Source organism: Balaenoptera physalus, assembly GCF_965194825.1.
Source record: "Balaenoptera physalus genome assembly, chromosome: X".
Lineage (NCBI taxonomy): Eukaryota > Metazoa > Chordata > Mammalia > Artiodactyla > Balaenopteridae > Balaenoptera > Balaenoptera physalus.
The window spans coordinates 85576031-86593289 of record NC_138903.1 but is presented as its reverse complement, the minus strand read 5'-3'; the positions used below and the strand labels follow the sequence as shown (position 1 = coordinate 86593289).

The 1017259-nt window shown below is 37.0% G+C and overlaps 2 protein-coding genes and 1 long non-coding RNA gene across 9 annotated transcripts; 1 reads left to right on the top strand and 2 right to left on the bottom strand.

Annotated features, from left to right (window-relative positions):
• Positions 1-141017: 141017 nt before the first annotated feature.
• Positions 141018-1006488, bottom strand: DIAPH2 (diaphanous related formin 2). Of its 7 annotated transcripts, XM_082447362.1 has the most exons (29): positions 1006128-1006486; positions 943596-943628; positions 940858-941034; positions 922466-922570; positions 917421-917441; positions 798708-798847; positions 774985-775059; positions 774836-774905; positions 770383-770519; positions 767614-767722; positions 749766-749876; positions 744155-744273; positions 742158-742274; positions 739312-739430; positions 722941-723005; positions 719576-719680; positions 715081-715395; positions 713078-713192; positions 615021-615122; positions 613069-613163; positions 571822-571923; positions 558632-558871; positions 533762-533891; positions 441938-442062; positions 363623-363787; positions 332205-332340; positions 297055-297150; positions 193565-193640; positions 141018-146333 (listed from the first exon to the last, which is right to left on the bottom strand). In XM_082447362.1, exons 1-29 carry the CDS (start codon positions 1006260-1006262, stop codon positions 146330-146332), a joined length of 3339 nt encoding a protein of 1112 aa, XP_082303488.1. In that variant the 5' UTR covers positions 1006263-1006486; the 3' UTR covers positions 141018-146329. The 7 variants fall into 7 exon arrangements, with proteins under 7 accessions (XP_082303488.1, XP_082303491.1, XP_082303490.1 ...); XM_082447365.1 differs by lacking the exon at positions 943596-943628 and having other exon boundaries at positions 1006128-1006487; XM_082447364.1 differs by lacking the exon at positions 917421-917441.
• LOC309653139 lies at positions 264404-292227 on the top strand. The gene is made up of 2 exons (XR_014259012.1): positions 264404-275508; positions 275860-292227. It is a non-coding gene; the product is annotated as an uncharacterized lncRNA (long non-coding RNA).
• Positions 795554-798695, bottom strand: RPA4 (replication protein A4). Its single transcript, XM_082447458.1, has one exon. The coding sequence runs from the start codon at positions 797108-797110 to the stop codon at positions 796331-796333; it is 780 nt and encodes a 259-aa protein (XP_082303584.1). The 5' UTR covers positions 797111-798695; the 3' UTR covers positions 795554-796330.
• Positions 1006489-1017259: the final 10771 nt, after the last annotated feature.

The following is a 1017259-nucleotide window of genomic DNA, read 5'->3' as shown; positions in this document are numbered from 1 at the left end:
AAGAAATCATAAAGATCAGAGCAGAGGTAAATGAAATAGAAATCAAAGACAACAATAGCAAAGATCAATAAAACTAAAAGCTGGTTCTTTGAGAAGATAAACAAAATTGATAAACCATTAGCCAGACTCAAGAAAAAGAGGGAGAGGACTCAAATCAATAAAATTAGAAATCAAAAAGGAGAAGTTACGACAGACACCGCAGAAATACAAAGCATCCTAAGAGACTACTACAAGCAACTCTATGCCGATAAAATGGACAACCTGGAAGAAATGGACAAATTCTTAGAAAGGTATAACCTTCCAAGACTGAACCAGGAAGAAACAGAAAATATGAACAGACCAATCACAAGTAATGGAATTGAAACTGTGATTAAAAATCTTCCAATAAACAAAAGTCCAGGACCAGATGGCTTCACAGGTGAATTCTATCAAACATTTAGAGAAGAGCTAACACCCATCTTTCTCAAAGTCTTCCAAAAAATTACAGAGGAAGGAAGACTCCCAAACTCATTCTATGAGGCCACCATCACCCTGATACCAAAACCAGACAAAGATACTACAAAAAAAGAAAATTCCTGTCCAATATCACTGACGAATATAGATGCAAAAATCCTCAACAAAATACTAGCAAACAGAATCCAACACCACATTAAAAGGATCATACACCATGATCAAGTGGGATTTATCCCAGGGATGCAAGGATTCTTCAATATATGCAAATCAATCAATGTGGTATACCATATTAACAAATTGAAGAAGAAAAACCATATGATCATCTCAATAGATGCAGGAAAAGCTTTTGAGAAGATTCAACACCCATTTATGATAAAAACTCTTCAGAAAGTGGACATAGAGGGAACCTACCTCAACATAATCAAGGCCATATACGACAAACCCACAGCAAACATCATTCTCAATGGTGAAAAACTGAAAGCATTTCCTTTAAGATCAGGAACGAGACAAGGATGTCCACTCTCACCACTATTATTCAACATAGTTTTGGAAGTTCTAGCCACAGCAATCAGAGAAGAAAAAGAAATAAAAGGAATACAAATTGGAAAAGAAGAAGTAAAACTGTCACTGTTTACAGATGACATGATACTATACATAGAGAATCCTAAAAATGCCACCAGAAAACTACTGGAGCTAATCAATGAATTTGGTAAAGTTTCAGGATACAAAATTAATGCACAGGTATCTCTTGCATTCCTATACACTAATGATGCAAAATCTGAAAGAGAAATTATGGAAACACTCCCATTTACCATTGCAACAAAAAGAATAAAATATCTAGGAATAAACCTACCTAGGGAGACAAGACCTGTATGCAGAAAACTATAAGACACTGATGAAAGGAATTAAAGATGATACCAACAGATGGAGAGATATACCATGTTCTTGGATTGGAAGGATCAATAATGTGAAAATGACTATACTACCCAAAGCAATCTACAGATTCAATGCAATCCCTATCAAATTACCAATGGCATTTTTTACGGAACTAGAACAAATTAGCTTAAAATTTGTATGGAGACACAAAAGACCCCTAATAGCCAAAGAAGTCTTGAGGGAAAAAAACGGAGCTGGAAGAGTCAGACTCCCTGACTTCAGACTATACTACAAAGCTACAGTAATCAAGACAATATGGTACTGGCACAAAAACATAAACATAGATCAATGGAACAAGATAGAAAGCCCAGAGATAAACCCATGCACCTATGGTCAACTAATCTATGACAAAGGAGGCATGGATATACAATGGAGAAAACACAGTCTCTTCAATAAGTGGTGCTGGGAAAACTGGACAGCTACATGTAAAAGAGTGAAATTAGAACACTCCGTAACACCATACACAAAAATAAACTCAAAATGGATTCGAGACCTAAATGTAAGACCAGACACTATAAAACTCTTAGAGGGAAACATAGGAAGAACATTCTTTGACATAAATCACAGCAAGATCTTTTTTGATCCACCTCCTAGAGTAATGGAAATAAAAACAAAAATAAACAAGTGGGACCTAATGAAACTTCAAAGCTTTTGCACAGGAAAAGCAAAAGGAAACCATAAACAAGACAAAAAGACACCCCTCAGAATGGGAGAAAATATTTTCAAACAAATCAACGGACAGAGGATTAATCTCCAAAATATATAAACAGCTCATGCAGCTCAATATTAAAGAAACAAACAACCCAATCCAAAAATGGGCAGAAGACCTAAATAGACATTTCTCCAAAGAAGACACACAGATGGCCAAGAAGCACATGAAAAGCTGCTCAACATCACTAATTATTAGAGAAATGCAAATCAAAACTACAATGAGGTATCACCTCACACCAGTTAGAATGGGCATCATCAGAAAATCTACAAAGAAAAAATGTTGGAGAGGGTGCGGAGAAAAGGGAACCCTCTTGCACTGTTGGTGGGAATGTAAATTGATACAGCCACAGTGGAGAACAATATGGAGTTTCCTTAAAAAGCTAAAAATAGAACTACCATATGACCCCACAATCCCACTACTGGGCATATACCCAGAGAAAACCATAATTCAAAAAGACACATGCACCCTAATGTTCATTGCAGCACTATTTACAATAGCCAGGTCATGGAAGCAAGCTAAATGCCCATCGACAGACAAATGGATAAAGAAGTTGTGGTACATATATACAATGGAATTTTACTCAGCCATAAAAAGGAACGAAATTGAGTCATTTGTTGAGACATGGATGGATCTAGAGACTTTCATACAGAGTGAAGTATGTCAGAAAGAGAAAAACAAATATCTTATATTAACGCATGTATGTCGAACCTAGAAAAATAGTACAGATGAACCGGTTTGCAGGGCAGAAGTTGAGACACAGATGTAGAGAACAAACGTATGGACACTAAGGGGGGAAAACCACGGTGGGGTGGGGATGGTGGTGTGCTGAATTGGTAGATTGGGATTGACAAGTATACACTGATGTGTATAAAATTGATGACTAATTAGAACCTGCAGTATAAAAAACCAAACAAACAAACAAAAAAAACAACCAATACTAAACTTTCTTTGGGTTATTTGTATGGAAATCTGTTAATACAAATGTTTCAGACATTACATGAAATTTCTAGAAATCTTATATGTTCTGGTATAATGTTATAAGTCATAATTCTAGTTATTGTTTTAAAATGTATGTCTCAGAAATAACTAAATTTCATTGTCAATTGCATTATTATGAACTTTCATCAAATCTTTAACCGTGGTCATTTTTAAGTCTTTTGTCATTTACAGACAGTTCTGGGTGTACTCTGATGCTTTTGCAAAAATGTTCCTATAAAAGGGTTTCATCTTCAAGGAATTCATGGAAAAGACTCTGAGAAGTACAGGTTTCTGGTAACTGACTATTCTGCTGAAGTGAATGAATAAGCATTTTCAGAACTCTAATGGAAAACTGATGAATTCATAAAAGTGCTAACAAAAGATCAAGATGAAAAAAAATTAATTACATGGGACTGAGTGAACTGATGAGGATGATTATAATTTTTTGACTTTCTGTTTGAATAATAAAAAAAAAATCCCCCTCCCAAAAAAGAAAGAAATACCATTTCATACCTGACATTGACAAGAGAAATATAGGTACAATTTTAAACACAAAGGTAAATTTAAAAGATGGTTAATTTCTTCCAAATATCTAAACAAAAAAGCAAAGAAAAATATAGTATATAAACAAAACAAACAGCATAAAAATATGAGAATATGAAAGCAAAGGGAGCTTGTTGAAGATAAAGCAAATGTAAATGAGTTAACTCCTGTAATAAAAAGTGTTTCAGACTGAACTTACAAAAGAAAAACAAAACTATTTGTAACATATAAGAGATATCTAATGTGCCTTAGAAGTTAAAAATATTTTTTAAATGAGCAAAGATATAACAGAAAAATGTAATAAAATGCAGAGGTGGTCATGAATAATAATCAAAGTAGAATTTAATAAGTGGGACAGAGTCACTTTACATAAAATAGTATATGGTCAATGAATGGCCTTATACAGTAATGAACCATGTGGCCAGATACTGCACTACCATTTGCACATGGATTAGCTAATTTAATGTTCAGAACAACACTATGTGGTAGACATGGTAATTATTCCCATTTTACAGATGAAAAAACTGAGCACAGAGAGGTTCAATGACTTGTTCAAGGTTTTCACTGTTAAGGGCACAACTGGGATTTGGACCCAGGTTTTTATGACTTGAGAAGCACTAAGACACTACTTTACTGTATCTGAAAGTTTAGTCCTTGCATTACCTGCATTAGAACGGTTACTAAAAACACAAACTCCAGGCGTCACCTCAGATATATTCTAGAGCTCTGAAATTTGCATTTTAACAAGTACTCCAATTGATTCTTATGCATGCTAAAATTTGAGAGCCACTACACTACATGTGCTGCCTCCTAGAAAATGAGAGAAACATAACTGAAGTGGAAATCTTTAATCCGCCCTTTCTGTCTTAGACAGATTAAGTAGAAAGAACAATAAATGATTTAAACATTAATCAGCCTGTCATAACAAACTTAAAAGACTACAGAGAATATATATTACTTTAAACCATCCTTTTTACAATTACAAAACTGATCACACATTAGATTCTAAAAGAAAACAAATTCCAAAAAGCCGAGGTAGTAAAGACCACATTATTTGATCACAATGTGCTAAAACTAAAATTTAACAACAATTTAAAGGACACAACTAGTTATAATTTAAAACAAACAAACAAACAAAAAAACCAAAAAAACTTTCCTAAATAACTACAGACCATCCCTAACTTATAATGGTTGGACTTATGATTTTTTGACTTTACAGTGGTGCAAAAGCAATACACATTCAGTAGAAACCGTACTTCAAATTTTATATTTTGATCTTCTCCCGGGCTAGCGATATATAGTATGATATGTTCTCCTGATGTTGGGCAGCAGCAGCCAGCCCCAGTTCCCAGTCAGCCATGTGATCATGAGGGTAAACAACTGATACACTTACAACCCATACAACCGTTCTGTTTTTCACTTTCAGTACAGTATTGAATAAATTACCAGAGATACTCAACACTTCATTATAAAATAGGCTTTGTGTTAGATTATTTTGAACAACTGTAGGCTAACATAAGTGTTCTGAGCACACTGAAGGTAGGCTAGGTTAAGCTATGATGTTCAGTAAATTAGGTGTCTTAAATTCATTTTTGACTTAATGATATTTTCAACTTATGATGGGCTTAGTGAGATGTAACCCCATGGTAAGTTGAGGAAGATCTGTATTTAATCAACTAAGAAAACCCATAGCTGCAACTATAGAACTACACTGAGGATAATAAATATAAAGATGTATGAGTCCACCCACCAAAATGTCTACAATGAGAAAGATAGAAAATAACAAGTGTTGACAAAGTATACAGCAAGTGGAACTCTCACTCATTGCTAATGGGAATGAAATAGATACAATCACCTCAGAAAATGGTTTGGCAGTATCTACTTATGCTAACTTATATGCATACTCTATGACACAGCAATTCCTCTCCTAGGTTAATGACAAAAAAACTGTGTCCATACGCTTACCAGCCCCCAAACAGAAACTTCCCAGTGTAGAATGGATACATGAGTTGTGGTATGCTCACACAACTGAATATTATAGAGTAGGGGAAACAACAACCTACAACATATAAAACAATACAAATGAATCTTATAAATATAATGTCACATGAAAGAAACCAGATACAAATGCATACATTCTGTATAACTACAAAAACATTCAAAACTAATCTGTGCTGTTATAAGTCAAAATAGTGCTTACTTTGGTGGTAGTGACTAGAAAGAGTCATGAGGGGGGCTTCTGGAATGCTGGTAATTGTCTGTTTCTTCATCTGGAAGCTGATTACCCATCTGTAAGTAGAAGGAAAGCATGATATAAAATTATTCATGTTTCCAATTTTAGAAAATATATATTTTTGAAGATACATGAAAACATTTGTGTGGTAGACAGAATAATGCCCCTCTCCTCACCAAAGATGCCTATATATGCCCTAATTTCCAAAACCTGTGAGTATGCTCCCTTACATGGCAAAAAGAACTTTGCACATGTGATTCTGTTTAAGGGCCTTGAAATGGGGAGATTATCCTGGATTATTTGAACGGGCTCAATCTAATAACATGGGTCTTTCAAAGCAGAGAATCTTTCCCTGCTGTGGTCAGAGACAGCTATGTCTATGGAAGAAAGGCACAGAGAGATAACATTGCTGGCTTTGAAGATGGACAAAGGAGGCCATTAGCCAAGGAATGTGGGTGGCCTCCAGAAGCTTGAAAAGGAAAGAAAATGAATTTTCACCTAGAGCTTCCAGAAAGGAATGCCGCCCTGCAGACACCTTGATTTTTAGCCCAGTAAGACCTGCATCTGACTCGTGACTTAACAGAATTGTAAGATAATAAATTTGTGTTGTTTCAAGCCACTATGTTTTTGATAATTTGTTATGGTGGCCTCAAAGAGAAACCTAACAACACAGTTTGGAAGAAAATAACACCAAGAAAAGTGTGATTAGAGTGATTGTCTCTGGGTACTGGAATTACAGGTGATTTTTATTATGATGTTTTTCTGTAGTTGCTAAATCATCTATAATGGAAGGGAGGAGAGGAGAGAGAAGATTGTTAGTCTTCTAGATTAATCTTTTGTGTAAAACCTTATTAAAAAAGACTGACTTGATTCAAATAAATAATACTTAAATTTGAAAAAACAAACAAATAAACAAAACCCTTATGCACATTTGATTATTTCCTTAAGCTTTCTTGAAGTGGTATTACTGAGTCAAAGGCTACAAATAGTTTTAAGGCTACAAATATTGTGAAATTCAATGTGAATCCCCCTTAAAAAGGTTGTACCAATTTCTACTCCTATCTAATATTTCTCTTTGCTAAAACTTTTGGTGAATTGGTTATGCTAGTTCTCTATCATTCACTTCATGCATCCGAAGTAAATAAATAAAACAACAGTAAAATACAGAGCCAAGAAAAAGGAAGCAAAACTGAAATACAAGGCAGATACTCTGTTTTCATGTTATCTTGTAACATACATCCTTGGGGCCACTTCACCATACAGAGCATGCTCAGGGGTGCTTCTAAGCCACTCAAGGTTCTCTTACAACTCCAGTTTAATATTAATACTTAGTTTCTCACCACTCTGTTGAAATTCAGAAGGGCCAGCAGCTTCTTCAAAGTTTCAGAACAGTCTCTTCCTGGAACATCTTGAAGTGCCATTCCTTTTAAAAAGCCATTTATTTGGAACATAACCTCTCTTCTAGCCTTTTTTCTTTCCTGCATCACGCTTCTCTCCCTGAGATTCTCTCTGCAACAGGTTTCAAAAGCAAATCTCTAAGTAAGTACCTGAGCTTTTAAGCCGGTACTTCTCTAGCACTTGAATCTTTTCTGCCTATGGGGGCGGGGAATGGCATGATTTTTCAGCTGATTCCAATCAAGACACTCAGGCTATAATGGAAAAAGAATATAAAAAAAAAGTATATCTATGTATAAATGAATCACTTTGCTGTACAGCAGAAATTAACACAACATTGTAAATCAACTATACTTCAATTTTTAAAAAATTTTAAAAGAAATAACATTTCAATGAATCTAAAAAAAAAGACACTCAGACTGGTAAGTAACATTAAGGTATGGATTCAAGGGACAGACAAATTTTGAAATGGAAAAAAATGCATGTGATCCTTATCACTTGCTGCACTGTATGTTTCTAAAAGCTATTAAAAAATGAATTAAGCAGGTACTATCATGTAAAAAAAATGCAGCTATCACAATCCTATCTAAACCCAAGGTGTGAAAAAACACAGTACATATGCCACATTAAATTAATAATATTTTCTTGGCTTCTTAGAATTTAGAAGACACATGGGGGGAATGGTTTAGGTAACCCATCTGTCTTTTAAAAAGCCATCCAAGTAATTTACAACTGATGTGTTTTTTTCTTTTGATAAATCTCCCAACACTAAGCTGTGACATTTAAAAATCATCCATCTGAGGAGCTTCAAGATGGCGGAAGAGTAAGACGCGGAGATCACCTTCCTTCCCACAGATACAGTAGAAATACATCTACACGTGGAACTGCTCCTACAGAACACCTACTGAATGCTGGCAGAAGACCTCAGACTTCCCAAAAGACAAGAAACTACCCACGTACCTGGGTAGGGCAAAAGAAAAAAGAAAAAACAGAGACAAAAGAATAGGGATGGGACCTGCACCAGTGGGAGGGAGTGGTGAAGAAGGAAAGGTTTCCACAAACTAGGAAGCCCCTTCACTGGTGGAGACTGTGGGTGGTGGAGGGGGGAAGCATCGGAGCCACGGAGGAGAGCGCAGCAACAGGGGTGCAGAGGGCAAAGCAGAGAGATTCCTGCACAGAGGATCGGTGCCGACCAGCACTCACCAGCCTGAGAGGCTTGTCTGCTCACCCGCCGGGGTGGGCGGGGGCTGGGAGCTGAGGCTCGGGCTTCGGAGGTCGGATCCCAGGGAGAGCACTGGGGTTGGCTGCGTGAACACAGCCTGAAAGGGGCTAGTGCACCACAGCCAGCCGGGAGGGAGTCCGGGAAAAAGTCTGCAGCTGCCGAAGAGGCAAGAGACTTTTTCTGCCCTCTTTGTTTCCTGGTACGCGAGGAGAGGGGATTAAGAGCGCTGCTTAAAGGAGCTCCAGAGATGGGCACGAGCCGCGGCTATCAGCGCAGACCCCAGAGACGGGCATGAGACGCTAAGGCTGCTGCTGCTGCCACCAAGAAGCCTGTGTGCAAGCACAGGTCACTATCCACACCTCCCCTCCCGGGAGCCTGTGCAGCCCGCCACTGCCAGGGTCCTGTGATCCAGGGACAACTACCCCAGGAAAACACATGGCACTCCTCAGGCTGTTGCAATGTCACGCTGGCCTCTGCCGCCACAGGCTCGCCCCACATTCCGTACCGCTCCCTCCCCCTGGCCTGAGTGAGCCAGAACCCCAGAATCAGCTGCTAGTTTAACCCCATCCTGTCTGAGCGGGGAACAGATGCCCTCAGGCAACCTACATGAAAATGTAGGGCCAAATCCAAAGCTGAACCCCAGGAGCTGTGCGAACAAAGAAGAGAAAGGGAAATCTCTCCCAGCAGCCTCAGGAGCAGCAGATTAAATCTCCACAATCAACTTGATATACCCTGCATCTGTGGAATACCTGAATAGATGAAAAATCATCCCAAATTGAGGCGGTGGACCTTGGGAGCAATGATATATATATATATATATTTCCCTTTTTCTCTTTTTGTGAGAGTGTATGTGTATGCTTCTGTGTGATTTTTGTCTGTATAGCTTTGCTTTTACCATTTGTCCTAGGGTTCTGTCTGTTGGGTTTTTTTTTTAGTATACTTTTTAGCACTTGTTATAATTGGGGGATTTGTTATTGGTTTGGTTGCTCTCTTCTTTCTTTCTTTTTTTTATTACTTTTTAAAAATTCTTTGAATTTTTAATAATTATTTTTTATTTTAATAACTTTACTTATATATATATATATTTTCTTTCTTTCTTTCTTTTTTTCTCCCTTTTCTTCTGAGCTGTGTGGCTGACAGGGCCTTGGTGCTCCGGCCAGGCATCAGGCCTGTGCCTCTGAGGTGGGAGAGCCGAGTTCAGGACATTGGTACACCAGACACCTCCGAGCTCCACCTAATATCAAATGACGAAAATCGCCCAGAGATCTCCATCTCAACGCCAAGATCCAGCTCCAGTCAACAACAAGCAAGCTACAGTGCTAGATATCCTATGCCAAACAACTAGCAAGGCAGGAACACAACCCCACCCATTAGCAGAGAGGCTGCCTAAAATCACAACACAGTCACAGGCACCCCAAAACACATCACCAGACGTGGATATGCCCACCAGAAAGACAAGATCCAGCCTCATCCACCAGAACACAGGCACTAGTTCTCTCCACCACAAAGCCTACACAACCCACTGAACCAATCTTAGCCACTGGGGGCAGACACCAAAAACAACAGGAAATACGAACCAGCAGCCTGCAAAAAGGAGACCCCAAACACAGTATGTTAAGCAAAATGAGAAGACAGAGAAACACACAGTAGATGAAGGAGCAAGGTAAAAACCCACCAGACCAAATAAGTGAAGAGGAAATAGGCTGTCTACATGAAAAGAATTCAGAGTAATGATAGTAAAGATGATCCAACATCTTGGAAATAGAATGGAAAAAATAGAAGAAACGTGTAACAAGGACCTAGAAGAACTGAAGAGCAAACAGACAATAATGAACAACACAATAAATGAAATTAAAAATTCTCTAGAAGGAATCAATAGCAGAATAACTGAGGTAGAAGAACGGATAAGTGGCCTGGAAGATAAAATAGTGGAAATAAATACTGCAGAGCAGAATAAAGAAAAAAGAATGAAAAGTATTGCAGACAGTCTCAGAGACCTCTGGGACAACATTAAACACACCAACATTCGAATTATAGGGGTGCCAGAAGAAGAAGAGAAAAAGAAAGGGACTGAGCAAATATTTGAAGTGATTGTAGTTGAAAACTTCCCTAATAAGGGAAAGGAAAGAGTTAATCAAGTCCAGGAAGCACAGGGAGTCCCATACAGGATAAATCCAAGGAGAAACACGCCAAGACACATATTAATCAAACTATCAAAAATTAAATACAAAGAACAAATATTAAAAGCAGCAAGGGAAAAATAACAAATAACATAAAAGGGAATCCCCATAAGGTTAACAGCTGATCCCAGCTAGCTGGGAGGGAGTGCGGGAAAAAGTCTGGACCTGCCTAAGAGGCAAGAGGCCATTGTTTTGGAGTGAGCAAGGAGAGGGGATTCAGAGCACTGCCTAAACAAGCTCCAGAGACGGGCATGAACTGGGGCTATCAGTGTGAACACCAGAAACGGGCATGAAATGCTAAGGCTGTTGCTGCCGCCACCAAGAAGCCTGTGTGCAAGCACAGGTCACTATCCACACCTCCCCTCCCAGGAGTCTGTAGAGCCCGCCACTGCCAGGGTCCCGTGATCCAGGGACAACTTCCCCGGGAGAACACACGGCGCGCCTCAGGCTGGTGCAACATCACGCCAGCCTCTGCTGCCACAGGCTCACCACAAATTCCGTAACCCTCCCCCCGCCCCGGCCTGAGTGAGCCAGAGCCCCCTAATCAGCTGCTACTTTAACCCCGTCCTCTCTCAGCAAAGAACAGATGCCCTCAGGTGACCTACACACAGAGGCGGGGCCAAATCCAAAGCTGAACCCCAGGACATTTGTGAACAAAGAAGAGAAAGGGAAATCTCTTCCAGCAGCCTCAGGAACAGCGGATCAAATCTCCACAATCAACTTGATGTACCCTGCATCAGTGGAATACCTGCATCAGTGGAATACCTGAATAGACAACAAATCATCCCAAAATTGAGGCAGTGGACTTTGGGAGCAACAATATATATATATTTTTTCTTTTTCTCCTTTTGTGAGTGTGTATGTGTATGTTTCTTTGTGTAATTTTGTCTGTATAGCTTTGCTTTTACCATTTGTCCTAGGGTTCTGTCTGTCGGCTTTTTTTTGTTTCTTTGTTTGTTTTTTTAGTATAGTTTTTAGCACTTACCATTGGTGGATTTGTTTTTTGGTTTGGTTGCTCTCTTCTTTCTTTTTTTCAATTGTTTAAAAAAAATTTTTTTAATAATTATTTTGTATTTTAATAACTTTATTTTATTTTATTTTATTTTATTCTTTCTTTCTTTCTTTTTCTCTCCCTTTTCCTCTGAGCCGTGCAGCTGACAGGGTCTTGGTGCTCCAGCCGGGTGTCAGGCCTGTGCCTCTGAAATAGGAGAGCCGAGTTCAGGATATCGGTCCACGAGAGACCCCCCAGCTCCACGTAATATCAAATGGCGAAAGCTCTCCTGAAGATCTCCATCTCAATGCTAAGACCCAGCTCCATTCAACAACCAGCAAACTACAGTGCTGGACACTCTATGCCAAACAACTAGCAAGACAGGAACACAACCCCACCCACTAGCAGAATCTCTGCCTAAAATCATAATAAGGTCACAGACATCCCAAAACACACCACCAGATGTGTTCCTGCCCACCAGAAAGACAAGATCCAGCCTCATCCACCAGAACACAGGCACCAGTCCCCTCCACCAGGAAACCTACACAACCCACTGAACCAACCTTACCCACTGGGGGCAGACACCAAAAACAATGGGAACTACGAACCTGCAGCATGTGAAAAGGAGACCCCAAACACAGTAAGTTAAGCAAAATGAGAAGACAGAGAAACACACAGCAGATGAAGGAGCAAAGTAAAAAACCACCAGACCAAACAAATGAAGAGGAAAGAGCAGTCTACCTGAAAAAGAATTCAGGTAATTATGGTAAAGATGATCCAAAATCGTGGAAATAGAATGGAGAAAATACAAGAAAGGTTTAACAAGGACCTAGAAGAGCTAAAGAGCAAACAAACAGTGATGAACAACACAATAAATGAAATTAAAAATTCTCTAGACGGGATCAATAGCAGAATAACTGAGATAGAAGAACAGATAAGTGACCTGGAAGATAAAATAGTGGAAATAACTACCGCAGAGCAGAATAAAGAAAAAAGAATAGAAAGGATTCAAGACAGTCTCAGAGACGTCTGGGACAACACTAAGTGCACCAACATTCGAATTATAGGGGTCCCAGGAAAAAAAGAGAAAAAGAAAGGGATTGAGAAAATATTTGAAGAGATTATAGTTGAAAACTTACCTAATATGGAAAGGGAAATAGTTAATCAAGTCCAGGAGGTTCAGAGAGTCCCATATAGGATAAATCCAAGGAGAAACAGGTCAAGACACATATTAATCAAACTATCAAAAATTAAATACAAAGAAAAAATATTAAAAGCAGCAAGGGGAAAACAACAAATAACATACAAAGGAATCCCCATAAGGTTAACAGCTGATCTTTCAGCAGAAACTCTGCAAGCCAGAAAGGAATGGCAGGACATATTTAAAGTGATGAAAGGGAAAAACCTACAAGAATGATTACTCTACCCAGCAAGGATCTCATTCAGATTCCATGGAGAAATTAAAACCTTTACAGATAAGCAAAAGCTAAGAGGATTCAGCACCACCAAACGAGCTTTAAAACAAATGCTAAAGGAACTTCTCTAGGCAGGAAACAAGAGAAGAAAAAGACCTACAATAATAAACACAAAACAATTAAGAAAATGGTAATATGAATATACAATAACAAACACAAAACAATTAAGAAAATGGTAATAGGAATATACATATCAATAATTACCTTAAATGTAAACAGATTAAATGCTCCAACCAAAAGACATAGACTAGCTGCATGGATACAAAAACAAGACCCATATATATGCTGTCTACAAGAGACCCACTTCAGACCTAGGGACACATACAGACTGAAAGTGAGGGGATGGAAAAAGATATTCCATGCAAATGGAAATCAAAAGAAGGCTGGAGTAGCAGTACTCATATCAGACATAATAGACTTTAAAATAAAGACTATTACAAGAGACAAAGAAGGACTCTACATAATGATCAAGGGATCAATCCAAGAAGAAGATATAACAATTGTAAATATTTATGCACCCAACATAGGAGCACCTCAATATATAAAGAAAATGCTAACAGCCATAAAAGGGGAAATCAACAGTAACACAATCATAGTAGGGGACTTTAACACCCCACTTTCACCAATGGACAGATCATCCAAAATGAAAATATATAAGAAAACACAAGCTTTAAATGACACATTAAACAAGATGGACTTAACTGATATTTAAAGGACATTCCATCCAAAAACAGCAGAATACACTTTCTTCTCAAGTGCTCATGGAACATTTTCCAGAATCGATCATATTTGGGTCACAAATCAAGCCTTGGTAAATTTAAGTAAATTGAAATGGTATTGAGTATCTTTTCCGACCACAATGCTATGAGACTAGATATCAATTACAGGAAAAAATCTGTAAAAATACAAACACATGGAGGCTAAACAATAAACTACTAAATAGCCAAGAGATCACTGAAGAAATCAAAGAGGAAATCAAAAAATACCTAGAAACAAATAACAATGAAAACATGACGACCCAAAACCTATGGGATACAGCAAAAGCAGTTCTAAGGGGGAAGTTTATAGCAATACAATCCTACCTCAAGAAACAAGAAACATCTCAAATAAGCAACCTAACCTTACACCTAAAGCAATTAGAGAAAGAGGAACAAAAAACCCCCAAAGTTAGCAGAAGGAAAGAAATCATAAAGATCAGATCAGAAATAAATGAAAAACAAATGAAGGAAATGACAACAAATATCAATAAAACTCAAAGCTGGTTCTTTGAGACGATAAACAAAACTGATAAACCATTAGCCAGCCTCATCAAGAAAAAAAGGGATAAGGCTCAAATCAATAGAATTAGAAATGTAAAAGGAGAAGTAACAACTGACACTGCAGAAATACAAAGGAGCATGAGAGAATACTAAAAGCAACTATATGTCAATAAAATGGACAACCTGGAAGAAATGGACAAATTCTTAGAAAAGCATAACCTTCTGAGACTGAACCAGGAAGAAATGGAAAATATAAACACAAGCACTGACATTGATACTGTGATTTAAAATCTTCCAACAAACAAAAGCCCAGGACCAGATGCCTTCACAGGTGAACGCTACCAAACATTTAGAGAAAAGCTAACACCTATCCTTCTCAAACTCTTTCAAAATATAGTAGAGGAAGGAACACTCCCAAACTCATTCTATGAGGCCACCATCACTCTGATACCAAAACCAGACAAAGATTTCACAAAGAAAGAAAACTACAGGCCAATATCACTGATGAACATAGATGCAAAAATCCTCAACAAAATACTAGCAAACAGAATCCAGCAACAGATTAAAAGGATCATACACCATGATCAAGTGGGGTTTATCCCAGGAATGCAAGGATTCTTCAATATATGCAAATCAATCAATGTGATACACCATATTAACAAATTGAAGGACAAAAACCATATGATGATCTCAATAGATGCAGAAAAAGCTTTTGACAAAATTCAACACCCATTTATGATAAAAATCCTCCAGAAAGTAGGCATAGAGGGAACTTACCTCAACATAATAAAGGCCATATATGACAAAACCATAGCCAATATCGTCCTCAGTGGTGAAAAACTGAAACCATTTCCTCTAAGATCAGGAACAAGGCAAGGTTGCCCACTCTCACCACTGTTATTCAACATAGTTTTGGAAGTTGTAGCCATGGCAATCAGAGAAGAAAAAGAAATAAAATGAATCCAAATTGGAAAAGAAGAAGTAAAACTGTCACTGTTTGCAGATGACGATACTATACATAGAGAATCCTAAAGAGGCTACCAGAAAACTACTAGAGCTAATCAATGAATTTGGTAAAGTAGCAGGATACAAAATTAATGCACAGAAATCTCTGGCATTCCTATACACTAATGATGAAAAATCTGAAAGAAAATTTAAGGAAACACTCCCATTTACCTTTGCAACAAACAGAATAAAATACCTCGGAATAAACCTACCTAAGGAGACAAAAGACCTGTATGCAGAAAACTATAAGACACTGATGAAAGAAATTAAAGATGATACAAACAGATGTAGAGATACACCATGATCTTGGATTGGAAGAATCAACATTGTGAAAATGAGTATACTACCCAAAGCAATCTACAGATTCAATGCAATCCCTATCAAACTATCAATGGCATTTTTCACAGAACTAGAACAAAAAGTTTCATAATTTGTATGGAAACACAAAAGACCCCAAATAGCCAAGCAATCTTGAGAAAGAAAAACGGAACTGCAGGAGTCAGGCTCCCTGACTTCAGACTATACTACAAAGCTACAGTAATCAAGACAGTTTGGTACTGGCACAAAAACAGAAATAATGGAACAGGATAGAAAACCCAGAGATAAACCCATGCACATATGGTCACCTTATCTTTGATAAAGGAGGCAAGAATATACTATGGAGAAAAGACAGCCTCTTCAATAAGTGGTGCTGGGAAAACTGGACAGCTACATGTAAAAGAATGAAATTAGAACACTCCCTAACACCATACACAAAAATAAACTCAAAATGGATTAAAGACCTAAATGAAAGGCCAGACACTATCAAACTCTTAGAGGAAAACATAGGCAGAACACTCCATGACATAAATCACAGCAAGATCCTTTTTGACCTATCTCCTAGAGAAATGGAAATAAAAACAAAAATAAACAAATGGGACCTAATGAAACTTAAAAGCTTTTGCACAGCAAAGGAAACCATAAACAAGTTGAAAAGGCAACCCTCAGAATGGGAGAAAATATTTGCAAATGAAGCAACTGACAAACGATTAATCTCTAATATTTACAAGCAGCTCCTACAGCTCAATATCAAGAAAACAAACAACCCAATCGAAAAATGGGCAGAAAACCTAAATAGACATTTCTCCAAAGAAGATATACAGATTGCCAACAAACACATGAAAGGATGCTCAACATCACTAATCATCAGAGAAATGCAAATCAAAACTACAATGAGGTATCACCTCACAGCAGTCAGAATGGCCATCATCAAAAAATCTACAAACAATAAATGCTGGAGAGGGTGTGGAGAAAAGGGAACCCTCTTACACTGTTGGTGGGAATGCAAATTGATACAGCCACTATGGAGAACAGTATGGAAGTTCCTTAAAAAACTAAAAATAGAACTACCATACGACCCAGCAATCCCACTACTGAGCATATTCCCTGAGAAAACCATGATTCAAAAAGAGTCATGTACCACAATGTTCATTGCAGTTCTATTTACAATAGCCAGGACATGGAAGCAACCTAAGTGTCTATCAACAGATGAACAGATAAAGAAGATGTGACACGTATACACAATGCAATATTACTCAGCCATAAAAAGAAACGAAATTGAGTTATTTGTAGGGAGGTGGATGGACCTAGAGTCTGTCATACAGAGTGTAGTAAGTCAGAAAGAGAAAAACAAATACCGTATGCTAACACATATATATGGAATCTAAAAAAAAAAAGGTTCTGAAGAACCTAGGGGCAGGTCAGGAATAAAGACGCAGACGTAGAGAATGGACTTTAGGACACGTGGAGGGTGAATGGTAAGCTGGGACGAAGTGAGAGAGTGGCATGGACTTATATATACTACCAAATGTGAAATAGGTAGCTAGTGGGAAGCAGCCGCATAGCACAGGGAGATCAGCTCGGTGCCTTGTGACCACCCAGTGGGGTGCGATAGAGAGCGTGGGAGGGAGACACAAGAGGGAGGAGTTATGGGGATGTATGTATATGTATAGCTGATTTATTTTGTTATGCAGAGAAACTAACACACCATTGTAAAGCAATTATACTCCAATAAAGATGTTAAAACAAACAAACAAACAAAAAAAGAGCCTGTCAGTATCAGAAAGCTCAAAGTCCAATTACTCACAAAGATGAGGCCTTTTGACAGACTCAGAAATGCTTAGATCCAAAGGTGAATTGTGACTCCAGTCTACAAAGTTGATTCATGAAAGGTAGTAAAGCTAGCATAATGCCAACTATATACTGAAACTGAGCCCTAGCTCTGCCTTGGTTCCTGACTCATTTGCAAAAGATATAAGGCCAATAGATTAATTCAGTAATTCTTCCTACCATGTGCCAGACACTGTTCAAAGCAATATAAGTACAATGTTGAATAATACAAGCAAGGTCTATGCCCTCAGGGAGTTTGTATTCTACTGGGAAAAGACATATTAAGTAATTCGATTTGTTGCAATATAATGATCATATAATAAGTGATGAAGTACTGGGTGTTATGAGAGCACAGGTGAAGAATATTGAAATGACAGTGAGGGATCAAGCAAGATCTCTCTGAGAAATTACACTAATATCTAATAGATGGGTTGAAGTTGAGTCAGCAGGCAGGGAAGTGGGGAGTTGGTGAAAGTAGTGGTGAAGAATATCCCAAGGAAAGGGAACAACAAATGCAAAAGTATCAGGATGGAAATAGTTGGGGGGAAAATTAAAATTTTAGACAGAATAGATGATTTTTTAGAAAATGTGTATTTACAGAAAATAAGTCGAGAAATAGCCTGACTGACATAAAATTCGGCTTAAGAGTTAGGTAGAGGTGATGCCATAAACAGTTTTGTTGATTGTGCTAAATATTTTGAACCACATTAATAATTTTAGAGCAACAAGATGTCACAAAAGAATTTTGAGCAGGATAATAGCATGATCAGATTTATGTTTTCTTAAAGAATATCACCAATCCCAGGAGTAGAGATAGCATGAAGGCAGGTTGCCCAGTAGGGATACAATCCACTTCTCTTCTTCGCCATGCTTTCATTTGTAGGGAGCATTGTGCAGTGTAATAACTACTACTGATGATAAGTCAGTTAGTGATTTATTTGACCCTTTGTATCAGTCAGGCAAGGCTGTTATGCTTCAGTGACAAAAAACCCCCAAACCTCCATGACTTAAAACAACTAAAGTTTGTTTTTTGCTTATGATACACGTTCATTTTGAGTCAACTGGTACACTCTGCTCAATGTCATCCTCATTCCAGGACTCAAGCTGACAGAGAAGTCATGATCTAGAGTGTTACTCATTGCTGGGGCATTCACTTGGTGTTCCATAAGTCAGCACACTAGCTCCTAGACCTACCCCCTAGAAGTGAGGCATATCACTTCTTCTCACATCAAGGAGTTATGGAGAAGTATAGTCCTATAATATTATTGAAAAGAGGAGAACAAAAGTATTATGATCAAAAGACAATCTATAGAATGAGAAAAAATATTTGCAAATCACGTATCTGATGAGTCTAGTATCTAGAATATATAAACAACTCTTAAAACTCAACAATAAAAAGACAACCCAGTTCAAAAATGGGCTAAGGACTTCAATAGACATGTTTCTAAAGAAGATACACAAATGGCTAACAAAAACATGAAAAGATACTCAATATCATTAGTCACTAATGCAAATCAAAACACAATGAGTTACTACTTCACACCCACTAAAATGGCTAAAATTTTTTAAATAGAAAATAACTAGTGTTGGCAAAAGTGTGGAGAAATTGGAAACTTCATACATTGCAGGTGGGAAGAAGTTAAATATAGAATTACCACATCACTGAGCAATTCCACTCTTACATTTTATACTCCAAAGAATTGAAAACAGGTATTCAAATACTGTACACATGTATTCATAGGAGCACAATTCACAGTAGCCAAAACATCCATCAACTGATGGATAAACAAATTCTGGTAAATACATATAATGAAATATTATTTAGCCATAAAAAGGAGTGAAGTACTGATACATGCTGCAATGTGGATGAATCTTGAAAACATGCTAAGTGAAATAAGCCAGACACAAAAGGTCACGTGTTGTATTATTCCATTTATATGTATTATTCCATTTATATGAAATATCCAGGACAAGTAAATCCATAAGAGATAGAAAGCAGATCGGTTGTTGTCTGGAGCTGGGGGATAGGTTGGATGGAGAATAATGACTTAATTGGTACGGGATTCCTTTTGAGGTGATTAAAATGTTTTCAAACTAGATAGAGGTCATGGTTGCACAACACCAGAATGTACTAAATGCCGCTGAATTATTCACTTTAAAATGATTAATTTTGTGTTACATGAATTTTCCCTCAATAAAAAAATGTATTTATGACAAGAACTAATGATTACCACACCTCTCTAAAAATCTGTCATGAGGGAACTTGTAGGATATTTTGAAATATTTATTTAAGGTACAAAAATACATTTTAGAATATAATGTGATTCTTTGGGAATTGTTTTTTTTTTTAACCATAATCCCCATCTTCCTTTGTAGTTCTATGACAATATATGATATTTTCCTACACACTTACATATTTTAACTTTCTCTCCATGAAGGTCATAATCAGCAAGAAACTGACAAAATATCCACTCCCTGAAGATCATTAGGTTTTCCCTTGTCCCTTTGTATAGAGATCAGGCGTGGTTGTCACCTGAATATTTAAGAGTCAAAATTAGCAGAGTATTTGTTATAATTGTTCAAGAGGAACCAGCTTTTAGTAAGGGTCAAAATGATCAGAATCCTCAGATCTGGCTCAAAGCGCTTGTTCTGTGTTTTTTAATGATATATTGGCCAGCCCTGAAAAGAATCCATCAAAGTGGCTAAGAAACAAAGAAGGTTAGGTATGCTTGCTAAGGAAAGGAGAACAGGCACGATTACCATTTCAAGCTGCAGAGTTCATGCTATTCAGACCTTAATATGCTTGCCGATTAAGAGCATACTGGTAAAACTCTGATCACTCAAGGTCACTCGGGATTGCACTTTCTGCCCAGAGATGGTTTCGTGGTGTGGTCAAGTCATGAAATTCAAATGTTTTTTACTTGCAAAATAAAATGAAAGGTATTTAAATTGTTAGAGCAGGTCAAAATAATTTGTCTAATGGTTCCCCAAACAGTCACTGCCCTTTGTAATCTAAGTTGACACTGCTGACAATGGTGTTTTCTATATCAGACTTCTCTACCTCAGCGAGCAATACACAGAGAATCACTCCAGTGGTATGGCCGGTGCAACACCTGCCCTTTCATCTCTGACCAGCCTCATGCACAGCATTATGTATGTTCAAGACCAAGTGGGTCCAAAAGGGTATAGATAAAGCAATAGGTGGTGATTTCTTTTTGGTGCAGAACACTAAAGGCATGAGGATAGCTGGGAACAGGCTATGATATCAGAAAAGGAGAGGAAGTGAAAAGAGACAGAAAGGCTAGTCCCAAGAAATTTTTGAAATTTTGAAAATTTTAAAAATGGGGTTAAAAATCTTGTTTCCATTTCTTACTGGCTGTATGACCTTGGTCACTTACCTTTTAGTGCCTCAGATTCTTCATCTATAAAATAGAGATAATAATAGTATCTACCTCATTGGGTTGTCATGAGAAATAAATGAAGTCAATTCACGTGAAATGCTTAGAACAATGATTCTCAGTCTTTTGTGGGCATCTCAATCACCTGGAAGGGCTTGCTAAAACAGAGTGCTGGCTCTCACCCCCTGACTTCCTGATTCAGTAGCTCTGGGATGGGGCTGGAGACGTGCCTTTCTAACAAGTTTCCAGATAATTCTGATGCCACTGGTCTGGGGAACCACACTTTGCAAATCATTGTATTAGAATGATGCTTGGCATGTGGTAAGTTAGGAATTACTGTTTTATAAAATTACAACTACGATTTATTAAGCATTTACTGTTTGCCAGGCACTGTGGAGATTATTTTATGCGTATTGCCTCACTTAAGCATCACGATAGCTCTCTGGGAAGGTGCTGTTACCAGTAAGTGGTAAGAGAGGAAGAATGAACACCCAAAGCGGTTGGGGAAATTGACCAAGGCCCCATAGCTTATAAAGGCAGAGAAGCAAATTAGACTGTCTGACTCCAGAGATTATGCAGGTGACTGCTCGAATCTGGTAGTGCCTTCCAACTCAGTAGTACCTTGACCCTGCCCCAGGTACTTTTGTGTTGTTCTCTTTGGTGGCACCGAGGAACCACTCTCCTTGCCAGGCTGTACTAGACCTTTCGAAATGGGGTTTATTCTTCTCCATCACCTCCACCCTTATCTTCTGCACCTGTTAACCGCAATCAAGGAACACTTGCCCAGTGATCACAGCTTATATCTGGAATGCCCCCCTTCACAAATGTTTCCTATTTTCTATTTTTCACCAATACCTAGCTCAGATGTCATCTTTAGAAACCCTTCCCTGATCACCTCTCTCCCTCTTTCTTCCCTCCCCCTCTCTCTCCCTTCCCCCTCTCTCCCCTCCCCCTCTCTCTTTCTCCTCCTCCCCCTTGCTCTTTCTCTCTCTCTCTCTCTCCACCCCTCTTTCTCAACCCAAAAATGTTGATCGCACTCTTTTCTGAGAATGTAGTATAGTGGATAAGAGCACAGGACTGGATTTGAATTCTAAACCTACCTCTGCTCCTTACTATCTGTCTGACCTTGAGCAAGTTACTTAACCTCTCTGGGCTCAGTCTCTTCATCTCTAAAATGGTCGTAATAATAGTGCCTACCTTAGGATTGTTGAGGACTGAATGAGCTTATCCGTATAAAATACTTAACACAGTTTAGATGATATACACTGCAATATACAAAAAAAAAAAAAATAGTAGCTATGATTTTTTCATGCTACCTTTATAATATAGTCCATACCTAAAGTCTATACCCAATGTTATCTCCTTATCACACTGTATTATAAACCGTCTGTTTCCATACTCATGCCCTTTGCTAGGCTAGGAGCTCCCTGAGATTTTTGCCTCTGCAGTCTCTATACCAGTTGTTCTCAAACTGTGGTCCCTGCTTGTAATCCACTGCTTGGGTTTGTGGTCTAGGTCATGAACCTGGGTTCACTGCTCACTGAGGGCACATTCCTTTGACTCTAGGCCCTATACTTTCATCAGCTCTCTCAGAACAGTGTGATTCTCTACGTATGCTGTAAAGGGGAAGTTTTGGGTTTGGGGTATTTTTGTTTTTTTTAACTAGTGATTCTCACAGTGTGGTCCTTAGACCGGCAGCATCAGCATCACCTGGGAACTTGCTAGATCAGAAACTCTAGGAGAGGGACTTCCCTGGTGGTGCAGTGGTTAAGAATCCGCCCGCCAATGCAGGGCACACGGGTTCGAGCCCTGGTCCGGGAAAATCCCACCTGCCGTGGAGCAACTAAGTCTGTGTGCCATAACTACTGAGCCTGTGCTCTAGAGCCCACGAGCCACAACTACTGCAGCCTGCGCACCTAGAGCCTGTGCTCCACAACAAGAGAAGCCACCGCAATGAGAAGCCCGCAACGAAGAGTAGCCCCCGCTCTCCGCAACTAGAGGAAGCCCGTGCACAACAACGAAGACCCAATGCAGCCAAAAATAAAAGAAACTCTAGGAGAGGAGCCCAGCAATCTGTGTTTTCACAAGCCCTGGGCTGAAGTTTGAGAACTGTTCTCCCATGCCCGGCTTAAGAAATGTGTGATTTCCTAAAGGTCTACTCTCTATTTGCTTTCTTTTTTATTCACAAGGCATAGTGTCTTTGAGATTTTTCCAGGGACATACACTAGTAACATCCCAGTGAACTAGACTTTACTGGACTTGGAATTCGTATCAAGGTTATGAGGAGAAAAAAATATGGATCTCAATTTTGTATGTAATATTCTTAAACTCACTGAGCATTGGGCAAGGTGAAATTTTCTAAATCTATGCCATTCCTAGGAGGAAAATATCATTTTTAACCATCCTTATCGCAATTAATAAAGCATCAAAAGACTTAAGGAAAACAAGCCTCTCTCGACAACAACAAAAAACACCCTTCTTTATGCTAAGCTAAGACAATTTCCCATTGATTTCAAGATATCTCTTAATCACATATTTAACTTCTCTATTGAATTGTACTGCTTATTTATGCATACACACAATTACTGACAACTGTAGAGAATTTTAACTCCTTGAGAGGGTTCCAGAGGCAAATCCTTAGTGAAAAAACAAAAGCGGCAACTTTATCAAAATACTGTAGACTTCATTTCCACACTGCAGTGTATTCAGGACTCTCAATAGCTCCTCAAAATCATTACAACATGCTTTGTTTGCATAGATCTAAGCAAGAGTCTGGGTTGGTGAGGCAACAAAATCTCACTTTCTGGGGCACTTCAGAGAACACTGAATGGGGAGTTAGGGCACCTGGATTGTAGCCCAGGCCCTTCTGTACACTAGCTATGTGACCTTGAGCAAATCACTCCCCCTCTCAGTTGTATTTCCCCGTCTATAAAATACAGAGGTTTGGACCGCGTGATGTTTAAAACATATTGCTTCTCTGAAGTTTCCAGGTGGCCTGAAGGTCAAGATTTAAAGTGATAGTAAAAAACTGAGCTCACCTTCTTGTAAATGGAACTGTAGGAACACGACTCTAAAGCCACTGGAGACCAGCATAGTCATCAGTATAGACTGATGAAGGTGGATACTTCCCAAGCTTAGCCTACCTCCTGAGTGCAGGTTGAATAAACAGCAGACCCAGGGCCTCCTAGATTCACCCTTTCTGTTAAGGACCATCCAGGCTCATGCTGTTTAATTTCTAACCCCCTTCCAATAAATTCTGATCCCCTCTAGGTGTCTAACACTCTTGGACATCTCTTTTTGGTGTTAGTGACTGTGTCACCAGAGGTTCTGAAAGTAAAATGACCCCCGGGGGGTCCATCTGGTTTTATGTAGGGCTTCCTAAGGAGGCTCTAGGCTTGGCGTACCAACTCTCTCTTCACTCTTCAGGCCATTCTGCTTTAGAGCCTCCTGCCATCTTAAAGGCTTATGCGGTGTGGGGATTCAGCTGTGTGTGACATTGAAGCAGGTGCCAGGATGATGTGCTCTTTTTGTTCATATGTTTTGGTGAACTGCAAAACATTCTTTAGAACCTCTTAGGTGTCTAAGAGTGATCCAGGAAATATCTTTGAATGTGGAAAACTTTTATATCATTGAGTATTTAAAGTGAAGCCTTATATTTTTAAATATATTTTATATATTTGTCTTCCTTGTAACATCCATTCTTAACAAGTTTTTCAGAAACAGTGACCAAAGTAAGAGAGAGCTTCTGATTCACTCCCAAGAAAGGAAGTAGTGATACATTAACCCATTCTCCACAAAACTCAGCATTTAAAATCTTTGTATTGATAGTACTGATAAAGCTATGCTAGAGACATGTCAAAATTTACCATGTGCTGCAACCTTAATTGGCTCATTGTGTAGAATTTTCTAATTCTACCTTAACTTCTAAATGTTTGTTTGGGTCCACATTTATAAGTTTGATGCCTCCTGATTTTGCCTGCCTGATTTTGGATCATTACCCTTGTTTTACCATTGGTTTTCATCTTTTAATTCCAAGGATTTTTTTTAAGTGAGTAAATACTAAAACAGCTTCAAGACGAATATAAGCATCTGAGTGCCCCGGGATCTGGCAGTTAGACAAACAAATACAGTCTAAGCAGATGCTTGAACAGCCAGGGGAGGCCTTAGGTAGAACAGAATACTCAGTACTCTGGGCTGACAGAGCCCAGAGACCATCATTTCCTAGCTTGTAAGCAGCCTAATCCCCCAACATTATGCCTCCAGCTTGGGGAGTTTTATTTCAGGCCTCAAAGTACATTCCAGTAGCTTTCCTTCACTTCTCCCAAACCTCTGCCTGAAATGCCCCATCCCCCAGAGACTTAGGCCAAGAAAACCAAATGGGGAAGCACAAACTCGAAGCAACAGAGATGAAATCCCCAAAGTTCTAAAAACACTTCCTTGAATTTTAAAATAGAGTTAACATTTGTAGAGCACTTCTGATTTACCAGCCACCACGCCAAGCGCTTTACGGGGATTATCTAATTTAATCTCCCACAACAATCGAGGAAGGGAGACACTATTATTTCCACCTATGATAGCAACAAGGAAAAACTTGGGCTGAGGAAAGTTAAGGGAGTTGCCCAAGGTCCCAGAGGTAATAAGGGATGGAACTAGAATTTGGAGTCTACAGATCATTTGCCAAATACACCTGGCAAAAGTCTCATTAAAAAAAAAAAAAAATCCAGCCAACACACCAAGCAGGTGAATAAGTGGTTGCTAGCAGGTGCACAAAACCATAAAAAAAAAAAATCCTGCTTTTCCTGCACGTTCCCATCCTTGATGGCTGTTCTTGCTGATTCTAGCCTGGCATGCCAAGATTGCTTCAGTGCCTGCTTTTTGAAACACAATTATCCTCCTCAGAGGAATCTAGAGACTCTGGGTCAGGGAGAGTTCTGCAGGTCACCAAGCTATTCTTCTGGCCAAGGAAGTGATGTAAACAGGAGAGCCTTCCAGAGGCTTGAAGAAAATGCACCAGGAGGGAGGAGTGGGTCAAATGGGAAAAGAATGCTGCAGAGAACCCAAGGTGATAGTGGCTCCCTAAGAAGGCCCCATGTCTTTTCCTCATGTTCCATATAACACGTTGAACTTTGTCCCACGAGCATTAAAATCTAGTTTACTTTAGTCATGAGCACATGCATTAGTAGTCAGTGGCAAGATGCATATGCATTTTCATCATCCAGGTTGATCCTGTTGTGGCCTCCTGGAGTATTTCCCCGCCATCCCTCTGCTCCACACCCCTCAGTTTTTACATCTGGAGAACTTAGGTACCAAAGCTCGAGTCTCTCTCCTGGATTATCCTGGCTCCCTGCCTTGGATGCTAGCTCCATTCATTCACTCGTTGAGTGCCCACTCCAAGCCAGGCTCTGTAGGAAAGCACCACTAAGGCTACAAAAGATCCTTAGACACAGCCCCGGCCTCAAAGAGGAGAGAGAGCTGTAAAGAAATGTTTCCCAAATTTGAATTTTCCCCAGCCTCAGGAACTACAAGTACAGATGAGGCCACTTAATGGCAATGACTTGGTTCTCTGCAGCTTACTCCCACGTGCTGATGTAGGAACTACAGGCTCTGAGCCAATAATGTTAGCGTTTTCAGCAAAAAGGCGCTTGCAAGTTTTTACTTATAGCCCAGGCCCTGCTCTCCGTAGAGCTTAGACAGGAGCTAAATGGGGAGCTGAACCGGGCACTTACTCCAAGCGACACACAGTAGATGTGGGACACGAGCTGGGGTCTATTTGGTTTCAGGACCTGAAATCAGAATGACTATACTGTTACTGTCTCTATACACTTAGAGTTTTGCTTGTTTGGGAATGTGAACCTTCCAGTGGAAATTCTTCTGTCCTTCCATTTACACATTCCCAACCTGAGTTTGGAGTGTGAGCATAAGGGACACTGAGAAGGCAATAAAAAAAGATGAAAGCCCCATGCCCCTATAAAGCCAAGTTTACAATCTCTCTCAGCTGTGGAAACTAAGAATTGGGCTTTTTACAAAGCATTTCCCCATTCTGAGGGTAGAGAGTTCCCAGAATTTGCCAGCAGAAACACTAGACTGACAAGCCAAGCTATAAGCTGCTGAGTACAAAGTAGTCTACAGCCTGTTCTCCACCTTTATTTTTAGATTCTTTTCTGTGTAATTGTGGTAGCTGAGGCTGTCTGCAATCCCTTCTTGGAATATGTTCTGCCCTATTTTTCTCCCCTAAGACTATGGTTTCAAATTCACCTAATTAATTCTCTGTGCAGCATTAAATCATAGTGGCTTCAAAATGGAGATGACCCAGTGAGTTTAATTATTCTCTAATGTGCCTCACTGTGGCAAAGGTGTGTTTACTACATAAATAACAATTCTGGAGGACAGCAAGCGTTTTTGTTTGGTTTTTGTGTTTTGTTTTATAAAGACAGAGTATAAGATTTATCTGGATTTTAAACCTTGAGTGTCATCATTTTCAAGTAATGGTACACTACGACAAAACTGTTCATATTAACTCAGAATCTTTCTCCTTGTCTTTTTGAAAGAAAGAGACCAAGTCCGATTTTTAGGGAAGTTGCATCAGCTATCACCCCAATGATTCTTTTTTTCCGTGGAAATCACTGATGTAGTAATAAACATTGGTGCTACTTTTCTGGGAGTTAAACGGGAACACAGCAATGCATGTGTTAAAATGACAGCAAGACAAATGAAAGTGTAGGAAAAGAAAGTTTGTTGGCCTTTTATCCTTTGACTCATGTCTATTGGGAACTTGAAATTTTATTTCTCTTTGGGTCCTTCTCAGTTTCCCTTTAATTTTTTCCTGCTAAAGCAGAATGCAGTATGGCTTTAAAGAGAACATTCTCAATTCTCTCTAAAATTGAGAACATTCTCAATTCTCTCTATCAGTTAACATCTGATAACTAAGATGGCCATCTCTTGGTTATCAGGTGTTATTTCTACCCCACATTTGGAAATGAATCCACAGATAAAAAGATTTTTTGTTTTTGTTAACAAATAGACTTTCTGGAAGGGCTTTGTATACCTGTTTCATGAGGAAGTGGAACCAGTTGCTCTGAGATTTCTTTGAGACATGATGTAGCACCAGGCTTTAGTACCCATTTTAGTTAGACCCCACTTAACTTTACACTACAAAGAGCATGACGAAGAGACTCTAGGGGTCCCCGGAAGGAGGGAGTCAACATTCAAGAAGAATTTTGCTCATTTCATTTTTCATTTATCTAACCGTTCATCCTTGGGAAAACCTATAATCTACTCATACCAAAATTGAGCAGAGCAAAGGAGTTATGTTGACTTGAATCCATTTAAGATCATGGGCCTCCACTGAGACCAAAGAGAACTGGACTCAGGAGAAGGAAGGGCAGTATACAGTAGACCACGTTCATTTGTGCTGCCCTCTCTGATTCACACATCGCAGGGCCTGGCTACCTCTGCCATTTCATGCCTCTTTCACTAAGATGCCAGAATTTCCCATCTCTGACAAAGACAACACAGGGGACACTATGAGACTGGGGGTTCCTACATAGATTAAGAATTTTTACCAGATCAGTTAGAGCCATGGAAGAGCATTGTCCTACAAGTGGAGATCTGAGTTCTAGGTCAAGATTTGTTCATCTCTAACCTGGGGATTTCTGAGCCTCAGCTTCCTCATCCTTAAAATGAGAAGGTTGGATAAAAGATTGTCACTGTGGTAACTTTCAGCTCTAGCATTCTGTGATATTTCCCTTCTCCTCCTCCTCTTCCTCTTTTGGTTTAAAGCAAACCACTGAGCCCAGAGACTGTCTGGTTCAGTGCCCTTGCCAAAGGACATCTGGGATACATGAGGCACTGGGGCTCTGCACACATGACTAGAGCATACTCATGGCCAGATCCATCTTCATTTCCTAGGCAATAAACCACTATCCTCATCAAAACTCTATGTAAATGTATCTATCCTCTGGTATCCAGGGCTATAAGTCATGTTAGGTCATTCTACCATTTTCCTTTATAATCTCTTCTACTTTTTATTTTTTTTCACTAGGTAATGGTGGTGGTTACACTTCTTTTTTTCATACACCTTCAATTCTACAAATATTAATTAAATACCTGCCTAGTTCCCACTACTGGACTGGAGGTCATGCTGGGTTAAGCATATCTATATTATATATAATATATATATGTGTTTTACATTTATATTTTTATACACACACACATACACACATTTGGGAGAGATGAGATTACATAAGAAATAGTTGTATAGGGGCCACCATTTGTAAGTGGGATGTGAAATAGTTGTATAGGGGCCACCATTTGTAAGTGGGATGTTTTGGACTACATCTAAGACAATTAAATGTCATATTATGTAATGGGGCCTGTATGAGCCATGGGCCATCAACAAGGAGAGGGGGCTATAATGATTTAAGGAAGACTTCATCAAGGAAATAGGGTTATAATTGACTCTTGAATGATGGGTAGGATCTGAATAGGTGGAAAAGTGGGAAGGCCTTACAGGATGGGGTTGCAACCTGAGAAAAGATACTATATTTAAAAAGGTTCTTTTGGTTTCAAGCAACAGAAACCATGTGGAGCTTTGCTACTCAAATGTCACCCCTAAAGTAGTAGCATCGACATCATCTGGGAAATTATTGGAAACGAAGCATCTTGGGCCCCACCATAGACCTACTGAATGAGAATGTGCAGTTTAACGGGATCTTCAGGTGAGTCATGTGCACGTTAAACCTAACCTAACATTGGAATAAGGTAACTATTCTCAGCTTTGAATGCCTACTGGTGACCAAAATCCAGAAATAGCTAAATTAAAACTACCAAATCAAAAAATAGTATTTAGTAAGAATTTATTATACATATAAGAATAGTTTATGAACTGGGAGCTTTGAAATTCAAAGGCTGGTATGAAGCTCAGGGGCATGAAGTTACGGGATGGCTCATAAAGTAAAAATGAGGAAGTTGTTTATCCTTTACAATGCTTGGTTATTACACTGGAGGTTTCTAGACAGCAGGGGATTGGTTAAAAGTGATTATCTCTTACCATTTTTAAGATGACTTAAGTTCCTTTTATGATTGTCAGAGGCATTTACAATAAATAACCTAAGTTTCACTTATGTTCATGAAATAAGAGAGGTTTAGTTTTGCTTAAGTGGCTTAGATGGTTTGTCAGCTCAGGGAATTCTCAAGTCCGGTCTCCATTTTGTATTTAATTTTAATATTGGGATCACGTGGGGAACTTTAAAAACAAACAATACTGGGTCTCGCTCCCATTGACCTGAAGCTAGCTTAAACAGTGGGCAGTGAAAGGGTGAGTTTATTGAAATGTCACTAGAATGTTTCTTGGAATTAGTGAAGAACAAACTCAAGGTGGCCAGGAGCTAAGGTAGCTACAGGGAAATATGAGGTGTATTTCGTGAATTTTCCTTCTGGAGCAGTGCTTCTCAATTTTAGTATCTACCACTAAACCAGTCAGCTTTGGGCAGAAGAAGACAGAATGACTACTTTGTATCCAAGGTCATTTTCAGAGAAGGGAAAATTCTGAATGAGGCATCTGCCCTACAAAGTGTCTGCTATAACCACAAGGGCAAAAATGAGCATGGAACATGCACTCAGACAAAAACACAGAGAAGGAGTTTGTACCTCCTTTCAGTTGAAAGCTTCTTGGCTTAGATAAGCATGATCATATTGATATGTAATTTTATTGCTTCTTTGTTTTGAAGGTGTGGCAAAAATTTTCCTTCTCTTCTAGGTTCTTTGGCTGGTCTAATGATTAAATTGATATAAGACCAATTAACAGAAAAACAAACACATTTTGTATGTATAGGAGCCCCATAAACATGAGACCCAAAGAGCAGCCAGGCAATTGAGGCTTATATGACACCCCGAGCTAAGGACAGGGGTTGGGGTCTGGGATACAAAGGGGAGGAAAGCCATTCACAGGAAGACAGAGAAGATGTTCGGGAAACAAAGATTTCCCTGTTATGCAGATAAGTTTCTTAGGTAAAAAGAGAACTCTGGTATATGCTCTCTTCCTGGTACAGGCCCCTTTTCCAATGTAAATTTAGGCAGTTGAGGGGGAGGTAAAGAAGCTTTTCCTGAATCTGCTGCATTTTGCTTGCCTTTAGCTCCAAGTAATCCTCAAGCCAAAGAGACATATTTTGGGATAGCAAAATCTGCTCCCCTTCAGTTTCATTTGTTTCCTTTTAGATATTTTGTAAATGGTTAATTTTTTAAAAATCTCTAACAGTACAAAACAGTGTACAATGAAAAGTCTGCCTTCCACCCTAGATTACCTATCCCACAGTCTTTTCAGGTTCCGTACACAGAGACCACCACAGTTAAGCCTCTCACACTTGTACTTTGCAAAGACCGCAGTTTCTAGCTCTGAGTTTGATGAAATAAGCCAATGCCGTTGGGAGAGTCTCCATAATCATATTATTACAGAAAGACTTTCCAGGAAATAAATTGTATGTTAGCCATTTGAAATGGAAACAAGTAGATCAAATTAACATCCTAATACCACCTTACCCTTGTATCGCAAGACTTTAAATTTTACAAAGCACTTTTGTATGCATTATCTCATTTGATCTTTATATTGATTCTGTGAACTTCTGCAGGGCAGGTATTTTCCCCTGATCTAATTAAATGGTTTCTGAGGTTCATAAAGGTTATGATTTATCCTATAATTACGTTTTTCACCAAAATAAACGGACTTCTGAGTGTGCTTTGCATATTTCACGGGTAAAATTGAAGTATAGTCAAATATTTATTTTCAACACTTCTCTTAGGAGGCCTCTTGCCCCTGCCTGCAAAATTCTACCCACTAGGGTAGGGTATCTGACCCCTTTCTCCAATTAAAACATTCTCTAGGTTTTTCCCAGGCCCAGCTATTATGATTAACTAACCAAACTCAGGTAATGAAGACAATACCTTGCCATTAACTAGAATTTTCCAGTTTACCACACAGCTTCCTATTCAGGCAAGCATCAATTCATTCAACAAATATCCCATCCTACTCTGTGTCAGGCACTGTTATAGACACTGGGGACACCAGACAAGTAAGCCCCCCTCCTGGAGATTCCATTGGGGGAAAAGAGACAAAGAAGAAAACCGATGAATACAAATTTTAGACAATCCTGGGTGCTATAAAGAGAAGAAAACAAAATGATGGTGATAATACAGAGAATGACTCATGGAGGGTGCTCACTACTTTAGATCAGAGGAGTCAAGAAGACTAAGGCGGTAACCTTTGAGCTGAGATTTGAATTCTAGCCCTGGAGCTGTGGCATTTGCTAGCTCTGTGAACCTCAGGCATGTTAGTTAACTTCTTTAAGTATTACAGTTGACCCTTGAACAACACAGAGGGTTAATCTGCCTATAACTTAGAGTTGACCATCCGTATCTACCCCTCCTTCACATCTGCAGATTCAACCAACCACGGATCTTGTCGTACTGTAGTGTTTACTGTTGAAAAATATCCGAGCATGAGTGGACCCACACAGTTCAAATCCACCTTGTACAAGGGTCAACTGTACTGTATTTCTTTGTAGAAAATGGGTTATATATAGTAGTATAATAATGATATCTACTTCAGGGTATCATTTTGAGGATTTAATTGCAGTAATGTACGCAGCAAATTACTCACAAAGTTCACTACATAGGTAAGTGCCCAACAAAGATTAGTGTGTGGTTATCCATGATTTCACTTTGTCCATGTAAAGAGCCCAATAAATTGTGTTAAGGAAATTGAGATTTAGAAAGGTGAAGTGATAATGGATCACTCAATGTGATGATAGCTCGCCCAGGTTGTTTACTTGCAGTTAAACAGAGAGTTCTACCAGCAATGTTATCTTTGAGATACTTTGACAGGTTGAAGACCAGGGAGATTTGGAACAGCCAACCATTTTATGCTGTTCAAATCAGAACAGGGCTTGCTATCCCATTCTCAGACTTCTAGAGGGGTATGAAGCAATCACTTTAATGGTCTCTAGAAAGAAAGCATTAGGGGATCAGTAATACTAAATACAGTAGGTATAAAGCATCATCACTAGATTAGTTGAATGTGTACACCATCACTTGCTCCTGAATAATAAGCAATATTCATTCATTAAAATGAATACTCACCTGTAAAACTCTAACCTATTTTTTGCTTAGCCCAGTGCATTTTTAATCTAACGGAGTTAGAAAAAAATAATTTGCATGTGCTCAAATCGTTACATTTTTATATTCAACAGTGTCTGATATACAGAATCTATAAAACTTGTGTTATTACAAACTGATAGGTTGTGATGGTGCATGATAAAGTTAAACCAACGTTCACAGGAATGATTCACAACCCTAGGATAAAAAGAGCAAACTTCTTAGTGAAATAATCTGTTCTAAAAGGGAATGCTAAACATGACTTCCTAAGCCCACCAGAGAGTCAATCACAACATTCCTATTAGGATCCCTAGAATCTTGAATCCCCTTCAGGGCAGAATCTGGGGTCTATTTTCATCCAGGTCTTTAGCAAAATGAACAGGAGGAGGACTGACTCCTGTCCCAAGTAAGGTCAGAGGCCAATGGGCAGGTGGCTTTGAATTACACTCAACAACAAAGATAATCCCCTTTTGTTGTTCCACTTAGTAGTTAACATACAGTTGTGCTGAGAAGCCAGAGCTGTTGTATTGAATGAAGAATATGCAGATTGTGACCTGCTGAATGAGGAGACACAAGCCACCACACGGGGATGGCAGGGAGCTCCCTCAGCATCTTACCTCCCACTTTGGGAACCTGAAACCCATGGGGTCGTTTTGATTGAAGGTGCAGTTTCAATCAATACACCCACACAAAGGAAATCGAATCACAAGATTTATTATTGCTTACAGATCCGGGGTTGGGGGTTGCTGGCAGCGCAGTGAGCCAGGGGAAGGGTAGTCCTTCATCCCAGGTGACAAGCCAGTAGGAGATAGAGAGCAGGGCAGCAAGTACTTATTACCTATAAGGTGGTTGGGGCAGAGGTTACTAGCGTTTTGCAGGCTTAACTATATATGGTTATTTTAAAAGGTGTCCCAGGGAAAAGCAGCAGGAATTTATGGCGGGCGTCCTAAGCTCAAGTCCTTATCTAAATGTCCAGACTCTGGGTGTGTACAGGGTTATCATACTGTAAAATGCCTGGGCAGCAAGTCAGAAAAACAAAAGTTGGTTTTTCTCAAAAGTTCTTTTTCTCATCACAACAGTGTTAACTATGTGCCAGCCTTCATTTGGGGCATTCTACATGGATTAACTAATTTAATTCTCACAGCACTCTTACAAGGATAAGTACTACGTATTAGTTTGTTAGGGCTGCCATGACAAAATACCACAGAGTGGGTGGCTTAAACAACAGAAATTAATTTTCTTGAAGTTCTGGAGATTGGAAGTCCATGTTCAAGGTACTGGCAGTGTTGGTTTCCTCTGAGGCCTCTCTCCTAGGCTTATAGATGGCCCCCCTCTTGCTGCCTCTCCTCTGTGCATGTGCATCCCTGGTGATTGCTCTTCTTCTTACAAGGACAACAGTCCTATTGGATTAGGGCCCTACCCTAATGGCCTCATTTTAACTTAATCACCTCTTTAAATATCTTATCTCCAAATATGGTTACATTCTGAGGTACTGGGGGTTAGGACCTCAGCTTATGAATTTTGAGGGAAGGGAGAGACAATTCAGCCCAAAACGTAATATTATTATCTTTGCTCTAAAAATGAGGAAACTGAGGCACTAGGAGATGCCATATCTTGTCCCAGGCAGCACACTTATAAGTGGCAACGCCGAAAATTGAAACCAAGCAATTTGGCTCCTGAGCTAACAAGTTTTTACTCACTCCCCGAGAGTACCTTGTGTGACAGGAGGGTGGAGTTCCCTGCCCCCTCCTTTAATACCCCTCAGTAGACTGGTTTCTTTGCACAATTTCTCACTATATGTAGGATGGAGGCAAACCTATGACTGTTAGTACTAACTGAATTATTGTTTTGAATTTGGGAGAAGGGGAGGGCAGGATAGCATTTGTTTACCCAAAGAACAGCCTATACTGAGTGAGCATTCCCTAGAGGAGTATCTCCCTGAAGGACAGACCCATATTTCTTATATCATTATCCTTCCATCTGGGATGCAACACATTCTGTGAAGAATAGAACCAGGGAACCTTGGTTTCTCTCCCAGGTTCCCAATGTCAGGTTTCCCAAGACCTCTCCGTGACTGGGTATGCTCTGCGCTGGTCTCACTTCCTGTTCTCAATGAGGGAGACGAAGGAAAAAGGTGAGGACCAGCCTTAACAGAGCAGACAGTAAAGGTGGCCTGAACGGCCCGAAAACTCTGCTCTCGAGACGACATCATGGAGATCTGTCTGACTTCTGAACAGGTCACATCCCGCCTTGCTTGTTTCGAGTTACTTGAGATGTTGTTGTCAACCATGTCTGCTTTCCTCCTTTCTGAAGAACTGTTTTCAGTGGAATCTTTTTCTTTTCGGAAGCAGGAGTGTGAAGAGCAATATAGTTCCCAGGAAGAAATTTGCATGTGCTGTAACTGTAGAAGCCTGCTTTACGCAGGTACTATTCCAGTGCTGTCGAGGTGGTTTTGAGGAATATTTGTCAGTGACTTCTAAGAGTCATGTACTTCCAGGCTTGTGGGATAAATCCATGATCATTAAGTGCTTTGAAAAACAAAGTCCCTTTAGCTTTCTAAATGTCACACCTGAAAAGATTTTAAAATGGCCAAGTTTCTAAACATTGACTTTTTTTGGACAAAGTCAAGAAATTAAGAAATTACCGTTAATAAGCTCTACCTGTTGGTTAGCTTCAAAACTGGCTCTTTCTGGATTATGCTTCTCCCTCTGCCATTGACAAGAAATGATCTTGTCAGTCTATTCTTGAATTTTCAAGCTGAAAGAATATCAGAGATTACTTAGCCCAGCTCCTTCATAAAACATGGTAGAATCATTTAATAAGCTTCAGGGGTATGGAGATGGTTTTTCTTTTTCATTGCTCTCTCCAGAGCCTAGCATGATGTTTGGCCTATGATAGGTATGCAACAAGCAGCTTAAAATGGGGAAATGATTAGGGACTTCTGTGCCTGAAAAAGACCTTAAGAAAGGCCATATGATTAATTTCCCTAACTTTCTAAAAGCCGTGTTAAATCCTCTATAAAATGCACATTTATCCTGTTGCTGAAGGCTAACAAAGAAAGAAATTTCACAACCTCTGTGGTAAAATATTCCATACGCTAATGACCTTCGCTGATCAGTAAATCTCTCTCTGATAGATTCTCTGTTCCTCATTTGCACTATTCCCAAGTTGATTGTTTCTTTGAAGACCAACGTTCAGTTGCCCCTCTGTCATCTCTTTCTCTAGCCTGAATAATCTTTACCATTCTGACTTTTTAGTCATTTCCTTAGTTCTCATTTAGGACCTCTAAGTTTTTCTTGTCCCTCTTAAGAACTAAAAGTACTCTGAATGTACAGAGGTCAAATACGAAAGTGATTACAAAAATGTAAGTGAGATTTAGATAAAATCTATTTCAAATGCAAATACACACAAAAATGATAAGGATAAGCCTTTTCTCTTTATTTTAATGGTACTTTCCAATGGGAGCTAAGTTTGGCAAGTAGGGAAGAGTCAAGAAGAGAGATTTTTTTTTTTAATGTTTTCCTCCATTGTCCCACATGAATTTTTTTCAGTCCCCCTTACAGTCTGTGCTTGATAATTCTCTAGAGGACTGCTATTTCAAATGTATTGTCGTGCCTGTTAGCTGAGTTGCAAATTGTCACCTATCTCTCTTGAGAGTTCTACCGCCTAGTAAGACTGAAGAAAAAATCAAGAAAATCATTTCTAATTACTGCAGTACTGAAGCTGACCAGAAATAACGCAGATCCAACCTTATTTTTCACTGGAGCTGCAGAGTCTCAAAGTTCCTGGCTGCTTTCCTGTTTAGCAACAGTAGTTGATTTTTAAGAATATGCTATGGTTTCCCAGAACGGGATTGTAGATTGTGGGTACGTTAGAGGAGATTATAAAGGAAGTTTCAGACCTTAATGATAAATTGTCATGGGGTTTTGTTTATTTATACAGCTTGAATGCTTCAGAAAATTGAATTTTTATTATGTTTTTATACCTTTAGTTCCTAAGCCTCATCTCATTCCTATGGGGGAAAAAATATTGCATAAAGCACAGCTTGCTAGCTGATGCACACACTGAGAAGGCAGAGTGGACACATAGCCTGTTAGTACCAGGTAGTTACTTGGCATCCTGCTTCTTTTGAAAACATTATTTCCGATGTTTCCCTAGCTCCAGAGGATAACATCAAATGCAAATGAAAATGGGTGTAATCCTGTGAAGCTGCAAAAATATTGAGAAATTGGTTTTCCACTCTTGTTTTTTTCTTTGTCAACATTATACATGCATAAAGATTAAAGAGTCAAATAATGCAACAGAGTTCTGTAATAATAAAATAATTTTATAATATAATATAATTCTATAATATATGAAAAACAGTGGTCCCTTGACCTTCCCTATATCCTATATCTTGCTCCCTAGAGATAACTTTCATTTATTTTAGTGGGTTTTTGTTTGTTTGTTTCGCTATTTAACGCCATTAATCTAAATCAGCATTGTCCAGTAGAAATATTAGAACCACATATGTCAATTGTAAATGTTCTAGTAGAAACATTTAAAAAGTAAAAAAAAAAAAAGTTAAAAATATTTCATTTAACTTAATATGTCCAAAATATTATCTTTGAAGATGTATTCTATATAAAAAGATTAATTAGATATTTTACATGTTTTTTCCATACTAAGCTTCTGAAATCCAGTATATAGTTTACATTTACAGCACATCTCTATTTGGATGTTAAATTTTCATTAGAAATGTTTGATCTGTGTTTAGATTCCCTATACGTTGAAAAAGGAAATTCACATACCCAAGTTGTTCCAGACACACTTAAAAGCTTTCCAATAACTGAATTGAGTTTAAGATCTTTAAATTTTAATTGTTTAAAATGAAATCAGCTTAAAAATTCAGTTCCTCAATTGCTCTAGCCACACTTCAGGTGCTCCATATCCACATGTGGATGGTGCCTATTTTATTGGACATTGCAGGTCTAAATGATATGATTATATTGTTTCTTTGTTAGTTTTTAGTTTTTGATGTAATCTACTAGTATCCCACTGTTGAAAATTAGACTTAACTCTTTTATCATCCCCAACCTCACACAGACATAGAAGCATATTCTCTTCCTATCTTCCCATCCTTCCCTAATTACATCATTTGATTAAATCAAAATTTATAGTTAGTAGTTGTCTTTGTTTTTTCCCTTAGCTTTCTATATATGTATTCTTTCCCATGTAAAAATATCCTTTAATACATTCGGATACATCAAGTATTCTACTAATTTCATCTTCTTGGCAAAAATATCTCCTATAGCCTTTAGAGTGGAGTGCGCTGAGTCTGCCTGTCATCATCATTCTGGGAATAGCCTTTGCCTCTCTTCTAAGTTGGAACCCATGTGACTTTTATTACCAGCCTTCCTCTTTCTTGGTTTACTCCTCCATTTTGGTAGAAGATATGTCCTAGTTACTTTCCGGAAAAGTTTACATGGGAAAGAGGGGTATTTTTTTTAGATTTTTCAAGTTTGAAAATGTATTTATTCTACCTCACACTTGATTAATGGTTTTGTTGTGTATAGCATTCCAGGTTGAAAATATTTTCCTCATAACGCATTGAAAGTTTGTTCTATTGCCGTCTAGTTTCTAATATTGCAACTGAGAAAATGTTTGCCATTCTGAATCCAGTACATTCTCTCTGAAAGAATGTAGGATCTTCTCTTTGTCCCAAGTATTCTGAAATTTCATAGTGATGTGCTTTGGTAATGGACCCCTACAATCTGTGGATTGATGTCTTTTAGAAATGGGAATTTTTCTTGAATTATTGCTTTGATTTTCTTCACTACATTTTCTCTGTTACTTTTCTGGAACTCCTTAATATTCTAATGTTGGACTTCTTATAATGATCCTCTAATTCCATTAACCCTTTCTCTCCCTTTCTTATCATTGTCTTTTTACTCTACATTCTAAAGATTTCCAATGATGTTGTCTTTAAAACAGTCTACTCTTTAGAGTGTTTTTATTTCTGCTATATTTTTTAATTTCTGAGATATCTTTCCTATTCCCTGAATGGGATATGTGCGTGCAAAACATGTTATTGTTTCGTGGATCTTTTTTTATATCATATATCTCAACTGCATAGTCTGTTTCTCCCCAGTTTCTTTTGTTCAACTTTTATATATGTGTTTGTTTGTTGTTTTGGTCTCTGTCATTCATATGAGACTTTCCTCATATCCCTAGTCATCCTTTGTTCTCTGTTCATGTTGAAGGATGAGAAATCGAAAAGCCAGTTATAAAGCTTGCGTGTTTCATTGTAGGGTATTCTGGTTGAGTCATTTCTTTAGAGAATCTCTCATTTCAGTATTTTTAGGTCTTTCCTGTTGTGTTGGTTAGATTCACCAAAAAACACTTCAGATTTGCTGCCTCAATAATGACATCATGAGAGATGAGTGGCAAGAGAGCACTGGGGATCTCAATATTCAACTAATGCTTCTGTTTTCAATACAGTACCCAACCCTCAACTATAACTGTTGACCCCTGCCCAGAGTCTCTATTTTACCCTCTACGGAGTATAAATTCCTAATCTTCTGTCAAGGTATGGGAAGGCTGGTTCTCCAGCGTGTGGAGAAGAAAAGGGGATTTATTAAATCTAATTGTTTCTTAATATAAAGTTTGACAATGTAAATTGAATTGTTTCTCTTTCCCCATTGTCAGTTTAGGATTAGGCTTTCTTGGGGTTTCTAGATCAGGTACTACTTACCCATATGCTTTCCAGCTTCCAAAAATTTACTGCTCTGGACACCTTTCATGTTTACTTTTGATTGTAGGTTTATGCCTTTTAAAATATCCCTTTAGTTTTTGGGAGAAATCAAAGGCTAGTATTTTTTTAAATCTGCCATCTTTAATTTGAAATCCTACTTGCCATTCTTTCGTGTTTTTTGGAACATCATTGATTTTTCTGGTACAAATAGTGTATGAAACCCCTCCTTCCCTGAATCGCTAACCCATTGTTCTCTTTTGTGAAAAACTTCTGCAAATCCCAAGCTGCCATTGTAACATCTGCCATCCCATCCCTGTAGTGGTGGTGCACAGAGAGGCAATAATTCCTGGATAAGAAAAGGTGGCCAAACCCTCTGTGCAATAAATGATACTAGACAGAATTAAGTGATTCTCATATTGCATTGAGTTTTTCTCTCTCTGAAAAATAAAAAAACACTTTAGTTTGGGAGAGGGAAAGCAATGACAAATGCTAATGTTGCTCTAATTGCATTCTTTTGAAGTTACTTCAATTTTAATTTATTTTTATCTTAAATAATTTTCAAAATGTCACCAACAAGCTGTACCTTAACAACTCTCAAGTACTGCACCAGCACTTAGGTACTATGATGGTGGATCAGATCTTTCCTCTTTTGCTTGCCTACTTTAGACTGTGAAAGGAATAAATCTGTTAAGAGCCCTATATGTCTTTGCTTCTTCACCCATTTGTCGTCTATAATTCCAAATCTTTTTGTTTCTAAAGCAGTAGAATTTTTATTTTCTCATTCTACAGTGGTCTATTTGATGCCTTATCCATAAACTCTGCTTGTTAGATCGCCAACCTAGACTATAATACATTAAAATGAGTCCAGTGTATTATTTGCCACTATACCTTGATATTGTGGATGTTAGGCTGATTGCTTCAGTAAAGAGTGTAATTAAACACCACGCTGAGCCCCATCTTCTTACATACAACCTAAAATTCAAGGTGAAAAAGATGAACTAGTACTGTCACTATTTGCCTAAAATTATTGGAGTTGTCAAATAGTATCTAGGAGCGAGTGTGGTGCTCATCAAGAGCTCCAGAAATCAACCATATAATGTCCAACAGGTCTTACAACGAGTAGGTGAAGCTTTAACCTCAGGTAGAAGTAAACTATTTTTCATGGAATGTCTAAAAATCATCTGCAGTATTGGTGGTCTATTTTGAAAGAAATCATGAATGCTATGCTAACCACAGGGGTATAATATTGTACTTGTTTCAAAAGAGTTGTTAGTCCGTGTAAGACTTGGAGAATTCACAACAATATTTCCAACACAATTCATTGTGCACTTGGTACCCATCGGCTATTCTATTTAGCTCTTTATGTCAGGGTCAACAATAGGTGTGACTTGGGTGTCATATTCACAGGTCTACTAAAGGTGTTGGTTGCCATAAGTGAGCTGATATGTAGGAAATCTTTCAAAAGTTTAGTCTTATGTGTTATTTTATCCCCACCTCTAGGTAGTCATACGAAGAGTTGGAGGTTGGGAGGTTGGTAGTGCTGGGGGTTGGTGAGGGGTGCATTTGCTGGAAATAATTCCAACTAGATTCTTGAATTCTATTGCTTATCTTCTTTTCAGCAATAGCCTATGTTGACATTCAAAGATGGCAATTCATGAGATTGAGACAGGTGGGAATATGTTCTATCTATGATCATTTTTCAAAAATAGTTTTTAAAAATTGAATATAACATATCACACAATAATACTTTCTGGTTAAAAAAAAACAAAAGAACTAAGGTTTCTAAAGGTTGATGACTGAAAAACTGTGGTTCAGGCAGGGGGTTCTGCAGCAATTGCTCAGTTGGATTTCCCAAGGTTCACTTTGCTTTGGTATGATCACCAGAACCCCAGAGACAGAGAACAACACCCAGATAATACCTATCATCCTGCTAAGTGACTTCCTCTGAAACTTATGGATATATTTTATTTATCACCATAGTATCATGTCTTGCAGAACTACCCATGAAGAACAGGTAAATGTCTGGATGGCAAAAGCCATTGCTTTGGGATAAACTCTCTGTGAAAGGTCCACAGTGTTCAGATCAGTACCAAAACAGATGCACATCACACCATCATGCTGGTCACTATGCTGTGCCACAGTGAGAAATGGTCTTTATAACAAATGCCACATCAGGAAAGAGGGACATTTTACATCAATTGCCTGTACAAGATATGCAAAAAATGGCCAAAATAAGAGGGCCAAGAAGTCAAGGCTCCAGAAACGTTCGATTCACCCCAACAGAACTTCCTATGTCCAAATCTAGTGTCCTGAATATGCTACTATAATATACAGTAAAGACTCTGATTCTTCTGACTCACCTTTGGGGAATCTTTATAATAACATCTGCTCTCTGTCATGGAAAGCTGTAGTGAAAGTACACTGCATGAGGTTTGAAACATGAAGAAGGTTGTGCCTGAGAGGGCATTGTGAACAACAGGAAATCTTTGGCTGAGTTCTGTTGTAACAAAGTAGGCAGCACCTAGCATGGAGCCTGGTGGGTACTAATTGCTCAAGAAATAATGGAGAATTGTGGATGGTGATGATGATGATAATGACATTGATGATGGTGATATTGATGATGATGATTTTAGTCTCACATAAGCCAACCATAAGACTTGGACATATCATGATATGATCAATATAATTTTTTCTACCAATCTATTTTTTCATTCAGAATGCTCTGTTTTATGTATGAAATAGTGACCTTTTAAAAATTCAGTTTTAGAAACATCATTCTGGCCACTCTCCTAACTAAACAGCTGAAAGCAAAATCAGAGAACTGTTGTGTAAATCAAGAGACCTGTAGTTTTAATCAAAGCAGTTAAATAATCTATTAAAGAGATGGAAATACTATCTTATTTTATAAATTCTAACTAATATGTGTGTGTGTGTATATATATATATATATATATATATATATATATATATATATATATATATATATGTTTCTCCCTTCTTTTCCCATCAGGAGAGAGAGAGAGAATAAATGTTACTGAGGAAATATGGCAAATAGCATTGTGGAGAACACAAGCTGTTGCTCCAAATAACAAGGTGCCTTTCTCTTCTTATTCTTTGGGTAGGTTTAGGGGAAAGAAGCAGGGTCTTTATAAGGTGGAGAGACAAAAGGAACTTATTTCAGACTAGCCAGGCAAGGTGGATTGGCTGCCCACTAAAAGACAAAGTACCTGAGAGGGAAGTACCCTGGTCATTTTGACTTCCATTTTTTGGCCTCTTGCAAGTTGGGGCCAAATGCATAGGATGGCTTTTTGACTATAATTCAGAATGATATCATAAAATTCAAGGTTAGTAAAACTGACACCAAATTGTACATAGGCATATATTTCTTTGAAAAGAAAAAACTAAAACAAAAGAAAATCTTAAAAGCCAAATTATGTCTTTATGGGTTTAAGCAAAGCTTTTTTTTTCTTTTTAACTTTTTTTTTTCAATAGGTGATGGGAATAGTGTGTTTATCTTTTCCCTAAAACACATGTTTATAGTTTGTGCCTTATCACTTGGACTACATGGTTGTGCCATACTATCACCACCTGGTGGCAGCATACCTAAATTGAGACTTTGCAAGAGTTTTTTCTTTTTCATTTTAACAATGTGAATACTCCCTTGAAGGGCAACACCGCAAAACTAGAAATATGAAGGACAGAAAATATCACCCATACTCATCCAGGTACTTAGAGCCCATTTGTGGGCACTTATTAGTCCACCTCCCTATAGAAATAGACTATTGTGATCCCATTTCTGCCATTTACTTGTACATTTATTTTCTTGGTTGCTAATTTGAGATAATTTAGCCTTGGCACGGATATTGAATCCTATTTTTTTCAAGTACTATACAAATTGCCAAGTGTTGGAGATGAGCTTCTGGGCCTTGTGCGTGTGGCTCATGAACGCTTTGATTAACTTGTTAATGAGACAGGTGGAGTCTCATTATGTGAAAGTTTGTCCTGATGAAAAAATTTTAAGTGTATGAAAAAGAGGTTGCACAAACAAGATTTGTCGGGAGCAAAATGATGAGATATGTGAAACTTTTCTTCAGTACCCTGCCTTCTTCCCCCTTTGTCAGTACCTCAGATCTTTTGCAGCAGCCTTCTCTTTCCAGGGACCTGTTCTAGTTCTCTCCTCCCTGTCCAAAATACAGTTGCTCATCCGCCCCTCACCTAGAGCCTGCCCAGGGCTTTCCTGGCCACATTTCCCTAAGCTCTGCAATCAAATGGACATTGATCTCTCCTGGATCGTCTCTCAAGCTTTTCAGGATTCTTAACGCAGGGGTTTCCAACCTTCTCTCCACTGCAATGTGTGTGTCTGATGACATTCCCATACATACACTACTCCCATCACATACCAGGATTTCTGCAATTCCTTGTGTCCAATCTGTAATTCTTGCCCACTCAAGGAAACATACCCAAATGGGAAGAAGTAGAAGCGGTGATGTTATAGGGCTATCCTTGAAAGTGCTCTATTTTTATTTTAGTTTTTAAATAAATCTTTTAGTAAACAACAAGGACCTACTGTATAGGACAGAGAGCTATACTCAATATCTTGTAATAACCTATAATGGAAAATAATCTGAAAAAATATATGTATGTATATATATATGTATAACTGAATCACTTTGTTGTACACTTCCACACAAAACTTTAAATTAACTATACTTCGATTTTAAAAAATCTTTTAAACTTCAGAAATTTTTATTCCCCCATATTACTTATGATATCTCACAACTGACTGTGAGACACCAATATGTCAAGACACTTCAATACACTATTCTGGTCATGGTCTGATACAATATGTCAATCATTTTTTCTGAGGATCAAATATTTACTTGAAAATGTCAAGCTGGCTTCCCTCTATACTTCAAAATAAATATGGTAACATGAGAAGGAAGAGAGTAACATTTTGATAGATTATTGGGAGAGAGATTTGCACCTGATAAGGCCTTTTACTAGCTTTTATTTATTTATTTATTTATTTTGAATTTTATTTTATTTTTATACAGAAGGTTCTTATTAGTTTTCTAATTTATACATATTAGTGTATACATGTCAATCCCAATCTCCCAATTCATCCCACCACCACCCCACCACCCCCGCGTTCCCGCCTTGGTGTCCATACATTTGTTCTCTACATCTGTGTCTCTGTTTCTGCCTTGAAAACCGGTTCATCTGTACCATTTTTCTAGATTCCACATACATGCGTTAATATACGATATTTGTTTTTCTCTTTCTGACTTACTTCACTCTGTATGACAGTCTCTAGGTCCATCCACGTCTCTACAAATGACCCAATTTCTTTCCTTTTTATGGCTAAGTAATATTCCATTGTATATATGTACCACATCTTCTTTATCCATTTGTCTGTCGATGGGCATTTAGGTTGTTTCCATGACCTGGCTATTGTAAATAATGCTGCAATGAACATTGGGGTGCGTCTTTTTGGATTATGGTTTTCTCTGTGTATATGCCCAGTAGTGGGATTGCTGGGTCATATGGTAATTCTATTTTTAGTTTTTTAAGGAACCTCCATACTGTTCTCCATAGTGGATATATCAATTTACATTCCCACCAGCAGTGAAAGAGGATTCCCTTTTCTCCACACCCTCTGAAGCATTCGTTGTTTATACATTTTCTGATGATGCCCATTCTAACAGGTATGAGGTGATACCTCATTGTAGTTTTGATTTGCATTTCTCTAATAATTAGTGCTGTTGAGCAGTTTTTCATGTGCCTCTTGGCCATCTGTATGTCTTCTTTGGAGAAATGTCTATTTAGGTCTTCTGCCCATTTTTTGATTGGGTTGTTTGTTTTTTTTAATATTGAGCTGCATGAGCTGTTTATATATTTTGGAGATTAATCCTTTGTCTGTTGATTTGTTTGCAAATATTTTCTCCCATTCTGAGGGTTGTCTTTTCATCTTATTTATAGTTTCCTTTGTTGTGCAAAAGCTTTTAAGTTTAGTTAGGTCTCATTTTTTAATTTTTGTTTTTATTTCCATTACTCTAGGAGGTGGGTCAAAAAAGATCTTGCTGTGGTTTTTGTCAAAGAGTGTTCTTCCTATGTTTTCCTCTAAGAGTTTTAGAGTGTCCGGTCTTATATTTAGGTCTTTAATCCATTTTGAGTTTATTTTTGTGTATGGTGTTAGGGAGTGTTCTACTTTCATTCTTTTACATGTAGCTGTCCTGTTTTCCCAGCACCACTTATTGAAGAGACTGTCTTTTCTCCACTGTATATCCTTGCCTCCTTTTTCATAGATTAGTTGACCATAGGTGCATGGGTTTATCTCTGGGCTTTCTATCCTGTTCCATTGATCTATATTTCTATTTTTGTACCAATACCATATTGTCTTGATTACTATAGCTTTGTGGTATAGTCTGAAGTCAGAGAGTCTGATTCCCCCAACTCCGTTTTTTTCCCTGAAGATTGATTTGGCTATTCAGGGTCTTTTCTGTCTCCATACAAATTTTAAGATTTTTTTGTTCTAGCTCTGTAAAACTGCCATTGGAAATTTGATAGGGATTGCAGTGAATCTGTAGATTGCTTTGGGTAGTATAGTCATTTTCACAATATTGATTCTTCCAATACAAGAACATGGTATAGCTCTCCATCTGTTTGTGTTATCTTTGATTTCTTTCATCAGTGTCTTATAGTTTTCTGAGTACAGGTCTTTTACCTCCTTAGGTAGGTTTATTCCTAGGTATTTTATTCTTTTTGTCGCAATGTTGAATGGGATTGTTTCCTTAATTTCTCTTTCAGATCTTTTGTTGTTAGTGTATAGGACTGCAAGGCATTTCTGTGCATTAATTTTATATCCTGCAACCTTACCAAATTCATTGATTAGTTCTAGTAGTTTTCTGGTGGCATCTTTAGGATTCTCTATGTATAGTATCATGTCATCTGCAAACAGTGACAGTTTTACTTCTTCTTTTCGAATTTGTATTCCTTTTATTTCTTTTTCTTCTCTGATTGCTGTGGCTAGGACTTCCAAAACTATGTTGAATTATAGTGGCGAGAGTGGACATCCTTGTCTTGTTCCTGATTTTAGAGGAAATGCTTTCAGTTTTTCACTATTGAGAATGATGTTTGCTGTGGGTTTGTCTTATATGGTCTTTATTATGTTGTGGTAGGTTCCCTCTATGCCCACTTTCTGGAGAGTTTTTATCATAAATAGGTGTTGAATTTTGTCAAAAGCTTTTTCTGCATCTATTGAGATGATCATATGGTTTTTCTTCTTCAATTTGTTAATATGGTGTATCACATTGATTGATTTGCGTATATTGAAGAATCCTTGCATCCCTGGGACAAATCCCACTTGATCATGGTGTATGATCCTTTTAATGTGTTGTTGGATTCTGTTTGCTAGTATTTTGTTGAGGATTTTTGCATCTATATTCAGCAATGATATTGGTCTGTAATTTTCTTTTTTTGTAGTATCTTTGTCTGGTTTTGGTATCAGGGTGATGCTGGCTTCATAGAATGAGTTTGGGAGTCTTCCTTCCTCTGCAATTTTTTGGAAGAGTTTGAGAAGGATGGGTGTTAGCTCTTCTCTAAATGTTTGATAGAATTCACCTGTGAAGCCATCTGGTCCTGGACTTTTGTTTGTTGGAAGATTTTTAATCACAGTTTCAATTTCATTACTTGTGATTAGTCTGTTCATATTTTCTATTACTTCCTGGTTCAGTCTTGGAAGGTTATACCTTTCTAAGAATTTGTCCATTTCTTCCAGGTTGTCCATTTTATTGGCATAGAGTTGCTTGTAGTAGTCTCTTAGGATGCTTTGTATTTCTGTGGTGTCTGTTGTAACTTCTCCTTTTTCATTTCTAATTTTATTGATTTGAGTCCTCTCCCTCTTTTTCTTGATGAGTCTAGCTAAAGGTTTATCAATTTTGTTTATCTTCTCAAGGAACCAGCCTTTAGTTTTATTGATCTTTGCTATTGTTTTCTTTGTTTCTGTTTCATTTACTTCTGTTCTGATCTTTACGATTTCTTTCCTTCTACTAACTTTGAGTTTTGTTTGTTCTTCTTTCTCTAGTTCCTTTAGGTGTAAGGTTAGATTGTTTATTTGAGATTTTTCTTGTTTCTCGAGGTAAGATAGTATTGCTCTAAACTTCCCTCTTACAACTGCTTTTGCTGCATCCCATAGGTTTTTGTTCGTCGTGTTTTTGTTGTCATTTATCTCTAGGTATTTTTTTATTTCTTCTTTGATTTCTTCACTGATCTCTTGGTTATTTAGTAAGGTATTGTTTAGCCTCCATGTGTTTTTGTTTTTTATGTTTTTTTCCCTGTACTTGATATCTAGTCTCATAGCACTGTGGTCGGAAAAGGTGCTTGATATGATTTCAGGTTTCTTAAATTTATGATGGCTTGATTTGTGACCCAAGATATGATCTGTCCTGGAGAATGTTCCATGAGCACCTGAGAAGAAAGTGTAATCTGCTGTTTTCGGATGGAATGTCCTATAACTATCAGTTAAATCTACCTGGTCTATTGTGTCATTCAAAGCTTGTGTTCCCTTATTAATTTTCTGTTTGGATGATCTGTCCATTGGTGTAAGTGAGGTGTTAAAGTCTCCCACTATTATTGTGTTACTGTCAATTTCCCCTTTTATGGCTGTTAGCAGTTGCCTTTTGTATTGAGGTGCTCCTATGTTGGGTGCATATATATTTATAATTGTTATATCTTCTTCTTGGATTGATATTTTGATCATTATGTAGTGTCCTTCCTCGTCGCTTGTAACATTCTTTATTCTAAAGTCTATTTTATCTAATATGAGTATTGGTACTCCAAATTTCTTTTGATTTCCATTTGAATGGAATATCTTTTTCCATCCCCTCACTTTCAGTCTGTATGTGTCCCTAGGTCTGAAGTGGGTCTCTTTTAGACAGCATACATATGGGTCTTGTTTTTGTATCCATTCAGCAAGCCTGTGTCTTTTGGTTGGAGCCTTTAATCTATTCAAATTTAAGCTAATTATCGATATGTGTGTTCCTATGACAATTTTCTTAATTGTTTTGGGTTTGTTTTTGTAGGTCCTTTTCTTCTCTTGTGTTTCCCACTTAGAGAAGTTCCTTAGCATTTTGTTGTAGAGCTGGTTTGGTGGTGCTGAATTCTTTTAGCTTTGGCTTGTCTGTAAAGCTTTTGATTTCTCCATCAAATCTGAATGAGATCCTTGCTGGATAGAGTAATCTTGGTGGTAGATTTTTCCCTTTTATCACTTTAAATATATCGTGCCACTCCCTTCTGGCTTGTAGAGTTTCTGCTGAGAAATCAGCTGTTAACCTTATGAGAGTTCCCTTGTATGTTATTTGTCGTTTTTTCCTTGTTGCTTTTAATAATTTTTGTTTGTCTTTAATTTTTGTCAATTTGATTACTATGTGTCTTGGCGTGTTTCTCCTTGGGTTTATCCTGCCTGGGACTGTCTTCATTTCCTGGGCTTGGGTGGCTATTTCCTTTCCCATGTTGGGGAAGTTTTTGACTATAATCTCTTCAAATTTTTTCTCGGTCCTTTCTCTCTCTCTTCTCCTTCTGGGACCCCTATAATGCGAATGTTGTTGCATTTAATGTTGTCCCAGAGGTCTCTCATGCTGTCTTCATTTCTTTTCATTCTTTTTTCTTTATTTTGTTCTGCAGCAGTGAATTCCACCATTCTGTCTTCCAGGTCACTTATCCATTCTTCTGCCTCAGTTATTCTGCTCTTGATTCCTTCTAGTGTATTTTTCATTTCAGTTATTGTATTGTTCATCTCTGTTTGTTTGTTCTTTAATTCTTCTAGGTCTTTTTTAAACATTTCTTTCATCTTCTCTATCTTTGCCTCCATTCTTTTTCTGAGGTCCTGGATCATCTTTGCTATCATTATTTTGAATTCTTTTTCTGGAAGGTGGCCTATCTCCACTTTATTTAGTTGTTTTTCTGGGGTTTATCTTGTTCCTTCATGTGGTACATAGTCTTCTGCCTTTTCATTTTTGTCTATCTTTCTGTGAATGTGGTTTTCATTCCACCGGCTGCAGGCTGTAGTTCTCCTTGCTACTGCTGTCTGCCCTCTGGTGGATGAGGCTATTTAAGAGGCTTGTGCAAGCTTCCTGATGTGAGGGACTGGTGGTGGGTAGAGCTGGCTGTTGCTCTGGTGGGCAGAACTCAGTAAAATTTTAATCTGCTTGTCTGCTGAGGGTAGGCCTGAATTCTCTCCCTGTTGGTTGTTTGGCCTGAGGCGACCCAGCACTGGAGGTCACAGGCTTTTTGGTGGGGCTATTGCCAGACTCTGGGAGGGCTCATGCCAAGGAGTACTTCCCAGAACTTCTGCTGCCAGTGTCTTTGTCCCTGTGGTGAGCCACAGCCACCCCCCATCTCTGCAGGAGACCTTTAAACACTAGCAGGTAGGTCTGATTCAGTCTCCTATGGGGTCACTGCTCCTTCCCCCTGGGTCCTGATGCACACACTACTTTGTGTGTGCCCTCCAAGAGTGGAGTCTCTGTTTCCCCCAGTCCTGTCGAAGTCCTGCAATCAAATCCCACTAGCCTTCAAAGTCTGATTCTCTAGGAATTCCTCCTCCCATTGCCAGACCCCGAGGTTGGGAAGTGTGACGTGGGGCTCAGAACCCTGCACTCCAGTGGGTGGACTTCTGTGATATAAGTGTTCTCCAGTTTGTGAGTCACCCACCCAGCCATTATGGGATTTGATTTTGTTGTGATTGCACCCCTCCTACCATCTCATTGTGGCTTCTCCTTTGTCTTTGGATGTGGGGTATCTTTTTTGGTGAGTTCCAGTGTCTTCCTCTCAATGATTGCTCAGCAGTTAGTTGTGATTCTGGTGCTCTCGCAAGAAGGAGTGAGCACACGTCCTTCTACTCCGCCATCTTGAACTAATCTCTTACTAAATAGCTTTTAAATAGTATCAGGTAGTCAATTTCTTATGCTACCTATGCACAACATCAACTCTTTGTACTTTCCTCCATCTTGGCTTAGTAGGCATCTATTAGATTATTTCCCCAGCACAACTTTTTGAAGGATTGAAGCTGTTTGATCTACATGATTGTAGCTGAAGCTGTCAGAGTTAGACATTGCAACCACAGCTCCTAGCCAGGCTTGTTATTTACCAAGGATGAGCTGAACCAATTTAGATATGGAGATGACAAGGAAACCAGTTTGTTTCTGGGTGGCTGGACAAGAACATGGAATCCTGAGCACTGAGGTTGCATTGTTTTCTATGATGTGGATAAAAGCAGCAGCAAAGCCTGGACTGCAGAGCAAAATAGAGAAATCTCACATGACATTTAATTTCTCACTTTAGCTTCTTCTTGAAGCTCGGTTACACTTCTGTCCATGCATTCTCTGAATCACTCCTTTATCCTCATTATAATCTCTCTTTTTTTTTTCTTAAGCTACATTGAGTTGGTATTCCATTACTTTCAAGCAAAGAATTCCTAAGCAAAATATCTAGTAACATAATATTTCATTAACTAAATTTATAGTCTCTTTCTTCAAAGGGAAGGGTCTTTGGGATATGATTTTAAGAATGTGATAAGTTCTTTTACTGCTCTTTCTCATTTCTTTTTTTTCTTTACTTGACAAAAGGGAAATTAAAAGTATATTACTTATCTGTTTATATTACATTTAAATATAATCTCTTAGAAGGGAAGGACCATGATTTTTTTTGTATCAAGCCTAAAGTGTCTGGCATGGCATCATATACATGACAGAGCCTAATAAATACTTCATCGTGATGTTGCATTTGATTACAAAAAGGAAAAACCTCAATTGACCATGGACTTAGAGAAGAAGAAGATAGAGGAAAAGTTGTGATCAAAGGAGGTATGGGAGACTGTGTTTTCCAAAGATGACTGCAATGCGAGCTCCCATCCCTCATGCTCTCTAGAAAGTTGCCACTCCTCCATCAAGATGTACAGTCTAGTTCCTCTCCCTCTTAAATCTGGCTAGGTTTGTGACTTGCTTGTAACCAGTAATGAGGCAGAAATAGTGCAGTGGGATTTCTGAAGCTAGGTCTTGGAAGGTTTCTGCCTTGTTTTCTGGAACAATCACTTTTTTAAAAAATTTTATTTTATTTTTTTAATTGAATGAAAGAGTTTTTAAATTCTGTGGTGCTTTACAATTTTCAAAAGTTTCACACACAATTTCATATAATCTCATAATAATGCTTTTATTTTTCTCCTACCCCTATATTGCCTCTCCACACTTCCCTCTCCCCACTGGTAAGCACTAGTTCTTTTTATCTGTGAGTCTGCTTCTTTTTGTTATATTCACTACTTTGTTGTATTTTTTAGATTTCATATATAAGTGACATCATATAGTATTTGTCTTTCTCTGTCTGACTTACTTCACTTAGCGTAATGCCCTCCAAGTCCATCCATGTTGCTGCAAATGGCAAAATTTCCTTCTTTTTTTATGGCTGAGTAGTATTCCATTGTATACATATACCACATCTTCTTTATCCAGTCATCTGTTGATGGACACTTGGATTGCTTCCATATCTTGGCCATTGTGAATAGTGCTTCTATGAACATTGGGGTGCATGTATCTTTTTGAATTAACATTTCTGGGTTTTTTTGGATATATACCCAGGAGTGGAATGCTGAGTCATTAAACATCCTGTAAGCAGTCTAACAGCCCCGAGACTGCCACACTGTGAAGAAGCCCAAGTTAGCCTAGGCTAGTTCTCCATATGGAGAAGCACTGAAAGTGCAGGAAGAGAGAGAGATGCCTGGCCAGCCTCCTCTGCTCCAGCCCACCACTATCTGGCTCCAGCCACTGTCTGGCTGCAATTACATGGGAGACTCCAAGCCAGAACCTCCCAGATGAACCCTTCCTGACTTCCTGACCCATGGAAGCCATGAGAGGTGATAACATAATTGTTGACATTTTCAGCCTTGACATTGTGAAGTGATTTGTTACGAAACAATAGTAACTAGAACAGGAAGAGTAACTTCAAAATCTGCAGAATGGGAGTTCAAATATAAACTGCACAAGTAATCCTGATGAATAGCAGACGTCTAGAGGAATTCTATTTATCCATCTCTCCAATAAGATAGCGAGTTAGGAAAGCATACTTAATAGATTATAGATGGGAAGCACAGTAGCAAATGCATTCTAACTAGTAGTGGTACTCACAGCCTTCTACAGTCATGTAAGAGTCATTAACAAACAAGCAAAGAAACCACAAAAACATTCGTGGGTCAGAACCTCAAAGCAGAGGTGATGAGAAAATGCATTATTCTTAGCTGTATTTTTTTCTCTTAAAAATAAATCTAGCCTCTCTTAAAAATAAATAAATCTGGCCTTTCTTTAGAGCAACACCATTTTATTTAGTGCTTTCTATATCCATTGCTCCCATATGTGAAATGTGGTGGTAATGTGCCAGATGATGGATTTGGTGGTGAAATTGTTTTGGTTACTCCATGATTGTCAGTCTGTAGTGATGTATAGTCATAAAAAATATGCTTATAGACAATTGAAGGGAAGGAAAAGGAAGAAGAGAAAAATCAGTTTAGGTATAATGGCTTATCCTGCTAATTTACTAACTAAATTAATAGTTACTGTAAGTTCTGATACGCATATGCCCCTTACAAAATAATTGACTCAGATAGCAAATTGCCCATACAGGTCATTGCCATCCCTCATTGTAGGATACCATGTAACATGCTCTATATAACCAGGGGAAGGTGATGGGCTGGAGAAACATTGACAATGGAATCTGTGGATGAAACTGTGGCTTTGCTGTAAGTGATGTTGAGCAATACTTAAAAGAATTCCCATGCAACCTTCCAACTTTAGGATGAAAAAAAGTTTCTTCCTGATACTTTAGCAATTTAAATGCAGTTACCTACCCTAACCTTAGCACTCAGAGAAAGCTATTTCATCTACGAATTTCCAGGACAGCAATCTAATTTTACCTGTTTGACTCAGCATATCCAAATAGTACATATAAGTTTTACTCAGTATTTTAATTGCTTTTCCCAACTATATATGAGAAGAACTTTGACAGTCTAGGAAAGTGTATTAATTTTCTCTAGGGTCCCAGAACATGGAAGCTGTATTTTGCCAAATGGCACCCTTGTGGTCTGTAAGTTGATGCAGCTTCTCCAAGTGTCTAACTTTCCCCCGGGGAGGAGTGGAAGCCCTTGGAGAATTTGGCTTTTTAACAATGAAAAGATGTGAGGTTCACTCAACGAATGTGGAGCAGAAGTAAAATATGGCTCTTTTGGGGCAGTTCGAGATTTTGTCACTGACAATCCCTTTTCACAACTCTCTGATAGACTGTTGAATCCGGTGAGAAAACACCTTGTGAGTGAAAGTATGTATGGCAAATATTAATGAATACTAAGTTAGTCCTGCACTGCATGGAAATTTAAAATGCAGTGGTTCTAGTTAAACTAATTTCTTCCAGAAAATAAGGATTGGTTCCATCCAAAATAGTACGTGATGGAGAAAGGCCCTGATTTAACAACTATGTATTTAAGTGATAAATATACTCATCTGCAAAGCCTGATGTTTGTGACCATTTCATTATAACTGTCATTATTTTACTGAATTAGCATAGTTTTAAGAACAATCTGGCTAGAAAACAGATGCCCTGGCTCTGATAATGTAGAGTTACCATATTCCTAAGCTAGCATGATTTCTTCTTGGGTTCATTTATTTCTTTAGAACATCTTTTGAAACAAGTAGCTTAGCCCTGAATGACAGAAATAGGGAAAAACACTGCGTTTGCCCTCCCTACCATCCTCTCACCTGCCAGAGAGCTCCAGGTAATTGTGTTTATTGAGGTGACATTCACATAGCATAAAACTGACCATTTAAAGTGTAAAATTAAGTTGCATTTAGTACATGCACAATGTTGTATGACTATCACTTCTATTTAGTTCCAAAACATTTTCATCACTCTAAAGGGAGACTCTGTATCCATTAAGCAGTAATTCTCCATTCCCCTCTCCCTCTAGCCCATAGCAACCACTAACCTGTGTTCTGACTCTGTGGATTTACCTATTCTGGATATTTCATATAAATGGAATCATACAACATTTGGTCTTGTATGTCTGGCTTCTTTCACTTAGCATAATGTTTTCAAGGTTCATACACATTGTAGCATGTGTCAATACTTCATTCTTTTTTATGGCTGTATAATCCTCCATTGTATCTTTCTTTCTCCATTCATCTGTTGATGAGCATTTGGATTGTTTCCACCTTTTGACTATTGACAACAGTCATGCTATGAACATTTGTGTACAAGTTTTTGTTTTCAGTTCCTTTGGGTATATAGGAGTGTAATTGCTGGGTGATATGGTATTTCCATGTTTAACGTTTTGAGCAACCACCAAACTGTTTTCCAGCATGGCTGAACCATTTTACATTCCTACCAGCAATGTATGAGGATTCCAATTTCTCCACATCCTCACCAACACTTTTTAATTTTTTTTATTCTAGCCATCCTGCTGAGTGTGAAATGTTATCTCACTGTGGTTTGGGTTTGCAGTTTCCTAACCACTAATGATGTTGAGCATCTTTTCACATGTTTATTAGCCACATGCATATCTTCTTTGGAGAAATATCTATTCAAGTCCTTTGTCCATTTTTTAATGAGTTGTTTGTCTTTTTGTTGCTGAGTTGTAAGAGCTCTTTATATCTTCTGGATACTAGCCCTTTATCGGATATATGAGCTCTAGGTAATTTTGAAATGTACTGCACTAGCTGTAATATTACATATTCCTAGTGACAGATAGTTGGTAGCAATCTTTCATGGAAACTCCTGACCCTTCCTCAAAAGAAGAATGGGATCTAGACCAATGGCTTGGCCTTATGTACAGAAAGACCCCAGTGGAAAAGATAATTTAGCACTTATGTCTCAGAACGTAATAAATATCTGCAGTGGAAGGCAGATTGAATTCCTTGTTTGCCGTTTCAGTTCAAAAGCAAATGTCTAACTCTCCTTTTGCCCTGGATACAATGAAATATGTTTGGGTCATGAATTGAATCCTTCTTACCTTGGAAGATTAGTGCAGTGTAACAAGCTAGAGGGAAGGCATTTTCTCATTCATAAGAGAAATGTTTGATGGAACTAGAATTGTCTAGCCTAGAGAGCAAAAAACTCAGGGGATATGATAGCTGTCTACAAATATTCTAAGGGCTGTCATATGGAAGAGCGATTAGAATTGTTTTACACATCCCCAAAGGGTAAAACCAAGACCAATGGGTGGAAAAACTTCAGGGAGACAGATTTTCAATTCTATTAAAGGATAAAACATTCTAATAGTCAAGGCAGTCCAAGGCTGGAATGGGCTGCCATGACAGGAAGTGGGCTTCACATCCCTGGATGCAGGAATGCATAGCTCTTGAGTCAGACAGACAGGTTAGAACCTCAGCTCTGCATACACACTAGGTGTGTGACCTGGGGCGTGACTTAGTCTCTTCAAGCCTCAATTTTCTCATATATAAAATGGGGCTAATAGTGGCTACCTTATAGTAATGCTATGATGACTAACTGTTCAGTCCAAGGCATATTCCCACTGAGTGCAAAGGTAAGTAAAATCAACAGAACTGTTTTCATGGTGTTTTTCTCTCTTTCTCCCTCTCCTTCTCTCTTCTTTTCCCTCACTCTCGCTCTCCCTCCTCACCTCTTTTTTTCCTCTCCTCCATTCTGATCTATGTGCTTATAGTTAAATTTGCCTGTGTTAAATATGCATATAGTATAGCTCTTTTCTAATATGATAGTTTTGAAGTGTTCAGGCAGTAGTTAAATAACTCCTTGTCAGAGATGCTATCTAAGGAACTCAATATTGGGTAGTAAATGAGACTAAATAGTCCCATCCCCACATTCAATGTAGGTTGTGTCGAGTCATATTTAAAAACCAGATCATCTTAACTGTTCAGTTTGTTTGCCTTGGGAAAACAAACAAACAAACCATTCCCCTTCCACTTCCCTTCCCTTTCCTTCCTGAACTATTTAGTCCTAAAGTCATTTGAAGTGTCCAAGCAAGGTAGGCATCCATACTGTGAGGGACAGGGACAGCTAATGGGCCTAGAGAAGGGTGTCAAAGGCAAAACAGGGTAAGGGAAGCATCCACACATATGGGTGACCAAGTAAGGGGTGCCAGAGCAAAACAAAGAGTGAAGAGGGTGCCCAGTGGAGGGACAGCCCAGAAAGAGGTAGCCTAGGGAGGACTGTCAGAGCCTGAGCCCACATGGGGGATGGCCTGGTAAGGTCTGTGGGAGCACAAGCAGGATTAGGAGGAATCCACATTGGGGACAGTGACAGCTGTGTAGCATGGAGTTCAGAGCCTAAGTAGGACAAAAATATTTGCTCAGAGGAGGACATGGCATCAACAATGGGAAGTTAGTACATGTAAGAGGATTTATCAAATAATCAATGCATTAAGAATAATGGGAGCAAGGTTTCTCACTATCTGAGAAAAGTTAAAGTATGGGAAAGGAAAAAACTAGAATGAACCCTGTGGTGCTGGATTGGAATTAGAGTTATTGGTGTCAACTCATAGTTATCAATATACATAATTAGATAAAATTAATAGATGTTAACTTGTGTGTATGTATGTACAGTATGTAATACACCTGTCCCCTAGTTCTGTTCATGGAGAGGGCCTGGGAACAGTGACAACAATCACATCTACCATTCAGATCTTGATTCATCAATACTCTTCTCCACAAAAAGGAACAATGACTCTTTGTAGAAATGGATGATTTGGGAGCTAGGGCAGGGAAAATACAAAATGATCATAGAATAGCATGTGATAGAAAGTAAGAGGGTACTCAAAGAATAATGAGGACATATCTAAAGGATAGAGGAGCCAGTTTGAATGAGTCTCCCACTAGCCAAATCTGGGACAATGTTAAAAGTAAATACTAAATTTATGGATGACATGATCCTATATGTAAAGAATGCCAATGAACCCAATAAAAAAAACTTCTAGGGCTAATAAAAGAATTCAACAATATTGCCAAATACAAGATCAACACACCAAAGACAATTGTTTTTCTATACAATAGCAATCAATAATCCAAAAAGGAATTTCAGTAAACAATTATATTTACAATAATATCCAAAAGAATAAGCTACCTAGGAATAAAGTTAACCAAATAGGAGCAAAAATTGTATATGGCAAACTATACAACATAGTTGAAAAAGATTAAAGAAGACATGAATAAATGGAAATATATTTTGTGTCCATGGATTGGAAAACTTAATATTGTTAAGAAGGCAATACTCCTCAAAGCAATCTATAGATTGAATGTGTTCCCTATCAAATTTCCAAAGGCCTTTCTTCTTCAGAAATGGAAAAGCCTATCTTAAATCTATATGGAATTGCAATAGCCAAAGACACACAAACAAAAATGTAAAAGGAGATCAAAATGAGAGGACTCATATTTCCCAATTTCAAAACTTACTACAAACCTACAGTTATGAAAATACTGTGGTGCTGGCATTGTGATAGGCATATGGACCAATAGAGTAGAATTGAGAGTCCAGCAATAAAACCATACCTTTATGGCCAATTGATTTTCAACAAGGGCACCAAGACCATTCAGTGGGGGAAAGTATAGTCTTTTCAAGAAATGATGCTGGGACAATTGGATATCCAAATGCAAAGGAATGAAGTTGAACCTCTACCTCACACCACATACAAACATTAACCCAAAATGGATCAACACTCTAAATAAAGAACTAAAACTAGAAAACTCTTTGAAGTAAACATAGGTTTAAATCTTCATGACTTTGTGTTTGATAATGGATTCTTAGATATAAAGAATCCATTAGAATTGGATTGGAATTCACCAAAATTAAAAATTCATCAAACTGAATTTTTAGGTTGGAATTCATCAAAATTAAAAATATTTTTGCATCAAAGAACATTATCAAGAAAGTGAAAAGACAACCTACAGAAAAGGGAAAAGTATTTGCAAATCATAATACCTGTTAAGGGTCTATTATCCAGAATATATAAAGAACTCACACAGAGTTATCTTATAGAAAATATAGAGAACTCAACCTCAGAAAAGACAATCCAATTTGAAAACAGGTAAAAGACGTTAATAGACATTTCTGTAAATAAGATATTCAAATAGTAAACAAGCATAGGCAAACATGCTCAATATCATTAGTCACTAGGGAAACACACATCAAACTCAATGAGATATCACTTTTTACCCACTAGGGTAGCTAGAATCAAATAACAGAAAATAATCAGTGTTGGTGAGGATGTGGAGAAATCAGAACCCTTATACATTGCTAGTGGGAGTGGAAAATGGTTCAGCTACTGTAGAAAACAGTACAGGGAGACCTTCAAGATGGCTGAGGATTAAGACGTGGAGATCACCTTCCTCCCCACAAATACATCAGAAATACATCTACATGTGGAACAACTCCTACAGAACACCTACTGAACGCTGGCAGAAGACCTCAGACTTAGCAAAAGGCAAGAAACTCCCCATGTACCTGGGTAGGGCAAAAAGAAGAAGAAAAAAACAGAGACAAAAGAATAGCGACAGGACCTGCACCTCTGGGAGGGAACTGTGAAGGAGGAAAAGTTTCCACACACTAGGAAGCCCCTTCACTGGTGGAGACGGGGGGTGGCGGGGGGGAAGCTTTGGAGCCTTGGAGGAGAATGCAGCAACAAGGGTGCAGAGGGCAAAGCGGAGAGATTCCCACACAGAGGATCAGTGCCAACCAGCACTCACCAGACTGAGAGGCTTGTCGGCTCACCTGCTGGAGCGGGTGGGGGCTGGGAGCTGAGGCTCGGGCTTCGGAGTTCAGATCCCAGGGAGAGGACAGGGGATATCTGCGTGAACACAGCCTGCAGTGGGGTAGTGCGCCACAGCTAGCCGGGAGGGAGTCTGGGAAAAAGTCTAGACCTGCCTAAGAGGCAAGAGGCCATTGTTTCAGGGTGCGCGAGGAGAGGGGATTCAGAGCACTGCCTAAACAAGCTCCAGAGACAGGCATGAGCTGTAGCTATCAGCGTGGATGCCAGAGACGGGCATGAAATGCTAAGGCTGCTGCTGCAGCCACCAAGAAGCCTGTGTCAAGCACAGGTCACTATCCACACCTCCCCTCCCGGGAGTCTGTGCAGCCCACCATTGCCAGGGTCCTGTGATCCAGGGACAACTACCCCAGGAGAACACACAGCGCGCCTCAGGCTGTTGCAACATCACGCCAGCCTCTGCCGCCGCAGGTTCACACCGCATTCCGTACCCCTCCCTCCCCCCCCCCCCCCGGCCTGAGTGAGCCAGAGCCACTTAATCAGCTGTTACTTTAACCCCGTCCTGTCTGAGTGAAGAACAGACGCCCTCAGGCGACCTACAGGCAGAGGCAAGGCCAAATACAAAGCTGAACACCAGTAGCTGTGCAAACAAAAAAGAGAAAGGGAACTCTCTCCCAGCAGCCTCAGGAGCAGCAGATTAAATCTCCACAATCAACTTGATGTACCCTGCATCTCTGGAATACCAAAATAGGCAGCGAATCATCCCAAAATTGAGGCGGTGGACTTTTGGAGCAACTGTAGAGTTGGGGTTTGCTTTCTGCATCTAATTTGTTTCTGGTTTTATGTTTATCTTAGTTTAGTATTTAGAGTTTATTATCATTGGTAGATTTGTTTATTGATTTCGTTGCTCTCTTCCATTTTTTCTTTATATATAGATATATTTTTTTTTCCTTTTTCTCTTTTTGTGAGTGTTTATGTGTATGCTTCTTTGTGTGATTTTGTCTGTATAGGCTTGCCTTTACCATTTGTCCTAGGGCTCTGTCTGTCCGTTGTTTTTTTTTTTTAGTATACTTTTTAGCGCTTGTTATCATTGGTGGATTTGTTTTTTGGCTTGGTTGCTCTCTTCTTTCTTTCATTTTTTTAATTACTTTTCATTTTTTTAATTTTTAATAATTTTTTAATTTTAATTATTTTTTTCTTTCTTTCTTTCTTGTTTTCCTCCCTTTTCTTCTGAGCCGTGTGGGTGACAGGGTCTTGGTGCTCTGGCCAGGTGTCAGGCCTGTGCCTCTGAGGTGGGAGAGCTGAGTTCAGGACATTGGCCCACCAGAGACCTCCTGGCTCCAAGTAATATCAAATGGCAAAAGCTCTCCTGAAGATCTCCATCTCAATGCTAAGACGCAGCTCCACTAAATGACCAGCAAGCTACAGGGCTGGACACACTATGCCAAACCACTAGCAAGACAGGAACACAACCCCACCCATTAGCAGAGAGGCTGCCTAAAATCATAATAAGGTCACAGACACCCCAAAACACACCACTGGACACGGTCCTGCCCACCACAAAAAGAAGATACAGCCTTATCCACCAGAACACAGGCATGAGTCCCCTCCACAAGGAAGCCTACACAACTCACTGAACCAACCTTAGCCACTGGGGGCAGACACCAAAAACAATGGGAACTACGAACCTGCAACCTGTGAAAAGGAGACCACAAACACAGTAAGTTAAGCAAAAGGAGAAGACAGAGAAACACACAGCAGATGAAGGAGCAAAGTAAAAAACCACCAGACCAAACAAATGAAGAGAAAATAGGCAGTCTACCTGAAAAAGAATTCAGAGTAATGATAGTAAAGATGATCCAAAATCTTGGAAATCGAATGGAGAAAATACAAGAAACGTTTAACAAGGACCTAGAAGAACTAAAGAGCAAACAAACAATAATGAACAGCACAATAAATGGAATTAAAAATTCTCTAGAAGGAATCAATAGCAGAATAACTGAGGCAGAAGAATGGAAAAGTGACCTGGAAGATAAAATAGTGGAAATAACTACCACAGAGCAGAATAAAGAAAAAAGAATGAAAAGAATTGAGGACAGTCTCAGAGACCTCTGGGACAACATTAAACACACCAACATTCGAATTATAGGGGTGCCAGAAGAAGAAGAGAAAAAAAAAAACGGGACTGAGAAAATATTTGAAGAGATTACAGTTGAAAACCTCCCTAATATGGGAAAGGAAATAATCAAGTCCAGGAAGCGCAGAGAGTCCCATACAGGATAAATCCAAGGAGAAACACGTCAGGACACATATTAAGCAAACTATCAAAAATTAAATACAAAGAAAAAATATTAAAAGCATCAAGGGGAAAACAAAAAATAACATAAAAGGGAAACCCCATAGGGTTAACAGCTGATCTTTCAGCAGAAACTCTGCAAGCCAGAAGGAAGTAGCAGGACATATTTAAAGTGATGAAAGGAAAAAACATACAACCAACATTACTCTACACAGCAAGGATCTCATTCAGATTTCATGGAGAAATTAAAACCTTTACAGACAAGCAAAAGCTAAGAGAATTCAGCACCACCAAACCAGCTTTACAACAAATGCTAAAGGAACTTCTCTAGGCAGGAAACACAAGAGAAGGAAAAGACCTACAATAACAAACCCAAAACAATTAAGAAAATGGTAATAGGAACATACATATCGATAACAACCTTAAATGTAAGTGGATTAAATGCTCCAACCAAAAAATAAACACTGGCTGAATGGATACAAAAACAAGACCCATATATATGCTGTCTACAAGAGACCCACTTCAGACCTAGGGACACATACAGACTGAAAGTGAGGGATTGGAAAAAGATATTCCATGCAAATGGAAATCAAAAGAAAGCTGCAGTAGCAATTCTTATATCAGAGAAAGTAGACTTTAAAGACTATTACAAGAGACAAAGAAAGACACTACATAATGATCAAGGAATCAATCCAAGAAGAAGAAATAACAACTGTAAATATTTATGCACCCAACATAGGAGCACCTGAATACATAAGGCAAATTCTAACAGCCATAAAAGAGGAAATAGACAGTAACACAATCATTGTAGGGGACTTTAACACCCCACTTTCACCAATGGACAGATCATCCAAAATGAAAATAAATAAGGAAACACAAGCTTTAAACGATACATTAAACATGATGGACTTAATTGATATTTATAGGACATTCCATCCAAAAACAACAGAATACGTATTTTTCTCAAGTGCTCATGGAACAGTCTCCAGGATAGATTATGTCTTGGGTCACAGATCAAGCCTTAGTAAATTTAAGAAAATTGGAATCGTATCAGGTATCTTTTCCGACCACAACACTATGAGACTAGATATGAATTGCAGGGAAAAATCTGTAAAAAATACAAACACATGGAAGCTAAACAATACATTACTCAATAACCAAGAGATCACTGCAGAAATCAAACAGGAAATCAAAAAATACCTAGAAACAAATGACAATGAAAACATGACAACCCAAAACCTATGGGATGCAGCAAAAGCAGTTCTAAGAGGGAAATCTATAGCAATAAAATCCTACCTCAAGAAACAAGAAACATCTCAAATAAACAACCTAACCTTACACCTAAAACAATTAGAGAAAGAAGAACAAAAACACGCTAAGTTAGCAGAAGGGAAGAAATCATAAAGATCCGATCAGAAATAGATGAAAAAGAAATGAAGGAAACAATAGCAATGATCAATAAAACTAAAAGGTGGTTCTTTGAGAAGATAAACAAAATTGATAAACCATTAGCCAGACTCATCAAGAAAAAAAGGGAGAGGACTCAAATCAATAGAATTAGAAATGTAAAAGTAAAAGTAGCAACTGACACTGCAGAAATACAGAGGATCATGATAGATTACTACAAACATCTATATGCCAATAAATTGGACAACCTGGAAGAAATGGACAAATTCTTAGAAAAGCACAACCTTCTGAGACTGAACCAGGAAGAAATAGAAAATATAAACAGACCAATCCCAAGCACTAAAATTGAGACTGTGATTAAAAATCTTCCAATAAACAGAAGCCCAGGACCAGAAGGCTTCACAGGCGAATTCTATCAAATATTTAGAGAAGAGCTAACACCTACCCTTCTCAAACTCTTCCAAAATATAGCAGAGGGACGAACACTCCCAAACTCATTCTATGAGGCTACCATCACCCTGATACCCAAACCAGACAAAGATGTCACAAAGAAAGAAAACTACAGGCCAATATCACTGATGAGCATAAATGCAAAAATCCTCAACAAAATACTAACAAACAGAATCCAACAGAACATTAAAAGGATCATACACCATGATCAAGTGGGGTTTATTCCAGGAATGCAAGGATTCTTCAATATACGCAAATCAATCAATGTGATAAACAATATTAACAAACTGAAGGATAAAAACCATATGATCATCTCGATAGATGCAGAAAAATCTTTTGACAAATTTCAACACCGATATGATAAAAACCCTCCAAAAAGTAGACATAGAGGGAACTTACCTCAACATAATAAAGGCCGTATATGAAAAACCCACAGCCAGCTTTGTCCTCAATGGTGAAATTCCTCTAAGATCAGGAACAAAACAAGGTTGTCCACTCTCACCACTAATATTCAACATAGATTTGGAAGTTTTAGCCACAGCAATCAGAGAAGAAAAAGAAATAAAAGGAATCCAAATCGGAAAAGAAGAAGTAAAGCTGTCACTGTTTGCAGATGACATGATACTATACATAGAGAATCCTAAAGATGCTACCAGAAAACTACTAGAGCTAATCAATGAATTTGGTAAATTAGCAGGATACAAAATTAATGCACAGAAATCTCTGGCATTCCCATACACTAATGATGAAAAATCTGAAAGAGAAATTAAGGAAACACTCCCATTTACCACTGCAACAAAAAGAATAAAATACCTAGGAATAAACCTACCTAAGGAGAAAAAAGACCTGTATGCACAAAACTATAAGACACTGATGAAAGAAATTAAAGATGATCCCAACAGATGGAGAGATATACCATGTTCTTGGATTGGAAGAATCAACATTGTGAAAATGACTCTACTACCCAAAGCAATCTACAGATTCAATGCAATCCCTATCAAACTACCACTGGCATTTTTCACAGAACTAGAACCAAAAATTTCACAATTTGTATGGAAACACAAAAGATCCCAAATAGCCAAAGCAATCTTGAGAACGAAAAATGGAGCTGCAGGAATCAGGCTCCCCGTCTTCAGACTATACTACAAAGCTACAGTAATCAAGGCAGCATGGTACTGGCACAAAAACAAAATATAGATCAATGGAACAGGAAAGAAAGACCAGAGATAAACCCATGCACATATGGTCACCTTATCTTTGATAAAGGAGGCAAGCATATAGAGTGGAGAAAAGACAGCCTCTTCAATAAGTGGTGCTGGGAAAACTGGACAGGCACATGTAAAAATATGAAATTAGAACACTTCCTAACACCATACACAAAAATAAACTCAAAATGGATTAAAGACCTAAATGTAAGGCCAGACACTATCAAACTCTTAGAAGAAAACATAGGCAGAACACTCTGACATAAATCACAGCAAGATTCTTTTTGACCCAGCTCCTAGAGAAATGGAAATAAAAACAAAAATAAACAAATGGGACCTAATGAAACTTAAAAGCTTTTGCACAGCAAAGGAAGCCATAAACAAGACCAAAAGACAACCCTCAGAATGGGAGAAAATATTTGCAAATGAAGCAACTGACAAAGGATTAATCTCCAAAATTTACAAGCAGCTCATACAGCTCAATAACAAAAAAACAAACAACCCAATCCAAAAATGGGCAGAAGACCTAGATAGACATTTCTCCAAAGAAGATATACAGATTGCCAACAAACACATGAAAAAATGCTCAACATCATTAATCATTAGAGAAATGCAAATCAAAACTACAATGAGATATCACCTCACACCGGTCAGAATGGCCATCATCAAAAAATCTAGAAACAATAAATGCTGGAAAGGTTGTGGAGAAAAGGGAACACTCTTGCACTGTTGGTGGGAATGTAAATTGATATAGCCAGTATGGAGAACAGTATGGAGGTTCCTTAAAACACTAAAAATAGAACTACCATATGATCCAGCAATCCCACTACGGGGCATATAGCCTGAGAAAACCATAATTCAAAAAGAGTCATGTACCAAAATGTTCATTGCAGCTCTATTTACAATAGCCAGGACATGGAAGCAACCTAAGTGTCCATCATCAGATGAATGGATAAAGAAGATGTGGCACATATATACAATAGAATATTACTCAGCCATAAAAAGAAACGAAATTGAGTTATTTGTAGTGAGGTGGATGAAGTTATAGTCTGTCATACAGAGTGAAGTAAGTCAGAAGGAGAAAAACAAATACAGTATGCTAACACATATATACAGAATCTAAGGAAAAAAAAAAAAAGTCATGTAGAACCTAATGGTAAGACGGGAATAAAGACACAGACCTACTAGAGAATGGACTTGAGGATATGGGGAGGGGGAAGGGTAAGCTGTGACAAAGTGAGAGAGTGGCATGGACATATATACACTACCAAAGGTAAAACAGATAGCTAGTGGGAAGCAGCCGCATAGCACAGGGAGATCAGCTCGGTCCTTTGTGACCACCTAGAGGGGTGGGAGAGGGAGGGTGGGAGGGAGGGAGATGCAAGAGGGAAGAGATATGGAAACATATGTATATGTATAACTGATTCACTTTGTTATGAAGCAGAAACTAACACACCATTGTAAAGCAATTATACTCCAATAAAGATGTTAAAAATAATTAAAAAATAAAAAAAATAATAAACTCAAAATGGATTAAAGACCTAAATGTAAGGCCAGACACTATCAAACTCTTAGAGGAAAACATAGGTTGAACACTCTATGACATAAATCACAGCAAGATCGTTTTTGACCCACCTCCTAGAGAAATGGAAATAAAAACAAAAATAAACAAATGGGACCTAATGAAACTTAAAAGCTTTTGCACAACAAAGGAAAGCATAAACAAGACCAAAAGACAACCCTCAGAATGGGAGAAAATATTTGCAAACGAAGCAACAGACAAAGGACTAATCTCCAAAATTTACAAGCAGCTCATGCAGTATAATATCAAAAAAACAAACAACCCAATCCAAAAATGGGCAGAAGACCTAAATAGACATTTCTCCAAAGAAGATATACAGATTGCCAACAAACACATGAAAGAATGCTCAACAGCACTAATCCTTAGAGAAACGCAAATCAAAACTACAATGAGATATCACCTCACACCAGTCAGAATGGCCATCATCAAAAAATCTACAAACAATAAATGCTGGAGAGGGTGTGGAGAAAAGGGAACCCTCTTGCACTGTTGGTGGGAATGTAAATTGATATAGCCACTATGGAGGACAGTATGGAGGTTCCTTAAAAAACTAAAAATAAGACTACCATACGACCCAGCAATCCCACTATTGGGCATATACCCTGAGAAAACCATAATTCAAAAAGAGTCATGTACCACAAGTTCATCTCAGCATTATTTACAGTAGCCAGGACATGGAAGCAACCTAAATGTCCATCGACAGATGAATGGATAAGGAAGATGTGGCACATATATACGATGGAATATTACTCAGCCATAAAAGAAACGAAATTGAGTTATTTGTAGTGAGGTGGATGGACATAGAGTCTGTCATACAGAGTGAAGTAAGTCAGAAAGTGAAAAACAAATACCGTATGCTAACACATATATATGGAACCTAAACAAAAAAAAAGAAGATGGTTCTGAAGAACTTAGGGGCAGGACAGGAATAAAGATGCAGACGTAGAGAATGGACTTGAGGACACGGGGAGGGGGAACGGTAAGCTGGGATGAAGTGAGAGAGTAGCATTGACATATATACACTACCAAATGTAAAATAGATGGCTAGTGGGAAGCAGCTGCATCGCACAGGGAGATCACCTCAGTGCTTTGTGACCACCTAGAGGTGTGGGATAGGGAGGGTGGGAGGGAGACACAAGAGGGAGGGGATATGGGGATATATGTATAAGTATAGCTGATTTGCTTTGTTATACAGTAGAAACTAACACAATATTGTAAAGCAATTATACTCTAATAAAGATGTTAAAAAAATAAAAAAGGAGGATCTATGAAAATGAAAGGAACACATTTCAAGGTATTCCTTAAGAAATTAATTGATATTCAGAAGAAATCAAAGATGATCCCCAATTTTCCCTTTACATCTTGTTTATGACATTTCTTCCATTGGAAATCCCTTGCTTATCTCTAAATAAGTATTTGATAAGCCCTGAATTATTATAGCAAACACAATTCTTTTTCTAGATTATTGTTTTCATTTTTGTAGCCTTAGCATTATTATATTTTATTATAATTTTAATGTAGTCTAAAAGTTCCTTTTAACAATGTCCATTATCCTCTATATTTTACATCTATTTGGGGAGAAATGGTATATTAAAATCTGTTGCTATATGAATAAAAAACCAGTACAGTATTTTATCTGGGGATTATGGAAATGTTTTGGAAGTACATAAAGATAGTGATTACACAACACTGTGAATGTACTAATTGCCACTGAATGGTTGACTTTAAAATAGTCAAATTTATGTTATATGGATTTCACCTCAATAAAAATCAATAAATAGTTATTGATAGTAATAGATTATTCTCCATTCAGTAAAATAGGACGTCCTGAGCCTGTGATGATATAAATTTTAAAATTGAATAAATTGAAAGCTTAATGAGGAATGAATACCTACATGGCTTCAATGTACCCACTCATAAAATATTAACATGGTCATTCAAGATGCTTACATTAGGGGAAAGTGGGTGATGGATACATGAGATTTGCCATAATATATATTTGCTATAAATCTAAAATAATTTAAACTAAACAAAATTTCAAAATATGCTAAAGGAAAAAAGATAAAATTTATAGCAGAGAGACCTGGCAGACATTAAGTTAATCTAGTTATCAAAGTGAACACCACTAATAGAACAAATAGAAATTGCATGGCACATGATAAGATGTAGTGAGAAGAATGCAGCATCACTTCTGTAATATTCCTGCCAAATGTCTATAACCTGATTCTCATTAGAATATAACAGAAGACAACCCAGATTGAGGGAGAAATGACAAAGTAATTTGGCCTATAATCTTTGACAGTGTCAAGGTCTAGCAAGTCAAAATCAAACTAAGGTAACTTCCCAGGATGAAGATGGAGAAAGAGTCATGAAAACTAAATGCAACTCCTTATTTTGAACTGGATCCTCTTACTCTAGAAGACATTATTGGGACAACTGGCAAAACTTGAATGGGCTTTTAGGAAGATGTCAGGGAGAAAGAAATTTTCCTCTATCCTTCTATGTTCTTCTTGCTTGTCTAAGAATTAAATGGACATGAGACAGATTAACAGGAGAAAATCAAAGTGTAATAGCATGCAAACATGGGAAAGACCTAGAAAAACTGAGTAACTTCCATGTCCGCTGTTTCTTAGAAAATAAGCAGCTTAAAACATTATGCCAAAAAGACATATTTTAGGGTGGGAAACTATGCTCCCCTACAAAGTGATGGTAGTAATGAATGTCCTGGTTTGGGTGGTAATATTGTGGTTATGTGGGAGAATGTACTTGCTTGTAGGAAATATGCACTAAACTAGTATTATGGGGTGATGGGGCATCAACTGACTCTTAAATGGTTCAAGGCAAAAACATTCTTTGTACTGTAATTACAACTTTTCTGTAAGTTTGAGGTTACTAAAAACAAAGAGCAAGAAACCTTAAGCCAGTTTACTAAGGGTGCTCTTCTTTGAGCATATGAAATGTCATTCTACACCATCTAACATGTGAGAATCAGATTGCAGTGACTGTTTTGGCTGTGGCTTGAAAAGACCAGTTCTACCATTTATCCTAATCTTTCTTTTCTTGGGATAAGTTACCGATGACATAGCTCATTACCAAGATGGTGGAGGGTGATTGAAAGGAGAAGCCGGGAAAGCATGACACTGCCTAAGGAATTGTTACTGAACCAAACTCGGGTCTGCTCACCCACACTTTGTAAAGCCAATCTACTGACACCAGGTTGTGGTGAAGGAAAGTGCAGTGTTTACTGTAAGGTGCCAAGCAAGGAGTCTGGGACAGCTAGTGTTCAAAAAGCCTGAATTCCCCCTGGGTTTCAGCAAAGTATCAATCTATCATCTATCTATCTATCTATCTATCATCTATCTATCTATCATCTATCCATCTATCTATCTATCTATTTATTTTTGCAAATAGCCAAAGAGCCTCTTTTATATCATCTCTGTGTGGTAGCAGGAGAGAGACAAAGAAGACCTAAACAGGTGGGAGAGGGGGTGGAAGGGGTAAAAGATACACGTGTGCTCTTGATCTCAGGTGGCCTTGGCCCACAGCGGCTTGAAGCAGGATTTCAGTTCCCCGGCCAGAGATTGAAGTCAGGCCGCAGCAATGAGAGTGCTGAATCTTAGCCACTAGACCACCAGGGACCAGTAGCCAGTGACAAGGCCCTGGCCCGTTGGCTTTGTAGAAATGAATTTCCACAAAGAGATGGAAGGTAGTGAAGCAAGTAGAGTGTTTATTAGGAGGAGAAGAGGACGTGTGAATAGACTCACACGGGCAGACTCAGAGAAAGAGTTGCACTTTTGTGGTAGCTTGAATCACTTATATGGGGCATTTCTTCTGGGTTTTGTCTGCCAATCATCTCGTTTGCCTGGCTCTGAGTCCATATTTGGTTTATCTCAGGGTCCTCCCCTGTGTGCACGTGTATCTCTTAGCCAAGATGGATTCTAGAGCAGAGGCCTATGGGTAGGTTGACATCACCTACTACGGGGTGGTGCCCCCTCCCTTTTTGGCCCCTGAGGAGCCTTTCTGTGCATGTGTAGTAGGGAAGGTCTCCTTGACCTCGAGAATGAGAAATATGTGGTCTCTTTATCTCTAATCTGGACAGGGCTCAGCTCCTCCTCGCTCCTGCTATTATCTTCATCTTGGAGTATCTGTCCACAGGGGGCAAGCTCAAGCTGCTCAGCCCGAGGCCCATCTATTTCCTGCCTCGCTCTGATGAGGTATATATCACATCAGCTGGATGTCCCCACTGCCAAGTTCCACTGAAACCCAGCTGATATGTTTTCCTGCCGTCTCAGGAAAAGAATGGATTGGCTGATACGCAACAATCTACTACCACTTCTGCTTGAAGGCACTGGGCACTGAGGCAGCAAAAAATACTCTGGACCCCTTGCAGCGCTGGTGGATGCTTCACTGGCCATCACACACCCAAGAGTAGAGGAGTAGTGAGTAGGTTCTTCCTCTGAGTGTTTATGGTTCACCTTTTAGTGTGAGCAGGATCTGCTGGTGTTGGAGGGTCTCCCAGGGACATGGGGGGGTGGTTGCCACCGTGGCTCACCCCGGGGTCCTAAAAGCTGATGGCGGATGTATCGGGAGGTATGACCATCCATGCGAACTCTGGCTGGAGGCAGACATCTTGCTTGGGTCCCCGGCACTGAGACCTGGCCCAGCAAAGCATTTTTAAAGGCCAGGTGAGGGAAGGGAGTCTCAGGGTATGTGATCAGCTCGTGCATAATTCTCTGATTGGTTGATGGTGAGCTAACATGGCCAGGTCACAGGAGTTAACATAATCAACCCTCAGGCTCCAGGAGGTCTGGGAGCTATGTGCTCATGGTCATCAAGTAGTTAATGACTTCCTTTTGCTGGGGGTTTTAGCATCTGTAAAACAACTCAGGAAATGTGCATCAGATTCTGTTAGCTAGGTACTTCAGAGAGGAGCTAAAGCAGAGGATATGGCGGATGGGTCTGTCCCGGGAAGGCCCCGTAGGGTCCTGCTTGGTTACTGAAGTAGTTATGTGGAAGAAGGTACATTAACTCTCCAATCCTGGTTTTGAAGAGGGGGATGATTAGGAACTGGTGCTTAACCACAGCTACCCTCATTGCCTTCTCCTCCCCCCGCCCCCCCCACCCCCGCCAGTGGCTGGATGATTGTCCCACACTTTGAGGACAGCTCTGTTTAACAGCCCTTAATTAATGTGTTGACTCGAATGGAACCTGGCTATCTTATTAGCAAATCCATCCATTTTCAGGGCCCCAAAGCCTGTTCAGAGTGGACTCATTCTCTTTTTAGTTGAGAAAGAGGGAGCTTAGCTTTATAGTTAACACTGTCAGAATCTTTTATTAGGACAGACGGTAAGAGCAGGGGACTTTAACTCAGAAATGTAAGTGAGCCTCATTTCTTAGCATAATGACCAGGGAGCATAAAACAGTCCGGGAGCCACAACATAAAAGTAATGTCTATCAAGTGTGCAGTTAAGCATTACCTAAATATAATAAACTGCAGGCAACAGCATCCACCCAGCCACACACGGTCAGATTACTCCCTTATCCTTTTATATTACAGTATGACAAAACCACTTTCAGAGAGAAATTGGGGCTTCTTCACAGCACTTGTGAAGTTATTACAAGCTTAACCCAAGCCACATGGGCTGCATCGACAACCACAGACTCTTTAAAATAAAACTACATTTAAAACTCTCTGCCTTTCTACTTGACAAACAATCCGTGCAGTTGATGGTGGCACACATTGGTTCAAGTTCCCCTCATTTTTTGGACCCATATTTTCTTTCTCATACTATATTAAGAAGCTTTGGAAAAGGTATCTTGTAAAAAAGAGAGAACACAGCACCCACTAAAATCTTTCCCAGTTAAGATGCTGGTCCAGGGTTGTTTCTATGAAAATGGCCCTTTAAGCTTAGATAATTACACCATCCTAGCACAGTCACTCACTGTCATTTAAGCCACTCATATGAGTATGACTTGGTACTTAAAGCACCCTTCTTGTAGTAGAGCAAAGCACTTGCTTCTTAACAGGAGGTTTTGCATCTTAACAACTAGGCCATTGCAAATCATTGATTGCTTAAAAAAAAAAAAATCAGTTGAAAACAAGATGTCGTTGGTCCGGAGAACCAGAAGCCAGGTTGATGAGAATATGGACAATTGACATATTTCCTAGTGAGAACTTTGTCCAAGAAGAAGGGTCTTCAAGCTACAGCTCTCAGGCCAAGGCCAGCTTGCTGCTTATTTTTGTATTTTATATTATATTGGAACACCAGCACACCCGTTCTTTTAGTTACTTTCTATGGCTTCTTGTTCACTATAATCATAGAGTTAAATAGTTGCCAGAACAGGCTGTCTGGCCCTCAAAGACTAAAATATTTACCATCTGGCACTTTACAGAAAAAGTGGGCTGACCTCTGCCCTAGACACCTCTGGCATATAGCACAGCTCTTCTAATGCCACTCTGTATCTCTGGCTCCCCTCCTAGTCTAGAGATGTCAGTCATATCCTCCTTGCTTATAAAATTTCTTTAGGGAATCTGATGCAGACACTGGTCAGAAAGGGTAGCTCACACGGCTCTATCTTTTGATCACAGCTAATAGGGCCCAGGCTGGAAACCTGGCCCAACTGCCCATGAAAATTGGCAAGAGAAACTGTTTTACCTGGTACCTATGAAGTTGAATCCAGAGTTATTATTATGGCCAACCAAACTAATGTGCAAGCTTATGAGAAGAGAGAGAAGGGGCTGTAAACTTTGCAATGAAGCTTCCGTTTGCAGAAAGGAACTTGGGAGCAGACAGGCAGCACATATGAGAGACCCCCAAGGTTGCAAAGAGACAGACAGAAACAGACCATCTGTCTCAGCACTTTCTAAGACCCATGCGATCTGGCTGTGTTTCCTGTCATTGGGGGCCTGTGGGACTTCCTGTATTTCTTAACCTAAATTCCTTTTGCCTAACCTAGTCTGAGTGTATCTGTGGTTCTTGTTTTAAAATAAATAATCGATCTTAGACAAAAATACAGGTAGGTATAATATTTATTGAGTGACTGTTATATTCCAAACATTGTTCTAGATGCTCCAAATTCAGTTGTGAAAGATACAAACTAAAATTTCTGCCCTCGTAGAGTTCATATTTTAGTGGGGTGTGTATTTGGCTCAATTTTCTTGCCTTTCTTTTGTCATTATTCCCATTTGGAAAAAGGAGATAAAATAGTACCCATCTCACTCAGGTTATCAAATGATAAAACGAAAACACTTTAGTAACTGGTTTGATGTCCTTTAATTCAAGGGTAAACAATCCATGGATTTGGGGAATATGGTGCCTCATAAGCAGAGGAGCACTCCTTCCCAAGGAATGTGGGGCAAGAGTGAGTTTTCTAGAGCATTAGAAGAGGCCTCCCAGAAACAGGGTATGATTGGCTAGGAGGTAGAAGATTTCCTTACAAGGCTGACAGGTCCTATTTTCTAGGGTAAGGTAATCCAGCTAAAGCTGAGTTGAAGGATTGTGATTGGTGTTAAGTTTCCTTGACAGTGAGGGGTTTCCTGTAAGTACAGGCTGACCTAGGTTTAGATTTATGACATGGGCCGGGCAACTGGGGTGGCCTCCATTTTGTGGGTCCTGATACACAAATTAACTTTATCAGGGTTCGTTTTATGATTAAGTGGAATATGTACATGTAGAGTCCCTAGTTATATATGGTGGTGGTGGTCATTGAAAAGAGAAGCTGAAAAGAAACAAAGGCCACAGCCAGAAGAAGGCTTGTGAAGGAGGGCAAATATAGACAGGTGTTGGTGCAGGGATTGCAGAAGGATAGAATCCTTTGTATCTTTGACTTTTGTAATCCAGAAAGTAATTGTCATTCATCACTATCAGTGTCCCCAGCAGCTATCTGCCTTTGGACCCTTCTGACTCATTGATAAGTTTTTGCTCTTTCTTACTCTCCCCAGCAGAAAGGCATGGGGAGAGGAAGAGGGAGCTAAGGTCAATAACTTTCCTCAGTTTCTTTCTGACTATAACAGTGGGTAGTTGTTGCGTTTGGGGCCCCAAATATCCCTGGATGATTTCTACCTGCCCAACAGTACAAACGTTATTATAGCCAACCACATAACTATTTACAGCAAGAAATGCCAAACAGATGGACCAGAACTGGTTCTAAATAAAATAAGCTTATTTTGAAAAAACCTACAAAGAGTCTTCCTTTTAAGAATTTTCTTTGAAGTATTAATATTTTGCAGAATGGACCGAAGGTGTAGGCAACCACCTAGACCAAAGTGGTCTGTGGATCAGCTGCATTGGAATCATGTGAGGGTTCATTTAGAAAGTAGATGGCTGGGGTCCCCCCAAGTAGATCCATTGAATCAGATTCTCTGTTGACAAGACTTAGGAATCTGTAATGATAGCAAGCTTCCCTGGTGATTGTTAAGCTGTCTAAGCTTGAGAATCACCGACCTGAAATGTCACCATAAAAGATTCTTTGGTTTTATGCTTTGGCCTAAATTGTGACTGTTTCTAGAAAAGACAATACATTAAGATGTGAATGTAATGAATGTGAGTTAATTTGTATCCAGCTATCTAACATCACAGTTCACAGAAAGCATGACTGGAATGGGGAGAGAATGAGGGATCAGCAAGGTACTGGCTCCTAGTGGACGTACCACAAGGGGAAGAAGGGGTAGAGAGAGTTTTTCACAAGTCTGTTCTGCCTCCACGTAGTAGATACGCCATATGTGAAAGCTCTTGGATATAAGGTGTCCTTCCATCAGAAGTTGCTCTTGAGCTTGGGTCACACCTACCTGACAGGCAGCCCTGCTACTGAGGATGATTGTAATCTTTGCGGTGTGTATTGTCAAGGAGGAAGAAAATTTTCCTCTCCCCTTCTAGGTTCTTCTGGGTAGTTAAGAATTCAATTGACATGAGACAGATTAACAGGAGAAAATCAAATTTATTTTCATACGTACAGGAACCCCACATACATGAGAGGGTCAAAGACATAAAGGAAAAATGAGGTATACAGGCCATCCTGGGCTGAGGAATGGGATAGGGGTCTGGGGCTTCCAAGAACAGGAGGGATATTTACAGGATGATAAGCAGAAGAGTAGATGTTTGGTAATTAGATGTTTGCCCTGCTGTATAGATGGGGCCACTTAAATAAACTTTATCTCTGTTAATAACTCTTTTTCTCCAATTTAAATTCTTCTAGAAGTTTCTCTTGATCCCACAAGGTCTCTATTGTCTTTAGCACAAAAGAATCCATGTGCCAAATTGGCACATCTTGGGGAGGCCTGTTGTGAACCCATATAGCACGTAAAAGGGGACCTTTCTCGGTAGAGCTGGTCCGGCTTGCTCTTGACTGTATGAATGGGGAGTGGCTTGGGGACCTTCCTGCTCTCCTTTGCAGGGATTTCTTGGGAGATGGAAGCAGGGATCCACCATGCACAACTCAGAGCTATTCCTTCCCTAGACTGAATGGTGACCGTTACGGAAAAATCCCTAACCCTATTATTGTCCCTGTCTTTCCTATGGCTGAATTAAAAGAAAAAAATCATTAGGTGTGTGGGGAGCAAGCTTCCTTTCCTGTTAAATGCTATAAAGCCAAGCCTTGTGGGCAGCTCTGGCTGATTATCAGGATTTTCAAATTGACTCTTCTACTGTGTAGAAGGAACTTAATTCCGTATCTAATTTTAATCTGCATCCCACGGTCAGAAGTGTTGTGTTAAAGCATTTGTTAACATTTAGAGAGGGGGAGCTGATGATATTGATCCTTCTTGTGTAAATTGGCCAAGGTGATCAATTTTGGGTTGTAAACTTTTGATGTTTAAATGCATTACCTTAATACCACTTAAGCACAGTCAATTGTCAACCCCATTAACCCATAGTGTACAGTCTGAACTTGGAATTCAACATTTCCAGAATGGTGACATGACGAGGGGAGTTTAGCAATTTGCACACAGAGTAGATCAGCTGTTCCCTTACAGGCCATTTCCTGTGTGTGCTGCTGAAATAGGCAATCATGGGGTCGTTGGCATAGTCAGAGTATGTTGCCGAGAATCCACTCTTCCTCCCTTATCCCATCCTGACTGCAATCATGAGAGAATGAGCAGATTTGTATTAAGTTAGCATTCAGGCAGTTAGCATATAGGTAGGGAAGGATTATTAGTGGCATCTGTTGTTGCAAACCAACAAGAGATAAACACAGAGACAAAATATTGTCAGCGTGAAGCTGCTGACTGACACCCAGAAGCTAAGGGCACAATGATTTCCACGGCCCAGGAGATGGTTCTTGGACACAGGGCTGCTTTGACCTGGTGACCAGAAAATTGCCAACAAATAATCCCCTTCCAAAGGGCTTTCTCTGCCCTTTGCCCATGCAATACATTTCCTTCTATAAGGAAAGAACTTGATTAAATGCTGTATCAGTTAGGATTAGGTACAGCTGTGAGTGACAGAAACCCCAAATTAACAGTAGTTTAAACACACAAGATTTAATCCTCTCACTTGAGAAATCTAAAGTTTGACAATCCAGGGCATGGTTGGCAGTTCCATGAAGTTACCAGGACATGGTCTTCTCCCAGCTTTTAGCTCCATCATCTCTAGGCTGTGTCTCTCATGCTTGTAACCCAAGGTGATTGCTTAAACTCTGGCTATTGTGTCACTTTTCCAGACAGCAGAAGGGAAAAAGAGGGCAAAGGACAGTGCACCATTTTCCCTTAAGGACACCCTTCAGAAGCCACACATGAAATTTTCATTTACACACCAATGGTCAAACTTAGCCACGTGACCATACTGAGGTACAAGGGAGGCTGGGTAATATAGTATTAAGCATGTGTCCTGCTAAAACTCAAAATTCTCTTACAAATGGAGAGAATAGATATTGAAGGTCAACCAGCTGTCTCTGTCCCAAGTGCTGTGTATGTTGCAGATGGGGACAGAAAAACTAAATCAAGCTTTTTGATTTTCCCCCTGCCATCATGGATCAACAACTCTCCATTTCCCTTTATCTCGACCTATCTAAAATATTTACAGCCTCCTAAACAAAATGGAAAAGCATCCAGAAAGATCCAAGAGAAGGGGAAGGGGCATATGTAACATCAGTATTTCTCCCCCAGGTGATTTCAAAGCATTTTGTTTCACTTGATCATTGTATATGGCACAGTCTGGCCATCAGCTCTGTCTCATTTTTACTCTGATAAACTAGGAATGTGATGGGGGCGTGGGGGCAGTGCGCTTGCCACTCTCATTAAAGCACACCAGTGGAACCATTAATCTTTTTGAATAAAGGTAACTCACATGTGATTTTGGATACTCCAGAAGGCACCTACCTACTTACTTATCACACCTACCACGCCAGATGTCCCAGTTGCGAGAAGTCTCATGAAAACTTAAAGCCTCAAGGTGTCCCTAAACCATATGCCCAGTGTCCAAGACCCAGTTCTGGGGTCACTAGGTTCTCCTGGGGTGAAACATAGTCCTTTTCTTAGGAATCCTTTCTTAGGAACTAAGAATTCTTATTTGTTTGTGGAGGTTTGTTGCACACGTTTTCAAAAATGAAGAAATCTCTAATAAGGATGATTCTCAACTTGTGGATTAATCATGCTTAATGATTCATCCCAGACAGGCTTTGCACAACTATTACATGCTCTCGACCATCTCTGTGACTGCCCATTTATGTGTGCTGACAGAATGCAAATTTAAGTTTAACAGAAGCCTAAGCAAAATATAATTGAGAAGGTAACTTTCCCCGAAATGATATACAAGGTAAAATAGAAATGATTTCAAAATTATCAGTGTCACATTCATTGATGTGGATAATCAAGAAATGACTATACAGAAAAGTATCATTATTTTGGGCCCCAGCAATTCAGAATTTGTGATTAAATTTCTACCCACTTCCTGTTCAAAATACCATTGCGCTATCTCTGAACGAATAGTTAGTTCAGCAACGTAACAGTGTAAAGAAGATTGCAAAAGGGCATGTTTCACCTAGGAGGGATTGATCTCTTTTTAAGGGCTTTGACACATTAATTATTTGCATGCAAATGAGTGCTACTTATTCCAAATGAGTCTTATCTTGTCATTAAAACTCTTATAACATGACCTCATTTGGAAACATTTGGTTACCAGTTAGTTTGTTATTAGGTGTTATTGCAAATAATAAAACTGCATCTAACCTTTTAAATATGTAACTTAGACCCTTCACAAATTGAGATTAACCTTCCCTGTATTGGGCCTGTATCACTGAGGTTTCCCTGTATGCATGAAGATATATTTAGCTATCCATAGGCTGAACCTAACCCATTTATAGATCAGCAACTATTTCTGCAAATGGGCCAACTAGCCCTGCTGTGTGCAGAAAACATTCAGGATAATTGAAAACTACCTGAAATATTTATAAGCTTTGAACGAGTTCAATGAAGGCACTGGTCAGACATTTCAGACTTTGATTCTAGTCCAATTACATCAAGTCACAGCCAATGATCTCAAATGATTAGTATGGCACTGAAAGTTTTTCTTTGTTTTTGTAGATCTAACCAGCTCAGTCACAAATCTGAGTAATTAGATATGTTTAATACAACTAAAACCAACAAAATATCATTTATCATACATTTAATATCTATGGCTTTTTGGTAAAGTAGATCATGTAATCCAGCTAGTTGCTTTATTATTAAGTCCCAAGACTTAGTCCCTTGGCTTAGCAAATATGCTCACTAGGGAAGCAGTGTTTCATTTAATTAAGAGCATAAGACAACAGAGTTCAGGCTCCAGTTTTTCTACTTCTACCTTAAGCATTCTATTAGTCAGTCTCCTCACTTATAAAATGGGGACTCCAGTCCCTACCTCAAGAATAAGGGCTTAGCATAGTGCCTGGAAAATATCATTATTATAGCTGTCATTAGGATTAGTGATAGTATTTACTGAATTGACGTGGAAAGGTAACAGAACTGAAGAACTTTAAAGGGGACAGACAGTCCCATTGGTGGCTAGTTGCAACAAGCTTAACCAATGAAGTTCCCAGTCGTCAGCCATTGGCCATTGCACAGTGTTTAGACCTCAGTTAACATTTTTATACATTGATACTACTTGAAAACCCATTATGAACTGTGTGTGAGTGTAACTGAAAAGGTCACTGTGGGATCAATAGTACCTTCCAAACTAAGCACATGTGAAGTCTGTCCTCTGATTAGTGAGCATGGCCACTATCCAAATTGCCTGCCACCTAGATTCTTCATATGCCACAACATATTGTATACATGTAAGAAATTCCCAGACTCACGGCATTTCAATGATTTTGAAGACATGTTCATAGATCACGATTGCCCAACAGAAAACCTCCATACAGCATCCCTTGAATAGAACAAAATAACAAAATGAATGAAAGTCTGTCTAGAGTCAGTCAGCTAAGCATGTTGTTTGTGGTCTTTTACTGAATGGCACACCTTTCAAAAAGCAGTGTTTATTCCTCCTCAACATCTTAATCTAAGAACACTGTATAAACTATTCGCCAATCTCTAACCCTTGAAAAGTATTTATCAGTACATTACCCACAGGAGCACCCCTAGGTGCATGTGAGGAATTCAAAGAAAGAGATCAGTCCTTGCTCAGACTCTAGCCATACAAATTAAGAGGTACAATTTGTCAGAGGAGAAAGAGGGGAACTGGAAGCTTCACTAGCTGGTGTGTATGTCTGTGAGTTGTTTGGTGTGTGGCAAGGGATTTGATAAAAATCGTATTTAAACTACTGATGTTTGGGTATGATTTAATTATTTCAAAGAGAGTGAAATCAAAGTGATCCTTCTAATGACATCACTTTCATTTACTTACATTCCATTCATGCTGTGTTGAGTAGCAGCTAACTGGGCAGGGTTACACACAGAAAACATTATTGCATATAACTCTGGACATATTCAAAGGGAGGTGACTAGACAGCAACAGTCTCTATCCTGTATGTTGCAACTGGGAAAAGAAAGGTGGTTAAACCCCAGCTCAGAGTACCGTCTAAGGCACCTGCTGCCACCAGGCTTTGTCTTGCTCAGAGCTCCTCATTCCATGGTGTTTTCCACCCTCCCTCCTATCACCATCCCAACTCTTTCCTGTCTAGAAACCCAACATCTGGACATTACTCTTAGGTTTTATTTATTACTAATCAGAGCATAAAAAATATCATTTAAAAAAATTCTTCTTTTCTGTCTAAGGCCATGTGTTTTTGGAATGCTCGTGGACCCACAATGAGATGTGGAGATGAATTCGCATTTGCCTGACAGCTTATATCATGTTGAGGTGAGGAAAGTTTGGGACAAAAAATATAAAAGTTTATCTTAGGTAAATGGGGAAACTCAATCACAGACATATAGGGTGACATCGCCACCTATCCCCCAAGGTCACATTATCACCGTGTAATAATGGGGAAGTCTGGCTATAGGAGTCTAACTTTCTCCACTTTTGAGATGGGTTAGGTAACAGTGACCTCCTTTTTTATTGATGGATTCTGAGGGCTATTAAATTAGCACTTCTTAAAGGGGGTTAATTAAATACTAAGCAGTAGTGTAAACAAATTTCACTTAAAACTATGAATAATGGAATCTGTGTTTCATTTATCATTTCTGGCAATGCAAATATATCAGAGGAAGCCAGTCATTTTTTCAGCTTTCATGGAAAATTTGCAATTCAGAAATCATTCTTTGGGTTCTTTATGCCTTCCTGCTCAATCTGTCATTGACTGTTGAGATTAGTGCCTGCTTGGTGGTTCTGTTTCTGTTCCCCAGCAATCTGTTAGGAACTAATGGTAAATAAAAGGGTACTCTGATGAAACAGTGTGGGCCTGAGGTTGAGAATGCAAGTTAGGCTGGAAAAGGTGAAGGACTGTATGCTGTGAGTTCAGGCTGGAAATGCAATCAGTAGACAGACCCACAATGGGAACTTCTAGGTCTAAATAAATCCCACTTTAATATTATTCCATTTTTCAGAATATACACTTATTCTTCCATCTGTGTGTGCCTGTCTAAGGCTCTGATACCCATGCACTAATCACAAACCCAACTTACAGCTTTTCCCGTTGGGGGATGCTCTATTCCTCATGCTTGAATATTATGGCTGGATGGCTGCATCGCAGGATGAGAAAGCACTCTTAAATGAAGGAGTAAACCAGCATCACAAATTCCTTTTCAAAATACTTTGGCCCACACAGTTTGGGTTGGATCATCCCACATTATGGACGTTACATCCACGTGCCCTCTCTAGGTGGCTGGCTTGGGCTTCTTCACAGAATGACAGTCTCAGAGTAGTCAAACTTTTTACGTGTAGGCTTGCTTCCCCCAGGGCAAGTGTTCCAAGAGACAGGAAGTGGAGACTGCCATTTTTTAAAGGCCAAGCCTAGAAAGTGGCACATCTTCTTTTGTTCTATTATATCCTATTATTCAGAAAAGTCATACAGGCCACTCAATTTCAGCGGAAGGAGTAATAGACCCCACCTCTTGATGAAAGGAGTTTCCAAGAATTTGAGACTGTTTATGATTGGCCACAGGATCCAAACTTATTTCTTTCCATATGGATAACCAATTGACCCACTAAAACCTGCATGGGGTCACTACCAACAAAACACCATTTTAAACTTAATTTTCAGGGGAGATTTTTGCCCCACCATCCAACACCAAGTTTCGAGACAGGCGATTTTCTTTAGAATCCCTTGGTGTGTGAGGAGAAGTATGTTTATTTCCAGTTTACCTTTTTACTGGGCACATAGCTTTTTGGAATCCTAATTTTATAAGAGAGTGGGTGTCTTATAGTAGATGTCCCAGCTGGTTGACTCTGGTCTTTTTTTTTTTTTTTTGTCTTTCAAATTATTTATGTCAAGTAGAAACTGGAAAGACAACCACATGTAAGACAGTTAAGTAAAAAAAACCCTTGACAAATACACTCATTTGGTCATCAAAATATAAAGAGCTGAAAATAACATTGCATTAGATACTTTGATTGAAAACAGTGTTATTCTATGTGTATATGTATAACTGATTCACTTCGCTGTACAGCAAAAACCAACACATTTTAATTTACTTATTTTATTTATTTATTTATTTATTTTTGGCTGTGTTGGGTCTTCGTTTCTGTGCCAGGGCTTTCTCTAGTTGTGGCGAGCAGGGGCCACTCCTCATCACGGTGCGCAGGCCCCTCACCATCGTGGCCTCTCTTGTTGCGGAGCACAGACTCCACACGTGCAGGCTCAGTAGTTGTGGCTCACGGGCCCAGTTGCTCCACGGCATGTGGGATCTTCCCAGACCAGGGCTCGAACCCGTGTCCCCTGCATTGGCAGGCAGATTCTCAACCACTGTGCCACCAGGGAAGCCCAAAAAAACCAACACATTTTAAATCAACTGTACTGCAGTAAAATTTTAAGTGTTATTCTATTCAAGTAATAAGCCCAAAGCAGTCCCAAACTAAGAGTTAAAGCTCTTCTATTCACACAGACAGACCTTAGACAAGAATCATATACATTTTTATCCAGAACGGTCCCCCCCAAATCCTTCTCTTTTTATTTTTGTTACTCTTATGAAAATTATTCAGTGTTTTGTGTTTTTCATTAATAAATTTTTTTCAGAATGCCACTAAACAACCACATCAACCTTGGACAATATCTAAAATCACTTTTACGAAAGTGGAAATAGCTAAAGAAGAATTCTTAGGTTAAGTGAGAGGCGTGGATGTGGGTGGGTTATTAAACGACATGGAATAATTTGTCGTTTGATCGGCACAGTGACATTGCTGAACGAACGTGCTTCGAAAGTTGGCCCACCTGATAACAACCCATGTGGACTCAAACCTTTTCTTGGTCCTAGAATCCTTTCTCAAAGGTATAAATGAGGCTCAAAAAATCACCAGGAGAAGGACGAGTAAAAGCTGAGTCCTTGCCAAGAGTGGGGTGCTGGCCAGAGACAGTCAAGTTCTTGTACACCCAGTGGAAACGCAAAGTGTCCTGGCACGGCTGTCCCCAAGGGCTGTCCCCCAGGGCACATGTGAGGTGGGTCTGGTGAAGGAGAGACAGGCTTATTTGGATGAGGGTCACGCACCACCCGCGGAGAGTCAGGGCCGGGGAGCAGACCCTTACCACCGAGGCCGCCATGGTCTCCGGGTTGCCGTTGTCACCTGGGTTTGTCAGCCTGTCTCTGCCCTTTCCTCCTGGCCGCCTCCAGCCTTCTGGCACTGAAGGGTTTCTTCCTCTTGCTCCTCATCTGAATCTGACTCATCGCTGCAGAAGTGAATGGTGGCTTGCACAGGGAAACTAGCCAGCACCTTCTCACACGAACTCTGCAGATACTCTTGACGCTTAGAAATGGGTAAAAAGTCTTAACAGGATGCTGAAACCCAGAGGCCCCCTTCAATCCAAACGTTTGTTGGTCACTCCCAAGCTCAAGCTCGCCTCCAGTTCTGGTGGGCTCAGCATCCTGGGGGGGGTCAGGATCCAAAGTCTCCATGGTGTTTGGCTCTTGGGCCGGAGCGGCAGCGGTGGTACCCGGGGACCATCCCGGCGGCAGTGACCAACGCATCCCTGTGCCCGTCCAGCGGCGCCAGCTATCTGCCACACCTTTAACTGCTCAGGCGAGGGAGCTCTGATTCTGGTCTTTATCTCTAATCCCCTACACCCCACAAGGTCATAAAAAGCTGAAAGCTCAAATTCACGGTTTTGTTAATGTTCTCTGAGCAAAAGCAAGCTTACTTCTCTGGGTTCCTGTTTTTGTTTTTGTTTTGCCTCCTCTGCATATTCCTTACTTTCTTGACAACTCATTTACGCATTTAATACACACGCACACACAAATAACACTGTTGAAAAAAATCAGAAATTAATGAATGCTAGCTTTATGGAAATGAAAAGGGGTGGAGGAGATGAGAGAACAGCCTTGGAAAATCTGTGCTCCAGGAGTGTGGAATTCAGTGGAAGCTGTCGTTGCTTCCTTAATCAGTGCAAGACATTGATTTGTTTTGTTTTGTTTTGCATTGATAGTGAGATTTCTATAGCTCACCCCAGGGGGACAGGAGATAGATAGAACGTACTCGTCCCATCTGGGTAAATAGTGAACCGTAAATAAGTCACTACTCTTTTGTTGAATTTATAAATAGTATTCTCCTAACAAGGAGATACTTTGAGTAACATTTCTTAAACTACATTTGTTTTCCAATCATCATTACCAGGTAGATGTGAAGATTTGAACCTTGAGAAAGAAGGAAATTGATGAGAATTCATGGCAATTTGAAATGGTGGTATTCCATATTTTTCATTGTTGTTGTTGTTCTGTGTTTGTTTTACTTGGGGACATTGTTATGTGTCCTAAAAAGAAAATCATTAAATTATGTGCTTTAAAGAAAGTTTTATTAGCAAGTAAGCTTTTAAAACAAAACTCTGGGGACTTCCCTGGTGGCGCAGTGGTTATGAATCTGCCTGCCAATGCAGGGGACACAGGTTTGATCCCTGGTCCGGGAAGATCCCACAGGCTGCAGAACAACTAAGCCTGTGCGCCACAGCTACTGAGCCTGCGCTCTAGAGCCTGCGAGCCACAACTACGTAGCCTACACACTGCAACTACTGAAGCCCATGCACCTAGAGCCCATGCTCCACAACAAGAGAAGCCATTGCAATGAGAAGCCTGTACACCACAACGAAGAGTAGCCCCTTCTCTCCATGACTAGAGAAATCCTGCATGCAGCAACGAAGACCCAATGCAGCCAAAAAGTAAATTAAAAGAAAAAAAAACTTAAAAAATAAAACAAAACTCTGGATCTTCTCCCATGCCTAAACCTGGGATGAGGTGATATAGTATAGCAGTTGCTATGATCTGAATGTGTCGCCTCAAAATTCATACATTGAAACCCTAACCCCCGAGGGGGCATAGTATTAGGATGTGAGGCCTTTGGGAGATGGTTGAGTCATGAGGGTCTCATGACCTTTTATAAGGGCATGAGATTAATGCCCCACAGGCCCCAGAGAGCTCACTTGCCCCTTCCGCCATGTGAAGACACAGAGAGAAGGTACTATCTGTGAAAAGGCAGGCCCTCACCAAGCACAAATCTGCTGGCGCCTTGATCTTGGACTTCCCAGCCTCTAGAGCTGTGAGAAATACATTTCTGATGTTTATAAGCTACCCAGTCTCTGTTATTTTGTTATAGAAGCCCAAACAAAGTAAGTAGTCAAGAACAAGCTCTCCAATGTTACTTTCTAGCTCCGCCATTTCCTAGATAGATCATTTTTGTCAAGTCACTTCATCCCCCAACCTTATTTACCGCATCTGCAAATGTGGACAAATGAATGTTAAATGAGATAACATGTGCCAAGTATAAGATCAGTCATGACACTTATTTGCCTGGCACTTAAGCACATAAATGTTAGCTGTAGTTGTTGTTGCTCTTAAAATAATTATTAATATGAAATGAGCCCCAGGAATGATAGTATATGATCAGGGTATTTGTTATAGGTACCACTTGATGGTTAATAGGAAGACAATTAAAGTTTTTTACATATTGGGATGACTATTTGACCTCAGTTAATTTGTTTTGTTTTGTTTTTTTAATTGGAGTATAGTTGCTTTACAATGTTGGGTTAGTTTCTGCTGTACAGCAAAGTGAAACAGTTATACATGTACATATATCCTCTCTTTTTTAGATTCCCTTCCCATTTAGGTCACCACAGAGCATTGAGTAGAGTTCCCTGTGCTATACAGTAGGTTCTCATTAGTTATCTAATATTTTATACATAGTATATATGTCAGTCCTAATCTCCCAATTCATCCCACCCTCCCCCTTCCTCCCTTGGTAACCATAAGTTTGTTTTCTACACCTATGACTCTGACCTAAGTTAGTTTAAAACAATTATACCATCAACTATACTCCAATAAAAATTTAAAAAAATAAAACAATTGCACCAAAATGGCTGTGGCAGATTTCCTGCATCTTTCAATAAGGACCGTAATAAGTCCTTTACCTCTCAAGAGGAAATAGCCTAGTCTTCTATGAATAGTGTGTGTCAACAGGGAAAGTTTTAGTTAACCAAGCTCTTCTTACAACCATTACTGTATTTCACCTAAGATTGAACAGCAGTGTTCACTATTGCAGGGCAAGGCAATAGGAATTAAAGAGAATCTAATATGTTTAAGATTGTTGTATTTTTACTTGATCAAGAAAGTGTTGACTGAGCTGGTTTCTTCAGTGTGCAGTTGTACTTACAGTTTTATTTATTAATGATCACCAGTGGTCTCCATAATTTAGGTGTAATGGTTAAACAATTACCTTTTGCCTTTGAACTGAAAAAAGAAAGTCATTTAATTGCTAGTAATTTTTCCTCATTATACAAAAGCCCTGCCTTACTTCTTGGTAACATAATAATAATAGCCAGATAAAACAGTGATTCGGCAAACAATAACTTGTTTTGCTCCTTAAAAGCCAAACTATAAATCCCAAATGGCCGCATATAGCATATAAGCCATAGGGCTGAAAAGAGTATATTTTCAAAAAGGGATCTTGGTATGAGTTGAGGATAAGGGAGCTCTTTCTCCTATCCCATTGTGTCTTTGTAATAATGTGGTCAACCACAGCAACACAATTCTATGCACTGATTTAGTCCTTTTGTTTTATCATCACCCCCCTTTCCAGACTTGTACGTTCATCCCCCCCACCTCATACAGGATCTCCTTACCGTATTCTTGGAAGTGACTTGTTGTGATGACAGATTTGGGTGAATAATTCTGTCTTTCTGCATGAAGGAGAAAAAAATATATACGATATGCATTAGTCTTGTTCTGTCGTTTGACTCCCAGCTGCTCCCAGGCAGCTCACAGAGGACTAACACGGGTTTGATTAGAGAAATCTGGGGTATCGGGAAGGTCACATAATTTCTGGCAGCTTCCTTGTAAATTAAATCCAAGTAATTTATTCATGATGGTATCTATTTCAATTGTGGAGAGAGAGAGCGAAAGAAAACATAGTCTGAACAGTGACTTGGAAAACAGAAACTCTTGGGCTTTGCTCCCACCCTTAATGTCAACTACCTCTGTAGCCTGGGTGCGCACCCCAGAAGGGTACTCCAAGGATTAATTACCTTCTTAAATGCTTTGAATGTGGAAATGTACTGAATAAACATATGACAGATTGAATTCACCAGAGGAAAAGAGAGACCTGAATTGGAGGGGGTGGGGGTGGGAGGAGTGGAGAACAGTTATAGAGTGAGAGATTATTGAATGTTTGTTCATTCTTACTTTGGAACAATAAGAAGAAAATATCCTTAAGGAGTATTTTGCTTTATGTAAGCTGAAGGAGGGGGAGAAGAAGGCTAAAAAGTCATCAGAAACTAATAGAATACTGTGATCCATAAGCAGTGACTAGAGATGGAAGGCTGAGTGAGGACGAGAGTGAACCATATAATAATGTGGAGCAAGGCTCTGTGGCTAGAAAACAAAAAAAAAGAAAGCTAATCTTTCAAGAAAGGAAATAGGACACTGATCTTAGGAGGCAGGGAGCATTGTGGTACAGAAAGCAAGAGACAAGACTGGATAATTAGATGGACTTGTCCCAGAGGAAATAAGTCAGGAGGAAGAGGAGGTGAGTAATATTAATGTTGTAGGTAGAAGGACACTATAATATACCAAATCAAGCCTGCTGATCTAAAACACAGGAGTGGAGACATGATGTAGTCAAAACGGCAGGGAATGATTGAAAATGAGATCGAAAATTTCAGCTGTAAGATAATAAGCTCATCATAAAATGCTGCTTATCAGGTCGAAAAAGAAAACCACTGTGAAATGCTGAGGAGGTGGACAGTGAGACAATATAATGTGATCCAAGATGCAGTTTCGGTCAAGTATTAGAACATGAAAGAAGAGAGAAATGGAACAATAACACAAAGAAAGAGAGAGGTACTGAAAATTAGATGATACTGAGGGTGAGGGGCAGAACATTATAGGAAAAGATTTGTAGTGTAATAAGACTGAGTGTGGGTCTTAGACATGCGTGCTCTCTAGGATTTCAATAAAGGAGGAGTTCAGAAGCAGGAATAGAACTATTCATATATGTGATTGGCTCATTGAACCCAGTATCTCTTCCCCATAATTACTTAGATGTCCAGTTTGCATTTGCTTCTGCAGAATAAATGTGTACACCTGGTCAAATCACTCTGCTATCATATTAGCCCGTCATCCAAGAAAATAATCATACCTTGCATTCCAATTAAGAGGTTCAAATGCCATCATTCCCCATTATTTCCTTTCAGGGCAATAGTTCCATCCAGCAAGGTTTGCTAGTACTGTTACCTGTCCAGACATTTGGGAAATCCACTTCATTGACACCCATCATTTAACTCAAGCTTTAAATTTTTGACTGGAATTTTAAAGTTAAAACCTTGTTATGAGCTTTTCTTTGCTTATCTTTATTTTATACAAAGTTGGCCCCTAAAATGCTTACAGAGCATTTCTTAAAACCCAGATTACAAAATTATTGGTGATTTAACTAGTTACCCCTTCTGAATTGGCTAGATAAAAGCCATAATCCTTAATTACATAATAAAGTTCCCTTCTAAATATCAAAATCCCTAAGAGAACAATCATTTGCAGTATCCAGATCAAGATTTTGTATGCAAGATCACCAAGCATCCCACATGGGTTTTGGGCACAGGCTGTTACTGCTTCATGGTTGCATTGCCAGCTCAGCTTGACTTGCTTAACCCTCTGCCTGCCCTGCTTTATGTCACCCGAGCTAATTGATCCACAAAAGATAGAGGGGCCTTGGTTTGGAATAAAGTTGCCTCTTTAAGTGTTCTTCAAGTGTTTAATCCTAAACAAGGGCCCCACCCATAGGTTACCTCAATTAGCCAGTCAAGAGTGGCCCATCTACTTATTGCAACAACTTGCTTGATACATTTTTTAAAATTATTATTACTATTATTCCCAATAACACCTTCAATATAAAAGTTAATAAGTGCTCACTGCAAAAAAATTAAATATATGGAAAACCACAAAGAGAAAAACAGAGGCAAAGACCTTGACTAGATAGTTCTCCAAAGAAGGTAGACAAATAGCCAACAAATACGTGAAAATATGCTCAACATCACCGATCATCAGGAAAACATGAATCAAAACTGTAATGAGATATCACCTCATATCTATTAGGATAACCACTATAAAAAAAAAACAGGAAATAATAAGTGTTGGTGAGGATGTGGAGAAATTGGAACCCTTGTGCAGTATTGGTGGGAATGTGAAATGGTGCAGTGTTATGGAAAATAGTATGAAGTTTCCTCAAAAATTAAAAATGGAATTACCATATGATCTAGCAGTACCATTTCTTGGTATTTATCCAAAAGAATTGAAAGCAGGATCTCAAAGAGATTTTTACACACACATGTTCATTGCAGCATTATTCACAATAGCCAAGAGGCAGAAGCAACCCAAATGTCCATCAGTGTATGAACAAATAAAAGAAATGTGGTATATACATACAACAAACTACTATTCGGCTTTAAAAAAGGAAATCCTGTCCCGTACTACAACATGGATGAACCTTGGGAGCATTATACTAAGTAAAATAATTCAGTGACAAAAAGACAAATACTGTATGATTTCACTTATATGAAATATCTAAAGTAGTCAAACTCATGGAAACAGAAAAGGGTGGTTACCAGGGGCTGGAAGGAGGGGAAAATGGGGAGTTGTTGTTCAGTGGATATAGAGGTTTAGTTTTGCAAAATGAAAAAGTTCTAGAGGTCTCTTGCACAAAAAGTTCCAGAGATCTGTGAATGTAGTTGACACTACTGAGCTGTACAGATAAAAATGGTTAAGATCATAAATTTTATGGGTTTTTTTAAATCACAATTTAAAATATTTAAAGAAAAAAAAGAAGCAGCAGCAGCAATAGCTTGAAAAGCACCTGGGCATTAGTACTTATGGACTTGTCAAGCCTGGAACGTTACCAGGATGTGAATGAGCCTGGGCTAGACTACTGGAGGTTACAAGACCACATCTCAGCAGACAGTCAATCAGCCACCAGACAGCTAACCAGTCACCAGCCAACCCAGCAGCCAATCACAGACACATGCATGGGCCACAGCAAAGATATGCTGAGCCTGACTCAGATCTGCAGAAGCCCCCAGATGAAAACAGGCCAAATTGTTGGCCTGTATATTCTTGAGCTAAGTAAATCATTGTTATTTGGGGTAAATTTTTAAATAAAACAGAAATCACTCAAAATTCTTCCACTTAGAGGGAACCCTTGTGAACTAATATAAGTTTTGTGTATGTGTTTATGCATGTAACAGTATTCTATCAGGTGTTTACACCTTTATTTCTTTAATCCCAATGCATTTAGCTTGTTTTAAAATCTTGTGATATTGAAAATAACACGGAGATGAGCACTTTGTGGATATATTTTGTGTACAACCATGATTATTTTCTTAGGATGAATTCTTAGACATTGGATATCTGGGTGAAAGTTATATAAATTACTCAGGTATCTTAAAAGTATTCACTAAATCCTTTTTAAATGGGGGAGGCAGAGTTTCTTTTCACATCTGGTCACTAAGTTACACTTTTTAAAAAAATCTAGCATTGTTTAACTGTAAAAATAATTTGATTAACTACTTTGGGTGAGCAGACCAAGAAAGAAATCTATAGGCAATGGAAACAGATATTAGGGAGTAAATTCTTATGACAGTTAAGAGACACACAAATGCAACCCAAATAGAAAAAAAAACTTATTGCTGCTGTTCTGATGTCTGCCTGGTCTGTAAAACGTAGCAGATTTTTCAGTGCCTGTGGTGAAATGCAGCACATATTTGAGTGAGAAACCAGACACTAAGAGCTTTATATGTTAATAATGCTGTGAGATCCACTAAATTTTTTGTGTATAAATGTGCCCAAAACACTTAGTTTTATTCACACCCTGGAAGAAATAATATAAAGGTCTATTTATTGTTCATCTTCATCTATTTTAAATGCCAGCCAATGTGTGAATGGTTCATATCAGAAGGCTATTCAGCTGAAGACTATCATTAAAATGGCATAAATCAACATTCTTTTTATTAAGTAAGCCTTCATCCTAGCTAAATATTTTGGAACTCAAGCAAGGGAAACCCTTGTCCTTTTCAACTAGGAAGTAAATAGATGTCTAGTCCCTCTTATTCCCTGTAATGCAAGTATGACCTGGTTCTTATATACGCACGTTGTTGGGGAAAAAGAGCAGCATTTCCTTAGGCAGACAAGAGTGTTTAGCTTATACCCAACATGGTAAGTATAGACTAGGACATTCAGATAATGTTCAACAACTGGTGATTTTCTGGGTGATGTGGATGAGGAATGTCAAAAATGCCTCCTAAACATTGATCAAGTCTATGAGGCACTGTGGACAAAGAATGCCACCTGCCATATCAGTAAACAAAGGATGTTGCAGCCATCAAGCCCTCAGACACTGCAGTCACCCCTAACTGTGCACTCAGAGGGGATTCAGGATGGAGAAAAGCAGGACACTGGCCTTAGATAGTTAAAGTGCATATGAAAGGATTGATTTCAATGAGCACAGGCTCCTGCACCTTCCCATACATAGAAAAGTGCTAAATTCATTAACTTGAGATGTCTGGTTTTCTTTAATTAATAGTAATCTTTTGATGTTCTGACTGCCTGGTTTTTGTTGCAAAAACTCCTATATATCCCTTCTTCTCCCTTAGCTCTTTGGAGCAGTCCCTCAGAGCTACCTGAGGGGCTGTCTCCCAGGCTTAAATCCTTATAAAGCCCGCCAGAAAAAATATAATTCTCAACATTTAGGTTGTGCATTTTTTTCCAGTCAACACTGACTAATATTTGGGGTGCATTCTTATAAGCATAGAAGGTTTAGTTGCCATTAATAATGCATTTAATGGAGTTTTGACGTTTCTTGTCAATTCTCTGCACATATTCCTTTGAGAATTAGCAGAACTTTGAATCAGTATGTAGGCAACTAATAATTAGCCCACTTGGTCGATCTCTGGGCCTCAAATCTTACAGGAGCTGCTCAGGAAGTAACCATTTCTATAAAGTTAGGGAAGCTTGGTAGTAAATGACACCATTCTCACACATAATCCTTCTCTTTCTAATTCCCAGAGTGTGTATGTGTGTCGGAGGAGGGTCAGTGTGTGTGATTGGTGAGAATCTCCAATATTCTAACAGTTGGGGTCAACAGTCCCACTGAACCCCAAGAAAATTGTCTTCACTGCTGCTCCATGAACTTCATTCACAAAGCAAATGGTGAGAATGAATCTTACAAAGTTCTAGCAGTGGAGCCAAGTCAGTGTGAAAATGAGCATTGAGAACAAATTTAAGAAGATGCAGTATTTTGGTAATTGTTAAAATAATTTTATTTCTTTTGGTGGTGGCCATTGGGATGGGGAACCTACTCCCTTCCCCCACCTCCCACCTTGAAATGCAAACAAAGGCTTGTTAAAGTAGTGCTATGAGGAGTGGTTTGATTCTTGAAGAGCAGGAGTGTTTATTTGTTCTCTTTCATTTGCAAAGCATCATATGAGTTTTGCAGATGGCACTTATGAAAGAAATGGTTCAAATACCTATTTGATCTGCCCCTGACACACACACTTACATGCACATACAAGTTCAAGTCAACCTGATTTCCTCCCACTTTAGAAAAATAATTTATAAGAGACATTTATGGTTTTAGCATTTATACCTAAAATATGGTATTTAGCAAGACACAAAAACCTCTCTTGCTAGCGCCTTCTCTGTCTCTTTCTCTCTCTCTCTCTCTCTCTCTCTCTCTCTATCTCTCTCTCTCTCTCTCACACACACACACACACACACACACACACACCCCTTTTGGAAAGAAGAGAAACTTAAGAAGCACAAAAGTTTACCTGGTATATAACCTAGAAATGGTACATTTAGGGTATTTTAAATCTAAGATCTATGATTGAATTCTATCTCCCCCACCTCAAAAATATGAGTTAGGTGTTTTCTTTTTAACCAAAGACTCTCTTATCTTTGAATTTCTCACTTGAGGAATATAGGGCCTGAATATCCCTGAGATATTTGTAGATACAGAAAATAGAGTGAGATTGTGGACAAGCAAAGCAAATCTTTCAAGTATATAAATGGAAAGTGGAAATAAGATAGCATGGTAATTAACACAGATAAAAATAGTTCATATGCTTCCCTATATTTCTTATGGGTGATAAACTGCCTTAGCTGGAAACTATATTTTCAAGCTGTAAATCTTCATATGACTAATGACTTCCCTATATCTTGCAATGAAATTAGAGAACAAATATTAAGATGTAGTTTTTATTTATCTGTAAAATTATAATACCAGAGCAACAGCATGAACCTGTACATGAAATTATGGCCACAAATTATTACTTGATGGCCATTTTCTCCCATTAAATTATATGGGTAGCAGTAGGTAGATAGAAATGCAAGATAAATAAAGTTCATGGCCTGCATCTTGTCAAGTGGTTAAAAGGTTTCCACTGAAAGGACCAATTCATGTTGGAAATATTTATTTTAATTTGAATCTCTTTCGTGTATTACAAACTCAGTTGGCTGAAAAGGAAGATCAGAGCTATCTTGCAAACGTCTTTGAAGAGTGCATTTGCCACACCTTAATTGGTATGTCTATTGTAGAATGTCTTTATAAGTGGATATCTCTGGCTTCCCACATATCACAAGTGCTTCAGCCGATTGTTAAACCGGAGAAAGGTACATCAGAAAAATAATGCTTCTGTTGCCTTCCCTGGGCATCCAGTGTGAGTTGCTTCCTCAGTCTAAAGATTACATGGAAGGTGGTTAAGAATCCACCTTCCAGGGCTTCCCTGGTGGCGCAGTGGTTGAGAATCTGCCTGCCAATGCAGGGGACACGGGCTCAAGCCCTGGTCTGGGAAGATCCCACATGCCGCAGAGCAACTAGGCCTGTGAGCCACAACTACTGAGCCTGCGCGTCTGGAGCCTGTGCTCCGCAACAAGAGAGGCCGCGATAGTGAGAGGCCCGCGCACCGCGATGAAGAGTGGCCCCCGCTTGCCGCAGCTAGAGAAAGCCCTCGCACAGGGGCGAAGACCCAACACAGCCAAAAATAAATAAATAAATAAATAAAATTTAAAAAAAAAAAAAAAGAATCCACCTTCCAATGCAGGGGATGTGGGTCCGATCCCTGGTCAGGGAACTAACATCCACGTGGGACAACTAAGCCCATGCACTGCAACTACTGAGCCCATGCGACACAACTAGAGAGCCCGCATGCCACAACTACAGAGCCCACATGCTCTGGAGCCCCCACATCACAACTAGAGAGCCCGTGTGCTGCAACTACTGTGCCTGTGCATTCTGGAGCACACGCACCACAACTAGAGAGCAAGTGTGCTGCAACTACTGAGCCCGCACGCTCTGGAGCCCACGCACCACAATGAAAGATCCTGGTGCTGCAACTAAGACCCAATGCAGCCAAAAATAAAAATAAATAAATAAATAATTTTTTTTTAATTTAAAAAAGTAAAGATTACCTGGAGGGATTTAGCTAGGAACTTAGAACAGCCCTCAAACATGTACATGAATTTCTGGGCACCATTCACTTTTTTTTTAGGCTGTCTCCATAGTCCATGTGTGAGAACTAACCTAATTCCAACAGAGGTGGGAAAAGACTGGCTTTGATTCTCAAGTCAGCAGTTGTTAAATCTTGAGTCTAATTACATAAGCCACCTCGTAATGTGGAAGTAGTATTTGGAATCAAAGGGCATTGATATATTATAGAAAATATAAAAAGTGTAATGCTTTTAATTCTTGGAGTTTAATCAGAGTCTGAATGCCCACCTATCTGGGATGTTGTGAGGTAGATTTCTATATTGGATGTATCTTCTGAGGTCCATTCCAACTTTCTGATTCTATGACTTGGAGGTAGAATTACTAAATATGAATATTTGGGGCATAGCCTTATCCTGATGAGTTTAATAGTTTTAGTACATAGACACTTGTGCAAATTAGAAGATGCTCCCTTTGGTAAGGTGAGAAGGTGTAGCCCAGAATCTATAATAAAACACCTGGATAAACAAACTGAGTGTTAAGTGTTAATGTCCATCAATTTGCCGATTTGATCATTGCTTTATTATAATTCATATGCTATTAAACATGAGTCTGGCGAGTTCTGGTGATGGAAGAGTGGCTTATATCAACTAAAATTCCCATACATAACAATTATAAACTCTGGAAAAGAAAACATAAAAATAACTGCTATTTGAAGGAACTGGAGAGTAAACAAAGCCTTCAGCAATTGTAGGGTTTTTTGACCCTTGAAGAAAGGAAATCATACTGTTTGAGGACCACCTTCATACATCTTTTCCCCTGAGACCAATTCCCAGCCTGAGCATCATGGAGGTAGAGGGGAGTTGATAAGCAGATTTGCAAGCTCCACTCATGTATGGTTTCCTCTTTTCAAGATTGCCCCCCTCAAATTCCAATCACTATAGCAACCACAAACTCCATCCTTAACACAGGAGACAGGAATGTTTTTGTGTAAAGGACCAGATAGTGCAATAAATAATTAAGACTTTACAATACAGTCTCTGTTGCACAGTCCTCTTTGTTTTCCTTTTTGCTTTATATAAACTTTTACAAATACAAAAACCATTCTTAGTTCCCATTTTTAGCTAGAGGGCCCTATAAAAACAGGCCGGATTTGTCCAGGAGGCAATAGTTTGCCTATTCCTGATCTAATACCTCAAGCAAGTAAAACTGCACCATCTAACATACATGTATTTGGATTCCCAGAAGGAGAGGAGAGAGAGAATGGAGCAAAATAAGCATTTGAAGTCAAAATCCTGAAAATTTTCCAAATCTGATGAAAAGCATCAATATACTAATCTAAGAAGCTTAAGAAGCTTAGTGAACCCCCAAGAAGTATAAATACATAAAACAAAAAAACCCAAGGCTCTCCATAATCAAATTTCCCAAAAACAAAGTACATAGAACATCTCAAAAATTACTCTTTTTATATTATTAACTCTAAGTAGACTTTGAAATGTTAAGGATACATATTGTAATTCCTAAATCACACACTAAAAATAATACAAAAAGTCAAAGTTAAAAGCTATAAGAGGAACTTAAATGGAAAACATAAAAAAATTAATTAACCCAAAAGAAGACAGGAAAGGAGAAATAGAGAAACAAAAAACTCAAATGGGAATGGTAGAAAACAAATTGAAAAGCAAAATAGTAGACTTAAACCCAACCATATCAATAAACTATTTTACATGTAAGTAGGCTAATCTCTCCAACTGAAAGGCCAAGATTTACAGACTGTTTTTTTTAAGTGACTTTATCTATGCTATTACAGGCATTGGGTTTTGATATTATGACACAGAGATGTTGAAAATAAAAGTATAGAAAAAGTTATATGGTACAAACAATAAACATAAGAAAGTTTGTATGTCTTTGTTATTATTAGACTAACAAGTATAACTTGAGATAAAGAGGGAAATTTCATACTATAAAAGTGTTACTATATAGGAAAGACATGACAACTAAATTTGTTTTTGTAGCTAAAAATATTGCTTCAGCTAAAGCTGACATAACTAAAGGGAGAAATAAACAAATCCACAAAGGGCTGTGTATATGCTCATAAAAGACCTGAGAAAGCCCTCAGCTCTCCCCTCTGTATGACTTTCAGGCTCTGTACAAACAGGAAGTGAAAGATAAGGCAGAGTTGTAAATTGCCTGGCTGAGTGTTGAGGGCATATTCCGAAACATACACACACACAGTGCCCATCTGCAAAGACTAGGAGATTTTTTTTTAGTTCCAGCCTTTAAAGAAATTTCTGTACAATCACTGGTTGACCACTAACCTGAAGGAACAGAGACTTCAGTGGCCATGTACAACAAAGAATACACACTTTACAAAATTAGTTCAGAAAAGTCTCTAACAAACAAACAAACAATTACTACTACAACAAGCAGCACCAACAATCCCTGGGGAGGGAGGAATCTAATTTCTGGAGTTGCCACATTATAATTTTCAAAATTTCCAGTTTTCAACAACAAAAAATTATGAGGCATGCAAAGAAACAAGAAAGTATAGCCAATACATAGGGGAAAGGGCAATCAATAGAAATTGTCCTTGAGGAAGCCTAGGTATAGGACTTACTACACAAAGACTTTAACTATTTTAAATATGTTTATAGAGCTAAAGGAAATCACATACAAAAAATCTGAAGGAAACTCTGAGAACAATATCTCATGAAATAGAGAATCTCAGTCAAGAGATAGAAGTTATAAAGAGAAACATATAGAAATTCTGGGGTTAAATTGTACAATAACTGAAATGAAAAATTCACTAGAGGCACTCACTAGAAAATGTAACCTGACATATGAGCTCAATTGAGGTTATCTAGTCTGAGGAACCAAAAGAAAAAAAATGAAGAAAAATGAAATAAAAAGAGCCTAAGACAACTGTAGGACAATACCAACCATACCAACATATGAACATATGCATAATGGGAGGCCCAGAAGGAGAGAAAGAAAGGGGCAGAAAGAATATTTGAAGAAATAATGGCTGAAAACTTCCCCAATTTGATGAAAAACATCAATCTACACATCCAAAAAGGTCAATGAACTCCAAGTAGGACAAGCTTAACAATATCCACAGTAAAACACATTATAATAAAACTGTCAAAAGCCAAAACCTAAGAGAGAATTTTGAAAGCAGCAAGAAAAAAACAACTCATCATGTACAAGGGTTCCTGAATGAGATTAACAGGTAAATTCTCATCAGAAACTATTAAGGTCAGAAACAGTGGGATGACATATTCAAAGTGCTGAAAGAAAAAACCACAATTGTTAACTAAGCATTCTCATCCAGTAAAACTATCTTTGTAAAGATAAACTAGAAAACCTAAGCGAGTTTGTCACTAATAGACATACCCTCAAAGACATCCTAAAGGGACTCATTCAGTCTACAATAAAAGGACACTAGAGAGTAACTTGAATCTACATGAAGAAATAAAGAACACTGGTAAAGCTAACTACACAGGTTAATATAAAAGTCAGTATTAATAATTTTTAAAATTTTTTATTCCTCCTTTTTCTTATTTAAAAGACAACCATGTAAAACAGTCATTATAAATCTACACTGATGCACACAGAAGTTAAAAAATGTAATTTGTAATAACAATAAAGGGGAAGAGAGAGCTATATAGGAGCAAAGTTTTTGTATCCTATTGAAATCAAGTTGGTAGTAATCCTAACTAGATTATTATAAATCGTTCACTGTAATTCTCAGAGAAATCACTACAAAAATAATATTCATAATAGTCAAATGTGGAATCAATCCAAATGGCCATCAGTGGATGAATGAATGAACAAATTGTGGAGTAATCATACAGTGGAATACTGCTCAGCAATAAAAAAGAATAATTAATGCATGGAAAAACTTAGTGAATCTCACAAACACTGCGTTGACCAAAAGAAGCCAGACACAAAAGAATAAATACTATATGACTCACTTTATGAAGTTCTAGAACTGACAAAACTAATCTATGCTGATAGAAATCAAAACAGCTCTTTTCAAAGTGGGGTAGAAATATGACTAGAAGGAGGCACAAGAGCACTTTCTGAGATGATGGAAATGTTCTCTCTCTTGATTAGGGTGGTAGTCACCTGAGTGCATAAATTTATCAAGCATCATTGACTTGTCCGCTTAAGATTTGTTCATTTTGCTGAGTACAAATTTTGTGCCAATTAAAAGTATGGTATATCTTGTGGTTCATGAAATCAGTCTTTTTAGTACAACACCCAAATCTGTAATGTAGTACTGGGGAGAATATTCTTCATCATTTTGTCAGTGAAGAAACAAAATTTTAAAATACTTTAATCTTGAATTTTTAAAAATGGTTCCGGTCATTGATTCTAGGAGCAAATACTGTTTCTCCTTGCAAACACCACTTCCTCCAATGTGCTAAAAAGCAAAATTTGCCATGTGTATAAATTTCTTTGTAAAGATATATTGTCTTCTTGCAAAGTCCACTCTTCCCTCCCCCCCCAAATAAAACCATGTATTTTGTGTTTTGTAAAATTTTAGATAATTTTTATGTGGGCACATTCAACCAGGTCTCTGCTAGGTTCACAAAGGGTTCATGTTCTTCATGGAAGTACTGCTACTTAGTAGATTTTTTTTTTTAAGATAGAAATACCAGTCAAGATACCTTTGCTTCAGTAGCTGCTAAAAGTTTATTTCAGAAGCCTCTGACAGTGTGAACTTCTATCCAAGGGATAGGGGAGGAATTTTGGCTGCTGTGTGTGCTTCCTTGTCTCTAGTTTATACAGAGTTGGATTATTTGTGTGGTAAAGCATGCAATTTGCTCAGCAGGGAACACCTCTTTGCTTTCTCCAGCAGGGTTTTCATTATATTACCTAAAAGTGGTAGGTGCATATTTTGTTGACGTTTTTCATAAAATCTTTTTTAAAATCTTTCCAATGAAGGGGTTCCCAAAAGGGTCAAGGGTTGTCAAACACCCTTACTCAAATTCCATTCACCAACATCTCCTTAAGTGAAAGGTCTTATTTTAATTTGAGACATCTTAATAAGTAGACATCATTCATTCTATAAATACTCACTGAGCACCAACTGTATGCAGGATCTGAGGTGGGGAGAAGAATAGCCATGCCTGACCTCAAAATCTCACACTCAAGTAATGAGATTTCTTTTAAAAATGAGAATCAGTTTGGACCATACGATATTGCCATTTTTGTAGGTCAAAAATAGTAGATTAACAGTGATTTCATAGGATCAACTTAGTGTAATCTGGGGGGAAAAGTGTTCAGTCCAATGCAGTCCAGAAGAAAGGAGTGATCACTTTCAGATGGGGTTTTAAGGGAGTGGGAAAGAAGAGAAACAAGAGAAGTCGCTGCCTTTTTGTGACTCATTTCTTTGTTCCTTTTGTGGTCATCACGAAAATTCATTGGCTGCCAATCCAGATTAGATAAATACTTCATTTGTGCTTCAAGGGGGAAGAAATGTAAAAATAAGAGGGATGATATATAAAGAGAATGTTGGTATGGAGCCACTCACAATCTGAGCCTGTGAGTAAGGCATTGTGTGACCCTGAAACGTCTCTAATTAGAGCGCTTATTACCTGGGGCAGGGTGTGGGGTGCTCTGCATCCGAAAACTGGGGAATCTTTGTGGGGGGGAGGCGGGGATGCATAGAGCTCTTAGAATTGTAAACAAAAGTATTTGTGTGTTTGGATTGGGATATTACATGCATTTTTCTGGAGGGGTGGCAGGTGACATGGGAAGAGAGTTTATAATGTTCATCAGATTCTCAAAAGGTCTGTAACTCAAAATAGGTTAAGTACCGTATAGGTATGTACACACAGATTTTGAACATGAATTGGTATACTTGGAGGGAGACTGCGATCAGCTTCATGATGTCCAGAGGAGGAAAAGCTCACTTTCAGTGAGAGGGATCAGTGAGAGGTTTGGGAGGGAAGTTTGGCATCCAAGGTTAGTAGATTTTTCTACAGTGGATTTGGTGAGACATAATGAAATGTAGAACAATCGCAGTGTCAGGGAGGATGGAGAGGTGAGAGGCAGTGCAAGAGCTACAGAGATAGAATTAGCGAGATTTGGCAGCTGATTAACTGAGGGGCCAAGAGAGATGGAGGATTTGAAGTTGATGCTAAACTTTTAAGCCTGGGTGAATGGGAAGATCAATTTCCCACTCAAAGAAGTCTAGAGGTGTCAAATATTTCTTTATAAAAATCATGCTTCTGTTTTCTTCTCTTTTAAAAAAAAAGCTGGACTGACACTTTAGCTTTTTAACTCTTTATAATGGAAAATTTCAAACATATACAAAGTAGAGATAATAATATACTGAACTCCCTTGTCCCCATCACCCAACTTCAATAATTATGAATATCCAAAGCCAGGTTTCTGGTTTAGCAACAACATAGCCTAAAATTAAATTCTCCAATAGCTCAGTTCTCCATGGGTAGAGATCCCCTATGATCCCCTAAAAGTGTATATAAAATTGTGTGTGTCTGTGTGTGTTTGAAGATCCACACAGAGAAAGGATCCATAGCTTCTGGTAGGTTCTATGACACGGCCCCATCCCATGCCTTCCCACCACCCTCCATTTCATAGGAAGTCCTGCTCATATAAAAAGAGAATTTATTTAAGACATGATCTCTGGAAGCTTGGATACAGGTTAAGCATTGCTCTTGAAGAGTTACTCTGATTCTTCAAGACTAGAATATTAAGGAGATAGGACACCAAATGAGTACATTCTCATTTGAGGCCAGGGAGGTCTGGAAGATGGAATTATGCCCACAGAGGATCTGTCCAGATGGGTGTGGACTATGGACCTCCCTGCAAGCACTAGTTGCTTAGGTATGTGCTGAAGTTGTAGCAAGTTGGAGGAGAAAGATTAACAAGGAAATGGGTGTTGATTATATACAGAATCTTCATTTGTTCACTTAGCAAGTATTTATGGACTGTATATTAGGTACCAGGCACTGTGCTAGGTCCCAGAGGTACAGAAACAGTCTTGACATGTGTGAAACTTACATTCTAGTTGGGAATACAAATGTCATCCAAATTATCATAAAAATAAGCACATAACAGTACAATATGGTAACTACTAAAAATGAAAGACACAAGGAATAACATGTGCAAATGCCCAGTGTTGGGAATGAGCATGAAACTGTATCTACACCCTAAATCATGGCCGCAATTAGCAGGAACTAAAATCTTAAAAGTAGCTGATGCTCAGGTTGTTAGGAAAATCAGGATGCAGGAGGAAATTTGAGGGAGAGGTAGGCACAGGAACCCTTCCGGGTATTGAAGGCCATAGTAAGGAGTTTTGTCTTTGAAAACTATGGGAAGCTTTTAAAGCACAGGCTCTGGAAGGAGGGAAAGTAAGTTGACATGATCAGCTCTGCATTTAGAAAAGATGACTCTGCCTGGTATATGACTATCAGATTTTGAGAGGGGACACAAGTGCATAGTGAGTGACCAGTTTAATGGCTATTGTAGTTTAGATGAGAGATGGTGAGAGATGATGGCTTATGTTAGGGTGGTGGTGATGAAGATGAAGTGAATTGGATGGTGTGAGGTATGTTAGTCCACCAAACAATTTTGACAACCCATTGCCATGGAAAGTATGAGCCCTCACTCTGAACATAAGTAAAATAGAGTTTCATGGTAGTTCAGGTGTTCAACTAGAGTTAAAGCTCTGGGACATACCAAAAGCCACATAGTAAGTGGTCAAGTCAGTCTTTGAGCACAGATACAGGCTCAGGTTGTGTATAGCACAAGATAATAACCACTGATTAATTCTTAAAAAACAGTTGGTCAAGTGGCCCTGTGTAGTCTTAGCTTCCATCAACACAAGATATCGACTATGCGCTATGTAGAAAACAGAAGTATCCCACAAAAGTAGCCTCTAGTGTACAAAGAAATAAGCACCACCTCAATATGTACGATCCATTCAATGAATACATTCTAAATATTGAATAGATACTATTGAACCTAGTACTTGGCTCTGCAAAATTGCCAAGGGCAATTCACAGTGTGGATATGCGGAGAAGTCTGTTTGATAGGGTGATTTCTAAGAATGCGGATAGGGGGAAAGTCAGTTGTCTTAGGTGTAAGTAAAAGAAGCTTAATGATTCCTTCTCCTAAACCAAAAAAGTAGCAAGTCTGTTGATTTCTCTCTTGTCTCATCTTCTGCAATGGTGTGGTTTTTTTCCCCCTCTCTTTTGGGGCCTATATATGACTGTCATTAATAAAGGGATAGAGGCCCTTTAAGACTAAGCTAGCTGAGTAAGAGAATCCAAAAATGCCATCCTCTAAAGGCCTTTAGTTTCTGGAGGAAGTTTGTGCACAATTGATCTCATGAGCCTCAGTTTACAATAACCCTCTGATTGGTCTGGCTGATCCTGCTCTGCCAACTCTCCAGAACTCTGGCACCTTGAATGGGCTAGCTGACAGATGGTGCTTACTTCTCAGATCACCACCCAGCTACCTGTCTTCCATCTCCATCCTTTCCTGAACCTTGCCAGCCTCCCATTCACTGTCTGCCATCTTTACCACTGTCCATTTCTGGGTTTACATCGTTTCTTAACATGGCCTATTGTCCTTCATATGGCATCATTGGCAATCCTTAGAAGAACATTCTCAACCAGTGGTTTTCAGTCCTTAGTCGTGTGTCAGAATCACTTAGCAGATCTTTGAAATGGAGATTCCTTGGTCTGCTTTTGTGTTAGATTCTCTCGACAGTGATTCCCAGGTGTACACATTTTTAGAAAGCTGTTTTGGAAGCAACGGACCAGTTTTTGAAATCCCTGCAAACTATTTGACTTCTGTTCTACTTAGAGGTTTCAGATTCCCAGAGGAGGAAAGATGGGTCAGCGTGTTGCCCTTTATGAGCCTCTTAAGAAAGAATTTACAATTTCCTCAAGCATGATACTGAATTAGAATAATAGTACTAACCCCAGTTGATACAGAAAATATATTATTTTCATTCATGATAACAAATCCCATTTATTGAGTTCCTGGTGTGTGTGTGCCACCATGCTAAGTGTTTTTCACAGTTTCTAAAACTTAATCTTTTCTTTAAAATCCCATGAGGATTTACATTAATCAGATGAGAAAAATGGCACTCGGAGGTAAGCAACTTGCCCAGGAGGAAGTGGCCAAGTTAGGATTTGAACCCAGGACTCTCTGACTGCAACATTCATGCTCTTAGCCACATGGCCATCAACTCATAATAAGCAGGTGGCAGAACTGAGAACCAAATGAAGGTCTCTGTCCTCTTCTGGGTGCTCTGGTGCTCACTATAATGTGTTCCACAATATGGACCAGATATCCCCTCTGTGGTTGCTGGGGGAGTTAGGGCAGCTAAGACCCGTAAAGAAGGATTTGATCTTATTGGTGAGTCTCATGAAATGGTTGTGATAACAAACCTGAGGCAAAATCGTAAGTGTTTTGTACATCCTGGCTGGTTTTAGATGATTTCAGCCGTACAATTCCAGTTAAAGTCTCAGCCACTTCCTCTATTTTGCCGCGATGCTGTTTACTCACTGTGAAACCCCCAGGCGACTAGAGATTGCCAATACTGCAGGTGAATCTCCGGGCAGCAGCAGTGGTCCCTTGATGCCACTGTCTTCCTGACCACTATAACTCCCGCGGTCTCTTCCCCCTTGGTAGGCAGGACTCTGTGTTCACTAGCACAGCCGGCTGCTTTTGTTCAGACCTAGAAAGAGTGGAAAAAACACAAAAAGGTACCCTCGCCTTCATCGCTGTTAAACTACTGTAATCAAAGCAGAGTGCTCTGCTAGTGACAAGAAGTTGATGGATCTGTGGCAGAGTTCTAAGAAGTGGACAAGAAAGCAAAAGGATTTTGTAACAGATGGGATTCCTGTTGAGTTATTAACATTTGTATCACAGGTTCTATTTCTGCTACATTCACCAGGGACAAATAACACAGTAGCTCTGATCCTGCTATTCAAAAGGAAGTTATAAGGTGATGTAGTACAAAGGCTACCCATTATAAAAGTCCCATTGAAATGCAGTATACTCTTAATTGTTCTAAAATTCCTCATAATGAAAATAAACTTATTTTTAAATGCAAAACTGTATTTTAAAAATAACTTGTATATAACGTTGGCACCAAATACTTATAGTAAAATTTGTTTTTTTGCATTTCCTTTCCCATTGTGCATATACTATTGATACATTTCATCTTAAATTGTGTTACACAGTATTATCATCCCAATAAAGCATATAACGAACACTTACCAGTCAATAGAAAGGACTTACCCATTTCTGATTATCTATGGAAATCAGATTATAGTATGGTGCTTCCTGAACAATCATATCTTAATGTAAGGGGTAAAAGGTACAACACATACAGACAATGGAGACGGTGCAGTCGGATGGACCATTCAGCCATAGAATGGCCCCATGCAAGGATTAGAGACCTCTCCTTTGCCACCTTCTAAGATGCCTCCTTGATCCAGTTTGTACAAGTAGAGAGATACTGAAATAATTTGACACTGGCAAAGTGTCTGTCAACTGTCTGAGGTGACAAATGAGGCGTAAGTGAGTTTTCTTTGTCACATCTCGAGACACAAAAGTGGGAAGGGCAATTTCGGGTTAATCTTTCAGGAGTGTCCAGATACAGAGGCTGATACATTCCAAGCTGCTTCTGTTCACAGGGTGGCAGCTGGGAAAGATGGGACTTTATATCTAGTTGTCCCTCTCAAGAAACACAGGTTTCTGATTTCCCGCTTCCCGCCATCTGAGTACATAGATGGACGTTACTTCTCAAACCGAGTCCGACTTAAAAAAAAAAAAGTCCTAGAAAGGCAACACCCTGAAAGCTTGCCTTTTATTTTCTCCAACATCTGAAAAACAGTTGTCTCAAAAATTTTTCTCGTTGTCTTCGGAGTTAACCATGATTCTTCTCATGACCATATCAGGAAAGCTTCTGGAAATGCTACCTAACCTACCAGAAGTTTCTTCCCTGAGCTCAATTGTATACCCACAAGAAAATAGGCATTTGGGATTTAGGTGGAGGGATCCACTCACTAAACTTGACTGCAGGCTAAATCCAGACTTCTGACAACTTCCGTTAAGGAAGACATGAGTTCTCAGCACATTATTCAGTTTGAAAAATCTGTATTTTGACTCCTTAGGTTTTTTGGTTTTGCTTTTGTTTTTGTTTTTTTTGGACTCAGAATCATCCCAGGATACCAGGGCTTCAGAGGTAGAAATGATCTCAGTGTAATGACCACAGAGTAACTTTTCAAGGCCACTTTTTATCCTAAGTAGAAGCTATCAACAGGCATGCCAGCCTCCTGGAGAAGGGTAGATTCTCTACATGCACTTTGGTGTGTATTGAAAACAGTCCTCCTGAAGCGAGTTAGTGTTTTCTAGAAGCATTTGCCTAATTAGCTCTTTTAACTTATTCTTCACTGAAGAGAACACCGGATACTTGACAAAACTTATGTTCTGTCGAGTGTTAGCATAGGTACCATTCGCAGAATTCTATGACAATTAGTTTCTATTGTTGGTTGTCCAACTGTCTGATCAAACACCAATTCTTCCACCATCTGTTTGGAAATTTCTGACAGGAGAAATTGAACCTGGCAAGGCAAACATTTCCAGCCTGTCTTTGGACAAAAGCATATCTCTTGTGGGGTGGTTTCCTCCTCCTTTTCTCCCCAAGTTTGCACATAGCACAGTGCTGGTTTGGAGGGTGAAATCCACCAGAAAATCAGCGACTGGGCTAAAGAAGTAGTATTTAGGACACTGCACACATTCCACAAGACAGAGCTTTAATCGAAGCTAAATGTTACATTATCAGTGGCAATGAAATTTGCTCACAAAGTTGGCCTCATCAGTGTTTCCACTCCCAACTATCTTTTTCCTCCCCACTCCCTTATTTTTTTCCCTTCTCTTGGCTCCTTAGAGCTGCAGTAAATCCTGTTGTGAAATAAGATGAGTTTGAATAGCGAAAGCATTGAGATTTCACATTCTGCAGCATAACAATGAACTGCCTTATGTTAGAATTCAAGCTTGTTAGTAAGGCTCACAAATATTATCATCTCCTGTGGTGGCAATTTCCTATCTATCCAGGGAAGTGGTTTTGCTACCAGAGCCAACATCAGCCATGCCTTGTGAGCTGCAGATGGGCTCTCTTTGCCACAGTTCCACATTCTGCACTGCACGACGCCCATTCATACTGGTACGCACGGGTGTCATCATCTGTGATGGATTGTACGGTGGTGTCATATTGATCACATGACGGGAAACGTAGTTCAAAAGTGCCTTTCTTTTTTTTTTCGAGAGGCAAAGCCTGTTCCAGAGAAGAGGGCCAGTGCCCAGGCACAAGCCTACCAGGCCTGTGGGCTGTGTGGAAAGCAGCAATGCTATGTCCAGGTCTGAAAGCGAGGTGGGCAGACAGGCGGGAGGCCTTTCCAGCTAATCGTGACTCTTTTCAACAGCCTGCCTATTCAGTAGCCTTGGAGATGCCACTTATCTCTAGTAGCTGTGCTCCAGCTTAGCCCTGGGAGTCTGGGGAGAGTGGAGTTGGAGCGTGCATGGTCAATTTCGTGGGTAGGAAACACTTGAAAGATGACAGAAAATTCATTCTGAGACTACCAACAAAGGGATTGCTGTCTTGGAGTGCCATCAATCTCTCCCTCCCTCATCTCCCCTCCTCTCTACCTAGAGGGGCTTGGAGTCTTTGAAAAAGCCAGAGAAGAAATATATTATCCCACTTCCTAACAAACAGGGAGGAGCGGGCCAGATGAGGAATTTTTTGTGGGGTAAACTGTCCGTGCTTGGAGTGAAATGGGAAACCATTTTTGTTCCTTTTTTTAATATTAAAGTTCCTAAGACAAAAATGGGTCAGCAATTCAAATACATAGAGAAGGTTAACCCTAAGCAAGGAGATTTTTTTCAGTTGATTATCAGAATTAAACTCTAAACCTTGGAAAGCCTGGAATTTGGCACTTTTCAAATCTTTATTGAGGGCTAATTGCTATGCCTAGTTAGGATATAGATGAAGAAAGGTGTCAAAATTGACAGAGAGATCGGAGAAGAGATTAATATGCTGATGAGAAACATGTTTGCATTCTCCTAACTCAAAAATAGTTTTCTAATTGGGGTTATGAAAAGGACACTTAACCTCTGCAGGGCTCTGGAATGGAGGTAGATATTTTGCTTTCTAATCATCGAGTCTGGCCTTGAATGTAGGCTGACCATAAATTCCTGCTCTTGGAGGAATGAAACCTAAGGTAATACAGGAATGTAAGGAAAAATGTGTTTTCATCTTTCCAAAAAACTTGAATACTAACAGCAAGAACAATGCTTTTGAATAGTTTATCCTCTCAGAAGGAGAAGGGAGATTGCTAGGAATAGCTCAGTAGCAGCAAGAGTCCTGTCGGGGGGCTCATCTATTCCCTCACCACAGGAACTCTGAGAAGGCAAGGAGTATCACCAAAATTGCATCCCTTGGTCCCATGGGAGAGATGACAAAGGCATCAGTTTCAGGACTGAGTGGCTTCTGGGAAATTAAGGACAAAGACTCGTGAATTTGAAAATGGCTCCAGTCTCTTTTCTTCCTGTGTTGCCCTAGGATTCCTTTCCCCAAGAGAAAGAGTTTGCAGTCAATATAAATTCCATGTCATAGTCAATGAGTAAAGAATCCAAATATTGACTTCGACTCCAGGGGCACTCAGCTGCAGCAACAGCAAAAGCTTTCTCTGACGTCTGTCTACTCCTCTTGATCGCTATCCTACTGTTCTCCCTTCTCAGCCAAATTCCTCACAAGAGTGGTCTAGTCGAGATTTACTGTTTCCATTGGCCTGTCTCCCACTTACTTCTCAACCCACTGCATTCTGGTTTTCCTCCCAACCCCCAAAATCCCACCCCCCCCAACACAGCCACCCAACTACCATGACTCCCTTGAGGATGTCCCGAGCATGGTAGCCAGTGGCCTGCATGTGATAAAATCCTAAGTGCTCTTTTTAGCCTTGTTCTATCTTGTTTGACCTCCCACATGCAGTTGACGTTTGACCTTCCTCCTTCAAATTCCCCCTTCTATTGGTTTCTGTTACACTGCCCTCTACTTGTTTTATTTCTATTTATCTGATCACTCCTTCTCAGACTTTTTCTAAGCTTCTCTTCTTCTGCCAAGTCCTTAAGACAGGTGTTCCTAAAAGCTATCTTCTAGGTCTTATGCTTTTTTACTCTACATGCTCCCCGTGGCCTAGCTCGTATATTCACAAATATAACTTCATTCCTGACCTCTCTTTTGTGCTTCAGTTCCCTATATCTATCTAACTGGCATCTCCACTTGCATGTCTTAAAGATACCTCAGGCTCCAAACTCTTAACACCGAAATCATCTTCCTCCCCAAACCAGCTACTTGTCTTGTATTTTCTACCCTGATAAGTGACACTACCACTGACCCCAGTAAGCTACCCAATCCAGAAATCAGGTGCTATCCTTGATTCTTTCTTTTCCCTGTTTTCCCATATCTAATTTGAATATATTCTCTCTCTCAAATCTGCCCAGTCAGCTCTATCCCCATGCCAGGACCTCAGCTCAGGTCACCAACACCTGTAGCCTGTCCATTACAACAGTAGCCTCTTAACTCTTTTCCCCTCACCCCTCCTTGCCCTGTTCCAATTAGTTCTGCCACAATATAGTCAGAGTGGTCTTTCCGAAGTGCAACCCTGTTTCTATCCCATACATGGCTTCCTGTTACTGTATGATAAAGTCTAAAGTTTTTATTTTTTAAAAATTTTTTATATGATACATTTTTATATGTAATAAAGACTTAAGATACACACACGTGATTCTTTTTATTTTTATTTATTTTTTATAAATTTATTTATTTATTTATTGTATTTTTGGCTGCATTGGGTCTTCGTTGCTGCGTGTGGGCTTTCTCTATTTGCGGCAAGCATGGGCTACTCTTCGTTGCGGTGCGTGGGCTTCTCATCGCGGTGGCTTCTCTTTGTTGCGGAGCATGGGCTCTAGGCAGGCGGGCTTCAGTAGTTGTGGCTCATGGGCTCTAGAGAGCAGGTTCAGTAGCTGTGGCGCACGGGCTTAGTTGCTCCGCGGCATGTGGAATCCTCCAGGACCAGGGCTCAAACCCCAGTCCCCTGCATTGGCAGGCGGATTTTTAACCGCTGCGCCACCAGGGAAGTCCCTAAAGTTTTCAGAATGTGTTACAAGGTTCCCCATCATATAGACTTTTCCTGTCTACCCAGTCCTATCTCTTACCTCACTTCCCTTTGTGTTCTACATTCCAGTTATGCTTAAGTTATTTTCAGTTTTTTGTTTTGTTTTGTTTTGTTTTTCAAAACTGCCAGGTTCTTTCTTTCCTCTGGTCTTTCATACTTGCCATCTTCTGAGAACAGTCTCCGCCCCTACCTCACCTCTTTTCCTCCTAGCAAATGCCTTCCTGATTCATCTGAAGTGCCATTTCCCCAGAGAGGTTTGTTAGGTTCTAGTGCAAAATCTGCTTTCCCCTGCATAACACTTATTGCACTTTTATGCAATTACTTGCTTGTTCTCCTGCTAAACTGTAATCTCTGTGAGGGTAAGAACCTTATATGTCTCATTCATCACTTTATCCCTACTGCTTAGCACAAGTGCTCAACACACATTTGTTGAATGATTGATTGGTATTGTGTGAGAGAGTTATGGGAAAGGACGTGGGGGAGGACTACTTACCTGTGCATTATCTTGAGAGAGTGGTTAATGGTCAATGAGAAATGCCAAGAGTTACTCAAGTACTTCGTGATACTTTCTGGAGGAAATTGTTCTTAATACTTCAAGAATTATAAACCCGAAGGAGTAAGTCTACTTTGGATTGGGGATACAAAATCATTGTAATGATCATTAGGACATTTGAAAGTGCTATGTCCACGTAGTAGAAAGACTCTCCTCCAGAATCAAGGGTAGCAGAACAAGGGTGCAGGCGGTAGAAGTAGGTCCTGAGTCGGGGAATAAGGGCCCTGGTGAGTGCCTCTGTAACAGGGGGAGGACACCAGCTGTAACAGTGGCAGAGAAATCAATGATGAGCTCAGTTACCATCTAAACAGGAATTGCAGCTGCTAGTGTCATTGCAGTAAGCCACTAGGAGCCTTTGGAAAAGGGCTGCTAATTTGGGGGACTCTTTGCATTTCCCTGGAATGAAAATTTTGTTTTTTGTGTCAGGGACATAGTAGGAGACTCTTTGCAGTTAGGATTCTTAATTCCATTCGCCAAACAGAAATAGTGACCACTTCCTCTGAGGAACATGGGCAAGCCCTCCTTGCTTGCCTATTCTCTTTTTTTCATTGAGCTATCATGTATATGCCAGCTATCACCCACTCCTTTCCCATCCTGTGTTTCCATCTAGAGCTAATACAAGCTTTTCAAAGAGAAATCGCCCAGTCCCTTTCCCCAGACAGAGTGATTCCTCAACTTCTGCTTACTTTCTAAACTCCAAATGGAAAAGAAAACAGGGAAAAAAAAAAAAAAAAAACCCTCCAGGTTGCAAAATAGATGCTGAAAATGCTAAAGATTCAGAAGAGAAATCAAACTTGGCACCTACACATTTCTGACTGAGCAACATACTTTCCCTTTATCTGAAGATATTTGATTTTGGAGCAACAAAGTTCTAGAGAATTCAAAACAGCATATTGAGCATGTGTAATGCCACATTGTCTTCTGTACCTTTACAAAGACATGCTGAGATGTGTTCCTTTGAATGTTCACACATGTGGTTATTTGAATGTATGATTCAAAAGGAAGAGGAAAAAGAAACAGAAGGGAAAAGACCTTGAGGTGATATTAAGCACCATGAAGCCAAATCACCTACACTTAATGGTTGGGCTCATCAGCTGCAAAGGGTTTTGCAAAAGTTTCATAAAAAGAAGAAAATGAATTCAAATAATAAAAAAAATTGGGAGGGGGACACATTGTAGTCCTGGAGAATTGTGGTAGCAGCCATTTGAGATTCTACTTTTAGATCCAGTTCAGGAAAAAAGGCTGCCTTACTTTTCAATACTGTATTATGATTCCACCCTTAATTATTAAATATATTAATGATGTATCTGCCTACTTTTAGAATGATAATCAATATCTTCTCTGAAAAGAGCCATTAATGCATAGCAAAGGTCATAAAGAATGAGCAAATGAGGTGGGTGATGTTCGTTTCCTACACATTCAGATCCACCATGGCCATGAACTAGGCTTCTGAGAAAGTATATATATATATATATTTTTTTTTAACATCTTTATTGAAGTATAATTGCCTTACAATGGTGTGTTAGCTTCTGCTTTATAACAAAGTGAATCAGTTATACACATACAATATGTTCCCATATCTCTTCCCTCTTGCATCTCCCTCCCTCCCACCCTCCCCATCCCACCCCTCTAGGTGGTCCCAAAGCACCAAGCTGATCTCCCTGTGCTATGTGGCTGCTTCCCACTAGCTATCTATTTTACATTTGGTAGTGTATATATGTCCATGACACTCTCTTACCCTGTCACATCTCACCCCACCCCCTCCCCATATCCTCAAGTCCATTCTCTAGTAGGTCTGTGTCTTTATTCCCGTCTTGCCACTAGGTTCTTCATGGCCTTTTTTTTTCCCCTTAGATTCCGTATATATGTGTTAGCATACTGTATTTGTTTTTCTCTTTCTGACTTACTTCACTCTGTATAACAGACTCTAACTCCATCCACCTCATTACAAATACCTCCATTTCATTTCTTTTTATGGCTGAGTAATATTCCATTGTATATATGTGCCACATCTTCTTTATCCATTCATCTGATGATGGACACTTAGGTTGCTTCCATGTCCTGGCTATTGTAAATAGAGCTGCAATGAACATTTTGGTACATGACTCTTTTTGACCTATGGTTTTCTCAGGGTATATGCCCAGTAGTGGGATTGCTGGGTCGTATGGTAGTTCTATTTGTAGTTTTTTAAGGAACCTCCATACTGTTCTCCATAGTGGCTGTATCAATTTACATTCCCACCAACAGTGCAAGAGTGTTCCCTTTCCTCCACACCCTCTCCAGCATTTATTGTTTCTAGATTTTTTGATGATGGCCATTCTGACCGGTGTGAGATGATATCTCATTGTAGTTTTGATTTGCATTTCTCTAATGATTAATGATGTTGAGCATTCTTTCATGTGTCTGTAGGCCATCTGTATATCTTCTTTGGAGAAATGTCTATTTAGGTCTTCTGCCCATTTTTGGATTGGGTTGTTGGTTTTTTTGTTATTGAGCTGCATGAGCTGCTTGTAAATCTTGGAGATTAATCCTTTGTCAGTTGCTTCATTTGCAAATATTTTCTCCCATTCTGAGGGTTGTCTTTTGGTCTTGTTTATGGTTTCCTTTGCTGTGCAAAAGCTTTTAAGTTTCATTAAGTCCCATTTGTTTATTTGTGTTCTTATTTCCATTTCTCTGGGAGCTGGGTCAAAAAGAATCTTGCTGTGATGTATGTCATAGAGTGTTCTGCCTATGTTTTCCTCTAAGAGTTTGATAGTGTCTGCCCTTACACTTAGGTCTTTACTCCATTTTGAGTTTATTTTTGTGCATGGTGTCAGGGAGTGTTCTAATTTCATACTTTTACATGTACCTGTCCAATTTTCCCAGCACCACTTATTGAAGAGGCTGTCTTTTCTCCACTGTATATGCTTGCCTCCTTTATCAAAGATAAGGTGACCATATGTGTGTGGGTTTATCTCTGGGCTTTCTATCCTGTTCTATTGATCTATATTTCTGTTTTTGTGCCAGTACCAAACTGTCTTGATTACTGAAGCTTTGTAATATAGTCTGAAGTCAGGGAGCCTGATTCCCCCAGCTCCATTTTTCGTTCTCAAGATTGCTTTGGCTATTCGGGGTCTTTTGTGTTTCCATACAAATTGTGAAATTTTTTGTTCTAGTTCTGTGAAAAATGCCAGTGGTAGTTTGATAGGGATTGCATTGAATCTGTAGATTGCTTTGGGTAGTAGAGTCATTTTCACAATGTTGATTCTTCCAATCCAGGAACATGGTATATCTCTCCATCTATTTGTATCATCTTTAATTTCTTTCATCAGTGTCTTATAATTTTCTGCATACAGGTCTTTTGTCTCCTTAGGTAGGTTTATTCCTAGATATTTTATTCTTTTTGTTGCAATGGTAAATGGGAGTGTTTTCTTAATTTCACTTTCAGATTTTTCATCATTAGTGTATAGAAATGCAAGAGATTTCTGTGCATTAATTTTGTATCCTGCTACTTAACCAAATTCATTGATTAGCTCTAGGAGTTTTCTGGTAGCATCTTTAGGATTCTCTATGTATAGTATCATGTCATCTGCAAATAGTGACAGCTTTACTTCTTCTTTTCCGATTTGGATTCCTTTTATTTCTTTGTCTTCTCTGATTGCTGTGGCTAACACTTCCAGAATTATGTTGAATAATAGTGGTGAGAGTGGGCAACCTTGTCTTGTTCCTGATCTTAGTGGAAATGGTTTCAGTTTTTCACCATTGAGGACAATGTTGGCTGTGGGTTTGTCATATATGGCCTTTATTATGTTGAGGAAAGTTCCCTCTATGCCTACTTTATATATATATATACTTTCTCAGAAGTATATATATATGTGTATATATATATATACATATATATACTTATATGTACGTATATATATTTTCTCAGAAGTATATATATGTATATATATACATATATATGGTATATATACCACATATATACTTATATATATGGTGTTTTCTTTCACCATGATGCCATGTCAAAACAGCACTGAAAATCCTACAGTATGGGTGATTGTAACTATTTTTGTAATCTGGATTTGCATCTCCTTCTCTGTGTCTTTTCTGCTTTCTCTGTCTTCTCAGGATCTCTCTCTGTTAGTGTAAATGTGTGTGTGTGTGTGTGTGTGTGTGTGTGTGTGTGTGTTTCTTTCTCCTCCTTATAGCTGTCTATTTCTGTCTTATTCTAAAAGTTTCTCTTGGACTATGTAACTGTTTGTCTTAGCCTTTCTCTGCCTCTGTTAGTCTCTCATTTGCTAGCCTTGCTAGCCTCTGTGCATTTCTACTCACCCTTTGAAGACTGAAGGATAACTCACCTTCTCTGTAAAGCTTTCCATGACCCATCCTCCCTACTCCTTTCTGACCCCCTCCTCCCTTTAGTTACCTCTCTTGTAGCCCTTTCACGTTGGATTGTAATCTGCAGTGAGAAGGGACAGTATGGTTGACCAAGTTTGCCCTCAGAGCCAGTCACACATAATCTCTAATGTGGTTGAAGAGTTCTGGAAGGGAAATGACTTCTATTCCAGTTCTTCAATACTCATCATTTTACTGTTGGAGCCTAGGCCTGTTGTTACTAAAATGAGAAGGAAGGTGTGCTTCTCTCTGTCCATGGTCTTGAACAGTGGTTCTAAACCAGTGGTCCATGCAGTGGCATAATATTTTCTCAGGTCACTTGTTGGGTAGAGGCATATACCTTTCCCTGAGTACACCCATCCCCTGCTCCCTGACACTGTACTTATAGGCTAGAATGATGTGCCTTAAACTTTGCTGTGCATCAAAATTCCCTGGGGAAGCTTGTTAAAAATACAAATGCCTAGATCCTACCCCAGAATCAAACTTGGGGCGGGGGATGCTGGGTATTTGTATTTTTAACAAGCTCCCCAGGGCATTCTGATGCTCAGTCAAGGTTGAAAATCAATCATTGAGAAGAATTTCTGTAGGTTAAACATTAACCTCTCCCTGGCCCTCATTTAAAGTAAGAATACTTCTTGCAGAGCAACACAGTAAGAAACCAATGCCTTGGTATGAATGAGTTTACTGTGAGGGTCTTCGAGGCATGAAGGAAAGCAATAACACGCGTTTAGTGCACACTATGTTCCATACCATATGGCGGCCAGGAGAACCCTCCATTCCTATGGCCTTATGGGTAATGCTTCTTCTACTAGAGCAACACACTCCTAAATTTTCTTCCCACGCTTACGTACTTTCATCCCATGGGTAGGGTTGCTAGATAAAATACAGGATGCCCCATTAAATTTGAATTTCAGATAAACAAATTTGAATTTCAGACAATGTTGGGGGAGTAACTATGCCCTAAACACTGTATGGGTCATACTTATACTAAAAGTTATTCACTGTGTATCTGAAATTCAAATTTAACTCTGTGTTCTGTGTTTTCACATGCTAAATCTGACAATCCTACCCATGGGAGGAGGATTGAATTATCTGAGCAGATCCATTGGCCCATGTTTTGCAGGTGGGTAGAACTAGGAGGACATTCTGTGTAAGTCTGTCTGCTCTGCAGACCCAAATTCTCCTTTAGGTGAACCATCTCAGATTAGAGGTGGAGAAGAGAGAACTACTAAGACCATTTGGCTGCATGTCAAAGTAATATCCTTGAGTTCAGCATTGTCAATAATAAAGCTGATATTTTTATCTTCATTTGCCCTAAGCCTGTGTCTTATTTCTCATTTGGCTTTGAAATCAGAGATTAATTATTTGCTCCCATGACAACCACAATGGTTATATTATTTAATCTTTTTTTTTTTTTTGATGTGAACCATTTTTAAAGTCTTTATTGAATTTGTTGCAATATTGCTCCTGTTTTTTTTATGTTTTGGGTTTTTTTTTCTGGCCGCAAGGCATGTGGGATCTTAGCTCCCCGACCAGGGATCGAACCCGCAACCCCCTGCATTAGAAGGCAAGGTCTTAACCACTGGACCACAAGGGAAGTCCCTTATTTACTTTAATCTTAACAGTCTCTCTGTGAGGTAGGTGCTGTAATCCCCATTTTACAGTTAAAAAATGATGGGACACTGAACTAGGCAATGGAAGAAGCAAAATTCAGATTTCCCAGCACATGATTTAGCCTCAGGCATTTGACTGAGGTAGATATTTTCATCCCATTAAAGTGAAACTGACATCTGAATCTGTGTTCGATTTGGCTATTTATAATATACTAGCCTTAAACCATGAGAAAAGAAAAAACCCTTCAGTGCTAATAGTGCCTTTATCCAGTTTGACAAAAGGAAAAGTGAAGTATTGTCCTTTAACTCCCATCCTATGCTTTATGAATGCACAAAGAATTTTTTTTTTTAATAAACAACAAGGCCACTGACCCAGATAAAAAGCAGCATGCCTAAGGGAAAAAATTCCCCTCCTCAAACATCAATTAGAAACGTTTATTAGTGGTATTCGATTGACAGTTCACATTTATTTCCAAGAAAAGAGAATGAATCCTCTTTAGGCCAGAATGCTTAAAAGACTGCAGGTAGGATGCAGCGCTTCAGAGTAATTGCTGAAGACAAGTGACCTTTGGAATCTAGCATCAGTCAGTTTCGGGAAGAGAAAGAGAATGTAGGCAAAAGACCTGCTCAAAACTCATCTTTAGATTTATTCAATGGCCCTTTATTTTAAGCCATGAATATATGCATAAGTATTAGCTTTCTAAATAAATTAAGGGTAGGTAGGAATAAGTAGTCACTTGAAAAATGATTGCATGTTGACTCTTGAATGTGGATCTGAATAGGAGTCTGTAGATCTACATCTGGATCTTTGAGTAAGAATACTGTTGTGTGGGTTTGGATGTTTCTACATGTACCTGCTATGCTTGACCTTGTAGCTTGTGAGCTCTCTCTCTCCCCTCAACAATTATGGTACAAATAAAACAAAGACATCTGATGTCAGGCCTCCCCAGCTGGAGTCACTAATGCAAGGGGTCTGCAGGTTCAGCCTGGCCAAGTTATTAAGGTAGCCCTGACCAGGGCAGAACATATAGAACATTAGAAAATATTAGAAAGTGTTAGCCATACTCTTTGGTGAGGGCTAAAGTTAGTGTTGTTGCCCTAGAACCGTTATCTCTTATACCAGCCACAACTCTTAGACATCTGGGTGCTGCTTCCCTACCCCACCCTTCAGATCAGACCACTGTGCTATCAATTCCTGCTGAACCAAGCCCAAGGTCATTATTCCTCCCTGGATATTCTACATTGGAATTTCAGTTATTGTCTTCAGATGTAAGCTCTATGCCCTCCTCTTCCATATCATTTATTTCTTTATCATCTTGTAGCTATTCTTCATTTTCTGTGTATTGAATTATATTCTAGTTCTTACCGGATGATCAATTCTCAATACCAGGCCTGTTGATGCTCATAGCAGAAAGTTCTCACCCTCTCTGCCCACAATTGTACAAACGTTAGTCCGTGAAGTATATGAGATTTTTGCCTCAGATACAGAAAGCTCACTCATCACACTTCTGTTGCACTAGCTATTATACAAATCCATGTGATGTACACATTCTGGCTTGCATGGACACTGACATAGTCTTTGCTGCTGTAACAGGGCTTCTTTTGGTCTGCTGTGGTTTTAAGCAGAAATAAGAATATCTTCTTGGCTAGGGAAATTTTTTCTCCATTCTTCAAATAGCCTTTTGTGTGTTGCTTTTAGCCTTTCCATAGGCTTGGGGGACCCAAGCCATAGTTTTTCTTTACCACTGCGTATACAATGTATACAACATGAGTCTTAGGCAAATTGTGAAATATCTTTCTGTGGTGCCATCCACCGCTTATGCTCAAAAACCCCTGAACTCCTAGAAGGGTTTCAGCAAAGCATTTTTATTTTTTTAAATGTTTTAAAAAATATTTACTTATTTATTTGGCTGCGTTGGGTCTTAGTTGCAGCACGCGAGATCTTCGTTGCGTCATGTGGGATCTTTCATTGTGGCATGCGCGCTCTGCACTGCAGTGCGTGGGCTTCTCTAGTAGCAGTGCGTGGGTTTCTCTCTAGTTGCGGCGCACAGGCTCTCTAGTTGCGGTGCACAGGCTCTCTAGTTGTGGTGCGCGGGCTCAGGGGTTGAGGTGCGTGGGCTCAGTAGTTGTGGCGTGCAGGCTCTTTAGTTGTGGTGTGCAGGCTCTAGAGTGCACCATCTCAGTAGTTGCAGTGCACAGGCTTAGTTGCCCCGCGGCATGTGGGATCTTAGTTCCCCGACCAGGGATTGAACCTGTGTGCCCTGCATTGGAAGGCAGATTCTTAGCCACTGGACCACCAAGGAAGTCCCCAGCAAAGCATTTTTAAAGGCCAGGCGAAGGAAGAGCATCACATGGCACATGGTCAGCTTGTGCATGATTCTCTGATTGGTTGATTTTGAGGTAATAGGATGGTTAACATGATCGATCCATAGGTGCTCATGATCATCAAGTAGTTAATTTCTTCCATTTGGTGGTGGTTTTTAGCATCTGAAAAACTCAGGAAATATGCATGAAATACAACTATCTATGTACTTCAGAGAGGAGCTAAAGCAGAGGATATGGGGGAGGGGTCTATCCCAGGAAGGCCCCATAGGATCCTGCTCGGCTACATCCCCAGGGCCAGCACAGAGCCTAGCATATAGAAGGTCCCGTAAATTTGTTGAATGAACAAATAAAGTAAGTTCTATTATAAACCTCCTGTTTTACAAATGAAGGAAATGAGGTACAGGGAAGTTAAGTGGCTATTCCAATGTCACACAACCAGTAAATGGTAGAGCCAGGTCTGTGATAGACCCATCTCACTCCAAAACCTGCATTCTTAGCAACTATTTCATACTGTGTCCCTTTTCAGCAAACCTGTTCCCACCCATTGGGTCCTCAACAGCCCCACGACCTCCACTAGAGAATCCCAATTGGGCTATCCACCCGAAGCAATGCCCATGCTCCCTTTATGACACCAAAAGGATCTGCATCATGAATGCCATCATCCCTGTCACCTCACTTATACTAAGGAGCTCGTGGATTAACATTCCCGTTTGAACTTTAGGGTTTCGATCTAGTCATTTAAAGAGGTAAATAGGAGTGGCAATTCCAGTCAATATGGCAAGCCACTGAAGAAATATTTCTAGCCCAGGACATTTCAATAGGACATTGAATCACAACTCATGGGTGTCCTGGTATTTAGGGACATTGTGAGGCACAATCACTCTTTCACTACATTTAGCACATTAGTATAAAAATGTGGTGAATGAATCCCTTAGTGGTGCGAGTAAGGTAAGAGGTGATGCACTATAGTAAATTATCACATGTGACAGGACACCATGCAGGGTTCTGTCAGGGGGTGCGGAGGATCATGGTACAAAGCTGGATCAGGCAAGGTCCCTACCCTTCATAAGCTTACAGTTTAGATTTAGAGCTAAGGCAATTTAAGAGTGAAATCAATTCCATGATACATGAGCTGTCACAAGGCTGTCTGTGATTAACTTCCAAATGAGTAGTCCAGTCAATGAAGGCTGAGCTCAAAGGCATAAGACTTCAGTGTGGACTGGGAAGGCTTAGTTGCCTCCTGGTATCTGGCCCATTATTTTCAAAGGACTTACCATTCAAATGTTATCTTTTCCAAATGGGCTTCAGAATATTTCTTTATAAAAAAAAAAAAAAAAAAGACTATTTCTTTATTCAAAACGTTGCTGTGTCTCTGTGACAGAGCAATGGAGTACCCTTCTGCTAATGACTTCCCCGTCTACATTCTATGTCTCTCTATATTAAAATGAGAGTCAAATGCAGCTGTTGCCATACTTGTGGATCAGTTTCACCTACTACAAATACAGATTCCTGGGCCCAGTTCCAAACCCACTGAATCAGAATCCCAGTAATTAGTATTTGAAAGAAAGATCTGTTTTCATTTTGAAATATTTATGGATGAAATGTGCTTCAAAATAATCCAGGGGTTGGTTGGATGAGATATAAATGAAATTAGATTGACTATGGGTGGTTAATTGTGGAAGCTTAGTGATGATCATCTGGGAGGTTGTTTTTTTTTATATTCTCTCTTTTTTATGTGGTTGAAGTTTTCATAATAAAAAGCTTAATAAAACTAAAAGCAAAAGAGTCTATATTTATCACAGGCCTCCTTCCATTTAGATGGAACCATCAAAGGTAGAGGCAGACACATGAAAAAAATATACTGGCTATTATTCTGCATAGAGCTAAAGTCCAGGACAGAAAGGTTTTTGGTTTTGTTTTGTTTTGTTTTGTTTTGCTTTGTTTTGTTTTGAGGGGGGGCAGTGAAAAATAGAAGTCTTTCCAATGAAGGTAACTAATAAGTAAACAGTCAAGAGGCTCCTTTTGAACAGTTACTAATGGCATCATTCAAATAAGAAACGAAGAGTGATGATGCTAATAGCCATTTGAAGCTCAGACTTCACTCATGAGGTAAAGGGGGAGGCTGGATGAGTTGATTTGGGGGAGGCATTTCCAACATTCACATTCTAGGATTCAGGGGGTTATGCTGGCATGGCAGGTTTAATCATTCTCGTTTTATAAGTGTGGCTACAGAGGTTCAAAGAAGTTGAGTCGAACTTTCTTTTAAGCTGCTTTGTTTGTTTAGATTACTTTGAACCTACCAGTGTTTTCAAAGCCTTAGAACAGGTTTCACCAGTCTGGACACTTCATAGTATACAAAAACTTTGCTGGGATAGAGGGTTTAGAGTTTGAAAAATCAGCATCAGACTTTAGATTTCTTTGATTAATATAGGTACAGCTTCTTTGTCCTGGAGTAATAACTGCTAGAAGGTTGAGTATTGGGTTCTATCCCAAGAAGTAAGGGAAATGCTGGCAGTGTCCCCAAGCTTTGGACAGATCTAGCAGAGAGGCAGATTCATCTAGAAAAGGTACATTTGATAAGGTATGAACATACAATTGATGGTTAAAGGCTTCTTTTGAAACATTTGAGCAGAAATGTTTCCTGTTTTGAAGGATTATGAGTTAAGTGTTATCTTGGGTGTGGGTTTTCCTCACCAGGGCTTTAGATGACAGCATGGAGCTATTCTTCAACTAATTCCTAGGAGTGTCATTTTGTCTATCAAATACTTTATACATATCAATCTGGAAATTTACCCATCACCTCACAGAATCATTACCAGCCTTTTCTACACACAAGCCAACATCATAGTATTGATGCAGTTGATAGCAGCAAGTCTGAAGAAGTACATTATCTCAACTGCGACTTATCTTTTCAATTAATTGAGGGCTAAAGCTCTTCTGATAAGGAAGTAAAGTTGATCTTGCAAATACCATTACACAGGGAATGAGGAGACCTGTGTTCTTATTTCAGCCTCTGTTTGATCCGCATTGACAGCTGGACTTCAAAAAATTTTTAAAGTTGATCCATGTGTTAGACACAGTCAAGTTACAAAGAATAGTGACATCCTCAACATATCTCAGTTAATGAATGTTTACTGTAAATAAATGAGCCACACATACCTTCTAAAGAACTTGACCATCGTTCCTCATACAACAGTAAGCTCGCCTCTCACAAGGAGTATTCTATTACTCCAACTTCTACTGCTCTGCTGTGAGGTTAGCTCAGCTATTGTGTCTCTGCTGCTACTTATCCCACTACTGACCAATGGACTGGGTTTGAGTCTCAAATTGAGACTCCCCATGAGTAAGGATCTGGTTAGGATTCTTAGGCCAGTCCACCTTGGAGGCCGCTGGTCAGCCCATAAATACTGCCTTTGGGTCTAGCATTGCTCCACAGTCCAGTTATCTACAGTAAAGTAGCTAGGTCATGTAGTAACTCATCATCTGATCTCAGTTATCACCTCATTTTTGGAAATTTTTCATGCATGCTTTCGGTGGAGACTGGGAAAAAAGAGTAGGCAGGGAATAATTATATCTAGTGGACACTTTCCAAACTTTTCACAAATGAATTTTTAGCAAACAGATTATTTTGTACAGCAGATGGTTTTATTGAGAAACTTAAAATTACATATAGAACAAAAACTTTGAGTATCACGAAGGAAGGAAATTTTCCAATAGGCTTCCTAATCATACAGACTAATGGAAACATGTATAGAGGATGGGCTAAGATTACCTGAAAACCAAAGCACTTTGACAGAATATTTCCGTTTTAAATTTTCAAATTAACTTTACTTTTGGTTGGCTTTTATTTCATTTACCCATTTGCCGGTTGGACTAAAAAGGAAAAGTTATAACACACACACACACACACACACGCACACACACTCATTTGAAATATCATTATATTAAAAATGGCTTTGCAAACCCTGCAGAAAGCTACCCAAATTACTCAGAATCCACAGGTCCTGCCAACAGCATCTCAGATGTTGAAGAATGTCCCTTATTGCATCAGTTGAAAGAACAGTTAAAATAGCCACAATTGCAAACAAACAAACAAACAAACAGCAGAATATTTGAGCAGATAGAGGAATTGTGAGGCCAATCGGTTTTATGCTCTTTCTGCGGCATGCCTTTTCTCAGATGGACTACAGGGACAGCATGTGATATTAGAATGCTTGGAGAATTATGACCAATTAGAAAATCACTCAAATTGTCCAGCTGCTCTGTAGTTAAGGTTCTCACAGACAGAAGCATTAGCATGTCATGCCTCCAGCCAGAGTCATAGGATTCCATGTAAAGTTTCCCTATGCTGGGTGCTAAGGCAATCTACTAAACCTGAGTTTTAAAAAATCTAGGTCTTCAATTATCCTCTAGCCCAAAGGTTCTGAATCTTTTTGTGTCTATGATTTTACTGGTTGATTCATAAGCTTACAGACAAGGAGTTAATATATTTCAACTCTTGGACCTATTTGAGCTGAAGCTTTCCAAGTTGTTAAGGTAGCTCTTCTGACCAATGCTGGCTCCACTCTTGTGTGAAATTCAGAACGGCATCTGGTGCTAAGAAATGACACATAACACACTACACTAGCCATCCATTCTCCATCACCATCATCAGCAATTTCATGTTACTGCTCCCCCTTAATTTCACTTCAAGAATTATAGTTACATGCATACCAGAAAGAGTGGGGTAGATAACTTAATTGAAGTACCATTGTTAAGTGTTTAGTGTAGAGGGCATTTGTTGGCTAAGGTGATTGATAACTAACAAGACTGAAACATGCTGAACTGCAACTGAACAACTTGAACAGGAATTCCATCATTACCTTCCAATGCCTAGGCGGCTTCTAGGACCGTGCTATTTAGTGCAGAAGCCAATAGGCAGGGATATTCAGTGCCATGCTTGTTTGGCTCCCTGGCTGAGGGAGCAGGTCTAAAGCTTAAGGATTAAGTGGGTAGGTTTGGAATCCTATTACCTTGATTGGGGTCTTTCCTCTAGGGGAAATTTGAACTCATGTCACTCACACACTCCTACACACGGAGTCGGGATAGTGTTAGATTTGGGAGGAAAGTAGAGAAGCTTGGATTGTTGTGGTCTGCTCTGGAAGAAACAGAAGGGATTCATCCTGTCCATTGACTTAAATATTTATTAAGTGCTTCCTCTATCTGCTAGTCACTATGCTAGATACTGAGGATAGAGCAGTAGGCTTTGGGCCCTCAGGGAGCTTACTGTCTAAAAGATGAGTTGGGCTTTAATCAAACAATTACACAAATGGTAATGATTGTATAATCACAACGTGAGACAAGTATTCTGAGGAAAAGATACATGATCCTCTGAAAGGATCTAGCAAAGGAAACTGACGCACAGTAGAGAGCTCAGGAGGTTTTCCCTGTGGTAGAGACATTTGAGCCAAGATCCAAAAGATGAGTAGGGGTTAATTAAGCATGTGTTTGTGTGGGTGTGTGGGGCGGGGAAGGTACAACGGGAAGGGCATTCCATACCCATGGATGAGTATATGCACAGGCTCGGTAGCAGGAGGAGATGGGGTCTGGTCATAGAACTGAAAGAAAGCTAACATATCTGAAGCACAGAGAGCCAGGGGACAGGGAAGCAAGATGAGGCTGAAGAAGTAGGCAGGGCCAGACTATGCAGAGCCTTGTAGACTCTGATAAAGAGTTTGGTGTCTATCCTAAGAGCAACAGGAAACCATTGAAAGCTTTTATTTAGGCAGGCGATACAACCAGAATTTTATTTTTTAAAGATCATGCAGGTATCTATGTGGAGAATGGACTACTGGGCAGCAAGAGTGCAAGTAGGGAGACCAGGTAAGAGGCTAGGGCAGTAATCCAAGTGAGAGAAAATGGTAGATGAGGTCCTGAATAGCCTAATCGAGGAACTTGCAGTCAATGAATAAATCAGCAAGGAATTACTCGGCACCTATCTAAATATGCATGGCTAGCTCTACTCATCATCTTGAAGGGAGATTCATCTTCAGCCTCCCACCTCTCTTTTTGGCAGCCCGGCTTCTATCCAATGATCAAGAATTCCAATTTAATGGAGCTGAGTTAATAAGGTGTTACTTTATTAAAATTATTAGCATTTAAGGAAATCTGGAGAAAGAATTGATTCAAGTGCCATTAACTAGTGTTTTCACATAGAACACTATTTCTCAATCTGTGATCCAAGAGAAGTTAATGCCACAGAATCTCCTGGAGGAGTGGGAAAGGGGAGGCTTTATGAAAAATCAAATTCCTGGGCCCTACCCCAGACCCACAAAATCAGAATTTTGTTGTGGGGCTCAGGAAAGGACATCCTTAATGGGCTCCCCAAGTACCTCTATGAACATTAAAGTTTGAGAACTACTGCATATGGAGGCTTATTTGGAGATTGAGTTTGAACAAGGCAAATACCTGTGACAGAAGAAAGGAGGGAGCATTCCAGGTTGAAGGTGGTCCTGAGAAAATGTCAAGAAGTAGAATCAGCCAGTTGAGCACAAGGAAAGAAAGTAGTGAGTAGACTGACTTCGCTGGGATGTGGAAGCTTTGATGGGAGCAATGAGAAATCATCTGTAGTAGGAGAAGGGAGAAGAGGAGGGACAGCATGCCTAAGAGAGCCAAGCCTGAGAGACACTAAATGAAGGGATTTCTGTAATCCCAGAGTCACCAGATGAGGGGCCTGTTGGACTGCAAACTTGGAATTTCCCTCTTCCATGAAATGGAGGGAATGTTAACACCACTTACTGGTCACATAGCAACAATAGCCAACCTTACTGAGCTTGTACTGTGTGCCAGGCATTTGGCAAATTATTTTAAATACATTGCATCATTTAATACTCACAGCATCCCTATGAGGTAGATACTATAATTATCCCCATTCTACAGATGAAGAGACTGAAGCACAGAGAGGGAAAATAACTTGCTTAAGGTCACACATCTGGTAAGTGGCTAAACCAGAATTCTAACCCAAGTCTATCTCTTGAGACTGCATCTTTAGTTACAATGCTGGGTTACTCACATCACTTCTAACTTATGCCCACAAGTGTTCATAGTCCTCTAAATAAGGGTGCCTTCGTTCTTTGGGACATGATAATGATTATGCATGATGGAGGCTTGGCCCTGCAGGTCCAAAGACAATTCAGGCCATAAGCAGTCCTGGCTAAGGCCTGGATAAGCACACAGTCTCATGCAGAACTCCTTTGCAGGTTGATGATGGTCCACAATCAGGTAAGTGTAGCTGTTGAGAGTGAGCATTTGGAAACCTTACAGCAATTTTACAGAGTACTTTTATGTCTGTTTATGCTCACCAAAAAATGGGGGTTTTATTTTGCATGTCTTTTTTTTTATTATATTTTTTTCTAGAAATTTTTATTATATTTTATAAAAGTATCTACAGATTGAAAATTTAAAACAAATCAAGACCAAAAGCATGGTTCTTCATTCCAGATGGTTTGTGACGCATGGGTCTAGTGGATATAAGAAAACTGTAAACAACTAACAATACTAAGGTATTTTCAAGCTCAGATATGGGTGGTAAGCTGACCAGTGGAGCTGATCTGAACCTTTATTTTGACATGGCAGCCTCTTCTACTTTACAGAATCAACCCCCTTGAGAATTATTATGACAGATTACAATGTGAAACCAGCCCTTTTTTTAGTAGACATATTCTTAGAGGTCATGCATTCAATTCTGGGCAATTACTGTCAGTTTAAACATTCAAGATGAAAGAAGGAAGTGTATAATTAATCAAGCAGAGGCACATAAATCCTGAGCAGTAAAGATTCGATGGGATCGTAGACAGAATAGAGGGAATAGGGAAGGGAACTCCTGTCGTTTTTCATTGACACTATCCCCAGAGTCGTATGTTAAAGAATCTTACAGACTTCCAATTTGTACTTTTGCTAAAAACAGAGCAAGATGGGAGGGAAATGATACAGTAGCATTGAAGAAGTCCTCTTCTGGCACTGTTTATTTCTTCATTCATTCAACAAATATTTAATGTGTACCTATTACCTCCCTGTCTCTCTGCTTGGCACTTGTGGATACAAAGATACAAAGATTACATAGCTGTCCTCAAGGAAGTCACAGTCTAGTAGAACAACATGGAGACAGTTATAAAAAACTTGATAAGTAATAAAAGAAAAATGATTCTCAAGGGGCTGTATGTTTCAGAATCAAGGTGAGAGAGAAATAGTTTGAAAGGTCATATCAATACTCTATCAATCACCTTAAACATAGCAGAGAAAAAAATAAGCATATTGGTTTCTTAAGACCGAAAATAAAGATCAGTGAAAGTCTGGCTGCTGGGAGGGATAAGATGATGGTTGTCCAAATTAGGAGTCTGGACTCTCACTTGGGTGTGAGTGTGTATACCAGTGTCTTTGCAAGGAACAGGGGAGAGGGGAGAAGTGGCAGGACATGCAAGATATTTATCCAAAAGGGGCATAGTTTTAAAAACTCAAGAAATGCTTTTGAATTTAGGTATAAAGAGAGACTATGAGAACTATGGAGGCTAATATACTACCTGGGGTTGGAGGGAAGGAGACATATAGAAACGATGCATTTTGAGTCATAAACGTTCAGTAAGGAGTCAGAGTGTAAGAAATAAGAAGTGAGTGAGGCAGGGGAAGGCCTCCTTCTGAAGCACATGGCTAGCCCCCTAACCTCCTTGGCAGTTAAAGAACAGCATATGCAACCTACAGCAACAGTGGTGCTGAAAGCTGCTGCCTTTGGGGCATCTGGGATGTAGCGCCATTGGCGCTAGAAGCTCTGGCTTTCAAATGCTACTCTTTCACAAACAGGGCATCATAACCTCCACAGACCTCACAGACCTGTGGTGAGACTCAAAGAAGATGCTAGATGTTAAAGCATTTTGTGAACTCTTAGGGAGTATGTGCTTATGTGTTGACTTCCCTGGTCCCCCCCAAGCCCCCAAGGGTAAGTGAGATCGTTGATGTAGAAGGCACTAAGCCCCTCAGAAGGAAGTTAGTATATGGAAACATGAACAATAATGATCTACATCTGCTTCTTTCTGATAATTCCTTTCTTTTAAGCCTTGACACCAAGAAAGCCCACACACCATGCCCTCTGTTGCTGAAAGTGGGCTGCATTGCCATGTGGTTAGCTGCCAAGCATTCTGTTTCCAATTCAAAAGCAGTGGTTGTTTTTTTCTTGTTTTGTTTTGTTACTTCAATGCTTCTTGCCAAAATCTGGAGACAGAGACTTACATAAATGTCATGTGCATACAATGCTCATCATCTCCTATTGTTTGAGGCCATATATCCGATATCAGATCATGATGAGCTATTGGTCACATCTGGCAGAGCCCTTTAGGAAACTTTGAGATTGGGATCGCTGGTGGAGCAGAGCTGACTGAAGGCAAAAGATGAAGAGTGTAGTTTTTCTAAAAGCAAAATAATGGGCTGATAACTCTCAGCCAAATGTCTGGGAATGCTCATGGTCCCTTAAAATGCAATTCCATTCTTCTGACTTGAAAAGGCTGTACCTATCACTAGGGTCTCCTCTTGATCAATGGGCACAGACCTGAACCCGATAAAAAGCAAAACCAGGCCTGACCCAGCCATTCCCATCAAGGAGAGAAGTGGGCAACCCCAAGGCAGGGAGGGGTGGACAGTGGTACCAAGGGGCAAGAAGAAGTGTTAACACATCACCTTAAATACCACTGCTCTTCCTACCCCCTGTACTTCCTGGAGTGGTGTAGGGGTGAGTCCACAGCAATTGTTAGCAATGGCAGCCAGCAGGATTGTTCTGAACCATAACCACGAAGTAAGCAAAGTTGACCTCTGTGTAACTCATCTACCCACTCCCCATCCTCAGCCCTGTCCTGGCCTTCCCAGCTGCCCAGGCTTCAACCCATTCCCCTCTCTACTTCCTATTCCCTTGTCCTGTGTCCTGTTCCTGAGTGCCTTCCCCAATTAAGTTCTGGTCTGGTCAATTTATTAGAGCTAAAAAACGAATAGTTGCTAATGGCTTTGCTTCTGAACATGGGCTTTCTATCTTCAAGCAAAGAAGTAAGTAGAACAGCAATTAGGTGTTGGGGGTAGACTGAGGATCTGCTTGTAGCTGTCCAGTTTTCCCAGCACCACTTATTGAAGAGGCTGTCTTTTCTCCGTTGTATATTCTTGCCTCCTTTATCAAAAATAAGGTGACCATCTGTGCGTGGTTTTATCTCTGGGCTTTCTATCCTGTTCCATTGATCTATATTTCTGTTTTTGTGCCAGTACCATACTGTCTTGATTACTGTAGCTTTGTAGTATAGTCTGAAGTCAGGGAGCCTGATTCCTCCAGCTCTGTTTTTCTTTCTCAAGATTGCTTTGGCTTTTCAGGGTCTTTTGTGTTTCCATAGAAATTGTGAAATTTTTTGTTCTAGTTCTGTGAAAAATGCCATTGGTAGTTTGATAGAGATTGCATTGAATCTGTACATTGCTTTGGGTAGTATATTTTCACAATGTTGATTCTTTCAATCCAGGAACATGGTATATCTCTCCATCCATCTGTATCGTCTTTAATTTCTTTCATCAGTGTCTTATAGTTTTGTGCATACACGTCTTTTGTCTCCTTAGGTAGGTTTATTCCGAGGTATTGCATTCTTTTTGTCTCCTTGTCTATTGATGGAAAATGTGGGTGATAGGCTGGCATATAGGGCAGAATTTCCACTCTGATTCGGAGGTACAACATAGAGCATGGTGGTATATTTTGCCTCTACCTCAGACCAAGAGAACTGAGAGAGTTAGACTCTACAATTCAATATACCAAGATTAAAGCAATTATTGTAAATTAGCTTAATCATTCCTCCATATGCCTTCAGAGGCAGGGTTTCTTTTTCTTTTTTTATCCTATTGTCACAACCACATAAATGGAGGCTTGCAAATACAGATAAACTTAACTTTTAAAGGGTTATCTGTGCTCAAATGTTCTGATGCTTTTCATTAAAAATTTCCTCATTATATATAGGAAAGTGTCTGTGTTGAGGCAGTGTGAGACACCAGGAAAGCATGAATGAAATATGGGAAGGAAATGATGGCGAACACGCAGCTGTCTTTTCATTTCACCCACATATATTTTATTCTAAAGACAGCAAGATCTACCCTTAGCATGGCCTCTGACTGACTCTGGAGCTCCTCAAGTCCAGAGAACAGGGAGCAGCTTAAATGATTCCCTCCCTTTCAAGCCATAGGTTTTTAGACTTGCGTTTCTGGAACACTCTGCAAGAAATTACCAAGGGAGTACTCCAAAAGATGGAGAGCAGTGCCTTTCAAGCTTTAATGTGCACACGAATCACCTGAGAATGTGTTAAAATGCAGATTCTGATTCAGTAGTCTGGAGTGATGTCTGGGATGCTTCATTTCTAACAAGTTCCCTTGTGATGCTGATGCTGCTTGTCAATGAAGCATATTTTGAATAGCAGGAACATTCTAGATGTAGAGTCTAGATAACTGAGTCCTCTTTGGCTAGCAGCAGTGCAAGGATGAAGAGGCTTGATGGAAAAGTAGCACAGTTCTATCTGGATCAAGTGAAGGGCAGAGGAAACAAAAGGGAGGCAGATATGAGACTGATGGCACTCATGCTCCCCAGGGGTTCAAATATATGGGTTTCAAGAAATGCGTACCAGAAAGGCAGTTGCTGTCTCAAGCTAAAACAAAAAATATGCCTCGTGGTGAAGAACATATGTTCTGAAGTCATATTCTCTGGGTTTAAGTACCACCTCTGTCACTTCCTAATGGAGATCTTGATCATGCCACCTTACCTCCCTGAGCCTGGGTTTACTCTTCTGTAAAATTTGAATAATAGAACCCATCTCAGGGTGGGTGTGAGGATTAAATGAAATGAGAGAGTGGCATGGACATATACACACTACCAAATGTAACATAGATAGCTAGTGGGAAGCAGCCACATAGCACAGGGAGATCAGCTGGGTGCTTTGTGACTACCTAGAGGGGTGGGATAGGGAGGGTGGGAGGGAGACGCAAGAGGGAGGGGATATGGGGATATATGTATATGTATAGCTGATTCACCTTGTTATAAAGCAGAAACTAACACACCATTGTAAAGCAATTACACTCCAATAAAGATGTTAAAAAAAAAAAGAACATAAAGCCTGAGAATGGCACCTGCTATAGAGTGCTTAATAAGTGGTAGCTATTGTCACGCTTTCCATCTTTGAGCTGATCGCATTTAAGTACCACTGGGCTTTATTGAAATGTTAGCCAGCCATGGTAGTGCCATATCTGCTTTTGATGTGACTCTCAAAGCAGCTTTGTTTGAAACTTAAGAAAAGTTAGTGATTTTGGATTTAAATAAATGGGATTCTAGACAAAAGCATGAAAACGGGAAGAAAAACTCCCTGGCAGGAATTATGCTTATTTTGTGCTTTGACCCTTGTCACTGCTTCTGCCTACAACTTCTCTGGCTTGAGAATCACTTGAATAAAGAAAGAATGATTTAAAAATAAAATGGATTAGAGAAGCAAACTGTCTTCTGTTTCTGCAAAAAAGGGAATGCAGAATCTGGCTAGCTATCATCCAGCCTGGGGCAGGCCAGGCCCAAGGGAAGGGAAGGGAGGAAAGAAGGCTTGAAGAAAGAGATTTCCAAGTCCATCAACTATACACAGAGCATCACTGAGTTGTAGGTACTGTCCTGGGGGTAAATAAGGGCATTAGACAGAACCCCTGGGTTATGGTCTAGTTGGGAAGATTTTGGAGTAAAATACACACATGCGTGCATGCACACACAGATGGATAAACATACATGTCAACCTGTAGCAAAGCTCCAGTGAGGACACCTGTTGATTAATACAAAGGATGCATCTCTGGGGAGTAAAGATTAGTCTGGGGGGTTAGAGTGGGTCTGACTGTGAAGGTCCTTGAATATGAAAGGTATCCTGTGGGCAATTAGAAGTCAATGGTGTTTTGATGTGGGTGGGGTACCATATGCAAAAGAGCATTTTAGAAAGAGTAATCTGGTAACAGTTTGAGCAATTCATTTTAAGAAATATTTACTGAGTATTATGTATAGCACCAGAGTCCAAAATGCAGAGCTATGCAACGATATAGGAAAAAAAAAAAAATCTATATCCTCTGAGAATTAAAAGCCTTGTCAGAGAGACAGATATACTTTGTGTACTAGTGTGGAACGATTTCTAAGACAGAGTATTACGTACAAAGAGGTAAGGTACAGAACAGTATGTTTAAAACATGCTGCCATTTGTTAGGAAAGAATGCAGGGAAGACATGTATGTTTACATATGTATTTGTATACATATAAGATTTATACGAGATGTATACGTATATGATTTGTGCAAGGATACACAAAAGTCTAATGATGTTGCTTGCCTCCAGGGGAAGAAATCAGGGTGACGTGTTGGTGGAGGTGTCAATTGTATGCATATCCTTTGGCACCCTCTGAGTTTTGAAACAAATGAATATATTACCTACTTGCATTAAAATATATACAATAAAATAATGTGTATGGGAGTATGAGAGGGAAAAGATGAATTCCAGTTGGAAAATCTGGGGAGACTTCTGAGAGCATGTGGGCTATGAAGCTGGGTCTTTGGAAGGTAGCATTTCTACAGGTGATGGTTTGAGTGGGAGGTGTTTCAAGCAGAGGATAGAGCTTGCCTTGAGCCACAGGGTAGGGGCTAGATTTGCACTGGTCAGTATGGTAGCCACTAGCCACATGTGACTATTGAACACTAGAAATATGGCTAGTGTGTGCGAATTGAGATGTGCTGTAAGTGTAAAATAGTCATGGGTTTTTGAAGACGTAGTAAGAAGAAAGAATGTAAAGTTTTTCATTAATAATTTTTATGCTGATTACATATTAAAAGGATAATATTTTGGATATATTGGGTTAAGTTAAATATATTAAGATTAATGTCACTTGTTTCTACTTACTTTTTTAAGTGTATCTACTAGATCATGTAAAATTACATCTGTGACTTGCATTAGATGTCTGCTGAACAGGGCTGATCTAGGTAATGGAGATTTTCAGAGAGTGTTGAGTTAGGTCGGTATGGCTGCAGCAGGGCGTATATGGATAAAAGTGGGAGGGAAGTTTGGAAAAAGTGGGTCAGGCCAAATTGTGGAGGGCATTGGCTACTCAGCTAAAGAGTTTGGACTTTAATTTTGTATTCACTAGTGAGCCCCTGCAGGGCTTGGAGTGTAGGAATCAGATGATCAAATGGCTGCTTTGGACAGGGGTGAAAGTATGGGCAGGAAGAGCAGTTATGACAGTAACAAGGAGTGAGGTACTAGGGTCTGGGCTTGGGTGGTAGCTTTGAAATCAGAAAGAGATCAATGTAAACTATATTATGAAGGAAGAATTGAGAGAACTGAGTGGAGGTATAGATGTCAGAGACAACATGAAGTTTTACATCCCTGGTGATTAGAAGCATGTCAGTGCCAGTAATAAACATAATGAAGCCTGGAGAGGGAGGTGGATGGGAGCTGCCTGGGAGAGAAGATGATTTTGATTTTTGATGTGGTGAGCTTGAGCTTGAGGTGGCTGGCTGAAGTGAGGGTATGAGAGAAACAGATTTTTGGGTCTTAGTAGAGGTAATCAAATCGGTCAGATAATTATAATAATGATTAGTACTTGTATGGCATTAAAATACACACAATGATCTCACATGATTATTTTACACAATCCCTACAATAGTCCGAGGCTCAAAGAGTTTAAGTTTCTTGGCCAAGATCACACAGCTAGTTAGTGACCACGGTAGCAGGCCCAAACTTGCTTTCTATCACTGCACCTGAAATAAAATGCTATGGGAAAATGTAGGGAAAATCTTAGACTCTAGATTATACAATTTCACTTCCCCCAAGCTGCTGCCTAAATTGAGGGGTGGACCCAACCCTGAGAAAACTATCTTACCTTCCCCTCAGTTGTTTTAAACATCCTTTTTAGAGATGAGGAATCTGTGGCCCTGGAAGTTAAGTAAAATGTCAGAAATGTCTATTAATGAGAAGGGTAGGTGGAACTCAGACAAGTGCTGTGGTACATTGCATGGTTGTTTCCCGGTATTAATATTTCCTCCCTGTTAGAGAGAGTGTCTCTGTCTCCTGCCATGAGCCCTACCAAACTGATGTGGGCTTGGTCATAGAACTTGCTTTGGCCCATGGAACGTGGGATAAAGTGACCTCCACCACCTAGAATCAGAAGCTTTAACAGCCATGACATGGTTCAGCCTCTTTTGCTCCCTTCCCTCTGTGGTAAGAATGGCATGTCCCAAAGAAGGGCTCCTCCTTCAGCTGAGATCCTGGAATAAGGAAGACATACGAAGCAGAGCCACAGATGACCTGTAGCTACTGCAGGGCCTTTTGCTGTGGTGATTGAGTTTGAGGGATTGTTTGTAATTTAGTGCAACCTAGCCTAAGCTGACTGACACACTACCCCATTATATGTGCTTTGTTTCCATTACACTGACTGTTCGCAAATGCTCACTTTTCACCTGGTTAACTTCTCATCCTTTCGGTCTCCAATTAAATGTCACTTTTTCAGAGAGGCTTTTCTTGACCACAGAGTCTAATTTAGGTCCGCCTCCCCACCATACACTCATACACCATTATTTTCTTTTATAGTATCTGCATTCTTTCCTTCTTAGGCACTTAATGCAGTTGTCATCATATAGACAACGTAGGCTTGTTTATCATTGGCATGTTCCACTTGACTGTAAGCTCCTGAAGAACTGGATCACATCTATTTTTGCTTGCTATTATATACCTCCTGTTACACAGTAGTTGCTCTGTGGATATGTGTGGAATAAGTGATGAACAAATGAATAGCTTATTGTTAACCTGGTTGTTGGATCATAAACTGAGAAGGTGGGGGGTTGTAGCAATTAGGGGAGATGATAAAGCTCCTAAAGAAGTTCCTGGGTGCAAGGATCAACTACTTTTTTTGTTTTTTGTCCTTCTCTTTCAAGGAAACTTTGAAAGCAGTGGCACTTTTCAAAACCCTTAAAAACAGATTCACTTGCCAACAGGCCTGCGGCCTGGCAGGTTTCCTGCCTAATACCAGGGAGGCCTGCGGAAGACCACAGATAGACTAGAAGGGCTCCTTTGAAAGAAAAGAGGACCGTTGCCATAGAATGCTTATTTATATAGAGTAAAAGAGTCACCTGCCCTTCCCCTTCTGAGTGGTTGTTGCAATTTAGTGAAAAGTGGAAAAGAGGGGGAGAGAAAGAGACAACTGGGAAATAGAAATTATGGGCTGGGTGTAGTGGGTCCTTTTCCGGTCCAAACCAAACAAAAAATCAGGCTTACTCCCCCTCACTTTCACCTGCCAAGAGACCACTTAAGAGGTGGCTCTGGAGTGTACCACACCAAGCTGGCAATCAAGAATTTGAAGGCTTTGTGCAATACTGCCAGCGTCTTCATGACAGGGACATACACACATGCTCAGGTGGCAGGAGGGAGGAGGAAGCAACAGTTGTGTATTTTATATCATCATGAAATCTCTTGTATTGAGAAACCCACTAGGTCCCACAGCTTGAGTTAAGGAAAGCTGCAGTGAAGCCTGAGGTCGAGGCTACGTGTCAGTGGGTGGAGTCAATGGCCCTTTCCTCCCGGGGAGCTCATTAATCCTGTGACCCTCCAGAACACACAGCCAGGGCAGGTTCCTTAGGCAGGGCAGGAGAGGGGAAGCTTATGGGGATATACTGCACTTTTAAAAAGTAAAATAAACGTAATAAAAAGCAGGCAGCATAATTGCCGTGACTTATATCCCATGACATTTGATAATAACAAGGTTGGTACGTTACAAATAAGTTCCACATTTACAACTCTGCCTTGATATTTACACTTATTAAATTGTTTAGGGAGGCGGTTCCTGGATGCTGGAGGCCCATACATAAAACATATTAGCATAATTGGAGTACAGCCAAATCCCTCAGTGTACACTGCAGATACTTGTTAAAAGCTTGACCTTGGAGGAAAAAGCCTTCCTCCTTGTCTTCAATCAGTCATCAGCTCCTGAAATGCTCCTCTGAAATCAACTTCCAGTCATCCACAGTTCGGGAGGCTTGTCCTCAACGTTGACCTTAGGCAGGCCCTCAGATCCCAGGACAATGATGAAGGCTGCGTTCTCACCTGGATGAGGAAATTAGCTATGATTTTCCATTACCTGTACCAAACATTCCTTTTCATTTGTTTAATTCACTGAGACTTGACACTACACATTAATTCATTGAGCAATTGCTTTGTGTAAAGGCCCAGAGATGAATGAGACAGCCATGGCCATCAAGAAACTTACACTTTCGTCAAGGACACAGACAACTAACTCTAGTAGAAGGCAGAATGAAATAAGGGCCATAATAGGAGTATGAACACATTGCTATGGGAGCCTAGGTTACACAATTTATTTTAATGAGGAAAGGAGAATTAAGGAAGGCTTCAGAAAGGCAGCACTGGTCCTTGAAGGATTAATAGGAGAAAAAGGGTGAAGTTGGGCAGTGAGGTCATACCAGTCAGAGTAAAGTGCATGTACATAAAATGGCATGAATGTATATACGTGTTTGGGGATGTAATCATATGTTTGTTTATCACTGGCAGGCTCCAATGATAAATCCAGCACAGCATGGCTGGAGGGATGGCAAAGGGGCTTGGAAGTTATGTTCGAGTCTGCTCCTGGAAACTCTGACGCCTGTACTAGTTTTGTTAATTAAAGGGAACAATCAAAATTTTTGAAGTGGATCAAGAATGGCATTTTAGGAAGCAATCTCTAGCAGTGCGAAGGACGGGTTGAAGAGCTAAAACACCGAAAACAGGGAGACCAACTTCTGTACCTGACTGGATATTAGGGAAGGAGGAATAATACAAAGATGCTTCTGGTGTTTCTAGCCTTAGAGATTGGGAGAAGTGTAGTGCCCGTAATGACACGGGCAACCTGGAGAGAAGGATCAGCTTGCTGGAGAAGAACATATTTGGTTGGGAGTATACTGAGTTTAGCGTGTGAGCTATCTTTTACAGAGGGAGGGCGGTTCTGGGGTTCTGGCGAGATCTGTTACCTGCTCATGGGAAATTGTCAAAGCCATGGATATGGCTACCACGACCCTGATGGTGGGGACAATACGAACGAACACTGGAGATACTGCCTGTATTTAGGGGTCATGTGACCCCTAAATATGTGAATATTTACATATTAGTAAATATGTGAAGACAACCACTAATAAATGGGAGTGAAGAATTTTCTGAGTGGTGGGAGAAGACAAGGCTAGGTGTATGTTGTGCCAAACTGGCAAAAAGTAAGCAGGATGAGGATAAAGGGGAATTCGTAGGATTTGGCAATTAGGTGATCAGTGGTAGCCTTGAAGGAGAGAAGATTCACGGGAAGGTTGCTGTTGTTGTTTAATCAGATAGAGGAGACCTGAGGATGCTTGCAGACTGAGAGGAAATGAGCTGATGGAATAATGGATGTGAAAAGTGAAAGTCCTTCCGAAAGTACAAAGCACCACACAATACAAGGTCACAGCAAGTCAGATTTTTATCCCAGATGCTCTAGAGTTGAAAGGTCATTGACAACTAACAGATGCTTTGATTTTTATCATTATACTGAGTTCTGCTAAGGAGGCCTTATTCCTGACCTCTTTCATCTCCCTTCCCTCCCTCCTCCAAGCACCACCATAAGCGTTACCAGTCGTTCAGCTGTTCAACCGGGTAAAATACTCATTACTTGATTTTTGTCAGCAAGTCTAGGTCACTCTGCCATTATATATCACAGGTTTCCAAAAACTGTTGAAAGAGAAAGTTCTTAGGATTTGGTTATTTTCAATGTAATTCCCATTGTGATATGCAGGTTTTTGTAGGAAAACAAAGGGACAATAACACAAGGTATTTGTGGGGTGGGGGGGAGATGGAGCAGATTCAGAAACCAGGTCCCCTTCCAAAACAAAAAAATATTAGCTAAAATAAAGCCATTCAGTGTCACATGTACCCAGCAGTTGAACGTGCTGAGGAGGGAAGCCTTATGGTTGTTAGAGTAGAAAGGTATTTAGCATAAAGGGAATAGACCTGAGTAGAGTTTGAAAGTCAGAGATTCCTGAGAAAAGAGTAAAACAGGAGAATTTGCTGTTATTTTAGAGAGTAATGGTTGTTCAAAAACCTCTTAACTGTATGACTTAAAATATTAACCAGACACTTAAGAAGTCCTAGCTATGAACTAATTAAAGCTTTTCCCATGAATTATGCTTCATCTAAATGCCTTTCTTTCCTGTCAGTATGGGACCAAAACTGAATCAGTACATTTTAAGGTCCACTCAATCTTTGTCAGTTTTTCCTTTCTTTGAACAGCCATTCAGTGTTTTGACTTTCAGTATTATTGAGAAGAAAACAAAAGAGAAGGGACTGGAAAGGGAAAGAGAAAGGGGAAAAGAAGAAAAGGAAAGAAAAAGAACACAGCCTAGAGAGGTTACCTGGTCCTTATTACCATAATCACTACAGTATCACTAAATACGCTCTTGTGTGGAATCGTTTTTTCCTGCCTGCTCTATGTCTTCATGACTTGATGCTACTTGTACACGAGGTTTGTTTGAGCCATTCAACAACACAGACAGTAGGATCGTATCAAGTGTCAGAGCTGCAGCTGTACACATCCATGGTATCACTGCAATGATGAGCTCTTCTTCTTGTGTTCAATTTTTTCTGTTGAAAGTAGCCCATCAGTCACTCAGGCCTGAAACCTTGGTGTCAGATTTGAATCTTTCCTCTCCTCACACTCTCAACACCTAATTGATTTGTCAGTTATTTATTTATTTATTTATTTATTTATTTATTTTTAAACATCTTTATTAGAGTATAATTGCTTTACAATGGTGTGTTAGTTTCTGCTTTATAACAAAGTGAATCAGTTATACATATACATATGTTCCCATATGTCAGTTATTTAGATGCTACTTGGATCTGTCCCACTGATGCTATCCTAGTTCGGGCCTTCATTAATTATCAAAAGTATTATTGCAAAAAAAATATTATTGCAATTGCCTCCAACAAAGTTGGCCTTCTGTGACCTCTCCCATCTGTCTTACACAGAGCTTCCATCACCATCTTCCTTAAGTGCTCCATGTCATTTCTTTCCTCAAAATCCCTCAGTATTCCCCAACATTTATAAAATCAAGCCCAAACCACACAACCACTGCTGCCTTTCATGGAACCTTAAGTTCTAGTCCAACCAAATTGCTCCATATTCCTTGCATATGCACATCAAAGCTTGTACTTCTGCTCATGCCTTCCCTCCCTCCTCAAAAAGACTTTAAGTTCCATGAGAATAGGGCCCACATCTGTCCAGTTCACTGTTGTGGTCTCAGAGCCTAGCATTGTGGTTGGCACACAGTAGGTGCTCATTAAATTTTGACTGAATAAAAACTTGACATGTCCAAACCTACTTACCCTTTAAATTTCATTTCAAATGCCACCAGTGCCAAAAAATCTATACTGACACCTGCTTTCCACCTCAATACCCAACTCACCTCACCTCTCTAAAACTAAGTCAACTGTTTTTTCTGAACTCCCCTAGGCCTTATCTGTACCACTCTTATGACACTGATCACATGCTTTCCACTTTGAATTACAGTTCTTTTTGTACATGTGCCATCTCCCATTAGACTGTGAGATCCCTGAAGGCAGGAGCTGTGTTTAATTCATAATGGTGTCCTGAAAAGTAATGTCCACTGAACGGGCACTTGGTGATTAGAATACCCACACTGGAGCCTTTAGCGAAGTAGAGAAGTTGAAGGTTTATTATTAATATTTCTAATAATATGATAAGAGCCCTTGTGCTTTGCTCATACACATCAAAAGGTGAAAATATTGTCTGCACCTTCTTAGCCAAAATATAGGTAAAAATACTGGCTGAACTTCTATTAGCCAAGATATAAGGTCATCATGGCTAAAGTCTGAACGCTGGCTAATCTCCAAGAACTAGGAACAAAGTTGTGATTTGTACAATTCATGAATTTGCAAGTTGTTTTTCCCTGCAGTGGATACTAACTATAATAATATTTTATTTGTGGCTATTGGGACTCCAGACATCTAAATAAATTCAGTCTGTAAATGGGATCTTTGGCTATAGCTTTCTTTTTACTATAAATCAAAACTATACACCATGTTACATGCATTGCATATATATCAATTTCCAGATTTCCATTTTCCTTTGAGCTCTTGGCATTAAGCTCGAATTCCCCTAGTTGTGGATACTAAGGTTTTCAGACTCCCTGCAAAGGAGTTTGCCTACTTGGGTCTCTGGGGGAGAAAAAGCCAATTTTTTTTGATTCCTGGAGCAAACCATTCCAAGGGAAACAATGGTCTTGCCAGGTACTTTGGACCATATCATTTATAGACCTGGTTATTATGTTGTCCAACCCTCCATCTTCAAGTCAGCCCACCTATGATGAGAGATTCTTTTGAAAGCCCTCCAGAGAATAAGTATCTAAAATCCTTTATGACTAATTCCAGATTTTTACCCCTCTGAGCATTTGAAGCCCATTTACTTTCATTCTATAATCATGGTAAAAAACCCTTTTCTGTAGAAACAGTTTCTCTGGAGGATGTAAATCACCCTTCTGACTTTTCTGGACTTTTAAGTAAGTTGTGCAAACATCTCTCCACTACTCTGGCAAGAAGTGCTAAAGATTACTTAAAGAAAAATCTTATGATTCCCACAGGTGGGCGTGTCTTTGAATATATCCCATGATTTCCACCTGACCAGGTGCTTATAGAAATACTTTTGTACTTCTGTTAAGTTGAAGCTTCTCCTTCCAGAATGTTCTTACATTCCATCTTTATACTTCTTCAGTTTGTGCCTTTTCACCCATCCTTAGTATTAATTATCATAGGCAGCACAACATTTAATGTAACCTTAACTTTATTGAATAAGTAAGTATGCATTACAGATAGATTGCAAGTCATTCTTGGTCCTGCAGAGACAGGTGTTTATGCCGAGGCAAAATGAGAACATGAATCCACAGTTCTACTGCTACTGAAATACTTCTTCTGAGTGTCTTGGTATGGGCACAATCTCCCTCAATATCCATTCAAACAGGTTTTGCTGTCACCTCTCCTTTCAGCTGAGGGATTCACAATATCTAAAATAAACTTGAAAAGAAAGCTTCTGTATCAGAGGTAGTTTTATACCTACATTATTAATCATAGAAAACATTTGGTCAAAGACTCCATAAAAGGGGCAGAGAAGATACACCAGAGCTCAAAGTTGGAACCAATTATTTTTTCAAGCTAATTGGCCACAGTAACAAAAGTATCAACTGAATTTTAGACTAGCCTGTTCAGCCATTTAACATCAAAGCATGCAGTAGCCTGTGCATACAATAGCTCTTAGCGACAACCTTGAATTTGGCTTGAGCACCAAGGATGCATTTCAAAATGTGAAAAGTACATTTATGTGCAGTGACTAGTGTTGTGAGCTGAAAGGTTGCTCCCCAAAGATACGTCCATGTCCTAATTCTCAGAACCCGTGACGTTAACTTAGTTGGGAAAGGGTCTTCACAGATGTAATTAAGTTAAGGATCTTGAAATGAGGAGATTATCATGGATAAACCAGTGGGCCTTAAATGCCTTCACAAGTGTCTTTATAAGCTGGAGGCAGAGGTAGACTAGACATACAGAGGGAAAGGTGATATGAAGACAGAGCAGAAAGAGATTTGGCCACAAGCCGAGGAATGATGACAGTCACAAGAAACTGGGAGAGGCAAGGAACAGGTTTTCTCCTAGAGCCTCCAGAGGGAGTACAGCCCTGCTAATACCTCAATTTACCACTTCTGGCCTCCAAAACAGTAAGGGAATGAATGCCTGTTATTTTAAGTGAACATGTTTGGAGTACTCTGTTACAGCAACCACAGCAACAAACTACAGATTTTGGTACCAGGAAGTCAAGGACTGCTGTAACAAATACTTAAAAATGTAGAAGTGGCTTTGGAATTAGATCATGTGTAGAGGCTGGAAGAATTTTGACGTATGTGATAGAAAAAGCATGGACTGCCTTAAACAGACTGTCGGGAAGAATAGGAATGTTAAAGGCGCGTCTCGAGAGGGCTCAGAAGGACCTGAGGAACATTTTATTGAAAACTAGAGGAAAGGTGATCCTTGTTATATAGCGGCAAAAAGCTTATCCAAATTGTCTCCAACTGTTGTGTGGAAAGTAGATCTGTAAGTGATGAATTCGGATATTTAGCTGAGGAAATTTGAGAGCAAAGCATTGGAGGTATGGCCTAGTTTTTTCTTGAGCTTAGAGTAAAATATAAGAGGAAAGGGATAAATTGAAGAAAGAACTGTTAAGCAGAAGGGACCCAGCACTTGATGATTCAGGAAATTCTGAGCCTATTCAGATTGCAAAAGATGCTAAAATGAAGATTCACTGTTAGGATAGTGTGCTCTGGAGATAAAGCCAAGGCTGGATAACCTTTGGCTAGTGCTGTAGAGATTAGGCATTGACTCACTGATCCACTCAATCATCTCAGTAGAAGCCAGGAACAGAGGTGGTGTTATCTGGCAAAGATCTGTGAGGACTCTCTTGTCTCACTAGTAAATCAATATGCTATACATGGGGAGCCCACGAAGTTTTTGAGAAAGTTACACCAGCAGAAACAGTTCCAGCTTGGCCTGAAAGGGACAGAGACAGGACAAAATGAGAGAAGGCGGTCAGACTACCAAAACTTTACAGGCAGGAAGTAGGCTGATAAAGCTGCAAAGAGGTGATACCCTTCGATAGAAAAGATCAACCCTAGGGCAGAGCTGCAGGTTTAGAGGCAGAAGTACAAGCCATGGGCACAGAGGCAGAGACTTGATCCTTGGGCCAAGAGGCCAGAGCTGCAGGCCTAAAGGGTGTAGCCCTGAGACAAGGAGGATTATTGTCAAGCCTTGAAACCTAAGGGGATTCTGCTTGGCCAAATACTGAAAATCATCAGGACAGGTGACTACTTTCTATGTTTGTTCCATTTTCTCCCTTTTGGAATAGGAATATCTATAACTATTATCATATGCCTGTCCCACCACTGTATTCTGGAAGCAGGGGCCCTGTTGATGTCTTGTTTCACTGATTCACAGACGCAAAGGAATTTTGTCCCAGGGTTTTCACCTATAGTTGATTTAGATGATCTAGGTGAGATTTGGTACTTTTGAACTGAAGATGTTTGGATGAGATTTTAGACTTAGGGTTGAGACTTTTGGGAATGTTGGGATAGGGTGAATATACTTTGCACATGGGACAGACATAAATTTGGGGGTCCAGAGGGCAGACTCATGGGCTAAAGGTCACCTCCAAAAAGATATGTCCACATCCTAATCCCCAGAACCTATGAATGTTACATTTTTGGAAAAAGGGTCTTACAGATGTAATTAAGTTTAGGGTCTTCACATGAAATTATCCTGGATTATCTAGGTGGGCCCTAAATTCCAACAAAAGTGTCCTTATAAGAGAGAAGCATAGGGAGATTAAATACACAGAGGAGAAGGTGATGTGAAGACAGAGCAGAGAGAGATGTGGCCATAACCCAAAGAATGCCAATAGCTACCCGAAGCTGGAAGAGGCAAGGGAAGAGTTTCTTCTAGAGCCTCTGGAGGGAGCATGGCCCTTGATTTTGGACATCTGGCCACCACAACCATGAAAGAATAAATTTCTGATATGTTAGGTCACCAAGTTTGTAGTAATTTGTTATAGCAGCCAAAGGAAACTAATACTAGTAAACATTTTAAAGGGTTGTGCACTTATAAAAAACATTCTGAAGAAAATCTGCATAAATTGGTGCTTCTCACGTGTGGCAGTAATAAACCCAACAAAAGACTTTAGTATAATTTGGTTCTATACTAAAAATGTCACTATGTACTTTTTTCTGGTGATAATTTTCAATCTAAAACAAAACTGCAAATGGCTAGAGCAGGACCATTATAAATCTGGGAAGCAAACCCTTTAACTGAGTTATCAGAGCTTCGTGAAAGACCCTGAACGGTCTCATAATGTTTGTGAAACGCATGTGGAATTATTCTAAATACAAATATATAATTTATCAATAATAGTACTTTTTTTCCCCACAAACTAAAAAATAAGGCAAGTTCACATCTGGAAAAGGTGATGATATGCATCAGTATGTCCACCTTGACCAGCCTGATAATATGGCAAATGCCTCTAAATATTAGTCAGGGTGAATATTTCAAAATATCATTTCCTACAGTCTGAAAAGCTATCAAAAGACTCAAAGAAGCCATACCATGAAGATTTCAGAAAAGACTTTGTGAAGTTAAAAATACGTACATTAAGTATTTACATAAATTAGTAGAACCTAAATCTTTGTTGTTGTTGTTATTGTTAAAAAAACAGTGTGTGAAATTGATATGTCCCTTAAACTTGTTTGTGTGTGTGCATATGTGTGTGTCTTAAGATAGGATAAAATTGTAAAATCTCAGATCCTGTTACTGCTTTTGATTTCTCTATTGTAGCAGCTTCAGAGCTTTGTAAAGGATAAGACCCAAGTAAGAATGTACTGGAGGAAAAGGCAGCAGTTTGAATCACTGTACATCTATAAAAAGGAAACTGTGAGCTATTGGTCACTTGGTTACATTATCTCAGGGAGTGACTTGCCAAGCCAGTCACTTGTTCTTTCTGAATGTCTATAATGTGCTTTGGAGGAAGTAGAAATAGGATTTTCTTTATAAGAAATATACATATAAGAAATCTTTTACAATAATCACAATCATCTGCATGGATTAGTCCAGAGAAGTTGTACCACATTATTACAATGCATTTTTAAAAATAATAGACAGTTAAGTATAACTTTTTCTCCCTCATCTATTTAAGAAAAATGTAGAGCCTGTTTTTTCCTCCTAGAGTTGTTTTGGCAGCATCATTTGAATTTGTTAATATAAGGTAAATAAGTATGATGATGATTGAGAAGTTCACTTAGTCACTGGGATGTGGAATTATTGTAGCAGGAGATATAAATATATACACATATATACAGATACATACATATAATTTCTTTTTCTTCTTCAGATCACCATGGAGGAACTGGAAAGGGGAGTAGAAAGGCAGATAAAACAACTGACCTTTCGGACAGTTTTCTGCTGCCTCCTGCAGAGAGGAATCTTTTTCCCCTCAGGTCTCCTAGAACTCTATTCCCTGCCTTCAAGGGGGTTGTGGGAGAAAGAAGCAATAGAGAGAAGAAATAAACCATGGAGAATAGAGAGCAGTATTTACCTTTAAAAATCTGAATAAAGGTAACAGAATTTGCAGGTTCAGCCCTAGCATAAACATTACAATGTGAGGTTTTTCTCAAAAACAGCCATATAAAGTATTTGTATAAAGTAGATATATGTGCATAATTAGAAAATACCTCTTTAAATAAAGTTTAAATCACTTTCTCTAACTGCTTCTGTTAAACTTTTTGGCTTATTTTTAGCAATGATAAGTGCCTGCAATATCATGCTGAAACTCTAGATTAATGATAAGTTTAATTTCAGCCGAAGCAGATGAATCCATCAACTTTCACTTGAGATAAGATTCTAAGTAACTTGACGGGGGGGTGAAGCAGTACTTTTTCTGAGTTTCCAAAAAATGGCTTCTTTTATAGAGTGTGCAATATCAGTGCCTTTCCAAACCATTAACACGCACATTTTCACAGGCCTTTTCCTTTTCTATATAACAGGAATCAGAAGTAGACACTGACTAATTCTTTCTATTCTTCTTCTTCTCTTTTCTTTTTTTTTTTGGGGGGGGTGACTTCAAATTTGAGTAATATTATACATTTTTGACAGAGACTGAATGGTTTTGAAAGTCTTTGGAACTCTTCAATTTCTTACACTTTTCATCATCACGGTCAGGCCACACACAGTAACAAATAATACACATCTTTACACTAAAAGGGAACGCATGTTTTATAATTCTGGTAATTAATTGTGTTCATATTAGTATAATTGTGGGAGGAGTCTTGCAATAGCTTTACATATGCACGCTATTGCATCCAGCTTAGCTTGATCTTTGCAGAAATGTACTTATTTCCTCTCCATCCCTTGAGTGCATGTTTTGTTCTTCCCAAAATGTATGATTTTGTTTACTTAAGAAGTATTTTCATATTCTTTGGCATCAGGAATCACTTAGATGAGATAGCTCCATTGTGGCGAGAGCGTGACCTTTCCAAAGGTACTCGTCTGTTATCTGTAAGACAAAGAGAAAAAGAACCAAAAACATGGTGAGCTTTAGATCCCAGCTGTTTGTTACGTGATGTCAGGTTGAGAGAGGTTTTCAAACAGTCCTGAAAAATCACTTCAAATGAATATGTAAATAAGTAACAAGGAGCCAAGATCTGAGGAGTTCATGCTGCAGCTCCCAGGCTGAGTTCAAGAGTTTGCAATCAGCATTAAATGACTTTTCTTGGTAAGTGAAGTCAGAGTGATAAAAGAAATGGAAGAATTCGCTCAAGCACAGTCCCCTTGGAAATAGCAGGCGACAACAAAATTCCTTGGTAAAGATGTTAAATTGAAAGGCTCTATGTACAGTGCCTTTTGTTGGAAAGCAGTTCAATTCCCCATGAGTTTTCAATCTGTATGTTGGCTATCTCTAGAGCACACCAGCGTGGGCAGAGCAAAAAAGAGTTTTTATTTTTTACAATGATTGCAATATATGGCAATCAAATCAGCTACCAAGTCTTTGCCTGATTATGTGATGTAAACAAATTCAATACATTATATAGTCATTACGGGACTGAATAATGAATAGGTCCCATTCCCCTCACCCGTCACAGGAAAAATAATCACTGTAGAGAGAACTGTTGGCACAAAGCTTGGAAAGCAAAGTTTAAAAGCATTGAAAGTTGCTGAAAATAGTTTTAGCTTTAATAGGAAAAAGGTTTACAGCTCTGCATTGTGATGATCACTACTATGTTATTATCACCTCTGTTTTATGCTCAGCTTAAATGCAATTGATGTCGGTGAAAATCCCTTTCTGACAAAAGCATAATGCACTTAGATTCTCTATTTAGAATGAGACTAGGTCCCTAGAAATAATGACAACTACCAGCACTTACTTACACTCGTTAATTTGCTAATTCACACAACATCCCCGGGAGGTAAGCGCATTTCATTCTATCCTATTATCTCTGCTTTAGTGATGAAGGTTACACAGCAAATCAATGGTATGACAGGGGATTATAATGCAACGTTAACGCCTAAATGTCAGGCCTGCTTTGTTCAGAGGTAGATGTTGGGGCCTCTCAGGCTCCTACTCATTTCCTCCCTAAGATCATACCCAAGGAACACATTCTGCCTGTCCCATGGGGAGGATGGACCGTGAGAAATGTTGAGGTTTTGCCATGGGATCTTTCTCATCTGTGCTAGTGTTTCTTGAGTGATTCCGGGTAGTCTATGGTCAATACACAGAGCAAAAGCTAACTGGCCTCCATAACCTTGGCCTCATTAACACCACAGAATGAGTACACTGAATCAACCAGCCATAAGCTCAAAGTGCCTTATAATGCAATAATATCACTGAGAGGTGAGAAAGAAAGAGATATTTTCTCTATTCAGAGATATATCTGAGTGATGGATTATTTGGGCATCCTTTTAAAGATACCATTAAAAAATCCATTATTTAGTTTGTGATATGGATCACAATTCAGCTAAAAATGTAAAGATAACATTCCTAGATAAAGGGCTTATTACTTAGATGTCACTGGTTTGCATACAGATTGGTTTGGGACTTCTTAGAAGACATTTACAAATTAGATTATAATATGATGGCTACCATTGCATCGCTAGCATTTAGGTATTCAGTGTTAAAGCTATATCAGATATGAGAATGATGGTACCATTCACAGAGGATTGTCCCAGCTCAGAAAAAAAGGCTTGTGCCTTGGTGGTCCTACACACTAAGGTCAGCTGGCATTACCACTCACTCCAGGAATGCTATTGGTACCCCATACCACCACTCACTGCCCACTGGATTCAAGAGACATACCACATACAAAAACCTAGCCTTGCAGCAGTAAATGAAGTGATGACAGGATTCACATCAACCTGCAACTTTCTTGGTAGCATCTGGTGTGAGAAAATAAACTTTCAAGTCAAAATGAACTGGGGAACGGGCACTGAAGCTTTTGGAAGGCAGGATAAACACTGGTTGACGGCCCAAATCCAGCTCTTGGCATACACAAAAGAGAATTATTCTATATTTCGTCCCTTCCTCTCTCCTTTTCCCTCTCTCCCTCCCTTCCTTCTCTTTGTCTCTCTCTCTTTAAATTTTTTTGGTACCTAATTGGTACCTATGTATATGAGATAATTATAAGTAGAAGCAATCCTGAAAGGCCAACACTTGTATTTTCGAAATGTCAACCTCCAACATTGTTTATGAGAAAATGACACTAGAAACAATGGCAGTGGGGGACCTTCAAGATGGCGTAGGAGTAAGACGTGGAGATCACCTTCCTCCCCACAAATACATCAAAAATACATCTACATGTGGAACAACTCCTACAGAACACCTACTGAACGCTGGCAGAAGACCTCAGACTTCCCCAAAGGCAAGAAACTCCCCACGTACCTGGGTAGGGCAAAAGAAAAAAGAAAAAACAGAGACAAAAGAATAGGGACGGGACCTGCACATCTGGGAGGGAGCTGTGAAGGAGGAACAGTTTCCACACACTAGGAAGACCCTTCACTGGCGAGGACGGGGGGTGGGTGGGGAGGAAGCTTCGGAGCCACGGAGGAGAGCGCAGCAACAGGGGTGCAGAGGGCAAAGCGCAGAGACTCCCGCACAGAGGATCACTGCCAATGATCACTCACTTGCCTGAGAGACTTGTCTGCTCACCCACCAGGGAGGGTGGGGTCTGGGAGCTGAGGCTCGGGCTTCGGAGGTGAGACCCCAGGGAGAGAACTGGGGCTGGCTGCATGAACACAGCCTGAAGGAGGCTAGCGCACCACATCTAACTGGGAGGGAATCTGGGAAAAAGTATGGAACTGCCTAAGAGGCAAGAAATCATTGTTTTGCGGTACGCGAGGAGAGGAGATTCAGAACACCACCTAAATGAGCTTCAAAGACAGGCGCGAGCCATGGCCATGCGGCTATCAGTGCGGACACCAGAGACGGGCATGAAACGCTAAGGCTGCTGCTGCTGCCACCAAGAAACCTGTGTGCAAGCACAGGTCACTATCCACACACCCCCACCCCAGGAGCCTGTGCAGCTCGCCTATGTCAGGGTTCCGTGATACAGGGACAACTTCCCTGGAAGAACACATGGCATGCCTCAGGCTTTTACAAAGTCACGGCAGCCTCTGTCGCTGCAGGCTCACCCCACATTCCAATTATGACTACCGTACCCCTCCCTCTCTCTGGTCTGAATGAGCAAGAGCACCCTCATCAGCTGCTGCTTTAACCCCCTCCTGTCTGGGCAGGGAACAGATGCCTGAGGGCAATGTACACGCAGAGATGGGGCCAAAACCAAAGCTGAACCCCAGGAGCTGTGCGAACAAAGAACAGAAAGGGAAATTTCTCCAGGCAGTCTCAGAGGCAGCAGATTAAATCCCCATAATCAACTTGATGTACTTGCATATGTGGAATACCTGAATAGACAATGAATTGTCCCAAAATTGAGGCGGTGGACTTCGGGAGCAACTGTAGACTTGGGGTTTGTGGTCTGTGACTGATTTGTTTCTGCTTTTTTATGTTTATCTTAGTTTAGTTTTTAGTGCTTGTTATCATTGGTGGATTTGTTTATTGGTTTGGTTGCTCTTTTCTTTTTTTTATTTTTTATTTTAATAATTAAAAGAATTTTAAAATTATTTTTAATGTTTCTTTCTTTCTCTTTCTTTTTTTTTCCCTTTTTCTTCCAAGCTGTGTGGCTGACAGGGTCTCGGTGCTCTGGCCTGGTGTCAGGCCTGAGCCTCTGAGGTGGCAGAGCCGAGTTCAGGACATTGGACACCAGAAACCTCCTGGCCTCCCATAATATCAATCAGCGAGAGCTGTCCCAGAGAACTCCGCCTCAATGCTAAGACCCACCTCCACCCAATGGCCAGCAAGCTACAGTGCTGGATGCCCCATGCCAAACAACTAGCAAGACAGGAACACAACCCCACCCATTAGCAGAGAGGCTGCCTAAAATCATACTAAGTTCACAGACACCCCAAAACACACCATGGGATGCGGCCCTGCTCACCAGAAACACGAGATCCAGCCCTGCCCACCAGAACACAGGCACCAGTCCCCTCCACCAGGAAGCCTACACAACCCACTGAACCAACCTCACCCACTGGGGGCAGACACCAAAAACAATGGGAACTACAAACCTGCAGCCTGCACAAAGGAGACCCCAAACACAGTAAGCTAAACAAAATGAGAAGACAGAGAAACACACAGCAGATGAAGGAGCAAGGTAAAAACCCACCAGACCAAACAAATAAAGACGAAATAGGCAGTCTGCCTGTAAAAGAATTCATAGCAAGGGTAGTAAAGATGATCCAAAATCTTGGAAATAGAATGGAGAAAATAAAAGAAGCGTTTAACAAGGACCTAGAAGAACTAAAGACCAAACAAACGATGAACAACACAATAAATGAAATTAAAAATTCTCTAGAAGGAATCAATAGCAGAATGACTGACGCAGAAGAACGGATAAGTGACCTGGAAGATAAAATAGTTGAAATACCACAGAGCAGAATAAAGAAAAAAGAATGAAAAGATTGAGGACGGGTCTCAGAGACCTCTGGGACAACATTAAACGCACCAACATTCAACTTAAAGGGGTCTCAGAAGAAGAAAGAAAAAGAAAGGGACTGAGAAAATATTTGAAGAGATTATAGTTGAAAACTTCCCTAACATGGGAAAGGAAATAGTCAATCAAGTCCAGGAAGCACAGAGAGTCCCATACAGGATAAATCCAAGTAGAAACAGGTCAAGACACATATTAATCAAACTATCAAAAATTAAATACAAAGAAAAAATATTAAAAGCAGCAGGGGAAAAGCAACAAATAACATACAAGAGAATCCCCACAAGGTTAAGAGCTGATCTTTCAGCTCAAACTCTGCAAGCCAGAAGGAAGCGTCAGGACATATTTAAAGTGAAGAAAGGGAAAAAACTACAACCAAGATTACTCTATTCAGCAAGGATCTCATTCAGGTTTGATGGAGAAATTAAAAACCTTACAGACAAGCAAAAGTTAAGAGAATTCAGCACCACCAAACCAGATTTACAACAAATGCTAAAGGAACTTTTCTAAGCAGGAAACACAAGAGGAGGAAAAGGCCTACAAAAACAAACCCCAAACAATTAAGAAAATGGTAATAGGAACATACATATCGATAATTACCTTAAATGAAAATGGATTAAATGCTCCAACCAAAAGACATAGACTGGCAGAATGGATACAAAAACAAGACCCATATATCCGCTGTCTACAAGAGACCCACTTCAGACCTAGGGACACATACAGACTGAAAGTGAGGGGACGGAAAAAGATATTCCATGCAAATGGAAATCGAAAGAAAGCTGGAGTAGCAATTCTCATATCAGAGAAAATAGACTTTAAAATAAAGGCTATTACAAGAGACAAAGAAGGACACTACATAATGATCAAGGAATCAATCCAAGAAGAAGATACAACAATTGTAAATATTTATGCACCCAACACAGGAGCACCACAATACATAAGGCAAATGCTAACAGTCATAAAAGGGGAAATCGACAGGAACACAGTCATAGTAGGGGACTTTAACACCCCACTTTCACCAATGGATAGATCATCCAAAATGAAATAAATAAGGAAACACAAGCTTTAAATGACACATTAAACAAGAGGGACTTCATTGATATTTATAGGACATTCCATCCAAAAACAACAGAATACACTTTCTTCTCAAGTACTCATGGAGCATTCTTCAGGATAGATCATATCTTGGGTCACAAATCAAGCCTTGGTAAATTTAAGAAAATTGAAATCGTATCAAGTAACTTTTCCAACCACAACGCTATGAGACTAGATATCAGTTACAGGAAAAAATTTGTAAAAAATACAAACACATGGAGGCTAAACAATACGCTACTAAATAACCAAGAGATCACTGAAGAAATCAAAGAGGAAATCAAAAAATACCTAGAGACAAATGCCAATGGAAACACGATGACCCAAAACCTATGGGATGCAGCAAAAGCAGTTCTAAGAGGAAAGTTTATAGCAATACAATCCTACCTCAAGAAAGAAGAAACATCTCAAATAAACAACCTAACCTTACACCTGAAGCAATTAGAGAAAGAAGAACAAAAAAACCCCCAAAGTTAGCAGATGGAAAGAAATCATAAAGATCACATCAGAAATACATGAAAAAGAAACGATAGAAACAAAGGCAAAAACCAATAAAACTAATAGCTGGTTCTGTGAGAAGATAAACAAAATTGATAAACCATTAGCCAGACTCATCAAGAAAAAAAGGGCGAAGACTCAAATCAACAGAATTTGAAATGAAAAAGGAGAAGTAACAACTGACACTGCAGAAATACAAACGATCATGAGAGATTACTACAAGCAACTCTATGCCAATAAAATGGACAACCTGGAAGAAATGGACAAATTTTGAAAAAAGCACAACCTTCCGAGACTGAACCAGGAAGAAACAGAAAATATAAACAGACCAATCACAAGCACTGAAATTGAAACTGTCATTAAGAAGCTTCCAACAAACAAAAGCCCAGGATCAGATGGCTTCACAGGCGAATTCTATCCAACATTTAGAGAAGAGCTAACACCTATCCTTCTCAAACTCTTCCAAAATATAGCAGAGGGAGGAACACTCCCAAACTCATTGTACGAGGCCACCATCACCCTGACACCAAAACCAGACAAAGATGTCACAAAAAAAACAAAACAAAACTGCAGGCCAATATTACTGATGAACATAGGTGCAAAAATACTCAACAAAATACAAGCACACAGAATCCAACAGCACATTAAAAGGATCATACACCATGATCAAGTGGGGTTTATCCCAGGAATGAAAGAATTCTTCAATATATGAAAATCAATCAATGTGATACACCATATTAACAAACTGAAGGATGAAAACCATATGATCATCTCAGTAGATACAGAAAAAGCTTCAACAATATTCAACACCCTTTTATGATAAAAACTCTCCAGAAAGTAGGCATAGAGGGAAACTTCCTCAACATAATAAAGGCCATATACGACAAACCCACAGCCAACATCATCCTCAATGGTGAAAAACTGAAACCATTTTCTCTAAGATCAGGAACAAGGCAAGGTTGCCCACTCTCACCACTATTATTCAACATAGTTTTGGAAGTTTTAGCCATGGCAATCAGAGAAGAAAAAGAAATAAAATGAATCCAAATTGGAAAAGAAGACGTAAAACTGTCACTGTTTGCAGATGACGATACTATACATAGAGAATCCTAAAGATGTTACCAGAAAACTACTAGAGCTAATCAATGAATTTGGTAAAGTAGCAGGATACAAAATTAATGCACAGAAATCTCTGGCATTCCTATACACTAACGACGAAAAATCTGAAAGAGAAATTAAGGAAACACTCCCATTTACCATTGCAACAAAAAGAATGCAATACCTCGGAATAAACCTACCTAAGGAGACAAAAGACCTGTATGCAGAAAACTATAAGACACTGATGAAAGAAATTAAAGATACAAATGGAGGAAGAGATATACCATGTTCTTGGATTGGAAGAATCAACATTGTGAAAATATACTACCGAAAGCAATGTACAGATTCAATGCAATCTCTATCAAACTACCAATGGCATTTTTCACAGAACTAGAACAAAAAATTTCACAATTTGTATGGAAACACAAAAGACCCCAAATAGTAAAAGCAGTGTTGAGAAAGAAAAATGGAACTGGAGGAATCAGGCTCCCTGACTTCAGACTATACTACAAAGCTACAGTAATCAAGACAGTATGGTACTGGCACAAAAACAGAAATATAGATCAATGGAACATGATAGAAAGCCCAGAGATAAAACCATGCACATATGGTCACCTTATTTTTGATAAAGGAGGCAAGAATATACAATGCAGAAAAGACAGCCTCTTCAATAAGTGGTGCTGGGAAAACTGGACAGCTACATGTAAAAGAATGAAATTAGAACACTCCTGAGCACCATACATAAAAATAAACTCAAAATGGATTAAAGACCTAAATGTAAGGCCAGACACTATCAAACTCTTAGAGGAAAACATAGGCAGAACACTGTATGACATAAATCACAGCAAGATCCTTTTTGACCCAACTCCTAGAGTAATGAAAATAAAAACAAAAATAAACAAATGGGACCTAATGAAACTTAAAAGCTTTTGCACAAAAAAACAAACAACCCAATCCAAAAATGGGCAGAAGAGCAAATAGACATTTCTCCTAAGAAGACATACACGTTGCCAACAAACACATGAAAGGATGCTCAACATTACTAATCATTAGAGAAATGCAAATCAAAACCACAATGAGGTATCACCTCACACCGGTCAGAATGGCCATCATCAAAAAATCTACAAACAATAAATGCTGGAGAGGATGTGGATGAGATGCAACCCTCTTGCACTGTTGGTGGGAATGTAAATGATACAGCCACTATGGAGAACAGTATGGAGGTTCCTTAAAAATCTAAAAATAGGACTACCATACGACCCAGCAATCCCACTACTGGGCATATACCCTGAGAAAACCATAGTTCAAAAAGAGTCATGTACCACAATGTTCATTGCAGCTTTATTTACAATAGCCAGGACATGGAAGCAACCTAAGTGTCCATTGACAGATGAATGGATAAAGAAGATATGGCACATATATACAAGGGAATATTACTCAGCCATAAAAAGAAATGAAATTGAGTTATTTGTAGTGAGGTGGATGGACCTAGAGTCTGTCATACAGAGTGAAGTAAGTCAGAAGCAAATACCGTATGCTAACACATATATATGGAATCTAAAAAAAAGGGTTCTAATGAACCTAGGGGCAGGACAGGAATAAAGACGCAGACGTAAAGAATGGACTTGAGGACACGGGGAGGGGGAAGGGTAAGCTGGGATGAAGTGAGAGAGTAGCACTGACATATACACACTACTAAATGTAAAATAGATAGCTAGTGGGAAGCAGCTACATCACACGGGGAGATCAGCTTGGTGCTTTGTGACCACCTAGAGGGTGGGATAGGGAGGGTGAGGGGGAGATGCAAGAGGGAGGGGATATGGGGATATATGTATATATATAGCTGATTCACTTTGTTATACAGCAGAAATTAACACACCATTGTAAAGCAATTATACTCCAATAAAGATGTTAAAAAGAAGAGAAAAGAAACAATGCCAGCAACGAATGCTCTGGGTTTTCGTGATTTATTTATGATTCTCTGTATGTATTTTAAAACTATTTTAGGTACAAAATATATTTATACTCTAGAGCTGTATGGATCAGGTAGAAGTGCAATTTGGATGATAATATGTTATATGTATATATAATATGGATATATATGAATATAAATATTCATCTCTTCTCACAGTCTAATAGCTCGCAATCTAATGATAGCAATTTTCATACTTGGATTCATGCCTTCTTTGAGGCAGAGATTGAGAATCATTGAATATTTAAAAATACAACTTCTATATTTATAGCATTAAATACTAATGGGTAAAAGATCAGTGGTTTGACCCTCATAAGGTCAGGACACATGGTTGGCATCAAATTTATGAGAAAAGAGCAAATGCTAGTTATTATTGCTGTTGGGGTGATGGAGTAATTTGGGTGATTGTGAGAGTGATTGCACTTCCTATTTGGAAACATAGGTGAAGGAGGCAGGTGCCCATGTGATATGATTTGAGAGCTCCAGGAGCCCCAGACTGAACCAAATCCACTTTTCTACCCAGTCTTATTCTCCCAACACTACTGATACTAGAATAGCTTAGATGGAAAAACATAGGAGTCTCTCCTCCAAAAAGTCAATAGTTTTAAAAATATGTATTTACCTGAGGTGATGTGGAGGGCTTTGTTAATAAGTAGTGGCTTCCCTTTCCAATTTGCCTTGTTGTGTTTTTGGAAATGAAAGAGAGGAAGATGGGGGGAGGCATCAGGCTATGTGTGTATACTTGTTGGGGATATTGTGCAATGAGATACAGGAAAATACATTTCATCAGAGGTTGGGGGAACATGATTTGTCATAATGTTCCTCTGTTTCCATTTTCTGAATGCATGAGGTAACACAGTGAATAAGAAATCCTAGAGAGTCCAATGTATCCTCATGGTCTAAGAATTCATTAAGGGATTCTATTGTTTGTAAACACAAGGATTAATGCAACAGTAGAGCCTGAGATGTCCATCCCAAGATGTACCCTCTAAATCCACCATAGTTGGGCATACATACCCTATCAGATTCTTTTTGGTCACCAAAGGCTTGATGCCCTATGTGAAGGTGAAAAGATTCTGACATTACAGACAGTAACCTGGCCATAGTGTGAAATTGAAGAGAGGGGAATAGTTACATGAAAATGTGCAGTCCATGGAGGAGGGGTGACCAAACCTAAAACAATATGCCAATCTGTCACAAAAAGAGAATATAAATACATGGTCCAGCTTTGACATGATTCTGCACATTGTGAATATCAGGTTAACCAGCTCAAACCACTTTCAAGCCTTTCTCCACTGTCATAAGAGCAAGAAGCTTTATGCTTTTTCTGAGCATAAATTGATTTGGCATTCATCTCAAAACCTTCCCAATGGAGTCCTGAGTGAATAGATTAAACCTGTTATTGTATTGCTCTAAAATTCATTCATGCAATCATTTATTCAACAACTATGTACAAAGCACATCATCCATGAAATACCTGAATGTCACAAAATTTCAGATCATACCTAAATCTACACTGCTAATTTCCTTCCTACTGAAAACTTTGTCAAAGTGAGATAACTGAGGAATAAGCATATCATAGATAAAGCTTAAACAAAACGTGGTGTGAGATAGACCAAAGGACTCAAGCCTGTGGAATGTAACCTGGGAACGTTTAATTACTCCTCTAATAAAGTGAGTGTATGCCAAAGGTACAGAGCTGTGTGTTGTATATTGCATGAGTAGGTCAAGTTGAGATTGAAAACATGTGATAAAAAGACCATGTCCATTATTCATTTCCCCCCAGGCTAGGCATCCATCTGTTGTCTATGGAAGAACTGTTTCCTTCCTGGTGCTTCATAGGCACGTTAGATGTATCAACGTTGACCTAACACAATGCAACTATACCCTTCCAATAGGGTAACATAAAATAAGTGTGCCTGGCATATACTGCACATTGTGCTACAAAACATCCCGTTTTAATGATAATTAGTTGGCTAGAAAACAAAGGAAAAGAAAGCCTCTGCAATTTACTGTGAGCTTTCTTTTCTCCAAAACTCTTCAAAAATGATGGTGTGGCAGATTGACCATCAATGGACAGGCATTGTTTCCAGCAAAAAGAGCAAACAGAGGATGGGGTTTGCACAGCTCAGGCTAAGAAAACCAAGAAAACTTTAGGTTGCTTTGGGAAATGTCTATTGAGTAGCTATTTGTATGCCAAACACTGATGAAAGATAATTATTTTAGACTGTTATAGTGAAATCATATCATATGAACTTACATCTTTTTTCCCTTCTGTCCCATGATTCCAAAACGGTTTATGTTTTTTTCTGTGCTTTTGGGGATCCTGACTTGATACAGTTTCTCACTCACTAGAAACGACTGGAAGGAAAGTGGCAACAGAATTAGGCTTGGGCCTAGCCTCTTGGTGGAGGACAGCCAGTTTGTTGACTAGATTCGTTCTCTTCACTTACAGAATAATGTCTTTAAAAAAAAAAAAAAAGTTGAGCTCAAACTATATATTCAAATTGGTGTTCTACTTTTTCATTTAACATTTTATTGTAGAAATTTTCCATGTCATTAAACTTCTGAAACATGATATTGAAAACATGATTTTTAATGGCCACATACTCTTCTTTTTATATAAATATGTCACAATTTGGTTAACCATTTCTCTGCTGTTGGACATGTAGGTTGCTTCCAAGTTTTTGCTATTATACAAAGCCTTGCAATGAATATCCTTGTAGTTTATATCTTATTATATACATCATGTGTAGAAGTGGCATTGTTAAGTATGCAAAATTAAGTCCAAATTGTATTCCAGAATACTTGTATTAATTTAAACCCAATTGGCAGTAAGTAAATGAATTTGTCTGTCTTATTGTTGGGTATTAAGTTTTTTAAAATGTGCTAATATGAAAAGTAACTAATGGCATCTGATTCTTTTGGCCCTTCTTCAAATCTCAGTAAAGTGAAAATTTTCATATGTTATTATCCATTTATATTTCTTCCTTTAAATGCTGGTCATATCCCTTGCCCAATAAATTGATCGATCTTTTACACTGTGATCCATTCCTTTATTGTTAACCTTAGGAAGTCTTTCTCTAGCCAGAGACATTTGATAAACATTCAACTATATCTCTTCTTCTTCTTCCTTTTTTAAAATGTATCTATTTATTTATTTATTTATTTATGGCTGCGTTGGGTCTTCATTGCTACGTACGCAGGCTGTCTCTAGTTGTGGTGAGCGGGGGTTACTCTTCGTTGTGGTGTGCGGGCTTCTCATTGCGGTGGCTTCTCTTTGCTGCGGAGCACGGGATCTAGGCAGGCGGGCTTCAGTAGTTGTGGCTTGCAGGCTCTAGAGCGCAGGCTCAGTAGTTGTGGCGCACGGGCTTAGTTGCTCCGCGGCATGTGGGATCCTCCAGGACCAGGCCTCGAACCCGTGTCCCCTGCATTGGCAGGCAGATTCTTAACCACTGCGCCACCAGGGAAGTCCTGATATCTCTTCTCCTTTAAGGTTTGATTTTTTTCTAACACTTATTTAAATGATCTAGAATTTATTTTGTTGTACAATGTCAGGTAAGTTTCCACATTGCTTGCTTGCTTGCTTTTTTCCTTGCAAAGAGGAAATGGGTTGTTCCAGCATCATCTGTTGAATAATCATGAATTTCTACATTGATTCATGATATTTCTTTTTTTGTTGTTTTTTTTAAAGATGTGTGTGTGTGTGTGTGTGTGTGTGTGTGTGTGTATGTTAATATACATTTATTTATTTAATTTATTTATTTTTGGCTGTGTTGAGTGTTTGTTGCTGCACGCGGGCTTTCTCCAGTTGTGGCGAGTGGGGGGCTACTCCTCATTGCGGCTCACGGGCTTCTCATTGCGGTGGCTTCTCTTGTTGCGGAGCACAGGCTGTAGGCACGTGGGCTCAGTAGTTGTGGCACACGGGCTTAGTTGCTCCGTGGCATGTGGGATCTTCCCAGACCAGGGCTTGAACCTGTGTTCCCTGCGTTGGCAGGCAGATTCTTAACCACTGTGCCACCAGGGAAACCCTATGATATTTCTTTTTTATATATTAAATTATCTATACTAGGGTACATTTCTGTTCCATTGACTTAAGTATTTTTCCAACTATTTTTGTGCCAATGACTTCTGATTTCATTATTTGTCTCATAATATGTTTTAATACCTAGTGGAGATAATCCTCTATAATTTATATTTTCATTTCAAACATGTATTTTTAGGGCACATTTTAGAACTCTACATCATGCTATAATCACAAAACAACTTGAAAACAATACAGTTTGACAAACAAACCCAATAGGTACTAACTAGGCTATCCTAGTAAGGATAGGCAGATGTCTATTTCCTGAGTGCCAATGAGTCAAGTGACTCTAAAGTCCCTAACGATGTTTTTAAGAGTTCTCCTCAGGTTCTTCATTTTCTTAAAGACTTAATAAGCCTCTTTCCCTGTCTTCTGACACTTTTTTTTTTTTTTTCCTGCTGGCTAACCACTTTTCTTCTGAAAATACAGCACAGGCCAGCACTAAGGAAAAGAGCATCACCAATTCTACTTAAGAGATTTTATAATACACTTATTCTCATTATTTTTGCTTCGTCAAAATTTTGAATAATTGGAATCAAATGTATAGTTTTGTTGTTGATAAAGTGTAGTGCCTCTAGCTTGTAAACCTTATTTTCTCATATATTTTATATGTTTTACAAATTTGGTTTCCACTAGATACCACAGGTGATAAAATATATTAAAGTATTTTATTCCAACAGAATTGTATACACAGGGTGCTAGTGCAAAAATGCATGCCTAGAAGCCAACCAATTACCTCTACTTAAATAGTTCTAACCCTATTCTAATCTCAGTGACATCGTAATGTTTTCAAAACTAGAAACAGGCCATGTTATGTAATCTATATCCTTCATTACATGCAAACAAATCCACGCAAAGAAAGCAGAAACCCAGATTACCATGGTAGTTCAGGTCAGCAGAAGAGATGAAAGTTATTTTAACGAGGATGGTAATGGAAAGCAGTAATGTTAAAGTAGTTCAGAGGCTACTGTGACTATAGACACACAACTCCCATTAACTGTAATTGGAGTTAAGCACATGTAATGATAACAAAATAGACCCCTAAATATCTTTCCAATTGGAAAATAAGCAAATGTGTTCCAGGAAACAGCATGCCTTTGTGTAGAAAATACAGTATTCTAATTAAGATGCACAAATTACTTTCACATTGATATTGCTCAGGGTATGATGGCATTTTTCCTATGCTTGGGGATGTAGATCTGCTCTAGGTAACATCTGTACAAAGAATGCCTTTCTTTTTCTTAATGCTCAGCATTCGTTATGTTATTAAAGGAAAAGTCTCAATAGTTGCAATGGATTTATTATTATTAATTCAGTAGCTTGTTATCAGCATGAAACTCTGCTGTGCTGGGGAAAAACAAATTATATTTTACAAAACTGCAGTAGTGAGATTAAATCACTTTTCTATATTTCACTTTCTTCTTATCCTCCCTGCCTGGTAGTAACTTGACTATCTCTATTATGAACCTCATATTTTGCAAACTATCAAGTCTCGTAGTAATATAAAGGTACATTATCAAACAAACTCAATTATAGCAACTTTAAGAAGACTGAAATACGTGATAAAAGTAAAACCACATAGTACAATAATATTACTTCAAGGCATTAAAAACTTAATCCATGTTAAGCTACAAATGTAGAAAATATGCAATGCTTACTTTTATCTGTCATAAACATGATATTTTCATAACATGTACAACCAACCTCTTGGGATTTTAAATGACTAGTATTTACCTAATTGATAACTTGAGTATTTCAAGGGATTTTGGAAAAGTATGGCACAGAAAAAATAAAATCAGTATATTCAGTATTTCAACTGCCACAGACCTTGCCATCGATTATCTTTGGACTCAATGTCAAAGCTAATGAACAGGATTTTTTAAAATGTCCTTGGTTTTATTTATTGGCCATGCATTATGTTCGCTTCTTCACTAGGAAATGCAATCGGGCCCTAAGACAAATTTTCTACGAGGTTGAAAGTCTGATGACAATGCCGGCCTATCTGGAAAATACGGGAAAGGGCGACAAATAAAAATGTGAATAATGTTAGAAAATAGTTGGAAAAGCTCCCAAGTATATTAGATATGTGAAACTTATGTTAAAGAGCAAACCAGCAGAAACTACACAAACTGTAACAGAACCGCTCAGGTGTCTATCACAGTGGGTTACACACAGTGGTTTCTCAAAAACTGTCTGTTGATTAAGTAATAATCCAATCATTAGCAATGAATCAGGAACTGGTCCTGCAAATTCACCTTCCACTATACTGCTTACACACAGGGCATTAATTTGCAATTAATATAGGCAAAGGTAAGAAAATGCTCCCTTCCTCCCTTTCATCCACCCACAAATTTTTACTGAATAAAATATCTGCAGAGTACCATAATAAGCACCCTTATAAGTTATTAGGAAGGAAAGGATAAATGTACAAACAACTATAACATGAAACTAACTACATGTCTCTTATAGCACCTCTTACAGTCTACGTACAATGGAGGTTAAGAGAAGAGAAAAATCATATCCTTTGAGTGTAGAAGTTGGGGGGTCAGGGAAAACTTCATCCCAGTTAGCCCTTAACAGATAGGTGGGATTTCAACAAGAGGAAATAGAAGTGTAGCTGTTAATTTTTGATTAGAAAAAGTGAGTTCTGGTTCCTTATACTGCTGACTATTTTAATTACCAAATTTTTCCTATTTGGGGGGCATGACAAGCAATGGATGTATAAAGGGAGAATCAGAATTTCTATACATGTTTAACCATTTTTTTCTAGGACATGGAGGAAAATAATGATAGGGAATGCACCAAACTGGTCAGATTTGTAGTGTTTCCGTAAACACGTGATTTTAGTTTTAATGGTATTTAAAAAAACAATCCTGAATGATTTACAGAGAAGACAGCAGTTTTGTTTCAAAACAAACAAACAAACAACCCAGAAAAAGCCCACAACAAAACCACCCAGCAGAAATGAGGTCCTCTGGCATCATCTGGTTAGGTTCTGTTGTTGAAGCCTAGCTAGCACTATTAAGAGTGGCAGCAGAAGAGCTGATCAAGGCAAACAGAGATTGCAGTGACCTGGGCCAAGAGTACTTGACAAGATGAGAGCTTGAGCAACCATTTGGGTTGATGCAGATAAACTAGCTGTTAAATGACAATGCGGATACAGGGTCATTCATTCCTACCACCTGTCATCTCTGTGTCTTTCTATTCCACGTGTGACAGAGATCCCTATGACTAAGAACGTTAGGCATCAGCCATTTCTCTAACTTTGATCATATGATAGACAATTCTCTGTCATTTTCTGTGGCAGTTGTTTGTGATCTGCCTGAGCTTTGTTGCTGATATGCTGACCTAGAATATATTTACCTGTCATCTGCTTTTGTTTCTAAATCATTCTAAGACTATATATCTACTCTTTTAGTTTTTAACGTGTGCAACCTATCTCTTGGGTCTGGGCTACCTGATTCTTGCTGATGATGGAAGTTTGAGAGTAATCAGCCCAACTCCCCAGCTTCAGTAGCCCTGGGTACTCTGGGGCTATGTAAGCTCGCTGGCTTCTACAGTAAGGCAGAAATGGCAGGCTTTCCCCTGCATACTTCCATTTCCCAAAGGACAGGATCACAGAACTATCCCACTGGCTATGATTTTGAGGAGAGAAGATATTAAGCTACAACTTACAATCCGTGAGACTATAAACAGGTGCTTCCTATTAGTAGTGTTCCCCACGCTAGCCTGTGCTTAATTACTTAACCAGTTGTATGGACAAAGGCAACCTGTATGGGTAATATCACAGACACTTTAGCAGCTGCCAGTGCCATTGTTTTAAAATATAAACTGTCCCTTAAGGTAGAAGCCAGTCAGCAGTTGTTTTAAATATGAGCAATTAGGACAGAGTTAAAACACAGCTTCTCAATGTCATATTCATAACTGACAGAAGTGCCTTTGTAATTGTAGTTTCTAAGGCAATCTATCTATTCACAACCCAAGTGCAGGCTGAGCCTTTAGATGATAAAAAATGGTTACTGACTAGCAACTTATCCCTCATACAAGAAGTCTCAAAGAACCCTTCCTGATGTTTAAGTCTACTGGAATAAAGCCAGTCCTCACATTATCAGACAAATATATAAATATGGATGGCTGTACATCAATGTTCTTTGCAACATTGTTTATACTAGCGAAAATCGTAAAAAGTCTATCTGTCCATCATGGGATTCGATAAATAAAGGATGGGACCCACATACACTAGGATACAATGCAGCCATTTCTAAATTATCATATAGATCTACATGTACTTGACAGAAAGAGGCCCACATTGTAAACTGAAAAGGCAAGTTACAAAAGAGTATATCATATTCTTAGTCTGAAAAAAATATAATTTTTAGAAGTTGGAAGGCTATCTACCAATAAAAACAGTGGTTATCTCTGAATGGTGAGATCATGTTTTCTTTTTTATATTTTTCCATGTTTGAATTTTTGGCATTGAGCATGATTAACTTGGTAAATTAGGGAAGCAACCTAGGTAGGACGTAAAATTTTTAGCCTTCAGAGCAAAAGCACATACTGTTCTCAACTTAAAGGGCAGTTTAGGATTCAATAATCTGCATGAATTCTCTGTTGATAACACCATCACTAAGTACACTATAATGGGGGGAAAAAAAAAGACCAGTCAGGTACTATTTTCTGCTTTGTTTAAAAAAGGGCCACAGAATGTTCCCTGGTCAGAAAGTAATGACTTACAAGTAGGCTGGTTTTAGGGCACAAATAAATTTGTCTTCATATACTGTTGTCATTTATAAAAGGATATTATGAATCTTAGATTCTAAATTCTAAAAGTTGGAGTCTTAAGAAGTGAGTGTAGACATTGCCTATCCAAAAAGATAGGTATAAATTCAGAAGGATGAGGAGGTATGTCATGGCATCGTCTGGAGAGTTTTACTCCAATGGTAAAATCAAATGAGACTTAAAAATTCCTTTCAGCAACATGTTACCAGTAAATGACAAATTAAAAATAAAGTCTGTCCTTTGATGGGGGACAATACTGACCCATTTTCAATAAGACACACATACTGGGTTATTCTTCCTGGTTAATGCAGGCGGTGTGAGGTTGGAGAGGGGAGTCTTGGCACAAAGCATCATTATACCCTTTCTTACTACATTTGTACTAGAGCAACAAATGAGGATGGGATAAAGTAAAGCTAACTGGTATATGTAGTCTTTGAACGTATTAATGTAGATTACTAGACTCAGTTTTCTAATGAAATGGGATACCCTCATATTTATGCATCTGAAAAAATGATTCTTCCTAAACATGTCTCCTAATCTGCAAATAATAATGGTACATACATTGAAGGGTGTTAACAGAATGAGATAATCTAGTACTTGGCCCATATTAACCTTTTGATAGATGTGAAACACACACACACACACACACACACACACACATCAGTCAACAATCCTCAAGCAAAAAGTGATTTCTACCTTTAATGGTTATTTATAATTTTGTATTACAAAGTCCTCAGTGTATGACCATATGGGTTCAAATCTTTGTTCCATTGCTTAATAGCAATGTTTTCCTAAACTTATTTTCCCATTTGTGAACATGAAAATAATATTTAAATACCTAACTAAGAGGATAGTTACAAGAACAAAATGAGGCAATAACGTAAAAGGACCAGAATGGTACCTGACAGAGTAAAAGCTTAACATTTTCGTATTTGATATTGTAAGAGTCACATTCTACAGATTTCAGCATCAAGATCTTATTATACTTTTTAAAGTCTAGACAGCCTCATTATGGAGACTATGACATGTTTTAGCCAGTTTGGGGACAATGGATAAGATGCAAACATATGTTTATAAAAGTCTTTTTCAGATTAGCATATAAAAACAAAGACTAATAAAGATCAGTTAGGAAATCAGAATTTATCAAGGTTCTGACTTTTTATTTATTTCACAAGTGGTCATGAGCGAGGGTATTTCTTATGCTCTTCGGAAGCAATTAAAATCTTTTATAGCAATTTATTTATTTTTCTTATTGTCATCCCATGAGTAGAGAAATGTTGCCAGGCTTTCTACTACATCTCTGCTTTAGGATTCCAGTTGTCTGGACAGATTTGTCCCCTGGGGTAGGAAGAGATTATTTCTAGAGATTCTAGGCTGGCTTGAACGATGCATCTAGTAAAACCAATCACTCATTTTTTCCCCCCAGGACAGCAGATTTTTTTTTTTTTAACATCTTTATTGGAGTATAATTGCTTTACAATGGTGTGCCAGTTTCTGCTTTCTAACAAAGTGAATCAGTTATACATATACATATATCCCCATATCTCCTCCCTCTTGCATCTCCCTCCCACCCTCCCTATCCCACCCTTCTAGGTGGTCACAAAGGACCGAGCTGATCTCCCTGTGCTATGCGGCTGCTTCCCACTAGCTATCTATTTTACGTTTGGTAGTGTATATATGTCCATGCCACTCTCTCACTTTGTCACAGCTTACCCTTCCCCCTCCCCATATCCTCAAGTCCATTCTCTAGTAGGTCTGTGTCTTTATTCCCGTCCTACCCCTAGGTTCTTCATGACGTTTTTTTTTTTTCTTAGATTCCATATATATGTGTTAGCATACGGTATTTGTTTTTCTCTTTCTGACTTACTTCACTCTGTATGACAGACTCTAGGTCCATCCACCTCAGTACAAATAACTCAATTTCGTTTCTTTTTATGGCTGAGTAATATTCCATTGTATATATATGCCACATATTCTTTATTCATTCATCTGTTGATGGACACTTAGGTTGCTTCCATGTCCTGGCTATTGTAAATAGAGCTGCAATGAACATTTTGGTACATGACTCTTTTTGAATTCTGGTTTTCTCAGGGTATATGCCCAGTAGTGGGATTTCTGGGTCGTATGGTAGTTCTATTTTTAGTTTTTTAAGAAACCTCCATACTGTTCTCCATAGTGGCTGTATCAATTTACATTCTCACCAACAGTGCAAGAGGGTTCCCTTTTCTCCACACCCTCTCTCAGCATTTATTGTTTCTAGATTTTTTGATGATGGTCATTCTGACCGGTGTGAGATGATATCTCATTGTAGTTTTGATTTGCATTTCTCTAATGATTAATGATGTTGAGCATCCTTTCATGTGTTTGTTGGCAATCTGTCTATCTTCTTTGGAGAAATGTCTATTTAGGTCTTCTGCCCATTTTTGGATTGGGTTGTTTGTTTTTTTTGTTATTGAGCTGCATTAGCTGCTTGTAAATTTTGGAGATTCATCCTTTGTCAGTTGCTTCATTTGCAAATATTTTCTACCATTCTGAGGGTTGTCTTTTGGTCTTGTTTATGGTTTCCTTTGCTGTGCAAAAGCTTTTAAGTTTCATTAGGTCCCATTTGTTTATTTTTGTTTTTATTTCTATTTCTCTAGGAGCTGGGTCAAAAAGAATCTTGCTGTGATTTATGTCATACAGTGTTCTGCCTATGTTTTCCTCTAAGAGTTTGATAGTGTCTGGCCTTACATTTAGGTCTTTAATCCATTTTGAGTTTATTTTTGTGTATGGTGTTAGGGAGTGTTCTAACTTCATACTTTTACATGTACCTGTCCAGTTTTCCCAGCACCACTTATTGAAGAGGCTGTCTGTTCTCCACTGTATATGCTTGTCTCCTTTATCAAAGATAAGGTGACCATATGTGCGTGAGTTTATCTCTGGGCTTTCTATCCTGTTCCATTGATCTATGTTTCTGTTTTTCTGCCAGTACTATACTGCCTTGATTACTGTAGCTTTGTAGTATAGTCTGAAGTCAAGGAGCCTGATTCCTCCAGCTCCATTTTTCTTTCTCAACACTGCTTTTACTATTTGGGGTCTTTTGTGTTTCCATACAAATTGTGAAATTTTTTGATCTAGTTCTGTGAAAAATGCCAGTGGTAGTTTGATAGGGATTGCATTGAATCTGTAGATTGTTTTGGGTAGTAGAGTCATTTTCACAATGTTGATTCTTCCAATCCAAGAACATGGTATATCTCTCCATCTATTTGTATCATCTTTAATTTCTTTCATCAGTGTCTTATAGTTTTCTGCATACAGGTCTTTTGTCTCCTTAGGTAGGTTTATTCCTAGGTATTTTATTCTTTTTGTTGCAATGGTAAATGGGAGTGTTTTCTTAATTTCACTTTCAGATTTTTCATCATTAGTGTATAGGAATGCAAGAGATTTCTGTGCATTAATTTTGTATCCTGCTACTTTACCAAATTCATTGATTAGCTCTAGTAGTTTTCTGGTAGCCTCTTTAGGATTCTCTATGTATAGTATCATGTCATCTGCAAATAGTGACAGCTTTACTTCTTCTTTTCCAATTTGTATTCATTTTACTTCTTCTTCTTCTCTGATTGCTGTGGCTAAAACTTCCAAAACTATGTTGAATAATAGTGGTGAGAGTGGGCAACCTTCTCTTCTTCCTGATCTTAGTGGAAATGGTTTCAGTTTTTCACCATTGAGGATGATGTTGGCTGTGGGTTTGTCATATATGGCCTTTATTATGTTGAGGAAAGTTCCCTCTATGCCTACTTTCTGCAGGGTTTTTACCATAAATGGGTGTTGAATTTTGTTGAAAGCTTTCTCTGCATCTACTGAGATGATCATATGGTTTTTATCCTTCAATTTGTTAATATGGTGTATCACGTTGATTGATTTGCGTATATTGAAGAATCCTTGCATTCCTGGAATAAACCCCACTTGATCATGGTGTATGATCCTTTTAATGTGCTGTTGGATTCTGTTTGCTAGTATTTTGTTGAGGATTTTTGCATCTATGTTCATCAGTGATACTGGCCTGTAGTTTTCTTTCTTTGTGACATCTTTGTCTGGTTTTGGTATCAGGGTGATGGTGGCCTCATAGAATGAGTTTGGGAGTGTTCCTCCCTCTGCTATATTTTGGAAGAGTTTGAGAAGAATAGTTGTTAGCTCTTCTCTAAATGTTGGGTAGAATTCGCCTGTGAAGCCATCTGGTCCTGGGTTTTTGTTTGTTGGAAGATTTTTAATCACAGTTTCAATTTCAGTGCTTGTGATTGGTCTGTTCATATTTTCTATTTCTTCCTGGCTCAGTCTCGGAAGGTTGTGCTTTTCTAAGAATTTGTCCATTTCTTCCAGGTTGTCCATTTTATTGGCATAGAGTTGCTTGTAGTAATCTCTCATGATCGTTTGTATTTCTGCAGTGTCAGTTGTTACTTCTCCTTTTTCATTTCTAATTCTATTGATTTGAGTCTTCTCCCTTTTTTTCTTGATGAGTCTGGCTAATGGTTTATCAATTTTGTTTATCCTCTTAAAGAACCAGCTTTTAGTTTTATTGATCTTTGCTATCATTTCCTTCATTTCTTTTTCATTTATTTCTGATCTGATCTTTATGATTTCTTTCCTTCTGCTAACTTTGGGGTTTTTTTGTTCTTCTTTCTCTAATTGCTTTAGGTGCAAGGTTAGATTGTATATTTCAGATATTTTCTGTTTCTTAAGGTAGGATTGTGTTGCTATAAACTTCCCTCTTAGAACTGCCTTTCCTGCATCCCATAGGTTTTGGGTCGTCGTGTTTTCATTGTCATTTGTTTCTAGGTATTTTTTTTAAAATTTAATTATTTATTTATTTTTGGCTGTGTTGGGTCTTCATTTCTGTGCGAGGGCTTTCTCTAGTTGTGGCAAGTGGGGGTCACTCTTCATCGCGGTGTGCGGGCCTCTCATTATCGCAGCCTCTCTTGTGGCGGAGCACAGGCTCCAGACGTGCAGGCTCAGTAATTGTGGCTCACAGGTCTAGTTGCTCCACAGCATGTGGGATCTTCCCAGACCAGGGCTCGAACCCGTGTCCCCTGCATTGGCAGGCAGATTCTCAACCACTGCGCCACCAGAGAAGCCCCCTGTTTCTAGGTATTTTTTGATTTCCTCTTTGATTTCTTCAGTGATCTCTTGGTTATTAAGTAGTGTATTGTTTAGCCTCCATGTGTTTGTACTTTTTGCAGATCTTTTCCTGTAATTGATATCTAGTCTCATAGTGTTGTGGTCGGAAAAGATACTCGATACGATTTCAATTTTCTTAAATTTACCAAGGCTTGACTTGTGACCCAAGATATGATCGATCCTGGAGAATGTTCCATGACCACTTGAGAAAAATATGTATTCTGTTGTTTTTGGATGGAATGTCCTATAAATATCAATTAAGTCCATGTTGTTTAATGTATCATTTAAAGCTTGTGTTTCCTTATTTATTTTCATTTTGGATGATCTGTAGGACAGCAGATTTACCAGGCAACCTGCTGACCTTTAATTTGATTTCCTGAATAGACCCATTCACTGGAAAGAGGGAGTCTTGCCGTCATAACCAGGGTCTGTTCCCAAGTCAGGTATATTTCCTTATGTCCAAAACCTGGCCTGCGATTTATTTCAGCGTTCCTTTCTTGAACACTGACCATGTGCCTGTCATAGTGTCAGAGAGAAATGAGCCAGCCTCTTCTTTCCAGGCAGGTACTAGGTAGTGATTGGGGCCTTTGGTTTAAAAATTAGTGTAATGAGATGTGTTAGGGCTTCTGTAATCTGCTACACAGTTCTCAGTGAGTAAATTTTAGAGCATGAATTACATTATATCCCCTGATACAAAACGAAAAGTCTCAGAGCTTTCCATCAAGATATTCTCACTGAAGTGAGGGTAGAATATAAAGATAATGAGAATACAGTTACACGGAGTATTATGATTAGGGGTATACTCTTCGGGAGCACAGAAAAGGAACACTTAGCCAAGCCTTAGAGGGAAGCATCTCTGGGAAGGCTTTCTAGAGATGGCAATGTTCTAGCTGATTCTTAAAAGATGAGGATGAATTAGCTTGGAGGAAAAATATATTCCAGGTAAAGGAGACACTGTGAGAAAAGGGAGAAAAGACATGAGAAAAAAATGTGTCTGTGTGACTACAAGTCAATCTGTGTTGATTAAAAGAAGGGGACTATGGGCTCTGAGTCTAGAGAAGTAACATCCAGATAAAAGGCTCTCGGACTTTAGATGTGCAATGGGGAGTGAAATTGTTAAGATCGATCCATTTCGTGATCGTGTAGTGGAGAGGCTTAAAGGGGACAAGACAAGAATTAGGGAGTAATTGGACATGGAGGATAGAGAAAGAGTTAAAGATAACTCTAAAATTTCTAGCTTATACATTTGGAAAAAATGGTGGTTCCATTGACTAAGACAGGTATATGAGGAGAAGTTGCATTCAAGGAGAAGATTATGAGTTCAGTTTGGGATTTTTCAAGTTGGAGATGTCTTTAAGACATCCAGATGGAGCTGTCCAGCAGGCAGTTAAATATTACAAGACTGAGGTTCAGGGGAGAGGTCGGGAAAGGGTATGAGAGACTTGGGATACTTATCATAGATGGTAGTTGAAGCCATCACTCAGGAAAGTATGTAGAGTGAGAAAAACAGTTGGCTGATGATCAACTGCTGGGAAACACTGATATTTAAGAGATGGGCATAGGAAGAGGAGTCCTTGAAGAAAAGTCCTTGAAGACAGCAAATAATCAGAGTGGTACAGAATGGAACATTGGAGCACATATTATGGAATCCAAGGGAGTAGATATTTTGAAAAATGGAATAAGTAATAATATCAAATGCTGTAGAAAGATGCAGTAAAATAAAGACAGAAAACTATCAGCCTTAGAAATATGTCATTAGACACCTTAATGAGAACAATTTCAGTAAAATAAGGGGAGAAGATGCCATATTGCAGAAGGCTGAGGAGTAAGTGGAGGCAATGAATATAACTTATACTTGTATTTCCCACGATCCTGAATGTGGTGTGTTCATAGAGCAAAACAGTTATCTCAGGTCACTGTGCCTGACATGCCCAGCACCACTTCTAGCTGAAACTGTCCTGCTCATAATTTTTTACTTAGGGGAGCAGCACTGAATAGGCTTTCCCCCCACCAACAAAGGCCAATGAATGGACCACGATGGACACTTGGCCCCCTCAAGGGCAGCCAATTCATAGGCTGGCTAGTAACACATGGCATACCTTGTGATGAAGGGTACTACTCAGTAGGGTAATAAATCAGTCAAAAGAGAAATAAAACAGAATGAACAGACACACAGAAGGAAGTGAAACCCATTTTGTTTCGTAAGATGTCCTGAGTAAGTTTCTGTTCTAAAAGAGCCTAATACAACAGAAATGGATTACATGATGCAATTCCTAATATTGGGGTCAACTGCATTTAAAAAATAGTCAGCGAAGCTCACTAGGCCATTGTTTCTTAAAGCAAGGTATATTGAATGTTTTGTTTTGTTTTTTCATTTTTATGTAAAAAATATTGACATATGCATATTCGGTATCACCTTATAAGAAACTAGTGTATTGCTCATGGATATATACATTTGTTTATTTGTGTATTATATTAAAAGCCAAGCAACATCATGATGTACTGAACTAAGGAAACTTTCACAATAATATGACTAAAGAAAATTTTTCAGAGTCGATTCATCCCAGAGGGTGATACTATTAAACACCATAGCGTAGGTAAGTTGGACATATAAGGTCCTGTGACAAAGAAGTCAGTACCGTCTTCAGGGTGTAAACAGATGTACTTTGAGAATGTAGTCTTTGTGAACCAACTTGCAACTGTTAATTAGCAATAAACAGGGGGTAAATGTGGACTGAATAATTTTTTCTGTCCCTGGTTCCAGCAATAAATGGATTAGATAGCCATATTATGAAGATTTCACTCCCAACCTTACCTTCCTGTAAGCAAGACAACTTTACAAAATTATCGAGTTGACACCCTATTAAAACTGGAATTTGAGAGTTGCTCAATACCAGAGTTTTCACTCAGTGTGGAGTCCGATGATCCTGAGTTAGATGACAAAGCCTTGATTAATACCATTTTGTTCAGTCTACTTATACAAGAGAGATTCTCTGCATTCGTATCAATGAGGTCAAAATATATAACTGGGTTCAAAGCTAAATCTTTCAACTATTAAATCTAGAATCAGTAGACATATTAATGTTAATTTTATTTTTATCTGCTTTATAGTTTTATTCAAATTGTTAAAGCATAAGGACTTTATTTTGCCTATTTTTATATTTGTCAATATTTAAGTAACAACATATTAAAAATAGTTTTAGGTCAATTACCAGAGACCCAAAAGAATTAGATTTCCATTAAAATGAATCTACAGATACCTTTTACTATGACTAAAATTTGAGAAACAAGGTACTAGCTAAACTAATCACTACGCCCAGATTGTCATCCATTCAAGTCATCCTCCATCCCCTCTTTCTGAGCCGTCTTCCCAAAGACACCTTACTCCCCAGCTCAAAAGGCTGCTGTGGATTTAAAACAAGACTAACCTGGCTCAACTCTAATTTGAAGTGGTGAAAAAAAGACAAAACAGCAATAAAAATTATAACAGGTTAACTTCCAAAAGAACTTTGGAGGGCTGATAGATTGAAATTCACTGCAAGATAAGGCAGCTGAAGATAAACGTGAACAGTAGCTCAGGGAGATTAGACTATATGTGTAATAAATTTGGCTCTAAAATTTGTGGCAGCTAAAAAGGAGAAATTTATGGATTACATACTTGGTTTTCATGTTCTTTTTTTTTTTTTTTTACACAGACCCCACTCTATCCAATCAGATTTTCCCTTAGTCTCTGTTACGTACCCTTAAATCTAATTCAGTTGGCTTCTAACTATTCTGTGAACACACCTATACATAGTCCAAATTTTTGCTTGGGTGCCCACCTTCACCTTCTCCCTCCCCTCTTTGAAAGCCTACCTATCCTTCAGAGCCCAATTCAAATCCCACCTCCCTAACCTCTCTAGCCTTCCTCGGTCTTTCTCTCTTCTGGACTCTAAGAGCATGGACCTTGTACCACACAATTCAGCTTTTAATTTTAGTCAGTCTCACAGTTTTCACTATCATTTCATGTATTGCCTTTCCAAGATGATAGTTCCATGATAGCCGAGAATGCGTCTCTTCAATCTCTTTATTAGTCTTCTCAATACTACATGGCCATTTAATATATTCCTGTTCTTTCTCGGAACAAAACTTTTATGAGGATTTATAGACACAAATATGCCATTTGTTCCCACATACACACATTTGTAGGGATGAGAAATAGTTTACAAACTCTACCTTTTCTATACTTTCTTTTACTGTGGGTCTAATTGTGAATGTTTGAAATTGGTTCTGAAGAGGGCTTTGTGTTTTTAGGAGAATTGAGGGAAAAGGATAGTATGTATGGTTAGATTGTGAAGTAGTACATAAAATGGCATTAACAGCTCTGAGAGCTCCAATGTTGACCACATACAAACAGGCAACGACTTGAAGGGAAGGATATTTCCTTAAAAGACTTTCTTCTAACCAACTGCATTACAATCTCATTCTGAGAGGCTCTATTTTATCCTCTTCTGAGCACTAGTCACAAAATACAATAACCATAAATATCAGAATTTCAAGACCAAGGCAGAATTGCTTGTATTGCTTCTAAAAGAGTCTGATCTGTCAGGATTAACTACCTTTTGAAAGATACTCCAATAGTGAAAACTTTCTTATACATTAACTAGATCATGTAGAAAAATACAATTTCTCTAAGTATAAAATGTTACACTGTATAAATAAATTCATTCTTTTCTCTAGTAATACAAATAGAGTGAAATTCTATTGAAAATACAGGGCATGTACCATGATGACCATATTTATGAATAGGCCTATTCTGAATCATTATCATATTCCTGCCTTAAGGCTTAGAAATTTTCTTTCAATTTTTATTTTCCTTGACCTCTCTGTAGCACTTGATACTGTTGACAATTATTCCTTCCATGAAAATCTCTCCTTTCTTGGCTTTTATATTACCACTCTTTCTTAATTTTCAAATTACCTCTTTGCCTGATGCTTCCCTGTATCTTTTATAAGCTACCATTCTTTTCCTTGTCCCTTATATGTTAGTAATTTTCAGGGTTTTATTCTTTGCCTTTTCCCATACTACTCTATATATGTTCCATGAGCTACCCTCCATGGGTATATTCATCCACTTGCAAAACTTCAACTACTCTATTCTATCTCTTTTAGGCTAATGGATCTCAATTCTACATTTCCTAGGCTCCAGTTTCAGTCACCTTCTAAGCATTTCTCCTGATTGTTCCGAAGCTACCTCACACTCAGTATCCAAACTGAACTGATTTCCTTTCCTTTGATCCTATTCTCTCCTTTCATGTTTCTTTATTTTGGTGAATGGGGCCATGATATGTGTTGAATTGGGTCCCCCCTCCAAATTCTTATGTTGAAGCCCTAACCCCCATTACCTCAGAATGTGGCCTTATTTGGAGATAGGGTCTTTACAGAGGTAATTAACTTAAAATGAAGTCATTAGAATGGGTTCTAATCCAATACGACTAGTGTCCTTATTAAAAAGGAGAAATTTAGAGACAGACACAAATTTAGAGACAGAAAATGCCATGTGAAGATGAAGGTAGAGATCAGAGTGATGCTTCTACAAGCCAAAGAATGCCAAAGATTGCCAGCAAACCACCAGGAGCTAAGAGAGAGGCCAGGAACAGTTCCTTCCCTAGCACCTTCAGAGGGAGCATGGCCCTGCTGACACCCTGACTTTGGACTTCCAGCCTCCATAACTATGAGACAATAAATTTCTTTGTTTAAGCCACTCAGTCTATGGTTCTTGGTTATAGCAGGCTTGGAAAACTAATATAGCCACCATACATTAAGTCATAAAAATGAAAACAAAAACACAAAAAACCAACAATTGCCCTAAGCTCCTTCCCTTTTTCCACCTTCATATCCAATTGCTCAACAAATTCAGTCACTTCTAACTCCTGAATCACTCTTGGATCTATTTCTTTCTCTTCATCATCTCCACTGCCACTGCTCTAGTGTAGGCCTTCTTCCATTGCCTAGGCTCTTATAATAGACTCCCATTGAATCTCTCCTGCCTCTAGCCTCACCCCGACTCAATCAACCCTCCACATTGCTAGGAGATTCTGGAAAAGAAGCTAGAAATGACTCCTCATCACCCATGCAATAAAAAATCAAGTTCCTTCAGTATCCAAGGCCTCTCATGACAGCTCATTTTCCTAGCTTCTCATACCTATACTTTAGCAACGTTGAACTACTTGCTCTTCCTTGAGTATATCGTGCTCTCCTATTGCCTCTGTAAATGCTGTTCCTTTTCCTGAGACATGCTTCTCTTCCTTTCTCTTCTCCTGCCTGAGAAACTCCTACACAGTTGTTAAGATTCAGCTCAAGCTTTCTATTTTTAAAAAATAATTTTATTTATTTATGTTTAAAAATATTTATTTATTTATTTGGTTGCGCCAGATCTTACTTGCAGCTCGCTGGCTCCCTTGGTTGTGGCACGTGGGCTCCTTAGTTGTGGCAAGCGGGCTCCTTAGTTGTGGCATGCAAACTCTTAGTTGTGGCATGCACGTGGGATCTAGTTCCCTGACCAGGGATCGAACCAGGGCCCCCTGCATTGGGAGCGCAGAGTCTTAACCACTGCGCCACCAGGGAAGTCCTCCTCAGCACAAGTTTTCTACTGTGACTGTCCCTGTGTCAACTATCTGTCTCCCTCACTTCACTGGGAGCTCTGGAAAGGCAGGAACTGCCATTTGCATCTGTTTCCTTGGCACCTGAAAAATAACAGGCACTTAAGAAGTGATTTTTTTGAATAAATACACAGGTGAGTATGTTCTTTTGTTTATCTGCAAAGAACGTGAAAATATTAGAGCATAATGTTCATGAGTAACTTTTTGTGTGTGTATATTAAAACTATTCTTTAGGCAAGTTAATTCAGCTTTGATGGCCTTTTTTGGTAAAGAGGACTGGCCATATCTTTTTCATAGTTGTTCAGGACATACTGCAAATCTTTTAATTTTCCCGTATGCTCTGAAGCCTCCAATGAGAGAGTTCTATTGAAGATCTGTTAGTCCAACGGTCATTATAGGACACAATTAAATTCATCTTTCCACCCTTTAGATCTTAAATTTTTTTTTCAGGTCTGTCAGCTCTCCTTAGATATCTTGTAGGAGAATCAAAAGCAGTCAATTTGCTGCTACAGTCATATAGTGACTTAGGAGAAATGAAAGAGTGCAAAACTAAAAAATGCCTAATTGCTCCTTTCTACTTCAATAACCAAAATCATGCTTGACAGCACTTTACTTTATGAAGGGAAAGAGTTAAGTGATCCTCATTTCTACCAGGTTACATGGGTTATTTAACAAAACTCTCCCCACTCCACCCCATCCAGTGAGTTCAATCATCTCATATTCTTGCCTCCAGGTGGCAAATGCTTGAGGGCACTTTTATTGTCTTTCGCTGCTAAGAAAACCATTCCCGGTTATACATATCTTCCTCTTCTCCCTCCCTAAGTAGGGATAGGGCAGCGACATACACACAAAGAGCTTCGTTAACACATAACAAAAAACGTATTGCCAAAAAATATTCAGCGCTTTCTTGTGAAAACAGTAGCAAGTCCCTTTGGACCACAGCATGGAAAGTGTTCCACTAAGCCTTTAATGTGAATTTGCTCAATGGGACTGTGCATACAGGTGTAGAACAATTATTAGATTTGATATCTGAATGAGCCCAGGTTCCCACTAGAGCCTGACTGCTTCAGTGACCCCATTATTTTGCTTCCACTGCTCCCAGAACTGATCAACTTAATTATTCTGACTAACGAAACATTTAGGACATGAATTTCTGATTTGTTTTAAACCATATGGGACATCTAAAAGTGCTTCACTTAAAAAAATCACAATACAGAAGAAATGACTATGAGGATGTGTAAGATGCCTGGAAGTAGGGCAGGGCCAGGTTCTATGCTGGGACACAGACACTGTCTTTCCTGGAATGGCCGCTCTGTCTAGATTACTCCTTGGGATCAGTTACATTTTAGCAATTTCGCTCTTCCCTGGAATTTCACTCAAAAGAGAAAGCATGAATTTGGCAATGGGGGTAGGGGCACGGGAGTGGCTGAGGTTAAACCTTGCACTTCCTGCTGTAAAACACTCAGTTCCTTAAAACAATTAATGTTCAGAAGCGCAAACAACAACAACAAAAACAAACAAACAAAAAACCCCCCACTTTGCAGAGCAAGCCAATTACAGTGATTCTTTGGCAAGGAGAATAAAGAACAAGAAATATCAGAAAACGGGACTAACTTTAGAGTTGATGTGTAAGGAATACGACCTTGTATATATGGAAAGTTAAGGTCAAATTATATTTGTTAATAAAAAACGTATCACCTTTGAAATACTGGATTTTGACATTAACTTTAGCCACAGTGGTACATTACTAGTAGTACGTACCTAGGAAGGAAAATGATATACTATTTTGATACAGAAATATACTGATTCTGATAAGTCATAGCTGCTTCATAATTGGCATCTTTAAAAGCAAGTCCAACATCACCCATTCTTTCAGTTTATATTAATGACTATTAAAAAGTTATATGTTTCCTTACAGGAATGGGGGGCATAAAAGTATTACCAGTCTCTAAAATTTTATAGATGCTGGTTTATTTCCCATCAGTGAGTGCATCTGTCCTTAAAAAGAATGAAAGTGACATCAAAATGGTTCCCTTTGCCCCTTGCCTCCTTTCACTAATGATATGTAACGGCTGCTGAGCCTGCAATAAATGTGTTTGTGTCCAGTCATATTCCCATCATTTTACAGTCCATCTGATTACTTAAAAAAAAAAAAAAAAAAGGAAAGAATAAAAGCAAAGAAAGCAAGTCACAGGAGATGAGCCCAAGTTCCTGCTTCAAGGCACTGCCTGATATCAGCCTTCACTTCGTACTTCTGCTCGAAGTGCCTGATTTGACAAAGCACACAAAGTCAGCAGACAAGTCGCTTCACCTTCTCTCCAAAACTGTCTGACAGGAGTCAATAATGATTCTTTCACACAGCTACAATCTAACAATTTTAGATGAAAGTCTGAGGGGAAACTTTCTAGCTATTCCTTACAATATTTTATTAAAGAGGGGTGTAGAAATGCATTTGCCTCAGTGGGGCCATTCTCCTCTTCTGGTTCAACTCAATCCATTTTAACAGTTGGCAGTTTCAATAACAGAAGTTACAGGCTGCCATGCACAGACGCTTTGCATGCGACATTAAAGGAAAGGATTCAGAGATGGAAGCAAAAACGGAAAGAAAAAAGAAAGCAGCCTCTCTTCTATAAAAGAATTTCTTTAATAACAGCAGCTGGGAAAAATTTCTCTGAGCTTGTGTCCTTCTCCTACTGCTTTATATAAAGCGGCTACCATACTTTTCTTCCTAGGCTACATCTACTGACAGACTGTCAAAAGCAAACAACTTTCCCCCTTATATTGCAATAATCATCTTCTGTATTTTTAATGCAGTCAAAACAAATTTTCTTATTATAACATCACAGTGACAATCCCCCCTGTATTCCCAATGTAAAATGACATATTTTAAACATGATAATCATAAAAGCAGCCTATCCGTAATTACTATTTTTAGGTTAAATAAAATATCAACGTTTTTAATTCATGTTTAGGTTAACATTTGCAATTCAGCTTTTTGCAATATTTAAATGGAATTGAATAACTTATGGGAAAAATTTTTTTTAAAAGAACAAAAATTAAAACTGCTTCTTTCTTGACTGGCTTGTCATCCTCACTGCCCACCCACGACCTTCATCATATAATGTTAAAGAAGACCTTGAAGTTCACCAGATGAGCCCATTATTAACTGTTAGCTATGTCTCTGTGCCCACCAACTGTGACTTACTCAATTTTGAACTTGTACTTAATGATTATTTAGAAAGAAAGTATGTCTATTTTTTATACAATGTGCTGTGATTACTAGGATTAATAGATACAACATAATTTACAAGCTTCTGACACACTGAGATTGTAAATTGGTTAGTGTGGAGGAAGGGGAGGGATCAGGTTCTGTCACTGCATCTTGATACATATAAACTAACTACATATAAACTTGTGCATACAAACTAACTTTGGGTGCAATGATGATGTCTATATCTTTAAATGCCAATCTCCTATAGGCTAGGTCTGAGGGTTTTCTCTTAGGAGAAACAGCTCAGAAAAATAAGTAATTACCAAATATATAAGTAAATACATAAAATGCCTGCATGTAGAATTAGGAGAAACAGCTCCAATCTTGTTTTGCACCCTCCTCCTCCTTTTAAAACTCCCTGGCTTTAAATTGCTCTAGAGGGGAGGTTAGCTGATACTTTGTAGTAAATGGTTACCTTCCCTAAGCATCTCCAGCTTCTACAACATGTTGTGAAGCACCATTACGTTATCCACTCCGGGATTTGGTACAGTTTGCTCCTTCTTAGTCTATCCTTTACCAAGAGAGTGAAAACTGGTCACTCTTTAATCATAAACCTGAAGACTGATTATCCCTGTGCCTTCTCTTAGGCTAAACATTTCCAAACACATTTATGAATCCCTCATCACAGATTCAAGGAAAGGGGAGTTGTTGATATCACATCAGTTCTCAATTCATGTGGGTCAATAAAGTGTTTTTAAAAAGATAGCTATTTTTCAAAGAGCCTCATGAATTTGTATAATAGTTTGGAGATAATGGAACATAGAATTTTAGAACTGGAAGGGAATTTATTGATTATTTCAGTTCAGTCTAACCCTTCATTTTAGAGATGATGATACTGACCTCCAGAGAAGAGAATCAACTTGTCATAAATACCCTGCAATAAAGATACAAAACCGAAAGGCTTAAAGCAGGGAATGGGATGTAAGGTAATGAACCATGTAATCATAATTGTTCTTTCATTTATTGGATAATAGATGATTATGCTTTTAGAAAATAGATATTCATGAAGAAAGATAGCAATAAAATGATAGAACATGATCTTCTGATGGCCCTGTATAATAAACACTCGAAAGAAGTAATTAGGGAGTAACAATAAGTTTAAAGTTCCTGTAATATTATAATACAACATTCAGTGATCCAGCTCTTTGGTAAGAAAAAGTTCATTGGATCCTATATATAAATCCTATAATATATGTATATATTATATATATATAAATACAGATTATAGGAGATATATATACACATATATATACATATATATGTGTGTGTGTGTATATATATATACATATATATATATGAGGCATTAGACTTCTACATAGTTAAGATCAAAAAGTTAAAAGCTCTTCAAGCTGTGAATGTAAGTTAGAAAAGTCACTGCATCGCTTTCTCTGGTGATTCCGTCATGTTCCCCATTGTTGATGCAACAGGCTCAAAGCTGCTGGTATCCCGTCAATGTTCAGTGTCATTGCTTTTGTTAATCTTTGTCCTGACCTCCATGTTACTGACATACAGAATGTGCTTTAGTATTCAAGACACTGTTTTCAGGGTTTTGCTATGAGTTGGGTATTTTAATTTAGGTTGACTGGTAATAAAATATAATTCAAAGCCAACTGTCAGGTGAACAAGTTAAATGAGTGCTCGGTTTCATAAAGTCTCTGTTCCCAATTAGTCTCTGGAATCTGAATGAGCTGTACGTCGTCAATAGAAGTATTTAGAACTTGATTAGAAAGCAATACCTTTTTTGCATGCATTCTGTATGCTACTCACTATTGGGTATCTGTTTTAAATGCTAGAAAATGCTGTTCCTTTCACTGACTTCAACTCAAATTCTTTTTCTGAACAATGACCTCCTCATCTTACTCCTGTGAGCCACAAACATGGTGTGACTAGAGCAAAAGGAGATGAATTTTTGTGTATACATGGTTTATGTATATGTATCTCATTACATTAAAGCCACATATCCTATTTCTAAAATATTTACCTTTCCACCCAAACTCTCCTTTTCTTCTGTTAAACAAGATAGTTTTTCAATTCATCTTTCTGCATGATTCATACCAGCAGCCCCTCCTGCCCCCACCTTAAAATACTGGTGATCATCTGGTATACATTTCCAATCTCAGTAATATTCCAGCAGTCACATAGAAGCTAGCATTGTAATCATCCCAATGCAGTCTTAATAATGTTATATGATGAGTGAGAAAACGTTCTTATAGTTAATATACTTTATTGTACCAATCACCCCTTGATGCTTCCATTTAGTCCTTCTGGTTTGTTTATGATTTTCCATGGCTTGTTTGCATTATGTGTTGTATTATGTAATGCTACGTTAATTTCCTGTTGTAATGGGTCAGCATGCCAACATCATGCACCTCTTTAAATAAAGCTTCAAAATTTTTTATCAGCTCATAAGTTTTATTTAATTGAAATCATTAAAGTAGTAGAGAATCTTGCTGCATGCTTGGATTCCACTTAAATTGCTGGTATAATTTTGAATTGCTTTGTATCAAGTTTTGAAATGCCCTTATAAAGAAATTTTATAGCAACTATATACATTTTTTTTAAGTGAGGAAAAGCAGCACACTTCTTTTTTTCTTCGTTTTTAGGAAGATCTTTCTTAAAAATATGCTGCTTTCTAAAAATCTATGTGATATATTTAAAACTATACTATGAGCCATAACACACAGTGTACCTTCTTTTTGTTGGAAGCTAGCCACTTCAAAGGTACCATGGCAGAAAAGAAAGAGCACTGTCCTAGGCTCTGAACAGAACTGTGTACTGAACTGATGCCTAGAATAGGGATAATGTTTCAGACCTCAGATGGTCACTATCAAGATCAAGTGAGATCTCACAGATATTGAGAACAAACTAGTGGTTACCAATGGGGATGGGGGGAGGGGCACTATAGGGGTGGGCAGGGGTAGGAGGTACAAACCATTGGGTGTAAGATAGACTCAAGGATGCATTGCACAACATGGGGAATATAGCCAATATTTTGAAATAACTGTAAATGGATTGTAACCTTGAAAAATTGTATAAAAAATAAAATAAATTAAAAAAAAAAAAGATCAAGTGAGATCTTCTCTGTAGAGTGCCAGGCAACAACGTTTGGCACATAGTAGGCATTCAGTTCATTCAGTGTGTTAGTTGCATATAAATCTGAACCTTAGCTATGTGTGCTTAATAAACACATCTCAAATGTATCAACCTGGCGGGGGGGGGGGGGGGAAACACAACTATCAACTAACAGGTAGAGTTCAAGAATGAGCTACTGGGGACTTCCCTGGTGGCGCAGTGGTTAAGCATCCGTATGCCAATGCAGTGGACACGGGTTCGATCCCTGGTCTGGGGAGATCCCACTTGCTGCAGAGCAACTAAGCTCGTGTGCCACAACTACTGAGCCTGTGCTTTAGAGCCCACGAGCCACAACTACTGAGCCCACGTGCTACAACTATTGAAGCCCATACACCCTAGAGCCCGCGTGCTGCAACTTCTGAGCCCACGTGCTGCAACTACTGAAGCCCACGCGCCTAGAGCCCGTGCTCCACAACAAGAGAAGCCAACGCAATAAGAAGCCCCCGCTCGCCGCAACTAGAGAAAGTCCACAGCAACGGAGACCCAACACAGCCAAAAAAAAAAAAAAAAAATGAGCTACTGAGTATTGAGAGGATGGTAGCGAGAATCAGCAATAGCAAGCTTATACTTTCTGTATTTATTTTGGGGGAAAAAACTCATGGTGAGGGAGAATTTAAAACGCAGATTGTCAGGATTTATGCGGAGAAGATCTCCTCTTTCCTCATTACTATAATAAACAGTGATCAAAAAATGCCTCATCAGACTTATGGCAGATAAGGAAGGGAAGTACAACTTTAATTACGTCCTTGATTTATAGATAATGTTGCAACATCTCAAACAATGAACATCAAATTTTACCACAATCTATTTGCAAAGATTTGTGTATGTGTATGTGTTTTAGGGGTGTGATGGGAAATCATTTTTCATTCCATTCTTTTTAAATTAGAATGCACTTAAATAACTGTTCCAGAAAGAAAATGCAAATGAACATTAAACTACTTACATTCCTTTAAATTCTTTTCCAGTATGTGTCAACATACACACATTATTATAGATATAATCAGTGTTTATATACTCTCTTGGGATCTAATTCTTTCACTTAACATTGTTTCATGTACACATTTCTATGAGTTGTCGTGCAGTGGCACCACCATCAGACTGTACCTGTTTCCCTACAGTTCCTCCCTCACCTCACTTTGTGCTTAGACATTCTAATAGATACATGTTGCTACCTTACTGTTATTTTAATTAGAATTTCTTGCTGGTGAAAATTGTATTTTTCCATGTGATGATTTATCGTGTATTTTTTTTTACATGTAAACTTTCTCTCTCCACCTTTTATTTTCCTGTATGAACTGCCTTGGGAACCACGTCTAGAGGACCCTTACACATTTATTCCAATGTCAACGTAACCAAATTTGTTGATTACTCCACTAAACCTATACAACTAAATGGGATAGCTATATACCTAATCATCGCCCATCTTCCTATGCTTCGAAACCCAATATCCAAATGGTCTCCAAATCCTCTAATAAATCTCTAAATTATTTCCCAATCTATTGTTCTCTCTCTGAGACTACTTGCATCTCCTCACAATTATTTTTAGAAATCGACTTAGAAAGGTAACTAAAATACAAACCCGATTGCATAACTCAGTCTCCAGTTAATAAATCTTTTATTGCTTACAGGATAAAAATAAACTTTTTGAGCATAGCCTAGAAGGCCTTTGCAATGTAGCCTAATTTCATTTACAACCCAGCCTCATTTCCCCATTGTTCACATAAATTCTACATTACATCTAACTGTTATATCTAAATGTGCTACTCATTGTTCCTGAATATCCTTCTTGCTTTTCTTCAACCATCCCTTTGCTCATGTCATTTTGCCCCCCCTATTAGGCTCAGGTCCCCTTACTCCCTATTCTACTCGAAATGCCTATGAATATCTTACAGATCCTTTAAGTTTCATCTCAAATATGACCGACCTCCTGAAGGCTTTTCTGATATTTCTTAACTGGATATGGCTTCTCCTGTCTGTGAATCCTCAGAGCAGTTTATAGCTTATTTTCCCAGGTAAGAATTATTTGTATATTTGTTTTATCCCCTGGAATAGCTTATAAGCTGTTAAGAACAGGGGCTCAGCTCACATCTTTCTCCCTGCAAATGCTCTGCACATAGTAGGTGTTCTATACATTTTTCTTGAATTGAATATTCTCCAAGGTCTGAAAATCCCTATAACAGCAAGAACTTTGCCACCTACATGGTTGGATCATCCCAACACTCAACATAAATATGGAATGAATAAAAATTAAAAACATGAATGCTTTCAAAGTCATATAATTGGGTAAAAATTAAGAACATGTATATTCTTACCCTCCAAAATCCAAGGCACGCCTCCCCCCTCCCAGTTATGTCTCAGAAAAAAGGAAGCTGTCTTATGTTCAAGTCCTTATACATTCTTTAATTATAAGGAGCTTTATCTAAATTACTGTATTTTTTAATATTAAAGTACTCTTTGGAGGACACACATTAGTCTGGGACAAACTCGATTTGAGCTTTAGGTGATTATGGAGGTAAATTTACAGAATTGGGGGGAGGGGTTGGAAACCACAAAATGTAACAAGACCTAAGAATTATTTACAGGGTATGTTCTCAGAGTAAAGTGTTGGATATGATGGTTAAAAAACAAAAAACAATAGCCTTTGAAAGATCACCTAAAATTGCAATTCAGTAAATACCTAAAGATGATAAAAAAAAGATACATATTTAGAATGAATGGAATAATCAACTGACCTAGTGTTACGCAAAGGGATGTGTGGCTTGGGATAAAAGTGACAGGGATGCTATCATACACCGATTAAAGTGCTGTATCTCTATCTAACAACTTAGACGGACATGAATGTGATGTTTTCCAGAAAACCGCTAGGTGACTCAAAAATTGGCTCCCGTGCTTATAGAAACACTGATGTCAGAGATATGTGTGAAGAATTTGAACAACACTGTTTTACAAGATGGGATAGTGGGGGGGGGAAAGCAATTTTTCTACATGAAGATACTATATTACACCATATGCAAGTTGAATACATCTGTACAATTAAATGAGTTTCATATCATAATTAGATATTTTACTATTTCATCTACATTTTTGAGAAGCTATCTATATTCAAAATGGTCAAAAACTTAAAAAAGAATTCTATTAGGAAAATGGGGGCACACCTTAGCCATCATATTTGTTCCGTGCTTTTGAATCCAGGGCGGTACACATGGCTCATTTCAGCCACGATAATAGTAAGAGCTGCCACTTAGCATTTGCTGGGTGTCATGGACTTTGTTAAGTGACTTGCAGATGCTATATGTCAATGATTCTTCAAACAATCCTACAGGGTAGGTATTAGGAAGCCATTTTACAAATGAGGAGAGTATGCCTCCAGGAAATTAAAACGCTTGCTCAAGATCATGCAGTGAATAACTAGTGGATATCCATGGAGTTTCAAAGTCCATAACCTGAAGTGCCACATCGTACGGCCCCCATAAGCACTGAGCCTGAATTTCTAGGTCCATGACTTTGACAGGATGGTGCTTTATATGAACAATGGTGAAGTCAAAAGTAGGACAAGAACAAGAATTTTTGCAATCCATAAATGCATTATCATCTTCAATACTAACCCTTTTAATACATTTTTTATTTTGAATACATTTTTCAACTAGAAACCTGAAGAATACCACACTCATGATCTGTTTTGCCTCATGATTCTATTTCTGGTGAGCTTCACCAAGGGCTGCTCTATAGAAAGAAATGGTTTGTCCTCCTTTGCTTCCCACCTTCTCTCTGCTAACCATGTGCCTACACAATTCATGGATGAATTGACCCGAATCACTTTACTTTTCAAAATATGCTAGTTCTCTATACTCAATATTTTGTAATAACCTATAAGGGAAAAGAATCTGAAAAAGAATAGATATATATATGTATAACTGAATCACTTTGCTGTACACCTGAAACTAACACAACATTGTAAATCAACTATACTTCAATAAAATAAATAAATACGCTAGTTCTTCACAACTTCTGGGGTAACTTGTTCCACGAGTCATGTATAGTACCACCCCTTCCCCATTGTTTACTTCCGTAATGTTTCAAGGATATTCCTTAGTTCCAATATTCTCGGCTTTGGTAAACAGGTTTGCACATATCCTATCCAAAGCTTTTATGATTTCATTTGATGGACTCTGAGCATAGCCTCACGGAACCACTATATTTTCCAACAGAAGAGCCCTAATTTTTTTTAGCCTTTCATAACAGGGAATTCTCACTATTTGCCAGTTCATTACAAATGCCTTCTCTGGCCCGATGCAGCAGCAGCAGTATTTTTTTTTAAAAAAGGAGCAGCCATCAGAATTACCTACAATATTTCATCAAGTCTGGAGGACCTTCATCGTGTACAAAGGAAGCAGAATGTCTTCTGTTTGGATGCCAATCTTTTTCCAGATGCAGACCAGCAGAAATGTTGACCTTTGTGGCCTTGGCAACTTCCTGAGCTCATTTTTTCAGGGGACAGCTACCAGTCACTCCTAGATTCCTTTGCAAGATGGGAACGGAGAAGCCGGAAGCCTGCCAGCCTGTGAAGGCAGCCTGGCTTATTTTACTTTCGTTTTTTTTTCTAAATACATTTACCCACACAGAAGCTCATCTGCCACTTCTCGGCCCACTCGTGAACCTCAGGAGAGCTTCCTGCAGTTTACCCCTGGCAGCTTGGCATTTCACTTTCAGTGAACTCAGAACAGCTGAGTGTCAACTGCAAACTCTCTTTCTTCAGTTTCCTTAACTTTTTGACAGAATCAACTACTTCCTTGAAGTAATTAAAGTGATAATGTTTGAAATTGAAGGAGAAATACTAAGTGTAAAATTATCCTCCAATTAAACAAAAATGCCCCACACAGTGATAGTTTTTTTTTTTAATTTCACCGTTCTTCACAGTGATGATGAAAAGTAGATTGTAACAGAAGCCTAGATTTAAGACATGCTACTGGCCTCGTATCTCTGAGGGCATAAAAGCGAAGGATTAATCTGCCAAATATCCTAAAATGCATTTACTTTCATTGTCATCAATCCTTCCAATTGGTCCCCCCCAGGTTGCTTTGTAATTCTATATGCCTCTTACATATTTAAAGAGCTTACTGTTTATCATTACTTCATTTTTAAAACTTTTATTTCCTTCTCTAGGAAGCCTTATTAATTTTTATAATACTCCCTTTTCAGATTGTAAAATAAATAAAATAGATTTTAGTCTTCTCAGATATGCCTCAATGGTATGAAGGCTTACTATGAATTTTAAAAAATCAATTAGCAGAATTCTAATTTTCCCAGAGACATTTTAACAGAAAATAATGAAGACAAGATTTTAAAATTCTGTTGTAGCTAATTTAGTATGTGAAGAAATAGATTGTGTAATTGCCTTAATATCTACCTTAGTTTTAAGTTCTGACCTGAGCATGGGTTGCTGTGTCATTTAAAGTTCCTGAATGATCCACACAAATCTCACGTTAGAAGTAGACTCAGCAGGATATAATGGAAGGCACACAGAATCTGGACTCAGAGGTCCTAGGCTTACATTTTGCTCAGCCTCATTCAAGCCAGGAAACCAGTAATGAGTCAATCTTTCTAATCCTCAGTCTCTTCACCTGCAAAGTGAGGAGGTCAATTTTTTGGTTTTTTTTAGAGAATTCTACCTTTCTTTTTTTTTAATGAATTCAATCCAGTTTTGTTTGTTTATTTATTTATTTATTTATTTATTTATTTATTTATTTATTTGCGGCAAGCGGGGGCCACTCTCCATCGTGGTGTGCGGGCCTCTCACTATCGCGGCCTCTCGTTGCGGGGCGCAGGCTCAGTAATTGTGGCTCACGGGCCTAGTTGCTCTGCGGCATGTGGGATCTTCCCAGACCAGGGCTCGAATCCGTGTCCCCTGCATTGGCAGGCAGATTCTCAACCACTGCGCCACCAGGGAAGCCCCAGGAGGTCAATTTATCTTACTATGCTCACATGTTTCTTGTGAGGCTCAAATAAGGTATTGTAAAAATTTTTTCAAGTAGTTAATAAACAATAAAGTTTTATTAAAATTGGCTTTATTAACTGCAAGGCTTATCTAAAAATAAACCCTCTTGCAAATGGGCTACTTTGTATCTTTTCTACTGTTGGCTCTCTATTTTATACTATGATCCCTTGAAAAACAGTCATGGCTTTATGGCTGTGCTCATAATTAAAAAAAAATAATCTAAGTATTTTTCCATGCCATCTGAACAACCACAGAAGAAAGAGCCTTGTTGTTTTCATTTTACCATTTTCTTTTTAGTCCAGGTTCTTCAGCACAAGCCACTCTGATGATGTTTAAAACCAAGATATCAAATGACACTGTCATGATCTGGAAATGTCTGCAAAGTCCAATGGGAAGTCTTAGCAAATGTCAGAGTACCTCTAAGGCAAGGCAGATCCTCAGGATGGATAATGATTCAAGAGTTTAGTACTAAAGATACAGCAGGGTTCCAGGGAAAGGCCTGCTTGAGGCTCAAAGGTCAAGCAGCACAAGTTTAATGCCGAGTAAAGTAAAAGGTCACTTAGCATTGTGATTAGTGATGCTGAATGGGTACAGGGTGATGTAACAGATACAGTCAACTAACACTTCCATTTCGGGAGGTGTCAGAATGGATATTTTCATCCATTCCCCTTCCTTTCTGACAAGTAATTACTTAGAAAAGCCAACGACTGAAAACACATCCTAGGCAGCAGTCAACTGTTTGGTAGTTAGTAGTCTACTGTGGTTGAGTTGCAGTTAAAAGGCATTATAGAGGATGATAACTTACAGACTTTAAGGGAAGAGAAATTATCTCTACACATCTGTTAAGAATGATCCTGGTGTGTCTGTCACTGGCAATTCAATTGTTGATTTTCTTTTAAAGCAAAACAAACACACGCATCAAGACAAACAGAAACCTGGAAGGGGAACTGATCCAAGTGGATGATACTAAAACAAAGGATACACATCATCAAATATGGCAGATGCATAGCGATAAGCACTAAAGGAAGGTGACAAAAATCCCCCCAACAACAATATCCCAATACCACCACCACCACCACCACCAAAATATTCCAATAAAAAAAATAAAGGTTCCCCACCATCTGCTTTAAATAAGTATAAGGAATGCTGAGATATATGGTAATGTGTGAAAGTGAACCCTACACATTCATAATGCAAAGGACTTGTTGCGATGGTTAACATAATAAAATCCTTGTAGGGTGATGGCCTATCCTAGGATATAAAGTATGGATATAACTGGAGTGGAACCTAAGGGTGTTTCATGTGGCATCCACAGGGTCCCAATAAGAAAGTGAAATCAAAATGACACATTTGAAAAGGAGAATATATATTTTAATCTCATTTTTGATCTAGTCAGAGCATTGAAGGATTTATCCTCACAGCTAACTGGCTACGCATATGTATACTGTAGTAGCCCTCTAGGGTTTATACAGGTTAGAACTGTAAGCTACTCAAGGATTTTTTTCTACATCTTTGTATCTTTAACACCTAACATGGGACCTGCCACAAAGCCTGTGGCAAATAAAAGTATGCTGAATTGAACTTACAGAAACTTTGCTCTTACGGGCCTTAGAGTCTTGTATATAGATGGGAAAAATAATTTAAAAACAAGCGAGTGAAAACGGATGCTAGGAATTATAATGAGAGCTACTCTTTTTCATGTCTGTATCTCTGGCATCTAGTGCTGTTCCTGGCATGTGGGCGACCCTTAGGAAATACTGAGCTATCAGTGTGTCACATAGAGAAGGTGAAATGTGATGTGGATCTTGAGAGGTGGGTAGGATTCGAAGATGTTTATTCCCAACCCTTCTTAGCAGCAGTTTCTAATGGAACTGGAGAGGGACATCTCTCCTCTAACCCCATACAAATTTACATGAGTCTCTTCTTTCTTAAAGCATGACCTCTTTTTGATCTTCTTGGGATAGATATGACGTGATATCTATCCCAATTTTCTGGTAGGTCAGGATTGTATAAATCAGAGTTGGAAGTTGGACCAGAGGACAAATACCAGTGAATATCTGTCTTGCTGTAGAAGAGAGCTACTTTTTTTTTTTTTAACATCTTTATTGGAGTATAATTGCTTTACAATGTTGTGTTAGTTTCTGCTGTATAACAAAGTGAACCAGCTATATGCGTACGTATATCCCCATATCCCCTCTCTCTCTTGCGAGAGAGCTACTTTTGATTTTTTTTTTTTTAGAGCTTTTTTTTTTTTTTTTTAAATTTATTTATTTATTTTTATATTTATGGCTGTGTTGGGTCTTCGTTTCTGTGCCAGGGCTTTCTCCATTTGCGGCAAGCGGGGGCCACTCTTCATCGCGGTGCGCGGGCCTCTCACTGTCGCGGCCTCTCTTGTTGCAGAGCACAGGCTCCAGACGCGCAGGCTCAGCAATTGTGGCTCACGGGCCTAGTTGCTCCACAGCATGTGGGATCTTCCCAGACCAGGGCTCGAACCCGTGTCCCCTGCATTGGCAGGCAGATTCTCAACCACTGCGCCACCTGGGAAGCCCGCTACTTTTGATTTTAAATACTTGTGGTTTCATGCTATTTAAGTATGTATTTTGTTGGTGAAATTTTTACTTTGTTCTTGGTGATATTAATTCAGCAGACATTTACTGTGTCTACCATGCACATGGAAACAAAAAGTGAATTCATAAAATAGAGATGTAATACTATAGGTTGAATTGAATTTTTTAAATTTTATTTTATTTTTTAATTTAATTTTTACTGAAGTATAGTTGATTTACAATGTTGTGTTTTATATATATATATAATTCTTTTTCAGATTCTTTTCCCTTATAGGTTATTACAAAACACTGAGTATAGTTCCCTGTGCTATACGGTAGGTCCTTGTTGGTTATCTATTTTATATATAGTAGTGTATATATGTTAATCCCAAACTCCTCATTTATCCCCCAACATGATTTTTACATTTTTAAAAAGTTTTTAATGTCTCTATTTATGGTAAATTATTTGAGCCATTGTGACTGTTCTTAGGGTTTCTTTTCCCCCCAGTATCTGTCCTTTTTTTATATTTCTAGATCAGTTCAACTGAAGAATACCCTGACATGGCAAGGAGATTTGTTTAAAACATTATTTACAACAACTTATTACTGCAAATCAGAGTTGTCTCAATATGGTACAGTAATAAATCAGATGTAATTTTGATGCTGAATCTGATGTAACACAGGAGCTGTAAGGTATATCCCCAATTTTACACTTTTTAGTTTGAAGCCGTCTGTTTTCACCACCTCCTAGTAAATAAATGTTCTACCTTTGAACACACACGTTTATTCTAATAAAATACCACTCTTATCTTGGTTAGCTAGAAGATTTTATTTGGAAAAGTTTTCTCTGCATAAAAGAAAAAGTGTTTGAAAACCACTGCTCTAGTCTCTTACTCCAAATGGCTCCCAGAGGTCACTTTCTAAAACCCCAAATTTGATCATGGCCCTCTTCTGCTTAAAACCTGTCAGTGGACCCTACACCATATAAAAGTTCAAACTCCTTTGTGTCCAACTCCCCAGCCTCATCTCTCACCTTGCCTCTTCACATCTGTACCTCAAGCCATATACTTTTTTTTCCCCAAACCATACATTTTTCATTTTTTGCAGTTCTAGGACCGTGGCAAAGCCTCCATTTCTCTCAGCTTTTTAAAGAGTTGTGCCCCAAACCTCAGATACTGACTACCCACTCTGGCCTCCTTGTCTACTAGGAAAACCACTTTTTATCCTTTAAAGTTCAACCTAAATATAAAGCCTTCCCTGATCGCCTGCTTCCCTTCTCCCACTAAGAGTTGAGTCTTTCTTCCATTGCATTCACCCAGCAACCCGTATACACCGTTATCCAACTCAAAAGATTTTAACGTGATTATTTGTTTCCACCTTAGTCTCTCCCACTAGACTGTCAGTTATATGAGGATAGTGATGTGTCCTGTCATATCTTTGAATCCTTGCTACTTAGGACAGAATCTGGTTCACAGATGTTACGTAATACAATACTTACTTAAATAAATAAAAAGTGACTAACTCAGAATTCTTCAGTTTCCCAGGGACTAGGGTTGATGTTTACTTTTGTTAAGCAAACTCCTTCCCCATAGATAATCTAAAATTAATAGTATAAATAAGATTATAAGGAGAATATTAAAAATGCTTAAGAGAACAAACTTTTCAAATCCCCTCAAGTACCTTATAAGCATCAATTCACATACAATTGATATGCTAATTACAATTTAGCCCTATTTGTTCATTAAAACTGGGTCCTTAAGGACCTCTACTAATGTTTGAATGACTGAATCTTGTTAACTTAGCTGAAGCTCCTGAACATACTAGACATAAATAAACATGCATTTCCTTAAAATTATTCCATAATTCCAATAATTTTCCCTAAATCAAAATGGCCTTTCTCATTTTGCAAGACGCTTTATTAACTACTGTTTCGCTTCATTTTATGATACTACTTAAGTCCATTCATTGTTACTTTAAGGATTAAAAAAAATATCCACAATGGTATTGGTAGAGGCTTTCTATTATATATTATAAAGCCAAATTCTTTGGCATGAAATAGAAGCCCTTTACCATCTACCACCTGTTCATTCTCTCCTATGTAGCCCAACCGTGTATCCTACCATTCCCTACAACTAGCCCTACAGTCCAGTTACAACTCCTTGACTTTCTTGAAGGATGCTGGGTCTTTTCATGACATCATCTTTTTATACATATTGTTGCTTATTTCTGTAATGCCCTTTGCATACTCATGACCATGAATTCACTTATTAACTCCAATATCCATTTTCCCATGCCTCAAAAGACAGCTCCATAAGAAAGCTTTTTGGTCACCTAAGACAATGTTAGTCGCCCATTTCTCTGTGTTCCCAGAGCATTTTGTTGAGACGTATATTATTTATGACAATATGTTATATATTTATCTCTACCTCCATTTGAATGAGGTCTTTGAGTGCAGAGACTGCATGCTATTCATCTTTCCATCCCCAGCATCCAGCATTGAATCTGGCACAAAGAAGGCACTGTAGTGAGTTGAATTGTGTCCTCCAAAAAGATACGTTGTAGTCCTAACCTGCGGTACCTGCGAATGTGACCTTACTTGGAAATAAGTTCTTTGCAGATGGAATCAAATTAAGATGAGGTCATACTGGATTAGGGCGGGCTTTACATCCAATGACTGGCATCCTTATTAGGAGAAAGAGATTTGGAACACAAAGCCTCAGAGGACACACAGAGGGAAGAAAGCCATGTGACAACAAAGGCAGAAATTAGAGTGATGCAGCTGCAAGCCAAGGAATGCCAAGGATTGCTGGCAACCACCAGATGCTAGCAGTGAGATATGCAGCAGATTATTCCCCTCAGAGCCCCCCAAAGGAACCAGCCCTGCTGATACCTTGATTTTGTATTTCTAGCCTCTAGAACTGTGAGAGAATAAACCTCTAGTTTTGCCACCCAGTTTGTGGCAATACATTATGGCAGCCCTGGGAAACTAATATAGCACCCAATATATTTTTATTGAATAAATAAGTAAGTGGATGATGAATGACTTAACAGAGGTGATCCTTTTACTCGGTAGAGGATCTATGTCCAATGAATTCTCCAAAGCATCTATTCTTCTCTGTCAGCTATGAGTCTCAGTAAGCATATGGAGAGTCCCTTTACAACTTCCATACATGTTTAATTCCAAGATGATTCTGGCTGGAAGGAAGGGAACAGACATAAAACCCATGGAAAATTGATGGCTTCTCTCTACCATCATATCCACTGGGAATAGAGCAGAGATCTCGAAACCACAGCTGAAATATTTAGGACATGATTCACCCAATGAAACTGCTTCTCTGTTGTGGGATATTCCCTTTGAAGTTTTGGTTGGTGTTCTGTGCTCTAAAATGGGATATATAGTGCTGGAATGCTCATGTGAAAGTTCCTGAGTCCACAGTAGAATGGTAGAGTCATGAGCATGGTTGCTATTACTGCTGTTGCCCACAAAACCTATTTTAGGGGAAGTTTACAACAAAAATGACAGTAATGCACACAGTAGATCTACATATAAAACCAGGTAAAATGTTACTTCTCTAGCCATTTCATTAACACGGCCTTTGCTATACAAGTATAACCATCTTCTACAGTCACAGAAAGTTTATCATTTATGAAACGCTTTGACACAGTCTTATTTAAAATAAAAATAAAATCACCTTTTATTTGTTTTTTTTCATTAAAAAATTCCTTTTCTACCTTACAGTCTTTTTCCTACACTAACACTGATTTCCAGGTTTTTTACCTGAAGTCCTTTTCTTCATCGCTGTTTCTCATTTTCGTAATAAGGTTTTCTCCCACTCACCCTACTTACAACTATAGTCAATCACATTGATTATAATGATGTCTCTGTAAAAATATTTCAACTTCCACCTTATAGCTAGCTCTCTCTTCTTACCTCCCTCACTTAAAAACCATACAGTGAAATAAAACACGGAATTGAAGGTAAAGGAAGATTGCATTTCATAAAGGTTGCCATATAACTGCATTTCTGAAGATCTGGTTTGCAGCCAACGGACATGCAAATGTTTCTTTGTTGGTGCTAGAGCTATCATCATACAGAAGTATTAGAACTCAATGAGATCCAAATTCTTCCTCTCTTCCAGGGACCAGTTTAAGTCAAAACAGACACAGATGAGTAATGACAGAGTGTAAGCCCAGAAAAGAGACACACACTAATGATGCAGACACTAGAAACATAGACTGTAAAGCATCAAAGAAACACATGCCAAATGTCCCACCAGCCTGTTTTTTTTAAGCCTCTTCAGGAAGGCCTTGGCTGGGAACAACTTATACTCTTCTGTCTGACGAACCCCAACACAAATGCTGAGAGATATACAGCTGCCTTGTTGGGAGAGCTCTACTAGATTTATAGTGGCTCTTGGTCTGGAAGACCTGTGTGGAACAGACTAGTTTTGGGGCCACTGTTTTAAGTAGCTAGGAGGTGTCAGCCATTATTTGACTTTACTTATGTCGCACACACTTAGGGTAAGTGCTGTCACTTACTTTGTGCCAGGAACTATTTTAAGCATGTTACAAATATACATTTACTTAACTTCAGAACTCTATAAATTAGATAATCTGATTATCTCCAGACTATAGAGGAGGAAAATGTGGCACAGAGAAGTCAAACAACTCACCCAAGTCATACAACTATTGAGCTGCAGGGCTAGGATTCGAATCCAGGGAGCCTTTTCTCTGTAGTCCAAGCAGTAACCACTATCCATCCTGCCGTTCACTAATTTCTTGAGCCTTCTAGACTACTGTGGTTCCAGAGGAGGGAACCTCTTTAGCCTTTCTCAGTTTCTTGGATTATGGGTTAGTTTCAGGATCCCATTGGACTTCATGATTTACTCAGTGTTTAAGGTGTGAGAAAGCTTCTAGCAGGTACCTCTGGAATGTATGAGAGAGGGGTGTAGTCTTTGTCTTCCGAGAGCTCGAAAATGAGTTAATCATAAAGGCCACATGTAGACCAAAGAAAAACTTAAGGACCTTTACAAAGCTTTCTATGCATCAAGAGATTGCTCAGGGACTGAGAGGCATGGAAGCAAGGGATTTGGATTCTGCGCCACAATTCTCCTCTAGGCTAGACGTAGTGTCTGAGGCAATCACTAGGCGTCCTGCTATGGATCCTATATGTCTGATTACAGAAAGATGTACCATTTGAGACTGATTTCGCCAGCTGACTATGTCTCTGCTAGCTTCCACCGTGAGAGGAGGAGCTCTATAATTGTAATTGAGCCTGTAATTGAGCTACATACACCCTAGTAGTATACCAAAGGGAGGGTGGCAAATGTGAAGATGCATTCTAACATTTATGTATTCACATACATAATATATGTGTGTGTGTATATATATATACAAGTATACATATACATAGGCACATATACATATATACACATACACCAATATATAACTAGAAATTGCTGAGAATTTACTCTATGCCAGGCTCTGTACTGAATGCTTCATGTGAATTATTCTGTTCATCATCACATCAAGCCTGTAATATAGGTATCATTATTTATCCCCTTTGACAGATGAGAAAACGGAGGTACAAAGAAGTAAAGTCAGTTAGTAAGTGGGAATTGTCAGGATACAAATCCAGGCTGCTGGCACCACAGCCATATAATCTATTGCATATAATTTGAGTTAGGCCTTATGCTTTATCATACTTTCTTAAAACTCTTTTACTTTTACATTTTCCCAACCATTTTTTTGACCTACTCATTACATAAAGTCTTTTAAAGTCAGCCAGAGAATAGAGTTGCAGATTCAGTAAAATGTCAAAAGTTGCAATATAGTGTTTCAGCACTGGGCCACACTGGACTTGAATATTTTCCCTCTTAATTTTTCTATTTCAGGTTTAAACAACTGCTGCATATATAATATCCCTTGTAAAAAGTCCATTGTGTTTGTAATTAAGGGAGTCTTAGAAGTTGAAGGCAACAAAATTTATTGTTGCCATGGGGAAAAAAAAATCCTTATCAACACAGAGTATGGTAAAAATGCCTGGTTTATTGGCTGATCTGTGATATGTGAACAACATCCAATTCTCTGTTATGTTTAACAAGGAAAAAAAATCAAATGCTATGAAAATGTTGTGAATATATAATTATCTTAATTAGGATGTATTTTGAAGCAGTAAATTTCACATCCTTGGCACATGGTGATAAGCTGATACATGTGCAAGGCAATTATATAACCAAAATTAAAATATATTCAGTGCACAAAACAGTAGTAAGAATAACATAAATCCAGGTCCATTATTTTGGAAAGAAACATAGTATTATGAGCTGAATTGTGTCCCTCCAAATTCCTGTGTTGAAGCCCTAACCCCTAGTACCCCAGAATGTGACTGTATTTGGAGAGTGGGCCTTTAAAGAAGTAATTAAATTAAAATGGGGCTGTTAGGGTGGGCCCTAACCCAGTATGACTGGTGTCCTTATAAGAAAAGGAAATTAGGACAGAGGCAACACAAAGTAATGACCATGTGAGGACACAGCAAGATGGCAGCCATCTGCAAGCCAAGGAGAGAGGCCACAGAAGAAACCAAACCTGCCAACACCTTGATCTTGGACTTCTAACCTCCAGAACTGTGAGGAAGTAAATTTCCGTTGTTTAAGCTGTGGTATTTGTTACAGAAACCCTAGTAAATGAAGACACATAGTAATGATTAAGAAGTCAACAACTATTACTAGTTCTTCGAAATTCTATGATTTAGAAGTTCTAATTTTGGGGGGGGTTCTTCAGATAGGAACACATATATTGCTTTTCCATATGGAGTTGTATTATCATTAAAAGAAAAAACTCTAGCCATCTTGAGATTTTCTTTTTACTTTATCTTATGGGAAAGAAATTTATACTTTCAAAAAGAAAACTGTGAAGAGTGAAATGGATTAGATGCTATATTTTGAGGTGGTGGTTCCAGAGCATAAAAACCTATAACTTAAGAGTAGGTATTCTCAAATATAATTTAGCCCCGAATGTTATGATTCCATCCACTGGAAGTCCACTATTTAACTGAGGCTGTATTAATTGCTGATTCAATTTATTATCTATTTATTTACAATGTTGACTTCCTGATTTTTCATGTAAACTTTTCACATTCTCTTCTCTAGATATGTACAAACAAAATAACTTAGTAAGGTTAAGATGTCTAGCTTTTTCATTCCCATGGAATGCCGTATATAGTAGGAGCTCAATAAATTTGCATCCATAAATGAATGAAATTTTTCGCCCTTAAGTGATTTTGTAAGTTCCTACACTCAAAATTATTGAGTTCATAGCTTGGGAGAAAATGCAAAGATCATCTAGTCCAACAACCTCATTTCATGCAAGGGGAGACTGCTGATGCCTAGACAGCCTTAGTGACCAGATCAAGGTCACATGGTTATGGACTAAAATTAGACTTCTGTAAGTCTTAGTAAGTCTAAGTCTATACACTTGCCATGATCACTAGCTGAGTTAGTGCTACTTTCACAAATCATAAGTCGGAAATGTTTCATACATAACTGTGGACCATTTGCCTCACTTTCCAGACTTCATGCTATAATTTTTTGGCTTTTACCTTCACAACGCCATTTCTAGAGAATGGGGAGATGGAAAATAGGGATTAAAAAAATGTCTTAGGAAGGAAGTTATATGTAGAATAGGCAGTATGGGAGACTCTATGCTTTGGGAATAACCAGAGTTGAGAAATCCACCTTGGGACTTCTGAAAATAGCCACTGGATTAAACAAATTATGGAGAAAAAAATTAAAAAAAAAAAACAACTTACCATGACACACATGTTTTACTGAATCATAACAATGCAAATATTAGTTTCAAAATTCATACAATCAGACAATAACCAGGAAGTGTTACTGATCTAGTTTATTATCATTTGCGGATGTGACAAACTCAAAACCAGGCTTCGGCTGCCCAGATTGGTGTTACCAGGCAAAATTGCAAAGTAGGTGGCCTTCTACCTATTTTTAGGCACTCCTTCCCTGCCTTTTAGTGGATGTACAGGGCCCTCTTGCTACTTATAATTCCCTAGTATAGGGGCCCAAAGAGCCACTCTCACCTCTAACCCTAACCCTTTCACCAAATAACCCTTGCTCTACATTACTTCTCCCATTCTCCCTGCTCCACAACAAAATATTCTATTCACTTACAAACCAGAAAGTAGTCAGAGTGGAGTAATTAATATGGAGGTGTAAAATATTGATAGCGATACTCTTACTTGTGTTTTATAGGAAGATCTTATTTAACTAAATGCAGCCTGAATTGGTAGAGGACCTGTGGGAGGTCTTTTTGGGGAGATGAATCTTCCCAATTGCCCTTACCTATCCCTCCTTAGAGGAAAGATTCGTAAGAACTTCATATGCCATTAAGAACTCTTTTCTAGACTTTTGGGCTCAGAGTTAGGTGGTGGTGTCATATGCATGGTAGTGGGAGATGGCTATGAGGCAGAATGTAAGAAACAAAAGTACTCAACAAGCAGCAAAATGTTCTTAGTTTAAAATCCCATGGAAGAAATATTGCTCAACTCAGAATGAACAAGCAATTGTCTGAAATCTGTATATGAAAGATAGATTTTCCTTAACTTATTATATAATACTTCTTTTTGAAATGGCCATTCTATGTTTAAATTAAAATTTGAGCGTTTGAGTGTTTTTCTTTGACATTCAAAAATAGGTCTTTATTTGAAAACATACTTAGGTATTATTTTGAGTTTTTCTTTTTCTTAGAGGAAATTAAAAAGGAAAATATGCATGTGTACTCTACTGGAGACATGCCATAACTTAAAAAAGTATAATATTTCTGAAGAGTACAGGTAAATTAGTTTGTAGAATGTGGATTTGTTTGATGTTTCCTCACGGTTAGAGCCAGGTTATGCATTTTGGGCATGGGAACTGTTCTAGATTAAAGGGGATTAAAAAGACATTATAACTAAATGCAATGTGTGATCTTGCATTTTTTTTATTTTGCTATAAAATATATTAGTGAGAGAATTGATGAAATTTGAATAAAGTCTATCAATTAGATAGGATTTTATCAATTTGAACTTACTGATGCTGATAAATTTACTGTTACATAAAAGAATGTTTTAATTTTATACTTAAGTACATTTAAGTACTTAGAGGTAAAGGAGCATCATGTTACAATTTACTCCCAAACATTCAGAAAAAATAATGCATGTGTGTATGTCTGTATCTAAAAAGAGAAAGAATGATAAAGCAGATGTGATGAAATATTAATATTTGGGAATCTGGGTAAAGAGCATATCAACATCTTTGGACTATTTTTGTATTTCTTGTGACTTTCCTGTAAGCCTAAAATTATTTCAAAATTAAAAACATTTTTTAAGAGCTATAGAATATTTTGAATGTGTTTATGCATGTTAGGTTATTTCCATATTTCCATATACACTTAGGCAAGAAGACCTGAAAGACAAGTTTTAACCTGAAACTTTAATTTCTAAGATCCACTTTACAGTAAATTAAACCCAAATACTGAAGCCATTTAGCAAGTCAGCCTATCTACAAATTGGATCATAGGTGAATAAAATCAAACAAATCAAATAAAAAGCAAGTTAAAATCACAAAAAATGTTAAAGTGTTTTCAAATTAGTTTCTTTTCTTCTTCATTTAAAATTTAGATAAAATATTTTCCCAGCACTTGGGAAAATCTCTACCTGTCATTTTATAAATGGGCAGATTTCTCGATGTGGGCTTTCATGTACAAATAACTCAGCAAAATTCCAAAATAGATTCCTTTTAATAACAAACATATGAATTCACTTATTTCAGTTGCAGGTAAATTAGTGAGCTGCTTGGACATTTTTCAAGTTCTTATTGTGACAAGAAAAAACTTTCAAAGCAACATAAAGGTTTAGAGTCAACTTGGTCAATTAATTAAATCAAACCATGAGCCAGAAGACCAAGTTACATTAATTTTTTATAGATATTTTTTCTTTCCAAGGTGTCATCTTGCACAGAGCGTACAAGAAAAATTATGTATGGCATATGAAAAAACCAGTCACAAGAAATGAGCAAAATACTACACATTGCTTTAAAGGCATTGTCAGCTTTGGATAGAAGTGGGCTTGTATTTAATCCCCAGTACCCGTATCATTGTACATTTGATTAGATTAGAAAACTAGGGCATATCATTGAATAGTGGTGCCTTTTCATGATTAAGAAAAGCAACATGGCTTACAGAGCCATCCTGACATGCTATTCTTTCCCGCCAAAGGCTACCCCTGCTCTTTAGAGCATGTTCAAAAAGGAGGCACAGAAATGAGAATTCATAACAAGGGCCCTCAAGAAGAGTCACAGAGAGTGAGTCATACTGTTGTGGGCAGGTTGTAGGGCCAAGTAATCAGAAAAGAAGAGAGGAACAAATTCTCCAGTTTAAAAATGATGTAAAATTGTGTGTGTGTGTTTTGGGGGGGTGGCTAGTGATAGAGAGAATATGAATGAATGAATGACTGGGGAGTTTGGCTTTGGATTGCAGAAAGCGTTCTGGCATCCTCAGTTCTGCTCCTTTCCCTAGAAGAGAGTGGTTTCTGTTGTCAGACGTTGGAGCATGGGTTTGAACTTAGATCTATCACAGTGGTCACTGGAGAATTTCCATCAGCAATGTCGAACCCAGACCAGCTCACAAGAACTGACGCTAAACTTACTGCAACTTAGTTCCAATAGGATAGATATATGTGAAGGGCAAATATAAATAAGATTCCTAGCAGCCACATAGCACAGGGAGATCAGCTCGGTGCTTTGTGACCACCTAGAGGAGTGGGATAGGGAGGGTGGGAGGGAGACGCAAGAGGGAGGAGATATGGGGATATATGGATATGTATAGCTGATTCGCTTTGTTATACAGCAGAAACTAACACACCATTGTAAGGCAACTATACTCCAATAAAGATGTTACACAAAAAGTATATCTATATCTATCTATATCTATATTTATATATATCTATATCTATATCTATATCTATATATATATCTGTATATATATATATATATCTAAATAAGATTCCTAAATAGGGAGGCAACATGGAACAATGTGAAGACCAAAGGATTCCAAATCAGGCAGATCTGGGATCAATTCTAACTATCATTTAGCCATTGTATGACCTTCGGCAGCTTCCTTAACTTCTCTGGGCCTCAAGTGCTTCATCTATAAAATGAGGATAACGATATCTATCCTGTAAAGATTCTTTGAGGATTAGATGAGTGATAGTTCTTGCCCCAGATTGGTACCAAAAATGTTAGTTGTGTGGGAGCAAAGGTTGGAATGCTGGAAACTGAAATGAGGCACGGAAAACCTGAAGCCACCTCAAACGAGATTCTGGAGTTAGAGTGACTTGTAAGAAGAAGGGTTATCAAGCATCTAATGTGAGGCTGATTTTAAAAGCACAGGCTTGGATAGAAATTCAAAGAACAGCACGTATGCAAAGTAAGAGGCATGCTGGTCATGTTTCAACGTCTTTTGAAGCAAAAGCTTAGGGATTTGCTGATAATGCTCAATTATCCACAGGTGATTAAGTAGATTTTGGCCTTCATCCCCTGGATTCTTTCTACTTCTGGTTATACTCATCTTGTTCTGCTTGTTGACATTTATACTCTTCTCGCTCTAGGACTGCAAAAGCTAGAAGGGTAGGTCTGGTCAACTTAACCAGAGAAAACCTTCCATGCCCCAAGCGGAGTTTGAGCTAGAAAAGTAATGTATCTGAGCGAGACAGAAGATGATTTCTTGTAAAGTTTTACCATCGGTCTGATAGGTGATACCATTGATCCCTAGCAAGAGTCGGGGAGGCAGGGAGAAAGGATGAGGTGTCCACGGGCATTCAGCTCTTTCTGATTGGGGTCCCCACAGTTTGATCTCATTCTTTCATGTAAAGTATAATGACTGTCATGAACGTGAACCACATCTATATTCGAATGCTCAGTATAGGATTGGAGTTGCAAACAGAAATAATTTGGAGTTGTGTCTGCTAACATTTCCTCTTAACTATATGAAAAAAGTTAACTTCGAGCAAACTGCTGCCTGGTTGAAAAAAAAGTGGAAGTGAGTGACACACATGAGGTCATACTACACAGAAAGAAATATACTCTCCAGCTTATTGCTTCGCTGAGAAAGTGATTGTAATTCTGCACTGCCTAGCAGATGGACATCTTCCATCAGCAGCCTTATGACAGCTAAATGTACTGCTGGATGGTACATGATGCAACTTGGGTTAGAAAAAAAGAGTGATTGGAGGCGAAAAAAAACCCCACAACGTTTTAAGCCTATTTATCAATGTCTCTCAACCTTTTGTAATTTTAATGAACTTTTAATCTGAGGTCATGTACAGATGTGTAGCTGAAACTAAAAATTAAGAGCTATATTTTATTAGCTTGATATAAGTTAACATCTCTGGATATGTAGGGCAGTTTGGTTTTAGAAACTGAGTTGTGATTTCAATGTGTTAGTATCAGTATGTGACAACAAAATTCGTTTGCAGGGAGGGAGGAGAGGAATGCTTTTGCTTGTAGAATAAACACTATTTAAATCTCATGCAAATCAATTTCTGTGTTATTGTACTGAATTTTCCTTTGATTTCCAGAGGATCACCTTACAGAGTCAGCTATATGGATTGTCCATATATTAAGGCTCACTGGAATTTGAGAAACCTCTCAAAGTGAATGAAAATAGACTCCTCCCTCCCCACACTGAGAAAGAACTATACCCTTCCATTCTAACTCACTTAAAAAGGGGAGAAAATATTAAAAAGGAAAAAGCAGGTGCTGAATTCAATTGATTCCTTTTTTTCCTATTAAGGCTAAGTTGAAAATTGGATATCCAATTTACCACGGAGACGGTATTCAAATATTTCTGCTCAATCCCTCATTGCTTCTAAATTCACTCAAAGGCAAGATTATTAATTCCTCCTGACAGAAAATCAAGATTTAAAGAGCAGCTGACAGCCCTTAGGAATTACTGGGGAAATTTAACACGATAGTTCTGACTAAATAATGTGCTTTTACATATATGAGAAACACATTATGCAGAGTAATGAACATACAGTAATGTTAGTTTAGCGGTTAAATTTTGGCCAAGTGATTCATTTTACAGGAGTATATATTTTTTATCAAACTTCCAAGAAAAAAAGCTACCTCGTCTCCTACACTGTCACAGGGACTATACATTTTGGCAGATGGTCACAAAATTTTCTTGCATTCACTTTTAATTCAACTAAATAGCTATTTTGCCTCTAAGTGCTAGGTACTGGAGGAGATAGAGCTAAACAGTGTCTCTGCTTCCAGTACTCCACATCTAATGGGTGGTGGAGATAGGATAAAGAGACAACTATAACACAAAGAATTAAGTGCAATGACAGAGGGACAAGGGGAAACAGCAATGGATTTGGGGGCGAGTGGGTGGGAGTGATGTGTATGTTTTCAGGCAGCAAGTCTTCATGAAGGAATTTGTATTTGAAATGGGCCTTGAAGAGTGGATATGGGGGAAATGGTGTGGAAAGCCATAGAGGTAGGAAAGGTAAGGTATAGTCAGAGAAAAGGGAATCATTCAGTTAGGCTGGAGTAGAGGGTAGGTGACGGGGGAAGTAGTGAAAAAACACAGGCAGAAAAGGTTTCTTGAAGACTATACCATGGAAAGTCTTGAATACCAAGTTGAGTCCATAATTAAGTGTTCAGTTTGTCTCGCCAACTGGATTCTAAGTACCTCAAGCACAGATACTGATTGAATTTGTCTCCGCTATTTCCATAGCAGCCAGGGACAGCAAGCTTGGATGCAGAGTAGGTCTGCAATATATACTCAAGAAACTGAATGGGTTGTAAAATTATTTTTCAGTGGATCTTTTTCTTTTACTATTTCTTAAGCCTTCTTTTTTAAACCTCCTTTAAAAGTAGAGTTTAACTTGCCTTTCTAAGATGAAAATATGAATAGAATGTTAGCCCAATGATTCAGACAAGCATTAGAGTCCCACCTAAAAGAATGTGCCACTGCTGGAGCTCAGGTAGTCTGTAGAGCCTGGTGCCCCTTGAACCAAAACTGTTAAAGTAATATCTTGTGGTATATTTTATAGGAAAGCTGACTTCTAGTCAGTAAAAATGACATGGCCTAAGTGATTTGTATATAGAATTTTAGCTTTCAGATAGCCTCCACAGGGAAATAACATCAAAACTAAAATTGAGGTGGAAAAATGGAGATGCAGAAACACCGCGTCTCGTGCATTAATTTTATTTCTGGTTCCCTCTCTCCTCAGAGGAACACTCTACAGCAAACTGAAAAGAAGCTAGTGACAATCCATTTATAAATTTCACTTTGTTGCTGTAATGACAACTGAATCACTTTGGTTTTAGACACTCTACATAATGGTTAACTATCACATTAAATAATATTCATTTAAGTATGTATATTATTGATTTAATATTCTACTAGCTTTCATTTCTTGGGAAGAGGATGTCTTATATGCTTGGAATTCAGTTTAAATAAACCTTACTAGTTTTCCCCTTCCCTTCCAACTACAATTTCATGTGATGTGATACTATTTGAATCTCTGGGACAGTAGAAGGGTGACAATTGAAGGAGTTTGATAGGGAAGGGTACTTCTTGTGTTTTTGATGAATAAATATATGAATTAATCTTTTTTCTATCAAAGGTCAGTAATGCACTTACAAAGAAAGTTCAACAATTATTATAATAAAGCAACAAAGAATCAATTTACATCTCAGGCTGCTGATAGATTTGAGAGTGACAGATCAATCACAGTGCCTGACACCAACTGGCATTCAATGCTTTTTGAGTGAATAAGATGTAAATATTTCTCAGTACTACTATCTTTCAACGGATTCAAGAATAATATATGTTGAGACATTTAAAACATGTTAAACGGAGGCTCTTCAAGGAGTACTTGAAAATGGTGGATATTAAAAATGATTCCACTTAAGAATACGCTAGACTTGGCCATGATTATTTTTCACAGTCCTTTAAATTCTATCATAGATTAAATATGAACACATATTATGTGCAGCTTCTCCCATCTAGAGGTAGAATCTATTTCCCCCACCCCTTCACTCCGGACTGGCTTTGTGACTTGCTTTGGCTAATAGAATGCAGCATAAGTGACACTGTGTGACTTCCGACCCAGGCCTCCTGAGACTGTGTAGATTCCGTTCTTGACCTCTTGAAACACTGCACAGGCCATATAAGAAGTCTGCACTTCCTTCTGGAGAGGCCATGAGATTGGAAATGCTGGGCTGACATTTCCAACTAACCATCAGGCATGTGAGCGAGTCCACCCTGGACCATCCAGACCTAGCAGAGCCTCCATATAACTGTAGCCATATGAGTGACCCTAGGTGAGCCTAGCAGGGCAACTGCCCAGTTGAGGCCTGCTCAAATTGCAGCATCATGAATTATTGGTTTAAGCCATTAAATTTGGGGTGGTTTGTTATACAGCAATTGATAATGGATATACCTTCTGATATTAATACTTATCCTTTCTTGAGGCCCTTATTCTTTCTACTCTTGCTTGCTTTTTTAACTTTTCACCTTTATCTCAGACTATTTATTCAGTATATTTCTTGGCTTTAAAAAAATGTCTCAAAACCACCAGAAAACTGATCAGCCACTGTCTTTTCAACGCATTCTAGGAGATCTCACTATCTCCCTTTGCAACACTCTTTCACAATCCTTACAGAACAAAACAATGCTTTTAAAGTCCATGATCCTAGTTGGTAATTTAAACATGATACTTTTTATTTCTCCTAAGAGGAAAAGAAAAACACCTCCTCTTTAGAATTCTAGAACCACATTTATTTTTGTGATTTTTATTTTTGTGATGTTTTTGTGATTATGCTGCCCATCTGCCCACTTGTCCAGGGCATGTAATGGAAAGGAAATTCTAGAATGCAATCAGTGAAGCCAAATTTGTTTTGGCATGTGCTCTCAGGTGCGCGTGTGTGCACGCACTCACACACACACACACACACACACAGAGGCATGTATGAACACTGGAAAAAAGAACCGTCACTCTGAGTTTGTCCTTCCCTTGCCAGCTCAAGTGTATCATGGCATAGCAATGTAGAAATATTTGCATTCCCTCCGGATATGGCAGGAATGGATAGAGTCATAAAAGACTTATTTTAGGTCATGATATCTTCCTGTTGAGTACTTCAGTAATTGCCCCCCTTTTCATTGCATGTGATACACAGGCAATATTGACCAGAAAGATGACTTGAGAGAAGGAAAGTTTGCTTTCCTCTGTGAGATGAACTTACCTACCCTCCTCCCTGCTTTGGTTACCATATTCAGTACTTCTTGGCAACCTCATAATGATTCCTCCAGTACCTATAAAAATCATTTCATCCCAATTTAAAAAATGCTAAATGCAAATGCCGCAGTGAAAAAATGCTGAGTACCCTAGTAAGGATCTAAGTGGATTGGGACCCTCGTGAAATATAATTAACTCTCTTCTCTTCTCCTGATCCTCTTGACTTGAATTTTCTTTAATTTCCTTTGGTTCAGAAACAGAATTCTAGTTTGGCTTTTAATATCTGGGAGGAAATGTCAGGGTGAATGGGGGAGTTAGGTTACCCATGAGGAATGGGCAATTTTTACCACGCCTATAAGTAGTAAGTAGTAGGTAGTTTACTTTTCTTATCTCCCTGCTCATGCCCTCTCTTTCTCACTTTCCCTCTCTCTCCTTCTCTCTCCTTCCTGAGAGCTCAAGAGAGATATATGCATATATCCTGTCTAGAAAATTCAATGTCACTGTATGAACAATTACTAGAAAGTTATAGAATTATTATAAATATAAAATTTTAAGTGTCTGTAACTGATGATTAGCAAAGGAACTGAAGGTCACGCATCTTCCCTTCTAAAGAAAGTTTCCAACAAGGATGCTAAACCACTGTTTGGCTTCTAGACTATCTTTACAGGTAATTGGTATTTGTCAAGCACTTGCCTTCACAGCTTAAAATTCTGCAGCACCTACCATTTTATACATGATGGACTCGTATATTTATATCTTCTAATCAGTTGCATATTGATGATCAATTCTCTAATAATAACTTGGTGATATTAAGTTATTTAAGACTTTCTTTGTATTTTTAATTTACAACCTTATTTTTAAAAACATGCAAAACAATGCCATATGACTTGAAGTCCATTAAACCATTCTAAAGTTAAGTATTACTTCACTTAGTCTCAGCAAGATGCTAATTACCAGAAAATTCTACTGTAGATTTTGCAAATCAATGAAAAAAAACATCTGGTTTGCATTTTGTGAACAGGGGTAAATTATATAATAGTTTATCTTTATCTCCACTCCTGTGAAAGTTTCCATTTCTAGTTGGCATTTCCCACTTGCAGAACTCTTCTTTTTCTCATTAAACACACACATGCCCTTGGGGAGGGAGTGTGAAACAAGACAAAGATAAACAAAACAATAGAAAGCTGTGTCCATTCATCTAAGCCTTTAAAAAAATGTAAAGATTTTTCACTCAGATCTTATCAATGACCCATTGCAGTTCATATATTTCTCTCTTCTGGATCCTGAATTGAGCCATTTTGGGCAAATATTTGCTAATGCCAACAGCATACTGAGTATGAAAAGGATAGAAGACAAGCACTGTCTTTAGGGATCTTTCACTGCTAAAGCAGATGGATAATCATAGGCCAATCGCTTAAATTAATGCCTTTGGAAAGGAAAATACTTTGTATACAGTAGCATTTCTTTGCTCATATTTCTCATCAGTAAATTCAACATAATCCTAGATAATCTATAATGGAGTAAACATGTAATCCGCTTCCTAATGAATGGGTATTACATGCTTATGGTATGGTGGGGATAGTATATGAGGTATAAAATTATATATATCTTTCTCTGTTTTTTTTCTCATTCTCTATGGTACTACCCAGTAGGATAGGGTCTCAAGATAGAATTAAGTTCAATTACAAAAAATAAAGTTACATTTCTTACGTACCCAAATTTGTGGATTTCAGACTTATGCCCATTATATATATGTGTATATCAAAAGTCTAATATTTCTGAGCTCTTTTAAAATTGAGTACTAAAATTAAAGGAATAGATAAATAAAAAGATATATCAAAATAAGTTATCATATACATCTGTCCATACCAAGAGAATCTTTTGGTTTTTTTTTTTTTTTAAAGATTTTTTTTTTGATATGGACCATTTTTGAAGTCTTTATTGAATTTGTTACAATATGGCTTCTGTTTTGGTTTTTTGGCCGCAAGGCATGTGGGATCTTAGCTGCCGGACCAGGGATGGAACCCGCACCCCCTGTATTGGAAGGCGAAGTCTTAACCACTGGACCTCCAGGGAAGTCCCCAAAGGGAGTCTTAAATGCAATTGCCAGGTCATCTGTTTCTCCTTCATAGGCTACTGCTTTGAATCTAAATTATTTTGCTTTCAGAAAATGACACATGCTGGTGTCTGGCTCAAACCTAATGAAACTCAAGTGAGTTCCAATTCTGAAGCTGCAAATTCTTATAGGATTTGGCTTTTAAAAACACCAATACATTTGAAGGTCAGTATCAAGAGAGGAGAGGAAGGACTATATTGTTTTAAGTTAGATTTTAGTCACCCCTTTTACCCTTTAGAGAACCTTAGACCTTGTGAAGAGCCCTCTCTGGAAGATTTACTCTAATTATAATTGAAAATCTGTTTTTTCGGCTACAGTGCCTCACTGCCATGATTATAGCTAAGGCACCATAGAGAGTGGGAAGGACCAGATTCATTCTAACTGCTGACAAATATTTTTGTCCATGGGCAGAATTTTGGGTAACCTTTTAGTATCCAGCTATTTAATCCTTTTGATTGGGTTACAAAACCATTGTTGTAATGCAGTGAGCAAGGTGTTATTAGTTTTTTCCTCTTCTTTCTAAGTATATTTAGCATTCAGAAAATGAAAATGGTCAACAGGTTATAAATACAAACAAAACCAAAAGCAAAAACTAAAGACAGACTGATTTAATATAGTTCAAAGTAATCTTGTAGAACTAAGGCATAGTGCAGTCTTAGTGGAAGCTTGAATCTATGCATAGGTGCAAGTTTCTTCATTCAGTGTTTTAGAGACAGATCTCCTTAGATAGAAATCAACCACAAAGGAAAGTCAATTTAGTTTATCTTCCTTCTTGACTTTATTTGAGAGGGAGTTTCTGGCTAACACAGCACCGTTTCCAATTTGTTTCTGTATAATGTGCAGCAGATACACTTGACTAATGAACTGATTAGCAACTTCTTTAATTATTTTCCAGTAGGTTTTTATTCCCCCCATTATCAAAGTGGCAACAAATCTTCAAAGTTACTGTTCTCTAACTATGGTACTCCAAAAACTTTAAAAACAAATTTGTTTTCCTAAAAAGAATAAACAGAAAATACGAGAAGTGTCTAATTTCAAAATAGGTTCCTAGGGGCTTCCCTGGTGGTGCAGTGGTTGAGAATCTGCCTGTCAACGCAGGGGCCACGGGTTCAGGTCCTGGTCCGGGAAGATCCCCCATGCCACGGAGCAACTAAGCCCGTGCGCCACAACTACTGAGCCTGTGCTCTAGAGCCTGTGAGCCACAACTACTGAGCCCGCGTGCCACAGCTACTGAAGCCCACGCGCCTAGAGCCCGTGCTCCACAACAAGAGAAGCCACCACAATGAGAAGCCTGCACACTACAACGAAGAGTAGCCCCCGCTAGCCGCAACTAGAGAAAGCCCACGCGCAGCAACGAAGACCCAACGTAGCCAAAAATAAATAAATAAAATAAATAAATTTATTTAAAAAACAATGACAACAACAACAAAAAACACAAAATAGGTTCCTAAGACCTCTCTTACATATAAATCCTGTATCTTTCATTTCTCTAAAAGCTTTATTTTTTTTAAAGATTTTTTTGATGTGGACCATTTTTAAAGTCTTTATTGAATTTGTTACAATACTTCTTCCGGTCTTTCATGTTTTGGTTTTTTGGCCACGAGGCATGTGGGATCTTAGCTCCCCGACCGGGGATCGAACCCGCACCCCCTGCACTGGAAGGCAAAGGCTTAACCACTGGACCGCCAGGGAAGTCCCTCCAACAGCTTTAAATGTCAAGGGATCACAAAGATATTTTTGAATGAGCACTTTACACACAGCGCAAACAACTAGAAGTATTACCAGGGGGGAAATACTTCTACAACAAATATAATAGTTAAGATTATACAAAGAAATATGGAGAATATTCTGGATGTTATTAATAATCCAGTAATTTTCAAGCCATATTACATACAGAAATGACAGAGATGAAATATTTGATAATTTAGCACAAAGACAAGACAGGCTAGATATTGAATTTGACCTACTATATGCATTAGTTACCTACTGCTGCCTAACAAATTACCCCCAAATTCAGTGGCGAAAAAATAAACAGTTACGATCTCACAGTTTCTATATGTTAAGAATCTGGGTTTAGTTTGGGTGGTGCCAGCGGCACAAGGTCTTTTATGTGGTTGCAGTCAAGCCATTGGCCAGGGCTTCAATTTTATCTGAAGGCTCAACCAGGGCAGGATAGTCTCCCAAGCTCACTCACATGGTTGCTGGTAGCCATTGACTCCTGAACATGTGAGCCTCTCCTCAGACTGCCTAAGTGTCCTCACAACATGGCAGCTGGTGATCCATGAGAGGGACAGAGAGACAGCACACAAAATGGAAGCTAGGTCTTTTTGTAACCTAATCTCAGAAATGACATCCCATCAGTTTTTCCATATTCTATTATTAGAAGCAAGTCACTAGGCCCAGTTCACACTAGAAGGACATGAATACCTGGAGGTTGGGATCACGAGGGACCATCTCAGAGGCCGTTTACCACACATTCTAAGCTGTTAAAATTAAGCTAACGAATTGACTTCCATAAACTTGAGCTTATCATTGCATCACCTAAATGATCTCTGTCCCTTCCATCTATCCTTCATGTGACTGTCCAATAGATCATTCAAATGTCAGGTGTGATTTTGAAATTCTATTGCCCAAGAACCTTTAACGGTTTCCCCATTGCATGCAGAATGCTGTTCAAACTCCCGTGTCATCTATTTGACCTCCTGTGATCTGACTTCTTACTCTAGTCACACTGGACTACTTGTAAACACTGTACCCATTTCCACCTTCAGCCTCCCTCTGTCTGAAATGCTTCCATCCCACGCTTACTTCCCCTTCTCCTATTCCATTTTTACCTGTCAAAGTTTAACCCATTAATTTAGGACCTGGTTCAAATACTTTTACTGCCATGAATGCTTCCAAGAGGTCCCTAGTAAAAGCTAATCCTTCCTTCCTCCATATTTCCATATAGTTTAGTTTTTACCTCTATTATAGAATTATGTACATGTACCATATTAAAATTATTTCCCTCTTTATTTGTGTCCTCCAATGAACTGTACGCTCCTTGAAGATAGGGATTATGGTTTATTCAGCTTTAATTTTTAGACTTGACAGCACCTAGCACTGTGCCTTGCTTATAATTCAGCAGTAAGTAAATATATTTTAGACTCAATCACTTGTGTATAATTTTGTGTAATTTTTGTATAATGCAGGTCTCTATTAGATCTCAATCTGATGACATATTCTTTGGCAAAAGTATTTTATGAGGTCGCAGGATATATGCTTCTCAATCCAATATTTAAACATACTTGAAAAGAGTGCAACTGGGCTGCTGGATTTATGGAGGCAGAAGGTGTGAAGCCAAAATGCCATTGAAAGAAGAGGTAAATGATCCAGTGTACCTATTCTACAAATAGGTATTTCTAGTGTGGGGTATTTGAAGGCCTTGGTAATTTAATATACTCTGATATAAATACGAAATGGCTATTTGTCTTTTAGGATATTCGTCATACCTCCAAAATATTCTGTTTAAAAATAGCTGATCCAAATGTTGAGGATAATTTTCATGTAGCTATAATGTGTTAAGATCAGACCAATAGAAATTCTTTGAAAATTCAAAAGCTGACTCATACAATATTTTCATTCTAAAGAGCCAGAAGTGCTCATGTGACTTCATACGCTCAATAATACAGCCAAGTAATCTGCTAACTGGGGTTCTTGTTCACGGCAAAATTTACATTGAGTATTCAAGGTCAAAAATGGTATTAAGTTTTCAAAGGGATTTATTTTGTCTTAGTCCATAAAATGCCACATATTGTAAGAGCTGAGCCTGAGTTTCCATTGATACATTTTAAAACTTATACTCTTTATGATTCACTCATCTGTATTTTCCTCTAACTCTTCATTTAGTAAAGTCCTTGAAATTCTTAGAATTCCTTGGTATTACAAGTGTTTTAGTTGTATGGCATCTCCATGAAGTGTAAAGCAATTATCTCATTTAGATAGTGCTTTCCCTAAGGATGCATAAAAGATTGGAATCAACACTCTATTCTCTGTTGTTGTATAAATTATGTTCACCTATATTACCATGTACAGGGATGACACTCTTTTAATCATTTTCTACTATTTTCATGTTTTCTGTAACATATAGTACTTGAAATACTGATTAATAATAATCAGTATATCAGTAAATATCAAATTATATTTGAATACTTTGTTCTTAAAGAAAAAGCTAGATGATAGTGATCTTGGGCATTATCTATTCTTTATCAAGTATAAAAAAATTTTATGGTATTTTTTATTTTCAGGAACTTCCTGATTTTAGAATTTCTAATTTTACATCTCATATCAAATATAATATTCCTAAGGCACCTAATTTTTTAATAAATTATTTTAAAATAATTTTAGACTTATAGAAAAATTATAAAGATAGTACAGAGTTCTCATATACCTCATGCCCACTTTCCTCTATTATTATTATCATACATTAGTGTGGTACATTTGTCACAACTAATGAACCAACACTGATACATTATCATTAGGTAAAGTTCATACTTTACTCTGATTTCCTTATTTTTTACTTAATGTCCTTTTTCTGTCCCAGGATCTCATCCAGGATATCACATCACGTTTAGTTATCAAATCTCTTTGGGCTCCTCTAGGCTGTGACAGTTTCTCAGACTTTCCTTGTTTTTGATGTCCTTGACAGTTTTTAGGAGTAATGGTCAAATATTTTGCAGGATGTCCCTCAATTTGGGTTTGCCTGGTATTTTCCTCTTGATTAGACTGAGGTTATATGTTTCGGGGAGGAAGACCACAAAGGTAAAATGCCATGTTTATCACATGAAGGGAACATATTATCTACATGTCTTATCACTAATGATGTTGACCTTCATCATCTGGCTGAGGTAGCCAATGAACCTAATTTCCATAATTTTTGTTTATCCAAAATGTATCAGAGACTTAAGGAAGTGACTAGAAAGTTGTCAGGTAAATGATTTTTTCCACTTATTTCAATTTTCTTATATGTATACACTAAGCAGTTAGGGTTCATGAGGATGTTGAATTTTTTTTTTCATTGAAACACTAAAATTGTTGGCTATTTTTGGGGAATGCTAAATAGAAAAGATGAAATTTTTTAATTAAAAAATTTAAATTAAAAGATTAAAATTAGGGTTGTTATACAAGATAGAAGTTGACTTTTATACAGTTAACTAAATATATAAAACATTAGTTAGCAACTCTGATACAAACATTTTATAATATTGATATAATGCAACTTTAATCTCTTTCATCGTGATGCCTGAAAAGTCTCATCTCCAATTTTAGAAAATGGCTGAGAAAACCAAATTGAAAAATTTAAGTATTCCCAACCACAAAGGATTTAGGTAATGTGGAAGGGCAGAAGGAAGGAAGAATAGAAATATATAAATTAGATGAAACATGAATAAATGGATGAGGTGATAATTTGTTAAAGACACAGAAAAGCAAAGGCTGAAAAGTTTGAAAGTACATAAACAAATTCTAAAAAAACAAGGTAGTTGGAAACTACAGAATTCTGCCATTAAATCAATTTAAAATACTTTCATTTTTTCAAGAAGCACTGAAATCATGTTTATATGTACCTGGCGTATTGTTTTAGCAGAGTTTACTGTATAACTTGTTGGAGAGCATTTATACATTTATCTTGATTCTAGAGCAAAAAATCATTTGATTTTAATTACTGCTCATTTTGAGTTACATTGAATAGACTACTCTGATTCCACAGAGAACAATTTCCTTTATTAGAACGTTGTGGAAGGAAATCAACTGGATTCTTCTGAAAATTACCAGAATAAATTATTGGGTTTTTTCCCCCTGCTCCCAAAGAAATTAACACAAGATGACTCGCAACCATTGTGGTAAAGATTGGTTCAGGCAAGAATCATCAATAGTTGTTAAATCTATGGGGGAAGTTTGATGCAGAACAATATATTTACACAGTCTTAAAGTGTCTCCCCACAGATCGCTTATTATTTAGAACAGGAAAAATAATACCTATTAAGTGGAGACACCAGGCAACACATCGACCAGGTGATCAAAATGACAATCACCAACGAGGGACAGAAAGACATGGTGCGCTTCTAGATGGGAAATCCTAAGGAGGACATACTTGGCTCATGTAATATTCCAAATGGAAGTGCATAACTTGAATCTAATCATCAGAAAAATCACAACTGAGGAATGTTCTATAAAATAACCGACGAGCATTCTTCATATTTAACAAGGTGATGCAATGTCACGAGGGGCTACGGTAAAGGAGACTAAAAGGACAAGACAACTAAATGCAGTATAGGCCCCTGAAGTGGATCCTATATTGGAGGGGAAAATGCTATAAAAGAAATCATCAGGACAATTGACACAACTGGAATACAGACTATGGACTGTTGATTAGATGAAAGTATTATATTATGATAAATTTCCTGAATTTGATAATTATACTATGGTTCCCTAAGAAAATAATCTTCTTCTTAGGAAAGAGTCACTGAAATATTAAGGAGTAAAGGGGTATAACGAAACAAAGGTGGCCAAGTGTTTAAAATGGTGAATCTGAGTAAAGGGCATACAGGAAATTTTCAATGGTATTCTTGCAACTTTTCTGTGAATTTGAAATTATTGCAAATAAAAATTAGAAAAAAAAGGATGACTTTGGGGACCCAAGCCAAATGGCTTGTCCACTAAGATAAAAATTGACTAATTAACCCTACATATTAAATACAGCAGACGAAACCAAACTTTTCCATGTCACTCGCAAGTCACTGGGCTAGCTAGCTCACTCTGCTGTTAGTCAAATACCATGTCCTCAGGACAATTACACAGTCTATGGAGAGGTTCTTCCTCCTGATGAGAGGGAACGAATGTCTTAAGATGGATTTTTAAAGAAACTTTATTGAAGTATAGTTGATTTACAATGTTGTGTTAATTTCTTCTGTACAGCAGAGTGATTTAGATATACATAGATATTCTTTTTTATATTCTTTTCCATAATGTTTTATCATATGATATGGAATATAGTTCCCTGTGCTATACAGTAGGACCTTGCTGTTTATCCATCCAATATATAATAGTTTGCCTCTGCTAATCCCTAACTCCCATTCCTTCCCTCCCCTAACCAACCCCCCCTCCGGCAACCACAAGTCTGTTCTCTACATTAAGATAGATTTTAATTTTATGTTAAGTGAGGGGAAGGAATGTTTAGCAGTCTTTTTCTATAGTATGCTAGTGATTTTTACTTAGAATCAACTGATACATTTCTTCAAACAGGATCACAAGAGAAAAAGAATGCAGAGTTAAAGCTGCCTGTACTTTTGGATTTGGGATTTACTTTTTGGATTTTGTTAACCTATTTCTGACTCTTAGCCATTCTTAATATTTACCTGCTGACAGAGCTATGTCCTTTGTTTCAAACTGCCCACTTGCCCAGTGTGGGGGAAAAAGCCTCTTTCTGGCGATGATACTGGGCAGCAATTCAAGAAGGAATCAGATTTAGTGACACTTAAGATTTGGCCTAGACTAGAATGCAAAATGAAATGCAGAAGTTTTACAGCTCACCAAACTGCCTCTGCATTCACCCAGAAAAAAATGTTCCAAAGTATTCAAGCTAGCTTTTCAGAAATATTACAGTTGTAAAATCTGTGACACCAGTAATAGTTGTGCCAAGCATGGGTTTTATTTTCTTAAGTTGTTTACCTATGCCAATGTTTAAGTGTACTTCTGTGCAAAAAGATGTGGATAATAGTTCTCTTTATAGAAAAATCAATGCACCCAAATAGCCGTAAAATATAACAGTGTGTACATGTACATGCATTATGCAAGTACAAATAGATCTACATTGGGCCAGATGTGATTTAATCATTCTGAAAGTTCTGTTTAGGTACATGATATTAAAAAATGCTGAAAGGGCTTTTTTCCTCAGAGGGAAGCCATACATTTCACGTTACTCCTAGCAAATGATATTTGACATGTAATTTTAAAATGAAGTTACTCTAATCTAAAGTAATAGTGTAACAACAGGGATAAGCACCGAAGCTTTTCATAAGACAAAATGGATTTTAAAATTCTAGAAAGTTTTAGTTATAAGTAATTAGAAATGCAATTTAGAATACTTAAAATGTATTTCTTTCAATGGTTAATTACATTAGAACAGCTATTGCTCCAAATGGTGGTGTTCCAAATGATGGACTAATAAATTGTAATAATCATCTCTCTAAAAATTGGATTGCAATGTTTTAAAAAGTAGTCTGTATGACTAGAGAAGCCTATTTTTCCAACTCTGGAAATTTACTTCAGTAAATTACATATATGGATGCATATAGATATGTGCACATGACAGATAAATATTATGTGTATATATGAATATACACATTTAATTATAGTCTTGTAAAACATATGGGACTCTAAAAAGCATTTTAATTGTAATGTATGCTATGTCTGTAAAAATTCAGATAGTAGAGTAGATTGTACTAGAATACACATCACTTTTAAAAATCATCTCAAATTTATGATGGCATGGCTTGGGTCTAAGTAGGTCTCTTTGTATACAGGCTCCATCCTCTTAATCTACAAAAGTTACCACTCTTTCCATTATTAGAAACAAAGAAAGGAAAGAAAGGAAACAGAAAGAAAGAAATGGAAAGGAGGAGAAAGGAGAGGAAAGCGAAAGAAAAGCGTACAAGACAGAAGTGGAAAAGGAAGCAGAAATGGAAACGTGCAGGGGGTGCCAGGGGGCAAGGAGGGAAATCGCCATGTTCTTGAACGTGTAAAAACTCACTTCCACCAGTACACTGACCACAGGAAGGACAATCATTAGGAAAAGTCACAACCTAAGGTTTTGGCCACACCCAATTTTGCCACCCTACAAATAATGTGAATTATTTTATGTCAAAAGCAAATAGATGATGATGAGAACATGATCATGAATTTGTTAGGACTTTTAATGAAATCTTAATGAACATTTATTATATATTTTTAGAGATTATTTTTCTACTCATACGGTCAGTACTGCACACCCCCTCCATGGGGCACTTTTTATTCCCCGTGCCCCGCACAACACACCACACACACATACACAGATGTTTCAATCATTGACTCCATACATCTCATTTAAGATAGTAATTAAAACTAATTCAACTAACTCCACCCCAGAAATGATAATAACTTCATGGATCCTTTTCTCTGATGGCAAACTCCTATGTTTCCAGCTCTTTCACATAGTGATTCCTACTATACCCTTTCCTCCATTTAAAAGGCATTCCTTATTTCTGGACCCCTCTACTTTGTTTTTAGCTGTATGTCCCTTCCTGTCCTAACTTCCTTCCATCTTCAGCCTAGAGCCCATAGTATATCTGTTGTTTTGTTGCAGATAACAGCGGTTAACTAACCCAACAACCATTGCCAATTACACTGTCCCTCACCTTGATAGGTAAGTAAACTAAATAGCCACTTTACCAGCATCTTTTGCAGTGACAAATGTAACAGAGTTCTGGCCAGTGAAATGATAGTGAAAGTTTTCCTGATAAAAGAAAATGACAGAATTGGCATTTCCCCCTTTCCCCATTCTTCCTGCCTTGAATGCAGATAGAATGCTTGAAGTTGTGAGATTTATCTTGTGACCATGAAGGAAAGGTGAAAAGAATGAGATTCTAGCTCTAACACACTTGAGCCACTGAACCAACGGGAGGAGCCACCTACTTCCACACTTGTTAGTGAGAAGAATAAGTGCATACTTGTTTAAACCACTCTAAGTTGGGTTAGCTGTTAGTACTTCCAACCAAAAGCATTCTTATCTCCTCTCTCACTAATTCCTCAATTCCCCTGGCCCGCTGTACTTCTCTCAAACTTTGCTGACGAAACTCCAACTCTGAATCAACCTAATGGTCCAACTGATCCCTAGATTTCTACCCAAGTTGATGAGTATTACTAGAGAAAATTACAGAGCCATATAGATTGATGTCACTATAAACTCATGGACCACAACTTTAACTAAGTCTATCATGCCGTCTATGTTTGCACAGCCACCTTCCCTACTCGCTTTAAATCTATGACCTTATCACCACCATGGCTTCTATACCCATCACTCCACTAAAACTGTTTGCATCCAAGGTCACCAACAAGTTACTTATAAAATCCAAAGGACTTCTCAATACTTACCCTCCTTGTTACAACATCCAAAGGACGTCTCGGCAGCGTCAGTCACTATCAACTATTCCCTCCTTCCTGAAACAGTCTTCACTAATGTTAATGACACTCTCTTACCTCTTTGACTATTCTTTAATTGTTTAAAGTGGATTCCAGTTCCCTGGTGAAATTCTCCACAATGTCATCTATTTTCTTGAACATGTTAACATAGTAACTTTTTTAATCAGAGTGATTTAAAAGTCTATGAGAATGCCAATATCTAGATCATTTGTAGGTCTATATCTATTGTCCGATTTTTCCCTTGGTCCAGTTTCTTCCTGTGACTATTAATGTTTGATTGAATGCAGGCATTTTGTATGAAAAAATCCATAGAGGCTCTGAATGGTATCTTCCTTCAGAGAGGATTCACCCTATCATTTGTAGGCAGCTAGAGTAGAGGCAGATCACCTTAATCTAATCAAGGAGTGAAATAACTAGAAGTTGAGTTGCAGGTTCAGTCTACCTCTAGTTCACCCCCATTCCTAGAGGGCAGGTTCTTCAGGGGTCCCAACTGACATCCTGAGGTGTTTCTTGGGGTCACTCCTCCTTGGACGGTCATGAACATTAATTGCTATTTCTTCAGTAGCTGTGAGACTGGGAAAAACTCTGTTTTACAGCCATTTTCCGCTCAACTAGTAAGGCTCTCACGCCATGCATAGCTTACGAATTTGGCACATGCCTAGAGGGAAAAACTACTGAGTGCCAAGCTCACTTCTCTGCTCATCCCTTCTTTTCAAGATTTTGGCCTCTCAAGAGCTGACTGATTGACAGCCCCCCAGCTTTCTTCTCTCCCCAGCCCTCTAAGATAGCTGAGACCTCTGGTGACTACTTCGTATCACGCAACCAAGAATTGGCAAATGCCCCAAGGGGAAATCCATATGGCTAACTTCTCTATAGTTTTCCTTACCTAAGATTTTAACTTAAGTCCTGGCTGCCTTGACAGCTTTCCCATGCCTTCAAATAGAATTTTTGTTTTTTACCTGGCATTTATAAAGGTTCTTAGTGGAGCCCAATTGAGGCTCAGGTTACTACACCATTGTCAGAAGTGGAAATCCTTCTTTGGCAATTTTTTTTTCAGTCCCCCCCCCAGGTCCTCGCCATGTGATTCAGTCTTGAATATGATTTCTTCTGCTAGGAACATTTGCCACTCATCTTTTCTTTTCCTGTTTCACTCCTATCCATCTTTTAGGTATCAGCTTAGAATGCTCTAGGAAGTGTTTGGTAATTGCCAAAGTCTGAGTTAGATGACCTTTCTATATATGCCCTTAATACTCCATAGTACTTCCACATTAGCACTTAACACAATTCATTACGATTTCCTATTTAATTCCTACTTCTCTCTACCTGCTCTCTGTGTGAGGGCAGAGACAATATCATGCTTACCATTATATCCCCAGTACTTTTTTCCACTGCATCTCCAAGCACTTAGCACAGTAAATATTTGTTGAATGAATATCTGGTAATCACCTGGTGAGCAGCATAGAGAACTATGTGGCTCAAGGTCCTTCCTCGATCACCTTTCTTCTCTTTCTTCAGGGTAATCATGCTATGAGGAGTTCCTCATCTCCTCGTCCTTACTGACAGCTCACTTCATGCCATTTTGGGGAATTATCACACCTGTATAACTTGAGCAAAGCCAAGCTACCCCACGGTTCCCTACTGGCATGGAGCTGTACGCAAGTAAAAATCAATCTGAAGAAAACATGATTGAAAAACAATGTAAATAGTTACTGAATTCTCTCCAAGGACACCAAAGGAGGATTCCATTTGTAATGTGCAACAAAACTGAAAAAAAAATTTTTTTCTATACCTTTCTCTGACTCAACCTTTCACAACTCAAAGCACCACATTCCCAATTCTTCCTGTTCCATCCTAAGATCTATCCTACACAACTGAAAAAAAAAGCCAATAAATAGTTTTCTCCGTACCTCAGCTCATGCAACCTCTGCAGTTCACTCTTCCCTCCCTGTATATTATGGCTCAACTTAGGCTCTCCAATATATTTCAACTTTTCTGTCTATTTACATATATATAAAAAATGGCCTGAGAATTGACTAAATAAGCAAGAATTCCTTTTCCTTTGGATGGTAGTGCTTGTGGATGGCTAAAGCATACACGTTATTTACTTATTTTAATCCTTCATATTTGTATATGTCTCCTCTTTCCAAAATTTTCCTCTGGCACCATATTTTCACCCTCCCCCCTTTAACTGATGTCCACTGTAGTATAGTAGTCCCACTATAAAAACCCCTATAACCAAAAAAAAAAAAAAAAAAGCAAGAGTTCACAAGTTTTAAAATCCAATTAGGCTTGATAAAGAACACGTGGTGTCATTTAAAGTCTTTAAAAATGCTCATGAATCCTATTCTGAGATTTTACACAGTTTCGATCTACTTCTTCATCCTCTTATAATTAGACCTGTTTTTTCTCAAGTACCACCATTCCAGCTAAAAATATAAAATTCTCTTATTCAGTGGTAGTGCTTTTGTTTAAGACTGTATCACAAAAGTGTTTGCTACTGTTCACTGAAAATGTATAGCATTTTGTTGACATTACTGGTATCCTGGGGGGGCCCAACCACCATTTATAACATTGCTTCTGTGGGAAAATGCTTTCTGGATTCCAAACAACTGACATCCAAGCAAAGTTTTCCCACTTGAGTAATCAGGATTCAAACAATTATATGCCTTACATCTGTCTACAAGCCATTTGTAAGAAGGGGACTGCCTTTATTTGAAAAACACATGTTGGTATGTTGCTCTTAATCAGGGAAAAAGAAATATTAGGATGATGAGGTTTCATGCCTGAATTTTTCTTCCCAGTTTTCAATTACATTCCTCCCTTCTATCAGATTAGACTCATGTAAATCCTAAAGAAAATTCTATCAGGACAACAGATGCTCTATTTTTAATCTTTTGAGAATAATTTTCAACACACAAAACACCAGTTAAGCATGCAGGTTACAGAAACCTCTCAATAATTACAGAAATCAGTTTTTCAGAACCAAGGAGATATATTGGCACAGATGTTTTGCTTTCAAATTTTTATCTAACGAATTGAAAAATTTTCTTTCACTAACAATGAACCCAGTCAACATACTACTGTTGAATGGCATTGCCTACCAGCATGAATTAGCCTGGGGGCAACAGAGGAGGAACCGGGTCAATGGCTATTTCTGGGGTTAGGGGTTGTAAAGCCAAAAGCAACTGAAGAATTGGGTAATGAGTAAATTAGGAGTATTCTTGAGTACAGTGCTAAAATGGCTGTTGGTTCATGGTTGGGTAGGGACAAAAATGAGACCAAGAGGGAATGAGACAATGCCTTGTAGAACACCAAATGGAAAAGCACAAGTACAGTGGGTGTGATGGACCAGGAAAGATGGAAGGAGAAGTGGCTGTGTTCAAATAAGAGAATTTTAGAGTACCTAAGGTACGACAGTTTCAAGTGATAGAATCTCTATTGGTGATCACTGAATCTAGGGAATCAATGAGAGGCTTGAGTCAAAGTTGACTCCAAGGGTTTGAACCTAGGTGCCTGGGCAAAGGTAGAAAGAGTAACATGCTTTGGAGGGAAAAGAAACTCAGCACTGTGCTGGGATAGATACTAACTAAAGATGGTACAAAATTCACTGCCTGTTCTTAGCTTTTTGTTAACAAGTGACAAATGGATACGATGGCATTGGTTTTTATTTTGCATTCCTTCTTCTCAAGTGGCCTGATCACAAAACTTTCCATTCCTATGGATTCAGTAAGAGGAGATTCTATTTTAAGACCTCAAAAGCAGTGGCATTTTACCCTTCTGTTTGATGGGTCACTTTAGGACAGCCATTCAAATCCCTCATGTTCAGTGTCACAATCATCTGTATAAAGCAACCTCTGCATGACTGCTTCAAAGACATTTGTGGAGGCTACGATCTGCTCAGGGTAAGAAAAGCTTTCTCAGAGAAAACTACACACTCCTGCTTGAGGTCATTTTTGTTAGGAAACAGGTCTGAGAAGGCTCCACTGATACTAACTCAACCTGCCATGCCAGGGTACAGTTATCTAAAGATGACGAGGAATTTCTCTGGACAGTCAAAATTGTGAAGTGATTGCCAGAGGCCTGGTTTGCTGACATTGATCAAGGTCAGATTTATGTATTTGAAGTAGGAACAAAGAAGCATTTTTCATTTATAGCAGTCATGCAAATTAGGTCTACAGTCAAGGGGCTTACGTGGAACCAAGCCATGGGCAAAAGACTTTCTGTCAAAAACAACCGCATAGCACAGGGAGATCAGCTCGGTGCTTTGTGACCACCTAGAGGGGTGGGATAGGGAGGGTGGGAGGGAGGGAGATGCAAGAGGGAAGAGATATGGGAAGATATGTATATGTATAACTGATTCACTTTGTTATAAAGCAGAAACTAACACCCCATTGTAAAGCAATTATACTCCAATAAAGATGTTAAAAAAAAACAAAACAAAACATTCCAAAGCTCTAGCAGTTTATCGAGGCCCAGATACTTTCTGTAACATCAGTGTCAAAAAGGCCAAGTTGGATGAAATGGCAGTGGAACATAGGACTGCATGTGGGCTGGTAGATTACAGCCCTTTCATGTTTTTATTTTTCCTTTCCTTTTTTTTTTTTTTAAATTGAAGTACAGTTGATTTACAATGTTGTGCTAGTTTCAGGTGTACAGCAAAGCGATTCAGTTATACATATACATATATCCACTCTTTTTTAGATTCTTTCCCATATAGGTCATTACAGAGTATTGAGTAGAGTTCCCTGTGCTATAACAGTAGTTATCTATTTCATATAGATATCTATTTAAATAGATTATTAGTTCTCTATTTATATATAGTTATCTTATTAGTTATCTGTTTTATGTACAGTAGTGTGTATATGTTAATCCCAAACTTCTAATTATTTTTCCTAATCAATTTATAAGATTGATAGCTAAAGGAGAAAGAATATAATTTTATATTCTTTGATACCCTAACATCATACCTCAAAGCCACCCTCTGCTGGCTTGTTTGTTCTTTTGTTCATTCATCTATTCATTTATTCAAACATTTCGGAAGGGCCAATTAAGTTGCAAGTGACATGCTTAATGCTGGATCTACACACATGAATAAGACATCATGCCCCCAGGGAGCTCACAGTCTAATAGGAGAGACAGGCAGGCAAAGAAACCAGCACAGAGTGGTATGGGAGTTTGGCGAGGGCAACGTGCTGAAAGCATCAGGGGAGGGCTGAGGAGATATAGGCAGCCCTCCTGGTTGTAGGGCCAAACTGAGTTCAAAAGGATGAGCAATAATAAATTAGGTGAAAAGAATAAGGGAGGATGGTCGAGGCAGAGGGACACAGTGAGCAAAGTTACAAAAGGATGGGTGGGCAAGATGGTGGACAAGACCAGAAGCTGGAATGCCATTTCGAAGATTGCTGCACTAAGTCTCGGCAAAGTGTGGTGAGAGATGGAAACTGGGCAGTGGAAGTTAGGATGGCACAGGGGTGACACATTCCAGAAATATACAGGAGTGAAAATAGGCAGGATGTGGAGATCGTTAGACTTGGAGACTTATCATAGAAAAGGAGGAGTCAAAGGTCACGCCCAGTCCCTAGCCAGAGCGACGGGCTGGGTGGTGGGGCTCCCTACGAAGAATCAAAAAAACGAAGAGATTTTAGAGGAAAAGGCAGAGTGAAGATTCTGACATGTTGAATTGAGGGTGCCTGTGGGGCATCCAGGTAGAACTGTTCAGTAGGTATTTGGCTATGTAAGTCTGGGAACCATCTGTATGACAGATACATAAAAACATGAGGATGGGAAAAGTCACACTGACAGAGTCTCATTTAGAGCAAGTGCTGAGGGTGGAACCTTGGTCAACAAGAGCATTTAACGTGCAGGGAGAAAAGGAAACATCAACCGAAGGAGAAATAGAAAGGTGTCAGAAGAGTGGCATCACAGACACAACACTGAAATACAGTTTTGTGGATAAATTCACAAACAGCTATGGAGATGGCAGAGATTCTAAATTTTTTTCTGCAGTTGTGTTCTAACAGTTACAGCAAGGGTGTGGTATCTGAATTATCTTTGTGTCTCTCTTTCGGGGCTAGTGTCTAGCTCGCTGTTTTTAATGAGTAGTTATTGAATGACTGAATGAATGACTGTCTGTTAATGTGCAGACTGTATATGTTGTTTGTTTATTTTTGTAAGACTGTATATTTTTAAGTAAAGTATAAAGGTAAGGTATATAGACGTGGAAAATATACGTCTATAAATATTTGCCAGACACTGTTCTAGGCACTGTGGAGTCTTAGCATAACTAGAAGACTCAAAACTTTTTTCTCTCATGGAGTTTACATGTTGGTAGGGGAGGAAGACAGAGACAATGAACAAATAACTAGATGGTGGGTGGTGATATACACGGAACCAAGCCATGAGCAAAAGAGTTTCTGTCAAAACATTCCAGAGCTCTGGAGAAGAAGTAGTAGGGTAAGGGGAGCTAAGAGAGGGTTACTGGTTTTACATTAAAGTCTAGTCATTTCTTATTTCTAACATGAGGGTGATTAGAAACTTTATGGAAAACAATACGGAAAATAAATGTAAGAACCAAATAATTTGGGGGAAATTCTACTACAAGCCATAGTTTAAAATCTTTTTAAGTAACTTAGAAAATAGAAATGAAATAGGTCATAAAAAGCTGCAAAAAGGAAGCAACAGCTGCTATCTATTTCAAGTAATATTTTTAATGGGCAAATCTGGTTTTGAAACTGCTCCAAATTTTCTTAAATGAGTTCTCCCCCCAGATCTTTTTTTTTTTCCTCCCAAATATTGCCCAAAAGGGGAGGGCGGGGGTGGACAAGAGAAATTATGTCAAGACACAGCTTCTACAAAGTGAACCCTGGGACCTGTAGAAGCAGAAGAAATAATTTCCCTTGGCAGGCTGTATTATTATCAGCACTGGCATCCGGTGGCTACTTGGAATTCCAAAGGACAAGGATAGCCACTTAAATAAAATAGGATTATGAACTGGAATTGGTATGAATGAGATGTTCAGTCCTTTTAATCTTGGTTATTATCTCAGGCTTGTATCTGAGGTTAGTTTGAATTCTTTCGAATGAATTTCTATACATATTAGGAAGGGAGAGCATTCTAGATAGAACTGAGGGACAAAGGAATCCCCCATCAAACTTTTGGCCTCTATTTGGTCTCAAAAATATGGGGGGGGGGTGGAGGGTATGGAGGTGCAGAGGGACACAGAGAGGAAAACATTCAAATTTTCCACTAATTTGCTTTGAAAGTTTAGAGGCAATAAGAACAAAAGTCTTATGACATCCTCTTTGCCTCTGGGCTGAAATAAATTGCCATTGTTTGTGAAAGTCCTGTGAGACTGAGGTTTTACTCAACTAGCTGCCCTTTTTCTGGGATCTCCCAAGGCATGAAAGGGGATGGCACCACCGTAAATAACAAAGCAAAACAAGCCCTGCCTGAATCAGTTATGTAAAGGGTTAAAAATGCCTTCCATTCTCTGCTGGTGATCACCAGCTTCACTTTCCTGCACTGCACGCTCAGCTCAGGACTGCTGCTGGGGAACAGACAGGCGTCGAGGAAGGCCCTCAAGGAGTGAACATCAAAATCTTCATCTAGACCCTTAAAAAGAGAAAGGTGTAATCATGGGCAGGAGGCAAACAGATTTACTGTTTGTGGTAATGCGGTGATGAAGCTCCTTTTCCTAGTAAAAACAAGAGTACACAGAATATTGATAATGAACATAAGGACAAAAAGTCAGGGTTCCATCTGCCTAAAAGGCATCTTGTACCTCAATTATCAGTTAAACCCAGTTCCCAGTTTTGCCTCTCTGAAATACAGAATTAGGCTAATTAAAGTGCTAATGAGAGCAGTCATGACCTTTAACCAAATGGACCTCAAATTAAAAACTACATAGTTCAGAAGTATTTGTTGACGGAGTGTATGGATCAAAGACTCATTAATCTGTTAGATAAACAATTTCATTACGAAAGTTAAAAACTGAGAGTCTACATGATAATCAGGAATATACGTTCTATATAGAGAGGGAAAAGATTATATGAGGCTCGGGTTTGTCACATGTGGGGATGCCACAGCAATTTGAATGCATACCTAATCCTGTGATTCTATGTTGAATAGTCATCAGAGGGTGTGAGTTCTAGTGTCCACTTTTCTATTCATGAGGTATGTGAGCCTGCTGCACAAGTCCTTAAACTTTATGTAAAAGGAATGCGTTGGTAAATGTACTTTAAGATCCTGTCCATCTTTAAATTTCTATGATTCTAGGACATAGATGCAAATAACTTCCACTGGCAGATAGTTAAATAGTTATTAATCAAAAACTCCTTCTATAAGGTCTGTTTGGTTAAATGTTTCTAGGGTTAACATTTCCTGTCCATTTGAAATTGTTTATAATTTGAAAAGAGGGAGAGGCACAAAGTTGGTACTTGATACATGTTTCCAGGTAAAATTAAGATTTCGTAACTTAGAAATAAATGATTTTTTTCTGGTCCCAGAACTATCACCAGTCACATACTTTTGGGGGTGAGGAAAGGCAAGGAATGGATGTATATGGGGAAAGGGGAATGAGGAGTGGGAAGAGGACTTATTTCAGAATAAATGTTGTTTCCTATAACATCTTGCAAAGGTATTCCACAAATGCAATGATATTTAATTGTGCTTCATAAGTGAACACAATCAAAGGAAATAAGGAAGTGGCTTGTTGATGAAGCAAATGACCACGAAGAATATTTTGGTACCATCTCTATTTTCGAGGAGATTTTGTATCATCTCTCTCTCTAGTTGGTATCTCAAAGTGCTACTGAAGACAATGTTGTTCTTTGTCTATCATTTTAAACTGTCTTTGTTTTCATAATGAGAGCTATAAAATACATCAGGTTTTTCTTTCTGGCTTGGCTTCTAGGAAGCTCGAAGCTAAATTTAATGCTCAATAATAATAACCATTCTTAATTTAGGTATCTGTAGTAACTGTCTAACATTTTCCCTCTAATTTTTAATCTTACTTTAATGGCCTTTTGTTGTGAACTATCTGAAATCATTCTGGGAAGTAGATGAGGGATAAATACATGAATGCATACAGAAAAGAAAGGAAAGAGGGAGGAAGGAAGGAAGGCCTGCCGGCCAATTTAGATGGAAAGAGGAAGGCTGAATAACTAGCCCTTCCGTATTTAAATCCGGGATAATAACTTGGCAAAATGGACCAAAGATACCTAGCTGGTTAGGATGCAATCAACATGTATCCATGTTCTATCTAGAGGGGGAAAACATATCTATACCTGGAAAATAGAGTCTATTTTAAAATCATGGTCTGAAAAAAATTCATTAGAAATAAATCAGCTCTGAGTAATTAATTCCATGAAAGCACTGCTATTTGTGGGAAAAGGTATAACTGTTAACTAGATGTGGAACCCTGCGACCAATCTAGAATGTAAAATTCAGTGCCTTCAGCCACCACTGGGACTACACAGAGCAACAGGAAGTTTAAGGAAAAACAAGATGAAACAATTTTGAAAAGGCAACATTTGGAAATCCTTTGAAGTTGTACAATTTTAACAGTTTCCCTACAAAAATAGAGTCTCTACATACATCAAAAATCCTTTTTATTTCAGTTGGAAAAGACTAAGAAGAAAAGAAGGTCTAAGGATAGCTAAGATTAAAGTAAAAACGAAATAACATTCTTGTTATCCAGACTGAGGAGGTGAATTTCTTGATTCACTTTTAGAATGGAACATTGGGGAAAGGGGGAGGACAGATGTGGGGAAAGAAGAAAAACAATCTAAGGGGCTGCAGAAAAATGAATAACAAATAAGCTATTTGACAAAGATTGACAGATGGATATCTGGGCCACCACTGAAATAGTAACCTCTGTTGAAAATTACAGGCAACCTTATCAATCACACTCACAAGTATACTTCATCTTCTTAGGTTCATGGAGGGCTGGCTATGCACGGACTACTATTCCTTTAAACATTTACAAACCGTTGTAAAGGCATCTAAGCATTTTTAAAGAAAAGACAGAACATCTAGCTGGTGAGTGATATGTGGCAATAACTATCTTCTAACCTGTTCTTGCAGATGCAGGTGACTTATGATGTATTTGTGGCAGGAAAGTTATTCATAAATTTGATTTTTTTCTTTAAAACAGAGATGTTTTAAATGCCATCAGGGAAATGACTAACTAAAGTAACCCTACAGTGAATCTCTTTCTAAGTTAAGAGATCCCTGAAGGGGAAAAAAAAAATCACCTTAGCTTATCATTTTTGTAAAATAATATTTTTTCATTTATTGAGTGTGCTTAAATAGAGGCACATCTGTATACCACTGTGGGCAAAAATGAAGTAGCCCAGCCTGGCTTTGTGCATCTGAAATTGCAGCCATTAAAATGTACTGTTCAGAATGTTCAATTCTTTTTATAGGTATCAGGTAATATACAGCCAACTCTCAATTATCTAGGCTAATGGAGAGGAACAGTGGCATGGCTAATTTAAACTAGCAAATAATCCAGAAATTATTTATGTAGATTTGGAAAGCCATTTTCAATCCAAAATTACCTTTGAGGGGTGAGTCACTATTCAGGAAGATTAGAAACCAAGCTGGCATCGGGAATCCTGAGGGGGCTGAGCAAACTTTCTTTATGGATTCTCGAGGCTTTATCATTCCAGCTTCTAGAAGTGGAGGCAATAGAAAGTCTGCATCTATTATGTTCAGCTAGAGAGAAAGGTTTAAGAATAGGAAGGGCAGGGAGGGTCCTGGAGGATGACAGCCAAAAAGTTCCTTGGAAAATCCCGTATTTTCTCATTTGGGAGTGTCCTAGTTCATTTAAGGACTGCAGCTGCACTCACTGATGCCCTAATACACAGATTCTAATTCATGGCTTGAGAAACCACCCAGATTAAGTGGGCACTACTGAGAGAAAACTAGAAAAAAAAGACATACATATTTTTAATATATCCTTATATATAAGGACTTAAAAATAATTGGAAGGAATTTTTTAAAAAGTTTGCAACATGTTTTCCAGCAGGGATTAATAAAATGTCAAGCTGTTCTGGGAAGTCTTCCCCATTCTGACTTTTCAAACATAGTCCTATGCTCTTCCATTATCTCCTCAAGTTTTAGAACTACATGTAAAGAAACTACTGACTTTAGAGCTCTAGGAGAGATAAATATCAACATCGAGAACTCACTGTTTATGTAGGTTTACCGCATACTGCCAGTTCTGGCTACCCCAAATAAGGTAGAATAGAATGAAACGAAATAAAATTGCCTCCTGGGCACTTAGAACCCATGCCAGGTTCCATGGCAGTGAGCAGTCTTCACGTCCATTTAAAGTTTAGGAAGAGCTTCATAGCTTTCTGGCCCCGAGACTTCTGCTCATTTGATTTGCCATGAAAGATTACATTCCCAGTGCCAGGGCCAGCAGGAATTGGCCCAAGAGTAGAGTGTCATTCATTTTCAGAGCAACCTGATTTTGCAGGTGAGCTATTCTACCTCCACAGAGTTCTACCTCTGTGGCTAACAGACACCTATTCTGGGGTCTGATGAGTACCAGCATTGGGTGTCTTAACTCAGCATTTGGCTCTACATAACATTATTTTGTTTGTTCTGACATCCGCCATATGTCCAACCTTAGAAAAATTACATTTTTGCCTGTAGGGTTTCCTTTAATAAAAACAGGGCTAGAGAAATGTGGAGATGATGTATGTAAATAGATTTTTTAAAAATCATAAAAGTTATAGGTTTCTGAAAAACTAAGAATATGTCTGACCAAAGCTTCAGCTGCTCACATTTTTATTAGCAATATATTTTAAAAACAACTTATAAAAAATGCTATTGTTCCCCCCCCCAAAATATATCCTTGCATATAATTTTTGTTTAGAAAAGCTGGGGAAAACTATCATCACTTTATGTAGAAAGATGTCTTTTCCCCCCCTCCCTTTTTGTCCTGTCAATGAATCTCAGCCTTACAGATGAAAGATACATAAATTATACATCATTGCCCTGCTTTGTGAGAATTGTGAGAGAGATGGTTTGAATTGCTCATTTTTATTGTTTCATTGATAAGAAGAAAACAAGAATCAAGACAGACTGTTGAGGGCTTTTAAGTAATTTTTTTTCTTCAAACCGTGGAACAAATGTCTATAAAATGAGAACAGAATTAGACTTGCTGCCTGACCACAATGAATGGGTTCAAATGCTGAGTTTACTGAGTTCAAATGCTCTGTAATTATTTATTCCATGTTACTGTGAACTAGCACAGTGAAATGTGCTTGAATGGGGACTCTGGTAGAAGCAGGGTTGAAACAACCTAAAAATTAACTCAAAAGATGTAGAATTGCTTCCAATTCTGGGTTATTATGAACGAGTGGAAAGGAAGAAAAAAGAAAAAAAAGATCAAGTAGTAAAAAATTCAAAGGGAAACAGCAGAAGTTTCATTAGAAAAAATTATCTGAAAAGAGATAATGCAATATTTCTAAGATTAACAAACTGCCCTGCCTCCTCTGTGAAGCCTTCTTGGAATATTTCAAACTGCAGTAATCTTGTCCCTCCCTGAGGTCCTATTACCACAGATGCATTTGTTTTTTTTGCACTAACAATGTGAACACATGATGTGATACTGAATTGAGACTATTTTGGAAAATCTAGGATATACCAGAACCTATAGAACAACATTTTAGTACATGTTTATTGTTGTGCATAATTGTTTGATTTTGGTAAGTCTGATTCCCCAAGGAAAGGGACCATGCTTTCTACTTTTATACTTCCCACAAATACTAAGCTCATGATATTTCTTCAATAAATACTATTGGTTGAATATCTTCATGGCCTGATGGGTTATTTTATATGCGTGAGTATGATCCTTCAGAAGTAGAGTTCAACGATCTAGTACCTTTCCAGAATGAGAAGTCCCTTCTCTGTTTTGCTACATAAGGGCAACAGTTAGATTTGATACCAACGGGTATCATGAAAGACTGCTTTGCCCAGAGACAAGTCCTGTGTCAAAACTGGATTTAACAGGTGTTGCTTTTCTATCATTACCCAGTATTCTAGCCCCCTTCAAAGGGCAGTTTAAGCTCTGTAAATTATAAACTCTGCTGGGTAGGAGCTATCTGCATTTAGAGAACAAATCCATGGTTTCCTATGTTTGTTACTTCATAATGTAACGACTTCAGATGTATTAACCATAGATATGAGAGGACGACGGGGTGGGCTGGCGGTGGGGAGCAGTAGGTGTAATTAAAGAGACAGCACACGCAGGTTTGCCGGCATAACTCTCCGCTTTACAGAATTCCTAACAATGCTAATTAGGCAGGTCTATTAAAAATTTTATCCATTCTCTATGCTAGATATGTAATCTCATTAGTCTTGACAAAGGTCAAGAAACTGAAAGTAAATCAGTACATACAATAGTATGCTTCAATTTCCTTCATTTATAATTAAGGGTCTCCATTACTGCATTTTAAACTCTCATTTTGTCAGCTATAAATCTATGGAAGGAATGAGGAATAAGCAGTTCCTTAAAAAAGCAAAGTATTTAGATTCACAGTAGTGCAGTATCTAAGGGAAAGTGTGCAGGATACTGGGAGTAAGGGCTGTGCAGATGAAAGGGCCAATGGAAATAAAGATTTAAACAAAAGGTCATGTGATTTTTCTTTTTAGATCAGTACCTCGTCTACTTCTAATTTTGAATGTTAAAAGACAAAGGAGAGTATAGGAAATTACTTGGTGGTAGTGATGGTTTGGGTGGGGATAGGAGGGTGTTACCGCAGGTAACTGATTAGGTGGGACACTTCGCCATTTAGGGGTTGGAAAAGGCAATTACATACATAGTCCTCTTTACCACCACCATAATCTGCCGGCTCTACCCTTACCATAATCCCACCCTTTCCATTTCCTGCGCCCTTTCACTGGCCCCTTCCTCCCTTCCACTCTCCCCTCAGCACCCTTCAACTCATCCTCAGCATCCAATCATCAGTTTCTAAGGGCTGTACGCTCTGTTGGAGAATCAGTGGCATCTATGGCCCGACTCTGTAAAAAGCTGCCATAATATTAGTCAACTCTGAGTCTCAAGCAAAAGGTTGTCTTTTGTTATGGAGTAAAATGTTATGTTACGGAGTAAAATGCTTTCATCTGAATTCCCATTCTCCAACACTATGAACTTGGAGAATTCAAGGATGGAGACCCCCTGGAAGACAAACTCATTGTTTTAACTGTCACGTATACAAAATGATCTCTTGTGAAACATCTACCATTTTCGAAAGCTTTCGGAATCAAATATAATTATGATTATCTCCCATAAGGAGGCTCCATAATCAGGACCTCATCAGGAATAAAAGTTACACTAAGATAGGAGACCATTTTATTAAGTACCAGAATAAAAAGTCTTTGACAAGTAAGTAGTGTTTCAGTTTTTTAATCTAAAAACTTCAGGAAAAGAGTCTTAATATAAAGATTAAAAAAAAATACATTTAATCACATTATATAGAATGTTTGTCTATATTATGCGATATTGGAGGACAGATTCCATGTATGCCTCAGTCATTCACTTCACAAATATTCATTGAGTATGTACTATATGTAAGTAGTGTGAAGATAACAAAGATGGGTTCCTATTCCGTGTAAAATAGATCCATAAATAGAATTTAGTTTCCTTGAAAGTAGGGATTTTTGGTCTGCTTTGTTCATTGTTGTGTCCCTAACATCTAGAACAAGGGCTAGCAATCTTTTCCTTCTAAAGGGTCAGAAAGTAAATATTTAAGGTTTTGCTGGTCACATATGGTCTCTATTGCTTATTCTTCTTTGTTTGTTTTTACGACCCTTTGAAAATGGAAGATTGTATAAGCAATGGAGAAATAACGAAGATAGCATGGTTGATCCCCTCTAAGAGCTAATGGATAAGGAAAGGAGACAACTGGACAGATATATATAGAACTAATGATAGGGTATGACGATTCAGAGAAGGAAACTTGGAATGAACAAGGAATATGACATTTGGGCTGATCTTGGACAGGACTTTTAGTGAAAAAGAGTTCAAATAAGTTTAGTTCCGAAGACTTGAATTAGGGGAGCAATTTTGCAACTCATGGATGAATCTATGTAATTATTTCTGCACCTCTCACTCAGAATGGATAAACCAAAATTACAGCACATGTTCCTAGTTTAGCATATGCAAAAAAATGCCAGTGGATATCCAGAAACATTATGCTGAAATCTTTTCTTTGGATGAGGATGATGAATTCAATGGTCTACTTTTGGTAACATACAAATGTCATTGCTATGAGGTGAACCAAGCATCACAGGCAAGACAAATCTTGCCAAGCTGGCTGTTAACTATAATCAAAGCAGTATATTCTATGAAAAGAGAGATGATTAGCAGATATACGGAGCCACACCAACTCAACAATCCATTTAGACTCTGATAAATAAGAAGAACAGGGACAATCCAGAGACCTTGTTAGTGAAACTGCACATCGGTATTTATATACAAATCATTTGATATTTTCAATTTGTTAGTACAGGTGTGGAGTTGGCTTTAAACTGCTGTTCATTTAGGTTATAACAGATGCCTGAGATTTTTTTTAAAGCCCACAACTTCCTGAAAAGTTAAGTTTGAATGTTCTAGGATTGATGAGTTAAAAACAAAACAAAAAAAGCCCTACCTCATTTGCTGCATTATGCTTCAGTGATCACTACAGCAGAATTGACCTTTCTTTATTAAGTACTGCATATGTTCATTCTTTACATGGCATCCAAATGATTCAAAAGGCAGTGAGGCTACTGGCTCCGTTCTGCACACTCCAGGATGCTCATTTACACAAAGGAGGTCGTTCAATTCTTATTTTCCTTCAATCCAGGGCTAATCTATACAATCCAGGATGTTTGTAATCCTACTCAAATGGTTCCTTGCATCCAGCTGTCTTTGCTAACGTTGCTTCTGAATCTTGGGTTTTTCTCCTTAAATTACATGATGATGGATGCCCTTTCCCTGGGATGTTACAGGGATGTTACTTCTCCCTGTTGAAAATCACCGTTGTCAGCAGCATGGCCTAACATGACTAGTGTCATACCCCATAATGATGATGATTCCAAAGCAGGCATGACACAGAAAAGAAAAAGCAGCATCAGCCACAGAAGAGGAAGCCTGCTCTGCAATGTAGGCATCACAACCTCCTTAATTGCAAAACATGATAAGGACTTTTAAAGACATAATTGTACATCGATGTTTGCACTGAGAATGTTGACCATTTTGTGCCTGATCCTCTAGATTTCCCATTAGGAAAGACAATATATGAAAATAGTTTCCTGGCTTTTGATTAAGTGAATCACAATTCTGACCTATGTTTATTACAGCCATGTGATATGTTTTATACTATGTCAGTGTGTCTATTAGCGATTCACTCTTAGAGACCCACATAACAATCTGGTTTAGGTTGTAAGAAAGACTGTGGCAATCTCAAAATCACCCTTTGGGAACACTAATCCTTGAAAAACTTCAAATTAATGTATTTTTTCTCTTACTAAATCTTTCTGGGTTTCAACAGAAATGCAATGAATTTGGATTTCTCCTCTCTATTTTACCTGGCATCACTTCCGACACAGAAACTGACCAAGTAATAGTCAATTAGGTTGACTGTTGTCATTGCGCACGTGAAAGAAACAGTAAGTGCAGGACCTGCTTCACAAAGGCAGCTCCAGTGAGCAAAGACTTATTTATCACAGATATTCATATGGATGCTAGAAAAGGGATCCAGGATGCTTGTCTGGCAGCTGACTTACATGAAAAGGACATCTGAGAGCCAATGAAAACAGTATAACCTTCCTTTACTACAATACCAAAAGACTTGTAAGGTAGCAGAAGGTAAAATAATCTATTCACCCGACATGTACTTTCAAAACATCATTGGGATGAGATGGGCAACAATTGGGCAGGGCAGGCTTAACATTGTGACAGGCTATGTATTCCACTTTTCATCAGATCAGGAGCAAGGAAAATAAGAAATTTAAAAAAAAAGAAAAAAAAACCTAAGGAAACATCTGGAAAGACAAGTAGGACAACACAGGGTCGTTCTCATTCCAGTAAAATATCTACTCTGTGGCTTAGCTATGTTATGAAGTGCTGTGGTGAACTTAAGACGATTTCATAGATAATTACCAGAGATATTATCATAAATATATTCCCCATTTTCTAAGAATTTGAATATAAAATACGGTTAACAATGAAAGTAGGCTGAACATAATAGAAATGTTTTTTGATGGTTCAAAAGCTACTTTGGGGCATTACACTGCCTCAGGGTCATCATTATGCATATCAGTCATCACTACTCAGCAGCTGTACAAATGTTCCGGGTAACAGAGTTCTGCAGTTTAATACGTGGGTACCTAACAGAGCTGACTCTATTTATTTTGAAAAAGAAAAATGTTGAAGCAAACTGAATGCATAAAACTAGACCCATGGCATTTTAGCCTGTTTTTCCATAAAAATAAGTGCTAATGGGTAATTTTTTCAGTCCTCTTTTCTTTGTGTGTTTTTTTTTCATTCTTGCCATTGGGTGTCCCTGAATTTTCTCTCTGGTCTTTATTTGCTCCCTCCTTCCTTTTAACCATTTTTTCACCTTGTCTTCCAATTTCTTTGCTGACCTCATGAGCATTCTATCCAGGGCTTTTTTTCCTCATTTGGGGAATTTCCTTTTTCCAGAGACTTCTTGTGTCACTGTCTTTATCATTAAAGTAAAGGGGAGGATGGGGAGAGAGCTTAAAGAAAACGGTTTGTCAGTATGGAGGTTCCTTAAAAAACTAAAAATAGAGTTATCATATGATCCAGCAATCCCACTCCTGGGCATATATCTGGAAAAGATGAAAACTCTAATTCGAAAAAAACACATGAACCCCCAATATTCATAGCAGCACTCTTTACAATAGCCAAGATGTGGAAGCAACCTAAATGTCCATCGACAGATGAATGGATAAAGATGTGGTACATATGTATACAATGGAATATTACTGAGCCATAAAAAAGAATGATAATGTCATCTGCAGCAACATGGATGGACCTAGAGATTACCATACTAAGTGAAGTAAGACAGATAGAGAAAGACAAATATCATATGATATCACTTATATGTGGAATCTTAAAAAATGATTCAAACGAGCTTATTTAAAAAACAGAAACAGACTCACAGACATAGGAAACAAACTTACGGTTACCACAGGGGAAATGGGTGGGGGTAATTATGAATTTGGGATTAAAAGATACACACTACTGTATATAAAATAGATAAACATGGTCCTACTGTATAGCACATGTAGCCATATTCAATATCTTGTAATAACCTATAATGGCAAAGAATCTGAAAAAGAATATATATATATATATATTTATCTACTGAATCACTTTGCTGTACACCTGAAACACTGTAAATCAACTATACTTCAATAAAAAAAAAGAAAGAAAGAAAAAAGAAAAAGATTTGTGCTTGTCTCCTCCAGAAAGACTGGACTGAGAATTAAGAGACCTGAGTCCTAGTCCCCACTGTCATGAATTCACTGTGTGACCTGGATTAAATTACTTCACACTCTCTGGGCCTAGTTTTCCTCTTCTGGGAAATGAAAGATTTGGACTAGGTGGTCTCTAAGAGTACCTCCAGCTCTATAATTCCCCATCTACAATTTTGTCAGCAATCACAGAGGATGACAGTTACGCAGGGCAGTTCAAATACATGTAGACTTTGCCTGGATACTGCAATCTTTGAGTAGATCTGTCTGTAATATGTTAATTCACTGTGAATTCCTTCAACTGTTGGTCCTTTGGAGTGTTTCTACTCAGTGTTTATACACTGTTCTTATATCAAGAAATTATTTTCTTGAGGAAAGGAACCATCCTTTCAGTGTCCCCAGCACTTAGAACAGTGCAGGGTACTTAGTAGCAGTTAATAAAATGGTCCTTCTACTTTGTGTTTCCTCACATCACAGCATTTTTTGTCCATAAACGTTTATGTTATAAAAGTTTATCACATTTAACTTAAACTATTCAATGTCTATGGTTTCTGCCTACTTAGTTACCAATAATATCCTGGTTTTGGAATAGAATATTCTCCTATAAAATGGCAGCACTAATGGGAACAACACTATTTTCAGAAAGAGACCGGAAATGGATTGACTCATAAGGGAATCAATGTTTCACCTCCTAAATAACTCACTAAAACTTACTGCTAGGACTCTGCACTGGTGTATACTACTTGTGTTACTAGAATTTCAGTTCCCACGTGAAACTGTGACTTTCACAGTAAAAGGCTTACATTGAAAAGCCATGACTTTTGGAAACACATTTGAAAAGGCAGCTACAGAAAAAATAAAAAAATTTTAATAACATGTTTCTGTTTCTCAGATTCCAGAAGTAAGCCTACAGTGGTATAATAAAAATTACTGTCACGACTTACACTTAACATCAATAATGGATTTTAGAGAGGGAACGCTATTAGAAGTTCTCAGATTCATACACTGATCTTGTAAAAACAGGAAAAGAAAATCTGTAGACCAGTCATAGATCTCAAATTAAAATACTGGTATCTGTTTGGACCACTTTGTATAAAAAGTATGCTTTCTTTGCATCTTAAATTTTACATTTATAACATTTAACGATGATTAATCGTAAAGGACACATGTAAGACTGTAATGCAGCTAAATGATGCATTTGTAATTCATGTGAAACAACATAATTAGTTCTCCAAGGATTCATCAATATATTATTCTACTAAACAGAATACTTGAAAGTCCCACTTGAGTTTTAAATGCAATATGAAGCCTTTATTTTAAGCATGGCTTCCTCTGTGTAATATTCTCATAATTATTTTCCAGCAACAAGAAATATTAGGTTGATTATTTTTATTCTAGCTGTTAGCCCCTCATGCTGCGAAGAAAGCAGCTTCATGAATTCATTTATTTCAATACAAGACTGACATATTTGGGCAGCTACGTTTAAAAGAAGAAAAAGAAGAAAAGATCTAAGTTCAAAAATCTTAAAAGAGGCGAGAAGTTGAACTGAAATAATTCTTTTAAAAGCCATATTTATTAAAAGCCAGAAAATATTTCTATCACCCGCCCCCCCCCAAAAAAAACCAAAAACCTTTCTATCACAACCGTATATAAACAAGTAGAGGTCAGCTTTAATTATAAAATTTAATTTATGGAAATAAATTATCATCTTGCAATACATAGTAACATTTTCATACATACTAAGAAGAAAAACAAAAAGCCATCTTCTTCATTTTGATACATGTCTCTATGTACGAGACAAACTCCTTAACACAAACTTTTCTTTTAAGAATAATATCAGTATATGTTGGCTAAACTTTTAGGTATGGGTTAATGCTAGTCATACAGCTTACACATCTCATGAAAGTTCTTTTTCTTGCAACTACTGTCTGCTAATTGTCTCCAGAAACTCTAAAACTTGAAAAATACATAGTGCTTTTGAAAAGAAGCTGGATGAGGTCATTCAATGCCTTTTCCTTCTAAACTTCCAGGTAATCTGGTTTTCAGCCACTGTTCTCAGTTTATTTAGAAAATCTGCAGCCCCAAAGAAGAGTATTCGTCTTTGTACAGTGGCCTGTCAATGTGTCTTGCTCTATAGAAGGAGAACACAAATTAGCAGGCATGAAGCCATGGGGAAGCATTCGCTTAAGTACTGCCAAAAGGACTAATGAGACTTTTATTCCTGATGCTAGATTTGGGGAGGGGGCTCAGTGGGGAGTGTGTGCTAAATTAGTTTCAGACAAGAGCAGCCTGCTGCATTTCCTGCGAGTTAGCTGTTTTCTTTATCGAGGGGTGGAAAATAGAAGACTGGAATAAAAACCAAAGGAAAGGAAGAAATAGAAGAATAGATGCAAGAAGACCCAGCACATGTGCAGGAGTGGAAGGGGAAGATTGAAGAACACATGTTCCAGGCTCCCTAGAAGGCACCTATAAAGATGAAGACTTACCTCCATCACCAAAGGACCAATGCTGGTCATTTAAGTCCCTTGGAGTGTATTATGCTAAGTGAAATAAGTCAGACAGAAAAAGACAAAGTGGATGATATCACTTATATGTGGAATCGAAACAAATACAACAAACTAGTGAATATAACAAATATAGAGGACAAACTAGTGGTTACCAGTGGGGAGAGGGAAGGGGGAGGGGCAATATAGGGGTAGGGGAGTAAGAGGTACAAACTATTAGGTATAAGATAAGCTACACGGATATATTGTACAACGTGGGGAATATAGCCAATATTGTATAATAACTATAAACGGAGTATAACCTTTAAAAATTGCGAATCACTATATTATATACTGATATACCTGTAACATATAATATTGTATATCAATTATACTTCAATTTAAAAAAAAAGGAGCATTTACTGGTTTGGAAGTGGGGTTGGAAATTGGGCAGAGATGAAAACAGGTATGAGAGGGAGACTTTTTACTTTATACAGTTTTTTCAAATTTATTTTATTGAAGTATAGTTGATTTACAAGTTATATTAGTTTATGGTATACAGCAAAGTGATTCAGTTATACATATATATAAGAGTTTGCATTTGCTAATCCCAAACTCCCAATCCGTCCCCCACTCCGCCTTGGCAGCCATAAGTCTGTTCTCTATGTCTGTGAGTCTGTTTCTGTTTTGTAGATAAGTTCATTTGTGTCATATTTTAGATCCCACATATAAGTGATATCATATGGTATTTGTCTTTTTCTGTCTTACTTCACTTAGTATGATAATCTCTAGGTCCATCCATGTTGCTGCAAGTGGCATTATTTCATTCTTTTTAATAGATGAGTAATATTCCATTGTATGTATGTACCACATCTTCTTTATCCATTCCTCTGTCGATGGACATTTAGGTTGCTTCCATGCCTTGGCTACTGTAAATTCACTTTATACATTTTTATACTTAATTTTTCCCTCATGTGAGTGATTATTTTAAAAAATGTTCAATAAACAACTTTGTGATTGTTTAAAATAGTCACTTGGAAATTGTTCAATACAGTTAACCCTTGAACAACATGTGGAGGTTAATCCGAATATAACTTACTGTCAGCCCGCAGATTCAACCAGCCATGGACTGTATAGTACTAAAGTTTTTACTATTGAAAAGTACCTGCTTATAAGTGGACCTGCACAGTTCAAACCTGCCTTGTTCAACAGTCAACTGTACTTCATCCTATTCTGCCCCCCAAAATATCACTGAGTGGCCGCTGTAGAATCCAAGTGTATTCACAGACATTGTTACCCTAGTCTCCAATATGTATAACAAATGGTACCGAAATAATAGATACAAAGGTACTGTGTATGAGAGAGCTTTTTATCATTAAAGCTAAGCTCTTTCTTAGGATATATAAAGTTCAGCCTATCAGGCTAGCCCTTCAAGTGTGCTCTAAGGACAATATGAACACTTGAATGCCTTCTTCCAGAGCATAACTGAGAGTCTAGTTTAGGCTCAGAAACCAAAATGCTCCCCTTATTGAAATTCTCCTTATGAAGTGTCTAGGGCAGTGACACACATAACTAGGTACTTTGCTATCATCCTGAGCCATCTTGCTCTGGTTCATGGTTTCAAAGGAGTCTCCTTGGGGTTGGGCTGGGACCACAGTAGTCTTGAAGTGTGTAGGAAAAGATTAGTTATCTTAGGCGTTGAGGTCTCAGAAGGTGAAAGGGCCCCAAGAGACCAACCTGAAAATCATAGTAGCTGTGAAAATAATCCTATGATAGCTGTGGAACCTACGAGTAGTACCCAGAGGTTCAGCAAGAGAGAGTTCTCAGAGCCCTTTATTTTACCCAACTTTATTTTATCCAGCATTTTTACCCAACCCTTTTTTGCACAAGACATATAGTAATGTCTGATAAAACAAATGTTGAGTAGAAACACATTGGGAAATGTGGTCCTAACCAACAGCTGTCTTACATCTCATAGCTACAGACCTGGAGCAAACCTATCCCTGAATGCTGGGACCATCGCCTGGGAGCTCTCTCCTCAGATAACTGCCCAGTTGGCATGAGAGCCAAGGGGAGTCTGGTAAGGACTTTCTTCCATGCCCATCACATTAATGTGGGACTTTGCTCTACTAACTCAGTAGAGACTCAAAGAGAGCCATGTTGATTCATAATTATGATTAAAGCTATATTACCTTCCTAATAACAAAAAAGGTATCAACAGCTAGAGATTATTCATTAACATATCACAATTGTAAGCTTAACTCTCCCTGGCCATGCTATTTTAGGCACCTTATAGACAAAATACAGCATGTTTTATTAAATGACCCTACTTCCAGAGATGTAGTTAATGTACAAGTAATAAACAAAGAGGTGTTTTAGAAGACAAAAGAAATAACTGAATTGAGTATAAGTGGAGATTTAACAGAAACAGACCTCCCTGATCTATCCATGTCATTTAAAACAATATGGGGGGCTTCCCTGGTGGCGCAGTGGTTAAGAATCTGCCTGCCAATGCAGGGGACACGGGTTCCAGCCTTGGTCCAGGAAGATCCCACATGCCGCGGAGCAACTAAGCCCGTGCGCCACAGTTGCTGAGCCTGCGCTCTAGAGCCCAAGAGACACAACTACTGAAGCCCGTGCGCCTAGAGCCTGTGCTCCGCAACTAGAGAAGCCACCGCAATGAGAAACCCACACACTGCAACAAAGAGTACCCCTGCTCGCCACAGCTAGAGAAAGCCCGCGCGCAGCAACTAAGACCCAACGCAGCCAAAAGTAAACAAATAAATTAAAAAAAAACAAAAACAAAAACAAAAAAAACAATATGGGAACGTGCTCCTCTCTCCCCTTGGATCCACCTTCTGATATTTGTCAGATCCCTGACCCAAACCACACTCTGGACCAGTGACTGGCCTCCTCCTTACTTGCAGGCAGATACCAGCTATCTGTCCTCCAGACACTACCTTCTAGTCTCCCAGACTTGTGACCTGACCCCCAGCCTTTAGCATTTACCCCACTCTATGCGTCAGGGGGCTCACTCGACCCACTTTGATCCCACGACGATCTCAGATACACGACAGACACCATGTTTCACCATAACGTCTTTGAGACTGGGATACATCTAATAACCAATGGTGTGCTGTGGTTTAATTGGCAGCATTTCTTTCTTTCTTAATGGTATACATAAAGTAATGTATATCTTACAATTGATATCATCTTAGATTCAATGATATACGGTAACAGTAAACATTAGTACCTCAAGTCCCTTGATGTGATGGCTCAATACACAAAATATTCTGGGCATGATGCTTCTAGGTTGCACTGCCCTCTTCTGAGATAACTTAGAGTGTTCTTCTAAAGAGGTACCTTCTATATAGGCCACAATGCTTGGTATCATATGATCCCCATCACAGTAGATTAGATAATGAGTAAGTGCCCAAGAAAAATATCCATAGGCTACCAGGAGAGCTCTTTCCTGCAGGGACCCTCTGCTCTGAACCAAACCAACCAAACCTTTCTGGGGGGAATTTAATGAGACATATGCAGAGAGGGATACAAATGGTAGGCAGCAGCAGAAGCTAAGAGAGATGTTAAGCAAAAGCAACATGGTGGTAGAAGCCATGAATACGCAGACCCCTTGATGTAAAAGGAGAACAGAGAGTTACCTTCATTGTTAGGGAGTACAAAGAAGAATTAGATAGACAGAAAAAAACCAAATGGAGTAGCCAAGTGAGTCACCACAACAGCAAAGCATGAGAGTGGACAGATTAGTAAGCACAAGTGGAAGGAAGACTCCCAGCAAAGTGGTCACTGTGTCACCAGAGCTGCTGTCAGCCTGCCAGAGCTGCTGTTGTAATTGAGGCATTCTAGTTTTGATGAGGCATGGCTGGGCAACCACTGTTATTTTTTGCCCAGGTTTCCTTAACACTCTGCCAGGCCTCTGTTCCCCACAATTGAAAAACCCCTTGATATACTATTAAACAATTGCAAGAAAGCAAAAGATAAAGTACAGAGAGCATGTGGTAAGGAATGTGGTAAGAGTTACAAAGTGGTTGAGCCAGAGAAAGGAAGAGGAGGTTAGCAGAGAGGAGCTCAAAAACTTGAGGTGGGGGAGGGGCAGGACAGAGGTAGAGATGGGGGAGGGGCAGGACAGAGGTAGAGGGCCAACTCCATTCTCTGTCTTCTTTTTATCTTCTGAAGGAGCATTAGCATATATTCCAGTTTCTTCTCAGTGATAGTATTATATTGGGTCCTGGCCAAATCCTAAAATTTGGCTTTCATTCTGCACCCCCAGCAATAATAGCACACCTCCTTTCCTCAAATCACCTTGGACTAATCAAACTCGGACTTCTTTCCAGCCAAAAGATCTAACAATATTCCCACGATGATTTGAATGAATTTGGTTAGGCCAAAATTTATTAGGGCCTTGTTTTCCTGTCCAACAGTCCTTCGAGGGGCCCAAGTTCTTCAGACTGAGGACTGAAAGAAACTCCCAACTCAGAGGTGTATCCTTTATTTGGGAATTTTTTAATTGGAAAAAGTACTGGTTTTAAAATTTAATTTAGGGAATATAAATTTATGAGAATTATTTTTCTCTCTAAGAGAAAACTATCAATTAAAAGCTTCTCCTAATTTAGGGTCACAAGGGACTACTTACCCACGGAAAGTACCAATCTGTCTGAGGGTGTTTAAGAGAACTATTTTCATTCATTGTATTACCTCCTGTGAAGACTGCAAACTAAAACGTGGTTATGCTCTCTTTTCTTTTCTTTTTAACATTTGCACGAATTTAAGACTCGAAATGGTAGTAATTCAAATCCAATTTGTTACTCTTAATCTTTGTAAAGGTGCAATTCTATTACAGTCTTTAGTATCTGAATTCTAGCAATAACCTTCTGGGATAGTTTCTGCCCCTTAATAAGTTCAATGCTTTTCTTGCACTTCTTTGGCTTTGAAAAGACCAGAGCTTGTTTCATTTGGATACCTTTGTTGCTTTTTCTAAGGTTTGACAATACGGAGTGAGCTGTTAATTCTCTTCCATTTTGGCTACCGAATAGGCAATGATTTCCTAACATAACAGAATGACACTCTCCAGGACTGGTCATCACTATGGATTTTACTGTGTAAGGCAAGGGATAAAATGAAACAGAACAGTCATCTGGCTCTGATATACATTTATCACCAGGACAAGAAACAGTTCAAACTGTATATTTAATACGTGACAGCATTCCTTTGAAAACATGCTTTCAAAGACTTTTATCACCTTTCTCTTTCTTTCCCTTTCATCATCTTGAATACATTTTTAGTCACCTTCTAAGATCTCATTTTCCATCAAATTCATGAATAAAACTTAATTGTGGGAATTCCTGTCTCTTATCCTTTAGACTGGTGGCCTGTGGGGAGTGTTTGGTTTTACATTAGGTCCCAAATAGCCTGCAGGGACCCTGTCAGTTACCTGAGTACCACACTTAAACCCTTTTTTGCTTTAACAGTGCCAGAGTGGAGGGGGGATTCCAGATGGCCTTTTGTAATTTAGTCATTCAAGGGGAAATGCGCACATCAACCTGCATTAAATTGTATTACTCACCTAAGTAAAGGAAACTGCCCATTTAAACAACAGTCTGTTGTTTCTGAGGGGAAAAAAAAGTGACTGCCAATTGACACCGGGCTAGGCACAGACGTAGTATCTGAGTAGGCCAGGCTACAAGGTATGTGGATATATATCACTAGAACCGTAAACTCAAGCTCTGCAAATAATTTCCAGGCAATGCTTAGAATGGCCACAAGTAATGTCTCACAAAAAGGCTGGGAAGTTTTCCCCTGGCCTGATTAATTTTATAAGTCAGTTGCAACATATATACTGTTTAGGTAAGCTGTAGGTTGAGCTTGGCTTCATTTTTTATAGCTCTCTCGTTTTTTCTAGCTCTAGAGTACAAAAAGGACCCAGAGAACACTGGTGCAAGGAAGGACATATTCAAACCACATGCTACTTTCTTGGTCTTGAGCTACCTCAGAGGATACAGTTTTAGGCAACTAAAACTAAAGCTGTACTGTAAGTTCCATAATTGGTCTCAAAAGCTATTTTTCAATAGTCAAAACTACTTATTTCCTTAAGTTAAAGGGTATATAACATTGCAGCAAAATAATTGTCAAAGACATAGCCATTTCCATCAACCTTTTATTTTAAATTGCTCAGACTATCTCGTGTATATCTTTTCTTAGAAAAGAAGCACAAATTAGATGCAGTTTATTTTTCTTGAGAAGGAATGCTGACCTCTATTCAGAGCCTGCTAATAGCATTATTTCTCCTCCTCTGTCTGTACATGCAGAGGAAGGGAGGGGAGGGGTATTGGGGGAAGGGAGTGTTATAAAGACCTTTCTGTAGAAGTGGTTTTTTGCACCTTCAATTACCTCATGGCAGGTGCAATGACCACTTTGTGTTCTCTTGAGGACAAAAGTGGCAATTTGTACTTACAAATACATAACCATATCAGTAAAAATGAGGTCATGCTGAAAATCTGCCCCAAGATGTTTAAAGGACACTGAGTTTTGACTCAAATTTACACATAAGTCAATGCCAAATGACAAATTTCAAGCTTCACAAGTTCAGACATTGATCAGGGAATTGGAGCTTCAAAGCCATAAAGCTGAAAGCTTTTGGACCAAGGAATATTCAACAAAAGCTGTATAAAAATACATCAATGAAATCTGGTCACCTCAAGCAAAAATCAGCAAGGCACAACAAGGATTTGATGAATGAAGAATTCTCATTTCATCAATTCTTTGGACTTCCCTGGAAAATGAGAATGCAATCACTGTCAGAAGTTGATAACTACATTTTCCAAATGGACTTTCAGTCCATTTGAAAAGGCATTAAGTAATACCTTACACTGATATAGAACTTAACAGTTTACAAATGGTTCCTACATATATTACCATATTTCCTTCTCACTTCAAGGCTCTGAGGTAGGGCAAATATGATTTGTCCTCATTTTATACAAGGAGGCATTGGGGGTAAGAGGTTTGTCTGAGGTAACAGAGTATTATGGACTGTATGCTTGTGTCCCCCCATAAATTCATATGTTGAAGCCTAATCCCCAATGGGATGGTTTTTGGAGGTGGGGCCTTTGGGAGGTAACTAGGTAATAAGGGTAGAGCCCTCATGAAAGGGATTAATGTCCTTATAAGAAGAAACATGAGAGAGATGATCTCTCTCCTTGTCTCTCTGTCTCTGTCTGTCTCTCTGTCTCTCTTTGTCAGTCATGTGAGAACATGGCGAGAAGGCTGGCTGTCTACAAACCAGGAAGTGAGCCCTTACCAGACACGGGATCTTGGGCACCTTGATCTTGGACTTCCCAGCCCCCAGAATTGTGAGAAATAAATGTTTGTTGTTTAAGCTACCAAGTCTATGTTATTTATTTATTTATTTATTCATTTTTATAGCAGCCTGAACTAAGATACAGAGCTAGGAAGCACTGGCATTAGATATGAAAAAAAATCCAGTGATCTTTTCTCCATTCCATGCTATGAAGATAAAGACTCTCCCTGTTTAGACATGATAATATTTGACTATCTGCGGGTGTGAGATGGGTGGTGCTGCTGGTGCCTACAGTATCACATTGACATCCTAGGCGTTTTTTTCCCCCCTCACTCAATAAATTCAGTTCCTTAATGACCTTTAATTATACATTCATAATGAATAAGATGTATAACCAGTTGCCTACATACAGTTAATATCAATAAGGATATTCTACTCTGAGAGTAAGCATGTACCATTATTGTAGTCTGAGATAGTTTTGTTTCCCTATTGGGTAACATGAATTGATGGGTATGACTAATCTTATTAACTCTTTGAGACATGAAAAAGGTACAGTAATATAACCTAAATGGGAAAAGAATTTGAAAAAGAACAGATACATGTACATGTATAACTGAATCACTTTGCTGTACACCTGAAACTAACACAGCATTGTTAATCAACTATGCACCAATATAAAATAAAAATTAAAAAAAAAGAAAAAGAAAAAAAAAGAAACTTGGTCAGATAAAGGAACTCCTTAAAAATAAAAGAGAAGTTTATTCTTTCATTTAGGACATAATGTGAATCCAATGTCATTTATTTAAAAACATGTTAATTTGGTTAAGAAAAATGCCTTCTGCACTGAACAGAATCCACGAATGAGTATAATTGGAGAGAATTAAAATCAGTGATTGTGGCAGAATACTGATTTAGAACACAGCTACTGGATCAAGTGGGATCAAGGGGCCACACAGTCCCTTAGACCCACAGGAGTCCTCTGAAACCTGCTGCCCTTTCCCACATAATAAACTTGAGTGATTATAAAGGGAAGGCACTGGTTACTGGAGGATCCTATAGCTTAAAGGAGAACCAGTCCTGACTCCTTCAGGATGATTTATGTGCTTTTTTGTTTCTTTGGTTGGTTCATTGATTTTAATCTATAGCAAAAGAATCATTTTGTTTGTGGATAAATATCATATCAAGCAACATGAGGTCAGCCATACCACAACGAATGAGCTTAAATACTAATTTAATATAATAAACTAGATCTGAAGCAGACACATGGTTGAAAATTGTCACCTTTGTTATTTTTCCCAAATGCTTTAGTAAATTGCCAAAATCCCATGAAAAGTAAATGAATAATAAACTCATGATCTGAACGTAGATCTTCTGGAACCTAATCTAGACCTCTAAGTAAGTAAAACTTGCAAAACATTGTTACAACTGCTTTGTTAAAACATTTATGGTATAGATTTTGATGACGAACAATATTTAACACTTGCAAAGAATAATAAAATTAATATAAAAAGTAAAGTTTTGAAATAGTTGAGTAGGTTACTTGACCTAACCAAGTCTCAGTTGCCCTCTTACTAAAATGGGGTGGAAAGAAATGGAGTTATGTGTGTTACAGCATCTGTTACGATAGCTGGCACAGAGCAGATCACCAATAAAGCTATATTCCCCTCCCTGCCTTTTCCTGTTCTCTCTTCCTTGATCTTTGTATTTCATTCTCATTTCCCCTTTCTTCCTTTTGTTTCATTTCCTTTGCCAACCTTTATGTTTCTTGCTCTCCTTTTCATGAATTATTGTTTACTTTCAAAGACAATGTGTAGTTTAATACTGTAGAAAAAAAAGGTACTGTACGGGTTAATATAATATTGAAGTAGAACCTTATATTTACTTCAAAGGCAAAATGAACAACTCATAGGAAATAATCTATTTCTAAGTCATAAAAGATAAACAATATCAACAATATGGACTATATATTGGTATTATAATCACCAGCTACCATGTTAAGTGTTTTATAGTAATTATCATATTTGATCCTCAGAACAACCCTATTAGGTAATAAGCATTGTTATGTACATATGATGGGTGAGGAAACTGGGTTTTAGAGAGACCAGCGAATTTACCAAGGTTCACACAACTAGTTATGGTGAAAAATGGATCAGAATCCAGTTTATCTGATTAAACACTGCTCTTTAACCATTATGTCTCTAGTGTTCAAACTTCAGCAGTACACACAAGAATGATCTGGGGCACTTGTTAAAATGTGATTCCTGGGCACCATATACTGGGATTCAGTAGATCTGGGGTGGGGTCCGAGAATCTAAATTTTAATAAGCTCCCCAGGTAACTCTCATGCTGATTTTTTTTTTTTTTACAGACTTTGAGAAATATCACCATCCATTATATTGACATAGCTAACATTGCTTTCTCTGTATTAATTTCATATGAGTCTTTTTAAAACAAGTCATATATTTGAGATTGTTTTCCCTTTTCTAAAACTTATGATGCTCACTGTCTCACTGTAATTGAGAAACTTACCAGGAGAACAGAAATTGTGATGTGATGTGAAGTGAGTGTATTGATATTTGCATAATGACTGCATATGTATGAAACAGGGTTAGTCTGATTCAATGAGGCCAGACAACAACAAGCTTTCTCTGTAGGTTTAAGTAAAGGCAGGTAGATAGGGAATTCGGAGAAGAGGGAAAGGAGAAAGGAAGGTAGAAGGAAAGAGAGGGCAGAAAAGAGAGAACGGGAACACAGTAAAGGAGTGAGCTACTTTTGAACATAAATAACTACATTTCTCTCAAAAGACAAACAGGTTCTGATTAAAATTTGTGTTTTGACAGCTGTGTCTTTTATTTGGTTTTGTTTAGGTCCTTAAATTGATGACAGGGCACACAATCCAATTGACAGTTGTGATTAAGAGGTCAGGCAGTGAATTCAGTACTTAAAAAAAAAATCTCGCTCTCTTTCTAGTCTCCCCTTCAACTGGCACTTTAGTCTCCTAACTTATTCATATCAGCAGGAAGCAGTGGCCGAATACCGCCCTCCACACACAAATCTAAGGACGGGCTTCATTATTGCCTTTTGCTTCATGGAAATAAATTCAGTGACGTTTAGATAATCCAGGCACATATATAGCTTTTCAGTCTCAATTATTGTTTTCTTTTTCTCCTTCTGAACTATTAATCTAGTATGAAAAGCTTAAAAAATTAAAAGGCTTTTTAGAAAAGGAATCACTTTTGTCCCCATACAAAAGAACAGCAAAAAAGGCACTCCCAAGGACAGAGTCTGTTAAAAATCAGATTATTTCCACCACGCTCCCCTATTATTCACCTGTCAGTAAAATATTTCCCCTCATTGTCTTGGTTTGAATGCCTATTTTTATCTGACTGGAGCTATATGGTCATTTTTTGTATTTATTACTAAGTTCTTTAGGTTTCCTCCCCATTCTACTCTCCCCACCCCAAAGCATGTTTTTCTGTTCTTAAAAACTGGGCCACATGCCTCTGAGGAGAAAGTCGTGCATTATTTCATTCCCACCTTTTCTTCTTTTTTGGCATCTCTGAGGCCTGCTATGCCCAGAAGTGCTTCCACTCAAGCTGGACCATCAAATCAATTATCACAGCAGTCTGCTTTCTAAATATGAATGGCAGTGAATGACAACAGGCCAGGCAAACTTTCAGCTTTGATTTGTCATTGGTAATGTAAATCTTTTTTTTTTTTTCCTTGCCCCCTCCCCTCCTCCTTTTCCATCTCTCTCAGTTTCTCCCAGTCAGTCTCTCCCTTTCCATCTCTCCCTCTCTCACAGATGTTTGAGATGGTCCAGCCTTTTGGCCAAATTCTTCCTGCTGCTGTCTGCAGCTGCATTGTATCAAATCTTCAAATAAAAGCTTCACCTTTGTGAGTCAAAGTCACAAGAGAAAAATGGTACTGGGAGCCATTATTGCTATAAAATCTCTTCCTGCTAACCTCTAAGCCTGATTATGACTACACCTGAAGAAACATGACAATGTTGCATCCTTATTCATTTGGGCTGTTTAAAATTCTTGCCTGCTCCAGTGTTTGAAGCTTCAATTGTTTTGTGCTTAATGTTGCTCATTTCATATCAAGTTTTTGGTTATGGTAAATACTTTAATTTTTAAAGTGTTATTATATCCTAGCTGTTTAAAAAGATTGAGGATGCCATAAAGAGAGAGACTGGTTTAAGCAAACTATAACTAGCTTTCCTAGTGCTCTATGTGATCATGAATCCATCACTTTGGTGGGGAGGCCTGCAATTTCTAGTAGACTACAGTGCTTTAGTTTCTTTTCTGAAACTAGAAGCAATTCTGTTCATTGGCCAATGATGCCATACTTTTACCAATTATATTATAAATATTGCTTTTAAAAATGACTTCAGAGCAATAACATAACTTGAAAATAACAGGCAAGAGAATTAATTATGCCTACCACTATTAACCAGAAATTCTGTACCAGAGTCTTAGAAGACAGATTGTCTTGATTTAGTCAAATAATGATGAGTTGTGTAAGGCTATGCCTCGAATCAGTTAGTTGCTGAATTAAGTTGTTGATTCTGTCATAATTAGCCCACCATAATTGAAAAATACTTATCACAACCTATTTTATGACACGCATATACTGCTCTTTGTGTACTGCAGGTGGAGGATAGGGATACAAGAGTACGAATTATAATCCCTATCCTCTAGAACAATCTAATTGAAGAGATAAGTCACACAGATATTAAAAAAAAAAAATTATAACAAAGGATACTATTTGCTAAGTGCCAAGGGAATTACATAGAAAGCATAAATTATGTAACTGTGGGAAGCAGATTATTTCAAAATAGGGTGGTTGATGATGCCTTCAGATGAGATCTGAGCTATACAGAGTGGAAGCATGGATGAGGTTTTCATAGGTAGAGAGTAGGAGAGAGGTTATTCCACATGGGCAAGTAAATAGCTTAAATTGATTTATTCATTGTTCATTCTTTGAAAAAGTATTTTTGAGCTCAAAGATCCTTAGTATCTAACTGTATAAATGGTTAACTAAAAATGGACAAAGAAAACCTGCATAAAGTAGAAAAAGGTATATCAATAAATGGATGAGAACTCTACGGCAAAGTCTTTCTGCTTCTTACCCTTAGGCTTGTGGGTATGAAATCCTGGGTCAAAGGTGGCTTTCAAGGGACCAGTAATAGCTATAACAAATAGGATTCTAGTTCAGGCTGATTAGAGCTTTTAGATGATAGTTCATGATCTTTTAAGGAATTCTGAGTTGCCCCCAAAGATATCTTAATGGTCAATTTCCATCTAGATTTATAATGACGTCCTAGGCTGAGGGTGGATGTCCTACAGTGGTCTGGAGCTGTATCCCTTGGGGACTCTTCCTAGACTAGTGTCCAAACCTTCTATATTAGTTTCCTAGGGCTGTTGCAATGAATTACCACAAACCGAGTGGCTTAAAACAACAGAAATGTTTTCTCTCCTGGCTCTGGAGGGTAGAAGTATGAAATAAGGTGCTGGCAAGGTTGGTTCTTTCTGGGGGCTCTGAGGGAGAATCTAGTCCAGAGCTCTCTCCTAGCTTCTGCTGGTTACCATCAATCCTTGGCATCCCTTAGCTTGTAGCTGCATCCTTCCAATCTCTGCTTCCATCATCACATGGCATTCTCCCTGTGGGTCTCTGTGTCCACACATGGCCTTCTTATGAGGACAACAGTCATTGGATTTAGGCTCACACTAATTCAGTACAACCTCATCTTAACTTTATTACATCTACAATGACCCTATTTTCAAATAAGATCATGTTTACAGGTACCGGGGAGGTTAGGTCATCAACATATCTTTTTGGGGGGATACAATTCAATCAACAACCCTTTCAGATCCAGTTATTAAAGTATTATTCCTCTAAATAGGATTACATGATCCCATCCCAATGATTCATTTACCACAATTCTTTTTCTTTTGAAACATGCAAGTTCGTATGACATCTACACCTAATAAATAACCTGACTTTCAAATAAAATGGAATGTCTAATTTCTAAACTAGTTTAGTACTTATTAGAGCTGTCTTTAAAATCTATTCTCTACTTCACATAGTGGGAGCAAGGTAGTGAACTCAAAGCTACATTAGGCCCTGTGGGGAGATAAAAAATGATAAAAAAAAAAAAAAATTGGCTCCTACTCTCATATAGTTTACAGCCTTGAGGTTTCACTGCATAGAATGTTTGCAATGTAAGGGATCATAAAGATCATCTATTCTACACCACTCATTTTAAAGATGAGGCCTTGAGGCCCAGAGAGGTTAACTAACTTGCCCAGGGCTCACAAAGTTAATTGGGGAAATAGAACATGCAAAAGAAACAAATGAAGGGCACAATTTTAAAGAAACCCCACAACGGCTAGTATTCGGCTTTCATATACGAGGTATACACTGAATGTTGATGATGTGCCATAGAAAGATTTGATCGAAGTTTAGCAGTTGCATGCAATTCTGAAGTAGATGCCAAGGCTCTTCCTCCTCTCCTTTGTGCTGACCTCTGAAGCCTCCCAGAAAGCAAAGTGACTCCATGACCTTTATTTTCCTGGGGCACAGGTGTAGGTCAAGTTTCAGTAGTCTGGGGAAGCAACACCTTTACAGTAGAAAGGTAAGACAGGCTTTCATGACCGTGTTATTCTGCCTGGTGTAATTCTCTGATGACCACAAACGAATCGGGGAGAAGTAGCCCCCAAGGAGGGTGGAGGCTGGGAGGAAGGACTTAGGAATTATAGATCTGTTGCAGATAAGAGAACTGTCATACGGGGTTCACTCTTTCCTGTTTCCAAAAGGAAATATGCAGTATTATTAACTGATTCTAAAGGGGAAAAAAAAAGGTGCATTGCCTACTTCAACTGCCGGAATGCTTGCAAGGCACTGTCAGTCACAGCTCTTCTTTTCCTTTCTCCTTTTACAGAAAAAGTTTGATATTTAAAAAGTGACTACCAAGAACGGAATTAAAAATAACCAATCACTAGCGTTAAAGAACAGTGAGGTCCCATGGCATTCTTATCACAACCTAACTGAAGATTTAACAAACCAAGAAAAAAACTGGAAAAAAATAAGAAAAAATTATAGGAAGGAAGCAAGAATTTACTTATCTTGTTATTTTTTAACCAGCATTAAATCATCATCAAATGAGCCTAGTTTCTCTGAATTAATGAAACTAGCATTTCATCTGACTTGCCTAATATAGGCACAAGCTTGTTTCTTGCCCATAAAATGTACAGGACTAAAATTAAAGTAGAACAGCACCACTTTCCAAGCTTACTATTTTGGGATGTATTGAAAAATTAACTATGTTTCCACTAATTTATTCAATATTTCATTCAAAATATCCTTTACATAATTACATTTCTTAGAGCTAACTCTAAACTGCAATTTCAAATTAGGTGATTTCCAGTACACCTATATGCCTAGATGGGAATTAACACAAATTTTAGCATCATCAGCTTGAAAACAGAGCTGCAGAGAAACCAAATAATGTGTTATAGATTAACATAAATGAATTTACATACTCAGAGATTCAGAGACATAGTAGAATGTCACATTTTCTTTGGGATATTGAAAAAAGAATAAAATTTGACAATTACCACCTCCATGAGCGTATAACTGTGGAATAGAATTTTTGACTTTACTAGCAACAAGACTCACGAACTGAATACTGTAAGTGTATGCACGTCATGATTCTTTGGGGACAGTTACAGACTTGTGACAATACCAAAAGATGAATTCTCATGAAATGTTTTCTCCTGATAAGAAAGTTACGATGCACGCTAACTCTGGAAAACTCCACAAATGATTGACTAACTAGAAGAGTCATTCTTCCACTTATCAGTGACTTATGCCTGGAGAGCTGAGTTTTTGGTCATTTATGATGTAGCTGAGATGACGAGCTTTTTAGTATTTTTTTCATTAGAAACCTCATGAAGATCTGTAATTGGAAAAAGTACCAATTACCTTGGCATTAAATCTAAATTCTATAATAGTCCCTACACTTTATTTCAGTGGTCAAACACACACACAGAAATCAATGCGAGATTTCAATAAGACATTGATAGGAAAATATAATTTCACATGACAGTTGAAATCGAAATGTACTTAAATTTGTAATTATTTAATTCACCTTCTGAACACTATAGAGATGATTCACTTGCATAACTTTTTCTTTCTAACACAATGGATTACTTAAACTGAAAAGGATATATATTTATATAGAGAGAGATATAGATATGTTTTAACATCTTTATTGGATTATAATTGCTTTACAATGGTGTGTTAGTCTCTGCTGTATAACAAAGTGAATCAGCTATACGTATACATATATCCCCATATCCCCTGCCTCTTGCGTCTCCCTCGCACCCTCCCTCCTATCCCACCCTCCTAGGTGGTCACAAAGGACCGAGCTGATCTCCCTGTTCGATGCGGCTGCTTCCCACTGGCTATCTATTTTACATTTGGTAGTGTATATATGTCCATGCCACTCTCTCATTTCATCCCAGCTTACCCTTCCCCCTCCCCATATCCTCAAGTCCATTCTCTAGTAGGTCTGTGTCTTTATTCCCGTCTTGCCACTAGGTTCCTCATGACCTTTTTTTTTTTTTTCTTAGATTCCATATATATGTGTTAGCATACTGTATTTGTTTTTCTCTTTCTGACTTACTTCACTCTGTATGACAGACTCTAACTCCATCCACCTCACTACAAATAACTCAATTTCATTTCTATTTATGGCTGAGTAATATTCCATTGTATATATGTGCCACATCTTCTTTATCCATTCATCTGTCAATGGACACTTAGGTTGCTTCCATGTCCTGGCTATTGTAAATAGAGCTGCAATGAACATTGTGGTACATGACTCTTCTTGAATTATGGTTTTCTCAGGGTATATGCCCAGTAGTGGGATTGCTGGGTCATATTGTAGTTCTATTTTTAGTTTTTTATAAAGTACTACTCATTCAATCAAAATAAATTAATTCTACAGCCCAGGTTTCTTTGAAGTCATATCTCATAGTACAAGTTCTGTACAAAAGCACTTTTTAAGCTCTTAAATATTGGTTGAATTTCAGAATTTCAGTCCTCAGACCCAGGAGACATACAATTTAATTAAGATTAGGCAAGATGCAGGCATCGGCTGTACACAATGGTGACAGAGAGGAACTTTAGCTTAGAGTGTTTACGCGCTCACTATTACATTTCTATCACAAGCCCAAGCTGAACTTTGCCAGTTTACGCAAATCTTTAACTCAGGGGAGTGGCTGATGTGTAAACTTACACTTCTACAACACTAACGTGTTAAACCACTACTCCTCTTGACTCTGTGTGAAAAGTACAGCTATAGTTTTTAACCAAATCAAAACATCATAGTAAATTCTGGGTATTTATATAGTTCATGACTTAACCCAAAATTCGAACATGACTTTCTCTGTCTTTATGTTAATGTGTTGTGACTTATCTCCAGGTAGACTGAAATCAATGAGAAAATATGAACATTTCACTTAGAATGAAAGACTTAGGGACTTCCCTGGTGGCGCAATAGTTAGGAATCTGCCTGCCAATGCAGGGGACATGGGTTCGAGCCCTGGTCCGGGAAGATCCCACATGCCATGGAGCAACTAAGCCCGTGCGCCACAACTAATGAGCCTGCGCTCTAGAGCCTGTGAGCCACAACTACTGAAGCCTGTGTGCCTAGAGCCCGTGCTCCACAACAAGAGTAGCCACCGCAACGAGAAGCCTGCACACCACAGTGAGGAGTAGCCCCCACTCGCCACAACTAGAGAAAGCCCGTGCGCAGCAACAAAGACCCAACGCGGCCAAAAATAAATAAATAAATAAATAAATAAATAAATAAATAAATAAATAAAATTTTAAAAAAAGAAAAAGACTTAGATGACAGGAAATTTCTTAAGTATTAATGTACTGGGTTCTAACAACACAAAGTAAAGCTGCAATTGAGCTGAATTTTACATGGAATATGGTGCACGTAGGTGGATTTCTAACGTCTTCCTGATGACTCATGTACAGTGCTTTATTGTTTTAAATGGGTCATGTTGTTCACTCCGGAATACTAATGCTATTTTGTGATCAATTCAGGAAGCCCTACAACCTTTCCCTAAATTACTGAGAGATGCAGCTTGACAACTGTATTTACTTAGCTAGCACAATAATTAGAATCTAAAACTTTCATTTCAAGATGGCATATCACCTACCTATATAGCTCTGCCAATAAGCCATTTTCTTGGCAAAGAACTGATTGATGGTTCATTCTTAACATGCTTGGAGAAAGACATTAATAAGATAACCCATGCCTTTTTTCACTCTTTAATATCTACGGATAATCTCTAGTTCAGATGACTCTAAGTAGCTAAACACGAATAAAAAAGAACACCTTTCTGGCTCATTAAGGCAGGTGATCAAGCTGTCATTAGCATTACTTCTCTGCAAATGCAGTATGGGATATGCAGTAGGCCTTGTCTGCTGCAGAAACTAATGGCACAAAGCTACCTTTTGACAGCAGGACTAAATTTACATACTTTACATATTCAGTGAGTAAAGAATAATTTACATTATTAAATGTAAATTATGTTTGGGGGATTTCCCCCTCCCCCATTTGAAATATACCTATGCACATCGCAGGCCTAGTCACCCACGACTGCATACTAAACGAATTAATTGTGCCAAAGCCAAAGGGGGCCTTTTCTCCTTATTTAATCCTACTCATTTTCTAGAGCGCAACTGTAAACTATGCCTCCAAAGCAAGTCAGGCCTGAAAAGATGAGATGCTCTGGTTTTCATCCTCAGACCTGCTAGGCTGACTACCCGTCAGATAAGGTTGAAGGCAGGATTATGCCTTGAAATGCTGACAAACCACAGATTTTTATCACTAAATCAAACCTGCTGGGTTTAAACTCTGTGAACTTTAATGATTTCATATTTAATTAAAAGAACGAGATTAAACCCAAAGTGGAGGGGTGAGGGTTCTGGCAAAAGAGAATCAGGGAGTTGTTGGGGATGAGGCTTCATTTTCACAAATCAAATTTCTCATTTGTAGTAAAGCAAGGTTTCTATATAGAGGAGATTCCAGGAATCACTGGGCTGTACAATACTGGAGGTTATTTAGTCTATCCCAGAATGATAATCATCTACCCTGTTCTTAAAAATCTCCACAGGAAGAGGTTCTGCATGTGTTGAGGTTTCCAGCTGCTAAGGGCACAATGTCAGTTTACTGGAGATGGAGAAAATAAAAAATTGTACTTCAGCAAGTAAAAGGCAAGAATGATCTGTGCTCCAAAGGTTGCTTTTATTGTTGTTTTTTTTTAATGTAAGGTAAGACAACATAATTACCAATCCTTTCAGAGTATCTTGTTTCATAATGGAAGAGTTATAAGATATTGAATTATTTAACCAGTGAGTACTCACTGACGGTCTACTCCAGCACTTGGCACACTTTCTCTGTAAAGGGCCAGGTAGGAAGTACTTTAGGCTTTGTGGGCTATAGGGTCTCTGTCATAACTGTTCATCTCTACTGTTGTAGCCCCAAAGCAGCCATAGACAATAGATAAATGAATGAACATGGCTATAGCTCAGAAAACTTTATTCTTCTTCTTGCTATTGTTTTCAACCATTTACAAATATAAAACTCATCCTTAGATTTGGGGCCAGATTTGCCCTGTAGGCCAAAGTCTGTCAACTCCTGGTCTAGTCTATATTTAAATCATTATTTAGGGGAGAGAAAATAGTGTCAAACATGGCCACTTTTCATAATGGTTGGAGAAACAAGGATAAAAATATTAAAAGACTGGCTAATAATACAGTAAAGGGCTAAAGCATGTAGGACAGCCCATGTGGGCTAAAAGAACAGGGGTGAGGGGGACATGACCCTGTGACAGCTAGAACAGTCAGAACGGGACTCATGTATCAACTAATTGTACCAGAAAGAACTAGCTGGATTAATACAGATGGAGAAGAGTAGAAAAGATAACTCCAGGTGAGAGAAATAATATGAACCAAGATAGAGGAACATGAATTAGCAGGATTCATTTATGGAGAAGTAGAAGAAAGGCCTAACGAAGTAGTATCGATTGGAGAAATTCATTCGCTCATTCAATAGATAATTTTTGATCACTTCTGTGCCAAGCATTTTGCTAATACTAGAGATACTGTGATGAGGAAGACACAATTCCTGCCTTCCAACTGCTCGCAGTCTCGTTAAATGGACGAATAAGAAGTTACAATACAGGATAGGATATGAGATAGAACACTTAAACTGAAGAGGAAAGCTATCTGAAAACAACTGTGACAATTTTAAAACTTATGTCAATCCTCAACATCTCATTCATTTACACTTAAGGTAGAGATCTGTGATTTAAACCATAAAGGGAATCCAAATGCAAAATAAAAATCTCTTTGTGACCCACCCAAGGCCTGATCAGTTAAGTGTTCACACCTTACTTCCTCTCCTAGAGAAATGGCAAAATCACGGAAACTTCCTATGAGTAATTTCCAGGGACCCTTTGAAGATTATAATTTTCAAAGGGATTATTATTTTATTGGCTTAATTCACTGGAACTGGACATTGTGTCATTAGCCCTAACAATGGAAGCCTTTTCAGCAGTGAAGTAAATTACTATGGAAAAGCCTGAAGTGTTTTTCACCAGAGATCTTTAAGAAAAGGATTTATATCCACCTGCATGAGATGACTCAGGATCACTAATGCCTAGAGCACAGCATGAATTTTCAGCTCTATAATTGAAAACCCTTAAAAGTATTCCAATGACTATTTCCACAAATTAATCACTCAATTCTTTAAAAATGTAGTGGTGTTACTAGCCTTATTCGAGGCCAGAACTAAAAATTCAGCTACAAGTGTTCCTAGGAGTATGACTGAAGAAAATCTGAGCGATCTCATAAAGCTTTTGCATGAGCCCTCAAGTGAAAGGCAACGTTGCAAGGAAACAGCAGAGCGTGTGGTTTGGAATTAGACAAACCAGACAAACTAGACAAACTAGAACTGGTGTTCAGATTCTGATTCAACTGCTCACTAGCTGTGACCTTGGCCAAGCTACTTCTCTAATCCTCTATTCCTTCTCCTGTAAACTTGAGAAAATAAAACCTAACATTCCAGAATGTTGTGAAGATGTAGTGAGATGGTTACTAATACAGTGCCTTTGCAGAAAGAAAAGGGGACTGGGTAGAATGAACAGCTTGTTTTGCCATTTGATTATCTTGAAAAGTCACGTTGTACAATCATCCCATCTTGTTTAAAACAACTCTTAGGCCAGTAGCCGATCTTGGATTAGCCCTTGTTGTGCAAGGATGATTTACCATTGTAGAAAAGAAGAAATAAAAAGTCTTTGAAATATGCAAAAAAAAAAAAAAAAAAGATAAGTGTTATACTGTTCCTGGAACACTGAATAAGACAAAATGATGAACAGTACATTTATAATACTGGCTCAGGATAAAAATGAGATTATAGATTAGACACAAATCACATTTTTATTTCATTGGTTATTATGCAGTTCATGATGAATGTGTTACACAATAAAGGAACAAACTGGTTATTGCCAGCATTCCATCCCAAGCTGCATTCTTGCTTCTTTCTTTGGAAAGTAGTAAGTTAATGAATAGATGCTATTTTCTATGATACGGATGTCCTTCACTATTAGAATCTATTGAATTCAGCAATGAATGCATATTCATGAATGTGCACTCTTCTCAAAACAGGGATTTAGACAGTCTACTCCATTAAACATAAGTTTATTTTTCTTCCAGGTGTCAGCCAGGGAATCAACATTTTGGTCAGTGGCCTTTTCTTGATGTTTGTCCTAATGGATGCCACCTGGAAATAAAATCAACTTATGTTTAATGGAATAGATTTTCTAACTCTCCGTTCTGAGAAGGCCATTGTTTCAGGAAGAAGTAATTAATTCTAAATATCAGAATTAAAACATAGATTCATAAACATAACTAGCTTAATTTGGTGTTGATTAAAACAAGAGTTAAACAAAAACTACATAATTTGCATTTTATTATTTATTCACATTATATTGATGATGTTAATAATTAGAGCCTGCATGCCATCATCCACTTGTCTTTATCTTAGGTGAACTGTTTATTTTGCTAATCCTACTGGGGTTTCTTGCATATTTGATGAGGCCAACTGTGTCACCCATCAGTCTGTTCGAGTTACAACAGGTATACACAACAGATTACCTTTGTGTTGATCTAGCAATCAAAACTCCCGATCACCTAAATGGTTAATAAATATTAGCTAATGTGTTAGTGTTAAATAAAATGTGTACATAAAACCTAACAAACTGCATATTCAAACTGTATATTCTTGGTTTCCTTTACAAGTAATGATTCATTTTTAAAAAGCCCTTTGAAGTATTCTATTCATGCTCAAGCAATAGATATACCAAAGTCAAACTTAAATAATATAGGCTTGCTAAATGGAAAACAATACACCTTGATGATATGGATGAAACACAAGAAATAATTTTGCTAAATTTTGTTAGACCAAAAGGAATGGGGAATGGGGTGGTGAAGACCATATATATGCTAGATTCACACAGTAGTTTCTGTTTTGAGTGTTCAGTTAAGACCAACCAACATCTGAGCACCTTCTGTGCTTCCATCGCTGTGGTAAGATACTGGGGCTAACGGATATGGCATAAGTTCCTATCTCCTTACAGTCTTGTGTACTTTGAGAACCATCCTACTCTATTCACTCTAGGTGACGATGATGATTACAAAGAGGACAGTGGCAGCCATGCTCATAAGTGACTGTGGCCAGAGGCTGACATTTGGAACATTATAATGGCCTAAAAAAAAAAGTCTACTCCTTGGTGTGGACAATGTGACGGCCGTAGGGATACAATGTGGAAAAATCCTAAGTGGGAAATTTTTGCTTCTATTTATTTTTTTTTAAAAAAGTATTCTCCTGCCAGCTTGATCTGACTGACAGCTCTTACAGACTGACCTAATGAACCTTCAGCCTGGGAGCCTTTGCACATTCCCTGATAAGCAGTGAACTCAGGTTTTACTGTAGGCATCATCTCCTAAGCCCCACTGATCTGACTAAAGTGGCACGGCCTCCAAATACCACCACAAATAGTTAGTGAAGGCCAATCCCAGCAGAAGTGTTGTCCAACTGATTTTTCAGCTTTTCTAGTCCCTCTGCAAATCAGTTCAAATCACATTGTTCCAGGTTTAGATGAAGCAACTAATTGTATATTCCCATAGAAAATACATGTTCTCTGCTAGAATTTTCCAAAGGGGTAAATTATGACATATGAAAAGACCAGAGAGACACAAGGATATATGTAAATTATCTGCTTATTCCCCTGTAGACTGTGAAATATATTTTAAAGTTTAAAAAACTCTACCATTTATCTTATAGTTATTTTATTTTTCTGTTTCTTCCTTAGCTATTAGAGCCAGCTTATAAATGTACAACAGGGAAGATGAGGCATAAGGCCAGGACAGGAATGAGTCAGGACTGCGATTAACACCAAAAATGTGTCCTGTGCAAAGGGAGTCCCTGGGTCACCTTTAGAAGGAGTCTTCTATACTGCATATCTTAGGTATTAAAGTCTAATTCCACCAGTAAAGTGTGCAAACCAGTATACTACTCTATTAGACAGAAGGAAGACAGTGCATTGGTTTCAGATCTTTGTGCAACAACAACAAAAAGAATTAGTCTAACTATTAGTAGTTTCCTAGAAATAACGAGTGACTTACCTTGGAATTAAATGAGGATCGTGGGACTTTAGGGTATGGAAGCTGTGATTAACATTTCAAACTTCGGAAACCACTTTTATGTTGGACTTTTCCTATGAGTTATTCTTAAATTAAGTAAATTGATTGTTCTAAATCTTAGATAAAGGGTGTGTTCATGGGATTATATTTAGATAGAATTCTAATTGTAGCTTTAAAATGGTCTTTCATTCCTCTTAGAAATTAGAATGACTAATCTAGACACTCATTTAAAAAAGAGGGAAATGAAGACATTTTAATCTATAGGAAAAGAGAAAAAATATATACAACACTTTTCTCAAATCACTTTTCACATACAGCATATTTAACCCAATGATTTTGAATTTGTCTGCAGAAATACATACAAACATATCTAACACACACACACGCGCACACACACATTTAAGCTACACAGCTGTCATGAAAAGACAGTGTCTAAGCACCAAAATGAAACCAGGTACATCTATTTTGCTGAATTTCAACTACCCATCTGGAGCTTCTGCCTGTATTTGCAGCACTGATTGTGTTTAACTATGGCAAAACAACAACACACAAGAATTAGTTAAACTGTCCGGTTCAGGAGGAGATCCATGGCAAGGTGTTCTTTTCCTTCTTCTCAAAGCTCTAAATTCATCTACTTAGCTTCCTGTGTGTACAAAGCACTTCAATCTATATTTTTTCTATGTGGGCATAAGAAAAAGTATACTGATCATGGGTCAGAGTAGCTGACCAAATTATTTTAAGTCTCATAACTGGCTAACTACGGATTGAACTGGGCATTTGTATTTTGTATACTTTCTTATAATTTTGATACTATAAGTCATGTGAATGATTTTTTAAATAACCTCCATGTGTTGGTAAATGAGATCTAGCCTCATTAACGTTGTTGCTTTGGGAATTACAGAATCAAGTAATGATGGTGTGAAACATTTGTGAAGTGCCTCTTTGGGATATATTTAGAGTCAGCCTCACATTCTTCTGAATAGTCTCAATGACAGCAAATCTTTGATCTTTTGTAGTAGGTTTGAGTTTTGGAAAACAGATGAGTATTTCAGAGCCAAATAGAATAAATAAGCTGGGTAATTAAGCTGTGTAATACTGATGTTTGGTTAAAAGCTAGGTGCGAATATAAAGAAATGATACTGAATTTCTTCTTTAGCTCAAATCATGGCACTTTGAAGAACATTTATTGGGATAAATCAATTCTTGTTGGTTTGGTAATAAAAGCAATATATTCATTAAGATATAATAAACGCATAAATATATAGGTACATGTGCGTGTGCATGTGAGTGGCAGAATTCTAAAGCTAGACAGGATCATTTATCTTATAGATAAGGAAATGGAGGCCCAGCATTTTCTATTCTCCTAGTGAAGTAGCCAGCATATAGTAAAGTGCTTATTAAATGGTAAAATATTATCTATGCAGCCAAAACAATGATCTATGGAGAAATACACAGTATGTTTGAAAACAGCATTAGTGCTAGGATGATGGGTATAGCAAACAGACCATTTGCTTGCCCTTCTTATACTTCTTTTTTTTTTGGTTAACTAAATTAACTTTTTTTAAAAAATTTATTTATTTATGGCTGTGTTGGGTCTTCGTTTCTGTGCGTGGGCTTTCTCTAGTTGCGGCAAGTGGGGGCCACTCTTCATCGCGGTGCGCGGGCCTCTCACTATCGCGGCCTCTCTTGTTGCGGAGCACAGGCTCCAGACGCGCAGGCTCAATAATTGTTGCTCACGGCCCTAGTTGCTCCGCGGCATGTGGGATCTTCCCAGACCAGGGCTCGAACCCGTGTCCCCTGCGTTGGCAGGCAGATTCTCAACCACTGCGCCACCAGGGAAGCCCCGCTTCCTATACTTCTTGAAGAATCTGCTCTTCCAAACAGTCCCTGCAAGAGGCAGCCATCCTATGGACCCTGTGATCATATCCCTCCCTGGTTGATTGTACACAGGTTGGACACCTGACTCAAGGGGAATAAATCCATAGGCTAGGCTGGGCCAGTTAGATTCTGTCACAAGAATCTGCACTCAAAGGGACCAATGTCACATAAAGATAGGCACTTGAAGAAAGGGTCACGCTGTATCACAGCTGTGGCAGTCATGTTCAAACAAAGGAAACCAATGAAGAAAACGAGGAGACAGAGATGAGTGAGACCATGGAAAGCCAGAGAAAGCAACTTATATTTCTAACTTGCCAGTTTTGGTTCCAGCCCAAGGCACACTGTGGTCTAACTGTTGTTTCCTGTCCTTGGATGTCCAAAAGGTCACCTATCATATCCTTGGAGAAATCCCCCTTCACTCAAGCTAGCTTGACTAGATTTCTCTTCCTTTTAACTAAGCAAGCCCGGAGACAATGTGTTATTGGGCTACTATTCCCTCTTTTAGCTTTTTAATAAAAAAATTTAAAAAGCAATTTTTAAACTGTTCAAGGAATGGCTGAATGCCCGAAAAGATTAAAGTGATTCCCTCCAAGTCATTCACATAGTGGCAAGTTAGAAACCAGATCTCCGAACTCACCACACAGTACCTATCAGTAGAGTATGCCATTTAAGAGCATAGACCCTGGAGCTACATGACCTTGGGAATCTTACTTAACCTCTCCTTGCCTCAGTTTCCCCCTCTTTAAAAGGGGGTATAAGAATAGTACTTAATAAATAGGGTTGATGTGAGAAATTAGTTATCATATGACACAAGTAGTAATAGCTGATTGAACCTGGGTAGGAACCTGGCCTAAAGGGCAGCCATCCTAGGCTCTTGTACAGAAAATATAGGAGGGGCTAGGTGCACCAAATAACATTCCTCACACAGGAATGTGGAATTGGGACCCAATAGTCTTTGTCAGGGGGTAGAAGGGGCAGTTAGACTGGGGTAAGTAAAGTCTCCCTCCAAGCGCAGGATAAGCAAAGTACTCCACTCCCCCCCGTCCCCAAAAAAAAGCCCATGAACTCATGCTGTGGAGGACCTGAGAACCACACTGAATATAAAACAAAGATCCCACTTCTGGGGACCTAGCTCTAGGTGTACAACATTTTCTGTCCTCAATTCCCTTGAGCCTCTCTGTATCTCTTCAATAAATACTCAGTTTAAATAGTTTTTTGTTCCTTGAAATCAAAAGAGACAAAATTAAGTAAAATACTTATTAATATTAGCTTACCTTTTAGTATGAACATTAAAAGTAATGACATACACAGGGCATAGGCGGTCAGGGATGGCCCACATGCTTTCCATCTCAAACATGTTTTTCCGGTGTTCTCGCACTGTTTTCCAGCATCGTCAACACAATACCCGCATTTCTCTCTTTCTGGGTAAAAGTGCTTTATCACTATCTTATCACCAGGAACTAAATGGCACAGGTCTTAAGAATGAGTAATTAATTATTCTATATCCATTTAGAGTCATTGGATTCATTTTGTTTAACATGATAGAGAATAGTTTAAGCCTACATTCTTCCAATTAAAATGTGAAAATGTTCCTTACTGAGACCAAACTCTAGCGTATGTTCTATAATTAGCACCCTGAAAATAATTTTTAAAACAGCAAACCAGCAACCTGAGCACAAACCAGAAGAAAAACAAGACGACTGCAAATTGTAAACAACTTCAGATGATTTATAGGGAGAGAATTCTACAAAGCTTCCTTAATGTCAGGATATAAACAGTTTTTAGTGCTATTTAGTTAAATGATAATTATAAAACTCATTGAACTGAATGTGAATTAGGATTGTCAGACAAATGCTTGTAAGGGGTTAATTAATTCATATGAACCGCACAGCTCAGCTGAAAATGGGCTCATTATTCTAAACCACCAACTTTGTTTCTTAGTACTGTCCTTTCTCTATCAGATTCACCCTGTTACACCCCCATCCCCAGTAGCAAATGTCAGGAGACAGAAATATTTAAAAGGAAATGTGAGCTAAAGGCATTTTACAAGGGTACATCAGGGGGTACAAAGATGTCTGCTGGAACACTGAAATGGAAAGATCATTTATTAGTACACCATGGTTCATAACATCCCAAAGGGTTCAATATTTTCATTACACACACAAACAGACCCCCCTCCTCCCTTTCAAACGCCTCATTACAGCTAAGCCTGGAGCTCTTTTCTTAAAAAGCTTTCCTCTGAAATTATTAATAATTTGAAGTTCCCTACAGGCCAAGAGTATTATTACAGTCAAAATGCATCAATATGTATATACACTTATATATTCTCTTTTATGCTATTTTAAATAACAAAGTATTTAGTGGGAACAGTAAAGAATTTATAAGCTATATACAGAAAAGCCTAGAGGAAGATGGCAATATCCCAGGCTCTAAGGCAATGGCTCTTGAAGCTTATTAGGTGGCTATAGGAGACTGTAATAGGATTATGAGTTTTGGTTTAGCCTGTCCATCATTTCAAAATCCCCGTAACTAAAGGGAATATCTTCATAGGGGTCTCAGTTTAATATTGAAGCTGCCTTTTTTAATTCTTCCTATTTTATAATGCTGAGTGCTAATTAGTTCCATCCACTTTCTACAGGCTTGTCAATAAGGCAACTTGGAAGCCAAGAACCTGCTGAATTATGGATTAACCAGTTCTGTAACAGCGTGTTCAAGCAACCTAGTTAGCTACTCCAAAGCATAATGTTATCATGGGTACAGGAGAGCACAAAACATTCTTTTGTTATTCTCTGCTTAAAAGCAGAAAAATAACTCCCTAGAAGTAAACTGCTTATTCCGGATGTGTTAATGAACATTTTGGATATGTAAACTAAAATAAATAACATTTATTTTCATGTGCGTCTGACATCGCCTATCACATTCACAACATCCACAATGTCTGCTACAGAAAATGACAAAGTAGTCTTAAAATTTTTTTTTGCACATACCAGGCAAACAAATTTTAAAGGCAGCAAAGATTGGGAGATTGAATCTGACTAGCATGAGTTCTCTCGTCTACCCTCACTTTTATTGAACCTTCATCCTAACCCCCCTGAGCCTTCCCATCACTTTCCTACTTTTGGCATTTCAATCGACTCCTTTCTTCTGCAGCTAGACTCTAGAATCAGTCCCTTAGTATCATAAATTCTAGAGTGAGAAGGGATGTTAGAGATAAACTGATGTAGCTCTCTCATTTCACAAGGGAATTAACTGAGATCCAAAGGTCAAGTGACCTATTCGAGGGTCATACAAGCTAGGTGATTGTAGAGGTGAAAAATGAACCAAAGTCTCCTGATTCCCTGTTCAATGCTCCTTCACTTCTACATCATAACCATCCCACTCTGGCCTCACTAGGCTACTGAGCTACTCCTCCAATAACCTGGTATCCCTCTCCCCAGACATTCCTTTCCTTAGGCTCCAGGAATCGAGCTATGATAGAGTAAGGACAAAACTCAACTTGGCTGTATCTACTCTGTGTTCCCTGGCTTACTCCCCAAGTGTGTCCAAACTCCCCTTGTGTCCACAGGCTTCCAACTCTACCTTCCTTTCCTCATTCCTAAAGGATGATCTTGATTTCTACCTTGTTGTCTGAATGAGTCTGTCTCCCAAAAGTTTCACCATCTGCTTTCGCCTAGACATCATTATCTTCTCTGCTGTCCATCTTCGTGGTAGAAACAGCTCTCCTTTTCTTGCCTCCTAAAGGTTAACGCTCCTACATTTATTTCCTTCCTCCTGAGCACCTTCCATCTCTCCTTCTTAACTGCTGCCATTTCTTTAAACCCAAACTAATAAAAATAATTGATAATAACGAATAATGCAGTAATAACAACTAGCTAGTATATACCAAGTGTTTATTATGTACTAGGCATCATTTTAGGTACTTTGCAAGTATTAATTCATTTAGCCCTCATAATAACCTATGAGGTAGGTATTACTATCATGCTCATTTTATAGATAACGAAACTGTAATACAGAGTGCTTAAGTAACTTGCCCAAGATACACAACTAGGAAGCAGCAATGCTAGGATCTGAACCCAGACAGCTCAGCTCCAGATTCTGTGCTCCGAATCATCACACTGCCTCTATAGTATGTATCTCATCTATACCATCACTTATTACCTCCATTACGTTGGGCAACTTACTGAACTTCTTGGAGACTCAGTTTCCTTATATGTAAAATGAGAATAATATTGCTAATCTTGTAGGACTGATATGAGGATTAAGTGAACCAGAGAATATATGTAATCCACCATGCCTGGCATATACGAAGCATTCAGTAAATAACAGTTAATTTAATAGTGATGACATTAATAGTAATAAGAACCAAGCCTCGATTTTACCAAAAAAAAATTCAGATATTTCTCCCAGAGGGAGACAAGCTTTATTATGTGTTTAAGAACTGCTTACCAAGGACTATTCTAAGCACTTGACCAGTGTTAACTCATTTAGTCCTCAAAACAACCATCAGGTGAATCCTACTATCATTTCCATTTTATATATGAGAAAACTGAGACACAGAAGCAATTAACTTCTCCAAGGTCACAAAGCTAGAAAGGGGCAGAACCAAGATTTGGACCCAAGCAGTCTAACTCCAGAGTCTATGATAGGCAGATTTCAATGTAACAGTTTGTAGCAGGAGGGCAAACTTGAGATACCCATGTCCTGGTAGAATAGCATAGACACATACAGCCACGGTAAGTATGTAAAGGTACCATCTAGTGTAGTTCCCCAAACTTGTCAACTCAAGAGAATTACCTGGAGATTAAAAAAAAACCAGAATCATGGACCCTATTCCATACCTACTAAGTCAGACTCTGGGAATGGTGACCAGTAGTAGTTAATAGAGGAGCAAATCAGAATCACTTAGGAAGCTTTTTCAAAATCCCCATGCCTAGGACCCACCCCTGGAGATTCTTCTTCAGCATATTCATGGTGGTTCCCAGACCTCACTTGTTACCTTTGGGGGACGTTAGGGAGCCAACAAACCATTTTGAAAACAAACCATTTGTAAATAAAGGGAAAAACAAGCATTTATCCTGCCTTCTCTGTACAAAATATACTTCGATGTAACCAAATGGCTGATGAGGGGACACTGCTCTTTACAGAAGTATTCCAAATAATAAAAAAGGAGGGAAAGATAGAATATCACTCTTTTGAATTCATGGATCTAGGCAATGATTGTCAATAGCTGCCAATATAAGAAGAGCCAACCAGCCATCATGTGCTCCATTATAAAATGACACACCTATAACTACAAGGAGGTCTTGCCCAAAATATGGAACCTGAATCTGATCAAGCTTTTATATCTAAGTTTATAGGAAATGTATGGAGTGGGTGGGGTGGGGGGCAGGCAAGGATATATGTAAATGACACCACTGGGATGCAATAAGCAAACTACAAACTCTATCAGATAAATGATCTGGTTGCTTCAGCAAAAACAATTTTGAGAATTATAGTTAAAAAACTTATAATTAAAGTATAATTATAAAAATTATAATTAAAGTATAATTATACAAATTATAATTAAATTAAAATTATAATGTTAAAAAAGAGAGAGAAAGAGATATGTAATAGCCAGCCTCCAAGATGACTGCCCAATTATCATCACCCTTTGGTGTTCACGTTCTAGTGTATTTCTCTCTCACATTGTTTCTGGGTTGGTCTGTATGACTAATTGAATATGCCAGAAGTGCTGTTATGTCATTTCCAAGGTTAGGATATAGAAAGTACTGCGGCTTCCTCTTTGCTCTCTCTTAGATCAGTCACTCTTGGGGAAGCCAGCTGCCATGCTGTGAAGAGACTCAAGATGCCCTACAGAGAGGCCCACACGGTGAAGATGTGAGCTTGAAAGCCCATTCTCCAGCCTCAGTCAAGCCCACAGACTATTGCAGCCCTGGTGAACATCCTGACTGTCACTTCATGAGAGACAATGAGACAGACTCACTCAGCTAAGCTGCTCTCAAGTTCCTGACACAGAAACTTTGAGATAATAAATATTTGTTATTTTAAGCTGCTAAGTTTTGAGGATAATTTATGTAGCAACTGATAACTAATACAAGAGGGATCTCACAGTTTTTTTAAAAAAATTTAATTAATTTTTTTATACAGCAGGTTCTTATTAGTTATCTATTTTATACATATTAGTGTATATGGGATGAATTGGGGAGATCTCACAGTTTAAAAGAACAATGATAATAAATAGAACTTATTTAGTTCCTGATTCAAACAGGAAAGGGGGGGAGTAGTAGACAATCAACAAAATGTGAAAACTAGATATTTGTTACTAAGGAACCTTTTTTTTTTTGGATACATGCACCCCAATGTTCATAGCAGCACTATTTACAATAGCTGAGACATGGAAGCAACCTAAGAGTCCACCGACAGATGAATGGATAAAGATGTAGTGTATATGTATGTGTGTGTATACACACACACACACACACACACACACACACACACACACACACAATGGAATATTACTCAGTCATAAAAAAAAATGAAATAATGACATTTGCAGCAACATGGATGGACCTAGACATGATCATACTAAGTGAAGTAAGTCAGACAGAGAAAGACAAATACCATATGATATCACTTATATGTGGAAACTTAAAAAAATGGTACAAATGAACTTATTTACAAAACAGAAACAGACTCAGACATAGACAACAAACTTATGGTTACCAAAGGGGAAAGGGAGGGGGGAGAGATAAAACAGGAGTTTGGGATTAGCAGATATGACTACTATACATAAAATAGATAAACAACAAAGATATACTGTATAGCACAGGGAATTATATTAAACATCTTTTAATAAACCATAACAGAAAAGAATCTGAAAAGAATATATATATGTATATGTATATATATATGTATTTCTCTCTCTCTATACATACATACATATATATATACACACACATCTATATATATATATATCTGAATCACTTTGCTGTACACCAGAAATTAACACATTGTAAATCAACTATACTTAAATTAAAAAAAAAAATTAAAGAACCCTTTTTTTGGGGGATAAGGCATGATAATATTATTTGGTTATGTTAAAAATAATCCTTATATTTTGTGGATAGATATGGAAATGTTTACAGATAAAAATTAAAAAGTAATGTCTAGGATCTGCTTGAGAATATCCAAGAGTGGGAGTATAGATGGAACAAGATTCAAGAGGAGCTGATCATTGTTGAAGCTGGGTGCTGAGTTCATTATATTATTCTATTTGGTACGTATTTGAAAATTTCAAAGTAAAGAGTAAGGGGGAAAAAAAAGGACTGGCTGGCCACCAAGGCGCCATATCAGATGAAGCAATTCAAGCTAAACCACTGAATATGGAGAGGCAATTTCCCAATCCATACCTTGTACATACATACAGATATATATATATATATATATATATATATATATATATATATATATATATATGGAGGAGGTAAGAGCAGTGAGATGAGGAGCATAATGTGGGCCCCGGGAAGGGGGACTGAGGGAAAATGAGGGAACTTGGAAGATTAGGTCATTTCCTAAGATTGACGGGTGTGAATTTCAGTTTGCAGGATTGGGGAGAGTACAGCAAATCTGAAAAAGCCACCAATGCATGTGACTCAGTGAATAACGAATGAGGAGACTGCTAAGCAGTAATGAAGACTCAATTAATGCTACAAGCATACTGCATACATAAAAAATGAAGATAATATTTGAGATTCTTCCACAGGGGCCATGAATTCATTTTTAGTATTTATTTTGTTTTGTTGTTGTTGTTTGATTTGTATCTTTAGGAGGAGAGGATTGAGTAGCAACTGTGCTTCAATTGTAACACGACTAGCAGAGAGATATGATTCTAAATACTATATTCTGTATGTTGTATATGTTTTCCCCAGGAAACTTTCCAAATAGCTTGAATAATTTATGGTTTGATTTGAATACTCTGCAATAGTTTGGAAATATGTAAATATTTCGTCTCTTACTTTGTGAAAGTCTGAAAAAGCAAGGGTCAACCAGCAAAGGCAAAATCAAACAGTAAAAACCTCATATTTGAGAAAAGAAGATATGTTTTAACATCTAACTGGGCCATTTACAAAAGAATAAAGACAATCACTGAAACAGTTGTTCCCACAGCCATCTGAGAATAATACCTCAATAAGTAACTATGGACACTTAGGAAAAGAAGCTTAGATATAATAATACTGCATAATTTAATAGGACAAATAGCTGTAGAGCAATTTCATTTTAAAATAGAAAAAAACTAAAATGATATCTCAGCTATCCAGAAACTTCAGAAAATGCATTGGTCTGGATAGCTGAGGGTTTATAAATTTTAAATAGCAACGTTTTTTTAGCTTAGCTCTTTTGTATAGAAATGTTTTGAAGATGTATTATACACTTTGCTGCCTTCATAAAGGGAATCTACTAAAAATACATCTTTGCTGATTCACATAATTACCATGAACATCAAAGACTGTGCTGCGCTCTAAATCCACCAAGGTCCTCAGGGCGTACTTGAGGTATGTCTATTTGTTTCTTTAAATACACCAGAACTACTCTGTGCTTAAAGTTCTTTTTCATCTTAAAAATTTCATGTTTAAATTATTATTTTATTAAATCCAATGATATAATCAGCACATGGTCACGACAGAACATTTTGAAAAGTAGAAAGTAAAAATCACCCATAATACCATGACATAGCCACAAAGCCTGTTAATATTTTGACATATTTCATTCTGATTTCTTTTTAGAAACTATATACATATATTTTACTTAGCCGAGATCAATTATAACCAGTTTTGTATCCTGTGCTTTTGCTTTGTAAGATGTTACCTGCTTTGCGAATTAGTTCATCTCCTCTACTGGAGTCAGCATATTAGCTATCATTTCTTATTGCTGCCAGTGGGTCTTAACATAACCGTCCCTCTCCCAATCCTACTACGCTGTTTCCCAATTGCTGGGGGATGAAAAACCAGAAAACCCAATTTCACAGAACTGTGTCTAACAGAAGAATAAATAGATTTGAGCGAGGGACTGGGAAAGCTGTCTTCAGATCAAAGTCCATGTGCTATTGTTTAGGGACTTGATCACATTCCTTTTGCCTATTCAGAGATCTTTTTGTTTTTGATTACTTTCAGGCTTATGGCCATGTTTTGAAGAGACAGATGCCATTTCCAGGTAGGCATGATTGCTGGAATAGCTGAATTTCAGAGAAGTGAAGTGTTACTGTACTGCAATGCCAATTAATACCATAAATTGAATGCATGAGTCTGATCTACCATCTTTCTGGTACACAGACAAGAAAGGACCCACCCCAATTCATTCTTGCTGAATAAGCAGCAACAATCTACATCATCTCTCTTCAGAAGAATGAATTGCTTACACATCTGTGTTCCTACACCACCATGTATTCACTTCAATATTAAATCATATTGTATTACACTAGGTAGAAGCAAGTAAAATGAACATTGTTTTGTAGATCAAAAATTGACAATTCATATGGCTCAAACTAATGGTTAATTTCATGTGTCTCTCTTGTCCACACTGGATAATAAGTACCCTTGGGGGAAGGTCCATCTTGCTGCCCTAAACGTCTGGCTATAATAAATATTGAAAATATTTCTTTAAAGAATGTGAAAAATAGGTAGATTGATCTAGATTTGGATATCTAGATCTATCTATCTATCTATCTATCTATCTATCTATCTATCTATCTATCTAAAAACCAGCAATTACAGGTTTTTTTTTGTTTTTTTGTTTTTTTTTAAAATTTATCTTATTTATTTATTTATTTTTGGCTGCGTTGGCTCTTTTTTGCTGCACCAGGGCTTTCTCTAGTTGCAGAGAGCGGGGGCTACTCTTCCCTGTGGTGGGCGGGCCTCTCATTGTGGTGGCCTCTCTTGCTGTGGAGCACAGGCTCTAGGCACGTGGGCTTCAGTAGTTGTGGCACAAGGGCTCAGTAGTTGTGGTGCACGGGCCCAGCTGCTCCGCAGCATGTGGGATCTTCCCGGACCAGGGCTCGAACCCGTGTCCCCTGCATTAGCAGGCGGATTCCCAACCACTGCGCCACCAGGGAAGCCCGATTACAGGTTTTATGCTCTGATTTGATCCAGGTAAATGATGCTTTGTACCTGGTAAGTAATAAAGAATTCTCATTTCACTTCGTTTATATTTTTTTTAAGCTAATGCAGTGGATCAACTTTATTCCCCCTTCTAATTGCTTTTTTTTTTTTTTTTTCTCTATTGCTTGGAGATGTTCTTCTCATAAGCCTTCTTTTTTCCCCCCCAGCTTTACTGAGATATAATCAACCTATAACATAACGTATGCTTCAGGTGTACAACACGATGATTTGACATACATATATATTGTGAAATGATCCATCACCTCACGTAGTTACCATTTTGTTGACGTTGTTGATATTTAGGATTTACTCCTTTAGCAACTCTCAAGTATACAATCCAGTATTGTTAACTGTAGTCACCATGCTGCACATTAGATCCCCAGAACTTATTTCATCTTCTAACTGAAAGTTTATACTCTTTGACCAACATCTCATTTCCCACACTCCCCGGCCCCTGGCAACCACTAATCTACACTTTTTTTCTATGAGTTCGCCTTTTTAATATTCCACATGCAAGTGAGATCATACAGTATTTGTCATTCTCTGCCTGACTTATTTCACTTAGCATAATGTCCTCCATTTGGTCTGTAGTGTTATTCAAGTCCACTATTTCCTTATTGATTTTCTGTCTAGATGATCTATCCAATGTTGGAAGTGGGTATTGAAGTTCCCTAACGTTACTGCATTGCTGTCTACTTCTCCCTTTAGTTGTTAATATTTGCTTTAAATATTTAGGTGCTCCAACGTTGGGTGCATATATATTCATAATTGTTATATTCTCTTGATGAATTGACACCTTGGTCACTATATAGTGACCTTCTTTGTTGCTTGTGACTGATTTGTTTACTTGTTTATCTGTATTCTCTTGAATTTCATTAAGTTTCTTTAAAATAATTATTCTGAATTTTTTGTCAGGCAATACATGGATCTCCATTTCTTTGAGGTCAGTTACTGGAGCTTTAATTAGTTTCCTCTGGTGATGTCATATTTGCCTGATTCTTCATGATCCATGTAGCCTTGCATTGGTGTCTGTACATTTAAAGGAGCAAACATTCCTTCTAGTTTTTACAGACGGGTTTCAGGAGGTAAGTACCTTTTCCTGTTGGTTCTCCAGGCCAAGTGGATTGTCTCTGGAATTGCAGTCCTGACGTGTTGGAGCTGGATCACAAGGCTATCGCTGCGTCTACAGTTGGCAGGTGGGTGTGGATCCTGTGTGATCCCTGGGTGGATGGGATGGCCTCTAGGACCTTGCTCAGTAGGATGGTGCTGGGACAAGGGTCTGCTTCAGAATCCACACTTGGGTCCTCAGACAGTGTGTCTGTCACCAGGTATATGGATGGGTATGACTCCCACTAGGTCCCTGAGAGGGTTCCTGCCGGGTCACTGGGTGGGTCCCTAGGCAGGCAGGACTGGCTATGGACTAGGGTTGAGAAGTGTTAAAACCAAGTCCCAGGGCAGCTTAAGGGCCCACTGCCAGGACTGAGGTTTGTAGAACTGGCTCTGGAGGCTTGGATGGGTATGTCTTCTGCCAGGTGCCTGGGTCGGCTGGACTGCTCCCTGACCCCAGCAGGGAGGGGCTGGAGCCAGGTACAGGGTGATTTCAGGATCTCAAGAGGTGCAGATGGGAGTGTCTCTAACTGGGTTCCTGGACTGGCAGGACCGCTCACAAACTGCAGCTATGAGGGGTTGGAGCCCAGTTACAGGGCTGTTTCACAATTTCTAGTTGGACCGAGTTTGGCAGCCTTACCTCCAGGGGCTTCAGGACCACAGCTGAGAGAGGCTGGAGCTGGTTCACTGGCCACTTCCAGATAAAATAGATAATACATTTATTTAGATAACTTATTCATTCCACAGACCTTTACTGAGGACATATAATGTGCCAAGAACATAAACAAGCTTGGCCATTATTTATTATATGGGTGACAGAATACTTCAGAAGTCCATTTCCATTGTGTTTTGTATTTTATCTTTTTGAAAAAGAAACCAAACCATATTATTTTAGTCAGATGGTTCTAGAATACTAGCAAGGGGGCACTGACCAATTTGTAATTCTGTAAGTGATGTTCTTCTTCATGTGGTATGGTTCCTTTTCACAGTCACATTATTTACCATCACAATCAAATATAATAGCACAAGAACCTCTAGAGAATAAGAGTTTTAAATAAGAATTATATTTGAGGGGACTTCCCTGGTGGCACAGAGGTTGAGAATCTGCCCGCCAATGCAGGGGACACGGGTTCCATCCCTGGTCCGGGAAGATCCCACATGATGCGGAGCAACTAAGCCCGCGTGCCACAACTACTGAACCTGCACTCTAGAGCCAGCAAACCACAACTACTGAGCCTGTGCACCTAGAGCCCATGCTCCACAACAAGAGAAGCCACCACAATGAGAAGCCCGCGTACCTCAACGAAGAGCAGCCCCTGCTTGCTGCAAATAGAGAAAGCCGCACGCAGCAACGAAGACCCAATGCAGCCAAAAATAAAATTAAAAATTAAAAAAAAAAGAATTATATTTGAGAATAAGAATGCACCCACAGTCATTTCTCAGGATGGCCAAATTCTGGATGACCTCAGCAGGAAATCCTAGTATCACTTTTTACAGCATGCTGAATTTGTCATTTGAAGCCAACCTCTAGACACTGATAGCTTCTGTTCATAGATTTCATGAAAGCAAGTGGAAAGCTAAAATATTAATATCAATAGTACGTTTCTGCTTCTGACAGAGCTGTGATGGCTATGGCTCCTCTGATCATAAGGCTTAAATATACATTTGTCTCCAGGAAGGGACACTTAGAATAACAATATGAAAATCTTTATGGTGATATTATTATGTATAAACAAGTTGTATCTCTTAGATGCATATTTGACTATATTGGCTTCTTTTTTTTGAGAAAGATATATTACTTTTGCAGTTCAGTTATAACTAAAATGTTTGAATATTCAGTGTATCAAAGCAAAATATTTAAAAAATTTTTTTCTAGATTGAAAAATAATCAGGAGAAAAAATGACTATTTTAACTCCTGGAGTTGCTTGTCCTTGATCCAAAATAATTTTTCTTTCCAAAATTTTACTGCACTAGAATAGGTTAGCCAGGAAAATAAAACACTTTCTATATTATAGATGTAGCCACAGAAGAATAAGTCTAAGGTTGAACTATGAAGGCCAGGGTACAGGCAATATTTCCATTGCTTTGTAAAGTTATAATAGTAGAAACATTAGATATCATTATAATTATTTAGAACCTGGAGTATGGAGAGATGGATTCTTTAAAATAAGGTTTGTTCTAATTGTTCCATTTAGAAAATATCAGACTTACCCTATATTGAAAGTCTGACAAGCAATGTAACTGGAAGTTCAATATACTATATTTACTGCGATTAATTAAATACCTCATAAATTCCGGCTTACATTTTATTTGTTCGTTACCTTAATCAATTAAAGATATAAATGAAACCAATAACATTTTACCTATTTTCATAATAATGACCAATCATAATAATCTGGCATCACATCTTCTTAACCATCAAATTACTACTCAAATATTACCAAAAGCTCCAGTTTCAGGGATGAATACTGGAAGATCTCTTCACCCAAAACAATGCTCCTCTTTTTAATATGATAACAGTTTTGTAGCTGAGTGCTATATGTCCTCACAGCCTTGAACTGTTCAAGAAGAGGCAGGTAATGTAGGTACAAGTCAGATCATACAGAGCCTTTCCAGCCACTGTAAAAATTTTGAATTTTCCTAACAGTAATGAGAAGCCACTGACATAAATGGTATTGATTTAATATAGTAATGATAGTAACCTTTGGACACTGTAAAGCTTTGTTCAAGCTTTAAATAAATATACTTTAAAAGTTTCAAAAAATTTCACATCTACCATCTCACTTTATCTTTTTATTAATTTCTATTTGCTTAACTATTTTTAAAAATTTAAGTATAGTTGATTTACAATGTTGTGTTAGTTTCAGGTATACAGCAAAGTGATTCAGTTATATATATATATAACTGAATAAATAAATATATATATATGTATTCTTTTTCAGATTCTTTTCCCTTATCGGTTATTATAAAACATTGAGTATAGTTCTCTGTGCTATACAGTAGGTCCTTGTTGGTTATCTATTTTATATATAGTAGTGTGTACCTGTTAATCCCAACCCCCTAGTTTATCCCCCCCCTTCCCCTTTGGTAACCATAAGTTTGTTTTGTACATCTGCTCGTCACTTTATCTTCATAGTCACTGTAGGAAATAAGCAAGGTATCCTCACTTGTGATTAACTTATGGATTAATTTATTAAAGTATGGAAAATGTGCTATCATTATGAAGATTCCCCAAGTTTCAATGTCGAAACTTCCTCTTTTTTTGAGGGAGAGGGTGTTGAGTGGATTAGCCATGGTAGATTTTCTGAGAGGTTTTAACTTTTTTTTTTAATTACAAATTTTCCCTTCCTTCAAAAAAAAAAAAAAGTAGACCATTTTAAAGGAGGCTTATCCTGTGACTTAAGGCTGTCACTCGAATGGGCAGTACATCTTAATGAATGGTGCTAATCGCATTAATATTCTATACTACCACATAAAAGCATAGCACAGAGATATGTTAATAAGAGATACAGGCTGTAGTTATAGCACTTCAGTAAACTGCGGGACATAAGAGTTCCCAGATGGAAAGAGAAGAAAGGAGACAATGTGGTTGAGGGATCAAGGCAGAAGCTGTGGGGAGGCAGGGGCTGCAGAATGAGAAAGCCTCAGACTTGAAATAGCCCAAGGAGAGAGTGAAAAACATGATAGAATGGCACCTAGTTCTTACTAGACACCAAAGGCGTTACATATGTACATGCAGACATACAACATAGTTTGTTTTACCAAGTATGATTTTCAAAGAGGCTTTTATAAATAAAACCCATCCTCCCCAGACCCACATACTTTAAAAGAAACTAACCAAGCTGCTTATCATTCTAAAGCTATTTTTTCAAGGGTCTTATAGGTTAAAAAATTGCACACATTTTAATTCATGGTACGCACAGACACCCCTTAGTTTTGAACCATTGTAAAAACTGAACTATATAACATGATTTTATAATATCTTTGAGGATTTTTACCTTTTGATACCCATGTGCAAATTCCACTAACATTAAGGTGCAGATGTATATGTGCTCACCAATGGATGTATATATCTAAGTTTTATTGAAATAAAAGGGTCCTATAGCCACTATTTATTTCCAGGCAATGTAGAATTTGAAGAATAGCATAAAAGTCTTTTTTTTTTTAAAGCCTAATGTTTATTTACTACCCTTCATCTAGATGCCACAGCACTCAAGAAACTTGAACTGATGTTCACACAATACATAATAATCACTTGATCCACCAAAAAAAAAAAAAAAAAAAAAAAGCAGCTGCTTTGTAGGCTTAACCATGCTACATAATGCTGAGGACAGAACATGATAAATACCATAGCCAATTGAATTGTATAAGCAATTTTGGTAAGTAGAATGTAAGACATACAGCACCATTCAATGCCGAGTATTTTCACAAGCAATGGTGAGAGGTTCTAACCCAGGGCATAATGGGTCCCTCTAAAGGGCACCATGGGGGGAGGAGGGGCTCATTCAGATATTGGTCCCCTTATCCTTTGTTCCTCTGACTATAGCTCTCACTCCTTGCTTGTCATCTGAGTGGGGATTTAGGCAGATGAAATTCTCTAGGATTATAATAGGAATTGTTTTGTTAAAAGTCTGGTAACCAATTGAAAATCCTACCTTCTCCCACCCCTCCCCAACAATCTTGCTTTGGAATGACCATCAGTTGTTTCACAAGATAAAATACATTTATATTGTGTCAAGTTGTTTACCTGCTAGTTAGCCAGGAAACATTATTTAGTTTTATTACTTTAATTACAAAATCATAAAATAAAATACATACACAATAAAAACAGATTATGCAACAAAAACCTGTTTTCAGATTGCCTTGGGACTGCTTATGGAGCGGTTTGGCCCAACGCAATGACTAAAACCAGATTTGAATGCTATTATAAACAGGCATAGGCTTTCCTTACATAACCCATATTTATATTTATCAATAAAAGCTGAGACTTAAGGCTTGCTGTAATAACTTTGTGGAGAAGGCAGGGCAAATTTATTATCTGTGATCCCTTCTTTATCTCCCCCTCTTTACATCTGGGACAACTCTGTAGTACTTAGGTGATATGACTAAATCTTATTAGTGGAGGGCCTTTCTATTTTAAGCACAAATCTGGCATTTAAAAATCCCAATGTAAAAAATTTACATAGAAAATGTCAGGAAATTAAGCAAATTAAAAGATACTGTCAATAGCATGCAGTACTGTCAAAGGACTAATAACCCCAGTTAAATAGTATCAGGAATGGGTAGTAGAGTTTTGAAAAGTAGATACCAAGGCAAGAGAGACATTTAATGTCAAAGCATAAAAGATATCTAGAGCACAATAGCTATTATACTGACCATCAGTCCTTTGATTATTATTTTATCATTTGTACAGTTGACACATAGGGGTACAAAGAGTAGTAAAAATCTATGAGGTTTGTAAATTACCAGCTTGTACCAGTGCTAACCATGAATCATAACCAGTGCTAGAATAAGGAAGATTCATTTCCAGCTTCACATATTTATATGTTTCAAGACTACCTTATTTAAGAAAATATAAACTACCAAAATTGTTAATATCATCTTTTCAAAGCAGGCTTATTTCTTTTTATTCCACAACTTGATTTTTCCTTCCATGAATGTTTAAGCGGCAGGCAGTCAGTAATATAAATTACTCATGTGAATTCTGTTTCAATTAGCCTAAGAAGAATCATAAATGTGAGAAAAAAGAATTTTTAAGTTTGTTAGTTAAGAAAGAAAAAAACATTTTAACCATAACAAAATATTAATTCCCTTGCTCTTCTGATGCAGAATCTTGACATTATTAAAGGAGTTAGAAGAGTAGAACACTTTAGAGTACTTACTGAATTTCTCACTTTAATAATGAAGATATGGTTCCATGTAATCTACAATTAATTTAAAGGTAGTGAAAAAGAAGTAATATTCTACTATCTCTGTTTTGTTCTCTCCCACTCAAATTTAACAAGTGGTAGGAGCTTTCAGAACAGCATGCACAAAAGATTCAAATTAGATGTCAAAGTTGAATGTCAAGTTTGCCTCCTTCTATTATTTGAATGGGATTTAACTAATTTGTTTGATAACCTATTTTTTTAATTTTTTTTAGAAAATTATCTTCTTCTCAATAAAACTTAAAGCTCTGGAAAGTGAACTTCAAAAGCAGTGACCATGTCATAAACAGTATGATATTCACATTGAAAACAAAATGACAAGTGGGTGGGAAAGTGGCGGAATCACATAAAAGAAATGCTTTGGAGGAAGGGGAATGAACAAGGCAACCTTAGCAAAGTTCTCTCATTCTCTGCCCCAAATGCAAGTCAAATGGGACCTTTTCACTTGGCAGTAATGTTGTCCTATGACTGAAGCACCGTGAAAATGTACCAGGGGTTTGTTTTCATTTTAGCTGCATTTCTGACGTTTTCTGGGCTGTGGAGACGTTCCCCGTATCACATACATAGGTAATGCACTGTGCGTCATCTCTAAAAATCACGTTATTATGACTGTGTTCAGAGAGCTCTTGCTTTGGGTTATTTCTCTAATAGAAAAGATGGATTTGTAAGTATTCATTTAGACCCTCTTACCCAGTCCCCATAATTCCTACAAGCTGCATGGTCAACTGATGTGAAATAAGTTGACAAAGAAACAATGTGCTTTAAAAACGCGACTGAAGCTTTCACATCATTTAGAACAGGAAAATTCCAGGAATAAAAGAGCGTGGGTCTACCTTAAAGCAGGAATTTCCCTGCAGAGAGAAACAGAAAGAAACGAAGGCACGTAATGCCACTGCAGCTGCAATATTTCTGAAGTAGGACACTCAGAAAAGGGCACAAGCTCTTCACGTTTCCAGAAACATTACGTTTAATTCCTCTGCGAAAGATTTAGCAGCTTAGTGGAAAGAAGCAGCACACGGGGGGCGGGGACCGCCCTGAAAAAGAGTCAGCACTGCAAGGAAATTTGCTTAAACTACTATTAGAAAGAAAATATTTCAGAAATGGTTGCCTCTAATAATCTCATACCTTAAGGCTAGAATAAAAGGTCATAGCTAATTGGTACAAAAGCAGCTTTGGATACACAGTTAGGAAGTGAAATTCTGTGATGAATTCTACCCAATCACTACCCTTTTTACCTTCAATTATGCCAGGACATGTACCACATGTTATAGAGCTCAGAAAAGCCAAAAGAAGGCATACTTCAAAATGGAGCTTCTTTTCCATTAAAAAAAAAATTGCCACATTTAACTTCTATAGCCAAATCAACGAGGGTAACAAAACCTATTTGATGGTCAAGAATAGAAGTTAAGTAGTAGTTGGATAAATTATGCATAATGCATAACAAAAATGTTTTTGCATGATTTGATGAAAACAATCACGATTGATAAGAGGTGCTACTTTCCAAGGGCCACACTTGGGTTTAGGTAAACAGATAAGCACACACACTGTACAGTCTTTCTTTTACTGGAGTTAGTCTTCAAGTTAAGGAAAAAAGTAAATGAACGGAGGCGTACGTTTTCAAGATATTAGAGAAAAAATTTAACATATTAGCTTATAAGAAAAGTGCTTTTTAAAGAAAGTTTTGTTTTATGTGCCTTAATAATAAAGAAATCTCCTTAGAGTAGAACTTAATTATGACCTGTTCCAGTAAAATCTAATATTTTATTTGAATGAATGTAGAGAGACAAAAATAAAAAAATACTAAACCTGCTAGCTAAACTACTCATTGAAATCCCGACCATCTTCCTTTTCATTGAAGACATTCATACCTGTCAAGCTGTAAATAACAGTGCATTGTGATTTGAGGAATTTTTATGAAAAGGTATTTTCGGTTTTCTTTTTAAGAGTGTATACTTTTTGAGAGCAAAAAATCATGTAGTCATTTTACAATTTTCTATACTAATTGGTGAAATAATTTATGTATTATGTAATTTATTAAGGTTTATCGTCTACTTGATGCTTTCCTCACTATCAGGAGTACTTATAAATTTCAGCAGCAATGACATCATAATTCCAAAAAGGTTGGGAGCCAAGAGTCCATCCAGGAACGTTTCCCTGTCCCTTTGAAATGTCCTTCGTTGCCCCTCTCCCTGCCACCAAGATCAGGAACAATTTGGCATAAAGTAAGAGAGGGTTTATTTGGAACAGTAAGTATTGCCAGTGGTCTTTGTTTTCATAAAAGAGACAATGCTGAGATTTAAGAGAAATAAAATAGACTTCAAACCATGCTGATATAATTATATTCCCCCATTTCCGCCCCCTAGTTTTTCTTTTCCACGGCTAGCGTGTGGAAAATCAGATTGGGACAATGGAGGTGGGAAACAGTGTTGCGAGGGAGATAAATTGATAAAACAGGATTCTTCTGAAGCAGCAGAAGGGAAGTGAGGAAAGTGGTGTACAAAAGGCCCCAGGACCGCAAAGCATGGTAAGTGGGAAAAAAGTTAAGAAACTGGAAGCATAAGGATAATTTATAATGCAAAGAATCTGTGTGGACACCATTCAACTTGACCATAATCCTTTTTCAGTGCTTTGCATCTTCCTCTGCCAGGAAGTTTCAGTTCTAAATGAGCCATGCAAACTGATCGATACTATTTATGGCAACTGAAAAAAAATATTTAAATTGCTAGATGTGATACTTTTCTTCCCATTTGCCCTTCCCAATCTGCCTCCACCCTGAATTCAACATTTAAAATATCCTCTAATAATTTCCTAGAAGTTCATTATGTTGGAACTTCATTTCTAAATTTATTTTCTATCTTGGACCATTACCCCAGTCACTAAGGAAGGCACTTGGTGCCTTCATGTTGTGGGTTTTTAGGACTATTAACTGAACTTGTTTTAATGTTCTCTACATGTGCATGAGAGTTCAATTTGGACCTTAAAATGAAATCTACATACTAGAAAAGTTTTTTAAAGAGTCCTTTTTCTTTTCAATTCAAAAATGTTTATGTTTGATTCCAATTATCTGTTGATATGATAATAAAATAAAATCTACACATATTATGCACAAAGCACAGTCATCTCTCATGATGTCTGTCACACAAAATAGTACTGATATAGATGACTGAGATGAAGTCACAAACATAACTAAAATAAACACTGGACTATCCACACAAAGCCATACTGCTTATCCCTCCTGGTATAAATTTCCCTTCACAGGTTAACTCCAAATATTTGAAGATAATCTATCAGTTTATTAGGAAACACAATAAACATGTACACTTTTGATTAATAGCTATAAGGCTGCTAAAAGTCTAACAGGAATTCTAACTGTGCAAGAAAAAATGAAATCCATGCACAACAGTATTAACTTTCCAAACAACAATATGAAAATCATATCCTTGTTTTTGTGTTTTTTTGTTTCTTTGTGTCCAGGATATGCACTGGCTTTCTGAAACCACTGCAGAGTGGTGAATAATGTATATGACATGAAAAAAAAAATCCCTGTTCATTGTCCAGAGAGTACTGTACTGCTTGCTGTATACTACATCTATGCAAGACAAACAATAGAACAGACCAGTAACCCCAGAAATCTCAAGCTAAAACCTTCCCAAGTGGAAAGGGAAAATATCATCCTGGATTCTAGAAAGTCTCTGAAACAGTTCAAATCCCTAGAATATCCCTACGCACTAGATAAAACCCCCTAAATTTCAGAAAGATTGGTCCTCCTGAGTAAATCTGTGAGAAAACTGGAAAAACAATTACTATTTAATGTTATTCTAAAGAGATTCACTAACTCCTGTCCACCTCCGCTGTCTTATAGGACATATTTGCAAAGACAGATGAGAAGATATGTAAAACTTAAAAGGCTGTTGTCAATCTACTTTTCCTGTATTTTCTCTAGTAGTACTTAGGAATTTTGCCCTCTAAGTCATAGGAATAGAACAAACCATGATTTGAGTTGAGAATGACAAAGAGGCAGCAGTCAAATGCAAGTACAATGGATGTAAGAATAAGAGTAATGGCATATAGTTATATTTCGTTTTTTATAAAAACTCAGCATTTTTCTTCACTTGTCAAGCCTAAACATTACTGAGTAGAAAAGGTCATGTGAAGGTAACATACATAGGACATTCGAGCTTGCCCATAAAATAAACTCAGATTTAATGGAATTCCATTTACAATGATGTAGAATGGAATTTCTATTTCCTTCATCCTCCAAATTTCAAACTTGAGAGATAGCTTTAGGTACAATATATTGAAAAGGTTTTCATGTAGATTCACTTTTTTTTTTTTTTTTGGATAATTGTGAAGTGTTCAACAAGCAGTTATCAAGAGTATACACTATACTGAGTTATGTGCTAGGTACTAAAAATATATCACAATCTTTTAATAGTGAAATATAGTTATAAACCTTGCCGTATTTTAACACTTTGTATCATCAATATCTTTAAGAGAGTTGACATTGAGCATAACCTTAAAAGGTTTCCTGGAATAGATGAAGCACAATATTAGTTTCAAGGTATCTGGGCTCATCCTTTTGCAAATGCAAAAAATACCAATGAATAATGGAAGAACTTGAATCTCAGAAGGGTATTATAGAGCCTTAGGTACGCACTGCCCTCTTCCTTCCTTCTCCTTCGGCTCCTCTCATTTTAATGGACACAAGGAAAGAAACTACCAGGAGTAAGGTTCAAATCATAATACACAGGAGGGGTATTTCCAAAGGTTTCATTAAAACTGGGAGATGGGTAGGGAGTACCTTCATTTGCAGGTGAATCTAGCTGCCTTTGGCCATTGGGGCAGCAGATGGAATTCAGCTGGATAGGAAGCAGAGTTTATCATTTCTTATCCCCGTTTAGGAAAATTTTCAATAATATACTACCGAGTCCATATGAGAGAAATAAGCCTATCATTACAACCACCAATTAGAACAATTATTTCCCTTTAGTTTTGAAAGCAATTAGTTTTCTAGAAAATTTAAGATACTTATGACAGTCTGAAAAATACCTTGTCATTTAATATAGTTATAGATGCACAGAGTGTCTGCTCATGTTACAGTGGTATCACGCACCTGACATATAGGGTCCCAACGATTTATTCCAGAACTGAAGGTTTGTAAATAAGCAGGTGGTTATGGGAGCTTAGCTACCAACATTAGCATGTCTGTGAATTTTTGACATGGAATTAAAACTACCAAGAGAAATTTACTGTTGCATAATAATTGCTTGTCCTAACTTATCCCATATTCCAATATCTAAAGGAAGCCTGTTAAATTCATATTCTCATAAAAATCAACTGAAATTGACCTTATCTCCTACTAGCTTGCAGAGATCACCAATGAAGAAATCTGCAGCAGAGCTGATTATATTGTGTAAGAGAACAGACAAGCAAAGTGATTGAAATTTCTATAGAGAACATCATCAGTGCTTGCTTAGAACAATTTTGCATATAAATAGGGCATAAATGGTCTGCGTTCAATTTGTTCTCTAGTTGTCAAAGAATAATCAAGGATAGACTACATAGCAATCTTTTGTTTCTAGCCTCCCTAATGCAAACCTAGGTCTTATTAATCAATACATGTATGTGTCTGTCCTGAAAGTAAAATTTAATTTCCGTAAAGAAAAAGAAAAAAACAAACAAAAATTAAGTAACTAATACAGGTACACACTTCATCATAAGATTTACATGAAGCGATGAAAAAAAAAGGCACTAAATTAAGTGGCCTTAAAAACGAATAGCATTTTAGAACTCAAGGCATCTGCCTCACTCTCACCCCCGTCCAAACACACTCTCCTAAAACTGTTTTTGCTAAGGTCACCAATGAATTCCTAACAGTTAAATCCACTGGATCCTTTCCAATCCTTATTTTATTGGTCTTCCTGGCTACATCTGATGCTATTCAGCACTTACTCTTTGAAAAGCTCTATTCCTTTGGCCTCAGCGATACCACACTAGCTTTTTTCTCCGGACTCCTCCAGAACAAACCCCTTCATGCTATCTTTTATGTGCTTCGGTTTCCAAGCTAGTCCCATAAATTGGTGGTTGTCAACTTTTGTGACACATTAAAATCACCCAAGTAACTTTTTTTTTAATTGAAGTACAGTTGATTACAATGTTGTGTTGGTTTGAGATGTACGGCAAAGTGATTCAGTTACACACATATTGCTTCTTTTTCAGATTATTTTCCATTATAGGCTATTATGAGATATTGAATACGGGTGCCCTGTGCTATACAGTAGGTGTTTGTTGTTTATCTATTTAATATATAGTAGTGTATATCTGAATTACTTTTAAAATATACTATTGCTCAGACTCTGACTCCACAGATTTGGATTTGATTGCTTCAGAGAGGAACTGAACATGGGTATTTTTTAGAAGTGCCTCAAAGTGATTCCAGTGTGTAGCCAGGGCTGAGAACCAGTGTCACGAATGTTTGTTTTCTCCAGGGTTTTCCCTTTGCCCGCTGCTCTACTCATTTTCCCCAGATTATTTTACCTGCTCTCGTATGTTTAACTGTCACCTAAATGTTGATCGATTTCACCAAGATCCTAGAATTCACCCTCTAGTTATTGCTAAGAGGTAACCGAGCTAATGTTCCTGAGAACACTGAGTGGCTGGCCTGAGGATTATTTGATCCTTTTTGTCTCCTTCCCCACCTCCACCCCCACCAGCTAAACTCTCTGTATGAGCCACAAATGTCCTTCATTTTAACTTATGCAAACAGAACTTTGCATTATTAGATGGCTATGAATCACATACACACAACAGATAAGAAAGTGCTTTGTTAACTGTAAAACTCCAAGCATGCTAAAGTATTTTAAGTACATCGCATAGTATATGCTCAATAAATACAGTTGAATTAAGAGGGAAAAGTGTCCTATATTTGGAAGTAAAACCAGGCATAATTTATGATTGGCAACACCATTCAAGACCCTTGAAAGCATCTAGAGTTTCCTGTCAGAATCTCTAGAAGAGATACAATTTATTTTCATTCTCTAACTCCCTTTCTTTCCTTCAAGTGCCAGCACTTAAGGAACAAAAGATATTCTTCATTCTTTAATCCATTAAATCCTCCCTCTTGGCCCTCACCTTTCTACTGAAACTGCTTGGGAAAAGGACAGCTGTTACCTGATAGTTGACAAACCCACTGGTCTATTTTCAGTCATCATTCTACTTACTTAACTTTCTGCAGGATGTGACCTTGCTGACTTTCTCCATTCTGAAATTCTCTCTAACCTCGGTCTTCCAGGCATCACTTTTTGCTGTTTCTCTTCTTCCCTTTCTGACTTTTTTTTTCTCAGTGCCCTTTGTTGATTCCTCTATTTTCCTCCTAAATACTGTAATTCCCAAAGGCACTAGTCTTGGCCTTTACCTCTCATTGGACATACTCTTCCTGGGTGATCCCAAGGTTTCTATAATCATATACATGCAGATGTTCCCCAAATTATTGGTTATCTCCAGTCTCAACCCCGCTTGCTTTCGTGTGTGTGTGTGTGTGTGTGTGTGTGTGTGTGTGTGTGTGTGTGTGCGTGTGCTGGCTTTTTGTTGCAACAAACTTTTCATCATTACCACTGTTCCCTTCCACGTCTCCATTGCATGTATTTGCCACCATTCCCCCTGTTCTCCAGACAAACTACTATTCATCCTTCAAAACAGTTCAAATGCCATTTTCATCATGAAAACTTTCTTGAATTCTCCAGGCAGTTTATTCCTCTTTTAGCACTTTGTACATACTTATATCATAGCATTTACATTATGTATAATTCTATCTTTCCCATGAGCCGCTGAGTTCTTGAGGGCAAGACCCATGCTTTATCCATCTTTGCCCTCCAGGGTCCTAGCACTGTTGCCTGGCCCCTACTATTTGATCAATAAATAGTTGGATGAATGCTGTGTTTTTATTTGTTTATTTGTTTGCATAATGTCATTTTTTACTAAATTTGAACTGCACATTCCAATCTAATAACTGTACTATAGACAAAATGGGGTTTAGTTGGCTAATCTAAGATTCTAACACTTAGAAACAGAGACTGAGGAGGCTCAAGGGAAAGAACTCTTCCACAGGGAGAAAGAAGTAAACAGCTTAGAATGAATGACCAGCTTGACCTAGTAAAAATAATAAAAGAAAAACACAAAACCCCAACAGACCCTGGTCATCAAAAAAGGAGGAGGATACTGAGTACTACATGGGCTTGTCTTTGGGCCTTGCTGTATGGGGCCAAATCCTACAGAGATCAAGAGGGCTGTAACTTAAACCTGAAAGCTGTTTTTCTAAAAATGTCTGTAAGACCTTCATGCTTAAGTAGTATATTATCTTGGTGCATTGGTGGAGTGTCACACTAAAGGCAGAGAGAGGCATTTCTTCCCACTTTGCCACTGACCGCTCCCAGGCTCTGGCATCGTGAAGGCAGGAGAGTGCCAGTTGCTACAGCAAACAGCAGGCAGGGAAATGCATGGTATTATAGGTGAAAGCGAAGGAACAGTGGTTACTGTGAGGTAGAGAGGCCCAAGAAAATGTGGGTTTTGTTTTGCTAAGGAAATACTTTTCCTAATACTTAGAGTTTGGTTTTTTTCCTCTGTTGAATATCATCGTTTCTTGTCTCCTCTCTGTTCTCAAATGGTAAATTATACCTTCTCATTCAGACTTTTATCTCGCTGATCTATAAAAGTAGGATCATGTGTCTCCAGAGTTTCTTCTGTTTTTTTTCAAATTTAGTTTTCTTGGTTGCCCTGAGTGGTTCTAAAACCAAAGTACATTTATTTTGTTTCCTGCTTTCATTTCTTCATAATGCTTTTCTTGTGTGTGTGTTTTTAATGTCTAGAACTATATATCAAAATCTAGTCAGAGCCAAAATAGCTAAGTTAGATATCTATCTATTGCCGAGAAGCCTGTTTATACTTACAGTGGGCAAAGAAGGAAGAGGTGGAGTTGGTTCAAAGAGAAGAAGGATGTTGGGCTTCCCTGGTGGCGCAGTGGTTGAGTCTGCCTGCCAATGCAGGGGACACGGGTTCGAGCCCTGGTCTGGGAAGATCCCACATGCCGCGGAGCGACTAGGCCCGTGACCCACAATTACTGAGCCTGTGCATCTGGAGCCTGTGCTCTGCAACAAGAGAGGCCGTGATAGTGAGAGGCCCGCACACTGCGATGAAGAGTGGCCCCCACTTGCCGCAACTAGAGAAAGCCCTTGCACAGAAACGAAGACCCAACACAGCCATAAATAAATAAATAAATAAAATTAAAAAAAAAAAAAAAAAAAAGAAGCATGTTGTAAGTATCTATAGCTATTCAGAAAGAAAACAGATGTGGCATTGTGTATTAACATTTTAAGTGTGGTTTTTACTCCTGCAAAGTTTTTCATCATGTGCTTCTTTTTCCTCCAAAACTTTGATCTTATAATGAGAAAGTCGGGAATACTGATGGCCAATTCTTTACAAAGTAGATTGTAAACATATGGGACTTATTACCTTAAGGGCCAACAAAGGCTGTAACAAAGAGGGTCCAGAAAGATTTGGCCAAATTTATAGATGATAAATCCATCCTAGATAATTAAGGAAAACTGAGATGCTCCTTTCGCAAACCAAACTTCTAGAAAGTGTAGTCCATATTCTAGGGAATATAAAGACGAGAGGGGAGGGGATGTGGGGAGTTACTCTATGTCCTGTGCTGCACAAGCACACGATTCCTATCTCATTATGGCACATATAAGATTGCATTGCATTTTTTAATTAAAAAAAATTTTTTTAATTGAAGTATAGTTGATTTGAAATGTTATGTTACTTTCTTGCACTACACTTGTATCACGTGGATTATATTCATGTTTTCCCAAATGGTATGTGAGCTCCTTGAGGCAAGAGTCCTGTTTGGTGTTGCATCCTCAGTACCTAATCCAGCACGTGATGCCCAGGGGACATCCAATAGAATTGTTTCATTGTTGAATGAATACTATCTACCCCTAGAGCCTCACCATCTACTCACTGCTGAGTCCCTGCATTCTGGCTCCCAATTCCATTCCAATATTGAAAAGATGCTCTTAAAATGTCACTAGAAAGCTCCCAAATGGCAAATCATTGGTCTTTATCCTTTTTGATTCCACTGTAGCATATGTCATTATTGAAAATGCCCACCTTTTCTGCCTTCCTTTGCTTCTAGAATAATAATGTCTTGATTGTCCTCCTACATACCCAACTGCTCCTGGTCTATCTTCTCTGCTAGTTCTACTTTTAGCCCCAAAGGGGAGGCATTTTCAAGGTTCTGGTTTTGGATCTCTTTTTGCTTAATAATCTCTTCCATTTCCAAGGTATAACCAGAAATCCCACAAACTCAACCTCTTGTGATGAAATCTACACTCATATTTCCAAGAAACTTCTGGACATCTTGACCTCAATGCTCTGCCACCACTTTCAGTTTCACTTGCCCAAAACTGAATTTGTCTTCTATCACTATTCCTTTTTCCTGATCTTAATAGTTTTCTCTCGTAACCCAACTGTCCTCCCAGCTAATCAAAGTCAAAACCCTAGGATTATCCTTGACTCCTGGCTACTCCTCTTCCCCTAAATTATCTCCTTTTGACTAAGAATTATTCATATGACTAAGGATATGACTAATTCATCACCTACATTCCTATAGATTAAATGTCCTAATATAGAGCTTTGATCATATTCTTCCACTGCTAAAAACAATATACTCCCATTGCCTAAAGAATGATATGCGAACACCTTAGTCTCTTATTCAAGCACTGTATGATAGGGTAACAACCCACTTTTCCAGAATTATCTCCATACTTTTACACTTTATATAACCTATTTTCTTACTAGCTGTACCATTTGCCATTCTCCCAAAATGCTTTGCACTTTCTAAACTCTTAATGATGTTTCATTTGACTCAAATGCCCACTATCCCCACCTCCAACTCCTACTGCTGAAATCCATACTCATCCTTCAAAGTCTTTTTCTCCATGATTTTTTTTCTGATGTATCAATATGGTACAATATTTCCCTCCACAGAACTCACACAGTATGTTATTAACACCTGGTATATAATGCCCCTTATCATCTGCCGTATCCTGTAGTCTTTCTGCCTTTTTTTTATCTTTCCTATAAGACACAAGGGCCTTACAACAAAGGAAATCTTACCTTAATTATTTCTGCATCTGCCATCATGTCCAGCATAGTACCTTTCACAGAACAGAGGTCCAATGCATGAATAAATGTTTAGGGGCTCATTTCCTAAGCTCCGAGTTTGACACCAGCACAGCCGTAATCTGGGTAATTCAGCCAGTAGCAGCCATAGTGGCTACTTATTGCCTGTGCACGTTCTGATTGGCTGGGGCCCACGCTATACCAGTTATTAATATTTTCAGTATCACTGCTGATACGATCGTCTCCCTTAAAATGGTTTTGGTGCCCTTAACTGAAACAACACACTCAGCTGAATGGGCTGGAGGCAATATTTGTGAGCTCCTTCTGAGTTATCTAATATGAGTTCTTCTTGGGAGGGGAACATCGGCTCACTGTGGAAGATTTGCAATGTCGGCAACTAATCATACCATTTATTAACATTTTGATCTTCTAATGAAGAATAGACTCTCACCTGATTTTGTTTAAATATGCAACTGAAAACACTGCAATTAGAAGCACAATTGTAGGGCTCTGTATTTTACATGCCGGGGTGTCCATCTGTAAGCAATGATAATGGGGTTGGCAAGCAGAGCAGTACCTCTTTGCTGTCTGTGGTTGACTCTGATTTCAGATTTTTTGGCTATTTCCTCTGATACGACTTTACTTGGAGAAAACAGCCTTCTTTATAATTTGATTTTTCTGCTTTTATCTCATCATGGTGAAGTAGAGGTTTCTGGACAGGAGCAAGGATGCTGGGGTTAAACAGGGAAAGTGTAGCAATAGAAAGTCAATGGGATCTTGGAAAGGAACCGAATAAGGTGCCTAGGAAAGTGAAAACAAAAGGAGGCCAGCAGGAAAAGATGATCTTAGCTAAGAGAGGCAGAAACAGCGAGGAAATCTGGAAAAGCCCCCCCAGTTCTATCTCTTTTAGAAAGAGGGAAGCAGACGGGAGAGTTTTTGGCAGACTTGCTAACTCTGTGCCTGCCTTCCCCTCCCTGTCCCTTCAAGCACTTCTACTGATGTCCAAGATGCTTTACCAATCACTGCCACTGTCTGCCTTCTAGTTTCTTCTTACCGCTAGACATTTGCATTGGCTGCTGCCACTTGGAATGACTGCCAGGGCTAACTGGGCTGATATTTTTGACCCTACGTGTTCATGGAGGCCCTCCAACTACAAAGCAAAAGAGGTCCCAATTTAGATTACTTGGAATCAGTACTAAAAAATTATGCAGTTTGTGAATATATTCTCGGTGTTTCACAGTTGACAACACTATATTCCTTTGAGTACCAAACTCACAGAAACCCCATGGAATGATCTCTTTCTCTCAGTACAGTCTTTCTAGAGTCAGTATGAGGTGTGAGACTAGTCAGACAGGGGCCTTAGCAAATGTATTTTAAAAATAAATAGCCTAGAAAGATGATGGCAGTTCTTTTATGGCACAGAATAACATGCTTTTACTTATCAGCTGCTTAACAGAGAACAGAATTGATAGAAAAATTATTTCAGTTTGCTTCCACTGCCTATTAATGCTCTGATTGTTCAAGAAAGAGCAGGGAAGGTTTCTATTTTTCTGAAAAGGTGGCAGGGGCCTCTGGTAGCATGATAGAATATTCTCATTTTACAGGTAAAGATTGAGGACAGATTAGTAGTGCCCCTAACTTTCTGCCATGCAGCATTACCGTAAAAAATATGGACATATAAATATAGATGTTAAGTTTCTTTCCTGCAGTCTTCCACTCTTTCTGTAGGCCATCTGCAATGTCTTCAGCCACATAAAGCGGTCTTACACTCCAACCAAAACACTCTTGTCCTCTCAACCAAATCTAACCTTCAGGCTAATGTACCCATCGGGATTCACTCAAATGTGAAAAAGATGAAATGTAACTAATATTGTCTTCCACCATGAATTTCACCATTGCCAAAAGCTTTTCTGGACCATTCTGCTCTGGGCTCCATTTCTTTCACTGGTTTGTTGGAGTACAATGGTTTTGAGAGGTACCAATTTCCATTTTAATAAAATGTGATCGTTTCTATTCTAAACACAGAATATTTTTGAATTGTAGGCTATTCACGGCAAATCTTACTAATCTAAATTACGTAGAGTTTCCATGTTTACTATTAATTTTCCTTTTTTCATTTGTCTCCGTATAGCTCTACAGCCCATGAAGACAGCTTTTACAGTCAACACACCTAGTTTCTCCCTCTACTTCAAGAAAGATAGGAACTAAAAATATAAAAATTTCCTTAGAGGAGATGGATAGCTCAGCCTACTTGGATTATTCTGAGAGGAGCTATTATTTACTTCAGCCATAGGGTATGAAGAGGAAAGACAGACAACTTTCTGGGTCCACTTGAGTGAGGGAGGTTGTCCTGCTTCTTTTATGTTTTTTCTTCCTCCGAGATCAATTTTCATAGTGTGGCTTTGTTACTAATCAAACAAACACAAAAAGGGGGTTCCAACATTTTGGGACTTTTGGGGATCTTGGATCATCTGTGCCTGTCCTCTCTTTAGTAACATGGAGAATGGAGAATGGACTGCAAAGCCAAAATGGCCTCTGGAAAGGAGCATTATCTCAGTTTCCTTACCTGTAAATAGCTAATGTGACATCATTAGGGCTAATTACTTGGAATGATTTAATTACATTTATGGTTTTAAACCATCTTCTACTCAAACCACATGTTCATAAAATCACCATTAAAAATATTTAATATGAAACACAGCAGGAATCCTTGCTTCTAAATTTTTTTTGCAAAGCCTACAGTTATTTGAAGATGCTTTTACCAAGTTGAAACTTGTGATCACGTAGATATAGAAGCCTGCTGAGATTTCACACATGAACTGAGATCAACTGTTTAAAAACATTTTTTTCATGAGAAAGGTTGTTTTTGTCTTTTGGGTTTTTTTTTGGTACTTGGCTCTGAGCACTTACATTCTATAATACCATGTTAGCTGGAATGGCTCTTACCTGGATTCCTTGGAATCCTCTTTCTGCGGTCTCGGAATGCTGCACCTGATTGCAGGGCTTCTAGAAGATTATCCATCACGCCCGTCTCATCACCCTCTGGAGGAAGGGAGAAATTGGAATTAATCTTGGAGCAATTAAAGTTAAACTACAGGAAAATAAAGGGAAAAAACTCCTGTCAGATTTACATAATACCCCTAAATTAAAGACATATATCTGTTTTAACATAATGGATCCTGTCAGTTTCTGGCACCACAGACTACTTTGCTTATTACGCACGATTAAGCAAAATTCATGCCAATCCCACCGTTCTTTCAACTTAAAGACCTTGTCTTTTGTATTATTGATGACATGCTCAGTATGCAAATAAACAGTAGCTGATCAGCTACTGCTGCCTTCCTGTTCAGATTCTTATAAGATATTCCTAAGCAAGAAACCACTGACCGGGCTTAATGCAATCAACGTGCAGGGCGTGATTTGATGAAGCGGAGTTACACAAGGTTAAATACTGATTGTATTAATACCTTAAGCATTCAACCATCATCTGTGATTATCTTAAAAGACACTATTTGCAAAACACACCTGCATTCAGTTCCTATCTAATCCGTATCCTTTACCCATTTTCAAATGCTGACATTGCAGAAGGCAAAGGTGACCACATCATCTGAAAGGCCACATTTTACATTTGAGAGACATTAGCCAGAGTCTCATCGCCCCTTTTAGAATGCTGTTGTGTTTCTAAACTTTTCCTATGAGTGGAGTACTCAGAGATGTTCATGGAAATTCCTAACGGAAACGTATATAAAACATTTCACCCTACTCTTATCTTTGACAATTCTGGCTGTCAAAAATACTTTTAAGATTTGCTAGAGCAAGGTGTCCATTGCCAGAAACTCTCTGCGAAGCTGTGGATGACCCACAGTGAGCTGAGGACCCTCTTCTCAACAGGCCTCACTGATGAAAAGGACCCTCGCCACGTGGTTAATTTGAGTGGTAGCTAAGTGTGTGGGTCTGGGGTAGAGGACACTTGTAGGCAGGAGGGTTAAGAGAAGAAAAGGGGGGCAGTGAGGGAGAAGAAATTATTTCTGATGTTATTCCAAAGTGAAATTTAAATCCTACTTTGTTTAAAGAATTGACTGTGGGGTGTCAGATCACAGGAAAAAAAAATATTTTCTTATGGGGCAAGAATAAGCTAAAATCTTTTTTGATTATGCTCTTCATTTGACTTGAGATTTCCTCAATGTTACAATCATTTATTCTTTTTAAAATGAATTCTCTAGGACAGGATATTGAGTGAAAAAATAAAAGGAAACACAGAGGTTCTCAGGTATAATATTTGGTGAAAACGGGAAAAATAAAAGGAAAGTAGAACCCCAGTGACTAAACAGGGAAAGAGGACTGTGCACTTTTAGGAATATTAAGGCTGCAGACACATCTGAACCATGACCTGCTCTTTACAATGGAAAGAAAAGAGGAAATGAAGGAAGTCTGGCGTGGCTGGAATGTATCTGGGAGAATTAAATTTTATGCAGTACGCACTTCACACTGGTTATATCTTTTTCTTTTTTGGCCGCACCACGTGGCTTGTGGGACCTTAGTTCCTCGACCAGGGATCGTACCCGGGCCTACAGCAGTGAAAGCGCTGAGTCTTAACCACTGGACTGCCAGGGAATTCCCATATTGGTTATATCTTATAATCCTCCCGACAACATATTGAAGCAGGAAATATCTCTGTTTTTCAGCTGGGTATACTGAAACTTAGAGAGTTTAAGCTTCTTGCTCCAGATCGCACAGCTGGCATGTGGAGGGGCCCAGGTATGAACCCAGATCAATCTTTGCATGACAGCTGGAAGAAGATGAAATGAACTAGGCAAGTGATGGCCAGATGATGAAACATCATAATTCTGTTGTTAAAAAAGAGACAACAGGCCCAAAATGGAGTCACTTGTGCTAAGACTCATATCACCAACCGGAGACTTAATACTTAACCTAACTGCAGTTTCAGTCTTTCCCAGGAATGTAATCTTAACCACTCAGTCTGGAATTTCCTGGTCAACACTAGTAAGGAAATCTACCTGATAGACCCCCCACTGTCCCACAAAGGAAGGTAACCTTGTATGAACAATCCACTCTTTGCTAGAAGAACTTCCTTGTCTTGCTTCCTTCTGCCTATAAAAGTCTTCCATTTTGTACAGCTCTTTGGAGCTCCTTTCTATTTACTAGATGAGATGCTGCCCAATTTAGGATTCATTGAATAAATCCAATTAGCTCTTTAGAATTTACTCATTTGAATTTGATTTTTTAACACCATGATACGGGTTTGAGCACTATCTTATAAGCCAGCACTCTCCAACAGATATATAATGCAGGCCACAAATGTGAGCCACCTAAATCATTTTAAGTTTTCTAGTAGCCATATTTAAAAAATAAAATGAAAGTGGTGAAATGCATTTTAATATATTAATATTTAACTCAATATATACAAAAATTATATATTTTACATTCCTTTTATTAGAGCAAGTTTCAGAGACCTAACATGTTTTTATTTCAATATCCTTCACTTCAGATTAGCTACATTTCAAGCGCTCAACAGCTATATGTGGCTCGTGGCTGCTGTATTGGGCAATGTAGCCATAAGCAATATGGGAAGTGACTTGATCAGATTTATACTTTAGAAAGACTTGTCAGACAGCACTGTGGAGGACGACTCTGGGGACGGCATGACAGAAGGCAGGGAGATGTTTAGGAGTATAGTGTGATTGTCTAAGTAAGAGATAAAGAACTGAACTAAAGGGCTAGCAGAGTGAATAGAGAGGAGGGATATTTTAAAGGTATTAGTACATTCATTAGGACCTGGCTGGAAGGGTGAGATCAATGGGGAGAAAAAGCATCTAGAGGACAAGGGATAAACAGGTTAGAAAAAAAAATTTTTTTTTGAGGAATATCTAAGTAGAGAAATCCAGTAGGAAGTTGGAAATATGGGGAATTCCCTGGAGGTCCAGTGGTTAGGACTCTGTGCTTCCACTGCCAGGGGCACGGGTTCGATCCCTGGTCCAGGAACTAAGATGGAAATATGAATCTGGAACCCAGGAGTGAAGTCTGGGCTGGAGCTAAAGATGAGAGTACTGTTGGAAGGTGGGTGAGATGACCCTGAGATGTATGAGAAGGAGGGGCATAGGATGCAATTCCTGAGGATCTCAGTTTTTAATAGGCAGTCAGGAGAAGCAGAACTGCAAAGAAGACACGGAAGGAATTTTTAGACACAGAAGTACAACCGGAAGAGAACAACGGTACAACTGAATCTCAAGTATCCTCATAAAAACAGTCATTATAAAGACTATGTAGAAAGATGAATACTTGTATACGAGTGACGAGAACAGAATACCAAAGAGTATTTGTGATTTTACATAAATAATATGCAAACATGAAAAAAATCTACAACAACATTATGGATGTCATTTCATTAAAATTCTTTAAAGCTATTATATTGTTTACGGACTAAAGAGATGAAAAGAACAAATATGACATAAAGTAGAGAGGAATTACAAATAAATCCCTTTGCTTAATTTAGTGGTTGCCATCTGAAAACACTTAAAAAAATGTTATGCCAGATCAGTTTCTCAACTTTTTTCTTCCATTATCGTTCCCTCCTCCCTTAACAGAGCCTTGTTAGATCTCTTTTTCCTAATCTCCTCCACATTAATATTTACAGATATAACTATATATCTGCTTATGTATTGTGGTCCTTTGGAAGGTCACAAACCATTGTAATATCTAAGATTTTTCTCCTCCCACCTCTCCAAGAACCAATATTGATTCCCTTGGGGGTGATATTGCTCCTGCTGAGAAGGCATATGCTAGATGGTTCTGTTAAAAAAAAAAAATCCAGGTCTTTGTAAACATCAGTAACGCCTTTAAGGAAAGAAATATAAGTTTTAGTCCACCATTACTTTTTCATTTGCTTCATGATAACTTTCAAAGGAACTGAGAAATTTTCATGAAATGTTTAACCTTAAGGAATAAAGCTTTTATGAATATATTATAGATTTATATTTCAGTTAGTCTTCCTAAAACAAAATGAAAGCAAAGATGATCATTTGAAAGTTATCCTTCATTTCAAATACGTTTCAGTGCAATTTGGTCAGTGATTGAATTGTGTGAGGTTGACAGTTCACTTAGAATTTCCAAGTTCACAGAACCATTAATTCTTACTTAGATGTGATTAGCAGTGAGTAGCTGTTTGGATTTTTTTTTTTTTCTTTTTTTTGGTCTATGAGATCAAACTCAGGAAAAAAAATCTTTTAAGTGCTTTATTTTTCATTGAAAAAGAGAATAACCTTATTGAATTACATAGAAAAATGCGTTTTCTTAAAACTTACAATACCTATTTTACTGAGTGAAAGAATATCAAGGAGAAATCGGTAATGCTTTTTCGCCACTAAAACAGTAACATATGGGCATGTCTGAGAAATAACAATTCAGAGGCAACTTTCTAAGCTTTCATCCTGAAATTAGATCACAGACAGTATTAAGGAGCTAGAAGGGTTGCATGCAGTCCAGTGGGCTCTGTGTGAGCTACTTATCTTTGGGTAAAATGAAAGGCATGGCTTGTATCTTCTATTTCATATTTCCAACAGTGTTGGTCATTCAGTGGATCCTGAATGCCCACTGATTTCACCTTTCAGCATCAATGCATACCTGGGTTGTGTCGACTTAATTTCTCCAGAAGAGTTTGGAGATGCCACAGATTAAAATTAGCACTAGGTAAATTAACGATCTCTACTACACTTTTATGCAAGACTATTCCCCGATGGCTAGCACAAACTTATTTAGAGGGAATTCCCTATGGGTTTCTCACATTTCTGCACATTTTGTGGGCACAGGCATTGATGACCTTTGTTCTGGACTATCTTTTCAAGAATTTTTTATAGTCAACGGCCTTGAAGGCACAGTGTCTCCCTCCAGAGCAGAGGGTAGGTTTACTTTGAAGACAGATTATATCTCCCTCTCGGGCAGATGTCAGACAGGTTTGCTTTCAGTCTATTATAAAAGATTTGGGTTCTTTAAGCGTGGGTTCCTCAGACATAACACAAACCCACTGTGTGCCTAGCATCCACCTGGGCCCACCTTGGCATCACCCTGTGGGAGTTGGAGGGCAAGGGAAAGCAATTCGAACATGAAGCTCACACTGCTTGCTGTGCTGTGGATAACAGTTCTTTGTCTCTGAACCAGGAATCTTGTGTCTTCTGCCAGCATCCCTGAAACTGTGGCAGCTGACTTGCTGGCATGCAAGAAGAGTAAAATCTCTGACCCTTTACAATTTTTGAAAACACTCTGAGCTCTTCTTCCTTTTTAATCAAACATTATTAATTAAATACCCCTTATTCCTCTAGGAACCTAAACATCTAGTGCCTTGGACTTTTCCATTAACTAACACCCAACTCTAGCTCATTATTCCTCAAAAATGACTAAAGTAAAACCAATACCATAAAAATCATTCCCTAAGATCCTTACAACCTGTTCATAATGGCTTCATTATTCACTACAATTGCCTCCTTGAATTCTCAATTATATAATTAAGGCTTTCTGGAAAAGTTGAGCCACTCAAAGTTGAAGAAGTTGCCATCAACCAATAAAAATGGCCCAAAAGTAAACAAAGGGAACCAAAAGAAGCAAAAGGCTTCTTAATGAGGGCAGGACCCTACCGCACAAAATAATACCTAGGTAGATTAAATAATTTAAAAAATAAAACTATGTTCTCCATGGGTTCAAACAGTAGGGGAGGGACTTCCCTGGTGGTGCAGTGGTTAAGAATCCGCCTGCCAATGCAGAGGACATGGGTTTGATCCCTGGTCGGGGAAGATCCCACATGCTGTGGAGCAACTAAGCCCAGGCACCACAACTACTGAGCCTGCGCTCTAGAGCCCGTGAGCCACAACTACTGAGCCTGCGCGCCACAACTACTGAAGCCTGCGCGCCCTAGAGCCTGTGTGCCCCAACTACTGAAGCCTGCACACTCTAGGGCCCGCATGCCGCAACTACTGAGCCCGCGTTCTGCAACTACTGAAGCCTGTGCACCTATAGCCCGTGCTCCGCAACAAGAGAAGCCACCTCAATGAGAAGCCCACGCACCACAACAAAGACCCAACGCAGCCAAAAAATAAATAAAAAATAATAATAAAAAAAAGCATAGCCAAAAAAAAAGAGTAGGGAAGGCTCATGGAAGAATTAGGGCTTAACTTAAGCCCCTGAAAAAAATTAACATTTAAAACGTTGAATAGTGACCAGTTTGAAGAGAGTAAAATCTAGATTTTTATAAAAAATTAAAAAACAATTTAATTTATTTAACCATAAGTTTGTTTTCTATGTCTGTGAGTCTACTTCTGTTTTGTAAATAAGTTCATTTGTATCATTTTTTTTTTTAGATTCCACATATAATCGATATCATATGATATTTGTCTTTCTCTGTCTGGCTTACTTCACTTAGTATGATAATCGGTAGGTCCATCCATGTTGTTGCAAATGGCATTATTTCATTCTTTTTTATGGCTGACTCTTGGCTATTGTAAATAGTGCTGCAACGAACACTGGGGTGCATGTGTCTTTTAGAGTTTTCTTCAGATATATGCCCAGTAGTGGGATTGCTGGGTCATATAGTAATTCTATTTTTAGTTTTTTAAGGAACCTCCATACTGTTCTCTATAATGGCTGCACCAGTTTACATTCCCACCAACAGTGTAGGAGGGTTCCTTTTTCTCCACACCCTCTCCAGCATTTATTATCTGTAGACTTTTTGATGATGGCCATTCCGACCGGTGTGAGGTGGTACCTCATTGCAGTTTCATAAAGTCTAGATTTATTAACTCCTCGTGTACATGCATATGCTTACTTGCTCACTTTCTCTGTGTGTGTGCATGTGTCTGTGTACAAATTTACAAATATTGTAATGCACAGATCTTGCGTGCAGCTTGATGAATTCTGACAAGTACCTAAACCCATGTAACCACCACCACAATGAAGATACTGAATGTTTCCATCATCCTCAGAAAGTTCCCTCTTGCCTCTACCACTCAAAGGCAACCTCTGCTCTAATTTCTATCACCATATATTAGTTTTGCCTGTTCATATCATGTAATGTTAAGAGGGTAAAATGTGTTGAGGTGGTTTTGAATCAGCATGGCTACCTGAAATCAAATATGCATGGAGTACATGATAAACCATGAGGAGAGCATCAGAGCAAAGTTCTAAAGGGCCTCGGGTATCAAAGTAAGAAGTCTGAATGTGATGAAAGGGCCTCTAAAGAACCATTGGTAGATCTTCAGCAAGGTAATGACATGATAAAGGTGACATTTCAGATCAGCCTCACAGTATTATGCACAATAGACCAGAGTGGGTGAGAAATTCTGCAAAGAATACAATTGAATTTGCAGTGACAAATATTTTTCTGTATATAACCCTGGGCAAAGTACGATAGTCAATTTTGGCATTATTGGTAAAAGACTGAATAGAACAATAAAACTGGTTTTGTGAGCAAGGTCATAAGCAGTGGTAAATGGAAGCTGACAGCATAAGAAGGCAGTGATAAGTGGAGGGCAAGAAAAATCAGTGTTAGATTCAATCTTTTTCACACTATCTATTACGGGCCAGATTAAGACCCTGCTGCAAGATGTATGGATTTGTAGATGACACAAAATTAGAAGACCGCTCACTTATCAAAAAAGAGGGAAACAAAATTCCTTCTCTGGGATCTGAAAAAAATGAAGGCCTGGGGCTGACAAATAGCTCTTATAATTCAACACAATAAGAGGTAAGACATGACAAAAACCTGAACAACTTCTACTGCAGTCCACAAGCATCTAGAAAGCCTCTACCTGATGGGAGGTTTTTGTTAGTTTGCAGTTTAATTGGAAGTGAGTGAAGAATGGAGATAATGGTGACTTGAAAAACCAACAGATGGTAACTAAGATGAAGTAATTTAGGGCCATGAAAAGTGTTTAAAAAAATCAAGATATTATTCCATAGAGATTAAAAGAGGGCATAAATAGAATGTATAAAGTTCTAACGGAAATAATGAAGGCAGATGCTCCTGTTCAAAAGAAGAAAACTTTCAAGAGGGAAAAGAGGACAGAGGAGCTTAGAAGAAATTACCAGAAACCACAGGATGAGCTAGGGGCAGACTAGTAATTCCATTATGCAGCAGTTGAAGATTTGCAAAACAAAACAGAAAAACATCATGCTCCCAGGTTGAGGCCTTGCACAGTGGTATGCACCAAAAAGCAAAATTAATCTCAGAGCAATTAAAGTTAAAACTATAGGGGAAAATGTTGGTTAGAGAGTTCATTCATTCTGTTATCTCATCTCCTAGCCAGAACAGATAATGAACAGTTTCCTATAGTGAAGGGAATTATCAGATTCAGATAAACTTCATAGTGAATACTACTCTTCCTTACCACTTTTAATTGAAGGTTAATGTTATAGGTACATTTTGTCATGAAATAAATATTGTACTAGAGGGTCACAAGCTAATGGATATTCCACTCCAGAGTGATGAATGGTAAAGAATAAAGTGATTTCCCCCCAAATATCTACATGGTAGGTGTCACCTCAAAGTTTGTCACAGTAGCTAAATTGGTGAGTTAACTTTCCCTAATGTATTTGCATTTTAAAGAGTTGCCTGTTAACACACTTGAATGGATTTCTACTGGTGGTCTCAGTGAAAGAACTTTTATGGCCAGAGGCACCTTTTGGGCAGTCCACCTGAGGTAAGACAGCTTGATAGTAAACGGTAGTTAAAAAGTAATGTTTATGCGTATTCATTTTTTCCCCAGTTACCTATATGCTAGAAGATTGGGAGAAGAAAATTACACTCTATAAATAAGCAAATACCCAATAAACCTGAATGTTAACGCTTACCAGAACCACTGTTGATGCCTCTGGTAAAATATCTCACGTTTGATATTTTAAATAATTAATATTTCAAAGACACCTTTGAAATACTGTGTGTCTTATCAGAATCAATCATTTACTAAGGGCACGGAACACTTGTGAAGGGAGAACTAAGCAAAAACAAACTTGGAAAAAGAATAAATTCAAAACCATCCACCAAAGTAAATCTCAGTGACTTTCTGAAAAGATAAAACACAGATGTTTTTGGACATAGGAATAGTAATAATGTCTGCCATTTATTGAGAGCTTACTATATGTCAGGCCCTGTTCTAAGGGACGTTGGATCCCTACGCCGACCTATTTTTCAGGTAATGAAACTGAGGCATATTTGAGTAAAGTAACTCACTCAAGGTCGCAAGGTTGGGAGGTGGCAGAACCAGCCTTAGACCCTCAGGAGCATGTCTCTAGAGCAGAGGTTGGCAAATTATAGCCCCAGTGGTCAAATCCAGCCTAACACCTGTGTTTGTACAGCCCACATCATAAGAATGGTTTTCACATATTAAATGCTTTTTTTTTTTAAAACTAAAAGAAGAATAATCTTTCGTGCCTCATGAAAATTTCCCAAAATTCAAATTTCAGTCCCTAACTTTTATTGGAACATAGCCATACTCATTCATGATGTATTGGTCTATGGCTGCTTTCAAGCTACAACAGCAGAGTTGAGTAGTTGTAACGGAAATTTTTGGTCTTCGAGGCCTAAAATATTTACTATCTGGCCCTTTATAGAAAAAGTTTGCTGACCCCTGCTCTAGAGCACACACTGTCAACATCAACATCATGCTACATACAGACACCTGTGGAACTCACAATCTGTCTCTGAGGTGCCGAAGGAGCTTGGCAACCTACATGTCAGTGAAACAGGGGCTCACCATGGGTGGAAGGTGGGAAAGAACGTGCGAAGTCGATGTCGGCCTACTTGAAATTGAGATGCTTCCTTTTAGAGGGCCAAAGCCAAGAATGAGACAGAATCATTCATGAAGCAACAATTATACATACACTTCTATGTGGATTTACATTTAAGAATCCTTGAAGTTAGTTCCAAAAGAACAGTTACAAAAAGAGAAGAGAGGTTTTTTTTTTCAAAGGCCAGCGGGACACCTGCTTTCCAAGTTTTGATTTCCTGTCTGAGAACCAGCCTCCGACTGACGTGGAGTAAATTCAGCTCCGTTACAGGAGACCTAGCTCCTTACCTCTGGACTTCAACTGGATGGTCATATCAGAACATGGTACCATGCAATGAACCTAACCATCTTCATAAGAAATATGAACACAACCCTAGTGGTGGAGAGAAGAAAATGGATAGTTTGAGCTTCCAGAGCACCATCATGAGGTCAAATGTATACTTTTATCTTCCTTGGTGCCTAGCATAGGCACCAGGTAAGGGAGGGATGGAAGTAACTTTTGAAGAATGCCTGTCATGAGAGTCCTATCAGGTAGTTTTAACAAATGTCACACACCACAGCTACAGTGGCAGCCTACCACCAGGTATAAAAATGTACAAGAGGGAATTGGTACTCTTAGTTGCTGATGGTTGGAGTACAGGAAACAAGTGGACAATTCATCTGTTGCTAGGCCATCTTTTGAATTCTTCTTCCTCTCCAGTCAGAAAGGCAATGACAACTTCACTCCACTTTTGCACAGGAACTTAACTGTTGGTTATATATTTTTAAAGTGCAAGGAGTCTTGTGTGTATGTGTGTGTGTGTGCGTGTGTGCGTGTGTGTGTCTTTCTGATCATGTCATTTTTTTGAGTGCCCCGAGAGTGAATATTGCTGCAAACTGATTTGTTCTTATTACAACCACCACTTTCAAATTGAGGAGCATATATCTTGTTTTAACATGATATTACATACTTTTGCTTTTTTCAAAAAGCAAAAAGCAGTATGAAAAAAAGCATGTGTAACCAACTAGTTTATTGAACAGTCTCAACTCAGTAAAGGAACAAACATAAAACTGGTTTTCATTTTTTTCAGCATTGTTCCTAGACATACAATGTCAAGTCTCACTTTCATGTCCCTTAATGACATCTTGGGAAGATTGTACAATTTTCTGGTTGTAATTTAAATACTGATCATATGTTTGCTTCAAGGTGTTTCCTTCCCCCGTTGTTGGTTAGTCTTTTGGACCCAGGGGCCCGAAGGGGAGAATGGGTGGCATAACCTGTTTGCCCACTCACTCCCCCAGCCTCTCTCATGGAAAAATTTGACCCCCAGTGGGCTGGGGCAGGGAGGAAGAAAAAGGAAGACAGGGAATGTTATAATCCTCTTGATGAACGTGTTAGGTGGGCTTACAAGAGACAAAGGTGGGGATTTAGTGTAAGGATGTATGCAGAAGTAGAAGGAATAGGAAACAGGCTTCAGCAGCTACATGGTCAGGTGTGACTCACAAAGAAGTGAAACACCATTCAAGATACAAGCTTAAAGGGAAGGGGTGTGGGGGAGGGAAGGATTGGGAGTTTGGGATTAGCAGATGCAAACTATTATATACAGGATGAATAAATAACAAGGTCCTACTGTATAGCACAGGGAACTATATTCAATATCTTGTAATAACCTATATTGGAAAAGAATCTGAAAAAGAATATACATATATATGTATAACTGAGTCACTTTGCTGTACAGCAGAAATTAACACATTGTAAATCAACTATACTTCAATTAAAAAATTTAAAAAAATATATAACTTTGACTCTAAGCCTCCAGCTACAATAGCCCTAGTCATCCATTAATGTTATTACTTCAGTACTTTGATGTCCATTCTCACCTACCATGTGAACCTACTCTTAGTATTTGTTATTATTTTCTCTTCTGCTATTTCTGAACTATTTCTCCAGCTTTGTGTCTTTGAGTCCAAACTCCCCAAGAAAAAGAATCAAACTGATTCAACCAGGACAGAGCAGCCTTTGGTGGAACAGTGTTCATGACAGGCTATTTCTTACGAAATAGAAAAGCCTACAGATGGCTGTCCTTGGGTCAAGAATCCATCTCTGGCCCATTTTGAAGGTAGGGGAGGAATGCGTGGCACAAAGCATGGTCAGCATTGCTTAAGAAGCTGCCGATTGCCACATGCCTCAGAAAAGGAGCTGAAGGTATGCACTCCTGATATGCATTATCATAACTCAATAGTGTAATTTACATTGATGTTTCAAAATGGGAGAGGGAAGGATTTACCTTTAAGCCTTGATCTAAATCCCTCAATAATTCCTTAAGAGGAGTTCAATAATCTGCTCCAGGAGAGAGCCAGTCTGACTCTGAGCATGGCTGGCTTCCTTCTCGATCAACTAGAACGTGTTTGTACTTCTAGCAATCTCATTCCTGTCTCCTGATGGAATTGAAACAAGTTGCTGAAAAATAATTATTTAGAAAGCAGAATGAAGTGTCACTGGACAGTCTGTGGCCTTTCTTTCTTGGGTTCTGGGAAGTGATCTCAGTTTCAAGGTTTCTAGTTCTCTTCTATGATGGAGATGCCTTAATTCACAACCTCACTATTTACCTACATTCCCATTTCAAGGACGAACCATTAGCTACGCCCGAACAATGTTATTTATAAAATTTCCTATCATCTCAGACTCAGTGTGTCTCAGACAGATGGAATCACCCACAGATTTCCCCACCTAATCACACCCTTAATGACTTCTTATCCCAATTTTCTCATTTTTGATTATCCTCCAGGCTTAGAACCTTTGAATGGTCTCTAGTATTTTTTCTTCATTTCCAAAGTCAAATAGTGACTAAGCTATAGCACATCTTCACAGGCAATACAGAGTCTCCTCCCCTAGTGTAACACTTATCCCTTAACCTGGATTACCTATATGAATCAACTTGCTGAATTTTGTTTCTAGTCTCTCCTATCACTAAACTATAACTTTAATCACATTATCCTCTTTTCCAAGATTCAATGCTCATCTGATCCAATCCAAATTCCAAAGGTCTCACTAATTATTTCCAGATTTTTCTTTGGCTCCTCCAACCACACCAGCCAAGCTACCTCTCCTTATCATCTTCTACGGATCCTAAGTGTTCACACCTATATGTCTTCCCCCATGTTCCTAATTTAAGAAATAAAAGATTAATGTAAATTCTAAAGAAAAAAGCAAACAACAACAAAAAAAGATAGATACTTTATACTTTCAAGTTTAAATGGATATAGCTTTTAGGAAGATTATTAAAGTGAATAGACTTCAGCTCACCAGATCTATTCCAGGGGTCAAATTCCTGGAGTGAGTGCTTTGGAAACATAAATGGCCTAAATTCAGGTAATTTAGGCAATTTATACAGATACACATTAACAATATCCTGTTCTATTAAATAATTAAAATTTAGATAGACCTTAATTATATGCTTTACTAAATAAAAGGAAGTTGGTCTCCAATAGAAAAAATTTAATTTCAAAATAAATAAATGAATAACTCCCTAAGGCAGATACTCATAGTAAATTTAACATACTGCTACTACCATTTAATTGAATTCAACCTTTAAATTAAAAAAGAAGACATATTAAAAGTAATATGGTAATTGTATATTAGGTGGTATTGCCTTTTGGTGTTTCAAACAATCAAGGCAACAGTGATTAACCTCTTCATTACTTTATAATGTTCATCAGGGAAAAAAATTCCCCTCCAAGTTCAAATTTTCTAAAATTGAAACCCACAGAGCTCCTAAGAACACAGGGCAATAAAGCATAGGGTGCTTCATTAGAGGAAGTCTGTAATTACAGATTACTGAGTAAATAATATGGATGCCATTGAATTACACGGGGGTCGATCAGTTAGTAGAAAATGGCATAAAATTACAAAATTAGGCACCAATACCTCAGAGATATAATTATGTCAGTTTCTGAACATTACGTAGTTCTTTCAAAATAAAGTCATAAGGACTTCCCCTGGTGGCGCAGTGGTTAAGAATCCGCCTGCCAATGCAGAGGACACGGGTTCCAGCCCTGGTCTGGGAAGATCCCACATGCCACAGAGCAACTAAGCCTGTGCACCACAACTACTGAGCCTGCGCTCTAGAGCCCGCGAGACACAACTACTGAGCCTACGTGCCACAGCTACTGAAGCCCATGCGCCTAGAGCCCGTTCTCCACAACAAGAGAAGCCACCTTAATGAGAAGCCTGCGCACCTCATGGAAGAGTAGCCCCCGCTTGCCGCAACTAGAGAAAGCCCACGTGCAGCAACGAAGACCCAACGCAGCCAAAAATAAATAAATTTATTTAAAAAAAGGCATAGATGATAATTATGCTTAACTTAAATAACCCACTGCAAGCTGGTAAAACCAGAGAAGACACTGGCATTTAAACATTGTCATTCCTTGGAGCTTAACTTCATAAGCGCTTTATTTTGACATGTCTACTTGATTTTTACTTCTACATTCAAAAACTTCCATGGTTTATATCATATACTATTTTATGAAGTAACTATATCACTATCTAGCTACTGTTGGGTAACTACTGTTTGTAAATATTGTTATTTTTTTATTAAAATGTATAGCGCTCTGTTCAGAGACAAGACTTGCAAACAGGCACTAAATTTCTTACTTGGGATTAAGTAGAAAAGGTTTACAATTTCATTGTTTCAACCATCTCTCTTCTTGGGACAGTAGGCTCCCAAGAAGAAAGCAGGGAGGACTTAGACACAGTATGCTTCAATCATACCCCCAGCACATTCCTTATTTAGCATTTAATTCACTCTTTCAAGCTATCAACACATGACCACTGGGCACTTAGTAGTGGATAGCGCTGTACAAAACAGGGAACTGTAATGCATCCTCCTAAGACGCATTTCCGCAAAGAGGTCAATTATGTATTTCTTCTACTATGTAGTCTAATTTGGAAATTAAGAGAATTTTTGGCTAATAAAGAGCCTTGCCGATCAAACTGAATACAAATGAAATATTCTGAAAATCTCTACTTGTTTAACGTATATCTGAAGAACAGAAAGAAAAACACTGTAGATTTTTTGGCTCTTAGAACATTAATTTAATAGAACACCCTAATTTTTACATTATAATTTGGGCATGGCTCAAGTGTTTGCAGAAGCCAAGATTCTACCATTTAGAAAAGCAAGTTATTTCTGTATAGTCCGTGTATTGATAAATTACCTCAGATAAATACGCTATAAAGGGAAGAACTGCTGATTTTATTAAATAAAGGATATTAAAACGACTGTTTATTTTGCCTGTCCACTGAACAGTAATAATTTTTAATATTCTTAATTATTTTCCCTCTTTTAGATAAGTAAAAAAAATTCAAAACCAAATATCTGTTACTCTTCAAAAATGGGGTTACAAAGTGGTATCTGCCCAAAGGGTAGACAGTGAGGAAGTCACTAAACACTCCTTGGCAAAGATTTAGGACCAGGTACTATTTTGTTCTTTTTATGATTTGCTCACCTCAACTTATCAGTGAAATCTTTGCATACTATCTGATTTCATTCGACTCTTTATTTCCTATTTATAGCCTATATCAAGGGGGAAAATTGCAGTCCACAAAGAAATGATAAGGACTATTTTTTACTCAGCACTTCCGTGGCAGCTGGTGATTTTTAGTATAAGGGAAATTTATCCTCATCCTTTAGAAGGAATATACAACGTATGCTCTTATGACGTATGGAATCCTGGGTCTTAGAGAAGACTAGGATTTTCCACTTCAGGAAAAGGAAGGAAAAAAATGCACCATCATTTCTTTAAAGCAATCACCTGCCTCGTGAGGCTTTAAAAATGCCGTTATATTTGTTTTAGTAACTAAGCATTCACATTAGCACTGTCTTGAACAAAGAAGTATACTTAGAGAATCTATTCAGTGCTGAAATCTTATATCATCCAGTCTAGAGGAAGCTATTTTAAGGTACATCCTGAACTGGGGAATAAAGTGAGGAAGAGGTCACTTCCACCTCAGAGTCAAATTGGGAGAAGTCAACATGTGCTGGATGGATTAATCATCCTCATGTAAGAGGTGATTTGGAAATAGGTGGCTAAGGAAACCTTGTCAACATCCAGCTCCATCCAAGAAATGACAATGTCTCTTAATCTCATTAGAATGACAGAGTTTGAGTTTCACACACAACAAAAAGTGGCTAAGTCACCATTGTAAAGCAATTATACTCCAATAAAGATGTTAAAGAAAAAAAAGAGTGGTTAAGTAATAGGAGAATATTACCTTTCTGTTTGGGGAATTATGTGTTTTTCATTAGTTTGAACCATGTGAGGCTGCCATTTTTATAGACCAAAAAGTAGTTAAAGAGTAACAGTTTCATATGGTTCAAACTGCTATTTAGGGATACAGTGAAGTCATTTGAATTATTACCGACTCTCTGAAAAAAATATTTCTAAACAGAAGAGGGAAGATTGTACAATGCAGAAGGCTATGACAATGATGATATGCATTTTAAAATATTTTCTAAAATGCAGAACTTGAAAAGCACAGTCTTTCCAATAGTCCCTATTTTCCATAACTCCAACTTCCATGTTCTAACTCTGTATGAGTCATCAATACAAAATCAAGACAAGCCCGTGCTCGGCACACAGTCAACACGTCCTCTGAGCTATTATGTTCATGATGGTGACGCTGCTGACTTTTCACTGAGGTCAATCATTTGCGCTTCTTTCCCTAAAGCTTAGGATGGTTTTGCAAAATCTCCCAGAACTCTGTCCCTTGCCCCTACTCCAGCATTGGGATGCAAGGCAGCTTATCTTGTCATTTTCATGAAACATCTTTGAGGTATGATTTCACTGGGGAGAGATTTAGAAATCAAAGCTTAAGTAGGGCTGTGAAAGTAAGTTATCCAGTACTGAGCAAAACACAATCTCTAGAGCTCATTTTTTTCCCGTGGCAAGCATTAATGAATGTCAAGCCTTTATAGATTAGTTAATATACTTAGAGATAGAGAATGCATGTTTGTTTTGCCAAAACCTTGATACAGCCAGTACCTCACTGAGAATTGAATAAATAAATCCACTCGTTATAGTATTTTTCAAGGAAAAATTCACCAGTATTTGCAAAAAAAGTCAAATTTATTTTTTTTCTATTGTAATCACATGAAATAATGACAACTGCCTCAATATTATGTAGAATACCAATATGTCTGCTACATTTGCAATTTCTTATTAATTGTAATTTTATTTTTGTGTATTAGAATTTGTCAGATAGGAAAACCAACCAACCAATGCAGTTCAACCAACATCTAATTACATTTTTCATGCTCTTTGTCATTTTAGTGAGTTTCTTGTAAGAGAACGCCAGCATGACTTTTATTAATGTCAGAAAATGCATTTTTTCCTTTTGATAAAAGAAGAAAGGACGTTTCACATTCAAAATTCAATTTTTTCTCCTAACATTTCCAATATGACATAAACATACGGTAAATAAAATTATTCTAATAAATATTAGAGCCAGTGGACCAGTAAGAGAAACTCTGAGCATGCTGTGAATATATTGAATACTAAAGAGCATTTGAAATACAAAAATCATTGAACTTTTAAGAAAAACTGAATAATTCAATAGTTTTTCATCAAAAAAGAAAGAAACGCACATAACAATAATTATTAACCAGGATATGTCTACATATCAGAAAGGGCTGACAAATGGACAAATGTGATGACAAAGTTTTCAAGAGTTTTACATGGTGGAATATACTGGTTAGAAGAGTCTGCTTTCCTCCACGAGAATATAATTAAGGTTAGTTTTCGAAATAAAGCACTTTGCCTAAAGTAAGGGAATAAGACACATCAAATAATTTCAATAAAAAGAAAAGAATAATGATTGCATTCAAGAACAATGGAACTTGTGGGGAATATAAGTGCATTGGTGTTCCCCAGACATCCCTCACTATATAAGGATTATTGGTGCTACTACAGTTTCCTTCTCCTGGGACATTTAGAAACATGCTGTCTAACCATTTGTCTTACAGAGTTACATACGGATATACCTTGAGGCAGGGAACTGGCCTGGATAATCTAGAGAGCATCTTCATGTTTTATGAAAACCAAATCACAGAAAACAAATTCAAAAGATGGATATTACTCTAAATGAACTCAGCATCAAGTGCAAACAGACCCAAAGACAATGCTGCAGAATGAAATCCTATGCCTTACTACGCTACTTATACAGAAATGTGGTATAAACTATCTGTAGATATGATACCTTAAGCCACTGGGGATTTAAAAAAAGAAATAGGAATCTCTTCAGAAAAATATGTGAGAAATTTGAAGCTGTTTACTCAGAGTATATAAAGTATTCATCAGAGGAAAATGTTCAAACCTACTTTAAGACAGATGAGAACTATTCCTTAATATATCAGAAGAGGGCCGAAGAAGATTGTTTCTTGACAGAAGTTCTCATGGGAAAAGCTCCCTTTTCTATTTGCTACAGAGATCATGCTGGAATTGATGGGAAAAGAAGAGACATTTTGAAATAAATAAAAAGTGGATTCTTGTTAAGAGATTCCCACTTTTATTCAAGTTAAAATGTTCATTTTGTTCCATGAAAAAAGGCATGTGGATTTTACTTCTTACATTCACTGTACACTTAGGCAAAACACAGGGGCTTCCTGGGTATGTGACCCGTGCAGTCGCACAGGGTCTTGGGCTCAGAAGGGCCCCATACTTGCTTTAATGCTCTGCTGCTGCCGTCTTGAAATTCTGAATAATCTTTGAACAAGAGGCACAGATTTTCATCTTGCAGTTGGCCCCACAAATTATGTACCCAGTGCTGGTAAAAATAAAACCCATCTGTAATGTAATAAACTATTTTGATTGTACATTTTTCATAAATTTCTTATTAGTACTTGAAAAAGATTACAAGGTCTTCAGAATGATGTAGTACTGACTACTCCTGATAATTTCTTCATGCTATTTTCTTTTTATTTATGTATTTATTTATCTATTTATTTTTTTTCTTTTAAAAAATTTATTTATTTATTTATTTATTTATTTATTTATTTATTTATTTATTGTCTGTGTTGGGTCTTCGTTGCTGTGCGCAGGCTTTCTCTAGTTGTGGCGAGCAGGGGCTACTCTTCACTGCGGTGCACGGGCTTCTCCTTGCGGTGGCTTCTCTTGTTGAGGAGCAGGGGCTCTAGGTGCATGGGCTTCACTGGTTGCAGCACTTGGGCTCAGTAGTTGTGGCTCACGGGCTTAGTTGCTCCGCGGCATGTGGGTTCTTCCCGGGCCAGGACTCGAACCTGTGTCCCCTGCATTGGCAGGCGGACTCTTAACCACTGCGCCACCAGGGAAGTCCCCATGCTATTTTCTTTAACATTCATAAAATCATATCAAAGAAAAATTTCCCAGTGGTTAAGTCACTTCCTTTAGAGGCTACACTAACTTTTTCAATCCACTCAAGTGTGATTTAGTAAGTAAATAGTCTCAATGCTCTAATTATCATTGAAAAGAAATGTTTGGCTGTTGAAAATAAAATCGAAAGCAGAAAAGATTGAAACAGTAGCTTTGTATTTCCTTTCCTCTAAGTTCATATCCATGAGGGTATATGGGGCAAAGATGTCAAGCCAAGACAAATGGAAACTCACAGATGTTTATTTGCTATCTGAATCCATCCATCAAGAGCAAACAAAAGGCTTTAAATTATGTACAAATAATGATAATTATAGAACAAGTATACTAATACTCAACTAATAACTAATATAAAGTAAACTTGCTTTTCAATAGATGTGCTCCTAGTTATGTAATTCATTATCTACCTCCTCTCCATGACCAAGAAATTCTATTTTAACATGTCAGGGACATTGCTACTTAAGAAATTCTTTGGTAATTCACTTTACAAATCAAGTACACACATACATATATGCATACATATATATATATATATGTATATACATATACATATATACACACACAATGTAAATGATCATTCCTTAGTAAATCAGTTGCTTGAGTTCATTTTGGAATGTTATAGTTGGAAAAACATGGTACTAGCCATCCATCAAAGCCATATTGGACAACACAAATACTCTGCTGAGTTCCCTGTAAACTTCCAATGCCAAGGATATCCTCCCACCTTGTCACTGAAAACTACTTGATTCTGACTGATCCTGTCACTTGGCAGAAGGTTCAAAAATGATAGGAATGTAAAGCTTGAAGGACAAGTCTCTCATTTTCACATGTACAATGATCAATCATGACTAAATTTAAACAATTTAAAACAATTTAAAGGACTAGCACTGTGGAGTAGTACAGCAGAAGGAGCAGTGGATGAGGCAGGCTCTACTCCTGGCTCTCCTATTTAGCACTAAACTAGCTTTATGACCTTGCGCGGTGTGCTGAGTGAGGGACCACACTTTGAGAACAATTGGCCTAGGAGAATGCCAAGAATCTGAAGGGCAAGATCTGAACCCACCCTCTGTGGGAGAGTTCCTGAGGCACCTGCCAAAGTGTCACAAGATATCAACAGATGATGGCAGTGCTCTTTCGAAGGAAGAAACTCAAGCTGAAAGATGGCACTGCATTAGCCTGCCGATTTGCAACAGGAGCAGGGCTGGGGGGAAGGGGGTGGGTGAGCCAGGAGGAAATCAGGAGAATTTAGAATTTAGAATTTATTAGTCTCTGAAACTGAGACTAATAAGACTACACAAAGCCCTAAATCAGGAAATAAAGCCAGCTTGAGCCCAAAGCTGGATGAAATATTTTGGCTTGTTGTAAACTAAGGGATGGGAGAAAATGACTGAAACCAATGAGTCAGGACACAGAAGGAGCACTTTTGGTGAGACAGGACTATAGGAAGGAAAACTCCTGTGAGATTAATAAGGCCAAAGGTCCCAAGCTTTGGGGGTAGGGTGGGACAAGGGTTGGGTCTCTCTTGGCCCAAAAAGTTCCTAAAGAGGTTTGGCCCAAATAGTTTGCCATCTTCACTCAAAGGAAATTCTAAAAGATGTATTTCAGGCAGAAAGAGTAATTCCAGGTGTATGGTCTGAAATATAAAAAGGAATGAAGAGCAATATGTGGGTAGTATAAGTGAACACTAACTGTTTGAAAATAATTATCATACCGTCTTGCTCTAAGGTGGGTAATACAAGACCCTGACATCAATACCATATGCCTTTCTGTTTCTTAAAAAAAAAAAAAATTCTTTTTTTGAAGTCTAGTTGATTTACAATGATGTGTTAGTTTCAGGTGTACAGCAAAGTGATTCAGTTATATATATAGTCTTTTTCAGATTCTTTTCCAATATAGGTTATTACAAGATAATGAATATAGTTCCCTGTGCTATACAGTAGGACCTTGTTGTTTATCTATTTTATATACATTAGTGTATATCTGTTAATCCCAAACTCCTAATTTATCCCTCCCCCCCTTCCCCTTTGGTAACCATAGTTTGTTTTCTGCCTGTGCATCTGTTTCTGTTTTGTAAATCAGTTCATTTGTATCATTGTTTTAGATTCCACGTATAAGTGATATCATATGATATTTGTCTTTCTCTTTCTGACTTACTTCACTTAGTATGATAATCTCTAGGTCCATCCATGTTGCTGCAACTGTATGCCCTTCTAATTAGCTTTAAATACTTCAGTGGAACTTGAAAAATAAGTTGTGATAGTCAGTTCTATTATTACATAGACACATACAAATAGCCACTTATTTGTGGGAGTCCATGTAATAATGTGCATGTATGTATATATGTATGTATGTATGTATACACACATTATATATACTGTAACCTTTGTTATACTTAAAAGGCATCTTTGCTAAGGAGTTCATCCAGTAAAACCACATCCATATTCACCTTTGAACATATTAAAGTTTTATTGATCTCACACATATTTTCATGCTTACCAAAGCCCACAAAACACCTATGTACATGTAATGTCTACACAGTCAAGAAGGTCGAAGTTTGATAATTCGCTCTTATCACTCTTTCTAGATAAACACTCCTTTAATATCAGCAAAAATAAAAACATACTGATTGAAGAAGCATCTGTAGTTCCTGAGATGCTCCTAGAAAATTAGTAGTTATTAGCTATTGCTGAATGATACATTCTAGCGTGGTAAAAATGTGTATGGTAGGAGAGGTCTATTATAACACATGGCGTAGTACATTTCCAAGAAGATTTTGAGTCAACCAAATGTTTTTTGAAATGGAGTGAAAGTGAAAAGAGGCCCTCCTATAGTGCCTAATATAATTGTGGGAACACGATGTAGGGGGAAATGTAAGAAAACAGAAAGAGACTGCTTAATTCCTTTAAAACAGAAACTGAATTGCTGAGGCAGTTCTTACCACCTTATTTATATATTGGATTGCTCACAAATCATGATGTCACCCACCAGGAAGCAATGCATCAGGAAGAGTGTGACAGTGTCACAATCCCCCAGAAGGGGAGAGAGGTGCAGCCGAATGACAAAAAGGCACCATCAACTCAAAAAAATGCAAAAGGTTTTATGGATAAATATATAAAAGCATCACATGGGAGTCAGAAACTAGTTTCAGAAACTGCCCGGAGGCCCCCCCCCCAAAAAAAAGATGCTTATAACAAAGGACTCACATTTTGTGAACTGAAACTTGGTATTTCTTGAATACCAGAGATTTAGAGATGGCCAACTACCATAGTTGTGAGATAATCAACTAGCTTCTTATCCTCCTCGCCCCCCAAGAAGCAAGCAGAACGAAACAAAACCTGGCCCTGTTTTCTATTTAAAGAATACATTTTTTTCTTTAACACATACTACTGTCCGTGGAAATGTTTGTGAGGGAATACAGACTTACAGTTTTATTTTGGAATGTAACTTCCAATCAGTCCTTAGTTAACTGTTGTCTTTAAAGAGCCTTCTCCTGCAGAAGAAGCATTAACTACTGAAGTCCAAAGCACACAGTAGCTTTTTCTAAGGTTATAAATATCTATGATTTTAAAAGAAAGAACCTGTATATTTCTTTTTTTTAATTTAATCAATCAATATTTTTTTATTGAAGTAGAGTTGATTCACAATATACATTTCTTTCTAAAAATGCTTATTTTGTTCTTCTGGGGTCTTAAAATGGGAGAGGGGCCAGGAAGGAGAGGCTGGGAACTGTACTGCAAACCCCTCACTGCCACCTCCTTTTCCACCCTTGAGGAGAGAGGTACCTTTAGGGGGTTTCATTTACTGTCATGGTTACTCAAGTGAAAAGGGCTAGTTTTCAACATGCCTGGGTCACAGGAGCTTACATGAGATTACTGAAAAGTCCAGGCTGTACGTACTGTGGGGATGGAGCGTGGGTACACTTAAAGCTTAATGTAGCCATAGTTCACCTCTATAGCTCAATCTCCATTTCCCCTCAAAATATGATCAGATAGCCCTTTGAACAAAGCTGCATTCACTCTTTGAGATGCAAAGAACAGTATAACGAGGCCTAACAGCATAATGGATTCCGCTTATGCCAGAAAGAGCTCTGACTCAGAACCAGTTGCCTCAAACAAGTAAAGCATCTTTTTAAAACACTGGGGAAAGACACAGGGGAGGCAGTTTCATATACCATACTGAAGTGCAGTAGAACAAGGTCGGTTAAGCACTCTATCCTGAGACACACACCTTTCATTTTCAATTGTTTTCAAATAAAAAGAGAGAAATCCCCTTTTCAAGTTGGATTGTTTAAATGCACCTACAGCTACTCTTGTCTAGCAAAGGCTAGGCAAGCTCTCCCTACTGATGCATTTCAAAAAAGGTTCAACTGGCAAAAGAAAGGAAGTGCAAAGAGTTTTTGACAAAAGAGGACTAGTGGGAACACATTTTCCTTTCACAGAAATACTGTTCTAGAAAATCAGATGAGGTAGCAACTCAAACCAGGAATGTGTACATATTTGTGAGACAAACAGGGAATTTGGAGAACTTCAACTTCAGACATTCAACTACATAAAATGATTAGCTTAAAAATTGGGGTGGGGGGGATAAATTTGGAGTTTGGGATTAACAGATACACACTACTATATATGAAATAGATAAACAAGGACCTACTGTATAGCACAGGGAACTACATAGTCAATATCTTGTAATAACCTATAATGGAAAAGAATCTGAAAAAGAACACATATATATGTGTAACTGAATCGCTTTGCTGTACACCTGAAACTAACACAACATTGTAAATCAACTATACTTCAATTAAAAAATTAAAAAATAAATTGGGATGGGAGTTACGTTATAAAAATGGGAGACTAAACGCTTAAACAAAACAAGGTATTCTGATTTTCAGATTACAGCACAGCCTAACCCAGTATGCGGTTCTTCTACCACAGAACCATACAGGTCTGTAAAGAACCCCTGGGACCCTGTCCCACCCTCAGCAGGGCTGTGCCTGCAACTCCCTAGACCTATAGCCATACATCCTGTTTAGCGATGCTCTAAGTAATTCCTAGGCAGCCCTCTCCAGGGCTCAGCAAATGTAAAAGACTAAATCAAAATCAGGACCTCTAAAATATCTCCTCTGATGAAGAGATAATTTTTTTTTTTATATATAATGTACATTTAGAGTAGATTCCAATACTGGTTCAAACAAATAAAAGCATTATGGCATCCACAGTTAATTGCACATTTAAAAGGATAATTATTTTTTTCCTTCCCAAATGAATCATACCATCATCTTCTGAGCTACTATGAAATAGTATATAAAGCCAATTGTTGATTTAGATGACAATCAGGTATTCTAAGTTTAGGTTATAATGTGTTTCTAATACCATTATAACAAAGGCATAACTGCTTTCTTAAACTAAGATTTTTTTTTCCCATTTTTTTCTAACTAGTCAAGATATCATATACTTTATAGATTGTTCATGTGTGAAGGGAGTGACTGAGGACTGAGGCTTGACTAGACATAATGAAGAAAAATAGAATTTTTCATATATTAAAATATGTGAAAAAAATGAAATATACGTGCTATATGCCGCACATGGTCCTGTGTGAGTGGATACACACACACACACATACATACATATGCAGCAAGAGCCATTATTTCTTACAGAAAAGACACACACAGAGGCAGAGGGGCTGACAGTTAGTAACCCCTTAAGTAGGCTAATGGTGCTGAGTTAACAGACAACAATACTATGATTAGGGTGTGTCACCCTGCTCAGCACACGGTGGGCACTCAATAAACACTTGCAGAATTAAATTAAGAATCACTGAAAGGTTTTCATCCATAATAAGCCTTTCACACGTTTAGCGTAACAATAGATTTTGCCCTGATTCTGAAGCAGCCCGGGGGCTCAGGGATTCAATGTGGGTGGAACAAATATAATATTCAAAGAAAAAAAAGTCATTAGAGACTCAGCTGGGTCCAGTGCAGCTTATTGGTTCTATGAAGCTGTTAGGTGTAATTACCGATGTGAATCTAAATGCATTTGACTGAGAACACAGCCAAATTAATTGCAATGTTGGTATATAACAGCTGTTATTCATTTGACACTTCTGTAATAAGAATTAGAATACTGAAATATGGAACCGAAGCATGTTTCTAATAAATGATTAGGCCATCTACAATGTGTTTTGGTCATTTCTTATGTAGTCAATTTGATTGTTTTCACCCACCTGCTCCAATATTTTCACGGTTTTCTGGCTCGTGAAGTTACATAAGGCATACATGGCAACAAGCACATACTGTAGAGAACAGCCAAATTTGTAACTGCCAGCATTACTCATCTTCTACATAAGAACTGATGAAATCTTGTTAAATGCTCAACACACTGAAGACAGTTCTTAGAGTTTTTGCAAATCGGAGTTTCTGCATTTAGAATGTAAGAACTCTTAATGAGATCTAAAGTGTATTACCTATCGTGTTTCGCATATTTATTTTTGTCTCCTATTTAAAAGAATATTTTTAGTTGGTGTAGAAATTTGTTTTACTGCTAAGGCAGACAGAATCAGAGTTTAGCACTTATTTCCAGTGAACTGATGCCAGAAATGTAATTATTCTAGTATGAGGTCAGAAAAAAATTACTAGTGATAAGTGGCTCAAATAGACTACTGGAAAAATAACTAGAACCTTCGATTAATCTAGAGTGTATTCTGGAATTAGAACAGATGAAGCCCACTCTCCAACACTTGTTTGCAATGATCACTCATGCTATGAATACAGGTCCAGAGACAATAACAAAGTTCTATTGATTTACCAATGATCTATATATCGTGGGCTGACTGTATGTACAAACCTATATTTAAACACTATATGCGGCACATTTTCACCTGTGTAAAATGTGAAGCCAAAAATACTGGGGGTTGGGGGAAGGTATTTGGGTGAGTCAGAGGAGGGCTGTGCACTGAGTTCAGAAAGATTATGAATGATAAAGACTGATGCCCAAATGGCTTTCTTATAATTGCAAAATCAGATTAATCAAAACACCTCTTCCCCTAGGCATTCTAGTCAACTAAGATTTTATTGTAGTGATTATTGCTATTAATCGTTTTCCATGATATGTTCACTGAAATAACTATTATTATTAAGGGGATAACAACATTGAACACTTATTAAGTGCCAACCGTGTACCAAGCAACTGTTAAGAGATTTGTAGTGTTGTCTCATTTCATTCTTATGAAAATCCTGGAAGGTGGATGCCATTCTTTCCTCTGTTTTATAGGCAAGGAAGCTGAGGATCAGAGGGGTTAGGTGAATTGCTCAACACACACACACACACCACATATTTCCATTGAAAAAAACAAACCTAGAGAGCAAAGAGAAAAAGTTCTGATTTTGAATAAACAGATTTCTTGAAATGTTTGCTGATATAGGGAGCAAGGCAATTTAAATAAATGGAATATCAACCAGATATTCTTTTTTTCCTTCATAAATAAGGCTTATTAGGTCAATATTTAGTTTTGCATTAGCATCTATGAGCTGCTCACTATCATTTGTAAAATATGCCAGAATGGTGGTACCCATTTTGTCTCAGGAATTTACATAGGGGTAGACAAAAAGTTCGGTCGGGTTTTTCCATAACATCTTACGGAAAAACCCTACCGAACTTTTTGGCCAACCCAATATTATCGGGGGCCCTTTAATACTACTTGGGATCAATTCTGTTATTTATGGGTATTCTAATCTATACTACTGGTTACTGTAATTTAATGCCTGGGGTATGACATTAGGAAACATAATTTTGATCTATTCAGATTAAAATAATGTAATGTGAAATGAATTAATTCACTTATAAGATGTAATTATTTTAAAACTTGGAAAACAGAAAAATCAAATTGCTATTCACCACTAATGATAGAGCTTAAATGTTTAGGTTTATTGGTTAAAATTTGCTTATTCACTCTCAGAAGACTGATTTATCATCAAATCTGACTCAGGTAGCTATCTTTATCATCATACTAGAAGTAAATAGGCAATTCTAATTTCCATATAATCTTATATAAGGAGGAGCAAAGCTGTTCCTGATTAAATAATATTTGCATAAGAATCACATTTGGAGTTTCCAATTTCAAAACACCCTTTTTTAAATGCACTTCTTTTTATTGCTTCCTCCAAGTCCTTGCAATTAATTTGCTGACTTCCAGAAACATGAAAAGAGATTTATTCACCAATATTACAAATATTCAGTAAGCTTTCTTACTTTACCTACAGAATTAATTAATTTATTTTTCGTGATCCCTAAGTTAATTATCATCTATATTAATATAATCAAAGGTTGGAGAACATAGATTATGCCAAGTACTTTGCACAGTTTACATACTATTACACACATTTTAGAGTACATTTATTGATTTAGCATATTTTTGCTGCATTTAAATTAGCTTTCTCAATTTTACATTTAAATAAATGGTGTAATACTGTGCATGCTTTAATTATAATTATTTGGGAAATGGTGCAATAAATGTTGGTTGGATGAATGAAATAACCTAATACGTCAAAAAACATTAATACATAGTTATATATTGATGAAACCTTGCTGTTCTTAAAAAAAAGTCTAGGCCATCAGTAAATCCACTGCTTCCAACTCCCACTGCCTTTTTTTCCATCTCTTTTATGAAATTTTTCTTTCCTGTTACCACCTTCTTAAACTGCCACAGGTTGAAACTCCTTTGAAGAGAGCATCAGATATGAGCTAACTCCTTTTTTTTTTTCTTTTTTCACCTTTCACTGTTCTTTTCCAGCTACATCCACCTTGTGTTCACCTCTCCTTTCTTGTATTCTGGCTCACTACCTGGGTGAACCCTGAACAAATTCCTATAATCAGTTTGGCTCTCCTACCTCATTGCATCACAACCTCCCATCTGACTTGGAAAGCTCTTCACAGTCTTTCCAACAGCCTTCCTACTTTTCCAACAGTTTCCCAATTCAAACCCTCCTCTGCCAACGACGACAACGAGGACAATGACAACATGAGAAAATATTTACTGAACGTTGAACTATTCATCAGAGACCAATGACATCAACATGTAATGGATAGACTAGAGTATTAGTAACACCAGTCTCTGTGGGTTACCTCATTTAACCCTCACAATAACAAGGGAACGTTTTACTATTCCATTTTTTAGAGCAGGAACTTACGGCACAGAGAGATGAAATACCTTGTCAGAGATTATATGGCTACTCAGTTGTAGATCTGAGACCTGAACTTAGGACCTGTCCTTGTCATCATTTTGATGTACTTCCCTGTGGGCCACTGAACAGATCCTCTGTGAGGCCTGTTGCCTTCCGTGCTGACGTGCACCACTGCTGACGTTAGTCCCATTTACTTGAATAGTCTCGCCCCTGCTTTAGCTAAATATTACCCATCCTTCAGCATCTAGTTCAACGGATACATTTAGAGACCATATTTAGCCTTCTCCACGAAGCCTTACATCATTTTACCAGATCTCATTGATCTCCCCTTTTAGATAGTTCGAAATGATCTCTATTATTTATCGGTACACTGTTTGCTGGTTCAGCTTTATTACATCAGAAGAGTAGCAGAATATGTCACCCAAAGATATGCCACTTTGGCATAAGGATTATTTCGAGCTGAAGGTAAGTGAGAAGAAGCAGATACCAGAAAAGCTCTCGGCCCTCTAGCTATTTCCTTAAAAGCAGGATATAAATTTGTAAAGGTGTCCCTCTATTACTCTTTACCAGGAATAACAGAAGATATTCGCCAGAGAGTACTCTAGATAGACTCTTATCCGTCCAGAAATGGCACCAGAGGAACCTACATAACAATTTACTAACTAGCCCTTATCTTCCATTAGTTCCCCCATATATTTACCTTCCCACAATTTGCCACACTAGAAACTCAAAGTCCTCTTCCTTTGTCTCATCTAAAAACTTATCCAAATGTATTATTCTTTTGCTAAGATGCTCTATAAGCCCACGTTCTAACCACCCCTCTGAGTTACTCATCACCGAATGCTGCCAGGTATATGCACGATGCATGTATTAATAAATCTGTTCGTTTATCCCCTGCTAACCTGTCTTTTGTCAGTGTAGTTTACAGGGTCCCAGCCAATGAACAGTTTCTCCTCCCCTACACATCTCTATGACAAAATTGTAAACTAGAAAGGATGGGGACTACGTCTTGAACTTTTTTCTGATTCTCCAACGAGCACAAAATGACTCTTTCATCAGCAGCAGCAGCAAGAATATTCTAGGCCCTTTGTTATATACTGTACTTAATTATCTCATTTAATCTTCACTAAAATGATAGGGGATAAATGTCATTATCCTCCATTACAGATGAGGTAACTGAGGCATGAAGAGATGAAGGAACAGAACAAGGTCATAAAGCGAGTAGGTGGCAGAGCTAGGACTGATCTCCACTTTTTTAATGTACAGACTTTAATAACTTTTTAGGCATGCCACTTAATGTTTGCAAATGATGGTCTCTTTAATATATAACCATGTCTTTTTTCTCTTTTACAATTAAAAAAATACTATTTCTTATCATGGCCTTTGCCTTTGGATCTCTAATTCTTTCAAAATGGAGCCTTGAAACATGGCTTTTTTTTGAAACATGGCATTTTTTAATGGATTTAACTGAAAAGGTATAATTCTCTGGCTGCTCGGTTTCCATGATATCTTTACTTAATTCTGAGCTCGGCTGATCACATCTAGATTATAGAAATAATCTTTTGTGGTTGCTTTATCCTATTATTCTTCTGAATAATTAGATTCCAGAATATTTCCTCATGATGAATGCATATAATTTTGCATGCCAGATAAATATATATTGTTGTTGTTACTTATTAGCTATATGAGATCACAGGAGATTTTTTAAAAGGGAGGGGTTGGCAATTTTGCTAAGTTGATATGAAATAGAAACTTTACAGAAAGAGTATTTGTGTTTTTAAAGTTGTTTGTAATTTTCAAGTGGCTTTCTTTACCCAAGAGACTCTTTACTTGACTACTTTTGTTATAGGTCAGATCCCCGGGTTCCAATGGTATGTATCTCTAGTCACATGTGCATGAACTATCTCTACAGTTTAAATTATATGTATCTCACAATGGCAATCAAATGTTCTATATCAGTTCTCTTTCAGTGGAAAGTGGATAACACCATTCTAGTTGGACACATTTAGAAGTTCTCTATGGCACCTCATTCTTATTTCTAACATGGATTCACCTTTTACGTAGCTCCATCATGCCTCCTCCCAGGCTCTCAGAATATCTGCAGCTGACTTCCACCTAGTTAACAACACCATCTTTTACAAGATACTAAGAAACTCACTGACACTGAGCTCCATCTTGACACCCAATTACCCAACTCTGTTCTTATTCTTTCTTTTCTGCATCTTTTTGTCTTAAGACTATACCATTTCAATGGAAGGATCTCTTTTTAAAACATATTTATAAGTACTAACAAACATATACTCTTAAGTGTAAAATAATATTACAATAAATAACAATAATAATAATAAGTACTTGCCACATATGGGCCACAAATCAAGAACCTAATGGTGAAGTTTATTATTTAATTGATCTGTAAATAGAGATATGGTAAGAATATACAAAAGATTAATCCTATTTTAAAGTGTGTCTTTCGTGTTCAGATCATTCAGCTAAGCATTTGCATAAAAAACTTATTTGGATCTATATACTATGCCTTCAATGATGTTTGAAGAGGTCATCAATCAAATCTTGGCAAATGAAAATATATACATATTATAGACACAATCAAAATAGGTTGTTTCTTTTTTTCTTTCTATTGTAGGTATGTTTTTAAGGAAATAGTGAAAGCTTGATACATACTTGGGGTGGAGGTTGGGGAGGGGGGCAGTGTGATGTGGGAACAAGATTATGTTCTCGGCACAAAACTGGACAGACTGTCTTGACTCCTTCCTCTTTTCACTATTCACCCCGGAGTCTCAAAAGTGTAATCTGGGAACTTGTGGAGACCTGAGATCATTTCAGATCTGCAAGGTCTAAGCTATCTTTATAAGAATACTGAGACATTTTTGCCTTTTTCTCTCTCATTCTTTCATGAGTGTATAGTGCTTTCTAGAAGCTACATGATGAACGATATCGCATTAGACCGAATGTAGAATCAGGTATGAGAATCAAGCTGTCTTTCATTAAGCCAGATTTTGAAGAGATTTACAACACTATTTTTTTCTCTTCTTACTAAGTTTTTTGAAGGGGAGATTTTGGAAGATAAAGCTACATTTCATAAAAAAATGTTATTTAACACATAATAGTTTATTTTAATAGAATTAATAAATAATTACTTTTAAAATTATTTCTTAAATAATTTTATTTACTATGTCTCCACTTAAATTCTAATATAATAAATGTCAATACATATAACCTAAATAAGCAAAAGGTATTGGAGGTCCTCAATAATTTTTAAGAGTGTAAATAGGTTCTGAGACCAAATACTTTCAGAACTTCTGATTTATACTTTACCCTGTGATCTCATTCAAACTCATATGTTATAAGATCAATTGTGTAATTAATTAAGGTGAATTTAAACTAGACTAGGTTGGACCCCTAATCCAACATGACTGGTGTCCTAATAAAAAGAACACCATGTGAAGAGTCAGACGTGCACACAGGGAGATGCCATGTGACCATCGAAGTTATGCTGCCACAAGCCAAGGAACTAACAGAAGCTAGGAGAGAGGCCTGGAATGGGTCCTTCCCTAGTGTCTTAAGAAAGAGCAGGACACCGCCTACACCTTGATTTCAGGCGTCTGTCCTCCAGAACTGTGAGACAATAAATTTCTGTTGTCCTAAGCCATCCAGTTTGTGGTACTTTGTTACAGGAGCCCTAGCAAACTAATATACCCTAACCTTAATCATCAAAAATCAATGATCCCCAAGTCTGTCTGTCTAGTCCAAACCTCTTTCCTGAGTTTCATACGCACACACACAATGGCTTCTTAGACATTTCCCATCTTTACAAGGTTTCTGAAAATGAAACAGGTTCAAAATGTCACTAATCATTGTAACCCTCCTGATGAAGTCTGCTCTATTCTTGAACTGTTTTTTCTTTATGAAGAGTACCACCTTCTTTAATGCTTCCTTCCCTTAATTCCCACATCTAAAATCATCAGGGTCAGTCAGTTCTACCTTTTAACAACCCTCTGGTGATGGTTAATTTTATGTGTCAGCTTGGCTGGGCCATGGTGTCCAGATACTTGTTTAAACATTACTCTGGATGTTTTTCTGAGGGTGTTTTTGGGTGAGATAAACATTTAAATCAGTGGATTTTGAGTAAAGCAGATTGCCCTCTGTAATGTAGGTGGGCCTCATGTAATCAGTTGAAGGCCTGAATAGATCAAAAAACTGATCTTCCCTGAGCAAGAGGGAATTCTACCAGCAGACTGCCTTTGGACTTGAACTGCAACACTGGTTCTTCCCTGGGTCTCCAGGCTGCCATCCTACCCTACAGATTTTGGACTTGCCAGCTTCCATAATCACACAAGCCAATTCCTTAAAATAGATCTGTCTCTGCATATCCACAACCTAGAGAATCTAATACACCTCTTACTGGTGACTTCTGTAACCTCACTACCACTGCATTAGTTCAGGCCACCATCATCTCTTGTCAGGACAATGATAACCTCTTAACCTCTGTTGTCTCAGGCTGTTCCCTTTCCAGTCCATTCTCTATGCTTCTGTCAAAAGGATCTTTCTAAGAAAAAAGCATATCACTTTCCCATTTAGAAACATTCATAGGTTTCCCACAGCTCTCAGGGTAAGACCCTTAGCATAGCCAAGTGAATACACAGTCTGTCCCGTACCTCTTCCAGCCTCTTCTCTCAGTACTCCTTCATGCACGTAAGGGAACTAACATTCAGCACAGTTCTACTGACTCCATCACCTATTAAGCGAGAACTTCCTACAAATACTGTGCTCTAGTACTTTTCCTAATTGAGTGAGACATGTCCCACCCAATCCAAGGAGACAGAAAATAATTAGGTTAGGGGAAAGACCTCGCCTTTAACACGGATTTTATGGAGTGGGCATGAATCAGCAAAGAAACACTGGAGTGAAAAACACCTCAATCTCCACACCTTCAGTATTACAGGTGGGTACCTTGAAGTGTGTGTGTATGTGAGTGTACGTGTGAGTGTGTGTGTGTTTGTATTCTCAAGACCCAAATGTTGCACTGAGATTCTGCCTCACTTATAAAATTGGGGATGTCCGCACATCTGTGTAGTGGCTTACAAGTACTGTCGTGCTCCATTTTCCCCTGAGTAAATCATAGCCATTTATTAAAAAAAAATATATATATATATATATGTATTCTTTTTCATATTCTTTTCCATTATGGCTTTTAATAGGCTATTGAATATAGCTCCCTGTGCTATACAGTAGGACCTTGTTGTATCCCTTCTATATACTTTTCTCGTCTTTTAAAATTATGTTATATTTATTTCCTGGGTAAAAAGATAAACTGCAGTCAATTCCTGAAAAATTGTATGTATTTTAGAGATATGAAGAAGAATGGTATAGATATTATTTCAGAAGATTCACCATTAACAGACATTACTAGAGAGTAACTGACAATGATTAAAAATACGTAATAATAATTAATAATTAACTTTGGCCACAGACTGCCTAGGCTCAGATCTTGGTTCTACCTCTTACTATCTTTGTCAACTTGGGCAACTCACTTAACTTCTCTGTGCCTGTTTCCTCATCTAAAAATGAGATAGTAGCACCCTCCTACTAGGGTTTTATGAAGATTAAATATGTTCAAATGCATAAAATTCCTAGAACAGTTCTTGGTACATAGTAAGTCCTATATATTAGCTGTTGCTGTTGTTGTTATTGTTATTATTATTTGACAATGGCATTTATAAGTGCAAAGATTCTATCGCCAGACTACTTAGATTCTAATCTTGCTGCTAATACTTCCATTTGTGTGACCTTGGCAAGTTCCTTAATTTCTATGAGCTTCAGTTTCCTCATCTGTAAAATGAGATAATAATAGTACCTACCTCACAGAGATGTTATGAAGATTAACTTACTTAAAATATGGCACACAGTCAACATTATACAGTGCTTGCAATTTTTAATATCATTATACTTAGAAATAGGTGGTCCATATTAATCATATTATCTTGCATCTTGTTCAGATTTTGTTTTGTTTTTCAATTCTCTAGCCCTCAGTGGCAAAGGCTATGCTTTTGCATTCTTAAGTTGCAGCTACCTGGTGCTGATCACTTTCTTTCCTTACCCTCTCTTCTTTAAAAAGAAAACCAAACAAACGAAACCAAAAAAATCCACCTTTAATATACAGTCATTCTTGCTAACCAAGAAAACAACTTACTTTATACTATGTGGATATATCAGTATTTTGTTTGTAGGCTCACAGCTGGACAAGGTGCTTCTCCCTATTTTTTTGCAACTTATAACAGTGCTGTCAATATCCATTATGACTTGAAATGTTCAAGTCCCCAAGGGAGGGTGTTAATTATTACTGTACTGTCAACAGACATGTGTCAACAAAATAAAATTAGAGCCATAAGGCTCATCTCTCCAGACCAGTGTTTCTCTTTTCATCTCACTCTCTTCTTCTCTTACCACTGCCTCATCCAGAACATAATATGATTTGGTAAAATAAATGAAGAAAAAAAGAGTGTTGCAACAACATATTACCTTGCATTGGTTATCTAAAAGCCTGTGTTCAGTGCAGGATGAAAAGAAATACAGATAATAACATGAAAGACATTTGATACAAATAACTAATAATATTGTGAATTTTCTACCAAAACCATTATTCACTTTATAATTCAAAATTATCAATAATTAAGTGCAATTATTTTGCACTTCATACCTCTTTCTTAAAAAATGGAAGCACTTCATACCTTTGTTTATATCAATGAGTTGTTTCTTTTTCTTCTGGCGTTCTAACTTTTCTTGTTCAGCTTTCTCTTTTGCAAGCTTTGCCCTCCTAGTCTTCTCTTCCATTTCTTTTCTCTTGTTGTTTTCTTTCACTGCTTCCTATACAAATAAACAGAGTTAAACAAAAATTCTTCCATTATGTATATATTGGAGGAGTTGTGCAATATTAAAATTCTATACATACAAGTGTGGGTGCTCAGAGATGGAAAAGTATTATAGCAGCTTTGAGGTACATTCATATACTTTTGAGAGAAAGAAATAATCGTAAGATATTTCTTCTTGAAAAAAAATTATATGTAACTCAGGCTTTAACTGCTATTACCTGGGGTGCCAGAAAATTAGAAACATGAATGTTCACAGATTTTTTAACAATAAACATATTGTCTCTGTGGTTGAAATATGAAATAGTTTTGATACATAAGAAAAAGTTTAATAGGGAAATATGGCTTAGCAGGTACTGTACAACTCTATTTTACATTTTCCCCTTATCTGAAAAATGTTTTTTTTAAACTACGTGATAAGATTTTTGTAAGAAAAATGAGATACATTTATAAAATACGTAGAACACTTTGTCTACGACAATGATAGTGGTGGGTGGGTGTGGCGGAGGTGGTCACCATTCCATCTAATGGTGCAGGGCATGAAACAATCAGCCATATTATTACAGGAAAGAAATACCTGCACGTTTAATAGCTTTTTACATGCCAAGATCTTTGAGTGCTGAAGCATATTTCAAGCTATTGTCTGTTTTATTTTGGATAGATTATCTGTGGAACTCAAGGTAGTCAGTACATTCCAGTAGACCGTATGGGAGAACGCTGGGGTAAATTGTTCTGCTGGACTAATAGTATTTTAGAGAATAGTCATTTTAGAGAAATCACTAATGCAGAGACACACCGACTGCAAGTTCCTTCCATCAAGTTGTTCTGGGTTTTTTTCCTCTTATGATTCATCAAACATACTTCACAGCATGTACCAACTATCTCACAAAAGCTATTTTGTTCCAGAAACCCTAAAGAAAAGGACTCAATAACAAGAATACATCTACAAGCCTTGGCCTGGAGGTGTCTATATTGAAATATTTTTTCTTCATATTAAAAGGTAATAATAGTTTTTAAAAGCCTTGAAAACACTTTCAAAAAAATTCTCTTGACTTGCAAGAATTATTGGTACCTCCCCCTTCTCCTGCCCCTGTAACACTAATACATCTAACATTAGGCTAAGAGCACAAAATAATCTGGCTCCTGCAGACAAACTCAAAGACTACCACTTAAAATAAATTTGAATAATAGAGTCATAATTTTAGAACAGGGTTTCTCAGCTTCAGCACTATTGTCATTTGGGGCAAGACAATTCTTTGTTGTGGGAGCACCCTGTGTCTTGTAAGGTATTTAGCAGCACTCCTGACCTTTACTGCCTAGATGCCAGTAGCACCCCTCCCCGGTTCTGACAACCAAAATTGTCTCCAGAGATTGCCAAATGTTACCCAGGTTGAGAACCACTAACATAGGGGGTTTCATAGAGATTAATTTATTCACCCAAAATTGCAAATCGTCTGCTCTGCTGAATCCAGCTTCTTTTTGCAGATGTGGAAACTGGGTTCTGAATGAGTTTAAATACTTGCCTAAGGTCACACATTTATGTAATTGCAAAGTTGGGAAAATAACTCATGTCTCTCTTCTCAGGGTTTAGTGTTTGTTTTATTCTTCATGGAAGAAAGACAATGTGGATGACACCAAAAGCACAAACAACCAAAGGGAAAAAATAGATAAATAAGACTTCATCAAAACCAAAAACTTTTATCCATCAAAGGACACTGTCAAGGGAATTCCCTGGGAGTCCAGTGGTTAGGACTCGGCACCCTCACTGCCGGAGCCCAGATTCGATCCCTGGTTGGGGAACTAAGGTCGGGCAAGCTGTGTGGGGCGGCCAAAAGGGAGAAAAAAAAAAAAGAACACTGTCAAGAGAGCGAAGAGATAACCCACAGAATGGGAGAAAATATCTGCAAATCATATATCTAATAAGAATATATAAAAACTCTTACTACTCAACAATAAAATGACAAATAACCCAACTAAAAATGGGCAAAGGATTTAAATAGATATTTCTACAAAGAAGATAAAGAGCCAGTAAGTATTTGAAAAGATGTTCAACATCATTAATCACTAGGGAACTGCAAATCAAAACCACAATGAGGTACCACTTCATGAACACTAGGATGGCTATAATAAAAAACAACAAAACAGATAATAATAAATGAAGAATTGGGGAAATTGGAATGCTTTATATTGCTGGTGTGAATGTAAAATAATGAGTCATCCTGGAAAGCTGTCTGAGTTCCTCAAAATGCTAAACATAGAGTTATAATATGACACAACAATTCCACTCCTAGGTATATATCCAAGACAAAAGAAAACACGTGTTCACACAAAAACTTGTACAAGAACGTTCATTAGCAGCATCATTTCTAATAGCCAATAAGTGGAAACAACCCAAATGTCCACCAACTGATAAATGGATAAACAAAATGTGGTACATATATATCCATATGATGGAATATTATTCAAGCATAAAAAGAATAAAGTACTGATACATGCCACAACATGGATGAACCTTAAAATATTACGCTCAGTGAAAGAAGACACAAAAGGCCACATATGGTTATGATTCCATTTATATATAATGTCCAGAATAGGTAAATCCATGGAGACAAAGTAGATTACTGGTTGCCAGGGGAAGGAGGAGGGGGAATGCAGAGTGACTGCTAATGAGAATGGGGTTTCTTTCTGGGCATGATGAAAATGTTCTGGAATTATGTAGTGGTGATGGTTGCAGAACCTTGTGAACATATTAAAAACCACTGAATTGTATACTGCAAAATGGTGAATTTTATGATATATAAATTATATCTCAATAAAAATTAATACAATTTAAAAAAGTAGATGTTTGAAAAAGGCAGGATTGAAATAAAATTGTAACTTAGAATAAAAAGACAATGTGCAAAAGCAACATACATTCAGGCTCTGATATTAAAAAGTTGCATGATCTTTGGTAAGTAACATGAGAGGAGGTGAGTAGCAGAGGAGAGAAGGGAGGTTAATGCTTGTGTACATTTTATTATCAGTCAAATCTCTGATCTGGTAAACAATCAACCAACATCTGGGTGTGAGGCAGGAGATAGATGGGCCACCCCCTGCAACCCAGGGAAAGCAACTGGAGATTCGTTCTCTGTGGACCGATACTCCAAGATGAGAATAGCAGGACAATTGAGAGAGGAGGCTGGGCCCTGCCCAGCTAGAAGATAGGAGACCACATTTTTCTCATTCTCAAAGTCAAGGAAACCTTCCCAACTAGAAAGCTCCTTGGAGGTCAAAAAGGGAGGGGGCGCCACCCCATAGTAAGTGGTGCCAACTACCCACAGGCCTCTTCGGTAGAATCCATCTTGGCTGAGAGATGCGTGCGCACACAGGGGAGGATCCTGAGCCAAATAGGGACTCTGAACCAGGCAAATCAAAAGGATTGGCCAAAGGAAACCCGACCTCAATCTCTGGCCGGGAACCGAAAGCCTGCTTCAAGCCGCTGCAGGCCGAGGCTACCTGAGATCAGGTGGACTCTTCCATTATCAATCTAATGGGCTATTTAGCTGCTGAGTGCTGTCATTTATTATGAAGATGGAAAAAACTGGTAACTTGCGTTTGTATTTCTTCCTTGTTCTGATAATAACAGCTAGTGTTTAATGGAAATTTATTATGTGCCAGGTGTTTTAAGTAAATAACTTCAAATATTTATAGAAAACCTAGTATTTGTTCTCATTTTACAGATGCTGAAACTTAGGTTGAGGTGGGTTAAAGTGAGATGCCCAAGGCTACACAGCTACTTAAGTACCAGAAGCACATATGTTCACTCACATTACCATGATGCCTTCCAAGTAGAGTTGTCAGATAAAAAACAGGACACTCAGTTAAACTTGAATTTAGATAAACCGTGAATCATTTTTTTTAGTGTAAGTATATCCTATTCAATACTTGGCATATACTTATACTAAAAAATTTCATGCGATATGTGGGACACATTGATACTAAAAATTATTCATTATCCATATAATACTTGGGATATATTTATGTTAAAAAAATCATGTAATATTTGGGACACATTGCTAACAAAAGATTTTTTCATGGTTTATCTAAATTCAAATTTAACTGGGCATTCAGTATTTTTATGTGATAAATTTGGCAATCCTATTCCCAAGACCGTTGATTTTTTATAAGCATCCTTTTATAGACTAAGATTATGTAATGAAGACAGTAGAATAATTATAAAAACACAAAAAAGCCCAAATCTAAACTATATTTTGAGAACAGAAATGTTGATATAGATCACTGATAGGCATTATGTGATTCATGGACTTGAATCATACTATTTCTGTAGCATTCTTCACATTTCATTCCTTTTTCTTTCTTAAAAATAGAGTAAAACTAAAAAAATAGTTTATATAAAAATCTAAACTAATGCAATTTGGGGTAGAAGAAAATCAGTCAACAATATCACTGAATCGCTAGTAGAGAAATTTGGCATATGTGAATAGGTTAAATTTCTATATGAAAGGTAGACTTGCAACTGGCACTACTAAAACACCATGAATGTAAAACTATAAACAGTGAAACAGACCAAGTAATAGGTTCATCAGTTCACACCTTAAATGTTTTAGGAATACATTTAACTACAAAACAATCACACAATTTGAAATGGCATGTGCAATCCCAAAGAGACCAAAACGGAAGAGGAAAATAATTTCTGTGGTTTGGCATTAATAGATATGAATGAACGCATCTACAAAGGCATATATTTTTCAAGCAACACAGACTGTGGAGTAAGATTTAGTTCTGATATCACCAATTCTGTCTTCATGAAGAGGCCTCATGAAGGCCTAAAAAGAACATCCTATTCCTCTTGGTGGTTTCACTCTTTGACTCTGGCTTTAGGAAATTAGGGATGGGAAACACATGCCTGTTTACTTTTCTCTCCTTAAGAAATAAATTTAAAAAGAGAAAGGGAAATCTTAACTATGGTTTCATATCAACAACCTTTAGTTTTACCAGAGAGCAAGATAGGAAATTTCAAGACTTTGTTTAACTCTCCAAAAAATGTGAAAGCTGATGGGGAGAGAACCCTTTTGAGGGATGGGATGTATTCTTTTCACCCTAATTCCTATAAAACAAAACCCAAATGATTAAAAGAATAAAAGCAACAGGAGCAAATTTGAGCTCAGAATTTTTTTAAAAAAAACCTTTAAATAACTGACTGTGGTTAACAACACTGTATATTTGTTGAGCCTCACTAAACATTTTAAAATGCTAACTCCTCTACTTCAACATGATTCTCAAGTAAGCATCAATCATTATTTCCTAGCGTTGGGAATGCCAGCTGATTAGATTCTGTCAATGTATAGAACTGTGTTCTCCTAAAAGGATGCTGCTAATTGAGAAAGTTTTTTGGTAGTAACCTCATACAAGATAAGAAACGTTTACAGAAAAAGAAGTCTCAGTTTTACTGGCGTATCTGTTTTTCAAGAGTCAGGAAAAAGCACAGAAGGAGCAAAATGTAACAAAAATTGTCTCTAGGATTTACTGCAAAATGTATTCACTAACCTCATTTTAAGTCTCTCACTAATTGTAAGACTCTATTGCCTTACTGAAAAATATGAATAAATTACAAATCTTATTTCCCTTGTTGTGCATAATTAACAAATGAGACCTATGGACTAAAAATGTCATATGCAAAAAAAAAAAAAAAAAGTTCATGTAAATGCTAAGACCTCTCATATATTCCAACTAAGCTTTCCGAAATGGATGAAACTGGTTTCGAAAATTCCAGGGGGCTCAGATGCCAGCTTCTTTCATGTCAGGTCTACACAAACCCAGCATCTTCCAACCTCGTGATATTTAAAAACAAAAACCACCTCCCACCAAGACCCTTTCCTTACTCCCATTGCCTTCAATGGCTTTTTATCCCAGTGCTGACTTCAGAAGCACTTTGCGAGCACTGTGATCTCACTGGAAGCCGAAGTATATTTGAGGGATGGAGAAGTGGAGCAATTAGGAAGAAAAATGGATCTTGTAGTCACCTTAACCTGGTTTCATATCCAAACTCCCATCACTTATCCTAAAAGCTGTGTGACCTTGAACAAGTTAGTTACTTCATTTCTCTGAGCTTTAGTTTCCACATCTGTAGAATGGAGACACTACTACTGAAATCGCTTGGTTGTTAAATAGATTAAGGGAAATAATGTTTATATAAAACACTGAAGACGATGCCTGGTACAGAGGAATGCTCAATACATGATGGCAGTGATTATTATGTGTAAAAGAAACATCTGAACGTTTAAACAGTAAGCACACATGACCTCATGTGTTTTCAATAGTTTATTCTGCACAACCCCCTCCCTCTTTTTTGGAAGACATGAGGATGCGACCCAGGACTAGAAATGTAGCATCTTGACACCATCTACCCTCATAAGCATACTGAACATAATTTATAACTGTACCATATTATTGGCACCTAAGGTAATTTTAAAAATCCATGTATATCACCATCACTTGGCACTCATGAAAAAAAAAACCTAGAAATTTATTCTTTTCTCTTTTGAGTTTTGGATCATCCTGGGTACCTGTGTGAATACACTTGTCAAGATTGTGATTCATTTCAGTATCGGAAGCTGTGTTAGAAGAGAGTCACATAACCTTAAAAGAATGTATTGGAAATATCCTGGTGAACAAATTGGCAACATTGGTGCCAGAGGCACACTGTGATCATGCCCCTGAGTGTTTCTTCATACATCAGGGATATTAGAAGGATTCGCAGATGATACTGAGTCAAATCATTTGGCAACAATATAAAGAAACCTGATACGTATTATATTGAAAATCTTTTTACACACTAAATGTGAGTCACCGAGAGATTATTCTTTAATGAAAACTCAATGAAAAAGGTGAAATTCTCTCCACACCTTTTATCTTGAACTGTCCTAGGACCTGATCCTCTTTTAGCTTTAATTCAAACAGTGCTTTTGGAACTTTCTTTTCTTTTACCTTCTTTCTGTTTTATGCTAACCTTTTTAGAATTTGAAATTGTGTCTCTTAATCACCTCTTTTAAAGTAACATAGAACACTTAAAATTTAAATCAAAGAAGTGCTGACCTGGATACTGTACATTTCTATCTTTCTTAGATAGGTATGATGATTCTAAGGCTCCATTTTTTAATGCATCTTGTTGATAAGATTTCTAAAGTTTCCTGACCCAGGAATTTTATGCCCAGAGTAAAAATAATGGGAAAGAGTCCTATTTATTTTGTTCCTCTCAAATCAGGACCCATAATCCAAACATTCTGAGTAGAGCAGCATACCCTTGTGAACACAGGATGGCCTTTAGGAGCTGAGAGATCCGGTTTAAATCTTAGCTGCCTAGCGACCATCATGCTTTATCACCTTGGGTCACTTACTTAACTGTGTTAAGCCTGCTCTGCTGATCTACAAAATAACTGTACTTCACAGTGTTGGTTTGTGATTTAATGTGATATTGCATCGAAAGCAATTAAGCACAGTGCCTGGCACATAGAAGAAGTATGCAGTAAATGGGCTGGTTATTATTACTATATAATTCCACAGTTGGGCAGTACCAATTCAGGATCTGCACTCCATTTCCTCTAGCCCAGGAGCAGGCTCACATATGCTCATGTGCACTGGGGAGAAGGAAGACTCCTTTTTGATATGGAAATCTTACAATATCAGTTAAAACTATGAAGAAATGAAACACACAATCTCTCTCAGACCCCAAACCTTTGAACAGGTGACAGAAGTTGCCTTCTTGAGCCATGAGAAAAAAGATATAGATAGAATGAACGATAAGTTTTGGGGGAAAATTCTGGGGTTTATATACTACATTTGACAAATCTAAGAAACAAAAACATCATAGAACATTTTGCTATGTAGACTAATAATGAAATGCACACATCGTCTTACTTAAGGTTCAACACACCTTATGAGATTGTGGCAAAAACAGAGGGATGAAGTTTCCTGGGGGAAGGCAGTGGATTTTTTTTTTTTTTTTTTTTTGCTGTTATTGTTTGTTGTTTAACATCTGGAGTTAGTTCTGTCATCTCCCTGAGAAAATGAAGCACATACTCTCATGCCATTTGATGTGGAAATAAGAAGTTTGCTTTTCTTTCTTTTGTGAGTATTTATCTCAGAATGCCACATTCACTTGGTCTGCTTAAAGGAGAATTAGTCTACACTCAGTCTTCTACCCCAGGCCTCGCAAAACTTTCTTACACTTTCCCCACCTGACCCATCGGAGGCTGCTGGTTCTGCTGGAAAACCATCTACTGGAGGATTTCAAAGAGAAGAGAAGATGAACATTATAACCTTTTTGCTGGTTGGGGTTCTCATTTAATTCCAGGCATAACAGGAGGCAAAAAAGGTAGAGATGGAAAGGTGGTCCAGACCAGTGAACTAGGGCTAGAGCAGCAATGTCCTTTCCTTGTCCCAGAGATGTGCTGAGCATGACGATGAAAAGGAAAGGCAATTCTATGTATGATGCCTTTTCATCATTTTCCAAAAAAATTTTCTTTAGCAAAATTCTCCTTCCTTCCCATTTACTCTGCTTCATATAGGTAGATACCTACCACATTCTTTGCTTGAATTGTTCTGGCTGCTAGACATTTCTGCAATTTGCTGCACTTGCCTGTAATCAAGGGTAAGGGTTACTGGGAAACACAGATCCCAATATATGTTACCACTACTGATGTGTAACTTGGGCCGAGGTCCCTATTTGTTAGTACAAGTGGGTGAAAATCCTAAAGAATACCAAAGGTCATAGTAAATCTGGACTCATCTACTCTTCCAGGTCTTTGTCAGTCCCATTTGAGAATGATCATGGCAGGTTACAAATGGGAAGAGACTATGTCAGCCGAGATGAATTTTTCAGCATTTGAACAAAGAACTGAACTACCAGATGATTAGAGAAAAACCTACATAAGATGGTAGCAGTGGTTTGGGCACAAATTTTATGGCTTTTCATTAAAAAAAGGAAAGAATCCTACTCTTTAATTAACATCAAACAACTTTAGATGTTCCTTTTCTCTAGTTTCACTGTGTTTAGAGGGCATGTTGGATTGAAGGAGTCATGACAAATGCTCAGGGCAAAGAATTTTCAGCTGCAGCAACCACACTGAGAGTCAGTACCTTTGAAGACTCTATCAGCACCGTAATACTGCTAAACTTTTTTTCTTTCCCAGATATTTCCACTTATTACGGTGCAAGCGACCTATAAAATTCCTCTTATGCAAGATCTAATGAATACTTCATCAACCAGTCAACTGTGATTGTAACTGAGAAGTCTAACTTTCTCACTGGGGTAATTGAAACCTTGATTAGCTTGCTCGAGTGCTTAGGTGTCTCAGTAATAGACACCGAACATATGTACTGATACTGTAGTTAGATGGAGATTTAAGTTGTGCTCACTAACCTAAGTAACTATGGTATGAATCACAGAGATATAGGCTGCATAACCAAATCAAACAAAATAGATATTTTCTGCCCTCTTAGATTCCAGAGATGCTATGTTCCTTCCTTCCTCGACTACACTGCCCTCTCCCACCCTTAATTTTTACCTTCCCCTAAAGCTCTGTCCTCAGCTCATTCCCCCTCCTTCCTTCCTCCTCCTTTCTCTCAGTCTGTTTGTCAGAGAATCAATCTATTCCTACTCAGAGTTGAAGAAAAAAAGCCCTTCCAACAGCCTACAAGGCCTGACATGATCTGGTCCCCCCCACTACTTGTCCTGGGTCATTCTGTTCTATCCCCGCTGGTCAACTTCCCTCAGAGACTTTCCACTTGTGTTCTCTCTGCGCTCAGACAGGGCTACCGAGTCTCTGCTTCAATGTCTCCTAATCAGTGAGGACTTCCCTGACGACCTTACCTAGAATAATCCCTAATGAACTTCCTAGCTCCATTCTTCCCTACTGTAGTCTTCCTAACATAAAAGGTCAAAACCTAGTTAAACTTCAGATACGCTTCTCATTTTCTAAGAATTGGAAGCTGGAGTTCGTCGATTTACATAATAATAGTTTTCAGCCTGGGAATTCTCAAAACATGAAATTACCCAGAACCTCTCTACACATAATTCCCTACACATCTCATATTTCTTTATTGTGGAAAATCGGAGTGGCCTTGAAATAAGCATGATCCACCTTCGAATGGTGGGTTTCTTTCCTAATCATCCAAAGGTTGTGGTTCACTGACCTCTACATTTATTTTCTTAAAAATGCCAATGCTTAGTGTTTCTGAGGGCTGAAATCCATGACATTTGTCACAGGGACATAGCGCCACACTCTGCAGCGAAAGTTCACTTGTGTAGAGATGAGTGTTTACATAGAGCCTCCAAGGTTAAAAGAAAAGATGTTTTCTAACTTTGAAAAGGAGATCTTTGTTTTGAATGAGATATTTGCATGATCCACACACATTCATAACACACAGCTTTGCCAGTGATCTTTTGGTTTAAGACCAAACCGTCTCAGGTTCGGGAGGAAAGTTTAGATGAAAAGTTCCTTGAGTTTATTTGTATAAATGACTCCCTCTTGGCAGAGGGGAGACTCATAGAAGAAATTGATCTGCTGCAGGAGAGGATGCCAGTTAAGTGAATTCCAGTATATGTTCACTAAAGCAGCCCTCTCTTGTATTCAGCACAACCAGCTTACTGTTCAGCCTCCTTAGGAAACAAATAAAAAATTAATGCATCTTTCACATGCTGTACATATCAGGAGGTTCGACAGACAAACAGATCTTTGCACACTAGTGTGGTCGTGAAGAGAATCTCAAAGGTAAATTATTCAAAATGAGAAGAAGGAAGAAAAGAAGACTGTTATGTGCAAATCTCCTTGTATATTAAACTTGCAGTTGGTTACAAAGCGGTCATGCACCGATAATGAAGGCTGGATGTAATCCCCAAGGCCTTCTTTTAAAATTTGCCTTACAACTGCAAAAACATGGGATCTGAAGTTGGAGGAAAAATTGCCTCTCCCGTCACAGTCCATTAGAGTGCTGAACTCTGATTAGCTAGAAGTTAATCGACAATCTGGAGCATGGAAGAGGTTTTCAAATGCTGCAGGTTTCTGCAGATGTATTTTTCTTAGTAGGTATTGGAGTATCCCTCTTTCCATCTGGGAAAGAAAAACAATTGAGTTTGACATGCCTCTATGGACCTCGACTTGATTAAAATCTACGAAGCACTTTGGGCGCCTATAGGAAGTTAATCTATAACTTAAAAAAAAATTCTATTTTGAACCAAAGGAACAAAATAAAATTCTGAAGTGACTGATAAGATATTTTAATGGGAAAGCATCTTGGGGAGGGGTGGGTGGGGGGAAAGGGCAAAACAAGTGGTATGTTACAGCTCTGAGAGCTGAGTTTACAGCCTTATTACTGTCACCATCTTAGAAGATGCAAGAGGCAGCACAATCAATTAGGTTTGTGATGAGACCAATTTGGGTGGGTTGAAAAGCACCTTGGAGACTTGGAAAAGAATATCAGATTACCTTGACAAGTAGAAATATACACTCAGAACAGGAAAGACCCTCAAGAAATGTGCTCCAGTCCTCTGCCTGTGAATAGGGTTCCATGACCTCCTGCAGGAACCTATGCTGATACTTAATCACTTCTAAAAGGAAATACTTCCTGATGTCTAATTAAAAGCTGTCAGTTTCTTAAGCCCATATCTTGTCTATTGGCTGCTGAGAAATAGAAACCTGGTCAATATCTTCCTTAAAAAATTCGTCACGGAGGTATAATGTGTCCCCAGGAAGCACTGTGGTGCCTGAGTCCCACAAAAGTAAAGCTGATCCTCAAATGCAATGTGGGGCAATTTCTGACTTTGTAGGGTAAATGCTGGGAGGAGGAATGGGGTAAGAGAGGCCCTTAGGAAAATTAGTTTGGACTCCAAATTAAGCCGCTCAACATCGTTTTCTAAAATAACAAGTCTCTCATACAGAGTCCTCTCTATATATTTAATAATGTTTAGGTTTTCCACTGGGTCTTCTCTCTTTGTTGGACATTATTTTTTAAATTATAGGTTTCTCCATCCTCATATGTATGTCTCTCCCACCCCCAAAAATGAACCAAGCTGGGAAAAAAATACCCTAAAAGATGGGCTAACCAATATCTAGAGTAAGGCTATTCCCAGTTTTCCACACTCTAATTCTCGCAACACATCATAGCATTTGTTTTGTAACATTTTAAGGTGCAACTGTAAACTTGTAAGATTGGTTCCAATATATCTGTTGAAACCAGGAATCCCATCCTTCAAATGGCCACCTTGGGAAGCCATAAACTTATTTTGGTGAGGACCATTACTCTGTGATTGAAACTCCTCTTTCAGAATTGAGCTCTGAATCAAATAAAATCACTCTCATTATTTTAGATCCACAATATTTTTGACCAGAGATTTTGTTACCCAGTTCGACCATACATCTTATTCATAAAACTTGGCTCGATATCACTTTTGGCTGATTTCAAAAATCAAATCTACCCTCAAATTGCAAAGATTTAGTACCCCTGAAAAGATCTAAAGCACAGGCCACATAACCCTTAGGACAAATCTAAAACAGGCATTTCCAAAATATTTTGGGAAACGTCATTATCTTTCTTTTTTTTTTTTATAAATTTATTTATTTATTTGTTTTTATTTTTGGCTGTGTTGGGTCCTCGTTGCTGTGCGCGGGCTTTCTCTAGTTGCGGCGAGCAGGGTCTACTCTTCATTGCGGTGCGCGGGCTTCTCACTGTCGTGGCTTCTCTTGTTGCGGAGCGTGGGTTCTAGGCACGCGGGCTTCAGTAGTTGTGGCACGTGGGCTCAGCAGTTGTGGCTCGCAGGCTCTAGAGTGCAGGTTCAGTAGTTGTGGCACATGGGCTTAGCTGCTCCGTGGCATGTGGGATCTTCCCAGGCCAGGGATGGAACCCGTGTCCCCTGCATTGGTAGGCGGATTCTTAAGCACTGCGCCACCAGTGAAGCCCTGTCATTTTCTTTCAATTAAGATAACAATGTGGGTAAAATTCCTTTGACTCTACACATTTCTGGTTTGTCTTTAAAAAATAGTCATACCTCATATACTGCTGATTCACGATTAGTACTCTAACACTAAGAATCAAAAACCTTTTTCTAGTGAATTTATGCATGTTCTTGTGTCTATGCTGTCTGCTTGATGCCCTTAATTATTTTCTATTTGACTGATTCCTAACTGAACTTATTTCTGAGGGAAGATACACATCAAAAAAATGTTCATATATATATATTAAATTTGCATATACATATTAAAATTTATATATATATATATAAATTTTAATGAAGTGTTAGAAATTCCTCTGGGCTTATTGCCATTGATAATTTTTCTGTCCTTTTGGTGATGGGAAAGACAGGGAAAGGAAGAAAAGGCCCAGGAAGCAAAAAAGCTAAGGCAAATGGAGCCTTATTTGCACCCAGTGACTTGTACCTTCTCTGAGAAGCAGGAAACTTTCATTGAGTAACTACCATGTAGGCGGATCAGCGAAAGTATCACAGACAAGGCTCTTGTGCTTCTGGCACTTAGGGGTCATCCAAAGAAGCACTAGAGTGTTAGTCCTCTTTCAGTCAATCTCCTAGACTGTCAGTTGAAATAGTATTCTAGAGTCTAGAGTCTAGATCCTCTTTTTTTTTTCAGTCATCATTGAGAATAAATGTCACATGGGAGGGAATCAAATTCTTTGCGAATAAAGACTCTGTCTTGGACTAACAAGGCACCAATTCTTTCACAGAAGTAAACGAAAATGGTTTTGCTCAATTTACTTTTCACAAAGCCATCTTGATTGCCAGTCAGAACTCTGTGCTCTTCTAAGAAGAAAGTGATTGTTTGATGAGTTGTTGTCCCACTTTCCAGGATATTGACAGTAAGATGTCCTTCCAGTAATTATGGGGTAGCACCTTTCCCTTTATTGACGTCTGAACAATCAGGGTAATTTTCATACATAGAGAAACATATATAACACTAAACAATGACTGGAAGCCAAGCAACACAAATAAAAAAAGGAAAGCTGATGAGGCACAGAAAAGCATGGCAAGATGGCCCCTAGAGGTCACAGCGGTCCTGCGTGAACCTGACACTTCCATGCTGTATTGTTGGTAAGGGAAATGCCATTTTCATTAAGTTGAAGAGAGAGAGCATACCTCTAAACCTCTCTTCCCTCAGATTAAATTGGAGACCCCAAGGACTGCTTCCCTAACCATCACGTCAAGATACGCTCATCCTTTTTCATATATGTTAATATATGTTAAATATGTAACATGGATTCAGATAACCAAAGATTTCCTTTATGTACATTTGCTTCAGTCTTGGCTTAGTTTAACAGCATCTGAAAGGGCAGGCGCTGTGTTGGTTTAGTTTGCTTCACGTATGATATATTCAGATAAGCACTCAAGTATAAGCTGAACAGAGCATCTAATACAAAGGCGGCATGTAATAAGTATTTCTTAATTAATGAAGACAGTGATGATTAATTTAGTGTAAATACTAGCTTAGCACGTGTGATAACAACATTCTGACTTAGGTTTATCTCTTTTGACAGTTTGGCCTTTTTTAAAGAGCTGTGCTTAATTTATGGGAGGAACAACTCTAAGGGCAGAGGCAGATTCACCATGAAGCTAAATGAAGCAAGGGCATCAGTACCCCTCACTTGCATGGGGTGGGGGAGGGGCGCTGGCAACGTGTTCACCTGCCCATGTGTTTTTGTGAAGTTTGCAAAAGAAAAATATTTTCATATTCTTTTTCCTAAATGGATCATCCCAATTTATATAAACTCAGACCTCACAAATCTGGATCTTCCTTTGTTTAAGGGATGTATAAAAACCTGAGGAGAACTCTAATGAAGAATAAGGGAAATGCTGAAAGTTTGGGAAATGCCAAACCACGAACCAAAAAAAGATGGATAACTAAGCTCAGGGAAGACAGGATTAAGGGATATAACTCTATCTGTGGACACGGATATAACTCTATCCATGGAAGTGGATACTTATTTAAAGGACAAAGCTTATCTGATATCTTCCAGATTTCCAGAAGCAGAATAACAGTGCCTGCGTTTGAACTCTAAGAAGAGAAACTCTGTTTGAGAATTAAAAAGAATTTTATAGTAAGAATGGCAAAGCAGTGGAACCAAGTCAAGTTATGAACCTGCTTTCTCTAAAAACCTATTTGAAGAATAGCTATTTAGCTGCTACAAGGCTCTGGAAAACATGCCAGGAGCCTGAGTTACGAGATAAACCCACGGGGAATTCCTCACTTTCTATTCTAGGATATTTTGGCTCTAGAAGTATGTATGTCTGAGTCAGTAGTTCATAAAACAGGAAAAATAACATGAATATCTTGTTATTCAATCCCTTGAATCTGGGGTTGCTATAGCCAGAAAGAGTTGATCTGTGAAAATACCTGAAAATTAAATTAGAGTGTGGATCACTTCACAATTGGGTTTGGATAGGATAGAGGGCAGGACCAGGGCATCCTGCTTTAAGATTCTCTTTTCAAAACTAGAAATAATAAGGACATTGTTACATGGTGGTGATTGTATTCTGGGAAGCAAGCCATTCCATCTGTATACGCACATTGCAGCTACATTCCACAATGTAAAACCCATCCCACTTGTGATTATATCCTTGATCATGACCTAGATTTGGCCAAATATCACTGCTTCCTTACTGATGGAAATATCCTTGTCTTACTATGCTAATGATCTACTGCCCTCTCCTTTACCTCCTTCCTCCCTGGATACTATGCCATTATTTATAGAGGAGTTTTCTGGCTTCATCATGAATCTTCTGCTTAAGTTGCCTTATTTATTGGTATAGAGGGATTTTGCCATTAGGCCTGACACGTTGGACAAATAACTTACTAGGGGATTTAGGGAGTTTACAGACACACTGGATTTTATTTCCTGTACAAAGCTTTGCAATAATAAACGTTGTATTTTAGATTTGACTTCTTTCAGTGTGAACTTCTGTATAATGCCTTTCTGACTCACAGATACTCTACTACAATGAAATCTCAATGTTACTTTCTACATACTGTGCATGTTTATGCTTAAGTACTATAAAGGTAAAATACAACACTATGATATACTTAAGAAATTTAATATGACTAAATTTTATCCTGTAAAACTTAACGACTATTTTTCTTCTTTTAAAATGCAGCAACTCCCCTAAATAAAAGTTTTATTCCCTTCAAAGGGTTTTTAAAGATGGCAAGACTTAGAGAAGGTAGAAAGATCAGGTGCATGTTTGAAAAATAGTCCTTCTGTAATGATTTTTAACATAAACAGAAAAACATCCTAGAGACATAAGCAGGGGAGTAGCTGGCCATGGATAAATAATGAAGATTTAAGGGGTCATAGTCAGTCATAAGGGAACAGTAAATCACAAAGTAATGCTGACAAATGAGAGGCTGGATACTAGAATGTACCAATAAAACAGTAAACATGAGGTACTTCCTGTGCCTTTGGATAGCTCACTCAAGAGTTATATGTACGTGGAAAATATAGGTCACTTTGGGATTTCACAATGATGAGTGATGGGGTGAATGTAGATAAGTTTAAGTACTTAGTCAAATATTTGCTGTATCAATGTTGATGAAGAGTCAAAAGAATCATTAAAATAATGAAAGGTTTTGGAAAAACTGGCCAAGGAAGGCCAGGGGAAGGGGAAGGAGACAGCTAGAGGGCTTTGAAGCATTTAATACAAAAGACATTTATTATTAGATGTCTAGCACACAAGGAGCACGATCGCCAGTTACAAATATGGTTACGGATCAATAAATATCTGCTGGTGACTATGTGCCACACACTCTGCTGTGTGACAAAAATCACAGACAGGTGAGATACATTTATTCCAGAGGAACTCACAGCATAAAGGAGAAAGCAGGTCTGCACACCACCAATTATAATGAACACAGTGTGACATCACACTAACCACGTGATGGAAGCATACAAACTAGGGAGTGATGAATTCTCCTTGGAGTTGAGGAGGAGAGATTAGGAAAGATGTAATGGAGAAAGTCACCACTGAACGGAGTCTTGAAGGAAGAAAACGATTTCACCAGGTGAAAGGACGATGGCGCACATGATGGCATTCTAAGCAGAGGAAAAGAAGAGTGGTTGGGGGCGAATTAGACTGTCAAGGGTTTCCAAGTGATAGTTTAGACTTTACTGTCACCCGTGGGCGGCCACTAAAGGTCTGAGAAGATGGGTCTCCCAGTGAGACCTAGGTTTTATCATTATTTTTTAAATTTTTAAAATTGAAGTATAGTTGATTTACAGTGTTGTGTTAATTACTGCTGTACAGCAAAGTGACTCAGTTAAACATATATATACATTCTTTTTCATACTCTTTTCCATTATGGTTTATACAGGACATTGAATATAGTTTCCTGTGCTATACAGTAGGACCTTGTTGTTTATCCATTCTATATATACCAGTTTGCATCTGCTAATCCCAAACTCCTACTCCATCCCTCTCCCACCCGCCTCCCCCTTGGCAACCACCAGTCTTTTCTCTATGTCCCTGATTGTGTTTCTGTTTCATAGACAGGTTCATTTGTGTCATATTTTAGATTCCACATATAAGTGATATCATATGGCATTTGTCTTTCTCCTTCTGACTTACTTCACTTAGTATAATAATCTCTAATTGCATCCATGTCGCTGCAAATGGGAGACCTAGGTCTTAGAAAGAAATATCTTGCAGTGGTATAAAGATGGTTTGGAGGGTACTAAGTCTGAAGTCAGGATGACTGAAAAGATTACTGCAGGGGAGAGACAACAAATACCAAAACTAGGGCAGTTGAAGTGACTGTGATTCAGACAGAATCAACATGAACTGGGGGTTGAATAGAAGTGAATGGTGGCAGAGAAGAAGATATCAAGTCGTATAATTAACCAAAACAGAGAATATGTTTATTTAATTAACAGAAGCAGAGAATATGTTTATTTAATTAACCAAAACAGAGAATATGTTCATTAATTAGTTATATAATTAACCAAAACAGGAAATTGGGAATAGATGTAATGAGTTCCATTCTGAATATGCTGAGTTTGAGACAGTTGTGGGAAATCTAGTTAGAGACACCCAACAGACAATAAACTTGAGGCTAGAGCTGAAGAATAAGATCACAACTCAAGAAAGAGTAGAAACCGTGAGAATAGATATGAACTACTCAGGAAAAATTATTCAGGACAAAGGGTAGACCCTTGGTAATGCTCACATTTAAGATTGAAGGACAGGGATCCAAAGGAATAGACTGTGGAGATATTCCTACTGAAAGTCAAAACCAAGAAATCCTGCCCACGTTATGACAAAGGATTGTTCTACTGATCGGGATACGTGTGTATCATAGTATAAGGCAGAGTAGGGGGAAAATCAGGAGTATAAAGCATATATTGTATATCTAATATACTATAGGCACTAAAAAGACACAGAAGTACAGTATCTTTTGCCTCCAGGGATACGGAAGTAAGTTCAGGACTATTGGCTAAGCAAGACTTGGGTCTCACTAAGGCTTGGGTCACTCCCAGCAGTACCCTGCTGAGCATGCAAGATGAGGGCAGCAGTTCTGTCTCAGGGGCAATATATAAAGACATGAATGTCACCTGGAAAGGAAAGGGGAAATCAACAGTCCAGTTGATACCACATCTCTTCTAGTGAAACTCCTAATTCCCATCTTCTCTAAAACCCCTCTTAAGGAGGGACTGCCTTTGAAAGTTAAAACACAAGAGACTGTATCTGTTTTCTGTGATTTCCCTAGCAGAATCTCACCTCCACCCCCTTGTTTGCACGTGCTATATTAAGGGTCAGCAAGCTTTTTCTGTAAAGGGCCAGATGGTAAATATTTTCAGCCTTGTGGGTCATATGGACCCTGTCTCAAAGACTCAGCACCACCGTTGCCATCATAGAGTGAAAGCAGCCACAGACAATACAGAAACAAAGGAGCTTGGCTGTGAGCCAACACAACTTTATTTATAAAAGCAGAGGGCAGGCTGGGTTTGGCCCCTGGGTCATAGACTCCTGATCCCTGATCTATATCACGGGGGAAGCCAATACCAGAGGATGCCAATCTGAAAAACACAGATCATAGAGCTGGATTATGAGACCAAAACAGACAAGTTGAGTTGTGGAATGTCCTTGATGGGGAGAAAAAAATCCTAGACCTAGAAAGATTAGGCAGCCACTTACATGATGTTCTTTCAGAGGTACAAGAAAGGCTGCCTTTCTCCCCAACATTTCCTCTATCAGCTAGCCATGCTGCAAGAAGTTCTTGACAGCAGAATTGCTCTGCCAGATTAAGGCACTGTCCTGAATTTAAAGGGCATGCATGTAGTGGAGAATTGAGTGACACAGTGCTGCATTAGTTTATCAGATCAATTAGCTGACAGCTGGCAGAGAACAAGGACCAGGGCAAAAAGAATCCAAGATGAACTCAATGTCTTTGTAAGTTCCTTAGAATTTTTCACTTTTTTGGCACTAAAAGTATGCTTTTACTGTACTACATGCTTTGCTATACATCCCATCTTTTGTCAGAGCTCCTGTCTGCTTCTAGGTAAAGATCTCTGTTTGCATAGCCTCCATAGTTCAGATGACAAGGTTATAATTACTTAATTGAAATGATAAAGCCCTTGGGAAGACTCTTTCTCTCAAGGGGGGCAGAATTCATTTTTATTTCTCCTATACCACATAAGGATACACAACTTACGAAATAGTTAGGGTTTGTATAAAAAAAAATCATCTAATTGTGACTAGTGAAGTCTTCTAAACAAGAAAACTCAGTGATTCCTATACTTACAGAAAAAGTTATAGTGCTAAAATCTAAGTCTTAATTTAAAATACTGATTGTACAAGGAACTTTAATGCTGAAACCTGTCAGCCATTGCCATGTGGCTTTCCCATTTGGCACATTTTTTTTTCTTTCCATTGCGTTTATTATGTTGTAACACATAATTTTCCTAATAATAATGTTTATAGTTTATTATCTCGCTTTCCCCACTACAAGTCAAATTTCATGAGGGCAGAAATTTTAGTAAACTAAAAAGTGCCAGTAGCTAGAACAGTATCTTTAATTCAGTGGGAACTCAGTAAATATTTGCTGAATGAATGAATGAGAAAAAGCAAGCAAGCAAGCTGGAAAAGCAGAGCTGTCTTGTATCAGCATATTCCAGCTAAAGACAGAAAACAAACAAAGAAGGGTACCTTGGAAATAAACAAATAATCTTTTCTATTTAAAGTTCTATTCCCCAAGATCCTTTTTTAAACTATTTAAATGAACCCAAGTGTGCATTTCACAAAAACATCTCCTTCATTTGTATTTTGCGAATTTGCAACTTTTGGCAATTCAAACAATGCTGAGCAGCAATGTACTTTTGGGTTGTCTATTTTATAGATACTTTCCAGGCACTTACAAAAATATTCGAGCAGCAATATCTACATACATAAGCAGTTATAGTTACAGTAATAGTTATAAATTAATTTGCCCTATGCATTAAAGCCTGTTGCCTAAAGGATTATCTAAAACTTATTTGGCCTAAATAATGCTCAAATGTAATAAAAATGTATTTCTATGAAAATATTATATGCTTTAGACTTTTAATATAGTATGAAAGAACAACTACATAATTATGATGTATTAAAGAAGCTTAATCTTAAATTGATTTTTTATTTATAAATCTTGTATTTTAAACTAAGGAGCAAGTACTTGGGCAAATACTTTCTTAGAGATGTCATCTGATGAAGGAGAATGGCTTGTAACACTAAAAATAATTAATCTTCAAAATAAACTTTCCAGGTTGTAAGGGACATCAACCCATATCTCCCATCTGGAGATTACAATTGGTCATGACAGTTATATTTATTATTTCATCCACATTTTAGCTGATCATCTGTCTTGCTCTTCCGAATCACTGTTGCTTTATTTGTCTCTAATGTACATGAAGCTTGTTTCTTTTTCTTCTAGACCAAAGACAACTGAGCAAAAACAAATTCTACACTATTTCAAACTATACTGTCTCCATATAAACAAGTTTGGCTCTTTTATGCACTATTAGTGAAATCTGAAAAAAATAAATGACTTCAACTAAACCATCATAGTGAGTAATCCACTAATTTGAACACAGAATTTATAAGATCTTGAAGAATAATAGACTTTTAACATCTTCCAATTCAAAATGCCAGGATTTAAACGAATGACTGGTCTATTCCCTGGCTTTTCGGGAATACCATACAATCTCTGATTTGCCTAAAAGTCCTATCAAGAAAATCAGGACATTCTGATTATTGTGAGACCAAACACTTGCAGAAAATGAAATCAAAACAGTTATATGAGCAAAAATAGAAACTGTTTCATCATCAGGATTATAACATGTTTTAGCTCTAAAAAAAAAAAAAGGGCTTCAAAGACTGTATTCTATGACTTTGAAATTTGATTCAAGGAGAGAATGAGAGGAAACAAAAGGAAAACATATATATATATTTAATATATAAATATATTTATATAAATGTATTTATATAAATATAGATAGATATATTTAGAAGGATATTTGGTCTGACTTCAAATCATACTATTACTTTTGTGAAAGGTTTTTGTGATTAAATTACAACCCATTATAAAATTAACAGTTTGCATTTGTTAACTAAAAGACAGCATAGCTGAGGTAAATAATGGTTCTTAAATCAAAATGTACAGCAGAGACAAGTAGCAGAAGGCTTATGAAGCACTAGTGTGAATGGGCCCAACTGGCAATTCACCAATTACCAATTGCCACAGGCAAGTTTAATGAGGGTATTATGTAAAAACAAAAAGAGAAAGCAAGATTACACCGGTCTATTTACAGGTAACTTCCAATAGTCAATGATGGTTAGCATGGCACCAAAGACCAGGTATTTTGAAAAAGGCATCATGAAATGAGCTAATTAATATGTTAAATCACAACTGAAGGGATAACCAATGGCACTATACACTAAATGCTGATGATCATATACTTACAGGCATAAGCTGCTAGGAAGTACAAGTAAGTATACACTTAGGGCTTAAACTTTCACAAGACTTTTTATTATTATTATTTTAAGAAAAATATATTCACAATTTAAATACATATGTACTTGCACAGACAAATGTCTGGAAGAATATATGGCAAGCTATTAATATTATCTCTGGGTAGTAGGATTTCAGTTAATTTTTTTTTTTCTTTTTTGCCTATGGTTTCTAATTTTCCTACAATTAACATGCATGATTTAAAAATTTTACAAGTCATATGAACCAGAACATCTTTCAATGATACAGAAAATATTAGTAATTAAAACAATACTTTACAGTGATCAAGTCAATAATTGAAATTATTGTTAATATATTAAATTGATGTGACAAATAGATGCATTATTAATTTATCTAGTACAAATTCTGCTTATTAATTTGAGTCACCTCGCATGGTCTTCCAAATGAAAATTAAAAAAAAAAAAATCTTTAGCAGATAACCCTAAAGCCGGGTTTCTCAATCTTGCCAAGGATTATTTCTTTGTTGTGAGGGACCGTCCTGTACATTGTAGGATATTTAGCGGCATCCCAGGCTTCATCCACTAGATGCTAGCAGCACTTCCTCCTTGTTTGTGACAACCAAAAATGTCTCTAGACCTTGCCAAATGTCTCCTGGGAGGCAAGATCATCCCTGGATAAGACCCACTGCCCCAAACACCAGACAAGTCAGTCTTTAAGTAACTGATTTTGCCCTAGATAATCTGCATCAATTAGCCTATTGCTCAGGATGGCTGTCAGTCATAAGAAGTAATTGAAGCTTGGTTACTGCTTGTCCAACCATATGATAGATAACCTTTAGATCATAATAACTACCTGAAAGCTGCTTCCCTGGAAATGAAATAGTTGTCTTTCCACTTTGAACTCAGCATGGAAAACTAGGAAATATACATGTTTACCACTATACATAAACACCAACTCAGTTGGGGAATAACAAAAAAAGGAAGGACTTCTTTAAATGTGAAAGGCTGCAGTACACATGTCTCTTCTTTGAAGCCTTAAATCAGACAGAACAAATGCCTCTCTCCTCTGCTTTCTCACAAGCCCTTTGTATATATGTATCATTTTATTATTAGAATTTGTTCCTTTGACGGCCTTTTCCACTAGAATGTGAGCTCTGGACAGCCAAAAATTTGATTTTCTTCATCTTTGACTGTTTGGTTCATTCATTGTTATATTAATTCACTGAGTTAATATAACTCAATGAGTATATATGTGTGTGTGTGTGTGTGTGTGTGTGTGTGTGTGTGTGTGTGTATGTGTGTGTGTGTGTGGGTGTATACACCCACACCCACACACACACATATCCTTAGTGATTAGCCTACCCATGGTAGGCTAATTATAGTGCTGGTCACTGAGGATATGGAGATGAACACATTACAGGGTAAAATATGCTAGGATGGAGGTACGAAAGTACCCAGAAGGGATATCTAGGCTAAAGTTGGAGCAGTAGGGAGGGCTTCTTAGATGAAGTGACTTGAACAAGTTGTTAAAGCAACTGGAGAGGAAGTGGGGGGAGGAGAAGAAGAGGGAGGAGACATATTGGGCAAAAGGAGCTCCATGGGCAGGGTTCCAGGGAGAGTCCTGCCTCCTACTGCCTCGTACAGGGACTAGGGCATGTTTTCTGATAAACAAATGAGGATGAAGCAGAATGAAGAAAAACAGCAAGCTGAGAGGGTGATACCAGTAGCATTAACCTCTGGAATCTTCCTGCTCAGGTTTTAACAGGCAGGCTTTGATAACAATCAATAGCTTTGGCCAATCTCAGGGCCACTGGAAAAGGTCAGCTCATATATTTTCCCGCTTATCTTATAACTTTCCTGCTAGTGAAACCGAGCAGGACCCTGTGGGGCTCCTGGGCAGGAAAGCCTTTCTGTGTCCCCTGTTTCTTGTTTGTAGAGAATAGACTCCAGCCTCCGTGACCTTCCTTGAGCTCCAAATGGCAGATTCAAACAGTTGCTAATCAGGGAAGGGAGGGGACGCAGAGACAAGGGAGGGGCAGCCAAGAAACAATAGTGCAGCCTTGGGGCACGGTCCTGGTTCCGCCTCAAGGATACACATAACAATATCTTTGAGCTCTTCCTCAGTACTAAAACTCCCAACAAATGGAAGATGAACTGCTTGATGAAGCATTCTTCATTCCAGAGAGAAGGTCATAGTTTGATAACCTCAAGAACCGCAGCTCATCAGGAGACCACGGGAGGCCAGATTAAAGGAATGCAGACCCTGCACATACTCTGATACTTACTAGCAACCCTGCCCTTGAACCATTGCTATTAAACTCCTCACCAAACTCCCCTGGGTTGGGACACACAGTTTTGAGGGGCATGAGCCTGCTGTGTCCCCCTTTGCCTGGCAAAGCAATAAAGCTATTCTTCTCTACTTCACCCAGAACTCTGTCTCCAAAATTCGATCCAGCACCACTGCACAGAGGCCGAGTTTCAGCATCACTTCCAGGTGTTTGGATATAATTCAATAATAACTTATTTATGGGGAACACTTCCTTGAAAAATTCTATGTGAGGTGTTATTGCTAGAACTAAAGATATTGCATTTTGTTTCCTGGTTCTAGTTATTACTAGACTTTAATGAGAAAAGTAGGCATTGAACTGATTTTGTTAATATTTTCAGTGTTAGCTATTATGTTTTCTTAGATTTCTAAAGGGCAATATCCAGCTTGCCATAAACAATTCTGATAACTTTGAGAAATATCTTTAGAAACATTTATGATATCCTAAATTTTTATAATATTAATCTAAAATGTGTACCCATTTAAAAACCATTTATACCAGTAGGCATTTTTCTCATGTTGGGGAATGTGGGTTTTCTTTAAACCATGGATGCCATTATTACATATTCCTTTAGTTCCTTATGATATAATATTTAGCTTTTTTATACAAGGAACAATCATATCAGAAAAATAGGACATCTACTTCTGGCCCAAAGTAAACAGTCAAACAGAATACAACAGTTGATAGGTGACATCGGTTTCTAAAGAAGAATTCAATGATGTCTGCATAATACAGTAAAGTCTGCTCTCCGGCACAGCTGGGGAATGAAGTATTCTGGTCAAATATTCTGCTTAATAGAGTTACCATGTATTTTACATGGATTGCCTATTTTCAAAGAGTTGCAATAGCTCAAAATAAACCTAAGGTTATGTAGCCAGGGTGGTCCCATCTGAGCTCAAAGGGAATTATCTGGGTGTGTGTGATTAAATAGGGGGAGCTGGTGGGCCCTTAGGGCTCTATCTGCATGAAAGGATTTATGCTGGTACTTTATTTATCCTTGCCTTCTAGGAAAAGGAAGATACCTGCCTAGGTGCCTGAACAAAAGGGAGGAAGAAGGGCAATGGAGGGGATTATGGTTTTAGGATCCCCTTTAGGTCTCTAGGACTTCAAAAAAAACCTTTTAAGCCTCCAAGGAGAAAGGGATCAGAAGAGACGAGAAATAAACTTTTTAAGAAGGGTCTCAGGAAGCGTGGCTACGTCTGCACTGAGCATAACCCCACACTCAAGTACTGCAAGGATTGATGGCAAAATTGGAGCAGCAGGAGACTGCAACCTTGGCCCGGATGTGGCCATTATCATTGAGGGCAACTCAAGCAGCTTTGCCAGCAAAAGGCATTCAGCAGAGTGAGAGCTGCAGGAGGACAGAAAGGGCAGGACTTTGTCTATTTTGTTTAATGCTATATCCTCATCACCCTAGAACAGGAGGCACTCAAATATGTGTGGGCAAATGTCAAGCGGTGACTATAGATGACACATGTTTGAGCCCATATGAGATGACTCCAGATGTACTTGTGGGAGTGGAGACTTTGCAGAGAGCTTGAGTCCTGCCAGTGGGGGTAAAGAAGAGATAATCTGGGATATCTGGATTATTGTTACTAGTGTAAACATCTTAATTCACAGGTGATGAGACAGTTAGCTTACAAATAAAACTATATTATTTCAAGAGGCACATCAGGGTCTTTGCTGTTTCTCAAGGGCATCTTCATAATATTAATTACCATTTTATTGGCAAAGCAAATATGCTTTTGCTTTCAACTTTGCAATCAACTTTTGAGGCATCTAGTAGAGATTTTGGATGATGGAATTCTAGATAATAGAGTTTATATTACTGATTAATACTTCTTTGTTCAAGAACATATTTGGTTTCTAACATAAGTCCACCATTTTTACAATACTGTACTACAGTTTCCTTTAAATGTCAAGTGCTTTGTGAATTGAAGGCTTAAAAATGTTTCAAAATAACTTAGTGTTCTTGGATCAGGGATTATATACACAGTCTTTTTATGCAAAAATTCATCCTCATTTCTTTAAAGGCAAATTGCCTTTAATGAATGAATAAAATGTTCTATATATTATCAATTTAGCCTTTGAGTGCAGATGCAGATGCTCACCTTGCTTTCCAATTATAGTTTAGATTTAGACATGATTGAGTCCTTGTAAAGAGGAAGATGGCTTGAGGAAAATGAGAGCTTCTCAAAATTAAGTATCTCCATAAGCCAAAATGGCTACAAGGAGCTTTCAGATAAGGTTAGATTTTAAAAGAACAATTACTTAAGACAGAAGGAAGAACATCCCTAACTGAGAATTAAGATAAGAGTGACCTTGGTTGTCATAACTCCCGATGCCACACTGGCTAGGGAGCAATTAACACAAGATGACAGTCACACATTTGCCTCCGGGCCTTCATTTACTGAGCCTTCGATATTGTGCTCACAAAGTTTCTCTCTGTTGTAAGAGGCTCAGGTCCTCTTAGGCACTTCCTGCTGTTTTGTCCTGCTGCCTCCACTGTCAATACTTGACTTTTCCCAGTCTGGAAGGAGAGTTCAAGTGATTATGGCTTATTCAGCCAACCTTAGGATGGTCTGGGCTTTAAGTAATCTTAGTTCTTTTGATTTTGTAAACCACATTAATTTGCAACAGTTTAGATTTTATCCTGAGGACACAAGTCATTAAAGAATCATAAGCCAGGAAAGTAACATTATTTTGTTTGTTTGGTTTTTTAGGTTTTACTCTGACTATAATGTGGGGAATGGATTCGAAGTTAGAAATGGTAAGAGAAGTAGGCAGAGAGACCAGTCAGGACATCATTGTAATTAATAGTCCAGCTGAGAGATGGCGGGGGCCCAGAACTAAAGTAGCGTCAGTGGGCTTGGAGAGAAATGGGTGAAGTCCAAAAATATTTAGGAGGTAGAAGCAAGAAGACTGAACAATGGCATAAAACGCCATGATTTATAGATATCACTTAGCCTCCTAACACTTAGCCATTTTAATGCTCATCTAAGAGCAGCTGAAAAATTGTTAAAGTCTTGATTTTTAAAAAAATTCTTAAAGTTTAGTTATCAAATGAACAGTAGCAAACACTTATTTTGTTGAGGGGAAATCTGCTAGCCTGATTAATACTAATGGTAACATTTTCTTCTTAAGTTAGGCCAATGGATCTAATAATCCTATAAAGCCTTGTTCCTCTATTTCTAGTATATAAGATATAGAATGAGGACGCTCACACAACAAATATTTATTGAGTGCCTGGGTAACAGATTGTTCTTTAAAAAACAAATCAAAAACACACAGAAGCAGCAGGAAACTGACAGATTTAAAAGAGGAAAGAAATATTTTCTATAATTTATTTGGAGCTATGAAAGTTATTGAAGTATAATACTTGCCTCAAACACTTTCCCAACAGCTGAAATTAATTTTTATGCCTAAGGAAGATGCTGCATGGTGGTGAAACACACAAGGTTCACTGATTTTGAACATTCTATTCCAAATATCTCGAAAGAAAAAAGACTGTGCAGTCAAGTATTTGAGCTAGTCAAATGACTGAAGCATAAAGGAGGATAAGCAAAAGAGATGTTTTGATATTATATAAATCTGGAATTTTTCTTCTACAAAATATTCAGCTTAAATTTAGGGATTATTAATTAACCTTGCCTATATTATAAGCAGTTTTTAAAACTCTCCTGCTCTCAGAGAAGCTAACTAGAAAGAGAGTCTTAATTCTGAATTTAGAAATGTTTCCAATTACATATATCTTCATGACAATATATAGGACATTCAACTGAACATCTTCAATATCCTTATTAGTTGAGTAATATGTAATATGAATGATATGAATAATTTATAGAGCAGCATCTCATAGAGATTGCCCAATTTTGCTTTCATTCATTTGAATGTGATTATTTTGAAAAAGGTCTTAATCCATAATGTCAACCCTTTTTGTTTATTTCCATTTGCCCCATCTTTTAGAGGTTATCTCTTTTAGGAAGATTTTTTTGGTATCTGTATTTTGTTTATGCTACACATGCCAAATAGATCTCCCAAGATGAAACTCTGAGTTCATTTGGAAGTAATTTTTGGTAGCACATGAATCAGAACTCTTATTTTCTTCTCAGCACTACTGGTATTTTATTGCTTCCATCTATAGTCCAATATGCTTTTAAGCGCCAAGAACCCTGAGGCCAAACACACAAAGCACTAAGAAAATGGGAACTTGTGGCGATGACAACTTTTGTCTCTCTTTCAAGGTTCTTCCCTCCCCTGGGAGAGTGAAATCACCTTAAGCTCACTATGAAACAGGGACATGGTGAGCACAGATGATTGACTGAAGTTGGTGATGTTGATTTAGGAGTCTTCGGCTTATAGGTCAGGTGTAAAACTCTTAAACTTACTTGTCAAAGTCAGCTTGTCAAAGTCCTATGGATTTTTCCAGACTGCCTAAATGTCACTTTCCCTATGAAGGCTTCTCTGGCCAGCTCAGGCAGGGTTAGGCAGTCTCTCTTTTGTATTACTATAGCACCCTGACATATTCCTACGGCAGCACTTATCAAACTATATTGCATTTGTCCGTCGCCCTCCACTCATGGATAGAAACCATTCTCTTCCTTTTGTCTCTGGACTAAAGCATTACCAAAATCAAGTTGGTTCTCAATAAGTAATAATTGAATGGACAGGCAGAGAATGGCTAATAATACTCTCCATCTGCACAGCATAGGTTATGAGGTGTTTTCACATCATGGTGAGGAAGCCATGGCAGGAATTATCACTCATATTTTAAAAATGAGGAAACTGATGCCCAGAGAGGTTATGTGACCAACTCAAGTTCAAAAGAGCTAAAAAGTTGCACACTACTTCTCATGACAGCAAGTCTAAAAGGATTGGTAAATAGAAGTGGTAGCAGTAGTATTCTGTAGCACAGGTGGCAATGGCTGGCCAAGACACAGTGTAGGAGCTGGTCACCTGTTTTGAAAGCTCCCAAACGCTTAGCAGGTTCTCAAGAAGTTAACTTAAATGCACACACAACCGGGCTTCAGAATGTCAACTTATTTACAATGAGAATGATTTGTGACAAATAATTTCCCTGTACTCATGCTACACCCACAGTGAAGCCAGTAGACAAAAAGATATATCCTGTTTATGTATGGAATACAAATGACTCTCTGAAATTCCCACCATGACTCATAGACTCTAAAGAGAAAGAAGTTCTTTGAGATCAGTAGTGTAATCCCACCATTTTCTAACTAACTAACTAGCTAACTAGCTAGAAAGATAAATGACTTACCTAATCACATAGCTTGTTTGTGAGAGCACCAGGACATAGAATCAGTTCTTCTTAACAATAATATCCTTACCTTTTTAAAACTAAGCTATGACTGAGAAATAATACAAGTATAGTTCTTGGCAAGCCTTCTAAGCATCTGGCTAATAGGACTAAACATAGGCTGTCACACAGGAATTATAATTAAACAAATGCTGCAACATGAGAGAAGTACAGCAAATTCTACTCTATGTCCACGTATTGGGGAGGTAGGGGGCACATAATATGACAGGCAGTGTTTTAGGATCCCATTTATGTTAAAAACAAGGTCCTTTTTCATAGAGATTGACAATATTAATTATATTTATTTATCTCTATTAACCCATAGACATTGATGTTACCAAAAAAGAAAATTATTGGACTTATCTTTTCCGTGTCAACTGAAGTATATTTTCTAGTCCCCGTCCCCTTTCAACATACATTTTTTTTTTCTTTTTGAAAATTATCCAAGTAAGTATAACCTGGGTGTGTTCCTAACGTCTAAGTTTTGAAAAAGCCACTCATTGCCAGTAGAATATATTTTGCTACTTATTGACCAGCTAAAAAGTTAAATATGTGTGTCTATTAAGAGGCAAAGACCTAAAACAAAAATCAGCTAATATTCTCCGCAAAAAATAAGACAAATGATCATATTTATGAAAGTTTCTGGTTTAGCTTCTATTATCAAAGCCGGGGTGTACTCTCGGTTGTCTGTCCTAAATCAGTAGATGAAAGCAAGTGCTTTCCACAAGTATATTTGTATTTCATAGACTGTGCAAATCACACCAAAATCAAATGATTTCATGGAGCAACACCATCAATTAAGAGAGAGAGTCTTATTTAGCAAAGGATTGCTTTGGGGATAGAAACATACCTCTAACTACAATGAATTAGTTTGTTGATTGATCTTCCTGCTGGGGATAATTGCTAGAATTCCTTCTTTAACATAAAGGGACTTTTACCTGTTTGATATCAACTACTGTGCATATCTTTCTGTTACTATCATAATCGGATACTGTGCTCTTCTATGCCTTCACTGGATGCAGAGAAATATTCCCACAGCATTTATACAACAAAGCTTTTGCTTCCCTCTAGCATCATAACTGGCACCCTGATAATTGACCTCCGATTAATGCTAACGTTTACCATTATCCCCAAGAGTTACAGTTTGAAAAAGGAGAGCTCACATTCTGAAAGAAACTTTAGGTATTCCAGGTCATTTATTGATACAGAGTCCAATTTAGAATCAGTTTCTCATCTAGACTATGAAAGAAACTTATTCATCAGTCACAGCATTTTAATGTATTGAGTAAAAGATGATTTTAGATGTTAATTTTTAAGCTAGGTCAAATTATAATATTATGTTGTATAAAAAATCAGGGTCATTTGAATACCAATTCATTCATTTTCTATAATATTTCAACAGTAAAATTCCCATGTGTACCTAAAGTTGAAGATAATTCATTTAGGTTCCCATTATACATTAAGCCAGCCAACAATTTTTAATCCATGTCACAGGTATAAAATATCTGTCAATTCCTGTTAAAGGGCTATAACATGAAATCAATATGGTTAGTAGGTACGTAAAATAAAATGTCTATGGAAGAAATTATTTAAGAACAAAAGCAACAGGCCTTGCAAGGCTTTAAGACGTATTACTTACCAGGAACAAAGTTTGGAAGTTGCTGAGATCACCGAAAAATTCTTCTATGCTCACTGTCTTAGAGTCAAAAATAAAGTATTCTCCAAGATTCTCATAGAGCTTTATCATGTTGTTGTGCATGGTGAGTAGTTTTTCATACTGTTCTCTGGCACCCTTTGTAAAGCTGTAGCTTTCTGTTAAGGAACATGATCCAATAGTACCTCCAAGGCAATCACTAGATGTTAAGACTGAATTATAACATTATTTCTGTAAACTTCTGCATTACTTTGCTCGGGTTGCCATGACAAAATACCACAGACCAGGTAACTTAAATAACGGAAACTTATTTTCTCACAATTTTGCAGGCTAGCAATACAATATCGAGGTGTCAGCAAATTTGCTGTCTTCTGTGGCCTCTTTCCTTGGCTTGAAGATGGCTGCCTTCTCCCTGTGTCCTTACCTGGTGGTCCCTCTGTCCGTGTTGTCTGTGTCCTAATCTCCGCTTCTTATGAGGACACTGGTTATATTGGATTAGGGCCCACCCTAAGGACCTCATTTTAACTTAATTACCTCTCTAAATGTCCTATCTCCAAATACAGTCACATTTTGGAAGTTTTGAGGGTTAGGGCTTCAAAACATGAATGGGGGGGGGCACAATTCAGCCCATAACAACTTGCTGGAGTCATTATATTGGTTAGTGAGCTTTGAAAATCTATAAATGAGGCAGAACTATTTAAGGTATAACCATGAAGAACATGTTTGCTAAATGAAAACACAGACGTATAAACACCAGAAAACTGCCTCATATCTTTTTAGGAGCGAGGTAGGGTAGAAACAAACAGCAATGAAAAACTCAGGGAAATAAGTATATATTTTCTTTTTTTAATACATATTCTATATAGATGGAGAGGTTACAGTGAATTCTATATATAGGTTATATATCTATATGTGTGTATATATACATATACACATATATCCCATATGAGGAGGGGAAAAAGAGGGAGAGAGAAAAAGAAGGGAGGAGAGGAAGAGCTTTGGAGAGGGAAGGACGGAGAGGGGAGAGAGAGGGAGAGAGAGATTCTGCTGTAGCTCTAGAACCTTAATCACCCAAAGGGCTTGTTCAAACCCAAATGCTGTTTGCTGAGCCTGAGCCCAGGGGCCTGAGGATTATAATTTCTAACAAGTTCCCAGATGATACTGAGGCTGCCAGTCCAGTGTAACCCAGCAGGACCCAATGAGGCCTTCCCATGACAGACCCCTCCTCCATATCCTCTCCTTTAGCTCCTTTCTAAGTGCTTAGATAACAGTATCTGATGCACATTTCCTCAGTTGTTTTACAGATGTTAAAACCCCCACCAAATGGAAGAGGTTAACTACTTGGTGACCTTGAGCACATAGCCCCCCAGGCCTACTGGAGCCTGAGGATTGACAGTGTTAACCCCTGTGACACCGCCCTGTTTTCTCACCATCAACCAATCAGAGAACTATGCACAAGCTGATCACATACCCTGCAAACCCCTCCCTCACCTGGTCTTTAAAAAGGCTTCCCTGAAACCCTCTGGGAGTTTGGAGCTTTTGAGCACAAGCCACCCACACCCACTCTCCTTGTCTGACGCCTATAATAAATGCTGCACTTTCCTTCACAACCTGGTGCCAGTAGATTGGCTTTACTGTGTGTGGCCAGAGGACCCAAGTTTGGTTCGGTAACACTAGGACTACACTTTCAGCAGTATACTACAGAAAAGTATTTATCCCAAAATTAATTACATCACTGTTTTAAAATTTTTATCAAAAAAGTGATAACAACTACCACTACTACCAAGCATAAAATGAACCAGGTATGTAAATGTGTCCAACTAAATGTATCTCATTATGTGTAAATTTATAGAAAGAAATTATCGACTTTATTCCTGATTATAGAAGATACAGATACAGAAAATTATCTCTTTAGGTGACTTAGAAATATAAAAACGTAAGTAAACTAAAATTTCCAACAACTCAGTGTTGTGAACTTTTTGGGACATTTCCTTCTGGTCTTTCTTCTATGGCTGAAAGCTTTTGAATGTTAATTGATAAGAATGCTTCAGAAAAAGGTAAGTAGACTAACCATGAAGAATATAAAGGAAAGCAAATCTACCTTTTACAATTAAGTCTATTAAAAATCAATAATGATCACAGAAGTAAAATGTCTTTAAATGTAAAGGTACTAGACTTGGACTTGTTAAAAAAAAGAATAATAGCACAGTTTCGGGTGTGCTATTTTAAGATCTACTACAGTGTATTCACATTTTGTGATAGTATTATTTTATCAGGTACTGCTAACTGTGTCTTGAAATGCTGGATTTTATAAAATTTTCTGAATTCTTCAGTGTGTTTTATCATAACCTGGGGCCAAATTTATTTTCCATGGGAACACAGCTCTAGTTTCACAATGGAAGTCAGTGGGGAAATCAGACCATTTCTGGAAAATCACTTTGCAGCTGACACTTACAGGATACAGCAGGATTTTAAAAGTGAGATGCTCCCCTTCCCAGGCTCCTTCTTATGCTACTTAAGTATTAGCATTCACATTAGCCACACAACAACCTCTTCCTTGCTAAGGAGTGACATTAAATCTTTCAACCCTCAAGTCCATTTTGCTATCAATAGACCTGAAAGAATTAATGCATTTCTGACTTACTCTACTTGCTTTTTACAAACAAAAGGGTTGTATGTAATGCTACCTACATATTCTGATTTTACCTCTGAGAATATCATATTTGTTTGATTTTTAAAAATTAATTAATTTATTTATTTTTGGCTGCGTTGGGTCTTTGTTGCTGTGCGTGGGCTTTCTCTAGTTGCGGCTAGCGGGGGCTACTCTTCATTGCAGTGCACGGGGTTCTCATTGCGGTGGCTTCTCTTGTTGCGGAGCATGGGCTCTAGGCACATGGGCTTCAGTAGGTGAGGCTCGCGGGCTCTAGAGCGCAGGCTCAGTAGTTGTGGTGCACAGGCTTAATTGCTCCGTGGCATGTGGAATCTTCCCGGACCACGGCTCGAACCCGTGTACCCTGCATTGGAAGGCGGATTCTTAACCACTGTGCCACCAGGGAAGTCCCTATTTGTTTGATTTTTAAGAGTGTTGAACATCCTGTTTGAGAGCTGCAGAAATAAGACAATTCTCTTTATTTCTCAGCACAGAATGAAAATTAGATTTTTGTTTTCTAGTCTCTCTTGCCTAAATAAAACAGACTCATGCCAGACTTGCTAAGAATACACGCTTTGCAAAGGTCACTTACTTATATTCTATTTGTAGCAAGGTACTAAACTGTGTATATTTCAGAAGGCTCAACACCTGTACAACACACAGAAAAAGCCAAAGATAAAAAAAAAGGCAAAAAAACTGGACATTTACCATTTATCATAACACAATTTTTCACCAGCTAAAATATGCCCATGTGGTGATACACAATTTCATAAATTTGCTCTCCCAGAAGAAAAACTGATTTCAGAAATTCTGTCTGTATACCAAAGTGAGAAAATCTGAAAAATTCTGGGAATGGTTTCGCTTAGAAATAACAAATGGAAAGCAGCCCAATCTCCAAGTCCTTTACTTCTCTTCACAGTGATTACTTTGTAAAAGGGATGGAGGGCATGACTCAGCACTGAAATCTTTCACAAGAGCAACCCTGTCACCAAATCGTACTTGGGATTCTGCAGGTGAAAAAGAACTAGACACCATCATTCCTTTCCACCTCTTTATTTCATTTAAGACATTTTTTTTCTTTTTTTGAGCAACCACTAAACGCAAGATACTGGTTAGTATTATGCTAAGCATTGTGCTTGATACAATGATCATTAAAGCCTAATCCAGACCCTTAAGCAGTTTATAATCTAATATTACAAATAACTCTCCTTATTAATTTGCATTTGTACCGGACTTTACGTTATATTTTTCCTTCCACTATGTTCCATATCCTTCATGACAACCTTGTCAAAAAGGCAGAGAAATACCACTATTCCAATTTTTAGAGCTGTGGAAACTAGATAAGAGGCAGTCATTTTATCAATAAAACTGTAAACATAATAAATTACATTCCCCCTCCCCCCAAAAAAACAAAGGCACTCATCCATCTAAGGTTAGAATGTAGTGAAGGTGAGCAGATGTGCCACCCCAAAATATGCCTCTTTGGCATAGATTATTTTGAGCTGATTGAAAAACAGCAGACACAGGAAAAGCTCTGAAAAGAGTAAAAGTTACCCATTTGAAAGGGAAATTTCCATTTATAAAGGAAATCTCCATTTGTAAGGGTGTCTTCCTCTCTGTACCAGGAAGAGAAGGAGGACACCAGAGAATCAAGGGTATCAGGAGTATCACTGGTGAAGTTGCAGATTTAAACCTGCAGAACAAACCTTATCCTTGTTTATGGTGCTTTTCCCTGTAACGCTCGTCCCCATTATGGGTGTCCTCACATCTTTCATTTGTCTTTAGCTGAAGATGGTATTTAAGCTGGTGACTTAGCCTACTTTGGGGAGTTACTCATTTTTCTCCGAGTATCTCCCAGGTACACATGAGGTATTCAAGTTTATTAACTTCTCTCTGGTTTTCTCTTGTTATTCTGTCTTGTATTACGGGGAAGCGGTGGTGGTGGTGGGGTTGGTCCTCAGCCAATTACTCAGTAGGGTAGAGAAACAATTATTTTTCCTCCCCTATAGTAGACATCATGATAGACCCCTGCATGATACTAATCTAACATTCTTTTCACATGGTAGAAGTGCACTATTTATAATGACAATGACCTTCACGTTGCCAAATCCAACATTCACCCCTCTGTCCTCCTTTTGAGGTCTCAGCCACATCTGACACATTTAGCCACTCTTCTTAGTTTCTATGACACACACCCTCATGCTTAAAATGTTTTTCCTCTTACCTCCTCTCCTTCTCTGGCAACTTCTGTAAAATGTTAGAGTACCCTGAGGGCTTGGTCCTGAATCCTCTGTCTATAGTCTAACTGACCAGAGCGATTCACATGACTTTAAATACCATCTATATTGATGGCTCCCAAATTACTTGTAGCTCCAGTCTCTCCCCTGAGATACTTTTATAATCAACTGCCTGCTTGTCATCTCTACTTAATTTTTTTTTTTTGTTCATGGCATCTATTGGTATCTCAAATGTAAATCCTCTCCTGCAAACCCTCTGATAGCTTCCCACAACACTTGGAATAAAATCCAATTTTCTTCTCAGCGTTTATGAGGCTGGCTCTACATGATCTGGCCTTTACCCACCACTGCAACCTAATCTCACCCAGTTCTCCCTCTTAAGCACTATGCCGAGACTCATTAACCTTCTTTCTCTTCCTTGTGCCTAGCAAGCTCTCATACCCAATTCAGGGCCCTTGCACTTGCTCTTCTTTCTGCCTAGAATGTTTCTTTTCACCAGGTCATTCAACCTCAGCTCAACTGCCACCTCCCCAGAGAGGCTTTTCCCCAACCATCCAATCTAAAATGTCCACTCCCATCACTATTACTCTGGCCTATTTTATTTCATTCTGAGAACTTATCACTATCTGACATTATCTCTTTTATTTATTTACCTGTTCATTGCCTATCTTTCCTCACTTAAAAATATAGCCCAGGAGAATAGACCTTGCCTGTCTTGTTGACCACTGACTCACTGAAAGGAGCTCTTTTGCCCCTTTCCTGTTTGCCCATTTCTGTTCCCCTCTAACCTTAAAAGAACCTAATTATAAGAATGAGATCACTAGGTAATTTAACCTAACTCCTAACTTACGCTCTCCTGAATGCACACCACTCCTTGCCTAACCTGTTGGTTCTTTTCCTAGATAAAAAGCAGTAAGAATGAAGAATTAAGTAGTTAAAGAATGACTAGCTCTCTACCCACAACGGCCCCCTTAGCAATTCTGCAGGCAGATCACACAGGCAAGATACCATTTGAAGAGAGAGTCAGCCCCTCTGCACACAATGGAGAATGATGCAGAATCCAACCTCCTGCCTTGATGATTCACTGAGATTCTTCCTCCTTTTACCCTTTAAAAACTGTCATGGCTGAGCAGAATCTTGGGAGTTGGTCATGGGACATGAGTCCACCTTTTCCCCAGATTGCCAGCTTTTCTGATTAAAGCACCTTTCCTTTCTACTGACACTTGCCTCTTGATCATTGACTTCAGAGTGGTGAGCAGCCGAACCTGAGTTCGGTAACATCATCAGCCCCTAAAACACGTAGCAGAAATAGTAGCAGTGAAAAAATAACTAAAATCAACAATAATAATAATGATCATTATACCTAATCTTTTATTACTGTTTTGTTTTAATTTACTCTGTGGGAGTCATTGTGAAGGCTTCCCATGGATTAATGCAATTAATCCTCACAACTGTTTCCTGAGGTAAGAATTTACCCAAGGTCAGACAGCTGGTAAGTCACAGTAATGGGAACAAACTGAGAATGGGTCCAGAACTCATATTCTTAACAACTATGCTATAGCTTCTCAAGAAATATTTGGTGAAAGAGAAAAGTCTCATTATAACATCACATTGGAAGATGAGCCATGGGTTTGACTTGGGTACTTGGGAAACTAAAACCCTTCTTATATATCTTAAGATAAACCAATTTCACAACAAACCTTATTAGTAGAGAATATTTTAATGGTGATTTTCTGAATACTTGAGAAAAAATTTTAATCCCCTCATATTTTCATCAATCTGGACATTTTAAATTCATTTTTCAAGGTAGACTTCAATCATACTGATTTTATTTTAAACCTATATATGCAATAGAATATATTTGTCAGTAGAATGATGGTCTGTTTAAGTTGTTTGTGTAATTAGACCTAGATGTGGCCCTAGTAGACACTTCAGTAGGTAACATTTTAAATTGGGCATTTTATTTATCTCCCATATTAGAGACCAGAAATTGCGAATACATTTTAAAGGAAATAAGTCTTAAAGCTATCTTCTGGGATGCCTGGTAAAGAAATAATTTATTAGAAAATATATTTTATGAAAGGATATTTGGTGGCTCATGGGTAGTTTTCATCCTAGAGTCCGAAAGCCACTTTCTTGTCATAGAGATACAAGGCATCCTTACAGCTACCTATAGAATTCTGTTCTATTTATAATGTAAAGTGCGTATAACGGGATTGTGCCTACAGAGAAGAGGGAGAAAGTAGAGATTTGAACTGAGCTGCTGCTTCCTATTTGGGAATATTTAAAGCTTCATTATAAGAGAGACTTTAGAAAATATGTTGTAGACTCTTGTGATGGACTTCTCTGGGCCAGGCAGCCTGCCCTTAACTGGGTTGTGAGAGCACGGAATGAGAAGCCAGTGGCCATGTTTAGGGTGAAATAGGAAGGACAGTTATGGGCACACCGTGTAACTAATGCTAGAAGCTCTTCTGATGCCTTTCCCTGAAGAACTATTGAAGAGAATGGTGAGATCAGCAGGAAAAGGCCATTTGCTCCTGGATGCCCAGATTTCTTGGCCTTTGGTGCCACAGGAGATGGTGACAATGGCTGTATTGGTATCAAAGAATAAGGTATTTTGTGGAAGATGATTAGATTATTCTGGGACCAAAATGTAGACTGACCTCTTCCCACCTGCTTAAGCAACCTTGGGAGTCCTTGAAATATTGAGAGAGAAGAACCCTGGAAAAACAATGATCTTTCCAAGTTGAAGTTCAGAGATAGGGGTAATTCATAGTAATTTATATACTAAAAGAAATAGAACCTTAAGGTGGTAAAGTGGGCATATCAAATGCATATAAAGTTATCAATTTTAAGGGGAAAAAAGCAATTGAGAGCAATTTTCCTTTTACTAGTTGACTTTCAAATTCCTTGTTCTACAAAGACAAGCATTTCTGATTTTTCCAGCTTATAAGTTTTTGAAGATAACTTCAACTATTGAAGTTATCAACTATTGAACTATTGTAAAATTACATCATCTTCTCTCCAAGAGAAGTGTTTGTTGCAGGGTTTATAAGCTAAAATGTGGTCAGCATTTTAAAAAGCTAGGAAGTAAAATGTTAACCTTTAAAAAGTATTATTAATTTTAAACCATTTGATCTCAATCATGAATCTGGAAACAATTTATAAAACATACATCATAAGTCCCACAAAGCATTTTCATATGAACTCATTTGAAAATCTGACATAGGGAAGCAGTCTTCACACAATTACTTTGGTATTTACACACTACACAGAATTGTCTAAAGCTTTTATCATCTATGCTTTTGTGTGACTATATACAGATTTATAGATTATATTCCTTACTAATATAATAATAGTATGGACTTAAAATTCAACCTGAAATAGCTATAATTCACCCATAGGCATATATTCAAATAGGAAATATTTTTAATACTTTTATATTATTTTATACTTTTATAGTGTATATTTATATACATTATATATAGTTTTAAACTACTTTCAGTAGCTATAATTAGCTGTCTATAAATTGATTGAAGGTAGGTATTGTAACCCTTGCCCTCTAACTGGCACAATAGCTGATGGGGTTCAGAACACATTACCCCAAAATATGGCACGGTGGCATACTGAATACTTTAAGCTGAAGGAATTTGAGAAAATGGAAGAAGTAGGAAGATCAGTGCTCTTCTCCCCTGAAACAGGTCAGAAAACACCGACGTGAGAGGTAGCTTCCCTATACCCCAAAGAAAGGAACAACCTTATCTCCAAGATGGAGGAGGGACACCAAGAAGTATCTGAATGAACAAGCCTTTCTTAGTTCCCCCCAGTTTACTATACTTCATACTATTTGCCCATTCATATCTTTCCATGACTTTCCACTATTTATCAAACCTAGCATAAAACCACTCAGGTTTAACCATTTCTTTGGGTCTTCATTTCCTAATGAAGGCTTCCACGCCACATAAGACTTATATTCAATAAATGTGTATGCTTTTCTCCCATTAATCTGTCTTTGTCAATCTTAATTTTCAGATGCAGCCAGGGACCTTATGAGGACCGGGGAAAACTTTTCCCTGCCCTACAATAGCATTGCTGCACCAAATACTAGGCAGAGTACTACCAACACTACTGTTTGTCATTTTACTTAATTTTGATGTGGAGAGTAATTGTTAATACAGAAAACTTGTTCCACTAGAACTGGAATAAGCATTAGCAGAGCACTGGGGATGAAGGAGTTTATGTACCTCACAGCTAATTGAGTCAAATCCGTTCTTACAATTTCTCATCTTCATAGGTAGTACATTAGTTATGATTTTAATAAAAAACTTGAAATTCGAAATATCATTACTGCTGGATTGTTGAGAACATGGAAAAATCAGCTTGAGATCCACTTAACCTTCACACAAGATTTAGTTAGCAACATGGCATAATTATCCATTTAAATAAAAGGAAGTCACAAATATAAAATCTATTAAAGAATACAGACAGTATTTCCTCTTTCCATAACCTGTCAGAAAAGATGTCTCTAAATGCTAAAAACCAAATAGTAATTTTTTTCATTTAATTTGAATATATCATTTTTAGTCAAAAATGATTACTATTTTAAAGAAATTTATCTTTAAAAAATAATACTAAGGCATATTAAAGTAGCTGGAATTTACTTAGAGACCACACATTATGTGATAAATACACACTGATGAATATTTTAGAATGTGAAACATTAATAAGAACAATATAGAATATATATAATAACTTGCAATTGGGTTCAACATAATAGTTTAAAATGGTTCAGGATTTAGACTACAAAATTCTTTTAACAATCAGATTACAAAACTTAGGCATAGGACATTTAAATGACATAACAAAGATAGCATAGTCAATGACAGGAATTCTGAACCAGTCTCCAGTTTTTAACATATAGGAGGCAATTATGTTTCCAGAGAGATGAACTAATTTTGTAATGAGCCCACTTTTTCACAGATGGCCTGAGTCGGCTGGGTATAAAGAAAATGCTTTTAAATCAGTTTCCAGTTAAAGCTACAAATGTGATGATCATTATAGAGGTAAGAGGTACACTCAAGCCCTCCTACTTTTCTCTACCCCATTTCATTATTCACTCACTGTGCCTTTTGTGTACATTTCTTTTTACTCTTCCTTTGAAGACAGACTCTAGCTTTGCATTCTGAGACACCTAACAGAGTGATTTTTCATTTAGTCAAAGATATTTATTAAGTGCCTACTCTGTGCCAGGTATCTTCTAGGTTCTGAAGATATAGTAGTTACTACTGATACAAGGTCACTGGTCACTGCTTTCATGGAGATTACAGATTCATGGGAAAGCATACATTAAACAAATAGAAAAAATTTTAAATTACAAATTGAAAACTGTGATTGCAAAGCATAGGTTGTTAAAGAGTGTATATTTGGGAGACCTAACTTAGACTTGTGGGAGTACGGGTGGGCCAGGAGTCTGGTAATGCCACTTGAAGGGTGAAATATTAAAACTCAGACCTGAAGGGGCAGAGCCAGGAGGAGTGCTGGAATAGGGTGAGTGAAGGCTCTGAAGGATATTAAATACTGCAGGAACACAAAGGAGAGAGAAAAGTCCTGGACTACTAGAGCCTATGGAGGAAGTGGGAGATAGGAGGGAGATGGTTCCTGTCGTCCGTAGGGGCCAGATTCTACAGGTCTCTTAAGCATTTTGAAGTTTTTCCTGAGACAGATGTAAGTCATTGAAGGGTTTTAAACAGGGAACTGATACCATCCGATTTTTTTTGCTCAAAGGCATAAAAAATGCTAGCTGAATTAACACATACACGTACACTAACAACAATAAGAAAAAACCCTAGGACTAATGCAACATAGAATACTGTCCAAATGATAGTAAGTCTACTTGCTAGTTCCTAACTACTGATAAGAAGAGTATATATTATGTACACATCCAATTAAAGTGTATCTGATAAATTATTGAGAATTTACATAGTATCAAAGGCAGTTAAAAAATAGCAGGTGTTAGGCAACGCATAACTATTGAGACTGGCATATAAATAGTTGCGTTTAGAGTAACATAAGAGTTATGATTAGAAAATTTTGAGATTGATGTATATATTTTGGAATGTCAGTATTATTATTGAATATTCATAGTCTGCACACACAGATGTTAATTAGATCAAGTACTACCTCCAGCCCTACCTCACATTCAGCTCTCAGCATCATTTATCATGTGGCAACAATGTATAAGAAACTGGGAGATTAAGTAGAGAAAAAGCGTTGTCTTATTTAATACTCCCAACGGCCCTCTGATGCATATATCCTATCAGTAACTCCATTTTACACATGATGAAATTTGCCTCAGGGAGGCCTACTGACTTTCTCAGTGCCATCTCCGCAGTAAGTGGTGGTTTCAGGATTTGAACCTGGGTACCCTTACCCCCATAGCTCCCCCATAACATAAAAGTATGAATTTAACCAGCATACCATACTGCTTCTCTTGTTTAAAATAAATAATAAACAAAAGTGCATGGTAAAATAAACTAAGCTCCACAAAGGAATTCCAGAAAAATATAGAAACACATAGAAAGAAGTGATTCTGAGATTATTAGGTAAGGTTTCAGAAGGAAGTAACTTTCGACTTCCATCTTGAGGTATGGAAAAGATTTTTCTATCCAAAGAGAAGACACCACAGGCAAGGAGAATAGCATGAGCAGAGGTATAACTGTATCTGGAGTTATCAAGAAACTTGGACTATTCCAAGATAACACAGATTGGGAACGCAGGGAGCTGTAGAGGAGGACAGCCTGTGATGGGTGCAGAATAGGCCACCCTAAAATATGCCCATTTGGCATAAGAATTATTTTGAGTTGAAGGCACTTGGGAAAACAGCAAATGCAGGGAGAGGCTTTCTCTGAACTCCCCTTATCTGCATAAAGACAGGTCCTCCAAAAGGAACTCAACTGTCATAAACCTCTTCCCTGGGAGTTTCATCAACCAGAGAAGAATGACTCTTATCAAAGGAGAGGAGACTAGAAGTTGACACTACACCCAGACAAACTTTGCCTCATACTATCATATCTTCCATCTATCCTCCTGAGGTTCCACTCATCTTTCCTAAAAATCCTTTACTCTCCTCTAAGTGGCCTACGTCCCATCTCCCCTTCCCCTATTAAGATGTTGTATAAGCTCTCAAATCTCACTGCTTGTTGGGTGTTCACTTTTTTTTCTCCCAGTTATGTCATAATATTAAATCTTAATAAATTTGTATACCTTATCTTCAGGCTAACCTGTCCAGTGTCAGTTTGTTTCATAGACTCAGCTGTTGAACCCAGGAACATGGAGGACAAATCTTTCCTTCCCTACACCTGGAAAGGTATTGAATGCATGTTAAGGTTTTCAAGTTTTCTTTGGAGGTAATGGCTAATCAATGGTTTTTATACAGAGGAGCAATATGATCTTACGGTTTGTAGGAATCTCACTCTGGCAACCATGGAAAGGATGGTTTGGAGAGATGAGACATTGAACCCTGGGACATGGTGACTAGACTAGATGTTAGTGGTTAGAGAGAGGGAAGTATTGAGGATACTTGAGTTTTCTTGCCCTAGTAACTCAAAGTGTGTTTTCTGTATACTTGTTTTTTAATACAACTTGGGAGAAAAGAAAGGGAACATTATTTAGCGTAGGTGGAGCAGGGAGAGAGGGAGAATAATAAATAGTTTTGAACACACTGAGTTTGAGATAGCTAGGAAACACTGGGATGGTAATATCTAACAGGCAGGTGGAAATAGTGGCCTCCTTGATAACTTGGAGATCAGCTTATATGGCGACAGTGAGAACTGCAAAGCCAAGGCAAATGGAGCAAAGATTTCCCCTTATCCGTTCAGATCTAGATCAGGACAGTATCTCAAGACTGTTCCCCAACACTCTTGTGGGTTCAATGAACATGCCCTTAGTCTGAATATGTTTGGCCCTGATATGTTCTCCCTAAATAGAAACTATCCTGGGATTATAACTTCAGCTAAAAGAGCAAAATATCAGATCCCGCAGTCTCTGCTAAGAGTTTCCAATGATCTTAAAAGATCATTTTACTACAAATGTCAATGAAGCAAAATATGTAGTCAGTGTGAATTTTGCCAAAGGGTATGTCCCTGGGGAATTGAGTTTTATTGTTTTGGGTAGTGACAGAGTCAGGGTGTAAAGGACTTTGAGACATGTTACTACAGACTCAAGAATAACTGTACACAGTTACGAAATTAGTTATAAGTGGTGATGCCGAGTATCTGAGAATTCCTATGTTTCTCATCATTACTGTGCACCCTTTTGTTTTTTATTTTTTAATTTTTACTATACCAGGTAATTCTGTCATGTCTGCTGCTCTGAAATGAATGTCTAGGTGCTTGGGATTGATCGTTTACTGTAAAATAATTCTGTGAATTCTTTGAGCATTTAATTTTTCTATTTTTCCTACATTTGTTTTCAAGGGCCCCCGTTTCAAGTTTGGGGATTAGTATACTGAATTGTAGATAGTTTTCAACCATGCATTTTCAATTCAAGTGGTAGTTTCAAATTCAGCAGATAATGCTTTGTCATTTTTTGCTTATCTTTCCTTAATTAAAATCACCAACGAGGTAAAGAAGTGGTAACGAAAAGGAAAAAGTCTTCCTAAGCAAGTTTACTCATAAAGATAAAAGGCAACTCTGTGCTTTTGAAAGACCTATGAACTGAGGCAAGAGATTTAATCCCTTTTTTGCATGGACAGGGTCATCTGTAGGATTTACTTCCCTCAATTGCAAAATAGAGCAACAGGAATAGAAATTCTGTAAAGTTCTTTCCAGCTGTAAAATGCTTGATTCCATAAATATTCAGTAAAAATGGAAGCACTTGAGAAAAAGTGAATACTTTGATTTCTTTAATGGAAATACTTGAATATATTATTTAAGCTAGTTGCTTAATTTTATATTAAGTCTTCCGATTCTAGATTGAAGGCAGTTGGTGGTAAAAATATATTTTGCACATCTTTTGTATGTCCTATAATCTCTAAAACAGGGTAAGAACCTTGTAAGTACAGAGCAATCTCATCCTGAATTTAATCCACAATAAACTATCTCAAAGACTGACATGTTACTCTAAAATAAAATAATGGCCTTTAAACACAACTTTATATTTCTAACCGAATTGCTTATTGACGGCTCTTGTTTCTTTTCAGTCTGGGCTGTTTGTCATCCCTGACATTAAACTTCCAACTCCTAGTTCTCTAAGCTTTGAAGATCTATGTTCACTTACCAGAATCTATTCACACCATCATCTTATATAAATTTTTTTTAGATGATCATGTAACCCTAACCCTAAGCCTAATCTCTTCCTCACTTACTAAAATTTTTTGCAGGGTTGAAAACAAGTTCATTTCAGGATATAAAGCCCATTAATGTAATACCTCCGTCATGGCACCTAAACATTTCAGAATGTTTCCCTGCATTTATTCAATATGGTCGGTTATTCTGGACCAACCCTGGGCCAGACATTCCACTAGGAAAATGTTATTCTTGCTACAATAGAATTTTCTCAGACAAAGCTGTGTTTTTTGCACCACATTTCTTATGCTTTTCAGCAACTCTTCATCTATTTTTTTAAGGTTCCCTAAATATGTATGTATGTGTATGCGCATGTACGGACCTATGTATGTACGTGTCTATATACATATATAACAATTGATTAATTTTACTGCATCACTAATGGATGCTGTGTTTTCTCTAGTATCAATGTAATGTATGTCTTAAATATGAAATTGTATTATTTAATTCTGAAAGACATTTTTAGACGCTTTCTGTGGAAGAAGCTATTCAAATACAGTGGCATTACTTCCAAACAACACATCCCTTCTCTTTTCTCTCCTTTGTTGGAAAGATAAAAATGTGCCTGTGAAAGTTTTCTGCTTTAGGAAAACAATAACAAAATAGCTTCAGTAGCGTTGCATTTGTGACATGGATATAAACTAGGACTATGAATCTATCTTTCACGTGTTTGCTGTGTGTAGGTGTCTCTGACATCTCAAAAAATTACATGATCTTAGGAATCATATATATTTCAATGTCAATGTGTTATTCAAAGTCAGCACTTGAACTAAAAAAAAGAAAAAAGGAAGCATTTCAACGAGATATTTGCATTCCCATGTTCGTTACAGCATCACTCACAATACCCAAGAGGTGGAAACAATCTAAATGTCTCAGGGCAGATGAATGAATAAAGAAAATGTGGTATATACTTACAATGGAATATTAGTCAACCATAGAAGAGAAGGAAGTCTGTCATATGCTACAACGTGGATGTACCTGGAGGATATTATGCTAAGTGAAATAAGCCAGACACAGAAGGACAAATACTGCATGATACCATTTATATGAGGTGTCTAATAAAGTAATCAAACTCATAGAAACAGAAAGTATACGGTGGTTGCCAGCGGCTGAGGGGAGGGGAAAACGGGGAGTTGCCATACAATGGGCATAGAATTTCAGTCCTGCAAGATGAAAAATTTCAAGAGATTGTAAGCAGCTCTTTGAAGGAAACAGTCCTCAGTGGGAAGCCCCTTTCCTTGTCATTTCAGCAAAGCTATATGGTAACTAACTTTTAACCGGAACCACCCATGCTCTGCTCATCTCCAGCCCAAGCACACCTTTCAGATCTTTTAATCACACAATACCTTGCCTAACTCGGTTCTTTTCGTAGATCAAAGAAGTAGGAATAAAAAATAAATAGATGACCAGATCTCTTCCCTATCTTCCCGTTCGGTAATCTCGCGAACAAACTGTGTGACCAAACTGTGTGAACAAGATAAAGTCTAGAGGAAGATCACGAGGAGTCAACAAGGCTGCACACAGCCTGCACACAGTGGGGGATGGCGATGACTCGGACCCCCTATCTAAATGATTCACTGAGATTACTTCCCCCCTTTCCTTTAAAACTTTCATGGCTGAGCAGAATCTTTGGAGGTGGTTCTTTGGGGACACTGAGTCCACCATCTCCCCAGATTGCCGGCATTCTGATTAAAGACAACTTTCCCCTCTACCAAAGCTTTATGAGTTTGATTTTGTAAGTGGCGAGCAGCAGGGCCTAATTCAATTGGTAACAAGATGTACCACACAACGCTGTACTTAGAGTTAAGAATACTGTATTGTACACTTAAAATGTTAAGAGGGCAGGTCTCATTTTATGTATTTTTTACCACAATTTTAAAAAGGGCAAACTTCTACTGAGGTCAGTAACTGTACACACACATGCGCACACACACACACACAACACACCCAAACATATACATACACATAAAATGAATCTGAAATTTTACTTGTACGTCTGAGTAGTCTCACGGTTCTGTGCAAGCTCAAGGTAGAGGGGCCGGTGGCTTTCTCCTCCCCTCCACCCCCCGGCCCCGTCAATTTAGTATACAGACTTTGCTTAGGAGCCCAGAGGGGGTGTGTGTGTGTGTGTGTGTGTGTGTGTGTGTGTGTGTGTGTGTGTGTGTGTGTGTGTGTGTGTGTGTGTGTGTGTGTGTGTGTGTGTGTGTGTGTCTTGGAATGAAGGGAGGGCAGAAAGAATGTCAGCGGATGTGCCTAGATAAATTTTGAGACTCACATTTTAGAGCTACTTTGTGACAATGCCAAGAGAAGGCTTCTAAGTATTAGGCAGAGTTACCCAGGGAACAGCAAAGAACAAGAGAAACATTCTGTCATTCTATGATTAAGCTGACCCTAAAAGTAGAGAACCCGGCTGGCTCCCTCTGGTGTGCCCTCCCCTTTATAACACCTGGGTGCCCTGGAAGACCTGTTGCTGCCTGAAAATATTGGAAGTAGTCATTGGCTGGTCTAAGGAAATTCAGATACTTCTACAAAAGCTCTACATAAGCTCTAAACAAGTGATAGAATAGGTTATATATACCAGTGTCCAGTTTAGTGAAAGTCTCGAAAACAAAACAAAAATACTGATTGTTCATGTATGCTTCTTTTGTATATTAATACTTAAATCACTCTCATACATAAGATTTCGTGTTTGTTTATTTTAAAGTGGGTACTTTCCTTTTAGCATCTCAGTGTATTCTCATTTTAGTGAGGGGAGTAGCTGGGAGTGATTTTCACTCATCTCTATGTACAAACAAAAATATATCTCTTTTATCCACAAATGCCCAGGCTTTGTCAAGACATAAGAGCGAAGTGTGCCAAAATGTTAGGCTGTTAGTATTTTGCATAAAACACACATTTAAACATGTATTAACTGAACAGCAGATGGTAGAGAAAAGAAAATCAGATAGATTGCAGTGTGGGTGAAACAGACCCAGCAAGTTCTGTAAAGATGGAAACCTGGGCATAAAAGACACCATATTGACTAAGCAAATGGAATGTCTAATCTGATTCTTTCATCTTTACTGCTTTTGATTTATCCCGGCTCTATAAATACATTATCATTTTTATCATAATGCCTTAAAGCTACTTTTTGATGGAAAGGGGGGGGCTGGAAAGAATATATTCATATAGTAACACATCTTGGGAAATACTTAGTCTAGGAATAAAGACTTCTAATGATGTACAATGCTTCCTAATATTCATTAGTGGATGAAAATTAACTTAGATAAAAATACTCATGTACTAGCAAAAAAAATGATGAATATGGCTATATAGTCTAACACAGTGGGTCCCCAACCTTTTTGGCACCAGGGACCGGTTTTGTGGAAGACAATTTTTCCACAGATGGGGCGGGGGGGGAAGGGGTGATGGTGCAGGCGGTAATGCAAGCGACGGGGATCGATGGGGAGCGGCAGATGAGGCTTCGCTTGCTCGGCCCACCGCTCACCTCCTGCTGTGCAGCTCAGTTCCTGACAGGCCGTGGACTAGTACCAATCCGTGGCCCGGGCGTTGGGGACCCCTGGTCTAACATATACGAGAAGCGCCTTGAGCTCATTTTATGAATCAAATTAATAGAATATTTATATATTTTAATATTATTCAGCTTATAAATTACTTTTTTCCCAGTCAAAATAAAATAAAAGTAGAAAATGAGGATAAATATCTAAAAAGAACATGTAGAAAAGAAAGAAAATATTTACACATTCACTGCTGATTTAGAACTTTCAGCTAATAAAAATGATATTTTGTTAAAACTGGATTGAAACTTAGATGCATATAAGCTAAACAAGAGCAATGACAGATTCTAGATCTAGGAAAAAAACAATAAGATAACCTAATACTTAAGGAGCTAATAATATATATTTTAGACCAAAATAATCATATGATGAAACTAGACTCCCCAATACTATACACCTATATGTTTTGATATTACAAAACAAAAAAACACATGCCCCAAGCTAACAACAACAGGGAAGAAAAGTGATTGCTTCTGGAGGAGCAATTAATTAATTAAGAAGGAATTAATTAAATGGATTGCAGGGAAGGGTATGAAAAATGCTATTTAAAAAGGCAATGTAGGGACTTCCCTGGCAGTCCAGTGGTTAAGACTTTGCCTTCCAATGCAGGGCATGTGGGTTCAATCCCTGGTCAGGGAGCTAAGATCCCACGTGCCTCGGGGCCAAGAAAACAAAACATAAAACAGAAGCAATACTGTAACAAATTCAATAAAGACTTTTTAAAAAAATTAAAAGGCAATGTAAGTTTTAGGGAAATGTCAACTTTGAAAAAGGGTTAAATGCATAACAAAGAAATTTCCTAAGCCTGCAGATACTTGTCCATAAAAATAAAACCTGGTGAACATTCTTATATTTCAGAATGCAAGCATAGAAATTATACTATAACTGTTCTGTTTGTAAGTGGTGGGGATTCTTTCTCAACAAGATTTCAAACTGTCTAATTAAACAACCTCCTCCTGTTTACTTTGTTACTGTTTCCCTCTTCTAGAAATGACCGAGTGAAAATAGCACAGAGACCCCTTCTATGAAAACACAAAAGCACTACATACATTGCTCCCCCAGGACAGGTGGGCATCAATTACCACGGCAGGCCGTCAGTGAGTCTTTGCTATTGTGATGCTGAGCTTAATATATGCACATTTGCCAAGCAGGAGGATATTAATCAATCACGGAGAGTCACTGAGTGCAGCTCAGCACAACTGTGGACCCCATCTTGCTTTCCTTTGATGCCACTTGGCTGAAACCTTAACTCAAGCAGCAATGTGTCCTTCTGAGACTAGGTTTTGTACCATTCTGGACAAGCTGAAAATGGTATTGTCACAGCCCATTATAATTTTCATAGCAGCCATCTCACAGCCCTAGGAAGCAAGTCTGTTTTGTATGCATAAAAGAAAGTCCCAAGTCTCAGGCAGGTGGGTAGGTGGTTATTTCTGGCTGCAATTTTGTTAAGTTTCTAGATCAGTCCTGCTTTAATTAGGAGCTTTTCTTCTGAGTTATTTTGATGTTAATAATATATGGCTGTCGCATTCCTTGTACATGTTCCCAAACAGTGATACAAACATTATTAAATCTAGTCAGTGTTTATAGAGTATTCCATATGCTACCCACTGTGAATCTTTTAAAATGTCATTTTATTGGATAATGCATAAAGAAAGGTTGGTATATACAATGACATGCTTTTGTTCCTGCAGACAGTGATTTTTATGAAAAATTTTCTACAGATGGTAGTTGCTTTCAATTTGTATTTGACCATCTTTAAAAAAAGAATCTTTTATTAGACTTCTATATAATGTATATTTAAATTCACAGACTTTCAACTCCAAAGAGTACAATCATTAACTTTCCCTTCACTAAATTAAAGAACAGAAACAATGCTGCAAATGATGTAGATCAAATAAAGAAGATCCTGTTAAAATGAGGCTCCTTAGAAGTATGCATTAAGAAATATTTAGCAATAATTGAAAACCAGGCACCATGCCTAAAGTACCTAAAGTAACATTAGGAAGAAAACCTAAGCAATGCAAAACTTCCTTATGCCTAGGACATCTAAGTGACTGCCCAGACTGGCCTGCTGCTGTGCATTCCAATATAACGTCCTTCCTGCTCACGGTATCAACGATGAACGACTGATATTCAGTGTGTCCACTAAAAGTAATTCTAACCAGATGGTCCTATATTTCTGAAGATGTCTATATGTAGTTTCTCTCCTTGAGCAATGCTATCAAATACATTATGTCTCTAAGAAGCAGGGCTGCAGATGCAGACTCTGTACTAAAAAGACACATCGTCAACCACAGAAGAGCCAGCTCACCACTCACATGCGTGAAGTGGATGCTGTAGCTTGTTCACCTATCTCTTCTATAGCCATGTACACAAATAGCAATCGTCACTAGAGTCACTGTCTTTAAACTCTAAGATGAGCGATATACGTTTAAGAAAAACATTTGCTTCTATAGCTTTCTAGCAGTCTTGGTATAGATGGTTTAAGTCATCACTGCCTGAAGAGAGAGCATTGAAAGAGCTGATCAGTGGCGTTTTCCTCTGGACATCAATACATTCTTAAGTCTTAAGCTGCACAGGCCTTTTATACTGCACTATTTGTAGGTTCCTCTTGATCTCTCAAACCTTCGTGTTTTGAGTATAGACTATCAAAATACGTCTGTTAGGTTAGACAGAAAAACAGGAACAAAAATGGAGATGCCATCATTAGAAAACACAAGAGATGAAAAGCAAAAAAAAAAAATTGTAAAAGACAGATTTTAAAAATTTATTATTTGACTAGTTGATTATATCCACTGTGAATGTGGGGTTGACTGTTTTGTCATTTTACTGATCTTATCATGCTTTCCTATCACTATGGCATTCTTTTCTAAGATGTTATTTAACGCTAGTAAACTATAAAGGAGTTTTTCCTTTTTTTTCTCTCTTTTTGCAAATCTATTCTAAAAAGCACTAGAAGTATGTGATTTCTCTACTCTTTACTTTCATAAAGAAGGGCATTCAAAGCCTGGCAGGCAGGTACAGTTTTTTATAGTTAATGAAAGGGATTTTACATGAAATGACAGTGCAGTTGCCACCTGAAAATATTAAGTGGTATATCTGACTTTTAGAACATGAGGTATTTATTTGCTCCTTTGATTACAGCTTTCTATATAGTGGTAAACAATGCACGCCTTTTCATAAGCTCTCACCAACCCCTGCTGGAGACTTGCCAGAACCATTAGAGAAAGCGGCTTCCCAAGTGGGAATATCATGGAAGTCTTTGAATTACCAGCAAAACGCTCGTTTTCTTGAAATATGTTTTATTAAATGCAGAATCATCTTTAGGCACCAAAGACTAATTGTTTCCCTTAAAGTTGGTTATCAGTAGAGTCAAATTATAGCACTGAGATATTGAATACACAAATGAGGGACGAATTTTAGAATTAGGTCCAATAGGTTATTTGAAAAAGCATCTCTTTTCTGTGCTTGCTTTTTAAGGAATGGGAAAAAAATTAAGAGCAAATGTTAAAAGATTTCTATTTGCAAAGGTATATCATAGTTTACAGCAAATCCTAGAGTTGTAAATGACCTTTTGCTATTAACAACCTATTTTTTAGTCAGGAAGAAAATCTCAAAGTGCCGTCTCTAACAAATTTTGAGGGATAGGTTTTCAATTGCAAAAGTGTTTTCTTCTTCTTCTTCTTGAAAAACTAATCAAAATCAGTAGATTCAGCTGGACTCCCAAACCTCTCCAAAACTGTACATATTAAACCAGTGGCTAAGAGTCAGCAATAGTTTCTGGTGTGTTTTCTTTCCATATGCCTTCAGGCATACACATGTAATTTTGTGCTTCAAGGAGTTAGCACTTCATAAAAACAGAGATGAACAGTTATAAAACATATACCAGCACCCTTTGGAAGTAATTAAAAATATGGCCTTTCCCTGTGCTCATTTCCTTTCCTTTTGACATTGCCCCTTCTATAACCTATGTGCAGCTTCCCCTCTAACTCACAAAATACATTTTATTTCTCTTTTGCTCTCTCCAAAGAATCGTATGCTTAAACTTACAGAAATGTGCCATGAATAATATTATTAGGCTTCTAAATACATTTTTAATTGCATTAAAACTAATAAGAATAAACTCAGGGGAACACTGGCTCCAATCCACAAACTATGTAGACTATTCTCTGTCTTGAAAGTACACTTTTACTATCTTCAAAGGGGCCTCCAAAGTGAGAAATATAAACAATGTATTTTCATTAAATACAGTGGGACATATATTTGATGCATACATTAAAATTTACTTGTCATTAAATGCTCAACTCTACTGCTGTGGGTTTTTGCATTTGGCACTACCATTTGTTAATCCAAATAGTTTAATAAAATTGTCTTTCTAAAGTATACCACATGCAAATATCTTTCTAAAGGTATAAATTAGCATGTCATTTGTTTGAACATGAATAAAATCAAAACAATTTCCAGTCTGATTTTCAACCAAGATTTGAAGGCAACTTTAAAGATCTGGCAAGTGCCCATTTAAAACACACGTATATATCAGTGTATGTGAATAGGACTATAGTTATACATAAGTTCATTTAAGTTGTATTACTTATTATGCAATGACAATATTCTAAAAGGAAACAAACCTCAGGAGAAGAAACAGTATACTAATGACAGTTAAACACATTTTGTTGCGTGCTCGGGGCTATGATAATGTCTAGATATCATATGCTATGTGCATTATTTCAGATTTTAACTACACAGTAATGCTATCTTTCACATGACATACTTTGATCTCTGACATATATGAGACAGGTTATGAAGTTCCACTAGATGCTTTATCCTTAAATTTGTTTCCAAACCACTGCAAATGTAACCCTAATTTCCTAGTAAATAACAGGATTCAGAGGTTAATTCTCTACCTAGCCCTCTCTCTTCCAATCTCCAGCTATTGAAGAATTGCTTGATACTATTCTAAATAGTTCAGCTTAGAAAATGTGCTCCTATTCAGTCATCTTATAAATGATGTCATAAAGGATAAGTGAAAATCATAGTGGACTCATAAATATTAAATGAATTAGTAATAAAATCTCTACTAATACCACTTGAAATTAAAGATCTAGCCTTTAATGAAAATAATTTTTATACTCTTCTTTTTACTCTTTCTATGATGAATATAATGTTATATATTTCAAGTAAAAGGGAGGATCCTTTGTTGGACTCTCAGGTTTTAAGGTAAAAAATTATCCAAAAGCTCAGATTGACCTACATACAATGTAACCTCAACTTGAGAAATAATTTTGAGGGTGGCCAATTTGTTCCACTTTTCCTGGGACTTGTCCAGTTTTAGCACCAAGAGTAACACTCAAACATACGGTCCCTTAGGCTGTTTAAATATTTATGGTCTGAATATTCCACAAAAACAAATAAATAGGCTTTGTTGCTGTTGTTGCTAGAAAGTAATGCGTCGCTTAGCAGAAACAATAACTTTTAAAGAATATATTTAAATGTGTATCGTCAGGAACACTGATGATGTCTTGAATGCCTACTAAGTCCCAAATGCTATACTAGGCACTAATTCTTTTTTGAAACCATTTTATGAAAATTTTATGTTAGAGATACTTGAAGGTTCTGATGACCTATATAAGAGCTAAATCTTTCCAATTAGAGTAGGAAAAATGATGTTTTACCAACCTTGATTTATTACTGCCTTTTGTGTGAATACACCCTAAAATCTCTACATTGCCATGGAGGGGGCAAGGAACATAGATTAAAACTTATTTATTGAAGAAGCGGGATAGGAAACATCCAGGATAGCTGGAGAGACAAGCAAATTCCATATCGAGTTCTGTACAACTTTTTTTTCTTACTGTAAAACCTGTTTACTCATCAATTTTAGAAAATTCTCAAGATTATGAATGGAAAACAGTCATGCTCAACATTCTAGATTGAAAGAATTATGAAAAAAAAAAGAGTGCTTTGAGGTGTGTATCAAAAGACAAGATTTTTAATCTGATCTTTTCCACAGAAGGGAAAAAAATACAGCTACTGTTTTGTGTGTTTTTTTTTTTTAATAATTGTTTTCCTGTCCTTTTCCTGGAGTGTCTATTAGTTTTATTTTCTTTTTTTAAAATTTATTTATTTAATTTATTTATTTTTGGCTGCATTGGGTATTTGTTGCTGCACTCAGGCTTTCTCTAGTTGCGGCGAATGGGGGCTACTCTTCATTGTGGTGCGCGGGCTTCTCATTGTGGTGGCTTCTCTTTGTCGTAGAGCACGGGCTCTAGGTGTGTGGGCTCAGTAGTTGTGGCGCACGGGCTCTAGAGCGCAGGCTCAGTAGTTGTGGCGCACGGGCTTAGTTGCTCCGTGGCATGTGGTATCTTCCCGGACCAGGGCTCGAACATGCATCCCCTGCATTGGCAGGCAGATTCTCAACCACTGCGCCACCAGGGAAGCCCACAGCTACTGTTGCTTCTTGAAGATCCTTTTGTGTTTGAGTCCTTATGAGAAAGCATTCTATATTTCTGACTCTTAATAATACAACTGAGAAGGCTTATCTGAGTTGAATGTTCCTGTAGTTTTACCACTATCCTTTCTCCAATGATGGGTGATGTTTAAGACATTGGTGATGATTTGACATGTTAAAAACTGTAATCAGTTACAGTGGAATGATTACAATCACTGACAAGGTCAGGATGCATTGGTTCTTAAAGTGGAAAGGGGTGCAGGTAATTACCATTGCCTTCAGTCACATTTATGCATATGAACAGTAGTACCAGAATCTCATTCTTTTGCAAATGCAAAGTGTAATATTCCTCAGTTCTACTAATTTCCCTCTGGTATTACTAGGCAAAAATATATGTTTACAAAGGTTCAACGTGGTTTGGTGTTAATACCGATATTTCTCCCATCAAATCGATGTACGCGTTTTAACATCTGGCTGATTTAACTTGAATTATCATCAGGTAATAGGAAGTACAAGAGCAACGTCTGTTTATAAACAACTAAAAAATGAACAATCATCCCTAAGAGAGGAAAATGATATTCAAGTCTGAATCTTGCCTTGCGTTCCCTAGGCAAGTGAAGGTGAGGCACTAAAAAAATGCCCTTGAACCTCTTATTTTAAAGCATTCTTAATACGTTATTTGAGTTTAAAGAAGTTAATCGTAAGAACTACTGACAAACAATGGACACGACTGAAGAACTCACTTTGCAATCAGAAAACTGGTGGTTGGGCTGTAAAACAAATGATGACATTTTAACATTTTCAGTGTTCACCTGTTTTAGTTCATTTCTTACAGATCACACCCAGAATGGACACGGAATCCTTCTGGTTCAAGCTCAACATAAAGCCATCCTGAATTTTCAGAAAATAATAGGAACATTACAAGAGTCATCATGCAATTCATATTCAAGGCAATTTGCTTTCTCATCTTGCCTAGACACCCTGCAATGGTTTCTATTACCTTTCTGTTTCAATTCGTGCTGTTTCCATTATGGAAGCTAGTGCACATCTAACTTTTTCATTTGGCATGGAAACCAATACGTGAACACATTTGCCCCACGTACACACAACTGTTGCAGATTTTGCTTGAGGCAAATGGAAACCCAGAGGGAAACTAGTTAACTTGTCAAAACATATTTTTTCCTCTTAATGTGTAAATAAAGTTTATCTAAATAGGGCTTGCGGTCCAGAAAAAAAGAATTGGACTCTCTTGCCTTCATCAAATTGCCTATGCTCCCTACCCCTAGTCTCCTTGTTTTTTTGGTCTTTATAAATCAGGGGGTTTGAAGGCAAGAAAGTGAGAAAAGAAGGAACAGAGGGGAAGGGGAAAAAGAGGAAAGGAAACAGGAGAAGGACCATCTATGCTTCTCTATGCATCTATATACAATTTATATATTGTGGTATATTTAAGAAATGATAATATTTGCCTGGCACTCCGGGGGAAATGGACGAGGCTCCTCATGTACTGAGGCAACAGGCTACCCCAAGAGCTAAGGGGTCTCATATCTCATCATAGTGAGGCTAAAATTCGGCGACTCTCTGCTCCAGAGCCCCAAATTCCCTGGTGGCGCAGTGGTTGAGAGTCTGCCTGCCAATGCAGGGGACATGGGTTCGAGCCCTGGTCTGGGAAGATCCCACATGCCGTGGAGCAACTGGGCCCGTGAGCCACAATTACTGAGCCTGCGCGTCTGGAGCCTGTGCTCCGCAACAAGAGAGGCAGCGATAGTGAGAGGCCCGCGCACCGCGATGAAGAGTGGCCCCCACTTGCCACAACTAGAGAAAGCCCTCACACAGAAATGAAGACCCAACACAGCCAAAACTAAATAAATAAAATAAATTAAAAAAAAAAAAAAAGAAAGACAAAAGATAAACACAACAGAATCAAATGTAATCGAAATGCTTATCTGTTCTGTGGGGATCAGAAACAAATACAAGTAGATAGTTAAATGGATGCCAGCTATGGTTATTTAGGCAAAACCACATGAAGAAACTTAGAATAGACACGAAACCAACAACCATCAGCATAAGAAATATGTGAAGCTGCTTTTCCCAAGTTTTTAAAATAAGACCCATGATATCAAAAGAGTTGAATAGAATCCACATTCTTCTAATTCAATAGGAATGTTTGGTCAGCCACTGCAACAGGCGCTGTCTATGAGTCACTCATTTGATCTTGACAGTTGAGAGACTTCTGTAGAGGGCTTATGGTGATGGATGATGTAAGCATCATCTAAGGGCAGAACTGAAATTTTAACCTAGAATTCTCTTATATCAAACCAAATATCATGTTCTTTCTACTAAAGTTGTGGTTAAAAAAAAATTGTTTTAATCAAAAGAATGCTTTCATTTCACAAAGCCTTACTTATACAAAAAGATGAAGGAGATAAAAATGGAGCTGTTCTGTGTGAGCGTGTGTGTAGGGGGATGGGGGTGGAGGGCGGTAAGGTTCCCATCTCATCAACAATCTCTGATGCATCTTGAGGGAAATCCCTAGGACACCTTGGCGCACACTTTGAGAAACAATTGCATTGAATCATGAAATCACATACATATATGTGATGTATAATTCACATCTACTCACATGCTAATTTCCAGTAAAAACAGAATTTAACATATAAAAGTATCTGTTACAACCACATCATGTCATGTTTCTTGTTTTATTTGTGTACTTGTTTTATCTCCCTTACTGGGTCTTGAAGGGCAGAGGAAAGAAGGATAAGAGTTTAATAAAAAGAAGGAGAATGATAAATAAAACTAGTCAACAGCCATATATTAAATGTAGGTTTCTATACTAAAGGTAGAATATTGTTTCTCATCATCCTTTTCTAAGGGAGGAAAATGTTAAAAATGTGGACCAATTTGCTGCTAAGGATTCTTCAACTGAAACATTTCCCAGTGACAAAACCAAGCCTGCCTTCCAACGACTTGGGGGCACCACTTATGTTAATACACAACATGTTATCTTGAAAATAGTAGCTTGAACAAACAGCTTTTATGGTTTCTAAATTTGGACACACTGAATGATGCATATAAGTATTCCTCTAAATTCTCTAACACTTTTTCAGTCCAATTCTATTTTTTCCCTTATAAATTCAAATGCAGAAGAAGAAATCAGCCCCCATAATAGACAAAGATATGTATCACAGAGACTGCTAGTCAGGCAAAAAGATAACGTCAGGCCACCTGATAGACCCTTACCTTTAACTCGTCCTAGACAAATACAGGGACCCCTTTAAAAAGTATATTATCAGCACTCTTGACAAATAGCTATCAATGTTTGCTAATTTCTGACTTAAATGTAACTCGGCAGTACACATTTTCCACAAAGTTATATTTTGCTGTGATGAACTTGCCTCATATCTTTAATGTACCTAAAGAAAATACATGGTCAAATATTTTACTTTCACTTTTATGGATGTATACAGTACTGCTGGCAAGGCCATTCAAGTCAGGATGCAAAGTTTGTTCAACTTGGGCTTGTGTGTATCTACCTTCATTGCTTCCTGAAAGCAGACTTAGAAAATGGTAAAACCTTACTCTAGCCTGACTCCACAGTCCTATTTTCCACGCGTGATCACTGAACATAAAGACAATCTTTCCAAATTGTATGTACCAACAAACACTTAGCCTAGCTGAATCTTAACTGATTTAGAGTAACAGGAAGTCGTGAAAGAATATAATAAAACAGGAAGAAAATGAGCTGGGACAATGAAAGATGAAAGAGGTGGTATGAGTGTAAGCAAATATTGAAATCACATATTTTAAACCACATTATATAAAAGATACAAGTAACGCTCTATCCTTCTAACATGAAGATGGCCATGCTGATCCAATATCAATCAGTATAACAGGAAATCTTGATCACTTTTGTCATCAGTGGGCACAGATCTACAACGAATCATGCACCTTATTATCTAGTGTCCACTTGTGACCACTGGTATACAGCAACAAAATATTTGGTGGAAATTAAACTAATTCAGTGTCTGGGAACAGAAAGCTAACTAGCTCCAGCAGGTATCAAACTAACAGCCTTGGGCTCCCCATCATCTCAATTAATGGCAACTCTATTCTTACCAATTACTTAGGTCAAAAGCCTTGGCATTTTTCCTTGACTCCTCTCCTATCTCATATGTTCATTCTGTCATTCTAGTAAAATTCTATCCATGCTACCTTCAAGATTAGAAAGAACTATATTAGAAGTCATAGATTTTATTGATCAAAAATGGTTACATATTGCCAATTTCATATGGTTCAGACTGATATATCCAGGTATTTGACCACTTTTCACGACCTCTACTAACACTACCCTGGTCAAAGCCACCATTATCTCCAGCCTGGATTACTGCAATAACGTCCTATCTTGTCTCCCTACTTCCAACCTGCCACACTGATCAGTCTATTCTTAACACAGTAGTCAGAGTGATTTTTATCAATATCTAAGTGGCAGCGCATCTTTTTTTCTGTTCAAAACCTTTCAATGGCTTCTCATCTTTCTTTTAATAAAAGCTCAGGTCGTTATTAATGACACATGAGGCCCTACCTCACTTGGGTGTACAACTCCCTCCCCTCCTCAGGACTTATCTTCTATTCCTCTTCCCCTCATTTAGTTTGCTCCAGGCACACTGAACTCACTACTTTTCCTGGATCACACCAGGATTTCCCAGTATACTTTTGCCTTAGGGCCTTTGCACTTGCACTTGCTCTTGCCTCATGCCTGGAATGCTCTTTCTCCATATGCCTGCATGACTTACTTCATTTAGATCCTTATTTAGAACTCACCACATCAAGGAAGCTTTCCTTGGCTACCCTATCTCAAATACCAACATACCCTCAACTCCTTTCTTGCTTTCTTTTTCCTATGGCACTTATCATCTTCTGACATACTCTGTAATTAAAAAAAAAGAATTGTTTGTTCCTCCTTACTAGCCTATCAGTTCTAGAAAGACAGAAATTTAGCAGGCACTCAATAACTTTTTGCTGAATGAATGAATGAATGAATGGGTCTTAAAAATTAAGCTCATCAGTCAGTTAATTTACCTTTTACTCTATTCTATTCTTCAAAACCCATTCATACTGATTCTTTGCAGGCAATTTTGTCCCTTTGCAAATTCAGAGTAAGGAAATCTCATTTGACTCATGAATCATTGTGCTATTCTAGGAGGGGACCAGGTAAAGCCGTATAGGGAGGATTTCTCTAAAGTTCTCTCTGGCATTCTTTAGGAACAGAACACCAGTCTAGCTTTTTCTTTTCTTTTCCTTTCCTTTCCCTTTTTCACTCCAGAAAGGTCACAATCGCTTGTCCAGCAACTTTGGTTATTACGTCAAGATGAGAACTGGCAGGGAAGAAATAGGTTTGTGAATTCACCATGCCTTGGGCCCTAAAACTGTTTCCTGCTTTTCTTCACCCAAATGGCTCTATCTCTCAAGGACTCAGAGATCCTTCAGAAGAGGACATGAAATCTTAGACAGCTTATCCACAGTCTTGTATAATTGATACTTAAAGCTGTCATCTATGAAAATGGTTGAAAACTGACCAGGATCTACACATAGCATTCTTGGGAGACATAAGAAAATTTGCCGAGAAACATTCTGGCAGCTATAATGAGATTCACAGAAATATTGTTCTCGAAATGTTATTTATAAGGCATTTTCTATAGCAACACTAGTAAAACAAACCATTTAAAAAGTGTGACTACAATTCCTTCAGGTTCTTCTATGACAAAGTTACCTTATTGCTAAAGCCCATGTAGCATTAGAAAACATTACCTTTGGCAGGCACTTCATTATTATTTTAGTCTTGAGAATGCATCAGTGAAAACTGGGGCTAAAAAAAGTAAAATTAGCAAGCCACTGATAAAATGTTGAATCAAAATCTGCTAGCAGAGGCTTTTTAACACATAAAACCTGTAGGTGGTACAGAAGTGAGGGCAAAGTGGAGGACAGCAAGCAAAGCAAAGGGGCAGGGTCTGCAGGATTAGAGCAGCCCTGCCACTTCAGATATGAGGGGCCTTAATAAACATAGTATGAGAAGACTTCTGACCCAGAAGTGAGTCAAGGTCCGTCTGTAAGATCAGAGTCAGTTAAGCAGTAATGAAATCTTGTTTCATTTAATTAGGAAGGTACGTGATTTAGGCCTAGGTCATTCTATTTCTTTTCGACCTTGCCTCAGTCTTTTTTTTTTTTTTATCATTGCTAATATGCATGTCTAACTAACTAGTGTTTAGACAGTAGTGACTGTTTGAAAATGATTCCTTTTAATATCAAAAACTTATTGAAAAGTAAATGATAATATTATCTCTGAAACTCACAAGGCTAAGTTTGGAGAATCTATATGATCTGCCTTTTAAGCCACCTGGTTCACAAATACTACCCTAGTGCAGGTCGCTGAATGGCAGGTATAAAATTACTAGGTAGAAACAGCCAATCTCTAACTGAGATTTAGTCATGCCAATCTAGTCTTTGGTAATACTTTCTTACAGCTAATAGCCCTATGTGCTAATAAAATTTATACAGCTAATGCTTTTTCTATTCTCTGTTCAGACTGAATCTGAAATCTATAAAAGCTTAGTAAATATTAAGAAAAAATAAAAAGAAAACCTTTACATGGCTTCATAATCTTTTCAGGCAAAACTGATTGCTTATAAATCACATTTAATTATAGTCTTCTTCCAATCAACTGATCATTCAATTCTCATAAAAGATTACTATCATTCTTTCACCAAAAGGATCTCCTTCCTGACAAAGGGCAAGGCTGTTTCTGACTAGGGCCAAAGATGGTTTGCCAAATAAGACAGAAGGATTAAACCTGAAAGGCAGGCAAATACTACTAGCTTTTGCACAAATGTTCTTTTTACTTTCTTTTCTCTCTATAGTCAGCTATGACTATTTCTTTTTTTTTTTTTTAAATTGAAGTATAGTTGATTAACAATGTTGTGTTAGTTTCAGGTGTACAGCAAAGTGATTCAGTTATACATACGTATATACATATTCTTTTTCAGATTCTTTCCCATTATAGGCTATTACAAAATATTGTATATAGTTCTCTGTGCTATACAGTAGGTCCTTGTTGGTTATCTATTTTATATATAGTAGTTTGTACCTGTTAATCTCAAACTGCTAATTTATCCCTCGCCCCTTTCCCCTTTGGTAACCAAGAGTTTGTTTTCTATGTCTGTGGGTCTATTTCTGTTTTGTATATAAGTTCCTTTGAATCATTTTTTTTTTTTTTAAGATTCCACATATAAGTGATAGCATATGATATTTGTCTTTCTCTGTCTGCCTTACTTCACTTAGATTTCTATCTTATAGGAATAAACTTCTAGCTTCCCAATGCAAGGAGTCTGTAACTGGCAAGATCATTTTGATGATTCAGTACTGGCCTTTTCTTCATGTCTGCCTCCTCACAGTAGGCTCTACTCAAAAATCTGACTTACACATTTAATAAAAGCTTCTTCCTTAGGCGCCCAAGACTCTGAGGGGGCTAGCCTCAATGGACATTTCCAACCTTATTTTGTACTATATCTCATGCACAATTCATTATCTATCCAATCATCCAATTAAATATAACAGTCCACTGTTCCTTAACTGTTAGATTTTCCCACTTCTCAGCCTTTGTTAACTGTCCCTTTGGTAGGGCAAGTCTTTCTTATCCTCATTCCTACTTCAGATACATGCTGAAAGTCAATCTCATTGTGTTAGAGGATAAAGTTCCAAAGCAAGTGTTGATGTATCAGAAGTTCTTCCAGGAAGCTATGTTGATAAACACAAAAGTACCATTGGGGAAACAGATTTGTGACTAAGGTCCTCCAAAAAACAAGGCAGTATCCTAACCCTCCAGATGAAAGGACATTAGAGCATGTACGCGCATGCGGAGCGGGGGAGCGGGGGCGGGAGTGGTAAACTGACTGCAGGGAACTGGAGAAAGATACTGTTCCAGGATACCTGGCCTTGACTCTTTTTTCCTCCCTTCAGATGGCGCCCACGGCCTTGGTAATTCTGAATTTGGCTCAGGGATGAGGAAAGCCCAGTGTTTGTACACATTCCTTTAAATGAGAATGTAGACATTCTAGAAATACTATACGAATGGTGATGATAGGCGTGTATGAAAAAGAGCAGTGGTACAGCAAAAGTTGAACTTTCCCGATCTGGCGACAGCTGACAGTAAGGGGACAAGTAAGCCTATCACACCCGACCACTACCTCTCCTGCCCACCAATGGCGCCATCCCCCCATGCAACTCAGAACCAAAAGAGCTATGCTGAATTCTGCTGTCTGTACTTCTGCCCTCACTTCCTAAGCATGGTGCATCCTTGGCTAACTAAATCGTGAACTTTTTCTAACCTGAGAAAGAAAGAGAGAGGGAAGGAGAGAGAAGGAGACGGAAGCAGAGGAGGAGCCGGTCTGTACCTGATTAGAGACGCTTTCAATGGACTAGCACACTGTAAATTAATTACACCAGGTTTCTTGAAGCTTCTTTTTTTATAGACGTTCTATTCAACCTTGTTCAATTTATTTTACAGACAGACCTTTCTGGGGCCAGACATCAATTTAAAAATGCCACTGGGCATGAGGTTGTTAAAAGCATCTCCAGGTGAGAAAAACACTACCCAGCACAACTGGCTGACCTGCCCTAGTGACAGCGCCCTGCCTCCTTGCCTCCCATTCTTTGACTATTTTCTCAGCCTGGGATCTCTCAGCTCCGAGTCTTGACTATGGCATTAGACACTGCCTCAGCTCAGCTTAGGAGAAATGATGCTTATTGACTTTGGATGTTCTCCTCCTGGGACTCTTGGATTGTGGTCAATCTGATGTGCTCTCCCTTATTGCATGCTCATTTTCCCTGGTCTTCGAGTTGTTCTTCTATCAAAGTACGTTCAGCCACACAGTACTGCCTACTTTGCTATTTCTCCTTAAAAGTGTACACTATTTAAAAACAAATACAAAATAAAAATAACGCTAGGTCCTTTCTTATAACGTAACAACAAAACACACTAATCAATCCATTAAAAAAATATAATCCTGCTCTGTTGGTAGCAAAATACTCACTTTACAACGTTGCAATGACTAGTGCAGCACACAGAATGTAATTTCTGAAAAGACAGCTTCCTGTCAGTGTTTATATGCAACAGAATCCTTTATTAAAAAGGAAACAGCTATAATAAACACAAATCATAGTGACAGCAGGAATCATGCTAGCAACAAACCCATCAAAATGGAATTGAACATCATGAGACGAATGCCATCAGAGAGATATGTACAAGTGCTTTTCCCATATGGGAGTCTCTGCAACTTCAATCTGAAACTACAGAACTAGGGCAACTGTTTCTGGCAATATATCTATGTGGGTTTTTCTCAGTGTTACTCTGTTCTCAGTAATGGTTCACAGAGGGTTTTATTCTGTAACAGGAGCGTTTTTCATGATCACAGCTTCACTGCAGTCCCATATTTTTCATATTGCTGTTATAAGTATTCAAGTTCAGCCACTGTGACTTATTTTCAGATCAACTAAAGATATTGTTAAACACCTGGAGAATGTTTTAAGTAACTCACACAGGAAATAATATGTTTACAAACTGATAATCCTTGGACGGGGTTATGGCATGTTGGTGTAAATGGATCACATGTTCTGAAAGCAACATCTTTCTAATTACTGATAATCGGGCTTGCATTCACGTGTAGCTTTATAACGTTTTAAAGTCCTAGATATAATATAATCCATATTGTTTATATAGTAGCTAAAAGTATTCTATTCTTTCTTATATCCAACAACAGGGGTATTGCCAATGCATTTTTAAAAGTAATCCTATTTGATATTTTTCTCCCTCCTCCTGAACATTTCAATGGGAATTTCCTATAATCAGGAAGCTTTGCCAGTAAGGTCTGCAGCCATTTAAGGTATGATGTATAATGAAATTTTAACAATTTTCTCCTGGTCCATTTCACTTACATTTTAGGCATACAAGAATAAATAGCTAGACCACCTTTTCCCAAACCGTGTACCATGCTTGAGATGTTAAAAGGTATTACACACACACACACACACACACACACACACACACACACACACACACATAGATGCACACATGGCTAAATAAGTTGGGAAACATTTCATATCACAGCTCCTCTTAGAAATTTACAACAAAAGTAGCATATTAAGTCAGGAGCAATTCTGCAGTAAATAGACTTGTTGATCTTTGTTTAACCCAGCATATCCACAACTTACTGGCCACAGACAATTTCCCTGACTACCCTCAACCAACCTTTTCTTTTTCTCTTTAAATTTTATTTTCACATCCTATGGAACAATATTCTGTAGAACAGTTTGGGAACACTAAATTCAATAAATAAATAATATCCCCCATGTATAATTTAACATAATTTCAATATCTCGAAATAACAACGTATCACAACCTTCTTTCTTGAGAATGCTAGCTTATCAAGACTGGTATGTACCATTTTCTGAATGGTATGGGACTAAGAAACAGAGGACAACATAGAGAATTTGCAACCTTCTCTATATCTTACAATATATGTAAGCTACAGTTGGGTGTCTCCTGTTGGTAACAAAAACAAGACCTAGCCTTCCAGTGTCCATACGGATTTGAAAAGCAAAAGCAATGGCAAAACAGACTATAATCCATTAGAGGCTAAAGCAAATTACTCCTCGTTACTGATCAAAGACACTAAGTAACAAAAATTCAAACCAATAAGGGCATAAACCTTTTACCTATACCAAAGTTAAAAAAAAAAGGGACGTGCAAATCTGAAAAGCAAAAAGTTAGGTCAAGTACTAAGAGTGTCAAGAGCAGCAAAACAAAATGGAACCGAGATCTTAATCAAGCAAGTCTTCCTCGCATCATTGGGATAGGCAAGGTATAGGGGACAGCTAGTTGTATGAGCCAACGTGCAACTCCCCAGGATCATGTTCACTGCAGCTCTATTTACAATAGCCAGGACATGGAAGCAGCCTAAGTGTCCATCGACAGATGAATGGATAAAGAAGATGTGGCACATATATACAATGGAATATTACGCAGCCATAAAAAGAAACAAAATTGAGTTATTTGTAGTGAGGTGGATGGACCTAGAGTCTGTCATACAGAGTGAAGTAAATCAGAAAGAGAAACAAATACCGTATGCTAACACATATATATGGTATCTAAGAAAAAAAAAAAAAAAGGTCATGAAGAACCTAGGGGCAGGACAGGAATAAAGACGCAGATGTAGAGAATGGACTTGAGGATATGGGGAGGGGGAAGGGTAAGCTGGGACGAAGTGAGAGAGTGGCATGGACTTATGTACACTATCAAATGTAAAACAGATAGCTAGTGGGAAGCAGCCGCATAGCACAGGGAGATCAGCTCGGTGCTTTGTGACCACCTAGATGGGTGGGATAGGGAGGGTGGGAGGGAGACGCAAGAGGGAGGAGATACGGGGATATATGTATATGTATAGCTGATTCACTTTGTTATATAGCAGAAACTAACACACCATTGTAAAGCAATTACACTGCAATAAAGATGTTAAAAAGAAAAAATAGCGGGTTTCAAGGTAAGCATATGCCTTAGAAATCAGAGCTGCATGTAAGGGAAATTCTGCCATTTTTAAAAGTCTTTTGGGTATCAGAAAACCTCCAAAACCAACTCATCTGCAAGTTCCTAAGAAGAGCAAAATATGATATCACTGCAAACAGCACAGAATTGTAAATTACCTATTCAATATTAATCCAATGTTTGTCAGTCTTACAACACACAATTGGGAATAGAATTCTTGTTAATCACTTATATCTATAGTTATGCTTTCCTGTTCTATTACCAAGCATAGTTCTCAAGCTTCTATTGTTCTAAAAGAGGTGCAATAAACAAATCTCAACTAGTATTTGAACATAAAGAAAACTGACATGGCTTTTTCAGTTGGAGCATAATTTAGTCTTGATATTTGATTTTGAATGTATTATAAATGTACGACATAGAGAATAAAGTAACTATAAATGGCATTTATTATGCAGCTTTGATGAAAGTGCCTTAATTTAAATTTTAAAAGTCTGTTTACTTGGTCACTATGGTTACCTCATCTCCATTGTATATGCATAATTCTTGATTCTCTAACTGAAATTAAAAATATAAAAATATTTTGCTTTAGAGTGACATTTGGCAATCCCTTTATAATATCCATTCTGGACATTGTTTAAATGAAAAGAGTACTAGGCTATCTTCATGTCAGGTATCTGAGGTGCAAGAGCTTGTTTTGCCGCCAACAAATGGTGTGTTCTTGGGCAAATCACCCAAACCTCGCAACATTTCAAAAATGGTAGGGGTTGCACTCAGCGATGTTTAAAGCTCCTGAAATTCAAATCTATGATATAGATCTTCCTAAAGTATTTTTCCATCAGTGCATTTTTATAAGGTAAAGTTCAAGCTATATAGTCTGTAACTCAGGATCCTCTGACTTTTCCTTCTAGCCTTTTCTACCAGCACTCTCCAAAATGTAACAGTTTATCCAGATGGGTTGATGGTAGTCCTCACTGGGAACTTCATCATATTTAAGCCTGAATTGTTATGTTTTCATGTGAATCTCTTGTCACCTCAAAATATAACAGTATTAATAATACTAATATCAACGTTACTATTATTAATGCTAATGATAATTTAAGGCCCCCAGCGTTATTTAGGTCAAGGCCTTATCAATAATAATAACAACTGTTATTACTATTAATTATAGGACACTATATGCCACATCTATGCTAGGCCCTTTTTATCTGTCTCATTTAGTCTTCACAGCTAGCTCTGGTTACTTTCCCTTTTTATAGCTCCTTTTCTATTCTACCTCAAAAATGTGGCAAACCTCTCAAGAGAGGCAGGACAACAAATTAACATTCTTTGTAGTCTGTGTGACAGGTACAAACCCAGAAAGAGGGGAGAAAAGAACCGAGAGTTCCTTAATAGTAAATGTGAAAATAACATACATCAGACCTATAATTTCATAGATTGTTTAATAACAAATTCTACATCCTGGGCTGTCTAATGATGAATTTCTACATTCCTGATTTATTCAAATGAGTTTTGCAAACATGATTTCTTAAATCTTATCATTTCATTTTCATTTTCTTTTAAATGTAACTAAAGTTAAACTATGTTATATTTATCATATAATAGATTTATTTCCATATTGAAAAAAATAAGGAAACCATAATAAAACTCTGCTGACTCTTCCTTGTTATCAACAATGTCAGGTATCACGTTCAATCCATGGGTCTATTTTATCAGTTAAATAAAATTCATTTATATCATCTTCATTATTTATTCAAATTTCAACTACCTACTAAGTTCCAAATGCCTAGCATCAGGGTATGAGGATAAAATTAATTCAGTTATGATAACAACCAGAAAGAGTCAAGAAATACAGCATTAGTTATTATTTTTTTTAGTTTATAATATATAGCATAAAGTCAAATATTATATTATTGTGTTAATATTTAATACAAATCATATTAGGAAATATATCATATTGAAATTAGAAGCATCTTAATGCAAACATTACAATAATATATGCAGTTATCATGATGGGATGATATTGTAAACCATGAGGCAGTTGCTAAGAAAGCTCTCCAATGAAATTCTGACTTTATGTAAATGCATGCCTATTTAAAGGTCTCCCCTTTGTCTATAAGCAATGTGAGAAATTAACTTTTAAATATGTTAGAGGTACATAAAATTTTATCATGTCATAGGAATATACTTTCTGATATAGCAAATAAACAAAAAAGAAAAGTAATGAAATGGGTAATTTAGAATCTACAGCTAAAAATATCAATTCTTTTTTTTTTAACATCTTTATTGGAGTATAATTGCTTTACAATGGTGTGTTAGTTTTACAGCATTAGTTATAATAAGAAACATGTCTTATGTGCTCAAAACCATAAACAGAATTATATACTGCTTATGATTCTGGATTTAACACTTGCTCTTGACCCCTGAGACAACTATGGCTGTGCAAATGTGTTCTATTTTTGTTTGCCCAGAAGATTCACTGATAAACGTGTTAATTCTCACATCTAACTCAATACCTTGGTGTCCCTATATTAAGGGGCAGAGGGGAACTGTGGTGTACAAATAAAGAATTTTCCCAAAGTCATGAAATTCACTAGAGAATCAGAAACAGCCCTCAGTTTTCACAATAAAAACTTGATCAAATTCCACCCCATATTTTGTAAGGTGGAAACAAAATAGTAGTAACAGTAATAGCAATGATTATCTTTAGGGGAAAAGTCACTCCAATGGTAATACTTGGTACCTGTCCATTTATCAAAACCACTACAACCATAGCCATTTTCACTCATACTCTGCTTTGGTCCAACACCACCGAAAAAAACCCAAAAAAAACCAAAAAAAACCGGGGCACTATAAATCACCGAAATAAACTGGCAGAGTAGTTTAGGGAATTGTGCAGGATACTTTGACTCACTAGCTCATGTTTGCCACTAGTGTTATTTTCATGAATAAAAATCTACAGGAAAATTGACAAAAACATATTACTGACAGGTGGTTAGAGCCCCTGTTTCTATATAAATCTATATTACACAGGAAAGAAAATAGTAAGTCAGGACAACTTGCTTGCTTTCAATCTCTACTGCTATTTTTATATTGTTTTTCACCCTTAAAACAAGCAACTCTGTGGGATCAAGAATTTCATATAAGCTGCTAAATGCAGGTCTCAATTTGGATATGCTCTTTAAGAAAATTATTTCCCCAAAGGCCATCTTTTAGTTCTGTTTTCTCTTATGATTTGTTACTTGTGTGATTTCTACACGTCAGAGTTGGTTAGCTCATGGTGCTAATGAGGCCAAGGTCATGAGTCTGATTCCTATAGAAGCCAGTTAGCTTTCCAAAAGGAAAAAAAAAAAAAAAAGGCTCTGTAGCCAGTACCTATAACTGCAGCCAGCCAGGATGCAAATTCACATCTTTGGTAAAAACAAGAACCAGAGAAGGTATAGATGAGCACATGTCCTAATGGCAGTGAGTCAAGGGTTTCTTCTTCATATTCAAATCCTGTAAGGTTCACATAAACATTGGGGAATTAATGTTGTAAAACCACCATCATGCCATTTACACATTGGAAACATTTTCAAAGGAATCAACACCACGTGTTTACATGTGAGAGCATTTTAAAGGTCTCAGAGGGAAAACAAGTAATACAGATGATGGCTATTATATGATCTAGAGGTATACATACATAGGATGATATATAATATGGATAATTACAAAATCCCATATATAAATAAAGAAATTACATGTGAGAACATTTTAAAGGGAAAGGAAATTATAAAGATGAAGTTTCTCATATCCAAAGGCAAGATTCACTATGTTAATGGCATAAAATAAAATATAAATGTAATGTCATATACTTAGATCTCCATAAATATTAGCTGAAATTTTCTTAACTTATAAATATCTACTCTCAATTTTATAATCGAGTGCTATGACCGACACATTTTCTAGAGAAATATAATGATGATAGTGTATAACAAATCGTTTCAAGGTTCAATAGAGCATGATATATCTAAATTGTTATGTTAATTACTATTGATTTTTTTCTTGTGGTTGCTCTACATTACTATAATTATCTACACAAAATAAAATAAGAAAAACTAGTGTCCCTTATGTAACTATTATACACATACACAACTCAGATAACTCAAAGGAAAATATAATTTCTTTAAAAACTCTACAAAACTCTATAGAAATCGTCTCTATCTTCAGATTCCAATAAAAAGGTTACAAAATGTTATTCAATGCAGCCATAAGTCACCTCTTCTAAGTCTCAGTTTACTCATCCATAAATTAAGACCAATAGACTAGAATATTTCTAAATTACTTTCCATTCCTAATAAGTAAAGATATAATCTTTATAAAAACCTTGCTTGGATAGTCTGGCACTGGGTAGTGAAAGTAAACAAGAGGCTGGCCAGGTGACCATCAGATAATCTATGAGTGACAGTCAGGGACTGTCTGGGACTCGAGAGGTGAACTCCAGGGTAGACAGCAAGGGCTGGTTTGTGACTATGAGTCTACCCAGGATAAGAAGGCAAAGAATCCATTTAGGTATAGTGGTGACTAGTGGACCACAGATCGTATCCAGCCAATAAATTCTTCTAAACAGCTTCCTTCAAGCTATTTTTATAGAATCTCTTTTGTACACAGAAGCTTGCTTTCCACTTGGTCTCAGATGCTAAAATTTTACCTTAGATACTTTTAACATACTATTGTCATAAAAGGAATAAGGTAGTTTTTGAAATTCAAGTATTATCTCTTGCAGTAGCCACTCTGAACTGGAATCATTATTTGTGTACAAATTAGGAACAAACTAAAAAAGACAAGAGAATCAAGAAAATGTGAAACCAAAGTTATTAAAAGAATGTTGTTTTTCCCTGGAATGTAATTAAATCCGACTGCTTAAATTACGACAAAGAAACAAACACCTAAAACAATCCAAACATAGAGTCTATAAAAATAATCAAATATTTATAAAACGTACATTTCAAAAATTTAGTTGTTATATCTACTGTGAAAGACTAGACCTTCCAACATCTAAATCTCTAGCCATGATACACACAAAATAATTAACAATTAAGGAATGTCAAAGAAAGAGAGAGTAAAAATAAAAATTATAAGGCCTGAGCATGAGAGACTATAAAAAATTGAGAGATGATGGGTAGGACACAGAAGTACTGGAATTTATAGTGATATTATACAATCTCTAGAGTAGAAGATTAGTTGGCCTAAGTCATTTGCAGGTTCACACGTGCTTTTTAACTTGCCTCTTATCACTCAATCTTATCTTTTATTTAATTAGGGGATGCTTATCTGACTTGTCAGCTACTTCCTGCTTTAACCAGCTTGAATGGGTAAGTCCCTCATACTATTGCTCAGCCACTTAAACATTCCTTTGTGCTTCTTCTTATTCTTTTGCACAAACTTCCAAATGGTTATTATTTCATTTCTAAGGTAAGGATTTATATCCTGAATGCTTCCAAATGTATTTGAAGTAACATAAAATGTAATATAAGAACATTGAATATAATGTGAAAATAGCATTGTCAAGGATAGAAACACTAGACATCGTCTAGAGGGAGTTGAGGGATTGGATGAGCTAATTTTGAAAACTGGGTGCTGAGTTTGAATATAAGTTCCCTGACAGCCAGGTTAAAGAGTGGTGCATGGAACATTTTTTAATGTCTGAGTAAAGGAAAACAGACATCTTGGTACAAAAAAATCTTGCTGGCATTCAACTAAAAAATCCATCATGTGGATATCTGTATGTACAAGGAGCTTTGAAAACACTGTGGACAATGTCTTTAACTACAATTTAGTGCAATTCACCAAAAAGTGCAAATGGACAAAAAGATGCTTTAAAAATTGCTTTCATTAAATAGTTCTTAATAATAAAACTAGCAATACAAGTAGAAATATCAGTAGCGCAATGTCAAAAGGGCTGCTTCAAATCCCTTATACATCATCCACTAGTCACATAATTGTTGGCAAGTCACTTAACTATTTCTTTATCTATAAACCAAGGATAACAATATATACCTTGCCTGACAATCAGATGGTTGAAGGATCAAATGACAATACTGTATATGAAAGTGTTTAAGTGCTATACTAATGGAAGCTATTACTAGTACCATCACTACTATTACCATCATAAGAGTTAAAAATCACAGAAAAAATATGGAGATAGACACATCAGTTTTCATAAAAGCCACTGGTAGTACCTGGTGTCTCAGCTCAACAATCCATTTTTCTGCCTAGTGATCAGAGCAATCTTTACAATGAGCCTTAAGTCACTCCCTTGCCTAAACCTTTCCTGTCTCCCACTATCTTCAGAATTTAACTAAAGTCAGGGCCAGCTCTGTGGGAAGGGACCTGGGCAGTAACGCAGGGGCCCATGTTTAGAAGGGTTCTGTGCTTGGTTTAATGCTCTTCTGCGCCATCTTAAAATTCTTAATGATTTATGAACAGGGGCTCCACATTGTCACTTTGCACTGACCCCACAAATTATGTATTTGGTCCTAATCAAACCCCTTGAAATGAGATACAAAGTCCTTCAGAATACAGCTCATTCTTACCTCTCCAGCTATTCTGAGGCTCCGTCACACTAAACAACCATTAGCTCCCCCAGTGTCTCATCCTCTTTCAAACTCCTTTGTCTCTGCTCAGAGTCTCCTGGCCCTTCTCCCTTTGTATCACAATAACGTGAGTGTAGAGCAAATGGATCTCCTTTAAAATCTTCAAATGCAATCTTACTTCTGGAATCCTGTTGCATTTTGCAATAGTAAATTTGAGGCAGGTGGAGAAATAGTAAGCTCTGATAACCCATGAATGTGATGGTTTTTAATCACATTTTTTTAAAAAAAACTACTGCCAAATGAAGAAAAATAAAAGTGGAAGGGATGAGGTAAAGAACTGGACTGTTGCTGTTTTAACTGCCTCAACCTCACACCAAGCAGAGTGTTCTGAGTGGCACTGGTCAAAGAATAAGAATTATCACCATGGTTCTCGGAGCTACAACTCTCAGAGATTCTGATTTAATTAGTTTGGGATGGTGCCCAGGCATCAGTATTTTTTAAGACTTCCCTAGATGATTCTAATGTGTATTCAGGGCTAAGAACCACTGAGTTACAAGAACTTTAAAGAGCAATAAGTTAAATGAGATGTAGCAGCTCAAGGTGTTGAGGTATAAATAAGCCAAATAATTACCAGAGCCGGACTGCTGGGGAAGCCTATTACAGGGACAATGTAAATGAAGACATACCAGACCACTGTTTAAAGCAAATCAAATTGAAAAGATTAGAGACATTACCGCATATGTTGTACTTGTGATTTATCTTGAATATTTCTGAGTTCCTGAACGAATTAACAACGTCCATAGATGTTGAAAGGCAAGTGGTGTGAAACTACCATTTCAACACCTGATAAGATTATAGACAAATATCACATAATTATGGACATGTCACATTTTAGCATCAACTTAGAAAGCAAGATTTTACATCGTGCTAAACGCTCATATTTTTCTCTCAACAATCCTGTATTTGGCTGACAGAGTCCACAATTCGTTTGAGCGAAAAGTAGTATGTTTACCTACAAAATAACCATGACAGCAGCACTACCCTGGACAAAAAAATTGGTATGCTCAGAAAATATCTGGGAAGAATTCTCCAATATAAAAACATTAGTTAACCAAAAAGATGCAATGATAAAGTTGTTACAAGAGAAGGAATACTGCTCCCAATTGACCTGGAACAAAGAAGAGGAGATGAACCAGTTTCAACTGGTTGGCTTTCCAATGCTACAGAGAAGTGCTCCTATAGTGAAAGATGTTTTTAAAAAGAGACAATAATGGTTTATACGGAAAGAGTATGGTGTAGTGGAAAGAACATAGGCTTTGAAGTCACACAGATCTGGGTTCAAGTTCTGGCTTAGTCACTTGTGAAATAGCCATGGAATCTTGGGCAAAGTGCTTAAACTGTATGAATCTCAGTTTTTTTCACCTGAAAAAGGGATTAATTGGTAAAATAGTAATAATTGTTGAAGCTGAATGACAGGTACACCGGGGTTCATCATGTCATTTTCTCTACTTTTGTATATACTTATTATTTTCCATAATAAACAAGATAAAAATAATATGTATCTTGATCAGTTAGGGTACAAATTAGTAATAAATGTGAAGAGCCCAATCCACTGTAGACACAAAATAAAGGAAGTGGTTTTCTTTTCCTAATATAGCTTTCATTTTCTTACCTTTCCACTCTAATCCTTGCTCCTTACAGGCATGCTGTTCAACTATACCACCACCCCACTACTGTTCCATTGATAAAATTTACAAAAAATTCAACCATGCTTATGAGGTCTTTGGTGCCTGGCTCACAGACTCATCCTCTACAGTAAATCCTACCAAAAACATTGTGCATCACTTCACTAGCTCTCCTCTCTCACTGCCACGTATTGGTACTCTGTCATCGCATGGAGGACAAATGAATGCTTATTCCACCTCTGAAATCTTAAACTCAAAATCCCCCTCTATGACAACAGTCTCAAGGCCTTCTACCCTCACATACTCTCACTCTCTACAACACCCGTTCTTTCACAGAGAAGTTTTCTTATTCACTTCATGTATGTGATGTGACTACCCAGAAGTGCACTGCTCTTGAAATCTCCAAGTAAAACATCCCATTTTGTGATCCATTGTGATCACAGCCTTTAAGTCCTCTCATTCCCTGCTCTTCACGTGCAGAAATCCTTTTACGTAAGCCATCTATTAGTTGACTCCTGGCCTCCTTCCTTCACCACCCAGTATGGCTCCATGGCTTATCACTTAAACTGTAATCCCTAGCCCTGTCAATTTCCTTCTACCATTTTGCTTCGTCATCTGCCAAGGAAAGCTCCGACTCTGGACCAATATTACAAGTACTATCTCTACTCTTATACTGGAGTGACTGCGTGATACTGAAGAAAATCACGTAACTACAAAATAGCAACAATAAAAATCCATAAATCCAACCGCAACCAAGCCCTCAGCATCATCTATGAGCCGTTTTTGTTTGAATGTGGTTAGTGTTTCCTGCCACTCTGCACAGCTAATATCCCAGATCCACCACGTTTCTAACGTCCCACAACTAGACTCTCTCAGTCACACAGAAAATTTAGATCTTTAAGTCTTCCTCTCCAAAGACAAGAAGATGTGCATCTTTCTGAAGGTATAATTGGCTTTCTTAAACTTCTTTTTACAGAAGTCAGATATCTACTTCAAAACAGAGGAGAGCTTATTCTGCAGTCTAAGTATTGTGTCATCTACACCCTGATTGTGGTAATCTGCATGTTTCTGGTGGCAAATAAAAGCACCAGACACCACAAAGTATAGAAATGCCTTTTACGGTCTCATAGAGCCTACTGAAGCATCCCAGGTGCGAAAATAACAACAAAAACACACTTAATGTGTAACTAGATATTAAAATTGGACTCTTCTCATACTTGACTGATGTGCCAATGTCACATAAATATTCGATAGAAAAATGTCTGTAGGCAGACTCCCATATGCAGAATTTTCAGAACTATAAAAGGTTAGCAGAGTGGAGGAGGACAGGATTTATAAAGAGACTCTTTGGAGAAAGCTGTTGTCATGACGTGAGACATCTGCCAAGGGTGTGTATGTATATGGAGATACTACATCCTTTGATTCAAGCTTAGAGAAGGGGGCTTCCATCAGACTATTCAGAGCATGAATGTGTTCTATGACTTTGGGGGACACAGAAGAGGGGTACCTGACTTATTCCTGAAGAAGCTAAAGTGGCCTGGTCCAGGGGCATAGACACAGCTGGGCTTTGATCCCTACAGAGTTTTTCAGGACAAAGACCTGCATGAGTGTTTTCCATGGAATAGAAGTGAGCCTGGTGGGGAAGAGAGATGATCTGGAGCCTTAATTTAAGTCCTATACAAGAGGAACATCTGAGAGGGGGCGGCTACACTGACAGAGAATCCATGTTATAACGCGTGTGGCATGGAGCCCTGAGAAAAGTGGGACAAGGGGGAAGTGGCAAGCTGGAGGAAATGCCATCAGTCCACATCAAGGGAGTGGCAGGGGAGGTTCCCCAAGCAGGGGAAGCACCTTGCTCCCTGCACTATTGCAATAGCCTAGCTTGGGAAGCAGAAACGATTTTACTTTCAACTTGAAATCTGTGAGTTTAGATTGCTAGTATTACTAGCACGCTAGAGGCCAGCACTCTGATTTCTGGATTGAGACTGTGTTTGCAATTTAAATAGACTTCAGAGATCTGAAAGCCATGGGGGACTGCCTGTGTTTCCCTCTACGTGCAGGGCAAGATAATCCCCATGGAATAAACATTAAATAGCTAGCAGGAGACACACAATTGCATTCTGACTATTTCCTATGGGATTTGCTTGCTCAACATATGGGTTACGAGTACAAGTTGTAAGATGATAACAATAACCAAGTTTGTAGGATCTATCCCTGACATCTTGATGTAGTATTAAAAATGGTGCAACACAGCCTTTGAAGAGACCATATGGAATATCAGCCTGACCATGAGTGAATCTTACAAGCCTTCAGGGAAGCATAATTTGAAAGGTTCATGTCATGATGCACGAAATACAAGAAAGGGGGAAGGGGGAATCATTAATTTAAATAACTGAGGTTGCTTTCAGGGTTTTTTCACCGTCAATCTGACTGTTATAAACACTTGGCCAGTTGGCTTCACACTTGGTGCATTGAGGACATTGTACTTTTTTTGTTTTATAGACGAAGAAGTAATCTTACAGCTAGGTTAATGACCCTGGCAAGATTAGGGAGCTTATTTCTTTCACTTATGCCTCTTGATTACCAATAGAGTGGTATTTTATTAGTGGGGCTCAATGCTTTTATTTGTTCAGTAACTCTTGAGCCCCTGCTCTGTGCCAAGTACTGTACTAGGCAGTAGAAACAGAGATGAGTAAGATACATCCCTTGCCCTCTCTGTAGCCATAGTCTATGGAGACAAGAGAAAGATACACAAGTAAGATATGGCTCACTGGACACATACTCTCTCTCTTTCCATTGCCGTAACTCCAAATAGTCACAGTTTGAGGATTTCCTGGGGGCTGGTGAGAGGAAGAATGGGGCTGGTGCATGCAGTCGGCCTTACTACAAAGGGTCACAGCACGTTCATTCACCTGTCAGGAATCATGTCACTCTTATGTGTTGAACACAGAAACACCAGTAAGAGATATCCTTATGAATGTGACAACCACCACTGTCAATTAGCTTGTCCTGTTGAACACCGTACTGGGCCGATATTCAGCCATTATACATCGGAATGCCCATGCTGGTTATTAAAATGTTTAAAATACTACCATGTGACCCAGCAATTCCATTCCTGGGTATATATCTGAAAAACAAACAAAAACACTAATTCAAAAAGATATATGCATCCCAATGTTCATAGCAACATTTTTTACAATAGCTAAGATATGGAAACAGCCTAAGTGTCCATCAACAGATGAATGGATAAAGAAGATGTGATACACACACACACACACGCACGCACACACACATGCTGGAATACTACTCAGCCATAAAAAAAGAACAAAATTTTGCCATTTCCAGCAACATGGATAGACATGGAGGGCATTATGCTAAGGGAAATAAGTCAGACAGAGAAAGACAAATACTGCATGAAATCACTTATATGTGGAATCTAAAAAATACAACAAACTAGTGAATAAAACAAAAAAGAAGCAGACTCAGATATACAGAACAAACTAGTGGTTACCAGTGGGAGAGGGAGGGACAATACAGGTGTAGGAGAGTGAGGGGTACAAACTGTTGGGTGTAAGATAGCCTCAAGGATGCACAGGTGTATCATACAGCAGGGGCAATATGCTATATAAATCGTGACACAAGTCATGATTTTTTTGTTCTATAATACTGAAAAGAATTTTTGGTAAGGTAGAAAAAAAACAACAAGCATAAATTAATTCAGAGAACCACTACTATCATGTTAGAACTGTTTCTCACCTCATTTTAGTTACAGCATGCCTCTGGTTGAAATTGTTAAAAAGCAAAAATACAAAGTGTATCTATTGAGAGGACAATAAAAGGAAAGGATTAAGGATGAATTCAGTTAAAGAATGTGCTTTTCTTAATTCAATTGGTCTGTTATTTGGATACATTCTTTTAAAAATGCACTGAAAATGGCTACTGGGAATTGCAATTTAGCACTTCTGGGTGTGATTCAGTTGCAGCTGTGATGGCAAAGGCACATTAAGACAAAATACAGGTGCCTTTTTCTATATAAAAGCCCATGAGACTTCTAGTTTATTGTTGAACTCCAAGGGCCTAATTTGACAAATTAGTTTTCCCACTCCCCAAACTTCACAACTGACACAACTGAGTTCTTAATCAGTAAGTAAAAATTTCATTTTTTTTTTCCTTAAAAGCAACTACTCATGTGGGTTTTCAATTAAAAAACTCCCCCTTTTCTCAGACTTAACATTAGAAAAGGCTAGTCTTTTCAATAAGTGTTTACTGGGTGTCAAAATTGCTTAGTATATTTAATATTAATGCAATCTTTACATTTTGTGGTCTTCTGTATCAAGCTAATGAGCCTTCCATTATACATTTTTTTCCAATGACTTCAATGAACTTTGTTGCAAATGCATATGCAATGAATTGCTTTACCTTAACCTTTCTCATAGGTCTTCTATGTAATATATAAAAGATATCAGGAGCTTTAAATGATCTCCCCATGAATTTTGGTAAGTTTCAAGAAATCTTTGCAAAGGGACCAGAGAGATCTGTTCAATCATAAATAGCTACAAATAGAGTAAATAGTAAGGATGTTAATCTATTAAAATCAAATTCTGAAGAAGAACTTGTTCCACATGGATTATGCTATTCCAGTGATGTGTTTATACATAAATATATATCACTTTTCTAAGAAATATTTTATCTGCATGTTTTGTCCCTTGAGAGTCTCAACAGCACTATTAAATATAAAACAATCCTCAAGGAGCATAGAGTTTTACTCTTGTATTTGAGTTTAAAGAAAACGTATCATGATACAGAAAGTAGGAAATCTTTCAATGTAAGAGCAACTTAAACACATTTTTACATTTCACTTCCTTTACTTTGGAAACTACTGAAGGTATACCTGTAAAACAGTCATTTCTCGGTGGAAATTAGTGATAGCTGAAAGCTACACAAAAAGAACTGGTGGTTTTAATTTTATTCATCACATCTCTACCTCAGGGACCTGGGGAAATGCAGAGAAGTGTACTGCATATTGATAAGGCCTCTGGGACCCTAACAGGCTTCCAAATGCCTTGTTTGTTGCAATCTGCTTGTCAAACTATTAAAGAAGTAAAATCCACACTTTATCCCCTATTGTATATGCAGAACTTTCTCTGTTAATTAAATCAAACTCTATGATTCCAAGAATGAGAACTGATGTAACATCTAGCTTATCAACACCTTTTCTAGGTAACCTGAAGACGTTAACACTTCTAGTAACCAGACTTTCATTTAGAAAAAAATTTCATCAACTATCATGTTCAACAAATATTTTAACCCTGATTACTCAAAATGTTCACTGAAACTTCAGATTTCACAGATCTGTTATTAAAAAGGTCTCTATTCTAGCCCTTAATTATAGCTACTGTAATATAATTCTAATCTGGTATAGATCTATTTACCTCTCAGTTCAAAGAGGCTAAACACTAAAAAGGACCGAGACTAAGAAAGCTTGTGATGATTAAGAAAAAAGAAAACTCCAGGATTTTAAAAGATTAGAAAAGGAGGGAGAAAAAACTCCATATCTATCTATCTACATCTACCTTTCTCTCAATGTATTTATGATGTAGAAAATGGGCAATTTTGGTACCCACTTGAACTGCAACCAAGTCAGCGGAAAGGCTAACTCATTCACCTACCTACTTGATAATGAACTTGGTCACAGGTGATTACAGTGTTACAAGGTTACAAGTGTCATGGCCTGACTGGGAACAGTGAAGAGACACCCCAGGAAGCATATTCTTTCACTTATTTTCACCGGTTACATTTTGCAATGCTATTATGGATATAAATAAATATTCACTGTCCTTTTAAATCTGCTATGATAAGTGGGAACAACCTATCAGTGGTGAAAATGTTATAAAAAGCATTCACCTCCGGGACATTATAGAATTACATGTTTTAGAAATAGAAGCCTGGATGCACATTTTCAATGCAGTCAAAGCTCAGATAAAGAGAAAAGATTCTGTTCCTTTCCATCTCTATTTCTTATTTTTTCCCCCAATTTATGTAATCAGTGGCTGTTAAAAAAGAAAGATAGGTTCCTACATGAAAAAATCAGGAAGCACAGGGTGAAATGAGAGGGAAAAAATGCTAGACCAACTGTAGAGACTAAATTTCTAGTCCAAGAAGTACCAATAATTTGCTGTATTAGCTCATTGAGACTAGTTAGTTTCCTTGTGCTTTGTTTTCTCACCTTTAAAAAACTAGAGGATGAGACCAGATTATCACATTTCAGAATTTAAAGGACGCTTAGAGTTCATCTTGCACCTACCTTATTTTCCACATCAGGAAACCAAAGTCCAGAGAGGAGAACTGCACCGTTTAAGGCATTCAATAAGCTACAGAACACAGCCGTGAGCTGCAGATACCTGAAAACCTGTCTTGCATCTTTCTCCTACACACGTTGTTATGTCCAGCAAAGCAGTGCTGCAGGTTCCTTCCTTATCTCAGTGGCTGGGATTCTATGGTTTTGACAACAGAATATGCTGCACTGATAAACTGCAACTTGTGCCAGGGGCAAAGCCGAATACGGACATACCTTGGAACTATTTTCAAAACCCGTGGCTATTTTTAAGCATCCAGACAATGGAATATTATTTAGCAATAAAAAGAAATGAGTCATCAAGCCTTGAAAAGCCATGGACAAACCTTAAATGCATATTACTAAGTGTAGGAAGCCAGTGTGAAAAATCTACATACTGCATGATTCCAACTGTATGAGATTCTGGAAAAGGCAAAACCACAGAGACGGAGACAATAAAAAGATCAATGGTTGCTAGAGGTTCTGGGGGAGGGAGGGAAGGAAGGAGGGAGAGATGAATACGGGAGGCACAGGGAATGCTTAGGGCAGTGAAACCATTCTGTATGATACGGTAATGGTGGATACAAGTCATTATACATTTTTCAGAAACCATAGATGTGCAACACAAAGAATGAACCCTAATGTAAACTATGGACTTTAGTTAATAACAGTATGTCAAAACTTGTTCATCAATTGCAACAAAAGTACTGCACTGATGCAAGATGTTAATTACAGAGGAAACTGTGAGGGGTGAAGAGGGTATATGAGAACTCTGTACTATCTGCTTAGTTTTTCTATAAACCTAAAACTGCTCTAAAACATATATTAATTTAAAAAAAAAAGCAAGCTTAAAAAAGTTCTTCTTTTCAAGGATTTAGAATGAGGGGTGCTAACAATAGAGCAGCATGGCCCTAAATCCATATTTTTGGAGTGGAGTTGTTCAATGCACTATAGTCATTTCTACAAATTGTTCTCAGTTGGGGTAATAGCACGGATTTGATCAAAGTCCCCTGACAAGGAACACTCAAACCGGGGAGTAGGGTTGGGAGTAGGGAAGGGAGGGGTAGAGGTAGCTCCAAAATCTAGTGGGAAGGGTGTTAGGAGAGGACACTGGTGGACTTGTGCTTGTAACTCAGCTGGGGTCTTTGGGGCACACATATGGAGCTTCCTTATCCTGGCTAAAGCCGCTCTATCCACTCAAACTTTTCCTGATACTCCCTTCCAAAGGTGACCTTTCTCACCTCTGACAGATTCTTCCAGCATTTCACCTAATATTGGAAAGGCACCCATTTGGCCATGCAGTGTCATCCTTTTATGTAAAGCACTTAGCTTCTCTTCTGTGCTATAGGCCACTTTGGGCTTGGATTTTATAGTATGTGATATACATAGCAGGTGCTCAATAGGTATTTCTTGGCTGAACGGATTTTCTTTACTATGTTGAACATGCTAAAGGTTTTTGGTTGGATGACAAACAAGTACCTCAATGAAGACACTACCCTTATGTTTAACTGCATAATTTATTCATTTCTGTGAATGGCTTTGTTTTACTTTACAAGTTTTCTTTAATGGCCTTTAATTCGTGCAAGATTCATGGGAATTTCCAAACTGAAAGAGGAAACAATGTTTAGATCCCCTGTGTAACAGTGGGGGCAGACTCAACCTTCAGAGCTAGAAAGAACTATAAAAATCATCTAGCTCAACTTCTTCACTTGCACAGATGAGGAAACTGATAACCAGAGGGATGAACTGATTTTCAAACAAATTCACAGCTGTTTTTTTTTTTTTTTTTTTTTGCAGGATCAGGATTTGAATCCATATCTGCTAATTCACTACTCTAATATCCCACGTGCCTTTTTAGTTGTAGCAGTTTTTTCCCTAGAATATTTTTAATTAATCACATAAGACATCTAACATTGACCAGCAGAAATAGTCAATGGTCAATCATAGATTATGTCATTTAGACATTTCAGTTTCACTTCAATTGTTTTTGTTTTTTTAACTTCAACACCTTAAACATCTAGCCACCTAAATTGCTCTTCTTCTATGGAGTGAACAGAGTACAACTGTATACATTTCAGGCACAATTCTCATATAAATGCTATTTACTATATCTCAATTAATGTATTTATGGCCAAACTACTTAATGTCACACTGAGTCATGACTACAGACGTTCCCCATTCATAAGAAGACATTAAATGGTAAACTCTAGAGGTGATAACACTGTATATTTCAGCTTACATGACAACTCAAAGTAACTGGTAAAGGCTGCCTAGGATGCTGCACTTGAGAAGGAGTCTGAGGTCATTTCTGATAGTGGAAAGAATGCTGATCTAGAAAGGCTAGAAATCTGGATTGTTTTGCTGGCTCCGCCTGGGGAAGGAAGCTCATTTGAAGTACTCCATCTCTCAGAAGTAAAAAATGAGATGAGGCTGGAATTTTGTAGCTAATGAACAGGTGCCTGGCTTAGTTACGGTAGGAACTCACTGTAGTGGATTAGCAAGGGAAGGCCTGACTTTGTCTCCAACTTTCCCACCACATATAGTCTTAGGATTAAAGACCAAGAAAAGATAACCCTTTGCAAAATGATAAAATCTTTTAAAAACTTGGGCTGAAAAGATGACAGAAGAAAAATACTGCCCTTTATATACTGACATGATTCTACTTATCTTTACCAACAAGATACATGACTTTGTTATATTTCTTGTAGCCAAAATGGGTTCTAATTATCCAGAGTCTTCTTGGTTCTTAGAAATGTGTTCCTGATGAGCTAATGAACTCAAAGATGTGTGTTCAGTACCTGTTTAGTTCATGTAGTTTAGATACAGAGAAAATCAAAATTGTTTCCAGGTTCTCTCTCTAAACACACACACATACACACTGATCACTAGTTTTATTTGCTGCGAAAGTTTCAAGTCATTAGAAGGAGGCTGATGATGGCCACTTCTACTTCTTGCTGGTAATGATGTCAAGGCCAAGAGTAAATATGTGGAATTATTGGCATAGCGGAAAAGTTTCCTAAGGCCCAAGTATTCATTAAAATGACCAATGTCAAATTACATGTGAAACAGGGTATTGACTCAGTGGAAACCTAAAATAACTATTATCCTGGCCCCCAGGTGGCCTAATTAGTCAAACAGACTTCTGGGGCCATTTTAAATGTACTAATTCCCCCTTGAACATAAGCTTAATGGAAAATACCTGAGCATCACTAAACAGTATGTCATTTAGCTGATGGTAAATGTTTCCAAACCTGTTTTACACACACACACACACACACACACATTTATGCAATCTTTCATATTATTATAGGAAGCAGCATAGACAGATCTGAGTTCAAATCCAGCTCTACCATTAAATGGGTATGAGATCTGGGGAATTTTCATAATGTCTCTGAGCCTATAAAGTGTGACAAGCTGAAGAAAACTAATAATGTACTTAAAGTGTCTAAATACAGTGATTGGCTAATAGTTTATATTCAATAAATGTTAGCTTCTTTACAAGTTCTGCCATTCAGATGATATAATTATTTTGATCGTTTCTAAAATGCACAAAGCTAAATTACTTATATGTAGAAATATATTCAGAGCCCCAATCACAAACAATAGCTGTTGCTTCCTTGTTGACAACGATATTTATTTATTTTGTTCGCTTACCTATTTTGTATACCCCTTGAATGCAGTGAATATTGCCTTTTATTTGCTGGTGTAGGGGATGACATGTGGCCAATGGAATTCCTGTTACATTCCTGTATCTTATAAATTCTCTGGTCTATTTGAATTATTTCCCTGTCTTCATTGGTATTTTCTGCATCTATTAATTTATTACCCATGAACTTAAAGTGTTGTTTACTCGTACTCCTTACAGATCATTAATGAAAATGTTAATTAATTACAGGCCTAGCACTATCAGAATCTTTAACAATAATAAAAGAACCTCTCCCATTCTATTATATCTTAGGTCTTATCCTAGGGTTATTCCACAGAGGTCCTGTACAATAAATGTTGACTTAGTCTTAAAACGATTTTTAAAAATTATGCTACATTAAATTTCTCGATCAGTTAATTATCAGTACGGTAACACTAATAAAGGCATGATATTAAGGTTATGCCAAGTGAGACAGAAGAAAGGATAATTTGTTCACAAATAGGCGCCTGAAGTTTTTAACATGGGCATGCATCATTGTATTATTTACAGTACCCTGCCACTCATACAACTTTTCACAGACTACAGAATGGAAAAAAAAAAAAAGATATCTCTATCTCTATCTCTATCTCCACAGACAGCCCATCCTCCTCAAAAAGCAGAGCAAACAATAATGTACTGGGGTTAAAATCTCATCTGAACTTGACTGCTTGACTGTGTGACGCACTATACAAATGCCAAATAAATGGTCAGAGTACAGATTCCATGTTTTTGCTGCATTTTCCACTATGATAACAATATTAGCCAGGAAAATAGGCTCCAAAGGAACACCCCACGGTGGTAACCTAGAAAATGACTCTACTGGGCTTACATGGTGGCAGAGAACTTCTCAGATGATAACAGTGAATCTTTTCAAAGAGAGTTGAGCACTAATCAATACTATTAAAGTCCTATACTTCTGGCTGCTGAATCACCTTGTTGTCTTTCAAACATTTTACTCAGACATTTCTCCTGGGGAAATTTGTTTCTTTAGTGCTATTATTTAACTTGGCAAAATAACAATTTTAAAGAAATCCAAGTGGCAAAGTAAAACTGGCTTCCTTATTGTTATTACCACATGTGAATTTCATAAGAATAATTATCTGAAGCACAGCATTAATAAATACTATATTTCTCTCACTCATTCACTCACTCACTCATTCATTCATTCAAAAACATTTATTGTTCGTTTGCTCCGCACAAGGCTTGGTGTTAGGAGCTGTGGGGAATACAAGGCTGGATGAGTGGTCTCTGCCCACAGGTTTGTAATCCAGTGGGGTGATTAAGGCATGCATACAAGTGCACCTAGCAAGCCACCGCTTATTTCAAACCTTACTTCAATTAGTGCAGACAATAATAGGTCTATTCCTCAGTTTGTATCTTATATGATAACTACAACATCTTGGGTAGGAACGGAACAGCTCAGTGCAGAGAACTTACTTTGCTATTCAGTCTCTCTCCAGTTGGTAGCACCTGGTACAACATTCTGCACATAGTAAAAACTCGATAAATAAGTGCTCAGTTAAATAATGGAATCTGCGAATTACTCCCAAATACCATTTTCTTTTTAGATCCTGTTGCCCAGCAAATGGAAAAGAAAATGCAGAATTCAAGCAGGAGGCATGGGACATGTTTACTGATACTTCAACAGTCATCATGTGGAAAGAGGTGTAGAATTAATCTGTGTGATGTCAGAATGTAGACACAGAATCAGTGAGTGGAGCTTACAGGAATAGCAGAGTTTGGCTCAAATTCAGAACTCTTTAGTAATAACAGCTGTCCAGAAATGTAGCTAGCTATTTCAAGAGGTAGTTATTAGCACCTTGTCATTTCTCTAGGTCCTCAAATAGAGATCAAAATGGCCATGTCAGGATGCCATAGAAGGGATTCTAGCACTGGATTCAAGCATAGATGTCAACTTCTGTGTCAGTGGGTGATGGGGAGGCACTATAGCAAACCTAGTTAAGGGTGCCACCTCTACAGCCTGACTCTCAGGTTCAAAATCAGCTCCGCCAGTAAGTAGCTCTGTAACCTAGGGCAACTTAGCCCCTCTGTACCAATTTTCTCATAATGTAAAATGAAGTTAATAGCATCTACCTCACTGTGGTTATCAATAGGATCAAACAAGTTACCATTGTAAAACATTTAGAACAGTGTCTTGCATATAGCGAATACTACACAAATGTCTGTTAAAACAAATCAATGACATTGACGGTAAGATTGTGCCTTAGTATCTACAAAGAGTTTTTGAAGGAATTTTCCACACCTATCTTGTTTTATCCTCATCCTCATTTTTCACCTATTCCCCAGTCCCCTGGTCAGAGGTCACTGCTTCCACTTCCTGCCAGCTATGACACTTTTGTATATATCACTCGTGCCACCGATTCCATCAGGAATTTATCACACTTGCTGTGTGCTTGGCTTTTCCCCCACCATACTGTGGACTCTTTAATATAGGGACCCTGCCTTGCCATCTCTCTCCCCTGTTTGTCTGAACAATGCCTGAGTACACGGGAGGAGGTGCTTGATCATTTCAATTCAACTGACAGTTACTCTACCTGGTGTTAACAATGGGAGAAACATAGGACTTAAACACTTTATCTGCAATTGACACTTACTGCATTGATTATTCTAACCTTGTAAGGTTTGGAGAGAGATGCAAAAAACACTACTTTTAAAACTGAGTAGGGACTTCCCTGGTGGTCCAGTGGTAAAGAATCCGCCTTCCAATGCAGGGAACACGGGCTTGATCCCTGGTCAGGGGACTAAGACCCCACATGCCGCGGGGCAACTAAGCCCGTGCGCCACAACTACTGAGCTCATGCGCCTCAACGAGAGAGCCTGTGTGCTGCAAATTACAGAGCCCATGCGCCCTGGAGCCCACACACCACAACTAGAGAGAAGTCCATGAGCCACAACTGGAGAGAAGTCCATGAGCCACAACTGGAGAGAAGTCCATGCGCCACAAATGGAGAGAAGTCCATGCGCCACAACTAGAGAGAAGCCTGCACACCACAACAAAAGATCCCGCATGCCGCAACTAAGACCCGACGCAGCCAAAAAAAAATAAAGAAAATTAATAAATTAAACAAAAATTGAGTAAATTCGAGCAAGAATTGGCAAGTGACTTTCCCAAGGTCACATATTTGGAAGAACTAGGCACATAACTCTAACCTAAGTTTTATATTCTTTCCCAATAGGCCATACCACCTCAAAAGAAGTGATAGTAAACCCTAGGCAAGACATTTGGTTAATACAGTCATTTATAGGTGACCAGAGAAATGCTATAATAATCAGTATATCACAGTAGCCCAGTAAATGTGAAATACCGTTGGATGACTTATCTTCTTCAGGATAGGCCTTGGAAAAATACGCAGTTGACTGGAATTAGAAAGATTTAAAAATAAGCCAGTACACATTATTCTGGAAGTAGGTAGAGTGTAAATAATAAATAAATGAAGTTCTTTGTAAATGAAATGAAATTACTCAAGCATGTATAATAGCACAATTCAAGGGTCAGTCATTTGTTTCATTTTACAAATTAATAACAAGAGGAAGACTAGAAGAGCAGGCGACTCAAAATGACCCAGGGAGCTGCCAAGAGCAACACTGCACAAACACAGATTGGCTAGAAATCAGAAGCAGCATATTTTCTGCTGGAACTCTTTGATTATGGTAAATTGCCAGACTTAACAGTGCTTAACTTTTTCAGGCCACGATGGTTCATCTGGTAAATGGCTCTAAATGACTTGCAAGTTCCTTTCATTTAGTGGCCTGAGAGCAGCAAGGCAAGGGGGTGCAAAGAGCTCCCTTTCTCATTAGAGGGAGGAGACCCCGTTGAACCAGACCCTCCCAGGTGAGTGAACTATTTGGGGGGATCAAGTTGGACAGTGTAGCTGTACGTTAAGTCTTTTAAGTCACATGGGTACTATTTCACACACTGAGGTCACAAGGAAATCAATGGGGTCTAGGTGCCCTAAAAGAGTTACGTATGTAAACTGCCTAATTTATACCCCAGGGAGTATCTTATTCACTAAGCAGGAACTGACATGCTGTGACATGAGTTTTCCATTCCACTTAGTGAAAGCAAGTCCTAAGTTCATTCAATCATGGCTCCTGAGAACAAGCAGTTTCAGAAGCAATATTTCATGGCCAAATGTAGTTCTTGTCTGAGGAGTTAAGAAGTTAATGGGACTTACTACTTGTTAGCAGTGCACCTGGGAGCTTGGCATGTTCTATTTCTAGGGATTGTCATTCTTCATCTTAATGAGGGCACCAAGACAAAAAAAGTTAAAAAAAAAACCCAAAAAATACTTAGGACACTGGAAAGGTCAGTGGTCAGAGACTACCTCAAAGGTTTGTTTTTTTTTTTTTTTTTTGCTATAACTGAAGTAGGTTAATTTTTTAAAAGAAAAAAAAGATACATTTTAATGGATTAAAATATTATGCAAAAAGAATAGGTGACAGATGGTAATGCTGAGCAACATTTACTACAATATCTCACTCGGATCCAGCTGACACACCCCATTACATTTCATACACAGCATTCTTATTATTGATAACTCGGAACCTCTTTGCAGAGCTTTAATGTGTCCAAGTCAGATGGAACAATCGATAATTGGAGAGTTAATTTATATTACAAATCAACCCTATGCACAGTCCAAGTGGCAGCATCCTGTGTAAGAAAATCATTTCTTTTATACGTGCATGTTTCTGGAGCCACACATCATTTCTAGGTTTGATAGCAGATATTAGAAAGCTTATTCTTGTAGATTAGCTATACTTTGCAACCTCAAAATAAGCAATTTGTTCTATGCCATGGGAATCTTAACCACAGCAAAGGAGGTTTCGAAAAACAAGTTGTGCTACACTTCAGAAAAGCAACAAAAATCACATTTCACGTACACTGTTTTGACTCAAAGAATTAGCCTGTCAGTTTTGACAAATACAGCAAAATGCAGTGATTTTTCTTTAAAGGTAAAGCCAAAATAGATTTGGCAATTAAAAGCATGCATGGATCAAAAAAATTCCTACCAAGGGTAAAAAAGTAAAAACTATAATCATATTTTTTTTTGTTTGATACTTTACTGAAACAACACAGATTAAGATGTGACATGCTTTACCAGGATAAAGGCTTGATGTGCTATGTTTTTTTCTAAATTTTCACTTTTTCTCCCACTCCACTTTACAAATTAGATTATAGCAGAGAATTACATAAGTGGAGAAGTTATAAGATATCCAACCACCAATGAATCATTTGTTTGGAGGTAGAAGGCATAACTGCTTTATATTCAACATGGTGCCAGATGTCCTGGCAGTGTTCCAGTAAGGATGATGATAGTCATTGCACTAATTCTAAGGCACTGCACATAAAGATAATACTGCCCAAACTTAGAGTGAATGAAACTCACAATTTCAAGTCCATCATCAGAATAAATGCTTATGGGACAAAATAATTTGTTTAAAGCAAAAAAGAAAATAGCCAATATTGGTTCTTCCAAAGTTGTGGGCACAATTCAAAAGAATCTTATTTTTTTTTTTTTTAAAGTTTTAATTTATTGATTGATTGATTGCTTGATTGCTATGTTGGGTCTTCGTTTCTGTGCTAGGGCTTTCTCTAGTTGCGGCAAGCAGGGGCCACTCTTCATCGCGGTGCGCGGGCCTCTCACTATCGTTAAATCAAAAGAATATATTATTTATACTGTAAACTCCTTTGGCAGCAAGTACTATGACGTTCTCCATGAGCTCCCTAGCACTGAGCTAGGAGTCATCCTAAACACTAGCTCATTTGGAGAACTGGCTAGTTAAAACTCAACTCAATAGCGATAATAATATTACCCAACACCTAGATTGGTTCAGTTATGTTCAAACTCCTCATCCTGGTGAACAAGGACTGACATGATCTATTTCCTACCTGTTTCTCAGCTTTCATCTTACATTAATTTCCCCTGCGTTAACCACACACCAACCAAATCGACCTTCTTTCTATTCCTTGAATATACTAAACTCATTTCCATTTTCATAATTTTGAACAAGTTCTTCTCCCAACCCCAAATGCTTTTACCCAGATTTTTGTCTTGGTTCAAATGTCACCGTGACGAAAAGGCCCTTTCTGCCCTCCCAACCTAAAGTAGCACCCCAGCCACTATCACATAACTATTTCATTTCATAGCACTGCATCCCCAACGCAACCCAACTAAAATTTAAGCTCATGAGAACAGGGACCTTGTCCGTCTCATTAAGCCCTCTACCTGAAAGGCCCAGAATAGTGCCTGGCACATAGGAAATATTTAATTTTCTTAACTCATACTGTTTTCAGTCTCAACCATTTCTTCGTCATTGTGCATGCCATCGGCAGATGGAGATGATTAAATACCACTCCTTTCTAGGCCCCAGCTTTCTACCAAGAGAGAAGAGCAAGTTTTGAGTGTCTCTCATCTCCACTACTGTCAGTGGCCTCCAGCTTTGATATTCTTACTCTCTACTGATCTGGACTGCTGAGGTACTGGAACAAAAATAATGGTAGAATAACTCTTGCAGAAATGAAGAGCCGTAACACAGGTAGTACACACTGACAACAGAGAGTAAAGTCAGTTCTAAAGAGACAGAAGATAGACCATCCCTGAATTCCTAGAGGGTAGAAGGTGAAGAGGACCAACAGAAATATAGCCCTGGAAGCCATGGAACTTCTCTAAAATGTATGTGTGCATTTTGACTGAACAGATTGCCCTGATGGCATCAAAGGCATGGGCATATGTGTGTGCACGTATGCATGTGCACAGGCGGGAAATGAAGAGCCCATTTTGCTTCAACACACTGCCCTTAAACAATGCATGGCATGTTCTCTGTGTGTATACGAGTGTGTCTGTGCATAAGTATTTCTGTGAGAAACACATGCATGTAGAGAGACTGAGAAAGATGAGAAAGATACAGACATATATTCACACATTCACGCATGTATTCACACACAAGGGGGCAATCTTCTGGGCCTCAAGAACACAAAGGTGATATTTTTAAAGCAAGAAATGAAATAGAGTTTCAGACCTAAGGTAGGATGGACAGATATAATACTGCATCACCAGGACAAATATTTCTAGAGCACTTCACAGGAATTGAGACTCCAAGATCATATGAATAAGGTTAAGTTATAGTTGGAACACTGTTTAGGAAGGCAGATAAGAGTACAGTTACTGTGCCTAATGAGATGCCTAGTGCTCTATATAATAATGAACTTCAGAGGCTATTCCCTAAAAACCAAAAACCAAAACCCAACCAAAACAACAATAACAAACCCCAAAACAAACAAACCAAAAGGTATAATTCTAGCATTTTACAAAGGGATATATGCTACTGAAATTACAAAATAATTGAGATTTCACTGAAAACTTGTTCAAAGCATTTGATAGCCTTTAATGCAGAGGATTCTAAAAACATGAAATGAATGGCTTATGGCAATTATTTGTGACTTAACTGACAACTTAATGGGGACATTTTGATTTGTCTGGAAATATAGAGTCAGGTACAATAGAAGAAAAAAAAATCTAACATAACTCTCTGTGTGTGCTATCTAAACAAATAGAGAAGTAAAAGAAGAAATGCATGATATGAGTCTACATTTTGTCAATAAAATACTGAGAGGGTTCTGAAGTCACTAGCTCCTCTCTGCTGTCTGAGTTCAATGCCTTACACGTATTACTGGTCGAGAGTTTAGCTAAACTACTGCGTGATGTTGCTGCCTCAGCATCCATTAAATATGGCCAAGAGGCCTGCAGGGTCCTTGAACTGACACTAGTGAAACCGAGTCCCCCTAAAACCTAGTTTTCCTGTTGAGTTTATGATTAACCTCTCTATCCAAAACTTTATTCTCTTTCTTGTCCTGCCCCCTGGTCCCCTCAGGATAGAGGAGTATCAAAGAAAAGGGGGAACTGAAACCGAGCAGGACCCGCTGGAACCCTCCCAGGTAAAAAGCCCCTCTGTGTCCCTGGTTTCTTGTTTGTAGAAAAAGACTTTGGTCTCCTAGACTTTCCCTGAGTTCCAAAGAGCAGACTCAAACAGTTACTAATTAGGGAAGTGAGGGATGCAGAAGCAAAGGAAAAGCAATCAAGAAATAACAGTTCAGTGGTAAAACAGAGTCCTAGTTCCTCCTCAAGGGATATATGCAACTATCTGACACATATCTTTGCCTTGTTCTGCAGGAACTAAGACCCCCAGCCAGGTGGAGGATGGTGACTACATGCTGACCATAAGCACACAGACCCCAGACTTGTTGGAACCAGAAGGTTGATGATTAAGATTCCTGAAACACTACCCTGTTACCTCACCACCAACCAATCAGAAGAAAGTCATGCCCCTGGCAACCCTACCCCAAATGTTGCCTTTAAATACGCTTCCCTGAAAACCATCTGGCAATTTGCGTTTTCTGAGCAAGAGCCACTTGTACTCCTTGCTTGCTGCCTGCAATAAACACTGTACTTTCCTTCACCACAACCCTATGTCAGTAAATTGGCTTTGCTGCATGGTGGACGAGCAGACACAAATGTGGTTTGGTAACACTAGTCCTTCCTGAATAACAGCCCACAGAGTCACAAGCAAATATAAGTTCCTGATGTGATGTCTCCAGCAGCCCACGTGAGCAAGTCTCCCCCACCTCCCAGGGCCTTCCCCTAGTGTATCAGTAGATAATACACCTGAAGAGCTTGACAACCTCCCCCCCACATGCTCTTTTTGGTTTGAATTGACCAATCTGGCCTTAGCCCAGGAACCCCAAAGCAGTCCACCCATGGACCCTAACAAAGGCATGTGCCCCAGGTCTTGCCCTCTCCCTCTGCCTGCACCCAGCCTTAACCTCCCCCTGGGGCCCCCAGAAGCCTGCTTTGTACTTCCTCCAGATCCTGAGAGTAAGAAACTTCCCTTTTGCTGAACTGGCCTGGGGCTCTACTTAACAAATGTTAATTTAACGAAGCCACAGCAATACCTTTTAAATCAATGCATAGAATAAATGGGTCCAGTCAAACGGATCCTTCTTCAAACATTTTTGTTACTTGGCTTCCAGGCCAGTACAGTTTTCTGGTTTCCTCCTACCACACTAGCTGTATCTTTTATTTCTACAGTTCTTTTGTTAAAATTCTTCTCATCTTCCTAACTTCTCAATGGTGGAGTAGCCCAGACCTTGGTCCTTGGACCTCTCTTCTCTGTCTGTACTCTCTAGGTAATCTTATATAGTCTAATGGCTTTAAATACCATCTATGTGCTGATGGTTCCTAAATTTTCATCTCCAGTCTGTATCTTTCCCTATAGTCTAGGCTCGATTATTCAAACATTCTAGGCTTTGCATCTCCACTTGGATGCCTAATAGTGTCTCAAACTGAACATCTTGAAGCCAAACTCTTGATTCACCACTGCTACAACCTCCCTTCTACCTCATCCAGTCTTCCTCATCTCTGTAACCATCATTCTCCTCTTTCAATCTTCAAATGGCTTTCCATCATACATCAAGGTCTTCCACAATTTTACCTTCACTATCCTTTCTCCTTCTTCCTTTCTCCCTCCCTCACTGCAAAACAGCCACACTAGCCTTCTTGCTATTCCTTGTGGAGGGAAGAAAGTTTTGTCACCCCAAAATATCTCTCTGGCATCCGGATTATTTTGAGCTGAAAACAATCAAGACCCAAAAGACTCAGGAAGAACCTTTGACCTTCCCCCTAACTGCCTTTAGAATGTAGATAGAGGATGTGTTCCAAGCAGGGAGCTATCACCATAGATAACTATAGTATGAAGTAGGGAGGAACCTAGCAGAGTCTGCTTGTTAAAATTCCTCTCTGTGTCCCACTGTCTCTGCATAGACCAGCAAAGATTTGTTTACCAAACATTTGCTTTTCCATCTCTATGTCAATTGCCTTCCTCCCCTTTGAAGTCCTAAACCACTACCCCCAACATCCTCTTTTGTCTTTAGCTGAAGATGGTATTTAAGGGTGAGGGTCTTGGCCATTTTGGAGAGTTACTCAGTTTTCCTGGGTCTCTCCCATGAATACACGTTACTAGACTTTTGATTGGTTTTCTCCTGTTAATCTGTCTCATGTTAATTTAATTCTTAGGCCAGCCAGAATAAACTAGAAGGGTAGAAGAAAATATCCTCAGCCTGACACTTACATGCTTCAAGCACACTCATGTTCGCACTTTAGAGCCTTAGAACACTAGTTGTCCCCTCTGCATGGAAAGCTCTTCCCTCAGTTATTCACACAAATCATCTCCTCACTTGATTCAAATCTCTGTTTAAATGTCACTCCCTCAAGAGGGGTCCCTCCCTGACGAACTTATCTTTTAAAAAAAACAACACTATCATTCTTAATCCTTTTGCCCATCTTATTTTTCTTATCACTTACTACTCTCTGGTATTATACTATGAATTTGTTTTTTGACCATCTACTGTACCAGATTATATGCTCAAAGATGGATATATATATATTTTTAAGTTTCTCATCACTGAAAAAAACAGAGCTTGGCATATAGTAGGTATTTGATACATATTTGCTGAATGAACAGATGAATTTGTTATCAGTAAAAACAATGTTATAGCATTATACAATGTCATATACATTATACATTATACAGTATATTATATCAATACTGGTAAAATGAATCAGGGAGCAAATTAATTCAATATTTATGCATTTAATGTTTGAGTGGAACAAGGATGGATATACTACACTGGATTGAGAATATAAGAACATTTTAGAGCTGAAAGGGACATTCAAGATTACCTAATACAATCCCTTTGTACTTAAAATGTATTTAATTGCATAACTTGGAATTATCATTTCATTTCCCTGATTTTCTGGGTTCAGGCTAGTTTATTGAAAGCTGATACTTTTATTTCCTCTAAAGAAAATGAGGATTAAAACACTTTATTTTTAATAATATTAAGATTTAAGTGCAAAGCAATGATTTACAGAAGAGGAAAATAGGTAAAAATCATTCGTAAGTCCAAAGAGTTTTGGATCAATATTAGTATTATTAACCTAAGCACATCTTGGCATTTTATGTTATGAAAAAGATAAATAACAACATATAAAATATGTGCAGAAAAACAAATAGTGAGGCAATATGTCCCATTTGTAGTGTGACAATGTGTATTTGAGTTAACATAATCTTCTTTTAATTAACATATCAATAATGTTAATCTCATTACTCGTTTGGTATTTCACACACAGGCGCATGCACACACATATTCATGCACGTGCGCACACACCAGACACAAATCAAAAGAATTCCCAGGTTTTTATAAACTTGTAATTAAAAGATATGACTTTACAATCCAAACTAGATCTTTTGGTATTTAAAAAAACATCATTTTAACACCTAAACTTCCTGTAGGCAGCAGGGTTTCTTCTGTAAGACTAACCCATGGCAGCTGCATTTCATTTTTATTTGAAAAGACTGATCCAGTGTTTTTATAGCTCTCGATTAAGCTGTTTAAATAAAAAAAGCAAATGTTGAAAATGGAAACCACTGTAGTTAAGCTCTATGTACACGAGTAATGGGCAAATCTCTGGTGGTCTGAAAGTTCGGTTTGGATAAATATCTAAATCTATTGGAACCTCTTTAGCTAAAAAATTTCAGCTCCCACAAGGTTAGTAGAGCTTTAGGTTTTCCATTGAATCTGACATAGCTTTTCAAAAATACCCACATTCAATCCTTAACCAATAGTAAAAGCAACTTTGGGGGAAAAAAGTTAAAAGATCTTAAAACATAAAATGTCTTCAGTATTTGGTTCTATCTGAGAGATTTCTAACTCTCCAACTTTAAAACTCCACTAGAAGTGTAAATCCAGTAAGACCATGGACAAGAAAATAGATGAATTAGAATTTCCATGAACCAAATCATCATCAAGCTATCAAACTGTCAAATATTTTTAACACCTGTAGATAAACAGGCAGAAGTAAAGATTCATCTTCAGCTCTTCCCTGACTTCTTACCCATCCTTCACATCTCAGCTCAAGCATCACCTTCTCAAGAGAGATCTCCCTAACTAGGTTGCTGACTGGTATGGCATTCTAAATCCCTTTCATGTCACCTGCCATGGTTGCTTGTGGAGTTGTTTAATGTCCATCTCTTCCATCAGACTAAAACCTCCCTGAGGCTATGTCATGTCTTTTTTGCTCATCACTGTATTCCAAGTATCTAACACAATGCCTGACACATAGCGAGAATCACTAGGTAAATATTTCTGGAATGAATAACTCCTCAAAAACATTGACTAGGTGCAAGACTTAATATAACAGCTTTCATTATGGAACATTTCAAAGGAGACAGGGGAAGATAAAAGAGCTTTTTAAACTGTAAAATACTATACAAATATAAGTTGTTATTGCTGTATTACGAATCCAAGCTACAGGACAGTTAAATTGAAGGTAAAAAAAAAATCCATCTGCCCCATCAGACACACACAAACACAATCTTTCTAATACTGGAAACAATTCTGATTTTAGTCCTTACTTGGATCAGTAGTTGGCAGGTAGCAAGTATCACCTCATTCAAGCAAATGCCATGTGGTGGTTGGAAATAGGGAAAGGAGAAGTAAAGTTATTTGCCTTTCAGCCCATTACAACCCACCAAATACTATTCAACCTCTTCAGACCACTATTCTTGATCTTTTGGGAATTGATTTTTTATTCGTTTTCCTAGTTGTAACTCTCACTACTTTAAGCCAATCATGTGTATTTGATATTCTTTCAACACACTTTTGATCTTTACAGATTGAGTCTTTGCTTGTGTCTGGTCTGTAACTCTCCATAAAACCTTTCCCTAAGTTTTCAGTCAGAAGTGATCTGAAATCAGAAGTGGTCTGAATTACTAAGATGATGTATGTGAACACTCTACACAGACTGGAAACCTCTATGAATGTACTAGGATTTATTATTTTATAGAGCGATTTCCCCATTTTATATTGCATTTATCATACCCACATTGTCTTACAACTGTTTGGGTATATTGTTGATTCTGTTTATAAACTTATATGTTCTGAAATGAAAGGTCCACGTTTTACTCATTCTTATATACCTCACAGACCTAATGCATTGTTCACAAGGCATATTCAGGCATTAAAGGAATGACAATACACGTGTGGGGAAAAGGGAGATACAATCTTTTGTGTACAAAAGGGAGAGTAGAAGGCAAACTCTCTGAGTCAATTTTGTATTGATACCTGAATTTTTAGACAGATATGTTAAATAACCTAACACATATGCTCATCATATGGTATCTCAATTCCTATAACTAATTATTTTTAACATGAAATATGAATTTAAGCTATTTAATTCTATAATATAGGAATCACTGAACAAAATAAAGTTTAGTAATAAAAAATCCTGTTTGTAAATACAATAAGACCTATAATGTTTAGTTGATCACTTGAAATCTTAAATTCTGACTCTCCTTCCATCCAATCCTAGAATATCTGCATACAGTCCAGTATGGGTGAGTTATTGAAATGCAAAATCGTTTTCATATTTATCGAATCAGACATAATTAATGAGGGGCTTTTGGGGGGTTTGTTTGAATAGACATTAAATGAATTTCAAAGTCAAACAGAATTACATCTTGGATGACCTATGAGAGGATCTAACAAAATATTTTTAACTACTATCTCTACAAAATACTCCAACATCCTTGAAATGTCAGCAGAGAGTAAATCATGCATTCACTCATTCACCAGACATGTATTGAGCCCTACTATGTGCCAGGCACTGGGAGTACAAAAGATGATCAACACAAAACCAACACAGTAAACTTCCTGCACACGGAGAGCTTATGTTGTAGCAGGAGTTGAGTCTTATCTCCTCTATGAAGCTGCTCCAAACCCCACAACCTTCCCTACTTGGTGAATTTTTAATGCATTTAAAACCAATGTTGTGACCAAGCAGGACCCTATGGGGCCTTCCTGGGACAGGACCCCCCCCCACCCCCCCACTGGCAATGTCCTCTGCCTGCCTCTTGTTTCTAGAAAAGCTATAAGTTTCCCAGGCCTCCCCTGAGTCACAAAAGCCTGGCTCAAGAATGAATGATTGGGGTGGGGGCCGCGGTGGTGGTGTGATGAATTGGGAGATTGGGTTTGACATATATACACAAATATGTATAAAATAGATAACTAATAAGAACTTGCTGTATAAAAAATAAATTAAATTAAAAGAAAAAAAAAGAATGAATGATTGAAAGGATGTGACCATGCAGCAACAAAAACAGCAATTGAGCCAGGAGAACTGGTAAGAATTTTAACAGTGAATCAGTCATATGGCAGTCACAGACTCTTTAGTTCCTCCCTGAAATATATAGATAACAGTATCTGATGTACATTTCCTGAGTTATTTTACTAATGTTAAAACCGTCATCAAATGGAAGTGGTTAACTACTTGATGACCATGAGCACACAGCCCCCAGACCTACTGGAGCCTGAGGATTGATAATGTTAACCCCTGTGACACCACCCTGTTACCTCACCACCAACCAATCAGAGAATTGTGCACGAGCTGATCACAAACCCTGAAACTCCCCTCCCTCATCTTGCCTTTAAAAATGCTTTCCTGAAACCCATTGGGGAATTCCAGTTTTTTGAGCATTAGCTGCCCCGACTCCTTGTCTGTTCCTTTACCACAACCCAGGGTCAGTAGATTGGCTTTATTGCATGTGGGCAAGCGGATCCAAGTTGGGTTCAGTAACAATGTCACACAATTAAACTTTATGAAACACCATCATTTGAGTGCCTTATTTCTCATACACATGCTCTTAAGTAAACGTTAAGCTTCTTTAGAGCAGAGAATATTTTGTACTTCATTTTTATGCTTCAGTCCCATGGTACTTAGTATGGTGCTAGGTTCTGCAGTAGCTGCTTAATGAGTAGATGTTGATTGACTGATAAATACATGGAAAGAAACTTATTTTTGAACCTAGAGAAATTGTTGGTACAGTCAGTTCTTAATTATCTGCGTTGAGGGAGATAGTTGATGCAAAACAAAGACTAATATACAAGTCATTTCCATTTGGCTTTGGAATGCATTTCCATAATTAACTTTTCATTTGGGTCTATTGCTTGGCTAGAGAATACATTTCCAACAAAATAATAAAGTTGCCATGTTAATTTCCAACTGTGGTCAAAGCTGGAATGCTGTCTCACTATAGACAAAAGAGGGGAAAAAATATTGAAAAGACCTATTGCATTTTTAGTCTGCACTACACTCATTTACTATGAAATGAGCTTGGATTGTTTGTTGCTATCTTCTCTCTATCACTTTTATCTCCCTGACTACATGCCTTCTTGAAAGCAGGAAACATACCTGCATCTTACTTTATAGGTGTCCTAACATTTAGAATATCACCTTTCATGGAGTATACAAGTATCTAAAAATTCTATTAGTTGCTTCTTTCTCTCTTATACCTAAGTGAAAAACGTAGGGATTTGTTTAATCCCAAACATCTGGATACTCCTAGAATAATGAAGTACAAGCCTCCTGCTTCTTCCATAGGCACTTACTACATGAATGTATCTTTTTTCTTTCAGTCTTAAAAAAAAAAAAAAAAAAAAGAAAACAACAACAACAAAAAAACAACTTAGATAAAATGAAGTTGGACAAAAGCAGACTGTGGTTGTTTACAAAGAATATTTTCCTTGGGGGAAATAATTTATCTCCCATTTGTGAGGTTTAGAGCAGAATGACCAATGACACCTTGTATGTGATTTCTTCATTTTACAAAGCATGTTCAAAGTCATTACTATACCAAGTCCTAATAAAAACATATGTGAGGTGGGCAAGGCAAGTATTTTTGTTTCAGTTTTACAAATGAGGAAACAGTGTCTTTCCTACATTTGCAAAGACCAAGGCTAACACTTAGGTCTATTGATACTCATCCACATGTCTTTTCATTCAAATGGATTAATAAAAATGCTTTGCATTTGTACAGAACATTAAAGTTCAAAAGTACTTTTATATATATGGGGCAAATAAAGTGGACAGAGTACTTCTCAACAGTGTGCAAAATGAAATTGAATCTCTTTAGGTTTTGAGTCAGGACCATAATACAGAAATCTGGAGATGAGTAATCAAACAGTGTTGCCGTGCACAAAGTTGATAATGCCTTAGCTGATATAAAAAAGCCACTTACTAAATGTTTGCTTTTGATAAGGTAAAGAGGAGTTGGTACCTTCACCTCTTGGAACCATTTTCAACTCAGTTACTCATGACTTTTCTTACCCAGACAACATCAATTGGTGACTAGGTCATATTCTCCTTTTCACTAATGATCTTGGGAAAGCTTTTCTATAGTTTCTTTTTAAATTTTTCATTCATTTTCAATTCTCACGACTGGTGAGTGCCTTAGCTTTAAATGAGTAGATGAGATGTAATCCTCTCAAGTTGATTATAATTTTAAATGCTTGTCTTATGAGGTATGTGTGTATATGTATGTGTATGTGTATGGATATATATATCCATCATTAAGATTCAAGTGAAAAATTTCAGTGATGTTTGTTATGTATTTCTTTCCATTTCTAACTTCAGTAATGAATTGGGACAAGGTAGTAGGTAATTATCCTATTTTCCCTTTGCAACACAAAGGACAGTATCATTACGTGTTTATTAAACATATTGACTTGCTTTCTTGCATTTTTTTGTTTTCACTTCCCATACCTCAAAGTTTAAAACCAGAAGGAAGGAACAGGGAACGTTCAATGAAAAGCTAAGTTTACTTGCTATAATTTTCAAAAGTTATATCTGAGAGAGCCTAACTAGAAATAACTGAACAGACATCTAATATAGAAAAAGACAGTGATGTATTTACCCACATTTCTCAAATAATACCTGATTGAGATTTTGCTGCAAGAGTATATTTACTGACTAGTTATACTAACGTCACCATCATTGCCTATAAACTGTGTGTATTTAACATACTATGCGTGCCTTCAATAATTGAAAATAAAAGTTTTAGTAAATCTGAAATCAAAGCAAAAGGAAACAAACTCATATTCAATTGCTACGATATTTAAGCTCTTGTGAATACCAAAATGGCTTTAAATCATATCTCTATCTATGTATAGATACATGTATATGCTACATGTTTTCTAGTATACATGCATACACAAAACCATAACCACATTGGGTCATTTAGTTTTTCAAACTTCTTTTTTTACATCATTTCTACTCAGTATGAATAAATCCCATAGAAAGGTTTTTAGTCTCTTAAAACTTAGCTTCCGGTAGGAATGAGAATTTGTAAGGTTGAGGGTATATTAACTCTTTCAGATGACTTATGTCCCATTTTATGTTCTGAAAAAGATGATTTCTCAGATGAATCTCTAATGGCCTGAAAGCGTTTATGTACCCTTTAACCAAGCAGTATGTTCTTTTCTCACCATTAGCATCATGCATCAAATGTCCGTCAATTCCCTAAACAAAGTTTGAAAAATGGAGCTCATGGTAATTTCAGGCTGAAGTTCAAACAAGCAAGACTCTTCAAATAAAAAATTTTTGAACTGACTGATCTGAAAAAACATATGCTCCATTGAGACAGTTTCTTAGAATGCGATTTCTAAGAGCTAAAGAGATAATTCTTAATACTACCTGCATTTAAAATCAAAACATATAAAGGAATAACAGTGGAAACATGTTATACCCCTTTCTTTTGTCAAATTGAAGTTATGCCAGGATCACAAGCTAATATTTTCTATTTACTTGCCAGAATGTTGTTTAACATTAATCATTATGCAATGACCTCTAACATATTAAATAAACATTTATTAAGACAACTTTCGGGCTTCCCTGGTGACGCAGTGGTTGAGAATCTGCCTGCCAATGCAGGGGACACGGGTTCGAGCCCTGGTCTGGGAAGATCCCACATGCCGCGGAGCAACTAGGCCCGTGAGCCACAACTACTGAGCCTGCGCGTCTGGAGCCTGTGCTCCGCAACAAGAGAGGCCGCGATAGTGAGAGGCCCACGCACCGCGATGAAGAGTGGCCCCCGCTTGCCACAACTAGAGAAAGCCCTCGCACAGAAACGAAGACCCAACACAGCCATAAATAAATAAATAAATAAATAAATACATAAAATTAAAAAAAAAAAAGACAACTTTCTATAAAGCATTGTGCTAGGCTTGTTGTACTCAAAGATGAATAAGGATCTCTATCTCAAAAGATTTTATAATCCAGTGTTCAAAACACACATGCACGTAAGCAGAGTACAGGCAAGTCAGCCAGTACAATAATCAAAATATGAAAATGTTATGAGAACACAGGGGACAAGGAAATTAATTTTGATTGCTATGATTAAGGAAGACTTTGTGGAAGATATGAGCAGCTAATTTTTAAATTAGTTTACAAACCTTTCAAAAAGAAATTTTTTTTCTTCTGAAGCAACACATAATTTCACAGTGAACAACTGTGGAATTCATCTCAGATTTACAAAGCTTTCTGACCCTAGAGGCAGCACGATACCATGGTTACAAGCACAAGGCTTGGAGTCTGAAGGACCAAGACTTACTTGAATCCTGGCCCTCATTAACCAGACTTGTAACATACATGATCTCACACACATGTTTGAACCTTTGAACCTCTATAGCCTCAATTCTCACATATTTGAAATGGGGTTAATCATAGTACTTCCCCTATAGTATTGCATTGGAGATCACTTGAGATTATACAGACACCTATATATTCTTAGCACTGTAACGGGCACATGACATTCACTAAACAGTTGCTATTATTACTATTTTATTATCATTTTTATTTTTATTATTATAGATGATCATACCTTCTATTGCAAATCAATGCACAAATAATGGAAGTTAAAAAAAAATAAAACTTGCTTTCACTGCAGAGGGCCTGGGTTCAATCCCTGGTCGGGGAACTAAGATCCTACAAAGCATGCACAGCGGCCAAAAAAAAAAACTTCCAATACCATTATGAAGAGTGTATATTTCAAAGAATGCTAACAATCTTCCTTTTTTAAAAAAGCAATATTTTCCTCCATGTGATTTTCTAAAACAATTTGCTTTTCAATGTATGCATTTTCTCTATTACTGCTCCCATGCTCACTGTCTCTTTTCTTCCTTCCTTCCTTCCCTTTCCTTTCCTTTCCATTCCTTTCCTTTCCTTCTTTCTCCTCCTTCCCTCCCTTCCTTCCTTCTTTCCCTTTCCTCCTTTCCTTTCCTTTCCTTCCTTCCTTCTTTCCCTTTCCTTTCCTTTCCTTCTTTCTCCTCCCTCCCTCCCTTCCTTCCTTCCTCCCTCCCTTCCTTCCTTCAATCCTGGACCCTCTCTCCCTGAGCAGTCTCATTTAAAAATGTTTTGCTTTGAACTTCCTAATTTTCTGAGTTTGAGACCAGCAGGCAATTAAAGGTAATGAGAGGGAGTCCAAGCCACTAAACTTCCCTCCAGTCTAACCTAAACCTCTCGATTTTTCAGGAGCTGGAAAACAGCCTGGATTAGTACATTCATACCAGAGAGAAAAAAAACCCAAAAAACAAAAAACCTTGCTCTTGAGGTTTCTGTTTTGTTTTTGTTTTGTCTATTTTTTATATGGCATGTTCTCAAAGGTGATTAATATTACTGAGGTTGAACACTAACCCTGTGAGTTTTTCGTCTTTTCAAAAATTATTCACTTAATAAAGAACAGTGGGAGAAAAATCAACGTAATTGCAGTGCAGTAGAGACCCCGAATCTGTTCTGAATTGTCTGGTCAGGGCAATGTGCTTCCTCCGGAACTTGATTTTTAACCACTTCAAATGACTCTCCCTCCCACTATGAGAAACTCCCAGGTGTTGACAGTTAGCTACAGGGTGTTAATGTCATTAACTTTCTGTCAGCTCCTTTTGTCAATGTGTTAATGGTGCCCCTGATGCTCAGTCCTCCCTGCCCTCCAGTTGGTGAAATGATTTAGCTAGCAGTCAATCAAAAAGCTAAGCTGATTTGGGGCAACAGACAGCTCTGCCATTGACAAAATCTATGTAAGTAAATGTAAGAAATTTGTCAACAGGATATAAGCAGTAAGGTCAACACTGTGGATACCGTGTTTTTTAGACAGTTTAAGATGTTAAGAATGGACCACAACGCATATTCTAAAGTCTAAGAAGCCCTCTTTTAAGAATGGTTTTTCCCGTTGGAAAAAGCAAGGAGCAGTAAGTAAAAGTGATGCTTAGATTTAAAAGAAAGAAAGAAAAACTGTTTCATAGCCACATGATTGGTCAAAAGACAAAAGCTGAAAAAATCAGAATCCACATATAATGTCAAGTCCATGAGAACAAGCCTCAGGGAATTCCCTGGTGGTCCAGTGGTTAGGACTCCTCATTTTCACTGCCTAGGGCCCAGGTTCAATTCCTGGTCAAGGAACTAGGATCCCACAAGCCGCGTGGTGTGGCCAAAACAAAACAAAACAAAACAAAAAACAAGAATGAGCCTCAGGATTGGCAGGCAGACCACTCACAGTGCTACCTCTCACCCCTCCTTAGCACGGGTTATTTTTCAAAACTTTGAAACCGGATGTGGTTCTGAACCTCACCCTACCAATTTTTGCAATAGGTGCCAAACACAGACAGAGACTACAGAATTCCTGGTAACCTTAAAAGATAAAAAGAGATGACCCCTCGAAATTAATGAATTTAAAACAATGGGGCAATGACAAATAACTTTATGGGACGTTATCCTGAGACAATCTGAGCTCACTACAATGACAAAGGGACAACTGTGATCAATTTCATCACCAGATATGGAAAATACTCTTCATTTAATGAATAGGACCATTTTTTTAAAAGCTCAAGTATGTAAAATTAGGCAGTGTCTGATACATAGTAAACATTCAATTAATGAGTGAATATTATCATTTTTATAACTTACCAAAAAAGGAATATAGGTTCTATTTGAATTCACTGTACAAACAATTGAACTTAAAACTTCTCCAATATTATTATGATGAGCATACGGGCATGAAGAATACAAAGAATTTTGCTTTTTAAAAAAATCAGAATAATAGCAAATTCCCACACATGGTATCCAGATTTTTGAACCATGTGTGTTTCAATACATATGGTGCTATTGTATCCATTATAGACCATCCCCTTTCATCCTAGAACCTCTCTACTATGATTTATGAGAGAATTTTCTCCATTTCTCCCTGTTTTGTAGTCTTACAAAATTAATCTTGCTTATTTTACTCTTTCCATTTTTTTTTTTTTTTGAGTTGGAACAAGCAACCAATTTGGGGTAGAGAAAGGGAAGCAGAGGTGACAAGCTTCATTCAAAAGCCACTGACTCTTGCTTAGGAGGCAGGAAATAGCCTGGGCCACTCCATTCATAGGACAGGTATCATTCTCTTTTTTTTGGTTAATTTTTTTGACATTTACTTTTAAAAGGTGTGGGTTATCTTTTCTAAAACTGACTACACTTTACATGCTCTGAAAAGGTGATTCAATGTGACTCAAGGTCCTGTGAAGATTTATATGAAGAAAAGTTTTATAACTACAAGCACAGCCTACTACTCTTTCAACAATATCCCCTTTGATGTGTTAAGTCAAAGTAGGATCTTGGACCAGATGATCTCCATTGTCTCTACAGCTATAATATTCTGTGATTCAATATACACCTACTGAGCGCCTTCATGTTGCTAGGTGCTGTGCATTGGGATGGGCATATAGAAATTAACACACTAGACCTGATATTGGCCACTGGGCCAGCAAGACAGAGAAGCAGGTAAATGCCAGACTGTCAGCAACTTGTGGTCAAATTTTCTATCTCGTGCACTGTTGTATTTCCATGGCCTGTCAATGCCGAGCATATTATGAGTTCAATCAATACTGTGAAAGAGTAAGGGTGAACACAGGATGCTATGGGACTTAGCCCAACCTGGAGATTTGGTGAAGATTCAACCTGCATATTCACTTGCCCTTGGCCATCATGCCACTGCTGCTAACTATAGCACCGATGCCCTTCTGAAAGCCCAGAGGAGTGGCGCTGCTATTCAGTTTTTGAACTCACAGTCCTTATAGAGAGATTACTGTTTAAGTAGGTAAGGTTACTTTCAAGGGGAAACTACCCCCATACTTGTGCCCATAGTTATTCAATTTAAAAGGCCAGTGCCTGAAGCAAAAGAATTTATTGGCAGGGGACAGAAACATTGGAAAGATCATCCAGTACAAAGAATCCTATACTAGAAATAGGATCAGGGCTCTAATTTTAAAACAGAATCAAGTATCCCACAAGAAAATATCCCTCTCTTTTGGAATTGCCGGAAGAGTAGAAAAAATATTAAGAAGGCACCAGAATTCATATAACATATATACATATGATGATTAAACATTTTGTTTGCCATTTTCTAGAAGATACAAACTCTCAGTGGGTGTCCAAAGAGTCTCCCGAAGCAAGAATAATTTGAGCTACAGTTCTATCATTGTAATTTATTAATTTGGAGTTTTTAGCCAACTCAACACAATAGTTTAACTTTTTCTCTAAAATAAATTGCTGTGTATTTTATTTTGCTTTTTAAAATATGATACGCAAAGTAACAGCCCCATACATTTTAATACAGTTTTCAATCCCCTTGTGGACAAACAGTCACACTTTAGTGTCACTTAAATGAAGAATAACCATTCATCTGTAACTTACAGATACCGAAGGCTCTGGATTTTCATTTTAAAGTGCTTAATTACCTGCATAAAGAGAGAAATAAAATAGAGTCCAGGCCAAGTTCATGAGGGTTTGAAATTACTTTTCTTTTTCTAAATGAGCAACAAACACCCCTCAATGTTGTATGCTGTCGTGTGGCCACAAGCCAACTGTAGAAGAAAATGTTAAAAAGAACAAGGGAATCAGGAATTAAATTCAAATATGTGAGGCAAGAATCAAAATCAAAAGTTGAAAAATGTAGGTGGTGCTTCCAGCCACAGGACAATATAACAAATTTGAAAGAAAAATCTAATCAGCAACAAAGTTAAATCTTCACATTAAATATCCTGATGTGGACAGTTATGTAATCCAAGGTTATTTTTGAGGATTTCCTGCCTCCAGTCACCCACAAACTTATGTTCCCAATATTCCTATTTATATAACTACTCACCATCACTAAAGGACCACACAAAATACAGTATTAATTCATGAACCAAAAGAGTGAAAATAAAAAAAAAAATTTTTTTTCACATAAACCTAAATTGCCATTCTCAAGTAATTCAAGTTCAGGACCATAACTTCCAAGTTGGGCAGGAAAGAAAGCATATCAGAGAAGAAAAAGGCAATAGATTTAACCTTGAAACAAGGTGACTGTCATATAGTTGTCGAAGGAATTTACTTATAATCAGATAAAGAATTTACAGTATTTATTCCCTCTTGAGATATAAAATGGTGAATAAATCTGCAGTTCAAGATATTTATTTAAACCCAGAAGAGTAGGATATGGCTTTAACTTTTGAAAACCAAAATAGAAAAAAAAAAAAAAAAAACAGCTCTAATGTAGTTTATCTTTAGACACCAGATTTAACATTAAACAATTCAAGCTGAATATCATTTCTCAAGTTTTCCTTTCATATATTTCTGTAATTTATATGAATATACTATATGTAAAATAGGGATTTAAAAACATTTAGGTAGCAGGCAATGCCTAACGTTATACAGATAGCTATTACAATTTACTTAAATACATAATCTACTGATCAATTAATCTATCCGTCCATGCATGCATCCATTTTATTCTTCATAACCTTTCAGTCTACTGATACCAGTTATCCTCTGATTGCCCTTGAAAATGCACATATCGCCTCAGAAAATACCTGCACACACACACAAAAAGAAAAAAAGAAAAAAAACCTCTGAGCAAAAAAATTCTTCTGTTGGTCATTTCCTTTAAACAATAAGGAGACTCTTTGTTTTAGGTCACATCAAGCCTCAAAAGACTTACCTTGCATATCTTGTAGGCCTTCAAATGAAATTCGTCTTTGAGAAATGGCATTTTTTCTTATATAATTGTTCCCTTGCCTACTCTACGATTCAAAACGTCATGAACTAAAATTTATGCTGGTAATATAAAAACAGCCTATATACAAATTCATCCAAACTGTGAATAGAATGGTAAGTTTAGAACTAACCACAAGGTAAATAGGTATATGGACAGACAGACAGACACACACACACACAGAAACTAACAAATAAACAAAGTGCTTCAATAAATAAAGGATATCGTCAGCTTTTCCACAAACTTATCACGTTGATTTTCTATTTTGGGGAATTGCTTGATGTCACGTTCCAGGTGAACAATTTGTTGTTCCATTGCTGCAAGGTTGCTCTTGAGAATTTGAGCTGAAACTAAAGAACAACGTGCAAAGTGTTTAGAACATTTCTTTTACAACTAAAAGAAAACAGTATCAGTTCAAGTATTTTTTTAATGTGGAGAATAGTTCCATGAAATCAACTCACATTTTTCTGAATTACTACTCATAAAAATTCTACTCTCCATGAAATAAGTGAAAATGTGTAATATAATATACCAAATCATCATGTTTAATATGGCAACGTCATCATTTTATTCAGCCATTGGCTCAAATGAATCCATTTCTATTTAAATTTATTGATGGAATTCCTAATATTTCATTCTTTAAAATCTAATTTGAAGATTAAAGAGAAACTAAGGTTCAAAGAGATCCTATCTTATTAACGCATGTTCTTGGCTATATAAATGATTTAAAGTTAAATTACATAAAAGGATCAAATATTTTTCTCTTGTTGAAAGATCTTGGTTTTTATAAACCAATATCTATGGTAAAAGTTCCTGACTTTAGTACTTTTCATACTCATAGAGGAATGATAAATAACTGTTCATATAGAGAATTTAGAGCAAACCAGAGCGAACATGTGTGTGCATACACACCCACAAAGCTTCAGTGAGCCCTCAAACACTATCGTTAGTTGCTTTAATTACCCCTAACATTCTCCGCACTTTTCTTTTTCTCTCCTCATTGACAACCAATAATTTTAAGTATTGTATTCAAACTACTCTTAAATACGTGTACACTTTCCAGATCTCTCACGATGCTTTCTTTTCACAGAGGTACTTTTTTTAAGCTTACACTATTTTATAGATACTCTATTACTTTATGACTGCCAATTATGTATGAGGACACTTCTATCAATATCAATGGCATTTGGCAGGGTTCTAGCTGAAAAGGCAAGGTAACTATTAGAATTTGATAGGTAGCCCGTGACATTGATTTTTAAATCCAGGTCTCTGAAACACAGTTCTTTTCATTAAAGGACCATGAAACAGAAATAGAATAATATTACAATTCTTTTTTTTTAAAGTAAATTTCAGTCTCATTCAGAGGCATATCAGAATTACAATGAAAAATTCAAGAGACTGACAAAAATCAACCCCCTGGCAAATTTCAGCCGAAGTCTTCTGATACAAATTCATCACGCTGACACGTACACCTTTATAACTCAATGAGGAGAAATTGCTTAAATGTACCTGGAAGTTCAAGAGACTGAAAATCAAACACCAACACTAAAGACAAATTATTTTTTTTTCCTATTACTCTGTCAGTTCAAATAGCTATGTCCAATTTAGTTCCATTTGTTTAGATCTGACAAGCTTGGAAATTATTCTTTATTGGAGAAGTCGAAGAGAGTTTTGTCCTGCCAAAAATGTGCTAATGGCTCAGCAATCATTGCTTGCTTTACTTAAAGGATGAGTTTGCTGTGGAGGTAACCATTCTCTCTGACTTTAAAGCTGAACTTTTTCACTTGGGTTTTTCCAGGAGATTCTTGCTAATTATTCAAAGGGTTTCTCTTTTCCCACTTGCTTGACTGAAAAACTGAAGATATGAAGTTGACAAGTTGTTTATGTCATATAGGCTACACAGAAGAAATAAACTCATGGCAACTTTCTGCAATAAACAAAATGTGCCCATAGGCAAGGTTTAAGTCACAATAGTAATCCTCCTGCTAAAAGCAATAGTAATTCCAGTAGTAAAAAAGGGGGTGATCATGAAGATTCTTCTGATTGTTCAACAGAGTAACAGCCTAATCAAGTTGCTATGCACACAAAAGTCTAGATAACTCAAATAACGAGACATTCTTTTTAATCCACTAAAATTGCTTTTACCCTAAAATTGAATTTTGAATAAAACAATGTTTTCTAGACATCTATCCTCCTCAATTTCACCTATCAAATCCTTAGTCCTCTGTAAATTCCTCTAGAGCTCTAGCCCAAATTCTCTACCATTTATAGACACTTCTATTTGTTTAAGTGATCTTCCACATACCACCTTCTGCTTTAAGTGAGAATTTTTTTTCGTTTTTTGTATATAGAGTCTCTGCTATAAAACCTCACGCTACTTAATGGTAAGATCCCTACCTAGTACTTGGCTTTTCCCTCAGTACTTATCACACATGATACTCAATAAATGTTTGTTGAATGAATATGTATATTTCAAGAAATTTTGATTCAGATTTAAATGTTTGCCCACTTCTGCAACTGGATGTGCATGTAGAAGTTAGATACAACTGAAGTGATTGGAAGTTAGCATATCAATTATTATGTGAGTATGAAAAGGAAGCAGGAAGTTGAAGGAGATGCTTAAACAAAGGGGAAAGTGAGAAACAGAGATAAGGAAGAGAAGTAAGGGACACCTTTTCTTTTTTTCAGCTTCTCTATTCTCCCTCTCTAATAATTTATTAACATTATGAATGAACGAAAGAAAATAAAGTACTGGAGATGTAAGAATCCAAGGATGTTAGCCCACATGCAAACTTATGGCTGCATTAAAAGTGCCCTGCACTTTGTTTAACACTTTGTTGTCACCATTTTGAAAGTCTTAGTAATTTTTTAAATGGGGCTCTGCAATTTCATTTTGCGCTAGGTCCCCCTAAACATGTAGTCAGTCCTGGTCTCCATGTAAGACAAATAAAGTAACTCCAACTTGGAAGAGTTGGTTAAAGGGGCTGGAAATTTCACCTGCTGGCTCCTTCTCATTTCTTATTCTCTCATTGGTGGAATTCTATTTCAAGGGGTGTTAATCTACGGTGTTGCATAAACTAGACCCACAACAGGGGTTTCACTCTATCCCTAAGTGGCTTACTTCGTTTTTGACAGTTGATATAATTAGAAAAATTTTATTTGCTTATAATCGAACCAGCCTACCTGAACTCTTCTTACCCATCAGTCCTCATTTTGCCTTAAATCAACACTGCTCAAGTCTACTCCCTATTTTACAGGAAAGGTGTCACTTGCATCTTCCTAATCTGCCCAGCTTACAAACACCCGGTTCCTTCAACTAGTCCTCCTAAGGTATAAGGGTTAGTCATTACTTACGCTCCTAAGTAATAACTAACACTTACTGAGTACTTACTATGTGCTAGATATTATTTTAAGTAGTTTTATGTATTAACTCATTTAACTCTCACAAAAACTCTATGAGGTATATACTACTCTCAAGAAGGGGTATAGTATGAGCTAAATGATGTCTTGTCAGGAAATTGTAAATGTAAAGCAGTGTCTCTAGTTCTGGAAGGCCAACAACTTGAAATAAAATCTGGGAAAGGGGGTGGGGGGATGGATAAATTAGAAGGTTGGGATTAATATATACACACTACTATATATAAAATAGATCACCAACAAGGACCTACTGTATAGCACAGGGAACTATACTCAGTATCTTGTAATAACCTATAAGGGAAAAGAACCTGAAAAAGTATATATATATATATATATATATATATGTGTGTGTGTGTGTGTGTGTGTGTGTGTAACTGAATCGCTGTGCTCTACACCTGAAACTAACACGATATTGTAAATCAACTATACTTCAATTAAAAAAAATTTTTTTAAATCTGTACCCATTGGCACAAGGGTATGTCACCTATACTTGGGGACAGGAGTCAGGGTCGACCTAGATTCTAACCTCTACCATATCCACTAATAGTTGGGTTACTTTGAGCCAGTCGCTTAGCCTCTCTGGGTCTTCATTTCCCAATTTGCAAAATAAAGATAATAATACCTTCCTTAAATGGTAGCCATTCAAGTTAAATAATTTGATTAATATAAAGTTTCTATCGTTATAACAAGTACATAATAGGTAATCTATAAATATTCGTTTCATATTCTACTATCCTTCCCACTATATTCTACCTTCCAACAGACAAATTCCTACTGTAAACGTGCCACCAAAAACTAAACAACAATTTAGATGTAATCTGAACAAAAAAAGCAGTCATTCCCTACCTGCTACCTCACTGCGGCCTGATTTAATATCGGTCTTCTTTCTAATCAAGGGAACTAAACTTAGATTGGGTTCTCTGTTTGTAGGTTTTACAGGGTACATGGAACTTAACGCCTGGGAGGCAGTGACAGTTATACTAATGAACAGCCAATTTGTTAGAGATACTAGCAAGTTCCAAATTTAAAGAATATTTCTGGAAATTAAAATCTGCGCAGTAGTATTTCTCTGGAGACATTTACAAGTTAGTTACTTTGCTTCTCTAGACATGTCTAAATCATAAGAGATTTTTTGTAAGTGTTATAAAGAATTAACATGTGTTTACCTGCCTGATTATTTGCCTTGAATACACTTGTTTCAATCTTAAGAGTTAGGAGACAATTTGATTATGTAACTAGTTAGATCCTAGCCTACATTTCTTCTAATATGTCTTCAGGGTGTGTGCGTGCGTGCGTGTGTGTGTGTGTGTGTGTGTGTGTGTGTGAAAGAGGGAGAGAAAGAAAGACAGAAATATATATATATAATATATATATATTATATATTATATATATATATATATATATATATATTTTTTTTTTTTACTGGAGGTGGTAGGGAGATGTAGGGCAGCTGGATTTCTAAGAACATTTAAATCCCAGAGTGGGTTAGAAATGCTTGTCTACTGCATAGCCCCCACCTCAGGGTTTATTTTTGTGCCTGTCATTATATTAGTTCACTAATATAAATTAAGGAGTCTCTAGTGATAGGGCAAACATTTTCTATCTGAGTGAATTTCCACTACAAGCATTTTCAATGACTGATTAGTCAGTCTGGTGGCACTTTAACTTTTTTCACTAATTTCATTTTTTACATCTGCTACTGAATTACTGAATCTGAATTATAACACTAAAAAATTAAATTATAGCTATCAGGTTCTTTATTATAGCTTTCTTCCTTATACTCCATAAATAACCTTTTAAGCTCAGTACACTCTCTCGAGTTATACGTAGGGAGAAACCTTCCCCACGAATCTTATTTATCTGCTTACTTCAGTTGAAAAATATACATATAGTACTTCTTTGCTGGCTTCAAGCAAATATATGAGAGTGGCCTGATCATCATTCAAAACATTTGAAATGACAGACTTGCTCCAATTCATAATTTGAAGAAAAGTAAAGTGTAAGAAAAATATTTTAAGTGAGATTTTTATATGGAAAGACTCTTCAATTACATAGTACCTAAGAGAACTGATATGCATTTAAGGAAAAAAAAAATCACAGTACTCTGGTGACATTCTCTAGACCATGTGCAGAATGTGTAATTTTATGTAAATATAAAAGCTTTTCCAGCAACTTGAGGAATTTTTTTCTCTGAATTAAATATTTCTATTAATTTTACCCATTGACAAAGTAACCCAGCACTTCTTAACATCTTTGCTCTAAGAAAGGCCAGGTAACAATTTACTCTTGCAAGTCTGTATGTGAATAGGCCCCAACCTGATTATAAGCACCCTGTAATTTTCTTTAACTGAATATATTTAGTTGAAGAATTACTATCAGCCGAGTGGCATAACATTAAAGTGACTCATCCAGAAAGCACATGTAAAAAAGAAAAGGACATTACAAGCAGCCCAAACAATAGGCACAGTTGTATTCTTTCTCAAGTACATTTATAAGTTAATAGTTTCATTTTATATGAATGCTATACATGGAAATGAAGCAAATATGTTTATACAATAAAAATAGCAAAGGCTCATCCAGCACTGTGGGCTTCTCAGGCCTTTAAAGAAAATAAGTGATAAATGGCACCCAAATAAGAAATTCCTCTAATTAAAAAAAAAATCTGTTAGAGAATGACTCATTCTTAGGAGAAAAAAAAATTGTTAAAAAGTCACCTTAACAGAAAACACAACTTAACTAGAGTCCTTACTAAATGAAATTTAAAAACGTATGTCCTCAGTGTGTGCTCACAAGAGCCATCCATCACTTGCCCCTGGAACATGTGCCTTTGGGTATAAGGTGGAGTTTTTCTCAATTGGATCCATAATACGGCCTGAACTGATGCTGAGAGCAGAGGAACATCCATAACAAAACATGAAAATTACTTTATAAACCATATACATGTTTAACTCGAAAAACTTCACTAAGTATATTTCACTGTCTGGCTTCATACATTTGTACGAGATATCAACCTGTAATCCTCAGTCTGAATGCATTTTTTAAAAAGAAAGAAGTGGAGCCTTCTAACAAAAAGAAAAGACAAAACAAACAAACAAACTTGCTAATAACTATGGAAGTTATGGTGAAAGGATAGCCGGGGTAAAGGAGGAGAGAAGAAAAGTTTAAAACCCTCTGAATCATGATTTGCAACCCAAAATTCTGTAGCCTGACTACCGACCCACTAGCACTGGACAGCCAAGCTGCCAGTGAATCGTCGAGTTCTTTCACCTGCTGTCTCTTCTCCAACTGTTATTCTGCCTGCAGCAAATAGTATGTGTGAATTTTTAAATCAAAGACTAAAAAACAAACTAAAATCTCTTACTCTTGTTGATAGTCTTAGCTCAAGGCCAGGATTGGGAAGTACAGGTGCAAGCCGAAGCTTCTATAAAGCAATGCTAGATGTAGTCTTGTTTGAATAGTTTGTTCTCATTATGAAGAATCTTTTTTAAAGCTCATTTGTTTTTCTTATAGTAAAAGATCTCTCACTCACCCACATCTCAAACTGGAATAATTTTAATGGGTCAAGTCATGTCTTTATTGAGTTGAGGCTGGGCTATACTGACTTGTCCTCCCTTGGAGATTTTATGTAAGTGGCTGGAATGGTATTCTCCTTAGCAAAAAAGCTTGCCAGAACCTTCAGATATTGATAAATCCTTTATGGCAATCCTATATTAAAGTCTTCACTTGTCAAGTCTATGTAATGCATTCTTCTTTTGCTTGTAATCAGAACACAAGTGGTAAAAAGAACCCTTATGAAAGGAGGCTACTTAATATTACCTATAACAGGAGGCCTTAAAACTAAATTAGTGAAATTATGGAAAAATATAGACTTGTTGACTAAAGACTAGAAAGGAAAAAAAACTTACAAAATCTGAAATTACATCTTTGTAAAATTTGGAATTTTGAGTCTATGTTTATGTATGCATTTAGTTTTGAGCTATAATAATTACTGAAAAAAATCACAAAGAAAAAACATGTGAAAAACAACTATATTCAATGTTGCCAAAGTTCTGATAAACCAGCTGTGAGAAATGAGCACTGTTTTTTTTTTTTTCACGTCAAAACAACTACCGGCTTCTCGAAAAGGCATTCACAAATGTTCTCATCTGAGGAACCATTTAATGGCAACTTTACTAACCCCCTTACTCCTGGTATATTATATCCTTAATAAGGTACGAAAAGATTATATTGATTGATAAACCATTTAAATACTTTCTTCCATGTGTTATTTGGCAAGAATTAAATACATGTAGGTAGTGTCATCATAAAGCTATAATGTGGGACTTCCCTGGTGGTCCAGTGGGTAAGACTCCATGCTCCCAATGCAGGGGGCCCGGGTTCGATCCCTGGTCGGGGAACTAGATCTCACATGCATACCGCAACTAAGAAGTCCGCATTCTGGGCTTCCCTGGTGGCGCAGTGGTTAAGAATCTGCCTGCCAATGCAGAGGACACGGGTTTGAGCCCTGGGCCGGGAAGATCCCACATGCCGTGGAGCAACTAAGCCCATGCACTGCAACTACTGAGCCTGTGCTCTAGAGCCCACAAGCCACAACTACTGAGCCCACTCGCCACAGCTACTGAAGCCTGCGCGCCTAGAGCCCGTGCTCTGCAACAAGAGAAGCCACTGCAATGAGAAGCCCGCACACCACAACAAAGAGTAGCCCCCGCTTACCGCAACTAGAGAAAGCCTGTGCGCAGCAACGAAGACCCAATGCAGCCAAAAATAAATAAAAATAGATTAAAAAAATAAAGCTATAATGCTATATTAAAAGACTGTTAGCCTTCTTGAGTGTAATTTTTGTGACTATGGCCAAATTATCCAAGAAATGTATTTCTGAACTCATCAGGGAAATCACTGGGACTGTACGATTTGGCAAAGTTATTCTTCCACTTGCCTGGGTTCTCCCGGAACAAGTCTAATGAGTGAAGTCCACAGATATGTACTTATACAAAGCCATCGACTTTCACCCAAACTGAATGCAGGTTGTCATGAGGTCAGTGTCAGTGCTGAGGTCATAATGCTGGAGTCATCAGAGTCCCTTCCACATTAGTGCTGCTCGAATTGGCAGTTCTGCTTGGTAGTAGAGCTACAGGTCAGATAAAAGAGGCTTGGGAAGGGTATAGTAAGGTTTGAGTTATGTTTTCCTTCTTCATTAACTGACTGTGGATACTAATAGGATTACTATATGCCCCCAGATAAGAGATTGGCAATGCAAACTAAACAAATTAGAGGATATAACTGTAATGATTTTCTAAGTTCCTCACCACTGAAATCAGTCCATAAATAAAGTGGGGCTTTATTTGGGTGTTATCATCTCATAAATCTACTATAGCTTAAGTGTTTTTGCCTAATAACCTAACAATGGATTAAAAGAGGAAATGAGGTTTGAGGGGTAGGTGGGGCCTTTTAGCCCATGATAAGGACTTCAGGTTTCACCCTAAGAGTAATGGGAATGCACTGAAGGGCTTTAAGCAGGGGAGGATGATGAAAATTACACTTTAAAAAAGATTAAACTCTGGCAGCTATGTGGAAAATGGAGGGAGGGGGTCAAGAATAGAAAAGGGGAGAAGAGTTAAGAAACAATGATTATGGTCTAGACAGGAGGTGATGGTGGCTTGGATTAGGGTGACCAAAGATGGTTGTGGTATGTAATTTAGACACAGAGCTGACTGGGCTTGGGGTGAATAAAATGTGAGCGGTAAGGAAGAAGGGATTGTTAAGAATGATTCCTGGGTTTCTGGCATGAACAAAGGAAACGGAGACATCAGGAGGGAGATTTGGGGGGAATATTCATGGGTTTATTTAGCTTTGGACCAACCAAGTTTCAATTGTATGAAGCATTCAAGTTGAGATTGAAAATAGGAGGTTGGATATATAGATCTGGAGGTCAGAAGAGAGGTCTGAGCTGGATACACGAAATAGGGAGGCATTTGTATACAGATCCAACTTCAGTTACATTGTTTCATTACATAATTTAGTACAGTTAGTTTTGTGGCTATATAAGTCTAGGTAATAATTCCTCATCCTTGACTCATTCCAAGTACAAACATTTCTAGATGTTGGGTAAGGTCATTTTCCTCTAGGCTATGCTTATAATTTATTCCTATTTTCCCTCTTTCCTCTACTTTGCTGTGAGTTACTCTGAACTTTCATAGGTACCACAGATATTCCTATTGTCTTCCCCACCCTAAAGTCTTGCTGTTATACTTCTCTTGAAACAAATGTTGCTAATAACAACCACACAGCTAATTGCATTTGGAGGTGGGGGGGAGTACACAAAATCTAAAAGCTGCAGGCCTTTAAAGCACAGAGTCAAGAAAATATCTGCCCAAATTTCCTTAAAAGAAGAAGGAGAAATCTGAAAGACTCGATTGTTTTTCCTTCATAGTGTACATAATTGATACATTAACACTGGTACAAGTGGAAGGGTTAAGGGTGGTTTAGCCAATACAAGACAAAGTAGGTTTCATCCTTCTTTGGTCCCTCTTTCCCACCAGCTCCACTTGAGGTATTCACCGCAAGCATGTCTTCTTCCTGTTTGTAGCTCTACAAACTTCGTTTAGGGTATACACATTTCTAGCTTTCACTGTTGCTTGATTTTCTTTGAATAGTCATTGCAATTAATTGCAGTTTCTTATCAGTGAACTTTTTTTTTTTAAAGGCTAACAGCAGTGATTACCTGTATTTTAATCAGAGTGGAACAATATAATTACCACTCCTGAGTGTACTGAGTAGAAAGGGATACTGCACACATCTGCTTTAGTTCCCAAGTCAGTAACTCTGTTGCTGCCATGGACGTGATAAAGTCCTTCTCTCCTTTATTTTTTTTAAAGGATCTATTTATTTATCCCTTTATTTTTATTTCTAAATTTTTAAAATGAATTTCACCTTCCATCAATTTCAAAAGGTCCATCACTGTCCCTACAGTTAGTCAGCGAGTTACATTTGCCACTGTAATCTCTATCCTTCAGTATTTGAAAATAAATGTTTAACAATTATGGTCCTTTTACCGAAATTATTTTGCCAACTTATAAAGGATTTGGAGGTCTTCTATGGAGCCAGTAATGGATAAGAAAACTCAAATAAGAATTCCACCCAAATGGTCATTACTTTCAACCTCAGACAACTAGAAATTAACATTCATTATGTAGGTCTATCAATTTCCCACCAAAATCAAAGCTACTATTTCAGTATTAAATATGGTTGGCTGCTAAAAGTTGCAGAATAACATTTTTTAAGCTGTGATCACAGGAAATTCTAACCATGACACACAACCAGATGTCATGCTGGTAATACTTGCTGACAAAAGAGATTTAGCCCTGAACATCATATATGTTCTTCCAAAACAGTTTTTCTAGTAGCTCAAACTAGCCAAACGTTAAAAAACATGTTTCAGTATTAAAATACTGTATTCAACCACAATTAACATTAATTTACAGAATGTGGTAAAACACACGTAGCGGAGTGCCCAGCACTTAGGAGGTGCTGACTAGTGTCAGTAGAATTGGGATTGGAATCCGAATGAACAATACATCCTAGAAACACACTTCCAAATTAGTCAACAATGGCGTCATAAAATCTGGTTCCACACTATGCCAGACTTATTCTTTAAAAACTAAAACCTGATTTTGCCACCACAATGCTTAAAATCTTTCAGCAATCCAATGGTGTGCTATGCTATGGTGGAGAAAAAAAGCATGGCCTTTGGAGTCAGACACACCTATTTCAAATTCTTTATCCACTACTTACTATGCGATTCTGGGCAAGTTACTTCACCTTTATGAACCTTAGTTTCTTCATCAGTGAAATGGGGAAAACAATTCTAACCTCATAAGGTTGTCATAAGCTCATAAGTGATAAAGTGAAATGATGTAGACAGAGCTCTTATCATATAAACTAGCACCTTATAGAATTAGAAAGATGTTATTTCTTTTTGTGCTCCCCGTCACATACAGGATCAATATGTATAAGGCCTTTACATAGATGACTTCCATCCCCTCATCTCTCATTTTCATTTAAGGCCATTCTCCCACACTTAATGCTCCTGAACTGCCATCCTCAACTTCTCTTTCACGTCTCCCTCCCTTGGTTCACATTTCTCTGCCTGGAATATCTTTCTGCTACCCTGGACTAATGAACTCCCATTCTTCTTCTTCTTTTTAAAGAATATAAGCAACTTTTAATTATTTTTTTGTGGAAGTTTTAAGCATAGTTTTTGTTTTTACAAAAGTTATAAATGTACATAATTTATAGAGTCAAATCATTCTATAAAACTGGTTACGAAAATAGCACCTGCTGTCTCCTGCCCCCTATTTCCCACTCCCCAGAGGCACTTGCTTCCTTTTACTTGATTAAAAAAAAAATTTTGCCCTCCATAATGGGGGAATAAAAGCAAATGTTACTACTTCTTATTTTATTGTTTTTGTTTTTCCTTCTCAGCTTTATTGAAATATAATTGACCCACAGCATTGTGTAAGTTTAAGTATACTGATGTATTGATTTGACACATTTATATACTGCAAAATTATCACCACCATAGCTTTAGTTAACACCTCCATCCCGTCACATAACTATCATTTCTTTTTTGTGGTGAGAACATTTAAAATCTACTCTCTTAGCAACATTCAAATATCTGATACAATATTATTAGCTATAGTCACTATGCTGTATAATAGATCCCCAGAACTTCTTAATCTAATAACTAGAAGTTTGTACCCTTTGACTAATATCTCCCAATTTATCCCACGCCACCCTGGTAACCATCACTCTACTCTCTTTCTCTGGAATTCCCATTCTGCTCAAGGTCAACTCGTCTATGGAGTTTTTCATGACATCTCTAGATGTAGTAACCCCATTCTCAGTGCTCCCATAGTACTTTTGATTCTTTTAAGGTTTTTTCATTGCATTCTAATAGTTTATACGGCTACTTCTCTCAAGAGAATTTTAGTTCCTTGAAAGCACAGTGAGGCTATCAAAAATATTTTCCTATTCTCAGCTTTTAACACTGTACCTGCCATACCGTGAGTGCTTAATAAATTTTGTCTGAACTGAGACGCCATGTTTCTCATTTACCCAATTAGCAAACATGATTTTTAAAGTGTACACTACTTTGTACTGCTGAGGATACAGTTACAGAAACTCTCGTACAATGTAAACCGAAAAAAAAATCATAACTTTCCAAGAAAAGAATTAGAGTTAAGTGGCTTATAAATATTCTAACGTTTGACACAGTAATACTAGTTGTTGTTAACTGTCTTCAAAAAAAAAAAAAAAAAAAAAAAGCCTGAAAGAGAAGCCAGGCTTTTGGCCAAAGAAAATCATATGGTCTTATTTAAAGCGGCACAAAAATGACAATCTAGATGACCAGAGATAAGGGAATAATTAAGTAAAAACTTTAGTACAATGATATGAATGATAATTATATAGCCAATAATGTGAAATTCACAAAAACTTTGGAATACATGTGATTTCTTTCATATCAATTGAAAAAAATCATCTTATGAAAGTTTATGTACAGTAGGATCTTAACTGTTTAATGCACTTTGTTTTAATAACCTCTTTGTAAAAGAAAAGACACTCCCTAACTTTGAATGGTACCCCCATATCACTCATGTTCATTCTGCATTTTATAGGGGATACAATATTGGGACATAGGGTGAATCTGATAGTTAACAAAGAAGGGAAAGAACCTTTTTAAGTGTATAGGGAGATTCTATGAAGCAACACCTACCCGCCAAAAATCATTGGCTATGTCTCGGGTCCTGAAGAAATGAACTACCTTAGAGGCACAAAGAATGTTTTAAATCTGTCATCTTCCATAAGACCCCCCCCCTCCAAAATATCTGAACTTTGTCATGAAGAATTTTCAATCTATTCAAATATGTTCCTGAAAAGTCCCTCCACCCCTGCAAAAAGGGACTCATCAAATATACAAGGAAGGGCTACAGACACTTTTGGGTAATTTAAATAGCAACTAGTTTTGAAAGTCATGCAAAGAAAAGCTGTCGAAAACCTTCATTCATCTACACGGGTGGGAAAACATTCAGCAAAGGAAAGGTGAATAAAGAGCTCAGAGACTGAAGTATTCTGGCAAAAATATCTACAAGCACATACACACACAATCTGGTCAAAGGCCCTTCGGATTTTTCAAATGCCTCATGATCATTTATGAAATCAGGGAAAGGAAAAGTGAAAATAATCATGAATACAAGCACCGCAAGGTAATACCTTGCGTACTGTATGTCAAATATATAAATACATGTATAAATTGTTATTCCAGATCAAGAGTTGGCAAACTACTTGCACATAGGCCAGATCTGGCTCACTGCCTGTTTTTATATGGCCTGCAAGCTAAGAATGCTTTTTACATTTATAAGTGGTTGCAAAAAAATGAAAGAATAAAATTTGTGACACATGAAAATTGTATGAAATTCAAATTTAAGTGTCTATAAGTAAAGTTTTATAGGAACACGGCCATTGACACATTGCCTATGGCTGCAGAGCTGAGTCCTTGTGACATGGACGCTGTGTGGTCAGCAAAGCCCGAAATATTTAACGTCTGACTCCTGATGGGAAAAGTCTGCTGACCTGTGTTCTATTTTTTTTAATTGAGATATAATTGACATATATCTTTGTATTAGTTTTAGGTGTACAATGCACCGACTGGATATATGTATATACTGTGAAATGATGACCACGATAAGTTTAGTCAACATCCATCACCTCACATAGTTACAAAATTTTTGTGTGTGTGATGAGAAATTTTAAGATCTAGTCTCTTAGCAACTCTCAAATATATAACACAGCATCATAACTACAGTCACTTGCTATCCATTACATACCTCCCTAGAACTTGATTATCTTATAACTGGAAGTCTGTACCTTTTAACCACCTTCACCCATTTTGCTCACCCCTCACCCCTCACCTCTAGCAAACACCGTGAGCTCTAGATGAATAAAAATACACTCTTGGGAGGGGCAACAGCAATTTCCTAGCCCAGATCGTTCATGAGGATATGGAGAAAGAGAGAAATCAAAAGTGATTGCCCATGTATATACAGCCAGGTCTCTGGATTTCTGGTTCCTCTTCCAATCACAATGCACTTGAGTCTGTTTACAACAACTATTTCCATCCTTCTGAGGATAAATGCATACTGTGAATCCCACAAGGTGCAGCTGATTATATAAGCTTATTCTGCCAAATGCATCAACAGAATAATTATTAAACAGCTTAAAAAAAAGCATTTTTTATACAGCTAGCATAATACCACAGGCAGATAGGATCAAGGCACCTCTGGCAAAATTTGAAAAATCTTCAAATTAAGTAAAATATAACAGCAATAGGTACATGCAGAAACTCAAAGCCAGGTCCTGTAAGCCAGCCAATATAAGAGGAAAAATCAGCCATTATAAAGTAATATGAAATGTAATCTCAATGGCCAAATAATCACTTGTCAAAGTAACACAGAGGGGATGCAAATCAAATTCTCCAGTATTATATCTCTACCTTATACTTCCTTTCAGACTTTCCTAAAGATCTAATAAATAATTGACCAAGAAGTATACTATATAACTGATCTATTTGTAGTTAACTTGGGCTTTAAAATGATAATCCAATACATTTTAGGAAGTTGCCAAGTTACACATCCCAGTGTTACACACACATGCGTGCACACACACACACAGACACACGCACTCATTTTATTCTCATAACCACTCTGTGAGATATATCCTGTTATTATCCCTATTTACATACGAGAAATCTGAGGCAAAGAGAGACTACATAATTTCCTCAAGGTTATATACGTAGTAAGTGGCAGAACTAGTATGTGAAGTTATGTAGTCTAGTCCGTGCTTTTAACCAATATGCTCTACCGGCTCTTAGGAATAAGGAAAGGCAAGTTTTAGTTAAGCAGCATTCCCAAGTATGAGAAGTACAAGCGGAACCTGGTACGTGAAGTTCTTTTATGTCCCTAATTTAACACATGGTTACTTAGTGTCTGCTAATGGCCTAACATTGCAATAGCAAAGGACAAGGACCTGAGAGAGGAGTAAAGCACAGTCCTGCTATGCTCAGAGCTTGTAATTTTGTAAGGCGGTTAAAACAAGTACATACAAGGATGGATACATTGATGAGAGGTACCAGTTAGATTATAAGCGTTAAAGAGTGAGTAGGCAAAGACATAGCAAACAAACTTATGGTTACAAAGGGGAAAGAGGGGAAGGGATAAGTTGGGAGTTTGGGATTAACAGATACACACTACTATAGATAAAACAGATAAACAACAAGGACCTATTGTATAGCACAGGGAACTATACTAAATATCTTGTAATAACCTGTAATGGGAAACAATCTGAAAAATAATATATATATATATATACACATATGTATAAATGAATCACTTTGCTGTACACTTGAAACTAACACAACATTGTAAATTAATTATACTTCAATTAAAAAAAGTGAGCAGGAAGTAAGAAACTTTGGAAAGAGATGGAGGATGATGTATTCCTTGAGACATGTGACTGTAAATGAAAGGGGTAGTTTCCATCTCCTCAGTCAAGAAGGAGAAAAGGTGATCTTCTAGGCATACAGAGGATGGACTTGGGGGCTTGAGGAGAACAAACACAGTTTGGAATTGCTGTTGTGGGAGAACAAGAGAGGATCTGAGTTAAACGGAAATCGGTCGCTACTCCATTAGGAGCCCAAGGTTAGAAATCATGAGATAGAAGATCCCATCAGGTGGACTGTATGACTTTTGTTATCTATGCAGGACTTGGAATTGGAACAGAGCAATAGGAATAGCCGGGTATGAATGACAGAAGACAAAAGGAGGGGGGCTTGAGGAAAAGTGTGAGATTCCACAGTGCTGGCAGTGTGTGCTAGAAATGTACAGGTCAGGTGATGTGTTGAGTGCAGCTAGAGGGGAACTGATAGATTGGAAGAAAAGGGAGAGGGTAAGGAAGGGTAAAGGTGAAGTCATAATGAGGCCAACAGACAGGCTCGAGGGGCGAGGGCTGTGTGAGGATCGCTGTGGGAATGAAAGGCACATTTCAAAGTGTGGAATCCTGGAGGCAGCCATATTCTACGACAAAGGCTATTGTTTCCATGCTTTTGGGGGAGCTGAAGTGGAGAGAAAAATCCATGGGGATGGAATCCAGGCCAAGGAACTTTGAGGCCAAGGGGTAGAATGGGACTCATTTTCAATGGCAGAGTCCTCAACGTTCATCTCTTATTTTCTACTGAAGCGACATATTCATTTTCTTGGTTTTTGTACTGCTTTTGTAGTTCTGTAATTTTCTTTCTTGGAAGATGTTTTTGTTTTGTTTCTTGTTTTGATGGAGTGTTATAGTTAGAAGGGAGTAGGACAAGAAGTCTGAGGAAGAGAGTATGATTAGCATAAGGTGAAAATCAGATTTTAGCAGAGCAATATTTTATTATCTCTCCAGGGGAATGCAGATGAACAAAAACTGTGTTTTGGTTCATGGAATGACATGCACACAAACATCTTGAACAATCTTGTTTCCCATATTTTCAAAGCAGATAATATAAAAATAATTGGTAATTCTCTCAAAATGAGAATGGAGTGTTGCTGTAAAAATGTTTTTTAGTTATTTAAATTACACTGAATTCACAGTTACATAGATACACTGGGATATTTTTAACATGGTACTATAAACTGGAAGGCTTTTTCTTTTTTTAAACATTTTTATAATGTGTAGAGAGCTACAGTGAATTATTCTTAATTATATACATACTGTTTACTTGCCATATTTTTTTAAACGGCCACAGTTTTCAGACATGAATACATAATAGTAAAAAAAAATAAAACAGTACATCCAGATGTTAAGAGATGAGTGAACTATTCCCTGAGTGCAATCCACATATGTTTTGTAAGCCAATTAACTCATCTGGGCCTCTGGAGGGTACCAATTTGAACCCTTTCAAGAGTAATTTACTCAAGAAGCCTGAAGGAATTAATATGCCTCAAAATGTGTCCCCAAAAGCCCAGTAAACAGTCACTTTTGACCTCTGACCTAATGTATGGAATATTGCCTAAATGGATTTTTACTCAGTAAAACAGAGAGCAAATTCATAATGTACCTTTAGGATCTGCTTTGATGAAATTCTAGTCTCACTTACAGGAGTCTTCAGGGAAGGTATAATAAATGTGGGGCAGCAGGATAACAACAAAAAGAAAGCTGGTCTTAGAAGACCCGAGTCCCACTTACTTTCCATATGACTGCACAACACATAAACCTCTTTGAGTCTTTGTTTTCTCACCTGTAAAACACGAATGATACCACCTGCCTTGCTGGCCTCATAGAGTGGTTATAAAGTTACAAATGAGTTGTGAAAACTCTTTGTAAACTGTGCTTGTGTCATAAAAAACTTGAGTGGATGGTGTTAGAGATGTTGATATAGGGAAATTGTAGTTGGCAGAAGGATGGGGCCAAAACAGCCCCCTAACTCTCTTTTCTATGTATAAAGGTAATATTTAGAAAGCAAGGTACAGTACATGAGATATATTTTTCATAGGAAACATTTCAGGAATATCTCTATTCTATGCCACAGATACTTGTATTCATTAGAATTCCATCAACTCATAAAATGGTTACTTTTAGGCCCAAAGTGTATGATATGAAATTTCTAGGTACCTGGAAAAATTATTTGAGGCCAATATTATCATGCTGATTCAACTCCAAATACAAAATTCTCTTTCATTTTATAGAGCAATATGACTCTTCTTTCTAACTGTTTCATTTGCTGCCTTCTATGCTTCTTCCTACCATGTAAATGGAAGCATTCCCAAGACCCTCTGCTCTTTTCTCTAAAAACTCTTCATCTTAAGGCATTGCTTTCACATCACGGCTTTCATTATTGTATATAAGCTGAGGATTCCCAAATCTCTATATCCAAGCTCCTACCTCTTATTTGAAGAACAGTCTTTTCTTCTCACTTACCAACTAAACACATCCCATTGGGTGGTCCATGTCCTGGTAAGCAACATACCCAAACCTGGGCAACCACTTTCTGCCAGAAACCAAAATCTATTTCCAATTATTCTGTTTGCCACAATGGTACCACCATTCTTTCAGGTGTCATTTCTTAAAACCAGTGAGTTAGATTTTACTCTTTATCCTTTTTATTAACCACACCTAGCCAATTCTTGTCAATCGTTATTTTTTCAAAATGCCTTTTAGCATCCATCTTTGCCTTGCCACGGCAACTGCCACTTTTCTGAGACTCACATCACCCAAAGGTTAGACTACTGCAACTGGTCTCCACACTTTCAATCCATCTCACAAATGCCTCTGGGGGAGAATGTGTTCTTAGAACACTGATGTCACCATCACTCCTTGATTCTGTGAGTTAAAATGAAAACCTTCAATTACATTTGAAGTCTCAAAAGCTACCAGAGGTTACCAAATGCAATTAGAAACTAATGAATATGACTAATATCCTGAACACAAATCAAGAGGTTTTTAGGATAGAAGGCATTAAAGTAACACAAATTAATAGAAGATTACCGTGCTATCTCAGAGATAAACAATAGTCACAATATCCATGGTGGACATAAAATGAAATAGCTTCTGTAAACTTCATACACCAGCCTTACTGTCTCTGAGAATTAAAAATGCACTAGTGTCCATCTGACAAACACATGGACTCTGCTACACATAGATGGACAATGGTGCATCCATGTTATGTTGCTTTTCTCTCTATAAAGTATAAAGTATAAAAGCAACACATACTCAAAGAATTTCTCTCTGTGGCGTGGGTTACAAGCTATGGTTTAAATCAATTCTTTAAATATGCAAATCACATTTCATGCAGAGATCCCTCACTGATCTTGCAAAGTCCAGCTCTCAGCTGCATTTTTAGCATGACGTACAGAGAGAAATCTCAATTTTGCCAGGATAATCTTGTTTTATTGCATTTCTACAGTTTGCTCTTTGCAAATTGTTACTAGCGTCACTCTTTAATGAGTAGCGAGGTACAGGGATTCTAATTTTATTTGAGACTTTATTCATTTAGGGGGGAAAAGTTCTATTACTTTTCAGAAATAGAAAAACTATGCCTTATTTACATAATTGTAAACCGCTCATTTTCTTTTCTCCATTAGCAGAATATTGCTGCCTAATAAAGGGTATGATCTTAGAAAGAAAATAGTGATCATACACTAATGAGTAGTACTAGAACAACAAGCAAAGTTGGAAAACTCTTTTTTTCGCTTGTAAGACACTTCTTTTTGTCTTACTATACATCAACAGACTTCATTTTCTACATGAATTCTTTCCTCGTAAAAAATACTATTTTCAAATTTTCCACCATAAACACAGAATCCAGCATGTGACCCCAATCATTTTAGGACTCATGACCTCATATTATTTGCAGTCAAAAGTTTAAAATATTAGGCAGGAAAACTATCATTTTCCCCCTAAGATTTGCTTCAGGTACTTGCTGAATTTTCTAATATAAATTCGGGGGAGGGCAAGATTTAAGAATATAAATAGTTTAAGGTTTTAAACATTTGCCTAGGAATAACTTGGATGTTAAAAAACTGGATCTCAATTTTGCAGTCAGTTTTATTTAACTATGCCTTATATTCACTAACATGAACGTAGCAAATGGGTTTGACTTTTTGATTATTGCCTCTTCTTATGGGATCTAAAGAAGACTCCTGGTTTCCTTCAGTATTCACTATTGCATGTAAGTTTGACTTTGCAAGAGTTGGAATAAACTAAGAACTGTTTGGAATGTCTTTTAAAAATTTCTCTTAATCAACCTGATTAAATTCTTTGCAATCATTTTATCAGGGAAATTATATTCCGGTCACGTTCTTGAAGGTCAGAGGTACTTTTTGCTCTTCTCACTGGGCCTAACGCAGTGCATCACACATAGTATGACTGAATAAATATTGGTTGAAATGAAAAAAACATGTTATTATCCAATAGTCTAATCATTAATCAACTAAGAACAAGCTACATCAAGTCCTAAATAATAAATGGGCAGAATGGGGAAATACCCTTATGTTATTTATGTATCATGTTGACCCACACTGCTTCAATGATTTTGTAAGTCTTATACTGTGCCCAGAACACTTCAGTGTCATGAATAGCTCAGGTATTTTGTTAATGCTGATCAAATTAAGTGAATGAATAAATGTGATATATATTTTAATATTAATATATTTTCTATATTGCTATATAGCATTCTTATACATATTAAATGTGACTATTAGAAATACATATGCATATATATATAGATATATGCATTTCTACTGATTAATGTCCCCATGGGAATTTTGAACATAAATGTAATGGTTGAACCAGATGAAACTGCCATTTGTAGGCCAATATCTCCATGCCAAGGTTTAGATGATGCAACAAGTTCTAATTCCATCCTAAGAAGCAGAATTCTTTTGACTTCATTGACCACCTGAACATCTGCATTACATGCTTTTAAACAAATATTCATTCTTCTCCCTTCAGAAACAAGTCTTGTCGTGTTTTAAATTATATTAGGTAATTCCTAATATAGTATTTTTTTTTGTAGTCTTATGTTTTATCAATTATTCTCCAATTTACAAAGGAAAGGATGTTCCATTGATAACACCTAGACTTCCAAGTCTTCCTGAGCCATTCTTTGATTCAATCATTAGAGATGGGTAAACATTCTAGGATTGGTAACATAATTATACTTTTTAATCATCTTTCTCTTAGCTCCTAGAAAATTTATAATCTGCCCTTTACCATCCAGGCATCTGAGTATCTTATACGGCTCTCTAAGTATTTCTTATCTGTAAATCTTATCTCTTCAAAAAGATTGTAAGTTCCTCTAGAGCAGAGGCAGCACATTTTTCTCACAGGATGTACCATGGTCAGGCCCCACAAGAAGCCCTCCCTGTTTATCTCTGATGTTAGCATTAAGATTGCCAACAAAATTATTCTCAGGCCACCATGAGACTCTCCTCCTCAGATGGTCTGTATGCTATTGGTAACATATTCACACTGGTAATAATATTCACAAGAGAGAGAAAAAAGACAGATGCCTTCAGCTTGTTTGTATGATTTTTAATACCTTAACTGGGTAAAATGACAAAAGCCTATAGAAATTGAGTTTGTCTTGGGGGAAGAAATAAAATCTTCAAGGTATAAACACACGTGGCCCATTTTTACACTGCAGAAAGGAGAGAAAATGATGGACTTAGAATATGAAGTTAACACTTCTAGTGAATATGAGTAAGCAGCAATACAGTTTTTAATACACTAGACATGACTAGAAAGACAATTAGAAAATCAGGCAGGGTCAGTTAATCAAAGAGTTCAGTTAAAGTAGGTGTTCATAAAACATGGTATACATCTTAAATATTTTAACAGAAAAAGTATAAATAATATTCATTTGCCAATCTTTTTGATGTAGAGCTAAGGTATTCTATTTGAGTTAGGATCCTCTGATTGGCTCCGTGCCGAGGCTTGCTTGCATATAAACCACACACAAAATATACCCTCTCAGCCAGTTTCTAGATTGGTTTCTAGATTTAAGTTGCTAGAACTTAAATACATTCATGGAGCAATCTGAGTACAGAAGGCTTTTGGAATTGGTTCCTATCTTTTAAGTTTTCTTACCCACCCTGATTAGACAGCAAACTTAAAATGACTTTATCAAGCATAAAGCATTTTGCAAAGCATTCGACATAGTTTTCATAAAAATGACATTTTTTAAGCACTATTTCTTGGTTCACATAATACTTAATTGAAAGACATAACTGAGGTGGCGGGATGAATTGGGAGATTAGGATTGACATATATACACTAATATGTATAAAACAGATAACTAATAAGAACCTGCTGTATAAAAAATAAATAAATAAGAAAAAAAAAAAGAACCTTCTGTATAGTGCAGGGAACTCTACTCAATACTCTGTAATGACCTATATGGGAATAGAATCTAAAAAAGAGTGGATATATGTGTATGTATAACTGATTCACTTTGTTGTACAGCAGAAATTAACACAATATTGTAAATCAACTATACTCCAATAAAAATTAATTTAAAAAATAAAAAAAAAGAAAGACATATGAACTAACAAGTACAACTGACATATATAGGAGGTTTGGAGAATAAGCACAATAGACTCATGGCACGCCATGATCTCAACCGTTAAGAGTAGAAGTGCCAGGATGTCCTTGAGAACAGCCTACTAGCTGCAAGGGCATCAGTCAACACCTTACATCCAGCGAAGTGTGAGCATTGATTTCTCAGGCAACTTGGTTACGAGGAGGTGGGTTAAGAGAATTTCTACCATAAAGGTGAGAGAATGACAGAGAGCCCAACAAGAGACGCCTCCTTTATGAACCCCTCGCTGAGATCATTTTCAATTCTTAGAACATTCAAGTATTTTGAATTGGAAATTGTATATAAGACAGATATCTTTCTAAAATGAATGACTTGTGTAAAGATTAAGATGCCACTGATCTTGGAGCTTATCTAATCGTAGAAAATCTATTCCTCTGTCAAATCTATGCTGAAAACCTGAGAAAGAACACAGCACATTTCCCTTAAAAGATATAACAGTTCACCTAGAAATAATTTATTGCTTTCATAAACAGGTACCAAAAGTCAAGGAAGTATAAAAGCAACACATACTCAAAGAATTTCTGTTAAGCCATCGTCCCCTCAAGAATGAAAGAAGATAATGAGTTTGTTGTTAGATTTGCACACAATTAGAAGTAGGATCATTAGAGGCAGAAAGTAGTTTATTGATGGGACTCATTGTTCTCAGTCCATAAATGAGACCACTTTACTCCTAATGACCATAATCCCCTCCTTAATCTTGACAGTGCTAAATTACAGTTGCATATCTAATGATCTCAATCTTTCCCTAACTTTATTAAAGCGTAAAAAGATTAAGCAGATACTAAGTGACCTGACGATAGTTAAAGAAAGACCATATCATAATTTTACTGACTAAACTCTAGCGATTAGCAAGACTGGCGTTTGTCACTACAGTCTAATTGAAAATCTTGAAATGTTGAAAACTGCTATTTTCAGAAACTGACAACTAACCACTGAGGTAACACTACAACCCAAATAAATTAAGCACCATCATGTTTTTATAGTTAATAAGAGTTTAATTTGGTCCGGAAATGGTGGCTTTTCATGAGTACATGCAATTCCACTTGATAGTCAAGACTAATCTAGTCTTGCGTTTTTCATTTGATTTTAAACTAAAAAGGATAACAGTTATAATTAATAATTTACTTTAAAGCTAGACCCACCATCTGTTTTTTGAACAATGACCAAAAAAACAACAAAAACCCCCTAAATTTCAGAAATATATAACCATTGCCTCCTGAATTCCTAACGTTGAAATTCTCCCATCCACGCATCTTTGACCCTACAGATCAAATTCCTAAACTACAAGGAGTTGAGTGCTGGCTTAAAGTTGTTGCTCATAAATACTAGGACACTACTAATTTTTAAAAAAAAAATTTTTATTGAAGTATAATTGATTTACAATATCATGTAAGTTTCAGGTATACAGCACAGTGATTATATATATATATATATATATATATATATATATATAATTTTTCAGATTCTTTTACCTTATAGGTTATTACAAAATACTGAGTATAGTTTTCTGTGCTATACAGTAGGCCCTTGTTGGTAGGACACTACTAATTTATTTCAGTAGAAATATTGGTTTACTACATATTAGGGAAAGTTTATTAAATGTCAATTACCCTACATGTTTTAGTAATCAGAAAATACACAGTAAAAAATGGAGAAAGGCAGTACAAAAGTTATCAAAAATGACATTTGTAACTTGACCTATATAAAATATTTGTAGAAATGTACAAATAAATGAAAACATCTCAGAAAATAAATGAGGAATTAACAGTGTTTGAACTTAAAATAATCAAGCCATGGTGACTATAATGATATGGTACAATCTACCATTTTCTGCCCCAAAGGCAGTGGGGTAAACATTTACAAAAAAGCAAAAACAAACAAACAAAAAAACACACAAACTCATATAAGTCAACTGGAATCACTCCTATTTGAGAAAATAAGAAAAAAACTATTCGTGGGCTAAAATTTAGGGAAGGAGAGTTGGAAACCATCTATAACCAGTAAGAGCACACTAAAATAAACTATCTGAAAATTAGAGTAAAAAACTGAACCATATGTATAATAAGAAAATTTCTTCACTTAAAATAGTAAACATTACATGAGAAGAAAAAATCACTTTTGGACTGAGAAATAAGAAAAACTCAAGGACAAGAGCAAAACCAAGATACTTTTTCCACTTTTAACAAAACTAAAACCACAAAACAAAGCATAATCTCTAGACAATTCTCTCTCAGAATTCAGGGGTCACATTATACTAGCACTGTGCTTTAATTGAAGCTTGTGAATGAATGAAGTCTAATATTACGACCTTCAGACCTTCCTTTAAATTTTTTCCACAATATCACGTTACAGTGAATTTAAGAGAAATCCAAGAGATGATTCATTTTTAACATGCATTCTTACCATTAAAATATATTTTAATTTCTGTACATGGGTTAACCTACTTTGGTTGGAAATATTTTGTCATTCACGAACACTTGTTTTTCCTATTTGATAAACTAGACTTTCCCTTTTTTCTTCAAATACCAAAATAAACAACCAAATGAAGGAAAAAGCCTGGATGTGACTGAGACACTTCTCAAAAATGATATATGCTACAGTGTAATTAATACTATGAGGTTTGCTACAGACATGTAATTAACAGTTCGATACTGTAATAACTTCATCCGAATACAAAACCCAGTTCAACTTTCATCCCAGTTCAAAAAACTAAGCACTATGGAGGTATTTGTAATGAGGTGGATGGAGTTAGAGTCTGTCATACAGAGTGAAGTAAGTCAGAAAGAGAAAAACAAATACAGTATGCTAACACATATATATGGAATCTAAGGAAAAAAAAAAAAAAAGGTCATGAAGAACCTAGTGGCAAGATGGGAATAAAGACACAGACCTACTAAAGAATGGACTTGAGGATATGGGGAGGGGGAGGGGTGAGATGTGACAGGGTGAGAGAGTGTCATAGACATATATACACTACCAAATGTAAAATAGATAGCTAGTGGGAAGCAGCCGCATAGCACAGGGAGATCAGCTCGGTGCTTTGTGACCACCTAGAGGGGTGGGATAGGGAGGGTGGGAGGGAGGGAGATGCAAGAGGGAAGAGATATGGGAATATATGTATATGTATAACTGATTCACTTTGTTATAAAGCAGAAACTAACACACCATTGTAAAGCAATTATACTTCAATAAAGATGTTAAAAAAAAAAACTAAGAACCTTCAGACTAAAGAAACAGATATTTAATACTAATCATCTGTGCACTTTATAGTTCATTCTAATCTACAAACTGTCTCAGAAAGAAAAAAATAGGGAGCAAAATCATTTTGTTAAATTGTGGGAGAAGTTTAATGCTATTATTTTGGACACAATTTTGAACAAGAAATTCCAGTGACCACCGTAAGAATTAATTCATTTATTTTTAAACACATTATTTAGCTGCCTCTCTGTTGCATCAAATATATTTATATATAACAGAGTTACCTCTGAGTAGACGTATTAGCAAAAGAAGCTTTGGTTAATAAAATACATTATCAACCAACCTTCTCAGAGCACTTTTATGAAGACAAATCTCAACACCTGGGCAAACTATTTTTAATTGAGCTAGACACTCTGAAGGTTTGTAAAATTATATATCACCTTTATTTAGCTGCAAGATGAAACATACATATACATGGTCTATAATTTATTTATTTTACTCAAATTCAACATAAAGAATTAAAAAAATGTACAGATCAGGATGAACCATATCAAATTGCTATTTATAGTTCAAAAATGGTTAAATATCAGTAATTACATGTGGTTTGACCTAATACAATATGTTTTTTCTTCAACTGTGCCATATGGGTGAAAACTTCAAATTAATGCATTATGTATATCCTCTAAGGGCATTTTAGTCACTGGAAATGGCGGTAACATTTGCAATGAATGCATTTTTGCAGAAATATGAGACTGTAGTCAAGGACCTATTTCAACTTAAATTAGGCCATTTCCTTTTATTTTCTGAACGGAAACCAGAATCTCAACTGAAGATGAGACAAGCAAATGCTCACGAGTCCTACAACTGAAGGGAAAAGGAGGAAAAAAAAAATCCACCGAACTGTTTTTAACAATATTTACTCCTGCTATACAAATAGATTGTACGGCAAAGCTATTTATAATCACACACACGCACACTCTCTCTCTCTCTCTATATATATATACATAGAGTGTGCGTGTGTGTGTGTGATTGTTAGGGGACCAAGCACAGTGAACACTTTTTTCCTACATATCAGTAGATTAATTATAACACATATAAGGGTTATTACGGGCTTATATGAAATCATCTGTGTGAAACTTTTGAAAATTGTAAAGCACTATAGAATTTAAAGAATATTTCAGTTAAAAAAAATAGCATTTAGACAGTGTATGGAAAAGAATGCTTTTATAGGAACAGTTTGCAAAAGGGGAAGCTATATGGTGACAGCAAATGAGTACAGTTTGAGGCCACAAGCCACAAAGTGGAATTCTTGAAACATCCAGTGATGGACACAGCTTGTCAGCACACTTACCTCTTCCCAGCTCCCATCTGCTCGGCACCACCTTCCCCATTCTAACCTCATCCCCATTGCACCACGCCCCCTCCTGCTCCTCTCTGTTTGCCATTCCACTGTCAGTCTGCTACTAGATGGAGGAACAGAAATGTTTACCAGTAAACCTACATCTTCAGGCTGTTGCTCTGTTTGCTCTCCTCAAGACCCAAGTTAAATAATGACATTAAAGGTCATCTTAGATTTCTTTTTTTTTTTTCTTCCTGCTAAAACTTGTAATCGCTGATAAGGTCATCCTGAAAAAGAGGTCTTGTCAGAATGAAACTTGTGTACATTCAGGTTTTTAAAAACAGAACTTTCACTTCTCTAGCTGGGGAGTACAAAAGTGGCAGAATCCAGGGAATAAGGCTTGAGAGGAACTACTTTCAACAAAAGATAGCAAAAGAAATAACGTTTTGACAGAAGGTGAGGAACATCTGGGGAGGAGGAAAATGCATTATATAACAAATGTGGATCGACAATAAATACAGGTGTAATTTTCTACTCGCAGCATTTATTCTGCCAAAAATCACAAATTATAAACTGTCCCCCTTTCCTACCATGAAAGGAAAATATCCCTGAGAATTTACTGAATCACTGCTATGATTCTGCATGCCTGTTGAGAGACCTAGTTTCAGTTTTAACTTGTCCTTGCCAATCTTCTAACTGGTCTATAATTCTCAACAATGAGTATCTTGCAGACGGTAAATCTAATCATTCTGACATCCATAAAAGATATTCACTTGGTGAGTGAGATGAAAAATGATGGTGCAGAAATATGAAAAGTCTATCTTGGGATAACAATAGGCTACAACTTTGGGTAAGCATATACCTTCACCAAGGTAGTTTCTCTTTAGAGCTCTATTTCCATTTCGGTATTATTGATATTCCTGAAAAACAATCACACATAAAGCCTGTATAGATATGTTTGGTCATACTTATTTAGTGGATTTCATTATACAGCTGTGAATCCCTAAGAATAAAAATGTGGCTCTAAAATGTGATTTTAAAAAAATAATAACAACAACAGCACTTATAAGACCTATTGGATTATGGGTACATTTTTCCTTTTTTCATCTTTACATTTCAAACTTTGCGAAGTATCATGGAAGAAAATCTGTTTGCCTTCTTTTACTTATGTTTTTCCCCAGACTTAATGACAATAAAAAAAATCCCAAATTTTATTTCAAAGAATCAATAAGCAAACTATTTACATGTAATATTCCCATTTGGTATCCTATAAGACAAGATAGTTAAATAACATATTATTATTATTGCCTATAATAATTGCCTATCATGGAAAACACTAAAATATTAAAAACTATAGTATAGAGTTTTAAATTTTACTATTGAAATAATTATATACCTTTCTCCATGACTTGCTTTCAGAAGAACCTGCTAAACATAGGAAACAATATTTTTCATGTACAGCCTAACCTACACCAGACTGCTAATTCCATACGTGCAGAACATATTCATTGTATACTCATTATATGAAAGTTTAATAATTTCTCTGAAGACTGCCTACCAGAAGTCTATTCGAAAGAAGCAGAAGATATCCTATTCTGACTTTAATAAATAACATTGTTTTAAGTATGAGTTACAGTAACCCATAGATAAGAAAATTTATTAGAATATATATTGGGTGTGATTATTTTTTTCTTGTACTGGAAGGCAGTATTTAATTTGTCCTCCTTGGTCACAAAGCTAAAGTTGATAAAGCCAGTGGAATAAAATACATATACACGTGAGATATTTCAATAACTGAGATCATTAGTCTAATTTATTACATGTGCTTTTCATATCATTATGAAAAGCTCAAATGTTAAACTCACATGAAAAGCTTGTCCTAACTTCTCAAAACATAAATTAAGAGTGCTAGCCTTTGTATTCCTAGAGCATGCCTCAGCTCTAATTTTTTGGAAATCCTAAATTTCTTTTTGCAAAAGTCAAGTGTGCACCATTGAATTAACAACAACAAAGAAGTATGAATTAACACCCATGTCAAATTATGAGCAAATACTTGATTAGTTAAGGGAAAGCATGAAATGCTGGGAAAACATCTCCTTCACTCTGGGTGGGGAGAGAACAGTGGCTTTCAGGAAAGTGGGTGGGGGGTGAGTGTGGTGACAGTGGTGCCTGAGTCAGCAGACACAGAGCAGAACATGGCAGCTGCAAACAGAACAACTTTGGGGTGTGACCATGAGGGTGGCAGCGTAAGTACCCATGAGAAACCCAGGAACAGAGGTGTATTTCCTGCCTTCCAAAGCAGGGGGCCAAAGGAATTAAGTAGGAGCTAGAGTTTGTATGATAGTGACTTAAACTATTTATCTCTTCTGTGTGGCTTGAGGAAACAAGAATTTGAAGTGAGATGACACAACACCATAGTTTTTAATGTGGTCTTGATCCTCTGTACTGATAAGTGTGAGTGGTATAGAGAAGGAGATGGGCATAGCTCTGGTGCTTTTTATGGGAGCTTGGAAGGCCTGCATCAAATACATTTCTTTCTATTTGATTTTTGTCCTCAGCCTCTTGGACTTTAACCCATGCTATAGTCTACATTTTCTTGTGTTAAACTGATTAATATTAAACTCAATTCCACACATTCTCATTAAGTGTTTATTATGTGAGGGAAATATTGTGTTAGGTATGGCAGAAGTCTTTGTCTCACGTGTTCCCACTCCCCACTTTCTGATTTTAGATTCTAATAGTTGACAGCAGGTAATCAAAATACGCTTCAAGGCAGAAAATCATGAGTTCTATAAAAGAATTACAAGAAAAGTGTTTGTTCAAAGGAAGACACCATTGCCTCCAGAGCAGGTACTGCCACTGACGAGAAAGCATTTGAGATGAAGCTCAAAGGATAGTATATTTTATTTGTAACATGGAATTCTTCTCTCAGGGTCATACAGACATCACAACCTGATTCTTCTTTCTTACCTACCCCACTTGTTCTCTTAATCAACATTTGTCGCTTTCTTGAGAAATGTGTTGCATGAGCTAACAATTTTATCTCTAACCCACATGACAGGCCTCTATATAATTACAAAATATCTTTAACATAGTCAACATCATTTTGAAAGGTGTTTGCTAGAGAGTAGAAAGGTGGTTACCAGGGGCAAGGAGGCGGGGGAATTGGGGAGATGCTGGGCAAAGAGTACAAATACCCACATAGAGAAGATGAATAAGTTCTGGGGATTTAATGCACAGCCTTGTGATTATAAGTAACAATACTGTGTTGTATGCTTGAAAATTGCTAAAAGACTAGATATTAAATGTTCTCACCACACACAAACATAAAAAGGTAATTATGTGATGTGTTGGAGGTGTTAGCTAACATCTATGGTGGTAATCATATTGCAGTATATAAGTGGATCAAATCAACACATTGTATACCTTAAACTAACACAAATATTATATGTTAATTATATCTCAATAAAGCTGGAAAAACTAAAAAGTAAAAAAAAAAAAAATAGAGGTTTCCCACAGAAGAGTCATTAATTGAGGCCTTATAGTATCTGCATGGTATAATGACATTCCTGGCTAAGAAACACCAAATATAATGTTTCACAAGTAAATCCACCAGTTCTTGGGCTGATCTAAATGTTAGTTAAAAATTCCTTCAACAGATGAGTCCAGTGAGTAAGTCTCTAATATTATGAGAAAGGGGTTAATCATTACACAATAATAGAAAATAGGATAACTTTGGTCTCAAGATTTGATTGTTGAACCTATTAGATCAATTTCATACTTGTATCTTTAGGAACAAAATATTTTAAGCATGTGAACTACAAATGAAAATAAACTACAATTTTTCCTCACTGTCAATAAGATATACATGTTCTATATAAATGTATGAGCCATATGTACATATGCACGTGTGTCTATATAGGTAAATATATTTTTTTCCCATTACGGATATCTAACTTAGTCAGCAGAAGATAGCAGCTGTTTAATAGCACAAACAAGCAGATAAACCCACATTATATATCTAACAGACTTTAATATAAAATATGGGGTTTCACACATCACCTTGCAGTCCCTTAATGTATAATCTCATGGCTAAAAAGGCACATGAAGGCCTACTGGATGAATGACAGAACACCCAGTGGAGGATTTCTCTCTTTAGCCTTCTTCATCTTCAATGATTATATGGCTGATGGTGAGCTAAGAACTTGATTCCCTTTTCTCTTTTCCACAGGCAGTGATATGATTCATTTCACAGAGCTACCCACAGTTAGAACTAGAAATTAACAGTTTTTTTAACAACTGGAACCTATTTCCCTCTTAGTATACATGAATGACTCATATCACTGTTAATAACAGTTGAATTCTTGCATGACTGGAAAGAAAAATCTCCTCAAGATGGAATGTTGACCCAACTCAGTTAAAGGCTTTTAAAGCAATCAACTGCTGAGATTCAATGAAACAAAACCACCCAATATCCAAGAAAACTATATTACAAGAATCCTGAGAGGAAGACCAGTAGGCCCCTGTCTCTCAGCAGGCAGATTTAATGAGATCATTAAATTTCCTTTATGCAAGTTGTTATTAAAAACAAAACCTAGGGACTTCCCTGGGGGTGCAGTGGTTAAGAATCTGCCTGCCAATGCAGGGGACACGGGTTCGAGCCCTGGTCCAGGAAGATCCCATATGCCCCGGAGCAACTAAGCCCATGCGCCACAACTACTGAGCCCGCGTGCCACAACTACTGAAGCCCGCGTGCCTAGAGCCCGTGCTCCGCCAACAAGAGAAGCCACCGCAATGAGAAGCCCGCGCACCGCCACGAAGAATAGCCCCCGCTCATCACAACTAGAGAAAGCCCGCGTGCTGTAACGAAGACCCAACACAGCCAAAAATAAATAAATAAATAAATAAAAAGTAAAAAAATAAAAAAACAAAACCTAAACCCATTCATCTAGATTGCATGCTATATGGAAGTTGAATATCAGAGATTTGTTTTTAAGCAGATTATAATAGGCTAAACCAACTCTCATTTTCATGACCAAAAATTTGACCAAGTTAATGTCTTATCTAAATTGTCCTTGTTATTATAGAAAGAAACTTGAATAACTCAAGAAAAATAGAAACCCAATACCCAAGTTTATAATAGGCATAAAAATTTAGGATTTTTTTTAAGAAAGCCGTTTCTAGGAAAATCATAAATATGAAGACATTACAATTTTTAATACCATGCACACACAATAAATACTTCTTGTTCTCACTTTTCAGTGAAAACATGCTATATTCAAATTCTACGATTAATATGGTGTGGCCTGTGGAATGTCAGAATAGAAGATTGGCCTTTTAGTTATCAAGTATTGAATAGCATACATTTCATTCTATGCTTCTACAATTAGCTACTACTTAGTCTACGGATATTAGATCCTTTCATGACCCCATTTCTCTGCACGTGCAATTCTATGCTCTTATACTCCTTCCTTTTTACGGAGCAATCTCGTACTTGTCCTCTGAGATCAAGATCAAAAGCCAGTTGCTCAGTAAAGCTTTCCTGGACTCCAACAGACAGTTGCTTGTTATGTCTACTGTACTCCAAAGCACTGAGGTTGATATTGGTACAATATATGTTAACAGGCTGTACTGTAATTTACATGCTTAGATTACGTGTTTCTCTTTTTACAGTGTGGGACTCTGGATGGCAGATGTTACACTGTATTTATCTTTGTATCCTCACAGTTTCTGATATATAGATATTTAATAACTGTTTATTGAATGAATTAGTGAAAATGAAAATATAACCACTTTAACAAAATGCTTCTCTACAGTAAATCAAGAGTGCATTTGCATATTGCCCAAGTAGTACATTCAGCCCTTCACTAATATTTAATATAGTTAAGAGTTACTGGAAACATTTTTAAAGATACAAACCAATATTTGCTGCATCCTAGCACCTGATAATGCAAAGCAAAACTCTAAAACATATCATGTAGTAGTATTTAGATGGCTTTGGTAACTGACAGCAATTTGATAGGAAATGAGAGAACTGACTTAGAGGTTAGTCTTGATGATATTAAAACCATAATGCACACAGTGTGCATATTTTAACATTTCAATGAAAATGCTTTTCTTAATCTTGAGAACAAGTGAAAACAGAAGCAGTCTTAAGAGAATATGATGAGTAGCAATAGAAAGGGGGGAGAAAACAGAAGAAAAAACAATCTTTTCTCCTTTGGTTTGGAGAAATCAAGATGTGATCTGTTTTCAACTGAAGTTAGAGCCTGATATATGTCTATTATTTCATTATTTTAACACATTTTCATCTCATATCTTAGTAAATAGTCTCAGGTTGCCGTCTTAAAGTTCATACACTCCAACAAGAAAAACATGTGCAATCCCTTTCTTGATAATGAAGGTAATTTCTATAGAGAAAATAACATTGACCTATTATCAAAATTTCATGTGAATTCCAATTTTTTAAAATTTCTTAACATCAACAACACAAACTGCATTTGCTACACATTTCAACCATTCCTTTACAGCATACAGACAAACTTAACCATAATAATGGTTGTATGATGATGAAAATACCCAAGCCTACCTTTCAACTATTTAACCAATGACTTTTTACAAATTTGAAAAGTTATAAAAGGTAATAAATCACAGATGCTCCTGTGTATGCAGTGAACAAAGCACTTTTTATGTAGGTTATCTCACTTAATTTTAGCAACACCCTCAAAGAAGCAAATATGACAATTATGCTTATCTTACTAGGGAAACCTAGTGATGGGAGAAGTTACAAGCACGCCTAATACCACACAACTAGTCACTTGCAGAGCAAGGACTCTAACTCAGGTTCCATGACTCTAAATCCCGTGGATTCACCCACCTACCAAACACTGCTTTCCTCTTTAATAACCCCAATTAAAAACAAAAACAAAGGGACTTCCCTGGTGGTCTAGTGGTTTAAGACTCCACGCTCCCAATGCAGGGGACCCAGGTTCCATCTCTGGTCAGGGAACTAGATCCCGCATGCCGCAACTAAAAGATCCCACATGCTGCAACTAAAGATCCTGCACACCGCAATGAAGATCCCACACGCCACAACGAAGATCCCGTGTGCTGCAACTAAGACCCGGCACAGCCAAATAAATGAATAAATATTTAAAAACCAAAACCAAAACAGAATTCCTATTACTTAATACCACACAGTTTATTTTATTTTGAGAAAGAGGAAAATAGGATCTTGATTGAGGCTACCTTAAAATTAATACAATTTTAAAAACCTAGACTATTTAAATAAGACAATACCAAAACTAGGCCTCCTTAGCCATGCATCTGATGATTTAAGTAAAAACCCAAACCAAAGGTTCTAACATACTTTTTCTTGAATAACCTACAAAATAGTGAGTCAAGATCATTATCTTTAAATGCCCTAAAATGCAGACTGATGACTTTCATTAAATATTTGTCATACTCTCCACTCATCCTCTGACAATTTTACCTACTCCTAACTAGAGTTCACAATGTTAATTCAAGTGGCATTTTTGAGGCTAATAAGGGATATTTTTTTACTCAGTAGAAGACAGAATAAATATGGGTATACCATATTATTTCAGGTCACATGAATAATGCTTATGGACTTTAGAACTAAAATTCATCATTCCATGGAATGGTAGAATCCCAAGACACTATTAAAATATGTATTGAAATGGTCCCAGATTTTCTTTTCTTGCCCTTTTACCAAACATGGAGGTTGACTGATAATCCTTTAGGCCAGTTGTTCTATGTATTTATGGGTCTCTGGTTTGCTATTTTTTCAAGTTAAAGTTATTGTTTTATACTAAAAGACCGCTGCTATCCCTATACACAAGGGCAAGTTTTCCAAATTTCAAATTGATTAGGTAGCAAACTGACACGGTTTACAAAGTGAAAAGCTTCAAATCCAAGACACTTTAGGCAATAGTGCACAATATGCTAGATGACACTACTTATTTACAAAATGTTAGATGGCAGAGCAGCTCTCTAATAGGCTGCGTAAAGACTCAGAGGAAAGCCAGAAGAGCAGAGTTCTACAAATTCTGGCGTTGGGTCAGGGAAACGGTACACAGGGGTGGAATTCCTGTTATGAGCGTGTCGTATGGCAGTGGCTGGGTGGTGGGATGCAAGAATCAGGAAAGAAAAATCAGCTGCTAGATGGTGATCCCAACCCTAAGGAAGCATTCGCAACTTGTCCTCCAATGGCCAGCATGATCCAGGGCTGGCCAACATCTTCATTCCTTGCTCACAAAGTGTTTTCAATTTAGTCTACGGAAGGATTCACCTCCTTTCTCCGCCTCTCATTCATACCAACCAATGACCCTGCCCCTGACTCTACAATGGAATATAAGGGGGAAATATAATTGTTACAAAGTTGTTTTGTTTTGTCTTATCTGTTCCTAAGATAAGAAAAACAACCATTGAGATAGCCCTTTTACTGAAAATGGATAGAATAAAACCCTTCCCCTCAACTCACCTTGTGTAACTCAAGAAATGAGAACATTACTTTTTAAGTGAGGCTGGGGAAGAGGAGGACTGTCAGTATGTTGTTTAATTAAGTAGATATGTTCTGTTTGTTCAAATAAGGCAAAATGGGATTGAAGCAAAACAGAATAATGCCCAATAATACATAAATTTGTAGTCACTCTTTATGCTGATCTACTTTATGTGTGATTTTAATCTCTCTATCCCATGGGCCTCTTTTAGCAAAACAATATTTCAGTTTGTCAAAGATAAAGTGCACTGTGCATCGATTTCACTGTCTTGTCCATTTCCTTTGCCAAGAGGGACAGAACAAAATTTTAAGATAAGAGTGCTTCGTAACAAGTGCAGCCCAAAGTAGCTCCTGGCCTCATCAGAGTTTAATGAGACATTCAATCTAAGAAATAAATTAAATGACATTTTGGGATCATGCTTAATGAAGCGGGTACCTACAGAAGCTCTAGACCGCAATAGTGTTCTTATAATCTGTGGAGAATAGGGCAGGAAAATGTCATCAATCATTTGGGACAAAATGGCACTCTGTGGAATAGAAACTCTTGAACCTCAGTAGCTCCTGGTCTCAATCATGGCCCGGAACTGGTTTCTTGTTATGTCAGTACCATAAAATAGTTTGCACGTGTCTATGTTAATTCCATAAGTCAGTGTCTCATCACTGTCACAACCACATAAAGCAGACAGTGTCTGTGAAACTCCAAAATGAACAAAGCCAGGACAAATACAATGCTGGAAAGGTAAAGTAGAAAATAGTACAATTTTCCTATAACAGAAATGAAAGTGAGTTAGGTGTAGCATGTCTAAATGAAATACTAAAGAGCTGTCCTAGTTAAGAAGAGATTTTTGTCCAAATCATATCAAAAGGAAGATAATAAGTGGTCCTAACAAAAGGATGCACTTAGCCTATAATAGCAGTTGTGATAGACCTACAAACTCATTTGGCATCTATGATTCCAAATCAACAAGATATTTCACTTAAAAATTCAGTGAAAATAATTTTAAAGTATCTTGATATTTGCAAATACAAATATACTAAGTCACAGTTACAATTCTTGATAAGATTTTTGAAAATTATAATCATATAATGATAATTAGAGAATGAGGAAACATTTAGAGCGAATACATGTTATGTAAAGAATTCATAGAAAATAAAGAGCAAAATACTTGACCTCAGTCAATAAATGGACAAAGCAGAAAAGAAGTGATAAAGTTAATTTTAAAGATGGGAAAATACTCTGTTTCATTCACAGCCATAGGAATTTAAATTACAACAAGAGATTATGACTGTATATTTATTGGCACAATTCTTAAAAAGTTTCATTTTTAGTTTTACACTTTTATTGAATTTATTTCTTTTCACAGCTGTCTCAATCTCTCTTTGAAAATAGGAGTAATATAAACAAAATAGATAAAAATTACTGTTTTTGAGGTTGTGGTGAAACTCATATTTATTTATTCCTGATGGTTGATATAACCTTCCTAGAAGATAATTTTTCCAGAAAATTCCAGACCAGAAAAATGTTTACAGATCTTGGCCCATTTAAAGGAAATAATCAAATCAAGGAAAGGCATATATAGTTAAAGAGAGAAATTATACAGCTATTTTTAATAGTGAAAACTTAGAAGTCTTTGTGTCTCATAGCATGATACTGATTTAATGAAGTTAAGCACATCAATTTGAGTCAAGATTACACAATAAAAATAATTATAAGGAAAATGTAGCAACAGAGAAAGAATATTGTGCTTTAAAAATATTAAGTATAATAAATGCAAATAAAGACCATATAATTCTATAAACATTGTCTATGAACAAAGACTCGGGGGGGTGGGACTTAAAAATAGAGACAACAAGAACTGATCAATGTCTTAGATTCTTGAGAGAGGGGATATTAAAAACATCCTTTCGTTTCCTTAATGCTGTTTGAAAAATAAATAAGATAGAAATTAAAATAATGCAAAGGCTTACATAATATTCCACTTAATTCTGGGCCAACAGAATGAGAATCCTACTCAAAGATATTTTTTGTAAGAACATTTGTTAGAATATTTTATTATCTTTAAACACTCAGATGCCACACATTCCTCTCTAAATATATATTTCCACAGAAAATAGACTATTCTGCACATTAAATTGATATAGAATTGTGTTAAACATTCCTCTTTGGCTAAAGTAGCTAACAGAGAAAAGCAAACCTTATCTAATAGTAACTAATGCATTAATTAGACCCAAACTAATCTGAAAACAGACTGAAACAAATTAAGCAAATTAAATTCAATTTTGAAGCAAAATTTATTCTTACAATCTGAATCACAGAACTGGTTGACTCCCTGAAAGTTAATCTGCCTTCAGGAAGGTGAATATATAATCATCAAAGATAAATAGGTTTCTATTCTCTTCTTGAGTTCGATTAAGTTTTTTGAAAACAAGACCCATGTCTTGTTTACTATTATTTTCCTATCACCTATGACAGTGTTGGTCGCACAATAAGCTCTGGATGGATGGATGGATAGAAAGAATATTTCTAGCGAAAGACACCAGAATTCTTTTTATTTCCATGATGATTCACGCTGGTGGCAGAGTTCTTCCTTTCAAAAAGTAAAACAAGAATTTCAGTAGGGAGCAATCACAGCTGCGTATGGTTTTGCCTACTAAATATATGGGTAGTGACTGGTAAGCAACACTTACTGAAAGTATTATCTTTGTGTAGCTCCTTGAAGTTTATTAATCAGATACTAAGCAGAAAGTAAGACAACTCTTACTATCTCAATTTGATGAATGAAAAAAATAGGGGTCAAGTTCTGGCTCCTACACTTCCTAGCTTTATAACTTTGGGCATGTTACTGCTCAGTTTTCTCACCCATAAAATGGGACTGTAATGGTTCTAACTTCATAAGGTTGGTGTAAGGATTAAATAAATTCATGTAAAATACTTAGAACAGCTCTGACATATGCTAAAAACTCAATAAATGTGAGCTGTTACCACCATCATCGTTATTACATTGTATCATTATCATTGTTACAAGCTTGTCCTAGACAATCTTAAAAGATGTCCATAAGTGCTTGCGGAAAGAGTAGCTTTCACCCTAACTTGGGTTTATATTCTGTTCACAGTGTTAAAGAATTTCAAATGAACCCCGTAGACATTTGTTATACGGCATCTATACAACTGGTAACATTTTTTTTTACTATATGTTTTCTTTATGTGATTAAACATGCAAATATCCGGTTCACCTATTAATTTGATAAGAAACAGCAATAGAGATACTGCTAGCATGATAAAGGATTGGTTAGGAGCAGTGCCAAAACTCAATAAAATGACAGTAGGTTTGATTCATGCTCCAAGAGATTGGCAGTGGCAAATATCAGGAGGCAATGAGGAGATAATTGGAGGTCGCTATGAGACACTGAGAATAGAATGAGGGAGATGCCAAAATCCAAAATCCAGAGCAAATTTATAAAACATAGTCAAGGTAATTGGTAACAAAGACATCGAAACAGGGTCACAGGCCATTAAAATAACTCTGCCAAATGATATCATTCCTGCCAAGGATGCTTTTAGCGTGTCACGAGTATACATCACGCTGAGTGTGCCCGATCCATAGCACCTTAAAAACACTGCCTGACCCTTGACAGGAACGACTGTCTTGACTTTTTTTTTGGTCAAACATAACCACTTTAAACTCGTCAATTTTTGAAAATTGATTTTAGTATAAGCTCACCTGAGCTTAAAACGAGTCAAATACTAAATATTTATGTTTAATTATTGCTCAGTATCACAGGAGATATAATGACATACGAATATCATAAATTGACCGTTTGAATACATGCATTGTGCATGCCTTTATATGTTTTTTAATGTATGATGCAAGTCTTTCAATGTGCCTGTTTGGGAAAGATTTTATGACACAAGTATTCATTTTCCCTATTAAACTCCACAGTGAGTATGAAACAGCATTTTAGGACCCCATGGTAAGTACATTCATAATCACTCCACCATTTAAATAGGTTGGTCTTTTTATAACGTGTCATTTCCAGAAGTAGTCCAGATGAGGCAGAGTTGAAGAACGCTGTTAAATAGGTATATATTTTATTATACTTGGTCTAGCTCTTTTAAAAGTAGGTAACCTTTAAAAAGTACTTAAGTCCAGAAAAGAAATATAAGAGACCATATATTCAGATTTCTTTATGGCCAAAAAAGTTTCAAATAATTCAATTCCATAGAAATAGGAGTAAAAGCCAAAGCATTAAGTTGCTATTGATAAAAACTTGGTGTAAGGAAGCCTCCTTTTCTTTACCACCCTCCCCCCAGTCCTGGTTCAAATCAGACCTGAAAACAGCTGTTGGTATGTAAAGGTTCCAGCTTCAATGCTGAGAAGACTAACATTTCAGAAGAACTAGAACATTCTGGGAAATAAAAAATAAAAAAGAAGAAGAAGAAGAAAAAAAGGCACTGCTTCAAAAAAGGGGCAAGGAGCGTGATGTGAAGAAAAAATGTCCCTAGAGTAACCTTTCCATAAATGTTTGCTTGGGAGTCTGGAATGCATAATTATGCCACTCCATATCTTAGTATATAATATAAATACACATCTATATACATAGACACATGAGTATGTATATATACATATATACATATATTCCATGTGCATATATGGAATAAAAGCAACTTAAATATATCATGGAAAAGCAAGTTATTCTTATAACCCTCATATTATCAGTTTTTGTGCTGTGATTATATATATATATATATATATATATATATATATAAAATACCTGTATCTATAGATATAAAATCAGCAAAAAACAACCCTATGGGGTGATTGTTGGGATCTAGTGTGGCTGATTATTGAAAGGGGAGATTGCAAAAATGGGAGGAAAAAACTCAGTGAGCACCGCCTTCCCATGGAAACGTGTTGATGGCTAGGCTCCCTTCCTCCCACCGGCTACCAACCGGACTCCCCCTTCCCAAGCCACCTTATTCTCTGCTTGTTAATTCTTCTTTCTACATTTACTTCCCCTCACCTTTAATAAAGTTTGACCACAGGTGACATGCCAACCTAATATATTTGAAATACAAAGTATATCTCCTGCTTTCCTTTCTTAACAGAGTATAACGCTGTCAAAGTGTGAGAGGGATTTGTGAGCTGTCAGGGATGGAAATATCAAAGGAATGTGTTGGGAAATCACTGCAACTTTATGATAAAGAAAGGCCACGTTGCTTAAACTATGTAGGTGAAGGTCAATATATGTGATTCAACCTATCAAGTGCTTACTTGCCAATACTCAGCATTGCACTAACAGATAGAAATGTGGTAGCTGGTATGGACTGTTCGCCTGAAGTTTCATGGAATAAAAGATCAAAAGAAACAATATACTTAGGGTACTGTTGATGGTTGCATAAGCTTGTAATAACATGCACATAAGGATATTATATAATTGCGTAATTACATAAAGATATTGATTATAAATGCAAATATATTAAATATAAAGTCAAATACATTTGTGCCTATATATATGCATAACATACATATTCAAATTAAATACGTTCTAGTTTCATACCCTTAACTTTCTATGGGAAACACTTTTGTGACCTTATACAATATTGGACAATTTTAGCTTAAAAGAGATAGTAAAATATTATATTTCATATATATAGATTACATTCCTTATATATATATTCATTATATTATATTCCATATATATATGTATGTGTGTGTATGTATATATAACACATTTCTTTTTCTTTTCTCCCCTCACTGATCTGACCAGCATGTTTTAGGTAGAGCATAGCATCCTTAGGTTTCTTACATAGTTCTCTAGAGCCATCCAATGAATTTTTTTTTTTTCTTTAACATGAGATGAGCTTCTCAACATTCATGACACATGCACCAGAATCATTCATTCCCATTGCCTTTAGAAAGAAACAAATGGTATTCAGTTGACTGTCATGAATCTGCCAGTCTCTCTGCTTGAGTCCTATAAAGCCCTCTGAGTGATGCACACATAACCGGCTTGCTTTGGAATACTGAATAGTCGTTTCTTTTCTATTTATTTTTATTCAACTAGAAACACACAAGGCATGGGAAATACAAAAAAGAATTAAAATAACTGGTTTTGAAAGAACAATCTGGTAAAATGGCATTAGCAAATATCTAAGCCCTTGACAGTCAACTTGGCTGTGGTCAAGATCATAAAATGACCTGAACACCTCAAACTTAACCCAGGGGAAAGGCCGAGCAGTAGCCATCATTAAGGGGAAGGTACTAATTCTGTAACATGTATATAAATATCACCCTCCCCTCCCTCTGGTAAACAAAAGAACTGGAACAAATGTCACCAATAGTAGATGAGGTACCTTAAATGCATTTTTAAAATGCAGATGTAGCTCATTTTCTACTGTAGAATTCTCTTCCCCAAAAGTAAGCTCATTCAATTTCTTATGTATTGAATCATCTGTTAGATACCTGAAGGAAGTTTATAAGTATAACTTACACTGTAACCTTATAAGAGATGAGTAAACACCCAAATGTTTCTCCTTTTTATGGACCTAGACTGTTCTAATTAGAAGTATTCTTAAAGTTAGGCATATATACAAATTGAAACACATAACATTTGATGACTACTTTGAGGGAAGCTTTGAGGAAATATATTAAAAAAAAACAATAATGTGTAACTGGAGAAGGAAAATGAAACGGAAGGAAAAGAGGAGGTGACTTCCTGTGCTGCCGCTACTTGGCTGTTTTACTTACCATACGCACCTGCTACTTCTATTTCCACTCATGTGTCAGAAGAAAAATTGCTTTCTACCTAATTCATAAGTGTGTAGTGAGGAGAAATTATATTCCACATGTGATGTGTTCTGAGTTAACAGAAGGTTACCTGCATACATATAATAGGCCTATACACATATAGACCAAATCATAAATTAGAGAGTATACTTGATAACTGTTATGTGTAACGCACACCCTAGAATGTTTCACAGATCCTGATAAATCCATCCATCTGCCTCAGAAATGAAAAATGGAAATAATGGAGTTAATTCACTACATTCAATGGCATGTGTCAAATCTTTTATTACAAACCTTTTCTCATTTGCATTTTCTGAATGAAAATCATATGTGCACCAGCTTCAAAAACATATTCTCAACATAGAAATCTCCTTTTAAATAACTATACAGTGGTATCTGGCCTATTATCTATATTTTTATCTTGAAAGAAGTTGTTAGTAAAGGGAATAGTGAACATTTTTCCTCTTTCTGTAAGAAACGTCCAGTACTAGCTCATAATTGAAGCATTTCATGTTCTTTCTTTCTTGGTATCTCTACCACTTCTATGTTTATTAACATTTGATGAAAAATCCCTCGTTAGTTTTGTGAATTTCACACCACTAGAACCATATTCTCTTTTAACAAATTTCTGTTAGCATTTGATGATTTCCTAATGCCTACAATCTTCTGTTATATCCGGCTTAGCTTCGAAACAGATAAGAAGGCAGTAACATGGAACTGAATGAAAGAAGGTAAAATATAATACTGAAAATCCCCTTTTTTTATTGTTCTTTCTCCATGCACTGCAATATAACAAAACTACACCCACACACGTGTGTGTGCAGATTTTTCCATGCCTGCGACTGTAACTCCAATTCTGAGTTCCAGATCCAGTGATAAGCTACCAACATCTGCTATCCTGTGCTATTGTCACTGTATGTTTCAGGTGACTGATGGTTTCCTAAGAGATCAGGTGTATGCTCTTTCATATGTTTTAAATTACAAATAATCAAATCCTGCCAGGATTGCTTTATTTTATTTTGAAAAACGACACCATGTCATTGTGTTTTATTTGCATGTGCCGTTTTTATTTGCCTATAAGTTAACTATCCAGTTACAGATATAAGCTCTTCTGCTTATAAACGTACAATATCACTTCCCCATGGATGCCTAGTCCTTTTTTTTAAAAAAATAATATAGTGTATTAGCTTCCCTTCTGTTTCATTAACACGTAGAACATAATATTTCAACACCACGAATTTGCAAAATGGTAGGCTGGTGTGAGCTATCCTAGGGTTTGTACTACTTTCTATTTACCAACAACCTATACGCTTTTAATCATTTCCAGTTTTGCCAATGGCAATTTCTTATAACACACTACAAGGGACTTTGCTGCATTTAAGTTACATTTTAAAAGTAAAGTACAAATTTATCCTGATACCTGTAACTTCTAAACTGTTATACAATATATCTGGGTGTTACATATGTTTCAACTATTTCTCAGAGTATATCATTTGCCTTTTAATTTTGTTCATACCTTTATTTTTGCATTACAGAGTTTACTCTTTGATACGTATCTAGTAAACTGTACCTGTGTTTTTTCCCCAAGCTTTCATGCTTAGCAAGCCCTACTCTATCCTAAGATCAGACAATAGTCACCTACATTTTGTTTTCTTTCTTCTATTGATTTATTTTATTAACTTTTGCTTTTTAAATCTAGATGGAAGAAATTTATTTTAGGATATAGTGTGAGGTTAGGACCTATACCCCGCATCCAGATAGTTTAACCATTTATCACAGAACTACTGATTAAGTAATCCATCCTTGAGGAAGACAGTTATAGAATTTGAGACGTGATCTTGATGGATCTACAATAAAAATGGACCTTTAGAACCTGAATGTGGACTCTTTCACTTGCTAACATAATTAATATGCTTCTGTATAGTGTTAGGCTATAAAATGGTTCATTTAATCAAGTTTATGATTTTATACTTAATTCAGGTTTAAACTCTAGAACAATACTATTTATTCTCTTCCCTCCCTTCTCATCATGGTGTTTGAAGTAAGTTACCCCAGAAGGTAGAACCACTAAAACAAATTAAACAATTTGAAAACATTTCCAGGATATTAAAATGAGAATGGGATGTTTGATTAAGAATGGTATCACTCTCAGAGAGGGAAGGGGGAAGACATATTTTAAGAACAATATGCCAAGAGAAGCACTAGCATGGATCTGAAATACAGAACAAATGCAAGACTTGCAGTCATGTGACCTGAGGTTCCAGTCCTGACTCTGCCATTTACTAGCTAGTTGTGTAGTTTGGGGCACATTGCTTAGATATTTGAGCTTCAGTTTTGTCATCTATAAAATGGGAATAACAGCACCGATGTCCTCCCAGCGTTACTGAGAAAAAGTCTGACAATGTATGTAAAAAATGCACTGAAAACCAAAAGAAATAAATATGTTTATATTATATAAAGTTTCGTACAAATATAAATTATTATGATCATAACAAACTTATTTATAGGCCTGGAATTAGAACCCATCATATATGGATTTAAATTTTCCACCTGTCTTCATATCCTAATTCCAGTAGAGAAAACAAACTGACTAGGCATTTTCTTGGGACAGATAATAATTTGTAAGGATGCTAAAATCCTGCTTGATAAACAGCAAAATAAAATAAGTGAATGTAACATGTTATTAAATGCATCATACCAGTACCCATTCCATTCAACTCATCAGCATAAACTTCACCAGAAAATGAAATAGCTTTTCCAGCACCAGGAGGCAGCCAAGTAAAACGCTATCAATGCCTTTCTCAAATGATACCAATGGGGAGACAGCTTACTCCTAGTACAAGGACAATGAAAGGCCTTGAATTTTTGACAAATGTACCTTTAATTCACTTTGATAAAATAAGAAGCAAGTCAATAATTAAAAAGTGCTTGACAAACTAACAACTGCATAATGAAGGTAACCAAATGCAGCACTGGCATATCAAAATATAGGAGACATGAATCTGGGAAAAGAAGAAAAATAAAAGGGACAAAGTTTAGGTTAATTTAAACATATAAATGTGTTATTCAGGAAAGAGAACAGGTAATTGATTGCTTGATTCAGAGCTCTGGACTAAGACTATGGATGCTTGGATTCTAGTTTCAATTCCATGATTTCCTGGCAATGAATTATGGGAAACTCTCTTGACTTCTCTAGGCCTTACTTTTCTCAACTGTGGAATAAGGAGATTAAACTAGATCAGCTGTTCCCAGGTGTAAGGATTCCAGAGAGCATGCCCCCAAAAGGGGGGAGACTACCTTTCTATATTGCCAAATTAGGCCATTATTTTTAAAGGAAAACTACCATTTATCACCACTACTATCTCATAAAAGTAAGACATTGATCATGAAAAATAGTGGAAAGAAAATAATCTAAGAACAAAGAAGTTCTTTATATTGAATACGTTTAGCTTAACTTTCTGAGTGTATGTATGTATGTGTGTGTGTTTATGCGTGTGTATGTTTGCATGTGCATTTAAATTATCATTTAACTACAGGCTGGTGAAACGTTACAGACTGACACTGGTCCGTGGACCAGTGTTTTATGACCAATGAAGACTAAGGGTACCACCTCGAGCTTTTATATTCCGTGGCTCTACTCTCCTTTTCCCATACTTTTTAGTTTATAAAATCGGTATGTGTATGTACATGTATAAAAAACATGTATTAGGCGTCCTTCTAGTTGCTGGATGGGATACTGGCCCATTCATGAATCACTGAATAAAGCCAACTGCATCTTTAAAAAAAAAAGAACAAAAACATGTTATTAGTGTTGGGTGTTAGGGGTGGGGATGGAGAGGACTTCTTTTTTTTTTTTTTTAAAGTACTCATTTTTCATTGTGCCAAGGCAACATGTCTGGTCAGGGATACATTCTTTTCTGCATGTGGCCATTCTCATATTAGATTCATTGAACATACTAATTATTAGTGTTTCATTCCTTCTTTTGAGATGTCTAAAGTAGACTCATATTGATCTTTTTAGCACTGATTTGGAGGGCAACAAAGATTTTCCTCTTCTTTACCTTGATCAACCTAAGATTTAACTATAAATTGATGCTATTATGGAATCGAAAGTTGAAAGGCCTCAAATATGAAAAGTGTCCTCTTTGTTTTACACTTGGAATCGTAAGCATAGAATACTAATGAATGAATAGTAGGTTTCTTAAGGGGTATTCTCCATACTTAGCAAGGTAATTGAACTATTGTGTTAATTCAAATATAGAAATAGAGTTACACTTTGAGCAGCCCATAGCATACACCCTTTTTAAAAATTTTACTTTACTGTAGTAAGAACACAACATGAGATCTACCCTCTTGACAAAACGTTTAACTGTATATAATACACTGTTGTTGACTATAGATACAAAGTTGCACAGTAGATCTCTAGAGCTTACTCATCTTGCTTAACCAAAACTCTATGCCCATTTATTAGTAACTCCTCATATTCCCCCACCCCAGCAACCACGATCCCACATTTTGATTCTATGACTATTATGGTATATCAAATAAGTGAAATCATGCAGTATTTGGCTTTCTGTGACTATATGATCCAGCAATCCAACTTCTGAGTATTTATTCAAAGTAACTGAAATCAGGATCTCAAAGAGATATCTATACTCCCATACTCACTGAAGTTCTAGACACAATAGTCAAGTTATGGAAACAACCTTTGACTGTCTCTCTTGCTACGGAGCAAGATGGGACAGCATCCCCAGTGAGGCTCACCCCCTTGTCACTCATCTGAAACTGCTTAGATGTGTACTTTGAAGAGTTTCTAAAAGTTACATAAGATGAAGTTTAAACACTATTGGTAGTATTGAGGGTGCTTGGTTTTGAATTCCCACCATTCTCTCGAAACAAAAGTAGGCCCACAGAAAAACCTTTAAGCCTTTAAAACCTTTTTCCAATCAGCACTAGCACAACATTCGAGAATCCCAAAACTCCCCATTTAGCCTTGTGATGACCGACGCAGCTATAACTGAAAACCTGTATCCCTGGAGATATGAGTGGTCTGATGACCAGGACATTAGACTGACACAAAGAACAGGCTACAAATACAGATGCACACGGAATTTGGTTGAAAACCAGAGCACACCACTGGTAGCTAAGCAAGTGACTAGAAACCAAGATTAAACTCGAAATCTGTTTCTGCTACTTCTTTGTTATTTAAGATTGGTAAAGCCATTTTTATACTGCCTATGTGAGACAGGCGTTTTCCAACAGCACTGGAGTTTTTGTCCTGAGCCAAAACACCCATACACATAGCACACAACTAAACAAGCCAACGAAAAGTGCCCAGAGTTGCAGTAGGCAGCCTTTACTGCCCACGTGGTGACAATCTCCGCCTCTGCTTTTACCCTAAGAACTCTGCGATCATCATACCTGCATAGTTAAGCACCTCTCAAGGGCCCTGCCCTACAGAGGCAGGCAACACACACTGCCTGCTAGCTTTAAAGGTTACATTTTCTAACAATAAATCCTACTCACTTTTTGTTTTCTTTTTCTGTTTGGCTAGGCAAAGGGCAGGATTATTTTGTTGTTGTTGTTGTTGCTTTCTCTTATTATTATTATTTTTTTATTCTTTTAGTTGAGACTTTACTTTTGTACTTTGGGCCATTTGAGGTTGATAATTTTTAATGAACCAAATGATTTTCTTTGGTAATAGGTGGTTTTAAGTATCATTTATAATTCACTATCTGTATTCCTGAGATACATCTGGGGATGTAGTGTCTAGCCATTCCTTAGCATTGAAGGAAGGAAAGAATGAAGGAAAGAAGGGAGAGAGGGAGGGAGGGAGAGAGGGAGAGAGGAAGGAATCCTGAGGACAGTAAGGCAAATTTTCAGAGGCCAATCTCTTGTGTCTTTTCTCAGAGCCTTCTCTCTGGTTAATATGACCCATAGGGCCACATTTTTCTTCTATTCTTCCAAATACTACTGCTGCTAGACCTCTAGTCAACCCTAGTTATTGATTATTCTGGGTTCACATATGGCTTTTTGTTAGTCAACCTTTCTCCTGACTTTCTTTCCTCAACAGCCAGAATAATGTTTTCATTCACCTCTTGAACTTGCTTATATACCTGAATTATTTGCCCAGCTTTTCTCTTTCTATATCTACCTAATTTTAAATTACTGCGCACCCTTTCCCTCTTTTTTTCAGCTACAATAGCTGTCTTGGCACAGGGAAAAAAAGGTAATTTTGCCAACTTCTCTGGCTGTTATTTACCTTTTTCGTTTCTTAGCTTTTTACTGGCACCCTGGCTGGCACATACTCATATATACCTATGGAATTCAAAACTGGATCACTAGGGAATGTAAATGATGGTGGCAGTTTCAAAGCAAGAACCACGGAAACGCAAAAGTTACAATCATTTTGCACCAGTCTACAGACAGAAGGCTTTCTATGTTACATGATGTGGCATAAATGTGTTCTATTACCATAAAAAAGTTTTAAAATTATTTTTTTAAAGTACGCACATATGAATGTAATTAAAATGCTCTATAGCATTATAAGTCCAAAGTAATTTAGAGAACAACCTTTGTTGCTTTTACTGAAAAACTAACATCTGTCTGTTATTGCAGTTATGCAGAGTAAAGAACTCAATTTCATTCCTGTGGTGGTTAAACTATGTACTCATTATTGAACAGTCTGAAGTTAAAATCAATTAAAACAGTAGAGCAAACTTCCAGTAATTTTTCAACAAATAAGTTAAACTTCCCTTTCCCTTTCATTCACAAACCTACTGGATAAACAGGAAGAAGTAACAGTAAAGCCATTTTCTGACGTCACAGCCATTTGTATTTATAATGGATATATTGCTCGTGCTTCCTCCACTCCTGGTTATATTACATAAGGCCTTCCAATTCGCCCTTAACATTCTCCTGAACCTATTCTGTGGAAGGTCTCCGATAACTATGTCATCACCAAATATGAACGCCTGACATGAGCTTACACTTTTCGACTTCTTTGGGGAAGTTGATGATGCTGTTTTACTCCCTAATGTTCTTAAACAAACAAACAAACAAACACAAAAAATGCTTTCTCTCTTTGGCTCCTGAGATGCAGCATCAGTTTTGTTTATCTTCCCTCCTTCTTAACACTCTCTTGGCAAATTCTTTCCAACCCCCATCCTAAATGTAGGCATTATTCTCCACGATTTTATCTGTATGCCCTTCCTCTTCTGCTCCAAAGACTCTTCTTTGAATTCACCTATTATCTTTTTGGCAACAATCCCCAAGTATCTCTCTAGGTAGGAACTTCTAACTGTATGCTTAAAATCACCCAGAGTATGCTAGCACCATTAAAAATCCATCATGATTTTCTTCCTGCTCTCTTCCTCCAGTAGATATCATTCCCAACTGCCTTGTTCCCCAAAAGAGTATCCCTTTTATTCAACCATCTTGGCTCAAAGGCTTCACTTATTATCTGATTCTTTTTCTCCCTTGTCTCATATTTTATCTATTTCCCAATTCTACTGCTGGACTGTCTATCCATTCCCACTGTTACAAAGTAGTTAAGGTACTTATCATATCTCACAGAGAAGACAATAATAGCTACTTAACTGGTCTTTAATCCCTAGTCTTTCCTAATTTTCCACATTTCTGCCTGATTAGGTGGCAGTTTATGACCATACTCCCTGGTATTGAAGGATGGTAATCTCCACCATATGAATGCCAAGGTCATCATGTTACTACTATGTAAGTTACTATTTTATTGAATGTATATGGGAAAACGTCATAAAAATGTAGGTAGAGTGGAATCTCACAGACAGGATGAGGTCATTCCTGGTAAAAATCACGTAGAGATAAAGCATCCCTTTCGTTCTAGAAACAGGAATTGAGAGAGTGGGCAGATGTGGATGCAGACCAAATTAAGGGGTCAAAGTAAAGCCTCTCTTTTCCATAGGTCTGCATGTGGAATGGGTCAGGCCCTGTAGGTCACATTAGCTACAGGGGGATTCAAATTCTATACGTTGCAAACCAGTTTTTTAAGATTTCTTATACCTTCCCTGCTTCTCCCTTAGCAAAAGTCTTGGTTAAAGTATCAGTGTTTCTCAGTTGTGTTAAAGAAAATAAAGCAGCCCCAACCCTGCTCCATGTGGGTTTACCAAACAAAAGGTTTTCATGAGCTTATAGAACATGTTGAAAATCAAGAAGTAGCATGGATTATGTAAAATAACTGATGCCAAGTTACTGACAAGTCTTTCTTAGAGAGAAAAAGCAACCGAAAGGCAAAAACAGAGAATATTTTTATTTCATGACGACTCTGGGCAAATTCTCTCCATACCATTGTTACAAAGGCATATAAATACCTACAGGATAACAGTACAGGGGGGTAGATTTTAATTTGGTTGAAAAATTAAATTCAAAGCCTATTAATTATTAGATTGATGTCAACCCAGTAGGAGGTTTCTGATAGATAGTTCCAGGCATTTCTTCTTATTCCTGTCTTTTTCAATATATCAATGGCATAGAAGATATTTGAAGGTATACTTGTTAAATTTGCAAATGACACAACGCCTGAAGAGATTCTAATAAGATAGATGATAGAATCAGGATTCAAAGTTTTTGTAAAAGGAAACAGTGCTGAACTGAAACTGAACAAAATTAAATCTAACAAGGATAAACACAAATCTTACAGATTGTTAAAAAAACAAACAAAAAAATCAATGGCATAGGTCCAGGATTTGGGATAATCTAATTTGACTGTGGTTTGTATTTTTTTAAGAAATGAGGATTTCAGTTGCCCACAGAGTCAACATGTGTCCACTGAAAGATGCAATTACTATAAAAGCTAAATATCTTGGTCTGTCATTGATAATCTAAGATGGGAACCTATACTCTACGGATTTGATCTTTAAACGTATAATGTATAAGACATCGTTCAATAGTATTCTGCAAAGATTAGGCTCTATTTAGAGTGCTGGGTTAAATAATCTATGACATTTTAGGAGGGGCATTGACAAATTATAATAAATGAGAAGGGGAGCAACCAACATTCTGGAGAGGTCAATGATCAAGGGACGGGTGATAAAACTATGCATATAGACCATAGAAAAGTACTTTGGAAAAGTGAACAAAATGGAAAAGAACTTCAAATACTTGAATAGCTATTATGAGGAAGAGGTAAGTCTTGGATCCTATATTGTCCCTCAGGGCAGAACTAAGTGAGAGCTTACAGGAAGACAGATCACAATTCAGTACGAAGAATATATTTTTAGTAGAAAAGGAGCCGACAGAGAGTAAGGTATTCCATGTCATTAGACATTTCTCTCTCAGGTGTGTTAAGAGAAACTACTGCTGTGCTGGAAAAAGAGAACAAATTAGGTGATCCTCTAAGGTTCCTTCCAACAAACCAGATTTCATTATTCTATGAAACAAGTGTTACTCCAAATCACAGGAGAATCATAACCTCAAAGTTTTCTACCATTTTTCAATCTGTTACTCATTCAGAGTATTACACTTTGGATGCTGTGCAAACAGAATTCCCGACTGCCCTAACATTACTGAGATGGTGTTTTGAGTTCATTTGCCAATCATAATGATTGGTCTCACTGAGCCATATATGCTTTAACCCAATCTCCCAAGTTCTAGAGGCATATTTGTAAAATAGCTAGCTGGATTTTGAATTTCAGTTTGTGACTGTGGAGTAGAGATTTTTCTCATGCGAAGCTAAGGAATAAAACCTGCCTCATTAGACTATGAGCTAAACAGTTAAACTTTCTGCCTTTCTGCTTTACAACCTGTCTCTCACTACTCTGTAACATGAATTTATACATGTATTTATATATGCATGGGTATACGTATGTTGTGCATGCCTGTACGTGTGTATATATATATATATCAATGTATGTATGTGTAAATGACATGGCACAGTAATAATAGAAAAAAGGTGAAGGAAAAGAAGAGAAAAGTGACAACAAAGCCATATGAGATTAAAACACTGTTTGCAACTAAGACGAGCTACTAGCAGGTTTCCAAATTGAAAACTAGAGGAAAGCCCTTGTTTGCCAATGGTGGGGAAAAGGCAAGAAGAGCTGAAGGGGAAAGAGGAAAATAAAAGCTCATGTCCCTGGTGGCAGACAACTCAATCAAGAAATTATAATTGGATCTTCACGAAAGTACGATTTGCTCCAACATAATATACTTTCATGATAATCATATCTCATTATTTGGCCACAATTAGAAATACTGGTCAAATAAAAATCTCTCAAAATGGGTAGTTTCACCTGGTATGGGGTTATAGTGCTACAAATCAACAGAAGCTAGTCAGAAGTGAATTGTGCATCGTCAAATTACATTTTGCTGCTCATTAGCATTTGAAGAATAGCGCATTCAGTTCCATATCAGAGAACCTACAAAATACAAATAATGTCCATTTTCTTTCTCATTTTTTGTTGTTCATGCAGCACGTATTTATCTTAGTGAGTACATGGCTTTTTAAATGATAGCTGTAAAACAAAATAGCACTATTTGCATTTCAGAGTAATCAGTAATATCCAGCTTGAATTTTGTCCAGAACTAAAATGGTGCTAAAGAGAATCTGTCTCATGCTGATCGGTTCAAAATCTGAAATTAGAGCTTTAAAAATCTGCTACAAAATGATAAAAATGCTTCTTGCACGTAACATTAAAATGTATAATAGACCCAGCTTAACGCTATGAAAGCAAAAATAAGCAATGTTCACCTTCTGAAAAGACTGCAATCTACACAAACTTGACTTCACTTCATTAATACCCAGGACCTGCTTAACCCCTTCCATCTGATCCCTGTCCTTTCCACTCCTGAAATTGTTCTGACAGCATCAGCACTCTGACCAAGGCCAACAAATCCAACAACTTTTTCATCCTCAACCCACGTATTTTCTCTTGATAATTCTGGATTGTTGATTAACCCTTTCTTCCTGAAATTTTCTCCTCCACAGGCTTTCTAACACTACTTTTGCATGATTCCCCCACCCAGCTGCTCTAACTTTTCCTTCTCTAGCAACTCTCATTTTTTTACTCAAATGAGGTGTTCGCCAAAGTCCTCTCCTTGGCCTTCTTCCTTTCTTATACTCTTCCCTAGCGACCTCTTTTAATTTCATAATTGCAATCATTTCCTTTGTAGGGATGCCTGCAAAAATAGGTAATTATTTATACCCTTGCAAACAGCATATGTATATCTCCCTATTAGGCAACTCTAGCTATATACTCAATCTATACCTCAAATCAGAGAAGTTCAAAAACCATTTGTCCCCAAACAGGATCCTTTCTCTGAAATTATAACTCTCTCACTTAAAAAAATGGCATCCCTCTTCAGCAGGTTATTCCGGCTCAGAATTGTCTTTGATTTCTAACCTGTCCACATAAAAAATTCAAGTACTGTTGAGTTATTCTTCCAAATGTCGGTTGCATCAATTCTGGTTTGGGTTCTTCTTGCTCGGACTATTGCGCTTATCTAATAGTAGTTCCTCCTTCTTCAGTTTTTCCTCCTCCATTCTATTCGTATCTCTCAGATCAATCTTTTCAAAACCACCTCTGATAATATTCCTCTGCTACTTAAAATTCTTCAACGGTTCCCCTACTGCCTTATAAATAAAATCTAAATTCCTTAAAAATGGCATTCAAGGCTATTCTTGATAGGGTCTCAAACTTCCTTTTCAGTGGAATTTCTCTCAATACCATACACATATCTTATGATTCAGCAAGATGGAGCACTCACTGCTTCTCACATTTACTCTGTACTTCCTTCACCTTTTATCTTGGTATAATTTGTTCTTTCTACTTTAAATTCCAACCTCTTCTCTTCCCCCTACCTTGCCTAGCCCGCACAGGCTATACCAAGATCTCAACCTACGGGAATCCCAACAAGGAATTCCACCACTTCTATGAAGCCAGGCCCCTAGCCAGAAGTTGCCCATACCTTCTCTGAAGTCCCAAAGTATTTTATGTAGCGTATTTCAGGGTCCATTTTTATCGTTAAGGATACTGACAAATGATAGCAAAGAGTGAGACGCAAAGTAAATGGTTAATCGATGGCTCACGTCCTTAAAAGAGTGTTGATAAACTTTTTACAATCCTACAGTTTATTACATATTAACATACCATGATCTTTTTATAAAAGCTAAATGTATAGCACATTATTGGTAGCAATTTATATATTACATAAAATGATAAAATAGTTACTTACTTATAAATCTTGTAATCTCATAAAAGACTACTACCATTGTCACGTTAATTAAAACTAGGATTGGGATAAGGATATGGCACGGAAGGCCTTTGTTAGAAAGACAGACTCAGAGCTTGGGATCACCACAAAATTAGAACCTCCCATTCAACCAACACACATTTAACACATACACATAAGTAACCCCACCTCCACCACTAACACCACTTGACTAGGTGTTTGGTAGAGGTTGGGTTAATTTAAAGCATAGGGTAGTATAATAACTGCAAAGAGAAATATAACGCTGTCACAGGGTTTTTAAATTGTCCTGAAAAGCTATGGATATACTAGTTTTTAAAAATTAATAAAATAACCACCAATACCAAAACAATCACCTTTCTTTTCCATATCTTAAAACATAGTAATGCCATCATATATTTTCTGTGCACCATTCTCAGAGAAAGCCCTAAACATATCCAGATCTTTACATTAAATTTGGTTGACAACTCTGCAGCACAGAGAAAAACCACTTTATGGGTAGAAAACTGGAGTACAGAGCGTTTATGCCATTGGCCAAGGTAAGAAAAAACATCAAGGTTTTCTTATTCCCAATCTAGTGTCTTATTCAGTAGACCAGGAAGAAAAGCCAGTTAGCAGGGTGATGTGTGTGTGTGTGTGTGTGTGTGTGTGTGTGTGTGTGTGTTTCTTTAAGTAAGCTTCTCAGAGGTTTAATGAAAAAGTGATGCAGAAAAAAGAAACAAACAAGAAATTCCAAAGGAAGATTATAGATACTTCTATGGTTTCTGAAATGCAGTAATGAAGGAGAAAGGAAGATTTTATAGGGTGGGAGGATGGAAGAAAGGGAGGAAAAAAGGAAACAGAAATGGGGCACAACTGAAAACTTTCATATCAGTGTTCTGCTCTGAATATGAATTCTGAAGTCAGGTAAGTCACAAAGTTTGGTGAGGAAACTGAAGCCAGCGAAGTATAAAGATATTCAGATGTACACAGTCAAGCCAGTTGGGAGGGAATACTACCAAGTGAACAGAACACTGGAATGCCATGAGATCTAGGTTCTAACCCTACCCGAGCCACTTAATCGCTAGGTGATATTTGACAAGTTGTTGAAACCCTAAGGCCTCAGGTTTCTCATTTGGAAAATAAGGTTGGACAGAACAGCATCTCAAGCCTGTTCCGAACTAACATCAGAAGACACAGGATTCCAAAAGGCAGCATCACACCCAGCTTTGAGAAGGAGGACAGGAAATTGCTCAAAGCCTACAAAGATAGCTGGATTTGGCACGCTCTCAGATATCAAGGAATAGATGGAATCTGGAATCTAAATTCACTTGTATTCAACTAATCAAATTTAACACAATAATCACTAAGAAGAGACATTTCTAGAGTATACTGTATGCTAAGAAAAAGGAGGGTGGAAGAGAAAGACTGAAGATAAAGGAGGGGAAAGAATGAGAAAAGGAACGTTAAAAAGAAAAAAAAGACAATAAAGTAGTTATCATGGGTCCATGTTATCTGGAGCTAAGGCACTTGACAGCCATTCTTAAGAACAACGTGTTTGGAGTAAGAAAAGAGCATCTTCGTTGATGCTGAATGGTAGTAGTAGCTAGAGAAAGAACCCCTCATTTTTATGGTCACTTTCTAAGCCAGATCTTCCCAATTTTACCCTGAAACTCCCTAAGTCTTGGGGCACAGGAAATTCACAGAGCCACATAACAACATACAGAAAGTTGTGAGCACTCCATTTGGTGACATCTTCTGAAAACACCTGCGAAAAGATAACTCCACCAATTGTTCTATAAAGTAGACAAATGAGTCACAAATAAACACCAAAGAAGATAGGTTGTCAGTTAATTTGCATAGTCATCATATACCTGGAAAGTAACTGAGTTTTTATACATCTTTTGTCTTGTAAAAATATTTTTGTTAAGCTGGCACTCATCTTTGCAGTCTTGTCAAATGCTTAAAATGAATTTACCAGAGCAAGTAGCATCTGGCTAAACTAATCATAGGCAGTTGTCAGCTATTTTGCTGAAAATCAGCAGTAGAAATGGCCAAACTGGGGGTGGGGGGAGTTAAAAAAGGCAGCGATTCCAACCCAACCAGTACTTTAATACAAATATCTTAATCTCCACACAGGCTGACGTCAGTGCTACAAATAATACTGCTTGCCATTCAGGCCCCAGCGTATTGCTGTTCTGGCTTCCAGAAGAATCAAGAAGGCAGTCAAGGTATTTTACTAACAGAGAATGAAAGAATGTGGTCCTTTGAAAAATTTTTAGTTACTCGTGAACTTCCTAAAAGCAGGGCTCAGAAGACCTTTTTATATTTTTTCTCCCCTTTTGATTCCACTGGTCAAATAACACTTTATAGTTTCTTATAATGCCAATCAATATAGAGCTATGGCACCACCTATTGTGACATTACTTAAATGCTGATATCAAATGACAGCCTATTAAATACTGGAAGGCTAGAACAAGACATTTAGTATTCAAGGAAATGTAAATGATTATTTTCTCCAATAGTTCCTTCTGAGACCATAATGATATAAAAGGTGGCTGTGAAACAGATGCCTCAAACCTGTTATAACTTGTTTTTAATCTAGTAGAAATAGGCTCATAATGCAGTGTGTGCACACGACTATCTTGAGTAGCAGTAGGACTGTAGGTATCAACAACATTCTTTCATCCAAGTGGCCAAAAGCTGTGATAATGGTTACTATAATCTCCTGGCTAGATATCTCCTTCAGAGTATTCAAAATGAATTCCTTTCCTCCCTCCCTCTCTCCTTCCCTTCCTTCCAGAAATACATGCTAGTATAACCGTGTATCCTCACTGACAGAGTCCCCTCTAGGTCACTATTCTCTAAGGAAAGTGTGTGGCTGGGGGCAGCCCTAAGTTAGTGTACGCACGTGTCAAGTCAAAGTGGTTCAGGTACCTCTCCTTAAAAAATGCTTTAAGAGGTTGTTCTAATTTGGAATCTAGAAGGCAGGATCAGTTAAAAATAATTAAAATGACAACAAAATCAAGTATGTGTAGTTTTACTGACAGCTCTTTTAAGCAGACACATACTCTTAGAAACTTAACTCCAGGAATTAGGTTTCTAAAGAATCCCACTTTGGGGTAATTCATTATTTAAAATGTTAATGTTTCATAGGAAAACAGCTTTAAAGGCATAAAGGGATCAAATTAGTGTATGAAAGCTTTTATAAATACTTTTATTCCCCATTAATATTTAAGACCACTAGAGATATATTAATTTAACCTTTTTCCATTGGTTAGGAGCCCTTTTCCATTACAAAGTCATAATGCATACGCATCAATATTTCTTACTCACAGTAGTGACCTCCTTCCTAACATACGTGGGATGACAATCTTAAAACCCAGGTAAAATTTCTCTTGTTTTCCTTTCTGGGTCCTAAGACTCCATTTCAAAACTTTATACTCTGTCTGTGACTATATGTGGGAACTTAAGCAGGTCTCCCCAAGTTCCACTTTCTTCATTAGTAAAATAGGGAAAATAATAGCATCTTACCTCATGGAGTGTGTGTAACATATAAAGGAGATAATGCATATGAACAACTTATAATGTGCCATATAATAAATACTTAATAAATGCTACTATCATTCTACTCCTCAACACTGCTATTTAAGCTACTATTCTATTAAGCTCCTTTTCTCACTTCTTAAAAATACTCGTAAGAGGAATACTTAGGATTTGCGAATACTCAATCCAAAACTCTTATGGTTGCCCAAAAGGTACATAAATATAAATCTACATATGCTAGAGATTTTCAAAAGGAAAACTTACACTTGTGGATTATCTATTGTATACGTCACACATTATAATAGTGTAACAGAGCAAATCAAGATCCCACACAGTCACAACTATGTTCCAGCACAGGGGTAGCCTCTGGGGATACAGAAATAAAGTTCAATGGAAGAGCCTGTACTTTTAGTTGTGGTATTCAGGGAGGCCTACTTGGAGGAGGTGGCAGCTTAACTGAACCTAAAATGATGGATAAGATTAGATTTTCAAAGTCCTGGATATAGGAAATCTAGGTAGAGAGAATATCATACAGACAAGAGTAAACAAGTGCAACTGTGAGTGGTGAATAGAAAGTAAATTGAGTTCACTTGGACTACACAGTCCTGAGTGGGAAGTTTTAGGAGACAATTTGAACTACGGGGCTTGATCTTCAAATCACAGTGCTTAGATTTTGACTGTTAAATAGCAGTAATGGTAAGTTCTATGCATATGTAATAAAAAAGAGTCCCCATCAGGTACATCTCTTAAACTCTTCATTTGAACCCTCTTTTCATCATCTAAAATAATAATTTTTAAAAAGCTTTATTTTCCCCCTGATTTTTCGGACAATGCCTTCTTACTGGGAAATAGTCAGAGGCTATATAAAAATGAAAAGAATATTTTATCTTACTTACTAATGCTTTAGTAAATACAATGTTTGAAAAGGAAGGCAAGAGATACAGATGTTTCTGTGAGCAGTAATAATATCCAAGCTATTTGGCCTTTTGAAAATCTAAACGGAGAAACTATTCCTGTCAACTGAGTTACTAAGCAACATCAACATCGGGTAAAACACCATCTCCATGGTCCCTTTTGCTGGAAATCACAATAGAAGCTTCAAGAAAATAATTTCTTGATTGACTTACACATTCCTCAAGATAGTAAACAAACTGGAAAACTATAGAGTTCAAGTAGTTCAAGGTCAAGAAAGAGAAAATACGTAAGTTTTGTCTTCAGAAAATTGAATCCTCTCCAAATTGATTTAAAAATATTTTTAAATTCTAGAAATCTATTTCGAACCATGTATTCTGTAAACTATCAGTATAACGAGAATGAAAGTTCCTCACCTACAACACAGGCATATATATATACATATCCAAATGGGGCTGTGTTAGATTCTGGAATGCATAGAAAGTTTATATTTACACCTATAAAATAATGTGGTATAACAAACATCATGTGACTTATAATTCAGTGAAACATGGCAAATTTCTGATTTAAAAATTGCTATAAATATAAACAACTGTTGCAGATCCCATCCAGATCTTTTCTATGGATGGGACCACTTCTTGCCCCCCTCTCTACTACCCTCTGCTGCAACTCTTCCTATATCCTCTCTTTGTATGACATGGTTTCCAGACCTACCAGCATCAGAGTATTTCACTTTTGGACATGTTCCAGTGGACTAATTGTCTAAACCGTTAAGAATATGTCAGTGAAAGCCCATTTTTACATATTCATATGTTCATTGCAGCGTTCTTCTAAAAGATAATGTTGAAAACTGGAAATAACCTAAATGTCTTAAGATAAAAAGAGTTTCTTTAACAAAACACAAAGAGTTTAAGCCATAAAGGGAATAAATGATAAAAATGATTATATTAAATATTTTAAAAATTCTGTTCATTAAAAGGCATGGTTTTAAAAAGTAAAAATAGAAGTCTTAACTGTGATAAGATATTTGCATCACATATAACTGACAATGGATTAGTATCTGCAATATTTAAAGAACTCGTTAATGGAATTAGGAAGAAGATAGCCCAAAAGAAAATGGGAAAAAGACCTAACAGTTTTTTGAATAGCCAGCAAAAATCTTGAGCCTCATTAGTGATCACAGAAATGCAATTTAAAACCACAGCAAGACACCATTTTACACGCACTAGGTTGACTAAAATTAAAAAGCTTGACAATACTTAAAGTTGGCCAGAAGGTGTAGTAAAGCAAATACTAATATCCTTCTATTGAAAGTATAAATTGGTACAACTGCTTTGGAAAAAATATTTGGTATTATCTAGTAAATTTAAAGAGACATATGCCATCACTTGATAATTCAAATCCTAGATTTATACTGGAGCAGTAGTTCTCAATGTGTGGTCCAGGGACACCACGGGTCTCTGAGGCCTCTTCAGTAAGTCTCTGAGGTGAAAACTACTTTCATAATAATACTAAGACATTATTTGCCTTTTCACTCTCATTTCACAAGAGTGTGCAGTGGAGTTTTCTAGAGTCTATATGATGTATAACATCATCATTGCTTTGATAGTTAATGCAATGTGAGCTTGTGTATTCTTCTGTTGTAAAACTATCTCACTTTTAATTTCTAATATAACAAATATTGATACATTTAACCCACATAAGCAAAAGTTCTTGGAGTCCTCAATTCTTAAGAATGTAAAAGGGTTCTGAGATTTAGAAGTTTGAGAATAGTTGCCCTAGAGGAAAATCACTGCACACTTGCATCATTGTTCACATGTACACTGACAGTAGAATAGGTAAGTAAATTGTGTAGTATTCATCCAATGGGATGCTATATGACAGGGGAACTGAAATTCAAGTATATATACCAACATTGGTAAATGTCAGAAACATTATGTTTAGTGAAAAAAATAATTGCATTAGAATAAAGCAAATTTTATGATTCCATTTATAGAATGGCTTGAAACTGAGCAAAAGTAGATGCCATATTGTTTAGGGATATCTCATGGCAAAACTATAAGGAAAAACAAAGGGATGACAGACACGCAACTGAGGACAGTGGTTACCTTTGGAGTGGAAGAAAGAGGATGGGACCTAAGAGGAGCACACAGGAGGCACTACAAGGGTGTCAACAAAGTTGCGATTGGTAAGTTGGATGGTAAGTTCATGAAATTAAAATTTTTTTTCTCCTTCATATTTTACATGGTATGTTAATGTGTGTGTTTTTCTATAACCATAAAATATTCTGTAATGGTTTTGAAAATGTCTTTACTAACATTTAAAAAATATGAAAGACAACTGTTTGCATAGATGTTGTTTTCTAGTCTTTTAGAAGGAAGGGAGTGGGTCAGACACTACTCAATAGCCCATGTAGCCTGTATGTGTTTATGCTTTTATTTTCATTTGTTCATTTCTGTATTATATTCTAACTTAATTTCAAAAAGTAGATATACTCATCTCTCAGTCTTTCTTAAACATTTATTTATTGCATCATCTTTAATGCATCAGAATGTTGTCAATCATAATTGACCATTTTATTGACATTACTGTATAAAACAGAATGATATTCAAGGCATTAATAAGCAGTAGGATACATTACACCAAAGGCTCTTTTTTTCCCATAAAACAACATTTGGCATTGATGTCTTACCTTTTTCCCATATTATATAATTACTCAGTATACAATACCTAAGGCAATAGTCAATTAATACAAATTAAATAGGAATTTTGATAACTGCATAGTTTTATAAGAAAAAAACCAAATAAAATATTTAGAATTCAGTGAAGAATACTGTTAACATATATTTGGTTATCCTTAAATAACTCATAGTATTAACATCTCTCTTAAAATGTAAGGAGTGACAGTCAAGCAATATGCAAACAGATTTAATATTCCTAAAGACAGGACAGAGAGAGAGGAGAGAGGTAGGAGGGAAGGAGAAGGGGAGTGGGAGGGGGGGAGGAGGGAGGAGGGAGGAGGGAGGTTTTATGAGGAGCTGAAGTTTTAATCATGCAGAATACCTTGTACTTGCTGCCTATACTTGTTTGTTCTGAAATTGTATCACTGTATGAAGAATGGATATAAATTGAAATATTCACAAACAAGCACAATCCACAGGTTAAGATGTAAAGAATCTTATTCTGATGATGCTTCTTTGGAAACAATTTTATGCCTCCCACGAAGCACTAACCCTGCCAACAGAAAAGACTGCAACCTCTTTCTAAGCCTTTAGATCCCCATCTAAGTGGCCACTCTTCAGAGAAGCCATCTCTAAGCATACTATCAAAAGTAGCCCTCCTGCTGCACCCACCCCACAGTATTACTGTCCATTTTTGCACCCGGTATGTTTCTTTCCTAACATATATCAAAGTCAAATAGTTAGGTAATTGTTATTGTCTGTCTCTCCTATGTGACTCTAAGCACCAAGAAGGCAGTGACCACATCTGGCTTGATCACCAGTGTATCACCAGTGCCTAGTATAATCCCTGGTATATATTCAGCATTCAATAAATGTTTGTTGAAAGAACGAATGTTCTTCCATGTGTCCTCCTCCTGCTTTATTATTTATCTGGAATATTTCTCTCTTGGTCCTCTGCTGCAGTTTCCATTTTGTTTTTATGATGCCCTGAGGTATCATGAGAACAGATAATATGATGGGGGACCATATAACAAACCCCATGATGTACAAATACATATCTTTTATATCAATCATTGTAGAAAATCATAACCCATCATTCATGCTCAGAGAACCTGTAAAACGCTATTAGATGAAGGGATAAAGAAGAGAATTAAAATTTCTTCTTAAATATCAAAAAGAGTAACAAAATAACAAAGACTTCTAAGAAGTAATTGCCAAGAATGCAAAACAATTATTTAGCACAAGAAAGCTGGTAACAGGCACACATCTAAGAAGTTGAAAGTCACATGTGTTAAAATAGTAAAGCCAATGTGTATGAAGACATACTTTTCTAAATTTGACACACTGCTCAGAGTTGAACATTTCACTGTATCTATGGCAACTGAGTCTCTCCTTTTTGATTAAAAAAAAAAGAGCAGTGTTCACTCAGAACCATAAGCTTGCCTCACTTTTGCTGACAGACAATAAAGGTTGGGGGGAGGGGCATTTTATATAATTTCTTCTTGGAAAGTAGGAAAGATAGGCATGCCTTGGGCATGTATAAGTACAGTTGTGTAACCTGCCAGTTTAAGGTACTCCCGCCCAGATGACTCTGACCTAGAGGAATATGGAACGGTTGCTTTGCACTTTTACTTAGTCCTTTTCATTATACTTTATTTATTTCTTTCTTATCTCCAACTAGACTATAAGTACCTTAAAGATTCAGAACATCTTTGAAATGGAACTAATATAGTAATGACCTTAAAAATGTATTAAAGTAGATTCTCAATAAACTCTTGATTTTAGTGGATCCTGCTTACTTATCTGACATCAGAGATCTTAGATATCTCAACACACACAAAATAGGTAATTATGTGAGGGGATGGAGGTGTTAAATACCCTTATTGTAGTAATTATTTTGTAACATATATGTGTATCAAATCATCCCACTGTATACCTTAAACTTACATATGTCATATATCAATAATATCTCAATAAAGCTGGAAAAGGGGGCTTATGAATCAGTTAATGCATACATTGAGCTACTTTACTCATTAAAGAAATACAACTTTGGTAAATTTACATTGTCATTCTTGACAATATTCCACCAAACAAAATGGTAGCATAAGCTAATATGAAAGGCTACTACTGCTATTTAAGTTATTCTATATAATATTTAAGGAAAAAACCCAGATTCAAAATTACAATTGTCAAATTCCCAGGGGCTAGAAACAAAAAAGAAAAAATTCAAAGCCAGAGCTCCGATAAGAAAGCTAAAGGATAGACCAAGAGGAAAATGGAACTAAATATAAGCATAAAGACTAGGGATTTAATATCTGCATACGGAAGCAAATTTATGTCACAAGCTTCTTGTACGTGAGGTGCTGGAACTGAGCTCTCTGAGTAAGAATAGGAGCCTGAAAAGGTGGTCATCTCTGGAAAACCAGGTCTAGAAAACCTTCAACCGCTTGCTGAGGAGTGTGACAGGAAAACAAACTAACCATGTCAAGCTATGGGTAGAAAAGCGGGATACCGTGCCTTACCAACCTGTGTGGGAACCCTGTACTAAAAATTGATATAAAAACTGGTAAACTTTGCAGAGGCAGAAAAACAGAAACCGTTCCATGTGGTACCTCCACAACCCAGAGTATCTGGAACTTTCGAAGAAAACAATTTCTGCTGAAGGTGAGCTCCCAAGTAAAGAAATTATAAATCTTATGAACAAACCAACCACTAGGAGATAGTCAGCAGAAATAACAAAATGTGAAATTCATACCTTAAGAACTACAGATATCAGAATAATCAGAAGGAAATTTTAAAATAACTATGGTCAATAATCCAAGATATGAAGAAAAGAATGGACAACATAAAACAAGGAGAAAAAAGGATGGATAGATTAGAAAAAAGCAACAAGCTGTATATGTAGCTAACTCCCATACTAGATTGTCTTTGGAGGGCAGGGACCCAATCTCACTCATCTTTTTGTCACCTTGCAGTATCTAGCACGGAGTATTATGCACAGTAGACAAGGTTTATTTAACTGAACTGTGTTCTGTGCCCATATTTTAATGTTTCCAATCTTAAGAAGAAATAAATGTTCATCAGGAAACCATTTTTCTTAAACCTCCAGCTAGACTGATTAGGAAATAATAAACACAAATTAAGAATGAGAGAGGGGGCCTCACTAGATTCTATAAATATTAAAAGGATAATAAGGGGATATTATAAACAACTTTATGTCAATAAATTCCATAACTTAGATGATATGGACAATTTCCTTGAAAGATTCAAACTACTAAAGCTCAGTCAAGAAGAAATAGATAACTTGAATAGCCCTATATTTACTAAAGAAATTAAATTTGTATAGCTAAAAAATCTTCTCACAAAGAAAACTCCAGGAAACCATTCTTAATGGCAGTCTATTGTATTAAAACATGATCAATGATGTTAAAGATATGGAGGATTTAGTCAAAATAAAACAATGATTTGTGTGCATTGTAAGAATGAATGCTTTTTCTTGCCCACCTCCGTAATATTGGACAAGAGTATACATGACAGTGAAGGGTAGCAGAATATGTCACCCCAGAATATGCCACTTTGACATAAGGATTATTTTGAGCTGAAGGCAATTAAAAAGGAGACATGAGAAAAACTCTCTGCTCCCCACCCTCCCCTCCCCCCTCCAACACACATACACACAAGGAAAGGCAGGGTGACTTTTAATCACTGGAGACAACTCTAGACTCTCATCAGCCCATAAACAGCAACTGAAGAATCAACATAGCAAACCTCACTAATTCACTTTTACCTTCCATTAATTTTCCCCATTCATTTATTTACCTTCTCACAATTTGCTGTGCCTAGAAGCTCAAAGTCCCTTTCCTTTGTCATGTCACTTCTCTACAAAAGGCATTGTTCTTTTGTTAGCACGCTATTAAATTAAACCTCATGTTCTAACCACCCTTTTGAATTACTCATCACTGAATACTCCCCTGTGTATGTCATTTGCACATGTTTATAAACTTGTTTGTTTTCCTCTTGTTAATCTGTCTTTTGTCAGTCTACTTCACAGGGCCCCAGCCAGAGAATTTAGGAGGGTGGAGAAAATAAAGTTCTTCCTCCCCTACAACAGGTACATTTAATAAAAAGAATTTGGCAGGGAGACTTTGAAATGCCAAATGTTATTAACCAATTTGTAAAAGATTCTTCATACTAGAAAAAATAAATCCACTAGAGCAGTATTTAAAGAAAAGTTTAACAATTATCAGAAAAATATGTACTCATTATTTTTTAAATATAAATAATGGCTGCATATTAAACAAAAGGTACTGAGAATAATGCTTGGAAATAATACTTAAAACTTGTGAAGCAACTATTTAAGTAAAGTCAAACAAAGTTGATACATTAGGATTAATTACTGCTAGTAGTAAAAACATTCATATCTACATACACAGAACGTACGCCCAAAATATGTGCTTGAACTACAGGCCCATGAACTTCTTGTCTGTGCTTCTGTTATAAGAAACACAGGAAGTTGTTAGTCTGTGACTCAACTTTTCACTAACACCAGCGCTATTTCTGTTATAATCTTGTTAAATTTTTGCCCCTTTCTCTCCCTTAATACCAAGACATCTGAGGCATGAATTCTGCTGGTTACTTTAATAGACCTATTTTTACTGGCGTAAGTCTGTACAAGGTTTATTTATTAGTTCCATGGAGACTAGGTAACCTTTCGGGTAGAAAGATTTAGTTTTAAAGATTCACCGCCTTGAGAAATTTTTACGTGTGAGTCTCACTGTTTTATTGACCTCTCAGTGATTTGCAGTATTCATATTACAAATTCTAATCACGAGCTACAGATGAATCAGAAAAAGAAGAAAAGGTGAATCCTGGTAGAGGAAAACACCCATGATGGGCTGCTGAGAGGGAAGTATGGCAGAATGAAAAAGCCAAGAAAAACTGAGCAGCACAAATAGGCAGATTATCTATATGCCTGTGGGTAAATGAGATGGTAAGGAGGGGAGAGGTAAGAAGGAAAGGGGTTAAAGAAAAGAAAAAGAGGCACCTAACAAAAATCAGAAGTGAGGCTGACCTCACTGAAAGATCATGATGATGATAATCCAAATTGGAGTGGAAATGTGTATATAACTAAAAAAAGCCAACATCACTTGACCACAAAAAGCCCTTGGCTGAGACCTCTTCATCTCTAAAGGCCAAAAGAAAGGAAATATGCATACTCATCGAGCACCTCCTCTCTGCCAGGCACGCTGCTGGGCACTCAGTTCTACTCTGACCTAGCCCTTGTGTACCTTTCCAGCCTCATCTTATGCCACTCTCCCCTTTAAACACTATTTTCTAGCCACACTTGCTTATCAGGTCCTAGAACATGTTAAACTCTTTCTGCCTTGGGCTCACTATCCTTGTTATTTCCTCTACCTGGAAATCCTAAATACCACATCTTCAGAGAACATTCATCAAGTCATCTGACCTAAAATAGGAGCACCTGTCATTTCTTTTCCTAGCACTTACCACAATTCATAAGTATATATTTATGTATCTGTTTGTTTGTCCTCTGTATCTCCCACTAGAATTTAAGTTCCATGAGGGCAGGGATTATATCTGTCTAGTTCACTATCACATCCCTAAGCACATAACCTGAAGTATATAGTAAATGCTCAATAAATATTAGTTGAATATTAGTTGAATGCTACCAGAAATCTACTAGAGCTAATCAATGAATTTGGTAAAGTTGCAGGATACAAAGTTAATGCACAGAAATCTCTTGCATTCCTATACACTAATGATGAAAAATCTGAAAATTTAAGGAAACACTCCCATTTACCATTGCAACAAAAAGAATAAAATACCTAGGAATAAACCTACCTAGGGAGACAAAAGACCTGTATGCAGAAAACTATAAGGCACTGATGAAAGAAATTAAAGATGATACCAACAGATGGAGAGATACACCATGTTCTTGGAATGGAAGAATCAATATTGTGAAAATGACTATACTACCCAAAGCAATGTATAGATTCAACGCAATCCCTATCAAATTACCAATGGCATTTTTTACAGAACTAGAAGAAAAACTCTTAAAATTTGTATGGAGACACAAAAGACCCCGAATAGCCAAAGCAGTGTTGAGGGAAAAAAATGGAGCTAGAGGAATCAGACTCCCTGACTTCAGACTATACTACAAAGCTACAGTAATCAAGAGATTATGGTACTGGCACAAAAACAGAAATATAGATCAATGGAACAGGATAGAAAGCCCAGAGATAAACCCACGTGCCTATGGTCACCTAATCTATGACAAAGGAGGCAAGGATATACAATGGAGAAAAGACAGTCTCTTCAATAAGGGGTACTGGGAAAACTGGACAACTACATATAAAAGAATGAAATTAGAACACTCCCTAACACCATACACAAAAAAAAACTCAAAATGGATTCGAGACCTAAATGTAAGACCGGACACTATAAAACTCTTAGAGGAAAACATAGGAAGAACACTCTTTGACATAAATCACAGCAAGATCTTTTTTGATCCACCTCCTAGAGTAATGAAAATAAAAACAAAAATAAACAAATGGGACCTAATGAAACTTCAAAGCTTTTGCACAGCAAAGGAAACCATAAACAAGATGAAAAGACAACCCTCAGAATGGGAGAAAATATTCGCAAACGAATCAACTGACAAAGGATTAATCTCCAAAATATATAAACAGCTCAGGCAGCTCAATATTAAAGAAACAAACAACCCAATCCAAAAATGGGCAGAAGACCTAAATAGACATTGCTCCAAAGAAGACATACAGATGGCCAAGAAGCACATCAAAAGCTGCTCAACATCACTAATTATTAGAGAAATGCAAATCAAAACTACAATGAGGTATCACCTCACACCAGTTAGAATGGGCATCATCAGAAAATCTACAAACAACAAATGCTGGAGAGGGTGTGGAGAAAAGGGAACCCTCTTGCACTGTTGGTGGGAATGTAAATTGATACAGCCACTATGGAGAACAATATGGAGGTTCCTTAAAAAACTAAAAATAGAATCACCATATGATACAGCAATCCCACTACTGGGCATATACCCAGAGAAAACCATAATTCAAAAAAACACATGTACCCCAATGTTCATTGCAGCACTATTTACAATAGCCAGCTCATGGAAGCAACCTAAATGCCCATCAAAAGACAAATGGATAAAGAAGATGTGGCACATATATACAATGGAATATTACTCAGCCATAAAAAGCAACGAAATTCAGTCATTTGTTGAGACATGGATGGATCTAGAGTCTGTCATACAGAGTGAAGTAAGTCAGAAAGAGAAAAACAAATATCGTATATTAACGGATGTATGTGGAACCTAGAAAAATGGTACAGCTGAACCAGTTTGCAGGGCAGAAGTCGAGACACAGATGTAGAGAACAAACGTATGGACACCAAAGGGGGAAAACAGCGGTGGGGTGGGGATGGTGGTGTGCTGAATTGGGCGATTGGGATTGACATGTATACACTGATGTGTATAAAATTGATGACTAATTAGAACCTGCAGTATAAAAGAACAAACAAGCAAACAAACAAAACAACTAATACTAAACTTTCTTTGGGTTATTTGTATGGAAATATGTTAATATAAATGTTTCAGACATTATATGAAATTTCTAAAAATCTTATATGTTCTGGTATAATGTTATAAGTCATAATTCTAGTTATTACTTTAAAATGTATATCTCAGAAATAACTAAATTTCCTTGTCAATTGCATTATTATGAACGCTCATCAAATCTTTAACCGTGATCATTTTTAAGTCTTTTGTCATCTACAGACAGTTCTGGGTATACTCTGATGCTTTTGTAAATATGTTCCTATAAAAGGGTTTCATCTTCAAGGAATTCTTGGAAAAGACTCTGACAAGTACAGGTTTCTGGTAACTGACTATACTGCTGAACTGAATGAATAAGCATTTTCAGAATTCTAATTGAAAACTGATGAACTCATAAAAGTGCTAACAAAAGATCAAGATGAAAACAAAATTAATTACATAGGACTGAGTGAACTGATGAGGATGATTATAATTTTTGTGACTTTCTGTTTGAATTAAAAAAAAAAAAACAACCCACAAGGACCCAGAGGCAAAAAATATACAAATCAATTTTCACTGCAAAGTAAAGCAACTGTTACAGTGGAGGATTACTGGACTGAATGTCAATATTATGACATAGTATGAGTGTGTTTCGTGTTTGGTAATTGCAATCATTGTTGCTTTTGTTGTGGTCATCCATTTACAATGCTTGGTGTCAGTCTATTTATCTCTTGTAAAAATAAAATACAGTGTGTGTGTGTGTGTGTGTGTGTGTGTGTGTAAAAAAATTTTTTTTGCATAATAACCCATTTAATGTTTATAACAACCCAGCAAGGTAAGTATGATCTACATCTTAAGGAAGAGAAAATAAGGCTCACAAAAGTGGCATACCTTACTTAAAATCACATATATAACTAGAAAGCAGACTTGAGATTCAAACTCAGGTCTTTCTGATCACAGAACTCTTTATATTAAATAATATCCTATTCTTATGGCCGATGCCTGCCCCCTCAAAAAACAAACAAACAAACAAAACCCTTAAAGGGAGAAATGTTATCTGTAACAAAATTTCCTCCTTAACCCACTCCTCAAGTTAATAAGAATTCAAAGGAAATCATCATTCCACTGGTTGCAAATTTATTAATTTTTAAAATTCTTTTCCATTTATACTATAATCATCAACAGCAACCATACCAATAGAATTTAAGTATTTGGTAAGCGTCTCTACGCAATCAATAAATAACAAATTCTTTATTTTAAATACATTTTCCAATCAACAATTATGAATTGTTAGCATTTGAGGATGCAGTAACTAGGGTACTATGAAAATATCTAAAAGTGTACAAGAAGAAGATTCTGACCAAACTCTAGTTGTTAAAAGGTTTCAACAGATTTTAATTCTAAAGTAAGATTAAATCATTAAACAGATTTCAAAATCTGCAACTATAGGTGCTAAGTTAAATGTCACTCACCCATATAGTGGAATACTGTGCAGCTAGGAAAATTATGCATTAGAAAAATTTTTAATGACAAGTTTGTGTTCTCCTACATAGGAAAAAAAAATCATACTGTGATTCAGCTTATGATACCAATTTTCAATATATGTACCTGTGTGTACACATAATATAAAGATTTGAAGGATGTGCACCAACATGTAACCAGTGGTTATCCCTGGTGTGAGGGATTAAGGGTGCTTATTCTTTCTTCTTTTTATGTCTTTAATTTTTTCTATATTTACTAACTCTTCTGTAATATTTTAGTTTTCCTAAGCAGTGAATTTTATAGCCAGAAACATGAGATTAATTCAAAAGAAATAAATTTTCATTTTCTATAAATCTGTTCAGTGTCTGCATATGTGGCTATGGATATATACAAAATCTCAAACTGTCAGCTTAACATTTCAATCCCCATGCTTCTCACTGATCTTTGAACAGAATTAACCAGTTGCTTGGCTGTAGTGTTGATACATTATGGAGTGCTTTTAGAAGCCATTACTCAATTGGTAACAGGAAGTATTTTGGCTCATGGCTCCGAGACAAGTTCAGAGTTTCTTGGCTACAAGGACTAAATTAGATTGAGGAAAGTTTTCTTTAACTCTGTTAATCAGTTATATTTGTCAGACAGTTTCTATAATTAAGGAACCACAATATATGATTCCATTAAATATTTCATAGCATAAAAAGTAGTATATGTTCATTTGAATGTTTACTACATATTTAATCACACTCATACCCATCACTACCACTACAAGTTAGAAATGCATATGCCAACCTTCAGCCCAGGGTGACTTCTAAAGCTGAGTTATGAACCCCAACTGGAAATGCTGACAACCTTAACTATAGTGGCATGAACAACGCTGACTATAATAAAATCCTTGTTCAGATATAACTCACATAAAAAGTAAAAGCCAAGGGCTGTGAGTAGCTCAGTACATTTAAGCCATTTTTCAACACATTCGAAATCCATATAATTCTGCATTCCTTTCAAAGCAATACCTGATGGCTTTTCAGACGTCTGTGCTTTGTTTCTAAAAATCTGTATACAGTAATATCTCATACGACTCCCGATGAAACATTCTTCCCCTTTATCTTCGGCTAGTGAGAGTGCTAATGAAACTTTTATGAAATAAATGTTATTTCTGTCTTGTCTTGCTTTGCATGTTCAATATCGCAGGGAATGGACCTGTTCGGTGAATTCAGAGAGATTAAAAAGCCCCCAACAAATTCTGATTTGCAAAGCCTGTTAAAGTGACACTGCACTAAAATTGTCAGTGTAAAGCTGAAGAGGATAATATTGTTCCACAACAGTTTAATTAGCACTTCGCTTTTTTTCCCCCTGAATGTAAAAGGAGGGACTTCTTTTTTCTTTCATGCAAATAATAATAATGATAATAATAATTACAATAATAATAGCAGAGGAAATCAAGTACATGAGTCCAAACCTCTGGCAAAAGCAGCAGTGACAGTCACTGTTTATTTTTTATTTATTTTTTTTATTGGGGTATAGTTGTTTTACAATGTTGTGTTAGTTTCTACTGTACAGCGAAGTGGAGTTCCCTGTGCTATACAGCAGGTTCTCATTAGTTATCTATTTTATACATATTAGTGTATATATGTCAATCCCAGTCTCCCAGTTCATCCCACCCTCCCCTTTCCCCTCTTGGTGTCGATACGTTTGTTCTCTACATGTGTGTCTCTATTTCTGCCTTGCAAACCAGTTCATCTGTACCATTTTTCTAGATTCCACATATATGTGTTAATATACGATATTTGTTTTTCTCTTTCTGACTTAATTCACTCTGTATGACAGTCTCCAGGTGCTGCAGTGCTCTGAACACTCACAGCCGCAAATACCCCGCACATGTGGATAGCTGGCTGTGAGCACTGTTGAAAGGAACAACGCTGATTAGCCACAGAGTTGCTGTAGATACCCCCTCAAGTCCAGTTGGCACAAACTCAGAATTTAACGATCTGGAGAATGATGTAGAATTGATTTAGTGTATATTAACTATTTCTAGCAGAATCTGAAAATTCCTTATGGGAGATAGAGCTCTTTGTTTCCTCCAATCTCAGATATTTGCTTATAATTTAAACATTACAGCATTTCAACATGAATATGGTCCTAAACATCATCTTGCAAGTAGCCTTATTAATTACAATCATTTCCCATTGTAATGCTATGGAAGACCAGGGTAAGGCACAGAATGAAGATGATCAAATGATTATGGTTGGTAGAGAGGCAAGAAAAAAGCCTGTTTATAGCTATACATTTCTTTTCATATATAATAAATCATGAATGTGATTGACTTCACACAAGATTGTATTTAGAGGCAACTCTGCCATGATTAATATCCATGGAAAATTAAATTTTATTTTGCAAACTATTTGAACTTCACAAGCCTTTAACATCACTGTAAGGCTCAGCATATACTTTTATGTGCTAACTACTTTAAATGACAGTAACTCTTAGAGAAATAATTAGTTTTGAGAATGGAAATATAGCTAAAACACAAAATACAAATATGCTAATTGTTTGACCCTGCTATACACTTGTTTTGGAATTTGATCAGACAGACTAAATACTTCTTTTCTTTATACTTCCTTCCAAAGTTAATTGATGATACTAAATCATCAATTCTAGAACTTTTATTTAACTTTGAAGTGTTAGGGATACGACACTGCTGATGCTAGAAGTAAAATCCATTCAGGGAATTGTGTGTTTTAAAAACCAGATACAGGTGATTTCAAATTCTTACATATATTGTTTGGGTACAATATCTGCACACAAATATTACTTCCACTGTTTTTGCAAACTGTCTCCGCATTGGTGGTTTCCTCACATCACATCCCAAATCCAATAGATTTTTAAGTCCTGCATTTTTTCCAAAATCTCTCCTTTCCTTTCTAGTCTCACTGCTATGACTCCTCAGCTACTAAAAAGTAAGATTCCAGATCATGGAGGACTTGATATTATAATAAAATAAGATTTGACTACATAATGAAAGAGTTCAAATTGTGTTTGTAAATCATTTTAAAAAATCCTCAAGTCTAAGAAATATGTTTCTTTCTGGGTGTTAATTCCATGTCTATTACTTTACTTATTAAAGATTTGACAATGTGGAAAATTCTGTAGCCTATATTGCTGCTTTTGTAAAACACTCATTAAGACAGAAAAACTGAAATGTCAGTGATCACTTTTGTACAACCTTCTCTAGGAGAAGACAAAATAAACAGGATAATAACTTCTAGTGCTAGACCAAATTCAAGATTAGGTGGTTATCTATCACGCAGATGGAGTTTACTAGGTGCATACCTGAATTTCATTTTTCTAGGCTTTATTTTGGTAAATAGTATTTCTCAAGTAAAGCAATTAGTTGGGCTGATGTTGGCTTACTGTTTTCAGGAACAACAGTTGCCTAACTTCATTATTAGCAATGCAAAACCTTTGAAAAAGTGTTGCTCAGTGCCGCATGGCAATGGTGTCAGGCCTTGGAAGACACTACTCTAATCATTACCACAAAACCCTTGCTTACTGTCTACTTGTCTACCTATGTTTAAACTGCATCCTCCTGTGATAAACCATAATGGAAAAGAATATGAAAAAGGATATGTATATATATATATATATATATATATATATATATATATATATATGTATAACTGAATCACTTTGCTGTATAGTAGAAATTAACACAACATTGTAAATCAAATATACTTCAATAAAATAAATTAAAAATAAGCTGCATGCATTTCCTGAAATTACCTGCCTGTCAATTCCTCAAACGATTATATTTCAGTGCATGAAAATATAATAAATATACAGACACACACATCAGTCTTCTCTTTAATAAAACGTTGCTGGTGGGACTTCCCTGGTGGTCCAGTGGTTAAGAATCCGCCTTCCAATGAAGGGGACGTGGGTTCGATCCCTGGTCGGGGAACTAAGATTCACAACAACTAAGCCCACACGCTGCAACTACTGAGCCCGCGCGCTCTGGAGCCCGTGCACCACAACTAGAGAAGCCCGCACGCCACAACGAAGGTCCCACGTGCCTCAGCTAAGACCCAATGCAGCCAAATCAATCAATCAATATTAAAAAAAAAAAAGTTGCTGGCTACAAGTAGGTATTTTGAGTAGGTGTTGAAGGGATTTTTAATGTTTAAAAATATGGTGAGTAGTTGAAACCATAAAACTCTTAGAAGAAAAATGGGGGAGAGCTCCTTGACATTTGGTCTTGGTGAAGAATTTTTGGATTTGATACCAAAAGCACAAGCAAAAAAATAAAAAATAAACAAGCAGAATTACATCAAACTAAAATGCTTCTGTGCAGGAGAGGAAACACTCAACAAAATGAAAAGACAACTTACAAAATAGGAAAAAATATTTGGAAATATATTTGATAAGGGCTTAGTATCTAAAATATATAAGGAACACATGCATATAAATCAATAGCAAAAAACCAAACAACCCAATTAGAAAATGGGCAAAGGGCATGAAAATGTATTTTTCCAAAGAAGACATACAAATGACCAACAGGTATATGAAAAGGTGATCAACAGCACTAATCATCAGGGAAATAGAAATCAAAACCACAATGAGATTATCACTGTATACTTGTTAGGATGACTATTATAAAAAAGTCAAAAGATAGGAGGCATTGGTGAGGATGTGAAGAAAAGGAAACCCCTATACACTGTAGGTGGGAACATAAATTGGTACAGCTACTATGGAAAAACAGTATGGAGGTTCTTCAAAAAATTAAAAATAGAACTACTATACGATCCAGTAATCCCACTTCTGGGTATATATCCAAATGACAAGAAATCAATATTTTATAGAGATATCTGCACCCCCATATTCATTACAGCATTATTCATAGTAGGCAAGACATGGAAAGAACCTAAGTGTCCATTGACAGATGAATGTATAAGGACAATTTTATATATAAATTACACACACACACACACACACACACACACAAACACACATACACACTCCCTGGTGCCATGAGTTCAATTTTTTTTTTTTCATTTCACACATAATTGAGATCATGCAATATTTATCTTTCTGTGTCTGGTTTTTTCATTGAGCGTAATGTCCTCCAGGTTCATCTATGTTGTTACAAATGGCAGGATTTCCTTCTCTTTTAAGGCGTAATAATATTCTATTTCACTTATATGTGAAATGAAAAAAAAAATTGAACTCAGTACCAGAGAGTAGACTGCTGGTTACCAGAGCCTGGGGGGTGAGTAGTGGGTGGGGGAAAAGGGGAGATTTTGATCAAAGGGTACAAACTTACAGTTATAAGCTGAATAAGCTCTGGAAACCTAATATACAGCATGGTGACTACAGTTAATAATAATGTATTATATACTCAAAATTGCTAAGAGAGCAATCTCAAATATTCTCACCACACATACACGTGCGTGCGTGTGTGCGCACACACACACACACACACACACAGAGGGTAACTCTGTGAGATGATGAATTGTTAATTAGCTTGTTTTTGGTATTCATTTCACAATACATAAATTTATGAAAACATCACATTGTACAACATAAATATACACCTTTTTAACTTGTCAATCATACCTCAATAAAAAAATACAGTGAGGAATACATATGGTAGAGTCTTAATGCCACCAAAATGGTGTCCATTTTCCTCAATGCTTTTTTCGTAAGAATTTCAATATGCTCAGAGTTCTGATTAGAAGATTCTGGAACCAAAGATTTATAAAATAAATAAAAGCTGTCATACATATTAAAAAATACAAGACTTTCTTGGTGATAAATCTTTGTGCACTTGCAGATCCTCTCAACCCCAGAACACTGCATACTATTTCATGTGTGTTAACCTCTAAATAACTATCTACAGTCCTCCCTTGGTATACACGGGATTGGTTCCAGGATCCCACACGGTTACCAAAATCCGTGGATGCTCTTATATAAAATGGCATGGTACAGTCAGTTTTCCATATCCATGGGCTCTGCATCTGTGGATTCAACCAACGGCGTATTGAAATTTGTTGAATCTGTGGATGCAGAACCCGTGGATTTGGAGGGTCAATTGCATGGAGTTTTGTGATGATCAAGAGTTTATCAGGGCTCATACATATCTACGTGTGTTTGTGCGCATGTGTGTGTGTGTGCGTGCACGTGTGTGATTTTCTGCATGTATGTGTTCATGACTACATTAGTATTCTTTTCTTTAAAACAAAGGCTCCTTCATAGGTAATACAAATGATACATTATGCACAGAACAGAACAACATCTGGTGCACTGGTTTAACAGAGCATATCTAAACATTGTACTTATCATTATTCTTTACAGTTTCAATCAAATTAAATTCTTCTCCATGCTGGAAGTTACAGAGGCACTTTTATGCCCTCTCAAATGGGTGTCCTCCTAATTCACTCAAAAGTACCCTATCAGTTACCTGGATCCCTGGCCCCAGGGTTTGGTATTTTAGCCACTTCTCTTGACTATCCACTCTCACTCTCTTGGTGATTGAATCCACTCACACGGATTTAACTACTATCTATGTCCTCGTCACTTTCAAATGTCTATCTCTAGCCCCAATATCTCCGTGAACTCCAGACTCCCATATCCAACTGCCTACCTGATGTCTCCATTTTGATATCTAATAGGTATCGAAACCTTACTATGACCAAAACTGAACTCCAGATATTCCTAACTCCCAAACCCAGTCCTTCCACAGTCTTCTCCACTTCGACTGATGGCAAATCCATCTTATTTCAGTTGCTCTATTCACAGCCTTTGGAGTCATTGTTGAAGAATCATACTGTCATACTCCTCTTCCTATTTATAAGCAAATTCAGGTGGCTTAATCTTTAGAAAAATAGTAAGTCTACATTTCTCATAAGCTCCACCACTGTTACCCTAATTGACGCTAACATCTTTCCTCACTTGATCAACTTCAGTGGTCTCCTGATCTCCCACTACTCTTGCCATATTGCAATCCATTTCTCCACTTGGCAGTCTGAATGATTCTTTTAAATATAAGTCAGATCTCATTACTCCCATACTCTCAACCTGCTAATAGTTTCCCATCAGACTCTGAATAAAAGCCAAAGTCCATTCCAGGGCCTACAAAGTCATACATGTTCTTGCCCGTGGCTACACCTCCAACCTCTTTTCCTATCACTCTCCCCGACCACTCACTGGTTCCCTTACTCTCCTTCAACTACAATATGCACTTAGAAGACTCAGCGAATTTTGCATTTGCTGTTTCCATTGCTTGAAGTATCCTTGACTGAGATATGAACATGTCATGTTACTTCAGTTTAATCAAGTTTCTGGACAAAGGTCACCTCCACAAAGAGGCCTCCCTGACCACTAGATGTAGTACTACAGTACCCTCTGTCATTCTCTATTCTCTTATCTTGCTTTATTTTTCTTCATAATACTCATGACTGAAGGGAATTATATTGTTGTCTGTTTTTCCCATGAAAATGAGAACTTTGTTTTATTCATAACTATAGCCCAAGGGTCCAGAATGGTGCTAGGCATATGATCGGTGCTCAATAATTACTTGTTCAGGAAATGAGTGAATCAATGAATGAACTGTATGATGAGTTATTTCTTAAAATTATTTCATGATTATAAATATAAATACACAGTCGATCCTCATTATTCATGGATTCCATATTTGTGAATTTGCCTACTTGCTGAAATCTGTAACCCCAATCAATACTTGCAGTGATTTTGTGGTCATTCAGAGACATACACACGTGCAGAGTGGTGAAAAAATTTGAGTTGTCTTGGGTGCATGTTTCCAACTGAGGTTGAACAAGGGGACACTGTGCCTTCTTGTTTCAGCTCTCACACTGTAAACAAGTGTCCTTTTGCAACCTATTTAGTACCACATTTTTCTCATTTTTGTGTTTTGGGTGGTTTTGCTTTTTAAAATGACCCCCAAGCACAGTGCTGAAGTGCTGTCTGGTGTTCCTAAGTGCAGGAAGGCTGTAATGTGCCTTACAGAGAATATACTTATGTTAAATAGGTTTCATTCGGGCGTGAGTTATAGTGCTGTTGGCTGTGAGTTCAATGTTAATGAATCAATCATATATATTAAATATAGTATCTTTAAACAGAAACACACATAAACAAGGTTATGTATTGATTGCTTGATGAAAATTGTGTGACCAGAGGCTCGCAGGAACCTAACTCTGTATTTCCCGTAGAAGCAATGATTCAATATTCCCTAATTCAATGTTTACAATGACTTTATAGAACATAACTACTACAAGTAACAAGAATCAATTGTATATACCACACAGAAGACACAGAAAACACAAAAATACTACTGACAACAAATATTACTGTTACGTATATTATGATTAATAAAATTTGGATCTTATTGTCTATTATTTTATTTGAATTTACTATATTATTTGTATTCACCATGTCATTAAAGTTCATTGAAGGCTTCATTTTATTCAAAATATATTACATTATATGTATGTTCTATGATTCATTTTATTATTTCTCTTAATTCTTAGCTCTTCTGGATATTTCCAATTATTCACTGTTACAAATAATGTTACAAATGAAATTTTTGTGAATAAATCTTGGTACCCATTTCTGATCATCTTCTTAGGACAAATTAAATGTTTGCAGTTAGTTTGAGGCTCTTGATACATTTTCCTTTCCGAAAAATTGAGGTCATCTTGAACTTGGACCATTAATGCATATGTATCTCCCCTATACCACCTGTGTCAGTACTGAGTATGTGACAGTTTGTTTTTAAACTTTGTCACTTCAATAGCTGAAAAATTGTATATTATTGTTTTATGTGTATTTCTTCCATTACTGATGAGGTTGAATATTTTTGGTATGTTTGTCTTCTGAGAACATTCTGTCCATGTGCCATTTGTCCACATGGATGGCACATGTATTAGAATTGTTTCTAATGAATTTCTAAGTTGGGATATCAACTGAAATAATTAATAGAAGTGTAAGATATAACTCATTTTCCTTTGAAGAACTCCTATTCAGTGTGATTTCTAATAGTAAAAGATACATGAATAAATGCCCAAATTAATTTACAGCATGCCCCACACTTCCATGGAATATATAGCTGAAGAAAAAGGGATATATTTAAAACAAGGGATATAAATGTGCAACTCAGGGACTGTAAGTCCTTATACTATTAGAATTAAATAAACAAGTGTTCAGTTGGTGACCATATCCCTCAAGAAGGGTTAGCAATAGAGATATTCTTTGTTCATCACCACAGGGTGTTACTACTCTCTGTGAAAATGTAGAAGGAAAAATGAATTGAATGAAACCCTAAATCCTGACAATACCATTTTATATATTTATCAGTTTACTGTAGTTTTAAAGTAAAACAATAAGTGTTTGTATTTATACGATTTCATTGGGTGTTTCTAATGGTAATAATTAATTTCCCATTAAAATCCAGAATTTATCAAGGTTTATACTGCCTTCTCAGTTTATCTTAAATTTATGAGTAAAAATTTCATTTTTCATATCTTTTTCAACTATGTTTTTGATATTACTCTCAGTGTTGTTATAATGAAAAGAATAAGTGATATAGAAGTAGCCAAAATCTTAGCTCTTATTAATTGTGTGACCTTGAGCACTTTATTTAATGTTTCTGAGACTCAGTCTCCTTTTCTCTAAAACCAGGCATACTGCAGTGCCAGGCACTTAGTAAGCCCTTTATAAATGGTAGTGGTTAATATTATCACTAGTATTAGAAAAAAATGCATAATTAAGTGAAGAAGCAATAGCTAGCATAAACATTAGCCTTGGGTTTTGTGCTACAAATGCAAGCAGAATCCATTTCTTAAAAATGCACGTAAAAGAAATGTTTTATTATCATTTGTATTAGTTATTATAATAATATTTTAAATTCACACCTTTTTTATGTTCCCCTAAACATTTACTATTAATTATTTAGAACATTCAATTAAAACTATATGTTTTTTCTTTTCTTCCATGTTTACACATACTAAAGACAAAGATATCCTATCAGAATAGGATATTGGAAATTTTATGATCAACTCTTAAATGTGGAATAATAATTCTTCCATCAGAGCTTGGAGATGTCATTCAAAATGAGATGAGCCTATGTGATCACGTTTTTAGAGTCTAATTTCAAAAAGACTACGAGATGGAAAAAAGTAAAAGAACATGTAAAGAAAAGAAAATTAATGACATCATATGTTATTTCAGAGTGCTTCATGATTTAACAAGTGAATTTTGACCTTCATTTTTTAAATGGGACTGAACAAACGTAAAAAACCTGATCAAAATCATCTGGAATTAATATCTTTATGCTAGCTTGAATAATAAATCGCTATTTACATATAACACTTTTCTCTTAAGGCATATCCACACTGAATATCTAATTTTATTATCATAATCACCTGAGGGATAAATATGACCATCTATATTTTTCAAATTAAGAAATGTCATGATACAATGAGGAAACAGGCACTGAGAGGTTAAGTGGCAAAACTATGATCCAACAAGTAGGTAGTAACAAAGTTGAAACTAGAATATATATGTTATGATTCTCATCCTTGGCCATATTGTTTCTAGCACGCGTCTCTTTCAGATATGACTGTACCAGAATTCTTTGCCACAGAGCTATTAGCTTCCAATAGGAGTCAGGGTTTTTTTCCCTCATTATTTCAATGACTCTTCTAATAGAAATGCCAGCTCCATTCTGACTGTTTAACGTGGAAATACTCTAAAGGAGTTTGGGTCATATAAAATTAGCATAAGTCAATATTATATTTGCTATTTACTATAATTTACCTCAACAACTTGTAGAATCCCAATTCCAGAAAAAGACCCAGTTAAATTCAAGAAATCACCCCAGCCACGTAGTCTCCTGTGTTCAAGCCACGTTTGAAACGTGTAAAAAATGGAGAATGGGGGCAGCTTTTTAGGTAGATCTGATACTGTTCTTTCCTCTTCCAAAATCCCCAACCCTAATATCCCTAAACCAGATTCATCCTTATTGATGAATCCATCAAAAGAACTGGTAGTGGTAAAAACTGCAGTGACAGTAACCAAGTTGATTACCAGATTCTACCAATTTCCCCTGGTGGTACAAGGGAATCTCCACTAAGGACAGGAGCCACCTCTTCCTATGATTCTGCCGTGGCGGCAGAGAGCTGGTTTTTTCTTCATTTCTTTCACTCTTCCCTCTTCCCTTACTCTCCCCTCTCTACCTTGACATTACTACTTAACATCAGTCCCTAAACCTCTTGCATCAAATACGTCCCTGTGTTTTACTTCAGGAGTCAATCACATTTTAACATTTGCTGTATGAAGATTCATTTTTCACCTAACAAGACTGTATCCACAAGGAGATTAAATGAGCAATATTCCCACATATCCTCTTTCCTGACATTGAAGCAAAGACACGATGATAACAATGACAGCAGTGACAGGTTCTTGGTGAAAATTTTACCTCAGGATGTGCTCGGGACATGTTAGGACTCAATAATGTACAAGACAGCATAATACTGACAACAGCTATGGAAAAGAAACATTCACCTGAATGTTTACATGGCATATAATGTGCTTGGTGATTTTTTTAACTTTTTTTTTCCTTTTTAACACTAGAGTGTACCCATCCACTCTCAGACTAAAAGACACTTTGACAAAATCCTTAAGTGACATACAACTTGCTGAAAAACAGTAATTATTTACAATAACATCAGATCAACTCTGACAGCAGTTATTTATACAATGCATGTGATCATTATAACTAAGCACAGGTAAAAACACGAGGACCTTTTGAATTAAAATGTAATACCTTTCTCACTTTTCATCATTCATTACACATTTTAAAAATACAAATGACTGCCTATTAAAAAATGCTTTGTTGAAGCATATATCCCTCGTGCACACAGGTGACCAGCTGAATGAATTTTCACAAACTGAACACACCCATGTCACCAGGATCCAGATCAAGAAACAGAATGTAACCAGCACCCCAGAGGCCTTCACATGTTCCCTTCCAGCCATTAACCCACCCCAAAACTAACCATTTATAATGATTTCTAACATCCTATTGACAGATTAGTTTTGCCTTAAACAGCTACTTTTAAAGAAAACATTTTGAAGACCTGGTCTCAATGTGTAAGAAGTTGAAATTAAGTATCTGCAGATATATTTTAGCTATTTTAAGTACGCAGAAAGTTTCACTGGGGTTAAATAAAGATGGCAGCTAAGATCCGGTGGAGGTTTCAAAATCATTCACTGAGCTGAATTTACTATGCCAATACTGTGTTAGATTCTCCCTTGAAAAAGCAAACTAATGATAACATACATTATTTCAGAAAGCATCATGCCAGGATGCAGCCATGATGCAAAACAGTATAGGATATTGTAATGCAAAAGAGTATAGGATCAAGCACCAAACTAAGAAGCTCAAGTAAGTACTATGGTAGAAGGGGGGAAGTGAGAGACGCCTGAAAGCCAAAGCAGCTGGGGAAGGCTTCATAGAGGGCCATCAAAAGATACATACATTAGGCTCAAAAGGGCTGAGTGAAGAGGGGGGAATTTCAGTTTAGAAAAACACAGAAGCCTAGGCTCTGAGACAGGCTGGGCCATGGAGTTGGTGTGAGACAGATGAGCTATGCATACAGTTCTCTAGCAGAAAGAGATTCTGGGTTGCAAAAGCTAAGGTACTCTAACAAATGCCTGTAAGTCTATAAAAAATAGCTGACTTATATTGAAGCATTTTACTCAAGTCCAAATGGCCATGGTCTCTGCTTCCTTTCACTGTTCCCTGAAGATATGAATGTTTTCAATAGTTTCCTGTAGAAATGAAAATTAATTACAGGGTTTATATGTTATGAATTAAAAACACTGGTTGGTAATGACTAGATTACTGACCAGTAAGAAAACATGACTCTCTTTCCTAAGTCCTTTTGACATTTCAGGTTGAAAATATATTTTTTATGCATGTGTTGGACGTCTTGTGGTTTGTAGTATTTTAAAGAAATTCACTTTGTTTAAAAAAAAAAATTGGACCTAAGTGTCCATCGACAGATGAACGGATAAAGAAGATGTGGCACATATATACATGGAATATTACTCAGCCATAAAAAGAAACGAAATTGAGTTATTTGTAGTGAGGTGGATGGACCTAGAGTCTGTCATACAGAGTGAAGTAAGCCAGAAAGAGAAAAACAAATACCGTATGCTAACACATACATATGGAATCTAAAAACAAACAAACAAACAAAAAATGGTTCTGAAGAACCTAGGGGCAGGACAGGAATAAAGACACAGAGGTAGAGAATGGACTTGAGGACACGGGGAGGGGGAAGGGTAAGCTGGGACGAAGTGAGAGAGTAGCATTGACATATATACACTACCAAATGTAAAAAAAAATTTAGTGGGAAGCAGCCACATAGCACAGGGAGATCAGCTCGGTGCTTTGTGACCACCTGGAGGGGTGGGATAGAGAGGGTGGGACGGAGACGCAAGAGGAAGAGGATATGGGGATATATGTATACATATAGCTGATTCACTTTGTTATACAGCAGAAAACAATACAACATTGTAAAGCAATTATACTCCAATAAAGATGTTTAAAAAAAAGGAATAATAATAGTATCTGATGAAAATATAGCAAATATTTGAAAAACCATACTGAAAAAGAAACCTCATTTTCATTACTGGAAATGGCTATATCACCAACCCATTACTTTAAAAACTGACAAATAAAGGGAACAAATTGAGCATTTAGCCTAACTTTCCTGTATGAGCTATATTTCAGCAAAGCCAATAGTTGCTGAGGATAGTCTTTTACAGAACATTTCTAGCCAATAAATGCAGAAAGTATAGTAAAATTAGAAAGTCACCATTCTGCAACCTCTAATAAAATAATGGATCAGGGCAATAATCATCATAGGTGCTAAGACCACTAGGTGAAATTTGATAAGGAACTTTATAAGGAAGAAATCAGGCTGACACCATCTGAAAGTGGAACATCCAATATTATGTCTCCTCATGTGATGCAACAAAAAGTACAAAGCACTTGCTTCAAAAAAAAAAAAGAAAGAAAAGAAGAATAAAACAAAGAAACCTGGCTCTAATCAAGCCTCCAGTTCTAACTTCTCATGTACAAGAAATAAGGAGGCTAGCAAAAAAGTTAAACACCAGAAGAAACCAATCAGCCACATTCAGAATCCAGCACATTCTTCACGATAATTAACTTGGTTTATTCAATAAACAATAGCATTTTTTAACAAAAAAAGGAGAGACCATTATAAATTAAAAGAGTTAAAAATATAAAAACCAAATGTGATGTGCACATTTTGTTTGCACCCTGATTCAAATAAACCAACTCTAAAAAACACTTTTGAAATAATCAAGGAAACCTGGAATGGGTATTAGATAATGTTAAGAAATTGTTCATTATGTTAGGTATGGTAATCGCATTGATTTGTGTTTAAAAAAATATATGCCCTTATATGTCAGACATATATTATGCATATAACGTGCATAATAAACTAGTAACTCTAGTTAGATGATAGGATAGTTGGGATTTTCTTTAAAGGCTGAAATATACCTGCAAAAACACTATCACTGTCACCAGTAGTAGTAGTAGTAGTAGTAGTAGTAGTAGTAGTAGTAGTAGTAGTAGTAGTAGTAGTAGTAGTAGTAGGGATGGGAAATAAGGCTAACAAAATGTTTTATAATATGGAAACTGAATAATAGGTATACTAGGGTTCATTATATTTTTCTCTGTAATTCTGTATATGTTTGAAAATTTCCATAATAAAAATAATTTAAGCCTCAAAAAAAAAAAAAATTGGGGTGACCTGGTGAGAGTAAGGAAGAAAGTATATCAAACTGGAAAATGTATGAATTAGACTCCCTAAAACTTAGTATTCTTCTCAATTTTTATAAGATTTTTATGGTGTCAATATGATAGAATGCAATTCATTCAGCAAAATTATTTATTTGAAATAGCGCAGGAAAGGTCCAAAAAAAGCTAGACAATTTAACTTTGTTATTAAAATGATATAGTGGTACAATGTATACTCAGTTTTATTCAGACTGCTAACATCTAAGTAAGGTCAATTCTACTGACATTCTGTTAACATTGGTTTATTATCATTCTGTGCTTCTAAAAAGTTAGACCAAAACACAAAGTTGTTTTTTTTTTTTTTAATTTTTATTGGAGTATAGTTGCTTTACAATGCTGTGTTAGTTTGTACTGCACAGCAAGGTGAATCAGCTATACGTATACATATATCCCCTCTTTTTTGGATTTCCTTCCCCTTTAGGTCACTGCAGAGCACTGCGTAGAGTTCCCTGTACTTTACGGTAGGTTCTCAAAAGTTATCTATTTTATACATAGTATCAATAGTGTATATATGTCAATCCCCATCTCCCAATTCATCCCATCCCCCCCTTCCACCTTGGTATCCATACATTTGTTCTCTATGTCTGTATCTCTATTTCTGCTTTGCAAATAAGATCATCTATACCATTTTTTTAGATTCCACATAATGTGCGTTAATATACGACATTTGTTTTTCTCTTTCTGACTTACTTCACTCTGTACGACAGTCTTTAGGTCCATCCACGTCTCTACAAATGACCCAATTTTGTTCCTTTTTATGGCTGAGTAATATTCCATTGTGTATATATGTACCACATCTTCTTTGTCCATTCCTCTGTTGATGGACATTTAGGTTGTTCCATGTCCTGGCTATCGTAAATAGTGCTGCAATGAACACTGGGGTGCATGTATCTTTTTGAATTATGGTTTTCTCTGGGTATATGCCCAGTAGTGGGATTGCTGGGTCATATGGTAGTTCTATTTTTAGTTATTTAAGGAACCTCCATACTGTTCTCCATAGTGGCTGTACCAATTTACATTCCCACCAACAGTGCAAGAGGGTTCCCTTTTCTCCAAACCCTCTCCAGCATTTATTGTTCCAAAACACAAAGTTGAAATCTGCTAGGAAATCCTATGGTTTCATACTTTCTCACACCTTGGGTCCTATGAGTTACTGTACATTGAATGCTCTAAAAACAGTAGGATTTTGTCCCATAATTCAAAAGATTTTTCAATAAAACAGTAGACAGTATAAAAGTAATTTTTTTTGTTCAGTCATTAGAATAAAAGATGTTTCAGCAGTTAGATATTACGTTAAGACAGTTGGCTGCCATTAGTTCCTATGAGACTTTTAATCCTTACTGTTCACCATAAATCTTTATGGTTTGGTAGTCTCCATAAGTTTAGATACTCTCCATTAAGAGCTCGATTGTTTCCAATTTTAACTTTCTCCATGAAAGAAGTAAAACATGGACCAGGAAATATTGTTAAGTCATGGTGTCTTCTTTATTCTAACTTATCTTGTTTCTCCTCTTGTATTTACAGTAAACAGTAATTTTCAGGTTGCTATTCTCAACTTGCCAACTTCCCATAATGCCTTATTTTGAAATACGCCTGCTGTACTAAAAGGATATGCAATGATTCAATGTAGTAAACATTTATTGAGCATTTACTTCTCTCTGAGATGCTGGGCTAGCACTGAGTCTGTTGGGACAAATGGGGCATATTCCTTGCCACTGAGGTACTCAACCTAGGAGGTACAGAGAGAAGCATACAATGAAATAAAAAAATGCAAATGTGGCAGGTGCTGTATTACTAATAAAGCTGAAGTACTGCTGTGACTCAGAGAAAGGAAAGGGTATTTCTGTCAAAATGGGGATAGAGAGACTGGAGTACTGTATAGAGGAAGTGGCATTCATACTCCAGTAAATCTTTTATTTGGTCAGCGTTGATTTTCTATGTTTTCCGATATGTGAGCATGAATCTCTGTTGTATATTTTAGACCACAAAGGAAGGAAAAGTGGAGCTGAAATGTATGTAATAAAACAATAGACAAAGGTCTGCAAACCTTCATTGACTGTGTGATCGTGGGCAATTCCTTCGTCATTCTGGGCCTCAGTTTCTTCAACTGTAAAATGATGAATTTGGACTAAATGCCATCTTGGGTCTCTTTTAGCAGGGACGAGATGATCTCTAAAGCTTCTGCCAGCTCTGGAGTTTCAGAAAATGTTGCTTTGTTTTTTTGCATTCCCCCAACTTTTTTTTAACTCTGCTATGATTTTACTTTTTTCTTTTCCTTTATCTCATAGATTTTTCCCTACAATAGTTCCTCTAATCTAAACTTTCATCACGATTAATCCTGTGAAGAAGTCAGAGTGGGTAAATAGCTAATCAGAGTTACTAATATAGCATGGAAAGATGGCAGATTATCAAAAGGTATGGTTGGTCATTAAAATTTATAATAGTTGATTTAAATCATAAGAAATTAACACTGCTTATAGAAAACTTAACCAACTTTTATTTTGTAGGATGGCAGTAATTTAACTGAAGTGAAACCCATTTCGGAGGTATGCAAAACCTTAGGATTAATAGTACCTTCAAATACATTAATATAATTTTCTCCTGTTGAATGGAATAGTTTTAATTAAACTTTACTAACCCTTTTGTTTTAATCCCTGGAGCTGACCTATAAAACACTAGAGGTTTTACATCAAACTGTAAAAATCCTCAAAGCCGAAAGTTAAAGTGATAGCCACAGGGTGGGGAAAAACAATGAAGGATTTACAAACTAGGTCTAGTAAACCAGCAATGCTTTATACAATACAGATCTAGATATCTGTTATATATAATTATATATACATATATAATCTTTAAAATTATTCATTGGGGAAAAGGTAATGGTGGTTTATCAAATATATTTTCAATATTTTAAAGGTATTAGATTCTCTATAGTAACCACTTTTTTTCTCTCTAAAGACTCATTGGTATGTCAAACAGGAATGAGAGGACCTGCAGATTTGTAATTTAACCTGGAAGAAAATGACCAGAGAAATATTATTTTATGAATTCCACTGGTAATAAGATTCCATTGTACTGTTTGAGTCTGAACTTCATAAGGGCGGCTTGCCTCCCCCACTCCCTGCAATAATAACTAAATAGATAAATAAATAAGTGAAACCAAAGCAAAACCAAACCACTCTCCAATTCTTTAGGCAATGCTTCATAAACGTTTCCCACCCAAGAGCCCCTAATGGAAGAGAAGATTGAACGTGCTCCCCAAGGGATCTGCGGCAAGTGTGAAATTTCTTTGAAGTCATCTGTTTTATTTTAAAAATTCATGCGAATTTTGCATTCCACTCCATAATATATCTCTGTGTTAATGTAAAATGATGTGTTTTCTCCCAATATCTTTGAGTTACTGAGCTCTAGGAAAATATGCTAAGTTTATACCATAGCTTTGCATCGTCCAAGACACACACAATTTTAGAAGGTTAGCTTAACAAGGAATGAAGGCAATTTATAAAATACATTTTTCCATGAATCCCACATATTTCTTACTTTAAGTTTTCTTTTCACTTCAAGGTAATTTTTTTTTCTTTGTCAGTTAATTTGAGGTCTATAACTTTAGTACTGAGCTGAAATACATTTATTTGCTATAGCAGACAGAAAAGATCCTTATTCTATCAAAATAGGTACTTGGGTTTTAATAATCAAAAAACACAGAAGGGGGGAGGGATACATTAGGAGTATGGGATTAATAGATATACACTATTATATATACAATAGATAGGCAACAAGGATTTACTATATAGCACAGGGAACTATATTCAATAGCTTGTAATAACCTATAATGGAAAAGAATCTGAAAAAAGATATAGGTATATATAACTGAATCACTTTGCTGTACACCTGAAACTAACACAATATTGTTAATCAATTATACTTCAAAAAATAACATAAAAAATAAAGACAGAATTTTCAAAGGTATAAGAAAAAAAACAAAAACAAAAAAATAGAAGATATTAGTAATCATACAATTATTCTTGAAATATGAGTTATATAACTCAATTATTAACTGAATTAGTTTCATCTTATCTATATCACTCCAGTTTAAAAAGACAGGTACTTTTTTCTTTTTGTAGGCAATCATTTCACAAGGAGATAGTCCAAAATCATGGAAAATGAATTAATATATAGTGTTGATCTATTTTTATTTTTGCTGGTTGGTTGTGAATATAGATATGCTTGCTATATACACAGTACTGGAGGTGACAGAATGTGATTCAAACAGGACTGAAATCTGTATTAAGCAAAGAAGACAAGTTAGACTTAGACACCAAGGAAAAGTATTTAACTATAAATAAGAAGTTAAGTGGCTTGACCTTTCATACCACATTCTGTTTTTTCTTGCAAACTAAATTCACAAGTATTTTGTTCTAAGGCTTTAGTAGCAAAACGTTAAAAAAAAATTAAGGAAATGGATTCTGAACAGTGATTTGACAAACAATAGTCAGTTGTCTTAGAGAACAGGGCAGGTGAGATTTCCAGGCATATGATGCAGCATGAAATCATACACAGAGACAGGATTATTAAAAAGGAATAAAAACGGCTCAAGAGAAAATATTTCTGGACGCATGAGAACTAGAAGGAAATGAAAGGGGGATGCAAGCAGGCAGAATGTACTTAAGAACTTGTTGAGTTGCAAACTCTGAGTCTGAATTTCATAGGGAAAGAAAAAGAACTAGTCAAAATAACTTGAGAATGGGGATTGCTGCAGCCCAAACAGAAAGATAGGAAGAGGATTTCTGGCAAGTCTTTCGAATACAATGGCAGGAAGACTACACGAAAGCAGAAATAAGCAAAATACAACAGAGAGGTTTTGCTCTTGAAATGGATAGGAAGAAAGAAGTTGGTGATACTGTAAAAGAAAAATATGAAAGGATTTACCAAAAGCCCAGACGCAGGAAACAAACAAATAGAACTGAGTATAATACGTACTTGGCTGAGACTAGAGGAACTATAGGTACCCTTATGATTACTCTCTTCCAACAAGACAACAGCAACAACTATAATATTCATTAAATTAAAAGAATTAAAGAAATTTCATTAACTTCAATCAATTCAAGAAATATGTTGAGGATGTGATCAACAATCAACCAGACCGGCAGAGATGACCACTGAACAATATTACACAAACGACTTTCTGGGTTTTATAGACACACTTTTTTTCTCCTTCAAAGGACACTAACAGGTTTATATGGTTTGTAATAAACTCGGGAAACGTATATGCTTTTGAGTCCTTACTGAAAGTCCTCGGAGTTACAGAGAAGCAGAATTACTATAGTGCAGTTTCAAATATAAGATTTATGGCCTACTCTTCTTATCCAAGAGGGAAAATGTACTTCTCCACATACGTCATCTTACTTTCAAAAAATGTTTCCTTGACCCTTCCTCCTTTCTTTCACTTTTCAACCTCTTCTAAAAGTAGACAATACTTACTAACCAACAAAGCTAATCCATTCGAATTAAAGTCTTGGAGACATTTTTGGTCCTCCTCTCCTGTTCTTCACTGGTGCCAGGTTCTGCCCATTCTGGTCCTTCAATGATGCCCTGCCACCTACCTCATCAGGATCAGACTGCTTAGCATGACACTGAAGTCTCTGAAATGGCTACCTTACTGCTTCAGCCTGACAGTCAATGACTCTTTCACCATCCTAACACATTCCACCACTGTGCCTTCTCATATTGTCTGCTCTCTGGACAGCATACCCCTTTTCCATGTCAGTAAAAATCCTATTCTCGTGCTTCACCCTGTTGGCCTCCTCTTATCTATCCATTCAAAGGTTCTTTCTCTCTCATCTAAACCACAGTCCATTATCTTTTCCTGTAGCACTTCTCAAATTCATCTTTGTTTTATAAAGTATTTGTGTATATGTCTTTTCTTCCCTTCTAGATTTTAAACACATTCAAGCAAGAACTATCTCACGATCATTTTGATATCACCAAAGGCCCCAGAGTATGGTTCCTTTGCAAATAATATACACTTAAGTATTTATGAAATGAACAAATATACTATTTGATCAGAGATATGAAAGCTTCAATAACCTAGAAGTGCTAAAAAATAAAGTCAGTCAAAAGCAGGTCATTAAAACACACTATGCTGTCAAATATAAGCTAATGGAAACTATCTTCCTGCTTTTCTTATATCAGTAACCAAATAAAAATTACGATTAATGCTTATAGATTATTTAATCCTACCGCTTAAAATATTTACTTAGACAAGCTGTAGTCTCAAAGCAGTTACAAATCAATTACCTTTGCTTGCACTTTCTACATGTTCCAGTTCTTCAGGAAATTTCAGGATATCCCGGTATTTTTCCTCACAAATTTCAGCAATAAAATGCAAGAGGGTTGTCTTTTGATCTGCTGATTTAGTATCTCGGATCTGGAATGGAATAACGACAATATTTTTAGTATTTTTTAATAATATATATAGAGAGACTTTTTCTTTTTTTAAAATTATTATTACTTATTTATTTATTTTTGGCTGAGTTGGGTCTGTTCGTTGCTGCACGCGGGCTTTCTCTAGTTCTGGCGAGCGGGGGCCACTCTTCCCTTCAGTGCGCGGGCCCCTCATTGCGGTGGCCTCTCCCATTGGGGAGCATGGGCTCTGGGCGCACGGGCCTCAGCAGCCGTGGCCCACGGGCTCCAGAGCGCAGGCTCAGTAGTTGTGGCGCATGGGACCAGTTGCTCCACGGGCATGTGGGATCCTCCCGGACCAGGGATCGAACCCGTGTCCCCTGCATTGGCAGGCGGATTCCTAACCACTGCGCCACCAGGGAAGCCCGAGAGACTTTTTCTTAAACAAGAGAAATAAATGAATAAATGAACTCAATTCATTGTAACTAATTAAAAATTTTTTTAAATGTCTGGGGTAGTTCCTACTGGGGTCTAGTGACAGTGCTCTGGATTTTAAAATGAACTCCGCATTTTAAAAGACAGAAAGATGACCGAAAAAAGTAAAAAATTAAACATTAATCCGTATTTCTTAAAATGTCTAGATTATTATGGCAAAATGAACTATCCTTTTCATGAGAAAAGAACATTCACTTAAGTATTGATAATAATAGTCCAAGTGAATGTGTGTTTATGTTATCAGCATTCTGTTCTTTGCTTTATCACAGAAATATATTCTTGAAAGCTGGATTCGTCTGTGAGGTTGTATTTATTTCTGGCCATTGTTGATGCAAATTAATGTAAAAGAGCAAGCACATTTTACCCTCGTTTACTTGCATGGGCCATCAAAAAAGAATAACTGAAGGCTTTTTATGCTGATTTATAAACAGAATCTGACCACACAATCGTGATAATATGTCAAATTTTATTTGTCTGCCTACACATTGTATCTTCTTTTCAGAGACACTAGAAAAGGGATGCTGTGGTTAGAATGATAAAAGTCTTGAAAGTATAGGACCAAAAAAAATCTATGATGAGAATCCAAGTGTTTTCTTTAATATAACTCTCATACTAGACTAAGCTGCAAATGAAATCAAGGATTTACTTAAAAACAAAGGATAAATATGGTATAAAGTATCCACTTTTCTCATTCTATTGGATGCTATAAGTCTATAATCCTTAGATGATGGGTTTGTCCACTGATGTTCATACTTATTTGGGGTTTTCAGCTTTAAGGATTACTGTTTAGAATAAATGAATATTCTTTGCAAATAGGTTTATGAAAAGGCTGTGGAGGATATTTAGGTAATTACAGAGTAATTTAATCCTTATTGTTTTAGTGTCTAAGGAAAAAAAATCGTATTTAACCAATCAGTCCCATACTTTTTGTGCTACAGCTTTCTAACAACTGTTACGTTCCAATGATATGAACAACTTAAAAGAAATGTTAGTCTTCAGGCTCAAAACAAACAGCCACAGGAAGCATGATGCTGATAATTGAAGTGGCCACAATGATTTCTTTTAGAATTTCTGGGATTACTATTTATCCCATGTAGGTAAAATATTTAAAATTTTGCATTAGTGTACTGATCCACCAAACACTTCGAAGTACTACAAGGTTGAAATGACACAATTCAAGAACGAGCTATAAGAACAAAAAGCAACAAAAACCTCAAGGGCAACTTGTCTTAAGTAAGGCTTGCAGCTGTAGAAGAATCAATGGGAGGTTCACTTTCCTAAAGAGAGGTCTTTACCCGAGATTGCAGTGTTATATGTTCACAAAGTGCATCCCCTTCAGAGTATGCTGAATATTCCAAGTAATAAGGAAATAAACATTTTCTTTTTTTTCTTACAAATTAATTGAATTCCTAAATCCTAAAATCCTAAAAACATTAGGAGCTTAGGGAAACTGAAGGCATATCTTCCTAAAGGAAAGGAAATTGATCTATATTTTGTGAATTCTATGGAAACAAATTATTCACACATACACACACACACCCCAACAACAAAAACCCACCCAATTTTTTAGAACACTAAATTGTACAAGTATATCATAATTTTTTTTTAAATGCACATGGTGAATACAAGAAAGGAAAACACAAAAATAGCACTGTGCTCATATGGCAATCTTCTGGGTGATCTAAAAAGTTCCTTTTTGACATGCATGTTTATAAGTGCTTAATTTTCAGAAACTGTATTTGATAAATATTTATCCAGAAGGAGGGCCATAACTTTAATTCCTGTTAAAAAGTTTAGTAGAGTCAATGGTTACATTTTTAAAAGATAAACACTGCATAACATCTATACCATTAACTATTAAATATCTTTGTCAAAATCAGAAAGAGTGGTAGACAGAGTATGCATGTATTTTTTTAGAATTGTAACATTCCCTTCAAAGCGGGGACAAAGATGGCCAAGTGCCTATCCTGTCAAGCTGAGAAATATCTTGGTATGGTAGACAAACTGCTAAATTTGTATTGCAATATTTATTTTTTACATAACCTCACATCAGGAGTCCATCTTAAGGTTTCAAACTGGCAGGGAATATGTGGTCTTCTAAATTTTTCTTTATGTGCATGACACTTAGACCAATCATTTAAAAATGAATATATATATTATATATATATTTAATATATATATAAAGGAATTCCCTGGCAGTCCAGTGGTTAGGACTTGGCACTTTCACTGTTGTGGGCCCGGGTTTGATCCCTGGTCGGGGAACTAAGGTTCTGCAAGCCGTGCGGCGTGGTCAAAAACAAATGAATATATAATATTAAAATATAAAGGCAAAGCATTTCTACTTATTAAAGTATATTTACTTTGTATTATCATGTCTTCAGTCTCTCTTACCACATCTACACAGTTCACACGTTAGCCATCATCTCTCTCAGGACCTATTGTGTGGTTCGATGTCAAGTACAGAAGGCAATTAAGAACATTCACCTTCATCACTTCTAATGGCTAATGGCATTTATGCAATAATTTGCCCTTCCAAGTGTACTAGCTGGATATAGACATCTCTTGGGTTAGTACAAAGGTAATCTAATCTGAGTATGTTCAAAATCACTTTCAAAGTGTTTGGGTTAGTTTATTAAGAAATAAAATTGTTTTCCCTTTGATATCTGGTTAACTCAAAATTATGTTATTTTTACATTAACATCAAATATTCCAATAATACTTGTCCAGATTGCCAGAGTCTCACTGGTAGCTATTCCGTAAGCATTTCAAGGTTCACTCCAGCCAGCAGCCAAGTGCCATTTTGCATCCTAGGCTGTGCTTTCCCTCTCACCAGCAACAGTTAGGCAGGGGTATGAGATAGATATAGGACTTCTCTTTATAACATGCAAGAGGATGAACAAAATGGTCACCCTATAATCCTCTGTCTTGTATATATTTTCAAACAATAAAAACAGAAACAGTAGTTCCAGAAATTGGAATTATTTGAAAAAACTAACATTTTATAATATCTTAATAAGGTGAGTTATAAACGAATGATAACAAAAAAAAGAGTAATTCACTATATTCACTGATAAAGTGCCATCAGTTAATAAACCATATAGCGATTTTAATTATAATCCTCTGACCAATAAATGTTACACATAAAGATTAATAACTGAATTTATACTAACTGTATCTACCTAATCTTTAATAACTTTCTGAAATGGTACATGAATACAAAATACCTTTAACAAATTAACACCTATTTCTCTAGCAAATTCTGATCATTTCTTTTTTTCTAATAAACAGGAGTGCTATATTATGAAAGATAATATTTATATGTGATGTGTTCAAATACATTTCCAAAACTTCAGTTAGGCAGATAGCAAAATATCTGAATAACTAATTGCCTTGTAAAAGATTTTTTTATTTTGAATACTCTCATTCAAGCCTGAAAACCTGCAGTCTCTGCCCTGTTTTTGAAATCAGGCGGTTTGAACACACAGAAGCCAGCACACAGCCAGAGAGGCTGAGCAAACAACATTTTAATCATCTACGTCAGTCACACACAATCTTTCTGCGAAGGACCCCTTCTGTAGGTAATTTTCCCTTCTACTGAGATCTTAAGCCTATTTCTTCTTGCTCTGTCGTCAGTGGAAACTGAAAATAACTGGTTGCTATCCTCTGTATAACCACCTCAGAGAGTGAAAGCTCCCTTCTCAGGTGTCCTGTTCTCTTAAACCAAACAATTTCAGTTCATTTAACCTCACCACACAGATGTTAGTTTTCAAATGTTTAATTTTGTTAGGATGATTAGAACCCATTCAAAGTTTCCATTGCAAAGTCTCCCTTCAGCTACTAGAAAAGCACACGAACTTCTTGGTTTTACATTTAAGGCCCTTTTAGAGCTGGCCCTTGCCTACCTTTCTAATGTGTCCCCTGCTGCTTCCTGGTGCCTACCCTTCACTTCAGTCTGATTACAACTGCTTGCACATACCATGCAATGTCATACCACTGTGCTTTTGCACATCTTGTTCTCTCTCTAGACCCTCCTCTTTCTTTTTTTTTTTCTATCTGCCAAGTGAATACCTACTCAAATTTCAAGACTTCTCAACTACCCCCTCCTTTCTGAAGACTCCTCTAAGGAGTAATTGATGCCTTCCTTTGCCATATTCCTTCACTATAAACACTTCAACACAGTAGCTTCTTCCAGTCAGTATGAGCTCTTTCAAGGGAAGAGACCCTGTTTTACTAATTTTTATTGTCCATGGTACCTAGGAGCATGCTAGGACATACTAGGGAGGCAATCAATGTTTTCTGAATGAAGATTTCTCTCCACTTGAGTGGGCTATAGAGCAATACTTCTAAATTCAACTCTACTCTTGTTAAGTGTGTGTGTGTACATACATATATATATATACAGAGAGACTGACCCCAAAGCCCAGACTCTTCCAGGACACCATATCTGTTGAGAGTTATGTGAGAGTGAATGCCAGAATAAAGTTACAACGTGCCCCTTGGGAAATGAAGCACTATACGTTTATAAGGGGAGACAGGAGCAAAGCAATTATGAATGTAGAAGTACATTCGATGATCCACTGTGGGCTGGACACTAGGGATCAGAGATAAACAATGCATGGTACTTTCAAAGCCTCAGGGAACCCAGAATTTAGGAGACAACACAAAATTATACAGAAAGGAGATGACGTAGGAGAGTAATTTGGTGGTAAATGTCAAGGACTGATAGAGTTAAAATGATAACTATGGTACATGTAAACAAAGGCAGAGAAAGGACAAATTCAAGACACATTGTGAAGACAAACAGGATTAAGTCACTGAAAAGAAATACCTGGGATGAGGGAAAGGGAAAAATCAAAGACTCCAAAAGTTTTTAGTTCGGGTGATTCAAAGAATGGTTGTATTGTGTCAATGATAAGGAAAGCGATAACTCTAGAGTAAGCTGGCTTTGGGAAGGAGGTGGCAGTTCATTTTTTAAACATAAGTGGTAGGTACCTATGTGGAGCTAATCTATGAGAAGGTGGTCATGGCCATTCCACCCTCTCTGCTTCATTTTATCCTATATGATTTCACATAATAATGCTTCTTAAACATCCGTATGATCACGTCACTCTCTTCCTTCAAAAAATCCAATGGTTCTCTACAACTCATATAATAAAGTTCACATTTCTAAACAGAACAGTTATGGAGCACAGACTTTGGATTCAGACAGAACTGGGTTTGAACCTTGACTCTACCATTCACTAGTTGTGTGACCTTGGGCAAGTGACCTAAACACTCTATGTCTCAGCTTTCTCATCCATAAAATGGGCATTAGATAATACTTGTAGAATTGAATAAGATAATGTATTATCATGACCATGATCATCATCCAGATTAGAAGTGATGAGAGGCTACTTTAGCTTCCCATCTTCACACAGAGTAAGTCATTACCATAACCTAAAAGTCCCTCTGTGGTCTGGTCCCCCATTACCACTGAGATCTTATCTCTAGCTATTATCCCTCAGCAGCCCCCTTCAACAATGCTGGCCTTCATTCTGCTGCTCCTTGAATTCACCAGGCATGTGTCTTACTCAGAGTCTGTGCGTGTGCTTTTTCTCTGCCTGGAAGGTTTCGCTTTTACTCACCTGCATGCCTAGTTCCTTCCCATCTTTCAAGATCTATACTCAAAAGTCACTTTCTCATTATGGTCTTTCCTAGCTACTCTATCTAAAATTGCAGTCCACTCTCAAAACACCTCTTACCTCTTTCCCTCTTTTATTTTTCTCCATAGCAATTATCACAAATATACTATGTACCCTATTTATTTATTTATTGTCTGTCTCTCTCTGCTACAATGTCAGCTACACAAGTACAGGGTATTTTTTTCTTTTGTCTGCTTTGTTCACTTTCATACACTCAGCAACTAGAACAATGGCTGGCACATAACAGGCACTTAATACATATTTACTGAATGCACGGATGGATGAAGGTTTCCACCCATTTTCTTATGCTCTTCCTGACCTTAAATGCCTTCTTCCTTCATCAGGTGGTAGTGGCCTGTACCTCCTTTAAGGCGGAGGAGAACGAATATTTTTAACCCATCTGTCATGTGCTTATGGGTCAGACACTTTGATAAGTGTTTTATATGGGTCACCTTTTTAAAAAAATCCTCAAAAGAATTCAGTTACTTAGTTATTAACAAGCCCATTTTATAGGTAAGGGACCAGGTTTAGAGTGCTTAAGTAACTTGACCTAGGTAAACAGATAATAAGAGCTGGTGCCAGAACACAACATGGTAACTTATGTACACTGGGTGTCTAATGCATAGTGGACTGAATTAAGTGTCATGGATGATGAAGGTGATGGGAGTTGGGGGGCCAGGTCATTCAGGGAGAGCGGTGTTAATGATCCTCTCTTAACTTTCCTGAACAGAATTAATAAATTCTGTTTTTGTTTTCCCATAGTGCCTTATATATACTCTAGTTACAGGGTTTATTCCACAATATATAATTTTGTTTACGCAAGGAGTCTCACCTACCAAATTGTGAACTCCTTAAGAAAGAGGAATACATCAATTTTGTTCAGGAAATGTTTGTTGAATGAATAAATGCTACAGAGAGGCCAAAGATAATGAGGACTGACTTGATGAAATCTTCGGTGACCTTCAAGCACAGTTTCAATACAGTGCCAGGGGTGCAGACTTAAAAACAATGGACAGCCAGAAAGAGGAGGTAACATGTAAGGTAATTTATTCAAAATATTGATTATGGATAACAAATAACTAGATAATAAAGGGGGCAGCAGAGCTGGCAGCTGGAAAATGGGGAGGCTAGTAAGGAAGGTTATTATGATTATTTGTACCGAATACGTTCAGCATAATTAGGCCTGTGGGGATCGGGCAATGGAAGAAATAAGAATTAAAAATCATGAGAAAGGAAAATGGACGGACATTGACTATTTCACTGGTTCTCAAACCGTGGTTCCTGAACCAGCAGTATCAGCATCACCTGTGAACTTGACAGAAATGCAAATTTGGGGGCCACACACCAAATTGACCGAATAAGAAACTCTGAGGGCAGAGTCCATCAATATGTGATTTAATATACTGGCCAAAAAATTCTGATAGCACCTCCAGGTGATTCTGAGGCATGCTGAAGTTTGAGAACCACTAGACTTCTTTGAAGGAGATTTCCAGGCAAGAAGATGCTTGGCAATTGTCCACAGCTTGCTTGGGCCTCTCATAATTACTTTCACATATAAAAAGTTGAAGTGCCGATATGATTTCAAAGCTTAGTGTCAATTCAAAACTAGAGAGGAGCAGACTAGCAATCTGTGGCATCTGAAGAACAGAATCACTCTGAATGTTCTTAATTTACATTAAAAATGCGACTGATTTGTATCATAATTTACCATCTACTTATCTAAGAGTAGATGACCCAAACAGTATGTCCCATGCTGTGAAGATTCTAAATACATTGTTCATAAGTCTTTTAAACTGTCTCTCTTCCTTCACCTAAAACTGTATTGAAAATACACTCACATGATGTTGCAGTGTGTCTTGTCTACTCTGTATTATCAGAGTGATGGACTAGATAACCCAGGAGATCGTTTACGCCTTCCAACTCTAACTCAAGCTGCAAACTCACTTCTTACTGGCAAATCTGAATTAGTGTTTAAATATTTACTCAAGAATTTTTGAATCCGAATAACAAATGTCAGCTGCAGACATCAGGTTTCAATGCTTTCCCTAAAAAGTCTTGCCTTGTAAATGTATTTCACCAGTCCTAATTTCCGGGCTAATGTGTACTGGCTCTAAGTAGACAAACACCGTGACCCATATGTGAAACAGAGTTTCTTCGTATGAACCTACAGAGATCAGACAACAGCGGGTGAATGTAAAGAGAAAGAGGGCAAAGGGGGGGACGCATCATCCCTGTCCATGACACAGGCACATTCTGATGCTGCATTTCCAATGTCGGCAACAGCATTTGCGGTGGAAGGCCAAGAGTGAGAATGTGTTCCTGCATTACCGCACATTATGCAGGAACAAAGCTGTGTAGCGTATGCCCCCAGCTAAAGAAATCTTACACCCAACTTGCAGAGTGGCCCAGAGAATTCTCAGAATGACTAAACAAGCAAATATTCAGCCAGCTGCCAGAAAATATTCTCTTCCAGAAGAAGCAAGAATGTGCAGGATAAACACCAGGTTTTCTTGCATGAATTGCTGTAGAATGAATATTTATCAGAGATGAAACTGATTTTCATGTAAAGATTGTAAGAAATGCCGTGGTAAGGCAGAGTGGACGTTACTTAAGGAAAATTTTCAGGACACGTTTAAGCAGGTCTAAGAGTATTAAAAATTCAATGTGATATAATCTAAAATATACAACAAAGTAGTGAATATAACAAAAAAGAAGTGGACTCAGATTTAGAGAATAAACTAGTGGTTATCAGTGGGGAGAGGGAAGGGGGAGGAGGGGCAAGATAGGAGTAGGGGATTAAGAGGTACAAATTGTTATGCATCAAATAAGCTACAAGGATATATTGTACAGCACGGGGAATATAGCCAATATTTTATAATAACTATAATGGAGTATGGCCATTAAAAATTTTTTTAAATTGTGACTCACTATATTGTACACCTGTAACTTACATAATATTGTACAGCAACTATACTTCAATAAAAATAGAAAAAACTTCAATGTGAGATAAAAGTCCATGTCTCTAGACTGCATCAGAAGGAAGGCCTTTCTAGACACATTCCCCTCCTTTTTCCCCTGGTGTTTATACAAATGGCCACATGAAATTCAGCAAACTTATCAACAGGTCCTTTACTCAGGAAAACCCAGAATTGCCTAATCCCTCTGTGTCAAGAAAAGGGTTCTGACAGATAGCAATGCCACATGATCCACATTTACATCGAATTGTCCTTAGAAGGAAAGGAGATAGTGAAATGCAGTGAAGGAATCTGGTTGAATCATTGGAATAAACCCACCTAGATTATCAACACGATCAGATCATTCAACTTCAGTTCCTTTGGCAAAAATTTTCCCTAACCATGGCTCCTTTTTTCCCTATTATATTTGTATATTCATGGAACAGTTAATATTTAAGCAATCAGGAATGCTCCAGTGCATATACCAAAACAACTACTACTGCATGCCAGTCTTGGTACAGCACATGAATTCTAATGTTTGTCTCCTTTATTTAAACAAAATTAAGTTCTGTGCTCTCTGCCAAGGGTTGTTTACAAATTATTGCTTTCTTCAACACCACCACACGCTGCAATAACATTGAGAAAGATAATGTATTTTTAAGGATTGCAATTACCATAAAGACATTAGCTTTGTAGCAGAGACCAGACAGGTTTCATACATGCTTTCCTGGCTTTATTTCTAACTCTCACCCAAAATGCTTTTCTGGGTACTACATGACCAGGGCTGACGCTAATTCAGCCAAATGTAATCTATAGTAGAAAGATGTCTTAATTCTTTATGTAGGCCTGACTGTCCCTTTTTTATGCTCTTGATTTGGGTATTAAGTGGTATTTCCAATAAAAAGGGAACAGATGATCTCAACTGTGTAAAAATCAAGCAATTTAAGAGTTTTACACTTGTTAGCTTAATTTATGGCAGCAATCTGTGAAAGGAGAGTTTAACTTGAAACCATGACAACATTAAAATGGCATAAGGATTCATCTCAATTGCCACCTCCAGGCCCAGCAGGACAGTGGTGATGTGAGTTTCCCAGAGAAGACAAATTTTGCTTTCCTGTTCTTCCTGCTCCACCTCTCACCATTTCCCCTTCTAGCCCTACTTATGCATTCAAGGAGAATACCCTGCATATGCATTAGCCTGAAGTAGCCAGCACCAGTGGCAAATCAACAACCATTTTGTCCTTATTTGAGGAAAGGCCAGAAAGAATTAATGAATTATGTCTATACTTTAAAAAGAAAAGCTGGTCTGGCACTTTCAACTGCTCTTAGTTAATCAACCTGCCTATAGGAGGCTTACCAAATAGAAGTTCTTCTGAGAATGGTTTTAACAAAATCAAGTTATTCTAAATTGGTATAGAAATAGTTTACAAGCATGACTATCCCTAAGGTCTTCAGTGGTTTCTCTCAGAAATGGTTTAAGCATTTAACTAAAACTTGTGACTTTTATTGTCATGAGGATTTTACTTAACAAAACTGTTTTATATGCATGAGGTTTGAGAGTGGGTGGAAGAGTTTTGGGGTTTTTTTTCTGTACATAGCTTTAAAGATTATCACCACCACCAAATAGGTATATAGAATTGATCTTGCTATCTATATACAGTGTAAATAAATGACATTTGGAGGTGCAACACTAGTGGTTTTAGCTATTTAAGAACAACCTTTAAGGCCCAAGATATGTAATATTGCTAAAGTATAATTAGAATCTGGCATAATTAGAATTCGAGGAGCAGCTATTTAGGGGTGAGTTACATAATTAGCTATGTCCATTCACTTGTTTTCATGACTGTATATTATTCCACCACATGAAAATAATTAATTTTAGTTACAGTCCCATGTTGAGCATTTCCATTATCTAGTTTCCTTTTTTTGGGGGGTGGGGGAGTCATTATTACTGATATTCTTATAGATAATGCTGCCGTGAACATTCTTTTATTATAGTAAAATACACATAAAATAAAATTTACCATTTTAAGCATTTTTAAGTATACAGTAAAGTGGTGTTAAGTACATTCAACACTGCTGTGCAACCATCACCACTGTCCATCTCCAGAACTTTTTCCCATACTGAAACTCTGTACCCATTAAACAGTAATTCCCCATCCCCCTTTCCCCTCCCCACCCCCTAGCAACCACTACTCTACTTTCTGTCTCTATTAATTTGTCTATTCTAGGTACCTCAATTAAGTGGAATTATCAATATTTGTCCTAATGTGTCTGGCTTATTACACTTAGCGTAATGTCTTCAAGGTTCATCCATGCTGTAGGATATACCAGAATTTCCTTCTTTTTAAAGGCTGAATAATATCCCTTTGTATGTATATACCACATTTTGCTTATCCATTCATCTGTCAGTGGACACAGGTTGCTCACACCTTTGGCTATTGTGAATATAATGCTGCCATGAATACTGGTATACAAATATGTGTTCAAGTCTCTGCTTTCAATTCTTTTATGTGTACATCCAGAAGTGGAATGCTGCATCATACGGTAATTCCATGTTTAAGTTTTTGAGTAACTACCATACTATTTTCCACAGGGGCTGGACCATTTAACATTCACACAAGCCAATCCACAAGCGTTCCAATTTCTCCATTTCCTCTCTAACACTTTTGTTTTCTGTTTTTTTAGATAGTAGCCATCCTAATGGATATGAAGTGGTATCTCATTGTGGTTTTGATTCACATTTCCCTAATGATTAGTGATGTTGAGCATATTTTCATGTGCTCATTGGCCATCTTCTTTAGAAAAATGTCTATTAAAATCTTTTGCTCATTTTTGAATTAGGTTGCTTGTGTTTTGTTGTTGTTGTTGTTCAGTCATAGGAGTTCTTTATGTATTTTGGATATTAATCCTTTATCAGATATGTGATTTACAAATACTTTCTCCCATTCTGTGGGTTGTCTTTTTACTCTATTGATAGTGATTATTTCTTTACATGTCTACAGAGTGATTATTCTTGTACATGTCTCCAGAGTCCTTATGTAAGTGCTTATCTAGAGAATACACTAGGAGTTGCATTTCTGGTTATTGTATCTTCAGCATTTCTAAATCTTACCAAACTGTTTTCCAAAATAGAGGTACCAAGTTACATTCTCACCAGTAGTTCCCCTTGACACATATTCTCAGTCATACTTGATATTATCAGAATTTTTAAAATTTTGCCCATCTCACAGGTATGAAATGATATCTCATTGTGGTTTAATTGTAGGTGTGAATACAAAATGGTACAGGCATTTTGGAAAACAGTATCTTTTAAAATTAAACCTTACTTTCCATAAGACACAGCACTCCCAGTCCTAGGTATTTACCCAAGATAAAAGAAATTTATGTCTTGTACATGAATATTAAGACCAGCATTATTTGTAATAGACACAAAGTAGAAACAACCCAAATGTCCATCAACTGATGAATAAAAATGTGGTATATGCATACAGTGGAATATTATTCAGTAATAAAAATGAACTACTGATATACGCCACAATATTATGCTGAGTGAAAGCCACACCAAATACAAAGTAACACAAAAGACTGCATTATTGGATGATCTCATTCATATGAAATTCTAGAAAAAGGTAAAACTATAGTGACCAAAAGCAAATAAGAGGTTGCCTGGAGCTGGGAGTGGGGATTGACTGCAAAGGGGCATGAAGAAACTACAGGTTGATAGAACTGTTTCGTGCCTTGATTGCAGTATATACAAATAACAAATTTCATCAGACTGTATACTTAAAAATGAGTCAATTTGATTGTATGTCAATTATATTTTACTTAAGTTACTTTAAAAAATTACAGGTTAAGTTCAAATCTCTCGATTGTGAACATATTTTACTTCTGAAATAATTAACACAACAAACCAACAAAAGTCCTACGGAGATGCTTTCAGAAACTGACAATTACCTAGGCCTTTCTCTATATTTCTCGTATATTTCATGAAAGCTGAAACTTGTAAACATAAAAAGATTTGAATGAACCAGGCTGTGGCTGATGAAAAATCCTTGGAATCGTACATCAGCATCTCTCCCCAAATCTCTGAATAGCTTACAATGCTTTTCAACTTCTTTCAGCACAGGTTTCCAAAGTAAAATATTCTGTTTTAATATAAGTATCTAATAAGGAGTTTTGGATTAACATATACACACTACTATATATAAAATAGACAACCGACAAGGACCTACTGTATAGCAGGGGTCCCCAACCCCTGGGCCACAAACTGGTACCGGTCTTTGGCCTGTTAGGAACGGGGCCACACAGCAGGAGATGAGCAGTGGGCAGGCCAGCGAGCAAAGCTTCATCTGCCACTTCCCAGGGCTCCCTGTCGCTTGCATTACCACCTGAACCATCCCCATCACCACACCCCCGGTCCGTGGAAAAACTGTCTTCCACGAAACCGGTCCCTGGTGCCAAAAAGTTTGGGGACTGGTGCTGTATAGCACAGGGAACTACACTCAATATTCTGTAATAATATATATGGGAAAAGGATCTGAAAAAGAATATATAAACATATACGTATAACTGAATCACTCTTCTGTACACCTGAAACTAATACAACATTGTAAATCAACTATATTTCAATAAAAATTTTAAAAAAAATAATATAAGTATCTAGTCATTTGCTTGTATTTTAAGATTCAGTTCCTTTTTCTAAATAGTCAACTTCTGAATAGCTTATATTTCCTCATACTAAGTCGCTTGGATTCCAAAGAGTGATTCCTCACACAGAGCATTAAACAGTGACACTCTTCATTCTTATTTAATTTATCTGAAAAATCTCAGGACATTCTCTTGTTGAAAGAAATATTACTTGATTTTTTTTTGTCCAATTAGCGAATAAGGAAGGGTACAGACACATAACAGTCATACAGTGGTACCATTATATTACTGTTTTTGAACAGGTACTGATTAATTTTGTCCAAAATTTTAAAAATAATAAGACCTAATTATAGAAAGCAGGTAGAAACTTATGAAAAGCAGTTTTAAAGATACTCTTACTGTACCATAAAAGGCAAGAGAGTATTCTGAGAATGCAGATTTAAAAAAAAAAAAAGATGAAATAAAATGAATGGCAAGTCTGTATGCTCGTCCCCATGACAGAAGTCAGGAAAAGCAAAATCTAAGCTTTGGTTTGTGGGAGAGAAGTAAAGCACATGTTGTAAATAAGGCTGGTATTGTGCTTTTCCTTTCTAAAGAAGAGGGGGGCAGCTTTATAGTATGGGCTATCATATAAATAACAGAGTACTTTGTTACTTTGTAGTTAGTTAACCAGTATTTATAGCAACATAGATTATTTTTCATGTGTGCTATTATATAAAAGCCATCTCCCCCCTGCCCTCCACCCCATTTCTCCCTATTTTCCTCCCTGTCTCTTGTTTTAGTATTACAATGTTCTGTATTTGGCAACTAGCCCACCAGGCCCTCAAGGACTAGTGACAAATGTTTTATTTCTCTTCATCCCTGCAAAGCATCTAGCACAGGGCTCCGCAGAAAATAATCAATAAATGTGGCCAACTTGCTGCCCAAATACTAGCTAAAATGTATTTATATGTATATAAATACTTCTTAGATTCCCTAAAATTATCATAGGGATAATTGGATGTTCAGAGTTTTATTTGAATATTAACTGCTTATAAACCCCCTTCCATGGTCATCAGCCCTCCTTCTTAAAGTTCTGCCATGCCTTCATTAGTATGGTTTCATTGGACAGGAAAATCAGTTTGTAAGATAATCACTCACATTCAGTCACAGTAGCCACATTTTTTTGAACAACAGTCTCATACAGGGTCGAAATCCCCTTTGAGCAAAGCTTTTATAGAGTAAAAAGGCATTTGTCTTCAAGCTTCCTAATTATATTCACTAAATGCTGTTCATGTTGTCAACTTTCCCCCACTGTGAGAATTACAAAATCAGTCATAAGATTAAACTCAGAAAATGACTACAGCAATTCACAGAATACTAAGCCAGCTGGGTTCATTTAAATCCTCTATGGAAACAGTCTTTGTGGTGAACCTAGCAAGACCTACAGCTAGTCCCATAAATCATCATTTTTTTTGTCTGCTCCAGTGTTGAAATTATTTATTGCCACTCCTGATATATGGGAGACTCATCAAGAACCAAAAAAAAAAGCTTTTTTATAAACTAGAGAATTATTCATCTCTGCCAGCCATACTACCCAATAGAACAGTTAACTATATCCATTATTGTTTAGTCACAATGACTTCAATGAGTATCTTTATGGCACAGTATTAAGTTGACTGTGTTTTTCATATCAATGTAAGAAGATAAAATTTTAAAAATGAAAGAAAATACAGATATATTCGTTGTTTTTGTTTCCTTGAAATGAGTCTGTATTTAATGAGTCATAAACAAAGCCATACATGAGTCCCCTACTGGAAACAAATTATACCCCTCACTATAGTTCTCTATACAAATATGTATTGTTGGCTTTTTAAATAATTATTATTGGCAGAAGATAAGGAGCATAATATGGCAACTCATACTTTGCATTTTTAAAAGCTCTTTACAAGTTTGTCAATTTACATGTAAGAAGTATTTAACTCAATCTTATTTCTCTCTGATCATCCAATTCCGAAAACCATTGCTGAAACTTTCTCACTCCTTCATTCTCTCTCTCTTATTTTGTCTCTCAATCTCTCTCTCTCACTCTCATTCTCTCTACACACACACACACACACACACACACACACACACACACTTTTTGATTGGGTCTGACTTTTAATTCCTTTTTCTCAGTCCTTCCCCTAACATAAAACTTTCAAAAATTGGAATCGCTTCCATATCAAAAAGATCATGTGTTTGCGTAGGGGAGTGCAGTAACTAGGCATAACTAGTCCACAAGGCAAGTGTGTACGTATGTACAATATATATTCATGTTACCCCTCATATCAAGTTATCCAGACTAATGGAAGGCAGATTTAACTGTAACACAGAGAAGTTAAAACCAGGGCTAGCAGCATAGGCATCACAATATTAAGAATTACAGTTAAGAGTCTTGGAGGGGTGTGTGTGTGTGTGTGTGTGTGTGTATGTATGTGTTTAGAGGACAGAACATTTTCACATATATAAGTAAAATAGAAAAAAATATTGAGAGGGAAAAAAAATGTTTCCAAAGCAGCCTGTATTGACAAGGAATACTAATCAAGTCTGCATCAGACAAATTACATTTATAAACTACTGTTCTCCAGAGAATTTAATAAACTGAAAATTGGGGGAATATAATGAAGTTTTCACTCAACCTATAGTGTTGTAAATGTGATAATATCTAAACAGATGCAATCAAATTCTGAGAAAACAAACAAGTGTTACATTTAAAGTATTAGCTGACTAATTTGCAGCAATGAAGGTAAATTAATGAATATTTCAACTTAGAGAAAAATCTTTAAATAAGCTCATGGAAACTCTGTAGTTTTAGAGGGAAGTAGGAAAATAAAGGTGTGAGTCTGTTTCTTTTCATCAGAGCTCAAGATTTCAAAAAAGGTATTCTCATAGACATAACTCTTTCATAACTATACCAATTTGAAGTACATCTACAAAATAGGTTAATCCCTGTGCCTAACATGATCATATAGTTTTACCCCTGCTGATACAGCAGTCTTTTCTCCCATCTCAATTCTGTAACGTAGGCTACAGAGAATAAAAAAGATACAATGCAGCTCCACATTAACATAAATCTGGAAAATGTTGTGACCATTTGGAATAATTGAGATATCTATCTTAGAAGAAAGCACCTCTAAAGACAGAAACACACGCTACCTTCATCAAGTTTTCTTTCTACTTAAGGAGTCAATCTGTATGTGCAGACCCCTATAGTATAGGGATATAAAGAGACTAGGTACCTTACATCTTAGAAGTGGAAAAAAAGCTGATTTTCAAACTGAAGGACAATCTTCAAAGCATATGGTAGCGTATTCACGGGATTACAAAATTAGGGAGACGGGTTCATATGTTCCCAACTCTTAGAGGGATGTATTTTTAAAAAGAGAACCTCAGAAGTAGCCTGTGTTTTCCTCCGATTTTTAAATGGCATGAAGGACATTGGAGGTGAGGACTCTGGATTGGATTTCTGAGCTGGTATCCACACATCTTGATTACTGGAGAAATGAGATGACTGAAGCAATCTTTCAGTATTACCATTTGCCCATGTGCACAAGTCCACATGCACTGATTAATAATATGTGCTTGAGGACATATAATGAATAACATATGGAAATTAAAAGAACTTATGGAGAATTGTTTCTTTAAACAAATAAATTTAGAGTTCTTTAAATTTAAACATTTCTGCATTTACTGACTTAAGTAATATTAATGCTTGCTCTTTGAAAATCAAATTTGCATATATTGATTTTTGTGAAGAACTACGGGAAACAAAACCCTTGACACAGTTATAAAAACTGAATCTAAAATGTCACCACTGACATAGTCACACAAGAGTTGAACATTCATCTTTTCAACACTGAATGGTTCTCAATGATGAGAACCCATTAAGCACAATACAATACAACACAAAGGATTTAAATAAAGGTCGACCATCAAATAAGCTGAACAAAGAAAACCATTTAACATTAAGAATGATATCCTGTCCTTATGTCATTCTATGGTGCTTAGTTATTTCAGAGGTCAACAATGGTGAATGTTCTTGCTTCAGTGTAATATAATGAGGCACAGACAAACCCTTAACTTGAGATGTTTGTGTCTATTGGTCATGAATTATGAACGAATGATATGGTGTATCACTATTTTATGTGGTGACATTTTAAAATGCAAAGTAACATGAGTGAGCGCCTCTGTATTTTGCTGTAGCTTTGGATCTTATATCACTGATTATAACCAGTGAATCATAGAGATCACCAGCTGAAAACTCTGCTGCAAAGAGCCCACAGGAAGGAAGGCTAAAAGGACCCACAGGGAAAAAAAGGAAAGCTTGGTAAGAGGACCTAACATTCCATCCAACCCTGTTCTTGACAGAGAATCTAATCTTCCCTTACACAGAATTGTTCCAGGACAAATTATCTCCCTCAAAGCAATTTTCTTCTCAGCAAATTATCAATCACATCTCCCCCAAATCCAAATAATGCCATACACTGTCTTATAGGAAAAAGCATATTTGAGTGAAGCAAAAGAGATCATCAAATTCTGAAAACTACCTTGAGCCACTGAAATAATTTGAGTCCCAGGAAAAGTGGGATTCTAACTTTGCCTCCAATACTGAGTGATCCTGGGTAAGCCATCTCTCTGGAGAACAGATGTTCATTTGTAGAAAATATGTACTGAGAAGAGCAGCCAACCCTGCCTACACAAAACTGATATGGTCTGAGAGCTTGTACATACAAAGCAAGTGATTGCTCTATAATTATGCAGATTATTAGGTGCTATTTTATTACAAATATATAGGTTCCACTACCTGGATACATTAAAATCTATTAGAGGAAGACAAACTTTCTATTAATATTCCTCCAATGACTTCTATTTCAATTTGAATGATAAAAAAGAGAGATTCCTCATTTTACAAGCTACTGGAGAGTCAAGAAAATCCACCTGTGATTTTCCCCATTTTCAGTACGCTGTAAGGGGCAGAGTTGGTTCTGTAATGGTTCCTTGAAATGAGCTACATATGACTAAACCTTCTGTTACAATTTAGCGAGAGGCAGTGTGTTGCAAGGTTTTGGACACAGAAAACCTAGATTTAGGCCCAAACTTGGACATTTACTAGCTTTCTGATCTTGAAAAAAATTTCGTAACCTCACTGGGTTTTAGTTTTCTAATTTGCAAAATGGGGTTAATAATAATAAACCTCTCTGAATCACAAAGGATACATCTAAACTGTAAAAGCATAGCAACCAAGTGTGTAGACTAGTGACCAGGATTTACTGACCTTTGCTATGGTGCCTTTCAGGATATTCTACAGTGGTTATTTTCAACAATATCTTTGGTTTTAAATTAATAGTCCCATATTTATTTATAAACCCATATTTGATGGTGAATTTTTGGTTTATATTGATAGCAAACAATACATTTTTATGTTTTTACAAATAAACCATAGCATAGTGTTACATTTACATATTTAATAGTTTCGCTGGTAAAAATACACTCTTTACATCTGTGAGACACTAAATTCTCTCACTTAAAAAAATGCTAATACTTATGTTGAACACTCACAACAAATCCTGTTATTTAATCAAATTGCCTACCTTTCATTCAATAGTAATCTATTGAGGGCTTCCTATACAATAGACACTGGGAATAAAATGTAGAATAAAATAATAACCACCCTCCATGAGTTCTGAGTCTTTAGAGAGAAAGAGAGGTAAAATAATTATAGTACAGTGTGAACAGTCCTATAATAATTATACTCACAGTGTGTAGTGGTAACCAGAGAAGAAGAGCTAAAGGGTAAAAACCAGATGAAGAACAGTAGCAAAGGACATTATAAAAATGCGAAAGGCAAGCTGTTCCAGTTACATGTTTTTAAAAAAAGGGTGAGAGAGAGAAAGAGAGAAAGCATAATCAGGAGGCCAAGACTCTACCTCTAGTTTCATAACTAAAGTGACCAACTGTCCCAGTTTGCCTAGGACTGTCCCAATTTTAGTAGTGAAAGTCCTGAATCCCAGGAAAGCTCTTAGTCCTGGGCAAACCAAAACAGTTGGTCGCTATATCCAGCTTTATGAACCTGACTGTCACCTAGCAAAAAGGTGGCTGTCTGCAATTCAGAAAGAGAGCCCTCACCATATACCAATCAGGCTAGCATCTTGATCTTGAACTTCCAATCTCCAAAACTGTGAGAAAATAAATTTCTGTTGTTTAAGCCACCCAGCCTACAGTATTCTTTTATGGCAGCACAAGCTGACCAACACACCAACCAAAGTATTTCACTCCTCTAATGGTCAGTTTTCTCATCTGCAGGCTGAAGGGGCTAGATTAGATACTTTCTAATGTTAAGGTTCTAAGTTTAGATAGAGATAATCCACATCATTTCAGCTAAAAATGATTAGATACTGTAAAATTTTTAGAATACTTAGATGTAACTTTTTGCTTAGATCTTTTATAGATTTTCTCTTGAATTACAAATTTCTAAATTGTGCTTCCATAGACAGCAGTCATTTTCCTTACAAATCACATTTTCTGGTACATTATATTTTGCACTGAAACTGAACCTAATTCACTCTCCATCTTACAACTTCTCTAGGGGAGATAGATGCCTTCTTTTGTATACTTGGGGAGATATCTGTAATACTCTGTCACTAATACCATGTGATGACCTCTAGGAAATAAGGCCTTTATGTTACATACACTTTATATAAATGATGAATCTTAGAAAAAAGTAGCATAATTACATTATTCTATTAACCCTACTAAATTAAAGTTAGATATCTAAAATGTTCTCCACAGTAAAACTAAATGTTTTCTTCAGGTTCTTTGTATGACATATTTCACATCTGTACAAAAACACTTCATTATACCATATCATAATTTGTTATGTCTCTCTGTCCAACTAGAATGACTGGAAAGTCACAGTATGGGTGAAGGAGATATTAACTCAAGGCAGAAAAACAAAGGTTTTTGGCCTTCATAAGTTATAAAATGGGCTGTGAGTGATTTTCAAAAAAAAAAAAAAAGTTACGGAGGCAAGATACTGAAGCTAGTATACAAATTACTCAAAATCTTCTCACAACCTGCTTACCAATGTTATTTGTTTCCAACATACACCCAATATTCCAGGCAGTGTAGTTTTCTAATTCATCTTCAAACACATCGTGATTATTCCTAGTCATATACCATCATTAAAAAGAACTACTACCATTTTTTAACATTATAATTCTTCAAAGTACTGTGACAAAGATCGTTTTATTTAACCCTGAAAACAACCCTATGAAAATAAACCAGGGTCACTGTATATTTCCTCATGTATAGATGAGGAAACAGGTTTGGAGAGAGTAAGTGACTTGGCCATGAAAATTTAGCTAGTGATGGGCAAAATGGAAGCTAAAATGTAAGTTCTAAGGCCAGTGTTTTCCCATCTTGTAAGGTTATGGCTTCTTCCCTTCGTATAACTTAATTATACCTATCCTTCAAGATCCTTCTGTTCTAATTTATGAGTACCACTCACCGCCACGCCCATCACCAAAAATTCCTCCCTCTTGAAGTCCTGCTAATCTGAAAGTAATCTCAATGGCCATTAATTTTTATATTCATTGCTAGAAGTATATTGTGACATTACATAATATTCTGTATGTATATTTCCTGGCTACTCAACTGTATCACAAGCTCCTTAAGCTTTCTATGTGTCTTCTGTAATGTTTGTATCCCCTGGTATACCAACCATCTGTTTTGTTTTGCCTTTGTTTGTTCAGGCCTGGCTTTTATCCCTTCATCTGCCCCTAACCTTTGGTATCCTCATCCTTGGTAACAGCCTCCTTTAGGGCATGACCAATCATCCATCACAGTAGTAGTAGGTTCTTTGCCCTCCCTTGGACAAGGGGTATTCTGATAATCTACATCAGGCCAATTGGTCTCTCTTTCTAATTAGAATTTGAATCAAATACAAGGAAAGGAGGAAGAAAATGGAATATACTCCAGAGGCAACTTCCTGGAAAGACTTTCCATTCATTCCTGCTCTCTGCATTCTCAAAGCTGCCATAATTGCTGCTCTTTTAAAGGCCAAGTTCTTCAGCCTTTCCTCAGTTTCTGGCTGAGCTCCTCCTTATAAATTCTATTTTTTGCTTAAATCAGGCAGAGTCACTTTCTGTTGCCTGCAAACAAAGATCCTTATCTGATATACCCACAAAGCTTAGTGCCTAGGGAGTGCTAAGTATTTTTAAATGTTTCATTCTTATGTAGATTATATGTTATTACACACTGAAAACATAAACAACAAACGGCCCTGAAGTACAACACTGCTATTGGTTAGAATTTTAATAACCAACAGGCAAGCAGGGGCCAAGCTAACATTGGAAACTCATCTGCATAGAAATGATTTTTATTAACAGTTCAGCACCCTGGATTGGTGACTCACAAAGTGATAATACACTGCTGCAAATTAATAAAGTATTTTGTGGTGAGGGTAGTACTTACAGTAATGGTACCCTTTAGTGATATTTGACATTTAAGTTAACCCGTCTGTTTTCCTTTTCTTCCCAAATATCATAGGAGCTAATTGTGACCATCTGAATTTTTAATATTACTTTACTACAAGAAACATCTGATAAGTTTAACTGCTTATGTTGTGGTTCCTTTTTAACTAGGTGAATATTTTAACATAATCTATAGCTTCATGTGAAAAGCGGTAGATTACAGTTTTAAATTCACCGAGAAAAGAAATTATCATTAGACTATTAATTAGGTAAATGGTATCATTTTAAAAGCATAATCTGTGCCCTGCAAAGAAAGTTCCCTCTGCTATTTTTTTAACAAAAAAAAACAACACTGAGAGAAATCAACCAAGTAATCTTTTACAATATAACTGGAATCTAACACCAATTCTAGCTAACCATACATCAGTAGTTAACTCAGTTTCGAACAGTTTATAAACCTAAACTAACTAACTATTTCTATGTACTTCAGTAAATTTCTGTCATTTTAGACATTTACATCCACTCAGAATCCTTTGTATTCCAGGAGCATCCTTTTAATCCTAGATATTGTGGGAATATCATACATGTATATGATATTTCTTTCTTAATGACAAGTATTTCCCTGAAGATAAAAATCCTACTGAAAAGTGGGAGAGGGCAGAAGATTTTTAAACATTCACTTCTTTCTCTTTTAGAACATCTATTACTACATGCTAGTATTTCCCATAAGATTATTTTTTATTTTATTTGAAGTTGGCAAAAATCTTTGTGCTGAATCCTTTGAGCATACCTCTAGTGATAGATGTCAGACCAGCGCTGTGTGGAAGAACTTTTATTTGACAGGTAGATGACAGGAAGAAGCCTCTCTCCAAAATACAAGATGCAACTGTACAATCCTTCTGTGAGATTAATATAATCTTTTGTTCCTATGTATAAATGACTTATTCATTCTTGCCTCAAAAATATCAGTTCATGTAATTAATTTGGATAGTGTGAAATTAAGACACTTAAAGAAGGTACATATTTGTTCAAATTAGGATAGTTTGTTTTAAATGTCTTTTTTATATGAATTAAATGTGAAACAGGTAACAATACAAATTTCCAATGATATTTTCTTTAAATTTATAACATTTTTGTAATCACCAACCAAGAACACTTTAAGATTAACTCACTGTGCCTATAGTGTATACTCTAAACAAGTAGCATCTTGATAAAAGATGCTTTTACTAGTGTTGAATACATGATGTGCAATAAAATGAAAAAGTCTTAACTATTTAGTTTATCCTACAAATCGGTGTGTGAGTTATTCTAATTTATTACAAGCATAGCCTTATTCTTATTGGTATTATCAAATAATTGCACATGTCCCTTAATATCATAAGAAGAGGAACCAAAAATATTTTTTTGACAAAAATCTAGCATGCCAGACCATCTTCCCTATCTTCCTTGCTTTCTTTCCTTATACCCCTTAAAAATAAATCAGGAGTAAACAGACATAATTTCATTATGCATCCTACTATCTACAAATGTTATTCTTTATGTCTATCCGGGTGAGAACTACCAGGAGCAAATCATTTTTGATACATATTAAAATACTAGTCCATGTATACGTAATGCACATCTATTTAATGCATGAATAGAAAAGAAATTTATATCCATTCCTAGATTGGGGATTCTTGTAATAATATACTTCAAGAACTAACCAAAGTTCTGTAATGTTTACAGATGTGAAAGAAAAAAAAAAAGTGAAACAATGGTGAGATGTCAAAGATACATCGCTTGTTTTCAGACTTATTTTTGTCTCCAGCTTTCTTACAGGCCTTCCCCTCAGAGTCTGTTCAGTTTTCTTTGTGTAACAGACAGATCTTTTCCTTTAATAAGGTGGTTTGCGCTAACCTAGAAATGGACATATACCATCACTTTTGCACTTGTCTGTTTCTTTGTTTACTTTTCACAAGAATTAAAGCATAATCAAAACAATAAAACGATTACCACTTGATTTTTTAAAAACTTTTAGTTAATGCACTAGATACCTAGTATAAGTTTAATAACACAACACTATAAAATAAAGAGTATTATTTTCTTGGAGGAGAAAAAGCAAAGCATATTCAGAAGGCAATTTCTGGCTATCACCTCATTGAATTTAGCTCCACAAATACTTTTTGGAGAGACATAAAATAAGTTTGAAGGGATTGAAATACAAGATTGCATCTACTTTATAAAAGCAATTTTTCTGGACCTAAAAACTCCAGAAAGATTTGATCAGCAAGAGCTGAGTACTGTACTACAAAAGAATTTGCAGTCTTTGAGATTTTACTACAGTAAGGTTTTTAAAAATCATTTATCTGTTTTAATTTAGATACAATTCACATGCCATAAAATTCATACTTTTAAAGGATACTTTTTTGGGCTTACGTACTATTGCTATTTAAAGTGACCCCTCTCGTAGATGAGATTATTGCTGTAAATTGGCATTATAAAGTGTTATCTTACCTTACAGAGAAAGTTGATCTTAAAACCCAAAGACTGGGCATTTCTTGAGCCTGAGTTCATGTAGTTTCCAACCAAAAGAACTAACTCTAAAAGTCTGTTAAAGCTTTCACTTTTCTTCAGTTCTTCACAGGCCAGAGTTACTGCTATGATGCTTGGTTTGATGTTGTTTACGTGTTCTTCAAACGTGAGCTTGAAAAGAATGCTATTGAGACGAGGACGCAACATTTTCACTGAGCTCATCTGTAAGATAAGGAATGCTGTATAAGAATATACATATAAAGCCCGTTATTCTTCTCTCTAGTGGGGATCATTTTATAGACAATACTGTAAAACTTCTGAATAAAATGAATTCTATCTGGGTTTTAACAAATATTATTCTACTTTGTTTTATACATTTCAAAGGAATTTTTTTTCAAAGTTTAAAGAAATAGCTGTTCAGTTTTAAAGGAATAAATGAAATCATCCTTACTGCATTAAGAAAATATTATTGAAGCTAAACAGTTGCTGTATGTTAACTGCATAATCATTAGTCATCAATAGCATTTAAACTGCCAAAAATCTGTCCCTGAGGCAAACTACAAAAATGTACAAACATGACATCGAGTTGAGCGAATAGTTGGGCCACATATAAAAAATGTACACGATGACAGAAAATGTAAGTGCAACCACATTTCCTAAAAAAAAATTACATATCACACTATGCTGTCTGAAACCAGAAGACTAGGTCTGATTGAGCATTTAATAATTTTAAACCTACGATTTCTATTAATAAAATGCATTAAATATATATGCTCTAAAGAATTTCACCTACTTGACAGAATGTTGATGTTAAATAATTAAGTTATGGTAAAATCACATGAACTTACTTTTAAGTACGTTATTCAAGAATTCTATATTGGTTTTCTTCAAAACAGTTAAACTTAGGTTTTAATTAATTGTTTCATAGTATCGGTGCACATTCTCTATTCCCTTTGGTATAGCTCCTATGATAATAATTTCTTTTAGTCTTTAATTCCCCAAAACTCCAAGTCATTTCACTAGTTTTTATTCACCAAAGGAATTCTGGGAGAGAGGTGGGGGGAGGGTAGACACATAAGAACATAAGCACACACACAATGAAATTATTAACAATCCTAATTACATTTATTCTTTTTACATGTATAGCTTAGTTTTCTTTTTAAATACAAATGCCAGGCACAGTGTAGGCATGAGATATCTGTAGACAACATGAAAACAATTTGATAGCATAAACAAGAGTCCTTAAGCCACAACGAACCCTTCAAAAGCAGCAAAATGAGCTGTTGAATAGACCCTATCTGCTCTAATACAAAAGCAAAGCATAATTTATCATTTTAACTCTTTGAAATGAATTTTCACATTAACCATGGGTGTCTGCCTGTCCAAAAATTAACCTTTGCTGTCTGCTAATCCCCCACATGCTTTCATGCTTTTTATAGGCAGATTATAAAAGTATGCTGGGAATATCCGCCTGTTACTATACCTACATAAGTCAGATCACTTATCAATAGCTTTTTTTAAATACGATCAGGGTAGTATTCAAAGCATCCTACTGGGACTTCCCTGGCGGCGTAGTGGATGAGACTCCGCACTCCCAATGCAGGGGCCCAGGTTCAATCCCTGGTTAGGCAACTAGATCCCACACGTATGTTGCAACTAAGAGTTCGCATACCACAACTAAGGAGCTCTGGAGCCGCAACTAAGGAGTCCGCCTGCCGCAACTAAGACCTGGTGCAACCAAATAAATAAATAAATAAAATCTTAAAAAAAAAAAAAAAAGCATCCTACTGTTTCTTCAGTACTCGCATGGTAAGTATAAGACACACCATCTACTCACAGAAAGTGTCCAATATACCTCAAAACTCATAACACAATCACTTGAAAACTATAGCTAGCGATAGAACCAGCCCATGATTCTAAATGGGTAAACAGAAATTAAGTGCTGGAGATGTTCACTGAAAGAAGAGAAAACTTTAAACTCTATGACTACAAAGTTTAATGAAGGCTACACAGTAGAGGGGATACAAATGGATAAATAGATAAAAATTAAACAAGTAGAGAGAGAGAGAGAAAGCGAGCAAGCAAACACAAACGGGGACCAAAAGGAAGTTGTGAGAAAAGGTTTATAGGTTAGGAATATATGAGGTATATACCTAGGGGCAGAATTTAGATCAAAGTACCTTAAGATTCCATGTAAAGGCCATAAAATTGGAAGCTAACCACACCAAAGTCTACGTCTCCATGAATGTGCAAATCTCCATGTGTATGTTTGTGTGGGAATCTAAGTTTCTATGTCATTTTCTGCCTTCATTTATGCCTCTACCACTGTCTCCAAATGCTTTCCCACTTAATTTTTCCTTTCTTTTCACTGTTAACTGGCTATCATTAGCACAGAAGCATGTTTCCTATCATTTTATATGTTTCAGAAGTAGTAGTTTTTCAGTCTCCCTGATGGTTAAAAAAGCCATAGAACTATTTTGACCAGGTCCTAGTCACCAAATACCTGTCCTTCTGCCTATGCTCTGTAGGACTTGTAGGAACCCCGCTCACCAGGGTGGCCTTGGTCTGAGATCCACAAGGAATTTAAACTCTAGGCTTATATAGATTTTCTTTTAGTCTTGCTTCAGTTCTAATACCACTTGTTTTCATTCATATTTGTATCCTTTCTGGGCTTTGTATTTCAATCCTTGGCCTACAAACCCAAAGAGCAGGGATTTGATCTTTTTTTTTTTTTTTTTTTTTTTTTCAAAACCAGCTCCAACCAAAATAATGTGACCAAAAGTGTACTTTAGTAATTATAATAACAATAATAACGGCAAATGACATTTATTGAGTACTCTGTGCCAGACATTTTTCTACAGATGTGTTATATACATATATGCAGATTTGATTCTCAAAACAACCCTAGGAAAAGGTTATTAGCCTTAGTCTCATTCTAAAGATGAGGAAAGTGAGACACAGAAATACTAAGGAACTAGCACAGAGTCAAATTGTATGTTGAAGATCTGGAGATTTGAACTCAGGCATTCTGGCTACAGAATCCAGACTCTCAACCACTACACCACGCCGTCTCTTGAGTCATACTGAGAGCAGTATGTATGAGCGGCTGAAGGAGAGATTAAGGGCAGGGACACCATTAGTTAAGTCTTCAAATGGTCTTAGAAACAGGTAATGACCTAGGATGTTGACAGTAGGAAGGGAAAGGAAGCAATAGATACAAGAGGCAGAATTAAGGAAAAAGCAATGGGACTTAGTAAATGACCAGTTATGGGAGGAGAAAGTCAAAGATGGCTCCAAGGTGTAAAGTCCTTTGTGAGGTAAAATGTTGTTGGCATTAATGAATGCTGAAGGAGATGCTGATTTGATGCAGTTTACTGTTTGTTTTTTTTGTTTCAGAGAATGAGGATAGATGAATTTGCTTCCCCTGATCTGCTGCCTACACTTCAGTAAGCTAATCAGGGACTAAGCCAGTGGGGGCCGATAGGGTACAGCTTAGTAGCAAATTCAACCAAAGGACTGAATCTAGAAACTTTTGCATAGTTAGACTGTGTGAAACTAATCCATCTAATTTTTCTGCTTCAGTTTCCTCATTTGCAAAGTAGGGGAAAGTCCTGTCGAGCAGTCTTGTTTTGATAATTAGGTAGGACCCAAATAAATGATCCATATATATTCTTTCTTTCTTTTTTAGTCTCTGCCTCTAGAGTTATGGAAAGGTGAGGTAAACAGTGCGAGATTCACAAGTGAAAAATATTACTTGGATGTTACCAAGACATTTCTATTAGCATTTAAGTGAACTTGGTTCACCATCCTCTCAGACACCAGTGTATTTTATTATTAACAAAGACACTATTAGATCCCCACTATGAAGACTCTAAATCTTGAAGTCATATTCAAATCCTGGTAAAGATAATGTAATTTAATACCATTCCTTGCCTATATTTTAACCTGAAGAATTTCTTAGAATTGGTTCTTATTTTCAATTCTCACCATTCAAGCTTAAAATTTATGTACTTCAAGGTTGAATTACTAAAATAGACTATTTAAATATGTTCCCTGATCCCTCCAGCCTCCCCCCCTCCAAATCCTCACATGAATAGTAAAATGACACCTCTATAATAGGGAAATAATATTGCTTTCTTGGCATTTTGAGTTTTAGGTATTGTTAGGATATCTGGTAGCATTTGGAAATTCAGTCCTTGAGTTTAGGAGGAGATAAGTATTAGAGTTGGCAGATTTGGGAGTGACTGGAATAGATGTTGTGAAAGGCAGGTTGTTGATGAGGAGAGTGTATAGAGAGAAGAATCAAAGACTTCACCTTGTGTAGCACCTAGCACGGGTCCTTGCATTTATTAGACATTCAAATACTTGCTGACTGATTTTAAAAGCACTCCTTAGCTGACTAACCATTTTCCGGATCTCCTCCCAAGGAGGACAGACAGGTTGTCTATTGAACAAAATTAACAGCCGACGGTAATGTTTTACTGTCCCCAAAATAATGTCTTCAGCTAAGATGTCGAACCAGAAATGCTAGGGAATTAACTTTGTTGAACTGCTGTTACTGGATATAATCTATCATCAGTCAACCTGATTTGGGGAAGAGGTTGTGCGTCATAAGAGGATCAGAGTTGACCACTGACTTGGCAAAATTTCTTCCTTCATTTACCCACTAGAATAAAGTTTAGTGCAGAGCAGGTGATAAACATCATAGGTGATTTGAAAAAAAAAAAAAATCCTGTAAAACAAATGGATGGGTGGATGTATTCATTCATACAAACAGAAACTTCAATATCAGCAAAGTGCTTGATTGGGAAGCAGATGCATAGTGTGAAGAGGTGTCACAGTAGGCTGATGTGAGGCAGGAGGAGGGTACCCTACTCCTTATGTAAAGTCATTAGCTACCAAATGTGTCATCCCAACGATATTGCCCAGGCTCAATCTTAGCCCGAATTCAGAGCCCCGTATAACTATTTTGAAGGGTAGGTTGAGAGAATTTTCCCCTTAATCCTCAGAGAGGGAGAGAAACCATTCTCTGCATTCTCTAGACCTGTAAGGTACATTGTAGTGGAAGAAACAGGGACTTTTGAGTTATACAGACCTGGACTTGAACTACACTTCTGTTACTTTATAGTTATGATCTAATCCAAGTTACTGAATGTTTCTGAGACTTTATGTCCCCATCAGTAAAATGTATTCCTTAAGTCATTCACGCAAGTTGCAGTAAGACTTAAATGAGATCCTATGTGTAACATTACTGTCATGGTAGCTGACACAATGGAAGCACTCTAAAACAATAGCTATTGTTGTTATTACCCTCTTTACTCATCCTCAGAAACTCCTAAGAAGGTACCATGGTCCCTGACTGTTCTCCCAAACCTGAGATAAAGTTTCTCTCATCCACAATTAAGGAATGTGTGTTACCAGGGCTTGGTGAAGAACGGCCCTCATTATCTATTTCACACTTTGTAAATATCACGCAGAGGTCCCTTCAGTCCGTTTCAATGCATAATATACATTTATTATTAGAAATGCTAGCACTGAAAATGTGTTACTGTAAAAATCAAGAGGATTATGGAGGAGGTGAAACTATATGGATGCATCTCTTTACAGGAGCCACAAAACAGTATGCTTTGATCATACTAATAGAATTTGCTGCAATCAGAAGTGTGAATTTTTATGATCAGACCAGGGTAGACTGATAGACATTAGTTGAATCTCCATTAGAGGATTTGAGTGTGTAAGGGAATGTCTTGGATAACTAAGCTTAGAAATCATAGGAAGCACTGAGCGACATCCCCAGCCACAGATACAATTATTAAAAGGTGCATGTCTTGTAAAGGCATTTGAATGCACCTAAGTGATATAAGGAAATATAACAAAAACTTGGCTGAAATGTATGTTTGTTTTTCCTTGTGGTTCCTCGCAGCATTTTAGATGACTGGCATCCTTTGTTTTATAATTCATTCCTTGAAGTGCTGTGGGCTGGTGACCAAGGTATTGTATTATGTAGGGGATTTTTTTGTGTTACAAGATACTTGTCTGTCAAATCACATCAAGCAGCTATCATTTCTTTAGCTGATCTGCACTATATTAAAAAGAAAAAAATGTACCCTGACGGCTTTAGTGAGAGCAGCTACAAGTGGGTTATTTCCCCAAAGAGTTAGACACCGTTTTGTTTATATAATTTGAATTTTATACACTTCACTACCTATGCAGCTGGTGAATACTGATGTTCTGCCATACTACCATAAGAATCCATAGAGAAAGAGAAAAGACCCAAGTGTAACAATCATGTGTGAAGGAGGAGGAGGTAGCCACATGCCACTCCTGCAGTCACGTGTCGCTCACCTTTAAGGGGATTTCTGTTATCTTTCATTTTGCATTGCTAAGAAACACACCTTCAACTGCCATCATATGTGAATATAACTGATCTTCTAGTGTCTTCAAAATATAATGTTAAAAATTCATTGGAATTAACAGATATATTTGTAAGAAATATACATCTGTTACAAGGTGTCCCCTCCATACCTAAATACTATTGGGATCCAATGTATGGATACATTGAATATACAGAATAATTTTGTATCAGTGACTATAATTAAGGTGATGATAACGAAGTGACAATAAAGAAGAGTGGATTTAACTTAGAAAGCAGGCAGAACTGCCTATAAAAGTTGTGAGATCCAGACTCCATGACTGAGCAAAAGTCTGCCTGGAAGTATGGAAATAAAGCAAGGACATCTGTGATTCTCTGTTAAATAAATCATTTTACTATCCTATTTAGACATAACCCCCTCCAGACTAGGCTCTCTACTGCTCACTGCTGTACTTTCTGCAGTACACCTAGTACTTGGACTGCACAAAATCATCAATACAGGTACATCTGCTGTATGGAGCCAATGGCAAATGTTTGTGTATTAGATATCAGGAGAGATAAGAGCCATGGTTGATCTGTAATATGAGGCTTTGGAAAAACGGAGTGTTGAAAACTGACTGTACCCCAGAAAAGCAATAATATGCTGATAGAGAATATTTTCCCCAAATAGAATGATATGTGGAAATTATGCATCAACAAACATTTACTCATCTACAGTCTGGAACAGAAAATGGTAACAATGTCGGCCCCAAGAGACACTGGAAACTCAGAAGAATTACACTAAGAATTGGAGCAAGAATTTCAAAACATCCTTCTGAAAACAACTGTCTGAAGCCAAGAACGGCCATCAGAGCATCTGTAATGGTAATGCTATGCTGCTATCTTATGGATTACTGATATATGGAGAAGGAAAAGGGGTTAATTTTTTATTTTTAAAAAATTTAATGAAAAGCAATCAATAGCAAAATTGATTGACATCCCCAGACTTAATCTGAATATTCAGTTTTCAGGTGGTTTTATTTTACCTCATTTTATTGCAAAAGCTGATGGAAATAAGCAATCTTGTCACAAAATGGACTATTATGAGAAGTTAATGAAATGAACAGGAATCTGAATACATGGATTTGAGAATGAGTCATGGCGAGTTTTCTTTTACTTGATCTCACAATTATTAAGCCAGCTTTTTTTCAGATAAAATGAATGCACATCTGGAAGTAAGAGCTAGCATTCATATTTACAGAAGGAATGAAAATAGAAACAATCAAGGCATTACATATCAAAACACTGAACACTTTGAATGAAAGCAGATAAAGAAAAATGCAATTTTCCCAATGAATATGCAAACCTGAATAATTTAATATTAATGGAACAGAAGAGCTACAATTTTCCATCCAAACTAATTGCCTTTGATGATACGTAGGAGAAAAAAAAAAGCTTTTAAGAATTTCCTTTTCACCTGGTTAAGCTATCTTGAATAGAGCTCATAAGCTCTTAGGGGACTTTAAAAAAATTAAAAAGCACACTGACTTTATAGTTGTACTTCCAACAATAGGCATAAATCCACTCCTCCTGCCTTCACATATTCATGTAGAGAAAGAAAAAAATTAAATGTGCTGTCAGCAGTATCACATAATCTTTGCTTTTCATTATAAATGTTTTTATGCACAAGGCTATCTCAACATCTTTTTCTTAGATTATAGCTTTAGAATGTTTTTAATTGAAAAATATGGGTAATTTTTGAGGTCAGAAAAACAAAGTACGGATTACCAAGAGAACTAACTACTGCCTTCTTTTTCTCAGAAGATGTGTTAGTTTAATAGATACACATAGTATGGGTCTCCATCCTCAGTGCAAGACAAGTGGGAGTTTCCGTCGCTCTGAGGTTTAAGAACAGCTGAGCTGCAAACACACTCAGAAGAATCTAAAAGCTCCTGCTGGGGGTTCTAACTGGCAGAGCTTTCAAAGATCTGTGCTTTATTCCCAGTAAAGGTACAGCACATAATTACAACAATGTACCAAATTCAATTCTGTGTGAGGCAGGTTGGAGGACAAGTCAGTGGGAAGCTATGCAGCCAATATACCCGCCTAAAGAAAAGGATTGTTGATCATAGAAGGTGTGGGAACTAGCATACCCCTCTTCCCAGGAGGTCTGCTTGGGAAGACCTCCTGGGAAGAGGGATATGCTAGTTTTTTTATTTGTTTCTTTTCTCTCTCTCTCTCTCTTGCTCTCGCTCTTTTTCTTTTTCTTTTTTTTTTTGGTTTCTTTTTAACTCATTACATGTGAATATAAGCAAACCCAATGATACGGCTGCTTTAAAAAAAAAAAAAGGAAAGAAGACAAAACACCCAAAAAGTTTAGAGAAAGCTTAGCAGCCCAGTCACTGTCTCAGGTAAGTTTATTTCTTTCAAAAAGTCAAAGCCAGATTTTTCCCTAGTCTTGCCAATTTTATTGTTTTTTGTTTGATGATGATTTTAATGAATCTTGCAGGAGTAATCACACTTCTGGCATATGTCTATCCCTAACTGATGAGATTTTGTTTTTATCATCCAGGAAGTTATATACTAATGGAAACTCTACAGGACACTGGCAAGGGTGATAGGTGTAAAATTAGGAAAGAGTATTTATCTCTAGAGAAGGCAAAGAAAGAAAAGGACTCAGTAAGGAATCTAAATTCTTCAATGTTATCAAGTGCCATATGGATACAGAATTAGGACTGAAAAGAGCCCACTTGATTTGGCATTCAAGCTAATACAGTCAACAAACATTTGGTAAGTGTATGTCACGTGAATTAAATCAATACGATACATATACTTAAAAGAAGTTGCAATCTAGCAGGGGTTATAGATAGTCAATAAATAATCTCGCAATTAAATATTTAATTAAAAACCATGAGAAAGGAAAAGAAAAAAGGTGCTCTGAGAGAGTTTAATAGGGAGACCTAATTTTGATTGATAGGTAAGTGAAGGCATCACGGAGAGAATGAAATTTAAGCGGAAACTCGAATAAGCAGGAGAGAGGCAGGCAGCGAGTGGGAGTAAGAGGGAGCAATGTGTGTAACGGTCCAAAGGCAGGAAAGAGCATGGTAAATTCAAAAAACAACGCACTGATGCTTTAAGCAGATAAATAATGATGCAACACAAATGTGCTCTAGAAATGTCACATCGAGGGCTGTGCCGAGACTGATTTGGAAAACGGCAAAAGTATAAGGGGAAAAAACAGGCTAAAAGTATATTATAATGGTTAAGGGAAAGATGATGCTGGCTTGGGCTAAAGTGGTGACGGCACAGAAAAAGAGAAGTGAGTAGAACCGATATATATTTTAGATACAATTAGGAGGTAATTAATGATCTCTTCTAGATCAGTTTCAATGCATTGTTTAAGGCAGAATTCTGATTGCTGTTTGCTAAATAGTAACTAGAGGTAAGGAAGTAGAGAACAAATACACTAATCTTTGAAAAAACTGATGCTAGGTAATAAAGAGAGGGCAGTAGCTATCATGGACCTCAGGGCCAGTGAAGGATTTTTATTCATCCATCCATCCATCCATCCAGCTATCCATTCATACATTTTTAGGCAGTGAATGACTTAAGAAGATGTTTTTCTTCTGAAGAGAAGGACAGAGTGGAGACTGACGAATTGAAGAGGCAATAGAATAACAGAACAAGAGTAGGCAGGGGATAATAATGCCTTAAACAGAGATAAGTAAATTAGTATGTAGTAGACTATCTCACACACACGTGGACGTGTACACACGTGCACACACCAGTTCAGTACAGTGGTTAAAATCACAATCCATGATGTCAGATTGCCTGGGATTGAATTCTGTACCTACTACTTACTATGTAACCTTGGACAAGGTCCCCAGCCTTCCTTGGCCTCAGTTTCTTCATCTGTAACATGAAGCTAATAATAGTGCCAATCTCATAGGGCCGTGAGGAATTCATGAGATGGTAAATGTAAAAACACTTAGCATAGAATCAGACACAGTAACACCTCAATACATTCTTGTTTCTATCACTAATCATGACAACAATAGTATTAGTGATAATAAAGTATCCCTTTTTTTAAGGTTTGACAGAGAGGAAGCTAATAAAAGATATGGGTAGAGATAACTGTAGGTAGGAGAGATGTTGGAAGTTCTGAAGCCTAGGTGCTTTCCCTTTTCCCTGGTAAGAGATTAGGTTGTTTGTAGTAAGTGAAAAGAATGGGGAGGGGAGGGTGTGAAGACTTGTGGAAAGCAGGTAAGATACGGTATAGGGTATAGCCGCTATGGAAAAACGAAAGACCACTGAATAGGAACAAGTAAAATAACTGCTGAAATGGCAAAGAAAGTCCCGCCGAGGTAAAAGCTAAAATGTCATAAAGACACCAATTCGCTCAGTTCACCAAAGAGAACAGGGAGGCATAAAGCTAGAGAGTTAGAGGCAAAATGAGAATGCGAAGGAGCTCAGGTTTTATTCTGTAAACTCTGGGAGACACTGAAGGGTTTTAATACAGAAATCATAAGATTAATATAGATTTTAAGATGACTACACTAATACTTTTGATGGGGGAAGAAAGCAGAAGTAAGACAACCAGTTTGGAGCCTTTCTCATTAGGGCAGATGATTCTATGCATTTCCAAAGTTGTCCTAAATGTAGGCTGTCAATATATTTTGAGGATTAAAAAGTATTTGGGCGTTTCCAGACAGAAGTGAATTTAATTTCAGCATAGACCTGGAGAAATATATTTGAACATAATTTTTACTTTTAGAGATCTAATCTATGCTATTTTTAATCTCAGGCTCATACTTGGTTTGAATAATTTTCCTATAATTCAATTCAAAAAACACTTATCTACTATCTATTATATACAAGATATACATGCTTACATATATAGTTAAAAGACTGAGTCATATCATTATTTCAAGAATCTTTTTGCTAGATATATAAGAGATGACCTAAACTTTATTTGGCGCATCCTGATTGATACTGCCTTAGGTAATTTACATAGCATAAACTACTTTGTAATGTCCTTGACTATTTCCCCTACAGACATGTAGCTAAGGATGGGGAGAGTAAATAAGAGGACCAGGTGACTTCATGTTCACAGCCCCAGAATTATTTATGGTTATGTGCACAAACAAGAAATCTCTTCCATTTTCTACTTTGCTTTGAGTTCAGAAGCTATATTGCTTTTTATGTTCCCAAACTTCATTTCCTCAGTGTGGTACCAAGGATATTCCTCTTGAAGGATTTGCTTGGCAAACTAATACATCTTCCAAGATAAACTGCATTCAGAAAAAAAATGGCTTCAGAGAAATTGTGTAGTGTACCTACTGTAAAACTCATAACCACCATGGCACAGCTGAATTCTCAGATGGTATATAGCCTTGCTTCAATTATAATATGAATTCAAGTAGCTTAAGTTTCAAGTGTGGACTTTGGTCTAGAAAATTTTACTATTTAATATTGTGTTAAAGTGCTGCTACTTAGTAAATAATATCTGGCCAGTTTAGTTGATTAATTTGCCTAATTCAAAAACGAGAGATATCTCTTCCTCAGGTACCTTTACATGCTCTATCTCACCCTAAATATACATTCCTGATTTGCTTTTCAAGGATTTGACAGAATCCTCCTACATCAGCATATGCAATGCCATATCTGAAAATTAATAAACTCTAAATATGATCAAGCAGTTATTGCATATGTTCAAAAGGAACATACTCTGTTCCATCTATCACATTTTGATTTTAAACACGATTTTTAAATTGCAAACTACCAAATCAGATTAATTCAAATACATTACTATTAAAGAGGTTAAACCCGAACGAACTTTTTGGCCAACCCAATATTTCAGATGAAGCAGACAGTGTTTGACTATTGGGTCCGGCGGTAGTTTTAAGTAGTCTTAGTATGCAGATGGAAAATGGTCAGAGAGCCAGGGTAAAACTGAAAGTTGTAATAGAACTGTTTGTTCACATGGCAAACAAACTTGTATGGAACACCTAAGTCAAAAATAGCTTTTCTCTAAGAAAGTAAATAAATCATCATGCCCTCTTTCCCACCATCTTTTTTTATTTTTCCCTATTATTTGAATAGAGGTTTTGGGGAAAGCTAAAAACATATATATATGCATATGTATATATAGGTATATGTATATATATACACATGTATATAAAACTATATTTTTTAATACATATTTATACCTAGTCATCTTTTGTACCCCTTAAAATGAAGAGGAGATAAGAAAACATAATTCATTCCAATAATTATTTAACCATGGTAAAGCATGATGTGTATTTATGAAATTTTCTTTCCAGCTGAAATAGTGTATGTAAAGCTTTCAATCAATTATTTACACTCTATGGGATATCTGAAAATTCTTGTGCTTTTTCTAATACAATATATACCACAGAAAACAGTCTCCAGAACATTACTAATTATCTAGTTTCCACCCTTATTTTTAGCCTAACTCTTTTAGGGCTAAATTCTAGCATCAAGATCTAAATAGAAGAAAAAACAGTCAATACAATAATATGCATTATTTTTCATATATTAATATCAGCACTGATATAGAGGAAGGCCCACGAGATGTCTAAAGGTATTTCATAATGTAAATCTTAATTTCTTTAGTTTTCAATAATATTATAAATAATAAACAAGGATTTTTTTTCCTGACAGCTAATGTTATATTAAGTTATGTAGTTATTATACAGTAGAAAAAAAATCAGCGATTGAAATGTCTTTTTTTTTTTCACTGTGTTTGATAAGTGTTACCTCCAAGCTGAGTTTGTGGGCCCTTAGGCTAGATACATACCACAACTCCAAACTGTTCAGGCTCACAAAGGTCATCATATTCATTCTTCAGCTGTGCTAATTCATTGAGTACCTTCTGCTCAGGAAGATGTTTTATAAGGTTCTAAAAAGAAATAAAAGCATAAAAGTTTAGTATTTCATGATTAGGATTATTAAACATGCATTAACAACTCTAAAAGTGATTAACTAGAAGAGTGGATAAATTTCTGATTGTGGTTCTGCCATAGTACCAGTGTATCTTCCCCTTCTTCCCAAAAACTTAACCAAAAAATGAATGACAGTTTAATGTGAATAAATACATAAACATGTTTGGTGTCTATGCAGTACAGCACATAAATGTTAAATTAAAAAATCATATGACAATAAATAACAATCCAAAACTGACTAACTTTCTGGGCCTTAAACACACAGCATAATTTTTAAGTTTTATTTCCTGTCCTGGTAATTAGTCAATCTATATAAAAAACAGAAAAATACTATGTAGAATTAACTCATGGGCAATAATAATAATAATAATAATCAACTCTACTCTTCATAATTGGCAAAATTGGGAATCATCTTCAATCTTATAAATTGCACCAAGCCTGTAAAAATTAATCTCCCATTATTTACAATATCTGTATTTTTTTCTTTTTTTCTATTCTGTTCTTCTATGTGATTCCTAATTTCCAATACAGTTATCAAGAAACAAGCCTAGCCTTGGCCCCTAAAGTCCATACATCATTTTCCCAGCTATTTAAGCTTTACCACCTCACAGCTGGCCACATAAGAGTCCAACACTGAGTCTGAGGGACAAGTGTGCAGCCCAACTAAAATATTCAAGCACATTAAAACTACCTTTCAGAACAACTTGAATATATATACAATATCTGTATTTAAGTACATAATACATTCCAACTTTAATGCGGAACCAAGAAAAAGTGATGAAGTCTGATGCATGTTCAAGTTTGATGCCTAAGAGAATCAAAATTAATGAATTCTTCTCAACCTAGCTTATCTTGGACTTTGGTACAGTTCTAACTATCATCACATTAACTTGCAACCAACGTTTTGGGGATCTGTATGGAATTTAAAAAGGCATATGAAAGGGAAGAAAGCAGGAAACAAAGATTTAAGAAAGTAGAGTTGATGAAAAATGGCAGAGATGGAAGCTCCAGAGATTGATCCCTCCATCAAAGCAGCCACTGAGCTGGAAAGAGTGATTTAATAAACTATTTCAGAACTGTGGAACCTGACTGGATAATTACAACAAGGGAAGTGTTTGATAAAGAGAGACTCTGGTAAGAGAATGACATGCATAAAACAGATACCATATACTATTCCTCAGCACCACTGTGAAGATAGTGCCTGAGTTGCCAAAGGGGACGGCTGATGCCAGGGTGAGCAGTGGGGACGTTGTTCTCCGAAATTTGGAGATCTGAGTTTTGGTTGGTTTGGCAGATGCTTGCCTTGGTTTCAACATTCTCTGGTTGCAGCAGCTTTCCCTGATAGCATCTATTGGAAGATTTAAACAGATAGAAACACCTCTCCTGCTTTTTGGAACCAGATATTTAAGGAAATCTTTGTCAGGTCACTGGCTGACAGAAGAGATAATGAAACCCAAACTACAATGACCACACACAAGGAATACACACTACCACTTTCAGCAAACAAAAATCAGCAGTCTGTAAGGAGTGGCAGAATCAGATTCCCAGAGTTATAGTATATTCAAATGTCCAGTTCTCAAAAAAAAATTACGAAGCACGTGAAGAAACAGGAAACAGGGCCTGTGAAGGGGAAAATAAAAAGAATTTGACAGAAACTATCCCTAAAGAAGCTCAGACTTTAAAGTTATTAGTCAAAAATATTAAATCAACTGTCTTAAACATGCTTAATGAGCTAAAGGAGACTATGGACAAATAACTAAAGGAAATCAGGAGGATGATGTTATGAACAGAATGAGAATATCAATAAAGACACAGAAATTACAAAAAGGAATCCAAAAGAAATTCTGGAAGTGAAAAGTACAATAACTGAAATGAAAAATTTACTAGAGGGGTTCCACAGCAGATCTGAGCAGGCAGAAGAAAGGATTGATGAACTTGAAGATAAGGAAATTGAAATGATTCAGTCTGAGGAACAGAAAGATAAAAGAATGAAGAAAAATAAACAGAGCCTGAGGGATCTGTGGGACACCAAGCACACCAACATGTACATCACAGGATTCCCAGAAGAGAAAGGGGCAGAAAAAATATATGAAGAAATAATGGTTGAAAACTTCCTAACTCTGATGAAATACATAAATATTCACATCCAAAGAGCTCATTAACTCCAAGCAGGACATCAAAGAGGTCCACTCTGAGACACTTCCTAATCAAACTGTCAAAATGTAGAAAAAGAATTTTTAAAGCAGCAATAGGGAAGTGAATTGTCACGTTTAATAGAGCCTCAATAGGATTAATATATGGTTTCTACCATAGGAGTCAAAAGGTAGTGAGATAACATATTTAAAGTGCTGAAATAAATGACTATCAATAAGAATTTTATATCCACCAAACCATCTTCCTCCAAGAATGAAAAACTAAGACATTCCCAAATTAACAACAACAAAAAAAGAGATAATTTATTGCTAGCAAACCTGTCCTGACAGAAATACTAAAGGAGGTCCTACAAGCAGAAATGAAATGACACCAAAAAGTAACTCAAAGACATAAGAAGAAATAAAGAGCAAGGTAACTACATAGATAAATATAAAAGTCAATGTTATTGTACTTTGGTTTGTAACTCCTCTTTTTTTTCCTACATGATTTAAAAGGAAAGTGCATAAAACAATAATTATAAATCTTTGTTAATGGGCATATAATGTATAAACATGTAATCTATGACAACAGCAATATAAAGGGAGAAAAATGTACAGGAACACAGTGTTTGTATATTATTAAAATTAAGTTTTTATTATTAAGACTAGGTTGTAATAAGTTTAAGATGTTAATTTTAATCCCTAAGGTAATTACTAAGAAAATAACTAAAAATTACACAGAATAAAGAGAAGAATCAAAATAGTAGGCTACCAAAAAAAAAAAAAACACAACTAACTACAAAAATAGATAATAATAGAGAAATTAAGGAACAAAAACATGTAAAACATACAGAAAACAGCTAAATGGCAGGAAGAAGCCCTTCCTTATGAATAATTAATTTAAATGTAAATGAATTAAAGTCTCCAATTAAAAGAAAGAGTTTTGCAGAATAGAGTTAAAAACAAACAAATATTATGTACTGTTGGTGGGAATGTAAATTTGTACAGGCACTATGGAAAACAGTAAGGAGGTTCCTCAAAAAATTTAAAAAAGAACTATCTTATAATCCAGCAATTCCACTTCTGGGTATATATCTGAAGAAAATGAAGTGACTATATCAAAGAAATATCAGTATGCCCATGTTCAATGCACTATTAGTTACAATTGCCAAGGTATGAAAACAACCTGTGTCCATTAATGGATGAATGAATAAAGAAGATGATACAACACACACACACACACACACACGCATGCGCGCACGTGCGTGCATGCATGCCACAATGGAATACTATTCAGCCCTAAAAAAAGAATGAAACCTTGCCATTTGCAACAACACAGACGGACCTTGAGGGCATTATACTAAGTGAAATAAGTCAGACAGAGAAAGACAACTACCATATGATCTGACTTACGTGTGGACTGTAAAAAAACAAAAACAAAACAACAACCAAAAACCAAGTTGATAGATGCAGAGAACAGACTGGTGGTTGCTGGAGTGGGGGAGTGGGGAGCAAAATAGGTGAAGCGGGGTCAAAAGGGACAAACTTCCAGCTATAAAACAAGACATGGGGATGTAACATACAGCATGGTGACTGTAGTTATTAATACTGTATTGCATATTTGAGAGTTCTAAGACAGTAGGTCTTAAAAGTCCTCATCAAAAGAAAAAAAAAAGAAGAAAATTTCTATATGTATGGTGACATATTGTGGTGATCATGTTACAATTATACAAATACTGAATCATTATGTTTTACACCTGAAATTGATATGCTATGTGTCAATTATACCCCAATAAAACAAGTAAATAAATAAATAAACACATATATCTTCTATATGCAGTCTACATGAGACTCACTTTCAATAAAAAGACAAAAGGTGGTTGAAAAGGATGGAAAAAGATATTGCATATAAACAGTAACCAAAAAAAAAAAAAGCTGAAGTGTCTATATTACAGTAACCAAAAAAAAAAGCTGAGGTGTCTATATTATTGTCAAACTAAATAGACTTTAAATCACAAAATGATAACAAACAAGATATTATATATTAATAAAAGTTTCAACCCATCAAGAAGATATAATTATAAACATACTCACATCTAAGAACAGAGCTCCAAAATATATGAAGTAAAAATTGACAGAATTGAAGAAACAGACAGTTGTAAAACAATAGTTGGAATGCAGGGGTGATTCAACATACAAAAACCAATCAATATAATATACCACATTAATAGAATGAAGGGGAAAAAAAACCTCACATGATCATTTCAACTAGTGCATGAAAAGCGTTTGACAAAATCCAACACACATTTGTGAGAAAAAAATACTCTTTAAACTAGGAGTAAAAGGAAGCTTTCTCAATATGATAAAGGTCATATATGAAAAAGTCACAGTTAACATCATACTCAATGGTGAAAGACTGAAAGCATACCTGTTAAGAACAAGAACAAGGCAAGGATGCCTGCTTGCACCATGTCTATCCATCATAGTACTGGAAGTTCTAACCAGAGAAATTAGGCAAGAAAGAGAAATAAAAGGCATCCAAATTGGAAAAGAAAAATAAAAAAAACAAAACTGTCTCTGTTTACAGATGGCATGATTTTATATGCAGAAAACACTAAATAATCCACCAAAAATAATCCACCAAAAATACTGTTAGAGCTAATAAATGAATTCAGCAAAGTTTCAAGATACATAATCAGCACACAAAAATCAGTTGTATTTCTATGTACCATCAATGAACAATCTGGAAGGAAATTAAGAAAACAATTCCATTTATAATAGCATTTTTTAAAGCACCCACAATGAGACACCATTTCATGCACACTAGAATAGCTATTGCCAAAAAAATGGGAAATAACAAGTGTTGGTGAGGATGTGTTAAAATAGGAACCCTCATGCATTGCTGGTTGGAATGTAAAATGGCACCAGCATTGTGGAAGACAGTTTGGTGGTTTCTTAGAAATTAAACATAGAATTACTGTATGACCCCACAATTCCACTCCTAGGTATGTATCAAAAAGAACTGAAAACAGCGTCTCAAACAGATACTTGTACACAAATGTCCATAGCATCATTATTCAATAGCCAGCAGGTAGAAACAACCTACTTGTCCATCAACAGATGCATTGATAAATGTGGTATGTACATACAACAGAATATTACTCAGCCAAAAAAGGAAGTTTTGATCCATGCTAAAACATGGATGAATCTTGAAAATATTTTGCTTAGTGAAATAAGATAGACAAAAAAGGACAAATAATGTATGAACCCACTTATGTGTGGTATCTAGAACAGACAAATTCTTAGAGATAGTAGAACAGAGGTTACCAGGGGCGAGGGGCAGAAGGGAATGGGGAGTTACTGCTTAAAAGGTATAGAGTTTCTTTTAGGATGATGAAAAAGTTCTGAAAATAGTGGTGATGTTTGAACAACACTGTAAATATACTTAACACCACTTAAATTGTACAATTAAAATAGGTTAAATGGTACACTGTATATTATTGATGTTTCCAGATCAAAAAAAAAAAAGAGTAGGCAACATATAGCCTTATAAGTCCCACAGGAAACAAGTGTATCATGTCTACTTTAAGTCCTCTTTTGTTCTCTCCATTTATCTTTTCTCTTCTCCCACTAATTCTGCGTTTCCACTAAGCTCTACACCTGCAATGGCACCCATTGTGTAACTGATGAGACCAAAGATTTAAAATATCACGTCCTTTGACTTAAAAGAAATATCAATGTTGACATAACAATATAAACATATAATCAAATGAAATTAAGAACATCTACTATTTTGCTTCATTAATATCATTTTCTTTTACAGAATGAAAAGGTAAGTAAATACCAAGGTGTTATTTCTATTTTTCTAGAATATTTCTGATGTATATAAATTGTTTTTAAAAATTTTTCTCTGTTAATGGGACTTTTTGTGAAGTATGTTATGAAGAAAAACAAAGAATCAGATTGGTAAGTTGTATAATTTTCTCGACAGGGAAACTCGATTAGAAAGATTAAGAACATTAAAATAATTATTAAAAATATCAATTCTGCATATTTCAAACTCTCCATCTCAATTTTAAGTTTTAACTGTGAAAATAACTATTACAGAATGAATCAAGCCTAAAACATAATTTTAGCTCTGAATGTGAAACTTGTTATTTTGCTTCTCTTCCAGCTGTAGATAACCTGTTAAGTCATCTTTATAACACAGGCTCCACCGTAGGTGACATATCTTTTTTTTCTCTGTTTAGCTATATGAAATATTGAACACATTCGGTGGGCTTAGATGTATTCTGATTCTGGATATGGTCTTCTGCCTGAGTTACAAGCTTATATAACTGCCAGTGCTTAGTGGGTTCTATTTGCAAATAAGGCTTAGAGTAACACTCTCTCAACGTGTGGCAGATGCAGACTACTTTATAGGACTTATTGCTCAATGAGCTCACTACCTCTAGAACCCCATGTTGCAAGTGGCCATCATAGCCAATACATAAAGATACCTGATTTTTTTTCCCAAACATACTAGACTTTATAGAAAAATGGAGTATAAGATCAGACATTAATAATGTTTTCATGCCCATCAATTCCTGAATAGAAGAGAAAGGAGGATTAGAAGACAGAGGAGAGAGACATAGTGGTACTCATTTGCCTCTATCCCCTTTACCTGCTCAATAGCATGTCAAGAGAGAAAACAGATGTTCAAGGCACAGTTTGAGACTAATGTGGACAGTCCTTGGAGTTAGTTGGAAGTGTATTTGTAAGGCCTCCTGGAAGAGAAATGTCCCACCTAACAGAAGGGAAGTGTGTATCATGTAGTCAGGCTGGGTCCAGTAAGAAAGCCTACATTTTGGAAAGGATCAGGGTGATTCTGAGCACAGTACATTTGTTTCTTGAATGTGTCTCCAGGCCTGGCCTACCCACCCCCAACAGAGTCATATGTCTGAGTGCTGTGGAAAGGGGAGCTGTGTGATGAGCACAGCTTGGGTATCCCCCAAATCAAGGATGTTAAAAAAGGAGACAAGGGAAGAAACACATGTTTCTGTATTTTGCCACAGGATACTCCACACCCTTGGCATCGAGAGGGCTTCAGCGCATACCAGCTGTGCCCCGTGAGAAGCTCCTCCCCTCTCCCCACATACAGTGGTCCTTAGAAAAGGGTTCAAAACAGGAAATGAAGAAAATCACCCACAGCAGCTACATGGAAGCTGACAAAATTAGTTCATGAGATGTGGAAGATATTCCCTGAGAGCCATAGAAACATCTAATGTAGGTAGTTTTTAAAAAGAATTAAGGTCCTGCAACAGCAGCTAGGAACAAGAGGAAGCAAAACACAGGTGAACACATGTGGACTGGGCTAGTGTTTAAAAGTCACATTGCCCAAGGACTCTGTACTTAAACAATTGTAAATAGCTTTTGACTTTAGCTGCCCTATTGATACTATCGCTACTTATGATCGGTAAATAAATTGCAAAGATGAGTTCAGACACCCTCTATACTGTAAGGAAAAAGCTGTTCATAATAGCAGAAGCTAGAAATTATAAATTTTTAAGTACAACTTAGATTCTGGCAAACTGTGAGTTAATAGGCAAATATCCTGTAAAGTTTCAACCCGTCTATTTTTCCCTCCTGCTGCTCCTGCTTACTACCGAGCGTCTTCTTTCAAATATTGTACGATTTGTTGTTTAAAAGATCAATTCTAGGTCAGTATGAAAATTTCATCCTAGAAAATGTCAATGAGCTGAAGTTCACAAAGAAAACAACAAAGGGGAAAGCAGTAATCATGTCACCAAACGAGCAGATTTTTCTTCTTCTTTTACGCAGCACAAATTCACTTCTGACGACTGTCACAGCTATCTGAAGGGATTTCTCCTAACAGACCAAAGGCTTTTAACTACTTTTTACATTTCTGCAATTACTCTATAATACTTTCAAAACTTTATTCCCTTTAAATGTTAATTGCATACTTAAAGGTTAGTTAAGTGAAGGTATTGAACCATAATGCCCTTTCCTTCTTGCCAAAACATAACCTTTCTTTTTTATCTTATATCTCATTAAGTCTTTTTAGTAGTAGGAAAGCCGAGTTAGGTTCACTGTGATTAAGTCTATCATTCCCCACGTAAATGGACTGGGGCCAAAATTTCTTTTTAAAAATCTGTTATTTATTCCTTTTAAAATTAGACTATTACAGAGCATATATAAATATATGTTTATTTATATCTATACACAGGATTCTATTTATATATAGGAGATATATATATACATATATATGTGTTATTTTAACTTACGTCATCAAATACTTTATTTTGTAGAAAAATCCAGATAAGAAACGTTTTTCCGAAGTCTTGGATAAATCTTTGTGATCTTAACGTAACCCTCCACCTATTTTGCCTGGTCAAAAAACTCAATCCCTTAACTACTGTAATTTATTATATGTTTTTCAACACTTTCTCATGGCATGTCTTAAATTGTGTGTGTATTTTCATGTTCTGAAATCACATTCATGTGTTCTTGTTCTTTGCTTTGAGTTAAATGGCACACACTTTGATGCCGGGCCTAGTTCTGTATTTATTTTGTGTTTCATCCATCATTCAGCTAGTATATACTGGCTGCCGACTATGTGCTTACCACCACGTTAACCACTAGAAATTCTGCCCTGACGAAGATTACAGGTCCAGAGGACTGTGTATACTCCTCCCTACACAGTGAAACCATAATCAACAAATGACTGACAGTAATTTGTTGCATTTGATCCAAAATACATTTCTTGTCAGGTGGTCATGCTACAATTCTCTCCTTTTGATTCGAAATTCTTAACATTTCTGTAACCCCTAAAACAGACTCTAAGAGTCTGCTAAAGTATGTTAAAATGCTGATTAAATGGCCTCAAGCATTCAGTGGGAGATTTTCTAGCCCTTTTCAGGGAGCCACTCCTTTAAAAAAATAGTAGTTGATTAAAGAAAATACAAGCATTGAAAACATGATGAGAAAATTCATGACCTTGGAGTATGACATTTATATCTTACAAAGAGGCAGCCTTTTACAGGTTTCTTACCTATTTGATCTTCAACTTGGCCCAGGTAGGAAAACTTTTCAGTAACACCTCAGCGCTAATAACACCAAATGAACAGCTCCAGCCCTCACTACTCCTTCCCATCTCGAAGTTATATGTTTCTAACTGACAGTCCATCCCATCCAGATGTCCCATCGTTAACTCAAATTCAACAAATCTAAAGGAGAATCCATCCTCACTCTGACGCCTCATCCTTACCTCTTATCAGCTTCTCCTAAAGGCCCCATTCTGCCAACAGGACTGGCATCCTCTCCACCTTCTAAGCTTTCAAACTGGCATTTGTCACTCAGTCACAAGTTCTGATGGTTCTTTCTGTCAAAATCTCTTTTTGGTTCAACCCTTCTTTTACATTGTACAGCCAAAAATCTGGGCTATGGAAATCATATGTATCTAAACTTTCCTAATTTAACTTCAATTAAATTCCTCAAAGTGTTCTCATTTTGTATTTGATTAATGGAGATCGCAGATATATTTATAACTTCTATAATTATAAAAAGAAAAATTGTGACTACTTTGTATATAAAAATTTCAACTCCCACTAATGTCATGATCCTACTTGCAGAAGAAATGTATTGCCTTCTAAAATAATTAATATGATTTACAATTAATCTGAAAGATTATTACTGAAAGCATTCATTCTTTTGATGCTAATTATCTTCTTTTTTGTTTATGTCCCACTCTGTACTCAAAAATAAAACTTCAAAATCATATTAAACCTAAAAGGTGATTTTAAGAATTAAACAAAATATAGAACATACAGAATGAATGACTATGAATACTGAATAGCATATGAGGTGGGTATGGCTGTGTCTACATGTAATATATTCTGCCTAAGTATAATACAAACAATATCCACATTATTAACATTCCTTTATAAATTATATAGTCCTCATATATTTTAAATTAACATATTTCAAATTAAACATAAAATATCTTCTCATTATAAGAAGACAAACTGATATTCTCAGATATTTAACAGAAGATTTGTATTAGCTAAAATAGGTGACAGGTATACAATATCCTGTTTACGCTACATTCTGCTTTCATTAGATATCCCCTTATCATGGCCATGACAAACAAATGCAAGGATGCATTACTATAAAATATTATATATAGATGTTAACCAAAGCTGAATCCTACCATAACAGTCAAGACACCTATCTACGATAACTATAGAGTTTGAAGGGTGCTAACATTTCACAGGTCTTGAAATGAGAATAGTGCAATGTACTGTATGTGAAATATCCTGAAGGACAACCTGGAAATTTCATTCAAATATACAGGTGTATGCTAATGCAATATTCAATCATTTCACATTAAGAACACAGTGTTTCTCCTCCACAATTTTTGTTTGGGCATATGGAACAATGCAAGCCTACGCAGACTATGAAAACTAGCACACTAACAGAATGGCCATATCATTAAATGAAACATGCCACATCAGAATGCCACCACTCCTATGCAAATCCAAAGGTAGAAACACTTCACTGTCTAGGAAGACAATCCACACACAAACACAAGGTTGCTTCTATTTCCAAGATCATCATAATACCAGTAAATCATTCCAATTAGTTCAAAAAGAGTTGTAATAGAAACATACATGACAAGCTATTGTTAAGTATTTATTTCCCAGTTTTCATATAAGTACTGGTTAGAGACACCTGCATCCAAAACAAATGTAGAAGTATATGGTTATGCCTTAGATTAAAGAACCAGACAGTCAATGTGAAGCATCTAATACTCTGGACATTTTTTGACACATCAAGCATCCATGTCAAGCTGAAAAAATGTTTTGTTTTGTTTTTTAATTTATTGATTGAATTATTTATTTTTGGTTGCATTGGGTCTTCGTTGCTATGTGCGGGCTTTCCCTAGTTGCGGTGAGCGGGGGCTACTCTTCGTTGCGGTGCGCAGGCTTCTCATTGCGATGGCTTCTCTTGTTGCGGCGCACGGGCTCTAGGCGTGTGGGCTTCAGTAGTTGTGGCGTGCAGGCTCAGTAGTTGTGGCTCACGGGCTCTAAAGCGCAGGCTCAGTAGTTGTGGTGCACAGGCTTAGTTGGTCCGCAGTACGTGGGCTCTTCCTGGACCAGGGATCAAACCTGCGTTCCCTGCATTGCCAGGCGGATTCTTAACCACTGTGCCACCAGGGAAGTACATGTTTTTTAACTAAGCAGAAATAACATTTGGCATCTGTGGAACTTAAAACACACTGACCTGAACATAGTGGCAGATTAGCAGTAATATGTTTCTCCAAACTTCCCAGTAAAAGAGTTGTCGAGATAGTTTAGAAAAGACTTCTGTTTCTAGTCGGTTAGTTACCCTAGTCAATTGGGTAGTCAAATTGCCTAGGGACTGTCAATTTACAGAACACCTAAAATTCTTTAAAATACCTTTAGATGAAAAGCTAAGCTATGCAAGAAGTTAAGAAATACTTCCCTCCACCTCCCCTCAAAGAAAGAAAACTAAAGGAAAGCGTTAATGCAGAGACATAACCAAACACTGAAGGACAAGACTGCCCTAGGAACATCTACCAGTTTCCAGTGCTCTAGAATTTTTAGCTTTAATGGGCCTCAAACATAAGATGGTACACAAAGCCTAGACCTTTCACAAGATATAGTCAAACTCAGTTCATGATGCAAATCTAAAACCCCAAAAGATAATCTCCCCAGTGAAGGGCTTACTGTAAAGAAAAACAAAAACAAAACAAAAACAAAGCCCACCCATAGAGAAAAAGAGTATGGGATATTGTCTGTTTTTGCCTTGACTGTGGGTTTAGGAGTAAGACGTTACTCCCTGTAAACCTCTAACCACAAGACAGTGCCCATGCAGGTTTTTGGTCAGAATTTAAAATATCTAGTTGTCAAAAAAAAGTATGCTGAGAATTTAAATTTAACGTGATTACATTTTGGCAGTGCTCCCAAATAACTGGCAGTCATTCATGCAAATTTCCAGGGAGCAAAGTACCTTTAAACTTCAGTTTCAAAATATTTCCACAGATAAAGGCTCAGCAGTCATTAGTTCACAATAAAAATACAGATGATACAGAAAGAAGTAAACAAACATTAGTAAGAGTCAGCAAAAACAAACAACAGAATTAGACCTATAAAGACATAAGACAGAATATTCGATAAACAAAGAATCTCTAGATATAAGAAATATAATAAGTGACATTAGAAACTCATTGGATAGGTAAAACAGGTGATTAGGCACAAATCACAAAAGAATTACTAAACTGGAAGATAGGCCTGAAAGAAATACTCTGGAGTACAGTATGTAAAGACAAAATACAAAAGAGATGTAAAAATAAGCAATCAAAAAAACCCCAAACAGAGTGAGAATGTTCAAAATGTGCTTAATTGGAGTTACAGAAGGCAAGAACAGAGAGCATGGGAGAAGGATAATATTCTAAATGAAAATGGCTAATAATTTTCCAGAATTGATGGAGCAGAACAATTTTTAAATTCAAGAAGCCCAATGAATCAAGATAAACAGAAGGATGAAAAAAAGAAATCCACACCAAGACACATCTTAAAACTACAGAATACTAAAAACAAAAAGAAGGTCAAAAAATAGAATAGAGAGGTTACCTCCAAGGAATGTCAATTTAGACTACAGCTTGCTTAACAATAATCGAAGCCAGAATATGGTGCAATAATTTGTTCATACTGCTGAGAAAAAAAAATTTGCAAGCTAGAATTACATACCCACTGAATATATCTTTTAATAACAAAGGTGAAATAAATACAATATCAAACAAATAAAAACTGTTTACTATGTCTAGAATCTCACAAAAGGTACTTTAAAAAGATGTGCTTCAGTAAGAAAGTGATCCTAGAAGGAAGTTATGTCACATGAAAAGGAAGGTTATTCATGTAAGTTAAATATGTGAGTAAATCTAAGCAAACCTGCAAGAGTCAGCAAAAATAATGTCTAACCTGTTAAATTTTACACATAACCAAAATATGAAACAACAACAGATAAATTAGGAGGGTGTGAAAAAAGGTTTCTGAAAGTCATGAATAAGTAAATAAATAGACACACATGCCATGTTCCAGAATAGGAAGAATCATATGTCATATGGGTCTCAATATACCCAAATTTGACCAGAGAGTTTATGTAATTCCAGTAAAATACCCAGAGTTTGTGTTGTTGCTGGAGCTTGACAAGCTGATTATAAAATTTATGTGGCAGAATGAAGAGAGAATAATCAATACATTCTTGGAAAACAACAAGAACGTGGGTTGACTTCCCCCAGCACATATCAAATGTTACTACAATTATATAATTAAAGAGTGTGTGATATTAGTACAGGGACAGATGTATGGGTCAAGGGATCAGAACTCCAAAACTGAAACCCCAGAAACAGAGCCATACATACTTGGAAACATGATATATAACAGAAGCAACATTACAAAAATTAGGGGAAAAATGGATTATTTAATAAATTATGCTGGCACAAGAGTTATTCATATGTAAAAAAACGAAATTAAATCTGTTCCTTACAGTATACACAAAAATCAATTCCAGGTAGATTAAAGATTTAAGGTAAATGACAATCTTCTTAAAACTTTTAGAAGAAAATAGAAGAATACCTACATGACCTTAGATAAGTAAGGAATTTCTTAAATAAGACACAAAAACTAAAAGAAAAGTCTGATGAATTAAACTACATTAAAATTAGCAACAAATGTTCATGAAAAGATACCATGAAGAAAATGGAAAGAGAAGAAAATGGGAAAATATTTGCAATACGTAAGCAACAAAAAAATTACTATTCCAAATATATCAAGAACTCAGATGAAACAAATAAAAAAAGGTAAGCAACACAATAGGATTTTAAAAATGGACAAAAGACTGAATCAAGCATTTTAAAGAAGAAGAAACACAATGGTCCATAAGTGGTCCACAAATGGCCCCAAAGGGGCTCAACTTCATTCATACTCAAGAAAAAAAAAATTGAATGCAAGAAATGAGATTCTTTATTCACATCTGCCAGGCTGGCAAAAGTACAAAATTCCTACAATATCAAGTGTTCTCCAGGGTGTAGAACATTGGTTTTCAATATCATCTTCACATAAAAATAAACCTGGAAGCTTTAAAAGATGGTGTGTGCAGAATGGCCAAAGCAACATGGAGAAAAATGAATAAAGGTGGAATCATCTCACTTCTTGATTTCAAAATATATTACAAAGCTATAGTAAGTAAAGCAGCATGGTACTGACATAAAGACAGACATATGGAAAAAAATTGAGAGCCCATAAATAAATCCATGCAACTGATCTTTGGCAAGGGTTCAAGAATACATGATGGGGAAATTATAGTCTATTCAACAACTAGTGCTGAGAAAACTGGGTATCTACATAACAACAACAACAAAAGAAATTGGAATTCTATTTTACACTTTACAGAAAAATCAATTCAAAGTAGATTAAACACTTAAACATAAGACCTGAAAACATAGAGGAATCGTTGCATCATTTTGGTCTTGGCAATGATTTTATGAATATGACACCAAAAGCAGGGGCAAAAGAAGCAAAAAGAAACAAACTGGACTACATCAAACTAAAGAGCTTCTCTGAAGAGCAAAGAAAATAATCAACAGAAAAGGCAACCAAGGGGGAGAAAGTATTTGAAAACCGTAGATTGGATAAAGAGTTAATTTCTGAATTATACAAGGAATTTCTACAATATAATAGCAAGAAACTAAATAATCCTGTTAAAAAAAAATGGACAATGGACTTAAACAGACATTTCTCCAAAGACATACAAATCAGGGAAACACAAATCAAAATTACAGTTAGATATCACCTCACACCTGTTAGAATGGCGATTACAAAAAACAAAAGATAACAAGTGTTGGTAAGGGTTGGGGAAAACTGCACACTTTGTACCCTGTTGGTAGAAATACAAAACAGTGCAGCCACTATGGGAAAAAGTATGGAAGTGCCTCAAAATACTAAAAATAAAATTTCCATATGATCCAGCAATCTCACTTCTGGGTATATATCCAAAAGAATTGAAATAAGGATCTTTTTTTTTTTTTTTTTTTTTTTTATCGATTTCTTTTTTTTTTTTTTAATTTATTTATGGTTGTGTTGGGTCTTCGTTTCTGTGCGAGGGCCTTCTTCTAGTTGTGGCAAGCGGGGGGCACTCCTCATTGCGGTGCGCGGGGCCTCTCACCATCGCAGCCTCTCCTGCTGCGGAGCACAGGCTCCAGTCACGCAGGCTCAGCAATTGTGACTCACGGGCCCAGTCGCTCCGCGGCATGTGGGATCTTCCCAGACCAGGGCTCGAACCCCTGTCCCCTGCATTGGCAGGCAGATTCTCAACCACTGCGTCACCAGGGAAGCCCCTGAAATAAGGATCTTGAGGAGATATCTGCACACCCATGTTAACTGCAGCATTATTCACAGTAGTCAAGATATGGAAAAAACTCAACTGTCCACTGACAGATAAATGGATAAAAAGTGATATGTGTGTGTGTGTGTGTGTGTGCATACATACATAAATACACACACTGGAATATTATGCAGGCTTAAAAAAGAAGGAAACCCTACCATTTGAGACAACATGGATGGAGCTAGAAGACATTATGCTAAGTGAAATAAGTTAGTCACAGAAGGACAAACACTGCATTGCTCCATTTAAATGAAATATGTAAAACAGGCAAACTTATAGACACATAAAACAGAATCGTGATTGTCAGGGATGAGAGGAGGGTGAAATGAGGCATTGTTAAATGGTTATAAAGTTACAGTTATACACGATGAGTAAGTTCTAGAGATCTACTGTACAACACTGTGCCTATAACTAACAACATGGTATTGTGCACTTAAAAATTTGTTAAGAAGGTAGATCTCATGTTATGTGTTCATACCGCAAAAACAAAAACAAAAAATTAAATGGACACAGGGAAACTTTTGTAGGTAAAGGACATGTTTATTACTTTGACGTGGTGATGGTATCATGGGTATGCATATGTCTAAACTCATCAAATTGTATACACTAAATAAGTACAGTTTTTGGAATATCAATTATATCTAAATAAAGCTGAGGGGAAAATGATACCTGCGTCCCATCCCCCCACATTACGATTGAATTGATCTGGTCAAGGCAATGGTATTTTTCTAAGTTTCCCTAATGATACTAATGCACAGCTGAGTTTGAGAAATATTCATTTAAAGCAATGAGAATTCTCATACAGTGTTAGTAGGATAAATTAATACAAGCACTCCAGAAATTAATTTGGCATTACTTGGTAAAGCTGAAGAAGCATACACGCCATAACCCAGTAATTATAAGACTAGAATCAAGGCTTCCCTGGTGGCACAGTGGTTAAGAATCCGCCTGCCAATGCAGGGGACATGGGTTCGATCCCTGGTCCGTGAAGACCCCACATGCTGTGGAGCAATTAGGCCCGTGAGCCATAACTACTAAGCCTGCGCTCTAGAGCCTGCGAGTCACAACTACTGAGCCCGCATGCCACAACTACTGAATCCCAAGCGCCTAGAGCCCATGCTCCGCAACAAGAGAAGCCACCGCAATGAGAAGCTCGCGCACCGCAACGAAGAGTAGCCCCCGCTCACTGCAACTAGAGAAAGCCTGTGCACAACAACGAAGACCCAATGCAGCCAAAAATACAATAAATAAATAAAAATAAATAAAAGTAAAAAAAAGACTAGAATCAGTCTCAAACTATAGTGTGCTATGGAATCACATGGAGGGCTAGTTAAAGATTTCTGGGTCCCACACCTTTTGGTTTGATTCAGCAGGTCTGGGTTAGGGGTGGAGATTATCCTTTCCTAACCTGTACGCAGATGATGTTGAAGCAATCACACTTTGAGGACTACTGATCTGGAGGAGCTCTTCAAGATTTGCACCGAGAGACATGTATAAGAATATTCATGGCAATGTTATTTGTACAGGCAGTGTTAATGATAATGATAACAATAACAACAACAGTAATAAAACAAAAACCTAGGAACTATCCAAATGTTCACTGACAGGATAATGGGGAAATGAATCATGGCGTATTCATACTATGGAACATTATAGCATGGCAAAAATGAAAAAAATAATAGCTACATACATCAAAATGGATGAATCTCAAAAAAAAAATGAAAAATCTAACAATAGAACATGTACGCAGAATGAGTCTACTCATACAAAGTTTTAAAAAAGGCAAAAACTAAGCACATATTTTAGGGATATATATCCATATGTAATAAAAGCATAAAGAAAAGCATGAGATGATGAGCCCAAGATTCAGAATAGTGGCTTCTTTGGGAGTGAAGGGATAAATAATGGGCTTCACAGATATTGGTGATGTGGGCACATATGGTTACATTTTATTAATGCTATGCTTTGAAGTGCATACATACAGCCAAATATTAGAGAAGTAATCCCAAATGATTTTTTGTAAAACTTAATTCAATCTTCTGTCCTCAGGTATTCTTGATCATTCTGGAAGAGTTCACATTATTGCCTTAAAACTTTACAGGGGGCTTCCCTGCTGGCGCAGTGGTTGAGAGTCTGCCTGCCAATGCAGGGGACATGGGTTCGAGCCCTGGTCTGGGAGGATCCCGCATGCCGCGGAGCAACTAGGCCCATGAGCCACAATTACTGAGCCTGCGCGTCTGGAGCCTGTGCTCCGCAACAAGAGAGGCCACGATAATGAGAGGCCCGCGCACCGCGATGAAGAGTGGCCCCCACTTGCCGCAACTAGAGAAAGCCCTCTCACAGAAACGAAGACCCAACACAGCCATAAATAAATAAATAAATAAAAATTAAAAAAAAAAAAAAAAAACTTTACAGTTTGGGACTTAGGCTTCTATTCATCTGATTCAATTCAATATTGATTTCTTCTGTTGAGCCAGTCAGGGACATTTTTCAGCCGCTCATCATTATCTAGATAATGACTCTTCACATTTGCAAAGTCTAGACTTACTCCTCAGTTTACTTTTCCTCTATGGGCTAAGTAATGATCCCCAAGGATTTAACTCATCTTGTTCAAACTTTTAATTTTTTTTTAAGGAAAAATAATTGTCGGCTTTTGGCTGCCTCTTTTCAAATATCCCATACATTTTCACATGGACAACTGTCAACTGAGTTTAAAAAGAATGAGATAAGAGACAATGAGATGATCCTGAACAACTCTTATCCTTAGGCATTCATTTGTACCATAAACTGAGGGGAGCTAATTAAAAAAACACTGAAGAAATCTTACAACAAATCACAAATATAGTTTTGTTTGAAATATTTTCCCCTTGAAGCAGTATTCAAATTATCTATTGAAAATAACCCATACAGTATTTTTGGCCTGCAGCACTGAGTTGCTAAACCAGTAACAGTCTTCACTGTGATCCTCAAAAATTGATTGTTTTCCCAACTAGTGACATGTGTTAAACGTTTATTTATAAACATTCATTGAACCAAGTTTACCCCTACTCTGCCATCAAATGTAAAGCAATGGATTAGACTATACGTAGAGAGGATCTGGAATATATGCCAATGCCAAATTCCACAAAAATAAAATGATTACTCATCATAAATAAGACAATATATCAATATAGGGTGACCAAACACATTTGTTATCCCATGTCTGGCTTTTTGCTGGTGAGGCAGAGTTGATCACTTTGGGGAATTTTGGCTTCATTTCAGATGCAGTCCTACTCTAAGCAGTCACTCCTATGTGGCTGCTCACTCCATCATCAACTAATTACCCATCCTCTGAAGGTCTGCCCTCTTTATGACACATAACCTATTAGAATCAACATTGTGAAAATGACTATACTACCCAAAGCAATCTACAGATTCAATGCAATCCCTATCAAATTACCAATGGCATTTCTTACTGAACTAGAACAAAAGATCTTAAAATTTGTATGGAGACACAAAAGACCCCGAATAGCCAAAGCAGTCTTGAGGGAAAAAAACGGAGCTGGAGGAATCAGACTCCCTGACTTCAGACTATACTACAAAGCTACAGTAATCAAGACAGTATGGTACTGGCACAAAAACAGAAACATAGATTAATGGAACAAGATAGAAAGCCCAGAGATAAACCCACGCACCTATGGTCAACTAATCTATGACAAAGGAGGCAAGGATATACAATGGAGAAAAGACAGTCTCTTCAATAAGTGGTGCTGGGAAAACTGGACAGCTACATGTAAAAGAATGAAATTAGAACACTCCCTAATACCATACACAAAAATAAACTCAAAATGGATTAGAGACCTAAATGTAAGACTGGACACTATAAAACTCTTAGAGGAAAACATAGGAAGAACACTCTTTGACATAAATCACAGCAAGATCTTTTTTGATCCACCTCCTAGAGTCATGGAAATAAAAACAAAAATAAACAAATGGGACCTAATGAAACTTCAAAGCTTTTGCACAGCAAAGGAAACCATAAACAAGACAAAAGCACAACACTCAGAATGGGAGAAAATATTTGCAAATGAAGCAACTGACAAAGGATTAATCTCCAAAATTTACAAGCAGCTCATGCACCTCAATATTAAAAAAACAAACAACCCAATCCAAAAATGGGCAGAAGACCTAAATAGACATTTCTCCAAAGAAGACATACAGATGGCCAAGAAGCACATCAAAAGCTGCTCAACATCACTAATTATTAGAGAAATGCAAAACAAAACTACAATGAGGTATCACCTCACACCAGTCAGAATGGGCATCATCAGAAAATCTACAAACAACAAATGCTGGGGAGGGTGTGGAGGAAAGGGAACCCTCTTGCACTGTTGGTGGGAATGTAAATTGATACAGCCACTATGGAGAACAGTATGGAGGCTCCTTAAAAAACTAAAAATAGAGCTACCATATGATCCAGCAATCCCACTACTGGGCATATACCCAGAGGAAACCATAATTCAGTAAGACACATACACCCCAATGTTCATTGCAGCACTATTTACAATAGCCAGGTTATGAAAGCAACCTAAATGCCCATCGACAGACGAATGGATAAAGAAGATGTGGTACATATATACAATGGAATGTTACTCAGCCATAAAAAGGAACGAAATTGGGTCATTTGTTGAGACGTCGATGGATCTAGAGACTGTCATACAGGGTGAAGTAAGTCAGAAAGAGAAAAACAAATATTGTATATTAACACATATATGTGGAACCTAGAAAAATGGTACAGATGAACCGGTTTGCAGGGCAGAAATTGAGACACAGATGTAGAGAACAAACGTACGGACACCAAGGGGGATAAGTGGCGGGGGGGTGGTGGTGGTGGTGCGATGAATTGGGCGATTGGGATTGACATGTATACACTGATGTGTATAAAATTGATGACTAATAAGAACCCGCTGTATAAAAAAATAAATAAAACAAAATTCAAACAAACAAACAAAAATTATATACATCATGGAACTTACATAAACTGAACCTAGTGGTTGCTCCCTTTGGATCTAATGTGCCAAAAACACTGTTTGCAGTGTTTAGATTAATGGAGACCACGAATATCCCTTTGGCTGAATGACACTCCCTCCAAATAGCCAGTTGGGGCCCAGGGAAACTGCATAGACTAGGATAGTTTTCACCGCTCAGTGCAAAAGAACTTTCAGAGCAGAGTCATCTATGACAGAAATGTGTAGAAACACCTACAACTAATCATGACTCTGTATAAGTATTGCTTGACACTGTATGGAATCCTTATGCTTATTTTCATAAGGACCTTTGGTTCAACAAAGGAGGTTGGGATGGTTCTTATAATTCTCGTAAACACTTGAGAGACAACACAGACCTAAACAGTCAAGAAGAGGAAATCTGTAAATCTGACACCAATCTTAGCATGGACTGCTCACCCCCTCAATATGGCCCTGCACAGAGGGTCAGTCTAACATTTTGACAATCTCTAATTTAAAATGCCACCAAATGACATGATAACAGAATGTTTATCATATAAACAGAACACAATATCATGTATCTGACTGGTTCTGAAAGAACTAAAAAAAATTACTAAAACGGAGAATGCTTATGACATAGTTCAGAATGTCAGCATCACATGCAAAGATCATTTTCAAAGACCATTACAAAAAACTATGAATATCATAGTACAAATGTGCAGACGAAGAATAAAGACAATGTTCAGTTTGGTATAGAAAGTAGGGAGTATTTCTAGGAGAAGGTGAGTTTTAAGTCATGTTTTGAAAGATATGAAAGATACTTAAAGGATGCAAAGGCATGGAGAAAAGCAAAGACAAGTCATGTACTGATTATTCAAAATCAAGACTGAGAAATTCAACAAATCTTTGAAATTAACTAGAGATCCCCTACAGTATTTAAAACAAGCAACCAACCAAAAACAGATGGCAATCACTGCTATTGCTTCTTAAGGAAGAAAATGAATTGGTGGAGGATAAAGAAAATCGAGTTGAATCAAGTTAACATGCACTGGATTGGAGGCAGCCTAGAGACAAAAAGATTAGCTAGGAAACAAAAGCAATAAAATGACTGAAGTGATGAGAGATAAGCCTAGTCCTGTGGGAATGGGAGGTAAGAGTGGCTGTAATGAATCTTCAGTCAAAGGATCAGTAAGAATGCATGATGAGCTGGGATGAGTCTCAGGCAGAGTCAAAGAAGAGAGAAGGGATGAAAAGAATTCCAGGAGATAAGGAAAGGAGGTCTTTAGTTGGGGTATAGAACAAGAAGATGAGTTCTTTTGGGGAATGCTCTTTCAAGGGATGGTTGAACGTTTAAGTCAAGAGTTAATTATCTTTACTAAATGGCTAGAAAAGGTGAAAGACTAGGGCTAAGTAGACATCCAAGGGACTTGTCCGTATTTGTGTTCTATTTGTTTAGTGTTTTACCAGTTTGCACATATGCTCATATTGAATTGTTATAATAACCCAGTTTTGGAAGTACACATATCCCCCCTTGTATATGCAAGAAATTTAAGGTTAAGAGAAGATAAGTGACTTGTCCAGGGTTGCAAAGGGTTTAAGTGACTAAAACCCAACATAATGCTTTTTTTTCCCACTATACTGAGAGTGGTATTTTAAGAATAAACCACTGAAGAGTAGAAAGTCCGAGGAGATGATGTAGCAATTAGTCACAGCACTCAAGGGAAATAAGGAGACACTTTATTTACTTTTCCTGAGAAGCAAGTAATTTTTCAACTCTATTCAACTATATACATTTAAGAAAAATTATAAAATGAAGGCCAAAATATTTACTCTTATTTATCTCAGAGAGCTGAAAGACTTCATTTCATTAAAAGGGGCCATCGCTTTGAATCCTTCATATGGGATAAAATAAATGATGGTCTTATTAGTATTTGAACTACACTTTCATTTTACTAAAATGCTGCTTATTAATGTGGAAATGAAATCCTATGCCCCTTATATTGCATTAAGTAAAATTAAGTCTTTATTTCTTGGCACCTAATTATACATTTTACAACACAAACAATAATGAATGTCAATGAAGACATTTCAATCCTGGAAGAAAATATTTTAAACAATAATTTAATTTCTACTCTGACTTCCGATGATAGATATTGCATGAACTCTTTAATTAGTAAACTTTTTGTGGCTACTTTTTATTACTGTCCAACAGTAAGCTCCCAACCTCCTCACTCATCTGCATATCACAACAGGGAAAAACACAGACCAAACAACAGGAGAAAAAAAAAGAAATCAATGAACTGGGCATCACATGAACTGAGTTGTGATCCCAGATTGGCTGTGTGCTATAAACTTCTTTGAGCCTCAGTTTCTCCTTCCATGAAATAAGGGAAATGAATAAGAGAACTGATAAAGTTAATTTTAGCCTTAACTTTTGATGGTCTCTAATTCCATGATCGAGATACAAAGGCAAAATTAAATTTGAGTACAATGTGTACAGTCTGGAAGACAATGAGGTATTCTAGCAAATACCTCATAGAAGATAGGTTCCACAATTGGAAGAGAAGGAAAAATAAGATCTTTTAAACATTCCATCATGTAGAATTCTCTGTATCACATCTGCTCTCACTCATATGCTTTCTTACCATTCCTAGGAGGTTATCTTGCTTGCAAACTTTCACATAAAGCCAGAACTCAGCAGGTTACACCCATCTAACAAGTCTCCCCTTTCCTTGCTGTCATAAAGCAATCCCACCTTCCCTATTTCTGGCCAACCCAAAACACTCTTGAGGCCATGCACTGTCATTAGCACTGTCTGTTACCACTGTCATCTAAGCTTATTTAGCCCCTAAACTTTTAATGTCTTTTGTGATTCTTTATTAGAACAAATACTCAAAGTAGCTATTAAATTATAACTAATTGGGCTTCCCTGGTGGCGCAGTGGTTGAGAATCTGCCTGCCAATGCAGGGGACACGGGTTCGAGCCCTGGTCTGGGAAGATCCCACATGCCGCGGAGCAACTGGGCCCGTGAGCCACAACTACTGAGCTTGCGCGTCTGGAGCGTGTGCTCCACAACAAGAGAGGCCGTGATAGTGAGAGGCCCGCGCACCGCGATGAAGAGTGGCCCCCGCTTGCCACAACTAGAGAAAGCCCTCGCACAGAAACAAAGACCCAACACAGACGTAAATAAATAAATAAATAAATAAAATTAAAAAAAAAAAAAATTATAACTAATTATTTGGAATGCATCACAACATTTCTGATTAACTCTGTAATATGACAAACTCTTCTACCACCAAAACTTTAGAACAAGGTCATGTTCTCAATTTCAGGTACTTTGATTTTTATAAAATATTGTTTACTAATACTCAAACTAAAATATACAATTTCATTCACAATAGATATTGGTAATTTCATAAAGTCATGATTTCATATATGTTGGCATATATTTTAAATGATTCTAAGTATAAAATATATGATTCTAATACTACCCAACATACTAAAATAAAATACTCCTAAACAAATAAAACACAAATATAAAAATGCCAGGCATTTATCTAAAACATTTTCAGATCATTTGCCCTAAGGACCTCAAATTATGATAGCCTTATCTCATGCTTAATGATAGTACAAACATTGAAAGCTAAATTTTACGACATGAAGACATGAATAACTTATAATAATATAAATTCAACAACAGTAAAAACTGTGGGAAACAATTGGTGGATAAAATTTTGTTACATTAATTCAAGTGGAATATTAAAGATCTACAAAACACTTTAAAAATGTTAAAAGGTTTTGATAACATCTGAGAGTCCCCAGCCTCACATCTGCGAGTCCCCCAGTCGGCTCCATCAACCAATTCTATCTTAATTCAAGTATATTTGTCTACTTGAAAGTCTACATTTACCTTTGCAGCATGCAAATGAGCAGAACTACAGAATAAGGAATGTGATATAAAGGATCAAAGAGGTTGAAGTGAGGCTTCTGAATTATCCTCTCAAAAATGGTAGACTATTCCTGGAGATTTCCTTTGTCCCTATTTGATGTCTCTGTTTCTGAGATTCCAGACAGTGCATAGTAAGCAAGACGCCCTAGGAGAATTATCACCCTGCTGAGATTCTTTCTATTAACATAGAAAACTGAGCACTGACTATTCAACTAAACGTTTTGCAGGAGGATGTTTGGAAAAAAAAGCAAACCTAACTGAACTGATCCCACTCACCTCAAAAGTCATTTGTTGTATCCTTACCTTGTAACCAGCACTGTGCTAAGGGGACTTTCACGTATGTTTAACTTAATCCTCATAAGAGACTCATCACCTCTTTAGAGGATAAAGACAACGTGCCCGGAGAGGCTAGGTAACTTTCTCAGGCTCACATGGCTGGCAAGTGGCAGAGTTGGGATTCGGACCCAGCTTTTTGACTCCAAACTGAAAGTTGTTATCACTATACTATTTGCCTTACCTAAATGACATATTTTTAAAAAAATAAACATAAGGTTTTCTAAATGGTGTAAAGTGAACTGTTCAACACTATTGAGTTGTTAATGTAAAACAACAACAACAACAAAACCCATCTAGTACATGATAAAGGAAAAAAAATCAAATCACACTCATAGAATTGTCTGTATTCACCACTGAAAAATAATTAAGGCCTATATTTTAAACAATGCTTGATATTTGCAATTTAATGAGAATGCATTCTATCAGAATTTGAACTTAACATGAACACTTTACATTCCTGGGAAAGAGATTTTTTTAAACACATGGAATCAAGTTTTGGTTTTGCCTATAATAATCAAATGTCCAAAACCTCTGTCGTGAGGGTTTCCAATGAACATAGAAAATAAAAGCAAATGATTGGAAGTTTATTATCTGAAACTTTACTACCTGTATTTCAGAAATGAAAATAATTCTTCAGACAGTTCTAACCAGGGACAATTTTGCCCACTCGGGGACATGGGTCAATGTCTGAGGCATTTTTGGTTGTCACAACTGGTGGGCTGCAAATAGTAGGCAGAGGTTAAGGGTACTGCTCAACATCCTACAATTTACAGAACAGCACTCCACAAAAAAGAATTAGGTCCTGCCTTAAGCATATGCTTTCAGCACTTATCAAATAATTTAAAATTTATTAATTGTGTAATATTTAAGACATACAAAAATATATACATAATATAGTGACTCTATGTGCCTACCACTGAGCTTAAGAAATAAAGAGCATTCAGTCTCTCTTGTGTATTCCTTCCTGACTGCCTCTCAAAAATATTTTGTAAAGAGATTAAAATACCCATCATGTTATATCTATATTACACTGTGTTAAAGTATGCCATAGCATGTTAACTACACTCTATTATGTTAAATTATACTGTAACTATCATATGACTTTACCAGAATTGAAGACTAGGTACCGTTCTTCTTTACATAGGAGATCTAGAATTATAATAGAGCATTGAAAAAAACAATATGGTAAGTAAATATTTATTCCTTTTATACAGAAAAGAATGTTTTGATTACCTACTGAATGCACAAAAGAGGAAGTGGTTTTTATAGATATAATCAATTACAAAGGTGTTATACTTCATTAAATATATGACTGGCCAACAATCTTTGGATTCAAAGAAAATTAATATAGTAAAAAAAGAGTAGGAAGATAGTAGGAAAAAACAGTGTAATTGTTCTCCATCTCTGTTAGTTTAATTGAGGGCATTGGCACCTGGACACTCTGCCCTCCATTTCTCTTGGGCTGAGAGACTTCGGCTTTTTGTCCAGAGGCAGTCTTATAGCTACAAGTTAGAGTAGGGGGTGTTGGGTCTAACCTTGCTTCTCATTTCCTAATTCAGGGTTCTGGAAGTCTAAGGAAAATAAGGGCACTTTCCAAGTTCTACAATTGCAAGGGAATTCCTAGTCAACCCTAAACATCATCTCACATCAATAGACTCAGTGGACCTGTAGTATGAAAGGGCCAGAATTTTAATGAAGTTCTACCATGGCTTAAAGTCTACAAGGCCGCATAAAATATGATCTCTGAGGCCACATCTTGCTCAACTATTAATAGGACCTATGCTTTGTTCAAAGTATAAATAGGCTAAATTTTTTTTTTTGCATTTTTAAAATATGGTTTACAGTATGACTAGTACAAGAAAAATTAATGAATTGTTTAAAGCTACCTCTTCTTTCTTTGTGAAACAGTCTGGTATCAATTGTAGAAAACAGCACAACCAGTAATGGTGACAATTGAAATACCGGTATTAATCAACAATAGACATAGAGGGGATGAAAATAAATAGTCATCACATTTGCTTGGAATAGGTGTGATTTTACCAACAGACTGAAAGTAGCAAACAAGGGCCAAAAAAGACTTCAGTGAAGGAAGGGTAAAGAAAAGAAAAAAAAAATTACTCAACTAACCAGTTAGAAGCAAAAGATGAAAAAGAACAGCAGCTCACAGATACAAGTATTTTGAGATTACAATAGCATGACATAAAGTAACTATTTATTCCTCCATGATGAGAAATGGGAAAGAAATGTTTTGTGATTGTTGCCATCATTGTTAATGTTTCATTTTCCCTAAAGAACTATGAAAATGAACGTGGTAAATACAAGTTGTTATTTCAGACAAAAATGTTTTCAAATTCTACAATACTAATGCCATTATAGCCTTAATTGATATACTTGTAGTCTTCTAAAGTCATCAACCCTTGTAAAGTGCATGTACCCATGCAGAATCACAAGCCTGCATAAAATACAGATGGTCGATAACCACGTAAATAGATCAATGATTACAAAGATGGATTGAGGAGACAAAAACGAGCTCTACTATTACACATGCATGAATTTCCTGACTATAAGAATAATTATACTCTAGAACTGGTTAATTGAGGGAAGTTGAAGAATCTTTTTTCCCCGCAGAATCGATAGATACCCATCTATCTTTGATGACTTAGGAGGAGCATTGCCTGGAATCAGGGGAATGGATTGTATGACCTTTGCTCCACTCTCATCATTTTGTCAGGACCCAACAATAAGTTCTATAAATCATAAAATCTGTTTTGAGACATAAAATAACATTTGAAAACATAATCATGTGGTTACCTGTAGACCCCTACACATTGGGTTCAGAGTTGGATACTTGAATGGGTTTCAGAAAAGTAACAGAGCCAGCATAAATGGAAACTATCTAGGGAAGAAAAAGCCAGCTGGAATATTCCCGTGCATGTGAATGCAGCTCTTTTTCCCTTTCCTGTTTGTCCATTTCTGTTCCCCTCTAACCTTAAAAGAACCTAATTATAGGAATGAGATCACTAAACTATTGAAACTAACTCCTGAGTTACGCTCTCCTGAATGCACACCATGCCTTGTCTAACCTGTTGATTCCTTTCCTAAAGAGGAGTAAGAATGTAGAATTAAGCAGATAAAAATGGCTAGCTCTCTACCCCCTACAGCCCCCTTAGCAATCCTGCAGGCAGATCATGCAGGCAAAATAACATCTGAAGAGAGAGTCAGCCAGTCTGCATGCAATGGAGAATGATGCAAAACCCAACCTCCTGCCTCGATAATTCACTGAGATTCTCCCCCACTGCCATTTCTCCCTTTAAAAACTGTCATGGCTTAGCAGAATCTTTGGAGTTGGTCTCTGGATACAAGTCCACCTCTCCCCAGATTGCCAGCTTTTCTGATCAAAGCACCTTTCCTTTCTACCAACACTTGCCTCTCGAATTATTGGCTTATGAGAGGCGAGCAGCTAAACCTGAGCTCAGTAACACATGTATCACAGAAAGACATCTGTGGAGGTATTTCTGTAGTTTCCAGGTAAGAAGGAGATACCCTAGAGCTCTATTTCACCAAGGGAGAATTATTTAGAACGATTAGGACCTTCTACACAAAAAAGAATTTATTTAAATGAAAGAAAAGAAGAAAGGAAAGGAGGGGGGGAAGAAGGAAAGAAAGAAGGAGGGAAGTGAGACAGAGTAGGAAAAAGGGCGGGAGGAAGGGAGGAAAGGAAGGAAAATTCAGAGAAAACAAAGTGGGTGGAAGGGGAGCAGAAAATATTATACTGGACAGTTGCATGCCCAACAGGAATGCATCTGTCCCTTAAAAATAAGGGCAACAGAGACCAAAAGACAATAAATAGAACATTTGCTTAAGGAATACAGGTGTCTAGTAAATAGTGTGGATTGTTTGAAGAAAGAACTGCAAGAAAATAACTACTTTAAGTACGACACTACAATTGAGGATATCAAGAGAGGTCTCTTTTCCCCTGATATCATTCTCTTATTCATCACTCCTCAAAACTCTCTCCTGTGCTGGCTTGTGTGATGCACCAAAGAACCTGGCACTCCCTCTGATATGCTGGCTCCCTTTGTTCTGATTTCTCTAACAACATCCATCCCCTCAACCTGTGTGGTCTCCAGAAATGTGGACCTTAACGTTCCAATGGTCACTTTTTTCACTAGCAACCTCAAGAATTTCTCTGGTCTTTAAACTAGAACAATCATTTCTTTGCAAATGACTCCCCAAATCCTTAATTTCAGTCATCATCTCTATTCTGACTTCCAACACATATTCTAATGCAATGTATCCGTAAAATTTTCTCCTCTACCCTGGAAGTATTTTCTCTCCCACATGATTTGCTTCTTTTTATTAGTAGTACAACCATTCTATCACCAAGATTTTTTGATGAATCTTTTCTTTGTAACTTCTTATTTATCCACCTTTCCTCTTTTTTCTCTACCCACAATGTATTGCAGGGCTTCATTGTACCTTATACTTGTTTTTCTGTTTTTGTTTTTGTTTTTTTTCAGCCATGCCACGTGGCTTTGCGGGATCTTAGCTCCCTGACCAGGGATTGCACCCAGGCCCTCAGTAGTGAAAGCATGGAGTCCTAACCACTGGACTGCCAGGGAATTCCCCTATACCTTATACTTGAAATTACAATTATCTCCCCATCTCTAATCTCTTTTCACAAAGCCATTTGGCATACTGCAGCTACAGAAATCTTCCTAAACACACATGTAAACATGTCCAAATCCAATAGCTTGGCATTCAAGTTATCTACCAGGGGTCAAAAAGCCTGATGCTTATAGGGACTAGGAATAAATCAGAATGGGTAAAATGTAGTGGGGGGTGGTAGGGCCTGTGGCAAATGGGACAGTATGTAACACTCAAATTCTACCATTTAAGCACTACAAAGGCCAAAGAAAACATATTGTAGGTCACTAATTTGTGATCTCTATGCCTCAAAAGTATGACCCCAACAAATCTTTTACATGCTCTTTCTCATTGCCACCCTACATGACTTCTGAGGCATATCAGAATATAAATATTTTCCTTTAGATGCTCAAGCCTTTGCCCACTATTCCCTTTTCCTAGCCTTCTCTAACTGAGCCCTAATAATGTTGCAAAGTCCAGTTTAAGTTACACTTCTGCCAAAAAAACACTGTAACCACAGGCCACCCAAACCTACAGCTCCCCTTCTGTGAGCCTCTGTACTAGTTTCTTTCTATTTTTATTAGATTTTATTTTTTAGAGCAGTTTTAGTTTTACAGCAAAACTGAGCAGCAAAATACAGAGAATTCCCATGTATTTCCTGCCCTTATACATGTATAGCCTCACCAACTATCAACACCCTCCCCACTAAAATGCTACATTTGTAACAACTGTTGAACCTACACTGACACATCAATATTGCCTAAAGTCCACAGTTTACATTAGGGTTCACTCTTCCTTTTGTACATTCTATGGGATTTTAACAAATGTATGACATGTATCCACAATTATATTACCACACAGAATAGTTAGTTTCACTGCTCTAAAAGGAGCAGTGGTTGAGAATCTGCCTGCCAATGCAGGGGACACGGGTTCGAGCCCTGGTCTGGGAAGATCCCACATGCCACGGAGCAACTAGGTCCGTGAGCCACAATTACTGAGCCTGCGCGTCTGGAGCCTGTGCTCCGCAACAAGAGAGGCCGCGATAATGAGAGGCCCACGCACCGCGATGAAGAGTGGCCCCCACTTGCCGCAACTAGAGAAAGCCCTCGCACAGAAACGAAGACCCAACACAGCCATAAATAAATAAATAAATAAATAAAAATTAAAAAAAAAAAATCCTCTGTGCTCTGCGTATTCATCCCTCCCTCTCCACTAATGCCTGGTAACCACTGATCATTTTACTGTCTTGCAATATTTTTAAGGGAAACTTCTAAGTCATGTAACTGGGAAACTTTTTCTTTTTAAAATGTTTTTTCCAGTTTTATTAAGATATATAACACTGTGAAAGTTTAAGATGTAAAATGTGATTATTTGATATATGCATATACTACAAAATGATTATCAGAATAAGGTTCCTTTAAACACCCATCACATATACAATGGAATATTACTCAGCCATAAAAAGAAATGAAATTGGGTTATTTGTAGTGAGGTGGATGGACCTAGAGTCTGTCATACAGAGTGAAGTAAGTCAGAAAGAGAAAAAGAAATACCATATGCTAACACATATATATGCAATCTAAATAAAAATAAATGGTTATGAAGAACCTAGGGGCAGGACGGGAATAAAGATGCAGACCTACTAGAGAATGGACTTGAGGACACGGGGAGGGGGAAGGGTAAGCTGGGATGAAGTGAGAGAGTGGCATGCACATATATACACTATCAAATGTAAAATCGATAGCTAGTGGGAAGCGGCTGCATAGCACAGGGAGATCAGCTCGGTGCTCTGTGACCACCTAGAGGGGTGGGATAGGGAGGGTGGGAGACACGAGAGGGAAGAGATATGGGGATATATGTATATGTATAGCTGATTCACTTTGTTATAAAGCAGAAACTAACACACCATTGTAAAGCAATTATACTCCAATAAAGATGTTAAAAAAAAAAACACCCATCACAACATATAGTCATAATTTTTCCTTATTCTGGCAAGGACTTTTAAGACTTACTCTCTTAGCAACTTTCAAATATACAGTACAGTACTATTAACTATAGTCACCATGGTGTACATTACATCCCCAGAACTTATTCATTTTATAGCTGGGATTTTGTACCCTTGAGCCAGTTTCATCCATTCTCACCTTCCCTCCACCCCTGGCAAACAAACAACAATCTACTCTGTTCCTATGAGTCTGGTTTGTCTTAATTCCACATATAAGTGATACCCCACAGTATTTGTCTTTGCCTGACATATTTCACTTAGCATAATGTCCTCAAAGTCCATCCATGTTGTCACATATCACAGGATTTCCTTTTTAAAATCTGAATAATATTCCTCTGTGTGTGTGTGTGTGTGTGTGTGTGTGTGTATACATACATACATACATCACAACTTTATCCACACATCCGTCAATGGACACCGAGGTTGTTTGCATGCCTTAGCTATTTTAAAAAAAAGAAAAAAAAATGCTGCAATGAACATGGACATTTGGATCTCTCTTTGATATGGTGATTTTATTTCCTTCAAATATATACACAGAAGTGAGATTTCTGGATTATATAGTAGTTCTATTTTAATTTTTTAAGGAATCTCTGTACCTTTTTCCATAGTGGCTGTACCAACTTACATTCCCTCCAACAGTGCACAAGAGTTCCCTTTTTTTCATATCCTCACCAGCATTATCTGCCTTTTTGATAACAGCCATTCTAACAGGTGTGAGGTGATATCTCATTGTAGTTTTGATTTGCATTTCCCTGATGATTAGTGATACTGAGCACCTTTTCATGTACAGGTTGGCCATTGGAATATCTTCTTTGGAAAATGTCTACTCAAGTCCTTTGCCCAATTTTTATTGTAGTGTCTTTATCTGGCTTTAGTATCAGGGTAACACTGGCCTCAAAAAATGAGCTTGTGAGTGTTCCTTCCTCTTCAATTTTTTGGAAGTGTTTCAAAAGGATCGATGTTAATTCTTTTTTAAAGGTTTGGTAGAATTCACCAGTGAAACAGTCTGATCCCAGACTTCTCCTTGAGAAGTTTTTAAATACTGTTTCAATATCCTTAGTCATTACTGATGTGTTCATATTTTCTATTTCTTCAGGATTCATTCTTTGTAAGTTGTATGTCACTAGGAATTTATTCATTTCTTCAATTAGTTGGTATCTGTTTATAGTAGTCTCTTATGATCCATTGTATTTCTTTGATATGGGTTGCAATGTCTCCTCTTTCATTATGATTGTATTTATCTGAGTCTTCTCTCTTTTTTTCTTAGTCTAGCTAATGGTTTGTCAAATTTACCTTTTCAAAAAATTACCTCTTAGTTTCATTGATCTTTTCTATGGTCTTTTACTCTCATTTATTTCTGCTCTAGCCTTTATTATTTCCTCCCTTCTACTAACTTTGGGATTAGTTTTTGCTTATTTTTCTATTTCCTTGAGGAGTAAAGTTAGGTTGTTTGAGATCTTTCTTTCTTCTTGATGTGTTTATCACTATAAACTTGCCAGTTAGAATTGCTTATTTATCCCCATCCAATAAGTTCTGGTATGTTGTGTTTCCATTTTGATTTGTCTCAAGGTATTTCTTTATTTCTTCTTTTTTCCTTCTTTGATCCATTAGTTGTTCAGGAGTGTTATGTTTAATTTTCATGTTTCTATGCATTTTCCACCTTTCCTCCTGTTATTGATTTCTAGTTCTATGTCACTGTGGTCAGAAAAGATATGTGATACAATTTCAATCTTCTTAAATTTGCTATCTATTAACTATCATATGATCTATCTTGGAGAATATTTCATGTGTACTTGAAAAGAATATGTAGTCTGCCTCTGTCGGATGAAATGTTCTGTATATGTCTGTTAGGTTCATTAAGTCGTAGTGTTGTTCAAATCCACTGTCTACTTATTGATTCTCTGTATGGATGGTGTATCCATTGTTTAAAGTGGGGTAGTGAAGTCCCCATCTATTACTTTATTGTTGTTTATTTCTCCTTTTAGCCCTTGTTTTAGTTCTATTAGTATTTACTTTATATATTTAGATGTTCCAATGTTGGATGCATAAATATTTACAATTGTTACATCTTCTTGATGAACTGACCACTCTGTCATTACATAATGACTGTCTTTGTCTGTTTTGACCATTTTTTTGCTTAATGTCTATTTTGTCTGTTGTAAGTATCACAACCCTTGCTTTCTTTTGGTTACTATTTGCTTGAAGTATCTTTTTCCATCCCTTCAATCTCAAGCTATGTGTGTACTTAAAGCTAAAGTGAGTCTCTTATAGACAGAATATCTTTTAATCTTGTTTTTTACATTCAGGCTATTCTATGTCTTCTGATTGGAGATTTTAATACTTTTATCTTTAAAGTAATTGTTGATAGGTAGGAACTTGCTTTTGCCTTCTGTTAATTGTTTTCTGAATGTTTTGTTCCTTGCTTCTTCTAATGTTCTCATCCTTTGAGATTTGAGTACTTTTTGTGGCAGTATGCTTTGACTCCTTTATCAAAATCTTTTGTGTATCTACTATAGGCTTTTCCTTTGTGGTTACCATGAGGCTTACATAAAATATATTTATAACATCCTAATTTAAACTGATAACAACTTAATTTCAATAGCATACTAAACTTTATAATTTTACTTCTTGCCCCCCTCACAGTTTACATTATTTTAGGTTACAATTTACACTTTTTTTTTTAAATAAATTTATTTATTTATTTATTTATTTTTGGCTGTGTTGGGTCTTCGTTTCTGTGCGAGGGCTTTCTCCAGTTGCGGCGAGCGGGGGCCACTCTTCATCACGGTGCGCGGGCCTCTCACTATCGCCGCCTCTCCCATTGTGGAGCACAGGCTCCAGGCGCGCAGGCTCAGTAGTTGTGGCTCACGGGCCTAGTTGCTCCGCGGCATGTGGGATCTTCCCAGACCAGGGCTCGAACCCGTGTCCCCTGCATTAGCAGGCAGATTCTCAACCACTGCGCCACCAGGGAAGCCCCACAATTTACACTTTTTATAATGTGTACCTAATGACAGATTATTGAAGTTATGATTATTTTTAATACATTTGTTTTTTTAACTTTTAAACTAGAGTTGTAAGTGAATTATGCAACACCATTATAATATTAGAGAATCTGACTTTGGCTACATATTTACCATCACCAGTGAGTTTTACACATTCATATGTTTTTACAGTTTAAATTAACATCTTTTCATGTTAGCATGAAAAACACCCTTTAGTATTTCTAGTGATGATGAACTCCTTCAGCTTTGTTTGTTTGAGAAAATATTTATCTTTTCTTCATTTCTAAAGGACAGCTTTTCTGGGTAGACTGGTCTTGGTTGACAGGTGTTTTTCATTTTTTTTTTTTTCTTTCAATATTTTGAATATATCATTCCACATTTTCCTGGCCTGCAATATTTCTTTTGAGAAATTCACTGATAGTCCTGTAGGCTTTCTTCACTCTTTTTCATTCTTTTTCCTTTTTACTCCTATGACTGGATAATTTCAAATGGCCTACCTTCCAGGTCACTTGTCTCTCTTCTGCTTGATCAAGTGTGATATTGAATCTCTCTATTGAATTTTTCAGTTCAGTCATTGTATTACTCAGCTCTAGGATTTCTGTTTGTTTGTGTGTTTTTTTGATGGTCACTTTTCCTTTGTTCAATTTCTCATTTTGTTTATGCATTGTTTTCCCAATTTTGTTTAGTTGTCTTTCTGTGTACTGCTATAGTTCACTGAACTTCTTTAAGAGGATTATTCTTAATTACTTTTCAGAAAGTTCATAGATCTCCATTTCTTTAGGGTCAGTTATTGGAGTCCTATTAGTTTCCTTTGGTGGTGTCATTTTTACCTGATTCTTTGTGATTCTTGACTCCTTGCATTAGTATCTGCACATTTGAATAAGTGGTCTTCTTTCCCAGAATTTATGTTTGCTATCACAGGGTAAGACCTTCACTCGTCAGCCCAACCTGGGGTACTAGATGAGTCAGCTGGTAGCATTTTTTGGCAAGTGGGGCTTGCTATTGGAGTCCCTAGTTGGATGACGCTATTGCCCAGTATCTGAGGTCAGAGGGGGTGCCACTGGTTGAGCTCCATTGTTGGGTGTAACTGCTGGCTGAGCTCCACATTCAAGCAGGGCTACTGCGTGGATGCCCAGATTGAGTGGGGCTACTGACTGTGCTCTGTGGTCAGGTGGGGCCACTAACTGGGTTCTGTAATCACCTCTGGTCAGGCGAGGTAACAGGCTGTGTTCCCTGGTAGGGTGGTGCTACTGGTTGGCAAGTGGGCAGGGCTATGAATGGGCTTTGCAATTGCTCCTGGTCAGCTGAGGTCTCAGGCTGTGCTCCTTGAGTGAATGGCACTGCTGGCTGGACTATGTTCAGTTGAAGCTGCAGGCTGTGCTCTGTCATCAAGTAGGGCTTCAGGCTGTGCCCTAATGTTGCACAGGGCTGAAGGCTGGGCCTCACGACCTGGTAGGCTACTGGCTATGCCCTGACCAGCCTCTCTGGTGGTGAGGGACTTCCAACTGTATCCTGCAGTTGGGTGGGGCTAGGGACTGTGCTCTGTGGTCGGGCATGGTCACTGTCTAGGGTCCCTTATCAGGTGAAGCAACAGGCTATGCTCCACAATTGGGCAGGGTAACTGGCTGGGTTCCCTGCTTGGAGGAGGCTGCAGGCCTGGACAAGGCTAGATGTTCAGCAATCGGGCAGGGTCATAGATTGTACTCTGCTGTTGGGTGGGGTTATAGTCTGGACTCCGTGGCTCAGTGTTACTGCAGATTGGGCTCTGAGACTATCCAGGGTCACTGTTCAAGCTCCCTGGTTATGTGGAGCCAAAGAGTATGCTTAACCGTTGGGCAAGGCTGCTTGCTTGGCTCTCCGACCAAGCAGGGCTATAGCATGGGCTCCACAGTGGCCTGGGTTCTCAGGCTAGGCTACTTGGACAGGTAAGACTAGAGGCTATGCTCAGCAGTTACACAGGGCTGCAAATCTGCTTTCCAGCCCAGGCAGGACAGCAGAACAAGCTCCATGGCTGGCACAGCCCATTGACCAGGCACCCAAATCAGGCAGAACTGTCCACCGAACTCTCTAGCCAGATGGGGCCACCAGTTTGGCTCCAAAGATGAGCAGAGCCACTGGCTGGGATCTCTGCTTGGGCACTGCTACAAGCAGAAATGCAGTCTGCCAAGATCTAGGTGCTGTTGCTCTAAGCCCCACCTCAACTTCTCCACCTCTAGTGGTTGAGCCCCACAGATTCCCCCAGTTATCTCTATGAAGTGTGGCCCAAATGGTCCTTCTGGGAAGCGTCCCACAGTGCTGGGGGAGCTAGACGTCCACCTAGGGTTCTCTTTTTCCAGTGGAGAAACTATAGGCCCAGGGGGCCCTCTCGGTGCAGTGCTGTGCCAGTCTGGGGAGGGGCAATGTGGTCAGAATGTAGCTGATCCTCTCACCCTTCTAATGTGGTACTTTTTAGTCTGCCATCTCGATTGGCAAACTTTTCTGTACTAGTTTCTATCCTCTTCGTTTTTGCCATGAACTCTGTAACACCAGCTTACGGATCCCTTCTCAGAATAAAGTAAAATACATAAAAATACAAAAGAAACCAATTATATTGAAATAGTTATCAAGATATTTAAGAAAATAAATTGTGATATAATAATAGATGTGCTTCTTGATTAAAGCATTAAAAAATAAGATCTAGTGGCAGCTTTAATAACTAGTGTAATTTTGAAGTAGTAATGACTGTAAATAATATTTCAAGATATCTGCCACAAATTTAATGTGATAGGAAAACATTTATTATTTCTATTAGTGACAAAGTTAGAGGTACTGTTAATACTACTTTGGTCTGTTGCCTATATTGTTAATCAGATGAAATACTAAATATTAGTTAGCAGGTAAAGAAAATAAAGAGGCAGTATTTTTCACATCTAAGTTCAGGAGCCCCTGAATTCTCTCCGTGGGTCTCCCAGGGGCCTTTGGACCCCTGGTTAAAAACCCCTGCTTTATACATATCTTTGTAATTATTCTGCAGCAATTTTATACTGCCTTCTATGTTAATCATCTTTTTTCTGCTTAGGCTTTGTGAATATGACCATAATCTCCCTACCAACGTGAATTTCCTCAGCATTTAAGAATCATTTGCATGCACTGATGTTCTAAAATAGAATATACTGTTATTTTTCCTTCAACGCTTGAATCACTTTTTTAAAACTGCTAATTTCTTTTTTTTTTTGGTCAATGTTCTACATGTAAATGTGCCTACAAATATTTCATTTTTACCACTGATGTCCTAAAAACACTGGTCTTAGAGTTTTCTCTCAATAGATCAAATTAAATTACACTAAAGCAGATTTTCAAAGCTGAAATAATAACTCCAAGAATCACCTAAATTTAGTACACATTATTTGGAACTAACTCATAATTGCATATATTAGAAGCTCCTCAACAATCTCAGGATATGGTGTACTTTTTAAGTGTTTCTATGTGTTCTTGTAAGTATTTTAGGACTTTTCAACTTCTTCCATATAGTGAACTTGGTTTCTAGCTTCAATTTAGATATTTTGAAATAAAGGAGACATTAATATTTTTATTAATAACCTTAAATGTGGGGCTCTCTTTTGCTGATTAAATTAACATCTGGGGGTTTGTTTTTGTTTTGTTTTGTTTTGTTAGTAAAGGATTTATCCTGCCAAATAACTAAAATCTATTAGTTGTCTGGCAGGAAAGAGCCTATTGACCCATACTAGGAGAGATAATACTGGTGTTAATTCAAGTCTCTGGGAAGCAATGGGTCCTTAATTGTTTTTTGTTGTTTTTGTTGTTATGAGGAGACAACCATGCCACATGAGCAACAAACTATGATTATGCATGGATGGAGTTTAGCACTGTAATCAAATAGAACTTACAACAAAGTTAATCTGATGATACATATTTAATGCTATACATTATCAATGTGCTACATGGTAATTAGTCATAAATGGTAAACAGCTCCTTTGAATGGCAAATTGATGTTACTTTTGCATCAATGAAGCAAACCTTTTCTAGGATGGGAGGGAGAAAGGCAGTGGCGATCTAGTCTTTTCTCTGGCCTGAGGGAAGCAGTCTCCTTTCGGTACTTGAAAATCAAATGACTGTTTCTACCCAGGACCTTCCTCCTTACTAGAAGATACTCAGACATTGGATTTGTCTGCATAAACGCAATATTAACTTTCATAACTCAGATGAGTTATTCACAATTTGTGCCTCGTACCCAAGCCGCACAATTCCAGTCATGCATACTATTAAATTACATGTTAAATTGTTTTCTCCTACAAGCAGAAGTAAGAAAATGAGTTTTGATTGAGCAGGGTAAGGAATGAGAAGAAATTTTAGAGTATCTGGCATCGAGGAGGAAGGCAATCCAGCTTGGAAAAAAGTCTTCAGTGGCCTGCTTTAAACGAAAGGAAAGCACAAAATTGTTGGGGCAAAGGATGCAAGTGATAAAACACACAGAGATGTGAAAAAGAGAAAGATACAGGCTTAGAAAAGGGAATGGATGTCTAGAAAAGAGGAAGAGATGAGACAGAAAAAGGTTAACCCATCCCCAGCAAACAGGAAATGCACGGAAGCAAGGGGTATAATACTCGCAGAAGGAGCCTGGCAGGATCTACACTTGGTGGTTCTCCTTCACTCACCTTCCGAGATTTAGCATGATAATGTGATTTCACAAGCAGTCCTTTTGACTGCATAGTGGATAAGATTAAACCAGCTGAATTCAATAATTTAGACATAATTTACTGCCTTCTCCAAATTGAAAGCAATTCCTTCCTCCCAACTGGACCAGGCAATTTAAAGAGAGAAACAAATATGTATCGTTTATGCTACAAAATCAAGTGAAACAGAAAAAAAAAAAAAAAATCCCACGTAATACATTTCTATATATACATTTTTAAAGCTTGTTGCATATTAGAGGGCCACTCATAAGTGGGACCCCTTCTGTTTCTTACATTCCCTAAAGAGCTGAAAACATGACTTAAAAAATAATAAATGTTTTTAATGTTACTGGTAAATAAATATCACAGTAGCATTCTGCATATTTACATTCTTTTTTATTTACTAAGGCATGTGAAGGAAAAGCTACAGTTTTAATGGGCAAAATAAATGCCTACATTGATTAATTCTTCAAACTATGGTTCTCTTTTACTAAAATCTGATCATACAGAAAAGACTAGAAAGCTTCAACTACTGAATAGGAGTCAGATGTTTGTTTGCCTCTTTGTACTTTAAAATGAAACTGTCCAACTGGATAAAAAGAGGGAGAACTAAGTCACATTTAGGCTTTTTAACTTGCTCATTCTGACTATTGTGCAAAGAATCACGGGAATAAGGCGGGCAGGACAAATGTGATCAGCTCTCCATTTCAACTCAGAGAACTCTGGACTTGGCTAGCTGGACAAAGAAAACATATTTTTCAAAAATCTTTTCCACAAGGGAATTTCTTAGCACAGTGTAACTTTCGTTGAGGTTAATAAAGTTGTGTCATGATAATAAAGAGCCTACATAAACTCATTAACCCTTAGTCCTACAGGGTAAACTGTAATGCAAGCCTACACTATGCAATGGAGAAACTTCTATATAGACACAGCCTGCTCAAATGACAGACACTGGTGCTCTGAGATTTAGAGACAGTCTAAGGGAGGTATAACAAAATTGTTACAGCATAAACTACTCAATCTTCTTAAAATCAAAGCAAGCCACGAGGCTCAAAAACAAACAACAACAAAAAACCTGCAATGACTATGCCCATCCATGAAATACCTTGCAGTTCTTCCTTCCAAAAATTAAACCAGACAGGGTCAAACATATGAAGAATTCTAAGAATTAGATCTAATAGAGTGCTTTATTCTACCAAGCAGTTTATTTGGTGTAATCCTCACAGTGACCTAGTAATGTCAGATGAGAAGATAGGGCTTTAGCAAACTGACATAGTTTGCCCATAGGAGGCAGAATAATAGAATAAAAAGAGCAATGGCTTTAGAGTCTTGATAGGCTTTGTTCTGAGTCTCAGCTCTACTACTCTGCCACTTACCAGCTAGGTGACAGTGGGCAATCTCTCTAAGCCTCAGTTTCCTGATGTGTAAATGAGGATAATAGTACTTATCTCATAGGACTGTTGCAGGATTCAATGAGATAAAATATATAAAGCGTACAATCCCCAGCACGTTAAGTGCTTAACAAGGGATAACTTTACCATTCACCCATTGATCCTGAGGAAGCTATTTTAACCTCTTGGCCTGTACACTTTTACGTCCATACAATGGTAATAACAATATCTACTTAAGAGTGTCATTGCGATGATGAAATAGATGCAATTTTATGTACAGAGGATGATGCGTCTACATGTGCACACACTTAAATTTAAAAGGACACATATCTAATAAATGGCAGACACATACCTAGAACCTAGATCGTCTGAGTCCTCTTACTGTCCACACAGCTAGATATCCCTAATTCTACTATCCAAACATAGAAGAACATTTTCACACAACTCCATTGAAAGGACAGCAATCTAGAAATACCTGTGAAAATGAAATTTAAAAGCAAAATATGCAAGTTACCTGAATTAAGGCCTCACTCAACATGTCTTCATTAACCTCCAGAATGATGTTTTTTATATCTTCATATGGCATACGATATGATCCTAGGAAGATAGCTAAAATAAAAATTGATTTTATTGAAAAGAGAGCAGCATCACAATTTTAAAGTCCTAATAAATACCTGATTCCCATTTCATAGACTCAAAATATGAAATTCCTGTCACTAATATTACTCTACAGAATTATGAACAAACAAAAGTAGCTTCCATTTGATGGACTATACTACTCATCTAGGCAAAATGGCCTATTAGCTCAGGGTCTAATGTTTACAGCTCATGCGTATTTATATACAAGATAAAACTACTAACAGCACTGATGACTACGTGCTTACGCATTTTAGATGAAGCTAATACAAAATAACCCATGAAAAGTTCGAAATTTTATCTCAAGTAGGCCTTTTAATTCAACGTAGAATTTACCGTGGAGATTGTCAGATGCATCCAATACAGCCCTTCTCGAGAATGACAGTAAAGTAACCCGATACTAAGAAAGCCATATCAATCTACTTTGCAGTTCTCCCACATAAGAAGAAATTAAAGTGTCTGAATCCTCGATGTTCTCTGCGTCCCTGATGGCATTCATGAGGTATGCTATTAGTTGCTTTTATGTTGAATCAACGATTTCCCTTGTCAACTTTTTCTTAAATGGATATGTATTATGTCATATGGGAATAATTCAACAAATTATACCTAGAAAAGCTTACACTGACTCAGAAAGCGTTGTTCAACAATACATTCCACTTTAACCTCCATTGAACATACTTTTTAAAGAACATACATGTGTTCTTATCACCAGAACATAAATATATTCCTAAGAATTTTTTTTTTTTTCATGGAGAGGTCTATATGCCTTCACTGGTACCTAAAGAAAAAGCATCCTCCCCTGTCCAGGCAAATGATTACCTAGACATAAACACCAAATGAGACCTCCATAATCCAAATAAATAATGTTGACAGATATCAACTAGCAATTAAGATCATACTACGTTTTTTTTTTTTTTTAAAAGTACTGAACATCCACTTTATAAAAAAAAAAGGACTGTCAGGTAAGCAATGTACACAGGAAAAACAGCTATTAGGAGACTGCTTTTCTGACAGGAACATTCCTACTGACATAAGAATGAGAATGACGAGTTGTTTATTTTAATCTGATTCTCTATAGCACACTCCTTCACAAAATAAACTCCCAAGGTATTTCTCTGCATACTTAGAAATGCTTGATGTGCTGAAATTTCTCATACATAGTGTTTTAGTATCCTCAGAATATAAACAGCATACTGTGGTCACACACACACACACACACACACACACACACACACACAAAAGCTAAATTTAATACAGAGTGGAGACTATGTCAAAAAAAACTTAGGACCTGTGTAAATGAAGATGGGTTTAACTGTCCAGCTACTTTAGGAAAAGCGTATTTAATGGTTGACTGCTTTGTTAAAGGCTTTAAGGTTCACTAACCAGTTTTAAAGTACAGTGGTTAACAACTAGCTCACATCACAATTCCTTCAAATATAAAGCGAATAGTAGTAAAAGGATTTGCCCAATGTGACTAGTGAATACTCTAAAACTATCACTCCCAGGCCTAGGCAGAAGGAAAAAAAATATAACACTCTTTTCAACTCTGCCTTTCCTCTCACTGTGGCCTCTAACAATGCTGAATGATCAGTACTTTCCAAAGCTTTATTATTCATAAATTTCACCTGGCCTAGCCGAGGCTAAATTATGGTAGTCTCTATTACGGCTGAATGACAAAAAGGCAGCCTAAATCATGTTTACACAGAATTTTGTTCCTAGTAGGTGCTAAATATACCTGTTCAAAGAAGTTACAACTTTGTTTTAAATACATCCAACAACCCCTCACCACCACCATCACCACCACTCCCTACTGAGAAAATAATCACATACAAAGATTCTGGGCTGTTTTGGGATCCAAAATTCTCAACTCTTTCACTTTCTTCTTTGTAGGCAGGGTCTTCTTTTCTTCAAAAGCTTCTGCATTCTTTTGAACTGAAAGAAAAATGTTGATTCATAAATAATAACAGTGCTAATCCAAATACACAGAATCACATTAGTAAGGCATATTAACTACATTAATAAAGCTCATGCCCAAATCAATAAATGGGTTTATTTCATTAGTTCAAGGAAGAGGATAAACATAAAAATATAGACCTGTTTAGAGGTTTCCCTACAAATTAAATATCAGCACTTAAGCAGAAAAGATAAGCCAAACAGAACCAAAAATCAATTGCTGCTTCTTACCTAATGTGCAGCATTAATTGCTCCTTAACCAGGTTCCTACAGCAGTACTGGAATTAAATATATAGTAAAATTTCCCTAATTTGGACTAATTGAGGAAAAAGGCAGATGTGCATTTATCCTAAAATATGCTAAAATTTAGGCAGGTCTTTAATTCAGTGAAATTGCTTTAAAGATATCTAAGGTAACTTTAACTGCTAAACAGGTTGCCATATAAAAACTCCTGCTGAGACTGCTTTGAAGAATAGACATGAAACATTTGCAAGTTAGACAACAGTTAGCACCTATTTGCATACCCATAATTAATAAACCTCAAAGACATGGTCTTTTCAGTAAGTTCCCTTTGTCTCCCTCACCATTTTTTAGTGCTCTTTGCTTTCTTTGAATGAAAGATTTATCTGTGCTATATTCAGAAGGTAACCCTTGAGTTCCAAACAGTTAAAATGTCCTGAAACCGTGAGGAGTGACAGTGTCAAGGAGGGGCTTTAGACCCCCATCACTTCCACCAGCCCTCCCTCCAAACAAGCCATCCCCCAAACCAAAGTGAAAAACAACATCCTGTCTGCTAAGAAAATGAAGATTTATGTGAAATCCCTAAACCCCTCCTACATAGAAATTCTACAGCTACCACTATATTCCTGTGTTGGCAGTTTACCTCTTCTAATATAAAAACAGGGTTGTAGGTAATGGAAAAAAATATGAGAAAAGTAAAGCCAACATTTTTCAGTCAAGTAGAATGATATGCTCTTGGCCCCAAATTCTTGCTGCTAAATTTCATCACTAAATCACACGGCTATCATCATGCTGTTTCTTTATTACTTTTAAAAAATATAACGTCATTTTGAGGCAATCAGTATTTATCTGATCTTTGTTAAAGAGATCACAAATGAGTTACTGATTTTCTTGAGAGGAAAAGTAACCCACAACCACAGTAGATTTTTTGCTAAGCTATGTGTTCACAGATGTGAGCATCTGGAAAACTTTCTAGAAGGCATCAAAATATTGTGGGTCCATTAAGACACCCCCCTTTGTTTTACTGATGCAAAATATATGAAAATTAAATGAACTTACTACAAAAATAACAGAAAAAAATAATTACCTGAATAACTAAATTCCTAACAGTTAGTGCTAAGCTCTACAAGTATGACCAATCTAAAGTGATGGAGAGTCCAATCAGGCTAGGTAATTACACTTGACAATCATGATCTTTTGGGAGTGCCAAGTAGTTTGCCATGTTTATGCAAGATAAGAGAGTTATTGGTCAACTGGAAGAAAAATGACTTTTAAGATATTCTTTTAAAACCATCACAAGTGTTCCCCCAAAGGATCTAAGACTACAGTGTCTCTCCTATAAAATAATCAGCATTTTAATTTATCCTAATTTTCAAGCCACTCCCAGCTTAAGACAACTCTATAAAAAGAAATAACAGTCCAACAGTCAGTCCTTTTGTCAATAAAAAAATTATCTGAATTGTATTGAAATTGCTTCTAGTATCATTCAGAAATGTGTCCTAGTCAAACAGATTAGTCAAGAAAACTGTCCTAATCTTTCAATATGCCTTAAATCCCACTATGGGAGACTAATTAACAAAGTACATATACAATGAAAATGCTATAGTATGAAAGACATATTAAGATTATCCTGCAAACTAACAGACTCCTGACTAACCCAGGTATACATACTGCTCATTTTGTACGACTTCATATTTTTGCTTTTTTTAAAAAGTATATTTCAACCTCTCCGCTTTTCACATGAACAGACTGTTTAAAATTCAGATTAGATCTCTTAAATATCTTGAGTTCACAGTTTTGTTTTTTGAATCCTAGTATATTTTCCTTGTATTATACAATTTGGTTTTACCTTGGGTTCAAGAAATGGTAAGAATTCCATGAGTGGGCACTGCTGTTCTGAGAATCATTAGAGCAAAGCTACTTTAAAATAACTCCTTAACTACACAGGCTTTCAGAAACAATAATGTTTTCACCAGGATCAGTAGATATTGACCAGTGGCTATTATCACCTTTGGCTTTCTTGTCTTTAAAAGCATTCCTTAGCAATCACAACCACAGGCTTAGATAAATATAGAATTTGAAGAGAGGCAATGATGTATGAAACTTAACTATATAGTATTGAAGCTTTCCTATATTAAAAAGTTCCTGCTTTCATAATGACTAGAAAATGCCACTTGTCCTAAGATGCTTTTATTTCATATATGTTTCTAATACTTACAAAACTTAAACATTCCATAACTTAATTTTAAAAATGGATAATCCCATAACTCGATTAAAACTCAAATAGATATCTCTCCAAGGAAGACATATGGAACGGCCAACAGGCTTATGAAAAGATGTTCAACATTGCTAATCATAAAGGAAATGCAAATCAAAACCACAATGAGATATCACCTCACACCTGTTAAGATGGCTATTATTTTAAAAAAAAAGATAAGTGTTAGTGAGGATATAGAGAAATTGGAACCCTTGTACACTATTGGTAGGAATGTAAAATGGTACAGCCACTAGGGCCACTAGGAAAAACAGTATGGAGATTCCTCAAATAATTAAAATAGAACTACCATACAATCCAGCAATCCCACTTCTGGGTAAATATCCAAAAGAATTGAAATTCAAATCTTGAAGAGTTATCTGCGCACCTATGTTTACTGCAGCATTATTCACAATAGCCAAGATATGGAAACAATCTAAATGTCCATCAAAGGATGAATGAATAAAGAAAGTGTGGTATATACATATAATGGAATATTATTTAGCTTTCAAAAAGAAGGAAATCCTCCGAATAGCCAAAGAAATCTTGAGAAAGAAAAACGGAGCTGGAGGAATCAGGCTCCCAGACTTCAGATTATACTTACAAAGCTACAGTAATCAAGATTGTATGGTTCTGCCACAAAAACAGAAATATAGACCAATGGAACAGGATAGAAAGCCCAGAGATAAACCCATGCACCTATGGTCACCAAATCTATGACAAAGGAGGCAAGAATATACAATGGAGAAAAGACAGCCTCTTCAATAAGTGGTGTTGGGAACACTGGATGGCTACATGTAAAAGAATGAAATTAGAACACTCCCTAACACCATACACAAAAATAAACTCAAAATGGATTAAAGAGCTAAATGTAAGGCCCGACACCATCAAACTCTTAGAGGAAAACGTAGGCAGAACACTCTTTGACATAAATCGCAGCAAGATCTTTTTTGACCCACCTCCTAGAGTAATGAAAATAAAAACAAAAATAAACAAATGGGACCTAATGAAGCTTAAAAGCTTTTGCCCAGCAAAGGAAACCATAAACAAGACAAAAAGACAACCCTCAGAATGGGAGAAAATATTTGCAAAAGAAGTAACGGACAAAGGATTAATCTCCAAAATATACAAGCAGCTCATGCAGCTCAATATCAAAAAAACAAACAGCCCAATCAAAAAATTTGTGGAAGACCTAAATAGACATTTCTCCAAAGAAGACATACAGATGGCCAGCAAACACATGAAAAGATGCTCAACATCACTAATTATTAGAGAAAAACAAATCAAAACTACGAGGTATCACTTCACACTGGTCAGAATGGCCGTCATCAAAAAAAATCTACAAACAATAAATGCTGGAGAAGGTGTGGAGAAAAGAGAACCATCTTGCACTGTTGGTGGGAATGTAAATTGATACAGCCACTGTGGAGAACAGTATGGAGGTTCCTTGAAAACCTGAAAATAGAACTACCATATGACCCAGCAACCCCACTGCTGGGCATATACCCAGAGAAAACCATAATTCAAAAAGATACATGCACCCCAATGTTCATTGCAGCACTATTTACAATAGCCAAGACATGGAAGCAACTTAAAAGTCCATCAACAGAGGAATAGATAAAGAAGATGTGGTACATATATACAATGGAATATAACTCAGCTATAAAAAGGAATGAAATTGAGTCATTTGTAGAGATGTGGATGGACCTGGAGACTGTCATACAGAATGAAGTAAGTCAGAAAGAGAAAAACAAATATCGTATATTAACGCATATATGTGCAATCTAGAAAAATGGTATAGATGATCTTATTTGAAAAGAAAAAATAGAGACACAGATGTAGAGAACAAATGTATGGATACCAAGGGGGAAGGAGAGTGGGATGAGTTGGGAGATTGGGATTGACATATATACACTATTTTTTTTTTTTTTTGGCTGCATTGGGTCTTAGTTGTGGCACACGGAATCTTTCGTTTTAGTATGTGGGCTCTTCATTGCAGTGTGCGGGCTCCAGAGCATGCAGGGTCAGTAGTTGTGATGCGTGGGGTCTCCAGTTGTGGGGCACGGGCTCCAGAGAGTGTGGGCTCTGTAGCTGTGGCACGAGGGCTCTCTAGTTGTGGCGCATAGGCTCAGTAGTTGCAGCATGTGGGCTCAGTTGCCCCACAGCATGTGGGATCCTAGTTCCCCAGGGATTGGACCCTCATCCCCTGCATTGGGAGGTGGATTCTTAACCACTGGACCACCAGGGAAGTCCGTGACATATATACACTACTGATACTATGTATAAAACAGATAACTAATGAGAACCTACTATATAGCTCAGGGAACTCTACTCAGTGCTCTGTGGTGACCTAAATGGGAAGGAAATCCAAAAAAGAGGGGCTATATGTATACGTATAGCTGACTCACTTTGCTGTACAGTAGAAACTAATACAACATTGTAAAGCAACTATACTCCAATAAAAATTAATTTAAAAAAAAAGAAAGAAAATCACTATCCTAGAGTACACAGAAAAATAAAGAAAGAAAGAAAGAAAGAAGGAAATCCTGCCATATGCAACAACATGGATGAACCTGGAGGACATTATGCTAAGTGAAATAAGCAATTCACAAAAGGGCAAATACTGCAATGCTTACACTTATATGAGGCATCTAAAATGTCACACTCATAGAAACAGTGTAGAATGGTGGCTGCCAGGAGCTGGAGGGAGAGGGACATGGGGCATTACCGTTCAGTGTGTTATACAAGTTAAATAAGTCCTACAGATCTGTGGTACAACACTGAACCTTACAGTTAGCAATACTGTATTGTGCACTTAAAAATTTGTTAAGGGGGTAGCTCTCACGTTAAATGTGTTTATAACAACAAAAAAATAAAACTTAAATTTATTTTAAAACAAAGTAAATTATAGTGATTCTATAATTATTTCAAATTACTTGAATGAGTCTAGAGATGTTTTTTAATTCTCAATACAAAAACTTCAAAAATTGATTTTATCATCAATGGCCCTATGATCCTCAGGCTCACAATGAGGCCTCCAGTCATATGTGATCTCTCCCTGTACAAATGAAAACCCATATAGCCACTGGGCTTAAAACCGATGGATTAAATTAATTTGCGTGCTTAAATTGGCAATGCTAATCGACCGAATAATGATGAAACATTATAAAATACTGTCTGTAGGAAGATAATGGTGTAATAATAAAGACATTTGTATTATTATTAAAGATATGTTAACATCAAGATACTAATTATCTAAGATAAAATGCCCACTGAGTATTCTTATATTTCCTGTAATACATGGATTTTTACATGCAGTTGTACTATAAATTTATTCCTTTACAGCTGAGGGATGATCATCAGCATAAGTAAAGTAAACATGGTTACATTCTTTCCCCAATCTAATTTAGGCAATGTTCAGGAATCCCCTATTAATTTCCACTATCCCAGTGGATACACAGAACATGTGTCAAGATGTTCATAATTTGTAGCAAATATTAAGATAATATAAATGGGTAACACTGAATGATTTACATGGTGATAACTGCCATAAATCATAATAAAATTTTTATAACTAATTTATCTCAAAATTCCTGTGAGAAAGATTGATTCCTAAAGTCGGCATCAATACTATTCATTCATTCACTCATTCATCCAGCAAATACTTGTTTAACACCTACTATGTGTTAGCCTAGCATGAGCATACAATGGTACACAAGACTTAAATGTCTACTCACATGTCTTTAGTAAGTGGTCATAGAAAAATTACTAATTGTGGAAGTATCTCCAAAAGGTATATAACAATTATAATTTCCTTATCCATAATAATATAGCTTGAACGAATACCTGCATAGCACTCAGCAAATCTTCTTTTTGTTATTGGAAGCCATAGTTCCATATTAGATAATATTGTTATCTTCAAATCAGCATCAACTGATGTGTTACATCATAGAATAAGGAATATATGAGAACTTCCCTGGTGGTCCAGTGGTAAAGAATCCACCTTCCAATGAAGGGGACACAGGTTCAATCCCTGGTCGGGGAACTAAGATCCCACATGCCACGGGGCAACTAAGCCCATGTGCCGCAACTAATGAGCTCGAGTGCCTCAACCAGAGAGGCTGCATGCCTCAAACTACAGAGCCCACACACCCTGGAGCCCGTGCGCCACAACTAGAGAGAGAAAACCTGCACGCTACAACTAGAGAGAAGCCCGCATGCCAGAACGAAAAAAAAAGATCCTGCATGCCTCAACGAAGATCCCATGTGCTGCAACTAAGACCCAATGCAGCCAAAAAAATAAAGAAAATAAAATAAAGAAAATAAATATTTTTTAAAAGAAGGAATATATGGAAAAGTAAAATATAACACTTCCTATTAAGTGCACTGTATACAAAGCCAGGGTAAATAAAGCTAACAATAGTAGTGTTCCAAGCCACACTGAAAATTTATATAGCTTCATGCATACATATATGCACGTATATTCAACAAGTAATGCCCAACTGTCATTTTAGATATATCATACAAATAAAATAATTGTGATCTCCTGACATATGTACATATTTTGTTCACATGCATACAATTCCAGAAGTGATTCTAACTGTATGGAAATAACTTTTCATGTATTAGTTGAAACAGCTGTTATTTTAGCTTCAATTAACAATTGTTAAAATGAGTGCAACTATGACAATGGCAGGCAGGGAAAATCTACTATGATTTCTGTATGATAGCTGCAACGATTTTTTCATTTAATTGTTATCGTCCACTCTCTTCAAATCATCTTTATCTTTGCATTTCTGGAAATATTAAACAAACACAACTGAAAAATGCACAAAGGCTTATACACGTATATATACACACACGTATATATACATGTATATGTATCTGCATACACACAAAAGAGGTAAGTGTACTAATGGTAATAACTAAAACAATAATAATAGTGGTAGTAGTACTAGAAGTAGCAGTAACTACAACCACGAACATCACAACCCCCACCAAAATCAAATGACTCAAAAATTGAGTCATTTGCCCAAGGTCGTATAGCAAGTAATAAAAGGATGCTCAACCTCACCAGTAAATCAGGGAAATGCAAATGAAAACAACCAAGGAAACACCATTTCACACTCATCAAATCGGAAATCACAAAAAAAGTCTCACAATACCAAGTATGGATGACAAGGTGGGGAAATAAGGATTTGATTGTGCCAACAGTAGCAATAAAAATCAGGACAACCTTAAAATAAGCATTTATTAATGCCAAATATATTTAAGGTCTGCTTACCCTGAGTATACCCCAATCCTTCCACTTACAGGTCAAACGATCAAGGAGACAAGGATGTTCATTGTAGACATGTTTATAACAGTACAAAATTTGGAAACAACCCACATGCCAGGGGTTATGAAACGGGTAAATAAATTGTGGTATATTAATATAATGGAATACAACCCAGTATTTACAGTGACAACTAAATATTTCAACAAGAACAGATCCCAAATACAATGCTGAATGGAAAACTAAAAGTGGTGGAAAATGGTGAATGCAGTATATTAGCATTCATCTAAATTAAAAATAAAACAGACTAATCTTCTGTATTATTTGTACATGAGTATATATACACACACACACACATATATATATATACAGAAAAATTATAAAATTATAAAAACATGGAATAGATACTCAGCAGATTAATGATGGTGTTTGTCTTGGAGGAGGAAAGTGATACTAGAATAAGTAGAACCCTTAAAACCTCAACTTTATCTCTAATGTTTTATTTCTTTCAAAGCAAAGATCTGTAGTAAATAAGACTAAATGTTATTAGCATTTGTTCATTCTGGGAGGCTGCTGCATGGATGTCTGCTATATTGGCCTGTGCAAAGTACCTTTTTTTTAACATAAAAATAAAAGTATGGCTAGACTGACACTTAAATGTGTCCATCCTTTTTTACAGTTTACAGACTGTTAGTTAGCCTCAGCAATCCCAAGGACCAAGTGTAAGCAGGAATCAGAAACAATAGAGAAGAGAATGACAAAAAAAAAAAAATACTGGTCAAGATTAGTCAGTTTGGAAAGCAAGCACAATTTTGTTTTCGATTGTCTGTGAATCCATTTTGTGAGGAATAACACATTTGTTTACCAAACCTTGGGAGGAAAGGCTGATGCAATATGCACTGGGAAATTGCTTCTCTGTCTCCTCTTACAAGAGCCGCATATTGCAGCTGTGAAGCTTCCCCTCTCCGCATTGCCTACAGCTGTGCACTAACTACAGCATGCCACAGAAAGGTAGGTTTCATCCTGACACCTGCACAGTACCTGAAGCCATAGGAATGGCATTACCAGGAGTGTTCCCAAAGTTTAGAGCACATTGCACAAGACTAATGTTTCTAATGGTGGGAATCACACACACATACTTTGTAATCATTTCCTAATTAAGGAGCAAATCTTACTGGTTGTATTTTAGACAAGAACCCCCCAAATCAGGCAGCACATGTTACTGCAAATTAACATCTGCATAACTAATATACTTGTACACCTGTTCATTAAACCAATTCCTGAACACTGCTAAATGTCACCAGAACACTATGTTTAACAACGTGCATAGCTAATGTTGTATATCTTCAATTGGGCCTCAATAGCTAAGCAGGTAATGGATATTTTAGGAAGGACAAATAAAGTTAGCTTAGAGGTTTTAGGGAGAGTTTCCCTCATTTGAAATGATCATTTAAATGCCAAAACCCAAGTATGGTTTTTACTTCAACCTCGTACTTGACAAATGAGGTGGTGGGAGTTCTTCCTGTTAACCTTTAATCTCTGTGAGTACCTGACTCAAGCTCTAGTAAATCCCTTTACCCGCAGCTTGGCTCTGGCTTTGCTACGTAGGGACTGATGTTTCTCTGGCCATCCCATACACTCAGAGGACCTCCTGTTCTGTCAAATTTCCTAATTTCTTGTCACAAATCAATAAGTCCAGCAAGAAACCCCAAGAGCTAAGTGTGTCAAACAAAGAGGAGTATTGAGAAAACATCACAGTAGGAATTATGATGCTAAAACCCAGTGCCACTGGGCTAATAGGGCATTTCTTGTTGAGAATACAGTTTGGGCATTCATCATATCCAGGTTTTTCTTTCTTAATGTGGTCCATCTCAGACTGGTACAAGTCCTGCACACAATTCAGTTTAATGCAGAAGGCGATTAACCTTGTTGAGCAAGAGTGAGCAAAATAACACCCTGAGAGAGTTGGAGCCAGAGCCTCAACTTGACAATGTAGGATTTTTCAGTCTGGGTTTCAAGTATACCTGAGCATGTCTAGAAGAACATCAGTGCTCTAGATCCCACCAGGGACTTATTCAAACGACAGAAACTGGGAGACTATGTATCCTAAAAAGAAACTTCTAATCTGCTGTATATTTCCACTTGATTGTCCAATAATTGTCTCTAATTTAGCACATCCCAAACCAAACTCCTTGTCTGACTCCCAAACCTGCTTTAGTCTTTTTCTTGACAAATGGCAACTTAATTCCAATTGTTCAAGCAAAAAAAAGGTGGAATCATCACTGACTCTTTTCTTTCACAGGCCACATCCCACTCTTCGGCAAATCCAGCATTTGATCACTTCTGATCACCTCCACTTCCTACCCAAGGGCTTCAAGCCACCGTTACTTCTAGCCTAGGCTATTGCAGTAAACTAATTAGCCGTCTCCATCCTATCTTTGCCCTTCTTCACTATATCCTGTCAATTCATTTTATTCCACTTTTCAGAACCCCCCCCTATGGTTTTCTGTCTCATTCAGAGTAAAAGCCAAAGTCTTTACAGTAGCCTAGAATGCCTTGCTTTGTTTATTAAATTTAATTTTTTTATTTTATATTGGAATATAGTTGATTTACAATGTTGTGTTAGTATCAGGTGTACAGCAAAGTGATTCAGTTAAACATATACATAGATCCATTCTTTTTCAGATTCTTTTCCCACATAATTTATTACAGAATACTGAGTAGAGTTCCCTGTGCTATACAGTAGGTCTTGTTGATTATCTATTTTATATATAGTAGTGTCTATATGTTAATCCCAAACTCTTACTTTATCCCCCGCCCCACATTTCCCCTTTGGTAACCATAAGTTAGAATGCCTTACTTTATATTCCATGTCCTCTCCTTAGCTACTGTGACCTCAGCTCCTACTACTTTCCTCTCATTCCTTCTCCTCTAGCCACACTAGCCTCCTTGCTGTTCTTCAAATATACCAGACCAACTCCCACAGCAGAGCCTTTGCACTCGAGGTTATATCATCCCCAGATCTTCCCCCACTTCTTTCAGATATTTGGTCAATGTCACTTTCTCATAGAGATCTTTCCTGATGATGTGCTTCAAAATCATAACTCCTCCCTCTTGGCACTCCTTTCCCCCTTTGCCTGCTTCATTTTTCTCCATGGCAGTTATCACCATCTGACATAATACATGTCTTATTTATTGTCTGCTCCTTCCACTTTGATGTCAGCTCCATTTAAAAAAGGTATTTGTGACTGTTTTGTGCACTGTTACATGCTAGCACCTAAATCTGTGCCTGGAAAAGAACAGGCCCTCCAATTATTTTGGAATTTATCCATATATATATATTTTGGAATAATCCATATATATTCACATTTGTGCACAATGATTTACGTCTAAGGTTATGTATTCCAGTATTGTTACTAGCAAAAGATTACAAATGTTCATCAATTGGAGACAGATTCAATAAACTATGGTACACTGGGCATTGTTTGGTTTTTTTTTGGCCGCACCACGCAGCATGTGGGATCCTAGTTCCTGGACCGGGGATCGAACCTATGCCCCTTGCAGTGGAAGCACGGAGTCTTAACCACTGGACCACCAGGGAAATCACTGGGCATTGTTTTTAATAGCAAAAGGTTTGAAATGACCCAAAAGCTCATCAATAGAATACTGCCTGATTAAACCATCGTGTGTCCCACTCAACGGACTACTCTGCTGCTATATCCATGACCAAGGAAGCTCTTTATGTAATGATATGGAATGATCTTCACAAATATCATTAAATGAAACAAACAAGGTATATAAGACTGTACAGTACATGCTACCATTTATGGGGAAAACAGAGGAAAGAATATTGATATGTATTTGCCAGTATACACATAAATGTTTCCGGGAAGATTTACAAGACATTTATTACATTAGTTACTTCTAGGGAAGCAACTAGGTAGCTGGAGGAACTGATTTCTGTGTAACTTATGAAGAACTAGAGTGAGAAGCTTAGAGATTATATCAGGGACCCAAGGACTCAGAGAAGTCACCAGATTTTTAAAAAATGGTTGTGCGGACTGGAGCAATATACTCATAAGAGGCATAGGCTTGATGAGGAAGCCCAAACCAAAGAACATTAGCTGACGAAGTGTGATCACCGCCACCCCCACAGACTCCTGGAATGAACCAAGAGAACCTTTGAAAAGCAGTTGAGGCAAATTCTAGGAATTGTGTAAGTGGCAGTCCCAGATAGGGCTAGATAGTCAATACTTCAGGCTTTGCAGGTCATACAGTCTCTGTTGCAATTCTATTCAACTCTCCCATTGTCTCCCGAAGGCAGCCATAGACAATGCGTAACAAACAAGCATGGCGGCTTTCAAATAACACCTATGTATTTACAAAACTAGGTGGCAGTCCGGATTTGCCTTCTGTAGTTTACCAACCCTTGACATAATAAGTGCTCAGTAAGTATCTAGTCATCCCTTCCTTTTGTAACTGAGGTCAACTTATTCTTGCTTCAACTTTTGAAAATGTGAGTAAATGTTCAACCTCTTCCCTGCAAAATAGCACCTAGAAGTGCCTTACTGTAACTGTTGATTGATAATTCTGTTTTTCAAATAGCGTTCACGTAATCAAACACATTTATACTCCTGATGTTTTTTTAAATGTGTCAACCCTACGGGGATCAACGATTTAATCCCAGACCATAACTGTATCTTATTTATTCTCTGTATATTCTCATATGATTTCATCATATGTCTACACGTAAAATGACCATAAAAATAAATCAGCCTTAATAAAATTATGAAATTAGCTTCTACCATCCCATCAATATCTGAGTAGAATGAGAGCTCATAAGGAGCTAAAATGTTTGGTAATGTTTCACTTGGGATACACTGGTTTATGAAAAGATGAAAATCCGAGTTCTATAAAAAACACACATAAATCAGAACTTTGAATTTCATATAATACAGTTCTCTTACTTTATGTACATAAAAATATTACTGAGTATCTCAATTTGGTTTGTTACTGGCTGAGCTCAATGGGAAACAACCACAGTTACATCGTCTCTGTTTTCCCCTTTCGGATTCCAACTGGTTTCAATTTTATCTTTCAGCAGTAATTTTCTTTAGTTCGGAAACCACATCAGTGTATTTTGTTGAAGGCAATCGAAGCATTAGAAAAATTCTGAGAGGGTAGGAGAGGGGGTATCTGAACTTTTCATTTCTTTCTTTTTTTTAAGTCAAGTTTGGTTTGTTGGTGACTTTCTATTTCAAAGTAGTAAGCAATATGTGAGATTACTCTGGAAATGTTGGAAAGACATGTTCAGAACAAAATTTGAATAAGCTTAGAGTTATCCTGTTCTTAAGACAAACAGATTCATAACCCTCTTCTATCCCTACCTATCATCCTGTTATACTACCAAGAATGTCGAATGCTTGACCCTACTCTCTCATCTCCTTTAATCTGGATTGGAACACACCCATAACTACAGAATCAAAATGTCAAGAGCTCTATACGTAGGGCCTCAGGACCTGTATCTCTTAACAACTCCCCAGGTAATTCTGGATATCAACAAGGTTTGGAACAACTGCTCTCTGGCATATAATACAACACTCTGTAATAGCTCAATAATCCCCAAATTGAAAACTGCAAATATCATCAACAGTAACCTATGGAAGTCCTGTTTGTAATTTCTTCTACAGCTCAGAATCTAACACTGAAGGCAACACTTGCTCAACAGCTGGGTACACAGTAGTGACAACTGATGAGATTTTAAAAGAAAGCGAATGATCCTCATGGCACACTCTTTACTTTTATTTTTATTTTTTTCGGCCATGCCACGCAACATGTGGGATCTTAGTTCCCCGACCAGGGATCGAACCCGCACTCCCTGTATTGGAAGCATGGAGTCTTAACCACTGGACTGCCAGGGAAGTCCCTATTTTTAAATCAGTTATCAACTAGATATATTCCCTGAGAGCAAGGATCTTGCCATATGTTGCTTGCTATAATCTATCACTCTAAGTACATAGAAGTACATAGAAGTTTTAAGAGTAAATAAGAATGCATTTTGTACATTAATTAAAAATGTGTATATACATAATACATTAATAGATAATACTAAAATTAATATTAGATACCAGGGCCTCTCTTCCCTTTTATAGATGCAGTTATCACCATGCTAGAAGAGAAAGGAAAAAACAATGATTTGTTGTTGAAAGGAAAGTGGAAGATAGTTGAAGACAGACTCATCGCTGTTTGATGTAAACATGCTCCTTTTTTATCATGTCACCGAAAACAACCAGAGCAGGTAAGGCTTGGAATATGCAAAATAGGGAGAGTTAAAATATTTTATTCCATGAAAACTAGAGTTTTCAAAAAAGGGAAAATTCAGTCTAACCAAAATCCACAGTTGAGCTCAACAAAATGATACCTAAGCAAGCACACCGGAGCTTGGTTTCATTGCTTTTGCACACCAGGTAGCCATTTTAAAGATTGTATGCCTCAGACCAATAGATCTCAAGAACCAAACTCTAGTGAAAGTACATAATCCCTAAAGAAAATACTCTATTTTATGCCAAGGTCAACTTCAGTTATGTTCCTAGCTAGTAGCATGTTGATATCACCTATAAACAATGAGAATAATGATAAGCTGAGTTCAGCATGTAAGCTATTCATCAAAATAAATTAAATCAACTTCTATGAAATCTATTCCATAGATGCACTTAGTTTAATATTGAGGCATTGATAGCCATAACTGGCGTCTATGTGTGAGTGTGCACATCACTAAATAGATCATAGTTAGGTGGCTTCTGTTTAACAATGAGCTTCCATGAGGTACTTTATTCTACTAAATGCCAGAAACAGTTTGGGTTGTAAGCTTTTAAGAACTTAAAAAAAAGTTGTTGGATGAAGGTCCAGCTATAAGAAACTCTGTCTCCTGTGAGAGCTATCTTTTAATAATACTATATTCAGTGCTGTAGAGCATTTTTAACATAACTACAAAAGATACAGTATAAAACAGGAACATAAGCCTAATAGTTTATTGTAGAATAATTGGTAATTGCCTTCTGTGTACCTTTTATTAGTTTTTGAGCCTAAGAGGTAGATAATAGAGGTCCCTGTATTGTTTATAGAGGCATATATAAGATCAAAGCAATGTTTAAGATTAAATACTAAATCTCAGAGCAAAGCAAAACTCAATGTATCAATACATTGCATCCTCATTGCATTGCTTCCCAAATTCTCTGAAATCTGTAGAATTCAGATACAGCTATCACCATATAAAGTCAAACACATCTCATAAAGATTAGAATGAAATCTACATTATGTGTAAAAAAAAAACCTCAGAAATCCCTTGAATTGAAGGTTTTACCTGAAACGTAAAAGAGAAAGTAATAACCCAGGTAAGAAGCAGCTGCTAATAGTCACAGACAGCAAATAAATTTGACTGGATGAGGACAGCAACCTGCTGACTCTTTTTCCTAGCAAACTATTTCAAACCTGCTGTGCTCGCCATTAGGCTGGCCTTTACTTCACCCCAGCCACTTCAGTCCCATCACTGCGGGGGCTCATTGTGGCTTTACTCATGGCTGCCACCAAAGTGTGCCTCTGCTTTCAGCCTGGAATACTTTGAATGTGAACTTAAGCACTGGTCATAACTACAGAGAGGGAGCAGGAAGTCAATATATAAAATTTGGAACAGAGGTGTCATAAAGAAATATAATCAGGGACTTCCCTGGTGGTGCAGTGGTTAAGAATCCGCCTGCCGATGTAGGGGACACGGGTTTGAGCCATGGTCCGGGAAGATCCCACATGCCGCGGAGCAACTAAGCCCGTGCGCCACAGCTACTGAGCCTGTGCTCTAGAGCTCGCAAGCCACAACTACTGAGCCTGCATGCTGCAACTACTGAGCCCACATGCCACAACTACTGAAGCCCGCACGCCTAGAGCCTGGGCTCTGCAACAAGAGAAGCCACTGCAATGAGAAGCCTGTGCATCGCAACGAGGAGTAGCCCCCGCTCACCGCAACTAGAGAAAGCCCACAGCAACGAAGACCCAATGCAGCCAAAAATAAATAAAATTAATTAATTTTAAAAAAATTTTAAAAAAAGAAATATAATCAAATTAAAAGCTTCAAATTGGCTAGTAAGAAATGATAAGACTCCTATTTCTTCCTGGAAAATGGTGCTAAAATATCAGGCGAAAAAAACATGAACTCCAAAGTTGGGTGTAACAATCCATGAAGAGGAATGAAAGAAGCGCTATTATATCTAGCTTTCCACTCAGAGCTCATGGAGATAAATCTGAAAAGACACTTAAAAGGTCAGAGATTACATCTAATATCTGGTGTAGTATATTTAAAAGCCAAGGCATACAAGATACAATAGGAGTAAGTAAATATAGAAAGCCAAACAGTTAATACTTCTTTAAAATTACCCTTGAAGTTCTGCCTCTAATACATATGTATTTTAAATATATTAGGGGTATGACATGAGTTACTGTGCATACTGTTATTCTGGGTGTCTAATATAGATGAAAAGATTACAGGTTCCAATTTTAAGCAATTTTATGCCTATTGTCTACCTAGGACAAGTCTACCTAAAGTCAGAAGAATATGACAGGACTCCCAAAGGACTGCAAAATAATTTGAGCTCACCTCCCTTCACATCTGTGCTGTCAAACCTATATCTATCCATTAAGACCCAAATAAAGTGTCACTTTCTCTATGAAACCTCCAATTACCATTACATGGTTTGCCTCCTACATCACTGATAAGGTACTTCCACATGTTGTCCTACTTAACTAAGGCTCATGTATGCATCTTTTTGCCTTCCCTAAGTTACGAACTCACAACTTTGTGAGGGAAGACAACAGGTTTGGTACAAATTTGTCTCCCACATCCATTCCACCTCCCATGGTATCTAGAAAATGATACTCAAGAAATATTATGTGAAGTATGAGAGTGGAAAATGATGAGGGTGCAGGAAGAGAAATGCGAATTTGACGATCTTCTGTCTTCAAGATGTAACTGAAGCCTAAGCGGAGATTGAACAGTCAGTGAGAAAGAATCCAAGACAGAAGATTAGACCCTGGGGATGATGCCTGAAGTCGTGGACACAGAGAAGAACAGCCAATTAAGAGGACAAAAAGAACAACCAAAAAGGTGTGAGAAACAGGAGACAACATTGCCCCCACAGTGAGAAAGGAAAATGTTTCAATAAGAAAAAGTAATCAACAGTGTCAAACATAGCAAGAAGGTCAAGCATAGACTAAGTCCCGAGAAAAAGACCAGAAGAAAATAGGCCATTTCAGACCATATAGAGCAATTTCAAGAGAGCAATGACAACAGAAGCCGTATTACAGGATGCAGGGAAGAAGTGAAGGGAAATGGCGTAAAGACCACTCACTTGAGAAGGTAGGAAAAATAACCATCTATAGTATGAAGGAGACAGAAACAAAATGACTGAATCCCAGCTTGGCATAAGTTTGCCTATTACAAGAAGGCACCTGATTGTCAAACTCAAGAACAGCTTTTATGCCCAAAATGATTTCAGAACAAACCCAGCATACAATGATTTACTGGACAAGATCAATAGAAACTGTGCAAAAGAGATTATACTGTTCAGCGATCCACGTTGCATCAATATCTATAATGGAATGAAACAAAGTGATACAATGGCCCAAAGCTTCCTGGAATTGCTCGGTAATGAAATCAAGCAGGAAAAGAAAGTCCACATAGACAGTAAGCAAGTACCCCACCCTCTTTTTACTGATGATGAAAGAGCATTTTCCAGGGTCATAGTAAGAGAAAAGTAGTATTTAGCAGTACCACCAGAACTAGATTGGAAATTATTGTTTAGAGAACTAAATGTTTATACGGCAAAGGCCCATAAGGTCCTGTCAACATCTACGGCAAAGAAATACAACAACTCCATCTATCTGAGTCAACAAATGAACAAAATTGGTATGTTCAAATGGTAAATTCTCCAGAAGCTGCAGCCTCTGACATTTTTATTGAAATACAAAGTTTCTGGATCACAAAGTGCTGATGAAGATTAGAACACTGTAATTCTGTCATATCAGGGCTAAACTAAAATATGAAGTGTTTATCTACAACATTAGCTGAAGGAAATAAACTGGCTATCACCCAGTTACCCACGGTGTCCTGAAGGTGTGAAATCTGACAATATGCAGACCTAATGGTAGTTTTTAAAGCTGCCCTCTACACCTAGTCCAGATGGACCAGCTAGGTAGCCTACCAACAAGACAGCAGGTGGCTTTCTCAACTTACTGACTGCATGTATAGTCATATTAACAGAAAATATTCAAATGAAAGAATAAAATTTGCTGGGCCAGTTTAGTTACAAAATCATGCTACCTCAAACAATTTCAGTGTGATACAATTAAAGAAATAGTTGAGTTCCTAGTAGGGGGCAAGATGTTACCCTAGGAAGGGAAAGAGTTCCATGAAACAGTCACTGACCTTAACAAACCTACGATATCCAACATGCTTGCCAAATTAACATTTTAAAGTTTTATTTAAAAAGTGATTGACTATACCTTCCCATGTCTCTGTATGCCATGCATGAATTATTTAATTCATGACAGAATTAAAATCAAACATTTAATTTCCTTTCTAATATCCACTATTATTAATGATATTGATTATTCTATTATTTCCTATCTAATGAGTGCCTTAGGTTATATATCTCCATCCCTTAAATCATAATAACTCTTCAAGGTAAATATTCTGTTTTTACTATAAAAAAACCTAGGCTCAGAGCAGTGAAGTAACTTTGTCCATCCAACAAGTAATAAATCTGGATTTCAAACCCACATCAGTAGAGCTTTCCAGTTCATATTCCTTCCACCACAGCAAGGTGCCTCCCGTACCGTGTTTGCCTATCATTTCATTAAGTGAACTAATAACATATGTAAAACATGAAGCAGAGTGACTGGCTCTTAATAGGAACCTTCTTAAATGCTAATTCCCATTCAATGGCCTCCACCAATCACTCTCAAATACTGCACTACATGCTACCTAACCCAGTGAGCTACAGAAAGAAAAGGGGTTCTGTAAAGTTACAAGTAAGCATACCAGGCATCCCAAATTCCATCTCTAAAGATGATAAAGGAAAAACCTGGTTTAACAAAAAGAACAGAAATGAATCCATGAGTCTATCCACTGATATATTTAATGGTAATTGAAGCATGACGCAATGACTTAACTGTTTCCTAAAGACAAGGGTGATTATTTGCTGGCAGTTTTCTGGGCTTGCCTTCCAGTGCATATGGTCATTATCAGTTTGAAAATACAGAACCTCGGTATGAATTTTGCTTAAGTAATTCCAGTAATTTATAATCCACAGTAAGAATGCACACTCAAAAGATAATATAAAACCTAGACTTCTATACAAAGTGGAATGAAATTTCCCTGGCATAAAATACCTTTGGGAATGAGTTACCTCTTGGCAAAATAAAGAGTATCAAAATAATAACAAAAAACCTGTCAAATACAATAAGAGAGAAGATACTGCATTTTCAGCAGTTATTAAATGCTGGAGTTTACCACCACATAAAGACTCTTACAGCTACATCCTCAATACTTGGCCACATTAAAACCTTTTAAAGTGTGTAATCAATGAAACTGAAATGCATAAACACACATAATAAAAAAAAAAAAACTACTTCAAGCTGATCACTTGAAAAATGAGAGAACCATTCTATTAAATGAGACATAAACCAAGAAGTGTCTGGTCTTTTTTTTCTTCACTCCTTCCTAGAAATTGTCTTATTGCTTTAAGGCATGAAATTACATAACACCAGATATGGGTGATCTCACTATCCTCCAAGTCTATATTAATATATGTGTGTTGCATATATATCTATAATATCATATGCATCAATACAGGAAGCTACTGAATTACTCCTTATTACTAAAACAGTTCTGGAAACTTTCTCTTCAATGACTTCGAAGACCAAAGACTTCCCTGATAATCAAACCTATGCTTCTGACCAGCCTTTGGTTTTCCACATTGTATTCTCTACCTACTTCTTAAATATCAGTGACCCATGCTCCCAGCTTTTTATTTTATATTTTCACCCTGTGTGATCTGCTCCCCTGACTTTGATCATTAATCTATGTGTTTATGTTTCTTGAATCTTTATCTCCAGCCCAGGCTTTTCCCCTGAGCTACAGACTCATAAATCCAATTTCTTACTTCTTCCACAGGACGTACAGATAAAGATGCTCCAACATGAACTCAAATCCAGTATAGTGAAAAGTGGTTTGTCTGTTCCCTACATGCGTTAAAGGCATCATAACCCAATTATCATACAAGTAAGAAACTACCAAGTCATCTTTGACCTTTCTCTCCCTAAGCCTACGCCACACCCTGTAAAATTCTGCTTCCCTTTCTACTGTCTTGTTTACAGCCTTCCACAATTATTGCTTAGATCATTCATTCATTAATCTATTTATTCTACAGCTATGCACTATGGTAGGCAATATGAATGCAAAAACGATTAAAGGACAGCCTCTGTCTTAGGAAAGAACAAATGAGTAACTCCAAAAATGTAAGGTGTATGAAAGAGCTATGAACTTAAAGTAGTCTCCTGGATTTTCGTTTTGAATTTTTTTCACTCTACTCTGGTTTTTTCTACACATTCATTACTGTGGTTACCTTTGAAAAATATTATGATCCTACTACTTCTACATGATTTTTTCCACTACCTTATAGGCTAAAGCTTAAGCAATAAGCATGGCATTCAGGGCCTTTCAAAACCGGACTGGTAAGTAAAGTAACAGCCCCCAGATAGCCCAATGATCCAGCGATACCAGAGTGCTCACCATTCCTGGAAAAAGTCAGTAAATTCCAAGCCTATATGTCTTAGCTGAAAGCTCTTTATGTCCCACTCCTTCTGAGCCTGAAAACATTTGGCTGGGCTAAAATATCATCTCCTCTGGGATGTCTTCCTGAACTCTTCCAAGAAGAATTAATTACTCCCTCCTCTGGACCTCTACAGCTTTTTGTTCCTAGCATGGATATAGCACTTAATATACTGCCTTATCATTAGTTTAGATATCCAGCTCCCTAATTAAGTGTGAGCTTCTTAAAGCCATCAGCCATATCTTGACCATATTTGTATCACTGGAAACTAGTACCAACTTGGTACATAACAGGCATTTTTAAAACATGCTTGCAGAATTGGATGAAAGTACTACATGGCCAAACCATAAAATTCCTTAAAATTCTATGCATTAGAAATGAAAACATATTCTAATTTAACAAATTAAAAGCCAGCCTTTCCATAGTTATTGGACATCAACCCTTATATTCATAATTAAATCACTTTTAATAGGACACAGCTATTCATTGCTGCATATTGCGTTTAATAATGGTGATTTGATGATTGATTTGTTTTCTATTTCCATCACTAGCATGAAACTTAACAGCTGGCATATGTGTTTCCCTGGTAAAACCCATTATTGGTGTCAGATAACAACTAAGACAGATTTTCCCATGGCAAAATCCTAGTGTCAAGTCACTCTACCTGATAAGCAGAGCCTCTGTGAGTGCTTCTAGAGCCTGAAGCAACTGCATGCAGGCAGCTTTCACTGAATGCCCTCCAATCCTGAGCTGAAAATTCAGAAACCACACACATATACACAGAAGCACACATGCATTCATTAAGGGCCCGTTAGTACCATACTGTTCTATGTAGACTGAATTGACTTTTTTCTTGGTCTTCTCCCCACCTTTTTAAAAAATTTCTTTAGTGAAAGAGGAGGGGGATAATTAGTGAAAGTGGGACTAGAAACTATACCTGTTGACAAAACATAGTCCTTGGAATCACCTCTTAAATCACTGTGATTCTTCAATAGCTCATTACAATTTTTTTTCCTGTTCTAAAAATGAGCATTAATATGTAACTAAGTTGGATCAGAAAAAGACTGGACACCACAATTTCTGTATTCAAGTATGAATGGCTCATGTTTAGGAAACTACAAGATAAGAATAAAGTCATTTTGAGGTGTCACGTGTCCACAAAAAAATGGGTCACCTGAACTTCTGTTTCTGAAAGTATGGCAGAATATATACCCTGACTTACGCCCCACTGAAAGAACTAAATGTGATGAATCTTTTAAAAATAATCTTAAAAGCATAATCTGGCCAAAAAGTAAGGAATACCTGGAGGCCAAAAACTGAGTGAAAGAACTCAGAGAGGTAAACATCAGTAGAGCCAGCTTTAGACCTTGAGTGAATTTGCTAAAGCCAGATGAACTTGAGCTTGTTTCCAAGGCATCAAGTATGGGGGAATGGAAACCAAGCCCAGGGCCTGATCAAAGTGGAAAGAGTAATAGAACATGGCCCTAAAAGCCCCAGAAGACTACAACTCAGTTTAACAGTAAATTAGAAATGAACTTGCTCATATCCCAAGGGGCCTAAGAAGAAAACTGCCCACATCAAACCCTGGTGCTAAACGGAGAAGGTAAAAATCTTCTCTGAGAATTCCTAGTCAAAAACCAGTCCTCATACAGCCTGAATTCACACTTCCTTGAGTCTTAAAAAACTTAAGCCAAAATTTTAACATGATTCTAGGTTGGCAGCAACCTGGCAAAAGCAAATATGAATCTCCTCTGAAGGATATTAACTCTCACAGGAGGCCTTAAAATATTCCCACAGATAAATGTACAAGAAATAACATATTTAATATGCTTAAAGAAATAAGAGGGATTGAAATTATTAATAAAGAGCAAGATGCTATTAAAATACTAATACCAATACTCAGCAGATCTGCAAAAGATCCAAATGAAATTTCTTAAAACTAAAAAAAAAAAAAAAAATTAACAATTAAAATTTTAAAACTCAAGAGGTTGGTTTACCAGCAGATGAAACAGAGATTAAGAGAGATTCATGAAGTGGAAGATACAGCTGAAGGAATGTTCTAGAATGTATCACTTAAGCAATAAATACATAGAAAATTTGAGAGGTTAAGAGAAATGTAGCATAGAGTGACAAGGTATAATTTTTATAATTCAATTTCCAGAAGGTCAGAAAAGGGTGAATGGGACAGAGGCAATATTTGAGGAGATAATGGTTGATAATTTCCCAATATTCCAGAAAGACACAAATACACAGATTCAGGAAGCTCAAAAAACTCCCAAGTAGGATAAATAAAAAGAAATCAACACCTAAGAATAGTGATGTAAACTCTAATACCAAAGATAAACAGATGATCTTAAGATCAAATACACAGAAAAGACATTACCTTAAAGGTAACAAACATAGAATGAGAGCTAACCTATCAACAACAACAGAAGCCAAAATTGGGGGACTGATCTCTTCAATGTGCTGAGAGAAAATAATAACCCAGAATATCTAGACAAAATATTTTTCAAAATAAGATATTAAAAAGGCATTTTCAAAAAAGCAAAACCTAGAACTCTGCCACCAATAGACCCTCACTAAAAGAAATTATAAAGGACATACTTTAAGGAAGGAAAATGACTCTAGAAGGAAGGTGGAAAATATATGAAGCCATGTGGAGCCAAGAAAGGGGTAAACATGTGGGCAAATCTAAACAAATAATGATGTCATAAAACAACTGCAACAACAATACCAGTTTTGTAGATGATGGTGTGCATATCCCACGACCCAGCAATTTCACTCCCAGGAATATACTTTAAAAGAATTTTCACCCAAGGCTAGACTGGCATTTCTAAGCCTACTGGGTAGTTCCTCCTGGATGCTGAGAACTAGCAACCCAATCTCATGGTTTCCAAGACCCATTCATCATCTTCCTCTGAGCCTGTTCTTCCTCTCTCTTTCCCTCCCCTAGTTATGTTAAAAGTATTGCCATTTTCCCAGTCACATAGTCTTAAAATTCCAGACTCACCTTTAACTCTTACCTATACCCTATTACACAACAATAATAAGTTCTCTAGTCCTAGAGATTCTAACTTAAAGGGACAATTCTTATTCAGGCCCTCAGGCCCTTTCATCTTAGCAACTCCACTAAATGTCTTTAAAAACAGCTTTGCTCAGGTCAGTCTTCTAAGATCCCTCAATGCTTCCAAATTTCTTATCAGTTAAAGTCGGGATTTCTTAGTCTAGCAATTAAAGGCCCTCATAATCCAGTTCAAACATATCTTTCTAACACCATTTTCTGCCATTTCCTCTACAGTGCCCCCCTCCTTCCATCTCTAACATGAACTCTACAGTCTAGCCACATGTTAACACACCTGCTGTTGCCTGGGGAAAAGGACATTATAAGTTCCAGGTTTTTCAACATAAAATTTGTTCTGCTGAAAAATTATTTTTTTCCTTCTCAGCCACATTACTTAAATACCTGAATCTCACTCATCCTTAAAGGCCCAGCTAGCTTACCTCCACTTTCATGACATTTTCCACTATCTCCCCTTCCCCCATTCCCTTAAAACCAGCACCACTTCATCTCAATCTCACCTACACAACTTTGGTACGTTTGGTATATTCTTATTAGTTGGGTGAATGTCTCATTTGTGAAAATTAAGCTCCTAGATGTAAGGGTCCAAGTATAACTTAATCATCTTGGCAGATCTCACAATGCTTAGCAAAGTAGCTTTCATGTAGCTCAATAAATATTGTTTGAATTGATCAATAAATTGGCCTTAAAAGCACATATTCAGTAATCACTATATTGATGCCTATAAACTGAATCATGAGTATCCCAAATCCCTGTTGTTTGTCAGTGTTTATTTTTAACCAAAGCAGCTAATGAGGTAAATGATAAAAAATCAGGTTGGCCCAAGTTCTTCACAGGTTATCTCATCTCAGATGAAATGGGGAGAATGGTTCTTCTTTAGCCTAGGTAGGTGATTTTACTATAGAAATGAGCCATGGAAATGAAGCTGGCTGCGGTTTTCATTTTCTTTCTTGTAGGTAAATTTTTGAGCTAATTATAGAAATCCCACATTATTCTTGAAAATATATTCAACTACTTAACAGAAATGTCCATCTAATTCAAAGGTTATGGTAGATATATCCCCTAAGCTATTAAAATTTCTTTTGGGGGGCAGGGGCCAAAAAAAACCAGGGAACAAAGCAAGACAGTTTTACACCAGCAAGATCACAAAGAAATAGATATTATGAAATGTTAAACTAGAGAACAGATATCTGTGTCTCTTTCTATATATTTGAGAATACTTCAAACTCCACATCCTGAAAACATCTGCTAAACATACACCCCAAACCCACCAAGCCAGCAGCTGTGTGATCTATTCATATTCCCACTACCACCTGGAAAAATGCAAATTGTATAGCCTTGTTCATAAAAGAAAATAAATAAATGTCTCTGCTGAATTTCTACACTCCCTGTATCATTAAAGTTAACAGCCCTGCCAAGGGAGATTATACAATTAAGAATTAAAATCTTAATGACTTAAATATTCTAATCAGTCTTTGATATCACCTTAATTATATGATAAAAGCCAGAAAGGGAGAAATGTGATATCCTGTAGAAATTTAAAGTCTCTTTAAATCAATAATAAAAATGAGAGTGAAAGTATATTTAACATTTATATTATTCTAGATATACCATAGGACCAGACATTAAATATAGTGTTTTAAGAATTTATATAAACTGATACTTTAAAAAATCACTCTGTAAACCTACAAACCATGTTACCTCCTTCCTGCCATACGACTGTTAATTCAAGACACAATATTCCACATAATTTGCTTTAAATTCAGCAAGTAACATTACTGAGAGTAATGAATGCATAGATAATCATTGAGACAGTATGAAAAATAAAACAGAAGTAAATGCCAAGTTTTCCAAAGACGAGACAAATCAAAGGAGAAAGGACTACAGAAAAATCATAAATCAGATGGACATATTAAATAGGATCCTGAGGCAATGATCTAGTTTAATGTAACACTCAAAGAGCATAACAAAGTTCTTCTGTTCCCTTAAGCTAAGCGAACATCTTTGTATGGTTTCACAAAATTGACACATTTGAATAAAGTCCAAAGATGACTCCAGTTTCAATGTTAGTATTCCCTTTCCAGAGAGGGAAAAAAACAAACATGGCTCAATTATTTGTAAGTTGTTGATGTCTCATATAGATTGGGTCAATCTAAAAGAAATTCTTTAAATATACTCTCATAATTATGCTACTACTACTTAATGAACCAAGTGAGAATACATAATTATTCATAAAGCAAGAGGCAATAAAAGGAAAAGATGAATCAAAAAGAAGCACTGGTTAAAGAAAAAATACCTCATTTGTACATGTCAGGAAAATGTTTCAAAAAGCAAGCACTTGAATTGTCACTGTCATGTTAAAGGGGGAAACGGTACACCAATTCCAAGATATGTTTTAGAGAAAACTTAACAGCTAAAAATATAAGATTTTAGGGCTTCCCTGGTGGCGCAGTGGTTGAGAATCTGCCTGCCCATGCAGGGGACACGGGTTCGAGCCCTGGTCTGGGAAGATCCCACATGCCGCGGAGCAGCTGGGCCCGTGAGCCACAACTACTGAGCCTGCGCGTCTGGAGCCTGTGCCCCGCAACGGGAGGGGCCGCCATAGTGAAAGGCCCACGCACCGCGATGAAGAGTGGCCCCCGCTTGCCGCAACTAGAGAAAGCCCTCGCACGAACCGAAGACCCAACACAGCCAAAAATAAATAAATAAATAAATAAAGTAGCTATAAAATTAAAAAAAAAAAAATCAGTAGATTCAAGTGACTATGAAATTCTATATATAGATTTAAAAAATATATATATATAAGATTTTAGGAAGAAATATATTTGGAGAGAAGAGAGATAAAAAGTATTACCTGTTTTCACTACCAGATATGGCACTGGTAATGAACAGAGAGGAAAAACTTCAAATGTCATTATGTTATAAACTTCAAGCTCTGACCTTATGCCTTAGCAACCTAACGAGTAATGTATCTTACAAGGTGGTCTAATGCGGTTTGGTAGGGAGGGACCGTACTCTATTATCAGCTTCACTGGAAACACCAGTAATTCAAACAACTTTTAAAGAAATAGAGCTCCCTGCACAATGCCTTGAATACAGTAAGTGCTCACTTAATGTCTTGAGCATAAAAGAACATATCTAAGTGTGTTAACTAGGTTTCTGTTGCTGTAGCTCCGTGTATGCTGATTTCTAGAAAGGTCAATTATCAAGCGATGCAAGAGTGAAGAGAAAAATGTAAATGCTTAGGAAGAGGAAAGGAATTCGAATAAACAGGGTGATTTCAGAAAATAAAGTAGAACACGGAATGCAGGAGTTTTGAATTGAATTTTGAATTTAATTATTCAATTTATTGAATAGGTAGGAGTTTGTTTCATCAACTGTTATTTCCCAACGACCATAAAGATATGTTCAGAAAAATCAAAGAACTATTTATACACAGAACAAACTCTATGAAACTCCATAACCTGAGAGATGTTTTATGTTGAAAATATAAATTCAAGAAGAGTTTTGTTCCTCTGTAGTACTCCATAGTGGATTATTAAAGTTATTGTTTAACCGAAATTTTCTGAGGTGGAAACAGATTCTGTTTTCTCACTAAAATCCCTTGTCTAATTCTGTTTGATATTTCAATTTCTCATTTTATTAACTATGTTACCAAAGCAACTCAAATAGAGTACTAATATATGGCTATTACACAAGTTAGCAGTATTTTCTTTATGTTAGGGCAGGTAAGTACTTGCTACTTCCTCATCTTACACACTAATTATTATTTTTTTAAATTAAACTTATTATAATTAGGCTACCACATATGGGTTTGAGGTTTCATACCTCTGTCACACCAATGGGACATTCGAAAAGTGAAACCCAATGATTTGGGTAAAAATGTCATATCCTAACTACATTTTTAATGCTTTGCCCTCTGTTGATTTAAATTGTTTTTATTTTCCTTCATTCCAGTAACAATGACCACACACCTAGCATCTAGGTATTGCTCTGTCATACGATTCCCCACTAAAAGGAATCAGATTCCTCAGAGAAATAGCTATCCCAGGGCTATGGAAGAGTAGGTACAAGATGAAACTAAAATATCTTTATATCAGCAAGTAAGGTAGTGCTAAAAGTGTAGGGAGGGGGTAGGTATGTCACAAGGATAGCTTAAGGGGGCTCCCTCTGACCAAATCTGGGGAAAGTTGAGCACCAAAATCATTCAGTAATGCATTATGAACCACTGCAAAAGAGGAATTTATAAGTCCGCAGTGATAACAAATCAATCATTAAGTAGATACATCAATATACTGATCGACTGATAGATGAGAAAGGAGAGGTCTTGCTTACAACAGAATGCTGATTACCAACTGTGTGGAGGGAGGTTGGAAAATCATCATTTTACAACCATTATGGAAAATATCAGATAACCGAAGGGAACATTTTGATGAGAAGCAGATCTGCATGGTCTTCAAATGTCTCCCTACAGACTGCTTATTAGTTTCGAAGGAAAAATAGTAATTACACACTGGAGAAATCATATAATACCTCGACCAAGTGATCAAAATGAACGCCATCTATGAGGGACAGACAGAGATTGTGTGCCTCTAGATGTGATACTTGATACAGCATGACCTCTGTATAATTCTGACCAAGAATGCATATCCTAAATCTAATCATGAGGAAATATTAGATATATTCAAGATGAAAAAACATCCTATTAAAGAAAAGGAGATACATATTGCTCAAAAATATCAATGTTTTAAAAGACAAAGAATGGCTGTGGAAATGTTCCCAGATTCGAGGAGGCTGAAGAAGAAATGGAGCCAGAGATGGAGATGGGGTTGAAGGGAGAGGAGTGAGACAGAAAGAGATGGGGGTCGGGGGAATGGGGTCAACAGTATGTGAATCTGGGTAAAAGATATATACGAGTGTTCTTTGCAATATTCTCACAATTTCTGTCAGTTTGAAATGATTTCCAAATAAAAACTTAAAATATAACTCATCTTTTCTTAGTGTTTCTTAGTTTACTATGTTATGCTATTTTCCTGGTCTTATTTTAAAGATATGCCTATTTAATGATATTTATGATGACTTATATTTAATGATGCCATTTAAATGATATTACAGAATAAGAGGAAAACCTGAAGCATTAAATCACACCATCATTAACAGCTTGGAATCCTGTATCAAGGGGGTACAAATATACATAGCATATATTTATATTTGTCTACACTAAAAGCTAAGATACAATTTTCATAGAAATGTCTCAAATTTATTTTTGTAGAATCATAAAACAGAATCAGAGGATCCCTTAAAAATATCTTAACACAACCTCTCCATGTTTCTGTGTATGGAACTGAGGTCCCACAGTCACAGAGAACCAAGACTAAAACACTAGGACTCCTCTTGAGCCTTGTTACCTCCCAAAATATAATTTTGGCTAACTTGACCAATCTGAACTGTTTCAAGTAAGTCCCTTATACACCATTCCTATGAAACAGAGTAGAAAGCACATTTCATCTCTGAAATCATGACTGTCATATGTTATTTTAAAATCATTTGTAATTATATATTTTTCTTTACAACATGCTTTTTTTTAGATAAAGAGGAGTATGTAAACCTAACTGATCAATCTAAGCTTGACAAATTGATTATAATCATAGCTAGCCATCATTAATGTCACTCCACTTAAACTGTCCTCATTAAATGTACCATCCGAACTAGATAAACACAATGGAATCCATTTTCATTGGGCTACCTCTAACAATGCATGAAGTGATCTTCATTCAGTCATCAGTTTATAAGGTAATTCGTTTGCCAATATTTAATTTTCATATTACCCTTGTGAGGTAAATAGGTACTAGCTAGCATAATCCAGCTACACCATTTTTTCCATTATCTTCAGATCTCTTAGTCACTCCCCTTCATTTACTGAGGACTTGACCAACTGAGTTCGTCTTTTTGTCCACTCTAAATTCTGTTGTTTTCACTGACTTTATCAGCCACATCCCAAACCTAACTAGTCTCTCAATTTCCTGTGCTTCTTTACATCTATGTTGTACTGAATTCAACCAAAGCCATTCAATCCCATGGCTATACCATGGTCACCAAAAATAACTCAACCTCCTAAATCCCAATTCAATCACAATATCTGATGATCTTTTCTCCCATAGTTCCTGCTTAATTGATCAAGTAACCCTGCTGAATCAATCTCTAAGTGTCATTGAAACCACCAGTCCTTTGACCCACCATCCATCATTCCTCTCCTGTCCTCACTTCTCTCCCCCTCTAGTTTAAATTCCAAGGCCAAATAAGTATTACTAGGCATTAGTAATCATTTTCTAACATACCATACTCAACACACTTTCTATTAACGCTTCTACTCTATTTCCTAGGCCTGCATTTGCACAGCTGAGTATTTCTGGAAAAAAAAAAATGACATAACTGGGAAGAGTCTTATCACTCTAAAGTAATAATCATCAATTTCAAATGAATACTCAATATTGCCCAGCAATGGTGGCAACTCTTTACCAACAATTATTTCAATTTTTTTCAAATGATCTACTCCTCATCAAATCACACTGTTGCTAAACTGTTAGGTGATAACCCTGATGACTAACCCATGAGAAAACAGAAATCACTAATCAAATGGAAACATTCTAATCATGCCACTAGCAAATAAACCTGCATTTACACCACCTCCTTCTTTCCTATTATAAAGGAGAAAAGGATCCTCCTATCAAAGGTAAGTTCTTCCACATATGGATCTAGTACTCCTCTCTTTTCAGTTTTTTTTTAATCACTCTTCTACATCTTCAACCTTTCTTTCTCAACTCTATTATTCCCAACAGCATTCAAAGATGCTTTAGCATTTCCCATCTGAACAAAAAACTTAAATCCCCTAATAACATACACCCTGCAGATACCACCCTCTCTGTGCTCTTCCAGAACCAAGCCTCTCAAGAGTTATCTAGCCACAGTGCATACACCCCCTCACCTCCTATTTCACTCTTCAACTCACTCCAACATGGCATCTAGGTCAAACTCTATTCTGAAACTTCCTAAGGGCATCAATGACCTCAATGTTGCCAGCTCAATGGATATTTCACAGTCCTTCTCCCTAATCTGTCAGATCATATCTTCCTTCTTGGAACATTTTCTTATCTTGGTTCTCTGACACCATATTATTCCTCTTTTTTCTGGCCATACTCTCCTCTATTTCCTTTGCTGAATCTTCCTCCTTTCTCCAATTTCTAACTGATAGAATACACCAGGGCTTGGTCCCATACTTCCTTTCCTTCTCCACATACACACTATCAAAAAGTGATTTCATGCAGACACATTATTTTAATATGATCTGTGTGACAATGATCTTAAATTGATATCTTTAGCTATAATTAATCTTTGGAATTCCAGACTCAAATCCAACTACTTACCTGACATCTTCACTATGATCTCTGCCTAGAAGGTATCTCAAACATAACGTGGCCAAAGCAAAATTCTTCATTCCTAATCCTGACCCTACCACTAGCCAAGTCTTCCCTTTCTCAATAAATGGCACCATCATCCAGTTGCTTGGGCCAAACAATTAGGAGTCTTTCTTGATTCCTTTTTGTCTTTTATCCCACACATCCAATTCATCATCAAGTCTTGTTGACTCCAGCCCCAAGACATATCTCAAAAGCAACTAAAACAGTGAACAATACAAACTGAGAAAGAGTGGGCTGGAGAAGAAGGAAACCCAGAGAGTAAGGAGTCATGTATAAATGTCCTCTATGTGAGATGGAGTGATTAGCTGTATCAAATGATGCTGAGAGGTTAAAACAATAATTACAAAGCAAACATTGAAGGTCACTGGTGATCTTGACAAGAGTAGACTCTGTGGAATGATGGGGGGATGAAAGTTTAGTTGGAGGGGACTGAAGAAAGAGAGTAAGATGAGAATGCAAAGTCAGCAACTAACAGAGAAATCTTTCAAGGGGTTTTGCTCTCTGGAAAGCATAGAGATTAGTAACAGCTGGAGAGGGCGATGAGGTCAAAAGTGGTTCTTTTTTTTTCAAGAGAGGAGATACTAGGGCATGTTAGTATGCTGCTGAAAATGATCCATTTGCAATGAAAAAATAAATACAGCATGGGGAAAGGAGATAAATCACTGAAGAGTGGGAACCACTGCCCAAGTGGACAGGCTATTTTTCCACAGGTGGAGGGATTCTTTTGATCCACAGTCATAGGAAATGGTACACTTATAGATGCAGGGCAATTTGGTAGATTTCACAGGGGGAGATGAAGGAACTCTTAATTGAGTGCTTCTAGATTTGTCAAAGAATTGTGAGGCGGGTAATCAGAGTGTGTGTGTATATCTGTTTGTCTGTATGTGTCTGTGTGGTGTGTGCTTTGGGGATTGAGAACTTGGTCATGAAAGAGGTTAAAGAAGAGAAAAGGTATAAATTAGCTATGTTAAAGAGAACATACTAGGCAATTTATTAATACAAGGCAGAACTGAATGTCTATTTGGTCATGTATAAGGTTTTCTAAAATGTTTTTTTAATTGAAGTATAGTTGACTTACAATGTTGTGCTAATTTCTGCTGTATAGCAAAGTGACTAAGTTATACACATATATACATTCTTTTTTATATTCTTTTCCATTATGGTTTATCCCAGGAGACTGGATATAGTTCCTTGTGCTATACAGTAGGACCTTGTTGATTATCCATTCTATATGTAATAGTTTGCATCTACTAATCCCAAACTCCCAGTCTATCCCTTTCCCTCCCCACTGCCCCTTGGCAACCACAAGTCTGTTCTCTATGTGTGTCAGTCTGTTTCTGTTTTGTAGACAGGTTCATTTGTGCCATATTTTAGATCCCACATATAAGTGGTATCATATGGTATTTGTCTTGGGTAAGATTTAACAAAAAATTTTATATAAATATAAAATATATGTCTATTTAATGGATTTTCTTTTACTGCCAAATTAGAATTTCTTATTATACAGCAAAGTATTTTTGGAAGATAAAACAACATTACATATTGCCATTGTTGTATGCCCAGACAGAAACTCTGTTATAATGGTTCACAAATGAAATGACATTCTTGTAGACAAAAAAGTTATTCATTTTCCTTTATACAAGTCTATCTCTGTATAGAGATGTCACGAATTAATTTGAAGATATAGAAGCATACAATTAATATTGCACTGTGGTAAAACTATGCCCATTTCAAACATGTTTCTATTATTCTGTGGTTTACCATTACATGATCAGAAAGCATCATGTCTTAATGTCGAGAGTATTTATTTAAAATTATATCAAGTAAGCAAGTTGTATTTACAATACCAGCAGCACTGGCTGAAACTGTTTGCCTTCCTTTTAGCATTTTAATTTACAGCTTTCTAAATGCAAATTAGGGAAAGAAAGTCTCTGCTCATGGTAAGACTGGTAAGTCGTTTTTTTTTTTAATATCTCACCTGTATTAGTGGTTTTATTTTATTGGGAATATACGTAGAGACAGCCTTCATACATGGCCCTCAAAATAATTTATAAATATTAAAAGCACACCTACAATTCCCTCCTCCAAAATCTCTGCAATGTACCATTAAAATTATCTTCCAGAAAAGGCAAAATATCACTATTTTTACCTAAAGAAGTAAGCTGTTGATTACTTTTTCTTATTGAAACATTTTCCTTTCTCACTGGGGGGACAATGTGGTTTCCTGTTTCTCACTCCTTTTTGATTGTTCTTTTCGTCCTCTTAATTGGCTGTTCTTCTCTGTGTCCCTGACTTTGGCCTTTCAATTCTCTGCTCCATTTTTATTACAGGGAACTAAAACACTATGGGGCTAAGTAGCAGAGGGAGTTTTCAAAAAGTCATCAAATCCTCTCCCTCTGTCAAGCAAAGAGAGCAAAGAATTCAAGAGATAAAGCCTTTTGTGAAAAATGACTCATCTTAAGTTCTCCAAAATTGAAATGCTAAAATTGGTGAAGCTTGTCCACATTCACAAAAAGGAATTCACTCATTTGAAAAAATACCAACACGGAAAACAGTCTAATCCCAGTAACATTTGCAGCCATAAATATATGAACTTCATTATCAAAAAACAATGTCCACTTGATTTTGCCAGCTTTCACTCTGGATAACACAAAAGAAATCTCATTTTAAACATCTAAATAAGTAAATTTGAACTATCAAAACTAATGTCCACGCATTTTAATCTATAGATACTGTCAGACAAGTGTGATTTAAAAATCCAAACTTTAAGGTTGTTTAAAAACTAAAAGCATTTTCATGTGGAACATATATACAATGGAATATTACTCAGCCATAAAAAGAAACGAAATTGAGCTATTTGTAGTGAGGTGGATGGACCTAGAATCTGTCATACAGAGTGAAGTAAGTCAGAAAGAGAAAAACAAATACTGTATGCTAACATGTATATATGGAATCTAAAAAAAAAAAAAAAAAAAATGGTTCTGAAGAACCTAGGGGCAGGACGGGAATAAAGACGCAGACGTAGAGAATGGACTTGAGGACACGGCGGGGGGGGCGGGGAGGGTAAGCTGGGACAAAGTGAGAGAGTGGCATGGACATATATACACTACCAATGTAAAATAGATAGTTAGTGGGAAGCAACCACATAGCACAGGGAGATCAGCTAGGTGCTTTGTGACCACCTAGAGGGGTGGGATAGGGAGGGTGGGAGGGAGACACAAGAGGGAGGAGATATGGGGATATACGTATATGTATAGCTGATTCACTATGTTATACAGCAGCAACCAACACAACACTGTAAAGCAATTATACTCCAATAAAGATCTTAAAAAAATTTAAGAAATAAAAGCATCTTCAATCGAATTTATAGCTACTTAAAAACAGCCGGTTGAAAAACTGATTTATTTTGACCAATTACGGTGAGTTTCAAATTTTAGCAGTGGTTTTCAGCATAAACTCGCTTAAATTTTTCCTCAGTGCCAAGTTAAGTAGCAAACAAAATAAACAAGATGATAATAAGCAATAGTTTCTCCAGTTTAGTGATAATTGTTTCATTTCTTTTATTCTTATGGGACTATCAAAGTTGAACTGACCTCACAGAACAAAAATAAGCACAAATAGGATTTCAGTCCTTTAGGTTAACACACACAGACAAAAAAGGCTGATATTATGATAGTAAAACTCAAAGGCCAAGCATTCTTATTTTAAAATGTAATACAGTTAAAAGAATTTTGACTAGACTTTATTTTCAATGACTGACTCATCTATTTTCTGGATTTTATCTTATGACATTAGAAATGGTCCGATACTCACTCAATGAAAACATAAATCAGAAGCCTGAGAGGGAGAAAATAAAGTACTAGCTTCCCAATTTACATAAAAAGAGGACTGTAGTTCTACATTGAATAGGAAATTTTTCCAAAGCACAGCTATTAGCTATGAAAAGAAAGCTCTCCCATGTTCAATAAACTTGTGTAAGAAACATTAGAAATGTATTCATGGATCAAGAAGAAGTTCAGTTTGGTCTATTACAATATAACAGTCATTATTGTAACAACAAATTACTAGTGACTAATGGCAATGTTTTCCATGTACATTATTCTATTTAATCACACTAACAACCATATGAGAAAGGTATTATTATCATGACTCAGAAGAAACTGAGATTTAGAGAAGGTAAAATATTTGCTCTTGGTTGCATAGCAGCTAAGATTTAAACTCAGATTTCCTGACTTCAAATCATATGCTCTCAATTAAACTCTTGCTAGAACAATAACAACTAACCTCTGCAAGAGCAATAGTCTGCAGATTATTTAAGAATTTACCAAGAAATTATGCTAACGCCTAGCCTGGAGGCATCATGGCCGGCTAGTCAAAGTATAATCTTACAACTAAAAAGAAAAAGAATGATAGAACTAGAAAAGAAAATAAATTAACTCAAATAAGTCTACATTTATACTCCTCATTTCTGCTGATATTTACTTACTTATTATTTATTTATTTGGAATGCTTTGTTCCACTAAAAAAAAATGATCCACCCATTCATTTTTGACCCATTCAGGGAATGTAAATATTAGAATTCTTTCTCACTAACTGATAGACTTATTGCAGAAAATTTACAAGGGGAAATTCATTAAGTGAAGTCAAAATTTCCCATTAACTTACACTTTCCCAGAAGCAAGGAATAATTAGTTCCAAGGAAAAATACTGCTTTTTCTAATGCCTCCACTAACTTCTAATAAGGAAGACATGAAGAAATGTCCATCACAAACAGGAAAATGCCCAGAACGGCCACCAATTAAAACAGCCCCCATACACCATTTCCTTGCAAATAAATGTCTGAAATATAATTGGAACATGCCACCCCTGTTGAACTTAGGGAAACACTTCACAAGCAGAAATCTAAAATCAGTAGTCAGTTATTATACCATTTGGTCAGCAAAGGGTTTTCCCTTTTAAAGCCTTTTCTCACACATTACCTCATTTCATCACTGGGGTGCATAGGTTGGTGACTTCCTGCAGAGTCTCTCGGAGTGTCTTAACACTCAATAAACAAATTTTATTTATTGAGCACTCAATAAATAGTTACTGGAGAAAGGTACAGTCTAAATGAATGAATGAATGAGTAAGCCAAAGAAGTGACTACACCATCATCAAAGGATGAGCCAAATATCAGTACACGTATACAGGACATTATGTATTTGTCAAAACCTATAGAATGTACAACACAAAGAGTGAACTCTGATGTAAACTATGAACTTTAGTTAATAATAATGTATCAAAACTGGTTCACCAATTGTGACCAATGTACCACATTAATGATAAGGGAAATTCTGTGAGGGGAGGGAAGAGGCATATGAGAACTCTGAACTTTCTGCTTAAATTTCCTGTAAGCCTAAAACTGCTCCAAAAAGAAAGTCTATTAAAAAAAAAAAGAACAGTATATTTTCAAATTAAGAAATGCCAGAACTGTCTGAAAAGCTAACTTATTATTATTATTTTGAAAACAGAAAAAAGAACAAAAAGCAAGAAGAATAACAGAAAAGACCTGTTACTAACACTTCCCATGAAAGGTTACAGTCATCAAAAGAAAGACAACCAAAGGAAAAACAATGAACACCATATGTATTATTTATTATTTTGATTTCTAAAATGTAGCACTGCAAAAGCGCCTCCAGCAACATGTATAAAAATGTGTCTATCTACATATTAAAATGAAAACCCTCAAAACAACCCAAATACAGACTACTAAAGCTGAGAGATACATGAAATTCAAAGTACATTCAATGCAACCACAAGTCTCAAATCGCTGGGAAAGATAAACCACCCAGAGGCAGGCTTGCTCAAAGCCCTGACATCTGATGATGTGAGCTACAGTCCTGTCAGGTCAGGAGGGAATAATATATTTCATCTGAGGCCCCAACATATTTCCAGCCTACAACATTCCAAGCTGGGAAATGATGGCTATCCCAAACTGCTGTGAGACCTGTGAGTTAAGTAGCACACACACTGACTGAGATATGTTTGTTAAGTTATGTAAACTGTGAAAAACAGTTACTTTTTGTCTCCCTATGTTAACAAACACATAAGTGTGTTTAATGAATGCTTTTCATAATAGCGCCATAGACAGAACACCACCACAGACACCACATTCTGGAAAAACCCTCAAATGGCTAGGTTATTTGCCAAGTCTCATAGAGTTTTTGACAAGAAAGAATCATGCACTATAGTAGCCTAGCTTCTATTAGATCAAGAAAATATTATACTCCCGTATATTATGAGTACAAAGTAAAAGTGTAATGGGATCAATACCAACAAAGTCTCTACAACATAGTGTGGCTGTCCGGGACTCAAGCAAGTTCACCATTTTCCAGTGAAGTCTGCATGCCTGAGAAAGAAAACAAAAGCAGTGTCTCTGGGTTTGACTCATCTGCACAGTGAGATTTTCCAACTTAAGGTCACTTTCAGATTGAATATGCTTTGGTTTGATGACATAGCTATGACCCACTTGAGTCTTAGGAAACTTGAATGTTCTACACGTATGCATATATTGTTCTGCCAATACAAGAGCTCCAAGCCAATATGTGTACAGTGACAGGGAACTCCTCCCAGAGAGCAGGAGAAGCTGGATCAGCTCCAACCACAAATAGAAACGACAGAAGTGGATTGAAACCCTGCCAAGAGACTGTCACAGATGGAGACTCAGGAAGGGGAATATGAAAATAACAAAGCTTAGCTCCCTCTGAATGGAAGCCAGGGATAATGAATAGCACTACTTGTATAATTTCTCTTGAGTCTATATTACAATTATTATACTCTCCCCTGTGTCCCTGGAGTAACTAAAGTAAAATTTTTCTACCTATATGGGAAATTCTGGTTTAAATGGTTCCACCAGCTTTCCACGAAAACAAACAAACAAAAACACTTTACTTCTTGCTAAAAAAGTTCAACACAAAATTAAAATGTAAATGAAAACTCTGGGGAAAAAACTGCAAACTGCAACAAAGGTGACAAAGGGTTACTATAAACATACAACAAGATCTTTAAAGAAATAAGAAAAATACTATCCCTGTAATATAAAGTTGAGTAAAAAATATGAACAAATAACGGACAAAGAAACACAAGTGGTCAATATGTATTAAACCTGTTTAACATAATTAGTAAGCAAATAAAACAAATGAAAACAATGAGATACAGTCTTTCAGTCATCAATGACAAATTATTTTTTAATTATGATACTCTGTTGGTGATGGTTCTAAATGATTGCCACTCATTTACGGCTGGTAGGAATCTAAATTTGAGCAGGTTTTTAGAAACAATTTAGCAATACATAACAAGAGTTGAAGATAACTCATACCTTTCCGTTAGTAATTTCAATAAGAGATTTACAAAAAGATTAATATATACAAGACTAGTCCATGTGGCATAAGACCAAATAATTGGAAATGATCTAAATATTGAACAACAGGGGAATTATTAAATAAATCAGGGTATATCCTTACGAGGGAGTTTTATACAGCCATTAAAATCACATATTTGCAAAATATTATTGTTTATGTCCCAAGAAGATATTAGGCTCAAAAAGCAGAATATGGTATATACCATATATACAGTAAGATACTATTTTATTAAAAAAAAAAAGGATACAAACACAGATTGAAAAAAAAGAACACAGAGAAACTATCACTGAAATAATTCATAACAAAATGGTAAGAGTGGCTATCACAATTAGGTGATATAAATTCAAGAGATCTTTTTAAAAAATATCTCTTCTATGCTTTCTAAATGGTATAAATGAACATACATACTAGAAATGGACATGAAAGGGAACAAGAAAACAGCCCCCAAGGTAACCCTTAAGGTAAAGAGACACTATGTATAGCAACTACAGTGTCAAGACAAAGAGGCCAAATTACAAGCATTTGCAAGAACAAAAGGTATGTGGAAGAAGCAGAAGGGAATACATACATGCCTGAGATCTCAGCAGCAGAAAGCTTAGGATGATTTTCTAACAGCAATATTTCAGTACAGTACACAAAAGATGGAATGAGGTCATCTATTGGCCAGCTAAATCAAAAAGTTGATTCAAGACAAATTTTCATTCATCTCAATGTTTAATTATATAATTCAATTGTATTGAAGTGGATTCGACGATTGAATTCTGGATCTACATTTAAAAGTTGTATGACTTCAAGCAAAATGCTCATCTTTATAAATTTCTGTTTCTTCAAGTGCAATTTTGAGATTAAAAAATAGTTCCTTTAACTCACAAGGGATCTGCTAGCATTAAATGAAGAGTCTTAGGTAAACTCATCTAGCACATCATGTAGCACAATCTAAATGCTCAACACTCAGCAAGTATCCTCTGCTATTTTGATGACTGTCATATATCTACTGCACATCCCTAAGTTAACATCCCTAAAGTTAAGTATGTTCGCATAAAATAAAGAGCAGTTTAGTCTGACTCATGACCCACTTTTTGCCAGTCAACTCTCTCCTCAAAAGTGTCCTGACAGTGAAATGAAAAACACCATGTGCTTTTTGACTTGTTCAAAGCTGGGACAGATAGAATGATAATTATTTCTAAATTTATTACTATTCCTATTCTATTTTCATCACCAATCCTACTGACCCCCTGTTCCAGTTATACCCAGTGAGTGCATATAAAGGTATGAGTTAGTATTGTGGGCAACCATGAGAGCACTGGACATGGTAAGCGCCATACAGAGCCTGCTTTTCTGCTAAATGACACATAGCACTATGATCCTACACACAAATAATCTGTTTCTTAGAAGAATTTTATAAAATAAATATATGGATTATTTTAGCTGTTTTTGTTCTAATTTCACATCGCAAAACACTGACTTTTCTTCAAGAATATCGTCTTTGTAGTAGTTTCTAAGATGTTTGCAAACAGAAAGCACATGAAAAATGTTACTGAGGTCAGATATAAAATAAAAAAATATTAACATTAATTGTGTATTTTACATAAAATCTAGCCATACATTTAAATGAGGAATCTAATGCCGAACTGTTTTGAAGGGGGTGGGAGTGGTGAAAATAATTCCTCAAATTTAGAGTCTTTAACAGTTATCAAAAGTAGTTTTAAATTCTAGGTGTTCTTATGCTAAATTATAAACCTTAAATTAAGAATAAAATATTGTTTAAATTGAATGAAATGTCTAATTTTCAGATGGATCTTATACTCCTGGATTTTTTTCAACTGGAGTTAAATCTGTTTTTGAATATTATTCCTCCTACCACTTATTTGGTTCCCCTTCCCATAAGCCTTAAACTTAAAACAAATTAATTCCATTCTCTCTCTAAATCTTTCCTCAAAATTGATGATTTCTTTGGTAAAGACATCTTATAGCCCCCTAAGAACTGAATCCAAGATTTTCAACACTCTGGCTAGAGGCATATATTCTGGAATATAATGTGCCCAGATCACCTTATTTAAAATATCAAAGTGATAATATCTAGTGCATCTCTATCAAACTACTCATTAATCAACTTAATTGGTTCTATGAAGAATAGCTACTGTTCCCCACCTTGTGTATTTGAGACTTTGAAGAAAATAGGTCCATTTCATTTGATCATACTATTTCATGATATGCAATTTCTTTTTTTTTTTATGCTCCAGAAATTGAGACTATGCAGAATCAAAAAGTTAAAATACTATTTTAAAATTCTTTATACAGCATAATGCCTGAATTTCTCTTCATTAACTTGGCACAAAAATCATTCCCAATAATGAAGGAGTCCCATAGATCAAGACTACTTATATGAATGTATTCATATTTCATGATAATTAGTCCCTGTACACGTAATTTCTTCCCCTGGTGTGTCCAGTACATGTGTCTCTGTCCTAGATTGCTCATTAAATCTGCTATAGTTCATTTGAGCACTGCATCACTGTGACTGGGTTAGACATTGCAGAATCCAAGACCTATGATTCCTTTCTCCTGTGCATTTCTTACAAAATCTTACAAGCAATGCTCTGGTAGTGTTGTAGAAATGATGCATACAGTAGTCGATATGTTCTGTAAGTCTATAAACAAGGTTATCACAAAGGTAGACTGCTACCCTCAATGCCTCCATTGTGAATGCAGGTAATATGCCCAGTATCTGACAAGGTTTGAGAAGTAGCAATCCTTATTCTTTTTAATGGGGACCTCTGAGACCAATGATGTCTAGAAAAATACCAGGCTCACTGTTACACAGAGACTTTTCCTAGATTACTGGATATCCAGGCCATACACACACACACATACACACACACACACACACACACACACACACACACACACGCCCTTTTTAAAAATTAGGTAGCAGAGAGTGTTCAGTAGTTACAATGGTAATATATTCCTGCCTGAACTATAATGTTCTGAATCCAGTTCTTTATAAGTGACAGAAGGAAGTTATGTTAAAATAACACAGTGGTGCAGGGGTCTCAGGTATGGATTAATTTTTAAATTGTTACATGGCGGTAGTTTGATTTCTATCTTTTTTGCAGTCCTATGTTATGAAAGAACATTGCTGGAGGATGAAGTTTCTGACTTTTCTTTCAGAACCAGTTCTGTACAATCCCAAGGTAAGATATTTTGCAGACTTGACAATTCCAGATTGATTTTCACTTTCCTATTTTTTGGAACCTTAGGCTAACAACACTGAAAAAAAAAATCTGTCCTGTATATACCATACAGATTGTTTTAAAGACCAATTTATATCATGTATGTGTTTCTACTCAGAATATATTTGAAACTGTTAATTATCTACATGTCAATAATACAAGTAGACTGCAATGCTTATTGAAATAACTATTTTCTCTTTTTCATTGACTTTTTAAAATCTAATTTCTATATACAAACGATTCTGACCAAATGCTATCTGGCAATACCTGTACCCTTTTATTTTTCATTTCTAGCAGTAATAAAAGTATTTGCCATTAAGATTAATTCACAAAACAGTATCACGGTCTCAGAAACATATCCACTTAAAATGCCTACTCTACAAAAAGTAACAAAATTAATAACTTCAGATTTGAATAATTTAAATTTGAAATCCCTGTTAAATTATCAATAACCTTCAATAGAAAGTTTAAGAAATTGACTTAATAAGTCAGAAAGAGAAAAACAAATACCGTATGCTAAGGCACATATATGGAATCTAAAAAAAAATGGTTCTGAAGAACCTAGGGGCAGGACAAGAATAAAGATGCAGACATAGAGAATGGACTTGAGGACATGGGGAGGGGGAAGGGTAAGCTGGGATGAAGTGAGAGAGTAGCACTGACATATATACACTACCAAATGTAAAATGCATGGCTAGTGGGAAGCTGCTGCATAGCACAGGGAGATCAGCTCGATGCACTGTGATGACCTAGAGGGGTGGGATAGGGAGGGTGGGAGGGAGGCTCAAGAGGGAGGGGATATGGGGATATATGTATACGTATAGCTGATTCACTTTGTTATACAGCAGAAACTAACACAACATTGTAAAGCAATTATATTCCAATAAAGATATATAAAAAAAAAAAGAAAGAAATTGACTTAAGACATTCCCAGCTGAAAAACAGCTCCAGCTGGTAGACCAGTTGCCTTCATGCTAATTACAACTTATATATAAATATAAAGAGTTGTCATCAAAAGAGCAAGTTAGGTTCTGAAGAACCTAGGGGCAGGACAGGAATAAAGACACAGACGAAGAGAATGGACTTGAGGACACGGGGAGGGGGAAGGGTAAGGTGGGACGAAGTGAGAGAGTGGCATGGACATATATACACTACCAAATGTAAAACAGATAGCTAGTGGGAAGCAGCCACATAGCACAGGGAGATCAGCTAGGTGCTTTGTGACCACCTAGAGGGGTGGGATAGGGAGGGTGGGAGGGAGGCTCAAGAGGGAGGGGATATGGGGATATATGTATATGTATAGCTGATTCACTTTGTTATAAAGCAGAAACTAACACACCATTGTAAAGCAATTATACCCCAATAAAGATGTTTAAAAAAAAAAAAAAAGAGCAAGTTAAATCACTTTTACCCTTTACATCTATGTATATTTTCTTTTGGGGGCCCTTGTGTTTAATACCTACTTGTAACGTCATAATCATCAAAATATGGGTTTACACAATATTTATAGTTTATTTTTAAGAGTTTGAAAAGTTACCTTGGTCCACTGACTTTTTAAATGTATTTTTTTAAACGCATTGTTTACTTTGTTTATTTATTTATTTATTTATTTATTTATTTTTGGCTGTGTTGGGTCTTCGTTTCTGTGCGAGGGCTTTCTCTAGTTGTGGCAAGCGGGGGCCACTCTTCATCGCAGTGCGCGGGCCTCTCACTATCACGTCCTCTCTTGTTGCGGAGCACAGGCTCCAGACGCGCAGGCTCAGTAACTGTGGCTCACGGGCCCAGTTGCTCCATGGCATGTGGGATCTTCCCAGACCAGGGCTCGAACACGTGTCCCCTGCATTGGCAGGCAGATTCTCAACCACTGCTCCACCAGGGAAGCCCCCACTGACTTTTTAAAAAATTATTCTTATGTATCACAAAATATCTGACCCTGAGTGAATTTGCTAATCCTTGTGATAGTGACTTTTGTTTTCCAGCTCTTCTCTTTGAAGAAAATATGCGTTTACTTATGTTGTTATACTACTTAGACATTCTCTATTACTTTATTTTGCTTAAATATAGAGGCTTTAAATAATTCATAAAGTTCTCTATTTAGTTAAAAGTAAGTTATGGTACACCAGCGATCATTTTAAAAAGAAAAGAAGAGAGAGAAAGAGAGGAAAAAAACCTCAAGGACAGCAACAGAGTAACTAATGGAGATGACCTTTCAAAATGACATTTACTAGCACTCTAACGCACTGACTCAGTTTATTAGATCTGGAATCTTTCTGCTCTCCAGTGCTATTACCTTACTTCAGAAAATAAGCACATTTCGAATGTGAGGATTCTAAATATTTAACATTCCTAACTGGTTTTAACTGTTTTCTGATCTTACTCCTAAAAATCTGACATTTTCATTTCTTGACATAGAATGGATATCTGATCTGGAGGCATCTAGGCATACCTATCTATATCTGAAGATCAAATATTCTCAACAAAATTTTTAATAGCCTACTAGGAATTGTTTTTTTATAGTAGAAAAAGAAGAAAAGTTGTTGTGGATGGGTGCAATGGACTTGAGACTTTCAGAATACAGAATCCAGAACCTTTGGGGAGGATACCATACAGTGGTTTACATGTGTTCCCTAAGAGCACCATGGTGTCTTATTACATGGGTATTACAGCCCTTCAAATAGAGCAGCCCTTCAGCAAATGACTGTGTGAGATAAACAATTAATCATCCCAACAGAGATGCTAGCAATGGAAATTAAATTATTTTGACCAAAAATAGGTTTACTGCATTATTTGAGAAAAACATAAAACCGCCAACGTACTTATACAAATCAGACTCTCTTAAATAAAGGGGCTCCATCCCTTTAGGCAAAACTTAAAGGGTACAAATAAAGTTTTTATAATATATTCTTAATAAAATGTTCTAGGAAACATTATACAAGTCTTCAGGTAATTGGGGTAATCTCTTCCAAATTCTTTTTTTTACCCCAAAATTTGTGGACTTGAGTGCTTTTTAAAGTGAATATGCCAGTAATAGGAGATATAAAGGGGGACAAGAGTGAGAGAGATGCTACACCAGCCCCCAAGAGCTTAAAAGTTAGAGAAATAAGACTGGTAAAAATCCTACACATAATAGCTACTGTTAGCTATATAGTGGCATAAAACTGAGATTAGTTCAAAGATTTGGGCACTAAATTGCCCAGTCACCACTCGAAATCCCAATAAAGATGGCAGGGATAACCTCAGGAAACAGAACTATAATTTAGTAAATTGAGTAATGTCATATAATAGCCCTTATCATGTTCTAGGAATTAAATTTTATACTTTCTACATCTACAGAATTTGTACCAGCCTTTATTCCCACTACTTTCGTTTGCACGTGTGCAATGTCTTGCTTAGATTTCTACTGCAATAAGCTCTAGACAGGTCTCTCTTCCTCAAGTCCAAATGTCCCCTCCATACCTGCAACCATGCCCCAGTCACCTCTCCTACCATAATCAGAGTGATCTAATGTTTTAATGTGAAAATGTCAATTCTGTGCTTAAAATTCATATTCCATGTTGCCTTTAAGAAAAAACATCCAAATTCCTAAATACTGCAGAATAGGCCATTAATGAGTTGACCCCTACTTGCTTCTATACACTTATTTCTTACCACTTTCCCTATAATTACACTACCCATTCGCTATACCAAACAACTTAAGAGTTTTCTGAATACACCCTGATTCCTCATACCATAACACAGGCCTCGATTTGTACTTCCACTCTGTCTAGAATTCCTTGCTACCACGATCTCCTTTTTCCATTGACTAATCCTTATTAAGATTTTGAAACTCACACCTGGCATCAACATCCACTCTGAATTCTTGCTTACTTCCCTTCAACTGAATTCAGTGGTCCTCCAGTACCCTACTTAACCTCTATTCTGGTGTTTATCACATGTTATGATAATAATCTATTTGCCTATCTTCCCCACTATACTTGAATTGCCTGTGGACATAGAGTCTTATTTCTGTCTCCCCAGCATTCAGCACAGTGCCTAGAAAAAAGTGGGCACTTAATAAATGTGTATTGACTGAAGAAAACAGAAAGGCGCAACTAGCATTTGCAGTTAAACTGCTATTAACAAGATTGGATACAGGTAGGCAACTCCTATAAGCAAAGATGCTGGGACAAAAATATGGGAATACATTATGTCATAAGGTTTATTGAATTATGGGTTTTTTCCATTATTTCTCTAACTTTCTATATAGTGTTATCAGAGTTTTGGCTTTCTTCTCTCCCTTAGGTTCTAATGAAAACATCATAAGGTCATTCCTCAAAATTTTATCATAGAGCATTCTGGTGAAAACTAGTTATGGAGACCTCTTGTGGGGCTCCAGAATCCAGTAGCCTCCATAACTAAATGGCTCCCCTGAGGTAACCTGTAGACATCAGCTTCAGCAAATACTTAATGTCTCCCTACGTAGCCTGATTCCAACTCACACACTAGAGCTGAGAAATAACTGCAAACGATGGTTAATCAGTGGGCCTTGGGAAGCCAGAACAAGTCAAGATGGATGTATAAAGAGGGTAGAAGAAGTAACACCACTGAGCTGAACAAATATCTTAAAGTCTTGAATAAAGCAATTAGTTAAACTAAATAGGAAATAAAATCAGTGCTCAAAAATATGGCAGAAAAGGCAAGAGGTCTATAAAAGACTTTCTTATATTAAAATTATGTCTCTACTCACTAAAATTTAAGCCATGAGTTACTTTAGAATCAGTAGCTATACCATCATGGTACAAATGACACTACTATATTTTCACAGTGCCATGAAGAAACACTTCACTAAAATTCTAAAGGGGTTAATATAATTTTGTCTTCAAAAATGAAATCAGTGATATTATTTATATACTACGTTATATCTGATTCAGGTGCAGCAAAATTGAATAAGGTGGAAACACATATAGAAAACATGAGGGGAAACATTAAAGTCATTCTGAAATAAGAGTGTGAAAATATGAGTTCTTTATTCCTGTGATTTGTATATTTCCCCTTGTTGCCAGATAGAGTTTATACCTTATGGGTATGCAAGGTACATATAGGTATAACATTGTAATATTAAATTATCAATACTAAGAAGTATAACAAACCATCAAAAATATTTGCCTCATGCTTTAGCACTTTCAACTAAAACGAGATTTTATCATCTTGCTCTCAGATATAACTATCTGATTGGTGGAAAAAAAGGGGGAAATGGTGGCGATTATGATTTTTGCTAATATATAGCAAAAAGACTTGTTTTCTGGTTCTCTCTCAAGTGTTCAATTATTTCTCTAACAGTAATAATCTTGTTCACTCTACCTTTAAAGGATTTCTCAAAAACTTCTCTCCATCCCTGCTACCTCCTCTCTGATTCGCTTCAGGCCTGAGATATATTAATTGGTCAATTTAAATTATTGAATTTAATTTTAAATTCAATTAAATTATTAAATTATTGAATTATTATTGAATTATTTGTCTTACTTCTCTATCTTCCACTCCTCAGCCCATAGAACATTATTAAGTAGGCAGGATTTGGGAATATTTTTCTAAGTAAAGAAAATAGGATTATATAAAACCATCGAAGGATGTGATAATGGTAGGTATTTGGTGTGATGGGGGCCAGTGAAGAATGTTAAGGAAAAGCCGAAGAAAACAGTGGTCACACACTGGTGGGAAGAAAACCTGATCATCATAAGAAAGCAGAAGGATAAGACAGTATGTATCAAAAAAAAAGAAAAAAAGGAGGACTCATACGTGCCAATTAAAAACTTACTACAAAGCTATAGTAATCAAGAGAGTATGGTACTGACACAAAGATCTAGATCAATGGAATAGAACTGGGAGTCCAGAAATAACTCCTTCTATTTATGGTCAATGGATTTTAGACAAGGGTGCCAAGAAAATTATGGGAAAGAAAAGTCTCGACAAATTGTGTTGGGACAACTGGATATCTATGTGCAAAAGAATGCAGTTATCTAAAATAATAAAACTCTTAGAAGGAAACATAAGTGCATATCTTTGTGACCCTGGATCAGGCAACGGTTTCTTAAATATGAAATCAAAAGCACAATCAACAAAAGAAAAAGTAAATAAATCAGGCTTAATCAAAGTTAAAAACTTTTGTTTTAAAAGACAACTATCAAGAAAATGAAAAGACAGTCCACAGAAGATATTTATAAAAATTCAACCATAAAAAGACAAATAATCCAACTAAAAATGGGCAAAGGATCTGAATAAATACCTGTAAAGAAGATATACAGATAGCTAATAAATACATGAAAAGCTGTCCAACATCGGTAGCCACTGGGGAAATGCAAATCAAAACCACAATCGTATACCACCTCATACCCTTTATGATGGCTACTATCAAAAGACAAATAATAACAAACGTTAGAGAGGATACGGAGAAACTGGAACTCTCCTACATTACTGGTTGGAATGTGAAATGGTACAACCACTTTGGAAAAGAGTTTGGCAGCTCCTCAAAATATTAAACACAGAATCACCATATGGCTCAGTAATTCCCATTCTGAGATACAGAGGCCCCAAAATTGAAAGCAGGCATTCAAACAAATACTTGTACATGAATATCAATAGAAGCACTATTCAAAATAGCCAAAAGGTGGAAACAACCTTTGTTTATCTAATGTCTATCACCTGAGGAATAAATACACAATCTGTGGTAAATCATACAATAGAATATTATTCAGCCATTAAAAGGAATGAATTACTGATATATACTACGACATGGATGGATCTTGAAAACGTATACTAAGTGAAAGAAGTCAGAAGACACAACAGGCCAAAAATGATATAATTCAATTTTTGTGAAATGTCCAGAATAGCAAAGTTCATAGAAAGTATCAATAGATTAGTGCTTATAAGTGGCAGAGGATTAAGGATAGGAAATGAGGAGAGACTTCTAAGGGGCTGGGGTTTCTTGTTCGATGATGAAAACGTTCTAAAATCAGATTGTGGCGATGGCTGCACAACTCTATAAATATACTAAAACCACTGCTTTGTTTAAAAAAGCAAAAGCAAGAGAGAGAGTATGTATCGAGAAGATCCTGTGAAGCATAATATAAAGATGCAGAATGATAAGAAATAGCTAACAGAAAAGGTTGGGAGGTAGTAGCTAGAAGCCAGAGAGAAGGTAGTTTTAATAGAATAGCAAACATGGGCATCATACTGCCAGGAGTCAATGAAATTGCAGGGAAGCAGGAGAGGCACCGAATGTGGACATCATTACTGAAGATGATTAGCCATAAAAGGAATACAAAAAATATCATTTAGATGCTAGAACAATAAGCACATTGAAAACAGTTCCATGAACATTTTTCAAAGATATTCTATAGAATATTTTGGCATCATTGTTTCTATAATGCAATTAATTTTCCAATACCTTAAGAAGATTAAAGTAATATTTATGCAAATGACAAGCTTATATATGACATTGCCACAGCTTTTGACATAATACAGCTTTTGAAATTCAAAATTACAGCTAAAACTTTTTCCATTCTTGTTCTGCATCAATTATTTTTTTCCCCTCAAAATAAAGACCTGGATGTAATTCCATGAAAAGTAAAAAGGAAACATAGGCAGACTCAGTGTTGACAAGCGCCCCTGCTTCGGGGAAGCACTGATGTCTTTTGGCGTCACTGGAATGCTCCTCTTTATGTAGGTCCATTGTGCAGTGATGAATGAAATGGCTACTGATGCTCTCTAAATAAAAGACTCACTCTCCCTCAACAGAAGCAGGTGCTATCGAACAGCTACTGTTTGCACAGTGACTTTCCAGACAAAAACTTTACACAAAAGGAACATACAAATAATTCCTGGGAGGCCTCCTCTGTGAATCTCCTAGACAATAGCCCAGCTGCAGTAATGCCACATGTGTCATTCTTACGGTCAGTTTGGTATGGGTGCCTTTTTTTTATAGCACTACTACAAGCATATTTATAAGGCATTCTCATCACATAGAACTCGACATTGGGGGTTATATTTCATTACTTAATGAATGTCTTAGTATAAGACCTTTATTGCAAACAATCTTTTGGCTGTTGATGCTTGCAGCGTTAACACAATTAAGTATTGGCAAGAAATATCTTTATAGCACTTTCTCTATCAGCCATCATAGTTTAGACTAATCTATTATTACCTTAAAAAGTAACAGTTGCATATACTTGACTTACTTGACAAAAGGAAGAATTAGATTTGCAGCTTGTAAAAATGTAAAGTGATATTATGATTCATGATAATTCAACAATCCACACTAAGGGCTATGTTATTTCTAATCTACTCTGCACATAATTTGCATAAATGTTTGTATCTCCACATCTTCACGGTCCCAGGCAATTTCGTTAAAATAAACATTTGAATGAATAAAGGGACAGATGAGACCTAGGTTTCCACCTGGAGTTGTACCAATAGGTTTTCATATCCAGTTATTTGGGTACTTCTAAAAACCCTTAGTACCAGATGAGTCCAAAATAAATTACGGGATAAAATAGCAACGCTACTCTGAAAATGAGAAGAAATATGAATAGAATCATCTTTTTTAAAAATAATGCTAGAATACTGGTATACTTTCCAGAAGCATTATCAACACTATAATTGGTATTTAGAAAATCTTCATACAAGACATGCAAAGGAAGACCAGAAGTATTCTAAAGAAAGGCTAAGCAATATGTTTTTAAAAATCAATCTTCTACATGTGAGAAAACAAAGCTATGTTGCTTAAGATCCAATAATAAGACAATTATCAGAAGTTTCAAGAGGAGGTCTGATAATCTCAGTGAAAATGTTTTTCCAAGCAGTTAGAGGACAGGAAGAAGGTAGAGCAACAGTTCTTAACCTAAACGTAGAACTGAAAGATCAAGAGAGCCACCTGCAGTTTAAAGTCCAGAAATATGAAAACTCCCCTGACCTCCCATTTAAAAGCATTGCTTCTGGGGATGATACTCCCAGAGTTCCTAATTAAGTTAGACTTGGTGAGGAAAGCACATCATGATATAACCCAGATATACTATAAAAGTAAATTCATGTTTTAAGTTCCATGATGCTTTCGATATGAATCCTTTTTTAAAAACAATTTGATATTAATACATTAAAACAATCACTTGAAACATATTTATTGAGCACCTACTACACTGTTTACTTCTTATTTCCTAACCAAATGGCAGCTGGACAAGTATTATAAATGATATTTTCCTATCTATGTTAACATATTAGTCCTCATAAGAAGAATCGTCAACTTTTGGGGACATTATCAAAAATATAACATTATCCTGTTTTTAAAGTGAAGTTTCCATTTTCAAGTTTGGATTATAATAATTCTCAAATGCTTTTATTCCCTCTACCCCTAGTTGGGTATCATAATGTCCTCATGGCCTGTATCAAATATGCCCTTAATAAATAAATGTACCCCAGTTAACATATAAAATTGTCAGGCAAGAGCTCAGTCTATTATGAACCATGAATCTGTTGGAGTACTAAAAGATAATATTGTACTTGATGTTGGCACCTAAGTCTCTGCTGGATCCTATCAACATTCAACCAGGGGAATAGGCTATTTCCCATCTTCAGTTTTCACAATGGAGGAGAACCTCCTTCACCTGAGATTTAGGAGAAAGTTGACTGAAATGGTTTATAAGTCTGTTTACTACTTATAAAAATTACCACATGACTTCTAGACTGTTGAAGATGGAACATTGGTTTAGAGATTACTGCATTCTTAATTGACCTCTGGGTAAGTAACTCCTAAGTCTAGAGCTGAATCTATCAGTAGCACATAAAACCTAACATGATAGAACTGTTGCCACCACAAGCAAATGTCCCCCAGATAGCCAGATGCCAGCTTTCTCAGAAGGAACACCACCCCCAATCTAGGATATTAGAAAAATATAGGGAATCAGGTCTAATCAACAGGAGCCTACTGGCTTTTTAAAGAAGGAGTGGTCAGAGTTGATGAGCTAGCCCATCTTTAGTAGATTAGGTCATTCCCAACTTGAGAAATAATTCAGCTGTTTTGAGCCAGAAATCAAGAAAAATCAGCTCTTATCCAGAGAGTGATAAACCAGTTTTCATCCTGCCCTGGTTAGTTGCTTTGTTTCCTTAACTCTTCTCATCAGATCAGATTCAGGAAAAATAAGTGGAAATATAAGTGAAACTGTTCAAGCCTGCTACTAGAACAAAGCTCTGGTAAATTTACATTTGAACATAACCGCCCAAGCCCAAGCACTAACAGGGTTAAGGGAGAGGAGACAAAGCCTTCATTTGGGTGGAGGAGTGAAAATGGCTGACACACTAAGAGAGCTATTCTTGCCTCTCTGGCCTACACAGACCAAAGCATGCCTTTCTCTGGTGTGGGAACAACCTGAACATGCATCTCTTTCAGAGATACTCGCTCTGGTAATATGCGTAGATATGAATACTACTCCTGGGTGTTCGTTTGAAGGTATCGCCAAAGGTTTCACAGACACCCAGGGTTCTTACAAACCTCTCCATTTCAAAGAGTTTGACAACATTAACTGAAAACACTAAAGGCAATATCATATTTTTAGCAAAATCTATGCACAAAGTAGAAATATTTTTTTTTCTGGGTACAATAGCCTAAATGTAAGAGTGTAAAGATCTCTAATCCACTTTGATTAGTCCCTAAGATCTAAAGAAACAATGTCTATCTTCTCATGTGAGTTGATACATAAGAAAACTCCCAGTATCTCATTGTATTGTAGATGGCTACTATTTCTTCCTAGACTAGTACTAATAAATTCTTAGACAGACTATAACTTGCAAGAATGACTAGTGTATATGTATGTGTCTTTGTGTGCTTGTGTGTATAAATTTTGTTTTCAAATGCCTGCTTATTGATTGGTATTCATTCCAACTGAAATCTGACTTTGGTAACACTGGAGTAGATTTGTCATCTTTAGCTATGTTTTCGTGGAAAATCTTTTAGGTGTAGTGTCGCTGCCAAGATAATGAGTTTAATCTGTTCATTTACATGGGTAAAAGGTAAATTGCAAATAAAATACTGAATCTAAAAATCTTACCTATACCAACACGGTATAACCTTTTTTTCTCTTAATGATTACATTCTTAATTCTATAGGCATGAATCCAAATCTGCTTCCAATATGTCACCCTCAAAAATATTTAATATTATAAAGGTTAAAATGCATAGATAAAAAAAAATGCATAGATATGTTTGTCATGTAATAGCAATAGAAAATAGAAAGTGAAATGCCTGCTTTGGTAAATCTTTTCACTTGATAAAATGTCCTAGAAGTCAAGAGGAGCACTATAATGAAGGAATTAAGAATATGAGCCATGGAGCCAGACGGCCTGGGTTCAGACTCCATCTCTCTCACTTACTAGCTGTGTGACCTTGATTAATTAATCTGTGCTTCACTTTTCCCATTTATAAAATGAGGATATTATCAGCTTTCATTGGGTTATTGTGAGAATTAAATGAGTCAATATGTGTAAAACACCTAGAACAACGCCAGGCACATAAGGAAGCACTAGATATTTGTTGGCTGTTAGAGCCTTTAGAATAATCTGAATCAATTAACAGGTACACAGAAAGATACAACAACTATGAAATTTTCAATAAAATTCAACGGAAGGGAACTATTAGAAATAAGGAAAGAATAAGAAAAATAGCAAGTCTTATAGCACAGGGAACTATATTGAATATCCTGTGATAAACCATAATGGAAAAGACTATGAAAAAGAATATATATAACTAAGTCACTTTGCTGTACAGAAGAAATTAACACAACATTGTAAATTAACTATACTTCAATAAATTTTTTTTAAAAAAAGAAAAACAGCAAGTCTAATATCTAACATAAAGCAATTAAAATTGGAAAATAAAATCTGCATCATTCCCAATGGCAATACAGTATCATGGATGATTTCAAACTACTAATAAGTGTGAAATCAGAAACTCAAATTATATAATAATAAAAAAATCAAATATTGTAATATGCTGAATAGGAATGAAATTTGTGATTGCCAAAAAGCTAACACATCCATATATCATACATATACATATGTAACATTTTAAGGAACATGTATCTATCTGAAAAGATGGATTTTGAGAATATTATATAAAAGTTAAAAATCATTACGTTGAGCTGCCAGAATTCCAGACGACAGTAATTTTTTATTTATATACTATTGTTTCCAAATTTGCCAATGATTTCTCCAGATTTTCCATAACAAACATTAATTTTAGCATAAAATCACTTTACTAGAAATGAATTGCACTTCCACAGTCTTAAGAACATTATTTTCTGAGAAAAAGCTAACTTAATGTAAACAACTTTGCATTAAAACAAAATTCACATATCTGTACAAACATCTACCTAGAGAACAGAGGTTTTCTTCTGCCAAAACTCACTAAAGTCACCTTATGGAACCTTTCCTATTCTACTTCAGAAGGAAAATAATATCACACCGTGCTCCAAACAAAGGTGTTCAGGATGGACACCACACACTGTCAACAGTAGAAACAATGTATGGAACATGTATACAGCATTTTATAGGAGAACCATTTTCCCAGTTTCTCATCACCTTAAAAATAATCCTAAAACTAGTTTCAGTTACTTTTAATACTAAAACCTAGTACTGTTATTGTACTTTACACTGGAGGAAACGGGTTCAGAGAAGTAAGTTGACTCACTTGAGGTCAGGGCTAGAAAGTTACAGAGCTGGGACTTGAAGCTAGATCCTCTCATTCCCAGACCAGTAATAGATCCTATTCTTTATTACATTCCATGTAATCACCGGCCTTTAATAATCTAATTGCAAACCCTGACTTCTAGTCAGGCCAACTTAAGTTTTCTTTTCCAGTTTTTCCCATTGCTCTTACTCTTAGTGCATGCTTTCATTAGAACAACTATCTTACTGTACCATAACTGTTTCTTTACAAGCCGCTCTCCCCACTACATGATAAGCTCCCTGATAACAGTACTCCGCACAAAGGAAATACTCAGTCAACATTTTCTGAATGACTATTCTGTACTTTAAATGCATACAATATAGTCTACTTGCCCAGCCTCAGAGTATGTTGCTTTATCAAATGTACTGATATAGTAACAACTAATTACTAGTAACGATTTCCTTAATTCAGAATCTACTTATTCCCTATATTTCAATATCACTGACCATCATTAATTTCTAGACTTTAACACTGTTTGAATTATATTCTTTGCTCTTTGGGAGATTCCTATGTAACATTTACTCTAAATAAATTGCTCAAGGCTCTCAATATCCATTCATATAACAATAATTTTAAAGACTTTCTCTGCACAAGTCCTAAGGACACTAAGAGGAATAGAAGACGGTCCCCACCCATGAAGATCTCACCTTCTGGGATGAAGAAAGACTATTTGCTCGTCAAAGAGTTAAGGACAGCATCGGAAAGCAAGAGTTATATTCATCTTACCTGCAACTTCCCTTTTGATGGCTCAAATAATCTTCATTGTGTGTAATAACATTTTTTAGGGAGTGATAATGAGTACAACCACAGAATCACTTTGCTACTACAAATACATGTCCAAAAGTTGCCTGTTGTTAATTAGAAGGAAGCCCCATAAGATATAGTTACACACATACATACATGTTTAGAGAGCTCTAAGTAAATTAGGAATTGTGTTCCGGAGTCAGCTCACACAAAGGTTTATTTAAAGTACGCTTCAGGTTGATTCTCACTAGAAAGTGTTTCAGATAATAACATTAACCATCCCTTGTTAAAATGTATTGATACTGAAGCTCGTGTTAACTTGATTACCTGAACAGAGAAGTGAATGGGTCAACCACAGCACCACATGGCTGAGAGCTTCCCTTTCCCTCGTTCTTTAGGATTTCTTTAATCCAGTTGATGTTTCAGTTGAACTGGCATTACTCCCATTAGCTTTAGGGTGCAGGTAGATTTAAAATACAGGAGTCTTGGCATTAACAATTTGACGTATTCCCCCAAGGATCTGCTTCCCATAATGATGTGACAATCCTAGTCTTTCCTGATTTTTATAACTTCACTAACAGCCTTAGTTCTTTAGCAGAAGACTCTTTCTTTTTATGTCGCCAGTGGAAAATATATCATAAATACTTAGAACAGCGTTGAAATGGATAAAATTAATAACAGTTCAAGTAAAAATCTATTAAGGCCTATTGCATATTTGGAGGGTGAAAACTGTTCAAAATCATTTGGGTGATTATTCTTGAGAAGTATGGCTTAAATAACTGATTAACTTTTTTTTTTTTAATGCTTTCCTTTTTTTCTTTTTAATTTTTATTTATTTATTTATTTATTTATTTTTAATTTATGGCTGTGTTGGGTCTTCGTTTCTGTGCGAGGGCTTTCTCCAGTTGCAGCAAGCGGGGGCCATTCTTCATCGCTGTGCGCGGGCCTCTCACTATCGCGGCCTCTCTTGTTGCGGAGCACAGGCTCCAGACACGCAGGCTCAGTAACTGTGGCTCACGGGCCCAGCTGCTCCGCGGCATGTGGGATCTTCCCAGACCAGGGCTCGAACCCGTGTCCCCTGCATTGGCAGGCAGATTCTCAACCACTGTGCCATCAGGGAAGCCCCTGATTAACTTTTAAAGAATAAAAACACATAGTGAACTATTTTTAAATCTAAACTTAAAGAGTACTGGCCTTGGTTTGGGGGAAGCATAGGACGGACTGGTAAAGAGAGGCATGGAGTTAAGCAAAAGGTTATTGTCAAGGTCCTAGATTTTGTTTTGGGTGATGAAGTCAGAGGAACTGAGTATATTATCAAAAATAGCTAATTAAACAACTTAATAAATAAATAGTGAGTCACCCACAAATCAATTATAACAGTGGGTTATGAACTAAGGGGCTGTGATTAGTCCAATTCTGTGCACCTGAAGTCCAAAAAAAAAAAAAAAAAGGGAAGGATAAAATAGCACCAGCCATACAAAACTAAATATATGATCTAGCAATCAGGCTCCTTGGTATTACACAAATGAGTTGAAAACTTACATCGGCACACAAATGTTTATAGCACATTTATCCATAATTGCTAAAACATGGAAGCAACCAAGATGCCCTTCAGTAGGTGAATAGGTAAACTACAAGGGAATATTATTCAGTGATAAGAAGAAATGAGCTATCAGGCCATGAAAAGACATGGAGCAACCTTAAAAACGTATTGCTCGGGCTTCCCTGGTGGCGCAGTGGTTGAGAATCTGCCTGCCAATGCAGGGGACACGGGTTCGAGCCCTGATCTGGGAAGATCCCACATGCCGCGGAGCAACTGGGCCCGTGAGCCACAGCTACTGAGCCTGCGCGTCTGGAGCCTGTGCTCCGCAACGGGAGAGGCCGTGATAGTGAGAGGCCCGCGCACCGCGATGAAGAGTGGCCCCCGCTCTCCACAACTGGAGAAAGCCCTCGCACAGTAAACGAAGACCCAACACAGCCAAAAATAAATAAATAAATAAATAAATAAATAAATAAATAAATAAATAAATAAATAAATAAACGTATTGCTCGGTGAAAAAAAGTCAATCTGAAAAGGTTAGGCAAAACTATGGAGACAGTAAAATGATCACTGGGTGTCAGGGGTTTTGGGGGGGGGTCAAGGAGGGAAGAATGAATAGACAGAGAACAGAGGATTTTTAGGGTAGTGAAACTATTCTGTATGATACTATAATGGCAGATACATGTCACTAAACATTTGTCAAAACCCATAGACTGTACAACATAGAGTGAACCCTAATGAAAAGTAAGGATTTTAGCTAATAATAATGTATCAATATTGGTTCACCAATTGTAACAAATGTACCACAATAAGGCAAGATGTTAGTAATAGGAGAAACTGGGAGCAGGATGAGGGTGTACATGGGAACTCTGTACTTTCCACTCAAATTTTTGTAAACCTGAAGCTGCTCTAAAAATAGTCTGTTAATTAAAACAACAAAAACTAAAATAGCATCAGCCATTTACGATTGCCTAATTAACCACATGGGTTTATACTATATTATAAACTAATTTCTTTCTATTAAAGCCAATGTATGGTAAGCATGATGCAAAAGTATAATATATAAAATATGTTGGTATTTTGGTACTGTTGTCATGATAGCAGCAACGTTATTATAGTACTTCTCATAAAAATAAAACCTAAAAACCAATAATAACAAAATCATGTTTTACCACCTTACTTTGTAATGACAGAAGGATATTTTTTAAAAAATCACCCCAAAGCTTCATAAACTAAACATATGTACATACAAACTTTCGTACTAAATTTCTATGATGCTAGCCTCTCCTGTTTCACATATGAATAGGCAAACAAAATTAGAGGCTTGTTAACATGACAAGACAGCTATACTTATTTTATTTTATTATTTTTAATTGAAGTATAGATGATTTACAATGTTGTGTTAGTTTTAGGTATACAGCAAAGTGATTCAGTTATATATACATATAAATCCTATTTCAGATTCTTTTCCATTATAGGTTATTACAAGATATTGAATATAGTTCCCTGTGCTATGCAGTAGGTCCTTGTTGTTTATCTATTTTATATATAGTAGTACACATTTGTTAATCCTAAACTCCTAATTTACCCCCCCTTCCACTTTGGTAACCATAAGTTTATTTTCTATGTGAGTCTATTTCTGTTTTGTAAAGAAGTTCATTTGTATCATTTTTTTTTTAGATTCCACATATAAGTGATATGATACTTGTCTTTCTATGTCTGACTTACTTCACTTAGTATGATAATCTCTAGGTCCAGCCATGTTGCTGCAAATGGTATTATTTCATCCTTTTGTATGGCCGAGTAGTATTCCACTGCATATAAATACCACATCTTCTTTATCCATTCATCTGTCGATGGACATTTAGGTGGCTTCCATGTCTTGGCTACTGTAAATAGTGCTGCTATGAATACTGGGGTGCATGTAACTTCTCCAATTAGAGTTTTCTCATCTTTTCCATATATATGCCCAGGAGTGGGATTGCTGGATCATATGGTAGCTCTATTTTTAGTTTTTTAAGGAACCTCTATACTGTTCCCCATAGTGGCTGTACCAATTTACAACTATATTTTAAATGATCAATCAATCAACTAAAAATATATGAACATATGATGTTGATGGTAAGGGAAACTTCTTCTAGATCTGGTCTTCTGTTTAAAACACAGAAATATGTCATAAATGCATTAAGGCAGATTAATAAATGCAAATGCTAAAACATCTTATGCTAATAGCTTCAAACAGGTTTTGCACACAGTAATTTCCTTGCTCACCTAGGCAACTAAGATTCTGCTACATTCATGTGCTTCTCCCAGGTCCTGGCTCTCCACCATGCTATCTTGGCATAATGTACTAAGGTACAATTAATTTACAGCAGGACAGTTCCATTCACATAGCTTTTCCTCCTTCTATTATTTGGGTTTCATGAAGACTGTACCAGTAATCTAGAGAAGAGGCAATCCTGTAATTTTTTTTTTTGAGTCACACCACTGTAATGTTTTTAATCTTACCATCACTGAAACATTTGAAAAGTGCTAAAGAAACTCATTGCTAGGAACTACTTGCACCTCCAGCTACCATTAACTGCACCATAAGCTCACAGGTGGGGTTAAAAAAATTAAATTACATAAAATTGGAGGGTCATGTTATCAAATTAATTAAAAACCAAAACACTAATTTGAAAAGATACGTGCACCCCAATGTTCATAGTAGCATTATTTACAGTTGCAAAGATACGGAAGCAACCTAAGTGTCTATCAACAGATGAATGGATAAAGAAGATACACACACACACACACACACACACACACACACACACAATGGAATAACACTCAGACATAAAAAAGAATGAAATTTTGCCATTTGCACCAACATGGATAGACTTGAAGGGCATTATGCTAAGTGAAATAAGTCAGACGGAGAAATACAAATACTGTATGATATCACTTATATGTGGAATCTAAAAAATACAAAAAACTAGTAACTATAACAAGAAAGAAGCAGACTCACAAATATAGAGAACAAACTAGTGGTTACAGTGGGGTGCAATATAGAGGTGGAAGGTACAAACTCCTTGATGTAAGATAGGCACAAGGGTGTATTGTACAACACAGGGAATACAGCCAATATTTTGTAGTAACTATAAATGGAAAGTAACCCCTTTAAGAATTGTATGAGTTTTTTTTAATTAAAAAAAAATAATTTTTTAATAAAACCATATATTTCAATCCATCTGTGCTGTCTCAAAAAAACACAAAAACAAATCTCCAGTGAAACTTACCTTGAACATATATGACTATAAGATGAACTAAGAAGATCCCAAATTACCCTGAGGGAGACACTTCCTATCCCTTCTTACCCCATTTGAATTATATCCAAATTTGTGTTATTACACAGTGCTTTATCAAAGTTTTACTGTATTTATTACCTTTGACTTAATATGCAATTTATAATCTTTGAAAAATGAGCTTTCTCCCCTCACCACCATTGACCAAAGGGAAAAAAAGGGTAAAAACTCTAAAATACTGATGTCCAATAAGTAAAATTCATATAGGGAAATGAAAAGACTAGTGGTAACTATTTATAATCCTTTCCTCAAAGGGCCATATTAGAAAGATTCAGTGATTATCAAGTTAGTATTAAGAGACACACCTTAAGGTTAAAGTTTTCTGGTAGTTATGTTTGGCAAATACTAAATTAAGCATGTTCCAATAAATGTACCTAAAAAGTTCCTGCAATTGACCTCAGGCAGCTCCAAGAAAAGCGTTCAAAGCAGAAGTGGTACGCAACTCCATCCCAGCTTCACGATGGGAACTGGTGACTCCCAGTTTTGCCAAGGACAAAAATCAGTCATATTTAACATTAACCAGTAAAAGTAGATCACCAAGAGGTTTCTGCTAGAATCTGATATATTATCTCCTGCTCACTACACAACCCTGAAGAGCTGTAGTGTGAGCTAAGGCAACTACAGACAAAGTAGATGGACACAATGATTTAAGGAATGCTACAGTTTAGGAGAGTAAAACAAATTACATTTTGGACAGCTTGGAAACTATAGAAGCAGTGACAACAGATAAATATGCAGCACCTAAGAATTGGGTGGCACCTTTTGAACAACTTTTTTGGGAAGAGACGGAAGCTACTTGTCAAAGGTATCCATAGCACCCATTCTATAAGTAGTGGCTCTAGCCTCGAACTATTAAGAAAAAAGGACTTCTATATCCTGATCTTTAAGAATAAACTAGCTTAGAGACAGCATAAACTCCATCAGTATGACCAATTCCTTACACAAAAAAAGTAACCCACAATACACAGCACATCTGTGGTTAAAAAGAAAGCTGATTATCTATGTCTCTTCATTTTATCTGATTTTTTCTTTTTCTTTTTTTTTTGATTTTTTGATAAAGACATTCTGATGACACTAAAATTACCATTCCAAAATAAAAGGTCAAGAATGAGTTAATTTTAATACTTCAAAATATGTTTTCACTTTTTGCCAAATTTTATAAACTCATAGGCTAAGTGAAATGTTCTCTACGACAAATGAGAACAACTTAACCTTAAGAAAAGCCAAGCATCAATTTTTCATGAATTAGCCACTGGTGGGTTTACATTTCATGAAAAGAAAGATTAAATGTCGATTTCACACTTGGTGAACTGCCCCACCTACTGATTCAAATGAAAATAGAAGAAATTCATCACAACATATTGACAGCTTGTGATTTGTTTCAAGACATGCCTTTTTACCAGTATTCTAGTCTGAGGATAATAGATTCCTATGATATGAAGTTAATAGTAGTTCCCGACATAATCATTTTACGTACTTCTAACAAAAAGGTCGAGTAGCTTTTTAAGACATTCCTAGCAACAGAACCATTTAAACATAATAGCTTTTTAAGACATTCCTAGCAACAGAACCATTTAAACATAATTTGCTCAGAAATAAAGCATACAGGAATTGATCAATATATAGTTTCAGTGTATAAATATGAAGTTAGATCACTCCAGTTGCAGTTATTAATTTTCTCTTACACAGATCATCTGTTGCCTGCTAGATGAAGAAGCTTTTTTAAAAGAGATTTTTGAGGTACTGTTTGCTTTAACTGAGGAAGGTATGTTACAAAGCCACTCTGCATAAAAAATACCACGTTAACATGTACATAGATACATATTTGCATGTGAGTCGTGAAGCACAGATTAACGAATTTTTAAATAGAAAGAAAAAAGTAAACTGGACATAAGGTCAGCAGATTGGATGATATTTGTTACTATATGAAGCTTGGAAGCATTGCCAGAAGCCGGGTCACTTCAAGAACAAAGAGTGAATGCACGTAGGCAAGACAGTATGGTAGTTATTGAATTCAGTCATTGTTTTATTGTGGATTCATGAAAATCAAAATGAGACCTTCCCTAAAATGAAACACTAGAGGATTTAGGAGGGCAGAGCATTTACACAATAAAAAATAGCATTATCATCAGAGTGCCATTTAAAAAATAATGTTCATTAAAAATGCTTATTGGTTCACTTATAAAAGTTGGTATTAAAGAATATTTGAAGCTAAATATGGTAAATTTTGGTGTCTCAAAGACACTATACATAGCCGAATTTCTTTTCTGTATAACTGTCATGTTATTTTTATTTTTTAGATAAATAAAAGTGCTACTTTTCCCCATTCTTCCTGAAATACGTTTTTAAATGTGAACACTATCCCATTGTTAAAGAGACTGAATTAAACATCTTATTTTAAAAATAAAATCAATTACTTTCAGGATAAATTTCTCCAATATACAAAAAATCAAATCAAATCAAGTATAAAAGTGGGATATATTACTTCAAGTCTGTATAACAATAAATCAAAATAACAACAAGAAGAAAATATTGACACCCAACACTCATAACATTTACTATGGATCAGACCACTATTCTAAACCTCGTAATCCTTTGAACCCTCATGAAAACCCTACGAGGTAATATCATCCCTCTTATTTTACAGATGAGGAAGTTGAGATGTAAGAGGTTAGGTAACCTGCTGAAGGTCACTCAGGTAGTAAGTGGCACTCTGCCTTCAGAGTTCATTCCCTGTAAGCACTCACTATGCTGGAGTTGCAGAATCTCCACGCACTGTGAGAAAGCTGATGGTATCTCGGAAGTAGTTTTGAACTGGCAAATGTCTGTAACTAGTTCTCAGAGGAGTAGAAGCTGTGGAATTGATCCGGTTCAAGTTGTTGAAAATGTGGATGCTCAGGACTTATGACAAGATTAGAAAAAAAAAGTTAAAATAATGATGTTTCAGGAGGGATGGTAGGAAATAAGTGTGGGGAGAAATAGAGGCAAAGAAAAGTACACAACAAAAGTGATAAGTCTGGGAATCTGAAACAAAAAGAGAAGGGAATTTTATCAAAAGAAAATAAAATTAAGAAGGAAAGCCAAGAAACAGATCATACTCCATTTTTAAACCCTAACAACCTGGTTTGCAGATACACCACTTGACTGAAACTGCTACTTTTGCCCATAAATTTCCCCTGAATTCTTTTTCATTCTTTTTCTTCCTGAATGATTATCTAACCTTAACTGCTAGCACCATCCCCACTTTTCTACCTCTTTTTCTTCCTTTACCATTAACCAAGGCTACTTCCCCTGGTTCAATGCTAAATTTCTAGTTCCTCTCCTGAGTGGCAATCTTAAAAAGCTCACCTTTCAACATCTGTATTTTTGGTTGCCGAAAACTCACCTCTAATTATGCATCCCACTGCCTCATGAAAGTAAACACAGTAAAAGCGTGAATAGTATACCACATTATAAAAAGGCTCTTTCCTATTTCTCCATCATCAGGGCCATTCTCTATTTCCTTAGGCTTATCAGCCAGTTGATCCTTGCTCCATAGTCAATGCTCACAGATCCTTTAAGGCGTGCCTCTTTCTTGCTATATCCACTCCTATTAGCACAGTTTCTCAGCTTTCACTATCTTCCCCCCTCGGTTGCTAAAACAGTCCCATATCTCATGCCTCTGCCCAAACCTTCTCCTCCTCCAGTGTCCACGTCCAGTTGCCAGATCACTTCGTCTCAAACATCACCCTGCAAGATCCACCAAGGCTCCCTAATACCAGTTGGATACAACCTAACCTCCAAAATTTCTTTTTGAAAAATGATTTAAACAGGTCTCCCATCCTCATTTCACTTGCCACCTCTTTAAATGCACTTCTCCCTATTCCTCAACGTGCTAATCCAGTCAAACCGACTAAGTTGTACAATCTCATCCAATATAATTTTTGCAAACTCCCTACCCTGTGCTTTCAAAGGTAAACATCTTAAAATATCAAGACCTTGGGTATTTTGAATAACTAACTGCGCCTATTTCTTTATGGAGATGTGGGACTGTAGAAAACTTCACATTCCTTGAATGTCTACCCTAGCGAAGGAACAGTGCTAGGTTAGTCTTCATCACAATAGTGCAAAGTAGGTATTATTAAAAAATTTTCTACCTAAGAATACGAGGTGATGTTAAACCACTTGTCCAAGTTCACACAGCAGAATCGAAGTCCAAAGTTGATGCTGATGACCCTTCCTATTCTTTTCCTCTGCACCTTCTATCTTGGAACCCAATTGGAAGCCACAGGTACTCTTGCTGCCCCTCTGAACTTAGCCAAGTCTCTTCCTTGCTGATGTCACTGTTTCCCTGCTGATATTGGAGGCTGCCGACAGCCAGGCTAATTTCGTGACATATTATAGAAAAAAAGGTGTTGCAGCCTTTAATTTCTTTAATGCCAGCACTCGGGCCCTGACTACTGAGGTATGGCAGGCGCACTGACAGTTGCACAAAGTGACAGCTGACAGTGAAAGAGAAAAAAATACCTATAAAAAGCAGATACGAAAACTATTAAATGACAGCAGGCTGGGACCATGAGCCTCTCCTGGTATTCGCTCTGTGCATTCCTCTCCCACTGAAAACTGACAAGCAAGAACAGAACAGCTGTCCACCCCCTTTTCTCCATGACTATTTTCTGTTCAATGAACACATGAAGAAAAAGGAGGGTATCTCTCCAGTCCCTTCAGTTTTCTCTGTGTTTATTCCACAACTGCCTCCTTTTCCTCATAATGATGCCCACATATCAGACCAAGGCAATGCTCAGCTCTCAGCAGGTCTGCTAACAAATTTCACGTGCTTTCCTAAGGCTTCTCAAGGCATCATCCTGTTCTTTCAAACTACTTTTCTGCGGTGAACTCTGAACTCATTCTTCAAGGCCCAGTGCTACTTCTTCTCTGATGCTTTCCCTAACACCCCGGGAATGTGTATAAAGAAATGCATGGCCACCCCCCTGAAGCTGGTGGTCTTATCCCTGTTTTATAGCTGAAGCAACAATGATACCACGTTTCCAAGGTCCCAGATCTAGTAGGTTTTGTGTAACTTCAAAGGCCACGTGCTCTGCATTGCCATGTAAGTGCCTGACCATTAGCTTTTTTGACTGTCACGTAAGTGCCTGACATTAAGGTTTTGATTGCTGAGGCATCCACTTCAAAGACACCAGTAAAGAATGAACCTGTGAAACCCTATCTATCTATGACCTCCCTGTGTGGCCCCAGGCATCCCATGTACCCTCCAGGGCCTATGAGTCATAAACCTTGTTTTTTTCAAAGTTCCCTGATGCTTGTTGCTGAGGTGCATCTTACAATCATAGTAAGACTCACAAGGGCCAGTCCGGCAATAGCACTGGCTCCACAGGGGAAATGTCCTCAGGCGGCGGGGGGGGGGGCCTCATCTTGGCCCAGGGGAGTGTCCCCAGGCATTTCTAGCCAATAACATCACTATCCATAGGTGGAGACCGGCACAAAACACCAACGACACAAAGTTTTCTCAAAGGAATTCTATTTGTTATTATTTGAAGATGGTAGATTCAAAAGTCACATAGTGCTTTCTACAGCCTTATTGGTTTATCTTATTAATTATTCGTAATAGCCCTATAAGGCAGTTATTGAGTTTAAACTCAATTTAGAATCCTGAACATCAAAAAAGCTAGACAATTTGTTTCAAGTTATACAGGTAGTAACAAAAATAGGGATTGAACCTATATCTTTTGCACTAAATCTGGTGGTTTCCTCACAATTAGAGAGCTGCTTCCAGAACCTTAAAAATATCTCCAGCATAGGATATATCATTTTACTCTATAACTATTTATGAGTTGAACTGCACGACTCCTCGAATATGAAATTCTCAAGGAGAGAGGATGTGTCGTATTTAATATTTATATTTTTCACTTCCACGGTAATATATGAGATGGCTCATTGCATGGAATGTATGTGTTAAAAAAGGATCTAGAGTCAGATTGACTGGGCTTAAACCCCAGTTCTGCCATTTCCATGAGACTTATTTAGGGGATTTATTTAACCACTTGGAGCTTCACCTTTAAAAAAAAAAAAAAATTCGGCTTCAATAATATTCAATAGTATAAACTTCAGAGGGTTGTGAGGATTAAATGAGAGAACACATGTGATGTACTTGGCACAGTGGCTAGCACAGAGCAACCTTTCGATAAATGTTGGTGGATATTATTCTTGTTATTGTTGAGGTCATTTGCCTCAGGAACTACTTCTTTCAGCACTAGAGCTGTCTGCCCTATAAAGCTTTCCCAGACGAGGCACAGTTAGTTAGGAATATCTTCCCATGCTCCTGCTGCATCTTAACCCATACTATTACTAAACAAAATGGCTGGTGGTTATCTGGTTTAATGTCTATCTCCCACTCTGTAAGAAGCATTCCTTCTGGGCAGGAACCATCTTATTCAATCTTGTAACATCATCATCTACAGTGCCTTACATGCATGCAAAAATCTCTTTGCCTGGTAATATCCTTTACTATCTTCTCTACCTGGAAAATCCCTACTTATTCTTCGGAAACAATTCTTACTTTGAACGTGAGTCCTTCTCAACTGTCTCAGGACAAATTCCAATTCCCAGACCAGTTTTTTCACACCTTGACTATAGTACTTAGCACACTATAGTATAATTTATTTATTCATCTACACGCCCGTCTCTCTAACTAGACTGTGAACTCTTCCATGTCAAGAATCCCATTTTATTCCTTGGCTAGGCCCAGCCCAAGCAGAATATAACATATGACAGATAATAACTAGTTATTTTGATGAATAACTGATGAACATATGAAGCAAGCAGGAATAAACAATACCTAATACAACTTGTTAAACGGAATTTGAAGTATTATGAAGTAACTAGGCCCCAGATCACCATTTATGAACTGTCGCAACAGCTATAATTATTGTAGAGAAGGGTATTTTGAGAGGGATTCACATCTTCACGGGTTATTTCACTTTGAAGGAATTACAGGAAAGTATATGTGTAGGTAGAGACTTGGAGTTAAAGGCAAGTAAGATTTTGCTTCTTGTCTTGAGTTGTTTAGAAAGCAGAACCATTTGACAATTTCAGCATAATCATAAATAATACTCCACGGGGTAGATTTTTTAAGAGATAAAGAGTTAGATCATTTCATCCTTGAGTACAGGTTGTAGTATATGTTTGTGCAGGAAAGAGCAGAGAAAAGAGAGAAGATAGGGAGAAGGCTGGAAATGGGGAAAGGAAAATGCAGAAACAGAGGTAAACACAGAAAGGGGTGTGGTTTGCATCCGAAAACTAGAATTGGAAAGATCTATAGGTCATCTTAAATTTGGACTACAAAGTTGCCTGGCTTTAATCTAAGACTGCTCAGCCTGACCATTTTCACAAGTACTAGATGTATTTTATAACAATGAAAATAACATCTTATAATATCTTCCTTTGAGAAAAATCACTCTCTGCTATTTCCCATTTCCATTTCTTGGTGATTTGGCAGCAAATAAAATGAGAATTAGAAATGTTAAGAAAACTTATAATTTATTTTTATCCCATCTCAATTAATTATATATTAAAAAGTGATCAGTTTGATACAGTGAGTTAAAACAATAAGGAAAAGGGGAGGATATTGAGATCTTGAACTAACAATTAACGGTCAAAATCTTCTATGGAATCAATGCAGTCATGCTTTAGAAAAATATCAATGTTATCTGTTGGCTTTATTCACATTAAGAGTTACAAAAGTTTAAATGAACTTGGAGCTTTGCATTCAGATATTTTGATCATCCTTGCTGCAGTCTGCACAGGGATGGGCCACAGGACACTGAAGTACATGTACATATATGCAATACAAGTTATCACTTTTTTCCATTGGAAAGTAAAGATAATAGGTAAAACTTTTAATAATGTACTCAAGCTTAGATATATAAAAACATGTAATGCTTAAATACACAAGAGTTAAGCCAATGTGCAAATGAGCAGTTAAGACTATAGATACATGGATTAGATTTGACCTACTGAGTGACAACAGACTCTCAGCCAGTGAGACTAATACACATTCATGGATTAACGACTTGAATTATCAAGACAGTATCTGTTCATCAGCCTTTCTTTTTACAGAAAAGCTCATTATACCTACGATTTTTTTTTCTCTCTCTGATCTTGGAATGTTCATTCTGATTTCAAGAAAAAAACTAAAGTTACATAAAATCTTGTACCAAATTTAGAAAATCAACATTCTTCCAAATGCGGAGCTACTTAAACACATGGCCAAATAGGACTACCTTTGCCAAGCAAACTGGAAAAAAAAAAAAATCGAGGCTACAGGTACAATCTTCAGTGTCTAACATTTCTAGGGCTTGCTCCCATCTTCAGGGTTAAAAAATAAAGAATAGGCAAAAAAGAAAAAGACAGTTCAACACTGATACGCTCCATACTAATAAGGAATACATTTGGCTTGGGGTTTTAAAGAGATCATAAATCTCCCCAACTCCTGCATTTGCCTACTTTTCTATTATGTAAGCTAATTTAAAATAAATCTGTATACCCTGAGCATTTCCCCACTGAGGTAGTCAGGAAAGAGCTTGAACTAAATACCCAATGGTGTTGTAAAGGGAACGAAACAAATAGATGACCTGTTTCCTACCCTCAGGAAGCTAGAAACAGGTTGAGGACACCAAAGAGAACATTTAAAAGTAGCTCAAGAGCATTTAGAAAGCAAAATGAACACAGGCTAAGCAGGCATGCTCAGCTCCCCTCAGTATTCTCAAAGCTGGTATCAGGAATAATTAGAAGAAGTAAACAAGATTGGGAAGGAGGTAAGTGCTGTGATTAGTTGAGTCAGAGGCATCGGGCATTTCATTTCGGGAAGTGTCTGTGACAGGGACATGAGAAGACTGTGTCACTCATATGCACAAGTGAGCACAACCAGATTGGCCTGAATGAAGCAAGAGTATGGTTCAAACACACCGAACACTGAGTTTGAAAGCAGTGAGGGTTGGACAAGGAACTGGTAGATAATAATGGCAGATGACAACAGGAACACAGGAGGGATGATTCATTTTTACTGTATTAATCAGTAGTGCTATAGGTATTTTTCATTTAAAACAGATATTATAATGTACAAAATTCATAAAATAGGCATATATTTTAAATGTTTTCTAGAAACTCATGTTTATGGAAACCTGAACCTCTAAACTAAGAAGTGAGAAAGAAGAATCAATACTATTCAGCTAAAAGCTGCAAGATTGAATGAATCTTTAAACTTTCAGCAATCTCTGTTTACTGAAGATGGAGGAATTTTCCATTCCTCGGTTGTCAGACCTTTACTTTAAAAGTGAACAATTTGGAAATATTACATCCTACCTTTATTTTGAAAGTGGGCAATTTGGAAATATTATACTCCTATCACTGATTTTTTTTTCAAGCCTATGTCTTCTACTCATAATAGTCAAAGCCAATCTCTGAGTCTTATTTGTCTTTTGTCACTAATCATATTGCCCTCCATTCTCAAGTCTAAACTTTTATCACGTTAGGTACACTTATACACAGTTTCATGATAGGCATCAACAGAAAGATAATTCCATAAATTGCATTTCAGAGTTCACTTTTTTTCCTTGGTTAAAGCCAAAACAACCACACCTATACTAACAGTTCATACATTTCACACATGGTGCTTAGACTGAAGGAATTCATTATTCAAAAATGAAGAAAAAGACATGGCCGAACTTAAGCCATAAAAAACTAGCATCAAAGAAGCCATCAGAAGAGCTATATTCAAAATCAGACTCTTGGGAATTCCCCGGTGGCGCAGTGGTTAAGAATCCACCTGCCAAGGCAGGGGACATGGGTTCGATCCCTGGTCTGGGAAGATCGCACATGCTGCAGAGCAACTAAGCCCGTATGCCACAACTACTGAGCCCACGCACCACAACTACTGAGCCCACGTGCCACAACTACTGAAGCCTGAGCACTCTAGGACCCATGTGCCCCAACTACTGAGCCCGCATGCTGCAACTACTGAAGCCCACACGCCTAGAGCCCGTGCTCCACAACAAGAGAAGCCACCGCAATGAGAAGACTGCGCACTGCAACAAAGAGTAGCCCCCGCTCGCCACAACTAGAGAAAGCCTGCATGTAGCAAAGAAGACCCAACGCAGCCAAAAAATAAAGAAACCAAAATCATACACTTCTGGCCCACAGTTTCTTTTTCTACAAAAGAAGATTGCTATCTGTACCAAGTGCTAGCCAGATCACAGACTCTCCAAGGAAGTTGAACAGGTAGTAGTGGTGTCAAAGATCTTGACCATATTCTCTGCAAACAGACGACAAAGAATTGACTACACCCCTGGACCAAAAAATACATGCTGCTATAATAAGCGAACATTACTGGTAGAGATAAAAATGATCACAAGAACTACCTCATCTAGTACATGATGAGCACTATTTCAAACATACATTGACTCAATTGTCACAATAAACCTAAGGGGTAGATACTACTATTATCTCCATTTTATAGATGAAGAGACTGAGATATTAAGTATTACCCAAGATCACACCAATTACAAAGTGGTACGAGTGAGTTTTGAAGCTGGCTCTAAAGCCTGCTTTCCTAATTCTGCTTCTGTGACCGACTGTTAGTGGGCCTTTGTTTCTCTTTTTACCATGACCCCCCACTGATGAGCATAAAGTACAAATAAAGCATGTGAAGTTCACTAATTTTTATTCTATCATAAAGGACTACCTTTAACGGAAAAATGAATGTAAATCAATGTTTCATTTTTATCATCAAAGACAATTAGAAAATTAATATATGAGTTTGGCTTCACTTAACAACAATAAAAACTATTACTAATATTAAAGGAATCCAGTTTTTCAAACTCAAAATGATTAATGTATCCCCCATAAACTGAGCATTTGCATTTCTTCCCTCACTTGGGGAGGGGGGTAAAATCATTAAAATGAGATGATTTTTTCTAATACAACTGTCATTTTTTCCCCCAATCAAAAATCTACTCAGTAAGTTATGGCAAAAAAACGTGTGCATAAAATAGATTTTAGGGGTTTTTTTTTTTCCTCCTTGTTTTGTGATAAATGACAGAGTATATTCACATATTCTAAACAGAAATGTCACAGAGGTTAAAGGCTAATATATATTAATTACTATATTGAGGTACAGTATAAAAATTTCTTCAGAGTATAACTATCTTTACTGACTGGCAAAATACCCAACTTAAATCACAGGAATTAAAAGCTAAGGATGTCCTTTAAGGGAAAAGCATTTGCTTCCTCTGTAAAATGCTGTCATTTAACTATGAATACAGCCTCCCACAATTTAATCTGATAAAAACTAAGCCAGTCTTAGTGGACAATGACGTTTTATAATAAAAGCATGAATTACAGAAATGATAGTTGGTTGCCTACCTTAGACAATTTAGCACTAAATTCACCATTTTACCTTTAATGTTTATGCTATCTATTGAAATATCTTTTCAAAGTAGGAATATTAAAAGCATGACATTTAATATAATCAAAATGATCGCAACCATCAGATGAAATGAGAAAATCCAATGAAGTACATTAGACATTGAAGATTGTTAAAAAAATAAAGATGATATCAGGATGGGGATAGAAATACAGCCCTGCCTAGAGAAAGGGCAATGATGGCTCAAGGTCATCTGAAGACCCATGAAACTCACAAACTCTCAGAAAATGAAGAATAGCTATGTTCAGAGCTTTGAGATTCTTAGACACATCTATAATCATTAGTAACCAAAAGAGTGTCATGATCCCTATATGCCATACAAAGTTGAATAGGATTGAATACTGCAATGAAGACCTTGAAGGGCAAAAAAAAAACCCAAAAACCCAAGGTACTAGAGAGCCATAGAGTGTACATCCATTTGCTAAATGTGATTCAAAAATCCAAGTTAAAAGGTCATTTATAACAACAAGGTCCTACTGTATAGTACAGGGAACTATATTCAATATCCTGTGATAAACCATAATGGAAAAGAATATGAAAAAGAATGTATATATATGTGTAACTGAATCACTTTACTGTGCAGCAGAAATTAACACATTTACTTCAATAAAATTAAAAAAGAATCCTCAAGTCTCTCATTTAGAATCCCTTCACCAAAGATGACATGTATCAAGTCAATTAACAAGTGAGAAGGTACCTTCATCCTCAGTTTGTTTGCATTAAACACTGACATTTCCTTGAAAAAAAAAAAAAAAGGTCATCTGTATCATGGGACAGCAGGTATGGGGGAATATGAGGCCGTATATACCACCCAAGCCTCTCTCACACACTGAGGCCAAAGAATTCTGAGGGATAATTTCACAATATTTACATAATTTCCCAGCTACCACAACCATAGCATCTCCAAGGATGCATGAGTTTAAAATATTTGTCCACATACAGATGGTCCCCAAGTTACCATGGTTTAACTTACAATCTTTTGACTTTACGATGCAAAAGCAATACATGTTCAGAAAAACTGTACTTCAAATTGTGAATTTTGATCTTTCCCTGAGCTAGTGATATGCAGTACAATACTCTCGTGATGCTGGGCAGTGGTGGTGACTCACAGCTCCCAGTCAGCCCCACAGTCATGAGGGGAAATAACCGATATACACTTACAACCATTCTGCTTTCCACTTTCAGTACACTATTCAATAGATTACATGACTTTATTATAAAATAGGCTTTGTGTTAGTTGATTCTACCCAACCGTACGCTAATGTAAGTGTTCTGAGCCAGTTTAAGATAGGCTAGGCTAAGCAATCATGTTGTGTAGAGTAGGTGTATTAAATGCATTTTTGGTTTATAATATTTTCAACTCATGACAGTTTTATCAGGATGTAACCTCAACGTAAGAGGAAGAAGATCTGTACTACATCAATAGGACATATATGTGAATACACCTAAGTATGGATAAACACACGTCCACAGAGAGAGAGAAAGGGATCTTACTATACAAGTACTCACTGACCTCATTAAAAGAGGTAATCCTGAGATTTGTTGACATTATGCTTATATATCCATAGAAGGGTAGCAGAATATGCCACCCCAGAATATGCCTCGTTGACATAAAGATTATTTTCAATTGATTATTTTTGAGAAGCAGCAGATACAAGAGAAGCTCTGAAACCAGAGTAGAAGTTACCCTTCCATAAGAGAAATTTACCTTTATAAAGTAAATCTCTATTTATAAGGGCATCTCCCTCTCTGTACCAGGAAGAGAAGGGTGACTAAATCACAGGAGGATCTTGTCAATGGAGAAGGCACTGACTGAAATCTGCATAAAAAGCCTTACTCTTGTTTATTGTGCTTTTCCTGGTCACCTCCCATAACTGGCCTCTCCCCCACCCAACATCTTTCTTTTTGTCTTTAGCTGAAGATGGTATTTAAGATGGTGACTTGGACCATGGTTGGGGGTGGTAATCTCCCCAGGTAGATATGAGGTATATATGTTAATAAACTTCTGTTTGTTTTTCTCTTGTTAATCTGTCCTTTATTACAGGAGGTCTCAATCAAGAACCTAGACATGGTAAAGGGAAAATTATTTTTCCTCACCTATACCATATACTCATTATATTTCAATATTAGGCCTTCAGAACTATTGTGTTTATTATAACCATCTCCTTAAAGAGGACCAGGGTTGGGGGGAAAAAAACATAGCTATGTAAAAACAGAAACTCTTGTTTAGGAGGTAGATAACAAATTGGTTCACAAAATACACACTGCACTGACTAGGTGATGGGCAAGTTTTGAATAAGAAAATAAGACAATATTCCAGCTTTTCCTTATTGTTTTTGTTCTGTGACTTGACTAGTTTAGAGTGTGACTTTGCAGATCAAATTGCAGATGTCTAAATTCAATATTGATATCAAAAATACATTAAGGTCAGCACAATTACCAATGCACTTGGAATATCCACACAATTACATCTCATCCAAATGCACGCCATATACACATAGTCACTGAGAATGACACAACTATAACATTTAAACTAAATGTATATTAAATGAGAATTGAGACTGTGACCACTAAGTTTTGACACTTAACACACACTCTAATTAAGGCAATATTTAATGAATTAGTGGTTGTTACTAAGAAAAATAATGAGCAAAATCTGGCCTTATCATTAGACAATTTCTTTAAAAATGTGACAGTATTGTCAGTGAGAATTCAACCACCTAGTTAATTTCTGTCAGTATTTTACTGACAAAAATGCCCTAATAGAATCCTTGACCTTCAATAAAGAGTTTAAATGTATTAAGCAAAAATCAACTATTTTTCAAAAGCATACAACAGCAATTTTGACATTTTACAAGATCATTTTTCAGAAGCATAAATGGATAAAGGTTTCATTCTGTAAAATCACTAACATAACTTTTATTAAATTGTATAAAGCTAAAATTAATAAGGTCAATCATATTCCAAGTTTTCTTTACTAGTATCAAAAACTATGTGACAAAAATAATTTAAATCAAAAATCATCATTTCCACATTTCTGACTGTACCACTCCATTGTGAATGAAATAGTCTGCGGGGGGGACTTTTACTAGAGAATTTACTTCCAAAATAACTATCTGAATTTCAGAGATTCTCAGCTATTTGCCTGACAGTATTTTTATCTCTAAGTGAACAGTAAAGATAAATAAGCAGATAACTTAGGATGGTACTTCATAAAAATCTAGAGTATAAGTATAGTAGAAACAAATCAGTGATCTATATTCTTAAGTCTTTCTCTTTTTTCAAGGCTAGCTACTTAAATGGGACTATCTGCTTTGATTAGGTTCGGGTTTTAAAAGGATGCCTGATTTTAACGAATTTTTTCATTAACTAAGATCCTAGACTCAGAAAATATACTCTTTAGGTATTAACTGCCTTGACCAATGTAAGAGTGTATTCAAATAATTAGTCTTTAGGGAAGGCTAAGCTAACCCATTTCATTTGTCAATTGTCTCCTTTGCAAACTGCGATGTACATGTGTATAACTGTGATGAATTCTACATTAATAAAAAATGCCAATTTTCCATAATAAATTGGTCCCAATTTTATGTCAAATGTGGCTGGGAGTATCCAGTGAGGCTTCAACTACTGAATAACCTCCCCAATCCTTATCTCCAGGCCAGATTGCTCTTGTGAGTTCCAGATCATATACTTTTCTAGCTACTGAACATCTCCAGATGAGTATCATACTTAACAGGATCCACAGTTCATTCTGTCTTTCTCCTACCAAAGCTCATACTCCTTCTGTACTATCGCAATGACTCGCACCCCAGATACCTCCAATGGTCCTAAACTCCAAAGAATTCCAACCTGGCTTTCACTCATACCAACCCTTAGAAAATATTTATGTTAAGATCACTAATGTTCTCCGTACTGCCATAGCTAAATGTTTTTTGCTGCCTTCATCTGACTTAACTTCTCAGCAATATTCTACCTGATTAAACCAGCCCTTTCTTGCTTCCTGAAATATTTTCCTCTCTTGGCTTTTATGATGACACATTTTCTTCATTTTGCTACATCTTTTGTTGGCATTTCATTTGCCGGCTCTCCTCTTCCACTGGCCCTTGAAATGTTGGTGTTTCTCAGGGATTCATGTTGGGCCCTCTTTTTTCTGTCTCTATAATACTTCTTTAGGTAATCTCATCCATTCTCCTAATATTAAATTCCATATACATGTAGATAAACTCCCAATCTCTCTCTCAAACCCAAATATTCTTCTGAGCTCCAATATTCTACATATAACTGCCTATAGGACACGGCCACTAAACTATCTTGTATCTCAAACTTAGAATGTCAGACACCTAACTTTTGTTTTTCCCACTCTTCCTCACCTCATTAAGCAGCACCGTCACCCACCACATGGGAATCATATTAGAGGTCTCTTTCCTCCTTCTTCCCTGTCTCTCACCTCCCCAAGTTTAATGCCATTAATAACTGTTAATTTCACTTTCTAACATTTAGTTCCCTCTTTATATCCCCACTTCCACTGCCTCAGTTCAAGTCATTAAAATCTCTCAATTAGATTATTAAAAAGCCTGCTAAATGCCTTCCCATCAATCTTTCACTTTCCTACTGAAAGTGATCATTCTAAAATGCAATCTGATCATACATCGCTAACCCCTAATTAAAAATGCATTAAAGGTTAACCATAGGTCATAGTAAAAAGGTCCTTTACTAGTTGACTTCAACCTTCAATCTCCCTCCTGTCCTTCACACCACATTCTCCAACCAAACATTTTATGTCTCACTCCCAACGTGTGATGCTTTATCGTATCTGCCCTTGCTCATGTAGTTTCATCTGGCCTGAATACCCTTCTCTTTTTTTTGGGAAAAAAAAAAAAAAAAAAAAAAACTACATAAACTTCAAGTCCCAATTCAAATGGTTTTTTTCTCTGAAAACCTCTGAATTCATCTTTAATTATTCTTCAATAATAAGGATATTATTCTTTCATGGTTCTGTATAGCAGTTATCACATTTTAGTACAGCAATTACTTTATGTATAACAGATACTTTATGTATCTCCCTCTCTTTTGAAGAATAATGAGCTCTTCGAGGAGCCAAACCCTTTCTTTTTCATCTTGGTATACCTTAACTGCCAAGACCATGGTGGCCTGAAATGTAATATTCTCTCCCAAAGAGCCAAGATATTGGTCTACTGCCCTTCTTTACCAATAAACCCATACTAGGAGGTGCTTCTCCCACTGGATTAGCACGAAACGCCCTCTAGCGGACAACAATAACAGTGTCTTGTCACACTGGTGTGATATCATCAATTCCGAGGTAAAATGCAGAGGTTTTTTGCTTTTCCCCAGAGTTTTTATTTTCATAAATACTTTACGAAAGTGTGAATCAGTCATGTTAAAAAAAATAGATTCCGTGTTTTCTCTGTAATAAAGTCATTCTAACTTGCTCTCATTCCAACATGTCTTTTGAGAGAGAAAGAATACAGTAAAGTTGCTGCTAGCACAGGAATAACTGCACAGCACCTTGTATACGACCTTGGAAGCAGTCATGATAGGAACATCGTTCATTACCTGAATTTTGTCAGGCAATGTTCTGCTCGAGATCTTCTTCCCAACATCTTTTCAACTAGGAGTAAATTTCTAGACCTCTTTTCTGATTCCCCACTTAGAGACAGTCCCAGTGTTCTTCCTTTGTACTATCTTCCACATAAATCTTCCTCATTAATTCTGCTTGTAGGCATTGGTCATATCACACTACGCAATCCCATTCCCTGAGCTATAACCATGTGTGGCCATCACACGTGGATTACTACGGCTATACAAAATGCAAAGCAAAATCAGACTGCCTAATAACACAAAAATACTAATAAAACCTTAAATAAAAGGAACAAGAAAACTACTGTTTGGGGAAGTGGCAGGAAAAAGATGGGCAGGTCATTCTGTACCCTGCCTGTGGCGTAAAAGAGAAAGAAACATGGTGGTCTGAGATATAATATGTTTACTGCTATAAAATGTCATCCAGTAGCAGAATTTCATCAGGAAACTTCTGCTCTAGATCTCCTTCCCCAAATACCTTCAGTTTGGAGCAAGTACCAAAGTATCAAAAGGAATATGGTAGACAACATAGCTTGTGTTAAAAAGAGAAAGAATAAATCCTTATCTACTATATGCTTTTATTATCTTGGTTATCACTGTTCTTTATCCAGTCACCTTTTGACAGTTCGATTGAGGTTTAATGCCAACTAACCAGTTGAAATACCATCATAAATAATCTTCTTGTTTAATAGGTCCAAATGGATCCAATCTCCCTATACTCATCATATTAACATTTCAGGCTAAACAGTGGTCTAGCAGCATGCACATCAAGGATATCCCCCTATAGTTGTGAAACATATATCTATGAACTTTCAATTATTATCACAAACCTCAGGCATTACAAAAATTTAGTTAGGGTGTAGGTCTTCATGTGCTTGACCACCTGGAGAGGCAAATATATATATTCCAGGGGAAAAAGATGATGAGGGCAACTCTTTGAAAAGTTGTTACAGACCAATATTTTCATTACTTCTTTGCTATACTGTAAGTATTTTGGAGTATTTCTTCTTTCTAAAGAAACGTTGATAAGTTGAGGCACAGTAACCGCACTTAAGGCACACTGAAGTTTATACCACTAGCTTAGAGACAGAGAAAACAAACTGTTGGTTATATATGTGTTCACATATATACAATAAGCTGTTTCTTCTGATCATCCATTATGGAAATGGTGCTTTTATAATATACTAACTTCTCAAAACACTACACTGATTAAACAGAAAACCTCTGATAGCTACTGATACGATGCTACTATATCCCCAGTGAATAGCAAGAAAAAATAAGTGACGATTTATTGCAGAGCATTTTGCATTGCATTTTATTGATGAAATGTTAAAGGGAAAACGATATCAAGGCAATTAGCAAATTCATAAATTATAGCATTAAAAACATGCCATGAAACAGAATGCCTAGGTTTGAATCATCATCCCCTCATTTATTAGTATCTGTGTTATCTTGGGCAAGTTATGTAACTTTTCTGTTCCTTACTTTCTTCATATATAAAATGGGACTAATAATAGTAAAGTCAAGGAGTTTATTGAGAAGATGTAATGAGTTAATGCATGTAAGACAATTATAACAATGCTCAGCACAGAGGAAAAGCTATGGAAGTGTGAGCCGTTATTATTATCATTTCCTTCCCAGCCTCCATTTGTGAGTTTATTTAAATTGGATTTTCTTTTTAATGCACAAGACTTCAATCATTCACCCAGAGGTCAGGAAGTATGAAAATTGCAATTAAGGATGCTGCATTTTGAAGTAAGAGGGTGCTGAGAAAAGAGAGAAAATGCTGAGATACATTCCAGATGCCAGTGATATTGACATAACAATTATAGCAAATATAACTCTCCAGGTCAATATTTGCCTTACTCCCAACAAAGACAAATAATTAAGCACCTTTAGTGGAATTAGCTTCCTGCTAGCAAAGGAAAAGTAAAGAAGAGGAGAGAATGAAGCAGCACAGGGCAGGAAGCACGGCAGGAAACACTCCAAGGGGAGCATGAGGAATGAAGGCCAGTAGTCATGCTCAGTGCTGCCTGGCGTATGAGCAGCATGGGCTGGGCTGCCTCTGGAGGGCTACAACACTACTGCGCAAATGAAAGAAGCTGGATGCAGACCTGCGGATACACAGCTTGGCAAGTAGAGCTTGCGCCAAACTGCAGCCCTAGTCAGACCTGCAGTAGGGCATCCCTGTGCAATAAACAACCATAACAGAAGTCCTGGCCCTACGGTACCATGCCCCTAGAAAGAGCCTCTCTGGAATATCGAAATGGAAAGACTGGGGTTTTCCAAGCCTGGCACAAATTGCTTTTTCTACTGCTTAGCTTTCTACTGTCTCTAGGTTGAAGCTGGCCTTTTCCCTTTGTTAAAGTCCCAGTATGAGGGAAGAATTCCTGAGCAGGCCAGAATCCACTTTAGTCTAGGGCATGCACAAATGACTGAGATTTTATGTAGAAATGTAGACAAGTTATATAAATTTAAAGATAGGCTTATGTGTGCAACTTATATAAGACACTATAATATGTTGGTTACCCTTCTACATACCTATGCACATGCATGACTACACATGTTTTAAAATCTCCATTCTGATAACATTTTTAGAAGACAAAAAACCGATGACTAGAATTGTGTGATCCCTTTTATACATTACTATTTCAAAATGTCAAGTGATAAACAAACACTGCAAACAGAAGAGAGACCAATAACCTAAAAGAGTTGCTTTGAAACTTTCTTATATACCTTCCAGAGGCCTTCCAAAAAAATTTCTCTGGAGTTCACTAATCAAATAAACTAAGCTATATTAGATGCAGGTTAGCATATCTCAATTGCAATATGCTTTCCATATGTGCTAGAATGCTGTTTGAAAAGATTATCATACAGAGAATTTGCATTATCTTCCTGAGTACAATTCTCCCATGCTTTCACAAACGTAACTGTCATACTGGTGCTAAAACACCTCTCTGCTTACATGAAATGAAGTAAAATATCACAAATGATATATACCAATGGTCATGAATAAAGTTGGAAAGCTCAACCAACCCACTGAAGATACAGATTTGGTGCTAAGTTTTCTGGGTTATAAAGACAAGGAAATAATTAACAATCACAGTTGCTTTACTAATTCTGCTCATTCTGTAGGACTAAGTTATCAGAGAGAGAGCTGCTTAAGCACGAAGCACCAAGAAATGAGTGAGAAGGCCCTTTAGTATCTATCATAAATAATACAACCACAGGAAGAACACTTTAAAAGTTAACATGAACATTTTTGTCACATATGTATAATCCATTTTGGCAATTTCCCAATAATTAATTAACGCTATATTTACTCGCAACTCGTAGAACAAGATGATGCAAAACCTTTTAAAATTTCCTAGATAGAGGGTGTTATTTCTATCTGGAAAGCGGACTTTGGAATCTGGTGCTTCAGGCCATTTAGTAAAAGATCCGAAAGAAATGACCTATATTTCTTTCTGAACTCGACGATAGGATTTTTATCAGTACACTTTCGGTGCCTCTCAGGCACACAAAGAAGGTAAAGATCTTCCTTAGATCACAGATTTAGTTGGAATGAGAATAAAATTCTCTTCTCACCAGAGCAAAACTGTTCATTTCGTAATTAATTCATACTTAGTGCACAATGTGACCTCAGCCTAGCATAAATCAAAAGAAACACTTAAAAGTGCAATGTTCATTTGACCAAATAGTTAAACACAGAGGAAAAAGTAAAGCTTGTCTTTACAGTCAAATCAAAAGAGGCACAAACCCCTAGAGTTGAAGCAAAGGTTAATGCCAAAGAGATACATCTTATTTCCATGCATCAACACTGAACTAATTCAAACTGCACTGTATTTCCTACCTTTGGAAATACTAGCGTAGTATATCCAAAGATGGTTTTCTCTTGATTATTATTACATTGTTTTAATCCTCTGACCACTTTTTCTGTCAACACCATCCTTCTCAGCCTTTTCTGATTCTAGTGTGGCTAGAATAGGATATTTATTGTACAATACTTTATTTGACTCAAGCCCCAAACCTCTGAGTAATCAGATTCCTTGTGTTTTCCTTACCCCCCGGTACCCAACCCATCAACAAATCCTGTTGGCTTCTGCATCTGAAGATATGTGTTTGAAATTCCCCAATTTATATGCTTTTAAAATGACTTCCCTTAATTAACCACCACACTTAATTGTCCACCTAAGGAATTCTCTATCACATCACTATATTATATCATCTTTAGGATACCTAACACCAACTGAAATTCATATTAATTTAATGACATGTTTATTATTATATTGTTTCTGTTAGACTGTAAGTTCTAAGACAATCAAGATCACATCTACTTTAATTACAGCTATATCCCCTCCCCTCCACCCAAGGATAGCATTTGGTACAGAGTAGGTGCTCAATACTTTTATTTGTTAATATAAGACCGTATAGAAAAATAAACTTACTGGTAACTATTAAGGGACTCAGAATTTCTAGAAAGATTGTTTACTATATACTTCTTGAAAATAAAAAATACATTTCTGAGAAAATATAAGCAGTTCCCGCAAAAAAAGAAAATCATATTACTGTATTAATTCTGTAAAACAAATGCCATAGTGAGGTGACAAGCATATCATACCACCCCTAACAGTCTTTATCATGAATTTAGTTTTCCTTTTATTGCATATTCTAACTGCTGTCGTTTTCACTCCCATTTCCAAACGTCAAAATACAGATTGACCCCAAAGCCCACTGGAACTTTTTGGTCAAATTGTGTTTTAGGAAGCAATGAGAGGACTCAGATAAAAATAGGGCAATGAGAATAACTAAGCAGAAACTTTCTGGAAAATACTGTCTGTCATTGAATACAGTGGTTCAATTAACATGTAACAGGTTAAGCATGTCTAACCAACAACAATGAAATAATTTAGATCCTAGGAAATTCTTGAAGGTAGTAGAAATAATTATCTTGACTTTAAGTAAGCAAGCAAGGCCGCAAGTACAGAAATACAGGGATTCTGTCATGACAAAACAAGATAAACAAAATCCTTTTTCACCACTGGGAATTCAGTTACTCATTCTGTGGGTCACAGGCCTAATGGAGCAATAAACATTCTGAGAAAACTAGTAGTGTATAGCATATGATAGAAATTCAATACATATTTGTTGAATGCGCAAATAAGACAAGGAGGACACAGCCTCAATGGCAGCTTGGAGGAATTGCTAGAATAATGCTGTTATCTCATTTCTACAGTAAATTAGTCTCCATGTAGGCCATCATAACACACAGAAATATAGCTCCCAAGCGTCAGGAGATCAGTGGATCCAAGATTTGTGAAACGTAAATTTGTCACTATGTTGATTATGCAGGTATCTGGGTCCACTGGGAGAGGGGAGATGTGCACGTCTGAGGGAAATAGGTGAAAAGAGGACTATTTTACAAAGTTTAGTTATACTGAATTTAGACACGTTATTATATGCACGGTTTATAAAAAACTATTTCATCTTTCACTAAAATTTAGTCTCAAAAAAAATCTTCAATCACTGCTCAGTAATGGAGATGAGCAGAGAATATCTCTTGGGAAATGTATTGTCCACAGCCAGCAAATTCTGTACAGTGGTTAGCATATTAATATATTAAGTCTATTAGATGGTATATTTAACTCATAGCTGGTGCCTTCACTAGAAGTTATTAGTACATCAAAATATTGTCCATTCTGACTGGCAAAGAGCTGTCTAATATTACATGTGCCCCAGTTGCCCACCTCTATATGGTAAAGGAAACAGGTTGCTTTAATTCTATACATTTCAGGGCACACATACTAAAGAGTGAAGGCATTATTAAAATATTAATTGCTTAGGTAGAAATAGAGACACAGATGTAGAGAACAAGCGTATGGACACCAAGGGGGGAAAGTGGTGGTGGTGGGGTGGGGTGGGGGGGTGGGTGTGGGATAAATTGGGAGATTGGGATTGACATATACACAAATATACAAATATGTGTAAAATAGATAACTAATAAGAACCTGCTGTATAAAAAATTAAATTAAATTAAATTAAAAAAACATTAATTGCTTAAGTTTTGTATTTCTATTATTCAGATATACATAATATAAATAATAAAGTAGGGCATACTTTCATTTCGTCTCCAAAGATCACAATGATGAATTTTAATATGATAAGTAAAATACTGATGTTCTATAAGCAGCCATTCCACAGACTCCAATGTCCTGGCAACTCTGTTAGTTTCTGCATGGAAAGTTGCTTGGTTCCAAGGTGAATTTCCTTAATGGCAGTGTTCAGGCTAAAATTTGTTCAGAAATACTCAAAGCAACCTTATTCTAGGTAAACTGATAGGTTTCATTATTCATAATGTGCAACTATTGATATGTTACAAATGCACATATTAATATCACTAACATATCAAATCCCATTTATATAACCTCTTTTGCTGATTCAAATTTCAAATATTTTCTGTAAACCCTCTAATCCGACCTTAATTCAAAATTGGAAAGTGCAGAAAATTTGAAGGGAATGCCCATTGGAAACCAAACATTTTAGCAAGCCAGTACTGATGTACATTCAATAGATGATTCTTATAAATGATCAGGTGCTTTTCATACAAAAAATAAAAATGACATAGCATGATTTCAATTTAATAACTGATTTGACAAAAACTGTTACAAAATTAAACTTTCCACAATCTTTCAAATGGTTTACACATTTTCAGTAACTTGGCTAAAGCAATCTATTTGAAACAATATAAAAAATGTTTGTTGATAAGTTGAAATATTGATTCCTTACGGTCAAAGAAACATGCCATGCCTGCAACTGCTACACACAGTCACCTCCTAGGAGACATTTGGAAATGACCTTGAAACTCAAAACCCCAAACTTCAAAAGACTATTAGGAAAGCATTAATATTTACATTATACATGTGAAATGTAATTTAGGTACCTATATTACAGTATTTCTAGGAGTCAGATGAACTGGAGGCCTCCAGGAGGAGAGAACATTACTGACAGACTCTAACCCCCTCCTTTTTACTAAGGGTAGATAGTAGGGGATAATGATCAATATATAAATACTATATCAAATATAAGACATAGCGATATCTGTTAAGAATTCTCACTTTTAACAGAACAGTGAAATAAACTTGCAAAACATTTTGCAGTAATTCCTAATAAAGGAATTCTGAAACCCTTCCTACAGAGCAGTTACAGTAGGAAAGACTTTTTGTTAAGAATTAATACACAGTTGGAGGGCTTAAAACAACAGCAGCAACTGCTGTTAAGAGTTTTTCATGTCCTCCTCAAGTTGCAAATGCCACTTCAAGATTTGATTCTAAAACAAGGACACTTAGATGCCAAGAAAGAATAATATTGTTCAGACACAGAAGCAACTCAGAAATGTGGATAGTCTGGAAATTCTCCCACAGCTAGCGTCTATCACTGAACCAGACTAACTCTCTTCCCTGCTGTCACACCCATTCTGGCTTCCAGATAAACCCCAGACCTGCATAGGCATGTATCGGGCCAGTGGAAGTGGAATGTGGTTTCTATGATATATACTTCATAAATGAATAAAAGGAACCTAGATTACCGGTTATATGACTGACTGAACCACTTACATAAATGAACTGGAACCTGGCAGTTTGTAGCATAAGTAAGGGCACTGGGTTCAAGCTCAACTTTGCTATCTTCTACCCTTGTCACCTTTGGGCAAGCCACTTAATCTTCCTGTGACTCAGTTATTTCATCTATAGAACTGGAGATAAGAACATCATCTCATAGGTTTTCTTTCCTGAGGATTAATGAAATGATTTCATATATATAAAAAGTTCAGAAGAATGTATGGTATGTAACAAACACTTTTTGAATCAACTCTTCTCTGTCACTATATCCATATTCTCCCATTAGATAAACACTGAAGTTCTAGTTCACATGTATGTTCGTGGTTGTCAACTGCTGAGTGGCTAAGAAATGCAGAGTACCCTTGGTAACCAGCCAACAGAACACTCACAGACCAGACTGAATCTACCACAGTTCATGAATGAATTCATTTTACATGTATTTATTGCAATTCTAACCATATCAATCCTGAGGTGTTTGTTGGACCCTTACCAACAATATCGCTGTTGCTACAAGAGACAAAAAATGGAGATGGAGGAATTAAGACAATCTACAGAAAGAGAGTCTTACAACTTAAAATAGCACCCCAAACAGGACAAACCCATTGTAATCCTTATGACCATAAAGAAATTCAATAGTAGATACACAGTTTTCTGTAATGTGCACTCTAGAAGAAACTTAAGGTATGAGACAGGACCAATATGGGTTTTCCAAAGGCTAAGAGCACATTTTTCTCTCTGCTAACAAGGGTTTAAAAATTATCTTTGAAAAGTCTTTAAACAAGCCCTAGTAGATCTTGCCAAAGGACAGTTGTTTTCACAGCTTCTTTTGTTTCTTACTCCTAATCCAAAAAACCACAAATAGGCCTGAGCTAAAGATACTGAAATGTAAGAAAAAGACCACTATAAAAACATTTAATTGCCTTTACCTTCCAATTATACCCCCAACAGTTCCATACATTCATTCTACTTTATTAAAGCAGATAACTGAAAGCTGTCACATACATCTCATAAATACTAAATTATAAAAAAAAAAAGATTAGCCATTTGTAGTCACTTGTAATATTCATAAAAATCAGAGCAAACTCTTAAGACTACTACTTTATTAGATCCTAACTAAGGTCTAGTCTAAAACTTATTTATTGGTAATAACTCCCAAGCAAATATTATGCAATACATAAACATCAAGGCACAAATATAATCTGCCCACCAAGGAAACTGATAATGGTATTTTGAAAAAATTATAAAATTTAAGAGAGATGATAATAATAGCTGATAACAATAAACAATTGCCTCGATGTCTCTGAAGGTATGAAGAAATGTAGACTATCACTGAAACAAAGTGAAAATGATACCATAATATTAGGATAATGATGAAAAGGCTTTGTACAAGTTACTATCTCTCTCAAAAAAAGCTTAGTTAAAATATATTCAGTTATGTCCCTGAAAATAGCAAAATTAAGAATTAATTGGCTTGCCTTTTTTTTCTACAAGATTAATAATATATGGTTATATCCTGATCTGGTAAGGTACTAAATTTAAAAAGCACTTTTTTTTAAAAAAAAAATTATTTATTTATTTATTTTTGGCTGCGTTGGGTCTTCGTTTCTGTGCGAGGGCTTTCTCTAGTTGTGGCAAGCGGGGGCCGCTCTTCATCGCCGTGCGCGGGCCTCTCACTATCGCGGCCTCTCTTGTTGCGGAGCACAGGCTCCAGACGCGCAGGCTCAGTAGTTGTGGCTCACGGGCCTAGCTGCTCTGCAGCATGTGGGATCTTCCTAGACCAGGACTCGAACCCGTGTCCCCTGCATTAGCAGGCAGATTCTCAACCACTGCGCCACCAGGAAAGTCCTAAAAAGCACTTTTGTAAGTCTTCAATATTAAACAATTCAAGAACCCTACAGTATGAAGCTGTTGTCAGGCACTGCTACCGCAGAAAGCAGACGCTATCAAGTTCATATCTACTATAGAAAAAGCTGTTTAAAATAGTTGACAGTTATCTTTGTCATCATATTGTTTAAATTGGTTATAACACCACACCAAGATCATGAGTTCAAGGCTTACTGAGTCAGTGACCTTGTTTGTGCACCATGGGCACAAACTCTACCCCTAACCCACTGTCATCATAAATGAGTATCACTGGTCATAAGAAACATTAGGCAAAAATAGGTGAAATGATCAGTTTAAAAACATTCTTACCGCTGGAAATCAAAATAGTTTCATGCCCTATTAATTATGGTAGTTAGCATCATCTTTTTATACGATGACAGACAACATTAGTAAACCAAACAACAAGCAGAAAATAATATGAAAAATCTCACTGCTTTCATAGGTTATATATAAGTGAACCTAACAAACACCATGGCTAATTAGAAGTCATCTCAGGAAAGGATAAAAAATTTTAAATTTGTAAGGAATTTTACATTCTAAAGGAATCCCTTAGCTAAACTATATCTCCGTCGGAAATAATTTTAAAAGGGCTAGATGTGTCCCCAAATCCTGCTTCAAATCTATGAAATTAATTTCCTATGATTTTACCTTTATATGTGTTCAGTTTATGCCCTAAAGTGGATTAAGAAGCTGTGTAATGCCAAATGATAATATTACTTATACAATGAATGGCTATAAAACTATGATACAAGGATTTTAGAACCATATTCTGATCCATCATACAGATATATTAACGTTTGATAATACAATAAATTATTAAAATACTTAAATTGTCAGCATTGAGAAAACGAAAGCATGTGAAATAGAATAGAAATGCCAATAATTAACAAGAATGTGATCTGATTGGTACTGAAAGAGCAAATAGTAAGTAAAACCTAGGAGAGGAGTGATAGCATCTTTATTATTGCTGTTAATGGAACAAAAGGTACCTAATCACACTAGTTTCTCTTTTCAAAGACAACTACAAATATCCTAATAGCATCACATGTCAAAGAGTAGTTACTTTTGCTGCCTTCTATTAAAAGCAATTACATGCTAGGAAACATCACATTGCTCACACATTGCCAGGAGCATGTTATCAGTCTATTCTTATCACGTGAAGCCAGACACAGTCACCTCTCAGTAAGCCATTCACATGGAGGGAACATTGATAATTCACAAGAGTTATATCTGCCATTTGAATGCATCACATAGTTTGTTTAGGCTCCTATAAAATTAATTTAAATTAAAAATATGATCCTTAAGCCAGTGTTAACACATGACAAAGAGCATGAGGTAATGGTGCTGGGGAGGCAGGGAAACATCAGACTAGTATTAGTACTGGGTCACTGGATAAACTAAAGGCACACCACACATATGTGGAGAACCTAGCCAAGAGTGGCTAGGAACTTCAATATATTGTCACTCTTTCTAGATTGGTTTTATATTGGGAGCTATGTTTTTCAACACACCATATGTACATTTTGTTTGTTTGTTTGTTTAGTGGGCAAACTGATTCATTCAGTTCTGTCACTTTATGAGTATAATTTTACTGGGTCGTATTAATAGAAATACATTAATACTCTACATAAGCTAGGTAGCATTGAGTGCACAAGAATAAAGTACTTAAAAGGGCAAGATCACATAAATAGCCTATCCTTGTCCTGTGGGACAGACAAGCGGATCTTGAAATGAGGTTTTTGATAATAGAGCTTTAATTGGCACAATCATACTACAGAGAGATGCAGTGGTGTTGAAAAGCACAGGCTGTGGATTCAGTCTCGCTCTAATGCACCCTATCTCCATGACTTTGCCCACAGAGTAAACAAAGCAGTGGTGAAGCACATGGGCTGCGGAATCATCCTGCTTGAGCTTGATTTCTACCTCCACTTTGTTCATCTGTAAAATGGCTACAATCATATAGTACCTACAGCATAGGATAGATGAAAAAATTAAATGAAATAATCCACGGAAAACACTTAACAAAGAATCTGGCATATAGTAAGTGCACAACAGATATTAACATTTGTAATTGTTAAAATTGTCAGTTTTGTTGAGTCTGTGATATGTATTTATCTTCATTCTCACAAGTTTTCGATTGATGGTTTTTCTATTTTACTGATCATTATTCTACTTTATAGTTGTTTAGAGACAATAAGAAACTAAGTAGTTTCCTTAGAATCAAACAACAAATCATGAAATAGACATTCACTTTAGCACACTAAACTTCTGTTTATTTAAGTGAGCCAACCATAAATTTTAAAAATTTATTGACTAAATAACCACAGGCCACTATGAAAAAAATCTGGCTTTCACTTTTGAAAATTTCAACAAAAATCTTTGGTAGTATACGCACACACACCTAAATGAAGTGAAATACTAAATCATAGGAACTTAAATGGCAAAATAACTTTAACAAACTACCACAGCCAGATTCAATTATGTAGATCTCTGGTATTTAATCAGTTACAAGAAGGATTTTCGAAAAACAGGTTCTATTATATATATCACCGAATGAATCATTAAATACACACACACTTCTTACTATGTGCCTAAACTTTGGGTTAGCACCCATACTTTATTTTATTTGCTTGGTACTATGAAACTAAGTACACATAACTGTAATTCTCTTGTGTGTTCATCAAACACACTTATACTTGCCAGAAGCTATACTACATACTGGGAAAAAACAGTAAACAAAATGGAAACACTTCTTCCTGCCTGCAAGAAGTCCAGTGTCTGATGGGGAGTCAAATGGATGAAGACAGTTATAATATATTATGAAGACTGCATTCTGACAGAAGTGTCATATAAACAGAAGCTAAATGAAGAATTGGTGAAGGTTCAGAGAGAAGTTGCAAAGCCTTGTAAGCATCTCTGTTCCAGGAACAAAAGAGTCCAGTCTGAGGATGTTTTAGGGGGAGTGAAGAGGCAAATGACCTTGAAATGCATGAGTTTAGATATTCCCTAGGAGACAATGGGTGGTCAGTGAAATGTTCCAAGCATAGGAGTGCCATGATAATTTATACTTTAGAAAGACAATTCTGATTAGGTTGTAGAAAACTGATCACAAGGAAAGAGGACTGAAGGCAGAGAGACCACTTAGGATTCTGTTGAAGTCATCAAGAAGAGAGATGTCATAGCATTTGTAATTACTGAGAAATCAAATTGTATATATCCATGTGGCAGGCAGCTTCTGAAATGGCTCCCAAATGCTCCCTGCCTCCTGGTATTCATGCCCTTGAGTAAATTTCCTCCCCCTGTGTGAAGCCTGGACCTAGTTAATTGCTTCCAATGATGAAATCGGGCTACAAAAGACTGTGACTTCCCTTTTGCTTCTATTCTCTATTCACTTCTTCTGGGTGTGCACAATTTGATGAAGCAAACTGCCTTTTGTCAGCTGCATTACTGAGAGGCCCATGAGGCAAGGAACTGAGGGCAGCCTCTGGATAAAAGCCAGCAAAGACGAATGGTGGCCCTCAGTCCAATAGCCCTAGAGGAACAGAATGCTGTCAAAAATCATATGGGTGAACATAAATCATCCTCCACTCAAGCCTTCAGATTAGATCACAACCCTGACAACACCTCACATGCAGCCTTGTGACAGACCTGCCCCGATTCCAGAAACTGTGAGAAAATAAATGTGTGTTCATTTAAGTTGCTAAATTTGGGGATAATTCGTTATGTATCAATAGCTATAGGCAACTAACATTATCCACAACAATAAAATAAAATAAATAAATAAATAAAAAAAAAATAAAAAGTTAAAATTCTTCCAACTTCCACAAAAATGTGAAGCCATTTTCAAGTGTAACTGTATTCCTAGGAACATGTGTTAAAATGGAACTGATATTTTTAAGTTATAATTTTTAATTTCTTGAGTCATCTCCTGTACAGTATCTGGAGGGCACTAAATAACAAAATTTAGCTCACTACTCAATCAACACACCTATAAGATGTTAAACATTGTTTTAAAATAATGATATGCTCATAGAAACAGAGATGAGCATTGTGGTTGTCAGAGGCAGGGGATGGGGGTAGGGGAATTGGGTGAAGATGCACAAAAGGTACAAATTTCCAGTTATAAAATAAATAAGTTTTGGTGATGTAATGTACAGCATGGTGACTATAGTGAACGATATACTGTATTGTATATTTGAGAGTTGCTAAGAGTAAATCTTAAAAGTTCCCCTCACAAGGAAAAAAAGTTTCTAACTATGTGAGTTGAGGGATGTTAACTAAACTTATTGTGGTAATCATTTTGCAATATATACATATATCAAATCATTATGTGGTACACCCTAAACTTACCCAATGTTATATGTCAATTATATTGCAATAAAACTGGAAAAAATAAAAACATAAGCAAATCAAAAACCAAAAAACAATGATATGAATGAAAATTATAATAATGATACCAAAAAACATAGTTTAAAATTAATGAAAACAAGATAACACCCAGATATTACTGAATAACCTATTAAAAATAAAGAATTAAATTTACTCTTACCAACAAGGACTAATTGACCAAAGAATTACTTATATATAATGCCTCAGAAAAGCTACCAGATTTGCACGTCCCTAAATTAAATATATTTCTCTTAAACAAATTAGAGAAACCTCTTGCCCTTACTTCTTATATCACGTAAAATATATAGTCTGGAACTGGTATAACTGCCATCAATATACAGTTGGACCAAAACACACCCCATTATAGTTTTATGTAGCTGTGTGAAAAAATTCCATGGGATTTCCATGTAAATAATTTCTATTTGCCAAAATAAAACTAATTTAGCTAGAACAATAATTCTAAATGAGAATGATTATCTGTGTGAATTGTAAATGCTATCAACTGAACACCTGTTATTGTGCCTAATCCATAGAATGTATATAAGCAAAAATTACCGAAATGGGGAGAGACAGTCTCACTAACTCATAGCTAAAAAGTGTCATATTAAAATAGCACAAGGTGTCTATAATGTTATAAAGCTTAACCTCAAAGGAGCCCCATGAAAAACTGATTTCATTACTTTATGTACCCCATGTATATTAATATATCCTTACCAAATGCCTAATGACATGAATGTGGATTCCTTCATTCATTATTAGAAGAGACAGACCTTAAGTCATAGCAATGCTTTACAACTGATAGATTCCATTCAAAAAAAGCCTTAAAAATTTTAGTCATAGAAAAAAATAACCTTATTCCCTTCCAAATATACAACTTCCTAGCTTTGGTTTAAGTTCTAAAGAACTGTCTTCAGTGCCAGAATAATAGGATTACACATCTCACCAGATAATACATGTGAAACTATAGCTTTAAAAAGGGATCAGTTAACTATGCAACAAAATGCACAAATTACTAAGGGCATAAAAGCCATTGTTACAACGTGGGGAAGTGATTAAGAACAAACCTGGGTTCAAACCTCAGCTTTGCCACTTACTAGCTATGTAAACAAGACATAATTCTTAATTCCCATAGCCTCAGTTTCCTCACCTATAAAACAATAATATAGGTTATCTAGGGCTGGTGTGAGGACTAAATGAGATATGTATTTAAAATGTTTATCACAGCTCTTGGGACATAGTAAATGCTTAATATATGTGCTATTACTGCTATTATTGTTATTATTATGATTGCTATTATTATTGTTATTAGTAGTGATGGTGTAGGTAGTAGTACAGTCACCATACCATCACCAATATGTAAAGAAAGAGCTATTTTGAAGCCTACTCATTCAGAAGGCTGAAGATACACTGCCTCAATTTCTCTTTACTATTAGTGACTCTTATAATTAAGTAATGGCATGGACCTCTGGCTCATGAATTCTTGTTTCCTCTTCCACAAGCCAACTGGAAATGAAAACATGAGTCATCATTAAGTTAAAACACTTAAAATGTTCATAATGAAAAAATCTTTGATAAGGCGATAATATATATATCCAAAGAATTTAGATATAATAAAAATGATGAAATTATATACAGGTATATATGGTTTTTAGCTGGCTGCCTGAAAAAATTATAGCCTTCTCGGTTTGTTCCCCTACATATTAACGCTTACACTAAGAAGCATGTATATTATGTCATTAAGATGACAAATTATTTGTTAAGACACCAGGTCTCTCAGGACACTTTAGCACCATTTATAAGGAGTGTGTGCTGAGACTGACATCTCATTATTTTCAAGTCAATTCCAAGACTTCCTGTGTTATAAAGACAGAGATAAATTTGATTTTAACACTTTTTTGTTTTTTTTCATTGATTTACTAAATATATAAGACTGTGTTAAGCAACCAAACAAGGGTGGGTATCTTCAAAAGCAACCAGCTGATTCTAAGACTAAGAAACACAATTTAAAATATGATCCTAGAGGAAAAGTGCTTTTACATAAATATATTTTCAGACTCAGTTCCACCATAATTTTGAAGCTAGCCCAATATTTCAAGCATTGCAAAATGATCTTTATATGCATTTGAAATATTTATAACACCTCAATTTTCTGTTATTAAAGCTAAATTGCACTACAGAAATATATTATTGAAGAAGCTAAACTTTATTAGCCTTCTATGTTTATTTCTTAAATTTCCTCCAAGCAACGTTAAAACCAAAGAAATTGCTTACAACTTCCACACACGCTATCTTTGTTCTTCCTGAAGCCTCTAGAGAACCCTAGAAATTCTAATTAGAATTAGCAGTTATAACCTACATATTTTATTATTTATTTCAAGTTTAGTTAATATTAACCATCATTACTTTAATTCTTATATAATATCACTATTATCTATAATTACTATAGATTTTTAAGGAAAATGACATTATTATTATAGCCTTGTTGTTCATATGTCCCCAAATATCATCAATTTGAATAAATAAAACTAGAACACATATGCAAATTCCAACAGTTACATGTATGATGTACAGTCCAAAGTATTGGGTGTGTTTGGGTTTTCCGTAAGATCTTACAGACAACAAACTTTTTGGCCAACCCAATACTAAGTCTTTTCCAACTGCCTCTAATATATACACTTTTTGTCATTAATCCAGAGAGCATTTTGAGATCTAGTTTGTCATACAGCATCATTATGGCTTATAAGAAGACCCTAAATATTATAAGCATGAGGACACAGGATTTGGGAACTAGAAGAAACTGTAGAGATTAAGAATTCATATTGATCAGGATATCGTCACATCTTGTCTAGCCTACTGGTATTGATTCACAATCAAAGATCCATCATCTATCTGTGAATTCCCATTACCTATCTGTCCTCCAAAGGCCCACTCAATGGCTAATCATCAAATTATTGGGCACCTAGGCTTAAAGAACAAAACCCCATTTCCTCAGTGTGAAATTCACCTCACCACCTTCACTCCAAGTCCCAGCCCAACAGGCTGTGCTTTCAACACAGCGTGCACTCCACCCTCTCCATATTTTGCTAATGGTGTTCTCTGCCTAGAATGCCTTCTTTCCTTCTCTCCCTATTGAAATTTTGCTTAAATTTCAAGGCCCAGAACAAATTATACCGCCTCTGGGATCTCCATTTGCCCTAGTCAAAATTAACTGTTTCCCTTTTGTGCTCCTTTGGCTTCTTAAAAATATCTAGGTTAACATTTAATAAAAATTGACTAAGTGGAGTATATCTCTTTCTCTCTCCATGACGAGATGAGTTCCCTGGTGCAAAGACAAGACCTTATTCATTTATCTCCCTCCTATTTAGTATAAGACCTTGCACATAGTGTGTACCCAACAAATACAAATTAAATGAAATGAGAGATCCATTCTCTCCTAAGACGGAAATATTTTGGATTATAATAGGAAATTTAGAATAATTTTCTCTACAACTCTAAGAATAAGTGATTCAAATAGAAAGTATAATTTGATGGTACTTTCCCATATTAAACATTTACACATTTAAATATTATAAGTATCAGAACTAGCCTATTTTAAAACATCTTTCTATTTAGCAATCTGAAGCAACTATAAACTCCTAAGAGAAACATTTTCTTGAAACACAGACCAGTAATGCTTTACAATGCACTTAGGGAGAACAGAGACACAAGCTTTCCAAACTCCTTGCAGGAGGAGGAAATTCTCAGAGGTTTTGGAACACTGGGTCTAAGAGTTTTGGAAATAGGTCTTAGAAACAACGAGTATGTTGCTCCTTCCAGAACACAGCTGCATGAGTGGCAAACAGCAGCAGAATAGGGGAAAAAGTGGTGCCCTGAAGCTAGGAAAGCCAGGGCAGTGTGGTTTGAGTTGCCTGGAGCCAGAGCCTCCAGCTGACTTCTTACTGATCCTGCCACCTATTGACCAAATTATGAATCAAGGCACTGCAAGTGACAAGGAACTTCAGCTGTTAGAGTTAAGATCAATCAATACTTATCAAAACAAATGGAAGTTTGCATCATTCAAATTTGTTTTGGCTATGTTATGGAATATGCTATGATGCTTAACTGTTCCTTTAAATGTCCCTTCAGAAATAAATCTTAGTAAAAGTAATGGTACTGAAAGGTGCTCCTGACCTAATTTGGACTCATATTCAAAATTAGGAAAGTAGAAGTAGTAGTAGTATCACATAGAAAATTCAGAGAATCAGAGTTAAGAGGAATGGAAATGCAGAATTCTCAGTAGTGAGTATGTGAGAGCCTTTACATGACTTTGGTTTTACTTGGCTTTGATTATGTTTTAGCAGCCAGAGTAAGAATGGTTTCTACTCTAACTGACTAGCTTTGCCATGTGCTGCTCAGAAGAGCATGGAAGTCTCTTGCTGAATTAACATTTGTAATAAGTGTCAATAACTAAAACAAAACATACACAAACACACACACAGCATCATGTTAAATGAAAGGGAAAGGGGAATTAATAATTTATTGAGTGCCTGCTATATCAAGCACCATGCTGGGTGCTTTAAATATATAACCTTATTTAACTCTCATACTTCTAGTTAAACATTAGTCTTTCTCATTTTATAAATGAGAAAATTCAGTCGCAGAGGTTACTAGTATCACAGCTGAAATACAAGAATGTATGACTCCATTTCCTCTGGGCTTTTCCCACTATACCACACTACCTTGAGAAACTCTCTAATGGATTTTATACTAACTTCCATGTCTCAAACTCCACCTTCTTCATTTGTAAAATAGAGTTTGGCTTAATCACTTCTAAGGTCCAGACAGACTCTGAAATTTTATGAAACCTATAATTCTTATGGGACTCAATACAAATATAACAATAAGTAAAAGAACAAATGCTCAACACGAAATGTGCAAATAACTGGAGGAAGTTGTTCACAGAAAAAGAGGTTAAAATTGCCTTTGAATAGAAGGAAAGCTACTCAACCTCACTCCTAATTTAAGGAGTAAAAATTATAACATGGATGATTTACCATTTCACCTCTGAGATAGGCAAAGTTTGTAGGGAAACAGATACCCATATGTATTTTAGATGTAACACTATAAATGGACACAAACTCTTTGGAAGGAAATTTGGTAATATCTATCAAAATTATAAATGCAGACAGCATTTTATCCAGGAATTTCACTTCTAAAATTTATCCTACAGATAGATCCTACGTGCACAAACGTATATGTAGATACACTTTCGCCGCAGCATTGCTTGCAATAGCAAAAGGCTGGAAATAATCTAAATATCCATCAATAGGGGACAGGTTAAATAAATTCAGATAGGCCCATACCAAAGAATTCCATGCAATGTGTAAAAAGAACAAAGTAGATAAACACAAACTACTATGGAATAATATCCAAGTATATAAAGTGAAAACAGAAAGAAGTAAAAAACAAAAAATGATATATACACATATGCTTCTAGAGGCATAGACTATTTCTAGGAGGCAATGTGGGAAATCAGTAAGAATGGTTTCTCTAGGGAAGAAGCTGTAAGTCTGCGACTGAAGGGATATGCTTACCACGCATCTTTTTATTATTATTATTATTAATACCTTGATATAAGCATGTTTTACTTTTTCAATTTAAAAAAAGTGATTATAATAAATAGTAATCTCTGGAGTCCTTGAAGAATCCTTTAAATGTGAAGTCTAGTAGAGCAAATAAGGGAAAAAAAAGACTTCAATGGCAGGAATTTTCTTAAATGTCAAAATTCTTCAGAATACTCTAATCACCCCAGATTTCTGTATGGGTGTGAGCTTCAATCTACAAGGAACAATAAATACAGTACAAGTACCTCCAGTGCGTAAGATAAGCTAGAAGGGCTGAAAAGGAATAATTTTCACCTCTCTCTCTCTCACTCTCTCTCTCTCTCTGAATCTTCCAAAATTCATATTCTCACATTCTAAGGCATGCTGTGACAAATCAGACAAATGAATGGTAAAGGTGCTAATTCCAAGGGCATGGGCGTGTGGAATATATCAATTTCTTAGTTGTAAAGACTCACTCAGGCTGAAAAAACTCCTATGCTTAAGTAAGCTATCAATTCTGTGATAGTTAGTAAAATAGTAATGTTAAAATGAAATACCAAAAATTCACAAACCACAATGATTAATTATGAGATTGAGAAGTTACCTATATAGTACCAAAATTATGTGTGAAATTCAAAAGTGGTTAAGGATCTAACCATAAAGAAGGCACTCAATTATCAAATCAGTAAAATATACTTATTAGGTACCAGATTTTGATATTATTCCAGACAATTTGCTTATAGAAAAAAACTATCAAATTTCCAAAAAAAACCAAATGGATTAGTACAAATGTAAAACTACATAAGCATGATGGCACCAATCTTACTCCAATTACATTATTTTCTCTTATATGGTGAATCAACAGATTCATCCCCTCTGCTTCTCAGTAAAAATGACAACTTTACAATAGAGGAGTATAAGTTACATATTAAACAATAAAAATAAAACCCATATTTTCAGGTGAATAATAACATTTATGCAAAATAAATTTAACAGGAAAAAAAGCTATCCTTCTTTCGTTGCTAGGTAAAATACAGTTAATACGTCAATCTAATTATGTTTGACTCTGCCCAAAAAATTATATATGTACACATTACTAGAAATTTTTAGCAAAGCACTGAATTCAATATATCAGAACAAGAACTCTATATTAAAAAATAAAATATACCTTTTATCTGGGTAGCGAAATTCAGTGCCAATTTTGCAAAGAGATCTGGATTTTCAAACTTCTCCTCCTTAACTTTCAACCAGAAACAGTTCTCAGACAATTCTTTGGGTTCAATCTGAAACAAAAGTAACAAAGATAAGTTTCTAAATTATTACTTCATATTTAATTTTTCAAAGAATTCACTTTCACCAAGGTTGAATGATATTACCTTTATTCATCTATCTACTAAATCAATTTTAGGATCTATCAAAACAACACTTTTTAAGTTAACATTCATTGGGAAAGTCATAGACTTCTACTGGTGTACAGAAAAATACACAACAGCAATAGGCCATGTAGCAAATTACATTTCAAAAAATCTTCTACTGGAAGGAATCTTATAAATAATTTAGTAAATCCCTCCCCCCAACTTACATACCTTCTTCTTGCTCCTGGATTTTTAACAATGGGGAAACTGAGATTCAGAAAAGTAAATTTCCCATGGTTGCAGAAAATAACCATAATAACTGACACTTAACATACCTCCTAAAATGTGTCAGGTACTCTTTTAAGTGATTTCACACATTAACTCATCTCATCTAATCCTCACAATAATCCTTTGAAGTAGGACCTGTTATTATCTCCATGTTAAAGATGAGGAAACCGAGCCCCAGGAAGTCTGAGTGGCTGCCCAAGCTAGTAAATGGCGAAGATGGCTTTCAAATCCAGGCAGTGTAGCTCCACAGAATTGTGCTCTCAGCCACTACACTGAAACCCAATATTAGAACTGTGCATTTTCCAGTACATATCATGATGCTTTGTGATATGTAAGTGCCATTACACTATATGCTTAATTGCTAAATTAACATATCATTACATTTACACACACAGATAACTGGGCCAGCAGCTTCTGGGTCCTATAGTTTGGTCGATTGTGCCTAACAAAAAATAACTACATTCCAAAAACATTTATACCTCATTTACTCTTATGAGCAAAGCATAAGTATATGCTTAATTTTAAAACTGATTTAACCATTATTCTGGTCAAACCAATTTAATATGTAGATATTGTCAGATATCACTGTAACTATGTTCTTGGAATAGACATTTACCCAAATGGTGGCCTGGGTAATTGTATTTTCATTAGATTAGTTCCCAGTGAATGTGGAATGTGTCAATCTTGATAATAAGCTTTTTATAAGACATGTTATTTGATAATAATAAAGCAAAATAACATTCAAGAGAAAAATCTTTCACACATCATATAAAAAAACAATTAGTTTATGTCTCTACTGAATACTGTCAGCGATTCCACACTATCTGAAAGTTTAAAACTAAAAAAAAACTAATAATTTTCTAAGAAAAAATAACTAAGATAAAAAGGCCCATTAGGGCTTCCCTGGTGGCGCAGTGGTTGAGAATCTGCCTGCCAATGCAGGGGACACGGGTTCGAGCCCTGATCTGGGAAGATCCCACATGCCGCGGAGCAACTAGGCCCGTGAGCCACAACTACTGAGCCTGCGCGTCTGGAGCCTGTGCTCCGCAACAAGAGGCCGTGATAGTGAGAGGCCCGCGCACCGTGATGAGGAGTGTCCCCCGCTTGCCACAACTAGAGAAAGCCCTCGCACAGAAACGAAAACCCAACACAGCCATAAGTAAAAATAAATAAATAAATTTTTTTTAAAAAGGCCCATTAATACAAAGATTATATTTAAGAATGTTATAGCAATTAAAATTAACATTGGTAAAAGAATCAAAATTATTTTTCATATACTAATCTCTAAAACCACTTTCACTTTGATTTTCCTTTTGTCTTCTATGTTAATTTCAAGTTGTCTGTGGAGTTTCCAATTCTCCAGCTATGAAAGATGAACATAAGATGGTGAACTCACAAGTGAAAGCAAAACAATCAGTGGTCATGTTCTCAATTATTGTATCATACTTATAAGTAGCAATACCATCATTCACACATTAATGAGCAACTATGACTAGACAAAGCCATAAAGCTATAGTCATAGTATTACCTTTGACCAATTGATCCTCTTCATGGACACCTCAGGTTTATATATTTTTTTATGCTTCATTCCATATGGCAAATCAAGTGTTCCTGGAGGAGGAGGAGGAACTCCTCCAAGGGGAGGTGGTGGAGGAGGTCCCCCAAACAAAGGCAGTGGTGATGCTATTCCATGTACCCCAGGTAAAGGAGGTGGAGGAGGAGGGGGACCTCCTCTGGGTAGAGGTGGCGCTGGTGGAGGTGGGGGCGGGGGTGGCCCAGCACCTGGCAATGGAGGTGGTAGGGGAGGGCCTGGAATTCCTGTTGAACCTGAGAGTCCATGTCCCTGAAATATAAAATAACCCAATGCTTATTTAAATGCTTACAGTAAAGTATAGTAGCAAAGAAAACTTATCAGTAGACATTTGTGGTTGGGTTGTTTAAGATTTATTTAATTTAGCAACATCTAAGGGCTTAAGAATACATGAAAAAGACTTGCATAGATTTTTGATAAGCATTCTAAACCCTGGATAATGACTAACTCTGCTCATATACTAAGGCTAGGAAAGTTGGCATGCTCAAAGATTTTGTGAAACACTCCTCCAAAATAATGAAAACTTACCTGTCATTATAAATATATGCAAAGAAGAAGTACTGTATATGGCTTGGGCCTGTTAAGACTAGTTGGTATGAATACAAGATGATTAATACAAAATAACTGATTTAATTCCCTTGGGGCCGATTAGCTTTACACGAAGAGTCTGTCTCATAGCACCAGTAACTTAGCTATCTTCTAATACCAAGAATTAATGCTAAGTAACATCCATTGCATAATAATACAGGTTTATCAATGTTTTTACATCTATTATTTCTTTTCATCCTTATTATAACCCTATAATGTAGGTTGGGTATTTTTATCTCACCGCTTATAGATGAGGAAACTGTAACTGCAAAGAGGTTCAATGACTAACCAAAGGTTGCACAGTCTGAAATATGATTAAGATTTACCTGTGGTTCTTCTCATATCTAAGGCAGTCCTCTTTCCACTACAACAGACTAGCTCCTAACGAATGGGTGTCAGCTGCCTTGAGTGGAATTAATTACAGCTTGCAGTATGAGCAGATTACAACTTATTTCTCCCACCAGAAAGGAACTTCAAGCTCATTCTCTAATAATGATGGATGACAGCTGACGGAGATCACTGCATTCCATATTGCCCACTTTTTGATTATTAATCTGGACCTGTTTCCTTAAACCATTACTGATGACAATGGTTTACTTTCCGAAATGAAAATGGATATGAAAGTGAGTTTGTTAATTATAAACATTCCTAAGAAAGTCCTACAAATGAACACGTATCTTCTGTAATTGAGATACGACATTAGACTAACTGAATGAGAAGTTTAAAACTATTAACATGTCTTGGTATAGTGTTATTTTTATTTGGGGAGAAACTCTTCTAATCTTTACTAATACGAATTTCCTCCAAGGACTACTTAATTGAACTAAACAAACTTAGAATTATCGTTACATAATAAATAAGTGGAGGCCTATTTTTGAAACAATCAATTTAAAGGATTGACCCATTTACAAGAATGTTAAAAATTAACAATCACAGGTAAACAGCATCACAGAAATGTTTCTCCTAATATTCAATGCACATTGTCCACAAATATTTTATTCACACATATGAATGTTTATGTGTGTATATACATATATACAACTAAAGTGTTTATACACTTAAATGACAATCCTCTCCTGGAATGCAATCCCCTCCTGAGATTAGGAAAAAGGATAGGATTAAAATATGCAAATTCTTTCTATTTTATTTTTAATGCAGCAAAACTATAGAAAACAGTCTGATTTTTCCAATCTTTATTGAGATAGCAAAGAAATTCTGAGGAAAATTAAAATAATTTTTCTGAAAAGTTCAGTAAATTAGTAATTTACCCTACAAGTTTTGTATATAAATGGATTTGTTTAATAATTTGAAAGGTAAAATGTGTATCCCATTTTTTGTATTAATTGACAGCAAAATGAAAGTAATACTTGCTTGTAAACATAAAATTTTGCCTCTATGAGACCATGTTTATGATATAAAACTTGTGTAACCACAAAAATGCTATTACTTTAAAATAGGACTTTTTACTCAAGTTAAATAGATATTTTACAAATTGAATAAAAATCTCAAATGCCACCAGCCTTAAAATCAAATCATATCAGCCCTTTTCTTCCCTCCTATGAACAATTAGGAATGGAACAATTAAATGAGACCACAATAGAGTATTGAGAATTGAATACGGCAAATGGACCATTTACTATTTGACACAATTTGGGGTGCACTAGAAAGTAATGTGTGACTCTGCACTTTTCCAGATCCGTTGATAATAAATAAGCAACTACGCAATTAAATGGTAAGGCCCTGTGCTAGGTGCAGTAGGGACTTTAATAAGAGTAAGCACAGGAAGTAAAGACATTATCCTCAAAGTGTTTATGCTGCAGGGGAAGGATAAAGCAGGCACACAACCAAATATGATAGGAGTGGTCTACAAAAGTGATATAAAAGTTCAAAGAAATTCCCAGAGTTCTGGGGGACGCTTTCCAAAGGATGTTATACTGAGCTGATACTTAAAGGAGATGTTTCATTGGCACAGAGGAGCAAGGGAGGGCGTTTCTGAGAGAGAATAACCTAAGTCAGCATTTCTCAACTAAGTTCCATGAACAAACTCTTCTGCAGGAGATGTTAATAGGTGGTCTGAGATAAGGGTTCTGTGGCTAAATGAGTTTGAGAAAGCTGTAGGAAAAAGAGTTTGACAGGTTTCTTTAATGTAGGCCATCTCAGACCCTTTAGTATGCTAATGAGAATGATGAATCTCCAAGAGGAGAATTTCAAGCGTACCAAATTTATTGGACTATGGAATGCTTTCCTCATGAAAAACCTATTAGCATCTCTGTAACTAATGTCTGGGAAATGCTGGCTGAAGGAAAAGTGTGGAGACAGTAAATTCTACATGTGAAGGGAGGAGGAAAGGTGACTTAGCTGCAACAGAGGCTGGAGTTAGGGGAGCAGAGACGAGGCTGCAAAGGGGAGATAAGGGAGCCCGGGATAGAAGGCCTTCAAATTCCCGGTAAGGAGATTTTTTCTTTAATCCTGAATGCAACAGGCAACCATTGAACATATTAAAGCCTGGAGTGACAATAATCAGGGCAGTGTTTTAAGAAGATTAATTTGCAACTGACATAAAGCATGAATCTGAAGAGGAAGAGACTATAGGCATGGCGGAAAGTTCGGAAACTACTGTAATATTCCAGGCAGGATGGAATGAGAGAGTGGCCCTGGGGGGTTCAGGGTTTTGATACAAAGGGAAAAAAAGAGGAAGAACTGACATAAAACAGTGACCAACTTAATAATCTATCAGGAGGCAGGGCGGGGAAAAGGCTAGGACAACTCCAGCTTCACAATAAAAAAAAAATTGGTGGTAAAATTTAAACAAATAAGAATGGAGACCAAGCTGGTTTGAGGACAGAGAAGTGACCACAAATAATGGGTTTGATTTCAACATGCAGCAGGACCTGCCCATGCGGAGATCTAATCAAGAGCTGGAAATAGATGACAAACCCAGGGGACTTGACACCTACTAAAAGGTGATATTTGAATTTATGATATTGGATGGGATATTAGTGCAAGGACATACAGAGAAAAAAGAGCAGAGGACAGAACACTGGGGAATGTCATCATTTGGAGGATGAAAACAAAGAGAAACTGAGTTCTGAGACATGTAGAAAACGAAGTCAGATGACACAAAAAAGAGAGATTGAGTGAAAAGAAATTATCAAATATTACAGATAAGTGAAAGAGGCTAAGGGTAGGAAAAGGCCACTGCATTGGGTAATGTGGAGTTCACTGTTGACTTCTGAAGTCACTTTTCAGTAGATTGACAGAAACAGACCTAGTCAACCAACAAACACCCTACTGGGCATCTATGAGGCTAAAAACTAATCTTATGTTTCTTTATATTCATTTTAAAAATATGTTGTGTTGAGAGTATGTAATCAGCTCTAAAATTTAGACACCATAATTAAGATTTTAAGTGTATATGGGGGGTTTTCATCATAGGGAATGTAGGTGGAAATATAAAGTTTATAGATTTTGAAATTATGGTAGTCGAGATTTAAAGAGATCTCAAAAAGCTTTAAGGAGCATTTCCACATTCCCTTTGAAAGAAAATACTATGCATCCAATTTTTCAAATCATCATGAAAATTTCACCTCAAGAAAGAGTTTTGCTTGTGTAATACATTCCATTAAAAATATTCAGGGCAGTTTATGCAACGAATGCCGTATTTTTATCCAAACATTAAAATGATTTATTGTCCTGGAAAATCAAATCTGTAGTTATTTCAAGTAAACTGGCAAACTACCAGAAAGTCTGCTTCTGGTCACATTTTTCCCTCCATCTAACAAGATAGTTTTCTACCTTTGAACTCAATGTGCCATGACACAAAGTCTGTATCTTGTTTCATTACCTGGGTTCGAAGTTGTTGGATTTCTGTTTCAAGCTCTTTGATTTTTTCTTCTCTTTTTTGAAGCTCAGCTTGAGCTTCCTGTCGAGCTGTGAATTCTTCATCGAACTGCAATGATCACCACCATAAATGTACACTTAATAATACAGTTTTGAGAAAGCCTTAAACAGCAATATGTATTAAATAAGTGGAGTGTCTTTTGCTTCTTAAATTTCCTGGGCCACTCAGAAAATCAGAGCTCTTGATTATTTTATGGCAATTGAGCACCTCCGTGGGGATGGGGTGGTAGTAAAGAAGAACTATGTCCCCAGCCCAAGGTAAAAAAACCCATTTTCACTTCTGAAAAAAAAATACTAAACAAAATTTTAAAAGGGTGGACTAAGAAGGATCTCTTCATATATAATGGACATTTTTGTTGTTTTGTTATTGAAAGTTATGTTTTAGAATTAATCATGGTTTTTTTTAATGTTTCATCCCATACTTTTAAGTTTATTTAATTAGAAAATGAAACCTAAAAATTAGGAATCAAGCAGTTCAACTCTTTAAAACTATATTTAATCTTGAAAAGAGACTGTACTTTTAGAACGTTCAAATGGATGTACATTAATACAAATCAGACTATTTTTATTATAATCTTAATTGTCTAGCATTCAAAAAGTGATGCTCCACAAAATCTGACAGTAGAATGATATATGCTCTAATGGCATTCTCATTCAGATGGTTAACCAAAACACTTGTATAAAACGTCATAAGAGGGAAAATGAGAGGTTAAATTACAGCGTGCTAAGCCAAAGAGACCATCAGAATGGTGACTATCCATTTACTGCATCCTGCCCAGCACTTACCTCAGTCAGGTGAATACCGCTCATGTCCAGCTATAGAACATTTGCCCTTTATTGTCACTGTCACTTCAAGTTATTTTAGAAGTCTATACATTATTCCAACAATGTTATTTATGTTTTTAAAAGTGATATATCTTACTGCCAAAAACTGCCTTTAGAGTTTGTGGAACAAGGAAAAAGTGTGTTTACTGTTAATAAATATTCCTCCTTATAGTAGACTTGACTTTTGGAAATTATAAAATGCCATTCAGATCCAGTCTGAAGAAAGAGTGGGTGAGCAAAGTGGATAATAGTGTTTGAGTCAAACCTGCAATACTTAATTATTTTATTCATCTCTACTTGAGTCCTGGGAAAATGTCCCACAGAGGTTGGTCCAAATCGTTTCTAATCTCTTTACATTTCAAACTTACCCTGATCCTTCAGTATCAGCAAATGACCTTGTTTCCTAGGTCACTGAGAAGACGGAGCTTTTTTGACTTCACTAGTATCCATGTTAAGATTGATCTGATTCTGGGACTTCCCTGGTGGCGCAGTGGTTAAGACCCCGTCTCCCAATGCAGGGGGCCTGGGTTCAATCCCTGGTCAGGTAACTAGATCCCACATGCATGTCTCAATTAAGAGTTTGTATGCCACAAATAAGGAGGCCATGAGCCACAATTAAGGAGCCTGCCTGCCGCAACAAAGAAGCCCCCCTGCCACAACTAAGGAGCCCACCTACCGCAACTGAGACCCAGAGCAACCAAATAAATAAATAAATATTTTTTAAAAAATTGATCTGATTCTATACTCCCAGCCTCCTTGCCAGAGTTATCTTCTCCTGTGTGCTTCTCAAGCATGCTGTCCACACAAGCACACTACAATTTTGCTCTACAAATGGTTTATTAGTACACTTGCAGAGAGGCACACAAGGCTTCTGCTTGTAATTTAAAACGATCTTAATCTGTAAACCCAGAGTAGGAATCAGAGAAGCCTGAGATATGTGAGCTGGAAGACTTCTTACAAGTCCACTAACGTTATCCTCTCCTTTTAAGGATGAAAAAATTAAGATCCAAGGAGAGTAAGTAGCTTAAAGTCACAGCTAATTAGCAGAAACACTGAGATCACATCTTACAACTATCGCTTCTCATTCTAGCTGCCCCCTTAATTTTTCTTTTTCTTTTTTTTTTTTTACTACTTTATTCTGCCTCTTAAAATCACCCAGAATAAGAGAAGGCACACAGATAACCACTGGGAGACCATACATGTTTTCATTCTAAATGTTGGCGAGGAGAATAAAGCATCAAACACTGAAATTTCTTTTTTATTATTTCAGGACTCCTTTTCCAATAACAGATGCTTACAGAAATTTTTACCAGATAGATCATCACAATTTGCTCCAGTCTTGTGGTATCTAATCACAGTGCCAGAGAAAAAGAGATCCTAAGATTCTCAAAGGGAATTTCAAATGTGCTACTTAAAACAAGAACATTAGAAATATAAAGGTCTACTAATCGAAAAGTGTACAGTTTCCTTCACCAATAAAAATGACGGCTTCACACAAACATTTTATGCTCAAGCGCTTAAAATCTATTCTAGTAACAGAAAGAGCAAAAACATTTCTTCAGATGCCCTGAAGTAACTTCAGTAATACTCTGTAATTTCTAGAGTGATAGCAAAAGTGATTATCTAATCTCCAAGGTAAGTCATAACTTTCAAGAGACAGCAATATGTAAGCACTTTATCTTGCTGTCAAAAGACTCAAAACTGTAGAGCTTTTAGACTTGAGCTTCAATCCTTCTCCTTCCACCAACAGGAGAGAAATACTATACTAATGCTTTATAGGGTCTAAAACCAAACAATGCCACTTTCGGTAGAAGCTCATAAAATTGTAGCTATGCTTTCATGAAACAAGGAAAAGACCATCTGAGATCTAAATAAAATTCAGATATTCATAAAGTTGGCATTTACATAAGGCTTTACACAAAGAAAGGGGAACCTCAAATTCCACCAAGACTACATACATGGAGTAGCAGCATCACTTTAAAAATGGTAATTACAAAATTCAAAGAAGGTAAGTCTAAGCAGAGAGAGACAAAGAGAAAGAAAATACGCATCATTCTGTTTCTATCAATAGCACTGATTTAAAGAACATAACAGATAAGACTAGCTAAACATCTCCACAGTTCTCCAAGGAGCTACCTACTGTTAAGTGAGAGCTGCAGGAAAGCAATGGGGGAATGTGTTTTGGTTGACCATTTCAAACTATATGCTTCCAGCAACCTAATTTTATTTCATTTATCACTTTAGTAGAATATGGTTAGTGTTCTTCTTCCATAATGGATTAAAGGTGATGAGCAGGGAACAGTAGCAACCTTATCTTATCAGGAAAGAAATCAATATTCTGTGGTGGTGCCTGAATCCAGAAACATAAAGAACTATATAACTGAAATAACATTTATAAGCCCTCGTATAAGGAAACAAGGTAGAATATGTATTGTGATTAAATTTTACATTTCATAATTACGGCCAGTATTTGATAAGTCTTACCTTCTTTGAAAATTCTGCTGCTTTTTGTTCACTTTCTTCAACTTTTGCCTTGTTCACACAAGAATCTATTAAGATTGAGGAAAAATGATTAGAAATTATTGCATTGGATCACTAGGCAAATGACGGCTGCCAGCCTATAATTCTACTATGTAAACTATCATTTTTATGTCAATTGCTGTTAGAGGGAAATTGACCTATACTGCACGTAAAACATAAACTACCAGGTTTCTTTTCTATACTAACTGAATTCAATGATACTATTGTTGAGGCACAAAACCAAGCATCCAAGAATATATTTGACTCAATCATCATCATTTTAAAGGTATTCCATTATTTACCAACTTTAACAATTATAGAACTCTTTAAAAATTTTTTGTAGTTTATTATGGGTGGAGAAGTGCCAAAGAATCTATGCTATGCTTAAGATTATTAAAGATCAGGGACTTCCCTGGTGGTCCAGTGGTAAAGAATCCGCCTTACAAAGCAGGGGACTCGGGTCCGATCCCTCGTCAGGGAACTAAGATCCCACATGCTGCAGGGCAACTAAGCCCGCACACCACAACTACTGAGCTCCTGCGCCTCAGCTAGAGCCCGCGTGCCGCAAACGACAGAGCCCACGTGCTCTGGAACCCACGCACCACACCACAACTAAAGAGCCAACGCGCCCTGGAGTCTGTACGCCACAACGAGAGAAAAGAAAACCTGCATGCCACAACTCGAGAGAAGCCCACGCGATGCAACGAAGAGCCCGCGCCACAACGAAGAGCCTGTGCCACAACAAAAGATCCCGCATGCCTCAACGAAGATCCCGCATGCCACGATGAAGATCCCGCATGCCACAACTAAGACCCGATGCAGCCAAAAATTTTTAAAAATAAAATAATTTTTTTAAAAAATCAACAAGCTCATCTTAAAATATCATATTTAAAAAAAAAGATTATTAAGGCTCAAAATGGCCCGTAAAATAAGGCTACAGGGGAAGATACAATAACATTCATTAATTCAGGCTTCCTAAAGAAAGATTTCACTTGAACAACTTCTAAACAGGGGCAGAATATAGTATTACGTAAATAAGAAAACAAACATCAAACTTCCCAGGTCTAATCAAACACTCCAAAATATAAATAAGTGAAGAACCTCTTTTGGGAAAGATTCTCAATACTGTATATACAGTCTATTCTGTATACCTATACCTAGCCATCCTATACCTATTTATTTACCTAAAAGAAATGAAAGCATATGTCTATAACCAGAATTGTATGTGAATGCTCATAGCAGTTTTATTTATAATAGCTAAAACCAAGAAATAATCCAAATGTCCATCAACAAGTAAATGTATAAACAGATTGTGCTATATCGATATACCGTAAAAGTACTCAGTTATGAAAACGAATGATACATGCCAATACCACAACACAAATGAACCTCAAAATAATTATGCTGAATGAAAAAAGCCAGCAAAGAAAGTACATGCTGTATGTTTCCATTTATATAAAATTTTAGAAAATAAAACTAGTCTATACCAAGAGAAAGCAGATCAGTGATTGTCTCACGATGGGGAGAAGGGGTAGGCATGGGAAGAAGACTACAAATGAGAATGCAGAAATTTTAGGGGGTGACAGAGATGCTTATTATCTTTTTTAAAAATTTTATTTATTTTCTTATACAGCAGGTGCTTATCAGTTATCCATTTTATACGTATTAGTGTATACATGTCAATCCCAATCTCCCAATTCATCACACCACCACCACCACCCCCCCGCTACTTTCCCCACCTGGTGTCCATACATTTGTTCTCTACATCTGTGTCTCAATTTCTGCCCTACAAACCGGTTCGTCTTTACCATTTTTCTAGGTTCCACATATATGCGTTAATATATATTTGTTTTTCTCTTTCTGACTTACTTCACTTTGTATGACAGTCTCTAGATCCATCCACGTCTCTACAAATGACCCAATTTCATTCCTTTTTATGGCCAAGAAATATTTCATTGTACGTATACACATACCACATTTCTTTATGCATTCGTCTGTCAATGGGCATTTAGGTTGCTTCCATGACCTGGCTATTGTAAACAGTGCTGCAATGAACATTGGGGTGCATGTGTCTTTTTGAATTATGGTTTTCTCTGGGTATATGCCCAGTAGTGGGATTGCCGGGTCATATGGTAATTCTATTTTTAGTTTTTTAAGAACCTCCATACTGTTCTCCATAGTGGCTGTATCAATTTACATTCCCACCAACAGTGCAAGAGGGTTCCCTTTTCTGCCCACACTCTCCAGCATTTGTTGTTTGTAGATTTTCTGATGATGCCCATTCTAACTGGTGTGAGGTGCCACCTCATTGTAGTTTTGATTTGCATTTCTCTAATAATTAGTAAAGTTGACCAGCTTTTCATGTGCTTCTTGGCCCTTTGTATGTCTTCTTTGGAGAAATGTGTATTTAAGCCTTCTACCCATTTTTTGATTGGGTTGTTTGTTTTTTTAATATTGAGCTGCATGTGCTGTATATATATCTTGGACATTACTCCGTTGTCCATTGATTTGTTTGCAAATATTTTCTCTCATTCTGAGGGTTGACTTTTCATCTTGTTTGTAGTTTGCTTTGCAAAAGCTTTTAAGTTTCATTAGGTCCCATTTGTTTATTTTTGTTTTTATTTCCATTACTCTAGGAGGTGGATCAAAAAAGATCTTGCTGTGATATATGTCAAAGAGTGTTCTTCCTATGTTTTCCTCTAAGAGTTTTATAGTGTCCACTCTTACACTTAGGTCTCTAATCAATTTTGACTTTATTTCTGTGTATGGTGTAACGGAGTGTTCTAATTTCATTCTTTTACATGTAGCTGTCCAGTTTTCCCAGCACCACTTACTGAAGACACTGTGTTTTCTCCATTGTATATCCTTGCCTCCTTTGTCATAGATTAGTTAACCATAGGTGTGTGGGTTTTTCTCTGGGCTTTCTATCCTGTTCCATTGATCTATATTTCTCTTTTTGTGCCAGTACCAGAATCTCTTGATTACTGTAGCTTTGTAGTATAGTCTGAAGTCAGGGAGTCTGATTCCTCCAGCTCCTTTTTTTTCCCTCAACACTGCTTTGGCTATTCGGGGTCTTTTGTGTCTCCATACAAATTTTAAGATTTTTTTCTTCTAGTTCTGTAAAAAATACCATTGGTAATTTGATAGGGATTGCATGCAATCTGTAGATTGCTTTGGGTAGTAGAGTCATTTTCACAATATTGATTCTTCCAATCCAAGAACATGGTATATCTCTCCATCTGCTGATATCATCTTTAATTTCTTTCATCAGTGCCTTATAGTTTTCGGCATACAGGTCTTTTGTCTCCCTAAGTAGGTTTATTCCTAGGTATTTTATTCTTTTTGTTGCAATGGTAAATTGGAATGCATCCTTAAATTCTCTTTCAGATTTTTCATCATTAGTGTATAGGAATGCAAGAGATTTCTGTGCATTAATTTTGTATCCTACTACTTTACCAAATTCATTGATTAGCTCTAGTAGTTTTCTGGTGGCATTTTTAGGATTCTCTATGTACAGTATCAGATCATCTGCAAACACTGACTGTTTTACTTCTTCTTTTCCAGTTTGTTTTCCTTTTATTTCTTTTTTTCTCTGATTACCATGGCTAGGACTTCCAAAACTATGTCGAATAATAGTGGCAAGAGTGGACATCCTTGTCTTGTTCCTGATCTTACAGGAAATGCTTTCAGTTTTTCACCACTGAGAATGATGTTAGCTGTGGGTTTCTCATATATGGCCTTTATTATTTTGAGGTGGATTCCCTCTATGCGCACTTTCTGGAGAGTTTTTATCATAAATGGGTGTTGAATTTTGTCAAAAGCTTTTTCTACATCTATTGAGATGATCATATGGTTTTTATTCTTCAATTTGTTAATATGGTGTATCACATTGATTGATTTGCATGTACTGAAGAATCCTTGCATCCCTGGGATAAATCCCACTTGATCATGCTGTATGATCCTTTTAATGTGCTGTTGGATTCTGTTTGCTAGTATTTTGTTGAGGATTTTTGCATCTATATTCATCAGTGACATTGGCCTGTAATTTTCTTTTTTTGTAGTATTTTTGTCTGGTTTTGGTATCAGGGTGATGCCGGCCTCGTAGAATGAGTTTGGAAGTGTTCCTTCCTCTGCAAATTTTTGGAGGAGTTTGAGAAGGATGGGTGTTAGCTCTTCTCTAAATGTTTGATAGAATTCACCTGTGAAGCCATCTGGTCCTGGGCTTTTGTTTGTTGGAAGATTTTTAATCACAGTTTCAATTTCATTACTTGTGATTGGTCTGTTCATATTTTCTATTTCTTCCTGGTTCAGTCTTGGAAAGTTGTATCTTGCTAAGAATTTGTCCATTTCTTCCAGGTTGTCCATTTTATAGGAATAGAGTTGCTTGTAGTAGTCTCTTAGGATGCTTTGTATTTCCCCGGTGTCTGTTGTAACTTCCTCTTTTTCATTTCTAATTTTCTTGATTTGAGTCCTCTCCCTCTTTTTCTTGATGAGTCTGGCTAATAGTTTATCAATTTTGTTTATCTTCTCAAAGAACCAGCTTTTAGTTTTATTGATCTTTGCTATTGTTTTCTTTGTCTCTGTTTCATTTATTTCTGCTCTGATCTTTATGATTTCTTTCCTTCAAATAACTTTGGGTTTTCTTTGTTCTTCTTTCTCTAGTTCCTTTAGGTGTAAGGTTAGATTGTTTACTTGAGAGTTTACTTGTTTCTTGAGATAGGCTTGTATTGTTATAAACTTCCCTCTTAGAACTGCTTTTGCTGCATCCCATAGGTTTCCGACCATCGTGTTTTGGTTGCCATTTGTCTCTAGGTATTTTTTGATTTCTTCAGTGATCTCTTCGTTATTTAGTAACGTATTGTTTAACCTCCATGTGTTTGTGTTTTTTATGTTTTTTTCCCTGTAAGTGATTTCTAATCTCATAGCATTGTGGTCAGAAAAGATGCTTGATATGATTTCAATTTTCTTAAATTTACTGAGGCTTGATTTGTGACCCAAGATGTGATCTATCCTGGAGAATGTTCCGTGCACACTTGAGAAGAAAGTGTAATCTGCTGTTTTTGGTTGGAATTTCTTATAAATATCAATTAAATCTATCTGGTCTACTGTGTCATTTAAAACTTGTGTTTCCTTATTAATTTTCTGTTTGGATGATCTGTCCATTGGTGTAAGTGAGGTGTTAAAGTCCCCCACTATTATTGTGTTACTGTTGATTTCCTCTTTTATAGCTGTTAGCAGTTGCCTTATGCATTGAGGTTCTCCTATATTGGGTGCATATATATTTATAATTGTTAAATCTTCTTCTTGGATTGATCCCTTGACCATTATGTAGTGTCCTTCCTTGTTTCTTATAACATTCTTTATTTTAAAGTCTATTTTATCTGATATGAATATTGCTACTCCAACTTTCTTTTGATTTCCATTTGCATGGAATATCTTTTTCCATCCCCTCACTTTCAGTCTGTATGTGTCCCTAGGTCTGAAGTGGGTCTCCTATAGACAGCATACATATGGGTCTTGTTTTTGTATCCATTCAGTGAGCCTGGGTCATTTGGTTGGAGCATTTAATCCATTCACATTTAGGGTAATTATTGATATGTATGTTCCTATTACCATTTTCTTAATTGTTTCGGGCTTGTTTTTGCAGGTCCTTTTCTTCTCTTGTGTTTACCACTTAGAGAAGTTCCTTTAGCATTTGTTGTAGAGATGGTTTGGTGGTGCTGAATTCTCTTAGCTTTTCCTTATCTGTAAAGCTTTTGATTTCTCCGTCGAATCTGAATGAGATCCTTGCCGGTTAGAGTAATCTTGGTTGTAGGTCTTCCCTTTCATCACTTTAAGTATGTCATGCCATTCCCTTCTGGCTTGTAGAGTTTCTGCTGAGAAATCAGCTGTTAACCTTATGGGAGTTCCCTTGTATGTTATTTGTTGTTTTTCCCTTTTTGCTTTCAATAATTTTCCCTTGTCTTTAATTTTTGTCAATTTGATTACTATGTGTCTCGGCGTGTTTCTCCTTGGATTTATCCTGCCCTGGACTCTCTGCACTTTCTGGGTTTGGGTGGCTATTTCCTTTCCTTGTTAGGGAAGTTTTCAACTATAATCTCTTCAAATATTTTCTTGGGTCCTTTCTCTCTCTCTTCTCCTTCTGGGACCCCTATAATGTGAATGTTGCTGTGTTTAATGTTGTCCCAGAGGTCTCTTAGGCTGTCTTCATTTCTTTTCATTCTTTTTTCTTTATTCTGTTCCGTGGCATGAATTCCACCATTCTGTCTTCCAGGTCACTTATCCGTTCTTCTGCCTCAGTTATTCTGCTACTGATTCCTGCTAGTGCCGTTTTCATTTCAGTTATTGTATTGTTCATCTCTGTTTGTTTGTTCTTTAATTCCTCTAGGTGTTTGTTCTTTAATTCTTCTAGGTCTTTGTTAAACATTTCTTGCATCTTCTCGATCTTTGCCTCCATTCTTTTTCTGAGGTCCTGAATCATCTTCACTATCATTATTCTGAATTATATTTCTGGAAGGTTGCCTATCTCAACTTCATCTAGTTGTTTTTCTGGGGTTTTATCTTGTTCCTTCGTTTGGTACATAGCCCTCTGCCTTTTCACCTTGTCTATCTTTCTGTGAATGTGCTTCTTTTTCCACAGGCTGCAGGATTGTAGATTTTCTTGCTTCTGCTTTCTGCCCTCTGGTGGATGAGGCTATCTAAGGGGCTGGTGCAAGTTCCCTGATGGTAGGGACTGGTGGTGGGTAGAGCTGACTGTTCCTCTGGTGGGCAGAACTCAGTAAAACTGTAATCCGCTTGTGTGCTGATGGGTGGGGCTGGGTTCCCTCCCTGTTGGTTGTTTGGCCTGAGGCAATCCAACACTGGAGCATACCTGAGCTCTTTGGTGGGGCTAATGGCAGACTCTGGGAGGGCTCACGCCAAGGAGTACTTCCTAGAACTTCTGCTGCCAGTGTCCTTGTCCTCATGGTGAGACACAGCCACCTCCTGCCTCTGCAGGAGACCCTCCAACACTAGCAGGTAGGTCTGGTTTAGTTTCCTATGGGGTCACTGCTCCTTCCCCTGGCTCCCGATGCGCACACTACTTTGTGTGTGCCCTCCAAGAGTGGAGTCTCTGTTTCCCCCAATCCTGTTGAAGTCCTGCAATCAAATCCTGCTAGCCTTCAAAGTCTGATTCTCTAGGAATTCTTCCTCCTGTTGCTGGACACCCAGGTTGGGAAGCCTGACGTGGGCCTCAGAACCTTCACTCCAGTGGGTGGACTTCTGTGATATAAGTGTTCTCCAGTTTGTGAGTCACCCACCAAGCAGTTATGGGATTTGATTTTAATGTGATTGTGCCCCTCCTACTGTCTCATTGTGGCTTCTCCTTTGTCTTTGGATGTGGGGTATCTTTTTGGTGAGTTCCAGTGTCTTGCTGTCGATGATTGTTCAACAGTTAGTTGTGATTCCAGTGCTCTCGCAAGAGGGAGTGAGAGCACGTCCTTCTACTCAGCCATCTTGAGATGCTTATTATCTTGACTGTGATGATGGTTTTAAAGGTAGACACAAATATCAAAATTTATGAAATTTTATACTTTAAATGTAGGTCATTTTTCTTATATCACGTATACCCCAATAAAGTTTTTTCTTTGCTGTAAAGAACTGTGTGGCTGGAATAACGTAACTAAGGAAGAAATTGGGAAATGATGAGATCAAAGGGGGGCCAGATCTGTGCAGTACTGGCACTGGTAGGTAATCATTTTGATTAAAATTTCATTGGGAGAGGGACCTTGAAGATGGCTGAGGAGTAAGATGTGGAGATCACCTTCCTCCCGACAAATACATCAAAAGTACATCTACATGTGGAACAACGCCTACAGAACACCTACTGAACGTTGGCAGAAGACCTCAGACTTCCCAAAAAGCAAGAAAAACCCCATGCAACTGGATAGGGCAAAAGAAAAAAGAAAAAAAAATACAGACAATAGGGACAGAACATGCACCTCTGGGAGGAAGCTGTGAATGAGAAAAAGTTCCCACCCACTACGAAGCCCCTTCACTGGCAGAGATGGGGGGTGGCGGGGGGAAGCTTCAGAGCCACAGAGGAGAGTGCAGCAACAGGGGCGCAGAGGGCAAAGTGGAGAGATTCCTGAACAGAGGATCAGTGCCGACCAACACTCACCAACCTGAGAGGCTTGTCTGATCACCCGCCGGGGCAGGTGGGGGCTGGGAGCTGAGGCTCTGGCTTCAGAGGTCAGATCCCAGGGAGAGGACTGGGGTTGGCTTCGTGAACACAGCTTGAAGGGGGCTAGTGCACCACAGCGAGCTAGGAGGGAGTCCGGATAAAAGTCTGGACCTCCCTAAGAGACAAGACACCACTGTTTCACAAGGAGAGGGGATTCCTTCTCTGTCTGCCCACAGAAGGCAGAGCACCGCCTAAATGAGCTCCAGAGACAGGCGTGAGCCGCAGCTATCAGATCAGACACCAGAGATGGGCATGAAACACTAACACTGCTGCTGCAGCCACCAAGAATCCTGTGTGCAAGCACAGGTCATTATCCATAGCCCCCCAGGAGCATGTGCAGCACACCACTGCCAGGGTCCCGTGATCCAGGACAAGTTCACCGGGAGAACACAAGGTGTGCCTCAGGCTCCTGCAATGTCACACTGGCTTCTGCCGCCACAGGCTCGCCCCACATTCCAATTATAACTACCATACCCCTCCCTCCCCCCTGGCCTGAATGAGCAAGAGCCCCCTAATCAGCCGATGCTTTAGCCCCGTCCTGTCTGGGCGGAAACAGATGCCTGAGGGCGACCTACACACACAAGTAGGGCCAAAACCAAAGCTGAACCCTAGGAACTCTGAGAATAAAGAAGAGAAAGGGAAATTTCTCAGTGCAGCCTCAGGAGCAGCGGATTAAATCCCTACCATCAACTGGATATACCCTGCATCTGTGGAATACCTGAATAGACAATGAACCTTCCCAAAATTGAGGCGGTGGACTTTGCGAGCAATTGGAGCTTGGGGTTTGCTGTTGTGACCGATTTGTTTCTGATTTTTATGTTTATCTTAGTTTAGCTGTTAGCACTTTTTATCACTGGCTGATTTTTTTATTGGTTTGGCTGCTCTCTTCTTTTTTTTTAGTATTATTATTATTTTTTCTTTCTTTTTTTCTTCCTTTTCTTCTGAGCCATGTCGCTGACAGGGTCTTGGTGCTCCGGCCTGGGGTCAGGCCAGAGACTCTGAGGTGGGAGAGCAGAGTTCAGGACACTGGACCATCAGAGAACTCCCAGCCCAATGTAGTATCAACTGGCAAGAGCTCTCCCAAAGATCTCCATCTCAATGCTAAGACTCAGCTCCACCCAATGGCCAGCAAGCTCCAGTGCTGGAGCCCCATGCCAAATAACAAGCAAGACAGGAACACAACCCCAGCCATTAGCAGAGAGACTCCCTAAAATCATAATAAGTTCATAGACAACCCAAAACACACCACGAGATGCGGCCCTGCTCCCAGAAAGACAAAATCCATCCCCAACCACCAAAACACAGGCAACCGTCCCCTCCACCAGAAAACCTACACAAACCACTGAACCAACCTCACTCACTGGGGTCAGGCACCAAGAACAACAGGAACTACAAACCTGCAGCCTGCAAAAAGAAGACTCCAAACACAGTAAGTTAACCAAAATGAGAAGACAAAGAGATACACAGCAGATGAAGGAGCAAGGTAAAAACCCACCAGACCAAACAAATGAAGAGGACATACGCAGTCTACCTGAAAAAGAACTCATAGAAAGGATAGTAAAGATGATCCAAAATCTTGGAAATAGAATGGAGAAAATAAAAGAAACGTTTAACAAGGACCTAGAAGAACTAAAGACCAAACAAACAATGATGAACACAATAAATAAAATTAAAAATTCTCTAGAAGGAATCAATAGCAGAATACCTGAGGCAGAAGAACGGATAAATGACCTGGACGATAAAACAGTGGAAATAACTACTGCAAAGCAGAATAAAGAAAAAAAGAATGACAAGAATTGAGGACAGTCTCAGAGACCTCTGGGACAACATTAAGCACACCAACATTCAAATTACACGGGTCCCAGAAGAAGAAGAGAAAAAGAAAGGGACTGAGAAGATATTTGAAGAGATGATAGTTGAAAACTTCCCTAATATGGGAAAGGAAATAGTCAATCAAGTCCAGGAAGCACAGAGAGTCCCATACAGGATAAATCCAAGGAGAAACATGCCAAGACACATTTTAATCAAACTATCAAAAATTAAATACAAAGAAAAAATATTAAAAGCAGCAAGGGAAAAACAACAAATAACATACAAGGGAATCCCCATAAGGTAAAGAGCTGACCTTTCAGCAGAAACTCTGCAAGCCAGAAGGGAGTGGCAGGACATATTTAAAGTGATGAAAGGGAAAAACCTACAAGAAAGATTACTCTACCCAGCAAGGATCTCATTCAGATTTGACGGAGAAAGTAAAACTTTACAGACAAGCCAAAGGTAAGAGAATTCAACACTACCAAACCAACTTTACAGCAAACGCTAAAGGAACTTCTCTTGGCAAGAAACACAAGAGAAGGAAAAGACCTACGATAATACACGCAAAACAATTAAGAAAATGGTAATAGTAACATACATATCAATAATTACCTTAAATGTAAAGGGAATAAATGCTCCAACCAAAAGACACAGACTGTCTGAATGGATACAAAAACAAGACCCGTATGTATGCTGTCTACAAGAGACCCACTTCAGACCTAGGGACACATACAGCCTGAAAGTGAGGGGATCAAAAAAGATATTCCATGCAAATGGAAATCAAAACAAAGCTGGAGTAGCAATTCTGATATCAGACAAAATAGACTTTAAAATAAAGACTATTACAAAAGACAAGCAAGACACTACATAATGATCAAGGGATCAATCCAAGAAGATGATATAACAGTTGTAAATATTTATGCACCCAACATAGGAGCACCTCAATACATAAGGCAAATGCTAACAGCCATAAAAGGGGAAATCGAAAGTAACACAGTGATAGTAGGGGACTTTACACTCCACTTTCACCGATGGACAGATCATCCAAAATGAAAATAAATAAGGAAACACAAACTTTAAATGACACATTAAACAACATGGACTTAATTGATATTTATAGGACATTCCATCCAAAAACAACAGAATACACTTTCTTCTCACGTGCTCATGGAACATTCCCCAAGATACATCATACCTTGGGTCACAGATCAAGCGTTGGTAAATTTAAGAAAATTGAAATTCTATCAATTATCTTTTCTGACCACAATATTATGAGACTAAATATCAACTACAGGAAAAAAAACTGTAAAAAATACAAACACATGGAGGCTAAACAATACACTACTAAATAACCAAGAGATCACTGAAGAAATCAAAGAGGAAATCAAAAAATACCTAGAAACAAATGACAATGAAAACATGATGACCCCAAACCTATGGGATGCAGCAAAAGCTATTCTAAGAGGGAAGTTTATAGCAATACAAGCCTACCTCAAGAAAAAAGAAAAATCTTAAATAAACAACCTAACCTTACACCTAAAGCAGTTAGAGAAGGAAGAACAAAAAAACTCTAAAGTTAGCAGAAGGAAAGAAATCATAAAGATCAGATCAGAAATAAATGAAAAAGAAATGAAGGAAACAATAGCAAAGATCAATAAAACTAAAAGCTGGTTCTTTGAGAAGATAAACAAAAGTGAAAAACCATTAGCCAGACTCATCAAGAAAAAAAGAGAGAAGACTCAAATCAACAGAACTAGAAATGAAAAAGGAGAAGTAACAACTGACACTGCAGAAATACAAAGGATCATGAGAGATTACTACAAACAACTATATGCCAATAAAATGGACAACCTGGAAGAAATGGACAAATTCTTAGAAAAGCACAACCTTCCAATACTTAACCAGGAAGAAACAGAAATTATAAACAGACCAATCACAAGGACTGAAATTGGAACTGTGATTTAAAATCTTCCAAAAAACAAAAGCCCAGGACCAGATGGCTTCACAAGTGAATTCTATAAAACATTTAGAGAAGAGCTAACACCTATCCTTCTCAAACGCTTCCAAAATATAGCAGAGGGAGGAACACTCCCAAACTCATTCTACGAGGCCACCATCACCCTGATACCGAAGCCAGACAAAGATGTCACAAAGAAAGAAAACTACAGGCCAATATCACTGATGAACACAGATGCAATAATCCTCAACAAAGTACTAGCAAACAGAATCCAACGGCACGTTAAAAGGATCATACACCATGATCAAGTGGGGTTTCTTCCAGGAATGCAATGATTCTTCAATATACACAAATCATTCAACGTGATACATCATATTAACAAACTGGATAAAAAGCATATGATAATCTCAACAGATGAAGAAAAAGCTTTTGAGAAGATTCAACACCCATTTATGATAAAAACTCTCCTGAAAGTAGGCATAAAGGGAACCTACTTCAACATAATAAAGGCCATATATGACAAATTCACAGCTAACATCATTCTCAATGGTGAAAAACTGAAACCATTTCCTCTAAGATCAGGAACAAGACAAGGTTGCCCACACTCACCGCTATTATTCAACACAGTTTTGGAAGTTTTAGCCACAGCAACCAGAGAAGAAAAAGAAGTAAAAGGAATCCAAATTGGAAAAGAAGGAGTAAAACTGTCACTGTTTGCAAGTGACATGATACTATACATAGAGAATCCAAAAGATGCTACCAGAAAACTACTAGAGCTAATCAATGAATTTGGTACAGTAGCAGGATACAAAATTAATGCACAGAAATCTCTTGCTTTCCTATACACTAATGATGAAAAATCTGAAAGAGAAATTAAGCAAACACTCCCATTTACCACTGCAACAAAAAGAATAACATACTTAGGAATAAACCTACCTAAGGAGACAAAAGACCTGTAGGCAGAAAACTATAAGACACTGATGAAAGAAATTAAAGAGAATACAAACAGATGGAGAGATACACCATGATCTTGGATTGGAAGAGTCAACATTGTGAAAATGACTATACTACCCAAAGCATTCCAGCGATTCAATGCAATCCCTATCAAACTACCAATGGCATTTTTCACAGAACTAGAACAAAAAATTTCACAATTTTTATGAAAACACAAAAGCTACAGTAATCAAGGCAGTATGATATTGGCACAAAAAGAGAAATATAGCTCAATGGAACAGGATAGAAAGCCCAGAGATAAACCCACGCACATATGATCACCTTATCGTTGATAAAGGAGGCAAGAACATACAATGGAGAAAAGACAGACTCTTCAATAAGTGGTGCTGGGAAAACTGGACAGCTACATGTAAAAGAATGATACTAGAACACTCCCTAACACCATACACAAAAATAAACTCAAAATGGATTAAAGACCTAAATGTAAGGCCAGACACTATAAGACTCTTAGAGGAAAACATAGGCAGAACACTCTATGACATAAATCACAGTAAGACCCTTTTTGACCCACCTCCTAGAGAAATGGAAATATAAACAAATGGGACCTAATCAAACGTAAAAGCTTTTGCACAGCAAAGGAAACCATAAAGACCACAAGACAACCCTCAGAATGGGAGAAAATATTTGCAAACGAAGCAACTGACAAAGGATTAATCTCCAAAATATACAAGCAGCTCATGCAGCTCAATATCAAAAAAACAAACAACCAAATCCAAAAATGGGCAGAAGACCTAAATCGACATTTCTCCAAAGAAGATATACAGATTGCCAACAAACAGATGAAAGGATGCTCAACATCAATAATCATTAGAGAAATGCAAATCAAAACTACAATGAGGTATCACCTCACAGCAGTCAGAATGGCCATCATCAAGAAATCTACAAATAATAAACGCTGGACAGGGTGTGGAGAAAAGGGAACCCTCTTGCACTGTTGGTGGGAATGTAAACTGATACAGCCACTATGGACAACAGTATGGAGGTTCCTTAAAAAACAAAAAATAAAACTACCATATGACCCAGTAATCCCACTACTGGGCATATGCCCTGAGAAAACAATAATTCAAAAAGAGTCATGTACCACAATGTTCACTGCAGCACTATTTACAATAGCCAGGACATGGAAGCAACCTAAGTGTCCATCGACAGATGAATGGATAAAGAAGATGTGGCACATATATACAATGGGATATTACTCAGCCATAAAAAGAAACGAAATTGAGTTATTTGTAGTGAGGTGGATGGACCTAGAGTTTGTCATACAGAGTGAAGTAAGTCAGAAAGTGAAAAATAAATACTGTATGCTAACACATATATAGGGAATCTAAAAAAAAAAAAAAAAATGGTCATGAAGAACCTAGGGGCAAGATGGGAATAAAGACGCAGACCTACTAGAGAATGGACTTGAGGACACGGGGAGGGGGAAGGGTAAGCTGGGACAATGTGAGAGAGTGGCATGGACATATATACACTACCATATGTAAAATAGATAGCTAGTGGGAAGCAGCCGCACAGTACAGGGAGATCAGCTCAGTGCTTTGTGACCACCTAAAGGGGTGGGATAGGGAGGGTGGGAGGGAGACACAAGAGGGAGGAGATATGGGGATATATGTATACATATAGCTGATTCACTTTGTTATACAGCAGAAGCTAACACAACATTGTAAAGTAATTACACTCCAATAAAAATGTTTAAAAAAATAAAAATTTCAATGGGAAGGCGTTGAAGAAATTTAGGTCAGGATATGATCTGATTTATAAAAAAAAGTACTAGACTCACAGTAGCGTATGTGCACCAACTATGGTCCACAATAGATTTTAAGCCAATACAAGTATTTGGAAACAGTCCCTTATAACTCTCTCAACAAATATGAAATAAGCTACTGAGTTTATTAAGCTCAGGGAAAAATATTCAGTGAGGCCAACATTCACATTAATTGCAGGGGCAGGGTACATTGGCACAAGTTTTCTGAAAAGCATTTGGCCTTTCAAAGTTCACACCCTCAGAGGAATCAATCCTAAGGAAATACTGAGAAAAAGCCAAATATTTATATAAAGAATGTTCACAGTAAATTCATTTATAATTATAAAAACCTGAAAACAATCTGTATGTACAATAAGAAAGGACTGGTCAAGATGATTATGACAGTCTATAAAATGGAATATTATATAGACATTCAAAGTCACATTTTGAAGGTTAATATTGAAAAATTCTAATAATATAATGCTCCATGAAAAATCAGCATATAGATATATAGACGAGGAATAGAGGAGGGTGGGAGATAGAGTGAGAGCAAGAGAGAGAGAGAGAGAGAGAGAGATGAAGATGGAGATGAAGATGGAGATCACAAGACGTACTGAGCTGAACAGTGAGTAATGGTGAAATGTACTGAGCTTGAAAAGTGTAATTGGTGGTTTATTTTGTCACTTACATAAGTCTCCAGATTGCCTATGATAAGTGAGCATTAGTTTCACAATCAGATGAGAATAATACATGATAAATAACAAGGAATTCATCTTTGAATATTACTGTGAGTCTTCCCTGGGCTATGGAGTGAAGAATAACATATAATTGGTATTCAACAGCTGTTGTTTCCTACCTTTAAAGACAAAGACAAATGAGTTCATGCTTGAATTGTAGCAATAGTGATTTCGATTAGGTATAAATAAAACTGCTTAACTATAAGGTCATATGGCATAGTATATTTCACAAGAGAGGTTTCACATCATCCATCAGAGATTGTTCCAGAAAGTGTAGCTAGCTACCAGTCTCAGATAATATAAGGTCATTTCCACACAATCCAAGTAGATGAACATGATCACCTCAAATTCTTTCCCAGCTCTAAGCTCTATGAAAATATAAAGCGATCTACTTTAATAGAATTAAAAGGTCTTAAGTTACTGAAACCAACCTGTATTTCCTTTCTCAGACCTGAACACTAATAACATAGCATTACTAATTAGCCCCTGTTGTTCACGTGATTTCTACAAAACCACAAATGTACCAGCATAAATTGAATCAATGGATTTCAGAGTCATGTTTCTAAAAAGCAAGGCATTCACCCCTAATGTAATGTTTTTGGTGCGGCATTGACTTTAAACTGAATTCAAGAGTGTTGAAACTTAACAAATAGATTAGTATTTCCAATCACAGAGGCAGAACTCTCGTGATCATCATAACTAATAATTATAGCAAATGAGTACCCACAGACACAATGACTTACCAGATATTAATAGAGGAAGTTTAGTGAGAGAGCTACACTTAAAAAGCATCTATTAGACAGAAGAGAGTAAAATACAATCAAATGACATTGAGGGTTATATCACATACCTATCAGATGAGTGAAATCAATGTCTAATCTTTGTCTGTACTTGAAATCTGGGTCCATACCACTGCAGTGCAGCACTATCTGTGAAACACATTCCTCAACTATTTTGTAATACTGTGGCCTGCAAAAGAGAAGAAGTAATCTTGAATACCTTTTCTACCTATACAAATCAATTTTCTTAAGAAGTGATTCTGCATGATAAAGAAAACGAGGTCATTTTCTAGCAGGCTAAAAAACCCTTTTCTAGCCATTACACTCACTCAGGAGGAATATGCCTAAGCTTAAAGATGGGCTGGATGTTATAGTGCAAAACCCATTGTAATATAATCAACTGTGAACACTTAGTGACTTAATACTCTAGTTTGCAGGGATTCATGCTTGTGTTCAAAGATACTTATCAACCTTATCTACTTACTTAAGCTATTGTTACTGAAGTTAATAAAAACAAGTGACTCTTTAGTTCTACATCTATGGATACAGAAATGGTTCTAGGCCTCTCCAAGTTCTAAATTTCAATAAGGAATGAGTACCTTGGCATTACATGGCAAACAATGTATTGAATTTACTGCCACACTTTTACTCAAGATAGCTATAACAGCTTTTACAAAACTGGACTCAGCCACTTATGTTACAGACTACTCCAAAGATCTATTTATACACATATTTTAAAAGATCCATTTTATAGACGCACACACACTAAATATGCATGGCGATAGCTTCAATTTGTTCAAAGTGTCAAAGGTTTTGAAACATTTCCTAATTCTGTAATCTATCAAGGTAATTCTGGCCTTAAAAATGACCACTTACATACTTCAAAAATTTTAAAAAGGCATTTTTTGCATTAAAATTCGGGGAAAATTTAGTATTTGTCAGCAGCTAATAAATTCAACAGAGAAAAATCAGAAAGAAATACTACTATGGACAAACTATGACATAAACATCCCTAAAATTAGTGTGCTGATAACTAGCCAACCTACTAAAAGTTTGCAAATAAAGCCAAACATATTCTAATTGCTCTTATATGTCTTTTGTCATGGGGCTGATCTCAAGGATAAGAATAAATAGTAATATGTATTACACATCTGAGGCTTTTTCAAGTCATCATCAGGTCTAGGGTAAACAATATTGGATTATAATCAATCTAGTCAATGACTCTGGGTAAACAGGGAAAACACAATGGTTCTCTTTCAGGACAAATTAATTATCCATAAGTAGAATAAAAGTGCTAGTCGCACATCTACCTCACATGGATGTTCTCAGGATGAAAAGGATGTCATGTTAGAACAACTTCTCGTTTATTCAAAGTTACTGAGAAATGGATGGTTTCACACAAATTATTTCCCCAGGTAACTGTGTACCCATGGGCACAGTACCCCTTTAGTTGCCAGCACTTATTTGAGAAAGCAACAATCATTTTGGTTGGATTACTATCTTTCCTGCTTAAAAAAAAACAGCATATTTTAAACATTGTTCTATGTCTCTGTAACATCATGATGCCCATCAGTTATTGCAACTGGCCTGAACTATAAGAGAACTATAATAGTTCTCTATGGACTTTAGAATTGTCATTTTTGTTGTGACTGTACCCGGCCCCATGGTAGCCTTCCTTTGCCCTTTAATCAAGCAAGGTTTGAGAAATCAGAGAACCTAGGTTGCTAGAATTTCATGCATATTAGAGTATGAAGAACAACTAAGAGTCTCTTAAACAGTTAAATATAAGATCATGGTCACCAACTTACGGATAATTTCAGTCATTCAGAAACCCTTCTCTAATTTTCTGGTTTTCAGATATATTACCAGAACTACACTCTGAAATTTCTGACTTTATGGATTATTATTATATTCGTTTATTTAGAAGAATTACATTGCTGTGTATAAAGCTGAAATATTAGTATTATTATTTTCTTAGATAAGATCACACCTATTTCTAGATAAATACTATACAAGAGGAATAACAATAGTCTTATTAAAATATACAAGGACTTAAAATGCTTACTAAAGAGCAAATGTTATCATTGCTGTTTTTATTATTATTAAACTTCTGAAGGAGGGCTTCCTTCAGCTACCAGGTTCAAAAAAATATCCACATCCACACACCCTGTGCACACTAAAATTAAAGCACTTTTACCACATTACAATATAGTGATACTATCTCTATATTCTATTGTTCCTACCACCACATTATATAAATTCATGGGAAGTGTGGCAGATACTGCTAGATGCCCTATGATGCCCACTCTTCTCTTTTTCCTTTACTATTTGAACTTTATGTTTACCTGTGTATATTGCTTGCCAGAATAATATTTCCCATTTCCTTTCACTTACTGCTTCATAAAATCATCTCAGAACTTAGTGGTTCAAAACAATAACATAATCTTATTATCCCTCACATTTTTGTGGGTAAGAAATTCAGGAGGAGCCAATCAAGTCCGTTGGCTCAGATCTTACACATGGCTTCAGCCAGCTAGAGAGAGACCTAGAAGAATAGGTGGACTGAACATAAAAAAAAAAAAAAAAAAAAAAAAAGTACGAGGACTTAAAAGTTCTACCATAGACTCTTCAGAGCTTACTCTGTGCCACAAAAAAAATTCATCATAGGGTCAGTAAAATCTGTTGGGTTCATTGCTACTGAAATGGCATACCTCATTTTTATAAGTATATTCTTCTGTCCCAATTAAAAATAGATTTTGACACCTTTTTAAAAATGTTATCTAGAGTCGTCAAACTCTTATACTCCATGAATATATATATATATATGCATATACTGTCTAGACCCCACTACATTGTTAATTTTCCTTTAATATCCAATTCAAATTATACAAATTGTACTCTCATAACAGCCTCTTACCTGATATAATAATCATTTCTGATGAGCAAAAAATGTTGTAGAATGGATAATAAGTAATTTTCAGCAGCAGTGTCCTTCAACATATTATACAGAAGATGGTACACTTCATTCATATCAGTGGAAAGTAAGTAAAGGAAAAAAATCAAAGATTCTTGATAACAGTTTCATTCATAACAAAAGCAGCTTCAGTTTTGAAAACACTGATATATCATTTTGTTTGCATTACTGTTTCTAAACCTTCAACTCCACGTTCCAGTATTTAAAACATTTCCAAAACGAAATTTAATCTATGGATCACTTTAACCTTTTAACAAGTGAAAGAGACTTAGAGTATTTCCAAGACCATTTAACCATTAAACGCTTAAATGATCAGCTGTTCATTATATTTTAAAATTCCAGCTTATAGTTGGTACCTTTGGAACAGCAATGCCATTAATGAAAATGTTTTTTTCTTGACCTTCCTGTGGTTGTGATGGGAACCTATATTATGCATGCAAGCCAATACTCCTGTCTTTTCACTGCCCACATAAGATAGTAAGGCAAATAAGCATTGTGTGGGCTGCTAAAAGTTCATAAAAACCAGTTTTATTTTATACAGATGAAATACTTACTACATATGAAATCATTACTGTTTGCATTCATTTGTATGTCATTATTTGATAAGGAACTTGAAACATATTTTTCTTAGGATATAAAAAGAGTGGTAGAAGTTTAAATGCTTTTAGTAAACTAGAAAACAGATTTAAAAACTGGATTCACTTTTATAAGAAAAGCGAGGACCTAGAAAAATCGATGTAAAAGAAAAGGAGAAGAGGAGATGTAATTCAGCATCTTAAAAATAACCTGAAATGTCAACGTTTTCTCTGAAATAGAATTAAGTATGTGATGGATTACTTCTTAGACCCCATGTAAGAGTGTTGTGTTAAAGTCTCATAAGGTCCTCTCGATGGCTGCGGAATAGATCCAAAAATAGCTTTCTGATGAAGAGAAATTTATATAAAGCAAGATATTTATTAATTGATATAAAAAGCATTTAATATTATAGAGACCACTGTAGACTAGAGTCACTGATGAAGGATAAGAAATTACTAGAAATTATCTCTCATAATAACAAAATTGTTATTCATTGCACTTATCCAGTACCATGTGTAAGATGCTTTGATAGGAACATTGGAGGAAGAAGTTGAAACACTTGTGCCCTCCATCTCATAGGCACAAAGAAGTGTATATAAATAAGGCAGATGCAAGCAAAGTACTGTAGAGTGAGAAGGAAGATGGAAGAAGACGTTATAGAGAAAAACTCCAGCTCAAAGGTCATTTTGGTTCCGAAGTATTTCCCAATTTCCCCAGAACCCATAGGTAAGAAATTTAATGGGTGTGAAACAAATGGCCAGCAATGCTATGACAACCATCTTTTAGATCTAAAATCATTTTGTATAAAATCATTGCCATAGGAAGATTATATGCTAGTTGTGTTTGACTCAAATGCTTCTACTCTACCATCCTTGTTAAAGTCAGACCCTATCACATCTAAACTTTTTTTCCCCCCGCTAAGGAACCAAAATATTTGGATTGAGAATAAGACATCTATTTGAATTGAATGATATCTCTAAATCACTGGAGTACCATTTAATAAACTGAAAAAGTATATTACCTATAGTCACATATGAACTCACTGAACTTTTCCCAAAAAAAATCCTTATCCATGAGGAATACTGCCTTAGGCTCTTGTCTATTCAAGACCACTGAGCAGAGTATACCTATAATGCAGCAAGCCATTGTGCGGATTTCAATACAGTCTATGTAAATCATCAGGACAGTCTGACAATTCTTCAACATGAATCTCAAGGACAGCATCATCGTGAAGTTCTAATATAAATAAATGGATATAAATTGGGCTAGCAGACAAGAATTCTAATAATGGTTCACAAAATCACCCACAAATCCCTTTTTCACAGTACATGCAAAATGATTTCTGTGGTTCGTCAAAAGGATATTCCATTTCTGCTCGAATGTCATTGAGACGGTGTGATAATTCAGTTAGATCGTCCTCTTTGTTCTCATCAAATACTTTCAACTGAATATCAAGCTCGTCATTCTCTTTTTCTTTCAGATCCTAATATATAAACAGAAAACTTAACAGACGAATAACAGTTTGACAACACCATACTTTGGCAATAAAGGCCTGACACTATTATTCATCTACATACACAGAAGCAATTTCAAGTACTGACCCAGGCACTTGGTTTCCTGAAAGAAAGTAAATGTACTCTGTTTTTCTATTTTAAAATGAAAGAACCTCATTGCATTCACAGCATTTCTTTTCATGCTCCAGATTTTGACAATTCACATTAAAAAATTAACAATCACTTTCGCAATGGAAAAAAACTAATTGCTACAAACCCAAATTAAATGCTGTCGCTTTGACTAAACACACTAATCAAAGATCGCAAAAGAACTCATGCAGTTAGAACATTCACATATGCCTCTGGCAAAAAATGCGAATATAGATCAATTGTATTAATGAAGAACAAATGCAAGGATATATTCAAGCACAACAGTCCCAAGTATGGCGTGGAAAGTTGTAAAACAAATTTATTTTAAATGACATTTTGTGATTTTAAAGCAAAAAGGCGTCAGGACTTTTTAATCAAGATGCACAACTAGCCTCCTCCCCCACCTTTTATTTTTGCTTAGCCGAATCACAAAATACCAACTTGGGCATCAAAGACCTGTTTTTGTAATACATTATAAGCACATGCATTACAAACCTCTGATAATTTTCAAAATCATAGTATAAACAAAATCTTTGGAAGCATGCCACACTAGAGATTGTTGGGCTTAATATATATCACCTGGAATATCTTTTAATATGTGTCCATTAAGTTGCCGCTTTCAAAACCCAAATCGATAATCACAACCGTGGATGCTCAAGGGTGATACCGAAAGAGGGACTAGGATGTTCAGAGCTGAGCTTGAACTCTAAAAGGAAATGCAAGCACGGTGTACTTCAAATTAGGTCGATAAAACAAACTCGGATCCATTTTTTTGTTTCTATTTTTATTCAATAGGACGATTTTAAATGGAGATGCAACAGCTATTACTGAAGCCAAACACAAATTTATGCAATTTCTAGGTGTTCTTTTTCTAACATTCACATACATAATAATTTACCTACAGAGCATATGAAAATATTAATATGTTTCTATATAATTGCATATAAAATACATAACAAATACATGTATTTAAACTTAGTTTCCTCTTGAGTAATAATTTGTTTTAGGTCTAACTTTCCACTTTGAAGGGGAATGAAGAAATTTATTGGAATGTAAAGTTATCTAACATTGGTGAGTTATATTATCAGGTGATTTCTGAACTCTATTCAGAAAAGAGCAGGAGCCAGACACACCCAATATGCTGGTCATTGCAGAAAAAACCTTTAATACATTTTATAATATGGAATTTTTCCTTATTCTTACGTCACAAGATATTCTTTCTTAGATGTTCACTATCAGACTTTAACACATTCAAATATGTTTGAAAAATAGAAAAAACAAGTTAATTAAATACTGTCATTTAATCAGCATCAGAACTTTACAAAACATGGACTCAACCTTCATGATTAAAATATTTTCAGTGAAAATAACTGGTTAAATGTTTATTTCAGTTTTTAACTAGGACAACACATTATTTATATAATATATATGGTATGTGAACATGTACAGCACAATATAAAAATATAGATATGTATAAATGAAATATCTCATAGTGTTCATTAATAATGCTCCATTAAAATATATATGCATATCTACATACACACACATATATAAAAAATTTCCTTTCATTCAAATGTCAAACCTTGAAAGGTATATTCAAAAATTCTTGATAAAATAAACATTTAATGAATTAATAAAAGTTTCATATAGCACAAATGTGACAGATACCCCATTGAAAAAAGGGAAATGCATCACTGAATTTATATTTTAAATGAAGAATGGCATAAAATTACTGAATTACACTACTAATAATTACGTGAAATACTGTAAATATGTTTCAGTTATTTTTTAAACAGATTTGCTGTACAGATAACGGAATATTTTCAGCAGATTCTCTAAAACATATAATTAAGTCTCTATAATATGGTGTACTTCAAAGGAAATCAAAGTCCATTACCAGTACATGACTGATTACCAGTCAAGCAATCAAAATTGAGTCTTCAAAAGAGTAAGAAAGGGTTTGTCGGTCTTTTAAAAGAGGTTAAGAATGCCTGCTGCCTACAGACACAATTTCTTACTATCTTGTTCCTTCACATATCTGACTTATCTAATATTTTCTTAATTTATTTAACTAACTAAAAGGCAGATGGAGAAAACTTCACAAGAAATCAATGTAAGTTAACTACAGAGAAAATACTATTTTAAAAATCACTATATAGTGTTTAATAACTCATTTGTCCCAAATTACTAAAGCAAATTTATAAAAAGTAAATTTTCCATGTAAGTGAAATATAAACTCTCTTTAAACGTCATAATTTATCTATAGAGACAGGGCAAATTTTGAAAATAAATTTCTACAGAATGTAATTAAAATAACTGTCCTTGTCTTGAGGATTCTAATAATTATATGAAACAAAAGTTTCACTCTACTACAATGATGGTCTCAGGGATTACTGAAATACTAAGAACTATTAAGAACTATTCTTCCCCAACACCTAATGATTCCACATAGGTATAATTTTTGATCCATGTACCAACAATTTATATTAGCCCTAGCCACGTCTAATTTGCTGCTTTGAATATGATATATTCCAGAAAATTAGGAAGCTCCTCCTGTTAGAACAGTGTATAAAATAAGAGTAAATAGGATAAAAGCCAGGATATTAAAGACTCATCTATGAATATATTATTAGGCTTCCATGCATGTGTAAAAGATGTTTGATATTACTATAAATTCTAGTGGTTGAAATGTAAATATTTAGTAAATTAGATAGCTAGACAGCAGTTGACATGTTAGGTACATCTACTATACATTAAAGCATGACCATTCTGACTTTTGCTCCAAATTGTGATAATAAAACTACAAGGACAACAGCAACAGTAGTGAAATGTATGGTATTAAGGGAAGGACCTCTAATCTCAGGGTCTATCTGCCTAGATTCTGATTCTCATATTGTATATCAGAAATACCTGGGGAGGATTATTTTCTTTCAAACCAAACATCTCTGCCCTACCCCCAATAAGATTTTGATAGACTCTCTTTAGGGGGCCATGCCCAACTTCTTGAGAACCAGAGCCCTATTTAGCTATATTTCACTCCAGTGTCACAGGAAGAAAAAGAAATTGAGAATCCTTGTAGGTTCTATTCCAAAACTTTAAGAGGCAGAAACATGACACTTCTCACTTTCCTCTTGCTGAAGGATCCCTGAAATCTAAGAATCAGGGCATACTGAAGAGATGTGATAGTTAAAGAAAAATCTAACTGGAAGCATAAGTTAAGAGGTACAGGGTACCGCAAGAGGCTTTATATACAGCTATAGGGCCAATGCGAAAGTGTAGCTAAGAAACACTGATGCAAAATCTTAGCTGTCAATATAACCAAAGGAAAAATACCATGAGACCACTGAACCCAGCAGAAATGAGCACACCCTGGCAAACGTGCAAAAGGTAAGGACAAGAGCTACTGTGCATACCCTTTCTGAAAAGATGAGGACTTAAATAAATTGAGAGTCACAGTTTTCTTGACCAGCCATTCAGTAGCATAAGGTAGAAAATGAATGTTTAATTATAAATAGACACAGGGAAATGAAAGCTGGAAGAGACAGCAACAACTAAGGCAGAAAAACATGGCATATTAGTAAATGAGTAGAGGATCTTCAGGAGCCCCTGAGGCCAACAAGTATCCAAAGACATGAGTACTCTCCCAGAAACAGAGGACCAGCTCCGAGAGGCCAAGGATGGAAACACTGAGTAGGCAACTCAAAAGCACACTAGAATGAGGACTGTAATATTACCTCTAGCTACATAAGACCACAGACTTTTCATGAGGAGAGATTTGTGACAAAACAAGAATAAGTGTGTTACATACACTATAACTAGTGAATGTGCCTAAGTTAACTGCATATTGAACCTCTATTCGGGTCACTTACGATGATGCTTTGATTCACTGCAACCAATTCCTTGCTTTTTAAAGTCATGGATGAAAGAACCATTCAAAGTGGAATTGACATAGAAATTTCTAAAACCGCACAGACCCAATCATATATCTTATTAAAATGGGTTTCAATAGACCCAACTGTATATTTTATGATGATGAGTTTCAACCACTTTCAGTTAAGACTATCAGAAGACAAGTTACAGATGCATGCTACACACTAGTCCCTCACCAGGAAATATCCCTGATTTTGGTATTTCTAATACCCTAGGGATACCTTATATGCACGCTCATTGACATTTGTTTTATTTTGTTTTTTCTTTCCTCAGTCCTTTTATTCCCCACCCCTACATTTACTTCTTGTTTATCAGGTATGGTCTAAGTAGCTTAAATAAAGAAACTAGTGAGATTTTACTTGTCTCCTTTAAAAATGCCATGGTCTTGAACAAAATCCTTCTTTAGTTAACATACTAAGTGAAGTATAAAGTCATGGTAGTTATATTTCTATTTATAGAATAAGTGTGCTCATTTATCTTAGAACAAGCCTATAAAGTTATTTCAAAAATGTTTTTGGGCTTCCCTGGTGGCGCAGTGGTTGAGAGTCTGCCTGCTAATGCAGGGGACACGGGCTCAAGCCCTGGTCTGGGAAGATCCCACATGCCGCGGAGCAACTGGGCCCGTGAGCCACAACTGCTGAGCCTGCGCGCGTCTGGAGCCTGTGCCCCGCAACGGGAGGGGCCGCGATAGTGAGAGGCCCGCGCACCGCGATGAAGAGTGGCCCCCGTACCACGATGAAGAGTGGCCCCCGCTTGCCCCAACTAGAGAAAGCCCTCGCACGAAACGAAGACCCAAACACAGCTAAAAAAAAAAAAAAATTAACCCCAAATCTCAGTGGATTCACCAAATAAACGTTCATTTAAAAAAAAAAAAAAAATGTTTTTAACAGTATCACAATTAGCGCAGATATCCACACTCAATTTAAGAAATAAAATTGTTTTTCTTTAGAAAAGTTGTTACGGAATTATAACAAGAATACCATCCTTATGTTATGTGTCTAGAATATACTAATCAAAATTTTATGCATACTTATGCTGAATATAAAGGAAATCAATCTAAGTTATCAAAGAGGAAAGCAAACAAATTTTAATGAAAAATTGAAATGGCAAAAAAATAGCAGTCTTTTATGTTCTCAGTATTCAAAGTCAAAGAAAAGTTCCCTTTCGACTTCAAGAAGACCAAAAAAGCCATCATTTCTGGACATATCATTAGCTGAATTCCGAATCATCAGTTGTATGTAGAGACTAACACTACTGCAATATCAAAAAGCTTACAAAATGTCCAGTGCTTTACAAAAGGAAACGGCAAGGCACATTTATTTACTTTGCTGAAAGTACTTTTGTCTAAAGAGAGAAAAACATTAAAGTTCATAAGCATAATAAACATGCACATTCCACTTACTGGTAACATTGTTTTTAGTCCTGAACGAAGGAATTCATTCCTTAAATGTATTCGAAAATCAAGCTCATAAGGAGATGTGACAAGGGCATTTATAAACTGCATGCAGGCCACCTGCAATTAGAAAGTAAACTTTGTTAAAAAAAAAAAAAGTTTTTTTAAATTAAAGAAATACTTAATGCATTCAGATAATTTTTTTCCATTTACTAAAGGAATACATACATATATTATGAAATATATCAAGAAATGCAAATGTTTATATAAGTATAATGATTATGAGTTTACAGTAGAAACAAAAAAATTAACAGTAGAGTTTCTAATGTCCAGAGAAATTCTAACGAAAATATGATGGTTGGTCAAGTACTGCTATGCTTTGCTAAACAATATGAAGGAATATTAAACTTTCTCTGAGGAACTCCAAGTTCCAACAGTGTGGATATAGAGTCCTTTAAGAAGATCATGAAATGTATCTTTCATATCCAGCTGTCCTCAGAGGGCGCTTGGCCTCAATTCTATATGGTTATAAACACTTTTCTAAAATAAATCAAACAAAGCTATAAAAGTACCCTGATGTTAAACAGGGAACAGTGATAACTTAGAGAAATTATTACACTAAGTTACACTCTCTCCATTCTATTATTGGATAGATTTGCACAAAATATAGAGTATTAAACTATATGAATAAGATGAATTAATTTACTATATAAAAAAATGAATGCAAGTGAATTAAGATCAACTAGAAGGCACTATGACACAAATACTAATGTGCATTGCACGATAAAGTAAATATAAGAGCTTGTTTCCAAGTAAAGGTGATTCATTACTTAGACTGACGCTGGAAAATGGGTTTTGGTTTTCTTCTGTTTTTGAGGTTCCCTATTATAAAAGAGGAGGAAGTTATTTTCTGGTAATTGCAAGTTAGGAGAGTGTCAACCAAATGCTAACTGCCAAGTGTTCCAAAGATTATTCCTCATTTTTGGAAAATGCTGCTCACGTCTAAGGCAATTGGCTAATAGTTTAAGTGAAGAGCTGCACGTTGAAATTGATATTTTTAAAGTGCAATGAGTGTAGTGTTCAAAGAGCTGACTGCAAGGGGACCACTGGAAAATACCAGATTTAGTAAATATGTTAAGTATATATAGAAAGGGGCACAAATATATCAATAGTTAGTATGGAAAAACACATCAGCAAAAGAAAAATATTTCAAATGTATTTTGACTTGACCTTATCCAGACCTGTTATTATGATAGTGATTTTTTTCTAGTAGAGACAAATATTAAAAGCTATATTGCTTTTATTGTTATATCTTTATCTTATGCATTTAAGCTGTTTTGGGGGAGATTAGCCTATCTAGCTCACATCCAGGTTCAAAAATCAAAAGTTGCATACATTAAAAGGGATTATCGAGGTTGTCTCTAACATTACTAGCTATCTAAATGATAATTGAACAATGTAGCCCAATTCTTATGAATGCTCAAATGTCAAGCTAAATCACTTAGACATCTGACTAAATATTTGCCATTGACTTGGCATTACCTCAAAAGTCATATCAGATAAGTTATTATGATGCTTATGCCTTAATGGGTTACTTAACCTTCCTGTTTACAGTAAGAAAATGTTTAAGTCTTCATATAGTTTCAGTAGGCTGGAATATAAGTTTGCACAGCGTATGAGTCCATAGGTATATTATGACTGTATTTGCATGAATGATTCTTGTTATGTTACAACTCTGACCTGACCGAACAAGCCAAAATACATGTCCAATCCAAAATTAATAGAGAGAAAAGTTGCCATCTGCTAGGATTGTTTTTGCCAGAAGAAATTCTAGCTTAATGGCTTGTATTAATACCCTACAAGCAAAGAGAACATTTCCATAAGAAACAAGTTAATGAGTCTTGGAATTGTACCTTTATACAATAAAAGTATTTGGATCAGGAAGTTATAAAAATAGTAAAAGCCAAAAAAATTAATGAATGTAACATCAAAATAATTTTACATTTAATAATATAAATGTTGCAATGCTTTTAAATACTCACTTAACACACAATGTATGAATGTATAACTAAATGCTAAAAAAAGAAGTTACATCCATTGACTATAGTAAAAAATAGCACACACTTTGAAGTCAGTAGTTTAAACAGGTAACAGCACTGGTTTATCAATGTACTATTTATTGTTTATCAAATTCTAATAGATATTTAATTACTTACAAATAGCATAAGATGAATATTCATACTATCATGTCATTTTCCAACATAATCTGCTAAAGCAATGCTCTTTAATAGGAATATTTACATTGTATGAATGTGGAGAACAAAAAAAATCATCTTAATTATCTCCATTCCTTTATACTACTACACAATTACTGCCCTTTTCAGAAGGTAGGAACAAAATCAATCCAATTGTCACTATTTACAAAGTTAAATTTTTAAAATGTAATTAGTTTAAAGGGCAGAATATATTATTATTTAATTATAAATTGAAATACCCATTGTGTGGATTCTGAATTCATAGCTAAATACAAACCCCCAAACTATTATCATCATTAATATGCTGTATTAGTTTTTGTTACCAGACAATTTAGGAGCTTTACATAATTCACCATCTAATCTCATCCTCACAAAAACCATGAGATAAGTGCTGCTATTATCCTTATTTCACAGATGATGAAGCTGAGGCTCAAAGCAGATAAATAACTTATACAAGGTGACACAGCAAGGAGGAAACTCATGATTCTAAACATATCACTTTACTCCAAATATAGTATAATTTCCAGCACATTCCAGATGCCTTATAAACTCCATTCCTAGATTAACACAACAAAATATTTTAAGGATGGGTAAGATAATAAAATTTAACTAGTGCATCATGTTTAAAATATTGGGAATACCTAACTTTGAAACTACAGGTTAATTAGAAAAACATATAATTATTTTAATATGCTGTCTAGTATATAAAATGGTTACGTTATGGTTATCAAGTATACCTCAATAAAAATAAAGTGGTTATCATAATACATAATGGAATGTGAAAGGAAGAAAGAAAGAAAGGAAGGAAGGAAGGAAGGAAGGAAGGAAGGAAGAAAGAAAGGAAGAAAGAAAGAAAAGAAAGAGAGAGGAAGAGAGAGAGGGAGAGAGGGAGGGGGGAAGGGAGGAAGGGAGATAGAAAATGGTTTCTGGAATGTGTTACATTCCACTTTATATATATCCTGAACAGTGACCTATGGACAGCATCCCATCATCCAAAACAATGGCCTCTCCTTTACTTCCTGCCACCCTACTCCCTCCACTCCCTATTCAGCATAGATGTGCATGCAAATACACACATCACACACACACACACACACACACACACACACGAGCATGCTGTTCAATACAGAGCCACTGACTACAATTTAAATTTAGCTTAATTATAATTAAATAAAATTTAAAATGCTGTTGCTCAGTTTCATTAGTTACAGTTCAAGTGTTCAACAGCCACATGTGGCTAGTGGCTCCCATATTGGACAGCACAGATATAGGAGACTGCAGAAAGTTTGACTGACTAGCACTGCACTGGACACTTTAAAAAGGATTCTGGCCTAATATCTAAAACCTAAGATCCAAAGCAGTATAAAATTCATTTCTGAATAATGGAACTTTCAAAATTGGCATGTTCGACTTCCAAGTATATAAATCTTTAAGAGCATGATTGAATGATATTGTCCTCTTACAATGAAAAATCAATCTACTTTCAAAAAACAAAAATCCAACTCCAGAGATAGAAAATAAAGAATTACGGGATTTGAAAGCTAGAAAGAACATAAAATACTCTGGTCCAATATCCTCATTTAAAGATAAGGAAACTGAAAACCTAGGAAGATTAGATGATTTGCCCAAGACTGTATAGCTAATAATAAAACACAAAGATTGGATTTGAACTCAGGCCTCATGACTTTTAGTCTTGGAATCTTTCTACCACACTATAATGCACAAATCAGGCACTGCTGAATAGCATTCTTCCCTGTACTGGAAAGAAAACAAGTGCCTTTAAATAGAAATCACAGAGTCCACTAGCCAGATTTCATCTGTTGCTTAGTTTCTTTATAATGTATCTAAGGTTCAAAATGGTCTGCCACATTTATTTGATTTAAATTCAGCTTCCATGAGAATTAAAATTCAAAAATAATAGGAAGTCTGAATTTTCTCCATTATTGATAAACATACTAGGCTAGAACCACGATTCTGATCTTTAACCAGTAAAAAAAGTTTCTGTATTTGCAATGCTATTAAATGATCTCCCTATATTATATGGAGAATTTTACATGATATCTATATAACCCATTTAACAAATGCATAAACATGTACATAAAAACCACCAACTTTGCACATGTGAGAAAGCATCCAATAATTTCTGCCATGCATAATTATACTAAACTGAATTACTATCAATTTTTCTATAACATTATGATCCTTCCTTTACCATAATAGTATACATTCTTTGTATAATAATCACCTACATTCTTTAGTCACAGGGTGCTATTGTCTTCATCCTGGGGTGTGGGGTGTGGTATAGAGAGTGAAATATCACAAAATAAATTTCAAGCTTCCTAAAGATATGGTTCTGTATTTGTTTGGGGTTTTCTTTGTAACCCCTAACTGCCGCCAATAAAATGTTTAAAATATAATGGGTGAAGAGTCATTAAATGTTTCAAATTTTATTGACATGAGATATATTACTACAAAAAGATATTGCATTCAGTTTCTTAAGTGATAGAGAGGGAAAATATTTAAACATAAAATATCTTCACAAAATTCCTGGGAAAATGCTAGAACCTTTTATTTACTGTAACTCACCAGCTTTGAAAACTATACAAACATCTGTCTGTTTGATCATAATTCATAGAGCTATGTAGTACAATAATTGCCAACTCTAGGACATTCTCAGACAGATTATCCATATTGCCATTAGCTGTGACAAATTGTGCTTTTAAAATGTTATTGATGCTGTCACACATTGACCTTATTAAGTACTTTCTTGACACTAACAAGGTCTTTCTTTATCCCAGCCCAGTGGGAGTTAGGAAAAAAGATGGTTTGAGTCAAAATAAGTACCAATGAAGAAAGATACAAACGTACAGAGAAAGTTATTAAGTCATAAAATGGAGGATTCCAGGCACAGCATTGTCATGTACAAAGGTATGGAGGCAGAGAGATGAAATAGCATAAAATGTTCAGGAAACTGGGTACAGTATGACTGGATCAAAAACTATATGTAGAAGAGTGACGGAATATGAGGTTAGAGACAAAGCGACAGTTAGATGATGAAGTATTGATATTTTGTGTGGACTAGCATTAGACTTCACTCCTAGTGGCTATGGGAAGATGTTACAGGATTTTAAGCAGTGATATAACAAGAATGGCATTTCAGAAGTATAACTCTGTGGAAAATGATTTAAAAGGGGCTGGAATGAAGGGTAGAAGATATTTAAGAGTCCAGGGAAATTATAAAACATTGAGATGTGACAACGCCCTGAAACAAAGAAGTGGCGGGGGCAGTGGGTAGATACTATTATACTAAGGAAGGAAAGTACAGCACTAAGGCAGTAGAATTGGTAGGATTTGGTGACTGAGGGAATGGTGGATGGAGAAAGAGTATATTTGAAAATGACTATTATGTTTCTCGATTATGCTACTTGGTGGACAATGCTAAGGTTAACCAGGAATGGGCAAACAAGAGAAAGGCAGGCCTGGAAGACCATCAGGATGGCGGAGGAGTAAGACGTGGAGATAACCTTCCTCCCCACAAATACATCAGAAATACATCTACATGTGGAACAACTCCTACAGAACACCTACTGAACGCTGGCAGAAGACCTCAGACTTCCCAAAAGGAAAGAAAATCCCCAAGTACCTGGGTAGAGCAAAAGAAAAAAGAAAAAACAGAGACAAAAGAATAGGGACGGGACCTGCACCTCTGGGAGGGTGCTGTGAAGGAGGAAAGGTTTCCACACACTAGGAAGACCCTTCACGGGTGGAGACTGCGGGTGGCGGAGGGGGGAGCTTCAGAGCCAAAGAGGAGAGCGCAGCAACAGGGGTGCAGAGGGCAAAGCAGAGCGATTCCTGCACAGAGGATCGGTGCCGACCAGCACTCACCAGCCCAAAAGGCTTGTCTGCTCATCCGCCGGGACAAGTGGGGGCTGGGAGCTGAGGCTCGGGCTTCGGAGGTCAGATGCCAGGGAGAGGGCTGGGGTTAGCAGAGTGAACACAGCCTGAAGGGGGCTAGTGCGCCACAGCTAGCCGGGAGGGAGTCCGGGAAAAAGTCTGGACCCGCCGAACAGGCAAGAGACCACTGTTTCGGGGTGCGCAAGGAGAGGGGATTCAGAGCAGCACCTAAACGACCTCCAGAGATGGGTGTGAGCCGCGGCTATCAGCGCAGACCCCACAGACGGGCATGAAGCGCTAAGGCTGCTGCTGTAGCCACCAAGAAGCCTGTGTGCAAGCACAGGTCACTCTCCACACCTCCGCTCCCAGGAGCCTGTGCAGCCCACCACTGCCAGGGTCCCGTGATCCAGGGACAACTTCCCCGGGGAGAACACACGGCACGCCTCAGGCTGTTACAACGTCACACTGACCTCTGCCACCACAGGCTTGCCCCACATTCTCTACCCCTCCCTCCCACTGGCCTGAGTGAGCCAGATACCCCTAATCGGCTGCTACTTTAACCCTGTCCTCATTGGGCGGGGAACAGATGCCCTCAGGTGACCTACACACAGAGGCGGGGCCAAATCCAAAGCTGAACCCCAGGAGCTGTGAGAACAAAGAAGAGAAAGGGAAATCTCTCCATGCAGCCTCAGGAGCAGCGGATTAAGTCCCCACAATCAACTTCATATACCCAGCATCTCTGGAATACCTGAATAGACAATGAATCATCCCAAAATTGAGGCGGTGGACTTTGGGAGCAACTGTAGACTTGGGGCTTGCTTCCTGCATCTAATTTATTCCTGGCTTTATGTTTATCTTAGTTTAGTATTTAGAGTTTCTTATTATTGGTAGATTTCTTTATTGATTTTTTTACTCTATTCCTTTTTCGTTTTTTTATATATAGACTTTTTTTTTTTCCTTTTTCTCTTTTTGTGACTGTGTATGTGTATGCTTCTTTCCGTAATTTTGTCTGTAAAGCTCTGCTTTTACCATTTGTGGTAGGGTTCTGCCTGTCGGTTTCTTGTTTTTTTGTATAGTTTTTAGTGCTTGATATCATTGGTGGATTTGTTTGTTGGTTTGGTTGCTCTCTTCTTTCTTTTATTTTTTCACTTTTTAATTTTTATATTTTTAATAATTTTTTTTATTTTTTAAGTTTATTTTATTTAATTAATTTATTTATTTCATGCTTCTTTTGTCCCTTTTCTCTGAGCCATGTGGCTGACAGGGTCTTTGTGCCCTGGCCAGGTGTCAGGCCAGTGCCTCTGAGGTGGGAGAGCCGAGTTCAGACATTGGTCCACCAGAGACCTCGTGGCTCCATGTAATATCAAATGGCAAAGCCCTCTCAGAGATCTCCATCTCAACACCATGACCCGCTCCACTCAATGACCAGCAAGCTACATTTCTGGACACCCTATGCCAAACAACTAGCAAGACAGGAACACAACCCCACCCATAAGCAGAGAGGCTGCATAAAATCATAATAAGGTCACAGACACCCCAAAACACACCACTGGACACAGTCCTGCCCAGCAGAAAGACAAGATCCAGCCTCATCCACCAGAACACAGGCACTAGTCCCCTCCACCAGGAAGCCTACACAACCTGCTGAACCAACCTTACCCCCTGGGGGCAGAAACCAAAAACAACGGGAACTACGAACCTGCAGCCTGTGAAAAGGACACCCCAAACGCAGTAAGTTAAGCAAAAGGAGAAGACAGAGAAACACACAGCAGAAGAAGGAGCAAGGTAAAAACCCACCAGACCAAACAAATGAAGAGGACATAGGCAGTCCACCTAAAAAAGAATTCAGAGTAATGATAGTAAACATAATCCAAAATTTTGGAAATAGAAACAAGAAAATACAAGAAACATTTAACAAAGACCTAGAAGAACTGAAGAGCAAACAAACAATGATGAACAACAAAATAAATGAAATTAAAAATTCTCTAGAAGGAATCAATAGCAGAATAACTGAGGCAGAAGAACGGATAAGTGACCTGGAACATAAAATGGTGGAAATAACTACCTCAGAGCAGAATAAAGAAAAAAGAATGAAAAGAATTGAGGACAGTCTCAGAGACCTCTGGGACAACATTAAACACACCAACATTCGAATTACAGAGGTCCCAGAAGAAAAAGAGAAAAAGAAGAGGACTGAGAAAATACTTGAAGAGATTATAGTTGAAAACTTCCCTAATATGGGAAAGGAAATAGTCAATCAAGTCCAGGAAGCACAGAGAGTCCCATACAGGATAAATCCAAGGAGAAACAGGCCAAGACATATATTAATCAAACTATCAAAAATTAAATACAAAGAAAAAATATTAAAAGCAGCAAGGGAAAATCAACAAATAACATACAAGGGAATCCCCATAAGGTTAACAGCTGGTCTTTCAGCAGAAACTCTGCAAGCCAGAAGGGAGTGGCAGGACATATTTAAAGTGATGAAAGGAAAAAACCTACAACCAAGATTACTCTACACAGCAAGGATCTCATTCACATTCAATGGAGAAAGTAAAACCTTGACAGACAAGCAAAAGCTAAGAGAATTCAGTACCACCAAACCAGCTTTACAACAAATGCAACTTCTCTAGGCAGGAAACACAAAAGAAAGAAAAGACCTACAATAACAAACCCAAAACAGTTAAGAAAATGGTAATAGGAACATACATATCGATAATTACCTTAAATGTGAATGGATTAAATGCTCCAACCAAAAGACACAGACTGGCTGAATGGATACAAAAACAAGACCCATATATATGCTGTCTACAAGAGACCCACTTCAGATCTAGGGACACATACAGACTGAAAGTGAGGGGATGGAAAAAGATATTCCATGCAAATGGAAATCAAAAGAAAGCTGGAGTAGCAATTCTGATATCAGACAAAATAGACTTTAAAATAAAGACTATTACAAGAGACAAAGAAGGACACTACATAATGATCTAGGGATCAATCCAAGAAGAAGATATAACAATTGTAAATATTTATGCACCCAACATAGGAGCACCTCAATACATAAGGCAAATGCTAACAGCCATAAAAGGGGAAATTGACAGTAACACAACCATAGTAGGGGACTTTAACACTCCACTTTCACCGATGGACAGATCATCCAAAATGAAAATAAATAAGGAATCACAAGATTTAAATGACACATTAAACAAGATGGACTTAATTGATATTTATAGGACATTCCATCCAAAAACAACAGAATACTCTTTCTTCTCAAGTGCTCATGGAACATTCTCCAGGATACATCATATCTTGGGTCACAAATCAAGCCTTGGTAAATTTAAGAAAATTGAAATCGTATCAAGTATCTTTTCTGACCACAACGCTATGAGACTAGATATCAATTACAGGAAAAAAACTGTAAAAAATACAAACACATAAAGGCTAAACAATACATTACTAAATAACCAAGAGGTCACTGAAGAAACCCAAGCAGAAATCAAAAAATACCTAGAAACAAAATGACAGTGAAAACACAATGACCCAAAACCTATGGGATGCAGCAAAAGCAGTCCTAAGAGGGAAATTTATAACAATACAATCCTACCTCAAGAAAAAAGAAACATCTCAAATAAACAACCTAACCTTACACATAAAGCAATTAGAGAAAGAAGAACAAAAAAATCCCCACAGTTAGCAGAAGGAAAGAAATCATAAAGATCAGATCAGAAATAAATGAAAAAGAAATGAAGGAAACAATAGCAAAGATCAATAAAACTAAAAGCTGGTTCTTTGAGAAGATAAACAAAATTGATAAACCATTAGCCAGACTCATCAAGAAAAAAAGGGAAAAGACTCAAATCAACAGAATTAGAAATGAAAAAGGAGAAGTAACAACTGACACTGCAGAAATAAAAAGGATCATGAAAGATTACTACAAACAACTATATGCCAATAAAATGGAAAACCTGGAAGAAATGGACAAATTCTTAGAAAAGCACAACCCTCTGAGACTGAACCAGGAAGAAATAGAAATTATAAACAGACCAATCACAAGCACTGAAGTTGAAACTCTGATTAAAAATCTTCCCACAAACAGAAGCCCAGGACCAGATGGCTTCACAGGCGAATTCTATCAAACATTTAGAGAAGAGCTAACACCTACTGTTCTCAAACTCTTCCAAAATATAGCAGAGGGAGGAACACTCCCAAACTCATTCTATGAGACCACCATCACCCTGATACCAAAACCAGACAAAGATGTCACAAAAAAAGAAAACTGCAGACCAGTATCACTGATGAACATAGATGCAAAAATCTTCAACAAAATACTAGCAAACAGAATCCAGCAGCACATTAAAAGGATCATACACCATGATCAAGTGGGGTTTATCCCAGGAATGCAAGGATTCTTCAATATACGCAAATCAATCAATATGACACACCATATTAACAAATTAAAGGAGAAAACCCGTATGATCATCTCAACAGATGCAGAAAAAGCTTTCAACAAAATTCAACACCCATTTATGATAAAAAACCCTCCAGAAAGTAGGCATAGAGGGAACTTACCTCAACATAATAAAGGCCATATATGACAAACCCACAGCCAACATCATTCTCAATGGTGGAAAACTGAAACCATTTCCACTAAGATTAGGAACACGACAGGGTTTTCTACTCTCATCACTATTATTGAACATAGTTTTGGAAGTTTTAGCCACAGCAATCAAGGAAGAAAAAGAAATAAAAGGAATCCAAATTGTAAAAGAAGAAGTAAAACTTTCACTGTTTGCAGATGGCATGATACTATATATACATAGAGAATCCTAAAGATGCCACCAGAAAACTACTAGAACTAATCAATGAATTTGGTAAAGTACCAGGATACAAAATTAATGCACAGAAACCTGTTGCATTCCTATACACCAACAACGAAAGAATATGTCTTTGAAAAAAAATGGTTCTGAAGAACCTAGGGGTGGGACAGGAATAAAGACGCAGCCGTAGAGAATGGACTTGAGGACACAGGGAGGGAGAAGTGTAAGCTGGGAGGAAGTGAGAGAGTGGCATGGACATATATACACCACCAAATGTAAAATAGATAGCTAGTGGGAATCAGCCACATAGCACAGGGAGATCAGCTGGGTGCTTTGTGACCACCTAGAGTGGTGGGATAGGGAGGGTGGGAGGCAGACACAAGAGGAAGGAGATATGGGGATATATGTATATGTATAGCTGATTCACTTTGTTATAAAGCAGAAACTAACACACCATTGTAAAGCAATTATACTCCAATAAAGATGTTAAAGAGAGAAAGGCAGGTCAAGGTTGGAGAGTGGATTGGAGTAGGAAGGAGAGGATGAAGATAAGGAAGAAAAGTACAGTTATGGACAATACTGAATTTGAAATCCAGTCAGAAGGTACCTGAATATATGGAATCTGTGAGTCAGGATGTATTTGGAATAGAAGAGTTCAGAGAGATTCATCACATAGAAGTGCTGGTGGAAGTCATAAGGATGGATAATGCTGCCAAGGACAATGTACAGAATGAGCAAAGGACCAGAGCAAAGGATCAAACGACTATGGATCAACCTCTAGGAATAAGTATATTTTAAGGCCAAGCATAGAGACAGGAGATTTTAAATGTAACAAAGAGGTAAAAGAAAAATGAGGAGAGCTTAGTATCATAGAAGTTGAGGGAGGAGAGAGCTTTGTTCAAGAGTGACCAATAGCGTTGAACGGTGCTGTAGAAACCAATATGATGACTTCCAAAGTGTCTGTTGCTTTTTATGTTACAGAGGTCACTAGTGATTCCCCGTTTCCAAAAATGATCGATTTGGCAATTATTCAACTTTGAAACAGGTTTAAAATAAAAGACATCCTTCTTTAATTCCGAAGTTATTTTTTGTACTTGAAACATGACTACATGGTGTAAATATTTCTATACAACCCCCCATTGTACTAATTCTAGTTTTAAAATGGTAGTAGTATAAAATTGTCAATAAAGTTATTTAGCTTCCTAAGTAGTATCAGACATTCCTTCAACACAATATTTAACACACTCATTTACTTTTCCACAAATTTCCTCCTTATTCATAGCTGCAGTGCCTTGTTTTATTATAAATGTACCTCTACTGACAAATAATAAATGATTTATCTAAAGCTACTTTCTCATAGGTGATGGTACGAGTGCACTAATAGCTAATTTGTAATATGCTTAGAGTAAAATCTCAACACTTGAGAACCACTGTGGAAAGAATCAAGCTACAAAGAATCAGTCCATATGCCTGAGGGTTTGTCTATTTAAGCATGAACATCTGTTTTTGCATGGAACTCATTCTGAAGAGAATTCCAGAATTCCCACATTCTTAAAATATCCTAGGTATAATTTGTTATTTTATTTTTTTGCTGACTCAGGGGCATGATTAAATATGTGAGTTAGTGAAAGATGATGGAACACATAGATGCCCTCAGGAGCTATTGAGAGATACAGCGCTATTTGCTCTGATGCCAAATGAAACCAAATGTTATAATTTTTGAATTCCAGTTCCACTCTTTTATTATGTTTCTATCTCCTTCTCCCTTGCTTTCATTGTGTCAGTTGTTGCTTCTTCATCATCTCAGTGCACAAGTCTGGAATAAATCATCTTCCAACCTCCCAACTCGTGCTTCTAGCCTGCTATGGATGGAAGAAAATCGGGCCCATTAAGATAACACAGGAAGAAAGAGTTAATAGGCTCTGATTAAAGGCCAAAAGGTCTTTGTCATCATGAGGCTTACTTGATGGATTTGGTGACATTTTATAGGCTACTCAGATTATTTTCTTTTTTTCTTTTTTTTTTTTTTTGGTTCTGAGTTATATTCCAAAATGATAAATCTCTCAAATAGGTGAGGTCTGGATAAGTGAACCAACTGTATATTTACTTCTATGTTTTTGTGTACCATATCTAATTATAACATGCACAATTTTTTTATTATTTTCAGCATGTTAGACAACATTGTTTAGATGTATTAAATCATGTTAAAATAAAAACACTTCTGCACATAGCTCCTGAAATACTTTAAGACATTGCACCTTTCAGACTAATAGCAGCCTGTGAAGACTGGGGCTGGTTTTTATAATACATCATTGGAGGTTAACTCTATGACTTTCTCTTTCCATAAACAACTATTATTGGGAGGGACAACTTAGGAGTTTGGGATTAACATATACATACTACTATATATAAAACAGATCACCAACAAAGACCTACTGTTATAGCACAGGGAACTATACTCAATATCTTGTAATAACCTATAATGGAAGAGAATATTAAATGTATATATAAACACACTCATAGGTATACAGTCATACATATATATGTATATGTATAGCTGAATCGCTTTGCTGTACACCTGAAACTAACACAACACTGTAAATCAACCATACTTCAATTAAAAAAATTTTTTTAAATAATAAAAATAAAAGTTAAAGGGGGAAAAAGACAACTATTACTAATGCTCAGTGTACCCTAGCTTTTCCTGCTGGGCTACGTAGAAATCAGTTTCAACTATATGTTGGTATTACCTCTGTCTTTTGTGAAGGGACTGGCAGACTACTCTGGCCTCTATTTTTACCTACTGGAAGCCATTCTCCTGCCTCCCAACCTACCATAGTGCTGGTTTTCTATCAGTAAAGATAATTTTCTGGAAAATTCCTATTGATCCTTCAAGACCCAGTTAAAGCATCACCTCATCACTGAAGCCTTCCTTGACTTATGCAGGACATACCTAAATTGGCCTTCCTTTGTGTCCTCATTAAACCTTACCAAGAGGAAAGGAACATGGCTGGGGAAGCATTGTTATTCCAAGCAAAGTGTTCTGCATGATAAAATGTTTGAGGGCATTTAAAAGTCTACAGCATATTTGGGAAACACCAGGTTTAGTATGGCTAAAACATATGGTATATTTGGGAGTGTGACGGGCTGTAAGGCCAGAATGTTAGGTTGGGACCACATTGAGAAAGGTCATTCATCATGCTTAGGCTTTTCACTTTTATCAAGCAATGGGTCATGAGGATAGATAGGTTTCCAGGAATGCTATTATGTTAGAATCAGATTTATTTTTTAAGGATAACCGACAATAGTACAAAACATTTGTCTGTTTTGGGGAAGAATGTATCAGTTTGGGGTACTAATTAGGAAATTGTTGGAATTATACTGCTGGGAGAAGATAAAGACAGTGGAGATAGAGAGACTGAGATAGATTCATAGTCTTTTGTAAGACTTGATGATTAATTGGATGCAGGGAACAAAGAAGAATGAAGTCTTGAGGAAAACCAAAGAGCAGGAAGAAAATGATACCTCTCTATTATCTAAAATGAGAAAGGCAGGAAGAAGAGTAGACTTCTTTTAGGGGGGAAATCATGCTAAGGGAAAGAGAAAATGAGCTCATTTTACTAAGAGGAGGTACCATATAGTGGTTAAGAGCAAGTACTCTGAAGCCAGATACTCTAGGGTCTAAACTGAGCTTTACTTCCTATTTACTATGTGACCCTAGAAAAGTTATCTAACCTCTATGAGCCTCAGCTTACTCATCTATAAAATGGGGATACTACCACTATCTCTCTCAGAGAATTGCTGTGAGGTTTAAAATGAGGTAACATATTAAAGTATTTAGAACACTGGCACATGGCTTATAAATGCTATTTTTAATTTTGAATTTTTATGATGCTTCTAAAACATGCAGTTAGCTATTTGGACAGGTAGGATTGAATACCAATATGAGCCAGACTTAAAACCTGGGGAATCACTAGAACATAGTTGGATGTTAAAGCTAGAGAAGCAATTGAGTGCATTCACATATGTGTGTATCAATACATATAGATGTATATGTATATGAGCTTATATACGTGTGTATATGTGTGTCCATATGTATGTATAAACAAAAATGATGACAGAATAGGACCAAGAAAAAAACATAAAGAATAAAATAGCCAAGAAGTAAGAAGAAACGCACGAAGAAGACAGAGAAAGAACAGTTAGAGGTAGTCAGCGAGCAAGGAGAGGATGGTGCCTAGAAAGCCAAAGGCAGGAAAATTTTCAAGGAGGGAGTGACCAGTAGAGCCAAGCAATCAGGATTGGAAAGAAGCCGCTGGACTTTGAAATTCAAAGATCATTGTCAACCTTTTGAAGAACTGTGAAAAAGTTGAGTTGTGAAAGGTAATTTAGGAAACAGAAAACAAGTATGGATGATTCTTTTAGAGACTTAGACTATAAAATGAAAAAGAAAGATGAGAAGCTACTTCGAAGGATAAGTAGGATCAAAAGAAGGCACTGTAGTATGGGGGAGACTTGAGAAGGCTACTCAGCTGAAGGAAAGTCAATGAACAGAGAACATATGAAGATATATGATTTATTGTCTATTTCTTGAACTACTGAAGATAATAAAACTCCTATCACAGGTACAAAATTTCACTTTAAATATGAGCTAGAAAACCTCTGTGAGAACTTAATAACCTTTTGGAATCCAAAAAGCAGGGGCGGGGGGAGGTATGTACTTATTATTTAAAAATATAATTAGTCCTGTATTTTAACAGAATTACTTCCTCAGACTGTAATAACATTTTGAGAAGTCTCAGGGCACTACAGAAATAGAAAAGTAATTCTGTTAAAAGACGGCACTCATCTTATTCTTTAAACAACAGATTTTAAACTTTTGTTTTTCATTCTGTATTCTGAATATATTTTTGAACTTTTAGATTTTTTTTTTCATCCACGTGAAATAATCCAAATAAACAAACCCACTTCACAATTCTTCTGAGAGTACCAGGCTCTGTATATAACAAATCACTAACTTTTGTACCTCATTAAAATAGGAAATTTCAAATTGTGATTTGCATATGTTTGCATCTATAATCAGTATTCAACAATTTCTTGAATACCTAGCAAGACATCTATGATACTTCCATGTTACTTGTTAAAAACTTGCCACTTTATCATTCCATTCAGTCCAGCTTCGTGAAGGCTAGCAAATGTTATTCCCACCTCATTGTGTGGGCTGAACTATTCTATGGCAGGGGTGTCATTTAAAGGTCAGATAATACAGTATACAAATGTTGGCATCACATAGACCTGGCTTCAAATCATAGCTCTACCTCTCAACAGCTATGTGATTTTGACTGAGTGAGTGATCTGAGTGAGGAACGAAAACTTTGAATATAGATAAAGCACTTAATTCCTCCTAAGCAAACTTTGCAAGACAAGTACAAACGCCTACATACAACTGAAAGTCAATGAGATTTAGTTAGGTAAGCCCAAGCACAGGAACAAGAACAAAGATTTCAAGAAGTCATCTTAAAAAACACAGTTTCCAAACCTTTCAGTAGAGATGTTAAATTTTATTGAGATAAACTGTATAATAAGAAGTATATTTAAAAAAGGAAAGCACTGAAAGGAAATCCCCAAGCATTAAAAAATGTAATACACTGGCCATAAAAGGCACACCATAAAAGTCTATCCGAAATGCTCATCATAGTTGGAGTAGAAGTAACAATTAACAAATTTCTTCAAGTATTTGGAAAGGGATTATAGTTTTGTAACACTACAGTATTTTCTTTGGCCAAGCCAAATTATCTATCTACTGTAGTTTGAAACTCTGGTGAAAACAGGTAACGACACTTAACAATAAAATTAAAAAGGGGAAAAGAAACTCTTTGTTTTTATATCAGATAAGAAATTTTAATATTTAAACACTCACTACTAAATAATTTCATAAAATAAACATGGACCCATGTTCTCTTTGTTGAATGACACTACAAGAGTTTAAAAAATATTTCAGAAAGTGTTTCCCATGGTACATTAAATGCTAAACACTGTCTAAAAGAAAGAGATGGGCATCACAGACTAACAAACCTGGCATCAAATTTGACTGTCCCACTTACAAGCTGTGGCACCTTAGACAAGTTATTTAATCTCAGCCTATTTGTCTCATAGGCAAAATGGAGATAATAATAGTACCTACATAGCCGAGTTGTGAGAATTAAACTAGATAGTATATGTAAATTCAAATGTTTAGTCCAGGATCTCACACAATAAGTATGGTCAATAAATAAGAGTTCTCATTACTAAAGAACAAAGTTATCTTTCATAAAATGGCTCATTTCCTGAAACCATCTAAGAAAAGATAGCAAATTTTGTCATTTTCTAAAGAAGACATGTAGGCTGGGTCTACACAGGGCTATGAGACAGACCATGACCTAAGAGTTGCAATTCAATCCTCCCTATTCTGGGCAGTGAAACTTCTGAATGCTGTGTGAATGGCACAAAAAAAGAGATGTGTTTAGTTTTCTTAAATTTCTACAACAAGCCCACACAGACTTCATTAACCCTCAGGATAATGGCGCTGGCTGAACTGTTTGCCCTCTTGCCCTGATTATTGCTAAGGCTTTACTTTCCATAGCTTATTACAATAATTACTAAATTTCAACCCAAATATTTATGATGATCATGATCATCATATTTATAATAATTCAAAGTACTTTTCCTAATTTTAAACAAATTGCCATTTTCACAGACAAAACTTTAGCTTCTATGAATGACCAAGCAACAGGAAGAATTTCATTTTTATGTTCCCTTCTATTTAAATGCTACCTAAAATGGAGTTGGTGTCATACAAAAAGAGTACTCTAAATATAACCCCGGAAGCAATTTAAGACAAAACTAACTCACCTGTAATTGCAAAGCTTCATGGTTTTCTAATCCTTCCACAATTGGTGAAAATCGTTCTCTGTTATTTCGTTCTGCTGCTGTAGTTATAGCCCCTAAAAGTTTATCTAGACTATAGAAAAAAAAAAAAATAGAAATGAGAAATACATCTTACACATACTATATGAATATGGGTTATCCCTTATACAGTCTTCCCTGTTTTCTTTCTGGTGCTTGATGTTTTTACATAGACCACTACAATTTAAGAATTGTGTTCTTGTCTACATATTTCTACAAGTCAAATGTTGATAGAGTTAAATAACTTTAGGGCACCAAAATGAAAATTCGATTTGAAAGTCTTGAGGAAAATAATTTTTCTGGGTGACATTTAAAAAAAAAACTTAATTGATAAACATTAAAATTTTAAGTTTCAGGTTTTGATATTTCATGTGTTAACATAGATATTAATGTCACTTAAACATGATATGGCATTTAAAATTATTCAAAGTTTATTCAAGTGTAAATGGACTATAATTTTATAATAAAGTGCTGAAAAGCATAAATATTTTTTAAAGAACTTAAAAAAAACTCCAGGATTCTTTGAAAATGGAACAAGGAAAAAAACCTAAAAGAGAAAGCCCAGTAAATTAGGGAAGCATCTACAATCACCGAGCACAAGAAACTTATTCACCTGAACAAAAATATTGGAAACTATCTCTGTACAGTGTCTGAATCAAATTAACCTCTATGTAGTATACTACTATTATCAAACTATATCTGAAATTATAATTAAGTCATAAAATATACCAGGGTAGGGTGCATTATATGAATTAAGTACTGAAAACCTAACAGACTAGAAAAATATTTCTTACTTGTGTATAAACTGATTTTTCTATAAAACATAAGGAAGGAAGCCTATCTGCATAAGCTATCTCATGCTCAGTTTGTTCTCACTGAGAACTGAGACTTAATGTTGTGTGATAATATTTTTGTTCAGTGTTTGTCTTTTGGTTTCGAAGGACGAACCAGCACTAAGCAACATCTCATTTTATTCCACGAGGTATGAGAAAGTCAACATATTAGAAGAATCTTAAATCTTTGCCTGCCCCATTCTAATTCAAACTGAAATGATTACTGCCACACAGAGTGTTCAGAAGAAATATTTTAGTTCATGTCCGTAGCAGGTATTACATTATTTATCACAATGGTTTCTTACCAACTGGATATCAAATCTGTAATTTTGCTTCTAACCCAATATTATTTCCATAAGAAGAAATGATCTAATGCATAGTCAGCAACAACTTGCTGAAATTGGCACTTATGTGAACTCTGAGTAGTTACCAACAGCCTTTTGTTCTTTCCAACCAGTTAATTTCATTCCATTAATATTGCTTCATCTTTCCACTTACCATAGGCAGAAAGGATGCTCAACATCACTAATCATTAGAGAAATGCAAATCAAAACTACAGTGAGGTATCACCTCACACCAGTCAGAATGGCCATCATCAAGAAATCTACAAACAATAAACGCTGGAGAGGGTGTGGAGAAAAGGGAACCCTCTTGCACTGTTGGTGGGAATGTAAATTGATACAGCCACTATGGAGAACAGTATGGAGATTCCTTAAAAAACTAAAAATAGAACTACCATACGAACCAGCAATCCCACTACTGGGCATATACCCTGAGAAAACCATAATTCAAAAAGAGTCATGTACCACAATGTTCATTGCAGCTCTATTTACAATAGCCAGGACATGGAAGCAACCTAAGTGTCCATCGACAGATGAATGAATAAAGAAGATGTGTCACATATATACAATGGGATATTACTCAGCCATAAAAAGAAACGAAATTGAGTTATTTGTACTGAGGTGGATGGACCTAGAGTCTGTCATACAGAGTGAAGTAAGTCAGAAAGAGAAAAACAAATACTGTATGCTAACACATACATATGGAATCTAAAAAAAAAAAAAAATTGGTTCTGAAGAACCTAGGGGCAGGACAGGAATAAAGATGCAGACATAGAGAATGGACTTGAGGACAGGGGGAGGGAGAAGGGTAAGCTGGGACGAAGTGAGAGAGTGGCATGGACATATATACACTACCAAATGTAAAATAGATAGCTAGTGGGAACCAGCCGCATAGCACAGGGAGATCAGCTCGGTGCTTTGTGACCACCTAGAGGGGTGGGATAGGGAGGGTGGGAGGAAGACGCAAGAGGGAGGAGATGTGGGGATATATGTATATGTATAGCTGATTCACTTTGTTATAAAGCAGAAACTAACACACCATTGTAAAGCAGTTATACTCTAATAAAGATGTTAAAAAAAATAAAATAAAATTATAGTACAAAATAAAGCATCTAGTTAATTCAGTTAAGGAAGTCAAATTTTGTGATGTGCATGTGTGAGGGTGTATGTTGTGTATGGTGTGTATATGTGTGTGCCTGTGTATGTGTTTAGCCAAAATTACTCCCTAACTGACCTTTTCCCACTTCTCTAATAATTGCTTTACCTTCAGCTAGACAAAATTCTATTCATTCACTTTGAATATCCAACTTTGAAGAACTCCCCATTAGGATTCTATCTTTTTAAACCTATTTTTCAAAGAATCAAAAAAAAAAAAAAAAGCTAATATCTAAATAGATAAGGTAAAAATACCAATATTTTTTTTCTTAAATTTAATACTATTTTCATGCAAATTATCAGAAGAAACAGCACAAAAGTAGGACTTGTTAATTTCTCAAGTGTCATTTTCTATGCAGTTAATATAATAATAGAGCAATACGTACATGTTCTCTTCTCCAACAATACAAATAGCAGAAAGTATTTTTACTATTTCAGTCATCATGTTGGGTTGTTTGGGGTCAACTGCTCTTGCCAACAGTAAAAGGCTTCTTTCATCCCCTAGAATCCTTTGCAATCCAAACTGAAAAAAATTTTTAAAAATGAACTTTCATTCAAAATGTTTTTGGAACACATCTTTAATTTTAAAAAGCAACTTAACAATGGTTTTCTAAAAACCAATACCTCCACAGTGAGGTTCTACTTAATTAGATGAATGTTCTTCAAATGCAGTTGTTTGGTTTTTATTTGAAATGACTGCATCTTGGAGTTTTGGTCCTTTGGTCAGATATGATCTCCATTAGCCTGCCTAAAACTTCCATAAAAATTTGGAAGAGGGCTTCCCTGGTGGCGCAGTGGTTGAGAATCTGCCTGCTAATGCAGGGGACACGGGTTCGCGCCCTGGTCTGGGAAGATCCCACATGCCGCGGAGCGACTGGGCCCGTTAGCCACAACTGCTGAGCCTGTGCGTCTGGAGCCTGTGCTCCGCAACAGGAGAGGCCACGATGGTGAGAGGCCCGCGCACCGCGATGAAGAGTGGCCCCCGCTTGCCGCAACTAGAGAAAGCCCTAGCACAGAAACGAAGACCCAACATAGCAATCAATCAATCAATAAATAAGTCTTTAAAAAAAAAAAAAAATTTGGAAGAAATATGGGAACAATCAATATTTTCTCAACAAAGAAGAATATGTAAAGCACATACTGATATGATTTTCTAAAGCAGTTCTACTTATGTCACTGGGTCTCCCTGGAGATGTCGGGAACTCATGGTTAAATTCTCCAATATGTTTGTATGGAAAACTAAGTTGAACAAAAAGGGTAAAACGTTGAAAAGCTCTTTTGTATACTACATGCCAGTTAAAGAAGCAGTAGACCTCTGTATGGATTTTCCCATACCTTCTCTCTCGTAGCCTCCCTCTTTCAAGCAGTTGTGCTGCATTACAAAAGTTATGAACAGAAAGAAATGGAGCCTGGGTTTTACTAAGTGTCACAGTCAACTAGGCAGAGAAGCCAGACACCATTTTCATTTATTTTCTAGGCTTGAATATATGCATGCAAGTGTGCGTCATAAGAATGAATAGGTAAAAAAATGTTGAAGAAAGCCCAAAACTCAGGTTTTCACTATATGAAGAAGGTAATATTTTCTTTGATCTTTGTCCCACAAAATATTTCTCAGATTTCTTATGAAATATGTTTGCTTCTTTTTACAGTTTAACAGTGAAATCCGACATTTCATTGGAGCAAAATTGCCATTTCAAGCTATCCTTTAGTTAAACACCACACATTTGAATATTTTCATGGTTCCTAATTTATCTTCTAAAAGAATTCAGGACTAAAAAAAACATAGCTAAAGCTCTTAAATATGACTTTACTCGAGGTCATAATAAATAAGGAAATTTACAGAGACAAGACAAAAAAAAGGAAATGGAAGAGACGAGATTAAAAAGAAGCAAAGAAAAACAGAAGGACTATGTAAGTATAAAGGTAGCTGGTAAATAATAAATAGTAAGGAAAATAAGTGATGTGTAAAACTGCGAGAGATGGTTACCATGCAATTACCAAACTTAAAATAACTTTAAAAATCAGTTAGACTGAGAGTGAAATCATTTAATTTTTCAAATTTCCATTTTATTATTTAAAAGTAGTTTGTAATGTGTAGGGACATATTCAAAATAAAAATGAAGATATGAGAAATGATGGAAAACCATCAATCTAAACATCAGAGCAATATTACAGCAATGGAAGTTGAGGGACAATGGGCTGCTTTTTATGATCCTATTATTACATGCATTGTATAAGCAAAAAGAGTTTTTGAAGTAGGTAATCAAAATTCCTCAGGGCCAGCAAATTTGATGTATGAGTCATTTCAGATGAAAGTTTCATTCTTTGATTATGACAATTCATTCCAACACGAAATGGATATATTACTGTATATTTTTGTATTTTGAATGTGTGCTTTATGCCCATTGTTTCACACGCCTATAATTTAAAAGACCTACCATTTACTCATGCTCCTAGCACCTATGTGCAAGACATTAACATGCTCTAACTAAAGCCTAATCTTAGTATAGAATAATCTAAGTTAAACTATCATGTTTTACACTGTTATTGGGAATGTAAATTGGTACAACCACTATGGAGAACAGTATGGAGGTTCCTTAAAAAACTAAAAATATAACTACCACATGCCCCAGCAATCCCACTCCTAGGCATATATCCAGCGAAAACCATAACCCGAAAGGATACATGCACCCCAATGTTCATTGCAGCACTATTTACAACAGCCAAGACATGGAAGCAGCCTAAATGTCCATTGACAGAGGGACAGATAAAGAAGATGTGGTACATACATAAAATAAAATATTACTCAGCCATTAAAAAAATGAAATAATGCCATGTGCAGCAACACGGATGAACCTAGATATTGTCATACTAAGTGAAGTACCTCAGACAAAGACAAATATCATATATCACTCATATGTGGAATCTAATTTAAAGAAAAGAAACAAATGAACTTATTTACAAAACAGAAACAGACTTACAGGTATGGAAAACAAACTTATGGTTACCAAAGGGGAAACGTGGGAGGGGAGGGATAAATCAGAAGCTTGGGATGAACACACACAGAAGACTACTATTACATATAAGATAGATAACCAACAAGGACCTCCTGCATAGCATAGGGAATGCTACACTGAATTCTTTTAGAAGATAAATTAGGAACCATGAAAATATTCAAATGTGTGGTGTTTAACTATAGGTTAGCTTGAAATGGCAATTTTGTTCCAATGAAATGTTATCAGATTTCACTGTTAATACATAGTACTAACCTATGTGAGAAAAGAATCTAAAAAAGAATAGATACATGTATACGTATAACTGAATCACTTTGCTGTACACCTAAAACTAACACTACACTGTAAATCAACTATACTCTGATAAAAAAAAAAAAACCATCATGTTCTTCAAAACTGCCAAACTCTTAAGTAATAAATAATTAAGTATGGACATATCAACTTCTGTCTCGTGGGAAAGGGCTCTACAGGAAATGTCACTTTCTCTAGTAACTATACTGATTACAGTTATATCCTGGAAAGCTGTAAGAGTTGACTACTCAAGTCAGTAAGAATTTAGATCAGAGTCCTAATTTTACAGGTGAGGGGACTGATTGGCAGAGAGGTCAAATGATTTTCTAAAGGCCACACAACTTAGTGGCAAATCACGTACTATATTTCCTGATTTCTAGTACTGTGTTGTCTTTCCTTTATTTCTTTGTTCCCCTCAATTGAAAAAAGAGATCCATCTTGTGCTGTGGAGAAGCAATGTTCATTAACTGCTTTCTTGTTAGGTATCAGATTCTGCATAACTTTGTCACCAAAGACTAAGCTCAGAAGTTGAGAAATTCTGTACTAGTACTGATGGAAATCTTTCTGGAAGAAACTTCCAAGAACAGCACAATTAGTATATTCTACACGGGAGACTCATGTCAATTGGCAAGCATCCATCTGTTCCACATGCCAAAAAATTCTTTGCTGATACATGTGTGTATAATATACACATACTTATATATAATCCCACACACTTAAGAAAGACTGCAGATTACTTAAGTAGATAATCTTACTGCATTGGCTATTAATAGCTATATTTCACTTCTGGCAAGTTTTGGGTTATTGTTATAATTAGTTATCTATAATAAATATTTTGAGATTATTAAAACACCATCTAAAGGGAATTATTCAATTAGTGAATTAGTCAGTGGTATTTTACCTATAGGAATATAGCACAAATCATGTATAAGAGAGTAACAAAACAAGTTTATAGAAAAAATGACTTTAACTTCATAACCTGAGCAAAGACTACTTTTAGAAGAAAAACCCTTGTCTGGCATTCCTAGAGTCCCTCATAATGCAACTGGTATCACACAGGTACAAAAAAAAAACCTGGTATGTGCCAGAAATGTCTTTTATGTATGTTAACTCACTGACATTAATTGAACATAAAAAGAAAGAAAAATCAACCTTATAATGTTCTCAGCAAAAAAAAAAAAAAAAAAAAATCAAATCATAGCTTTGAATTGTCCTTTACATTAGAATAAAAACTCTCTGTAAGGAAATGGTATTCAACCTAGTCCATTTAAATTTTCCTACTACCATGGAAAAAAAAGAGTATTATCTGATTTGGGAACAAGACTTGTACATTTGCGTGATTGCAAAAACCTGCCAATAAATATTTTGTGAAGCAAAGTATATTTTAAATAATATTTAAATGAAACTCATGATGATTTGCATTATAAAGACCCTTTTGAAAACTGAGTAAGCATCCACTATTTTGCCTGTTTCATAGTGTCTGTCGGGCAAGTTCTCACCTTCTGCGACAGAGGCAGAAATAAATACTACTTACCTTATTGTTCATAAATGCTTTGAGGCACTGAATAAGTTTATACTGATTCTTCTTGTCAATATTTTCTTGCCTGAATAAAAGGAAAAAACATATTATGTTGTGCTTAAACATGTCCCCCGTGGTGATTTTTTTTTCATGTTTATTCTTACTGTTTCTTGTCCAGAAGCTTTTCCAGCACATCCAACAGGAGTCCAAGACCTTCATGGCCAAAGTTGTTAACCCAGCTATTAAATAAACAAGAAAAAAAAGTATAAATAAGTTTATATAATTAAAACATTAAATATCCCAAATTAAATTTTGATTTTCAGATCTGTTAATCCCGTCCTTTTATTGCTTGTCCTTCTTTTTTCCACTCCCATTGCTTTGAGTATTGACTCTATGGGGATGACTCAGAGATCTTTACCTCAATCCCAGACTTCTCTTCACATTTTAGATTGCCCATTCTACAGCACTGCCTTGGTTGTTTCACCAGCGTCGAATACTTAAGCCTGAATTTACAAAGCCAAATTTCTCTTCTCCTATGGCTCTGTTCTCCTAAATCAACTCCTCTTCCCCTCTTCCACACTCTGATAATAATACTACTATCCCTTGCATCCTTCAGACTTGAAATACTGGCATAATTTCTTGATCCGCCACCTCTTTCACCTTTGCATTTATTCTGTTCATTCATTTAACAAGTATTTATTGAGTTCCCACTAAGTACCAGGTATGTTCTAGGTGACAGAGATATAACTGGCAACAAACTAAGCCCCTACCCTCATGTAGCTTACCATCTACTAAAAGGGAGACAGAGGATAAATAAATAACTATATAATAAAATGTCAATGCTTTGGTACTATGAAGAGAAATAAACCTTGGCAAATGGAATAAGGAGAGCCAGGATGTTATTTTTTAATGTGTAGTCAGAGAAAGATTATTTGATAAGGTGATATTTGAGGAGAGTCTTGAAGGAAATAAGGACTTTCCTAATAGAGGGAATAAAAGCAAACAGGGTGCTGGGGTGGTAGCTAGTGTGCTTGGAATGTTCCAGGATCTGTGAGGAGACCTGTGTGGTCACAGCTGAGCAAGCAGGCTTGGAAGCAAGAATGGCAGGAGATGAAGTCCCATGTGTGACAAAAGACTTGAAGACTGATCACAGAGAACTTGATTTGACTTATTGTCAAGACCCTACTCTACTACTACTCTACTTCTAGAATGACCCCCTTTCATTGTCTACCATTCTAATTTAGCCCTAGTTACCTTTCCTTTAATATGGCAGAAGCCTCCCAACTAGGGTCTCTGCAGCATCATTCTTTTCTTTTATTCATTTTATAAAATGCCAGATTACCACAGTCTTCTGTCCAAAAATTTTCTCTGGACTATTTAACACATTTCAAGTCCTGATTCTGATCAAGCCTCAACCTACCTTTCCAGCCTCAGGCCTTAGACCACATGTTCCAATAAAAATCAGACATATTCTCTTTCCTGGAGTCTTCCCTACATTTCCCTGCTTGACCTCATTTTTCATTCTTTCTTCCCAGAAGGTAACTCCAACTCCATCTCTCCCAACCCATCAAGACTCAACTTGACTGTCAATTCCTCCATTAATGTTTTTTTCCTGTAAGTCCTCCATCCAAATGCGTTATTTTCCCTTTGAATGCCCGTGTTTGTGCATCTCTTACTACTTGACATTATGATTCATACCACAAGTGTCTTTACCCACCTTTCTGGATTATAAATTCTCTGAAGACTGTTATATGATCTCACTCATCTTTCTGTCTCCCATAATGCTTAGCAGAATGGGTTACATATAGTCAACACTAAATATTTGCTAATTAAAATTTAATTAAATTTACTGACTTGTGTGGTTAAGAGAATCAGCAGACTCATATTGCCCAAGAACTTTACAAACGTAAATTAATATACAGCAGGATGCCTGTGAAGCAATAATTAAAATCTATACTCTACATATTTAAACCATGACTATAGTTCAATTCCACAGTTTTTAAATCACATTTCATATCTACCTAAGGTAAAGCTTATCAACAAAGAAGAGACCTAAATTTCTAAGAGACTATCAGTAAGAAATAACAGATCACTGAAGAAAATACATTTTATAAATAGCTCAAATATTCGGAACCAATCACATCCACAATATATATGGAAACTCATTTTAAACAAATTCTGCTTTAATTTTCACAGCGGAAATGAGAAAAAATCAATATGGCATTGTAATGATAATTGGCAGCAAGCTACTATTCAATTGAGGCATGTAATCAACCAGTACAATGAGCTATTTTCTCTAAAGACTCGATAATCAGTGGGGTGGTGGGAGAAGGAGAAAAGGACATCAGCTCTCTAAACATAAAATACTGTATTTAATCTATCACAGAGAGAAATCAGCAGATATCCTAACAGCAGAAAATACCCTACAGCAACCTTAAAATAATAGAAATTCTGAACAAATTTATATAAACAGCCCTCAGTATCTGCTTTGGCATCTGGAAAGACGAAATAATATATGATTTCCTTAAATTTAACACTCACAAATTCTTTAAAAATTCTAAATTTTACCCGTTTCTTTTTATACCTAGTGCTATTAAAGTTATTAGGATTATTTGTTTCTTGGTCTAGGGAAGTGTTTGATACATGACCATGATTTCTATTTGTTCACTTGAAATCAGTCACCCACACATCCCAGACTGTTTCAATTTGGGCAGTTGATGGTACTTTGATTTCATTCAGTGAAAATTATTATCGGTCTAAAAAAAAAAAAAAAACATTGGATACAATCATGAAACCTAAGTGTGAGGAGGCTGGGCCTATTTATTACAAAGTAGGCAGCGAAAAGTCTTAACTGAGAATATGTTAGGGCAGTGCGCAGAGGAGGACTGGTAAGAGTCCTCAGAGCTTTTAAAGTAGAGAGAATGGGAGTACAAAAGGAGCCTGTAGCTAGGGGAATAAAATAATTATGATATAGTAGGATGACACTCAAGAGGTGAAGAGGAAGGGGTACAGCTAGCCATACCTTTTTTTCCTTTGTCTTGCCATTTCTGTCTTTAAGCATCAAATACTTTGTAGCCTCTAGCCAAACGCTTACTGTCTGTCTGTCTCTCTATATATACATATACATGTGTATATATATATATATATATAGTCTATATATAAGTATACATATATTTAGGTTTTACCAAATACAAAAGTGGCCATGAAATGATTAAGTGGTTTATAAACAAAATGTTGGCTACTGTATGTAGGCAGGAATTTTGATACTGCAACACCAGAGTAAGTATAAATTGGTGGTTCTCAAGGTGTGTGCCCCAAACCAGGGGCATCAACAGCATTTGGAAATTTGTTAGAAATACAAAATTCTTGGTTCCACCCCAGGCCTACTGACTCAGTAACTCTGTGGGTGGAGCCCAGAAATGTGTGTTTTAATTACTCCTCCAGGTGATTCTGATGTTCACTCAAGTTTGAGAACCCCTGGCATAGAACAATGGTTTGCTGAGAAGTGGAGGAAGCCTTTCTCAAGCAGGACTCCAGGCTCAAAATTCAAGATTGCTCTAAATACCCTCCCAACCATACTGTACACTCCCACTGCCACAGAACAGAGATGAGGAATCCAGTCAAAGCAAGTATATTTGGTATATTTTACAGAGTCTGCCAATTCCAGCTCTGAGTTATGCAGTACTAACTGGAATATCTAGAAGTATAAAAATACAGTTGATCACTCCATTTAAAATCTGACTCAGACTGCAGAAAAAGACAGATAAAGACATCAATTTTCTGTAGTATCTCAGCCTTGAAATAAGAAATTGCAATTTATCATGGACCCCAAAGTTATAAAGAGACACAGAAGCAACAGAGGATAATGAAGAACCAAGCAGCAGAAAAAATGGGGGAGGAAGATGATCTCTTATAATTTCCATAACCACTCTGAACACAAGGTTTTTTCCCTTTCTTTTTATTGGGATATGATTTACATACAGTAAAATTCATCATTTTGACAAAATATAGTCATGCAACCTTTAACACAAACAAGATATAGAACATTTCCACCACACCAAAATATTCCCTCATTCCCCTTTTGTACTCAATCCCTTTTCCTTACTCCCAGTTGCCTGGCAACCACTTATCTGGTTTGTGTCCCTATAGTTTTGTTTTTTCCAGAATGTCATTAGAAATGGAATCATACTGTATACAGCTTTCAGTGTCTGGTTCCTTTAATTTAGCATAAATATTATGATATTCAACTATGTTATTGCATGTATCAGTAGTCCATTCCTTTTTATCGTATAGATATACCACAATTTGTTTATCCATTCATCAGTTGATGAATATCTGGGTTGTTTCCAGGTTTTGATGATTATGAATAGAGCTGCTATAAACATTCACATGTAAGTATTTGTGTAAATATATATTTTCATTTCTCTTGGGAAAATAACTAGGGGTAGAATTGCTGGGTCTTATGATAAGTGCATGCTTAAATTTTTAAAAACTGCTTTCCAAAGTGGCTATACCATTTGGGACTACTTCAGCAAAGTGTAACAGCTCTAATTGCTCCAAATCCTTCAAACACTTCATATTGTCAATCTTTTTGACTTTAGCCATTCCCAAAAGTGTTTTCACATAAAGAAACTGAGAAGCAAAGTAGCTAAGTAACTTGCAAAACATCATTCAACAAGTATCAGTTCTAGGACTCACACCCACACACCTAGGTCTGACTCCAAAGCCCATGTTTATTTCAATTATACCATTAGAAATTACTAACAGGACCAGTACATGGTTTCCTGTAACATCTGGCTCGAGGCTCCAGCAATAACTCATTAAAGAAGAATTAGTGGTTGTTCCAGAACTGTATTGAGTTTAAACCTACATATCTATGTCTAGACACAGAATTACATGTTTTGTATTATTTAACAGCTTACTTCATTCATTTAGGTGTGATAGGTACTTTTCAACCCACGTTTTTCTTGTCTTTCAAAGTCCTAAGCTTCATAAGAAATCTACCAAATACTGTTAAAGAAAGATATCTGGCGACTCCAACTAAAACTTCCAATCAAATTTAGGTACGGCAGCTTATTGGAAAGAACAGAACCAGATGTAGCTTATACTTTTTTTATTTTTAAGATGGGCTATAGCCCGTAACCTCATTTCTTGGTATTAACATATTGGTGATTCCATAATCTCATTTCTTGGTATTAACATATTGGTGATTTTATGTTATCAAGTTACCTACTTTAAAGAGTTGTCTTCACATGCTACACATACATGGTGATATTTGTAACCATGACTTGACAGGGGACCAGGTGGAACAAATGAACCACCCAAACAAAAACAATAGAAAGATCAGTGAGGACAGTTAACATATGAGTGAGCAAGAGTCTAAGATTAGATCTGAACACTGAAAAAGAAGCCAGGAAAATTTTCTAGGGAAGAAGAGGACTGACCCACAATGAGACAGTATTTTCTGACCTTAGGTATAAAAGGTGTGGCTATATCTATAAGGCAGTCCAACATCCCTATATTGCTCAAGAAGTTAAAAATTAGAGATCTTTTCCCAAGTTTACTCAAAGGTCAGAAAAATAACCCTCCATTCATCAATGGAATATCTCTGTGAGATGGCAGAGTGACATGGTTAAGTGCATAAGCTTTAGAAGAAGATATAGATCTAGGTTCCAATCCCATCTCGGTCATATTCTAGCTGTGTTATTTTTGATCAGTTACTTAAAACCTCTAAGCTTTAAAACAGGGATGAGAATAGTACCTGTACCCCAGAAGGCCTTTGTGACTATTAAATGAAATCGTGCATAGTGAACTTGTATTAAGATATTTCTGAAAATATTAAAAATCAAAAACTTGAATGTTCTTTAAATCTTCTTGTCCAAAATACAGTATGATTTTAGGCATAAATTAAAGACTCCTTTTCAAAAATATTAACACTTAATAACATTTCATCCATTCATTTATTGAAAAGTATTTTAATTGTATGAAATATGCAGAAGTATCGAAATAGACACTAAACTTCTTCTATTGATTGATTTTTTGGGAAAGATTTCATAATTTAAATATTTGGCACTCATCACATCATGTGCTTTCTTCAACTTATTGCTATTATTCAACTTTGTGTATATTCATTACTATATTAATGCTGGCCAATTCACATTGAAATAGACATAGAAATTACAATGGTGGGGGAAAGGGGATATGGAGAGAGAGAGAGGTCTATTTATAGTTCATGCATAATTCTGACAGAAAGATATCAAAATATATCAAGGTTTTAAAACAGAAATCTACCCCAGGCTTTCAGAACTTCTGAGGTCATTATTTTTAAAGGGCCCACTTACATTGATTGGCATGATCAAAGGAAAGAAAATCTTACATTTAATGAAAGTATCAGAGGATTCATTGAACCCTAAGTCCATGAGAAAGCAAGATTCTCCCCTCTCTAGCTCTCCAGGGCAAAACAAAGTGAGGAAAACCATAAATGTGCCTATTTTACGAGGAAATGATGTTCTGCTCCCTCACACATTAATATAAAGGAAAATCCTTCACAGATTCCAAAAACTTCAACCTTTTATCCGTAAGTTGGATATTCAGACTCTGAATTATTTAATTACAGTTCATGTAAATATAACTTAAAATCAGATTAGTGGACGGATGAGTTCAGTATACTATACGCAATACAGACATAACAGGAAGTAGTGACTGCATGCACATTTATAATTAGACTGTCCAGATTCACGTCTTTCTTTCAAAAGGCTTAAAGCTAAAATTAGGAAGTTCTATCCTGAGTCCCATAAGCAGTAAAGGCAATTGGTCTCATGTGCCGAAGTCCAATATTAGTCATGTCATCACTGTTTGTACAGTGCTAAAGGCTAGTATAGAGGGTTATGTGTTCTGTACAAAGAATTTTATTTCTCTCTAATGGTGTTCTATTCCCATGTGTAATCTCATACTACAACCCAAATCACTGGAACATCAAATAAAATGAAGACTAGTCCAGAGTTTCTTGGGGGAATTGAGAAAATTGGTAAAATTATAAGACACGAAACAACTAATTCAAAGGGTTGAGGAGACTTTAAAGATGATTGCAAATGGTGTTTACATATTTTAATACCAATGTTGCCAATGTAATGTTTTCAGTGAAATTAAAACCAAACCTTAGTTATAGGTCCTTATGGAAAGAAAAAGGGTGCTGGGTGATTAAAACCAATGCACAGCCCAATGCAAACAGTATCATACCTTCAGTCCACAGATCAGTATCTCCAAACAGTAGCCAAGAAAAACCTAGTATTTTCAGCCTTTTTAAAGGATAATTTGTTCAGCCAAATCAACTTCATAGATAATTCCACTATCAATAACATACATCCGTGAAAAAGTTAAATGTTAACAACAAAAACAACATGGATTTGTATATGCTATGACTGCCTTGGTCTTAACCAGATAAAAAAATATATATCCACTCAGGTTTGTCTACATGAAAGTAAATACAATACCCTTGGGCATTTCAATGTCCTCCGAAACTATTCATCATGGTAGATTAGTACATGAACTATTTCTGACCAATTTAGAATATCTATTATTTGTAACACTGCCATTTCTAGACATTTGTACAAATCCCTTTGAAGCATGATATTCACTGACCACTTATTTCACCTGATTCATAAAAAGGTTGAATATGTCAATTTTCCAGCTCTCAGTGGTTTTGACTTCAGTATTGAAACAGATTACAATTTCCTTAGAAAACACCAAAGAAGACACTCCATCTTTCCCTATATCCTCTGTTTTTTGCTTAAGAGGGTTTTACCTGGCTGCATTTATTCTCCCCATCAGGTCTCATTGGAAAAATCCTGCTCCGTTTCATGCTACTCACACATTTTTTTAAGAGTTGCTCACAACAAATTGTAAATGCCTGAGTTACATATAAAAATCTCCTGAGGGCAATAGTTTAAGTAAAATTCTCCTTCAAAGGATAATAGTTCCTTATTTATTAAAATCAATTTCTTAAGCTCTCAAAATTATCAATACTTTGGAGATAGTCGTAATGGCTTAAGTCCAAATCTGTTAAAATGCCCAAAAGGCTACCGAACAAAGAATATTTTCCTCCCCACCCTCCTTTAAAAAATATTCTTAGAAAAATATAAGAGGTGGTCTTAGCCTAATGTAATGATGAAAACAAAATGTACCAAAAATGTGAATGAAATTAAAAATAGAGTCTTTATAGTAAATAGAGGGGAAGCAGGGAGAAAGAGCATTCCAAATATTCAAGCAAAAGCCAGTCATATTTTAAATTTTCTTCATATGTTTGAAATTGTGAATATAATTATGTTACCATACTTAAGTCATCTTCTTAGTGATATAACCAGTCAAACTTATAATAAAATGTTAACTTCCACAAGAAAAATGTATTGGTTTATTTTCCTAAGCTAAGTAATAAAGTTAAAATTCTATCACGCACTCCACAGGACGTCCAATTTCTTTTAGTAGTGGAATTTTGTTAAAATGAACTTACTCCAGGAAATCACATTCCTAATTTATAAACCCTGGAAATGAAAGAGAGCTGACACCAAGTTTATCTGTTGTGAATAAGGTAAGAAGTTCTTTGAATGCAAGGAGGAAAACAGAGAGGTATTAGCACGTACCGCCACACATTTCCTTTTTTCCTACACCAATCTGCATGTTATACTAACTGGTTCTGGTGGGCAGCAGAGAAGGTCAATGAATGCTCTTTCATGGTAACAGGGGTAAGGAGAGTTGAAAGATAATTGCTATTTGATGACTGAACAACAGAAATGCAACAGTCCTTCTCACCTAACAGGTGCAGTTCCAAAAACATATAATTAAAGACTCATTATAGAGTGTGATAGCTATGTAGACAAAGATCAAAGAAATTTAATGTTCCTGAATATTTTTAGCACAGGATAACTGCAACCAAACTACAAAGAACCATTTCTTTGGGTCCTCATGGTGGATGTCAAAAAATCTCAGCAAGTTCAAACGTTTTATTGTCTCAGAATGTGATCTGTAATGGTACATTTCTGGTCTTTTCTAGTTTATATAATATTTAAAAAAACCCTTCCCCTAAAACTGAGAAAGATACTATGGAAATTATGTGTGTACCTGTATGTACATACGTGCACTCTTAAATATAGTTAAACATCTTAATACATCCAACTTTAATAAATTTTTTCAAAACATAATCATTGAACAATGAACAGTCAAAATCTTTAATAACCCCACATTAAACAACGTGAGAATTGTTAAGGCTTATCTAACACAAATTAAACCAAAAAACTCACATTCTTCTCTTCCACAGTGATATAAATCATCTAAAGCAATGACAACAAAACAATAATAATAAACTGTATATGACATACAGATAAAACCTTTATAGGATTACAATGTAGTATAAAGTCCCTAAGAAAGAAATATTAGCCTTCTACTATATTCAACCTGCCTTGCACTCACTTTCAGAAAAATCTAGAAACATAGCTACTCCTAAAGTTACATATTTGATAAGTCTTTCAAAACATACGAATGCTTTTTAAAGAAAGCATAATGCTTCAACTGCTTAAGTAACTTTGACCTCCTTCAAAAATGCGAGGACTTTCTTTTCAATTGGAACAGTTAAAAACCGAAACAAACACAACTTAAATTAACAACAAGGTTTTATCTTCATTTATAAACAAACCTCTAGGAAAGGACATGCACTCACAAGAGTAGCTTTACTGGTTGTGAAATTAAACTAAGTTACTCCATATTGGCTCCTTCATTTTACAGATGAAGAAAATAAAGAATTTTATCGACTTGTTTTAGATCACAGAGCTTGTTAATGGCAATGGCAAAACCATGATTGGAATCAATCATTCCTCAGTCCTTACATACCTCCCATTCAACTATATTATCAACAACTAACAAATATATCACCAATTAGTGGTTACAAGTTTTTTGGTTATTTTCCTTTCATGAAGGAATATTGGATGAAAGTTAAAATATATTCAAATATCATCAATGTGTATACTTAGATGTGAAAGCAATACCAGTGAGAGTTTTTTTTTAAATTATTTATTACGGATTCTATCAAGAAGCAAAGGAAACTTTAGATAATAAACACATCGGGGATATCCAAAAATACACTTTCTTTCTTCTTCCCATATACCAATAAATAAAATAGTTAACTTGCTCAGCACAGATGCAGAGCCCTGCCATATTGCAATTCATTATTATAGATTGTAGACATACCAGTGAAGTACAGATCGGTAAACATCCACTTCAAAAAATGTAGCAATTGTTAGCTGATATTTGGCCTGACACAATAATCAAGTATTAGGAAGCACCTGGAAAAAATGGAGCCATTCAACTTTAATTTGGGAATAATAGTTCTTGGTTAGCCTTACTTGCTTCCTTACCCAGCACTAATGAAGTGGTCAGCCATCTTAAGATTGCTTCCGATGGAGTTCAGAACACAATACCCCAAAATATGGCACCCTGGCATAATGAATATCTTAAGCTGAAGGAGTCTGAGAAAAGGACAGAACCAAGAAGGTCACTGACCTCATTGCTCCCAAACCCAGACCCTTCTTCAATGAAAGCAGGAGATAAATCTCCCACGTAAAAGTCACCCATCCTGCCTGTATGTACCACAGGAAGGAAACGCATTCTTATCATCCGAGGCAGGGAATTGAGGGTGCAGAAGGCTGTATAAATAAAACTTTGTTAAACTAACCCTTATCGTCCCAGTTACTTCTTCACCATTTACTACCCCTAGTCCAAATCCCTTTGTCTTGTCAATTTCTCACAGATTTGTTGTTTCTTTGTCTAAAAGGTATAAAAGCTTCTGGCTTTGTTCAGTTCTTTGGGTCTTCATCCTCTTGTGAAGGCTCCTATGTATATGTAAAAATTCAGTAAAATTTGTATGCTTTTCTCCTGTTAATCTTTGTCAGTTTAATTTTCAGACCCAGCCAGGGACCCTAAGAGGGTCGAGTAAAACTTTTTCCTCCCCTACACTTCCCGCTAACTTCCTTAACTTCTCTATCCCTCTGTGCTTTGCCTTGCTCACTTTGGCTATAACAAACAAACCCAGTGAACAGTGAACTCTTTGCTGGACAATCGGTTCCTCTGTCAATTCCTGTCTGCAAATGGAATGAGGCCTGAACTAGAGTATTGACAATGGAAATGTAAAAACTATGCAAGAGATATTGCAAATAAGAAAATGGGCAAGTGTGATGAACAAGGAGTCTCAAAGATGACCCCAAATCATACACACAGGGCTCAGAGCCAAATCCCTGAATAGATGGACGAGTGCTCTAAATCCAGAATCGCGCTTACCTAAGCTCCACAGTATGTGTTCAGCATTGTGCCTGTATCTCCACAGTACTATCTGATAATTCATATTTATCTAGCATCCCTCCTATCAATATGTTTCAGAAATTTCCAGTCACATATTTGAAAAATCCATATGCATGTATAATTTGTTCTTGCCCCTCGAAATTAACTCCTCTATAGCTGTCTCTTAACTTTTATTACTCCAATTTTCCAAGATCATTTGAAAGAGTTGAGAAATGCATGAAGGTGAATGCTTGCATCAAACTACTGTCATCAGCAAACACATGATTCCAACATGTAAAATCAGTACTGTCATTTATAAACAATACTAAATAATAGCAGAAACCAAAATTAATGAAAAGCTCACATGATAACACAGCACAGCGTATCCTGCATTCTATTCCTGGGAGAAAGTAATGATGAGGAAATAAACTGACAGAAGTTTTTTTCAAGATACAAAACATGTCATAAGGTCAGAGAATATCCCTAGGGCAATGTCCCATACCACTTACAATTAAAATATTTTGCCATTTTAATTGATGCTTATAATGTTGACCTCAACAACACTACAAAATTCTTAAGCATTTTCTATATCAAAGAAAAATGCTTAATATAGTTTTTACTGCTGGATTCATTTCAGGGTAATCTTATTCTTTGACAAATGCTAATTCACATATGGAAATTTATGATAACTCAATTTTTAAAATCCATTTAACACTCCAGTTTAGCACTTAGTCTTTAATACTTTTTGATGAATGAATGTTGAATGCACCAATTTAAGAAACGATATCCAGGTAACTCTCTTGGAAGCTGGTATCAAGGGTCGTATGGTACTATAGCCTTGCCCTAAAAAAACCTATAGCAATACTCAGTACTCAGGCAGCATCCTCCAAAATACAATTAGACCAAATCTGCGTATTTTCAGTAATGCTGGGTGCTGCAGAGCAGACCTAACAAATAGGAGTGGGTTGATTCTGAGCGTATGAAGGTTTGAGATTCACATTCATATGGCAGACTACTAAGCTAGCTATCTCACTTGAAGCTGATTTACTTTTTCAAAGTACACTACAATGTTATACTGCCTTCTATGTTCTCCCTTCATGGATTCCAACTCAACAAAAGATTTTCAGGTTTAAACTGCCCGATGTGAGAGGCCATACATCTACAGCTTTACTGACCAGGTGGGAAATCTCCCCAAATTAGCTGCCCATTATCTAACACCAATCAAACAGCTGGGGTCATAGAGCAAACACTGTTATCTAGTGCACACGGATCTTCTTTCAATCGACTACACAGAATACCTGCGCTCCAGGTGCTAGCTGGCATCTTAATTGTGAATTGTCAGCTATCCAGCTCCTATCAAAAGTCCAGCAGAGATGATAGATATTCCAGAGGGAGAGGCTCAGGGACATTACTCAAGTACACCTTGGTAGCAGCTTGGATTACGGGGAAGCTGTATACCAGTACTATTACTCTGGGTCTTTGTAGAAATATCATGACTTTGTGGGTTGTTTTTTTTTTTAAACTCAAGGCCCCATGGAGGAAATGGACATTCACAGAAATCCTCTGTACTTTATGGAAAACTATCAAAGACTCACTCTACTGTGTTGTTCAATACCCCTCGTTTAAAGAAACACAAAATAAAATTCTCTGAGTTTAGAATCAGAAAGAATGTCCTTCCCTGAAATATAAATGCACTGTCATTCATCAGGTAACAGCTATGTCTGTCAATACTCTGCCTTTTTTTCCCCTTGGCTATGGGGAAAATTGGAACTATTTTATACTCAAATCACTACCTGACATTGTCCTAGACTTTTTGAAAACTACCACGTTCCCGCCTTACTTGGAGCATGTATTTTTACCCTCATCTTAATGGTATTGGGATATCTGCATCTCTTATTGAAAGCTGCAATTGCTTTAGTAATAGTCCCATAATAATAAGTATATAAAACTCTAGTATGTGTCCAAGACCTTTAGTTAAATTAATTCATATAAACCAAAATAAAAATATCTCAAACGACACATATTTATGAGCTTTTTCTTCCCAAGGCTAGTTTTGAATATACAGAAAATACAATAAAACGCATATAAGATATTTCTAAATGGAAAGAAGTTCACCTTCTATTTAGAAATCCATTTAATTATTGTGCCTAGACTCTGCTGCTAGATTTTATATACCTTTATAATTACATGTCCAGTTACAAGTTTCTAATTATTTTAGACAATTATTATATATACATATTGGTTTTCAAATTTAAAACACATCATTTAAATGAGAAAATGCATTGCCTTGGCGGAGCTTCCTATATCATATAATAATAAAATAAATACCAACACAGGAGCCATCATTTATTCTGCTTTAATGTCTCTAACATTTTCTCCAACTGAAACAATACTTCAGAAACCCGAGTCAGTATTTGCTGTTCCTATGTTTTTCTTTTTGAAAATAATATAGGACACGTAGATCTAGTTTGGTTCTATTATGAGATATAATATTGGATCTGCCTTAAGTTAAAATTCTGTTTTGAAGCTAATATTATATAATTAAAATTCAATGTCACTGAATATTTATGGGACCAACTTAGCTAAATGAGCCAACATGGTTGCTGTTAATATAAATTGTTGGCCAAGATTTTAAAAGAAAGCATACAATTTACATAACTACTCTGAATTTACTATTTTCTAGTCTATGTAAAACTGTACTAGGGTCTTCTAAAACGATTTATGCATTTGAAAGTTAAAGTGAACAAATTTAAAATACAACCCTGCTTTCGCAATACTGCACATAATGCTGCCTTTTGAGATGTGCTCACAATTTTAAGTCCCCTTCCCATTTCTGCACCATAAAAAATTGTCCTCATTATTCTGCTTTTCATAAGTAGTCCAGTGCAGAATGTTCTTAGAGTACTGATCTGCATCTAACGTTATATTAACTTTCTAAGTAGTGTCAGCTGCTTTGCCAAGCTTTTAATACATTTAATATAGGCTGTTCAAATAGTTATTAACACCCATAATTCAGAAAGTACTTTCTATTCCTAATTTGTATTACTGTCAAGAGTCAGCTATTTTCATTATGATGATTATGTTAAAATGCATATTAATGTGCTAGAAAAATGTTTAAATCTAAAGGGAAGTTCGAAAATATCAAGTAAAAACAAATATGCCAGAGGTAATGCAAATAACTACACCTACAGAAACTCTAAAAGATATTTTATCTGTTTTCACCTGCTTGAAAAGATTGGCTGAGGAAGCTATCGTCACAGAAAGGGAATATACACACTATGCCATGAGTTTGGCAGATAACTAAGATTCCAAGCAAAACAGAAAAAAACAGTTTCCTAGTGGGGTAATATACCCTTCAAGCTATAAAGCAATTTCAGCAACAACTCTGAAAGAATTCTACACCATCACAACTCTCATACTATTCTTCAAACCAGTATTTCTTGTTTTTGTCATGTGTTGAGAAAGCTTAGTGACAATGATTTATTGCTACACATTTATTTGGATCTTCATAAAATGTATTGCCAAATACCTATGCATCCTGTAATGGGTTGGCTGGGAATAAAATTGTCCAAACTCATTGGTCATTTCTCAGCAGGCACTGCTTCCTTTCATAACTTTAGTAGAGGAATATGAACAAAAATCTGTAAATAACATAGTTCTCATCCTGAAACACACAGACCATGGTATGTGCAAAGTCTAATACGATTTGTGGTCCAGACTGGGATTTACTTTATAGCCAAAACTCATGGATTTTTAGGGTGTTAAATAGAGTTGTAAACATTCAATTTCATTAATTCACCATGCAACCATAAAAAGACCATCGTGGAAAGAATGCTACGTTGTCTGTAGCTGATGAATATGGTTCAAATCAAACCAATAGGTTTCACTCTTGTGTGGAGGAAGTTTGCTTCATTCTTTTTCTCCGATTACATCTTAAAATGCATGGCCACAAAATAGAGCCCGATTAATGCAAATTCATTCTCATGGCTGGAGGAGCATAGATTTTTACTGATGGTGGGTAAACATCTACATCAAATCACACATTATTGTATATAAATTACACCATACCTGCCATCATGAAACAAATAAGAGGGCAAGAGGTTCCCTTCCCCAGAGGAGTCTAAAATCGAAGTGAGAAAAGCAGACATACATGCATGAAACTATTACACAGCATAAGCAGGTGCAGGTGAATGTGTACAGTACAAAATAAATGTTGAAGGAATGTATAGTAATGGAGTGATTTGGGATATGGCCAGTTAATGAGGGCTTATAAAAGGAATTTTTAAATATTTGCCATTAGCAGAAAATAATATAAAGAAATTACTTTCTTAGAGCCTTTATCATCTAAGTGATTAAATACTATATGAATTTGAAAATCATGACTTTAATATTCTGAAATGACTGTGCTTTGAAAATGTTTAGTAAAGCTATTAGTGTGTGTATGAGTGTCTATATATTTATTATTTTACTAGGGGCTGAACAAAAAGAAGTCAGTTAAAACTGTGGTACAGAAGCAAATCAGCCATGAAGAGGGCAAATGCCCAGATTCCAATGAATATCAGCTTTGGAAAATAGTTATGTAACAGAGACACAGAAACTGCTTCCTTCAATATTTTAAAGGAAACTAAATACCTTTAAAAAAAATAAAATAAAACTAAATACCTGTCCAGAGTTGGTTAAATATATTTACAAATACAAGAAAATAATAGAATGCTAGGAAATCTTTTAGTCTTAATAGAGGAACATTTTTATCACTCTTCAAAATCATTTCTTAACAATAATCTAGTTCCTATAGCAAAAGTAAGAGGATTGGAACTAAGCAAAAGAGAAGACAGAACATAGAAATTTAGAGCTGGAAGGCTCCAATCTCATTTACATATGGAAAAACTGAGGCCCAAAGAGTTCACTGACTGGACTAAGGTCATAGAGGGTGAGAAATCAAGGCCTGGAAATCAGATATCATGACTGGCATTCTAGTGGTACTCTATCATATAACATGCTCTCTCTCATAATTTAGTATCCAGAAAAATTTTCTTTATAAAGAGAACAAGGTTAACAAAATTTAATTTCATTAATGACAGTTCTACATAAGGAAGAATAATATTAAATGATTACTGCTGAATTTCAAGGATTCTTTTACTGTTATATAACAAATAAGACATGATGCATTCAAGGTGATTTTTCCCTCTACATGCTATTTTTTCTTTGTTTTCTGTATAATTTACTTATTATTATACAAATTATTCTCTTTCTTGGGTTTATTCTTCCATTGATTTCCTCCTTTTCTTAGGGCAACACTCTCCAGAGACACTTTCTGAGATGGACAAATTCTGGACATCACCTTGCCTCCCTTTCCCTTCCCAAGGACACGACTGACTCGATTAGGGACGGTCACCTAACCAGAGGTGTGGCCAGCAGGTAGATGGGCCTGTAGGCTGAGGTGGCCTGGCATGAAAAGCTTTGCCAGAGCAGAAACAAATGGGGACCAGCATCTCCCCATTAAGAATTCTAAATGAGGAATACAGCGAAGGCCAGGCAGTTAATATCAGGAAAAGAAGCAGACTCATATAGAGTCCATGTTCACAATGAACAAATCAGGGAGAGGCACCATGAATTTCTGCTGCTGAGTTGAAGACTCATGACAAAAATAATCAGGCTCTAGGACTACCTTGGGATGTCAAGTGACCTTCCATATCGGCCTCCACGAAGCACAGCTACACGGCTGTCTCTAGAATTGCTGTGAAATTTCTAGCTCCTTCACTGCAACATGTTACATGGTCTCCCTGCTTCTACCCAGAGTTATCCTTTAAAAACCTAGGTCAGGTCAGGCCATTACTCTCCTCAAAACCCTCTTACAGCTTCCCAGCTCACTCAGAGTAAAAGCCAAAGTCCTACCAATGGCTCACAATTCTCTGCCTCCAGCCACACTGGCCTCTTTGACATTCCTGGAACAGGCCAAGCATTTGCTGCTGCTGCTGCTGCTGCTTCCTGTTTCTAACAATGTTCTTCCTCCAGTGGACAACACAGCTCACTCCCACACTTCCTTTAGATCTCTGCTCACATGTCACTAAAGTCAGGGAAGCCTTCACTGACCATGTGATATGAAATAGCAACATTCCCTCCCCAGGACAGATCACAACCTGACATTTTATGTACATATGTGTGTGTGTGTGTGTGTGTGTGTATATATATATATATACACATACATATATATATGTATATATATATATGCATATATATATGTGTATATATATGTGTATATATATATATATATGTATATAAATATATATATTTTTTAATTGTCTGACTTCTCTTACTAGAATGTAAGCTCCATATGCAGGCCCCATATGGACAAGGGGAATTTGTTATTCCTTTCTGGGATATCCATCTGCTATATAAAAACAAACTACATAATATTAAGTGCTATTCATTGAACTGCTCCAACCTAAGGTATTACCAAAAAAAAAAAAAAGTAACTCTCAATAGTAAAATTAAAAAGCTTTCTTGATTTATCATATAATGGTAAATAGGAATAATATCATATGGATGGCATTTGAATTACTAGAGGTATCATCCATAATGTATAGAGCAAAGGAGTCCCAAATTTCACTACAAAGAGCTACGAGGCCATAAGAAGAAGACTTTTCAATGCAATGATACATATTCTTAAGATAGTACACTTCAAAAAATAAATGCATTGGTTTATAGAAGATGTAGACTTTCAGATGATTTTTTAATCAGTGAAAATGCAGGCTCAAAGGATGTTATAGTGTCATTAAACATTAATGAGTTATATGGCTAAGTTCTCTACAACTATAATAAAAATAAATTTTGTTTCTTAAACTGGTAATGAATACAGAGGTGTTTTTATATTCTCCTCTATACTTGTTGCTGAAATATTTCATAGCGTTTTTTTAAAAATTCAAGTCAGGCAAATTTTAATGAAAGAAATAAAGTCAAAATATTTAGTATGTGACAAGAATGAAAGGAGGATATTTTAAAAGACTTTCCTTATTGTGAGGTAATACAAAGAAGTGGATAAGGACCCAGGATTGGAACCTTAGCTCTGACACTTACTAGCCATGTAACATTAAAATGGAGCAAATTACTTAACCTTTCTGAGCCTCAAGTTCTTCATCTATAAAATGAGAACAATATTAATACTAATCATAATGATTCCCTGGTTGTATGTGTGTATTTCAAGTTCTTAGAACATTTCCTGGGGGATAAAAAATGGTATATATGTTAAGTGTTCCTTGTTATTATTTTTTTAATGTTTTAAAGATGCCTGTAGGGCATCTGGGAAGAGATTTGGAGATGGGGTCTGAACTTCAAGAGAAAGGTCTGAGCTGGAAATATAAATCGAGGCACAGGGACCTCGATTATAAATCACAGGGACACACACACATACACATTCTCTCCCTCTCTTAGAACAGTGCCTAGCAGATAATAAGTACTATATAAATGTTAAAATATTAACTATTATTATTTTAATAAGCATTTCAGAAGTCAATTAAATTTAAGCTTATTAAAATGAAAGTTAACTCCTATTGCATATAGTAGGTGCTCACTACGGTTTAATGACTTTAAAGAATTCTCAGTGATTACCTTTTTTCATTCATCATTATAAGTGAATGGAAATTGTAAAAATACAATTTAAAATTTACTCAAAATATAAATCTAAATTTAGTAGGTAAAATAAAACAAGTACTAACAATTGTGATGACAGTATTAGATTTGACTTGAAAAATTTTCAAATTTATTTATCCCGTTCATTTAGAATCAACTCCAATATAAATGCATACATTTCTTATGCCTATGAGCCATAGAAAAACAACCCCCAGTGCTTATAATTATCAATTATCAGGTTCCTCAGAGTTAAATGTCCCTGCTGAAAATAGTCAATAGCATTTCCACAGGATTTCTATCTTATCCTCAAAGATTTGGCTCACATACAGGGCAGAACTGGAGAGGAAGGGGAGTACTGGCCAAGTTTATTCACCGTCTAAACAAAATTGAAAAAGACGTCTGCGTACAAAGTGGATGGTTTAAAATGAATTTGAAAAATCTGCTACCCCTAACATGCACTAAATATGCATGTACGGCAATCTAGCAATTGTTTCTGCCTCAAAATGTTTGATTTTCATTCACATTATAGCTAGACCTACTTAGTATTCTTCCATTGCAGTCCCTTACCTGCAGCAGAAACCCAGTAAAACACAAGAAGAATGGGGGGGGGGGGGTGCTAGGGTAATTAACAAAGCTAAAAAGTACCCCAAGGCACAAAGATAGAGGACAGTCCCCCTCAAAGGATGGGGCAGGAAGTGGGGGTGGTCCCTGGCCTTAAATTCGGGTATACGTATAGGCATCAGTTCCCAGGCACAAAGGCAGCCAAAAAAAGCTTTTTTGGCTCTAGGAATATTCCTGGAGTGAGGGGAAAGGTGACTACCCAGCCAACCGCCAATTGAATCAACTTGACAATTAGGAAAGTGACCTACGAAGTCATAAATATCAGATTTTAATCTCAGGCTTCCAGCGTTTGTATAAGTGATACCACAAAAGAATATTCTGTCTCTTAGACTATTTCTTTCGGCACTGACATCTTGAGGAAGAAATATGACCCTCGTCTGTCTCTCCTTCAGTATGGTTTTCCCCAGGGCAGGCAACCTTTTCGACAAGGGGTAGTTCATAATTTCTTATGTTTATGAAGACTAGAATTTGGAAAGATGTCTGATAATTTAAATAACAAACACGTTTATAGTATGTTAACCATTTGTGGTTTTCAAAAGAGTGTCATTTATGACTTCCTTGCTTTTGAAGGGAAGAAAAGTTAAATTTATGCCTCAGGAAGCTTAAGCAAGAACTGTTGATACGTTTTCCTAAGAACTGGCAAAAAGAGGCCACATTCTAACAGTATGGATTGTTGGCTTTTAAGAGATTTTCTGTTTTTGCACCTTCTTTTTGTGACTGAGACAAGTAATGCTTTTCTCTTCTATCTGAATGTATATATTTTTTCTTTCCACTAATGTTAACAGAGCTAGTAACTTGAAAGATACCATCATCAGTGTATGTACAACTGAGTGCTTAGTGTGTTCAATTATTTAAAAGCCTCACATAAGTCATATAACCTATACTAAAATGTTTTATTACAAATAGGATGTATGTTATTGATATCATATAGAGAAGAGAAAAAATTATTCTGGATAATTACAATATTAATATTCAAAAACAAAACTATAGGCTTTTCAAATGAATTTAGAAAAAAATCACACAGGGAGGTAAAGATTTGCAAAGGTGCTTTAATAAAACGTTTAAATAAATTTTGGTTAAACTTGCAAAGTTTAATAAAATTCCCATGATTACTTTTTGTTTGTCTACCCTATGAGAATAAAACCTTCTTATACATAAAACAGAGCATTTAGTACTATAAATAATGCATCAGAACATGAAACTTACATAAAGTCTGGTATCTGTGTACTATGCAACTACAAGAGATTGTAATTTAATCCAAATATCTCCACATTGTATTTGAAACAATCATTAATCATATTTTAAGAAAAAAAGTCAAAGCTGACCCTCCCATTTAAACATAGTATAATCTTATCTTTTAAAAAACATAAACCTACAGTGTAAGAGCAAATCACTAAATGAACATTTGAACTGAGTGCCTGAATTCATAAACTGCTATCTTTAGCACATCTGAATTAATCAACTACTCTATTTAGCAAGAGATACTAATATGACTATAATATGCTAAATCCAAACATAGAAAATAAGTCTAATGTAAAAACAACAGAATTTTTTTTGTCTCTTACCTGGCTCCTTGACTGCATCTACTTTCTCCTAATATGTAGGTATTTCAGAAGAAGAAGCTCCCATGCAACTAATAATTTTCAACTTTTTCTATACCTTTTCTCCCCCAAAATCATCCATCCAAGAGTGTTTTCATTTGCTTGCTGGTAAACTCTACAAAAAGGCCAATTTATCCATCACCATCTCCCTCTGAGCTTCAAATATAGTTAGAAAAATAGAAAAGTTCAAAGCAGTTGGAAAAGCAGTGAAGTTCCAAAAGGATGCCAGTCCCAATCTTTTGTTTAAAGAAATCTACTTCCTAAAAGTCAAACAGTCAAACTCAGTCACAACTGGAGGCAGGGTCTTCAGAAAATGAAAAAAGTTTTCGCTGCTTCAATCAGCAAATTTAAAATGCTCCCCATCCACAGTGGGGTAGATGTGGCCCTCGACGGTGAGATACTCAACGGCTTGATTGATGGTCCCGATGCTCAGGTTGCTAAGCTCGGTCTGGAGCTCACGAACCCTCTTGCCTTCCTGTCGAGGACACTCGTGAATCAAACGCAGCACCTCCTTCCGGATGAAGTCGGGGTGGTACTCGCTGTGCCTCTGGGCCTCATCCATTTCTGAGGGAACAACAGGAACACTTTGCCCAGAGGCCGCTTTATCCAGCATCATGTGCGCGTTAACCGTTTCTAGAATGTGTGTGGTGAACTCGTTCATGTCTTCCAGGACACGGATTTTCAACACCTCAAGGCTCTTCACCTCCGCAGAACATTTGAGGATACCTAACACTTTGGCGTATACTCCCACTGGAAGGAGAGTTATCCCCTGCTTTGCTCTATCTCTGCCGACCCACTGGCGGACCTTGATAGGCTTGGTGGTCATATCATCAATCTTGTAAAGAACGTAATTTGCAGCCATCTCTGCCTGCCTGATTATCCCCACGATAGAGACTTGGGAAACCTCAATTCCCCTAATCGTGAAGACATTATCAATCACAGTGGAGGTGAGCAGCTGGTTTACACAGCAAGGTATAATATCCTGGATTCGGGACCTGTATCGTATGGACTTAAAAGCAGGAGCTACCCTGCCCTGAGACGGTGGGTCATTGCTTCCGACGGCTCCGCCTGCAGCAGAGATGCCGCCATAGCTCCTAAACCCATTCTTACTCATTTTAAGGGCAGCTCCGGCAGACGAGGAGGTGGGGTTTGGCTCCCGTCAGCAAGTTCCACGAGTTCCACAGGCAGGCTACAACGGCTATAACGGCTACAACGGAATGCTGGGATTGTGACGACACAAGCAGCCCCACGCAACTGTGGAGCCAATCACCTGCCAGGATGCAGCTGTCTCTAACCAATCAAGACCTGCCAGCTTCTCACTTCGCCCCACAATTCTTTGGAGTTGTCGGGTAGCTGCTCCCCTACATCTTAAAGGACCCGCGTGTAATTTCAAACCTTTCCCGCTATCTTTATAAAAATGCATTTTTACTAGGTTCCCCCCACCCCTGCTTCATTCCTAAATGTAACGACTTCTGCAGTCACTTCTAAAAGGCTCATTTATTCAACTCACTCAACCACTCAACAGCAATTTTCAGAGCAATAAGTTCAGTATAGTTTGTGTGTGGAGGCGGCAGAGGCGGCAGCGGGGGAGGGGGGGGACGGGGGACGACCCACCATGTTTACTGTCCACCAAGAACTCACTTCCTTTTTTAAATCATTAAAACCAGAAGCATTCTGGAAAAAATGGCAAGACAGCCACCTCTGAATAATTATCGTATTCAAACGCAAGTCATATCTTACCATTACTTTTTTAAATTTTTTATTGTAGAATTACGCTTTTCCAGTTATTCTGCCAAATGCATTATCGGTAAAAATAAATAGTATAATATATTTCAATTTATACATAAATTCAAATGAAACAACTGAGCTCTAAATTATTTTCAAGGCTCTGTGGATAGGTCAGGGAAGTACAAATCCCATCATATATTAGGAAAAACAAGAACAAAATCAAAATATGGTTTCTATATACTCTTATCCAGTAATTTCTGAACTTAATATTTTAGTAATTGTGTAAGTAGATCCCAGAATATTTTCATATTACACTGAAAATGTTTTTCCCTATAAAAACATTTTATTTGGGGTGTAATTAACTGAAAGGCTTTTTATAGTTAATAAAAGAACATCAGTTATTGGAATCCACCATTGGCAAGAACTTCTTCCTTAAAAATCCTTTGTACCTAGGTAATAGCCTAAATGTGTAGATTTTTGAGGAGTTTATTAATACTTTCTTATTTACTTTATTGGTTAAAATAAACTAATTTTGCTATCCCAAATTATAGAAATGTGTGAATGACATATCTAAAACTTGTAGAATACAAAACTATATTTACTTCTCAAGTTAAAAAGGAAAAATATCATAGAGCCAATGTACTTAATTTACTTTATAAATAAATATATAATAATTGTTATCCGAGTACAGATTTTCATATAAATGTGGATGTTTAACTTCTGGGCCCATATTTTACATAATCAAAGAGGACTTAACCATCTGACTAATATTTGTATGCTTAAAATTGCATGTTATTAGAGATCAGATTAGCTATACATTTTTAAATGTTTACAAACTCGTAATTAGACATTGTTTTATTAACTAACATCAGACTTCTGGTCAGGAAAACTTGAGGTTAAAATGACGTAAGTGATTATATTCCCAACAATGATATACAGTACAAATTGTATGAATCATACCAAAACAGTAAAAAAGCACCTACCTGACAGGATTGCTGGTTAAAGAAACCCTCAGAGATTCTAGGCAATTAAGAAGTTTCTCATCTGAAATACCAGATCGTAATTCATGAACATATTCTTGTGAAGACAGAGTGCATTCATGTTTGCTGTTTTTCAGCCCTCCCTATTAAAAAAAAAAAAAAAAGATATTATTTTAGACAAACAACAGGTTTTTTTTTAACTTTTAAAATACAATAATGCATAGAATATGTAAATATTTTACCGTATAAAAATGTGTATAGAGTGCCAGGCGCTTAAAAACTTTTGGTCATAAAACTCACATGGTGGGGCTTCCCTGGTGGCGCAGTGGTTGAGAATCTGCCTGCCAATGCAGGGGACACGGGTTCGAGCCCTGGTCTGGGAAGATCCCACATGCCGCGGAGCAACTAGACCCGTGAGCCACAATTACTGAGCCTGCGCGTCTGGAGCCTGTGCTCCGCAGCAAGAGAGGCCACGATAATGAGGCCCGCGCACCGCGATGAAGAGTGGCCCCCGCTTGCCACAACTAGAGAAAGCCCTCGCACAGAAACGAAGACCCAACACAGCCAGAAATCAGTCAATCAATCAATCAATCAATCTCTGGGGCTAAAAAAAAAAAAAAACTCACATGGTAAAAAATAAAAATAAAAAATAAAAAAAAACTCACATGGTAAAATCATGTTGTATATATCTCAACACTCTCCTCAGCCTCATTTAAAGGAAAATTACACTGATGGCACTCATAACCTGAAGAGAATATGGACTTCAGTGGCATAAAGTATCACTGACAGGGATGCTTAAATTTACGATCCAGGCATTAGGATTAACATTAAGTGGTCCTCCTTAACCCACAGGATGAACATTTAGAAGTCATCTTATTAATTCTCCTAGTTATTTATATTCTATTCTACAAAATACAGTGAACAAAATTTAATGCAAACATTATACATAACCCAAATCTACTGAAATATGTCAGAATATCACCCTATCTGAAAACCAAGTGAAAATGTTTATTAAAATGCAAAACAATATAGTCTCCAATTAGCATGTTAGTTAACAAATTAGTGTAAAGCATTCACCAATTCCTAACTATTCCTTCGTAACTATGTTAATCCCATGCTGTAGTAATCTTAAAAAGCCATTAAATGCATTTATCTGATAGCGACTAGTTTTTAGCTTAATTTCCAGGATTCATGGGGTTATTTCTAGAACTCATTATCTCATCACAGCTCCTTAGCTTCTTCACCTTGCCATAACTATGTAAGTAGTTTGGGAAAAGGCTGGGAGGAAAACATCATCAACACATTCATTGTACTAATAACTCATAGTTTCACATTCCAGATCTACATAATCATAACTGCCCCCTTCCTGTATTACAAATGTATCCCCCTGAATTAAAACCCTACCTTGAGTCCCATTTTGTAAGTTCATATGAATTACACTCAGTTTCTGCTAAGTATCTAAGCTAGAAGAAGGAAAGCAATTTTTTTCCAATTTGATAGAAGTTATATCATTAGAGGATATAGAGTTTAAGGAAAAAAACCCAATGTTAATAATGAGAAATAGATTCCCTAGGGTTTCATACTATTTGGCTTTTTATTGAGAATGCCTCCTGATATAGAAATTGTCAATCATTCTTAATGTCTGAATTTTTAAAAATTCCATTAAACAGTAAATGTTTAAAGTCTGATAAAGTCTTCTGTACAGGAACTCTATTCCCTTATACCACTGTGACACTATCACTACTATAGCACTTAAGACATTGGGGCAGAGGTCATTAAGTGTGTCTCTTTCTCTTCCAGACTGGGAACTCCATGTATGCCAAGTATCTAACACAGTGATGGGGTTTAGTGAGCCTCAACAAAAGTGTGCTGTTATTGAATCTGTCCATAACAATTACAGAATAAGAAATACAACTTCATACTATTCGCTCCCATATATTGTATAATGGCCACGGACTTGATTTTTCTTGCTTTAGTAGGATATACAGTAGATGTTCAGGAAGTCTACTGAATGAATCACCACACAGATGGCACAGTAAGTAATACCATCATCGTGAAATCGTTTCCACATTTCTATAACTTATTTACCCATCTCTTAAGGCTACAGATCCACAAGGAATAAAAAGTAAACATTTATAGTATAAAATTTTGCAGATCTGCTGTCACTTTCACTTTCATATGATCCTCAAACTTATTTTCTTAATTAATGGATGACAAGGCCATACTGACTCCCCTAGAGGCTTATATATAGGGCTTATTCCTGTAGAATGACCTTTGTATTTGCTGTTTTCTCTGCCTGGAAGACTCTTACCTCTGACCTCTCCATTGCTGGTTCTCATCATTTAAGTCTCAGCCCAACAGTCTTATATACGTTTATCACGTTTAGCACTTTACTTGTTTACTGTGTCCTCCTCATTAAAACATAGGTTCCACAAATCAGGAAACTTGCCTATCTTGTTCACTACTGTATCTCCAGATCTTAACACAGTGCCTGGCACACAGTTAAGTACTCAGTATATATTTCTTGAATGAATGATGGATCTATGAATGGTGAATAACCAAACGGGTGAATGACTGATGAGCTTCAACATGCCAAAGCTTCCAAATTCAGTTTAGTTTCACTTCAGAATATTACAGTCCTGAGACATTCCATTATAATATATTCAGATATGCTTGTACAGAACAGGTAAACTTACACAGTATATGGTATGCTGGGGATGGCTCAAACTGCCACTGGGTATGAATCATGGCCCTTCACCTACCTTCTAGGTAATCTTTGATCAGACGACTGAACGGATCTCTATAAACCTGTTTGCTCATCCGTGACACAGGGGTAATAAACACTGACCCTTCATATTTGTTACGAGGCTTAAGTAAAACAATGCATACCAAGTGCCAAAAACAGGCATTTCATATGTGTTGTCTCATAGACAGAGTAAGGTGCTCAGAAAATGTTAGATCCTTTCTTCTACATGGTTTTGCGTGAGATATTCTTTATGGAACAACTGGGCCAGCCTATCACCTTGGGACTCACCCCTCCTCCAAGCCTGAAAAACTAGTTTAAATTATATAATTGAGGATACTCTACAGTTATAAGGAATGGAAGAAAACAATGTAATGGAGCAAGACAGAAGATATATAACTTTAGAGAACAAATGCCTTTTATCAAGCTTAGAAGGACTTTGGGGTTTTAACATAACTTCATATTTGAAAATTATGAAAACATAATAGCATGGGAAGGCTGGACTGGCCCTAAAAGACCAGCTGTTCTAATGCTCTCATTACATAAATAGAGAATCAAGTTGATTTCCCAAATTCACGTAATTAGTGAGGTTACAAGAATAAAACACTAACATTCTGGTCCTTGGGTTACTTCTTTTTTTTTACTATATGTCACCTTTCCTCAATATTGAGCTAAAAATTAAAGCAACAAGTATTTAATTCTGAAATCTCTATTACAAAATGTCAAAGTATCTTCAGCAAAATCAATATGGTACAAAATAATATTAAAGAAATCACCTAAAAACAAAAGTGCAATAGATTAAAATAATTCTCACTATATTTAATAGGGCTGTAATACAAGAATGGCTTATTATTAACATCCTGTTCTGATACTGAACAAAGGAAACAACTAGATAATGGATGGATAATAATGGAAATTTTAATTAGCTGCTCTGTATGAGATTAATGAAAATTACCACTGTGCCCATTTGATCTTTAAAAAATAATGCAGACAAAGTTAGCAATTAGCATACATCATGCTACTCCAAAGCTAGGTGAACAAAGAGCTTTCATAATTTGAAACGATTCCTTCATTTGAAAATCATTAGAATGGAGATACTTGCCAGGGTGACTGTCTTTGTACTATTCTAAAACACTACACAAAGAACCAAAAGAAACTTCGGTCAGTTTAATAATCACAACCACCCTACTCTCATATGAAATGTTAGTATCAAAACCAAACATGCTCGAGATTGGTTCAAGATGGCGGAGTAGAAGGACGTGCTCTCATTCCCTCTTGTGAGAGCACCAGAATCAGAAATAACTGCTGAACAATCATCAACAGGAAGACACTGGAACTCACCAAAAAAGATACCCCACATCCAAACACAAAGGAGAAGCAACAATGGGATGGCAGGAGGGGAGCAATCACAGTAAAATCAAATCCCATAACTGCTGGGTGGGTGCCTCACAAACTGGAGAACACTTATACCACAGAAGTCCACCCACTGGAGTGAAGGTTCTGAGGCCCACATCAGGCTTCCCAACCTGGGGGTCCAGCAACGGGAGGATGAATTCCTAGAGAATCAGACTTTGAAAGCTAGAGGGATTTGATTGCAGGACATCGACAGGACTGGGGGAAACAGAGACTCCACTCTTGGAGGGCACACACAAAGTAGTGTACGCATCGCAACCCAGGGGAAGGAGCAGTGACCCCATAGCAGACTGAACCGGACCTACCTGCTAGTGTTGGAGGGCCTCCTGCAGAGGCGGGGAGTGTCTGTGTCTCACCGTGAGGACAAGGACACTGGCAGCAGAAATTCTGGAAAGTACTCCTTGGCGTGAGCCCTCCCAGAGTCTGCCATTAGCCCCACCAAAAGAGCCCGGGTAGGCTCCAGCATTGGGTCACCTCAGGCCAAACAACCAACAGGGAGGGAACCCAGCCCCATGCATCAGCAGACAAGTGGATTAAAGTTTTACTGAGCTCTGCCCACCAAAGCAACAGCCAGCTCTACCCAGCACCAGTCCCTCCCATCAGTAAACTTGCTCAAGACTCTTAGAAAGCCTCATCCACCAGAGGGCAGACAGCAGAAGCAGGAAGAACTACAATCTTGCAGCCTGTGGAACAAAAACCACATTCACAGAAAGATAGACAAGATGAAAAGACAAAGGGCTATGTACCAAATGAAGAAACAAGATAAAACCCCAGAAAACAACTAAATGAAATGGAGATAGGCAACCTTCCAGAAAAAGAATTCAGAATAATGATAGTGAAGATGATCCAGGATGGCGGAAAAGAATGGAGGCAAAGATCGAGAAGATGCAAGAAATGTTTAACAAAGACCTAGAAGAATTAAAGAACAAACAAACAGAGATGAACAATACAATAACTGAAATGAAAACTACACTAGAAGGAATCAAGAGCAGAATAACTGAGAAAGAATAACAGATAAGTGACCTGGAAGACAGAATGGTGGAATTCACTGCTGTGGAACAGAATAAAGTAAAAAGAATGAAAAGAAATGAAGACAGCCTAGGAGACCTCTGGGACAACACTAAACATAACAACGTTCGCATTATAGGGGTCCCAGAAGGAGAAGAGAGAGAGAAACGACCCGAGAAAATAATTGAAGAGATTATAGTCGAAAACTTCCCTAACATGGGAAAGGAAATAGCCACCCAAGCCCAGGAAGCGCAAAGAGTCCCACAGAGGTTAAACCCAAGGAGAAACACACCAAGACACATAGTAATCAAATTGGCAAAAATTAAAGACAAAGAAAAATTATTGACAGCAGCAAGGGAAAAACAACAAATAACATACAAGGGAATTCCCATAAGGTAAACAGCTGATTTCTCAGCAGAAACTCTAAAAGCCAGAAGGGAGTGGCATGACATATTTAAAGTGATGAAAGGGAAGAACCTACAACTAAGATTACTCTACCCGGCAAGGATCTCATTCAGATTCGATGGAGAAATCAAAAGCTTTACAGACAAGCAAAAGCTAAGAGAATTCAGCACCACCAAACCAGCTTTACAACAAATGCTAAAGGAACTTCTCTAAGTGGTAAACACAAGAGAAGAAAAGGACCTACAAAAACAAACTCAAAACAATTAAGAAAATGGTAACAGTAACATACATATCAATAATTACCTTAAACGTGAATGGATTAAATGCTCCAACCAAAAGACACAGAATTGCTGAATGGATACAAAAACAAGACCCGTATGTATGCTGTCTACAAGAGACCCACTTCAGACCCAGGAACAACATACAGACTGAAACTGAGGGTATGGAAAAAGATATGACACGCAAATGGAAATCAAAAGAAAGCTGGAGTAGCAATACTCATATCAGATAAAATAGACTTTAAAATAAAGGATGTTACAAGAGACAAGGAAGAACACCATATAGTAATCAAGGGATCAATCCAAGAAGAAAATATAACAATTATAAATATATATCCCCCAACATAGGAGCACCTCAATACATAAGGCAACTGTTAACAGCTATAAAAGAGGAAACTGACAGTAACACAACAATAGTGGGGGACTTTAACACCTCACTTACACCAATAGACAGATCATCCAAACAGAAAATTAATAAGGAAACACAAGCTATAAATGACACAATAGACCAGAGAGATTTAATTGATATTTATAGGACATTCCATCCAAAAACAGCAGATTACACTTTCTTCTCAAGTGCGCATGGAACATTTTCCAGGATAGATCACATCTTGGGTCACAAATCAAGCCTAAGTAAATTTAACAAAATTGAAATCATATCAAGCATCTTTTCTGACCACAACGCTATGAGATTAGAAATCAATTACAGGGGAAAAAAAGGAAAAAACACAACACATGGAGGCTAAACAATATGTTACTAAATAACCAAGAGATCACTGAAGAAATCAAACAGGAAATCAAAAAATACCTAGAAACAAATGACAATGAAAACACAATGACCAAAAACCTGTGGGATCCAGCAAAAGCAGTTCTAAGAGGGAAGTTTATAGCTATACAAGCCTACCTCAAGAAACAAGAAAAATATCAAATAAACAATCTAACCCTACATCTAAAGGAACTAGAGAAAGAAGAACAAACAAAACCCAAAGTTAGTAGAAGGAAAGAAATCATAAAGATCAGAGCAGAAATAAATGAAATAGAAACAAATAAAACAATAGCAAAGATCAATAAAACTAAAAGCTGGTTCTTGGAGAAGATAAACAAAATTGATAAACCATTAGCCAGACTCATCAAAAAAAAGAGGGAGAGGACTCAAATCAACAGAATTAGAAATGAAAAAGGAGAAGTTACATCAGGCACTGCAGAAATACAAAACATCCTAAGAGACTACTACAAGCAACTCTAGGCCAATAAAATGGACAACCTGGAAGAAATGGACAAATTCTTAGAAAGGTATAACCTTCCAAGACTGAACCAGGAAGAAACAGAAAATATGAACAGACCAATCACAAGTAATGAAATTGAAACTGTCATTAAAAATCTTCCAACAAACAAATGTCCAGGACCAGATGGCTTCACAGGTGAATTCTATCAAACATTTAGAGAAGAGCTAACACCCATCCTTCTCAAACTCTTCCAAAACATTGCAGAGGAAGGAACACTCCCAAACTCATCCTATGACGCCACCATCACCCTGATACCAAAACCAGACAAAGATACTACAAAAAAAGAAAATTCCTGTCCAATATCACTGATGAATATAGATGCAAAAATCCTCAACAAAATACTAGCAAACAGAATCCAACAACACATTAAAAGGATCATACACCATGCTCAAGTGGAATTTATCCCAGGGATGCAAGGATTCTTCAATATACGCAAATCAATCAATGTGATACACCATATCAACAAATTGAAGAAGGAAAACCATATGATCATCTCAATAGATGCAGAAAAAGCTTCTGACAAAATTCAACACCCATTTATGATAAAAACTCTCCAGAAAGTGGGCGTAGAGGGAACCTACCTCAACATAATAAAGGCCATATATGACAAATCCACAGCCAACATCATTCTCAATGGTGAAAAACTGAAAGCATTTCCTCTAAGATCAGGAAGAAGACAAGGATGTCCACTCTCACCACTATTATTTAACATAGTTTTGGAAGTCCTAGCCACGGCAATCAGAGAAGGAAAAGAAATAAAAGGAATACAAATTGGAAAAGAAGAAGTAAAACTGTCACTGTTTGCAGATGACATGATACTATACATAGAGAATCCTAAAAATGCTACCAGAAAACTACTAGAGCTAATCAACGAATCTGGTAAAGTTGCAGGATACAAAATTAATGCACAGAAATCTCTTGCATTCCTATACACTAATGATGAAACATCTGAAAGAGGAATTAAGGAAATACTCCCATTTACCACTGCAACATAAAGAATAAAATACCTAGAAATAAACCTGCCTAGGGAAACAAAAGACCTGTATGCAGAAAACTATAAGACACTGATGAAAGAAATTAAAGATGATACAAACAGATGGAGAGATATACCATGTTCTTGGATTGAAAGACTCAATATTGTGAAAATGACTCTACTACCCAAAGCAATCTACAGATTCAATGCAATCCCTATCAAATTACCAATGGCATTTTTTACAGAATTAGAAGAAAAAATCTTAAAATTTGAATGGAGACACAAAAGACCCCTAATAGCCAAAGCAGTCTTGAGGGAAAAACACAGAGAGGGAGGAATCAGTCTCCCTGACTTCAGACTATACTACAAAGCTACAGTAATCAAGACAATAAGGAACTGGCACAAAAACAGAAACACAGATCAATGAAACAGGATATAAAGCCCAGAGAAAAACCTACGCACCTATGGTCAAGTAATCTATGACAAAGGAGGCAAGAATATTCAATGGAGAAAAGACAGTCTCTTCAATAAGTGGTGCTGCCAAAACTGGACAGGTACATGTAAAAGAATGAAATTAGAACACTCCCTAACACCATACACAACAATAAACTCAAAATCGATTTGAGACCTAAATGTAAGAACGGGCACTATAAAACTCTTAGACGAAAACAGGAAGAACACTCTTTGACATAAATCACAGCAAGATCGTTTTTGATCCACCTCCTAGAGTAATGGAAATAAAAACAAAAATAAACAAATGGGACCTAATGAAACTTCAAAACTTTTGCACAGCAAAGGAAACCATAAACAAGACGAAAAGACAACCCTCAGAATGGGAGAAAATATTTGCAAATGAATCAACGGACAAAGGATTAATCTCCAAAATATATAAACAGCTCATTCAGCTCAATATTAAAGAAACAAACAACCCAATCCAAAAATGGGCAGAAGACCTAAATAGACATTTCTCCAAAGAAGACATACAGACGGCCACGAAGCACATGAAAAGATGCTCAACATCACTAATTATTAGAGAAATGCAAATCAAAACTACAATGAGGTATCACCTCACACCAGTTAGAATGGGCATCATCAGAAAATCTACAAACAACAAATGCTGGAGAGGGTGTGGAGAAAAGGGAACCCTCTTGTGCTGTTGGTGGGAATGTAAATTGATACAACCACTATGGAGAACAGTATGGAGGTTCCTTAAAAAACTAAAAATAGAATTACCATATGACCCAGCAATCCCACTACTGGGCATATACCTAGAGAAAACCATAATCCAAAAAGACACATGCACTCCAGTGTTCACTGCAACACTGTTTACAATAGCCAGGTCATGGAAGCAACCTAAATGCCCATCGACAGATGAATGGATAAGGAAGATGTGGTACATATATACAATGGAATATTACTCAGCCATAAAAGGGAACGAAATTGGGTCATTTGTAGAGACGTAGATGAATCTAGAGACTGTCATACAGAGTGAATTAAGTCAGAAAGAGAAAAACAAATATCGTATATTAATGCATATATGTGGAACCTAGAAAAATGGTACAGATGAACCGGTTTGCAGGGCAGAAATTGAGACACAGATGTAGAGAACAGACGTATGGACACCAAGAAGTGAAAGCGGCGGAGGGGGGTGGTGGTGCTGTGATGAACTGGGAGATTGGGATTGACATATACACACTAATATGTATAGAATGGATAACTAATAAAACCTGCTGTATAAAAAAATAAATAAAATGAAATTCAAAAAAAATATTAGTGTCAATAAAAAATTGTTAGTATGGTAAAGGGAAAAGAACAAAGATCTCAAATCAACAACCTAAATTTACAACTAAGGAACTAGAAAAAAATATAGAAAGTTAAGCCTACAGCAAGCAGAATAAAGTAATAAAGATTAGAAAGGAGAGAATCAAAATAGAAAATAGAATTATCTATTCTTTTCATAGAGATTTATCAATGAAATCAAAAGTTGGTTCTTAGAAAAGATCAAAATTCACAAACTTTTAGCTAGAATTACTAAGAAAAAAAAGAGAGAAGACTTAAACAACTAAAATCAGAAATGGAAGTGGGGACATAAAGACTGACCTTACATGAGTAAAAAAGATTGTAAGAGAATACTGTGAATAACTGCATGCCAACAAATGGGATAACCTAGATGAAATGGAAAACTCCTAGAAACATACAAATTACCAAAACTGGCTTAAGAGGAAATAGAAAATCTCAGCAGACCATCAACAAGTAAAAAGATTGCATCAGTAATTTAATAAAATTCCCAATAAAGAAAAGTCCTGAACAAGATGGTTTCAATAGTGAATTCTATGAAACTCTAAAGAAGAATTAATACCAATTCTTCTCAAACTCTTCCAAGAAATAGAAGACGAAGGAACACTTCCTCACTCATTCTACAGAGCCAGTATTACCTTGATGCCAAATCCAGACAAAGACATCACAGGAAAGAAAACTATAGACCAGTATATAAGTATAGATATAAAAACTCTCAACAAGAGAGTAGCAAACTGAATTCAACAGCATATTTAATAAGGACTCTACACCATGACCAAGTGGGGATTGGCTTTTTTCACTCAGCATAGTTCCTTGGAGATTCATCCCAGTTGACAAATCAATGACTCTTTCCTTTTTATTCCTGAGTAGTATTCTGTGGCATCGATGTACCACAGTTTGTTTAACCATTTATCCACCGAATGACAGTTGTTTCTAATTTTTTTAGTTATCATGAACAAAGTTGATTGCAATTCCTGAGTCAAAAAAAAAAAAAAAACCAAACATGCAATATTCTAAAAAAATATTTTAAGTTTGCGGTGGAGATACCACTTCTGATTTTAAATTGACTTGGTCTGTGTATGACCTGGTCTGAGTATGACCTGTCATTCTTTAATGTAAATACAGATTGATTTATAAATTGAGGAAAGGCTTCACAGTTCTAGGCTGTAAAGGTGTCTTGCTGCAGACACTGGGAAAAACTATTGATTGTACACAGGTCTTTTCAACTACAGTGTGCACAAAATAACGATTACTATCAGTGGTATGATCTTCAAATAGGAAGGACAATATTATTGTCATGAAAACAGTAATGCCATTACTGTTATCGACCATGATTTATAAACCCTAATGTAGTCAGGTTTCTTTGGCTACTTTAATCAAGTGAGTGTGTTATTGTTCACTACAGTTTTCTGAAAAAGCAATGCTATGTAAATGGAATCTAAAAAATGGTACTGATGAACCTAGTGGCAGGGCAGAAGTAAAGAGGCAGACGTAGAGAATGGACTTGAGGACACGGCGGGGAAGGGGAAGCTGGGACGAAGTGAGAGAGTAGCACTGACATATATACACTACCAAATGTAAAATGGATAGCTAGTGGGAAGCTGCTGCATAGCACAGGGAGATCAGCTCCGTGCTTTGTGATGACCTAGAGGGTTGGGATAGGGAGGGTGGGAGGGAGGCTCAAGAGGGAGGGGATATGGAGATATATGTATACATATATATATGTTATACATATATACATTCACTGTGTTTTACAGCAGAAACTAACACAACATTGTAAAGCAATTATACTCCAATAAAGATATTTTTTAAAAAAAAGCAATGTTATAGATTAACAAATTTGGAATTATATCTACAAAGGTTCACAGTGTGCTTTTGAGAGGCTCCTATAAGTTTAAAAGCATAAGAAACCGAAAAGCCCATTTCTCATCATAAGTCCCATGAATTCCAGTAGAAAAAGGAAACAAAAAATAAGTGCCTGACAGAAGTTGATCTACCTATTTTTTCTAAGAATGATGTATTTGGTGGGTTATACAAAGCTGAATATATTGCTAAACCTTTAGATGGTTTCTCTCCTACTATATAAGGAAAAACATCTTGTAAAGGGAAGTTATTAAAGGTAAGTAATTAATTTCCCCAAAATATAAAAGGTACTTTAAAATAAATATATTAATTACAACAACGTTTCAAATAATTTTATATCAATTTGCACTGAAAATTAATTTAATTGCATGAAAAATATAGTATAAACTATATTAATATTATCAACTCAAGGTCTGTAAGATAAAAACCTATACAGAACAGTAGTATCATGAGATAAATTCATATACTGTCATTTCCCATTGCAGGACACACAGTTTATAATTAAGACCTTTTTCAGGGGCCAAAAGTAACACTCAGAATAAGAGAACATATCCTAACATCAAGTGGAATAACATATATATTACAGAGGTCCCAGAAGGAGAAGAAACAAGGGGCCAGAAAAATTATTTGAGGAAATAATGGCTGAAAACTTCCTGAATCTGTGGAAGGAGACAGATATCCAGGTCCAAGAAGCCCAGAGAATTCCAAATAATATGAACGCAAAGAGAAAACACACTGAGATGCATTATAATTAAAGTGGTAAAAGTAAAGGATAAAGAATCTTAAAAGGAGAAAAAGAAAAGCAATTTATTACATACAAAGGAAACTCCTTAACGCTATCAGCAGATTTTTTGCAGAAACTTACAGGCCAAGAGGGAGTGGTAAGATATATTAATAATGCTGAAAGAAAAAAACTGCCAACCAAGAATTCTCTACACAACAAGGTAATCATTCACAATTGAAGGAGAAGTTAAGAGGTTTCCAGATAAGCAAATGCAAAAGGAATTCATCACCACTAAACCAGCCTTACAAGAAATGTTAAAGGGACTTTGGTAAGCTAAAAAGGAAAGGAACTAATTAATAATAAGAAAACATAAACAGGTAAAAATCTCACTGGAAAACATGAATAAATAATAAGGGTAGTGGAGCAATCACTTATAAAGCAAGTATGAAGGGTAAAAGACAAAAGAAGTAAAACTATTTTAAAAACCAGTAATTAGTTAAGGGATGTATGAAATAAAAAGATGTAAATTGTGTCAGTAAAAACATAAAATATGAGGGGGTAAAAATATAAAGTTTTGGAATGTGTTCCAAATTAAGTTACTCTTAACTTAAAAGAGTATGCTATACACTTCGGATGTCATATGCGAACTTCACAGTAACCACACACACACAAAAAAAATGAGAAAGGAATCTAAACATAACAATCAAACCACAAGGGAAGAGAGAGAGAAGAAGAAACAGAGAACTACAAAAACTTCCAGAAAACAACTAACAAAATTACAATAATTATATAGCTATCAATAATTACTCTAAATGGAATAAATGCTCTAATCAAAAGACATAGTGTAGCTGAATAGATTTTTTTAAAAAAGACCTTTCTATATGCTGCCTACAAGAGACTCACATCAAACCTAAAGAAACTCACAGGCTGAAAATGAGGGGATGTAAAAAGATATACAATGCAAATGGAAATAAAAAGATAGCTTGGGTAGCAATACTTATATCAGACAAAATAGAGTTTAAAACAAAGACTGTAACAAAAGTCAAAGAAGGCATTTCATAATAATAAAAGAGTCAATCCAACAAGAAGATATAACATTTATAAACATTTATGCACCAGACAAAGAAGCACCTAAATATACAAAGCAAATATTAACAGAGATAAGGGAAGAAAGAGACAACAACACAATAAGAGTGCAGGACTTTAATACCCCTACCCTCCTTACATCAATGGATAGATCATCCAGATAGAAAATCAGTAAGGAAACATTAGCCTTAAACAACACATGAGACAAGATGAACTTAATATATATACAGAACACTGCATCTAAAAACAGCAGAATACACATTGTTTTCAAGTGCATATGGAACATTCTCCAGTTTAGATCATATGTAAGGTAACAAAACAAGTCTCAATAAATTTAAGAAGACTGAAATCATATCAAGCATCTTTTGTGACCACAAGTGTATAAAATTAGAAATCAATCGCAAGCAAAAAAACTGGAAAAAAACCACAAATGCGTGGAGACTAAACAACGTGCTATTAAACAACCAATGGGTCACAATGAAGAAATCAAAGAAGAAAGCAAAAAATAACTTGAAACAAATAAAAATGCAAACAGAACATTCCAAAATCTTTGGGACACAGGAAAAGCAGTTCTAAGAGTAAAACTCATAGAAATACAGGCCTATACCAAGAAACAAACAAACAAATCTAACTTTACATTTAAAGGAGCTAGAAAAATAAGAAGAAAATAAACCCAAAGTTGGTAGAAGGAAGGAAATACTAAAGATCAAAGAGGAAATAAATAAAATAGAAACTAAAATTTTTAAAAGATCAATAAAACAAAGAGCTGGTTCTCTGAAAACATAAACAAAAGTGATAAACCTTTAGTCAGACTCATCAAGAAAAAAACAGAGGGGGCCCAAATAAATAAAATCAGAAATGAAAGAGAAGGTACAAGCAACACCACAAAAATACAAAGGATCATAAGAGATTACTACGAACAATTATATGCCAACAAATTAAACAAAATAAATGGATAAATTCCCAGAAACACACAACCTTCCCAGACTCAATCATGAAGAAACAGAAAATCTGAATAGATGGATTACTAGTATAAATGGAATATTACTCAGCTGTAAAAAGAATGAACTCTTGCCACTGCCACAAAATGGTTGGTCCTACAGGATATTATGCTAAGTGAAACAAGTCAGACAGAGAAAGAAAAATACTGTATGATTTCACTTGTAAGTGGAATCTAAAAAACAAAACAAACAAACATACAAACAAAATAGAAATAGACTCATGGATACAAAAAGCAAAGTGGTGGTTGTCATGTGGGGGCGGGTAGGAGACGGGCAAAATAGGTGAAAGGGATTAAGAGGTACAATGTAAAAGCATCATCATTCTTCAGATTATACATACCATTTGTCTGAAAAGAATTTGACTAAGTTTATTTCAGTATAATTAGCTAGAATGTTTTAAGTGTAAGGTTTTCTATGAGAAAACATTTATTGTTTACTTATTGAAGCTTCTATATATTAAATACCAGATTAAGCATTTCACCCCCAAATTATAGAATCTAAAACCACCACAGAATGAATACTTAAATCATTCTTTCAGCACATGTACTATTAGAAATGTCAAGTACACAAGGAAACCCAAAACACATATTTAAGTTCTGTGGCCCTATTGTTATTTCTTTTGTTGTGAAACACGTAATTTATGTAGTATGGAAGAAAATACTTCATAATAACACCAAATAATTACTCAGTTAAACACACAATAAATTTTAATTTTTATCATTGACTGAAACAAACAGGTGATATTTTAATAAGTAGAATGTTGATCCCCAAACACTAAACTTCATTTCTTGTAAAACAACAGCCTTATCTGATGTAGACACTCTTAGAGACATTAACAACGAGAAGCTAAACCACCATTAAATGATTTCTTAGAGAAAGCTAATTAAAATATTTAATGATATTCAAACTTAGTCAATCTGTATAATTAGCAATCAGTCTGACATGTTTCTTTTTCATATCAAACACAATAAACATGTGGTCTACTCCATACTTAAAATCTATCCAGGGACTTCCCTGGTGGCGCTGCGGTCAAGAATCCACCTGCCAATGCAGGCGACACGGGTTCGATCCCTGGTCCGGCAAGATCCCACATGCCGCGGAGCAACTAAGCCCGTGCGCCACAACTACTGAGCCTGTGCTCTAGAGCCCACAAGCCACAACTACTGAGCCTGTGTGCCACAACTACTGAAGCCCATGCTCCGCAACAAGAGAAGCCACTGCACTGAGAAGCCCATGCACCGCAACAAAGAGTAGCCCCTGCTCTCCACAACTAGAGAAAGCCCGCACACAGCAACGAAGACCCAACACAGCCAAAAGAAAAAAATTAAAAATCTATCCATACTTGCCTTTTAAAACTAGTATTTAGCAATTACAATGAACAACGTGCATGTGAGTGAATGGACACCCAGTAAATCTTTAAAACTGTAAAGTGTGTGCCTACTAGCATTTTTTATGAGACCTTATCACCACCCACTGTACTTAAGAGAAAGCTTAAGCATTATGTTTATCTTTTATTTGACAGAGGCCCTAGAGATATATCAGATAATGAAATGTAAACAGATAGAAAGTAACCCAGGGGCTTCTTAACCCTGGGTCCCAATTCAAGGAGTATGCAAACTTGGAAGGGGAAAAATGACATCTTTATTTTCAGTAACTGCTGACTTGAATTTAGCATCTCTTTCAGTTAGGAATGTAGGCAACAGACCACAGTGTATAAGCAGCACCTACCACTTGGTCACTGTGACTAACAGAAGTCACAGATATTTTCCTATCACACCACACACCACATTTGTGGTGGTATATTAAAACCTCAGGGGCTTCCCTGGTGGAGCAGTTGTTAAGAATCTGCTTGCCAATGCAGGGGACACGGGTTCAAGCCCTGATCCGGGAAGATCCCACATGCCGCACGGAGCAACTAAGCCCGTGCGCCGCAACTACTGAGCCTGCGCTCTAGAGCCCTTGAGCCACAACTACTAAGCCCGCATGCCACAACTACTGAAGCCCACGCACCTAGAGCCTGTGCTCCACAACAAGAGAAGCCACCGCAATGAGCAGTCCTCACACCGCAACGAAGAGTAGCCCCTGCTCGCCGCAGCTAGAGAAAGCCCGTGCACAGCAACAAAGATCCAATGCAGCCAAAAATAAATAAATTAATTATTTTTTAAAAAAGTAAAATATCATCATTTCTTAAAAATTCCACTAGTTACACGAGCTGCCACTTTTGTCTTGTTATTTAACAAATCTTGTAAAGAAGCCCATTACTGTCTCGATTTTTTAATTAAACTTTCTATTTTGAGATAATTGTAAATATGCACCCAGTTATAAGAGAAATGCAGAGAAACCCTTGTTTTCACCCAGTGGTAATGTCTTGCAAAACTATATTGCAATATCACAACTGGGATACTGACATTGAGAAAACCCACCTATCCTAATGAGAGTTCCTTAGTTTTACTTGCACTTATTTGTGTGTGTGTGTGTGTGTGTGTGTGTGTGTGTGTATTCAAGTTCTTTGCAATTTGATCACCTGTAGATTCTTGTATCCAACCACCAAAATCAAGATACAGAACACTCCCACCGCCACAAGGATGCTTCATGTTACCTTTCACAACCACACTCAAATCCCTCCCACAACCCTCCACCCCTGGCAACCACTAATCTATTCTCCATTTCTATAATTTTGTCAATGTCATATAAAGGCAATCATGCAGTAGTAACCTTTTGGCATGGGCTTTTTCACTCAGCATAATGCCCTGGAGATTCATACAAATAATTGCACATATCAATAGTTTGCTCCTGTTTATTGCCGGGTAGTAGCCCATGGTATGGATATACTACAATTATTTAGCCATTCACCCGTTGAGGACATTTGGGTTGATTCCAGTTTTTGTCAGTTATGAACAAAACCGCTATAAACATCCATCCTCAGGTTTTTGTGCAAACATAAGTTTCTATTTCTCTGGAATGTGTCATAAATTTCAAAAATAGTTAGATAAGTATATTTTAATATAATTAGTTTCCTTGTTAATCCTATGTAGTTTGTGCTTTACGTTTAAAAACATGATTCTGAGAAGGTGCCCATAGGTTCACCAGACTGCCAAAGGGGCTCACGGTACAAAACAACCTAAGAACCCTTACAGGCGCCTGTTTTCTCTATTTTGTACTGGCACTATATTCACTCTATCCTCTGCCCTATGAAGGGAGAAAAAGCACGCTACCCTTTCAAATAGAGAAAGCTCACCTATGCAAAAGACAACAAGAAAATGGACAGAATTTGACCAATGATAATGTCCAATAGGATAACCAGTCTATTTGGCATAGCCAGTTTCTTCATGTACCATTTAAATATAAGAACAGGGCTTCCCTGGTGGCGCAGTGGTTGAGAGTCTGCCTGCCAATGCAGGGGAACCGGGTTCGAGCCCTGGTGTGGGAGGATCCCACATGCCGCGGAGCGGCTGAGCCCGTGAGCCACGACCGCTGAGCCTGCACGTCTGGAGCCTGTGCTCCGCAACGGGAGAGGCCGTGATAGTGAGAGGCCCGCGCACCGCGATGAAGAGTGGCCCCCGCTCTCCACAACTGGAGAAAGCCCTCGCACAGTAAACGAAGACCCAACACAGCCAAAAATAAATAAATAAATAAATAAAGTTTTAAATATAAGAACAATAGGGAAAGCTTCATCAGCATTTGTTATGTTGGGCAAAGACTATAAGGATATTTAAGAATAAGATATTTAGATATTTAAGATATTGAGAAAACAAATTTATGGTTACCAAAGAGGAAGGGGGGAAGGGATAAATTGGCAATTTGGGATTAACAGATACACATTACTATATATAAAACAGATAAACAACAAGGACCTACTACTGTATAGCACAGGGAACTATATTTGATATCTTATAACATAATGGAAAAGAATCTGAAAAAGGAGATAGATAGATAGACAAATAGAACTGAATCACTTTGCTGTATACCTGAAACGCTGTAAATCAACTATACTTCAATTAAAATTTTTTTAATTTAAAAAAAGATATTTAAGTATAATGCTTTCCCTCCCTGCTTTACCATTTCTAGACCTAATTCTAAGAGTAACTTTAGACACTGTAACAAAGCCAGTTTAATAATACTTTTGCAGATTATAAATGTTTCCTATAGCCCAGAAAGAAACTACACCTTAAGGAGGTAATGAAGCTATAAATCGTAAATGAAATAAAGAAAAATTCCTTCCACAAAACAAAAAATTTCCCTATTAAAAAAAAAAAAATTTCCCTATTATTTTTAGACTCCTAGCCTTGTAAACATTTTAATAAGTGCTATCAGCCAAAATGAACACACTGAATTTTATTCAGTTCCTTGCCTACCTTTATCAATGGTGCATCAATAGTAAAATATCCAAAGCATAGAAAAACAAAGTAAAAGATCTATGGCTGATTGACATGTAAATAAATGGATGTGTGTCATCGGCACTGAATGAGATTCATAGATTTAGACATCAAAAAGGGCTTACATTTCTATAGCACAAACAGCTTTCAGAACTTTTCCTATATACTCTTGCATCTGAATCTAACACCAGGGGAAGATACTGCTAAAACCATTTTTCTTTTCTGCAGCCGTGAAAATTGAGCCATGGAGAAGTCACGACTTGCCTGAGACTGTCTAACTAGCAAATAATTGCCAGAAACCGGCTAGAATCTAAAATAGAGAGTTCCTTTCAGAAGACAGGGCAGAAGTATTTTCAAGGGAGTACAATTTGCTTTCGATGTCGGATAACAAAAAGAGGAAAGGTGGGCAAAAGGTTCAGAAATATTCCTTACCCTCAAAAGCTGTGTAAATTTAGTCAAGTTATTACTTGATCTCCTGGGCCTCAGGTTCCTTATCTGCAAAATGGGAATAATATTGTATCTACCCTCAGAGTTTTTATAAGGATGAAATAAGAATCCATGTAAAATACAATAATGTCTGGTATATAATAAGTACTCAATTAATGTTTGCTGCCATTATATATTATCATTAATCTAATGAGAAATGTCTTTTAAAATTGCCTAATGAAAGAAATACTGGTAGTATGAAATTAGTAGTTTCTGGTCACCTTGTTCAGGTGATGCTGAGTTGGGCTGCTTATCTTTCTGAAATGCTCAGGAAAGGATTTCTACCTTAGGCAGATAAGGTGATTATTTTCAAACTGTATTCTGAGGGCCCACAGAATTCCTTAAGTTGTTTTCGGGGCTGCTTTGGGGGCTGAAGAGGGGATGCGTACAGAGGAAGGCTCATCGGGGGAGTGTCCATATCTTCTCTCCCCCAAGAATAAGGACATTTGCACGTTTATCTGCTTTATGTATTCCTATTCCACATGTGATTTCCTGCTTTGATGTTAAATAAAGTTTAAACCCACTGAGCTGGATGATCTTGAAGGTCCTGCCCTTTTGAATCTATGACTCAGAATATGCCTCCATTTGTGTACTAAAGAACAAGCTTTTCTTTTTTAAATATAAAATTTTAATTGACTGTCATATTCTCTGCACACACACGATTAGTCAGGTTTTCAGTTTCTTCACAAAATAATCTATCTCTTTTGCATACGGTGTCTTTTTCATATTAGAATAGTCCCACTCAACATTTATTGAGTTCCCATGAGGTTCCAGGAACTGGGAGTACAGATACAAGCCAAGACATACCCTTGCCATCAAAGAGCTTACACTTTGGGTGAGGGTGAGGGGCAATAAGCAGACTTATTAAACAATGTGATAAGTGCCGTGACAGAAGTAGATATGGGGAGGTACGGGAATTTGAAGGATAGATGGTCTGATTTTATTTGGGGGAAGATGGTCAGGCAAGCTGTAAAAGGTGAGCACATGTTCACCCAAGGCAGATAAAGTTATTCTAGTAAGAAGTTAGAATAAACACTGAGGCACAATGTTTGCCAACTTGCTAGTAGATCAATAAAACTGGAGCTCAGGGGTAATGTTTCTCAAACTGGGATCCTCAAACATATTCCTAATGGCCTCTGACTTGTGTAAGATGACTTAAAATTCTGCAGTTTCATTTCGTCAGATAATGTGATAAAACTCTGCATTAACTGGATTATCGGGATAACCATGTTACCCCCAAGTCCTGCCACCTAATCTCAGCATCCACATTTGCATTTAGGATCACACCGTTACTGGGAAGGATGACTTTCATTATCTCAGACTAATGAGAACAGAGATGGCCTCAGTATGAAAACAATGTATTTGTACCAAATAAAAAGCAAATGACATTGCAGCTTGCTAGACTAATCAAAATTTAACCACAGATGGAGTAAACGGATGGTACAATTGGGTCATCCTATGGCACTCTAGGCACAGGGAATGAAAAAAATGCCTTTCTGTACTGTAGTATCTTCACATTGTAAATAGCAATTTAGGTTCAGAACATCATTTATCACTTAAAATAATGTTAATTTAAATTTTATTGGTTTTTGTATTTTTCTTTAACACGTATATTTGTTTTATAAAGTGTGTAAGACTTATTGGCAGAGTATAAATCTTATTCTGTGTTGGCACACATTTAAACAGTTTAATTAAAATATTTTAAGTCAACACTGGGGTCTTTGAGAAGGCTTTTCCTTTAAAAGGGGGCTATATCTTGGTCAAATCCGAGAAATTGCCATAGGTGAGAGAAAAGCACTGGAAGGATTTAGGCTGTGGAATGACAAATATGTCTGTATTGTAAATGATGGCTTGAGCTGGGCAGTGTGTAGAAAAGCAGTTGGGGGAGAGAATGGAGCAGTAGATTTGTTTAGGGAAGAATATGATGAAGCGATAGCTATAAACATTGCAGTTAAAAAGACAAGACTGGATTAGAGGGTTGTTTAGGACCTAGACTTACTTCACCTAGTTAAGTGAATGGGGATGCCGGGCCAGGTAAGATGGACGAATTAACATGCTTCCCAGATTTAGGCAGCCCCTCTGAGCTAAGTGATGTTATCTGCATTTTTACAGATCAAGAAACTTAGGTTTCAGCAACTTGGACATGGTCACATTACTAGTAAGAACCTGAATTTGATCCCAAATCCTGACTCTGAGGCCTGTGTGCTTAAACATGGAACAACACTGCATCCATATTAGTAGTGATAAAGTTTGGTTCAAGATTCCCACAGAAAATACAGAAAGTGAGAAAACAAGGTCAAGTAAGAAAATCTGATTAGTGCTTACATTTAGAAACAGACAGCAAGAAGTACAGAATAGAATCTTTTATAAATCAACAAGAATATGTGAAAGGGAGGGGACATTTTAATTTGCACATATGCAATTGAATACTCAATTTTCCCTTTTTGTGATCTGGCCTCTAAAAAAACGATTGCAACATTAAAAATGACAATTTATTTACAATAAAATCAGCTACTCCATAAATGTTCAGTTTAACTAAAGAAACTGATGTCTTTGGGATCAAATAGTATTTTAGGAGGACAGTCTTCTGGTTAGTGTTTAAAAGAGGAATGATTTGTTTAGGTTTGTATATGTAAACTCTAAGAATACCTGGAAGCTGATCTTTATTGGTTTCATTTCAGAAGACTGATTTTACCTAACAAAGTTAAACATTTGTTTGTATTTTCTACAGTAGTGTTGGATTTACAAGTTATTCAAGACATTTGGTGATAAATAATTCATCTCTGCAGCATGAGAACCAATTCTAGTTCTCAAATCATATACAATGAATATCACAAAACACTGTTTGTTCAAAGCCCTAGCCTAACTTGAAAGAACACCCTGATAAGAATACCGAGCTAGTACTAGAGCATGTAGTCTTTGTAGAGTTTTTTATAAAAGCACAAACAATGTTCTGGCTCATAAGCGCTACATAATATATCATGTTACAGTTTGAGGTTAGGCCAATAGAAGCAGCAGGATCATATTACCCAATATGATGGCATTACTTTCATAGATTACCAACCATCTGTTTCAGCTGGTAGCATTCTTACCTCTAAAGACCTAAGTTGAGAATTTGATTATAAGAGAACCCACATTCCTGTTTCATCAAAATAATTATCCTAAAAATAACATTTCTTCACGGTCCACCTATAATGGTTTATTATTCTAGCGCGTCATTTACTTCTCAGAGAGAAAATGAATATAATCTAACAACCCAACATATACACACATCTCGAAAAGTCTTCATTTCCTTCTTCTCCTACCCAAAGTAAAACATTGATGTTAAATCTCTTCAATAGTTTAGACAATCAGTAATGTCTTTCTAAACTTCTTCACAAAATGAATGAATGAATGAGCCTTTCAACTTCTCAAATATATTCAGTGAGGGTTTTGTACATCAAAGAATAAAAAGTACACCTGGTGATTTTTTAAAGTGCATGTTTACTCTCCAAACACAGCAATTTACACTACCCAAATCTGACACCAGTCTGAGGGCTCTGCTGCCAATTCTGCATTCCTTTAAACAAAACAAGAGGAGGCAAAACAACCCCAAAAAGTCAGCCATATGGAGCTCAGTAGGTTAATGCACTATTCTGACACTTCCAACTAGTACAACTGAGGGCAAAACATTTTCAAAAGAAGAGGCTGCTATAAGATGTATGTCTTTGAGAAAAAATAAGAAATCTTGCAAAAACAAAAAACCTGAAGATTCCTTAGGTTTCTTCAAAAGTTGTGGCATGTTGTTGGCAAGTATTCATATTGTTACGCAGATCCACTTAGTTAAAAAACACAGTGAGAGTATTTCTAGAAGGAACAAGACATTATCCTAAGCACTGAGAGGAATGTCAACGGGTATTAAAATTCCTGCGGGGCAAGAGATATTCATGTAACATCAGAGATTAATCTCATCTCTAAAAGCATGTATATAGTCACAAAGTGCATTTACACGCAAAACCAACCAACACATAATTGCTTTACTCCCTTAATAGAGTGGGAGGAAACTGACTTTGGAATCATGGAGATTTGATTTTGAATCCAATATCTGCTACTTAGGAATGTTTAACTGTGTGTAACCATTTTTCTGAGTTTCATTATATATTACAGAATTGCTTTGAAAATTTAAATATAAATAAATGTAAGGTATCCAGCACTATGCCTAACACATAGTTAGGTATGCAATGGATATTTATTGCTTAGCATTATCATCAACATCCAACGTCTTGAGTGTACTATGCTCCAGTCACTGTACTAACTCACTTAACATTTATTATCCTAATCCTTGTAAACAATCCTGAAGAGGAATAATTATCCCCAATTCACAAATGAGAAAACTGAAGCTCACAGAAGTTACGAAACTTATCTGAAGTCACACACACAGTTCGTAAGTAGTAGAGATACAAACTCTGGTCCATTTGAACTCCTTGCTGAGGTCCACAAAGCCCTGTGTAATTTTGCCCCTACCTGTCTCTACAACTTCATCTGATTCCATCCCATCCCTATCCACTACTTCCCAACCACAGTGGTCTGTTATCTGGCACTCAAACACCTCAAGCCCATTCCCACGCTAGAGCCTCTACACATGTTCTTCCCTCCGCTTGGAAAGCCCTTTTCCTGAATATGTGCATGGTTATCTTCTTCCCATTATTCAAATACCACCTCCTCACACAGGCTTCCTCTGGCCATCCTACATGACGTAGCCCACCATCAAAGTAGCAACCTAAAAAACTCACATCACTCTTTTAGGGGCTCTTATTACTACTTGGTATATCTTTTGTTTATTACTATTTGGCATATTCTTTGTTTATTCATCTGTTGATTACCTGTCCGCCTTCACTGAAATATAAATCCCATGGCAGCAAGGGCTTTGTTTCTCTTCTTTTGGGCTGTATCCCCAGTCCATAGCATAATGCTCAGAACACAGGAGATAACGGATGGATGGATACACAACAAGAGCTTTCAACTACGCTGCTTAAATACACAAAAATATACATACACGTAAACACAGATGTACACCAGATCTGGAAAGTAGATGAGTTACAGGTGATTTTTCATGAGACACAAATTTGATAGAATTTGTGGCATGTTTTCCTAAAATACTGCCTAATATATATATATCCGATACACTCATTAACCTGCAATGAGAACAAATTTCTCACCTTCAGTCAGACTCCCTTACTTTTAGAAAGCTATATCTTCTATGACTCCTGGAAACAAATCTCTAGATTCCTGATCTTACGCAAACCTCCTTTGTGTAAGGATCACAAAGATCAACTCTCCTTTTTCATCACACTGGGATCTATAAATCAGTCCATTTGATCTGACCAGTTGACAACCCACATGTGTCATTTTAGATGAGCAGAATGTGGTGCGAGAGACTGTGTTAGTCTAAGTTGCCAATTAAAACACAACACCAGTAATACTAAGGAGGCAGTATGCTAAACAGGGCAACTTACTGGAGTAGAAGTCATGACACTTAGATTTTAAGCCTGGCTCGGCCATCGTTTGCTTTGTGCCATGAGACATACACAGATTCTCCAGGCCAATCTGTTTCTTCCTCTTATGAAAATGAGGGGCTAGAAGATGATCTCTAATGTCATGTGCAGCTTGAACATTCCACAGTTCTGGGACAAAATAAGGATTAAAGATATTGCCTGGGGCCTGTGAGAGAGAGTGGCCACTATCAAGACCAAATATGGGGTAGAAGCACACACACTCCTGAGAGCATAAGTCTCTCCCCAAAAGTGATATTCCATCGAGATCCTGAGTCCCATATGACTTGCCAAATGTTTAATTTATTCTCTGTCCAGAGGTAAACATATTACTTACTCCCAAGTTTACGTACTGCCCCATTATTATTCTCAATAATTCTTTCCTTCATCCACCAGCCACTATAAGTTTTACTTATTCAGCAGACTTCCCCAAGGGCAGTGACTTTTTTGTAATGGTTTACGTAATTCTTCAGGAATATATCTATCATTCAATGTGTGATATATATTTTACATTACTAGAACTTTACAAAATCCTAGGGTTGAGCAAGGAGGCTTCTTTCCTCCACTATATTTTTTCATTTATTGAAGCACACAAATCTGCATGCAGGGTGGAGGGAAGCATTTTTGTGAGAAATATCATATATACTAATAAATGTATTGATATAGATATCACAACTAATTTGTGACAATTCAAAAAAATGGTACGTGCCATTATCACTAAATATGGCCCCCCAAATTAAAACCAGTTTGAAACATTACCGACATTCCAAAGCATTCAAAAACAGAGTTTCCCTTGGAATACTGAAAATTGCTACAGACTCACTATCAAACTGGCTAAGTCCCTGAAAGCAAAACTAAAACAAGTATTAAAGAGCAAAAGTGCTACTCTTCTCCCAGATAATAATAACTTGTATGGCTTTATACAAAGTATGAGCTCTTGGTGGTCAAAATAGAACCAATCTGAAATATCCTCACCCAGCATAGTTTCCACATTAGAAATGTGAATTTTAAAGAGTGGTAAATGCTTTGAATTCTAGAAGTGTGGTACATGTGTGGAATGTTAATTTTATCTAAGATATTATTTCAAAGAACATTTTAGCTCCTACTGCATATTATTTTTCTTGGAAGCAGATGACCTTTATGCATTACTTTTATATCTTATCTCAACCCACAGATTAATTTCCTCATTAAACATTTACTAAGTACCACTATGTGCTAGGCACTGGCTATACAAAGATGTCTAAGGCAACATCCCCTGTCCTCAAGGAGCTCAAAGTCAGGTTGAATAGCATTTTCTTTACCAGGCGAGTTTTTAATGAAAATTTCTAAATGAGGCTTATGGATTATTCAAATTTGTCACCTAACTCTTCAACTCATCCCAAGATTTCTATTATTTTTAGAAAATACTTATTCTAGATTAGAAAAAGGGAGATCAATTTATAGACAGAACTTTGCCAAATTCAGAAAAAAACATTGACTCAAGCAATGAGGATAAAGAAATTCTTTTTCATGCCACTGTTTCATAGACCATTTCTTAAATAAAAATATCATAAACTAGTAAAGCAAAATACTTGTATACTATTGTTAGACTCACCATATTAACTCATGGTGGGTTTTTTAAAGAATTGATTCTCCTTCTTTCATTTTAATGTAATATATGATAAATACAGAAGAACATATGTAAAATGATGTAAGTTTTAAAGTAGAAACTAATTGTTCATAAACCCAGTATCACTTTTTGCCACATTTGGGGAAATACTGCAGTCAATCTATACTTTGTATAAGTAACCAATAAAGGCTTTAAGTTAACAAACTAAACTAGGGATATAAAAGTTTGAAAGTATAAAAATTAACTTCTACTTTCAAATTTTACATTGACCGTAGTTTTTGATCTCTAATGTTAGAATTCTCTTTGAAGAACACAAATGTATTAGAAAAAAGATATTGCATTAATCCCTCTAGCATCCCTGTAAGGTGAGACGTATTATCCCTGTTTTACAGATTGGGCAAGTTCTTTCATCAAATTTAGTCATGATACACAATGAAAAATGGAACTGGGAATAGAACCTAGGGCGTCTGATTTCTAGTCCAGTGTTCTATCCATTAGTCTTTCTCTCTTATGCCTTTGGCACTTCTCATTGTCCTAAAATACTGTCCAGGATCACTGACTCTTCAAAGTCCTGGCTCAACTGTCAAAGCCACAAAGATACTGAACTTAGAAAAAAATTAATTGCTTTAGTTTGGGATTTAACAGAGTAGTGCAATATCACAGAGTAATAACTCAGCACAAAAAAAGATTCCAACTGTAGAAAAAATATAACAGGTGACTACTGCCTTAAAAATACATTGTGTAAGATTCAAATGTGTTCGTAAAATAACATACTTTGTTTAATGGATTCACTTGATAATTCAGTACACACAGCTATACAGAAATTATGCACTTATTGACACAGAATACAATTAAAGCAACTAAAAAGCCCTGTCCATTCCCCCTCCCCAAAAAAAGCCCTGCCCATGGGGTGAGATAGAAATTCTTTCACAATGCTGATAGCAAGATGAAGGCTTGGCATAATCTTCCTAGAAAGTCATCTGGTAAGAAGAACCAAAAGCCTCAAAAAAAAGTATGCATTCTCTTTGACCTAGTAATGCTGCTTCTAGGAATCTATCATCGGAAATAATTTGAATTGTAGACCAAGCTTTATGCTCTAAGATACTCAAGACATCATTTTTTTGAAAAGGAAACTTGTAAACACTTTAAGAGATCAAATGTAGGGAAATGAAGAGGTAAACTATGGCATCTACTTAAAATGGAATATTATGCAACCATTAAAATGTTTTCATGATGGGGAAATATATCTTTGAGTCACTGTTATGTGAAAAGAGAAACAAAACTCTTTATACAGTATGATTTCAATTATGTAAAAATGTTTCTATCATTCAAATGGTAATCTATGGTAATGTTAATGGTAATTATCCCCAAGTAATAGAATTTTAGATGTATATTTTCCTCTTCAAAACTTGTTGCGCTTCCAGATTTTCTAAATTTAAGATGATTACTTTTCTAATTAAAATATATTAAATATTTTTAAAAGAAAGCTCTACCATCTGCTTTGGTTGAATTTACTCATATACATAGGTATAAGGCTTGAATAAACAAAAGGTGAGAGTAAAAGAAATAAGGGATGAAAGAATAAAAAAAATAATAATAAAGGAGAGACACAAAACAATACAGAAAAAAAAAAGAAAGGAATAAAGAAACTTGAGGACACAAAAGAAAACCCTTCCCTCATAACAAAGCAGGAACAATCTCTCTTGCTTCAACCAAAAAGATTTGTACCCTTTCAACTTCAATCACTAAGAGGATGTTTATTCAAATATGTATCACCTTCTGTTTGTTAAAATAGGCCTCAAGACACATCTCTATAGGCAGACATTTATAAGTAAAACACATTGATGAGGGGAGGAAGAGGTGAAGGAATATGGATTACATGTCACCCAAAGTTCTATGATCAAGCAAAAAAGAAAGAAAAAAGAAAAAAGAACCTTCCCCATAAAGGGTTTCCCACACATATTTCCTTCAGTTAAAAATTCTTTCTCAAATCCTAATACGCTCTCATTGATTATACAGTGAATGATTAGGACAAGCCCTGGACTTTGCCTTAAAAGTTACAGAGCAACCCAGGATTCCTTGCAAGATCAACACAAAAACAGCCACAGTAAAACAAATCAACAACCTAACAATGAGAAGAGAATTTTGACTATTTGTAGGGTGAGGGCATCATTTTAATGGTCACTAAGTAGTATAAATGAATATGAAACCAGTCTTCTACCTTTAAATACTGTATGTTGACATGGCATGCATACAGGCACACATACATAAATATACAGAAAAATCTAGCTAAAGTTCAAACTCCAGACATGGTCAAGATCAACTAATTAACACTAGCATTAGTTGGAACTTTCTAGCTAGTGTTCAATCTTGGGAACTCAAGGTAATTATCCACTGAGTGTCTACCATGTATAAGTCACTATGTTAGGTACCATAGGTAAAACAGAAACAAATGAGACAGTCTTTGCCTTCAAGGAACTTAAAGAGGGGAAGAATGCTTATTAACCTCAGTGAGGTGTCACCATTACACAATGATTCATTCATTCAAATGCTGAGTTATTCATTCATTTCAAACCATTATTGAAGATGTACTGTGTATGGCATTTGTGCTTGGTGTTAACAAACTGATGATTAAGAAGATGGTGCTCAAATTGGAAGTTGAAAATACAAATCTTAAGGAGTTTACAATATTCACTGTGGGTCAAAACCAGAGAGACTCATTCAATGGATACATATTGAGCAGCTCCTATGGGCCCAATCTGCTGAAACTGAGGATCTGGGAGTAAACCAAGTAGACAATGAGCTCTACACGGGTGGTCCTTACTTTCTAGTAATATGAGTAGAAAGGGGGTAGCATAGGGTTGTATGAGAACACAGAAGGACTGGATCCAGATGTCCAGAAAGGCTTCATGGAGGAAAGAATGCCTAAGATGAAACCTGAAGGATAAGCAGGAATTGGAGAACATAGGAAAAAGCTTGAGTGAGGTTTGACAGGTGAGGGAGAGACTATAAGACTCAGTGATGGGAAAAGATAAAATGTGTTTTACAGAGAGAATGAATTTATTTGCTGGGGAGCAGATGCTGGTGAAGTAATTATAGACTAAGGCCTGAAGTCCCTTGAAAGCCCCTTTAAAGGGTTTAGACTTTATTTAGCAAACTGAAATCACTGAGGAGTTTTAAGCTGCAATGTGACATGTTTAGATTTGTGTGGAAAATGGAAGAAAAAGAGACAAGGACAGAAGAAAAGAGATCAGTTAGGAGGCTGGTGGTGAAAGCTAGGTGAATAGGATGGTGACCTAAACCGGGAAACTGACACTGCGAGTGGGAAGGAAAGGATAAGCTTAGGAAATATCTGAGCAGTTAAAATCAAGATAATGTGATATCGGAATGGAAGTTGAGAATGAGGAAGTGCGAGGAATCAAGGATGAGGAAGGCCAAGTTTCTGGCTCAGGCATCCAGATGTACGGCGATGCCCATTTCCAGAGGTGGAGAAAACAGAAAGAGGAACACGTGTATGTTTGTTGCTGTTTTGTTTTGTTACCATTAAGTCAAGTTCTGTTTCCTTATCATTTTTACGTTGTTGATAATAGTTGTTTTTGCTTTGTATTACCGCAATGGAATAAAAGATGACTATTCTAATTGTGCTTTCCTGTCACAGCCCTTCAATGATTTGGAGACAAGTATACCCCGCCAAAACCTTCTCTCTTTCAGCTTTCTCTCATTTCAGAATGAGAGAATGCATGCAAAACACTTAAAGTGGTTCCTGGTCCACAGAACATGATCAATACAAGTTGTCGAGCAGCACACTTTAGCATTCCCAATGTTATTCTTAGAATCTGTGCCATTTTTATTTTCTCTACACCCCCTTAAAAATAAGTTTGGCAAGGAGAATGTAAAAAAAAAAAAAAATCATTAAAAATCCCACCATACCAGACACTAGTTTTTACACTGTCATCTAATCTTTCATCATAGGCTTACTAAAATGTAATAGCTGAAAGCATACATCACACCACTCACGTAATTTCTTTTAACCATTGTATCAGATGAATGCTTTCATTTTTCTACACAGCCTATATAAGTCATTTTAGTACCTAGATAATATTCTCCTAAGGGTCTGGCCCATAATTTAGGCATTCCCTTCTTCTTGGAATTAAGGTTTCCACCCACCTTGATTTTCCATTAGTATGAACAATCCTGCAAGGAATCTCTTTTTCCTTCTTTTGGATAATTTCCTCAGGATAAATTCTCTGAAGTACTATATAACAGGGGTCAAAAGGTATAAGCATTTTGTATATTCTGTCCAATTGCTTTTCAAACAGATTTAATTCTACCAGCACAATACAGTAAGGTACAAATTTCACCATATTAGGTAATGCCAATCTTATTGCTCCAATTGAATAGATGGAAAATGATACCTCATTTTCAAAATTTGCATTTCTCAGTTGGTATGTTAAAATTTTCCCCATTTTCCTGATTTTATTTCCACTTATATGAATTATCTATTTCTTTTACGGATTTATCTATCCAAAACTAAATGTCTCCATCATGCTCTATGCAGTACTTAGATACTAACAACATTGATCCCTTGTGTGATAAACTTGTAAATATTTCTTCAGTGTTTTATTTTTTATATTTTCCGTACAGTTTAGCTTTTAATTATTCAAAGGAGTAAACCTTTTCTTTTGTAACTTCAATTACTTCAAAGCTTACAAAGTTTTCACTTTGCTGTTTACTTTTAATCTCTCTATGATTTTGGTATACAATATGACTTATGGACCTATTTTTCCCCCGAGATTTATAGGCAGGTTAATGAACGGCGTTGGGATGCCTATCTCCTCTCCTTATATTATACCCTTACAAAACCCTTTCTCTTCCTTTCTCTCTCTCTCTCTCTCTTTCTTCTCCCCTACCACCAAAATATTGTCCCTGGTTCTCAAAATGGTATTTTACATTCTTGCCGGTTTCCTTTTCCATATATATAACAATCTTGTCATATTCAATTCAGTTAAAATGTCTGTTTTTATTTCATTATAATTATGTTAAATGTATAAATTTAAAAAGAGAAATTTTTATCTTTATGGTCTTTATTCATCCCGTCTAGAACTGTATTGTCTTTACATGTATTCTCATCTTTTTCTATAGCTCTCCAAGTGATGTAGATTTATTTATGTAGATTATATACATCTATTAAGTTCATTCAAGTCATCTTATACTTTATTACTATTTTGAATGAGATATTTTTCATTGTGTTCTTTTTTTAAAATTGTGGTTAAATACACATAACAAAAAATTTACCATCTTAACCATTTCATTGTGTTCTTTAACTGGTTATTATTGTCATAAAGAAATGCTATTGAAGCAAATCACTTTACTAAAATATCAAACTGAGAATTTAATATTTAATTTAGGTACATAGTCAGCAAATTACTCTCTTGCTCCTCCTGACTCTCAAAATTCTAGCCTTCAGCTGGAAGATGAGACAAAAACAACACCTGTGACTCTAGCCTCTTTGATTTCTAGTCCAGGGTTCTATTGTCTTTAGGGGTATTTTTCAAGTTTTTCTTGGTTATATCAATCAATACCCTTATCAGTCAACAAAAGCAGAGAGAAGTAAACATATCTGTAATGTTGCAGATGCATGTTTCATGGTGCTAGTGTGTTCTATCAGGTTTATACTGGCTACTTCCAGGCACTGACTCCTTCAATCTGCAGGCTCGGTTATGACCAAGGAAATTCGAAATATTTAGGATCCTCATCACTGCCTATAAGTGGTGTCGAGATTTACCTTTGCTGTCCTGAATCTAAGCCCAATATACTTAGGGTAAACATCCCCTGCTGGGATAGGAACTTGCCCTGAACCCTAGCTAACTTGGCATCATGCTAACCTTTTCCCCTAGGAATCGAAGACAGCACCCTACATTATGAACCCCAAAATTTGGCAAGTGTTTTTCCTCCGAACCACTGATCACCTGGAACCACAATGCTGCCAAAAGGTCTGTCTAGAAGATCAAGTAGCTGCATCTTAACTACCACATCAGAAGACTCCTTGGATATTGTCAATGCACCAGATCAAATGCCACTTTTCCACATCTCTTTGAACCTTGATTTCATTTATAGCCACCCCACATGGAATTCAACCAAGTTCCAAAACTTTGACTCATGGCTGTCAATTTACTCCCTTTTCACCATGGGCCATTACATCGGTGGTCACAGTAGCCTCAAGGCTGAAATGGGCCAATACATAGCAGAAATAACTTGTATACACTGTGAATCACTTTCTCTAGTAGCCTGGAATACAAAATTAAAGCTATCTATACATGTGCTTCAAAAGAATCAAATGAACATTGTCATTTTACTTCACATACTACTAAATACCTTTGTATCCATCAAAGATTTTATCATTGGTATATCAGCAAAAACGAATTCTTATAGGTATATACTTTGCTTCAAACATTTACTGTGATATAATAATAAATCACTTTAACAGGAAGAGAAATTCAGATTTGTTTTTTTATAGCACGCATAGGGTTAACTTCCTCTACTAGATAAAAACACTTATAGCTTAGCTTCCTTATAATAAGTGTACTTGACATTACATAGCAAGTTATAACTTACAAACATTTTCACATATATTATGCTATTTAATCCTCATAACAACCACGTGTGATATTCAGGGCAGAAAAGAAGAGAACAAAGAAAACAATGTCCAAGCAAGCTGAGTGTGATGCTGAACTCACACAACTTATCCCTGGAAACAACAGATCCCAACTGTTGCGGCTACTCTTGGTCAGTGTTTTCTTCTACATCATGTAGAAAAGCCTTTTTAAAGAAAAATTGGGATGTCTGAATGGGAAGAAACGTCTAACTACAAAATAAAATCAGCATAAGTTTCAATAACTATGTGAAACACACTTAAGATTACTTGGTGTGGTACCTTTAAAAGATGGATTTTTCTATGGGCATTTAACATACATTGCAGGAAAATTTTTAAAAATCTGTATTTAAGTGGATTTTAAGTGTTTCCTTGAGATATGGACGGTAGCTTTAGAAATAGGAGTTTGGAACTTTCACTGTTATGATAAATCTTTTTGTTAAAGTAATAATTTGCAATTTCTGAACATTTTTTAAAATAGGTAACTATTATTCTTGAGTGTATTTTTCACTCTTTCCTATACAAATGGAAAGAATGCACACCTACGGATGATGTAAATAAACTTACAGAAATTTCCAACAAGTGCTGTAACGTGTATACTCAAAGAGCATTCACATTATATTCATGTAAAATACATCAGAAATGAAATACTAAGGTATTTTCAATCTCTCCCTAATACAAAAACAAAACAAAACAAAACCAACCCTGAATTCAGAAGGATACTTGTTGTTTCCATCTCATGGTCTGATGAGAATGTGTATATCTTCCATTTCACTGGTTACATTGAAAACTCCTCAAGGGCAAAGACCGTGTTTTTTCTTTCTTAAGGCTATACCTTCAACATCATACACCAGAAACATTCAATAAATACTTGCTGAAAGAGTGAATGAGTTGGTACAGGTGGCTTTGAATTACCAGAAAGTTTCTTGTGTTTTCCCCTCTCTGCTTCTGAACAAGTTTTTTTTTTTCGCCTTTTTAAAAAAAATCTTAGAACAAATAAACATTCAACTCTTCTGAAGTATACAAATCTAACTAATTAGGACGTGCTACTGAAAAACAACACAAACTTGAAAGACAGTGTCACCACAGTAAGAGTGCATCACACACACACACAAACTTGAATTCTGTTTTTAAATCTTCTCTTAACTGACTTGGCAGCCATACAACTTACTTAACTTTGTGAGAACTGGGGCGTCTGAAGGCAGCTAATAAGACACCTTTTATCACCCAGGGGGCCCAAGCATACAGTTACCTAGAACAGACACACTGAAATTTGTTGTTGGATGAAACTTATCTAGCAAACACTTCAATTATGAGTTACATGGGTCAAAAGGTCGACACCCAGTCGTGGCTAGTCTGCTTGTTAAATGACTTGGAGAATTCGATATCACACTGGCTTCTTATAAGCGTCTTTCATGTTTGAATCTATCCTCCCCCTCCATTCCACACACACATATGTTAATGGATTAGTTTTTGTTAAGTGTTTGTTTTTCCACATTTTGTTCTTTTTTCTTTAAACATCTTTATTAGAGTATAATTGCTTTACAGTGGTGTGTCAGTTTCTGCTCTGAAGCTCCCCCACTCCGCCACCCGCAGTCTCTGACCGCGAAGGGGCTTCTAGTGTGTGGAAACCTTTCCTCCTTCACGGCTCCCTCCCAGAGGTGCAGGTCCCGTCCCTATTCTTTTGTCTCTGTTTTTTCTTTTTTCTTTTGCCCTACCCAGTTACATGGGGAGTTTCTTGCCTTTTGGGAGGTCTGAGGTCTTCTGCCAGCGTTCAGTAGGTGTTCTGTAGGAGCTGTTCCACAAGTAGATGTTATTTCTGATGTATTTGTAGGAAGGAAGGTGATTTCCACGTCTTACTCTTCCGCCATCTTGAAGCTCCTCCCCATGTTTTGTTCTTAAAGTAGCCACTGAGGGACTTCCCTGGTGGTCCGGTGGTTAAGAATCCAGCTTCCAATGCAGGGGAGGCGGGCTCGATCCCGGGTCAGGAAACTAAGATCCTACACGCCGCGGGGCAACTAACCCCACGTGCTATAACTACTGAGCCTGCACGCCACAACTACTGAGCCCGCCCGCTCTGGAGCCTGCACGGCACACCTAGAGAAGCCCCCACGCCGCAACAAAGAAGAACCTACGCGCCACAATGAAGACCCAGCGCAGCCAAAAAAAAGAAAAAAAGAAATAAAAGTAGCCATTGACATTTGGCTGGCTGCTATATCTCCTTCCTAATACTCCGGTTACAGGCAATTGAACCAAAGTGTGGCCTAGAGCTTCATTCAAAATAAAATCTAGATTCAGTAAGATTAATCGTCAGCAAGGTTCTAACATTAGCATATTTTGTTATTTCCATGCTGTTCTAGAGCTCACAATGTTTAAACAGCTTAAATTTTTAGCTTTAATTATCCTCCATCTCTGATTCTATTTATATAATTTTTTAAATATTAGACTTTAACTTGCCCACGTTGAAAAATGTTCTTACCTTCTTTGATTGTCTAATCCTTATTCATCATTAAAGATTCAGCTTAAATATCAATTCCTCAGGGAAGCTTTCCCTGTGTTCCCAAACTAGGTTCCTTTAATCTCCTGGATGTCTCCTTTGAGCACTTAGGATAATTAAAATGAATACTGGTTTTATATCTGTCTCCCCTGTCTTCATGAGGGTAGGGACTATGCTGTACTTTTCTACTGCTGCATCTGCTTGCACAGTATTCAATGGAAAAATGTATATTCAATAAATGAATATATAACAAAACATTCCTTTCTCAATATGGATCATATTTATTTAGAAACCAGAAGGCTACATAAACCTTGCTTTCATAAGCTACATACATAATAAACCCAGTCCTAATTTGAAGGGTATTACAGTAAGGTTTAGAAATGTTTGGGGTTTTAATGCCAAAGCTAGAACCTCAGCTCTCAGTTCTAATTTGGGTAAAATACGTTTAAACATGAATTTAATCATACTATAGTGTCTCTAATTGATTAAATGAAGAAAAACCATCTGACTGTACCAACAGTTCAGAGAAATTCTGAGTAGATATAAATTTCTAATTACCTTAGAGAGATATTCTAGACAACAGAAAGAGGGACTAATCATAAAATATAAAATTTAAATTTAAGAAATTTAAAGTGTAGAACGTAGCACAAATTAGATTAAGAATTTTAGAGTTAAGAAGGAAGCCTAGATTTAAAAAAAATATAGCTGCTATAAAATATTCACTCAATACCTCAATTTTCAATTCAGATGCCTCTGAGACATACCTAAAATACAAAGATGATGTTTTGAGCCTGCCACTTGGTTAGTACTTCTGATTTTTTGTTTTTTAACTAATGGCATTTCATTTCAAAGTATGTTCATATAAAACCCATAACAGAACAAGCTATGCTCGGCAAGGAAAATAAGGTTTGCATGTTTTTTATCCTGCATGTCACTACTCTGCATTTTCGTTTGTCTCCTTTAACTGCTGCAAAGATAAATGAGGCCATTTGTATTTTTGTTAGTTTTGATATAAATTTTTGTACACTATTATTAGACTCTCTCATTGTGATGTAAAGGACATATCTAGTACCAGTAGAAAGACTTAGCTTTGGATTAAATCGAATAAGATATACGGGGGGAAAAAAAATTTCACCAACACCATAGTACCTAATATTTTCATACATCATATAAGGTGACACCAATAATGTATTAGTGCTGGTACACTATGATACAAACTGAAGCTACCCACAATAATTTTAAAAGCACGATTCTTCAATTTCAAAAATAAATCTAGAGCTAGTATATAGATCTTCTTTACCTAGTTGTCAAAAGCAAGCACTAAACATTTAAATCTAGTATATGCACAACATCACATGTGACTGACTTATCCTCCATTAAACTAGGAAACATAAAGCAGCTTTCAAAAAATAAAACCAATAAAATGCTATAGTCTTGAAGTGCAATTAACCCATTTTAGAAGCTATAACTAATGACAGATATAGTAAATAGTAAATGTTTTAAGATGGGTTCAGAAATATTTTCATAATGCTTAAGAAAGTTTTACAGCTATTTCTGAAAAGTAAAGTCCTAAAATAGGGAACAGTAAGACACAGTGGCCAATCTATTTGGCAGTATAGGTATCTTTGAAGTGAATGTATTTGAATATATTAATGGGAAATGGGAATTTCTCTTTAATGTGAGAACCAACAGAACCTCTTTTTGTCTTAAGATAAATAGGAGTCTTAAACAGGAAAACGCTGTGTGATCCTGCCAAGTCTGAAAACTTGAAAAGGGCTTCTAGAATAGGGCTGTGAGCTAGTAAAATCCAAGGATTAGCACTTAGTATTATCTAATGCTGTCATATACAAAAATAACATTCTACTAATATTGTTTAAAATAATAGTATTCAAGTTAATTTGTGTCTATAAAAATAAATGTTTAAAACTTCTTGGAATAATTCCTTATAAGACAGATTTACTAAGCACAAGAAAAGTATACAGAAATGTGTCATCAATTAAGCAAACTGTAGTACTCTTTCACCCCTCATCCTCCATTCCCCCAACCCCCAGCCTCAGAAATATAAAATTAAAATTATCTATACAAAGTGTGTGTCTTCAGAATGGCTGAATGGAAAAACACTAACTGGCCTTATAAGCCACAACACCAGAATCAAGTCCCGATGCCTCCATTTTCATTGCCTTTTGAGGGCAAATCACTCAGCCTCTCTGAACCTTCAAGTATTAAGTAGGGATATTAAACAGGGATAATAATCCCTGCACTCCTCAGTGGGTTGTTTTGAGATTCAGATTTATTTAAGGCAATTTTTGACCTGAAACTTCCTATAGGTAATATCATTATCTTCCATTTGCATTTGGGATCCCTTTGACAGCAGGGGCTCTAGATAAATCACAGAAAAGCCTATTTGCCAAATGTCAATTCCCGGAAAGATCAATTAGCAGAATTTACAAGGTGTACTGGAAATGTTTTTCTCAATTATTTTTAAAGTTTCAAATGAGTCACATTGGATTGGCAGAACAAAAGAAAACTGGGGAGTCAGAGCTCTAGGTTTTGGAGACCTCAGACTCTTTAACTCTTCCACCTGAGACAGAAGGGGAAGGGACAGGACACAAACACTAGATAATGAAGAAGGGGCTCAGCTATTGGGATGCCATAAAGACTGGCTAGAACCAGCTGAAACCAAGGTGGCTTTGAGAATAGTCCAGTTACTGGCCTTTAGTTCATTATACCTTCACTGTAATACTAAAAATCACTACCCCTTACACCATGACAATTTCCAGGAGGACCATAAAAGGCCAAAAAGTGGGCAGCGGCCCAATTCCTGGGAAATCCCACCCTGCCCCGAAATAGCAAGAATATTCCTCCCACTCGTTAGCCTATGAAATTACTTAGCCCATAAAAACCATCGACCCCACGACCTGGCGCTGCTCTCGCCTTCTGAGAAGGACAGCATTCTGCCTGTGGAATGTGTATCTCTAAATAAACTTGCTTTCCCTTTACTCTGGCTCGCTCTTGAATTCTTTTCTGTGAGGAGCCAAGGACTCTCACTTGGTGGTCCGTCCTAAGGACTCCTGCGGGTCCCAGGACAAGACATCTCCCTCTCTTGCAACACACCCCATCTCCTCCCTCACTCGGGTCCTCAGACTCCACGTTCTTAAGGATTACCAATCCAGGCCCATATGTCAACTTGCCCTCTAGTTCTAGTAGCAAGGAGCTGGGTAGAAACAAATAGTCCCCAAAATGCTGTTACAAAGACAACATGAAAATGAGACAAGTAAAATCTCCGAGAACTATGAACACCTACCAAAAAGCACTGCATTCACTTTAAGGGCTGTTAAACCGGCCATGAATAGATTCAAAATAAGAACACAGTCATTTAATAATTTTAAGAAGAATGTTCCTTAAAACTAAGTTTTGGTAAATTGGATCAATTTGACCAACAAGATACTTGAAAAAGCTTACAAGCACGGGAACCATTTCCTAATAGTCTTTGATATGTTCAGGGCCTAGCACATTCAAAAGATGTTTGGCTGAATTGGAATGAAATAAAAGAGAAATCTGATGTCTATTTTATTTCAACCTGTTAAATTTTAATTAAAATCAATTACCACTTCAGGTTTAAAATATGAAATGGACTAAGATAGCTGACATTCTAAAATAAGAAGAGGTTTTACAGATAGGTAATATATATTTTGAACTCCTACTTACTTTGAACTAAGTAGGAATCTGAATTAAAAAGCTTTAACTACCATACCAAACAAAATATCATCATCAATCTGCCCTGTGACTCAACTACAGTGGAATTCGTACAGCACATGTACAATTACTTCTCTTTCAAAATCCAAATATTGATTAACCGGAATGACTGTTTGGCATGAATGATGGTATGTTGTAGTAAATTTAACTTTCACTTTAAACTTTTCATGACTGCACTACCTTTTTTGGTTATTGTTATTTAAACCCATGCTGATTAAAATACTTCTGAAAAAGGAGCATCCACATTCCTGCTTCGAAAAGTACATTCTAGGGAACAAAGATCTTGATGCCTTCTCAGGGTTATCATTATGAATAGTAATTATCACTGTACCTCACCGCAGAATGGAGGTGGGGAGATAAGATCTAGGCAAAATCTTTGCTCATCTTATTACCTAATCTCAGAATTGAGATACCATGCAAACCAAACATTATTTGCTTTATTAATTTCTATTTCAATTGCTATTTAAACCAGCATTTATAAATGTAGAAAATCAATATGTTTGAAAATAACTTCAAGTGCTGCTGCATGCCTCAGAGAATGAAGCAATTACCATGATTAAAATCATAAGACATAATGATAGTTTTTACTGACTTCAGACAGTTCATACAGAGGCAGACACTAGGGGATGGAATAAACAGGTGAAAATGAAGAGCTTCTACTTTTCCCCTTTCTATGCTTTCTCCATGAATGAAGGCCAATTGAAAATGAAATAGGGAAAAAGCAGGAAGCATGGTAGCCTCTTAAAGTATCTACCAGCTGCATAACATAATAGTTAAGAGAATAGATCCTTGAGTCAAATTACCTGGGTGGCTTCACTTAACTAGCTACGTATTCTTGGGGAAGTTACTTAACCTCTCCGTGCCTCAGCTTAGGCCTCTATAAAATGGAATAAAAATATTACTTACTTCATTGGGATGTGGTGATAAAACTAAGCAGGACCCTGTGGGGCCCTCCCGGGCACAAATCCTTTCCGTGTCCCCCATGTTCCCCGTTTCTTGTTTGTAGGAAATAGGCTTCATTCAGCCTCCTAGATTCAAACAGTTGCTAATCTAGGAATGGAGGGGATGCAGAGACAAGGGGGGAGCAGTCAAGAAACAACAGTGCAGCGAAGGGGCAGGGTCCCGGTTCCTCCACAAGGAATATACATAACAAAATACCTTTGAGTTCTTCTGCAGGAACTAAGGCCCCCTGGCCCCCGCCCAGGTGGAGGAGGTAACTTCAGGCTGAGCATAAGATTCCTGGAGCACCGCCCTGTTATCTCACCACCAACCAATCAGAAGAAAGCCACACCCCCTGCAGCCCTCACCCCCAATTTTGCCTATAAAAACTTCTCCCCCAAAACCATCAAGCAGTTCAGGGTTTTTGAGCATGAACCATCCGTTCTCCTTGCATGGCCCTGCAATAAACCTTTCTCTGCACCAAACTCTGACCTTTTGGTTTGGCCTCTTTGTGGGTGGGGCACACAACAATGTTTGGCACACAGTAAGGATTACATATTGTTATTATTATTATCTCACCAGGCAATCTCTCTCTGGATTGTGTCTATACTTAATAAGAAATACTTTTTTCTAGATATGAGCTCAATTTGATGCAAATTCACCACGTTATATTATGACAGTTAACACTATAAGGATCTGATCCAATGGAGTTTAGTATTTACTGTACCAGGAGGACCTTGTTGAAATAACTGAACCCTAAGGACAGAAATATCACAAGGTGTCAAGGAATAATTTTTCCCAGGTTTTTTACTAGAAGAACAGAAGTAGAAATGATGGGAAAGCACCAAGTGTGAGTCCCTTTAGTGCTACAATAAAAAAACAATAGAAGCTTTTCTGATTATTCTGCCACACTTTAAGGAAGTATTCTGCATTTGTAGAGGCACTAAAAGGTTACTGAGCTATTAAGCAATATAAAGGTTACTGCATTCTTCTGAACAACTGTTTTACATATGTGCTAAGTGAATAGAAAATGTATTGGTTCATTATTCATTCACAGATAGTTTTTGCAATATTTTACCGTGTAATTATTTTCAATTCAAAAGTATTCCAAATTTCTGGTAACTTCATCATTCATGAGGAAAGATTTTTATCAGGTATCACCGCCTGACAAATGACAGTTGAGAAAAAGGAGCCAATGTTTAAATCAGATTAGGTAACAAAAAATATCTTTAATAGAAATCAGGAAAAAACAGTATCATTAATTCTTGGCCCCATGCAAACAATGGGCATCCCTGGGGAAAGAAGCACCTCAAAGTGAGGCAAACTTTGAAAACAATGTTCATGCTTTACATACTAGATTCAAAGAAATTTAAAAAAAAAAAAAGCCTGAAAAGTATATAACATAAAATCAGAAACCCATTATCCCAATGCTACTGTCATAAATGGATAATGTTCTAGATAATAATTATGATGACCAAAGAAAAGACAAGTGACAGTTTAGTTGGCATTTAATGAAGTTAAGGTTTAGGATATAATTCTCTTACCTTGATCCCCAAAACTCTTATGGAAAAAATCATCACCACTCCTGTCACTACCATTTATCACTTAAGAACCTCCCAGCGAAGAGGCTTGTACCTTTTAAGATTCTCTTCAAAAAGGCAGACTAAAAGTGAATGCATTTTACCATGATCCTCCTCAATTTCCTACTTTTTCCCAAAAATATTATCAGCAATGCAGACATGAAAATTACTTTAAGAACTTAATGTTGACTGATTTTGAGCAAACGGTCAATTTACTTACAACAGGCTGAAATGCATGAAATTGCCCAAAAGCTCAACCCCTGTATCCACGTATTCAACAAAAACATTGACCATTGCTTGCTGTGGAACACGCACATTGTTAGGCACAGCAGAAATAAAGGCTTGGGGGGAATTCCCTGGCGGTCCAGAGGTTAGGACTCCATGCTTCCATTACAGGGGACACAGGTTCGATCCCTGGTCAGGCAACCAATATCCCACATGCTGTGACACAGCCAAAAATAAATAAATTAAAATTTAAATTAAAAAAAAAAAAGAAAGAAAGACTTGGAATATGCTCTGAAGATCTACATGAACTATAGCTCCAGATTAGATTAGTGGGGGAAGAAAAAAAAAAAAAAGAGTAGTGGTTGACATAGCCATAAAAAAACATCATCATAATAATAAAATGTTCCTGCCTGACAACATACATTTTCACTTAAAATGCTGGGGGGAGTGGGGCGGGTCTGGAGAGCAAGGCATAATCCTGTTTTCTCTCCATTAACTAGTAACCTAGTTACTATACCATAGAGAGAGAAGGGCAATGCTCAGTACCAGGCAACCACATATCTTTAAAAGTGATATAGGACCATATCAGCAAGGTAGATGGGACAACACAAATGATCAAATTTATTTCACTACCTTGTGCAATTCTTCAACATCATTTTTAAAGAGTAACCTTGGATCACTCATAAAATGAATAAAACAGTAACAACAGCAACTACCATTCATTGAGTACCTATTACATGCCAGGCACAATGCTAAGGAGCTTTACACACACCATCTCTTAACCTTTATATCAACCTGCAAGGTAAGCCCTATCTCCCACATTAGAGATAAAGAAACTAAGGTTCTGTCACTCAGTGACTTGCTTATGGCCACACAGCTGTTAAGATGTAGAGCCAAAATTGGAATACAGATCTGTCTGATTCCAAAGCTCACACATTCTTTCCATTATCCTTCACTGCCTTGTCAACAGTGCATTTAGTATCCCTTAAGGCAGACATTCCATATCTGGGCATCTTGAGTTATCAGTCACTTAGTTCTTTTATTAATGTGAAACATGCCTCACAGTAACGTATTCCTTGGTTCTACTTATTCCTTTTGGGCCTACAGAGATCAAGTCTGCTGCTGCTTCTACACCACACTTCTTTAGATGCTGGAAATTGCTATAAGGCCCTGCTACAAGTTTCTTCTTATATTTTGTCTTTTTACCCACAGAGGCAGCAGCAAAGGATGAGGGCCATAGGGGTGGGAATGGGGACAAAGGAGTGGTAGCAACTAAAACGACAAGTCAGTAATAAAAGGCAATGCAAATATAAGGAATGTATCTAAGCCAGGATATCCTCTCTCAAGAAACACTTATTAACATAGTTATTGATTCCACTAGGCCTGAATGGTCCAGCAGTTGCAGTGGCTATACCATTAAAATAGGTACAATGTAGAACTCAAGTTAGGCATTCCAAAAGCAATTGAGATTTCCGACAGAATTCCTACTGTACTTTGAAACATGGGACCAAAATCTCTGCCAGATTCTCTTAAAAAAAAAAAAAAACCAAAGAAACCTATCTTTTACATAACACTTTAGACTTTACAAAAATACTATTAAAGAACACTAAATATATAATTAGAAAAATATTTGCACTATCGATTCATTCAGCCAGAAGATTCTGCAGTTTCAAATGCAAATTATAATACACAAATTATAATACTCAAATTATAATACTCAAGATATGCATATTTTAACTTTCCTTGCTTTGTTAAATGTGTAAAATTAGAAACTGGACTTAATGAATATGAATATAATTGGATACATTTATACGTTTGCTTTAGTTCAAAGTTTAACTCTGTTAAATTGCAGGTTTCACAATTGAGGGAACTCAAATAAACATATATAAAATATAGTGCTATCATGGAGATCCAAAGAAATGCACTGCTTGAAGTAAATCCTTTTTCTTTCTACCACTGCCAGGACTTTTCACACTCAACTATAAATGGTGCTTTTGCTTTAACTTATACTTTACATTAGGTGAAATTAGAAAAACTAAAGGTGAAATACAAAAATATTCTTGCTATATGCAAATCTGTGTCAAGAGCTTCACTGAATAAAATTCATCCCAAATAATCATTGTAAATGCACAGTTTCCCTGCTTCCCTTCATGGAATAATTATTTGTTAATCTGGCTTAACAGAAACAGAAACAGGGAAAATTATTAATCATCTCATTAAAGAAAAGAGTAACACATCCTTGTCTTTTGAACATGGAAATGGTGCCTCATCAATAAATCGACTTCTACATACTTAAAGGGAGAGCCCACCAAGATGGTAATGTTCTTTAATTTATTGATGGCTTGTTCTTTTCCCTAGCAGTTAGCCTTGGTTTTGGCTAATAGGATTAATGTCATTTTAATCAGGTAGTCACCCTAGTGTCTGTGTGAAAAGTAGTCAGTTGAAGGGGAGCAGAATCTCCACCCCAAAATATGTCACTTTGGCATGAGGATCATTTTGAGATAAAGGCAATCAAAACCCAGAAGATTCAGGAAAAGCTCTTTACCTCTCCCCCTCCCCCTCAACTGCCTAAATTTACATTGCAAGGAAGGCCTGTACCTAGAAGAGAGCTTTGACCAGAGATACGTTTTTACCTAAGAAGCTTATCTGCATAGCAAGACAACCTTTAGTTTTCCAAACATCTCCTCTCTTCTTCCTGTGAATGGCCTTCCTCTCCTTTGTATCCCCCAGGCCCCTATCCCTTTCCTTAGCTCAGGATGTTATATAGGTCTCAATTACCTGACTGCCTTTGGGTCTCACATTTCTGGGACTCCCGTACATCCAAAATTAAATTTGTTTTTCGCTTGTTCATCTGTCTTATGTCCATTTGATTATTAGACCAACCGAAGAACCTAGAAGGGTAGAAGGAAATTTTCCCCTCCCCTACACAGTGTATATTTGCAAAGGGTTGAATATCTATCTCTGAATAACTATCTCTGAAGAGACCAGTCATCAACTAGTAAACAACATGCCACTTACAAACAAGAACAGGCGATATTAGACAGCTACCATTTTAATTTGGCAGAAAAATTGCAATGCTTCCTTAAGATATTTACAGCATTTTCTAACTTAAAAATCCGGGAAGAAAAATGAGAAATTTATGACACGAAGACAAAAATCTTTTTATAAGGAGAGGTTTTTGCCACTAAAAATGTTTAATGATTAACTGCCTCCAGGATAAGTGGGACCAGCCCATACGTAAAGTCAGGATTAATGATGGGGTAAGAAGAAATGTGTTTTCCTTACCAAAGTGTCTTTAAATAAATCTTAAAATATTATTTTTCATATTTCATAACCACAACTGAATTATAAGGAGACTGTTAAAGCTTGCTAGATTTTAAGCGTTCTGGCTTGAGTAATGAATGGTGTGATCAGTGTTTTCAATGAATGGGGGTTCAGAGAGGGTTAGTATATTGATGTGAAATAGCACTTCCTTTGTAATATGTTAAATATCCCTGAAAAATCTGTGTGTCCACATAAATCTCCTAGACTCACTGGGGTTACTGTTATCCACAAAACCATATGACACAGAGCTATCACCATGTACTATGGTGGGTTAGGAAATTTGATTACCAAAAACAACTTAGCATTTAGATCTTCAGAGTTTACATATAAATCAATGACAATTTTACTATTGACATTAAAAGGATGGGATTTATTTTATGTTATCTTCTTTCGGCTGAAGCCGAAAGAAAAAAATTTGACTTTCCAAAAAGTAAAGGAAAAGTGAAATAAGTGACTTAGTGAAAAATATTAATATCATTTAAAAGGTGTGACAGAGTGACTATTACCTTCAAATTGTGCGTTTAAGCAAGTATGTTTAATGAAAAATAAGCCACTTCACCTATGTAAAGCTTATGCATAACTGAAAAGAAGGAATTGATTGATGGCAGTTTAAATGGTTACAATATGTTTTCATTTAGCATATGTAGTCAAGAATTATGAATGTGCATTTTAGATGCCTATTGATAGAGCAATTTTGAAATTCATCTTTGTACTACTTATGAAATATGTTTGCTAATAAAATTAATGGAGTAACAGAGTACAGAAAGAATACTGAAATTAGTTATTGGCATATTTGAAAGGGCATGTGCTTGGGGGGAGCTGGAAAAATATATATTTGAATGCTAATCCACCACTTACACACTTTGTAATTTAAGCAAGTGCTTTAACCTCTTCAAACCTCAATTTACAAATCTCGGGTTACCTACCTCATAGGGCCATGTGAGGACTGCATAAATTATGCCACTCGACTAATGCTACTTTTCTACCTCTTCCCAAAATACTTCTAAAGCCCCTACTTATTGACAAATAATTGATATGCTAATTACTAAAAGCTTTTATACATTCAGTAAATCAGGTTTCCTAAGGTCCTCTACTGGACAATGCTGTTAACCTACTCCCAATCATCATATTTCTTTCAAAGAAAAATTCTGTAATTCAAACTTTTTACTAATTTATAAGTCTTTCCTTCTACAGCCATCTTTTACTAACTTACATTTCACATAAGTACATTACCAATAATAACCCTTCCAAAGTTTAGTATACATCAACATAGGGAAACAGGAACATAAGCAACTTAATTAAACTAGTGCACCTTGGGTAAGAGTTATCAGGTCGAAATGCCTGCACCATAATACTCATCATGCTTGACTCAGTTGATCTAGTTAGCCGAGATTGTTACCTCCTACCACCTCCAAAGTTTCTTTCTTTACCCTAAGTCTGTACTTTCAAATCTAAGGAGGCAGCCTTCAGTCACACCTGGATTCAGAGCCTAGCTCTGCCATTTACTGGGTGCATGATTTGGGTAATTAGTTGACTTCATTTAGCTTCAGTTTCCTCATCTTTAAAATGGGGAAACTCTACCAACCGCACAGGGTTATTGCCAATACTAAATGAAATTATATGTATAAAGCACCTACTAGGCATTTAATACATGTCAGTTTCCTCCCCATATGGAACTGCTCAGTTAGGACTCCAAAAGGAGTTCTAATGGATTTTAAAAGCTGTAAACAACATAAAACTCCACAAATATTTACTACATCACTACTATATTCTACGTTGGTGCTGGGATTGCAGATATAAATTAAAAATACCTAGCATAGGGCCTGGAACCTAGATGCTCAATAAATGCCAGTTGTGTTTCTTTCCAGCCCAAGGAGTTTACTATGAAACAAAAGAGACATAAAACTCCCATACAATATTAAAAGCAAGAAACCTGCGAATAGAAATGTGTTATGAGAATGCCAAAAAAAAGAGTAATTCCAATGGATGGGAGGGACATTATGTAAAACAGTGACCTTTACAGTGGCTTGAGGGAGGAGGGCATTCTGTGAATGAGGAACATCACGAACTGAGGCAAGAATGTTTGCAATGCACTGGGAAATATAAACAGAGTTAGGCCAGAGTGCTGAATGTTCAGGTTTGTGGGGGATGGAGAGTGGGGAGGAAGGGAATGACAGGCAGTGTGGATGGAAAGCCAGGCAGTTAAGGAGACTGCCTGTCACACTGAGCTGGACCATTGCTAGACAACAAGGAACAACATGATTCAATTTATTTTTTGAATAATAATTCTGGAGGCACTTTCAAGGGGTAAGAGCGTACAACCTGAGAGGCTCTCCTAAAACTCCTGGCCTAAAAACATGGAAGTGGAGAGGGAATAAAAAGAAGAAGGCGATTATTTCAAGAGACAGTTCATTGGAGAGAGTGTGAAACACGGATGAATGGAACACAGTGAGCCAGCTTCATCTACTTCCTGAGTTCTTCTTGTGTTTGTCTTCCTTTTCTCAATTCTAAATTTCTCGATTCCCAATAAGCCATCACATGATGGGCTTTGCATGACCTTATTTAGTAAGAGGGTACCACCAGCATGAAGGTGAAGGGAAGAGGAGACCCTACAAATGCTTAGAAGAGCCCAAAGAACCATGCAAACAGGTAACTCGTTTCCCTCTGATAAAGAAGAAAGTATGGAGAGTGCAAGCCCAGCTACACACATAGGACAATCCTACCAGATGGCACACAAAGCAGGGGAAAGAATAAAGAAAAAGGGGTTGCACAAAGAATAATGATTAAGTATGAGTCTGGAGTCTGATTCCCTGAATGTGACCCACCAGCCTCACCACTCAGTGGTCATATGAATTTGAGCAAGTCATTTCAACTCTCTGAGCTTCAATTTCTTCACTTCAAAAAAGAGAGAGAACAAGAGAAGCTACCTTCTTTGGTTGTTATAAAGATTATGTGAAAAAAAATTAAAAGTTTAAAAAATTTTTTAAAAAAAGATTATGTGAGATGATTCAGGCAAAGGGCTTAGAAGAACACTAAGCACATGATCAGTAACTGTTATCTTGGTGGTAGTAGTGTAGTAGAAATACTTTCAAAAGGAACAAAAAGACACTACCAATTAATAACGGGGAGGAGAGATGTTTTTCAAAGCAGAGAATAGATTGGCAATTTATTTTCAAGATGCTAAGCAATTAGTTCTGATTTGTTGAATCTACAACAGGGTGTGACTTAAATAACAGGTAGAGAGATTCAAAGAGAATAGAGGCAATGGACATTTACAAAGAAAAATAGCATCCAGAGAACCATCATTAGTGAAATGTGATGTCTCCATTCCATTAGATATCCAGATTGGAGCAGAAGGAAAACAGATTTATGCCAAAAGGTGAACAAACAAACATGGGGAAAGGTAACCGCAGGATAGAAAGAAATCTGAGACTGCCAAACTTATCCCAGGACATAGGCCCTGGAATGAATCTGGACCTCATTTCCTCATGGGTAAGACAAGGAGATCAAGTAAGATCAATGATTCTCAGTGGAGAAGGCGGCTCCGCTACTTCAGGTGGGATACTCAACAGATCATGTGAAATGCACTGTCCCATCCCCCCCCCAAAAAAAATACAGAAGACAGCTCCTGTCACCTGGATTTTCTTACAATGCCTTACCAGGGAGGTATGTCCTACTTGGTAAGCCATTAGCACTACTCTCATATGCCATATCATCAGGGACATTTGGATGGAAAAAAAATTGAGACTCCAGATCTGCACTGTCCAATACAGTAGCCACAAGTCATGTGTGGAAACCGATCACTTGAAATGTGGTTAGGTGGAATTGAAATGTGCTTTACATGTAAAATACACACCAGAGTTTGAAGAGTTTGTACCTCCAAAATGTAATATATGTCATTAATAACTTTTTATTGATTACATATTAAAATGATAATGTTCTGAATATGTTGGATCAAATAAAATAAATTATTAAAATGAATTTCACCTGTTTCTTTTACTTTTTAAATGTGGCTACTAGAATATTTTAAATTACATGTGTGTCTCACATTATATTTCTTCAAGACAGCTCTGCTCTAGTTGAAATTTTTACATGCCTTCTGGTGCAATAATTCTATGCTATCATGACTCCACTGTTAAAAGGGTAAAATAAAGTATAACTAGTTCTTGCATCTTTGTGGGGAATAACACAAAAATGTTTTAAAAGTTCCAAACATAAAAGACTGACACTAAATACCACTATGTACAAAAGAACATTATAAGCACCAACATTAATTTTAAGAAAATGAAATTTAAGTTTATTACTTAAAAGCATTCACACACTGACAGTAGAAAAAGTAAAGTTCATGCCCAAGGTAAAATATTCTTTTGTTTCAATTAAACTCTTAATGTTGAACATAATTTGACAAAAATTAGTTATTTAATTGTTTTAGGAATATAATTGTTTTAGAAGCCGCTCATTGGTGTAGGAAAAACATTAAGTCTCTTAAAATTAAAAATGATGCTGTACCATTTTTCTAAGAAGTAATTAAATCATGGTTGGCAATTTAACATAGTCAAAAATGTTCTCTACAATATTTTATTTCCTGAATACAGGCAGGACCTTTGAGTTGTAGAAGGTAGGAGCATTAAACTTTATTATACATGATGACGGAAAGATGAGTACTATAGAGAAAAAAGACATGGGCAAAAAAGGATCTATGCAACAAGGGGAGCAGTGTAAGCACTTAGGGGAATGACACTTTTAAACTTCTCTGACTATGAATAAAAGCTTTAGTTTGGGAGTCAGAAAGACTTGGCTTAAATCTACTCTACCTAACTCCAAATTCCAATGTCTTAAGCATTTCATGTATCTTCGTGTATGTATGTATGTATATATATATATATATATATATATATATATATATATATATATATATATATGATTATATGATATATATATGATTATGATTCTGAATTTGTATATAAACACAGACACCTGCTCTTCACCCCTTGGCCAAACTTCTTGAATAAATAATTGACAACTGCTTCCTTATGAAATACTCCTCAGCACATATTTGCCAAGATGTATTTATCCACAACATTTTGGCCTGCTAACATTTTTTCCTTATAAATCCTTTCATTATAATTTCTCTAAAATACTTCTCCTAGCTGCATACATCCTATATAATCTGACACTCTATGTGATGTAGATGTGGTATTGGATTTCAGTTTTTCCCCTGTAATTAACAAATGAGAATTATATGCAGCTATGAAGATTCAAATATATGACTCAAAATTTGATGATAAACATTAGAATCCAAATTTTCTGGCAGGAGAACTACCTTCTCTGGTAGCACATTTAAATACTGACTTAGGGAAATTCATTACAATTCTGCATAGGCTTAGTTCCAATATTAGAAACATGCCTCTAGGCTCATTTGTACAAGAATTTCTTATTCAGCATCTCAGCTGCACAGGTTTCCACACAGAAATGAGCAGGTAAAAATGGTTGGAGCTTCATAATGAGTCAACATTAACATAATTACTTTCCATTTCATCTATTATGGTACACTGTTTGACTCTCTCATTTCTTTTCATTTCAATCATTCCTTTAGAACACCCACAAGGCCCTGTTAAAGAAATGAGACTTTAGAGGCTCTGCTATAGAAACTGAGGTGAACTAAACACTTTTGAAATTTTCCCTTAGAAATGATCAAATGTTCCACACTACCATAAACGATGTAATTTTGTACTCTAATATAATATTTCTTTACATCTCCTAAAACAATGTATACAATTAGATAATGGCATGAAAATGATTTACTTTGGCATCACAAAGCGTGACTATAAAATACCTATCCTGTTTCTTTTTTTAACAAACAGAACTTAATCTTCCAAATGTGAACTGCCTATCACAGTTATCTCAGGGGCTAGATACGCACTATAATTATGCTGCCACTGCTGAAAACATCTCTGAACATCCTTTTTGGATGAAGGGATTACCTTCAGGGACAGTTTACCCCCCAAACAATAAAACATGTCTCATTGCTTTATATTTTAAGGCTAGGATTTGATTAATTTAGTCACCCATCTTATTCATCAAATTTAAGGCATAAAATGTTCGATGTTTCTAAAGATTACTTCCACTCTCAGAAGAAGAAGATTTACTACCAGCAAGGATGGATATTCAAGAGAAAAAGCATTTGAGTTCAAATAAAAGCCCCGGTGCTTACTATCAAGCAAATGATTGGGCAGCTTGCTGAAATTCTGAGTCAGAATATCTGGTAAATAAGATGACATCTGTAAAAGTACCAGCATGGTGCCTAATAAGAAGTAAGGGATCAATAGATGAACACACTGTATTTACACTGTGGGAAATAAATTCTAGAAGCCACACATGAAAAACCTTAGTAAAATAGTTCTGATGTGTTGCTTGCTCCATTTTAATTACAGAATTATCCTATTTGATATCATACACACGTCCCTGAAGGTAGCATAAATATTTTTTATAACCAAAATCCAACTCCTTTTTACTTACAAAAATACAATCAAAACTTTTGACCACCTACTATTTCTAGGCACTATTCCAGGCACCAAGGGAGAAAAAGAAAACACAATGCCCTTAAAAAGTAAAATTGACTAGTTACTTTACTTTGACTTGATCAATCGGGGAGGCTACACTACCTCACCTTGAAGTTCATTGGCTGCTCCCACTGCTACACATACACACACACACACACTCTTACACAGTAAGCTGCTAGTAAGATGTAAACATGTTCATCCATGAAGCTATTTATACAGTTCCTTTGGGAACTGGTCATTACCTAATGTGACATATAGTTCAGATTTTTATATCCATACTTCACAAAACACCCTTACCTAATATATAATAACTGATATCTAAAATACGAGTGCTTGGCTTCCCAGTGACATCATTTTTCTTTAAAGCACAAAAGAAAAGGAATACATTGCATGTGAATTTTATTTTACCACTCTTTAGGCTAGAATGTCTCTATTCCTTATATTAAGTATACCTGTACTGCTGTAAAATGAAATTAATCAAGTGCCTTAAGATTGGAAGTTGAGAAAAATAGAGCCATCATGCAAAATAATATTTTGCAGCTATTTTTTTTTTCTATTCTGTAATGAGTATAAATAATTGGTCTAGGTCAGCCTGATTACTTAGCCTATCAGAGGAAAGAAGAATAGTTAGTCATTAATTATATCATTAAATTATGCAAAATCCAAGACTGTTTTGCGAATAAACTAGAGTATAACTAGCTATATAATTATATGGAAATCAATATGCCTTTGAGAACAGTCATTTATCATGAGAAAAGTTCATTCCATAACCAAACAGCCTTTTATGAGTACCTTAAACTCTGGACAACAAAAGTTCTCTAAATCATTTAGATTATATAATCCTATAAGGCAAGGACTCTGGGTACAAATTCTTGTCTAGCTTTCAAGGCCCTGAACACCACTGAAGTTAAGACTCCATGCTTAACCACAGTGGTACAACTCTAAAAACTAGGCCAATGTCAAATGTGACACTCAGACACTACCTTCCCAGTAGAGGAGAAAGAACTTACGGTATTAGAGTTAAGTAGATAACTGTATTTATAACTAAATAACATTCTTTTGGATAAAAGCAAGTACCTTAAATTTTTTAAATCTTTTAAACATAAAATCTAAAACAAAACCTGATAAGACAATATACTTCCAAAGCAGCGAGTATTTAAAATTTTAATAAAATTAATTTTAAATTAGTAATTAAATAAAATATATTTAATAAAATATAGAAATATCTTCCTTCTATTCTGGCATTAGCCCCAGTGGGGTAGGAGAGGGTGAAAGGTGATTAGAAAAGTCTTTGGCCCCCTTCTCTTTTAGAAAAGTCTTTAAAATCACCAAACATGGGTGGTGATTGGGTTTTCCGTGTAACCCAAGAATCTTTAGGCGGTTTTACTGCCCCTCTGGGGTCAGCCCAGGTGGCCATGGGAGAAGGGAGAGATCTCTTTCACCTCTATTTGGCAGGGGGCAGGTAGAGGATAGAAGGTAGGGCCCATGCTCTGGCTACATAGTAACAGTAGAAACTGAGGAACCTTGCTAGAGCTTGCCCTTGCCCTTCCTCTCTCTCAATTCTCAGAGGCTTTTAACATTCAGTGGATTCACTACACTGGCTACATTGGCTTGGTTTTACCACTCCGTACTAATTTACACAGAGGCAGCACAGCATAAAGATTAGATAGAGTATGATCTCCAAAGCGAGACTACCGTAGGCTTCAAACACTGGTTCCACCACTTACTACATGTGGAACTCTGAGCAAGCAAGCTACTTAACCTCTCTGGACCTCAGTTTCCCCACTTGTAAAATGGGAATAATAACTGTACCTACCTCATGTTGTTGTGATGGTGAAATTATTTCACGTAGTAAAAGCACTCAGAACAATGCTCAACACATAGTAAGTGTCCAATTAATATTAGCTATTTTTATTGCTGCTGTTGTCATTATTATTATATTATTTCCTTACTTCCTAGCACACGCCTTCTTTTGAGATTGAACCAGCTTCCTCCTTACCATTTTTAAAATTCCATTTTTGTTATTCCTCTCCCAGTAACATCCTTTAAAATCCAATTCAACTGTCATCTACTCCACGAAGTCTTTCCTGCCATGGAAGAGGCAATTTAACATAGTAATAAAAATGCCTCTGGAATCACAAGGCTCTCTCTCAGTTCTGCCCTGACCAGCTATAATTCCTTTGACAAATTATTTAACCTCTCAGAAGATCAAACAAGAAAATTTTAAATTCCTTGAAGTCAAGGTATTTTATACTTTTTTCCTATATTCTCCACACCTAATTATAGTGTTGAGTAAATAATAGGAACTCAATAAACAACAGTTAATTGAACAGTAGACCTGTCTTCTCTGTTTCTTTCCAGCATGCTCTACAATAGAGTATGGAAGAAAAGTTGACTATTTATGACCTAACATGTTTTCGTTTCCATTAAGAATTATTTTTTTGAAAATGTGATAAAAAGATAAAAGTAATATTTACCAAACATGCCTTGTTTTCCTAATGTAGCATACTACTAAAATTTAAATGAGGGCTTCCATCTGTATCAGATATAGAATCTGCAAGCTTGTATATTACATGTTCCTGTTTTTCATCATATTGCTTTCAATATCCATTTTGAATATCATATCTGGTCATTTTCTTAAATGTATTAATTATGCATGCATAACTACTAAAGGGAAAAGCTTAGAGTTACTAGAAATTTAAGGAAAGGAAGCACATGACACCTACTTCAAAATACTTCTTCAAGATGTATCTCAAACTGTTGAGCAGAATACTAGTCTCACTAGTTGATACAGATCACCAGCCAAGAAGTACATGGTGAATGGTGCAATCTAAATGCAGCAGATTTAAAGAAACAATATTTACATTGAAACATTCCTTGACAGACTAGATGCTCAGTAATGTTGAGGAAATCCTGTTGTATTCAATATGATCATGTAAGAGTATAAAGCACATAAAGTACTGTTTTCATGCATATCGCTGGATGGTAATAAACCCCTTTGAAAAGTCAACAGGTTGAGTAAGTGAAAGACCTACAGACACATCTGCGTTTTCTGGACTCACTCTTATATAGTGATATATATATATATATATATATATTTTTTTTTTTTTTTTTAATACCTGAATCTAACCCTTTAAATTTTTTGACCAGTCTTGGAGAGGACTGCATTTGCCTTCCTATGTAAAATGTAAGTACTACACTACTCATTTTAACACAAGGCTATGAAAACAGAACCAAAATACATATTTAAAATATACTAAATCATAATTTTTGACCTTAACTATAGCTTTAAATACTAATTAAAATAAAAATATAACACCAGTTTTACAAATACATTACAAAGAGCAATTAAGGATAATAGAAAATCTTCCTTCAAATTCCCTCACAGTGTTTTCTGTATATAAATCTCTTATGCCACTCTGCAAATTATTCATTAATTTTTTAATTTCAAAAGTCCTTCAATTTACCACTATATATACTTTACAAGCTAAATCCATGCCTCCATACAGAACTTCCATGATTTGTGTCTCCCCCTCAAAAAGTATGCATTTCCAAAAAATGTCCCAAAAAAGGTAAACAACAAGGGAAATAATTAGGCATATAATCTACCCAAGTCGTTACAAATTACAAAAATCTAAACAGAAGTGATATTTACCTGAAATCAATGCTTCCTCGATTGTTTGCAAATCATACACAAGTGTATCTTCTCATGTCTTACTTTTTAAGAAGTAGGAAAGTTAGGAATTTTCAAGCTGGGAAAAGCCCTGGAATGATTGCCAACAGCAATTTTAAGAGATCAGAAATATATCACCTCCCTGTGTCATGTTTCTAACCAAGTGCAAAGTGATATAAAAATCTTTTTGTGGTCTGCCCCTGCTTCCCTGGCTTATACCTACCCAGAAGACTAGTAAGCTTGGAAATTTTACCATGCAAACTCCCTCCACCAGATAGTTTATAGAACTTTAGTACTGCCACTGGTCCTTAAAGAACCCATTCTATACTTCTCTATGCAGAAAATCATCTATTTATTCCTTTTTTTTTCCTCGTTGCTAAATCAGTTTCCTTCTCCGTGAGATGTACAATATGGCATCCCATATTGACTCAATTTTAATAACATTTGCCATGGCACATTGTCAAAGTATAGATGAGGGGAAGCTGAGAGACAATTTTTTTAGTCATGAAAGTAACACATGTGCACATTGAAAAATATATCAAACAGTACATAAAGGTGTGATGTGAAAAGTAAATATCCCACTTCCCAGAGCAGACCACTGTTAAGAGTTTTTTGTGGATTATTCCACATATTTTTATAATATAAATCCAAGAACTTTACACACACACACACACACACACACACACACACATATCTTTGAAAAGATAGGCTCTTACCATACCTGCTCTTTTGTCCCTTTTTTCTCAATTATATTCCCATTACTAATGACTGCTCACAACTATTTCAAGTTCTCCTCTTTAGAGTAAAATAATAGGATTGTACTTTCCTATCCCTTGAAGTTAGATGTGACTATCTGACTTATTTTGGCTGATGCAATGTAAGTAGAGTGAAGGATGGTACATCTTCTACTTCCTTTTGTAATATGGCAGAGCCAGAATACTGAGTAAGAATAACATGGGACAGAGACCCTCACTGACACATGACGGACATGGAGCATGAGTAAGAAATAAGCCTTTGCTGTTTAAAGACTGAGGTTAAATTATGAAGTTAACATCTCAGTGTAACTAGCCTATCCTCACTAACATCACATCTTGAAGTCCATTCATATGTAAACACAGATCTACCTCATTCACTGAAATGGTTTCATAATATTCTTTTTTTATGATTCTTTTTTAAAATCCTTTTTAAATTGAAGTATTATTAATTTACAATATTTCAGGTATATTATAATATTCTTTTGCATGAATGAATGATAATTTAATTCACTTGATCAACAAGTATTTTGTGAGTATCTGCCATGTCTTAAATACTGCTTTAAATGTTAAAGTTCATTTAATTCTCACAGCAAGTCTATGAGGTAGATTCTATCCTCACCCACAGTTTTGCAGGTGACTAAAGTGAAATACATAAAGATTAAGTTAAAACTGTCCTCAAGTGCCCACAGATAGTAAATAGTAGAGCCAGAATTTGAACCCAGCTGTGGCTCCAGAGTCAATGCTTTCAATCAACAAGTTATATACTGCCTTTCCCTATTCTGGGGAAACAGATAATACAGAAATATGCAAGAAAATATCAAATACTAATAGCTACTATGATGAAAATAAAACATAGTAATAGGATGAGAAGTAGGAGTGACTTTATGGTAGGTAGTTAGGAAAGGCTTCTTTGAGGAGTGATAACTTAAACTGAGACCTAATTGACAAGAAAGAGTAGGTCATGTAAAAAAATCTGGGGAAAAGGCTTTCAAAGTGGAGGGACTAGCTAATGCAGAGGCCCTGAAGTGGAAATGACTGCCTGTATTCAAGAAACAGCAAGGCTAGTGTGGTTGGAGTACACCGAGCCAGGGAAAGAGTGATGGCAGATTATTTTACCAATCCTCCCGATAGACATGTTGCCTTCAATATTCTTGTACATGCATCTTTTTATGTCTATATAGGGTTAAGTGTAGGATAAATCCCAACTGGAATTGCTGGGACAAATTTTGATAGACATCATGAAATTTCACTTCTAAAAGATGATAGGGAAAACACTGGTGCCAAGAGTAGAAGAAAGTGCTTGTTTACCATACAAGCTCTTACACTACTGTCATATTATCAGACGTTTTAACCCTTGCTCATTTAATTTGCTAGATTTTTTAAATGTTATGCCACTGCTAGTTTAATCTACATTTATTTAATTCTGCTTAAAGTACCTTTTATATATTTACTGGTTATTTATATTTCTTTAGCTGTAAACTGCCCACTTAAGGGTTTTGCCATTTTTTAAAATTATTTATTTATTTATTTGGCTACGTGGGGTCTTAGTTGTGGCACACAGGATCTTTAGTTGCGGCATGCGGGCTCTTAGTTGCGGCATGTGGGATCTAGTTCCCTGACCAGGAATCAAACCCAGGCCCCCTGCACTGGGAGCGTGGAGTCTTAATCACTGGACCACCAGGGAAGTCCTGGGTTTTGCCATTTTTAAATTGGGATTTTAGTTTGCTTGTACTTATTTTGTAAAGTCTTTGCATATTAAGAGCATGAGGCCTTTGTCACACGTGTTGCAAATATATTTTTTCACATTTTAATGTGAAAGAGCAGAGGAGGGGAAGCTAACATGGGTAATAAGGAAAACTGACAGAATCTATATTAGATATATTAAGTATAAGGTGCCAGTGGAACACTGAAGTATAGCATAAAGTAATCATCATTACGGGCTAGCTAATACAACATGTTCTCTTGTAACAAGAAAAGAAAACTGATAAGAGAAATTTGATCTAAGAGAATAGTATAGTTATCTAGATTTCTAGTAGACCTGCTTACATAGCAAGAAATAGCTCTTTTTTTTTTTTTTAGAAATTTCACGTAACGTCTGAAACATTTATATTAACATATTTCCATACAAATAACCCAATGAAAGTTTAGTATTAGTTGTTTTGTTTGTTTGTTTAAGAAATAGCTCTTGTTTCTAGTTTTGTGATTTAGCATAATTTTCTACCCACATAAACACAGCCAATAAAAAAACTCCACTTAAAAACCTCCATGAAGATATAACTGACAATATTCTTTTTTTCCCTCTCCATTCATATTGTTTTATTTTTTATTTATTGCTTTTTTCTTTTCCACCATGGTTTATTACAGGATATTGAATATAGTTCCCTGTGCTATACAGTAGGACCTTGTCGTTTATCCATCCTATATATACTAGTTTGCATGTGCTAGCCCCAAACTCCCAATCCAACCCTCCCCCCCTCCCCCTCCCCCTTGGAGGCCACAAGTCTGTTCTCTATATAACTGACAATATTCTTTAGCAAAATAGTTTTTTTTTAAATGAAAGAAAGAAAATAAATGTAGTAATCCAACAATTTACATCAAAATTTTGAAGTTTTTCAAAACGAAAGCTTTATCTGATTAGAAAAGTATTTAATACTTGTGATGGAGAGAAAAGCTTATTTAGTTACATATAAACAACCACTTACCAAAGGATTAAATGTCTCACTTTAAGAGATATGCCTAAGCAAAGCGATTGTCTTTGCTAATATGCATTTGCTAATATGCAGCATAGGTTTGTAATATGTGGTATATGTTCAATTTAAACCTTTACATAAATAATCAGGGGATAAAATCATATGGTCCATGGACCCAATTGTTTGCATATGCAAATTAACTGACATTTTCTTAAATAGCTCATGAGACTGGTCTTTCGAGAACATCAAAAACACTTTGAGAGAAAAGCATACTGATGAACATCTGTAGGCAAATTAAACTAGTATATTTGTCCCTTACAGTAATGCACAATGTTATCATCTCTTTCTGAATACCTATCTAAAACTGAAATTGCGAAGCATTTATTTGTTTGCTTTTCAAGAGCTTATTGCCATGAGTGTGGACCGTGGGACTTTTACTTGTAATACAGACAGCACATGGGAAGATGTTCCCAACTATCAGACTTGGTTTATTTTACTCTTCACATCTGTACCAGAGCATTTCAGTCCCAATAAGTTGATAATTTAAGGACATACGATTTCCCCCATGTGTGCTCTTCAACTCTGGATGTCTGGTGCTCAGTTAAATTTCATCTGTTTGCAATTTTTTCCCTTACAAGGCGTTATTTTTAGCTTCCCAGTCTATTAACAAAACAAAAAACTTGGCTACAAATCTATTTCTAAATGTTAACTCCCATTAAATCCATTGTCATTATAGTCTCACCAAATATAAAACCCCCTAAATGTGGTCAAAATAAATTACTAATATGATGCCTTGTCTAAAGGTAAAATCCAGATATGATCAGAAGGTCAGGGTTTGGAAGGAAAGGTGGAGATATTTACATATCTGTTTTCTTGTTTTCCCTTAGTCAGATCAACAGGACATATGACGTATTTGTCTTTTTTAATATCTAAAAGAAATGGTAGGTAAAAGAATTCCTGTGGGTTCCTTCATCCTCTGCCCTCACATCATGAAAAAAATCAGAAAATATATTTTCATCCTTTATAAATAAAATGGAATTTAAATAATATTTCTTCTTGCTAAACTCTGAGTTGATAAACAAGGCAGATACAAAGAGTTTATTAATTCTATCAATGAATGCTACACTGTGAACACTGAGAATAAAAATAATGTAATCCAACTTCTTCTTCTTGATCATTTTTTCCTTTTGTCTCATTCCAAAATTAACACAGACTCATTGTTGGAAATTTGGAAAGTAAAGTTAACATAAAAGAAGAAAATAAAAATCACCACCATTTCTCATTTAGTGAGAACTGCTATTAACATTTTAGCACATAGTTTTGTTTTTTTTTTCCTGTGTACAATATAGTGTTAAACAAAACTGAGGTCATGCTATATGTTGTATATACATTTCATATCCTGCTTTTACCACTTAATATATCATGAATATCTTTTCATATAATTAAATATATAGAAGATTAGTTTTAATTACCATGTAATAATTACTTAACAAACTCTTATTACTGGGCATCTATGCTCTAAATTTTCACTATTAGAAATAATGCTGAAGTGAACATCCATGTACAGATATCTTCTTTATACATCTGTTTCATTAGGACATTCCATCCAGAATTAAAACTGCTGGATGTCATTATAAACATTTTTATTACTTATGTTTCATTCTGCTAAACTGCCTTCCAGGAGGGCTGTACTATTTTATAAATCAACCATCAAGAAATGAGAGTACATGCTTCTCAGCACCCTCACTGATCAGATAATTATTTTATATCTTTTTTTTTATTAAATTGCACCATTCTTTTAATAGGCATTTCTTTTACCACTAGTAAGGCTGAACATATACACACCCAATGCACACCCATACATGCCCATACACACACACATTAAGCCCACCCGTACATACCATACATACCACGTACATTATATATGTAACTTATGCTATGTCAATATCATGTTCATTACCTTTGCTCATTTTTCTATTAAGATATTTATTTTTCTTTTTGCTGAGTAAGAACACATATAGAAAAGTATTAATCCATTATCAAAATTTTATAAAGTTGTTCTAAATTCATTATTTGCATTTTAATAATGCATACTGTGTTCTTGACTTACAAAAGTTCCTAATTTGTGTACAGTCAAAAATATTTTTTCTTTTATGTCTTCTATATCATTACACCTAATTCTTTAGGTGTTCTGAATTTTATTTTGATGTATGGTATGAGGTAGGGGATCAATTTATATTTTCCCTTCAATAATTTGTCAGTTGCTCCAGCAACACTTTCCCCTACTGATTTGGAGTCTCTAACGTAACTTCTCAAATTAGAAAAGGCTTCTTGCCATAACTCTTCCTCTATCTGTCACATTTCATTCTTAGAAATATACCAGTAGCAACAATTGTGAATACTAGCTACCTAACTATCTGATTAAAAATTTAAATAATATGTGCTCAAGGGTATCAAAACCACCCTTGATTTAACACTATCCCTTTCATTCAAACAATACTAGGGGACTATTCATGTATTCAAGCTCCCTTAATTTCATGCACAATCCAACAGCAAGCCAGTGGGTACTGGGAAGGTAGGGAAGAGAGGAACACAATATTCAGGAAACCAAACACAATATTCCTTTGTTTTAAAGTTGTATCATTATATAATAATTTTTTTGATATTCATGAAATAAATTGACAATACAAGGAAGTAGAGTTTAATGTGAATTTGACAGTTTCTTATACTCAGAAGGTCTAAAAGACCATTGTTCATGAGATTTAACTGCACTTTATAATGTATATGTAACCTAGGAAAGAGTAGCATAGAAATTTTCAAAAAGTCAAGACAAAAAAAAACACAACCTAGCAAGAATGACTTTTGATGTTTTAAAAGCAGCCAAAACAATGTATTCTACAGGAAAATCTAAAGCAGGCATATAGAATTTTGCCTGTTGTAAGCCTGTAAGTGGGAGACTTGTGTTACTATGTCTTATGTAAATGGATTATACAGCTTTAGAAAAAAAGCTCAATGCATCTTTAAAGTGTTTCCAAAGTGAAAATAACTTTCTTAAGAGCTAAAAGTAAGACTCAGTACCTGTATTAGTGACAGCAAACTATCAGAGTTACATTCAGTCTCTTACTTTCAAAGGCAATAAAAACTATATAATAGAGCCAAATAAAAACCCCAGTCTTAAAATTATGGGAGGGTGATTGACACTAGATTTAAGATTGAAAACTTGCACTTTGGCCAAAAGGTAACTTAAAAGAACAAAAAATACTATTTTAATAGCTATCGATATATTCTTTAGAGAATTGACTTTAATTCCAATTTTTTTCACAAGTTCAAAATTGTTAAATGTTTGATGCAATCACCTGGGAGATGTAGACATGACCATCATTGATCACCTACCCATCCAGCAATTCAAAAGCTCTCTTCTCCTGCCTTCACTGCCCTGGCTCAAGGGCTATCACAGCTCCCTCTGTGTGCACATATGCAAGGAAGTCAATGATTGAAATCTAGAGTAAAGCAAAAAGTCAATGGGTTCTGCTGTTTAGCCAAAAGGAAAAAAGAGCCAAGGAGAATATAAAACAAATAAGTTAAAATGAAAGACTGGAACATGAGTTTGCCTGTGTTGACTAAGTGAAACCTAAATTATTATGACTTCCTTCTGGCTTACAAGCAGCTGAAAAGTTCTCAGGGCTACTCAGGAAGTGGTTTTATTTTAAAGATAGAAAGCTGTTTCACTCAGTTGGTATACATAAACAACTATACTTGATCTGGCCCCTGCCTCACCGTGTGCTCTCTTCCCACATCCCTTGGCCCTCACACTACTTCACAGCCAAACTGACTTTCTTCCTGTTTTTCCACCATGCCGAGTTTTCCAACATTAAGGCTTTTGTATTAGCTGCTCCCTTAGCCTGGAAGGGCATTTGGCTTGATGGTCCCATGACTGGTTTCTTCATATCATTCAGGATTCAGAATACAAATCACTACTTTAGAAAAGCCTTCTTTCAAAATGAGAACTATAGCCCAAGAGACAGCATTTCAGATAGCTCTGAGAAAGTGCTCCAAAGAGGTGGAGGCGGGGGAGGTCAGTATATATGAGATTTTGGTGAAGGGGGAGTACATATAATCAAGCACACATTTTTTGCAGAAGGTCTTGTGAGGGTTACGAGTCACAAGGAGCAGACATCACCATGAAGGAACTTAGTGCTTTTCTAGATATGAGGAGACGCAAGAATTGGGCTCATAAAAAAAAGAAAGAAAGAAAGAAAAGCCTTCCTTGAATATCAAGTTAAAAGATTCACTCTGGGAGTTCAGGGGTTTTTGAGCACAAGCCACCCGTTCTCCTTTTTTGGCCCTGCAATAAACCTTTCTCTGCTCCAAAAAAAAAAAAAAAAAAGAGTCACTCTGTCACTATCATACCTCTCCACTTTGTCTCCATATCATTTATGATTGTCTTGTTTTCTTAATCAATTATTTGTTCACTTGGTCACTAATCTTCACTGCAAGGTCCATGAGGGCAGGGATTTTTGTTTCTTTTATTCAATGCTCTATCCCCAGCACCTAGAACACTGTTATATGCTATGTGTCCAATGGATATTTTTCAGCAAATACATTTAACTGGTTTGCATTTTTATTTTTAAAACCAATCACCTATGAATGATCCTGATTACCTCTAAGAATAGATTAGATCTCAAAGAGTATGTCTTCAACTATGTCTTAGTTGAAACATAAACCCCCGCCCAGAATATTTTAGGATCAACTAACTATATTTCTAATCAGCTCTCTCTTGCCCATATTCCTCAATACAATGAGGTTGAACAAGAGTCCGTGCCTCTGCCTCCAGTTGGATCTTGCCTATTTGTCTCTTTTATTGCCACAGCAAACAAGGCCATGGTTCTCAACCAGAAAATGAAGCAACTTTGGTGTATGTGAGGAGAAGGCACGAAGAGACAATCTTTCCCATTAATCATCTCAATAATTAAGAGTTTACTGAACTGGCATTGAAGTTTAGTCTCAATAAAGTGTAAGTTCTTTGAGGGAAGGAACTTTTTGTCTCTTTGGTTCACTGCTGTTTCTCCAGCACCTAGAAGAGAGCTCAGTGCATAGCAGGCATCCACTAAATGTTTCTTGAATGAATCAATGAATGAAAGAGTAAATGAATGATTATACAGTAAGTTCCAAATACTGACTTAGAAACAAAAATACTTAACTGCACAGGTTTGTTCTGCTTCTGAAGCCATATGGAGAAACACAGACTACAGTTAGATTTTATATTCCTACTTCTAAGGAATTCTATACCATGTGCTATTGATCATAAGGTAATTGAGCAAGAAAGAGCTTACAGACAGTTTAGAAAACTTATCATTGATACTAGAAATGCCTCTAATGGTAAAATGACTCAAATATCAAATGCCCTAGAAAAATGGGCAGCCTAGGATATTGATCACTTACATGAATTTTGTAAAAAAATTTGAACAGTTATAAATCACTGATGTTTACTTATACTTTGCTTTGTTCTTACAGAATTTGAAGTGTCTTGCAAGATTATGAAAACAGCTAAAAACAGAAAACAGGAATAGGAAAAAATGTAAATCAGAACAGGTCGAGATTAAGAAAAATGTTACAACAAAGATTTAACTGTATTTTCTGGTGGCCAAATCAAAACAAAAAAAGAAAGAAAGAGAGAAAGAAAATACAGTTAGTTACTTTTCAAGGAAGCAAAGGTTTTTCTAGCATTTAGACTTGAAAAAATGGTTCATGTGGGTTTTCATAAAATGAACCCAATGATATAGTGAACCATATCCACAATAGCATTGCTATATTAAAAGTAGTAACAGATTTTTAGACGAGTAGTTCTTGTAACATTCCTCAGGGTAATCTAAAAACAAACAACAAATCAGTAAAAAACAATTCTTCTGGGACACAGGGGATAAGCAAGAAAATGGATCCAAGTACATAACTCATTTATGCCTATGGATTGATCCACGGTTATACATAGGATATGGAAAATTGATTTCATCTTGCATACCAAATTGGGTTGATTTGTAGTCAATATCTTTCATGGTAAATTGCCTGTAGTACTGTGTTAAAAATAATTAATACTCATAATCATAAATATTTTAGGCTTTACAGTCTCTGTAGCAACTACTCAACTCTGTCACTGTAGCATGAAAACCGTCATAGAAAATATGTAAAGAAACAGACATAGTTAGGGTCAAATAAAATTTTATTTAGAAAAGCAGGTGGCAGGCCAGATTTGGCCCACAGTCCACAACTTGCTGATCCTTGATTTAGAAGTATTCCTTCAAATAGGCTCCCAGAAAGATAGTATTTCTTGATAGGGCTTTTGATAAAATTTGGATACTTGGCAGATTAAAATTACATCCTCTTTCCAGAGCCCATAGTTCATATGTTCTAGACTGTTCATTAAGGGCAAATACATTTTTGAAAGGATAAACAAGCAAACAGCAAGACTGACATTTTAAATTACTAATAAGTATCAAAACTGAGTAAGTGGGGCTTCCCTGGTGGCGCAGTGGTTGAGAGTCTGCCTGCTAATTCAGGGGACACGGGTTCGAGCCCTGGTCTGGGAGGATCCCACATGCCGCGGAGCAACTAGGCCCGTGAGCCACAGCTACTGAGCCTGCGCGTCTGGAGCCTGTGCTCCGCAACAAGAGAGGCCGCGATAGTGAGAGGCCTGCGCACCGCGATGAAGAGTGGCCCCCGCTTGCCACAGATAGAGGAAGCCCTCGCACAAAAACGAAGACCCAACACAGCCAAAAATAAATAAATAAATAAATAATAATTTTTAAAAAAAAAACAAAAAACTGAGTAAGTTTAATTTATACTAGCACTATACACTAGAAATTTCTATGATGATAAAAAAAAGTTTTATTCTATATGCTTCCTGTCTGATAACAGTAGTCTCTAGCCACTTGTGGCTACCAGTACTTGAAATGTGGCTAATGTGACTGAGGAGCTAAATATCTAACTTTATTTAATTTAAATTAATTTAAATCTAAATAGCCATATGTGAATCAGGGCTATTTTATACTTAAACATACCATTCAGCATTTACCTAGCTGTAGACAATAAAAAAGGAGTGCCTTGATTCAAAACGTTAGTGGTTATTATTCCCTTTATCCCAAAAGGAGTTCCTTGATAACACAGGTTTGAGAAATATTGGTTTTTTAAAAAGTTAAACAAGACTTTTTACAGCTTTTGCTATACTAGCACACTTCACTAATTTTCAAGAAGGGAAAACGGTATTCAACTTTCCTTTGTTACAAAAATAGTCCCCAATATGTCAAAAGCTAATGTCGTTGTTTGCATTTAAATATGGTATATTTATCTGATGATTTGGAAATTCACAAAAATAAATCGTAAAAGCACCATTATTCTCCATCTTCAATTAATTTCCTATCACTTCACACACTGATAAAAAAGACAGCCATATAAGGGAACAATGCCAGCAAGATGGTAAACTATGAAGCCTCAGACTCCTCTTCCTCCCACAGAGACACTGATTCAACAACAATATCTAGACCAGTTTTCTTTGTCAGAAATCCAGAAACCAGTTAAGAGGCTTCGCACTCCAGGTGAGTACAAAACGAGCTGCATCAAAGCCAGTAGGAAAATATGCGGCACCCTCTTGCCATAGACACACACACACACCCATCCCCCACACAGAGCCATGCAGTTTGGAGGAAATGCCCAGCTCCTGGCTTCTCCCTGGGGAGGGTAAGAGAAGACTGGACCATATACCCAATGTTCTGACTCTTTGGGTGAGGCTGCCCAAGAGAGTGGGGCCTGACTTGGAGAACTGATGAGACGTGGCATACTCTAGGTAGCTGGGGGCCATTGAGAACAAAAAAAGAGCTGAGCGACATGCTGCTGCTTCACAGGACCCACAGAACTGCAGACAGATATCAGAGGGAGCAAGAGATTACAAGTTCTTGAAAAAAAAAAAAAAAAAAAAAAACCGGAAAAGTCCCTCAATTAAAAATCTACACACACAGGTCCAGAAAATATATGTCTAGAAAAAAGGTTTGAGAGGCCCCCAGAATCTCTAGCAAGGCTGATTGGTGAAGGCCTTTCCCAGTTTCTAAAGACTTGGAGACTTGGTTCTTTTTTCAAATGCACAGATAACAACACAAAGTTCAATGAACACACACACATACACACAAACCAAGGAAAAAAGGCCAAAGGAACAAAAATCTATAGAAACTGACTCTAAAAAGAAAGTGCTATATGAATTTACTGACAAAGAATTCAAAATAGCTATCAAAAATATGCTCAACGAGCTCAGAAAAATGACCAAATTGAGAATTTCAACAAAGAAACAGAAAATATAAAAAAGAACCAAACAGAAATTTGGGACCTGAAGAATGCAATAGTTGAACTAAAAATTCATTACAGGTGTTTAACAACAGAGTTGATGAAGCAAAAGAAAGAATAGCATATTCGAAGACAAGTCATTTGAAATTACCCAATCAAAGGGACAAAAAGAAAAAAGAATAAAAAAGGGTAAAGAAAGCCTAAGGGACCTAAGGGCTATAAATGGAAGACTAATAAATGTATTAAAGCAGTCCCAAGGGGTAAGAGAGAGAAAAAAGGGCAGAAACTTACTTAAAGAAATAATGGGCCCTTCCCATCAGTGCACTTCCCTCTCATCACCCAAGTATTTGCAAATGATATGTCCAATAAGGGATTAATATCCAAAATACATAAACAGCTCATACAACTCAACACCAAAAAAGCAAAAAACCTGATTTAAAAATGGGCAGAACTGAATAGACATTTGTCCAAAGAAGAAATGCAAATGGCCAACAGGCACATGAAAAGATGCTCAACATCACTAATCATCTGGATAATGCAAATCAAAACCACAATGAGGGAGAGACAGAGACAGAGAGAGAGATGGAGATCTTGTTTACATCAAACACCCAATGGACACCACGGAATATCAGGAAACATCATTTGTGTCTGGGTGTCCAAAAACTTAATAATTTACTCTTTTATTTGATATAACAATCAATGAAATATGCATAAGCAATTAATAACATCTTTACCAAGCATATCTTTAAATACTTTTAAAACACATAAATACATGATACTGTTCAAGGTAGTGTAAGAAGCCACTTTTAAGTGACGAAAGAGGATAAAGTGAAGATCCCTGGCATTGTGTAATTTAAAACAATCATCAATAGAAGGAAATTTAAGAGAAAATGGTAAGATATCTTTAAATGGTGATATCTTTAAAAAGTCACAAAATCAAACTGTAGATTAATCTTATAGTCCAATGGTAACGATCATTTTTTGGTGTTATTTGGATTTCCGTTAAAGAATTTTTTCCTCAATGTGGTATTTCAAATGTATTTCTATGGACATTCCTGACACAGTAGTAGCTGAAAAACATCTACACTAATGCTTGCTGTACCAGCCCTCCTCTGTTGAATAAATGGCTTAATAAAAATGTTTAGAGTAGGAAACCATTCATGTTGAAAATGTGAAATGTCTTCTTTAATGGACAATTAGGCATTACCATGTCTATGTGAAGCGCATACATTTTTTTACTGTAAACTTTTAAGCAAGATTTAAACCAGCCTTGCACATACATTCAAAATAGGAGGTGTAGGGACTTCCCTGGTGGCACAGTGGTTAAGAATCCGCCTGCCAATGCAGGGGACATGTGTTTGAGCCCTGGTCCGGGAAGATCCCACATGCCGCAGAGCAACTAAGCAGGTGAGCCACAACTACTGAGCCTGCGCTCTAGAGCCCGCAAGCCACAACTACTGAGCCTGCGTGCCACAACTACTGAAGCCTGAGCACCTAGAGCCCGTGCTCCGTAACAAGAGCAGCCACCGCAACGAAGAGTAGCCCCCTGCTTGCCGCAACTAGAGAAAGCCCATGCATAGCAACGAAGACCCAATGCAGCCAAAGAGAAAGAAAGCAAGAAAGCAAGCAAGCAAGAAAATATTAAAAAAAAATAGGAGGTGGGATGAGGAAAGAATGCACATTCATTTTTTTTTCTTTTGCCTAATAGAAAATCTTTTGTCACTATAAATGCAGAACAATGATTAGTCTTTAGAGTAATACAGGTACTGGTGCAATTGATGGCATTTTGTAAATTTTATAATTCTATTCTTTATTCCATATCTACACCTCCTTTGAGTTACCAATCAATGCTGGTGAGATTTTTGCCTATCTATTCAGTATTTGTTAAATCAGCCCCATTGTGAAGATAGGAGAGAGTGGGAAGGATGGCATCTTTATTAAAATATCTAGGAATGAGAGTGATATGTAATACAAAAGGTCAAGAAACTAAATCTTCCCAATTAAGAGTGGGCAAAAAAATATACAATTTTTAAACCGATTGTACTTTGAGATACGTTATTTTTAATTTATATGAAACATGGACCTCATAAAGGGCTTACATATTTTTTAAGGTCCACAAGGAGATTTTGTTGTTTTTCTGCAACACCAAATCTCATCTGTGGTGGACAGTAGATGTAGGAGCGGCCTCCTTCCCAATCTGAGCTTCGTGGACCAGAGTCCCTCTAAGTGTCCTTTCTGCGCTGATATGCTTCTCAGCAGAAAAGCTCATGGTCTATAAAACCTTTAGCTCCATATCAAGTTTTATGAATTCCTGGTATCCTCTTTCCTTTGTCGAGCATCTCTGACATCTATGTAGGACTTTTTTCTTAGCCCAGATGCTGTTCCTGGGTCCCAGACTCTGGTTCGCAATTTCCTAGACTATCAATGATTCCTCTTCAACACTGAAACCTAGGTGCCTAAACCAATGACATTTACCTATACTCCCTGCCTTACTTAAAGTTGTCCACTGGCCCAGCTGGATTATTATTGACCTGGTTCCTTCACTAATGAGTCCAGGATGTCTATACCTCTCCTTCCTTGTTGCGAGAGTTAAATATATACAATCAGCTAAACAAACATGACATTTAACATTTAATGTTAAAGTGGCAATTCCAGTTTAACAGAAACCAGAAGCCAGGAAACTAAGCAAAGGTACATTGGATCATACATAGTTAGAACCTATAAAATACAATAGCTAATCCTTAATTTTTCAAATTACAAGCCCTGTGTGTTCTCACTTTAATATGAGTGATACGTTGCCATATTGGAAAACTGAAGATTTATCTATAAAACTACATAAAAGTAGAAGGAAAATTCCCCAAACAGATTCTAGAATTCTGAATACTGAGTTGGAAAGTCAGGATACAACTATTAGGTTTCTGCGTAGAATAATCACCAAACATCCTGGAAAACAACACCTGTATTTATTCCAATGATACTTAGCAGTAACATAACAAACTAAGAGCCATCTATTCAGAGTTCACTTTCTAGATATTCCAGGTTTCTCAATTACAGTGATGGTGAATAATGGGGAAAGTCAGCAACCAGAGCAGATGCTACATAACTGGAATAGGTAATTTCCTATACTGTGTGATTTGAGGACTACTTTTAGGTCTTATCTGCCTTCACCCTTACCAGAAATTCAGCATTATTTCACTCAGCAGATAATAACATCGGAAGAATTATTTCCAAACAATCACTGTTACAATGGCTTCACATTACGTAGGCGTTTCCAGTAAACTTTCTGGCATTCCTTCTCATTGGATATTTAGATTAGAAAATCTGCACTCCAAAAGAACCAGGTTCAGGGTCTGAGGTGATGTTCCAATCTAAGTCAATTTCATCAGGTGAGGAAACATTACAGTGACATACCTACCCTCAGTGATGACTGTGGGCAGCATGGAACCCCAGAGAGCACACTGACAGTAAAACAAAAGTCCAGGCAGACCACTTCCCCAGAGTAAACTACGTTTTCCCTAGCATGGTTCCCTTTTGTTATCAAAGGCAGAAAATGTCACTGTATCATGTTTTACTTCAGTTTTGATCTACTAACTAATTTAGGCACCGAATCCTTTCAGAAATGAAGTGAGAGAAGTAAATTAAAAACCTACTAAATAAACACAGTATCAGGTGTTTGTTTGGCTCACTCCCTTACCTTGTTCCCATCTTCACTCAAATATCACAACAACGCCTATCCTGACCATCCTACTTCAAACTGTAAACCTCACCCCTGGTGTTCTCTACCCTGGTCTATTTCCGTTCTTTTCACCATAGCATTTACACCTGGGATTTTATCTATCTATCTATCTATCTATCTATCTATCTATCTATATGTGTGTGTACATATATGCATGTGTATGTACATGAACATACATGTGTGTATTTTTTTTCTCTTTGTCCTTACAAGCTGCTACAATAATGCCTGCATCATAGTAGGCACCCAAATATATGTTATTTTACCTATGTTAGTTTACCAGCAAATTCACCTAAGTACCCTATATGTTGGCAGTATATCAAGGATATTAAAGAATTTCAGTGACTCTCCCCATTCCCTATAAGATTAAGGGCTTCCACATTTGGAAATGACACTCTGATGAATTATATGCTTTTCTCAAAAGTTTTAAACTAACTCCATTTAGATTCAGAGAATATTAGTGCCTCACTGGAAAGACATGCTTTTTCTTAACCACCCAGAAGCAATCCCTTTTTTTAAGATGATAGTTATCACTTATTTATGCTGAATAAATTATTTTTAAATTTTAGCATATATTTATAACTTTATTTTTGGAACACTAGAGAGAACTGAACTATGATCATTGGTCAATTAGAATGATCTAGCACTACTCTTATACTATTTTCCAAAATTAACTTGCCTAACTACCCCAAACTATGGCTGTAAAATGAGGTATATTTGGTGAACAAATATTCAAGTTAACAGTACTTCATATCATTTTGAATACAGTTATAAATTTCTTTCCTAATACGAGTTTTATAAAATGTGCCATTCCTTCCCTTTCCTTTCATTTAACCAAATAAGAAATTATTCTATTCCTTCCTATTCATCAAAGCTTAATAAAACACTTCTATCTACTCTGTGTTTGTTAAATGGAGTAAAGGGGAGGTTGGGACTTCGGGGGGAAGGAGAAAAGAGAAAATAAATGTGAATATTATGAGTTTCACTTTAGATATTTAAATTTGAGAAGATGAGATGAAATAATCATACCTTCTAGGTATCTGGAAATATAAGACCAGAAGGCAGGTGAGAAGTCTAGATCAAAGATGTAAATTTAAGGGCATACACATAGGGCTTCCCTGGTGGCGCGGTGGTTAAGAATCCACCTGACGATGCAGGGGACACGGGTTCGAGCCCTGGTCTGGGAAGATTCCACGTGCCGCGGAGCAACTAAGCCCGTGCGCCACAACTACTGAGCCTGCGCTCTAGAGCCCACGCGCCACAACTACTGAAGCCTGCACGCCTAGAGCCCGTGCTCCGCAACAAGAGAAGACACCACAATGAGAAGCCCACGCACCGCAACGAAGAGTAGCCCCTCCTCACCGCAACTAGAGAAAGCCCACGCACAGCAACGAACACCCAATGCAGCCAAAAATAAATAAATAAAATAAATAAATTTTAAAAAAGAGCATACACATAAGGATGATAATATGAACTCATCACAGCAGGCAAATTTCAGCAGGAGAATAAAGGCCTTGAACAAAAACTCAGGAACTAGGCAAAATTATTGAGGCAGGAAAATGGGGATCTAGGAAATAGAAACAGGGTATAGATCGGTAGAAAGCACCAGAGGGTCAAGAAAGAATGGATAGTAGTTGATACCAAATGCCAAAAAATAATTTCAAGAAGATGACATTTGAGAAAAGGACTTTGGATTTGGACTCTAAGTTAAAGGTCATAGATAACCTTGGAAAAGGCTATTAATAGAGTACATGTGCAGAAATTATGTTATCTAGGATTGAAGTATTCTCCTTTGTTCTGCATGCCCACACTAATGCTACCATGAGATATCTGTTGAGAATAAAAGTCAGTTCAATCAGTTCAATACGTAATTTACACAATGTATGCTGTGTCGCTCCTTTAGCATATGAGGATTAAGGAAAATAAGTGGTTAAATGAGAGGCTAACACATTATACCAAATTTTCTATATGGAGTTTTGTGATTAGATAATATAAGTTGATATATGGAGTCTCTAATGTTTTAATTTTTTTAATGAAAATATCATCATGTATTATGTATAACTTAATTTAGTAAAGAAAATATCTCTTAAAAAGACTGACAATAACAACTGATGATGAGTGCAACTACAGGTAGGACTGTAAATTAATCCACCACTTTGGAAAACCATTTGGCATTACTACTGATGTTGAACCTAGGTATGTAACTTTTGAGGAGGCAACTCTATATACCAAACAGAAATGCATGCACATGTATACAAAAACACATGTATGACAGTATTCATTGCCAAAACACAAAGGTCTGTCAATATTTGAATGGGTAAGTTAATTTTGATATATTTATATAATGGAATACTGTACAGCAGGGGTTAGCAAACTATGGCCCATGGGCCAAATCTGGCCTGCAGCTTATTTTTGTAAATAAAGTTTTATTGGAATACAACCACATTCATTTGTATATTGTCTATGGCTACTTTTGTATTACAACAGTCAGACTGAGCAGTTGTGACAGGGACTACAATGATACACAAAGTCTAAAATATTTACCGTCTGGCCCTTTACAGAAAATGTTTGCCAACCTGGGCCATAGAACAAAAAAATGACAAACCACAGTTACACTCAAGACTGTGAATGAGTCTCACAAACAAGGGGTTGAGTGAAAGAACCCAGAATCAGAAAAGGAGATACTCTATGATTCAATTCATATAAAGTTCAAAAATAGGCAGTACTAGGGACTTCCCTGGTGGTCCAGTGGTTAAGACTCCGCGCTTCCACTACAGGGATTGTGGGTTCGATCCCTGGTCGGGGAACTAAGATCCCGCAGGCCATGCAGCGGCCAAAAAACAAAAGAGGCAGTACTAAACTATAGTGCTTCCAGTCAAATTAGTAGTTATCTTTGGGGAGGAGGAAAGCAACAGGAATTGGGAAGAACTGGCAATGTTCTACTTCTTGAATTGGGTGTTGGTTATGTGGGTGAATTGACTTTGAGATAATTCATTGAACTGTTTGCTTATAATTTGTGCACTTTTACGTGTATTCCTTCAATAAATGAGTTTTTTTAAAGATATGCAGAAGGATTATATACCAAATTATTAACAGTAGTTACCCCTAGAGAATAGGATGGGAAGAATGAGAGATTTTACTTTTAATGGGTATAATTCCATATTTTTTAACTTGTTAAATAAGCCTATTGTTTTAGAAAAATGAAAACGAAGTAATAAAATGATATATATTATTACATATCTTCATCATGATGTGGTTTTATATTTTTATCGACAAGACTTAATACGTTGTGGGCACTCACAAGTGACAACAGGAGGTCAGAAACTAAATGTTTAAATCACTCAACATCTCTAAGTCTTGTGAACCAACAATAGAAAATACATCTTAAACCTGCTACTCTTTATGTTTTATCTAAAAGTTTCATAATCTTATGAAACCTTCTCACATGTTTCTAAAATACTACCTTAATTATCTTTGTCAGATTATAGCTGTTATACATCCCCTATCTTTAGTAATACTGTGCAGTAACATGATGGTCTTAACCATCCTCATAAGCTAACTCTGTTCCTTTTCAGAGATAAAAGACTTCAGGAATTGAAAGTGACATTAAAAAAATGGTGCTGGCAACTACCAATTGTTGCTTAAAGTAAAGATTTAAGAAAGAAATATTTCTGCATGATTTAATGATTGCTTGCTATAGCAAAGTTCTTTTGTCTGGTCTCTAATACAACTCCCTAGAGTGTCTTGTTCAATATGCAACAAAACAATGATGTAGAGATTTTGACAAAGAGCCCATCTCCCTATTGAGGTGGCATTACAGGATAATAGCTGCCTAAGCTATATAATTCAATGAGATATATTTTAGTATTAAAATATCTGTTAATCAGTTTTTAAAGCTGTGATGTTCAAAACTCAGAACAATATGTAAAACACTCTTTTACCAAAGGGAATGACTAATCTTCTGTACAGCTTTGATAAGTTACAAGAAATAGGTTTATCTCAGAAGACTGGTTATGATTAATATGCAGTTCGTAAAGCTCCTTAGCTCTGTATGGTCTCTCTCTAACTGAATCTAATAAAGATAGGTCACGCATTTTTCATATTCCTTTTTCACCCATGACAGATCTCTAATAGGATTTATATGCATTTGATATTAATTGTATCGGAGACTGCACCAACTGCAATAATCCTTCATTTCTTTGCCTTTTTAAAGCTATACATAAATTACAAAGTTTCCATTTTTGTTTGATTGCGGCTCTCACTGACGATCAACCACGTTAATGATACAGAGGTAGAAAAAGATTAAGAACCACCTCACCTAGTTCACTGAAATACCAAATGATACCTAAGGCTATAAACCCAGGTTTGAGAGCTGTTTTCGCTCCCCTCTCCCTTGTGTCAGAAGAACTCAAGCATATAACCTCAGTGAAAATCTTGCACTCTGAATTGGAGAGGAAAGGACATGCTTTTAATAACCATCTCACAGAGGGGTGCTGGCAGGAACCCATCGTTTTGATGAAGTATTGTTTTTCTAACCATCTACAGAGACAACACAGGAAATGTAAAAATGAGATAGTGCTACCTGGAATGAAAAACCAAGTGTCCTGGGGACTCAATCGAAAACAGTCCTTAATTTTAGCTCTGAACTCAAAAGAGGCTTCACTTATGTCTGGGGAAAAAGAAATGTATCTTGTGAGACTATTCAAATTGTAATTGCAGTTAAGAAAAGTGGACAATTATATTTTCATATTCCATATTCTGTACTATGACATAAATAGTGAAAAATTTCATTCTGCAAGAGAACATAGCAAGGGATTTGAGAAACTAGTAAAACGTTGCTTTACACTCTATCAAAACACTTGGCTATTAGTGAATAAAATACAATGGAAAAAAAGTAGGTCACAATTGTAATAACTTTCTTTAGTTGAAACAGACTACATACAAATTCAGCATATAAATGTCTCTCATACATACAGGAATTCTAAAAACAACCCACAAACAAGTCTGTATGACTAATTAAACTTAGACAGCTACCTCATGGTTTTATATAGATATTTATGTATATAAAATTTTGTCCTTGAATTAAGAAAGGTTACTTTTTAAATGCAACACCCAAGAAAAAAATGAACACAAATTCAAAAGTCTATTAACTAAAGAAAGGCAACCAAATACCCCTCATCCATCTATAAAAGCTATATTAGGGACTTCTTTTGCTTCTGGCCATAAAGGAGTAACTGGCACTAGACTAGCCCTCCATCTGTAAACAACTAGGGAACTACACAAAATATATGAAACAACTGTTTTCAGACATTGGACAACAGACAGCACAGGGCTGTGATCCCTGAGACAAAGAAAACAAAGTGAGCCCTATAGTCATCCCAGTTTTGTGTGTGGAGGCACATTCCCCATTAAAGTTCAGGGAGGGGGAAATTATGCAGAGTACTCTAGTCTTACAGAGCTGAAGAGAGAGAGATGCAAGATCAGGGAGGCTGAGGCAGTTTGGATTTATGGGGTACAGTATCAGAGAAGAGAAAGCCCCATAGAAAAATAGTTCCAGACATCCACAGTGGAGTCTCCTTGAGTTTCTGGCTGAATACTAATCTGCACAAGGGTAAGGGAGACTTGATGAGGAGGGCAGAGAACACTACTGTACTAGAGAAGGAATGACTACCAAAAAAGAATAAACTTAACATCTGCTGGAGATCACACAGGGCTGGGAGACATTCTGATCAGCCAGAGTGGAAAGACTTCATTGAGTATTCAGAGACCAGAAAAAGCCCACACTTTAGAAGTAGAGCCAAACTAGCCCTATAGGAAATGCTACTTTAGATACATACAAAGTTTAAAAACAAGTCTTGAAATGATCAAGCTGATCTACATATAAATTAACAGCCAGAACAAAGCCTAACATGCTTTAAGACAACCAAATTACGATATTCAACAATGTCACATTCTAATATCTAGAATCCAGTCAAAAATTCTCAGATAATCAAAGAAGCAGGGAAATACAACTCAAAGACACAAGGAAAATCACCCAATAGAAACAAATATATTAGTGACAGAGATGGCAGAAATATCTGGCAAAGATTTTAAAACAGATATTATTAGTATATTCAAGATTTAAAGAAAACATGAACACAATGAGAATAGAAATGGAACTATAAAAAAAAGAACCAAATAGGACTCTAGAGCTGAAAACTACAATATCTGAAATGAAAATTTCACTGTATGGGCTAACAGCAGATTAGACACTGCAATAAAAAAAAAGATGAGTGAAATAGAAATAATGTCAATAAGAACTACCAATCTGAAGCACAGAAAGGAAAAAAAAATGGTTAAAAAATTATCAGGGAGCTTCAATGACATATGGGACAATATAATGTGATATAATACAGAAGAAACTCCCAAAATGGTGAAGGGATAAATCAAAAGAAATATTTGAATGAATGAAGACCCACAATTTTCCAAATTTGATGAAAAATATCAATTTACAAATGTAAGAATCTCAATGAACCCCAAACAAAATAAACATAAAATAACCCCAAGGTACATTATAATCATATTGTTGAAAACCAATGATAAAGGAAAAAACCTTAATAATAGCCAGAGAGAAAAACATGTTACATAGAGGGGATCAGAGTTTAAAATGATTGCTGACTTCTCATCAGAAACAGTTCAAGCCATATGAGAAGAGATGACATCTTTAAAGTGCTAAAAAAAAAGAAAACCAAAGTGGGGTGGGGGGGGACCTATCATCTTAGAATTCTGTATCCCATGAAAATATCCTTCAAAAATGAAGGTAAAATAAAGATGTTACTAGACAAACATAATCTGAAAGAATCAAGTTGAAGAGAACCTGCACTACAAGAAATATTTAAAGGAAGTTCTTTAGGTTAAAGGAAATCGAAACCAGATAGAAACTCAGATCTACATAAAGGAATGAAGAGTGCCAGAACTGTCTGTGAAATAGAGAATGAGAATAGATAAGACATTGTTTCTAGTTTATTTTCCTTAAAATATAATTGATTATTTGAAGAAAAAAATAATACAATGTAAGGTCAGATCTATAACATATGTAGAAGTAAAATGTATGACAACAATAGCACAAAGGATGAGAGGGAAGAATGTAAGTATGCTATTGTAAGGTTCTTACATTATACAGGAATATATACAATATCATTTTAAGCTAGACTGTCACAAGTTAAAGATGCATACTGTAAACCCTATAGCAACCACTGAAAACTAAAATAAAGAAGTTTATCTAATAAGCTAATACATGAGATAAAATGGAATCATAAAAAAAAAAATACTTAATCCAAAGGAAGGCAGGAAAAGAGATTAAAGGAACAAAGGACAGATGAAACAGAAAACAAATAAGACTACAGACATAAACACAGCTATATTAATAATTATATTAAATGTAAATGGATTGACCATACAGATTAATAGGCAGAGATTGTCAGACAGCATTAAAAATATATACACCCCACTACCAAACATAAAATAGATAGCTAGTGGGAAGCAGCCGCATAGCACAGGGAGATCAGCTAGGTGGTTTGTGACCACCTAGAGGGGTGGGATAGGGAGGATGGGAGGGAGGGAGACGCAAGAGGGAAGAGATATGGGAAGATATGTATATGTATAACTGATTCACTCTGTTGTAAAGCAGAAACTAACACACCATTGTAAAGCAATTATACTCCAATAAAGATGTTAAAAAAAATATATATATATATATATACACCCAAATATATGCTTTCTACCAGGAACACACTTTAAATATAAAGATACAGATGGGTTAAATGTAAAAGGATAGAAAATTATATATCATGCAAATAGTAATCATACGAAAGCTGGAGTAGCTAAATAAATATCACACAAGGTAGACTTTAGGACAAGGAATATCACCAAAGATAAAGAAAGATATTCCATTATTATGAAATGGTCAATTAATAGAGAAGACAATCCTAAATGTGCATATAATTAATAATAGAGTTCCAAAATACATGAATCAAAAACTGACATAACTAAAGAAGAAATGGACAAATCCATAATTAGAGTTGGTGATTTCAGCATGCCTCTTTCAGTAACTGATAAAATAAGTCAACAGAAAATCATTAAGAATATAGAAGACTCGAACAACACTGTTAACTGACTTGATCTAAATGATGTTTATAGAACACTTTAACCAACCTCAGAATATATCTTCTTTTTCAAGTGCACCAGGAACATTCAATAAAATAGACTATATGCCAGATCATAAAACTAGCCTTAATAAATTTAAAAGTAATGCAATAAAGCCATAATCACTCTTCTCTCTAGTTTTCAATTATTGACGTGGTAATGAAATAACCTGCCATGTATCAGGAACTACTAGAAGACCAGAACAAACAGCATGGAAGTTAGGCTTAGTTTCAGTACAAATACTACTGCTCTAAACCTCTGTTGAAATGGTAAGTTGAATGGTGATCCCAAAAAAGATATGTCCACATTCTAACCCTAAGAACCTGTGAATGTGACCTTATTTGGAAAAAGCATTCTTATAAATATAACTAAGTTAAGGATCTTGATATGAGATCATTCTGGATTATCCAGGTGGTTACTCAATCCAATGAAAAGTGTCCTTATAAAAGACACACAGAGGAGAGTCACACTGGGGAAAGGAGAAGACTATGTGAAGTCAGAAAAAGAGACTGGAGGAATGCAGCCACAAGCCAAAGAATATATGGAGCTATCTGAAGCAGAAGAGGCAAGGAAGAAATCTCCCCTAGAGCTTTCGTAAAGAGTATGGCCCTGCCAACACCTTGATTTCACATTTCTGGCCTCCAGAACTGTGAGACAGTAAGTTTCTGTTGTTTTAAGCCACCAAAGTTGTGGTAATTTGTTATGGAAGCCCTAGGAAATTAACACAATCACATAGGTGAGAGTTTCTCTAGAGTCTCTATATTAAAGGAGATTTTTTTATGTCATAGGATATATAATACTTATCTTCAACTTGAATTCATGCTGTCAATTTACACGCTAACATGACTGTACCTATTTACAACACCTATGAGCAGAAAATGAGAGTTACCAGTACCTGATATTATCACACTATTGGTGGTGGGGGGTGGCAATTTAATGAGTGTGAAATGGTATTTGGTTATTTTAACGTTCCAAGTAGATTTGAACTGGTTTGGGCAACTCGACCACCTGACTTCTAAAGTCCCTGCCCACTCAAAAGTCTATTTCCATGATTTTTCATTTATCCATTGATAAATGAGCATTATTTATTGAGTACCTACTTTGTGTCAGCCAGGCACTGTGATCAGCACTAAGGAGACACATATGAACAACATATTGTCTCTGTCTTTCTACCTCAACAGCTCTCCTCTACTCTATATCCCCACGACACTTAAATATTGACCATGTACTGTACTATTTTTTACATATTGTCTTACATTATTTAAGTTCTTATGAAAATAAGACACACACACATATATATATATCTCTACGCATGTATATTTTTTCTCTGAACTAGACTGTAAGTTTGATGTGAATGAGATTCCATTTCTATCATACTACTCTTGCAGTGGCTAGTCCAGTGTTTTGCACATGAAAGTTCAATACGACCTTTCTGAAATTAGCCAAATGCACAAAATGACCCCACAATTTTTTTTTTTTTTTACCTCAAGCCATATTCTCCTAATCAGGTGATAGGATGGTTTTTTATGCTCTGCATTATCTCCTTTCTTATATATTTATCTTTCTGACAAAGAAGATAACTTATGGTATGACTGGTAAAGACTGATGTTTCTGGCCAAAGAACAGTGATGATCTCAATAAGATATTAAATGGTTCATGTCAGGAACAGGGTGGAGGTAGAGAAAAATAAAATCCAGGGACATTCATTTCAATTACTATCATGTCCTCAGTCCCAATAACCCATTCTTTAGCAAAGCTCAGCTTGATGATTAGAGAAATGTGAAAGAAGCATAAAAAAGATGCATCTTGACACAGTGGAAAGACCAGGAACTCTGGTATCAGACCTGGATTTGACTCCTGATTCTATTCCACAAATTTCTTGACTTTAGGCAAGTTACTTTATCACTCTAAGCTTCAGTTTCTTCATCTCTAAGAGAACAAGAATTCCATCTACCTCAGAGAATTGTGAGGATTAAATGAGATAAAAGTAAATGCCTAGTGCACAGTAAGTACTCAAATACTAAAGTTCTTTCCTAACCTCCCTAATAAAAATGGAACATAAAAGATATAAGTGAGGGTTGGCAATTTAGTAACAACTATCAAAAGTCTTCAAATAGGAGTATTCCCTGACCCAGAAATTCTACTTCTTGTATCTAAAGACAAAAAAATTAAATAATTCTTCAAGGTTGCATAAATAAGGATGCTCACTTTAGAATTATCACGGTTAAAAATTGAAAATAATCCAAATGTCTTTCAATAGTGGAATGGTATGAGATATGTTTCCAAAGAGGGGAGGAGACTTTCACTCTGCTCTCTGGAAGGGAACAGTATTGGGAAGAAGACTTAGAATACTCCTGTCCAAGCCCTCGCTTCCTTCTTCCCCTGGAAGGACAGATTTATCTAATTAATGCAATTGCTGGGACTGTCACTCATTAAGCTTCCATTCTCCATGGGCAGAGTTATTCAGTTAGAGTTCACTGCTTATGCACTGACCCATACCTTATTTCTTTCTCCTCTTGACTTGGACCTACATGCCCTCTGTAACTCTATGTTTCCACCTCTGCTTTATTTCCCCCAGGTAAGCCCAAGAGCATCTCCCTCCACCCCAAATGGCCTGCTGTTTGTTGGAGGATGGGGAATCCACCAAATCTCCGACATAAAAGAATACTATGGAGCCATTCAAAATTATGTAGCTTTATATATTTTGACATGGAAAGATAACCATACTATCTTGTTGAGTAAAACTAAAAAATAAAACAAACACTAACACTGCTTTGCTCAAGATAGTAAAATTAAGATGCATTGTGGGTGGGGAGGGGAGTCTGGTTTCTTGACTAACTTTTCTACAAGATAGTTGTACTATTTATATAAAATTATTTTTTTAAGTGTGGAAATAGAATACAAAGAAAAGAGTAAGATAAGAAAGATCAGTAATAAAGTACACAATAGGGAGTGAAATCAAAATAGATAAGCTAGAGTGATCTCTTTCATCATTCTCCAACGGTTATACAAGATTCTGGAACCAGGTTCCAAGTATGCATTCCTCAAACAAAAGTTCTAATATGGTAGAACCTATACTCCAATATCCCAAAATAGCAGACCTTTTAATATGTTAAAGTCCTACTGCTCCTGAAACTATCACTCTATATAGTAAAATCATGATATAGCAAAATTAGTCCTCATTAACAGGTAGTGTACCCTGTAATGGCAGCATTACAAAGAGAGTTTACTGCAGTTTCATTATGTGTATTCGTTGACAAGTATAGTTTTTTCCAAAGCATCCAAACTCATTACTAATAATTTAACTAACACCTCCTTGGAGCCAACTTTAAAGTAACTTTCACTTCCAAATGTAATGATATTGAAATAAAAAAAACATTACCAGGCCTACACAAACAAACCTATTTTAAAATATCTAAAATTTAAATAAATTAACATTGAAATGAACAAAGCAACTCTGTCTCCAAAGTTACATTAAATTTACATACTATTGAAATTATGCTTTTATAGCAACTGAAGTGTTAAACTAACTGCAGCATACACAATTTCCTATATATCACAGGATTCAAACTGGAATATTCAATCTAATCTGATAGAAAAACTATCCCCAACCCTATCTGTGTTATACAAGCAGTCCCAATTTACAAGTGGGTTGTATTCTAAAGACAGTGTGCAAATCATTTGGCAAAAAATGCTGGGACATATTTAAAAAGGAAAACAAGTTTAAATAAAATGCTCAAGTTCCAAGGCTATCCAGAAAAACACAGTCAACCCATAAAATAATGTGTTATTGTAATAACAGAAGTTTTAAGCCCTGAACTCCCTTGCAACGAGGGATGGGGTCCAGAGGAAGCCCTGAAAACTGGCGGGGAGGAGAAGAGCACTGCCTTAATTTTTTTTTTTTTTTTTTGGCCTTGCCACCCGGCTTACAGGATCTTAGTTTAGCATCAGGCACAACCAACCTTCGGTGGGTTAGTCTTCTCTGAATCAGCCTCTTCCTAAACTGGAGATAAAAATAATGAGCACCCCATAGGGTTATAGAGGATTAAATGAGGTTATCCATGAAAACCATTTATCACAGTGCCTGGTCCACATTGCAAGTGGTCAGTAAATGTTACTATATAGAAAGTTACCTAGCAGAGATGCTGGGACTGGGGTGGACCTTTATATAACCAACTGGCATAAGTCCTCTCCCAGCTGATAAGTAAAACTGCCAGCCTGCCAAAGAACTGCATTCCTGAAGTCTGAAAAGTGGGAGGATTTTTCCTCCCCATGAGATGGCACGAGGGTTCAAGTATCTTTTATCCTATTTCCAGGCTTAATTGTCTTCCCTCTCCCCACCAAGTTTAAGACTTCTTTGCCTCATCGAGAACAGGAAACATCTTTGAAAAACAATATACTTTATTTGTGACCAATTGTTTTCTTTGAATATCAATCTCAGAAATATTAATGTGAGGCAAGGAGGAAAACATGCAAAATGCATTCCACATTTTACCAGGTATTTCTGGATACTTCCCTCTTGCACTTGGTGTGTCACTTCTGTAGTTATACCCATAACCTTTTTAATTATATTATTGAATAAGGCACAGATATGCATTTGTCCCATGAGCTTTTCATAAGAAGAACAAAATACGAGTCCTTTATCCAGTACAATCAGTGATCTATGAATGTGTGCTGTATAGGTACTTGAAAGATATCTCTTTAAGTATAACAACTAAAGGGGGGGAGGGGAGGAAGCTAACCATTCCTGATGGAAACTTGCTGAAAATATATTATGCCCAGACTGCACTGATGAAGAGTACATTCAATCTCCCCTTGATGACTCCTCATCAAGATCAATTTCTATTCTGTGCAATAATACAGAGATGCCCTCTGAAACCACTGAAGAGCAGCGGGCTGTTTTTCCCTCTGTGAAATAACCAAAGACTGCTACATTTTTATAGTTCCTCTTTCTGCTGTTAGCTGTCACATCTCACTGTCAATAGCACCTTTCATTTTTTTTCTTTTCAAAACACAAGATTAACTGGGTGAGAGCCTGAGTTGACACCACAATTCTCTAAGACACACAAGAGTCTTTTTTTTCCCCTCTTAATTTGCAGAAATGCAGGCCATACTGCAAATAGTTGAGATCAGCCAGAATACTGAGTTTCTGATTAGGCTACCTCTGCTGAATACAAAACTGCCATAATTGTATTCCAAAAAGCAGGAAGGTAAAGCCCAATTGATGGAAACCTTTAAAACCAGAAAACATGTTATCACAGAAAACTACATAAAGCAGTAATCAAAGGTGATTTTCTATCAATCACCATGGAGATGCCATCTATCAGGGATTCTTCTAAACAGCTCAGAAATTAAGCTTTGAACATTTTAGGACGTGATACTACAACAATATGCCCAGATTTTCTGGAATCCTCACTTTTTCCTTTGTTTTTTGCTTTCTTAGCTCCTATCCTATGAATACCCCAACCCACCAACCAAAATAAAGAAAATTAAACACTCAGAATAGAAGCTGTTATAATATCATGTGGGTTTATAACAACTATCTTTAACCAGGAATCAACACAGAGTATGGCCTAGTTGACTGTATTTGCAAGAGGACATAGAGTATAATCAATTGTACTTGTAGCAAGCTCTGTTGTGGGGATGGGAAGACAGGTATGTCTGGTACATTCCTAAAGCTCCAGAAGGGAATTTAGCAACAACCCAAGCTGATGAACAGGCAGTTAAACCACCAAGGTATTAAAGGCACCCCTAATAAAGAACAGAAACCTTAATCTCCCTAACGAATTAAGCATAAGACTATTATGAAGTAATAAAAAGAAATGCCATCCAGGTTCCTTCTCCTACCCAAAGTGGTATTCATATAAATCCACGCCATGTAGAAAAGCATTAACATAGCAGGTCTAAGATCAAGGCTTGCTAGCAAGGTTTACCTTTGGCTGGTGTCTGGGAACTTGGTTTTGTGGCGAGTTCCTACTGCTCCTTAACTGATAAGGATGGTTTACTGTGCCTGCTTGTACAAATAACGTGGATTATACTGAGTGCTTGCTTTACTTTAGGGCGTCTGGAATTTTGGTACATGCTAAACATAGCGCCTGCATGACTAGCTCCCAGTAAAAATCTTAGGCTCTGACTCCCTAATGGGCTTCCCTGGGCGGAAATGTTGCAGATATATTGCTTCATTTTCACTGTTGAGGGAAGAGAACACTGTATGTGACCCCTTATGAGAGAGAGAGAGAGAGAGCATAAGGAAGCCTGCCCATGGATTCCTCCAGAATTCACCTGTACTTCTCCCCTTATGATCTGGTGGTGTATCCTCACTGTGTCACTGTGACAAATCTTAGCTGTTAGTAGAACTATATTCTGAGTCCTGTGAGTCCTTCTAGTGTACCTCTGAATGTGGGAGTGGTCTTGGGAATCTCCAACTATACATGTGGAACTGTTTTGAATGTGGGACACAGGAGAATTTAAAAATGACTAATACTTGGGTCTCACCCTCAAACTGCTTATCAGCTAGTGGGAGAGTTGGGAGGGTATGCTGGCAGTAAACCAGGAAACCCTGATCATTCATTCAAAATTTTAATGAGCATCATCAATTGCATCACTGGCAATGTTAGGTAATATAGGCTTAATAGGAATACAAAAATTAAACACAGCCTTTGTGTAAAGGACACAGTCACAAACAGTCCTCTTGAAAATGACACTGCCTGAAATATTAGAAACAAAAAGATGTTAACTATTCCATTGTAGGCATTCCAATTTTCTCTGACCCATAATTTGACTTGCACAAGTTATATGCTTCCTTGGGTAATACTAGGGCCGTTAGTTAATTTTCCTCAAAATATTTTGAAAAGGCAGGGTCGTGGGCCCCTAAGTTTCGCCAGACCCTTTAAATGTTAGTTGTCAGCACCTTCCTAGAGTTTATCAGCTATCAACTAAGTATCAAGCACTATGCAAGATTTGTTGCAATAGAAACATAAACATGTCCCAACCCTCCAGGATCCCATAATCTCCTGAAAGAGAGAAGGAAACAAATTATTAGAATTCCAGATTAGAGGTCCAGGAAGTTTGCAGGAAGTGATGTAGCAGTGTCAACGAAGAGCAAACTTATGATCTCTACCATTACACACCATTATTGTTAGAAAACAAATGTGTGAAAAGGAGCTAACAATTATAACACCTGAGTGGCAGAGTCTGAAAATTAACTGAGTCTTACTACTAACTACACTTTAAAATAGTTCTAAATTCTCCTTCAAGTTCTAAAATTAGAAAAACATTTTATCAAGATATCGTTTTGCCTGATAACAAAATTTAGTATAAAATATCCCTTAAGAGTGATCACACCATCCTCATCAACAATGGTATTGGTGAATAAATGACAGCAGGCCCTGTGCTGGTCCTCACCAACAAACAATTTTGCCTTCCTCCCACTAAAAAAAGTTCCCAGTGTTGAAAGGTATGTTCCAACCTATTTGGCATTATGTTGAAAAGGAACCTAATTTTTTAACCAATTTCCTTTAAGCCACGAAAAACAATTTTTATAAAGGGCAAATAAATCTTGAAATTACTTTTAATCACTTACCTAAATTTAAACCTCTTGGGACTTCCCTGGTGGCACAGTGGTTGGGAATCCCCCTGCCAGTGCAGGGGACACAGGTGTGAGCCCTGGTCTGGAAAGATCCCACATGCCACAGAGCAACTATGCCCGTGCACCACAACTACTGAGCCCATGTGCCTAGAGCCTGTGCTCCGCAACAAGAGAAGCCACCGCAATGAGGAGCCCGTGCACCACAACGAAGAGTAGCCCCCGCTCGCCGCAACTAGAGAAAGGCCGCGCGCAGCAATGAAGACCCAATGCAGCCAAAAATAAATAAATTAAATACTTAAAAAAAAAATTTAAACCTCTTTACCTTAAAAAAATCACCAACTTTTTTTTCTTTACACAGAATATTACGATCTCCTATCTTTGAAGACTTCAAAAATATATTAGTTCAAAATCCATTTCTTGGTTCCCACTGAGATTTAAATTATCTGAAACTAATAGCCTCACTGCAAGAGTTCTATTCCATGGCTTGTAAGTTGAATTCACCAGCATGACATCCATGTTTTATATATGTAAATTCCACAGGTTTACTGTAAATTCATGACATCAACAACACTGGTTGCCGAAAAGATTGGTACTATGACTGAAACAAATATATAAAATGAGACAGGAAGTAGCCATAATTTTTCCTGCTCACCTATTTTATTACCGTAACCGTAGGAAAAAATGGAGATAGTCTAGAACACAAAAACTAAGATAGCAGCTGAAAGCAATGTAAACTATAAGAATAAGAAATATTTGCATATAAATCAAAGCAAGTAATAAGGTTTACATCACAGTACATAATATACAATTATTTTATTACAGAAGCTACTGCTTGCATACTAGGTTCAATTATTACATTTTCTAAAATTTGGAACACGCTATACTAAAAGAAAATTTACTAGCAATACCATACACGGTATTGACCAGGACTATCCTTTACCTTCTGAATTCTTCCTAATACTGTAGTGAGTCTAGTCCACAAAACAAAACATTAAATTGTTACTGAAGTGAAGTAAAAGGATGAGTGTTGTCATCACTGGAAGTCAAGCAGGGTGAGATGCTTCAGTTTGAGGCTCTCTCCTTTATTTCCTCTAACTATTTCTTCCCTCTGTTAAATAGCTATGCAAGTAACATTGTCAGTGCTCATCAAACTGGAATCAATAGTTTGTACTTCTTTTTTTAAACACAAACAGAAACTGATCTAAATACATCTGTTATCTTTTCTGTAATAGGAATTACATTTTGAATAACTAAATTGTAGAGTGGCCCTCTGTATCTGCAGGTTCCATATCCGCAGATTCAACCAACAGTAGAGCCAAAATATTCAGGGAAAAGAAGAATTCCAGAAACTTCCAAAAAAGCAAAACTTGAATTTGCCAGGCACCAGCAACTATTTACATAGCATTTACATTGTAGTAGGTATTTTAAGTAATTTAGAGATGATTTAAAGTATACAGGAGGTTGTGCATAGGTTATACACAAATATTACACCAATTTATATAAGGGACTTGAGCATTCTCTGGATTTTGGTACCCACAGCCGGAGTGGGGTGGGGGGGAGGGGGAGGGAGAGCAGGTTGTCCCAGAACCAATCCCCAGTGGACATGAAGGTATGACGATATTTGTTACCATACTTAATACTCTCCCCAAACCTGCTTACAATCCCAGCTACTCAAAACAGACCGGACTAATTCCAAGTTCTAATTACCTGAAGCCCCGTTCTCCACAGCACCTTAATTACTCCCTGGTAATCAGGTGAGCGCTCACAGTAGGATACTAACTTCTTCAGAGGTTATCAAGGGGCTGTTTAGTTCATTTCGGCTGCGAAATTCTTGATTACTACTGCACGAAATAACTTTTACACTACACAATGGTGTAAAGTTTCACCAACGGTGACAGGGGACTTATAGTACCTTTCTGGGGAAAAGGGCCTGTGGGTAGGATCATATTTTGGATTAACTCCCTTGGTTTCTTCAAACATAAACAGGTTTCCTCCACCTTGTGAAAGTCTCACTTGACTTCGCTCACCTCCCTGCTCACGTCTATTCCTCAAGGACATCCTCCTCTGCTCTTGTATTTGCGCCATTAGCTCCAGCTCATTCTTCTCCTCAGTAAACATGAGCACTTCCCTGCATACACTTTTTTTTTTTAATAAATTTATTTATTTAGTTTTGGCTGTGTTGGGTCTTCGTTTCTGTGCGAGGGCTTTCTCTAGTTGTGGCAACGGGGGCCACTCTTCATCGCGGTGCGCGGGCCTCTCACTGTCGTGGCCACTCTTGTTGCGGAGCACAGGCTCCAGACGCGCAGGCTCAGTAGTTGTGGCTCACGGGCCCAGTTGCTCCACGCCTGCATACACTTTTTGTCCCCCAACTCTTCTCTATCCACTCTCTCCCCCTCAGGGAGCCCATGTTTTCTAAGGTTTGGACTATGGCTCCTATATGAAGACCCACAGAGTAACAACTCTTGCTCTCCCCCTCTACCTAATTTCTATTCAGCTTCTCCAGCAGCTAATCAGATATTTCCACTTATATCTGACTACTTCTACAAGCCGAACTCATTTTTTCTGTCCAAAACCATATCCATTTCACTCCCCTAGTAATGACAACCATCACAGTGGCTAACATCTAATTCTCACAACATAGCTTGGAAGTAGATGCTATTTTTTGTCATCACCATTTCACAGATGAGAAAACCAAGATTACACAGCCTGCCAGGATTCAAACCTAGGCAGACTGACTCCAGTGGCTGCCTTCGTAACCACTGTTGCTCACCATATCTGTGATTATCTGACTCTGATTTAGCCAACCTTCCAGAAATGGCTGTTTTCCAAATTGCATTCAAAGTCCAGCCAACATTTCTAAGGTCTCCATTCTGTATTGATGATTTCCTCCACAATAATCCAATATCTAGACAGTTCAAAGAGACTCCACTGAAGCCCAGCTTTATCATCCGGGCCCTGATGCTACTCACTGCCCTCTAAACTCATGGACCACATACCATCACATCTTCCTTTCTCTAATTAAGCAAGTCCTCTACATAGTGCAGGGATATGAGGAAGGAGAGAAATATTTATTTGGCTATGTAACCACCTCCACACTAATTTTTTCAAACTGCACACCTTTTATAAACCCTGATAGTCAAACTGATGAATTTAATTACACTCATTTAATTGTGGAAGCTTATATTTACACTACTGTTTTTACATATACTTGAGATGGGTTTTAGTGTATGGAGGAGCCTCCTCTTAATATACCAAAGTTAGAAGGACTGGATTATATTTCAGTCAATATTGCCAATCCCATACATCTATAACTACAAGAAATCAAAAGCCAGAATACGTTTCTTGATTCAAACCAATGGACAATGAAAAAAATCAGTTAAATGAAGGCTGAATATGGATCTTAATGTTTTAATAAAAATAAATGGCTTATTCGTTAAGATGATACACACACTCATTCTATTCCAGTATTATTTTTAGCAATATGAGAAAATTCTGTATCTGTAATTATGTAATCTGGCTGTGTCATTATTCACAAAGAAAACCAGTACACCTATGTGGAATATTAAAATCCCAAATAGCTGGAAAGCAGATCAATAAAGCAAAATGCCTCCTGACCTACAATCAGCAGGGAATGAGACATTCTAGGAAAATATATTCCAGGGAAATGAAAGTTTCCATTCCAATGCATCTATTTTAAGTTTTTTGGTTGAAATTTGTCTCTATCGACATTGACTATGATACTTCCCAGTGATCCGAACACATTACAATATACTACCGATAAAACTGGGATATTCAGATGCAGATGGATGGTACCTTGGGCCAAAAGACTGATCAGTGTGTGTCATGGGTTCCACATTCACACAATACCTTTCAGAGTTATTAAGGTACCAGCAGATTTTTTTTGGACAGACATAAAACACACAGAATAGAGGAGTGATTCCCACAGGGGAAAGGGAGGGAACTTTTTCTAGTTGCAAGTGTCCGTTCTCAGAATCAAGGGTAGGAGGAGGGAGAGTAGTTCTCAAACTGCTGACATTCCTCATCTATAGTTGAGAACTACCACAGAGGCCATGCCTTGTGACTTAGTCTAAAAGCTTCTTTGCTCCTTGACCTGCTGCTATACAGAGCTCTTCTACACGTGTCTTTATTACGTCTCTCACCAGCCAGCTACCTCAATCACTCCTTCTAAAGTCCACTGGAAAACTGTTACCACCATCTCTAGTTTGCATCTGTCTCAGTGACTTGCGGATGTTAATATCCGCAAGCCACTAAATGCTGATGCTATTGCTGATTGCCCCCACTCTCTCTCACTTTTTAGTTTCTCTTTTTAGCTTCTGTGCAAGAAGGCTAGGCTTTTCTAGTCAGTTACCAGGCAAACAGAACATGCCTTTTTCTCTTGCCATCAAACCAAGGACTTAATGTGTAAAATGTAATCCCTAAGTCTTCTTTGGCTGTAGCTCTGGCCCTGCCTGGTGCACTCTTGTGTTTCTCTCTTTCTCTCTGTCTCTTTCTCTCTCCCCGCCGCCTCCCATTTTAGTCATAACTCAGATATTCCGGGCTTTTCTCCCCTCCACGGTAGATCCCCACCCCACCCCTTACTTGTAGAGTGTTATTTGTTCTGATTGTTTCACGAGTATCAAAAGATCTAGCCTTCGCTTACTACTAAGATTTCAGTGTGGTCTGATTTAATGCACTCGATGGCTAATGCTAAATAAGCCCTTGTGGGGAAAGAGAATACTTTATGAGAGGCTAATAGCAACTGTGTTTTATAAAATAAAATGATCAATTTACACACTAGAAAATGTGATCTCTGCTCCCCTTAGAGTGAAGACATTGAGACTTACCAAAGAAACATATTGTTTCAGTGATCTACTCTAACACTAGCCCAACTAGACTTTAAGTTCTAAGGAACTTTCTTCCTGTATTGTTTTTCTTCCCTCAGTACCTAGAAAAATACCTGGTACATTCAATAAATATTCAATAAATATTTTATAAATAAATAAGAAATATTGAGGATAAAGAGTAGGGCTTATATAACATTAAATAGCAGGATAAAAATCATAATATAGATTTCACACCTTTGAATTTAAAAGCACTATAGGATCATTTTTACACCTCTGTTTTCAATAGTATGAATTTTATTTCTTATAAGTGAAATCTGTAAGTAAGATAAGGTACTTAAATTTATAAATATATGTGTTTTAACATATTTTAGCGTTAGCTCATTCTCTCACTATTTACACATAACACTTATCTGGGTATAACGTTTTACCTAAGCTATTCTCCAGGCATTATAAAGTTATATAAACAGGATTTTAAAGAATTAATTTATTAACAGCTGTTCCTTACATAAGGAAATTACCCCATGTTCTACCTTCATCCATAAAATGCTTATGTATATTTATGTAGTCTCTTCTTATTTATAGGACATAATATTTCTAGGAAAATAGTTTTGAGTGTAGAACCGAAGGATAATTTTGGCAATTAGGAATATGCTTTTTTCCCTAACCAGACAGCAAGTAATGCTTATATAATGAAATTTCACAAATCTCTTATCCTGTTACCAAAGGAGAAAGGGGGTGGGGGAGGGATAAATTAGGAGTTTGGGAGTAGTATATAAAACAGAGAAACAACAAGCTCCTACTGTATAACACATGTAACTATATTCAATATCCTGTAGTAAACCATAATGGAAAAGAATATGAAAAAGAATATATATACAAAAAACTGAAACAGTTTGCTGTACACCAGAAATTAACACAACATTGTAAATCAACTCTACTTCAATAAAATAATAAAATTTTTTAAAAAAGAAGTCACTTATCCTAATTACTCAAAGAGACTAATTTGAAGGGCAGAAATCAAGATACAGATATAAACTGGACAGTAGAATATGGTAGAGGTAATAAGAAGAACCTGGAAATAGATTATGAAGGGCCACAAAACTTTTGGCTAAACTTTACCTTGATCTTATGGACAATACAAACTCCAGTGTCAGCTCTGAAATACAGTAATGCCATGAGATTGCTGCCCCCCTCATAGTTCCTTGACCATTATGCCACAGTCGGTATTTCAGCCACACAGATTTACAGGTAAGTGTGACTGCTGCTTTTTGCAACCCCTCGATCCAGACCGCTAAAAGGATTCTTGTTTTTACTTAAGAGCAGCACGAATTCCTAATTTCTACCCTTTATCTTATTTTAATAGGATCAAGGAGAGCTAATTTTAAAGTCCTGATTCAATGTTCCATGAAAGGAAATACACTTAAAATTCATACAAACACATATACTTTAAATAATGGGTCTCCTAAATTTACATATTGAAATGGATATTTTCTCTAAGACTGGTACTTTACAAACTTTTTTGCAAAGACTAACCTTTTTTCCATGTATATTAAAATAGTATTCCATTAGTGGGAATTGATAGGTCAATCAAGAAGAACAATGAGACTATTTGGATAAACAGAAACATCTAACATGAGGCATTTTATAAAAGAGCTATAGTTCTATTAAGCAAAGCATATAGATGATTTACACATTTCGTTTTAGTTGTATTATATGAAGAAAACCCACATTTTCACAAATAAATATCTGTACATGTTAAGAGTTTTAAAATAGCATCTCTTGCAATCTTATAATACATTATCATTGAAGATCCCAAGAGATGGGACTTCCCTGGTGGCGCAGTGGTTAAGAATCCACCTGCCAATAAAAGGGACATGGGTTCGAGCCCTGGTCTGGGAAGACCCCACATGCCGCAGAGCAACTAAGCCCGTGAGCCACAACTACTGAGCCTGTGCTCTAGAGCCCATGAGCCACAACTGCTGAGCCCACGTGCCACAACTACTGAAGCCCGTGTGCCTAGAGCCTATGCTCTGCAACAAGAGAAGCCACCACGATAAAAAGCCCGTGCACAGCAGCGAAGACCCAACGCAGCCAAAAGGAAATAAATAAATAAACAAATTAAAGATGCTAAGAGAAGCTACATTCTGAAGTGTACACAAAAATGAATGCATCTGGCCTTATAAATTACTTATCTGGATATCTTTGAACATGGGTGTTATTTTTGTAACCTTTTAAAATACGTAAAACTCTCTTTTTAAACGGAACTGGGGAAAAAGCCTGCAGAAATCATGAAGCACCTCTACCAAAGCCCCGGGTGAAGAGCATGCAAGGGAGACAGTTTGAAAAGCACTGCTCTGGATGATCAAACACTATGGCAACCCACATTCCTATATGCAAATGCCTATTTTTTTTTCCAGAAAACACATTTGTGGGTGTTTATAGATTCATGCTTGATAACAGCTAAAGGTAAACTGTCATGACTTTGTAAAGACACTGGAACTCTGAAAATAAAAATGTCTAAAGGCATTCTGATTCAAATAGCAATCTGATATAAGCTTTCTTATGTCTGATAAGATACAAAAGTAGATTTTAATGTTTAGAATATTCAGAAGGAATATGCAGCAATGAAACTAAGTAAGGCCCAAATATAGCAATTGCAGTGAATAAATGGATCATGTTAGACATTTCATTACTTCAGATTCCACTATACCTGTCTAATGTTTTCTTCTGGAATGCTGGGGTGAGGGGAACAGAACTGCTCCTGGATGAGAGGTAATAAACTAGTATGTGTATAATTACCTCATAAAGTTCAAACAAAACAGATAGTAACTGCTTAATTTTATTTGTTATTTTCAGTAAGTAATTAAAAGGTTTTAACAGCGTTTCTACCAATAAGCTAAGGCAGTGAACAGAATTTAAATAACGAATCCATTATTCCATAATAATATTTCTTTAAAAATTAAAAGGGGAAGGGGAAATAAGGGAAAGTTCTACTTTAAAGAAGAATGCTAAAAAGAAAAACAGGGTACAAATGAACTTATTTACAAAACAGAAGTAGAATCACGAATGTAGAAAACAAACTTATGGTCACCAGGGGATGGTGGGGGAGGGAGGGATAAGTTGGGAGGTTGGGACAGACATATACACACTACTATATATAAAATAGATAACTAATAAGAACCTGCTGTATAGCACAGGGAACTCTACTCAATACTCTGTAATGGCCCATATGGGGAAAGAAGCTAAAAAAAAAGAAGAATGGATATATGTATATGTATAACTGATTCACTTTGCTGTACCCCTGAAACTAACACAACATTGTAAATCAACTACACTCCAATAAAATTTTTTTTAAAAATTGAAGAATGCTAGATGATAAATGTAGAAGGAATGATAAAATTAGAAATCACCGTTTTGTAAAATCCCCAGTTATAATTTGATTCAGACAAGAACCATCAACCGATGTTAAAACTATGTGAAATGATGCTGGGGAACAGGTTATTTAAGTGATCTCAAAGTATAACCCCACATATCATTTGTTAATTGCAAAGAAAAATATGGAAGATACCTTCTCGACCAAACTACAACCCTTAACATCACCAATAATGGGGCAAATTGATATCCACGTGCCCTAGGAAGTGATACACTGAGGACAAACATCACCCACATAGCATCCTTGAAAAAAATGTTTACCCTGAATCTAATTATAAGGAAACAGTTAGACAAATGCAAATTGAGAAACATAATGTAAAACAACTGGTTTGCCCTCATCAAAACACTAAGGAAATGAAAACAAATTTTAAAGTCTAGGAACTGTTCTAGATTAAAGAAGACTAGAAAGATATGACAAATAAATGTAACATGTGATCTCTGATTGGATTCTAGAGAAAAGAAGTTATAAAAGACATTCCCAAAGGGATAGTTGGGGAAACTTGAATATGGGCTGTATATTAGATAACAGTATTGTATCAGTGATAAATTCTCTGCATTTTAAAATTATACTGTGCTTATACAGGAGAAAGTCCTTGATCTTAAGAGATACACGCAGAAGAGGACCTTCAAGATGGTGGAGGAGTAAGACGTGGAGATCACCTTCCTCCCCACAAATACATCAGAAATACGTCTACATGTGGAACAACTCCTACAGAACACTTACTGAATGCTGGCAGAAGACCTCAGACCTCCCAAAAGGAAAGAAACTCCCCACGTGCCTGGGTAAGGCAAAAGAGAAAAGAAAAAACAGAGACAAAAGAATAGGGACGGGACCTGCACCAGTGGGAGGGAGCGGTGAAGGAGGAAAGGTTTCCACACACTAGGAAGACCCTTCATGGGGGAGACTGCGGGTGGTGGGGGGGAAGCTTCAGAGCCACGGAGGAGAGTGCAGCAACAGGGGTACGGAGGGCAAAGCAGAGAGACTCCCACACAGAGGATCGGTGCCGACCAGCACTCACCAGCCTGAGAGGCTTGTCTGCTCACCTGCCAGGGCTGGTGGGGGCTGGGAGCTGAGGCCCGGGCTTTGGAGGTCAGATCCCAGGGAGAGGACTGGGGTTGGCTGCGTGAACACAGCCTGAAGGGGGATAGTGCACCACAGCTAGCCGGGATGGAGTCTGGGAAAAAGTCTGGACCTGCTTAAGGGGCAAGAGACCATTGTTTTGGGGTACGCAAGGAGAGGAGATTCAGAGCACCGCCTAAACAAGCTCAAAAGACGGGCGTGAGCCACAGCTATCAGCACGGACACGAGAGATGGGCATGAAAAACTAATGCTGCTGCTGCAGTGACCAAGAATGCTGTGTACAAGCACAGGTCACTATCCACACCTCCCCTCCCGGAAGCCTGTGCAGCCCGCCACTGCCAGGGTCCTGTGATCCAGGGACAACTTCCCTGGGAGAACACACGGTGCACCCCAGGCTGTTGCAACATCACACTGGGCTCTGCCGCCACAGGCTTGCCCAACATGCCGCACCCCTCCCTCCCCCTGGCCTGAGTGAGCCAGAACCCCCTAATCAGCTGCTCCTTTAACCCCCTCCTGTCTGGGTGAAGAACAGATGCCAGAGGGCAACCTACATGCAGAGGCAGGACCAAATCCAAAGCTGAACCCCAGGAGCTGTGGAAACAAAGAAGAGAAAGGGAAATTTCTCTGTGCAGCCTCAGGAGCAGCAGATTAAAGCTCCACAATCAACTTGATGTACCCTGCATCTGTGGAATACATGAATAGACAACGAATCATCCCAAAACTGACATGGTGGAGTTTAGGAGCAACTGTAGACTTGGGGTTTGCTGTATGTGACTGACTAGTTTCCGACTAATATATTTATCTTAGTTTAGTTTTTAGCACTTCTTATCATTGGTGGATTTGTTTATTGGTTTCGTAACACTCTTCTTTTTCTTTTTATTATTTTTTTTACTTTTTAATTTTAATAATATTTTTTTTAATTTTTTATTTTAATTATTTTATTTTATTTTTGCCTTTTCTTTCTTTTATTTCTCCCTTTTTTTCTAAGCCATGTGACAGACAGGGTCTTGGTGCTCTGACCAGTGTCACACCTGAGGCTCAGAGGTGGTAGAGCTGAGTTCAGGACACTGGAACACCAGACACCTCCCAGCCCCAGGTGATATCAATCAGCAAGAGCTCTCCCAGAGACCTCCATCTGAATGCTAAGACCCAGCTCCACTAAACGACTAGCAAGCTCCAAAGCTGGACACCCCATGCCAAACAACTAGCAAGACAGGAACACAACCACACCCATTAGCAGATAGGCTGCCTAAAATCATAATAAGTTCAAAGAAATACCAAAACACACCACTGGACATGGTCCTGCCCACCAGAAAGACAAGATCCAGCCTCACCCACCAGAACACAGGCACCAGTCCCCTCCACCAGGAAGCCTACACAACCCACTGAACCAACCATACCCACTGTGGGCAGACAGCAAAAACAATGGGAACTACGAACCTGCAGCCTGCAAAAAGGAGACCCCAAACACACTAAGTAAAGCAAAATGAAAGACAGAGAAATACGCAGCAAATGATGGAGCAAGGTAAACACCCAACAGACCAAACAAATGAAGAGGAAATAGGCAGTCGACCTGAAAAACAATTCAGAGTAATGATAGTAAAGATGATCCAAAATCCTGGAAATAGAATGGAGAAAATAAAAGAAATGTTTAACAAGGACCTAGAAGAACTAAAGAGCAAACAAACAATGATGACCAACACAATAAATGAATTTAAAAATTTTCTAGAAGAAATCAACAGCAGAATAACTGAGGAAGAAGAACAGATAAGTGAGCTGGAAGATAAAATAGGGGAAATAACTACCACAGAGCAGAATTTTTAAAAAAGAATGAAAAGAATTGATGACAGGCTCAGAGAACTCTGGGATGACATTAAACACACCAACATTCGAATTATAGGGGTCCCAGAAAAAGAAGAGAAAAAGAAAGGGACTGAGAAACTATTTGAAGAGATCATAGTTGAAAACTTGCCTAATATGGGAAAGGGAATAGTCAGTCAAGTCCAGGAAGTGCAGAGTCCCATACACGATAAATCCAAGGAGAAACACGCCAAGACACATATTAATCAAACTATCAAAAATTAAGTACAAAGAAAAAATATTAAAAGCAGCAAGGGAAAAGCAACAAATAGCACACAAGGGAATCCCCCTAAGGTTAACAGCTGATCTTTCACCAGGAACTCTGCAAGCCAGAAGGGACTGGCAGGAGATATTTAAAGTGATAAAAGGGAAAAACGTACAACCAAGATTACTCTACCCAGCAAGGATCTCATTCAAATTCGACGGAGAAATTAAAAGCTTTACAGACAACCAAAAGCTAAGAGAATTCAGCACCACCAAACCAGCTGTACAACAAGTGCTAACATGAACTTCTCTAGGCAGGAAACACAAGAGAAGGAAACGACCTACAATAACAAACCCAAAACAATTAAGAAAATGGTAATAGGAACATACATATCGATAACTACCTTAAATGTAAATGGATTAAATGCTCCAACCAAAAAAAATAGACTGGCTGAATGGATACAAAAACAAGACCCGTACATATGCTGTCTACAAGAGACCCACTTCAGACCTAGGGACACATACAGACTGAAAGTGAGGAGATGGAAAAAGATATTCCATGCAAATGGAAATCAAAAGAAAGCTGGAATAGCAATTCTCATATCAGACAAAATAGACTTTAAAGACTATTACAAGAGACAAAGAAGCAGAAGCACACTACAAAATAATCAAGGGATCAATGCAAAAATAAGATATAAGAATTGGAATTTATGCACCCAAAATAGGAGCACCTCAATACATAAGGCAACTGCTAACAGCCATAAAAGGGGAAATCGACAGTAACACAATCATAGTAGGGGACTTTAACATCGAACTTTCACCAATGGACAGATCAACCAAAATGAAAATAAATAAGGAATCACAAGCTTTAAATGACACATTAAACAAGATGGACTTAATTGATATTTATAGGACATTCCACCCAAAACAACAGAATACACTTTCTTCTCAAGTGCTCATGGAACATTCTCCAGGATAGATCATATCTTGGGTCACAAATCAAGCCTTGGTAAATTTAAGAAAACTGAAATCGTATCAAGTATCTTTTCTGACCACAACGCTATGAGACTAGATATCAATTACAGGAAAAAAACTGTAAAAACTACAAACACTTGGAGGCTAAACAATACACGACTAAATAACCAAGAGATCACTGAAGAAATCAAAGAGGAAATCAAAAAATACCTAGAAACAAATGACAATGAAAACACGATGGCCCAAAACTTATGGGATGCAGCGAAAGCAATTCTAAGAGGGAAGTTTACAGCAATACAATCCTACCTCAAGAAACAAGAAAAATCTCAAATAAACAACCTAACCTTACACCTAAAGCAATTAGAGAAAGAAGAACAAAAAAACCCCTAAAGTTAGCAGAAGGAAAGAAATCATAAAGATAGGATCAGAAATACATGAAAAAGAAATGAAGGAACCAATAGCAAACATCAGTAAAACTAAAAGCTGGTTCTTTGAGAAGATAAACAAAATTGATAAACCATTAGCTAGACACATCAAGAAAAAAAGGGAGAAGACTCAAATCAACAGAATTAGAAATGAAAAAGGAGAAGTAACAACTGACGCTGCAGAAATACAAAGGATCATGAGAAATTACTACAAGCAGCCATATGTCAATAAATTGGACAACCTGGAAGAAATGGACAAATTCTTAGAAAAGCACAACCTTCTGAGACTGAACCAGGAAGAAATAGAAAATATAAACAGGCCAATCACAAGCTCTGAAACTGACATTGCGATTAAAAATCTTCCAACAAACAAAAGCCCAGGACCAGATGGCTTCACAGGTGAATTCTATCAAACATTTAGAGAAGAGCTAACACCTATCCTTCTCAAACTCTTCCAAAATATAGCAGAGGGAGGAACACTCCCAAACTCATTCTATGAGGCCACCATCACCCTGATACCAAAACCAGACAAAGATGTCACAAAAAAAAGAAAACTATAGGCCAATATCAATGATGAACATAGATGCAATAATCCTCAACAAAATACTAGCAAAGAGAATCCAGCAGCACAATAAAAGGATCACACACCATGATCAAGTGTGGTTTATCCCAGGAATGCAAGGATTCTTCACTATATGCAAATCAAACAATGTGATAACACCATATTAAAACCTGAAGGATAAAAACCATATGATCATCTCAATAGATGGAGAAAAAGCTTTTGACAAAATTCAAAACCCATTTATGATAAAAACTCTCCAGAAAGTAGGCATAGAGGGAACTTACCTCAACATAATAAAGGCCATATATGACAAACCCACAACCAACATCATTCTCAATGGTGAAATACTGAAACCATTTCTACTAAGATCAGGAACAAGACAAGGTTGTCCACTCTCACCACTATTAATCAACATTGTTTTGGAAGTTTTAGCCACAGCAATCAGAGATGAAAAAGAAATAAAAGGAACCCAAATCGGAAAAGAAGAAGTAAAACTGTCACTGTTTGCAGATGACATGATATTATACATAGAGAATCCTACAGATGCTACCAGAAAACTACTGGAGCTAATCAATGAATTTGGTAAAGTAGCAGGATACAAAACTAATACACAGAAATCTCTTGCATTCCTGTACACGAATGATGAAAAATCTGAAAGAGAAATTAAGGAAACACTCCCATTTACCACTGCAACAAAATTAAAATACCTAGGAATAAACCTACCTCAGGAGACAAAAGACCTGTATGCAGAAAATTATAAGACACTGATGAAAGAAATTCAAGATGATACAAACAGATGGAGAGATATACCATGTTCTTGGACTGGAAAAATCAACATTGTGAAAATGACTATACTACCCAAAGCAATCTACAGATTCAATGCAATCCCTTTCAAACTACCAATGGCATTTTTCACAGAAGTAGATCCAAAAATTTCACAATTTGTATGGATACACAAAAGACCCCGAATAGCCTAAGGAATCTTCAGAAAGAAAAACGGAGCTGAAGGAATCAGGCTCCCTGACTCCACAGTACACTACAAAGCTACAGTAATCAAGACAGTATGGTACTGGCACAAAAACAGAAATATAGGTCAATAGAACAGGATAGAAAGCCCAGAGACAAACCCACACACATATGGTCACCGTATCTTTGATATAGGAGGCAAGAATACACAATGGAGAAAAGACAGCCTGTTGAATAAGTGGTGCTGGGAAAAGTGGACAGCTACATGTAAAAGAATGAAATTAGAACACTCCCTAACACCATACACAAAAATAAACTCAAAATGGATTAAAGACCTAAATATAAGGCCAGTCACTATAAAACTCTTAGAGGAAAACATAGCAGAACACTCTATGACATAAATCACAGCAAGATCCTTTTGACCCATCTCCTAGAGAAATGGAAATAAAAACAAAAATAAACAAATGGGACCTAATGAAACTTAAAAACTTTTTCACAGCAAAGGAAACCATAAACAAGATGAAAAGACAACCCTCAGAATGGGAGAAAATATTTGCAAATGAAGCAACGGACAAAGGCTTAATCTCCAAAATATATAAGCAGCTCATGCAGCTCAATATTAAAAAAACAAACAATCCAATCCAAAACTGGGCAGAAGACCTAAATAGACATTTCTCCAAAGAAGACATACAGATGGCCAAGAAGCACATGAAAAGCTGCTCAACATCACTAATTATTAGAGAAATGCAAATCAAAACTACAATGAGGTATCACCTCACACCAGTTAGAATCGGCATCATCAGAAAATCTACAAACAACAAATGCTGGAGAGGGTGTGGAGGAAAGGGAACCTTCTTGCACTGTTGGTGGGAATGTAAATTGATACAGCCACTATGCAGAACAGTATGGAGATTCCTTAAAAAACTAAAAATAGAACTACCATATGACCCAGCAATCCCACTATTGGGCATATACCCTGAGAAAGCCATAATTCAAAAAGAGTCATGTACCACAATGTTCACTGCATCACTATTTACAATAGCCAGGACATGGAAGCAACCTAAGTGTCCATCGACAGATGAATGGATAAAGAAGATGTGGCCCATATATACAATGGAATATTACTCAGCCATAAAAAGAAACGAAATTGAGTTATTTGTAGTGAGGTGGATGGACCTAGAGTCTGTCATACAGAGTGAAGCAAGTCAGAAAGAGAAAAACAAATACTGTATGCTAACACATATATATGGAATCTAAAAAAAAAAAATGTTTCTGAAGAACCTAGGGGCAGGACAGGAATAAAGATGCAGTCGTAGAGAATGGACTTGAGGACATGGGGAGGAGGAAGGGTAAGCTGGGATGAAGTGAGAGAGTGGCATGGACATATATACACTATCAAAGGTAAAATAGATAGCTAGTGGGAAGCAGCTGCATAGCACAGGGAGATCAGCTCAGTGATTTTTGACCACCTAGAGGGGTGGGATAGGGAGGGTGGGAGGGAGACACAAGAAGGAGGGTATATGGGGATATATGTATACGTATAGCTGATTGGCTTTGTTATACAGAAGATACTAACACAACAATGTAAAGCAATTATACTCCAATAAAGATGTTAAAAAAAAAGAGAGATACACGCTGAAGTATTTAGGGGTAGAGTTATATATCAGCAACTAAGACTCAGAAAAGAATAAAAAGGAGAAATAGAAAAAGAAAAAGAGAATGTAGCAAATATGACAATGTGAAAAAATTAGAGAATCATGGTGACGGGTGTGAATATTCATTGTAATATTCTTTAATGATTCTGCAGATTTGAAACTTTTCAAATAAGAAATTAAAGCAAATAATAAAATGTGGTAGTGAATTCCTTGCTACAAGGGACAAAATAGGTAACTATAAGATAATTGATCTGTTCCTTTAATAAAGGTACTGACTGCCAAACTTTCAATCTTGCTTTAACTCAGTGGCAATGGTTAATTTGTTATATAGAAAAAGCCTATCAAATATTTTGGGTGATTTTAATCAATTTCTTAAAATATGATAACTCAGAAATAAAATTAAAATTATGCACTTGTATACTCACACACAATCTGATGTGACATTGTATAACTGGACTACATTAAAAACAAAAGCATGAAATCATTTTAGCAGCTACTTCAGCCTAGTCATCTGTTTAATACAAGTAATCTTTCCAAATGGTCTTGCTTCATTTGCAACAGTAATTCAACCGCACCCCCCAAAAGTAATGAATATAGAGGTTTACACAATTTCATGATACTCACTGATACACTTTTCTGCTACTTAATATCCATTCAACACCTCTAGATTCTTCTCCAAATTATTCATATCTCATAAATAAGAAAAATATAAATAGTTGCCTGAGAAAATTGAGATTTAGTGTTGTTTCATATCTTGATGGCAAACTGTATACTATGTTCATCCAATAATGGAATAGATAGATCATGGACATTTTTCATTAGGTTTTTTTAAGCTACCCAGGAAAACACGTAAAAATGGCCTATTACTGTCCACATACTCAAACATTACTAAATATAAAATCATGCCATAACTATACAAGGCATCAAATGCCTCTAGATACTGTGTTTACAGTAATCAGAATGTAATTAAATGAAGTGAGAGTGCCAGGATTGGTTAAAATACGACTTTGCTATCAGAAGGTACAATTTACCAAAAATCATCTGTATCAGTTTACCTCATCATAAAATAGAGATGCATTTCTGAAGAAGTATAGCTACAAAGAGTGATAGAAATCATGTTAAAAATAAAACTACACAGCAGAGAAATGACTGGCTATCAGTACCAAATTACTAACAGTGGTTTATGTTAGGGTTATGAGGGTATGGGTTTTTTTTTTTTTTTTAATTCCCTCTCTTTAACTCCATTATCCAATTTTCTGAAACATATTGTATTACTCTTAGAATGAGAATAACAAACTTGAAAAGCATTTGCTTTCAGTCATATATTTGGTTTAAAACATATTTAAAGGAAACATGGCCTTTTGTACGTAAACATTTGGCATTACTTTAAAAAAAAAAAAAAGCCCAAATTCTTAAGTACTACTACAATATCAAAATACTACTCCAGAAGCTTTCCCACCTTTGAGTTCATGTGACTTTAGTTTAGAAGTTGCTGAATCCCTAATTTGTAGAGTATATACAATATTCAGCTGAGGAAAAGAGTTCAAATGAAATGAGAAAATGAGACCATGGCCGTGCAGTTTCAAATGCAGACATTTTAATATTTAGATGGAAGACTGGGGATAATTCTCATGGTTGCTTGTGCCTTTTCATTAAAAGGGTGACTTTTAAATGTAGTCTGTGGTCCAGGGAGCCTTCTTAGAAGACCTGAGCTTTTACAACAATTATAACTACAACTGGTTTCAAAACTGACCCTGAGGAATGAAGGAATGAATGCCTGCGTGCATGTGTCACTGTAAGCGGTAGTTGTGCTTTAGCGCTTTCTTCCCAAAAATGCGTATTAGGAACTACCGTGAGAATCATTTCTTTCATGATTACCATAATAATGATTTCTATGTGCAGTGTGTTTTGCAGTTTACCAAGTACTTCATAATTCTATTAGGATGGCAGGAGAGCTACAGATAAAGAGACCTGGGCTCAGAAAAGGTTGAGTGCTTCACCCCAAATCACTTAGCCGTTAAGAGACAGAGCCATGAGCCAAACTTCAGGTCTTCTGAGTCCAAATGCACTAATTTCTACTATGTTATAATTTATGCTCTAAGCATCCATTTTGTGTGGTGGCTTACGGATGGGTATGATTTACTTTGTACACCAAGCTGTGAGCAAACAATTCGAGAAAAGACTCCAGGTGAAACATCCAGGATGTTTCTAGTTCATGTGATGAGGAACTATTTTTGGAGTTTCCTACATAATGAGAAAAGAATGGCTGGCGGGGGGGTGGGGGGGTGGGGAACGGTTCTTGGCCTTTAATTTTAGTCACATCTGTACATAAAAATCACAATCGCTATCAATAGTGTCACCACTAAAACTAAGAAACTACACACACTGAGTAAAATGAGAATGAGAGCATTTAAACTGGGTGTATTATCAAGTGACACTTACAGTTCTGAAGCCCTAAACTGTACAGTCCAAAAGCAATTAAAAAGAAGGCAGCACGATATGGAAAAGTTAAAGCAAGTGGGAGAAGAGGAAACTGAGGGGCCACTTAAATCTACAAGGTCCTAAGAGAGGTTGTGTGGATGACGATGAACAACTGTCCTCAGTGGAAGTAGGAAACGTATCAAGAGGAAAGGGGCCTGAACTGCAATAGGAGAAATTTAGTTTATTCTTGAAAAAAATAAGATTTTAAGATGCTGGACTGCATTTCCAATGGAAGAGGACTTCTGTTCTTGAAAAGCATTATGAAAGCACCTTTCTGATTTCAGTTTTTATACAGTTCAGTGTCAGAGGCATTGTGAACATGCAGAGATTGAACAAAAGGATGTTTAATTATTTTATTGCTGTTATAGCCTAGTGTATTTTAAAATGTCTAAGGGGTATTAAGACACAGCCCTTGCCCTTTGGGAGCTCATAAGCGTTTTAATTACACAATCTTAATTAAACAAAACTAATGTTTAATTGAAATTAATTACAAAAGGCAATAATGCATAAGAAAGGTGAACACTGATGATATAAAACTTGAAGAAGCATAATGTCTAATCTAATTTAGACACAGGGAAAAGGGCTTTAAGAAATCAAAGGCAATACCTAATAATGGGATTATTTCTAATATTTATGTTTGGTTTACAAAGCAGCAGTATCTCTTTCCTCACATTTATGTTGCTCAGTACATTCTGTTCATCTGAGGTAATGTTACCTGTTTTTTAATATCTGCTATGAAAGCACAAAGACCATGTCTACTCAGTCATTTTTGGCCCATAGAGCAACATTTGCATAGAGGCACTTAATTCTCTGTGATAGGCAGGGCTCTCTCTGTGTTGTTGGTGTGATTAGAAGCATTCTCCAGCTGGTGGAAGATAATCCCCTATTAGCAATCCGTGAAGGACTAAATAATAATGTTAGAAATAAAAAATACTGGAGAGGGTGTGGAGAAAAGGGAAACCTCCTACACTGTTGGTGGGAATGTAAATTGGTACAGCCACTATGGAGAACAGTATGGAGGTTCCTTAAAAAACTAGAAATAGAACTACCACATGACCCAGCAATCCCACTCCTGGGCATATATCCAGACAAAACTATAACTCGAAAAGATACATTCACCCCAATGTTCATAGCAGCACTATTACAATAGCCAAGAGGCGGAAACAACCTAAATGCACATCAACAGAAGAATGGATAAAGAAGATGTGAGATAGATAGATATAGATATAGATATACACACAATAGAATACTACTCAGCCACAAAAAAGAATGAAATTTTGCCATTTGCGACAACATGGACACATTATGGAGCACATTATGCTAGGTGATATAAGTCAGACAGAGAGAAACAAGTACTATATTATAGCATTTATATGGGGCATCTAAAAAATACAACAAACTAGTTCTTTTCTTGACCTAAATGGTGATTAAGAGTGTTTGTCCTACTTCAAAAAATTAAAAATAGAACTACCATATGATCCAGCAATTCCACTTCTGGATATTTATCTGAAGGAAACAAACAAACAAACAAAAAACTAACAATAAAAGGTCTATGCACCTTGATGTTCACTGCAGCATTATTTGCAATAGCTGAGACAATGGAAGCAACCTAAGTGTTCATCAATGGATGAATGGATAAAGAAAATGTGGTATATATGCATAGTGTAGAATATTATTCAGCCATATAAAAGAAGGAAATCCTGCTATTTGTCACAACATGGATGGACTTTGAGGGCATTATGCTAAGTGAGATAAGACAGACAGAGAAAGACAAATACTGAAATATCTCACTTATATGTGGGATTTAAAAAACAAAAACAAAAAGCCAAACTCAGAGATACAGAGAACACAGTGGTTGCCAGAGGTAGGCCGGGGCAGGGAGGGGTGGGGTGCAAAAATGGGTGAAGGGGGTCAAAAGGGACAAACTTCCAGTTATAAAATAAATAAGTCCTGGGGATGTAATATACAGCATGGTGACTATAGTTAATAACACTATATTGTATATTTGAAAGTTGTTTAGAGTAGATGAAAAATTTGTAACTATGTGGGGTGATGGATGTTAACTAGACTTACTGTGGTGATCATTTTACAATATATACATAAATCGAATCATTATGTTGTATACATGAAACTAATAGAATGTTATATGTCAATTATATCTCAATAAAAATATTTGTTGAGTATTTTTAAAAAAAGTGTTTCTCTTAAACTATAAATCAAAAAGATACAGGTGGGCTTCCCTGGTGGTGCAGTGGTTGAGAATCTGCCTGCCAATGCAGGGGACATGGGTTTGAGCCCTGGTCTGGGAAGATCCCACATGCTGCGGAGCAACTGGGCCCATGAGCCACAACTACTGAGCCTGCGCGTCTGGAGCCTGTGCTCCGCAACAAGAGAGGCCATGATAGTGAGAGGCCTGCACACCGTGATGAAGAGCGGCCCCCGCTTGCTGCAACTGGAGAAAGCCCTCGCACAGAAACGAAGACCCAACACAGCCAAAAATAAATTAATTAATTAATTAATTTTAAAAAAAAATACATGTGCCCCTATGTTCATTGCAGCACTATTTATAATAACCAAGACATGGAAGCAACCTAAATGTCCATCAACAGATGAAGGGATCAAGAAGATGTGGTATACATACACAATGGAATACTACTCAACCATAAAAAAATGAAATAATGCCATTTGCAGCAACATGGATGGACCTAGAGATTATCATACTAAGTGAAGTAAGTCAGACAAAGACAAATATATGATATCACTTATATGTGGAATCTAAAATATGACACAAATGAACATATTTATGAAACAGAAACAGACTCACAGACATAGAGAACAGACTTGTGGTTGCCAAGGGGGAGAGGGATGAGGGAGGGATAGACTGGGAGTTTGGGATTAGCAGATACAAACTATTATATATAGAATGGATAAACAACAAAGTCCTACTGTATAGCACAGAGAACTATATTCAGTATCCTGTGATAAACCATAATAGAAAAGAATATGAAAAGGAATATATATGTATAACTGACTCGCTTTGCTGTGCAGCAGAAATTAACACAACATTGTAAATCAACTATACTTCAATAAAATAAATTTTAAAAATAATAATAATGTTAGAGAAAGTAATCACCCATGGTGATGACCATTATCCATAACTGCCTGGAATCCACAAAATTCTTACTCAGGTTTTGGTTAAGAGGCCAAGCTCTGGACTCAGTCTGACTGGATTCAAGTCCTGATTCTCCTACCTATTTGCTGTGCAACCCCAGATAATGTACTTGCTTTCCTAAGCTTCACTTTCCTCATCTATACAATGGGGGTGATAATTGTTATGAAGATTAAATTGGTTTTTACATGGAACTTACTTAGCGTAGTTCCTGACACTCAGTGCCCTCTAAAGGTTAGCTATTATTACGTGTTGAATAAAACAGAATGAATATTATATACTGTATTAGTTTGCTAGGGCTGTCATAACAAAAAAAAAAAAAAAGAAGAAGAAGATGAGAAAAGCAAAACTACAGAGCAGGTGACTTAAAGAACCAAAATTTATTTCCTCACAGTCTGTTGGCTAGAATTCCAAGATCAGGGTGTCAGCAGGGTTGGTTTCCTCTGAGGCCTCTCTCCTTGGCTGACATACGGCCACCTTCTCTCTGTGTCCTCACATGGTGTTTCCTCTGTGCATACCTCTGGTGTTTCTTTGTCCAAATTTCCTCTTATAAGGACACCAGTTAGATTGGATTGGGGTATACCCTAACAGCCTCATTTTAATTTAATAAACTCTTTAAAGGCCCTATCTCCAAATAGTCACATTCTCAGGTACTGGGGGTTAGGGCTTCAACATAGGACTTTTGGGAGACACAATTCAGCCCATAACATATACTTACCTCACTCTACGCAAAAACATTCCACACATAAGAAAATCTGAAATAATTCTGAGGAAAAGTCTCAGTTCTCACAACTTCTCAGCTTTCGAACATAGAGAGAACCTATGTAACCTCATTTAACTCTGAGAGGATAGACAGATAGATGGATATACAGATACACAGACACATATGCACACACACACTCCATCTACCTAGTAAACAGGTGCCAATCACACTTTGTAAAACAGCTCTCTGGATGCAAACCACTCTGCCAAAAAAGCATCATCATCAATGAAAATAAATGATTCACCTAAAGTATACAAAGTAGTTACTACACTCAAAGCACAAGAATTACACTGCATGAGCAATTATGTTCTCCTTAGATCACAAATTCATTGAAGAAAGGAACCATGACAGGTTAGTAAAAATTTACAAACAGATCAGCATAAAAAATGAACTTGGAAAGTTTTTTGTACCTTTGATTGACGCTCTTAAAATTCATTTTGGTTTTCGATATTGTTTTGATAGGCGATTGTGGTCGCAACTAAAATAGCACATGCAATGAATGCAGTAATCCAGTATCTGAATTATGGTGACCACAGTAAAAAAAAATTACCTTAAATGTTACTAGTCACGTGACCATTATTTAGCGATGCAGGCCCACAAAGCATTAGGCTCAAAAAGCATTTCATACAAGCATATAAACTGGATACTAATTCACGTTACGAATATCTGTTGACCACCGACAAAATACCCTGGACAGTATATACCACTCAAAAAAACTCCATGGAAAATGGCCAGACCCCAGGAATCTGGGGATGGAGGCAATGTCTTCCTGAAAATATGATGCACAGACCTACAGAAATACATATAGTATGTAGCTCAAATGAGAAAATGTGTGAAAGGGCTTTAAAAACTCTAAAGCACTTTATAAGTCTAAGGTGGCATTTTTAAGATGATCTTATTCTGCCCTTACCCCACTCAAAGGAGCTAATTATGATTCAACCAAACAGTCTTTTCCTAACAGATAAGCAAGAACAAGAAATCTGATTGGGCTTCCCTGGTGGTGCAGTGGTTGAGAGCCCGCCTGCCAGTGCAGGAGACACGGGTTCGAGCCCTGATCCGGGAGGATCCCACATGCCGCGGAGCGGCTGGGCCCGTGCGCCACGGCTGCTGAGCCTGTGCTCTAGAGCCCGTGCTTCGCAACAAGAGAAGCCACCGCAATGAGAAGCCCGCGCACCACAATGAAGAGCAGCCCCCGCTCGCCGCAACTAGAGAAAAGCCCGTGCACAGCAACAAAGACCCAATGTAGCCGTACATACATACATACATACATAAATAAATAAATTTGAAAAAAAAAAAAAGAAATCTGATTAACTGAAATGGGAAATTGAATCAAACATGTGAGAAAAAGGCCAAAATTTGATATACAGTAAGTTAAGGTAACTCTTTAATATTGATCATCATCTTAGAGTGTCTAATTTTTCCCCTGCTGACAACACTACCTGGATCAAGAAAGCATTGTCTCGTAAGAAATATCCCTGTGTCGTGCCACTTGTTTTATAATGGTAACAGTAAATTTTACACAGAGCTTTTAAAGGATATGTGCTATAGAGACCATACTGTTTAACAACCAAAACAAACATTAAAAAACACTTCTCATGTAATTATCTCATGCTCTATGGCTGATCAAAATGGTTGCCATAATTGAAAAATTAAAAAAAAATCAATGCAATATGAAATAATAACTACACGAGTGTTAAATGTCTTATACCAAGCATCAGATTTTAAATGTATTCTTTTTACCTGATGATATACACAGAGAAAGAAGCTCAATCGAAATTTTTAACATGATCACAAGCAAAATACACAGAAAATAAACTTGCAGTGCAGAATCCTACATGAAAAGGATATCTTTTTGTTTCTAATATCAGGATATACTATAAAACATAACTACTCCATACTCATAAATATTAATGCATCAATTTACAAAATATATGTCTAAATGAAAGTCAATATTCATACTGTCTTTTCGATGTTTCCAAATGCCCAAGGTAAGATGACTTGCTAATATTTTATAATCGACATTATCTTAGCATTCCTTAAACAATGAATTTAATCTGGCATGATGAAATAATGTAATTTATGACAATGCACTGGAAGGGAAGGGACTGATAAGAAACTGTTCTAAAAATGAATGGAGGTTTAAATAACAAAACCTTTCAAAACATATGCAGATATTCCTATCCAAAACAAGTATAATACACAAGCCAGCTTGCAGTATCAAAACATAAGGAAATGGGAAGGAAGCTACTCATTGCACATAATGAATGTGAAATTAGAAAAGACCAAAGGTGGAATTTTAATATTGCTTGTGCTATTTTTAAAAGATCACTTATAAAATATACCCTCATTAAACAGTCTTAGGTCTTATTTTCACCTGATTACCAAATGAGCTTTTCTACTTTATATATACTAGTTAAAAATAATTGCACTGATTATTTTTATTCTGATTGAATTTAGATTTTTAACAAAATTGTCACCACCATAAAACTAAATATTTTACAGTAGCAACTATCCTACAATTTCTAAACTTATAACAAGAGAAAGAGGAATAAAAAACAATCAAATTGGCGTACAAAAAAGCCATGTTTTATCAGGAAGCAGCTACTTCAAACTCCAATAATCAATGTTTTGTCTCCCCCTTCTGGACCATACAATTATTTTTTAAAAAAAGAAACAGCAAAGTAAGATTTGATCTTTTTTTCACAGGATATATTCAAATAATTGGTCTGACACAAGTGTAACGTTACATGAAGTAATCATGACGATACTATTCGATCAGTAAACTAATAAAACTTCAATTTAATAATGCAATAGCAGCGTAACAGCCCACAAATACATACTGTCACGCTTAGTGGTATTTTATGGCTATTATAATTAGTAGGTAGCTTGTAGTAAGAAACACATCAATAGCATTTTGAATTTATTACTTTGAGCCTGGCTATAAGTTTACTGTTAACAGGAACTTTCTTTCAGCATGAACTTCTTCACCAGCCTAGGGAAACAAATTCATTTGGCTCTATTTTGAGAAAAAGGTCCTATAATATTCACTCAATCGTGCCCCAAATTGCCATGCCCCAATTAGGGCAAAGAAACATACATGTGTACCTACCCTTCACCTATGATGGGGCTGTCCTTTTGACTCAGATTATTTAGAAACACTGCAAAACGTACAAATGTGACATCATAATTACATAAAATGGCTTATCTAGTAAGCAATACTACAGGCCACCAAAATGATTAGCTCTTTTCTATCCGGGTCCACTGAGTCAACAAGAAACACACATGACCTTCATTGCCTAGTACAGGTAATGAGGCTGTGGTTTATAAATAGGTAAATGTTATTAGAATGATAAACAACATATGTTCAGCAGCATGTGCAGAGAATATATTTAAAATAGTTAAAGTAGGTGTTTGAAACAGAAAACCTAATTATAAAATTCTACTCTATGCTACGAGTGCCAAAGAAATGGTCTTGCATGGCGATAACTTTATTCTTGTTTCTGTGATTTTACTAATTTCTCCTTGATTAACATGTCTAAACTGAACTCATCCTGTTTTACTCCAAACGTAGTCTTGCTCCTGACTTCTCCATGAAGGCTCAAGTCACCATCACTTCAGTCACCCATGCTTGCAAATTCACTCATTATTGATTCACACATCTCCTCTGCCCTTTTTCATCATTTGCTGAGGCTGATATATTCTACTTCTGCAATCTCTCTCTCTCATCTATCACCTCCATTTAGTTCTTACTAATAACCACTCTCCATTTCAGGGTCTTATTACTTCAAGTACAGCAACAACCCCCAGCTTGATCTCCCTGCCCCAGTTTCTAACCTCTCCAATTTCCACTGCTCCATTAATCTTCCCCAAATGCAACTCAGATTTTGTCATTCCATTGTTCAAAACCTTCCAGGATTCCTCACTGACTATTGAAGTACCATCTCCTTGGCATATCCCTCCTAAAATGACCTTAACCTACCTTTCTACATTTACAACCCCCTGATATACTTAACCTATGTTTTTAGTCACCTTAACAAAAACACCCCCGTACTTCCCCTTGGTTCATTCCACTCCATCCACAGTGGCCTCTTTGCAATTCTTCAAATACTCAAGGCACACTCCTGCCTCAAAGCCAGGGCACCTGATGCTCTCTCTGCCTGTAAAGCTCTTCCCTAGATATTTGCATTGGCTCTCCCCAGTTTCACTCATGTCTCTGTTCAAATGTCATTTGCTCAGAGAGCTCACCTATCTAAAATAGCACATCCCTGATCACACCTGGCTTTCTCATCTTGCTTTTTTTCCTTCATAGCTCTTACCACTACCTGCCGTTATATTTGATATGCATCTTATTGTCTGCCTGCACAAGTAGAAATATAAGCTCCATGAGGAATTTATCTGTAATGGTTCATCACCCAAGCACCTAGAATAGTGTCTGGCATATAATAGGCGGGCAGTAACTTTCTATCCAAAAAAGAAAAGAATCTGTGGCTAGAGAGATTAACCAGACCTAGAGAATGAATGAGTGCTGAATCAGGATTTAAATTCAGGTCTTTATGATGCCAAAATAAACACTATCCCAAAAGACACCCTACTGCTTGCCCTAGGCGCTCAACTATTTCTGTCATTAAGTTACTTTATATTTAACATTGTAGGTCTGGTCATTATAATTCTATTTTCCAATTATCATATGTAATCATGTCAATTTTTACCCTTTTTTCCCACAGAAGAATGGTTCTTTTTCCTCCTGTGGATACATTATTCCTGGTTTGCAGTGAAATCAAATTAGTCATTTTAGCTGATTCCCAAATCTGTTTCATGCAATGTGTTACTAAATAATAAAAACAATTTATTTTCTTTCAAAAAGTTTACAACACTTACCTATAACTAGAAGCCATTGAAAAAGTCACTCAGTTCTTTCTATCTCTATCCTACTCTAAGTTCTCTTTTGCTATTTTAAGATATTGATAAGAAGATATTCTACCCTTTCTTAGATAGCATCTATAACAAATGTTCAACTATCTTATTAAATCTTTAAAAATAACCTTGTCAATATTATCTTGAGACCACATATAAATTTTTAATTTTTTTCAAAGCCCAGCAATAATCTATACCACATAACACATAGCTTCCAATAAACAGGCAAAACATTCTCTTTCTTCCATCCAGCCAAATCCTTCCCACCATTCTTGACCCAGAATAAATCACTCTATTAAATAGCACACATCTTGAATACTTAGCAAAAAAAAAAAGAGGCAGCTCAAAGTCTCATCTTGTTTTACCATGTTATCTTCACGTTTTATGTCTGTCATACCAAGCATTTCATAAAATTTAATACATTTAACCAAAAAATGTAATTTAGACCTGCTATTTGCAAGGTTCTTAATATGTTAAATATATTAAATATAAACAAACAATAAACTTCAAAACCGTCCTGAATTGAGTATTATTATCCTCATTGTGTTAATAGGGAGACTGAGGTTCAGAGACATTAAGTAAGTTACTTAAGGTCACACAGTTAGTATGTAGCAGAGTTGGAATCTGAGCTCAGGTCTATTTGCCTCTGAATCCATGACCTCTACTAAAATTTGTATCCCTTCATAGGGTCTATATTGTGGACATAAAAAGACAGACCTGCACGGTATCAGAAAGTATTCTTCAAGGACATACATTATTATAAACTAAAGTAATATAGGAGTATTATAAAAGAGGCCCTTAAAGAACATATAATGTAATAGAAACTATAAAATAGAGTAGGAAGTGATTCCAAAAGAGAGTTAAAAATAAAGTGCTATAGAAGTTCAGATAAATTACTAGGAGGAAATCAGGAGGTGGGGGAATGGGGGGGAAGGTCATCGGGATAGACTTCATGGAAGAGCTGAGGATGGGGACAATGTTGACACAGGAAGGAAAATATTCGAAACAAAAAACAAAAAAAAAAGATCTAATGAGCCAAGTCAGAAGCAAGACTGCTTGAGGCTGAATGGGTAGTTATGTTCAGATAACAGCCTGATTTGTAAAGTAAATTTCTAAAAGAGAATAGTGAAAACTAAGGCTAATGGTAGTCTGAGATCAGGAGGACCTCAAATGCCTCCAATTCTGCTTCTAATCAACACTGGAGCGATAAAAGGAAGACAGGGTCGTGAAGACCTGGTTCATTACATATTCCATCTTTCCAGTTTCAGTCTGACTTCCACATCACTCATTTTTTGACCAACATATGTAGTCTTTAGGCAACCAGAATACTTAAAGTGGTTATTCTAGGATTTCTTCTCTGTTGAACATTTCTTATGAAATTCTTATCTGTCCATTTTATCAACAAACACTTCCCATCTTTTGTAGATTAGTGAGACCACGAAAAATAAGTCCTTTTGTACCTGACTTTCACCTGGTGATTTTAAATATTTTTCTTCACTCCTCTCTCTAGTCTCAACAAACAACAAAAAACCTTCCTCCTGAAGGCACTCTTCCCACCTAAACTCTAGAATTAATTCCCTCATCACTTCTTCTAGAAGCTGGTCGATCCCTAGAGTATCCTCCCTTTATTGCAGGATTTGCAAACTCCAACGTAAGAAGCAGCTCACAGATAAAACAATGGGTATGAAATCATTTCTACTGTAGATCAATCATAACATCTTTCTCATTATAGTGTCTTTCAAAACACTCTCAGACAAGATGAAACTGTTCACTAAACCATAAGCAGCCACTTGGCAACCTTTCCTATATTACATCTTCAGGCCCTATCTTTATTCTGTTTTCCTGTCTATCTTCCCCATTAGACCTAGTATTTTGAGGGCACCAGCTATGTTCATTGGGGAGGAAAAACATATAATTTATCATAATAAAATGTGCTAAATATTATAATTGAGCTATATACACGGTGCTATGGAAAGGAAGGTGTTAATCTAAGACGGCTTCTTCTTCAAAGACTGACATGACGCTTAATTTTGATGGATATTTAGGAGCTTGCTGGGCACACTCAAGAAGAAAAGGGCATTCTGGCTCCAAGAAACAGAATGTGCTTGATTTAGGGGGATTAAAGAATAGGATGTTAAGGAATTGCCAAGTGTTCCTGTACAGACAGAGGACAGGCGCATGTAAGAATGCAGCTGGAGGTGAAATTAGAAAAGGAAGCGGGGATAAGATCACAAAAGGAATGGTGAGTCATTTGAAAGTTTTGATGGGGTAGCAGCCGCATCTCTTGTAACCATGTAGAGCATGCATGGGTGGGGTGTGAGAGCCAAGACTAGGAGAGTATTGAGGAGGCTGGGGCAGTCACAGGTGTGTTAAATGATGGGTCTGAGATTAGGGGAGAGAGCTGAGAGTTATTTAGGAGAAAGAACTTGGTAACTGGATGTGGAGAAATTAGTAATCTTTCAGTAGCTTCTGGCATAGGCCATTGGATTGCTTATGGTACCAAGACCAGAAATATAGGCTGGCTCTAGCCCACATTAAAATGAGCTCCAGAGTCCTTCATTGCCCCAAACTCTGTTATTTAACCCCACCCTTATACACCTAAGCCTCCAGTTTAATGCAGGTCCTCACTGACTCACACATGTCTCCTAGGTAGCACCCCAAACAAATCTCTCTCTATCCTAATCCAGTATTTCTCAAAGTCAGCTCTTGAGCCTACCTTATCAGAATCTCCTGTGGTGCTTGATAAAAAGGCAGAGTTCTTGGCCCTATCCCAGACCCCATGAAGGACAAAATTTGCATTTTGATACTTTCAACTTTGGGAACCACTAGCCTGATCCAGCCTACCTACTACTATCAAATTTATTTTTCTTAAACCCTGCTTCCCTCATGTCACTTGCTTGCTCCAACTAATTTCTAATCTTCTACCTGGACTTCAAGATCCTCTTCCAACTTGATTTTTGAATCTTTCCAATTTACATTTTTGTTCTTTGTTCCAACAAAGTCAACCTCATCTCTCATTTCCCTCTTCTCCCTCCACCCCCTCCCAAACACAGTTTGGTTCTTTCTCCAAGCCTTTGCATTCAATATTACTTCCACAATCTGCGAGCTTCTCCATCATCTCTCCTCCCCAGTCAAATCCCAGCCACCAGATCCTGAAAGTCTAGAAATTTGCATGGAGTTTTCTCTAATTACTCTAACCCTACTTCTCTCTCCTGCTCATGTATTCCTATTACACTTACAATCAGCAGGCACAATTTAACGTTTGATTATTTCAGCATATATTATTGAAACTATAAGGTCTTATCTCATTCTTATTTGCCAGTCATCAGTGTGCCTAGCACAGTTCTTGGCACATAATAAGCACTGAAGAAATATTTGTTGATTTTTGAAATCATCCCAAAAGATGGATGGCTTTGTTTTCCCCTAAATGTCACGTGAATTCAAAAAGAAAAAAAAAAGAGGACTTCAATTTTTAAAAGCAAAACAAATGTAAATATATTTACTTTTCTAGATACCACGGTACCTGATGATGCTAAAGATAATGTTTCCTGGCCTGTTTTCGAAATGCAGACTGCTTAATCATGAAGGCAGGGTAATTACAAATAGCTCTTAATTACAATACAGGCCACTTTTGGTGTATTGATATAATAGTGTATCATGTATTGTGGCACTGAAATGCAGTGTCTGGGGTAAAAGAACCTTTAGAAGACAGCAACAGAAAGAACCTTAAAAGATAATGCAAGCCAATCACTTCAATTTATCCACTTAATAACTGAACCTCAGAGAAACTACATGACTTGCCCAAAGTCACAGAGCTGATGAGTAGCACCCAACAAAGACAAGCACGCGGGTCTCCTGACTGAACATCAAAGGTTGCTTTCATTACGCTATGTGCTTAGGGATACTAAAGTCAAAGTCAGATACGTCAATAAGAATTCCTGTTAGCATAAACCAACCTTTTAGGAGTCTCTGCCTGCCATCCTGAAAAACTGAGGTAAAACACACAGTTTTATCAGAATCATAAAGACTGACACGGGCACAATTACAAAAAAAAAAAAGAAAAAAATTTTAAAAAGAAGTAAAGCTTTCTAAGACAAAATATACAAGCATATTCTACTTCTAAAGCATTTCCCAAAGCCACAGGAAAAATACTTACCATAGCTAAATTCTATTCACCTGATCTTAATATTCACCTCACTGCTTCGGTAAAATATACACCAAAAGAAGAACCCAACATATAAAATACTATAAGCAAAAATCACTCAATCCCCAAAAGCACAAATTCACTTCTAAGGGTAAAACACATCTTTTGTACTCACCATAACTTTACTTCCAACTATCTGCATGCAGTGGTCAACGGAGAGTGGTTATGGTGTAAAAAAAAACAAACAGCAACAGTATTAGTAATCAGAAGCTTTTCACAGAAGTTAAGTGTTTAGTAAATTAGTAAATAGCTACCCCCTATGTATACTTTTAATACTTTAGATCTAGAGGCTAACACAAATATATCAGTATAGATTTCTACCATATTTCAAAAATGTGTAAAGTCTGCAGAATAAAGATTCCCACATAAAAGATTATTACAACTTGAGGATTTTTTTTTTTTAATTTTCTGTAATGGGCTTCTCAGCTAGTGCAGTGTAAACATCAAGTTATGCAAGATTAAGTGTAATCAGGCATCAGATATTTTATCAGCCCACAACCCCTCAAAAAAATTATCACAAGAAAATCGAATTTTTTCCAAACGTTGCTTTTTTTTCTCTTTCCTTATTTTAACAGGTATACTATTAAGGTTGAAATTATGTATTTTAGAATATAAATGTTGCATTTAAAGTCATGCATTGTTAATAAATAAACTTTAGGTTGAAAACTGGAATATTTTATATTGTTATGAATTTAAGGTTTAAAATATTGTTTTATATTATACTTGAAAATTACAAAGCAGATAGATTGCTTATGATTCTAGTTTTCTAGGTCATCCTAGAATTTCTATTATAAGAGCACAGTTTTGTATATAATGCGAAGACAAAGAAGTAGTTTGTATTTAAACATAGTTATTCATAAGGAGGAAACAGTTCAAAAATTACAGCCTCGACTGAGCTTTTCTAATGGTTAAGAGAAAAGAGAATTTCTGAGAATTTGTGTTTAAGAAAGCAAGAAGTAAAATCATAGTCCTAAAACATATTTTTATACTAAAATCCAATCTAAATCATTGTTATCAGTTTCCTACACTTGCATATCAAGCAATGTTCAAAAAAGACCTAATCCACAATAGAAAACCATTAATCTGATAGCAGTTATTATCACTATGTGCTCTGTTTTTCAGCTAGTACTTTAAAAATAAAAATCAAATATAATTGAAATCCCAATAAGAATTCTAAGTTTAACAGGATACTGCAAGATACAAAAAGATAATGACAGTTTCCCAGTAAATTATTTCAGAGGAATCCATGGATCTCCAAATAGAGAAGCAGCTTTCTTAAATATTCATTCAACAGACTATTTACAGGCAGTGATTATTTAGTTGAATAAAAGCTTCTGTGGTGCCATTAACCGCCTTCTGAATTGAAAGATATGCTATTGACCTAAATTATTTCCTCCCACCAAAAAGACAGAGATCTTATTTGTCCCTTGTTTATTTAGCACAGACACGAAACTAAAAAAATAAATGCAAGCCTCTTAACAATTAAGGCAGGTCTATATTCGGTGAAACGACCAGAATACGGCCCATTTAATGCTTCATTCCATTGCAAAATGATTGCATTTAGCTAAAGCACATACAACAAAGAGATTAGATGAGACAAGGAAAGCTAAAAGAAACTGGTCTGGTCATGTTTGGGTTCAATTGTTTCACCATATCTAGGTGATGCCTCGAAAAGACCTGAGAAAGAAAATATCTGATAATGGCAAAGGCAAAACCATTAATATATGTATACACACATACAAATAGATATACTACAGCTCTCAAATGCTTATTATATGGGTCAATCTAAAAAAATGTAGAGATGTATTTGGTATCACTATTTTGAATTATTTCCTATTGAGAGTTTTTTAAATCAATGATACCTTTCCATGTATCTTCATGAAATATAATTTTACATATTTTTAAATCTCAACTTCAAAGATTGCGATTTAAGTTAGAAATAAACTAGTTTCTTAATATTCTCATAAGGACATTGACATCTGACAAACTAATGTTAGGATTTCAGTGACTAATTTTTCCTCATAAATGTCTATATAGGCTGTTAAAAAATAACATGCAACATTCCCTCTAAATCACTGATGTCTTATGCCTCTCAGGATTATGAATTGATATGACAATGTTGCAATATTAAAAAAGCTTGGTTTTCCATTTCTGAAAACATATGTTCGTGTTTTGAAAACAAAGGCTCTTCCAGATTACATGTGGCCAAATTATCTACACATACTAACTACCCTAGATCAGGTCCATAACCGCACTTGCTACAATGAGCAAATGAGTACAGCTCCAGCAGAGAAGAGGCTCTTTTCCGCTCCCTTAAAGTCCATTCATCACTGACAGAGTTACTCAAGCTACTTTTTCCTTCGCATTCACACAACTTAACATTCTCTACTAAGGAACTTGAAAAGGAAAAAAAAACTAAGCAATAGTTTTCATCACTATCTTTCAATTTCCTTTATATTCTCTTATTCCAGGCTAATTTTGGCATAGTCAATTACACAATAAAAGACTCTCCTTTGCTTTAGAAACAGGTTTTGAGCCCAAACCTGTGTATTAGTTTCATGTTGCTTTACTGTCCTTACCCACAAACCCAGAAGAATGACCGACGTCTCTTATTGAGCTCATATTTTATTTGTTTTTCAATTCCATACAAAATGACTAATGCAGGTGTTAAAGGTGGAAATGTACAATTTATGTTTAAATTTAACTATAATTTTCACACATTTTACATATGACTATAAGACATTTTTCCACCACGGACTCCAGTCCTTAACTTGGCTTTTACTTCAAGATGAAAGTTTTGGCTACTTGTAAAGCATTTTCATAAAGAAGTGGTTACAATCATATCTACTTTAAATGTGGAAACATTTTTAATCAGTGTATCAATATAATGAAAAAGTAAGCATAAAAAAGTATGACAAGCAAAGCATATCTAAAGCCTAATAAAAGACAGCAGGATGGAAACCTTGGTTACACATAGGTAAATGGGCATAGGTTAGGTTATAATTTATGCAAATTTTATTGTCATGATCACGAAGAGGTCAAAAGATAAGAGGACGGTTTGTCACTGAATGGCATCCCTATCACCTTCAAAAGGAAATCACATATGCAATTTCCTTTGTTTTCGCCACAGAAAACACAGCACTAATGAATGTCTCCCCAAAGTGAGAAAGCTTTAAAGCATGCTTATCAAGAGGCTTTCTTGCATCATAATATTTGGTCCATGAAAAATATTTGCAAATAAAATGTATAACCTTAGAGCTCTAATGAAAGTTCTGTACACACATCAGGTGCTCCTCTGTGTGCTAAAGGAAGCAAATAAGGATCACATACTAAATAGTTATAGCACTGATTTTGAGCCTAACACCTTAAATATAGTATTTTCATGTCTTTTGAGAAACATTCAATTTCCATGTTTCAAATAAAGCAATTCTAGAGAGCTCATCCAATGTTTACCCAAAGTTTAGCATTTCAGTCTTAAAAATGAGTCTATAAATTAAAAGTGTGCATCTCTCTGGTCAGTTGAAGAAGAAACAATAGGATAAGTGAAAACAAGCTCTACATAGAGATAGAGTCGATATCAAAAGGTTAAGGAGTAAGAGCTTCATACAATCTTGATTATATTCAGTCCCACTTACACAAACAAAAACAACAACAAATGAGCCAGAAACACTAACAAAATCTTATCATTAAAAACACCATATAATTAGTCATGTATTATTATCTGTACTTTGCACTCAGAGTTAGCTATATAGATTTACTAGTGTATTTGCCTTTAGGTATTTGAAAAATAACATTGAATGTACACCCTGCACTTCCTAAAGCATTTTACTGTGAACAATAAGCTGAGTACAAAAATGAGGAGATTCATCAGAATTTCAAAGCAAAACCCTATGCCTCACCTAATTCTATTGAAAACGATGCTCATGGCAAATTTCACTTATCACTTGAAACATATTTCTGCCCTTGGATACCAGAAGCAAATTAAAAAACATGCTGTTGCTCTGCTCTGGCAGAGCTGCAATGCGTTACGTTTAAATAGTTCAGCATTCAGATTTAGCTTGCTTGAAGTACAATATGGAATCAATACAATTGTAGAATTCAGGGCAAAATGCATCAGTAATTGCCACTGCAATTACTGTACTGAAATAGCATTAATAGGATAGCCAAATAACTTTAGAACATATTTTTCCACTGAAGAGCTATTTTATTCAATGGTCAGGTTTTTAAATTTAAAATATGTATGTCTTAAATGTAAATGTGTGTGTGTGTGATATACATATTACACAAACATAAAATCACTGTGTGTGATACATATATATATATACATACACACATGTATATAATATATACAAACATAGTGATGTTATGAACTCTAAATGTGAAAAGCTTCTTCTTTACAGAAATGTAAAAGATATATTTCACCATTTCAAAAAATACATTTTTTCTTACAAAAATAAATCAAACCTGAAGACTATTTTTGGAAGCACCTTAGGAAATGAACAAAGCAACACATTCCATTAAAACACGAAGATCTTCCTGCTAAAGACAAGTCTTTTCAATGAATCCTACTTTCAAGTCTTTTGAGACTCGCACAGATTTCATTAAAGCTCCTATTAAACACCCTTCTTTATGTTAAATTTAGCTGTACAATAACAATTGTGAGGTAGTTTACATAGTTAGCATCACAGAAAACAATGAAAAAAACCAAAACTGCTTATTAAAAACATTGCTAAAAATTTCATGCAAGCAGATACTGGACATATAGCTTTAATGTAAACTTAGTTAAATCTTGTGACTAGGCTATGTTTGTATCTTCTCCCTCAAAATCTGAAATGTTCATGTAACAAACTGTGTATTAAGTGGAATACCTGCAAATTGCTGTCATTTGTTAGTAAGTGCACAAAAACTCAGCCCCAAAACTTACTGGATTAACTCAGAGCCCTCTATCCTTAGTCTGTCTTGTTTATAAGAATGGAAGTCTCTCTAATTAAGAACAGTTTTGAAATACATACAAAATGTATTAAAGTACATGTATATGCTTCTTTTACGAAGTCTATATAAGTACATTGAGGCAAGAACTTGGAGAGCCAAGATTTGTTTCTTTTTAAGCAGATAACGCTAAGCTCATTATGTGGGTGCCGGGAGAGTCTCACTACTTACAGATTTGGCAGTAGCAGAAATATACTGGACGACCATCTCACGCTTGGTGGTAAAATCTTTGTTTCGTAAAGGAGCTTTTCGCTCTTCATTAAGGTTCATGTCCTCCTGTTAAAAAGAACATTTATTGTGAGCATTAGCAAATTTCTGCTTATGAGTTTCAAAAGTGATTAATAAATATTAAATAACAAGGTCCTACTGTATATAGCACAGGGAACTATACTCAATATCCTATAATAAACCATAAAGGAAAAGAATATGAAAAAGAATATATATATATGTGTGTATGACTGAATCACTTTGTTGTACGGCACAAATTAACACACCATTATAAATCAACTATACCTCAATAAAATAAATTTTAAAAAAAGAAAAAGAAAAAAATTAATAATTTTTGTCTTAAAATAGTAAGTCATGCTATGACTAACAACAACCATCATTCTTCTGGCTCCTTCACTATTATTTTTCACTCTACATACCATAATCTTGTATAAACTTCACCATATAATCATGGTTCATATCACTACCTACTCAATAAATGAGCAGAAAGAAAAAAAATTTTTTAACTATTCCATAGAATAAACTGGCAGTTTATAGCACAGATATACATCATACCCTAGCAAAGCTATTTATTTACACTGATAGCAAAAATAAACAGATAAACAAACACTTTACTATTTGGCATATGTTCTCGTAGGATCATTATCTAGAAGAGCAAATATGATTTGTAAATTAACAGGAAATATATAGCTACAATATGTCACTGAAGAAAGATTCATGAGAAGTTGCTGAATTTGGAAAAAAAAAAATCAGAAACATAGTTACCTGTATAGGGATAACAAAAACTACTCACTGTAGAGAAAAATATTGTTACAACAACACATTGTTTTGAGGTTCAATAAGCTTTAATTTGGTTGGAAATCTTCCTTTATATTGTGATACACACACATGTATAACATTTTCACTAGACAAATTATTTTTCTTCATTTTGAAACTCATGTTAACCCCTGCAACACATTAAGACAGGGGCCCCCAAACCCCCAGGCCACGGCCTGTTAGGAACCGGGCCGCACAGTAGGAGGTGAGCGGCAGGGGAGCAAAGCTTCATCTGCCGCTCCCCATCGCTGCCCATCACTCCCCATCGCTCGCATTACCGCCTGAACAATCCCCCACTTCCCTGTCCTTGGAAAAATTGTCTTTCACGAAACCAGTCCCTGGTGCCAAAAAGGTTGGGGACCGCTATATTAAGACACTCTTGAAGGGTCACAAAATCAAGTTGGAAAGGACTATGCTTCAAAAAGCAACATCAAATGAAAAGACAACCTACAGAATGGGTGAAAATGTTTACAAGTCATATGTCTGATAAGCGGCTTGTATACAAATTATAAAAAGAAGCCTTATAAGTCAACAATAAAAAGACAAATAACCCAAATACAAGTGGGCAAAGGATTTGAATAGATATTTCTCTAAAGAAGATATACAAATGGCCAATAAGCACATGATGTTCAACATCATTATTCATCAGGGAAATGCAAATCAAAATCACAGTGAGATAACATTTCACTCCCACCAGGATGGCTATGACAAAAAAGATAATAACAATTGTTGGTGAGGATGTGGAGAAATTGGAACCCTCACACACTGCTGGTGAGAATGTGAAATGATGCAGCCACTTTGGAAAATAGTCTAGCAGTTCCTCAAAAAGTTATACTTAGAGTTACCACATGACTCAGCTTATACCCAAGAGAAATGAAAACATCTGTTCACACAAAAACTTGTACATGGGGACTTCCCAGGCGGTCCAGCGGTTACAACTTTGCCTTACAATGCAGGGAGTGCAGGTTTGATCCCTGGTCAGGGAGCTAAGATCCCACATGCCTCAGGGCCAGAAAAACAAAAAACATAAAACAGAAGCAATATTGTAACAAATTCAATAAAGACTTTAAAAATGGTCCACATCAAAAAATCTTTAAAAAAAAACAAAACAAAACAAAACTTGTACATGAATGTTCATAGCAGCAGCAGCAAGAGTGGAAACAATCCAAATGTCCATCAAGTGATGAATGGATAAACATGTCATATGTCCATGCAACTGAATATTATTCAGCTACAAAGAGGAATGAAGTACTGATACATGCTGTAGCATGGATGAACCTTGAAATCGCATTATGCTAAATGAAAGAAGCCAGTCACAAAAGGCCATATATTATAAGATCCCATTTATATTAAATATCCAGAACAGACAAATCTATAGAGACAGAAAGTGGATTAGAGGTCGTCAGGGGCAGGGTAAGGGGGGATGGGAGAATTGGGGTGTGACTGCCGACAGATATGGTGTTTCTTTTGGGGGTGATAAAAATGTTCTAAAAGTGATTGTTGTGATGGTTGCACAGCTCTTTGAATACATGAAAAAAACACATTGAACTGTATAATTTAATAGGATGAATTTTATGGCATCTGAATGGTATCTCAATTTTTTAAAAACAGAAAAAGAAATCAATATTTTTATCCCTTTACTTGCTTAGTAATTCTAACATTACTATTTTTTAATCAAGTAAACTAATAGGCAAACAAAGAAAAATACTAAAATTATTTTAAAGATTCATATGTGAGAATGTGGGGGAAAAAACAAAGGATACATAAAAAGTAATCAAACGGCATCAATTGAATAGTAACTCCAATGACAGCAAGAATCTCATGATCTATAGTTGTACCCACTGCAGTGACTCCTATGATGATTAATTCACAATCAATACTTGTAAATGTCATGTATATATGCCTATCCCCCGTCCCAATCACCTCCATCACTGTCTCTACCTATCTACCTTTCCTGTCTTATCTCCTTATTTCTCATTTGTATATCCCACTTGTTAATGCCTTACTTGAAGGCAGGCTCTCTTTCTCTGACTAGATCTAGCATTGTTGAATCAAAGTAGAATCACAGAAACGAGGCTGGATAGCACTTTATAAAGTCCACAGACACTCATCTACGTTCTGTGTCAACTTCAGCTAACAGGGTACTCACTACCTCTACAGGCAGCCCAGCCCATTATAGGGCAGTTTATTTTTGCCAAGTTTTTCTCTGGAGGACTGGATCTGAAATACATACAACAAAATATTAATATCATATTAAGGTGGAAAGACTGTGTCGTTAGTTTTTCTCCTCTACTTTCTAAATTTTGGATCACTTATTTCCTGAACACATACCATGCACCATGCACTATGCTAGACTGGGTAGGGAATGCAAATTTGAAAGAGTGCTTGAGCCCACAAATTAAATGAGTTATTATTTGTGAAGTACTTAGAACAATGCCTGATACTTAGTAAATGCTGTATTTGTCTGTTAAATAAATAAAAATAAATGATTCATGGTCTAGTAGGGAAGACAGACATGCAATCAAATCATTATAACAGAGGCATGTAGAGGATGTTTGGGGAACACAGAGGATAGATGGGAAGGTCAGCAAAGAAGTCTTCATCAGGATTTGGGTCTTGAGAAAAATCTGAGTGAAGGCCAAGAGACTAGCTACCAGACCACAGTGGGCTTCTGTCATGGTTGGCTGCCCAATAGCATTTGAACATGCCCTCTACATTTTAAACACTCTCCTAGTGTCAGCCCCATCAAGGAAGAATCCATAAAAACCACATTTGTCGGTCTCCCTTATAACTAGAGTACAGGTAAGGTGGCTTAGTTTCTACCCATGAAATTCATGCATAGGAGATGTAGATTCAGAACTATGTAAGGGAGCAAGCCACGAGTAAACCACCTGTTTCGCTGGTACAGGTGACAACAGAGATGACGTGGTTATGGAATTGATGGCAGCAGACGTGTCTTTTTCATCACAACAGTTTGACAAAATGGTTCTGGGGTGGCAACAGTTCCTTCATCAGATATTTCAGTTGTGTGGTTCTGGAAGTTATTCCTATAATAATGTTACCTGGAGCCTGTTTTGCAACCCTCCTGATTCGTACCTCTTAATATATATGTGTGTGTGTGTGTGTGTGTGTGTGTGTGTGTGTAGATATATATATATATATATATATATATATATATATATATATATATATATATTTTATTTAAAGTAGCCAGAATGAATTCTCTTATGTTTAATAATTTGGGCTATTGAAGTAATTCAAGTAACTAGTGATAAGAGTCCGAACTAAGAGAGATGATAGTCAGATTGGACAGGGGAATAAACTAAAGGAACATGTAAATGTTACATGAAGGCAACATTCTCTCCTTCAAGCTAAAGTATACCTACCAGTTTCAACCTATCTTCGTGTGACATGGCTCAGCGTCTCTCTCAAATACTCTGTGGTTTGATAAATCCAAGGAAGGAAAGGACTTCCACGTCCTTCATCTTGAAATACTATACCTCTATTAATTCAGCTTCAGATTTTATGGCTTTATTGGCAAGTACATCATTCTGCTGACTCATATTGTGTTTGTTTCCATCAAAACCCCCTAAATACTGCTCATGTATGCTGGACTATGTCCCTACCATCTCATAACATTCTGGTTAAATTATAGTCTCCTGCAAATGTAGTTAGCATGAATCTGCATCGCAAGTAGAATCGACTCTGGAACGGTGACAAGATTGTATTTGTACACGTCACAGCCAGGCTTAAGAGTGTGGTAATGTCACCTTTGGCAGTCTCTAGGTAGAGAGTTTGCTCTCCTTCCAGTGACATTTCTCTGTTACCATGTACCTCTAATCCAATTTTTAATGGCATACATTGCTAAGATCATGCTATCAGACTAGAATCATGGAGGCAGGCAGAACATTAAGGGGAATATGGAGAATACAGACCTCAGAGGAATGTCAAGATTAATTGTGATCATGAACCCAAGCCTCGTGTATATTAACTAGCCATCAAAGAATGCTAGCTATTAGTATTATTATCACTTCCCTGGTCTCATTTCTTTTTTTTTTTTTTCCTGTAAATGGCCTAGACCCTTTTTTTTTTGTTTTATTTTTGTTGGAGTATAGTTGATTTACAATATTGTATTAGCCTCAGGTTTACAGCAAAGTGAATCAGTTACACATATACATATATGCACTTTTTTTTTTTAGATTCTTTTCCCATATAGGCCATTAGAGTATTGAGTAGAGTTCCCAGTGCTATACAGCAGGTTCTTATTAGTTATCTATTTTATATATAGTAGTGTGTATGTGTCAATCCCAATCTCCCAATTTATCCCTCCCCCACCCATATTCCCTGGTAACCATAAGCCTGTCCTCCACATCCATGACTCTACTTATGTTTTGTAAATAAGTTCATTTGTACCCTTTTTTTCTTTTTTACCACTTTTCATCTTACCCCTTAGGTTTGAATGATGCAAGCTTGTTTGCAGTTTTTCTACATACACTATGCTGTTACACACTTCCATTACTTTGTTCATGATACTGTTCTCTCTGCCTAGAATGCTGTCAACTTCAGCACCCTCTTCATCTATTAACCCCCATCTTATCCCACCTCACCGCACCCCACCACACCCAAATCCATAGCGGGTTAACTCATGTACTTCTGCTAATTCTTCAGATTTCCCCCAAAGCACCTCATTTAGAAATGACTATCTTCATTCTATTCTTCCATATTAATTTCCTATATTGTATCAATATAAGCTAACTGAGGGCAGAAACTGGGTTCTTTTTCTCTTTGTATTTCCAAGCAAAGAGTATGCATGCCTGGAATGCACCAGGCATTTAATAAATATCAGTTGAACCAATGTGATATTTAGGAGCTTTTCTCTAAATATTTTAATTTGCTTTACAGCCACAAACATTTTTTATACCTATAAATCTGCTGCATAGGTTGATTGGGACTAGGTAGCATTCACATGAACAGAGGAGACCATAATGACTCATCTTATTTTTACAGAAAGAAGCAGCATACTACTAATTAGGCAGCTAATACTTCCAAATCATTAACTCCAGCTTTATAATACAATCATAAAACTAAATAGAGCAATACTCATAATTCAATATTAATTCTAAAAAATGTAATTGAGTATGGAACTACCTCTAAACACACTGAGTTTTTATTTTTTAATTGAAATATAGTTGATTTACAATGTTAAGTTTCAGGTGTACAGTAAAGTGATTCAGTTATATATATATACACACACACACATAAATATTCTTTTTCAGATTCTTTTCCATTATAGGTTATTATAAGATATTGAGTAGAGTTCCCTGTGCTATACAGTAGGTCCTTGTTAATCATCTATTTTATATATAGTAGTGTTAAACACACTGAGTTCTTATAGTACTCAAAACACAAAAGCAAGCTTTTAGTGTATTTAACATTTAGTTAGTACTTCCACAGTACATGAGAAGAATGTGGTATTTTGTAATTTAAAAAATGCTGAAGTAAATAACTGACCACTTATATTTGTATTATATTTGTATCAAGCCATATCTGTAAACACTAAACCATTTTTTCTCCTACCACTTATGCCATGATGCAATTTTCCCATTATAGACAAACTCCTTCACTTCTTCAGCAAATACACATTGTATTCTTAAAGTTATAACTGAGAAGCCGTATAAGAATAGAGTCAAATGAGAAGGTTAAAAGTTGAACCAGCTGCCTATTCATTCATTTGTACTCTCTTTCATTCATTCATTCTCATTCTCTCTCTCTTTCTCCCTCTCACCCCCCAGTAAATCTTTAAACAGGTGACAGTACAATTTTTTAAATTTTCTCGTGTCCTAATATCATTTTCTATTTTCCTAACCCTTCCACTGTTTTCCTCACTTGCTTTATGAAAGGTAAATGTCAACCGTTTGTTTTTACATCTTTTCCTCCTCTATAAGAGTAATACTTGCTCCTTCTTTCTATACAGTTGCTAAAAATGTCTATATATTTTCTATAAAGTAACTGTTTCTGTTTCTGCAACATGCATTGATCCCAGTTTAAGGCTGGATTTTCCACTCACTGTTTTTAAATCTGAACTTGACTTCACCATCAAATGCTTGCCCTCTTCCTTCTGCTTCTCAATAGTAATTATTCAAGTATTCTTTAACTTCTATCTCGAGGGGACCTGTACCCCTGAAAAGAATAAACTAATGATACCCTAGTACCTAAAAATATACCCTAGCATGAACAGCAATTATAGTTATCTTTGATTATTTTAAGATTATAAATTAATGGATTTTTACATTTATTTCTTTATTCTTTTCTAAAGAAACGTTCATATAAAGATATGCTCTATAGATAATTCCTCTACTAGAACTAGAAAGGACAGAACATTTCTTTTTAAAATTCCAATAAAAGCATCAGGAATTTTCTACATAAGTAAATAAATGGCCAATTGTACCTGGTATTAATTAACTACCTCATGTCTTCAAATGATCCAGTTAAGTTTACCTATATAGACTGTAGCGGCATAACATATAGAAGTTTATATGGAAAACAAAGTTAAAAGGGGAAAAAAAATTGTCCAAATACATTATCTCTACAAATGGTATGGAGCCAAAAGCCGGGGGCAAGCAAGCATGAAATTAAGTGAATGTTACTGAGTACTGCACAAAAAGTCTTCAGCTATTTCTACTTTCAGGGCCTATTGGAGGAAACTACAACTATGAACACCTACATATACCTCTTCACCATCAAGAAGGTAAATTCAGAACATCTATTTAGCTATTAGGAAACCCAAGTATTATTTTCACTCTCCCATAATCCTTAATCCTGAGCTCAACATGGAACCAGTGTCCAGAGTCCAAAGATTACATAAAGGATCCACTGTGGTTTGTGAAATATTGATGTTTACTCAAAATACAAGAAAATAAGCTTCAATATTTAACATGAGAATAACACTGAATGAAGCCCTCACTGGATCCACAGGTCCAAATGGTACATGAGGTATCTCAAGGGAAGAGTGGGGTATTCACAATGTATATTTTTTCACTGTCAGTGTACTGCAACGTACTGCAGTTTACAAGTACCTGGTTAAGTGGACTTACAGGCTATTTTACCTAGTTTTAACTAAGTCAACCCTCAAAACAACAACAAAATAGAAAAGTAGCTTTAAAAGATTCTTGCAAAGACAACAGATTGAGGATAATAAGATAATACCAATAATGCAAGTACAGGGGAACAAGAAAATACTAGACTGTTATATCTCCTACTCATAAGTCTGAGCCTTTCATCAGTCATATCATATGATAAAAGTAATAAAAATATAAGGCTGATAAGAAGCTGGTCCCACAAGATTAAAAATTAGTAAGGTAACTATCTGAAATATGCATGTATATCAATTATCACTGATGACTCTCATTTTATGTGCATATTGCACCTTAAAAATATTAGCTAATGATAGTATAAAGCTACCTCAAACTTGCAGACCATTTAAAATCCAAACATCTAGACCATGAGGAAAGCTTTTTCGATTTTCTCAGCAATAATTAGAATCATGTGATATGCAATCCAGTACTTAGTGAAATTTTGTAAACTTAATGACACACGTTTAGAAGACTCTTTTGAATGTTTTCTTTCTTTAATAGCAAAAGACAAAAGGTCCCATGACACTGGGGGAACACTTGGTAGAAGCAGCTGAAATAATACATGCAAAACAACATGGCAACAAACTAAAACACATTCCTTTGTCAGCAAATACTGTCAGAAGACACATAGAAATCATTGCTGAAAATTTGCTAAAACAAGTATTAGAAAAATTACTCAGTGCAGGAGGTTTATCATACAGCTGAATGAAAATACAGCTGTTTTTTCTTTTAAACAACTCAGCTTATATTATTTGCTAGATTGTTCCAATAATGAAATATAAAAACTACTTTTCTTTGAGTTGCTAATGGAACAATCTAACAGAGAAAACATATTGCCAAAATAAATGATTTATTTAATAAAAGGATGTTTTATGAAAAAACTGTAAGCGGGAAGCATTCCTGAGTAAGGAAGGTTAGCCCACATATAAAATTCAAACCATTGCAAGAAAGAAGTTGAAATCAAAATACACACAGTGGTATGCAGAGTCAAGAATGTAGGTGTTTTTTGTTGTTTTTTATAAAAGCAAGATATTTCAAATACTGTAGAATATTTATAATATTTTAAAATGAGACAGGAAGTGAGCATGAAAACATGTATCTTACAGAGAGATCTCCAGCTAGCTCATGACAAAGTATTTTAAAACTTCTGAAATTTCACATGACTTGGGCATTTTTCATTCACAAAAGGACAAGTAATCCCTTAAGAGTTAACAACTGATGAGAAAGTAACTGCTTTTCAAATGAACTTCATTGAAAAAGCCACACACTGGCAGACCCAACTGCCAGGTGGGTCTCCTTCACCCTTGCATGACTCACCTCTTCTTTCTTCTTCCGGGTATTAGGTATAATGTCTGCAGCGGACATGAGTAGACAAACATGGGGGCGGGGGTCTACACATTAAGTATGTGGAAGGAAAAGAGCCCATGTCCCTGATGACATCTAGTGAAGCCCGTTTTTTAAAGCCCATTTTGAACCAATTTATTCACAAATATAAAAATGCAACACTTCAGATTAGTTCCAAGAAAAACTGACCGTCATCAAGGGAGATGGAAATTTACCAGCCGTGGTTCAGCAGGAAACTTTTGCTTGATTCATGGATTGGACTGAGCAAAGTTAATACTATGATTTAATAAGTGTTGCTAATGATGTTCTCGTTCCACTTGGACCTATGCATCGTTGTCAGATTTATGTTTCAACTATAACAGACATTAAACCAAATATCAAAATAAAATGGACTCGGAACTAAACCTTCTAATTAGTCTCTTTTTTAAAACAAGACATAAAAAATAATGACACATTGACATTGCTCTCACTAAAAAGTTATTAATCGCGACAGCAAAGGCTTTTGCACCATTAATAAATAAAATAAACTCATTTTAAAAATCATTTTAAAATCTTGTTCATTGCATGTTTTTCTCATTCTTTTCTATGTCTGTATTTTATACATAGTACATACATATATGTATATATTTTATAAATAAAATATATTGGGGTTACTTGCTCAAATATATATATATTTTTTCTAACGGGATAGGAAATCAGAAAGTTTAGAGACTACTACACTAGTCCAGTGGTTGACACTTTTACTGTAAAGGGCCAGACAGTAAATGTTTTAGGCTTTGCGGGTCACAGGGTCTTTGTCACAACTACCCAACTCTGCAGTTACAGTGTAAAAGGAGCCATCAACAATATGTAAACAAATGGCTGCGGCTGCATTCAACAAAATTGCATTTATGAACACTGAATTTCAGATTTTCATGTGCCCTGAAACAGTCTTCTTTTGATTTTCTGCAACCATTTAAAAATATAAAAGCTATTCTTACCTTGGGAGTCATACAAAATAAAAACCTAGAGGCAGGGATAGTGTCTTTGTCATCTTTATGCTCCCCTGCACCTAACAAAGTATCTGGCATTCAGTAGAGAGTTGTCAAATAAACTTCTCCATGACACAGAAATATGTCTTTGCTTTTTCTTTTTTGTTTTCCAACAATTACACCTTACGTTCTGCTATATCACCTCTATCCTTGACAGCAGGGATTTTCCTTGAGTTGCTCTCTCTCTCTCTCTCTCCCCTCAGAACTTAGAACAGCACCTGGCATATAGAAGGCATTGGACTTTGATGAACTAAGTCATTCAAACTTTGCGAACACTTTAATGTCAAAAAATAAAGACTGAAAATTCAGAAGTGACACTGGGTTTCGTAGTATATTCAGATCTTCTCTGTTTCCTCCCTGAGCCCCTGTGCTGGCTTAAGTACTCACAGCAGCCTATTCACAGCTGTCCTACTACCATGGAAATCCTGTGTTTACTTGCTTGCCTCCCTGACTAAATTCTGAGCTCTCTGGGGGCAAGGGAGGAACTGGATTTATCTGTGTACCTGCAGCATGTAGCACACGACCTGGCACACTGCACATATCAAAACACAGTCGTGAAAATGCCTTCATGGCCAAAAACACTAGTGGAACTTTTCAAACAGAAAAAATACCTTAGGAAACATGTCTATGTACAAATCAAGAACAGAATCAGTGAATTGTGAAGTTTATCAGCTACAATCAGAGTAAATTTCCAAACCTAGTTCCCTTAATTCCTCTTCCTGGGACTTCTATCCTACTACTCCCTCATTTGTGAACTTTTGGTGAGAATTATATTTGGGAAGGAAATTTAAAAGTGACCCAGATTTAGTTAACTTTGAGACCTGTTTACAGGGTAAGTTTTGCTCCTCCTTTATATGCTTTACTTGGGAGTGTGTGTAAGAAAATAAAATGACTAGAAATGATGCTGATGTTCTCTCAGTCCAATGATACAGAGTAAGGATATTGGAAATATAAATGTACAAAATGGAAAGTAGGCTATCTAGATAATTTCTAAGGATCTAGCCATTCCTGAAAATTATTTCCATGCCTTATTATAGATTTTAAGACCTATGTTACCAATAACTTATTTTACAGTAACTTAACCTTTAATTAAAATTACTTATGCTGAGAGCACTAAAAGGTTCTCATCCAAGCTAACCAACTCCTAAAAGACTGATGTTGGGTGAGAAAGAAACCCATGACAGCAGTCAGGGGAAAACAAGGACAGCACCTGGGGTCCAAAGTCAAACAGGCTCTCAAAACTGATGAAAGGCAAAAGTGTGAGAACAAAATGAAAAGCTTTGGGATTATTTATGAGTTCTACCAGATGGAATATGGGGCAGATAATTTAATATTTACTGCATATGACTGTACAATCATTACATTATGCCCAAAATGCGAAATACATTCATGTAAATTGCTGAACAGAAAAAAAGTATAAAACATCACATTTGCATGTGGAATCATATATTAAACATTGCCTTTAATAACGGAAGTTGAAATAAAGTGTGCCTAGAAATTAATCATAAATCATAAATCATTAATCGTCACTAGCCTCATCTTTTGTATACAATTAAACTATTTAATTACCTATATTAAAACACAGTCCTTACTGACATATCTGTAGGACTCTAATGTGACCAACGCCAGCTGGACTTCCACTCAATAGATCCTGTACTAGGTAAAAGAAATTAAATTCCAACTTGAACTTCCAAGCCATCTCTGTATGTTTATTTTTTTAAGCTTAAAATGGAAATCCCCTATCCCCTAAGCAAAAAAAAAAAAAACAGTTTTAGAACAGTTGCATACAAAAGGGAAATAATATTCAAAAGGAAATGGACAGTGTCCAGACACATTTCTCTCCTTGCTCTAATTGCATTATTCAAAAATGAGCTATCGCTATTAAACATTTAATAGTCCTTAAGCAGTATTCTCAATGTACAAAGACCAGTTCAGTTATTCTCAGTAAGCTCAAAGGCTATGATACCTTAACATGTTGAATAGTTATTCAATTACAGCATTATTAATTTCCTTATATTTAAAGTGTAAGGGAGAAGATATTTCACCAGTCCTAATTAGAGACAATACAAAATGTCTCTGATTAACATGAAAAAGATGATAAATACGAACCTCATTCAAATTTGAATTTGGAGTTAAAGGTGATATGTAATATTACAATAGTTCAGTCATCTTTTAAAGTTACCCTCCCCAAAATGTGGAAGCAGTATTGTTGTCTTGGTCCTACTACCTTTACCCACTTGTGGAAGATTTGAAAACACGACTGGGCAGAAAAGGGGAACAGGAATCTTAAAGAGCCAAGTATAGTTTACCCCATGCAGGTAATTATAAAAATCATATAAAAACGAGTGAGGGTTTATTTTCCACTCCTGAAAGTTTTAATAAAAGAACCACTTTCTAATTTTCAATTAATAGGCAATGACCACACTCCAAGTACGAAATCCAGTTTTACAAACTACTGAAGACATGCTGATAATAAATAGCGTGCGCTCCATGAAAAAAGCAATCATCTAAAAGTTTCAAATTTGGAGCTTTACATCTGCCAGCAATAGCCATGGATACCCTTACTCAGAAGATCTGTCTATACTTGTTTCCTTGAGCAGCCACAATATGAAAAGTGGCATATCAATGCGTAGAACAGATGTCAGTGTCAATGGAACGTTAGTAATCTACTACCTCACTAGTAAAGTAAAACCTAACCATTCAGATCTTTCAGTTAACTGGACTCGTTCCAGGATTTTACTTGGCTATAATGTGTCAAGTGATGTTTAAAATGAGCTATTAGTAGTTAAATACAAGTTACAGTAATCAAATAAAAGAATTAATACTTTTTAAAAAATCTGTAGTAATTTCAGATTGAGCCCAACATTCCCCTATTATCTACATCTACAAACCTGTACAGAGAGAACTTCTGTTGACAAATATGATCCTCGGACATAACAAGAGTTTCAATTATCAGAGTAATAGAGGATTTATTTGAATATTGCCTTTCATTACTTAAGCCTTTCACCAAAAGTTTCACCAAAATATATCATCCCCCAGAAATTCCAAATAATAAATTATATTAGCAATTTTAACGTAATATATTTCTTGTCAAGCGTCTCATACTCTGTTACTGTCTATAATGTTGTGCTATTTTATGTAATTATTTTAAATGTTTCACTCCTCAAGGTATGCTATCCTAAAACACATACAAGGTGTTTAGGCCCAATGGTCTAAACATTTGTAGTACTCTAAAGTGTAAAAAGTCTGAAAACAGGAATAGCACAATGAAGGATGAGAATCAAGAGAGACAAGACTGTCACAATAGCCATCAAGTAGGACAAGTACATCTATTACATTATTTGTACATGGAAGGATGCCTACAAAGATTGAAATAAAAAAGGGAAATTTCATATCTGGAAATCTACTTCTGACGACTTAAGTGTCTTCTCCCAATCAACTTTGAAGATGGCATTTGAACAGTTTTCCAAAACTAAATTGTGGGCCTCTTTCTTTTCAATCGATGCTCTGTAAAAAGCAATAACTTGGAAAAAGACAACCTTCTGTCATCAATAGGAAACAATCCATCCATCTCGCTTTACCTGCGAGGCAATGTACCTCTGAGTTGCCTTCTACTTCCACTCAGTATGCGTGCAAAGAAAGTGTATTAATTTTACATTTAGCTTAAATAAAATATTATTAAAGATAGAGATTACCAAAATGCCAATTTTTTAGATTTTTATGTACTTAAATTTAAGCTCGAGCTCAGCCTCTTATTAGCTAAGGCAAGTTACAGAACCAATTTCTTTAGCCTCTCTCTAAGCTTTAATTTCCTTATCTGAAAAATGGAGTATAAGTATGTTGCCTACTTTGCAGCACTGTCACAAAGATCAGCTTAAATAATACATGTAAACTGTTCAGTTACATGCTGGGCCCAAGGGTGCACAGTAAATGAAAGCTGTGAAAATTCGTAAAATAACTTGTTCACTTAACCTGATTACAGACAAACTAAAGATAAGAAAGAAAATGCAAAATGTTCAATGTACAAGTAGACTTCTCTCAAAGAAGAGATACAACCCATAAAAAGTTTTTTATTGATCTTTTGTTGTTACTTTTAAGCAAATCATAATTGTCTGATTTCCTTTTCCAACATTCCCATGGAAGGAAAAATTCTCATTGGGGAAAATGTGGCACCAAGTTGTACCTTTCTTTAAGTCACATTTATGAATCCACAAGCAAATCTTTTTAAAAACATAACACATTTAAAGAGGAAAGGGGTAATTTGTTGATGAAACATAAGAATTAAAATTCAAACCACAAAACGGAAACATTGTAAAAGGTTTGAAAACAGTAAATGCTGTACACAAATTGAAAAACTTTATAAGTGCCAGGAATCATTTTTGCTTACAGCTATCATCATGTAAAAGGCATGTGTGTGTCACTGAAGCAAATGAAGAGGGTAGTAGAAGAAGATATCAAAGAGGTAAGGTGGGGATCAGATCATACGGAGCCTTACAGGCTCTTATAAGGATACTGGCTTTTGTACCCTGAGGGAAATAAGAAGCCATAGTAGAGATTTGAGAACCCAAGTGACATGACATTGTTCAGGTTTTAAAAGGGTAATGTTTCTGTGTTGAGAATATACTGCAGAGGGTCATGGTGGAAGCAGGGAGACCAATGAGGAACTGTGTTAGTCCTAATAGTTCTACCACTATTGTAGCAGCCTAGGTGAGGCTTCAACCAGTATGGGACCAGTGAAGGTGGTAAGAAATGGTCAGCTCTTGTAAGTACCGTACTTTGAAGAAAGAGTGCATGGGTTTCCTAGTCAATTGAATGCGGAATGTGAGAAAGAGAGAGCAGACAAAGACAATTCCAAAGTTTTAGGCCTGAGTAACTGAACAGATGTATATACCATCAACTGAGAAGGGGGAAACATTGGGAGGAGCAGGTTTGGAGGGGAATATCAACAGTTTGGTTTTGGATATGTTACTTTTGAGAAGTCTACTGACCAATCAGAGAGAGATGTCGATTATGAAGTTTGATTATGAGAGTCTGGAGTTCAGATACGAGGACTAAGCTGTAGATAAATTTGAGAATTGTGAGCATACCAATGGAATGTAAAGCCATAGTACTGGTTGCAATCACAAAAGAAGATAGTGTAGATAGAGAAGAGAACATGTCCAAGGACTGATCCCTGGGCCTCTCCAACATTTAAAGGTTGAGGACATAAAAAGGAATCAGCAAAGAAGACTAAAAAGCAGCAGCCAAAGAGACAGGAGGAAAACCAAATAAAGGGGGAGCAGGGGGCGATTTATGACCAAATGCATCACCTGCTGCTGATAGGTCAGTTAAGATGAGAACTGAAAACTGAACATGGGACTCAGCAGCATAAAGATCTCTGGTGACACTGATAAGAGCCATTTTGATGGAATGGTGGGATGGAAGCCTGGCTAGAGTGAGTTTAAGACAGAAAGTAAGAAGAGAGAAATCAGAAGAAGTGAATATAAACAAAATTATTAGGAGGTGTCTTCCTTCAAAGGAGAGTAAAAATACAGCGGTAGCAGGCAAGGGAGATAAGGTCATGAAAAAGTTGTAAAGTGAGATAGCACATTTGTATGCTGCTGGGAAGGGCAGAAGAGAGAGGAGAAAATGATTGGAGCAATGTCCTTGAGTAAGTAGGTCTAAAGGAATTGAATCTTGTACACAAATGGAAGGACTGGAAGATGAAAACTTCATCTATGGTGGTGACAGGTAGCAAGACTGCAGATACTCAAACTTAGGTAGATGTGGTGGTGAGAGTCTGTGGAAGTTCCCTTCTGATCACTTCAGTTTACTCAGTAAATTACGCAGTAAGCTCATCAGCAGAGCATAAAGATGGGTAAGAGTTCTGAGGACTGAGCAGCAAAGTAAAGGTGTGAAATGCCTTTATCGAGAAGCATCGAGAAGCACAGTGGAGGGAATGGAGTAGGGGCATATAAGATGACTGTGTGAAAACAGAAGGGCCTACTTGGGGCTTTGGAAAAGGAATCTGTTTCAGAATCATGAATAGAGCACCACTGGATTAGAACAGGCAAAACCTGGAGGACAGGAGGAAGACCAGATAGGAGGCTACTTTCGTAGCCCACGAGAAAAAGCCAGAGAGGGATACTGCCTAAAGTAGGGCAAGAGCATCTGGAGGACAACTGAGGAAACAGACGTAAAAGTCATTGCAAAAGCAGAACCAATGGGACTTGGAAAGCAATTCGAAGTGACTGAGAAAATGAATGGCGTGGAAGAAGGCCCGTAAGTGTTGCGCTAAAGTGAACCGGAGGGTGGCAATGCCACTGATAAACTAAAAGAACTATTTCACTACTGCAAAAATTAGTAATCGATTGGTCAGCTGATTAAAGGAGTAAGTATCATTTGAATGAAGTTTGAGTAAAGAGAAGAAGAGTTTAAAAAACGATTTAAAAGTTTGATTAATGTCAAAGAATGTTTGTTTCTGTCGTTGTTGGTTTGGGGTGATTAAGATAAGACAACTGAGTTTCAAATTGAGGGGCAACTGCAGAAAGAACAGAGCTTTATTTGCTAAAGGAAGGAAATGCAACAAACATTTATAAAATTATTTTTACAGAAAGTTTTATGCCAGGCACTATTCTAGGAATATCATCTCCTTTAATCCTAAAAATAACCATATGAAGTAGACCCTCTTATACCTTTGTTACAGTTATGGAAAATAAAGTGTAGAGAGGAGGTATCACCTTCACAGGGTAATGTGATTAATGGCAGAGCCAGAACTCAGCCTCAAGGCTGAATGACCCCAAAGTCCAAGCTCTTAACCACTACACAAACATGCCCTGTAAAATTAAGGGCCTGGAAAAGGTAATATAGGTTGTTTAGCTTCCGAGAAGAGTTTCAGAGCTATAGATCGCAGAGGTGGAATCATTCCAAAGAGTGACACAGTCCAAGGTGTAGTCATGCCTATAATTAGCTAAATACATGGACGCAAAGGTCAGAGTTCAGGAAACCAAGGAACTAAGGGCAACAATGCGATGCCAAGGTTATCAATGTAATAGCTGAAATCACCAAAACGAATAGCAAGGGAAGGGTCAAAAGGATAGCCAGATGCTATCATCATCATGGCTGGTCAGCAGATAATAGACTTTACAAGAGAAAGGGTTGTTGAAAGATGGTTCAAAGAATTTGACATAGAAGGAGCAGCAGGAAAGAGGGTATACCATAGTACTAGGAGGAAGGGCTGAAGAGAGTGGGAATGTTAGGACTTGTGACAAGGGAAAAGCTGGATGCCAGCTCTGGCTAGACCTTAACTCAAAATGAATAGAGATTCACAAAAAAAAACCTGCCATGATAAGTGGGACAGAATTAGAAATTAATGAATCATGAATCAGGATCTCCACTTCTCTGATCAAGCAAACCAATCCAAGATGGCCCAATGCCTCATCTCTCCCCTCTCTTGGTATAAACTGCTGAATAATCAAAATATTATATTTATTATCTAATATAAGAAATAATCTAGATCACAAGCTATAAAATATAAGAAGTGTGCTAGAAAATATAGATGGTATGACTGTTGATAATAGAACAAACTTGGAGGAATTTCTTCTGTCCCCTCTACTGTTTTGTTTTGTTTTGTTTTTTTACACTCTGTCCTCCCAACTCTATTTCATATACCTAACAAGATACTTTATATTGTTTTCAGAAAAGTGGACTTAGGCCTGTTTTGCTTTATAGAAACAGAAACACAAATTAGGTAGTTAAAAAATTGATTCAGTGTGCCACAGACTACTGAATACTAGAGAACAAAAATAAGTAAGACAGCCCCTGCTTTTAGGAGCTCATAGTGGAAGAGACAGACATATTATAGCTTAAAAAGACAGATGCTTTCGAAAACAGTTCTGTTGTATCAACAAGTTTCTGGTCTCTCCTTTATGTGATATAAACACAGTCCATACAAACAGCCCTACTTAAAACCCAGTGCTATTCTGGGCACATGCATTTTAAAATTACAACAAAATCAGGGGATCTAACTTACCATCATTTTTTCAAAGAGATCCAGTACTTCCTTTTCGGACAAATTCAAAGATCGTTCATCATATAATGGCTGAGCCGCTGGAAACTCACTCATCGCAACTTGAGAATCAATAGGATGTTGGATAAGAGGTTTTTCTTTTTTGACAGTAGATTTTCTAAAACTTGTAATTCGGTCACGCTGCAAACAGAAAAAAACAAGAAGCCCTAAGGAGGAGATCAAGAATCACGAACGAACATGAAGAACTGAAACATCAAAATAGCACTTAGGATAATATATATCATTATTGTCTTTTGACAAAATGTTATTTTAAGCAGCAAGCTCCAGTTAGAGATTGTACTATTTTGAAACCTTGAAGTAGCTCTGCAGCCGCAGAAATCTAGGGAGTGAAAAGTATTCCTCAAAAGTAAAACTTAGTCCCTTGTCATTTCTGTTCTGCACAGTAACTAGGTCAGAAAAGTCCGGCCTCAAAGTCGTGTGGTGGTTTGAGAGAGAACGTGTCTTTGGCGGCAACTTTCAAACTATGAGAAAAAAAAAAGAAAGAAAAGAAAAGAACATCCAATTCTAAGGGGGAAATTATAGTAACGTTTCTCTTCTTCAAAGCGCCAAAATAATTGTGACAAGTATCTATTAATACTTTGGCAGTGTAGTAGTAGAATATAATGGTTAAGAGCATGGACTCTGGAGCCAGACTACCTAGATTTGAATCTGCAATTTACTAGGTCAGTTACCCTGTGCAAATTACTTGGTCTCTCTATGACTGTTTCCTCATCTCTAAAATAGGGATAACAAATTAATGTATGCAGGAGGAAGGAAGGAGGGAAGGAAGGAAGGGAGGGAGGGAGGAAGGGGAGACAGAGAAAGCAAGAAAGAAACAGTTATTGTGAGATTTAAATAAGTTATATGTTTAGTGTACTTAGCTACTATTTATTACTATTGTTGTTGTTGTTACTATTACTATTATTATTATTACACACACCTTTTTCTTCCCTAAAAAGTGGGACAAACAAGGAAGCACAACAAAATTAAAAACATTACCTTTTTGTCCTGGAAATATAACATAAACAGAAATATCTTATTCCTACAAATACTACTATGAAGAACTTGCTATTTTATGGATATTGACTTGGAACCATTGATTCCATGTACAATCTCTAATGATTAGCTTGCGATTTCACATAAAGTGAGTTAACGACTCCACTTGCATGTAAACAGGCCATTCTGTTTTCAACCACAGAACACTGGACATCAAAAATTAGTAAGGACCATAAAACTGAACACAACTCAGTTTTATTCTGGTTTCTGTTAGGAAGCACATGCATACTGTCAGCTCACGTTAAACAAGCAGATATGTTAGATATCAGGACAGTGCCTCGTCACTGCCACGTTACCAAGTCCTTATAAATCACTTCAACAGTACAAAAAGCATCACAGAAGTTCTTACCACAATTATGTCGACTTCTGTTGACCCCCCATTAAAAGAACATACTTTTTATTTCGATTCAAAGAACACTTTTTTTCTAAAAGGTGTACTTTGAAAGAAATATGAGCAGTTTTAAGTAGCTTATTTAGGATTCCAAAAATGATCTTAGTACATGGTTGCTTACAAAGAGATTATGTAAATCATAATATTTTAGAGCTGGGAAGAAACTTGAAAAATCATCTAGGCCGACTCTCTCATTTCGCAGAAAAAGTGACTCGCTAAATTCACGAGTCCCTGGTAGCCCAGTGTTCACATAAAGATTCATTTCTTCGAATCACCTTCTATACTTTCATATTTTCTTTTAAATTTGAATGTCTTTGAGGAAAATTAAGTTAGATTAGATATGTAATATAACTCAAACAACTCAAGAAAAAACATTAAGCAATCCCAAATAAGCTGAGTACATAGCCAAGAGTCAAATTTCACTAAAAGATATGGTGGACACAAAAGCATTTAAATATGCAATCGACCATTAAATCAACATATCTTTGTTCCCTTCCCTTCATATCACTTAATATTTACTTTTGCAGTGTTGGCTTTTTTACTGAGTAGCATTATTTACATATATATTTGATCTTCCACTATGCCCTTCACTTCAATCTAGAAAACTGGCTTTTGCTTTCAGCTATATCTTGATAAGAAAATAAAGTTAAGCCACATACTTTCACTTCCTTAAATCATGAACGATATTCTACATTATTTGTAGACAGGTAATTTCACAAAGAAAAAATACTTAAAATACCATATTTTAAAAGTTTAGCTATAAAAGGGCACATTTAAATTTTAAGCCCATAACTTTTAATAAGTTTTACTATGATAGACTCAGATCAAAAATATTTGAGGATTTTAAATGTAATACCACATTTCTAACATAATGAACTTAACTTCCTTTCCATTTTAAATTAATTTCCTTTACTGTTAATATTAATGCTTAACATATTCAGAGTCAATTTACATGGCTATTGAGAAAGGAAATATTTGTGTTTTCCAGAGTTAGATTTATACAGATTTTTTTTAATTGGCTAAGGTATATATCAGGATGGTAATATCAAAATTATTTTGAGAACACATACAATTGCTTATGTGTATATCAAAAAAAAGAAAAGCCACTCTACTGACAATTCTTCCATCTACTGTACTTTGTAAACATCTAGACTTTTTATAACTTTACATATATCAATGCTTTAATGTCCACCCACTTTAATAAAAAGGCAACATGCATAAGTAAGGTAATAACATGCTACTAAGTCCACCTTACCACATCATCTGCCAAAGTTTTTATTTGAATGTTCTATTAAAACCAAAAAGGAAAAAAAAAAAAAGAAATACCTGTCAGATAAGAGAAATTCATAGATCAAACAAGAAAATAATTGAATGATTCTCATTTTTTATTTTATCAACTATAACTCTTCAAAGAGAATTAGAAACTTTAAATCTATAAACACATTCTTTACAAAAGAAAAAAACAACTTATTAAGGATTAAAAATGAAGGTTTGGTGAAGGGGGTGTCTCTTCGTTTTTGAAGATGACTCCCAAGTTTCCAAAGTCAGATTTGGATCAGACATCACTACCACAGTGCTCAAACGTGAGAACAGACATAAAAAAGTCATAAGCCCTTTCAAGATTTTTCAAAGTTTTAGAATGAATAATCATATTTTTGAGATACATAAAACTTTTAAAAACATGAACAACAGGAAAAATGTCACATTTAATAGTAATGACATATAATGAAACAGCTCAGTCTAGAACTCAGTTGCATCTGATAGATAATTTAATGAACACCTTATAAATATTCTAGATAACATTGAACTTACTGATTCTGTTAATATATGCCCATTTCTCAAAAACCCCAACACTTCCTTTTTTTTTGCATGTGGTTTTCTACTTCTAATGTTGAGAATCATTGGAAATGGTATACTCTAGTTAATAAAATACAGTGGTTAATAAAAACTACCACGTAGAGTACAAACAATACTGGAGTAATAAAGCAATATTAAAGTAAGCAAAGTAACAGTTAACAATTTAGTAATCTTCCAGGATTCAGAAGATACTTCAAGATCTTACAATAACATACAGTCAGCATGAAAGCAGTTATTATTATATTATAAATATGTTGAAATATGTTGTAGTGCTAGTTAAGAGATGTGATTAGGAAAGAACCATATTTTTTTAAATCGCCTGTTAGGAACTGAAATTAACCCTTCTGCCACAACCTGTATGTTTATTTCCTACAACAGAAGCTGAATGATGTACATCATGCATGCTCACATCCCTTTTAACTAAGAAAAATATGGTCGTATCACTGGTGGGGAGAATTCCATTAAGAGTTTTAAGTGAGAATTATTTCGTCACAGGATCTCATAAAACTGTCTTCAAATATCACCAACTAAATGCTGTTAAAGATCATCCTCCCCTCCATCAGTTGGGACAAATATACTATTATATGTGTAGTTCTTTTTCTACTTTTAATCGATCTATTCCCTCAGGGATCTACACTTCTACATCTTTGTACTATGTCTTCATCACATCCTGCTGACACAAACCCCAATCAATCTTTACTGCCTAGAAAAAAGAAAAGAAGGGGGATTACTTATATCAGAACTGAAGCCTTTTTAAGAGAGATCAGTTCACCCTAGGACTATCTCTACCTGGTATTTTCTCTTTAATTTTCCCAGTGGGATACAGAAAACTGTTCTATGCACAGTGACAAGCTTCATGATTTCCTGTCACGTAAAATCAGAGTGAGAAATGTCAAAGTCTCAAAAGTGCCTCAACTACCCTGCTACCATCCAGATATGTACTTGTCCACCTGTGTTATTTATTAGACAGATTATACAGTTCTTCAAGCAACCCCTGCTTTTCTTTTCTTCCCATCCTTTGGGGTTATAAACTCAAGATTGGAAACATATAAATCTTCAAAGTGAATATGTAAATTTGGGGAAAATAAGATTTTAGTCAAATTCTCTAAGTTAAGGTACACATATGTCTCGCATGCCTTAAGTCTGTATCTCAATTGAATATATGTTGATAGTTTAATCATGGGGGACAGAAAAAACAACAACAAAAAAGCATTGCTAGCAATAGTTCCACCTTGTCTTATGGGAAGAGACTTGAGTTTTCTCCTCTTCTCCCACCTCCACTCTCTTTTTTTCTTGAAATTAACATATTTTTTTCCATATTAAATCCCACAGTATGGAGTTAGACACTATTAAATTGGATGAAATTTGAGATAATCTGGTCAAAACCTCTCAATTTACAAATGGTGAAACTGAAGCTTGAAGAGGCTAAGTGACTCGCCCACGGACCACAGATCTGGTTGTCACTAGATACTAACTCTTAGTCAACATATGACCTCTTCAGGTGGTATAATTAAGCTGTAGGATATTAGGGTTGAACTACTGAATTGAAACAGTTCATGGTAACCTCAAATTCACAGATATGCCCCAAGCCCCATCAGTTTCATTTTCCTTTGGGTAACTGCCTTTTGCCATCATTACCAGGGGGTCAAGCATCATCCCGAAGAGCATTCCCCCGGCAACCAAAGTCCTTCCCTAACACGTCTTATGTGTCACCTACTAAATTCATTTTGACCAATATACACTAATGTTCTTCCAGCAGCTGGTTATTCTTCATATACAAACTATATACAAATTTAGATTCTTTGGTCTTTCATAATTCTTCATTCCTAATTATATCTTACTACTGCCACAATTGTAAGAATCAGAGCTGTTCTCTCAGCTCTCTAGGTGGGTAATAGGAGGGAAAATAGAGTAGGAAAAAGCGGGTATATAATTAATAACCCAGTGGAAACACTACATGAGCACCAAGGGTTGTCACAGAGGGTTAGGACAGACTTTCAAAAAAAGGGTCATGTTTATGGTAATGGTACCATCCAATTTTAAGACTTCCGTGTCTCCTTGGTCTCCTCCCTCTCCTCATTCCCTACAGCCAAAACAGTTGTCAAGTTCCATGGTGATCTTTCTGCAGTTTCTTCTTCATTCCCGCACAAACCATTCCAGTTTAGAGTCTAATCACTGGCAGTAGCCTCCTAATAATTACCTCTGCCACCATTCTCTCCTCATTGCCAAAGTCATCTTCTTCAAGCAAAGATCTGGTTCAAGTCACCATCACATCACCTCTTCCCTAGATTTCTGTAAGAACCTCCTAACCTATCTCCCTTTTTCCACCTTTACCCTGCTATAGTTCATTCTGAACACATTGAGGAAGTGACAGTATTAAAACCCAAGTCAGTCTGCAGCCAATTAAACCAACCCTGCTCTTTTCCCCGTGGGGGCCAGGTGTGCAATGGCTGCAAGCAGCAGCCTCCTCAGTAATGTATGCAGCCTGTTGCCTGTATGCGTTGCCCTAAGGGACCCTGGAGACAGCCCTTTCCAGTGGACATTCGTGACCGGCATGCTGCCCCCAATCTAGGCTCCAGACAGGTATACGCGGTGCCTTTGGAAAGCCCCAGGGCACAGTGGCCAGGGTCCACATTGGCCAAGTCATAATGTCCATCCGCACCAAGCTGCAGAGCGAGGAGCACGTGTTTGAGGCCCTGTGCGGGGCCAAGTTCAAGTTCCCTGGCTGCCAGAAGATCCACATCTCCAAGAAGTGGCGATTTACTAAGTTTAATGCAGATGAATTTGAAAACATGGTGGCAGATAAGCGGCTCCTCCCGGATGGCTGTGGGGTCAAATACATCCCTAATCGTGGCCCCCTGGACACATGGCGGGCCCTGCACTCATGAGAGCCTTGAGGCTGTCCCCTCCTTACTCACGTGCACCAATAAATCCTACTTTTCTGTCAAAAGAAAAGAAAAGAAAAAGCTAAAGAAATCTGAATAAACCATGGACTTTAGTCAGAAAAAAAAAAAAAAACCCAAGTCAGATCATGTCACTCCTCTGCTCAAAACTTTCCAATGGCGCCCTATTTTCACTCCCAGTGAAAGTCAAAATCGTTACAATAGCCTGCAAGGCCCTGTGGAGCTGCATACTCTTCATATTCCTCTGACCTCATCCCCTACTACAGTTCCTTTCATTCACTCAGCTCTAGTCACAGCAACCACCTCACTGTTCCCCAATAAGGCAATAAGCCACATATACTGTCTCTTCCCTCTACCTGGAATGCTCTTTTCCGTTATCCATATGCTTTCCTCCATCACTCCTCCCCCTTTCAAGTTCTTGCTCAGGGAGACCTACTCTGTCCATCCTATTTAAATGGAAACACCCACCTCCTCCACACTCTCCTGACCTGCTTTAGCATGCTCTGCTTTCCTTTTTTCAATAAAACTTACCACATTCTCACATACTCTGTAATTTATTTTTGTCTGTTTCTCCCACTAAAAATGTGAGCTCCATGAGAACCAAAGTTTTCATCTGTTTGTTTCAGGGATGTACCCTTAATGCCTAGATCAGTGTTTGGCACACAGAACTCAATAAAAAACTATAAATGACTATTACTTGCCCATCTGTATTCAGTGGCTCCTGATGACCTACAGAATAAAGACTAATACCCTTAATATGGCATTCAAAGCCCTGTATTATTCAGCCCTAGGCTACCTTCTACGTCTTCCCTCAATGATCTGTGTGCTATGGAAAAATGGAAATCCTTTTCCCACCGCATGCCTCATTATGTCCTGTTTGTGCACCCACTCTTCCCTCTACTGGAATGTCAATCCGGCTAGGTACCTTTCTATTTCTAGAGCTTCCCTTGAGTTTAAAGTTTGGTTATTAATAAACCAAATGTGGACCCATGGTCAAAAATGGAGGAGAACTATGCTTTGTTTAGTGTCTTCTTAAAGATTATTTTTTCCTAAAAGGCATCTTTAAGAATGATAGAGCACTTTAAGACAAAGAGGAAATTATATTCATGTAAAAAATTATCCCAATTACTTGTAATAGAGAACCATAAAGAAAAACACTGTGCTCATGATTTCTTGATTTACAAGTTTCATTCAACTACAGACTGGATATCCTATAAAACCATGCACATTTGACTGATATGGATATTTTTCTCATAGATTTCCCTCATGGAAAACTCTGCTGTCATAAATATCTTCTTGAGACCATTACTTATAACTCTACAACTTTTCAGAAAAGAGAGACAAATGTAGTCTATTGAAAAGAAAAATCTTTAAGGACATTTGAAGAGTTTGAGTTTAGGAGGGGGCCATTTTTGGCCACTGCACATTAAAAATACACTGAAATTATTGTATAAATTACACTTAAATTATCTGCAATAGAAAATAAATTATTTCTGGCACACAACTGTTTTTATACATTAGTCAAAAAAAGAGAAAGTTACAAAAGGAGAACAATAACAAAAACACCACCAACATGAAAAAAGTTCAGAGAGCTGTAAAGAGCTATCTCTTTGACAAGATTCAATCGCAGTCATTTTTATGTGAATTGACCTGTAAAACATTTTTAAATGGTTGTATTAAGGTACAGTCTCATTTATAATGATGTTCTACAGGGACAAGCTCTCAAATTTTATCTGAATGTAATTTATATAGGTGCATGCACCTCTCTCTCTCACACCACTTGCAAGCAGACAATATGGATTTTACTCCTGTGTACAAACTATAGAGCTACTATGGAGTTAAAACAACAACAAAAAATGACCAAAAAAATGTTTATTAGAGTCACACTCCTGAATTAAAAGCACTGACTAAAGTCATTTTAGTAAGTTTTTATTGCAAATCTAATGATAATGGTCATTAGGATGAGGGCATATTACACCAACGAGTATAGTGACCGTATATTTTCATTAAAATCAACTCTAGAAAAGCAATACGCTTGTGAATTAGTCAAGCAATTAGAGTTTATTAAACTTCATTTATGATCAGTTATATTAAGTATAACTTACCACAGTACTCTATGAGTACTGCATAATTATAAAAGTTTCACTCCAGAGTCTCAACCCCTTATGAATAAGAGAAATGGATGATTTACTTATAAACTCTAATGCTGAATTTCTGATTGAAATGCAGGAGCCATTATTGCAAGAAAATTAAGTTTTAATTTTCTCGATCAGGCAGAAACTAACAAAAACAGCAAGATGTAAAGATTCGACTCTCTTATGGCTAATGTTACATGGTAATACAATGTTTTATAAACATCTTGCAATTACTCCAGTACCACAGAAATTGGACAACTGAATTGCATACAATTCAAAAGTCTCACCACCAACTCAAAAACTTGGCCACACTTCTTTGACTTTGACTATTTTCTTCTCTTTTAGAGAAAGTAAGTTGGCCATCACAATAAAGATGAAGGGTCAATTATTTACCCAGCTTAAGTTTCTTAATCTCTAAGTAGGGCAGGGCAATATAATATAGAAAAGCATGTTCAATTCAATTGAACAAATATTTGAGCATCTACTATGCACCTGTTCAGTGCTGGGCACTAGGAATACAATCATAAACAAGATAAGCATGCACCTTACAGAAGTTGTAGTCTAGTCAAAGATCAGATGAATGAAAGAACAATCACAACAGAGAAATTCTGAGAGCACTGTTCGGGTGGTACTCTATCATAACCTCCATATACTTTCCAAGTAAGAAGGACCTTTAAGAAAGGCCATCCATCTCAACCACTGATCCAGGGTTTGAAATCTCTAGATGACATCCCTGACCAATACTTATTCAGATCAGCAGCAGTCACAGAAGGAAGTAATTATTCTTCAAAGTGCTGCCTTTCAACTTTTCAGATCCTGGATTCACCCTGAACTTCACAAATCAGTAAGACCAATCAAGACAATTCAAGGCTATTTAACCATCTGGCAACCAAGCTGAACATTCTGTTCAGCCATTCAAATCCCTTTACTATGAAGATTGTTTTAGTTGAGTACCTACCTCTCCGTTGTGTTTGTTTCACCAAAAAAGGTATATATAATCTGATTTTTAGAACTGAGATCAATGTAGATAGAGGTTTGATTCTAAGAAGACAGGAGGAAAAAAAAAAATCGGCTTTCAAAACCATTGAACTATTACTGCCTGTATTTAAAATTACTCTAAAACATTCTTTCATCTCCTTTCTAACAGTAAGGGGCATTTTCAGACACCCACATGTCCTCTTAGGCACTGCATTCTTCCATCAGCATTAGCACTTCCTAATAGATGATAGATCAGCTGGCAGTGTGCGAGGCACTGGGATTTAAAGAGACATGGCCCTGACCTCAAAGGGCAAAAGCCTAGTAGTTGAGAAGATGAAGTTACAGGCATTAAGCTCCAATTCTCCACCTTACTTTGCTACTGTGAGCATCTCAAACTGTCCATTTCATCATTTTAATAGAGCAATACTTTTCTATACTTTTCTATATTTGTAACCAAAAGGACACCATCTCAGAAGCACTGTCAAATCAAAAGCCTCAAATCTGAACCCACCTGAGCTCTTGGCTATTACAAATCATAATTCTTTCCACCATTTTTACAACAAGAAAAAAATTCCTTTTGGGATTTGCTTTTCAAGATGCTCTTTCAATATAAAGAACAAAATGTGCATCTACCAGAAATCAAATATGACATCACAGTATAGGGCTTCAGTTTTCTTCATGAAGCAAAAGACCATGTTAGTTCACTGGATAAGTTTCAGAAATCTATCACAACAAGTTCTTCTCAAGCTTAAATTAATTATCTTGCAACGAACTTCAATATTTAACTGCCAAGAGGGGTGTCTATGATATGGAAATCCAGCAGTCTCTTCTGTGTAACAAGAATGTTCAGTAAGGACTAGGGGTGAAGCGCTCAAGAAACATATGTTTTAGAAAACAAATTTATGGTTACCAAAGGGGAAAGGTACGGGGTGGGGGAGATAAATTAGGAGTTTGGGATTAACAAATACAAACTACTATACATAAAATAGATAAGCAACAAGGACCTACTGTACAGCAGAGGGAACTATATTCACTATCTTGTAATAATCTATGCAGGAAAAGAATCTGGAAATGAATACATATATGTATGTATGTATAACTGAATCAGCACAACATTGTAAAGCAACTATACTCCAATAAAAATTAATTAAAAGGAGAGAAAAAAAAACGGAATCACTTTGCTGTACACCAGAAACTAATGCAACACTGTAAATCAACTATACCTCAATCAAAAGAAATTAATAGAGAAATAAAAATAAAATTTTTAAAGAAACGTATGTTTGCCACTTAGGTCTTAAAAACCGTTCATGCTAATGAATTAGAGGAAGTCACTTAGTACCTGAATTAATCAGAAACAATTGCACGAATAATCCAGGTTTTTCAAGTAGTAACTTCTTCTGTAGGTACTAAACCATTTCAAATGGGAAAACTGTTGGGACGTGGAAGTTCTTTATAATTCTACGAATAAAAAGCAACAGAAATGAAAAGAAAGCCAGCTTTGCCCAGCACACTACTTTGTACATAATAGATACTCTTAGATCAATGAGTTAGCCAAGTGGGGCTCTATATTTAATAAATAAATTTTTACCTTCTCTGTTTTAAAAAAAAAGACAGATGTCTCCACCAAACATTAATGTTTCAGAACCCATCATAGGCTCAGCACTTTGTGGCAAAGATAAGTTTAAGACGCGATTCTACCCTTAAGGCATTTACAATCTAACCAGGGAGTGAAAACTAACCACAGAGGAGATTCCGAGGTATGTTCCTGCTCCTCCTCCCTGGGCACTATCACATGTCCTGTCTTACTATTTTCATAGCAGAACCACTACCTGAAATTATCTGTTCACTTACCTATTTACTTACTTATGTTCTAGCTTCTAGAAAACAAGTTCCCTGCTCAAATATTTGGTGAATAAATTAAGTACAATAGGAATTCAGAGAAGAAATAAATATAGCTTCATTAAGAAACTATAAAGAATTGTGCCCTAATTGCTGGGTAGGATTTGAATAGCCAGAAAGAGAGGAAGAAAAGGAAGTGAGACAGGGAGCAGTGTTAACATTTTACTTTAGGGAAGCAGCCTTAGGAAACAAAGGGTTCAAGTTAGAGAGTATTAAATTTCGAACATGTAGGGTGGTGGGGACGAAAAATGTCGCCTGCCATATCAGTAAACAAAGGATATTGCAGCCATCAAGCCCTCAGCCATTGCAGCTGTCCCAGCTGTGCACCCTGACGGGATTCAGGATGGAGAAAAGCAGGTACTAGCCCTAGATTGTTAAGGTGCATACCAAAGGAATGATTTCAATGAGCCCAGACTCTTGCATCCTCCCATACCTAGAGGAGCGCCAAATTCATTAACTTGAGATATCAGATTTTCTTTAATTCACAGTAATCTTTTGATGTTCCGACTACCTGTTTTTGTTGCAAAAACTCCTACATATCCTGGCTCCTCCCTTACCTCTTTGGAGCACTCTCTCAGAGCGATCTGAGAGGCTGTCTTCCGGGCTTAAGTCCTTAGAAAATCTGCCCAATAGAACATAATTCTCAACTTTTAGGTTGTACATTTTTTTCAGTTGACAGTGGGGACAGATTAGAGACAGTCTTGAAAACCACAAGGAGTAGTCTAGACTATGTCTGACAACCATCGAGGGTCCTTATGAGCTCCTGATTCAGAGACAGACATGGAGAAGGTGGAATTTTAGAAAGATGACTTCGGGTGGTACAGGTCCACAATCTCTTATCTGAAACTCTCAAAGCCAGATGTGTTTCGGAATTCATAGTGCTTCACATTTTAGAAAGGAATATGGTATGTGTACCATATATTACAAAACACACCCAGCGCGATCTGGGCTGGCACCCTAAATCAAATGCATTCAAGGTTAGCAGGGAAACATGAATACTCCACAAGACAGGATAAGTAAAGATTATATACAGCCTCAAGCCAGGCTGGGTTTCGGGGCCAAATGATAAAATTCTGTTTTCAGAGCTTTCAGATTTTAGCATTTCAGAGAAGGGTTGTAGGCTGTAATATTCAGGATAGACTGAGGAAGGAATCAAAGGCTAAAAGGGCAGCTTGCAGAGATCAGCAAGTTGGATCTATTCTACCTAAACACTAGCCACCATTTACTGAGCATTTATTATATGCCGGGCACTATGCTAAGAGCTTTACATGCACTGCCTCATTTAAATACTCACAGCAATCCTATGATATAGGAATTTATTGTCCTATTTGGCAGATCAGGAAATCAAGGTTTGCAGTCATTAAGTTACTTGCCTAAATGCACAAAGATAATAAATTACTCAGTTGGAATTAGCATTTAGGTCTGAGTAGAACCCAAGCTCTAAAACCTCTATCTATATTCTGAAATCTGTCTTCATCATATATAACAATACTGGTTAGAGTGCAAGTTCTTTTTCAATCTTGGCCTTTCCATGTAGACTTTGCTCTGCTTCGGGCGCTCACCCCTCACCTCCTCCTTCTTCATCTGCCCATCTCCTACTCACCCTTTCTGGTCTCAGTTGAGCTGAAGTTGGTCCTGTTATCGTCTCCCATGGTTCCTGACTTCTCCTTTTAGAACACACCCCAATTATCAAATTATAATTCCCTATCAATGCTGGTCTTCCCGGCTATACTGTAAACTCAGTGTAGTAAGGACTAGGTCTCTCTTGGTCCCCACTGTGTCCTCAGTTTTTTGCACTGTTTCTAGCACAGAGCTGCGCTCAAACCTGTCATGATTTACTGAATTGGAGATGCAAACAGAGGAGAGAGAGAGAGAGAGAGAGTGAGCGAGAGATCCAGTTGTGAGGTGATAAGAGCTTAGACTATGATAGTAGCAATAGGAATAGAGAGAAGGCAGTTACTATATATAATTTTGTTTAAAATTATGCATGTTATTGAGGCAACTATACCCAGACATATGATTGCTGCTTGTATTAAATGGAGTAATTTAATATCTGTTGTTGTGATTACTATCTTTCTAATACACAAATAACCTCTAAATGGCTATGATTATCACTCTGGAGATATTTCACCTCACAATGACTTGCCATTTATCTACTTCAAGTAGCTTTTATAAATAACCACATCATTTACTCTTCTGATGTAGCTGCAAAATTAATCTGACAAAACAAAATAATTCACTCCTATAAAGATTCAAGAGTATGAATTGCCTAAAACTGAAAATTATACCTGAGTTGTGAATAAGGTATTATTACAACATACTTTTTGTATGTTGTAATAATACATATAATAACATAATATCTTAACATAACATCATCATAATAATAATAACATAATAATAACATACATATCTTTAGGAAAAGATAACTGAAGTCAACCAATGATTTAATTTCACAATTAGTACTTTTAACTAATATTCTTGAATTTGCAAACAATTCCCAATTCAGGAACAGGTTGTGGTCTAAAAGTTCAATTGTGTGGCAGTTGTTTAGCTCCTGGAACACAGGTTTCCAAAGGTGCAACTAGTAAAAATGGCTTCCAAAGTGAAAGTGGACAACCTTCTCCCCACAGAAAACAAAAACAGTTTATTTGGACTCATACAGGAAGGATGTTTAAAATAACTAATTATAACAAATATTGAACACTTAAAAACTTAAGCAAAACATAATTATATGATAGACAAAAATGATTTAAAATTTCAGAAAACTTCAAAAGGATCTTTTGAAGAATTTAGGATTAGCAAAAACTTATCAAATTTGGTAACCTTCAATTTTTTCCCTATTGGCTTAAGATTCTATGCTGATTACTGATAACTCCCTTTAAAATTTCTGTCCTATAGCGTTCCTTAAATGGTTTTTTACCTAGTTTCCATTTAGATGAGGAATTCCATCTGAAGATAGTGACAGAAATTCTGTCAAAATAACATATTGCAGAAAAATTTCATTTATGTCACTGTTTTACAAATAGTATCATAACAAACTAACAGGTAGTTTTAAATTCTTGTTTTTGTGATTTTAGGCAAAGCATCTATTGTATTAATGTTTATTCTGATAAACCTCAAATTTCTTCTACTCTAACAGTGTTTTTCACAATGGACTCTTCACATTTTGAATTAACTGAGGTGGAGTTAGGAACTACAACTATTAAACAACAAGGTCCCACTGTATAGCACAAGGAACTACATTCAATAGCCTGTGATAAACCATAATGGAAAAGAATATATATATATGTATGTATGTATATAGTAAGTCCCCTACATACAAACCTTCAAGTTGCGAACTTTCAAAGATGAGAACATGCGTTTGCATGTCCAATCACATGTTAGACCATGTGTCTGACATACACTGTCACATGTGTGCATCCTCTAAAAGTGGTTGTGCTTTTGTGCACTTTACTGTACAGCACTGTATAGATACAGTAGTATGGTATCTTTATTTCAAGCCCAGGATGTCTGGAAGCAAGTGTAAAAGCAGCGGTATATGGCCAATTGTGTTAGTTGGGTACGTAGGCTAACTTTGTTGGACTTACAAACAAATTGGACTTACAAATGCGCTCCTAGAACGGAGCTCATTTGTATGTAGGGGACTTATATAAGTTTAGTTTTATAGTTGTAGTTTTTTTTTTTATTTTATTGACGTATAGTTGATTTACAATGTTCTGTTAACTTCTGCTGTACAGCAAAGTCACTCAGATATATATATATTAAAAAAAAAAACTACAACGATAAAACTAAACTAAACCAGCAACTATACTGAGCCTCTGAAGCCTAGCATGTAACGTGTAACCAGTTTACCAATTACAACATAAAAAAATGCTTAGCTGTATGTACCTTTGCCTGAAAAAGTATAGGCAACTCAAGAACTACCATAATGGCCCTTACACATGTACAGGTCAAAGCAGATGATTCAAATTTTCCTTTTTTTTTTTTTTTCATTTGCATTTTTTTTTTAATTTTTGAATTTCATTTTATTTATTTTTTTATACAGCAGGTTCTTATTAGTCATCAATTTTATACACATCAGTGTAAACATGTCAATCCCAATTGCCCAATTCATCACACCACCATCCCCACCCCCCTCGCAGCTTTCCCCCCGTGGTGTCCATACATTTGACCTCTACATCTGTGTCTCAACTTCTGCCCTGCAAACCGGTTCATCTGTACCATTTTTCTAGGTACCACATACATGCGTTAATATACGATATTTGTTTCTCTCTTTCTGACTTACTTCACTCTGTATGACAGTCTCTAGATCCATCCACGTCTCAAAAAATCACCCAATTTCATTCCTTTTTATGGCTAAGTAATATTCCACTGTATATATGTACCACATCTTCTTTATCCATTCGTCTGTCGATGGGCATTTAGGTTGCTTCCATGACCTGGCTATTGTAAATAGTGCTGCAATGAACATTGGGGTGCATGTGTCTTTTTAAATTATGGTTTTCTCTGGGTATATGCCCAGTAGTGGGATTGCTGGATCATATGGTAATTCTATTTTTAGTTTTTTAAGGAACCTCCATACTGTTTTCTACAGTGGCTGTACCAATTTACATTCCCACCAACAGTGCAAGAGGGTTCCCTTTGCTCCACACCCTCCCCAGCATTTGTTGTTTGTAGATTTTCTGATGATGCCCATTCTAACTGGTGTGAGGTGATACCTCATTGTAGTTTTGACTTGCATTTCTCTAATAATTAGTGATGTTGAGCAGCTTTTCATGTGCTTCGTGGCCATCTGTATGTCTTCTTTGCAGAAGTGTCTACTTAGGTCTTCTGCCCATTTTTCGATTGGGTTGAATGTTTCTTTAATATTGAGCTGCATGAGCTGTTTATATATTTTGGAGATTGAACCTTTCTCAGTTGATTCGTTTGCAAATATTTTCTCCCATTCTGAGGGTTGTCTTTTCGTCTTGTTTATGGTTTCCTTTGCTGTGCAAAAGCTTTGAAGTTTCATTAGGTCCCATTTGTTTATTTTTGTTTTGATTTCCATTACTCTAGGAGGTGGATCAAAAAAGATCTTGCTGTGATTTATGTCAAAGAGTGTTCTTCCTATGTTTTCCACTAAGAGTTTTATAGTGTCCAGTCTTACATTTAGGTCTCTAATCCATTTCGAGTTTATTTTTGTGTATGGTGTTAGGGAGTGTTCTAATTTCATTCTTTTACATGTAGCTGTCCAGTTTTCCCAGCACCACTTATTCAAGAGACTGTCTTTTCTCCATTGTATATCCTTGCCTCCTTTGTCATAGATTAGTTGACCATAGGTGCGTGGGTTTATCTCTGGGCTTTCTATCTTGTTCCATTGATCTATGTTTCTATTTTTGTGCCAGTACCATATTGTCTTGATTACTGTAGCTTTGTAGTATAGTCTGAAGTCAGGGAGTCTGATTCCTCCACCTCCGTTTTTTTCCCTCAAGACTGCTTTGGCTATTCGGGGTCTTCTGTGTCTCCACACAAATTTTAAGATTTTTTTGTTATAGTTCCGTAAAAAATGCCATTGGTAATTTGATAGGGATTGCACTGAATCTGTAGATTGCTTTGGGTAGTATACTCATTTTCACAATGTTGATTCTTCCAATCCAAGAACATGGTATATCTCTCCATCTGTTGGTATCATCTTTAATTTCTTTCACCAGTGTCATATAGTTTTCTGCATACAGGTCTTTTGTCTCCCTAGGAAGGTTTATTCCTAGGTATTTTATTCTTTTTGTTGCAACGGTAAATGAGAGTGTTTCCTTAATTTCTCTTTCAGATGTTTCATCATTAGTGTATAGGAATGCAAGAGATTTCTGTGCATTAATTTTGTATCCTGCTACTTTAGCAAATTCATTGATTACCTCTAGTAGTTTTTTGGTGGCATTTTTAGGATTCTCTATGTATAGTATCATGTCATCTGCAAACAGTGACAGTTTTACTTCTTCTTTTCCAATTTGTATTAATTTATTTCTTTTTCTTCTCTGATTGCCGTGGCTAGGACTTCCAAAACTATGTTGAATAATAGTGGTGAGAGTGGACATCCTTGTCTTGTTCCTGATCTTAGAGGAAATGCTTTCAGTTTTTCACCATTGAGAATGATGTTTGCTGTGGGTTTCTCATATATAGCCTTTACTATGTTGAGGTAGGTTCCCTCTATGCCCTCTTTCTGGAGAGTTTTTATCATAAATGGGTGTTGAATTTTGTCAAAAGCTTTTTCTGCATCTATTGAGATGATCATATGGTTTTTCTTCTTCAATTTGTTAATATGGTGTATCACATTGATTGATTTGCATATACTGAAGAATCCTTGCAACCCCTGGGATAAATCCCACTTGATCATGGTGCATGATCCTTTTAACGTGTTGTTGGATTCTGTTTGCTAGTATTTTGTTGAGGATTTTTGCATCTATATTCATCACTGATATTGACCTGTAATTTTCTTTTTTTGTAGTATTTTTGTCTGGTTTTGGTATCAGGGTGATTCTGGCCTCATAGAATGAGTTTCGGAGTGTTCCTTCCTCTGCAATTTTTTGAAAGAGTTTGAGAAGGATGGGTGTTAGCTCTTCTTTAAATGTTTGATAGCATTCACCTGTGAAGCCATCTGGTCCTAGACTTTTGTTTGTTGGAAGATTTTCAATCACAGTTTCAATTTCATTACTTGTGATTGGTGTGTTCATATTTTCTATTTCTTCCAGGTTCAGTCTTGGAAGGTTATACTTTTCTGAGAATTTGTCCATTTCTTCCAGGTTGTTCATTTTATTGGCATAGAGTTGCTTGTAGTAGTCTCTTAGGATGCTTTGTATTTCTGCGGTGTCTGTTGTAACTTCTCCTTTTTCATTTCTAATTTTATTGATTTAAGTCCTCTCCCTCTTTTTCTTGATGAGTCTGGCTAATGGTTTATCAATTTTGTTTATCTTCTCAAAGAACCGGCTTTTAGTTTTATTGATCTCTGTTATTGTTTTCTTTGTTTCTATTTCATTTATTTCCGCTCTGATCTTTATGATTTCTTTCCTTCTGCTAACTTTGGATTTTGTTTGTTCTTCTTTCTCTAGTTCCTTTAGGTGTAAGGTTACATTGTTTATTTGAGATTTTTCTTGTTTCTTGAGGTAGGCTTGGATAGCTATAAACTTCCCTCTTAGAACTGCTTTTGCTGCATCCCATACGTTTTGGATCGTCATGTTTTCATTTTCATTTGTCTCTAGGTATTTTTTGATTTCCTCTTTGATTTCTTCAGTGATTTCTTGGTTATTTAGTAACGTATTGTTTAGCCTCCATGTGTTTGTGTTCTTTACATTTTTTTCCCTGTAACTGATTTCTAATCTCATAGCATTGTGGTCAGAAAACATGCTTGATATGATTTCAATTTTCTTAAATTTACTGAGGCTCGATTTGTGACCCAATATGTGATCTATCCTGGAGAATGTTCTGTGCGCACCTGAGAAGAAAGCATAATCTGCCATTTTTGGATGGGATGTCCTATAAATATCAATTAAATCTCTCTGGTCTATTGTGTCATTTAAAGCTTCTGTTTCCTTATTTATTTCCATTTTGGATGATCTGTCCATTGGTGTAAGTGAGGTGTTAAAGTCCCCCACTATTATTGTGTTACTGTCAATTTCCTCTTTTCTAGCTGTTAGTAGTTGCCTTATTTATCGAGGTGCTCCTATGTTGGGTGCATATATATTTATAATTGTTATATCTTCTTCTTGGATTGTTCCCTTGAACATTATGTAGTGTCCTTACTTGTCTCTTGTAACATTCTTTATTTTAAAGTCTATTTTATTGGATATGAGAATGTCTACTCCAGCTTTCCTTTGATTTCCATTTGCATGGAATATCTTTTTCCATCCCCTCACTTTCAGTCTGTATGTGTCCCCAGGTCTGAAGTGGGTCTCCTGTAGACAGCATATATATGGGTCTTGTTTTTGTATCCATTCAGCAAGCCTGTGTCTTTTGGTTGGAGCATTTAATCCATTCACGTTTAAGGTAATTATCAATATGTATGTTCCTATGACCATTTTCTTAATTGTTTTGGGTTTGTTTTTGTAGGTCCTTTTCTTCTCTTTTGTTTCCCACTTGGAGAAGTTCCTTTAGCATTTGTTGCAGAGCTGGTTTTGTGGTGCTGAATTCTCTTAGCTTTTGCTTGTCTGGAAAGCTTTTGATTTCTCCATCGAATCTGAATGAGATTCTTGCCGGGTAGAGTAATCTTGGTTGTAGGTTCTTCCCTTTCATCACTTTAAGTATACCATGCCACTCCCTTCTGGCTTGTAGAGTTTCTGCTGAGAAATCAGCTGTTAACCTTATGGGAGTTCCCTTGTATGTTATTTGTCGTTTTTCCCTTGCTGCTTTCAATCATTTTTCTTTGTCTTTAATTTTTGCCACTTTGATTACCATGTGTCTCAGCATGTTTCTCCTTGGGTTTATCCTGTGTGGGACTCGCTGTGCTTCCTGGACCTGGGTGGCTACTTCCTTTCTCATGTTAGGGAAGTTTTTGACTATAATCTCTTCAAATATTTTCTCGGGTCCTTTCTCTCTCTCTTCTCCTTCTGGGACCCCTATAATGCAAATATTGTTGCGTTTAATGTTGTCCCAGACGCCTCTTAGGCTATCTTCATTTCTTTTCATTCTTTTTTCTTTATTCTATTCCACAGCAGTGAATTCCACCATTCTGTCTTCCAGGTCACTTATCCGTTCTTCTGCCTCAGTTATTCTGCTATTGATTCCTTCTAGTGTAGTTTTCATTTCAGTTATTGTATTGTTCATCTGTTTGTTCTTTAATTCTTCTAGGTCTTTGTTAAACATTTCTTGCATCGTCTCGATCTTTGCCTCCATTGTTTTTCCGAGGTCCTGGATCATCTTCACTATCATTATTCTGAATTCTTTTTCTGGAAGGTTGCCTATCTCCACTTCATTTAGTTGTTTTTCTGGGGTTTTATCTTGTTCCTTCATCTGGTTCATAGCCCTCTGCCTTTTTATCTTGTCTATCTTTCTGTGAATGTGGTTTTTGATCCACAGGCTGCAGGATTGTAGTTCTTCATGCTTCTGCTGTCTGCCCTCTGGTGGATGAGGCTATCTAAGAGGCTTGTGTAGGTTTCCTGATGGGAGGGACTGGTGGTGGGTAGAGCTGACTGTTGCTCTGGTGGGCAGAGCTCAGTAAAACTTTAATCTGCTTGACTGCTGATGGGTGGGGCTGGCTTCCCTCCCTCTTGGTTGTTTGGCCTGAGGCAATCCAACACTGGAGCCTACCTGGGCTCTTTGGTGGGGCTAATGACAGACTCTGGGAGGGCTCACGCCAAGGAGTACTTCCCAGAACTTCTGCTGCCAGTGTCCTCGTCCTCACGGTGAGCCAATGCCACCCCCCGCCTCTGCAGGAGACCCTCCAACACTAGCAGGTAGGTCTGGTTCAGTCTCCCCTGGGGTCACTGCTCCTTCCCCTGGGTTCTGATGCGCACACTACTTTGTGTATGCCCTACAACAGTGGAGAGTCTCTGTTTCCCCCGAGTCCTGTTGAAGTCCTGCAATCAAATCCCTCTAGCCTTCAAAGTCTGATTCTCTAGGAATTCCTCTCCCAGGTTGGGAAGCCTGATGTGGGCCTCAGAACCTTCACTCCAGTGGGTGGACTTCTGTGGTATAAGTGTTCTCCAGTCTGTGAGTCACCCACCCAGCAGTTATGGGATTTGATTTTACTGTGATTGCGCCCCTCCTACCGTCTCATTGTTGTTTCTCCTTTGTCTTTGGATGTGGGGTATCTTTTTTGGTGAGTTCCAGGGTCTTCCTGTCGATGACTGTCCAGCAGCTAGTTGTGATTCTCGTGTTCTCACAAGAGGGAGTCTCTTTTTTTTTTAATATTGCAAAATCACAGACACTTTTCAGTCAAACAATTTTGATGTTAAAAACCGTTCTTGGGGCTTCCCTGGTGGCGCAGTGGTTAAGAATCCACCTGCCAATGCAGGGGACACGGGTTCGAGCCCTGGTCCAGGAAGATCCCACATGCCGTGGAGCAACTAAGCCCGTGAGCCACAACTACTGAAGCCTGTGCGCCTAGAGCCCATGCTCTGCAACAAGAGAAGCCACTGCAATGAGAAGCCCACACACCGCAACAGAGAGTAGCGCCCGCTCGCCGCAACTAGAGAAAGCCCACGCACAGCAACGAAGACTCAACATAGCCAAAAATAAATAAATAAAATAAATAAATTTATTAAAAAAAATTATTTTTTTCCCTTTTCACCTAGACTTTAAGACAACAGTGGTGTCTCCTATCCATCAATATATAGATCACATGTTACACAAAGCTGGAAAATATGTTGGGGCTATTAACCTCTTCTGCAATTGTCTGACCAACAAAGGCTGCTGATCAGCAGAATCAATTTCTTTCCTGGGAGTGCCTAAAAACCAGTAAGAGATACATATACATCTCTGCACATAATACTCCAGCCATGTTAAACTTGCCAATAACACTCAGATGTCAATAAGAGGTGCTCTTTGATAAAACAGAGAAAGTCTAAGTTATAAAGGGTAATTTGAGAAGTTCTAAACTTATTTTAATAACATATGATCAGATTTCTATTTTCCTCACTGCTGAGTAATTTGGCTTTATAACAGGTTAGTAAATTAGAGATTGGGAAGGTTGAAAAACGTTGCTATGCAACTGACGGAAAGATTTATAATCAGTAGATCAATGAAGTACAAATATAGGTGTGCTTTAAGGTTTATAAAATTTCTCTTACTGTATTGTCATGAGTTCTAGCCCCAAATTAATGAGCCAGCATCAAAACCATAGCCAGGTTTTTTACAAAATTCCTTGAGATCTCTTCAAGTATCATTCTATTTGCTAACAATGTTATACTTATTTTTAACAAAATTACTTATTTAACCGCCATGTCATCAATAATATTGAAGTTTTGGACACACATGGGCCCTTTATAGCCCTGAAGCAACATATAGACTCAGTTCTGCTACTATATTTTGCGACAGAGACAAAGTTCTCAATGATGGTTGAATTCCCAACTCAGTTTACAAACTCTTATTTCATCTATAATACACTTTCAGATTAGCACTAGTAGTAGTATTCTAACTGCATCCTCCTTTGAAACTCTTTCTGTAGAAAATATACATTCTAACCCAGGATGTGAAAAACTTGGTTTTCCCTTTCTGCAGGCAGGGCTAGCTACCCTAGCAATGGTACTTAAGGGGATAGAAGAGAGACAACTGGCCACTTACTTCAGTATAAGGGTTTAGAGAGTAACACAGGAGGGGTTCAAGCTCCTGGGGTATCTTAACTGGGAAACCGAGGGCAATATACACCCCTTCCATTAAAAAAAAAAAAAAATTGTCCTGGGATCTAACTCTCTTCATAAAGGCTGCCTCTAGAGTACTTACAGTGAATCTGTTCAAGTACAAACTTGATCTACCAAGTTGAAAAGTCTCTCCATTTTCAGATATCCACTGAGTTCTTAATAGCTCACATTTCACAAACTATGCACAAGTGCCTTCCTAGGTGAGTTTTTTTTTTTTTTTAGTTGTTTTGTTTGTTTTTTTATACTGCAGGTTCTTATTAGGCATCAATTTTATACATATCAGTGTATACATGTCAATCCCAATCGCCCAATTCAGCACACCACCATCCCCACCTCACCGCAGTTTTCCCCCCTTGGTGTCCATTTGTCCATTCTCTACATCTGTGTCTCAACTCCTGCCCTGCAAACTGGCTCATCTGTACCATTTTTCTAGGTTCCACATACATGCATTAATATATGATATTTGTTTTTCTCTTTCTGACTTACTTCACTCTGTATGACAGTCTCTAGATCCATCCACGTCTCAACAAATGACTCAATTTCGTTCCCTTTTATGGCTGAGTAATATTCCATTGTATATATGTACCACTTATTCTTTATCCATTCGTCTGTTGATGGGCATTTAGGTTGCTTCCATGACCTGGCTATTGTAAATAGTGCTGCAATGAACATTCGGGTGCATGTGTCTTTTTGAATTACGGTTTTCTCTGGGTATATGCCCAGTAGTGGGATTGCTAGGTCATATGGTAATTCTATTTTTAGTTTTTTAAGGAACCTCCATATTGTTCTCCATAGTGGCTGTATCAATTTACATTCCCACCAACAGTGCAAGAGGGTTCCCTTTTCTCCACACCCTCTCCAGCATTTGTTGTTTGTAGATTTTCTGATGATGCCCATTCTAACAGGAGTGAGGTGATACCTCATTGTAGTTTTGATTTGCATTTCTCTAATAATTAGTGATGTTGAGCAGCTTTTCATGTGCTTCGTGGCCGTCTGTATGTCTTCTCTGGAGAAATGTCTATTTAGGTCTTCTGCCCATTTTTGGATTGGGGTGTTTGTTTCTTTGATATTGAGCTGAATGAGCTGTTTATATATTTTGGAGATTAATCCTTTGTCTGTTGATTCATTTGCAAATATTTTCTCCCATTCTGAGGGTTGTCTTTTCATCTTGTTTATGGTTTCCTTTGCTGTGCAAAAGCTTTGAAGTTTCATTAGGTTCCACTTGTTTATTTTTGTTTTTATTTCCATTACTCTAGGAGGTGGATCAAAAAAGATCTTGCTGTGATTTATGTCAAAGAGTGTTCTTCCTATGTTTTCCTCTAAGAGTTTTATAGTGTCCAGTCTTATATTTAGGTCTCTAATCCATTTTGAGTTTATTTTTGTATATGGTGTTAGGGAGTATTCTAATTTCATTCTTTTACATGTAGCTGTCCAGTTTTCGCAGCACCACTTATTGAAGAGACTGTCTTTTCTCCATTGTATATCTTTGCCTCCTTTGTCATAGATTAGTTGACCATAGGTGCGTGGGTTAATCTCTGGGCTTTCTATCTTGTTCCATTGATCTATGTTTCTGTTTTTGTGCCAGTACCATATTGTCTTGATTACTGTAGCTTTGTAGTATAGTCTGAAGTCAGGGAGTCTGATTCCTCCAGCTCCATTTTTTTGCCTCAAGACTGCTTTGCCTATTCGGGGTCTTTTGTGTCTCCATACAAATTTTAAGATGATTTGTTCTAGCTCCGTAAAAAATGCCATTGGTAATTTGATAGGGATTGCATTGAATCTGTAGATTGCTTTGGGTAGTATACTCATTTTCACAATGTTGATTCTTCCAATCCAAGAACATGGTATATCTCTCCATCTGTTGGTATCATCTTTAATTTCTTTCATCAGTGTCTTATAGTTTTCTGCATACAGGTCTTTTGTCTCCCTAGGTAGGTTTATTCCTAGGTATTTTATTCTTTTTGTTGCAATGGTAAATGGGAGTGTTTCCATAATTTCTCTTTCAGATTTTTCATCATTAGTGTATAGGAATGCAAGAGATTTCTGTGCATTAATTTTGTATCCTGCAACGTTACCATATTCATTAATTAGCTCTAGCAGTTTTCTGGTGGCAGTTTTAGGATTCTCTATGTATAGTATCATGTCATCCGCAAACAGTGACAGTTTTACTTCCTCTTTTCCAATTTGTATTCCTTTTATTTCTTTTTCTTCTCTGATTGCCGTGGCTAGGACTTCCAGAACTATGTTGAATAATAGTGGTGAGAGTGGACATCCTTGTCTCGTTCCTGATCTTAGAGGAAATGCTTTCAGTTTTTCACCATTGAGAATGATGTTTGCTGTGGGTTTGTCATATATGGCCTTTATTATGTTGAGGTAGGTTCCCTCTATGCCCACTTTCTGGAGAGTTTTTATCATAAATGGGTGTTGAATTTTGTCAAAAGCTTTTTCTGCATCTATTCAGATGATCATATGGTTTTTATTCTTCAGTTTGTTAATATGGTGTATCACATTGATTGATTTGCGTATATTGAAGAATCCTTGCATCCCTGGGATAAATCCCACTTGATCGTGGTGTATGATTCTTTTAATGTGTTGCTGGATTCTGTTTGCTAGTATTTTGTTGAGGATTTTTGCATCTATATTCATCAGTGATATTGGTCTGTAATTTTCTTTTTTTGTAGTGTCTTTGTCTGGTTTTGGTATCAGGGTGATGGTGGCCTCATAGAATGAGTTTGGGAGTGTTCCTTCCTCTGCAATTTTTTGGAAGAGTTTGAGAAGGATGGGTGTTAGCTCTTCTCTAAATGTTTGATAGAATTCACCTGTGAAGCCATCTAGTCCTGGACTTTTGTTTGTTGGAAGATTTTTAATCACAGTTTCAATTTCATTACTTGTGATTGGTCTGTTCATATTTTCTGTTTCTTCCTGGTTCAGTCTTGGAAGGTTATACCTTACTAAAAATTTGTCCATTTCTTCCAGGTTGTCCATTTTATTGGCATAAAGTTGCTTATAGTAGTCTCTTAGGATGTTTTGTATTTCTGCAGTGTCTGTTGTAACTTCTCCTTTTTCATTTCTGATTTTATTGATTTGAGTCCTCTCCCTCTTTTTCTTGATGAGTCTGGCTAATGGCTTATCAATTTTGTTTATCTTCTCAAAGAACCAACTTTTAGTTTTATTGATCTTTGCTATTGTTTTCTTTGTTTCTATCTCATTTATTTCTGCTCTGATCTTTATGATTTCTTTCCTTCTGCTAACTTTGGGTTTTGTTTGTTCTTCTTTCTCTAGTTTCTTTAGGTGTAAGGTTAAATTGTTTACTTGAGATTTTTCTTGTTTCTTTAGGTAGGCTTGTATAGCTATAAACTTCCCTCTTAGAACCGCTTTTGCTGCATCCCATAGGTTTTGGGTCGTCGTGTTTTCATTGTCATTTGTCTCTAGGTATTTTTTTATTTCCTCTTTGATTTCTTCAGTGATCTCTTGGTTATTTAGTAACGTATTGTTTAGCCTCCATGTGTTTGTCTTTTTTACGTTGTTTTCCCTGTAATTCATTTCTAATCTCATAGCGTTGTGGTCAGAAAAGATGCTTGGTATGATTTCAATTTTCTTAAATTTACTGAGGCTTGATTTGTGACCCAAGATGTGATCTATCCTGGAGAATGTTCCATGCGCACTTGAGAAGAACGTGTAATCTGCTGTTTTTGGATGGAATGTCCTATATATATCAATTAAATCTATCTGGTCTATTGTGTCATTTAAAGCTTCTGTTTCCTTATTTATTTTCATTTTGGATGATCTGTCCATTGGTGTAAGTGAAGTGTTAAAGTCCCCCACTATTATTGTATTACTGTCGATTTCCTCTTTTATAGCTGTTAGCAGTTGCCTTATGTATTGAGGTGCTCCAATGTTGGGTGCATATATATTTATAATTGTTATATCTTCTTCTTGGATTGATCCCTGGATCATTATGTAGTGTCCTTCCTTGTCTCTTGTAACATTCTTTATTTTAAAGTCTATTTTATCTGATATGAGTATAGCTACTCCAGCTTTCTTTTGATTTCCATTTGCATGGAATATCTTTTTCCATCCCCTAACTTTCAGTCTGTATGTGTCCCTAGGTCTAAAGTGGGTCTCTTGTAGACAGCATATATATGGGTCCTGTTTTTGTATCCATTCAGCCAGTCTATGTCTTTTGGTTGGGGCGTTTAATCCATTCACGTTTAAGGTAATTATCGATATGTATGTTCCTATGACCATTTTCTTAATTGTTTTGGGTTTGTTTTTGTAGGTCCTTTTCTTCTCTTTTGTTTCCCACTTAGAGAAGTTCCTTTAGCATTTGTTGTAGAGCTGGTTTGGTGGTGCTGAATTCTCTTAGCTTTTGCTTGTCTGTAAAGCTTTTGATTTCTCCATCAAATCTAAATGAGATCCTTGCCGGGTAGAGTAATCTTGGTTGTAGGTTCTTCCCTTTCATCACTTTAAGTATATCATGCCACTCCCTTCTGGCTTGCAGAGTTTCTGCTGAGAAATCAGCTGTTAACCTTATGGGAGTTCCCTTTTATGTTATTTTTCGTTTTTCCCTTGCTGCTTTCAATAATTTTTGTTTGTCTTTAATTTTTGCCACTTTGATTACTATGTGTCTTGGCATGTTTCTCCTTGGGTTTATTCTGTATGGGACTCTCTGCGCTTCCTGGACTTGGGTGGCTATTTCCTTTCCCATGTTAGGGAAGTTTTCGACTATAATCTCTTCAAATATTTTCTCGGGTCCTTTCTCTCTCTCTTCTCCTTCTGGGACCCCTATAATGCGAATGTTGTTGCGTTTAATGTTGTCCCAGAGGTCTCTTAGGCTGTCTTCATTTCTTTTCATTCTTTTTTCTTTAGTCTGTTCCGCAGCAGTGAATTCCACCATTCTGTCTTCCAGGTCACTTATCCGTTCTTCTGCCTCAGTTATTCTGCTATTGATTCCTTCTAGTGTAGTTTTCATTTCAGTTATTGTATTGGTCATCTCTGTTTGTTTGTTCTTTAATTCTTCTAGGTCTTTGTTAATCATTTCTTGCATCTTCTCAATCTTTGCCTCCATTCTTATTCCGAGGTCCTGGATCATCTTCACTATCATTATTCTGAATTCTTTCTCTGGAAGGTTGCCTATCTCCACTTCATTTAGTTGTTTTACTGGGGTTTTTTCTTGTTCCTTCATCTGGTACATAGCCCTCTGCCTTTTCATCTTGTCTGTCTTTCTGTAAATGTGGTTTTTGGTCCACAGGCTGCAGGATTGTAGTTTTTCTTGCTTCTGCTCTCTGCCCTCTGATGGTTGAGGCTATCTAAGAGGCTTGATGGTAGGCTCTGGTGGTGGGTAGAGCTGACTGTTCCTAGGTGAGTTTTTAAACAGTAACCATTTATTTTAGGAAGGTACTAGAATGACCTCCTCCCTTTCTGGTAATAACATAATATAATGTGCTAAGAGAGGCATTTTCTTTTACATGAAATGCAGAAATGAAACTTTATGTAGGCCCAAAGCTACAGTGACTAAACATGAACATGTAAGCCATAGACATTAAAAGGGAGGCAAAGTTGTAAAACTCAAAAGGCAAAAAAAAAAAAAAAAAAAAAAAAAAAGTCAATGAAGCATGGTGTCTGCCAACGATGTTGAGTGCTTGCCTCGGCGAGAGTATGCTTTAAAGAACCTGGAAACATCACAAAAGTGGTATCTTTTTTTTTTTTTTAATTCCTAGAGGGTATCTTTCTTGATGTCACTCCCAAGATCTTAGTTCAAATCTTGATTATAGCATTTTATCAAAGTATGTAATTTCCCACTAGAGAGTATGAATTTCCTAAGGTAGGGACTGGCTCTTAAATAGTTTGGGGTATGTGATATAAATGGGTAAAAGATGGCCTCTGTATATTGGCCCTATGTTGTCTACCTCTTTACAGCAGCTAAGACCCATTAAAAGTCCACAGGTACCAAATGCAAATTTCTACACATCCAATTGCTTTAAATATCACCCCAATAAGATTTTTCAGCCATTAGAACCTGCCTGGTTTGCATACACTGTGAAACTACACCCAACATCTGCTGGCCAAAGATAAAATAATCCCTGTAGCTATAAAAAACTGCAATCACTGCTGTCCTCTGGAGCTCTCCGACCCAAAGATTCCCCATTGTGCTGCTGAGGGACATCATCTAGACACATATGCTCCCTCTCTGATCCTCCTCACCCCAAGGTGTTCCCTTGCCCTCCTCCCCTTCTGGGTAGTGAGTGACCCCCTGCTGTTGTCTCTGGAAGGTCTCAGGCTATGAGGGGGCTTCCCCCACTGCAAATCTGCCAAAGCATCACCCAAATAAAGCTCACTGTGTACTACTGTCATCTTGTGGTCATATCTATTTTCCTTGATCAGCCCCCAAATCCCTCAAATTCACTATACAATACCTAGCTAATGGCCCTTGGAGCAGCTACACATTTCTTAAATGAATTACTGGAAGCTGGTAATTTCTCTATTTAAATAGGATCTCTCTCAGGTTTGATAATAGCCCTTCCCACCACTGGAACCGTCTATCACATAAAGAACCTCTGAGACAGAACACTGGTTGTCACAAAGCTGAAATGGTAAGAGAGGAGAAGGGATAGGAAGCCATCATATGGATGCCAACAACAAAAGCATAATTATAATTATCATTTATTGAGGGGTAACTACGTTCCAGGTACCATACTAAGCATTTTTACATATATTTGAAGATTTAATTTATGCAACAACCCTTAACGTACATTCCATTATTTATCCCCACTTTACAAATGGGGAACCCAAGGCTTATAGATATAATTTAACTTAATCATGGCTCGCAGATGTTAAAAGATGGAAGCAAGATAATCCAGATTTATGATTCTCCAAAGTCAATGCTCTTAAACAATATATAGATCACATATCACAGAAATAAGAGCACCTAAGAACTCAATGACAGCTAAAGAAATATCAGTAGCCAAAGAAAGAACTGGGCTGATCTTAGAAAAGAGAGCATATAATAGGCATTTAGGGCCACCACAGCCAACTCAGCTAGAGGGCAAGAGGGTGGGGGGTTAGGAAGTTAGTAATCAAAGAAAACAATATAGAAGAATTTTAAAACCAAGAAAATAAATCTACAGAGAAAAATCCAATGAGCAAAGAATTACCATCACCCTAAAAAACGTGAAATTAACAGTTAACCTTCAAATTACAGTCATAACATTTACTGAAACATATCCTAAGAAATATCTGTAATCTCTATGGTTTCCACTGACCAACCAGACTAGCTGATTAAGTTTACCCACATCCTTAACTATGAGGCCAACAAAAAGTGTGTGTGTGTTGATGGGCGACGGGATCATTCAGGAAGGAATTATTATATATACACACCTCTGGAAGTTACATATTCAGAAACCCTGCGGGGGGTTTTTGGAAAGTGACCTCCCCCCTCACCCTAGTTACCTGGTTGCTTGTTAGGTGGGGGAATAAAATAACAAGAAACAAATAGGAAGTTTATTTTAAAAATCAATGTTTAAATACATTGCAAAATTTAATCTGAATTTTATAAAAACATAAATTAGAAACCAAAGAAAGGGACATCTGGGTCTCTTTTCCTCTTCTGGATATATGGCTTCAAATTCTATCTTCTAATCAAACTGCTACAGTTCAAAGTGCAATATTTACATCCTGAGTCTATTACTACTGCTTCAGCTAGACAGCAACAAGTCCAAGAAATGCAATGGAGGGAAGCAGGGAGGGAGGGAAAGTGGGAAGGAGGGGGAAGAAATGAGCAGGAGAGGGAGGGGCAGGGAGAGGGAGGAACGGATAGAAATGAATGAGACTCTCTTTAACTGCCAAATTGTAGAGGTGACCATTTAACAAGGAATGGTGTTCATTAATCATGTGTATACAAAAAGAAAGAAGAGCTAGACCTAAAGAGAGACCATCACTACTCTTAGTGCTACTAATTAAGATTCACTGAGAACCTACTATGTGCCAGGCACTATTCTTAGTGCTTTGGTTTAATTAATTAATCCCCATAACAAACCTGTAATGTAGATATTAGTATTATCCCCATTTTACTGATTAGAAACCCGAGGGACACAGAACTTAAACAAAACCATTTTATAATATTCTCTGACCTGTGTGCAGTATTGCCACGCCAGCCAACAATATACCTTCACAAAGTAATTAGCAAACATAGAACTAGGGATGGTGTGATCCATCGCAGTACAGATGGCAGCATCTTACCATCTTCGATAGTTGAAAACCGAGGGAAGTTTTTAAACTGACATCTTAGGTCATTTACATAGCTTACTTTCAGAATTCGAGTAGAGAGCTATGGAGCACAAAGGTCACATGCCTCCCTGATCACTCACATGAACTCAGCCGGTATGACTCAGCTTGTGTATAAAAGCTATTGAATTTATTTTCTGACACCAATAACACACAGACCTTTTCAGGTGTTCATTAGTCAGCACTTGACTAACCAACTGTAAAATACAAAATAGTCAGTATGTGACAAAAATGCACTGATGAGCACATATGAGAAGATCTTTCCACAGTGTTTGCATTTAAAAAATACAGAAGGAAAACTTCATGAAATAAATGTTAATGATCTCTATAAAATGAATTCTCAGTTTGGATTTGCATTAAAAATGTTTATTCTCTTTATTTAAATTATGTAGAAAAAGAATTAGGTACTCCCATCTAACATAATAAGTCCTACAACAGAGACTAAAAACCTTCCCAGTTTCTGCTTTCATCCCCCTAAATTTAGTTTCAGCAACATACAAGATGAGTATTTTAACTTAATCCCTCAAGGACTTGACAATTGGAATATAAATTTAGGAGATGGTCAACAATGAAGAATTCATTCCCTTTGACCTAGTTTTGTCAAACAGAAGCTTCCCTTGAATTCCAGAAAGAAGGTAGAACCACAAACTTAATAGTCTTACTAAATGGAAACAGGAGGGGGAAAACCAGTACAAAATGAGATCATGTATTAAATATGCTACTAGTCTCTACATCCAATATGTTTTAAATAAATCATTATAGGGTACAGTTTCAAGGGAGGGGGAAAAACCTGGAACTGAAAATTAGAAAGGACTACTTCAGAAATATCCATTTATAACTGAGTGGTTTGTTGCAACCCTCTAGAAGTACATTTATCACGAATAAAATCTGTCAAATTGATGGGAAATTTTCTGCCAAAATCTATGTTGATGTGACCACACAGGACAAATGTAACATTTGTTCTTAGTGAACAGTGACTTGGATTTTCTTCCACCTTCTCTTCTCCCTGTCAACAGGACCAATGAGAATGTTCCAGCTTAAAGAATATGTGAGGTTATACTAATAAAATAATCCCTAAATTATATTATGTATTTAAAACATTCTAAAAATGTTATATCTGAATGTTTACAATAATCAAGGATGGTGACTTCCCTGGTGGTCAAGTGGCTAAGACTCCACACTCCCAATACAGGTGGCCCAGGTTCGATCCCTGGTCAGGGAACTAGATCCCACATGCCGCAGCTAAGACCTGACGCAGCCAAATAAATAAATAAATAAATAAATATTTTTTTAAAAAATCAAGGATGAAAATAAATATCTTAAATATTGTGTGACAAGGCAAAACATCAACGGCAGCTTACTAGAAAGACTGAGAAGTACACTCTTAATCTCCTTACGTATAAGTGATAAACTGCAAGGTTCTCCTTAGCACTACAATTTTGTTTCTGTTTTAAGTTTCTGGTAAAAATATGATACATGCTTCAGCTGGAGACTTTGATATGTGAACCCAGAAGGATACAATTTTGACCAAGGCTGGAAAGGTTGTTGTAAGAAACAACCAGAAAGGAATAGATGTATCACATGACCAAGATGAGAACAGTTAGGAGGAAAAAATTTGGAAACTGGGACAAGCTTTATGTATGCAATTTCTCTGAACTAACCCAGCTCAGTAAAGGAAGGAATTGCCAAACAACTATTGACCATAATAAAAGGAGACTGCCAGATTGAGGTAAAGTAATTGTTGGGTAGGCAGTTTTGACCTAAATCCAAGAGATTACACCTGGACACTAAGTAAAAAAGTTGCAAGGGGTTGGCTAACATTCAGCCAAGACTGACCAGGTGCTGGGGTGGGGCAAGAGGTAGCGAAAAAGAGAACCATAAAAATCTCGATCACTTTAATTAGCTATGTCAAACCGGTTTGGTTTTTTTCAATGTGTCTAGGACTTCCAGTTCTTCCTAGACTTACCATCTTGCCTGAAACAACCAAAAAAAAAAAAAAAAGAGACATAAATATTTCAAACAATGGTTTTCAAGACACTAGACATCAGGCAAGAAGGTCCAGTGATCCCCCAAAGACAGTAAGAAAAAATGAGGCGAGCCCTACAATTGCCCCCACATACTGCCTTGAGAGAGTGGGCAGGTCATGGCTCAGGGAAGGAACCCAGGCAAAGCTCTACAGACCAACCACCTGAGTTGAGGAATTGAGAATCCAGGGATACTAGACTGCTGGAGTTCACAAGGCAGTGTGTCAGAAAGGAGAAAGCTACACAGAGACAAAACTTAGCCGACCTGTGGAGGTCCACCCCACGTGTTCAGCAGAGTGCTGAATGGTGCATGTATGTAAGAAAACCACCTGAGGATGGGAAAAGAAAGAACCATCCAAGAAGCTCAGAGAGAGGACATTGCCTGGCACTCACACAGAGCCAGGAAGAAAACCTGTTTCTACCAGCCAGACTGGAAAAACCTCATAATTAATGAGGCATTGCATAGAGCTCTCAGAAGGCTCTTGTTCAGTAGTAAGAGAATAATTAGCCCTACACTAAACCTTGCTCTAGTCTTGCCAAACAAATCTTAAAAGCAGGACCCAAACAGATCAACCTGTTTCCAAGTAACTTAACCGCATCCCAGAACAACACTCTAGAATAATTACAGCAATGCAAAAATATCCACAATCCAACAAGGTAAAATTCACAAAATCTGGCATCCAATCAAATACTGCCAGGCAGGCAAAAAAGCAGGAATATATGACCTATAATGAAGAAAAAAAGAAAACTGACCCAGAACTGACACAGCTGTTAAAATTAACATATAAGGGCACTAAAAGTTATTTTTTAACTTGTATTCCATATGTTTTAAAAGTTAAGTAGAGATATGGCAGATATAAAAAAGACCCAAATTGAACTTCTAGAGATGAAGATTGCAATGTCTGAGCAGAAAAATTCACTGGATAGGATTAATGGCAAATTAGACATTGCAGTAGGAAAGATCGGTGCACTTGAAGACATATGCTGTAGAAATGAAACATATGCTATCCAAAATGAAAAATGGAGAAAAAAGAAACAAACAAATAAAAATGAAAAGAGCATCAGTAACATGAGGGACAATTTCAAGTAACCAAATATATGTGTAATTGAAATCCCAAAGGAAAAGAGGGTGGGTGAATAACAAATATTTAAAGATATAATGGCTAAAAATGTTACAGATGTGTTTTTAAAACAACTATAAACCCACTGATCCAAAGAGCCCAATGAACCCCAGCACAAGAAACATGAAGAAAACTACACCAAGGCACATCTTAATCAAATTACTGAAAACTAGTGATAAAGAGAAAATATTAAAAGCAGCTAGGGGGGAGGAAGGAAAGACATGTTACATAAAAGGGTGGAAGAAGATAAACCATGCTAACACAAGTCAAAAGAAGGCTAGAGTAGCTATATTTTAATATCAAAGTGGAATTCACAGCAAAAAAATATTACCAGGGATAAAAAGGTCATTTCATAATGATAAAGGGGTCAATGAATCAGAAGGATATAACAATTCAAATGTTTATTCCTGTAATAACGGAACTTCAAAATACATGAAGTAGAAACTGATAAAACTGCGAGGAGAAACAGACAAATCCATAATTATAGTCAGAGATTTCAATATCCCTCTCTCAATAATTGGTAGAACAAGTTGACAGAAAATCAGCAAGAATATGGAGGAGTTGAACAACACTATCAATCAACATGATCAGATTGACATTTTTAGAACATTCCACCCAACAACAGAATACACATTCTTCTCAAGTACACATGGTACATTTACCACAAAGTCTCAATAAACTTGAAAGTATTCAAGTCATACAAAGTATATTCTCTGACCACAGTACAATTACATTAGAAATCAAAACCAAAGATTTCTGGAAATTCTCCAAATATTTGGAATGAAATACACTTCTAAATAACAGATAAGTCAAAGAAGAAAGCAAAAGAGAAATTAGAAAGTATTTTGAACTAAAGGAAAAGAAAATCACAACATATCAGAATTTGTGGGATACTACAAAAGCAAGAACTAGGGGGAAATCTATAACAAAAAAAAATTTATATTAGAAAATAAGAGAGTTCTCAAATCAATGACCTTAGCTGCCGCTTTAAACGAATAGAAAAAGAAGAGCAACTGAAACCCAAAGCAAGCAGAAGAAAGGAAATCATAAAAGTCAAAATGGAAATCAATAAAATAGAAAAACAATATAGAAAAATCAATAAAACCAAAAGTTGTTTAAGAAGATCCGTAAAACTGATTTTTTTAAAAAAAAGAGAAGACTCACCACACTATGGCTTCACTGGTGTATTCTACCAAAATCAATTGTACAGAAATGCTTTCAGAAAACTGAAAGAAAATGCAAACCGATTCTTGGTTTGGGATGAAAGGGAAAGGGAGGGACTCACCAAGGGCATAACCCCTTTGTGGGAAGGGGTGGATACATGTTCACTATCTTTTTTTTTTTGAAAGGTTGAGATTCTTTTTTTTATTATTATTATTATATTTTATTTTTGGCTGCGTTGGGTCTTTGTTGCTGCGCACAGGCTTTCTCTAGTTGCAGAGAGTGGGGTCTACTCTTCTCATTGCAGTAGCTTCTCTTTTTGGGGAGCACGGGCTCTAGGCGCGCGGGCTTCAGTAGTTGTGGCTCGTGGGCTCTAGAGCGCACGCTCAGTAGTTGTGGCTCACGGGCTTAGCTGCTCTGCAGCATGTGGGATCTTCCCAGACCAGGGATCGAACCCATGTCCCCTGTGTTGGCAGGCAGATTCTTAACCACTGCGCCACCAGGGAAGTCCCACATGTTCACTATCTTGATTGAGGTGATGGCTTCACAGTGTGCACATATGCAAAGCTTGGCAAGCTGTACACTTTAAATATGTCTGGTTTGTTGTATGTCAATTACACTTCAATAAAGCTATTTAAATAGATTGATAGACAGAATAGACAGATAGATAAATGACTATAAGTAACCAACTTACCTCCATTTACAAGGTATGAAAAAAATAACAGGACTGAATTTATTCTTTAATATACTAGAATAATACTAGAATGTACATATTCAAATCACCTGTTCCCTTTCAAATATCGTAAAATCTGATTACCAATGCAGGCACTCAAATATATGCCAGACTCAAAGCAAAATGTGACCTTGAATGTGGCTTTCTATGTCTCTTATAAACTGGTTCTGAATATAGTTCCCAAACATTCCAAAAGGCATTCTGAGAAAATGGTAGCAGCATCATTACAAAATAAAAACAAAACCCCTATCACCCAGGGTGACCATACTGAGGGACAACAATTGAACATATTTACAAGAATTTGTGGACTTTAATCTATTATAGCCTTAGTTTATCATCTGTAATCTGAGATTTTTTTAACACTTTGACAGAACAGGTTTTACACCCTAACCAGATGACTGAAAGAGTTTTATGGTCGACCCAGTTCAAAAGAAAGGTACCCAAAATACATAAAAGGGTCTAGGTTGTGCCTTTTGTTTTGGAGCCATGTCAGAAGACATTTAAAAAAAAAAGAAAAAAGATAGTCCAAAAGTAAAGGAGACAATAGAGGAATGTTATGTTTATGAAGTAATTTCTGTGATAAGATTCCTACTTTTGGCTATGTTTAAATATACACTGAGTAGCAGTCACTCCCTCAAACCCTCATCTTTTCTCATCAATAATCAAACATGAAGACACTCATTTTAATTATGTATCAAACTTCTCGAAAAATACTCTGGCTTAGGTCATGGAAGCTTAAAATAGAAATAAACATGAGGCAAAGCATCACATTACATCTTACACATGTCCCACTTCCTCTTAACTATGACTGCTTAATTCCAATGATGACAGAGAATCAATATTCACTGTTTAATCGATATTGCCATGGGGAAGCATATATAATCCAGCCAAAACAAGTGAAGTTTTGCAATCAGTGTCCCTAGAGTGTGACTTTAAATGAGATTTGGCTCCATTAATAGCTTGCATCATTATTCAATAACTGTTGCCCTGAACTGAAAATCTTTGTTCTGAAATTCACTTTCAACTGCAAGGATACCGTGGTGCACAAAAGTGCATGATTCAAATGGATGCTTTGCTCCACAGATTTTTTTTTCAGGTTAAAATATAATCAAATGATTAGCAAAAATAAACTACATATAAGTCTTAAGATTTAAATTATATGTATTTTTTATTGTGCAGTATACATTTATCCTATAAGAATGCAAGCTAAGTTTTATTTTTTTTAATATTTATTTATTTATTTATTTGGGCTGCACCAGGTCTTAGTTGTGGCACGCAGGAACTTCGTTGCGGCATGTTTACTTGTGGCCTGTGGACTTCTTAGTTGCAGCATGTGCACTCTTAGTTGCGGCATGCGAACTCTTTGTTGCGGCATGCATGTGGAATCTAGTTCCCTGACCAGGGATCGAACCCGGGGCCCCTGCATTGGGAGCGCAGAGTCTTACCCACTGGACCACCAGGGAAGTCCCAAGAATGCAAGCAAAGTTTTAATATAGTGATTTTTACAAAACACACAGAACTTTCCACTTCATGATTTAACCATTCATGTCACTTAAGAGAAGTCAGGAATTCTCTCTTGTTTAATAACGACACACTTCTCCAAAAGAATTACCTAATAATTTTCTTTGCTTGGTCAACTGCCATCACAAATTGATTAATTCGCTTGAAAACATGCTATTTTTAGTGCTTAAAAATACACATACACAAGTATGTGTACCTATGTGTGGATAAACACAGAGACACAGACTTTGGGGTTTAGAGAACTTTTGTGGCTCATCTCTTCTGACCTGAAGTTTCAAATGGTTTTGCCTATTTTTTCTGCAGTCTTCTAGGTAAAAATTCTTCAAGCAAAATAAACTTGCCAAATCAAAACATAACTATCAATCATCATGGAAAAAGAACACTGATGCAATTTATTTATTTACTCATTCATTCATTCATTCATTCAATATATACTTAAGAAATACTTGCTAAAATGTCAGACACTGTGCTAGGTGCTAAAGATAAATTGGTGAGCAAATAATCAAACAGGATCCATGTTTCCATACAGCTTAAAAACTTGTGGGAAAGACAGACATTAAAGAATCACACGCACAAACTTCTAATACGATAAGTGCTATAAAGGGGAGATACATGTGCTATGACAGCATGCAATGGGAAGAAATTACTGAGTCAATGAGGTGATGAGAGAGAACTGAGCTGAGGTCTTAAGGAAGAGTAGAGGTTAACTAGAAAATAAGTGGGGGCTGTAGGAACGGCCCATGCAAAATTCTTGATATAGCCACTTTAGAAGACAGTTTGGCAGTTTCTTATAAAACTAAACATAACTAAACATACTCTTACCACTCCTTGGTATTTACCCAAAGGAGTTGACACTTACATCCATACAAAAACCCACACACAGATGTTTTTAGTAGCTTTATTCATAATTGCCAAAACTTGGAAGCAACCACAACATCCCTAAGTAAGTGAATGGATAAACAAACTCTGGTACATCCAGACAATGGAATATTATTTAGCATTAAAAAGAAATGAGCTATTAAGCCATGAGAAGACATGGAAGAAATGTAAATGCACATTACTTAGTGAAAGAAGCCAATCTGAAAAGGCGGCATGCTGTATGATTCCAACTACATGACATTGTGGAAAAGGCAAAACTATGGAGACCGTAAAAAGATCAGTGGTTGCCGGGTGTTAGGGTGGAGGGAGGGATGAATGGGCAGAGCACAGAGAATTTTTAGGGCGGTGAAACTATTCTGTATGACTCTATAATGGTAGGTACATGTCATTATACATTTGTCAAAACCCATGGAATGTACACCAAGAGTGAAGCTAATGTAAACTATGGACTTTGGGTGATAAAGATGTGTCAATATAGGTTTCTCATTTGTAATAAATATACCACCCTGGTGCAGGAGGTTGATAGAAGGGGAGGCTGTACATGTGTGGAGGTAGAGGGTATATGGGAACTCTCCATACTTTCTGCTCAATTTTGCTGTGAATCTAAATCTGCTTTTAAAAAAAAATAATAAAGTCTATTTTAAAATCAAATAAACATGCACAATCCTTGAGGCAGGAATGAGCCTGGCACTGCTGCCAAGACCACTGATTGCAAAAACTAAGAAGGACATGCTCTCAGAGTAAAGGAAATAAAAACAAAATTAGGAGAGGATGTGTGCACTGAAACAAACTCAAGTTCAGGCTGTGAATTACTCCAGCTCGTCTTTATTATCTCTTCTCACATGCATGAACTTTGAAATATGTACTGGGGTGTGCACGTGCACACACACAAGCATGTGAACAGGAACACACACACACACCCATACCACTCTTCATGGTAAGTAGCCAGACCAATTCAAAGATAAATGATCAGAAAGGGACCAAAAGAGAATCTATGCATAAAATTTGCAAAAAATCTAGATGGACTTCAAATGTTGTTCTTCATGGTCTCAAATAAATCACATGTGATCATGTAAAAAGAGATCAAAGAAGGTATACTCTTAAACCAGAAGAACTAAAAACAGTGATAGCAGTATTGTGATGATAAGCATGGAATGGTGAGGGGTGGCATGAGCTCAATCCTCTGCTATCATAGCAAGAAGTCAATAGATAGTATCTAAGATAGATAAGGTAAGACACAGCAGTATAAGCATACTACTTGGAGATAAGGAGCAAACTACCAGACAAAACAGTTAAAAGGGGTTGCCACTGGTGAACAACACTAGGGATGGGAAGAGATGGGGCATGAGAGGTTACTATTTATTACAAGCCTTTCTGTACCACTGACCTTAATTATATACATATACTGTTTTGATAAAACTAAAATCCTTTTAAGAAAAAAAATTTTTAAGAAAATAAAATCTGTTTAAGATCCTTTTAAGAAATAAAAAAATGATGAAAGAGAAGGAGGAAGTAAAAACCATGCTGGGAGAGTTCTAGAAAGAAAAGATGAAAAATCATAAATAAAATCCACAAAGGAGGCAACAACGATAAAGAGAATGAAACATTTGAAACACAAAGTTAGGAACAAGGTTGATAGGCTTAAGGAAGTCAAATAAAACAAAATTGCAACAAACAATATATCATGATTACAGAGAAGATGACAGATATGGAAAACAAAGGAGAGCCAGAATAGTGAAGTGATGTGGCCAAAGTCGCAGAAGAGTCAAGGTTGTTACCCTCACAGCAGCTTTGTAATAAACCCGCTTATTTAGCAGAGTTCAAAATTCTAAGAATTCAATACCTAGCCAGATAATCACTTCTGTTTGTCAAGAATGCTGTCCATTTAGAAGTTTGGGGGTTTTAATTTTGTTTTTAGTGTAGACTTGTTTTCTATAAAAAGCCCACCTTGATTATATGCAAGAACAGAAAATGCTAGCAAATATTATGACATTTGAGTAGACTGCTGTATCTAAAACTGACTTAGATAAACACAGCAGTAGTAAACTAAAAGAAAAAGTTCTTTCTGAAAAGGAAAAAAATGAGAATTTTTTAAAAACTGAGACCCATTCTTCTCTACTTCATATAATTTCTCTGATATTTCACCCATTTAAGTATCCAGCTAGCACGGTAACACATAAGCATTCAATCATTTTGAGTCAACAAAATATTTACCATATACACAAACTATAAAACTAGTTTCCTAACAAGTGGCTAATTTTCTCTCTTATCCTACAGCGGGGAAGTTGAGGAGAGGAATCATGGGGGTGTTATATGTTATCCAAAGATTCACTAGCACTAGTCCTTCAAATCCAGGGCACTAATCTACACAAAGGAACAAGAGAAAAATGGAAATTTCTTTTTTGCTCATCAAAAGCAATCAACTCAAATTTTTAAATATCAGGAAGAACATGGCAGACAGGACGGTGAAGGAGCAATTTACAGTAAAAATTGTGATATGGTATACTCCTCTGCATATGAATTCTAACCACTTGACTATTATACATTCTAACATTAAAAAGACATAAAGGATCCTTGGTTAAGTATGTTATTTTTTCAATACAGTAGGGACAAAAGTCAACCCAGCAAACTCCTTGGGACAAATTGCTTTATTCATCCTACCTTGAAGGCTGAGTCAGATCAGAGTAAGCCTAGGTAGTTGAATGACTGAAAAGAACCGTTAGGATATGGGAAAGGTTCCAGAGTCCCCCCTATCAGACCTCACTCATAAATGACACTTAGCAACCTCCCTACTAAAAATCCTACCAAAAATGCAGAATACTGTGATAAATGTCAATGTACAAATATACAGAATCCCTTAAGACTATCTAAGAAGACCACAAAAGTTCCAGGAAGTCTACCCCTGGATAAATTCTTGAAAAAATTCTGTAATTAGACAAGAACTCAATCACTATATATTAAAATCACTGCCTACTTTTTCATTTCCACAAAATAAAATTTCCACATTCAATAAATGCCTTCATCTCTCATGGAAAGGAAGTTATAATAAATTAATTTGTGATCAGTCAATTTTGAAAAATGAGAATACAATCTGCTTGACTACCATGGTCATTCAATAAGCAACTTGAAGGCATGTTGGTCCCTCACTATGCCCAGAAATGACAAAGAAGTGACATGCTAACTAGAATTTCATTTCAGAGCATGGAAAATGAGCCTTTACTGTATAGTATTGTAAAGACATGATAAGGTCCAGTGGGTGGTTACTTTTTAAAAGTTGATTAAAGTGAGGAATCATTAAAAGTAAAAATTATCTTCAACATTTTATTGTAACTTACAACATGAAATATACCTCATTCATTAATCTTCTGACGTAGAACAAAGGCCTTTTCTTTTAATATAGGCTCCTTGGGGAGAGTTCAGAGCAGTTTTCCTTTCATAAACCACACCCTCAATGCATTCCCTACTATTTGCATTTTCTTTAGAAGAGAGAACTTAAAGATACCTGCAAAGCCATAGGAATCCTTTTAGATTTCTGTTATTTTTCCCTAGACTTTCAGTTGCCTCTCAAAGTAGACTTTCTGTGCTTAATACAACGGGCAATCTTTTCAGCTGCTTTATTAACTCATGCAAAACACTTCTACTTAATTTTCATAGGAGTATCTCTTTTTTCTCACACTCACAGTTCATCAATTTCATGATGTTTAAGTAAATCATATAATTACAATAGAAATTACAGCTGGCAGTATAGGTTTGTGAACAAACAAAGCGACTCTTTGGTAAGCATACAACTCAACAGATAAGAACAGAAGGTAGTTTATAAATTATTAGAAACCAATGCTTTTAATACTATCCATCATTTGCCTCAATAATCAAATTGTCTGAGCTTAGAAATTGCATTTCACCATTTGTGGGTAAGAAATATGAAATGATTTTTTATTAGTTAATTGCTGCTTATATTAAGCCATCTTGGAATATACCCTTCACTCAAAAGGTCATATAAGCAGTCTCAAACTTAGAAGAGTCACTCTTCTGGCCCTGTTTACCTACCCTCGACTCCAGAAGGCTCTCTGCTGCTCTCATGGAAGCAGTCATGAATACAGAGAAGCTCTGAGAGAGACTGGCTCATAAGTGAAGAGGCAAGACTTCCTCTTTCTCAAAAGGAGAAAGAGCTTAGAGGCGATTATTCCCAAGTGAAATTATTAAATCAGGGCTGCTGATATAATGACCCACTCCCCTAAAACATTCTTTCATTATCTAACTTTATTCACTTTCCTGTGCTACCTGCTGGATATTTTACCGAGCAATTAATTTTTGTTAACAACTGTCTTTTAAAAATAGCAATAACATTGCACCAGCAGAAATGATTTTAGCATAACTTAGCTCGTTCTGATACTTAGGAGAGAGAAGCCATACGACAGAAATGAGGAGTTTAGGAAGAAGGGGTAGGGAATTTTGGAATACTGAGGAACATGGAAGATCTGGGAGGGGGGGATCACGGAAGGAGGGGTGTCATCTGAAGGGAGGGGCACCATTGTATAGAAAAGGGATACACAAAGGGATTTGGGGAATCCCAAAGATAAAATTCACTAATTTCAAAATATTGCCGAGGGTCAGCCTTGTACCTAGAAAAGAGACAGGAAGGATCATTGTTCCTACACTATATGGTACATGATTGCTCCCAGAGTCCAGACTCATACTATTAATAAAACAGGTCATGTGAAATGTACATTCAGTCAGATTTGAAAAGGGGGAGCTACCCTGGGAACCTAACCTCCCTACATAACATGTTCCCAAAGAAACAATGTTTTCAGAGATATAAAAAAAGAAAAATGTCTTACAAACACTTTTTGGAATACAGAGTGTTCCTAGTGTCCACAGTACTAAAGAATACTCACAAAGCAAAACTGAAAATGTAGAAGAGATCAAGGAAAGTTACCATCTGCAAGAAAGCAGTGGTTGTCATTAAATCACTGTGTCATCATGATATGCTACAGCAATGTGTCAACCTTTGCTAACCTTTGATGCTTTGGATAAAAATCTCTCACACTCAAGGTATTTGGATACACCTCTGCCAAGGGATTCTTTGTTCAGTGCCTCCTCCGGGGTTAGGTTAAGGTGACGATATGCTATTTTCTGTCTATTCCTGCTAGTCACAATTTTGTAGATTTTGTTTTTCAGCTTGCATTAGGAAAGCAAGCAGGTTTTTTAATATGCTTTTTCAATCAAAACACATAGATCCAGGACATTTTTATATGCTCCTCTCAGAGTCATCCTCTCCTCTAACACAGTAGGGAGGGTCTCTGCTCCCTAACAAGCTATACCTCAGTACCTAGCAACGATGTCCCGCAATCACCTAAAGTTACTGTGTCCAAAACCAAACTCATCTTCCCACCTACTTCCCTCTCTCCCTACTCCACCATGCCTGTTCTTCCTTCTCCCTTCCAGATCCTACCGCAATTCAGTCAGTCACCAAGGTTGGCAGCTTCTACATAACTAAACTTCCTCCTTTTCTCCACCAGTCTTACCACTGTCCTAGTTCAGCAGTTCATTTCTTATCTCTACTACTGTAATAAATTCTCTGGTCTCCCAGCCTCCAATCTCACCTCTTGCCAGTCATTTTTCCTCACTATTTTTTAACTTTTGGATTCAGAGTCAAAAACTCAAACGCGGGCTTCCCTGGTGGCGCAGTGGTTGGGAGTCTGCCTGCTAATGCAGGGGACACGGGTTCACGCCCTGGTCTGGGAAGATCCCACATGCCGCGGAGCAACTGGGCCCGTGGGCCACAACTGCTGAGCCTGCGCGTCTGGAGCCTGTGCTCCGCAGCGGGGGAGGCCGCGATAGTGAGAGGCCCGCGCACCGCGATGAAGAGTGGCCCCCGCTTGCCGCAACTACAGGAAGCCCTAGCACAGAAACGAAGACCCAGCATAGTAATCAATCAATCAATAAATAAATCTTTAAAAAAAAAAAAAAAAAAAAAAAAAACTCAAACGCATACGGATTCTAAGCAGGGGATATAACTGGGTGATGCAGCTCAACCGTAGGAAAGTAAATGTCACCTAACACTAGACCCCAGGATGAAATGCGGTAAGGGTGGGCTGTGGTAAATCCAGGAATACCTGGCCCATTCAAATGGGTACAGTGGACTGCTGACAGTCACATGGGAACATGGGTTCAGTATTACAAAATTACACTGATGTCTCAAGGGAAGCCAGAAATTTGGATTTAAATGTGTAAAATCCCAATTTTTAAGAGCTGGCAAACAAATCAAATTTTCAAAACCATACTGCCAAGACTGCAAGCCAAACTAAACAAATCTGTGGGCCGGATGTGACTTGCAGGGCTGCCATTTTGCAAACTGTGCATGAGATTATTGGTTCTCCAACTTTAGGGTACAGAATCATCTGGGCAGCTTATCAGTGCAGATTCGCAGGGCCCACACCAAAGGGATTCTCATTCGGTTGGTTCACTGGGCCTCCAGAATCTATGTTTTTTAGCAAGCTTTTCTGGTGGCCTTCAGGCAAGTGGTCCTAAAATCACTTTTTTCACAAATCTGTATGAAAGGGAATCTAGACGATTAGAGGGAATGAGAAGAATAGAAGAATGGAAACTGTATTTCTAATGCATTTAAAAGACTTTAAATATTCCCATTTGCTGTCCCAGGGAAATACAACTTAGCATCATACTTGTTTCAGCTTTGAACAATAGTGCTCATTCGTAAACACATTTTCAAGTAACATATGAAACCAGTTAGACTTATCAAGAAATTACTTTTTTCAATGTACTGGGCATCTCTCATTAATAGTATGGCAATGGTTATAATTAGCATTAAAATATAAAGTGGCCTTCTAAAAAAATCAGGAACATTTTGTTTACTAAAAAAAATCAACTTTAAAAGTTTTATTATAACTTTTTTTTTTTTTTTGGCTGTACTGCACGGCATGTGGGATCTGTTTTGAATTCTGAATGCATTTTCCCCACGAGGAATGTGGGGGGAGGGAGGAAGAAGCACCTAGTGAGTCAGTTCCTAGTGTATTTCAACCCAAATTATTAATCTTTCCTGTCTCTAAATCCCAGTCATTCATATGGCACTAATCAAATACTGACATGTATACAAGTCATACTCTCCTTATAATATTGTAAAACCCTTGATAACAAGCACCTATATTTCACAACTCTATGTCCTTCAGCATTAAATAGAATATTAGGAAACTGAACTGCACTACAATATTTATCAAATAAGGGAATAATGTCTAAGGGAAAATGCATCCCCCACTATTAGGCAAGGAGTGGGGAGGGGCAAGTAGCAAAGGAAAAAGTTCAGGCCTCTCATCAGCCGCTACATTTGGGCAATAAAGTCAGATGGTAGGGCGAGTGGGAGAGAGACTTGAGAAGTAAATTGTTTCCAGCGCCACCACATTTATGGAGGTCACTGAGAAAGAAAGAAAACAGAGACTTAATCCTACTCAGGATTGGGTCACCAAGTCCCAAGGCAACATCACTGGGAAGGGGAGGCAAAAAGCCAGGCAATATTTTTGGCTCTCACGTACCAGGGGAGCCCCTGCTCAAGCGCCTTTCATTATGGCCATGTATTTATAACTCAGAGAATTCTTGTCCTCAGCTTTGGTAGTAATACTCTTCGCACTTTGAGGCTCAAAAGGGATTTTGCAAGAACCACAAATCTATCATGAGAAAGATGTCTAGCCAAGGATGATTCATGTCCTACAGACCGATGTCTTTTTAGAATAATTTTGTAATGCAACAAGGAGCTTGAAAAATTTCCCAGCCTACACCTTGCAAAATAATGTCCTGTTTCTATAGCTACAAACCACTGCACAAAAAATAATCATTTGCTTTCAGTAAAACAAATGCTAGGTAACATCTCTAAACTCAAGAAAGAGAAAATAACCACAAAACATTCCATTTTGGCCTAAGTATCGATAGCTTTACCCTCAACTAAATGAAAATACTGAATAACAGTTATGTATATAACAGAAAGAGAGTTTACTTTTACTTTTAAGGGAGCAGCTAAACCTCAAAACCCTATATATATTTTTAAAATTTTATGTTCAAATCAACATAATAATTAATAAAAACAACGATAATAGATACTATTTCAGTCACATGTTACAAAACCAGTTTTGTGCAAAAACTAGATTTGAACACAGATTAACACATACTTTGATATCCTGGGTATGTGAAATCCTTTGCATATAGACAAATTTTCATTCCTCTGGCTCTTAAATTCATTTGGGCCTCTGTAGTAATAAAAGCTCTAAAAGCTGTAGTAATAAAACTAAGTTGACAGTGTCTCTTAATACAAAGCTCATTTGTTTAAGTGAATTATCCTAAGTAGGGGACTTGAGTTCAAATTATTGCCCTTAGACGACTTTGCCATAGTTGGGAGCAATGCATCTCTTCTTACACTGTCCTAGGAGATTCATATGTGAAAATGGAAATAAACAACCAAATCATGACAACACTTCAGTGAGGGTAATTTTACCTAGTTTTGTGTATCATAAATCTTGCAGCTTCTCTGGGATTATTCTGGGGACTGTAATTCAGCCCAGAACAGAACACATCAGTCTGACAGCAGCAGCGTTGTATGTTAAGCTACCTGACCTTTACAGCAGTATCAATTTGCAAAAAGCAAAACAAAAAACAAAAACAAAAAAAACAAACAAAAACAAAAGAGCAAACAAAAAACAAAAAACTGTACACTTAGATGCACTGATCTACAGAAGAAGGTGGGAGTGAGGGCCAATTAGGTCGCTACAAAACTGTAAGTTATCAAAGTGCCCTGTTTATGGTACATGCTTAATTTCACTAGTTCAAAGCTGTCAAATAAAAGCATGCCAAAAGGTATCAGAATTAATAGATGCCTTTCTATTTACACTACAAACAGGCCAATTACCGCGGAATCTTGACAAAAGATTTTAGACTTCGTGATACTTTGAATTATAGAAAGTCTAAAGGAAGGTCTGATTGTAAGGCCTATCACCTCACTCCCCTGCTTAGATACTCTTCCAGGGTTACAGAATGGGGTTCAAACTGTTTAAAGAAGCATCTGGCCTCACCGTGATGGAGCGGCTCTCTCCCTGCACACCACTCTCACTTGAACAACTGGGTCTCCCTGGCCTAAAACTCTTAAGGCCTCAAACTTGCCCGAACTCCTTAGTCTCCTGGCAGTGGTGCGTACTGTTCTCACTACAGGGAATGCCCCCTCTCCACTCTCCACCATTGTTTGTTTAAGAAGGACTCCCTGGGGTTTCCCTGGTGGCGCAGTGGTTGAGAGTCTGCCTGCCAATGCAGGGGACACGCACGGCTTCGAGCCCTGGTCTGGGAAGATCCCACATGCCGCGGAGCAACTAGGCCTGTGGGCCACAATTACTGAGCCTGTGCGTCTGGAGCCTGTGCTCCGCAACAAGAGAGACCGCGACAGTGAGAGGCCCGCGCACCGCGATGAAGAGTGGCCCCCGCTTGCCACAACTAGAGAAAGCCCTCGCACAGAAACAAAGACCCAACACAGCCATAAATAAATAAATAAATAAATAAAATTTTTTAAAAAAGAAGGACTCCCTGTACTTTAAGACTCTCTTCTATTGCCAATCTTTCCATGAAGTCGGCCCTACATTCGCAGCGCGTTTTGCCTGTGCAGTAGCAGTTACCACATTCCTCCCCCAACCTCGCCACCCTAGGTCTGTGTTCCTAGCAGGCCAGGACTATTGATTTTAGTACCCTGATAACGCTTAGCACAGTCCTGGGGTGGGTTTCCCCAAAACACTTATTAAATTAGATTAAGCCTTGAACAAGAATTTCAGAGCTAGAACTTTTCCAACTGAGTAGCCTGCCCAAATCCTCAGTGGTAAAACGAACCGTATTCAGCTCTAAATTAGACGTCTGTGGACAACTCCCAGCCAGCTCCTCAAGCTCTATTCTTTCTCAGCTAACTTAGTCTAACAATGAGGAAATGTGTTAAGATACGTTTATTAGACTCTTAATAAGGTTTGTGACAGGAGGAAAAATAAAATATAAAATTACAAAATATGAAGTTGATTTTCATAAAGTAGAAAAATATTATAGTTCATTTCTAAATTTTAAATATAATCTGTTACTTCTGAGAAGGCAGCATGCTCTCATAAAAGAGCGTGTATTTTGGAATCAGAATTAACCTGAGACTCATTTCCTTTCTTTGTAAAATGTGGGAAATAACTATACTTCCCATATATATTTAGATAAAAATTAAGTCAGGTGGTAATGTAAAGCTCCCAAAACAATGCCTGGAACACTGTAGGTGCTCAGTGAATGTGAGTTCCCTCTCTCCACCTCACTTCCGAGTTGGTGAAAAAATGCTTCATATGATCATCCATACTGGGTTACAAAGCAAGTTGCCACAGCCTTCGTTCCCTCCCAGATCTTAACATTTTCAAATCAACGACTCTTAGAAAAGAAATACCTGCTTTTCCATAACTCTAAACGTCTGTACATGATGATCCCTCTATTGAGAATGTCTTCCCTTTTAAACTTACCAAACTCTTCTTCATTCTCCAGGACTCAGATTCCAGTACGGCCTCTGCAAAGTCTCTCCCCTCCCTGCCAGGCTCAGTATGTGACATTCCCAAGAGCACTATGCCCACACCTGTGTATCACAGGACTTACTACTTTAGACTCACCTGTCCCTCTTTTCTCGCTAGGCCACAAGCTCCTCAAGAGTAAGACCTATGTGTAGTTGTGTTTATCCCCTCGGTATGGTGCCTCGTACATAATGAGGATTTGATGTGTGGAATGATCATACACCGTAACATCCATTTATAATGAGCACAACCGTGAACACGGCCACGCATGTTGCAGAAAGAACTGGTTCTCTATGGGAAATTGCAAGTTGAAGGGGAAGAAGCTGACCATAACACTTTCATTCAGGCAATTTAGATTTTAAGAATTTATGGAAAAAATGGAAGGAAAGTACGCAGATTCACTGTGAAGAGAAAAAAAGGATAAGAGGTCATTTCAGGCAGATGGACCAACACAGCTAATGGCTTCACTTAAATAAATGTGCAAACATAAAAAGGAAGATAAGAAGATAAAACTAGGTAACTTAACAGTAATCCTAAATATGAACATAAGCCTGGTCCTGATGAGTTGGGTGAGAAGTAGTCACTGACTTTCACTGGTGAAACAGGGAAGTTAACCTTGATCCCAACTGGAACAGAAACCATAAAGGTCAGTCAGTGACTAATATTATAGTAATACAGCCTGGTGATAAGTGAGGCAAGAGTAAACTTCATTGTGAATAAGTAAGCTTGATAAATACTGTGTGTGTGTGTGTGTGTGTGTGTGTGTGTGTGTGTGTGTGTGTGTGTGTGTTTGTGTGTCTGTCTGTCTGTTAAGGGGGTAGGGGTGTCAAGTTAATTTTTATTTTCCCTGCAAAGAGGAAGAATATTAAAACCACTGCCATAAAGTATTTCAGGTTTCAGATGAGTCTCAGATAAATGAATCAACAACTATATGCTGTTTTTAGTAGCAGTGCACCATAGTTAGGAGATGTCTTCCAGCACACAATGACCTAGTATTGAACTGAGAGTCAGAGTAGCTAGAAAGGGTTGGCATCAACTGCGTTCAGGTAGCACTGGAAGAGGCATATGATTGCCTGCAACTGGACATGGAAAAGAGCAGAAAAATTTTTGAGGTGGGAGGCAAGGAAAGCTGTTACTTTTGGCAGTCAACCGATTCAGAGGCAGAAGCTGCCAGAGAAGACTGGACCGTGGAATCTAAAATCCGTATAGATGATGACTTAAAAGTGACCAGTGTCAAAAGCTGTTGAGGTATCAAGGAATCAGCAGATGGAAAAACAGCCTTTTAAATGCATTAGGATGAGAATGAGTATTTTTCTTAGAGGTCAGACATGAGATAAACGATAAGAGGCATCGTTTACAGCTACGAAGTTATAAACACTCCAGCCCAGCAGATATCCAGTAATGGAAAGGAAAGAAATGAAAATAAAATTGGTGGGAGTCAATCAAATAAACGATGACTTGAAGACATCTTCCTTGAAGATCTGGCCCTGTCTCAATACAGAGGAAAGGACAGAATGAAGAGTAAAGAATGGCTAAGGAGCCACAAGCATTTTTCAGGCTAGGTAAACAAAAAGTCATAGGTTCCACAGCAGGGTTTCTCAACCTTGGCACTATTGACATTTTGGGTGGGATAATTCTTTGTCACGGGGGGCTGTCTTGCACACTCTAGAATGTTCAGCAGCATCCCTGGCCTCTATTCACTAGATACCAGTAGCATCCTCCCCTACTTGTGACAATCAAAAATGTCTGGACATTTGACAATCAAAAATTACCAAGTGTCCCCTGGGAGGTAAAATTGTACCTCACTGAGAACCACCGGTGTAAAGAAAAAGAACCTACTTTGGGGGACAGAGGAATGCTACATCCCTCCTTAAATATGTGTCCAAAACACAAAGCTCTTTGTGTTAGATGAGGTCAAAAACCAAAGAAGGGGCTTCCCTCGTGGCGCAGTGGTTGAGAATCTGCCTGCCAATGCAGGGGACACGGGTTCGAGCCCTGGTCTGGGAAGATCCCACATGCCGCGGAGCAACTAGGCCTGTGAGCCACAACTACTGAGCCTGCGCGTCTGGAGCCTGTGCCCGGCAACAAGAGAGGCCGCGACAGTGAAAGGCCCACGCACCGCGATGGAGAGTGGCCCCCGCTTGCTGCAACTAGAGAAGGCCCTCGCACAGAAACGAAGACCCAACACAGTCAAAAATTAATTAATTAATTAATTAATTTTTTAAAAAAGAACATATATTTAAAAAACAAACAAACAAACAAAAAAACCAAAGAAGGACATCAGCAACCACTACCATATTTGGAGGAAACATGAATTTGTAAGAAGAGATAGGAGGGATATTTGAAAAACAAAAATTTTTTAAATACTCAGTCTGCTTAATTATCTGCTGTCCCAGTTATGTTTATATCATCATGTGAGCTTAAGACAGCCTTTACCTCCTAGCTCGTACACAGTTGTATGAAAAGAATGGTACACAGTTCTATGGTACATACTGATGGTACACAGTTCCATGAAAAGAACGAACCTAGAAATTTCAGCTCATTAAGATTAGTGATCATAAGTGTGAAATAGCCTGATTCCAGGCATGTACTGGTGTATTCATGATCTATTTTACTCATCACATTTTGTTTGAAGGTTCCCTTTTCCTTTGGGGAGGAATGATGGTTAAGGCTGAGGAACTAGACCACAAATCACATTATGAACTTCCATATCACTTGGCACCTAAGCCCATAGTTTAGGGCTCTATTACTTGTCAACATGTTAACGCAAAAATAGTTTGTCACAACACTTTCAGCAGCCTAATTAAAAAAGATAGCACTTGGCTGAATATGCCACACTTTTTTAGCAGCCAATCTTTAGGCAAAGCAGGAAGGAGAAGGAAGCAGCAGGAGAAGGTAGGTGGTTCTTGGCACTCCCCTCAACAAGAAACAATGCATGTCGTGTACTTGTATAATAGGAGATAGCATTAGCTTTTCCAAAGCAGTTTTACTTCACACAGAATTTCACAAACAGAAGGAGAGTGGGGAGGGGAGGAGAGATAGAAACTACAAGATGAAGCAGGCAGGATGGCTTGCAAAGTAACCAGTTCAGAATCTACTCTCTTCATGGCTAACAAAAAAAAGACCAAAAAAAAAAAAAAAAAAAAAAAGAGAGAGAGAGAGAATCATATGCAATATGCAACAGTAGTAAAGTACAGGAGGCCTTATGGTGAACATGACATTATTTGATAGAAGCCAGACTGGTATTTTTAAGAATTACATTCATGCATCCTTAAAATCCACGGCCTCATCACTTTCATCCTCATGGCTCTTTTCTAATAAGTAAGTGGTCACATATCTGACCCACTATTTCATGGCAGTGATTCAAAGAATCTTAACTTCTGATTATCAGTGGCACTAAAATGAATGGCCCCTGAACTCTCCCTTCTAAATTAGACATAAGCATAGTGCAAATCTAGAGCAGGTCCAACCATCACCAGTCTAGAGAACCATTAGGTCTTCAGGTCAATTTAGAGCTACTCTGAAGTTTACGGTCTTAGGCAATATATGCAAAATCGTGGTTAAAAACATGGATTTTTATAGGCACACTGGTCTTGAATCCCAAATTCACCACTACATATCCTCGGGCAAGTTACTGATTGGCTCTGAGCCTTTTCTCCACACCTACAAAATAACTGTTGTGAGGATCAAATGAATTACTATTGATGGGGGGAGGATATCCGCCATCAATACCCAAGCATCCCTGCACATTCTTGCTGGGTTTGCCAAGGCTGAAAGGCCCGACAACCCTTCAGCCAGGCCATTTCCCAAGGTTGTGTTCGTAGCAAGCGACCGAGATGATGAGGTACTAAAATCACCCCCTCCCCAGACAAAGAGCAGGCTTGCTTCTGCTTACCATAAAAGTGGGAAGTCCACCAAGCTCAGTGTTCCTCTCCTGTAATGCAACTGACTGCCTGGGTAGGCATCCGTCCTGGGCTACCTCATGGGACTTAGGACTGTAGTGAACCAGCATGTCATGCTGACATTCTGGCTGCTGGTTCTGTAATGAATAAAAAACCATCTTTTGTCGCTGACCCAGGAGTCTTGAGTCCTCTGTAATCATCCGGGAAACAGCAACAGATGGGTAAGCAGGATAAAACCCCAGACCCTGCATGGTTCTTGACGATTATTGGGTTGGCCAAAAGGTTCATTCGGTTTTTCCTGTAAGATGGCTCTAGTAGCACTTAGTTGTCTTTAACTTCATTCAAAATAATTCTGTTAGATGGTACGTGACAGCTGTCATATCAGCATGCATTTAAAAAAAGACTTAAAACTGGTGAATTTTTGTGTAGCCACTTTAGTATTAAAGACGGAAGAAAAAAAGCAACATTTTCCGCATATTATGCTTTATTTTTTCCAGAAAGATAAAAACACAACCGAAATGCAAAAAACGATTTATGCAGTGTATGGAGAAGGTGCTGTGAATGATCGAACATGTCAAAAGCGGTTTGTGAAGTTTCGTTCTGGAGATTTCTCATTGGACAATGTTCCACGGTCAGGTAGACCAGTTGAAGTTGATAGCGATCAAATCGAGACATTAATTGAGAACAATCAACGTTATACCACGCGGGAGATAGCCATCATACTCAAAATATCCAAATCAGGCGATGAAAATCATTTGCACCAGCTTGGTTATGTGAATAGCTTTGATGTTTGGGTTCCACAGAAGTTAAGCAAAAAAAACCTCCTTGACTGTACTTCCTCATGCAATTCTCTACTTAAACGTAATGAAAACGTTCTGTTTTTAAAACAAATTGTGACAGGCGATGAAAAGTGGATACTGTACAATAACGTGGAATGGAAGAGATCGTGGGACAAGCGAAATGAACCACCACTAACCACACCAAAGGCCAGTCTTCATCCAAAGAAGGTGACGTGTATACGGTGGGATTGGAAGGGAGTCCTCTATTATGAGCTCCTTCCGGAAAACCAAACGATTAATTCCAACAAGTACTGCTCCCAATTAGACCAACTGAAAGCAGCACTAGACGAAAAGCGTCCAGAATTAGTCAACAGAAAACGCATGATCTTCCATCAGGGTAACGCCAGACCGCATGTTCCTTTGATGACCAGGCAAAAACTGTTACAGCTTGGCTGGGAAGTTCTGATTCATCTGCCACATTCACCAGACATTGCATCTTCGGATTTCCATTTATTCCATTCTTTACAAAATTCTCTTAAGGGAAAAAATTTCAATTCCCTGGAAGACTGTAAAAGGCGCCTGGAACAGTTCTTTGCTCAAAAAGATAAAAAGTTTTGGGAAGGTGGAATTATGAAGTTGCCTGAAAAATGGCAGAAAGTAGTGGGACAAAAGCGTGAATACGTTGTTCAATAAAGTTCTTGGTAAAAATGAAAAATGTGTCTTTTATTTTTACTTAAAAACCGAAGGCACTTTTTAGCCAACCCAATACATGCAAGGTACTTAGGGTAACAACTGGCACGTATGATCTTACTGGTTACTGAGAATCAGCTCTGGGCAGGCTTGAGCACTGCACTTGGTCAGTGAACCAAGGCTACCACCCAAGTATGAGGATGACCCAGAGGAGAGCCAGCAGGGCCCTGCACACAATGCATGGTTAAAACCATGTTGACGTTACCTTCACTGAACTAGACTTACACTCCAGAAACAGGACAGTAAAGTTAACTTGTATTTTCACCCTTAGCATTCAGCCTTAAACAGTCATCTTTCATGACTGCCGACTTTTCTTCTAACTAGAACCCAGATGTCATGTGTTTATGTTAGGGCAGATTCATTACAGCTCTCAATAACCTTTGACTCCCAGAATGTCAGAGCTGAATGGAACCTTGAAGACTTTATTTCAACTCCCTTATTTTACAGAATAAACTGACACCCAGAGAGAAAAGAGATAAATGACTTGCCCAGCGTTACATTTTAAGAAGTAGTTAGCTTACTCTCTATATAACCTTTTTAAATTGCCAGAAACTCTTAAAAAAATACAACTTAATAGGATCAGTTAGATATCCTATTCAGCTTATTTCAACTCTGTATAGCATGATTCTATAAAATAAGATGCACCTTGAAAACACAAAGCGGTGGTATTAAGATCAAAATGAAGTTTCTACTAGTTTATGGCAATATGGTTGATGACAGGTGTAGATAGGAAATGCTTTTAAATAAATCTTTCACATTCAGTCATTGATTTCCTATCCATTGGCCACCCTTCTGCATGTTACTTCTGTGCCCAGGCCATAGGATACACCATTAATAATATTTGCAGAAACAAGTAAAAACGATGGTGATGATCTTCAGGGCCGGAAACATGCAAGTGATAATAGATTATTTAAAGGGAGGGTTGAAAGCAGGGGTTTGTAATGTAACATTTTGATCCACAATTAGCTACAACAGAGCTGGTAGAAAGAGCATGGAGCCCTGCACAATTCCTACTTTAAGGTATAGCTAATGCCTCAATTCCATTTTATACAGAGATGTGGCCACTTCAAAGCTTCGTATTTGGTCTCAGACCTACTCGGCTTATGTAAAAATGGAGGATTTGGATCTCTCAGAAATTCACAAGACCATCTGAAAACGGTTTGATGAAGCAAGCATAGGATATACGGAGCAAGCCTGAGAATTTAGAGATCAGAGAACATGAGTTAGCCCTGCTTTAGTAAAACAAATACATGAAAAGCCAAACCACCAGCTTGGATAAAATCCAGGCCACTTTTATTTTTTTGCATTGTAAAATTATTCTTCCCTTTAATAGCTTGTTTAAAGACCATTAGCTACTCAACCAAAGGGGGGGGAAAATGCAAGCTAATGCACTGCCAATGAAAAACAAGCTGTGAGGTCAGCCCAAGAAAAGATTATTTCTACTCACAAACGTTCTGTGTACACACTGACTCTTCTGGAACACATTGATTTTGTAATGCAAGGTATTAGACTGCAGAGCATATTATTAGAGGAAATGCTTCTGCCAAATTTATTTTAAGCCATCTTAACTTTCCATAAGTTCTTGCCTTGAATCATGGGCTATGTAAGTGAAGAGAAATTGGAGTTATGACACAAACTTCAAAAAAATGCAGTCTTACCTGTACAATCTGTAACCATGTGAAGTACTGCGGGACAAGAAAGTCAAGAAAATGACTAGGAGGAGGGCAGAAAGGGAGGCGCCTTAGGTCAGAGAAAGTAATCAACGTATTGAACCTGTAGCCTAGATCTTCAAAGACACAGCTCTCTACACTTGAGGGCTGCAATCATCACAAGCAGGTTTAGGACAACATAGTACATACATGGACACCTTATACTGTTTTTTCCGAATCAATGACAAATGGAAAACACCTATGGTAAATGAGACATTAAACTAAGTTCTGTGCTTTGCTGAATTTCTCATCTGGTGTGAGAATAAAATCCAACTGGTCTTAACTTCAGTAGCTAGCCCGTATGGCACCTCTGTGTGAACTAGGAAAAGTGGTCCCCGGAAGTCACATTCCTGGGACTAGGCAAATGATTTGGTAAGTGATGTGACCTCTGTGGTCTCACACCCGTGAGCAGGGCCCAACCATACACAGCGGCCCTGGTCTCGATTACACATTTAAGTTCAAAATGTCAGTGTGCAGTCTACACAAGGTCTTGCTTTCTCCACATAGAATCTTCCTTAAGCAGCTTCAGCCAGCATAATATGCTATTAAGCCTTTGAGATTTTATCAGTGATTGATCTCGAAGCACATAAAACACCACCTCCAGAGTTGTCCCTCCCTCGACCGAACCAAAACGTGAAAAACGCCACCTGTCCAGCCCCAACAATTATCACTCATCTCCTGTTTTGAGGAAAAATCACCCACCTGATTGGGTCAGTAAATGGTTAGCTTAGAAGTTGCAGGGTGGAGATGGGTTGCCAGCCTAAAGCTACCTGAGTCCGCAAAGCTCAAGAAATTATATGCTTATTGCCGCGCAGCACAATAACAGCACTAAATTGCTGTCTGGAAAGTAGTGGTTACACAGTTTCTTTGGTAAATCTGTGTGGACTGTAGGCCTTTTGCCCAAGTCGATTTCTCATACTTACCCACTCCACCCATCCCCAGCTCTATCACCTCATTAGTGTAGCCTGTTTTTTCAATTTTAACCCCACAAATGTCTAAATAAGGAAACTTAATAGTTCAGACTTCTTTGTAAAGCTTTGCTCACCCAGTTATCCACGTGCGGCAACTTAGAGTGTATTAAAAAGGCTAAAAAACACAGGCACTTCAAGTACCAAATTGGCCTGTGTATGGAAATTGAAACTAGAGCTAGTAACATAAACTTAGTTGTATGCGTGTGTATACCAAAGAGTTACATGAACCCTTTATCGACAGAACTCAAGAAGACGGCCCTTTGCCCAACTGTCTACAATTTCCCTGGGAGGGAAATTCTTGCACATAACCCCACTCCACTTCACAAATTGCAAAATGAAGAATGAGTGATTACCCAATTAGTGAGTGGAGCTAAAAGTCTTAATTTGGTCTCTTTTCTCAGCACATAGTAGCTGTTCTAAGGAGCCTCTCCACACTTGTACAGTCAAACTTTCCAGATAGTTCTACAGAATTAAAGACACAATTGAACTTAACTGGAGCTGATACTTTATGATAGCACTTTATGTGGAGCAACTTTGAACGACATTTTACCATTAATATAAAGCTGTATTTGTTTAAAGAGCTCGATGACATGTACATTAATTAGGCACACATGAGATTAAAAATCTGTTTTTTGAGGCAATTGGGGGTATTTGATTATGAATTGAGTGTCAGATGATACCAAGGAATATGTTAATTTTTAAAGATGTGACAAAGTCAGTAATTTTTATAGAGATGCACACTGAAGTATGCAGGAGTAAAATGACGATATCTGGGATTTGCATTAAAGTACTTTAGCAAGGAAAAAAATAAAGGATGGATGAAGCAAATGTTGAAAATCAAAATAACTACATAGTTAATGGTATAATACCCAATGGTGGTTCATTATACTATCCTGTCTACTTTTTAGTATGTTGAAATTTTTCATACCTTTTATTAAAAAAGCCTTATTAACTAGCCCATATTATAACTAAAGTGAAAACTCTATTTTAGCTCTTTTATTGATACTTTTAGCTAGGGGAAAGACCAACAAATTAAACGTAGATAAAAGTTCCTCATAATTTTGAGCAGATCTTTACAAAAAAGCATGTGGATATCTATCACAGAAGAACAAATAGATTTTTTTTTTTAAGGATTTTACCCAACATCTTTTCTCCCTTGGATGAACACCAGGATTGCCAGGTGATTGAATCAATAACGTTTGCGAAATCATTCATTCCTAATGAAGTCGTAGATTCCTACCTAGGCCTGCCTGAATAGCCAGCTGAGAAACTCCTCACTTGCACTAGGCACCACGACATAGAGCCCTAGCAGACAGAGAGACTGGAGGCCGATTTGCTGTTCTGTATCTGGTAGCAATGTAGCTGACTCTCTCGCTAAAGCAATACAGCAAAACCTTCATTAAACCAAAGCCTGTGTAAGTAGTGATTAGTAAGATTTTGCTTTCTACATTCTTTCATGAGAAAGGCACCAATACCCTTTTCCCCAGGCCACCTCACATAAAGCAAGCAAGGATCAGGATTCAGCTGAATGTCTGTTCAAGCTACAGCCCAAGTAAATCATTTAGACTGAAACGGATTCAGCCTGATCAGGTAAATAAGTTTTAAATTAGTGTGAATTGATTTCTTTCTACTACATTCATAATAAATAGCTATGTGAAAATGTATCTCAGCCTCCCTTTACATGCATCATTTTTGAGCTGTCTTCCACTTGAGTATCTTCTACAAGATGCCCACTTGGATATCAAGTATATAACTGTATTTTAAGTCATCTGTCCATCATCTTAGTTTCTTCAGTCATGAGACAAAAGAAAATATCAAACAGCCAAAATCTGACAGAAGGAATTGGTCTCTTCTGCATGGCAGACGGAATATAGGACCAGGAGAAAGTTGGGTCTTCAATAATCATCCTTACGGTGCTACTGATATCCAGAGCTAGTTAGTCAAATGTGCTGATTCATGTAAATTAGCATATATTATGTATGTACTATTTTCAGAGCATCCTGTTATTTACAGTGTTCTTTGAGACCAGGTTGGAAAAGAATATGATTTTACTTCAATGACATGTTGCTACTGCCAGAGCTCTTGACACTCAGAGTGAAATCTAGGTGGATTACAATGATAATTGTTCCAAAAAGGAACAAAAAAAGAGATTGAATAATTTTTCACTTTCAGAGTGCCTGAAGCATAATGACTCAGTGCTATAGTTAACTTTGACAAGAGAACTGAGAGCTTTTAAACTTATCTCTAGGTCAGACTCCTTAACACATCAGTGACTCAGTTTTCTTATTTGTACAACAGCAGTAAGCTGCCTGACAAGACAGAATTGTCATAGGTATGTAGTGAAGCTTTCTTAACAGAAATTTTAAATGCCTCAAAATTGATACATGGAAAGAAAAGGATAGCCTGATTCTTTTTTAAAAAAATTACAGTGAAAAAAAAGTTAAACTCACATCTTGTATTCATTAAACAGAAAGAATTATTAGCAGAAGGACAGAATGTATAATCTTTCAAATGGACAAATGGAATTGGAGAGAGAATAAGCAATCAATCAGCACACGGCCATATTATGGCACTTTGTACAATAATAATCTTAGAACTATCAAATTGCAAGAAAGCCATTAAACTATCCAACCACAATACATTTGATTCAGGTAATGCAAGGGGTTAACAATAATGCTCTATATTTGCATAGCAATATAGAATTTTCTATATGCTTTCTCATTCGTCACTGTGTTTTATCTAAACCACCTTGTAAAGCAAATCAGGAAAGCATTTATCGCTGACTGGCAGATGTTAATCAAGGGCTCAAACCTCTGGTATTAAACGGCTCATCAGAGATCACAAGCAACTAAAAGATAGAATAAATACTGGAACCCAGGTCCTTTGGTCCTCCATTCAGTATTCTTTAGCCAATAATCTGATATCTCCTATTAATACCAATAAAATGTTACTTGGGTCATCATCAGTTGTTTTTTTTTTTTTAATTTTTATGGGAGTATAGCTGATTTACAAGGTTGTATTAGTTTCTGCTGTACAGCAAAGTGATTCAGTTATACATATACATATATCCACTCTTCTTTAGATTCTTGTCCCATATAGGTCATTACAGAGTACTGAGAAGAGTTCCCTGTGCTATACAGTAGGTTATTAGTTATCTATTTTATATATAATACTGTGTATATGTCAATCTCTATCTCCCAATTTATCCCGCCTTCCCCCACTTCCCCCTTTCTCCCATGGTAACCATAAGTTTGTTTTCTACATCTCTGACTCTATTTCTGTTTTGTAAATAAGTTCATTTGTACCATTTTTTTTTTTTTGGATACTGGTTCCCCACATGGAAGTTCAGGCTGTGACATCACAAGAACCCAACCAAACAAACGAGGCAGTAAGGGATGAGATCGTCCAGCCAAGAAGTTTCTCGACTTTCAAAATTAGAGAAAGGACACAGAAGAATGTACAGACAGGTTCATTTGATGGAGCATATATTCTAAGAGAAAAAATGGCACATTTCTTTTTCAAAAAGCCTCTTTTCAACAATTTACACTCTCAAAATGTTTGGCCTATAGGGAAAGACTTCCCAGCTAATAATCATTTGTTGAGTAGCTCTGCACGCCAGCACCGGTCTGCAAGGTTTTCAAGAATAGGCATAAAGCAGGACCCAAGCACTTTAAAATCTTTTGGAGGTATGAGATCAGCATATAACATTCAGACCCACGATAGGAATTCAGAATAAGGAAGAGCCTTCAGTAAGCTGAAGTTTAATGGAAGAATGAGAGAATTATTAGGCACCAGCTGGACTGTGAGAGGCGGGTTAGATTTATAAAGGAGAAATATGGCGGACATTTCCAATTTGGTGAAGATGTTCAGGGTGGGTAGCAGGAAGGAGAGGCAATGGATTGGCAGGAGGAAACTGAGATGTACAGAAATATGCCGAGTAAATGGATGAGCTAGGAAATGGATGAGTGGATGCACTGCAATTGGAATCCAGGTCTCTAACCCTAAACATCGAACTCTTATGCCATTCTGCTCCTCCTAACTGGTCTTCCTGCCTCCATTCTGGCATCCCTGTCCAAGAAATTCTCCACCGTTTTAAGTTTCTTTCTGAAATACAATTCAGCTCAGTCTCCTCCTTACATTTCTTCAATGACTTAGTATGGCTTTCAGAAAGAAGCTGAAACTCTAACATGGCATACAAATACCCATCATGACCTGGACTCAGTCTCTTTTCTAACAGGTCTACCATATGGAACCTTTGTTTCAGCCACTACCATCTATCCGCAGCTTCTTTACTGGACATGCTACCACGTCTCTCTACCTTTGTATTCATTGTTCTTTCACCCTTAAATGCCTTTCCCTCCCCTTCTTCAATTAATGCCTTATTCTTCAAGCCTTGGTGCAAACGTCGCCTACTATGGTAAGCCTTTCCTTACCACACTCAAGCATCCAATTAGACTCAGATGCCTCTCCACGTTTCTATTATCACCCTGCTAATACATATTCCCATTGTTCCTTATCACACCACTCTGTAGTCATTAATTAACTTCCCTGTCTCCCTCACTAGACAATGGCACCTTTGTATCACCAATCTTCGGAATAATGCCTAGAACGTAGTACGTGCTCAGTTAAGTGTTTGTGTCATACAGGAACACACTGTGCTCAGCCTTTATCAATTAAAATCAAAACATGATTTATCCAACTAAAAACAAATAACCAAATACTCAGGAAGTTATGTAAGAACCAGAACATTAACTTCCGTTATTTCAAGTTACTAATGTGACTCTACTATCTAAACAACCAAAGGTTTCAGGAATTATACAGAAACACAAAGTCAAAATGCAAAAACATCAAAGAATGTTAAGCCACTCTACACCATGGTATGTGTGTGAGGACTGCTGGTTCTACCTTAACACTAGCCTCTCTTAATGGTTAAGTCACTGCCTTAAATACGTGGGATTTAGGATGTCCCCTTCATGACACTTCTAGAGCTCTCTGTACTACTTGACTTGACAAAATACATTCCATGGTTGACATCAAATTCCTAATTAAGATTCATGCTGTTTGATGACATGCTACAATCTGGGCCTAACCAGATAGTTACATAAAATACAAAGCTCTACTACTAAGGCATTATCCAAACTGTGATGAGTCCAAAACAAGGTTGCCTTCATTAAAAAGAACCAAAATAAAAGGGTCATTATGAGGATGCACAGATGAAGAAAATGGAAGTAAGCTTTGTCAAATTGATTTAATTAATCTCAAGCAGAAGTTGTTAAGGGTCCTGAAACGTCGCTCTGAAAAAATTCTAATACCCATCAAAAGGTTGAGGATATAAATGAAAGTAGTTCCTCTCTATAGAAAACATGCCTTCCTTCTCCAGTTTCCCAGAACAATGAGAAACTAAATGAAAACAACTGAATCACAAGCCTTATACTGTACGCATCCACTATACCATAGCTATCACTTTAAATTTTCTATGCAGTAAAAACTTTCATTTTAGCTAATACTATATAGATGTGTGTAATTAACCGCTTACTCCCAGACGCACTATCTTCAGTATCTACCACTCATGTGGTCAGTGTTATTTCCCTTCTCCCTTGTCGGTGACCTCCTCCTCTCCCCAGTCTCTTCAAGTGGAATCAACTGGCATTTCCTTTACTCTCTCTCTGGTAACCCAAAAGTTCTTATTCTTCTATAGGAGACATATGCCTTTGAGAAACTGATGAAAACTATGGGGCCCAGAAAACTGAATGTACCTACATACACTCAAATTTTTTCATATGATTTCAGTTTAAGAACGCTTATCCCCCATAATCACCTACACAAATAATTTCTACTACCATATGGCTCTCTTTTACAATCCCCCACAACTCCTTTACACACACACACACAAACACAATTAAGGACTACTACAGTGGTTAACAACATAATACTCAAAATAATAAAATTTAGTCTAGGTAAAGCTTTATTTTACCAGCAATATTTTAAGAATCCCAGATGAACTCCTCTCTACATGGCCTTAGAACATGTTGAGCACTTCAATAAGACAACTCAAAATAAGGAGTAAGGCATTTATTTTAAAAGTTTACCAAGTCTTATTATTTGATCAACTTTCTTGCCTTAAAATGTGCTGAAATGTCTTCCTAAATTTATGTTTATAAACTCTGACATATCTGCTTGTAAAATCATGTAAGGCTCAAAAATTATTTTGAGTACAAAAGCAAGTTCCCATTGATATTCACAAACTCTTGGATTCAAATACTTGTTCTACTGTATCAAGCTATACTCAACACCAAATAGTGTTAGCTAGGAACTGAAAGTGATACCATCTCATAACTATCTAGTTACCTTGTCAAAGCATAAAAGATGCAACAGGACAAATGACCAAAAGGATGGGAAGAATAGAATCAAGGTGTTATTACTAACAGACAGAAATAAGTGCTTTCTCTTGAGCTTACACATCCTAAAAGTGGAAGGCTCTTGCTAGATGTACCAAACTCTTTGTGGAAACTATCAATTCGCTTTTACTTTTGCTTAAACTTTTAATCATTGTTTAAACCAGTTTTGTACTGGATCCAAAAAGAAAAAAGAAACAAACATGATCACTCTTTTACCGCAAACATAAAATTTCAACATCAGGATTTTTAAATACATTAAACTTTGGTAACACACTCACAAAACTTTTCTAAGTATTATAATAGGGGCACCCATTAACCCCCTGCCAGTACAGACAATTCACAAAGAGCTTGTGACTCAGTTCCTTCACTTGTAAATACCTGGGGGGAGGGGAGATAAGAGGACACATCAAGTAATTCTTAATTTGCCTCAAGTTAGGGTGGAATTGATGAGACTTTAAACTGGTTGTTTTATTCTACCCCACTAGGTCCCTTTCCACATAATGGAAGGCTACATATTTCCTGTAACGATAACACTTCGGTCACTGTTTTCCAATCTGGACAGTTCATAATTGAAAGGCAAACAGCAGGCAAGGGAGAGAAGCACAACAGGTACATACTAAATGGCCAGATACCCTAAGAAAAGGCTTTAGTTATACGTCACTGCCTCCTTCCTTATTATAATCAAGTTGCTGGTTAAAACAGAAAACTAGATATGCAACATGGGGCTTGTGCTCCAGACCTAAACGAAGAACCTTCAGACAGAAGGAGTATTTGCTGAATTTGTGCTGGAAAACCATATCCCCTCTGCCACCCAAATTAGAAAGTTTATTGATAAATGTCTGCCTAATATTTGCCAGGGTTGGCAAAAATAGTCTTTGGCCAATATACTGTAAGAATTTGACCAGTTTTTAAGTTTCACTATTATTAAACCATTTTCCTATAAGCTGAAGGGGAAAAAAAAAAAAAAGAGGAACCGTTTTAACTGATGAGTTGAAGACACTCCAGTATTTCTCAATCTAATACCAGGCCCCATAGATTTCATTCCTCTGCACATGAAGTCAGTGGCAGGAAATGGACTGCTCCCACTGGTGCACACACTCTCAGGACGGGGAGATTTGTGCCGTCTGCCTACTGCTTTTGAGCGTTCTTAATCAACTAACTGCAAGTACTGGACGACTCTGACGATTACACACACGACAGTTGGTGGTACCTCACCCAGCCTCTAACTCCCACGCTCCCCCCACTCCTCCAAAGAAATGTTTCTCGGAAGAGCACATGGAGAGGCAAGGGGAAAAAAAAAGCATGTAGGCGCCTCTTCCTTAGATATCTGGTCAAGTAGAAAGACTGGGGGCCTACGTTGTGTGTTTTTTGTTGTTGTTTTGGGGATTTTTTGTTTGGTTGGTTAATTGGTTGTTTTGGGGGTTTTTTGTAAGTCTGTGGGTGGGCTCCCAAGTAGTGGGACTGAAAAAAAAGAGCTAGGTTCCCCTGCCCGAACCCTAAGCTTTAAGAGGCAAAAACCCAGCAACTGACAAGGGTGGGAGGGGAATGGAATCGCGCAAAGAAGGTTCGCGCCCACAAGTTAGACAAACAACAGCCCCTAGCCGGTACTCGGGGTCTCCCCAAGTTGGGGTGGGGCCTTTCTCCTTCCCGCACCGCCTCCCGGTCTGCCAAGAGGGGAAAGAGGTTAAGTGGAGAAGGGGGTGCTCTTCCGCCCCCACGCCGTCTCCGCGCCTCGGCGTGGCCGCTGCTTTAGCGGCTCCCGGAGTTGCACAGCGAGGTCGCGGTCACCCTTGGGAGGGGGCCCCGGGTCCCCCCGTGTTCAACGGCAGGAGGACCCCGGGGCTCTCGCTGTCCCCAAGGCCGGCGGGGGCTGCGGGAGCACTCACCAATTTAGGTTTGTTTTTCGTTTCCTCTTCGTTGGCGGCCCGGTTCCCCGCGCTCCGCTTGTTGCTTCGGCCCCCACCGGGTTCCTCGCCGCAGCCTCCGGCGCCCGACGCCGCCGCCGCCCCGGGCTGCTCCATCTTTCTCCGGCCCTGTCACCTGTGCCCTGGAACCCCACCTCTCCTCCACTGAGGAAGCCCCTCGGGGCGGTCCCGCTGCCCCGCGTGGATTCGGCAGCACCTCCTCCTGGAAGGGGGAGAGAGTAGGTCTGCCGAGTTCACGTCCCCGGGGCTCCCGAAGCGACAAGCCGTTGCCACTACTCTGCGCTGGGGCAAGCCCTGCCCCCGAGCGGCTGCAATTACCACGGTCGCCGCCGCCGCCGCCCTCAGGGTGGTGTTAGGGTGGAGGGAAAGTAGGTGCCTATCTCTTTAAGAGGGCCTCCGCACACGTGATTCATCAAAGTGCCCGCAGTCCGCCGCCCGGGCGCGGAAAGCTGCTTCCTACTCCCGCTGCCGAGCCGGCCGGGCTACTGAGCATGCCCGGCGCGGCGACAGCTGCCAAACGAGAGGACTTTAAGCTGCGGTTAAGCACTGATTTCCCTTCCTAGGGGCCTAGCGTGAAATGGGAGGGAACTAGCCAAGAGAGAGGAGGTGTAGCCCATTTTAGAGATGGGGACACTGAGGCCCGGCAGGATTCACGTGTGAGTTTCACCTGAGTCTCCGCTTCCACTCGTGTAGGCCAGAGCACCTTCCCCGGCTGGCCGAGGCCTCGCCGGGGGTGTGGTTGTGTTCCACGTCTTGGGAGGGGTTGATTGGCAAGGCAACTAGCATCCTGTAGGAAAACCGCCACGGGGAGCGCTGATTAATTGCCTAGACAGACTGTACGGGTGAAAGTAGAAGGAGTGGGTGCTTTCTGTTGCCATGATTGCGTTGCGACCAAAGAAATACAGTCGTTCCTTTATTCCCAGGCTGCCAGGTAGTAGAAGCATCAGGCGCCCACTGCTTAATCCCGAGGGGGTGTAAGGCTCTTTAGCCAAAGCACCTATGGAGAGCTAACAATTGGATTGAGTGCTATTTTCAGTTTACTGAGCTACTTTAGGTTTACAGTTGTTGTGGGGAGCGAATAAGATCTTGTGTGTCAAAGCTTTGTTAAAAATGTAAATCTCTAGACAAATGCTAGGTGATTTGGTGCAGCAGCAGCAACAGGGCACCGCTGGTATTCGTAATCTTTCGTCCTGCAGTTGTCAGGAAGAGGCCCACGCCGCTTTAAAAATAAAGTTCACATTGAGAACATTAGCGGGGCCGGGCAGAACTTGAATGAACCACCATCATACAATCTAGAGAAGCTACCTGAAATGTAAATTTAGATCCCAGGTCTATAAACATGCTCATGTGCCTGTTATTCAGATATCTTCAGGCTATGACCCTTTTGCCCTTCTCCCCTTCAACCTAAATTCTGCTATGCTGAAGCTAATATGTTTATGAACATATTTTTTGAGTGCATTAGGATAAATTTGACCATGCTGTAGGTGTGATGAGGCAATTAACTTGGAAAGTAGAATAAAAAGAATGTTAGACATCTGAAAGCGGTCTTAATCCTGGCTTTGCCATTGTCATTAACTTTCTTTTTAATCATGCAGGTGGTAAACTACCCAAGGACAGCAGAGAAGAGGGGATACATGCTCCCAGACAGGGTGGGCAAGGAGCCCTAAGGTAAATTTGCTTTGTTGAAGTTCCTGTTTGACTTAAAATTTGATGTATATTCTGAATTTAACTCACTACACACACACACACACACACACACACTCACTCACGCGTGATTTGAATTACTTAAATGCCCCCCACCCGAAAAATGGCATAGAAGTGGATGCTGCAGTAAGATGTGACCTGGTGATCCACTGCTTTCACGTAATTCCTGTTTGAGAGATGTGGGTGTGAGCCATAGCTGAGTATCCCCCAAGCTCAAATGTTGCTTAATAATCTGCCCAGTAGATCTTTATTGAGCTCCTTAGAGTATCCCAGGTGATATCCAGAGTGCTGTGGGTTAGGAGGATGAAGCTCACAGTCCTGCCCTTTAGAACCTCCTAGTCTACTGGGAGAGACCAGTTGTCAATGACTGCACTTCATTGCAACACATAGGAACAGGGAGCCCGCGGAGCACATGAGGGGGGTCACCACCAGAGTGCCAGAGGCTCTGGGACACCTTACCAAAGAGGATGATGTTTGAGCTGAGTCTTAAGGGTCGAACTGAAGACACTAAGTATTTGTTGACAGCCTACTAAGTGTTAGATACCCTGCTAGGCATTGAGGGTCCAGTGGTGAACAAGACGGATGTGGCTTGCTCTTGTGGAACTTTCTGGCTATCGGGAAGGATATTCAACAAAAAAGTATTGAGCAATTACAAGGCAAAAAAGGAGAGTGAAGAGCATCCCAGGCAAAGGAAATGACCATAGCATGTGCAGAGACTCTGTGGTTAAGAAATTGGAGGGCTTTCCCTGGTGGCGCAGTGGTTGAGAATCTGCCTGCCAATGCAGGGGACACGGCTTCGAGCCCTGGTCTGGGAAGATCCCACATGCCGCGGAGCAACTAGGCCCGTGAGCCACAATTACTGAGCCTGTGCATCTGGAGCCTGTGCTCCGCAACAAGAGAGGCCGTGATAGTGAGAGGCCCGCGCACCGCGATGAAGAGTGGCCCCCGCTTGCCACAACTAGAGAAAGCCCTCGCACAGAAACGAAGACCCAACACAGCCATAAATAAATAAATAAATAAATAAATAAATAATTTAAAAAAGAAATTAGAGGTGACGGATAGGGGCTGCTCTTGGCAAGAGAAGAAGGAGAACAGATGAGCAGCTTCCAGATCATGAAGGTCCCCACTTGTAGATCTCATTGGTCTGGTTTTAAAAGCGGTGAAGGTGTTGTAATACAAGTGACTTCTGTTTTGAGTGTGTGAATATTTGAAAATGGATCAACATTATTTTGAGTGTAAGGCTGGGTTTCACCATCCTCAGGCCACGTGAAGCTACATTTGAAGTCAAATGAGAAGTACATGTAAAAGATGCATAATCTGTACTGCAAAAAGTGAGAAAGTTTGTCCCTGAGATGGCTTACATTTGACTTTATTGTGGTTATCTCAGCCCCATCTTAATTCTGGCTGTTTTCAATTTTCTTCCAGTTAATGTAAACAGTCTTTACAAACAAACAAACCCCCTTCCTTCAAATATCAGGGCCTCTCTTGGAAGCTAACACACAAAAGGAGCCACTGGTCCCTTGCAAGGACACTTTGTCCACTGATTATGAACCAGGCACCTCACCAAGTGCAGTCCTAGGGCTGATCCCACTACATTTCCTTTATTTTTACCTTCCTGGGACACACAAATAGGTCGGTGGGTGGAGAGACATCTTTTCTCTGATGCTGCAGAAAGAAGAAGGCTACTACCATCAGTTGGGACTTCAAAAGTGTGTGTTAGACCCGCTGACCTTGTAGTCTCTCCCTCTGGCCTCTCATGAGTTTAGCACCCAGTTAACATTAAAAGCCAGCCCTGGGAAAAAAGAAAGATAAAAGGCTGCTAGGCTCTTTCTTCAAACTGATCTTAGAGCCATCCATTACCCCAGAGGTTTCTTTTTATTTTTTCTATTGGGGTATAGTTGTTTTACTATGTTGTGCTAGTTTCTACTGTACAGCTAAGTGAAGCAGAGTCCCCTGTGCTATACAGCAGGTTCTCATTAGTTATCTATTTTATACATATTAGTGTGTATATGTTAGTCGCAATCTCCCAATTCATCCTGATGATCCTTACTAGTATCACTCTGGCTTTCTGTGCCTCCCTTCTGCTACGTGTTCTCATCTAAACAATCTGGGCCATTAATAGAGAAATTAAAGCCAACATGGATTAGACAAAAGTAAGAAATAACCACCTCCAAGGTTATGGAAAAATATTTATGAATTAAAGGTCGCCTGAGAATAAACAAATATTTATTAAGCACATACTACATGGGCAACACCAAACTAGACGTCGTGCAAATAAAAAAGTACCAGATGTTCTGCTCTAAAGGCATATATGTCTTCCTGAAGAATCTCCTGTTCTGCAAAATTGCACACTAAAAATAACAGGGCTTCTGGGGAAAACGTGATTAGGGAAGGTCACTTAAACCCAATGCAAATTTGTAATCAGAGCACTAATGTAAACAATAACCATCCTAATAAAAACACTCAGGAGGTTGAATCTCCACTGGCATCTGCACCCAGCATCACAGCCATCAATGCTTGGTAGCCCTTCACGCTTCCTCTTTCCCCAATGTGAATCCTCAAGGGCATTTACTTTTAATAGATGCCATTTTCATCAGAATTAAAAATCTAATTGAGGAGTAACCAACTTTTTAGAATCACACGGTGAAAGGTCTTCACAGCTTCATTATCAGGACTCACAGCTTCACCAGCTAGTTTAATGTGATGGGAAATTTAGAGGTTGTTGAAATCACTAAACCAGTCACAAAAAAGGGGCAGTTTTGTGCAGGATTCTTCTTTTTTTCTGAAAGTCTTCATATTGTGAAGGCTTCTCTTTAATTGTGAGAAAGCTGGCTCCTGATCACAAAATTTAAAGTGCTAAAACACTTCACATGTGAACCAGCTGGCCTTCCACCTAATTTTAATTACACCATTCTCCTATTTACCAATCACTAATGTGCTATTTGTGGTACACAAACCCTTGTAATGGAACAGAGTGTAAAATATAAATTCTTTGCCATCAAAGGTATAAAATCTGCTTGAGAAAACAAACAAGGAAACGAATGTGTGGAGCAGTAAGAGCAAATTGGCTGCCTAATTCGGAGGTCCTGACTCGAAATTCCGGATAATGTGGTGAAGGGGTGAGATTTGTCAGGCCTCGAATAGATGAAGAAGTTTTCAAGGAGAACTTGAACTGCCAAAGGCTGAAGCAGAAATCATACTTGAATAGCCAAAGCAAAGAAAGGAAGTAAGGAAAAGACAACATATGGAATGGCCTGGAAACAATACTGACCAATAATGTAGAGGGGCCAGTGGGGCTTGAGTAGAATGGTGAGAACATAGATGTTGAATAATAGTAGGAAACATGGTTCTCCCCATAGCGTTTGCCCAGTATGTAAACAGATTTAAATATAAGACATAATAGTAGTGACTGATAAGGATATTTAGCAGGAATGTTATAAAATAAAGGAATATTTTAAGGAGCTGGTCTGGCAGTGGTATGCAGAATAACTGGACACTGATTCTCAAACTTATTTTTCTCTCAGTGCAGAATTCCTTTTCCCCCAAACAAAACCTTTACAGAAGCTCAGTATGTACGACAGATACAAATCTAGCTGACCTGTTTGAAGTTACTGTGGGAAGGAGATTGCAGTCCTCATGACCGCTTGGCTTCTCTCTTATCCTCTGAGGCGACCCTTTGAGGCACCAGTGCTGAACTCTAGCTAAAACTAGATAGAGTCCTTTTGGATAAAGTCGTGAGGATCAGAACTAGAGTAGCCCCAGAGGAAATAAAGAGAAAGGAACGAATCCAAGAGATGTTTAAAGGAACACACTGTTCCTCTCCACAGATTACATACAGGAAACAAAGGGAATGAAAAAGTAAACAAGAATTACTAAAACGTTGGCCCAAGGCAATAAAAACCTAGTAGTAAACTGGGAGATAGTATCTTAACAGGTACTTGTCGTTGGCAGGCAGAGCCAGACCAAGGAGCCTGATACCCAGACACTAAAGAGACTCGTTAGGGCAGGACAGGAAATCTAACAAGGTTCCTGTAGTCACCAACAGAAAGAGTCTGGAAACGCTGGTAAAGCAGAAGGGTTGTGTAACAGTAGGCAAGAAGGCAGACAGCTAAACTCTGGAAGTCTAACGATGGATGTCCTGTCAGGCAGGCAGAGATTAGAATCCAGTCTGGTGGCAGGCACCAGACAGAGAATGAAGCAAGCAGTACGTAGTAGGAATCCAGTCAGGGGGTTTGGGATTAAGAAACAAACGCACAATCCCTTAAGAGGTCTGGCAAAACAGTGCTAAACAAGGCAGTGCACCAAGCCTAAATGAATCGGCATGTCAGGTGAAGTCCACGAGAAAAGGCAGAGACAGGCGAATAAAAATGGCACCCAAGAGACCCAGTTACTTCAACTGGTCTGTGAGATCTAAGTAGGACCGGAAGCAATAGGCCCACTGGATGCTAAGCCACCAAACTACTGAAATACTGCTCCTTAAATCCTCTCTGACTAGGAGCAGGATTGGTCCCAGTAGAAGAAAAGTGGACAGCAAGAAAAGGCCTGGAAACAGTAATGACCAATAATGGTCACTTACCTGGAGGTAAAGGTTAATGTGTTGAGTTGTGATGATTACAGGGTTTGGTGCAGCTAAGACATAGCCCCACAAAAATTAGTCCAAGAGATAATAGTGCCAATGTCTCCTTTTGGGGAAAATGTTGAGACTGCTAGAGACTGAGGATTCCCAGATTCATGCTATCTATGGTTTTATACAGTATGCTGAAAAGCAACCCTTTGAATTTTATCTGGAAAATATGCTTCTAACAAAGAACAGACTTCCTGTTCTACATTAACCAAAGCCCCCAGAGTGCTTTTCAAGAGTGGCTTAACAGATCATAAATGGCAATTGTCCAATCTATAAGTTACTAAGACATAAATGTAGTAATAAACAGTGAGAGAAAAACGTTCGGTTTGCTTGCTAAATTATGTGGATCACAGAAGCACACATTGATGGTTATAGGGATGCTATCTATTTAATGAAATTGAGTTTCTTTTTTTAAATCAGTATAAACAGTCTCTTGAAGATGAGTATAGTTCAAAATTGAGACTACAATTATGCAATTAAAATTGATTGTCTCTTTTACTTTGTGGTTTATTTTCTGACCTTTTCAAAATATAATTAACTACATGAAAATTAAGGAATACCTGTTTGACATCTGTAAACAATAAAAACATTTTCATATCTGGGCATCAGTAGTTAGGTAAGTCTTAGAAATAGGTTTATTTTTCTTTTACATATTCTCCCATATAAATTTTAACAGCTTTATTGAGATATAATTCACATAACATACAATTCACCTTTTTAAATGTACAATTCAGTGGTTTTTAGTATATTCCCAGAATTGTACAACCATCACTGCAATCAATTTTAGAATTTTTTCATTCATTGCACCGAAAAGGATCCCTTCCTTAGCCATCTTCCCTCCCCAGTCCTCCCAAACCACTCCTCGGACCCACCCCCTCAACCCCCAGCCCAAGGCAACCACTAATTTACTTTATGTCTCTGTAGATTTGCCTATTCTGGACATTTCACATAAATAGAGTCATACAATATATGGCGTTTTGTGACTGGCTTCTTTCTCTGAGAATAATACTTGCAAGGTTCAAGCATCCCACATCAGTTTTTATTTGTTCATTATTACCTATTTTTTTCTTGGATGCAAATACAGATCAGTTGTTTAAGCCACCTCACCTGTTATACACACAGTGACATATACCTACTTAAAATTCCAAAGAGTTGACATTTTCACACAAACACCAACCTTGCCCCTCCTTTCCTGGCAAAACCAGGAGATCTGGGGTTTGATTTTCCTATACAGTGATATAACAGAAGAATTTATTTCTGACCCAGGGCCTAATGTTTTATGGAAATGACCACAAGCACCATACTTAATCAAGTATACATTATGTACCAGAATAACTCTTAGAAGTTTACATAAATGAATTCAACAGAGAAACCCAGAAACCAATTACATTAAATTGTGTTTTACCTAATACAGTAGCAGAGAATATATAGGTCTTTACTTTCAAGTGTTCCATTGTAACATTTTAGAAGCTAAAATGTACATCAGATTCATTCAGGAGGTCTTCTTTGAGATTTGCACATGAACTTTTAAGAAAATTTTTGGGAAAGACTTTTCATCATTGGATGATTAATTGAAAACTAGATTCTAGGATATCTATTTTGCTGCTACTTTTATTGTATTTATTTATCTTCTCTAGTAGCCCTGTGTCATTGGCTTCTGCTGCCTTCAAAACAGAAAGGCTAATGTGAGCTGCCGTCTCATCAGTACTAGCAGCTTCGCCTCACACCCTGACATTATACAAGGGCAGACCTGCCTCTAAACTCTATGAACCAACCCTGATTTGCATCAAAATTTCCATCCTTTAATCCCTCACCATGTTGTTGCTTTACACCATCAAAATGCCTCAAAGCCTTGGCTTCGATAGTGGCCAAATTCAAAGACACACAGGGCCAAGCTTGATCCTAAATCTACAGAATAAATCTTTTCCATCACAGGCACAGCCCTGTGATAATATATAACTGTTATTAAAAGATTGCTTTCTTCCCTTTTACACTATTTTCGATTATTAAAACTGTAAAGTAATTAGATTTTATTTTAGCTAGTATATTAGAACTTATACATATAATTTTAATTAAATAATACATTAACACATATTGAGTAATAACTATATCTAGGGCATGGTGCTAAGGATAAGTGACATACACTATGAATGATCTCAATGGGCTTAGGATGTAGTCAAGGCAACTGACAAGTAAGTATACATTTAACTGCAAAAGAATGTTACAGAAGCATATAGGAGGAAGAGAATAGGGGAGGTTTCTTGGAAAAGCTGGACCTTTAAGTAGTATCCCAAAAGTTGAAAATTAGAGAAAAGGGCATTTGAGAAAGAGGGAACAGCATGACCTACAGCATAGAGAAAGGAAAATGTGGGCTGAGTTTGGAAACTGACTAGTCATCTAATGGGGCTGGAGGGTAGGTTTTGTAATTGTATAGTGGGGGATAAAGCTGGGAAAGCACAATGAGACCAAGGCAGGAAGTCTTGGAATGCCATCCTGAACTCTGAATTTATTATTTAAGCTGTGGAGAGTCATGAGAGATATATGAACAGGAAAAACACATGATTAGCCCTATGTTTTAGGGAAATGCTCTGGCATTGGTATGTAGGATGGTTGTAAGATGAGAAACTAGAGGTGGGGGATATATTAGGATACCACTTTCAAAAGCCATTCTCTCACTGGGGAATAAGTATGTTAGCTCAACCTGAGTGCCAGCAATAGGAACCTGACATCATGTAGGTATCCAAGATAGTCCAGAGGAGGAGCTAGAAGGATGAGCCAAGGCAAAATCTGCTAAGAATAACCAATGAGTCAAAAATAAATAGGGAATTCCTTGGTGGCCTAGTGGTTAGGATTCCGGGCTTTCACTGCTGTGGCCCAGGTTCTATCCCTGGTCGGGGAACTGAGATCTCACAAGCCAGGCGGTGCGGCAATCAATCAGTCAATTAATTAATGTAAAAATGCACAGGACTGGGACTTCCCTGGTGGCACAGTGGTTAAGAATCCACCTGCCAATGCAGGGGACACTGGTTCAATCCCTGGTCCGGGAAGATCCCACATGCCGCAGAACAACTAAGCCCGTGCCCCACAACTACTGAGCCTGCACTCTAGAACCCGTGAGCCACAACTACTGAGCCTGTGTGCCACAACTACTGAAGCCTGTGCACCCTAGAGCCTGCGAGCCACAACTACTGAGCCTGTGTGCCACAACTACTGAAGCCTGTGCACCCTAGAGCCTGCACGCCACAACTACTGAGCCCACGTGCCACAACTACTGAAGCCCACACGCCTAGAGCCCGTACTCCGCAACAAGAGAAGCCAATGCAATGAGAAGCCTGTGCACTACAATGAAGAGCAGCCCCCCACTCACCACAACTAGAGAAAACCTGCACGCAGCAACGAAGACCCAACACAACCAAAAATAAAAAATATAATAAAATAAATTTTTAAAAATTAAAAAAATGCACAGGACTGAAGTCTCCATTGGACTTGGCTTGTAGACCCAAGAGTTTGTAAGGTAGAGTCAGGATCGTAGGGAGAAGGTGTCTTAAGAAACAAAGGAGAATCAGTAGTAAACAGCCTGGAGGCATCCATAGCTTAACTTTATTGCTTGGTGGATATGAGATGCATGGATGTGTTGGGCTGGTTCAAGGGACCAGGGGCAGTTAGTTAGATATTTCGATGATAGTCTCACGATAATAAGACCATGAATTGGGGCAGTAGAAAAGAGAATGGAAAGATGGGAACAGATTTCACAGGTAATAGTCCCAGGATTTGATGACCTGTTATAGGCAATGGGGGAATGGGAAAAGTAGAAGATAATTCTGAGGTTTCAATACTGAATAACAGGGAGAGTGATAATATTGCAATGCAGATTAGGAATCTAGGAGGAGAAGTACACTTGGAAAATATAATACTGAGTTATGTATGAAAGAAACCACGTTTCAGGTGCCTGCAGAAGGAAATGGCATTATACATTAGGTCTGGTGTTTTTGAGAAGGTTTGGAGACAGACATGAAGATTTAGAGTCATTTACATAACTATTAGGTGAAGATGTGGCAGTAGGTAAGATAACCAGGGAAGAGAGTATAGAGGGTTATGGGAAGCAAAGAAAGAAGTTTGTTAAAAGCTCATTTTTAAGTGTGGACAGAGGGAAAGAAGTCATCCAAGGATATCACTTAACAAAGTTTACTACTCCTGGCGGGTTCTTTGATTTCAGTACTGAGTGACAGGGAGGGTCGTGATAGCAGGATACTAGAATGCAGATTGGGAATCTGGGAAAAGAAACATTTTTGATATTGGATGGTGGGATGCTAAAAAAACATTCGGACAGGTAGGATGGGATCCAGGAAAGTACAATAACACAGAGGCCAGACATTAAAGAGATGGTAGCCAGCAGAAAGTCAGAAAGGATGAAGCCTTTGGTGATAATAAGTACAGAAATTGGGAAACTGATGAGCAGATTTCTTCTTGGAAACAATACCCACTTGGAAGACTATACTCACGTTAAAATCAAGCTAATGTTGCTCAGAACTCCACCCTTGAGATGGCTTTCAGAGACAGTTCATCAACCAAACAATAAAAACAGTCTAGTTTCTTCAGAGAATACTCACTCTTGACATACACATGTGTCTCTGTTGGCTTCTTTCTCTCTTTTTTTTTAAAATTATTTATTTATTTATTTTTGGCTGTGTTGGGTCTTCGTTTCTATGCGAGGGCTTTCTCTAGTTGCGGCAAGTGGGGGCCACTCTTCATCGCGGTGCGCGGG

What these genes read in the sequence shown, in the direction of transcription:
- RPA4 (XM_082447458.1), bottom strand. Translation starts at nt 797,110, where the DNA reads ATGAGTAAGAATGGGTTTAGGAGCTATGGCGGCATCTCTGCTGCAGGC.
- DIAPH2 (XM_082447362.1), bottom strand. Translation starts at nt 1,006,262, where the DNA reads ATGGAGCAGCCCGGGGCGGCGGCGGCGTCGGGCGCCGGAGGCTGCGGC. An exon ending in AGAAATGATTATTATATCAG is followed by an intron (nt 739,431 to 742,157) that starts GTAAGAGGCTGT and finishes TCTCTTTTGCAG; the next exon opens with GCCACAGTATTACAAAATAG. An exon ending in AGTTTGTGGAAAAGCTGACG is followed by an intron (nt 363,788 to 441,937) that starts ATATCCTTTATT and finishes ACAGAAAGCTAC; the next exon opens with AGCTTTACAAAGGGTGCCAG.